The sequence below is a fragment of the Ambystoma mexicanum genome, chromosome 1p, assembly GCF_040938575.1.
Source record: "Ambystoma mexicanum isolate Mex_15411 chromosome 1p, UKY_AmexF1_1, whole genome shotgun sequence".
Lineage (NCBI taxonomy): Eukaryota > Metazoa > Chordata > Amphibia > Caudata > Ambystomatidae > Ambystoma > Ambystoma mexicanum.
In genome coordinates, this window is record NC_090921.1 from 150,257,529 (window position 1) to 151,410,961 (window position 1,153,433).

Here is a 1,153,433-nt window from a genome sequence, read left to right on the forward strand (position 1 = left end):
GTGGTGGGAGACATGGGTGGGAGCCTGGTGGAGGGTGCCCAACACTGCTGGGGGGTGGGGGTGGTGGGAGACATGAGTGGGGGCCTGGTGGAGGCTGCCCCTGCACTGCTGGGAGGTGGGGTGGTGGGAGACATGGTTGGGGGCCTGGTGGAGGCAGCCCCTGCACCGCTGGGGGGTGGGGGTGGTGGGAGACATGAGTGGTGGCCTGGTGGAGGCTGCCCCTGGTGGCTGGGGGGTGGGGGTGCAGGGGGACATGAGTGGGGGCCTGGTGGAGGGTGCCCCTGGATGCTGGGGGGTGGGGGTGGTGGGAGACATAGGTGGGAGCCCGGTGGAGGGTGCCCCACACTGCTGGGGGGGTGGGGGTGGTGGGAGACATGAGTGGGGGCCTGGTGGAGGGTGCCCCTGGATGCTGGGGGGTGGGGGAGGTGGGAGACATGGGTGGGAGCCTGGTGGAGGCTGCCCCTGCACTGCTGGGGGGTGGGGGGATGGGAGACATGAGTGGGGGCCTGGTGGAGGCTGCCCCTGGTGGCTGGGGGGTGGGGGTGGTGGGAGACATGAGTGGGGGCCTGGTGGAGGCTGCCCCTGCACTGCTGGGGGTGGGGGTGGTGGGAGACATGAGTGGGGGCCTGGTGGAGGCTGCCCCTGCACTGCTGGGGGGTGGGGGTGGTGGGAGACATGAGTGTGGGCCTGGTGGAGGCTGCCCCTGGTGGCTGGGGGGTGCGGGTGGTGGGAGACATGGGTGGGAGCCTGGTGGAGGCTGCCCCTGCGCTGCTGGGGGGGTGGGGGTGGTGGGAGACATGAGTGGGGGCCTGGTGGAGGCTGCCCCTGGTGGCTGGGGGTTGGGGTGGTGGGAGACATGGGTGGGAGCCTGGTGGAGGCTGCCCCTGCACTGCTGGGGGGTGGGGGTGCAAGGGGACATGAGTGGGGGCCTGGTGGAGGCTGCCCCTGCACTGCTGGGGGGTGGGGGTGATAGGGGACATGAGTGGTAGCCTGGTGGAGGGTGCCCCTGCAATGCTGGGGGGTGGGGGCGCAGGGGGACATGAGTGGGGGCCTGGTGGAGGGTGCCCCTGGATGCTGGGGGGTGGGGGTGGTGGGAGACATGAGTGGGGGCCTGGTGGAGGCTGCCCCTGGTGGCTGGGGGGTGGTGGGAGACATGAGTGGGGGCCTGGTGGAGGCTGCCCCTGCACTGCTGGGGGGTGGGGGTGGTGGGAGACATGAGTGGGGGCCTGGTGGAGGCTGCCCCTGCACTGCTGGGGGGTGGGGGTGCAGGGGGACATGAGTGGGGGCCTGGTGGAGGGTGCCCCTGGATGCTGGGGGGTGGGGGTGGTGGGAGACATGGGTGGGAGCCTGGTGGAGGGTGCCCCACACTGCTGGGGGGGTGGGGGTGGTGGGAGACATGAGTGGGGGCCTGGTGGAGGGTGCCCCTGGATGCTGGGGGGTGGGGGTGGTGGGAGACATGAGTGGGGGCCTGGTGGAGGCTGCCCCTGCACTGCTGGGGGGTTGGGGTGGTGGGAGACATGAGTGGGGGCCTGGTGGAGGCTGCCCCTGGACTGCTGGGGGGTGGGGGTGGTGGGAGACATGAGTGTGGGCCTGGTGGAGGCTGCCCCTGGTGGCTGGGGGGTGGGGGTGATGGGAGACATGAGTGGGGGCCTGGTGGAGGCTGCCCCTGCACTGCTGGGGGGTGGGGGTGGTGGGAGACATGGGTGGGAGCCTGGTGGAGGGTGCCCCTGCACTACTGGGGTGTGGGGGTACAGGGGGACATGAGTGGGGGCCTAGTGGAGGGTGCCCCTGGATGCTGGGGGGTGGGGGCGGTGGGAGACATGAGTGGGGGCCTGGTGGGGGCTGCCCATGGTGGCTGGGGGGTGGGGGTGCTGGGTGACATGAGCAGGTGTGCAGGGTAGTCCCCTGTGGTGTCGGCTGCCTGCAGGGGCCGTGGAGGGTGTACAGGGAATACCTGGGAGCACACAGCCAAATCGCGTGTAGAATTTCCCGCGTACCCCTGTCATACACGTACCCAGCCAAATCGTGTGTGGAAATTCCAGCGCACGTACCCGGCCAAATCGCGTGTGGAACTTCCCGCGCACCACTGAAATCCATGTACCCTGCCAAATAGCGTGTGAGACTTCCCGCGCACCCCTGAGATCCACGTACCCAGCCAAATCGCGTGTGGAAATTCCCGCGCACGTACCCGGCCAAATCGTGTGTGGAACTTCCCGCGCACCTCTGAAATCCACGTACCCTGCCAAATTGTGTGTGAGACTTCCCGCGCACCCCTGAGATCCACGTACCCAGACAAATCGCATGTGGAAATTCCCACGCAGGTACCCTGCCAAATCGCGTGTGGAACTTCCCGCGCACCCCTGAAATCCACATACCCTGCCAAATCGCGTGTGAGACTTCCCGCGCACCCCTGAGATCCACGTACCAAGCCAAATCGCGTGTGGAAATTCCCGCGCACGTACCCGGCCAAATCGCGTGTGGAACTTCCCGCGCACCCCTGAAATCCACGTACCCTGCCAAATCGCCTGTGAGACTTCCCGCGCACCCCTGAGATCCACGTACCCAGACAAATCGCGTGTGGAAATTCCCGCGCAGGTACCCGGCCAAATTGCGTGTGGAACTTCCCGCGCACCCCTGAAATCCACGTACCCTGCCAAATCGCGTGTGAAACTTCCCGCGCACCCCTGAGATCCACGTACCCAGACAAATCGCGTGTGGAAATTCCCGCGCACGTACCCGGCCAAATCGCGTGTGGAACTTCCCGCGCACCCCTGAAATCCACGTACCCTGCAAAACCGCGTGTGTGACTTCCCGCGCACCCCTGAGATCCAGGTACCCAGACAAATCGCGTGTGGAAATTCCCACGCACGTACCCGGCCAAATCGCGTGTGGAACTTCCCGCGCACCCCTGAAATCCACGTACCCTGCCAAATCGCGTGTGAGACTTCCCGCGCACCCCGGAATACACGCACACGTTATTTTTCAGTCAGCGGGTGTCCGTGTTTGTGGGTACCCCTTTGCACGTCATTTGTCCTGGACGGCCACAGTATAGGACATTCATCATGGCTGTATATAGGTGCTATTTGTTGGTGCACCTTTTGGCGCACATTTATTACAGGCACAGAGACGCTACCGCCTGCTTTCTTGTGGAGGTCGTGTTTGTGCCTGTGCGCTGATTTGACCGTGCGCTTTTTTGCCCTATTCGATTCCATGAATACGAGTTGTAGGCGAGCGTGTGGGCGTTCCGTGCACTTGCACCCTGTACTTCCCCCGTGACGCCAACATTTTGGCAAGTTGTTCCCCATTCCGAGTGTTACGCCCCGTGTTCCGCCTACTTTTGTTGTGTGCGCCGCGCTATGTGCGATTTTCGCTGTGGCCTGTGCGATTTTCGCTGTGACCTGGCGCACGCCGTTAGATGGCCTGTGCGCCAACGTGCGCCGTGCACTTTTTTAGCACACATCCGATGGTTTTCTCGCGCACGGCCTTCCATGAATCGATGTGCGCTGCTTTTCGTGCGATTTTCGCACTTGCACTGCGATTTTCGCTATTCCTCTGCGAATCGCAGGTTTTTGGCCACTTGCGCCGCGCTAATTATTCCATGAATCGGCCTGTGAGTCTATCCCATGAGACTACAGAAGACTTGTAGTGCCTCTGGCGAGCAGATACCAGTTCCTGCAGTTAGACCATGAGATTCCTTTGGCTGGTCACTTGAGTTTCAAGAAGACTAAGGAAAGGCTTTCTCTGTATTTCTGCTGCCCTAAATTGGGGTCTGATGTAGACAAATTCTTTAGGAGCTGTCACACTTGTCAGACATCTGGCAAGAGTGGAGCCAATAATATGGCACCTTTGGTACCCCTCCCACTGGTAGGAATACCTTTTGAGAGGGTAGGATTCGACATTGTTGTTCCCTTAGACCCTCCAACCTCTTCAGGCAACAGGTTTATCCTGGTTGTAGTAGACCATGCTACTAGGTATCCTGAAGCAATACCTATGAGGACTGTTACAGCTCAGGCTGTTGCTAAGGCCCTACTTGGTATTTTTACCAGGGTAGGTTTTACTAAGGAAGTCATCTCTGATAGGGGATCCAATTTTATGTCCCACTACATGCAGGCCATGTGGAAGAACTGTGGAGTGACTTACAAGTTCTCAACTGCCTACCATCCACAAACGAATGGATTGGTAGAGAGGTTTAACCATACAATGAAGAGCATGATAGGTGCTTTAGAAGAAACCCTTAGAAGAAAGTGGGACCTTCTACTGCCATACCTTCTATTCGCTTATAGAGAGTCCCTCAGGAGGGAGTTGGATTTAGTCCCTTGAGCTTCTCAATGGCCATCCAGTTAGAGGCCCCTTGGCCCTAATTAAGGAGGGGTTGGAGAGTGCTCCTTCCCCCAAGCCAGTGAGAGTCACTGACTATGTGATAGGTCTTCCGAGAAGAATGTCATTCATGATGGCAGAAGCATCAGATAACTTAAAAGCAGGTCAGGCTCTGGTGAAGCATTGGCATGACCAGAATGCCAGCATGGTTGAGTTTACTCAAGACCAGCAAGTTTTAGTTATGGTACCTACAAGGTAGAGGGCCTTACAGGACACATTGATAGGACCCTTCAAGGTTGTGGGAAAACTTGAAGAGGTCAACTATCTGGTGGACTTAGGCAATCCTAAGGAGGCTGCCAGAGTCTTTCACACCAATCATCTAAAAGCTTATGTCTCAAGACCAGAAGTAGGAGCTTTGCTTCTATCTTCAGCTCAAGAGCAAGAGGAGGAGAGTGAACCTCTACCTGACCTACTCAGAGGACAGCGTTTAGATGAGAAGATAGAAGGAGTCCATCTCTCTTCTAATCTGACACTGGAACAACAGGAGGAGTGCAGGTTTCTGTTAAATCAGTTTGCCTCCCTGTTTTCACTATCACCAGGCTTGATCCCTTGTGGCCTGCATGATATTCTCACTGGTGACTGTTTACCTGTTAAAAGCAGAGGTTACAGGATGTCAGATCATGTAAGAACCCACATAAAGGAGGAGGTCAACAAGATGCTTGATCTCGGGGTAATAGAGCCATCTGCCAGTCCATGGTCTCGTCCAGTGGTACTAGTTCCAAAGGCAGGATCCAAAGAATTGAGATTCTGCATGGACTATAGAGCTCTTAATACAGTCACAAAGACTGATGCCCATCCTTTACCCAGGACAGATGAAATTTTGGACAAACTTGGTTCAGCCAAGTACCTCAGTACATTTGATCTCACGTTAGGCTATTGGCAAATAGCCCAGACAGACCATGTCAAGTAGAAGACTGCATTTTCAACCCCAGCAGGCCTCTACCAGTTTAAGGTAATGCCTTTTGGACTAAAGAATGCACCTGCAACATTTCAAAGGATGGTTAATCAAGTTCTGAATGGGATGGAGTTCTTCTGCATGGCATACTTTGATGACATTGCAGTGTTCAGCCCTACTTGGAAAGAACATGTTGATCACTTAGGATATGTTTTGCAGGCTCTTGAGCAGGCCCATCTGACCATAAAGGCAAGTAAGTGTCAAATTGGTCAGAGTAAAGTGGTCTACCTTGGACATGAGGTGGGAGGAGGTGAAATAAGGCCATTGCCTAGCAAGGAACAAGCTGTACAAAACTGGGCCACACCTACCACTCAAACTCAAGTGAGAGCCTTCCTAGGCCTCACTGGTTACTATAGGAACTTCATAGAGAACTACGGGACCATAGCTTCTCCCTTGAATGTGATCTCCTCACCCAAATTTCCCAAAAAGGTCAGGTGGAATGAGGAGTGCACTCAAGCATTTGAAGCACTTAAGAAAGCCCTTTGTCAAGCTCCAGTCTTAAGAGCTCCTGACTACACCCAAACCTTCATTGTGCAAACAGATGCTTCCAATACAGGTATGTTTGCTTATTATTTATAATGCGCTTCAGACCCAGAGGTATCAGAGCGCAGCATTTACAAGAATATGCGTAGCTTAGTTACAAGAGCATAGTATAGAAACAGTTACTTACATACAATATTTACAGAAATGCTATATTTCTCCTCCACAGATATTGCTCTCTGCTGTCTGCCTACTGGATCATCGCTGCTGGTTGTAATACCAGCCTCTACACACCAGACCTCGCGCTCGCTTCCTGGAGGAGGCGGAGCGCCCTTGTGCTCACGTGACTGGTCACGTGTCTCTTCTGCCGGCTCAAAGAGGAGCATAACCCACCCTTGCGGCGTTAAGCCCGACGGGGTAAAGGGCGTCGGCTGTTGTGCGGCTGTTTGGCGCTGTGGGGCCCGCAGAAACACTGCTAACTTGCTTTACACCAATCAGGAAATGACTGCTCAATCAAGTCATGGTGGACCCGTCCTAAGGCGTAAGATCATTCAGCAGCACCGGATGGAAAATCCTTGGACTGCCCTCAAGCCTGACGGCTCGCCCTCTACACTCAAGAAAACAAAGGTAAGCGAACCAAGTTGCTTGCTTTCACCTACTGCCTTTAACGATCCGCAAGTAGCCCCACTAGCTGCTATGAACAATCTTGCACCGCTCCACACTCCTGAAGTTACAATCTCTGGCACCGAGTTATCCCACTATCCCCAACTGTACGCGAGCAAATAGCCGTGACGACGGCCATGTCCGGATTGGCGGACATGAATCTTTCGCTGCTTTGCACACAAGTTATTCCATCTGACATTCCCGCTGAGTTACCTGTAATGTCAGGAGAAATACTAGACGCTGTTACGACATCTACAATAGACAATGACCTGATTGGCCATCAAGAAGAGCCAGCGGAAGTCTCTAAACTTTCAGTCCACTTAGAAGTCACTCACAGCACAAAATTCCAACCTCAAAAGCGTTTACTTTCTTTAAAATACTTACCTCTGATTTCCCGCTTACCATCGACTGTATCTCCTCCTCTGACAAAAACACTTACAGAGCAGTCGTCACTAACCGCCGAGGCTGTTGATGAATTTTTTTCTCCATTTGACTTCACTGACGCCGAATTAATGGAAGCTTCCCAATGTGACGAGGTCACTGAGCCACAAAACAATTCTTCGAATATCGGAGTTGAAACTGAAAAAGAATTGGATGCTATTGTTGATAAGAGGCAGGTGTGTATACCCACTCCCACTCCGACGTATACAGATCCAAACGCTACCCAGCCTCCAAAAAATTACGAGAAAAGAAGTACTTTGCACCACCCAATTGCAAATGTTCACCGGTCACAGAGCATATCAACCTGTCACCTAGAGCCATCAGCCTCGTTGCAACCACTTAAAAAAACAGCAGAATATCATAAATAAAAATGACATGCAACGAAACATGATGCAACTAGATGACACCCTCTCCATTTTGTCAATAAACAGACCAAACTCGCGCTCAACGCTCTACGTTGAAAGAACAGGGTGCGACCTTACAGTATCAACGCTGCATACACCGAGTTCGAAGCCATACGTATCTCATACCGGAAAGAAACAAGCCAGCACACCAAAAGCCCCACCGGCTCGCACGAACCCAGTACCTTTATCAAACGAGAACATCTGTGCTGCACCAGAAAACTCATCTTCAAGTAGCGACTTGCAATCAGAGACATTAAATAACACACGCTCTTCCGTTGAAGAAAATTCAAAAGTCAAATCTAAACCTAGTCTCTCCTCTGCCGCTGCCATGCAGATTTACAACAATGTTTTAGCAGCTTCCTCAACAGCCCTTCTTCCCTTTTTAAAAATGTTCGAATCCCTTCACGAGTCCTTTAAAGATCAGACTGAGCTCATTATAAATATAAAAACCAAGATGGATAAATTTGAAGCAGTCAACGAAGCCCTACAGACGCAACTGACTCACGAGGCCGAACAAACGTTAAGATGGCAAGAGCGGCTGAGTGATCTCGCCGCACGTCACCATTGTCAAAATGACTCTTTAATGGACGGGCTACTGGACGCAGTAAAATGGATGAGGCACACATCAGACAATGGTAAAGTTGCACACTCTGGTGCCCCATGGTGCTGTCCTGGGCCTCACTTGGCAACTACCAGCGTGTCACCAGAGGTCGCCACCTTGAACAAGGATTCGTTATTGCACCCTACGGATTTGAATAACTTAAAGAACATAAAATCGCATTCGTCAACCAAGCTTCCAGTAGTGGCCGACATTTCAGTAGTGGTGTCATCACAATCCACAAAAGAAGTTATTGAACCATCACCCTCGAACGGAAAGATCACCGATAACCTTCTAAAACCAATTGCTGATCAGGCGGATAATCCAACACCTCTAAGACCTCAAACTGCAAAAGGAGCAGTTGCAATTCAAAATGTCTCGTTTGGAATCTTCTCTGGTCCTGCCAAATCAATACAAGTCAAGGAAGCAAAGAACTCTACTCAAAAAGGAACACAAAACGTTAGCAAAAAGACGAATATTATCACAAATAAACCTCTCCTGAAAAGGTCACGTTCTAACGGCGCAAAGAAATTTATAAGAAATCTGACAACCCCTCCAGGCCCGGTTGCTTCCAAAACAAGTGCCCTGAAATCCATATTGGATAAACCGCAAGATAAGTGTATCTCCACCAATGATTTAGATCGCTTACCAATTCCATCCGTTAAGCGTAGACGTGAAGAGTCTATCCTCTCTGAGGAATTGTTTTCGAACACTTCAATCGATCTATGCGACCTTTCTACTTATTCAATTGACGACGAAGATTGTTCAGCAACTGTCGTCAGCTCGGCTGACGAATGTCCGCGGCCACTGCGCGATTTTTATGGCATCCAAGCGGCGCGGAATTTATCTAAACAGTCGTTCAAACCTCAGGAATCCACAAATCCTAAGGATAAACAAAAAGAAAGACCGTCGTCATCGTCTAAGATGGCCCAGCACCTGAAATCTTCATTAAAATCAACATCAAAAGCAGTTGAGTCCCCTGCTTCAAAGCTTAATCCGAAGCAAACTGCAGCTCACTGGACGAAAATCGGTCAACCCGAGACCAACTCAAATAATCGAGTAACTGGACAATCTAATTCACAATGGTGGAAATTGGAACTAGAAAACATCCTTGAAGAAAAAAACGATGTAAACCTGAATCGTGCCAATATAATGAAGCTGCTGCACTGTATCCCAGCTCTACGTATTATATCATCTGACGACATAGCGATCGTAGAATACAAATCAGAACGTAGAACTGACTGGGTCATTCTTCACATGAAATCCAGACACGTAGCAAAACCACTGCTCGATGCCAAAGATGACCTACTATCTTACGGATTCGATCTAACGATATGTAATGAGCAGCCTTCATCCAACACTGTCAACTCAAATTCTTCCAAATCCACCGGCCACAACAGGTCAAAAAGAGACGATCTGTGGAAACAGCTCAGAGAACAACCTTCGCTCTCATCCAATACATACAACCGGAACAAGCGCGACTAGGATAACGTCGGGTCAAATTGTATGACCCCATTGTTAACCTCGTGGAATACAAGAGGATTCACACATTTGTTTCAACCCGGACCAGCGGCAGATTTAAGAAGCCCAATAATTTGCCTGCCAGAAACTTGGCTCCGTGATTCGCCTGTCTGTGATGGATATTCCGTGGCCCTAAATGCTGCGGGGAAAAATCAATTTGGCAGACCATTTTCAGGGCTACTCACGTTATTAAAAAACACATTTGAGTGGGCTGTGATCAACAGTTCAAACCCAAACTTGTTCGTGCAAGCCATAACACTAGAATCAACATGTGAAGCCCACTTTATAAAGAAAAAACATCTTCTGATAATAAACACTTACTGGAACCCCGCAATGATATCAGAACTTGAGTACTTATCATTAATCATGGCGCAAATTGATGCCAGTTTTGTGCAGTTCGACGACCCTTTCGTCCTGATCTGCGGAGACCTTAACTATTCTTGGTTCAACCAAGACAAAACACACATCTCTCGGAATCAGTCCAAGAATCTTTCTGACCCTGCCGATCGCGGTCTAAATGGGAACATGAATTAAGTTTGCGACATTGCACAATGCTGAACGGCTGTACCACAGGCGATATTCCAGCAGCCGCCACCTGGCATAGGGGTCAACTAAGAAAAACCTTAGATTACATCTGGGTGTCTGATAGTCTACACCAACATATTTCCATGCTGACCATAATAAAATCGGACAAGAGCGATCATGATGTCTTGAGGGTATTTTGGGAGCTGAAAAACAAAACTACCCAGCCAAGATACAAAACATCCGTAACTACAAATACTGCGCAAAACCGACTAAAGATAAACAGCCGTCAGATTGACATCCTGACCGCTGACTTTTGTCACGATAATAAGCAGTGCAACGCGAATAACTACGTGCCGTTGCTGTTGCAATTTTCTTCATGTTCAAATAGGCACAACATCAAAGTGACAAAAAATAAACATTCTTTCAGCGAAGAACTATCTGAAGCCAAGAAGTCGCTAAAAAAGGACATTCGGCGGTTGAAGAAACTAGCAGATGGAAATGCACAAGAACAAATTGCGAAGAGACGATCACGTTATCGAAACTGGCTAAAATCATTTAACTGCATTCGTGACCAAGACCAAGCAGAACAAATGCTGCGTGTAATAACACAAAAAGATAGCAAAAATATATGGGAACTAATTAACAACGGCCATTTAAGACAGACGTTTGCATTATCCAATGGTGTGTCTGCATCCTGTTGGGTAAAACACTACACGTCTGTATTTACATCTTTGGACGCTGTGGAAATTGGAACATTGCTGTCGGAAAGCCGCATTTGGCAAACAACTGAATCTGAAGAAGATATCGAAATCGCTATTAGAAAGCTCAAGAATTCAAGGGCGGCGGGCCCAGACGGCATATCAAACCTAATGCTAAAAGCTAATAGCAAACAATGGGCAACTTTCATTAAAACACTATTCGATCGAATAGCAGCAACACAAACTCTTCCGGCCTCATGGACTTCAGCAGTAATTGTCCCAGTGTTCAAAAAAGGTAACCGCGAAGATCCAGCAAACTACCGTCCTATCGCGTTGCTTGACACTATGGGCAAAATATTTGCCACATTTTTACAAAAAAAACTCGCTAGATGGGCTGACGAAGCAAATCTGATCGATGAAAGGCAAACTGGCTTCACAAAAGGAGTGGGAGTGGAATTAAACCTACTGCTTCTCAATCTGGTCAAGTTGGACGCCCTGAACTGCAAGAAAAGGTTGTTTCTTGCATTTGTTGACCTCAAACAGGCCTTCGACACCATTAATCGACAACTGTTATGGTCAAAACTCAAGGCCTGGGGCTGCCCACCACAACTACTGTCGCCCTTATTGGCACTTCATTCGAACACTACCATCCGTGTGCGCACAAATGCAGAGGGAGACTTAACGGACGAAATTGTAGCAACAAATGGTGTGAAACAGGGCTGCCCGTTAGCCGCATAACTATTCAAATTGTTCATCTCAGATCTTCCAGCAGCTTTGTCCGAAACAAGGTTGTTTCCACCGAAGGCGAATGGCAAACAGCTTAGCTGGTTATTCTATGCCGACGACATAGTCTTACTTGATTCCACCGAAATTGGCCTACAAAGACTTTTGACATCCTTACAAGTCTATGTAAATCAAAATCATCTGGCAATAAATGTTATGAAATCAAAAATTATTGTCGTCGGCCAAAATATGCAGGCCAAGAAGCGAGTCTTCACCTGGAAAGTTAATAATGAAGCGCTAGAAAAAACCGCTGCAATTCGTTACCTTGGAGTGCTGTTCAACACCTCTATCAGTGAACAGAGTTGGACCCTTGATGTTCTATCCCGAATTAAGATTCTCGCTCAACAAGGATCAAAACTGCATGCTAAGTATGGAAAATTTACTCTGCATCCATTAATAATCTTCTACATGCAAAAGGTATCTCCGGCAGTAACATTTGGAAGCGTGGCAGGATGGAACATAAAAGCGGAATTTTGGACTCAAATCGAGGGGTTCTTTTGGCGAAAAGTGTTGAAATTACCCCGATGTCTCTCAATGGTTGCAATCAGATATGAATTGGGCCTCGATTCGCTATATAATTCAGTGGTCTGGAAGTCGCTCTCAGCACTGCGGAAAATGCATCTATCAGCACCAGAAAAAGCATATGAGATCCTATCTGAACAGTCAAACGATCCATCAGCAGCCCTACTTAACAAATGGGAAGCAAAACTGAAGTCAATCCTACTGGACGCTAACATCAACATAGAATTGTTGTTGTCGACTCTGCAGATAGCGAAAAAAAAATGTCATCAATGGAATTGGATAACAAATATGAATAAACGAAATGCTCTTACTTCATCACTAGATCTGGGAGTCTCATCAAAGAAGCTCGGAGATCTGCCAAGATATCTTGAGAAATTCCCCTCCAGATACCATAGAAATCAATTTCTAAGATTACGTTTAAATCTCTATAAAACTCGTGAGGTGCTGATGCAAAGGAAAGATCCGTCTACACCGAGTAATATCTGCCGGTTTTGTATGAAAGATGTGGAAACGAGCATACATTTGATAACGGGGTGCCCAGCAATCGCTGTTCAATGCTCCTTGCATTTGGATCGTTTTGCACCAAAAAACGGAAATATGCAGGATTGGTGGAGTTATTTAATTTCAGGGACAAACACCCAACTAACCTGTGCCACCATCAACTTTATGGATTCAATCATTCCTAACCTTGACGTGTTATAAGCCATTAAGGGCTAAAATCAGTATTTTCTCGTGTGTCTGTCTGCTTACACCCCTCCGCTCGTTCCTATCATCTTACTTTGAACCTTCATCTTACTTTGAATCTGTCACTTCATTTATAAGGATTACATTATGTAAACATTGGAAAGTATGACAAAAAAGTTTTTTTTTTTTTACAAAACTAATGTCAATAAAAAAATAAAAAAATATACTGGTATTTGCAGGTAGTACAGGATATACATGGATAATTACATAGATACATATATAATTACAAATATTACAAGTAGTGTCTAGAAAGTTTAAGGTTACCATCTTGGGGGTAGCCGGTAGTGAGTCGCAAAGATAGAGGCATTTCAAGGCAGGCTGTGTCGTTATATAACGTTAGCAGAGAGTCATTAGTAGTTAGGCTGCAATATTCTGTGTCATGAAATTTAGAGGTTATTAGATTTCAGCCACATAATAATGTTGGTTCTAAAGTTTTGGTAAGATTGGTCTAGTCTCAGTGTAGGAGGTAAGGAATTCCATAATTTGGCCGCTTTCACAGGGCAGCTGTTACCACCAATCGTAGAGAGTTTGAATCTGGGGATGGAGAGGCAATCCTTATTTGCTGATCTGGATGGTCTTAGGGAGGTCTGTTTGTGGAATCTCTCAGACAGGTAGTTGGGGGCAGCTTTGTTCAGGGATTTATGGGTGAGTGGCAAGGTTTTAAGGAGGATTTTGTCATTGGTTCGGAGCCAGTTGTTCTGACGACTGCTCTCGGAAATGTGGTCTCTTCTGCAGATGCCTAGTGCCGCTCTATGGACGGTGTTTTGTAAGGTTTGGATTCTTTTAACGGTTGCTTTGGTAGGTAAAGGGCATTGCAGTAGTCCAGGCGGGACAGGATGAGGGCTCTGGCCAGGATAGTGCAGTTACTGTTGGAGAGAAAAAGCTTACCGGTTCTAATGAGTTTACACGTATAGGCCGTAGTGGAGGCAAGTGAGTTAACCTGTTTGGCAAAGGAGAGGGTAGAGGCAAGATAAAAACCTAGTGTTTTTACCTCCTGTGCTACTTTAATGCAGTTGCTGTCAATTATGAATGAGGAGTAGTCTGATCCTAGTTTTTTTTAAGTTAGTAGGGGTGCCCAGGATGAGGAGTTCTGTTTTGTAATCATTCAGGCATAGACCATGCATGGCCATCCATGCCTGGATGATGATGTACATTCTGTTTACCTAGGCCAGATCCTTGTCATAATCCCCTGAAAGTGGGAGGAGGATCTGGGTGTCATCTGCATAGTTAGTATAGGTGACACCGAGATGGTCCAGATCATCGAAAAGGGGCTTGGTAAAAATGTTGTACAATGTGGGCGAGACACAGGACCCCTGTGGCACACCGCAGGTGATGGGGGTGGGGTCTGCTACTGCTAAGGGCGAAAAGATCCTCATTGTTCTGCCACTTAGGAAGGATCTGATCCAGGTTATGGCATCCTTGGAGAACTGTGCTGCGGTGTCGAGATGGTTGCATAGAATTGTATGATCAACCAAGTCGAACGCAGCTGACAGGTCTAGAAGGAGGAGTAGGGCTGATTTGCCATTGTCCCTAAGCTCGTCGACTTGGGTTTTAAGATCGATGAGGGCTGTCTCTGTTTCATTTTGTGGACGGAAGCCTGATTGTCTGGCTCCTAGTAGGTGGTGTAGTTCCAGATACTTTTGTATTTGCATATATGCCACCTTGTCCACAATTTTTAATAGAAAGGGCACTGTTGTGATTGGCCTATAGTTAGTAGGTGTGGATGGATCTAGGGTCGGTTTTTTTAGGAGTGGGAGTACCCATGATTGTTTGAGGTTGGTGGGGATGGTGCCGGTTGCAAAAGATGCATTGAAAAGCTTAGTTATAAATGGTGATAGATCACGAGCCGCATCCTTGATTAACTGTGCTGGACAAAGATCACCCTGACAATTGGATAGTTTAAAAGTCAGGATGGTCCTTTCCACCTCTAGAATAGATACTTTGGCGAAATTGAATCGGGTAGGTTGGACTTTGTTGGTATTCCCAATTAATTGAGGTGAGGATGAATCCTTTAGAGAAGCTTTTTTATTAGATATTTTATTTTGTAAGGTGGATATGTTATTAGCTAGCGCATGTTGGATGTCTGTGCACCATTTTATATCCTTAGTGCAGTTGTTTGGTATTGCTATAGGTGTCTCTATTTCTTTGAGAATGGTAAATAGTTCCTTCATATTGGATTTTGCTTGTGATATGCGAGTGTCGTAGGATATTCGTTTAGCAAGGCATATTTCATTTTGTGTAGAGGGATGACAGTTTGGTGAGCTTGAGTTTGTTGGTTTCTGAAGGTAGTGTTTTCCATGCAGCCTCGCAGTTTCTTTTTTGTTGCCTTAGGTTTTTTAGAAATGGTGTAAACCATTTGTTCAGATGGAATTTGCAGTTTACTTGGTCTACGTTTGATGGGGCGATCAGGTCTAGGGAGGAGGACATAATTTTATTGTACTCCTTGACCAGACTCTCTTGGTCAGTGCTGTCGGGCAATGAATTAAGGGTAGGGAGTAAGGCAGGGATAAGTCTATCCACTGTAATACTCTTTTTATTTCTAGTTAGTGTGGGTGGAGCCCTGGGGGCAGGTATAGACGGGGGTCTGTTGGTAGAGAGCATGAATGAGAGTAGGTAGCGGTCAGTCCAGGCTAGCAGTGAGATAGAGAGGATATTGGCATGGCAGTTGTAGTCTGCCACCCAATATAGTATTCTACCTTTGTTGTGGGTAGATGTTTTACTTCTCTGAGTAAAGCCCCGTTCTGATAAAATATTTGCCGTTGCTGAGGCAGGCTGGTCTGAGGGGTCATTGAAGCCCTAATTGAAGTATCCAAGTAGAAGTACTTGTGTTGAGCTTTTAAGGTTGCTGGATAGAATGGTGTTGATGTCCTCCTCAAATGTCCTCATTGGACCTGGGGCCGATATATCAGATGGTTATTGAGGGTTTGGGCATTAGTCAAAGTAACTTTGACTGAGGATGCTTCACAAGATTGAGTGTCGATTGGGGTGGCTAATCTCATAGAGAGGCTGCATTTGCAAATTATAGCAATACCTCCACCTCTAGAACCTTGTCTGTCTTGTCTCAGGATGGTGTAGCCATCAGGGACTGCTAGCATAAGCGTAGGGCCTGCTGCAATGTGTAACCAGGTCTCAGTGATGGCGAGGAAGTCTAGGTCGTCGCTCAAGATCAGGTCGGCAATTTCTGTGGTGTGTGCTACTAGCGATCTAGAGTTTATTAGATGGCTGTTATCGTGGTCGGGAGGGGAACTGGGTGGATTTTAGGTTTGTGGTTCTGGGCTATGCACTTTTCTATCCTTGGAGGGCTGTTGTGCGCTATAGTAGTGCTAGTAGGCATTGTGTTAGGCAGAGTTTTAGGTGTCCTTTTTCCTATAGTGGACGGAAGTGAGCTGATAGGCGGCTCAAATATTTTGGCTAACTTAGCTCTGAAACGAGTATTCCTAGCCTTGGTAGTACAGGGATTGCTCAGTATAGCTGGGTATTTAAAGTCATTCATGACTGAGAGTTGTTTGGTAGTGGTGTTGCTGGGCAGGTAGGTGGGTGCCATTGTGGATAGACTCTCAAGGGTCGTATATGTTATGTGAAGTCTCATAAGGTACAATATAAGGCTCTGTATGAGACATACGATGCCAGTAGTCTGGCTGGTGGCTGTAATGAGCATGCTAATAATTAGTGAGTATGTCACTTTCAAGGGAGCTGGTACCTAGGGCCAATGGTGATCTAATAAAGGAGGTATTAGTACCAGCGTGAGGCAGCTCTTAGGAGTGGCAGCAGCGCTTAGGCCTAAACAGCATTTGAGGTATTGGCATCAGTATAGTAGGCATTTGATGTATGGCAGCACTACAATACAGCATTAGGATAGAGTCATGTGGCAGCATTCAATATAGGACCAAATAGTGCAGTGCAGCAAATCAGGATAGGGCAGTGGTACAGTGCGGTAAATCAAAATGGGACTACAATATAATGCATCAACTAATGAGAGAAGGGCAGTGATACAATGCGGAATTAGGATAAGGTCATAGAGTGGCATTCAATATGAGTGGTGGTATAGTGCTGCAAATCAGTGTATGGTGGTAGTACAGTGCATCAGATCAGCGTAAGGCAGGAGCACCGTGCAACAGCTGTTCAAAGTGGGGCAGCAATACAATGCAGAGATAAAGATAAAAGGTCATGGGGTAGCATTCAGTACAGTGCAGCAAATTATAATGAGGCAGCAGCAAATGGACCAACTTAAAAGAATGGGACACAACAAGATGTAACATTCAAGATACGTTCGTGGTGTCGCGTTCAGAATAGGTAGTACAGAGCAGCAGATCAAAATGAGGCAGCAGCAAATGCAACAACTTGAAAGAGTAGGGCACAGCAAAAATGCGGCATTCGAGATAAGGTCATGGGTAACGTTAGTCTAGAATTCAACAGTGAGGGACACAATAACAAAACAATATGTTACAAAGCCTGTATATCTGAACAGGGTTTGTCTGTTTCCGCTTATGCAGTAATAGCACTATACAGATTTGGAGCAAACTTTACATGCAGCACATTGATATACGTTATTTCTACAAATTGCAATTTACGGTATGCAGTTTCATTTTGCTAATTCCAAGCAAGTGTACGTAATCGAGCAAGTATGAATAAATGAGAGTTTGTGTTAGTCCAAGTCCAGTGGGACAACTGCAAGGTTAATAACAAGAGTATTGTGTAGGTCAATATGAAGCACAGTAGGCGTAGCAAAGATAGCGACCAGAGAGCAGTGCTAGGGAAAAGTGTTCCAAGGTATGGGCGACCGGCTCTAGTGTGAACCACAGAAATACTTTGCTAAGCAGATGGGCATCGGCTTACCCGGAAGATAGTTGTAGGTGTAGGGCTTGCGACTGATGGGCAGGGTTTCTGGCCCTGGCCTCTGACGCCTCCGGACAGGCTTGGGACAGGCAACTAGCCTTAATAGACGGCCTTCGTAGAACGGCTGGCTCGCGCCATCCGGTGTCGCAGCTGCAGTGATGAGCAAGTTGCTGCCCAATCGAAGCGGGAGCTCACGAACACTGTTGCTAGGCAAAAGTAAACATCATATGGTGGCGGCCATTTTGTGGCCTCCTCGTGGCGGAGAAAAACAGCTGATGGTATAGGTGCAGTTCTGAGTCAGCTGGATGAGAAAGGTAGGGAGCACCCCATTTGCTTCATCAGCTGGAAGCTGAAGGAACCTGAAACAAGGTGGGCAACCATTGAAAGAGAATGCTTTGCTATTGTGTGGTCACTGAAGAAGTTTAGATCATACTTGTATGGATCTGCTTTTGTGATTCAGACTGACCACCAACCCTTGAGATGGTTGATGCAAGTGAAAGAGGAAAATCACAAACTATTGAGATGGTCAATCAGCCTGCAAGGGTTTGATTTCACCATTGAACACAGGTCATGGTGTCACCACCAAAATGCTGATGGTCTCTCCAGGATGTTTGACCGACTGGAGTAAGGAGATTCATCTAGGAGTGAATTAAATCCTCCTGTACCTTAGTCTGGGGGGATGAGTGTTAGGGAGAATTCTCATAAATGTGCTACTTTCCCTTACCTTTTGAGACCCCCAGCAACTTTGCTGGATTTCTAGGACTTTCATTTTTACCTGGAAATAGTGTGAGCCTTTTTTTCCCACTCTTTCATATATTTTGATGTGTGTTTTACTTTTGTGTTCTTTGGATATGGAGTTTTAGACAACCCCATAGGCATCATCTTTTTCTTGTGTTTCACACAGCACCCTCAGTGCCGTGGCACAGGGATGTCTTTTCGACTTCACAAGGTTTAAATACCTTCTCTGGGACTGACTACTGTCTCCCAGTGAATGGAAAGTTAAATTGACTTTGCTAGTCTTTTTAAATTGCTCGACCCAGCACACACTGCCTTACAGCAGAGTGCTGGAGGGAATACCTAGTGTTCCCTATGCCTAGAAAACACATGTAGTCCTCAAAAGCTACCCTTTCCTCTCAGGATGGCTGGTGGCAGTGGTATTACCATTATTTCCCCGACCGCGACCCGTTTTAACAGTCAGGTAGCTGAAATCCACCGGAGCCATGTTTTTCAAAATGGCGTCTGAGCCCCGTCTGTAAAAACAGGCTCCGATCGACTTTTCTTTTTTAAAAGGTCCTTCTAGCGTTTGTCTCTGCGTGCCAAACTAGGTTTGGTCCCTTTGTTCGTTTGGCTTTGGCAGGCTTCTGTATTGAAGCCCCCCCCCGGCGCCTCAGTGTCTGGGGTGGACAGGACGTGAGAGAAGTGCCCGTAACTCCATGTGCTTAGTCTCCTAGGAGACCTGAATGCACTCTGGTGTGATTGGTTGGGTGACTGTCCGGGAAGGACAACCACCCTGCTGAGTGAGTGACAGGTAGGCTAGAATGAATGGGAGAAAACTGTTTAAAAGCAGGTCTCTGGGACTTGGTAGGCAGAGTCGACCACTGGAACGAAAGAACCGAAGACGAGTTGAAGGAAGACAACTGCTGCAACTCCTGGGCCGTTGGTTTGCCCGGTGAAGCCCTGCTGCAGGTCCGAATTGCCTAAAACTCCCTCGACAGAGTAGCCTTCAAGGACGCCTTCTTCCCTTGAGCTGGTGGGAACAACCAACTCGCAAACCACCTGGAAACCATCTCCATACTGGTCGAATTTTCTTCAGAGTGCTGTTGAAAACCAGATAGCCAGTGAGAAGGATACCAGATTGTGGACTTTAAGGCACTCACACCTTAAACTGACGTTTTGCCAAGCTTGTGGCTCCGTCCCCGTGCAGTGATGGAGCCTCCCAACGTCCTCCCTCTTGTCCCCACGACTGAGGAGGCCCAGGAACAGCGAGATCTACTGGAACTGCCAGGAACAACTGCCTCAGCTACAGATTTTCTTCATTCAAAAGCACTGTGCAAACACGGTGGAGAAATCCTCTTTGCCCCAGTGAAAGTTTGTGAAACTTTCCCAACTTTCCTAAATCAACATATATCCCTCTTTTGTGAAAAGTACTTCTAAGAACATTGGCAAAGACTTAACCGTTTACTACCAGAACTGTTCTATCCTATCCAAGACACTGATCCATTGACTTTGGCCCACGCCTATTGAATTGAACTGCCTCTTGTAGTGAACTGAAACCCTTTGCCCTGCCTATGAAAGTAATTGTGTTTGATTCTTATAACCTTTGCCTTTCTACCTCTTTTGAAAGTTACTGAAGTGCCATTTTGCTCCCACTTCAGGGGAGCCTCACTTGTTCAGAAACGTATTGCTTGGGTACTGAAGTGTATTATAGTGTGATATTGAGCTGCTTATTACAAGTGGAATGTTTTCTAACTAACTGTGTAAATAAATGTATATTGTTTTTCCAAGAAACCTTGAGTAAGTGTTTGTTTGAACTACTGTGATTGCAAGTCCTTTTTGTAACACCTTGTACAACTCACATCCCTCTTGAGATAAGCCTGGCTGCTCAGCCCTGCTACCACAAAACTGTGTAGTACAGACTTATACCAAGGGTTAGAGTGTGCTTACACCTGTAGTCTTAATTGTGTGTAGTGTTCCAAACGGTACTGCATGTAATTCTGCCTAACACCACCCACTTTCTCTACCCCACCCACCCTAGCTCACCCCCTCTACCATAACTCCACTCTATCTACAACCCGATCACCCACCCTACCCTCTCTCTACCCACACCACCCTTCCCCCACTCTATACCCCTACCCACCCTATCCCCACTGGCTCTAACTCCACTCCCACACCCTACCCACACTCTCTCTACACCCACCCAGGGTCAGACTGGGGCATAAAATTGTCTCGGACACCAACGAAAAAGTGGCCCACAGTTGCAAATGGCAATTCATTCCTTATGTGACTCTGTTTGAATAGTACCCAAGGGGGAGGTTTTTGGTAAAATGTGATGCAAATTGTACATTTTAAAGAATATTTATTCAGCAACACTGGTCACAACTATTAGCTGCATAGTGAAGTAACTCATCAAATTGTCCCTCATTGGCCATAAAAGTGCCCCACTTTGACCCAAAAAACTGGCCCACATAAGCTTTTTGTGTTTTTTTCGTTTGCCCATGGGCATATTGCCCTATAGGCCAGTCAGAGACTGCCCCCTCAACCTCCTGCGCTCTCTAACCCCACCCAAACCTAATCTCTCTATCCCCACCCACCTTCTTCTCTCTACGCCTACCCACCCTGCTTTCTCTACAATACACCCTCCATCCCCTCATCCTTCCTCCCAGACTCTCACTTCATTTCTTACCCTCTCGCTCTCAACCTTTCTCGCTCATATTTCCTCTTGCACATCATTGATGGCACCCTCTGTCAATCGTTTCCTCCCTTGCTCGATTCTGGTTCCTCCTCATTCTCTTGCACACTCACGCCCCTTATCTCATCCTCCTCTGACACTTTGCACTCTTCTCCTTGCACCCTTGCGCATGTGTGTTTTATATTTGTGTCTGCCCAAGCCCAGTAATAAAAGATAAAACATCAAAGAAACAGACTCGGGGACTGGCTTGGGGGGGCCAATGAGGCTCTGCTGTGACGTCACCATACCATGATGTTAAAGCGCTTGTTAAGTGTCAGTCTGCCCCCAAACAAATAACCGTTTCATTAGGAATTCAAAGAGCCAGACCTCGCGATTTACACTTCAAGACAGCACTATCTTTTCCATGTTTACATGGACGAACTTGCGCACCACAGGATGTTCTTAAGTGCCATCACAAGGCTGGAACCATTAAGATGGGGCGCACCACAGGATGTTCTTAAGTGCCATCACAAGGCTGGATCCGTTAAGATGGGCGCACCACAGGGTGTTCTTAAGTGCCATCACAAGGCTGGAACCATTAAGATGGGGCGCACCACAGCCACAGGATGTTCTGGATCCGTTAAAATGGGCGCACCACAGGATGTTCTTAAGTGCCATCACAGGGCTGGAACCGTTAAGATGGGCGCACCACAGGATGTTCTTAAGTGCCATCACAGGGCTGGAACCGTTAAAATGGGCGGACCACAGTATGTTCTTAAGTGCCATCACAGGGCTGGAACCGTTAAGATGGGCGCACCACAGGATGTTCTTAAGTGCCATCACAGGGCTGGAACCGTTAAGATGGGCGCACCACAGGATGTTCTTAAATGCCATCAAAAGGCTGGAACCGTTAAGATGGGCGCACCACAGCATGTTCTTAAGTGCCATCACAGGGCTGGAACCGTTAAAATGGGCGGACGACAGGATGTTCTTAAGTGCCATCACAGGGCTGGAACCGTTAAAATGGGCGGACCACAGGATGTTCTTAAGTGCCATCACAGGGCTGGAACCGTTAAGATGTGCGCACCACAGGTTGTTCTTAAGTGCCATCACAGGGCTGGAACCGTTAAGATGGGCGGACCACAGTATGTTCTTAAGTGCCATCACAGGGCTGGAACCGTTAAGATGGGACACTTACCTGCAACTGCAAGAACATGGTAAGTTCCCACACTCCTAGGTATGACGCAGGAATTTGCTTTCACGGTAAGAAACGTAGGCTGTATTTGGCAGGACAATCTTGGCAGAGTGTGACCGGTAGGAGCAAAGGTTCAGGCAGTCTTTTTTCACTGCGTTTATTACAGCAGGGGGCTGCCGTTTTTTTTAAACTTCTTTTTATTAACATTTTAGAATTCGACCGGCACCACGTGCCAAAAATTCCCCTCTCATTCACCCCATACCCCCCCCCACATCCTCTCTTTGCAGAATACACCATGTACAGTGTGCCTTGGATCACATAGCGAGCTGTAAATCAAGCGTTTTTGCCTACTTGAGCAGTAGGTATTGGCAGGGATGTCATTTCACCAAAACTCCTGGGGTAGCGGAAGTGACATCACATGACCTTTGACCTCTGTCGATATCACAGGAAGTGATGTCATTTGACTCCCCACCTCAAAGTGACATCACAGGAAGCGATGGAACCCAACCTTTCACCCCTTGACAAAACAGGAAGGGGTAGCAAGGGAGATCACAGGGGAAGCAACTGCGACCCCTGGTGACTCCCAAATGACGTCCCTGGGTATTGGCTGTGGCAGTTATCTTATCGTGTATGCAGTTTCTACACATCTTGTCCTCTCTTTCCTTTCAAGGTTCGATGTCAGGTTCAGTCGGGTTCTCCCCCACAGTATCAGATTGTCTAATCAAGAATTGTGTGTATGCGTCCCACATCCGCTTTTCATTGCACCAGTTTTGAGTTAGTGACCCCTACCCACTTTCCATGTCATTGCAATGTAGGCTATCCGCCCTCCACTGTGAGATTGTAGGACTCCATTTCCCACCCCACAGCATTGCCACTTGTCTCTTAGCTAGTATGAGGAGTAGTCAGACAAGTTTCTTGGTGTGTTTGGGTACCGTCTTGGTGTAGCCCAACAGGCCCATCAGCGGGTCCGAAGTTACCGTCTGGCCTGTAATACCAACACCTGTTCCCAGAATCGTTGTATGACTGGGCATCCCTAGGCCACATCAAGAAAGTCTGCCTGTGCCGTATTGCATCTGCTGTATCTCCCCAAGGTATCTGGGAAGTATTCTCTCAGCTTGGCTGGTGTGTAGTAGAACTGATGTAGATATTTAAAATGAATTAGTTTAAACCGTGTACTGATGGCCCCCTTTCTGGTCCCCATGCAGCAATATGTCCACGTTTCTTCAGAGATTTCCCGCCCAGAGTTCTCTCCCACTTCTCCTGTGGCGAGGTTCCACCCCGCCGCCCCCTTGGAGTGCTTGTTCATAGAGTATAATCCTGATGTGACCCTGTGGCCCACAGTTCCATGGAGCAGTTTATCCATCATGTGGGAGATCTGTGGCTGCTCAGGAGAAGTGGTGAACACCTGGCGTAGGCTCCCCCTTAATCTATAATATAGAAATATATCCAGCGCTGAGAGTTCCCCCCCTCTCCTTTAACCCTCAGGAAAAAGATCACTAAATGTGTCACTCCCAAACGTTTCATCATAGTTACAAACCCTTTCTCGCCTGTAATGGGAATTCCCGGTATGTACAGTACAGGGAGTCTGGGGGAATTAAGGACTTCCCCCACAGTTTTGCGCTCTATGCGAGACCAGGCCGTACAGGTCACCTCTACCATGTTTCGAGCTTGTTGTGTTCTGTCCGGTGCGGTGAGGATAACCGATCTCAGCAGGTCTGGCGCTGCTATTGCTCTCTCCACCTCCACGTGTCTTCTATCTCCCTACGTGTCATACCAATACTGGAGAATCCCGCTTGTGCCACGTTATAGTAGGTCTCAAATTTGGGCAGTGCCAGTCCCCCCTCGTGCATAGGTGCCACTATTTCGTCCCAGGATACCCTAGCTCGTTTACCCGCCCACAGAAACTGTGAGATCACCGATTTCAAACTGCAGAAGTAGTCCCCCGGGACCGCTATTGGGCCGTTCAAAAAGATCTAGAGGAACCGGGGGAGCAATGTCATTTTAATGACAGATATCTGACCATATAGGTTAAGGGGGAGATTTTTCCATCTGGACACGGCTTCCTGTGCTTGTTCCAAAGATATCAGGTCGTGATATACCACGTTTCTATATCTTGCCACATTGATTCCCAGATAGCGTGTTTGAACCATGTGCCATTGGAATCCCCACCCATTTTGGTATAGTTCGACCCCCTCCGTCAGTGGGAAGAGCACTGATTTAAAGGCATTTACCTTTAATCCAGAAAGTTCCCCAAAGTGCTGCATGTCTCTCATAATGGGATCTAGATTAACTCTAGGGTTCTTAATAAATAACACCATATCATCTGCGTATAGTGATATCACTACGCTGTGGGTGTGCAACTGAACCTCGCGGTGCAAGTGTATTTCCCTTATTCTTTCCGCCAATGGCTCTATTGCCAAGGCAAACAGCAGTGGCGAGAGGGGACACCCCTGTCGTGTTCCCCGTTCCAATGTAAGCCTCAGTGTTAGCTGGCCATTCACCCTCATCCTGGCCACCGGCTGTGTGTATAGTAGGTTGACAATGGCTATATAGTGCTCTCCCATCCCCATTCGCCACAATACGGCAAACAGAAATGGCCATTCGACCGAATCAAGCACTTTAGTAGCGTCTAGCAATGCTGCCACTATGAAGTCCTCCGGCTGCACCACCCCAATCAGCCCAAACATTCTCCGGAGTCCGTACGATGCCGATCGTCCCAGTATAAAGCCTGCCTGGTCCGCCCTCACCATAGTTTGCGTTATGGGCAAGTCGAGATGCAAGGATTTTTGCTAAAAGTTTGTTGTCTATATTGATCAATGAGATTGGGCGGTATGAAGAGCACTCATTACTGGGCTTATCAGGTTTTAATAACACCACCACCATTGCTTCCCGCAATGTTTCAGGGAGATGTGCCGTTTCTAGGCTGTGTTGGAACATTTCAGCAGGTCGGGCCCCAGCCTGTCAGCGTAATGTTTATAGAATTCTGTCGTGAACCCGTCAGGTCCCAGCGACTTCCCGTTCGGCAAGGATTTTATGGCATTGAGTTGTTCCCTCTGGTCATCTGTGCACCAGTGTAGAGCCACCCGATCTAAATACTTTTTGATGTCCACCTGAGAGACTTGGATTTGGGAGGAGTATAAGTGATTATAAAACTTAAAGAATTGCTGTATCATCTCTGTATCTTCAAACCGGCCCCTCCCTTGCTCATCTGCTATACCTGTATCCTGCCTTTAAGATTATCCATTTTGGTTACCCTTGCAAGTGATCAACCCAGTGTTTGCCCTTCCCCGTACTGACGAATAGCACTATGGCCCCCAATATATTTAACAATCCCTGGGGGGCCAGCACCTGGAACTCCTTCAGTTGCTGCAAAATCTCTGCTTGTTCTTGATTTGTCAGAGTGGGGGTAGCCGCCTGCAGCCATTGTATAATACTCTCTTTGGATGCCAATTCTCTCCTAATCTGTCTGAGAATTCCCACTTCCCTTGATATGCATTCCCCTCTTATTACACATTTAAAGCTTTCCCACAGTATCCCTGCGGACTTCACGGACCACACGTTAGTTTCAAAAAAGTTATCTGCGGCAGCTGTTAGGTTTCCCTGAAAAACTGTGTCTGTGAGGCCTTCGCTTTTGAATCGCCACGGGAGCCTCTTTTGTCCCCTGCCCGACAGTCCTACGACCATCTGCACAGGGGCATGATCTGACAGAGTTCGGGTGAGAAGCTCTACATCCTTCACTTGCTCTAGCAGTGAGAGCGACACCAGAAAAAAGTTTATCCGTGATGCTGAATTATGGGTTGTTGAATGGCACATATATTGTCGTGCTGTCTGGTTTCTGACCCTCCACACATCTGTAACCTCCCATGAAAGGTCGAGTTTGGGTTGCATAACTGCATTGAAGTCACCGGCCCATATTATCTCCCCCAGTGGCATCCCCCCTAACCCCTAACTGCCGGTCTATCCATTCCAATGTATCTACCTTGACCTGATTCGGACCGGAATAGTTAATTTGCGTGTACTGTCTCCCTTGGATAGTGCCCTGAGCTACCAAAGCTCTGCCTTCCCCATCCTTAACCACCTTGGTTTGGTGAAATCCAACTGCGCTATGTATTATGGTGCCCACCCCTCTTGCGTATGAGGAAAAGACGATCGCTGTGGCATCCCCAGGACTTCCCAAATTTGGACTCCGATTCAGGTGTTAAGTGGGTCTCCTGTAGGAATGCAATCCCAACCTGTTGTCACTGCATATACAGCAAGACTTTCCAACACTTTGTGGGGCAATGCAGTCCCCTGATATTCCGGGTACAGAAATTAATCGTTGCCATTTCCCTCTTTTAAGACATTGACATCTCTGTATATCCGTCCTCCCCAGTTGAGTGCTCTCACCACCATTCCCTCCACGGACGCCTCACACAGTGCGTATGTGATAAGGTTCTGGACCAGCGACTGTTGGCCTGGGCTGTCCAGGCATCTTGTAGCTCAAAAGTGTAGGAGCGTTTGTACCATTACCCCCCACAACCCCAATTCGTCAGTGATTTGCAAAGCCTCCCCCTTTAGCCCCCCCTTATAACTCCCCACCCTCCACTGACCCCCCAACTTGTCAGTCTTATCCCCCCCATAACTACACACTAAGTCAAGCTTTCGCTTGAGGGTCTGCTAGGAGTCCCGCCTTCCACACACCATTGTACAGACTAAGTGCCCCCCGACCCAACTGCGCCTGGGTAATGTTCAATGTGTATTGTCATATTGCATCAAAGGATATACATCGCCGGGTTTGTCATCACCTGTTGTTCCTCCATTGCTTGGGGTTCCACGGCTACAGTTCCAAGAAAGCGGTGGCTTCTTCTGTTGTCTGAAAAAAGATTGTTCGGCCCTCGTGCTCAATGCGTAGTGTAGCAGAGAACAGCATGGCGTACCTAATACCTCTGTCGCAAAATTGTTTCTTAACTTGGGTATATGTTCTTCTAGAAGCCTGCACTTCATCCAAAAAGTCTGGAAAGAGTCTGATCATGTGTCCCTTGTAGGTTAGCGTCCCTTTCTCCAGAGCCTTGCGGAGAGCAGTGTCTCTGTCCCAGTAATTTAACATGCGGGCTATGATTGGGGGGGGGGGTGGCGCTCCAGGGATCGGTCTCCTCCTGCTGGGTATTTGGTGCGCTCTCTCCACAATGTACTTTGGCAAGAAGTCCTTTGGACCCAGCGTGTCTCGCAGCATCTCCTCCACAAGGGGTTGCATGTTTCTCTGCTCCACTGACTCTGGAACCCGATGAGTCTAAGATTGTTCCTTCGTGACCTAGATTCTAAGTCATCTTGCTTATTGGTGAGTTCCTTTAATGTGCGTTGCACCACTGCCATGTCCCTGGACAATGACCTTGTCCTGTCCTCCATTCCTGACACCCTCTCCTCTACTTCGTCCAGTCGCTCTCCCTGCTTGTGTACACAGACCTGCACATGGCCATCCTTGCAGCTGATTAAACATCACCTGTCATGATGCCTACCTCCAAGGAGCCAGGTCCGACCCAGCAACCCCAGAGACAGGCATCATTTCCCCCAGGGGAGTGCCAGCGGGCCCAAGCTGGGGCCCTTTGGACGCAGTCCTAGCGCCTTAGGCTCCAGGCTCATGTTGGACCCCTGTCCTGGCGCCTTAGGCGCCAGGCTCATAAAGCTAGACATGTGTTCAAGTGTTTTAATGTGCACTTACCTGATGCAGACCATGCTGCTACATCCAGGCCCTCTTGAGGCCTGAATGGAACTACTTTACCTGTGGGACTACTTTTCACCCGGGTGTGGTCGGGGAAGGATACATACCTGATCGGTGGAAGGATACACACTTGGAACTTCTTCCAAAGCTATTTAAACCACACCCGATCAGCAACTCACGCTTCGCGTTGTTCTGCTCCTCGCAGCTGGACGCTCACCGTGTCAGCTCCTGCATCTGGACCTCAGCCACGCCTGTCAGTATCCTGGGTCACCTGCAAAGGGAGACAAAAGACCTTACCTGCTAAATCAGCACCACGGAGACATCACACCGACGATCCTGAAAAGGAAGACATCATTTTTAAAAGCATTTCGCTACGATCGCTGCAGCGCTGCATTTCACTCACCTATCCTGGACGCCTCCATCTTCAGCAGCGATCATCCGGATCCACAGCCACTTCCCAGAGCCTAGAGAGAAAAAGACAAGAACAAGGTGAGAGAAGGAAAGGAATAGGAAAAGCTCAGTTCCCTTCTAAGACTTACCTGTTGGGTCATTCCCATTTCATTTCGGGTCTTGCCGCTTCCAGGCATTTTCCGGACCCCGGCCCCTATGGGGAAAAAAGACAAAGACATTGAATGAGCGAATGCAAAGACATTACCCGAGCGCTCATCCAGAACTTACCTGTCATTTACTGGAACTGCACGTTTCACTTCGGGTCGGCGCCATTTCTCCGGCATTCCGAACCCCGGCCCCTAAGGGGAAAAAGACATAAGCATTAGCGCTTGCTGCAACAAGACAATGAACATTATTATTAAGCTTGGACTTTTGAACTTGCAGCAGAACTTTTACAGCGCCTTACCTGAATAGCCAAGCTTACCTGAACTCCCATCAATCCTCAATCCAGTGAAGTAACTGGGTTTCAACGCGCCCCTGCATCAGAAGCAGGATGGAGAGCTCATCCTTCCTGACCCTAAGGTGAGACTTCACAGGGAACTGTGGAAGGGTATCGTGGAGGGTTGGAAGAGAGTGGGAGGCTTGAGCATAACTCAGTCAGTAGGTAATACTCCCTTTTCACGCACAGGGGAATATTCCTGCGAGCCAGAGAAGCCAGAGTAGAGGGACCCTTCCTGTCCATCTTCAGTGTCCTGCGCTTCACCATTGAAGAAGCACCAGCACTCGAAGCCAGACCTGCGCCTCCGTGGGAATCAGGTGAGCGTTACAGAACGCGAAGCCTACCAACAATCTCCCACCCAGGCGCTATGGAGACTTCCGAGACTGACCAGCTGGCCCAGTTTTTGGGGGAATTGCGGGCAGAGGTGCACTCAGCCCGCCAGGAGACTAACGCTCTCAAATGAGAACTGATCCTATCCAAGGAAAGAACAGATGACCTAGCCAAAAGGTTATTACAGGCCCAGGCAGGGCACGCTCCTTTACCTAATTCCGGAGACATTTCCACATCAATGGGTTTGAATAACCCGGTACAAATCAATCTACCTGGACACATGCCTTTGGCCCCGCCAGAACGTTTTACAGGGGATCCCAAGAAATATGCCGTCTTTATGAACCAATGTCGTTTACACTTTCTATGCAGACCCGGAGCCTTCCCTAACGACCAGACCAAGGTAGCCTTTATACTATCTTACCTCAGTGGCAATGCTGCCGATTGGTCTATTCCATTGGTGAATCAGGATGATCCCATTCTCCAGAATTTTCAGGGCTTCCAGGCCAGCATGGAAAGATTGTTCGCTCGACACTCTCAAGGACATGCCCTTGATAAGGAACTGCTATCCTTACGACAAGGTAATCAGGATCTTCTGCCCTACATTGCCACCTTTAACAGACTGGTTGTGGAAACAGGATGGCCAGAAAACAAAAAGATCACATTGTTTCATCGAGGCCTGCGCGGAGAGCTTAAGGATGTTCTAGCTCAGATAGTAAATCCACCCCAGGTCTGTGGAGACTACATAGACTTGGTGGTTCAACTTGATCACAGACTTCAAAACAGAAAAGCAGATCGGTTCAAGTATGAAACACGAATACCGATCAAAACCCACGCTAACTCCAAGAGTACCGACGTATCCGAACCTATGCAAATCGGTGGTGTTAAAGGACCATTAACGCAGAAAGAACGAGAGAGAAGGCGGCAAATGAAACTTTGTCTGTATTGCGGGACTTCCGGCCACTTTCTTCGAAATTGTCCAGTTAAACCACCTAAGAAGGTGGTTGGAGCTACTGATAACGAATTATTGACACCTGATTCGGGAAACGACCTAGCCCGACAAGCGTAGGGGTCCGCTTGCCGAGCTTGAAAACTAACTCTTTGACCTCGCATTTTGTCATGCCAGTGGTGCTCGTGGATCCAAAACAGCCTCAGCAGTTGCATGCTATAAAAGCATACATCGACAGTGGAGCTATTGGAAATTACATAGACCGTGAATTGGCTTCCAGGATTAAACTTTCTCTCCGCCCGAAAGTAACCCAAGATGTCATTACTACAGTAGATGGAACCGAAATAGCCTCAGGGCCTGTAACGCATTCCACTGTTGAAGTGACACTGGTGGGTCAGGACGGACATCGGGAAGCAATCGTGTTTGATGTGATCAAGGCCCCACAATTTCAAGTAATTCTTGGAATTCCTTGGTTAGAAACACATAATCCCAGAATTGACTGGCGAGCAAAGAAGATAAGTTTTCCTGATTGTGAACCAACTTGTTATCCAAGAAATCCAGCTATGGGTCTAGCCTCAGCAACTTCCACCCCTGTACAGTTACCGTCAGAATACCAAGAATTCCAAGACGTTTTTCAGAAAGAACAGGCTAACACGTTACCTCCCCATCGGTCTTATGATTGCCAAATCGATCTGGTACCCAATGCTCAACTACCTTGTAGTAGGATTTATGCTCTTACGGAACCTGAGAACCTACATTTGCGTCAGTATTTAGATCAGTACCTAGCCAATGGTTTTATTCGCCCGTCCAAGTCTCCTGTCTCTTCAGCTCTGTTCTTCGTGCCGAAAAAAGAGGGCGACCTTAGAACGTGTATAGACTATCGCGCCCTAAATCAAATAACGATTAAGAATCGTTATCCTCTGCCCTTGATCCCTGAGCTTATCGACCAGGTGAAAGACGCTTGTGTGTACACCAAGTTAGATCTCTGAGGAGCTTATCACCTGGTGCGTATAAAAGAAGGCGACGAATGGAAGACTGCATTCCGCACCAAGTTTGGGCTCTTCGAATATCAGGTGATGCCCTTCGGTTTGTGCAATGCACCTGCCGCCTTTCAGTACTTTATGAATGATGTTCTTCAGGAACTTATCGATGTCTGTGTCATTGTTTACATTGACGACATCCTGGTGTACTCTTCTTCAGAATCTGATCACAGAAAACATGTTAGGGCAGTTCTTGAGAAATTGCGCCAGCACAGACTATTTGCAAAACTCGAAAAATGCGTTTTTCATACCACAGAAGTTGAGTTTCTCGGATTCATCCTGACACCTCCAGGAGTCCGAATGGACTTGCGAAAGGTGGACGCCATCCTCAAATGGCCATCTCCTAGCTCGGTGAAGGGAGTTCAGAGCATGCTCGGCTTTGCCAATTTCTATCGAAGATTCATCCCGGAATTTTTCCGAACAGTCCAACCCATCACAGCTCTCCTAAAGAAAAACAAACGCGTCGAATGGACTCTTGAGGCCCAACAAGCCTTTCAGGACCTGAAAACCAAATTCACCTCTGCACCTGTATTGAAGCACCCGCACCCAGATCTCCCGTACATTGTGGAAACTGACGCATCCAGTTCGGCCATGGGAGCTGTTCTGTCGCAAAGAGACCCAAAAACTAACCAACTACACCCAGTGGCCTTTTGGTCCAGAAAATGTTCTCCTCCTGAAATCAACTACGCAATTACCGATAAAGAGTTACTGGCCATCAAATCTGCTTTCAAGGCTTGGCGTCACTACCTTCTCGGGGCAAGACACACCATCACCGTAATTACGGACCACAGAAACTTACAGTATTTAAAGACGGCCAAAGCTCAATCTTCACGACAACTCCGATGGGCTCTATTCTTTGCGGAATTTGATTTTGTAATTACCTATCGCCCTGGCTGCAAGAATGGAAAAGCGGACGCCTTATCCCGGATTGGCATGGAAGAACCTAATTCGAGCTTAGAACCTGTGCCCATCATACTTGAGCAAAGAATCTTAGGCTTAACTTCATTGCAAACTATTGAGGACATCCAAACGCAAGTAAAACAACTTCTAGACTCTTCAACCTTACTGGAATGGAGTCAAAAGGGTCCTCATTACACCGTTAAGGATGACTTACCCTACTTCCAGGAGCGGTTGTTTCTGCCAAGTAAAGAATTGCAAGAACTTGTTATTGCCCATCATCATGAATCTTTAATGGAAGGACACCCTGGTATTGCTAAAACGGAGGAAAAAATCAAACGCCACTTCTGGTGGCCTTCTTGGAGAAAAGACATAAAGTCTTTTGTTCTGTCTTGCGGAATTTGTGCCCAAAACAAAGCTCAAAAGAAAATGCCAGCCAGCCTACTTCAACCCTTGGATATTCCACCGGCACCATGGCACACCCTGTCAATGGACTTTATAACCGACCTGCCTCCTTGTGCTGGTTACAACACAATCCTTGTAATTGTGGACCTCTTCTTCAAGATGGCCCACTTTATCCCTTTAAAAGGTTTGCCTTCAGATTCCACCTTGGCCAAGGAATTCCTGGAGAATATAGTTCGCATACATGGTTTCCCTTCCGTATTAGTCTCGGATTGTGGAAGTCAATTTATCTCCCATTTTTGGAAGAAGTGTTGCCGATTAGCACAAATAGATGTGCGGTTATCCACCAGCCACCACCCCCAGACCGACGGACAAACCGAGAGAACCAATCAGACTCTCGAGCAATATCTTCGGTGCATGTTACACCAATCTGAGTTGAATTGGAACGACATTCTTTGGATCACAGAATATGCATACAACAACTCAGTGCATTCTGGAACCGGACAAACCCCTTTTTATACTTTGTATGGTCACCATCCTCGGACCTCTGACCTAGATCCACCTCTGACCCTGGAAATCATCTGCATTCCACAATAACCCGAGCCTTCAAAGAAGCTGCAAGTCATTTACAGCAAGCCAAGAAAAAGTATAAAGAAAACGCTGATTTGCAACGAAGTAAAACTCCTCCTTACCAAGTAGGAGACCAGGTATGGCTAGCAACTAAACATTTACCCCTCAAGGGCCCGCGAACCTTCAATCCCAGATTCATAGGACCTTACCCCATCAAGGCTATAATCAACCCAGTGGCCTTTAAACTGGAACTACCGTCCAACATGCGTATTCATCCAGTTTTTCATGCATCACTTTTGAAGCCAGTACAACCAGGAACCCGATTGTCCAAGCCTCCAGATCCAGTTCAAATTGAAGGGGAATTAGAATTCGAAGTTAAAGACATTTTAGACTCCAAGGTGGTAAAGTCGAAACTCTTCTATCTTGTTGACTGGAAGGGATATGGACCTCAGGAGAGATCGTGGGAGCCTAGTAACCATGTCCACGCACCTCGATTAGTACAAAGGTTTCACCGGAGATTTCCGAACAAGCAAAAACCCCCGGAGGAAAGAACCTTGGGAGGGGCCTTGAGGGGGGGTACTGTCATGATGCCTACCTCCAAGGAGCCAGGTCCCACCCAGCAACCCCAGAGGCAGGCATCATTTCCCCCAGGGGAGTGCCAGCGGGCCCAAGCTGGGGCCCTTTGGACGCAGTCCTGGCGCCTTATTCGCCAGGCTCATGTTGGACCCCTGTCCTGGCTCCTTGGGCGCCAGGCTCATAAAGCTAGACATGTGTTCAAGTGTTTTAATGTGCACTTACCTGATGCAGACCATGCTGCTACATCCAGGCCCTCTTGAGGCCTGAATGGAACTACTTTACCTGTGGGACTACTTTTCACCCGGGTGTGGTCGGGGAAGGATACATACCTGATCGGTGGAAGGATACACACTTGGAACTTCTTCCAAAGCTATTTAAACCACACCCGATCAGCAACTCACGCTTCGCGTTGTTCTGCTCCTCGCAGCTGGACGCTCACCGTGTCAGCTCCTGCATCTGGACCTCAGCCACGCCTGTCAGTATCCTGGGTCACCTGCAAAGGGAGACAAAAGACCTTACCTGCTAAATCAGCACCACGGAGACATCACACCGACGATCCTGTAAAGGAAGACATCATTTTTAAAAGCATTTCGCTACGATCGCTGCAGCGCTGCATTTCACTCACCTATCCTGGACGCCTCCATCTTCAGCAGCGATCATCCGGATCCACAGCCACTTCCCAGAGCCTAGAGAGAAAAAGACAAGAACAAGGTGAGAGAAGGAAAGGAATAGGAAAAGCTCAGTTCCCTTCTAAGACTTACCTGTTGGGTCATTCCCATTTCATTTCGGGTCTTGCCGCTTCCAGGCATTTTCCGGACCCCGGCCCCTATGGGGAAAAAAGACAAAGACATTGAATGAGCGAATGCAAAGACATTACCCGAGCGCTCATCCAGAACTTACCTGTCATTTACTGGAACTGCACGTTTCACTTCGGGTCGGCGCCATTTCTCCGGCATTCCGAACCCCGGCCCCTAAGGGGAAAAAGACATAAGCATTAGCGCTTGCTGCAACAAGACAATGAACATTATTATTAAGCTTGGACTTTTGAACTTGCAGCAGAACTTTTACAGCGCCTTACCTGAATAGCCAAGCTTACCTGAACTCCCATCAATCCTCAATCCAGTGAAGTAACTGGGTTTCAACGCGCCCCTGCATCAGAAGCAGGATGGAGAGCTCATCCTTCCTGACCCTAAGGTGAGACTTCACGGGGAATCGTGGAAGGGTATCGTGGAGGGTTGGAAGAGAGTGGGAGGCTTGAGCATAACTCAGTCAGTAGGTAATACTCCCTTCTCACGTACAGGGGAATATTCCTGCGAGCCAGAGAAGCCAGAGTAGAGGGGCCCTTCCTGTCCATCTTCAGTGTCCTGCGCTTCACCATTGAAGAAGCACCAGCACTCGAAGCCAGACCTGCGCCTCCGTGGGAATCAGGTGAGCGTTACATCACCTTAATATCCTGAAATGCCCCCGGCCGGATCTTGAACTTCTGTCTGTGGTCTTGGTACTGAGGATTCCTCCATCTGTTTGTTGGTTTTTCTCTGCAATGATGTATCAAACTGCAGTTTAGATTGCTGCTTGTTGTCTTTGCCAGATTTGGACATCTCCCACATTCTGGTGCCTGCAGGAGTGTGTAGAGGCGTTGCTTGTGTTTAATCTTAAACTTTAGGATGATCCTCATGCTGCGCTCTCGATAACTCTCTTTCAACAGTACCTCTGCCACTGTCAACCAAATGCTATTGTGTATTATCCACAGGTGTTATGACAGTGAGGATACCTTGTTACTATCACTTCTCATTCTTGACGTGGGATCTCTATGGGCACTGCTTTACACCTGCAGTGGGGCTCTGTAACCCCCCCCCCCACAGACTTGACCAGGACTCGTGGTTCAAAATATATGGTGTAGGGGTCGTTTCCTGTGATTTAGGACTCTGTGATCCGAGCCGGCATTGTGATCCCTGCGACCATAAGTCTGATATTCTCTTCCGGAGCAACGTTCTCAGTGTGAACCTCTTCTCTTGGTCACTATGGGTCTATTCACAACTCGGACACGTGCGTCAGTTTACTACGCCTCACTCCGGGCAATATAGATTGTCTAGTCGGAAGCGCTCTTGAAGTAGCTTGAAGTAGCTTAGAGACATCGTCCCCTGCCTCTACAGACTATGGACACTCGTGCAGAGAAGCGTAAGCCAGGGTTTTTATGTGCGCTACGGGCTTCTTATCTCCAAGTTGTCGGCTTATCACCTGCAACACCCCGGCCGGTTGCCTGTAGCATTCCGGCCACACTCTCGGGATCATTATGTAGACCTACTTTGGTATTCACTACACCAGTGAGGTTCGACTGGTGTCTGCCGCCAACAGAGCTCCCTTTTACAGACCAGTGTCGCCCTTACTGTTTATGGGTATTGCCGGGTGCAGCACATTATTTCCTTCCCCTGCAACTACCAGCACGTCTCCCCTCGGGTTGTACCTGCAGTTGCGACATCAGATCCTGTCTGTATGATTGCCCTTGCTTCCCGAGGCACCGTACCACAGTCCTCTTAAGCAGGAAGGAGTTGCCTAGTGCCAACCAGAGTAGCTGAATGCACCATCTCCTGGGTCAATCAGCTTGCATCTGATTCTTCCATGTCCAGTCCACACAGTGCCTCCGCCGCCACTGTTACTCTGCTTCTTGAGTGGTTGAATGTTGCTGTCACCATGTGTCCTTTGCAGTACGCCGCCACTGCCGTGTCCTCTTGGACCTCCACGCTTCAAGACCAGTCAATGCCCTGCAGGATTGGCAGCTGGGCCCACCAAATCACTGTGTAAGTCTTCTGGTCTGCCGGTGGGATGGCGTGTAATCCCTTTAACGGTGGAGGTCCACTGCGGCGTCCTTCCCAGCTGGCCCAGCTGGGCTTCTCATCCGTGATTGCACAGGGCGCTGTGGTTGTCTAAGATGTATACGGGCCTGCCCGCTCCATGCACATTTGCAGTCCAAGCTTCTCTGCACCTCGGGTTGGAGCAGAGCACAGTTCTCCCATTTGACTCCCCTGCTCCCCTTAGCGCTGTCTAGTGCTGCTCTGGCAGCATCCCTACGGTGAGGCCATGATGTTGCTCGTCCCGCCTCAACTGGAGGGGTGGTTCGCCAGCCACAGCTCCATTCCGGCCGCCACCCCAGGTTCTATGGAGGAAGGCACCCGCTTCTCTCCTCCTTGCACCTCCGATGATGTCCACTGTGGCGTCCTTCCCAGCTGGCCCAGCTGGGCTTCGTATCCGTCCTTGCAGGCTTTCTGGTGCACTCGGTGTGGGTTATATCCAAAATGGAGTGCAACTGCCGGTTGCTCAGCGCCGATCCCAGCCCCGTCTGAATAATTCTCCCTTCCTCAATCATAGGCGGGCACATCCGCAGGAGCACTTGGTCGCTCCGATCTCGTCAGGCCACCGCAGCTCCTCCCTGCGCTTCTCCACTCAGCGGGTGTAGCGAGGTCGGGTCACCCTCACGTCCAGCAGATCCACACCTGACTCGTGGGTCCCTTCTCCACCGCTGCCGGATAGCCCGCCATTCAATCCACCTGCTCTGCACACACTAGCAGGTGGTCCCGCTAATACCCCCGAGTGTGATTGGCCTCCGTGCTGCTGCAGTGATGTGCCCTGCAAATGCTTGGGTGCCCCGGGTGTTCGTGCTCAACAGCAGCTCCTCCCCCTACACCTCCCACCTCCCAAGAACCAACCCACAGCACACTGATAGTTTATGCTTTCAAGGGGTGGGGTAAACTCCAGGGGCCAGCAAAAGACAAAATGACGGCCCCCGAATTTAGAAAAATTAAAAACAATAATGTTAAACCCTGGTGAAATATGTTCAAACATATATGAGGCTAAACTATTTCAGGGCAGCCTTTGTGCTGGCCCACTTTGGACCCCTCAAGGTCAGCAAATGAATAGCCTCTAATACAAGAGCCAGTGATGGTTTAGCCATGTTAGATGCGCACATGGGGCGGTGTAAAGACTGGAGGGGGGTGTCTGTACTTCTGCTCTCTATATGGCAGAGGAGAGGCACAGAGGACCCCAGCCAAGATTCTCTATAGGGGAGCGCTGGTCGAGCAATCAAGGCGTAGCTTCTCAGGAGGTGATGCAGGCTGGTTCATAAGTACAGTGTAGTCCCCAAGCCCCCACAAAGGAATGTCCACACTGTATTAGTTAAAACACAGTCTTTATATAAGTAAGTTCAAGGTTATGTACACAATCACAATAACTCACTTTGTGCTCAGAAAATCTACAATGGCAAATATATACAGTTCTAAGTGGTATCACAATTATTATCAGATCTCATTAAAGTGCATCAACTATACTCTGGTCAAATGTACAACATGATCATTAATAAAGGCAACCAACAATAGACATAGGAGGAAAGCAGTTGGTTAGAACAATTGGCAGAATACTGGCCCCTACCAACTAGACAAAGTTCTGTGTGGAGATCCCCCCACCTGGGCAACCTGTAAAGCAAAGGTGTATCACAAGCCCAGTCCATATATTGTTCTATAAGTCTTATTTCCTTCTATAATGTTTCTACCACCCCAATGTACCTGGAATAGCAGAGTTCGACGTTGGGTCGTCGACGTATCCTTCTTGAGTGGCTCCCTTTAAAGCAGGAGCCATGGATCGTCGAGATCCCACGAAGAAAGTGAACTCGGCATCGAGGTGGCAGCTTCGGTCTGAGTGGTGCTCGTCATCGACGAAGCGAAGGCGTCCTGCAAGGAAGAGGTGTGCGGGGCACCCCGATGATGATAGTTCAGGACCGCAAAGAGTTTATGAAGAACTGTGGCCCAGCAAAGGTGTTGAGTCATCCGGCGTCTCTACGGTCGTTGGGTGGCGGGAAACCCACCGGCGGATGCTCCTCGGCGCGTCGACGGCCTGGCCTTCTCCGGCGGGATAAGGCGGGCGGCGGTGCGGACGAGCGCGTCCATGAATCAAGTCTTAGGCAAAGGAGTGTGCGCTCCGGTCGTCGGCGGCTCGCCGTCAAGCAGTGCCCTCTTCTGGGCAACACGGCATCGACGGGCCTCCAGCGGTTACAGCAAACTTGCGAACCCTGGTCGACGGCGGTGGACGGAATGTCCGGTGCTGATCTTCGTTCTCCTCAGCGGTCCCAGTCTCCGGTTGGCAGCCTTTCGAGGGTCTGACTTCCAGGGCGCTTCGGCGAAGGTTAGCGGTGCTCGATGGTCCCTCGGAGCACGGGAAGAGGGCGCCTAACAAGGTCCTCTCTTGGATCGGTCTCGAAGGCTTTTGGATTTCGGCAAAGGGAGACAACAGTCCACCTTCTTCTTCAGGCTCGGCTCCGAGGTTAAGCATCAGTTTCAACTTCAGCTTCTGAACAATTTCCAGTGGTGAGAGGTCCCCAGATATACTATTCTGTCTCTGATTCACAGTGCTGGGTCACACTCAGCAGCCAATCATACAGAAGGGCATTCATGCAGTGAGTCAACCAATCAGGCATACAGTGCATTCAGGCCATACTCCTCCCTCTCAGACACTCACAACAAGGAATGTGTATTGGGACAAGTACCCAGCCATTCAACACTACACACTGCATTCACACCAGTTTCAGGCAGGGCTGTCTCAGTCATTGTGTCAGAAACCAGACATCCACAACAAGAAGTGCATATTGGTCACACACTTCATTCACCCAGGTCCCACCCATAGGGTGTACCCACAACATACAGTCACTGGGAAAGCATACAATAGGGGCACAGGGTTGTACCCCAGCCCATGGGTGCCATAGGGGTATCCCATGTGTCTGTACACCAAACCAGAAACAGGAAGAGCTGCACTGCCAGTAGTCCCACATGGACCCCTGGGCAGACAATAATACAGAACACAAATGAAAAAGGACTACAGGACAAGGACAGGGAGGCCCTGTCCCTCCAATGCATTTCCAGCATCACAGGCGGGACTATAGGACAATAGAGATAAGAAAGAGAAAAACAGGAAAAGGTAGACTGATCAACCTGTACTGCATTGATGATAGGGATAACTGCCCAATATGCACCACAAATGTTTTCCTTGCCACTACCTCGGGGGCCAGTTCTTAATTCACAGGGATGGCAAGGCCTTCAGCTGGTTTCACTTCCATCCTAGAAAAAGCTATTGCTAAGGCTGGCTGGGACAGTGCAGAATATGGAACCCACTCCTTCAGAATAGATGCAGCAACCTCTGCATGGAGTGGGGGCATAGGGCCACAAGGGGTCAACAAAATTGGGGGCTGTTTCAGAAGATACATAAGGCCAGAGCTAATTTAACAAATATCTCTCAAACAATGAAGCAGCCCCCTACAAATCGGCCTGGATCTTGGGGCACTCCTTTATGGCTAGGACAGAAAGGTGGACCGAGGAAACCAGAGACAAATTACCCTTTAGAAACACCATCACCTCCCAGTGGAGCGCCCGGGGCATGAAATGGGATGATGTACATAAGAGACTAGCAGACCTGGTGGGTTTCTCTGAGACCCCCCAGAATACCCATAAATAAATCTGGGGGAGGGGCAACGATGTGGTCGAAATAGGAGGAAAATAGCTAACACAGGACATCTGTGCATCCAAAACAGGGATAGCAAGAAGTGGGAAAGAAACTGAGATATTTATGTCAAAAATATTGCCCAGAAAAATATGGAATGGTGCCTCTTCCAACAGAGCTATAGACATTTCTAGGAACAAGCTGAACAAAAGCGTAGAAACATTTTTCACAAGCAGGGGTCTGAATTTTATCAGGCACATTGACACCCTGCCTCCTGCTCTGGCTGACATCTGCAACCACTCCGCCTCTGGAGTCTTCCCTTCCCCCCTGAAGCACTCCCTTGTGCACCCTCTTCTTAAGAAACCCTCCACTGACCCTTCCTGCCCGGCTAACTATCGGCCAATCTCCATCACTCCTGGAAAAGCTGGCCATCTTGGTTGTCTCCATGACCATCAGTCTGGCTTCAGAGTTGCTTGAAGACCTGCTCTCCAACCTTGACTCCAACACACCCTGTGTCCTCATCTTACTTGATCCCTCTTCTGCCTTTGACACGGTCAACCATGCCATCCTGCTCAACCGTCTCTATGATAACCTGGGTATCACCGATCAGGCCCTGGCTTGGTTGACTTATTTCCTCTTCGATCGATCCTCCCAGGTCCAACTTGGGTCCTTCCTCTCCTCTATCTCTATCTCTACCTGTGGTGTTCTCCAGGGATCTAACCTCTCTCCCTGGCTTTTCAATCAATACCTGGCACATCTTGCACACCGCATTGCCACTCTCTGCCCCAACTTTCAGTGCTATACGGATGACACTCAACTCATTTTCAGGCTCCCTTCCGCCACCTCTTCTCCTTCTCTCATCTCTGACTGTCTGTCTGCCATCCAGGAGTGGTGTGCCGGCAAAGATCTCTGCCCTAATGCCAGTAAAACCGTGATTCTCCTCATCGGCACACCTGCTCCCTCCCTTCCTGTCACTCTCTGGCCGGCATCCCTTGGCCCTCTTCCTGCTTCCACCTGTGAGGCTAGAAATCTTGGGGTCATCTTCGACTCCACACTCTCCTTCTCTCCTCACATCTCTGATGTCTCTAAGATGTTTCTAAGAAGTCACACTACCAGCTGCCCCTCCTCAAAGGTATTCTTCCTCTCCTCTCCTTCCCACAGATGCTCACTGTCTCCAGAGCTCTGGTACTCTCTAGGCTGGTGTGACATTCTGATGTACGTTTTATAGAAACTCATACCGAGTAGTGAAGATATTGAGAACCAGGAAGTCCCTACTGTATGGCCTTTCCTCTAATGCCTGCACATTTTCTTGTTGGTCGCTTAGGAGACGAGAGCGCGTGAGGAAGAGAGCGAGACGGACGGTTTATCTTGGGCGTACTGAAGGGCGAGGAGAAAAACATGAACAGCTGAGTGGGAAGCGGGCCTGTGTGTGGGTGAAAACGCCCAGGAGTGTGAAGCTGGTCGAAGCGAGATATCACCGTTTGATTCTGGAGCGCTACTCCCCGACAACTAAAGCCGTATGATTACGAGGAAAGGGAAACTGACAAGGTGAACATCTCGCCGAACCCGATGCGAAGTCAGTTTCAGCCGTCAGCTGTTGCAACCAAGTCTGTCTGATATCACGCAGTCGGAGGTGAGTGAGCGACTGAGAGAGAGAGAGAGAGGAAAACTCTACCGCTTTACTCGTATGCAGATTGAGTACAGAATAGGCGACCGTTGTCGCTCGATAGACTGTAATGAAGTTGGCGCCGTTGCGCTTTTGCTAGAGACATTAGTACGGTCAACCAAGTTGAAAGGTTTATAGAAGTTAAATACGCGCCGTTGTGCAATCAACTGTTAGGGAAAGGAAAAAAAGGAAGCTGAATATCACTACTGTCAAAGGCGGCCTCAGTACTCTTTAACAGGAAACCAGGTATCCAAACAAAAGAGCTGAGCAAGAGAGAGAAAAGGAAAGATAAAGAGTTAGAAACCAAGACAAAGAAAGGAAAAAAGAACTACACAAAGGAGGAGATAATAGAAAAGAAATATATATTACATTTTCCCGAATGGAGATCATAAAGACAAAATAAAGAGAAATAAGAAAAGGGAAACGTTGAGAAGGAGAATTATATGTTTTCAGCTGAAGTTTGAAACTATATAAAGAAGAAAACTATAAACTCTTACCTGATCTGTTGACAAAACCTCCATCTACCTGAAGCTTGAAGTCCTCAAAATAAATTGTATCCTTTTCAGTACATAGAGAGAAAGAGAAAGAAAGTACATGTTAAGATAATAAAAGAATTGGATTCTTGTTGTAATCCAAACAACCTACGTATTGGCTCTGAGTATCATGCATGTCTTGAAGGCCATTCTCACAATTGGTGTCAGAAGTGGGATAGGAGAACGCTATGGAGGACCTTATTAAAACCCCAAGTGAGGGACAACAATTATTACAACAGGCCTTGCAATTACAGACTCAGCAGGCCCAAGCAGACAGAGTAGCATTTCAACAAGCCTTACAAATGCAGCAAGCACAACTACTTGAGGTTACCAATACCAGGAACAATACTCCAGTGCCTACCTCTGTGTTACAAAAATATTCAACAGGAGAAGACCCTGCACATTTTTTTGTGAATTTTGAAAGAGTTGCTCGAAATGCACAGTGGCCAGCCGAGAGATGGTGCCATTACATCGCACCATTGATGACCGGGGAAATGCAGTCAGCTTATCAAACCGCCAACCCAACAGGAGACACCACGTATGGAGATATGAAGAAAGTAGTGTTAGAGAGGATGGGGCACGATGAAGAAACGTATCGCATCAAATTCAGAGACATCAAGTTGGGTGGAGAGGAAACTCCTAGACAGTTGTACTACCGAGTTAAAGAACTGGCAGAGAAATGGTTACAGCCCACTGTGTCCTCTCCAAATGAAATAACGGAGAAAGTGATATTAGAACAATTTATTGAGGCTCTTCCCGGACCTGTTCAGAGATGGGTTAAACAACACCATAGACTATCTTTAAGGGAAGCAGTAGATGTGGCTTCAGCCTATCAAAAAGCTGGACAGGGTCGGATAATGACATATCCGACAGCTAACAAGTTACATCACCCTGTGACCAAAGCTATGCCTCAATCGAGATGGCCAAATTCTATGTTGAAGAAACCTGAAGGAGAAGTTTTACGGTCTCGACCAAACAGTGAGGGCCCTAGCAATTGTCGTCCTTTTACATCCACAGTTCGAGGCCCTCAATGTTTTGATTGCGGTGAATGGGGTTCATCTTGCTAGGTTCTGTCCAAAGAAAGCAAAAACGGAACCAATGGATGTGGGGGCCTTCGACTCCTTGAAAGAAAGTGAATATTTGGAACATCTACCTGGAAAGCAACCTCAGTACCTGTATACTTGTGATGCGGAAGTGGATGGAAAGCCGACAACTGCATTGATCGACTCCGGGAGTCTACAGACCGCTATAACACAAGAGTTGGTAGGTGAAGCTTATCGTTCTCCTGGGGAAATTCCAATACGATGTGTACATGGGGATGTAAAATCTTACCCGTCAAAGAATATCCAGATTAAGCTAGGCGGGGAGACCATGGGGGTGAAAGCAGCAATTCTCCCCAATCTACCAAAGCCATTATTAGTTGGGTCCGATATACCTGAGTTACCTAAATTAATACATAAAATTGAGAAGAGCTGGTGGGAAAGTGCCCCTTTCTTTGAAGAAGAAATCGACCCACCAACCAATAAAGCATTTAAGAGTAAAAAGTTAAAGAAACTTCAGAAAGAAGAATGGAAGAGTAAGAATGTACTTCCCGTAGCAGTGGACTGGAAGATAGAGGAAGATGGTGATAGTTTCAGGACTGCTCAAGATCTAGACCCCTTACTTCAGTATGCCAGGGAACGAGCTTTGGAAGATCCCAAGGGTCAAGGTCCACATTTCATCAAAGAGAAAGGGTTGTTATACAGAGTGAGTAAATCCCGGACTGGGGATGAGTTGAAGCAACTTGTAGTTCCTCAGAAATATTATCCAACAGTACCAGAAGTCGCTCATGTACAAGTTGGGGAGGGACACCTCGGAACAGAGAAAACTACTAAGAAAATTTTGGACAGATTTTACTGGCCAGGGTTTTTCAACAAGTATTTAGATTTTGTCAAGCCTGTGAGGACTGTCAGAAGAAGAATAGGGCCAACGTAAAGAAAGCTCCACTACAACCAATGCCCCTGGTACAAGAACCATTCAGCAGAATTGGTATCGATATTGTCGGACCTATTGATCCTACGAGAAGAGGTCATAAATACATCCTTGTTGTGGTAGACTATGCCACTCGCTACCCAGAAGCTTTCCCCTTAAAGGCCACTAATATACAACAGATATGTGACGTATTAATCCCTTTTATAGGTCGAGTAGGGATTCCACGAGAAATTGTTACAGACCGAGGAACAAACTTTATGTCCAGTGTGATGAAACAAGTCTGCAATTCATTAAAGATAGAACATCTGAAGACAGCAGTATACCATCCACAAACGGATGGGTTAGTAGAACGCTATAACCAGACTATCAAGCAGATGATTCGGAAAACAACCTCACCAGAAGACAAAGACTGGGACCGAGTATTACCATGGATACTAATGACCCTCAGAAATACTCCACAATCTTCCACAGGCTTCTCACCCTTCGAATTATTGTTTGGAAGACCCGTGAGGAGTTTGTTAGACGTGTTGAAAGAAAATTGGGAGGAACAACCAGAACAGGAGTTGTCCCTAACTGAATATGCCTCACAGCTGTAGGAACGAATAGAAAAACTACGGGTTGTAGCAAGAGACAATCTTCTCTAAGCTCAGTTGAACCAAGAGAAGTATTACAACCAGAAAGCCCAACTTCGTACCTTTAAGAAAGGAGATCAGGTTCTAATCTTAATGCCCACATCAGATAACAAGATGTTAGCCAGTTGGAAGGGGCCTTTCGAGATCCAAGAAGTTCTGGGACCCTTAACATATAAAGTGAAGCAACCCGGTAGTAGACTCCTGTGTCAGACGTATCATGTGAATTTGCTTAAGAAGTGGATTCCACCAATACGGAACGTTGCTATGATCACTAACGATGTACCGTTAGAAGGAAACTTTCCCCAGATAAAAGAGAAAATAGGTGTCGAAGGGTTAAATATCAACATGGAGTTAACGGTACTACAGAAATCTGAGCTGTCTCATCTTTTACAAGATTTTGATGACATATTCTCTTCCCTTCCAGGAAGAACTAGTCTAACCTACCATCGTATAGAAACTAAACCAGGGTCTGTAGTAAGACTCAGACCTTATCGGATACCTGAGTCAAAAGTAAAAGCCATCAACCAGGAAGTTCAAGAAATGCTAGATTTAGGAATCATCGAACCATCATTTAGCGACTGGAGTTCCCCAGTAGTCCTGGTCCCGAAGCCAGATGGTAGTGTAAGATTCTGCATGGACTTTCGGAAATTGAATGAAATTTCTAAATTTGACGCTTATCCGATGCCACGCATCGATGATCTCTTGAATAATCTAGGGAAGGCCAAGTTCCTGACTACCATCGATCTGACCAAGGGCTATTGGCAGGTACCATTATCAGCAGCCGACAAAGAGAAAACAGCCTTCGCTACACCGACCGGACTCTACCAGTTTACGGTATTACCCTTTGGCCTACATGGCGCACCAGCAACCTTTCAAAGGTTGATGAATCATTTGATAAAAGGACATGAAGGATATGTTGGTGCATATCTGGACGACATCATTATATATAGTAACACCTGGCAAGAACATATGATTCATCTAAGAAAGCTGCTCGTAACACTAAAAGGTGCTGGTTTACATGTAAACCCTAAGAAAACCCATATAGCTGAGTTCCATACGAAGTATTTAGGGTATTATGTTGGACAAGGGATAATTAAACCCCAAGAGGAGAAAGTAAAGGCCATCAAAGAGTTGAAGTTCCCGGAAAATCCAAAACAAATACGGGCCTTCCTTGGTTTTGTGGGGTATTACAGAAGATTTATTCCACACTTTTCTACTTTGGCTACTCCACTAACAAATCTGTTGAGGAAACCCTCCTTACCAAAGAAGGAGTGGCAGAATACTGAAGCTATGGAAGCCTTTAATGCTTTAAAAGAAGCTCTCACCAGTAAGGCAATGTTACAATGGCCTGATTTTGAATCCCCATTTGTTCTTCAGACGGATGCTTCAGGAACGGGACTTGGGGCAGTCCTTCTCCAGAATCAAGGGAACGGCGAAAGACCTGTGCTGTTCATCAGTCGTAAGTTATTACCTCACGAACTCAACTATCCAACAATAGAAAAGGAATGTTTAGCTGTTAAGTGGGCCATTGATGCTCTTAGATACTATCTGCTGGGACGTGAATTTACTCTAATAACGGATCATGCACCGTTGGTATGGTTAGCACGTAACAAGGACTCAAATCAAAGAGTACTAAGGTGGTTCCTTTCCCTCCAGCCCTTCTCTTTCAAAACTGTTCACAATCCTGGGAAGTTGCTGTCACAAGCCGATTATTTATCCAGGGCCCAAACCCTTCCCGAACGTAAGGGTTTAGTAGAGGGGGTGTGACGTTCTGATGTACGTTTTATAGAAACTCATACCGAGTAGTGAAGATATTGAGAACCAGGAAGTCCCTACTGTATGGCCTTTCCTCTAATGCCTGCACATTTTCTTGTTGGTCGCTTAGGAGACGAGAGCGCGTGAGGAAGAGAGCGAGACGGACGGTTTATCTTGGGCGTACTGAAGGGCGAGGAGAAAAACATGAACAGCTGAGTGGGAAGCGGGCCTGTGTGTGGGTGAAAACGCCCAGGAGTGTGAAGCTGGTCGAAGCGAGATATCACCGTTTGATTCTGGAGCGCTACTCCCCGACAACCAAAGCCGTATGATTACGAGGAAAGGGAAACTGACAAGGTGAACATCTCGCAGAACCCGATGCGAAGTCAGTTTCAGCCGTCAGCTGTTGCAACCAAGTCTGTCTGATATCACGCAGTCGGAGGTGAGTGAGCGACTGAGAGAGAGAGGAAAACTCTACCGCTTTACTCGTATGCAGATTGAGTACAGAATAGGCGACCGTTGTCGCTCGATAGACTGTAATGAAGTTGGCGCCGTTGCGCTTTTGCTAGAGACATTAGTACGGTCAACCAAGTTGAAAGGTTTATAGAAGTTAAATACGCGCCGTTGCGCAATCAACTGTTAGGGAAAGGAAAAAAAGGAAGCTGAATATCACTACTGTCAAAGGCGGCCTCAGTACTCTTTAACAGGAAGCCAGGTATCCAAACAAAAGAGCTGAGCAAGAGAGAGAAAAGGAAAGATAAAGAGTTAGAAACCAAGACAAAGAAAGGAAAAAAGAACAACACAAAGGAGGAGATAATAGAAAAGAAATATATATTATATTTTCCCGAATGGAGATCATAAAGACAAAATAAAGAGAAATAAGAAAAGGGAAACGTTGAGAAGGAGAATTATATGTTTTCAGCTGAAGTTTGAAACTATATAAAGAAGAAAACTATAAACTCTTACCTGATCTGTTGACAAAACCTCCATCTACCTGAAGCTTGAAGTCCTCAAAAGAAATTGTATCCTTTTCAGTACATAGAGAGAAAGAGAAAGAAAGTACATGTTAAGATAATAAAAGAATTGGATTCTTGTTGTAATCCAAACAACCTACGTATTGGCTCTGAGTATCATTCATGTCTTAAAGGCCGTTCTCACAGCTGGACAACGGCAACACCCCCTTTCTTAATCTTCCTGCCTCTACTCTCTGCCCTCTGCAACTCAACCCCACGGATCGTATCTCTCCAGGACTGAAATCTCTGCACTGGCTCCCAGTGGCGGTGAGAATTAAGTTCAAAACCCTCTGCATTGTCCACAAGGCCTTCTGGGGCATGGGGCCTCAATACCTTCAACTCTCTGCCTGAATATATTCCTTCACGAGCTCTTCGCTCATCCGTCACCAACTCCCTCAGGGTCAGTCGCTTCTCCAAGCAACGAGTTGGTGGTAGATCTCTTTCTTCTGCTGGGGCTTCCCTCTGGAACAGCCTCCCTGCCTCTCTGAAACTTGAGGAGAACCATCTCCGGTTCCGGAAGCACCTCAAGACCTTCCTCTTTGCTTCTGCTTTCTCTCTTCCTCTCCCCTGCTGATCTCCTGGCTGAAACTGACACTGCACTGGTTACCTGGCTACCCTCTGTTCTCGGGCCCAGGACCCCTCCCCTCCAGTTGCACACCTGCACTGCCCCCCTGGCAACCCTTGCACTCAGAGACTGTTTCTGTATCCCTACAGCCTCCTACCAGCACTTGACACCTGATGTCTCACTTACCCTTGCACTTGCCACCAGCTGGCTGTACTTTCTATTTATTGTCTTTATTATTTTACTGTTTATCCTATGCACTGCACTGCCCTCTCTCCCCTCCCCCAGCACTCCTCCCCTTCCCCCCGCCCCTACACTTGCACGAGCTCAATGTCACCTGGCCTAGTAAGATCGTTGTCTCTGTCTTCTCTCTGTTCCCCCTCCCTTGCCTCGTTGCGTCTTGAAACACTTGTGTATAGGTGCGTTATGAATGCCATATCATATCATATATCATGTCATATCATATCACAGGGAGTAGAGTGTTTTTCTGACCGGGACCTATTTCGCAGAGATGGAAACCACCTGCCAGTGAAAGGGATAGAGCTATTCCACACAGGGATCCTGAACGCCTTAGCGACAAGGGGGTGTAAGTAGAGCAAGGGTCGTTTGAGGGAACCTGAGTGGCCGTGCACCACCTCAGGTTTTTTGGCATGGGCCTGGAAGGAAACTGTTATCAGGCACAGGAGTGCTGCACCAGCCAATTTACAGGTTCCAAACACACAGACCTGAGAACTCATGTCGGGGGCTCCCTGTCAGCAAAGAAGGGCACCTTCCAGTTCCTGGCCCAAGTGCCCAAAACTAAGAAGACACTGCATACTTGTTTGTGTGGGAATATCCATAATACTCAGTTATGTTTATTGATATTATGTGTCATAAAAAGCATGGCCTTTTTATTGCTAACACAAAACAAGTTTCAAAGGGATTGTGTCCTCCGACGTATTCCTTATCTATGATACTTGTATCTCCAGCTTGCTGGCCTCGGAAAAAAAAAAATTCCCAGTAGAGGGCGCTGTGCGTCGACGTCCGTCGAGTAGGTGTTCCTCGACAGCCACCGTATCGACGCCGACGTCATCATGCCTATAAATGGCCACGCGCAGCATCCGTTGCTCAGTTCCGTTTTTCCGCGCTTCGTGTGCCTCGGAATATCGTTGCTCAGTTCTTCAGTCGAAATATACTTCATTATTCCTCGAGAATACCGACTCGTACTCGATGGCTTCCTCCTCCGACCCGACGACTCCTCGGTCCGGCTTTAAAAAATGTCGAGACTGTGGGAAGAAAATGTCGTTGACGGATCCTCACAGGATCTGTTTGTGGTGTCTGGGAGTCGAGCACCAGTGTTCGGAGTGTGAGGAATGCTTGTCCATGACGGCGAAAGCCTTGAAGGAGCGTAAGGGGAAGCTCGAGAGAGGTAGGTCAGTTAAAACTTCCTCGAAAGTTTCCGAGGTAGAGTCGAGACATTCGTCTCCTCACCGTCGAAAACTCTCTCGTTCTAGGTCTCAAAGTGGCTCCCACCACTCGTCGACATCTAGACACTCGAAAAAGAGACGTAGAAGATCCCCTTCATCATCTTCTTCTAATTCCCCTGAAAAAGTACCTTGCCCCACAAAACACAGTTATCAGGCTGAGTGGGAGGAATTCAGAAAAAATATGCTAAGCGTCTTCGAGAAAGCGGTCTCGACCCCCTCGAAGACAGCTGAGGGTGATACCCGAGGTGAAAAGCCCAAAAAATCTAAACGCCGTGAGTCGAAGCACCCGGCGAAAGAGTCTAACCGAAAGCGCCACGGGTCATCGGGAAACAAAGCATCTTCGACGCCATCGTCGAAAGTCCCCTCGAAGCATAGATCGGCGCCATCGACGCCGTTATCGAGGGGTTCTTCGACGCATCCGTCGATCGAGTCGACGCCGGCGTCGACGCCGACATCGACCCCGATAAAAGAAAAACCCACGGCTACTCCACAGCCAACAGTTACATCGAGAGCCTCCGACACGACGTCGAGAACGTCGTCGACATCCTCGAGCAGGATTCCGACCCTCTCGAGTTCTTCGAGGCCATTCCCAGTTTTCTCGACGCCTTTGTCGGCACCTTCGAGGATTTTTACATCGGCGTCAACGACATCGACCTTTTCAAGGCCACTGATGATGGCTCCCTCTGCTTTAGAGATTGGTTTTATACCATTTCACAGGCCGGAGCATCCCCCCTTAACTTCAATTTATGAAGAAAGGGAAGATTCTGATCAAGAAAGGCCTTTTGGGCGGCAGAGGACCACATCACCTGAACCAGAGACTTTTGACTCTGAGGAAAGAAGGTTGAAAGACCTTCAGGATGTATTAAAGGACGCAAGTGGTTTAGACACTTCCCCTGAAGTGGAATTTGTCAAATTAGACCCAGGGCAACATACTGAAACCCCTTACAGAACCCTAATGTCAAGAATCGTAGAATTCATGGGTTGGTCTGCACCTTCGCCTGTTTTTCAGCAGGATGACCTCACTGACATTTTGGATAAAGGTCCACAGGAGGATCCTGCGGTTCCATTTCACTCTGCCTTACAGAGAAAGATTTTAACTAATTGGGAAACTCCTGAAGTTATCCCTGGAGTTAAAAAGAAGTTGTCAGCGAAATATAGGGTATCTGCTTCTGACCCTGAATACCTATCTAAACACCCTACTCCAGAGAGTCTGTTGGTCCAGGCTGCAACTTCATCAGGCAGTACATCTGCATACCCCACTGCTCCACAGGATAGGAATGATAAAAAATATGATGCCATGGCTAAGAAAGTATTCTCGGCCTGTAGCATGGCTTTAAAATCTATTAATGCAACTTGTACGCTCTCTAGGTTCAGCCACACTCTTTGGGAGTGTGCTTCATCAGCGGCTGACTGCCTCCAGGAAGGAGAAGAAAGGGACGCATTTTTAAATATTATCAGAGATGGTAAAGATGCAATGTGTGAGTCCCTTCAAACTGGCATTGATTCTGCTGACAGTATCAGCAGGGCCATGGCGGCAAGTACCACAATCCACAGGCATGCGTGGTTGAGAAAGTCCGGCTTTGCTTCTGACGTACAGGCCAGACTTTTAAATATGCCCTTTGACAGCTCTTCCCTGTTTGGTAAAAAGGCGGATGACAGTTTGGAAAAACTGCAAACATCTAAAGCAGCAGCCAAGTCACTAGGAGCTGCAATCCGCCAAAATAATTTTCGTCCCTCAGGATCCTCTTGGAGAGGAAGGTCCTTTCGCTATTATTCCTCATATGGAAGAGGCAGAGGACGGCCGGCTCAAAGAGGCCAAGGAAAGTTTACCCGTGGTGGACGGGGTAGAGGAAAGAAAGCCGCATCAGCAGGAGCCGCTTTACATTCGGCAACTGCATGAGCCGCTCCCAAACCACTCTGAGGTCTCCCATCACAAGACACCTGTAGGGGGCAGGTTAACTCGCCATCTGACGGCATGGCAGGCTATTACGTCAGATTCTTGGGCATTGGAGACAGATGCCCAAGGTTACTGCCTGCCTTTTCTACGCATCCCTCAGAGCCATCCACCGGGGAACAGCTCTCTGAAAGTGCCGGATCCGCTCCTCTTGCAGGAAATTGTAGACCTGCTAGAGAAAGGTGCCATAGAACCGGTACCTGTAGTGGACAGGAACAAGGGCTGGTACTCCCCATACTTTCTCATACCAAAGAAAGACGGAGGACTGAGACCCATCCTGGACTTACAAGAATTGAACAAGTTCCTCAGGAAGGACAAGTTCAAGATGGTAACTCTCTCTCAGATCCTTCAGGCCCTCCAGCTTCAGGACTGGTTGGTATCTCTGGACCTTCAGGATGCTTATTTCCATGTGCCAATCCATCCCAAGCACAGGAAGTACCTGAGGTTCGCAATTGGCAACTCTCATTATCAATTTCGAGTTCTGCCATTTGGGCTGACCTCCGCCCGAGGGTCTTCACCAAGCTAATGTCGGTTGTGGCTGCAAGTCTAAGGAGGGAAGGGATTCACGTCTACCCCTACCTGGACGATTGGTTGATCAGAGCAGTTTCTTCGGAACAAGCTCGGATCCAACTAGATTATGTCTGCCACTTCCTTCACAAGCTGGGCTTCTCCCTCAATTTAAAGAAGTCACAGATGATACCATCACAGAGACTCCAGTTCATTGGGGCAGTCCTGGACACGTCCCCGGGAAAAGCCTCGCCACCAGAGGTGAGGGCTCAAGATATTCTGCAGATGGTCACCAGGTTTCAAAATGCCCAACGTCTCCCAGCCTACGACTTTTTGAGGTTGCTAGGCCTCATGGCATCCTGCATATCCCTTGTGCCAGAGGCTCGCCTGAGAATGAGGTCCCTTCAATGGGCACTGAGGACTCAGTGGTCACAATTCTCAGGGAGAATGACAGATCTCCTTCAGATTCCGGTCAGACTGGCTCGAGACCTTCAGTGGTGGGCCTGTCTGGAGAACATTCTGAAAGGAGAACTGTTTTGGCAACCATGGCCAGAGATAACAGTAGTCACGGATGCCTCACTCACGGGGTGGGGAGCCCATACCAACGACTTGACCATCAGCGGTCGTTGGTCTCCATCGGAGTCCAGACTACATATCAACCTGTTGGAGCTGAGAGCCATCAGACTGGCACTGAAGGCTTTTCTGCCGTCTGTACGGGGGAGAAACGTCCTGATAATGACGGACAATACAGTGGCCATGCACTACCTCAACAAAAGAGGAGGCGTAGGGTCACTGCCACTGTGCAGAGAGGCGATGCAGCTCTGGTTTTGGCCAATTCAGGAAGGAATCTCTCTATCGGCAATTCACCTAGCCGGAGAGAAGAACTTGACAGCGGACGCTCTGAGCAGGCAGAAAACAGTCTCCCACGAGTGGGAGATAGCTTAGGAAGTCCTTCAAGAGATCTTCGCCCTTTGGGGAACCCCTCAAGTGGATCTGTTCGCCACCAGTATCAACAGGAAGTGCGACAGATTTTGCTCAAGGGAATTTCCCCCGAGAGGAGCTCTAGGAGACGCGTTCGTAGTGGACTGGGAGTTCCCACTTCTGCAGGCGTTTCCTCCGGTCCCTGTCATTCCTCAAATGATCAGGAGGTTGAGAAGGTTTCGGAAGACCATGATCCTAATTGCCCCAGATTGGGCCAGGAGAACGTGGTACCCGGACCTTCTGGACATGTCCATCCACCCTCCAATTCGTCTACCGTACAGAGAGGATCTTCTCTCGCAGAAGGGAGGTCAGGTTCTCCATCCAGCCATCAAGACCCTCAACCTTCACGCTTGGTATCTGAAAGGTTGAGGTACAAGGATTGGGGGCCTTCCAGATGACATCATACAGGTGTTGCTTTCGGCCAGAAGGCCAGCAACTAAAACTCTATACCGCTGCCGTTGGAATAAATTTTACAGCTGGTGCAGAGAAAAGAATATCGAACCCTTTTCATGTGGTACACCTGCGGTGTTATCCTTCTTACTTTATTTGGCAAATTCAGGCCTTCAAGTTGGCACTATTAAGGGCTATCTCGCAGCGCTATCGATCTTTAAGCGCACTGCAGAGGAGCCTTCATATTTCAAAATTCCATTTGTAATACAATACCTGAAAGGTCTAACTAATGTTTACCCTCCAAGACCATTCCAAGTTCCCTTATGGGACTTAAATCTAGTTTTAAACTTCCTAAAGGGTGCTCCATTTGAACCACTCCACTCTTGTTCATTGAAGTTTCTCACCCTCAAAACTGTTTTATTGGTAGCATTAACATCTGCTAGAAGGGTTAGCGAGATACAAGCCCTATCTTGTAAACCTCCTCATACAATTTTTCACAAGGACAAAGTTGTTCTACAGGTGAAGCCTAACTTCCTCCCAAAGGTAGTTCCTGAATTTCACATTACTCAGAAGATTACTTTACCTTCATTCTATCCTCCTCCCCATCCAGGAAAAGAGGAAGAGAGACTACACAGGCTGGACCCTAAACGAGCCTTGAGTTTTTATATCAGTAGACTTGCTAAAATTAGACAAGCAGACCAACTCTTTGTAGGTTACGCAGGACATAAGTTGGGATTACCAATAACCAAACAAACCATCTCCAGATGGATTATTTTAGCCATTCTGGAATGCTACAAACTGGCAGGGAAAGAGCGCCCTCAAAATCTAAGGGCTCATTCGACCAGGGGTATCGCAGCCTCCTCAGCTCTTCAAAGAGGGGTATCAATTCGAGACATATGTGTGGCTGCCACATGGTCGTCCGCACATACCTTTACCAAATTTTATAGCCTGGATTCCTCCTCTAGTCAAGAGACTAGATTTGGCAAAGCTGTGTTACACTCTGTTCATTCTTAAAGAGTAATATGGCATCTCTTACTCCTGCCTCCAATCACATACCACTGCTATGGGAGTCTATCATAGATAAGGAATACGTCGGAGGACACAATCCCTTCGAAGAACAAGTTACTCCTTACCTGGTAACGTTCTTTCGATGGGATGTTCCTCCGACGTATTCCTTATCGCCCCTCCCATCCATTCCCGCAGTAACTTTTCCCTTGTGGTTGCAGGTTACGCACCTTCAAGGGTAGTAACCATTCATGCAATAACTTCCTTACTCTACAAAACGGAACTGAGCAACGGACGCTGCGCGTGGCCATTTATAGGCATGATGACATCGGCGTCGATACGGTGGCTGTCGAGGAACACCTACTCGACGGACGTCGACGCACAGCACCCTCTACTGGGAAAAAATGTTTTCCGAGGCCAGCAAGCTGGAGATACAAATATCATAGATAAGGAATACGTCGGAGGAACATCCCATCGAAAGAACGTTACCAGGTAAGGAGTAACTTGTTCTTCTGAGTGATATTTTATGTATTTACTGTTATAGCATAAGTAAAAACAGATGCTAAATCCCATAGGGCTAGCGGTTCTTCAGTTTATGCACAGCAGGCAAACACAGATGGAGTGGGTGTGTGTTTAGCGGCAGACGACACTAGACAGCTGACAGGAGGAGTGTTGGCTTAAGCAATGGACTATCCCATCTAGCTTTGTTTCATTATGTTTATGGAGCAGTAAAAGATAAGTGCTCTAGGTACACTATCCTCCATACAGTGCGCCCCACATACTGTCCCTCTTGTGCCTGGTTGGATGCAGTCCAGTTGCAACAATGTTGCAGGCTGCAGCTGCAAGCCTCAGGCACCTCAAAGCTTAGTAGGAATTTGCAAACTCCAATGCAGACATAATGAACACGATCACTGTGTGCTTGCAGTGGGATTTGCACAATGTGGTATGTGTGATGTCAGTACACAGCCCGAGAAGGATGCTTTAGCAATACTGTGGGGATGCCGCCATTTTTTGGCCTACTGGTGAAGGTGTTCACAGATCATAAACCCCTGGTACCAATCTTCAAAGGTTCTGCTCCACATCCCCCTGCACGCTTAGAGAAGTGAATTCTGCAGCTGCAGCTATTCAACATCGAAGTGCTGTACCGAGATGATGCAGACAACCCTGCAGACTACTTATCCCACCACCATCGACCGGCCACCATCCAAGAGAGAGAACCTGCCATTGAAACAGAGGAGCATGTATGCCATGTGGTAGCGTACGCCCGACCGAAGGGGATGACCCTACAAGAAATAGCTCAAGAATCTGAGACAGATGCCTGCCTGCAACGCACAAAACACAACATTCAGTCAGGAGACTGAAATCAATGTCCTATCAGCAGTAGCACATCGCACTGCAGCGGCACAGGAAAAATTACAAGCCCTGTTTGGAATCAGACATGAGCTCACGGTATCCGAAGAAGGAGTCATACTAAAAGGACACTGAATTGTTCTGCCAGAGGCGCTAGAGGAGAGGGCCTATGTCGGGCACATGAAGTAGACCAAGGCATCATAAAAACCCAGGCGTATCTGAAGTCCAGAGTGTGGACGGTGAAGATACAGAGCCGGGTAACAGAATTGGTGGAGAGCTGCTCTGCGTGTCAGTACTCAAGGAGACAAGTAGCGCCCGAACCCATCACAAGTGCACCAAAAAGCAGCACGAGATGGGAATCAGTCAGTGTAGACTTCTGCACCATTGCCCGAGAAGGGTACCTGTTCGTCCTGATTGATGAGTTCAGCAGACACCCAGAAGTCGAGCACGTCAAGTCTACTGATGTGCCATCAATTATACCAACCTTAGACAAAGCATTCGCCGTACATGATATACCACGGAAGATAAAGAGCGACAATGGGCCACCGTTTACCAGCCATGAACTAGAACAGTTCCTGACCAACCTCAACATCAAGCACGAAAGATCACCCCATGCTCGCCACGTGCGAACGGGGACCCTGAAAGATTCATGGGGTCCCTTAACAAAATGATAAGGATTGCGAAGGACCAACAACAACCTTGGTTACCTGCCGTTTACCGCTTTCTCCGGTCACACAAGCAAACCCCACACACCTCCACAAGAGTAAGCTCAGCTGCATTGATGTTTGGGGTGCCTATCCAGGCTAAAGTGCCGCTACACCCGAACTGGATAGCCCCGGAACCCGGCACACTGCTCATGGTGGAGAAGAGAGAGAAACAGAACGACAAAGAGAGCCAGGCCCATCAAGCACAGCACAGAGAACTACAAGCTGGAGACACAGTGCCATTGAAAATCAGAACACCCCCAAAGAGGGTGACACTGTCCTATGAATCCTGCCCTGGGACATTGCTTAATTCCAACCACAGCATGGTGACCGCCTCCAGACGGGAATGATGTGGTAACGCGGAACATATCCCATTTTCACAAAGTACCCTCAATGCTCTGGAAAGAACAGCCTGCACTTGAGGCAAAAGGAACCAACTCCACTATCCCCCCAGCAGATCTCCAGGGCTTTAGATAGTCCCAGGATAGGCTGAAATATTTGTGCATTGGTATTATGCGTCAACACCACACCCTTCTGCTTGAAAACCATAGTAAATATTTGCACACACTTACAGACAAACTGAATCTATGGGTCAGACTCCCAGTCTCTCTATATGGCAGACTATCTCTCATAAAGATGATTATTGTCCCTAAATTATTGTATTACTTTGTCAACATCCCGGTCTGGCCAGGACGCATGTTCTTCAACAAGCGCCGATCACTTGCAATTAGTTTCGTATGGGACGCAGACACTACACGAATGAAATGGGAGGCCATGACCAAACCATATGACCAAGGGGGACTCCAAACTTCCGATTTTGAGCTTTATTATGAGGTAGCCTGTGCATACTTTGCTAGCCACTGATATACCCCACAAGCTCGACCACTACACACTGACCTTGAAAGATACAGCGCCTCCCCGTCCAACCTGCGCTCGATCGTACTTGCTAATTGCCACCCTGACACCTGTACGTTTGACCCGGTCCGCACGACTGCCAACGCATGGTCCAGACTCTTTAAGAGGATACAGGTTGCTGAGCCATACGCAGGCTCTATCCGGCTTTGGTGCTGCCGAGGGCTCCCCCCAACATATGATAATGCCATCCGGGAGGGGTGTGACCAACCTGGCGAACTGACGCTACGCAATCTCTTTCCTGAGGGCACTTTTGTTACCCTCCCAGTCTTTTCATAAAAATTGGGTGCTGGCCCGACCAAGACATTACAGTGCTACAGAATGAGAGTGGCCATCAGGGCCAAGTGGTCGTCGTTCCCTAAGGAACCTGACGAGTGTGAAACCTCTCGAGCTGGTCATGACAGGCCTGCATACTAACTTATATAAGAATTGCAGGATTCCCATTCTCCACCAAGTAAAGCCAGGTCGTAGTGGGAAGAAAACTTGGGCAATGAGCTCGATGACATGCGATGGTCCTGCTGGTGCCGTCTTACTAAGGAGGTTTCCATGAACGCTAGACACAGGCTTATTCAATTTAAAGTACTTAATAGACTGCACTACACCCAAGCAAAGATCGCCAAATGTGCCCCTTCTGTGAATGCTGGTTGTAACAAGTGTAGTGCTACTGTTGCTGATGCACTCCACATGTATAGGGCCTGCCCTCAGATCACCCAGTTCTGGTCAGAAATGGCCGATGCACTGAATGAATGCACAGATGTCCCCCCGGTCTTATGAATCCCTAAATACTTATTGGGCGATATAGGTAAGGTCTCGATCTTGAAGAGGCGGCTGTTCAATATTGGTTGTTGCACAAACAGAACGATTGTATTGATAGTGCTCACTGCACGACTCTGTTTTGAGTGCTGTAGTTCCCTGCTGCCAATGTTCGCGAATACCTTTGACACGCACTGTCGCATGATTATGATCTGATTGCACACTGTATATTCTGGATGGATGTCTTCCACTGTCTTCAACATAAAGGTTTTAAGAAAAAATAAAAAAAAGAAGGAACTGACTCGCCAGACTCACCGGGAGGACACCCTAGAACACGCCACACAGCCCCCCCCCCCGGCGCGAGGAGACGCCAATGCCACCAACCCCCAGCGACAACCACAGTAAAAGCCAGAACGATGCAGACCCTTAGCGGAGAGCAAACCCCAGATATAGACTCTGGGAAAAGCCTCAAACATCGACCCGGCTATGAGGGTACATTCTCCACAGGATATATCACCGAAGTACACGAGGACCTGAGAGCCCGTATGGCGTGTGAAGAACATACAGTGACGCCCGTGAGAGAAAATACATGTGTGTTCAAAAAGATCGAAGTTTGGGAGGAATATGATGTCAGTACACAGCCCGAGTCACGTGAGCGAGCAGGAGCCCACCTCACGTGACAAGGGACAGAATGAAGGAAATAAGGCAGGGAATGCCTGGAAGGGGATTACCCAGCACCACTGACTCCCGGCACGAGAGTGAGAGGGTGAGAGAACCAGGGCATTGCAATGGGTGCATGTAGTCTCTAAGCAACTATGCACAGTGGATGTTTTCGCAGGATGACCACTGCCAGGAGACATCGGTTGTATCGAATGCAGAGCGCATCTAGAAGTCTTTAAAGTAGTAGGAGAGTTTTTAATGATCCTAGGTTGTCCCCCGTCAGGTGTACGTTGATCAGCTAGTCCTGGCTTTTAATCTCGCATCCCTTTACATTCTGGTTTCAGGACTCGCAGAACATCACTTGTGGGTTCCGCATAATTATGAAAGAATAAGTATACATGATCAAGGGGTGCCATTAGGTAAGAAAAGTGGGCAGTAGTTTCTTAACATTACTAGTAACATTACTGCTAATGTTGCTACAGATTGCCCATGGCCATCACAACATCCGCAGCGGAGTCGGGCCGTGTCGATTTACAGAGGTGTACACGCCACCAGCACGTGTTGGTCCTTGGACGGGCTGGTCTGCTTTCCTCATGCTCACTGGCGCAACTTTCTGAATCCTAGTCCTCCCTTGGACACCTGCCTGCAAATCCATCCTCTAAGTAGAAATGTGCTCCGGTGCCTTATAATGGCCCCTTAAGTTACACGACACAGGCCACCAAATGCACGGTTCCAGGCCACAACGAATACACCATTGGCAATTCTTTTGGATAATGGGGCCTTCTAGCCCTGGGGATAAGGCTATAACAGGTGATATCAGCCCGCACCAAAATTATGGGCCTGAGGTGAAGCCAGGGGTGCATAATGAGTGTAAGGGGCTATAGTGTATGGGATCTGTTACATCCTACTCCCCCATGGATAGCATGCCATTTTAATATGGTAAAATCACAAACAGTGTTGAAACACAAGTTGGAAAAAAAGAAGGTGGCAAAAAGGTGCTCAGAATCTCACAGTAGGGATTGTCCTGGTGGAATGTTGGCTAAGGGTCGCCCTGAGCCTTGAGGCAGAATGCTAGGCGGGAAACAGCAAGCTTTGAAACAGTGGTTTTGGACCTCTGCTGACCCATTGTTCACATGGGCCAGACAACATTCCATTATTATAATATGGCAATAGGAACGCATTCGGGGGGCTTCACCGGGTTATTATGGCCCGGTCATAGGCCAGAGCGAAGCGAGCCAACAGCAATACATTTGTATGAATCAATGGGTCAGGGCAAGGAGCCCCTCTTCCATTTCCATGGCGGCCATCAGTGGAGTTGGATGAGGTCCGCAGTGCCACAGCCCTGCTACAGGTTGGGGGGGGGGAATGGAGACGGGGAGAGTGGGGCGGGGGACAGTGAGGAGGGGGAAGGAAGTTGGCCGTCAGGTGCTTCAACTGCTCGAATTGCTTAGAACCCGGGCTTGGATCGTAAGATTCAGCCTGGGTTTTGAGCAACCTGATTGGTTGACGCACCCACCGAGGGTGCTTATAGAAACTGGTACATAGATTGCTTGTCACAGTCTCAGAGCATACGCCATACTGTGCAATACAACCAACGGCACCTTCAACTCATGATCATACAACCAGCGGTACTGTGACGCTTCATGGCCTTGCATGGATGCCAGCACTGATCATTCAACCATTCTCAATGCAGTGAAACGCAATGAGGAAATATTGGGGATTCCCAAAGGGTTTCTTGTAATCAGTGAACCTCTATTTGTTCCTCTGATGATGCTTGGAACACTGTCTGGCGCTGAACCTCTAAGGGACATGAGTGAGGTAAGGCATCCACAATGGTTTACCACCCAAGGCTTTTAAATGTGTGACTATTTGCTAGCTGAAAAACCTGCATATAAGGGGACAATTCTGTGAAGCCCTCCGTGGAAGGCAGATTCCACCATCTGCACACACATGAGCAATTTAAGAGGTCACTCCCAGGCAATCTAAAGTTGGGGCTTGATCATACGCTCTTGTGCTGTGGACATGCAGATGCCTTCCACATCTGGGACAAAGGATTTGGGTTGTTTTACCGAAGTAGAAAAGAATCGCAGCGGAATTGACCGTAGTCGATTTCGCCGCAATTCTATTTCGGTAAAACAAACCAAAACTGGTTAAACATCTAAAATGTAACCCCCCTAACTTACCTTTTTGCTGGCCGTGCTTCTCCTATACCCCTGCGGCCAGTGGTCAAGTCCTAATAATGAAAGTGGGGGACTCATCAACAGACGCAATGGGACGTGATGTCACCATAAATTAGCATATCAAGGTGAAATATGCACATTTCATAAAATTGGCTTTGCATAACCACCCAAATTGAACAGGACGAATGGCATTTGCCTTTCATAAAATCAACACGCACGCAAAACCAAGACAGGATAATTTCTTCTAATAGTGTTTTTGAAAACGTTAAAACGTGTGCATGTTTTAAACTGCAAGAACCAATGCAAATGTTTTCCCTGGAACATACAGTACTGAATTGGGATATTTCACCTTTAGTTGTTTGTTATTTGTCATCAGGTTATATAGTGCAGTGGTGAAGTGTCCGTCCTACAAACCTGATGTCTGCGGTTTGCTCGCTGAGGTCGGTTTTAATTCAAAAATTCAAAGAGGACATCCAATGTTTCTCTTTTAGCTGGGGGGACTGAGTCCACGCTCTGAATAAAGTGGGTGAACTCTTTCCCCATGTGTACCCTTGACTTGAGCCCTACCTGCGGCACCAATTCCATCCCTTTGCCGCTGCAGGGTCCCTTTGTCTTTTTCGTGGGTCCCTGTGAGAAACCAGAAGGTGTCTCACTGACTAGTCCCAGAGGATCTGGTGGCCAGGACACAGCCATCGCTTTTGGATCCAGTTCCTGGGGGTGGACCAGTGTGGGGGGATCACCTGGTTGAGGGGTCTTCGGGGAGTGGGACACCTGATGGCGAGATGTGGTATCACGCGTCCTATAACACCTTTACTCCACCCTTTCAGGTAGGATAACTGGAAACTGTAACCTCCCACCCCTTCATACACAAACACTTTCACACGGACAGGCCGCTATGGGAGAAAACAGACTCAAACCCGAGCATTGTACCTGACATGTTCTTCTACTATGGTCAGGCATAGTCAGGCAATTACAGTTAACAACGCACACCTGACTTCCATTAAGCTTCCCCGCACGGATAAAAGGCGGTGCATGAGAGCACACTCTGAGCGAGGCAAAGCACACAAAAGAACAGTGTTTTCCACACAGCAGCTGAATGAGGGGAGAAAGACAGCAAACCGAGAAGGGAAAGCAAGGAGTGAGATACCCTTGACCTCTATAATGAGAAACAGTTACTTTCCAGAAACCTTCAGATATGAAAGCCTAAGGCCGGAAAACGAGACTGAATAGTCCTGCATTGTGTGTCAGAGATACTCAGGGCCCTCCTACATGACTGGTCGAGTCGGGGAGGAGCTGCAGCCGCTGTGGGACCATCCTTGGCTCTGGGATCAAAGCAGCGCCAGAGTAATCAACATAGCCAATCGATGCAAGACCTGTCTGTGTTGAAGTCAAGATTGAAAGTGGAAACATTGTATGAAGAGCGCAAGAAGGAAGAATATTAACGCGTGTGATGAAAGACGCGAGTATTGAACTTTGACATGACACAGAGAGGGTACGAAACAAAGTAATAGAGTGGTACGGCACAGAGAGTGTGCTCAATCGAAAGTCTCATGGGATTTTTTGGACTTCGCTTTAATGGTACTGGCCGAATTCGGCCAAATGTACCATACATGCATTTTTTAGGTCAATTTGGGAAACCCTGGGACAAACACTGGCCCAACTGAGCCAATCCGTTAAGAGTTTTGGCCCGGTGCTTCTCTATAGACATTTATTTAGATATACTGCGTTGAATTTGTACATTATGCAGCAAAATGTTCAGAAAAATTGGGTAACAATGTACAACATGCATTCTGTTCTGCAGGGTAACACTTGAAACACTTGGTAGAGTCTCTCCCAGGGGTTATTCACCCAAGAACAGGTCATTGGGCTGTGTTCGTGCTGGTAAAGAGATTCCAAGACCCCCCCCTTTGTTTTTCATAAATTAACTTTGGGTTTCACCCTGCGTAACCAGGGCGATCCATACGTGGACCCCTTGCTCACTGTTCTTAGATAGGCAAAGCTTCACCTTACCTATGATGCCCAACAAGGCTGAAACACGTGTATGGGGTTGCTTTTGGTACTCTTGTTCAAAGGAGAATTGCCTAGCATTTCGGTGCTGGACTGCCCCTGGGCAGGACAAAGACTGATATGCAGGGACATTTCTTCTCTGTGAAAGGGACAGTGAGCTAAAGACTTGGGGTTATTCACCCAAGAACAGGTCATTGGTCTGTGTTCGTGCTGGTAGAGAGATTCCCAGACCCCCCTTTGTTTTGCATAACACTTGAAACAAGCCAATAGATGCAAGGTTACCAACAATAAACTGAAGCGTTTTGCAACACGTTGTGATGCTGGCTGTCCCCCAGAGGAAACCCATCAGGCCTGTCTCAACAATATATGCCAGTATTGCTCTGTTTTGAAGCAGGTCCATCACAAATCCGATCATGAGGCAAATCCCCCTTTAATGCTGGCTGTGTCCGATAAAAGTAATGAGCCTGACCTCGCATTACCACTGTAAAACACAACATGTGGCTTGCCTCAGAACATGCCTGCGCTGCACACCTTTCAAGCTGCCAGTTCACAAGTCAAATCCAGATGTCTCAGTATATGCCTGCACTGCCCAGCTTTCAAGCTGCTAGTACACACATCAAATCCTGATGTCTCAGTATATTCCTGAGTCACTGTTGGTCACTGTTCTGCATCATGTCGTAATCAGTGCCCACACACTGTGGGCCCGATTCATAGAATTATTTGCGTGGAAAATAGGGTACATGCATGCCAAACTGCACGCAAATCCGCATTTGTCAATTTATGGAATCGAATGTGCCGTACTTTTCCTGGACTTGGGTGGAGTTCGCACAGGAGTGCACATACGCAGTGTAGCAGGGTGCAGGAACGGTTTACGGGGGTTTGCATGACGATTTTTGGAGATTTCAATCGAGTTGCAATTTTTCATCATACGCATGTTGTTGGGGTGCCCGGTAAAGTTACGGGGGACCATGCGCAGGGTTCCGGAGATGCAGGCCTGCTTGTGGGGGACCTCACGCACTTTTTGAAGGGTATGTATATTTGTGCACGGGGAGCATGCAAAGGTAGCTGTCCTGGCTGTTTTTTTGCTTTTGGTGGGGGCATGTCGGGTGTTTTCCAAGCACGACTTGCAGATACGGTCACTTTGCGCAGTAAATTTCATGAATACGCAGGGCGCGTATTTTTTTATCTGCGCGCAGGCTCGCCCAGTGTCGTCTTCGGCACGCGCCCCCTGCGGGATTTCTGCGCACATTTCCATGAATCGGGCCCACAGTCTTTAACGCAGACACCAACACACACACAAACACTCATGCAAACAAAAAACCTTTTTCGAAATGTATCTTTTGGACTAGAAATGGATCGCACATGGTATCCAGTCCCTTGTTCGGCTACTCCAGTGTCGTCAGGTCCGGTGGAAGGGTGTCTCTTTTAATTCAGCTCCTTATTTAGTCTTTCACTACCAGTCCTGCCTCTGCTGGCAACCTCAAGAGTGACACACACTACTTTTCACTCCAGAGCACAATTCAGCTAAGTATGCACATTCATTCTAGTTCTGTGTTTTAAAATTATAGCAAATTATGTACTAGAAGAAAACTATCCATTCTGCTTTTAGGTATTTACAACGCCTCACGTTTAAGGTAGTGGTATGAACACAGTCGACCGCTGTTTGTTATTAACGCATAATTTGATGAACGTCTCCGTAAAATATAACATGTGCCTTGATTGCCCTCTAGTGGTCACTGCCGTGATCCAACGACCGGTGAATGGTAATACATTTCTTATTAAAATATGTGTTGAGTAATGTGAGGAGTTAGTATTCAGGGTCGACTTATGGGTGTAGTGGGTGGAGCAGTAATGGGGCACAATGGGTACTCCGCTCCCCTTATTGCTTCACTTCTTCATCTTGGCTGAGAGATTTTTTTTTAATACTAGTGCCCAGATTTTCTGACTGAGTTTTTAGTGAAGCTAGTTATAAGTATATGGGCTCGAGATGTAGGTGACTTTTAGGATAGGTGTTCAGGAATCAAAAATTCTTTAAAAAATACCACTACCGCAGATCTAGCTACTTAGTTCAACTACTCGATCCAAAACAAATGTACGCACCTCAGCGTAAGGTAACAATCCCCAAAATGTAAAAAAAAAAAACATTGTTTGCTTTAAATTTGATGCCCAGTAAAACATGCCATTCCAGAGTCAGACAACGTAACCAGTTTGGCTGCAGCAACGTAGGCCAGTCTAGCCATGTAACAACACGTATCCTGTTTGCGCCAACTGGTTGCTTGATACCCTTTGGGTCTCACTGGTTACCGGGCTCCTCCATGATCAGTCTCCCCTGCACTGCCTCCGGGCCTACCGCACACTTAGGGGCTGTAACTGTTACCTCTACAGTCCCTTGCCTCCTTGCACTTACCCAGAGCCGTGCTGCCCTGGCTGCACTTACTCAGAGCAATCCTGCCCTGATTACACTACCGCCTCCCTCTCCCTGGCACTTTCCCCTCTCCTTACGCCTGCACTTGCACAATCTGAATGACACAAGGCCTAGTAAGATCGCTTGGCTTGTCCTCTCTCTCTGTTTTCCCTCCCTTGTCTTGTCGCGCCTAGAAACACTTGTGTGCAGGCGCGTTATAAATGACGTATCATATCAAGTCTTGTTAGGCTCTATGTGGTTTCTTAAATGTATTTTTATCGAAATAAAAATCATCCATATTATTTTTTACTGGAAGATTTTGCCGCAAATATGTGCGGGGGGAGACCGCCGCAACCCAGCCCCCTTAACCCTCCTGCATTAATTATTCACCTAAACCCACCCCCATATGTATTTGCGGCAAAATCCGTTGTAAAACGTGATGATTTCTACCTCCTTGAATTCTACTGCAGTAAAAACCGCCTAGTCTGTTATGTTACATGGCTAGCCTGGCCTGCATTGCTGCAGTCAGTTTATTATGCTATATGCCTCTGGCATACATTTTGTAAATAAACTTTAAAAGGGAGCTTTATTGTGCTAATCAGTTAAATCGTCTTTGCGGCATACACAGATTTGGTAGGGCATGGGAGCTGTGTGGGTCTTTCAGTCGGAATTGTCCCATCACTGTTCTAACTGTCCAAACATTCAAACATAAGAAAGGCGCTACTGTTAACAACAGCCTCACATTTTCTTATTCGGATGCTAGGACGCTGTGCATTTTGTTCTGCTCATGAAAGCTCTGAAGGTGAGCCGACCTCTTCAGCAACGTTTCAGATCTTGCGGGGGGAGGGTTGCAGGCTGTGTCGGCTGGACCTATCAATCAAACTTCTTCTCATTAGCAGGCCATTGCTGGAAACAAAGACTAGTAAGAAGGATTTGCTGTCCTGGAAACCTGCAAGGTAAACGACCAGGAGACTTTCTACCCACCACGTGGCTCTCCTGATGGCTATCACAGAGGCAGCAGCTGGGTAAAAGGCCTGACTGCTTCACAATGTCCTCTTTCTCTCAACTGTGGAGCCTGCGTGGGGGCAAGATGTCCCGTCATCACATTGTCTCTGTAAACTACTTATGCTCCAGAATTGATGTTTCTCTAGTTAGGTCACTACTGGAGCTGGAAGTCATAAATAACAAGGCAGCAAATCATCAGTGCCCGGTCGCATCGGCCCAGGATCACACAGTTTGTTCAAGCGGTCATGGCTAGTAAATGAATGATTTATTTATTTATATTGTGAAGGCATCATGAAGTAAGACACAGACAACAGATTCAAAGTTCAGTTGCTTTATTAACTCAAATGTCAGGATGGATGAAGGCCTAACTTGCCCTATGCTAAGGTGGGATTTCCCTACCTGAATGAAATTAAGGAAAGTCTGAGTCAGAAAGCTCAACTTAAAAGTCTGTCTGTGTCCAAAACTTATCCTTGCTCTCGCAACTAAAGCTAAACAATGTGTAGGGATGTCAACAATAAAAGAAATGGTGATCGAAACAAAGTTCAGAGCTTCTTCCAGCTCCTAGCGCACTTTTCCACTCCCCTTGTCCAAGTTCAAGAAATATCCACAAAAGTATCTGGCTTACCTTTCCTAAGTTCAAAACAGTTCCACAAATCCTTGGGGTTCCCTTCCCCAAGTTCAAGACAGTTCCACAAACCCTTGGAGTTCCCTTCCCCAAGTTCAAGGCAGTTCCACAAATCCTCGGGGTTCTCTTCCCTTGGCCTTATGTGAAGGTTTCATACTCACATGGCTTCTCCTTGTCAGCCTCTTGGCTTTATGTGAAGGTTTCGCACTGACATGGCTTCTTCTTGTCACCCTCTTGGATAATGTTCATACTCACTTGGCTTCTCCTTGTCAGCCTCTTGGCTTTATGTGAAGGTTTCACCCTCACTTGGCTTCTTCTTGTCAGCCTCCTGGCTTTATGTGAGAGTTTCACACTCACTTGGCTTCTTCTTGTCACCCTCTTGGCTAATGTTCATACTCACTTGGCCTCTCCTTGTCAGCCTCTTGGCTAATGTTCATACTCACTTGGCTTCTCCTTGTCAGCCTCTTGGCTTTATGTGAAGGTTTCACCCTCACTTGGCTTCTTCTTGTAAGCCTCTTGGCCAATGTTCATACTCACTTGGCTTCTTCTTGTCAGCCTCTTGGCCCCAGCCAAAATTCTCTATTATTGGTACGTGGTCGAGCAATCAAGGCCTAGCTTCTCAGGAGGTGATGCAGGCTGGTTCTTAAGTACAGTGTAGTCGCCAAGCACCCACAAAGGAATGTCCACACACTGTATTAGTTAAAACACAGTCTTTATATAATTAATATTCAAGGTTATGTACAATATCACGATAATTCACTTTGTACTCGGTTATCTATAATGGCAAATATACATTTCTACGTGGTACCACTATTACCATTAGATCTCTTTAAAGTGCATCAACTGTACGGTCAAATGGCACACAAATCAGTTCATAAAGGAAACCAACAATAGATATAAGAGGAAAGCAGTTGGTTAGAACAATTGGCAGAATACTAGCTCCGATACCTAGACACAGTTCTGTGTGGAGATCCCCCCACCTGGGCAACCTGTACAATAAAGATATACCACAAGCCCAGTCCATATATTGTTCACAAGAGACTTTCCAATAGTTCTGCAACCCCAAAGTACCTGGCATTGTAGCGCTCCTCGTCGGGCAATCGACGGCCCTTCTTGAGTGCCCTCCCTTTAAGGCAGGAGTCACGGGTCGTCGAACGTCCGACGGAGAACAGGGTGAGCTACGATGGTGAAGTGGAAGCTTCCTTCCTAGCGGTGTTCGTTGACGGGGAAGCGTAAACGTCCTGCAAGGAAGAGGCGTGCGGGGCACCTCGATGTCGATAGTTCTGGACCGCAAAGAGTTTGAAAAACTGTGGCCCAGCAAGGGCCTCGAGTCGTCGGCGTCTCTGTGGTCTTTGGGTGGTGGGAAGCCCACCGGCAGATGCTCCTCGGCGCGTCGACAGCCTGGGCTTCTCCAGCGGGATCAGACGGGCGATGATGCAGACGAGAGTGTCCTTGGATCAAGAGTTCTTAGGCAACGGGAGCACGGCGGCTCTGGTCGGTGACGGCGGTCGTCGAAACTGGCGGACAACAGTCCGGGCGCTTCTCTTTGGGATTCTGCGGCAGTCCCCGTCTCCGGTCGGCAGCCTGTCGTAGGTCTGTCTACCAAGGAGCGTCGGCAAAGATCAGCTGGTGCACGATGGTCCCTCGTAGCTCAGGAAGAGGGCGCCTTACAAGGTCCCCTCTGGTTCAGTCCTTGGAGACACAGCAGCTTTCAGATTGATGAAGGAGAGCAACAGCAATTCTTCTCTTCCAGCAGGGCTTCAAGGTCAAGCGTCAGTTTCACTCCAGTTACTCTTCGTAGTTTGGACTTCAGCTCTGAACACTTCTGAACACGATTCCTAGCAGTGAGAGGTCCCCAGATATACTGTTGATCTCCCATTCATTCCGCTGGGTCACACTCGAGCATCCAATCACTACGAAGGGCATTCAGCAGTCTGTCAGCCAATCAGGCGCACAGTGCATTTAGGCCATTCTTCTCCATCCAGACACTCACAACATGCCATTCAACACTACACACTGCATTTAGGCCATTCTTCTCCATCCAGACACTCACAACATGCCATTCAACACTACACACTGCATTTAGGCCATTCTTCTCCATCCAGACACTCACAACATGCCATTCAACACTACACACTGCATTCATACCAGTTCCGGGCAGGGCTGTTTTAGTCATTGTGTCAAACACCAGAAACTAGACATCCACAACAAGAAGTGCATATTCGTCACACACTCCATTCACCCAGGTCCCACCCATAGGTGTACACACAACATACGGCCATTGGGGAGGCTCCAGCCAGTCTGGTCGGCACTTCCCCACACTACCATATATGGAACTTCCACCCTACAGCCAGTTAGGGGGAAGGGACAGAGTCAGGGCTTCCTGGGACTTTGGGAAGATCAAAGTAACAGGCGATAGAAGGCAGGAGGCCATGGAGGCCATCTTGTTTCCATCAGGAATCTACCCATTCCAATGACAAAATGGAGGATACTCAGGGCACCAGTCAATTCAGCACAGAGCTGCCACCAGCCCATACCCTGCTCTGTGGGCCACACACAGGTACCCAAAAACATACACTAGAGGCACAGGGTTGTACCCCCATCCATGGGTGCCATAAGGGTATCCCATGGGTCCGTTCACCAAAACCAAAAGAGAGCTGCATCGCCAGGAGTCCGACATGAACTCCTGTGCGGAAAACATGACAGAACACACAATAAAAAGCAGTAAAGCACAAGGATACGGAGGCCCTGTCCCTCCGATGCATTTACAGTATCACAATGTTCTTACTCACTTGGCTTCACCTTGTCAGCCTCTTGGCTTTATGTGAAGGTTTCACCCTCACTTGGCTTCTCCTTGTCAGCCTCTTGGCTTTATGTGAAGGGTTCACAATTACTTGGCTTCTTGTTGTCAGCCTCTTGGCTAATGTACATACTCACTTGGCTTCTCCTTGGCAGTCTCTTGGCTTTATGTGAAGGTTTCACACTCACTTGGATTTTTCTTTTCAGCCTCTTGGCTAATGGTCACACTCACTTGGCTTCTCCTTGTCAGCCTCTTGGCTTTATGTGAATGTTTCACCCTCATTTGGCTTTTTCTTGTCAGCCTCTTGGCTAATGGTCATATTCACTTGGCTTCTCCTTGTCAGCCTCTTGGCTTTATGTGAAGGTTTCACCCTCACTTGGCTTCTCCTTGTCAGCCTCTTGGCTAATGTTCATACTCACTTGGCTTCTCCTTGTCAGCCTCTTGGCTTTATGTGAAGGTTTCACCCTCACTTGGCTTCTCCTTGTCAGCCTCCTGGCTTTATGTGAAGGTTTCACACTCACTTGGCTTCTTCTTGTCAGCCTCTTGGCTAATTTACATATTCACTTGGCTTCTCCTTGTCAGCCTCTTGGCTTTATGTGAAGCTTTCACCCTCACTTGGCTTCTCCTCGTCAGCCTCTTGGCTTTATGTGAGGGTTTCACACTCACTTGTCTTCTTCTTGTCAGCATCTTGGCTAATGTTCATACTCACTTGGCTTCTCCTTGGCAGTCTCTTGGCTTTTTGGGACGGTTTCACCCTCACTTGGCTTTTTCTTCTCAGCCTCTTGGCTAATGGTCAACCTCACTTGGCTTCTCCTTGTCAACCTCTTGGCTTTATGTGAAGGTTTCACCCTCACTTGGCCTCTCCTTGTCAGCCTCTTGGCTAATGTTCATACTCACTCGGCTTCTCCTTATCAGCCTCTTGGCTTTATGTGAAGGTTTCACCCTCACTTGGCTTCTCCTTGTCAGCCTCTTGGCTAATGTTCATACGCACTCGCCTTCTCCTTATCAGCCACTTGCCTTTATGTGAAGGTTTCACCCTCACTTGGCCTCTCCTTGTCAGCCTCTTGGCTAATGTTCATACTCACTCGGCTTCTCCTTATCAGCCTCTCGGCTTTATGTGAAGGTTTCACCCTTACTTGGCTTCTCCTTGTCAGCCTCTTGGCTAATGTTCATACTCACTCAGCTTCTCCTTGTCAGCCTCTTGGCTAATGTTCATACTCACCCGGCTTCCCCTTGTCAGCCTCTTGGCTTTATGTGAAGGTTTTACACTCATTTGGCTTCTCCTTGTCAGCCTCATGGCTAATGATCATACTCACTTGGCTTCTCTGTGTCAGCCTCTTGGGTTTGGTACAATGCATCAAATATCCTTTGACAGTCTTTGGCCTTTCCACACTGTATTCATGCATAAAGATCTATTTACTTTGCCACTTCACTTTCTCCCAACCCGGGGCTTTGGGTTTGTTTCATTGTCGGCATGCTGTTTTATTCACTCAGCATTAGTTTAGTTTCCCCACAGCCCCCAGGAGTGACTTTGCCTTTTCACTCACCGGTCCCAGGCATTGAAATAGAGGCACTTTAGAGGCAAGGGAACATTTTTAGCTGGCAGGCACATAAGAGGTAGGTTAAGAGGCTAATGAAATTTGGGCTCAGAAGAATCGTTGCAGGTTTACTGCATACAGATGACATCCTGTGCCAAATAGAAACAAAGACACATGTGTACAGTACCTAAAGTGTCTTCGAGCTACCAGACTCTCTGCAGCACTCTTTGTAAATAAGAAATGTCAAAAGCATGGTTTGTTAACACAGCCGTGGAATGCGGAGTGCTTGACATTAGGTTTATTCTTTACCAGTAATTCTCTGTCAAGACAGGAGGCTTCATATTATGCATATCTATCTTTACTTCTGACACCACAGCAGCAAAGAAAATGTTTTAAAACAAACACGTTTCAACAAATTAAACCAAAAGAACAGTATCTCAGTGATAACAAAGGGAGGAATCCCCAATCCAAGATGAGGGCCAAGTGTTGCCAGGTAACCCTTGTGCGACAGCCATGGAGTAAAAGAGAGACTTGACATTTGATGAGGCGGAAGATCGAGAACAGTGCCTCTCCGTCAGTTAAAGGAGATCATGGTGGCATAGCTACATTGAAGACAAGCTTTGGAAAATAATACTCATTTTTGGAGCCTGACTATAATAAGATCAAGAATACTCACCTAAAAGGATTGGAGTTGGATGATGTTAACTAGTACCTGAATAGATGATGTACTATACTATTGATGGAAATAGTGCAGAAAATTCATTGGGGAACGAAGAATCCTTTTCGACTAACTAAGGATACGTCCAAATGATCTGAAGGCGACATCAAAAACGCTGTGATATACGTTTTTGAGTGGTGAACTCACCCTACGTTATTAAATGGGAATTACTGAATTCCCCATAGTGGTTCTGATAAAGGTTGCTTTACCAAGTGGATGAATGTGTTGAAGTCCAAACAGACAACCGAAACACGTGTAGACACCTATATCTGTGTAATTGATTACATACAGATAGAATCATCTGAGAGTCAGATGGAGGGCATTTCACAGTGATTAACAGAGGTGTGGCTGGGGCAGGGAGGTTTAAGGGGCTACAGCCCCGGGTCTTTTGGTTGTAGCCCCGGATAGAATCTCAGGGGCTACAACCAAAAGGATACCTAGCCCTGAATCACAAAAGTCCCGACATTAGCATAGCCCCAGATCTTTTCCAGACCTAGCAACACCCCTGGTGAAAAATATATATTGTTGACCAAGTGGTCAGAGATATAGGTGTGATATGTATGTTTTTTAAGAGAGTGATATTGAATGAATCGTAGGATTGAATGTATGTGTCAGGGAAAATTCTATTTTCCCTTACCTTTTGAGACCCCCACCAACTGGATTTCTAGGATTTGATTTTTCTACCTGGGGAGAGTGAGAGCCTTTTTTCCCACTCTTCCATGTATTTTGATGTGTGTTTTATTTTTTTTTCTTTGGTTATGGAGTTTTAAAACAACTCCATTGGCATCATCTTTTTTTGTGTCACACAGCACCTTCAGTGCAGTGGCACAGGGATGTCTTTCAGACTTCTCAAGGTTTAAATACCTTCTCTGGGACTCACTACTGTCTCCCAGAGCATGTAAAGTTAAATTGACTTTACTAGTCTCTTTAAATGTACTGACCCAGCACACACTATCTTTCTATATAGTGCTGGAGGGGTTCCCTAGCTTCCCCTGAGTCAAAACACTCATGTAACAGTCAAATGTTACCCTTTCCTACTTTAAATTGCTGGTGGCAGTGGTTTAGATAAAACTACCATGATTTTTCCCAACCGCTAACAACGGTAGCTAAGAATCGGATCAGCCATGTTTTTCAAAATGGTGGCCAAGATTGATCTGTAAAAACAGACTCCGGTCGACTTTTTTCACCATTTCTTTTAGGAAATGTCCTTCTTGTGTTTGTCTCTGCGCGCCAAACCAGGTTTGGTCCCTTTGTTCGTTGGCCTTTGGCGGGCTTCAGTGCTGAAGCCCTCCTCTGGCGCCAGGGTGTCTGGGGTGGACAGGATGTGAGGGAGGTTCCCGAAACATCCTGTGCTTAGTCTCATAGGAGACCTGAATACACTCTGGCGTGATTGGCCGGCTGGCTGTCCGGCAAGGACAGCCATCCTGCTTTGTGAGTGGCAGCCAGGTTGGAATGAATGGGGGAAAACTGTTTAAAAGCAGCTCTCTGCTACTTGGAAAGCAGAGTCGACCACTGGAGCGAAAGAACCGAAGATGAGCTGAAGGAAGAGGACTGCTGCAACTCCTGGAAGCCCGGTGAAGCCCTGCTGCAGGTCCGAATTGCCTGAAATTCCATCGACAGAGAAGTCCTTCAAGGTTAACTTCTTCCCTTGAGTTTGGTGGGAACACCAAATCGCAAGCCACCTGGACACTGTCCCCATCTGGTTGAATTTTCATCAGAGTGCTGTTGAAAACCGGATACCAAGAGGGAAGGAAACCAGCTTGTGGACATTAAGGTACTCACACCTTAAACCGATGTCTTGCTTAAGCTTTTGGCCTCATCTCTGGGCAGTAAGGGAACCTCCCGACGCCCTCCTTCTTGTCCCCACCACTGAAGCTCAGGAACAGCGAGATCTGCTCGAATTGCCAGGAACAACTGCCTCAGCTACAGCTCTTCTTCATTAACAAGGTACTGTGCAAATGTGGTCTGGAAATCTTTACGGCCACCGAGAAAGTGCGTGAAACTTTCCTCAACTACGAAGGCTTGTCCTTCCCTTAACATTTGTCAAACTTTTCGCCTAGCCAAATTCTTCTAATCTCTGTGACAAAGACTTTACTGTGATCTACCAGAACTGTGCTATCCTATACAAAAGACTCTGAACCACTGACTTTGGCCCAGGCCTATTGAGAAGAATTGCTGGTTGTATTTAACTGAAACCCTTTGACCTGCCTATGAATGTATTTGGGCTGTCTGTTCTTATAACCTTGTCTTTTTACCCCTGTATTACGTAGCTGAAGTGCCATTTTGCTCCCACTTCAGGGGAGCTAACCTTGTTCATTTACTTACTGGTTGTGTATTTTTGGTTTATTAGTATGTGATATTAAACTGCTTATGCTAGTGTAATGTTTTCTAACTGACTGAGTAAATAAATGTATATTATTGTACCAAGAAACCTTGTGTAAGTGTATATTTGAATAACTGTATTTGTTGGTCGTTCGTGTAGCTTGTTCTACTGCTCACTTAAACTCTTTAGATAAGTCTGGCTGCTCAGTCATCGCCAACACTTTACTGTGTAGTACAGGCTTGTACCAAAGGTCAAATTGTGCTTAGACCTGTTGTCCTAATTACATGTAGTGTTCCCAAAGGGTACTGCAGGTGATTCTGCCTAACAGTATGTCAGTTGAATTTTGAATACATTGTTTTGATATCAGTTTTATGAATTTATACTATATATTTGTGTATGACAATAAAATTAATTTGAATTGAAAGTGTGACATTTATTGATATATTTAAAAAGATAACTGTGTAAGAAGTGCCATTCCCTATCCTATGGGTCCACTATTGTTTGTTATCAAGTGATGCCATACCAGCAATCAATAGACAGAGACCCACCCCATATAAGTCCTTTCCTCTAGTAACAACTCCCTCTTTCTTTGCTGCTGACGCCACAAGCAAAGTACATTTGTGTTCACGCTTGTACTTTGTTGCTAGTTGGTGTCTCTGAAGGATAGAAACGATCGCTTCATTTATTAATAACTTTGTTGCTGTTGGGTTTGCACATGATATTTTACGGCTGCAGGACGGTTTGTCCCTCAATTTCCGTCAGGGTTTACCCTGTCTATGTAGTGCGTAGTGACCGCTGAGTTAACTTATTCACCCTTCAGCGGTCGCATGCACTTGAACACTGACCCAAGCGTTCTATTTACTGAAGGCCAGAGCATTCGCTTTTTACTCAGGGCCTTCAGAGTTACACGCTCACCTGTTCGGCAAGCGTTTGGATTGGAGAGGCAACTCCGCCTCTATACGTTCTGTTCAGTTCCGCGTTGGGTTAATTTATTTACCCGTCGCACTTACAGTGGGAGAGGCAGCCCCACCTCCTCTCATTTACAGATGTGCATCGTCTGACAGTGGCCTGCTCGGCGTCCAGATCCTGCCTGGTGGATATTAATATATAAATGCGTAGTCTTGCCTACTTGGCTTCCAGGCTTCACCTGGCTCTTTTGTTGTTACATAAAAACACCATGCAAGCAAATTTCCTGCCTTGTGCATCCAGCATTCTGCTGCTATTTGTTCCTTGGCCTGCTCGGCTTCCAGGCTTTGCCTGACCTTTTCTGTGCTCAAAGCACTCTGTGCACACACATTTCCTTACCACGATTTTTCACAGCTGTGGTGCTGTGCAAAGGGGCAGTTTCTCCCTCATTACCTTTATGTTCTGCTTTTTTGTTTTTCATATTTAGTGGCCTTATTCACTCCTATTTAATTATGGTTTAAACCAAGGGTTTAGAGGGACTTCCTTCTGCCAGTACACAGGTTAGGCCTTTGAAGAAAAGTGAAAGGTCTGGGGAGGACTATGGGGTTAAGGGTTCAGGGGAGGGCTCCCTTTCTGCCCCCCCTTCAGTAGCTAGGGCAATTAAAGATTCTATGGACTCTGCCCTTCTTAACATCAACTGTACCCTGGCCTCAGCAATCGATAGGTTAATTAATAAAATGTCTGGTTTTCAACCTCTTTCTGATCCAGGTCCTTCACTAGCGGTGCATATCCCTAAAAAATGTTCGGCTAAATCTAAACATTTGGAAGGATAGCTAAAACCTGTGTCCAGTTCCCCAGGTCAAGAACACTCCCCCAAGAGGGCCTTGAAGCGTACATTGGGGGCAGGGGGCCAAGCCCGATACCTCAGGTTAATGCCCCTTCAACTCCCATGTCCACACAGGATAGGTCTGAGGATTCCGAATCCCTGCCCAAGAGGCGTAAAAAGAAGGGGACCCCTGTGGATTTATGCCAAGGTGCTGTGAGTCCTTTGGTAGATGACAATGGGGTGCCATTTTTTGATCCCTCCCTCATCCTACAGCCAAGGTCCGCGGAGTCTCTACTTTTTTACATCATTGAGTCAGAAGGCCTTTGCCTAAGGAAGACAGGAACAAGCTGTGTTCTGAGTGCCCTAGACTGGTTATTCCAGATGAGGTGGCCCTTACCCCTGATATTGATCAGTCTATGGTGTCTTTCTTCTCCCAGAAAGGAAAGGACCCCAAGAAGGGGGTTGAGAAAGCCCTGCGCAGTTGCCAGGACAAGTTGCTAGGTATTTTGCGTCCCTTGACACAAATTTTCGAATTAGCTAAAGGGGCTGGGCTAATACCCCAGTTGATGTCCAAGCTCTTCGAGGCTGGGTACAAAGGGCGGTATGCCTGCTCGGCAATACCAACGCCGCCATTTCCAAGGAGGGGCGCAAATCCCTTCGTATGGGCATCGACTCCTACAGGATATAGCAGAAGGGGAAGAAGGCCCTAAAGCCCAAGGCAACATGTTTGGTGGCAGGTTTATTAACAACCTATGTACATACCTTCACTGCCCTAGATAAGGCCTAATCCAACATTAGGAAGGTTTTCGCCCATAAGGTTTTTGACAAGGCTGGACGAGGTAGAGCCCACTCTTCTTCCCTTTTCCCATCTCTACCATCCCCCAACAGTATGCTTCCAGAGGTGCACATCATTCCTCCTCTGCATGAGGGACCTAGGCTGCTTTCTACCCCCAGAGGGGATTTCAATGGAGAGGACGTGCGTGCAGAAGTGCGGGTAGAGCGAGAACAGCTCCAGGTATTACCACCTATTTTAAATGTTTCTTCCCACAATCGTTTGGGGGGCAGGTTGGCAAGGTTCATTCAGCAGTGGGAGTAACTCACTTCAGATCCATAAGTATTGCAAACAGCACGGATGTTTCAAATAGAGCTTAACTCCCCTCCCTGTCAGCTCAATCCTCCCATTCCCCTCTTGTTCGACAAGGCCAAACAGATGTTAGTGGATGCACAGGTTCGGGAGCTCATCTTCAAGGGTGCAGTAGCCCCGGCCACTTTCAGAGCCTCCCAGTTCTCAGCACGATTTACCTAGTCCCAAAGCCCAAGGAGGGGTTTCACCCTGTCATAAATCTATGAGCCCTCAACTCATTTGTAGTTTACCAATATTTCAAGATGGAGGGCATTCACCTGCAGTAACGACACCCTCCTTACTGCAGATTGGATGGCCAAAATAGACCTCGTGGATGCGTACCTGGTAGTCTGGTTTCTCCCCTTCAACAGGAGTTTCTCCAATTCCAATGGGGGGTTGCCTTTGGCAGTTTGCCTCTCTCCCGTTTGGCATCTATTTAGCCCTGTGGTGCTTCACCAAGCTAATAAAGCCGGTGATGGCTTTCCTCAGGGCGAAGGGGATTTGAATACTCATTTATCTGGACGACATTCTCCTTTTGGCAAAGAATTTCCAGGTTCTCCAAGATCACCTGCATTTGACGATCTCCCTGTTGCAAGCTTTGTCATAAATGTAAAGAAGTCCATCTTCCAGCCTACAAAATGCATCCAGTTTCTAGGCTTCAATATAGATTCCAAGCAATGCATCCATCTGCTGCCAGACAGCAGGCTCTCAAAGATTCGGAAGGAAGTTTGCCTCCTCCAAAAGAAGGGGATGGTCTCTCTCAGACAGTTAGCCAGGGTGGTAGGGGTGGTATCCGCCTCCATTCAGGCCATCTTCCTGACCCCCTTACATTACAGGGTGTTGCAGTGCCTCAAGGGCAGACATCTTTGCAAGAATCTATCCTATTCACAGATGGTGCTATTGTCTCCCAACACCAGGTTGGAGCTGCTCTGGTGGCTCATTCATGTGACCGCCTGGAATGGCAAGGTGATCTTTGGTCCATCTCCAGACGTTGTGCTAGAATCCGATGCCAGCAGGGCGGGTTGGGGGGTCAGGATAGGGCAGGTTACCACTGATGGGAAATGGTCAGCTCAAGAGACATCTCTACGTATAAACTGTCTAGAAATACTGGCAGGCTCCTTTTCAGTCAAGAGCCTCGTCAAGGATCAGGGGGATTGCTGTGTACTTCTTTGGATGGACAACATATTGGCAGCACGTTACATAAACCACCTGGGTGGGACCCGCTCAAAGGCCTTGCCGGATCTAGTGAGGGAGTTCTGGCACTTTTGCCTAGACAGGGTCATTCTCTTAAAAGCAGAGTATCTCCGGATGTCCAGCAATACTGTGGCAGACTGGAATCCCAGACATCTTCAGGACAGGAGCGATTGGATGCTGGACAAGACCCTCTTTGCCAGGATCCTATCTCTCTGGGGTCAGATTCAAGTAGACCTCTTTGCCTCAAGACTCAACTGTCAGGTGCCTCTCTTTTTAGTTGGAGGCCTGACCCCTTGGCTTTAGCGACCAATGCCTTTCTCTAAGATTGGTCGGGTACCCTGTCTTTTGCCTTTCCCCCTTTCACCATGATCGTCAGAGTCCTGGTGCAAGTGCGCAAACAGTATGCGACTTTGGTAATAGTAACTCCCTTTTGGCCCTCTGAGGCGTGGTTTCTAGCCCTCGTAGAGCTGGTAGTGGATATTCCTCATCTTCTCCCTCTCCACCCTCAGCTCCTAACAGACTCGCCGGGTCTCCCTCACGAGCGGGTCCTTCAGTGGCATCTCTCCCTTATGGCTTGGAAGATTTCAGTTCTTTATGGTGCTTCCAGGGACTTTTGCAGGGCTCTATCTGTGTCATCAAGGATTCCAGGGCAGCTTCCCCTAAGTCAGGCTACTCCTCAGCTTGGAGCCGCTGCATGGGCTGGTGTGTGGCTCAGTCCCTCAATCCCGTTTCTGCACCCGCCTGTTGAGGTGGTGAATTTTGTGGTTGAGTTGAGTTGTTCAAAGAGGGAAAGGTTTATAGGACTTACAGCACGTTTGTCGATGTTGTGGGGGTCTATAGCCACAGCATGCCATTCTTGTGGCAGGCTGTTGTAGCCACCCTTCTCCACCCCCACCAAATCATTACTAAACCCATTTGTAGGAGCGGGCTGAACGGGCAGCTTCCAAGAGCACATGGGGTAGAGTGGGCAGAGGGGCAGAACAGGGGCACATGTGTATCTACCCCACTGTATCCAGCGGTGCGGAAGCTAAGGAGCGCACCATAAACACGAGTGCCTTGTTGTGCAGAGTCTTGCAGTAAGTGTAGCCGGGGGGAATGGGCGGGTTTTTGAGTGGGTCTGTAAACAAAGAACACGAGCGCCGTGAGCTCATGTGACGAGAACACGTTAGTTGCACTGTGACCCTAATCAGCAACTCGTGATCTGGTACTCTTTCTCTCCCATGCTCCGTGTTCAAGACCGGACGAAGGCTTCCTAAGTTCTTGCTATAACGTGCACAAGTTTATTTATTAATGCGCTGACAAAAGCCGTTAATTTTAGCAGGATCTGTGCTCACAGCCTTTTTAATTCGTTCAAAAACGAGGACCAAAATATACGTACGTACATCTTTGAAAATGATTCTGAAATGCCTGTGTGAGCGGCAATTATATGGTAAAGAGCTCTGCTCTTTTCGTGTAACCAATGTACCTGGCTGTCTGTCAATATTTGTATTGTAACAGAGTGACTGTTCAATTTGCTTGTGAACCTGGCGGAGAGAAGATGTCACAACCGTGTCTCTTGCCAAACTACAAAATAATGAAACCAGGCAACGATCCATGACATTTGGAGTTTATTTGCCTCTTGTTTTTTTAGAATATAGTATTACCAGCACAATAATCTTGAAATCACTTTAACCAATATTTAGCTGGTCACATAGTGGACCGAATGAAGACTTTACTTCTGTTACCTGTGTCCCTCGTGCTGCTCACCATTACGCTGGGTAACAGTAATACCTGTAGGTAGAAACTTCACAAACCATGCTATAAATGAAACAAAGCTTTTTTATTTTATTATCTATAACCACCAATAATCACATATTTAATTCACTTTTCTATAAAGCTCTTTATTTATTTATTTTTATTTATTTTATTTATTCATTTGTTATACACCCAGACCATGGGGTATCACGCCATGGTTACAGACATCTTGAAAAATATTGGTATATAGAGGCATTGGTTAATATAGGATAGAAAAACATTGGTATTTACATGGTCATTGAACAATACAATTGTCATGGTTTAGTTTGGTGCTGTGCTAGAATAGGTTGAACATCCATGTTTTCAATTGTTTTTTGAACATGGGAAAAGAGGTCTCTTTTTTGATGTAGATAGGTAGGGAGTTCCAGTGTTTGGGAGCTAGAACATAGAAATTGCTACCCCCTGCTTTGTTGTTGTTGTACCGAGGTGTCACTAAGTTTTGTCTGTCATTGGATCTTAAGGATCTGACGTTTTATTTTTTTGTAGGACATTGTTCAGGTAAAGTGGTTCTTTGTTGGTGATGCATTTGTGCGTGATGCATAATGTTTTGAAGATTATTCTTGCTTTGATGGGCAGCCAGTGGGTGTCCTTCCTAGCATTGGATATATGGTCATAGTTTTTATCCCTAGTGCTGCTCTTAAAGCTTTATTTTGCAAAAGCTGTAGTTTATTAAGCTTGGTGGTGGAAATCCCTGCAAGAAGTACATTACAGTAGTCCAATCTGGACAAAACCAGAGCTCTGGCCAGGGTGAGGCAATTGGTGGGGGTCAGGAATTGTCGACTTAATGCTATGAGTTTTGATGTGTATGCTGTGGATGATGCAAGCATAGTGATGTGTTTGTTCATTGTAAGGTTGGTGTCTATGTATACTCCAAGTGTTTTCACCTGTTTGAGGACCGGGATCATCGTGCCGTCAATATTGATGGAGGAGTAGTCTGACTGGAGGGTTGCTATTTTGTTTGGGGTTCCAACGATGAGGACTTCTGTCTTTTCATCGTTGAGACAAAGGCTGTTGAGCGCCATCCAGTTTTATATGATAGAGTAAATTTTGTTGATGGTCAGGGAGTCTTGGTTGTAGTCTCCTGTGATGGGAATGAGGATCTGGGTGTCATCTGCAAAGTTGGTGTAGATGACACCCATATCAACCAAGGCCGAGAAGAGGAGTTTAGTGTAGGCGTTGTAAAGTGTGGGAGAAAGGCATGATCCTTGGGGGACTCCTATGGGAACTGGTATAGGGTCAGCAGCTTCCTTGCCTATAGCCACTCTAGAGGTCCGTTCAGCAAGCAAAGATTTATCCCACTTGGTGGCATCATTTGAGAAATTGAAATCGTTAGATAGGGAGGTACGTAGTTTATCATGATCTACAAGGTCGAATGCTGCGGAGAGATCTAACAGCAGTAGAATGCAGAGTTTCCCTGAATCTCTAATGGTGTCCATGTGGTTTTTCAAATCTAGAAGGGCTGTTTCAGTGCTATGGTTAGTCCTGAAACCTGATTGTCTAGTTCCCAGGAGTTTATTCTGTCCGAGATGGGATTGAATTTGCGTATAGGCTATTTTGTCTATGAGTTTCAGGAGGAAGGTGGCTGTTGTTATTGGGCGATAGTTTTTTTTTTTTTAAATATATTATTATTTTTATATAAACCAAACAACAATACAACAGAACATAAATAAACACATTTAACAACCAAAGCACTGCAATCCCCATCCCTCCCCCCTATGAGCCTGTGTGGTGTCCGCCATCGGTATCCGCTGCGAGAAGAGGGGCGTCATCACTCTCAGATTCAATTAGAGCCGACCCTGTTCCAAACAGCTCAGCTATCATCAATTTCCATGCCGTGAGGGAGCCCATTTCCTCCTCCTCCCCTGCAATACTGGCATCCTGCCACACCGCCGTCTCGGCCTCCGCCCATTTTTGTAGATCCCTCCACCAGACCTCCACTCGTGGCTTATGACACTCCTTCCACCCCATGGCAATCCTCCGTTTAGCAAGTACATAATCCAAATCCTTCAATTTATCAACATGTCTGAGTTTACGCGCTCTGGGATATCCCCCCAGTAAGCAGGCCCAGGCTGAATCCACTTTGAGCGCAATACCCCTTCCCGCCAGTTTCTGCGCCACTTCACCCCAGTAGCCTGCAATTACTGGGCACGCCCAGAACATGTGTATCATGTCTGCATTCTCCTCATCACACTTAGGGCACGCCTGGCGTGCAGTGTCCCGAAATTTGGATATTCTCAAGGGGGTCATGTATGCCCTGTGCGTTATATAAAGCTGTATTTGCTTAAACCTGGCATTCCTCGACACTTTTTTATGATACCCCAAGGCACGCTCCCACAACCCATCTGCCATCGGGACCCCCATCTCTGTTTCCCATTCTAGTCTCAAGTGCACTAAATCACTCCCAACCTTTGTCATCAACATCTTGTACAACCTAGAGACCTCATGCCCGCCCTCCGATGTGTCGTATAGTATCTCTACCGTAGCGTCCGGTTCATCGGCCAAGGTAGTTTCAGGCCACCTACTTCGGATCTCCTGCACTATCCTGTGATATGTTACATATTGACCCCTATGCAATCCCGACACCGCCTCTAGTTCTTCAAGCTCCATGATGGTCCCGTCCTGCCAAATGTCTCCCATGGTGACCAACCCCACTGACTCCCAATATGTCCGGATGATTGCCCTGAGCTGCCCGTCTCCAGTGGTAGCTGCGGCACACACGGCAAAGGGTTACCCATCATCTGGCAGGCCCGTCGCCACATGTTCCGTCCCAAGGCTAGCATTCTAGGACGTTCCCTCATGCATGCATTAGTCACCCAGATCACCTCCCGCAGATAAAAAGGGGAACAGTCCCTCCCAAACAGCCTGTGTTCAGGGGTCTCGTCGTCAGAGAGCCACCTGGACACATATTGCAGTTGCGCTGCCACATAATAGGCCTCAAAGTTCGGCAGTTTAACTCTGCCTTTCTCGTAGAAGTTTTGCAGCTTCCACAGTGCGACTCTGTTACGCGTGCCGTGCCACAGGAATTCCCTGCAAACACTATGTAGCCTCACAAAAAACTTCTTAGGAATCATATAAGGGATGTTGTTAAAGTAATGCAAAAGCCTGGGCAGTACCACCATTTTAAGCACAGCTCCCCGGCCCATCATCGCTAATGGCAATCTTTCCCAGAACCTCATGCATTTCTCGATCTTCCCCACGGCAAGTTCAGTGTTGTGCTTATGTTCTTCCTCTGTCGTGTGATACACGTCTATTCCCAGGTATCGGAAAGAGCTCGTCGCCCACGGGATCTGCAACACTGGCAACCTCTCCACCGGAGTCCCCACATAGCCACATAGCGGAAATAGAGTGGATTTCTGGGGGTTTACTGCTATACCAGACAACCAGGCATACCTCCCCATCACCTCTAAGACATACTGCAAATTTTCTTCTGGATATCTCAGATATAGCAGCATATCATCTGCATACAGGGATATAAGGTGACACTCTCCTCCTACATCGATGCCTACCGGGTCATATTGCTGCCGAAGGTAAATTGCAAGGGTTCAAGGGCCAGGATGTACAACATTGGGGACCAGGGACACCCCTGCCTAGTGCCTCTGCCCAACTGCCATCTCTCTGACACCACTGCACCCGTGCGGACCCTGGCCAGTGGTGCACTGTATAGCATCTCGGCCCACCTAATGTAGCCCGGTCCCATTCCATACCATCCCAGAGCCGCCAGCAGCCACGGCCACCGAACACTTTAACCGCATCCAATGCCGCTATCGCCATTTCGCCTTCGTCACTACATCCCCATTCGACCACCCTGTGGAGGCGTCTGTGATTGTGAGTAATGTTCCTGTTCGGGACATAGCCCGTCTGGTCAGGGTGGATCAACTTGCCGATCACTCTCCGCATTCTAGCAACCAGGACAGCTGTCAGGATCTTGCTGTCCTGGTTCAGCATCGACAAGGGCCTGTAGGAGCCACAACCATGTCCCGGTTTATTTGGCTTGGGGAGCGGTATTATAATCGCCTCCCTGAGTGACTCCGGCAGCCGTCCCTCCTTGTACGCTTCGTTGAGCATTTCCAGCATGGGCGGGAGCACCTCCTCTGCATATACTTTGTAAAATTCACTGGGGAACCCATCCGCCCCTGGGGCCTTGCTGGTGGGTAACTGCCTCACAATCTCCTGCAACTCTTCCAGGGTGATCGGAGCATCCAGCTCTTCTCGCTCCTCGTCGCTGACCCTGGGCAGGCCTACATCTTCCAGCACTTCATCTATCTCCTCCTGGCTGCCCCCCTTGCAATCTTCGTATAAGACCTTATAGTATTCCACGAATGCCCTGTTTACGCCTTCTTGGGTGTCCACCTCCTCACCCTTTTCATCGATTACCAATCTAATCGGGGATCGTGGGGTCTCGCTCTTGTATAGCCAAGCTAGAAGTCGGCCCGTTTTGTCTCCCCCCGCATGCAGTCTCTCAATATACTTTCTATAGTTTAGATTACAGAGCCTGTCCCAATGTTCCGCGCACTTCTGTTGCAATTTGGAGACCGCCTCCGTGTCTATCCCACCACCTTCCAGCTCCTCTTCCAGCTCAGTCTCAGCTCTATGCAGATCCGCTAGGACTCCCCCCATCAATCCCTTGGACTTCGCTATGGCGATCCCCCGCATTACGACCTTAAAGGCCTCCCATAAGGTACCAGCCGACTTAACGCTACCTGTATTCACCTCAAAATAAGCAGTTATCTCCTCCCTCATATCCTCTCTGAAGATTGGGTCCTTGAGTGCCTCCGCCCTGAGGTGCCATGTTGGTATACGCGCTCGCGTGGGATAAAGCTGCCATCGCATGACCAGGGGCGAGTGGTCTGAGAGGACTCTCGCCCTGTAGTCTATATGGTCGCACTCCGCGACTATGTCCGGCGTGGCGAAGAAGTAATCAAGCCTCGTGTGCAGTTTGTGCGGGGCCGAATAATGCGAGTATTGCCTCCCGCCCGGGTGTCTCGCTCTCCACACATCTACCAGGCCAAAATCCGCCAGCAGCGTCTGCAATACTTTGGCCGCCGGGCTGGGCTTAGCCATCTTGTCATCCGACCTATCCTCCCTGGGATTTAATACACAGTTGAAATCGCCACCCCAAATCACCGTACCCCCCATCCCGACACTGAGCTTGGTGCACAGCGTCCTAAAGTATGTCGCCGTGTCCTGGTTAGGAGCATATGTGTTTACAATGCACACTACTTTGTTCTCTACCAGCCCCCTTACCATAAGCAACCTCCCATCCGCCTCCACAACCTCCTCAATTAGCTTAAATGGGACATGTGGCACCACCCACACCAGCACTCCTCTGGCATAGGCGGAATACGTTGATCCCACCACTGTCCCCTTCCACTTCCTCCCTACCAGCTCCAGTTTCTCTCGCTTTAGATGCGTCTCCTGTAACAAGGCTACGTCTATCTTTTGCCTCTTCAGATACAACATGACTTTATTTCGCTTCAGATAACTGTTAAGCCCTCTAACGTTCCACGTTAATATCCTAAGGTCCCCCATGGTCTATCAGTAGTTTTCTCCCCCCATCCGAGGCAACCCCTCCCCACCACGCAGACACCCAATCCCGATTTCACTCCCAGGCTCATACAAAAACTAAAACACCCCAAACAACTGCCCAGCTCCATCCCTGGATCTCAGGCATCCCTGTGTTCGGTTCTCTCCGGGCAACCCAAGTAGAGAACCCGACAGGGTGTCACCCCACTAACAGTGACTAAACTAAACACAAAAAGGGGTATAAAGAGCGGGCTCTGGAGGCTCCTCTCCCTCGCAGCCATGTCCGTCCTCACGAACCACGTTTCATAACCACTGACGCGCACATGTTCTCCAGCGAGTTCAATGACTATATTCATGTCCCAATGTTCGTAACCCGACCGGGCCCACAGCGTTACTTATCTCGTCTTTTTTCGCCAGCCGTCTGAACATCTGGCTCCTGAGGGCAGTTTTGCGCACCCAGCCACTCCATGGCATCCCCTGGAGTGTCAAAGAACAGCAGCTTGCTCTTAAAGAAAACCTTCAATTTGGCCGGATAGAGCAACATGTATTTATACCCCGCTTCCCGCAATCTCCTCTTTACCGATCCAAAGTTCATGCGACTGCGCTGTACCTGCAGGGTATAATCAGGATAGGCAGTTATGTTCGCCGCTCCTCGTTGTATTGTGCCTCCCTTGCGGAAGTGTTCAAAGATCCTTTCCCGGTCCCGGTAATTGAGGATCTTGGCGATCACCGGCCTGGGCGGGTTTCCCGGCGGTGGCTTCCTAGTTAAGGCCCTGTGCGCTCTCTCCACCGCAAAACTCTGCGACAGGGTGCCTCCTGTGATCTCCTGTAGCAGCATGCTTTCAATAAACTCCGTGGGATTATGGCCCTCAGCTCCCTCCGGCAGGCCCACGATACGGATGTTGTTCCTCCGGGCGCGTCCTTCCGTCTCCTCCGCCCTACTCTCTAAGTTGCCCACACGTTGCACCAGGGCATGGAGTTCACGCTTATGCACGGCGCAGTCCGCCGCGGTAGGGCCCATTTCTTTTTCCAAAGTCTCCGTGCGCTCTGCCAGAGCACGCACGTCCTGCCTTAGGAGGTTCACGTCCTCCTGCACCGCTCCAACCTGGAGTTCCATTGAGGAATTCAGTTCAGCCACAGGGAGCTGGAGCTTAGTCTCCCAGGTCACTTTCAGGTCCGCGATCGCAGCGAGGACCTCCTGGTTTGCTCCCCCGGCGGCCATTTCCTTAGCCTAAGTTTTATCTTTGCTTCTGGCTCCGTCTGCGCCGGGCGGCGTCTTAGCGTATTCGTCAAGCGTGGGCTGTTTGTTCTTCGCTCTCAGGAGCTTATTAGACATGTCTCCCGTCCTTCTGTCCCCACTCGGGTCTGGGCAGGGTGTCACAGTGCACTCTTCAGGTGTCCCCTCGCTATCGCCACATCTCCGACACGACGTTCCTATTGTCCTCCGGCTCCCCCGGCCATCTTGTCCTCTGCCTCTGTCTTTCGCTGCCCCAAGATAGGCCAGGTCGCGCCTCACCCTTTAAAGCGCACTTTAGGCCACGAAGAGTCGGGGGCACAGTTTCATGTCACACCGAACACTCCCCTGTTATCTGCACGTCCAGTTACCTTTGGCCAGGCCCTGCTCCCTTTCCAGGTCCGCGCCGTCGACCTCGCGGGCCAGGGTGTCCTTAATGACCACGATGCACCCGAGCCATGCTCCTTCACTACCAGTGCGATCCTCAGGCGCCCAGATCAGCCGCTCCTTTGTACCTTCGTTAGGCGGCGGCGGCCATTTTCTCGTTCATCGCGCTCTTGCCTCCAAGTCTTCTCTTAGCTTCTAGTTACGCTTTCACGGTGCGGGCCCGTGTCAAAATGTGTCCACACGTGCACCTGAGCTTCATGTACGCAGCCATCTCAGTCTCAGCCAAATTACATCGGTCCTTGCACGGTTTTCAGTCGGATAATGTACGGATCTGCGGGAGCCCCCGTACAGACACGTCCTTTCACATGGCTTCCTAGCCACGCCCCCGTTATTGGGCGATAGTGGGAACTGTGGCTTCGAGTGAAGGCTTTTTTAAGAGTGGGGTGACCCAGGGTTCTTTTATACTTGCTGGAATTATGGTAGTATTGAAAGAGGAGTTCACAAAGTTGGTGATGGTGGGAACTAGATAGGGAGCACAATCTTTCACTAGTTGAGCTGGGACACTGTCTCCTTTGCAGTTTGAGGTTTTCAATTTAGATAGAGTGATGAGCATAATTTCTTGGGTGACTGGAGCAAAATGGAATGGGGTATTAGGTTTTTCCGAGGAGGTGATGAGTGGAGGTATGGGTGTATTTTTTTCTGCTAGCGATTGTCTTTTAATGGAGATTTTGTTTTGTAGCATCGTGATTTTGGCTGAGAGTGCGTCTTGGATGGTGGTACACCATTCTTTGCTGACGTTAGTTGGCATTGTGGTGGGTATGGGATTTTTGAATTCCCCAAGTATGGGAAATAGCTCTTTAGAGTCTGAGGCAGCATTGCTAATGCGTGTGTTATAGGCATTGGCTTTGTGTGCGATGATGGTTGATGTATACATTTTGTTGGCATTTTTAAAGGCTATAGCGGAGTCCGGGGTAGGGTGTTTGATGTGAGCGTGTTCAAGGGTATGTTTGGTTCTTCTTAGTGAAATTAGTTCTTCGTCAAACCAGAATTGGTTCTTTTTGTCTGTGATGCATGTTTTAGATGAGATGGGTGCTACTTCATCGGTGGAGAGTGTGAGGCATTTGTGATAGTAGTCGGTAATGATAATAGGGTCATTGGTATTGGTTGGTATAGTTTCAATGTGTTTATTGAGGGTTGGTGCAAATTTCTCTACTGTGAGCTTACATGAGTTTCTGGATTCGATGATGTCAGTTATTTTAATTTTAAGAGAAGTAGGTTCATCACTAGTGAGAGTGAAGTGGATGCGATGATGGTCTGTCCAACTGAGAGGGTGGATTCGGTCTATGCTAATATTGGTATTATGATAGAGCCTTCACGTTTGTAAGTGCTGCAAAATATTTTCTTTAAATCAGTTTTTATATTTCCCTTCATGAGAGAGCTTTCAAATTTGTAAGCATGGCAAAATGGGTACTATTAGCCAATTTAATGGTATTCGATAATGGCTCTGGGGTTATAAGACTTAGATACACTAACTAATACCCATTTTGACCCACCGCTAACTACTTGAATCATTTCCTGTGGTGGGGGCTGTCAGACCTTAAGGAATGGCATACACCTAAGGTTTTATTTGAGAAGGTCCTGGCAATTGTACCATAAAATACACCATTTGGGCCTATTTTTTACAAAATGTTCTTTGGGGAAGCCCCACTCTCATGCAGGTAGAATTGTTCATTGGGGTATCCTCCGCCACACCAAACATTAGCATCTCTTTGTAGGCCCGCAACTTTGATAGGGCCCTGTTGGCTTTGGACAGATGTCCATGGAAGAGCTTGGCAGGGATCAAGGATGGGACTGTGGTGGGTGGCAGGGGGGTTAAAAAGCCTAACCGGAGCAGGCAGACGATTAAGGGAAAGGCAGAATAAGAAGATTTGGCGGGTGGGAGTAGGAGAGGTTGGGGGACAGAAGTGGGTTAGTGCCAGAAAGTAAGAAAGAATTAAAGGTTGTGGTTATTGACAGGAGAAGGAAAGGCAAAGAACATCAAAAGAGGAAAGAACGTTGTAAAAGGTGAAAACATAAAATGGGCAAGCATATGAGAATGAAAGAAAAGAAAGCAGAGAGGGAAGAAAGAGAAATGAGATGAAAATGTCAATGAACGAGAGAGAGAGCGTGAGGCAAGTGTCACATACGAATGAAAGGAGGGGCTGGGAACGAGCAAAGGAAAGGAGGAGACTAAAGGAAAAACAAAAGGAGGAAGAGTGGGATAAAGAAAAGGAAATGAGCGAAAGTGAGAGAATATGCAGGCAGGAATAAGAAAGCGCAATGGAAGGGGATCAGGAAAGTGCAAGCAGTAGACGCAGAAAGACGCAATTCCGAAGCAGGCTGTTCAAATAACACAGACAAAACATTGCCTGCAGCCGGTTTTCAAACCGCAAGTCGGGAAACCAAAATACAAAGATGCCCTTTGCTGCCATCCAGGAACAGTGCTCAGTGTTACTTAAAGTAAGGGAACAAAGGCGGATTTCCCAGAAAAGTAGAGGAACGTCGTACCCATTAGTTTCCGTCCACTTCGACCTCTGGTTGTCAGGCAAAAAGCATTGACATAGAGCAGTAAATAAAAGTGGCGCCTTCAGTGTGTGCCTACTACTTTCGTTTGACTGCAGAATATGTTCTGTAGAAAGCAGTCCTTCTGACACGGAACAGCATTTGTATGGTGCTCAGAATCGTACCCCAGATGCATTGTTTGGGGAGAAATGAGGCAGCCTTCTTGCAGTGTTTTTGTTAATGTTTTTTTAAACAGTTTGTATTGATTTTTCAACAAGTTTGACTCAATGCATGTTAATTACACAGTACTGGTCAGTGGCATATCAATGCAAAAAATATGAAACAATTACGAGAATAATGCCCACAAGTTGCCGTATTGAACCCTCCCCTGCCCCTCCCCAGTTCCAATCTCTTCAAGACGTTACATAGAAGTCGAAAAAGAGCGTACGAATCTCAACACTACAACAAGTGTTATACATTGCATTAGTGACTACACAAGACTCACATAAGGGAATCAAGGCCAGCTAGTGACTCGGGGCTCTCTTAAAAGCCTTGCTTTTGTTATCAGGAATGGATCTGAACCTTCAGTCCTATAGAATCCCAATATGCTGTGTAGTATTCCAAGAAAGGCAACCACATCATGTCTATATTCTTGCGAGATTCAAGAACTGCAGCTGTGAGGCTTTCCATTTCATAAATGGCATGTGCTTTAGTCAGCCATTCAGCATAGGGGAGATCTCGACACCCTGCAGTACTTTCTTTAGGTCTTCCAAAGAAATAAATACACCCTTTTTCCACATCTGTCCTGCTCTAACAAGGCCCACCTCATACCAGGACTGAAAACAATGAACATCACTTATCAGGCCTTGAATAGGGGGAGACCAAACACAATTGAAGGGAGAAGGCCAGGCCGTGACTCCCCGCATGGCTCGAGTTGGTCGCCAAAGGGTCCACAAAACTTTCAGAAATAGCTGACAAAGGGATCCATAACCATTCCCCCAGAGTGACCGGTGTGAAGATATCCTTTTCTATGGTTACCCATTGTTTTTCAGGATTTTCCCACAGGTGGTCGGAAAGAACTCTGAGCTGGGAGGCTCTGTAATACTCTTCTAGGTCTGGGTACCCCATGCCCCCCCGATTCTTTCGGTTGAATGAGTGTGGAGTACGGAATCCTTGGTTTCTTAGCGGCCAATAGATAACTTAATAATATCCGTTTTACTTTTGCCAAAAAGGATTCGGGGATGGCTATTGTTCGAGACTGGAACAAGAACAAAAACCTTGGTAGGACATTCATTTTTATGGAGGTGAGCCGTGCCGCCTAGGATAGTGCTAATCTAGACCACTGTGATGCTGGAAATGCATCGGAGGGACAGGGCCTCCGTATCCTTGTCCTTTACTGCTTTTTATCGTGTGTTCTGTTGTGCTTTCCGCGCAGGAATTCATGTGGGACTGCTGGCAGTGCAGCTCTCTCTTTTGGTTTTGGTGAACAGACCCATGGGTTAACCTTGTGGCACCCATGAGTAGGGGTGAAACCCTGTGCCCCTAGTGTATGTTTATGAGCACCTGTGGGTGGCCCACAGATCAGGGTACGGACTGGTGGCAGCTCTGTGCTGAATTGATGAGTGCCCTGAGCGTCCTCCATTTTGGGATGCCCAGGCCATGTTATTGGAATCGGTAGATTCCTGATGGAGATAAAATGGCCCCCGTGGCCTCTTGCCTTCCATCACCTGTTACCTTGATCTTCCGAAGTCCCGGGAAGCCCTGACTCTGTCCCTTCGCCCTGACTGGCTGTTGGGTGGAAGTTCCATATATGGTAGTGTGGGGAATTGCTGACCAGACTGGCTGGAGCCTTCCCAACGACCGTATGTTGTGGGTACGCCTGTGGGTGGGACCTGGGTGAATGGAGTGTGTGACCAATACGCATTCTGTGTTGTGGGTGTCTAGTATCTGGTGTTTGACACAATGACTGAGACAGCTCTGCCCGAAACCGGTATGAATGCAGTGTGGAGTGTTGAATGGCTGGGTACTTGTCCCAATACACATAACTTGTTGTGAGTGTCTGGAGACTGGGGACAAGTGAATGGCCTGAATGCACTGTGTGCCTGATTTGCTGCCTGCCTGCATGAATGCCCTTTGCCGTGATTGGATGCTTGAGTATGACCCAGGGGAATGATTGGGAGATCAACAGTATATCTGGGAACCTCTCACTGCTAGGAATCGTGTTCAGAAGCTGAAGTCCACTACGACGAGTAAGTGGAGTAACTGAAGCCCTGCTGGACGAGAAAAATTGCTGTTGCTCTCCTTCAGAATCTGAAAGCTGCTGCGTCTCCAAGGACTGACCCAGAGAGGACCTGGTAAAGCTCCCTCTTCCCGAGCTACGAGGGACCATCGTGCACCAGCTGATCTTTGCCAAAGCTCCAAAGCTCTCTGGTAGACAGACCCTCGACAGGCTGCCGACCCGAGACGGGGACTGCTGCGGAATCCCAAGGAGAAGCACCCGGACTGTTGTTCGCCACTGTCAATGACCGCCGTCGCCGGAGCCGCTGTGCTCCCGTTTGCCTAAGAACATTCGAATCCAAGGACGCTCTTGTCCGCATCGTTGCTGCTGTATCCTGCTGGAGAAGGCTGGACCGTCGACGCGCTGAGGAGCATCCGCCAGTGAGTTTCCTGCCACTCAAAGACCACAGAGACGCCGATGACTCGACCCCCTTGCTGGGCCACAGTTCTTCAAACTCTTTGCGGTCCAGAACTACCGACACCGAGGTGCCCCGCACACCTCTTCCTTGCAGGACGTTTACTCTTCCTCGTCAACGAGCACTGCTAGGAACAAAGCCGCCACTTCACCGTCGTAGCTCACCCTATTCTCCGTCGGACTTTCGACGACCCGTGACTCCTGCCTTAAAGGGAGGCACTCAAGAAGGGCCGTTGATTCCCCGACGAGGAACGCTACAACGCCAGGTACTTTGGGGTTGCAGAACTATTGGGAAGTCTCTTGTGAACAATATATGGACTGGGCTTGTATCTTTATTCTACAGGTTGCCCAAGTGTGGGGGATCTCCACACAGAGCTGTGTTTAACGATAGAGACCAGTATTTCTGCCAATTGTTCTTATCAACTGCTTTCCTCTTTTCTCTATTGTTGGTTTCCTTTACGACTTGATTTGTGTGCCATTGAACCGTACAGTTGATGCACTTTAAAGAGATCTAATAGTAATTGTGGTACCACATAGAATTGTATATATTTGCCATTATAGATAGCCGAGTTCAAAGTGCGTTATCGTGATATTGTATATATCCTTGAATATGAATTATATAAAGACTGTGTTTTAACCGATACAGTGTGCGGACATTCCTTTGTGGGTGCTTGGGAACTACACTGTACTTAAGAACCAGCCCGCATCACCTTCCTGAGAAGCTAGGCCTTGATTGCATGACCATAGGTACCAAACAGAGAATCTTGGTTGGGGTCCTCTGTGCCTCTCCTCTACCATATAGAGAGAAGAAGTACAGACACCCCTCTCCAGTCTTTACAACCACCTATTCACATCATCGCAGATGGCCCTCCAAAGGTGATTATAATTCGCCTCAAAGAGATCCGGGAGCGAGACCGTAATGTTCACCCCCAAGTATCTGACAGAGTGGGATTGTAGTTTGAAGCCCCAATTCACCTTCAGTTACTCTGGTAATTCATCCTTGGCTTTCAAGGGGACAGCTATGGTCTTTTGGAGGTTTGATGATCGGAAACCTGATAAGGCACCGTATTGCAATAGTTTTGCGAAAGAAGGCGGGGACAGATTCTAGTGGCTGAATAAGGTAGAGCAAAATATCATCTGCTAACATGGCCAATTTGTACCCCTTACCTCCCCGGGGGATGCCGTGTATCGAGGGATTAGTTTGGGTGACCTGGGCAAAGGGCTCAATGACTAGGGCATAAATTAAGGGAGTGACCTTGGCTTGGGCCGTGTGATACAGTGCCCTTGCACCCTGGGTCCAAACTCCTCCGAGATCTATCCATTTCAGCACCGCTCGTAAAAATGGCCACTCTACGCAGTCAAACGCCTTTTCGGCATCCACGGATAACAGGAGAGGGTCGTCACCAGTGCCTCAGAGAATGGCCATGAGGTCCAAGGTTTTCCTAATGTTGTCCGCTCCCTGCCTACCTCTGACATACCCTACCTGGTTGGAGTGGACCTGTTGGGGGAGAACAACTGCTAACCGGGCCGCCAGGATGCTAGAATACATTTTTGCATCGACATTGATGAGGGAAATCGGGTAATATGATGCACATTCCAGGGGATCTTTGCCCTCCTTAGGGATGACAATAATTATGGATTCGGTAAATGATTTAGGGGCTTGCCCCGTTACTAGAATAGAGTTAAAGAGCTTAATTAGGAAAGGGGGGAGGGTGCCACAGTTTGATTTGTAGAAAGCCGATGTGTAACCATCTTGCCCCGGCGCTGACTCCGCTTTTAATTTGGAAATGGCTCCCTGAACCTCCAGCGTGGTAACCGGGGCGTTTAACATGTCAAGGTGTTCCCTAGTTATTGGTGGACGGGAGAGAGTAGCTAGGTATTCTTCAATTGCTGAAGGGGAGCTTACCCCGTCTGCTGTGTACAACGTCGAGTAGAATCTTGAGAATCGACTAACGATCTCCCGGGAATCTGTAAGAGGGGCACCGGACTCATCATTGACTCTGTACACAGCCCTGTCTTCCTCAGCTGATTGGTGAGCATTGTATGGGCTTTATCCCCTTTTTCAAAATATTTCTTTTTGAGATATCTTAGTTGTGTTAGCGCCTTACCATTCCATATGTCCTTTAGTTCCCCTCTTAGCCCCTTTATGTGACTCATCATGTCCTCGCTATGGGCCTGAGTGTCCCGGAGATCACGTTCCAGGCGAGTGATTTCAGCTCTTAACTCCCTTTCTCTACGTTGCCTGAGCCTTTTTTTAGCTGCTGCCTCAGCCATCAAAATCCCCCTTATTGTGGCCTTTCCTGCCTCCCACACTGTCTTCAGATACATCCCATTAACATCATTTGTTTCAAAGTAACTCGTGATGGCGACAGAGAGAGTCTCCCTGAACACTAGGTCCCTGCACAAAAAATCATTACAGACCCATCTACGGTCCAGCTTTGGCTGGAGGCCCAAGTCAAGGACTAGCGTACATAAGTCGTGGTCCGTCCAAGCCACTACTTCTATGGATGAGCTTAGGATTTCACTCTCACTCTCCGCCCACAATAAGAGATAGTCTATCCTTGAGAAAGTTTGGTGTGGGGAAGAAAAGAAGGTGAAGGCTCTACCTTCCGGGTGGGTTGTGCACCATGTGTCAATCAAATGGTGTTCCTTAAAGTAACTTAGGAATCTATTTCCTTGAAGGCTATTTGTTGGAAAGGTGTTTTGCCTTACCGGGTGCCAATCTCGCTCACGCTCCTCTACTACCTTAAAGTTCCCCCCGCAGACCAGTGTGCCTTCCCTCCAACCCACCAAGAAATCAAAGAGGGGATCAAAGAAGTCTGACTGATTATGGTTGGGAGCGTATGCTGAGCAAAGTGTAACAGCGTGTGCTTTTAACCTCCCTTTAATGGCCACATATCTTCCTTGAGCATCTTTGTGTATGTGATCTATTTGGAACCCTAGAGGTTTCTTGTAAAGAATTCCTACTCCGACCTTCGTCCGGGGACCAGAGGCCCACACTGTGTCTCCAATCGCTCTCCCCACAATTCTTCTCTCCTGCCTCTGGGCATACTTTGTCTCTTGCACGAACAGAACATCCAGTTTGGATTGGTTGAACTGACGTGCCAACATAGACCTTTTTTGTGGCGAGTTTATGCCTTTCACATTTAGGGATCCAAAGACTAAGCTATCAGACTCTGCCATGTCGGCAGGTAGAAATTGAATTTAAGGCCCCATCACATCAAGGGTTACCTCGTCCTTTTGCTCTATAGTGAAATACTGACTGCTTGAGTGCGGCGTGCATATGTGAGTCTGTATCGTGTATTGGACCTGCCTTTTTAATTAGTCGAGTGTTTCTCCGCCCACATCCCCCATGAGGTGCTGCTGAATGTATTCTCATCTGAGAGAAGAGAGACGCCCTAAATTAAGAAGGGCCACTCCGTAGAGGCCCCTCTCCAGGCAAAAAAAGTGAGAATTTGAACACATGAATACAAGTAGAACAGCATGCTTAGGAAACAGAGTGCAGAGACAACAGTAAAATCTAACTTCTTCCCAATTTCTCTAGCATCCATCCATCGGAGCAGTGCCCTGGAATCCGAACCGGAAGCCAGAAAAACTTTGTAGGGTGTGCTGGAATTCAAGAATACAACCCATTCATCAGGGAGTGTTTAGACGCTTATATTTCCATTTGAACTGTGCCCGGCCTCGTCTAGGAGGCTTGAGCGCTGGGTCTTGTTGTGGTCCTGCGGGCCTTCTTCGAGCGTTGGGAACTGAGCCCACTGCGGGGCCCTGTAGGTGCCGGAGGGCGCCCTCCGCCTCCTCCCTCGTCGTTATTCTGAATTCTTCGCCGCCGAACTCAAAAGACAACGAGAAGGGATGGCCCCAGCGATACCGCACTCCCTTCTCTTGCAGCCAGACCGTGAGGGGACGGCATTCTCTTCTCTTCGCTAGGGTCATTGCGGAAAGGTCCTGGTACAGTTTTACGTGTGAGCTCCTGAATTCCATCGCACACTTCTCTCTTGCTTTCTGCAAGATGTCCCTTTGTTGCGCATAGTAGTGGCATTTAATGAAAACTGATTGATGTCCCCCTTGCGGGCCGCCATCCCTGTGCACCCTGTCAAACTCAAGCTTAGGGGGAGTGACATCTTCATACAGAGACAAGATAAGGGCCTTGACCTTGCTCTCCAGGCCTGCCGGGGTCTCCCCCTGCTCTTCCGCCAGGCCTTGGATTTGAATATTGGATCTTCGCTCCCGATTTTCCAGGTTGTCGATTTTTGTTTCGATGTCCCGTTCCTTTTGTTCCAAGTCTAGGAGCCGAGCTTCATACTGCATTGTAGCGATGTCGCCTGAGTGCTGGTTACTCTCGACGGCATCCAGTCGTTTTTTGTTTGCAGATCGGAGACGGTTTCTGTGAGACTGGATTTGATCTATCTAATTTCGCCCAGGAGGAGTCGTATATCTGATTTGGTGGCACTATCTAGATCGTTCCCTGGAATCTCTGAGGAGCTTTGGACTTCGTTTGACACCATGACCGTGCTGACTCAGCAGAATGTCAGCAATATCTTTCGGGTGCGCGGATCCAGTCTCTTCGTGTGGTGGGTAAATCCGAGTCGCCCCGAGGGGGGGGGAATTGCACTGTCCACAGTTCTCAGTGTAGGAGGGAATCCCCTCTCGGCACTTTAATGTCGCTACTTTTCCTTCGCCACTTCCCAGTGGAGGTGGCAGAGGGTGTTATCTCGACCTCTCCCCCTGCGGGCTCAGCTCCAGGCCCCACTCCTGACTCCCCTCCTCCCCAGAGCACCCCCCCCTGGGCTAGGTACCGCAGCTCAGATCTGTTCTCTATGTCAGCGTTTGGGCTGCCTCATGCCCCTTGGAGTAACTGCCGCCTGACAGTAGCGCAGAGAGTGCTGGTGAGTGCAGACTCACCTTGTAGTAGTCTTAGATGTAGCTGTGTCAAGCGGACTGGACTGATAGACAGAGATGAGGAGCAGGCAGGGGTGCCCCAGGGTGCTCCTGTGTAGCACTTGCACCCTTACTCCTATATTCAGCTATGCTCCTTACGCTGGTATTTGGGGTAGGCTGAGCATGACTCCAGGGAAAAGCTGTGGGGTCACGGTGTAGCTGGCTGGAGGTGGAGCGGCCTGGTTTTACTGATGATGCTGGCGCCTAAGTAGACTGGCTGTTCACCAAAGCGACCCAATTTATGTTACGTGATGTGCAAGCATGTGTGAAATGTAGATGGCCAGGGGTTCCCCTGGCCGCTCCACGAGGCTCTGGCGGGCGAACGCGCCAGCGAAGGTGGCATGGCGGGCGCCGCCCCTTAGTGGGGGTTGCCCAGCCGACCTCCCCCCACTCCTCATACGGGTCAAGGGGGCAAGGATGGGGAAGGAATACGAGAACCCGCCCCCGGAAGCGGACGAGAGCCCGCGAAACGTGGGGGGCGGGGCAGGAAGCCAAGGGAGGGACCGGCCCCATAAAGGGACAGGTTACAAGTACCAGCACATTCTCCCTCGGTTTCCTGCCTCGCCTGTTCGTGGATTTCGGATTTCGGCATCCAGCCCTCAGCAGAAGGACACCCGCCGCATCAGGAAGGATTTTCGTTTTCTGCTTATCGTTCGTGTTACGGGATGCTGTTTGAGTTTCCAGTCAGGAAGAAGAAGGGTTCCGATCGCGGGCCAGAGAAGGAGGCGATTTCGTTGCAGCTACGAGGGTGCGTCGGGTAAGGGCTCCGGAGTGGGGGTGCGCCGGGCACAAGGTAGTGGCGTATACTCGGGTTAAACTATTGCGATGGGGGCTGTGGTGAGAAACACGTTTCAAAGGGGGTTTAGGGCGATTAATGCCCGCTTTTGTCACAGTACAAGCAGCGCGATAGTCGCAGCAAGGAGACGGGTATACAGCAATCAGGGGCGTCGGGTAAGGATCCTGCTAGTTATGGAAAGGCAAGTGGGGCTCGGCACGGGCCCCATCCCGTGAAACAAATGCAGCAAGGATATGGCGGCAAATCCGGGCACTGAATTGGAGGATGCGCCGGGAGCAAGACAGTAGCATTTACCATGATTATAACTAGTCCATGGCAAGGTGGGATGTGTCGCGAAACAGGTTTTAATGGGGTTTTATCGCATTTGATGGCCGCTTTGGTCATAGTGCCAACAGTGGGATGGTGCAGGACTGTCGTTTGGGCTTATCGAGAGGTCTGCTTAAAGAATAGCCTGGCAGGCGGGTGCAACGTGGAGTTAAACTTTGGCGCATTTTGTGAGGGTGAGGGGGCCGCGGGACACTTGGATTCCGTGGTCAATTCTACTGTTGGAGATTTAGCGCGTTAGCCGGGTTGTTGTAAAGCCACGCACGGATTACAGGAGGTACATCACGCGATGGAACAGCTTCTGACTACAATGCATGAGGTGGGGAGTTCTTGGGAGCAGTCTGGAATTTGTTGCAGGGGCGGTGCGAATTGCCTGGATAGTGGGTTTGGCACATTTAAAAGTTGAGGGGGTTTGCCTTGGCCTCCCTGCCGCAGGCGTAAGTAGTAGCGGGAGGCTGCGATTTGAAAGCAGTCGTATGTACTACAGTGAATTACATTTGTTGTTGGGCATGGCCTCCGCGCCGCGCATTGTATTTGTTTATCGTATGTGAATTGGATGGCTGGTTGCTTGTTCATGGCCTCGGCGAGGAACGGCCATCCAGTTTTGCAGTAATGTTTTATAACGAGTGCACACAGGGGTTAGGGCCGCAGTTAGGTATCTGGGCAAGCAGCTGTGGCAGTTACACACAGCTGCGCAATTTATCCTTGCAGCAGCTGCGAGGGTGTAATTCAGTTGGTCCTTTTAGTTTGAGAATATACGTCAGCTCGAGTAAAGGCATATGGGAAAAGGGCGCAATGAAAGTTTCTCGAAGTCGAGATGCCGGCATAGGGATTGTAAGTACAAAACACTGGAGCGAGCGGCCACCAATCTTAAGTTGTGTTGTTTCAGTAAGGCGGCGTGGTGCTTGCTCCCATTAGCATATTGGAAAGTTAAGGACAAAAAGGCGACATTCATGGTTGATTGCTTGATATGTCCGAAACACAGGCATAGGGCATGATTTGCACAGGGGTTTGTAAGAGGAAGCTCACATTCAGAATGCACTAGTAAAAACTGTTATTTTGGGACGCACGTTTCGAATTTTGTCGTATTTACGAACCATAAGTTGAGGGCAGTGATGGGCTGTCTGGCAGCGGAAGGCATAGTGCATCAAAACCGTGCACCGTACGGCATAAGGGTAATAACGGGACAAAATCTCAGCATAGAGGCCAATCGTTGAATGGGCGGCCGTGCTCCACACGCAGCAGACAGACACACAGGATTGCAATATTGGGGGTCGATGGCAGTGCAGGGCATGAGGGAAGCACATTGCATGGGACACGTGCCATGTTCGGTGGGGACGTGAGCTTTATCGCGGGTGTTCCAGTGTTTGAGGAAGGCCGTCAAGCTGGATGGCTGCAGGGGCAACGTGCTCACATTGGAAGCAAGGCGTTACGGAATAACACAGGTCCGATCCCCGGGTCCGCACTTAGAAACCTCTGGGTATTAAGCGGGTTATAAATATTATATCAGAACTACTGAAAATGACTTTGAAACAAGGCTTAGGTGCCCTTGTTCTGCTCAATCAGGGGAGACGCCAGCTGCGGGGCCGGAGCAGCCGAGTCCACCTTCAATAATGTACGCAGGATTTCCTTTGGCTAACTAGAATGACATTAATGCGACCATTCCCAGTAGGGTAAAAGCTGACACTTGTGTTACATTCGTCTACCTGCCATAGAACCTTTGGGAGATGATATAAATAGCTGACACTCTTCATAATGGCATGGTCAATAAAAGATGCGAATTAACTCAAGTATGGTCATTCTGCATCGGTATGGGGTATTTGCAGGTTCCAGACCTGGCATGCATTAACTGGCACCAAGATGGATAGACATGCACATGATCTGCTCACTGCCCGCTTGGACCCGACTTTTACACCGCCCATCCGTTCCTCACACTGCCCATCAGTGCACACTTCTCACACTGTATACCTAGCTGTGTGAGCGCCTTGCCATGGCAATCAGTGCAAGCTTCTCACACTATAATGTTAAGGGGTATTTTCATGGACTGTTTGACCTGGTGGCTGTCTCGGGCGCCAAATACCTTGGCAGCCACATACCACTGCGAGCTCCTGAAACTAGGCCTTACTCGCAGCTCATCGTATAACCCTTCCTGGTCAGCTCCTCCAACTAACAACGGGGAGGAGCTTCTCATACTGCTCTGCTCTCACCAGGGTGAACTTATCTTATCGCTCACATAGGCAAGCTGTTCACACTGGCCAAAGTGCCCATGAGTGTACTGTCCGCCAGGGCTAGCCCCTCGTGCTCCTGCCGCGAAGGCAGGCGCTCCCTGCACCGCTCGCCTGTGTGCTTCAAATTTCTACGAGTCGGCAAAAGAAGAGTTCCGACTCCAGGCCTTCTCTCTGCAGCTGCACACTGAGTCCTTTTGTTTTGTAGATTTTGGACAGATTTCGACCCCCGGGTCCGCACTTAAAAACATCTGGGTATTAAGCGCATTATAAATAACTGTCTCAAGCCCCCTGACCCCAAGCAGAGAGTGCTGGTTAGTGGGGTGCTCGGTCTGCTGCAGCGGGGGGGGAAGTGAGGTATAATATTAAAGGGTACAGAACTGGGTACCACAAATTGGGGTTGCAAGGGTCAGAGCACAGATAAGGTGTGTCCGTATGGCACGCGCAGTTCGAATACACCAACAAATTAATTACTTATCACAAAGCAACGCAACCGTACGTGGAAGTGCGGACTAATAGCTAATAAAACAACAAGTTAAGTATCATAAGGTACTGCTACTGCAGGCACAAAGTGCTGATCCAGGAAAGATGGCACGATGCCAGCTAAAGTCACCAGGGTATGGGTCGGGGGTCACTCCTTCGTGGTCAGGGCAGCTGCCAGAGCACGGACGGCGTTTTGGTACAGTAACTTGGGCCCCCGGAATACACAGATCAGTTGGATCACCAAGGGAGGTTTTTGGCAGGCTGGAGCAAAACGAATACTAAGAGTGGAGTGCCCTGTGCAGGCTGGGGGGAACTCTCTGCCGCCGGGAGCCAGCAGAGAGTCTTGGAGGTGTCACAGGTCAATCCCTTTAGCGAAGCACTGGCAGACCCATAGGGGAATGATCAGCCAACAAGATTAGATTTACGGCGCCCCAGAAGTACTAGGCTCGGGGGAGGCCCTGGGAAAAAGGGGAGGGATGCAGGGGACTTGGGAGCCAATTCCAAGCCCAAAATTACGGGGGGGTGGGGTAAACGAATAACAAACTCACAAACCAAAACCATCAAGGGAAGTCGGTCGGGGGGGAGCAAGAGGAGAATACGGGGGGCTCAGGTAACAGTGACAAAATAACAGCAAGGGGAAGTCTTCACGGAAGGAGGGGGGCATGAGGGGAGGGAGGTGGGGGATCCAAGATAGGGCGGCAAGGGAATAGAGGGAACAGGGGGGAGGAAGCCAGCCCCAAGGAATAAGGGGGGGGCAAGGACCAAAAGCTGGGGGACAGGAGACGGGGTATGGAAGAATAGGGCTGGGAAGTCTGCCCCTGGGGGCAAATGGAGCTAGGATAGGGAGGGGCAGAAACGGCAGGGAGGGGGGAGGTCTGGCAGGACCCGGAAAACGGGGGACCTGGTGAGTGGAGGAGCAAGCGAGGGAAGGAAGGAAGGAGAAGGGAGAGGGTACACGCTGGCAGGGGGGCACCGGGCCAGACTCCACAGGGAGGCCTGGGGGGGAGAGGGAACTGGGAGGATTTAGGGGCTCGGCAAGACGGAAGGGAGACCTGGGGGGCGGCATAGATAGGATAGGGCTTCCGGTACAAGCGGCACTTGGGGGGCGGAGGGGGGGACAGAGTAGAGTAGAAAGGACTCAAACTAGACGGGCATCGCAAAGCGATGACCATATAGGCAGGCAGAAAGTTGTGGGCCAGCACCGGAGGGCGGTGTCGGCCTTAAATGTACGGATGTGGGATGTGTAGCGTTGGGGCACTTGTGGTGGTGCCGGTATAGGAACCTGAACACTAGCGAGGCACCGCGTGGCTGCCGGTTTTACCTAGACCCAAAACCAGGACACGGTGCAAGTGTCAGGGGAGGGGGGGGGGGCAGGGGATTCCCAACAAAGACCTACAGCAAAAGGGGGGGGCCTGGGGCAAAAAATGTCGGTCATGGGAAATCTACAAACGGCCAGGGGTAGAGAGGGGTGAATAGCAAGGGCCGGGCTCAACCTGAGGCGTCCACCGGACGAGGACGGTAAGGGAGAGGGGGGGGAGGACAAGGGATACCTAGGTAGCCGCACACAGAGTAGAATACCTGTGGTGGTGAATTACGGATCGTCTGTAAGATAACTCCAAGACTTTATGCAAAATAAAGCTGCTGTGGCATTTTACTCTTCCAACTTTACAAGGTGTCTGTGTTGTTTCTTTTTCATCATGTAATGTATGACATATGCCGGTTTGCGTGGGGGTGGGGGGGAGAGGGGCCATGGGCCAGGTCATGGAGGAGGGGGGAGGACGAGGCACTGGGGTGCCCACGCTATGGTGCTCCCACTACCCAGGTGCTGCGCTGTGAGAAGGGCGATGGAGGAGCGGGCACCAGCACCCAGGCCGCGGGATGTTCGCGAGGGCGAAGGTCCGTGCAAGACCGGAGCGAGGGGGGTCCCTCCTCCGCTGGCTCGTGGAGGGCGGCGAGTCTCCGCAACGTGTCTGCTACTTGCGGGCCGCTCCAAAGGGGAATGAGGGGAACCGCTCCACTTCCCCGTGCCCTCTTACCTTTAGGACACGGGGCCCGCCCGGCGGCCGATCCAGAGTCCCACAGGCATCAACGCTGTCTGATGGGGGAGGGGTGGCGGGCAGCACCCAGCCCCGCGATCAAACTGCTCCCGCCGAATGTCTCCCAGTGACACCGTGCTGTGCCATGCGCCCTCCACCACCAGCTCCGTGGCCCCTCTACTGTGCGCACGGGCACAGCTGGAACAGAGCTCGCCCGCTGATCTCCGCATTGGGCCTCAGAGTGCGGCTGCCATTTTTTGATGCAACTGCTGGGATGGGAGGCAGGGCTCGCCTTTGAGTTTTCGTCTTCTCGGCTACCACGGGTCTTAGCGAAACTTTCCCTGCAGCTTCCAAACTGGTTCCCAGTGTTGTGCGATAATTTATTCGGGCATTTCTGTGTCTTCTTCTGCTAGAATTCCGGCATTTTTCCTGCCTCGAGAGGGAGACAGTGGATTAGGCGTCCATCTCGTCTGCGCCCCCTGGTGGTCTGCTTCTTGCAGTGTTTTAAAAAAACGGGTTTGCTGTGCACTCCCTTCAAAGTACTTCATACTGGCCAGCAGATGTTAGTCGTGCCCTAAAAGAAAATAATATGGCACTGAATCGCGGAGCAGGACGTATTGGCACGGCCAGTTCGGCACAGGCCGCTTCGCCGCCACCACTTTGGCGCAGCAAACATTTTGGCGCGCCCATTTTGACGCGCCTGGTTCGGCGTTGGAACGTTTAGCCGCCGGGATCTTTTTTTGGCAAAAGGGATGCATAAAATCAATTGATGGGATTTTCCATTTCGGAAGCCGGCTGGAATGTTGTGTGATTCCCTCACAGCCGTGGGAAGGCGGGAGACTCCGAGCTGCAGGGATGTTCTCCGAACTCCGAGGGCTTTGCTTTTTATGGGTGATTCCATCACAGCTGTGTGAGGGTGGGAGTCTCTGCACCCTGAACGCTGCGCTCAGCCATTAGCTCAGGGTGCTGCTGTGACTGACGGACCTGCCTTTGATGTCAGCGCTCCTAGAGGTGGTCTCAGGTACCAGCTCTCTCCCAGAGAGAAGCTGATGCTGGCAGTTCTCAGACCTCAGGGGTGCTGTCCTCGGAGGTCACAGTGCTGCCCTCAGAGAGCTCAGGGGAGTGTGTGTGTGGGGAAGTGGGTGGGTTGGTGCGGGGGATTCTGCCAGAGGTCACTGTTGCTGTCCTCTGAGGTCATGGTGCTGCTCTCAGAGAACTCAGGGGAGTGTGTGTGTGTGGGGGGGGGTTTGTGCGGGGGGATTCTGCCAGAGTTCAGGGTGGCTATCCTCTGAGGTCATGGTGCAGACCTCCGGCCTCTATGAGTGCTACTGTAAAGACTGGAGGGGGGTGTCTGTACTTCTGCTCTCTATATGGTAGGGGAGAGGCACAGAGGACCTCAGCCAAGATTCTCTATTATTGGTACGTGGTCGAGCAATCAAGGCCTAGCTTCTCAGGAGGTGATGCAGGCTGATTCTTAAGTACAGTGTAGTGCCCAAGCCCCCACAAAGGAATGTCCACACACTGTATTACTGAAGACACAGTCTTTATATAATTAATATTCAAAGGTATGTACACTATCACAATAACGCACTTTGTACTCGGAAATCAACAATGGTAAATATATACAATTCTAAAGTGGTACCACCAATATTATCAGATCTCATTAAAGTGCATCAACTATACTGTTAGAATGTCACACAGATCAATAACGAGGAAACCAGCAATAGAGAGAGGAGGGAAAGCAAGATGGTTGAAACAAAAGGCAAAATACTGGCTCCTACCCCTGGACACAGTTCTGTGTGGAGATCTCCCCACCTGGGCAACCTGTAAAATAAAGATATAGCACAAGCCCAGTCCATATATTGATCAATAGTCTTATTCTCTGCTATAATGTTTTTACCCCCCCAATGTACCTAGTGGAGTACAGTTCTTCGAAGAAGCGTTGACGGATCCTTCTTGAGTGACTCCCTTTAAAGCAGGAGCCAGGGATCGTCGAAAGGCGTCGAAGAAGGTGAACTTGGCATTGACGACGTCGATGAGAAGTTCGAGGGTGCCGAGACCACAATGTCGATCTGGGCGGTGCTCGTCAGCGACGTCCTGCGAGGATGAGGGGTGCGGGGCACCTCGGCGATTGGTTGTTCAGGACCGCAAAGAGTTTCTGAAGAACTGTGGCCCAGCAAGGGCGGCGAGTCGTCGAAGTCTTTGTGGCCTTCAGGTGGCGGGAAACCCACTGGCGGATTCTCCTCTGGGCGTCAGCGGCCTTGACTTTCTCCGGCAGGACAAAGCGGTCGACGTGGCGGACAAGGGAGTTCTTCAATTCAAATGTTCTTAGGCAAAGGAGCGGGCAGCTCCAGTCGTTGGCGGCACGGCGTCAAGTGGTCCCCGCGTCTGGGCTATACAACTTCGACGGGCCTCCAGCGGTTACACAAACCTGCGAACCCTGGTCGACGGCAGTAGACTTCGACAGCGGCGAATTCCTTGTGCTTCACTTCGTTCTCCTCAGCGGTCCCTGTCTCCGGTCGTCAGCCTTTCAGGGGTTTGACTTACAGGGAGCTTCGGCGAAGGTTAGCGGTGCTCGATGGTCCCTCAGAGCACGGGAAGAGTGCGCCTTACCAGGTCCTCTTTCGGATCAGTCTTCGACGATCAGTCTTCGACGAGTTCGGCAGCTTTCAGATCGGGTCGAAGCAAATGCAACAGCAAGTCTTCTTCTTCCAGCTGGGCGTCAAGGATCAGCAGTTCCAGTTACTCTTCAAGTGTAGACACAGCTTCTGAACAATTTCCAGTGGTGAGAGGTCCCCAGATATACTATCCTGTCTCTCATCCACACTGCGAGGTCACACTCAGCAGCCAATCATACAGAAGGGCATTCATACAGTCAGTCAGCCAATCAGGCACACAGTGCATTCAGGCCATCCTCCTCCCTCTCAGACACTCACAACAAGGAATGTGGATTGGGACAAGTATCCAGCCATTCAACACTACATACTGCATTCAGGCCAGTTTCGGGCAGGGCTGTCTCAGTCTCTCATACCAAAAACTAGACAGCCACAACAAGAAGTGCATATTGGTCACACAATCCATTCACACAGGTCCCACCCACAGGGTGTACCCACAACATACAGTCACTGGGAAGGCTCCAGCCAGTCTGGACTGGACTTCACAACAACACCATATATGGAACTTCCACCCAACAGCCAGTCAGGGGGAAGGGACAGAGTCAGAGCTTCCCAGGACTTTGGGAAAACAAGGTAACAGGCAATAGAAAGCAAGAGGCCACAGGGACCATCTTGTTTTCCATCAGGAATCAACTGAATTCCAATGGCAGGGCCTGGATATCCCAAAATGGAGGATACTCAGAGCACCTGTCAAATTCGGCAAATTCATTCGAGTGCAATGACTGTGGTAACACAGCAATGGAGCACGAACCTTGTGTGCACTGACTGACGTAACACAGTGATGGGCACTAACCTTGCGTGCACTGACTGTAGTAACACAGCCATGGAGCACTAAACCAACCCACACGCACAATTCTTTTCAAATCCAGCACGTTGATAGGTACTGCACCTGTCAACATGCTGAATTTGAATAGAATTAAGCTTTTGAATTTGGCGTGAGGGAGTTTAGATGTAGCTGCAATACCAGCCACGTCCAAACGTCCCTCACGCCAAATCGCTCGCGCCAGAAAGGCACCTGCGCCGAAATGGGCGCACCAAACCAGCCGCTGCGTCCAATTGGCCGCACCCAAACGGCCTGTGTCGAAACTGCAGCGCCAAACGAGGGTGTACCTCCAGCATCGTCCACATCGTTACTGCAATTGCTGCTGTTAAGAAGAGGTCAAAAGCCAAAAAGCCCTCCAACTGGCATTTGTCAAAAAAGAGACAACGCAGAGTGTGGTATGTTAAATGCTAGGTAACCCAGTTTATTGTAATAGACGGGGAAAAATCAAGATAAAAGCCAAGCTCTGACTCCAGAATTCTCCAAAGTTTTCAACAATCAACAGGAGTTTATATAACATGAATTAGTCATTGGGATGTCACAGTTATGGAAACTTATTGCTCCTGCTCATTGGCTCCCTCTACTAAGCTACAGATGGAACCTATATGTGTGCACCCAGGGATTGGACAATCGTTATCTAAAACCCCACCCACAGACCTACCCCTAAGAAAGTGCTACCTCATCATATCTGGAAATTAATTGGTAGGCCCTAAATTACTTCTGCTGTGAAAAAAGATATGTGCTAATGGGGTACAATGTGGTCACACTATCCATGAACTGGCTGTATGATGATACATTTGTATAGGTGAGAGAGCTGAGAGACAAGCATATCGCTTTATTTTAATTAAATCAAGTAGCCCATGTTTTACCTCTCATGCCATGAGTGCTAAGGCCTTGTTCGCCATCCATAATCGCCATCCTACTCTTAACATATTTGTGAGTGATTAATTACTGTTAAGTTTTCATCGCAGTATTTTAGTTGTTTTTTCTTAAGCCGTTTCTTGGTCTTCTTTTCACGCCTGGCTGTGCAGAATGCATAAATCTGTCACCACCTTTGGATTTCCTGGGATGCTATAAACTTGAAGTGGTTTGCAGTATCTTTGCAACTTGATTTATCTGACAGCTTGACCGAACACAATAATATCTTATTCCGCCATGTATGTTTCCTGCATGGCTCGGCCTTGACATTCCTTTTGGCTCATTCACCGTCAAGCCAGCTTCAGCATTTTTCCTGATTTGTTGAAGCGTGTTCAACTGGGCCTTCCTTAAAGTTGCAGGGTTGAATTCTCTGCTGGTGCACTTTTTAAAATGGCATTTTGTCACTTTTATATTTTTTCCGCAACACACATTAGCTCTGCATGTATTAGCTGTCTACCTGCCTGGTGCATGACTGGCACATCTCAGTTCTCCATATGGGTACGCTGCAACATAACCCTACCTGTTATAGCCATGCTGCCCCTACATGTATAGTGAGACCCTCTCTTGGCATGCACTTTCCTACCACCTAGTCTATTCTATTTAAAAGGACACACTAATTGTGCCAGCTAATGCCTCTTCTGTCCCTACTTGTGTAGCGAACCTAACTATTCCTAGTGCCAGCTGCATTTCCAGGAGGATTTAAAAGTGCAGTTTCAAATGTGTTCTTTCTGATTTTATAATTCTGTGTTTTCTGGGGAAGGCAGGGGGGCACCTGCTTTCTAGCCAACAATTGCCCCACTAAACTACAATCAGAGAACAAAACTGTTTACAAACAGAAACTGCTGGACTACGAACCTGTAGCATGCAAGCACAGCACATGCCACAGAGAGGCAGGTGAAACGCTAAAGGTTTAGGGCATCAGGGTGTGGAACCAGCATATTTCTTTAGTAAGGTGCTACATTTTTTGTTTTGTGGCATGAGCCACAAATATGCCAAAACATTGCTACTGTAAAGAAAGGAGAAAGGGGAGTTTGGACTGTGTATGGTGTTGTCATGGCAACGGGATGCTCAGCGATGAAATGGCCAAAGCACCAGCTGGGCCTTCACCCTCTTGCTGATATCTGCCGGCCTTCTGCTGTTGTGTGGCGCTTCGAAGTACGAGCAAAATAAATGCACAAAACTACATGAGCATTATATTTTGCTTTGTATGTACCAGAGTTAGGGAGATTAATAACTTTTATGCTTCATCTCCTCTCCTAGTGAGACCCCCGTCACCTTTTGCTGGACTTCTGGGCCTTTTTCTTTCAATCCTGAATGAGTGGAGCCTTTTCGAAGGGATTGGTTCCTCCGACGTATTCCACATTTATGACAGGTAATCACCACAGCTGTGCTGCTTCGGAACATTTTTGGCGTCTGCGTCCTGCGTCGATGACGTCGATACGCTGTTCTCGAGGGCCTCCATCGAGCCGACGTCACCGGATGTTATAAGTAGGACGCACGACGCCCGTAGCCTCAGTTCCGTTTTTTCCACTAACGTGTTTGCTTCGGAGATCTCGGCGCGACCTGGTTCTTCTGTTACTTCTATTGGTTCTTCGAACTTGGTGTTTGTGAAGATATCATGTCTTCGTCTTCTTCTACCCCGCGGTCGGGATTCAAGAAGTGTCGGGACTGCGGTTCCAAGATGTCACTTACGGACCCGCACAACGTCTGCCTCTGGTGCCTCGGCGAGGACCACGCCACCAATGAGTGAGACGATTGCCAGTCGTTAACGCCGAAGGCCTTGCAGGAGCGGAAGAAGAAGCTTACTGTAGGTAGGGTTTCCAAACCCCGGAAGACGAAATCCACTGGGCTTTCGACCGACGATTCGGATGACGTCTCTCCTTGTCGTCGGCGTAAGTGCAGGGGATCTTGGTCCCGCAGTGGTTCCCGCCATTCCTCTGCCTCCTCGAGGCACTCGCGGAAGTGCCGTCACAGGTCACCTTCCCCGTCCTCGTCCGAGGACTCCGCCAGACGGCGGGTTGCTTGTCCCAACAAGCATTCCTCTCCTGCGGAATGGGATGCATTTCGTACGGAGATGATGGCGATTTTCCTATCGCAGGGCTCCGTTCCGTCTGCACCTTCGAAAGAAGCCGGCAGGGAACGTGTTAGGGCCACTGCTCGCACGCCTTCGGGCTCGGGCAGTCGACGCGATCATCGGGAGCCTTCGAGGTCCGGATTCGACAAGGTGGATCGCTCTAGCCATTCCCGCTCCAGGTCCCGGTCCTCGACGCCCTCGAGACCGGCGGAATCTGTGAGGTCTTCTAAGAAGACGTCGACGCCATCGTTGCCATGTCCGTCGAGGGACTCTCTCGAGGATCCGCCTCCGAGGAAGTCGTCGATGCAATCGGCGCCAAGGCCGTTGAAGGACACGCTTGGGGCACCGCCCTAGAGGCCTGTGTCGAAGCCATCGGCGCCACGCACAACGTTGACGCTGATTCCGTCGAAGCCCTCAACGCCTTTTGTGGAGGCTTTACCTGAGGTACCCCGTGCATCGGTGGAAACCCAGAGGAAGGCCTTGAAGAAGTCAGTGAGGCCTGTATTTGAACCTTTTTCTGTGCCTTCATCCAGGGATTTATTCCAGCCTCTGGATTACATCTCTGAGGTGGATGAAGGGTCTGATGAAGGTTTGGTTCCTGATGAGGTTCCTGACGAACTCTTGTCTGGTCATAGCCAGTTGGAAGACCTGCGTCAGTCTTTGCACGATGCCAGTGGTCCTGATACCTCCCCGGAGGTCGAGTTTGGCAGTCCTGAGCCTGGTACGCATGCTGAATCTTTGTACAGGCGCCTCATGTCGAGGGTGAAAGAGTACTTGGGGTGGTCTGCGCCACCAGTGGATTTTCTGCAAGATGACCTGATAGATATCCTTGACCAAGTTCCACCCACTGACCCGGTGCTGCCATTTCATATGGCTTTACAGAGAAGGGTGGCGGCGGCTTGGACTGCTCCGGAGAGTCTCCTGGCAGTGAGCCAGTCATTGCTGAAAAATACCATCCAGCCAGTAGCGGCCCCTGCTACCTGACGACGCACCCCACTCCGGAGAGTTTGGCGGTGCAGGCGGCTACGGCCCCGGCAAAGAAGGCGTCGTACCCTACCATCCCTCCTGATAGGGACGACAAATGTTTTGATGGCTGGGCGAAGAAAGTGTTTTCTTCAGGGGGTATGGCTTTACAGGCAGCCAACTCTGTGTGTGCGTTAGCACGTTTCATTCACTCTGTGGAATTGTGTGTCTTTGGCGGCTGAACATATTCCCGAAGGGGAGGAACAGGATGGTTTTCTTGCCCTCGTTCAGGATGGCAAGGATGCCATGTGTGAATCCGTTCAGTCGGGTCTGGACATGGCAGACTGTGTCAGCCAGTCCATGGCGGCGAGCACCGTGATGCACAGATTTGCGTGGTTGCAGAAGTCGGGGTTTGCTCCTGACGTACAAGCCCGGCTTCTCAACATGCCCTTTGATGGTGTACATCTTTTTGGCAGCAAGGCTGACAATAGCCTTCAGAGGTTGCAGACCTCCAAAGCTGCAGCAAAGTCGTTGGGCCCTGTAGTCCGCCAACCTCCGCCTTTTCATTCTAGGGGACAGCAATGGAGGGGAGGTTCCTTTCGATAATACTCGTCTTTTGGTAGATCGAGGAGAGCGGCCAGTCAAAGGGGCCAACGTAAGAGTACCAGAGGTGGAAAACAGGGTACTCGAGGTGCCAAGGCCACTCGAGCAGTTGCCTCTTTGCCCTCAGGCACTGCCAAGGCCGCTTCAGCTCAGTCATGAGGCCATGTCCCATGGTTCGCCGGTTGGGGGAAGGCTGGCGCAGCATCTTGTAGAATGGTGTGCCATTACTTCAGATGTGTGGGTTCTGGAGATCATAGCCCACGACTACTGTCTTCCTTTCCGGCAGAGGCCTCACGACAATCCACCAGGGAATCTCTCTTTGAAGAGTCCGGATCCGCTCCTTGCGAAGGAAATCAAATCCCTGCTGGAGAACGGAGCCATAGAACTGGTGCCTGTAGCGGAGAGGAACAAGGGATGGTATTCCCCATATTTTTTGATCCCGAAAAAAGATGGGGGATTGAGACCCATCATGGACTTGCGTGGTTTGAACAAGCTCCTCAGGAAGGACAAGTTCAAGATGGTTACTCTCTCTCAAGTCCCCCAGGCCCTTCAACTTCAGGACTGGTTGGTGTCTCTCGACCTCAAGGATGCTTACTTTCATGTGCCGATTCATCCCAAGCAAAAGGAGTACCTGAGGTTCGCGGTTGGCGACTCGCACTTTCAGTTTCGGGTCCTGCTGTTCGGATTGACCTCCGCCCGAGGGTCTTCACCAAGCTCATGGTAGTGGTGGCAGCGTATCTCAGGAAAGGGGGGATTCACGTCTACCCCTACCTGGACGATTGGTTGATCAGGGTGTGCTCTCCCGAGCAAGTCCTGGATCATCTGTCAGTCACCTGCCACTCCCTTCACAGGCTGGGCTTCTCCCTCAACTTAAACAAGTCCCACTTGACACCTACCCAGTGGCTCCAGTACATCGGAGCAGTGCTCGACACATCCCTGGGGCTGTGTTTTCCTCCCCAGGTGAGGGCTCATCACATTCTGCAGATGGTGAACAAGTTTCAACATGCCCAGAGTCTCCCGGCGTTCGAGTTCTTGAGGTTGCTCGGCCTCATGGCATCCTGCATCCTCCTGGTGCCAGAGGCGAGGCTGCGGATGAGATCTCTACAGTGGGCTCTCAAGATGCAGTGGTAACAGTCCTCCGGCAGGATGTCTGATCCCGTTCAGGTGCCGCCCTACATCACCCAGGATCTTCTGTGGTGGGCCGTCAAAGGCAAATCCGTTGGAGTCCAGACTCCATATCAATCTGTTGGATCTGAGGGCTGTCAGGCTTGCCCTGAAGGCTTTTCTGCCATCTGTGTGGGGGAGGAATGTCCTGATTCTGACGGACAATACAGTGGCCATGCACTACCTCAACAAAAAGGAGGGGGCAGGTTCTCTACCTCTGTACAGAGTGGCGATGCAGCTCTGGTTCTGGGCCATCCAGCAGGAAATTTTGATCTCTGCAGTTCATCTGGCCGGAGATGAAAACGTGGCAGCGGATGCTCTGAGTAGGCATAGCGCGGTCTCTCATGAGTGGGAGCTGGCTCAGGAGATTCTCCTGGAGATCTTCGCCCTTTGGGGGACAGACCCCACAGATGGATCTCTTTGCCACCAGTGTCAACCAGAAGTGCAAAAGATTCTGCTCGCAGGAATTTCCTCCAACAGGAGGCTTAGGGGACGCGTTCGTAGTGGAGTCGTCCTTCCCACTGCTGTACGCATTTCCTCCAGTCCCCGTCATTCCGCAAGTGCTGCGGACGTTACAGAGGTTATGGTTCCCGAATGATCCTCATTGCTCCGGCATGGGCCAGGAGAACGTGGTACCCGGACCTTCTCGACATGCCCATCTGTCCTCCACGCTGTCTTCCCTACCAAGACGATCTGCTCTCACGGGAGGGGGGTCAGGTTCTCCATCCAGAGGTCAAGTCCCTCAACCTTCATGCTTGGCTTCTGAAAGGTTGAGGTATAGGGATTGGGACCTCCCTGAAGACGTGATGGGGGTGTTGCTTTCGGCCAGAGGCCTGCAACGAAGTCCGTGTACCGTTGCCGTTGGAGAAAGTTCTGCGACTGGTGCAGGGTTAAGAATGTGGATCCTTTTTCATGTGCCATTCCTGTGGTTCTGTCTTTTTTGCTTTCATTAGCCCACTAGGGCCTGCAAGTGCTTACCATTAAAGGTTACCTGGTGGCGCTGTCCATATTTAAGCGCTGGTCTGAGGAGTGTTCTTATTTTAAAATTCCTTTGATTTCTCAGTTTCTGAAAGGGCTCACTATTCTGTTCCTACCATCCCCTTTCCAGGTGCCCGGTTGGGATTTGCACCTGGTTCTAAAATTCCTAATGGGAGCTCCGGTTGAACCTTTACATTATTGTCCTATGAGACTGTTGACCTTGAAAACTGTATTTTTGGTTGCGGTCACTTCCGCTCGCAGAGTGAGTGAGTTGCAGGCACTTTCCATTAAGCCACCCTTCACAGTGTTCCATGAGGACAGGGTTGTCCTTAGGGTTCGTCCTTCTTTTCTTCCAAAAGTTGTGTCAGACTTTCATTTAAGCCAGAAGGTCATTCTTCCGGCATTCAATCCTCCTCCGCATCCTGGTAAGGAAGAGGAGAGGCTTCATAGGTTGGATCCTAGGAGAGCTTTAAGTTTCTACATCTCACGCATGTCCCGGGTCAGAGTGGACGATCAGCTCTTTGTAGTATACGCTGGAAGGCGTTTGGGACAAGCTATTACTAAACAGACTTTGTCTAGATGGATTGTCTTGACAATTTCTGAATGTTACCGCTTGGCGGATAAGGACCCTCCGGTAGGCTTACGGGCCCATTCTATTAGGGGTGTGGCTGCCTCTACTGTTCCCATTCGTAACATTTGTGAAGCAGCCACATGGGCCTCTGTCCATACTTTTGTAAAACACTACTCCCTGGATTCTATCCATGGGCAAGATTTGGCCTTTGGCAAGGCGGTCCTCTATTCCGCAATTTAATTGGGCATTCTAAAATTATTTTTCCACCTCCTAACGTTGGTACTGCTTTGGGAGTCTGTCATAGATGTGGAATAAGTCGGAGCAACCAATCCCTTCGAAGAACAAGTTACTTTTTTACCTGGTAACGTTTTTTGATGGGATGTTCCGACGACGTATTTCACATCGTACCCTCCCAGCCTGCCCCTCTACAGAATTTCTTATGCGATTGCTGCTTCCGTTTCCGCAAGGCTTTCTGTAGTCCTACTGGCAAAAGATTGGTGCCACACGTTCTGGGAAAAAACTACAACTGAGGCTACGGGCGTCGTGCGCCCTACTTATAACATCTGGTGACGTCGGATCGACGGAGGATGCAGACGGTGAACATTTTCCAAAGCAGCACAGCTGTGGTGATTACCTGTCATAGATGTGGAATACGTCGTCGGAACGTCCCATTGAAAGAACGTTACCAGGTAAGAAAGTAACTTGTTCTTCCCACTCATTCATTCTTGTGGGCTCTGTCTTTTGGAACTGTATCCTAGTCTGTCTTTAAGACTATTTTTCTATATCCACAGTTCTTAAGGATACTTACTATCTCTCCCAAAGCTCTATTGTCTGAGCGATTGCCACACACCACCTTCAGTGGAGTGCCAAAGGGATACCTAGTATCCCCCTTCTCTCTGCTCCCGTGACTTTTTAGTCACATAGACAATCAGCTAGTTAGGGCTGCTGGCAGTGGACATGTTCTACCAACTATTGTGTATTTTTTGTACCGGGTGCTATGTCCATAGCCTCGGTATTGTCCTATAGGACTCCATGGGGATGGGAACCATGGAAACACTGGTTCCGTCTATGACAGAGCCGGTGTTTCCATGGCCGCCGGCAGGCAGGTGGTGTCAATCCCGCCAGGTCAGACCTGGCGGGAGTGACACCTCCCGCCTGCAGGACTCTGAATCAGCCGGTCTGGAAACAGCGGTGGCAGCGGTTTTACCGCCACCGTTGTTTCCGGACCGGCAGGGTCGTAATGAGGCCTATGGTCGCCATTAGTCTGTACATTGGAATATACAAAAAAATTGAATGTGAAGCAGCATAAACTTGTTAATATCGGTCTTGTATTAGCTAAAAGAGCCATCCTCATGTGAGGGACATGGAAAGAGGGACCTTTATTAAAAGATTGGATGCAAGATATGACATGGGCCAATGATATGGAGGAAATCTATGTAAATCTGCAAGTACCCACGAGCTGCCCTGAAGACATTTGGGCTGACTTTCGTTTGTATCTTACACGTCTGTCTGAGTACAGGTGACAACAGCATATGATTATCATAAGTTTTGTCTGTTGATATGAGATTCCTAACCATGTAAATAAATGTGTGTACTCAATGCTATTAAAATGCACTGTTACCATGTGCAATAAATAAATTAAAAATTAAAAAAAGAATCTGCATAGACATGTGCCTCCCCAACGCAGCCATTATCTGGGAGAGTCAATCACTCTAACACTCAACGAGATAATCGCGGACCTCAGAGGGTCCGAAATGTTCTCCAAAATAGACCTGAAGGCAGGCTATCACCAGTTCAAATTACACAAAGACTCGCGGTATATAACCACATCCTCGACGCACCAGAGGCTGAGGAGGTACAAGTGGTTACATTTGGGGATATCGTCTGCAGCAGTGGTTTTCCAGCAAATGATACACACCATCCTGAAAGTCCTCCCCAGAGTCTTCAATGTCAGCGATGACATCCTAGTACACTCCAAGGACAAAGAAGAGCACATGGTTACGTTGGCAGCGGTTCTCGACAGACTGGAGAAAGCTGGCCTGACCATAAACAGAGAACAATGTGTGTTCCTTAAGGAGCAACTTACAATTTTGTGATATATATTCAACAGCAAGGGCGTGTCAGCAGACCCACTGAAAGTGGCTGCCATCAAGGATGCAGCACCACCCAAAACACCTTCTGAAGTCTGCAGTTTCTTGAGGATGGCCACCTACTGCGGGAGGTTCACCAACAACCTGACCACGCTATCAGAACTGCTGAGGACCCTGACCATATCACGCACAGAATGGCAATGGGACACATGGTGCCAAGAAGTATTCAACAATATCCAAGAAGCACTATCGCCCAGCACCACAATGGCCTACTAGGACACCCATCTGCAAACAGAACTACATGTAGACGCCACATCCAGTAGGCCTAGGGGCAGTGTTGGTGAAAACCACCCCAGCGGCTGACACACAGCCCGTGGCATATGCCTCCAGAGCCCTTACCACCACAGAACAACAATATTAACACTTCTAAAAAGAATCCATTACCATCATGTGGGGTTGTAGGCATTGTCATCTATGCCTGTATGGGCAGCTGTTCGCAAAGTTTACAGACCACAAACCATTCATCCATATCTTCATAGGCTCAGTGCCACACCCCCCAGTACGAGTAGGAAAATGACTACTTCAACTGCAGCCATACGAGTTTGACCTCGTATACAAGCCGGGCATAGACAACCCAGCAGACTTTCTATCCAGGCATCCACGAGCTGCCACAATCTCAAAATCAGCAGAAACCTAGGAACACGTGCTTGGTCGTGGAAGTGGCAAAACCAAAGTCGGTGAACATACCCAAACTGATCAAAGCCACGAACAATGACCCATGTTACACCCTGACAAAAACTACGATTTTGGAAGGAGCCTGGAACTCATTCCTTAAGAACAACCATAACCGTACCATGGAGAATTCGTATCAGGTATTTTCACTGTTCGCCATGAACTGTTGATCACGGATGGCGGCCTCATCTTAGGGGGTTCGCCTCCTGATACAACCCAAGCTATAAGGAAGAATATTAGCAATGGCACACAAAGGCCACCAAGGCATGGTACCCACCAAACCAAGGATTAGGGACCGAGTATGGTGCCCCCAAATTACCACCAAAGTCAAAGAAGTCGTCACAGCATGCCTCCCGTGTCATTCCACGGGAGCCCACTGTGACCCGAGCCTATATAAAACGCCCAGAGAAGCATATCACGGTGGGAATCATTGAGTGTTGACTTCTACACGGTATAAGAGGAGACCTACCTCCTAGATGCAATTGACAAACACTTCCACTACCCTGAAGTCGAAATAGTGCACTCAATAGCGTCAGAGGTCATAATATCGGCCCTGGAGAAGATGTTTGTGGCACACGGTTTGCCCAAGCAGTTGAAAAGTGACAACGGACCACCATTTCAAGGAGCTGATTACGCAAGATACATGGACGACTTCAAGATTGCACACCATGTCATCATGCCATGATGGCCCCAAGTGAATGGTGACCCAGAACGTTTCATGAGAACGATAAATAAGGTCCTCAGGATTGTAAAGGTCCAATCAGCCCCATGGGAATTTGAGCTATTTCGATTCCTAAGCAAATACTGACTGACACCTCACGCCTCGACAAATACACCCCCAGCTGACATCATGTTCCGGACCATACTACAGTCCTCCCTACCTCACCTCTGCTACAACAAAGCAAAATCCATAGACACACAGGTGACACACAACAATAGAGTAAGGGTGAATGAGCACATGAGCAGCAAACGACAAGCCAGGAGGTCACACACCAAAGTAGGGGATCAAGTGCTAGTCCTCCGGAACCCATCAAGGACCAAGCTGGCGAATGTTTTTGAGGCCGAGCCTTGGATAGTGACAGAACAGACAGGGAAAATCATCACTGCAAGCTGAAATGGAAAACTAATTAGCAGAACCGCATCATGGTTCAAGAAAGTTCCCAGGACATTGTGGAGAGAAGGGAGAGACCCAATGGATGACAGAGAGACAACAGAGGGAGAGGCGACAGCGATGGACCAGGGCCAGGAATGAGACTGGCACCAGGCCGATAGCCAACCGACATGAGATACCTAGAACAGGAAGAAGGGGGTGCCAAACCATGGTGGCAGCCCAGACCAACTACAAGCAGAGCCACAGCCGGTCAGCCCTCATCCGGGTCCAGCAGGCTGGCAGCATAGGCAATACCACTTGAGAGCAGCTCTGAAGCCACCAGACAAGCTAAGTGACTATGTGCTCTAACAAGGACTTGAATGATGGACTGTATAATGTATGTATGTTTTGTTTGATTAAGGGGAAAGAAGAGGAATGTTGGGTAGACATCACCACGCTCACGTGGTGACGTGCAAATAAACGCTGGGATGCCCTCCGACAACGGAGAAGGCAGTCAGGGATATCTGAAACCGGAGTGGATGTGTCTCATTGCGCTGCGCAAAGGTGCGCGTAACGCCCCAGCCCCGAGCCCTCACTATTATGGGCTGGAGTGCTGGCACAGTTAGAACAGGCATGTGCAAGTGTGACCTTAATACGATAGTTGGGCATGTATACTAGAAAAAGTGGCAAATCAAGCAGATATTATCTCTGAGGCATATTGACATGGCCACGGATCTCAGAAACACACTCATGGGTCCCCTGCTGTTACAGCCAGAAAGAGGCGGCACCGCTGCTGTATATACAGTAACTAGCTCTGAGTGGCATCCACATACCCCACTCCTCACGTGGGGGCATGATCCACTCACGATGTGCACATTAACTGACAGGAACAGAATTCTGTTGGGGCATTGCAGGGGTAGAGAAGCTGGAGTGGGGATGGTGCTCACCACAGCACATGGACTCCAATTCCATGTCAGACCCTGACTTGGCCTAAAAAACAGGTGTATAAAAAAAGAACGCCCACATCTTACGTTTCTTTTTTCAACGGGGTGGGTGAGTGCTTTGTTCTCTGCAGGAGCACGGAGGCCGAAATGAAAGAGACTCGGCTCCATGGATGCAGTCAGAGAAGGCTACCTTCGAGTGGATTGTGTCCCCCAACGTATTCCTCATCTTAGATGTATTCCATCCAGCTTTGCTGCTCTTCAGAAATGTTTTCGGCAGTGGGCGCCATGCGTCGATGTCGTCGAGTCGATGGTCCCTCGAAGGCCTCCGTCGAGGATGACATCATCGGGTATATAAGTAGCACGCGCGGCGTCCGTTGGCCTCAGTTCCGTTTTCAGTATACTTTGCTTCAGAGATTTGGCGCGCCTCGAGTTCTGTGAAGAATAATAAATAATACAAACAAAATATGTCCTCGTCATCGACGCTGACCACGACCCCGAGATCGGGATTCAAAAAGTGCATGTTGTGTGGCTCAAAAATATCGATCACGGACCCGCACCGAGAATGTTTGTGGTGCCTCGGAGAAGGCCACGACATGGAGGCCTGTACGAAGTGTCAGGTGATGACGGGGAAGGCCTTGCGAAAAAGGAGAGGAAAGCTACAGGTAGGTCGCAAAACCGAACGTAAAGCCTCTAGCGTCTAGTCGAGATCCCGTGAGGAGAAATCTCCTCGACGCGAAAGGCATCGATCCAGGTCCCGAAGCGATTCCCATCGCTCTTCGTCTTCTTCAAAAAAATCAAAGAAACAACGCCACAGGTCTCCCTCCACCTCGTCGTCAGACGAGTCTCCGAAAAGGATGAAATGCCCCATGAAACATTTGTCTCCCGAAGAGTGGAAAGCATTCAGGGTCAAAATGATGGAGGTGTTTGAGAAAGCGAAGCCTCAGTCCACGCCTTCTTTGGAAGCCGGCCGGGAGCGTCATCGCTTCGACACTTGCGTGCCCTCGAGCCCAGGTGATCGAAAAAGGAAGGATAGGGAACCTTCCAGGACGCCGAGCAAAAAACGCTCGAGTCGAGTCGACCGTTCGAGGTCACCGACACTGTCTGAGATCCATCACACCTCGAAGGGAAAATCTTCGAAGACCGCCTCAATGCCCTCGAAGCAGATCCTGTGAATGATCACTATGTCGTCGACGCCGTCGACGCCCTTATCGACGTCGACGCCGAAGCCCTCGGCGCCAAAGGCTCCAGCCAAGCCAGGAAAGCCAGAAAAAGAGAAGGATAAGGTTACAAAACCTGTAATATCATCAGAGCCCTGTAATACACCTCTTCCTCCTCCTCTCCCAGAGAAGGTTTTCAAGCCTCTCCCAGAGAAGGAGTTTTTCAAGTCCCTGACCTCAATTTTTGAGGAACAGGAGAGATCCGATGAGGAAAATGTACCTTTTGGGCTAGAATATGGCACCCCAAATATCCCAGAATGCTTGATCTCAGAAGAAAGCAGAATGAGGGATTTGGTGGAATCTTTACACAATGCAAGTGGCATTGACACATCTCCTGAGAATTACTTTGGCAGACCAGAACCAGGAGAGCATGCCAGCCCATCATACCGTCAATTAATGACGAAGGTAGTAGATTACTTAGGATGGGCTAGACCACCAGCCCATTTCATCCAGGATGATTTAACAGATATATTGGACCATGGTCCCACCGAAGACCCAGTACTACCCTTTCATGTAGCCTTGCAAAATAGGGTGGCCAAGAATTGGGAAACTCCGGATTCTATTCCTCCGGTAAATAAATCCCTCACCTCAAAATACCGCCCGGCCAGTAGCGACCCCGGCTATCTGTCAAACATCCAACTCCTGAGAGTCTGGTCATACAGGCAGCCACAGCTTCTAACAAACTTGTGTACCCTTCTATCCCTCCAGACAGGGACGATAAGCGTGTGGATGGCTGGGCACGGAAGGTATTTTTAGCTGGGAGTATGGCTTTAAAATCTGCCAACTCCACATGTGCCTTGGCAAAATTTTCGTACACTCTGTGGGAGTGCATCGCAATGGTGGGGAGCACATACCAGAAGGGGAAGAAAGGGAAGGGTTCCTAGCCATCGTTAGAGATGGAAAGGAATACATGCAGGAATCCCTTCAATCTGGATTGGACACTGCGGATAGTGTAAGCAGGTCCATGCGCACTAGCACGGTAATGCGCAGATTTGCGTGGTTACGGAAGTCGGGTTTTGCACCGGACGTACAGAACCGCCTTCTGAACATGCCTTTTGACGGGTCTCACCTTTTTGGCAACAAGGCTGACGAGAGCCTTGAGAGGTTGCAGACCTCAAAAGCAGCTGCCAAATCTTTAGGAGCTGCTATTAGGCAACCTCAGCCTTTTCGTGCGCAAGGACAATTGTGGAGGGGGCGATCCTATCGTTACTACTCCTCATATGGAAAGGCGAGAGGAATGGCCAGTCAAAGGGGCCAGAAAAAGGACACTTGCGGTGGACGAGGAAAAAGTGCAAAGCCAGCTCCAGCTGCAGCCTCTCTGCCATCAGCGGCTGCAACAACCGCCACAAAACCACTTTGAGGACTTGCATCACAAAACACCCGTAGGAGGCAGGCTGTCACAGCCTGCCTCCTACGGGTGCCATTACTTCAGATGTTTGGGCTCTAGAAATAATAGCCCAAGGCTACTACCTTCCTTTTCTAACGCAACCTCAAAGCAATCCACTAGGGAGACACCCGTTGAAGTCTTCGAACCCACTCCTACAGCAGGAAGTTCTAACCCTACTGAAGAAAGGTGCTATAGAACCAGTACCTGCAGCGGAGAAGAACAAGGGATGGTACTCCCCGTATTTTTTGATCCCCAAAAAGGACAGAGGACTGAGACCCATCTTGGACTTAAGAAACTTGAACAAGTTCCTCAGGAAGGACAAGTTCAAGATGGTTACCCTTTCTCAGATCCTTCAGGCCCTTCAACTTCAGGACTGGTTGGTGTCATTGGACCTCCAGGATGCTTATTTTCATGTGCCGATTCATCTCAAGCACAGAAAATACCTGAGGTTCGTAGTTGGCGACTCACACTATCAGTTTCGAGTCCTGTCATTCGGATTGACCTCCGCCCCGAGGGTCTTCACCAAGTTAATGGTAGTGGTGGCAGCGCACCTCAGGAGAGGGGGGATTCATGTCTACCCCTACCTGGACGATAGGTTGATCAGAGCGCGTTCTGCCGAGCAAGCACTGCATCATCTGAAAGTCACCTGCCACTTCCTCCACAGACTGGGCTTCTCCCTCAATTTCAAGAAGTCGCAAATTACACCTTCCCAACAGCTTCAGTACATAGGAGCTGTATTAGACACATCCTTGGGAAAGAGCTCGCCTCCCAAGTCGAGGGCTCAAGACATTCTTCAGATGATTTCCAAATTCCAAAATGCCAAAAGTCTCCAGGCTTACGACTTTTTAAGGTTGCTCGGCCTCATGGCATCCTGCATCTTCCGGGTGCCAGAGGCACGCTTGAGGATGAGATCCCTTAAATGGGCTCTAAAGACTCAGTGGTCCCAGTTCTCGGGTCAAATGACGGATCTTCTTCAGATTCCGAACAAGGTCCGACAAGATCTTCTATGGTGGATCTGTACAGAGAACATCCTAAAAGGAGAACCTTTTTGGCAACCATGGCTGGAGATCACAGTAGTGACGGACGCCTCACTCATATGGTGGGGAGCTCATGCCAACGATTTGACAATCAACGGTCGTTGGTCTCCATCGGAGTCCAAACTACACATCAACCTTTTAGAGCTGAGGACAATCAGACTAGCGCTGAAGGCCTTCCTGCCATCTGTCAGGGGAAAGAATGTCCTGATAATGACAGACAACACAGTGGCCATGCATTACCTAAACAAAAGAGGAGGTGTGGGGTCACTACCTCTGTTCAGAGAGGCAATGCAGCTCTGGTATTGGGCAATTCACGAGGGAATCTCTTTAACGGCAATTCATCTAGCCGGGGAAGAGAATATGACGGCAGATGCTCTGAACAGGCAGAGCACGGTGTTCCACGAATGGGAACTGGCTCAGGAAGTCATTCAAGAGATCTTCTCCCTTTGGGGAACCCCTCAAGCAGACCTATTTGCAACTGGTATCAACCGAAAATGCGAAAGGTATTGCTCAAGGGAATTTCCCCCGAGAGGAGTCTGGGGGACACGTTCGTGGTGGAGTGGAATTTCCCACTATTGTATGCGCTCCCTCCGATTCCCGTAATTTCTCAGGTCATCAGGAGGCTGAGGCGCTTCAGGAGCCGCATGATCCTAATTGCCCCGGATTGAGCCAGGAGAACGTGGTACCCGGTCCATCTAGACATTGCCATCTGTCCTCCAGTACGTCTTCCTCAGAGAGATAACCTTCTCTCTCAAATGGAGGGTCAGGTTCTCCATCCAGAGGTCAAAACGCTCAACCTTCATGCTTGGTATCTGAAAGGCTGAGATACAGGGATCGGAACCTTCCAGATGATGTTATGGAGGTGTTGCTTTCGGCAAGAAGGCCAGCAACAAAGTCTCTATACCGTTGCCGTTGGAAAATGTTTTGCAACTGGTGCAGAGAAAAGAATGTCGATCCTTTTCTATGTTCTATTCCGGAAGTTCTATCTTTCCTTCTGACCCTAGCACATAGAGGTCTGAATATTGGAACAATAAAAGGTTACCTTGCGGCGCTTTCCATTTTCAAGCGCTCGTCGGAAGAATGCTCCTACTTCAAAATTCCTTTGCTAATACAATTCTTAAAAGGACTCACTAATGTGTTTCCTCCTCACCCATTTCAAGTACCGATTTGGGATCTCAATTTAGTCCTAAAATTCTTAATGTGTGCTCCTTTTGAGCCTATGCACACGTGTCCATTAAGATTATTAACATGGAAAACTGCTTTCTTAGTTGCTTTAACATCTGCAAGAAGAGTGAGCGAATTGCAGGCACTGTCTTCTGGGCCACCCTATACTGTGTTCCATAAGGACAGAGTTGTGTTGAGGGTTAAACCATCATTTTTAACCAAAGTAATATCTGATTTTCATTTAAGTCAGAAAATTGTTTTACCCGCATTCTATCCTCCACCCCATCCTACTAAGGAGGAGGAAAGATTGCACAGGTTGGATCCAAAAAGAGCTTTAAGCTTTTACATCTCTAGACTTTCCAGACTTAGAGTGGACAACCAGCTGTTTATAGGTTACACAAGAAGGAAACTGGGTCAATCGGTGACAAAACAGACAATTTCACGCTGGATTGTGATTTGCATTTCAGAATGCTACAGACTAGCACAAAAAGACCCACCAGAAGGGTTAAGGGCTCATTCCACCAGAGGCATCGCCTCTTCGACAGCCTTTCAAAGAGGTGTTCCAATAAGGTCTATTTGTGAAGCAGCAACTTGGACTTCACTACACACCTTTTCAAGATTCTATAGCCTGGATGCTTCCCAGTCTAAGGAACTGACTTTTGGAAAAGCAGTGCTTTATTCCGCCATCTAAGGGCATTGAAAAATCTAACCCCCTCCTCCAGAGAAATTATACATACTGCTTTGGGAGTCTCTCTAAGATGAGGAATATGTTGGAGGACACAATCCACTCGAAGAACAATTTACTTACCAACTGGTAACGTTCTTTCGATTGGATGTTCCTCCAACGCATTCCTCATCGCCCTCCCAGCCTACCCCTCTGTAGATTTTTCCGGGTTATTGCCAACTCAAATCTCGCAAGGCTGATACCTGTCTGCCGGCGCATTCTCCACAGTACAAGATCAAAGATAAAAGGGGGAAAAACAGAACTGAGGCCAACGGGCGCCGCACATGCTACTTATATACCCGATAATGTCACCCTCAACGGAGGCCTTCGAGGGACCATCGACTCGACAACATCGACGCACAGCTCCCTCTGCCGAAATTCTTTTCCGAAGAGCAGCAAAGCTGAATGGAATACATCTAAGATGAGGAATATGTTGGAGGAACATCCAATCGAAAGAACGTTACCAGTTGGTAAGTAACTTGTTCTTCTCACTAGTAAGTGTGTGTCTGTGTTTTTGATCTGCACTGCAGGCTATGGTAAGCACTCCTCGCATTGAGCACGCAACAGGAGGCTGTTTGCTGCTGCTTCACCGTTGTGTGCCGAATGTGAAACCCTGTGCCGTGAGATCACGTGATATCACGCACTGTCAAATCACATGACAGGCAGCGTCATGCACTTGATTGGAGAAGTGCTTTTAAACAGCACAACGGCAAAAAAAGTGCATTAAAGAAACATGTTTTACAAACATGTAATACATATAAAGATGTAACGCCCCACTGAATTCACATTAAAATATGCCACCCTTTTGCAATCTGGCGTTGTATGCCTGAGCGTAGTCGGTCTTATTGTAAATACGTCCCTGGCTGGGAGGCTGTCCTGCTCGAGAGAGGTGATACCAGGCCTCACAAAGGATCAAATGAGGGGCACAGTCATTCAGTTATCAGCCCTGCAGGCTGGCAGGGCCACCTGACTGACCAGAGTACAGAAAATCCTTCCACAGCTGACCTGTGCTCACAGTGTGGATGCGTGTATATCAATCTAATGCGGCTTTCTTATAGTTATCTGAATTGCTATCCACCATGCACTAAACTTAGACATGGCTCTATGTTTAAAGATTAAATTTCCACCAGAACAGCAATTCCTCATGACTTTGTGGTTTTGGAGCAGAGAGGCAGCCTCTGCGCTGAAGTGACTTGGCTGTCACAGCAGCTGTCAAAAGGGCACCTGGGCCCTCTGAACCGGCTCTGTGCCACATGGGAGCAGGCGCTACAGATCAGGAGACTGATGCAGCAGGGCACATGTCACTAAGCCTTTGGCATGGAGCTTATGAAAGGGGGTCTGGTTAGCAGATCCCCCTCTCTGAGGCTGAATTACCCGCATCATTGCATTATTCAATTAAAGGGAAAAAGCCATGGCTTCTATGCCCTTGCCAGATGGCAATTCCTCACAGGTCACCTTCCCTGAAGTTGGGAAATCCTGCCTGTGCATGTTAAGAACAGAAATGCACTGATCCAATGTAGTTAAACGTTTCAAATGAAAAAAGGCAGTGGAAAAATGGCAACGTTGGAGGCACACTATGCCATGAACTGGTAACAAGGATTTGCAACTACTACAGTTGTGATTTGGCATAGTAACAATCAGTCGCAGATGGTGCACCATAGGGCAGATCGTATCGTTTGGAATCTCTGGAGCACATATGTGATCACACAATCAATATATCATAAGGAATTCAGAGCAGCATAGTTTGGGGGAGGCTTCTGTGTGGTGCATCGATTATAATTAGGGCTCTCGGTTTTATGGTATATATTTTTCTGTAACTTCCATCTGTATTTATGCATATTTTTTTGCCCATTTTTTCTGTGTGTATCCACATTTATTCTTTTTGATACAAAAAAGATAATTTGCAACCAGTAAGGAAAAAATACATTTATTACAACACAGAGAGATATGGAACTGAGTATGTGATTTTATCGAATCCAAATAACTCCCATTACAACTTATACCATAAAACGAATTCCAAAATAACAAATTCCTTTTTTTGTACTTTTTGGGGGGGTTCACCCACCCAAAGCCACCTTTTTTTGGTTCCTCGTCCTTTTCCTCCACCCCAAAAACCACTATTCCCACTCCCAACCCCTTTTTTAGGTTTTTTTTTTCCAAATCGTTATTTTGGAATTTGTTATTTTCGATTCGTTACAATTGGATTAGTTATTCTGTGATTCGTTATAATCACTGCATAACGAGTTTTTACACATCGATGTCAGCTCCAGTGTTACCATAACAACAAATGTGATTGCCGCTGATCAAAGCTATCTGTTGCCAGAAACTTTCATACAGTCAATACAGCCTCAGTCTTCCATACAATTGCATGTAATTGTAATATGCATTATTGCCGGCATTGTGAACCAAGCAGAAAGACATCTTTTCTGTTTTTTCCATTTCTATGAATAAACACAGACGGATAGCAGATTTATTTCTGTCTGTATTTATGTGTGAATATAAGGAGGCTTAATTATAATGGAGCGTGTTTATAGTAATGCAAATGGCAAAGGGCGATTTCCCTGGTTTTATAATTGAGGTTGCATAACCTGAGCCCCACCTTGAAATTCATTCGTCTGAAAGTTGATTTGCTGCCTGCACAATAGTGCTGAGAACAGGGATAAACATGTCAGTGATATTGGCGCTCTTTTCAGAGGTGCCAGACAATACACATTTAAATTGACACAGCCTTTGGTTTGTGAGGACTAAAGCTCGCCCAGGCAATATGCGCATGCCAAAGCATCAATTTATCGCTTCATTATGTGGCACAATCATACGGAGGGAGGGAGTGGCTGCGTAATGCAGATTATCAAGGGAGAGGGTAATTGGGCTCTGAACGGCAGAACTAAGAAAGACAATGTTCACTAAAGAAAAGCTATCAAGATTTAATTTTCAGTGTCGGGTTGAATGGCGGACCCATTTCAACTGAAAAAGATGAAAGGCCCTAGCACAGGTAATAATGTTACTGCTCACGACCAGGCCATGATAAAATGAAAGTCAAGCCATGTCAATATTAACAGCCGCCTGAATTCATTGACATAGCTGAGGTTCTGCCATGGAGCTCCCAGAGGCCACACCTTTCAAAGTAGTGCAAGGCGTAAGGGCGAGCTCCTCTGTCTAAGGACATACCCAAGGGATGTTTAAAGCATATTAGATTACATATGATATGATATGATATGGCATTCATAAGGTGCCTGTTCACAAGTGTTTCTTGTGCAAAAAGTGTGTTTGCATCTCACGCGCTATGCACTAGCACCTGGTTCTCCAGACATAGGCCAGGCATACCCAGGAGCTGGTTTCTGCTCTTGGTCAACAAATCCTAATGTTAACACCTGTACTAATCATGTATAATCAGTTCAATAAAATGCTTTGGTCTGGAGGAACATTTTCAACTAAATAGTGTATGCATGTTTTGAGTTTTATGTAGCCCACAGCTAGCAATGGTGCACATTAGAATAAAGGTATACAGAAATAGGAAGGGGCCATGTGGATAGAGTTAGGAGGTTAGACTACTGAGGAGGCAGCTGGTAGGGCCTGGAGAGAGGGATACAGAGGGGTTCAGGCAGGAGATACAGGTTGGGCAGAGAAAGATGCATCAGGTCTAGGATAGGGAGTTTTTGAAGATCATTGGTTCATGAGATGTTTAATGATGCGATGCTTCTTCAGCTTTTTTTCTGAATCTCAGGAGAGGGGGCACCAGTCAGAGGCCAGGTGCATTGTTATTCGGGGCCTGGTTCATGGAAGTGTTTCATAATGGTGCAATCCCATAGGAAAACGTTCCATGAACCAGGCCCTCTATGTTCTTAGCGTTGTTGCTGGCTGAGAGTTTTCTTGTTGCAGTTCTTGGTTTGCAATCTGGTGGCCTCCAGGGTTCTGCTGTTATATTGGGCCGCGTGTAAAATGGCAGGACCATCTCAATTTATTTATTTATTGTTCACTTGTTTGACTCCTATACAGCAAGTGAATACTGTTCCAAAGCGCCCAGGGGGCAAAGGGAGGGAACATGGTGTGGAACATATTAATAAACACTAAACATTTATAAACAGTAGGGGGGATAAAGGGGGAAAAGGGGGAAAACGACAAACCTACTATGCCTTGTGAGTATTCAGAATGTGCAAGTGCAGCAAGGAAGAGGGAAGGGGGAAGTGCTAAAGTGTTCGTGCTCCGTGGGTGAGCCACAGATAAGTGCATGGTAGAAGTGCATGGTGAGGAGAGTGCTACAAGGCCTTGGGCCGTGATAGGTAAGTGCGAGCCTCCAAGGTGGAGGGAGTGCAAGAGCAAGTGCTCAGGGTAGATAGGAGCTGGGACGATTGAGTGTCGGAGGTCAGGGGCCCCGAGGACGCATGAGGGACCAGGAAACCAATCACAGCAGCAGTTCAAATTACCAGAGGAGAGATGAAGGGAAGGAGGAGGTAAAGAGGAAAGTCTTGAGGAGCTTCCTGAATATAAGGAAGTCCTGCTCAAGGCGCAGAGAGAGGGGGAGGCTGCTCCATAGGAGGGAGCAAGCGGAGGACAGTGATCGACCACCTATACTCTGTTTAGCGAAACGCTTTACACACAGAGAGTTTGTACCAGAGGAACGTAAAGATCTAGAAGGAGAGTATTTAGTGAGATAAAGTTGAAGATAGTGTGGTCCCCGGGCCCAGGCACCCATGTGGATGATACAGAGGGATTTGAATTTAATCTGTGCAGCAACCGGGAGCCAGTGGACCTTGACTTTCATTTGGAGAGGGGCCACTGATCGACCCCATTCTACCCTATCAATTACTTAAACTATTGGGGGTTACACCACCCAAATGCAAATATTTATTCACATTATTTACAGCACTCACAACTCCTGCACTGCCTGCTCTGCGCAGGACAAGACCCATGTAGAAGCAACTAGACGCTATCCTTGCCATACCCTGTACAGGCGTAATTGTAAACCAAGCATTTATATTCCTATTAATGGAAAATAGGTTTTTAAGAATAATTCAAGTTCCCAGTGCCAGACATGTCAATGGTCCAATTTAGATCATCAAAAAGAGCTCTGCATTGTAGATCATAGGGTTTCGATTTTTTTCGAGTTGTGTAAATGAGCAATATCAGTAGTAATAATGCATTGAATCATGCTCTCTGGGTGACATAAGGATTTCAAAACAGAGAGACCACGTTGCTGTAACACAGTACTCTTTAAAGAGGTCAGACCCAATTCTGTTCCAATATACTGAATTGGGCAAGTTCAAGGAAGGCGTAAAACAGTATTCCAGAAATAACCTTCTCTCTGGTTCAGCCATTCAAGATGTTTGATCGTCAGTCCCTCAAGGCCATACGCTACCATGGGAATTAACCACTGAGAGTATAGCATTAATATACCACGCAAGGAGTACCCGGCATAGCTCAAAACAAAACTATGAATTAACATAGTAATTTGTTTTGCCTGTCGAATCTTCTTAGTAGTTAAACTGACATAGGCCAACTTAACAAGGGCATAACGCTGTAGAGAGTTAGAGAGAGTGGGGTAGAGAGATAGGGGGTACAGAGGGGGTAGTGAGAGGGGTAGATAGAGAGAGCTAGAGAGAGCTAGAGAGAGAGGTAGAGAGAGAGGGGTAGAGAGAGAGAGGTAGAGAGATACAGGTAGAGAGAGAGGTAGAGAGAGGTAGAGAGAGGGGTAGAGAGAGAGAGGGGTAGAAAGTGGTAGATAGATCGAGAAGGAGAGGTAGTGAGAGAGAGGTAGAGAGAGAGTGGGAGAGAGGGGTAGAGAAAGAGAGGTAGAGAGAGAGGTAGAGAGAGAGTGGGAGAGAGAGAGGTAGAGAGTGAGTGGGAGAGAGAGAGGGGCAGACGGAGGTAGAGGGAAAGAGGTAGAGAGAGGGGTAGAGAGAGGTAGAGAGAGAGGTAGAGAGTGGGGTGGAGAGAGAGAGGGGTAGAAAGGGGGTAGAGAGAGGTAGAGAGAGGTAGATAGAGGTAGAGAGAGGGGTAGGGAGAGGGGTAGAGAGAGAGAGATAGAGAGAGAGAGGGGTAGAACGTGGTAGAGAGAGCGAGAAGGAGAGGTAGTGAGAGAGAGGTAGAGAGAGAGGTAGAGAGAGGTAGATAGAGCTAGAGAGAGAGGTGGAGAGTGGGGTGGAGAGGGAGGGTTGAAAGGGGGTAGAGAGAGGTAGAGAGAGGTAGGTAGAGGGAGGGGTAGAGAGAGGGGTAGAGAGAGAGAGGTACAGAGAGAGGGGTAGAAAGTGGTAGAGAGAGAGAGGTAGAGAGAGAGGTAGAGAGAGGGAGAGAGAGAGGTAGAGAGAGAGTGGGAGAGAGAGAGGTAGAGAGAGAGTGGGAGAGAGAGAGGGGCAGACAGGTGGAGGGAAATAGGTAGAGGGAGGTTAATAGAGATATAGAGAGAGAGGCGGAGAGCGAGAGAGAGGGGCAGACAGAGGGAGAGGGGTAGAGAGAAAGGTAGAGAGAGGTAGAGAGAGAGTGAGAGGTAGAAAGAGAGAGGTAGAGAGGTAGGGGAACGAGGTAGAGAGAGAGGTAGAGAGAGAGGTAGAGTGGGATAGAGGTTGAGAGAGAGTGGGAGAGGTAGAGAGAGGTAGAGAGGTAGATAGTGATAGAGAGAGGAAGAGAGAGAGAGGTAGAGAGAGAGGTAGAGAGGGGGGTAGAGAGAGGGATAGAGAGAGGTAGAGAGAGAGAGGGGTAGAAAGTGGTAGATAGATCGAGAAGGAGAGGTAGTGAGAGAGAGGTAGAGAGAGAGAGTGGGAGAGAGGGGTAGAGAAAGAGAGGTAGAGAGAGGTAGAGAGAGAGTGGGAGAGAGAGAGGTAGAGATAGTGGGAGAGAGAGAGGGGGGCAAACGGAGGTAGAGGGAAAGAGGTAGAGAGAGGGGTAGAGAGAGGTAGATAGAGGTAGAGAGAGAGAGGTAGAGAGTGGGGTGGAGAGAGAGGGGTAGAAAGGGGGTAGAGAGAGGTAGATAGGGAGAGGTAGAGAGAGGGGTAGAGAGAGAGGTAGAGAGAGAGAGGTAGAGAGAGAGGGGTAGAACGTGGTAGAGAGAGCGAGGAGAGGTAGTGAGAGAGAGGTAGAGAGTGGGGTGGAGAGAGAGAGGTAGAAAGGGGGTAGAGAGAGGTAGAGAGAGGTAGGTAGAGAGAGGGGTAGAGAGAGAGAGGTAGAGAGAGAGGGGTAGAAAGTGGTAGAGAGAGCGAGAATGAGAGGTAGTGAGAGAGAGAGGTAGAGAGAGAGTGGGAGAGAGAGTGGGAGAGAGGGGTAGAGAAAGAGAGGTAGAGAGAGAGGTAGAGAGAGAGTGGGCGAGAGAGAGGTAGAGAGAGAGTGGGAGAGAGAGAGAGAGGGGCAGATAGAGGTGGAGGGAAAGAGGTAGAGGTTAATAGAGAGGTAGAGAGAGAGGCGGTGAGCGAGAGATGGGGCAGACAGAGGGAGAGGGAGAGGGGTAGAGAGAAAGGTAGAGAGAGGTAGAGAGTGTGAGAGGTAGAAAGAGAGAGGTAGGGGGAGAGAAGTAGAGAGAGGTAGAGTGGGATAGAGGTTGAGAGAGAGTGGGAGAGGTAGAGAGAGGTAGAGAGGTAGATAGTGATAGAGAGAGGTAGAGAGAGGTAGAGAGAGGGAGAGAGAGATGAAGAGAGAGGGATAGAGTGAGAGGTAGAGGGAGAGGTAGAGAGAGTGGGAGAGAGAGAGGTAGAGAGAGAGTGGGAGAGAGAGGGGAAGACAAAGGTAGAGGGAAAGAGGTAGAGAGAGGGGTAGAGAGAGGTAGATAGAGCTAGAGAGTGAGGTAGAGAGAGAGGTAGAGAGTGAGGTGGAGAGAGAGGGGTAGAAAGGGGGTAGAGAGAGGTAGAGAGAGGTAGATAGAGAGGTAGAGAGAAGGGTAGAGAAAGGTAGATAGAGAGGGGTAGAAAGTGGTAGATAGAGCGAGAAGGAAAGGTAGTGAGAGAGAGAGAGGGGTAGAGAGAGGTAGATAGAGCTAGAGTGAGGTAGAGAGAGAGGTAGAGAGTGGGGTGGAGCGAGAGGGGTAGAAAGGGGGGTAGAGAGAGGTAGAGAGAGGTAGATAGAGAGAGAGGTAGAGAGAGGGGTAGAGAGGGGTAGAGAGAGAGGTAGATGGGTAGAAAGTGGTAGATAGAGCGAGAATGAGAGGTAGTGAGAGAGAGAGGTAGAGAGGTAGAGAGAGAGTGGGAGAAAGGGGTAGAGAAAGGGAGGAAGAGAGAGGTAGAGAGAGAGGTAGAGAGAAAGTGGGAGAGAGAGGGGGGCAGACAGAGGTAGAGGGAAAGAGGTAGAGAGAGGTTAATAGAGAGGTAGAGAGAGAGGCGGAGAGCGAGAGAGAGGGGCAGAGAGAGGGAGAGGGAGAGGGGTAGAGAGAAAGGTAGAGAGAGGTAGAAAGAGAGGTAGAGAGAGAGGTAGGGGGAGCGAGGTAGAGAGAGAGGTAGAGTGGGAGAGAGGTTGGGAGAGAGTGGGAGAGGTAGAGAGAGGTAGAGAGGTAGAGATAGAGGTAGGTAGAGAGAGAGGGCGAGAGATGAAGAGAGGGATAGAGTGAGAGGTAGAGAGAGAGAGAGAGAGGTAGAAAGAGAGGTAGAGAGAGAGGTAGAGAGAGAGAGCGAGAAAGGAAGAGAGAGGGGGTAGATTGAGAGAGGTAGAGAGAGAGGTAGAGAGAGATGGAGAGAGAGGTAGAGAGTGGGAGATAGAGGGAGAGGGAGATAGGGAGTGGGAGAGGTAGAGAGAGAGAAAGAGAGAGAGAGAGAGAGAGAGAGAGAGCGAGTGGGGGAGACAGAGAGAGTGAGAAAGGTAGAGAGAGCAGGGGAGGGCGAGAGAGTGAGGCAGGTTTATTTGCCCAGGCTAGCAGAGACTATTGCAGAGTCGCAGAATCTATTGGCTGTGTTGTGAGGACAGTGCGCGCCTGCTTGGAGCTCGCGGGTTAGCATGGGTGCAGTGCGATGGTCCAAGTTCCACGCAGGCGACATAGACTCCCAGATTCCGAAGTCCCGGCCGCTCCTGTGGACCGTGTTCAGTGACGGCATCGTGGCATCCAGTGTGTAGCGGGAGGGGTGAATAGAGAGGCGTGCGGGGTCTGAGCAATGTGGGCGGGGCTGCTTAGTAGGACAACGAGCAGCTTGCGACAAGTCAGGGCTTTTACTCGGAGCAAGGGCCTGGGTGGAGAGCCCAGGTCAATAGTCCGGGGTGCGACGAATGTGCTCTGTGGGACTTAGAAAAGCTGAGCTCTGCGGGCCTAATGTTAGACGGCATTTATAATGCACCAAACCACCACCCTAGTGGGACAGAGCACCCAGGCTACTACTACTCAAATGAATGTTGCATTAGTTCATCATTTTCCTATTTCTTAAGCACATGCTTTCAGGGCCGCCTCAGGCCAGAAGCACGCTTGCCTGCCCCCCTGAGGCTTAGACAGACACTGCATGTGTCATTCAAGCCAGCACGATGTATGCCGCCACCAGAGGCAGCCGTTCACAGGTCTGACGCCCCTCCCCGCGCCTTCTTGTGCTTTTCATTATTCATTGTATGCCCCCCCACCCCTCGAGTTCCTGAAAGAGGGTGATAGGGAAAGGGTTCCTTGATCTGAGAGTGTACCTGTATTTTGAAGTTGTTCTCCAGTTGGTTTACCTCAGGGGCTCGGTGGAAAAGCAACACATGCCACGCACCAGGAGCACACTGAAGTTAATTCATAGAATGATGTTTGCATGTTATGTTATGTTAGCGGTACTTGTATAGCGCACCGTCACCAACGCAATTGGTCCCCAGGCGCTCTGGCGGATCTGTAAACAGAAAGGGTGGGGTAGGGTTAGTCGGGAGGAGGGGAGAAGAAGAGTGGGAGAAGTGGTGTGCTGTTGGCAGCTTCAGCTCAGTGTACACAGAGTGCTGTGCTTTGGTGCTAGTATCAGATCGGGTGAAGGCCTCAAGTGCTGTGGGTGAAGCTTTATTTGTTGGTGCGGTGTGGTAAAGTGTGTGCGGATTGCTGGGAGAGAGATGGTTGTGTGGTTTTGCATGGGTTTAAGTATGCAGAAGATTGAGGGTTGGGTTAGTGGGGTCTGTATCCTGGTTCAGGTACTTATGTTTCCATTAGAGTTGTATACCTGTGGATTCGGATGTTGTTGGTTCGTCGTAGGCCGTCTCGATTTGGTGGTGTTGCGCTGATCCAACTGTATTTTATTGAGTATAGTTTGGATTGGTGGGTGCGTCTGAACCTAATCTTCAGGTGTGGGACTGGGTGGGTGATATCTATTCTCAGGTGATCTAGTGTGACCCTGGTCGGTTAAGGCTTTGGGTGGTTCACGGTCGGGGTCGTGTTGAAGTGTTGTCCTAGTGGATCCGTCTTGGTGAGCGTGTATATTCAGACGTTCGTATCCTTCTCTCCCGAATGGTTATTTAATTTCCGTGTGGTGAACATCCTTGGGACTGTTGTTTAGTTGTAGTTTTGTGTGGTGGGGCATTGTGCTTCCTGCTTTGTATTGGTGGACCGTGTGTAGTGATGAAACATTCTGTTTCTCACCCATTGCATTGGCCCGTGGTGCAGTGATTTCTTGTCCTCTCTATGTTTTGTTCTAAGGGCTATTGGGGAAGGTCATAGTTAGGTCCTGGTCCCCTTGATGATTCGTTCTAGTCTTTCTGTCTTAGTTTGCTATGTTTACTGTCTTTGGTCGTATTGCGACTGTCTCCCGTTAGGTCCTTTAGTATGCCGTGGGATATTTAACTCAGCTTTTCCCATTGATTGATCGGTGCGTATCGCGGTCGCTCTACGTTCATTGATGTTTTTAGTTATGTCGGTGCCCCTGTGGCCAGTCTTTCTAGTTATGACGTGAAGAGCCAGGTTTTGAGTAGTTTCCTGAATAATAGGTGGTTTCATGTGCAATAATAAAGTCACGATAGTCAATACCCCACATAGGGGGTGAGAAACTCATTCGGGCAATGGGGGTTGCATTCATATGGACCCGCAGTTGGTGAAGGTTCCCCAAGAGAATAGTATTTTTACAAAATAGGTTGAAATACTGCATTTTGGATAATAAGCCATTGGATTCACAAGTATGTCTGCAGTGGATAACCTTACACTGTACTACTTCCGATGTCAGATCACTCACATACTCAGGAGCAGTCACTTCACTGCAGCATGTGATGCATGTGCTCATCAGGAGATCCTGTGCCCCATAGGGCCATACGCCGCACCCACCTTGTAAGGTACTAATATAGATGTCTGCCACACCATCCCTTCAGCAGGACCTGACACCACACTAGGGCAATTCCAATTGCGTATTATGATACGATAGGTTATTTATAACGCGCTTAATACCCAGAGGTTTCTAAGCGCGGACTCGGGGATCGAACTTGTGGTGCTTCGTGTCGCCTTGCTTCCAAGGCGAGCACACTGCTGCTGAGCTATCCTGTATACTTGCTATGCCAGGATAAATGACACCCACCGAAAACATCAGAGGATGTAGCAGGGCACTTCAGGCTGCAGCTATGATTCAAGTCTGAGGCCTACAGGCATGCAGCCACTTATAAGAAATGAAATAAATAAATAAAAGTGTGTGGTGCAAATTAACGATTTGAGTTTTCATGCAAGGTAACTTTCTTAAACATGTTTTGTTGAAGCAGAGGTACACACTTACATTGCGCAGTGAAGTTGTGTAAGACTCTTGAAGTAACATGAGCTGGTCATTTAAATTATACAATTCTAGATTCAACTTTGCTTCACATAATGAAGCAGTTTTCAGCCTTGTTTCCTGAGAATAGTATGCTTCAGACACCAGTCATATTTTATAGGATATTTTTAGTTTAATATTTTAGGGACAAGAGTACAGCTAGGGAGGAGTTGCCATGGGAGGAGGGACACACAGCTTGTGGGTGATAGGCCCGGCTTCAGGAATTTGTATCTGGATGGGCCAGGTTTGTAAGCAGGGGGGGCGCAACTTCCGTACGAGTACCCTAAAAAAGTTCTTCTTTGAAGCCAGATTTCTCCGATCCATGACACAGCAACAAAAAGTCTTCCTGGATCTGGAAAAATCCATTTGCACCCTCACATTGGTTTAGTCTGTTCGACTGCTTTATGAGGTGCAAAAGCCTGGATTCAAACTCAGGTTGTTAGGACCAGGGTTGACAGATTTGCCCGCAAGACTACAGTCTTGAGAGGAAAGCTCAGGGACAATGAGCTCGTCTTGAAAGCAAGACGATGCAGAGCAACACAGGTCTGATCCCTGGTTCTGCGCTTAGAAACCTCTGGGTATTAAATGTGTTATAAAATAACCTATCATGTCATATCACTTGAATGTCTGGTCAAGATGCTTGTTAAAATTGCACTGCGTGGCAGATTTAAGGCAAAGAGATTCTTGGGCAAGCCTGACATATGGCCCGGGTAGGTGGGTGATGGGTGTGCCACTTAGGACGAGAGCAGTTAATGGCTGTCACAAATGCAACTAATGTTACATGTGCTTAAGTTGTCTTTGTCTACTATTGGAGCTGTATGTTTAGGGGTATGACTCTGGCTGGAAGCAGCCTGTTCACCCCACCAGGGTTTGCTGACATGAGGTGATTTGCCCAGGTTCACTCAATTTGTTCAACTGCTCTCGCCTTCCACTGGCACATCCCTTGCAGAATCACAGGCTCTGCAATACCCCTTCCAAAGTTTTCTGCCCTCTTCCTCCATTTGCTCCTTTATTTCCTTCCATAAACTCCATCACTACTTTCACCTTCCATTCGCTACTCACTTCCTCTTCCATACGCTCCCACATCTCCATACGGAAATCGATTGCCAAAGCATGAAAAAGTAAAGCTGTACACTGCAGAACCCTTAACAAGAGTCTGAGAGATGAATCCCAATGAATCATGACCTAAGGCAAATGTTTTGTACCTTTTTTCAACATAATGCTATAACTGAGCTATAACAAAACAGTACAGAGCAAAGGTTAAGCAGAAACAATGGTGTGGCAATATCAATCTACCTATCTTCCCTTCCAATCTGCTCTCCCCTTCCTACCCACTCCTCCTTCACCTTTCACCCCCCCTATCACCTTCCATGAGCTCCCCCCGACCACCATTCCTATTTACAACCGCTCACATCTATCCCACCATACCCCCTTCTTGGGCTGGCTGGGAAGAATTCTGCAGGGGCTGAGCAATGAGGCACCCAGTCCTTATTCAATCTAAGATGGTGTGTGCTCAACAATACCTCCCTGAATACTGTGGCTACTCCCGGGAGGCCACAGAGGAGTAGCTTGTGGTCTAGCCATCTTGTTGTGAAAGACAGCCCCCTCCTCCTCGATAAATATTGAAGCAAGGAATAGGAACATTAGTTTCTTAGAAAATGACATTTTGAAGCACAACATTTTATTTCCTGTTGCAATTTCAGAGCACATTTTGAGGGTGTGTGGGAGTACTAGCATGCAGGAGAGAGTGGGATCAGGACATAGACAGTGCATGTTGAGGGGTTTCCAGCCTCCTGTTATCGCTCATGGTTGTATGTGGAAGGGAGGAGGGGCCACCGCTCCCTTGCCACCTCCTATACATCATTGTCTGGTATATACTGTTTATAATATGCAAATATCCATGATGACTTCTTGCTTGACAAGTTTACTTTTCTTTGCTGTTGAATGTCACAACTTCGATCAATAAATGTGGCCCTATATTTTCCCAAAAAAGATGTGTGCGCGTCTCCTTTGCAGGACCTGACCCCCGCGCTGCCCATCTGTTAAACCATGAGTGCAGCTTTTTTTGAATAGCTCATACTGCAAACTTAATCACTTCAAGGCGCACCTAAGTTTGGCAGGAAACAGACTGTGAGATGAAATGATTTGCCCAGGATTACATACACCCTTCGGTTAAGTGGTAAAGATACAATTTAAGCCTAGCCTGAACTATAGGTACTTGACCACACATCTTCCCAACTCAAGTTGGTACAAATAGGTATATAAGTTTGTTTTTTAAATACCTAAAATAATACAATCATGAGTCTTTGCACACAAGTCACTTTTTGTACAGAATTTTAAATGGTCCTTATACCCTGCTTACCATAGCTGCTACTTCTGTATATAAAATAACTTAAACTGATAAGGATGATTTCTAGGGGAAAAAGAAATGTTATTGTTATGAATTGTATACCTTTAAACCAATGATTGTAAGACATGAACATTGAATGTTTGGGACACCTGCACCCTGTTATAGGGACACCTACGCCCTGTTTCCCTTCTGCTCTCTGGTCACCCTACTTGGGCCCTCTACCCTCACCAACTAGTGAGTCAAAAAACCTTGGAATCATCTTCGACTCCTCTCTCTCTCCTTCATCCAGAAGCTCAATATCTCCAAAGGTCTGGTCCTCTCTAGGCTGAACTACTGCAACATCCTCGTCCTCAATCTGCCCCTTTCCTCCCTTTGCCCCCTTCAACTAATCCAGAATAGGGGTGCAAGACTTATAATTGGCCTCAAGTCCAGGGTCCGTAACACCCCAGCCCTAAAATCACTCCATTGGCTCCTGGTGGCTGCAAGGATCAAATTCAAGACCCTCTGCATTATCCACAAGGCGTTCTGGGGCCTGGCACCCCACTATCTCCAACATTCTCTCCCTAAATACCTCCCTGCTAGATCCCTCTTCTCTTCTAGCTCCGACTCTCTGCTGATCAAACGCTTCTCCAAGCAAAGAGTGGGGAGTAGGTCTCTATCTTCGGCTGGTTACACCGTTTGGAACAGCCTCCCTGCCCCTCTGACTTGAGACAGACCTCCTTTCCGGTAAACTTCTCATAACTCTCCTTTTCCCTACCTCTTTGCCTTCCTCCCTTGCTAATTTCCCAACTGCCGCTGAGACTAGTGGCCTGGTCCTTCATGAGTCTAAAGTACTACCAGGCCTTCCGCCCAGTCAACACCAGCACCCACCACCCTCAGGACTAGTGTCGGGGAGGATTGGTCCAAAGACCCCCCTTGCCTACATCCCCTCCCCAGGTGAGGGCCATGGCTCATCGGGCGTCCCCTCCTTACCACCAGGGCCCAGGTGGTGGATGGCTCACCTGCTGAAGACATTGCCCAAACGTATTGAATTTAGCTAGGCCCAGAAACCATTTTGTCTAATAAAGATGGTGTGAGCTCGGCGCACTGTAGCGCGGCCCCCACCTTTGGAGAGTTTCAATTATCCCTGTGGCCGCAGCTCCCTGGCAGATCCGCTGTGAGCCCGTTCCCACGAACGAGACGGACATGAGCTAGTGTAAGATACCAACACTGTAACATTTCACCTTCCGCAGTGTATCGCTGCTCCCAGCATGACCCGGCCAGCAGAGCCTGGGTGGAAAGAGAACTGAAAAATGGTCCTTTAATAAAAGCAAAAGTTCCCAAATACTAATGCCAAAACTACCTGCAATACGTGCATTTTCTCCACAAACCCCTTTGATTAGAAAATTTGTAAAACGTACAGATATGGCAGAATACATGTCCACATGGCATAAGCAATGAGGCACCCCCACCACTGCAGTTGTGTGCAAATAATAAAAGCGTCCCGGGGGTTATTTGTTAAGTGCATCATTGAAAAGCTTACACCCCACGGTCCCGCGCCACAACCGAACTAATGCTGCTAGAGTGCAAAGAAAGACAAATGCAACCATACTGAGGGCTCATGTGAAGAACACGCGAGAATGCACCCTCCATGTGTGTAAATCCAAGCCCCTTATGTGCCACTACCGTCATGTACGGTGGCAAGTCATTTCCTATGTGCTCCACCAACCTCACTACTACCTCACTAACTGCAAATGTATATGCATATAACACAATGTTGTAGTTGTTAAAACATAGTGTACAAATAATGTGCTCGGACTGGCTAAATTCGAGAGGCATTAGCAATGTAAAGTTGTGAGCTTTGAAATGACTCAATTAGTATTGTATGTTATTTGAATGTTTATGATGTTTTCACCGCAAATCGGCAACACACGAGGAAGATGCCTTTGTGAGTTTATGCAAGGCCATTCCCCCTCCCACCCAGTGGAGCCTGCCAGACGAGAGGGCAGATGCCCGCGCCGAGCTGCTCCACCTCCCCCAACTAGGCTGGAGCCGCTTCAAAGATTTGTAGTCCCCTCTGCAGCACCCAAGGCCACGGCCCGCCACCTGCATTATTTACAGCCCAGTAGTAAACCTCCGCCTGAATGCACAAATCCAAAGGCGCCCTCTCTTAAACCCCACAACCCACCGGATCACCTTAGGCTTATGGCCCCTGTAAAATTAGGACACCCAATACTATGGCAACAAACAGCAGCACATTCATAACGACTTCTAACAAGACAAAAAGACATGTACCGCCTGTCCCATGCCCTGAGACCTAGCCCCGCGACCTATGGTACCCGGTCAACAGGACACTGGTAACCATGTACTGATGAATCGCCATCAAACCCCTCTCAAGGTGCATTCCTCCTGTGTTGCATTAACCTGTAGAATAACCTATTGAAAGATTTACTAAAGAAGATAATATTGCAATAACTGAATGACTGCGGTGTGCATGGCCTAGGGCAAATAAGTCAGGAAAAGACATTCATCTCTGACACTGGCCACAGTGGCACAACGACACCGCCCGGATGAACCCAGCAGACCTGCGAGGCCCAGCCCAACCCACGAGGCTGACCAGTGACGTCCTCCAGCCAAGGCCAACCACATCGCAGCAGCACCTATAGCTAGTCGTCGCCACCCAATCCCATTGAACTTGTGCCCCCTATAGAATGTAGGTTCTGATGACGTTTTTTGTAAATATATACGCCCGTCTTTGCTATTGTCAGACAGAGCGCTCTCGGAGTTTGCAGAGTTCTTTGCATGCCCTGTTCTGATTGATAAACTCCCATTTACGCTCACCCGCACTTTGTCTTGGCCTTATTCCCATCCTGGGAGAGTCCTTCATTGTCTCTCATTGCAGGGAGGATCGTGCTGGTTGGGGACGCTTGCCTTCAGTGGTGACCCCGAAAGCGTGATTATTATTTTTCTCCCAACATATCCCTACCGTCCCCTTTGGCACGAAAATCTCTGGTCGAAAAGGGATACGCACGGTGCGCCGGCTCCGGGAGGCTACCCGCCAACGGCGACCAGTACGCTCAGAAGTGCGCACTCAACAGAGAGAGGGTACGGGATCCCAGTTGAAAAATCCCCTTTGAGTACCGCTCGCCGGAGCCGGGGCTGACTGTTGAGCATACGGCAGCACTGCCTGGACGGACCCAGTTTCGGAGAATCTCGGTTCAAGACGGGCACGTGAGTATTGAGTGCGAGCGATCATAAAGGGAGTAGAGGGGGAAATTTAGGACAGGGAACGAGGCGGGGTAAAAAGGGGCACGTGGGTCTACTAAGGACCATCTTAAACTTTCTTTGCTTTTTCTTTGCATATGGCAATTAGGATTAAGAGGTGAATAAGAGATAAGAGTGACGGGAACCTAGCTCCGAGAGGGGCTGGAAGGCGGCGCTGCATAGTGCTATCTTGACTAGTACTGGGAATATATGAAGAAGTGGAAAATGAGATAAAAGTGTCTGGCAAAGGGAGACACGGAGAATATATTAGTGACTGCTATTCTTTCTATTCTTTTCTTTAGGGTTAGGGGAAAAATAAAAGTGGGTTAGTACAAAACCAAAGAGATAAAAGTAAGAGACAGAGAGTTTTACTGTAAAATTGAAGATCAAACCCATATACATATATACATATATCTGAATAAGACGGACAGGGACATCCGGCCAGGGAGGAAAGGGAGGGCAAATTGAGCTGTGAACAGAGTGTTACAGAGGGGTGTGCGCACATCGTATGTGTCAGGAGATAATTTGGTGTGATGGGTGTGTAGAAATGGTCATAAATGTATAGCCTTGAGTGGTCATGGTAAGTGTGGCCAGACAAAACATTATAAAGACAAGAGTAATAAGGTGAAGTGAGTGTGTACCTTTCTGATTTCTGGGTTAACATTGTTGAGATTACAATTTGGTTTGCTCTTGTACGTGCCCCCCACCCCAAAAGAGAATAGAATAGAGGCTGTGTGCAGCCATTCTTATGGTGTGCAGGCGGGGGGGAGAAACACGAAAGCCCCCACGATTCAGTAAGACATAAAATACGAGGACTCACATGGTGATAGATTGAGATATCGAGATACATAGAGACACACAAGTACTAGGAGGGCACAAAGTATGGGGGCAGAAACACCCTTATCACATATTTGCAAGAACCTACTTGGGTACGCGGAGCGGATTAAGAAATATCATGACCAATGGATCACAGAGTTGAAGGGACAGGGGTTGCCCCAAATATGGCCCGAAGGGGGATCATTTCACAAGAGTGTCCTAGATATGGTAGCCACATGTATTTGTTTGAAATATAAGGGGAAGCAGTTGCATAATAGGAGAGAAATATTAGATCTCTGGAGGCTGTTTGAAGAGATACCGCCACCTAAGGCAAGAGAATTAAATCCTGATCTACCATCTACCACTGACAATCCTCTAATGATACACAAAGATGATAAAGCATTGCCAGACGAAGAGCCACCAATAGAGGTAATACGTTTGTACCCAATACTAAATAAGCCAGTGCCCGCAGAGGGGTACAGTGACCCCACTTATGTGCCTCCCCCGGCAACTACTACAACCCAAAGACCAACGGCACCCCCGCCATACGAGAGTACTAGGGAACGAGCACAGGTGAGCACACCAAGGGTGGACATAGAAAAACTAACAGACGATCTAGAATCAAGGCTCTCTATAGCCAAAGATGAGCTCTCGAGGATAAAAAGCATATGTGAGCGGACCACACTTAATGCGGCCGGTTCAGAGCGTGCGTCTAGAGCACAAAGCGGGAGTAGAACTTTTGAAGAAGGGTGCAAAAAAGGTGAGATACTGTTCAGAATACAGGAAGAACCCACTCAAATAATTGAACTAGAGGAAAGAGAGGGATGTACTGACAATGAAGAGAGGCCTATAGGGGACAGGGAGGAGCTACTATGTGATATAAGGGATGATTTGGAAGAAAGCGAAAGGTTAAGTATGGCAATGGGAGGGGGAAGTGAAGGATTGGATGGTGCATGCTCAATGAGAACACTGGATGAGGAGTGGACAGGGCGATTAAGGAACCGAGTGGGGAAAATGGCATCACTAGGAAAATCGGGAACGAAGGGGAGTACAGATACGACGACAAAGGGCATGTTGCAGCTCCCACTGATACATAGGGGAGGAGGGAGGCCGAATTACATACCCTGGGCTCAGAGGATAAGGCTAACTTACTAAAGTTATTGCCCCCGTTGTCAGGAGGGGCGAGCAAGGGGATATATGCCTTTGAGAAACACACAGCCGGGGTACCTCTAGCAATAGGGCACGTGAAGAGCTTGCTAGTATCAGCAGTAGGGGATCAGGCTGACAGAGTATGGGTCAAAGCTGGTTTCCCGGGAGTAACGCTAGACTGCGATCGCCATGATGGTGCCTCCTTTAACACGGTGCGTGCAAGGGTGTGGGATGCTTTGAGGGAAACGTTTCCAGATACACCAGACTTACAGTCAGTCATGCAGTGTACAATGAATGACGGGGAAGATGCTATGGATTACATTTTTCGGGTCCAAGAGATGTGGAGAGCAGAAACGGGCACGCCCTGGTACCAATCGACTTCGTTATTTTACTTCATTATAAAGAGGGGGCTCCCAAAAGAGGTGCAAAAGGCGCTCGACAAGATAGCAGGTATTGAAGCAAATGGATGGCATGAAATTCAGAGCATAATAGTTCACCACTGTAAGAGAATAAAAGAAAGAGAAAAGGAGGTGGCGCAGAAAAGATTGGCAGATGAAGCGAAACTAGTGCAGACCAAGTTGGTGAAGGTCGCAGCAGCAGTAGCAGCGCTCCCACACAGCAGGGAGGGAGATGAGGAAGAGGAGGGGCTAGTAGTAATACATGGAAGGATGGCAACTAATTGGGCAGGAGCAGGACAGCGGCAGTGGAACGAGCAGGAGCAGGGCGGAGGTCCGCAGTGGCAAGAGTGGGCCCCTCGAGGGGGACGAGGTGGGTACAGGGGCCGAAGAGGAGGTGGACCAGGGTACGGGGGAATGGGAGGAAATGGATGGCAGGGTCCCAGAGGTGCGCAAGGGAGTTGTTGGAACTGCAGGAGGTGGGGACGTTACTCTAGGGAGTGAAGAAGTAGACCAAGCAACGGATTTCCAGAGGCAGAACATTATGGTCATCCCCATCCGGGGAGCCCATATGGTCTCCCAATGGGACAACCACAAAGAAACGCTGGCCAGGGGTACAATGAGCAACAACAGGGACACCAATACAGAACACAGAATCACCCACAAAACAATGACAATATGCACTACACGCCAGGCAACCCTTTCGCAACAACATCAAATGGAGCACCAGCCCCCTATAGCAGCGTGTCAGTGGTTTCAGGGAGTGTGTTCAACCAAGGGGGGGGCAATGAGACACCCCGCATAGGACAGCCCACAGAGAACACTTGCCTGTCCAGTTCTATCTACCACCTACAATGCAGCAGAGGAACCATTGGTAGGGGTGCAGATAGGAGACAAGCAGTTCATATTCATGGTGGATTCGGGAGCGGAGAAATCATGTATTAGAGAGGGCCGGTTCCCGTTATCTAACCGGAAGTTAGAGACGCAGGGGTTCTCTGGGGCTGTAATTGAAGTTCCTTACACAGAAGCAGTAGACGTGACGGTGGGGGGTAAAACTGTAAAAACACCCTTACTGTATTATGAACATGCGCCAATAAATTTACTAGGGAGGGATCTTCTTAGCAAACTCAACATGACAATATCATTTACTGAAAGAGGTATAGTGTGTTCAACACCAGGAATATGCCCATTACGTGTAATGCTGGTAGTACAGGCTCACACAACCACACCAGAAATACGTGGCTTGCCAGTGGACGAGGAAATGTTTATTGAAGGACTAAAGACACTGGCCCTCATAATTCCTGAGTTAAGAAGAATGTATTGGAGGATTCCAGCGGAGTTCCTCTTCCGCCCAATAGTGTATCCTGACACAGCACCAGGATCAGTGGTATCATTAGACTTGCACGCTGTACAGGTATCTGCGAAAAGGATCTCTGTGATTGGAATAGATATAGAAGGATGTGAGTGGCGTACAGTACTGTGTACCAATGCCAATATTGCCCTAAGAGACTTGACTGATGAGGATCTCTTCTCAGATTCGGAAGGGGATGGTGAAATAGTAATGGAAATAGCAATGCCCTGTGACATCTTTATTCAAGCTAGGGAAATCCACCGTCATTCTTCGATGATGACATGAGGCTCGTACCAAATAATTTGTGGACAACAGGCCCCCATGACGTAGGGTTGTTGCATGGAGTACAGCCAGTGATAATAAAGCTCAAACAAGGAGCAATTCTACCCCGAGTAAAGCAATATCCATTGTCCTGTGACGCTGAAGAAGGGATAAAAGAGACAATAAATGCGCTACTGGCACAAGGGATAATAGTGCCTTCAAACTCCCCATGTAACACATGCATTTACCCAATTAAAAAAGAAAAAGGAGGGTCTTGGAGGATGATCCAGGATTTACGCCCCCTAAATGATGTAATACAGAAAGAGTTCCCTTTGGTCCCGAACCCTGCATCAATATTATGCAGCGTCCCAAAAACGGCATCACATTTCACGGTGGTGGATTTGAAAAATGCATTTTTCTCCATCCCCCTGGCTGAAGAGAGCAGATACCTGACAGCATTTACCCTAGGGGGGAAGAGATATGAACATTGTAGATTACCACAGGGATACTGTGAGGGCCCAAGTATATTCAACCGCATACTACATGAAGACTTAGGAAACTTATCAGTTGAGAGCACAATTATTCAGTACGTAGACGATTTACTCGTCTGTGCACAGGATGAAGAAGCATGCCGAAAAGAGTCAATAACACTGCTGACCCTGTTGGCCAATAAGGGGTACAAAGTAGACAAAGAAAAGCTACAATATTGTCTGACAGAAGTTCTATACTTGGGACAGCTTATATCCAAAGATGGAAAAAGAATAATCCCCGACAGGGTAGAAGCAATAAGATCAGTAGGAGAACCCACAACAGTGAAGGAAATGCAGAAATTCCTGGGAATGTAAAACTATTGCCGAGCATGGATATTAGATTATGCAGCATACACCAAACCCTTACTGCAAGCACTCAAGGAGGCCCAACAGGAGAACAAGAAAATAGAATGGTCAGAAGAAATGAGCGCCTCCTTCAAATCATTAAAAGAGTTGATTTCAAGCGCTCCAGTGCTCGCAAATCCTGATTATGGGCGCGAGTTTTACCTGTTCTCACACTGCAAGGGGACACTCATGACATCTGTACTGACACAGAAGACGTCACTAGGACACAAAACATTGGCTTAATATAGTGGTACTTTGGATGCTGTCATGCAAGGACACTTCGCGTGCGAGCAATCGCTCGCAGCGGCCGCGTTCGCAATTGAGAAAAGTGCCACAATAGTAATGGGATGCCCTGTGATGTTGTTTGTGGAGCATTCATTATTTGCAATACTGGAAAGGTCAAAAAGCACACTGACAACACAGCGGGCAACCGCCTATGAAATAATATTGTCCAGCGCCAACATCCATGTGGTGCGATGCAGGACAGTGAATCCAGCAACATTCATTACGGAAGCGTGCACATTAGAGGACATGCAGCAACACGATTGTGCAACATACACAGGAGAAAGAGGGGAGGACACAGTAGTATGCGAGAATGCTCTGAGCGAGGGGAAGTGTACTTTGTTGACGGGTCAGCATCAATTGACGTGGACACGGGAGAGAAACATGTGGGTATGGCAGTGGTGAGATTAGAAGACGGTGAGTATGAGACACTAGTGCAGTACCGCCTAGCATCACATTACTCAGCACAAGCAGCAGAACCGATTGCCCTAATAGAAGCACTACATGCAGCTAAAGGGTGCGCAGTGACAATTTACACAGATTCAGCTTATATGACGACAACAGTACATGGAGGTCTGGCCAGATGGGGGCGGAGGGGGTTTCGACGAGCAGATGGGACTCCCGTGCAACATACAGACTTACTGAAAGAGTTAATTGAAGCCCTACGAGACCCCACAGTGGTAGCAATAGTGAAATGTCAAGCCCATACGTCAAACACAGACGTTGTGTCTTTAGGAAACGCGGCAGCGGACGCGGCGGCCAAAGAAGCCTCTTACTTTCAAAAATATGAAGCAGGTGAGTACATGCTACAGCACAAGACAAACGAGGAGCTTCCAGAAGGGTACAATGCAATGCCGATATCACAAATACTAGAGTTACAGGAAGGAGCAAGTGCAGATGAAAAGGTGATGTGGGTGAAACGAGGGTGCAGCCAATCAGCAACAGACTTACTGTGGCGACAAAATAACTCCGGAAAAGTGGTAATGCCAGTAAAGTTATTGGAAATAGCGTTCCAACAACGTAAAGTTATTGGAAATAGCGTTCCAACAACTACACTTCCCAGCACACAACACGAAACAGCACATTGCAGCAGAGATACAGGAGGAGTGGTTTGTGCCCTGTCTTCAGGAGCACTTATCTCGATTGACACTGGAATGCACAACATGTCGGATATACAATTCAGGAATGACATTACGTACACTCAGGGGAACAATTCCAAAACTGATTGGGCAATTCAGAGAGTTACATTTCGATTACGCGGACATGGGATAAAGGTGTAATGGGGCACGTTACATGATTGTGGTTGTATGCCCATTTTCAAGGTGGGTAGAAGCAGGCCCATGTGCACGACCTGATGCTAAAAGCGCTGCAAAGTTCCTAGTGAGGGAAGTCTTTCCGCGCTGGGGAATTTGCGACGTGATTCGCTCAGACAACGGCACTCACTTTGTAAATGAGCGCTTCAAGGAAGTAACAACACTGTTGGGAATAAAGCATAAATTGTGCTCGATTTATCATCCTCAAAGTAATGGCGTAGTGGAGAAGATTAACGGCCTGTTAAAAGGAAGGTTATCGAAACTATGCTTTTCATTAAAAAAGAACTGGATTTACTGTTTACCCCTTGCGCTGTTTGAGCTAAGAAATCAGCCAAGCAAGGACCACCATTTGTCCCCGCACGAAATAGTGACTGGGAGACGAATGCACACAGCACACTCGCCACTGCGCGAACACTCAGATGCACACAGAAGCGCTGCGATATTGGGAGACGAGTTCACAGACTATTTGAAAAAATTAACAAGGGCAGCGCGCGCAATATCAAAGCATCTCTCCCCACCTTTCACGAGAGAGGAGGGAAACACAACAGGGTCTATTACGGAGCCTGAAACACAGCTACAGCTGATGCCGGGTGAATTCATTTATGTCAGGAGTTTTGTGCGCCAGTGGAACCCACCACGGTTTCATGGCCCATACGAAGTAGTGTTTTCTACGCCCACAGCTGTAAAAGTGAAGGGCCTGAAGTATTGGATACATTTGACAGATGTACGAAAGGCATATAATAATGTGCAGGAAGAGGTGGATGAGTAGGCACAGACAACAGCAAACAATACAAATGAGGAGAATGTCTGATTATGAATTTGTGTGTGTGGCAGAAATGCACCTGAATGAGAAAGTGGCTGACAGGTATACTTGCATTTCAAGGGTATTACAAAAAAAAAAAAACATTTTTCTTTTGTGTACTTATATGTGATTAATGATGAGATAAAATTATGCAGTGCCTACTCCTTGTCTGTGTATCCCCACCCCTACAACCCTACCCGTTTCCATTCCCTTTCAATATATAATGGTACTGGTAGTGCCAACAAAATGTTTACATTCATGCACTTAATGCACTTTTATATCTCAAACAGGAGCTACCATGGCATCTAACGGGCAGCCTGCAACGGATAGATTTATTAGATATAGAGAGTTGTTAACTGAGAGATGCAGATATTCGTATGAGTGTGGATTATCTGTGTGCATTTCATTGTTTTTTACAATCATGTTTGGCCTGGTTACATATTGGTTCATAGCGTTCATCTCTATCGAGATGAACGAGGGGGGAGGGATTAACAGCACTAATGTGACCAATGCAACAGCAAGTGCAAATACTAAAGAAGGTGATTTATTGGTATGGGACGGAACTAAACTTGTATGGGGATATTATACCACACCATCCAATGCTGTCATCTCAAAAAATGAAGGGCTACAGGGTGAAATGCGAAATAACACAGTGTCTCCGCCGAAAATATCTAATTACAATGCCCGCAGTTTAAATGACCGAAACCCCTCCACCATATCCTGGTTGTATAACACCCCCACCAGCCAGCCTGCCCCCGTAGCCAAGAACACATTGCCAGATAACAGAAAGGAAGAAAATGAAAGAATGACAGCAACACATGAAATATTATATGATGATTGGGTAAAGGGGGGCGGGAAGGAGAAAGGGGGGCCCACTTTGTCCATCGCTCATGAAGCTGGAAAGTACATAAGGAACAAAAATAACAGATTAAAAAGGGAAGCGGGGAGGAGGAAGTATGATGAGTACTATGGGTTAGGACTAGATAAAATGGAAGACCCACGACACCCCCACCAGACAAATAAATGGTATGCAGACATGAGTGCAACAGCTAAACGAACAACAAATGAAAGCTGTTATGTCTGCTCCCTCATCCCCCATGCTTCAGGCACGCCCAAAGTATTGTTACCCAAAGAGTTGCCTATTGTAGATGCCCAATGTCTCCTTCATCTCACGTTGTGCAGGATTAAGAACACCTTCCAGGCACATGAAGTTACTTTTAGAATGCTGCAGAACGAGAAAACTTGTTACCCAAAGACGGTAGGAGTGGTATGTCTGGAAGAACCATTTTTTGTGATACAAGGGACACTTTTTTCAGACAATAAGTGGAAGGACGAAGAAGTAATGTGTAAAGCTGAAGCGCTGAGGGGTGTGGCACCAGAGAAATTGCAGTGGATAGAAGAAACGTGCACACCAATATGGAAGGAACACATTTCAAAACTAACTTGGGTAACAGCCATTGAAAAACCCTTCAAACTGCAGAAGGAAATAGACTATCAGCTGTGTTTTAAAGGAGAGGGGAAAGCCTCCATGGGGACAAACAAGAACTGTAACAAGACCCTCACCATCCCAGATTTAAGAAAAGGGACAGCGGCCCTGATGGACACGTATTGGGCATGTGGCAACCAGGCATACCTGCACCTTCCACAATCATGGAGTGGCAGCTGCTCAATGGCCACTCTACACTCAGCACTAATGGTAATACCAGAGAGCCACATTGATGGGAGCAAAAAGATGCGAGAAAACACCCAACAGAGCGCAGCCCAGCCCACTGCAGAGTCACAAATCTATGTCCTGTCTTCCGAGAACAAGGAAGAGGTGCTGTCCCGAAACAGACGAGCATCAAACTACATATCAAAAGCATCATCAGAGTTGCTGGCACAGATCCCAGACAGATACAGATTATTCAGCTTGGCAGAAACATTCTTTGCCTCACTGATCCCAAGTATCCAGGCAAGAGCAAACGCAAAATGGCTCCAGATAACACGTTGGGAGCTGATCCAGCTGGCAAATGACACTGAAGAAGGGTTCAACGTAATAAAAGTGAAACTAAGAGCATTACGGCTGATGACCATGCAAAACAGGTATGTCTTGGACCTGTTGACAGCGATGGATGGAGGTGTTTGCCGAAAAATTGGAAGTGCCTGCTGCACTTTCGTACCTTCCGAAGATGCAGATAACGGTTCCCTGTCCCATGTGATCGAAGCAGTACACAACCTAGGAGAAAGAATGAAAATGGAAGGTGGAGCAGAAGAAAGCACGTGGTTCGACAATATCTTCTCCTGGGTTCCATCATGGCTGGGAATGACTGTGAAATTTTTGATGCCGGCTGTGGTGTTCCTCCTCTTTATTTTTTTGCCTGTGCCAAGTGGGTCTTCGATGTTGTGCTAACGCAGTACCGAATGGTGCAATGATGATGGTGACAATGGGCAACACCCGTGGTACAATACAAACTATGCAGGAAGTGCAGGTACAAACAGGAACAGATGAAAAACCAAGATATCAGCTAGTGCCTAGGTATCACGACAAGGATATAGTGGACAACTTGTGGCATACTACCATTAGAGAGCCTTGTATACTAGAATGGTACGAGGAGGTATGGGTAGATTTGGAAGGAGAGGGCGGATGTATATACCTGACCTGTACCCCAGATGAGTATGCTAGGAGAGGTGAGAGCTTAAGGGGGGTGTGCAGAGCGTGGATGCCCATAAAAGGCACACCTGCATGGGATGATGCAATAATTGACGAAGAGGAGTGCAGGAGATTGGAAGATTTAAAGAATTTGTTACTTAAGTAACGAAAGGGGGGAAATGTAGGGGAGGATTGGTCCAAAAGACCCCACCTTGCCTACATCCCCTCCCCAGGTGAGGGCCATGGCTCATCGGGCGTCCCCTCCTTACCACCAGGGCCCAGGTGGTGGATGGCTCACCTGCTGAAGACATTGCCCAAACGTATTGAATTTAGCTAGGCCCAGAAACCATTTTGTCTAATAAAGATGGTGTGAGCTCGGCGCACTGTAGCGCGGCCCCCACCTTTGGAGAGTTTCAATTATCCCTGTGGCCGCAGCTCCCTGGCAGATCCGCTGTGAGCCCGTTCCCACGAACGAGACGGACATGAGCTAGTGTAAGATACCAACACTGTAACATTTCACCTTCCGCAGTGTATCGCTGCTCCCAGCATGACACCATGACCCGGCCAGCAGAGCCTGGGTGGAAAGAGAACTGAAAAATGGTCCTTTAATAAAAGCAAAAGTTCCCAAATACTAATGCCAAAACTACCTGCAATACGTGCATTTTCTCCACAAACCCCTTTGATTAGAACATTTGTAAAACGAACAGATATGGCAGAATGCATGTCCACATGGCATAAGCAATGAGGCACCCCCACCACTGCAGTTGTGTGCAAATAATAAAAGAGTCCTGGGGGTATTTTGTTAAGTGCATCATTGAAAAGCTTACACCCCACGGTCCCGCGCCACAACCGAACTAATGCTGCTAGAGTGCAAAGAAAGACAAATGCAACCATACTGAGGGCTCATGTGAAGGACACGCGAGAATGCACCCTCCATGTGTGTAAGTCCAAGCCCCTTATGTGCCACTACCGTCATGTACGGTGGCAAGTCATTTCCTATGTGCTCCACCAACCTCACTACTACCTCACTAACTGCAAATGTATATGCATATAACACAATGTTGTAGTTATTAAAACATAGTGAACAAATAATGTGCTCGGACTGGCTAAATTCGAGAGGCATTAGCAATGTAAACATGTGAGCTTTCAAATGACTCAATTAGTATTGTATGTTATTTGAATGTTTATGATGTTTTCACCGCAAATCGGCAACACACGAGGAAGATGCCTTTGTGAGTTTATGCAAGGCCATTCCCCCTCCCACCCAGTGGAGCCTGCCAGACGAGAGGGCAGAGGCCCGCGCCGCGCTGCTCCACCTCCCCCAACTAGGCTGGAGCCGCTTCAAAGATTTGTAGTCCCCTCTGCAGCACCCAAGGCCATGGCCCGCCACCTGCATTATTTACAGCCCAGTAGTAAACCTCCGCCTGAATACACAAATCCAAAGGCGCCCTCTCTTAAACCCCACAACCCACCGGATCACCTTAGGTTTATGGCCCCTGTAAAATTAGGACACCCAATACTATGGCAACATACAGCAGCACATTCATAACGACTTCTAACAAGACAAAAAGACATGTACCGCCTGTCCCATGCCCTGAGACCTAGCCCCACGACCTATGGTACCCGGTCAACAGGATACTGGTAACCATGTACTGATGAATCGCCATCAAACCCCTCTCAAGGTGCATTCCTCCTGTGTTGCATTAACCTGTAGAATAACCTATTGAAAGATGTACTAAAGAAGATAATATTGCAATAACTGAATGACTGCGGTGTGCATGGCCTATGGCAAATAAGTCAGGAAAAGACATTCATCTCTGACACTGGCCACAGTGGCACAACGACACCGCCCGGATGAACCCAGCAGACCTGCCAGGCCCAGCCCAACCCACGAGGCTGACCAGTGACGTCCTCCAGCCAAGGCCAACCACATTGCAGCAGCACCTATAGCTAGTCGTCGCCACCCACTCCCATTGAACTTGTGCCCCCTATAGAATGTAGGTTCTGATGACGTTTTTTGTAAATATATACGCCTGTCTTTGCTATTGTCAGACAGAGCGCTCTCGGAGTTTGCAGAGTTCTTTGCATGCCCTATTCTGATTGATAAACTCCCATTTACGCTCACCCGCACTTTGTCTTGGCCTTATTCCTATCCTGGGAGAGTCCTTCATTGTCTCTCATTGCGGGGAGGATCGTGCTGGTTGGGGACGATTGCCTTCACTAGCCTCTGGGCTCCCATCCGAATGTCTGTGCATTCCCCGCCCTTGGGACACCTCCGCCCTACCACCTAGCCAGTGGCCTCCTCCATTTGCATCCCCTGTCAATTCCCCTCCTGGGCTCCCATTAGCACTTGCCCATACCTGGTTTACTCCTCCCGCCACCCTTCCCTCTCTCCTGCACTTCCACGTCACTGCATATGCACGTCCGAATGTCACAAGGCCTAGCAGGACTGTGATTGTTTATTTAATGTTTTTGCTACTGCTTATGTACTCCCCTTGGTCCCTCCCCACGTTTGCCTTGTGGTGCCCGGAAACGCCATTTTGTTGTATAGACACCTTACAAATACTTAATAAATAAAATAAACACAAATAAATGTTGATTATTATTGTAAGTTTCAGTATTCAATGTTTCTTTTTACTTTTCTTTTTCCATTTTTTTCTGTTTCTTACTTTGCTAACTTCTTTCGTAAATGTTGTAATAAACCATAAACAATTTTTAAAAATAGTCAATTTTATACAGACGAAAAAGAATAGTGGGGTCATTTTTTTTATCCTACATTGCATTGAGGGGACCAAGTATTAGACAAGTAAATAATAAAAACATAGGCAAAATTGCCTTTTATCTTCACTTTTATACTACATGTCTGGAAAAGTGTAATGTCCATGTGGGACTCCTGGTAGTGCAGCTCTTCCTCTTTTTGGTTTGGTGAACAGACCCTTGGAATACCCTTATGGCACCCAAGGGTGGGGGTACAACCCTGTACCCCTAGTATGTTTATGGGAACCTGTGTGTGGCCCACAGAGCAGGATATGGGATGGTGGCAGCTCCAAGCTGAATTTGAAAGGTGCTCTCAGTATCCTCCATTTTGGGATACCCAGGCCCTGCCATTAGAATCAGTTGATTTCTGATAGGAGATAAGATGGTCCCTGTGGCCTCTTGCTTTCCATTACCTCTTACCTTGTTTTCCCAAAGAACTGGGAAGCCCTGACTCTGTCCTTTCCCCTGACTAGCTGTTGGGTGGAAGTTCCATATATGGTATTGTGGGGAAGTCCAGGCCAGACTGGCTGGAGCCTTCCCAGCGACTGTATGTTGTCGGTACACCCTTGGGGTGGGACCTGGGTGAATGGAGTGTTTGACCAATATACATTTCATGTTATTCGTGTCTGGCTTCTGGTGTGTGACACAATGACTGAAACTGGTATGAATGCAGTGTGGTGTGCTGAATGGCTGGGTGCTTACCCCAATCCACATTCCTTGTTGTGAGTGTCTGGATGGCCTGAATGCACTGTGAGCCTGATTGGCTGCCTGCCTTCTGAATGCCCTTCTGAATGATTGGCTGCCTGAGCCTGGCTCAGCAGTGTGAATGAGAGAGAGAACAGTATATCCTGGGACCTCTCACTGACAAGCATCGTTCATAAGCTAAAGTCGAAACTTGATGCTTCATCTTGAAGCCCAGCTGAAAGAAGAAGGACTTGCTGCTGCTGGCCCTTCGACGCTATCCGAAAGCTGTCGTGTCTCCCAGAACTGATCCAAGAGAGGACCTGGCTAGGAGACCTCTTCCCGAGCTAGGAGGGACCATCATGCACCAGCTAACCTTCACCAAGGCTCCCTGGAAGTCAGCCTTCGAACGACTGTCAACTGGGGGCGGGGACTGCCAAGGAATATAAAGTGAAGCGCCCGGACATTGAAGTCCATCGTCGTCAACCAGGGTTCGGAGGCCCACCGTAACCGCTGGAAGGCCGTTGAAGCCATGTTGCCCTGAAGCAGGGACAGATTGATGCCGTGCTGCTGATGACTGGAGCTGCAACGCTCCACCTTTGCCTAAGACACTTTGAATCAAGTACTCCCTTGCTCATCACCATCGACTGCTTTGTCCCGCCTGAGAAAGTCAAGGTCGTAGACGAACAGATGAGAATCCGCGGGTGGGTTTCCTGCCACCTGAAGTCCTCACAGACACTGACGAAGATCCGAAAGCCAGCCGTGGGCGAGTCCTGATCATCGATGACACCACCGATACTTGACGCCCTCTGCCAGGCCTACATTCTTCAGCAGGTACTAATTTGCAGCAAATAACTATCGTTGTCGAGGTACACCGCACACCTCATCATTGCAGGACGTCCACGACCGATGGTCGACGGGCCCCATCAGGACCGAATCTGCTGCCTCGATACCATTGTTCACCCTTTTCTTCAAAGAATCTCAACAATCCGTGGCTCCTGCCTTAAAGGGAGTTCACTCAAGAAGGACCCGTCGTCGACCTCTGCTAAACCAGGTATATTGGGGTAGTAGAACATTTGTAGAAGGAAATAAGACTGTGCTAAATGATATATGGAGTGGGCTTGTTAAATATCTTATTTACAGGTTGCCCAGGTGGGGGGATCCTCACACACAACTGTCTATTGGTAGGGACCAAGTATTCTGCCAATTGTTTAACCACTTGTTTTCCTCCCATGTCTATTGTTGATACCTTTTGCTATTGATTCGTATGCAATTTGAAACTGCCAGCAAGTACTGGTCAAATTAAATTGCGGTACCACATAGAGATTGTACATTTATCATTATAGTATTGCCTGAGCAAAGCAAAGTGTGTTATTTTGTATGTATATGACTTGAATCATATTTATATAAAGAACTGTGTTATCACTAACATAGTGTGTGGACATTCCTTTGTGGGGGCTTGGGGACTACACTGTACTTAAGAACCAGCCCGCAATACCTCCTGAGAGCTTAAGCCTTGATTGCTAATCCATTGCTACCGCTTAGCGAATCTTGGCTGAGTGCTGTTAGATGCTACTCTGTCATATAGAGGGCCGGAGTATAGATAACCCCCTCCCAGTGCGATCCTTTACAGCTTGTATTTAACCAATAAAGCTACAATCATTGGTGGTAATTTTCCAAGTCCTGCAGAGTAGAAAAAGTGGCAGTAAAATGATTTGATTGTGGCTTTATTTTCCCATCCTGAATTGAAGCCTACATGCTCCAGAATGCAAATGAATGAGAACTCACAAAAATCTCAAACACACACTGTGAAATTTAATGCCTAAATCATTGTTTCACACAGCTTGTTCTGTACCCCCGTAATTTCTAATCACACTTAAATAGCGTATTAAAAGCTTATATAACTTTTAGAAAAAAAGTGCCAGTTACCTTTTACCATCACTAATCACTTCCTGTTTTAAATAATCTGCTGCCAAGACATGTTAAAAAGATAAGGCCTTACTGGGAGGGCCTGTGCAGCCCTGGCTGACTGAGAGGAGAAAGGCAGAGCAAAGGTGCCGCATGGGCATTTGTCACTTGTCCGACTGATGAGCCCACCTCTGATTACACTCTGCAGGAAATATTCCAGTACCCCTGGTTTAACAGATCTGCACCATTTATACTTTGCTAGTAACATAATAGGAAATGCTTTTGTGTTGTGCCATTTTCAAGCTTTCATGGTCCATCTTCTGAGTGGCAAATGTTTATTGGGAAGGAGGGGTTGGGACCAAACCTACAGTCCCGCTCCCCCCACCACCTCTGTAACTGGAGGGACCCCACAGTAAATAGCTTCTATTTCTGGAACTGAAACCCCAAGCAGTTATATCATACTGTTTAAACAAGACCACAATACATATGATGTATTCTGTTTGCATACAAACACTGTTAATGGTTATCAAGTCAGTACTGATCTGTTCATTTCACTAAAAGTTCTGTCCGGTTGGCTATGCTTCCACACAGAGAAAGATTCATACTATTTATGTCAGTACCCCACTGGTAATTATGCATGAGAAGAAGATCTGAAGCTGGTCCATACTTGCCGTCCTAGTCTTGATATATTCATGTCGGTTCTTGTTGGACCAGCTCAGTGAGGTACAGTTTGATTCCCTAGGAATATCAAACAAGGCACCCACATCTGGGCATATATACTTTCACTTTGGGGGACAAACTGAAACCAATACGCATTGGCAAAACCAACACGTTCGGCTTTTCAGTACACATGGGATAGGCATTTGCCAGGCACTGCTATAAGGGTACCGCTGGTACTGCCCGACAATAAGGAGGAAACATCTAGAAAATGGTGCCAGTACCTAGGCATATGATGCCCTTGGCTGGCAAATGCCTGTGTAATACACTTACACAAGTTAAAATGATTGGCTTTGCAAGTGCTTGTTTTAGGTTTCCAGTGCAAGGAACAGATGTGAGGACACCAATATTGCTTTTAAATCTACTGGCTGAAAACACACATTGTTAAAATATGTTTTATTACAACAGGAGCACATTTACAGAGGCAATTAAGTCATTAAACACTGAAAGGCTAGACAGACAACAAACTGGCCCAATGTCTGATGTTACTTTGTGACAGAGGAGTACCTAAGAGGGTGTGTTTCAGCAGGGAGGGGGCAGGTAGTTGGTGGGAATTGTAAGGAACTCATGGTGACAACAGTAAAGACAGACACAAGTGATCACAGTTCACAGTGTTTATTAAACTGTAAATGCAGGGCGGAAAAACTATACTAAAAATACCTATTGGCAATTCCTTACAACTAATTGCAGAAAGAGTGTGGGGTAGGGGGTTCAAATAAAGAAAAAGTGTTCACAAATAATAAGTCAGGATGTGATTGTCTTGAGGTCTCCCTTCCCCACGTCTTTAGCACGGGACAAGGTGGGACTTTGGAGCACAGCACAGGCTCGAGGCTTCCCAGCACGAGCTGGCAGTTCCGTAGCAGCTATCAGGTTCTTCGTTCGTAAAGTCTCTTTTCAATAAAAGTATCTTGCCTCTGAGGCCTTATGCTGTCAACAAACAAACACAACGTTCTTGTTCTATAACCAGATTGGGTGATGGCTTCACCCCTGGGCCCCCCTCTTCTGGGCGCAAACCCCTCACAAGTCGTATTCAACAACCTAACAAAACAGTTCCTTTCTCAGTGAACTTTGGGTGATGACTTTCCACCCCTGGAAATCCCTCGGCCGGGCTCGGACCCAAATGACGAGGGGTACACTACGCTTCCCCTTGTCTTGCAATACGTCTTGCTTTCAGAAATCTCAATGTCTTTTTAAACAGTTTTTTAGGCTTTGCCCCTGGTTGTCGGCTTCCCTCTACCAGGCTCACTCGTGCCAACCTTTACAGATAGTTCACTGTGCACACCCATTGGTCGGGTTCACTTCATTCCACACACTATTCCTGTTGTCGACTTCCCTCTGCCGTGTTCACTCTCGACAACTTTTACCAACAGTTCATTATGGGACTCTAGACTTCGCCGCTTCTCGTTAGCATCCCTCCGCCGGGTTCACTCTTGCCAACCTTTATGAAACACAGTTCAAGCCCTCACTTTCAGCAAGAGGGATTTGTTTCCTTTTTGGTCCAGAATCATATCTCGGTCAAAGACTTTCGACAGTACAGAGGATTTTGCAAGACTCCTGTATGACCACTTTGACCTTTCTTCACCTCTTCTCAAGGCCTTCTGGTTACGGTAGTCTTTACTGCTGGGTAACCAACCACAATTTCTTGAGTGAGCACCCATGTGGTGCTGGACTCCTCTACTGCTGGCTTTCCCTCTTCCAAACATTTAACAGTTCTTTATTTGTTCAAAGTTCACATAGCCACTTGTTACTTTTCGATCAACACAGTTCTGTTTCTTATCGGTTGTCCCCTTGACTCACCGGCTGTGATGAACCGCTTGGCTTTCTTTCTCCTTGGAGTCAAGGTTACTACCACTGAGACAAGCGTCTGCGGAGGCTTCACAGGCCTTGGTCAGAAAGGGCCAGGTCGACTCTCTCCTTGTTACCCTCTCGGTCTGCACCGTCTTCCTCCTCCTCTTGAACTGCTGTGCTGAGTTAGCTCTTATGTCATGCGGTTTGCCTTACTCGGACTGTGCTGTCGTGCTACACCTTTTATCCCTGTGGGGAAGGGAAAGGGCCATCAGCTGTGTGTGAGGCTGGTCAATTGCCCGACTTAACCTGACCCTTGTATTGGGAGGGTGCCCTATTTTCACACATATTAGTCGTGCTCCAGCCAAGGGTGGCTTTTTCTTGAAGTCAGTGCTTTCAGAGCCAGCAGTTGGTCATTAGATGGGAGATGTGACATCCACACTGGGAGTGGGAGTTTTCCATGTGACGTTTTGCCCACAGTCAGCAAAAGGGTCTGCGTTGGGCTGACATTTTTTTTCTAAGACAAAATGGCTCTTCAAATGTCACTGGAGTTTTGTATGTGAAACATAATATACATTGCTTTTGGCCAACCCGCACATCATGTTTTGTTTTCCTGACATTTTGTCTGTGAGCAGTGATTTAATTTTCACTTTTACTTTTTAAAACCATTTTTATTTGCACACACATGTGCAGGCTGTTTTTGTTTTCAATGTTTAAAAATCCATGCGACAGGGATCTTTGATTCCTCCTTCTTTTCTACATTAAATGCTTCTTAGCCATTGGTAATGACATGTAGGCCCCTTTCTACATGGCTCTTTCATTTGACTCGAAAAACAACAACAACGTCCTGGACATTTATGTTTCAGAGTTTAAAATGCCTGCCATTCATGTGAAAGGGACTTATGTTTGGGGTCTTTAAATGCACCCCACATGTCCCCCCATGTTCTTCCATGACTATTTGTTGGGGAAGAGCAGGGTAGAATGGTGTTTCATTAGGCGTAATTTCCTTCATCAGGGAGTGGGCACACCCATCTCTCCTTCCATCTCTGGGTTGGTGGTATGGCATGGCACCCCCTTTCTTCCTTCCTTTCCAGTTACGTGGGGATCTCACCGGACTACACTGTCACCTACATGCTGGAAGTTAAGGAGGTTCGTTTGCTAATAAAAGATAGAAAAAGAGTTTCTGTACATTTTACACACATTTTTTCCCGGGGAGATTAACATAGAATTTACAACAACAACACACAGCTAGAACATGACATTTCCATTTCACAAAACCCATTTTATTTAATTTCTTCATTTGTACAATAACGCCAAGTGAATTACTCCATGTTTTATATATATATTTCCATCCAATTTTTCATCCTCCCTTTTAATTCTTCACATGGTATCTCTGCTCAACTTTCATTTGACTCATCAAGCAGTCGTAAAGCATGTCTTGGATGAACGCTTTTCAATTGATTGATGTGGACCCATTTTACTTCTGTCAGTTCTCCTTTTGGGATCGGATCTTGTAAGCAACAGGTGATATTTTATCTACAATTTCAAAGGCACCACGCCAAGATGGGGGGAATTACCGCTCCTTGGCCTGATTCCTCTGGAAATTGTACAGGTAAACCTTGTCACCTATTTCATACTCTCTCTTGGTGGTCTTTAGATCATAGCAGGTCTTCATTCCTTCAGCCAACTTTTCTAAATTGCGCTGAGGATAAACAAATGCATGCTGGAGATGCTTCCTTAAATTTACAATGTACTCATGTGTAGTGGACGCATTTATCAGTGTCTGCTCCTAATTCTTATAGAGCAGATGCTTTGGTAACACCATTTTTTGTCTGGTCATGAGCTCAAATGGAGACATCTTTGTTGCAGAAGATGGTGTAGACCTAATAGCCATCAGGACAAGCGGCAATCTGATGTCCCAACTCGTTCCAGAGCCTGCCACAAACGTCTTTAAGATACTCACAATTGTTTTGTTGCATCTCCCTACCCCCCCACTTGAGGCCAGGCGGTAGGCAATGTGGGTCGGTAGGCAATATGGAGTTTTCTTTTTATCCCTAGAATCTCCCACATCTTCGCCATCAACTAACTGGTAAAATGGCTTCCTCGGTCTGACTCAATCCTTTCCGGGAGGTGAAACGAGAGACGATGTGGTTGATCATTAATGCAGCAGCTGTCTCTGCCTTACAATTCGGGACTGGAAGACATTCTTCCCACTTTTTGAATAAGTATGTCACATTCAACATGTACTTGTTTCCTCTAGAGGACCGAATCACTGGCCCGATGAAATCGGCTTACAAATATGACCAAGGCAGTGTCATTCCCCTTTTCTGTGGGGGAGCTCTGTGTGTGAGTGAACTGGGTTGGAATTGAGCACACACAAGACACCCGTTTAGGTAAGTGTCGAGGTCCTGTCGAGGTCCTGGCTCATGTGTGGCCAGTAGGCAACCTCACACAAGATTTCCAATGTCGTATTCACAACCAGATAGGGCTCTCCTTACCAACAAACCATCTTGGATCCGGAACATCTTGGCAATTTCATCAACACCCCGGAGATCCTCTTTACCGGCGTAATCTGACTCTGTTAGAGGAATGCTTACAGGGTCTTCAATGTGTCGATAACATTTCCCAATGATCGGGTCCTCTTTCTGTGCAGTGATCGAATCTGCATCTGGGGTATCTTTACTCCACTGGGCTGTTGAGAGTTCGCTGTTAGCCAGAGATTGTGACCTGGTGATAGCTGCCATTTGGATTTCACCAAGCAGGGATTCCGTTTCTATGAAATCCCCCTGCAGAGCTCTGGTTTTAGCCTGCTGGTCAGCCAGGTCATTCCCTGTATTATCTGGCCCCTCTATCTTGGAATTATCTCTTATCTTCTTCCAATAGAGGGTCATCGCATTAGAGGTCACCACATTGTCGATTGACTAGATCAGTTTGGCATGCTTTAGTGGTTTGTTGTTGGCACAAAGCATGCCTCGATTCTTTCAATCATTCAGGTGCTCCACAAACCCATTCCTGACATAATCGGAGTCAGTAATTATGACCAGTTCATTGAGTTGGTGGTGCACTTCATTGAGGATGGCTTGATAAATAGCCACCAACTCTGCAACCTGACTCCTTTGGGGTCCCTATTTTATAACCAGCAGAGGGTTCCCAGGTATCATTCACCCAGGCATTCCCAATGCCAGCAAGCAGTTCTTTTTCCCTGTTGCTATCAACATGGTAGGTGCACCCACCCGCATAAACTGTGGGTATCCCCTGACACGTGTCTTCTTCATAGACCTTGTGTGAAGAAGTTAAGTACGCCTCCATGTTGTTGTTGATCATTAGACTTTTGTACTTGAGCACACTCCTGCAAATCCATCAACCCTTGTGCTAGGGGAATCTTGTTGTTTGGGCAACAGGAAAGCCTTGCATGGACAGAATCCACAAAGTAATTCTGGAATTACTGATGTTCCCCGCCCGGATTACGTCACTTTGTAGATACTGCAAGGGTTGGTGAGGAGTCTCGACAATGATGTGCTCCCCCTGTATGAATGGGGATGTTTCAGCGCCCAAACCATTGCCAGGAGTGCCTTCTCGCAATCATTGAATTCTTGCTCGCGTATGAGATGACTGTTGACCTTGTCATGCTTTTGGTACAATACCGCTGTTAGGCAAATACCTGAGAACCCCGTCTCCAAGAAGATCTCCTTGTTCTTTATGGGGTAAGCCAAACAAGGAGCCTGGGAAAGGCTTCTTTCAGTTGTTTAACTGCCTCTGATTGTTCTGGACCCCACTCCCACTTGACACCAGCCTTTAATAAATGGACCAAGGGTTTGAATGACCTCTGTGTAGTCTTCAATTAACTTATTAATCTACTATAATTAGCAAGTCCAAGAAGGCTTCTTAATATTCGCAGAGTGATAGGGTCTTTTAATTTTAATAAGGCTTCCAGCTTCTATGCCTGGGGATTAAGACCCTCAGGTGTGATCTCGTGCCCTAAGAAGTTCACTCAGGTCTTACACAACTGTGCCTTCTGAAAGGACAGTTTTGCTCTGGCTTTCTGCAACTGGGTAAGAACATAGCGGTTTTCTGCTATATGTTCCTCCACCGTTGAGCTCTTGATCAAAACATCATCCACATAGGCCAGGTTTCCCCTTTCCCGCAAATCGGGCATGGCCTTATGTAGGAAGATGTTGAACTCATTGCCGGAGTTTATGTATCCAAAGAGGGTTCAAGTCCACGTGTACTGCTGCCCCTCAAAGCTAAAGGCAAGCTTGTACTGGTCTTCCCTACTCACGGGTACTATCCAGTAACCGTTGGTCAGGTCAATGGCGGTGTACACCTTTGACCCTTGAATCTGGGTCAGTCCCTGATCAATGTAGGGAATGAGCCATCTTAACATGTGGACCAGTTTTTTCAACTCCCTCAGGTCTGCACATAGTCTCCATTGGCCGTTTGGTTTGAGGATCCCCAGTACCGGAACTAAATTCTTAATGATCTCCATGAGTGTCTCCATGATGCGAGAGGTAACTGGTATTGTTTCACAAATACTGGAGCCATCTCAGGGTCTGTGGGAATGGTGGTTGAATGTGGAAATGCGTCCACAGTCATATGAGTCCACTATAAAGATATTTTGGAATTCCAGGAAGACCTGTTTTAGCTTTTGTCTTTGCTCCTCAGTCTCACAGGCATCAGCCACATTGATCCTTTCCTCGACCATCTGCTTGAAACCTGGAAAGATCTCATGCTTGACAATTTCAGCGGTATCCTCCAGTTGGGTGGAGAGATCTTTTTTGATGGTGTTGACCTGGACAGGGCATTCAAGGTAGTGGTCCTTGACTCTGAACACTACCTCCTCCCTCCTAATGTCACAGGTCACCCCTTCCACACCTTAGGGGCAGGAAGAGTACACTAGGGAATTCCCCCATGCCTAGAAAGAATCTTTTCTGGAGGAATACCATTGCTGATATCAAAACAGCCGTTTGGGATTGGTCCCATGTTTTCATTATCTAAATTGATAGAATAGTGTTGGGCATCAACCGCCATTCCAAAAAGGTGTCTGCGCCCAAAGTATACTTCGAGGGTTGCTGTTATCTGCCAATATTCAAATGGCATTGTGTTCTAGGTCTACTAGAGGTGTCAGATTTAAATATAAACCTTGTTGTTGGAGGAGGGGGCGCTGGAGAGCCCAGAAAAGATGGCTGCAAGCCTGTGAGCTCCTGACCACCTTGCAAGATCCGGCCAATAACCGTAGGTATACCGACTGCGCTACAGTCCCAAAAATGGTACAGAGGGGTAGGATCCCATTGTGACGAAACTAGAGGCCTGGCAGTGCATGGAATCCAGAGAAGGAGTGCTCCACTGCTGAGGCTTGGTGCCAGGCGGGAGGAGCCGGTCCTGAGCTGGAGAGCGGGAAGAGCCAGGGTTGCCCTGAACAGGCAGTCATGAGAGAAGGCTTATCTGACTGCAGCTCAACTGCAGAAAAGACCCTTGCCCGATCCGTAATGGCCCTGCACCGAACAGGTGACCAGAGGCCTGTGGACACAGGGGCGCAGCTTGCTTCTGAGTCTTGGCACCCGTAATCGCATATGAAAGGTGGCTGCCATACGGTCTGGCTGGACCCCAACCACCTATGGGGCGACATCCACAACATTAAACAAGCAATCGGAGCAGCAGGACGTGGTCCGACCTGGGAGAGAGCTTTTGTGGTGTCTCAAGGAATACAGGTCATCAGACACGAAGGCTGATCTGCCCCAGGTACAGAGTGGTGAAGAGCAATCATAGGGGCAGTAAATAAGGCGGGTCACAGGGTGTCCAGAGTGGAGGCAAACAGCGATCTCCGGCCAGGGCCACCTGGGGCGCGTTCTGGTTGGGACCGTAGGCGCCTCCCCCTCTTGGGTGGCGGAACAAAACTGAGGGTCCAAAGCATGATTTTACAGCAGTGACCACAACCTGCGAGAAACTGATTATCAGCACCGTGCAGCTGAGAATGCACCAACACCACACACAGACCACAAGCATAAGACGCAGTCAATAAGCCCCGTGTTGCACAGAGATTGCCCTCAACTGCAATGTCCAAGTCAGGCAAACGAAGCAAACAACAGAGCAAACTACATTTCGAAAGTTCTTCCCAGGCAAAAAACGACAGACAGATGGAGGGATCTCTGGAGAGTCGACCCCAGCCAAATCAACTAAATCCCAATGGGGCGTTTTAAGACATCAAAGAAATGTTCAATCAACTGCAGACAAGCATACAGTCCCTACATGGGAAAAGGGGCACCCTTACCTGGAAAGTTGGCCACATGCAGGTCTGTCTCAACAAGCACGGGGAGAGGCTAGATGATGTGGAGGGGACAGTGCCTATGGTGGAGGACGAGTCTGCATCGGTGGCCAGAGACATGACAGCCGTGAAGCGCGCACTGATGGCACTGGTCGACAAACAGCACGACTTGGAATCCAGGTCTAGAAGAAACAACCTGAGAATAATCGGGGTCCCAGAAATGGTGGAACAAAGGAACATGGAACCCCTGGTGGAAGAGATGCTGCAAGTGTCATTGGGGTTGGAGGAATTCTCGGCGGTGTGTATTGTGGAAAAGACGCACCAGGTACTGAGTTGGAAACGTCCGGTCCCGGGGGCCCCACCGCGGCCTATCATAGCCTGTATGTTAAACTACCAGGGCAGAGACACCGCCCTCTATAAAGCCAGGGAAAAATGAACGGTTACCTATAAAGGGGACACAATCAGACCGTTCCCAGACTTTTCAGATAAAGAACAGGCTTCCAGAAGAACATACAGGGAAGTCAAGAAAAAACAAAGGGAGAAGGGCATACGCTATGCTCTGTTGTTCCTGGTCAAGCTGCAGAGGGGAGGGCAATTTTCTTTCATAGGAAGCCAACGCCTTTTTGGAATTAGAACCTTGGAACCCCTGGCAGCGAGGGAACAATGGGTGACTTCAGATCTGGAATAATATATCCTTTGATGATGCAGGGTATCTGAAGAAAGTAGGAGTAAGACCAGTGCAGTTGGGTTGTGACCGCAGGATAACAGAGTTGTGAGGGATGGCTGGATTTCAAGCTACCCCCCACCCCACATGGAAGCTCAAGTTGTATAAAGGTTTGTTATGGCTGAGGAGTTGGGGTGATCAGCTGGAGGGAGGGAGGAGGTGCTGGGAGTGTTCAGGGCAAGGGGGAGGGCACCTGGATTACTGACAGATTGTGGTTGTCGGTGGGGCTGGGAGGTGGCAGGGACAGAGGAGGAAAAGTAGCTACAAATCGGGAAATTAAAGACCAGGAAAATGAGGTTGTTCGTGGGGAATCAGAGGGGGGAGGTCCACAGAAACTGACTAATTGGGGTTGTCGTGGAGGGGGGATGAGGAGAGGATTGGTAGGAGTACTACATCACACACAGAGTGCACGGAACTCACGCATTATAACCGAGTGGGCACTGAAAGGACAAGCCACCTGAAAGCTCAGTCCCCTGGAGATACACATGCTTTAACAATGCTCAATGGCACCACTTAGTATTATCACCTGGAATGTCAGGGGGCTAAATTGCCCGTGAAATTGTCGGACGGTCCTGCTGTATATGCAGTGCCATCAGGTGGGATTGCCTTTTTACAGGAGACCCATTTAACACCGGATGTGGAGTCCAAATTCGGGAGGAGCTGGGGCTGTCATAGATACTTCTCATTGTACTCCTCGTATGTAAGGGGAGCGAGCACCCTTATACACAACTCCACTGGGTTTCGCCAGACCAATGTTGTTAAAGATCGGGAGGGAAGGGCTCTTGTAGTGCAGGACGTTGTGCACGGCAAACACTACACCTTAATGAATTACTACGGCCCAAACCAAGATACGGTAGACATGCTGGATTGGATAGAACAGCAGCTGGGGAAGCTACCACCGGGGGAGGTAATTTGGGATGGTGACTTCAACGCAGTTATGAACCCTGCATATGACCGAACAGGGGATGACCATCACCCAGGGAGCAGGGGGACAAGTAAACTACAGGGCAGGGGCCTCACATGGGAGATTGAAGATGTGTGGAGGGTATGAAGCCAGAGCATGCAGCAATACACACACCACTTCGCACCCTATAAATCAGCATCAAGGTTAGACTTTTTTCTGACATCACAATCACTGCTGGAACAGGTCAAAGAGGTAGTAATCCTTGCCAGCACACTGTCAGACCATGCCCCTGCGCTGCTAACTGTTGAACTATCAGGCCGTGAGAGGGAGAAGCTCCCCTGGAGATTTAAAAGCGATGGTCTCACAGACACAGTGTTTCAGGAGGGTTTAACGGTGGCTATAGACACCTTTTTTAAATTAATGAGGGCTCAGTGAGGTCCGCTGGAACATTGTTGGAATGTTTCAACTGTGTGATCAGAGGGAGTGCATATCCAGGGAATCAGGGATTCTAAAGCAAATTAGAAGGGAGTTGGCTGCTAAGGAAAGTAATATACATGCAATTCAAATAGCCATGCCCACCCCATCATACCAGAAACAAGCGGATATTCTGCAACAACTGCATGATTTCCAGGAGTTAGCACAAAGGGAAGCCAAATACATATGGGGGAGGATAGCAATAGGTCAATATGGGGAGGGGCTGGCCCCCAGCAGGACTTTGGCAAAGGCAACCAAAATGGATAACCTTAGGGCCATAATCCCAGCGATAGTGGATGAACAAGGGGTTGATTGATTTGAGGACAAGGGGATAGTTCAGCAATTTCTGGGGTTCTGTGACCAATTACACTATTCCCAAATACGGCTTCCCAATCAGAGATAGATACATATCTGGATCAGGTTGCCCTACATTGGTGAACGGATGAACAAACGGAGTGGCTGGGCCGTCAACTGACATTGGCGGTGGTGCTAAGTGCTATTAAATCCCTACCAACCGGGAAATCTCTGAGGGACGTGGAGCTGCTCGGAAATGCGTTTCACCGCCAGGCCCTAATTCAAGCAAATTCAAAGCCTGGCCCGGGTCCTGCATGAAGGGGTTCCTCCATGCGCATAATCCACACACCTGCTTCCTCCGGCCCGTGCCTGCCACACCAACAATCACCAACAGGCAGCACGGCCCAAGGAAGCTCTTAAATAGCAGTTGGATGCACTTGCCTCATTCCTAACCAACTGCCACCCCAAAGGATCAGGGGGATGGTAGTTTTCGACCCATTTTGGCACAAAACACACTTTTAACATGACCTGTCAAGGCCAACAGTCCCTTTTCCTTACAGTTCCTTCCCTCCTCACTCAAGCGGTGACACAACAAACTGTTTAACCGATTATTTTGTTAGCCCTATCTCAGACACATCATGCCCCTTGGATCCCTCTCGCCTGAGCTAACAATGAGCAAGAACCAGGCCGGTGTACAGGAACTATATTGGTATTTATTTAAATTAAAAGTAATAGAAATGAGCATGAACATGTCAAAACACCACTTTATCCGTGGCACAACACCATTAACTTCTCTCAGCATAAATAAATCACAAAAGTGAGTTAAAAAGAACACAATCACAATTCTTACTTTCTGCAAATTTCACTTCACAAAATAATTACACTGATCAATAACAAAGGCACTTATGTAATGTTGTGCAATTTCTATTTTCCTGCAGGTTTAAAAGGGCAGTTGTAGGGTTTCAAGATTGGTAAATATGATTTTGCCCACACCTTTGGTTTAAAATAAACACAGAGTGATTTCTCGGTTTGATTTTCACCCCCTTAGCTTTGGTCTGTGTTGGGAAGTCAGACAGAAAAATTGGAATGCTATGGGGAATTTTGGATTTCAGACCCCCCTTACTGAAAGGCCTGTGTTGGGGTCAGCTGGACAACAAGGATTACTCAATTAATGTATAGGCTATAGTTTTCAGCACACATTTGGAAGTGAGCTTTGTTAATTTCAAATTCTAACAAAATTCACCCCATAGTGTTCTGACAAATGTGGAATTAATTACATTGATATTTTTGGTTACATAGGATAAGGATATACACAGTTTTGCCCCCCCCCCACTATAAAAGGAAAGGATTCAAGGCAAGCAGACTCCCCCACCTTTTGTTTTCCCAGGTCTCAGTTCTACTTACATAGCAAGCCTCTGATTAAGGTTCTGGAAAGCAAGCTGCATCTCAGGACACTCTGGAAAGATAGGGCAGGGGTCTGGGAACTCCACTCTCAAAGATGGCCTCCCGAACTCCACCATAGGACCCAGTCAGCTTTGAGGCCTTCCTAGAGATAGACAGCTCCACCCAGATGCACTCTCAGGAATCTCCACTGGTGTCTCCTTACAGCTGTCAGATGGTAAGTTTCAGAAGCTTTCCTGATGGTCTATCGCTTGTCTCTGCCCTCTCCTTTTTCTCTGTTTGTCCCCTGTCCTAGTGCAGTCCCCCTTATATAGCAGCAATGACACAACCCATTTTACAATCTAGAGGAAACACCCTGCAATAATCCCTTCCACTAGGATTGGACATTTATCCTTCTCTCCCTCTCCCAAACCCAGCCTCCAAGTCAGGATTGGTTTGGGTATGGTGCAACATATGGCAATTCTCATTTGTAATCGCCCCTTCGTTCTCCTTTCACCTTTTTTGAAAAAATAGTTAAGTATCACAAAAAAAACAAAAAGAAATGTATCACAACTTCATAATTCTACTAGCAACTGACATACTAAGCGTATGTTCTGTTTCATCTAATCATGTGGAATTAGATAAGCCGACCACCAAATCCGTATCATGTAGCACGGCCATGTGGCACTTTTCTGTCGTTTCCATAAAAAGCACAATAGCTGTGAATATGTAAACATAAGCATACCCCTAATTTCATTTTCCACCCGCTCACCAACTCTCACATTTGAAACATGTTCAGATCAGCCAGAAACCCTAGTTTAACTGGCCATTACAGTTCCCTGAGTCACAGGAAGATGAATTTTATATCCCCAAAATCGCCTGGGAATTACATTAAAAATGGTACATAGATGAGAAAAGGCCTAAATGATAAAATACCGTTTAAATTAATTGTGCATCTTCATGTGTGACAAATGGCCCTGACTCCTGCCTTCCGGCCATTTGTTTTCACTGGGTCAGCCTGTGCCCACAGTTTTATTTTTATCAATCTCCTTTGTGTTGGAAGCTTGCTCTTTGAAGTGGGTGCCCCCATTTTCACACATATTAGTCGTGCTCCAGCCAAGGGTGGATTTTTCTTGAAGTCAGTGCTTTCAGAGCCAGCAGGGCTGGAGAACACTGAATTTCAACACCTTTAGCAGGACATTTTTGTTGCAGTTGGTCTTTAGATGGGAGATGTGACATCAAGACTGGGAGTGGGAGATTCCTTGTGACTTTTTGCGCACATCCAGCAAAAGTGTCTGCATGTCGGCTGACATTTCTTTTTTTAAGACAAAATTACTCTTCAAATGTCACTGGAGTTTTGTAGGTGAAATATAATATACATTGCGTTTGTTCAACCCGCACATCATGTTTTGTTTTCCTGACATTTTTCTGTGAGCAGTGATATTTTTTTCACTTTTACTTTTTTAAACCGTTTTTATTTGCACACACATGTGCAGGCCGTTTTTGTTTTCAATGTTTAAAAATGCTGTTTTCCATGTGACAGGGATCTTTGATTCCTCCTTCTTTTGTAAATTAAAATGCTGCTTATCCATTGATAATGGCAGGTAGGCCCCATTCCACCTGGCTCTTTAATTTTACTTGAAAAACAACAGCAAAGTCCTGGCCGTTTCTGTTTCAGTGTTTAAAATGGCTGCCATCCATGTGAAAGGGACTTCTATTTGGGGCCTTTAAATGCACCCCACAGAGGTCATTAGTTACACTGAGAGTGCTTGACCGGTTTCTTGGTTTCACAACAGATTCTGAAAGAGGCTACTTATATCCTCCTTCATGCTTAAAATGCCCCTCACCAACAATCTGAGGGGCCAGCGCTGGGAACTGACTCAGATTGTTTGGGTAGGGTGTGCAGTCATAAAATCGAGAAAAAAAATGTCGAAAGTCAAAAAAATCGATAACATAATGTCGAAAAAAAAAAGTCAAATGATTTATTTTTTTATTTATATTTATTTTTTGGCTCTCGCATGTAAAAAAAAAAGGTAAATACAAAACAAAAAAATCAGGGGTTGGGGGGGAACCCCCCCATTTCGAATAAAAAACGTAATAAAAAAGAAATTCGACTTTTTTTTTTCGACATTTTTTTTTCGATTTTTTGACTTTCGACTTTTTTGTTTTCGATGTTATGACTATAAACCTTTGGGTAGATGTACTCAAACAGCAGAAGCACCAAATCGGCCTGGGTCTATTCTTAAAACATCTCCCAATAAGGTTTTTGAAGCTTTCACACAGATATTGAAATGTAACAGTGGCCCTGTGACTACGAACTTTGAGGAAAATAATTCTGTATGTAAGGGTTAATTCAACGTCATTTTAAAGACATCAAAACACGTTCTCATTCTGCCATTAAAAGAAGCAAACCTAGATCCCAGCAATTTGAAAGATAAGATCTGAAAGCCAGAGGGTTGTAGTATCCAGCGAACGCAAACTTACAGGCCGGAATTAGCGGGACTTCCATCTTGCTGCACAGAGCAAAGACTATAGGCAGTTATGGAATACAGTCTGAGGGATTTCTGGCCTATATGATATGGCATTTATAACGCGCCTTACACAAGTATTTCAAGGCGCGACGAGGCAAGGGAGGGGAAATAGAGGGAAGACAGACAACGATCCTACTAGGCCAGGTGACATTGAGATTGTGCAAGTGCATGGGAGGGGGGAAGGGGAAAAGTGCAAGGGGAAAAGGCAGGGGGCAGTGCAGTACATAGGATAACCGTAGAATAAATAAAGACAATAAAAATAAGTGCGGCCACCTGGTGGCAAGTGCAAGGGTAAGTGCAGACATCAGGTATCAGTGCTAGTGCTATAGGAAAACTTACTCTGACAGTCACCCTGAATAATGCATTGACCATTTTATCACTCTTTAGAACTCTCCAGGGTGTGGTGTTCAGGTCCTCAACTAAGTGCTAATGAGGACCCACTGCAGTGCACAACATGCCATCTTGTGAAAGGCCCGATAGCTAAACATACATGCAACTGGTCGTTTATTAAGCCTTTTATCCACCAAGAAGTCTAATTAGCTCCGTACTCACAGGCCATCGACAACAAGCCTCTCCCAGATGGCACACCCTTTGATTACTTTATTCACAGTGATGCATTCAGGGTCCCAGTTATCACCAAGCGTTTTATTATAATGTTAAAAGATGCCACCTTCCCACAAAATTTGCAATAGGGCAGTTATGGTACCCATAGTAAAAAAAGGGGATAAGAGAGAACCTGCCTATTACACTAGTTCTTTACTGACGTCTACCACTATAAACCCTTTAGATGATTGTTGTAGACTGGGCAGTAAGGTTGGGCTGATATTCAAAATCTCACATGTCATTTGCAATATTGTTTCAGGGCCGGCCTTTCTACTGAGAAATGCACGCATTTGGATCTTATTTGTTCTGGCCATGTAAACTTTGTTACTATGCATTTAGCATTCCTATACCTAAAAGCAGTTCTTAATGGAGTAGAGTCTATTTAAAATGGGCATGAAACCATCTTGCTAATGGATTGGGGTTGTTTGTTCACATGAGCGCCGTGAGGCCTGCCGGCGATTTAGCGTTTTATTAAGAATTAAAATAAATAAAAATAAATAAATAAATGATAATTAGTCGCGGCGTACTGACCGCAATAAACGTGCTTGCATTAACAATCTTGCGAGAAATGCCTGTACACAAAATTTAAAACATTTACAATACCTTTTAATAATAAATATGAACCTATAATGAGCTTGCCCTCATCCGCCTCCCCTATTTATCTGCTTGCTTGCCTCTACTTCCCCTGCACCCCTGCAGCGTCAGATCCGTCCCTCTTTTGGATCCGACCCTGCAGGGACCCTTTTTCTTTTTTTGGTCCCCTGCCTCCCATGTTGATGAAGCGGGGGACACCCCTGCAAACCCCCAAAGCCCAAAATACTGAACATGAAGAGCGGGGACCACCCACGCAACTCCCGCTCCATATGTTCGGTATGTATTAGAATTGATCAAATGGTATTGGCACAATTCAGTCAAATGTACCATTCAATCGATTATAAACAAACAACTGGGCTAATATCCTTGCTAACAGCTGTCCAAATGTTTTATTAATCAATAACAGTGGAGGTGGAAGCTAGGTGTCAATATAGAAGTCTACAGACGCATGTTTTTGATGTCATGCTGAGATTGAACAGTTGTGTGTTAAACGCACCCCCTTTTTAATTTTACATCAATAGCTTGCATAGGCTTTGGAAGAGCAATTTATGAAGTGGAGTGACCACCTCTCTGCCCATTTATATACCGGCAATGGGGTTATAGCATCACGCAACCAGTGTGGTCTTCAAGCCCTCATGGAAAGTTGTACAAATGTGTTACACAAACCAGCCATTGACCAGCCTCTTCTTTGGCTGTGAGCCAGTGTTTTGCATTCCTACCTGCTGCACCTGCGAGTACCCCTAGATTGATAATTACTGTGCTGTCTCTCCACTCTGTGGTATTCCTGCTGCTCTTCCTACTCACCTCTCCCTACACTTTCTCCAATCATGCTACAAGTTACACCCTTCCTATCCCTATCATAAAAATCACATCTCGAAATTCACACTAGTCCATCTTTCTTGCACCTTCTACTTCCAACTAACAAAGCCAACAAGCTAATGTTACCCTCCCCTAACACCTATCCACCTCGCCTCTCTTACCCTGAGGCTCAACCTTTCTACTCTTCCTCACCACATTAACTGAAATTTGCTCTCTGCAATGCTCAGTCTGTATACAACAAAACTTCCTTTATCACAGACTACTTTCACACCAGGTCTCATCCTCTCGACCTCCTTGCTATCACTGGAGCCTGGGTTTCTCCACCTGACACTGACACCCTGGCAGCCCTACACAACTCCAAACTATCCTTCATTCACTCGCCTAACTTGACTGGCAGAGGTGGAGGCGTTGGCACCTACTCTCTTCCTGCCTCAACGGTTCACAAATATGCAATGCCAGGTCCTCGCCTACCTCTTTTGAATTTCTCACCCTCTCCAACATATTCTGCAGCTAGGTGATGTGCATGAACCAGCAAATGTATGCAATGCCTTAAACAACCATGACGTTCGGGGTGGAGAACATGGCAAGCAACAGGAAGACATTGGCCCTCATCACAGGTCCGGCGGTAACCATGCTGGTAAAACCGGCATGTAGCCACCAGACCTGTAATGTTTTACCGCCACCTGACTTGCCAGAAACACCGGGGCATTACAGCACGGTAAGTCAGGTGGCGGTTTTTGTAAATCCCCATTTCCATTTGAGTCCCATAGGACTCAATGGGAATGGGGACCACAGAAGCACCGGCACCGTTGATAACGGTGCCGGTGCTTCTTTGATAGCCTGCGGACGAGTGCTGTTCTGCCCGCCAGTGCAGACCTGGACGGCGGTACGGCACTCGCACGCAGACTTGTACTTTGCCAGTCCAGAAACAACGGTGCCGGTAAGCTTACCGGCACTGTTGTTTACGGACCGGCAAAGTTATAATGAGGGCCATTGAGTCATCAGGAAGGCTTCAAGACATGTTGCTCAACAGTAGATGCGCTCATGCCCAAGTGCTGATTGGGCTAGAACTAAAGCGAGATGCAAATACAACCTACGTGGAAACTGTGGCTGTGCATAAACTATCAGGGGCCAGCGAACAGTTCCAGCTTTCTAATGTTTGGTATTGATTTGCTCCCTTTTTTTATTTTTTACCAATTGGATTAAGATTATTTCTAATACTAGCACATTCTTAGGCATTCATAATCTGAGCTCTGTAAAAAGTTAATTGAGAACACGTAAAAAAACCAATTCCGATCATATTCTAAACCCAGATATTATCCTTATAACGACAAGTTTGGTTTTAGAAGATCATTTCATTAGAACTCAGACTTCAGTACCAATAGTCGGGTAACCTTGCTATGCATTCTTAAATGCTTTCCTATTAACGCATGGTCTGCCTTTTTCTCATACTGTAGATGTTAAGAAGTTAATATGGACATGAAGTTAACTGAAACCTGGTTCATACATGGGTTCTGCCGAAGCAGGTTGTCTCTTACCCATCCAGGCTATTCAATTATTCTTGTGAACATATTAACGAAAGAAGTTGGAGGCCAGGCTATTATTTTTAACGACTCACTTAATTTGCAATTAATTCACCACACCAGCACTCCTCTGAAATACTTTCTGCTCAGCTTCTTTTCTACAATAACTTAACCTTTCCTTTGTCGTGTTGTATCTCGCCCTCCGATCAGCAAAAATAATATCTTTGTTGATGAGGTTAATTACCTCTTGCTGTCCCTGGTCACGTCTACAAAACAATGCCAACCACTTGGGAATTTTAATACCTGGACAGAAAATCTCATAAACCCAGCCCTCCAGATAAGGTCTTTTTACGGACACAAATCTTGCCAATACGATGCTTTTACGTCTTCATTGTGTAACACTTACTCAGCTATTTATGACAGCACCTCCATAAAACATATTATCTTGATAGAATTATTAAGAGAAGAGTGTTGAAAAAATAAAAACAGGCCTCATCCCAGTTGCTTCATTGAAGGAACTGTGTAGATTGCTAAAAGGTGGATCTCAAGCTGCTGCTGGCAAGGCTGTCACCGGTGAACTCTATGTTTTACAGTATGGCATCCCACAGGCATCAGCTGTGTCTCCACTACTGTTCTTTACTGAACTGTTACATAATCTACTGTTTTACATCAGAGTGGGATTTCCACTTCTATGCTGACGATACTCAAAGGTTTCTGAAACATTACCAATACTTAGTTTATGATAACTAACCCCTCAGTAACATCTTTTCTGCTATCAAGGATTGGATATTTGAATAGTTAATAGACTGATCTACCTCTTCTTGACCTGCATAGTAGACTAAGGAATACCTGCATTCTTCCTCTGCCTTTTTTTCATAGGACTCTCAGGGGTTTACCAATCCTATCCACATGTGAAAAACTGTGGCGTAATTTTCGACTCCCATTTGGAAATGTGATCTCATATTAACTCACTTGTGAGGAGCTCCTGCTGTACAATTCTGCCATTTCTTAGTGACCCTCACCTGAGCATCATTGTTAGGGCTATAGTTGGTGCTAAAATCAATTATTGCAATGCCCAACATAATGGAGTAATTACTTCAGAGGCTCTGGGTAATTCAAAATAATAATAATTTGCATTTATAGAGGCATCTGAGCGCTGCTTATTATTACCCACAGTGTGTGGTGCTCATTTATCAACCTCGGAAGGATGATAGGCTGAGTTTGGCGTTGCCGGGATTGGAACCTGTGTCTGCAGGCTCTACACGGATGTCAAAGCGAGCGCTATACTCACTGTGCTATCTGACCGGCTAATGTTTCCAGTATCATCACGTATTCACCCTGTATGCCTCATGCTACTTCAATCTTACGCCATCTTCATTGACTTTTTATCAAAATCCAGAATTACAGTAAATTACTTTTTTAAAAGAAAGATATCCGGGTCGGCCCCGAAAGATTCAGGGAGACTGTTATGAATCATCACTCTCTGTGCCAGAACAACGTTTACAGCCACACAAGGATCACCTTGTCTGACGGTCACTTTAGGGGAACAAGGTGACTGTTATGTACGCCTCACGTCCCGCAGGTGCAGTGACGTGTGGCACATAAAGAATAAAGGGCCTGCCCTGCCGGAAGACAGGCAGTTCCGGGCACGAGCCAGAGAGAGCGTGTCATGTATTTATTTCGCTCCTCGGCCTGGCCCACTTGCAAGCCCTGATCCTCTCTCCCACCGCAGGCTGCAGCGGCAGGGAGGGAGCTAACACTGGCGACAAGGAATGGATTACACATACAGCAGCTTCCCAAGCCACAACTCGCCCCATAAGCCCACGGAAAGGGCGAATATTTGGAGACATAGTGGGGTACCATCCCCCACCCAAAAAAAACAATAATAATAATTATATATATATATATATATATTTTCTCCTAAAACGATCTGCCATCCACAGAGCATACACAGAGACAGTTGATGTCGCTGGAGAATTTTTTTCCCTCTCCTGCTCCTTGAATCTCACGCCAGGCGGCACAGGAAGCACCAGTGCGCCACCTGTAAGGACAAGGAGAAGCTGGCGAGATCATCAGTGGCGCACCAACTGGGAAGGAATCAGAGGTGAGGAGAAGTCCATCGCTGCCCACACACAGGCTGTGGTAACTCCAGCACTGGGACATCATGGCTACTGGCCTTTCCCCAACTAGGCCCGGCACACCATCAAGAATTGCTGCATCGCTGATGTCCCCTGCGCCGTCCCCTCGACCTCATGGTGGGACCACAGCTGCATTGGGCCCTGCGTTGGGCCCTTTCGACCCCTACACCGATCCATCATCATTGGGACCCCGCTGGAAGCGGTGGATCCAGAAGTTCAAGATGATGATGGACTGTAAGAACATCACAATGCCCAGGAAGATGAGGTCACCTCCTACGCATTTTCAACACACTGGTCATCGGCGATGGTGCGGACATCTACCAACTGGCCAAAGACGCCCTCACAGCACATTTTATGCCACAGTTGAACCCGGACTATGAAACTTTCAACTTCTGTACCACAGTACAAATGGAGGATGAAACACTGGACGCCTACCACACAAGACTCAGGAAACGTGCACTCTCGTGTGAATTCGACAACGTTGAGAAGGAGATAAGGCGCCAGATCATCAACGGTATGTACTCCGAAAAACTGTGCAGAATGGTGCTGGGCGAAAAGGGCATTCCCCTAGCCAGAATCATCGAATATGGGCACCAAAGAGAGCTGTCGCACGCGAGGGCAGCACCCATGTGCACCACACTACAGAAGCTCCAACTGGTGCCAACAACAGCAGTAATAGCACAGATCGCCAACCGCCAAGCACCAAGGGAGGAATACAATGAGACAAACAGTTCACCACGGTGGCAACCGATGATCCCTGGGCCCACCGAATGTGGATGGTGCTGAGGTGCACATCATGGAAGAAGAAACTGTGCAGCGCAAGGAACCACATTCGGAGCATGTGGCTGGAAGGACCACTACTACACGTGGCTGCAGATCATCAGGGCAGCTTCAACGCCCACAACCCCAACTGTAACAAGCTAAAGCCGTCCCCAAGAAGAAGAAGCAATCGGACACGCGTCTCGTGGAGACTGCTAACTAGTCGACAGACAAATCCGGAGATGACGATGGCGACCCAGCGACGGAGGCGGGAACTGGATGAACGAGAAGAAGGAAAGTCTATTTGATCTCAGCACTTGAGCACAGAAGCACGGAGCCGATGAAGAGATAGGGAAAATGCAAATGCCTTGTGTCCATACAGGGCCAGGAGACACAAATGACGATAGACACTGGAGCATCAGTAAATGTAATGCTGTCAACAATGTTCCGGACACTGCATCCCCGACCTGGCCTCAGGCCACCCAACACACTTCTGTTTGCCTACGGATGCAATACCCCACTACCAGTGGAAGGAAGTTTCAGAACGACACCAAGCAGGGGTGACAGAGTCCTCCAGTCAAAGATATACGTTGTCAATGCAGGAATTGAATGCCTACTTAGTGGGAATGCAGCGGAAGACCTAGGACTAATCCTGGGGAAGTAACCGGGCATCCTCAACGGCATCAGATGTTTAAAAAGAAAACTCATAAAGCTTCACATCGACCAGACGGTACAACCCCGGGTGGTACGCCACAGAAGGATCCCCTTTCATATGAGAGACCTGGTCAAAAAGGAACTACGAGAACTCGAAAGGGCTGGCATCACTGAGCAGGTCACCGGACCAACGCCCTGGGTCTCACCTATGGTGGTAACGAAGAAGCCGAAGCAACCGGGGAAAGTAAGGATTTGCATTGACATCGCCTACCAAATGCAGCAATCAGAGAGGCATATCACCCCCACGCTAGATGAGATCATTACGGACCTCACAGGGTTGAAAGTTGTTCTCGAAAATTGACCTGAACGCAGGGTACCACCAGTTAAAACTACACCGCGACTCGTCCAGATCTTCATGGGGTCATCACCACACCCCCCGGCCAGAATTGGGAAGTGGCTGCTCCACCCGCAGCAATATGAGTTTGAGTTGGCCTACCAGGCGAGCACGGACAATCTGGCAGACTTCCTATCCAGGCACCCAGGGGCTGCCACCCTAGGAGAAGTAAGTGAAGCAGAGGAGACAGAAGAGCACATATGCCAGATCACTCACACCATGAAGCCCAAGGCAGTCAGCATCGAGGACATTGTGGAAGCCACTCACACTGACCCCTTTTGCGACTTGATCAAGAACACCATCATATCGGGCGAGTGGAAATCTTTCCTCTGCCATGTACACAACCGCACACAGGCAGCCAGAGACTTCCTCACTGGCATGTTCCCAGTATGACAGGATTTGTCGGTCACCAGCGAAGGGTTGATCCTGAGGGGACCCGCATTGTGATCTCCAGCAGAATCATGGTGCTGGCACACGAAGGCCACCAAGGAATGGTCAGGACAAAAGCCAGTATTCGACAATGGGTGTGGTTCCCTCACATCGATACCAAGGTTGAGCAAATCATCGCATCTGGCCTCCCTTGCCAAATCACAGGAGCACTGCCAAACCCTGAACCTATACAGTCAGCGGAGCGTGGGTCATCAAGATGGGACGCAATCAGCGTTGATTTTTGCACAGTCCAGGAAGGGACCTATTGGTGGCCATCGACAACCACTCAAGATACCCAGAAGTGAAAATGGTATCCTCGACAGCAGCGTAAACTGTGATACCTGCACTCGAGAAGATGTTCACTACACATAGCCTGCCAAGACGCATCAAGAGTGACAACGGACCGCCATTCCAGGGGACGGAGCTCAAGAAATACCTGGACGACTTGCATATCAGACATCACCACATCACGCCCAGGTGGCCACAGGCGAACGGCGATGTGGAGAGGTTCATGCGGACCATCAACAAGGTGCTACGAATATCCTGGGCCCAAACCAGCCCCTGGAGAGTAGATCTATACAGATTTCTACGGAACTATTGAGTGACGCCCCACAGCTCCATGGGTCTACCCAGGTACGGGACACTGGTAAACTCGTCCATACCACATCACCCAAGTAGGGGAGTAGACACCTACGACAGCGATCATACTCAACGAAGGAGAGTGGCAGCAAACGAACACATGAGTGTCAGGAGGCACGCAAGAAGGTCGGGACACCAGGACGGAGACCATGTCTTGGTGTTGCGAGACCCACAACGACCAAGTTTGAAACTCGGTATGACAGTGTACCCTGGACAGTGACCCGAATGGAAGGAACGATGGTGACAGCGGCACGAGGGCACCAGTCGATCACCAGGAATGCTTTGTGGTTCAAGAGGGTGTTCAGACAAATGTGGACTGATGGAGATAGGCAGTCCCAGGCGGAGGCAGAGCTGCCACCAGACATTTCGAGCCTCTGAGGGAGAGGTGACCCCGAGTCGAGAGCCCGAGGAACAACCTGAAGGATCTGACGAGGCGTCTCCAGAAGATGAAGGTGAGCCAGAAGGGGGAACTGGCCTGGGGACAGCTCCTCAGCCAAGGCCTGTCCGGTATGACCTAAGAGCATCCCCGAAGGCTCCGGAGAGGCTAAGAGACTATGGGCCTCATTACGAGTCTGGCGGTAACCGAGGCGGTAAAACCGCCTGGATACCGCCGGACTTGTATTACCATTCCGCCTCCGTGACTCCCGGAAATACCAGGGCATTACAACCTTGGTGTCCCAGGAATTCCGGAGGCGGAATTCGGTAAATCCCCATTCCCATTGAGTCCCCTAGGACTCAATGGGAATGGGGAAGTGGAAACACCGGCACCATCTCGTGATGGTGCTGTTGTTTCCACGTCCGCCTGCAGGCGGGCTGTGTTAAACCCGCCAGGTCAGACCTGGCGGGACCATCACCTCCCGCCTGCAGGAGTCGGGATCAGGCGGTCCGGAAACAACGGTGGCGGCGGGTTTATGATTGGTAAAGTGACAAAGTGGAGAGTGCGATACTGTGCTGGACTAGATTGCACAGCAAAGTTAGTCTGTTTGTTTGACGTAGTTATGTGTTTGCAGTTTGTTGTTTTTGGTTGGAAAAAAGGAGGAATGTTACGTACGCCTCACGTCCTGCAGGCGAAGTGATGTGAGGCACATAAAGTATAAAGGGCACGCCCTGCCGGAAGGCAGGCAGTTCCGGGCACGAGCCAGAGAGAGCGTGTCATTTGTTTATTTCGCTCCTCAGCCCGGCCCGCTTGCAGGCCCTGATCCTCTCTCCCTCTGCAGGCTGCACCGGCAGGGAGGGAGCTAACAGTGACATAGCAGTTTATGGCCTAAACCTAGTAGCAAGATGACTTGGTGATGTCTTATAGACACTTTTGTGCACCAATGTCATAACCGTATATGTAATTTTACACTGGTTTCTTTTAGTTTGAAGTTGTATCCGATTGCTCAGTATTTATTCGGCACCTTTTTTTATTAAGCCCTGCTATGTCTTGGGTTGTATATATAGCACAGTATACATAACCCTTAACGTAACACTCCTCAAGCCCTGTGTTCTTTCGTGTGTCCCTCTAATGGTGCCAGTCCCGTACGAATAATGTCGAGAAGAGAGCCACGTTTCTGATATCTGCAGTGCAGGAAGCGACGCCAGCCCAGCAAACACGGCCAAACACCCAGGTCTGTTTGCTGAAACTTCACACGGTTGCCCAATTAGAGACCTGTAATCCTGTAAATGTGCAGAGAAAAGAATAGTTCCATCAACTAGAAGCCATCCCATGTTGAAAAATACCACAGTGAGACAGTTTGAATTTGGTTGCGCAAACCAACTGCTCTGAAACACTGGAATATGCAATCGTCACTGAACGAGTAGCATTGTGCGAGTTGGGCCGGAAGCGTAATGTAACAACATCTTCTCAGCTTTCAAATCTGGGTACATCAAAGGCCACGCCCAGCTGCCGAACACTGCACATCAGTGATCAGCTGTTCCCAGGTCAATAGACATCACCTCTACGCCCACTCTTTCTTGTCCCAGTACTTACCTCAGGACCTTCTTTCATTTCTTTTATCCCCTATAACTCCTCCCCTCAAACCACGTCACCCAGTTACATTTTTCCTGCCTTCAGCAGGTTGGACTATTCCCGGTGCGGGGCGCCAGGGAATAACGATTGCTGGCCCCCTGGTGGGGCTGTGTGGCGTGGCCTTCGGCTCCTTCAGGTGCAGCCTTGCTCCTGGGCCCCCTATGGGCTTGGGGTCCCGGTTGAGCGGGAATGCCTCGCCTGGTTTTTGGGTCCTGCAGTGCCTGGGGTGCGACAAGGAGTTGGGGTTTTCATGTGTCTGCAAATGCCTTTGTTTCGCCTGTCGGTGGGGCCGAGCGTTTCTTCGCGGCTATCGGCTCCATTTGAAGTATTCTCCCGATGTGGCTTTCCGGAGGCGGGTGGGCTCTATGGAGGAACGGTCCATTCCCAAGCAGATTGGTTGTTTGGTCTTCCCCCTTGGTCAGGGGTTTTCGGGTCCTGTGGTAGACTCTATCATGAATGCTCGTAGACCCTCTACTCTGACGGCATATGGAGGGCATTGGGGCCATTTCCCGGACTGGTGTGGGCGATCTGGGATCCCTCCCTTAAGTTCTGGTCTGCCCACTATTCTCCAATTCCTCCAAGAGGGTCCGCAAACGGCAGAGGAGGTGGCTTTGTATGCTATTGATGTGCGACGTGCGGTGTTGCAGTATTTGGCTAGGGCTGCCCCTTTCCGACAATCTGATAGTCTGCTGATTACTATTGGCCCTTCTGGTGCTGGTCGCAAGGCGTCAGTGGTTTCTGTTAGCTGGTGGATCCGTGTTGCAGTCTCCATGGCCTATGTGGCTTCTGGCCTGCCTGTACCTGCGCAAATTCAGGGCCGCTGCACCAGGGGTTTGGCGGCTTCCTGGGACGGTGCAAGGGGGGTTTCTCTACAGAAGATTTGTAGGGCTGCCACTTGGGCTGATCAAAGCACTTTCATCAACCACTATCAGTTGAATGTCTCCCGCTTGGGGGTTAGTTCCTTCGGGGTTGGGGCTTTGTTAGCAGGGATGTGAATTTAGAGTTATTAAAGGTGTGTGTTTTTGGCTCTGTGTCTCATTGGGACCTTTTTCCCCATTGCTGCTATGGTATACTTCATGAGGTAAGTACTGGGACGAGGAAGAGTGGACGTGGAGATAATGCTCTGATTACTTACTGGTAATCTTCATTACTCCTAGTCCTACTCTTTCTCGTCACTGTACTGACGACCCTCCTCTCCCTCCCTGCGGGGAAGGTCCCATGCTCTAGCTTCGTTATGTAAACTGGGTGATGTGGTTTGAGGGGAGGAGTTATAGGGGATAAAAGAAATAAAAGAAGGGCCTGTGTCAGCAGCAGGGGCCTCATGAGGTAAGTATTGTGACGAGGAAGAGTAGGACTAATGAAGATTACCAGTAAGTAATGAGAGCATTCCGAGCTCAGAAGAGATCTGTTGTGGCTTTCCTTTTTTGTTTTGTGCATTTAAGCACATTAAAGTAATGAAACTCAGATGGTTCAGGAGACGACTCGGAGCTGATAATTTCGAAGTGAATGGTGGGTGATTATGAATGGGGTGTATAAAGCTACATGCTGTGCGACATTGTGTTTCTGTCCAGCAGAGGTTGCTTTGTGCTGTCATTACTTTGCTTGTTTTTCTTAGGTGGATTCCATCTAGAATGGGGAAAATACGAGTCAGAATCATGTTTGTGTTGCTCAGTTAAATTACCAGGTCAAGCGATCTCTCTAAAATGATTATTTTATTCCTACGTTTTTAGCACTTTTTACAAGCCTTTCAGTTACCTGCTATGACTCCACTCCTGCCCCCCACAACCAATGATCGCCAATCTCCCCACCTCCGCCCAAGTTGGAAGACCAGAGTAATTGTATTTCAATTTCCAGCTCTGGAGAGGATGGGGCATCCGACGGGTTCTACGTCACATTGTTGGGCACATAAACTCTCCTCAGCTGCACTTCTGCTGAGTCTCAAGACCGGTTTGAAAGGATGGAGTGCTTCTTTTTTAAGATATCCTGGTGTACATCAATACAAATGTCAATCAGGGCAAGAGGTAAACAATAGTGAGAAGATCACAATTCCCCTCTAGCACTTGCCAAATTGTAATTGGCATGCACTTTAAGTGGACTTGGGCAAAAAATTGCTCAATCCCGGCAGGGTCTAATAATTGCACTCTAACATTGGTTGTATTCCTCATCCTGTTGTCCCTCTGCTAAAAGTCAATGTAAATTTGAAAAGTGGTACTACTGCTCTTTCCCAGTAGGTGTCACTACCTCCCTATGTCAGTACCCCTGTTAGAATTACAATTACAGTTTGAGACATTTGGGGATAGGTTATTTATTTTGTAATACTGTGGAGAGAAACCATAATAAAGAATACACATTGTTTGATTTTTGCACATTTAAGTTGTTTTATTAGAAGGATTTAAAACACATTAATCAATTTATAAGAATCAAGGATTTCCCTCAAAACAACTGAGTGATTAGAGCCATTGTTGACCTACTTTGATTTGATTTCTTTTTTTATATTTCAATACTTTTAGTTGGCATTTTGACTGCTGATTATTTATATTATATTTAACAGTTATAAATAGATGTTACTCCCTTTCTTGCCAGGTACACAACCTCAACCATACCTGATAGGCTACTCTTTTAGTTGAACAGGCCTCACATCTTTTAAAAGGTTCCTTAACATCTTCTGATTCATAGGCCATACCAGACACTTCTTAGGCCTAGCCTACAAATATTGTTTCATAGCCCATTAGGGTCTCCCCTTGATTTATTCCACTTAAAGCACTGGTCTTGCAGAAAAAGCCAGAACATATGCGTGTGTGTTTTGTGAAGAGCCAGGAATGAGACCGGACTTGGTTTTGGTTATAAACATTTATTGAATAAAAAGGGGTTGGCAAAATGCCTCACTTTCCCTAATCTATGAGGTTTTTCCCTACCTCAACCACAAACTAGGGGGTCTGTCCTTTGTCAGAATGTCCAAGCAAAATTATATCCTTTGTCCGAAATCCTATTCTGGCCCTCAAACTCTAAAACTAACTCTAAGGTGCAAAGGGTATTGTCTCTGATTATCAAAAGTGCACAAATGTTCAAATCCAACACAAAGGTATACAACCAACCAAAAGGTTCCAAATGGACAATGTTCACAATTCCAGAGAATGGTTCCCATCCCCAGATTCATTTTACTAATATGAAAAGTTCAAACAAAGAATAGTAAAGTTCCTTATAACCCAAGAGGATCAATCCCTCATCCTGGCACATTCACAGTTCTCAGGGAAATAGCTTCATCCCCCAGTTATCTCTCCACCTTCAATATGATTCAAAATCCTCAGGGTATATATCTTCCTAGGGAATTTCCTGCATGACAACTTGGATGCAGGTCCTTTACTCGCAGGCTCTTCTTGCATATTTACAATAGTTCATAATTTCAAGGGCATTGAGCTTATTTGAGATTCTCCTTCTATTATAACTTGTACACACACTTTAGTTTGCCTTGTGTAATCACCTGCCAGGACTTTCATGAAATCTTTCAACCACTTCTCTTCACCTGGTATACTCTCCTGCTGGGACTTTACTTTACATTTTATCCATCAAGTGAGATTAGCCCATTGTTGACTTATCAACCTTTGTTTCATTGAGTTTGTTTCAATATTTTGTTCCAATTTTACCAAAGGGTTCTTTGCCCCTTGTCCAAGAGCATTCACCTTCACTTTGTTTTTTTCCTTGAGATATGGGTTCAACAACCCGTATGTGGTATGCGCCACAAATATGTTAACTTCTTCATTGGCTTCGCGTCTCTTATTGCTTAATTCTTATGGAGCTGTACACACTTTCAGGCAACCTGGTAACCAATCTGTTTTCCTGAGCTTACCGGTTGCTCCTTGCGTCACTTTGCTTTGGTTCTCTTCACTTGGCGTTTCTCACTTTATTTTTATGGAGCTACACACGCGTTCAGGCAACCTGGTAACTCATCTGTTTCCCCTTGGTTTACCGGTTACTTCTTGCGCTCCTTTGCTTCGGGTCCCTTCAACTTAATGGCTCGCCGTGCATCCCATTAGCCGCTGCACCTTCGCCGTCCCCTTTTCTGCAGTGCGTGGTTCCCGCTGCCCGCTGCCTGCTGTGTTCTCGGGCAGCAAACCATCTGCACTCGGGTTTCTTTCTCCACTGTACGGACTTAGCTCCACACCAGCGTGGTGCGCGACGTGGGACAAGTCACGGTGCTGCCCAGCTTCTGCAGATCTCGCTTCCTCTGCCTGTCAGCTGTAGCAATTTTAAACTTTGTGGCATGATTAGTTTCCAAAGACTAGACCATTGCATTGGTTTACCGGTCTTAGTCATCTTCACTGCTCAGTTGCTCTTTCTCATCTAAGTTGTTACCAGTTTGTTCCTTGTATGATGTTGAGGAAGCTGATATTGGACCTTATTGAGAGTGATCATTACTGCTCCTTACCTCTTTCTCGTCCCAGTTGTTAATATCATGTTCTTTGTGGGGTGTTAAGGAATACTTAAAGTAGATCTAGTAACAGGTTGGGGGAGAGTGTTACAATATGCCATCAGGGCATGAGGAATGGAGGAACCATCGCTAAAAGGGAATGGAGAGCATGTGACTTTCCATAATGATCTCATGTCATCCCCCTGAGGATCACCTCCCCCCAGGTGGTCCTCCCTAATATAGCCACCCTCAGGTTCAGGATCAGGTGGCGTCTGCTGTCCCCTGGTCACATGTGGAGAGTTTCTCCCAGGGAAAGAGCTGTTGCTCTCATCAGATTCATCACTGTTTGCACACGGAAACACAGGACTGTTTCTCATTGGCTACATGGCACTGCCATTCATGAGGTGCAGTGGCCATTTTAAGCTGGTGATCCACGCAATGCCACCTAAAGTCAGCCATGATGCACTCTAATGCTACAAACGTAGTCAATTTCCCACTAAAAGTCTTACTTTCTGTTTTCCATGTAATGGACTTCCAAAGAAGCAGTAACATAGACTTTGAGAAATCTCAGAAGAGACATAGGTTTTCCAATTTTACAGCACTGCCCCCTTTTCTGTGCAGGGCTGGAAGTCTTCACAATAATACATGCTGAGCTCAAGTCCGTATGATGTCCTGAAGAGTAAAGTCGATTTGGAAAGCAAAGGTTCGCTTCAATTGAGTGTTGTGGAAACCCTGAGGCTGCTACAATCGGCACTGCGAGCCGTTGCTCTTGCCGACACCCTCCCTTCATCTCCGCTTCCTGGAGGAGGCGGATCTGCGTGGGTCACGTGACGGCACACGTGACTAGTTTCTGCAATTAAAGCAGCTTCGAGCCGCCCGAGCGGCGCATCGATTTGGAAAGCGAAGGTTCGCTTCAATTGAGTGTTGTGGAAACCCTGAGGCTGCTACAATCGGCACTGCGAGCCGTTGCTCTTGCCGACACCCTCCCTTCATCTCCGCCTCCTGGAGGAGGCGGATCTGCGTGGGTCACGTGACGGCACACGTGACTAGATTCTGCAATTAAAGCAGCTTCGAGCCGCCCGAGCGGCGCATCGATTTGGAAAGCGAAGGTTCGCTTCAATTGAGTGTTGTGGAAACCCTGAGGCTGCTACAATCGGCACTGCGAGCCGTTGCTCTTGCCGACACCCTCCCTTCATCTCCGCTTCCTGGAGGAGGCGGATCTGCGTGGGTCACGTGACGGCACACGTGACTAGATTCTGCAATTAAAGCAGCTTCGAGCCACCCTTGCGGCGATAAACCCTGTGGCGTCAAGTCCATCGGCTGTTCTGCGGCTGTTTGGCGGATGGTCATAAGAGTGAATTGCCCACCTAAGGTACTGTTCACAACCAACGTTATCATTCATTTCATATTTCAGAGCCAAAAACTGTGATGAACTCAGGAATCTTTTAGATATCAAAGCTATTAACATCTTAGGTTGTCATTTTATAGTTTTAAAGTCTACATAGTGTTTTATTCAAGAAAGAAAGTGTATTTTTCACTTTATGTTCACCCTAAGAACAGGCATGCCATCAGAGATAACTAGAGACTCAATGATTACTACATCATCTATCATGCCTAATATACTGGATTCAGCGTTGCTCCCTCAAACCCCCATTAACCAAAACCCTCCGACTTCACAGGAAAAGATCAAAAGTCGAATTTGCACATCAAAAAAAAACATCACTTTAACCCCAATCAATAAAAACTCAAATGACATACGCAATTTTTATGTAAAAAAACCACAGGTTTTAATGATTTCTAATTTGACTGAGCCTACTTCCTCTGTACCGATCAGTGCAGATCCTGTACTATCTAATGGTGATGTAAATGATTTGATTCTTATACAAATTCCCAATCCAAATAATGAGGCATCTGCTCTTCCTTTGAGCTCTTCCGTATCAGATCAAACTCTACTAACTGTACCCCATTCGCCGATTAAAATTATTAAACCTATGCAAATTTTCACTACTGTTTTAGAAGAGTCATCTCTAGACTCTGATGTGATGACAAATGAATGTCAAATTTCACTATTGGAGAATGTTACATTAGCTTCAGTCATTATTGAAGACGTGGGACATGCCTCTAATAATAAGTCTCTTTCAGCTCCCTCACAAAGTCCTCCTGAATGTAGAGACCTTGAAAGCTCAAGAGTTTCGATCATGACTGATTATGTGCAGGCTTGTTCCATGGATTCAACAAGACAAGATGAGGAGATCTCTTTTTTGCAACCTACCCCTCGTCGCTGTCAAACTTCTAATAAGAAACGACAACCAACTGTACCTTTACCGAATCCTGTCTTATTAGAAGTTACTTTGGGGGCTATTAATACTACTATGGCTACTCTATTTAAGCTTTTTAATTCCTTGGATCAGAAGCTAGCTATCCAAACCGACAAGTTAAATCATATAAGTGATTGGATGAAAGACACCTCACTTAAATGTTCTAAAGAGCTTTCTTTAGTAAAGCTGGAGCAAAGAATTGTACAGCTTGAATCCAACTGGTCATCTAATCAAGGTTCAAATGTACACTCAGGACCATCTATTTTTCAGCGTATATCACACTTAGAGAGTATGATTCAAGATCCTCTAATAATTACGCCGGCCTTACCAATGTTTACTAAAATAATTCGGCCTATTGAATGTGTTGACGAAGAAGACACAGCAAAACCTAACGAATCTTTGATTAGTATTGATTCCCCTGTGAGAACTGAGGGTCAATCTATACCAAGTCAATCACGTGGAGACACCATCCAAAATGCACAAAAGGTGGGAGGATCTTTGTTAAATAATAGAAAAATAAAATTGTTGTCATCTAAAATTACACAAAGAAATAAAAAAGCTCTACCAGAGTTAAAAAAAATACCGCAGACAACTCTTTTGTCAGATGCCACCACATCTCTTACTCATAGAACTGTTGCCTTGCCAGTTATAGGCAATGAGATAACTAATAACGACTTTGTCGATATAACCAGCAATACGCGTGTAGATGAAGCTTTGCAAGACATCCCTCCTCCCTCTCATGTTGTTCCCCTCCACAGGATCCCATCAGAAGTTCCCAAGCCATCCCCCAATTATGATCCATTGAATGAGCTGGTCCTTCTTTTAACATCTAAACATGATAACATACAGACAAAAGAATCTTGTCCGATTGCACAAACAACACTAGCGGTCCAAAATGATGTCGTTTCGACAGGTGCGGCTAAGGTATCCTTTCCTCTCGCTCCGATAGCGAAAGTAGAAGATCGTTTAACTGCTTTAAGAACTGCAGTGGATTCCTACTTACTTAATAGAATATCTGAAGTGCTACCTGAAGCTCCACATACCTTTGAACATCTCCCTCATACACATAATGTTAATAAAAACCCGCAAAATGAGGCTCGAGTTTTTAAACACAGATCTGATAATTGTATGAAAATCATGCCTCTTTCTTCTAACATGCAGCACCTTCGAGATCAATCTAAAGATAGAAACAGGTGTAACGTGAATATACGCAGTAATAAACGCTACATAAATGACAATAGTGCAGCATTATCAAAGAAACTTAACCAGTATCATACTCTGATCCTGAAATGTCGTGATGGGTCCTTCCCAAAATATGATTTATGTCGTGCCAGTGTCTTTAACATATTTGGAGATATAGAGGGACTGGAAGCCATTTCCTCATCAGATGTGGACCAAGTTGAGTTTCTTTGTGACAAGAACCTTTCCATCGTTAGGCTTTGGATAAAATCTGGTATTGTTCGTAATATACTATGGAATGCCAGAATGGAATTGTTTAATCTGGGTTTCTTGTTAGCCCAAGACCCAGCACGCCAGCAATCTGAGGAGACCGATGGAAATAAGTCTATTGGTGGCACAAATTCCGAACCCTCATGTGTCTGCAATTATTGCATCAATCATTCGTCATCAGATCCCAATGCAGGACCCAATATCTGTTTGTAACCACGAGCAACCATCTCCACCAATATTCTTTCACTTGCTAGTTGGAATACCAGAGGTTACTCTCATTTGCAGTGGAATTTAGATAATGGTTTGAATAGTTATGATATTGTGGCCCTACAAGAAACATGGTTATTAAACCTTCCTATATGGGCCGATCATGAGATTAGTTTACTGCCAGCAGCGCATGGTGGTAAAGGTAGACCCACAGCCGGGTTGTTCGTAGCAGTGAAAGTGAGCAGGGGATTGAAAATCTTCCCCTGGCAAACACCAGATAAATTCATCCAATTGGTTAAAATTCTCTTTAACTCACAGACATATGCACTTATTAATCTTTATAGAAACCCGGTAGGCATCACTGATGATAGCTTTTATGATGCCCTTTCCTATATTTTTGAATTTATCTCAAATCAAATTAATATTGCTGGAATATTGTTAATGGGTGATTTGAACTTTTCCTGTTTCTATTCTAATAAGAGGAATTGGATTCGAGAAGGGGCAAGATGGAATTCCTTTATGGAAGATCATGGATTAAGGTTGATAAATGGTGCAATCACAGGTGATATTCCACCTATGAATACTTGGGAAAGAGGCTCCTCTAAATCTACCATCGATTACATCTTTGTATCGAACTCCATATTTACGAACACTAGCAAATTTGAGATAATCAAACAAACATCCAGTGATCACCACCTCTTATCCTTACATTGGGCGGTAGAAAGTGGTGATCACACGAAAATTGCAGTGTACTATAAATATACTCTATCTGTTAATAATGGCAGAAATCGATTTAAATGGTCTGCCAACAAACTACTAGCCTTGAATGATGCAATTTTAAAAAATCAAAGTGCCCCAAAGCCTAGTTCTTATATAGAAATTTTAAGCACCTTCGCAAATCTTTTTCCTGCTCGTAGTAAACCAGTTAAAAGACATGCTCATGGCTTTGATCTAGCGCTGTGTGAACGAAAGAAAGCCTACAGAAGAGAGATCAGAATTTATCAGAAATTACCATTAATTGATCGAATTAAGGCAGTTAAAATTGCTTCTTCGAGATATCGAAACTGGGTTCGAGCAAGGAGAGCTACTTTGTATCAAATAGATAGTGAATGTTTTCTATCAGCTTGCCGTGGTAAAAATTCAGCCCTAATCTGGGAGCTCCTGAATAAATGTAACATCTCATTCCAACCCCATGTGCAGCTTAACGGCGTATCTGAATCGATGTGGGTTACACATTTTTCATCCTTGTATAATGATCCTATGATGAACCATTATACCCACAATAGTAACGTTGTAAACAGTTGGTCTTTACATTGTACAAAAATGATTATTCAAACCTTCATCAAAGCCACTTCATCATCTAGAGTGGCAGGCTTAGATGGGCTGACCAATGTAATGCTCAAACAAAATATAACAGAGTGGTCATTAATCTTCAACAATACGTTTCATCATATATTACAAACTAAAAATATTCTGCAATCATGGCGCTCTTCTGTAATCATTCCAGTCTATAAAAAAGGTGATCGAACAAACCCGAAAAATTATCGTCCAATAACGTTATTGGACGTGCTGGGAAAATTTTTTTGTAGACTGGTGCTAAGAGATTTTAATGCTTGGACAAATAAAGTAAATCAACGTGACCCAGCACAGACTGGATTCGTGGCAGGGCTGGGCACGGGCATTAATTTAATTACTTTAAATGCTATAAAACAACAAGCAATTTATAAGAAGCAAGCCAGATATTTTGCGTTTGTAGATCTTCATTCCGCATTTGATTCGGTCTCAAGACCAAAACTTATAGATAAGTTAGTCAAAGCGGACTGCCCATCTACTCTTATTGACATTATTTTTGCCCTCCACTCACAAACCAAGGTTTATGTAAGGCTAAACTCTGAGGGGCTTCTATCAACCCCAATTCCAACGTTTAGAGGGCTGAAACAGGGGTGTATCTTAGCGGCTGCCTTATTCAATTTTTTCATTAACGATGTACGGGACATTTTTCACAGAGTAATCGCTGATGCTCCTAAATTGAACAATGTAAAAATCTGTGCATTGTGGTATGCAGACGATCTTGTGTTGGTATCAAAAACCTCAAGTGGTTTACACAATCTCCTGCTAGCCCTATGCTCTTACTTCAAAGAAAATGAACTAGTAGTAAACACGAGTAAAACACAAATCGTTGCATATGTTCCTAAAGGCTCACGCAAACAATTAATGAACTGGCAGATTGCGGGGATACCCTTAAAGACGGTACCAAATTATGTTTATTTGGGCCTGATCTTTGAGGGCACCCCAATGTTAGATTCACATCTAAATAAAATTAAGCAGAAGCTAACCACAGCAATTTGTCAGACACGAGTAATCACTTCTAAATATGGTAAATTTTCCATCAAAGCAGCCATTACTTATTGGGACCAGAATGTTGTAGCAACCGTCCTTTATGGTCTGGAAACACTAATCGTCCCCTTAGGGTTTCGGAATTTATTAGAAGCCAAGTTTTGGCGTGCAATTTTAAATCTACCTCAATGTATTCCAGGAGTGTTAATAAGATATGAATTGGGGTTAATTTCTCTAAGTGCATTATATAACTGGCGCTTATGTTCCTTATTTCGCAAATGTTTATTATCTACACATGGTAACTCTACATTATCCACCATTTCAAATTACCTGCTCAATTCTACAGAAATGTTTCCGAAATACTGGACTACAAAAATTCTAACAATCATGGTACATGCCGACATTTCACTTAAACTTCTTATTGCTCACCCAGAGCTTGCGAAGAAGAAGGCGTATATGATGGACTGGATTGACACCAGAACTCAGTGTCTAACTTATAAAGACTTCGATCCTACAATCTTTGGTCCAAAACGTTTTAAAAACATTGCGTCCTACTTATGTTTAGCACCATCTGCTGCTTTAAGATCTGCCATTCTTCGGTTAAGGTTTAACATCTGGCCCACCCGCGAGGTCAAAACAAGAAGGAAACAAATCTCCTCTGACCTTAACTGGTGTCGGTTCTGTAAAAATGTTATGATTGTTGAATCTCTACAACACTTAATATTAGAATGTCCTGCACTTAGTACCCTAAGAAAATTGCACTTTGTTAACCATTTTGCATACTTTGCACAACTTGATCCAAAAAATAGATGGGTCGCCTTGGCGGCCACTGAATGTATGAGTATAAGAATTGCAACGATTAATTTTTTACAGGCCTTTAACCTAGAATGATGATGATTGTACAGTATGAATTTATATAGTTTTTTTTTATCTAGATTTTATGCTTATGAATTTTTCTAATCTGTATAAATTGAAAAAGTTGATGTAATTTCAACTATATTCAATTAAAAAAAGAGTAAAGTCTTAAGTCTTTTATGATAGTGATGGTGGTTCTCCACTTTTCTGATGGCAACCAGTAACTGTTCCACAGGCAAGATCCTGCTGTGCCTACTCTTCTAACCCCAGGCGTATTTTAAAAAGAAATCAAAACTGCACCTACACTTTGAATGTTTGTGGCTTGCAAGGGGGTATTTATTTTAACTTTACGCTCTAGATACTAATGACCTTTGTACTAGAAAGCTCTATGAATAAGGCTTTTGTAGTCCATGAAGGCTGACAGAGAGCCAGCACAGGAAAGAAGAGCAGGTCTGATGTAGACCCTGGTTTCTAGGCCTAGGATAAGTCTTGCTGCTAGGAATGTTGGTATTTATTTTGGGCTCTCTGCACCCCGGCTTTTGTAGTGTAGCTGAACAGAGCCCATTGTAATGGTGCAACTACGGCGAATAGAGAGGTTCTCAGCAATAGTGAAATCCATTTAGGGAGGATTCTTCAATCTGTGAGACAATGCTGGTTCAGAACACAAGCGAAACCTAGCCAGACAAATGCCAATGTAAACCTATTCATGAATACAGTAGGGGAATGTGTTTTAAATATTGACTAAGATGGCTCGTTTTTTTTATAAACAGGCAGCTGTGCTTATTCCGAAATTCGGACTATATAACTTTTATATCCTGGGGGAGTGAGGCGGCACTTACCTTCTTTGTAGAAAGTAGTAACCTAGGCTACGCCCAATCTGCCTTTCCGCTCAAACTGGGTGTTTCCATTGTCTAAAGTTTGTTTCAGGGAACAATCTGTTTTGTGAGGAAAGTCACCTTCCATAGAGGTGACCCCCTGGAGTTATTTCTACGAAATTGAGTCCTGAGGTCGTGACAGTGTTGCCCTTTCATGGGAAGTGCCCCCTCACATTGGACTGGAAAGAGCAAAGTCTTTTTTTTTTTAAATTCACTACTAAGCTTATTTTCCCCTCCCCCACTCTTTCACACCAGACCGACTGCTTCATGGTTACTTTGCACTGCATTGCAGCCCAAGCATTATTGCAATTACTTCCCTGGGGTGTATGATTTGACCCCCTCAAGATGGCCACGCCTCCCAAAGTTTGACAGCACTACAGATGGGAAACACTATATAATAGCCATGATGGAACTCCTCCTGACATGTCAATTGACTTGTGTAGCACTTGAAAGTGATGCAGATATGCAAAGTGCAATACAAATTAACAGATCACCTGGGAATCTGCTTAGGCCAAGATCTTATTTGGGTATGTTGCAGGATGTAACCACAATGGAACACCATGCCCTGTGTTAAGTGAATATATATCACACTAAAGAATACTCGGAATAGCGTATTTCACACTAACCCAGAATCAATATTGTAAAGTGAGTTTGTACTCTTGCAGTAGCAATGCAATTGCTCAACACAACATATTGTCCCATATTAATCCCACAAAACATGCCACGCCCAGACCGGTTTCATGTCTCAGCACTTCAGAGCAAAAGGCTATTGGAAATTCCTTTATTGTGCAGTATATGCATACATAAAATTAAAAAAAACTTAATTTCATTCATGTATTCTTTATTTCGGCACAATTTCGCCATAAGAGAAACACCTTATGCAATGCAAAATTAGTACAGTCTGAAAACAGAACATTGACAATGTCAAACTATATCATCAACAGCAAAATGCTGAATCCACGCCCCCCCCAAGGCATAGAATAAACAAAACCTCCCAAAATGTAATTTAGAAGAAACCTTCTCCTAAAAGCAGCATTAAAAAAAGGCTACAAGCGCTGTTCTATCTGCAGGGGTGGAACAACATTTCACAGATTCAAGAGCAATGCGGGAGGATCAGACTATTAGCAGTAATCATATTGGCTTTTACCAATGCGATCTCTCCCTTGCCGAAGGAGGGCAAAAACCAAAAAACAGCCTTTCATCTTCAATCATAGCAAGCCAACACAGGCACAAAGATAATTGACTCTCACCCCAATTACCGGTATAATAAGCGATTGACAAGATGGCTAGGCGGATCTTGGCATAAATACTCTTCACATGTGGGCGTTTATGATAATCCAAAAACTGCTCCAGGCCCCACATCTTCTTAACAAGCAGATACGTGGCTGCCAACTCTTTCTTACAGCAAGAATCTATTATCATACCCCACACCCAATTCTTAGAATTCCGAGGTTGGAGGGAAGGGTGCCGATGCCAGTAATCCCTTACCTCCGTATTCCGAGGTCCCTTTGCGGGTCTTTCCTTACCTCCTGCTTTTAGCAGGAGGAAAGTACGGGACCCGCAAAGGTACTTCGGAGGTAATTACGGTACCGTAATTTACGGTGCCGTAATTACCTCCTTCCCCATTCCCATTGAGCCCTATGGGGCAGAAATGGGTAATGGGGAAGGGCAAAAGGTGAAGGGGGAATTACCTGTCCCTCCAATCCTGGAATGGACCGGTAATTACTCCATTCACCATGCCGGATTTGGGACGGTGTCGGAGGTAACCATGGAGCTAATTACTCCATGGTTAGCTCCAAACCCGGAATGAGGCCCATAGTCTTAACATGACTTTTATAACCAGAACCACGTTTCGTAGGGTTTGCCCATAGTTCTTCGAGCCCAATATTGACAAGCATCCTTTTCACATGCTTGCCTCCTCCCATAGATAAAACCTCCTCCAGCCCTTCCCGATATAATACAAGCGCCTCAAAATTCCAGATCCTCAACCGGTTGAAGCATAATAGTGTATTTTATCTCAATGAATCCACTTTCATATGCCATTGGAGCAGAGGGCACACTTACCGGCAAATCAAGGAGATGCCTAAAAAAATCCATTTGCTGCAACTTGGATTGAAGCCGAGTCAGACATAATTCTGCACCATATGTGACTGCCGGCACAACCTGGGCCATATAGATATTAAGGGGCACTGATACTGTCTCACACTCTAAACGAGATGCCGAACTTGAGATACGACTGCATTGCCGCATGCCCATTTCAGCTTATCGGATAAGGTCACTCCCAAATAGTTAAAAGAGTCGACCTTCTCCAGTAAATGGCCATTCAAGTAAAATGTAGCCACTGATGGAGCGTGGCACACACGCGGGGTACACATCACTGTTTTCGTTTTTGGCAAATTAATACGGAGGCCTTTAGCAGAGCATAATTTGCCAAATGTCTCAAGCTGGTCTTGGAGCCCTGCCGGAGTTTTAGCTAGCAGGATGGCATCATCAGCAAAGAGACGTAAACTCCACTTATGGCTGCCCATGCCAGGAGCATCCTTTGCTACGGCGTGCAGCGCAGAGGCTAGATCATTTTTATTATAACAAGAATAGCACAGGAGCTAAAACACATCCTTCCCTGACTCCAATGTTTCACCATTGGCCCCACATCCCACACAGGCACTATTACTAGTGTGCAGACAGATACTTAATTGCACAGTCTAGACTCAGGGGGATGGGTTGGAGGGATGCGCAGCTCCTTCAGGGTCGCCCATTAAAGGTCTCTGGGAACAATGTCAAAGGCCTTTTCAGATCCACAAATGCCAGATACAAAGGTTGGGAATTCAAGCGCACATATTTGTGAAGCAGCCCCACTGCTTGGTCTAGCATAGAGACCCCAGGGTGAAAACCCGCCTGAGCATATGTAAAGATACCCAAGTCATCTACCCACCCATTCGTACAATCGATGTAAGATAACCCTTGAATAGATTTTAGCCCAGGAGTCAGTCAAAGAAAACGGCCTAAAATGTGATGGTACGTCTTTGTCAACGTTCTTGTGGATATGGAGAATAGCTGCCTCTTTCCAACTATGTGGTGGGATGTTCGTGGAAAAAACGCCATTGAAAGGAAGGGGTTCCAGGTAGTGGGTTCACTCTTGAACAAATCATATGGGAGAAAGTCCGGGCCTGGAGCTCTACCACCTTGTTGCTCAAACCTTAAATGAATCCAACATTTCAATTTGTCTCCCATTCTACTTCCTAATTTCCTTTCTATGAACCACTTCTGCGGTTTGTATTCATATACCCTTCACTGTATTGTTGATTTTAATACAGTCTGTACTTTCAAAGGATGCTTTTGCATGTATCTGTCTGCATGTAGGGTGGGAAGAAACCATATGTCCGCATGTTGGTCAGTGTGAGATAAGGGCCACCCTTACTGCCAGGTCAGGTGTGACCATAGTGAGTGGCAGGATTATAGTGTTAAAGGTGGACAAGGACCCTTCCCAACCTATGGTTGATGGCCTACCAGGGCAACGTCAGAGCCCGGCCTACACAAGAGATGTTGTGGGGGAGGTGAGGATGATGTGTTTCCTGGGTTCTTAGCCATGTCTGTATTATTGGCCCACAATGCACCTGTGCAAGGACAAGACCCTACCTCGAAAAGGAGCAGCAGACTCGTTACCCACATGTGAATGGACTATACTTCCCCTTTCAGGAGTCGAATGGAAGACAAACCACATACCCCACAAACCCCAAAAGAGCTACACGGGAGAAGTGGGAGAGCGGAAATGGAGCTGGCAAGGGACTGCCTAGGAATAGTGGAGACCCAGGAACACCCCCAAATGCCTCTCACTACCAACTGATTCAGCTGACCTTTCATAGCCTTCCCGTTCTTGTTGAACAGACAATTGTTCATTGATATTATAAGTGAGTCACAGGCAAGACAGTATATGGTGGTCTGTCTGAGACAAACACTTTCACCTCTTAACAAGCAACTCTGGGGGGAAAACCAGAAGTGTAGAAGAGCATATGTCCTTCCCAGTAGGTCACAGTGTGCTCTGCTATAGCTATGCCTCTGCTGGCCTCACTCGCACAGCCTTTGATTGGCAAAGGAGAACCAATCTGGACCTCCAACTCAGCACTTGTGAGAGGAAGTGTTACACCTTACCAGCGATGGTCATGGTGGCAAAACCGGAGATTAGGAAGAATGGTACAGAATATCGTACTGCAGGCTCCCATCGCGACGGAACGTTGTAAGGATGACCGCGGTCTAGTTGATTCACGCACTTCTGACGTTTATGCGTCTGTTCACATGACTCCTGATAAGGAAGGAAGTCCAACCAATGTTCGCGTCGCTACTGTCTTTACCGACGCTCCACTCACTCTTAGACCGTCTCCCATCTCTTCCGTCACTTTCGAGACAGAAGTTCCACCTTTGTTATTCCACAGATCTAGGTCAGGTACCCTCCTCAGTCTTCCGGATGTACCCGTGAACCTCTTCACCCCGTAGTGAATCAGATTTTGATAAACACGTACGTGTCTCCTCTTATCCGTGCCTTCCTTTTTTCTCTACCCTTCTTACCTGGCACTTACCTGTTTATTCTTGTGTTCCCGGAAAGGAATCCAATCCTTGTCCTACTACAGCTCGACTAGAGGGGACCGCCCAGGCTGCTGCCTTCCGATCAGAAGAACCACAGTGACTCAGGGTTTTATTTCCCAGGAGGGCTTTCCTGGGGGTCCTGCCTCCCTCCTCGCTGTTTTCCAATTAGGGGAGAGAGGGAGAGCAGGACGTCCACGGGGGATTCCCCAATCTCTGCCAAGTTGCCTCCGTTTCGGACCACGGTCTGTCCAGGTTAGTGATATCAAACTTTAAAACAGCTGACAGATAACTGCAGCATCTTTTTTAGAATTGGCCTTGTATTTTTCTTCAACAATGTGATAGAACACTACATCATTACACATAAACAGACAACCAATAGACTATGATATTAAAATGGTCCACTTATGTTTTATTTTAGTTCTAAAAGGGCAGCTCCAAGGCTGATGTTCATTGTGCATTGCGGATGGTTTAATTATCAGAAGCCGACTGCATTATATGTGACACACTTCTAGTAAGTCGTGCAGCGTCTCTGTTCCCATTGCAGTGTGGTTAGGGTGCTCTTATGAAATGGGGGAAGTTAAGCTCATATACATTGTCTGCTGATACTTTGGTCACTTGAAAGGTGTTTACTTTTTTTAAAATGGCGGATTTCTTTCTGCCGGGACTGAAAACATTTTAATAGGCCCTGACTAAGGCATCATGGCTTGATGGATGTACTTAACAAGGAGCTATAGCCCATCTTTCTACCCAATTTAGAGGGGCTCATTCTGAAAGAATCGTTGAAGCATCATCTGGTCCAGCAGGGTGGATCTCAGGCGCTTTTTGTTAACCTCTCATTTGTTTACTATTGTACCGTTTCATATTGTTGCTATGTTAAGCGCTTTGGATTAAGGTGCTATATAAGTCCCAAATAAATAAATAAATAAATAAATAAATAAATAAATGCATGCCTTCAGTTCACTGGACATTGCAACTCGCGAGCTACTGCTCCAACTGTGTCTACCTGCTCCCCCACTTTGCCTGCGATCTCTGAACGCAATATCCAAGAGATGCATAAACGCATCACCAGGGAGAAGAACGCCAAACTCCAGGACCTTAAAGAAATCCAGCCGTGGCTAGTCGCGCTAGATATTGACCTCACGCCATCTGACATGTATTACAGCAGCAGTGGGAAAGCGCACTCACGGCAGAGATTCGCTAAGCATCAAGATGATTAAGTGTTTTATAGTTTGATTGTGCTACAATGATAGGTCAAAGTGTAATATAATGGAAGCGTGCCGTGCATTGCATTGCGTCTGAATAGAAGAACCATTGGCCATTGGCTAATGTATGCTCTGTGCTTGAAAGTACAGTGTAGATGTGTGTGCAAATATTTGCCAATACAGTGCACACAATAGATCCAAAATGCCTGCAAAAGGCCCATACACACAACCCCTGGGTGCCAGTAAATTAACCTTGAAGGCAGTGCAAAGTGTGCTACTTCTCCAATAGCTGTAATATTATTTAGGTGGAGGAGTTTTTAATTACTCTTTTGAGAAACCCTAGCCAGGAGGGAATCAAATCTGTGATTGTTAGGCTTCTGTGACAATTTTATGTCATGTACATACTGTACAGTACAGGTCAAAGAAGTACTGACAACTCTAGAATATATACATGGCTAACATAAGATTCCCTTTTTCTATCCTTCACTTTAGGCATTTGTGCCCAATCATAGACAAGTTACTGCAACAGGATGATGAGAAGAGTGTTTAAAGGTGAGTCATCCGGTTGCGTGATCATGCCATTGATGTGAACATCGGTGCCATCTGCAATGCTCATCGGCCTCTGGGGTGAAAGTGGATGACTGCAAAGTCAGTTACTGTACCACTCACTCACCTACTCTTCCTCTCCCCTCTTATCCACTCTACCTCATTCACTCTTTTTTGCTCCACGTGTACTCTACCTAACCCCACTTGTAATTTGCCTCACCCCACCCACCCTTCCTCACCCCAATCGCCCACTTTATCTCACCTGCACTTCCTCACCCCTTTCCCCATTCTTCCCAAGCTCACCCCACTCTGTCTTACCCCAGTTGCCCACACTTCCTTATCCTGTCTTCTACCCCACCGGACTCACCCACTCTATTCTGCTCTAGCACTGAAGCGTCTCTTGTGCTAGATTGAATTACAAATAAAGATTTCAAACCAAATAACGGGACAGACTCAAGGAACGTGGCAAAGCACTACTTTATTCTCATTTAATAAAGCACGGAGAACTGCACACTCACACACAACCTTGTTTATTCAGGGGTTTTATACCCCAATATATGCCATCTGTGACGTTATCCTACGTGGTAAATAATATGTTTTGGTTAACGGAACATATCTACATATAGAACATATCAAGATTAATAAATCATTGGAAACCCTTGCAGCGGCCACCCACAACCTCGAACTGCTGGCCGAGGACCTGGCAAACAGATCCAGGAGGTCCAATATACGTGTCAAATACCAGAGGAGACACAGGAATCAGGACCTACCCCGGGTACTCAAGAGCATATTCGCGACCTGCTCGATGCCGACGCAGGCACGGATATCCAATTCAACAGGGTCCACAGGGTGGACCTGCGCCGACAGGAACCGGGGGCACGACCGAGAGACGTCCTGGCAGCATTACATAGATACGAGGTCAAAGAACAAATTCTAGCCAAAGCCAGAAAAGCAAAGCAGATCCCCTACAACAGCGCTGAAATATTCTTGTATCAGGATCTAGCACAAGTAACCTTTGTCAAAAGGAGGTGAATGAGCCCAGTCCTAGCATTTCTAAGAGCCAGAGAAATCCAATACAGATGGACTCACCCATTCGGACTGATTTTCGGCTGGCAGGGGAAGCAGCAAAAGGTCAAGACTTGCAAACAAGGAACAACCCTACTGGGAATTGAAGGCGAAGCGCTACCAAGGCCCCCCTCGCCTACCTACCAACCTAATGCCCGTAGGCCATGGGAATGGTCTACGGTGAAGCCCAAAAGGACAAAGAAGGGGAAAACCAACACGCCCACAGGAATCCATCGATCAGGAAGGAGACGGACACGACGGAAAAAACTGCTGGGGGCACAAAATGAAATCATAAGTCGAAGAAGCGATACCAATGAGATTGCACACCTGGGGAGGGCATATGCTATGCTAAGCTAAGTGCCTGTGCTTTAATGTTAAATAATTGTAGTGAATATTGACCTCACAGGGAGGGGACGGGGGGTTGGAATGGGATTGGGAGATCCTGCATGAGGCAAATCTGGGGGTTCCTTAAGGTTCAACTCTCGAGACCACAATTCGAAAGGGGACAAGAGCCAGTTGAACCTACCTAGGTGGAGGATGGGGGGAAGGGGCAGGGAGGAGGAAGGGAGGGGAGGGTCTGGGGTAACAGACACCAGAGGGTAAAGGTCACAGCAGGAAGTGAAGTAGAGTGGGACCAAATGGGCAACTTCAAAACCACAAGGGGCACCACACAATAAGCACAAATCCGAGGGATTAAGAATGGCTAACACTGAAAAACAAAAGGTCATATCACTAAACGTCAATGACCTAAATTCACCAATCAAAAGGAAAAAGGTGGCGAGATACATGAGAAGGGAAGAACCGCATATAGTTACACTGCAAGAAACCCACATCCAAATCCGGGATATATTTAGGATGAAAATCTGGGGATGCACGATAATACTTCAGGCCACGCAACCCAATAAAAAAGGGGGCGTACTGCTGGCACTGAAGGTTGGGCTGGGGCACTGAAGGATGGGCTGGACCTGACCATAAAGGGGAAGGAAACTCATGACCAGGGGAGATATTTAGCAGTTGCTCTGGAAGGGAGGGGAGAGGCATACACAGTGGCAACACTATATGTGTCATGCACAACAAATCAGTAACACAACCACGCACCATATTGCCTGACGACCCGGGTCACAGTCTGCCTCCCAAGTCAACCTATGGTGCGAGGGAGTCGACATCACCGGCGGATTCGGGCCGTGCGCAGAGGCCGGCCCAGTTTGTTGCCTCGTTTTCATTGGCAACTCCCGTGGAGACTGCGTTCGGGCTTGAGCACCCGATCACGGTTATTTCCTGGTTTCGCGACGGTTTCCCGATCACGTGTTCAAGTTTCCGTTCACGTGACTGGGAGCCGACACACGTAAAAGCCGGGAAGTTCGAGTTGCTCACCGCTTCACAGCTGTTTCACAACTCTGTTTGGCGCTTTCAGGATTTACGTTGTTTGCTTCATCGGATTTTGGACTCGGAACTCTGTACGGATTTTGGTACTCTGGACACTTTTGCTACGCTCAACGGATTGCTTTTGAATTTTCCCCTTCTGGCTTTTGATCTTCCGACCATAGACCTCGTGATCAGTTTCAAGTTCCCTTCGGCTACGGAAGGACTACAGGCATCAGCCGGTACCTACCATCTGGGACATGGCTGTCCAGATCTTTGACGCTCCCTCGCATCTGACCCTAGGCACCCTAGCTCCATCCCGCTAGATTTAGGTAAGAAAGTTTTGCACACTCTTTCATATCAAAGTACTGTGTTTGCCTGTGCTAACCCTAACTTCCTTTTAACAGCCTCTGGGATCCTCGGCGTCATCAGATCCAGTGAATCATCAAACCACCTGTGGCCTCAAAGCTCGCACAGGGAGTTCCTTTACTCTCTCCCTGTGGGTGATTTGTGGACAGAGGCCCCTTTACTCTTCACTAAGCGGCAAGTCACGACAATATGCACCCAACACGGGCCAAGGCACATTCATTCAAAAAGCCCTAACCCATCTAGAGAAGTTTGCGAAATCTCACATCATACTAACGGGACCTTAACATGGCCTGGGACCCTGCTAAAGACAGAAGTAAGATCCCCCAAGGCCCACTGGGGCGACCCTCCAGGGACCTCAAGCGGAAAATCCAAGATCTGGTGTGAATTGATACATGGAGGGAACTAGAGAGGGACAGGGAAGTCTATACCTTCAATTCGCACGCACACCGGTCTCACTCAAGGATCGATTACACATGGCTTTTCAGAGCTCTGCTCGGGAAAACAATTGACATTACACTGGGTGCAATCACGCTTTCAAACCACACCCAAATAACCCTAACCCTAAAAAGAATCCGAGGCCCACCGGGTCTGTGGGGGTGGCTTTACACGGCCCACTCTTCAAAGATGTAATACTAGCCCAGGAAGTAGCTGAAGAGGCGGGGGACTTTGCCGAGAATAATAAAGTCGAGGATACCGTGCTGGAGACATGGTGGGATGCCTTCAAGGCAAAAGCAAGAACGGATAGGGAACTGAGGCTGGAAGAAGCCCAAGTAGAGGATAAACTGAAGGATATAATGGGTAGGATGGGCTCGGCACAGACTCCAGCCATAAAAAGGGAGTACAGGTCGATACAAGGACAGTTAAACCTTACATAAACAAGGGCAGCTGAACGCAATTTACTGCGCCTTAGGCAAAAATATTATTCAAAGCTAACAAATCAGACCGTCTCCTTGCCAGAATGTTGAGGAGGGAAGAAAAGGACAAAACAATTCTAAAAATTAAAGTCAATGGAGGGAGGACTAGTATCAACAATAAAGACATCGAGAGGGAGTTGTTCAGTTCTATACTTAATTATACAGCTCAAACAACCCATCACTGACTCACCAGAAAACCTATTTAAACAAAATCTAGTTGCAACAAATATGAGAGGTGGAGAGGGAAGCCCTAGAACAGGAGATCACAAGAGAAGAGGTCAGGGCCGCAATAAACTCCTTACCCATCAACAAAAGCCCTGGGGCAAGACAGCTTTGTCGTAGAATTTATAAAACCCACAAAGAAACCCTAATACCCCATCTCACAAACGTATTTACCCACATCAGAGTGAACAATGCCTTACCCAAATCAATGGAAGAGGCAAAGGTGATCCTAAAATCCAAAAAGAGCAAGGACCCCACAGAGTGTGGGTCCTATCGCCCCATCACCTTAATTAACGTCGACGTGAAAATTCACACGAAAATCCTAGCATCAAGGCTCAAACAGATTCTCCCCAAAATAGTTCAAGCCGACCAGTCCGGCTTCATTAGAGGCAGACAGACAGGAGACGTCAGGAGAATAGCACATCTAATCGAGAAGACCCAGAAGAGAGGAGTCCCTGCTCTCCATCTGCAAGTGGACACCAAAAAGGCCTTTGATCGGGTGCAGTTGGGATTCCTTTTTGCAACCATGAACAGGATGGGTTTCGTGTCCAAATTTCTGGGCCGAGTCAGGGCCAACTATCAACACCTGCTTCTCGGGCTCACCATCAATGGGCAAATCTCTGAATCAGTAGGGGTCAGGATAGGTACGAAGCAGGGATGCCCTTTGTCCCCCATACTATACGCATTACACCTAGAACCCTTTCTAGCAGCTATAAGAGCCAACAAGCACATAGCAGGAATTCCCTTTGGGGGGCACCCACAAAATCGCTGCCTTCACGGACGACATGCCTCTGACAGTGGTCCAACCAGATATCTCCCTGAGGGCAGTAGACACGGAACTCATCCAGTTTAGGGCGGATGCCGGCTTAAAAGTGAACACAAGCAAATCCGAAATCCTCAACCTCACCCTCATGTCTAATACAGAGCAATATCTCATAAAGACCTTCCAGTATAGATGGGTAGATCACACTATAACGTATCTAGCGGTAAAACTGGCCAAATCGGTGGGAGGATTATACAACGCAAATTACCCACCCCTCTTGGACAAGCTTAAAACCAAAATGATTGACTGGGGCCCTCTAACATTAACATGGATGGGGCGCATGAACGTTCTAAAAATGGTAGTACTGCCACAACTACTCTATTTCACGGCCCTCCAGATCAATATCCCGCTGGCCTTTTTCAGATCCCTCCACAAAATCACAAACCAATTTGTTTGGAATAAAAAAACTGAGAGTGGCCGCTAAGCTAATGAGAACGCCAACTTCATGGGGGGAATTGGAGAACCAGACTCCAGGGCTTACTACACGGCCGCCCAAACCAGGGTCATTAGAGACTGGCAAAAAGGAGAGCCCTGGACAGGGCGGTTGAGGGGGTGGGGGGGGGGGGACCTGGAGGTAATCCTGTGGAAACCCAGGGCAGACGGACTGGTGCAAATGTATAGTAGCTCAATCCTACCAGCAGTGGGAGACGCTTGGCACTATGCAGTAAAAAGGGCACACATTACCACCTACCCTTCTCCATATACACCCCTGTTTGACAACCCGCAATTCGCTCCAGGAGACAAAACACGCACATTTGAGGCCTGGCAACAATGGGGGTGCCGGAGAGTTAGAGACATGTTCAACAGAGATCAGGTTAAAAATGTAGATCAATGCAAGTCTGACTTCGGCTTGGGGGAAAAGGAAAGGTACAGCTGTGCTCAACTGAGGCACTGGTTACTACATCCCACCATGAAAGAAGCGGGGAGCCGGCAACTAACCCCATTTGAGAAGTACCTAAACACAGACCCAGGGGACAGAAGAGTGGTAACAGCTATATACAAACACATAAAAGAAGGAGAGGACCCTCAGTCCAGAGCATATATGAAAAAATGGGAAGACGCCACAGGGTGCATAATAGAGGGAACAGAGTGGTCAAAACTATGGGCGCACATGCCTAAATTATCGAGATTCCTCCAAGTCAGAGAGATATGGCTGGAACTAATACTCCAGTGGCACTTAACACTGGTCAGGCTACATAGAATTTACCCAGGGACCTCACAAGTTTGCTGGAGGGAATGTGGAGGCGAGGGAACTTGGAGCCACATATGGTAGGAATGCCAAAAAATAGACCTCTATTGGAGGGGTATACAGGAAGCAATTGAGCAGCTCCTAGGGGTCAAGAGTGGAGAGAACAGGGGGCTAGCAATGGTAGGACTCAACAGGGTCCTAGAGGACATCACTTTCAAGTCAAGCCGCAAACTCTACGTTATCATGATGATGGCAGCAGCTTTGGTTCTGGCGCGTAAGTGGAAGGCAAGAGACCCCCGCAGGACTGCGAATGGGTAGCAAAAATCTGGCACTTTGTCACCATGGAATGGCTCACTTACTCGAAACAAGGGGAGCTCAATAGATTCAGCAACGACTGGTCAAGCCTACTGAGATACCTAAGGGATGGTGCACCCCGAACACAGTGCCCTAGGTCTCTGGGTCTCTTAGGATTAACAGACCCCCGGTTTAGGAAAAACTTATATCGCTGGACCAACACGAAGAGAGAACCAAATATGACAATCAATACCAAAGCAGGGCCACTCTGAGGAACTGTGCCAGGGCAAGGATGTTACCCGGATCAAGGGAGGGAAGGTGGGTGGAGGGGTTGGGAGGGGGCGGAACCTTCAAGTTGAGAAATGTTGTTGTTTGAAAATGTAAATAAAAACTTATTGGAAAAAAGAAAAGAAAGAAGTGTTCACAAATAATGTCTCTATGCGGTCGCTTGGTTCTCACTTCCACACGTTTTGAGCATGCAGTAAAGTGGGATCTTGGACCACACGCTCAAGCTTCCCCAGCACGAGTCGACGGTTCTGTTCCAGTTTGTCAGGAGCCTCGATGGCCAAGTCTTGTTTCTCTTGAAAGTCTCTGGCCTTCGAGGGCCTGACGTATTCAAACAACAAAAACAAAAGTTTCTTCAACAAATTAAAGTTCTTTTCCTGCTTTCACTGAGGGTGAGGATTCTTCACACCTGCGTGCCCCTCTTCCGGGCGCTGACCCCTCTTTACTCTCAGCTTCCCTCTACCGGGTTCACTGTGGCTTTTCCTTCCTTCATAAATCTTCATGTCTTTTTAGACATTTCCAGCGGACATCCCTCGGCCGGGTTCAACTTTGTCAAAACACTGTTTCTTGGAACTTTAGACTTTCTCCCTTTTCGTCAGCATCTATCTTCCGGGTTCACTCTTGCCAACTTCACATTCACAAATGTTTGCGGGATTCACTTCCCTTGCTTTCTCACAGTTCTTAGGTCAAAGGCTTTCAAACTTATGGGCAGGGATACTAAAAAATAAATTCGCCAATATCTTTGCCACCAAACAGATCCCAAGTTCTTGGTGTTCTGCAATTATTGTTCCTATTTATAAAAAAAGGCAGCATTAACGATCTTTCTAACTTCAGACCCATTGCTTTAACTGATGCTTCTTATAAGGTCTTTTCCCAATTAATCCTAAAAGAATTACAGGTATTTCTGTATAACGAAAACATCTTGCCTAAATTTCAAATAGGGTTCCGAAAATCAATGGGCTGTCCACTGAATGCCACTATTGTCTCCTACCTACAGTGTCAAACAAAACAGATGGGAGGGTCAGTATACTTGGCGGCACTCGACTTGAGTGCAGCATTTGACACTGTAATAAGAGAACTTTTGTGGAATAAAATGATCCAATGTTGAATCCCGGTGCATTTAGTGGCATTAATTGCACTCTTGAACTCAAGGACCACTTATATGGTCTGTCTGAATAAACAAGGTACATTAACAGAACCCATTCAAACTGAGGTTGGGCTAAAACAAGGCTGCTCTTTAGCTGCTATATTATTCAACCTCTATCTCTTAGATCTTGAGTGGAATTGGAGGGATTTTACAACTTATCCCGCGTGTTTAGCCCATTTTAGATTAAATTGTTTCAGTTTTGCGGATGATTTATTATTATTGGACAGAACTCCATTTGGATTGCAGCACAAATTGAATAATTTTTATGAATTTGATGAATCTCTAAACCTGAAGGTAAATCAGGCAAAATCACAGATTATCATTTTCTCTGATGGAAAGAAAAAAATACTAATATTTCATTGGTCAATTGGTATGATGGATCTTCAAGTTGTCAAGGAAATAAGGTACTTGGGATACACCTTAACCGACAAGAATTCAAAGAAATGGTGGAATGAGTTATGTGAAAAACTTAAGGGTTTGACTGCCTAAATGTGTATACTCTATCGCAAATACTGTACCTTTTCCATATTCCCAATTATTCAATTTTATTTGCTAAAAATCAAACCATGTATTTTGTATATCTTCGATATTTGTACTGCAGAGATTGATGACTTGTTAGACATTGCTCATGGAAAATTATGGAAAAAGGTGTTAGGGCTTGCAAACTCAATCCCTAATGATATAATTTGCCATGAACTAGGTCTGCTACTGCTTTCAGCCAAACGAAATTGGAGGTTGTTGAACAATTACAGCAAAATGCTATCTCCACCGAAATATTCGCTCTACGAGGACTTGAATATCATGATTGTTTCAGGGTCGCTACCCTCTTTATCCAAATTCGTAAGAAAAATTGACGAAATCCTATAATTAATTGCGGTATCTAAAGAAGATCTTATAGCTTGCTTACCTTCCAACAAGTGAACATTCCAATTGCTCAGCTGGTGTCTCCAGTCAGATCGAATCAGTAATTATAAAGCTTATAAAGAATTTGCACATTTCAGAAGGAAATTGGGTGATCTACCCACATACATTCTTCAATTTCCTTGTTTGGCTGCAAGGGGTTTATGTTTGCGCTTCAGATTAAATCAATTTAGCACCTATGATCGGGTACAAAATTGGGTAGCATATAAGGAAAGATTTGGAATGCGAAGTAGTGAATGTCGGTTCTTTGGTGTCCCTAAAACAGCTGAGACCTTGAAACATCTGGTGATATTCTGCATAAATTTTGAGTTACTAACAATAAAGGAATTTGGGAGTTACTGGTACTCAGGATCAGATATAGCTAGGAGCGTATTATGGAATAAATGTATGTGGGGAAACAGTATCAATTTAGTTATCAGACTAATGAAAATCCTGGAAGTGATAAAAGAGCAGTTATTGCTTATTAGTGTATAAATTAAGAAAAGTTTTCTTATCCAATGTCGCAAAATAATTGAGTGAAAATCTAGTTATCAAAAAATAAGATCTTTTGTCTTGATTGATATTTTAACCGATTTCTGTGCAATCTGAATAGTAGCGGTTTCCATTTTTGTTAAAAAAAACTTGTTTTAAGAAAAAAATTGATATGCAAAACTTGTTATCAATCAAAATATCATTGCAAATGTGAATGAAATTCTCTTTATTTTTTATATTCTATCTGTGTTTGAAAATTGTAAAGGTTATTTGATGAACTAAACACAATAAAAAAATTTAAAAAAGGCTTTTGACTGTACAGGGATTTTCCTTGACCTCCTGTATGACCACTTTGACCTACCTTGTCGGCTCTCCTATGGCCTTCTGGTATTTGTAGTTTCACTCAAACGGGGATCGATCAGAGTCTCTCGAGTTAGTACCCACGTGGTGCTGGTTCCCTCTATAGCTGGTCTTTCCTCAACACTTTTTACAGTTCTTAGTACTTGGTTCAACCTGCCACTTTGCGTCTTTCATTCATCACAGCCCGGCTCTTATCGACTCTCTCCTCGACTCAGTGGCTGTGATGTACCGCTTGGCTTTCTTCGTAACTGGAGTCAAGGCCGGTACCACGGTAGCAGGAGTTTCCCACGCTCCCGCTTATCAGCGTCGAAACGCTCTGTGTACCGTTGAAATCTGTTGCAGCACACTTGGGCTATTGTCCTCGGTCTTACGATTCCCTCTGCAGAGGTTTCACGGGTGTGCATCGGAAAAGAGCAAAATCGTATATCTCCTTGTCAGCCTCTCGATATTCTGCGCCTTTCTCCTCCTCTTGAACTGTCGGACCTGGATAGCTGTCTCGTCATGTGGTCTGCCTTGATGGTACTGTGCTCTCTTGCTCCACCTTTCATCCGTCTGCGGAAGGGAAAGGGCCGTCAGGTGTGTGCGATTCTGATCAATTGCCTGACCCTTGTACTGAGACATGTCAGGTAAACGGCGCTGGTGTTAGTTCATTCTCTGGTGTGTTGTGTGAAAGTGTTCATGTTGGAAAAGGGCGAGGCAGTGGTTTAGAATGTCGAATGTGGTAGGATGGCAAAAGATGTTGAAGAAAGGGGGCTACTTCGTCTCCCCCGTCAGTGTCCCACTCCCACTACCTGAGGACCCCCCATCCAGGTGATCCTCCCTCACTTGTCCACCCCCAGGAACTGGATTCAATAGAAAGGTGCGTGTCATAACCACCTGGATGACAGTTCCAGGGGCAAAAGCTAGGGAGACACCTTCAGGTTTCTCACATGCCCTTCCTCCATGCGATGTAGCCGCATTTGCTTCAAAGGGGAACCGGGAAAGAAAATCCACGTTTCCCTTATCTTTTCCCTTCCGGTGTTCCACTGTGAAACAATAACCATTGCACGAGCCGAGGGTTGGACTCTTTAAGTTGGCTAATCCAAACTGAGGGTGAGTGGTCGGTAACCAGTTTAAACCTTTGTCTCAAAAGGTAATATCTAAGATGGATAATGGCCCACTTGATGGCTAGGGCTTCTAGTTCTATCACCGAGTAGTTTTTTTCACGTGGGAATAACTTGCGACTGGTGTATAGTATGGGGTGTTCTAGTCTGTTGTAAATTTGGGACAGGGCGGCTCCTAACACTCTAAGAAAGGCGTCCGTCTGAAGCACAAACTCATTCAAGAAGTCGACTACCTTTAAGATTGGGTTTTTGATGTCTGCTTTAAGATGTTATAACATATCTCATCATCATCTTTTGAATGGAGTCTATGGGGTTCGGCATTTTTAAGTTTATCTGTTAGCTGGGCTGTTTTATCCGAATAGTTACGGATAAACCTAAGGTAATATCCTATTAGACCAAGGAAAGCACTAAGATCTCTTTTGGTCTTGTGAGGTGGAGCGTCCAAGACAGTCTTTACCTTTTCATGTTGGGGTTGTAAATTCCCATTCCCTATGAAAAAGGCAAGGTATTTCATGGCTGATTGGGCCAATTTTCATTTAGCTGGATTAGCAGTTAGGCCAGCATTCTTGAGGACTTTCATGATGGTATAAAGATGGAAGAGATGGTCCTCTCAGGTTTTACTATAAATGACAATATTGTCTATGTAAGCTCCACGGATATCAGAATAGGGTTGTAGAATGTTATCCATAAGGCGTTGGAATGTAGCTGGTGCACCGTGTAGGCCAAAAGGGAGGACTTTAAACTGGAATAATCCCAGGAGCGTTGAAAACATAGTTTGTTCCTTGGCTGGCCATATACATATTAGAGAGGCACAGCTCCACCTCACTGATGAAGCCCAACTAGTCCGACACACGTGTCTGGGGTTGCTTTTAGTACTTTTGTTCAGAGGTGAATTGCCTAGCATTTCGGTGCTGGACTGCCCCTGGGCAGGACAAAGATTGATATGCAAGGATATTTCTCCTCTGTGAAAGGGACAGTGAGCTAAAGTCTTGGTGAGACTCTCCCGGGGACCATCCAACCAAGAACACGTCAATAGTCTGTGTTTGTGCTGGTAGAGGGACTCCCAGAACCCCCCCTTGTTTTGCTTATTAAATAACTTTGGGTTCAACCTGTGGATCCCTTTGGGTTCAACCTGTGGATCCCTTGCTCACTGTTCTTAGAGATGCACAGCTCCACCTCACTGATGAGGCCCGACTAGGCTGAAACACGTGTCTGGGGTTGCTGTTGGTATTCTTGCTCAGAGGAGCATTGCCTAGCATTTCGGTGCTCGACTGCCCCAGGGCAGTACAGGGGTATTTCTCCTCTGTGAAAGGGACAGTGAGCTAAAGACTTGGTGAGACTCTCCTGGAGGCCATCCACCCAAGAACAGGTCAATGGGCCATGTTTGTGCCGGTAGACAGACTCCCAGAACCCCCCTTGTTTCCCATATACGGGGACTTGCTAACCCCTTGTTAAAACAAGGGTGGATAGAAAGGTGGCTATTCCGAGTGTATCGATTAGATCATCGATGCGTGGCATGGGATAGGCATCGAAGTCTGATTTGGCATTCACTTGATAGAAGTCTATGCAGAATCTCCAGGAACGGCCAGGTTTAGTGACCAACACGATAGGAGAAGGCCATGGACTTGAGGAGGGCTCAATGATATTAGCCTTCAACATCTTGTTTACTTCCTCGATCACAATCTGTTTCCGTGCTCGGGTAGACGATAGGGTTTTAAATGGACTACTTTGCCTTAAGGGGTTCGGATATAATGGTATGTATCTTTTACTCTTCCTGGTTTTTCTGAGACTACACCAGAGAACGAGACCACTACAACTTTTAGGTCTGCTCATTGTTGGATAGATAATTCAGAAGGAATTCAATTAAAATTATATATATCTTCGGGAACTGGGCAGGATATTATTTTAGCATGGGTGGGTGACGGGTTCGCCTTCCACTCTTTGAAGAGGTTGATGTGATATAAGTGGACTTTCCGTTTTGGGTCTGGTTGGGCTATTTTATACATGCACGTTCCCGTTCGTTCTATTACCTTGTAAGGTCTGTGCCACCTGGGAACAAGTTTGTTTTCTGAGGTGGGTAAAAGGACTAGTACTTTATGTCCAATAGAAAAAGATCTTACTTTTTTATCATAGTTGGCCTTTTGTTGGCACTGCGCCTTTCCCATGAGTACAAACGAAGTCCCGAACTAACTTTTTGTGTTCTCGCATGCTATTGGCAGTTTGTGATATTGGAATGGGAGCCTTCTCTCGTTCTTGCCAGGTTTCCTGGAGCATGTCCATGACATCGCTCGGTTCTCTTCCATAGACTAGCTTAAAGGGAGAGAAACCTATGGAAGCTTAGGGGGTTTTCCTCACTGCAAATAGTGCCCATGGGATCATTCGATCACAGTCTTTCCCATACTTGGCTACCATTTTCCGTAGAATTAGTTTCAAGTTCTTATTGAATCTTTCTACTGGTCCATCGGTTTGAGGATGGTACACAGAAGTTAGTAAGGTGGCAATATGGAGAAGCTCTTTAACTTCGGCCACAAGCTTACTCATAAAATTCGAAGCTTGGTCAGTTCGTATAAAACCGAAAGACACAAATAGATGGCTTCTGGGAGCCGGTCTGCTGCCCCGCGTTCCGTCAAACAAAGACAAGTTGGGTAAGTACTCGAGCCTAGCATGTTGCGAGCACTCTAGCATGCCCGAAGTAGAACAGAGAAGTGGGTTATCGTAAGAACGAAACAGTTATTAAACTTCATAGAAGAGGCACTTTTATGGTGCGGCTACAAAAGAGTTACCATGGCAACACCCACGCTTAATAGCATGGAAGGGAGGAGTAGAAGCTAGAGGGGAAGACGGTCTGACATATTAATGCGGTACAAGGAGAGCTACATGGTGGCGATGCCGATAAAAGCCAACCAGAATGACAGGGTATGTGTTCTTTGTCCTTTACAGGATGCGAGAACGTGCAGTTGCATATTACAACAGAGAAAGGCAATCAACCCACAAAGTCGGACAAACCGGCAAATGAATGAGCAGGGTAAGTGGGTATGACTGCTTAGGTCTATACAGAATAGGATCATGAAATATGGTATTAGAGCACCCGGTAACAGAATGCATTTTATTACAGGTTAGAACTTGTTTTTGAATTTGATGAGGGGTCAGTTTGATGTTATTTACTATTGAATCATATAAGTATGTTGGCCTTGATAGACCATGAAATAAGAGTATTTTACTTATTGTAGGCCACAGAAGAATACACAAGATTAACACACAACAACAAAAGTATAGTTTATAGGCCTGAAGATGGATAGCATGAAATATCTGAAACGAGTTGGCATTTGAATTTGGAATCTGATTGTTTCATTTCATAATCTACACTCTCACAAAATAAGCTTTACTGTTTGTTAAAGTCCTTATAGATTTATACATCAGCCTTGGAACTCAAAAGATTGTATATCTTATAGAATATATGAACCCGAGTGTTGGTAATTCAAGTATAACAATCTCTATGCTATGTGAATTTTGTTTTATGAAATTTTGATAAACTCTTTAAATTGTTAGTAATACGATTTAGTGAAGTGTTCTTAGAAGGACTATGGTCCAATAGTAGTGCATGTGGGTTAACCCGTCGGGAACAACAGGCTTTTTTTAATGTATATTCCATTGTGGTACTATAGCCTGGTGTGTCTACACCTGCTGAAGTTGTACCTGCTGTGTTTGCATGGGTGCTTCCTGTGGTTGCCCTTGTGGCGATTGCATTTGCAATGGCGCTTGCTGCATTTGTTGGGGTTGCGGCGCATATGTCTGAGCCTGCCTGTGGTCTTGGGCACAATATTCATGTAGTTTTATATTGTATTGTGGAGCATGACCCATCCCCCCTCTTGGAGGTTGCCATATCTGTTGCATGCCTATCTGCTTCTGCATGTTCGGGCTATGTGTCCTATTTTTCTGCAATTCCAACATTCTCATGGCTGTCAGCTATCAAATCCTCTTCTTCCTTGATGGTTCTGAAATCCTGGCTCGGGCAGCCCTTGACACAAAATGTGTTAAAATAATGCCACCGTTTTATCCCACAGTTTACACATCTCAAGATGCCATTTGTCTTGAATAAAATGACATGGTCTTCATCCTCCCCCATTTTGCTAGTCGCACCCATGTCTGATGTTATGGGATATTGTACTCTGAGCACCCGCCATAAATCTGCTCTGCATTTACTAAATGGTGCTCCATCATGTGTTGTGTTTTGTGTGGTCACATCTGCAAATCCTGCTTGCTTACAAATGTCGTCAGCTCTCTCCCCTATGATGGCTGCTAGCAAACCTTTTGTCACCTATAGCTAACATCATCCCTGATGTCATTATTTCTAACTCATAAATCAATTTTCCTGCACCGGATGTCAAACGCAGCAATTTACATCTCAAATTATCTTTGTCCATTTGTGGCCGCGGTATATATTGTGGTCGTCCTAACTTCTTCTCCAATAATGGGAATTGTAAAAATCCCAGTCAGCACTCATACTTGCCTACACTCCTCATCTTCCAGGCGGTGCTAGTATTGCCCGGTTGTCTCCTTCCTGGTAGTGCCCTTTATCTGCTTACATAAGGCAGGGGTACATCCCCTGCACTGCGTGATCGCTTGTGGTCGCTCAGTGTATTGTCAGGTCTGGTGTTTTTTTTATGGTCCTCTAGTTCTGACCATTTTACCCCACTTAGTACACTTGATTATTTTGAAAACCTGCATGCGCCAGCTCGTTCTCCTCCCTTTCTTCGCCTGACATCACCATGGCCCCGCTTGTAGGGCTATTGTCCTTCTCTGCATTGTCAAGATCTAATCTGTTAAAAGACAGCTTTCTGTGCTTGCCTGTTATGATGTCATCTGACCTACCATCAGTTCCCCTTGATAGTGATCCTTCTTTGCTCTCTTGGGTTCTATACCTATCTGTATCCCTTATTTGCCTATATGAATTTCCAAGTCTTCGCACTATATCTTCTGTATCCTGCTCATCAGCCCATGCTGATCTCGGTGTGCACCTCTCTCTTCCTCAAATCATTTTTGTGCATAATTCGGCACTATGCTCCTATGACATATTCTATCTCCTCTCGATTCTTCTCTTCTAATCTCTCCTTCTCTTTCCTTGCCTCGCATCTTTTGTTCTTCCCTTCACTTGTATTCTTTATCCCTCTCTTCTTTGTATGCTCTTACCTCCTCCTCTTTTCCGCTCTTCTCTTTCCTCTTTCTCAAACCCCATCACTGCCCTTAGCAACTAGTTTAAGCAAGATTTGTCCTCCCATCCATTTGTTCTGTTGTTATTCCCTTAGTTTTGTCCTTTATTTCTTTCTGCTTCTTTGCTTCTTCCTCTGTCTCCGTCTGTCTATCCTTTCCCTCATCACACTGTTCACTTTCATTGCGTGTCGATGTATATTTGCGTTTTCTACTTTTTCTCTCTGCTACATTATCCTCGCTGCTGAGAGCGGGGGGTGCATATGTTGGATTAACATGCCCAACACTACTTTTAATTCCTTTAAAAGATAAAATCCCTTCTCCTCTGTATCTACGGCCTTATCTTCAGGAGGGGAAAGGAGAGCCAAAGGTGTTTTATCCTCCCCTTTATGCTGATTAAGCACCCACTCCCTCGCGACTGGATCGTCTTTCTCACTCTGATACATCTTCCATAGTTCTAAGGGGCCAGCCTTTTCTGTAACTTTTTTCCCTTCCTATGTTGCATGCAAATAGGTTGTCATATGCCTCAATATGGTTTTTGAGTGTGAACCCTCATGAGGCCACGGCATGAGTGTTTTATTAGTCGTGCCTCAGAACCCATTCCGAATGATATTTGCTTATCTTCGCTGTGTATCTCGGCAATGTCCTGCACAGATGTAAGAGAGAAGTGTTCCCCATGATGCCAAGTCAGTTTCGACTGTCAAAACGTACCCGTTCTTTTATTCGATTCTTTATTTCATCAACTACACCACACCGATCAATTGGAGCAGGCACCATCAATCGCTGCTTATAATCCAAAAAATACTTTAACCCCTTTTTCTTTTGGAAATCTATACAACAATGCTCTGTTTGTTCCTTCATTTACACTTTCTATCAATTTTTGTTATCTCGTTCTTCAATTATTGATATTTTAAGAGTCTCTTCTTTATTTATATATTCATTTCCTTTGATTTTTACCCTCCTGATTGATGTAAATCTCTTGGTATAAATGTTCACCAATCTCATACTTCTTTTTACTATTGTTTTATATTTATTAATCTAGACACAACAAAAGCATTATATTGACATATTTATAACCCTATACCAATTTTTTTTTTTAATTTGTTTATAGTTCAAAGAACCTTTACAAAATAGCACATTAATACAAACAAGGAAAAAAAAAAGAAAATACAGAGAACGGGGGTATTTGAAGAGCAGCAACCCTATACATGTGCATGTTTCCAACTTTACTGCATACGCCTTCCTTTACTATCTTCAGTAAATGTATCTCTTCTCGACTTTACTCCATTTTGGAGTTTGATACGCACTCGTCTGCGGGCTTCGCCTCAGGAATCCTTAACACCCCTATTTTGAGTCTTTATTCTAGTGCGTACCCTTCTGCCCCACCCCTGGAACCAGGATTCGTGGTATCTACTTCTTCTCTTTAAAATCTCCCAAAAATTCTGGTTACTTTTGTACATATTATTTAGAACACAATCCCTCTCCCTATTTTTGCCACCTTTGTTGCTCTACTTACATCCGTGACTGAGCTCCAGTCCTTCGGCATCGATTCTCCCTCAACCGACCAGTTTGTCTTTTTCCACGGGGTACCTGCGGGGACTGGACAGGAATTTCGTCAAAAGGGGACCTGACAACCGTATCTTCTTGCACAGGAAGCTCTGCGGTCTTCTGGCTAATGGCGGGAGCAGCCAAGTGTCTGGGGGTCTGGATCTGGGCCTAGGTCAATTAGACCGCAGCCATCCGCACTGCTACCAAAATGTGCTCTAGCACCTTCAAGCGTCAATTGTGCTACATGGAATTACAAATAAAGATCTCGGACCAAATAACCGGACAGACTCAAGTAATATGGCAAAGTACTACTTTATTCTCATTTAATAAAGCAGGGAGAACTGACAGGCATCGGACTGATGCATGCACACTCATATACAACCTTGTTTATTCAGGGGTTTTATACCGCGATGTACACCATCTATGACATCATCCTATGGGGCAAATAATAAAACCTATTGAAGAAAGGGATTGTTAAGGGAACATATCTACATATAGAACATATCAAGATGAATACATCATTGACTGACCCTTATCTGTAGGGCACAACTTGAACTACCGCTAAATACGTATAGTACTGATTACAGCAGACAAAATAGCAGCGGATTGGTCAATGCAACATTATATAGCAGGTTGCCCCTTAGACCCACTGATTGGTTGGCATACTATCCTTTCGGCTCTTTAGCAGCACATATGTGAAACAAAACCTAGGTGCTTTGAATCACGTAAGATTACTCCCCGTTCATCCCTCATCGGTCGGCCTTAAGCCAAAGTTTTCCGTCTATAGTTGACCTTGTAGCCTGCTCATTGTCCTGGAACATTTGAGGGAGTGTGAGCACACCATTATCTTGGTCTGAAGCTCTAATGTATAGCCGTTGTCTTCGACTTCTGGATCACTTGTGAAGAGACCACAAATGTATCCATTTCAACCTTCTATTTACTACCATTTAATTCAATTAGAATGGGTGCTGTTGCTCCTCTTGGCCTCTAGAGACATGCTCACTCTATCTTGTATAGACTTTATACTTTTTTAATTGCCAATACTTTGGCTGCTGCAGATGTTTTCTTCTTCCCTAATCTAAGAGGGGTGTCTCACAGTCAGGGCTTATCCATGTAACTCCCGTTGTGACTTGCAAATTCCTTAAAATAGTATGCTTGATCGTAGGCCAACCTCAACTCGTTGTTTTGCACACACGCTGCATTTCCTGTGTCTCCTGATTCTGCAGCCTTGGTCTGTCTCTGAGGTAGTGTGGTTGAATTCAACATAAGCTAGTGTCCATTTTCCTATACTGACTGTCCTTCCCACGTTATAGATTCCCCCAAAGGAAGCTTCTATATGCCTCATCTATCTTGTGTTGCTGCATATTTACAGTTATTCACCAGTAAATTACTTCATCTTTCTTTATATCCATGTTTAATTTAGCTTTACGTACATATTTATCTTGGTGCTTCAGTTACCTTCTCACTCTTTATTTCCATATTGTTTCAGCATAGGTTCATATATCCTCTTCATGACAACACTCTGCCCTCATCAGATTTCACTTAGCACTACATGGTGTTCATAGGTACATGTCATAGCCCTTCGTCTGCTGTTGCAATGTGGTGGTGAGGGGGCGGGAACTAGTGAGAAAGCATTCACCTGCTCCTTTACACTTTCTCACCCCACTAATCCATTCTTCCATACCACGCTAACCCTACATTTCCTCACTCGCCTACTCATCCTCCCCCACCTATCCTAACATCTCCACTCACCCTAATCCACTCTACCCACCCCACTCGACTCTTTTTCACCTCCTGCTCCTCACCCTTTTCTGACCCCACACTTATTCACACCTACACTACTAACCTCCCCATCAAAACCATTATTTTCTTTTATTATAATCCTGCCCTCCTCAATATACAAAGGCCTGGCCCTATGATCTCCAACGTCAATAAGGTAGAGCAAGTGACCCTCATTAAGTTCTGGATTGAGGTGAAGACTTCAAGAATGACCCTGTTTATAGACGAGACCACAGTTGCTCTGGAAAGATTCAACAGGGTGGTAATCCAGAGGAAATTACAATTTCCAAGCATTCCCAACCTGAAGCGTCTGATCAAAATACATGTGTATGGCAGTACAGCCCCTCCAAGAAGGGACAAGAACCGCTGATTTAATTTTAGGGCTTAACGGACAAAGGCTTTTTTACATCAAGCGACAGGTGTATTGGCTTCTGCTAAACAAGAGCAGGGAAAAGCAGCCGAGACCCTAAATGACCACTTAAGATATCAGGCTTTTTTTCTTCTTTTTTTTACATTAATCCCTCCACTACACACGGCATGGTGGCCCATTTCAACTGAAAAGGCTGAACGGCAATGGTACTGACCCTGCCTTCTGCTGAACATGGCAAATCCTCCAAATCCCCCCTCCCTTGCACAGAACAATCCTACCCACCAGGGAAAAGGCCCAAATCTGCCACATTGCAAATGACAAATCTCCCCCTCAATTGCACACGATACATGCCCAAGCCAAAATACCTATCCTTATTCTACACAGGGAAAATCACAACTCTATACAGGACAAGTATTCTGAATCTACTGCTCTGAACAAGAGAACAAACGCTGCGTTGAAAAAACATTTATTCTGCAAGCGTTTTTGTGCCCAAAAATGCGTTGCTTTCCCTGTGCATTATATTAATAAACACAGCTAAGTACCCCTATCTTTACAGGACTACCAAGTCCCCTCACTTATCTACTGAGGACAAATTACCAAAACATTCCACTCGAGTTGCAAATTTCCCGTGCTGCTCTTCAAATACCCCCGTTCTGCACATGAGTCGCTCCTCTGCATGCACCCTTGCATGTAACCCGCCCTCTTCCTCAGGACCACAACACAGGCAAAAGCACCATTCTCACACACACTCGAATCACGCCCCGCCACCCCATTTGGGGCCAATGAAAACAGCCCCAAAGAGTCTGTTATGCGCAGGTAAACCGCCCCTCTACACAGAACACACGGTTTACCGCAAATACTACGGGAACAATTATTTGCCACTGCTGTTGCTCACAATCTTTTACAAATGCCCCAGCCTGACTTGCCACCCCGCGTGTGTAATGACCGTGTGGTGCTGAAGGACGCAGACTCTGGGCTTGACGTATGACGTACATTGCTCAGACGTAACGTCCTACTAAAGTGATGAGGGACGGAGGGAGGCGGGGCGTTGCTAGGGTCCGTTTCTCAGATGTGCACCAGTCGGGAACTAGACACTAGTTATCAATGAAATTGTATCTACAAGACACATTTGTTTGCACTGCATTTACTGTGTATGCAAGTGCCAATTTATAAAGAAGCAGGTGCTACTGCGGAGCCTGGACTCCGCCGTTGCCTGACCATGTGATTTAAAAAAACAATGAATAATGAGGCATGCATGGAACCTTTTACTGAGCGGTTGTTTGCATCACGCCACGATCGATGGCACCGGGGAAATAGCGACCCGCTATTACGCGGTATGTTTTTGGTGAGTACCTTCTGGGGTGTGTCTATGTATTCCTTCGTCTTGTTACCGAGGTGGGAATATACTTTTATATGTAAAACATTTAATCTGGTTTTGGTCATTGTGACCACTTGTTTTACTATCATCTGGATTATTCGTACGAAAAGATCGATGGCCTCAGTCCATAAGAAAAACAAGCATTGGCAATGGCAATAGTTTGGGCTTTTGTGTAGGCATGGCAAAGGCATTTACCAGGCACTGCCATTGTGGAATTAACTGCCCATTGATAGCAGTAGGTGCAAGTACGAGTAATAACGAGACCTCCACAGGTAAGTTATTAAGTCTTTAATTCTCAAACCCGAACACCGTACATCATCTCTTCCCTGCTCCTTTCTCTCTCCCTCCACCAACCGTCATCCCCCGAACATTAACACCTCATTAACACCTCAACATTCTATTGTAGAACCTTAGATAAGAGCTCGCGGAAGCACGAGCAACTACTACACATCTCCCCCTGTAAATCTCCATAATGAACATTAATTAATTATGAACATAGGTAAGGCAAGGTTGGACAGGAAGAATCCTTAATATGCAATAAGAGGCATATTTATCTATATGGAACATTGATAATTGATTACAGTCCAAGCATTAATCATCTGCAAATTCTAAAACAAAATCCTTGTATTTGGCTGGAATATTCTTTATACGGTTTGGGCGATTATTCACTTGGTTGGAGGATTCCGCAAGGGCAGAGTTTTCACACTGTCCCCTTCCGTGTGGAACTATGCTTGCATTATCTGATGCAAGCACTGACAACTCCTCTGCAACCCTTGCATCCACACCAGTCAAACCAAAAGCACCTTTATCAGAATCACACTCAGAATGTACATCCATCCCTTTAGCACAATGAGCTCCTTCTAATGGCACAACATCATCACTTTCCGAGGCAGACGCCTGCCTCCTTCCATGCCCCACCCGAGCATCCTCCCCAACCCGTACAGCCATATCCTTATCCCTCTCTAGGGGAACCACATCCTCAGAGGCATAATCTGGATCAACTCCTATTGTATCACCACCACCCTCACAACACAGTTCCTTAGTACCCGCCAGCTTTCCCTTAACAAGGACCACCCTCCTCAAACTCCATCTGGTACCATCTTGCAATTTAACGTATCCATGACCTACTTTGGTCACAATTTTTGGTTCCATAAATTTGGACAAACCCTTTGCTACAAATCTTGGATTTTTCACCACTACAAGATCACCAATTTGTACACGCAGGGGTTTCTTTTTTTTAAGCTGAGATTCCCAAAAACTGGATTGTTTAACACGCACCTTGTCAAGAACCTCCTGCATGTTGATGCGACTTTGTACACCACCCCCAAGAGCGGCCACCCTTAGTTTAGATCCTGGTTTTCTCCCTCTCATTAACTCAAAAGGAGACACTCCAGTAAAGGAAGAAGGGGTAACCCTATAGGCTTTTAGAGCTTCAGTCACCACACTGCACCACGGCAAACCATTTGCGATGGCCAACTGAACTGCCCCCTTCACAAACCTGTTCATCCGTTCAACTAATCCATTGGCCTCTGGATTGTACAAAGCCACTTTATGGTGACGAATTCCTAGTTTGGAGAAGAACTCTTGCATGGTGACTGATACAAATTGGGGACCATTATCTGAGACTATTCCAGCCGGAACCCCTTCCCTGTCAAACACTGCTGACAAGAAGTCAATCACCTTCTCAGTGGTGACCGAGGACAATGCCGTGGCCTCCACCCACCTAGAGGTATAGTCCACTAACACCACAAAATATCTGAAACCTCCACCCAAGGTGTCCATGGGACCCATAATATCTACTGCCACTTTTGACCACACCTCTTGCGGCACTTCCACAGGCTGTACGGGTTGGGGCGACGTTGTCTTACTTTTATCACTGACTGAACAAGCCATACAATCCTTAACTACCTTCTCAACCTCCTCATCCATCTTGGGCCACCAATACCCTTCTCTCAGCCTTCTTTTCGTCATAGATCTCCCGAGATGCCCTTCATGAGCCAACTCCACCAACTTGGCCTTAAGAGATTCAGGTGGTATTAACCTGGTACCCCTGGCAATGCCCCACGGACCTTCAGACAACTCTGTCCATACTTGTCCGAACGACTTGTCCAATTCATCCTTGCCTGCACCTGTAGTAAGAGCAGTCTTGATTTTGTTCAACACAGGGTCCATCGCACATTCTCTACCCCATTCCTGCTCATTTACTGCCGGAAACACCTTGGCCACCAACACATATTCATCACTCATCACAGCCTGTTTTGAGTTTTCCGCACTTACATCATGCCGGGGAAAACGAGATAGACCATCTGCAACCATATTTTTACTGCCAGGTAAGTACTCCACCTTAAAATTATACTCACTCATGTCTGCCATCCAGCGCATCACTCTAGACGATGCCTGGAACAAACCCTTAGATGTCAAAACATGCACTAGGGGTTTATGATCGGTGCGTAATGTGTATTCTACTCCCCACAAGAATGTTCTAAAATGTTTGGATGCCCAGACAGCTGCCAAGGCCTCCCTCTCTATGACAGCATATCTACGTTCTGCTTCACTAAGAACCCTAGATGCAAAAGCAATGGGGCGATACGATCCATCAAAACACTGTTCAAGAACTGCCCCTACACCATACTCACTAGCATCCACTGTCAAAACCGTCTTCCTAGATGGAGAAAAGGAAGCTAACGATGGAGCCTGGTCCACTTGAGCCTTCAAGCCTTCAAATTCTAGCTGGCATGCCCCTGACCACTCAAAACGTACGCCCTTTTTGAGCAACGCTCTCATGGCCACAGTTTTGTCGGAGTACGTGGGAATAAACCTACTATAATATTCGGCCAATCCCAAAAACGACCGTAATTGGTCCTTACTGGTGGGTGGAGATACTTCACATAACGCCTTCACCAACTCAGCCTTGGGATGTATCCTCTTGGCATCCAGCGTGTGTCCTAAATAAGTCACACTCTCCACCCCTATCTTACACTTACTTAATTTGACCGTCAAACCACTCTTCTCCAAAATGCCCAAAACTCGTAGAATCCTTTCATTGTGTTCCTCACGTGACCTGCCCCACACCAAGATATCGTCCTGGAAATATTCCACACCATCCACCCCGCAAAACAACTTTTGCATCACCCGCTGGAAAACAGCGGAGGCGGATGCCAAACCAAATGGCATACGCCGGAAACGGAAAGCTCCAAATGGCGTAATGAACGATGTAAGAGGTCGTGATTCAATGTGCAAATCCACCTGGTGATAGGCAGATGACAAATCTAAGGTGGAGAAACAAGATGCCCCTCCCACAAGTGAAAGCATTTCCTGTATATTCGGTAAGGGATGCCTGTCTATCCAGATACTTGAATTCAAATCTCTTAGGTCAACACACATCCTCATACCACCATCGGATTTACGTGCCAATACAACCGGGGCTAACCACTCTGATGACTCTACCTCCTCTATTACACCAGCTTCCATCAGCTTTTTAAGTTCTGTCTGAAGACTTTCACGTGCCATGATTGGTACACGCCTAACTCTGTGCACAACGGGAACAGCATTCCTCTTGAGCACGATCTTGTGTGAGAAACCCCGCAACTTGCCCAGGACGGAGGAGAAAACTGATGGAAATTTCTTTTGGAGATTATCGGCTGACAACACACCTCCTTCACGCAAACTACCTTCTCTTTCCTTGCTTACGCACAAAACCGGGACAGCTTTGCCAGGTCGAATCTCCATCTCTAGAGCAGCCTGCTCCTCCCACCCAATAACCGGATCGCCCTTACAAGCTACATACAGTTTTCCTCTGGCTTTTCTGCCATGAAATTCAATTTCAACCCACTCATATCCCAATACTTTAATTGGAACACGGCCATACGCACAAGGATTAATATCGGACGGGTTAAGACTAGACACCTCCTTATGGAACTTAGATTTATACATCTCAGGAGATATCATAGTGTATGGAGAACCCGTGTCAACCAACACACTGAGTGGAACTCCATTCACATTAAGAGTAGCCCACGCACTTTTTCCCGACGGTCCCACACTCAACAGCGCACCTTCTTGTGGAAGCACATCCGCCCTAACAGAAGGACTAACATATCCTACAACAGTTACATTATTATCATCTTCTTCGGGGTCCACCATCCGCACCACTTCCTTCTGTGGTATAGCCTTACACATGCGGGCAAAATGTCCTCTTCCCTTGCACTTTCTGCACACAACGGCAGAAGCAGGACATTCCCTAGCACCCGCAACATGACCCCTCCAACCACATTTCTTGCAGAATTCTCTGCTATTCAGCGTGACTCTTTGATCCTTGTCCCTGGCTCGACTTTCTTCATTCTTGCGTGGCTGAACCATGTGTACAATGTCCGCCTTTTCCGTCACTTCTTTGACACTCTTCCTTGACTCCTCCAGGGCACGGGCTATTTCAATTACTTTCTCCAACGGAGGATCCTTCTCTGTCCACAACCTCTCCCTAACCTTCGAGTCACTAGTTCTCATCATGATCTGGTCACGAATGTATTCTTCTGCCATGCCCGTGAACTTACAAGTAGAAATGAGGGTGCGCAGTGCCGTCACATACGAATCAATGTTCTCGCCAGAACCTTGTGCCCTTGAAAAGAAATGATACCTCTCAAGCACAATGTTTGCTCTTTTGCCAAAACGTGTCTCAAGTTTTTTTAGAGCAGTCTCAAATGCCAAAATCACTGCCTGCCCCCCTTCACCATCTCCTTCTCCTGAAGACAAAGCCAAAACATCCTGGCCCGGAAGGTGTCTGAACACCCTTAAACCCTCCGTACCAAGGCAATTGAGTAGGGTCGCTTCCTTGTCATCATCAGACATTCTGGAACCACCTGACGCTCTCAGATATACTTTGAAAGTGTCCACCCAAAGCTCCCATGCAATGGGGGGCTCCCCCGGATTGGGGAGGAAGGCCGGAGGAGGACGTGCATTGCTGTGCTGCATAGTCACTGGATCCGACATAGCCACTGACTGAGGTCTATGCTATGAAACACCTGAATCTCTGCGCTCTTCCGTGAATAACAATGTTTAAGTACCTTGTTCAACACGGCAGACTAGCAAGATGAATATTCCACCTTCACATATGCACAATACTGTTAAAGGCAGGCTCCAGTCACTTCCCTCCTCTATATTTTGTAGAAAATAGAAAGCGCAGTACCTCTAATGTCAGCACACAAGTAGTTAACTTTCCTCTCCTTGCAGTTCAAGTAATGTAGACACACCCACCCTAGAACAGGAAGCCTTCCGTTAACTTCCTATGTGGTGGGCGGAGCCGAACAACAGGGCATCCGTGTATAGTTTGCGTCTTCACAGCTACGAAGAACGCCGGACTGTGCCCCCTCCCAGGGTCCTCCTCTCACCTGTGCCGCTCCCCAGTATTTTTGTGCACCGCCCGGCACCGTCGCACCCTGCCGCAAGCCGCACTCGACCTCTTCCGGGAGCGCGGCTCGGCAGGATTTATGCTTGAGGCAGCGGCCGCTCAGCCGTGAACACGGCTGCACTCCTTGCCGTGTGCCGCGCTCGACCTCCTCCGGGAGCGCGGCTCGGCAGGATCCTCTGCTTGTGGCAGCGGCCGCTCAGCCGTAGCACGGCTGCACTCCTTGCCGTGTGCCGCGCTCGACCTCCTCCGGGAGCGCGGCTCGGCCGGCCGCTGACGGCAAGTAGCGCTGGCCCAGCTGACACTTTACACGCCGGGAGCCGCGCTCGACCACGTCCGGGAGCGCAGCCCAGAAATCAGCTGAGGTACCAGAGGATGTGTACGGCTGGCAAGGCGCGTGGGTCGGGTTTGAAGATCCTCGTCGCCAGTGTAATAACGAGACCTCCACAGGTAAGTTATTAAGTCTTTAATTCTCAAACCCGAACACCGTACATCATCTCTTCCCTGCTCCTTTCTCTCTCCCTCCACCAACCGTCATCCCCCGAACATTAACACCTCAACATTCTATTGTAGAACCTTAGATAAGAGCTCGCGGAAGCACGAGCAACTACTACACACTGCCATTGTGGAATTAACTGCCCATTGATAGCAGTAGGTGCAAGTACGAGGGAATCTAATAGCCGCAGTGCTGGTCATTGGGCCGGCTCTCGGCGGATCCGAGATCCGGCACCAGATGTGTAGCCGGATCTCGGGATCCGGCCAGAGTCAGCGCCCAAGCCCCTGAAGCGCGCTGGAAAAAAGAAAAAGAAAAAAAAAAAGCGTCCGCGACGGCAGCATTTGCCGTTTACCGCAGCTCTGGCACTGATGTGTAATGCACAATGTTCCCTACATGTGCAACTGAAAGGAATCAGTTGTACATGTAGCGAGCATTGTGCTTTACACGCCAGTGCCAGAGCCGCGTAAAAGTCAATGCTGCCCTCGCGGGCGTTTTTTTTTTCTTTTTCTTTTTTTCGCACAACAAAATGAGCCAGGGCTCATCAAGGGGGTCTGGCCTAACTGCAGGGGTCCGGCGGGTCCGTTAGGCCACGCCCCCCTGACGAGCCCCGGCTCAATGGGCTACTGGCATCCCTGCCAGGCAATCTTTTGTAGTGATACAACACCCTCTCCCCAGGTGGGAGAGGGTGTTGATCTCTGCATTTATATTCTATAGGCTTGCCTGGCAGGGGACAGGGCCTCGCCTATTCAGCCTTAATGGTGGCGCTGCCCCTTGCCAGCGACGTGGGGGCAGGCTCACCATTAAGGCTGAAGGGGTGAGGCCTCTGGAAGCTGAGGCCGTTTTCCTGAAGACTGAAACTCCACGAGTTTCAGCGAGCGAGCGAGAGCTTCAGGCTTCAGAAAAAAATCCTTTTTGTGTAGTGGCCGGGGCTGGCAGGGGAGATTAGTGGGCCCCACAGGGCCCCGCCTCAAAGGAAATTTCGGAGCCTGACGGGGCTGAGCCCCGGCAGGCCCCGTCCCATTTAAAGCCATGGCCGGCGGTAAAAGGCAATGTTACTGTTGTGGGCACTTATTTTTCTTTCTTTTTTTTAAAGTATTTATTTGATTGGATGGCCACTACCAACCCTGCCCCCTCTAGACCACGCCCCCTGTGCCCCCCAACTCCTCCCCCACCCCGGCACTTGTGGGATCCCCCACCACATTTTTTCCATTTCCACCACTGAATAGCCGTGCATGGCAAATGCCAAATACATGGACGTTATGTGTGTCCCTCCCAAGTGTATTGCCCCTTTAAGGTGGGCTATAGCCCGACCTAATAAAAGGAGCCCCTGCATGCACGTGCCTCAGAAATGGCTGCAGATGCCAACAATGGAAGTTCTGTTTTCGTCTCATTTCAGGCCTGCTGGCCCACACCTTGTGACCACGGTGCTGCAGCCCTGGCCTGAAGGCCCACACCGTGTGGTCACGGTCCTGCAGGTCGCTGCTGGTCTGGGCCCCCCAGATCCGCCAGGTGCCAGGGTCCACCCCTGGAATCCTCCATCTCAGATGTTCCCGGCATCCATGGGCCCCCTGGGTCCAGGCTGTATCCCTATGGCCTATCAGGGTCTCGCCCTGCAACCACAGTAAGTCTGGGTGATCCTGGCAAACCCACTAATGTACTTGCACCCCCAGCACCTGTGAGGCCAGCCTTGTGCCCACAGCTGGCCCCACAATAATGGCCCCACTATGCGCCCCGTCCCATGCTCTCCCACAAGTTTCAACAAAAAAGAAGAAAGAAAAGGAGAGTTGAGGCACAGCCGCAGCTGCAGTGTTAATTGAGGAGGAAGCGGTATCCACTGCCTCAAGAAGATGAGAGTAGATGCCCAGCACCCCGCCAGTAGACCCCTGACCCCCTGGCCGCGGCCCTCTGCGAAGAGGGTGCTCGTGCGGCTGGGGTGAGAGGCAGCCCGCAGCCCTACAGCATCGCCAATCAAGTGGTTTGCTTGCTCCCGCCACCGGAAGAAAGTGTCTAGCTCTGTGACCGGAGTTCCTTGTTAGGGAGAATTCTCAAGAATGTGCTAATTTCCTTTACCTTTTGAGACCCCCAGCAAGTTTGCTGGATTTCTAGGATTAGATTTTTTTTTACCTGCGAAGAGTGTGAGCCTTTTTTCCCCACTCTTCCATGTATTTTGATGTGTGTATTACTTTTATGTTCTTTGGTTATGGAGTTTTGAAACAACTCAATGGGCATCATCCTTTTCTTTGCGTCACGCAGCACCTTCAGTGCAGTGACACAGGGATGCCTTTCAGACTTCCCAAGGTTTTAATACCTTTTCTGGGACTGACTACTGTCTCCCAGAGCATGTAAAGTTAAATTACTTATTGGTCTCTTGAAATGTACAGACCCAGCACACACTATCTTCCTATAGAGGGCTGGAGGGGTTGACTAGCTTCCCCTGAGTCAAAACACTCATGTAACAGTCAAATGTTACCCTTTCCTACTTTAAATGGCTGGTGGCAGTGGTTTAGATCCAACTACCATGATTTTTCCCGACCGCGAACAGCGGTAGCTAAAAATCGGGTCAGCCATGTTTTGAAATATGGCACCCGGACCTACAGACTCCGGTCAACCTTTTTCGCCATTTCTTTTAGGAACGGTCCTTCTTGTGTTTGTCTCTGCGCACCAAACCAGGTTTGGTCCCTTTGTTCGTTGGTCTTTGGCGGGCTTCAGTGCTGAAGCCCTCCTCTGGCGCCAGGGTGTCTGGGGTGGACAGGTTGTGAGGGAGGTGCCTGAAACTCCCTGTGCAAAGTCCCCTAGGAGACCTGAATCCACTCTGGCGTGATTGGCCGGCTGGCTGTCTGGCAAGGACAGCCACCCTGCTGTGTGAGTGACAGCCAGGCTGGAATGAATGGCGGAAAACTGTTTGAAAGCAGGTCTCTGGGACTTGGAAAGCGGAGTTGACCACTGGAACGAAAGAACCGAAGATGAGCTGTAGGAAGACGACTGCTGCAACTCCTGGACGACCGGTGAAGCCCTGCTGCAGGTCCGAATTGTCTGAAACTCCATCGACAGAGAAGCCCTTCAAGGTTAACTTCTTCCCTTGAGTTTGGTGGGAACAACCAACTCGTAAGCCGCCTGTTCACCGTCCCCTCCTGGTCAAATTTTCTGCAGAGTGCTGTGGAAAACCGGATAGCCAGTGGGAAGGATACCAGTTTGTGGTCTTTAAGGTACTCACACCTTAAACCGACATTTTGCTAAGTTTGTGGCTTCATCCCTGGGCAGTGCAGGAACCTCCCGACATCCTCCTTCTTGTCCCCACGACAGGAACAGCGAGATCTGCCCGAACTGCCAGGAACAACTGCCTGAGCTACAGCTCTTCTTCACTTTCAAGGTACTGAGCAAACGCCGTCCGGAAATCTTTTCGGCTACTGAGAAAGTTTATGAAACTTCCCAACTTCGAAAGCCTTGTCCTTCCCTAAACATTTGTCTAACTTTTCACCTAGCCAAATTCTTCTAAACTCTGTGGCAAAGACTTAACCGTTTACTACCAGAACTGTGCTATCGTATACAAAGACTCTGAACCGTTGACTTTGGCCCAGGCCTATGAACTGAATTGCTGGTTGTAGTTTACTGAAACCCTTTGTCCTGCCTATGAAAGTATGTGTGCTGTTGATTCTTATAACCTTGTCTTTTTACCCCTTTTGAAAGTATCTGAAGTGCCATTTTGCTCCCACTTCTGGGGAGCTGAACTTGTTCAGTAACTTATTGGTTGTGTATTTGTAGTATATTAGTGTGTGATATTGAGCTGCTCTTGCTAGTGTCATGTTTTCAAACTGACTGTGTAAATAAATGTATATTCTTTTACTAAGACACCTTGAGTAAGTGTATATTTGAATCACTGTATTTGTTGGTTCTTTGTGTAACTTTTTCTACTGCTCACTCAACTCCTGAGATAAGTCTGGCTGCTCAGCCACTGCTACCACATAACTGTATAGTACAGGCTTGTACCAGGTGAAATTGTACCGACACTTGTAGTCTTAAATGCATGTAGTGTTCCCAAAGGGTACTGCATGTGATTCTGCCTAACATTCCTCCAATTACAAAGGAGAAGGGGGTGTTTGCTCAGGGGTCGAGGTCCCCAAGAGAAAAAAGTACTGCTTCTGCAGTCTCCCCCACTCTGCTTTGCAGAGTCCTGCTGTGCGGGAGACTCTGCTTGCTGCTGGAGGGTTGCAATGCCTTTCAGTTACACATCGTTGGAGGTGAGTACCCTGCCCGCCCTGCAGGTGCCAGCACAGGTCATGTAGGTGGCCGCCCACCGAAGCCCTCACCAACATCCCGGGCCTCCGGCGGTGAGAATGTGAGTTCTCAGGTGTCAGAGCTGTGCTGATAAACCCCCCCAGTATTATCACGGGCCATGAGGCGGTAAACACCAGGACACGCCACATGCCAGCGCAATAGGAAGGTCAGATGTGCTTCGGTGCCAGAGATTGTGAAGAAAAGAAGCACCAGAACAATACCTGGCCATGTCGGAGCAAAAATTTAAAGAACCCGGCGAGATTGGAAGAAGAGACCCTGCACAGTCTCAATGTAATCCCAGGCCACCCAGGGGTGATAGCATATGCTGTTCCATGTCAGAGCAAGTTGAAGTAAAATGCTCTCCAGTGTCGTAGCCTTGCAAAGAAGAGCGCCGGCACAGATGAGAACCCGGGCCTGATAGGCGGTGAACCATGCCAGAATATGAGTGTTCTGGGGTCGAAGCTATGAATACAAAAGCCCCAGTAATATCTCGGGCCAGCAGGCAGTGAATAATAAAGTGCTCAACTTTGGAGCATGCACAACAATAGGCATATGGCCCTCTACAGATCCCGGACCCATCGGCATGTGGCATGTTTCAATCAGAACAACCAAGTAAGCCCTATACTGGCACATGTGGCTATCAGAACAACTAAGTAAACCCTCTACTGCCAAGGAGGAAAGGAGCAGAACAGAGAAGGTAAATAACTAGCACCCGATCCTCCTAGACCCTGCATTTTCTGTATGCATGCGATTCCTCCATGTTTTGCCGTTAAGAAGAGCATACAATCGGGTTAAAGTGGTGCCTGCCATCCTGCCTCCCCAATTATGTACATTACTCAGTCCCTGTAAACCAAGCAGCCTCTGTTCGCTGTCAACCGACAACTGCATACGGTTTGACAACATGCCGTGCCATTAAACAGATCTTTGGTGCTGAAGTAAAGGAGCCCTGCTGTATGAGGACTGGAAAGGAAGGTGGCAATACTACACTGACACAGGCCTGCCAAGAAGAATTCACCTGGCACGTGGGGTTTGCAGCTCTGTATCAGTGCTTGTGCGCCCTCCTGTGCCACTACAGTAAAGTGACACCACAGTCAACATCACGAGGCATTCCCACCTAGGGGAGCCTGAATGTGGCACAGCCTAGACCCCTTGTGTCTCGCTGCCTGCCCCAACATCAAGGGACTAAGCTGATGTGGACCCTGGCGCTTCCAGGTGCGGCTTTGCCGGCCTTTCAACTGAGCCATCAATGGACCTTTACCTGTGGAAGTGACTATCCTGAACGGACACTGATGCAAAGTGAACTGGTCTCCTGCAGTCTTACAAGTGCTCGAAGAGGACCCAGTAAACATGTGTTCAGATGCTGTGAGTCCGCATGAAAAATATTTGCTTAATGTGGTCTCAGGTAAATTGATGGAAAGCTGTGCTCCCATAGTTTGTAGGCATGCTCTAAATGGTGCCAGTAACTAACAATGGCATCATTCAGTGGTTGAAGTTCCACTTACCCCAGGTTTATAAGGGGTCTTGTTAAATTTGGTGGAACTGCAAACATACCACCAGCAGCTTGCCAACCCCAACTGTCACTGGCTGAATTTGTTTAGAGTGTCCAATATGTGTTATATAGCTGCATCTACCGGAGTCCCTATGTGTATATCATTGTTCCCTAGATGGACAAGAGATTGCTCTAAATGGTTTAAATGTGATAAGCAATCTGTTGGGTATAATACAGAAAAATAATAGTAACTGGAAAGTGGCAACAAAAGGTGGGGATAATACATAATAACGTTTTTGATAGCCAGATTAATAGTCAGAAAAAGGATTTGAGGGATAAGATAAGAAAAATTAAATAAATAGAGAACATGGAGGAAAGATGGAAGAAAAAGGAAATATCATCACTTAAGACCAAATATAAGAACTGGTTAAGAGCGTATAAACAGAACATCAATAATGCGAATTGACGTATTATATTTGTACTCTGTAGGACTCGTGATTAAAAAAAATTTGGTATTTGTGTCGACAATACATTTTAGATGAAAGAGGTACTGATATAAATGGGGTTGGCCAAGAAATGTGGATAGAATATATCTCCCGACTCTTCTTTACAAAAAATAGTAGTCAAATCACTGAAGATCAGGATTGGAAGAGAGATGCGCCCACCTTTCCATTTAACCATCAAGCTACAGGTAATAAAGAAAATGAAATCCTTCCGAGCACCCAGCCAGGATAGGGTGGCAAATATAGTTTTCAAATGAAACCCTGATAAATGGACCTGGTTACTGTTCCACCTATTTTCGTCTATTTGGGAAAGTGGAAAAAATTCCGGAGAGCTAGCAAAAAAACATTTTTGTCCCGATACATAAAAAAAGGGACAGAATGTGCCCAGACAACTATCATATTTTGGCTATGGCAGACAGTAGCTGTAAAATATTCTGCACACTGCTATTGAGAAATATCATTAGGTGGAGCAAGGAGAATCAACTACTGTCTATGCAACAAACCGGTTTTAGACAAGATAATAGTACCCTAGATAATCTGGTTACATTAAATTACATTATGTTGGATACATTGGGCAAGAAAGGAACCAACCTACAGGTGTGTTTTATAGATTACACTAAAGCTTTTGACAGTGTTATCTATTAGATAGAACCGTCAATACTCGCATGTCCACACTTAGATAGAATTGTGAACACTAGCCTGCGTCGCATCTAGATGGAATTGTGAATGTTAGCATGTCATTGGCAGATGCACTGGCCACTAGAGTCTAAATGGAGGATAAGGGGAGCTATCAGAGAGCATGTTAGAGGCGGGGACTAGGGGAGTATGGAACCTGTATGCCAGTCAGACCCAGATCAGGACAGAGCCGCAACAGGGGAGACTATGCTTCAATTCAGGATAGAGACGCAAACTAACCAACCCTACTAACAATTTCCCTTTCTGCATACACCTCTCAAACTCCAAACCAAACGCAACCAAAACCTACAGCACAGCAAACCGCACAAGCTTCACTACATTGCAACAACAAAACAAAAACACACATAGCCTTGCACAACAGTACACGATGACTACCGGCCGCAAACACCCCAGGCCCAGCCAACGGACCCACCGGGCTGAGGCCGCCAACAGCACATCACTGCTCTCTTGCACTTTTCCTGCTTCCTCCCACTAACTCAACCTCCCCTCCTCTTTCAGAACCGCCAGAGCGCCAAGGGACCACTACGGTGGTGATAGTGCGCGGTACAAATGTCCTTTAACATTAACAGTGTAGATAGGAAAAAACTGTGGGATAAATTGGCCAAATGGCAAATATGTCTGGTTATATTGCATTTCTTAAAAGAAATATATAGGGAAACTACAGCAGTAATATGCCTGGACAAAGGATCTAAATACTCCCCACCCATTAGAATTAATATGGGATTAAAATAAGGCTGTGTCACCTCCCCAGTGCTCTACAATCACTATGTCACAGATATATGGGAAAGATTTATGAATTTAAATAACTTCCCCCCAAAAAATAGGAAAAATGTTTATTAGCTGGATAATGTATGCGGATGACACCGTTTTATTAGATAAAACACCGGTGGGCCTGCAACGAATGCTAAATGCGATTCAACAGTATTCAAAAGAAAATAACCTAAGCATTAATGTAGGAAAAACTAAAATTATGGTGCTTGGGGGGAAGAAAAGTAGGCTGTCTAAAACCCCTTATGTATGGAAAATACATTCCAAAAAAATTGAGGTGGTTAAAACTATCCATATTTAGGAATGCCTATCGTAAATAAGCCCCCTCATAAATTTCATTTCGATATGGTACAGCTGAAAATAACCAAAAAATGATGCCTGTATCAAAGCAATATGAATAAGAAAGGGGGCTATTCTGTGGAAGGTCTTTTGGAAATCTATAAAACCTGCATAATACAAGGGCCCCTATATGCTTTGGAAACCGCGGGGGAAAAAAGTATAGGGAATCTTGGAAAGATAGAAGGGAAAATGTGGAAAACAGCATTATGTTTACCTAGATCAACGCCAATTGAAGCAATCAGATGTGAATTGGGCATCACCTCACTGAAACACTAAGGAAAGTAAATTGTTGTAAGCTATATGTTAAAATGGTGGTCCAGAATAACAAAGAGGTAACTCTGATGAGCTTAATAGGAGAAGACATGAGCAAGAAAAAAAAGGGAAATACATTTATCCAAGGTCTAAAATCCACAAGCCCTAGATTCCTTAGTACTGTTAATGTGAAATTACCCACAATGACCAATTATATCTGGCCAATGTTTAAAGAACTTAAAAAGAAAGCCTATATTTGGGATGCTAGTGATAATCTAACTAATTTGAGTAAAAAAGCAAAGGTATAAAATGTACTCAACACAACGGCTAAAACCCTCTGCTCCTCACAATTATTTAATAAAGGTCAGAAACGGAGAGTTTGTGAGATTTATAACAATGCTTTGATTTTAATATATTACCCTGCCATGAAAATATTGATGCATGGACAGATAAACCAAAAGAGAAAAGATTGTGTAGGTATGGTTGTAGATGGATAGAAACTTTGAGCCATCTGTTAACAGAATGCCAAGAGCTCCAAGAGTATTATGAGAAAGGTTATAAAGATCTGACATGCAACATGAATATGATTGTAACGGACCAATCATGGTCTCATATATATATGGCAGACCCGTTGATGTATATAGGGGCAGCATTTTATATCTGGAAAAGAGTTGTGGTCAAAATACCCAACGCAATGTAAGGATTGTAATTGGAATGGATGATGACGATGAATTTATGATTTTATATTTGAAATTTTAATAAGAAAGGATTTCGGGGAATGTCATTTGATAATAAATGTATAATTGTAACTGATGAATTATTGTAATTGCTGTTTCTCTTAGAATTTTCATTTAGTGTATAAGGTTTTAATTAACCAATTTGCACTTTAAATAAATAAAAAAAATATATATATCATTAGTTTACCCTACGATTCATCTACCCTACAATTCCCAAGAGGTGTATTGTCGTTCTGTAATGGGGGGGGGTCATCTATGTTTCAATAACATTTGTCTTTGTTTGCTATGAAAAAGGAGAAGTGTTATGTGTGACCCTCCCAAGTGTGTTGCCCTTTTAAGATGGTGTGTCCATTCCAAGTGTATTGCCTTTTTATGCTGGGCCATGACTGTGTCTTTGCCCGGCCTAATGAAAGGAGCCCCTGCATGCACATGCCTCAGAACAGCTGCAGACTCCTGCAGACTCCAACAATGGAAGTCCTGTGTCCATCTCTCATTTCAGGCCTGAAGGCCCACACTGTGTGACTACGGTCCTGCAGCCCTGAACCCCCCCCCCCCCAGGAACCCTCCATCTCTGATGCTCGGGGTCACCCTGCAAAGACTAAGTCCGGGTGACCCCGGCAACTCAACAAGATGCTGGGCCTCCGCGCACCTGTAAGGCCGGTCGTGTGCCTACTGCTGTCCCCACAACAATGTACACAAACCAAAACTGTTAGCTTTGCCAATTCTCTCTTTTTAATTTCTTTTTTGAAAACATTTTCTTTTACATGCTTTATTTATACAAAAAACTTTTTTGATGTATACCAAGGAAATCAAGTGAATGCAAAGGTAAGATAACCTATCAGACCTATGTCTATCATATATCACAGGGTACTATGAAATCTGGGGTATGTGGAACAATATTTACATGGGAGAAATCCGGCAGGCCACTCTTGGCCATAGTCTTGTTGGTCCCATATTGCCTTCGCTGTTAGTATGTTTTCTTAGGATTATAAGTCGACCATCTTTAAGAACTTGTGAAGTCCTTAACATGGAACTCAGTTTTGCCAATTCTCTTTTTAATCGGACTTCAGTGAAGGATACTCCTAGTGCTTATAAATTGAGTGGCTAAAAGCAGACCTGATTAAGACATTTTTATTACACAAGTAGTGCGTTTATAGCTCCAATTAAGTCTCAAAAGACAGCCTTGAAAAAAATACTGGTAGGCACTTAGAGTGCAAAGTTAGAGGGCCATAGCGATTAGCATGGGTAGTCAAGGGATGGGCAAATTACCAAACACATACGAGCTCCTCATATATCATTTCTCCCTATCTGTAATCTAGTACTACAAGTTTTGGCTTGTAGGTGGCACTATCCTAATAGCCTAAACTAAAATGTGAGACACAATTGCAAATGGCAATTTGTTACTGTTCATGATCAACTGTTTGAGTACTAACTAAGGGGGTGTTTTTGATCAAACGTGTTGCAAATATTGCCTTTTATTTTTAACACATTTGGTCAGTAACATTAGTCAAATCTATAAGGTGCCATGTACATAGTAACACCATCTGTCTCATATATCTAGCCCACATTGACATGTTGAGTAAGGTATCACTCAGAGCATGCAACATTTAGCTCTCCAAATGTTTTGTACTACACCTCCCTTCAACCTTCGCCGATAGTCATTATGAGGCATCACGCAAGTTGTCTAAAATAGCTGTCAAGTTGCGATCCCTGCTCTAAAGTCCTGTCCAAGCATGATGGTAAGAAGTAGCAAAAGAGCATCATGCATGCAACGTGTACAGACAATCACATATAGAATGTGTGCATAAACATCTACCTGCAGGATGTGGCCCAAGACAAAACACAGAGCATGCCTGTAGACTCTCATTCGCACCCAAGACATGCACAACTTCATAACTGGTTTTGAAAATACCGTGTGCCTCAGGAAAAACCAAGTAGACAGGCCTTGTTAGGTCCTTTAGACTCAATGGTTGGATGCTCAATGCACGTTTGCAGTTCGTGCAGCACAGGTGCATCTTCTTATGAATCAACAGGAGGCCAAGTTGTTAATAAGCTTCCTGAGAGAGGGGCCATGTGCCCCCCTACAACTGCACGATCACATTAGGTTTGGGGAAGGATTAAAACTAATACAAGCAGGTGAAATAGACATATTTTATGACTCTGTCCTGACTGGAGAAAAGTTTGCAGCTGTGTTAAAACAACCATTCCCGACCAGACTCCAAGCTAACACCTTTGCTCTATCTGCAGACACAGTGTACTGAGAGCTCATCTTCTGCAGAAGCAGAAACAAAGACACCTTTAGAATTCCTATTTCACATAACCGGATAAAGGACCAAAGAGAATGTAACCCTGGCGTGTGGAATGGGCCAGTGGAAGAGTCAAGTAGGCCAGAATATCCTAAATGCAAATACTTCTCCTGGGAAGGGGATACAACTCTACAAGATCACAGACTGGATCCTTGTACTGTGCCCATATGAGCTCCATGTCTTGGAACCCTTCTCTCTGTCCGCCTCCACAAATACCTGTCGGTCCAGATCTCCAACGGGGTAGAATATGACATCCTTGAACATGTCATCGAGGACCTTCAGCTCCTTCATATCCGTTGGTCGCTGTTGTACCCACCCCCCCAAACCAGATCCGCTGTTGCCTCTTATCGTGTAGCTAAGCCAGGCATGCTCTTTCTGCACCACAGACTGAAGCTCCCTGCCACCTAGAGATGCTTAACCATCAGAGCCAGTGTTCACCTTGGCGTATACTGTTTTCCCCAATTGAGGGGTGGAGGTGAAGAAACAACTGGAAACTCAAGAAAGTATGGATCAAGAATATCCTCTTCTAAACCCTCCATCATAACACACAGATAAGTGTTACTCGTACAATTTGGCTGTTGATTCATCTATAGTTTTGATAGGAGTGGACAAAGATGGTGGAACTGTAGTCGATGGTTACAATAAATATGATCTTGAAGTACTTCGGCTATTCAGGGACATTATTTGAAGATCAATTCCAATCTATCACAGGAGATTGGTGACAAAATTCTGAATCTCAGTGAGAAAGGCCTAGTCGAGGGCTTTTTGTCAAAAAAGGAACATGAGTTTATTAATACACAGAAGGGAGGATTCCACTTTCCTATATCCTCCTGAAGATTCATGAAGATGCTTCTAACCCCTCTGAGTGCCCTATAGTCTCTGGCCGTGGTTCCACTTTGCAACCACTAGCCAAATACATTGATTTCTTCAGTAAACTCTTGGCATAGCCACTCCCACATTGATTACATCTCTAGTGTCCAAAATAAATCTAGTGGAGCGTATGCCATTCAATTCTTTAGAACAACTTTTGGTAACGATGGACAGAGAGGCACTATGTACTGTAAGGAAGGCATGGTTATCAGAAGTACGACAGACACAGGCGGTACAATCCAGTGGTGTTTTTTGAACAGTATATCTAAACCTAAATCTAGGATGGGAGCAAGCTACGACCATCAAAGTAAAGAAAACGTCCTAGTGGTGTCAAGTTAACGCAAAATATCCTATATTAAAAACCTATTGCTAAATCCTTAAACTATATAACAAAAGGGTGTGGGACAATGATATGTATAACAAAAGAGTGTAGCTCAAACTGAAATGTCTAAAAGGGTTTCGGTAGTTCAGGACTGCTGAACTAATGCACTCCCTTTCCCATGTTACATCACGGGACAAGGCGGAACAGTGGCATGACTGTGAGCACCCCTTGAGTCCATAGGCATCAGGAAGCAGTTTGTTCATAAAAGGCAGAATCCCTCGAATACATTTCTTTTGCTTGGCATCACAAGATTTTTCCCAAGCTCTCACCATGCGGGTTTCCTCAGCTTTCTCCTGATACCCCTTTGCTGGGTTCACCTTTGTGTTTACACCGCTGTTCAGTCACTTTATCAAAATGCAGGATTTACTTTTCCTTGCTTTCACTTGGCATCCCTCTGTCGGGTTTACTGTCACCTTCAAATCACAGTTCAGTTAACTTTACCAGTTCTCCTAGCTTATAACATTCAGGAACTATTAATGTCTTTTTAAAAAATATTTTGTTCACTTTCACTGATTCACTCAGGTCCCCCTCCGCCGGGCTCACACCTTCCTCTGTAGGCAGTTTTGGCTACCCTCGATTGGGCGTGAGCCTTCGAACCGCTAGCATCACACGTGTTACTTTGCAATCTTTCACGCATCACTTCAAAGTATTTACCAGTTCGATACAGAGACTTCCAATTGGGGATCACGTCTCGCCGGGTCATTCTGTTATATTGTAGTGCGTATGTTTACTTTCAAAAATCGGGCTTCTCTTTCTCACGGCTGACGTCCGACGCACAATCCACAATACTGGATACAGTTCAAAGGTTTATACCGGCTTGCTCTCCCGAGGCTTTTTGGCATCTGCAGTTTTCAGTTAGCATCACAGGGCTAATAATTTCTTAGGTTCGCTTTATACTTTGTTTCACTTTTTGACAAAGACTTTCAACTCTGAGGGGTGCTTGTACCCTTGAAAATAGCCTATATACAGCTGGAGAAATTTGTCGAAAATAATAACATTCTTGCCAGGGAACAGTCCGGTTTTAGAGCCAACCATGGAACGGAGACGGCGCTATTAGACCTTAAAGCCAATATAACAGAAATACTTGAGGAGGGCAATTCTGCTTTATTGCTTCTGCTGGATCTCTCCTCTGCGTTCGACTTGGTCGACCATGAATTACTAGCTGAAAGACTCCAAAAAACCGGCCTATGCTCTCTTGAAGCAGTACGCTGGCTAAAATCTTTTCTGGGTCCTAGGAATGCATGTGTCGCGAAGGGATCTTTTAAATCCCTAATAATTCCTGTGACATGTGGTGTCCCTCAGGGATCCTGCTTATCTCCATTACTTTTTAATATCTACATCAAATGCCTATGTGATCTGCTGAAATCAATGGGCATACAATTTGCTAATTACGCCGACTACACACAGATAGTGATTAAACTATCTGGGGTCTACAAGGATGATTTGGCTATTCTAAATGAAATTTATGATACCATTCAAAAATGGATGGCTCTTAACTCTCTTGCACTTAATGATAAAAAAAACAGAGCTGCTGGTCATCAGTACACCATTTAGGCATAAAAACATGGACCCAGATTACACAGCTTTCGTAATTGGCGGCAACAACATTCATGTATCAGATTCTGTAAAAACACTGGGAGTATACTTCGATACCTATCTTACATTTCAGAAGCACGTATCTTACCTCAAGTCATCTTGCAGCTTCTTTACACATCTCTTATGGCAAGTAAGACCATACCTATCTGAAGCCAATAGAGCATCCATTGCAGCAGCCATAGTTAATACCAAGCTGGACTACTGCAACAGCCTCCCGATAGGCACCTCTAAAAGAAACATTAGGAGTTTCCAAACTATACAGAACGGAGCTGTTCGAGCTGTATGTGGCCTAAGTCACCAAAGTCACATCACAGAGCATCGGAAAAAGTTACACTGGCTCTCCATTGAGCAATGGCTTAAATTCAAAGGACTAGTAATAGTTTTTAAATGTCTCTCAGGCAAAGCCCCGGATTATCTAAAAGCTAGGCTACAGACAGTGATTCCTAAGCGTACGTTACGCTCAAACAGTCTTCTGCTATTGGCACAGCCACGTACCCTTCTGAAGAAAGTGGGTGAAGCAAGTTTTGGGGCCTGGGGCCCTAAGAACTGGAACACAATCCCTCTTCATCTGAAACAGTCCACCACACTGCACCAATTCAGAAAACGTCTTAAGACCTTTCTTTTTGTCTAATCTCCATTTGATGCCTTAAGATCATTGGCCACCCCTCAGGACGTGCCAGTCACCATGGCGGCTACTTTCTTCCCTTCTTCTAGTTTATGTTATATGTCTGTATATGTTCATATAAGCGCCCTGAGACCTTCGGGTGAGTGATTGCGCTATATAAGAAACTCCTTAGTTAGTTAGTTGACTTTACACTCCTATGAACACTTTTTTTATTCACATCCTTTCTCAGCTATTTTCTTTCACAGCTTCTCTCACACGCACAATCTCAGCATTATTCACTTTTGCTACAATGTGCTTTCACTCGCGGTTTCTCGACAATCCAACTGCCACACCCTAGAGTATCTCACAACTCCATCCTGACCACAGAAGCCAAATGTAGTTGACCTCTCCCACCTTGTTTGGCGCAGGCTCCTGATTCTAGTTAACATGTTACCTCGATGCAGCCAATGGGGCGGAAGATGGTTGCGGAGAAGTTGTGGCTAGGGAAGGGGGGTGTTTAGGGTAACCAAATTTAGGATAAGTTCTTGGGTAAATGGATAGGTAGTGGGGAAGTATGGAAAGGAACATACAACATTTATCATGAGAATACAAGTAGCCTCCTAATTCCCTGGCCACCCTGCTCCTAGATATGCACTCCTACTTAACTGAGCATATTCCTTCCTGATTAGGAATATGCTATAATGATCAGAAAACATTTAGTAAGTCATAGCATAGCTGGAAAGCAACTAACAAAAGCACGTAGTACCATGAATACCTGGACAAGCAATAACATGGACACAGGTACAAGACACAAGAGCATAACCTTTTAGCACGTGGGTGCTTGCTGAACACATGACACAGTAATGACGCTAGGCAGAGAAGTATTCCAATGTTTGATTCCCCTCTGATGCTTCAGTCTCTTGCCTGCCTGTGAATCCAAATGTGTGTCTTAGCAAGCTGCAACGTGCAAACACATATTGCGTGCCTCCTGACCCATGTGCACAAACATACTTCACCAAGAGCATTCATATACCTTCACTGGGTAGCAAGAGGAACGTTTCGTATGCCAGGAGAAACGTTCCTTGACAGCAGCGTTGTCTGCCCAGAAGCAATGGAGCACTTAACTGAGGCCTGGGGTGCCGACCGCCTCCTTCCCAGGCTCTGTAGAACATGTTGTGAGTGGGAAGAACCCGCGGTCTGCACGGCGCTTACTCTCCCACGTGAGAGAGTTTACCGGTGCCGCCTCCTCCTGTTGCTCATTCAGTGCTGCCAATCCACCTCCGACTGTCACCAAGATCCTCCGGCATGTGCCTGCAGAACGCCAAAATCAACAACAAGCAGCACGGGCCAGAGATGGGCTTTATAGCGAGTCTCCTGTACGCACACCAATCCCTGTGAGACTCATGGGAAATGTAGTCTCCTGGTCCTAGAAGACCAACAATGGAGCCTCCATACTCTAGCAGCAACGCCGCCAGCCCCTGCTTCTTTTCCTCACACCAACAAGCTCTTCAAAGGTTAAAATCCTTTTCATTTATCAACACAGGCCGTAGTACCATGAATACCTGGACAAGAAATAACATGGACACAGGTACAAGACACAAGAGCATAACCTTTTAGCACGTGGGTGCTTGCTGAACACATGACACAGTAATGACGCTAGGCAGAGAAGTATTCCAATGTTTGATTCCCCTCTGATGCTTCAGTCTCTTGCCTGCCTGTGAATCCAAATGTGTGTCTTAGCAAGCTGAAACGTGCAAACACATATTGCGTGCCTCCTGACCAATGTGCACAAACATACTTCACCAAGAGCATTCATATGCCTTCACTGGGTAGCAAGAGGAACGTTTCGTATGCCAGGAGAAACGTTCCTTGACAGCAGCGTTGTCTGCCCAGAAGCAATGGAGCACTTAACTGAGGCCTGGGGGGCCGACCGCCTCCTTCCCAGGCTCTGTAGAACATGTTGTGAGTGGGAAGAACCCGCGGTCTGCACGGCGCTTACTCTCCCACGTGAGAGAGTTTACCGGTGCCGCCTCCTCCTGTTCCTCATGCTCTTGTGTCTCCCGTTTCACTCACCGGCAGCGGCCTATACAGTTTATCAAGACCTTCCGTCAAGGCTTTCGTCCCAGCGCAGCTAGCCTCCTTTCAAGTCCTCAAACCGCACATGAAGGAGGTACCGCAGTGACCTTCTGCAGTAGCAGGGAGTGGCCCCTTTGGGATTCTGCAGGAACATTCACCCCGCAGCGGTAGGACCACAGCCTTTAGTTCGCCTCCTGGGCCTGTCTGTTCTGCTTCCATGGTCGTGTCGCCTTCCCGGGATTTCCTGCCCTTCTGTTCTGCTGGTCTTGCTCGCATCTGTTGCCCTTCTCACCTCGCTCTACGGGTGCTCTTATGCTCCACCTTTTATCCCAGTGGGGAAAGGTAACAGAATTCAGGTGAGTCATTAAGGTTAAGTGGCTGACTCTGCCTGACCCTGTTTGTGGCAAATGTCAAATGGACTGGTTGTGTGCGAGTCTGTCTTTCCCTGAAGCGCTTTGTCCTTGTAGCAGAGTGTGCTTAGGAAAGGAGGGGTAAAGTTGCTAGATAGTACATGGAATAAGGGTGTTTTACAGGTAAATGGGAACAGAGATACTGCGACTCTCCTCCGGGTGCCCCATTCCGACTCCCCAGGGACCTCTCATCCAAGCGATCCTCCAAGAACTGGATCCAAAGGCGATGGACGTGTTCTGGCCACTTGGATGACAGTTCCCAGGGGACTGAGCAGTGAGACACCCTTTGGTTTCTCACAATACTAATATTTCCCAGGAGAAAGCCATTCAGTGTTTAGAGACCATCTAGAATAGACAATTGGCACCTCACGATGTACCCACAGAACTTCTTGTTGCCTGTGCTGCTTTGGTCTTGAAAAAACAGTTGCTTTATGTTTAAGAATGAATACCTTCTACAGTGTAAAGGCACGGCCCTGGGCTGTACGTTTGGACCAAATTTGGCCATTCCTTTTATGGCATTCATTGAAGAAAAATTAATTTTAAATAGCCTTAACCCATTTTTTCAGTCTATCCATCTGTATCTTTTCTACATTGACGATCTTCTAATAATTTGAAATGGTAAAAGTGGTGACATTAAGACTACTTGTTGAATGGATGAATGGACTGGAAGATGAGTTACTCTTTACTTGCGAATCATTTTATGATATATTCTTTCTTGACCTTTCAATGTTATCTAACGAAGGCCACCTTGAGACTGAATTGTTCAGAAAAATAACTGAACGTAATACCTTACATTTTACCAGACAGCATCCAAAAAGTCTGGTAGAAAATCTTGCACACGCCATGCTCGTACGATTACACTGTAATTGTACTGCTGCATCTTAATTCAACAAACATGCTGATATTTTGCAGAGCAGACTTGCTGAATGAGGTTGCATAAAAAAAACTAGGTAGTCACTGTCGAAAACAAACTAGGGTTGCTGATCCGGAAAAAATGCTTATTTTTCTCAAGAATAAAAGAAATTGGACCGTTTAGAATGTTCAACCAGCGTTTGCCGATATACCACTGCCATTCAAGCAGTGATCTTAATAGATTGGAAGTTATAAAATACTGAGTTCAATGTGAGAAACTCTTGTTTGCTTTTAGAAAAACCAGGAGCCTTCAGCAGAAATGGGTGAAGGCCAAGTCTGCCCAATTATTTTTGACGTCTATAACCTACAAGTAGGCAGTCACTACCTTTGCACTTTATGTGCAGGATGGAAACTTTCTAAGAAAATGCAGTCCTTCAGCTATGAAGGCAGAATTTGGCAACTGAGATCTTTTACTACTTGTAAAACCAAGAATGTAATTTATGCCATTATATGTCCTTGCCAAAAAATGTATATATTGGTAAAACCTCAAGCGAACTTTGCTTAAGGATAAGTGAGCATCGCTCTAAGATCAGATGCCGGACACTGAGGACCCCTTTGGTCACATGTTTTGTGGAAATGGGACACAAAGTGGAAGATTTCAGTTGGTTCTGTGTGGACAGAATCCAGAACAATACTCTTGAAAACTCAGCCAGAAAATGTACTCATATGCAGCAACTATGGATTTTTAATTTGAACACACTGCAACGAGGCTTAAAATCTATGGAGGAATGGGATTTTGTTATGTAATCTTCATGACCGTAAACCTGTGTTATGTAATTCGGTTCTGTCAAAGTAACAATCTGTTTTGAAATAGAAATAGTACTGTAGTTTGTTTTATTTGTCTGAGCCACAAATACTTTATTTATTTGTATTTTTTTATTTATTTATATATAGCGCACAAACAGCCCTGGGGCATCATGGCGCTGTTAGAGTTAAGCGGCCCCTTAATTACAGAGGTACACAACAAGCATAGAGATATAACAATGGTAGGTGAAATGGTTACAGTGGTACAGGACATAACATGTGAAGTGTAAACAGTTCATTTGGCTACAAGAGTGTGCAAGTGTAAGGAACAAAGCGGGGGTGCAGGGGTTAGTTAAACAGCCAGGTTTTGAGTGCTTTGTTGAATGCAGGGTGGGCTAGTTTGTTTCTGAGGGTGAGTGGAATTTCATTGTCTGGCAGCAATGAAAGGGAACCTAGCACCAGATGCGTTGGCACGTTTGACTCTGGGGATTATGAGTCGGTGGGAGTATGGTGTTCTAATGGGTCTAGAAGAGCCCATTCTCACTACTTTTGAGGAAAGGTAGTGGGGGCTGTGTGAACGATGCACTTGTGAGTGATGGCGAGAGTTTTAAATAGGATGCGTTCTTTGATGGGGAGCCAGTGGGCCTCACATCTGGCAGCAGAGATGTGTTCTCTTTTGGGAATGTTGAGAGCAGCTCAGAGCGTGTTCTGGATTATCTGGAGTTTCATTAAGTTTTTTGAAGTAGTGCCAGCAAAGAGGACATTGCAGTAATCCAGTCTTGAACCTATTATAGCTCTGGCGATGGAGAGGCAATTCCCTGGATAAAAATGGTTTGGCTGCGTTAATAAGTTTGGTGTGGTAGGACGCGGAGGAGGCGATAGCACTGACGAGACATGGATAGTGTAGCATGGTGGTAGACGCCTAAGATTTTGACCGAGGAGGAGACGGGGATCTGTATGTTGTCAATGGTGAAAGTGGTGTATTGACTAGTGAGTTAATTTAGGGTTTCCTGGGAACCTACTTGGAGGATTGCAGTCTTATCGCTGTTGAGGCAGAGACGGTTGGCTGTCATCCATGTCTGTATAGTGGAGTAGGCTGTGCTGAGGGCCTTAGCATCAGTTTTGTAGTTACCAGAGAGTGGGAGAAGGACTTCGGTGCCATCAGCCTAGTTGGTGCAAGCTATGCCAATGAATTCTAATATGTCAAATAGAGGCTTAGTGGAAATGTTGTAGAGCGTGTCAGAGATACAAGATCCATGAGGGAATCCACAGTGGAAGGTGGCGTGGGATGCACGGGCCTGATCTGAGAACACTTTCATGATATGATATGATATGATAGTTTATTTATATAGCGCCTATACACAATGGGCCTCATTACAACCCTGCTGTAACAACGGTGCCAGTAGGCTTACTGGCACCGTTGTTACCGGACCCGCAGAGTATACGTTTGCAGGCCCTGTGCCCTCCTGCCTGCCAGGTCTGACCTGTCAGGAGGAACGGCACCCGCTCTCAGACTTTGATGGTTGCACCGGCACCATTATGAATGGCGCTGGTGCTACCATCCTCCCCATTCCCATTGAGTCCTATGAGATTCAATGGGAATGGGGAGTAACTTTTTCCGACGCCTGGCTTCAGGTACCGCCAGGGCTGTAATGCCCCGGTGATTCCCCATTGCAAGGCGCTGGAAAAAAACACAACTCCGGCGGCAGCCTGCCGTTTTAACCGGCACGGCTACCGCAGGAGTTATAATGAGGACCAATGTGTTTCAAAGCGCTTCAAGGCAAGGGAGGGAACAATGGAAAATACATTGACATTTTTACATGCCATGAACTATAAGGATGTGAAATTAGCTAATGTACTCGGCCTGACGACATTTCAGATAGTGCCAGAGCTAAGACATAGATAAGGAAGGGAGGGGGAGAGTGGGAAGGAAATGGAAACAGACAGGCGACTACTGCATCAGGTTTGACGACATTTCTGGTAGAGCCGGAGAAAAACAAAAGGTGAGGGAGAGGGGTGCAGAAAGGGAGGGGAGGAACAAAACAAGCGACTATCGTACTAGGCCTGACGACGTTTCAGCTAGTAAGGGAAGGGGGGGAGACAGACGAGGTTGCTATCATACTAGGTCCAGGGACAATTCTGTTAGAGTAAGTGCATAGAAGAAAGTAAGGGGAGAAGGTGCAGGAGATAGGAAAAGGGAGAAAGGCAGAGGAGGAGAGTACAGAGAGTAAGCAGTCAAAAAGAGTGGAGATGCAATTGGGGAGAGCGAATACAATTGCAGAAGTCAGTAGTAACACATAATAAGGCAATCCAGGATACAAGATGAAGATCGGAACAGCATGATTCAGGGCCACCATGAGTGCAAACGAAGACCAGTATGAGAGTTGAGAAAGGGTGACGCACTGTGAATCATTGAAAGCCATAAAAGTCAAATCCAGCATTGGCCACAAGACGGTGATGGTGAAACCAGAATGTATCAGGACAGACTTGCAGGAGTAGGCTGGATGGGGGGGGGGCAGAGGGGAGAGGGAGCAGGGTAGAACAACCGAGCAAAACAGTCAAAACCTGTGTGCGAGAAGGGTGGGGGGCACAAGAGAACATCAAGGGGACCAGAGAGGGTGGGGCTGGCCTGTGGGTACAGATGGCTCATCCTTCCAGAAATGAGGTAATCCACGCTGTGGCATTGGGTGAGAAGTGGGCTGAGGAGATGAGGTGATGGCACAGAATGTAGTGGTCCACGAGGAGGAGTAAGGCAGGCTTGCCTGCATCCTTTATCTCGTCAAGTTGTTTTTTTAGGTCAAGCAGAGCAGATTATTTTCTGTGACCAGGGCGAAAGCCAAATTGACGTAAGCCCAGGATGTAGTTGGTTTCAAGGAAGTGTTGGACCTGAGTGTATGCTGCTTTGTTGAGGATTTCTAGAAGGAAGGGGACTGTAGTTATGGGCCTGTAGTTGTTGGGGGAGGCGGGTCAAGTGAAGGCATTTTTAGAAGTGGTCGTACCCATGCTTCCTTAAGGCTAGGTGGGGCCCGTCCTGAGGCAAAGGAGGCGTTGATAAATGATGAGAGAAATGGGGACAGTGTGATTGTCATGATGCCTACCCTCGGAGCACCAGGCCAGGCCCAGCACCCCCGGGAGCAGGCATCATGCCCCCGGGTAAAAGCCCAGCGGCACCTTATAGGGGCTCTTTGGACTCTGTCCTGGCGCCGTTGGCGCCAGCCTCATGTTGGACATCAGTCCTGGCGCCATAGGCGCCAGGCTCATAAAGGAAGGTGTTTTGTGCACTTACCTGATGCAGACCGGCCTCCTTATTTAAAGATCATATTCATACCCTTGCCCCATGGGTTACTACCTTTGTTAACAGATCCTTCAGCGAATCATATGTCCCCGAAAGCATAAAAGAAGCATGGGTCACTCCTTTGCTTAAGAAGGAAAATCTGGATCCTGCAGAGGCAGGAAACTATCGCCCAATCACTAATGTTCCCTTTTTGCTGAAAATCATAGATAAAATCGCTTACTGTCAATACCAAACTTTTGTCGAGGAACATGATGTTCTAGCCTCTCAACAATCTGGGTTTCGCCCCAATCATGGGACCGAGACTGCACTGCTAGATTTAAAATCCTACATTGCTGGCCTTATTGACAAAGGGCATACCGCCCTGTTACTATTATTAGACCTATCCGCTGCGTTCGATTTAGTCGATCATCAACTACTGGCGGATAGACTAATCACAATTGGCAAATGTTCCCCTGAAGCCTCTGCCTGGTTCAAATCTTTTTTGGGACCACGGAACATGAGAGTTACTAAGGATAATGCTCACTCCATGGCATCCCTACTATTATGTGGTGTTCCACAGGGCTCATGTCTTTCGCCTCTTCTCTTTAACATCTACTCTCGTCTTCTCTGCGCTCTTCTGTCAGCCCTAGGCATTTATTTTGCCAATTATGCTGACGACACGCAGGTTGTTATTAAACTCACTGGTGAGTATCAAAAAGATGTTGAGCATATCAACTCCATCTTCACTGAAATCCAGAAGTGGATGGCATTAAACTCACTGGCCCTCAACAATGCAAAAACAGAGCTGTTGATTCTAGGTACCCAGAAAAATCTGAAGAAACTTGACACAAAATATGACAACTTTCTGATTGGCCAACATACAATCCCTGTATCTCAGTCCGTAAAGACCTTAGGAGTTTACTTTGACCCGCAGCTATCCTTCACCCGTCAGGCCAATTACCTCAAATCCTCGTGTCATTATTATATTCAACTTTTATGGCAGATCCGTCCTTATCTGTCTATAGAGAACCTTTCTGTGATTGCAGCCGCCATTGTAAACTGCAAGCTCGACTATTGTAACAGTCTAATGATCGGTACCTCCCAGGCCAACATCAAAACCTTGCAGATCATACAAAACAACGCAGCACGCGCAGTAATGGGCCTTAAGCGCAATATGCACGTCTCTGACGCCAGGCGTAGCCTTCATTGGCTCCCTGTGAAACAGCGCTTACACCACAAAGGCCTTACTACTGTGTTTAAATGCCTTCATGGCCAAGCTCCATCCTATCTCGCTACCAGGATCAAAAAGAAACCTGTCACCCGTTTCTTGCGCTCAAGTAGCAACACCGTCTTGGTTCAGCCCCCATCTATCTTGAAAAGATTTGGGGATATTAGCTTTGACTCTTGGGCTCCAGCTCTCTGGAATGCTCTCCCTAAATACCTCTCTAATAGTGAGTCTCTGCCTATCTTCAAAAAGAATTTGAAGACCTTCCTGTTTGATAAAGGATAGGTCCATTTCTGTCTTCTTAGCGTAGCTCTCTCGGTACTTGAAATCATTTCTCCGTTATCTTCTTCCTCACTCTGCCGGTCTTTATGAGGTTTAGATTTCACCAGTTTTCATGTCTTTTCGTTCTCCTTGTCTGATATTGTTTTCTGTTGTTTTTGTCCCTTTCCTCCTCTTGTGAGCGCCCTGAGGCCTATGGGTTGGTGGCGCAATACAAAAATATAGATAGATAGATAGATAGATAGATAGAAGATTCAGGCCTCCCTGAGACCTGAAAGGGACTATTTTTTCATTGGGACTATTTTGCCACTCGGGCGTGGCCAGGGAAGGATACTTACCTGGAACTACTTTGGGGGCTATTTAAGCCACGCCCGGACAGTAGCTCACGCTTCGCGTTGTTCTGCATCCAAGCAGCTGAACGCTCACCGTGTCTGCTCCTGCATCTGGTCTCCAGCCTCGCCCGCCTCGATCCTGGAACACCTGTAAGGAAAGAAGAGAAGAGAAAGGTGAAAACCAAGAATTTTATCAAACTTCTTACCTGCATCCGGAACCTACACGCCAGCATTCCTGTTCCTGAGAAAAGACTTTCATTTAAAAGCACTGCATTGCTCGCTGCAGCGCCGCGCTTCACTCACCTGTCCTCGGGAGTTCTTCTGGCTCCACCGCGACAGTCTGCACCGGTCGCCACATCTCTGCGCCTAGGGGAGAGAAGAAGAGACAAAAGGTGAGCAGAAGGAACATATGAGGAAAGCCTAATTTTCCGCCATAACACTTACCGGTCTTCTGTTGGTGGACCATTCCTCATTTCGGGTCGGCGCCGCTTCGTTGGCAGGTACCGCACCCCGGCCCCTATGGGGAAAGGACAAAAGACATTACTGGAGGAATATAAAGACATTAAGAGGGATCGCCTCCATCGCTAACTCACCTGAGTTTACCATCGGCAATTCAATCCCTCAACGCATCGCCTTCATTCTGCACCGGAAATAAAGGACAGATCACAGGTTAGGAAGGCAACAGAAAAGGAGGCTCAACACTTGAACTTTTGTAATCTTCATACTTACAGCCTAAGCGGTTGCATGCAATAAAGGCATACAGCGATAGTGGGGCTATAGGAAATTATGTGGATCGTGAATTGGTCTCTAGGATTAACCTCCCTCTGCGTCCTAAAACCAGCAAAGATGTCATCACCACAGTCGATGGAACCGAAATTGCCTCTGGACCGGTAACACATTCCACTGCTGAGGTGACACTTATAGGTCCGGACGGCCATCGGGAGGCAGTTGTGTTTGATGTAATCAAGGCTCCACCGTTTCAGGTTATTCTCGGAATCCCTTGGTTAGAGACACATAATCCTCGAATTGATTGGCGAGCGAAGAGAATAACCTTCCCGGATTGTGCACAAACCTGCTACCCAGAAAATCTGAAGATTAGTCTAGCGTCTGTAACCTCTGTCTCCATGCAACTACCTCCGGAATACCAAGACTTTCAGGACGTCTTCCAAAAGGAACAGGCCAACACGTTACCTCCCCACAGATCGTACGATTGCCAAATCGATCTGGTGCCCGGTGCACAACCCCCTTAAGAGCAGGATTTATGCCCTTACTGAACCTGAGAATCTGCATTTGAGACAATATTTAGATCAATACCTAGCCAATGGTTTCATTCGCCCGTCAAAGTCTCCGGCATCCTCGGCTTTGTTCTTCGTGCCCAAAAAAGAAGGCGACCTTAGAACTTGTATCGACTACCGCGCATTGAACCAGATAACTGTTAAAAACCGTTACCCTCTGCCTCTGATCCCTGAACTCCTTGACCAGGTGAAGGACGCTTGAGTATACACCAAGTTAGATCTCCGGGGGGCTTATCATCTGGTGCGAGTGAAAGAAGGCGACGAATGGAAAACGGGCTTCCGTACAAAATATGGATTATTCGAATACCAGGTGATGCCTTTCGGGTTGTGCAACGCGCCTGCTGCCTTCCAATTCTTCATGAACGATATCCTTCGGGAACTCATCGATGTTTGTGTTGTCGTATATATCGATGACATTCTTGTGTACTCCTCTTCGGACTCTGATCACAGAAGGCATGTCAGGGCCGTCCTTGAGAAATTGCGCCAGCACAAACTGTTTGCAAAGCTGGAAAAGTGCGTTTTCCATACCACCGAGGTTGAGTTTCTTGGATTCATCCTGACACCTAAAGGGGTCCGCATGGACTCACGAAAAGTGGATGCCATCCTCAAATGGCCATCACCCAGTTCGGTGAAAGGTGTCCAAAGCATGCTTGGTTTTGCTAATTTTTATCGCAGATTTATCCCGGAATTTTCACTTGTGGTACAACCCATCACTGCACTCTTGCGAAAAAATAAACGCTTCGAATGGACCGAGGAAGCCGAACAGGCCTTTCAGGAATTGAAAGCTAAATTCACGTCCGCACCTATTTTGAAGCACCCGCGTCCCGATCTCCCATATATAGTCGAAAACCGACGCGTCCAGCTTAGCCATGGGAGCTGTCCTGTCTCAGAGAGACCCTGAAACCAACCAACTGCACCCCGTAGCATTTTGGTCCAGAAAGTTCTCGCCGCCTGAGGTAAATTATGCAATCACTGGCAAGGAATTATTAGCCATTAAGTCCGCCTTTAAGGCTTGGCGGAATTATCTTTTTGGTGCCAGGCACACCATCACCGTGATCACTGATCACCGAAACTTACAATATTTAAAAACTGCCAAGGCTCAATCGTCACGTCAGCTCCGATGGGCTTTGTTCTTTGCTGAGTTCGATTTTGTAATCACTTACCGCCCCGGCTGTAAGAATGGCAAAGCGGACGCGCTATCTCGAATAGGAATGGGAGAAATAGACACAAACTCAGAACCTGTGCCGATAATTCCCGAACAAAGAATTTTGGGGATAACCTCTTTACAAACCCTTGAAGACATTCAAGCACGGGTAAAACAACTCCTGGATTCTACAGTCTTGCAGGATTGGATCCAAAGGGGGTCTTACTTTTCGGTCAACGATGGCCTACCTTACTTCCAAGGACGCTTATTTCTGCCAGAAAAGGAGTTGCAAGAACTGGTTATTTCCCGTCATCATGATACCCTGATGGAAGGACCTCCTGGCGTTGCCAAAACTGCGGAAAAAATTAAACGACAATTCTGGTGGCCTTCTTTCGTGATGTCCTGTGGAGTTTGCGTCAAAACAAAGGCCAAATGACAAAACCTACCAGTCTTCTTCAGCCTTTAGACATTCCACCAGCACCTTGGCACACATTGTCACTAGATTTTATCACGGACCTGCCCCCTTGTAATGGATACAATACTATTCTGGTTGTGGTGGATTTATTTTCCAAGATGGCCCTTTTTATTCCGTTGAAAGGATTACCTTCAGCTTCTGTCCTAGCCAAGGAATTCCTCGAAAATATCATCCGTTTGCATGGATTCCCGTCCATACTAGTCTCCGACCGGGGAAGCCAGTTTATTTCTCATTTTTGGAGAAAGTGTTGTCAACTGTAACACATCGACGTAAGACTCTCAACCAGCCACCACCCACAGACCGATGGTCAGACGGAGAGAACGAACCAGACCCTTGAACAATACCTACGATGTATGTTGCACCAATCGGAGGGTAATTGGAAGGATATTTTATGGGTGGCCGAATATGCATACAATAACTCGGTACACTCTGGAACTGGACAAAGCCCCTTTTATACACTATATGGACATCACCCTCGTACTTCAGACCTGGACTCACCTCTGAACCTTGAAATGCCCGCAGTGGACCATTTGCATTCCACGATAAGTCAAGCCTTCAAGGATGCAACTGCACATTTGCAACAAGCGAAAGGGAAATACAAAAAGAATGCAGATCTGCATCGGAGTGAGGCGCCTCCATACCAAATAGGGGATCAAGTATGGTTGGCTACCAAACACTTATTGCTCAAGGGACCACAAACTTTTAATCCAAGGTATTTGGGCCCTTACCCGATCAAAGCTATAATTAACCCAGTGGCAGTCAAGCTCGATCTACCAGCTAACATGCGGATTCACCCCGTTTTTCATGTGTCACTTTTGAAACCAGTGCAACCAGGAACCAGATTAATAAAGCCACCAGAACCAATCCAGATAGATGGGGAGCCTGAATTCGAGGTGAAGAACATTTTGGATTCTAAGATCTCAAAATCAAAACTTTTCTATCTAATTGATTGGAAAGGGTACGGGCCTCAGGAAAGGTCTTGGGAACCCAGCGACCACGTACATGCACCTCGGCTGGTAAAGAGGTTCCATCGGAATTTCCCAAACAAACCGAAACCTCCAGAGGGAACGACCTTGGGAGGGGCCTTGGGGGGGGAGTGCTGTCATGATGCCTACCCTCGGAGCACCAGGCCAGGCTCAGCATCATGCCCCCGGGTAAAAGCCCAGCGGCCCATTATAGGGGCTCTTTGGACTCTGTCCTGGCGCCGTTGGAGCCAGGCTCATGTTGGACATCAGTCCTGGCGCCATAGGCGCCAGGCTCATAAAGGAAGGTGTTTTGTGCACTTACCTGATGCAGACCATGCTGCAAGATTCAGGCCTCCCTGAGACCTGAAAGGGACTATTTTTTCATTGGGACTATTTTGCCACTCGGGCGTGGCCAGGGAAGGATACTTACCTGGAACTACTTTGGGGGCTATTTAAGCCACGCCCAGACAGTAGCTCACGCTTCGCTTTGTTCTGCATCCAAGAAGCTGAACGCTCACCGTGTCTGCTCCTGCATCTGGTCTCCAGCCACGCCCGCCTCGATCCTGGAACACCTGTAAGGAAAGAAGAGAAGAGAAAGGTGAAAACCAAGAATTTTATCAAACTTCTTACCTGCATCCGGAACCTACACGCCAGCGTTCCTGTTCCTGAGAAAAGACTTTCATTTAAAAGCACCGCGTTGCTCGCTGCAGCGCCGCGCTTCACTCACCTGTCCTCGGGAGTTCTTCTGGCTCCACCACGACAGTCTGCACCGGTCGCCACATCTCTGCGCCTAGGGGAGAGAAGAAGAGACAAAAGGTGAGCAGAAGGAACATATGAGGAAAGCCTAATTTTCCGCCATAACACTTACCGGTCTTCTGTTGGTGGACCATTCCTCATTTCGGGTCGGCGCCGCTTCGTTGGCAGGTACCGCACCCCGGCCCCTATGGGGAAAGGACAAAAGACATTACTGGAGGAATATAAAGACATTAAGAGGGATCGCCTCCATCGCTAACTCACCTGAGTTTACCATCGGCAATTCAATCCCTCAACGCATCGCCTTCATTCTGCACCTGAAATAAAGGACAGATCACAGGTTAGGAAGGCAACAGAAAAGGAGGCTCAACACTTGAACTTTTGTAATCTTCATACTTATGGCGTTCCGCTCGGAAAAGTCAAGTGGATTTTGCCAGCGCCATTCTGAAAACCAGTGAAGTAACTGGAGTAACACGCGCCCCTGCACCAGAAGCAGGATGGAGAGTTCATCCTTTCAAACCATAAGGTGAGCTTCAACCGGGGATTTCGGAGGAAGTTAGAGAAGAACGAAGGGGCGAAGGGGGGAGCAAGCACACTATTCTGCAGACTGTTAATCCCCTTTCTCATCTGCAGAAGGATATTCCTACGGGCCAGACAAGCAAGATTTGAGGGTCCTGTTCAGTCGGTGTTCCGAGTTCTGCGCATCACGCTCGAAGAGGCCACAGCAACCCAGACTAGATCAGCGCCTCCGTGGGAGTCAGGTGAGCGTTACAGTGATAGCACAGTCTTTGATGATCATGGCTGGGCAATCATCATATCATCATCTTTGCAATTCGATGGTTTGAGGTGTTTCAGGAGGGTGACGACTTAGTGTTCGGTGACATTTTTGAAGGAGAAAAGGGGCATCCTGGGAGGAAGGGTTAGTGATGGGTGTAGCTGAGGGTGAGGACCGTGCATTCTGGTTGGTTGGGATTCGACTCTGCAGTAGGTCAAGTTTGTTGAGTATGGCGGTGATGGGGACCCTCGCATATGGAAACAAGGCACAATCACCACACACGAATTGATACGCCAGACACGAGGTTCAATTCCCAAAATCTAGGGTTTATTGCAAAGCAAATAGACTCAGTCGGCCGACTGGTTCTCACGTCCCGCAACGTGTTTCTCCAGACCCTGTGGGACGCAAGAGAGCGAGCATTCTACAACAGGTACATATATACAAAATGATCATCTTATTATCAGTAGTGACATATTCAATACCGTCCATAATGGATTTCCTTTGAAATGGTTTCGATGATTGATGAATATGACGAGTATGACACCCTCAGACATTTATTCAGCAACAGTTTGCAATTTGCGAAGGTTACAGACACGATTGTTTGTTTTAGGGAACATAATGCTCTTGTTCTTACAAGCAAGCTGCGTGCAGGGGAGGGACACATTCCAGGCCTCACTATCTTCTAGTTTCTATTTGTGTGCGTGAGGTCAACTCGATCTACAGGGGCTCAGTGAAAGGGCGCCCCAAAAGAGAGCATAATTCAAGCCATTTAATGTTCCTTCTTACCGTTTCTGCCGCACCAGCGAGACTAGCTGGCACCTGCGTAGTGATTAAATACCTTGTTGCTTACTTCCAAGGACTTGTGAGGGAGGAGACCGGGCATTGCTGTCTAGGTTGCCTGAGCTGCATTTCAACTTGTAACTTGTGGCCTTGCTCTATGCATGAGCAATAACAAGATAGAATTCACTTACAGCAAAGCAGATTGAACAGAAACAAAAAGCAAAAATTAATCAAAATGGCGAATTCTATTCCTACAAAATGGACGCTCTCTGGTCATGGTTATGAATCTGTACTAACAATGCTGAACACATGATGTGGTTGGTTTTCGGCAAACAAAATGATATCGCCTATGTTATGGAAGGGTAATTTCTCGACTCACAAACCCTCCTCTTGGCCGTAAGCCAAGCATGTCATCCGAACATTACATCTTCCTCCGACCAGGTATCTGATTCCGAACTTTGCATACTACTATAGTCGTCATCATTGTTATCGATATTAATTGACATAAATTCTTTTACTGTTTCCATTTCATGATTCACTTTAGTATCCAACTTGGGAGCTTTCTTTTGGGTTACTATGTGTAGGCACTCTTCACTTACTTCAGTGCAAATTATTGGTAAACAGTGTATACAACAACAACATGTCATAAATATCCCGAGCACTGCTACTAGAATTGCAACTAATTTCCATCTCCATGAGCGTAGTACTTCCCAGAACCATGAGCTTATATTTAATTCCCAACTTCCTTCTGGGGGATGGAGGTCAGAGCTCAAAACGTGCAACTTTTTTATCACTTCAAAAATCGTCGGGGAAGAGTCACTAACATACGCAACACGATGATCCCATGATTTTGCAAACTCCCCCACGATCAGCCAAAACTATGTCAAGAGCCATCCTATTTTGGAGTGTCATTTATCTAATCCCTTCTTCTTCCAACATCATGTTGTATAATATATCTGTTGTTTCATTTATCGTTTTCTCTAATATTCTGGACAGTTGTCTTATGTTATAGGAGTTTATTGCTTGGCCCCAAAATGGTATAAATGATTTTGCTATGTCTTCCGCAATTAATCCTCCTTCCTCATCTTGTCGTGGTCTTGATCTAGATAGTTTAGCTATATCTGCTGATTTTGAAAGAAACACCCCCGGAAACAGAATCCCCAAGTAACAAGTACCTCCCCGATTTCTAGGCAACCAGGGATAAGCTTTTTCTCCACATATGAAATAGACAGGATCACCTATATCTACTGGTTCTTCCTCTCTCTCGAGGAATGCTATGTTCATACATCTGGTGAATGTCCCTACCAAATAGGAGCCTTTTTTACTTAAGCAAAATGGAACAGAGCGAGGACTGTAGTGTATTGTATAGGAGGGGGGCACTGTATCTTTATTCCCTTCTAGGTTTATGTGAAACGTGATTACAGATGATTTATATGGCACATATAATCTATCTTGTGGCATTACTGCTGGTCTTATTAGTCTTGCTTTGCCAAATATTGAGCAACCTACAGGTTTCATTATTACCTCCTCGAATTCATCCATGTTCGTTTTATCTAATTAACCCGTTTCACTCTTGTTCCATTTCCCATAATAAAATGCACTGAAGGGCACGTAACATGCAGAACTTAATGCCAATGGCTGCACATACCAACCTATTCCCTTTCCACCATGTTGTGGTAAATGGGTATACACCCAACAATTGTTTTTTTCTCAGAATTGAGTGTGCCATGTTCATTATCAGATGTAATGTGTTATTTCCATATCCTTCCCTGTGTCTCTCTTCCATCGGGGACAATGTAAATGAAATTACATGGACTGGGCTTTCAGTGGCGGAAATATTTCTAATAGGCAAGAATACTTCCAATGGATGTATTTCTTCTAAATACCATAATATCAGTACCATCATTATCGGTGCTAGTATACTCATAACACACATGATTATTGTTAAAATCAGCATACAATTCTTGCGGCACTGTTTTTTCAGCAATCTTACAGTCTCTATATCTAACACATTATCAGCATTGGTGCAGGAGGGGGCAGAAGCTGGTGCAGGCATTTTTCTTTATTCTTCTTCTCCAACAATGTTTGTCGTGAATACCTCTTACCGTTGCACTCGTTCGAATATTAGTAAGTTCAGAAGTGTCAACAAAGTGTTTTGTCAGTTCTCAGCAGCCTGGATTGCTATACGTTGGGCAAGATTATCGTGCTTCTGCACATTGCTCAAAGAACTCCAGAGCAGTTATCAATTGCCTTTGTACCATAGGAGCCCCTCTTGTCCATGAGGGGTGATTTACACATGGATTTTTCAAAGATAGCACCGGGGAGCCGCGTTCCTGAGCTGTCGGATTTGCACAACTCCCACGCCTCTCTCCCCTAGGCCTCCGGTTCCCACTTCATCTGTGATGGAAAACAGAGGCAACAAAGAAAAATAGAACGAAGATCTGATCGCCTCTTGTCTCGAGGCCGTAGATTATATCGCATTGCTCCAGGTACTGTGTGATCGATGAATAGTGCGGGTGTACTTCCGGAAAGGTGGTGGGCGCCAAAGTGATGAGACAGGCTTCGTAGCAGCCAGCAGCGATGCAGATCCTGCTGGGCAACGTTGGGGCACTCTTGGCCCTTTCTCCTTTATAGCAATCTTTCCAGGTTTTATTTCGGGTCAGACAGATTTTGTGGCAGAGAACTGGCGACAATTTCCTTCGTTACATAGGCAGCCGTCTGTTTCTTGTCGTCTGGATCAGGCAGTTCTTTCAATAGCGATGGAACTTTCTGCGTATGCGTGACATGTATCCATGCCTTCCTACTGTCCACACAAACTGCTGTCTGTGTTGCCAAAAGTACTTGTTAGGGCCCACACCATCTGGGTGCAAGCGATGGCTTCCCCTCGAAATTCTTCACCAGAATCCAGTCGCCTGGTTGCAGAGAATGCCCCGGACCAGTGTATCTGATGGGAAGAGCCTTCTGCACCTGCCGATGAATCAAACGCAATTTCTGTATTAACAGATTACAATATGTACTAAGCACAGGGTATTCTACCTCATTCAACCGCCTCGGCTGCGGTGCACACCACACATTAGCAGGCCTCCCATAACAATCTCATACAGGGAGAGCCCAGTCCTTGCTTGCACAGATGTGTGCATGCACAACAAATCTAGGGGCAATGCATCCGTCCAGCATAACTTGTTTCCTGCACAAATGTTACTAATCTTGGCTTTCAATATGCCGTTCTGGCGCTCAATAAGCCCGGCACTCATCGGATTTCTGGCGCAATGGAATCGTTTATCAATCTGAAGACCTGCTCATATCTGTATTATTACTGTGCCAACAAAGTGCGGGCCATTGTCTGACCATATGACTCGGGGCAAGCCAAACCGTGAAAAGTACTCTTTTAACATCACTTTAGCAGTGCTCATGGCGGTACAATCCTTCAGTGGATATGCTTCCACCCATTTACTGAACGCACACACAACCACCAGTACATATTTTAAGTTCTGACACCTTTCTATCTCTATAAAATCAAAATGGATCACCTCAAATGGCATAGAGGGGGGCCAAAGCTACCTGTTGGAGTAGCTGTTCCTTTTCCAACATTGTGTTGCAAACACGTTATGCAATTCTGTACCAGCCTTTCTGCATTCATTTTTATGTGTGTGTTCTGCCATACTGTAGCTAAATGCTGAATTATTTTCTTTGCACAAATGTGCGTGGGACTGTGGGCCATTGTAACCATTGCAGTTACATAGGAGTTGGGCAGCATCCAATTTCTACTCTTCTTGTCTACCCAGCAACCTTCTAGATCCAATCCTGCAGAGTCCTCAGCCCATTCTTTTATTTCATCAGCAGTTGCTTCTGCCTGCATCTCTTTGACGGTAGCAATCCTATCCTCTATCATACATGGCACTTCCTCCGACTATACTGTTAACATTTTGGTACTCAAATCAGTAGCAGTTTGTTTCTCAATCCTGTCTGCAAATGCGTTTCCCTCTCCTACTTTACATGTTACCTTTTTATGTGCCTGGCATTTCACTATAGCTAGGCGCTTCGGACACGTAAGTGCAGACAGCAATCGTACAATCAAAGGGCCATGTTGAATCATGGTTCCATGTGATGTCAAGAAACCCCTCTCAGCCCAGAGTCGGCCAAAGTTATGTACCACCCCAAAGGCATACTGGCTGTCAGTATATATGTTTACACTCAAACTTTCAGAAATTTCACATGCTCTGGTTCATGCTATTATCTCCGCAGCTTGTGGGGAATTCTTTTGCTTTCTACAATATATTCTTTGTGTCGTAATAGCATAGGCAGCAGTTGATGTGCCATCAGGTCATTTGAAACAGAATCCATCACAAAACAGTTCTCCATCTGGCTCTTTCTGTGGGGTGTCTGTTAAATCAGCTCTCCTTTCGTTTCTTCCTCAGTAACCATTAAACAATCGTGGGGCGGTGCTTCATTCTCCCCTATTTCTCCACTGGGCAGTGGCATTCATTCTGCAGGATTCAAAGCGCTATACCTCATAATTTTAATGTGTGGTGCAAATAGGACAATTTCATACTAGTCAATCTAGCGGACGTGAGGTGTTGCGTCTGTGTTCTATTTAATAGAATGTCTATGGCTTGTGGCACCATTAAAATTAAGGTGTGCCCCAGCACCATTCCTTCAGTTTGTTTCACTGACGCAGCCGCTGCAACAGCTCGCAAACTACGTGGTAACGCGCATGCTACTGGGTCCAGCGCGGAAGAAAAATAGCCGCATGGTCCATTCCTTCCACCTTGTTCTAGTGTTAAAACAGCCAACGCGCAGCCTTCATTCTCATGCACAAATAATCTGAAAATGTTCTCATATTTTGCTGTGCCCAAAACTGGGGCGGAGCACAATGCAATTTTGAGCAGATCAAATGCTCTCTAGCACTCTTCATTCCATTGCAAAGGCATCACAGCATTCTTTTTTGTCAATTCCACCATTGGTTTCACAATCATTGCGAAATTTGCTATCCACTGTCGGCAATAGGTAGCCATGCCTATTATGGCTCTGACTCCTTTCTGTGTTTTTGGAATAGGCATACCAGAGATACTTGCTATCCTTTCTGGTGTCAGTCTTCTCCCCTCTTTCGAAAGTAGGTAGCCCAGATAAGCTAGCTCCTTTCGACAATATTGGAATTTTTTCAAACTCGCTTTATGACCATGTGCTGCTAAGTGTGATAACAAAACTGTACTCTTTTTACAAATCTCCTCTGTATCAGCAGCAATCAACAAATCATTTATATATTGTAACAATATACAACCTGCCGGTAATTCCAACATATCCAACTGCTCTTTCAATGCCCTGCTGTAAATACTCGGACTCTCTGTATAGCCTTGTGGAATGCGCGTGAATGTAAATGACCGTCCTCCTAACATGAAAGCAAATAAATATCTGATATCCTGGGGTACTGGAATGCTGAAAAATGCATTCTTAAGGTCTACCACGCTAAAATATGCTGCTGAGGCAGGTATCATTGTCAAGATTTTGGTGACGTCTGGAACCAAGGGGAATTGGGGATCGAGCACTTTGTTCAATGCGCGTTGATCAATTATGAAACAATACGGTATCTCATTCCCTCCTTTCTTATACACTGGGAGAATGGGGCTGTTACATGTGCTATCTGTAATCTCCTCAACTACTTTCAATTTTTCCAAATCTGAAACAATATTTTTCAATGCTTTCTCGCCTTCTATCGAAATCTTGTACTGAGGAATACGTGGCAATGTTACTCCTTCTTTCAAAACAATTTTTACTGGTTCAATTTTCAAGCTCCCACATCGTTATCATTCGTTGCCCACACACAAGCTGGTACTTCACCTAACTCCCCTGGCAGAGGTTTGGACAGAAATTCGGACACTGGTCCATTCTGTGGTGATATTGTCAAGAACACTCCATCAGGAGTGCAATGGATAACTGCACTCAGCTTTTTCAATAAGTTTAAGCCTAATAGATTTTCCCCACAGTCAAGAGAAATGGACAATATTCGGTGACTGGTCCTAATGTTACTGGTACTGATTGGGACACGGGATTGATTACTGGCATTCCTGCAAAACCTACTGAAAAATTCTTTTGCCCTGACAGCGGTATCTCCGGAACCAAGTGGTGGTCTATTGAGCACTTTTGTACACCCGTGCCTACGAGAAAGCTGTGCTCTCTATTCCTGACTTTAATTTCTACCTGGGGTCCTCTTTGATTCACGGGAATAGACACTTGTTCCGGCCCCTGTCTTGGGCTGTCCTATTGAGGAAACAATAGATCGTCCGATGTGTAGTCACCACAATAATACGTATTGGGTTGTGTGTCAAAAATGTTTCCGCTCTTGCTTCTACTTCGCTCACTTTGATTCTGGTTGTAAGAAGTCTGACTCTGATCCTGGTTCCAAAGATGGTCCTGGTTCTGCTTCCGATTACCAGTTGATTGATTCCGATTTTCATTTCCTTGACTAGTCTGATTTTGCTGCATATTATTGTTTCTATTCTGTCCATTTGTTCCCAGGTGTCCCCTGTGCTGTCTTCTCTGACCATACCCATTTCTATTTTGCAAGTGTGGACATTGCGCTCGCCAATGACCCTCTTCCCTACAATATGCACACTGATTTAATCCCAGAGGCCCTACATGCATGTTGGAGTTACTCCTCCTTTCCTCTTCCTCTATTCTGACCCGCTACCTGCTGGAGTAACACCCTAGTTTTCAAATTTACCTTATCCTTCGCCTCTTTCTCTTTCTCTGTATTCACTCTATTCTCATAATACTGGGCCATAAGCAGATGTCATTACAGGTTTTGAATTGGAGGATTAATCCCCTCACATATTTATCAACAAATAGTCTTTTCCCTGCCTCAGTGCTTACATCCTGCCCACTGAAATCTGTAAATACTTCCTCAAATCTATTGAAATAATCTGTTGCTAACTCATCTTTGCCTTGGGCACATGCAGTTAGTTTGTCCCATACAATTCTTTTTTCTGGAACTATCTCCTTCAATTTTTGTATTATTCGTCCTGGTAATGCTGCCATATTTGGCGGTGCTTTCTCGCCTGCTTTTCTGTTTGCATCTTCTTCTGCTAACTTCTCCCATGTGTCACCAAAACTTTCCTGATCATTTACTTTTCTTATTTGCTTCCATATATCTGCTGGCAAAATTACTGGGAACATTAGGTCAATATCATTGGACGATCTCAAATTGGACTCTTATTTCGTTATAGAATCCCGCTGGATTTTTCCTCAAATCAGGGATTGTTTGTTTTATATTATTCACCTCTTGTCTGGTGAAAGGGACATAAATGTATTGTGCTGTATAATGCACTTCGGGGACCTGTGCTGGTTGATTACCTGATGCAGGAATTTCTACTTTCGGCACAAAAGTAGGTGGAACTTCCCTCATGGGAAATACCACACTTACTTTTCCTCCTCCCTCCCTCATATGCAATACTATTGCTAAGTCAAGCGATAAGGCTGTTTCTCCAGTTCCGCGTTCAATAGCTCTCTTATATATTGCCATTAATTCGGCAGGGCTAGCTTGTTTATTTTCTATATCTCTATCCAGCAAATATTCAACCATTACCTGCAGTGTTTTTCTCATCATTGGCAATGTATATTGATCGAATATTTTGTGCACTTCCATCGTGGGAACACTAGGATCTGTAATCCATCTTAGCGCCTCCCGTGTACATATTTTCATTTTCTCACTAGCCTGTCTTGACGGCTGAAGAAATCGCTGCTATACATATGGTACCACCTCTTTCCTTTCCCTTCTTATGTCTTTGTTCCTATACCCTGGCATGGAAAACATTTCAGCATATGCCTCATCAAGTTCAATTTTAAATTCAAAAAGCCTGTCCACATGTTCCTTTTATTTCTGCATCTCTTTCACTCAACCATGCAAAAGCATTCAAATCCCGCAACTTCTGCGGCGGTACCATTCCAAACAGCTGCTTCCATCTCTCCATTAAATATTCTCCCATGCATTCCAACAATACCTGTTTTTCGCTTGTTTTCCTAAAATCATACATCGAATCCAGCGTCAGTGTATCATCATTTCCATCTATATACATCTCTGCCTGTTCTTTCAACTCCTTTCTTCTCTCCTTGCTAGTACACTCACTTTGTCCCGTCCCCTCTCTTTCCGTACTGTCTTCTCTTGTTACGGTGAATTCAAGTTCAATAGGCGGAGGGGGAATGGGCGTGTTTTGGAGGGAAGGGGAGGGGCCGGTGCAGATGGGACAACTGGAAGGGGGAGTGGTTGCTGTGGCTGTATGATCTGTAAATTAACAAGGGGGGTCCTGGGAGTCCCTCTGCCAGACATTAGTCCTGGTTGCGAGAGACTTACCCAGAGTCTTTAGCTCACTATCTTTCACAGAGAAGAAATATCCTAAACACATCAGTCTTTGTCCTGCCCTGGGGCAGTCCAGCACCGAAATGCTAGGCAATTCTCCTCTGAACAAGAGTACCAACAGCATCCCCAGACACGTGTTTCGGTCTGGTTGGACCTCATCAGTAGGGAGGAGCTGTGCCTCTCAAAGAATAGTGAGCAAGGGGTCCACGTCTGGATTCCCCTAGTAACTTAGGGTGAGACCCAAAGTTACTTGCATATGCAAATTAACAAGGGGGGTCCTGGGAGTCCCTCTGCCAGACATTAGTCCTGGTTGCGAGAGACTTACCCAGAGTCTTTAGCTCACTATCTTTCACAGAGAAGAAATATCCTAAACACATCAGTCTTTGTCCTGCCCTGGGGCAGTCCAGCACCGAAATGCTAGGCAATTCTCCTCTGAACAAGAGTACCAACAGCATCCCCAGACACGTGTTTCGGTCTGGTTGGACCTCATCAGTAGGGAGGAGCTGTGCCTCTCTAAGAATAGTGAGCAAGGGGTCCACGTCTGGATTCCCCTAGTAACTTAGGGTGAGACCCAAAGTTACTTGCATATGCAAATTAACAAGGGGGGTCCTGGGAGTCCCTCTGCCAGACATTAGTCCTGGTTGCGAGAGACTTACCCAGAGTCTTTAGCTCACTATCTTTCACAGAGAAGAAATATCCTAAACACATCAGTCTTTGTCCTGCCCTGGGGCAGTCCAGCACCGAAATGCTAGGCAATTCTCCTCTGAACAAGAGTACCAACAGCATCCCCAGACACGTGTTTCGGTCTGGTTGGACCTCATCAGTAGGGAGGAGCTGTGCCTCTCTAAGAATAGTGAGCAAGGGGTCCACGTCTGGATTCCCCTAGTAACTTAGGGTGAGACCCAAAGTTACTTGCATATGCAAATTAACAAGGGGGGTCCTGGGAGTCCCTCTGCCAGACATTAGTCCTGGTTGCGAGAGACTTACCCAGAGTCTTTAGCTCACTATCTTTCACAGAGAAGAAATATCCTAAACACATCAGTCTTTGTCCTGCCCTGGGGCAGTCCAGCACCGAAATGCTAGGCAATTCTCCTCTGAACAAGAGTACCAACAGCATCCCCAGACACGTGTTTCGGTCTGGTTGGACCTCATCAGTAGGGAGGAGCTGTGCCTCTCTAAGAATAGTGAGCAAGGGGTCCACGTCTGGATTCCCCTAGTAACTTAGGGTGAGGCCCAAAGTTACTTGCATATGCAAATTAACAAGGGGGGTCCTGGGAGTCCCTCTGCCAGACATTAGTCCTGGTTGCGAGAGACTTACCCAGAGTCTTTAGCTCACTATCTTTCACAGAGAAGAAATATCCTAAACACATCAGTCTTTGTCCTGCCCTGGGGCAGTCCAGCACCGAAATGCGAGGCAATTCTCCTCTGAACAAGAGTACCAACAGCATCCCCAGACACGTGTTTCGGTCTGGTTGGACCTCATCAGTAGGGAGGAGCTGTGCCTCTCTAAGAATAGTGAGCAAGGGGTCCACGTCTGGATTCCCCTAGTAACTTAGGGTGAGGCCCAAAGTTACTTGCATATGCAAATTAACAAGGGGGGTCCTGGGAGTCCCTCTGCCAGACATTAGTCCTGGTTGCGAGAGGCTTACCCAGAGTCTTTAGCTCACTATCTTTCACAGAGAAGAAATATCCTAAACACATCAGTCTTTGTCCTGCCCTGGGGCAGTCCAGCACCGAAATGCGAGGCAATTCTCCTCTGAACAAGAGCACCAACAGCATCCCCAGACACGTGTTTCGGTCTGGTTGGACCTCATCAGTAGGGAGGAGCTGTGCCTCTCTAAGAATAGTGAGCAAGGGGTCCACGTCTGGATTCCCCTAGTAACTTAGGGTGAGACCCAAAGTTACTTGCATATGCAAATTAACAAGGGGGGTCCTGGGAGTCCCTCTGCCAGACATTAGTCCTGGTTGCGAGAGACTTACCCAGAGTCTTTAGCTCACTATCTTTCACAGAGAAGAAATATCCTAAACACATCAGTCTTTGTCCTGCCCTGGGGCAGTCCAGCACCGAAATGCTAGGCAATTCTCCTCTGAACAAGAGTACCAACAGCATCCCCAGACACGTGTTTCGGTCTGGTTGGACCTCATCAGTAGGGAGGAGCTGTGCCTCTCTAAGAATAGTGAGCAAGGGGTCCACGTCTGGATTCCCCTAGTAACTTAGGGTGAGACCCAAAGTTACTTGCATATGCAAATTAACAAGGGGGGTCCTGGGAGTCCCTCTGCCAGACATTAGTCCTGGTTGCGAGAGACTTACCCAGAGTCTTTAGCTCACTATCTTTCACAGAGAAGAAATATCCTAAACACATCAGTCTTTGTCCTGCCCTGGGGCAGTCCAGCACCGAAATGCTAGGCAATTCTCCTCTGAACAAGAGTACCAACAGCATCCCCAGACACGTGTTTCGGTCTGGTTGGACCTCATCAGTAGGGAGGAGCTGTGCCTCTCTAAGAATAGTGAGCAAGGGGTCCACGTCTGGATTCCCCTAGTAACTTAGGGTGAGACCCAAAGTTACTTGCATATGCAAATTAACAAGGGGGGTCCTGGGAGTCCCTCTGCCAGACATTAGTCCTGGTTGCGAGAGACTTACCCAGAGTCTTTAGCTCACTATCTTTCACAGAGAAGAAATATCCTAAACACATCAGTCTTTGTCCTGCCCTGGGGCAGTCCAGCACCGAAATGCTAGGCAATTCTCCTCTGAACAAGAGTACCAACAGCATCCCCAGACACGTGTTTCGGTCTGGTTGGACCTCATCAGTAGGGAGGAGCTGTGCCTCTCTAAGAATAGTGAGCAAGGGGTCCACGTCTGGATTCCCCTAGTAACTTAGGGTGAGAGGCACAGCTCCTCCCTACTGATGAGGTCCAACCAGACCGAAACACGTGTCTGGGGATGCTGTTGGTACTCTTGTTCAGAGGAGAATTGCCTAGCATTTCGGTGCTGGACTGCCCCAGGGCAGGACAAAGACTGATATGTTTAGGATATTTCTTCTCTGTGAAAGATAGTGAGCTAAAGACTCTGGGTAAGTCTCTCGCAACCAGGACTAATGTCTGGCAGAGGGACTCCCAGGACCCCCCTTATTAATTTGCTGTATGATCTGTGACAGTAATGGGGACTGGGCAGCAGGGAGGGGCTGAGCAATGGGCACTGATGAAGTTCTATCAGCCTCCTCTTTTGGGTGCCTTTGTCTTTTCTCAGTTAATATTTCATTAATTAGTTCTAGTTGAGGTTATATTTTGTCTACTCTCATCTGAGCACATCTGTCTGTCTTTCTTAAATTATCATCCCACTCCTTTTCATCCTGCTCTTGTTCTCTTTCTGCTCTTGACTTGTGCCTGTGCGCATTCTTCTCTCTGCTTTTCCAGCGAAGCATAGCTTCCTGCCTCCAATCTCTAATGACGTCAAATGTCGCAGGACGCGCCTTCTTTTCTAACAGTATCGATTCCAAATAATCTATGTGCGCAATCTCATAACTCCCATGTTTTGGCCATTGTAGATCTTCTTTGTGTCTGGTTTGCCTTTGCCAAATTTCACAAAACATTATCGCCCCTATCCCATAATTTACGTACATCTCATATCCCGGCGACCCTACAGGTGGCGCAGCCTGGCCAGATTCCAAAGATTTTCTACCGCAGTGGAAAAATCCCACTAGGCAGGAAGACAATACCCCAGGCATGTTTTAACCATACCCTGGGCGTTTGATCTTGCAAGAGCAACTCTCAACCAATATCAGGGTTATTTAGAATCGGGGCACGACTCACCTGATCAACCAAGTCATCTGTCAAGACGCAATTCGTCCGTATACTGACGCAACCAAGAATCATCATGTCTGCGTATCTTGGCTCACTCTGCCTCGTTTCGGGACCCTCGCCTCCTTGTTCTCTGGCCGGACGCGTCGATCAGGGATCAGTTGTGTACAGATCTGCAAAGGAGTCTCTCATCACTTTCACAGGGGCGCCCCGAACACCTCTTGATCCTGGCTCGACTGTCTTGTCCTCGCTTCGTTTTCTCCTCTCGCCTTCTTATATTACAACGTATACGATGGAACAAGTGGGGGAGGGTCCCTATTCGAGCGCCATTTTGATGGGGCCCCTACGGGACCCTCGCATATGGAAACAAGGCACAATCACCACACACAAATTGATACGCCAGACACGAGGTTCAATTCCCAAAATCTAGGGTTTATTGCAAAGCAAATAGTCTCAGTGGGCCGACTGGGTCTCACGTCCCGCAACATGTGTCTCCAGACCCCGTGGGACGCAAGAGAGCGAGCATTCTACAACAGATACATACATACAAAACTTATCATCTAATTATCAGTAGTGACATTTTCAATACCGCCCATAATGGATTTCTTTGAAATGGTTTCGATGATTGACTAATATGATGAGTATGACACCCTCAGACATTTATTCAGCAACAGTTTGCAATTTGCAAAGGTTACAGACACAATTCTTTGTTTTAGGGAACATAATGCTCTTGTTCTTACAAGCAAGCTGCATGCAGGGGAGAGACACATTCCAGTCCTCACTATCTTCTAGTTTCTATTCGTGTGCGTGAGGTCAACTCGATCTACAGGGGTTCAGTGAAGGGGCGCTGCGAAAGAGACCATAATTCAAGCCATTTAATGTTCCTTCCTACCGTGATTAAATGCCTTGTTTCTTACTTAAAAGGACATGTGAGGGAGGAGACCGGGCATTGCTGTCTGGGTTGCCTGAGCTGCGTTTCAACTTGTAACTTGTGGCCTTGCTCTATGCATGTACAATAACAAGATAGAATTCACTTACAGCAAAGCAGTTTGAACAGAAAGCAAAAAGCAAAAATGTATCAAAATGGCAAATTCTATTCCTCCAAAATGGACACTCTCTGGTCATGGTTATGAATCTGTACTAACAATGCTGAACACATGATGTAGTTGGTTTTCGGCCAACAAAATTATATCGCCTATGTTATGGAAGGGTACTTTCTAGACTCACAGCGGTTTGGATGTTAGAGAACCACGATTCATCTTTAGAGATGACCTGTGTGGTAGGATCTGGTGATTCTAGTTCCCTGAAGATGGTGAAGCTCTCCTTCCAGATGTTTTGTTGGCAATCCTAGTGTTGAATGAGGCAGATTTGGCTTCAATGATTGCCTTTTTGTATTGGGTGGCTATCTTGTTGAATCGTAGTTAGCGGATTAAAGTGGGTTAGTTTGCCAAGTGGAGAGGGCGATGCGTTTCATGGAGCGGATTTCCAGTAGCTCTGGGGTGAACCAGGCGTTGCATGTCTGGCAATTTTGGCTTTCCTGGCTGACAGTGGGGCTATGGCATTGACTGCATTTTTTAATGCAGAGTTGTATAGATCAGCTAGAAATGTGGGGTCCTTGGAGAAGGGAGGTCTGAAAGTAGGAGTTTCTAGGAAGGGCAGTAGTCTTTCTTTGGTTAGTTTCTGTGAGCTCTGAGCTAGAGCGGGTGGAATGGAAGTGGTGAGGAGTTTTTGTTTCGTAGGGATGGGGTTGGAAAAGTGGATGACATGGTGGTCTGTCCAGGGGCGGGGGGTGTTGGAGCTGGTGTATGGGGAACAGTTGTGGTTGTCTATCCAGTCCAGGATGCAGTCTTTAGAGTGGATGGTGTTTGTGATCGATTGTGTACACCCCAGGGTTTGGCATGTGAAATGTTCAGGTCATTGAATCCTAGGTTCAGGTCCCCTAGTAGAATGGACTTCGAAGAGATTTTTAGGTTGTCAGATAGGAGATGCAGGAGGTTCTCGTGGAAGTCAGCCATAAGGCCGTGGGGGCGGTATACGATGTGTATTGTGAGGGTGCAGTTAGGAGAGGTGGTAAGTTTGAGGGACAAAATGTCACTATTACCTTTGAAGGAGTTGGTGACCTGTTTTAGAGGAAGGGATTCCTTGGTTATGAGGGCCACTCTGCCGCCTTTGGTGTGTAGGCGGGCGGGCCTGACGGTAGATGTTGTAGCCAAGGGGTAGGGCTAAGGATATGGCGGGGCCAGAGGCTTCATGTAGCCAAGTTTCAGAGATGGCTAAAAGGTTCAGATTGTGTGCATTGAGCAGGTCACAGTTTTCCAGGGCGTGTGCTGGGAGGGACTGAGCATTAACAAGGGCACATTGGAATGATGCACAAGGTTTGGTGGGATGTTTGGGGAGGCTGCTATTTGCATCAAGGGTGGTAGTGATAAGGGGACTCGCTGTGAGAGCTTAACTTGACTTGGGTCCAGAGTGGGGTGGTGTTTTGATGCTAGGGTAGTGCCTAACAGGTGATGGGTTAGTGTCAGCCTTAGAGTGCATAGGATAGACGGGAGTAACCCTCAGGCGAGAAGGAGCAGTTGGATTCACCAGGTAAGAGGTTGGGTCAAAGGCAGTGAGCTTTGAGGTCAGCAGAGTACGGGGAGGGTATATCGGATATGGAGTGTAATTGTGTGTACTTAATTTGGGTATGGGTTCATTGTACAAAATCTTCATGATTGCAAACCTCTGTGTTGTTTATTTCATTGCTGCCAAAAATAACAATGTGCTTTGAACTAGACATAGTACTGTAGTTAGGTTATTTTGTCAAATTAAACCATTGTATCTTGCAAAATGCCACCCCTGCGGGATTCTGCAGGGAGGAAGCACCATTTGGTTATTGGTTCCACTGTTATTTCATATTGAATCCATATGCCAAGATGGTGGCCGCAATTGATGTGCAATTGAAGATTTTATAGCCGTCTTTTATGTTGGTAGCAAATTGCTGACAAACCATTTGATGCAAAATAGTGTTGTGCAAACTCGTCTGTTTTCCGATGCTGTTGGTGGATATGCGGAACATCAGCTGGCGTGTTATTTTTGAACACTCGATTGCCCCGCTGAAGTCCAGCTTGACTGTATTTGAAGGGGCTAGTCTATCAGATGAGTGATTGTACTACCAATACCATTAGGTTTAGTTTGGTTCCACTCTTTGGGACCTTGAAAATAAAAAGGTTGATTCTAATTTTCAATTCTTTTTTTTAGAAAACGCCATTACTAGGGATTGCAAATTCCAGTATTACTGAATGCTGTCCACATGAATACAGTCTTAAAATGGTGAGTGCTATGGTCAGCACACTTTAGGAGTAATAAACATGCCCACCCTCAATTCATACAGTGTTTTTTCATTTTGTCTTTTGTGTTCCTTTTTCATTTAAGATTGGTTTTAGCCTGAATGTTCAGGTCTACCCATCTTGCTGTAGGTTTCTCCTCATGTCAAGGCTGCAGGTAATTGATTCTCCATAGTTTTAACATCTGGTGGTCAAGTCTGCCATCTGTCTTTTGCCTGGAGTGACACTTTGGGTGGTGTTCCGTAACTTGTTGTTTGACAGATAATAAACAATGTTTTGTGTAAGCACCTTTGAGGGAATGGGCCACTTCAGTGACCTTGTTGCATGTGATCATTCTGGTTTTATTTTTGGTGTTCACATGGTGATAAGACACTAAAATTATTTTAAAATAGTGTTGTGTATATAATTAGTTCATATTAATACATTTTGGGTTGGATAAATGATGTCATTTTATTATTGTATAATTTTAGGTCTATTATATATCCCGGATGAAGACGTGATAAATTATATGTTATACGTTGAAACCGGTCGGTCCATGATCATTATAGCTTGACGATGGAAATATGAAATTTACAAGCCATTTCTTGTTCAGCTATATTGAAAAAAGCTTTTCAAATGTGTTATATATATTGTCATCAATTGTTGGATGGTTTATGGTTGCGATTGAGTAATTGTATGTATGGGTGATAATATTGTTTTGTGGTCATGTGATTTTTGCATCATTGTCCTCCTGTAATGAATTTAATGTTTCTTTTGAAAGATAATTATGATTAAATCAGTTCATTAACTAAATAATTCATATGGTTTCAAATAAAATCTCGGGACTTTTCCTATCTATACTCGTAGAATTCAGTCATGATGTTTCGTCTCTTTAGTGGGTATACATGTTCTTTCATTGAACTCCTGTTGGTACCGTCCAATGGTCTTGACTGGCTGAGGTGCTGCACAAACAGTGAACTTCCAGGCAGCCTGTGCCTTGTGTCAGCAACTATCAACGATTCGAAAGGCTTGATTAAAGTGAGCTCTCGAGCTCAGAGTTCCCATGGGGAGGAGTTTTGGGCAGGAAGAGTCAGGAATGGGTGGGAATGGCCATAGGGATTAGCATGACTGTGGCAGACAATGGGTGGCCTCATAACCAAACAACACCTATACACTCTGTCCCTCTTCAAAAGTCATTCCTCTGTGTCACTCGTCCTATGCCATTCATCCCTATCTGTATTTGAATCTGTACTCAAATGCAATAGTTTGGCCTTTATAGGTGTTGCAAGTGACACCTAAAAGCCCAAACTAACTAACACTTGCTGACACCGACAATAGCTGTTCACAGAAACTACCTGAAATGCAAAGAAAATCTCTTCAATACATACCGTTATATTCATTATTTCTATTCCTTTTCTTCCCTCATCACAGTACTTGCTTTTGGAATGCTCCAGTTAATCTCTTATCACATCATGGCCCTTTTGAGTGAAGGAGATGTGGGTCGTAAACACTGTGACAAGGAAGAATAGTATTAGGAGCAATTCAAGTACAAAAAAGTATTCAAGTTATTACCTCTGTTCTTCTTTGTCCCAGTAATTACTCCTGGGACAGAGATGAATGGGCCTATGACAAATGAACATGGATCAACAAGTGTACTGCTTACACACTGTCACTACTTTATTTCCAGAATCAAATGAGTTCAACCATCCTTGTGAATGCTGGAGCTCAATAGCCGACTCATAGGGCCAGGCAATGGCCTGTCCTAGTGATCCATCTATTGATAGTGGAAACCAAAGCCTTTTCCCCCTGTCCTGTTCCCCCAAAATGTCACAAACTGTTTGATGCATGTGGGTGAGGTAGGATTTGGCCGAAATGCCAGAAGAACAATATCTAAGTCTGGTGAACCTAGGAAACTAATGTTGTCAAGAAGATGCGATCAGACACAAGAACCAACGCATAAACTTGAAACTGGAGAAAGGGCCCTTTAACAAAATAATGGCCCAATTTGCCCAAGCCTTCCAGCCAATGTGATAGCAACCACAAATAATACTTTTGTCAGGTGTTTTATATCAGCTGATTCTGAAGGACAGATAGGGCAGAACTGCAGGGCCCTTAGCACCAAGGGAAGATCTTGCAGAGGCACATGTGTATAGACAATGTGTTTTTAGATGGACACTCCTGAGTAATGTAGCAATCAATCCATCATCATGCAACCTCTACGATCCTTGATTTCTAACTGCTGAAATAGCTACCTGCTGGGCTCTCAGAGTGGATACTGCCAGTATCGTGCCAAACATCTCCTTATGGAACTGCATGATAATGGGGATATGGCCCTGCAGAGCATGAACAGAATTCTTTAAAAAAAACTAAAATTCATTCCACACCAATGTGAAATATTTCACCAGTGCCTATCCTAATCCTTTAGAGGTACTGGTCTTCTTCAGTTTTGGATTAGTAAAACCAGTCGATGGGTTCATCCCCTTCTTTGAAGGCCCTACCTCTCATCTTCCATGCCCCTACTGTGGAATGCTCAATCGCTGGTTCTCAGGACATTTCTTGAATGGAACTACTGCTAATTCCACTAGCAGAGGGAACCGCAACCTTAGCTGTACTGGAGCTGGAAGGATGACTTCTAAAGCGTAATCCCTGATTTCCACAATCACCCTGGGAAACGTGGGCAGGGGTGTAAAATCATATAGAAGCCCCTTTGGCCATTGTAGCTTTTTCGTACCCAACCCCCTTGAACTGGGGATTTTGGAATTCTGTGGAATGGCAAATCGGTCTATTAATAACGTTACGAAAGGGCTGTGTTCTCGCCCCTTCCTTTTCAACATGTTTATAGCTGATGTTGGAGAATATGTGGGGCGGGCACTAAAATAGGGAACACCCTAATTAGTTGGTTGGCATATGTCAATGACCTGGTGTTACTGGACCTGACGCCTATTCGGTCTTAAGCGTCAATTGGTAACTTTAGATACTTTTGCTAAGGCCAACAGTCTAATCAAAACAAAGATATTTGTTTTTAGCCTTAGGCGTAGTGCCAAGTATAACAGGCCGATTCATGGAATAATTAGCGCGGCGCAAGTGGGCAAAAACGTGCGAATCGCAGTGGAATAGCGAAAATCGCAGTGCAAGTGCGAAAATCGCACGAAAGGCAGTGCACGTCGATTCATGGAAGGCCGTGCGCGAGAAAACCAGCGGATGTGCGATAAAAAAGTGCGCGGCGCACGTTGGCGCACAGGTCATCTAACAGCATGCGCCAGGTCACAGCGAAAATCGCACAGGCCACAGCGAAATTCACACATAGCGCGGCGCACGCAACAAAAGTAGGCGGAACACGGGCGTAACACTCGGAATGGGGAACAACTTGCCAAAACGTGGGCGTCACGGGGGAAGTACAGGGCACAAGTGCGCGGAACGCCCACACGCTCGCCTACAACACGTATTCATGGAATAGAATAGGGGAAAAAAGCGCACGCTCAAACCAGCGCACAGGCACAAACACGACCGCCACAAGAAACCAGGCGGTAGCGTCTCTGCGGCTGTAAGAAATGTGCGCCAAAAGGTGCGCCAACTCCAGGAAAAATGACGTGCAAAGGGGTACCCACAAACACGGACACCCGCTGACAAAAAATACGTGTGCGTGTATACCGGGGTGCGCGGGAAGTCTCACACGCGATTTTAGCAGGGTACGTGCATCACAGGGGTTCGCGTGAAGTCATTCACGCGATCGGGCCTGGGGGAGCGGGCTACGTGTATTTCAGGGGTTCGCGTGAAGTTTCACACGCGATCGGGCCTGGGGGAGCGGGCTACGTGTATTACAGGGGTTCGCGTGAAGTTCCTCACGCGATCGGGCCTGGGGGAGCGGGCTACGTGTTTTCCAGGGGTGCGTGAGAAGTTCCACACGCGAAAAGCCTGGGCGCGTGTATTTCAGGGGTGCGCGGGAAGTTCCACACACGAATAGCCTGGGCGCCTGTATTTCAGGGGTGCGCGGGAAGTTCCACACGCAAATAGCCTGGGCGCGTGTATTTCAGGGGTGCGCAGGAAGTTCCACACGCGAATAGCCTGGGCGCCTGTATTTGAGGGGTGCGCGGGAACTTCCACACGCAAATAGCCTGGGCACGTGTATTTGAGGGGTGCGCGTGAAGTTCCACACGCGAATAGCCTGGGCGCGTGTATTTCAGGGGTGCGCGTGAAGTCATTCACGCGATCGGGCCTGGGGGAGCGGGCTACGTGTATTTCAGGGGTTCGCGTGAAGTTTCTCACGCGATCGGGCCTGGGGGAGCGGGCTACGTGTATTTCAGGGGTTCGCGTGAAGTTTCACACGCGATCGGGCCTGGGGGAGCGGGCTACGTGTATTTCAGGGGTTCGCGTGAAGTTTCTCACGCGATCGGGCCTGGGGGAGCGTGCTACGTGTATTTCAGGGGTTCGCGTGAAGTTTCACACGCGATCGGGCCTGGGGGAGCGGGCTACGTGTATTTCAGGGGTTTGCGTGAAGTTTCTCACGCGATCGGGCCTGGGGGAGCGTGCTACGTGTATTTCAGGGGTTCGCGTGAAGTTTCACACGCGATCGGGCCTGGGGGAGCGGGCTACGTGTATTACAGGGGTTCGCGTGAAGTTCCTCACGCGATCGGGCCTGGGGGAGCGGGCTACGTGTATACCAGGGGTGCGTGAGAAGTTCCACACGCGAATAGCCTGGGCGCGTGTATTTCAGGGGTGCGCGGGAAGTTCCACACGCGAATAGCCTGGGCGCGTGTATTTCAGGGGTGCGCGGGAAGTTTTACATGCGAATAGCCTGGGCGCGTGTATTTCAGGGGTGCGCGGGAAGTTCCACACGCGAATAGCCTGGGCGCGCGTATTTAAGGGGTGCGCGGGAAGTTCCACACGCGAATAGCCTGTGCGCGTGTATTTCAGGGGTGCGCGGGAAGTTTTACACGCGAATAGCCTGGGCGCGTGTATTTCAGGGGTGCGCGGGAAGTTCCACACGCGAATAGCCTGTGCGCGTGTATTTCAGGGGTGCGCGGGAAGTTTTACACGCGATTTCTGCACGGTACGTGTATTTCAGGGGTGCCGGGGAGTCCCACATGTGATTTGACAGTGTGGGTCCTCCCAGGTGTACCCTGTACACCCTCCACGGCCCCTGCAGGCAGCCCACACCACAGGGGACTACCCTGCATCCCTGGTCATGACCCGCAGGCAGCCCACCCAACATGGGCATGCCCCCCAGCAAAGGCACATGACTCCTTGAACTAATGAACACCAACTCATGTCCCCTTGCACCCCCACCCCCCAGCACTGTGGGGCACCTGCCAGCAGGCCCCCACCCATGTCCAACTCATGTCCCCCACCACCCCCACCCCCCAGCACTGTGGGGCACCTGCCAGCAGGCCCCCACCCATGTCCAACTCATGTCTCCCACCACCCCGACCCCCCAGCCACCAGGGTCACCCTCAACCAGGCCCCCACCCATGTCTCCCACCACCCCACCCCCCAGCCACCAGGGTCACCCTCCACCAGGCCCCCACTCATGTCACCCACCACCCCCACCCCCCAGCCACCAGGGTCACCCTCCACCAGGCCCCCACTCATGTCTCCCACCACCCCCACACCCCAGCAGTGCAGGGGCACCCTCCACCAGGCCCCCACTCATGTCTCCCACCACCCCCACACCCCAGCAGTGCAGGGGCAGCCTCCACCAGGCCCCCACTCATGTCACCCACCACCCCCACCCCCCAGCCACCAGGGTCACCCTCCACCAGGCCCCCACTCATGTCACCCACCACCCCCAACCCCCAGCCACCAGGGTCACCCTCCACCAGGCCCCCACTCATGTCACCCACCACCCCCACCCCCCAGCCACCAGGGTCACCCTCCACCAGGCCCCCACCCATGTCTCCCACCACCCCCACCCCCCAGCCACCAGGGTCACCCTCCACCAGGCCCCCACTCATGTCACCCACCACCCCCCAGCCACCAGGGTCACCCTCCACCAGGCCCCCACTCATGTCTCCCACCACCCCCACACCCCAGCAGTGCAGGGGCACCCTCCACCAGGCCCCCACTCATGTCTCCCACCACCCCCACACCCCAGCAGTGCAGGGGCAGCCTCCACCAGGCCTCCACTCATGTCACCCACCACCCCCACCCCCCAGCCACCAGGGTCACCCTCCACCAGGCCCCCACTCATGTCACCCACCACCCCCACCCCCCAGCCACCAGGGTCACCCTCCACCAGGCCCCCACTCATGTCTCCCACCACCCCCACACCCCAGGAGTGCAGGGGCACCCTCCACCAGGCCCCCACTCATGTCTCCCACCACCCCCACACCCCAGCAGTGCAGGGGCAGCCTCCACCAGGCCCCCACTCATGTCATCCACCACCCCCACCCCCCAGCCACCAGGGTCACCCTCCACCAGGCCCCCACGCATGTCACCCACCACCCCCACCCCCCAGCCACCAGGGTCACCCTCCACCAGGCCCCCACTCATGTCTCCCACCACCCCCACACCCCAGCAGTGCAGGGGCACCCTCCACCAGGCCCCCACTCATGTCTCCCACCACCCCCCACACCCCAGCAGTGCAGGGGCACCCTCCACCAGGCCCCCACTCATGTCACCCACCACCCCCACCCTCCAGCAGTGCAGGGGCATCCTCCACCAGGCACCCACACATGTCCCCCTGCCCGCAGGTCCTGACGATACTCAATCATGGCAGTAATGGCCAGCATACCCAGCACAAACACCCAGGCAAGGATTGCATCCACCCACATAGTGAATGCAATTACATGATACAACCCCAATGGCAAGTCTGTAAATGAACACATGTCCGTCGCACACACATACACAATGGGTGCAAGTGAGTGTCAAAACCCATATCATGACATGTATGAAACCAATGAGAAAATACCACAAGTGAAAGTTAAAAAAAACATGTATTAAAGATGAAAAATAATTAAAAAATTCAAACATACAACAATGGGGATAACAAAATAAATGGTCCATGTCCGAGAACAAATGTAAAAATAAAAAACACAAAGTAATCCAAAAACAAATGTTGTCCAAAGCAAAATCATGTGGAAGTAAAATAATTAAAAACCATTTCCTCATGGTGAACACAATAATTAATAAAAAAAATGTTTCTTCAAAAAGCAAACTATATACACGAAAATTCCAGGGTCCATGAGCCCAACACCATAAATGAAACCTACTACTACCTAATGAAAATAATATATACAAAAAAGTGGCCATTGTCCGAGCGGTCCAAAAATACAAAAATCAATAAAGGAAACCTAACACTAACTAACTAAATAACTATATACAAAGGCAGCGGGCAAGTCCTGCGGCTCACTCGGTGATGTTGCTGGCCAGGGCATCATCGAACTCCATGTCGATGTCCTGGAGGCGGGACTCTGTCCTGGCCCCGAGGTCTCGCAGGGATAACCCCATGTCCAGCTCAAACTCCCTGCGAGCTTCCTCGAGGCACTCAGCCCGCCTCAACGCCCGACGCATGGAGAACTCCGCCCTGACCATGGTGAGCCGCTCCTCTTCCGCCCGCTGCCGCTCCGCAGCTATCCGCTGGACCAACTGCTCCCACACGGAAGACACCACCATCCCAGGGTTGCCCTGCCCTCCGGCCGATGCCTGCCCCTCTGATCTTGAAGGCCCCGAGCCATGATGCCTCCCACGTCGAGCCTGCTGCTGCCTCCGACGCCACTGCCTCTGCCAGCACGACGGCATCCAGGCTGATGGAAACCACCGACGCCGTCGTGCACGTGCCCTGCCCGATGATTTATTTATTTATTTTTATTTATTTGCATTTATAAAGCGCACAAAACTGCCCTGGGGCATCGTGGCGCTGTTACAGCAGACTTAGTCTTGAACACAAACATAGGAATATGTTTACAGATGTAAACCGAGTTACAGAGTACGTTTCACATTGGTAATAAACATTGAGGGTTAGGGGTTATGCTATGCTGTGGTTACAATGCAAGCATGAATGTGCATGTGGAGGACTTTTAGCGGAATAGGAGGGTTTTGAGGTTTTTACGGAAGGTGTGGTATGATTTTTCGTTCCTTAGTGAGGTAGGTAAGGAGTTCCAGTTTTTAGGTGCGAGGTGTTGGAAGCTGGTTCCTCCCGCCCTGGATCTTTGAAACGTGGGGACATCAATCATGTTGGTGCGGTGAGCTCTGGTGGGTCTGATGGAGGCTTTCGGTGTGATTCTTTCTGCGAGATAGGGTGGGGCATCCAGGGAGAGGCATCTATGTGTGATGGTCATGGCTTTGAAAAGTATGCGTTCCTTCACGGGTAGCCAGTGAGCATCTTTCCTTGCTTGCGAGATGTGTTCTCTTTTTGGAATGGACAGCGCTGCCCGGAGCGCGTTGTTTTGCGTGATTTGGAGTTTCTTTAGGTTGTGGGCGGAGGTGCCTAGGAACAGGGCATTACAGTAGTCTATTTTTGTACCTATAGTGGCTCTGGCGATGGACAGGCAGTTTTTAGTGGAGAGAAAAGGCTTGACAGCATTTATCACCTTGGTGGTGAGTGCTGAGGAAGAGGCTATGGCGTTGACCTGGCGAGACATAGATAGTGAGGCATCTAGGTGAACACCTAAGGTTTTAACAGTCTTGGAGACTGTGATGGTGGAGTTGTCGATGTTGAAGGATTTGTATTGGGGGGGGAGTTTGTTGAGAATTTCATTGGTCCCTACTATGAGGATTTCGGTTTTGTCCCCGTTTAAGCAGAGGCCGTTGGCCGCCATCCAAGTTTGGATGGCTGTGTAGATTTTGGTTAATGCTGTCGCATCTTCTTCGTAGGTCCCAGTTAGCGGGAGTAGTACCTGTGTATCGTCTGCGTAGTTGGTGTACGCTATGTTACGACAGTCGAGGTCATTGAAGAGAGGAAGGGTGAATATATTGTAGAGAGTGGGGGCGGTGCAGGAGCCTTGGGGGACGCCGCAGTGGATGGTAGTAGGGGTTGCCGAGGCAGTGTCTGAGAAGACTTTCATGAGTCTGCCATTTAGGAATGAGGCCACCCATGCAATGGCTTCCGGGGAGAAGTGTGCTTCATTTTTTAGGTGCATGCCTAGGATATCGTGGTTGACAAGGTCAAAGGCGGCAGATAGATCCAGTAGGAGAAGGAGTGCCGGTTTGCCTTTATCCATAGTGTCTGCAAGTTGTATTTTCAGATCAAGTAGGGCTGACTCTGTTCCGTGACCTGGTCGGAAGCCTGACTGTCTTTTGCCTAGGATATGGTTGGTTTCGAGATAATCCTGGATTTGTGTGTAGGCAATTTTATCAAGAATCTTGAGCAGGAAAGGCACAGTGGTGATGGGCCTATAGTTGGTAGCTACTTCTGGGTCGAGGGTGGTTTTTTTTAGAAGCGGGCGCACCCAGGCTTCTTTTAGACTGTCAGGGACAGTATTGGTATTGAAAGAGGCATTAATGAATGATTTAAGGAAGGGGGCGAGTGTTTCAGTGCAGTCTTTGATCAGACTGGCGGGGCAGGGATCTCCTTTACAATTGGAAGGTTTGATCTTGTTCATTACCTCAATAACTTCGTGTTCTGTGACTTCCCTGAATTTGAACGGGGTGGTGGGGGCTTTGGTGGATGGGGTCCCCGAGCTGGGGGTGGGCATGTGGCTCGTGGTGGTGGGAGATTTGAGGTGCAGTGATAGGTTTTTGTGGTGCTCCTTAATTTTTGTTTGTAGGAGTTCAATTTTATTTAACAGGGCAGATTGTATGGAGTTGCACCAGATTTGGTCTTTAACAATGTCTTGTGATTTGGTGGCCGGTGTGGTGAGTTCGTTGAAAATGGCGAAGAGTTCTTTAGATTCGGAGCTTGCATTAGCAATTCTTTCGTTATAGGAGACTGATTTAGCTGTGATTATGGCTTTTTTGTATTGGGCAGTGATTTTTTTGTAGGAGGATAGGGTGGCTGGGGAAGGCGATTTCTGCCAGGAGTTTAGTGCTTTTCTTTTCTGTGAGCGGAGTTCTTTGAGTTCAGTGGAGAACCAGGTATTTGAGTGTTTGATAGTTTTGGCTTTTTTGGTCTGCAGGGGGGCAATGGCGTCAATGGCGGTGCTTATGGTGCTCTTGTAGATATCTGCGAATTCTGATGGATCAGATAACTTGAGGTCTGTGGAGAGGATGTGAAGGTGGGGTGTAATTTTATCTTTAGTGAGATTTTTTACACATCTTGCCAGTGCTGGGGGGATGGGGTTAGGTTTGTTTGTGTTAGATACGGCGGGAATGAAAAAGTGAATGAGGTGGTGATCTGACCAAGGAGTCGGGGTGATGGAGCTAATGTCGATGTGACAGTTGTGGTCGGCTATCCAGTCCAGGATACGGCCTTTGTTGTGTGTGGGTGAGGTTATTTTTTGGTCGAAGCCTAGTTCTTTTAAGGCTAGTGCAAGAGATTTAGCTGGCTTGTCCTTTTTGTCGTTATACCCCAGGTTAAGGTCACCTAGAAGGATGCTTTTGGAGGTGAGTTTTAGGTTTTCTGTTAGGCGGTGTACAAGGTTCTCATGGAACTCTATTAGTGGGCCAGGCGGGTGGTAGACTAGGTTGAAGGTGATGGTGGAGTTAGGGGAGAGGGCAATTTTTATAGCTAGAGAGTCTATGGTGTCACCTAGATTGGAGGTGATTTGTCTGGCCTCGAGGTGATCTTTCAGGATGAATGCTACCCCACCACCTACTGAGGAGAGGCGGTCTTGCCGGATAATGGCGTACCCCTGTGGGATAGTAAGGTTGAGGGCTGGCCCTGCAGCGCTGTGCAGCCATGTCTCGGTGATGGCTAGGATGTCGAGGTCCAAGTTAATTAGGAGTTCGTGAATTTCAGTGGCATGGGCAGGGATGGATCTAGCATTAATGAGGGCACACTGTAGGTTGTGTGTGTGTTGGGCTGAGGTAGGGGTGGTGTTGAGTGGAGCAGCCGGGATGGGGAGCGGCATAGCGGGTTTAGGTAGGGGTGTTTTGACTGTAAGGGCTGGCGTATTTGGTGTGTTAAGAGTGATGGGAGGTGCTTGGTGGGTGAGTCTAGGGTGTCCAGAACGGAGACCTAGGAGTTGGTTCCTGATGTGGATGGGTCTAGTGTAGGAGGTCATGCTGGGTGGAGGATGACGTGTTGTGGGGATGCTTTCAGTGAAGAAAGATGGTAGGAAGTAAGTAGGAGGAATGTTGGAGAGGAATGCCAGTGGGGCCGCTGGTGAGCTGGTGGATTGGGGATGAGGCATGGCGAGGGTATCGTTAAACATGGCACAAATAGAATCAGAGTGCAGTGTGGGCAACAAAATCACGGCACAATGGAATCATAAATACAGATGGGGCAAGATCTGAGGCACAACTAGAATCAGAATGCAGTGTGGGCAACAAAATCACGGCACAATGGAATCATAAATACAGATGGGGCAAGATCTGAGGCACAACTAGAATCAGAATGCAGTGTGGGCAACAAAATCACGGCACAATGGAATCATAAATACAGATGGGGCAAGATCTGAGGCACAGCTAGGAATGGGACCATAGGCATAACACAATAGTAAATAGTGGGTAGATTCGAATTTTGCAAGGGGTGGCTGAAACACAGTATGCACGTTTAGAATTAGTGTTATGAGGAGATTTGCAGGTCGGGCTGGATGGAGGTCGACATAGTAGGGGAGTCAGGAAACAGTTTGTACAGTACCTTCGGTGGAGTGGCGCCTTTCTAGACGCCGTTCCGTGTGTGACCTGAAAGAGCAAGAGTGCGAGAACAACTGGGGATGAAAGTACTGCGGAACGGTGACCACCACCGTGGCGGGCCGGTGTCAAATCTGGGGGATCACCATATAGCGCTCCCTCACGCTCCACGGCGCAAACAGGGAGCAAACAGGGGCCTTAGTATGGGCCTTCGTGTGGCCGCCGGCGCTTCCGCCTGCCGGCGGATGTAGGTGGAAGAAAAAGGCTGCTAGTCGCTTAGCAGCGAGGCATCAGCCTCGGTTTCATGCCGCGCTGCGCCCGGCATTAGAAGGTCAGGCAGGGTAGGTCAGGGAGAGCGTGCTCGATGCTCGATGGCATCTAGATAGGGATTAGTAGTGCCGATCGTAGTGCGGGCAGGTGTGTCTGCTCCTTACCGCAAGGATGGCTCTGGGTGGGCTTTCGGTGTGTCTGGGCTCCGAGGACGGCGGTGCCCACGGCACGTGGAATGCTCCTGCTGCTGCTGGATGGTGGCTGCTGCAGGGGAGGAGGGGCTCCTGCCCTCTCCTCAAGGGGGCTGCTGGCGATGGAGAATGGGGCTCCAGGGAGCAAACAGGGGCCTTAGTATGGGCCTTCGTGTGGCCGCCGGCGCTTCCGCCTGCCGGCGGATGTAGGTGGAAGAAAAAGGCTGCTAGTCGCTTAGCAGCGAGGCATCAGCCTCGGTTTCATGCCGCGCTGCGCCCGGCATTAGAAGGTCAGGCAGGGTAGGTCAGGCAGAGCGTGCTCGATGCTCGATGGCATCTAGATAGGGATTAGTAGTGCCGATCGTAGTGCGGGCAGGTGTGTCTGCTCCTTACCGAAAGGATGGCTCTGGGTGGGCTTTCGGTGTGTCTGGGCTCCGAGGACGGCGGTGCCCACGGCACGTGGAATGCTCCTGCTGCTGCTGGATGGTGGCTGCTGCAGGGGAGGAGGGGCTCCTGCCCTCTCCTCAAGGGGGCTGCTGGCGATGGAGAATGGGGCTCCAGGGAGCAAACAGGGGCCTTAGTATGGGCCTTCGTGTGGCCGCCGGCGCTTCCGCCTGCCGGCGGATGTAGGTGGAAGAAAAAGGCTGCTAGTCGCTTAGCAGCGAGGCATCAGCCTCGGTTTCATGCCGCGCTGCGCCCGGCATTAGAAGGTCAGGCAGGGTAGGTCAGGCAGAGCGTGCTCGATGCTCGATGGCATCTAGATAGGGATTAGTAGTGCCGATCGTAGTGCGGGCAGGTGTGTCTGCTCCTTACCGCAAGGATGGCTCTGGGTGGGCTTTCGGTGTGTCTGGGCTCCGAGGACGGCGGTGCCCACGGCACGTGGAATGCTCCTGCTGCTGCTGGATGGTGGCTGCTGCTGGATGATGCCTACCTGCCTACATTTTCAAATGTAGGCAGGTAGGGTCCAAGGACTATTCTTTGTCGGCTGCACTATTGCTGAAAAGCAGTGAAATGTCTCATTTTCTGTGCAGTCTCAGTGCGGCCCTCAGTATAGCACTTGAAATTCGTATCTCCTTGATACACAGCCTCAGTACAGTGCTTGGAATTAGTATCTCCTGTTGTACGCATTAAAGCAGCAGGGGTCCCTCCGGACTGCATCAACAAGTAGCGAATGATTTCTGTGCATGTGTGTGCAGCGCTCGTAATTGTGAGTTTCTGTTCTGATGATGCTGTCACATCTTCCATCTGCTGGGGTCCAGTTGCTGTGTTGTCCACCCCTGCTGGACCTCCGACTCCCAACTGTGGCAGGGATGGGATCCCCACCGAGCTGGCTGCATTGGTCGGGGCAGGTCCACAGGGGGCCCTGGTGGCATCTGGGCCGGAAGACGGCAAGGAGAACGACTGGTGTATAGCCTGCACAGAGGAGGAGAGGGCCGCCAGATTGGACAACACATGCAGGAAACCCCCGAACATGGCCGATCCCAATTGGGCCACGTCGGCACGGTGCACTTCGTGATGACGTGCGTCCTCCTCCCGGGAAGCACGCACGGCATCATGAATCACAGCCGTGCGCATCGCGACCCCAATCAGGACCTTCTCCACACGGCCAGGGGTTCCCACGTCCGCAGGTGGAGGGGAGTCAGGTGACATGGACATCCCCTCTACCTGCGGACGGGCCTGGGACGGGGCATCCCTGCTGGTGCATGGTGGTGCACTCACAGGGTCAGGGACAGCGACATGCACAGGCCCCTCCACGGTGACCTGTGCTGCCTCCTGCCCCTGGCCCTGGACTGCACCACTTGCACCAGCAGGGATGCCCCCACCAGGCCCCATGTGTGCCCCAGTGGCGGCCTCCTCCTCCTCTGTGCAAACCACCAACCTGGATGGCTCCTCACCGTCTCCCACCGTAGCAGGCCCCTGTGGGGGCTCACCCACCCCTTCCGCTGCAGCCGTGGGGGCATCCCCGCCGCCTTGCTCCACAGCGCCGTCTCCGCCCTCTTCTTCACTAGCCGCTGCGTAGAGGGAGACAAAGAACACAAGCATCAGGGCACTGTACAATGGTCCCCTAGACAGGAAGCAATAGCAGATGAGCACCACTGTCAAAGTACACTTCCATCATGACCCTCCACAACACATGGGTCAGTCCAGGCAAAACACACACAGTAACAGGCATGGTGCATGCCATGGACATTTCCATGCATGTCCAATGGACTCTTGAAACATTCAATGATATGTAACTCACATGCATCATGGCTCATGCCTATCACATGCACACACTTCACCTCAGTCACATCCATCTGGCCCCAAACACACCAAACACAGCGGATACAAGGGTAATTTGGCTGCTTCACTGAATCTGTGCATTGTCACACACATGTGTCATGCATCCATGGCATGCACAAGTCACAGACACGCAGGTCAGGCACACAGACATGGCTACCATATATGTACCTGGCATCAGCACCCATCCCACACCCCCACCCATGTCCAGGTACAGAGACTGGCATGCTCTCATGTTCAAAATCTGCATAGGGCTCCCCATGCGGCATTTGAACACATGCAACAACCATGTGGGTCACACATCACTGGTCGCACATGCATTACCATGATGTCCCTGCACACATACATGCATACATGGCCTATGGCACACATGCAGGCAAGTATAATAGAACCAGCACACCGCAACATGCCCTGTCTCACACAGTAATGCTTGGACACTTACCGCTCAACTCCAGACGGGCCTCCCTCTCAAGGATCTGGGCGTGGAGCGCTGGGCGTACGCGTTCCAGGGCCCTCATCTGGATGGAACTCATGCGGCCCCGGCCCCACTCCACGAGGCGCCGGGCCTTCACAAGGGTCCTGGACCTCAAGTCCTCCCAGCGCTTCTTGATCTTCAGGACGTTGCGGGTTGCCACCCCCTCCGCGTTGATGGCAACCACACAGTCGGCCCAGATCCTCTCCCGTCCTTCCTTGCTGGCGCGGGACGATCCAAAGAGGGCATCATACTGCCCCAGGACATGCTCCACCAGGACACCAACTTCGTTGTCAGTGAAGCTGGTGCCACTCTGCCCCTCTGGCCTGGGGCTGCCACTGGTGCCAGATGTGGAAGTGCCCGACATGGCAACCCCAGAGGCAGGTGTTGGTGGGCAACTGGGTCCTGGGGCTGGGCTGTGGAGCGATGTAATCCCAGTCGGGAGTCTTCAGTTCCAGCAGGGGTGGACACAGCAACTGGACCCCTGCAGATGGCTGATGTGCAGGCACCAAATGGCAGGGCACGGTGGCAGCAGGCAGGCAGGCAGGCAGGCAGCAGCAGATGGCACGTGGGAGGCTGCTCGGGGCACTGGGGGGCAGTAACTCGGCCTTCTGGGCAGGAGCGTGGTCTTCCGTGTGTTTTCGTGTGGCCAGCTTGATACGGAGTGATTTGGCACGTGAAAATCCTGCACGTCAGCGTGAAATCCGAGGAAAGGCCCTTAGCGCGTAAGCGCGTCAGCACGCATACGCGATTCTATTGGACCAGAGTCCCTCAGCGCGTAAGCGCGTCTGTGACGTGACCCGCACGGGTGTTCCCCACTCAGCACGTGATGACGGAGCACACGTGGAAATACTGCACGTCAGAGTGTCATCGCGTGTAATTGGACAAAAGTGCGCGTACACGCGATTGGCCTATGTACGTGTATTTCATGGGTGCGCGGGCACTTACACACGCAAGTACGTCAGCGAACCTGTATCCCGTGGTGCGTGTGAATTTCCACACGCTATTGGACTGGGAACTGGATTCCAGGGGTGCGCGGGTCACACGCTCGCCTAGAACACGCGCAAAGCATAAATTTGCGCACTTTAACAATAACAAGCTCAGACGCCAGGATGAACATGCCGTTCCTAGCAGCAGTGGCAGTGGGCTACCAAAGGAGGAGGAGGAGGATAGTCAGGGCCAGAATATTCACACCCAGAACCAGCCTTTTCGGGATGCCTGATGACCAGGTGTATGGGAGGTACAGGTTTCCACCACACATTATACTGGACCTGGTGAGTGCGTGGGAGGATGACCTCACATCACCCACCCTGTGCTCCCAAGCACTCAGCCCCCTGGAGAAGGTCCTCAATGTACTGCACTTCTTAGCCACTGGATCATTTCAGCGGACAAGTGCCATAGTGGGTGGGGTGTCACAGGCCACCCAGTCACGCTGCCTACACCAGGTCTTGAACATCATCACTGCACGCCCATCAGTCCGCAGGCACATATACCTGCCCAGAACACCTGCAGAAAGGCATGCTGCCGCCCTGGATTTTTACGCTGTGGCACGATTCCCCAAAGTGCTAGGTGCCATCGACTGCACCCATGTGGCTCTACGTCCCCCCAGGGCATCTGAGCACATCTATAGGAACCGCAAGCACTGGCATTCCATCAACGTGCAGGTAGCATGTAATGCCAAGGGAATCATCACCTCAGTATATGCCAACTATCCCGGCTCCACCCACGACAGCTTCATTTACCGAATGTCCACCCTAAGCCGGGACCTAGAAGCTGGGCGGCATGGCCATACATGGCTGCTTGGTGAGTATGTATGCCACTGCACATGCATGCATGTTGGATACTGAGCAAGGTCACAACCCCACCAATGATACCAATCACCACCTCCACAGGGGACAGTGCCTACCCTCTCAGCCCCCACATGATGACGCCAATTCGGAACCCCACCACGCCACCCGAGGTAAGATATAACACAGCCCACATTACAACCAGGGGCATAGTGGAGCGCACATTCGGAGTGCTAAAGTCACGCTTTCGCTCCCTTGACCGTTCTGGCGGGCAGCTGTTATACGCTCCCCCAGTAGTGTGCAGGATCATAGTGGCAGCATGTGTCCTGCACAACGTTGCAACACGCCGGGGCCTGGCCGTGAACATGGTGGTGGCCCCACATCCCCAACCACATGCACAGCCGCTGCGCATGGGAGGGGAAAGGGCACGGGGGGAGGCAGCCCGTACACAGCTAGTGGCTAATTACTTCACATAGAATCACACCCCTGTGGAGTGCACACTGCCCTGGCACATTCCATCTGACAATCAATGATGACTCAACCTGACACTGATCCTGAATGTCTGGAGAATGAACCGTGAATACCATATCAGCCTGAGATTGTTCACCTGGAAGTGTCACAATGTGTGCATCCCTACCCACACAGACACCACCAATGCAGTTTTGTGAAGTTACAAATTGAAGCAGCTAAAATGAATACCCACTTGCAAAATGCAACAAGAGGACAGTGCCATGTCAGCCAACCCAACCCCAGCACCACCACACGACACACCGTGCCATGTCATGCTAATTGCAGGTAAACAAAGTAATCCCCACAACATGACACTAGTCTCACTATGTACAGCGTCCCTATTAGAAACCTGCAACACCTGAAATGCTCACAGCAATGCCGGACCAACAACATACTTGAGCACGTACTACCATTAACATGACATCACAAATGTTACATATTAGTAGTCTCACCACCTGGAAATGCCTGCACTCCCACCACTATCAACTGTGCAGTGTTGGCGCCATGTAGAGTTGTAGGTGCACTGCTGCCAACATGGACCCCATCTCCAGACTAGAGGTCCTTGTGTAGACATGAGGAAGGGACCTGGAAATTGGGAGGTAGACACAGAAGAAGAGTTACACATCAATGCAACATGCAGTGTACAACACAACAGCAATATGCACTAGGAATGTATACACAGTATTGACTACAGACTGCCCACACAGCTCATGGGAGTCCAACGTCACTGTGTAATTCACTGTCACTTGGGCACACCCTTTGCAAGCCCATGGAAACGGGAAGCAGGAGGGGTGTGTGTGACTCAAACCCAAGCATCTGAACCAAATACATTACAAGCCTGCATGTGCCCAGCCACAATGCAGCGTATGCCCACAGGAACCACGGAAGCCAACAAATCGTCCCAAAAAAATTGGGAATAAAAGAAATAAAAATAAGAAACAATCAAAAATGGCCATTGATGGGCCCGGGGGGGGTTGGGGAGGCCACCCAGGAGGTCCGAGGACAGGATGCACACCAGAACCCACCTGCGTGGATCCTGGGAAGATAAAACACCTCCATGGGCTCATGGCCCACACGGCTACCCTATTGTGGGAGTATCACTGCTGTCGCTATTATCACCCTGTGCAGCTGCATCCGGAGGTGGTTGCACTATGGGAGGCAGCCCACGCAAGGCCCTAGTCTGCTCCTCCATGGCTGTAAGCATGCGGGTGTGGTAGGTCTGGTTCTGGAGGATGAGTGTGCGGAGGTCCCCATGCAACAACTCACGGGATGCCCGGACCTCCGCCCTCGTTGCCTGCATCTCAGCTGAGAGCGTACGGGTGAGACGCTCCAGCTGCTGTTCTGTCCTTTGGTGTGTTGAAGCCTCAAGCTCAACAAGAGTCGTCCTGAGGTGAAGGAGCTCCTGCCTCAGGGCTTCCCTGTGGCCCTGGGACTCAATGGAGATGGCCTCCTGCAGAGTCGCCAGTGCCGCCCGCCTGTCCCTGTTGGACCCCAACATGTCCTCCCTGTGTGACTGGCAGATGGAGTCGGTTGCCTGCTCTAGTCGCTCCATCAGCCTTTCTGGGGGGACAATGGAAGTGGCCACCCTATCCATGGCCTGAGCCATCATCTCGGATGATGCAGCCTGTTGGGTTGCCATACCGTAAATGGATTGCTCCCATGCGGTATTGCCGGGTGGCGTACGGCCACCACGTCGGCGGGCACCACACCTGTCTGGGGCAAGGCGAACTGCGCCTTGCTGTGCCGGCACTGCCTGAGGCTGCAGGACTGCATTCCCCCTCTGATCTGCTGGCCCAGGAACAGGATCAGATGTCGCGGAGTGCGACCCTGCATCCGTAACCACCGAAGGCGTAGCTGCCAACACTGACATCCCCATGGAGGGTTCTGACCCTGGTGCAGGTGGGTGAGACAGAACAGAATCCCTCCCTGGAACACTCACCTGCGACGGCACGTAGGTCTCATCCGAATCAACACCTGAGTACAGCTCGGGGGAGGTGCAGCCAGAGACACCCCTTGAGAGCACGACCTACAGCACTTGTGGGTTCTCCCCCACCACCACACCACGTCCCTCACTGGTGGTTGGTCGGCCCTCGGACCCCTCCTGGGTCTGCACCATCTCCACAACCCCAGCAGTATCAGGTGCGTCTTCCCCTGCAAAGACATGAAAACAAAGAAATGGAAATAGGCATTAGCACCATGGCACACAATGAGGGCTGAGAAGCAAGAGAACCAGTACTTGATTGACACATGTCCCACATGACTAAAACCCTCCCATGCATGCACCCTCACTGCGTATGAAGTGCAGGCAAATGGCACACACTGATGACACCAAGATGGAAGATGAACACATTTTCTGCATGCTGCCTGGCAGTGGCATCACACATTGGCCTGTGATTGCCAGGTGAAACACACATGCCATCACACAGATGGCATGTACCATTGCTATTGAGTGAAGATGGAGAGTAGGGCAGCACCTATTCATTCAGTCCAGTTCCCGCATGTAATCGCTTTTCTAATTCTAACAGGTCAGATTTTTCACCTGGAGCTGCCAGTCTGAAATGGTCCAATTGCACAGGGACATGTGTGTACAAATGATATCCAGGTAACAAAGTCACTCCACTTTACCATAGCCATGTCAGACATGTGACTAGTGGACAGCGACATGCCTAGTGAAAGTGGTGGAATGCAAACAAACTGACTGAATGAACAGTGAAAAATAAGCAACTATGTTGTGGCAAGGTGACACTTCAAGGGCAACTGGCGTGCAGTTGGGCTAGATGTCTACTGTTGGCAGAAGGGATACTGCTATGGCCAAATGCAGCTGCGCAGGAAGTATTGCATGAAGCACATGGCTGACCCATACGACTCAGGCGGACACACTCTCACCTGGCACACAAACAGAAGCCCTCACACACACACCATGCACATGGATGACACACACATGCATGTGCACTCACTGGACAATGCCTCGTAATCAGCCAGATCTCCCACGCCTTGGATCTGTTCCTCCGTGACGTAGGTCCCAGCGACTGACTCATGTGGAGTGAGTTCCATGTCTACTACTGGAGACCCACCTCCAGTCACTAGAGTTGCGGCATGACTTGAGGCCAGCTTACTCTTTGCCCTACGCTTTAGGTCATTCCAGCGCTTATAGCAATCATTGGCTGTGCGCCTCACGATTCCAAGGGCACTTACGATGTCCGCAACGGTCTGCCAGTGTGCCTGGCGTTGTGCAGGTGTGGTCTTGGATCCTGCAACAATGACCATCTCGTTGTCATGTCCGGACACATACTCGACAAGTGCATTCAGTTCGTCATCCGTGAAGCTGGGCTTCCTGGATGGGCCGGACTGTGTAGCCGTGTCTGGGGCATCAGCCAGTGCCGGACGAGCACTCTTCCTCTTCCGCTTGGAAGGTGGTGGTGATCCTGAGTGTCCTGCGCCGCTCTGGACACTAGGGGCAGGAGCCCTGGTGGACTCTGTATCAGGAGTGTGGGATTGCACACTCAACATGGGAGTTGGTGCAGGCATTGGCTCTAGTGTGATGGTGTCAGGGGGAATGTCAGCAGCATGGACTAGGACCGACACTGTTCTGGCTGGGTGTGTGAGGGCTGGGGTGGATGGAGCCGCAGCTGCCCCTGCAGCCTCTCCACCCTGCCTCCTTGGTGCAGCAGATGACCTTGCTGGCCCAGATGCACGTGGCATGGTGACATCAACGTGCACCAGCGCACGTGTCATAGGCCTGCTGACCTGGAAGTCAGCCATGGAGTCAGCCAGATCTGGTGCCACAATGGGCTGGTCCAACAAGGGCTGAGCATGGATGGTGTCAGCCACATCAGCCTCAACGGGAGGGGGGGGGATTATGGGTGCCCTTGACTGGTCCTCCACACATGGGGGGACAGGCTCACCCTGCAAGTAACGACCACGTCCCCTACCGGATCCACCACGGCCACCACTTGTGGCTCTTCCACCTTTGCCACCCTTACGGAATCCTCGCCTCCCAGCCATGGCACTGATGTAAATGTGCGTATGGGAGTGGCTGGAAACTATTGTCCTGGGCAATAGGGGGTCAAAGGGGTTGGGTACCAGATGGTAATTGTACCCTAGTGCTCTTGCAAGGCTGATTGTAACCCCTGGGGAAAGATGACGGGTCACGCTACGCACAGGAGCCCCAAAAAAGGGAGATGACGTGCACGCAACCCCTCCTAGACCACGTGTGCAGAAGAAAAACCTGCACTATGCTGTGGCACCCAGTAACACAAGAATGAACGTATGCGTGTCACACGCAGCCTAGAATGACCTCTGAAGGGGTAGGCTACACACGGGGCAAGCACAGATGTTAGATACGTGCGTGACTCACCGTCTGCCTGGTAAACGAGCGTGTAAAAGGAGCACGTTTGGTTGGCAACACCCCCGCCAAAAGAAGATTTGTACGCTGTCTGAGGAGACAGGACAACAGTAGAAGGGAACACTGTTTGAGGGAACAGGCCCAGGTAAACCAGTAAAAGCGAAAAAAGAGAAAAAGCTGTCAGAGGTAACAGGGAATACGAACTTGAAACGCTGTGAAGTAAATCGCGTGTGAAACGACAAGAAGTACAGAATTCACCCACTCGCTCTCCACGAAAAGCACGTACAAGGAAAACGTGTTCTACACATACCTTTTATACAGGGCCACACGTCCAGCGTCACTTACGCGGCGTGTACGCGCTAGGGCCATTTCCACCAATTACACGCTTTGTCACTTCTGCCTGTAGGGACATTTCCACCAATTACACGCTTTGTCACTTCTGCGTGTAGGGCCATTTCCACCAATTACACGCTTTGTCACTTCTGCGTGTAGGGCCATTTCCACCAATCACACGCGATGAGACTCTGACGTGCAGTCTTTCCACGTGTGCTCTGTCATCACGTGCTGTGTGGGAAACACCCGTGCGGGTCACGTCACAGACGCGCTTATGCGCTGAGGGCCTTTGGTCCAATAGAATCGCGTATGCGTGCTGACGCGCTTACGCGCTAAGGGCCTTTCCTCGATTTTCACGCTGACGTGCAGGATTTTCACGTGCCAAATCACTCCGTACCAAGCTGGCCACGCGTAAGCACACGGAAGACCACGCTCCTGCCCAGAAGGCCGAACTACTGCCCCCCAGAGCCCAGAGCACGCTCCCACCTACCATCTGCTGCTGCCTGACTGCCTGCTGCCCACGTGCCCTGCCATTTGCTGCCTGCACATCAGCCAGGGGTGCTGTTGCTGTGACCACCCCTGCTGGAACCGAAGACTCCCGACTTGAATTCCATCGCTCCACAGCCCAGCCCCAGGACCCAGTTGCCCACCCACTCCTGCCTCTGGGGTTGTCATGTCGGGGCAAACACCATCTGTGACCACTGACAACCCCCGGCCAGAGAGGCAGAGGGGCACCAGCTTCAGTGCCACCGAAGTTGGTGTCCTGGTGGAGCAAGTCCTGGGGCAGTATGATGCCCTCTTCGGAAGTTCCCGCACCAACAAGGAAGGACGGACTCGGATCTGGACTGACATCGTGACTGCCATCAACGCGGAGGGGGTGGCAGTCCGGGACTTACAACATGTCAGGAAGCGCTGGGAGGACTTCAGGTCCAGGACCCTGAACAAGGCCCGGCGCCTCTTGAAGGCAGCGGATGCCAAGGGGCGCCGGGGCCACTTGTCGGAAGAACAGATGGGGGTCCTGGAACGCATATCCCCAGCGCTCCACGTCCAGGTCCTGGAGAAGCAGACCCGTCTGGAGTCGAGCGGTGAGTGTACATGCATCCTGATTGTGAGCAGTGCGTGTGGTGATTATTCGGTATTGTGCAGGTTGCACATCTGTTTGTATGGGGTCGAGTATGGGTGGGGGTGTACATGGCCGTGGGGCTGACACATGCGAGGGCTGTAATGTGTGAGACATGGATGGTGCTTGTGTGTGTAGGCTTGCATGGCAAATGCAGTTGTGCGTGCACACATGTTTGTATGTATGTGTATGTAAGTAGACATGTCCGTGATGTCAGGCATGTATGTTGTTTTGGGCTGCATGTATGAGCACTGTGTACATGTGCATGTGTGTGTATTTGACAAGGGTGCAACAGTGATGCAACATGGATGCATGTGACTGCGGTATGTGTAAGCCTGATTGGCAGATGTGACATGGATGCCCGTCTGAACAGTGCGACACTTGGCAGAGGTGTACACATGCATGCAAGTGTGGTGGTGTGTGTACATGTGTGGTGCACTTCCTGTGTTGCATGTGATGTCTGGGTCACCTTTGGCTGCTCATGCTGTTGTATGTGTATGGATGGTGGTGGCAGTTGCGATATGGCTGTGGTATGGCTCATGTGTGCGAGTTGCAATGACATGTGTGTTGGGGATTGTGATGACATGTCTGAGGTTTGCCAATGCCACTCATGTGCAACTGTCATGTGTGTATGTGTCCATTGTACAGTGCCCTGATGCCTGTGTTTTGTTTCTCCCTGTCTGCAGCGTCAACTGGTGAAGAGGGCGGAGAAGGTGCTGTGGAGCACAGCGGCGGGGATCCGACCGCCAGCCGGAGACGCAAGGCCCGGCTCCCCTCCCGTGTTGTCATCTCGTCAGGGAGTGAGGAGTCCGGTGCTGCGTCCCAGGCCGCAGCTGCCGGGGGGAGGTCCAAGAGGCGGAGGTTGGAGTTGGACTCCTCGGCAGCAGAAGGGGCAGCTGGGACCCCACAGGGCCCAACAGGGGAAGATGGCACGGAGTCATCCAGGTTGGTGGGGGGTCTGGTGGAGGAGGAGGCCGTGCAAGCACCAGAGACGGGGTCTGGAGGTGGGGATCCCACTGGTGCTAGTGGTGCAGTCCAGGACCAGGGACAGGAGGCAGCACAGGCCGCCGCGGAGGTGCCTGTGTGCAATCCTGTCCCCGATCCTGTCCCTGCATCATCTTGCACCAGCAGGGATGCCTACGTCCAGACCCGTTTCCAGGCAGGGGATGAGCTGACGTCAACTGGCCTTCCTCTGCCTGCGGACGTGGCTATCCAGGTCCAGATTGAGCCTGTCCTGGCTGGTGTGGCGTTGCGTCAACGGGCCATGCGAGGTGACCTGCAGTCTTTTCATGGAGAGACTGCACGTCATCTCTAATGGCTCGTTGACCACGTCAGCCTGCTGGGACAGGTCACCCAGACCGGATTCCTCCGTCTGATGGGGCTTGTTCCGACCCCCTCCTCAACTGGACCCCCTACTCGCCAGTCGTCCTCTGTGCCATCTTCCCACCCATCAGTCACCTGGGTGCCCTGTGGAGCTGCCTCTGACAGTGCGGCCAGGCTGGTGGAGGAGGCATCCCTGCCACAGTCGGGAGTCGGACGTCCAGCAGGGGTGGCCACATCAACAACTGCACCCCAGCCGGCGGAGGATGTGCAGGCAGCAGGAGGCAGTGCACGGGCAGAGGCAGAGCAGCAGCAGCAACATGGTGGCAGCCATGAAGGCTCGGGGCCATCGACATCGGAGGGGCAGGCATCGGCCGGAGGGCAGGAGGACCCAGGACAGAGAGTGTCTTCCGTGTGGCAGCGGTTGGGCCACGCCATAGGTGCGGAGCGGCGGCGGGCGGAAGAGGCGCGGCTCACAATGGTCAGGGCGGAGAACTCCATGCGGAGGGCCCTGAGGCGGGCCGAGTGCCTCGAGGCAATCCGAAGGGGGTTGGAGGAGGACACGGCATCGTCCCTGCGGACCCTCGGGGCCATGGAACTGGACCGCCTCCGGGACATCGAACAGGAGTTCGATGATGCCCTGGCCCGGAACACCACGGAGTGAGCCGCTGGACTTGCCCGCCGCCTTTGTATATAGTTCTTTAGTTTTAGGTTTCCTTTGTTTTTTCTAATGATTTGGAGTCGACGGACACTGCTCCACTTTTTGTATATAGTTGATATTTAGGTAGGTTTTTTAGGAGGTTTCCTTAGTTCAGTAGTGATGATGGACCCTTGTTATTTTTGTACATAGTTCTTTGTTGCATGGAGAGTTTTTACATTTCACTTTGGACAAAATTTTTTGGATTTGATTTTCTACTTTTGTGTTTTTATGCGGACATGCAGCTTATTTTTTCACATTTACATTGTAGTTTGTTTTCTTTCTTTAGCATTCGTATTTTTTTCCAATACATTTTTTTTTCCATTGTTCACTGTGTGGTTTCATCTCATTGGTTTCATGCATGTCATGTTGTGTGTTTTCCCATTCAATTGGAAAATATGTGTGTGACGGACATGGGTTCATTTGCTTCATGAACATTGGGGGTGTAACATGTGATTTCCATTTCCATGTGGGTGAATGGGTTACTTGGTAGGGCTTTTTGGCTGTGGAGGCGGACCATTACGCACATGATTGGGGATTGTGAGGACCTGGTGGGGGCTGCACATGGTGGCAGGGGGGTGCGGGTGGTGGGAGACATGAGTGGGGGCCTGGTGGAGGGTGACCCTGGTGGCTGGGCGGTGGGGGTGATAGGGGACATGGGTGGGGGCCTGGTGGAGGTTGACCCTGCACTGCTGGGGGGTGGGGGTGGTGGGAGACATGAGTGGGGGCCTGGTGGGGGCTGCCCATGGTTGCAGGGGGGTGGGGGTGGTGGGAGACAAGAGTGGGGGCCTGGTGGAGGCTGCCCCTGCACTGCCGGGGGGTGGGGGTACAGGGGGACATGAGTGGGGGCCTGGTGGAGGTTGACCCTGCACTGCTGGGGGGTGGGGGTGGTGGGAGACATGAGTGGGGGCCTGGTGGGGGCTGCCCATGGTGGCAGGGGGGTGGGGGTGGTGGGAGACATGAGTGGGGGCCTGGTGGAGGCTGCCCCTGCACTGCTGGGGGTTAGGGGTGGTGGGAGACATGGGTGGGGGCCTGGTGGAGGCTGCCCCTGCACTGCTGGGGGGTGGGGGTGGTGGGAGACATGAGTGGGGGCCTGGTGGGGGATGCCCATGGTGGCAGGGGGGTGGGGGTGGTGGGAGACATGAGTGGGGGCCTGGTGGAGGCTGCCCCTGCACTGCCGGGGGGTGGGGGTGCAGGGGGACATGAGTGGGGGCCTGGTGGAGGTTGACCCTGCACTGCTGGGGGGTGGGGGTGGTGGGAGACATGAGTGGGGGCCTGGTGGGGGCTGCCCATGGTGGCAGGGGGGTGGGGGTGGTGGGAGACATGAGTGGGGGCCTGGTGGAGGCTGCCCCTGCACTGCTGGGGGTTGGGGTGGTGGGAGACATGGGTGGGTGCCTGGTGGAGGGTGCCCCTGCACTGCTGGGGGGTGGGGGTGGTGGGAGACATGAGTGGGGGCCTGGTGGGGGATGCCCATGGTGGCAGGGGGGTGGGGGTGGTGGGAGACATGAGTGGGGGCCTGGTGGAGGCTGCCCCTGCACTGCCGGGGGGTGGGGGTGCAGGGGGACATGAGTGGGGGCCTGGTGGAGGTTGACCCTGCACTGCTGGGGGGTGGGGGTGGTGGGAGACATGAGTGGGGGCCTGGTGGGGGCTGCCCATGGTGGCAGGGGGGTGGGGTTGGTGGGAGACATGAGTGGGGGCCTGGTGGAGGCTGCCCCTGCACTGCTGGGGGTTGGGGGTGGTGGGAGACATGGGTGGGGGCCTGGTGGAGGCTGCCCCTGCACTGCTGGGGGGTGGGGTGGTGGGAGACATGGGTGGGTGCCTGGTGGAGGGTGCCCCTGCACTGCTGGGGGGTGGGGGTGGTGGGAGACATGAGTGGGGGCCTGGTGGGGGATGCCCATGGTGGCAGGGGGGTGGGGGTGGTGGGAGACATGAGTGGGGGCCTGGTGGAGGCTGCCCCTGCACTGCTGGGGGTTGGGGGTGGTGGGAGACATGGGTGGGGGCCTGGTGGAGGAGGCCCCTGCACTGCTGGGGGTTGGGGGTGGTGGGAGACATGGGTGGGGGCCTGGTGGAGGGTGCCCCTGCACTGCTGGGGGGTGGGGGTGGTGGGAGACATGGGTGGGTGCCTGGTGGAGGGTGCCCCTGCACTGCTGGGGGGTGGGGGTGGTGGGAGACATGGGTGGGTGCCTGGTGGAGGGGGCCCCTGCACTGCTGGGGGGTGGGGGTGTTGGGAGACAGGAGTGGGGGCCTGGTAGGGGATGCCCATGGTGGCAGGGGGGTGGGGGTGGTGGGAGACATGAGTGGGGGCCTGGTGGAGGCTGCCCCTGCACTGCTGGGGGTTGGGGGTGGTGGGAGACATGGGTGGGGGCCTGGTGGAGGGTGCCCCTGCACTGCTGGGGGGTGGGGGTGGTGGGAGACATGGGTGGGTGCCTGGTGGAGGGTACCCCTGCACTGCTGGGGGGTGGGGGTGGTGGGAGACATGGATGGGGGCCTGGTGGAGGGTGCCCCTGGTGGCTGGGGGGTGGGGGTGATAGGGGACATGGGTGGGGGCCTGGTGGAGGTTGACCCTGCACTGCTGGGGGGTGGGGGTGGTGGGAGACATGAGTGGGGGCCTGGTGGGGGCTGCCCATGGTGGCAGGGGGGTGGGGGTGGTGGGAGACATGAGTGGGGGCCTGGTGGGGGCTGCCCCTGCACTGCCGGGGGGTGGGGGTGGTGGGAGACATGAGTGGGGCCTGGTGGAGGGTGACCCTGGATGCTGGGGTGTGGGGGTGCAGGGGGACATGAGTGGGGGCCTGGTGGAGGTTGACCCTGCACTGCTGGGGGGTGGGGGTGGTGGGAGACATGAGTGGGGGCCTGGTGGGGGCTGCCCATGGTGGCAGGGGGGTGGGGGTGGTGGGAGACATGAGTGGGGGCCTGGTGGAGGCTGCCCCTGCACTGCCGGGGGGTGGGGGTGCAGGGGGACATGAGTGGGGGCCTGGTGGAGGTTGACCCTGCACTGCTGGGGGGTGGGGGTGGTGGGAGACATGAGTGGGGGCCTGGTGGGGGCTGCCCATGGTGGCAGGGGGGTGGGGGTGGTGGGAGACATGAGTGGGGGCCTGGTGGAGGCTGCCCCTGCACTGCCGGGGGGTGGGGGTGCAGGGGGACATGAGTGGGGGCCTGGTGGAGGTTGACCCTGCACTGCTGGGGGGTGGGGGTGGTGGTAGACATGAGTGGGGGCCTGGTGGGGGCTGCCCATGGTGGCAGGGGGGTGGGGGTGGTGGGAGACATGAGTGGGGGCCTGGTGGAGGGTGCCCCTGGGGGGTGGGGGTGGTGGGAGACATGAGTGGGGGCCTGGTGGAGGGTGCCCCTGGTGGCGGGGGGGTGGGGGTGATAGGGGACATGAGTGGGGGCTTGGTGGAGGCTGCCCCTGCACTGCTGGGGGGTGGGGGTGGTGGGAGACATGGATGGGGGCCTGGTGGAGGGTGCCCCTGGTGGCGGGGGGGTGGGGGTGATAGGGGACATGAGTGGGGGCCTGGTGGAGGGTGCCCCTGCACTGCTGGGGGGTGGGGGTGGTGGGAGACATGGGTGGGGGCCTGGTGGAGGCTGCCCCTGCACTGCTGGGGGGTGGGGGTGCAGGGGGACATGAGCAGGTGTGCAGGGTAGTCCCCTGTTTTGTGGGCTGCCTGCAGGGGCCGTGGAGGGTGTACAGGGAACACCTGTGAGGACCCACCCAGCCTAATTGCGTGTGATAATTCCCGCGCACCCCTGGAATACACGTACCCAGCCAAATCGCGTGTGATAATTCCCGCACACCCCTGTAATACACGTACCCAGCCGAATCGCGTGTAGAACTTCCCGTGTACCCCTGTAATACACGTACCCAGCCAAATCGCGTGTGATAATTCCCACGTACCCCTGTAATACACGTACCCTGGCCAATCGCGTGTAGAACTTCCCACGCACCCCTGTAATACACGTACCCAGCCAAATCGCGTCTGATAATTCCCACGTACCCCTGTAATACACGTACCCTGGCCAATCGCGTGTAGAACTTCCCACGCACCCCTGTAATACACGTACCAAGCCAAATCGCGTCTGATAATTCCCGCGCACCCCTGTAATACACGTACCTGGCCAAATCGCATGTGAGAATTCCCGCGCACCCCTGTAATACACGTACCCAGCCGAATCGCGTGTAGAACTTCCCGTGTACCCCTGTAATACACCTACCCAGCCAAATCGCGTGTGATAATTCCCGCGCACCCCTGGAATACACGTACCCAGCCAAATCGCGTGTGATAATTCCCGCGCACCCCTGTAATACACGTACCCAGCCGAATCGCGTGTAGAACTTCCCGTGTACCCCTGTAATACACGTACCCTGGCTAATCGCGTGTATAACTTCACGCGTACCCCTGATATGCACGTTGCCCGCTTTGCGTTCCTTGTTTGGCAGCCCTGTGGACTGGTCCAGGGTTAGCGCTGCCCTTTGCGATGATTTAGCGATTTTGATGGCTTTTCCTTGCGCGAGGGCGTTCTTGGGGGCGTTACTGGCGCTGCTGCAGGGTCGCTGCGATACTCTGCGCCACGGCTGGTTTGGGAGCTAAAATCCATGAATACGCTGTGCGCGGAAATCGGTTTTAGCGCACGTGCCTGGCGCAGACAATCGCACGCGGACACTCTGCGCCAGCCGCTTGCGACACTTTTCTGCGAAATTCTATGAATTACCCTGTTAGTGTTTTAACAGGATACTCAGTGACACGCTGATTGAAGTCACTACATCATTTATTTTCTTGGGATTTGCATTTTATGCAAGGAACGGTAATGCAGCCTTTTATGCTGATCGCAGCGAGAAATGCATTGCCCTCGCAAGCCAAGCTAGATGAATCTATAAGAAGTTTGGCCGTTTTCTTTAATTCCAGCTATATACATTTTTAATGCTAATACGGTGCCTATTAATATGTATGGTGCAGAAATATTGAGCACTTAGGATGAGACCATTTGGGACAAACTTTAAGGCCTCTTTTGGAGGGGTGTTTTGAATTTGCCAAATTCTGTCCCCATATTTGTTTTAAGAAATGAGCTGGGTCTAACCTTTATTAGTGAAATGGAAATATTTAAGTTAATATAGGAATGTTCTGGTTCCTGCTGAAGGCTCCTTATTTAGTACATTGAACATGGCAATTGAACATGGCAATTGCTGAGGGAACTAACATTGAACTAACCCGTTGGGAGGCCTTCAATGGTGGTCAGTCAAAAGACCGAAAAAAAAATCTCGAATTACAATAATCTCGAAAAAAAAATATCGAAAAAAAAGTTGAATTTTTTATTTATTTAATTATATGCTTTTTTGGGGTCAGGTAAGTAAAAAAAAGGGGTAAAATAAAAAAAAATGAAAAAAGGAGGGTTGGGGGGGGAACCCCCCCATTTCGAACAAAAAACTTCATAAAAAAAAATTCGACTTTTTTTTTTTCGACTTTTTCATTTCGAGATTTTTTTTTTCGGGATTTGTTTTTTCGGTTTTATGACCATAAACCGCCTTCAATAGGGGTCTACTTAGCGGGTTGGGGATGTCGGTCGCAGACTTACTTGACTTGCCTTTCGTTAGGAAAAAATCAGAACAATAGAATGGATTTTAAAGAGAGAAAAATTGGAAATTATACTCCTTATGTGCACATTGTATCCTGGTACATGAGATTTAGGTTAAATATCTTACCAACTAACGAAATCCTGGGAGCGCGAAACAATATAATCGGAGATTAGAGGCTTTGTCGATTCCTTTCATAGGCTGTCCCATGCTCGTTTATCATCAGCCCCTATTGCAATGAAAAGTGCCCGCTCCCGTGCTGGTGCAACCAGCACAAGTGCGAGTGCATTTCTTTTCAAAAGGGCTCTTTCACCCACCACCCCAGTACAGGGGAGCCCTTGAAAGACTCCTCCCGCTGTCGTGGCAGGGAGCTAATACAGCAACCCATGCAACAGCCCAGGACCCCCGGGCGTAAAGCTGGCCCTTCTAAGAGGATAAGGTTGTAGCCACACACCCGAGGGCCCACTGAAGGTAGTAGTAACATTTCTAATTGAAGGATTTTGAGACACTGGGGGTGTTCTACTATATGTAGAAAGGGGCTGCACACAGAAAAGTGAAAAGAAAAAAAGAAATTCTTATAGAGGTTGGTATCTCAGAAGTAGGTTCTGGAACATGCAGGTAATATTGGTGTAAACCCCAAAGCAAGAAAGGCTGCCAGCCTGAAAAAAACCTTTGGCTGTCTAAAGTTGCACAGTACTGTCTAACAAGCATTCTCGTATTAGTAGTGCAAATACATCTTGAATGACTTATAATACATAAAAGGAAAAAGTTACTCTAAAGTCACTTTTATTTAACTATTAACATTAAAACAATAATTGACTTTGATGTAACTCAAAACAATTCATGAAGCGAATTCAAAATACATACAGTAAATAGGATATTTCTTACATTCAACAATTCCTTGAGACAAATTCGGAACCTGTACAGAAAATACAGTATATGTTTGTTTATTAATTTGTAGGGCGCACCAAACCCTTAGGTAACTGGGCGCAACAGAATACAAAGATACTTATAGCTTAATTACATAATAAAAGACAGGTAAGGTAGGGTACATACATACATAGTGAAATCAGGTGGTACATACATACATTGTGAAATCAGGTAGTCAAGTGAGGTTCATATATACATAATCACAGAGTCAGAATATAATACAAAGAGGAGCTAGGTATAGCGGTACCAGCGGATGGAAATTCTGAGGCTGGTGCAAATAGGTTAGTCATAATGGTCGTTGGATCGTAACCAGTTAAGGGTGCTGCGTCTGAAGCTGTAGTAGGACTGATCTGTTCTAAGATCAAGTGGGCGTGCATTCCAATGCTTGGCAGCTTTAACCGGAAACTGTTACCACCTGTATTTTTTAACCTGAATCTAGGTATTTGTAAGCAATGGGAGTTAGCCGCTCTGGAGGGGAGTTCTTCTGACTATTCTTTCCATGAGATAGGGTGGGGCTGCGTTGTTCAGACATTTGAAAGTTAATGAGACTGTTTTGGAGGGGGCGTGGCTTAGCAGCCATGGTGTAGGTAGCTCTTTCCGTGAGCTCCTAAACATCTGACGGAGATCCTGATGCACAAGACTAGAAAAAGAACCCGGAATCACCCGAAAAAGAGGCAAGCAGCTGTCGGAATATAAGGTCCGTTGAATAAGCGTGCAACAGACTGAATAGGACAAACGAGTCCTTGGATAGGGCCTCCGAAGTGCAGAGATGCGACCTGATGCGGCCGATGACAAGATGGCGGAGGCAGAAGAACAAAGGGAACCTCCGATGCACCCGAGGGTCAAAATGCAGCGCAATGCGTAGCACAAGGGATTTGTACCAAGCTGGCGAGCAGAAGGAACAAAGAGGGTGCGCGTGGCCTGTCATCACCATTGTAACATCTTGGAATACCGGAGCAAGTTTGTTGCCTTAATCTGACATTGCGGATCGCTGACGGCGGCGGAGGCTGGCAACAGTAGCGGGAGAGGAGAAGCCCGGGGACGCCTTCGCCAGCGGAGGCAGTGAAGTTGGCCCCGCGCATGAATACTAAGGCACTGGGCAGGCCTCTGGTGTTGGAAACTGGAGCTGCCGTGTGCAGGCGATATAACGTGGACAGTCTGGCGGACCTGATGCGCACGTCGGGAGGGGGGGGCCGGACCAAGTGTGCGCTCTCTGGGTCGCATACACATATAAATGCAGAGCTTTCAACGGTGTACACCCAGATAAATGCAGAAGCAATGGGGCCTGTGTGTGGGGAGCACTGAGGAAGAGCTGATTACGGGCAGGATAGACAGCAGCAGACAAACGAACAAGATCTCTGCTGCCTAACCCAGGCACAGTGGTGGAATTTGCAGGCATTAACATTGTAGCACGAGCCACCCACGCAGGGGTAGTGCCCACCCGACCCCCTGTGGTAAAGAGGTGACACAGTGCAATGGCAAAGTCTGGGAAGTGGCTTGCAGGACGGTGGCAATAGTATTGGGACCCCAGGAGAAGTGGCACCGTTCCAGGTGCACAGTGGCATGAAGCTACCCATGTAAATGATAGCGCTTGGCACAGGCAGACAAGCACCAGGCATGGTGAGGAGGTGACCCCCACAGAGAAGGAGGGCCACACTGCGGAGGAAGACACGCCCACGGCGCCTGAGGCGAAACATAGAGGGATATCCCTCATAGCTAACAGACAACGCTGAGGCCACAGTTGGGGCGAAAGGAAGAGAGGAAATTCCTCGACAGGAGGCAGGGAGGCGCCACAGTGCTCCCGGCCCAGAGCACTTAGCACCCAGTTTATGAGCCAGCAAAACAGAGAACCAGCCTTGAGTCGGGGTGCGAACTTGACGACAGGAAGAATAAGGGCGCCGCCTGGATAAAGAAGGCGCGCCGGGAGCATTTGCCATGCGCACACTGAGACAACATTGAAATCGCGACGGGCCATATTATACGAAACCCTCAGCCACGTGAAGGACCGCAGAGGAGCATAGACCTGATCACTGCTGGTGCAATAGACCTGAGAGTAAATAACGAGACGGAAATGTCTGTGAGGGGAGGCAAGGCCAAGGGTAAGCAGCCCACAATGGACATTTTTGCTAAACCGCAGCAGTCCCCCACCATTCCAGCGCAAAGTGTGGCTACTTGTCAGAATTCTTCCTCTTGGACTTGGCCCTGTAGTGTAGAAGAAGAATTCTTCCTGCTAATATATCACTTTGAATGCACAAATAAACATACAAAGCAATCCATTGACTGGAAGATTGGATTCCCATCGAGACCTCGTGGCTGTAGAAAATAAACAAGAATGATGTGATTAGAACAGGGTACAGAAATTAATTACTCTAGAGTTACTCCAAACTAACCTGACTAATGTTTAGAGACTTCACAACGGATAAAAGGAAACCCAATAGATGTTCTGAAAGAAGGAAAAAACACTGTGAGTCTATAACCCTGGGATCAAATGAAGAGTGACAATAAGCAACCAGAACAAAATCTTGCTTACCCAGACCTTTCTCTGTAAGGCAAAAACGATGGTACGTCCTCATAACAATGGAGAAAGTTTACCAGGTGAGACCTTCTTCCTAGGCACAGCGGTACTGCAGCGGCTCTCCCACGGTGCAGCGGAGGCTGTCCCTCGGTGCAGCGGAGGCTGTCCCACGGTGCAGCGGAGGCTGTCCCACGGTGCAGCGGCGGCTGTCCCACGGTGTCCAACGGTTAGGTTAGTCTCTAAAACGCAGAGGTGAGATAATGTCTTTACCGAGTGCAAACAACAGGAGGAAAACCAGAGAGTTGCCAAGTACAAACCGGGTCGTAAATCCAAGCGGGCAAGAACAGGAACGGGAGGAAAAAGGCCAGACGTAATCGAGGGACAAAAGCAAGAGTTTGTTACCAAGAAGACAAAAGTTTTCAAAGCAGGCAAGGATGATCCAAAAGAGTAGTCGAGTCCAAAGCCGGGTCAAGAACGTGTAATTAATCAGAACAAGAAAAAGGCCAAAAACCGAACGCCAAAGAATGCTCGATCAGAAGCACTGAACAAACGTGGAGGCGTGGTTTAAATAGTCCAGGTCACCTGTTCAATGCCGTGATCCCAAACGAACGTTGCGCTTCCTTAGCAACGTATCACGTAGTTTCCATGGCAACCTCCATTCACTGTGGCCAGTAGCGCTCCGATTCGAATGTTTTCTTACTGCATTTGCTGGACTAAAAATGCGTGAACCAACGTGCAGTGGTCTATGCATGACAGTACCCTTCCCTAATGAATGACCCCGTTTCCTTGAGGCCCAAAAATCGGAGATCAAACGGGGAGCATGAATGTTCTGGACAGGCTCCCAGGTCCTCTCTTCCGGACCATAACCCTCCCAATCCACATAATACATCCTGACCCCTTTGGAAACCTTGGTGTCCAAAACCCTACGAACCTCGTACTCCTCTTCCCCTTGCACCATGATTGGAGGAGGACGAGAAGGAAGGGCAGTATCCGGTAAAAAAGGTTTGACAAGGGAAACATGAAACACTGGATGCACTTTCCACTTTGCAGGTAAAGATAAACGCACTACCACAGGATTAATCACCGCCGTAACAACATATGGTCCTACAAAACGTGGAAGAAATTTCCTCCCTCCAGGTATCCGCAGATTCTTGGTGGACAACCAGACCTTATCGCCTACTAAGTAAGCGGGAGCCGGAGAACGATGGGCATCTGCGAACCTCTTAGTGTTAATCTGCGCCGTCTCCAAACGTTCTTTCACCCGTCGATGCACTAAACACATGTGTTGAATGCAGGACGATGCCGCCGGATGGCGTGCAGGCAGGACAGGAGAAGCAGGCAACGATCTAGGGTGTCTGCCGAACATAGCAAAAAATGGGGAGGAATGCGTCGATGTATGCAAAGAGTTGTTATAGGCGAATTCCGCCATAGGGAGTAATGACAACCAGTTGTCTTGATACTGGTGCGTAAGGCAACGGAGATATTGTTCCATGGTGGAGTTGAGACGTTCCGTCTGTCTGTCTGTTTGAGGATGGTAAGCAGTGGAATATCTATCATTGATGCCAAAAGAGGCAGTGAGCGACTTCCAGAAATGAGAAGTGAATTGGGATCCTCTATCCGTGATGATAACAGACGGTAGCCCAAAACGACAAAAGACTTTCCTGAGAAACAGATCTGCCAACTGTGGGGCAGAAGGAACACCTCGACAAGGTACAAAAAGAGCCATCTTGGTGAAATAGTCGATGACCACCCATATGGTGTCATAACCACAGACCGGAGGCAATTCTACCACAAAATCCATTGAAATCATGTACCAAGGATAATCTGGAATTGGCATGGTCTGTAGAAGTCCAACAGGTTTGGAATTTGAGGTCTTGCACTGGGCGCATACATAGCAATGAGCAATATGAATGGCCACATCCTTTAACATAGAGGGCCACCAGCACCAACGTTGTAGAAGATCAACGGTCTTCTTGTTACCCGGGTGAGCAGCCAACTTGGCATCATGACACCATTGGATAGCTTTCTTCCTGCTACCCTCATCCGGAAGGAACAATAAACCGTTGATATGGGGTAAACCCTCTACTATGTTGAGGTTAAGTTCCGTAATGTCTGTGGGGTGGGTCTTTACCCATTCACGTAACTCATTACAGAGAGAAGACTAGAGAGTACACCCACAAATCACCTGATGTGATAAGCGAAGCGGACCGTCTGATCTAGGGGGAGATGAATCCCCATGTATACGTGAGAGTGCATCCGCTTTAGTGTGCAAGGAACCGGGTCGATATGTAATGGTGAAATCAAACATGGAAAAGAATTCATGCCACCTAGCATGTCGGGCCGTGGAGCACTTTACGGATTGTAAGGCTACCAGATTTTTATGATCAGTGAATACCTGAATTGGAAAGGCTGACCCCAGTAAATGATGTTGCCAAGTCAAAAACGAGTCACGTACTGCTAGCAACTCCCTTTCTGTGATAGTGTAATTCCTTTCATAAGGGGTACGTTTTCTTGAATGGAAGGCCACTGGATGCAATCCTCCAGTTTCCGGACATACTTGAGACAGAATGGCACCAAGAGCGATGTTAGATGCATCAGCTTCTACCACAAATGGTAATTTAGGATTTGGGTGTTGTAGTACCGGTGCGCTGGTAAACGCCGATTTAAGACTTTGAAAAGCTTGATCACAAACTTTATCCCAAAGGAATGCTACTTTGCTGCTAGTCAACGTGGTCAGCGGAGCAACCAAGGATGAGAAATCTTTGATGAATCTCCTGTAAAAATTAGCAAAGGCTAAAAATGACTGTAATGCCTTCAACGTCGTGGATACTGTCATGATCACTGCTTCCAAGGAGCCAGGATCAGCCCAACGTCCTTGGAAGCAGGCCCCTAACCCTGATCCTAGGCACCAGCCGGTCCCCACAGGGACCTTTTGGACCTTGTCCTGGCGCCGGTGGCACCAGGCTCATCAGAAGCCCTGGTCCCGGCACTGGAAGCGCCGGGCTCATCATAGGTGTGAAGATGCTTGGGTGGACTTACCTGCGGCAGACCATGCTGCTGACTTACCAGACTCTTAAAAGTCCTCGGTGAACCGGGACTACTTTTCTTACCTGGGTGGGGCAGCTCCACTCCACTGGAACTCTTCTGGAAGCAGGAACTCTTTTTTTACCTAGGCGGGGCCGTGGAAGGAGACGCCTCATCGACGCCTCATCACTCCAAGGCTATTTAAACCACACCCGATTGATGAAACGTGCTTCGCGTTATTCTGCATCTGCAGCAGAACGCTCACCGAGTCTGCTCCAGCTTTTCTTCTTTAGATCCTGAACCTGCAAGAATTATACTCACCATTCCGGTACCCGAGCAACATCAGCACCTGCAAAAGATCAGAAACAACAGGTTAGCAGAACGAACTTTCACAAGCAGGGTTTGCTTACCTGATCCATCGGCAGCGGCCGTGTCTCACGCTGCCCCTTCGCCTGCAAAGGCAAACAGCATTATTTTACTTACCGGCACGCCCTGCATTCCGGATTCTACACGCTGCATCTGCACAAAGATAAACAGCATTATTCTACTTACTGGCACGCTGTGCATTTCGGATTCTTCACGCTGCATCTTCACCTGCATAAACAACAGCAGTGTTACACTCACCGGCACGTGACGATTTCCGGATTTCTTCTTTCTGCATCGTCGCCTGCAAAGACAAAGAAAGAGACAGTAAGAACGCTTGCCATACTTACAGACTAAAGGTGTCCAGAAACTTACCGGTCGTGCAGACAATGACGGTTCTAATCCTCTGAAGTCAAGAGGCTAACGTTTCACCAGTGAAGGAACTGGCAACGGCACCCTGCACTAGACGCAGATGGAGAGCCCAGCATTCACCTATCTAAGGTGAGCAAGTTGACCTGGGAGGGGGGTTCAACAGACAAGCTGGGAGGAGAGAGATAGGGACGTTCCACAACCCAGACCTTTAATCCCCATATTATTTCACCTGCAGAAACCTCACCCTTCGAGTTCGACACACAGTGCGGAGAGGTTCGACCCCAGAAGCCAACCGAATCCTGCACATCACGTTTCGTGTTACGTCACCTTCCGGCCAAGACCCGCGCCTCCGTGGGAATCAGGTGAGCGTTACAGAACGCGAATCCCACCACTAAACTCCTACCCAGGCGCAATGGAAACTTCAGATACCGATCAACTAGCCCAGTTGCTTGGGGAATTAAGAGCAGAAGTACATGCAGCTCGCCAGGAAACGAGCTCTCTAAGAAGAGAACTGATCATTTCTAAGGAGCGAACAGAGGACCTTGCTAGGCAGTTGTTACAAACTCAGGCAGGACAGACACCTTTGCCCCTTCCAGGAGGGAGTTATCCTTCTGCATCAGCTTCAAATCCAGTGCAAATCAATCTGCCCGGTAATGTGCCCTTGGCTCCGCCCGAACGCTTTGCTGGTGATCCAAAGAAATTCGCAGTGTTCATCAACCAGTGCCGCCTGCATTTCTTATGTCGACCAGCTGCATTCCCAACGGACCAGGCTAAGGTAGCTTTCGTGCTTTCTTATCTCAGTGGCAGTGCTGCAGATTGGTCGATCCCTCTAGTCACCCAGGATGATCCCGTTTTACACGATTTTCAAGCCTTCCAGTCCAGCATGGAGAAACTGTTCGCAAGACATGCACAAGGGCAGGCCTTGGACAATGAACTTCTCTCATTACGACAGGGTAACCAAGACCTCTTGGCTTATATAGCCTCTTTCAATAGACTCATAATGGATACACAATGGCCCGAGGACAAGAGAATAACGCTTTTCTACAGAGGCCTGCGTGGAGAGCTCAAGGATGTGCTAGCGCAGGTTGTGAATCCTCCACAAGAATGTTCAGACTATATTGACTTGGTTGTCCAACTAGACCATAGACTACAGAACCGGAAGGCAGATCGTTCCAGATTTGATACCCGAGTACCCGAGTGTTTTCCAAACCACAGACCTCGAATAAGGGAGCTGACACTGTGGAACCCATGCAAATAGGGGGCATGAGAGGACCTTTAACCCAGAAAGAGCGGGAAAGAAGAAGGCAGCTGCAATTATGCCTCTATTGCGGTAATTCAGGACATTTTCTTCGGGACTGTCCCGTGAAACCAGCTAAGAAGACTGTAGAAGCCGCTGATACCTGTACCACAAGTTCTGAGCAGGGAAACGACCTCGCCCGACAAGAGTAGAGGTCCTCTTGCCGAGCGTTAAGATCTGTCCCGTGACCTCGCATTTCGTGATACCCATGGTCCTCATTAGTCCTGAACGTCCGGATCGTTTGCATGCAATTGAAGCTTACATTGACAGCGGAGCAATCGGTAACTATGTGGACCGTGAAATGGTATCAAGGATGAATCTACCCCTTGTCCCTAAGGCAGTAAAAGACGTCATCACTACTTTGGATGGCACGGAGATAGCCTCCGGACCAGTAACGCATGCCACCCAAGAAGTGACGCTGTTGAGTCATAATGGACACCGGGAGAGAATAGTGTTCGATGTAATCAAGGCCCCTCAGTTCCAGATCATTCTGGGAATCCCTTGGTTAGAGAAGCACAACCCTCAGATTGATTGGCGAGCAAAGACGGTTCAGTTTCCAGAGTGTTCTACTACTTGTTATCCTCGACCTGATGTTTCACTGGCGACGATCTCTTCTGAGGAGATTCTCAAATTGCCTCCCGAATACCAGAAGTTCCAAGACGTCTTCCAGAAGGATCAAGCTAACACCCTACCTCCTCATAGGTCTTACGACTGTCAAATAGATCTGATACCTGGAACAACCCCTCCTTGCAGCAGGATCTATGCCCTTACCGAGCCAGAAAATATACACCTCAGACAGTACCTGGACCAATACCTAGCTAACAGGTTTATCCGTCCTTCAAAATCTCCAGCTTCATCGGCTTTGTTCTTCGTTCCGAAAAAGGAAGGAGACCTTAGGACTTGCATAGATTACCGCACCCTGAATCAGATCACTGTTAAAAACAGATACCCGTTACCTTTGATCCCTGAACTCCTGGACCAAGTCAAAGATGCCTGTATATACACAAAGCTGGATCTCAGAGGAGCCTACCACTTGGTACGGATCAAAGAGGGCGATGAATGGAAAACGGCCTTCCGCACCAAGTACGGGCTATTCGAATATCAAGTGATGCCCTTTGGACTGTGTAATGCTCCTGCTGCTTTCCAATATTTTATGAACGATGTCCTCAGAGAACTCATTGACGTATGTGTAGTTGTCTACATTGACGACATCCTCGTCTATTCATCATCTGAAGAAGAACATCAGAGAGATGTTAAAGAGGTTCTCGAGAGATTGCGTCAACATAGTCTTTTTGCTAAGCTTGAGAAATGCGTCTTCAACGCAACGGAAGTCGAGTTCCTGGGATTCATACTGTCACCTAACGGAGTCCATATGGATTCAAAGAAAGTTGATGCAATTATCAAGTGGCCATCACCAACCTCTGTAAAAGGAGTTCAAAGCATGTTAGGATTCGCTAACTTTTACCGCAGATTCATTCCTGAATTTTCCCGGATAGTCCAGCCCATCACCGCCCTGTTGAAAAAGAACAAAGTTTTGAGTGGTCTTCTGAAGCGGAACAAGCTTTCCAAGACTTAAAAGCTAAATTCATTTCTGCACCTGTTTTAAAACACCCTCGCCCAGAACTACCTTACATCATGGAAACAGATGCTTCCAGTCTTGCTATGGGTGCAGTGTTATCACAAAGAGATTCGGTCACAAACCAACTACATCCGGTTGCCTTTTGGTCCCGCAAGTTTTCGCCTCCTGAGATCAACTATTCAATTACAGACAAGGAACTTTTGGCCATCAGATCGGCCTTTAAAGCCTGGCGGCATTATCTTCTAGGAGCCAGACACACAGTCACCGTAATGACTGACCACCACAATTTACAATACCTAAAGACAGCCAAAGCTCAGTCTTCCAGACAACTTCGTTGGGCTCTGTTTCTAGCAGAATTTGACTTTATAATTACTTATCGACCAGGCAGTAAGAACGGAAAAGCGGATGCCCTCTCCCGGATGGGAGTAGATGAACATTTGATCAATCCAGATCCAATACCCATAATCCCAGAACAAAGGATTTTGGGTTTGGTCAGCACTCAATCTTTTGAAGACATCAAGACCACGGTGAAATCGCTCCTAACTCCGACCGATTTGCAGGACTGGCAATTAAAGGAAAAAGATTTCTCAGTAGATCAAGACCTACCATATTTCCGAGGACGATTGCACTTGCCCTGTGAGAAACTACAAAAACAAGTAATCTCCGGTTATCATGATTCTCTAATGGAGGGGCACCCTGGCATTACCAAAACCATGGAAAAGATTAAAAGACATTTCTGGTGGCCATCGTGGAAAAAGGATATTAGAGACTTTGTAATCTCCTGCGGTGTGTGTGCCCAGAATAAAAGTCAAAAGCAAAGACCAGCCGGCCTATTACAGCCACTTGACATTCCTCCCTGTCCATGGCATACCCTGTCCATGGATTTTATCACGGACTTACCTCCATGCTTGGGATATACTACCATCTTAGTAGTCGTGGATCTATTCTCGAAAATGGCTCACTTCATACCCTTGAAGGGTCTACCTTCAGCCTCAGTATTGGCCCGGGAATTCTTGGCAAACATCGTTCGCTTACACGGTTTTCCTTCGGTTTTAGTCTCCGATAGGGGAAGTCAATTCATCTCCCACTTCTGGCGCAGTTGCTGTCATCTAGCCCAAGTTGATGTAAGACTTTCGACCAGTCACCATCCCCAAACTGACGGACAAACCGAAAGGACAAACCAGACACTAGAACAATATCTACGCTGCATGCTCCAACAAACAGAAAACCCCTGGAAGGACATTCTTTGGATCGCTGAATACGCGTACAACAATTCGACTCATTCTGGAACCGGGAAGACTCCTTTTTTCTTGTTATATGGACACCATCCTAGAACCTCCAACCTGGATCCTCCCCAAGAAATTGAAGCACCTGCTGTGGATCACTTACATTCGGAGATCACCTGTGCTTTTAAGGAAGCCACTGCCCATCTGCAAAGAGCTAAAGCTCAATTCAAAAGGGCAGCCGATCGGCACCGTAAAGAGGCCCCTCACTACGCTGTAGGAGATCAAGTCTGGTTATCCACTAAGCACCTGCCTTTAAAAGGACCCCGCACGTTCATCCCGAGATACCTTGGGCCTTACCTCATATCTGCCATAATTAATCCGGTGGCTGCCAAATTGGAATTACCTACGCATATGAAAATACATCCAGTATTCCATGTCTCCTTATTAAAACCAGTACAACCAGAAACCCGATTGACCGAACTCCCGGAACCCGTTTTGGTAGACGGAGAACTAGAATTTGAAGTGAAGAACATCTTAGACTCCAAAATTTCCAGGTCTAAATTATACTATCTGGTTGATAGGAAAGGATACGGTCCTCAGGAAAGGTCTTGGGAACCCTCAGAACACGTCCACGCACCTCGTCTGGTCAAGAGATTCCATCTGAATCACCCCGACAAGCCAAAGCCCCCGGAGAAGACACACTTAGGAGGGGCCTTGAGGGGGGATACTGTCATGATCACTGCTTCCAAGGAGCCAGGATCAGCCCAACGTCCTTGGAAGCAGGCCCCTAACCCTGATCCTAGGCACCAGCCGGTCCCCACAGGGACCTTTTGGACCTTGTCCTGGCGCCGGGGGCACCAGGCTCATCAGAAGCCCTGGTCCCGGCACTGGAAGCGCCGGGCTCATCATAGGTGTGAAGATGCTTGGGTGGACTTACCTGCGGCAGACCATGCTGCTGACTTACCAGACTCTTAAAAGTCCTCGGTGAACCGGGACTACTTTTCTTACCTGGGTGGGGCAGCTCCACTCCACTGGAACTCTTCTGGAAGCAGGAACTCTTTTTTTACCTAGGCGGGGCCGTGGAAGGAGACGCCTCATCGACGCCTCATCACTCCAAGGCTATTTAAACCACACCCGATTGATGAAACGTGCTTCGCGTTATTCTGAATCTGCAGCAGAACGCTCACCGAGTCTGCTCCAGCTTTTCTTCTTTAGATCCTGAACCTGCAAGAATTATACTCACCATTCCGGTACCCGAGCAACATCAGCACCTGCAAAAGATCAGAAACAACAGGTTAGCAGAACAAACTTTCACAAGCAGGGTTTGCTTACCTGATCCATCGGCAGCGGCCGTGTCTCACGCTGCCCCTTCGCCTGCAAAGGCAAACAGCATTATTTTACTTACCGGCACGCCCTGCATTCCGGATTCTACACGCTGCATCTGCACAAAGATAAACAGCATTATTCTACTTACCGGCACGCTGTGCATTTCGGATTCTTCACGCTGCATCTTCACCTGCATAAACAACAGCAGTGTTACACTCACCGGCACGTGACGATTTCCGGATTTCTTCTTTCTGCATCGTCGCCTGCAAAGACAAAGAAAGAGACAGTAAGAACGCTTGCCATACTTACAGACTAAAGGTGTCCAGAAACTTACCGGTCGTGCAGACAACGACGGTTCTAATCCTCTGAAGTCAAGAGGCTAACGTTTCACCAGTGAAGGAACTGGCAACGGCACCCTGCACTAGACGCAGATGGAGAGCCCAGCATTCACCTATCTAAGGTGAGCAAGTTGACCTGGGAGGGGGGTTCAACAGACAAGCTGGGAGGAGAGAGATAGGGACGTTCCACAACCCAGACCTTTAATCCCCATATTATTTCACCTGCAGAAACCTCACCCTTCGAGTTCGACACACAGTGCGGAGAGGTTCGACCCCAGAAGCCAACCGAATCCTGCACATCACGTTTCGTGTTACGGACACCTTCCGGCCAAAACCCGCGCCTCCGTGGGAATCAGGTGAGCGTTACAGGTACTGGCCAGTCCAAAACTACCTTGACCTTAGAGGTACTCATTTGTACACCTCTACCGGATATCTCATACCCCAAGAACTCGACTTCTGTAGCATGAAAGATACATTTCTCTAATTTCGCATACAAACAGTTATCACGTAGCCTCTGAAGGACACGAGTAACATGAACCACGTGGAGATCATAGGATGCAGAATAGATTAAGATATCATCCAGGTAAACCACTACAAATTGGTCCATCATGTCATGGAAGACATCGTTAATGAAGTATTGAAAAGTAGCGGGTGCATTAGAGAGCCCAAATGGCATGACTCTATATTCGAATAAGCCGTACTTGGTTTTGAAGGCTGTTTTCCATTCGTCTCCGCTACGGATTCTTACTAAATTGTAAGCCCCACGGAGATCCAATTTTGTAAAGATTACGGATGATCCCAACTGATCCAAGAGTACAGAAATAAGTGGTATGGGATACTGATTGCGCACCGTGATGGCGTTAATGGCCCTATAGTCTATACATGGGCGGAGGTCTCCCTCCTTCTTGGGTACAAAAAATAATGGGGAGGCTGCAGGTGAACGTGAAGGACAAATGAAACCTGATTTAAGAGCCTGATCAATATATTCTTTAAGAATGACATCTTCCTTGTGGGTTAGGGAGTCGATCCTTCCTGATGGGATCTTAGCCCCAGGAACCAAATCAATGGGGCAATCATATGGTCTGTGAGGGGGTAAAACAGTACCACGCCCTTCATCGAACACATCCTAAGAGCCGGAATATTCCATGGGTAATTCCCCTGATACTACAGCTCCAATAGTAGTGGCTGTATCCATCAATGGAAGGCAAGGATTATTTATAAGAGTCTTCCTATCATGACACTTGGTCTCACAGTATTCTGACAAGAACTCAATAGTGCCTGCGTGCCAGTCAATGGATGGATTATGCAGTCGAAGCCATGGTATTCCCACAATAAGCCTGAACTGCGGAGCAGTGATTAGATCAAAATATATGTTTTCGGAATGTCTGTGAATAGTTTCCATTATCAGATCTTCGGTTTGCTGAACCACCATACCCGATATCAAGGTAGAACCATCAACAGCATTGACCATTACAGGGTTCTCTTTCTTAAGAACGGATAACCCCAAGCTTTCCGCATAAGAGGTATCGATATAGTTTCCGGTAGCACCAGAATCCAGAATGGCGGTGGCATGAACGATCTGCCCTTGAGGCAACCGGAACATCACCGGAGCGGCTACTGGTTGATTGATTGTAGAGTCCTTAGAAACATGAATGCTCGGCAATCGGACTCCTCTCATTGCCGAGCTCTCAAGTTTCCCTGTTTCTTGGTAGGTTTCTTGGTACATGCTTTTAGTAGGTGTTCTGAAGACCCACAATAAAAACACAAGTTGTTTTTCTTTCTATGTTCTCTCTCTTCTTGAGTAAGAGGACCTCGTGTAGCTGCTCCTATTTGCATTGGTTCAGGCGCAGTCGGAACTGGGGTAGGAACAGGTTGAAGATCAGAAGCAATACCCCTCTTCTCCCCTTTTCTAGCAGCTTTACGAGCATCAATCTGCAGAACTAGCTCAAGTAGTTCCGGAAAGGTTACTGGAACCACTGGTACCATAGCCAGTATGTCTTTCAAAGAATCGGATAATCCCTTGTAGAAGAGTGATGCCTTTTTATCATCAGGCCATCCCGTCTCAGCAGCCAATTGATTAAATGTGGCTAAATAGGCCAGAAGCGTCAAATCACCTTGTTGTAGATTCAACAATTCTAGTTCCACAACTTGAGTTTTGTATCGGGTGTCGAACACCTTACCTGTGGCCTCCATCAATGCATCGCAATCAAACAATAAAGGACTGCCTGCCTCCAAAAGAGGATTAGCCCACGCTGCGGCAGTACCACCAAGGTGTGACAACAAAAACGCAGCTTTAGTGGCAGAATGAGGAAATGAACCGGGTCGACATAAATAATGGAGGCGACACTGATTCAAGAAGGTCCTAAATTGTCTTGGATCTCCATGAAATCTTTCTGGCGGGGCCAGAGGGAACTGGGATGTAATATACACCGGGCAGGCTTCCGCCTGTGCAGGTTCAATGGCTGGAGCATTAGGCATCACTGGTGCTACTTGGGGTACAGGTTGTATGGCGGTTTGTAGTTCTAAGATCTGTTGTTGAGTGGTGGCATGCGCATTAGCCATGTCAGTTCTGAGATCTGCCACTAATTGAAGAAGATTAGCCAGGGTCTCGTTGGGATCCATTTAAGGCTTCTGATTATGTAAGAATTCTTCCTCTTGGACTTGGCCCTGTAGTGTAGAAGAATAATTCTTCCTGCTAATATATCACTTTGAATGCACAAATAAACATACAAAGCAATCGATTGACTGGAAGATTGGATTCCCATGGAGACCTCGTGGCTGTAGAAAATAAACAAGAATGATGTGATTAGAACAACTGACAATGGGTACAGAAATTAATTACTCTAGAGTTACTCCAAACTAACCTGACTAATGTTTAGAGACTTCACAACGGATAAAAGGAAACCCAATAGATGTTCTGAAAGAAGGAAAAAACACTGTGAGCCTATAACCCTGGGATCAAATGAAGAGTGACAATAAGCAACCAGAACAAAATCTTGCTTACCCAGACCTTTCTCTGTAAGGCAAAAACGAAGGTACGTCCTTATAACAATGGAGAAAGTTTACCAGGTGAGACCTTCTTCCTAGGCACAGCGGTACTGCAGCGGCTCTCCCACGGTGCAGCGGAGGCTGTCCCTCGGTGCAGCGGAGGCTGTCCCACGGTGCAGCGGAGGCTGTCCCACGGTGCAGCGGCAGCTGTCCCACGGTGTCCAACGGTTAGGTTAGTCTCTAAAACGCGGAGGTGAGATAATGTCTTTACCGAGTGCAAACAACAGGAGGAAAACCAGAGAGTTGCCAAGTACAAACCGGGTCGTAAATCCAAGCGGGCAAGAACAGAAACAGGAGGAAAAAGGAAAGACGTAATCGAGGGACAAAAGCAAGAGTCCGTTACCAAGAAGACAAAAGTTTTCAAAGCAGGCAAGGATGATCCAAAAGAGTAGTCGAGTCCAAAGCCGGGTCAAGAACGTGTAATTAATCAGAACAAGAAAAAGGCCAAAAACCGAACGCCAAAGAATGCTCGATCAGAAGCACTGAACAAACGTGGAGGCGTGGTTTAAATAGTCCAGGTCACCTGTTCAATGCCGTGATCCCAAACGAACGTTGCGCTTCCTTAGCAACGTATCACGTAGTTTCCATGGCAACCTCCATTCACTGTGGCGAGTAGCGCTCCGATTCGAATGTTTTCTTACTGCATTTGCTGGACTAAAAATGCGTGAACCAACGCGCAGTGGTCTATGCATGACACTACTGCACCCGCAGTGGCGGCATCGCCAAGTGAAAACCATATGATCTTAACAGCTATAACGGAATTGAAAACCTCCTGGGGGACAGCGATGGCAGAGTTGAGGACTGCACTAGAAACGAAGATAGATGCGGTTGTAATAGAGGTCAACCTGTTCAGTCAAGATGTGAGAGCACTGGCGGAGAGGACCAGTGGCCTGGAGAGTGAGGTGAAAATCAATACAGATACAGCACGAACAACGCCAGGGAAGTCCACATATTGAAGCAGCAGGTAGCCAACCTGGAGAACCGAACAGAGGAGGCCGAAGGAAGAGCGAGACGCAACAACATACGCGTGGTTGGTCTGCCGGAGGGGGAAGAAGGCCAAGACCCCACAAATTATGTAGAAAACATGATCATACAAGATAGCGGTTGAACGTGCGCACAGGGCCTTGAGGAGGAAACCGCAACCTGATGCCCCTCCGAGAGCAATTATAGCAAAGATCCTAAACTACAGGGACAGGGAAAAGATCTTGGAGTTCTTTAGGAAAGGAGGGACGATAAAAAGAGCGTCTGCGACCATCACTGCATACCCTGATTACACTATACGAGTTCAGAGACAGCGTTATAGCTATAAAAAAAAGGAGTAACGGGATGGAGACAACCTACCCCCGGGAGTTAGAATAGCAGGACCGCCACTAGGGTGACATCTACCTGCTGAGCCGCAAGTAAGGCAACTGCCGGAAAAGGGCTAGATGCGGGGGTGCCTGAGATCCAGGGATGGAGCTGGGCAACAGTTGGGGAGGCGGGGTAAGATGGGGTGAGGAAGGGAGGGGGGGGAGTTGGGGAAGAGTTGGGGAGTGTAATGGGGTTGGGAAGGGAGGAGGTTGGGAGAGAGTGGGGTGAAGGGGAAGAGTTAATAGTTAGGGGAAGTTTGTATTGGGGAACGAGCCTACATGAAAGGAGGGAAGAACTGAGGCTTGGCCTGTACTTGCGGAGGGAGGAGTGGGACCCGGATATGTTATGGGAGAACTTAAAGTAGTTACCTGGAATGTTAGAGGTTTCAATAGCTATTTAAAAATAAATAAGGTTATGATGTATTTGCGCAGGCAGAAAATAGACATAGCCTTGCTGCAAGAGACTCACCTAACGCAAGAAAAACTGGAGGTGGTCCGGAAGAAGTGGAGAGGGACTGTTGTGTGCGCAGCACATTCAGCTTATGCTAGAGGGGTGATTACCTGGGTCGCACCGCATGTACCGTTTCAGTTACTGCACTCCACGGTCGAGCCAGATGTGAGGATGGTAATAATAAAGGGGTTGGTGAAAAACAAGGAAATATGTATTATAAATACATACGCCCTGAATCAGGATACAGTGGCATACTTCAGAACCCTATATAGCAAACCTAGCGTGAGCCTGGGGGGGGCAGTGATCTGGGGAGGAGACTTTAATTGTGTACTAAACCCGAAAATAGATAGATCGGACACCAAAATAGACAGACCAACCCCAGCTGCCAGGACATTGCAGTCTCTGTTAGCGGATTTCGGGTTAGAGGATGCATGGAGGTCACACCATCTACAAGATAGACAATACTCGCATTATTCAGCCCCCCAGAATCTACACACCAGACTGGATTATGTGTTTGTCACGCATGAACTGATGACAGAAATAGCGCAGACAAAATATAAAGCGAGGGACCTTTCAGACCATTTGCCGCTGATATTAGTATGGCAATACCGACCCCTGAGAGCGAAGATACCGACATGGCGCCTCCGAGCAAAGGCGTTGAAGGATAACATTTTTAGGGAGGACATGAGAGAGGAAGAAATTAGCTATTTTGAGACAAATACTGGCAACGTGGAGTCAGTGGGTGTGCTCTGGGAAGTCTTTAGGGTAGTAGTGAGAGGGATAGCTATAGCCAAATCCAAGAGGCTACAAGGTGGGATCTTGGCGGAACTACAAGGGGTGGAAACAGAGCTAGAAATGGCATTGAAAAGGGGAGGTAACACTAAAGAAGATAATTAAGCAATACTTAGGCGGCAGCAGAAATGCGCGGGATATTGGGGAAGGCTGTGCAACCTCAACTACAAAAAATAGAGAGGCAGCATGCAGGGGGGGACAAACCAGGGAGAGTTCTGGCATGGCTATACAAAAGCGAGACTCCCAGACCAACAATCAGGATGATAGCGAAAGAGGATGGAAGTATAGTAGACACTCAGGAGGGAGTTAATCAAGAATTTGCAGATTATTACTGTATCCTGTATGGAGATGCAGAGGAAAGTGACAGCAAGGAAATAAGTGAAACACTGGAGGATATTGGATTGCCGCAGATTAGCGCTGAGGAGCGAGAGGAGCTAGACGCACCGATCACTCTAGAGGAATTGGAAGAAGTGGTGAGGCAGCTACCCACTAGTAAGACCCCGGGGTCTGATGGACTTCCCAGCCATTTGTATAAGATGTACAAAAATGAGGTACCCCCCCCGCTCTTAGAGATGCTCAATGAGGCATATGAAGTCGGAAGACCCTAAGAGGGGCGATCATCATACCGCTCCCCAAACCTAACAAGCCTGGCTGTGAGTGCGGCTCTTACAGACCCCTGTCGATGTTGAACCAGGATAGTAAAATATTGACGGAGGTCCTGGCAAATAGATTGAGGAGAGTCATTAATAAATTAATACACCCCGACCAAACTGGTTATGTCCCCAACAGGAACATATTCAACAATCTCAGGCGACTCCACCGAGTCATTGAACATGCCAACGGGGAGACTGGTGAGATGGCAATAGTTTCACTGGACGCAATAAAGGCCTTCGACTCGGTCAAATGGCCATGGCTGATTGCAACTCTGACAAATTATGGAATAGGACCGGGGTATCTCAAATGGGCCAAATTACTATATAGTGCACCGCTGGCCAGGGTGAAGACAGGGGCAGTTATATCGGAGAGGTGGCAACTTAGTAGAGGCACTAGACAGGGATGCCCGTGGTCCCCCATGCTGTACATTTTGGCCTTAGAGCCTCTGGCAATATACCTAAGGTAGCAGTAAATAGGGAACCGCACTAATTTCCTTGTACGCAGATGTTATGCTGTTGTATCTACGCTACCCGCACGAAAACCTACAGTATGTCCTGGAAGTGATGGAGCGATTTGCAATGCGTTAAGGCATAGCTGTGAACCCCAAAAAGTCTTGTGTATTTCCACTGGGTAGGTATGAAGGGATCCCGCTAGAGCAATTACCGATCCTCCAGATACCATGGGAGGTCAGCACGTTTTGATATCTTGGGATAGATATATATCATACGGTGGAAGCAGAGCATCAATACAACACTGAGAAAGCTATCCGAAATATTGAAAATAGTATGAGGTTCTGGGTGAAGCTTCCCTTGGCGATGATGGGACGAGGGGCAATGTTTAAAATGGTGGTCCTGCCAAGACTGTTGCACTATTTTGGGAACATCCCATACTTGATACCTAGGCGATCTTTGCTAGGATGAGCAGCATATGCAGGGAATTCCTCTGGCAGGGGACAAGGAACAAAGTGGCCCTTTGGAAGCTGCAAAACCCACACGAGAAAGGGGGTATAGAATTACCAAACTATGAATTTTTTTACATAGCAAGTCAACTTCAATATGTAGCTAAATGGCTTTCTGAGGAGCCGGCCTCTGAATCCAGGCTGTTCCAACTGGTCTGCGCCCCATTCTTCCTGAAAGAAATGATGTGGTTGCCTAGATCGGATATGGAAGGGCACCAAAGAATGATGGCACTTGGGTGGGAGATATGGCGGAGAGCTAGTCAGATAATGGATAGCCCGTCCCCGTGTTTCCCACAGGTTCCATTGGTCGCTCTGTCAGGAAAAGAAAAGCAACTAAGATTAATGATTAGGAAGCACTGGGAGCCTGTGGGGATAGCGACGATAGGCGATATATGGAAAGAGGGGAGTATAAGGGATTTTGAGGGGCTGGTGGAGGAAACGGGCTTACATACGGGGCAGTATATCACATATCATAGGATGGTGCAGTGAATTAAAGAGACAGGGCCTGAAGTAATACTAGCAAATGAACTGGATGTCGCCATAGACACAATATATGACATGGTGTAAGGCGCTGTAAGGGGAGCATGAAATATCAAGAATATGAGCGGATGATGACCAAAGTGGAGAAGGAAGTGGTACGACTTAGGCAAGACTGGGAAGAGGAAGTGGGTGCCCCAGTGAGTGATGGGATGTGGGAGCGTTGCCCAGGGATATCGCAAAAAAGTGTCAAGAAATGCTAGATTACAACAGATACAATTTTATATATCACTCAAAGGGCGTATATGACGCCCCAAAGGATAGCCAAATTTAAAAATGCAGGACGACAATCATGCCCCAAATGTGACGAAGAAAATGCCGGAATGGTACACATGTTTTGGTCATGCCCAATAATAGAGAGATTTCTGGGAGAAAAGCACATAGGATGGAAGACAAAGGGATTAAAATAGAGGTAGATACAGTGTGGGCTTGTCATGATTCCTGCCCCTCATGTCCCCAGCCCTCCAAGATGTCAGGCTGGAGCCATGCCACGATCACCTACATGGCCCTCAAGGGCCTCTCCATCCCTCCAAAGACCCACTTGGAGTCAGACTTGGCGCTTGTGGCACCAGGCTCACTCACTCCCATAGGATAACAATGGGGATTGGACTTGTAGTGCATTGATGGGGACAAGATGGATGCCCCCACATATTTCGGTTCCCAGAACTGCATGTGCAGTCTAGTCTTTTGGGTGTGGTTCAACCCAGAGACACCTGGGATACCCAGAGACTATTTAAGCCACGCCCAGGCTGAGAAACATGCTTTGTGTTTTCTGCACCTGCAGCGTGACACTCGCCGTGTTCGGATCGGTCTCCAGTAGGCCTGTATCTTTCTTCTGCGCTCAGGTCCTGCAAGAACAAGAACACTGTTAGGAACAGCCTTACCTTGCGGCGCTTCTGCCCATCATTCATCGCTCCTTCTGTTCTGCGGGCATCTTCGGCAGTGTCATTTCCATCCCGGCACGCCACTGAACAAGGTATATCTTATCATCCAGGCCTGGATGGCCACCCATGGCCTCTGTCTGAACGATGATAAGACAGAGTTGATTATCCTGGGCACTCAAACTAATATTAAAAAATTAGGTCAGGAATTCTCCTCATTTAACATAGATGGGAATATCATCCAAGTGTCCAAGGACGTAAAAACCCTGGGATTCTATCTTGACTCCACCCTATCTCTCGACAAACAGCTAAAATCCCTTGCCTCCTCCACGGCTTACACGTGCAAACTAATAAGAGCCGGTAAACCGTTCCTATCCAACAAGAGCTGCCTAATCCTGGCTAGAGCTTTAATACTATCCAGGATTGACTACTGCAACGCTCTCTACGCCGGAGCAAATAAAACTATAACGCAAAGACTACAAATATTACAAAACAATGCCCTGAGAGCAGCACTAGGCATAAACAAAAGATCCCACATCTCTGCCGCCAGACGCCGTCACAACTGGCTGACCATTGAGAACAAAATAACACTTAAAATGCTATCCCTGACCCATAAAGCCCTCAATAACTCCGCCCCCAAATACCTGATTGACAAATTCCATAGGAGAACATCCTCCAGACCGACCAGAGCTGTCAACTCCAACTGCCTGACCATACCTAACTTTAGACTACAGACGATAGGTGGTAATAGCTTTCAGGTAAAGGCGGCAAAGAGTTGGAACTCACTACCTCAAGACCTGAGAGCAGACGTACCCTACCTCCGCTTTAGAAAAAATGTCATCCATAAAATGTCATCCAACTCCTCACCTGACTAACCTCAGCTGATCTCACTCGACCGTGTCCCCTTCTACTACCCTACTGCCCGCTCTCAAACCTGTGTATATTTTGTATCACCTGTTTCCCATTTATACTTGTAATTACATGTGCCCCATGACCACACAGTCTTCTCTCTACTGCACATCTGCCTGGTTGCAACCTGTAATTGGATTAACCTTCGCAAACTTGTATACTTTGTCAATTTCAACTGTATTTATACTGTACGTTATGCTTTGATGTAACCTGTAAGCTTTGCATTTTCTTGCCACTGCGCCCTGCTACCCCTGGGTCTGGCGCGCATAAAAAGTGAATAAAACAAACAAACAAACAAACTTCCTAGGGAAAAGAACAGAAAAAAGGCATTAGTAAGCATTCAGCTAATCTTCGCTTATTTTTAAAGACTGTACGAGCTTCAAACGCTTACCTGAATCCCAGCCGCTCTGGGGGAATTCTGTCTCCGGAACTTCTCATCCATCTGCAAGAGGGAAAAGACACTCCTGGTTATTGTGGAAACATCTAGAGGGGCCGCATAGCGCGCTTACTCACCGCATTTCTTCTTCATAACCGGCATCCACGCTGAAAACGTTGCGGCACCTAAAAGACACAGAAAAAGAACTCAGTTCAATACAAATACGAAGGGTCGCATCGCGCATCGTGCTCTCACTCACCTTCAGCGCTACTCATCTCAGCAGCACGTCGCCATCCCCGGATGCCGGCCATCATCTAAGGAAGGAAAGGAACGAAGTTAGAGAACTGTTCAAAAGACTCCTTATACTTACCTGTCGGATTCTTGCCAGTGAAGTAACTAGGCAGCAATGAGCCCGCATCAATCAACGCGCCCCTCCGCTGAAAGCAGGACGGAGGGCACACTTTCCAAGAAAACAAGGTGAGCTGTGGATCAAAGGGAAGGGTTGGACCCCGGGGAAGAAGGGGTTCAAGTACACAGAGACAATAGGGAGTTAAACTCTACCAATCCTGTTTTTCAGGCCCAGTCTCCAGTCGAGTAGACTCCAGGGAAGGGTTCGAGGTCGTAAGAGGTCAGAACAGGCTGAGTGACGTCCCCGTGGATACCAGGTGAGCGTTATAGGCTTGCCTGATAGGAGGGATTAGTAGACCACGTAAACTCAAGCACGTGAGTAAATTGAAAGACCTGGCGTATGAACTAGCAAAGAGGAGAATTGCAATGGGGTGGAAAGCATGTCATATACCAAGAATAGAAGTATGGTGGAAGGATCTACAGAAATGGGCAGAGGCGGAAACTGTAGTATGCCAAGAAGCAAGTAATGTTGGGGGGGAGGAGGAGGCTGGAACCTTGATAGCTTGGAAACAACTAATAGCTGAATTATTTGGGCCCATGCATGACGGGTCAAGTGACCGGGATCCAACAGAAACCATAGATAAGGAATCCCTACTGCAAGACGAAGAAACCGAACGTGAAGGAGAGTAGGCTCGGAAGGGTGGGTGGGAAGGGGTGAGAAACACAATATTACATGCACTGTAAGTTTGGTTTGTGTTGGTTGTTGAAATAAAATCAATAAAAAAATTAAAAAAGAGTGACTGTTTTGAGGAGGATCTTATCGCTAATTTTAAGCCAGCGATGGTCTCTTCTTGTATTGGATATATGTTCTCTGGTCGGTAAATTCAAGTCCGTTGTAAGGGCATTATTTTGCAGTGTCTGGATATTGTTCATGATGTATTTATTGGCTCCTAGATATAGGGCGTTGCAATTGTCAAGTTTAGATAATATTAGGGCATTAACTAAGATGATACAACTAGCTTGTGTTAGGAATGGCCTACATGATCTAATACGTTTACAGGTATAGGCGGTGGATGAAGCCAGGGAGTTTACCTGTTTTCTCAATGTTAAGGTACAGTCAACGTAGAAGCCTAGCGTCTTCACTTCTTTGGCTACTGTGATTATGTTGCCATCGATGTTGAAGGCAGCGTAATTAGTGTGAAGTTTTTTTAGATTGGTGGCAGAGCCAAGATTTAGGATCTCTGTTTTATCACCATTCAGGCAGAGGCCATGAGTTGCCATCCATGCCTGAATGAGGATGTATATTTCATTTATCAAGGCCTTATCGGTGACGAAATTGCCCGAAAGGGGAATGAGGATCTGCGTGTCATGTGCGTAGTTCGTGTAGGTGACACCCAGTCAGTCCAATTTGTCAAATAGGGGCTTGGTAAATATATTATACATAGTTGGCGAGACACAAGAGCCTTGTGGGACGCAACATGTTGTCTGGATTGGGTCTGCTGATGCCGAAGTAGAGAAGACTTGCATAGTTCTGTTGTCTAAGAATGATTGTACACAGGCTATGGCTTCACTCAAAAAGTGGGCAGCCGATGCTAAGTATTTGCATAAGACTGACTGCATAGTCTATCAAGTCAAAGGCTGCCGACAGGTCAAGGAGTTGCAGCATGGCAATGTTTCCTTTGTCGTTGAGCTCGTCAATTTGTACCTTATGGTCAATTAAGGCCATCTCCGTACCATGTTGTGGTCTGAATCCGGATTGGCGGGAGCCCAAGAGCTGGTTAGCCTCAAGATAATTCTGAATTTGAAGGTAGGCTACTCTATTATCTTGAGGAGGAAGGGGACCGTGGTAATAAGCATATAGTTAGTAGGGATGGAAGGGTCTAGCGTTTGTTTCTTGAGAAGAGATAAAACCCAGGACTCTTTTAGGTTGTTTGGGACACTGTTAGATGAGAAGGAGGGATTAATTAGTTTAGAGATGAAGGGGGCTAAATCTCTTGCAGCATCCTTGATTATTTGGGAGGGGCAGTTGTCACCTTTACAGTTAGAAGGCTTCAGGGATGCGATAATTTTTTCAGTTTCCTGAATGGATACTTTGGAAATTTTAAACAGTGCTGTGTCTTTAGTAGGGCTGGTAGTTGGCGTCTCAGTAGAGGGCAAGGGTTTCATTTTTGCCAATTTTAATTTGAAGTGTTGTAATTTTGTTGGCTAAGGCGTTTTGGATGCTGGTGCACCATTGTTTGTCTTTAGGTATGTTGTCCAGTGGAGGTATGGGTGGTTCTAATTCTCGAAGGATCACAAACAATTCCTTAGTATTGGAACTGGCATTTGAGATTCTTTAGTTGAAGAGATCTTTTTTCATGCGGATAATTTCTTTTTTGCAGTTCAGGGTGGCACCCAGTCTAGAGTCCTACCTTTGTCATGAGTTGGAGAGAGGGCATTTTGGGTTAGGCCATGTTCAGTGAGCATTGTTGCTATTGCTAGGGCTTGTTCGTCCTCTGGATCATTGAATCCTAGGTTAAAGTCGCCCAGAATAAGTAATTGAGAGGAGTCTTTGGTATTATTTGCTAGGAGGCTAGATAGGTCCTCTTCAAATGTGCCGATGGTTCCTGGTGGCCTATAAATTAGGTAGATAGTTAAGGTACGGCAATGGGATATGGGGAATTTGGTGGCGAGTAGTTCACATGACTTTAGTTGGGGTAGGGTGGAGAATCTTTGGGCGAGGTTAGCTTAGGCTATAATAGCTAAGCCACCTCCTCTGGCATTGTCTGTCCATTCTAATTAATTGATAATCATCAGGTATAGCTAATGAGAGGGCTGGGCCCGCTGCCTCATGCAGCCAGGATTCCGTAACCGCTAGGAAGTCTAGGTCGTCAGAAGTTAGGATGTCAGCTATTTTTGTGGCATGAGCCACTACACACCTTGCATTTATCAGCACTCCAGATACTCTGGTTATATTAGGTAGTTTCTGTGGTTCCGTAGGAATTAGTGTATATTGTTTAGGTTTGGCACATGGTGTCTTTAGTGTAGGGGCTTGCTCCTGACACATCTCATTTAATCAATTACAATCATCCATAAAATGTACATGATTACAATCAAACACTACCTAAAACCGACGGCCATGAACGTGCTCGATCATCAATGAATATTCTAACCAAGACAACTAAATCACTAAAACCCTGCATGGACTGCAAATCCATCTGAGTATTCACCATTTAGATGGTCATCTTTCCCATCTAAGTAATCACCCAACATATACATATGTCTATCCTTCCTCGGTTGTGAATGCATAGACGTTCATCAGGGGTTGTTTACTCTAAAGACTGACAAAAAATACATTGCGATTGTTCCTTTTACTTCAAATCAAAAATTCTTCATTACATTGTAGCAGGGTGCAAAATGTGCACTCCACACTAGCCACTGGCCAAGGATACTTGACTCTATGCACTGTTTACAGCCCTACAGATTATCCAACACTTTTACTTCATAAAAATAGGCTAAAACTGCCAAAAAATAATAAATAGGCAGAACAAATACTCCCTACAAAAATGGGAAACTGGGCCATCAGAGCATGTCCCCCTACTTTCATCCTCACAGCTCCATGGATTTGTTTGGACCAGTAGTAAACACAGTGCCATACGAAAAGGCTGCACTATTACTGCCTAATCTGAACAGCAAAAAATATACCTTTTTTAATGTGCATGAATAACTTGATGCAGGGAAATATTTCTTTCAAAACATTTCTATTTTGCAGGTAAAACATATTTGTACTCACTTATTAAATACTCCAACTGGGAATGGGACTTACTAGTTTTACTCCCTAAAAAATCACCTCACTCCCAAATTTAAAAAGTAGGGACCAAACTACTCCCACTTTAAAATCTTATCTGGAGCTCTAACTGTGTTTGTTGAGTGAATTGAGGTAGCAAGTGACTGTTATTGCTGGCTTTTAACTTGCAACTTGAATGTGGGCCCTTGGTAAATCCTTGATGCAAGAACATCAGAGGCAGTCCAATTTAGGATCCCATTTAATTTTTTTTTATCATAGTTTACAAATCAGATGACCAAAACATGTCTTTCATTTTATGAATTGACTAATTTCAATACAATTAACTTCCAGATATCCAAGGTTCTAACACATTCAATGCGTCAGTAACACATTCATTTAGGATTTTAAAAGGAATCAAGCTTGCGTACAATTCACAAAAGACAATTGATACTCTTTTAAAATGAATGTCTATAAAACACATGAAAACAATACTTAAATGATTACAATGGATTCCAGAAGCGTAAATGTGTCATAAATGCAACACTTATAAAAGATGAGATACAAGGCCTAACTGAATGCTGTGTCTAGGTCAGGCAGTGCAAACATAATTTACTAACCACATGACTGTGGTCAAAAAGATGCTTTATGGACTGGGTACATACATTGAATGAATTACTTATGCATTATTTAAATGTTTATTAAAGATACTGCACTGACTTTGCACTTTGTATAACAAAAACGTTGTAACAAGTTGACCACTCACTGTTTGTTGAATTGTATTGTGCAGCACTGCACAATGTGCTTTTGTAGACGGTGCCTAGTTTAGTGGATTAGCTTCATAGGTTTGTGGGACACGGATGAATGATAACTACTTTATATATGTGATACTTGTCTTGCAACTGCATGTTAATTAGGTTGTGCCATTGATGTACACATTCTAATACATTGTTTCGATTATTTTATAGGGCAAAAGCATTTTTGGGGTATAAGTACAAATAGAAAAGTCCTACCTTGTTTAAAATTTCTCAACATAAGTAAGAACATAAGTAAGGGAACAGTATATTTACTTCTCATTTTTTCAAATAGGAGGTGGGCAAAATCAATGCAAGCTGAAACCCAGTCTCTAGGTCTTTGAAGGAAAAAGGACCGTTCATCAACTATTGACTACTAGTATCGTTTGGATCCCCAAACCCAATAAGCAGGAAATGGTAACAACTAAATGCTTCTGAACAACTTAAACCTTGACATTCAAAGGACATTGGGCATACTGTGCCCCAAAATAAGGTATACATTTCTTTATTCAGCGTGAGCCATTGAAAACACCTTTTCATCACAGTACTTACATAAAAACAAAATACGACATTTAATGCACAATAAACATCCTGCATAGAAACATAAGACAAAAGAATGAGATCCCTGAGGACATTAATCTGTAAACTACATCTAAAGCGTCCTTAATAAAAATAGGCAGATTCTACTAAAAACCTCTAGTCAACACTAGTCATAAAAAAGCCCATAGCATCCTCTCGAGTCCTAACTTGATTCTTAATAAGATGGGGACTTAGCCACTGTTTTTTCAATTTGACAAATAATGTGCAATCCATTAAACCATGCATAAAATCCCCTCTAAGCCCTAGGCCGCATGGGCACACCTTGTCCAAACCTAACCACGGCGCCATTGTCCTAAGCAGGAACATTGAACCTCGACATTAAAATATATCTGCGGCTGCTAGCCACCTTGAGCTTAGGTAAAATAGGAAAAACCCTCCCTAAAAATAAAGAAATCCAAAAAACACATACAATATTTTAACATATAATTATAACTAATATTCTAATATATATATTGAATGGCACACAGATAAGAGAGGCAGAAAACTAGAACGCAGAGTGCAACATTTGTACTTGCCATTAGCTAGTGATAATGGACTCCTGGCAAGCAAGAAATGGTGTACTGTCTGTATGTATATAATTTAGGTGGTGAGTGGCTTTTATAGCTCTAGTAGCTTGCAATTTGAACTGATGCAACTCAATCCTTGTATATCTCATATTACATTCACAAGGATGCAAGGGTGAAAGAATGCTGTGTTAAGTTGTGTTAAGAGACTTGGCTGTAACTGCAGCTGTCAGATGGGGACCTGTGACCTCAACCTGCTCTGTGCCATTAGAGATCAGGTGCTGCTGATCAGGCTACTGATACAGCAGACAGGGGTACAGGTGTACACTATTATTTTTAACCTGCATCCCGCCCAAAGGTCTTAGTGCGCAAACAAAACAAAATGGCTACAATTCATTAGGGGAGCAGGAATCAGAACCAGAAAAGATCAGAACAGAGGTGTATATATTAGTCATTCAAATTTTAAAAGTTAGTTTTTATAGCCTTCTTAAAATGTGAAAAACAAGAGATTCTCATATAGCAGGAGGTAAATCATTCCAGAGACTGGGAGCACACACATTGAAGCTTGCTCCTTCAAATGCTTTCAGTTTAAAATGAAGGGTGGAGTTGGTTATTCCCATTATATCGTAGGGACCTAACGGCAGGGGAGTCATGTAGTCGCCCCGACAAGTAAGCAGGAGCTTTACCTGCACAACTTTTATGTGTAAGGCAGATAATTTTACATAAGATTCTGTGTTGGACAGGCAGCCAATGGAGTGATCTTCTGGCCTCAGTGATACGATCCATCCTGCCCAAACCACACTTTGCTCTCACAGCACTATTTTGAGTAACCTGCAAGGATTTAAGATTGGCTTTTGTGGTGCCAGCAGCCACGGCCGACAGATTGGTAACAGACCGGGCCTAATTTGCCTAAGCAATTTGGTGACACAGGCACAGGAAGATCTCATATGCGCTACATGTTTGTTCATGGTTGGGTTTGAGTCCAAAGGGACTCCCAACGTCTTAACAGATGAAGCAACCGGAATATGTCACTCTGCGATTGTAAACTGTCCGTATTTCTCATCCAGGTTTCCTAGACTTTGGGCTGATCGCACAATTAACAACTCAGTTATCCCATCATTGAGTGTCAGAAAGTTCATAGCCAACTAAGTTTGAATCAGCACATATAGTATGAATCTCTTACTAAAACAATCCAGATATTCACAATATTTCCAGTACATCAACCTTTAATGGTTCAATTTGGTTGTCATTAAATCGAAAGCAATAATGTCGAAAGTCAAAATATAGAAAAAATAATGTCGAAAGAAAAGGTCGAATTTCTTTTTTATTACCTTTTTTTTTTTCAAAATGGGGGGGTTCCCCCAAACCCCCTTTTTTGTATTTATTTTTATTTTTACCCCTTTTTTTACTTACCAAACCCAAAAAATACATATAAATAAAAAAATAAAACATTCGACTTTTTTTTCGACATTTTGACTGCACACCTTCAATTTTGTATTATAACATTCAATTTAAACAGTGTTAATTTGAGAGTGCCGTCCAATGCAAAATTAAACCATTAAAGGTTGATTTATTGGAAAATTTGTGAATATCTGGATTTTTTTAGTAAGAGTATCACACCTGCGGACAAAATAGTCTCCTCGCACAGCAGGTATTCTGCTGTTTCTCATAGAATTTATTGATTAATCCTTGACCGGGATAAACAATTGAGACTGTCACTTTTCTACAAAACAAGTGCTTATGACACAATTAAGTCAAATTCCTAAATGCCCCAATGGCTACCATAAAGATACATGGGCCTAAAGAACTAAAGGGGAGGTGAGCAAAAAAAAAATCTAGGGGTCCCATAAAATCGCACAGTAGAACGCCCAACAATGGACTTTTGCCAAATCACTCTTGTTTTAAGCAGATGTTTTGTTTTTCCATACAATCCTGAATGATGGCTGTACTCTGGGATATGGCCTCTACCATCCTTTTTGTGTCAAGGTAGACAAAACACTTTTGTCAGCGTGCAGGTTACTCTAGGTTCCAATGTCTACCAGTGGTTGAAAATAGTACTTAAATAGCCATAGTGGCAGTGGGGCATTCCACATGCAAAGAATTTGGGATTATACTGGAAGTCTACCTCAAGTCTGTGCTAATAAAAGAGTTGAAGGCATTTAGTAATAATACATAAAAGATGAGAATGGATTGTAGTGAATGGCATATCTCGGTGGACATAGTGCCATATAAACCTTTTCATTTACTAAACGTTTTTGGAGATTGAATAGCAACTTGTATTACAAAGAGTTTCTACAGGTAAAGATGATCGCAATTCACCATTGCAAGATGGTGGAAGAGAACAACATAAGCTGCAAGGCATAAGGAGTCCTCTTTCCCTTTCTTAATCACCCACATATAAGACGTCCAGAATGGCGCCCAACCACATGAACATGCTGAAGCCTGGGGGAACACGCCATGCTCTAAAATTGTTGAAATCGGGTACATTAGGAATTAGGAGAAATAATGAAATATGTTTTGCAAGATAGAAAACTGAACAAAATGTGATCAAAGGAACATATCTTAAGTAATTACTGTTGCTTATTAACAGGTGCTGAAAAAGATTAAGAGAAGAAATACATTCAACTACAAAGAAGCGCAAGCTCTGACATACTTGAAGAGGTACTATATTATTAATATTGATTTTGTTGATGAATATTGAATGACAAATTATCATTTTGCAAATTGATTGAAATATATTAATTGGCACTTTATAGGAGTGAAATGTGCATCCTATCAAAAGGCAAATGAACACAATTATGCTTGTAGAAACATTTGAGGAGACTCCATAGAAAATAGGAAATCTCCCAGCAGGTTTTTCAGAGTTATTAATTAAGCGTATTAACCAGAATTGAACTGATTAAATGGAGAGATATTTGGAAACTTTGGAAAATAATTATTGGATATTCTTCACTAGTGTGCATTTGAAATACATACACAAAATAAGAAGAAGAATTGAAATAACTAAAAATCAGTTTTTCTTTTTTGGATTCCTATAAATATTATTTTACCCTGTATTGTCACATATGAATGTAAATATGTAGGAGTTATAGAATGTTGGCAATACACACCGCTAGCCCTGAGGAAGCTCACTATTATGCCTATGATAATGAATGAGGATCTATGAGTGAAACACATGTTGGCACAAATGGGCCATTCTTGTAGTTAATTCATCTGACTGTGTTCACTCTATGAGGAAGATGGTATGCAACCAAGACTTGGTCCATTTAAACATATTGTATTTGTATGCTTTTTAATTTACTAGTCTGTGATCTACGGTATCGTACGATGAGAGATGGAAGTATGATGACTAAAGATCGTGGAGGAGGAGTAGGATTTGACCTGTTTAGATACAGCATTTTCCACACTTACTTTTAAACAGTATGTTATAGATAGGGTGACTGCAGGACCGTAATTATCTGCCTGTGTTCCATTAAGAAGGGAGGTGATAGTCAACCTCATTAGCTGCATGGGTACTTTCCCTCTGCTCTGGTAGGTATTGCATCACCCTGCAATGGTGTCCATCAGGGAATGCGTTTTATTTATTGATTGAGGCTGGACAAGGTGAAAGGTCTCTCTCGACGCCTTCATCATCTTGGCTATCACGATCACGTCATCCCTTGTGATCTGGGTGAAAGAGGACTGACTACTTCTGAGGTGATAATCTGTTTTTGTTTGGAGTTTATTTTATGGTGCAGGTGGTTGTTGTTTTTTCCTTCCTTTTTTTAAATCTTGTGCATCTATTGAGATTTTACCAAGAAAAAAATACAACAAAAACACCCCCTTTATGGATATCACTTACAAATACATCCAATATTGCTGTTAATGAATAGAAGAACAATCCTAAACTAACATCCCTCACGTATCGCCCTCTTCCCCACCACTGTGTATGACTGTGCAATGTAATGAGTATTGTTTCATTGTAGATATGTCTGAACACATTTAGTATCTGTCCATCTGATAGGTTCTATATTAGATCTTGGCATCCACTCGTCTTAGTGTATTCCAGTCTGGGCTTCTAGACGCTGTCCAAAAGCCTCAGTGCTCAGGCTGTTGGGGTATAAAAAGTCTAAGTTGGTGCCCCTAACATAATTGAGAGTGCAGTTCCATAGGTTTTTTTATTTCATTTTTTTATTTATAGCGTGCCGAAAGAAAGGTATACAGATCGTTTTGTTGCGTTCTCTAACATGAGTGTAATAGTTTGAAATATTAGGAAATTCCACATTTTTCTCCACAGTCGGTATATTTGGTTAATTTAATTGGGATGCTAATGTAATTATACCCATTGGCAGCATTTGTTGGACAGTTTGTTTTCTCGTAAAACCGTTTTTCCCCTCAATCATGCCAATCGGTCATACCTCTAGATTTCATGCGACTTTACACTGGCATCTCACTTATTACTCCCAATATTTGTTCTGTTTCGGGCAGTTCCACCAGACATGCCGATACGTTCCTGCCTTCCCACAACCATTCCACATATCCCTGTCTTTTTTTTATTCATGTATTTCTTTTTTTCCAGTGTAAGATAGCAGCTTGCTAAAAGAAATTGTATACAAGCTCTTAGTGTTGGTCACTAATTGCAGTTGTTTTCACCACCTAACAGATCTTCTCCCATTGTTCTTCAAAAGTCTAAACTATTCCCCTCATAGTTCTTTTCCCCCCCACGAGGTTCTACATACGCTGGTTATCCTGCATCACTTGAGTATTTATACATTTTAAATATTAGGCCTCTTTACAATCCGGGATTGAATAGAATTTTTTTTCAGGTTAGTTAGGGGTCTTATACTTGCTTTTTTTCTTTGTTAAGTTCCTTTGTTGCCAGTATCTAATAGGGACTTTGGAAGTTACTTTGCTGTCTTCGAATGATCTAATGTGGCCTCATATAAGCAGTTGGCCTAAGAAGTCTGTCTTCTGTTTTCCACTTCTGAAACACTCCTTTATAGGCAGGAGTAAACTCTGGGTTGTACATTATAATGATTGGGGTATGAGCATTGTCTGGCCCTGGGAATGTGAATGCATTTTTAGTACAAACCCACTCCACATTTTCAAAATAGTTTTTATGTCGGTAATTCATACATAGCTATGGTTCTATTCCTTTCCGGGAGCCATATCATGCATCTCAAAGGTTTCCTCATTATGTCTTTATCAAGACTTTTCCAACTCTTTGTACTAGATGCATTCACCCTTTCTCTGAAGGTGTTCAGCTGGGCGCTTGGTAGAATTTTTGCAATATTCGGGTCTCCCAACCCTCAAATTTCCCTAGAGTGATTTTGCTGATATTCTGTAGGACTACTGTGGATAAATCGTTAATACTTGAAAATAATAGAGACGTTGGGGAAGTATAGTGGGAGGTATGTGGTGAAGCCAAAGAGAGTATAATGTCATCTGTGAACAGTGTGATCTTGTGGAAAGTCCCTGCATAGACGATGCCTTTTAATCTCTGGCTCCACATTGATCACCGCTCGCCAGTGGCTCTAAGGCTAGGGCAAACAGAGTAGAGAGCAGGCACATGTCTTGTGCCCCTTGTGATAGCAAACTTCTTGGATAAGGAGCCGTCAACCATTCTCTTTCCTATGGGGTTTAAATACAGTGCACAAAAACCCTTTAATAAATTAATCGTCAAGTCTGAATCTACACTTAAAAGTACCTAGAGCCATTCAAAGGATTCAAATGCTTTTGTAGCATCTAGATCTAGTAAAACCGCATGCCGTGTCTTTCCATCAGTGATGTCAACCAAGCTTATACCCCTCCTAGCATTACCTGATACTTGTCTTTTGGCTGTAAAGTATAATTGCTCGATCCCTGTGATATCTGGTAGTACGTTTTCCAATCTTGCAGTCAAACGTTTAGCATACATTTTTGGGTCAATATTTAAGACTACAATAGGGGGGGTATTCTGGATTGTGCCCCGCTTGATGTATTACTGTCATTTTAGCTTCACCCATCGTACCCCCACCCTCTCAGCCCCAACACATGAATTTAAGACTTCTAGCATTGGTTTTAGGAGCATTTTTGGGAAGCCATCTAATCTCTTCATGAGCTTTCCCCTTCATGACTGAATGGCCTTCAGTGCTTCTTCGCCTGCAAGCTTTCTGTTAATGTTCTCCCTCTGTACATAATTTACGTTAGGAATTATGAGTGGAAGAAGGCTTCTATGACCCCTTGTTATGGCCTGTCTGATGTGTATCAATCTTTTATAGAACCACCTAAATTCTATTTCTCTGTATCACATTCCAATAGGAATGTTTCTAATTCCTCCTGTTCAACTAGCCATAGTCCTCGCTTTTAGGTTGTATGCTTGTAACCTACACGGTGTTTCCCCCATTTGTAACATTTTTGTTTGGTTCTATTCTGCTCTGTTGCTGTTTGGGATATTTAGTTGTATATTTGCTTTTCGTAACTCCCTAAATGTTTTTTGAGACCCCACTTCCCTGTATCTGTTTTCACGTTTTGTTAATTTCTCTGTAAGTAATATAATTTCCTGTTGTCTGGTTTAGTTGAGTTTTTTAATTTCTCTATGAAAATGCCTCTCATGTAATCCTTCAGCACATGTAATCGAATATCTAGACTAATCTGGTATTTTTGGTTATTGTAATAAAACAGGCATTTGGTTATCAAGCTTGCTGCATATTACTGGGTCTGCAAATATAGCTTTATTTAGGTTCCGGAGCCCCAACTTCCGTTCTTGTTACAATGAGGTTATTACTAAAGGGATGGGTATATGATCAGAAAGTCCAATAACACCAATAACTGCTTCTATTGTCTCTTGTATAATACTTTGTCCCATAAATATACAGTCGATTCTGGAGTAAATGCTGTGAGTGCGTGAGTAAAAAGTACAATCTTTACCTTTGGGATGGGCATGTCTCCAGGCATCCACTTGGACCCCGACTCTCCAATGCTTTCAAAGTATCTTTGGTTGGGTGGTTAACCACCCGATAGAATCCTGTTTGCACATCCCAATTTGTACCCATTGCTAAATGTATATCTCGAGCCAACATAAGGTGGCCTAGTGAGGTGGTGGCCAGGTCAAGGAGGACATCCTCCAGGAATCTATGCTGATTCTCATTTAGGCAGTATGTGGTAGCTATCCTAATTGCCACTCCATTTAGATCTCCGGTTATAAATACATATATACCCTCCTTGTCCTTTTTAGTCTTTGATTTGAGAATTGGCACTCACAAGAATGTGACTCTGTTTCTTTACTCTTGCTGAGGCAAATGCATGAGTGGGGACAATCTTTGTTTTCAGTCTGATGGTGTCTTCGCATAGTAAGTGTGTTTCCTGGAGACATACCCCATCCAATGGCATTCTCCATAAGAGACTGCATAAGGTGAATCTGTTTATTTAGGGAGTTTAGAGTTTTTACATTACAGAATGCTACCTTGCACCATTGTATTACTAAAATGACACACATTTACACTCCCTAGAGAAACATGCAAATCATTTTATTTTTGTCATGCAAAAAACCCATAGAAAAAGCTAGAACTACTTCTCCAGCATGGGGTCTGGCATGGATTCACATGCTCATGAATATTCCCCGTCGTCAGGCTGGGAATCCTCGGTAAAGAAAAAACCAGTATCAGTTTCGTTTCTGATCTGTCTTTCGTAGTAATAACCAATCACTGGTCTCTGCGTCATACTGACCACAGCCAATGACTGCCCTCTACCTAAGCACCGCCTCTGGCAGCCATCTTCAGATTTTTACCGCACGTTCATGTGTTGGGATCCTCGTGCTATTGCTCTCGAGCGTTAGTGCTATTTTTCGCGCTTTTTTCACAAAACTTCGATATTTTCGGTCAAAAGAGCCTCAAGCTCCACCGATCCTACATCCGATCAACGGGGACCCGTGTCGGATTCGTCTGCGCCCCTCAAGGGTGAAGATTTCGTCGAGCTACGCTTCGGAGGACTCCAGAAGCTTCTCAGGCCCGGTCTCGGAGATGGCCCAGGAGAAGGGAAGCTCGACGCCCGGAAAGCTGTTCAGGGTCTGCCCTGGATGCCAGCTGCAGAACGTCTTTAAGGAGGACGAACACTCTTTCTGCCTTTACTGCCTTCATGAGGACAAAACGCACGTGGAGAAGGACTGCGCGTTTTGCGGCAACATGTCGGAACGGACCATGAAGGACCGTCATCAACGTCTCGCCAACTGGCTGGAGGGTAAGGGCCCGTCTGGCGAGAAGAAAAAGAAATCCGAGCGGTCTTCTAAGACCTTTGAGGGCGCCCCGGCGACGGGGGCCCAACATAAGGCCAAGCACCGCGAGTCCGCTGGCACCGGGAGCGCCGAACGGTCGGGCTCTACGGGCGTCAGGCAGGGCGCACCCTCCCCGGCACCATCAACCACGAGCCAACGCTCTGGGTCGGGTAAGAGGAAGGCCGAGCACCCGGCGAAGCTCCTGGAGAGGCCCCGGTCGAGCTCTAAGGCAGAGGAGGAGCGTGGCAGTGCCCCCTCCCTCAAGGATAAGGCGGTGAGCGCACCTAAGGTGGTGAAGGCCTTGATCCATCCGACCAAGCCCTCTATCGAAACGGTCGCGGCGGCCCTGGCTCAGCCTGTGGAGGCTACACCAGTGGTGGCGACCTCAGGGCCCAGAATCTCCCTGCCTCCTCGGAGGGAGTCTTCTTTTGTGCCCATCGAGAGGACCCCCGTAAAACCCCCCGTGGGGAAGAAGAAGGGGGGGCAGGGCGTCGTCGCAGATTCGGCCTCAACCTCAGAAGAGGAGCTTATCGAGGTCTTAAGCCACGGCCTAGGCGTGGAAGAAAGCCAGCCCGTCGGAATGGACCCCGACGCAGGTGGCGACGACGACATCGTCGAGGATACCGACGGGGCCCCTGCTCGCCCGTCGGATTCCCCTCCGCCAGCGCCGCAAGACAACTCGGCGGCCATTTTGTTGGCCATTCAGTCCTTATGCACCGAGATAAGGACGAGGCTACCGTTACCGACGGAGGAACCTCTCCCGTCGGGGGATCCAGAACCGGGGCCTTCTGGTGTTCCCCCTACCAAGAAAAGAAGGATCCATCCACCACCTCCTTTTCAACCGTCGCGCCCCGTGCAGCCCTCCTCCCCGTCCACCCGAGGGGATGATACGGGGACTGACACGGCAGCGACGGGTACGGACGACGAGGCATACGACGAGGATTTTCCGTCGTCGCCTCCCACCAGGGCTTCTCCGCCCGACGAGATCGGATCTTTCCACTCCATGATCTCCAGGGCTTCCGAGCTTTTCCAACTCTGCCCTGAGGAGAAGAAAAAGGAAGGCTTCCTTTATCAGCGGCGCGAGGCCAAGAGGAAGACGGTCCTCGCGGTGCCTCTTCTGGACAACATTTGGGATGAGGGCCTTTCCCTCCTCAAGAACCCTTCCACGACGCCAGCTAGAAGAGACCGGTACGAGAAAAAGTACCGGGTCCCGGACACGGCCCCCCTGTGCCTCCGGGCGCAGCCTACCCCGGATTCCGTCGTCTCCGCGGCGGCCAGGAAGAAAGCGGGGGGGGGTGCGGCCTCCACATCGACTTCCCCGCCGGACGGCGAGGGAAAGAAACTAGATGCGATGGGACGTAGAGTCATCTCGTCGGCAGCGACGACGATTAAAGCGGCCAACGCCTTGGCTATCGTGGCTCGCTACGACAGGGAGCTCTGGTACAAGATAGCTCCCCTGCTGGATTTTCTGCCGGACGACAAGAGGGCGGAGGCCCTGGAGATCCTGCAGGAAGGTGAGGTGGCCTCCGACCACGCTATCACCGTGGCGACGGACATCGCCGACACTGGGTTCCGCCAGTTGGGCAACGGCGTTTGCCTTAGACGTCGTGGATGGCTCAAAGCTACGGATTTCCGGCAGGACGTCCAGACCAGAGTCCTGGACATGCCCTTCGACGGGAACAACCTGTTTGGGAAGACTGTGGACGATTCCCTGCAGGCCATCAAGGCGGATACTGAGACGGCCCGGGCCCTTGGGGTTCTGCAGCAACGACGGACGCCCTTTCGGAGCAGCGGAGGCAAGGGTGCCTCCAAAGGTTCCGGCGGCGGTTTCGCTTCCTACCGTCAAGCGGCCCGCTCGTCGTCGCAAGAGGCCTACAGAGGACGAGGCAAGTCTAGCGGACCCCGCCGTCGTCGCCAAGGAGGTCAGGGCGGCAAGGCCACTTCCAAGCAGGATTGAACCGGCCGTGGGGTCGGGCCCCCACCGAAGCACCCCGGTGGGAGGCCGGCTGGCGAGCTTCGTCAGCGTGTGGGAGTCCATCTCCACCGACCGTTGGGTGCTGGACGCCCTGGCCCGGGGCCACGCGCTCGAGTTTCAGAGAAGGTGCCCGCGCGTCCCCCCCGTGGCCAGGAAAGAACTTCACGTCCCTCAACTTCTTCTGGAGGTAAAAGCAATGCTCAGGAAGGGCGCCATCGAACTCGTCCCAAAGAGGCTTCGGGGCTCCGGAGTCTACTCGAGATACTTCCTCGTGAAGAAGAAGACGGGAGGATGGCGCCCCATCCTAGACCTGCGGCGTCTGAACAAGTTCATCAAGGCGCAGAAGTTCCGGATGGTCACCCTCCAGCACGTCCTGGGTCAGCTGGAGGAAGGGGACTTCCTATCGTCGTTGGATTTGGAGGATGCCTACTTCCACATTCCCATCCTAAAGGGGCACCGGAAATTCCTCAGGTTCGTGGTCCAAGGGCGTCATTACCAGTTCAAAGCCCTCCCCTTCGGACTGCGGTCGGCACCCAGGGTATTCACCAAGTGCCTCGCACCGGTGGCGGCGCAGCTGCGCCGCGAGGGGATCCACGTCTACCCCTACCTGGACGACTGGCTCATCCGCGCCAAGACGAGGGAGCTCGCCGTGGTCCACACGGCAAGGACCGTCCAACTCCTCACGGACCTGGGATTCTCCGTGAACTACACCAAATCCCACCTGGTGCCCGCGCAAGACGCACTGTTTCTGGGGGCGAGGCTCGACACAGTGTCCCTTCTGGCCTCCCCGTCGGAGGAGAGGACCAGGACCATCTTGGGCAAGGTGCAACGGATGTTGGTGGCCGACGCGGCCAAAGTGAGGTCCATCAAGTCCCTCCTCGGGATGATGTCTTCCTGCATCTACCTCATTCCCATGTGCAGGCTCCGGATGCGCCCGTTGCAAGAATTCCTGGATGCGCGCTGGATCCAGACGACGGGCAACTTCGAGGAAAGGATCAAGCTCGACGAGACCTTCCGACGAGCGATACGGTGGTGGGGCACCCGCGCGCATCTGACAGCGGGCATGGACTTCCAGACCCCAGCCCACCAAGAGACTGTGACCACGGATGCCTCCCTGGAAGGGTGGGGAGCGCACACCGAAAATCTGCACGCAAGGGGACTCTGGCTCCCGACGGAGAAGTCCCTGCATATCAACGTCCTGGAGCTCCGTGCAGTGTTTTGGGCCCTCAGGTCCTTCCTTCCGTCCCTCAAGGGCAAGGTGGTGAGGATCTTCACCGACAACACCACCACCATGTTTTACATCAGGAAACAAGGCGGAACCAGGTCCCCAGCGCTGTCCAAGGAGGCGCAGGATCTGTGGCATTGGGCCGTCGCCCAAGGGATTTTTCTGGTGCCGTTTCATCTGGCAGGGATAAAAAACACCATCGCCGACTCACTCAGCAGGGAGCTGCGCTCGTGCCACGAGTGGGAACTACGGCAGGATCTGGTGGATCGCCTCTTCCGGCAGTGGGGCACACCCCAGATCGACCTGTTCGCGACGGCGACGAACACCAAGTGCCGGAGGTTCGCCAGCAGGTTTCCCCAGACGAGGAGCATGGGCGATGCTTTCTCGTTCCCCTGGGAGGGCCTGTTCCTCTACGCGTTCCCTCCCTTGCCTCTGCTAATCCGGCTCGTCAACCAGCTCAAGAGGTCACGGTGCAGGATGATCCTCGTCGCACCTGCGTGGCCGAGGCAGATATGGTTCCCGGACCTTCTGGACTTGTCAGCGTCCCCGCCGATCAAGCTGCCGGCGGACGCGGATCTACTCTCCAGGGAAGGAGGCGCCATCCTCCACCACGACCCGAAGTCGCTGAACTTGCAGGCATGGCTCCTGCAGCGCTAGAGTTTGGAGGATACGACATACCGGCCGACTGCAGAGAGGTTCTTGCAAAGGCCAGGGCATCCTCGACTCTTAAATGCTACGGACACAAATGGAAGAGGTTCTCTGTCTGGTGCCACGCACAGAAGATTAACCCTCTACGGATTACGGCCCCCCAAGTACTGCCGTACCTGCTGACGCTGGCCAAAGCTGGGCTGGCACACGCGTCCATCAAGATTCATCTTGCTGCGATCTCCCGATACACCAGAACCACGGGGCGGACGTCCTTGTGGTCTCATCGTCTGGTGAAAGAGTTCATGAAGGGACTGTTCAGATCGTTCCCGCCGGTGAAGGCTCCGGCCCCGGCGTGGGAGCTCAACGTGGTGCTGACCAAGCTCATGGGACCTCCGTTCGAGCCTCTGCACTCGGCCCCGTTGAAGTTTCTATCGTGGAAAACAGCTTTTCTTGTGGCCATCACCTCCGCACGACGAGTGGGAGAGATCCAGGCCCTTTCCTGCAAGGCCCCGTACTTGACTTTCCACGACACGAGGGTGGTGCTCAGGACGCACCCCTCCTTCATGCCCAAGGTATCGTCGGACTTCCATCTCAACGAACCCTTGGTGTTACCTGTGTTCTTCCCGTCGCCTTCGTCGCCGGCTGAGAGGACTTTGCACTCGCTGGATGTAGCTAGAGCGCTGAAGTTCTACGTGGACCGCACGAAGGGTTTTCGGAAGACGTCACAACTCTTTGTGAACTTTGGACCTGTCAATCAGGGGAAGGCTCTCTCGAAGGCTTCCATCTCCAGATGGCTCTCCGGCTGTATCATGTACTGTCACCGGTTGGCAAACCGACCGCTGCCTGGCCGTCCGAGAGCCCATTCCACCAGAGCGATCGCAGCTACCACGGCGTTCCTATCTGGTGTGCCCCTGCTGGACATATGCAGGGCTGCTACGTGGAGGTCGACGCACACCTTCACGAAATTCTACTGCGTCGACCGGGATTCCAGGGAGGAGTCCAGGGTCGGCCAAGCAGTGCTGCGCAACCTGTTCGCCTGAGGTGAGCCTGGTGTGGAGGTAAGATGCTAATGTTAAGTTTGATGTGATGCTTAATGTTGAGCCTTTGCCACCTCCCGTGGTTGTGCATGTGTGTACTGCTATGTATTCTTTATTCATGAGCATGTGAATCCATGCCAGACCCCATGCTGGAGAAGGAACAAGTTACTTACCTGTAACTGTTGTTCTCCAGCATGGGTCTGGCATGGATTCACATGCGAACCCTCCCGCCTACCCCTCTGCGGCTCTTCACTTGGTCATACTGCCACTTCACGTGCTTCCAAATCTGAAGATGGCTGCCAGAGGCGGTGCTTAGGTAGAGGGCAGTCATTGGCTGTGGTCAGTATGACGCAGAGACCAGTGATTGGTTATTACTACGAAAGACAGATCAGAAACGAAACTGATACTGGTTTTTTCTTTACCGAGGATTCCCAGCCTGACGACGGGGAATATTCATGAGCATGTGAATCCATGCCAGACCCATGCTGGAGAACAACAGTTACAGGTAAGTAACTTGTTCCTTTTCCGACATACTTGTGTCAGTTTGGCGATTAACAGACCGGACTAGCTCTTTCCTATTATTATGAGCACCTTTACTAATCATTGTGCCTCTAGTCAAACTTTAGAGGCCACCAAAGAATCGGCAAAGGAATTAAATTTTGTTGAAAACATTACAACTCTGTGTCTGCCTCTCATTTCTGACCCCTCGCACTAGCCATGGTTTGCTGTCTCTGCTGAGGCTACTAACAATATTGACTGCGCCCTTGCACTCAAGTGCACCAAACACAAGCAATCTTTTAAAAATGTAAAAAACGCCTTTTTATATGAATGCATCAAAAACTACGAGCTGTTAAAGGTATCGCCCCATAATCCCGCTGCCCAAAATACCGAATCTGAAAATGCTACCGTTTATACTGTGCATTTCACCACAATTGTATGTGGGGGGAGGTTTTAGGGTGATACATTATTTGAGGTGAGAATGGGGGGTGGAGGGATTATGCAGGAGGTCTCCCCCCACTTATATTTGTGTTTTTAAATTTACAGAGAAAAAATATTTGACTTTTTCGGATTCAGCATTTCTTTTACGCACTGATCACATGGATCCCTATTAAATACCTAATGGGCTTCTGAAACAAACCGAAAACACAGAATGTGAAGTTCATTTGCAAATTGTTCTTTACAGTTTTTTGAAAGTTTTGTAATCTTATGGATTTATTTGCAACAGAGTACATCAAGGAGTGCCCTTTCACGCTGCCTGTGTACGACTGGGTTGACCATTTGATGGGGGTTGCCTTCGATCTTTCTTGGCACACCCAGTACTTCTGTACCTATCTGCTATTTCTTGTACTGGCAAAGTTTCTTCTCATATTGAGGGGTTCCGATTCTTGCGGCATGATTTTGATAACTCACCGATGGCTGAACAGGCATTGGCTCACCGGCCTCTTCCTGGTGGCAGTAAGATCAGTTATGGTCCCTCTGATTCCAGTTCTTTTGTAATTGCAGGGTTGGGCACTGATCCCTTTCTTAATTTCACTATTTTAGCATGGCTTCTAATGACTTTACCTACAGCCATCTAGGCGTCTCTATTAAAAACTTGAAAATTATCTAATCAGTAAGAAAAGACTTGTGTACAGTAGAGAAGCAGATGGACGTGCCTTTGTTATTTGGCGTTGAACAAGAATATGGATCAGTTGTATTGTCACTTGGATGATGCTCTATCCTATATGTCCATGTTACCAAATTTGGTTTTACAAGTGAGTTGTGCAATACCAATTTGTTGTTCATTGGATAATGACTACATTCAGATTGGAGTTAGTTTTCCCTTGCAGAATCTGGTGATGAAGTCCATTCTGATGGTTTAAGTCATCTCTACCCACCAGTGGAACCTGCCCCCAAACTGTCTGGGACATGCATGTTGTTTTGGCAACTTACTTAGGAACAGTTTTAAATTGGAAGCTACCAGCAAGGCATAATGAATCACTCAGCCCTTAACATCAACGCACGGTCACAACATGCCATTTTTTACTTGCAAAGATTCAATTATCTCTCACCAGTGACTAGTGTCAGGGGCTGTTAACTTGACCTGTGGTTTGCTTCTTTTTTATATCTTCATAATTCATTTCCAAAAGAACAATATAAGATCAATATTTCATTACAATTCTAAATTCCAATCCTGTGGTTTGCTTCATGAACACCCACTTTTCAATTTGTATTTTAGTGTCAAGCTTTCTGTTCAGAATAACCCTTTATAGTACTTCATAAAGATAAGGTGGTTCTTAGGACCCATCCTTCCTTCTTTCCAGAGGTAGTTATTTCATTTCAGACTCGTTTTCTGTCGTTATTCTGTTGCTGTTGAAAAGTAGGACCTCTGCCGTTTACATGCTAGGAGAGTGCTAAAGTAAAAGGAGCAGCTCCTCAAACATTCTGCAACTGGTTAGTTTTGAAGAATCTCCTTGGTTGAACTGTCATCTTTTACCGCCTCCAGCCAATGTCTGTAATGCTTTAAAGTCTCCCAAATGTACAGTATGTGACGGATCTGAACTATTCGTCCCTTCTCCCCAGAGGGTAACCACCCCCTTCGAGGCTTGGGAGGTAATCGCTCCAAGTAAGATCCTCTCTAGGGATCTGGGACAGTGGGACCTCACTGGGACAGACTCCCCTTTTGGGCACATGGACTCCCATTCCTGTATGGAACTCCCTGTCCAGAGTACATTGTTTGCCTATATGTGAAAAGGAAACACTGTTTTGGACTCTCCCAATAGTGAAATTTCTTCATTCTCTTTGGCTTCAGGTAATGTTGGATCTTGCCTGAACTCCACAGCCAGAGGAGCGACACAGTCCTTTTCTTTGTGATGACATACATAAAACGAGGAACTTGGAAAGGAGGAGAGAAAATCCTACGCAAAGGTGAGCCTCTGACTGGAGAACGTCCTGGAGTGGCCTAGCTCTGTAAGACAGAGGAGCTGGTGGCAGCATGTTAAGTTAGCTGATTTCTAGCAAGATCCCAGCAGGCTGGTGTCCTGGATGGCAACGAAGCCGAAATCAAGAGAGAGACAGAGGCGGTGAAGGGGCAGTCTCACCTGGTGGCACAACCACATGGAAGCCATGGTGGATCTGGGGTCCTTAACAGACACCAAGACCGCAGAGGAGAGATCGGATCCTCGATCTCCACCTTAGAGGTGCATCAACTGCAGGGCAGAGAAAGGGAAGCAGACTCTTCTGGAGAGGGAACGTTGGTGAGAGGGGCGAACAGCTGTATCTAGGGCTGGGAGAGCCTGTAAGGTTACGGGAGCCAGGAAAACCTGAACGGGTAGACACCAAAGCAAGGTCTTGCTAAAGTAAGCTGACCAGAGGGCCAAAGGATTTAGGGAAGCCCTGAAAATATAAAGCATATTAAGCAGGACTAGGAACAGGGAGGACCAGGGGGGTTCACGTGCCAAAAATAAAGAAAGCAACACTTTCCAACATCAAGCCCGAAATGATGGCATTTCATTACAATTACCTCCAACCCAACCCCCAGACAAAGAGGCGATGGTATTGGATAAAGTATAAAGTATACTGTATAAAGATTTAAGACTGGCCGTTCAAAGCCTGCAGGGAGGCTGGAAGACCGCATTGTGAAATCCATCTCTTTGTCAGAGATCCCAGTAGTTGGGCCGAGAAAAACCCAAGGATAGAGGCTATTGCTCCAGTCCATACTTTTATGTTTTTCCAAGTGGTAGGGCCAGATTGTACAAAGGGTCTGGACTATTTCTTTTTGATATTTGACAAGCACCATTAGCTTAAGTTTGTTAAGCAGGGAACTTCCCTCATAGTGGTAGTGCTAGAAATGCGTTAAAAAAAATTTAAATAAACGCCCTTGAACATGTCGCATTTTAGTGCCACTCCTTCTTCACCACCAGAGGAATACTGACAAGATGTAGGAAGGAGGAGTACACATTACTCAGTGTATTAACTGCTGAATTCATGGTCCATAGTTCCCTTTCCTCGATATTTGCGCCCACCCTATTGTGAGACAGCCATGGTATCAAGAGAGACACAGACTCAAAAGGGTTTGTTTGAAAACCTTTATTTGCTAAGGTTCCTGGGCTGGTGTAATGCCTAACTGGTCCTAACTCTGAAGGGGTAATTCGCTTCACTGATGTTTCTAATAGCCGTCGCTGTATAATAGTCGAGAATAAGTCTGTCTGTGTCTAAACCTATGCTTGCCCTCACTCTATACAGAAATGTGATAGGAGGTCTTTTTAAAATAAGAAACATAGTGGTTCAACAAAAAGTGGAAACCATAGTTGGTCTCTGGTGGTCTTCTCACCAGGTGCTGCTTGGTTAATGTTACACAAATGAGTGCACTCAACAGTGCTGTTCGCAAGACCTTCTCCACAGTCCCCTTCCAGTTATTCTAACTACCTTCAGTGTCTTTGAGCTCCTTGGGGTTCCCTTCCCCGAGTTTCAGCTTAATCAAGTTTCAAAACACCATGGGAAATTGTAACATAGTTCCTTTTGTAAGCTTCTCGGGGTTCCCTTCCCCACGCTTCAATCCTTTCAACAATACAACAAAACAAACAACTCTCAAACTTGGCTGGGCCTCTTGGGATTCCCTACCCCAATCTCGGGCACCTTTCAACCACTGTTATCAGGATGTTTTCTTTGATGGGCCTCTCATGGTTAATTTTCCCCTAGCTGTAGACCTCTTCCAGCTTTCAAACACAAAACATACTTTAGCACAATTCTTTCTTGAGTTCCTCGGGTGCTCTTCCCCAGGTTTAGGCCCCTTTAATTTACAACAGAAATTATGCTTGTCAGGGTGTTTCTCAGGGTTGCCTTCCCCGAGCTTAGACCCCTTTTAGCACTGAGTCAGTTTTTATTTGAATACTCTTTGTTCTCTTTGACATCCTTGGTTGGGACCTTTAAGGGTTCTCTCCCCCAAGCTCAGGCCTCTCATATGGTCAGGATGTACCCTTTTCTTGATTAACAATCCTTTTCACATACCATCCTTTCATAGGGTAGAATCCGAGGCTTTCGAAAAAAAACACCAGCCTCTTTTTCCTAGATGCGACCACTCTGTCCCTTTTGCCCCTCTCATGGTTTTCTTGCTCTCACTTTTCCCGATACCTTTGTTTCCCTTCAGATGCTTCCTGCACCACTTTTCTTCTTCTTTCCTTTCTGTGCACACTTGCACTGTTTACATTTGCTCTTCTTATCATGCGTCTGGCACTTGTCCTTTGTTCTTTACGTGATACCTTGCACCCTCTTTTCTGCTTTCCTCTTTAGCATGCCCCTGCACCCCTTTCTTTGCCTTTTCTCATGCCCCTCTCTCATTACGGGCCACTCGCACCCTTGTGCTTCTTTCCACTTTCTCTCACTTCCTGCTCTGATCAGTCTTTTGCTTGTTTCCTCTCTGATCAGTTTTTCTTACTTTCTGCTTTACTTGCGCTTCAGCTATGCTTTAAGCCTTTGCGCTTTCTGCTTCGCCCTTGCTTTCAGCTGCACTTTCAGCCTTTTCGCTTTCTGCTTTGCTCTTACTTTCAACTTTTACACTTTCCTTTGCATTTCCGTGCCACTTTTCTTGTCCATGCCTTTCTTCCGCTCCGCTCTCATGCAAATACACTCTCCAGAGTTTCTCTCACATTCTCTACAAAGCAGCGTCGCGTTGCAAGGCGGTCCCTCCAGGAAATGCAGGGTTGAGGTCAGGGTCTCACCACCTGCCCCTCAGGCAACCTTGGGGTCGGCACAGGCCCCAAAGGAACACGCACTCTCCTGGACCTGACCGGCAGAATGCAGGCTGGGCTTGTCTAGCTTCCTGGAGGCACGGCTCCCTCGCCATGCTGCAGCCCCGATCCCACACCGACCCAGCGTCTCTCCATGCCACCTTCCTCCTGCCTGTAGCTCCTGCTTCTCTCTGCTCCTGGCCCCTACTATTCCGGACTGTACCCCCAGCTCGCTCATTTCTGTGTGCATGACCACACCTTATGACCACACCTTTTATAGTGAACAACCCTGTCAAGTGGAGTCAGGTGTGAGTAGTTCCTATTGAGTCCCTGAATCTGTTAGTGGCACAATCTATTGTAGGTCTTCCTTACTTCTACATGCTATTCCTATGGGTAATCTTTACTGATCTTAGGAGCCTCCTCCTCGTCTCAGTATTTGTCGGAAATGGGGAGGGGGAGATGAGGTGAGATTGTAAACATCCCCTTGAGCTTAATCGAAAAGTTTTAAGTGGGTAACCAGGTTCAGGTAGAGTTCTGATCATCTTATCGAGGTATTGACAGGGAGAATAAGACAATCTCCTGATTTGCTTTTCCCCACAGGAGGAAGTTGTCCCCTTCTTTATGTCTACTGATGGCTTATATGTATAGGGTTCTAAGTGGTTTTCCCTATGATTTGGAGAGCATGAATTGTTCTTGCTCTCAGTGCTCTGATCCTGTATTACATGTGCCTTCCTCCCTCTCCCTCTTGGGTAATCAGCTCCTTCTGACGGATAGAATGAAATCTAAGGATCTTGTCACCTAGATTTGGGTTATTGGAATCAAGATATCCCAGGAAGGCATCTGGGACTTCCTCCCCCACCACTGTCCGGTTACCATACCGGATCTCTCCTAGGGTATTCTCCTGAGGGCAAACCCGGCCTCCCCATCTCAGGTGATCCTCCCTCACTTGTCAATCCCCAGGTTTGGGATCCAAATGATGGCCTTCCCCTGGCCACCTGAATAGAGGATTCTCGGGTCTACATGGGAGAATACCCCAAGGTTTCTCACACTATCCACTACTGAAAGAGAAGAGAATGGGCACTGAGGGGGTGGGGGAGTACAAATGGTGAGGAGAGACGGAAATTGCTAGGTAGCCTTGCTGTTGTGTTGATGCGTGCAGATCAGAAGTACCCTGTGCTCTGCGTGCAGGTCTGTTCCTACATGTCATGTGATGAGGGCATAAATGCATTTGTGTCCAGAGAGGAGCCTTGCCCACATGGTGCTAGGAATGGGATATGAAAGTTGATTGTAGAGGTGCATCATTCTGTTGTCTATCTGAGCTTCACAGGTGGAACACATATTATTTGGTTGCCATGTATGAGTGGCTTAGTTGATATGTGTATAATCTGAGTGTAGAGGTAGGGAATGCTAGTGCAGGGAGGTTAATGGAACATCCATTGGGGAGAAAGGATAGCTCAGCAGCAACGCATTTGTCTTGAAAGCAAGACAACGCAGCGCAACGTTCGAATCCCGATCCTGCGCTTAGAAACCACTCGCTGGTATTAAGCGCGTTATAAAAGAACAATTATAATAATCCATCCAGTGTGGCCATGGCTATAACGCGGAAGGGGTGCACCTTAGGCGATGTCTCAGTTATTGTACCATGCATGTAAGGTCCTTGATAGGATTTGTCCTGAGGTACACTTGAGGAATGGTATCTCTGGCAGTGGAAAGTGGGCCGCGGCTGGTCCTGGATCAGTGGGGGAACACTGGAAGGAGTGGAAGATAAAGGGTGCATAAAGAACTCGGTACTAAGTAGAGAGTGTGTGAACATTGTTTGCCTGGGAATTTCAGAGTAGGCAGTCCAGAAAAGGAAGAGACACAGTAGAGTCTGTAGGAACAGCTAAGCATGCTGAGAGATCTAGGTGTGGTATCTAGGCACCAGTCATGCAAATTAGACTGGGCATCAGATAGCAAAAAACTATTCAGGGCACTAATTGCATTGGGATCCAGGGGGCCAAATCACAGTGGGCCTGGTCCCACCCCCTTTCTAGGGGTGTCATATTCTTAGATAAATGGCAATATGGACTAGGAGTATAGTACTAGCTACTGTGAGTATTGTGCACTTACAATGTTGGACTAGTCAGATTAAGAAAATACTGGCATTGTGCAAATTACTAATGTCAAACTGAGAATACACCGGGTTGTTGAAAACTGGGAATGTATTATGATTTTGCCACCTTGTAGTATACTGGGATTATAAAACTCAGAACTGATATGTACTGCACACTTTGGGAGTATGCTTGTGTTGTTAAACTACTTGAAGCATCCTGGATTATCATTAGGAATATACTTTGTTTGTGCTGATTGCTAGTATATTGTGATATTTATACTGGAGTATGGGTTGTAAAATGGGTGTAGATTTGAGGGTTTACAACTGGTATTGTGCTGTAACTGAGCACACTGGCAATGTATACTAAGATGGTCAAGCTAGGGACTGGACCTCAACTGGGAATGCCAAAAGGCTACTATACATGATTTTACACACTGGGAGTGTTCTGATATTTTCAAACTGGTATTCCAAGGGATTCTGCAGACCAGGAATATACTTGGAATTTCCGAACTGGGAGTTGATGTAAATATCTAAATTTACACTGCTAGTATTATGGAATTGTGGGGTTTATGATGTGGGATTAACAGAGCACACCCGTCAGCAGTTTATTGTTCAACAATTTGTCAGGATGGGTGGGTTACACACTTATTGGTCTAGGTTTTTTTCCAACTAAAACACAATAAGATCATTGGAAACGGTGCAAGGACTTACCTAAGCACCAAGCATTGTGCAGCAGTAAATTGCGATTATGCTGGAATTGGGCAAAGCATTTATCGTGCATTTTGAGATCATACCGTAATTGCTTTTACTTGTATACTTTGTACAATAGGAAAGTAAGGGGATTGCAAACTGGTAGTATTCTGTGGCTGTGCATACTACAAAAATATCATAATTGAAAAGCTAGGAGTGTACTGGAAATATACTGGTTCTAAGGGCCCAGTGGCCACTTTACCTACAAAGTGGGCAGGGTCATTGTCCATGGTACCATGGCCAAAGACAACACTGCCGGTGAGGTTCTACTTGCTTCGACCCCTAGGGATGTTGTTGCAGAGTGGTCTAACCTCCTTAGCCCCAAGCCTCACTTTGGGGAGAAGGAATGCATTTCCTTGATTCGTCACAATGGCTGTGATGGACAAGAGGCTAGACTCTGGCTTTTCTCCCCAGCAGTTTGCTAGTTGCTCTAGCAACCATGTTGTCTGTTCTTGTGTTAAGTGTGCTAATTCAATGCCAGATAGGGGGACGTGCCTACCAACTACGGGAGCACAGAAGATGCACGGTGGGGGTGGCTACATGGGAAATAACACAGATACTCTGAGCCACAGACACACTGTATAAAAGGTCTTTACCGGAAATGGTAGGGGGTAACAATTAATTAGATGTAAACTTGATGCACACATTGTTCTATGATTAGCTAAAGGAGGGGAGGGACAAAATTAGCACAATCACAAATACACATTGTGGGAAATCCTTCGGAGCGGGCTGGATCTGGCAACGTTTCAATTTAGAACATGTGACCACACTGACAGGAATGAGCAAAGGGGGAGGCTCAATTTACTCGTAAGGGAATTAAGCCAACCGGAACTGGGTGATGTAACTGCAGGGCGGTCAGCCAAACAAGCCGCCCTGCACGGTAGCAGGGAGGGTGACTCTGTAGCAATGTGCCGGTCACATGACCACCAATGCCCATCAGCAGGCAGCAGTGGGAAGGGAACACTGGACGGAGGGACGTTAATGGGAGGACCAATCGGACGGTACGTTCCTAAGCTCTGACGAGATGGTCAGCCCTCAAAGTATCTACTACAGAGGGGAGTCTGTGAAGGTCGTTATCTAACAGGTATATTGTGAATGTCCCCTTTCCCACCAGCTGCAGGGTGTCTTGTGTCCTGTTCTCAATGGGACTGACCAATGGCAGTGTATTAAAGTTCCGGCAGTCAGCACAAATCTTGCTTCATTAATAACAAGATGTTCCGGGATGGGTTGTGAGTAAAGTGTGCTACCACATGGGGAGGTGAGGTGATAGAAGACTATTGAACTGTTTGCTCTAATGACGCTTTCACTGATTAATGTAACTAGCGAGGAGGTGGAGGATATTATATGATATGAAATGGCATTTGTAACGCACCTATATGTTTCAAGGCGCGACAAGGCAGGCGGGGGAACAAGGGGAGACAGACAACGATCCTACTAGGCCAGGTGTCGTTCAGATCGCGCAAGTGCAAAGGGTAGAGGGAAAGGGAAAAGTGCAAGGGGGAAAGGGAGAGGGGAAAGTGCAGTACAGGGTTAAAAGCATACAGCAAACAGGATAAATAACAAGGGCCAGCTGGTGGCAAGTGCAAAGTAAGTGCAGACAAGTGCTGGGAAGGGGGGCTGTAGGGATACAGACACAGTCCCGTAGTGCAGGGGTTGCCTTGGAGACAGTGCAGGGGAGAGTGGCTGGGTCAAGGACCGAGAACGGTGAGTGGCCCAGTTGCTGATTCAGTGCAGTTTCAGTAGTATTAGCAGGGGAGAGAAAGCGGAGGCAAAGAGGAAGGTTTTGAGGTGCTTCCGGAACCGGAGATGGTTCTCCTCAAGTTTCAGGGAGGCAGGAAGGCTGTTCCAGAGGGAGGCCCCTGCAGCGGAGAGAGATCTGCCCCCAACTCGTTGTTTGGAGAAGCGGCTGACCCTGAGGGAATTGGAGGCGGATGAGTAAAGAGCTCGAGAAGGAAGATATTTAGGAAGAGAGAGTTGAAGGTATTTTGGCCCAAGGCCCCAGACGGCCTTGTGGACAATGCAGAGGGTTTTGAACTTGATCCTCGCAGTCACTGGGAGCCAGTGCAGTGATTTCAGTCCTGGAGAGATACGGTCCCTGGGCTTGAGGCCAAGGACAAGTCTTGCAGTCCTGTTCTGGATGAGTTGCAAAGGGCGGAGAGTATAGGCGGGCAGATTTAGATAGAGGCTGTTACAGTAATCCAGCTTCGAGAGAACCAGGGCTCTAGAGACAGTGAGCTTCTGGGGGAAGGAGAGGAAGGGAAGGATACCTCTGAGGAGGTGTAGCTGGTAGTGTGACTTCTTAGAGACGTCGGATATGTGAGGAGAGAAGGAGAGTGTGGAGTCGAAGATGACCCCAAGGTTTTTTGCCTTGCAGGTAGGAGCAGGAAGAGGGCCAAGAGAGGCCGGCCAGAGAGCTGCAGGGAAGGAGGGAGTGGGTGTGCCGATGAGTAGAATCTCAGTCTTACTGGCATTAAGGCAGAGGTCGTTGGCGGCACACCATTCCTGGATAGCAGAAAGACAGTCAGAGATGAGGGAAGGAGAAGAGGAGGTCGAGGGTAGCCTGAAAATGAGCTGGGTATCATCCGCATAGCACTGAAAGTTGGGGCAGAGAGCAGCAATGCGGTGGGCGAGAAGTGCCAGATACTGGTTGAACAGCCAGCGAGAGAGGTTAGATCCCTGGGGGACACCACAGGTAGAGAAAAAGATGTCAGAGAGGAAAGACCCCAGTTGGACCTGGGAGGGTCGATTGGAGAGGAAAGAGGTCAGCCACGCCAGAGCCTGACCAGTGATACCCAGGTTATCACAGAGACGGTTGAGCAGGATGGTATGGTTGACAGTATCAAAGGCAGAAGAGAGATCAAGCAAAATGAGAACACATGGAATGTTAGAGTCAAGGTTCGAGAGCAGGTCCTCACGGATGTTCAGGAGAGCAGTTTCCGTGCTTCTGGCAGCTCTGAAGCCAGACTGATGGTCATGAAGACTACCAACAGATTCAGCATGGAGATTGAGCTGGGAGATGGCCAGTTTCTCCAGGAGCTTGCCCAGGAAGGGGGCGATAGAGATTGGGCGATAGTTAGCTGGGCAGGAAGGGTCGGAAGAGGGTTTCTTAAGAAGGGGGTGCACAAGGGAGTGCTTGAGAGGGGATGGGAAGACTCCAGAGGCAAAGGAGTGATTGCAGAAGTCAGCAAGGGCAGGAGCCAGGGAGTCTATGTGGTCCTTGATAGTCTTGGAGAAACAGGGGTGGATCTGTTTTGACGAGACTTTCACAGATCTGACTTGTCTTGAAACCTTGTCAGCAGAAAAAAGGGGAAAGGCAGAGAAGGAGAGAGGAGGGGTGGCTGCAGAAGGGCCAGAGGAGGGGGGGAGGTGATAGGAGGAGAGTGAGGACAGTATGTCCTGAGTTTTTGAAATGAAGTGAGAGGCCAGTGCCGTGCAGAGGGCCTGGGAGGGTACAGGAGAGGTAGAGACTGCAGCAGGGTTGGCCAGCTCCTTGCAGATTTTAAAGAGTTCGGCCGAATTGTTAGATGAGGCAGAGATGCGGGCTTGGATAAGGGCTCTCTTCTTGGTGAGAACGGAGAGTCGGTATTGCCTTTGGAGCAGGGGACAGGCCAGTTTGTCAGGGGTGAGACAGAGTACGTCAAGGTCAAGTTCCTCAAGAAGGCGGCACATATCAGAGGAATGTTTGACGGCAGAGCGAGAGTTAAGAGTGGCAATGTGGAGAAGGTTGCCATCTTTGAAGGACTTTTTCCGGGGAGGGGTACAGATCAGAGGTACGCCCTGCTGAAGTGATGAACGAGCAAGAGAGGCGGTTGAGGGGAGGGTAGAGGCAAGGTAGTCGAGGACAGAGGAAGGGGCATAGCAGGAGAGGAAAGGAAGTTGATGAGGCACGGGAAGCATCTATCGAAGAGGTGAAGGTTGGCCTGAGGGCCTTGGACCAATACGGTCCCATTAGCGTAGACATTAATGATGGCCTTAGAGGAGTGGAAGGAGGCCAAGAGGACATCCCAACGGGTGCCACCATTAATGGGAGAAGAGGAGAAAGGAGAGAGCACAGAGACCATATGAAGGGTCCATGGGTCAGGTGAAGGCACGAAAAAGAGGATGTCAGTGAGAGTTTCCTTGGAGGAGGAACTAGTGTAGGTGTCAGCGATAGGGAGGCCTGGGTTGGAGACCAGGATGTCCTTTTTAAACTTGTTCCTACCAGATTTAGTGAGGAGAGCATGATAGTCAATGGAGAAGCAGTTAGAAAAGATCGGTGAGATAGAGAGCACCATGGAATAGGAGGGAGTGGGGGGGAGACAGGACAAGTGCAAGCGGACAGGAAGAGAGCAGCAGCCCTAGTTTACCACAAAATCAGAACACAGTAATGCGTATCAGGTACACAGTGGAGAGGCCACCTAAGTTTGAAAATCCTGCGGGGGGAGAAAAACCCTAGTTTACCACAAAATCAGAACACAGTAGTGTAGACACCCTGCGAGGAAGTGAACAGGTAAGGGTTGGTTGGGCCGGGGGAGCAGGTGGATTTCACAGATGGAGCGGCGGATTGGTGCCTGGCCCCTGCGGACACCTGCAGACACACAGGGTGCCGCACAGGAGGGAGCCGCCCTTTGCCTAAGGGGCCCTTAGCCGAGGGGCTGCCGGGCAGGGGGCTGCCCAAAGGGGTCAGATTAAAACCAGAAGGCACCCAATAGGAGGGGGAGCAGGGTGGGTGTGGGCAGGCAGGTAGGCGGGAGGGAGAGAGGGAGGACTAGGAAGTGGCTGCAGGGGGAGGGGGGGAGGAGGGAGAACAGCGCTTGGAGCGCGGGCCCGTTAATAAAATTAAGCACCCAGAAAAACACTCACTGGAGGCCCACAAGGGCCAGGCAGGGATTAAACCTGCAGACTGGTCACGGCTGACGGCGGCTGCTCACACCCGCTCTGCTCGTGGAAAGAGAGGTTGCAAACCAATCAAATCCCTGGGAAGTACAGAAAAAACGAATCCTCCAGCTTGCAGCTGTTTCTCCTGACTTCCGACTATTGTTTTTCTTGTTATAAAACTACTGTTCATAGTCCATTAAGATGTCAGCCTTTGGATCAGAGCTAATCCACTTTCTGTTTGATTGGATTTGTGCTCACCCAGCTGCAATAAACAGCGTTGCTTCTTGCCCGGTATGTGCTCCATTTTTTAGTACATGGTTTTAATTATGCACTAATTAGCGTACCCCTGACAAAAGTATCGCCACACTTCATTCTTAAATCATTGGTGCAAAGACTTGCAGCACTCTGAGGGCTGCCACTAGTTCCCACAAGTTGGAAGACTGTGTTGTCTCCTGCTTCTCACATTACTCTGGATGCTCCTCCACTGTAGCCCTCCTCCCCATCTACAACACTGCTGGTGTCTGTGGTAATCATGATCGGCAAGGGTGGCCTCAGTGAAAACCCTTTCAATAAATTGATCGTGTATCCAAATCATTGTTATTTGTGTCCATTCCTGTGGGGCCTGCAAGCTCTCAGAGTCTTGGTATACTTTTTACCAGAGCCTGTAGAAGTGGGATAATAAAGGCCTCAGGACGAGTCTTGCCCATGGCACTAGGATTCACATAATGCCATGTGTATGTTGCTTGCTCTGTACCCAAGAGAGCTGACCGAGATGACTTGTAGCCTGAGGTCCAGAAGCATGCCCCCATGAATTGAGATCTTGTAACGGTGTCAATTGAGATTTCACCTTGTTCAGAATGGTGTTAACACTTTGTAGTTATAACCGCCTAAGTAGGGGAATGTTTGCTCCTCTTCTTGTGTAAAAAGGCTATAGCTGGTCACAGCATCTTCCTAAACACAAGTGGCGCTGTCTTTATCCTGAAGGGCAGGGCTCTGAATTAGAAGTGCTGTCGCTCACTGCAAACCCTAAGTACTTCCCGGTGTTCTTGCTGAGTCGGTATGTGGAAGGAAGCATTCTTCGTGTCCTATGAAGCCAGGAAGTCCTTCTCCCTATTCAGTGGGATTATTTTTTGCAGGCTTTCCATTTCGTAGTGATGTGTAATTACAGGCTGATTCTGGGGTTTCAGATCTTACACCAGCTGGAGCTTCTCTGACGGTTTGGCAACCAGTAATGATTAAGAAAAGCTCCCTTAGGCTCTGTCCATGTCATCTGGGTACTCTTTTGATTGTCTCCATGGTTTGCAGTTCCTTAATGTTCTGGACCATCTCCTTCCTTTTGGCTCTACCCGTGTGGGACGTGTATTACTTGATCTTAAGGGCAGAGGAGAGGTAGCGCCTTACTGCCGCCCAGGCATGGAGCATCTCTCAGCTATGGGCTAGTAGCTGCCAACTCTACAACTACTCCGGATTCCACAGGCCCGTGCTGAGTCCTTTGTCCTCATAACGAAGCTAGCTGCATCTTTCTGGATCTATCAACTGGGACTCCTAGCCCAGCCGGGTGGTCCTAGGAGGCACACCCTCCCTAATGTATGCCCTAGGCCCAGCAGAACATGTATCTTAAGGGAGACATGAACGTGAGGCCCCTCGAGGGGCAGCAGCGAGAGGCTTTTGTGGCTGCGGCCAGCTGGGCTAGCTACCTACCAGAGTCCCTACCCAATGAGTCATGAAAAAATGTGTAACCCATGCATGCGGGAATTCGGGTTGTAATGTACTCATGGGAGTAGGGTGGGGCGTGTGCGAATAAATAAATAAATGGGTGCCTATCATGCAGGGTGATTCCTCATAGGTACTGGGATCAAGAAAAGGGATGTGGCATTAATGTGCCATACATATTGGTAAGCTGAGGGGTGGGGGGGTGAGGAGTTATTTGATGGTTAATAGGTGCATTCCTGAAGCGTCCCACAGAGGTGAATTATCCCCCGCCCCAAAATATCACTCAAGCTTTCTGTGCTAAATAACACATTTACCAAAAGCAAAAATCTTACATTTGCAAAACCTACCATTAGTTCAAGGTTTGAATTTGGCAACTTATGATTCATCATGGCGAGTGCACAAAAGAAAGAAACCCATTGTGTGGACTATGAAAGCATAAGTCTTTTACTGGTTGGAAGCTTGACTGGAGCACCTGCTGTGCATGGTGTTAGCAACTCAGGAACATACCACCAAGCCTACAGTCCGGTTACTTGGACGGACTTAGAACAACTGGACTCCTAACCTTTTCTTTGTACTGCATGGCACTGCTGTTTTTTGCCCATTAACATGCTGTAAATACCGGGTGTTGCCATTGCTCAATTTATCACACTGAGAAGGATGAAAGGTTCAGTGTAGTGGTATTGCAACACACCCATGCAAATACGATGCCTGGGATTGCTTACACGATAAACCCTGCTTCATGTGCATGTTCTTGTTTTTCTTTCTGCACCTACTGCCAAGGTCCACTCCCTAGTGGATGTGCTCTCTCACCTGGATCCCACGAGACTCTGGCAATGATCCAGTCCGTCACTTTCATGGAAACAGGAGCATCTCAGTTCATGCGGGGGCTTTTCCTTGCACTCTGTGGTCTGATGATTCCACTGCTCGTGGGAGTTTCCCTGGTCATGCTCTGTCTCTTTCTATCCTCCATGAGACATGCTTTAATCCAGGCGCCTCAAGGACCAGTACGGTTTTCATTTGCTCATGCACATTGGAAGTCATGATTCTACTGCCGGCTCTTCCATAGTTAGAGTATAGAGATCAGGCGACAGGCCATCCATCTCAGCAGCTTCGTTGACCAGACTAGGTGGCCTGCTTGAGGCAGAAAGAGATGGGATATGGCTGGATGCAGAAAAACATAAGATCGGGGATGCCAGGTTGCGAGTCCAGGACTTCCTGGAATCAGGGATGCCCATTGAGAACTTGGGCCCAGAGACTGGCAGGATCAAGACAGTTAGTGAAAGAGAAGGAAAAGGCAGTCGGAGTGCCAAATCCCTAAAGGAGGTTCAGCAAGTTGGGGTGCTTTATAACTAGGACCAAAACCAAAATTTAGATTAAACAGAGGAGGTTAGGAGCTCAGAACTGGATGGCAGCCCCTGCCCAATCCCGGTACACTTGCATTAAGGTTGTAGTGAATCGTGCCTAGGGGGAATACCTATTGGCATTACTCAGAGGGGCAACAACTCAGAGGGTCCTAGAGCTGTGGTATTCAAACATTTTTATACTGAGCCACCCTGCCCCCACCCCCTGAGTAAAAATATGTTTTTTTCTAGGCCCACCCACAAGCTATAATTGCTTATGTTTTCTATTAAAAGAAGTCACTGTAAAATGTTTTTAAAGAGTCTTGCACTCCCTACCGACATCCTTTGGGCCCCCCTAGGTGGCGAACCCCACAGTTGGAAATCCACTGCCCTAGAGTCAGAGGGTGAACTATTAATCTTTCCTAAACGGAGAGACCAGAAGAACCGTGAAGATGATTGGGGTACGACCACTGCTTAAGACCATCTCGCTGTCCTGGAGACACACTAAGCCAACGACAGAGAGACCCAGACCACAACTAAGGATCAAGAAGTGTGTAGGGGCACTCTACTCTCCCTCAGTCTGTGAGTGACTGGGTGGAAACACTCACGAGTGTTGAACTGTATACTAGGCATTGGACCTTGTGACTCAAGACAGTAGGCTGTTCCTAAGTAAATTCACTAAATTGATGTTAACCCCATCTCAATGCATTGTGTTCGATACCATCCCCAATGTTGTTGTCTAGAAAAACTGCCGGCTCCTGTAAGGCCTCTGTCGGGCAATACAACACCCATGACACTCAAACTCACAGATGGCTAAGAATACTTTCTATGAATTGAGTCATTGTTGCAAATGAATACATGTATTTGTATCTTAATAGTATATTTAGCTCGTCTGTTGCATGGCATTCAGAGGCCTCTGATATGCACACATTAATGGAGCAGTGCAAGGTGCATCAAGGGGTTAACACCTGAATACGGTTACTACCTATTTTATTTTCTTGGGAATATAAGCCTAATATCAGAGAGTAAAATATACAGTTATGGCACTTATTTGAAACCCTGGGCTACAAATACAATTAATGCCTGCCCAGCACCATAAAATGTGAAATTGTGCACCCTGTCATAAGTGGAAAAAGAGAAACCAAGACCTCCGTACGTCAAGGGTCATTTGCTCTCCAGGTGTATTGGACTTCAATTACCATCACCCCCTAACCAGCATAGTCCACGGTGAGGGATCATGGGAGTTCAAGTACTAAACATCTGCAGAGTCACATGTTGCAGACCCTGCCCTAGAGGCTAAGACATGATCTGGTATACCTATGAGCACGCGTTTGGGACGTGCCGCGGATGGCTGTAGTTTCGGACAGAGAACCAAGTCTGGCCATGTCTAGAGGGATAGTAATTATCCAGTGAGTGAAGGGAGTCAGTATAGGGCATAGAGTGGGTGATGAGGCACTGAAATTGCGAGGGGCACAACCTGAGTAGAGGCAGATTGGATGAGGTTGGCCATAATGGATGATGGCATGCAGACTGGCTGAGGGGCACAGACTCAATAAGAAGGATCAAAGTGATCAAATCTTGCCAGGCCAATGTGCTTTAGTGAGCACGCTCTTCCACCTACAACCCACTGCTGGAGAACCAGGAGAATGCATGGCCCGCAGCCAAAGAAAACCCTACATATATCAATGGTTGAAGATGTGAAAATCTCCAACTGAGGTATGCGGGTCTGCGAGCCTTTGAAGGGAACAAGGAAATGAAAACGAGTGTGAGGAGGAGCGAAGGTGACGAACAAGAAAACAAGGATGCTTTGACAAGCAAAATGGTCTGCGCAGACCAATAATATGTTGATTTTAATTCAGAGACCCAATCCACATGCCTAGCTTGATGGACTACACAGCAGAGTGCAGTTCAGTGCTTGCATGCTCCGTTGACGGGCCCGCACAGGTACAAAAGTGGTGCCACAGTGGAAGATGATGTTCATGGCTGTAAAGCAGTGGTGATTTGGAGTGTCAAGGAGGGAAAACCTGAGAGCAAGATGTGGGATGTTTTTACCCATGCATCCGAGCCCTACCACAAAAACTGTGCAGTACTGGCATTGAAAACATCATGATGGCCAGAGCTTCCCAGAAAATACCCAGGGAAATGCATGAAGAATAGGCTGCCACCCATTTTCGCCGATGTTATGGGCACAGAAGGGCACTGCCTAAAACCACCATTGGACTACCCACACAGTAGCCTGAAACCATTGGGAATAGCAATGCTGATTGCCAAAAGCAACCTAGAATTGTGGGGAATTCATTTTCTTAAATCCCAAAAATGGTTGCATTACCAGAACTCACCACTATCAGAAAGCCGGCATTTTAAAACAACACCAGACATTTGTGTAAAACTGAATATATGGACCCAAAGCAGGCCAAAGAAAGACTTACTGAGAGGTGGATACAATGTAAAGTTATATTCTGAAGTCACTTGAATGTTCATAACAAGACTGGCTGAGCTCTGCAGGTCTGCAGCAGCCTAACTGAAACTGGATTTAAAACTACCAAAAATCGAAAATGTTTAAAAGAAATGAGTGACCTACTTTTGAGTGTCACATAGGTTGCAATTGTTTAAATGTCATAGTTTTAAACTTAGAATCAGCATTCTAGCTGCATGCGTAAAAGTTGGAAGTTTGATTTGGACAGGAAAACTGGCAGCCAAAGAGACATTTAGCTGAGGCCTGGCGTAAAAAGAGAGGGAATTTTGTCCACCAGCTACCCCCGACAGGAGTTGAGACTTGCACAACAGCTGTGTTCCCAGGCCTAGCTGCCTTTTGCTGTTCCCACCAAAAGGGATATGACACTTCTCTGATTGAATTACCTCGGCTCTGCAGGAAATTGAACAAAGCCCTGTCCTGACTCAGGCAAATGTTTTATTGGTGGGAGTCGTAAATGTGGCTTTCTCCTGGAAGGAAAGGGGAGGAGCACTGCCTGTGAGAGCAAGCTGGCTTGGCAGAACTGGAAAAACCAGAAATTCAACCTTGTGCTGGGGGGAAACCACACCCCTTTGGGGCCAGAACATAAATCTAAAAAGATGGATCATTCATAGAGCGGACTTGTGAAAATTGTATAAGTGGTATCATTATTCTTGTGATTTTTCTGTGCACATTTGAAGACGTGTTAGCACCCGGTGGTATGTTCAGGGGGATTTTTAGCGGAAAAGAGGATATTACTCTAAATGTATGTATGTTAAAAATCTGACACTCCACCACCTAATGCCCACATGCTTTGCGAACATTTGTGTAAATGCGGGGACAAATCCAATATTGGTAACCCGACCAAAAAGTGAAATATGTTGCCATTTTTGAATGCAAGCCCCCAGGAAGAGCAGAGTTTGAACAGGGGATACCTCATGTGATATGTGATGGGTGCATGTAATTTTAAACAAATGTGTACCTGTGCAAATATGCATTTGGGTCAAATATAGATTGTGTGTAATTTGACAGGGGAGTGTCCTCTCTGCAAGCCATTAAATGACATCGCTCTGACACTCCACTTCTTTTCCCCAATCAAGAGAGAAAGGAAAGCTTGGCCAATGACAAGTGGAGAGGGGTAGGGCCTAGAAAGCTAGCCTCTCCACCCACTTTCAAAACACATAAAATCAGACAGTCAGGACAGATAGGGACCTTCAATTCCATTTGCTGCGGGACGCTCTGCCGGGAAAATCCATACTTTACCTCCATCAACCTCCAGAGAGCCAACATAGAGACTTCAATCTATCCACCTTCAGAGACCAAGACTTTACTTCAGAATTTGTAGCAGAGAGGTCAACTACAAGCTAAATCCCTCTTTAGCAGGCCTCAAATCATTGCCACTATTCACAGCCAGGCAAGCTGTTTGAATTCTTTGCAAGAACTCTTGCCATTTGCCAGAGAGCAGTGTTGTATCCAGAGAGAGACCAGCTGAACCGGAGACCGCTGTATCTGGACCCACAGACCTGATCAGAACCCGAGACCCAGACCAGACCAGCAGAGTAGAGCTGACCCAGACCGCTGTGCGCAGAGACCATCCGTGGCGAGTGAAGAAAACCTGACCAGATCCGTGGCGAGGCCTATTTCTAAATATATTGTGAGTACCTAGCAGAACTGTGCAGAACCAATCTCTTAGTTAAAATAATATAATTCAATCTATTTTAATCTAACCAGAACTGCCTCTTAACTGTCACCTGTCATTTGCAAAGCCGTCACTTGTCATTTTCTAGCTGCAAGCTGTAACCTGTCGCTTTGAACTTTTAAAATTTCAAATCCGAAAAACAACCTTCACAAAATCGTTCATAACTCTGGAACCGTTTGTGCTAGGAACTTGGTTCAACTTTCCTCTGAAAGCTTAGAATCTTACCTTTCCAACAAGCCTAGAACCAACTTCCTTCCTTATACTTTCTCTGTAATCACGATTCACGCACCCGCGAATTTTGCCGCGATTTGGCCCGATTTCTTTACTTGTAAAAAGATAGCTGTTTTGCCTGAACTGCTAAATTTCGTTTGCCTCTTAAGAACCATCCCTGAATCATTGCTAGAGTGAGCCTGGACTAATATTAACTAGATACCACTCACCCTGAACCTCCTGAAGGGAATTAAAAGCATTTTCAGCATATTTCTCACTGCATTGCCAGCACATATCAAAGCATTTTTGCCTGTGTTTCAAACTTCTGTAGTCTAAGCTTGCTGGGGTGAACTGAATTACATTTGATTGCATTTCTGAGAACTGTGTGCTTTCCTTCCATTTCCTTGCATTGCATAAAGGGGGGGAGTGGATTGCCAGAGAAAAGTGATTACATTGTTTTGTTGAAATCATATTGAGTATTTTCTGTATTGCATTTTCATTCAACATTGCATCCATCTGAACTTATATAAAGCATTCTCTACCACCTTATTCTTCTGTTCCTATTCACAAGTGTGCTAGTGCCAGACTATCCATTATTGATTACTGCTCAGATTAAGTGTGATATCCAATTATTAATTTATCATAAAGTGTGATATATATATATATATCTATTGTTTAAATTATCAAATAAACCTTTTAAACTTGCAAAACAGAACTACTTCTTGGCTCAGTGGGGTCAGGGGGATTCCAAGAGAGGGGTGTTATATAGGGGTAGTCATCCAGAACGCATGAACTGGACATAAAGATATATCAATAAGGGTTTTCCTTCAGTATTCTAGACTAGGCGTTGACTTAGCTGTAGTGTTGAATTGAATATCTCTTACAAATTGGGGGCTCGTCCGGGATATTCTGGGTTAGATTTACCATTTGTGCAGATTAATAAAGCGTGCCAGCTGACCAGATACACATATCCGGTCGGATCACCACGCTGTGTTACGCTGTAAAGCACTCCTCAAAGGAACGCTCTAAGGAAAAGGTCTGTTTTGCAAAAACAAAATACAAACTTCTGTAAGTCAGGAAGGAACTCAAATCTCTAGAATGACGACCTTGGTAGATATGAAAATAGCCAGAGAACACTTCTTACATAAGCTATTTGTGAGAGGCGAGTGGACTCATCAGGACCAAATGGTCTGGTTGCAGGCAATCGCGCAACAGGTCACTGAAACAGGGTCAGATAATGGGGAGATCAGGGTCCCCTACATGTGGCCCTGAGTGAACTATACATGGCCCCGAAGGCCAAGGATGAGCACCACAAGATTGCCAGGGTAGCGGCATATTTATATTTACATATGGGAGCCATGCAGGACAAATGTGCTGAAGGCCAAGATCTGGCGAGTAGGCAACTGCTGGCATTACAGAAGGCCCAATCTGATCTGGACTCTTCTGAGCAGAGGCTGCTCAGGAGCCAGGAGTCAGAAAATGACAGCAGACGGTACATCACTAAAATAAAGGAGGATATGGATGTGCTGCAACAGGAAAAGGCGGACCAGGATACCAGATTTCTGGCCTTGCAGAAGGAGTACCAAGAAGGGTTGGACTCCCTACTGCAGAGCCAGAAAAAGCTGGAGCAACAATTAGACTTCAATAGGGCATGTGCTGAGCAGGTAGTCACCCTGCAAAGCCACCTAGATAGGGAGAAGGCAGAGAGCAATAAACTGATTTTGAAAGACCTGGATACCCAGGCAGAGTTTGACCAGGAGCGCCAGAAAGCTGGTGCCTTCCAAAGGCAAAGGGACGACCTGGCGGCACAAATGCAGGCTCTTAGTCTGGAAAGGGATACCTTAGGCCAGGAAGTCTGCCAATTAAAAAGGAAAATGGAAGAAAATCACCTGGCCCTCCAGGGACTGGGGGACCTCCAAAAAGAACACCAGAACTTGTTAGAGCACACCAGGAGGGTGGAGGATGCTCTAGCAAGAAAGGAGCAGGCCAATAGGGACACAGCTCAGGAGGTAACCCTCCTGCAGCAGAGACTGGCCCAGTACTCCAGGACCAATCAGGAGGCACAGAGAGAAAACGAGGCTCTCTGTCAGCACAATGATAGGCTCTAACAACAGGTAGCGATGCAGGAGAGACTGATAGAGTCTAGTAAGGCCTTAACTGAGGAACTGAAGGCGCAGGCTCTTGCATTGCAACAGGGAGCAGGGGCGGATAGAGACCAGGTTCGCTGGGAAAGGGAAACTCCTGAGCATAACCTCAGGAGCCCTAGTACCAGAGGCCTTTATCTCTCTCAGTCCCTGGACTCTGCCACCCCCATGTCCCCTGGCGCACATGAGCACCGGGCCACAGGGATGGCAGAGTACTATCCAGCCAGAAGCATGGGGCTCATAGGCCAGTACCTCCCAGGAATGGATGGGCGGGCATCCGGGTATGGGCACCCAAGCACAGTGCAATTTAGTGGGGAACCCCAGGAGAGTAGGCCCATTAAGGGCATCCTGAAAACCTCTGCCCAGTTAGGTCAGTGGGGGGGTACCCATCAAATCCTGGCAGCAAAGAGGAATCTGAAGACTCCTCTGAACGGTACAGGACACAGGAGACCAGGTCCCCACATTCTGCCAGCCATTCCCAGGCCCGCAGAATCCGGGAAAACCTGGAAGATCAGATATGAACCTCTGGGAGCAGTGCCTCTGAGTCAGAGGACGAATGGACAAGGGTTACCCGAACCAAAAAGGCCAATAAGGCAAAAAGGGCCTTGCTTAAGGACCCATTGAAACAGATTAAGGCAATAAGGAGTGTCATCACGCCTTATCACAAGAACGCCAAGTATTCTGTTTGGGAACACTTGGAGCTCTATGAGCAAATGATGGAGACTTTTCATTTGAAGGACAGCCAAAGCTGTATTCAATATGTAAAGTGGACCTTCTCACCAGAATACTCCAGTTTCTTTGCGGGGCTGGAGGACCAAAATCATTTAAGGTGGTCCACATACAGGGCGGCCATCTTGAAACATTTTTCTGTGCACCGAAATCCTCAAGAGGCTCGCAAGGCGGCCTACAATTTGCAATGTGGGGAGGATCAGGCCCCACAAGAGTTTGTGCAAGAATTAAAGCGTGCTTTTGCGCAGACCACCAGAAGGGTGTGCACGGACAGCAGAGAATTTGTTAATACTTTTTTCCATGCCTTGCCCAAATACATAATGACCCAGCTCGTGAGAGATTTTCATGAGAAAAGATCTTTAGAATGGGTCATTGAACAAGCCACCCGCATCTACGAGGTGCAGAAACCGGTGGAAAACAAAAACCAGCCCAAAAGCCCCAAAACCAACAGCACCCCTGCTGCTGCCAAGGTGGCGGAGGTAAAGGTTGCCCCTGTTTTGGATTTGGAGATGGGGGGGGGGCCTAAAAACCTACCTGCACCTAGTAATGATAGGCCCAGAAGGTCCTCGGGCCAGTCACAGACAGGGAGCCAAGGAGGCAGCCCCACAAATGGGGTCCCTCGCTCTCCTGATTATGTAAGTGCCCGTTACAAGGAAAATTGACCCATCCTGGGTTATGTGTGGACTCCTCCAGCCCAAGGGGGGGGATCCAGCCAAGCACCTAACCCAGGGAACTTCCCTCCTAACTTCCCACCGGAGGGCAGAAATTCTCCAAATCCTGGGCAGAACTTTTTCCCCAGGTATCCACCCAATTTCCAGCCCCAAAATCCTCCACCCTTCTTTCCCCAATTCCCTGAGCCCAGACAACCTAATCCGGGAGAGGGGAGGCCAAGGGTGGAGGGGTACCAAAATCTTCCCAACCAGGGGTACTACCAGAGAAGGGATAGCTACCCGTCCCGGGATCAGCCCAGGGGAGAAAATAGAGCCCCGTATCAGCCTGAGCGGGTTTCCCAGTTAGAGCGCCAGGTCCAAAATATGGCACAGGATCTGGGTCACATACTGAGGGCTCAACAGAACCCTCAGATGAGCGTGCCACCGCAGAACGCCCCAAACTCTGGACCTGGTGCTCTAGAACAATGACGGGGACAGCACCCCGATAACACACCGGTTCCCAGGGAGGAGGCACAAGGGGAAGGGGGGTGTAAAGCCTTGGAGGAAGCTTCCTTCCCAACTTGTAAACAGCCCCTGGAAAACCAGGAACCGGAAACAAAATCTCCTGCCCCTGAAAGCCTGCCTCCCAAGGAGCAGAGGGGGGGTAGGAGAAACAAAGGACCCAAACAGACCCATTTTGTGGAAGAAATACAGATCTTCCAATTTGAGGGAGAGGGATCCTCAGAAGATCCTGGGAAAAGGATCTTCTCCTTCAGAGATGGGGGAACTCCTCCCAAAGAAAAATGGGTCCCAAGGGATGTCAATTCGGACTGGGGAGATATGGAGACTGAGCTACCGCCGCCCATCATCTCATCCCAGAACCAACAATGCCAAAATCCCCTGGTTCCAACCCATCCTGGTGGCTGCCTCCAAAAAGGGGGGGGCGGCCCGGAACCGGAACCCGGGGAACCCACAATGGCTCTGATCTCCAGTTGCCAACTTTTTCTTTCAGATTCCCAAGGCTCTCCACAGAAGTCTGCCCAAATTTCTTCTCTTGCAATGTCCAAAACCAGAAAATTAGCCCACCAGTTGTCCAAAAATGTGCATTATCTGTGCCCCCTTGAGGAGAAGGAGGGAAGATTCTATGCCCCGGTACAAGTACAGGGGCAGGGTACAATTTCGGCGCTGGTGGACACGGGATCTCAAGCTACCCTTCTGTCCAGAAGGGCCTTTGATGAACTGAATGCAGGAAGGGGAGGGAATTACCAAATACAACTCCAGAACTTTGACGGGAAGGAAATTCCCGTCGAGGGGACGGCAGATTTGGACATTAAAATTGGACGACACAAGTTGAAACACCCAGTCATAGTAGTGACTCCAGAGGGCACCCCGTGTTTACTAGGGAATGACCTCCTGAGAAGGTTGTCACCCCTAATAGATTGTGTAAACAAGGTCCTCTGGACCCAGACTAGCCGACCAATAAAATTAAAACAGAGTGTCAACCATGTTAGTTTAAACGGCACCTGCCACATGGTTGAACAAAAATCTGACCAAGTAGAATTTCACTTCCAGAACAACCAAATTCCAGACGTGACAGTAATAGCAGTAGGACAACAGACTGGTGATGGGGGGTCCTCTCTATTTCTGAAAATCAACCTTCGTTCCAGTCCAAAGTGGTATTCCACGCTGGAAGGAAACACTCTGAAATTCTATACTAATCCACAATCAGAAACTCCCACTCCTATAGTCCAGAAAGATGTGAAATGAGCTCAGCGCCTGGCTGATATTCAGCAAATTGGAGAGCAGTTGTTCATCCCTGTCCAATTAAATGATGGGAAGGACTCTGTTCTCGCTCGAGTGTGTGTGAACAACGGTAAGAGCTTCATCAGCGAAGCCATGTTCCGCCAACTCCCAAAAGATCCAGCCATTCCCACATTCAAACTGATAGACAAATGGGAAATGGACCTGGAAGCGCCTAATTACAAACATCTCCTACCAAGCAGGTGTATGCTCAAAATCTCCATTGGCAACAAGAGCATAGTCCATAATTGTTGGGTCGTGCGAGACGTCACTGCCGCCTTTTACTTAGGCAGTGACATTCTCAATCGCTTTGCCATTAGTTTGGACCTAATAAACTTCAAAGCTTGGTCCCGATTAGCGGATAATCCCATGGGCTTTGATGATCCAGAAAAAGCATTTAGGTCAGCTCAATTGCTACCTTATGCAGTTGAAATTCAGATCAAAGAGGAAGTCACCATCCCAGAAAGGACCCGACAATTCTCCCTGGAAGTGAAAGTTAAAAGAGGACAACATTTGAAAAACCCTGATGCTTATATACATCTAAATGCTTCTCTCCAACAGCAAGGGTTGGGGGTAAACCCAACTCCATTAGTCAACATAGAGCATGACACCATTCCAATAGAGGTGGATAACAGCGACTTAAAGAGTATTACTCTAGCCGCAGGCACCATTATTGGAATGGCGGTTGATGACCGACATTTTTCCATCGATTTAGGAAATGAACTGTTAGGACCAATCCCCAAGGACTGTTTTGACAGTGACAGTGAGGACAATACAACACCAGACAGGATTTTTACCCGCCATGGGGGGAACTTCCTGGTGTACACTTCTTGCCCTTATGGTAAGGAAGATGTGACTTGTGACTTCAGGAGGGATGAGGTGATTTTCCAGGTCCATGAGGGGTGCCTTTCCCACCTGAAGCCTCCAGTCCAAATCAGCACTCTGACCAGGGACTTCTCCACCCAGCTGGAGCAGGCCGCTGAGATAGCCAAACCAGAAGTCTTTCCAGGCTTCAGGCAGATGGTGGAAGAGAGAGTCAACCTAGCTGATGCCTGTGTGACTCTGGAACAGAAGCAAAAGTTGAAACAAGTTTTCTTGGATTTCCATTATCTCTTTGCGGTAGACTCATATAACTGTGGTCGCACTGACATCCACACAACAACAATCCCCATGGACCCTGGCATGACTCCAGTGTTTGTGAAGCAATATCGCTTGCCTCTCGCATCAATGGAGTCCCTTACTGAAATAATTAAGAACCTTGAGTCCCGGGGAATAATCCGTCCAGTCCACAGCACCTTCAATAATCCGGTGCTGGGAATATTGAAGCCAAACGGCCAGTGGAGACTCTGCGCCGACCTCGGGGAGCTCAACAAACGGGTCCATACTTCCCGATGGCCTCTGCCCTACATTGACCAAGGGCTGGCCCAGATCCAGGGGTCACAGGTATTCACTACAATAGACCTGACCAATGGATACTGGACTGTGCCTGTCAGTAGGGAGGACCAATACAAACTGGCTTTTACCTTTGGGGGCCAGCAGTACACATGGACCCGGACTCCCTTCGGAAACCTCAACTCCGGAAATGAGTTCAATATTTTCCTACATAAGGCCATGCCCGACCTGGGTGAGAGGGGTAACCTGGCTTATGTAGATGATGTCCTCATTAAAAGCTCAACTGTTGAGGAACACATAGCGGAGATCCGTTATGTTCTGACACAGTTGAGGGCCGCCGGAGCAAAACTTTCCTTTCAAAAAGCACAGTGGTGCAGAACCCGTGTTAATTTCTTGGGGCATGAGATTACTCCTCAGGGTCTCTGTCCCCAGTAAAAGAAAGTGGAAGCACTCCAAAAACTGAAAGACCCCACAACTCTGCGGGAACTAAGGAGCCTCCTTGGACTGACTAATTACAGCAGAAAGTTCATTGAGGGCTACGCAGAGATCACCAGACCCCTGATTCATCTCCTGAAGGGGGGGGTCAAGTGGGAATGGGGTCCAGAACAAGCCGAGGCGGTAAAACAACTCAAGAGAAGCCTCTCACAAGCGCCTTGCCTAGCTTACCCTGTCAGAAACAAGGAGTTCTTCCTGGAGACGGGGTTCTCTAATACGTGCTTGACGGCAGTATTATACCAAAAGCATGACAAGGTCAATAAAGTAATCTCCTATGCGAGCAAAACTTTATCCTCTGTGGAGGAAAAATTCAACGATTGTGAGAAGGCACTCCTGGCAACGGTGTGGGCATTGAAGAATTACCGCCCGTTCATCCAGGGGGAACACATCATAGTGGAGACTCCACACCAGCCTCTGCAATATCTTCAAAGTGACAGAATCCGGGCCGGAAATGTGAGTAATTCCCGAATTACTTCCTGGATTCTGTCAATGCAAGACTTTCCTGTGGAGGTCAGATATAGCCAAAACAAGAAGAGTCCCCTCGCGCAAGGTCTGGCTGACTTGCATGATTGTGCCAGAGAAAACTGTCTCGAGGACGAAAGTCTAAAAATCAAGGACAACACGGAGGCATACCTTAATTCCCCACACAAAGTCTTTGAAGAGGACACGTGTGAGGGAATGCCCACTGTCTATGTGGATGGATGCTCTTACCATGTTGACAACAACGGGGAGAAAGAACTGGTGGCCGGCGTAGGGAATGCATGGGTGAATGAGTCCCCAGAACCCTCCGCTGGATACAAAATTGGTCCCCGAAGTAGTCAGGTGGCAGAATTGATGGCTGTGCATCAGGCCATCCTCACTGCTGTCCAGCATCAACTCCACGAACTGGTCATAATCACAGATTCGGATTATGTACGGAACGGGTTCGTGGAGCACCTGGTTAATTGGAAAACCAGAGGCATGTTATGTGCTAACAACAAACCCTTGAAACATGGGAAGTTGATCCAAAACATTGATGATCTGGTCACCTCGAAGGGAATGACCATCTATTGGAAGAAGATCAAGGGTCATTCCAAAGTAGAGGGACCAGACAAAACTGGAAATGACTTAGCTGATCAGCTGGCCAAAACCGGGGCCATCCAAGGGGATCTAATTGAGATTGAGTCCCTGTTGGGGGAAATCCAGGTCACTGCTATCACTAGGTCCCAGACAAATGCTCACAATGACCTTTCAATTGCACAATGGAGTAAGGAGACTCCTGATGCTGATTTGATTACCGCTCAGAAGGGGGATCCAATAATTGGCAAGTTTTACCAGCACATTGAGGACCCTGAGAACTTTCCCCTGACGGATAACGATTACATTGGGAAAGAGGACCTAGGAGTGCTGATGAAATGTCCAAAAATGTTCCGAATCCAAGACGGTTTGTTGGTAAGGAAATCGAAAGCTGGCCACGATCAGTGGGTGGTTCCTACCTCATTCCGAAGCCTGATGTTAAGTCACGCCCATGATGCGGCCACCGCCGGTCATAGGGGGTTTCACACAACACTGGAAATCTTAAGAGAGGTTGCATACTGGCCACACATGGGGCAGGACCTTGACCAATACTTGAAGGGGTGTCTTGTGTGTGCACAATTTCAGCCATCATCCCTCACGCACCGTGCACCCCTCCAAAAGAGGGGGATGACACTGCCATGGTCAGATTTACAAATCGACTTTGTAGGCCCCGTGATTCGCTCTGCTAGGGGGAATAAGTACATGTTGACTGTGACATGCTTGTTTACCAAGTGGGTGGAATGTCTCCCAGCCCCAAATTGCAAGGCAGAAACTGCAGCTGCCCTGATGATTAACCACATCTTTTCCCGTTTCGGTCTACCTCAAAGGATTGAGTCAGACAGGGGTAGCCACTTCACCAGTGAAGTAATGACAAAGATGTGGGAGATACTGGGGGCCAAAAAGAAGTTGCATATTGCTTACCGGCCAGCTTCTTCTGGGGCAGTAGAGAGATATAACCGAACCATTGTGAGCATATTAAAGAAGTTTGTGGCAGATTCTGGGCCAAGTTGGGATATCCGATTACCTCTGGTCCTAATGGCCATCAGATCTACCCCTTCATATGCAACCAAAATGTCACCATTCGAGTTGATGACTGGACGCAAGATGGTGCTTCCGCAGCATTTGCTCTACAGGACCCAAGAGCAGACACTGATAAATGCCTCCACAACTCATGAGTATGTGGAGAATTTAAGGAAACACCTTCAACATGCTTTTGCTTATGCTCAGCGGAATCTAGAAAAATCAGCTGATAGCATGGAGACCCACTATGACCTGAAAACTTCCAGGAAGGAATATCAGGTGGGGGACCGGGTCTATCTATACAATTTCCAAAGGAACCAGGCCAAACAGCGAAAATTTTTGCCTACATGGAAGGGACCCTTTGAGATTATAGACAAGATCTCCCCGGTGGCCTACAAGATCCGCATCCCCAAAGGCGGTTTGGCAGAGGAGGAAGACAAGTGGGTCCACATTAACCAGTTGAAGTGTTGCCATCCCAGGCACACACTGAAACAACTGGAGGAATCCTCTGGAATCCTTGAGGGTACTGTCTCAGATTAATTCAGTTCTAACTTAAAATATCCTACATATCGCCTATCAAATTCTGAGTTTCTCAATGTGGGTGTTTTCGTTTCTGAATGCAAAAAGAAATGTGCATGTTCATATGTTTTGACTATAAATTTATATGCCACCCCACTATATCAATGGTGGGGGAAAAATGTCTATGAATAGGTATTGCCGCTCTTCCTTTGTCGTCCTAGGAGAAAGAAAACCTTGAGACTGGCCAGGGAGGATGATCCGGAGACCGGGAGCAGAGACGCAAGGGGCCCAGGGTACCGCCCAATATTTCCATCAGGACCGGCGAGGAGAACCGATCGATCAGTACCGGATGGAGGAAAAGATGCTGAACTGTGCCATCTATTGGAAGAAGATGAGGAAACATCCCAGGTCTTGCGAGTTCCATCAGTGAAACAGAATGGCCATCACAAGAGGGGGGCTTGTGGGATGTTTTTACCCATGCATCCGAGCCCTACCACAAAAACTGTGCAGTACTGGCATTGAAAACATCATGATGGCCAGAGCTTCCCAGAAAATGCCCAGGGAAATGCATGAAGAATAGGCTGCCACCCATTTTAGCCGATATTATGGGCACAGAAGGGCACTGCCTAAAACCACCATTGGACTACCCACACAGTAGCCGGAAACCATTGGGAATGGCAATGCTGATTGCCAAAAGCAACCTAGAATTGTGGGGAATTCATTTTCTTAAATCCCAAAAATGGTTGCATTACCAGTACTCACCACTATCAGAAAGCCGGCGTTTTAAAACAACACCAGACATTTGTGTAAAACTGAATATATGGACCCAAAGCAGGCCAAAGAAAGACTTACTGAGAGGTGGATACAATGTCAAGTTATATTCTGAAGTCACTTGAATGTTCATAACAAGACTGGCTGAGCTCTGCAGGTCTGCAGCAGCCTAACTGAAACTGGATTTAAAACTACCAAAAATCGAAAATGTTTAAAAGAAATGAGTGACCTACTTTTGAGTGCCACATAGGTTGCAATTGTTTAAATGTCATAGTTTTAAACTTAGAATCAGCATTCTAGCTGCATGCGTAAAAGTTGAAAGTTTGATTTGGACAGGAAAACTGGCAGCCAAAGAGACATTTAGCTGAGGCCTGGTGTAAAAAGAGAGGGAATTTTGCCCACCAGCTACCCCCGACAGGAGTTGAGACTTGCACAACAGCTGTGTTCCCAGGCCTAGCTGCCTTTTGCTGTTCCCACCAAAAGGGATATGACACTTCTCTGATTGAATTACCTGGGCTCTGCAGGAAATTGAACAAAGCCCTGTCCTGACTCAGGCAAATGTTTTATTGGTGGGAGTCGTAAATGTGGCTTTCTCCTGGAAGGAAAGGGGAGGAGCACTGCCTGTGAGAGCAAGCTGGCTTGGCAGAACTGGAAAAACCAGAAATTCAACCTTGTGCTGGGGGGAAACCACACCCCTTTGGGGCCAGAACATAAATCTAAAAAGATGGATCATTCATAGAGCGGACTTGTGAAAATTGTATAAGTGGTATCATTATTCTTGTGATTTTTCTGTGCACATTTGAAGACGTGTTAGGACCCGGTGGTATGTTCCGGGGGGTTTTTAGCGGAAAAGAGGATACTACTCTAAATGTATGTATGTTAAAAATCTGACACTCCACCACCTAATGCCCACATGCTTTGCGAACATTTGTGTAAATGCGGGGACAAATCCAATATTGGTAACCCGACCAAAAAGTGAAATATGTTGCCATTTTTGAATGCAAGCCCCGAGGAAGAGTTTGAACAGGGGATACCTCATGTGATTTGTGATGGGTGCATGTAATTTTAAACACATGTATACCTGTGCAAATATGCATTTGGGTCAAATATAGATTGTGTGTAATTTGACAGGGGAGTGTCCTCTCTGCAAGCCATTAAATGACATCGCTCTGACACTCCACTTCTTTTCCCCAATCAAGAGAGAAAGGAAAGCTTGGCCAATGACAAGTGGAGAGGGGTAGGGCCTAGAAAGCTAGCCTCTCCACCCACTTTCAAAACACATAAAAGCAGACAGTCAGGACAGATAGGGACCTTCAATTCCATTTGCTGTGGGACGCTCTGCCGGGAAAATCCATACTTTACCTCCATCAACCTCCAGAGAGCCAACATAGAGACTTCAATCTATCCACCTTCAGAGACCAAGACTTTACTTCAGAATTTGTAGCAGAGAGGTCAACTACAAGCTAAATCCCTCTTTAGCAGGCCTCAAATCATTGCCACTATTCATAGCCAGGCGAGCTGTTTGAATTCTTTGCAAGAACTCTTGCCATTTGCCAGAGAGCAGTGTTGTATCCAGAGAGAGATCAGCTGAACCGGAGACAGCTGTATCCGGACCCACAGACCTGATCAGAACCCGAGACCCAGACCAGCAGAGTAGAGCTGACCCAGACCGATGTGCGCAGAGACCGTCCGTGGCGAGTGAAGAAAACCTGACCAGATCCGTGGCGAGGCCTATTTCTAAATATATTGTGAGTACCTAGCAGAACTGTGCAGAACCAATCTCTTAGTTAAAATCATTTAATTCAATCTATTTTAATCTAACCAGAACTGCCTCTTAACTGTCACCTGTCATTTGCAAAGCCGTCACTTGTCATTGTCTAGCTGCAAGCTGTAACCTGTCGCTTTGAACTTTTAAGATTTCAAATCCGAAAAACAACCTTCACAAAATCGTTCATAACTCTGGAACTTGGTTCAACTTTCCTCTGAAAGCTTAGAATCTTACCTTTCCAACAAGCTTAGAACTGACTTCCTACTCCTTATACTTTCTCTGTAATCACGATTCTCGCACCTGCGAATTTTGCCGCGATTTGCGATTTGGCCCGGTTTCTTTACTTGTAAAAAGATAGCTGTTTTGCCTGAACTGCTAAATTTCGTTTGCCTCTTAAGAACCATCCCTGAATCATTGCTAGAGTGAGCCTGGACTAATATTAACTAGATACCACTCACCCTGAACCTCCTGAAGGGAATTAAAAGCATTTTCAGCATATTTCTCACTGCATTGCCAGCCCATATCAAAGCACTTTTGCCTGTGTTTCAAACTTCTGTAGTCTAAGCTTCCTGGGGTGAACTGAATTACATTTGATTGCATTTCTGAGAACTGTGTGCTTTCCTTCCATTTCCTTGCATTGCATAAAGGGGGGGGAGTGGATTGCCAGAGAAAAGTGATTACATTGTTTTGTTGAAATCATATTGAGTATTTTCTGTATTGCATTTTCATTCAACATTGCATCCATCTGAACTTATATAAAGCATTCTCTACCACCTTATTCTTCTGTTCCTATTCACAAGTGTGCTAGTGCCAGACTATCCATTATTGATTACTGCTCAGATTAAGTGTGATATCCAATTATTAATTTATCATAAAGTGTGATATATATATATATATATATCGTTTAAATTATCAAATAAACCTTTTAAACTTGCAAAACAGAACTACTTCTTGGCTCAGTGGGGCGAGGGGGATTCCAAGAGAGGGGTGTTTTATAGGGGTAGTCATCCAGAACGCATGAACTGGACATAAAGATATATCAATAAGGGTTTTCATTCAGTATTCTATACTAGGCGTTGACTTAGCTGTAGTGTTGAATTGAATATCTCTTACAAAGAAGAGTAGGCAAGGCACAGAACCGGAGAAAAAGGGAGTGCAGAACGTACGAGGAAGAGCAAGGGAGAAAATGGGAGGATGAGCTACCCAGAGAAAACCAAACATACAGGAGAAGAGGCAAATGCACCCTTAAATGTAAGGCTGGATGTGGAGCAGAGAGACAGATGGTAAGTAAAAGGAGTAGGAGGAAGAGAAGTGCTGAAGCAGGTGGAGGGTGAAAGGGTAGTTGGGAGCGTAAAAGGGTGAGCAGGAAGCATCTTATAAAGAGGAGTTTGGGAGAAAGGAGTGAAGTAGAGGGATGTTAGGAAGCAAGAAGAGACCGAAGGAAGATGAGATCCTCTCAACATCAGGCGACAAGGAAGTTGGGAGAGCAGTGTGAGAGCAAAAGGAGAAGAGATGGCCCTTTGCTAGCATACACTTAGTGTAGGAACAACAGGAGAGAAGGAAAGAGGCAGATTGAGAGAAAGTGGAAAAAAGAGCATTAGAAGGCTGGAAGCCAAGATGGCATTTCATAGGGCCCAACCATTGCAGGGCATCCAGAAGGTACAAGGAGAGGGACTACTAGCGGAGTAGATGGGACAGAGGCAGGGAGGCCAGGAAACAGAGGAGGGGTCCAGGCTAAGAAGCATCTGCCTGATGAGGCGCATATCAGTCCAGTGCTTTTGGAAATTTGGACAGAGTCTGCCAAAGCTACGGTTATACCTGTGCCCCACATTCCCAGGCCTAGGGAGGATTGGTGCAGCTTCAATCATATCTTGGGGGCCCAAATAATGAGCCCAGGGTGCCTTGATCCCTTATGGGTGTAATTACCCACCTGGAAGACCAACATTCGGGCTGGACAAGGACAGAGAAACCACTCAGCCAAGAAAAGTACGAGGTGCAAAGAACACTTGAACCCTAGACTTTGTGCGATATTTATTTGACTGCCTGGAGGTGAAGCCCATGGTAAAAGGGGAATGGACTGAGGGACTATGTTCCTTATTAAAGCTGGAATTGCTCTCCTTTGATGTCTGTGGGTATTTCCTGCTTTCTAATCCACTGGGATACTTTTGTTGTAAAATTACCACCTTTGAACTAAACTATCCGAGTCTCTGTTGTCTGTTGATCCCCGGGCATCACACCCCATTGACCAATTTTATGCTGCCTTCACCTGTATGTACATCCCGCACCCACTGTGTTCTACCTTCACCTACTTCATGCCCATCTCTATGCCATCCCCCTTTGCTTCATGACCAGTCTCTGTTTCTAAGCTCTCCAAAAAATATAACCGACTGCTTGCTATGCCCCTTCTAGCCCATATACGTGGTGGCAGAGGCTGGTTTTGTTGCCTTTGGGGATGAAGGTCCCTTATGGGGCACTAGTGAAAACCATTTAAATACTTGGCAGGCAGAAGCAGGGTGTAATAGGATCTGAAAGGGGTACTATTAAGGGTGTAATCACACCTAGCCCCTCTCCTGTCTATACTATTCCAGAGAACTCCAAAAATGGTCAAACTCGAATGAGTCAAGGGTGGCGGTAGCTGGCAATGCTGAAGCCCTTTTAGCCTTATGGCTGTTGCCCCTATGACACCACATATGTCATGGTTTATCTTTGTGAGAAACTTTGGAAGAGGGCAGCAAATCTGGACACCAATTGAGGCCAACTCGGGTTGGAGCCAGCAGACATCTTAACCATATAGTGATTGGCTATGTTGATGCCACTGAATCAAACCTTTGCAAACTTTTAAGTATCTGTAAAGAAGCAGGCGTGTCTGGGTAATGCTCGCACTGCTGGGGGGTTTAACACTAGTACCTGAAAATGGAGGCACAAGTTGTCTTGGTCTTGGGCATCCAACCGAGCGAGACACAAAATGAAAGGTTGCAGTGGCCATTATGCAGTCTGGTAGAAGGCTGCCTGTTTTTATCTCTGCCCTTATGAATTGGGGAACCTGAATGAATGAACACGTCAATGGAGAACTGCTGATCACACGGTAAGCCAAATGCAGACCTCATACCTGCCAAGTGAGATAAGAACAGTCTGCTGGCCCAAACCTGTCCAGGCGGGCTGATAACGGCTTTAACGACTCTTATCTTCCTGTAGCGGGGGACTGAGTAATCGTTTTTATTATCGCTTATTACTCTCCACACAGATCATTCTCTTCTGACCCAGACATGATGCTGAGTGGGCCTGCATGGTAAAGAGTCTAGAAATAACTGCAACACACACTGATGAGCTGTGTAAATATCATGCTTTGTAGCCAGCACTTTTAGTAAGTGGGCTTAGTGTACTTATGAAGTCACATGTGAGGGTGTGTTATATCACAGCAGCCCTCTCCAAATTATGTAACATTAACATGTGAACCATTTACTTTCATGCATTTGAATACGTACTGTGAATGCTTTTCAATCATACAGAAAATATTTCAGCAGTCTCTTTGGGGCTCTTCTCCCAATTCTGTGAAGGTCTACTTTCAGTCATCTTTGGGTTTGCTTCTTCTTGGAGCCTTGTATTTTTATAGTATCTTGTGAAAGTTTCTTCTCGGCCCCATCGTGTTTTCCTCCTGTCCCTGACCTTTGTCATGGTCCGTGCCCGCCTGCGCATTTGTCGCTTTTGTCTTCATATTCATGTCCGGTCAGAAATCACAGTAACTTTCTGGAACTAGCTTTAATTTCTTGTAAGACATTGGGTGCCTTGGCTTGCCACGGCCATGGAGCCCTTTCTTTGCAGTCGGGTGTCAGGGAGTTGGCTTGAATGGTAAACTCAATTTTTGTGTTGATTGTTCGATGTCAACTAAATCAGTATCTCCTATCTTTATGTCCACTCGCTGCCTATTGTTGCGCCTGTTTCCCTGATTGACTAGTAGTTTACACCATCTCTCTTCCTAACTCATCATAATCGGAACATCTTGTGATTGGTCATCAAGGATCCAGATTCCACATTTTGTTCCCAGAAATGCTTCAGCCAGAGACACTCCAATACATGAGTGTGAATTGTTTGGTAGGCTGTTAGGGACTAACACAGAGCAGGCCGTAAATACAAAAACAATCCGGAATACTTTGTTGGTTCACATAAGGCGCTTAACATCTCTGATGGTCCCTAGGACAGCAGGGACAATGTATTTTTCTTTATTTTAATTTTTTATTGTGAATTAGGTTATTACAAGCTTTTAACACATTTCCACATAATTCATTGTTCTTTGACATCTCAAAAGAAATCAATCCTCGTTAAAATAGAAAAACAGAACACCTTAGATTTGCATGTTCCATAAAATCCATAAGAGCAACCTATTAAGCTACTTGTTGGTAGGTTGCTCATTATTTTATCTAAAAAGTTAATTCCTGCGCATACTAATGCCTGTTTCCCGCCACCAAGAAATAAATTCCACCAGTCGTTTACTGATAAGGAAATAGATCCCTCAGCATATTTGAAAAGGAACAATGGTATTTCCTCAGTCACTGCAGGACACACCGTCATCATATGCTTCACTGTCTCCATGTTCTCATGGATGTTGCAGGAGCCACATACACAGTTGTTGATCCCTTGTTGCCCCTTCCTGTGTAAATATTCATTTGTGGGATAGATGTTTAATTTTATGCGCAGGAACTGATCACAATGATATCTACTCAGAGATTTCTGCAGATAAGATGGAATTGTGTTTAGAGCTCAATGTTCCTGGGCCAAATTCTGAAGAGATTTGTATTTTGCTTTTAATTCAAGTGTTTGAATCCAACCTGCTCTTTGCAGTTTCTTTTTTACTTCACATGGATTAGAAATGAGAGCTTCCAGAGATGACTCTAAATATTCAAGATGGTTCACAGATTTTTCTTTCCATACATTTAAGAGATCTGAACCCTTTGCTGAACATTTTGGTTTTCGAAGACTACAGGGAATGGCTGGTTTGTCCATTGATATTTTCCTTAACAGCCCTATGGATTTCCCTAAAAGTTTCAAGATTGTTTTCCAGAATTTGCCTTCCAAAATATTCAAAGTTTGTGATGGCAAAGAATAGGGACACATTTTTGAAGGTGGAAAATGCGCAGGTGTATCAGCGAGAGTTTGCCATATCTTGCATGCAATATAGCTACCTGTGAAGACAACATTTTGGCCTTCTGTTGTAATTCAATTTTCCAGCTCTTCTCTGCAATCGATGTATTACGCTTAATGTCAAGGTATCGTGTTTCTTCGCCGACATGTACTTGTTCTTGGGAAATTCTCCACTTAAACCTCTTACCTTTTTTTCCAAGTTTACGGCCAAATGAAATTATTTTTGATTTGTCGATGTTAATGACTAGGTCATTGGCTAGCATGTATTTCTGTAGTTGGTCGAGTGAATGTTGCAGTCCAATCTGTGTTTAGCCCAATAGGACTAAGGCGTCTGCGTAGGTCACCACTGATATCACTTGGTTATTTATCATAGGAGGAAAGTGTGACGTTCGTTTAAGTGCCCAAGTGCCTAAGTCTGCCAGATATAGTTTGTTTGAACAGAGTAGCAGCCAACAGACAGCCTTGTTTAACTCCTTGTTTGGTATCAATTTGTGCTGACAGATCACCTTCATCGTTCAAGCGAACATGCATGGTCGTGTTATTAGCCTTACACTAGTCAGAAATGACTGGAATAGTGTTGCTGTGCACCTTGCCCAAGCCTCTGGAGCAGTTTTAAGCATAGAGTTGGTAAGACCGTCTGGCCCGGCTACACATGAGTTCTTTAATTTCCTTATTGCCACTTCGATGACGATCTCTGAAATGTCCAGATTCCAAGTCGTCAGTGGTATCCTGTTTATAGTTGTAACTTTTCACAAGGAGGCCAGAAAAACGTTAGAGTAATGTTGTACCCACCGGTCTTCCGATACACCATAACTCAGTCGACTTTGTTGATTTAGGGTGATATAATTAATGATTGACCAAGTATCTCTAGATGATGACTTGCATATTGCTTTCAACATTAATTCGTCTTGCTCTTGGTCCCTTTGTTTTTTAAAACTGATCAGGCAGTTTTTATAATGTTGTTTCCTTTGTTTCCTGGTCAGTTCTAGGGTGGTAGGAGAAAGCATTATAGTATTTCTTTTGATCTTTGTTAGGTCACGTCGTAGAATCTTCCGCTGTTCGACAACTGCGACAATAGACAACTCTATAAAGATGTCTGGATTTTAGTAGAGGTTGTCTTAGTCCTGTTTTCACCACTTTATTAGTGGCAAGGAGCGGTGCATACGAATTGTTCACCATACCATATTCCACCCGTTCAAGGTATTTGTTCGTTATCGACTCAATATCTTTCTTTGTCATTTTTAATCAGTTTCCACCTTGGTTTATTGCAATTGACTGGAGCTTATGCACTTGTCCTTGGCTGTTTCCTGTTTTCTACATCTTCAACAATTTGTGATCACTACTTTCCTGGCTAATGACATCTAGATCATTATTTGGTGCAAGTAATTTCTTGATGTCCAAATATAGTCGATTGTTGACGACTGTGTTCTGTTTCTTCAGGTCTTTTTTCCTGGCATATCTCCTGCGATTTGTCCATTTAACATGTATACATTTCGAGATCTCATCAAATGCATCCATTTGTAGATGTTTGTCTGCACCAAGACTAGATCACCACATGGGTCTCCAAGAAGATTACTGTGTTAGCCCAGGCACTTGATATTTAAATCCCCACAAATAAGAATATGTGGTCTGCGTAGATCTCTATACGCTTAATCAATAGTGGTGGCCACAGCTCGTAGAAAGATATCAGTTCATATTTTCACTGGATTCCAATATAAGTTCAACACAATGGTATGTGTAGGATCATGATCTTTGCATTGAACATGCTGTAATATTGTCCACTGGACATATTGGTTTGGATTACCTGTGTTTACCACCTTTAAATGGATATTATGCTTAGTGTTAAAAGCCCTGCGTGTGGTTTGCCACAGATTTCTTTTTCGGCCAGATCTGTTAGTATTTTATATCCTTCACAGGCTGGAATACTGCGCATCCATGTTTCTTGTAAACAGATAATCTGTCCTCCTTCAATTTGCAGGCTGGGCTGATTGAACAAATGTTTAAAATCATCGTGTAGTCCATGACAAAAAAGTGCTTCTTGCAATTTCTGTAATAGTATCTTGCTATTCGGGAATTCATTTTGTTAAAGCATGTGCTATCCAAGGCCAGTCTTCACCATCTTTTGGTTTGTCTACTTGATTAACAGAGAATGTTCCTACAGTCAGCACCTTGGGGTTGGCAAATGTTATTTTCAAATGAACTGTCTGGTCTTCCTAGACGTTTTTTGGGGACAATCTGTTGCTGAGTAAACCGGTCGCGCCATCCTGACTCGACGGGACCTTTTGCTGATGTTCGTCATTGGATCGCTTAACCATCCCATGCTGCTGCAGTTCAAAACCAAATGGCCGAATCACTTGACTTGCCTCCAATAATATTTTCTTTATTGTTTTAGATTTTATATGGAGGATCACCCAGTCTGCTCTTGCCTCATCTACGTATTCTACTATTGCAATGTCGTCTGAGGTGATGATTCGTAGAGAGGGAAAAGTAGTAGGTGCATCACATTTGTTCCATTTAATTTACCTCATTTCTGTCAGACAGTAAGTTTTCCAACTCAATCTTCTCCATTCTCACATGCCACCGATGTGCCCATATTCATGAAGTGCAATGTTGAATGTGGTTGGGCACGGGGTTCCTTTGGGTTCAACTCACCTGACTGGCCACATTCAATATACTAGATTCCAGGGGCCTTGGAGTCTTGTTAAGTTTTACATGTCTTCATTTATGTGAGCATGTTAAGAAAAATGGTGCCTCCGCTATTGTGGGGTAATTTCTTTCTTACTCACGTTTCAATGGTGTGGTAGGAGCACTTTGCTCAACTGGTTTTTCACACTTTTTGTACTAATTGGTAATCATATGTAAGAGCTGGAACAGCTTTATTCTCTTGAATATAAAACATAATTGTGTCTATTAGGTCAGGCTTGTCAAGGTTTGACTCCTCAATTTCTGTGTTACTAGAGTAGCTTCATTTTTTCATGCTGTTTCATAATATTTCCTCTCTAGGGAAGCCCCGATATCTTGCCAATTTGAGGCAATGGTTTGGTTTGTCTCTCGTTCCGCACAGACTTGCAGTATTTTCTGTTGGTCGGTGTGGTGGCGTGGTCAGATTCCTTAAAAAGGCACGTGATCCATTTGTTTTATGGTTTGCTCCATTTTGGTTATTTTTCGTTTTCTTTCCAAAATGCTCTTCTTCTCGTTATTTTCTCTGCTCTGCATTGTGTTTCGGTTCCTGTCTCTTGCCCTCTACCATGAGTTGGGTATTTGTCTTGAAGATTGGAAATAGGCTGCCTGTTCCTACAGTCTATCTCTGTAGCCTGGCCTTGCCCCCTGACCATTGGCTAATCTTTCATTGATTCCCCCCAATTGGTTGGGCCGGTGAGGCGGGAGCCGGCCCTTTATTCAAAGGCCCATTTCTAAGGCCCCTGTCTGCTACCAGGACGCTACATGAATCCACTACCGCAACCTGACCCTCCCTGGCACTGCCAGCACACTCAGATTTTAATCTGGACTACCAAGACTCGTACTTCCCTCCCCATGGATTTCCCTCCTTCTGTTTACCCTCTTTTCCCCTCATGGACCTTCACTCTCCTCTCTGCCTGTTTCCAACTGTTATGTCCCTGTTATGCTCTCTAATTGCTCTTGTTGCAGCACTCACTTCTAAATCATTTCTTTTACCCATGCTGACTTAGAATTTTGCCTTTGAAGGTCAAATTTGGGTGTGTTTCTGTAAAGTCCAATTTGGGTCTGTTTTTCTTTTTACTTTGGCCCTCAATTGTAACCTCCCAGCCCAGTGACTGTTCCACTGTACCTACCCATGGCGTTATCTGTTTCTCCTATCTACTCAAACTGCTTCTCTATCAACTATCCTTCCCTTCTCACTATGTCTGGTAAGAAGACATATAAAAAGGATATCTTGGCCTCCAACCCAGATCTCACCATCGCTGATACCTATTCCAGTGCCTCTGTCAGACAAACCCTCACTACATCCTCTTTGTCATTTCTTCGCCAGATCTATGGACCCCTCATATGATCTCTGTGCTCTGTCCTGTCTCCTCCTCCCCCATTAATGGTGGCACCCGCTGGGAGGTCCTCATGGATTCCTTTGACGACTCCAGAGTCATCATTAATATATGTCTAAATGGCACTATCATGGTGCAAGGCCCTCAGGCCAATCTCCTCTTCTTTGATAGGCGGTTCCCTCGCCTCATCAACTTCCTCTCATCTCTAACTGTCCCCCTACTCTCCTCCTTTGGCTTCCTTGCCCTCTTTTTCTTCCTCTTATGCCCCATCTCAAGCTCCCCCCACACCTCTGCAGGGCGTACCTCTGATTTGTACCCCTCCCCCCGAAGGTCTTTAAGGCTGCCAACCTTCTTCATCTTGCCACTCTCAACTCTCGCTCTGCTGTCAAACACTCCTAACATCTGCCACCTCCCAGAAGAACTTGATCTTGATGTCCTCGGTCTTACCGAGACATGGTTCATGGCCAGCTCTGTCACAAGCTTTGACACTCTCCTCCCTGACGGCTACAAGATCCTCTATGCCCCCAGATGCACCAGGCCTGGAGGGGGTGTAGCCCTGATCTTCCCTGAGTGGATTCCTACCTCCATCATCCCCACTCAGACTTACTCCCCTTTCGAATGCCTTGTCTGCAGACTCTCTCTCTCCTAGCCACTCTCTTACTGTTGCTACTCTCTACTGGCTCCCTGATCAAATCACCTCTTATCTCTCCGAGTGGGCAGACCTCTCCTCCACCTCCATCCTGGCCTCAACCACTCAACTCCTCCTCCTTGGTGACTTCAACATCCATCTTGATTCTCCCTGTTCCTCATCTGCGCTCGTTCGCGACCTCTGAGATTCACTCTCCCTCTATCCTCCCCGACTCACTCTGCTGGTCACACACTTGATGTCTTGATCTCCTCTGGCCGCCCCCTCTACTCCCCTCACCACTCCTCTCTCTTGGAGTGATCACTGCCTCCTCTCCTCTCTTCTTTCTGTCTCCTCCCCTCAAGCCAAGCTTACCCCATGATTGCCACCCACCTTCTCGGACATCCGGCCCATGAAGCATGGTTCAGTCGAGGCTTTCGCTGCCACCTTCTCCCCCTCCACCTTTTGCTGACTCTCACTGTGACACAGCCCTGTCCCTGCTCTACTCTTCTATTTCTGCTACTCTCAGTGCCCTTGCCCCTGTCATGAGGATCTGTTTAAAGTCCAAAGCCAAGTGCAATTCTTGGTATGACTCTGACCTAGTTACACTTAAACGTAAGTGTAGGGTGGCTGAGAGGAAATGAAAGGTGTCTTGCTCATCCTCTGACAAACTGGCCTGCCGTCTGCTCCAAAGGCAATACCGACTCCTTGTCCGTACCAGGAAGAGAGTCAATATACAAACCTGCGTCTCTGCGGCATCTAACAACTCAGCAGAACTATTTAAAATCTGTAAGGAGCTGGCCAACCCTGCTGCAGTCTCCACCCCTCCCCTCGCCTCCCAGGCTCTTTGCAATGCCCTTGCCTCGCACTTCATCTCTAAAACACAGGACATCTTCCACCCTCTCTTCCACCGCCCCTCCTCACCCCTCTCCCTCTCTGCTTGCTGATCCTCCCTCAGCTACCCCCTTTCCTCTTTCTCCCCCTTTCCTCCCCTGATGAGGTCGCTAGACAGGTCTGATCTATGAAGGCCTCATCAAAACAGGTCCCTCCCTGTTCCTCCAAAACCATCAAGGACCCCATCAATACCTTGCTCCGGCCCTTGACAATTTCTGCAACCTCTCCTTTGCCTCTGGCTCGTCCCCTCCCCTCTGAAGCACTCCCCTGTGCATCCTATCCTCAAGAAACCCACACCTGTTCCTTCTTGTCCGGCTAACTATCGCCCAATTGCCATTACTCCCTTTTTTGGGTAAACTCCTGGAAAAGCTGGCCATCTCTCAGCTAAACCTTCATTCCGATTCTGTTGGCTCTCTCCATGACCGCCAACCTGGCTTTAGAGCTGCCAGAAGCACAGAAACTGCTCTCTTGAACATCCGTGAAGACCTGCTCTCCAACCTTGACTCTAACATTCTCTCTGTCCTCGTACTACTTGATCTCACCTCTGCTTTCGACACGGTCAACCACACCGTCCTGCTCAACCGACTCCGTGACAACCTGGGTATCACTGATCAGGCTCTGGCCTGGCTGAACTCTTTCCACTCTGATCGAACCTCCCAGGTACAACTTGGGTCCTTCCTATCTTCTATCTCCCTCTCTACCTGTTGTGTTCCCTGGGGGTCTAACCTCTCGCCCTGGCTTTTCAACCAATATCTGGCAACCCTTGCCTACTGCATTTCCATTTTCTGCTCACATTTCCAGTGCTATGCTGATGATACCCAACTCATGTTCAAGCTTCCTTCAGCCACCTCCTCTCCTTCCCTCATTTCCGATTGCCTAAATGCAATTAAAAATTGGTGTGCCGCAAACGATCTCTGTCTAAATGCCAACAAGACTGAGATCCTCCTCATTGGTACACATTCACCATCCTTTCCCTTCACTCGCTGGCCGGCCTTGCTTGGCCCTCCTCCTACCTTCGAGGCTAAGAACCTCAGGGTCATCTTTGACTCCTCGCTTTCCTTGTCCGCACACATATATGAGGTCTCTAAAAAGTCAAACTTCTTACTGAACCTCCTTAGAGGTACTTTGCCTTTCCTCTCCTCCCTCAGAAGCTCACTGTCTCCCAAGCTCTGGTTCTCTCTAGGTTGGACTACTGTAACAGCCTCTTTCTAAATCTACCTGCCTCCACTCTCCGCCCTTTACAACTAATCCAGAACAGGACTGCGAGACTTGTCCTTGGCCTCAAGCCCTGGGATCGTATCTCTTCAGCTCTGAAATTCCTTCATTGGCTCCCAGTGGATGCAAGGATTAAATTTAAAACCCTCTGCATTGTCCACAAGGCTTTCTGGGGTCTGGGTCCAAAATACCTTCAACTATCCCTCAGTAAATACCCCCCTCCCTCGAGCACTTCGCTCCTCTACTCCTAACTCCCTCAGGGTCAGTCGTTTTTCAAAGAAACAACCTGGGGGCAGATCTATGTCTTCGGCTCGGGCCTCCCTTTGGAACAGCCTCCCTGAAACTTGAGGAGAACCATCTCCGGCTCCGGAAGCATCTCAAGACCTTCCTCTTCGCTTCTTCCTTTGTCTCTCTTCTCCCCTGCGGATATGTTTCTCTCTAGGCATTGTGCACCTGGCCTCCCTCTGTCCTTCGGGCCCAGGTACCTGCTCACCCTGCCAGCCTCCTGCACTGCCTCCGGGCCACCCCTTGCACTGGGGTCTGTATCTGTACTCATACAGCCCCCCACACACTTTTCTTCTGCACTTATCAGATACACCCTATCTGACCAACCTGGCACTTGCCACTTGCTGGCTGCACTACCACTTTCTGTCGCCTATATTTATTTATTTTACATATTATTTATTCTGCTCCCTCCTCTGTTCCGCACTTTCCACTTCTCCCCCCTTCCATGCACTTTTACCCGTTTTCCATGCACTTGTGCATTCTCAATGTCACTGGGCCTAGTAAGATCGTTGTTTTTGTTTCTACCCTGTTCCCCTCCCTTTGCCTGGTCGCGCTCTGACACACTTGTGTATGAGGTCTTCCTTCTGTGGGGCATTTCCTTGTCCTTCATCTAGTATAAAGGTTGTGTTGCCGTTCAATATTTTTTGTCTTGTTTGCTTAGTAACCACTCGTCTTGTTTGTCTTCGAACTATCAGTAGGATTTATATGGGGAATTTGCCCCGCCAGACTGCGAGAGCAAAAGTTTCCGATTTTCCATTGGTACTCTAATCTGTGATGATTCTTGGTTCTTCTGGATAGGGGTTGAGGATTTTATTTTTAATTGTTGGAGATCTTTGTTCAGCATCTCGCATCGATGACAATTCTGATTGATGTCAGGTCGATCTGGCTGCATGCTCACCTGGGCCATTATTTTTCCTCAACTTGTCAGGTATTACTTCTCTTTCTCAATTGCGGAGTTTCTCGTCCACTGTATTGATTCTGGAAATGCAGACATCACTGTTGATATTTCCACTTGGTCTCCGCTGGGCAGGTTGCATAGGCGCCTTTGCCATGCTGCAGAACATTCGGCCTTGTGGACTAATCGTTCCTGCACGTTTGTTGTAAAAGCTTCCAAGTAAAGTAGTTTCGAATGCATCCTGGCCAAAAGTGTGGCATTATCTTTGATATTGTTGTTCATGGCCTCGTAAAGCTTAGTTAAAGATGCCGCTGATATCGTGAGTGCCGCCATAACATTGTTGTGTGTCTGGATTCCTGCCGCTATTGATAAGTGACTTTTAACAATGTGATGATCCAATTTCTCGTGTCTTCTGTATTGTCCTGACGAGCACGAAGAGTCACTCGTGTTGTTCGAGTCAATCGAGTGAGTCGGACTACCTCAGGGACTTTTTTGACCTAGGTCCACAGCCTGCGCAATGAGTCCAATAGGACTGGAGTCCGATGTATGAATTGCTGGGTTTGCACAGGTTTCGTTAAGCAACAACACGTTTCTTTCCAGGATAGCGTGTTTTGCCGGATCATTATCCTCATTGTTGCATTTCCTTCATTCACATTCGTTTTCACGACTTTCTTCATTTTGCGTTCTCTAACTTTGTTTTGCAGTGTTGCCAGGTAGTATGTGTGGGTGTCTCTTGCGTTGCCGTCCATCATTGATCTCCCTCCCACATTAGTATTCTTTGTGGGTTTGTTGTGGGCTTCATACTCTTTGTACTCATCCGCCAACGACAATTCGTTGGGACTATCTGACAATCTCTTTTTGTTAAATCTCATGAGTTTTGTTGTGAACATTTGTCTTGGCGTTACAATCGAAAAAAGCATTGCTTGCCATTGGAATCCCCTGGTCTGTGTAGTGGTCCGTACCGCATGGCTTTGATGCTGGCACCTCGCATGTGTGTTTGGTATTTAAATGCAGTTTAAAGTAGGGTTCGTTGTTGTCAATGACTTGTCGACCCTGTATTCGTTTTGCAGCATTGCGTACACCTCTGCCCGAGTGCTGCTTTGTTCGGCACACTCTATGTTCCGCTGCTTTGTTTCTTTTGGTACTGAAGTCAATTCGTTCATGCCATAATATTCCTGCGAGGCAGCCACAACTGGCGTTCTTGTTGGAACTAGGTCAACACTGCTATTGTTATATAAGCAGTTTGTGAGCGGAGTGTTCTCAGCACAGTTGTCAGTAAGCTCTATGAATTAGGACTCAGATGCTTTCTTTCCGTAATCAGGAGCCACTAAAGGCAGCTCTGCTTCGAGCATCTGTTACATCCAAATGTATGTTGTATGTAACCAGTCGTGACAGAGTTGTACATATTGTATTGAGATTATTCATTTTGTTTGGTATCACAATGACATCGCTTAGCTCACTCGTCATGGTGGACTAACCGCTGAGTTTGTCATTAGCTGTAGTTCCAAGTACAGCGAGCAACCGCTGTTTTCGTCGTATCTTAGGGCTGGCATACACACAATTCGGTGAGGAAGCAAGGGTAGCCATCTCCACACACGTTACTACCATCTTCCGTATAACATCGTATTCCACCCCGAAATATGTACCATAACTGTTTCATAGCGCTACGCCGGACAGATCGTTTGCCCGTAATATGCTAAGAAGCCTCATAGCACGATTGCTCAGTTTGTTGCCTGCATGTGCTAATGCAACCGATTGTTGATAACTATTTTTTTCCACTATGCGCCCTATGCCTATTGTTAATTACTATCCTGCCTACTGCGTTATGCAACTTCATATCTCCATTTTTTAACACTCTGCCTACACATGTTAGCATGTGTTCAAAAGGAGGTGTTGTCCTGGCTGTAACAGTCTAAGCTAATTGCAACTTATTCAAATGCAAATAAAATCTTATTGTGTGTTAACTACCTATTTGTGGCACTATTTATGCGTATCCATAGGTAGGTGTACATAAATGACAATACTAATACACATGTGCTTGCCTTTACCTCTTCTTGAGGCGAGGTACAGCTTTTATTAAGTTGCTGCCCTCATTTATTAAAGCATTTGTTTTATGCAAATACAATATAGAAGGGTGCAGTCCTTCAACACATTTAGCAATCATAAATGAATAGGAACTAAATGACAAACATTGCATAGAATCAAACATAATGACTACTCTGGAGAGAGACATGTATACAAACTGTTTCTAATGCCTTCTTTTCTCCATTACTTTGGTCACCCTTTAGCCTGGCTATGTTAGACCTATCTAAGGTTATCTTTTTAGAGGAATAACAAAGTTATGTCAACTCTAATTTGGGTTAGGAAAACGTGTTTAATCTTGACTTTCATGTTGTTTAATGAGGAGAAAAGAAGGCATTAGAAACAGTTTGTATACATGTCTCTCTCTAGAGTAGTGATTATGCAACATACTCTTGTATTTGATTGTTTGATTCTATGCAATGTTTGTCATTTAGTTCCTATTCATTTATGATTGCTAAATGTGGAAGGACTGCACCCTTCTATATTGTATTTGCATAAAACAAATGCTTTAATAAATGAGGGCAGCAACTTAATAAAAGCTGTACCTTGCCTCAAGAAGAGGTAAATGCAAGCGCATGTGTATTAGTATTGTCTTTTATGTACACCTACCTATGGATACGCATAAATAGTGCCACAAATAGGTAGTTAACACACAATAAGATTTTATTTGCATTTGAATAAGTTGCAATTAGCTTAGACTGTTACAGCCAGGACAACACCTCCTTTTGTACACATTTATGTATAGCCCTTAGTCCTGGTTTTGTATTGGGCACTCCCTCCCGTGAAAATTACACGTTAGCAGCCACCTGGGCCCATTACCCTAGCCATCTTTGTTGCACATTATTGCCTATTGCTGGCTGTCACCTTGCCTAGTATGCTTTATATTGTTGTCCATAGTATGACTGCTGATCACCATATTGCCTGCTAACCACTGCATGGAATCATAGCTTGTAGCTAATCATGCCCACCGTGTTAAAGGTCCCTTCGCCAGTCGCTACACCGCACACTGTACAATAAGTCCTTAGGTACATTTACGGTTCGTTATATCATCTACAATACGGTAACAGCCATCTGGCGTCATTGTCTATAGCTAGTTCTGCCTACTGTTTGTTATTACCCATTTTTTCCCGCCATCCTTGCCTATCATCTGCCAAATGCCTACGTTTCAAGTACTTTGTACATTCCTGCCCACTGCATGTTAATGGCTGCCTGGTACAATTACTAGCAATTTCAGTGTTTATCCCGTCTCGCCGACCCCCCCACTCCTGCGAACTATTGCATCATCACAATATTGTGCCCAGTCAACCTTTGACCTGCCAACCCATGCTATGTTCAGCCTGTACTTTTCAGACCACTAGGCGTGTCCTTTCACTCACTATGCCCCTTTGATGTTATCAGATGTTTTAAATGCTTAAGATAGGTGTTGATACTACTGCCCTATGCCTCTCTACACAACTCTATGCTATTTGATATGTTAAATGTTCAGACCCGACTCTGCTGCTGTAACAAGTATTACTGTAGCTGTTTTTATATGCAATCGTTTTATTTGCAACTGTTTTATTTACACTAGCGAATCTGACGGCCTTTGTATCGCATAGTTCCACTGCTATCATACCTTGCGCTTAATGACCCATACTACGCATCTTCCTTAACCTGCCCTGGTAATACCAATGATGACCCATCACAATTTCAACTAACGGCACAGCCCCTCACCTTGCATCAAGACTACTGTCTGATTAGTGTTCTACCTGATCCCAAGATAGCTAACTGTGCTGTACCTGCGATAGTACATAATATAGCATGTTTGCTACTAAGCCCTACATTGCTAGTCACTGGCTTCTTTTAACATCAAGCCTCCTCTATGCCATAGTGATCGACTATCCTCAGCTAGAGTTGATGCACTCTATTCAAATCATGAATCCATCCTTGTCTGCGGAGATTAAACCAACTAAATTTCTTCCGCCTTTTGAAACATAGTTCACATGAGTCATATGTTAAACAAACCCTATTCCTCCCAAACTTAAAACCAAGCTCTAGCAGCTACTACATTAACCAAACCAGGCCAACTAACGCAACAGACATCCCCACCCCTAGCCAATGGATTAAGTTATTTGCAACTAAACCAACAGCTAATCAACCTTGCTGCGGTGATCTTAGAAATAGGTGACTAGGCTCCAGATTTGCCAGACATTCATTGTCAGCGGACCTACATCAAGAGAAACCTTGTATACCACCCCGCCCTAACAAATCCACTTTAAACTCTACACCTTCTCTGAGACTTCCTCGCCCTACATCTAATATACCACAGCTTAAAAAATCTAAATTGAACTTAAAGAAGGACCTTACAACCCCACCCCAGGCTACAAACCCCCACATCAAAGGCACCTTAATAAACGCTAGATCCATTATTGCGCAACAGATAATCAATAAAGGAGAACTAGACTTCCTAGCTATCTCTGAGACCTGGCTCCATACTGCTGCAGGACCATCCCTCCTTCTGGCCATTCCTGACTCCTACACTATTGTAAGAGCTGTTAGAGAAACGACAAAAGGTGGTGGGGTTGCCTTCATCGCTAAGGCTAGCCTAGCGCTTAGAATAACCACCGCCCCTATGGTCAAGTCTTGTGAACTCACAGTTAATTTAGCAACGTCCAAAGCTAGTACCTTAACCATCCACCTAATATACAGACCTCCTGGCCCCATTGGGTTCTTCGAGGAGGACATTGGGCCTCATTACGACCCTGGCGGAAATCGAAAAACGATGGCGGAAATGCAATACCGCCATCGAATAGCGCTCGGTGCGATTATGACCCGTCACCGTAAAGTACGATGCCATTAGCGACACCGTAGTGAACGCCAACGCTAACTGCACCAAGTACGCGCGCGCGCGCCATGCCAAACCGTAATTAGCACCATGGTGCAAGGGTACGCGAATTCCGACCCTAGCGGACATGTACTTAACGCCATCAAGCACGGCGGAAAGTACCATTCCGCCATGGTGAGAAGTACGGCATCGCGAATCAACCGTAAACGGCCCCACTGAGTGCCTGTACACCGCTCCCTGGCCACATAGTACAACTCCCCGTAGGTGCAACGAAGTCACAATGCAACCAGTGAAATGTACAAGTCACCCTTGCATGCCAACGAACAAAAGAATCACAAGAGGGGCCAATGGGAGCTGCAGGGCACAGATGGCACGAATACAGAAGCCATACCAGTGGACATGACCTCAGTCTCCCACCAAGAAACGCACGCAAACACAGGCACCTGTGACCAGCAATATTCCGATAATCACATCATTCCACCAATCCACCTGGCTGACCGGCATCTGTTACACAAAACCTAATCCCCCGCCCCTGAGCATGACATCATTCAAACAGTCATATTGGCAGCCCTCACCCCTGACCTCACTGGGCTTCGTAGGCAAACGCGCCCAGCACAGTACCACGCAACTATACTCCGAAGCTGGAACCCAATGCAGATCTCCTCACAATACATCGCCCCCCAAATAGGAATATGCCACATCACTTGCAAAGAAGAACGCTACACGGCCCATATCAGAATAGAAATTTAATGCACAACAAATTCACCAAGCCCATACAGCCATTAGGCCATGAACTCCAAAACACATTTCACCATTGTGGGCTGCATCCGCAATAAATGACCAGCTACTTCTTGTGTGACGCCCTGTTCCTTCATGGTACACAGGGGCTACATTCCCGTACGAAAAGGCAACATGGAAGCGCCTAGAACCGCAGGGCCGTCGCAATAGGGAGGCACTAGTCCAGCTGAAAGGCCGAAATGTTGCTCCGAGCCACTAGTACTGCGTAAGGGCATGTGGCCCATTGGCGATCGTCCCATAAGACCGTAATGCTGCTCCACTGATTAACACGAAGCAGCAGGTGTCGGGAGTAAAACCCATCTGCAGGAGTGGCATACAGATGGCAGTGGCAAAAGGGGAGGTGATACCTGTCAACCAAAAGAAAAGAAAAAGAATAGAATGGCCATCAGAACTACATTCGAACAACTCACTTCAATGATCACACTAAATCCACAGCCATATGCATGCTAGCCCACTCCAAAGGATCATCACCACCCCAAAACCACTTGCGACTCATAACTATCCATATCGAGGTGAAAACACCATCACAAACGAGTGTACCTGTGCATGCGTCTGTGAAAACAGAATCCATCAGATGGGATTGGTAACGTGCATGGACACAAGTGTCTGAAGGCGCGTCGAGACAGGGAGGACTCAACAAGGCCAGATAGACGATGGTCCCACTATGGCAGCCCTGCATCACATAGCGCAGGGGAGGCGGACAGATTCCAAGAAGCCCTGTACATGGCAAACACCGTAACAAATCATCTGTCCATGCATCCATTCATCATACCCTCATCCCGTAATGATAACGCCTGTTTCCATACTCACATAACCTGTGAGAATTCCATTGAGTCTGTGCGTTATGCAGCCTGCAAAATCCACTGTGCCCCAGCCCGTAATTCCAGTGTTGTGAAGTAACATGTATTTGGGAACGTCCGGCCTCATCATCCACTTCGCTATTGCGCATCCCAAACTATTCATATCAATCATTGCATCCTCGCCATGGCCCCTGTCCCAAGGACACTGAACAATAGAACGTTATATTTGCAGTCAGACCTGTGGGCATCTCCTCGCCGCTAGCTGAAGACCGAAAGCGCCGCCCTTCGAATTCCTCATTTGCAACATCACGTCGAAAAGGCATCTGTGGCCGCTTGAAATCACCAATTAATCCATCTAGTGCGGCTGTGTGTGAAAATGGCAACTGCCTTCACTCACAAATGGCACGCCCCGCCCGTCGGTGAACCTCGGTACAGTGATGCATGAGGGTCCACCGTTACTCGAGTACTACGTTCCACTGACCCTTCACAAGTCTGTTCGCGACTGCAAAGAATGCATGTGAAACAATGGGACCATAGCCGAATGAACATATCAACCAATGTTACACTGCCATCGGGTACAAATACATGATTGTAATAGCAAGATGCCATTCCTCGAATTGCAGCGTTGTGTGCGGGACGTGCTCGCCCAAAGGGGAGAGCAGCTTGCACAGGTGGAATGAATCACCACAGGTGGAGGCCATACAGCCTGGAAACACATAAATTGCACACCCAGTCTCCTCCCACAACCACACCCACTCCGAAATGCTACCGGCAGGACTCGCGATGTTGGCCCTGGGGGACCTGATAGCACTGCAAGTACTCCAACTCCAAGAAGAAGACGAACACCAACTACAACCGGCCGCACGGAGGAGACGCAGGAGGAGGAGGAGGGCAAGGCAGGGCCAGCAAGGGCTGCCAGCACAGCCACTACCACCACGCAGGCAGCCCGCAATCCCACGCCTCCGAGCACATCCGTTCAACCTCACTGATGAGCAGATCCACACCCTCTACCGTTTGGACCGGGACAGCATAGCCGCCATTGTGGACATGACACAGGCTGACCTTGTCAGCATGATAGATAGCCCAACCGCCATCCCACCCCTACTGAAGGTGGTGTCTGTACTACACTTCCTGGCCACAGGCACCTACCAGCACACAGTCGGACAGTTGCATGGCATTTCTCAGCCACTGTTCTCACGGACACTATTGCAAGTGCTCGATGCCCTCCTGCAGCACGCAGACGACTACATCTCTCTACCACGCTCGGAGCAGGAAATTACCAACACAAAAGTGGGATTCCATGCACTTGGCGGCATACCGGGTTGCATTGGTGCCATCGACTGCACCCATGTGGAATTGGTCGTCCCACATGCCATGGAGGCCCAGTACTGCAACCGAAAACAATTTCATTCTCTGAATGTACAAATGGTGTGTGACTCCAACAGGATCATTACACATTGTTGTGCCCGATTCCCTGGATCAACCCATGATTCTATGGTCTTGAGGAACTCAACAATACCACGCTACATGGAGCGACACGCAGGGAACAGATCCTGGCTACTCGGTGAGTCTCATTTCATGCATGATGATGTGGGGTATGTGATGCGGCAATGACCTGGCAGGAAGGGGGGGGGTGCGTACGTAGCAATGGCATTCCACATTATTCGTTTATCGTCCACATACAGGTGATGCCGGATATCCACTGAAGAGATGGCTCCTCACACCAGTCCGGAACCCACGGGACCAGCATGAGGAGGACTACAACCATGCCCACTCACGTACCCGTGTAGTCATTGAACAGGCATTCGGCCTACTGAAGACACGTTTCCGGTGCCTCAGCAGGTCTGGCGGGGCACTCCTGTACCGCCATGAGAAGGTTGCAAAGATGGTGATGGCATGTGTCATGCTACACAACATGTGCGTACGTAGAAATGTGCCCATGCCCCCTGACGCAGAACTGCAAGCACCTGAAGAGGGTCATGATGAGGGTGGGGATGTGGCAGCACCTCAAGGAGTCTGCGAGGCACAGGAGGGCCGTGAAATTCGTCAGCATCTCATAGATGCATGCTTCTAGCACTCACGCCTGGTGGCTGATACATGGACACGGGACTCGTGGCACTGTGTGTGTCTGGTACATGCACAATATGGACTGTACGCCTATGATGGCCTAGTACACAAAGATCATTGTCCACACATCTCATTGGTTGATCGTGCATTGTTTTTGGCATATGTGATATCATGTTGAACACCCTATCGACCCGCCACCCAAGTGAGCCCAACACACCCCCTCCACCCTCCTACCTCCCCCCCGAACACCAGTGTCCAAAGATGCTCATTGTCAGTGGGCAGTCGCTATTGCAAGCCCCCTCTGCGGGTATCAGGGGCACCCCTGCCTGTGGAGCGCAGGTTCCTCCCAGATCTACGTTGGGGGCTGCCCTGGACGGAACTTGCAACGGATGATTTCTCTGCCTGCTCACGTCCATGCATGTCCCTAAGGGTTTGTGAGAGCTCAGTGAGCACACGGCGCACTGCGGCAAGTTCGGCACATACGTCTTTGGACGTCGCATGCAGTTCCCCCCTCAGGCTCTCGGTGCTTCTCTCCATTTGGACTCTCAGGCTCTCGGTGCTACTCTCCATTTGGACTCTCAGGCTCTTGGTGCTACTCTCCATTTGGACTCTCAGGCTCTCGGTGCTACTCTCCATTTGTGCCCTAAGTGTCTCAGTTGATGTTTCTATGTCTGCCTTAGTGCCCCCACATCCATCGGCATGGTCCTTGAGGAGCGTGGCCAGTTGCTGCTGTTGCACGATTAACTGGTCGAGGGACTGTTGCCTGTGCTGTGCCATGGCCATTTGCGGTGGTGTCACAGAGGGGCTGTTCGCCTCATGTTGCCCTGCCACAGGGCTTGTGGGGGATGGCCAGTCGTCGTCTTGTGGGTGCCCCTGCGTGGTATCCTCATGGTGTACGGGATGGAACAGACAGGGGGATTGGGACAGGTCATGGATGGATCTGACTTCGACATCCCCGTCTTCTGTGTCGGAGCATGCTGCCATTAATGGGGTGTCACCTATGGTGCTGCTGCCACCAGAGGCAGTACCTTCTGTGGCATCCATTGGTGGGACCTGTGGTGGTGCTGTTGTGGGCATGCTGGCTGCTGGGGTGCCTGTTGATGTTCCCTCCTGTGTGCTGCCACTTGATATGTGCTGCTGCCGTGTCTTGATGCGTGCAGCTGAGGTGGAGGGTCTTTGGCCGTCGGTCTTGGCCCTCTTTGCAGGTGTGCTGGTAGGGGTGTCCTGGAGCTCGTCGTTTGGATCGGACCCTGTGAGGGAGTAAAGGAGGGCGAGCGTTATTAATGGGTCTGTGGGAATTGGAATGGCAATGTATCACATGCATTGGGGTGGTACCTGTGGGTGATTTGGGTCGGGGCCTTGGAGGTGCTTTCATTTGTGTGTGGAGTGAGGGTGCAGTTGTTTGGCAGCCTGCAGTTAGGGTGTGCCTGCTGCACGTGTAGTGGGTGTTTTTGGGGTTTTTACTTATTTATGTATTTATTGTGGTTTTAAAGTGCGCTATCAGGCCAATGTGTGTGGACGTTCTCCTGGCCATGTGTTGCTGTTGCGCTATGTGGACACATGTGGATCACATGATTGGACATTGTGGATTTGGCATGGTTTTCTTTGGGCCACCTACCTGATTCTCCGGATGTCTGCACTCCTTTCTCCATCCCTCCGACTCCCTCTATGCTCTCCATTCCAATGGTGGAGGCACAGATTTCTTCCCAGGGGGTCAACTTGATGGGTGATTCCGATCCTCCACCGGTGGCTGTGGCAATGCTGCGGTTGGCAGAAAGTATGCTACGGACGCGTATCTGCAGGTCGTCCCACCGCTTCCTGCATTGCTGTGGGTTGCGGGGTGCGGTCCCCACCGCACTTACCCGCTGTGCCACCAGGGTCCATATGGCCTTCTTGTTCGCAAGTGCCGTCCTGGTCATTTGCGTGGAGAAGACGGCGGCGGCATTCTCCTGGAGGGTCTCTGTTAGCACGGTGAGTTCCTCACGGGAGAAGTGGACCTGCCGCTTGCGGTCGCACGCTTTCTTCGCTACTTTTCCCATTTTTCTTGGTTTCACTAGGGTGGATGACGGGTTGGGATGTGTCTCAGGGTGGTGTTTTTAGTGGTTGTGTGTATTTTGTGGTTTTATAGGTGTACGGCGTGTTGTTTCCCGTTCCGGGCCCATGTTTTTACTTCCGTTTCCGTATATTTACGGTCACCGTACTTTCCGGTTGGCGCTCACTGCGGTGTCCGCTATGATGGGTGGCGGTATTGCACCTAGGGCGCTGTACGGCGGCGGTGTGGGCCGTTTTGGGGTCATTTCCGCCATCGCGGACTTTGCACTTCCGCCATGCCGTGGTGCTCGTGCCCGATGGGTCGGAATGGGCCGCACTTTGCTCCATCGTGCAATGGCGGAAACGCTATTTACGCTGTGGCGGTCCGGTCAGTCACTTTCCGCAAGGGTCGTAATGAGGGCCATTATCACTGTATTTTCAGACAATACTAAACCCATCTCACAATATCATTGTTAGGTGATTTTAATTTAGGATTCCTAGACCCTAATGACCATTCAGCTAAAATACTTGCTTACTCACTAACAGAATTAGACTTCACGCAAAGAATAACCCAACCCACCCATGAGAAAGGAAGAACACTAGATTGGGTGGCTGATAACAACTGTAAAACCTCCATCACAGCCAACAAACTCCAGACATGGACTGACCACTTTCTAATATCCTTTACCAAACGCGCCAGTTGGCCAGCCATTAAATCTAAAACAATTGCACTTCCTTACCAGAAACAAACAAAATATCACTACTGACAAGCTGATGCCCATCCTGATCCCCACTTTAAATTCATCTAAATTGCATGACCAAGCAGAACTTGTCGACTTATTTTTTTATTATTTGATTTAATTGCACAAGACAATTTTTACAAAAGAGCAATCCAGCATCCCTGAAAGGGAATATAAGAGAAATATCCAAATCCCAAGCTGGTCTTTTAGAATGAAAATAAAGTTCATTCGAGAAGGCTCAATTAATTACTGGTGTGTTCTCATCCCGACCCGCCTCCTTTTTCACTAGCGAGACCAGGGTCATGCTGTTTGAGTCTATTATCCTGATTGTTGATTAATCACATCATCACTGGACTAGGAGAGGATCTTTTCAGTTGCGCCATCCAATCCTATTTGCCTGAAAAAAAACCACTACAGCAATTGTCCATTGGGTATTTTCACCACTAATTAGGCGGGTCCACCATTCGTGCTCACAAAAGGATTGAAGGTCCTTGAAGAGAGGGCTTAGCCAGGTCTTCCTCGCTTCAGTAACTCCTGAGCAGTATAGGAGGAGATGCTTTATCGTTTCTGCCTGATTTGTATTTTCACAAAGACGACAGCTCTTTGAAGATGCTAGGCCTCTTTTGGCTCGGATTTCATTGGAATGAAGGATGTTTAGTCGGATCCTTAAAAAGCTGTTCCGAAATCCCTGATTAGGGATTTGACTAGGTAAGAAGGAAGTTTTTCAGTTTATTGTGTCTCGGTGGGAGGTCTTTAGTGAGCACGTACGTGGTGGCTTCCTCTTGTGTTTTGATCCAATCAAAGATAAGTAGCTTTTTGTTAACTTTTAAGGGGTTTTGTAACAGTTCTTCCTCGGAACTTCCTATTTTGTCCAGGATTTGCCTATTTTTGTCCCTCCAGTTGGTTAACGTTGCGTTATGATCACCCTCCATTTCGTCTCTAATAATTTGAAGGAGAGCCTTTGGCGAAGGTGAGATGATTTTTCTATAGAGCATTAGCCCGTTACGCTCCACTATGGCTTTAAGGGACGTCGTGCAGAGTTCTCCTCGGATTAGGGCCATCGGAGTTAACTGTGGAAGAGTCAAGACTCTCCTCCAAAATCGACCTTCCAATTTTTTCCACACCGTTGTTGGTAGTGCTGGAAAGGCCTCGGCCCCATCAGTGAGAGTAGGAATGACTTTAGCTCTGAAAAAGTTCAGTATTGATTGTAGGGAGAAACGGCCAAACTTTCTATTGATTGCCTTTGTTTGAGCTAACAAGGATACCATCTTGTCGTCGAGAAAGTCTTGCCTCTGAATCTCAGTTTTGATATTGTTCAAGACTATTCCAAGGTATTTAAAACCTTTAACCCTCTCAAGCGGGTTCCCGTCCGCGAAAAACTTTGTAGGTTTCTTCTCGGCTCCACTTTCGGCGAAAGACATAACTTTGATTTTGTTTTCGTTTAGCTGTAGGTTGTTTTCATTCAAGTAAGCGATTAAATTCTACAGCTGTCTCTGAAGACCCACCGGCGCCTGATCAATTAGGATTATGTCATCCGCATAGAGTAGGCTTGGAATTTTTGTGTTTCCTAGCGTTGGCGGAAAGGCTTGGACATTTTCCAGCGAGTCCATAAAGTCAGCTATATATGCATTATATAGCACCAGAGCCAAAGGGCAACCCTGCTTAACTCCACGCGCCGTAGAGATTTCCTTGGATAAGAGGCCTGCCCTATTGAGTCTAACTCTCATAGATGTATATGAATACAGGGCCTTTTTGGGAGCAAGAATGGAGTCCGGGCAGTTGTGCAGGGCTAATTTCTTCCATAATAGTTCCCGGTTGACCCGGTCAAAGGCTTGGACCAGGTCCACGAAGACCAAATAAACCAGAGGATTCCCCTCCAGTATCTTGTTCTTCAAGGAGTTGAGCAGTAGAATATTCGCTGTGGTACCCAAGCCTTTGACGAATCCCGCTTGAAGGGGATCTTGATAACCAGTGTTAAGTGTCCATTGCTGCAATTTGTCCAAAACAAAGGACCCAAAGAGTTTGCCGATGGAGTCTAAAAGGGCAATAGGCCGTTAATTGCAGGGATTGTCTTTGGCCCCTTTTTTAAAAATAGGGACAACGTGGGCTTGCTTCCAAGATGGCGGGATCTCTCTGGTTTTAATACAATTTCGAAGGATTGTGCTCATGAACGTTGACCAAGGTTTTGGGTGTTTTTTCAGCTCGTAGTTGGTAATCCCAGCTGGCCCGGCTGCTATAGAGTTGTTTAGTTTCTTTATCTTTGTCGGTACTTGCGCTGTCTTCGTGGGAATATCCCAATCTGTTTCATGAGAAGGCTTGGTCGGGGATTGTTCATTGACTGGTAGCTTGTATAGTTCAGTGAAGTGAGCTACCCAGGTGTGTTCAGCGACATTATTTTGCAGAGCAGTATTGGTTTAATCAAAGTCCAAAAGTCCCTGGACCTCTTCCCGCACAAGGTTCTTAACATCGCTTCTGAGTCAAATTTGTAAAGTTCATAACGCCGGTGTCGCAACCATGATTTCTACATTTTTTCCAAAGCTTTGGCGACCAGTGATGGGTTGCGTGATTGTTTGACGATCTACCATGCTTGTCTCACCAACCGTCTCTTGTCAACCAGGATTTTATCATAGGTGTGAAGGTTGGATTTTGTCGAGTTAGGGTGCAGAAACTTCCTTTTCTTGCACACTACAAGTAGGGGATTATAGCCAATTTTGGCCCAGTTGTCTCTATTTACCTGATTTGTGGCCAACTTGTAGGTCTCTGAGAGATCTTGGATAGCTTTTGCCGTAATTCTAAGGCGTCCGTTACCTTCACAAATTTCAACCTCTGCCATCATAAATGAAGGTGTTACGCCAAATGATTTCCAAACTGTTGTCAAGATATTATGGTCACTGTTCTTGGTTCTAGTCACTTTGAAAGAATCGATTAAGGCCAGAAAGTCACATGATACAAAGGTGTGGTCCAATGTCAGACCTGTGCCATTGCGCACCAATGTGGGACCCATGGGCCTACACAGTCTTTGAATTAGTGTAGATTATGGAGATCCTTAGCGGACATCAATAAGTTCCATATTTTATACCCCTTCTTTGTTCAAATTATTTAACAACACCATGACCCAAGCTTTAGACTCCATTGCTACACTTAAACTTCGAAACAGTGAACCAAAACCACACCTCAACACCTGGTTCACCCCTCAGTTGAAAGCCCTAAGGCTAGAAAAAAGGAAAATGAAAGCCAAATGGAAAAACCTACCCTCAAAAGAAAACAAATACAAAGTGAATGGAATATCATTTAACTATAAAGCTGAGATTATCAGGACCAAACAAGAAACCTATAATGAAAGGATTCAGAATGCCAGCTCTAGCACAAAGAAACTATTTGTAATCCTGAAGGAACTAGAATCACCTATAGAACCTGATGACTCATGTCCAAAAAACAAAGAATGGGGTACGGACGTCCAACATGCTCTCTCCGACAAAATTGTCCCCATCCAAAGCAAAATAGCAGCCAAAAGGCTTAACCTCTCTAATTCAGAGATTGCCCACAGACCCCTAAAAAACCCTGCCCTCAATAAGCTCCAAGAATTCAAATTTGCCCGAGTTACTACCTTAGAGGTCGAAAAGATAATTGCTTCCCTGAAACCATTGAGATGCCAAGGTGACTTATGCCCAGCCCAAATAATTAAAGAAGCAGCTAGAGACCTTGCCCCATTTATCACCAAATTAATAAACGTTTGTTTTACTTGCCAGGCACCTACAAACCTCAAGGACCCCTACTTAAGAAAGCTACACTTGACCCAACCAGCCCGACTAATTATAGGCCCATAACGACTGTCCCCTTCTTACTTAAAGTAATTGATAAAGCGGCATACTTCCAAATCCAGCAATACCTAGAGGCTAATAATCTCCTAGGGCTTAGACAATCGGGTTTTAGGCCTCTCCACGGAACTGAAACTGCTTTCATCGATCTGAAAATGCAAATAGATCAACCGAAAGATAATAGACAATGTGCACTACTTCTCCTGTTAGACCTCTCAGCTGCTTTTGATTTGGTCGACCATATTATACTTTGCGAACACCTCTCATCAGCGGCAAACTTCTCACAAGAACAGACTGGATTAATTCCTTTCTAAGTAACAGATCAATGAGTCTTCTCTCCTGCTGCTGCGGACCCAGCCCAGTTACATGCAGATTGCTGCAAGGCTCCCACGTCTCCCCAACTATGTATAATGTATTTACTAAGCCACTATTTGACAAATTGGATCATTTGGGTGTCATCTACACAATGTATGTAGATGACACCCAGATACTCATACCTCTCTTGAGGAACTATGACATGGACCTTGCCTTACTAAACAAAATCTAACTCATCATCCAGGCATGGATGGCAGCTCATAGCCTCTGCCTGAATGATGAGAAGACTGACATTTTGATCCTAGGTGCCCATACAAATCTTAACAAACTTCATGCCCAGTACTCTTCATTTAACATAGATAGCAATATCATTAAAACTGCTAAGGAAACTAAAACTCTTGGTTTTTATCTAGACTCCACTCTGAACATTTGCAAACAAGTTAATGTGATGGCATTGGCCACTGCTTACACATGTAAAGTTATGCATGCTGGCAAACCATACCTCTTGACAAATAGCTGCATTATACGAGCGAGAGCTTTAATCTTGTCTAAACTTGATTACTGCAACACACGTCATGCATGAGCAAACAAACAAATCCTACACAAACTCCAAATACTACAAAATAATGCTCTCAGAACTATCTTCATTGGCTCTGCAGAGATTATTGAGCCTTGAAATACACAGCCAGAGAACTGGTTGAGACTGTATGAACGCATATAACCTCTCATAGTCTGTGTAAGCATGAGGCATTGGTAAGGACATGATCGCTGTTTGTAAGACACCAGGCAGTCCAGCTAGCACTCCCCTTATCATTTGTTGGAACACCTCTACCACTGAGGACGGTCAAAAACTTCGAGCCATTTATATCGATAAAGCCCAACATAGAATGGGGATGCTGTGATCGATCATAAGTCACCAGATAGTGGCACTTGGTGATGAGCACCATCCAGACGCAATAGTTACACCACTGTGCCTCCCTGCAGCTCTGCTATGATGTTTAAAGTGAGCATTTGCTGTGTCTTTTAATTGCCCTCTTCAGCTTCCACGCATTCTCATAATGTCTTGCTGTTGCGTTTGGCAGACACCCCTATCTGCGAACCTCAAGATTTGGGGCTTGTGACTTTTTCAATGATTCCTTCCTCTTCAAGGTTGGAAAGCGTGCTTCTTGATTTCGGAAACGCATGGGAGTGCGCTGTGGCACTCGCCGCTGACTGGCCTTTCTGGTTTGGGTGTAACCTTACTTGCCGGTTTCTGAGACATCCAGTCCCTTGGAAGTGCTAGCTGCGCTCGCAAAGAAGTGTCTCAATGTCCTATTTGTACACTCCAAACACGAAGTGCACCAAACCCCAAGCCTGTAAGGGAAGATGTTCACATTGGCATCGTAGGCTCGAGGCTAGAGCAGAGCGTCTCAGGTTTCTGTGAAGCCATCACATTGACTGATACTCCAGTGTCAATAAAAAGTGGCACAACTGTGCTTCAGTCGGTACTTTGTACCTGTGTCGATGACTTTTTCATGTTCTTGTCCTGCAGGTGGGTATTAAAAAGAAAGGGCATCTTCATCTTCCTCTTCATCACTTAGTAAACTGTACATCGCCCCACTAGCTACTTCAATAGTAGCCACAGTTGAGGCTGTGGCTTTGTTGTGGTGGTAGCAGCTTTGTACACTTTTGCAAAGTGGTTTTGTGTCATTCAATGTCTGCATGTGTCCTCAGTCACAAACAATTTGCGCATGGATTTGCAATCCCCTACAAATTTGCAAAGATTATTTTTGGGGGCGGGGGGCTGATTTTTGTGTGATTTCTTTTCCCGCCTGGATCACTTATGCCACCTTTAATTGCGGGCCCGTCACACATAGCCTGAACCCATTCAGTGTTGCCTTCCAGCTGCGAGCCTTACCTCGCCCGCTTATGGAATCCACCCTTTTCTAAAATTGTCAAGAAGGCATTGCGTGCCGTGACACGATTAGAATTTTCTGGCAAAGTATTGCAGAGAAGCGCACCTTTTCAGGAGCACCCTCATCTCATCTTCATCATCAAACTTGCATTGAATAGTTATCAGAAGTACAAATGATGTTTCTTATAGCAGTGTTTTGTTGTGTTTTAGGGATACGTTTCTGTTCCTTTAGTTTAAGGCAAACCTGGAACAGAGGCGAGACGGATCACGTGGCCGGAAAGGAAGGGCGTGGAAGGGCAGTATTGCAAGGGAGCAAGAAGGAGAGAAAATAAAATAAATGTTAATGCTTTTATTTGTCCTTGTTATTCTTCAAATAATGTTTGTTTGTTTATTTATAGGGCGCCCGAAAACCCTTGGGTAGCTGGGCGCACAGAATAACAAGAATGCTTAGAACTTGGTTACAGGTTGCATATTACAGGTTTTTGGTAACATAAATTGTATACAGTAATTACATTATGTACATTCTTTACATGTAAGGGTGGAAAGGTAACAAATTATATACAGTAAATACATTATGTACATTTTACATGTAAGAGTGGAGGGGTATGTATGTCATCAGGTCACAATGCTCAGGGTCACCGGTTTCAGAGGTCATTGCGTCGAAGCCAGGTGCGGGTATGGTGCCTGAAGCTGTTGTAGGGCTGGTCCCTTCTTAGTTCAACTGGTAGGGCGTTCCAGTACTGGGCTGCTTGCACAGGGAAGCTATTACCTCCTGTTTTTTTTAGTCGGAATCTAGGGGTTTGGAGGCAGAAAGAGTTGGCTGTTCTTCTTATTATTCTATCCCTAAGGTATGGGGGGGCAGCATTGTTCAGACATTTGAATGTTAGTGTGACAATTTTGAAGGTGATCTTATCGCTAATTTTTAGCCAGTTGTATTTTCTCCGCACATTTGAGATGTGCTCTCTAGCTGGGAGGTTCAGGGCCGTTCTGAGCGCGTTGTTTTGTAGGGTTTGAAGTTTATTGATGATGTATTTATTTGTGCCTGCATAAAGTGCATTGCAGTAATCCAGTTTTGAGAGGATTAGTGCATTGGCTAGGATAATGCAGCTAGCTGGTGAGAGGAAGGGTCTGCATGCTTTAATAAGTTTACCGGTATAGGCTGTGGATGAGGCCAGGGAGTTCACTTGTTTCCTTAGGAACAAAGTGGAGTCCAAATAGAAACCGAGGGTTTTCACCTCTTTGGCGACGGGGATTATATTGCCATCGATATTGAAGGAGCTGTAGTTGGAATCAAGTTTTTTTAGGTTGTTGGGTGAGCCTAGAATGAGGATCTCTGTTTTTTCATCATTCAGGCAGAGGCCATGGTTTGCCATCCATGCCTGAATGAGGGTGTACATTTTGTTTACTAAAGCTGTATCCGTAGTGAAATTGCCCGAAAGGGGGATGAGGATCTGGGTGTCATCTGCATAATTTGTGTAGGTGACACCCAGTCTGTCCAATTTGTCGAATGGAGGTTTAGTAAAGATATTATACATCGTTGGCGAGACACAAGAGCCCTGTGGGACTCCACATGTTGTCTGGATAGGGTTTGCAGAGTCTAAGGTGGAGAAGACTTGCATGCTTCTGTTGTCGAGAAAGGATTAGATAATAGAATATAACAACTGGCGACGAGCAAACATGGACCCGAGTGCTGCGCTACTTACCTGGCCATGTTTGCTGAGCTAGAAGCTCATCCATTCGGCCCTCCTGCCAGACACACTGATTCTGCTTCCTGCACCGGGCAGGCTCCTCCACTGGCCGTCCGAAAATAATGTGACATGTCTTGACATATTGTGGCATGATATACAAAACCTAATGACATGATTTATCATGAAATTACATCTACCTTGAAGTGGTATCCCTACAAAATATCCCCACCAAACCTTTTTTTAAATAATGCAGGGGTTGCGGCGGTGTCCCCCACAGGGTGCATGGGTCAATATCACCGCAAAAATATGGCGATTATTTTTGTATTGCGATATTTTTGCGGGGATATTAACCCATGGAACCCTTGAAGTGCCATGTTTAATGCCCTACCGGGACGGGACATAGCATGCTATACACCCACTCCGGACGTGACGTAGACAAAGATCAGCCCCCTTTGCTATTTTGCCCAAACTGCCAGTTCATTAAAGTGAGTACGCCACAGAGCGAAGCTGATGACTGAAGGGTGTGGTGTCTCTGCGTCACTGCGTGCATGCGCGTGGCTCCAGTCCAGTAAAAGGTCACGCTCCAATTACACGCGCCTGCGCAACGTCCCTCGTAGCTCATAGTCCTTTCAGGCCACACAGGCGCGACGCAGTGTCAGGGCCTTCTATTCTGCTCGGCCTCTTTTGCAATGTGCACTTGGCAAGGCACCAGTGTCGCCGCAGGCAAGGGCAGAGGGCGCCTGTTCAGCATGGGTAGATGTAAACGTTGGTTTTTCTTTTGTTCACATGTACTCGGGTGGTCGAAGTGAGCAGAACAGTACCCGAGGTTCACTACTTTTTTTTTTTCCTGTCGATATTTGCTAGACTTTTAACAACCATTTTAACATCTCTGTAACTGTGCTGTTGGTCCTTTCGATCTTTTACTTGAACTCTAATTAGGGATCCTGCTAAGCTGTAGAAAAATGTGTGTTAGGAAAACGCTCTTATCAGAAGACCCAACAACCGTGGACGAACCTTTTCTTTTGCTCACTCACGCTCGGCTCGCGTGCGGCGCGCCTTCGAACCATTAACACGTGTGGTGTTCCGTGGTAGCACCCTAGCCCAAGGTCACAGTTCCACTACTTTGTTACGCTTTTACCTCTTCGCACGATAGTCAAGTGTAATAAAACGTGAAAGCCGAGATACAGAGCAGCCATGAGTCAGCAGGCCTGTCGCCTAGCAACCATCCAGCCTGTAGGGGCCTAAATGTATCGGGTGGCCATGGGCCCACAGCATGTGCCATTAGTTCAGTTCCAGTCCTGCACACTTTGCAAGAACTCTTGCTTGCACTGCTAGCTGGGAAATGCAGCCAGTGCAGTCTCTCAGTTGTTTCTGCCACGAAGGGGTGGAGAGTGTGAACGCTGAGCTCTCTCGAATAGCCTTCCCTCTAGTGCCCTTCCAGATACTAATAGTAAGTAATGCGGCTGCGCTACGTGCAGGTTTGCCGAGTGGGACTAGAGATTGGTGACCAGAGCTAAGCAACGGATCGTCCGTGCAAGGTGCCATGTCTGAAGTGTGTGCCTGGAAATGCTAATATGGTACCCCCTATTATTCATTACAGCTTGGAGGCCTGGTATTGTGTCCCAGGTGGGTGTGTGGAGCTACTGACCCTGTTGCCTCCTCACCTTTTATTTGTTGATTATTTGTAAAGGCCTGACATCCTGTTAAGCAATGTGATGAATCCAAGGAATTTGTCACCTCTTCCCAAGCGGGAGTCATCTAGAAAGCTTCAAACACTGTAGGAGAAAGGGCAAGCGGGATCCCACTAGAGTGACCCCCCACCCCTTGTATAACTGGCTATCTTTGACCAGGAATATCCTCCTGTGTCCCAAGAAGCTAATGTACATTAAACAGCTATAGGAATGTTCACAAACAGTTAACTGGTATAGTTTCTGTCGCTTTTTGCTTGTCCACCGCAGTGGCAGCGCAAAGGACGATCCAGATGTGCAGTCACGCAGGGGCGCTGCAAGGCTAAAGGGCGCAGCCAGCTCACACAATGTAAAGTATCATCATGACGCTTTACAGTGTGTGAACCGGTGGCGCCTTTTACATGACCCTCTCACTCACTAATAGAAAGTCACTTAACATGATGTAAAGTGTCAGCCAATGACTTTCTGTTAGTGAGGGACAGAGGCGCAGCACCTATTCAACAATTGAAGCTGTGTACGCGAACACCATGCCCTGTGCGAAAAAATCCCACACAGGGCACTGGTAGACCAGGGGCCGGCACTGGGCCACTGTGTATGAACAGAACAAATCTTGCACAGGGCACTGGTAGACCTGGGGCCGGGGCCGGCACTGGCCCACGTGTATGAACTTTGCACCAATGGACATCCCTGGGAGGAACAAAAAGGGAGTGTGAGATCAAACCAAGAGGGAGAGAGCTGGAAGAAGGCCGGCAAGCCTGCAGAGCTTGAGACGCAGACAAGGCTTTCAAGCAGAGTCAGGACGCAGACAGTGGAGGAGCGAGAAAACCCATGGAACGCTGTTCCCTGGAGCCAGGGAGGCTCGGCACCACTGCAATGATAAGTGATGCGACCTCAGGAAACTGGGTCAACCAGCACAGGCTGGAGCCAATGCAGGGGTCCCCTGACAAATGAATGTGAAACACCGAAACCTGTGCATCAATGTGGAAGCTAGAAGTATAGACACGCCGCCGCCTTTCCTGAGGAAAGCCACTGTAGCAACACCGGTACATGGTGCGTTCAAGGAACCAGTACGTGGGCTGGCAGTTCCACAGATGCCCAAAGCTGGGGTGAGAAGATGAAAAAGCACAAGATGGGGCTGAAGTAGAAAATTGCTGAACCGGAGCGAGAATCCGTATACCCCAAACTGTGGTGAGAATGCCAATAGCCCAAGAGGGGCTGAGACCGCAGACTGCCCGAGCAGGGACAAGAAACCAGATACCCCCAGCCGATGTGAGAGGATGAATTGCCTAAGAGGGGCTGAGGCAGAAAACTGCCCCACCAGCGACGAGAATCAAGAAATACGAAGCTGGAGTGAGAGAGTGAATAACTGGGTTAAGAGACAAAACGACCCGAGACAGACTGAGAGACACAACAGCACAAGCGACGCTAAGAAAGTGGATTACCCATGAGAGGGTGCGAATCTCAACACCGCAGGGTGGGGAGAGAATCCATTGTGCCCACAGTGGGCTGACACCCAATGAAGCCCAAGAGGGGCTGTGCAATCCGAGACCTGTGGCAGGGGTAGAAGACAGAGGGGCTCCGTAGCAGGCCGGATGTGGTGTGACTCTTTAAGGACATTCAAAAGAACTTTTGTGTTGGTCATTATTGGAAGTGAATAACAGGCTAGCATGCTTAGATATATTCCCTTACCTACCGGACGAGAAGCCTCAGGAGGTGTGTTGAACTGAAGTGGAACTTGAGAGGGCGAAAGACCCAGAAACATTGACCTGAATCGTGCTTAGTGCAAGAAGCCCTAGTCTAACTCCACGATGATATAGGGCGAGTCAAAAACCTGCCAGGAATATACCATTTCGTAAAGGCACTTTAGTGATTTTTTGCACGAGAAATAAAAGTTGAAACCACAATATGTTCTCTATCTTTTGAGCCTGACTTACCACAGCAGTCTCCTATCATAATCATCAAACTGGGAGCCACGAATACATGAAATGAAATGACTAAGGCCAACAGCAATGCGCTGTCAAAGAAGTTTGGAGCAAGGTCAGACTCTGGCATAAAATAGGAACGGGCAGAAGGAAAAGTGAGCCACAGACACAAATGGTAATTAATTACATTCCTGGTAGACTGTTTGAGTACTGCCCAAGGGCTCGTTTTTTGGTAAAATATCTTGCAAAAAATACATTTTAAGCCATGTTTGAGGTAACAGCATGCCGGCATTACATTTGCGGGACCAGTAGGTTCAGAGAATGCAAGATTTTGCACTGTGAGAGAAGTGAGGAAAGTGCAGAGATGACAATTGGCAGAGGCCTATTTAACGACTCACAAGCAAAGGTATTAGGATTGAGATAATGATAACATCTGCTCCCAAGAGTTCAGTGTCAACATTTGCCTCCATGTGTAATAAATAATAAAGTAATCTTGATACATCTTCATGGTGCAGTTTCTTATTGCTCACTCACTTCACAACATAATTGGCAATGAGTACAGGATTGATCCTACGGCACCAGAGCAAATTCACACAACAAGATGCAAGGAGCAACGCTACCCGCAACATTTTTGCAGGTGCCAGGTAGACCGTGATTCCATGGCCCCAGTTTGTCACGTATATGATGGATGCCTTGGGAGGAGCAGAATGCACCCCAGGAAGCCATGTTACTGAATGCCTTGGGAGTGGAAAGACAAAGGATATTTGTCAAATTAAAGGCCAGCCAGCATATGATGAGGATGATGATGTGTATTAGAAAGGTATCGGGAAGATAGTGAAGAGATTCTCCAACAAGGAATCGGGAAAATACAGGGCCTGTGGATGATTACATCACCCAGTTATGAGAGATATGCCCGCTGTATGACTTTGGGAACCATACAACAATGTAGGTGACATGCTTACAGTACACACCAAAACATTCACCATTCAAGATAAGTACATACTGGAAAAATTAGTGATGCTGGATAAAGCAATCCAGATCGCCAGAGGACACTATGCTTCCACGCAAAGAAATGGTGGGAAGTACACAAAGTACTGAGGTGCACGCTCTTCAATATCATAGGGGCAGAGAGAATAATATGTCATTGAATGAAGTCAAGGAATCTCGAGCTAGGCAAGAGGAGCCTTTTTAGATACTACAGGTGTGCCAGCATGCAACACCTTGCAAACGATCAGTTATGTCCAGCTGGAGTAAAGGAGTGTATGAACTACAAGAAAGTGGATCATTTTGCAACTGCCTGCCGATGGAGGCGTATGAAGGTAGTAACAGTGGTTTTAAAAGAAGAAACTGGGAAGAACAATCACCGGAAGCCATAGTCCTGATGGTGAATTAGCAGGGAGAAAAGCATTTCATCATTAAAGTAGATGGCAGATTCTAGGTTAAATCTAACAATACTGACCATACGCTCACACACAGACATTATAAGGACCAAGTAACAACCTAAAGTATTCATAGGTGCCACTGTATGCCCATTGGGGTACATACAAGGGTGTGTAGAATTCAAGGGTCAGAAGATTGTTACAAGAGTGTTCTTCTGAGACGAGGGACCAGCAGTGCAGGGTTGCGATGACCAAGTGAAGTTGAATATCAAATTGGTTCCCAGCACATCAGATCAGCATCTGTCATTAAGAACTAGAGGAACATGGCTTTCCAGAGAGAAATTCCCAAAATTGCTCTCAAAATGACTAGTAAGAATTACAAAACATATGTTCACAAGATATGCCTGAGGCAAGGCGCTATACTCGACAAACATATAGAGTCTGACCGTGCCAGTAATGGCGATAGCTGCACTTCAAGAACAATTGGTGTAGATGGTAAGAGAAGGCACTATAGAAACAGTGGTGTTGCCAAAATGGCTGAGCCCACTGGTACTCAATAAAAAAAAAACAATTGAAGGACCTGAAGATCTGCATAGACCTTTGCAGCCTAAACGAGGAGATGGTCACTGAGAGCTACCCATTACCAAGCATAAATGAACTGCTTCAAATGTTGAAGGAAGCTAGGTACTTTTCGAAATTAGACCTGCCTAATTTGTACTGAAAGATCCGCTTAGACAGAGAGTCAAAGACGCTCACGGTATTCCTAACACCATTTGGGACCTATCAATTTACCAGAATGCAATTTGGGTTGTCCTCCGCGACACTCATGTTTCAAAGGATGATGGACTCATTGCTGCGCACTGTGGAAACATGTCGTACTTCCAGGAGTGCATCCTCTTTTATGCACAAGACAAAGAAACAGCAAGCTGCAACATGCAATGTAGATACTCGAGGTGCATAATCGAACCAAAAAATGTGGAGCACTTGGGTAATAAGCTATCGCAGGAAGGCATCAGCTGCAAAAAGAACTCCTACAAGCCTTTATAAATGTAGCCACACCAAGCAACAAAGATACATTAAGTTGGTTTTTAGGCCTTGCAGAATACTATGCTAAATTTGTGACACATTTCCTAGAACTGACAGCACCAATGAAAGAGTTACTGACAAAAAATGGGCTGAATACTCCTGGTCAACAGCACAAAAGGTGGTGTTTGATGAAGTAAGACAATGATTGGGGAAGCCATATATCTGTCCTTTCAACCCACCTTGAAAAAGATACATCACCATGGATGCTAAGGCTAATGGCCTGGGGCAGCCCTAACACAGAAAAGAGGCAATATGGAGCATGTAGTAGCTTTGCCTTGAAGGCGTTGTCCAAAAAGGAAAACATGTATTCCAGGTTTCAGGATCTGTGTATGAGGAACCAAGTTCCATCTGTTGACAGACCACAAACAGTTGTGCACATGTTGTGCCCGGAGGAGGGTGGTGGGGAGGAATGGGGGGTTGCACAATGACTTCTACTCCCTGACTGGCACGCATCGCACAAAATTGCAAGAGTATCCAAATGAGGTACTGCACATTCTGGGATGGAAGAACTCCCAAGCCAAATGCATGTCCAGATTGCTAGATTCAAATAGACTAGAAGCAAGCTCACATTCTTACATGATAAATGTGTTGTGGCATCAGTGGGAGACATGCGAGTATCTAGAAATGAGTGAGCAACACTGGTTGTCGGAATCAGCCAAGGATGAATCTATTTCCAAAATAACAAGATGGACAAGCAGCGACTGGCCAGACGAAAGTGCAGTTCTGGAAAGCCTGCAACCATATTGGAAAGTAGCAGATGAAATATATGGTGTGCAGTTAAAATGTCGAATCAATAATTTCAAATGCATTCATTTTCGGAAAAAAAGAATGTAAAAAAATAAAATGTTGAATATTAATTTTTTTATTTTATGTTTTTTTGGGGGTTTGGCTAGTAATAAAAGGGTCATTTAAAAAAAACAGGAGTTTGGGGGGGGGGATCCACCCCCAATAACCCCCCCAATAAAAAATAAAAATAAAAAAAAATAAATTCAAATTTTTTTTCTCAACATTATTGATTCGAAATTAATGCATTCAAAATGATTGAATTCGAAAATATCACTATAAACCGAAATATATTATGGGAAAGGCTTGTTGTTCAGGAATGACAAATGATAAATGATACCTCCCATGACACTAAGAAGCATGATACTGGACAGGTCCACTTAGGACATCTAGGAAGCATGGACCATGAAATAAGAAATATGTTGGAGAGGTTGCACACGTGCCTAAAGAGTGACAAGCATCTGCAGGTGAGAAAAGCACCTCTCTCTCATGCCCACAGAGATACCTCAATGTTTGTTCATGGGATTACCATAGAAACAGTGATAGATCTACTCAAATAGTTGTTGAGGGTTGCCAAAGCAGACAGTTGTGTCCAATTGACGTCCGGAGAGAAGATCGAATTTCTGAAGACAAATAGCATAAAACAAATCAAGGCGGCTTTGTATCATCCAGATATCATCCAAATGGCAGTGGCCTACTTTAAGGGACGAATCTGTTCATCAAGGGAGCCATCCAACTTGCCTGGTATCAGCCAAGGATCCCCATGCCACAGTTATGCAGACCATAGCTGCCCACAGATGAACACGTTATGCCACCACAGGTGTATTTCCCTTTCATAAACTGTGAGGTACAAAAGCAGCTTCCATGTTACCACCGCCATGGCTCTCCAGTGTGAGAGTGGGTGAAGCCATAAATATGGAAGAAGTGGCATGGAGGATCAGGAAAAGCAAGGATCAAATGAAGAGGTTGTCTGACAGCTGCACCGCTATCCAAAGAAAAGAGTTTGAAGGAGATACAGTGGAAAAGGGATTATCTCACAAGGACCGGATAACATGGTCTCGATAGTCACCCACTCAAGGTGGTGAAGAAAGGCACCACTCATGAGGGCAAAACATTGAATTTATTGAGAGCAGCTGTGTTTGTGAAGGGTGCCCTAAAAAGGAGTGGAAAATCCTCTCAGTTTCAAGAAAACAGAGAAGAAGAAATGTTTGGTTAAGGACTGGTTGGCGACAAAATGGATATTGTACAAGAATCGAGCATCCTTCTGAGCGTCCTAGGAGCAAGACAACTGATGGAAGCTGAGATCAGGGGCGGGGATTGTGAGGAGCTGGGGAATACAGCAGAGAATTCTGGTGGACATCCTCATTGAATGAAGAGGACACCAGCAAAGAATAGTGATCTTGCAATGAATTGACAAACAACAATGATCACAAGAAAAGGAGATATATGGTGCACTAACTAGTCATGCAGGATCGGCAAGTGCTGAGATCTCGCTGAAGCTTCATACTGCATGAGTGTGAGAAGTCGAGATGGCGCAGTGCTAGTAGGAGAACGGTTGCATATTACGCAGCGCTCCTACTTTCCTTGGCAGAAACATATAGAACTCGCAAGCAAAGCTGTAAGGATTGTGATAGTGATAACATCTGCTCCCAAGAGTTCCCTTGCAGTTCTTATCTTCATGTGTAATCAATAATGAAATAATCTTCACGGTGCAGCTCCTTATTGGTCATTTATGCCACAGCACACCACTCAAAACTATCAGTATCTCATAACTGTCACACTTTAACGTACTAGAAAACTGGCCCACATTAACATCTAGTGCACTTTGGAGCAGGCTTTTACTTGAGTGGTTTCCTTTCACTTTCAAATGTAGTAATTCGGGCCACTCTATTCCAATCTGGAAGTAGATATTGTTTCATCAAGTTTGTCAACTTGTCAAACTCACAGTGCGTTTCCTTCTTGTCATTGGATAGTACACTGGGTAGAATAAAACAAATCATTTTTTAATGTTCAAACCACTTATTGCTGATGTCTTTTTTCGAGATATGCATTCTCACTTGTGCTCATTTCCCCTCTAAAAGTGAACCATGCTTGTTTTGCCTGTTCCGTTTCTATGACAACTTATTGTACTGTAGGTAAGCCACGGTTGTTGCAAGAAAAACAGTCAAACAAGTGATAGGCTGCATCATTTGGTGGTCAGAGAGATTCCCTGGGAGATGGTAACCAAACAAGATAGAAATAGATGACGTGGGTTGCTTTCCACGGGTTTCACAATCAAAGTTATGCTAATCACTTATAGCAAATGCAACATAGATATTTAGGGGGACTTGGTACATTTGCTGGATATGACAATTACCTTTTTGCTTTGCCATTTATGTTTGTGTCAAATAGTTGTATGTGGAGGTGCACAATTATAAACCTGGAGGCCTGGATTCCATACAATACCACAGTTGTATGAGGTTAAGCATACAATCACCTCTCTCTGTGACTCGGTCCGTGCAAGTGTCACCATTGGGAATGCATAAAACAGCCACCCCCATAAGAAGTGCTACATGAAAACTCAAAAGCATTCAAAAGCCAATCGTTTTTTTGTGTTGGTGTGGGCATTGCAAATCTGATCTATGAGGCGTAAGGGAACGAGGGAAAGATGGGGCAATGGGAAAGGAATGTACTGGAAAGGGGGACAGAGGATGGTGATACACGAGGGTAAGAGTGAAGCTTGCACGCCTCTGTCTACAGATAGACAAGCAAGGAGAGGTAGAGTTTTGTAGTGCTTTAGGGATGGACAAAAATCACCACCAGACCTTTCTTCGTAGTAGTTCAGTAGATGTACACAAAAACTCATATGCCAGCTACTGGATCCAGTACAAACCATTTGGAAATAGTTAAGGGCAATCCACCAAGAGACCCGACCTTCAAGTAGAAATCCTGAGAGAGCAAAGGATGGTTCTGGCAAACATAGCATTTCCCACCCATCCAATTCTCTAGTCAGCTATCTCAGTAGGTTAAGCTCTTGCTGCTGAGATCTGTTTGTGATCTCTAGGTCACAGGTTCATATCTTGACAAGGCCAACTCATACTTTCGTCCTTCAAAGGTTGATAAAAAATGGGTACCATTTTTGATTGGGTACTAACAATTATAAATAAAACGGTTGTACGTAAAGTGCTGCGCTTAAAAGTGCTCTGTTAATGTTATCACCCCAAATTATATGTCAGCTGTGATTTAGTTCTTGCTAGTGAAGCTTCCGGTTGACATCTAAGACCTAGTTCCTATTGGAGTTGTGCACAACATGGGTTTTAATAATGGAATTCACCTGTTAAAGTAAAATCACCTCTAGACTTTTCATAGAATCGTGCATCTCTGAGCAACTTGATCTAATAGAAACCATTTGGAAAAGTTAACTGGAAATTCTACCACAGCACCTTACCTTCAGGCTCAGTGCATGAGACTGCGAAATTACAGCAAATGTGGGATATCTCAGTTCTCTTTTACTTGCTCTTGTTGCTCACATATACTTTATTTCACAAGCGGGTAACCTATATAAATGTCAGAAAATATATAGGCACCATTTTTATGTACTGTCACAAAAGGATTTTGTGCAATTTGTAACATTCATAATTTGCTATATATATATAATCAGCAGGCTCTGCACGGATGTCAAAGCGAGCGCTCTATCGGACCAGCTAGCATATATCATATATATAATGTGTGTGTGTGTGTGTATATATATATATATATATATATATATATATATATTGCAAAAAAGGGGAAAAACGATGAATCCTTCTTTTCCCCAAGGGGGATGGCACTCCGAACAGTAAGATACTCGCCAGAGTAAAACTTCGTCCTTGATTAACGTAAAAGACAATGATTTTCTCTTTCAAAATCCAGTTTTATTGCGGCATCAGCCAAAATAGAAAAAAAGACACGGTACAACGCGTTTCACAGCCTGCTTGCTGCTTGTTCACGTACAAGTGAGTGCTCAAAGACATTGTGCATATATACCCACTAATTCCCAACTCTATGGTTCAACAAACTGTGGTGGTCCCTTTTCAGTTTTTGTTACTGCCCGTACTTAGTACCTTGCGGTTGGTAAACGTGGTTGCCATTTTGTAACGGCTATTGCCAATGCTTTTTTATATACTGAACTGCTAATATACCTTTGCCAGGACACATGAAAACATGATGTAACTCCTAAATGCCTCTGCTAAAATAGCAGTAGTTTTATTGCAATCAAGTGGCATATCGTCCTTAATGGACAAAACAATTATCTAAACTTATTGCAATAAAGTGCATAGTGCTGATAGATTGTAAAAGGGTCACAGAGTGCATAAGGTTTATAGCAAGTCGATCAGTGCATAGTGCTTTGTTACGCATGGCCATTTTAAAGAGCAGTTTTTTATATATAAAGAAATCTAGCTCAGAATAGATTCGTAAAGTGCTTAGTGCAAATGTAATCTATCCAATAATAGATCAGTAAAGTGCATAGTGCAGGTATTATCTATAATTAAAAATAACATCTGTATAAACATGAATCAGAGCTAAACTTTAAATATCAGAATAAAGGTAGTAAAATTAGCTCCTGCTTAAAACCATTCTTATAAACTTTGTATTGGGACCACCACGGAATCAAATTTTTTAATAAATAAAACCACATATGTATAAAAACACCATTAATAGAACATTCAATATAACCACAGACAGGCACTTTTCAGAAAATGTTAAAAATCTATTATAAGATATAAAAGATGAAATAAAATAAAACCCTCATACCAGCAAACTTAATTCTCAGCAGTGCTTATAGATATGCAGACTGTCAGATACAATTTTACTGAAGTCCATGCATATTAATGACCCAAATTATTTACACAGGACAATGGGTATGATGCAAAAGACAGTAATTCTAAATAGGCCCGTTTCTCAGGTTCCTAGGTATGTGTACAATTCTTCGTCAAGATTATGACCTTTAGGTTGTTTAGATTCAATGTCTAAGATGAATCTAGTCTCCATTTGCCGTAGTGCTAGTTCTCTGTTTCCCCCACGGGGATTTGCTCGGACATGATGCAAGCCAAAAAATCTTAAAAATATATATATGTCGGCTGTGGGGAGGGGCTGCAATCATGGGTGCATGGCCATGTATATATATATATATGTATATTACACGGCCTTCCATAGGAAGAGCACTTTTTGGGCGGCTTATAACTTTGCTCCCCCTGGACGAATCCTCACCAAACTTTGCAAAATAAGTATATGGGCCACTCTGAATATGTTTTGCAAAGTTTGGAGATGTTTGGTCCAGGGGGGCAAAGGTCATAGGGGGGGTCCCAAAACTGCGTCTTTTCCTATAGACTCAATGGGGGAAAAACTTTGCGCACGGCTACAGTTCAAACCGCTGGATGGATTTTCACGAAATCTGCGGCAGGTACAGGGGCTTGGTCCAGAAAGCATGCTTTTGTAAATTTGGTGACCTTCCGTGCAGTACTTTTCTTCAAAATTATCAAAAAGTAGGTCTGAAAAAATGAGTGATATCTATGTCTGCTTCGCGGTCACACTTCCCTGTTCGGTCCACAGACAAGATACCGATTGGCTAAGGGGCTGGCGTTATGACCGCTGACACGCGACGTCTCTGCCCATTGGCTGCTGCGACACGTGTTCTGCTTCAGATTGTTTGGATGCGCCCGACATCTTGGATCCGCCGAAAGTGGAGCAACAACCAGAGTACATATGCTCTATTTATAAAACTCTTTTGCTGTGTCACAGACCGCTGGGAAAGGTTCAGACAGTAAGGCATGGGTGATCAATGCATTTGTTCTGGGGGTCGGTCTTCATGATGTACTTTCCATGGAAAGCTTGTACGCACAGAAAATGAGGGGTGTAATAACGATAGCACTTCAGTCCACGCAGTGGACAGGAAACTTCTAACTGTTGAAAGTACACCCGTAGTGGTAGCCAACATTGAAATTGACAACGTGCCGTGATTGCATTACTTTTCCAGATGGCTATTATTATATTCATTACTACGCCGCCATGGGTGTCGCATGCTACAGTGGTTGTGGCCAGGGCCTAGAGTCTTGGATGCATGGCTGTCGGCCGAAGGCCTTACTTCCAAGACTGTAGGACCTGGCCACAACCACCGCAGCATGTCACACCCATGGATACACCCGTAATGTTGCGTTTCGATTGGCAAGTTGTGGGGAGTGCGTGCAGTCTTGGGTGTCTAGCCATAAGTACTAGACGTGGAAGCCACTGCACACCCATCCCATGTAAAATCTATGGACATACACCTAGAAGTGAAGCCTCTGGCCAGAAGCACTGAAGGATACCACACCTATAGAAAAACCCCCACTACTACACATCACTGAGGTGGTTGTGGGGAGACTCTGAAGTCTTGGGTGCATGGCCAAAGGCCATGCGCCCAATAACACACTTATACCTTCTTCATGATGTATTTTCTATGGCCTCCTTGTACGCACAGAAAATGAGGGGTCCAATAAGGGCAGTATTTCAGTCCGTGCAGTGCACAGGGAACTTGTAACAGCTGTAAGGACACGTGGGGTGTTAGGGAACATTGAAATTGACACCATGCCGTAATTGCAATACTTTTCCTATGGTTATTGTATTCATCAGTACGCCGCCATGGGTGGCACATGCTACGGTGGTTGTGGCCAGGGCCTAGAGTCTTGGATGCATGGCCGTCGGCCGAAGGCTGAAAGCCTTTCTTCCAAAACTCTAGGCCATGGCCACCAACACTTCAGAATGTCACACCCATGGATACCCCCTTACTAATGCGTATCGATTGCCTGGTTGTGGGGAGTGTGTGTACTCTTGGGCGCAAGGCTGAAGGCCATGCCCCCAACAACAAAGCTATAACCTCTTCACTTACAAGCCCACATGGGTTTCATGTAGTGCGGTGGTTGTGGACAAGATGTATACTTTTGGGTGCATGGTTGCAGGCTGTATGCCATACACCCAAGCATGCACCCAACAGGAAACTTGTAAGCACTGGAATTATAAGACACTTCACAACCATATATTGAAATGTATGGCCATGCAGCTAACATTTTAGGCCCTGTGCACAAACAGTGCAGCATTTCAGAGCTACAGAGACACCCCTAGTATTGAACATCAGTCAGGTGGCTGTGGGGAGAGACTGCAGTCCTGAATGCATGGCCACAGGCCATGCACCCAACAGCACAGTTATATGTAGTGTACTTACAAGGCACAATGGGTACGATATGGTGTGGTAGTGCATCACTCTGGCGGCTGGGGGGAGGGGCTGCAATCATGGGTGCATGGCCGAAGGCCATGCCCCCAAAAGTACATTTGTTCGTAGTGTACTTATATGCCACAATGGATGTCATATGGTGTGGTAGTAGTGGCCAGGATGCAGAGTATTTGAACAAAGTAATAAGCACTGCAGTTGTAAGTAACTATGCATTTTAAATACTGTATACCCATACATTCATAATGCTATGGCCTCAAACTCACCTCTGTAGCCTGTGGCTACAAACTACTGCACCATATCACAGCTATTGGTACACTTTGTACTATGCAACATCATTAAGATGGCTGTGAGGAGGGCGTAGAGTTTTGGGAGCATGGCCAAAGGCCATGCTCCCAAAACCAAGTTTGTACATAGTAGAATGACAAGGCACAATGGTTCCGATATGCTGTGGTGGTTCTGGCCAGGACCCAGACTCTTGACTGTATGCCCAAAGGCCATGCACCCAAGACTGAAGTCATAAGCAGTGGAGTTACAAGTGAATATGGGTGTGGTGTAATGTGTGGGCGCCCTAGTGTCTTGCCTGCATGGCTGCAGACGATGGTCCAAAAAGTAAATTTATAAGTAGCTAATTTACAAGGACCATGGTTTTGATATGCAGCGATGGTTGTGGCTAGGACCTATACCCCTTGTACCTTGGTCGTAAGGCGTATATGGTAGGTTACACACCAAAGATGCAAGGGCCAGGCTACAGGCACTGAAGCATATTAGTACCATAGATTAGACGTGTAGATTCGCATTTGTAGAAAATGACTGCCAATATACGTACTTCTTACTTTGTTCAGAATCCACATACAATTTGTAAATGGTTATCGTACTTGGTGGAAGTATCCCTTTTTCCATTTCTGTGATAAAAGAAACAGGTATGTTAGTCTTTGCATTTTTTGAAAATGTACTACATTGCTTAATAGACAGTTTACCTTTTTTCTTACCGTCATATTTAGTTTACAAACCAGTGTACTGTGCATTGCGCTCAGTTTCTGTGTTTGCTTTTCTAATCCTTGGGTCTGGGGAAAAAAATCCTTGTCGGATAAAAAAAAACCTTCATTTACTATGGTACTTCCTTGTTTCCTTTGAGTGTTTCCTTCATTCTTTCTGATTAATGTTATGTTTGTTGCCTTTCTGACGATTTTTGCCAACAGTTAGATACCTGTAGGCATATTCTAACTGTGCATTTGTTCCTACAGCTTTGTGATATTCATTCATTTGTGTCGTCGTTATATCCGGTTTCCTTCATCTTTCCCATTAATGTTATGTTTGTTGCCTTCCTGCCAATTTTCAATAACAGTTAGATACCTGTAGGCGTATTCTACCTGTGCATTTGTTCCCAAAGATCTGTGATATTCATTTATTTGTGTCATTCTTACATCCTCTTGGGTAGTTAGATACCTGTTGGCGTATTCTAACTGTTTATAGTCTTTCACATAATTCTGTTTAAAAATCTTGAAGTACAAATTATTTTGTAAACTTTGGCTTTAAGAACATTAAATACACATTTGTAAGATTAGCTGGCAATCTCTGCTTTAGAGTAATGGTGCTATCATTACATTCAAACCATCCACAATTCTTTTTAATGTATGCAGTGTAGTGACCTGCATTGGTTGTAGCTCCTGCATGGTAGATTATACCTACTGTTGTAAAGGTTATCTTTCCAAGTGACACTTGACTGTGTGTGAATCCAGTCAGTTTGCATTTGTTTTTGGTGCCATCTGCATTATAATGACAGTAAGAGTCAGAGGGTTTCCGCTCGATTCCATCCGAGGACAGGATCTGTCTTTTGGCAAGGCGGTCCTTTGCTCTGCTATTTGATTGGCAATTCTAAATTTTGATTCTAAATTCTTTCCCTCCTCCTTGCTCTGATACTGCTTTGGGAGTCTGTCATAGATATGGAATACGTCAGAGGACCCAATCCCCTCGAAGAACAAATTACTTTCTTACCTGGTAACGTTCTTTCGATTGGATGGTCCGACGACGTATTCCATATCGCTCCCTCCCTGCCTTCCCCGCTGCAGAATTTCTTTTGCGATTGCAGCTTATGTTCCGCAAGGCTTTGTGTCTGACTGGTAGTTGACTAATGTCACACGTTCTGGGGGAAAAAACTACAACTGAGGCTACGGGCGTCGTGCGTCCTACTTATCACATCGGATGACGTCGGAGGAGGTCCTCGACGACGGCGTATCAACATCATCGACGCAGGACGCAGACGCCGAAAAAAGTTTCCGAAGCAGCACAGCTGTGGTGATTACATGTCATAGATATGGAATACGTCATCGGACCATCCCATCAAAAGAACGTTACCAGGTAAGAAAGTAACTTGTTCTTTGCAGCACTTTCATTTTACTTTTGTCTTTACCTTTTACATATTGATTGAAGAACTGACGTAAAGATTTGAACGCTTTGTTTGGAATGGTACAAATTGATGTGCACGGCCATTTGTATACTGTACGGTGTGGTTCTGCTGAATCGAGAGGTAATTCTGAGTTTTCAGGGAATACATTTGTAAGCAGTGTTTCTTGTTCCATGATGGTAGTATTGATTTTCTCATACCCTCGTCCACTGCTACGGATGGCAATTGTGTTTGATTTTTGTTTGTATGCTTCTTCATTAAAATATGGTTCTGTGGTTGTTGTGTGACTCCATTCACCACCACAAACATGTAAGAAATTATTTTTGTTCACATTCCGTTTATTGCTGAGTTTCTTTTGTAGTTTAGTACTTAGTTTGTTAGTGCTTTCATCCTATTTAACACTAATATAAACAACTTCCTTTTCAGAAGGATTGCACTGTCCACGTGAGGTTGTATGATTAACTTTCTACGGTAGGTTTTAAGGGTTGAGGATGATTTCGGTCCTCTTCTTAGTAGATTCTGAAGGACTCTGTGACAAAACATTTTTGATAAAATACTTTTTTTTACTATGCGTTCTTGTTACACGATCAGGATTATTAGGAACATTGTTAGCTGTACTGGTAGTTGTTTTTTTGACAACATTTTTGTGTTTTGTGAAACATTTTGATGGAGGAGGTAAAGTTTCGGTAGTTGAGACTTCCTTTGTTTTGCTAACCAACTGCATTAGCTGGTTTTTTCCAACATTCTCTACAAACTCTACAACAGGTGGATGCTAACATTGGGCACTTTTATTTTTATTTGCTCTACTTTTGCGTACCTTTCTACAGAGTTGCTTTTTGGTAGGCATTCTTTGGTGTCTGTTGAAAAAAAGGTATACTTTGGTCTGTTGTCCAATGTCTGTGTGCATGAGTCTGATGGGGAAGCTCTTTGTCATGGTGTGTCGATGTGCATTGGATTCTTGCAATGATTTGGTAAGGCTACTTTATTGTTTGTATACTACTACAATGTGCTTCAGATGAGAGTACAAAGTGGGCTACTTGTGACGAGAACCATTATTAATAAACGAAATGCCATAAACTTGCAACAGCAACTTCTTTTATAAATCTAACCTTCTAGGGATTACGTATGTTATTTGAGTTCCAAATACACAGGGATTTGTGAGCCATTCTGCCTGTTATTCTTTGTTCAATAAATGGATATTTGTAGGTAGAATGGTTTAGAAATCAATGTTTGCTTTGGCGCCCAAAGTAAACAAATAACCCACACAGCCTCTTTGAGGAGTAGTTACAATATAAAGGTAGTACAGTACTTACTTTTTTTTGCAAAATAACCAGGTTTCTGCGGATATGTCGTCTGCAGTGTAGATGCTGTTGATTCTCAGGAGAGTAGTCTTCACTGTGGTGCAAAAAAACAAAAATCAATTACTTTGTGTGTTTACAGCAGTGATGATACTGCACACATTAATTGGGCTTCTTTCGTCACAGCATTCTACTTTCATATTTCAACCCAGTGCATGTGTGCATTTCACTTCACTCTGTGCAGTCTTTGCATGGTATTTGCAATATGGTACTTGAAAGTCCTTCAAAATTGCTAACAATTTAAAGTTTATGGAAATGCCTTGTTTTTTACACGGTGTACTATGTATAGGAGAGAGGTTTGTAAGCGATAGGGCACAGTAGTAAATGGGGGGAAAAAATGTCTACTTGCAAATTAAAAGCACGATGCCGAGAAATCGGGAGACCCTCAGAGGGAGATGTCACCACAGCAATCGGGAGCGCTTACTTTTCTCATACGATTACATTGCAAGTAGCATTACTGTAGCCCGTACACAGTACACAACTCTGACATTTTCACATACAAAATTGAGTTCTGCCCTAAATAGGCATGCTTGCAATGTATGTATAGGTGATAGGGAAGACAGTAAGCAGTCGTGCGGTTTGTCAATGACAAATCAGACATCTTGCAATTAAAAGGCGGAGCGTTGGTATGTATTGCCTATGCACAATTAGCGGCATTAATTTGTCTAAATTAAATCATAAGGGTTGCACATGTTCTCTGATTACAATATACATACCTGTATTCTGTACTCATGCATATACTCATGCATGGAGCTGTACGTAGAAATTCGCAATACTTGCACAGTAGCTTGTGAAGTAGGTGCTTTGCAATGATATGCAACTTCCATTCAGAATCATTGACAGTAATTTTGAAGTGCGCATTGTTGATGACGGAGTTAGAATTAGCGATGTTCAATGTGATTGGTTGATGGTTGTGTGGCTGCTTAGTTGTGTCCAATGAGGGACTCGACTTGCTACCGCTGTGGAAAGGGTGGAAGGACTGGGTAAGAGTTACGTGCCGCACTTAGGAAACGCTTGTCTGCAATTAGGGCGTGTCACATACGGGTTTCTACAGCAAATCCTGCATGGAAAGGGGACTGTAGGCATCAGCCAATCAGATGTTCATATTACTCTTTTGTGTCGAAAGACGGTGCGTACACTGAAGATGGCAGAGGTGGAGAGGGTCAGGGTTTTGTTGCTTGGAGACATTTCTGTGCATGGCTTACAACACTATGCAGAGAGGCATGTGGCACACAATTTCGATGTGAGAGGAGTGGAGGTGGTGTGGAGCGCTGACACTGATGCCAATGCTGCAGCAATTCTGCAAGTCTGCAGAGACATGTGTACAATGACCACTCCTCATGTGGTCATTTTGCACTATGGTGCTTCTCATTTGGGATACGTGAGTTCACGTACTTTGTTGGCAGATTTGGCACAGTTGGTTGAAGCACTCATGACCATCTTCCCAACAACAATTTTTTCTGCTTTACTCCCTAGAGTAAAATGGGACAACAATTCTGTTTTCTGTCCAGATCAAAGTATTGGGAGGTTTTATCATCAATCGCGGCATTCGTGCATTCATGTTACGAGCTGGTATGTTTTTCTGCAGCCACAATAACATTGCTTCAAGCAATGCGTATTATTTTGAAGCAGATGGTGTTGCGCTATCTTCTTTGGGAAATGCAATGTTCTTTTGGAACGTAAGGCTTGCTTTAGAGAAGGTTCTGTAATGGTTGTAGGAGTAAAGCAAGGACAAAAATACAAAAAAATAAATAAAATAATAGATGTCTGTATGGTATCTGGCCAAAAATGAAAATAAATGGCTCTTTTCAGAGCCCACCTTAAAGGGGAAAAAGGGGAATAACACTTTAATATACCGTCGTCACGCTCTGATCCTATACATGTCCGCAAACATGGCAGTACTTTGCAGCCAGCGCATATCACCAACGGGGATTCAGGGGTGGAGACACATGCAAATGAGAATGAGCGGAGCTAGGGATTGGGCCATAAAGTTCAGTAAGTGTGTTCTGAACGGCGCACTTTAGTACGACCGTCTTCTCCCTGACAGGAGATCGCACAGCCATGGCTTTCCATGCTCGAAAACAGATTATCTGGATTTTGGGAGACTCATGGATACATTGGTTGAAAGTGCGTGCAGAAAGCTGCAGTTTATCTGCAGATCTCGGATTTCCTTATGTGGAAGTGCACTGGTATGGCGTGCGTGGCATGAGATGGCTGGACTTGGTACCTCTCTGTGTTACTTTACTGACAGAGCGTCCTCCAGATATACTTATCATTCATTGCGGAGGAAACCGGTTAGGCCATGTCTCTGGAATTTCTTTGCAATTTGCTATGAAGGAAGGACTTGCAAAGCTCATGGACATGTTTCCGAATTGACAAATACTTTTTTCCCGTATTGCACAAAGACAAATATGGCTGCGTTCTTATGCTTTTGATCCACCAATGGAGAAAGCGAGGCGCAATGTGAATAAGGCTGTGTGTGCCTTTTTAAGAGATGTTGGCATGTCCTCCTTCCACAATGAAAACATTTTGTTTCGCAGCTCTTTCATTTTCCGCAGAGATGGAGTCCACCTCACATATGCTGGCAATCAGATTTTTCTTCACAATGTACAAAATGCATTTCGACCTCTTTTGAATTCACACTAACCTATCTGACAATCCGTTTTCTCCAATCCACAGTTTTTGACCCATGCAACACACCACCGAAAGGCTCTTTTCAGAGCCACCACTTACTCCCAGCGTACACTTCATTGTGTTTGCTCCTCTTGCACCCTTCCGCTACGACTGTCAAACTTTTCCACCTCTCCGCGTGGGGTCTACGACTGTCACTTCATAGTTCTATCTTTAAACTGAGAAAGGCGGCTCTGAAAAGAGCCTTTTCTGTAATTTTTGTTGTTTTCACGTGTATTGCTTCACAGCACACGACACACTAGAAGAGGCTAAAGGAGGGTAAGGAAGGGACACCAGCCACTGGGATAAGAAAGGGCAAGTGAACAGAGAAAGATATAGGGTGAGCTTTATTTAGGTAAGGAGCAGATCTTCTGGTGCTCTGTGACCATAGCTTCAAAAGCACTTTGAAAACTCTCCCCCCTGCAGAGTACTGCGTCACAATACTTACACACTATTGCCTTTGAAAGGTAAGGGTGAACAGCATTGCGAATGGCTTGTGAGGCAGCTGGAGGGAGGCGCTTCCCCACAGGAGTGCCTCTTATGGTGGGAGGATCGGACATGGAGGATGCTGTGGAGGAACTCAATCGACTGCGCTCTGCAGTGTGGAACGAAGTGAGGTGTCGCTTCATGGTTGTCGTACCAAAGCTGTACGAACCAAGTCTGCCTCGACTCGACTCAGCACCACCTTGCACTGGTTACACTTCACCAGGTTTGCATGTGCTTTTGGTATGTTCCCATAAATGGAAAACAACCGCCACACCCACGACTCCCGGCGAGTGCTCCTAGTGCCGAGTTCCTCCACTTCATTCTCTTCTTCCTCTTCTTCCTCGCTCTCTACATCCTCGCCCATATATCTCTCTGCAGGCCCTTGGGGAGGTGGTGGCGGTGGCAGGTTTGGGGGTGGTGCAGAGGCTAATGAACCAACAGCCGCCATGGAAGCCATACTGATTAGTTTCCTTTTGGACACTGCAGCAGTAAAGGCAGTACACCTCAATCTGCTATAGCTAGAAGGACAATGAAGATGCGCTCGGGGGTGTGGCCATTTGTAGGGGTGGAGGGGTGTGGCTCGTGACCGTCTTCATTACTGCAAAGCGGTACAAATATTTTACACACCAAGTCCTCAAGTCAGCTATTGTCTGGGATATGTGAAATGATATTTTTACACTCTACAATACTTTGCCTTGTGTCTACAAGTTCTTTTGGACTGTTGCTGAAGCAGACAAACTGCGCAAATGAGTCCACACGCTCAGCGTGGGTGCGGTCACATGATGACGTCCTGAACACATCCGTGCCAGAAATGGGAGTCCGCTGGACAGCAAATGCAGAGTACCAAACGTGCGCATGCGCGCAAGTGTCCTACGGACAGTGTTCGGGTTCTCAAACTAATTCAAAGTGAGACGGACAGTTAGGGACAGGCACGATGTTCGCTATACTTACGGTTGTACTGCGCATGTGCATACATGATATGTTACTGTACGGGCAGTTTCAGTGTCCTTAGGACAACTCCATTTTGTTTGCCTACGAACTTGGCGGCCACCGCGCCTGTTCTACAGACGGCACCATTTTGGCTGTGCCCGATACGGACAGGTATGCTGTCCTTCACACACTCCCATTTTGCTCATTTACAGCCATCCCGGACATCTGGTGTGTTCTGCTAACATGTTTCATCTCGTTTACAAGCGGTACGGCGAGGTATAATGTCCTTAGGACGCCCCTTTCTGTTTATGTACGCAACTTCAACAGATGGTGCGGTCAAACATCGATTCCTTACGGATAGGTCGAACAGGCATGCTGTTCGGGAACATTTTACGTCTTTTTAATAAAAAAAAATATTTTACTCGCACTCTTTCACTACAACTACTGTACAAAAACATTCCAAATACACACACACACACACTTCGATCCAAAGAAATAGCGGGGGAAGCGGACACTGACACAAATATGGGGGAATTAGGATTCAACACGGGCTGGTTATGAGGAGAAGATTTGTGAGGAGAAGAAGGGATGGTTATTTCGTCAAAACATCTATTTTCCTCTTCAAGGTTTGGGGAAGGTTCACTACGGAATGGAGAAGCGGGGCAGGTAAAGGTGGGGCAATGGTAACAAACTTTTCCTCTCACACAGTCCTCCACAAACTCCCGTAAACTTTTAGAAATTCTCGTTCAACATGTCCATTCTCAGCTCAATCCTTTTTATCCTATCTTCTTCTGTCTCGTTTGTTGCCCTTTCTTCTTTTCTTTCCTGGTCTGTTAAAAAAAATATTATTATTATATTATTTTGCATATGCAGAGCAATGTGTACCATTATTGTCACTGTCTTCAGACATTTCCCCATGCGGAATATACTCCTCCAGCCACTCCAAAGTACCAGCCATTTCTGAGTTAAAACAGAAAAATTATTATTTCTGCACCACATACAAAAAAAAACACATATACAAAAAAATGACCTCCACTCAATCTTTTGATGTAATCTCCCTTCTTCCTTCTGCATCCGTTCACTGTCGTTCCAGGCTGCCGAGTTTCTGTGAACTGATTACGATGGAGGCATCCTTTTTTTTTTAATTTTTTTTTTATGGTTCCATCCATTTCATTAATTCATTCATACAGTCCCCAGTGCAAGGGGTGGCCAGGAGGCAGTGCAGGAAGGCGGCAGGATGAGCAGGTACCTGGGCCCAGGGGACAGAGGGTGGCCAGGTGCACAGTGCCAAGAGAGAAAAGATCGGCAGGGGAGAAGGGGAGCGAAGGCAGAAGCAAAGAGGAAGGTTTTGAGGTGCTTCCGGAACCGGAGATGGTCCTCCAGTTTTAGAGTGGCCGGGAGGCTATTCCAGAGGAAGGCCCCAGCCGAAGATAGAGATCTACCCCCAGCTTGTTTCTTTGAAAAAACAATTGACCCGGTGGGGGTTAGAGGTAGAGGAGCGAAGAGCTCAAGAGGGGAGGTATTTGCAGAGGGATAGCTGAAGGTATTTTGGCCCCAGGCCCCAGAAAGCCTTGTGGACAATGCAGAGGGTTTTGAAGTTCATCCTTGCATCCACTGGGAGCCAATGGAGAGATTTCGGAGCTGGAGAGATACGATCCCAGGGCTTGAGGCAAAGGACAAGTCTTGCAGTCCTGTTCTGGATAAGTTGTAGAGGGCGGAGAGTACAGGCAGGGAGATTTAGAAAGAGGCTGTTACAATAGTCCAACCTAGAGTGAACCAGAGCTTGGGAAGACAGTGAGCTGCTGGGGGAAGGAGAGGAAAGGAAGAATACCTCTGAGGAGGTGCAGTAGGAAGTTTGACTTTTTAGAGACCTCAGAGATATGGGCCGAGAAAGAAAGTGTGGAGTCAAAGATCACCCCAAGGTTCTTAGCCTCGCAGGTAGGGGTAGGAGGAGGGCCAACAAGGGAGGCAGGCAAGAGAGTGAGGGAAAAGGATGGAGATGGTGTGCCGATGAGGAGGATCTCCGTCTTTCTGGCATTCAGACATAGATCATTGGCGGCACACCAATCTTGAATGGCAGTTAGGCAGTCAGAGAGGGAGAGGAGGTGGCCGAGGGCAGCCGGAAAATGAGTTGAGTGTCATCAGCGTAGCACTGGAAATTTGAGCAGAAAATGGCAATGCAGTGAGCAAGAGTTGCCAGGTATTGGTTGAAAAGCCAGGGTGAGAGGTTAGACCCCTGGGGAACCCCACAGGTGGAAAGGAAGATAGATGATAGGAAAGACCCAAGTTGGACATGGGAGGGTCGATCAGAGAGGAAAGAGGTCAGCCAGAGCCTGATCAGTGATACCCAGGTTATCACGGAGAAGGTTGAGCAGGATGGTGTGGTTGACCGTGACGAAGGCAGAAGAGAGATCAAGAAGGATGAGGACAGAGGGAATGTTAGAATCAAGGTTGGAAAGCAGAGCTTCACGGATATTTAGAACAGTTTCCGTGCTTCTGGCCGCTCTGAAGCCAGGCTGGTGGTCATGGAGACAACCAACAGAATGTGAATGAAGGTTAAGCTGAGAGATGGCCAGCTTTTCCGGGAGTTTGCCCAGAAAGGGGGTAATGGAAATTGGGCGATAGTTAGCCGGACAGGAAGGATCGGCTGTGGGTTTCTTGAGAAGAGTATGCACAAGGGAGTGCTTCAGAGGGGGGAGGGGAAGGATCCTGAGGCAAACGAGTGGTTGCAAAAATGAGGGTGAGGGTGTCAATGTGGTCCTTGATGATTTTGGAGGAACAGGGATAAACCTGTTTTGACGAGGCTTTCATAGATCGGACTTGTCTAGCAACCTCATCAGGGGAGAAAATAGGAAAGGAAGAGAAGGACGGTGGGGGGGTTCTAAAAGGGGGGTCTGCAAGCACAAACTGAGAGGGAATAGGAGGGGTAGGGGAGACAAGGGTGGACAGCATGTCCTGGGTTTTAGAGATAAAATGCGAGGCAAGGGCATTGCAGAGAGCCTGGGAGGGAAGAGGAGGGGAGGAGATTGCTGCAGGGTTGGCAAGCTCCTTGCAGATTTTAAAGAGTTCGTCCGAGTTGTTGGATGCCGCAGAGACACGGGCTTGAATGTGAGCTCTCTTCTTAGTGCGGACAGAGAGTCAGTATTGCCTTTGGAGCAGCCAACAGGCCAGTTTGTCAGAGGATGAGCAAGAAGACCTCCATTTCCTCTCAGCCGCCCTACATTACGTTTAAGTGTAGATAGGCCAGAGTCATACCAGGAATTGCACTTGGCTTTGGACTTCAAGCGGATCCTCATGACAGGGGCAAGAGCATCAAGAGTATCAGAGATAGAAGAGTAGAGAAGGGACAGTGTTTTGTAGGGGTGTGAGTCAGCCAGAGGGAGAGAGAAGGTGGCAGCGAATGTCTCAGCTGACACAAGCTTCATAGGTCGGATGTCCGAGAAAGTAAGTGGCAGTGTTGGGGTGTGGTTGGCTTGGGGGGAAGAGAGTGTGAGATGGGAGGAGAGGAGGTAGTGGTCACTCCAGGAGAGAGGAGTGGTCAGAGGAATAGAGAGGGGGAGGCCAAGGGAGATCAAGACATCAAGTGTGTGTCCTGCAGAGTGCGTCGGGCCAGAGGGGAGGATAGAGAGGGAATCGCAGAGGTTGCGAAAGAGCAGCGATGAGGGACAGCGAGAATCGAGGTGAATGTTGAGGTCTCCAAGGAGGAGGAGTTGAGTGGTTGAGGCCAGGAGGGAGGAGGAGAGGTCGGCCCACTCAGAGAGAAAAGAGGTGATTGGCCCGGGGGCCGGTAGAGAGTAGCAACCGTAAGAGAGTAGATAGGAGAGATTGAGAGCATTCAGAAGAGGAGTAAATCTGAATGGGAATGATAGTGGCAGGAATCCACTCAGGAAAGATCAGGGCTACACATCCTCCAGGTTGAGTGGATCTGGGTGCGGAGAGGATCTTGTAGCCCTCAGGGAGTAGAGTGCCAAAGCTTGTGACAGAGCTAGCCGTGAACCATGTCTCCGTAAGACCGAGGACATCAAGGACCAGTTCTTCCAGGGGGTGGCAGATGTCAGAGGAGTGTTTGACAGCAGAGCGAGAGTTGAGAGTGGCAAGATGAAGAAGGTTGCCGGCCTTAAAGACCTTCCGGGGAGGGGTACAAATCAGAGGTACGCGCTCTGATATGATATGATACATAGACATATAGCGGAAGAGGAAAGCGTAAAACACAGCACTGCTTGCTGTGCGTGCAGATAATCAGTTATGTTATGAACAGTTTCTGGTAATACTGTCCCTTTTTAGCTTCTTTTAATTCCCTTGCATATCGTCATGTTTGTATGCTTTGTGGTGTCTTTATGGTTTCTGTGCAGTAGTGCAATTATGCAGTTATAAACGCAATGGTAGCTACTTCTTACATGTTTCACAGTACCCGACACTCTAAAACAAATGTATTCATGATGTCCCTATGTTACATGGACATATTTTGAAGGTTACACTTCCATGAGGCATGGTGCAGATAATGGCTACGTTTGCACACAAGTTCCTTCATGTACAGTGAAGAAGTGTGTAATGCAACGGTGTGTATAGCACTGCATTCCTCCATACCCTACTTCTCTCATGATAGTTATTCCAATAATCTTTGATAGTTTTCTGCCACCATTACAATAACAATCACTTGTGGAGGCTTCCTATTAGAACTACATGCACATGTGATGTCATCAATGATGTCATGAATGTGATTTGTGATGGCATCTTTGATGTGATGGGTGTTAGTCCTCGCAGTGCACACTGGTGGCACGAGTTATGGTTTGCTTAGCTTACCGTAACTGTCGAATTTCGGGGGGTTTTCGGTTTTACCTGTAACCATAACGTCCCTGTAACGTTTTTCCATTGAATTTTATAGGTTTTTGCTAGTGCAACTTAACCATAACGTCCCTTTAACAATGTTTTTGTTAGTGATATTATATATATGACAAAAAAAGCGGAGAGGGGCCGCTCCAGTTCCCTGCACTGGTGTTCTCCTCCTATCGGTTTCTGTGCTCTTCACATCATCAGGGAGGCAGTCTTAACTTGCAGCTCATAGCAAGTGCAGGTGTTGATGTCATGACCACTGCTTCCAAGGAGCCAGGACCAGCCCAACGTCCTTGGAAGCAGGCCCCTAACCCTAATCCTAGGCACCAGCCGGTCCCCACTGGGACCTTTTGGACCTTGTCCTGGCGCCGGTGGCACCAGGCTCATCAAAACCATTGGTCCCGGCACTGGAAGCGCCGGGCTCATTATAGGTGTAAGGATGCTTGGGTGGACTTACCTGCAGCAGACCATGCTGCTTACTTACCAGTCAATTAGAAGCTATCTAAGAACAGGGACTACTTTCTTACCTGGGTGGGGCAGCTCCACTCCCTGGATACAGCACTGGAACTCTTCTGGAAACTGGAACTCTTTTCTTACCTAAGCGGGGCCGTGGAAGAAGACGCCTCATCACCCCAAGGCTATTTAAACCACACCCGATAGATGAAGCGTGCTTCGCGTTATTCTCCATCTGCAGCAGAACGCTCACCGAGTCTGCTCCGGCTTTTCTTCTTCTGATCTTGGACCTGCAAGAATCTACTTACCATTTCAGTATCCAGACATCATCAGCACCTGCAAAGAACAGAAACAACAGGTTAGCAAGGCGAACTTTACACGCAGCACTTACTCACCTGATCCATCGGCTGCGGCCGCTTCGTCACGCTGCTTCTCCACCTGCAAAGGCAAAAGTATTGCCATACTTACCGGCACGCTGTGGATTTCGGATTTCTTCGTTCTGCATCGCCGCCTGTAAAGACAAAGCATCGTTAACAACTTACTGGCATTCCGCGGACTCCGGCGCTGCAAACCAACATCTGAAAGGGAAAAGAAAAGACATTAAGCAGGTATTTACTTACGTCCATCCCGCTCGTCGCAATAAAACGCCTGCAAATACTCCGGCGTCTCTTTAACACGAACTAAGCTGCAAGGAAAGAGACAATTCGAGCGCTTGCCATACTTACAAACTTCCAGGCGCTTTACTTCATCTTCCATCTCAAGAGCCCTGCAATACATAAGGGAAAAGCATTATATAGAGTCTGCATATAAACGTGCCACGCATTTAAGACTATACAGACAAAAGGTGTCCAGAAACTCACCGCTCGTGCAGACAACGACGGTAACCATCCTCTGAATTCAAGAGGCCTATGTTTCACCAGTGAAGGAACTGGCAACGGCACCCTGCACCAGACGCAGATGGAGAGCCCAGCATTCACCTATATAAGGTGAGCACGTTGACCTGGGGGCTCTACGAAAAAGCTGGGAAGAGCGAGGGAGAGAGGGACATTCAACTACCCAGACCATTAACCCCCATATTCTTTCACCTGCAGAAACCTCACTCTTCGAGTCCGACACACAGTGCAAAGAGGTTCGACCCCAGAAGCCAATCGAGTCCTGCACATCACTTTTCGAGTCACAGACAGCTTCCTGCCAAGACCCGCGCCTCCGTGGGAATCAGGTGAGCGTTACAGAACGCGAAGCCCACCACAAAACTCCTACCCAGGCGCAATGGAAACCTCAGACACTGATCGACTAGCCCAGTTGCTCGGGGAATTAAGAGCAGAAGTACATGCGGCTCGTCAGGAAACAAACTCTCTAAGAAGAGAACTGATAATTTCCAAGGAGCGAACAGAGGACCTTGCTAGGCAGTTGTTACAAACGCAGGCAGGACAGACACCTTTGCCCGTTCCAGGAGGGAGTTATCCTTCTGCATCAGCTTCAAATCCAGTGCAAATCAATCTGCCCGGTAATGTGCCCCTGGCTCCGCCCGAACGCTTTTCTGGTGATCCAAAGAAATTTGCAGTGTTCATCAACCAGTGCCGCCTACACTTCTTATGTCGACCAGCTGCATTCCCAACAGACCAGACCAAGGTGGCTTTCGTGCTTTCTTATCTCAGTGGCAGCGCTGCAGATTGGTCGATCCCGTTAGTCACCCAGGATGATCCGGTTTTATATGATTTTCAGGCCTTCCAGTCCAGCATGGAGAAACTGTTCGCAAGACATGCACAAGGGCAGGCCTTGGACAATGAACTTCTCTCATTACGACAGGGTAATCAAGACCTCTTGACTTATATAGCCTCCTTCAATAGACTCATAGTGGAAACACAATAGCCCGAGGACACGAGAATAACGCTTTTCTACAGAGGCCTGCGTGGAGAGCTCAAGGATGTGTTAGCGCAAGTTGTGAATCCTCCACAAGAATGTTCTGATTATATTGACTTAGTTGTCCAATTAGACCATAGACTACAGAACAGGAAGGCAGATCGTTCCAGATTTGATACCCGAGTGTTCTCTAAACCACAGACCTCGAATAAGGGAGCTGACACTGTGGAGCCCATGCAAATAGGGTGCATGAAAGGACCTTTAACCCAGAAAGAGCGGGAAAGAAGAAGGCAGCTGCAATTATACCTCTATTGCGGAAACTCAGGACACTTTCTTCGGGACTGTCCAGTGAAACCAGCTAAGAAGACTGTAGGAGCCGCGGATACCTGTACCACAAAGTCAGAGCAGGGAAACGACCTCGCCCGACAAGAATAGAGGTCCTCTTGCCGAGCGTTAAGATCTGTCCCGTGACCTCGCATTTCGTGATACCCATGGTCCTCATTAGTCCTGAATGTCCGGATCGTTTGCATGCAATTGAAGCTTACATTGACAGCGGAGCAATCGGTAACTATGTGGACCGTGAAATGGTATCAAGGATGAATCTACCCCTTGTCCCTAAGGCAGTAAAAGACGTCATCACTACTGTGGATGGCACAGAGATAGCCTCCGGACCAGTAACGCATGCCACCCAAGAAGTGACGCTAGTGAGTCAAGATGGACACCGGGAGAGAATCGTGTTCGATGTAATCAAGGCCCCTCAGTTCCAGATCATTCTGGGAATCCCTTGGTTAGAGAAGCACAATCCTCAGATCGATTGGCGAGCAAAGACGGTTCAGTTTCCAGAGTGTTTTACCACTTGTTATCCTCGGTCTGATGTTTCACTGGCGGCAATCTCTTCTGAGGAGGTTCCCAAATTACCTCCCGAATACCAGGAATTCCACGACGTCTTCCGGAAGGATCAAGCTAACACCCTGCCTCCTCATAGGTCTTACGACTGTCAAATAGATCTGATACCTGGAACAACTCCTCCTTGCAGCAGGATTTATGCCCTCACCGAGCCAGAGAACCTTCACCTCAGACAGTACCTGGACCAATACCTAGCTAACGGGTTTATCCGTCCTTCAAAATCTCCAGCTTCATCGGCTTTGTTCTTCGTTCCGAAAAAGGAAGGAGACCTTAGGACTTGCATAGATTACCGCGCCCTGAATCAGATCACCGTTAAAAACAGATACCCGTTACCTTTGATCCCTGAACTCCTGGACCAAGTCAAAGATGCATGTATATACACAAAGCTGGATCTCAGAGGAGCCTACCACTTGGTACGGATAAAAGAGGGCGATGAATGGAAAACGGCCTTCCGCTCCAAGTACGGGCTATTCGAATATCAAGTGATGCCTTTTGGACTGTGTAATGCTCCTGCTGCTTTCCAATATTTTATGAACGATGTCCTTAGAGAACTCATAGACGTGTGTGTTGTTGTCTACATTGACGACATCTTCGTCTATTCATCATCTGAAGAAGAACATCAAAGACACGTTAAAAAGGTTCTTGAGAGATTGCGTCAACATAATCTTTTTGCTAAGCTTGAGAAATGCGTTTTCAACGTAACGGAAGTCGAGTTCCTGGGATTCATATTGTCGCCTAACGGAGTCCATATGGATTCAAAGAAAGTTGATGCAATTATCAAGTGGCCATCACCAACCTCTGTAAAAGGAGTTCAAAGCATGTTAGGATTCGCTAACTTTTACCGCAGATTCATTCCTGAATTTTCTCTGATAGTCCAGCCCATCACCGCTCTGTTGAAAAAGAACAAACGTTTTGAGTGGTCTTCTGAAGCAGAACAAGCTTTTCAAGACTTAAAAGCTAAATTCATTTCTGCACCTGTTTTAAAACATCCTCGCCCAGAACTTCCTTACATCGTGGAAACAGATGCTTCTAGTCTTGCTATGGGGGCAGTGTTATCACAAAGAGATCCGGTCACACACCAACTACATCCTGTTGCCTTTTGGTCCCGCAAGTTTTCGCCTCCCGAGATCAACTATTCAATTACAGACAAGGAACTTTTGGCCATCAGATCGGCCTTTAAAGCCTGGCGGCATTATCTTCTAGGAGCCAGACACACAGTCACCGTAATGACTGACCACCGCAATTTACAATATCTAAAGACAGCCAAAGCTCAATCTTCCAGACAGCTTCGCTGGGCTCTGTTTCTAGCCGAATTTGACTTTATAATTACTTATCGACCAGGCAGTAAGAACGGAAAAGCAGATGCCCTCTCCCGGATGGGGGTAGATGAACATTTGACCAATCCAGAACCAATACCCATAATTCCAGAACAAAGAATTTTGGGTTTGGTCAGCGCTCAATCTTTTGAAGACATCAAGACCATGGTTAAATCACTCCTAACTCCGGGCGATTTACAAGATTGGCAATTAAAGGGGAAAGAATTTTCAGTGGATCAAGACCTACCATATTTCCGAGGACGATTGCATTTACCCTGTGAGAAAATACAAAAACAAGTAATCTCCTGTTATCACGACTCTCTAATGGAGGGTCACCCTGGCATTACCAAAACCATGGAAAAGATTAAAAGACATTTCTGGAGGCCGTCATGGAAAAAGGATATTAGAGACTTTGTAATCTCCTGCGGTGTGTGTGCCCAGAATAAAAGTCAGAAGGAAAAACCAGCCGGCCTACTACAGCCACTAGACATCCCTCCCTGTCCATGTCATACCCTGTCCATGGATTTCATCACGGACTTACCTCCATGTTCGGGGTATACTACCATTTTAGTAGTCGTGGATCTATTCTCCAAGATGGCTCACTTCATTCCCCTAAAGGGTCTACCATCAGCCTCAGTATTGGCCCGAGAATTCTTAGAAAACATCGTGCGGCTACACGGTTTTCCCTCGGTTTTAGTCTCCTATAGGGGAAGTCAATTCATCTCTCACTTCTGACGCAGTTGCTGTCGTCTAGCCCAAATTGATGTAAGACTTTCAACTAGTCACCATCCCCAAACTGACGGACAAACCGAAAGGACAAATCAAACTCTAGAGCAATATCTACGTTGCATGCTCCAACAAACTGAAAACCCCTGGAAGGATATTCTTTGGATTGCTGAATACGCTTACAATAATTCGATTCATTCTGGAACAGGGAAGACTCCTTTCTTCTTACTATACGGACACCATCCTAGAACCTCTAACCTGGATCCTCCCCAAGAATTCGAAGCACCTGCTGTGGATCACTTGCACTCGGAGATCACCCGGGCTTTTAAGGAAGCCTCGGCCCATCTGCAAAGAGCTAAAGCTCAATTCAAAAGAGGAGCAGATCGACACCGTAAAGAGGCTCCTCATTACGCTGTAGGAGATCAAGTCTGGCTATCCACTAAGCACCTGCCTCTAAAGGGACCCCGCACTTTCATCCCGAGATACCTTGGACCCTATCTCATATCTGCCATAATTAATCCGGTGGCTGTCAAATTGGAGTTACCTACGCATATGAAAATACACCCAGTATTCCATGTTTCCTTATTAAAACCTGTGCAACCAGAAACCCGATTGACTAAACTCCCAGAACCAGTTTTAGTAGATGGAGAACTTGAATTCGAAGTAAAGAACATCCTAGACTCCAAAATCTCCAAATCTAAGTTATATTATCTGGTTGATTGGAAAGGTTACGGCCCCCAGGAAAGGTCTTGGGAACCTTCAGAATACGTCCACGCACCTCGTCTGGTCAAAAAATTCCATCTGAATCACCCCGACAAGCCGAAACCCCCGGAGAAGACACGCTTAGGAGGGGCCTTGAGGGGGGGTACTGTCATGACCACTGCTTCCAAGGAGCCAGGACCAGCCCAACGTCCTTGGAAGCAGGCCCCTAACCCTAATCCTAATCAAAACCATTGGTCCCGGCACTGGAAGCGCCGGGCTCATAATAGGTGTAAGGATGCTTGGGTGGACTTACCTGCAGCAGACCATGCTGCTTACTTACCAGTCACTTAGAAGCTATCTAAGAACAGGGACTACTTTCTTACCTGGGTGGGGCAGCTCCACTCCCTGGATACAGCACTGGAACTCTTCTGGAAACTGGAACTCTTTTCTTACCTAGGCGGGGCCGTGGAAGAAGACGCCTCATCACCCCAAGGCTATTTAAACCACACCCGATAGATGAAGCGTGCTTCGCGTTATTCTGCATCTGCAGCAGAACGCTCACCGAGTCTGCTCCGGCTTTTCTTCTTCTGATCCTGGACCTGCAAGAATCTACTTACCATTTCAGTATCCAGACATCATCAGCACCTGCAAAGAACAGAAACAACAGGTTAGCAAGGCGAACTTTACACGCAGCACTTACTCACCTGATCCATCGGCTGCGGCCGCTTCGTCACGCCGCATCTCCACCTGCAAAGGCAAAAGTATTGCCATACTTACCGGCACGCTGTGGATTTCGGATTTCTTCGTTCTGCATCGCCGCCTGTAAAGACAAAGCATCTTAACAACTTACTGGCATTCCGCGGACTCCGGCGCTGCAAACCAACATCTGAAAGGCAAAAGAAAAGACATTAAGCAGGTATTTACTTACGTCCATCCCGCTCGTCGCAATAAAACGCCTGCAAATACTCCGGCGTCTCTTTAACACGAACTAAGCTGCAAGGAAAGAGACAATTAGAGCGCTTGCCATACTTACAAACTTCCAGGCGCTTTACTTCATCTTCCATCTCAAGAGCCCTGCAATACATAAGGGAAAAGCATTATATAGAGTCTGCATATAAACGAGCTACGCATTTAAGACTATACAGACAAAAGGTGTCCAGAAACTCACCGCTCGTGCAGACAACGACGGTAACCATCCTCTGAATTCAAGAGGCCTATGTTTCACCAGTGAAGGAACTGGCAACGGCACCCTGCACCAGACGCAGATGGAGAGCCCAGCATTCACCTATATAAGGTAAGCACGTTGACCTGGGGGCTCTACGAAAAAGCTGGGAAGAGCGAGGGAGAGAGGGACATTCAACTACCCAGACCATTAACCCCCATATTCTTTCACCTGCAGAAACCTCACTCTTCGAGTCCGACAGACAGTGCGAAGAGGTTCGACCCCAGAAGCCAATCGAGTCCTGCACATCACTTTTCGAGTCACAGACAGCTTCCTGCCAAGACCCGCGCCTCCGTGGGAATCAGGTGAGCGTTACAGTTGACAATCAATGATGATTCTGCTGCAAGGACTTCTGGTAGCTGTAGTCATCAGGTTTGCAAGGAACAAGCACACACCCAATCCCACAGTGCCTCCCTGACGATGTGAAGAGCACAGAAACCGGTAGGAGGAGAACACCAGTGGCTGAGGAGGTTAACTGTGCATGGAACTGGAGTGCGCCCCTCTCCTCTATTATTTATTTTATATATATATATATATATATATATATATATATATATATATAAATAAGTGTGTGGTTGGCCATAATAAGTGCTCTTTCCAAGTACCTTCACCATCTTTGCAGCAGTTTTGTAACTTCTTTTTATTGGTTTTTCAAAAAAGAAATACATTTCCCAACTCCCACAACTACCCACCCCTCTGAAAGCAGCTGCGCATGTCCTTGGTCCATTACTTCCATGAATCGCTTGCCAGTACATATAAAACAACTACACTTCCCAACTTCCCCTCCCCCCTCCCAACCCTTCCCTGGGAGCAGTCTGACGTAATCCCTGGTCCATTGCCTCCATGGACCAGTCGCCAATGTTCATTGCAGGTCCAATAAACGCAAACGCTGCGGGTGCCACCCAATTCGGAAATCGTCCCTAAGGAAGGTCAGGTTCTCCTGCCAGTCCCTTGCGAAAAATTGGATATTGTTGTTCATAGCATATGTTGCCCACTCAAGTGCCACAATTTCCCAAAGTTTCCACAGCAGGTCCTGCAACAAGGGAACCTCCTTACTCTTCCATCTCTGTGCTATAACAGTCATAGCCGCAATTATGAAAATCGCTCTTGCCTTTTCCCGACACCTAGGTTGCCCTACCAAGGTGCCCCGTCTAATTCCCAGAATAACCTCCTCAGGGGATCTGCTGTTTCCCATTCCATATACCTGTTCCTGTGCCTTATCAACTTCCTGCCAGAAGAGTCTGACTTTTGGACATGTCCACCAGATGTGCTGCGCCGTACCCTCCATCCCACATTCCCGCCAACAACTACCAGAGGTGGTAGGATATATCTCCCAAAGGCGGATAGGTGTATAATGCCACCTGAACAAGATCTTATACCACATTTCCTGTAGTGAAGGTGCTTTGACCAGTCTAGGGATTCTCCTCCACAACCTCTCCCACTCTTCCCGCTCAATTGCCCTTCCCAGGACCTGCTCCCACCTCCGCATATACGGCCAATGTCCTCTGGTACATGCCTCATCCAAGATTATATATAGGTTAGATATTAGACCCTTAGATCTGTCCTTAGTTGACAGGAATCTCTCAAACCGTGTAATTTCCCTTCTTGCTGCCTCCTTATTTACAGGGCTCAGGACCCAATAGCGGAGTTGCGCATATCGGAGCCTTTCCTACTCTATTATCCCGTACTTCCTCTTACACTTCTCAAATGGGAGAATTCTCCCCCCTAAACATGTCGCCCAAGCGTTTACAGCCCCCCTAGATATCTGATTCCCCCCGGGCTCCACACACTGTTTGAATGCCTCCAACCCAGGGGTAAAGTCTCCATTGCGAAACAGGGGTGTAAAGGGGGAGGGGAAAGTCGTGATTCCCTTTGTTCTCGCCAACCTATCACAATTCTCCGCCATCAATTTTGTAATAGTGCTCTCGTACACATGTTTAGGCCTAAGTTGTCTTGGAAGCCACATAACCTCCGCTAGACTGCGATGCAATACAGCCCTATCCACTGCTACCCATCTTTTGTCTTGTGTAGCCTCCCCCTCCCGGAGCCATTCCCTGATTACTCGTAACTGCGTGGCCTCATAGTACTGTTGGAAATTCGGCAATGCTAGTCCCCCTTCCCTCTGGGAGCCATCAACAGCTGGCTACTGACACACGCTTTTTTCCCTTCCCACAGAAATTCTCTGGTTAAAGATCCAAGTTCCTTGAAAAAACCTGCAGGGACCGCCTGAGGTATTGCCTGGAAGAAATCCAACAAGCGCGGGAGCGTTACCATTTTGATCGTGGCCATCCTACCCAGCCACGAAATCCGAAGGCCCCTCCATCTACGGTAGTCCCGTTTAATGTCCTTTAACAACGGTTGATAATTAGCTTGATACCACCCTGCGAGGGTTGGAATAATTTTTGCCCCTAGATATCTGATTCCACCCGGGCTCCGCATAAATGGAGTAGCCGCCCTCACTGACTCTCGGCCCCCTGCCCTTAGGGTCAGATTCAGGAGTTCCGATTTGCCAATATTGATCTTGAGGCCAGAGGCTTTCCCAAATTCCTCCAGGATGTTTCGGCTTGCCAGGATGGACTCCATCTGTGCCGTCAATCTCAGTAACACGTCATCCGAAAATGCCGCTAATTTATGTTCTGTCCCTCCAAATGGTATGCCCTTTATCTCCTCCATCTCCCTAATAGCCTGCAGAAGAGGCTCCAAATGATTGAATAAAGCATAGTTGACAGGGGACAACCCTGCTTAGTGCCCCTACTCAGTCTAAAGGATCTGGACATAACCCCATTTACTGCTATCCTCCTGGTAGGCGTCTGGTAGTTGGCCTGAACCAGACGCAGAAACCCCCCGTCTAATCCCATCTTCTGCATAACCTTAAACAGAAAGGACCACTCCACGCGGTCAAACGTCTTTTCTGCATCTAGAGATAGGAGGATCGCGGGAGTGTCCGTTCTATGGGCCTTTTCCACCAAGTGGGCCACTCTCCTGATGTTATCTGCCGTCTGTCGGCCTCTTATAAAACCCGCCTGGTCCGGGTCGATCAGGTCCGGAAGGTAACCCTCTAGTCTGTTCGCCAAACCTTTTGTGAAAATCTTGGCGTCGATGTTAATTAACGCTATGGGCCTAGAAGACGTTTTCTCTTCAGGGTCCTTGTTTGGTTTCAGAATAAGGGTTAGCCTGGCCTCCTCCATAGATGGAGTTATTTTCCCTGTTGACCTAAAGGTGTTGAAGAGGTAAATCAGGTGTGGGATTAATTGGGATGCAAAGGTTTTGTAAAAAGCTGCGGTATACCCATCCGGGTCCGGATCCGGGGCCTTATTCAGGGGTAAGCCTCTTACCACCCTCCTCACCTCCTCCTCTGTAATCTCCCTGTTGAGCAATTCCGATGCCTCCTTCCCAATTTTCCACAACTCCACCCTATCTAAAAACTCTACTTGCAACCATTCCTGGGGGTGCTGTGAAGCATAGAGCGACTCATGGAATTCAACTAGCGCCTCCCGTATCTCCCCTGCTCTTGTCACCCGTTCTCCCGTTCTCCTGATCTTGATCCCGTTCCTAGCTGTCACTCCCCTTAGCAGGCATGCGAGGAGAGAATCTACTTTATTCGCTTTAGCATAAAACCTTTGGCGAACGCTAAGCAGAGCCCCTTCAGCTCTTTTGGGTCGGAGGACCTCCAATTGACCTAGTGCCCTACGATACTCCCTTATGGAAGCCCTAGTCGGGGTCGCCTCGCTGTCTCAACCTCCTCTTCCAACTGCTTCTCCAGTGCCCTCAGTTGCTTCTCCCTGTAGTTCGCTGCCGCTATTAGTTCCCCCCTCAATGTAGCCTTAAAAGCGTCCCACCTTGTCTCCTCCCTCGTATCCCCCCTTTTGTTGAGCTCAAAGAAATTCCTAATCTTTTCTTCCGTCTCTTGCCTAATTAACGGGTCTCTGAGAAGATATCCCAGATACTTCCACGTCCACACCCCTCTTTCACGATGCCCCAGGTCCATCTTCATGGAGACCACTTTGTGGTCAGCTATACCAATGGGGCCCGTCGCTACCTCTCGGATCCGACCCACCAAACTCGACGTTACCCAAATATAGTCGATTCTAGATTTGGAACCGTGGAACCCAGGTAGAAAAGTATAATCTTCTTCACCCCCTTTCAATTCCCGCCACACACATCTCAGCCCCGCGCCGCATACTTTTTCTTTGAGGTCTGCCGACATCACCACTCCACCTCCTCCCACAGGGTGCCCTGACCTATCCCGTTCCCTCTCCCAGGCTATATTGAGGTCCCCCAGCAAGACTATCGGCCCCCAGGCCTTGTCTTCCAACCTTCCCAGGACCCACTTCAAAAACTGCTCCTGGCCTGAGTTTGGGGCGTACACTACCGCCAAGGTATATGGGCTGTCATGGTACCTCCCTTTGACTATGATAAACCTACCCTCCTTATCCCATATAGTTTCCATGACCCTGAAGTCCACTGAGTTTTTAATAGCCAGGGCCATTCCCCCCGACCTACCTCCCCCCGACACATGCAGGATCTGGTCAAACCCCCGCATCTTCAGACGCCCCTGGTCTTTTTGTCTAAGGTGCGTTTCCTTCAGTCCCAGGATGTCCGGGTTCTTTCCTGGTGAATTGCTCCAATTTCTTTCTCTTAAGTGGGGTATTAAGTCCCCTCACATTATGTGTTAGCCACTTGAAAGTGGGTTGATCCGTCCATGCCCCCGTGATGCCTAGATCTCCCCCATTCCTCCTCCTGAGGGGGCATCCAAATGGCGGAGCTCCTTGGACCCTCCTCCTGCTCCCTTATGTATTTCCTATCGTTAAGGAGGCCCTCTAGCTCCCTTGTCCTGGCCCTCGTATGACGCCTCTGCTGCCCTCCCTCTTCCCTAACCTCTTTCCCCTGACCCCCCTCCCCCTTCCCCCCCTTCCCGAAGGGCTTGCCATTCCCACTCCCCTCTCTCCCCTCACTACGGGTATACCCACCCTTTCTGATTCGCAGATGGGTGCCCCCCCCCCTGCCAGATACTTCCTATAGTGGCCCACCACCCTTATAGAACGTTGTGATTTAAATCTCCTCCTGTGCATCCCTCCCCTCCCCCCGGGGCTTGTCTTATTCCTTTCCTTGGATGACATGCCGCTCAGCTTCGCTCCCCTTCTCTTTTCCCCCACAGTTGTCCAAGACCATGGCTTTGGCTCTAACCTTGTCATCGAGGTTTGTTTTCCAGAACCACTGGGAACGTCGTCCAAGTCCAGTTGCAGAATACTCTCCCCTTCCTGCAGTGTGGTCACCCGTCTCGATTGCTCCCTCCCACTCAAACAAAAACCAAATGGGAAGGTCCACCTATATTTAATCCCCCTGTCATTGAGTGCTTTGAGCACCTGTCCCATTTGACGCCTCTTTGTCAGAGTGCTGCTTGCCAAGTCCTGAAATAATGCGATGCGATGATCATTGAACATTATTGGTTCTTGCTTTCTTGCTTCCCGGAGGACCGCCTCCTTTTGAGCATACCTGGTCAACGCTGCCAGGACATCTCTAGGTCTCGACCCCGACCCCTTGCCTCCTCTGCCCACTCTATGAATGCGTTCGAGCTCTATCTTGTCAGGAGGCGAGATCCCCAAAATCTCGGCGAAGATAGTTTGAGCCACTCCTTTTAAGTCTTTATCTTGGACGGTTTCCGGCAGCATTTTAACCCTTATATTAATCGACCTGTTCTCCATGTCCTCCATTTGGATCTCCAAGTTTTGCATGGTTGTATCTAGCCGATCAATCGCTTCACTATTGGCTGTCACTTCTTTATCCAAGTCCTGCATGCCCCTTTCCAAGAGGTCTGTCCGCTCACCCTGCTGTCGCAACTCCTGCTTTATTTCCCCCAGGGCCGAGTTGAGGCCTGTCCGTAGTAGTTGAAATTGTTCCTGGAACGTCTTAGTTAAGCTAGTTTGCAGGGTGAGCATCTCCCCCCTGAAGTCTTGCCTTAACATCATGATCGGGCTCTCCCCTTCGAGTGATGATTCTCCTCCTTCTGAGCCCTCCTTCGTAGTTTTAGCCAACTCCCTCATCTCCTGTATCGGCTAGATAGTGGGAAGGGTGCCCGGGCCGTCCCCCGAGGTCTGCGGTGCTCTACCGTCCTTCCCCTTATTTTTGAATGACATATCAGCGCGACTATTGTCCGTGCGGTCCACCCACTCCGTCGTTGGCGATTCACTGCCCAACCGGGCACACTCCTACCCAAGGGTCTTTCAGGAGTCCTCCCCCTGCCGTGACCTTTCCAGTGTCCTCTCCAGCGGTTCGATACTTCCCTCGCCGCCCGTTCCGCCATGCACTCCCTTGGATATTCTCGCCAGTGGGAGGATATGCTCTTCCCCCACACCTTTTTTGACAGGGACTCCCCTATGGGAAACAAGGCCCCCCCACATGCTATACTTTGCCTCCTTGTGTATGCCCTAGGCACTGAGAGGTGCTGGGAGCCACCAATTATAAATTCTGTATTAGTGCGGCTTGAGCAACTCCCTCCCCTGGTTCTCCCGGTCTCCTCCTATCACCTGCCAACCAGGTCTCTCTCCAGCTGCCCGGTCCGGTGCTCGGTCCGTCTCCATGCTGCTTCCACTGCCTGCTCAATTCTATCAGGCAGTAGTGAACATCCCCCACTAGGGACTTGATTCGGCCAATGTCACTATCAATGTCACTGAAAGCCCAGTGGTGCTCAGCTTCACTGTCTGGCGCCTCTCTTCAAACGGCAGCGGCCCTAATACGGGGCCTCCCCAATCACTGGAGCAACCTCTGGCCATCCGCCCCCTCCTCCTCTAGGATCGGGTCTCTTCAATACCAGCCCCGTCAGTACCCGCTCTTCGACCGCCGTTGCGGCCACTCACCCCTCCTCCTCTGTGGTGGCTCCCTCTGGCACTCGCTCCCGTGGATGCCTGCCGCGGCTTCACTCCACCTTGTTTCTGGAGAGGTGGTCCTCCCTCCTCGTATGGAGACGGGCTTGACACCACCCGCCTGCTCCTCTTCGCGGGTTGGGCCTCTGCAACAATGGCTCCACGGCACCATGAGCGGTTGCTGCCTGTACCGTTCCTTGCCCGCCAGGAGGGCCCGCAGCCCGCGAGCTACCACCGCTCGCTTTTTGCCTGTCCCACCGGGAGCCTCAATACCGCTCCTCCTCCTCAGCGGGTCCTGCAGCACCGCAGGCGACTGCCCGGCCGCCGCCCTCCTCTTCTCCGAACCCTTCTCCTTCAGTCCAGGAGGGGCACGGGTCACAGCTTGCAAGGGTCGCAATGGCCCTCCTCGCCCTCGGCCACCAGCGCCGTACCTCCGTCACCATAGCCGCATGGAAGGAAGTCCGCCAAGCCACCTCTTGTGTGCTTCAGGGTGTCGGATGCACAACTACTTCCTCAAAGTGCCTGCCTCCCCAAATTTCTTCCCAATTGCCGGGTGGTGGGCCTTTCCCAGCCTCAGGATACAGGAGAGCTCCGCCGACACGTCTACCCCCTGCAGGCAGCCACCTTGGAATTCCCTGTTTTATTAAATGTTTCTTGCTTGTCGTCTTCAAATTAAGTTCAGTCTTACAGGCCTTTTGCTATGAAATACAGCACGGGAGGCAAAGTGTAGACAATCCATGGTTTGTCATGTTCATAGGTGTTGAGATTTTTTATACTTCATTTCCTTCAGGGGGTGGCAAATATTTTTTTGCCTGGGGCGCTGTCGGGGCAAAGGCCAGCCCTGATGGTTGTCCTTGCCTTCACCCCTCATCTGACCGCAGCACACCAGGCTGGACACTTGTGGACAAGTTAGACAGTGGACTCACGGTGACGGTGCCCCGGTGGCGGTGGTGCCCAGAGCTATTGTCAATTTGCACCACCTCACCTGACAAAAGGATACATGCCATAACAGAAGCATCAGGGCCTCTGCCTCGTCAGCTTGCACATTACACTGGTCCTAATGCCCTCAGACCTCGGGCAGCAGAGATAGCGAGGTGGTGGAGGTGGTTTAGGGCATGTGTCTGCTCACTATGGTCATATCATAGATAAGAACATGTATTTAGCTTTAGCCTTTTAAAATGCGATTGTACTTTTTATGCTGTCGTCTTTTAGAGGCTAAATGAATATTTATTTCAACCTAGGAGAAAGAAATCCGAGGTGTCTCTCTAGGAAATCCTTCAGGGCAGGCAGTTCAGGCACAACAAGCGATGGACAGCATCAGGTCCACCCGTGAAAAAATGGGACGACTGAAAATAGTTTGACTGAATATTTGTAATTGAGTGGTGAAAGCAAGAAGCCCCCAACAGTTCAACTAATAAATAGGGTGGAACGTCGGGTTCAGTGAATGGCCTCTCTCAAAATGAAGGTCAAACAGCGCATAAACGATCCAAGTTTAGATGGTTCTACCATTTCACATCCAGGCCAATTTGGCAGCAGAACTCTGGAGACCATCAGATTGCAAACCAAGAACTACAAACAGGAAATGCTCAGGAAGCAGCAAGCAACAAAGTTAAGAACATAGAATAACAATGCGCTCTCTCCTGAAATTATGAAAAAATAAGCATCTGTTCATTAAACATCTCATGGGCCAATGATCTGCAAAAACTCCCTATCCCAGACTTGGTCCACCTTTTCTCTGACTAACCTGTATCTCCTGCCTGATGAAACCCTCTGATCCCCATCTCTTCAGGTCCTACTATCTGCACCCATAGTATTCTAACCTCCTAGCTCTATCCATATACATGCATCCAATAACTGTATCGCCTTGCTTTAATGTGTTCACTTGCTAACCATCTAGGTTTGTACTATATGAAACGCAACACATGCACAGATTATTATTATTATTATTATTTTTTAAATCCGGTTGTGACCCTCTCAAATATTCCTGAAGACCAATGTACTTTATTGAAAAGCTGCATTTCAGTCACATTCAACAGGTCCCTCATTACAGTTATGGAAAATCAATAGATATGCAGATAAATTGACAATCTGTATTGGTCTCCTGGTAACCGGTAGCGGTTACACTACCAGCGACCGGCAGCCACTGAAATGCATTGGAGTGAATACTTAGCTGGTGTCCCTTCTGATGAGTGACAAAGCTGATAGTCTTGAAGTAACCGTTTCTGCTGCCATGCGACCTTCTGCAATAGCGCCACAGTCCTATACACTTGAATAGAAAGTTTGTATTGGACCAGAGAAAGCAAGTGGCTATAGGTTAGTGAGCTGGCAGACTCTTGGCAGGAGTCACATAGCTTAAAGTTTACATGCTACTAATGCGTTTGACGGAAGAAGCAACCACTGTTTGGCTCAGTTGGATGGTGGACCAGACCTGCCTAGTCTCTGAGTCTCCAGGGAAGAGCTTGGAATTCTGGGTTTTCAGGAGTGCCAGAAACCACTCCCACACCTTCATGTGATTGGTTACAAACATACTGTTGTGGTTTTAGGGCGGGGCATCCGGTGACGTGGATCTCTCGGTTTTTCTTTTTTTAAATGTAGGCAGGTCTGCGATGGACCTTCTAAATGCAGGCCACATGGCTCCGAATTATAAAGTTTAACCACCATTTCCCACTCACTAAATAAAAAAGGTATTTTGTACTGATTTGGCGTTCTAAAATATTTCTCTGGTACTTTGAGTACAAACTGCCCTTCTCTTTTCACGTTGGTCTGAAAAGGACCTTCTGCAACTTAAAAAAGCTGACCGCTATGGGTCTCTCATGGGAAGTGTGCAAATACATACAAACCCAAACTTGTGGAGGGGCGCCGACTGCCAGCACCAGACGGTTTCAACTTGCCACCAATTACAGGCAGAAGCTACTGAACAGCATATTTAAATGTGAATGCACATAGCATGAAATAAAATGCCAACAAATGAGGGTCCAACTGTAGGTCTCCAAATAAAGGCCATGTAGGCAGCCCCTAAGTGACCCTCGCGTGGACGCTCGGAGCAGACTTTTGCACTATTTTTGGTTTAAAAAAAGAGAGCTTTCCTGCGGGCTCCTGCCACTAAGTGCATTTTAATGGAACGTTCATGCCGAACCAACCGTGTGTCGAAATGGATGCCCCCTCCCTCATACTGCCTTGACAGGTCAGGAGTCTGGGAGCACTGGGGCTTAACATTAACTATATAAATGAACTCTGGCACCAATCAGCCTTTGTTTTTTTAAATGTATTTATTGGATATTTGTTTGGGGTGACTGTCATCGGTCCATGGTCTGCCCCTACTGCTAACTTGCTTTCCAGATTTGCAAGTCGAGAGAAGAGGTCATGGGCTGCCCTTTGTGCTTACTGCACAAAAATACCCAGACTCGCTATTAAGTAGAAAAGATCACTTTAATGTGACAGGCCACAGCTCACAAAAAACGCTAACCTGGCTCCCTGGCCTTACAGACTAACATATACATTTAACAAATTGCCAAACAATTAAATAAATAAAAAATTTCAATTCCCCCACAGTTAAATAAATAAACCATTTAAAACTCTTCCCTACCTACGCCTATCTCCCATCCCCTTAAATTCCTCTCAACCTTCATTCTCGCTTTCTCCCATCATCTCCCCGAGGCCACACCCCTCCTTCTTCAATACCTCTTCCCACTCTTTGTGCCCCTGGGGTAGCCTGTTCATGCAACCATCACCACACCCCTCCTTTTCCGCGCTAGTACCCCATTGTGCTTCCTCCACCCCTCCTCCAAAGGGCCATGTACCCGGCAGAAGAGAAACCCTCCCCTAAGGTGTTCTTTCTGCCCCCACCCGCTCCTACCTTAGGATCTCCCCTACTTCCAAATTCCAAATCTTTACGATGTCCTCAACCGCCAACCTAATGTCCCCCAGGTAGTGCATGTTCCCAAGCAACGAGAGATGCACTCCATCGCCCGAAAAACTGAAAAATCCATGTAGGTTATTTCTCGGTGCTCCAGCACTTGCACCCCCAAAGATCCACAAAACTTTGCGATCTCCCTGTTAATTTTCTTTCTTGTTCTTTCCACTGCCCCTTCGTTCACTGCACCACTCCTTACTCTCCTTGGCAGTAACTTAGTCCACACTAGCCCTACCTTGGGCCATATCTCTTTTAACCAGCTCAGGTCCCTTTTCATCTTCCTTAACAATGATACCCCTGGATCTCTAACCAGGTCGTTCTCCCCCATATGCAGAATTATTGCCGCCGTAAACCCATGGCGCTCCCTCAAACCCGCTAACATGGGCAGCAACTGCTCCCACCTAAGCCCTCTACCCCCGACCACCTCAGCAAGGCAATGCTATAGCTGCACCCCAATTGTGTCCAGAAAATCCTTTTTGCTGCATCTTTCCCTGCCCATTTTACAATTGAATGTCCACAAATCCATATCTGCGGCAACTCGCCACTCCTCCATGCCGCATCTGCAAAAGAAAACATTTTGTGAGTCTCTCTCTGCCGCCGCTAACCCGCCTGAGCCCCCTGCTCTTGTTCCTGTCCTAATCAGCCCCTTTCTCAAACTCTCTGATGTACCCCTTGTAATTTCCTGATTTCTAGCGCCTCAAACTCTTGAACCCCTCCTCTGATAGACTCCCTCTGCTACCTTCCAATGCCGCCCCCATCCTGAAAGAGTGAGTTCCACAATCCTCTGCTCTCTCCCCCAAGGCCAAGAAAGCTCTTCTTAAGACCCCCAGAACTTGAGCTGCCGTTACTGCCGACCCATCCTCGTGCTGACAAACCAACCCCTCTCTTTCTTTACATGTCTCCCGCCAAGGTAATCCCATCCTTATTGGACCCAACTCTTTTCCACCCCTATCCAAAAGCCCCCAAAAGCCCTTTCCTTGCTGATCCTTCTTTGATCTGCTGATCCTTATATCCACACTTGCTTCTGATAACTGAACATCTCCCCACTGTAGACCTCCATCCCATTTTCTCCCCCCCCCACCAGCTCTACCACCCTAAATGCCCCAAAGAACAACCAAGTGAAACAGGTTGAAAATATGTCCTTCTCCCATGCTGACCAACACACCCCCCTCAAAGCCTTGCACAACTTCACCAACAGGGCCACTGAAACCGGTCTCCTGCTCTCCTTGCCCCTACTGTTCTCCCTTGCTCACCCCTCCAACATTATACGTGCCATCTCCCCGTCACTTTTCAACAGGTGGTACATAATATTTTGGTTGTCATTTAGGTATTGAGTTACTTTGAGACTCTTCAGTGAATTTTTGTACGTCTGCAAAATTCTGGATTTTGAGACCCAATATGAGTCCCTGTCAGTAACCGTTTTTGCAAGGTGTCTAAGGTTTGCATTTTTTACTTTCTTTAGATTGAATATCTCAGTGTTAAATCTATGCTTATGTATTTTATCGGTACTGACAGGAACCGTCTTCTTAACCAAGGCCATTAAATGGAAGTTAGTTCGCTTGGTTAGAAGTGCATCCATATAGGCTGCATCCATGTTTTCACGGGACAGTTTATCCATGATTATAGGATAATTTCACATGGGTTTTCCCTCGTACCGGGTGTCGCTTATTGCCCTTCTGCATACCTCGACTTACTATAAGATCAGACTTAATCGAGCAGGCGCTACTACCGATGCTATACCAACTAACATCGGCCTTAAACAAGGCTGCACTCTTGCAGCGGTACTATTCAATTTATATATCTGCGATATCGAGGATTGTTGGACTGATGTCATCAATTACCCGGTGAATCTGGGGGTGCTTAAGCTCAATTATATAGGCTTTGCTGATGATTTATTACTATTTGACAAAACACCTTTTGCTCTCCAAAACAAGTTGAATTCCTTTTCCTTATATGCATCAGAGAATAACTTAAAAGTGAATCAGTCTAAATCTGACATACTTGTTTTTACAGATGGGGAAAAAAGGCATACCGATTTAATTGGTCTATTGATTGCACTCCTATTGAGACAGTAAAATCAGTCAAATATCTTGGTTATACTCTGTCCGATATGTACTCATTGCAGTGGTGGAAAAAAAAACTGTATGAAAAAGCTAGGCCCCTAATCTCTCGGATGAAAATTATCATGAGAAAATATTGTTGCTTTTCCATATTACCTGTTCTACAATTTTATTTACTTAAAGTGGAACCGTGCATATTATATTTTCTTGATATATGCGTTATGAAATTGAAGATGCTCTTGATTCATTACAAGGTGGTACATGGAAACAAGTATTGGGTTTGGCCACCTCAATTCCAAATGATATCATAAGACATGAAATAGGACTCCTTCCTCTATCTGTAAAATGGCATTGGCGGATGCTTAATAATTATGTTAAGTTCCTAGAACCACCTGCTAATAGTCTCTATGAAGACCTAAACAATCAGGTGCTGCTTAAACACTCACCTTCCATATTAGCATTTGTGGAAAAAATGAAGGATATTATGTCCTCTACGCTTATCCCAGAAGAACATCTAATTTTGGGTTTACCTAGTTGCAAAAGGAAAATGCAGCTATATTATTGGTGCTGTCAATCAGACAGAATAGGCTAGTATTTCACGTATCAGGAATATGCTCAGATTAGAAGGAAATGGGTACTTGTCCGAGCTACCTTATACAATTTCCATCAGCTTCTGGTCGAAATCTATACCTTTGCTTCAGACTAAACCAATTTCATACGAATTAAAGATTAGCCCAATGGGGAAGATGCAATGAATTAATAAAACCAGGTACTTGTAGATTCTGTCGGAAGGTTACTATGGTTGAATCTTTACAACATCTGGTTGTTTTCTGTGATTATTTTGAGATCTTGAGACTTAGTACTCTGTATCCTACTTTGATCCCTCTTCACTGCTGGCGAGAATGACCCTCTGGTCTAGGTGTATGATAGGCAATAGTACCAAAATGACTATGAAATTGACTATGCTACTGTGTGAAATTGACAAGAAACTGAAAGAGATTAATCTTTTATGTACATAGATTAAAATCACCAACAATTAAGGTTAAAAATGGATATTATGATTTGGCTAAGTGCATTTCAGTTTTGTCATGTCTATGACTAATGTATTTTAAAAAAAAAGGAAATGTGCCTCATTACTTATGAATTGTAGCAAAAGAATTGTGCTAATTCGCAAGGAAAAAATGAGAAATATGTTTTTAACACTGTTGTAAATATGTGTATTATAATCTTGTATTTTTTTGTTTGTTTTTGTAAATTGTAAAGGTTTGTAATCTTATCAAATACAATAAAAAAATGAAAACCCTCTAACTTTACCCACTCCTTGACAATCCTACCTCCAACTGCCGCCCACAAACAAGGCCCAACGCAGGGAAGGCTCGGGAGCAGCAACCCGGACAAACGCCACGTCCTAACGGTCGCCCGCTCCTGAACCTTCTCTAACCCCTTAAATACCTCTTACCCGGCGCTCTTTGCGCAGGCCAGCACCCAAAATCACCCCGGGGGGGAAACACTTGCTTGTTCCTCCCAGTGCCCCCCCTTTGGCAAAGGTGGGTAAAATGTTGCTTTCTGCGTGCGGGCTGTGTGGTAGAGGAGTGGAAGGGACCCAGGCGAGACAAGTAAGGGACGAGGGAGAGTAGAATATTGCAAGTGTAGCAATGTGTGCCAACTTTGCACCCACTTCTGCATGAAGTAAACATTTTTTAGTGAAATGCGCACCAACACATACTTTAGGCCGCAGCACCAGCACCACCCAGGTCTGTGTGCCGCCCCAGGAACGTACGTCCCTACCTTCCTGCACATTATGTGATCTGGCACTTCCTAGGACATTATGGGCGCACTCACCCCCAGTCTTTGGAGTGAACATGAACAGTCAATGGTAGGGTCTTAAAAACAGAGGGGCGCGGCATGGTTTTTATAATTCGGTATTTTGTGGAACCTCTCGATGATAGCAGCTAGCCCTGCCTAGCTTAACCTGTTCATAGTTTGCCAACCATGACCCTGCACCTACATTTTCCTCATTCTAAATCTAACTCTCTAAGTGCGCCTCTACGGAAAGGGACGTGCACATATTTCAATACCTCAGGATGTACCACCCCTAGGCAGAACAGAATGCCCATTTAGCAGTCTTTAAAATATTTATCAGTAAGTGGATTGAGACACAGAGAGAACATCTTTTGCATAGGATCACAGCGTTTTTTGTAACATGTGGAAGTCAGGAATGGTGCCCAAGTTTTGGTTTCATATTTCAAGTCTACTCCCAAACAGTTCTAGATTCACATTTTTAAAGATTCGAGTGGCTAGCAAGGGGACCCAACATGGATCCCCAACCCATCAGTTCATCTGAAAAATAAGCTAAAATGAAACTACTGACTAATTTGGGCCCGGAGAATAGCAAGACCATGCCGAGTAGTATGGGAAACTCGATCCCGCACTTAGAGATCCGAAAACTACATTTTTATTTTAAAAAAAGTGTTTTCCGTTTACATTTTAACTTTTACACTTAGAATTTTATAGATCTCAATTCAATCACAAAACAGAACACACAAGGAAAAGCCAACCCAATCCAACATAAACAAGAATCCATCATTTCTCAACTATTTTGATTGCAGCACACAAAAAACAGTTAATCCCAAAAGGCCTTCCAATCATTTTCCCCCTGTTGTACAATCAATTTCAATAAAACTTTTTCCAAAGGTTTACCCAGAGCTAATATCAAGGCCTGGCAGGAGGTAGTCATAAGCCTATTCCATAACAGAAGAGTGACCACTTGACCACTGGAGTGTACATAGGGGCCCAGTAAAGAGATCCTCTTTTCCCTGAAAGAAGTGCATCTTAATACAAGATGAACCAATGATTCTATTTCCGGGTCACCACAGGCCCAGCAACCAAGCAGAGTTCTGGCCAGTTTTTGGCCAATAACTTGCATTGTTGGTAAAATGTTCAACTGAAATTTGAAATACCAGTCCCTGAACCTCTAAGATGGAAATGTAGTACGTACGGTCAAGGAGTTGACCTGGCAATATAGTATACATCTTTTCCCCTGTATAGCTTTTATCTGTCCAGGTCTGTCACATCTGAAATCTTATCCCATTGCCAAATCTTATTTTTCTTTACATGGACGGAATCAGTTGCTATAATCAGTGTTCACTCCTCAAATACCATACACTGTTCCTTAAAATTTCTCAAAAAAGGGACAGATTTCATCCTATCAGTTAAGCATTCATACAGAGGGACCCCAAACTAGCCCACTCCGCCATTGTTAATTTTTAGAAGCGTGTGAGGCTCTGCTTCATATACTGGGCCCACCACAATATTATCCCCAGCTCGAGACGAATTACACTGATGGGAGTAGACTTCAGAAGGCCCAAGACTGCCCTCCAGATTTTACCCTCGAGGGAGTCGAGGAACTTCCGATTTTGGAATGAGATCAATTCACAGCCATATAGTAACATTGCTGTTATTTTTAGCTTATACAGCTCAATTAGGGGGGCCAAGGAGAACATGCAGAGCTTTCTCTTCACCACTTTCATCATAGAAATACATGGCATTAACTTCTCCCGCATTTTCTTTTTGTTGATTTAGAATAAAACAAGTAGTTGAGATTGAAAAACCTAGGTAAGTTATAGTGTTTACCCTGATAACCGTTCGGTAAGTCATTCAGTCTCCGGGTATAGGATTTTAAATTTCATTTCGAGGGGATTGGGTCCTCCGACGTATTCCATATCTATGACATGTAATCACCACAGCTGTGCTGCTTCGGAAACTTTTTTCGGCGTCTGCGTCCTGCGTCGATGACGTCGATGCGCCGTCGTCGAGGACCTCCTCCGACATCATCCGATGTGATAAGTAGGACGCACGACGCCCATAGCCTCAGTTCCGTTTTTTCCGCGAATGTGTTGCTTCGTGAATCTCGGTTAACCCCTCGACTCTTTGGAGTTCTGTTCTTCTCAGTTCTTCGAACCTGTTCGTTTTGTGAAAATCCTTCGTGTGAAGATGTCTTCTACTTCGTCTTCGACCCCGCGTCCGGGTTTCAAGAAGTGCGGGGAGTGTGGGTCCAAGATGTCGGTGACGGACTCGCACGACGCCTGCCTCTGGTGCCTCGGGGAGGCCCACGACACGGATGACTGTATCGACTGCCAGTCGCTCACGTCCAAAGCCTTACGCGAACGTAAGAAGAAGTTGTCGGTAGGTCGGGTGTCCAAGTCCCGGAAGTCGAAGTCTGCGGGGCTTTCGACGGATGATTCGAGGGGTGACTCTCCGCGTCATCGTCGGAAGTCTCATGGGTCTCCTTCTAGGAGTCGGTCTCGCCACTCCTCAGCCTCTTCGAGGCATTCTCGGAAGCGCCGACACCGGTCGTCTTCCAGGTCCTCTTCGGAGGACTCTGCCCGGCACGTCGCTTACCCCACCAGCCGTGCGACGCCGGAGGAATGGGCTTACTTCGGGAAGAAAATGCTGGCGATTCTTGAGTCGCAGGGTACTAAGCCGTCCGCGCCCCCGAGTGGGGTCGGTCGTGAGAGGTCGAGAGACACCGCTCGCAAGAGTGGTCGGCACGAGTCACGGGAGAGGTCCCGTTCGGACAAGGAGACTCGTTCTCGATGTACCCGTTCCAGGTCCCGGTCCTCGACGCGTTCGAGACCGTGTGCACCTGTGAGGTCTTCGAGGAAGACATCGACGTCTGAGGCGTCGAGGGCGTCGACAGGCTTTCTCGGGGTTCCGGCTCCGAGGAAGTCGTCGAAGCCGTCGACGCTCAGGTCGTCGAGGGACACGCTCGGGGCTCCGGCTTCGAGGGCTGTGGCGACGCCGCCGATGCAGGCGGCGCTGCATCTGACGTCGACGCCGATTTGCTCGGCGCCGATGCCGGTTCTCTCGACGTCGGCGCCGATTCGCTCGACGCCATCGACACCTTTCGTGTCGGAGGTACCCCGTGGCACGGGGGAACCCCCTAGGTAGGAAGGCTCTGGTTAAGAGCAAGCACTCTCGGGTGCCTTCTTTTCGCCACCTGGAATATATTTCAGAGGCGGATGAGGATTCTGATGGCCTGGTTCCTAGTCAGGTTCCAGATAAAATTGTCTCGGGCCATAGTCAGTTTGACGATTTGAGGCAGTCACTGCATGATGCCAGTGGACTGGACACCTCTCCGGAGGTGGAGTTTTGTAGGCCTGAGCCTGGCTCTCATGCCGATTCCTCGTACCGGCGCCTTATGGCTAGGGTTTCTGAGTACTTGGGATGGTCTGCTCCCCCAGGGGAGTTTGTGCAGGATGATCTGACGGATATCCTTGATGTTGGTCCCCCAACTGACCCGGTACTGCCGTTCCATATGGCTTTACAGAGAAGGGTGGCGGCGGCTTGGACTGCTCCGCAGAGTCTCCCGGCGGTGGGCAGATCCTTGTCGCGAAAATACCGTCCAGCCAGTAGCGACCCCTGCTACTTGACCAGGCACCCCACTCCGGAGAGTTTGGTGGTGCAGGCGGCCACGGCCCCAGCAAAGCAGGCATCGTACCCTACCATCCCTCCTGATAGGGACGACAAACGGTTTGATGGCTGGGCGAAGAAAGTGTTTTCTTCTGGTGGTATGGCGCTTCAGGCGGCCAACTCCATTTGTGCCTTGTCTCGTTTCACACACACTCTGTGGAACTGTGTTGCGTTAGCGGCTGAACATATTCCCGAAGGGGACGAACGGGATGGTTTCCTTGCTATGGTCCAGGATGGTAAGGATGCCATGTGTGAGTCCGTTCAGTCGGGTTTGGACTTAGCTGAATGCGTCAGTAGGTCCATGGCGGCGAGCACCGTGATGCGCAGGTTTGCGTGGTTGCGGAAGTCGGGGTTTGCTCCTGATGTGCAGTCCCGGCTCCTCAACATGCCCTTTGACGGTGAACACCTTTTTGGCAGCAAGGCTGACGAGAGCCTTGAGAGGTTGCAGACCTCAAAAGCTGCAGCGAAGTCGTTGGGCGCTGCAGTTCGCCACCCTCCGCCTTTTCGTCCTAGGGGACAGCAGTGGAGGGGTGGTTCCTTTCGCTATTACTCGTCCTTCAGTAAAGCGAGAGGAGCTGGCAGTCAAAGAGGCCAACGCAGGGGTACCAGAGGTGGACGACAGGGTTCCTGTGGTGCCAAGGCCGCTCGGGCAGTTGCCTCTTTGCCCTCAGGTAACGCCGCAGCCGCTCCCACTCAGTCATGAGGCCATGTCCCATGGTTCGCCGGTTGGGGGAAGGCTGGCGCAGCATCTTGTAGAGTGGCAAGCCATTACTTCAGATGTGTGGGTTCTGGAGATCATAACCCACGGCTACTGTCTTCCCTTTCGGCACAGGCATCGCGACAATTCACCGGGGAACCTCTCTTTGCAGAGTCCGGATCCGCTCCTTGCGCAGGAAATTCAAGCCCTGCTGGAGAAAGGCGCCATAGAACTGGTGCCTGTAGCGGAGAGGAACAAGGGATGGTATTCCCCTTATTTTTTGATTTCGAAGAAAGACGGGGGATTGAGACCCATCATGGACTTGCACGGTTTGAACAAACTCCTCAGGAAGGACAAGTTCAAGATGGTTACTCTCTCTCAAGTCCTCCAGGCCCTCAGCTTCAGGACTGGTTGGTGTCACTCGACCTCAAGGATGCTTACTTCCATGTGTCGATCCATCCCAAGCACAAGAAGTACCTGAGGTTCGCGGTTGGCGACTCGCACTTTCAGTTTCGGGTCCTGCCGTTCGGATTGACCTCGCCCCGAGGGTTTTCACCAAGCTCATGGTGGTGGTGGCAGCGCATCTCAGGCAAGGGGGGATTCACGTCTACCCCTACCTGGACGATTGGTTGATCAGGGGGAGCTCTCCCGAGCAAGTCCTGGATCATCTGTCCGTCACCTGCCACTCCCTTCACAGGCTGGGCTTCTCCCTCAATTTAAAGAAGTCCCATTTGACGCCAACACAGCGGCTCCAGTACATCGGAGCAGTGCTCGACACTTCCCTGGGGCAGTGTTTTCCTCCCCAGGTGAGGGCTCTTCACATTCAGCAGATGGTGCACAAGTTTCAGCATGCCCAGACGCTCCCAGCGTTCGAGTTCTTGAGGTTGCTCGGCCTCATGGCATCCTGCATTCTTCTGGTGCCAGAGGCTCGCCTGCGGATGAGATCTTTGCAGTGGGCACTCAAGACGCAATGGTCGCAGTCCTCCGGCAGGATGTCGGACCCGGTTCAGGTGCCGCCCTCGGTCGCCCGGGACCCTCTGTGGTGGGCCGTCGAAGGCAACTTGATGAAGGGGGCTCCATTTTGGCTTCCCTGGCCGGAGGTGACGATCGTGACGGATGCATCCCTCACGGGATGGGGAGCTCATGCCAACGGGCTGACAGTCAGCGGTCGTTGGTCTCCGTCGGAGTCCAGACTCCATATCAATCTGTTGGAGCTGAGGGCCGTCAGGCTAGCCCTGAAGGCTATTCTGCCGACTGTGCGAGGAAAGAGTGTCCTGATCCTGACGGACAACACAGTGGCCATGCACTACCTCAACAAAAAGGGGGGGGCAGGGTCACTTCCTCTGTGCAGGGAGGCGATGCAGCTCGAGTTCTGGGCCATCCAGCAGGAAGTTTCGATCTCGGCAGTTCATCTGGCCGGGGACGAAAACGTGACGGCGGACACTCTGAGCAGGCAGAGCGCGATCTCTCACGAGTGGGAGTTGGCTCAGGAGATTCTCCTGGAGATCTTCGCCCTTTGGGGGACCCCTCAAGTGGATCTCTTCGCCTCCAGTGTCAACCGGAAGTGCGAAAGGTTTTGCTCGCGGGAATTTCCTCCAAAAGGAGCCTTAGGAGACGCGTTTGTGGTGGAGTGGTCATTCCCGCTGCTGTACGCGTTTCCTCCAGTCCCCGTCATCCCGCAAGTGCTGCGGAGGTTACGGAAGTTCGGTTCCCGGATGATCCTCATTGCTCCGGCGTGGGCTCGGAGGACGTGGTACCCGGACCTTCTCGACTTGTCCATCTGCCCTCCACGTCGTCTTCCCTACCGAGACGATCTGCTCTCACGGGAGGGGGGTCAGGTTCTCCATCCAGAGGTCAGATCCCTCAACCTGCACGTTTGGCTCTTGAAAGGTTGAGGTATAAGGATTGGGACCTCCCTGAAGACGTGATGGAGGTGTTGCTTTCGGCCCGAAGGCCAGCAACAAAGTCTCTGTACCGTTGCCGTTGGCGTAAGTTCTGCGACTGGTGCAGAGTTCAGAATGTGGATCCTTTTGCATGTGACATCCCCATGGTTCTGTCCTTTTTACTCTCTTTGGCCTACAGGGGCTTGCAAGTGGGTACCATTAAAGGTTACCTGGCGGCGCTGTCCATCTTTAAGCGCTCGTCTGAAGAGTGTTCTTACTTTAAAATCCCTTTAATTTCACAGTTTCTGAAAGGGCTCACTAATGTTTTCCCTCCGTCACCTTTCCTGGTGCCCGGTTGGGATTTAAACCTTGTTCTTAAGTTTCTTATGGGTGCTCCGTTTGAGCCTTTACATTCTTGCCCTTTGAGGCTGTTAACTCTGAAAACTGTGTTTTTAGTTGCCGTTACTTCCGCTCGCAGAGTGAGTGAGTTACAGGCACTTTCAGTTAAGCCACCCTTCAATGTATTTCACAAGGACAGGGTTGTCCTTAGAGTTCGTCCTTCTTTTCTTCCGAAGGTAGTGACGGAATTTCATTTGGCCCAGAAGGTTGTTCTTCCGGCATTCTATCCTCCTCTGCATCCTGGTAAGGAAGAGGAGAGGCTCCATAGGCTTGATCCTAGCAGAGCTTTAAGCTTTTATGTTTCACGCATGTCCCGGGTCAGAGTGGACGATCAACTCTTTATTGGTTACGCTGGAAAGCGTTTGGGGCAAGCTGTGACGAAACAGACTTTGTCTCGCTGGATTATTTTAGCCATCTCGGAGTGTTACCGCTTGGCGGGCAAGGACCCACCGGCTGGCCTGCGGGCCCATTCTACCAGGGGTGTGGCTGCATCTACTGCCCTGCAGAGGGGTGTTCCTATACGCAACATCTGTGATGCAGCCACCTGGGCTTCAGGACATACATTTGTACGTCACTATTCCCTCGATTCCATCCGAGGACAGGATCTGGCTTTTGGCAAGGCGGTCCTTTGCTCTGCTATTTGATTGGCTATTCTAAATTTTGATTCTAAATTCTTTCCCTCCTCCTTGCTCTGGTACTGCTTTGGGAGTCTGTCATAGATATGGAATACGTCGGAGGACCCAATCCCCTCGAAGAACAAGTTACTTTCTTACCTGGTAACGATCTTTCGATGGGATGGTCCGACGACGTATTCCATATCGCTCCCGCCCTGCCTTCCCCGCTGCAGAATTTCTTTTGCGATTACAGCTTACTTTCCGCAAGGCTTTGTGTCTGACTGGCAGTTGACTAATGTCACACGTTCTGGGGGAAAAAACTACAACTGAGGCTACGGGCGTCGTGCTTCCTACTGATCACATCGGATGACGTCGGAGGAGGTCCTCGACGACGGCGCATCGACATCATCGACGCAGGGCGCAGACGCCGAAAAAAGTTTCCGAAGCAGCACAGCTGTGGTGATTACATGTCATAGATATGGAATACGTCGTCGGACCATCCCATCGAAAGAACGTTACCAGGTAAGAAAGTAACTTGTTCTTCTTGGTAAATGTCACAACAAAGGATTTCGAAGTGTTGATTGACAGCTTGTTTTTACACAAGTATCAACCCCCTCCAGGGCTGTCTGTAGGCCTCCGTGGGTGTAGTCCAACAAAACGAGATCGGCATATGCCAGGATATTTACCCTCATATCTTTCCATTTAGGTTAATATATTTTCTGCTCCTGACTCTCTACATATAAATCAGCAAGGTAGAGATTAAAAAGCATGGGGGCCAATGCACACCCCTGACGCACACCTTTGGCAACAGGGATGTCCCTGGACTGATGTATATGCCTATGCAATCTCACCCTGATTGTGTAATTGGAGTACAACTGAATAATTCTTTAGAGGCCCTTATCAATTGTCTACCTTGATAGTTTATCCCACAAGTTAATATCAAATTTCCCTCCTATATCGGAGGCACAGGCACACAAAGTTAGCACACTCATGGTTGTTCCAACCCCTTTACAAAAACCTGTTTGCAACGGTCTGAGTATCTTATTTGATTCCGCCCAACTAGTCAGATCCCTCAGTATTAATTTTGCCAAACTTTTTGCAGAGGAATCAGTTAGAGCGGTGGGGCAGTAATTCACTGCCATAGCTCTATCACCTCTCTTATAAGCAGGAACAATAACAGCCTTCTGCCAAGAACTCAGACGAGTAGTACCTTCAACAATTTGAGCGAACAGCCTAAATGGGATATCAGATCACAGAACATGATCTTCCTTATATATACAATTAAAAAACCCATCAGGGCCGCTGGCTTGTGAGTTGTTTAGGTCCCCTATGATCATCTCTTTATCAGTACTATCTTATTGAAACTTCCACCCAGTGCCATTCAGATAATTCTCATTGCTAGGTATCATGCATCCCGGATCCATCTTAAATTTTAAAGTCAAATACTCCACCCATCCATTCTCTGACACACAGAATTGACTGCTGGTCGTTGATACCATTTAGAATTCTCCAGATTGAACGCGTGTCTTTTCTAAGGACATTCTTAAAAAGTGCTTGACTTTTCTCAGAGTGATTCTATTTTATGAAACCTAATCCATCTACCATATGCCAATGTGGCCAGCTTTGTTTTATTTTTTATTTCAGCCCTTGACAGTGTTGGGTAACAGCGGCTAGTTCCTTAATACACTGCCGCAAAGATTTCTTTCTCTTATTTATTTGATTGTCAAACACATTGCGATGGCCCGAGATGATAGCCCCCAACAGTTTTTCTTGTTAAGTCTTTTCAAAACCAGTTGGAACTCATTAGGATGAGTATAGGCATTTCCATTTGCATCCGAGAGCACCCACCACATGCTCAACCTGTTGTTTGCTCTATTGTTGTTCCTAATTTGCCCAACCCTGTTATTATTACCCACTATCTATAGCTGTATCTTTGGCACCCCCCCCCCCCCCCGAATCCAGGGTCTTTAATATGCCCAGATTTAGAGACAAAAGGAGCATCACTCCATTTAGTACAGATTATTTCGAAGCTACACACATTTGAGAGGTCTAAATTACCCACAGTCAATCGTAGACTTCCCTTCATCCCTTTATTTATTTAATTTCAGTGTGACTTGGCACCATATCTGCCTAACCTCTGGGTTTTCACGCTGTTCTCCGGGTTTCTGGGGAAGAGCGTGGAGTCTCCGGGTTTTCACCACAGGGCTGGAGCAGTGAACCTTGAAGCACCTATGGGCGCTTGTAAATTGTAAATCATGTCGGTTTACGTGATTTTATAATTAAGGGTTACTTTCATTTGTTCCAGTAAAGCGATGTCTCAGCAGGACTTAAAAGTCTGCAGGTATTTTCCCCTCATTCTCTTTGTTGCTTTTAAGTAACCCATCTGGCACGTTTTATTGAAGGCATTAGTGGGAATGGCCCATTTCTCTATCAAACCACAGCTCACTGGGATGGGTTGTTTAGCATTTAAAAGCCCCATAATCTGCATCTACTCTGAAGTAAATACCTCACTAACAATGCATGCTAGCCTGTGCCTTGCCTGCTTGACATGACGCAGAAAGGAAACCTGTTTGCCTTTTCCCGAAACCAGACCTTTCATAAGAAAGAAGGCGTAATCTTGGAGACTTTAGTGTAGACAATCTGCGTTTTCAAGCATGTAGTGGTGTAATCGATCTCAGAAACACTGCAGAGGGATACTTTACAAAAATTAGGACTAACATGGATGTTTTCGTCTGAGAGTGCCACCACTGGCATGAAACCAGAAAAGCCACCTATCCTATGCTGGAATCGCAGTGCTCCAGGTAGTTTTCACGGGCACTTTTTTCATTTTCAGTGCTGTAGTTTTCCCTTCCCTGTTATGGTCTTGCGCGCATGCCAACCATTCGGGGTGAAGACAATCCAGGCCTTTTTTAACTTTGCCTTCTGGGCCTTGTAGTCTTGTAGTTATAATGGTGAAAACCGGGGGTATATTCCCAGAATCAACTTAAAAGGGCTAGAAGACCGTCTCTGAATGGAATGGTGTGTAGGTGCTCATTTCAAAATTGTTTGGAGGCCTCCTTGCCTGCAGTTGAGAAGACCTGCCGGCACTTGTTAGCAAAAACGCCGTTATCTTCGGTAGTGTAAGTTTTCCCTCCGGTCGTGTTTAGGTTTCCCTCTGTCTTTTCCTGTACGTGAAAGGTTTCCTGTGGTCTCCCTGTCCTTTTTTGTTTCCATGAGCAAAAACAAAGAGGTGATGGCTGGAAGTTTTAGAATGAATCCTAAACCTCTGGCAATTGCTCTGGATAGGCCTCCAGACCATCATTCTTCGCCTGCCAAGACATTACGAAAAGGAGAACGCATGTTTGGGGATGCTTGTAGTCTCGTGCAGAAGGGATGTGACATAGCAGTTCTGGCTGGACTACCCCTTTTGGAGATGGGACCAAGCTTGATTTACATATGGTCTTTCCCCTTTTGTAATGGCTTGGCAGGCGAAGAACGATGGTCTGGAGGGTTAAGAGCAACGACAGAGGTTAAGATTAATTCAAAACCTTCCAACCATTACCTATTTATATCCATTCTGGGTTTTCCAGTTAGTAGAGAAGGGCATTGTGGAAGATGTAGTTCCTCTGAGGGTAGTGTGCCCATACACGTTAGTGATTGGACCCTGAAACAGGTTTGCAATGACTTCTCTGGTTTAAGTGACCCGACTGGCTATTTTGCCAGGCTCACTCTATCCCCAGCTCCTGATTCCGTTCCAGGCAGGGAACATTGTCATAATGCACGGCGCCTCTGTTTTACCTGCTACTGCTGCTGTTTGGCTGTGCTCAATGATGTGCTGCTCGGGAGTGCTACGTGATGAGTCTGTGAGACACAGTTGCTGTTTGCCATTTGGAATTCTGAAGCCAGCATGTGGGGGCTTCAAGAGATTCATTAGTGGTGGGCCAGCCCCTATAGAGCTTTATAATACATCAGGCAGATGATAAATATGCCCATATTTAGAAACCTCTGTATTGGGTTTGACAATTTGGTAAGACAACATAATTACATAGTAACACAACCCTCTATGAGCCGGGCCATCTTAAAGAATTTGGGGTCCAGAGCATACACATTTACCCAAGACAGTGAAGAAGACCTGGCGGCCTCAAGTACCAAAATATCACACGGCTCGCCTCTCCCAGTGGAGGCTGGTGTCTCCCTGCCCCTTCCTGCAGAGCCGGCCCCGTTGGTGTTGGTCCTGGTGTGCGTCCCTGGTCTCCATCATGAATCCTTGGAGTCCACAGCGGCATTGACTAGCAAAGCCACACAACTCTGGCTAAATATGAAGTGTATGGGTGGAGGGTTGAACCCTGCAGCGATGTGGATGGCACCCAGGGGGCCCTAGATGGGACCTACATTGAAACATCACAAAGGGAATTGTGTGGTGAAAACCTTTAGTACTTGCTGCTGGGCTAACACGGTCATCCGGTCTAAGAGGGATAGTGGGTATAGAACTAGGGCAAGGGTTCCAATATTCCTACTCTCCTCCTGGGCTACATCTACCCACCAGCATGCCCAACTTGCCTGCCTTGGACCTCTTAGGGTCTGTAGAATGCACAAAACCATGTGTGGTCTCCTAGCAACACCCAACTGCTCTGGCGGCCGCCGACTGAGAAGAGGCTGTTGCGATGACAGATGGATTTTGATGGTATATTGGAGGAGAGGGAGCACCTGCTTTTTCCATTCTCTCTCGTTTTGTTTGGTCGGCAGGGTGGGGGGGAGTAATTGACATGCTTGGGAGGCTGGATTTGAGGTAGCGGATTAAAAGCAAGTTCATTTGGAGCCTCAAAAGGAAGTTAGGCCTAGTACTGAGGTTTTACATAATGAGGGAGTAAGCATGGAGAAGCACCCCGAGTTACAGGCCTATCTGCGTACTTCAGCCAAATAGTGAGGCCTAAGCTAATAGGCTGATTGCACAGTTGATTTGTCCTTCCATTTTAAGCCCCCAAAAAGCACCTTTGAGGACACCTGATCTCTGGGATTGGAAGATCCAACAAGTAGCTTTGTCCTGCACATCCTGGAATATTTTAAGGTATGCAGATGCTCAGAGGATTCAGACTGGAGGGAATGGATTGACCAAACACAGATTGTAGCTCGGGAGGATAGCTTAGAGGCAACATGCTAGCCTTGGAAGCAAGACAACACGGAGCAACACGATCCCCGGGTCCGCACTTAGAAAACTCTGGGTATTAAGCGTGTTATAAATAACCTATCATATAACCAGGAAAGGTGGATATTTCTGCTTTCAAACTAGAGGATTGGGTGGTCTAGACTAAATGTGCTGTGAAAGTCCTTAGGGGCATGTGCCTCGAGCAGGCTTGGTTAAGTTTCTCTACCATGTTTGCTTGGCAATTGGAGGAGATGCATGTCAATTCAGGTAATATCCTCTTTGTGCAGCAGGCAGAAAGTCGACTTTGTGTGATCTAGTCCTCATACATTTTAATAACCCACAGGGTAAAACAGTTGGCAGCACCATCAGGACCCATGGAAGGACTTGGAGCATGTATTGGAAAACATGGATGCGATTTTTAGCTAGCCTCTGGGAGGCCCGGGATGCCTCCCTATGGACCCCCCAAATGTCCTTTTGTTGGTGGTTTTTACTTCCAAGCTAGAGGAACCTGAGCAATGTGTAATATAGGCGGCCTCTTGGGGTATTCCCAATCGAGTGGGGAATTGATAAACAATATTACCGCCTAAAAGACATCCTTTGTACCCATCGCCTCCATACAGTGAACTGATGTGGATACTCCGGAGAGTGCCATGTCTGTCACAATAGTGGGGCTCTCCTTGATTGACTTGTATAATTAATGTGGAGAAATGGGAAAGGGTGGTGAATCTTCAGATGGTGCACAGAGTAGAAAGCGACCACAACACAGTTGTCGCCATCATTGATTTTTCAAATTTAATGATGGAAGTCCTGGGGGTATGTTATGAGGCTGGGGTTGTCCTTATGGTGGTAATGCCTAATAAATCGAAGACTAAGGTGGTCCCGTGGAGCGTATCCTAAATGTGCTGCAGGCATCATTGGGTTGGCCTACCTTGTAATGAGCACATACTGAAAAAGGTCTGGAATTGTAATTACTCAAAATGTGAAAACATTGACCAAAATTCATTGGGCCTCATAAGTTTGACGGTCTGGGAACTACGGTACCGGTAAGCTTGCCGGTACCGTAGTTCCCGTACTGGCAAACTACGAGTTGTATTCGCATGTGCCTTTCTGCCCACCAGGTCTGACCTGGCGGGCCGAGCGGCACCCGCGAGCCCAGCATGTCGGATGCACAGGGCGCCATTCTGAATGGTGCCGGAGCATCCGACCGCCCCATTCCCATTGAGCCCTATAAGGCTCAATGGGAATGGGGAGCATTCCATTCCGGCACCCGCGAATGGGCAATTACCGTGTCTGGCAGGGCCGTAATGACCCGGTAATTGCCCATTCGCGGGTGGCGGAATTTTTCTGAAGTTTGGCAGCAGCCTGCCGGTTTTACTGGCAAGGTTACAGCCAACTGCCCATTGTATCCTATTTTACAAACTACTCAATAGAAAAACAAATTAAAACAAAAATTGCTTACAATACAGATGAACAACCACACTCAACAGAACATAAAAAATAAAATGATGAGTTACAAATAAGCAGTACCAAGGTTTGAGTGTCATCAGCATATGAGAAACACCGAAACCCAAAAGAGTGAATCAACTTAACAAGAGGCAAGATATTAAGATTGAAGAGAAGAGCAGAGAGAGCTGAGCCTTGGGAAACACCACAAGTGAGGGGCCTAGGAGGTGAGATGAACGAAGGAAGAGAAAGAGACTTGAGAGCGGTCGGAAAGGAAAGACCCAAACTAGTCCAGGTCCGGGCCAGAGACACCTGCTAATCACAGCCTCTTCATGAGGATGCCACAGTCCACGTTGTCAAATGCGGCGGAAAGGTCCAGCAGGATCAGGGCTACAATACCACCCTGATCCACAATCTGGGCCAAATCATCCACTGCCGACACCGGGACCAATTCCGTACCCAGCCAGGCTGAAAACCGGACTGGAAGCCAGAATCTTCCAGAAAGAAGCATAGAAGTGGAGTGACCAAAACCCCCTAAAGTTTCATAGGGTAAGAAAGAAGTGAAATAGGACGAAAGTTAGAAGGTACATCAGGAAACTCACTCACCGGTTTGGTAGCTTGTTGTATGTGCTGAGCCATGAGAGCTTGCTCAACAACTCAGGAATCCCAGAATAGTTCAAAAGGACTAAACTCAATACGGTTATTGCCATCAGCCTTAATTAGAAGCCGTGCTGTGCCAGCCCATCAATACTCTGGCGAGGAGTCTCCAAAAGCAAACACACAGCAGTGCTGGAGCATCAAAGCTTGCCAAACTGAACCAACGTTACTCTCACAGTGCCAAACATCTTGTAATGAGATCATGTCGGCCCCAAATACAGAAGCAGGAGCATTAATAAAAGCATATGAGGCAGTCCTGGCGATTTTAGGCAAATATTTCTGACAATTGGTTGGCCTCCATAGGCAGGCCTACCTCCACCGTCTAAGTGCATAGATTAAAGTTGAATAAATGCACAGTAGGTTTTGGAGAAATGCAAAAATAAGTGCAGGGATTGGGACTGCATTAGGGCTATGAGGAAATCCTACATAGACTAACGATAAAGGAAGAAGCAGTCTGCTACTAGGCACAGTGGAATGCACTGCATGAAGCTGCTCTTCATTGTGAACAAAGGCCATGTCCTTTGTTGCTTGAGGCTTATCTGCACCTGCACAGGTGTGCTGCAGGATGGTTTTGGCCATTTCACTGTGCTGTACTCTGCGCAGTCCCATCGTTGGTAGTCTGGCTGATCCTCTAGGTAATGCCAGCAGGGATTAGAAACTGCATTCCCTTAATGAGGGCCATCTACCGCAGTGAAGTTGTGGAAGCTGTAAATGTGCAGAAACTAGTGAAAGCCCCAGGCAAAGATTTTCCCCTTGGTCAGGTGGCAAGCAATTTGGATTTTCCTGTTGTGTGTGTTCATTAACTGTGTACTAACATCTAGCAATGACCAGGCTTCATAGACAACAGGTGAGGGAGTTCTGATTTTAAAGAAGGCTATACAAATCTGGTCCTGTTAGGCTCTTGAACTCCCATTTCAAGTTCTATGGGACAATTATGCATACGTTTTGCTGGAATAGCTTGATAAGCATAATATCTTGTCCCCATGTGAGTTAGGTTTTCATAGGAACCAAGGAACAGTTGACCCATTTCTGACACATCTGATCATGGTAAAAGGCAAAGTGATCAGAGAACAAATCTGTCTAGCCTTTACAGGCCTGCATATTGCCTTTGACCTGGTAAATCAGGCCACATTATTGGATAATTTGGCTGTAATGGGTATCCCTGTTGGGCTCCTCAAATGCATAATGGCACTATACCGAGACAACCAGGGCTGAGTGAGATTCGGATCAAAAGGGCATGCACCTCTTATTTTCTTTTCTTCCCAGTTTTATGTGGTTTGAGGCGAGGGTCCATGGTTGCCCCTCTAATGTGTTTTCTATATTGATGGTCGTAACAAAGTGGCAACTGAGCTACCAACAATCAATGCTAGAACAATCCTGCTCCTGTTATTTGCAGATGATGTGGTTCCCGTGGCCGAGAAGGGGAAGAGCTCTTGCATTTCTATTGTATGCTTGCAAGGTGAGCCCTGCTGGACATTACTGGGAAGAGCTCTTGCATTTCTATTGCAGGCTTGCAAGGTGAGCCCTTCTGGACATTACTGGGAAGAGCGCTTGCATTTCTATTGCAGGATTGCAAGGTGAGCCCTGCTGGACATTACTGGGAAGAGCTCTTGCATTTCTAGTGCAGGCTTGCAAGGTGAGCCCTGCTGGACATTACTGGGAAGAGCTCTTGCATTTCTATTGCAGGCTTGCAAGGTGAGCCCTGCTGAACATTACTGGGAAGAGCTCTTGCATTTCTATTGCAGGCTTGCAAGGTGAGCCCTGCTGGACATTACTGGGAAGAGCTCTTGCATTTCTATTGCAGGCTTGCAAGGTGAGCCCTGCTGAACATTACTGGGAAGAGCGCTTGCATTTCTATTGCAGGCTTGCAAGGTGAGCCCTGCTGAACATTACTGGGAAGAGCTCTTGCATTTCTATTGCAGGCTTGCAAGGTGAGCCCTGCTGGACATTACTGGGAAGAGCTCTTGCATTTCTATTGCAGGCTTGCAAGGTGAGCCCTGCTGAACATTACTGGGAAGAGCTCTTGCATTTCTATTGCAGGCTTGCAAGGTGAGCCCTGCTGAACATTACTGGGAAGAGCTCTTGCATTTCTATTTCAGGCTTGCAAGGTGAGCCCTGCTGAACATTACTGGGAAGAGCGCTTGCATTTCTATTGCAGGCTTGCAAGGTGAGCCCTGCTGACATTCCTTGATGATACATTCTGACAAATTCCAAAATATTAATATTAGGATGTCTTAAGCGCCTGAATCTAAAATACATAGTGAATAAGGATGAACTTGAAGTTGTGAAATGTTTTGATTATTCAGGTGTAAGGTTTGCAGCAATGGACAAATGGGGGAGCATATTAGGAAGACTGCCAGGAAGGCATGGTATCAACAGTGAAGAAAGACACAAGTGATCACAGTCCAACAGTGTTTATTGAACTTCAAATGGATTGCCTGAACGCCTATCTAATCATTAATCTAAAGATGGGAGCAAGCTACGACCATCAAAAAATAACGCAATCCTAGTGGAGTCTGTCAAAATAAAAAGGCCTATACTAATAAACCTATTGCCAATCCTTACTTCTAAATGAAAATGGTGTGGGACAACAATGTAAGCAAAAAGTAAAGTGTTCAGGAAATGATATGTCAGGATAGTTGAGCAGTTGGCCTCCCTTCCCCACGTTTTCAGCATGGGACAAGGCGGCATGCTTGAGTTTCACACACACTGGCTTCTTGGCCACGAGAAAACAGTTCAAAGCATAGGCGTCGAGGCCTTCTGCCAAAGTGTCTCTCCCAATGACAGTCTCTTTTTGCAGAGGGCCTGACGTAACAAACAAACACACACCAAAGTTCCTTTCTTTCCAGGATTTTCACATTCACAGGTTCGCAATTGGTCTTCCTCATTCAGGCTTGCATCACAGATCCCCCTCGTTTGGGCTCAAACCCCTTTAGCACAATGTGAAAAAAGAGGAAGACGGGGCGCGCACTCCAGCTCCCAGTCAAGTATTAACAGGGTTGAATCCCTTCTGCTGCAGTTCAGTTGCTCTGTTCTTCTCCTCCTAGCGCTTTCTTGTTACAATCATCATTTTTTAATTTTAATTTTAAATTTATAGAGTGCAGTACAGCCCTCGGGCATCGAGGCGCTGTGAAAGGACATGAATGAAGGCTTGATTCAGGGTTACAAGAATGCGTCCCACAAAAGTACTTAATGCATAGTGATCAGTTACATAGTGATCAGTTACAGTTAAAATTACAAGGAAACAGCCAGTGTGTGCAGCAGTTTACGACTATGGAAGGGAAAAACATGTCATACAAAGAGCCTAGTTTTGATAGCTTTTCTGAAGGCTGTGGGAGAGAGTTCCAGAAGGTAGCAGCCATGTTTGGGAAGCTCGTGCCACCCGCCCGCACTCTGTGTGTGATGGGCGCCGTTATTCTGTTGGCGTAGGCCGCTCTCGACGGTCTGGAGGTGGCGTGGGGGACAATTCTATGGGCTAGGTAAGGTGGGGCCAAACCCGTAAAGGCATTTGTGCGTCAAGGCGAGTGTTTTGAAAACAATCCTTTCCTTGATGGGAAGCCAATGGACCTTCCTTCTGACTTCTGAAATGTGGTCTTTTCTTGATATGTCCGTAGCGGCTCTCAGGGCGTTATTTTGAGCAAGTTGGAGTTTGGCCAGGTTCTTGCGAGAGGTCCCTACAAAGAGCGCATTGCAATAGTCAATCCTAGAGCCAATTATCGCCCATGCAATGGTGAGGCAGTTCTCTTGGGTGAGGAAGGGTCTGACTGCATTAAGAAGTTTGGAATGGTACGCTGAGGCAGACGCAACAGCATTGACCTGTCTATTCATGGTTAGGTCAGGTTCGATGTACACACCCAGAGTCTTGATTACTTGGGAGATAGCAATAGGGATGTTGTCAACAGTAAAGGAAGAGTATTGCTTGCCTAGTTTACCCAAGGTACATGAGGATCCAATTAACAGAAGTTCGGTCTTCTCAATATTGAGACACAACCAGTTCTCTTCCATCCAGGATTGGATTGTAGAGTAGATGGAATTGAGGGTGTTGAGGTCGGCCAGATAGTCACCCAAGAGGGGGATCAGCCCTTGGGTATCATCCGCATAGTTAGTATATGAGATGCCCAGTGAGTCCAAGATTTTGAATAGCAGCGTTTTAAAAAGGTTGTATAGTGTGGGAGCAATGCAAGAGCACTGCGGGACTCCGCGTTTGATGAGACTCGGGTTGGCACAAGAGGATTCAGAGAAAACCAGGGAGGCTGTATTTCTTTACAGGTGTTACTAATTAGTTGCTCTTTCAGTCTCAAAGGATTCTGGTAGCTGTAGTGATCACATTTTTCCAATTCAGGTGACCAGGAACCAACACCCCTTAAAGAGCACAAATCTTTCCCAAAATTGGGGGAGGGGAGAAAACCATCAACATGGCTCTCTAAAGTGGGGCACAGTAGTCACGGTGCTGCTGCCTCTGGAGCCCGGGACTCCCATAACATTATGTGAAAAAAGAGGAAGGCGAGGCGCGCACTCCAGTTGCCAGTCAAATATATCAAATGCAAGTAGTAACAGGGTTAAATCCCAAAATTCAACTAGTATTAACAGGGTTGAATCCCTTCTGCTGCAGTTCAGTTGTTCTGTTTTCTTCTCCTCCTAGCGCTTTCTTGTCACAAACAATCTCAAGGAGGATGTATTTCTTTACAGGTGTTACTTGTTCAATTTTTGGGATTCAACCCTGTTAATACTTGTTAATTTGTTTTTGGGATCTAACCCAGTTACTTTTTGCATCAGGTACATTTTGACTGGGAACCAGAGTGTGCGCCTCGCCATCCCCCTTTTTTTCTTACAATGTTATGGGAGTCCCGGGCTCCAGAGGCGGCAGTACCGGGGTTACTCTTTCCCACCTAGAGAGCTATATTGATGGTGTTCTCCCCTCCCCAAATTTGGGAAAGACTTGTGCATTAGGAGGGGTGTTGGTTCCTGGTCACCTGATTTGGTAACATGTTAACACTACAGCTACCAGAATCCCTAGAGACTTAAAGAGCAACTAATTGGTAACACCTGAATACAAGCACATCCTCCCTGACGATTGTTTGTGACAAGAAAGTGCTAGGAGGACAAGAACAACAGAGCAACTGAACAGCAGATGGGATCCAACCCCGTTAATACTTGTTCAATTTTTGGGATTCAACCCTGTTAATACTTGTTAATTTGTTTTTGGGATCTAACCCAGTTACTTTTTGCATCAGGTACATTTTCACTGGGAACCAGAGTGCGCGCCTCGCCATCACCATTTTTTTCCCTTTAGCACAGTGTTCACAATTGGTCCCCCTCGTTGGGGCTCGGACACAGTCTCCCTCAGTCAGACTTGGGCCTAAACGCAGTGCACAGAGTCTTCCGAATGGGCGTACTTTCGTTTTCCGCCGGACCACTATGTCTGCTACTTTATTTTGCGGTTACTTTCACTTCACAGCAATTGGTCGCCTTTGGTCGGGCTCGGACCACTTTAATCTTGCTTTCTTTTTGGTATCAAAATTCGAAGACGTTCGACTGTGCAATGGGTTTTCCTTGAACCATCACAGAACCACGTTGATTCACTTCATTAAAAAAAAAAGAACTTTAAGTCCCATAATGCTTTTCATGGGCCTTTCATTTTCTGATTTCCTTCTCAAATTCAGTGTGCAGGTTCCCGCTCCAGCGAACAATCAGGCTCATCGGGATTTCCTCTCTCTTGCTATGAGACTCACCTGGTTAGTGCATTGCTGGCGAGCAACTTCTATGGAGCTTTCTGGGTCGAGGTCAGGGTCTTCCTACCTGCCCCTCAGGCTCCTGGGCTTCCCTTCACATGCCCGGGGGAAACGAGTACTCCTGTAGACAGTCAGCAGGATATGATCTGCCCTCTCTGGCTCTTGGAAGTGTAAGGAAGGCATGGTATCAAAGTAAGGCAGACACAAGTGATCACAGTTCAAGGGTGTTTATTAAACTGTAAGATGGGTGAGATAAACACCTAATCTAAACCTAATTCCGAGATAGGAGCAAGCTACGAGCATCAAAGAATAATAATAATACACTCCTAGTAGAGTCTAGTCAAATAAAAGGGGCCTATACTAAAACATGTCAATCCTTACGGCTATGCTACAAAAGAATGTGGGATAATGTTCACAAAAAAAGAAATAAGCGTTCACAAAATAAGTCAGGATGTTATGGCTGGGGTCTCCCTTCCCCACGTTTTCAGCATGGGACAAGGCGGGACTCTCGAGCACTGCACGCTCCTGGGCCTCTCCAGGACAAGCTCACTGTTCTTTTTCTCTATATCAGGGCCGTCTGTGCCCAAGTCTCTTTAGTGCAAAGTCTCTTGCTTCAGAGGGCCTGATAAGCCAAAACAACAAAACAAACAGTTCCTTCTGGTAATTTTCATGTCGGGTGATTACTCTTCACCCTTGAATCCCCCTCAGCCGGGCTCCGATCCTCTTCTTAGCAGTTAGCCTCCCTCAATCAGTCTCAGACCAACCATTCACTGTGGACATCCCTCAGTTGGGTTCCTACTTGTCTTCACAATGTTGTTCACTTAGCTTCTTCACACTTTTCTCTCGACGTCCCTCAGTCGGGTTCACTATCGTCTTTCAATCAAGTTGCTGATTTGTCATATTCAAAAGTCTCAATGTCTATTTTAACAACCACCTTTTTGTTAGGTCCCCCACATCCGAGCTCAAACCTTCCACAGCACTTGCCAAACATAACCAAAGACTACTGAAGGGCGATCACGCCTTGCTCAGTCACTTAGTTAGCCTATGGCATGGGCGTGTTTATTCACAATCATTAGTTTGCACGGTGTTCCCCTTCGCAGGGCACAAACGTCTGTCTCACAATTCTATAATCGTAAAAACCTCTGCAACATGTCAAGGACTTTCGATTGTACAAGGGGTTTTGCTTGACCCGTGTATGACCACCTTGACACCTCACGTTGGCCTTCCCTATGTATGGCCTCTTGGTACTGGTATTTTGGTTACCCTTTCTGTTCAATACAGTCTTTGTTCAGGAGAGGGGTACCAGTCCTAGACCCCCGAACAAGCACCCGCATGGCGCCCTGGTATTTTCTTTACACACATAGGACCTCTGTCTCTTAATGTTGCTACTGCACCCTTGAGACTAACGCAGTCTGGCCCACTATCAGGTTATTCCGACTTACCGGCTGTGCTGAACTCGTTGGCGTTTCTTTTGCTGCTGGAGTCATGGACAGTACCACGATGGCAACCCCACCTCTCCGCCCTGGCAATCAGTGCGGGAGAGTTCCATGTACTGCTGACCTCCATCACACCATTCGCCAGCTGCGATTCCTGGTCTTATGTTTCTTTTGTCTGAGGCTTCTGGGGTCTGTGTTGGCAAGGGCAACTCCCTCCTTGACGTCCTTTCAGGTCTCGCTGCGTTTCTCCTCCGTTTAAACTGCTGTCCTGGATTAGCTGCTGCCTCGCGCATTCGGCCTTGCTCGGAATGTGCTCTTGTGCTCCGCCTCTTATCCCAATGTGGAAGGGAAAGGGTAGTCAGGTGTGTGTAGTTGTCGGCAATTGCCTGACTCTGCCCGACCCTTGTGTTGGGACATGTCAGGTAAACGGCTCTGGTATTAGTCTGTTGACGGGTATTGTGTAAGAAAGTGTTCGTGTGGGGTATAGGGGGGGATAGAGCTTCTAAATAACCTACAGGCTAGGATGAGGGAAAAGGTGTTACAGGGAAGGGGATACCGCGTCTCAACCCTCGGTGTCCCACTTCCTCTCCCCGAAGCCCCCTCCCCCAGGTGATCTTCCCCCATAGATCCAACCCCAGGAACTGGATCCAATAGCGATCGCCTTGTCCTGGCCACCCGGACGACAGATCCCTGGTGGCCAGCGGGTGAGACCCTTCCGGTTTCACACAGGATGATGCCATTGAAATGGGGACTTCCCTATGTATGGCCTCTTGGTTTTTGGCAGTGTCACTACTAGCCAGACATAGGGAGGGAAAAGTCAAGAGAAGCACACGATTGAGTCTTCTCCTCTGACCACCAGTGTATGTTACACCCGCTCTGGAGAATGGAGAGAAGACCTAAGACATTGTTCTTTTTCGTTTTTGAGTGAACACATGTTGGTAATGTGCCACAACCGCAGCTCTGTTGAACAAGTCTGGTTCTGTCACACAATATAGCAGCCCTCCTGAGAACTGTGGGTATGATGCGACATACTATGCATTAGCCCTGCTGTGAATGCTTGACGTTGCCCATCAAAAGGGTACAGCAGCTTAGCTCAGAAATTGGCATACTGTGCCTTAATATATAGCAGAACTGTTGAGAAGTAATGGTATGATCATTCCCACTAAAATTATAAGCGGCACTGATGAGAAGTATTCCTCCTGTCCATGTAAAATATGCATTTATTTATTTTATTTGTTTATTTGTATTGCGCCGCCTGCTCGCAAGCATCGGGGTGCATACATGAAGACAAGGACACATAATGAGAAGACAAGACGATAGACGCGACAGGTCAGCACATAGAGAGATTAAGCCAGCAGAGGACGAGGAATCTCATCTGGGATTATTTAAAGAGCATGGTTTTTTGCGGAAAAGAGTAAAGGTTTGTTTCCAGTCTGAGACACGGGTGGGGAAGGCTCTTCCTAGACCTAGTTCTTTTTTAAATTTTAAGGTTGCTATCAAGCCCTTGGCTTCAGATCTTAATGTTCTGGTCGGATTGTAGGGTGTGTGTTTGGTCTTTAGGTAGGCGGGAGCTTTTCCATAAAGACATTTATGGGTTAGACACAGGGACTTGAATTGTACACGGTCTTCCATTTTTAACCAATGTAGGTCGCGTCTGGCTTCGCTAATGTGATCTTTCCTTGATTTTTGTTTGATAACTCTTATCGCCTGATTTTGAATCAGTTGGTACTTGTGTAAGCTTTGCTTGCTGGCACCAGCAAGGAGTGCGTTACCATAGTCCAAACGCAATAAAATGGTGGCTCTGGCAATAGTGGTGCAATTCTTTTCATTAAGAAGAGGTCTAATTGCTTTGAGGAGTCTAATGTACTAGTTGCAATTCTTGGTGACATACATAGCTTGAGCATCTGCGTTGAGTGAAGCTTCAAGAGTCATGCCAAGTGTTTTAACCTTACCAGCTACTTCAGTGCAGGATTCCTTGATGTGAAATGCCTTGTAGTCGGATGTCAATTTGGCACGCGCCTGGGTGGATCCAAATACCATTAACTCGGTCTTATTGCTGATAAGGCACATCTAGTTATTGATCATCCACTTGTCAATATTCTTGTAGAGGGTGTTCAGTGTAATACTGTCCTTAACATAATCACTGCTCAATTCCATGACTAGCTGGGTGTCGTCAGCATAGTTAGTGAAAAACACTTGGAGTTGTTCTAGTAATTCACACAGGAGGCGTATGTAGATTTTAAAGAGCAATGGTGACAGGCTAGCTCCTTGAGGAACTCCACACGAGATGTTATGTTCGGTTGAAAATTTGTCTCTCCAATGGACACGTGATATTCTATTCTCAAGGAAGGAGGTGAGCCAGCTTATTGCTTCATTGGAGCAATTTGCAGTTTTGGCTAGTGCTTGTTGTAATAGATGGTGGTCTAGCAGGTCGAACGCGGCACTTAGGTCTAAAAGCACTAGTAAGCCGGTTTTGCCCTTGTCCATGATTTCTAGCATTTTCGTTTGTAAATCTAGCATTGCTGTCTCGGTGCTATGTACGGCTCTAAAACCAGATTGTTGTGAATGAAGTAACTCGTTTTTATCTACATATTCCTGTAGTTGAGCTGTAGCGATTTTGTCCATGATTTTAAGGGTGAAGTTGCAATTCGTAATAGGCCTCAGGTTATTAGGGTCGTGTTGGTCTAAGTTGTTTTCTTTTACAAGTGGGGTAATGGTGACTTTTTAAATATTTTCCGCCACTGTTTTGTCTCGGAAAGATGAGTTTACAATTTTAGTAAATAAAGGAGCGAATATGTCAGGATGTTCAAATATTATTTTAGGGGGAAGCTTGTTTTCCACACACGACGATGGTTTCATGGATGCCAGTGTTTTCTTCATGGTGTCGATAGATATTTGTTGAAATTGGAATTTCACTTTCCCCTTGTCAGTCGTCAGTTCGACTGAGGGGTTAGGTTGGGACTTGGTCTCAAGAGCAGATGCAATTCGTTCTCTAGCTTTGGTGATTTTATTAACGAAAGCTATCTGAGTGTTTTCACATTCTAGTTGTGAAGGATTGAAATTGGGAACCAGAGCCTGAGGTTTGTCAATAGATTTTAATATGTCAAAGAGTTTGCTGGTAGAACTCGAAGATGCTTCAATTTGACTATTGAAGTAGTTCCTTTTGGCTTGGTTAATGCTGTTCTTATATAATTTTTCTAGTGATTTCCAACTGATCTTATTGTCGGCTGTTGGATTTTTTTGCCATTGTGCTTCTCTAAGTTTTTTTTCCTTTTTTTAGATTAATCAATTCTGGTGTGTACCATTTTTGATGGTTGGAGTAGGCCTGACTGTTTTTTCACGATTAGGTGCTTTTAGGTTTATCAAATTTAGCATCTGATGGTCATATTTGCTTATGATGGTGTCACAGGAGTCCGTTTCCTTAATGTCAGCCAGAATACTGTTGACGCAGGATTGTAGATCTGTACTTTCGATATTTTTAAAATTTCTTGAGTGCACTTTCTTAGCATCGTTAGCAGGTTTTTTTGCTAACTGAGGGATCCGTAGATTGAAAACTACTTTGTAATGGTCAGTCCATATACATGGGGTAGTAGTAACATTATTTGATTCGATGTTATTAGAGATAACCCAGTCCAATTGGTGACCATTTGCCATGGTAGGGTTGTGGTTCAGTACGTTAAACTGGATTTTTTTGAAGATTTTTTTCAAGATGTATTGCTTCTTTGTTTTTTGAATCACCGCGCCATTGATTCAAATCTCCAAGGATAATTGTGGATTTGTTCTATCCTATTAGTGAGTTGACGTGGTGTATGAGTTCATCATTGAACTCAGTCAAGTGAGGGAGGTCTGTAGATAAGTAGAAAGTTAATACAATTATTGTCAGTAGGACAATATTTAAGGTGTAAGGTTTCACAGCATAGACATATTGAAGTCGTGGGGAACACAGATATCGAGTCTCGTGATATTATGGCTACCTAGCCCCCTTTCCCACTATCTCTGTTGGTATAATGGATTTTATAACCTGTGGGGACTGCTATGGAACATGTAGGACCTATGGGGTCCTGTAGCCATGTCTCAGTATGCACATGATGTCTATGTTGTCTGATAGTATCAGATCATGGACACATTGAGCATGGTTGTTGAGAGAACGTGTATTGAGTAGACATACTTTTAGTTCATTCAAATTAGGGAAAGTCAAAGTTTTCTCATTTAGTTTGTGTATGTTTTGCACCTTGATTTTTTTATTGTTGGTATGTTTAGTATGTGCTTTGACACTAGGGGTCCGGGTGCTAGGTGGAGTCGGACTGGTGTCATTGGTGGGGTCCTGATCAGTGCGTGTCAATTTGCTATCAGGTTTGTCGAGGATCTCTAGCATGCGTGCATGTATGGCTTCTGATTTTTGCAGCTCTTGTAGCTTAGAAAGGAGTGCGTTCACTTTAGCAAAGCCCATTCTTACCGAGGTTTAGGGCTTGGTGTCGAGGAACCTGGTAGATGCAGAGTTTCTGGCCGAGGGCAACGGGCTCGGCGAGTACCGGCGCAGACCGGCTTGCCCTAGAAGCGCCTGACGTTACTGGAAATAGGCAGTAAGTGCTTCTGGGAACTGTAGTTCCCATTAGATAACTTGCACACAGCTCGCACACAGCAATCTATTATTCTGCTGGGAGGGTTAAGTATAAAGTTTGATCAAAGAAGTGCTGGCAGGGTGTCACACTTCCCAACTGTGTGCATTATACCTTGACTGATAGGCTGGGGGGAGATGTAAAATACATTTCTGACCCCATGCCTAGTCTGATGAATCGCAGCCTTTCTCCTCCGTTTGAACTGCCGTCCTGGATTAGTAGCTTTCTCTTGCTTTCGGCCTTGCTCGGAGTGTGCTCTTGTGCTCTGCCTTTTATCCCACTGGGGAAGGGAAAGGGCATTCAGGTGTGTCGGGTTGTCAGCCTGACACTTGTGTTGGGACGCCAGTACACACTAAAAGATATCCGGATATTTCGATCTAATCTGTGATAGTACATCACATTCCATCAGAATATGTCGCAGTGATTCCTTTTGCTCAATATTTAGACAGAATCTGCAGGTATCTGGTTTCCGGTTTAATTGTTTCCTCTGTGCTAACACTTCTCTTGTTGGAAGCAGATTCAGTCTTACTCGCATAAAAAGGTCTCTGATCTTTGGATATGGGAATCTGTATAAGTAGGATGGTAGTTGGTGTAGAGCTCGCGAATCAGCAAAACAGTTAATAGATAGATTGTATTTAGCTTTGTTCTTTTGGGTCTCTATCCAGTCATTCCACTGGATTTATTTTTTGACTAGTGCGGGATTCGCTAGTAGCGTTTCTTCCGTTGAGTCCAACTCTTCTAGCCATGTTGAGCATCTGTTTTTCCACTTATTCAGAATTTCATTTTGTTGGTTAGTACCCGTTGTTTTCAGGATGTCCAGTGGGAGGACAACTTCTTCCATAAGTTTTTCAGCCTGACCCTTGTGTTGGGACGCTTCAGGTAAATGGCTATGTTATTAGTCCGTTGTCGCTCGCAGGGTGAGAAAGTGTTTGTGTCAGAAATGGGGGAGGGGGTTTCTAAGTATCGTACTGAACAGGATGGGGAAAAGGTGTCATTAAGGAAGGGGATACTGCGTCTCACTCTTCGGTGTCCCACTTCCACTCCCCGAAGACCCCTCATCCAGGTGATCCTCCTGCACTGGTCCACCCCCAGGAACTGGATCCAATAGCGATGGCTGTGTCCTGGCCTCCTGGATGACAGATCCCCGGGGACTAGTAAGTGATACACCTTCAGGTTTCTCACAGAAGGCACAGCTCCTCAGCCCTGCTGCAGCCCTTCAAGGACACAGCATCAGCGACTTGGCCCTCAGCTCCCTACCAGACACTCCAGGGTTCTTTAAACACTCTCACTGCTCTTCAGCTCCTCTTGTCCACACTGCATCCCCATCTTGCTCAATGTGTGACTCAGTGTTCCACCTTTTATACTGACAGGGGAGTGTTAATTGGAGTCAGGTGTGGGTGGTTGAAAATAGAGACCTGACTCTGCCTGTCCTCGTTAATGGACCTTTATGGAGACTGCCCATAGGAATCCATGGTACATTGGTTCTTATGGGCAATCTCATAGCTCTGTGCCTCTTCGTCTTCGTCCCAGTAGTTTTGAAAGCAGGCAATGGCAAGGAACTATGGGAGTTGTAGTTTTCTCTAATGATGGAGGGAAACATTTGTAAGTGTTTGTCAGGGTGAAGAGGCAGATGTGTGGTTGTAGGTGAATAGGTTTTAGATGATAATGTCCCAATGCATTTGTTGTGGAGACGCGTAGCTGCTAGCTTCGGATACTCTGGTAGGAAGAGCTTTCCCTTTAACTCTACTCCACCCCCTGCAAGAATAAACTCGCCCCCAAGGCGAGAAGCGCCAGCGTGAGAGTTGGAGCAGAGTTAACTGGCGTTAACTTGGAGGGACAAGGGGGATGCGAGGCTCCACTGCTGATGACTGGCCCGCGGACAAGAAAACAGATGGAAAAGATTGCGGTGCCGCCGATCGCCTTGGAAACCCCATCTGAGATGACTTCGAAATTTAATGAACTGCACAGGGCGGACATAAATCCGAGAAAGCGAGACCGTTTTAATGCAAACCCCCGGTAAACAGACATGAGAGGGGAGAAGCTTACTCTCTCACCTACACTCGTCTTAAATCGATCCATCATAATTAACTCCTGGGGCTCGAGCCTAAATTTCCCCCTTGAAGATGGCTCGTTTTAAGAGATTATATCGCGTGACTTGCCTGTTACTATGAACTCCCCCCTGCGTCAGAGCTTTGACATATAATACCGAGACAGCAATCAGACTGATAATCAGACGGACAATGCATTCCCTGCTGCAGTAATTGTTTCGGAGAATACACCACCGACCGACACATTGAAGCCGTGGAACATTGTAATTGACAAAACTGCAAACTAACAACGGCTGAAGGCTTTGTTCAGGTGTATCAAGACAACAGCCACTCCCATTCCTGTAGAGTGTGAATCGCTGAAATCCAAGGAAATCCGTGCTTCTACATTATACATCAACGAACACGTGATGCCTACTGAAAATCTGCATGATTATATAGTGACTACGACATGTTTTACTCCGATCAGGAACATACCCGCGGCGTCGGGCGCACTGTGCAGGCAAGGAATAGGGTCTGAAAATGTACTGCTGCTGACAGCACCAAGGGCTCTGCCTATAAAGTTGACTGGAAGAGCAGTCCCTCAATATTGACGAATTGAGGCACTTATACAAAATCAACAAAAAAGAAATGCTGTGTTTGGCCCCTTCAAACACAAAGATCTCCCTTTGGACAATACCTATACATCTGCTAATAAGACACGTGCCACTTCAAAACCAAATGAGGCGGTCTTAATAATAGAGGAAAATCTTACAAAACTGATCAATCAACCAGTGGGAGACCCTCCATATTTGACTCTGCATAAGGCACAAAGAACGATACCCAGCTCACATGAATTGGAAGAAATGATCACCAGTTTAATACTGACGGATATGCCACCATTACAACGAATCAGCCCGGCGAGCTCGTTAAAAGCTCCAGTGAGCGAAACTAGAACCTTGTCGAAAAAATTCATCAGTACATCAAGGCGAAAAAGAAGATGCATTACCAATTACGGAATCAACCATGCTGAATGTACAGAACATGGTAATGAGTGCTCTGACTATCTCTGTAGCACCCTTTCTAAAGCTATATGAGAGCATTAATGATGCCCTGAAAGACCAGGTGACCCTTTTAGCCATGGTACATTCTAAACAAATATACTTAGAAACGTTTGATAGAGAATCAGAATTGACTGCACAGTGGCAAGCCAGGCTTTATGACCTGGCGCGAGGAGAGCTTTCCCAAAAAAACCACGATGATGAATTCCATATTAGATCTCATGAATGTGTTGCGTCTCGAGAAACGGAATACCCGACTCTGAATCAATCATCGATGGTCTATATAGAAGACAATCTTGTTTCTCGTGCTTATGCATCAACTTTATCCTCTTGAGAGCCTTCTAGAACACACCACAGTATTGATAGCCTGGGAAATATTCCTGTAAAGATTTCTGGGCCTATAATTTCAGACTTTGAAACGGTAGCTCCCTTAGATGTCAGGCAAGGAGAACTCCGTGCCGTGGTGAGCCCGCGGTTGACATTGACTCCCGAGCGACATTAAGAGGCGAACCCCAGAGGGGCAACTGATAAACAACACTACATGATATTTGAGAAACCTATCTCAAATATCATAAAATCGAAGCCAAGAATGAAGAAGCCAAAAAATCAGTCCTGCGATTCTAAACTGGAAACAAACGGATCAAGAGCATTTTTGCGCAACTTAAGGATTCTGAGAGAAAACCGAGAAATCCTGTTCAAATCCATAGAGAAGAGCAAAGAAATGAAATAAACTATTCAAATAACAGAAAAAAGAGCAGATGAAAATTTAAATAAAGATGAACAGCAAGAAATCCTCATGGATCGATCAACTTATTCATCAGAAGAAGGATTGGAGGATGAAGTTATCGCCCCTCAAAACCTGCCGATTTCGGTAGATGAAATTTCGCTGGAAGAATCATATCAATCTAACCACATGATCCCCCAAGAGATCATAGATGTGGACTTATTAGTGGCTTCCAGAGAAAAAACCTTCTTGACCCTAGATGAAAAGCGACTGAAAATACTTGACAAAGAAAAGCTGGGGCAGAAAGCAAGCTATGCACAGGTGTTAAAAGATCGAAACTCCAGCATTACCAAATGCTGTCTTCCAGCGAGCTGCACGAGAACCATGTACAGTAGAAATGGAACGTATCTCAAGATCAACTGATGGGCTCATATTAAATCACACAAATGTGATCAAACTCCTACAAGTCAAATCCAAATTAAAATTCTAAAGTTTGTCGAAGAAAACAGAAATGTTTGGGTCATTGTCCATCTATTCTCAAGTGCAGTTCAAACAGCAACACTCAACCCGAGTGAAGCCTTTCTACCACTAGGGTTTGATGTGACTCTGACGTTACCTTATAAAAAAAACTGCAAATTTGCTAACTAACAGGAAAGACGCAATGAGAAAAGAGAAGGTCTCGTCCCTCAGACGAAATGCGATTATACAATTGCCTAACGAACACTCTGGGAAAAATTTAATTGAGAATGAACTAATACCTACATTCCTAGTGAACTTCGACCCGAGAGAGCATAAGAGCTCTAGATCAGTCAAGCTGTTCGAAAGAAATATACCAACAAGAGATATGAACATATCTACTGCTCAAGTGGATAAAAGAAAAATGACGACCCATGATAATTAGCAACTGGGAAATGTGGTTATGCTTCCACTAAAGCTCTGTAGTTGGAACACCCTTGGCTCGTCCAGTCTGTTCAAGCAGGGCAACAGCATGTTACAGATGTATGAAATTGTCCTGTCTCCAGGGAACCTGGCTGTTGGCTTTGCCAGCATGCGATGGGTATATCCCCTACCTTAATCCAGCTCTTAAAGGAAAACGTGCCCGCCCATCAGCAGGTCTACTTACTTTAGTAAAAGCTGCCAGAAATCTTGAAGTCTGTGAGGAGATAACCCCTAACCCGTTCACCCAAATTGTGATGATTTTGAATGCTCAGCGAAACAAGACAGGTAGCAACATTTGAGCTATCTATAACCTATACTGGAATTCAGCTGCAATAAATGATATCATTTATTGAAACGATCTTGCTGTCCATAGATGAACTGCAATTACGCTATAAACGGATCTCTTTTATTGTAAGTGGGGATCTGAATATTCATCTGTTTGATAAATCTGGAGCCCTAATAACAAACAAAAAACTCCCGAAGAAAGCTAGTGTATGGGGTAGTGAGCTCCAAGTGCCATCAATTTTCCTCCTGAATGGACAACTACCTGAAGATAAGCCGCCTATTCCGACCTGGCAAGTGGGATCTTATATTGCATATCTAGACTACATCTTTGCTTCGATTAAATTAAACTCTGAATTTAACACCCTAAAGGTTGTCGTAACTTTGAAAAGTGACCACCATTTATTAGCATTGAATTGAAGCACACTCCAAGTGGCTTAAATTTAACTAATTTCCCAGAACTTCAATTGAACAATGGCCAAAACAGGCTTCGAATTTCTGCAACGGCTATACCATCATGACGACAAAATATTTAAGCACTTCTAATAAGGACATGGAGGCACTCGAATATGAGTGGATCCTGTTACCCTACAAATCTACGGATCAATCAAAATCCCCAAATCTACACACTGGACCCCATATGTATAATGAAGAACTTGGTGGATCATAGAAGAAAATACTGAGCAGAAATAAAAACAACTCAAATCAAGCTCTTTAAAAGATCGATTTATTCTCATAAAAAAAGAAAGCAGAGATATAAAAACTGCCTGCTTATGTTTAAAGAACGCCAATTACAAATGGATGCAGAGAAGATGCTCAATCTGCTAGGTAACCAGAACACCTGTGAACTATGGGTCTTAATGAATAATAACCAAAGAATTTTGTCATCCTTGATAGCTGCAGTTCCAGAAGCGGAATGGGTCTCTCATTTTACTGCGTTATATGTAAAGACCTCCAATGAATTAGACCTCCAGGAACCCAATACCTACAACAAATGTACCATCAGTTGGCAGAGAGATGACATTTCATCAATAATAAAGCATCTTAATACGTCACGGGCACCTGGACCTGATGGCCTTTCCAATAGTGTATTGAAATTACATCCGGAGGGTTGAGCTGACTTCTGTGTAGCGCTCTTTGAGGGAATAAAGGAAACAACGAAAATCTCATGTTCATGGAAAAATGCTGTGCTAATACCAATCTTTAAGCAAGGAGACAGATCTCTGCCCATTAACTACTGTCCGATCACACTATTAGATCCATTGGGAAAAATCTTTGCTTCTTTATTGCTGCGACAACTAGTCCTATGGTCAAAAGTTAATGGTAGAACAGACCCCCGGCAGACAGGATTTGTCAAAGGTTCAGGGAGAAACATCAACTTATTTATTTATGCTGTATTTATAGACCTCAAACAAGCCTTTGATAAGGTTGATCGGCAGAGGTTATGGCTCATGTTACGGACATGGAATTGCCCCCCAGATCTATTAGAAGCTATACAAGCGCTATATTCAACAACTTTGAGTCAAGACCATCTTTCAAGTCACGGTGCACTTTAAAAAGAAAAATAGAAACCTGGAATGGCCTAAAGCAGGGGTGTCCCCTAGCAGCAATACTTTTCAAACTTTAAATCTCATACTTGAATACTGCATATGCAGCTGTACGAACCCATCCTCCAATCCTAAATGGCAAAGCAATACCCTGGATGGTCTACGCAGATGACCTTGTCCTGTTGGACAAAACACCAATTGGTCTACAGTGGAGCTTAAATGGCGTTCTCGCATATTTCAAAGAAAACGGCCTATCTGTAAACTCTATCAAAACACAAACTTTGTCTTTCTGCAATCTCTGAAATCAGAAAGAAAGGAAGCTTTTCACTATTCCTAGGACATACAAAGTTGGCCCAAGTTAAAATCATAAAATATTTAGGAGTATGGATCAACTTGTCCTTGGATCAACATAAATGGGAAGAGGCACTCTCCGTAAAGGCCACGTCATTAGCGTGCCAGGCATTAAGCTTACATAGAAAATTTGGGAAATGTTCCGTACGACTGGTACTATTATTTTATCGGCAGAAAGTAATCCCGATATTGTACACAGACAGTTCTCAGTCTCGCTGTGCTGAACAGTGCAATAGTGACAGGTGTTCCAAGTAATTCAAAGAAGGGGGTGTTTTTCATAACTCCAATGAATTTAATGTCGAAATAGCCTGACACATGTTTCGAGTCATCACCGACTCTTCATCTGAGGCTGAAGGTTTCAAGAACTAGCCTAACCATTAAATATACCGTGGCCAGTGCCAGATGCACTCTCTCACAGCTTCGCGATTGCGGAACTCCGTACTATGCTGATGAACTGAATGGAATGAATGGAATGAACTGAATGGAATGAAAATCGGCCGATAATACGGAGTTCCGCAATCGCGAAGCTGTGAGAGAGTGCATCTGGCACTGGCCACTGTATATTTAATGGTTAGGCTAGTTCTTGAAACCTTCAGCCTCAGATGAAGAGTCGGTGATGACTCGAAAAACGTGTCAGGCTAATTCATTGGATTTATGAAAAACACCCCCTTCTTTGAATTACTTGGAACACCTGTCACTATTACACTGTTCAGCGCAGTGAGACTGAGAACTGTCTGTGTACATTTAGTCCCTTAACTGTGGGTGGCAACTGGCAGTGCTCCCACACCTCTCAGTCACCTGCAGCTCTAGTGCTTCCCTAATTTCTTCAGTTTACAAGCGCTGTGGACTTTGACTTGTTCTGCCAAACCTGTGTTTTCTAATCCCGATATTGGCATATGGAGCTGAAGCGGCATCGAATGTATCCTGAAAGCAATGGGATCTCCTAGAAGGGGTATTTTGGAGAAAAGTCCTCTCTCTACCAAAGAACTTCCCAATTCCGAGGATAAGATTTGAACTGGCAATCCAGTCAATCCATTCAATCGTTGTCTGGAAATCTATTGATCTCTATCAGAAAACTTTTATGGAAGAAGTTGTCCTCCCACTGGACATCCTGAAACCAACGGGTACTAACCAACAAAATGAAATTCTGAATAAGTGGAAAAACAGATGCTCAACATGGCTAGAAGAGTTGGACTCAACGGAAGAAGCGCTACTAATATATTTCTTCTCCTACGCCTCCTTTTAATGTTAGTACCTGGTGAAATTGGGGAGCGGGCAACATGACAGGATTCCTAACAACCTATAAGGGAGGAGGAAGTTTTGGGTAGGGGTTTGTCAGAAAGGGGAGAATACTGCGTCTCTCCCTAGGGCATTCCTCCAACTATCCCCAAGGACCCCCTGCTCAGGTGATCCTCCCGGACTGGTCCACCAACAAGTCTGATTCCAAAGGTGATGACCGTGCCCTGGCCACCTGAACAATGAATCCCTGGGGTCTATAAGTGAGAAAGCCCTCGGGTTTCTCACATGACCCACCGGAGAAGGAAATCGTCCATTGCTGCTAATCTAGTTTTCTATAGCCGACATGCATCTACATTTGTCAGGTCCACGGTAAGGGTGTATTAGGCCAAAGTTGAACTACAAGTGACCTATGATTGTGAGATTTAAAAAGAAAAAAAAAGAAATAAAGGGTTGTCTCCTTTGTGGCTAATGTGATAGTTGTCACAGATGGCATGAATAACACAGCAACACCCAGAGATGGTTCAAGGGTTTTCATTTTCAATCCAGCAAGGTTGTTAATTGCCGTCCCTTTCACTCTAATGTAGGAAGGGACAGTCCCGCTCTAACTCGTGCATCCCTTAATCCAGAACTGGTACTAGAGATTGGTAATCCCTACCATCTAAGAACTACCTGTCTTCTAGTGATGGCCTAAAAAGGATAACACCTTCTACACCTAAACCTCCTCTGGGAACAAATTAGGGGTTCCTAGCCAATGATTTCCTCACAGTAATGACATATAGTTGTGCCTTTCAGACAATTGGATATTCATCCTCTCTGCCCCTTCTGCACCTTGGTATTTCTCTCCCTAGGTCGCTTTACAACTCTTCTATTGTCCTCCCTCGTTCTCCATCCACCATCTCCTCCCTCCTACTCCATCCACCATCTCTTCTGTCTCTCCCTCAAGCTCTCTACGGCCCTTCTGATGGTCCTGTCAGTCCTTACTGCGTACCTCCACCCTTCGATATTACTTACTACCACTACTCTTCCCAACTCTACACTACTCTCCCCCACAACTCCTCTCTCCTTACCACTACTATACTCTCCTCTTTGCAATACTATTACTCTCCCACTACTGCTAATCTCCCCTCTCCACACTGCGATTGCTCTCCCCTCTCCACACTACTAATATTACTGACCCCTCTCCACACTACGACTAATCCCACACATTTCTTAAATTGACTTTGCTCTCATTTCCTTAATCACCTTCTCATTCACCCCATACCCTCTCCTACAACTTCATGCAAACACACGCTCATTCACTTCCAGAACCACTTCCTCTCACTAACCAATACTTCACCTTGCACACTGCGTGTATAATCCTCCTCTGCGCTCCTCTGCACCCTCCTTCTGCCTCGTCCCTTGGTCCACCTCTGATTCCTCCTCTGACTTCACCCAAACAACCCACAACTTCCTCCCTCTCAGATCTTCCTTGATCCTTTCCTTCTCTTTCCCATTAGATATCCCTCCCCACTAGTTCCCCGGGCCAATTTCTCCCTATTCTCTCCTCCTGGGAGGTGGGTCACACACCAAAAGCCATAGAAGGGGCTCTAATGTGAGGGTCTGCCATGGTATTTTAATGGCAGCCTGCGGTTCTTAAATCCCAGTTCATGTGAGGCCTCGGCCTGTCAATTTGCTCGTTTGACTGGGGAGCTGTTCCCCAGTCAAACAAGCCTATGTAAGCCTAATATCTTCAGAGCGTTCGGTGTAGGTGCATTCCTCCATTGTTGACCCCCGTAGCGGCTTCTGTTCAATACATTTCTGGTTGAGGTTCACAGGTTCCCAGCCATTGTGTGTAGTTTAGGTTCGGCAAGTGGTTATCCTTTCACTCTCGCAGGGGACGCTGGGATACGTAGTGTTCTAGAACACATCGAGAAAGACTGTCCAGCATCAGCCAGATAAGTATTGAGTGATTGACGGTGGTACTGTATGCAAGCAAACTGGCACTAAAAGAAGGGACATGGATTGGGGCCTTCCCAGCTGCCACCTTCCCGCTCCTGTGTAGGACTGGCTCTGGCTCCCACCCTGGTAGGCCTCTCACCCCGGGCTGAGAGCGATTCCCTTCCCTTCTTCTCACAGTGTACAAATAGCAGAATACACCCTTTCTTAAAAATAGGCTAGCTTATAGGTTGGAAGCGTGGAGGGTTAAGGTGTAGCAAAAAGAGGAGAAATTGTTGTGTAAAGATCCCATTGCTGAACTTTTACTACACCCCCTTAGAAAGAAAATGACCTGGCCCAGAGGAGTAGAAATGCCATTTGCAAGACTGGGTAACTTGGACTAGTGTGTGCACCCTGAAGAGATTCCTATCGATGAAAAAGCATGCCGTGAAGCTAAAATGGTAGCGCATATGAATGCAGTGAAAGTAGGACGATGCTAGCCAGTTATGACGATCTGATTATAACTTACCAATCAACGTACTTGAATGTAAACCCTCGGGTGGACCATAGGAACCTGATGATACACTTGCCTCGCTTTCCCTTGAGGCTTGCCCATAAGATGGCAAAGTGGGAAAGGAGTACAGCAAGGCTTGGGAGCAGGATTCATCTTATTATCAAGGGCTGAGAAGGGCCTGGCGGCCTCCAGTTTTGCGAGGGAGCAACTGTGGTCTAAAAAGGAATCACTACGGACATCATTGAATCTTGAGTCTGAGAGTGAGAGAACTCGGCCTTAAAGATTGGGAAAGCAAACATGGACTAATTTAACATCTTGCTTGAGGACTCAGAACTGGGCACGACCTCTATTTCCTTTAATTCAATGTTTTTAATGTTTGTTTTTTATTTGTATCGACTTTATTGTGATGCAAGAAAGGGATGGTATTTGATGCACTTTGACATGTATTTGTATGGTTTTGTGTTTCATGATGATGTTTTATGTCTGTTAGTACCTGAAACAAACATTGAAAACCAACAATATTTTTGTTGAAACCTTTGCAGAAATATATTATGGAAAAGGAGAATGGTGGTAGCTTTATTTTCTCCACCGTGTAGTACAAAAGTACCTGAATACTTAATTGACATGAGCCTAAATATCTCATCTGGGATTTTCTATTGTATTTTAAAGCTTTCAAGACACCAAGCCTATTTTAAGTTATTGTACCAAATAACAAACTGTTTTTTATATCCAATAAGCAGACCTGAAAAAAGCTGTCGAGAGGCCTGTGACATTTGGCCTGCTAGCTTCTTTCTAGAAATCTTTCCACTCGAAAGACCTACACGAGCAGGACATTGGCTAAACAACGGCACTAGAATGGGATAAGGCAAACCTTTCAATAGAAGACAGCACAGTACCTAGATAGTAAAATAAGAAAATGTGTCCCGGATCAAAGTATCGTCCGTTCACTAAAGCTGGAATATGAGCATCAACAATGTGGTTCCCCGGTCTCGTATTTGGCTACCTGATCACTTCCGACTGCTAACACTTTATGCTCTGCCTTGGGGTGTCTGCCAGGATTTACAACTATTGTCTGAAGAGATCAAGCTAACGACTAGCACCGAACTGATTCTGTGTTGGTTTTTATAGCTAGCTCTATCTGGTGCAGGTCCATTCCGGTGGAGCACAGTAGGTATCAACATAAGGGAGAAGGAAGACCGAGTCTGCTTAGCGGGAATTTGGTACTGTGATCGTGTATATGAACATGGGTCTCAGCAACGGGTGCTTAACACACTGAGCTATCTTCTGGAATACAGTGGAACTCAAATGTATTTATATGCATTTAAAATGTGTAGTTGATTAATCTACTTACCACCGAAAGGGGGAAAACATTGTACGACGCGCTATAGTGAAGGCACAACTGTATGTACCCCAGTGAACACAGAAAGCATTGCGGGATGAATTGATTCGATCAGAATTTACTTGTCAATAACAGCCAGCGAGAAGGCCCAGAACTGAGAGCCTCAGCAGGCCACCGTATATACAATATCATATGTGATATTTAAGTTTTGGAAATAATGGGCACCATTTGAAATAGCCATCCACGTGGAGGCCCCTTTTTACGTGAGGGCCCGGGGCACATTTCCCTTTTGACCTCCCAGACGTTTCGGACTGTGAGTGACTTTCTCTCGTGAATCATATACAGCAGCACTACTGAAGCAAATAGTTCTCACTATTGTAAGAGGGGCAGGCGGCCTCTGCCCCGGGGTCCCATAACGTTTAAGTTAATAAATGACATGTCCTGGCTGGTTTTGAAAGAGATGGTCTGTGACAAAATGTTGTACATGTGCACCCTTTCACTGGCCCCTCTTTGACTCTAATCAGTGAGTGATTGCCAGGCAAGATCTATTTCTGAAAATGTACTAGGGCCAATGTTACAGGCAGCATTTCCTATCCTAGTGGGCATGCATGCTATACATGCAGGCCCAGGGCTCGCTAGGATATATATTTATTTAATTCGGGTGCTTTCTTTCTCAATGTGTTGTTTTAGAAGATTAAATTGATGATCGGATGTGTGGGGTACTTTGAGACCAGATTTATTTGTTTTATGTATGCATTCATAGCATCTAGGCACTAGATAGCTACCACCTTTTGCAGTGTGACTCTCTCAAACATTCACACTTCCTAGAAAGACTTGCATCAAAGGAGTACAATTCACTGCACCCCAGTGGCGACCCGTAGCACGACATTTTAAATAATACATGTTAATATTAGCTAACTAAATGCTATGTTGTGTCATCTTAGTAAAGATAAAATAATTCGATGTGCGAGTAAAATATATGCGTTTTTCCGCCTAAAACTAAATAATTCAAATAACTGCTGACTATGAAAATTCATAAGCCTGCTCAAAGTGGAAATGCAGAAAAAATGTGCCCCACTTTTCTCACCTAGCAGCACTCCCTCATGAGATCATGTTTCTTAATAATATGGCAAACTATAGCTCTCAAATCATGTTCTACAAGTCTTGGCATTCGTATTAGATGCCACTTTGCATTCCTGTACCTATTATAAATGCAGACCTCCATCTACCAGAATGCAATCTGAAATGAACGTAAAAGCCATTTCCCACGCGCGTGGTACCACTTGGAGCTCTGCAAACTACGTAGGCACAATGCGGAAGAGTCTGTGAGATAGCCGCCTGCTTGCAGTCATTGTATACCACAGCCACCTTTCTTGGTACTGTGCATAACATTTGTAAATCCACAATTCCTAACAAGTCAAAGCCTCTGGTCTGGACCCAAGCGGGGAACATCTCATCTATTGTACTGGGCTTTATTCGTGTTTGCTCTTTCAACAGTGTATCGGCAGACCTTCCCGGTGCCTGCCTTTGTAGTAGATGACTCTATATGGGAAAGAGCGATTCCTATGGGCGGGCCACTTCTACCTTGTAGCAAGAACCTCCAACATCATGCAGCCAGAGAAGGGAAATACTTCACAACAGGATGCGTTTGTACTCTTGTGCCCAGGCTCCATTTGCTTCCCCACAAGGCATACAAACTGGTGAAATGATTTCATTTTATCTAATGGAGTAAACCCAACTGCAGACGGAGCCCTGCTGCTGATGGGGCTCTGGTGGTATATTTTTCTCCTGTAATGTATTTTGTTGCCTGTAAGAGTTTGTCGGATCCTTTTAAGTGAGAGCCATCTTAACATACTTTAAGGAACTGGAGCACAGATGTCTTTGGAACATCTGATCACAAAAAATAAGCATGGAATCTCCCTCTAGGTCCCCTGGGAGTACTTCTGTTCTGTAGACACATTTCATCAATAGCAGCCAGAAGGAAAGTATACAGGGTGTAGTATAAATGCAAGGCACAGATCCGTAGTTGTGACAAATGTTCATTTACCCCAGCATAGGTACAGAACAAGGATTGGCAGCTTCACAGAATGTCTAATTTCTGAATCATGGAGGAAGGAGACTGATTGAAAGCAATAAGTAACGTAGACCTACTACACCATAGATGGAAAGAAGACACACATTAGAACTTACTAGGAAGGTGCATTGCACCCGAACGTAGACTGAGATTTGAAAAGGCAATGCTGTTTTATTTTGTAAATGTACTCACTTGGCTGTACATAGGTACACATGTTTGCCATTGTAATTTGTAACATAGACCATATATAGCAAGGGTGGTACATTATTGAAGACACAAACATTTGTATGATATAAATGCAGCTCAAAGCATATGATCAAGACTTGTGCATGAAGTCATCGAAAGAGATCACAGGAAGTACAAAAGGCATAACTAGTGCCACTGCTTCGCACGTAAGGCAGACAGTATTGAGTAGGCTGCTGGTCACGTGACCAGGCCCTGCCACTCAGTTGCTCCGCCCACCACCTGTTTAATCAGTCCTCCTTAGGCGTCCTCAGCAAAGGACGTGCAAAGACATGGACCTCGCCTGTTTTTGCCTCATAGGGCCAAGGGCCTGACCCGCTATCCTGCATTTCACCTACAAACTAATTGCTACTACTGCTACTCACCAAAAGACATCACCCTGTGTCCCCTCCCTCCACAGCCCATCCCTACTCTCACCAGGGTTTGAATGGCCAAGCGCCCGGGGCAGCCCCAGCAAGCTATCCTAGTGAACCTCTTCAATATTGCCCTTGCCCCCTTCCAACACCCACAGACCACATGCACACGCCCTCTCATGTTGATCAATGCTCGCTCAGCAGTCGCTCTCGTACAACAACCTTGATGCCCTGTTCATCACTGAAACACGGTTTACCCCATCCTCCGGTGATGGTGCAAATAGAGCAAACATCACGTCAGGCACCACCCCCCACAATCCTAAAATATAAGATAAAGGAGCCCATTTAAACTGATGGTTTTTTAGGCCTTGTATGCGCCCAGACTGTTTTCACCACACCTGAATACAAGGAACACACTAACACAAGTAGAATAGGGGCAAGGGTTTTTATTAAGTTTATGTTAAAATATAAACACAAGTAGAATAGAATTTGTTTGCAACACTGTAGGTAATTGTACCACATTGAGGGAGTTAGGTTGCAGCATACACTTAGATCACTGAGAAATATAGGTTGCTGAATACACTGAGAAGATTACTAAGAGGTACATATACAAATATACAGTATTTTTGATGAAAATTGAGCAGAGGTGCTGCCGTTTTGCAGCAAAGGCCACATTAGAATCTGCACATCTCGTTATTTTAGAGCTGCCGCTCCTCAGTGCTTAGATTTGTTTACCTTTATGAAAAGCCTATTCTTGCCTGATAGTATGAGACAGCCATGGTTACAGTGGAAGGGAGTACAAGATTGTGCTCGGTGGAGCAGTGAAGAGGTGCTGTTCACATGACACAAGAGTAGATATGCAGCAATTATAGTTGCTCCAAACGATAATTGAATAAACATGCAGTGCCAGGTATATGGTGCCCCAAGAGGATATTGCCAAAGGTATTAAACCGAGCTGTGTACACAGTGCTTTCTATGACTAATTTGTGCCCCTACACTCTACAGTGAAATAGAAGAAATCATCCCGGCAGACACAGCCTTATAATGACTGCTATTCATCCCATGGCCCAATTAAAAGATTATGCACCTGCGTCGGCAGCGAGTGTCGAGACAACTGTTGCTAACTACAATATTCAAGATTGAGGCAGCTGTCTGGAACAAATGGGGCCCTGGCATTGGAGATGAGATGGGAGTATTGTTTTTGTTCGTCGAAGCGGTGGTTTGATCTCCCTATTCACAGCCACAGTAAATTAAATAATTGGACTGTCTAGGATGGTTGCAAAATCCAAGGCCACTTTAAGAGGTACCATCCAATGGCAGGAAAGTATTCTTATCACTGTTAATATGAAGAGTGCGAATCAACAAGATTGTGTGGTAGTGATGTTATTGTAATGATGACCATGTTGAGGGTTTGAAATTTGATGGGGTTATAGATGGTGGAGTAGCCAATGGTAGACTCCAATGTATAGGGATCTATAGGGGTTTTGATTAATGTAGCCAATTATTATGTTTGAAAATGTCACGTGTATTATTTTTTGTAAACTGCACATCTTGTGGTTGTGCACTTTATAATCCTTAGCCCAATGTTGGCTTGTTGAGTTTTTTGTATTTTTGTTTGACTCCCGGCCGACACTTTACCTTTAATAAAGTGAATAAAGTTGTTTTTTATTAAACTTGGCGCTCTCAGTTCTTTCTTGTTATTGAGATGGTATTTGGAGCATTAATACATTTGGGGACCACAAAGGGACTCCAGTGTCCTCGGAATGCTGAGGGCTCCTTGCCGCACACCCGGGCCAGTGGCGTTGCCCTGTGGAGGGGGAGGTGAGCGGTTGCCGAGTTCGGCAAAGGCCTGCGTAATACGGCTGGTGGCCCACTGAGTATGGTGAGGCTTGCAGTTGCGAGAGGAGGCTCAGCATCGTGGACCTCAGCGAAACATAGAACGTGAGTGTGCTTGGGGATGAAAAACGCAGCAGCACAGAAAATTGTGTTTTTATTTTTGTGGGGAGGTAGGGTTGGAGTTGAAAAGAATAGTCCCAGTATATGGGGAAGGCCACGTGGTATATTAAATGAATGCTCCTCTATGATAGCAAAGGCAGCGCTGTGTAGATTATAGGGTGTATTGTCAAGGAAGTATGGGTTTCCCTCCATCCTGAGTAAGGGGGACGACAGGAGGAGTGGATAACCTCACATTATCTAAACTGCAGAAGTGTGGATACCCTCGTGTTGTAGAGCAGAGTAGGTGTGTTTTCCCTCTTCCCAGGTATAGCCTCGCGTTACAGAAGCGGAGGAAGTGATACCATTGAACGTTATTATTGATAAATGTGTGTTGTATAACGTGTTTTTGTGAAAGTATATTGTAGGTTGTGGTTTATCATTAGGTTTGAAAGTGTTTGGAATGAAAGATTTTGGTGTGGTGTGTACCAGCGCTGTTGTAGTAAGTATCAAAAATTGTTATATAAGCATTGACTCCCCATTGGAGCACATGTGTAAATAATTTCCTCTGTATAGGGAGGAAATAATTAAATATCATAAGGAATGGCACACATAATAATGTTACAAAATATATATGCGCATTTAACAGCTAAATATAAATGGAATAAACTAAGAAGTCGGTTATGTAATACTTAAAAAATATTTGTGGAGGAGGGCCATAAAAATGGAAATGAAAAGAAGATACAAATAGACGTATGCACACAGCCCACTGCCCATTGTCTGTATGAGTTCATGCACCCACAGACTGTATGTGAACACTATCCCTTGTAGCCTGCTGCAGGCTATATAAATCCCAAACTTGTACCCCCAGGAGAGGAGAATAGAAATGAGCAAGACTCGCCTAAAGATGCACCAATAAACTCACTTGTTTTGTAGGTAGAACATGATGCGCAGTGAGATCTAGAAGCACAATTAAAGAAAACGCAGGCACATTTGGCAAGAGCAAGACAGGGGCAAGGAGATGGAAACGGGACACCAGTAACTACAGACAATTGCAAAGTAGGCCAGATTTTGGTTTAAAATAGAAAATTCAGAAACCTTGTATAAATACAGATGTTAGAGGGACGGGGCAAGTGGTCAATCGAACAACTGCGCAGTGACACCTGTGAAGGCATCATGAAGTACGGCACAGACAACAGACTTAAAATTCAAACAAAAGATTCTGAGTCAAAGAGTTCAACTTAAAGTCTGCCCGTGTCCAAAACCTCTCCTTGCTCTCACAACTACAATTAACCAATGTGTAGGAATGTCACAGTCAAAGGAAATAGTGTTCAACCTAAAGTTCCGAGCTTATTCCAGCTCCCAGCTTACTTTCAGCTCCCCTGCCCCAAGTACAAGAAAGTTCAGTGAAAAAGTCGCAAATTGTACCTTCTTCCAGTTCAGAGCGGCATAGTTCCGAAGCAATCCTTGGGGTTCCCTTCCCCAAGGTTTCAAGTAACACAATCCAAAAGAAAAAGGGATCTTGAAACTCCGATCTCAAGACAACAAAGGTGGTTCTTATAAGCCTCAGGGTTCCTTGCCCCAAGACATCAATTCTGCCGCCTATACTTGTTATAGTCTTTACAAAGGAAAACGTTTTAACTAAGAACATCAGGTCAACCTGACCTTCTTTCTTGCCTCCTTTGCCAGCTCAGATGCAGTGGTATCCTTATTCTGTGGTTCAGAGTTGTTATGGCTTACCATGCAGGGCTCTCTGGTCTAGGCGCAGTTGTTAGACCACATGGTCCACCCATTATAGGTCACTCAACCAAGGGCCCAGGACTCCTTGGAGAACACACAGAGGTTTACTTGGCACTGGCTCCTGTGCACCAAGTCCCCTTCACTTGGCTCCTTTTGTTGGTCTCTTTGTGGTTATTCTTGTACTTCCTTGGCTTCTCCTCATGGCCCTGGCACCATTTGTTCCCTCACCTCCTACCAAGCTGTGTCCTTGCTCCTTTTGTTGGTCTCCTGGCTTTGGGGGTAATCTGCCACTACCTTGGCTTCTCCTTTTTAGCCTTGTGGCCCTGCCACCAAGTGTTCCTCACCCCCTTGTCAAGCTGTGGCCTTGCCACACTGCATTCACTCACAAAAGGTTCACTGTTTTCAAATGTACAGTTTTATTGTTCACATTTGTAAGTTCTATTCAGTTCAGGATTCAATGTGCACTTTTTTATTTGAATATTGAAGTGTTCCTTTTAGCCGGTAATCAATGATCCTTTAGTTGTTCAAAGTAAAGTTTTTCTTGAGCTCGGTATTCAATGAGCATTTAATGGTTCAAACGAAAGATTTTATTGACTTCTGTATTCAATGAGCATTTGATGGTTCAAAGAAAAGTTTTTCTTTAGCTCGGTATTCAATGAGCATTTCATTGTTGAAAGTAATATTTCTCATTAGCTCGGTTTTCAAAAACCACATAGTTTCTATACTGTAGACCGGAGTTCCTTTGCGGTCGTGTTGGACCGCCCAGAGCTTCTCTGCCCTCCCGACACTCACAAGCCTTCTGTACTTTACCGGCGTGAGCCCTGGTCGCCGGCCTTGCGCTTCTCTCTGCACGCCGGCAGCTCCAGTGCCTCAGTCGGCATACCGGCAGCGTCCTCTTGGCTTCAGCTTCATGGCAGTTCCTTCTGCGCTCTCTGAGGTATGGAAGTTCCCAGGCTTGGAGAAGTCACACAGCCCACTTGCTTCGGGTCCCCCAAGTCTGCTGGGTGTCTGGTCGGCGTCCTGGATTGTGCTGCTCCAGTTCCACCACTGCTGCTTCTTCAAAAGTTCCTCCCTGTCTCATGCTCATTCTCTCTTCCTCTGGCCGCTTGATTTCCATTTATACACCTGTAGCCCCTTCACAGGTTGCAGGTGTGGCTGACTCATTAGTCCGGCCTGACCATAGTCAGAGGGACATGCCTGACCCTCACAACTCTTAGTAGGCATCTTCACTGCTCTTGATGGTCTCTTCTTCGTCCCAGTACTGTCAAGTGTTATATGTGGAAGATTAAGGGGAATTGGCTTATAATAGCCCATAAAGGTTGGAGAAGGGTTATGTTAGTTGTCATTAGGAAATTACCATGTCTCGCCCAAGAGCACCCCACTCCCAATCCCCAAAGACCCTCCACCCAGGTGATCTTCCCTTGTTTCTCAACCCCCAGGATCAGTATCCACAACCGATGGCTTTTTCCTGGCCAACTGTGTAGAGGATACAACTCCATCCACAGCTGCCCCACCCCAGGCTCTTCGGTCTGCTCCAATTCCATCCCAAGCAGCTCCAACCCAGGTTCTTCTATGTGTGCCAACCCTATCCCCAGCAGACCCACCCCAGGCTCTTCTATCTGTGCCAATTCCATCCCAAGCAGCTCCTCCTCAGGCGCTTCTACCTGTGCCATCTCCATCCCCAGCAGCCCCACCTCAGGCTCTCTGTCTACACTAGCTCCATCCCCAGCAGCCCACCTCAGGCTCTTCTGTCTCCCACCTCAGGCTCTTCTGTCTGCTCCAACTGCATCCCCAGCAGGTGCACCCCAGGCGTGCATCAGCACAAGATTATTACCTCTAACCATTTAACATCATACAGACTAGTCCTAGAGGATGTCCTTATACAGAATGGTGCCAACAATCTCCCCTGGGTACGCCATATTCAGGATTGCGGCATGAAACTCAATTTGAGTTTAGTTGATCTCACCCTAAATGTCCCAGATCTAATATCTAAATTCCAAATTATCCCAGAAGTAAAAGGACGGGTATCATGCAGCACTGTATCCTAAAGTCATGATTACAAGATACTAAGTGCTCAAAAACTGTACTATGTTTTGAAGTCTATTGTAAGCCCAAACTTTGGGCCTCATTAGAAGTTTTGCGGTGCAGTAAAAAAGTGGTGGTAAATCCGTTACCAACGCTTTTTTGGTGGTAACAGAATTACTACAATTGTTACTGCACTGCTGAATTTGGAGTGTGCCTTTTGAAGTGCAGGATTTACCTCCAGCATAATCCTGGAATTACTGCCAAACTCAGAATGAGGCCCTTTGAACCTGAAAGTCAGTTTGGGTAAATTACCCTTGACAATCTTAACTTAGAAATAGAACACATGTAATTCAGACAAATGTAAAAGATGCCAAATAGAGAGCCTGGTCTTATTACACTTATTAATATTCTGCCCTTTATACATAAGGCAGAGGAGAAAATGGCTATTTCCTATATGAATACAACCTGTCGGGTGATTTACTGCTTTGTGTACCCAAAACGACTCCGTGATGGGGCTCATTCGGAGTCGGTCGGGGAAAAAAGTGCTGTTATCCAAGGAAACCGGTCACTTTACCGAACCGCCTGACTACAGGTGTGCCGGTGGGGCACCTGGGTCACCTCCATCTAAATGCTGGAGGTAAGCCAGGTGCCCTACCGGCCCAAAAAGCCCTCGTTACTGCAACCGGCATCGCCATTGGCAGTAATGACGGCAACTCCCCTCATGGAGTACTGGGGTTTAAACCACTCCGCCGGCACCCATAATCCCGAACCGGGTGCCAGAAACAGTAACATCCTTTGACGGTATCCTGGCGGCTCTACCGGCAAGGTCGTAATGTGGCCCATGGGCGCAAAGCCAATATCTAAAAAAGCGGGGTGGAAACGAAGAACATTTTTAGGGCTCTAGTTTTGAATCACAGCATTGCGTGAATTTTATTGATTATTCATTTATTGTTCCATGTTAATTGCATTACTGCATTTTATCATTTGTGGTGATTTTATTGGCCAGATTATGATATATATTTGTCTATTAAATCAACTTCTGACCGACCGAGTAGGAAATGAATGGAAACCGCGAGGGAAGCATATACGATAATGAATCAATTTTTATGCCAGCACTACTACCTTAGCTAAGAGAAAAAAGATTATAATGGCAATTTTGAAATAAAGTTGTATGTGTGTGTATATTATTCCCAAAGACAAATCATGTGACAAAGGTTAAAACTTCTAAAGGAAATACATCTGCTTCCACAACCACATGCAGCCCTGCCAATGTAAAAAAAAAAAAAAAAACGTTGAACCGTGGTACCCGTACTCTTTCTGCACTTGCAGCCACGCACAGCTGGCCTGGCCCCCCTGCTCGCTGGTACCGGGCCTTTCAAGGCTCCTCACTCATCCGTGTCTTGCAGGAACCTCTGGTCCTCCAGTAATGGGCCCTTTCCCAGCTGTGTGAATGCCCCTCTGTCCGAGTTCTGACCTGCCACACACTCTGCTATACCCAGCATTGCAACTGCACAACCGTCCTGACCTGCAGCTCTACTGCTATTCCAGTACTGGGACTGCACACCACACTACCAGGGCCCTACGCTATTCCAGTACTGAATCCATACTCTGCTGATGTGCCCAATGTCTATACAAGAGCACACTGGAATGTTTTGTGTATGTCGCTCTGACGAGCATGCCATACTGTGGCCAGACTTAAACACATAAAGCAATCAAAGACGTTGCCTCAAATTGTAAATCCACTAGGCCAAACACCCTTTCTACACTGCCACACCATGATTTTCACTAGCTGCAGGCCAGCACTAATAAGAGATGCTAATGCCATCTCTGTTAGATAAAGCATGCGCCTGCTCGTTTTGCCGAAATAACCCCTGAGGTCTGCGTAATGGTGAGGAGGTAGTGGCTGAGGAACTGTGGTCTCTCTACCGTGCATTAGAAGCTGGTTTTGTTTAAAACTCTTTGTCCGCTTATTACTGGTCAGGCTAAAGTTTGAAAGAGGTACAATCCTTTCTGTGTATTGTATATTGGGTCTCTCTTCTCTCTTGTGCGGTATCCTGCCCTGTCTGTAGATATCATTCACTAAAGTTGTTTCTGTCTGTATTGGGTTTGAGCATGCTCACACTGAGACCCAGCATTTCCTCTAAAATTCTTCAGAAACGAGAAGGAAAAAAGCTCTTGCACCAGAGTTCAGTGGCTGATGTTGCAGCCATTTTATATTTGCATCCAAAAACGTAAGCTGTCCAGATGAGCATGTATGGTTTATGGTTACAAACATTCTAATGTTGGGGTGAGTATTGTGAATCGTGATGTAAGCACCAAGTCATGCATCAGTTATCAATTTAGAGATTCACTCATACAATCCTTTTCTCACAGACTTGTTTATCAAATATAGAGATCTCTGATCACTGTTCTAGCGCTGAAATGCTCTGTGATTTAATGCAAAGCATACAGGAATCATCATTGATGCTATTTGTTCCCTTTCCTTCTCTGGAAATGTATTTTGAAAGAGTGTAATAAGAGTGTACCAGACTGGCCATCTTGGAATGATAATCTTCTATCAGAAAATAATTCATATGGTTAGTCTAGTATTGCCCATTGCGAAATACAAGTGAGGTGGTATGAACAGAACACCTTCAAGACAGGGCCAGGTCAGTGGGCCCTCAGACCCTGATAGGCTGTTTACACCACAGTGTGCCAGTGCAGACAGTTTGAGACTGCATTCAGGCAAGGTGTTCCCTAAGAGCTGGTGACCGAAAAACCTTTTACTTGGGCAGCAACAGCTGTGTTTTCACATTCGACTTCTGTAATGAAACCAGCTTCATCCATATAGCAATTATTTATTCCTATTGAGTATGGGGTTTGTCGCACGACGGAGGTGTACTTTGGGAGTGACGAGAGCCAGTGTGGGGCACACTGTGCAGCAATTTGGCTAGAAATTGCCCTGCTCTGATCTTGGCAGTTAGATCAATCTTGAACTGCAGCACTGCATCAGGGTTAGATGAACGGTCTGCTCTGCCAGTTCATCTCGATCCGGACCTGCGTCACCCCCTGCTGTTCCATTATTGAGACCGAGTCTCCCCACACCCCCCAACTGTGTGTTATTCCACAAATCTAACACGCACAGCTCTGGCAGAGCTCTGCAGTCCGACCAGCAGCGCCGCTCAGCCAGGGCATCCTGGCCTGCACCTGCTGTAGCGCCCTCCATTCCAGGAACCCGCGCACAGCCTCCACAGCGCGGGGCAGGCGGCGCCTAGCAGCGCGGGGCCCGGGGTGGTGTGCGCATCCGGGAAACGCCACACGCATCGGCGAGGCACGCGACTCCCGTGTGGAGGACCCGCGAAGGGCCGGCCCACGGCCTCGCCGTGTCTCCTCATGTGGGCGGGGAGAGGGCAGGCGGGCCGGGACACGCGCGCCTGGCTTGTCATTTGGCGCCGGAGCCGTCGGTGGAGGACGGGGCTGAGAGGCGCCAGAGCGCAGGGAGGCGGCAGAGAACAGGTGGACCCACGGCAAGACCCTCTGCACCCAGGCCTTTCCCCTGTTGGTGTTTACCGCGCCATTTTATTCTCCGGCACTTTTCGTCCTGTCATGTATAACGCGCCGTGTGCCGCTTCCGGGCCGCTTGACCTGGGCTGTTTTTCTCTTTACTGCCCTTTGTACTAGTATATTTTCTTTCTGCCCTCTATTTGTTGTATCGCGTGTCGCTTCCTGTTCTCCTCTTCACCTGGTCATGGTCTTCTTGTCCTCTGTGCCATAGTCTCCCCCTCACCCCACCCCCGCCCCCACAGCGCCGCCCTCTCTCCCATTTATACGAGGACCCATGACTATACCCAGACTTCCTGTCCCTTACTCCAGTGTTCTCCCCCACTTCCTTTTTATTTACTATCTCTGCCTGCATGTTCTTCTCGCCCTATTCCAATGTCACGGTCTATGTAATAAAGATATCTGGTTGTATATAGCGCGTTCTGCCCCGCTACTTAGCGCTATAATAGTATGAGTTAATATTACGCAATGGAATGGCACTGTATTGTCCTCAGTTGTATGCAGGGTTGAACCGGCACTTATTTATTTATTTACTTGTGGAATTGCAACCTGAACTTGACAAAGCTATGTGAGATAATTTCCTCTACCGCCATAAGCCCTCCATTTATCCGTGCCTAGTTACTTTCTTTGACTGTAGCCCACTCTTCATGTGCCCTCTCTCTCGCGCTCCTCACTCCACAGGAGCTACTTATGAGCATTACTCCATATGGCCCTTTGTCCATACCAGTCACCCTATTGCCCTTACTGGATACCCTCACCTATATGCATGCCCCTTTCTCTTACCTCATCAAAATCTTGTGTGATTTAATCTTATGGCTGTGCCCCTGACAGTAGCGTCCATGAACCTAACTAGGTTCTAGCTCCCTATGCCCTTTCCTCTCACGCCCACCACCCTATCCATGCCTCCCTATACCCCGTCACTTTATCACTGTCATTCTATACACCCCCCTCTAGCTCAGCGCCCATCACTCTACCCATATACCGATTTAGGCATTATTCTGTCTCTGTACCCCTCACTCTAGTCTTGACCCTCTGTATACCCCTCACTCTGTCTCATTGCCCACCACTCTAGTCCTGGTTCCGTATACCACTTTCTCTGTCTATTGCCCATCACTCGAGTCCTGGTTCCTTGCACCCCTTACTGTGGCTCAGTGCCCATCACTCTATTCCTGGTTCTTATACCCCTTACTGTGGCTCATTGCCCATCACTCTAGTCCTGGTTACTTATACCCCTTACTGTGGGTTAATGCCCATCACTCTATTCCTGACTCTCTATATCCTGCACATTGTGTCAGTGCCATGACTCTAATCCTGGCCCTTTATACCGCTTCACTCATCCTCATCGCCCATCACTCTAATCCTGGCTCCTTACACTCCTTACTAGATCTTAATGCCCATCACTCTTTTCCTGACCCCTTACACAACCTCGCTAGATCTTATTGCCCATCTGTCTATTCCTGACTCTCTATACCCTGCACACTGTCTCAGTGCCATTACTCCATTCCTGCCGCTTTATACCCCGTCGCTCTGCCTCATTGCCCATCACTCTATTCCTCGCTCACTATACCCCTTCGTTCTGCCTCATTGCCCATCACTCTATTCCTTGCTCACTATACCCCTTCGCTCTGCCTCATTGCCCATCACTCTATTCCATGCTCACAATACCCCCTCGCTCTGCCTCAGTGCCCATCACTCTATTCCACGCTGATTATACCCCTTCGCTCTGCCTCATTGCCCATCACTCTATTCCACGCTCACTATACCCCTTCGCTCTGCCTCATTGCCCATCACTCTATTCCACGCTCACTGTACCCCTTCGCTCTGCCTCATGGCCCATCACTCTATTCCTCGCTCACTATACCCCTTCGCTCTGCCTCATGGCCCATCACTCTATTCCATGCTCACTATACTCCCTCGCTCTGCCTCAGTGCCCATCACTCTATTCCACGCTGATTATACCCCTTCGCTCTGCCTCATTGCCCATCACTCTATTCCACACTCACTATACCCCTTCGCTCTGCCTCATTGCCCATCACTCTATTCCACGCTCACTGTACCCCTTCGCTCTGCCTCATTGCCCATCACTCTATTCCACGCTGACTATACCCCTTCGCTCTGCCTCATTGCCCACCACTCTATTCCTCGCTCACTATACCCCTTCGCTCTGCCTCATTGCCCATCACTCTATTCCACGCTCACTGTACCCCTTTGCTCTGCCTCATTGCCCATCACTCTATTCCACGCTGACTATACCCCTTCGCTCTGCCTCATTGCCCATCACTCTATTCCACGCTGACTATACCCCTTCGCTCTGCCTCATTGCCCATCACTCTATTCCACGCTGACTATACCCCTTCGCTCTGCCTCATTGCCCATCACTCTATTCCTCGCTCACTATACCCCTCGCTATTCGTCATTGCCCATCACTAGTCCTCACTCTCTGTAACCCCCTCACTATGTCTCAGTCTCCAGCATTCTATACCTTGCTCCCTCTACCCGTCACAGTGTCTCATTGCCTATTACCCTATTGTCTATAGCAACTCTCACCCAGACACTCCCCCACTCGCCAGTTTGTGGATTGCCCTGGACTATGCTCGGCCAAGTTGCCAGAGGCAAGGTCCAAGGCAAGCAATCATGTGTCAACAGCGAGTGATGATATCGCTAGTTTGAAGCGTGCGATACTTTTGCCAGCCACTGTTTAGCTAAATGGGTACACTGTGTTCCTATATCGTGCCCATGTTAGGGCGGGCACTTTTTGTGTTAAACTCGAGTCACGGCACAACTCTAAGTTCAGCAAGTGTGTCGCGGACTGTGGACAGCTCCTTTCCCCATGCTCTCCACACAGACAGCGTCTAGGCCACCTTCTGTGAACGTGGAACCCCATCCAACCCCGCCGCCTCCTCTGTCGGCGCCAACTCCACCCAGTGCTTTAATTGGAAAGGAAATCGAGGCGGGTTCTCTACTGCCCCGTGATCAAAAATTTGGGTGCAGAGCCTAAAAGGGTCTTGCGCCACATCAAATCCCAAACAGCTTATAAAGCTTTAAAAGAGGAGTTGCCTGTGTAATTAAAGGAGTGGCCTAATAGAGCCAATCGAGTTTACATATATGCTATGAAAGTGAACACATTCTAGTTTAAAAGATGTATTTAAATACAGTTCATCCTAATCCGCTTGCATGAAGATGCCACCATACAGGTGCGTTTGCACAGGCAGCGGAATCTAACCAAATCATTGTATTACTTTAGAGGGTTTATGCAGGGTTGTGCCCTGGCCCCCTTCCTGTTCAATCTTTACTTGTAAAACCTGACCAACTATTTATTGCCCTTTGCATTCGGTCCTCCTAAAATTGGTACTATAAAGATCTACTGGCTTGCCAATGCCATTGATGCCATGGTAGTAGATCATCCTCAATGAGGGCTGCAACAGCTGTTCACGGAAATTAGTAAATATGCAGAGGAAAATGAACTAGTATTCACTGTAGGAAAGATGAATATTTGTTTTACTAAAAACCCTAATAAGGACCATAACCATACCTGAACTTGCACGGATCAGCGGTGGTACCAGCAACGATCTTGGGTGTGACGTTGTGGCCTCTCCTACTGTGGAGCAAGTGGTAACTAGATTGAAACCCAAAGAAACTGAAGCGCAATAGAAGCAGATATTGTAGGTTCTCCATTATTCCTTTGCTAGAGTGCTATCGGCTCAAAGTTGTTCTGGCACTTTTATATGCCATTGAAATTAGCCACCTATTAAGACAGGTGAACTGGGAAAAGTTGGTGTCGGGGGGAAATTCTCCCGGGGCCGGCTGGGCCGTCCGCGGACCTCCGGGCAGGGAGGCCCCAACTCCTCCCGCGTATCCCAAAAATGAGTATGAGGCACACGCAAGAAGCAAGGTGATTCTGCTGTTTATTAAACAAAACGGCAGGGATGGGTCAAGGATCGTACGCGTCCGTCCTGACACTCTCTCTCCAATCGTGGGGCTCGCAGGCCCTTTTTACCTTAGTATGACGCGCTACTTGCGTCACCTGGGAAAGTTAGCAAAAAACCTATCGCCACTCTGGATTGGTTCCTCGAGTGGTAGGGTTAGTATAGCATACGTATAGAGAGCGCTGTTAGTGGTTGAGGGTCAGTCAGGTGGTATACTTGGGTTGTCCCTTCAATTAGATACATGAAAATTGTTACATGAAGACCCCTGAGGATTGGCTAATGTTAATGGCGTCAGTGATAAGAGCCCTATGTTCTGATTGGTCCACTCGTGAGCCCCCCAGTCTGGGACCATCGCTGTTCCCAGCTTGCGGTGCACCTGTCATTTGCAACAATGTATCACTATGGGTATGTGCAGACAATGCGAGGATTTATTCATATGCTGGAGGGCAGACTACTCCCACCGCCGCAGATGTCCATTGAGTCGCTTAATTGTATCTGCCTGTGTCTTAAAACATGGCATCCAGGCGCCTCCCTCCTCCTGGGCCTGGCACCCTGTCAGGTTCGGCTTGGTCACGTGAGGAGAGACCGTGGTTGAGGCAGAATTCTGCACATTTAATATTGCATTTTCCACTGTGTGCCTGGCTTAGTTTGCAGGTGTGACCTTGGCATCGGCTTGTGGAATGCGAGTTTGCAACATTGTGCCCTTGACTGTCTGCTCTCGCCAGGCTCATTCTGCAGGGTCAGCAATTGTACTCTTGCTCGTTCAATGTTCATGGAGGCTCTTGCTTGCGGCCTACTTGGGCCTGGTGCATAGGTGGGGATGTTTGATACACGGCGCTTTAGGTTATGGTATCATATTGCTTTATCCCCAGTATCATGTCTTCGTTATATTTCTCATTGCAATGCATGGGGTAGGAGAAGCGTCAGCAAGCATTTTAGATGAGTTCATTGTGCGTCTTGCGTTTCTGCATTTTGAAAAACCTATGTGAAAAATAATAAAGATGCGCGTCAGTGGGTGTGTCCATCACCTACGTCATAGCACTGAATATGTTCTTCGTGTGGATTGGTGTGGGAGTGTCCAGTGTGCATGTTTGCACGGGTGTGCTGACCGTTGGCTAGGTCGTCATGGCATCTCTAACGATGTGTTCATTTACTGTTGAATGGTTCAGTCGAGTTCATCCATGCCGCAGGTGTAGGCATGGGCAGGGCAGGCTGGTGGGCAGGCTGGTGGGCACATCCGTATGCTCCTGTACCAGGGTATTTGGTCGTCTGGTAGATGGGCAAACTCCTCTCGTGGCGGGTGTCTGGGCCGCGATCCTCTAGGCCAGGGGTGTGAGGGGATTGGTGGGAGCCTTTTGTTCCATTCTCCCACTTCAGTCCCCCCTCTGGTCGACTTGTCGACCACAAACATATCTTTTTCCTTATCTCCTCTTACTCTCCATATTTTAGTTACTCCTCACAAATGTCCATAGTGGTTGACATGGTCTTCAAATGACCAATACATATATACACAGGTTCCTCCAGGTGTGCAGTATACCCATTTCCCTATGTAGCTCCTTGGGTTTCTTGGGTTTTCGAGCTTCACAGATGGTGGGTCCAGGTGGTTGGTGATGATCTGTTTACGCAGTTTTTCTCTCTCTTTTATTATTGTGCCTGTGTGCTGGCCATCATCTGCCGGCATCAAGGGGTGCATACCAACCATTTCGATCATTTCGTCTGTGGTGCGTGCCTTCCGGGCCTTCCAAAATCTTATTATGATCAGTGCAGCTCCAGCCAGTATTATGCATCCAACTATAATCTTCAGTCCGTCCGACAGCCAAGATGGCATCCATGACCATAACAGTGAAAACCAGCTGTCATCCTTCTTCACTCCTTTACTTTCTTCCATCATTTTGGAGTGCATCTGGGCCAGTTGTGATACTGCTTGTCAGTGTACCATTGTCGGCATCGTTAGCAGGAATGAATGTGCAGCATGATTGTCCTATCTTTGCGCAAACTCCTCCTTCCATTGCTGTAAGGAGATCCAGTACATATCTGTTCTGTAGTGCTACCATCCTCACTGCTCGCAGTTCCTCTTTTATTGCGTTGAATCCATTTACTGTAGAATTAATTGTCATCATTAGCTCCCATCGAGTTATCTGGAGCCATTTTGCGTTTGCGTAAGCTTGTAGTCCCGGATGTATTATTGACGAGAAGAACATTGCTGCTCTGCTGAATAGTCTGTGTTCTGGTGGGATTGAAGTGAGTGCTGTTTCCGACCTTCCCCATAGGTAATTTCCTGTCAGAGGTTCCCCTTGTCTTTTCTTTCTACTCGGGACATTGTTGTTGTTGTTGTCTTCGTTCTCTGGCCCCTTCTGAGGTTTTACAGATCTCTTCTTCCTCTTCTTTCCTTCATCCATTTTAGGGAAGTTCGCCACGTTCACATGTTTCTGGGGCACCACTAGTGATGGTACATTAACGTGTACCATTGTACATACACCATTCCATAGAGGGGGCAGTGTGTGGTATGCCTTGTCTCCGCAGGCCCAGTAATGGTCCATTAATACTTCTGTTCCTGCTCCCCCCTCAGGTAACTCCATCACGCTTGCACAGTTGGTGTTGTATCCCACGTCCACTTCTCCTCTATGTTGGTAGCATACCTTAGGTGCAGACAGCGGCAGTATGGTTATTGGGTCTTCATCTTTCTCTATCCACGTTAGCATGGGTACGTACTTGATCCAAATCGTCCAACATCTGTCATTGTGTTCATTAATAGTTGTAATATTTTCTCTTGTTACCATGTTGCTGCCAACCACTCCTATGTCCCATTTGTTGTCCATGTACACCTTCCCTGTTATTGTTACCAGTGGTCTTTCCCAACATCCTTGTTTACCAGGAACTTCAGTGGCGTACCAGTCACATGGTAGGTATTGTAGTGTTACTTTCTTTGTTTCTCCCTTTTCAGGGTCACTTGTCATGTATCTGAATGCTTCAGCATGCAAACTGGTCTTGTGGTAACTCAAATAAGTCTTGAGGAAGTTGTTTTCGTATGGATATGTGTCTCGCGTTTTCCATACCAAGTTCACCACCGTCTCCCTTTCGTTTGGAACAGCGCCAAGTATACTATACATCGTACTGTCTTTTCATCTATTTCCGTGGCAACGAATGTTCGAGAAGCGCTCATAGCGTATGGGATCAATGAGCAAACGTAGCAGCTGTCTTCTGTTGTCTGCTTACCTATTTGGGTCATGTGTTGGTACCACATGTTGTTCGAGACGTGTGCTGAATCTGTTATGTAGTTGTCAATACCTTTATTATCTGAGTATGTGCTGCGTCTAACTCTATTTCCCTTATGTGCAATCTTGCTAGTACCACCTGACGTAACACCTGTTGCAGCCGTGGGTGGGGGTATATTAAGTTTGGGTACAGCCAAAATATTGATAGCATAACTTTTCTGCAATACAGAGGCAGCCAAAAACCCGGTGATCATCAAAATCCCTATCATCTTTATTACAGAGGCTAGTCTCACCGGCATTTTGCTCTTACCTTGCTGCAGTCCGGCAGCTTATTCTTGCGACGTTAAAGTTGCCCGCCTGAAAATTCTCAATATGCTTGTTATTAGTGTTAGTTGTTGTTTTCAAGCTCTCCCTATCAAGTAGTCGTTCAGTGCCCAGGCGAAGAGCTGTTCCCACGCCAATCTAAGCGATCTATCTCTTAGGGCAGGCAAGTATTGGTGAAGATGGGGCATTGATTGTTCTATGGCCAAGATAAATGCTGTGTAGTAGACACGTACCCTCCTTCTTTTCAGGTACTCTGGCCTTTTTATGTGATAGACAAATTGGTGTGATAGCTCTTCAGGGTAGTTATCGTCTGAGGGTAGCATCTACTCCTGGGCAATGAACTTTGTTAGTTATCTGTTTTCTTAGCAATACAATAATACGCGGTACCTGCATGTGCGAGAAAGAAAAAAAGAGAACATTCAAGTGTTTACATGTGTATATGTGCAAGACAATGTCCTTCAATTGGGTGGTTACTGTAGTGGGTAGGGGGTCGATGGGCAGAGGGTTTGGGGCTCAACTGGCGGAAGTCTCTTTACTCTTTGATCGTGTGACCATGGGGTGGGCGGTATGGCAATTACCAGTTTCTATTTCAGTAGTTGTCTCTGGGGAATCTGGGGGGTGGCGGGGTATGGAGACACTTAGGTCGTCAGCTGTGGTAGAAGTCTCTTCCTCCGTGGGTGACGCTGTTGCTGTTCTTCCAATGGCCCTGTCGGTGACGCTAGGGCAGGTCTGGAGTTTGCAGATCTTTACGTCGTGTAGGTGATTCCAAGCACGTTTGTCCTCCAACTTTACTGCTCTCGTAGATACCTCCTCTACCAGGTGGGGGCCAGTGAAGCGTGGGCTGTTCCACTTTCTATTGAAATTGCGGAGTAGCACGTGGTCACCTTTAGCAATTTTGCACAGTTTTTCCTTTTCCAATTCTTTATCCGCGTCTTCTTGTTGATCACTCTTAGACGCGCCCCGCGTGCGCTCGAGCTGTTGAGACACAAACACTACACTAGTAATCAAAGAAGACACATATTGGTACATTTCATCACCAAGTTGCAGTGTTTTCATAGTCTGTCAATGCCCTTGATGTTGGCGTTAGAGGAAGGCGCATTTGTCGTCCGGTCACCACCTCATGAGGAGTGAGGTGGTGGTCGGAGCCTGGTCTATTCCTCAGCTCAAATAGAGCTAGTGGAAGGCAATACAACCAACTCTTCTTTGTTGTTTGCTGTATCTTTGCAATTGCCTCCTTCAGTAGGCCATTCAGGCGTTCGCATATACCGTTGGCCTGTGGGTGATATGCACATGCAAATCTATGCTTGATGTTCAGTAAGGATGTGATGTGCTGGAACATTTCATTAGCGAAATGCGGGCCATTATCCGACCGCAGACCTCGCACACTCCCCACCTGGGGAAAACCTCCCTCACAAGAAATTTAGCTGCTCTAAATGCATCTGGATGTGAGCAGGGTCCTGCCTCAATCCACCTGGAGAATGGGCATACCACTACAATCATATACCTATTTCCTTGACATATGTTGATCATATCAACGTAGTCAATATGGATGTGCAGGAAGGGTCCCTCTGGCCGGGGTATAGTACCTTTTATCACTTTCAGTGTGTAACCGGCCGTAAACTGTTGACATGTGAGACAATTGCTGATAAAATTTGTCACATGGGAATTTAACTCGGGACAGAACCAATCTTCCCTAATTCGTGCTGCAATAACTTCCTTGCCTGTGTGGGCTGGGTGGTGGAGTTGGCTCAGGGCGGTGTTCAATAGTGCCAATGGCATTACCATCTTTCCAGTGTTACCCTGGCGCCATAGTGCGTCAGTTGGTGACATTGTACATCCTCTTTTTACCCATATTTCTTTTTCTGCCATTGGTGCAGCCGCTTGTAACTCCATTATCTGTGTGTCTGGGAGATGGGTGTACCCTTCTCTTATCAACATCTCTCTAGCTATCCCCCTCCCTCTCTCTGACTCTGGGGGGTTCCATATCTCACCAAAATATGCAGCATATTTCGCATGTGCGTCTGCAGCTGCATTTCCTTTTGAGATATGATCTTCTCCATTAGTGTGTGCGGTACATTTGACCAAAGCTAATTCTTGGGGGTCATTTACTACTTCAATTAGTTCAGCCAATAAGAGAGCATGTTGCACTGGGGTGCCGTCAGCTCTCCTAAACCCTCTTCTCCTCCATTTGGACAATCCTGAGTGGACAGTAGACGTGACATATGCGCTGTCTGAATATATAGTCACTCTTTTGTCAAAGCTTTCCTTCAACGCCAAGATCAGTGCAACCAATTCTGCTGCTTGAGCAGAGTAATGTTGTGGTAATTGTACGCATTTCACCGCCACACACACCAGTTCCTCTGTCATTTTTACCACTGCTGCCCCAGTTCTTCTTATCCCATCACTTTGGTCTATTGTTGATGACCCATCAATGAACAAGAGCTCTCCTCCATCTAGTGCGTTCTCTTCAACTTTTCTAGTACATGAGTACATTTCGGTAGTCTGTGTACAATCATGTGCATAGTCTCCTTCCTCAATTACTTCCACTATAAACCTTGCAGGATTAACTGTGCTGCATCTAACAATTGATAATTCTGGTCTAGATAAGATGATCTCATAACCTGACGCCCTCTGCGTGGTTAGTGTGGACTTAGGCTTGTTCAATATTGCAAATAGTGCATGTTCCACAAATAGTGTGGTTGGGCACCCCATTGTGATTGATGATGCTTTCTCTACCGCAAAGGCAGCTGCGGCGAGACCTTGTTCGCAAGGGAAATGTCCTAACATCACAGGATCCAAGTGACCACTGTAAAACGCTACTGGTTTGTAACCCATGCTTGTTTTTTGAGCCAACACTGCTTTCATTACTGCTGAGTCGCAATGTGAAAATATAAAGAATTGTTGTTCATAATCTGGGGTGGCCAGTACCGGAGCAGTTGATATTGCATCTTTCAGTTCATCAAAGGCCTCTTTCATTTCCATTGTCCACCCCAATTTTTTCTCCCCTTTGTTAGCTTCTTTTAATGCCTCAAGTAGGGGTCCTATGTATGAGCTGTAATCAAATACCCATGCTCTACAGTAGTTGCACAGTCCCAGGAACTGCTGCAGTTCCCTCACTGTTTGGGACAACGGCGTTTTTGAAATGGCCTGTGCTCTTTGTGGTGCAATCTTTCTTCCGTATTGGGATATGAGCTGACCAATGTATAGTACCTGTTCCTGACAGTACTGTAACTTTTCTTTGTCTACCTTGTAACCCTTTTCAGCCAATATTGTCAGCATCTTCAATGAGTCCTCTCTGCATCTTTTTTCGCTTGTGCTGCAAATTATTATGTCATCAACATACTGCAACACTGTGCTTTCCACTTCAATGTTACCCAAGTCCATGTGTATTACTCTGTTGAAAATTGAGGGTGACTCGCAGTACCCTTGTGGCAATCTGGTGTGTTTCCATTTTGTGTTTCTGTACGTGAAGCTTGTTAGATCTTGTGAGTCTGGGTGCAGGGGTATTGAGAAAAAGGCATTTTTGAGGTCTATCACTGTAAATCGTGATGCCTCTGCTGGAATGCCACACAATATTGTGGCCGGGTTTGCTGCTATGGGGTATTCTGCTTCCACTATGTTGTTCAAGGGCCTGAGGTCCTGGATGAAGCGCCAAGACCCTCCTTTAGCTTTGCGCACTGGGTATACAGCTGTGTTACATGGTGATTCTGATGGTACCAATATGCCATTATTTATAAGGGCTGTTATTGTTTCATATATGCCCTCATCTGCCTCTTTTGATAGTGGGTATTGCTTCACTCTGGGGAGTATTGCACCTTTTTTCAATTTTATTCTTACTCCCCCTATGCTTTTTATGCACCCCACGTCATAGGGACTAGTAGTCCATAATGATGTTGGTACTTTTGCCATATCCTCCTCAAAGAAGGGAACTGGGGTGGATGTGGGGGCTTCAAGTGCCATTGCAATTTTCTGTGCCACTTGTTTGTATGTCACTCTTAGCCATATTTCTACACTCATCATAAATACCATTTCACCTTCTTCCTTTTCTTCTGAGAAGAGCTCCTCGTCTGACACCTGGGTGAGCCTGCATCCCTCTGCTAGGGCTATCACTGCCCTCCATGCTCTTCCTTCTCTGTCTTGGGCATGTACTGCGATATAATCAGCAGTTGCTACAATGCTCTCTATGCTCACTGAAATCACCTTTCCTTCTGGTTCATTGGCTGGTGTTTCTGGTCTAAACAAATAGGCTGCTGGCCTCCTCCAGATCTTTCCTTCTATTCCTGGCATACATGCAAATGCCATGTCTGTTCCGTACTGGAACAGTTCACCATCTACTGGCTCAGCCCTAATCACTGTCTGTCCACAGTATGCTTGCATAATTTGTCGTGCAGTGAGCATGTTTATTCCTGGAGTGGAACAAATTATGCCGTCCTCCGTAAAGGAGATCGTCATATTCAACCTGCTCATTATGTCTCTCCCCAGTATGTTTACTGGTGAGGCCCTAGAATATAAAAGCGGGACGGACATGACATAATCCCCTATTGGTAAGGGAATGTTATCAGTAAAAGGAACCAACCCCCTAGCCCCAGAGAATCCTTGGGTGTTCATGGCTTCACCTGACATCTTAAATTTACCTTCCCTTATGCAAGACCGGGTCGCCCCGGTGTCAACAAGGAATGATAATTTTTTGTCACCTATCGTTACCTCTATGCGTGGTTCCTCCGCACTATCAGGTGTTACCGACAGGATGGGACACACCAAGGCCGTCTGTGGGCTGTCCTATTGTGGGTATAATGATTGACCACTTCCTGTGTAAGGGTCGTGTCCCAGGACCGTCACCCTTCCCAGTTGTGTTTGCTGTAGTTGTGTATTGGTAGAGTTTATGTTATGGTCTTGAATTTGGGCAGGTTGCTGTACTTGCTGCACTTGGGGTTGTTGTGTTATCGCTACCTGTTGTTGTGGCAGTGAATATGCCTGTGGCTGTTGTTGTGTTACTAGTTGTTGCTGCACATTTCCCGGTTGCAGTGCCTGCTGTTGTTGGATGTCCTGTTGTTCCCTTGTAGGCCCTTGTTGTCCCTGTTCTTCCCATGATGGTGTGCCTGGTCTCACTCTACATGTGCGTGACATGTGCCCTACTAATCCACAAATCCAACATACCGGTGGTTCCCTGTTCTGCCATGGAAAGCTTCCTGAATTGTCCTGGTATACTTGTTGCCCGGTGGGGTAGAAATTTCTAAATCCTCCCCCTTGCTGTTGTGTGTTATAGCCGTATCCCCTCCCCCTCATCATTCCTCCCCTTCCCCTGTTGTAATTATAATATCCAGCTCCTGGCGTTGAGTATCCTCCTCCCATGTTAGTCATGTATGGTTGGGGTGGTGGCAGCTGTTGTGTTACAATCTGTGATGATTGTATTTGGGAGGGATCTTGTGCAGCCACTACTTGTGTGGGGTTTTGAGTCATTGTTGCAGGTGTAGTTATTAGTGCACCTTCCATCGTGTATTTAGTAAGTTTCTTTCTGTACCAATTTAGCCTCTTCCGTTTTTCTATCCTCTTCCTTTTGTTTCATCTTTTCTTGCCATGTCCTACAATGATGTACTATCGTCAGTTGTATTTCTGGCCATGCTTTTGCTTCCATCCCCACTACCTTCTTCAGTTGTTTCTGAACTGCTTCTGGGAGCCCTTGTATTAGTATATGATAGAATATTGCTGGTGTTTTGTCCCATTGTTCTCTAGTTTCCATACGCCACTTGTCTTGAATTTCCTGGATATAATCAACAGGATTTTCGTTCTCACGCATCTTGCGTGAGGTAATTGCTCCTATGTCTGATGTGTCTGGGTACTGTACCCTCAGCGCTTGCCATGATGCATGTCTGCAGTTTGAGAATGGTGCCCCATCGTGTGATGTGTTTGTTATTGTGACCCCGGGGAAGCCTGCTCTCTTCCAGATGTCATCTGCTGCATCCCCCAATATTGATATTAGAAGGCCCTTTACATCCCCCACTGCCAGTTTCTGTCCTGCGGTGTGTTTTTCCATTTCATATATCCATTTTAATGATGGGAGCCTGCACTTTATATTTTCCTTGTCTGCATGCTTCCAAGGGACGTATTGTGGTCTAACCCCTCCCCTCTCCAGAAGTGGCATTAAGTTGTGTCCTGTTTGGCCCCCTGGGTTCCACAAAATCGAAATCGTGCACCCCTCCTCTTCTTCCCTGTCTTCTACATCGTCAATGTGGTCCATATTTCCCCTGCTCGTAACTGTTTCTCCTCCCTCTCTTCCCCTTCTTTTATCATTTCCTTTATTTAATGTGGGCGTGTGTATTCGTTCTCCCTGCCTGCGTCCAGGGAGGTCTCTAAGCCTGCCTGCATAGGGTGTCAGTTCGTGGGGGAAGGGTGCAAGTTTAGGTGGGCATGTTGCACGTAATGAGCGTGAGGTAGTGGAGCATGTTGGACGGGATGGTGAGGGTGTAGCTGCACGTGTCTGCCTTTCCGCCATTCCTTGCTCTTCCTCCTCACTTCCATCCAGTTCTTCCTTTCTCCTGCAGATCCATGATGATTCTCTATTTGTCCGGGTGATGTATAATTTATCTAAGCTTTCCCTTTCACTGTTTCTTCCTTCCTTCTCCATTCCTTCTCCTTCCTCACTGCAAAAGTCATCCATAAATGGCAACCCCCAATCTGTCTTTTTCCCCCTAATCGTTACTGTTTTTAAATCTATTGGATCCGTTCCTCCCTTTTCTTCTTTACCAATTGCTCCCCTTTGTGCTGATGTTGTTGCTACTTCTGTGTCTCTGTATACATACCTCCTTACTTCACTCTCCGCTCTCTTATCTTCTCTTTCCCCTTCATTTTTCTCCGCTATTTCTCTACCAATTTCCTCTTTTCTTTTTCAATTCCTCCATTACTTCACTACTCATCTTTTCCATTATCCTTTCTTCTTCTTTCTTCCTTTCCCATCTCGCTCTTTCCCACTCTAATATACCCTCTATCATCCTCCCTTCTTCGTATTTCCTGGTCGTTTCTGACAGTAATCTCCTCTTCCATATTTCCATTTCTTTTTTGTTGTCCGTCCCCTGTGTCCATTGTATGCTATATTTGATCAGTTTCTCCCTATGGGGTGACAGTGTTTTACATATATGCTGTAGCGGGGTAGTGAGGGTGTTCCCCCACCCTCCCGATCCTGTCCCGTATGACATGGTAGCACTTTGCTTGTTATCCTACCCCTATTTGGTAGCGGTTATCTTGCTAACAGTGTACGCTATACAATCTTAGATCTTTACCTGGCCCCGTAATTTTGGGGACTTGCGATTGTCCGCTAAGGAAAAATCGTAAAATATAGCATTTGCATTTGTATATTCTTTTCTTTCTTTTCTTCCTTTACCGAACACCTTTACGGCCCCCCGCGGCCGAGGCGCACGTAGCCCCCTGCGGCTGTGTGCCCCGTGTAACGTCCTTATACAGCCGTCCTACTTTCTTTTACCCCTCCTCCTCTTTCTTCACTTGTCGTGGCCGGCGTTCTCCGTGCGCAGCCACGTCCCCCTTTTCACCTTTCCCCGATCTACTCGTTACCGTTTACCTCCGTCTCCACTCCCTTACCATTATTCTCTTCCCCACCACTCTCCGAAAAAATGCCTTGTGTTCGAGATATCCTATGAAAGCCCTACTGGTGACGTCACCAATCTCTTCAAAAACTACTGGTAAGTTCTTTACACGTTCTTAAAAGTACGAAATACGCTTGCAACCTCCCCCTGTTAACCCCACAGCTGTCTTCCTGTCACGCCTGGAACAAGGTAATCAACAATATAATCGGACTGGGCACGCTGCGTTGCCTCGCGTGTGATACGCCCCTCGACAGGAGGGCTTAACCAGCCAATTATCTTCCGTATTAGGCAACCAGCTAGCTACCGCCTACAGGGAAACGTCATCTATCTATCGAGTTTCCTTCTCGATCAATAGGGATCCTCATCTACTCATTGATCAATAATCACCAAATCGTAGGAAACCACACACACACACCCTTACACGTGGTCGCGACCTAGGCCAATCAGTGTCTACGAGCGGCCGCACGTGATGTTTTCGTGCTCCGCCCCCTCCTCTCCCGTAACGTAGCGGACTGCTCTTGCACTTGTCCAGCTACCATTCACTTCACCGTCAACACTAATTTATCAAACCTTCGCCGTGCACCTGTGTAACACCTCCCGCCTCCCGTATGCTATTCCTCCCCCCTCCCTCACAATTTCACATTGCTTGTTGGGCGTGGCATACTCACCAAGTTCTCTTGATGCGGGGCCGCTCGACTGCGTGCACCCCTTCAAGCGGCTCGCCACCTCCCCTGGTCTGGACCATGTCTGGACACTCGCCAACCGCGGGCGGGATACTTCTCAACCGGCTGCCGAAGGCCAATATCCGGATTGCGCTGTCCGGTCTTCTCGCAGTTCCGCGATGGTCCTGTAGTCCTCAAAAGGGGGCAGCGGCAGAGGGGGCCGTGCCACCGGGCCTCCTCGCAACGGGAGCACTCGGAAAAATAAAATACAAGCAGATCTCAAACAGATCTCAGCAGTGCCTCCAACTTGTCGGGGGGAAATTGTCCGTGGACCTCCGGGCAGGGAGGCCCCAACTCCTCCCGCGTATCCCAAAAATGAGTATGAGGCACACGCAAGAAGCAAGGTGATTCTGCTGTTTATTAAACAAAACGGCAGGGATGGGTCAAGGATCGTACGCGTCCGTCCTGACACTCTCTCTCCAATCGTGGGGCTCGCAGGCCCTTTTTACCTTAGTATGATGCGCTACTTGCGTCACCTGGGAAAGTTAGCAAAAAACCTATCGCCACTCTGGATTGGTTCCTCGAGTGGTAGGGTTAGTATAGCATACGTATAGAGAGCGCTGTTAGTGGTTGAGAGTCAGTCAGGTGGTATACTTGGGTTGTCCCTTCAATTAGATACATGAAAACTGTTACATGAAGACCCCTGAGGATTGGCTAATGTTAATGGCGTCAGTGATAAGAGCCCTATGTTCTGATTGGTCCACTCGCGAGCCCCCCAGTCTGGGACCATCGCTGTTCCCAGCTCGCGGTGCACCTGTCATTTGCAACAATGTATCACTATGGGTATGTGCAGACAATGCGAGGATTTATTTATATGCTGGAGGGCAGACTACTCCCACCGCCGCAGATGTCCATTGAGTCGCTTAATTGTATCTGCCTGTGTCTTAAAACGTGGGATCCAGGCGCCTCCCTCCTCCTGGGCCTGGCACCCTGTCAGGTTCGGCTTGGTCACGTGAGGAGAGACCGTGGTTGAGGCAGAATTCTGCACATTTAATATTGCATTTTCCACTGTGTGCCTGGCTTAGTTTGCAGGTGTGACCTTGGCATCGGCTTGTGATATGCGAGTTTGCAACATTGTGCCCTTGACTGTCTGCTCTCGCCGGGCTCATTCTGCAGGGTCAGCAATTGTACTCTTGCTCGTTCAATGTTCATGGAGGCTCTTGCTTGCGGCCTACTTGGGCCTGGTGCATAGGTGGGGATGTTTGATGCACGGCGCTTTAGGTTATGGTATCATATTGCTTTATCCCCAGTATCATGTCTTCGTTATATTTCTCATTGCAATGCATGGGGTAGGAGAAGCGTCAGCAAGCATTTTAGATGAGTTCATTGTGCGTCTTGCGTTTCTGCATTTTGAAAAACCTATGTGAAAAATAATAAAGATGCGCGTCAGTGGGTGTGTCCGTCACCTACGTCATAGCACTGAATATGTTCTTCGTGTGGATTGGTGTGGGAGTGTCCAGTGTGCATGTTTGCACGGGTGTGCTGACCGTTGGCTAGGTCGTCATGGCATCTCTAACGATGTGTTCATTTACTGTTGAATGGTTCAGTCGAGTTCATCAATGCCGCAGGTGTCGGCATGGGCAGGGCAGGCTGGTGGGCAGGCTGGTGGGCACATCCGTATGTTCCTGTACCAGGGTATTTGGTCGTCTGGTAGATGGGCAAACTCCTCTTGTGGCGGGTGTCTGGGCCGCGATCCTCTAGGCCATGGGTCTGAGGGGATTGGTGGGAGCCTTTTGTTCCATTCTCCCACTTCAGTGGAGAACATCGTCTGGAAACAAGGGCTTTGAGCTTGCCGATTGTCTTTCTATCGCAGCACTAAGTTACGAATTAGGTCTCTCATCAATGTGTGTATGGTACAAATGGAAAATATCCTTTTTCAGAAATATTTTGGTACCCCCCCATCAATTCAATATCGAAAGACTTGAATTCACTGCTGCTAACCAATGCTCCAGGTCCTGTTCTTGATCGGCAAATCTTTGCCAAACCTGCCTTGGACAGTGTGCATGTGACTGAAGAGTTGTTAAGAGAGAATCCGCTCTTGGTTAACACGATTTTATTTAGAGAGGACTGGATTGATACAATCCGCAAAGTCAGCAGTTCAAGGCTTTAAAATAGCCTTTTGGGAATGCGATAAACCCTTGGGTGTGGGCCCACTATACCTGCAGAAATTCGAAACTCTTTTTGGAGGGACCCGTTTTTGCGTCTTAGGTTAAATCTGTTGAAAACAGGCTTTGCGGTATTTGTTCATAGCGACCGGTCACTGCTTGATGAGAATTTTTGGGAAAGAGTTTTGAGTGGGCATGCGAACCCACTAACTAGTGATGCACTGCAATTCATGAGCCTGATGGATTTAATCTCTTTAAGGTGGTGGTAGTAAATGTCACTGTTTCGCTAGTGTGAGAAGTCTGATATTTGTGATCCGCAGTTCACATTTTGCATTTCTTCTGATGATGGACATATGCCTACTCTTTATTTTTTATTTCTTATTGAATTGAACTGAATTACACTGATTAGCATGCCCTTATAGGCATACCTTTTAGAATTATACTGATACTCTTTTTAAGTTTAGTGATGTTTTTCTTTTTCTCTGTTTTAGATTTTAAAATGTAATAACTTGTAAATAGTACCTACTCTTTGTTTCTTTGTGTATTGTCTTTTGTGTAAGGTTGATTAAATTAACCAATTCACAATAAAACAACAAAGATTATTAATGTGTGTATAAATTTGGACCAAAATAAATATATTCAAATATAAAACAGAACATCAACTCAAAAGAGGTCAATACAGACCGCCGATGAGTGGTAGCAGTGCACGGTATAAATCAACATAACATAACAGAATATAACACCAGTTCTTCTGAAAGAAATCAATTATTTGTACATCTTAATTAAAGACATTCTAATGATCATACTTTAATACAATGTGTGGCAAAAATCAAACAAATATATTCTCTTACAGTTTACCTAATTTCAAATTTCTTTAACTGATGTTATAATTCTAAATATTACTGAAGGGGACATCTACTGGCAAAGAGCAGTATAGCCACTCTTATATTTAAAGACATTTGGTAAGTGAAGTCAAAGAATATTTGGTGGCTGCCAGGGCTGAGCCCTGGCTAGCCATGGCCCACATAAAGCCCTGAATCCATCTCCAGGAGCGCACCACAAGCTCTTCTATGTGCGCCAACTCCATCCCTGCAGCCACACCCCAGGCTCTTCTATCTACGCAACTCCACCCTGTGCAGCTCCACCCCTGCCTCTTCTATCTTTGCCAAGTCCATCCCCACTAGCCCTAACCCAGGCTCTATTGTCAGCACCATTCAGAGCAGGGCAACTCCTTCCCCAGCAACTTCGACCCATGCTCTTCTATCTGTACCAACTCCATAAACTGCAGCTCCACCGCACGCTCTTCTGTAAGTCCCAACTCCATCCCAACAGCCCCACCCAGGCTCTTCTGCCAGCACCAACTCCATCCTGAGCAGCTCCACCCCAGGTACTTTTCTCTTTGCCAACTCCATCCCCATCGGCCCTAACCCAGGCTCTTCTGTCAGTGCCAACTCCATCCCCAGCAGCTCTACCTTAGGCTCTTCTTTCAGTGCCAACTCCAACCCCAGCAGCTCCACCTTAGGCTCTTCTTTCAGTGCCAACTCCATCCCCAGCAGCCCCACCCATGCTGTTCTGTCAGTGCCAACTCCATCCCTAGCAGCCCCACACAGGCTCTTCTGTCAGTACTAAGTCCATCACCAGAAGCGTCCTTCATGTACAGCTCAATCACTGACCACTCCATCACAGGAAGTTTTAGTCCCATTAGTTCCAGCTATGTCATACATGCTATGTCGTCCAGCTATGTCATACATGCCAACATAACCCATTCCATTGGGAGATGGTTGTCCACTTCTGTTTTTTACTTTACCTTCTGAGACTTTTAGTCCTGAAGTTCCCATTATAGATCAACGACTAAAAGTCCCACAACGGAAAGAAAAGCCAAGATTGCAATACCATCTCCTGAATGGAATGGGGCATGTTGGCATGCACAGTGTCGACCATCCCAACACTGCTCTATTCCCCCAACTGCACAATTACACTCATCCCATCACCATCCTCTCCATTCCAGGAAGCTTCATCTAGGACACCTCCATTACGGACTGTACTTTACTTCCCCTGAGACTGTAGTTAACTCTCCCTTCTCCCTCTTCCATCTAGGTTTCAAGGCAATGGCCCCCCAGGTGTACCCTGAGCCCCCAGATGGCGGCTGGGGGTGGATGATCGTACTCGCGGCCTTCATGCAGACTTCGCTGGTTTATGGGGTGATCCGCTCCTTCGGTGTGTTCTTCGTGGAGTTTGTGCAGCACTTCGAGGAGCTGTCTGGCCGTGTCTCCTGGATCACGTCCATTGGCATCGCCGTGCAACAGTTTGCAAGTGAGTCCTGATGAAGGGCGGAAGGAGTGGTGCAAAATGCAATGTGCCCTGGGGTGTAGGAAGACGTACCCACTACGTCAATGAGGATTCCATGTCATTTTATCGTGGGATGTTTTTTCGCTGTTTTTTTACTGCAGATTTCTTTACAAAAAAACTAATAGAATTTTTATTTTTATTTTATTTTTTAGGGGGTTTACCCCAAACCGCCATCCCCTTTAATTTTTTATATATTTTCGAACACCCACACCCAATCAATATATTTTCCAACCCCTCAACCCCCCGAAAATGTGATGAGTTTATTTTTCAGCAAAGAATTCACCGTAAAAACCCAGAGAAAAAACATCCCGCGATGAAAGGACGTCGTACCATCAGTGAGAGGAACCCAGTCCAGAAAGGCTAGACTTTGGTATAAAATGTTGATCTTTCTCAGAGATTGAGAGGCACAAACTGTCCTCCACAGTACCCAGAAGGTATCTGGCATATGTCGACTTATAAACAGCAGGTTACTTCCAGATATAAATATGGGAGAGGGCGTCTTCCAGGCCTGGAGACTCTGCACAGACCTTAGGTACACAAATGCTCATTGCAGAATTGTGCGTTGTGCAGTTCCTGTGTGTTCTATGTGCAAATGTTGTGTACATTATCCATAACCATAAGTTCATGTCCATGCCACTGGACGCCAGTTTTCACATTTAATTTGACTCCCGTTCATTTTTTTTCCATACATTTATTTTAGTTAGGTTTATTGTGTTTCTTTATTGTTCTTTTACTTTAATCTGAGTTGCTTGTAGCCGGTTTACTCTGGCTGGAGGGTGCCTGGCCTGCCACAAAGCACTGAGGTCTCGTGCCCGGCTGCTATCTGTTTATTTTTCTTTCAGACTCCCCTTCATCACACAGATTATTTTCTTGCTGCCTACTTGGCACTAGCCTCCTGATGGGCTTAGGGCAATCTGTGGCATTACACAAAATGTGGGGGCCCCTACAAGCCCTGCTGAGCCCCCCCACCCACTGCCAAGTTTTTCACATCAGCAACAGGCGTGCCGCAGATTCCAGGGGCTGGCCTCGGCCGGCAGGCATGGCAAAGCACAGATGACTGTGCTGCTGATGGGATGCACTGCACTTGATGAAAGATGTACATTTTTAAAAATCAAACCCTACATCATGCACCTAGTTTAAGAAGAAGGGAGTGGCGTGGCGTCTGTCCCCTGGTATCCAAAAGTGCCAGCCACCACTCTGCGTAACCAGAAAAATTATTATGCATATGCTAATAGTCTGTTTTTTGGTGCTGGTAGGATGGGTGGTCCCAGGGGGCGGGTGTGTCGCACTGGCATTGTAAACAATTCGAGGTCGGTGGAGGCAGGTGAATATTTTTAGTGGAGGGCCATTAACATCGCCTATGAATTGGTGTGAGCCACCAAGCGTAGGGAGGGAGCCCTAGTAATGTAGGGTGTGTTTAAGGCACACTTCTTGAGAAAAATGGGGTAAAAAGCCATGCAATTTACTATTCTCTAGGACAATATATGAAAAACAATTGAGTTGATGCTATTTTATCAGCAGTACATGAAGTCATATTTATGAAGCTGAGGCCACAATCTATCTATGCCAGTATCTGTCACTATAAATACATTTCAGAAAGTTGAAGGCACAATCTACGCCGGTAAAGTGACTGCATATCACCAAACAAGCAGTCACAAATGATGCCAGCATATGGACTGCCAAATCAATTTTCCATGAACATGTGGGCACAATAAATGCTAGTATAATGACTGTAAATGTCTCCTAAAGCTGCATGGACAATCTACTTCAGAACCAGTCGATATAAATCACTTCTCTTTTCACCCGCCTCATTAAAAACGTGCATTTATCTCTCCTGCACGTATTGATAGCATCAGTCGAAATGGGCTCACAGTAGCTGCCCATGTTGGCAGCCCTAAAACACTGCAGCATGCTACTTTAATTCAGGACATTAAATGTGTGATTTGCAGTGTGCACGTTTCAGACTACCTTTGCTGGTACCCTAAGGCCATCCCTTCTCTCAGGCATCTTAAAATATCCAGCAATGTTTTTATCACCTGGTTGCCTTTTTACTCTGGCATCCTCTACATTAGTGCCCTGCTATCAAAAAGTGATTAATACCTTTTCAGTGAACATTTAGTATTTCAGCTCCCCGCTGGCTGGCTGTTCCTTTATGATCTGCATCAATTAACCACCTTGCTGCATCCTTTTTATCCCATTATAATAAGCACCTCATGGGTGCATTGGATTGTTCTTTCCAGCTGCAGGGACGGCCCACCGCCCCAAAGCTATGATGCGGCGTACACACAGGCCACTTCAATTTAAACCATGACAAAATGATGAACAGGGGCAAGCAGACGTTTCCTGATTTGTGGACCTGATGAGGGAGACGATGCAGTCCACACCCGAGGCCATCAATACATACCGCATAGAGACAGCCTCACTCTAGTATGCAGAGTGATTTAACAATAGAACACGTTCTTATATATAAAGAAAAACAAAGAAAGCCCACTGTGTATGCGGAGGCACTTGCACGCACACACTCATATTAGTATGTATTCACACATATAGCTTTCTAGTTCCAGAAACATTTTGTTTTGCTGATTTTAATTTAGCTGCTAATTGATTACAGAAATTATGAAACAGGTGACGGGTACAACAGACTGCGAGAGGTTTCACCCAGGAAAGTGAAGATGAAGTGTAGCGTTAAGAACAAATGCTAAAGCTCCTCCTTATATTTATTACACACATTAAAACGCTACAAAAATGAACCGAATAAAGGAGTGGTACAGGTATTACAGGTTTACTTTCTTTTTTTTTTCTATTTTAAAGCATGCATTAGCTGCTGGACTTGCCTGCACGCAGGAAAGGCACCCAGGCCTTTCTACCCTTCCAGTTGAAATTGGCTCAATACTTAGGGTGAATCCCTGCAGCTGCCCACACGTTGGTAGTCAGCAGTCCTATGAGACTACAAGATACTCCATTCATTCAGGACTTTAAATGTTCGCTTTGCATTGCTCATGCTACAGGCTGCATTTTCTGGGGTCATCACTTCGCAGCAACGCTCTTATCATCTAGTTGCCTCTTTGCTCCACTTTCGTTTGCATTAGCCCCTTGATGACAAGGATTAAATGCGTTTCAGTGGACATTTGGACATTTGGACATTTCAGCTCTCTGCTGCCTGCCCATCGCATGATAATCTGCAGCTTTCAAACCTTGGGCGGGGGAATTATGTCAGACGTGCTCTTCACCTGTCAGCCGGCACATGGGTTGGCTCTATTTTGCACAGCAACCAACAAAGCGAGTTTCCCGAAAGGCACGAGCTCTGTGCTGAAAGAAAAAAAATGAAAGGGTGCCCTTTTCATAAAGCCTGGAGCTTGCTTTTAGGGTTTTCTTGCAGGGCGGTCTCCTCTAGTCACCCGCTGGGCATGGGCAGCATGGGGCCCACTTAAGCCAGTGAGGGCAATGCAATGTGTGTATCTGGCTTGTGCCCAGGCTGCAAGCACAGCTGACGCCTTGTGCGCCGATGTCTCGCCTAGGTCAAGCCCGTCAGTGCCGTGACTCGGGCAGGCCGTGGGCAGGGAGCCCCACTGCTGTGTTGGATGGCATTTCATGGATGTCTCCTTCGCGGAGTTCCCTATTTCATTTTCAGCTTGTTCCTGCAACCATGGGTTTTCCCACAGATTTTAATGTTCTTTCTAATGCAAAGGTTCGTTTCGTTTTGTGGATTATTTTAAATGCTTTTTGTTCAATGCACGTTCATTAGTATCGCATGCTGCTGCTTGTTATGACCTTCTGGCTGATTATTCACCTGACTTGGCCTGTGTCACTGAAACTTGGCGGCCCTTCTGTGGTGCAGGCCTTGCCAGCTCATTATACGATGTGTTTGTTGCCTTGATATAATTTTGGCTCACCCAGGTGTTGGGTTGGCCTTCATTTTTAAATCTAGTTGGGCTTGGACAGCTGTCTCGCCTCCTCATCATGTTAAAATGGAACCATTATTGGTTCGGGTATCTGTTACAGCACCTCTAACTCTTCACATTTTAATTGTGTATTGCCACCCCTCCCCCTGCTGATTCTGATTTTGATGCTGCTTTTTTGGAATTCGCAGCCGATTTACAGAATCCCTATGACAATTTTTTGAGTGTTGAACATTTTATTTATTGGTTATTTATAACAAGTGTTTCGAGGCGCAACAAGAGGGTGGGGGAACAGGGATGACAAACAGTAACAATCCTACTAGGCCTTGTGACATTCGGATCATGCAAGTGCAGTAAGGAGAAAGGCAGGGAAGAGGGGAGCGTTAGAAGTGCCGGTCAGGGTTAGAAGAGCCTGTGAGAAGGTGAGTTCCAGGGGATACCAGGTGGACAAAGACAGGGGAAAGCAGAGTGCAGGGGAAGGAAGGTCCACAAACTAAGTGCGGGGTAAGGGGCTGGAAGGGCTACAAGGGTACAGGCCATGGCCAGGCTAGTACGGGGTGAGGGGCCCGGAAGGGCGGGGCAGGATGAGAGTGGGGGGGCAGGGGAGACCAAGTGCTGGGGTAGACTGGACTAGGGGGGCCTGGTGCGCTGTAAGACTGAAGGAACCAGGCAGCCAGTCAAGGGCAGAGAGGGACAATAGCAGAGGAGGGGAAGAGGGATGGAAGAAAATAAAAGGAAGGTTTTGAGAAGCTCAAACTTACGGAGATCCGGTTCAAGTCTGAGAGAGATGGGGAGGCCATTCCAGAGGGAGGCTCCTGCGGAGGAGAGAGATCTATGACCCCACTCTCTGCTTGTAAAAACGTCTGATCTGCAGAGAGTTAGAGCTAGACGACCAAGTGCCCTAGCATGGATGTATTTAGGGAGAGGGAGTTGGATATAGCGGTGTCCCAGGCCCCAGAACGCCTTGCGGATGATGCAGAGGGTCTTGAACTTGATCCTCGCAGCAACCAGGAGCCAGTGAGATATTTTAGGGCTGGAGAGATGCGGTCCCTGGGCTTGAGGCCAAGGATAAGTCTTGGATTCTGGATTAGTTGAAGGGGGCGAAGGGAGGAGTTAGGCCGATTGAGGAAGAGGCTGTTGCAGTAGTCCAGCCTGGAGCGGACCAGAGCTTTGGAGACATTGAGTTTCTGGGGGAAGGTGAAGAAAGGGAGAATGCATTTCAGGAGTTGCAGCTGAAATGTGGCCGCCTTGGCAAGGTCCGTGATTTGAGGAGAGAACGAGAGAGCAGTGTCGAAGATGACACCAAGGTTTATTGCCTCACAGGAGGGTGAGGGGGTCTATGGAGGGCGGCCAGCGTGTGGGAGGGAAAGAGGGAGCAGGGGTCCCAATGAGAAGGATCTCTGTTTTACTGGCATAAAGGCAGAGATCGTTAGCAGTGCACCATGCCTGGATAGCAGACAAGCAGTCAAGAACGAGATGGGAAGAGGTGGGAAGCTTGAAGGAGAGCTGCATGTCATCCGCATAATAATGGGAGTGTCATGATGCATACCTCCAGACTTCAGGATCAGACCAGCCATCCCCAGTTGCAGGCTCCCATGGAGTCCATTAAGGCCCCAAAACGTTTTCAGAAGCCTTCCTGGAGCCAGGCTCATATTATTTAATCATGTGAACAAGGATACAGTGAACATGGAGGCACACATAGCCCAGTCTGGAGGAACTGATCCATGCAGTCTAGTTTCCAGGGTGTGGCTGTGCTTTGGTCTACTTTACCCCAAGGCTATATAAACTACACCCAAAGGACAAGAAAACGCTTCGCGTTATTCTGCACTCTGCAGCGTAACGCTCACCGTGTCTGCTCAGCTCCTTCCTGCTCAGTTTACTTCAGCCACGCATCAGGAACCACCGATCATCAGCACCTGTTGGAGAAAAGGAAAGAGAGAACAAGCAGAAGAACAGCAGTTGTGTCCTTACCTAAGAGAAGCAGTCCTCCAACTCCATCCGAACGGCCTTCTCTTCTGCCGTTCCTGGGAACCACAGCACCTGCAGAAAAAGACACAAGAAGGGAGAGCGAATACTCACCCGGAGGCGACAGTCTTCCAGCATTCCATCAAAGCGGTTCATGCGATCGCTGCTCCGGAGTCACACCGCACCTGCAGAGAAAGAGAAAACGAAACATCAGGTTAGTCGCGCAAAGGAAAAACCCATTTTAAATACATCTCGACGCTGCGCTCTCGCGATAACACTCACCTGCAGAAATACTGCGCAGCGTCGCAGTTAGGAGCCTAATTCTTCATCTGGCACCTCCAAAACCACACCTGCAAAGGAATAAGCACAATAGTGAAAACTTTGGCAACAAAAGATCACTTAAGCAAAACTGTTACCAAGAACCGATTGGTACAAAGACTTGCCTACGGAGTCGCAGCTGGTCTGGATTCCTCTACAGGCCGCAGGAACAGTGACGCAACTAGATCCAGTGAAAACGCCTATGAACATTAAAGCGCCCCTGCCTTCAGACGCAGGATGGAAAGTCCACCATTAAAACACCTAAGATGAGACATAAGCACAGAGGGAAGCGCTAGGAGGTTAAGGGAGGTGGGAGTCTTGTCTATCCAACGCAGATGGTTAACATCTCCGTTCAACATTCTAGGCAAACGTCCACTCGTGAGAGAAGTAGTGAGACAGAGACAAACACATGCAGACGTTCATCGCTCAGCTTCGTGCAACGCCCCCGTGGCGACCAGGTGAGTGTAACAGGAAGTTAGGAGAGGAGGTGGAAGATCAAATGGGCTAGACGGGCCAGGTAGCTATTGAAAAGACAGGGCGAGTGGATAGGCCCAGTTGAACCTGCGATGTCCAGAGCCAGGTCCGGGATACCAAGGGTATCACAGAGCCGATTTATCAGGGTGGCATGATTGACCATATCAAAGGCAGAGGAATGGTCAGGAAGGATGAGAACGGAAGGAGAGCTGGAATCGAGATTATAGAGCAAGTCTTCACAGGTGTTCAGGAGAGCAGTTTCTGTGCCTCTGGCAGCTCTGAAACCAGACTGGTGGTTGTGGAGGGAACCAACAGATCCAGTGTGGTGCAGCTGGGAGATGGCCAGATTCTCCAAAGGTTTGCCCAGAAAGCGGATAATGGAGATAGGGCGGTAGTTTGCCAGACAGGAATTGTCGGCAGAAACCTTTTGAGCAGAGGGTGCACAAGGGAGTGCTTGAGGAGTGAGAGGAAGGATCCAGTGGCAAAAGAGTGATTGCAGAGTCAGTCAAGGCTGGAGCAAGGGAGACAATGTTGTCCTTGATAGTTCTGGAGGAGCAGGAGAGCACCTGTTTGGATGACACTTTCATACAGCAGACTTGTCTAGAAACCTCATCAGGTGTTGTGGGAGAAGAGAAGAGAAGAGTAGCAGGGGAGGGGGCCAAGGGACACCTGAGAGCTGGTGAGGGAGAAGAGTGTGGAATAGAGGAGAGTGAGGACAGGATGTCCTGAGTTTTAGAAATGAAGTGAGAGACCAGAGAAGTGCAGAAGGCCAGGTAAGGCAGAGGAGAAGTGGAGACTGCAGTAGGGTTAGTGAGTTCCTTGCAGAATTTGAAAAGTTCAGCCATGTTGTTAGTGGCTGCAGAGTTGCAGGCTTGGATATAGGCCCTCTTCTTCGAGCAGATGGAGAGTCTGTATTGCCTTTGGAGCAGACTGCAGGTCAGTTTGTCAGAGGATGTGTTCAAAGCCTGCCACTTCTGCTCAGCTGCTCTACACTCGCGTTTCAGAGCGGCCAGGTAGGAGTCATACCAGGAGTTGCACTTGGAGGCAGGCAGGCCTCCAGATAAAGGTCTTACCAGGCCTGTGTACACATGAAAAAAGTATGACAGCTTTATTATATTCCAGCGTACATTTACGTACAAGTTTAAAGCAGAGGGCAGTGCAAAGGTCAGGTTACATGACAGAAACCAGAAGGCTTCTTTTTATTTTTATCTACATAGATGTAATTGCAAGCCATGGAGAAAATCCTCTGAAAAGAATGTATTTCGAATGGATTGTGTCCTCCCAGGTATTCCTCATCTTAGATATTCGATATCCAGCTTGAGCTGTTTCTGAATTTCATTTTCGGTAGAGGGCGCAGTGCGCCGATGTAGTCAACTCGATATCCCACAAGGGCCTCCTTCGGATTGGATTGTGTCCTCCCACGTAGTCCTCATTTTGTGATATTAGATCTCGCCTCGAGGGCCTCAGTCGAGCGTCAACATCCTCGTCAGTACAAATAGCGCATGCAGTTCCCGTTGGATTCAGTTTGTTTTTACGAAAGCTCTCTCTTCGAGTTATTATCGGCGCGCTTCCGTTTTCCCAAGAAAATGTCTTCGACTCCTTCGCCACCAAACCCAAACATCTACTATGAAGATTTGCGTGGTTGAAAAAAGTCGGGGTTTGCGCCAGACGTGCAGGCTTAGGCTCCTCAACATGCCCTTCGATGGCTCGAGGTTGTTCGGCAGCAAGGCAGATGAAAGTTTGGAGGAGTTGCACACCTCCAAGGCGGCGGTTAAATCTCTTTAGTGCCTCTATTCGACAACCTCAACAACCCTATTCAAGCTCCTCTTCCTGGAGCGGTGGCTCTTTTCGTTTCTGTTCCTCAATTGGTAGAGGAAGACGACAGGCCGGACAAAGGGGACAAAGAAGATTCCCTCGTGGTGGACGAGGAAGCAGTGCTAAATCAGCCCCAGCAGCAGTAACTTTACCTTCAGCCGCTGCTGCAGCTGCCTCTAAGCCACTCTGAGGCCTTGACCCACTGTCGGAGGAGAATATCTCAGCATCTGCACGAATGGCAGGGTATTACTTCAGATGCGTGGGCACTGGAAATGGTAGCACATGGTTGCTGCCTTCCCTTTCAAAAAAAGGCCTCAGTGCCATCCACCGGGATACAACTCTGTCAAAATTCTGGATCCGCCCCTTGTGCAGGAAATCTTCACCCTGCTACGGAAAGGTGCAATAGAACATGTACCTGTAGGGGAGAGGAACAGGTTTGGTATTCCCCCTACTTTCTGATTCCCAAAAAGGACGGAGCATTGAGACCCACCTTGGACTTAAGAAACTTGAACAAGTTCCTCAGGCTCTCCAACACCAAGACTGGTTGGTATCATTGGACCTTCAGGATGCTTACTTTCATGTGCCAATCCATTTCAAGCACAGAAAGTACCTGAGGTTCGCGATTGGCAATTCTTATTTTCAATTTTGAGTTTCGCCATTCGGGCCGACCTCCGCCCCAAGGGTTTTCACCAAGTTGATGGCGGTGGTGGCAGCAAGTTTCAGGAAAAGCAGTTTCTCTGCATTTCGCCAACACACCTTTCCTCCTTTCTCTTGCCCTCAGTCATGTCTTATTCTTTGTGCCTCTTCTTCTTTGTGCCTTTTCTTTCTTTCTCATCCTCTACCAAAATCCAAACTTCTGCCACTCTCTAGGGCTCTCTGATGCATGTGCACACACACACGTGACCCACCCTTACTTCTTTGTCTTCTTATTTGCCTGTCTCCCAGTGTTTCTATGCCCATCTATGTCTCTTTCTGGCTCTCCATCTTCTGATTCCCTGTCCTCACTACCTTTCTCTCCCTTTCTCTTTCCCCTCTTGTGGCCCCAGTCCCTTCTACCTCGCCGTTCCCCCTCTTTCCTTCTCTGTCTCCCTCTCACCCAGACTGTCCTTGGTTTCTTTCTCGCCATCTCTCCCTATTTCTCCCCCTACCCACCCTCTTCTCTACCAAGGCATACCCAGAGGGTGTTTATATGCACAAGCTCATTTGGCAATGTCTTAACTTTGCCTTGATGATGACTGAAACACCAGCATTATGTAATCTGAGAGCACCATCACTTTAAAAGTGAATTTTCCAAGCGCCACACAGCACTAAAAAACTGCTCAACAATCACAGGCCTGATTCGACCTCTTTGAGGTCATTGGTGTCATGTAACTGAAAGGAAGCCCTGTAAACAGTGTGCCATACAGTCCTAAATGTATAGGGTTGGTTGCATTACTGCCTGTAGTTCTCAGGTTTCAAGCATCCCTCTGAACCAAAGGTTATTGCCTCTCACAAACCTTAACGTGCAGCTTGTGCTAATGTGAGGATTTTCCAGACTACCCCTTTACCCCATCTCCCAATTCAGAGCCTTGTTTTGTTGTACTTGGGTTACTGGATTGGGTTGAGAGAGGGATTGACACTTGCAATGTGAGATGGTGAAATGGGACCTGTTAGCCAGTTGTAGGACTGTAGAGGTGCAGGTTGTTTTTCCTTGTGAATCCTGCTCACCTTTTTCCAGACTAACGATTTCCGCTGCAAGAGCTTCTACCTCCTTACACTTCATTCATGTAAACATTTCAGGTTATGTTGGACTTGATGCTGGGTTCATCTAAATTATAGGCTTGCTTAACAGAAACAGATTCCCAGTACCTTTCTTACTTGGAATTCTTGACCGAATAGCTTACTCCCAAGTCCAAACCTATCTAGAAGACCATCACCTGCTAGGTACCAGACAATCTGGCTTTAGACCAAAACGTAGTACTGAAACAGTACTACTTGACCTAAAGATCCATATAGATCACATCCATGATTCAGGGAACCTAGCTATTCTCCTCCTCTTAGCCCTATCCGCTGCATTTGACCTTGTGGATCATGACACCCTATGCCAGCACCTTAGCACTCACTTCTAATTTTCGGCCGAGGCCACAACCTGGACCAAATCCTTCCTCAGTAACCGCACCTCAAGGGTCTTCATCGGTGAGGCGGCAGCTCATTCCATCACAGTAACCTTGGGCGTCCCCCAAGGCTCATGCCTTTTCCCCACCCTCTACAACACCTATACTAGGCCGCTCCTCGATCTGCTTGACTCCCTTGGAATCACCTACACTAACTTTGCAGATGAGACACAAATCCTCATTCTGATCTCCGGCAACCCCACCTGTGATTCAGCAACTATCAACAGAATATATAACATTATACAAAACTGGTTGTCCTCCCACAACCTTTGTCTCAACAATGAAAAAACGGAGCTGCTCATCGTGGGCTCACCTTACCAGCTAAAAACCATTGCGAATACCTTCTCCACTTTCTGCATCGATGGCTCTGTCATTTCAGTCCTAAAAATGTTAAAACCCTGGGCGTGCACCTGGATGCTGAGAGATCCATGACCAGACACATCAATGCCCTTGCATCAGCCACAGCCCCCACCTCCAAACTAATTTCTTTAAGCAGACAATTTCTCTCCCGCACCAATTGCCTTATACTCGCCAGAGCTCTCATCTTGAGCAAACCTGACTATTGCAATGTTCTCCTCATTAGCACCACTGCAGCTAATCTGGCCAAACTTCAATTACTCCAGAATAAAGCCATACGTGCAGCCCTGGGCAAAAGTCTTATCTGACCACATCTCTATAACCAGACAAGAAGTTAATTGGCTACCCATTAAAGCCTGATTTGACTTTGAAACCTTGACTATTGCACACCGCTGCATATACAAATATGCCCCTGAATACCTCAACAACAACATCCCAACAAAAACCCATGTCCGCTTGCTACAATCAGCTTCCAGCACCACTCTATGCATTCCTCGATACAGCAAGAAGAGCGCAGGCGGCGTCAGCTTCTGTGTTACAGCGCCCACCCTCTGAAACTCTCTTCCACTGTAACGCTCACCTGGTTCCCACGGAGGCGCGGCGTCGAAGGCGCAGAACTCTGAAGATGGACAGGAAGGGCCCCTCTATTCTGGCTTCCCTGGCTCGTTGGATACCCTCCTGTGCGTGAAAAGGGAGTATTACCAACTGTGGAACAATGCTCAAGCCTCCCACTCCCTTCCAACCCTCCACGATACCTCCTCCACGATTCCCTGTGAAGCCTCACCTTAGGGTTTGGAAGGATGAGCTCTCCATCCTGCTTCTGATGCAGGGGCGCGTTGAAACCCAGTTACTTCACTGGATTGAGGATTGATGGGAGTTCAGGTAAGCTTGACTGTTCAGGTAAGGCGCTGTAAAAGTTCTGTTCAAAAGTTCAAGCTTAATAATAATGTTCGTTGTCTAATTGCAGCAAGCGCTAATGCTTATGTCTTTTTCCCCTTAGGGGCCGGGGTTTGGAGTGCCGGAGATATGGCGCCGACCCGAAGTGAAACAGTTCTGGATGAGCCCTCAGGTAATGTCTTTGCCTTCGCTCATTCAATGTCTTTGTCTTTTTTCCCCATAGGGGCCGGGGTCCGGAGATGCCAAGAAGCGGCAGGACCCGAAATGCAGTGGGAATAATCCAACAGGTAAGACTTAAAAGGAAACTGAGCTTTCCTTATTCCTTTTCTCCCTCTCACCTTTGTTCTTGTCTTTTTTCCTCTAGGCGCCGGGGCGTAGCTGAATCCGGAAGATCGCTGCTGAAGATGGAAGCGCCTTGCCAAGGTGAGTAAAATGCAGCGCTGCAGCGATCGAAACGAAATGCCTTTAAAATGATGTCTTCCTTTTCAGGGCCGTTGGAGAAATGACTCCGGGATGCAGATTTAGCAGGTAAGGGCTTTTCTTCTCCTATTCTCTTCCTTTCTCCCCTTGCAGGTGTCCCAGGGTGCTGGCAGGCGTGGCTGAAGTCAGGATGCAGGAGCTGACACGGTGAGCTTCCAGCTGCTAGGTGCAGAACAACGCGAAGCACTTGTGGCTGTTCCGGTGGGGTTTAAATAGCCTTGGAAGAAGTTCCTGGTATGTATCCTTCCACCAATCAGGTATGTATCCTTCCCCGACCACACCCGGGTGGTGAAGTAGTCCTACAGGTAAAGTAGTCCCATTCAGGCCTCAAGAGGGCCTGGATGAAGCAGCAAGGTCTGCATCAGGTAAGTGAGCACCCAAGCACTTAAACACATATCCTCTTCTATGAGCCTGGCGCCTAAGGCGCCAGGACTGGGGTCCGCTATGAGCCTGGCGCCTAAGGCGCCAGGACTGAGTCCAAAGGGCCCCGACTTGGGCCCGCTGAGACTTCCCTGTGGAAAATGATGTCTGCCTCTGGGGTTGCTGGGCCCGGCCTGGCTCCTTAGAGGTAGGCATCATGACATCCACCAGCTTTAAGAAATGAACAATCAACATAACCTTAAAAAAACAGTTAAAAACCTGGTTGTTGCAAATATGCATAAAGCTTTGTCTACCTATTGTCAGTAAAAACGCTGTGATACCACCGGGTCTTGAGCAATACAAACATTTTATAAATACATTAATTAATCTGACGAGGTTGAGAGAAATTAGCTTACATCATATTTGTCTCAATGCTAGAAACTGTTTTGTGTTCAAATAGGTATGTCAATGAGATGGCCCCTCCAAATTTGGCCCACTTTCAACTCAGCACCTTTAGAGTAGAGGCTCCTTACCGCTACTTTGCTTGGCAGTCAATGCATCATTTAAACTGAGAACGTTTTTGGGGAGTTTGGATTATTCCTAGCAAGAATATTGCAACATGTTTTAATTGGGCCATACTTTCTGGCTATGTCTTTTACGCCAGGCATTTTAAAGTACTGGCAATGTCGAAACCAATAAGACCTTCACGAGCACAGAAATGGCAAAGAAAAATCAAGTGGCGCAAGATAAAGTAATGCCTTCATTTCTCAGGAGGGAAGAGAAGACTTCAAAATAAGTAGATGAGCTCCCTTCACAAGGCCAGGCAACAGGCATTACTGAGGAAACATCTCACCCGCCTCAGCGACGTTAACTTGGGAAACTTCATCTCTTTCCCACGTTGGGATCTGTGGCTCGGAGTCTTGTATCGTTGCTACGTTATAGAGTTTTCTTGATTTAATTAATTTTGACCACGCCGAACCTCTTTCATCTGTCAGAGGGCGGGTCAGTAGTGCTCTTTCCAATGTTACGTATGTATTGCACTTGGCGTTTAGGTCTCCACAGATTATGATATTGTCAATATCAAGGTCCACGTTAATGGTATCAATGACCTCAGCGACGGATTTGCAGAATTCTTTTGTTGATGTTCTCTCAGGGTTCCAGTACAGATTTATTATCGCCAGGTCTGAGGTGAGCCATGTGTCAAGAACTGGGTAGCGGCGCTGCCATGAGGTTAGGGAACCAAGCATGCCATAGGCTTCGATGATTTTGGTTTTAGGTGTAATCCCTGCGCCTATACGAGTAGCTGTTAGAAGGCCCAAGGATGGTCTTCCCATTAGGGACCTGGAAGCTGGGGAAAGTTTGATTGCAAATCCGTCTATTGTAGGTTGGTCTGTTAGCCACGTTTCTTGTAAACACAGGATATCGAAGTTTCCCAAGTTAACGTCGCTGAAGCGGGTGAGATGTTTGTAGCCTCTTGTGTTTCATGATGCCATTACCAGCTCTTTTTTGGCATACTTTGGAGCAAGTTCCTCTCTCGACGTAAGTGGCTCTTTGGGGCTTCTTGTTAGCTGCTATTCCTTTTGGCTTTGTCCAAACGTGTCTGCCAGCTACTTCCATGGTCCCTCTGAAACTTTCACCTTCTTCTCAGACTTTTGGTTCAGACTGTTTTTCTTCCATTTGTGAGTGCCAGAGTTTCTTTCCGCTGGACTCTGCGTAGTTTTGTGTTGATTGTACAGTCGGGCGCTCTGGCCAGAGCTTTCAGAATTTGATGAAGACTCATGGTTTGCGCCTTCTTTTCTCCTGTGTGTCTCTACCTGTCCATTCTTCGTGGTCTGATGCCAGGCAATTCTTCGCCTCGGGGTATCTTGCCCTCGGTTTTGATTGTAGAAGACTTCAGTTCTTGAGATATAATGGGTCCTGGTCGGGGAACCCCCTCCTCCCAATTTCTTGATCTGGTTGTTTAGGTTTGGGTTTTGGTAGTGCGAACAAGTTGAATCCTAATTGGTATAGGTCTTTTGTCACTTCTATAGGGATTTCTACTAGAGCTTTATTTCTTATATGAATATAAGCTTTTGCTCTGTGGTCCCGGTGGTATGGTTCCACCTACTCGAAGTCGTTGGTCGTCAGGTGTTGAAGCTTGCTGATTTTTGCCAGGGTTTTCAGAACCGTTTTTCTATTCAGTACCATATATCCTCCTTTAGATGAGATTTGCTCAAGTTTGAAGATTGTGGTTCCTGATCATTTTTCTTCAGATTCCTCAGGCCCTTTAGGCGTCCGCGGTTCGTCTGCGTGCCTAGTTGGCCTCTGGACATCTGTGCGGTAATCTCTTTTGTTTCCTGTGGTATTCGTCCGACTATATCTTTGCGAATGGGGGCTCACTTGGTAATTTCTTCGCACGTCCGTAGGAACCCCAACAACCTCGCCTCGCCCAGTCCTCGGTTTAGAAGTCTCATCATCACCTTCAGCTTCATCGATGCAGAGATCGGTGATGAGCTTATAGTTGAGGCTGCTGGAGGGAGTTTGTTAACTGACTGGGGCAATTTTGTTGTGGGTGAAGATTCTTCAGAATTGTCATGGTGCTGAGACAGATTCATTAGATCACTGTTTTCCTGAAATTCCTCGATTGTTTTTGGAGACTGGGCCATGTTCTGATGATCTGTTTTGGTGAATAGAGCGGGTCGTGTCCGTTCGGTAGCCCTCGTTTTTTCCTCTCCTTTTTTTCCCTTTGTTCCGTTACCTGGGACCAACAATACTTGGGGCGACTTTTCCCTTATTTGGTTTGATGGAGTAGTCGGGACTGGTTTTTTTTGTTGATTGGGTTTTTTTGTTGGTTTGATCTGAAGCGAATCCTGCTCTGTTCGCTCTTTTGAAGGCCTAGATTCTGATGTAATGTTCAATTGACGTGATGTTATTTTTGCGAAGATAGGGGCCAAGTCCTTCTGTGGTGGTCCTTCACTAGTTTGAGTCGCTCTAGAGAATAGTGGAGTGAGGGCTTGGCCGACGTTGCGCCTTTCCTTAAGCTGGTCTTCAAGTTTGGCGATTTTTGTCTCCAGGGACGCCTGTGTTTTGCTGGTTTTTGAATCGAGGGCTGTTATAAAGCCTTCAATGAAGGTCAATTTTGTCAACATTGTGGCTTGCATAGTAGTGTTGTCTTTAAGGGTTTCATTGATGGACTCGTAGAGTTTTGCAAAAGGATTTAACGCTATTGTGATTGTTGACATTATGGACAGCAAGTCTACTTTTTTACTGGGAGAGTCCTTCTGGGCAGAAGCTGATATTTCTGACAGATGATTTTGGACTGGTGTTTTGAAAATTACTTGAGTGTTCATTACATTTTGCACTGGAGATTTAGGCTTTGGGTCCAACCCAGGATTAGTTAAATCAGTTTTAGGCGATTTGTTTACCGGAAGGTGGTCTTGAACAGCCTCCAAAATCTCTGCGTCGGAGAGCTCGGAGTCTTGGTCCAATTTCCTTTTATGTTGTTTTAGGAAATATTCCTTCAGGGAGGACGATATCAGGGGGGTTGGAAAGCACTTGGCGCCCCCTTGAATTTTAGGTCCGACTTTTCTTAGTTTTTTTGTAAGTATTTTGTTTGGTGCAGGTTTTGCTTTCGCCGTTCCTTTTGGATTTGATTCCTTTGGAATTAAGGTCAGAGGTCTCATCAGTTAGATGGGGGTCATTTTGGATCTTTGTTGAATCGGCCCCTAGTTTAGGATTACGGTCTAAAGAAGGGTCGTTTGAAGTTTTGGTTTTCCGATCCTGATTGACTTTCTCTACTGACGTTAATGTTAGGTCTAAAAGTTTGGATTTGTCGGTGAAGCTTTTTTCCAAAGCTTCCTCGTCTGAACTCTGCGGTTCAAAAGTTATGGACCGATCCTCTTAGTCGGATGTCAGAGTCACTTGAGCCAATTCTTATGGCTCGCTCTGTTGTGATGTTTGAGGCCTGGTTTCCTATAGATGGATTTATGCTTCTGTGAATCAAGGCTGTGGTTGAGACCCTTAGCCGAGGGAAAGCCTGAGCCTGCACGTCCTCGGCTCCTTTCGCCTCCTCGTTACCAACAGTAGGGAGGTTTTTTGACAATTTTTGGTGAAACAAGCCTTCTGTCACGAGGAGCCAGTTTCCTCCCCCCATCCGTTCAGGTCCCCGCCGAAGCCATCCTCCGACAGCCTCAGGCGAGGTGCCACTCGTCGATATGGTAGAACAGATGGGGGTTGGGAATTTTATTTGCGGGCTCCCATGCGACACAGACTTGTTGGACGATTGTTTTGATTCTTCGCCAGTGGGGACTGTGATCTCAGTGTGGTCCGACAGTTGCCCCAGAACCGGCTGGTCCTCACCTCCTACTGGCCCTTGGTCTCGTTCCAGACCTTCTCCTGATTTGAAACGAGGGGGAAGCGGAGGAGGCAGGCACTCTGCTGATGGTTGATGGTTCAGTGACGCTGTTGCCACGAATTTAGTCGGTGCCTTGCTCTTTGGAGGGTCCAATACTATCAGTGTGAGTTCCTTTTGAAGAGCTGGCCGAATCGGGGACGGGAAAGGCAGGGATCCATCTCCTCCAGCTTCATTTAACAGTGTGTTGCTTCGCAGGCAACGTTTCTCATGGGTGACCTCGGACGGAGTGGGCGGAGCCATGTTGGTAAAGGTCGATCCGGTAAGTCGGGGGTGCGAGGGTACAGGGGTCTGTGAGACACTGAGTCGGGGTGAGAAGGGTGGAGGGTTGGAGATACTTGATTGGATACTTGATTGGGCACACGAAGGAAAATCGCAACAATCCACAATCGGGTTGTATGTTGGAAGCACAAAGTGCACTGTTCAGTTTATTTTTGTTGATGTGAATGTTTCCACAATACTGTTTCGTTCTGTGGAAGGCGGAGAAGGGGAGTGGAAGGAGAGCGGAAAGGAGAAAGCAAAAGGGGGAGCAGCCCGCTTACCGCTCCTCCCGACTCTGGACACCAGACACACTGCTTGCACACCGCGCAGTGCTCCGCGCATGCACGGTAAATATGTAGAACGTTTTGGAAGTTTTCTGATGCAGTAGAAAGTGGACTGTAGAAGCGGACTCAGGAAGCAGTCTCGGAGCAGCAAATAAGCAGCGGTCTGTCCTCACGTCCTCACCAGACACACTGCTCGCACACCGTGCATGCGCGGTGAATATGTAGAAAGTTTTGGAAGTTTTCTGATGCAGTAGAAAGCGGACTCAGGAAGCAGTCTCGGAGCAGCAAATAAGCAGCGGTCTGCCCTCACGTCCTCACCAGACACACTGCTCGCACATGCCCCTATATGAGAACTGTGAGAAAACATTATCAAGATCGCTAGAAAAAATCTAGGGGAAGGAAAGCCCCTTTCCTGGTGAAACCTTCTGTTTGTGCACCTTCGAACTTTGTTTGGAACTTGTAGAATGAGCTGTAAGTTTATAGCTCAAAGAAATTCCCATTTTCAATTGTATTTAGTTTAGACCGTAACGGTCAGTTTAGGGCTTTGGCATTGTCTGCCAATGGGTAGCGAGGCTGAACGGGGGTGGTAAGGCACCGTCGGTCAAGTGATCAACGGACAAATTGAAGCCAAGGTTTTGATTCAACTACATAGTTACAACAGAAAAGTCAGGGAATTGAGCAAGGTGGGGTTTTATATACGGTTTTATATATGGGGTATCAGGAGTATTATCCAAATGGAGTAGCGTATCTTAAGCATAATATCCCTCTAACTGTTCCTCGTCTCCTCTGAATAAGTCTGCCTGCCTGGTGGTAAACAGTTGTACAGTTTTTGGAGTGTTGAGTGCACCGCACTTCTTTCACGGCACCTTATTGTTGAGGGTTCAGTGTGTTTCGATGAACAGTAGACTGGTCAAACCTCGATCAGGTTCTGTACAGAAGGAATGTCAAGGCTTTGGAACTCCCTGCCACTGGCGCTCAGACTAGAAGAAAACACAAGGGTGTTCTGAAAAATGTTAAAAACCACCCTGTTTCAGTAATTAGTAAACAGAGTTCTTTCAGTAGTTTCCTTTAGAATGTTATGTCTCGTTTCCCATCGGCTTATTTTGATTGTGTAAATGTAGTCCTGTATTATTTGTTTGTCGGAGTTTGTTTTTGTTGTGCCTTGATGCCTCTGGGTTTTTGCTGCATTATAAACAAATAACTAAATGGTAGCGGCAAACAGACCAGTGAATGTTGGGGAGTTAGTGGCAAAGAGACTTTGGACAAGACAGACAAGAGGTGATGACCATATACAGGAACAAATATACAATGGCGTTAGTAGTAGGGCGGTCGGGAGGTTATGGGGAAGTAGATTTAGGAGGCGAGGCTTTAGACGATATGAAGGAGTGGATGGTTTAGGCATTTTTTACATGGGGATGACAGGTGTTCTGATGGTGCATTGCAAGAAAGGAGAAGCGAAAACATGAGGAAGCACATGGCAGTTTGGGAATAGAGAGAATAAGGAGTGGACAAGAGCAGAGGACGCAGAGAAGAGAGTAACGGGAGATACATGTTAGCTAGGTTGGGGGAAATTAGGGGAACTTAAGCCTCTCAAGGGTTGCAAACTAACAGAAATTGAATCGAAAGAAAACCAGCATGAGGCAATATTTCTGAGGCGGGAGCAGAGTGGAGAAGTTCGTGGAGGGTGCAAATTGAGAATTTGAGTACATTTTTACAGTGGGATCCAAGGAGTAAAGGAGTGGCCAAGGAGGGGGCTGCCAGGGTAGTCAAGGCAATTGAGTACCAGAGTCAGTAGGAGGGTTTTAGTGCACCTTTAGGTCAGAAGGGACCATATTTGTCTGATATTAAGCAGGTTAATCCGGGCTGCACTCAAAAATAGAGGTAATGATGCAGTGAACGTTGAGATTGCTCTATTAAATTATGTAGGCATAGAGTAGGTCAGGTGAAAACAAGATGGCTTAAGGAAGAAGAGGAGCCATTGGAGACAAGAAGGTAGATTATTTCAGTCTTGCAGGAGTTGATCATACAATACTGAAATGTCTTCATTGGCAGATTGCAGAGAGACGATCAAATATGTGGATAGGAAAGATGTGCATCTAGTCTTTAAATAGGGGGTAGGAGGGAGACTGCTAGGGGGAGCAGAAGGCAATGATTGCCTGAAGTTCAGCTCCTTCCGTAGCGGGGACAAAAGAGATGAAAAAGAGAGAATCCTGATGACACTTTGATGAGGCGAACGGTGGATTTATAGAGCGAGGCATGAGGGAAACTACTGGAGTCCCCAAATTGGTGGCTAAGCCGTGGAGAAACCAAAAAGTAAGTCAGGCTCCCCTCCCCCCACATGGCGCAGAGCATGGCAGCCCACGGATGAAAGGCGCCAGACGAGCGAGTTGGAGGGGGCTCAGGAGAATCTCCCAACGGGCGCACAGACAGTCTGAAGTGGAAATTGTGCAGACGTAGAGATCGCGTGATAAGGACCGTGTTACTGGAGGCGCGTGAGTAAATGGAAAGAGCCCCCTGCATCGCACCAGCCTTCACCACCCGGCTCGGTGCTGCCACAACGCAGGTACGCAAGATCCCCCCGGCATAAAACACGCCTTAACATCAATTTGGAACAAGGAGTCAGCCCAGCGCGGGACCGCAGCATCTCTGCCCGGGGCCCCCAGATGAAGGGCGGGTAACTGGCGCGAAACATTAGAAGCGTCTTGCAACAGGGATACCAGGTGGCTGCGCTGAGAAAGGCAGCACCCGCCGCCCGTTGGACCCCTGAGGAAGCGTAGTATCATGGATGCCGGCAGAAAAGCATAAACCGTTGCTTCCACTGCACTGATGCAGCTGCCTGGCACGGCACCCGAAATAAGCACCCCGGAGTGGGCAACGCATCAAAAGAGAAGGCGAGGTGCGGAGAGGCCGCCCGCACTCAACACCTCTACTGGAGACACCTGACCCGAGTCAGAGGTGAGGAGGAGGTCTGGAAAATCGCGGCGGAAAAAAGAAAAGAAACAAGAGGTTAGAGGGGCCTCGGCTACTCCCCCAGGGAGAGGGTGAGGCGAGGGCACTGGTCAAGAGGGAGGGAGTACTCGCCAGCAACCAACGCGAACGACTCCCAGGTTCCACTACACCCAGGAAGTGCTAACGGGTTTAGCAAAGGAGGCACAGGGGCTGACAAAACACCAGCCAGCCCCGTGGAGAGAATAGAGACTTCCTCCAGGAGGAATAAAGCGAGCAAGGTGTAGGGATTAAAAGACCCCCCTCAGAACTGGCAAGAAACTAGCCCCGCCGGCAACCCCTTGCATGATCCAGGGAGTGGACTTTCCAGACCACCAGGTCTGACCTTAAGGGAGGCTTAAGAAGAAACGGTGTGCTTCTGGGCCCAGCAGCATAATTGGCATCCATAACAGGATTAAAATGTAGTCCATGAGAAAGCCGCCCCATGGACAAGCTGCAACATGGTGGAGAGACCCCCCCTCCTGCCAGCAGGAGAAGAGGCACGCCTCAGCAGCAGAAACAGCGGGCATAAGGGTCCCCCTCCGAAGAGTTAGCCCTTGGTGTCCCAGCACCTTTAGATCTATCCTGCCACAGCCGCATGAAACCCTAATAAGTGACAACCCTGGCAAATGAGCGGAAAACACAAGGAGCAGATCCCAGCACCACTGAGGCGACACAACTGGAGGGGCTAGAGACAGCACGGAGCCCCCCCTGAGAAGCAGCCTAGAACAGTATCAAAGAAGGGGAACCCAAGAGCTGGTGCCTCTAGGCACAGGCACCCTCATAATGAGCAACGCGGCTAAGAAAGAGGACATTGCAGGAATCATGGCAGAGATCAGAGCGCTACGGTCGGACATTCAAATGTCCATTTCGGAAATTAGAGGAAAAGTAGAAAGTATTGAAGGGAAATTAGAAAATCTGGAGCACAACCAGATCTATATGGACTTTGTAGAAATTAAGTTAAACGCAAGAATGACGGACATTGAACTAAGAGAAGAAGAACTTTCCCTCAAGATGGATGATATGGCAAACAGAGAAACAAGATCAAACCTATGTATACTAGGATTGGAAGAGAAAGAAGGAGAGACCCCACTCCAGGTTGAGAAAAATGTCCAAGACATCATAAACCATCTCTTTGAGGCGGAAGGAGGGAAGAAGGTGCAAATTAAGAGAGCTCATAGGGCAGGAAGAGCGTATGGGGTGGACCACGCTCAATAGTTGTAAAATTCCTCAGCTACAAGGAGAAGTCAGAAATCCTCATCAAGTCAAAGCAGTTGCAGGATCTGGAATACCAGGGCTCTAGGATAAAGATATTTCAGGACTTGTCAAGCTTCACCTTGGGATGACGAAGGGCATGCAGGCCCCTCACCCAGTGGCTCACTGAACATTCCATCCGGTATAGCTGGGGATACCCCTTTGACCTGACTTTCGAATGTAAAGGTGAAGACTACAGAGTGGTCACCCCCGAGGAGGCGAAACAGGTCCTGAAACATTTAACAGATCAAAACGAAGCAAGAGGCCCCACGGGCCCTCATGAGGCCCACACCCTTCTGGCCGCAAGCAGTAGAAGGATTGCCACACAGGCGAAAAAGAAGCAAAGTGGGGAGAAAATATGCCAAGGTAAGTCTGACATCGCCAACCAAGCCGCCATGAAAAGGTACACATGAGGTTGATACCACGGACACAGAACACACGCACTATCGAACGTCATGAATAAATGAATACGAGAGGCACAGTGAGTACTAATCATAATTCATGGGATTAACAAAGGGATTAACAAAGGGAGTTCCTAACGGGGATGAGTATACACCTTAGTGGCCTTTAGTTCAAAGAGGGCATCTCGATCCAAAGGACCTAGGACGCTGCCAGCGCCCACGCTTCAGTTAAAGAGTTTAGTTATGTCTATAGTTAACAAGGGGGAGGAAGGGGGACACAAACAAAAGGGTCACATTACCGGGGCATTACGCCGAATGAAGGTTCACCCAAGGTGAAGGGGCAAACGGAGAAGAAACAAGTGAAACATATGGGACCCGGCTTAGAGAGGGAGATGCTGCCCAGAGAATGATCAGAACAAGCAACGCTAAGAGTAGGCACTCTTAATGTGAAGGGGCTTAATTCCCCCACAAAGAGATCGCTGGTGGCAAGGGAATTTGAGAAGGCCGCCCTGGACGTCCTCTTTATCCAAGAGACTAGACTTAAAGCGGGGGAGGAGAAACCACTGAAGGGGAGAGGCATGGGGCAAACGTTAAGGGCATCCACAGAACAAAAGAAAGGGGGAGTGGGCTTAATACGAAATAAACGCCTAAGACTAAAAGAATCCAATAGTGAAGGCTCTAATGGAGGGTAGACTTCTGGTGGTTAAAGGGGAATGGGAAGCCCAACTAATTACCTTTGCAGGAGTATACACCAAGGTCAAGGGGCGTTTAACAAGAAAGCCCTATCACTTATAGAGGAGAACAGCGGAGGCCCTGTGGTGATAGGGGGAGATTTTACATGTGCTGACCCACGAATAGATAGGCAGGTAACACGGGCAATAACTAAAGACCTCCCCAAAGAAGAGAGTAGTAGATTCCGCACTAGCCTCAATGAAAAGGGCCTGGTAGACGTCTGGAAAGCAATTAATCCAGACAAAAAGGGGTACGCGTTCAGATCAGGAGTTCACAGCACATTCACCAGAATTGATTACTTGTAGGTCAATAAAGAGATTAAATCTAGAATCAGGGACAGTGTGATTCGCCCCATAGGATGGTCGGACCATGATATGGTCATAGCAACGCTGGAAATGGAAGGGCTTAACCATCGGGACTCCAAATGGCGCTGTAATGACTTCTTGTGTAGGGATAAACTCTATTCACAGGAATTGAAGGCTGTGATAGATGAATACTTTCAAATAAATGATAATGGTGAGGTAGACATTACAGCAGTATGGGATGTAGGCAAAGCAGTGTGGAGGGGTCACTTAATGAGGGAAGGGGCCAAGTGTAAGAGAAAAAGCAGATTGCATGACGAGAACCTAAGGAGAGAAATCTCGAACTTGGAGGGAAGAATGCACCGCCAGGGGTCATATAGAGCAGACCATCTAGAAAAACTTAAATCATTGGGGAAGGGCACATAATGAGAAAGCTCAAACTATTAAAGCAGAAATTCTATGAAAAGGGGGATAAAGCGGACAAGATGTTGGCCACTGGATTAAGAGCCCAAAGAGTAGAGAGATGGGTGGTGGTAATAAAAACAGACGAGGGAGGTCAGGTACAGTCTCCGGAGGACATAGCAGTCAGTTCGCCAAGCACTACGAGTGCCTGTATACCTCAGAAGGCAATCGAGATGAGAAGGAGATGAAGGAATACATTGAGAGGGCGGGACTAACCCACTTAAAGGGTTCAGAACAAACTCTCTTGGAGTCGGTCATAACTCCTGAGGAAGTGGAGGCAGCAATTAAGAGACTTCCCCCTGGTGGGGCCCCTGGTGGAAGACGGCTACCGAATGGGCTTTTGTAAACAATTTGTTGGAACTCTCACCCCACGTATGGCAGGACTATTCAATCACATTAAAGAAACTGGCATAGCGCCCCCCTCATTCTCATCGTCACACACAGTGGTGATACCCAAGGCAGGAAAAGAACCCACGCAATGCAAATCCTATAGGCCGATTTTGCTGTTAAATACTGATGCTAAGATATATGCATGAGTCCTAGCCACATGATTGGAAGGAATAATGCCCCTCCTGGTCCACCCATATCAGGTGGGCTTCATTAAAGGGAGACAAGGGGAAGCCGCTATGCGAAAGACTCTAGACATAATGCAGCACTCCAGGGGACTAGACGGGGAGGCTGTGCTTCTTAGGGTTGACTCGGAGAAGGCATTCGACAGGGTCGAGTGGGTCTTTCTCTGGGCCACGCTTAGGAACATGGGATTCAGAGACCGTTTCACGGGGGGGTTTAAGACACTATAGAGCCCCAAAGGGGAAAGTGGCAGTTAACGATAATATCTCAAAATAATTTATCCTGACCAGAGGGACCAGACAAAGGTGCCCCCTGTCACTGCTCCTCTATGCTTTATCTATTGAACCCCTGGCCAATGTAATCAGGAAAGAGGATGCCAGATGTGTAATTGGTGACACAGAATACAAGCTAGCTACGTTTGCTGATGACCTACTCCTCTACCTAGCAGATCCCCAAACTGCCATACCAAAAGTGCTGCAGACCTTTCAGGAATTTGGGAAATGGGCCGGTCTAAAAGTTAATGCAGAAAAATCTATACTTTTCCAATATTGGCACCTAGCACCAAGGCGCAAGAAGCACAACTACAAAGGGAATCCCGACCACACATCAAAGCCTAAGATACCTGGGAATCAATGTGGCAAAATCACCAAAAGAACTGTATGACGCAAACTTCCCACCACTAATTTTATAGATAGCAAAAGATTTGGAGAGATGGGCCAAGTTAACAATATCCTGGCTGGGCCGTCTGAAAAATGGTAATACTCCCCAAACTCATTTATCAGTATCAAAAGCTCCCCATTGCCATCCCGAGATCCCACTTTACAGATATGAAAATTATGCTCCTTAAATTTATTTGGCAAGGGAAAAAACAACAAATAGCATACAAGACCCTAATCCAATCGGAGGAGGAAGGTGGAACAGTTCTCCCTGACCTATACACATACTACTGAGCATCGCAGCTCAAAGCCCTGGTTCCACATCTGAGAGTAGACAAGCAAAAACAGTGGGGAGCCATTGAAAACCATCTAATGCGCCCGGTCACTCTGGGAGAATGGCTCTGGGCACCAAAGAAAGCCTTCCCGACCAGTGCAATAATCATTTTGGATGGGATCTCTCATACAGCTGTGGTGGAACAAAGGGGAAATGAGGGGATACACGACATGGCCATCTCCCCATAGCCACATGTGGGCTCCCCCCATAAGAGTTGGAATTCAGGATCTTTAGCGCTACCAGAGATGGTATGAAGCGGGTCTAGAAAGAGTGGGACAATTGATCAAGGCCAATGGATATTTATCCATTCAAGACCTGAAAGTCAGACTTCAAATCGGACTTCTGGTGGTGTTCAGGTACCTGCAACTAAAAGGAGCGTTATCAGCTCCAAAATGGAAGAATAAAATCCAAAGGGACCTCACCCCAATGGAAAGAATCTTAAGTGAATCCCTCACAACTAAGGGCCTGTTCACACAGCTATATAAATCCCTACTGAGCCTAAAAGGAAACAATCTTGTCGCCCTGAGAAGCAGATGGGAGAATGACTTGGGAACAATGATGACTGATCGCTTGTGGTCTCAAATGTGCAAACCCGCATACAAAACTTCCATCCCGCCCCAATATAAACTCCATGGAATAAAATTGCTGCACAGATGGCAGTATGATCCCAATAGACTATCCAAGATGTCGAACAAGCAAGTTGGAGAGGATGCGGTGCCCAGGCGGACTACTGGCATATGTGGTGGTCCTGCCCGAAAACCCAGGCATACTGGAAGGAGGTGTTGACCTGGATTCATAAAGTGGAAGGGGTCACCCGAGAATGTGACCCCAGGCTGGTGCTATTCGGCTTGAAGGAACAGGACAATCGGTGGAAGCGTGCCCCCCATATGACACACTTTCTGCTCCTGGGAGCGAGGGTCTGCATCACCATCAGCTGGAAGTCACAAACTCTTCCCATCAGAATCGACCTTGGCCAGGAAAGCTTGAGAGCTATACGAGATGGAGAGCATCACCGTGGCCCTTAACTAAATGACCCCAAGCAGAGAAATGGAGTAGCCGTCCTTCCTCGAGGCCTACAAGTGAAATGAAAGGACGCTGGGGAAATTATACCCCAAAGGAACACACATAATTGCCAATGTGAACCAGGCTAAAGACTCGTTTTGTCCCTGGGGTGAGGACCCACGTGGAGGGGGGGTGGGAGGTTAACTAAATTGTTTATGGAAAACTGTTTTCTTTACAATGCTTGAGCAAACACGTATATGTGCACGGTATATGCAAACAGGTGACATAACAAAATGCTTAGTTAAAGAAATTTAAGAAGAGGGGATAGGAGAACCCAGAGGAGATGAGTCGACTAAAGGAAGAGCTGAATAGTGTTAATAGTAAAGGCCAAGGATGGAGATCTGAGGCACACCAGTAGGGAGGAAGGTTGGAACAGATCTGTCCATGTTCCACAAGACTGAGAATGGCTGATGTAAGAGGCATCTAACTATAGAATGGTTCTGTGGGACCTAAGGGCGGCAACGGTCAGCACAAGAGAGGAGTGGGCCGTTGATATCCAAGGCAGCCGACGGGTGTAGTAGGATAAATATGGAGGATAGTGTAAAGTGTTGAGCAAAGGTAAGGACGCTTGAGGCATTGCAATTCCATAGAGTGACAGCTGCAAAATCCATATTGAAGTGAGTGCCTGAAGTCGTTGAAGTACAGTTAGATGGAGATCTGATTGAAGACCAGTCGTTCAAGGATTTTAGAATAGACGGAAATTACAGATACTGGCGGAGTGGCTGCAGAGTGTTTGCAGTCTGCTGGAGGTGCTGTGTGGAGCTACTGCTGGTCTGCCTTCACTTGCTGTTCTTTCTGGAGGCGGTCCTTATCCTTAAATTTGAGTCTGCGGAGTGGCTGCCGTCTGCGCGTGGGGAGCATCGACGAGCACAGTTGGTACACAATTGGGGTGCGGAAAACTACACGGCTACGATTGGCTACCGTGTGTACTCCTGTCTGAACGGACTCCTTTACTTGGGAGACTGTGGGGCTTTTGCCCTTTGATCCTGTACAGGTGAAAAATTTGGAAAGAAAATGTCAGGTAAAAATAAGATACCAGATGCGAAACTTAAATGCTGTGCAGGTGGTCTGTCCTCCTGAGTCTGCAGAATTACCCCGGTTAGCAATGCTGATTGCCGGGAAGGGGAACATTCTAGCGTTTTTTCCAGCGAAGCCACGCCCAGCTTATGCTCCGGTGTCTCAAGCAAATGGTCCGGGGCCGGGTCTGATGAATACTTCAGAAACGATAAATAACTGTATAAGTACGGACTGTGATATGTCCGGCTCGGTTATAACATGAGTGGAGCAGGAGGCAAATATTTCTATTTTTGAAGTATGTGCGAGCTTGGAGAGCGAAATCCAGGCAATTAAAGCCATAAGGGACCAACTGAGTGTCTCCCTGGCTCTTTTCAGAACCCAATAGAGATCATTGGAAAGTAATGATATTTCGGACCTGGATACTCTGTCTTCAAAGAACAATCGGAGCCAGACGGCTGCTCTCCCAAATTCACCCCTGAGAAATGACATCCTGGAATTGGGTGAGAGCTTGCTGGTAGCCCTAAATTTGGTTCTCCAGTCCTTTATTAGACTCTACGACACTGTGGCATTGAAGTCAGAATGAACACCGGTGCACTAGTGATCATTTGTAAACTCCTTCAAGGTATGAAGGAGAATCTGCGAGTAAACTTGACAGCGTCAAATGTTGCTGCAGTGAACAGAACCTTGTCAAGTAATCCCTTAAAGCCACAGCCTCGAACAAATTTGACAAACGAACACGAAGGGGTACAGTCGGTCTCAGTGGTGCTGGCTGAGCAACCAGTAACTACTGATGCTAACTCCTCTTCTTTAGCGAAAAAGAAATCCAAGAATATGAAGATTGATCAGAAATCAAGGAGGAAAGGGGGGCGCTGTTGAGCAGCCAAGCAAGATGGCCGCTTAGCGTCGGAGCTCCGTCATCGCACACCTAATCCTCGCCATATCAGCACGAATCCGGTCCGCCTGCTGCAGCCACGACAACGATTCGTCTAGCGGCGTTGTCCGCTACATTCTCCCGCAATCTCGAGCCGAAACGGCGCCCGGGACCCGTACTTGCGCCGTCCGAGGCCTCCCGGATCCACTGCGACCCAGCCGCCGCCGGAGGGGACAGCGGCTCCGTGGGCCTCCCGCGCCGCTGACCGCGGATTCAGCACCCCGGGGGCTTCCCTGCATCTACACTGTCGGGAGGAGCTGTGGTTCCCGCTCCTCCCGCGCTACAGCCCGCCACCGCCAGCGACGCTTCCTCGCGGGGGTGACTGGCCTTGCTACGACCTCGTGGGTTTCCCGACTGCCGTGGGCTTGCGTCGCCTGGCGGGCCCCTGCGCCAGACTGAACGGCGACCCGCTACCTCCGTGGGAGGAGGACGGCCGCTCCCCCGCTCTCGCTGGTTGGGGGGCCGGGTGCCGGCCCCCGTGAGAGCTACACGACACAACCCGAGGACGCCGCTGCTGGGACCCCCCACCTCTCCAGCCTGCCACGAAGATCGCCCTGACGCGCTGCTACCGCTGTGGGCCTACGTCGAGCATAGCATTCCCGGAGGCCTCAAGGTGGGTGCTTGGGCGCTGTGCGCGTCCTCCTCGATGCCTCCGGGGTGGGCCCGGTCCCTTCTGGCCATAGCTAACCCTGCTTGGGTGTCTCTCTCGCCTGCTGCTGGGCTCGGCCCCCACCTGCCTTCTCCACTTTGCGCTCTGGGTCCGGCCTGCCATGTGGCACCCGGTGCCCGCATAGGATACGCGGGGCCCTTGGGCTCCCTGGACGGTCGGGGCCTCTGCCCCCCCGTGAAAACCACACCGCCCGGGACCACGCATGCCCCCTGCCACCCTACACCACCTCGGGGGCCGCACTGTCGCCCGCCTCCCCATCCTATGGGCGCACGGTTGGCTCCCCTGTGCCTACAATACTAGGGATTAGCGGCTGCAGTCCTGCCTTCGCCTCATCCGCCGACTCCACGGCCGCTGCCTGTCTCTGACTCTGCCGGAGTCGCTGGGAACCCTCCACCACAACAATGTCCAACAGGGAGCGGGGCGCCAACAAAGCGGGCGCTATGGACAAATTTACCAAGCCAGCCCATCGGGCGGACACAGCGTCCTCCCCGGCGACACAGGAGGATGGCGGGACACTGCCGGACCCCCCGCAACCAGACCTCACTACCATGATGGAGTCAATGGCCAAAAACTTTGCATCCTTTCATGAAAAGCTGGATGATATCAATGCTAATGTCGCCTCTCTACGCGCCCAAATTGACCAGCATGGGTCCAGGCTCACGGAAACGGAGCAGCGGATAGGGACCAGCGAAGATCACATTCACACCCTCCAGACCACGGTCTCAGAGCTCGTCCGCGACATGAAACAGGTCAAGGCCAAGAACAATGACCTTGAATCGAGATCACGGCGGAATAACATCCGAATAGTGGGGGTTCCCGAATCCGCACTCAAGGGCCGCATGGAGACCGCTGTTGAGCAGCTCATCAAGGACCTCCTGGGCAACCCTGAGCTCTCCCCGTTCTTCACTGTTGAAAGAGCGCACCGCTCCCTGGCACCCCGCCCTAAGCCCAGAGACTTCCCCAGGCCTATCATCGCAAAACTACTTAGCTACAAAGATAGGGATAACATTCTCCGCCTGGCCAGGGAGAGGGGTGAACTAAGGCTGGAATCCCAAGTCATCAGAATCTTCCCTGACTTTTCGGTGGGGGTCCAGATGGAGCGACGCCGGTTTAGTGGGGTCAAGAAGATGCTGAGAGATAGGAAAATTGAGTACTCTATGCTCTTCCCTGCCCGCCTGAAATTTATCCACCGCAACAAAAGCTATTTCTTCACGGTCCCGGATGAGGTCGTCAAGTTCATCGAAGCACAGGTCCCCCTGGTGAATCCGCCTGAGGAACGGATTGACGAAGACTGACGCCGTGACTTCTAGGCTCCTCCGCTGACCTTTGGTGGACGATGAAACCATGTCGCTGCACTCCTGGTGCGGGGCGGCCCCCCCCCCCTTGGTCATCCCACCAGCCGGCCGCTTAAGGGCCCTGTCAATTTTGCAAGTATTTCCCACCCTGGGGGGGCCACCTCCCTGGGCTTCACGATGCCCTGGCCAAACCCAGGTCACTACCCCAGGGACAGGGCCGCACCGCTGTCCACCCACGGATCTGCGGTAGACTCAACTTCGTCCTTGCTATATTGAAAACTGCGGTTATCCGTTACCTGTAACCTCCACTTAAATAGTCTAACAATGCTGGTAAAAATGTGTATGTTGACATTCACTCAAAGTTCTATTATTGGTGTGCTAGACGGCAGAAGCAGCCCCCACTGCCGAGTTGGGGATGGCACGCAGTTTCGCTTCAGGGTGGTTGCCTATACACTGCTTGGTATCACTGGGCAGTGAGGGTGGGGGGTGGGAAAGTTGGGGTTTGTTGTTCGTAAAAATGCAGGTTGGTCGGGACCGGTGCGACAGGGCGGCAGGCCTGCTGCATCACAGTGCTCCATTTTAAGCTCAAAGTGAGAATCCACGCCTGGGATGTCCCTTAACTCATTATTATGGCTATTAGGATATTGACGTGGAATGTACGGGGGCTGACCAACTTCACCAAATCTCGCAGAATTACGGCTTATGCACAAAGGCATGGGGTCAAGGTTCTCCTGCTGCAGGAGACTCATGCTAAGAAACTCCTGGCCTCAAACCTCGCACAGTCCTGGGGCCCCAACAGGTACTATACTCAGTACTCCACTCAGGCCAGGGGTGTCCTCACTCTCATCCATAAATCAGATTCACACTTCACACATCCCACATTGATCCCGAGGGCAGATTTGTGATCCTACACTGCACAGTAGCCGGCGAAGAATGCCTGCTTGTGAACTCGTACGCTCCCAACATTGATTCTCCCGACTTCATGGACATGGTGTACGGCATTCTCATGCAATATGTTGACGTCCCCATTGTGTGGGGGGCGACATGAATCTCATTCTCGACACAGCCCTAGACAGGACAACTACGGCCAAGAGACCTGTAGCCCGAGCGGCCAAGCGGCTGCTAACCCACATGAGCTCCTTGAAACTACACGATGTTTGGAGAACACTCCACCCCCAGGAGAGGGACTACACCTTTTACTCCACGGTACATGACAGATCCTCAAGAATGGACCTATTCCTCCTGTCGGGTAGTCGGATGGGCAGGGTGTCCGAAGTCAAGATTCTAGCGCGCACACTCTCCGATCACTCCCCCGTGCTACTCCAGATCCAGCTGGGTTTCATCGCAGGGACTCGCCCCGCTTGGCGTTTTAAATCCGACGCCCTATCAGACATCGTTTTTAGGGCGGAGATACTGGCTGACATAAACCTGTTCTTCGAAACCAACAAGGTCTCCGACACGTCCGTTGGGACCCGATGGGAGGCTTTTAAAGTCTACATCAGAGGAATGTGCATTGCCAGAGAAGCGGGGGTCCTCAAGTCCATAAGACAGGCCTTAAGCCGCTCCGAATCTAAACTCAAAACTTTGGAGCAGGAGTATGCCTCCAGGCCAGTACCTGCCACCCTAGCGAAAATTACGACGGAACTGGAACTATTTGAGGAGCATGCCCTTAGCGAAGTGAAATACCATACCCGCCCTGCAGCCGCCCGTAGATATGGCGAGGGGGACAGGCCAGGCAGAACCCTGGCTAGGCTGGTCCGGGCCGAGGGAGGCGGGATTCGTATAGATAGCCTTATCGATAATAATGGGTCCAGACAATGGGCAGACCATGCTATTCTTGACACTTTTGCCAACTTTTATGCCACCCTGTACGGCCCCCAGCCAGAGCACACGACCCGCGACCTTGACGACCTGTTGGAATCCATCCCTATGACCCTGATCTCCCAGGACACCAGGGAACTTCAAGACGCCCCGTTCTCACTAGAAGAGATAGTCCGGGTGATCTCAGATCTCCCTAAAGGCAAAGCCCCTGGCCCCGACGGACTCACATCTGAGTTTTACCAGGAGCATGTGGCCATACTAGCGCCGTCACTACATGAGGTCTGGACCGAATCACTCCGCTTACACTCCCTCCTCCCCTCCCTAAGAGAAGCATTAATCACTGTCCTCCCCAAACCAGGGAAGCCTCCAGACCAATGCGGCTCCTACAGACCCCTATCCCTCATCAACACTGATATGAAGATCTTTGCCAAAGTAATTGCCAACAGATTCCTCCCACTAATGCCCCACTTAGTCCACGCCGACCAGAGTGGATTTGTCCCTGGCCGCTCTACGGCACTTAACATCCGGCGCCTATTCAACGTACTGTCGAGAATTGACCCAAGCACGGATGCAGTGGCAGTCACACTGGACGCCCAAAAGGCGTTCGACATGGTCTCATGGCAATACTTATGGGCCGTCTTGGAGAAAATGGGAATCGGGCCGAACATGATCGCCTACATACAGCTGTTGTACACGGGACCGTCGGCAAGGGTGCTAGTTAACTCCGTCCCCTCTCCCCCCTTCGAGTTGCATAGAGGTACCCGACAAGGCTGCCCATTCTCCCCCATCCTCTTTGCACTTGCCATTGAACCCATGGCCGACCATGTCAGAAATCGTCATACTCATAAGGGCGTCCGCTTGCAGGGCACACCGGAAATCATCTCGCTGTACGCGGATGATGTCCTCCTCTACGTCAGACAACCCTCCACACACTTGGACCCTATCATTCGAGACATAACAAAAATAGGAACCTATTCGGGCTTCACTATAAACTACTCAAAATCCGAAATCTTCCCCCTTACTAAAACAACTCAGCAACCGTCCTGCGAGTTCCCCCTGCGCTGGTCCCCGGCTGGGATTAAGTATCTCGGGGTTCAGGTGTCAAGGGCTAGAGTCTCCCTGCTGGCAGATAATTACGAAGCAACAGCGCTGCTCATTGAAACCAAGATGCTCAGGTGGCGCAATCTCCCTCTATCCCTCGCTGGTAGACTCTCCCTAATAAAGATGATCGCGGTACCCAAGCTACTCTATATATTTGTAAATGTGCCAGTTTGGCCAGGCAAGCAGTATTTCAAGAGGCTCCACGCGTCGTTCGCCCAATTCCTCTGGCACTCGGGAGCGGTCCGTAAGAAGTGGCAACATATGACCCTCCCGTATGAGAAGGGAGGCTTTACTGCCCCCGATTTAACTCTCTACTGGAACGCTGCGCAGGCCCAGCATGCTACCCATTGGTACACACACCCCGATCCGCCCCCACATGTTAAATTGGAAAAAATGGCGGGTGACGGTACCCACATCATGACCCTGCTATTGCACCATGGTTACCACGCGGATGTCCCATGGGACCCGGTAGCATCCACGATCAGGGCATGGAACAATATCCTCTCCCCCAGCCCAGCACAGCGCCCATACTATAAGTGGCGTCCCTTATGGCAATTTCCTGGCCTAACCCCCACACATGACCAACACCGAGCCCTGGCTGACCTGTACCCTGAAGGCTCATTCATTACCCCTCTAACACTACGCCCCGGGCACTCCGGCTCCGCACTCGACCTGTTACAGTACTACAGACTGAGAGCAGCGGTGCGGACAATGTGGCCCTCCTTCCCAGAGGAGCCTCCTGACTCACCTGAACTCCTGTACATAGCGAACTCCACAGGCTGTAGGGGCATAATATCCTCCCTGTATAAAATGCAGATGGGAAAAATAGAGAATACCTCCCCGGCACCACGGGAGACATGGGCCAGAGAACTCGGAACAGAGATCACTAATGAAATGTGGGGTAAGATGTGTGCACACACGCGAAAGGTATCACTCAGTGCCAGGTTCCGCTGCATCCAATACAAGTTACTCAATAGACTCTACTACACTCCGTACAGAGTGGCAAAATTTACGCTTAGTTCGTCACATAAATGCCCGAAATGCGAATCAAACGAAGCAGACCATGCCCATATGTTTTGGTCCTGTGAGGCGCTGCGCGGGTTCTGGGGGGAGGTGACACAGGCGCTCACCGAGATAATAGACGCCCCGGTAGAGATGGACCCATTGGCCTTGCTATTTGGCATTTGGACGGGAGAAGATGTGAGGAAATTGTCTAGGTTCTTGAATGTCAGTGTTATGGTTGCCAAAAGATGCATATTACAATGCTGGAAGCGCCGCACTCCCCCCACCCGCAACATGTGGCTGAAGGCCCTTACATGGGTACAAACATGCGAGGAGGAGTACATCGGCACCGTGCCCGCTCCATCCCGCCCTGCAAATGTATGGACTGAATTCCGTAGTTACCTAAACAGCAAGGATGGCGCCGAACGGACATCAGCCCCTTCCCCGGCACCACTAGACTCCTCCTGACACACGCCGCATGAGTACGAATCTGCTTTTCCACTATGTGTTTTCCCCTCTACAATGTGAATCTGACGTTATTGGTGAAGCAATGTATATCGATGCTGTAATAATGTTTTCCTTTTGTTCTCACTTACATGATAAATGGGCTGTACCTGTCTTGACCACCTGCCAATAAACAGAAGTTTAAAAAAAAAAAAAGAAATCAAGGAGGAAAGGCTTGCGAAAGTTCTTGCAAATAATTTTGGCGGCAGCCAGTAAGTCGACTATCAGCAAGGGTCCCGCAAACTCTAATTGCATACAGCCAGAAGTGGCTGCCACTTCTTCCATAAATGATCAGCAATCTGAGGGGGACCTCGAAGTAATCAATCTCGGACCTCCTGTTTGCCCCCCAAGTCGTGTTCAGCGACATGTACTCAACATCATGCAAAGAAGAGATTGGTGCCTAAGGGTGGCAAAGGCTCAAATCCTAGATCGAGTGGGCATGAGGAGGCGAGTGCCCCAATAAGGAACCATTGGACTGTTGCGGGTGGCAGTTTTAGAGCCCCCACTCAACTCAGAATATCCCAAGGATGGGGAAGAAAGAGGAAAGTGCTCAATCTTTTCAGCAAGTGCCCTTAAGGAATTCTAACAGGGTGGGGTGGGACCTGTTGAGATCCACACGGGAGGACCCTACTGACATCTACTTACCCTTAGCTCAGAACGGTGCAGGGACAACGAGCGAGGGTCTGATTTTCATATTTGAATCTGTCTTCTATGAGGAAAGGATGATTCCTTTTAAATCGACTGCGAGTACTGGCTATTTTATCATCCTTCCCCGACCTCAGTCCGATATCCTCGGCAGACCTAAATTTTGTTCACCTGTTCGATAGAGATTTCTTGGGCAAGTGTGCACTTCCACTCACAAATGATCGAGCGGTTGGTTCTCAGACATCAGTAGGAACTCCTTCTATCAGGGTTTGAGTATTATCAAGCAGTCTGAAGTGCCGCCAGCCACAAAGCACATGAACTGCCGAAAATCACCATCAGATGCTATTTTGACCAAAAGCTTGAATCATCTGAGCCTCACGAATTCGAACACCCGAGTTGGGGCTGGTTGGCAGCTACCCTCCTCACCTCAAACGGCAGATGCCCTGGTTTCTAGGGATAGTCTTCAATTAGTAAGTTGTAACTGTAGGGGATATAACTATTTAATGTCAAACATTAAGAAGAACTTCCTGGATAGCCATGATATGATCTGATATACAGTGGGTGGATTCCCTCTTTTTTGTTACTGTGGGCCTGTCTCTTGAGGGGGCAAAAGTTATAACACAAAAGAGAAAAAGGAGCCCAGGCTACCCTGGCATTACAAACGTGGGTGGGTGAAACAAAACTTTGGTCAATCGTGTCAGGGCGGGGGGCTCCTTTTTCTCTTTTGTGTTAGAGGCAATTATGACGGCCGTACAAATTAAAAGGTTCTGCCAGATAAAGCTAATCCCCGTGAAATCTGAGGCCACACTAGTGACAATTATTTGTGAGAAAGTAAATGACATGTATAAACAAGTAGTTACTTTGGCGATGAATGTGTATTTTAACCCCACAAGTTTGGCTGCAGACACTGTGGTATTTGATATGGACAGAATTTTGATTGCCTGGTTAGCAGAATACCCGACTGGTGTAGTGATTGTAGCGGGGGATTTTAATTGCAATCTTTTGATCACTGAGGGAGGTTGGGAGGCTTCAGATGAGGTGGATGGGGTCATTCCTTCTGTCTGTTCGTCAATCAAATTCAGCCATGGGAGAATGTGGTCAAATTTTCTATCGAGATGGAACTTTGTCCAATCAATTCAACTTTTGGGGATGAGGGGGCTCAGGCAGAGACGTACCCAAATGCATCCGCGAGTTCTATTATTGATAACATCTGTTTAAAGAATCTAGTGGTAAAGGAAGTGGTAGATGTTTCGATCACGGAGACTAAATTAAGTGATCACACCATGTTGCATTTGGTTGTGAATTGTTCACACTATTGTGAGCCCGCTAAGCTATTTAAGGTTGGGCCTTTAATAGTGTTGGATAAAGCAAACAGGGTAGCACACTATAGCTCTAACCTAGGCTCAGTGAATTTAGATCTGGCAGCTTGGTGGGAGAATCTTTCCGCACAAGAGAAGCATTTTGTCTGACCCCAGTACATTTTTGGAAATCTTCTGGAAACTGAGGCAGCCAAGGCAGGTCAGTTTTCCTCCTCAAGTTAAGATAGCTATCACAGGGGGTAGGCAGAATTATGATAGCGAAATCTAACGGCGTGAATGCCTAATGCGAAGGGGAATTAGGCAACTGCTGAGATGTCCAGTAAAAGGGTGGGAGGCCAAAGTGAGGGGGGAGAAAAGGCTGCAGGAAAGCAGTTTAGATCATGGTGTCGAGTCCACCGCTGGGAGAAATATATCGCAAAACATTAAGACTTATTGGGGAAAATTGTGATGCATGACATTTTATTCCAATAAATAAGAGGTAAAGGGCGGGGACGAACAGCATCTAATGAGGGAAAGTGGTCCAGTGAGTTTTCCTGTAAACCTTTCTTTGACCGGTCAGATATAGAGGCTATTATCAATAAACTAAATGACTCTCGAGCATCGGGTCCAGATGGTATGTTTAATAGGATTATCAATAGCAATTCTGCATTGTGGGCCGATACCTTGTACAATTTATTCTCTCACATTATTGAAGATGGCATCTGTCCTGTGTCTTGGTCATCTTCAATGCTTATTCCCATTTTTAAAGGGGGGACGGCATGTGAACCCGGTGGTAAATAGACCTATCTCTCTGATCTTTTTGCGATTCCACTCCTGGGGAAATTGACCCAGTGGGCTGAAGGGGCCAATATTCTTAGCCCTCTGCAAACAGGGTTCAGAAGGGAATGTCACTGTGATTAGCGGGATGACTTTAACAGCGTGTTTATCTGATATCGGCATGCCTACAGGTCGTTCGTTGTTTGTTGCACAATAGATTTGTCGACCGCTTTTGACAACATCAATATCTCGAGACCCTGGCAAAAGCTAGCTGAGTTGGGCATAGATCCAGGCCTTTTGTCACTGATTCAACTTCTTTACTCTGATAACTCGACCAAGGGAAGGCTGAATATGTTGGGGGACCTATCCCGGAAGACCTTTTTAAGGAAAGGAGTACGCCAAGGGTGCGTGCTCGCCCACACATTATTCAACCTGTATCTGGTGGATTTGTGAGCTAAGAGTGTAAAATTGTGGGGTGTTCCTCCCCATCTGGCCAAATCTGAAATTAAGATGTATGGTGTACGCTAATGATCTAATTCTTTTGGGCTATACCGACTATGGATTACAGCGGCAACTGGATGGGCTAGAAAAGTATTTAACTATTAATAACTTACAGATACATTTGAGTAAGTCTTATGTTATGGTTGCCCCCACTCGGAGGAAGATCAGGAATTTTACTTGGACACTGAACACTACTCCGATCCAGAAAGTAACTTCAATCTACTATTTGGGTTTCACAATTTCAGTGTCCAAGCATCACGATCAGTTGATTAATGTGACTAGATGAAAAAATGTGCTTGTGCACCTCTCTCTTATAGGTTATAAAAATGTACTATGTGCTTTCTCGTTAGTTCCATTTATTGAATTTTACAAATTGAAAGTTACACCAATTGTTCTCTATGGGTGTGAACTATTAAACATCAGGGATAGGATTTTTATTTAATGGCTGAGTATCCAGAATACTCAAACAAGCACTTGTCCTCCCAGTGTCAGTTCCAGTCAGTGCCATCCGACTGGAACTTGGCTTGATCTCCTGGTGGGTTCAATATACCAGGTGGTCTCTATCCTTAATGGGTAGTCCTAAACATACAGTGAACTCTTCTCTTAGGTACTATGTCATGTCTCGCTTGACAAAGGATTCCAATCCCGATCTAAAGAAATATAAAAGACGAGTTGATAGGATGAGGGAGAAATTGGATCTGTCTGGGTTAGAGTCTGAATTACTACTGAAGAGGAAAATCATCAATTAGGATGGAATAATGGACTCTTATGATTTAAATAGATTAAGGTTATACGTGGGTAAGGAGTCATTCGTTTTGACCAGTAAAGACCCCTAGGAGATACTTGGTGATATTTCCTTCTGCAAAGCTCCGGGACTGGTACCTGGGCCCGAAGCTTGGAATACCAAAGGCTTTGAGAATTTGCAGAATGTGTGACACACGGGCAGCTGAAACTACCTTCCATCTGGTGATGTGTTGTCAATATTTTTTGCCTCTGAGAAACAGAAGTTTTAGCGGTTTTGTACATTCTACATCGCAGGTCTTAAGTCAAGCTCTGTGGTCTAGATTGATGACTAATCCACAGATTTCTGTCATCATTGCTTTGGTCAGAATGCTTATTACTATTTTTACGCAGTTGGCAGAGGTTTCAGACCAAGGTATTAGGCATCTTGCATTAGTTGATGAGATTTAGTTGGGATTTGGGTCTTGTTGACTTTTGTTGATGGGGGGGGGTAAACCCACTAATAATGATAGTAATAATGATGTTAGCATTATAAAAGTAATTATGACGGCTTTGTGATTTGGGATTGCAGGGGTATGTTCTGATTCTATGTAGTCTGTAGATTGCTTTCTTGTACATGTGAACATAGATTTTTTTTTCTTGTTTAGTATGGGTTGTGCAACTGTTGTTCTTTACCTCTTCTCATATTTGTATCTATTTATGAGCGGTGTAAAAATACTTTTGTATTGAAAAACAATTATAATAAAATCAAAAATTATGCTGGCTGATAGTTGGCAGGACTTATGGGGGTCAGACATACTTATTTAGAATGGGTAAGACAGTTGCTACCTTGAAAGATCCAAAGGGAAGGAGATACGTTTAAGAAGGAGGAGGTGAAGGGTGTAATCTCCTTTAATATCTGAGAAGTAATCTGGTTAACCAGGGTGCAGGAGGAGTTCAGAGATCCAAGTATGTGTTCCAATTCTTAATAGGAGGTAAAGGCTGGGGTGGAGCAGCATAACACAGAGAATGCAGAACTAGGTGGTGTGGGAAAAAGTCAGGGAGAAAGGATAGGAGAGTGTCAGAAATGTTAATATTAGATGAGAAGTAGTGGGCACAGTCATTCATTGATAGGGAACACAGTATGTTAAGGGGAACAGCATGATTTGTTGTGTGGGATAGTTTGCTGGGTTGTGATTGGAGAGTAGTAATTAGATTGGTAAAGTAGATTCATTTGGCAGAGTCAAGGGCTGTAGTGAATCAAAGATAGGCATTCCTATAGGCAAGGAAAGCAGGGGCTCTGATCTTTGTGCCATTTGTGGAGGTGTTGGAGGAGGTGGATCTCAGGTGTGATCTAGTATTGTAAGTGAGAGGTGGATGTGATGATGGTGTGAGAGGGATACTGGTGGTCAAGGGCAGAGTAGAGGGTGTGACATAGTCCCCTGGCTGGTTCTACTGACCTTTGGGAAGTGTAGGGTGCAGACGTAAGACTCTGACACTTCTGCCAGGCCCTGTGATGAAGAAGAGCAGTTTGGATGCTTCTCCAAACTAGTGGTGGTTATCCGATCCTTGTTGGCAAACCTCGTTCAGTTCTTCCAGGCATTACGATGAAGAAGAGCAGCTTGGATGCTTCTCCAAACTGGTGGTGGGTCCCTGACCCTGGTTGGTAGACCCGGTTCCCTCTCTACCAAGTACTTAATCTCAAACATAGATTTAGTTTACCCTCCTGCCAAGTTCTGTTGTTATATGTATTGCTTTCGCAGTTCTTTTCACAGTCTCTTATTTTCATAGACAGACTTGATTCACTCTCCTGCCAAGTACTGTATTCCCAGGAATCACTCTCACAACTTTCTTCACACCCTCCTCTGATAGTTGACAGCCCGGAGACGCCGTATCTCAAAGTACTGTCACGAAGAAGATTAGTTGTTATGTGGTATGCTCTTCTCTTATAAGGGTCCCAAACCCTATTCTCTTTATAGTATCTTAATGATATTCTTGTTAATATCCCGTAGGTGTTATCCTCTTTCCCCCAGTTTTCATGCACTGGTGTCTTTAGGACTTCTTGCACCCTCTGGGGACCCCCAACCATATGCTCAGCTACCCAAATACATTTAGGGTCTTGGCTGCAGCCCTCCAGTTGGTTGCTGGCTTCCCTGTGTGTCTCTCCTGCTTGCAGGCGCTCTGAGGCTCTTTTCGGCATGCTGCAGCGGCTCCGTGGCTTCGGACCCTATTCGGCGTCTCTCTTTCTGCCAAACCGCATGTTACCACAGTGTTGCACTGCTGGTGTTCTCCCAAGCCAGTCTCTCAGTTCTCTGTCTCTTCCAATGTCCCCTGAACATCTTGCTTCTTGCCTTCTTGTTTCTCCCTTCGGGTCTCTGTGGCAAGCGTCTGCCACGCTCTCGATTCCTCCAGGGAGGACCTGCCTCCCGGGTAAGTCTGTTGTTAGTTTTTATGTTGGTTCCCACTATGGTCTGTAATTGAAGACTAGACCGTTCATTCAAGTTCTTTTGATTGATCCCTGCAGATCCCCACCTCTTCCTCGTCACAGTTTCTTGGCTTGAATCTTCATGATAACTACCCCTATTCTTCCCTGTCTCAGTCCTTTCTACTTCCTGTAGGTTATAGAAGTGCATGGCATTGGAGGGTAGGTTTGGAGAGAGTGAGGGTGTAGGTGTTGGGTGGATACCGCGTTCTCCTACCATAGTTGTCACTGGTCCCATAGGGGGCTATCCCTCCCCTAAGATCCACCCGCTGAATACCACCCCCAGGGGGATTATTGGTTAGCAGCCTCACCTCCCTGGCGTCATGGGAAGGGACTCCCCCCTATGGAAGCAGTGCTGATACCTTGTGATTCATCACAGAAGATTGTTTTTGGGGTCCAGGGGCCAGGTGCCAGCCCAGGATAGTGGATGTTGGCCCTGGTGGCGGAATGGCTGGATCCCCAAACCTTTTTCCAGGGTCTGCCTCACTTGGCAGTGGGTCAGTCACTCAGGTGGTGCTAACCCCCTCCCCCAAGACAAAACCAATCTCTCCAACATGGGGACTCCAAGACCATCTGCAGTGGCCCTAAATACCCCAGACTTGATCAGGCCCCCATTACACCAGAGTGCTGCGAGCGCAGTTATTGTGAATTACCTTGCAATCCACAGACCCATCCATGGGATTTTGTGGAACTAACTGGAATGAGCCAACTCAAGAATACTTCCCTTTTGTGAGAAACCGGACGGTGTTCTCCCACCTACGCCCCTGGGATCCTCTGGTTAGGTGGCTAGGGAAGGGCTGTCGCTTTTGGATCCCGACCCTGGGTGTGGGCAAGCGAGGGAGGATCACCTGAGTGGAGGATCACGGGGGATTGGGAGGGGAACATCCAAGGGCGAGACATGGTATTCCCCCTTTTCCCATTCCACCTCAAAACCCTTTCACTCAGCTTTCATGGGGTATTTCCAAACCCATACCATCACCCCCGCCCCATACCATCACCCCCATCCCATTTTCAACAAATACTGGGACAAGGAAGAGGCAACCGGGAGTAGTCAAGATTTCCCAAAAGACTAACATAGGGAATATAAGGGAAACTGGCGATAGAAATGACTTAAGCTGTCCCATTGAGAGTCAGGCATTTACCAATTATCACTCACACTTGACTCCACTTGACTGCTTTTCCAACTATAAAAGGTGTGGTTTTACACAGGGTTTTGAGCGAGCTGGGATGCTGTTTGGACCAGTGAAGCCACGGAGCAGAAAGCATCAGGATCTATGGCCAAGAGGAGAATTGTGTGCAGAGACGCTGGCCCATGTTTCTTAGGGGCTGCAGCGTGGCTAGGGAGACGTGTCTCCAAGAGCTGGAGCAAAGTATCCTGCCGCCTGCTACTGGCGACTAGAACATTGCTCGTTCCCTTGGGACCTGTGCTGGCCCCAAGGGTGTCTGAGAGGCAGGTGGTGAGACCCTGACCTCAGGCCCGCATAACCCGAAGGGACCGCTCGTCACTGCGCTGCTGCCCGGTTGAGTCTCGTGAAAGTAAGGGAGAGAGACTTGGGAGCATGCGGCTGATTGAAACAGAGCAGGTGAAAGAAAATGCATAAAACGGCACAGAGCGGAAAGGGTAAAGAAAGGTAAAAAAACCTATGAAGCTATATAGACTGAAAGAGAAATGAAGAGATAAAGAGAAAGTGAAGGAAAGCCTGCAAAAACAGAGCACGCAAGAAGCACAAAGTGAAATAACTTTACAAATAGGGGTGCCAGCGACCCGAAGTGACAGAAGGGTGCAAGTGACCAGAGTGCAAGTGTGCATGGGAAAACTGGAAAAGGTGGCAGTAGGCACGGGAAAAGGCAAAGAAGAAAAAGTGCCAGTGGGCATGAGAAAGAAGTCAAGAAAACAGAGAGATGTTAAAGTAACTAGGCATTTTCGAAAGTCTATGATGTTGACCCTTTTAAAGAACTGAATTGCATATGAAAGAAAGGTACATCCTGGCATATTGAACTGGTATTTGAAACTGGGAAGATGGGCCTAAGCTTCGGGAAGGTAACCCTGAGAGACCTAACAGCTGGCCTTGTATCTGAATTTGGAAGAGGCCTAGGCTTGAGGACGGGAACCCTAAGAGGCCTGTAAAAATTGAATCTTGATTATTTGGTGCTACTGAAAGACCTTAAGAACATTGACATTTGAACTGTGAAGGGCCTATGAACAGTCCTTTTTGAGTACGCTCGATCTGACCAACCCTGGTTTCCTATTTTAATTGAACCGCTACGTCTTACTTTTATAAGACTTCCTAACACGTTTTTGTTAAAGAGTGAGGGCAAGCATGGATTTAGACAGACAGATTTTATTTTGAACTTCAAGACTTTGATGGCCCTTAGAAACATCAGTTAAGGGAACCATCCCTTTAGTGTTAGTGCCAGTTAGGCATTACACCAAACCAAGAACTTTAGTAAAATAAAGGTTTTGAAACTATTATCTTTGAGTCTGTGTCTCTCTTGATACCATGCCTGTCTCTCACTGTCCAGAACGCCAACTCAGGCATGTCCCACACACAGAATTTCAAAATGGCCACCAGGGTTCTCATAGATTTAGGCTAGCCAGTTCAGCCTCAGTCTTACCCACAGGCAGCAATAAGCCACAATCAATCACAGGCCCATCCTGACCCAAGGGCATCGAGGAAAATCCTTAAAAGAAATCCCATCTGGTGAGGGGCCCTTCCTATAAAAGGCAAGAAGCCAGTCTGGCTATGTTGGATGCAGTAGCTAGAGGCTCGAGTTTGGTGAAGGCTAGAGACTGATAAGGAGAGATGGTGTTGGCTGGAGAGACCTAGGAAAAGACAGGAGATTTGAGAGCTGTGGAGAAGGTGGTGACTGGAGACCGGTAGAGGCAGTTTTATAGGTGACATCAGGAGAGAGGAGAGGAGAGGTGGCATCTGTAGGCGAGAACGAGTGGATGAGTGTTGAAGGGGTGAGAAAGAAGGTAGTAATAGGAGCAAACAGGAGGTTTGAAGTAGTGGTAGTATCAATATTGGCAGATGTGATCAGAGATAAGTAAAGGCTGCTTGAGGAGGTGAGTCCTAAGTGGAAAGCAGAGTGAGACATACAGAGGTGTTTAAGGAGGTGGTGAGATCAGAGCAGAAGACGGTTGTAAGATCAGAACAGGCAGGGAGAGAAGGCAATGGTAGTAACAGGAGTGGCAGAAGGGGTATGAGATCAGAGGAAGGTGGTTGAGGTATGAACAGTTGTGTGAAGGAGGTGGTGAGATCAAGAAAGTAGATAGGGTTGAGAGGTGCTAGTCAACCAGGTGAGCACAGTGATCTAGAGACGGTAGTAGCAAAAAGCCAGGTGGTGGCAGCAAAGTGGTGGTGGTGAGAAAGACATTGGCAAGGGCAAGAGAGGGGACCGTAGAGGAAAGAGCCAGCCAGTGTGATAATGAAGAGCCAGTAAAAGAAAAGTGTTTGCATACTCCAAGGAGGAATGGACTTTTGAAACACAGAATCTGGAGTATAGAGAGGAGATTGAGGACTACCCTCTTCCGACGAGAAAGAGGAGACGTAAGTTCATGGACGGTCTCTGGACTGTCGGTTGAGGCACACTCGAGCTGCTGCTTTTGAATAAATTGGGCATCTCTCCACAGACGCCTGCTGGCAGATCCACAAAACTGCATTGCTTGTTATTCTGTCATGTTAACGTATTGCAGTCTATCTGTCTGACCTCTGTCCACCTTACACTCTTGTTACAGTGCCAAGGTGACTGGGGCTAGTAAGGTGTGGACCACACTTGATGAGGGCCTGATCACGAGTTGGGCGGTAGCCCTTAAATGCGGCGCATTTAAGGGTCCCCCCAATCTCGAGTCTGGTGTGTTTGCCCCAAGCTTATAGCTAGCATGTTTACCCCCAAACCTATAGCTGGGGGTTAACATGCTAGAAAAAGGGCAGTTTTCGTGGAAGGTGACAGTCCGAAAGGGAAGCTGAGACCCATGAATGGCAGGGCCTGATGCGAAGCGTGTTCACGCCGCAAGGGCACTGCGAGAGGATCCAGCTCCCTGCACGCAGCAAGACACAGCAGCAAGGCACGGAGCATAGGCCCCTCAGCGAGTCCGCTGCTGATAACCTGCGGTGGCCCAAAGAAGGAGAGTTACAGAGGAATGCAGGCCTCCTCCATGTGAGCACTCTCATGTGCAGCATAACGGAGCCTGCATGAGAGCAGGCCGCCAACAGAAGGCCACTGACACTGTGGCTGCCACGTTGAAGAAGAGGTCGGTAAGTCCACTGGTGCCCTGCTGAGTGAAGGAGTGAGGGGGGGTTCAGTTGGCAGGGGACCCATGTGCAAACACGGCCCTGCTGCCTTGGTGCATGAGACACAGCAGGGGGACTGAGGCGACATTTCAAATATGCTATCTTGAGCCCCTGGGCCCCAGAGATGAGAAGGTGATTGTAGGAGCCCAAGTCCTGGGATCCGTGAGTGGGTACTGTAAGGAACATATGGTGGCAACAGTAAAGCCAGACACAAGTGATCACAGTTCAAGGGGGTTTATTGAAATTTATAATGGGTGAGATAAATACCTAATCGAAATAGAAGACGGGAGCAAGCTACGACCATCAAATAATAAGGCAGTCCTATTTTGTCAAATGAAAAGGGCCTATACTAAAAAAACTATTGCCAATTCCTCACTGCTAAATTACCAAAACGAGTGTGGGATAATGTTCACCAGAAAAGAAAGAAGTGTTCATAAAATGAAAAGTCAGGGTGGTATGGCTGGGCCTCCCTTCCCCACGTTGAAGCCCGGGACAAGGTGGGACTCTCAAGCATAGCACACTCATTGCCCTTGTCAGCACGAGGTTCACAGTTCAATTTAACTATTTCAAAAACCTTCAGAGGCTAAGTCTCCTTGCAAAAGTCTCTTGCCTTAGAAGGTTGGCTGATTCAAAGAAACAAACGGATAAACAAAAGGTTACTTCGGTACTCTCGTACTTTGGCCGATTGCTCTGTGCCCCTTGGAACTTCCTCCGCCGGGCTCGGATGCTTCTTGCAACTTGGGCCTCCCTCCGTCGGGTTTACTACAGCCTTTTAAATATTGCTTGCATGAGTCAAATGACCTTTTAAACAATTCCCCACTGCGGATAACCCTCAACCGGGTTTACTCTTTTCGACACAATGTTCACGGGTGTATTACCCTTGATGGAAAATAATCAAATAAAGGTTCTCTTGGTGACTTTGCACCTTGGGCGAGTACCTTTCTCCAGCATGGGGTCTGGCATGGATTCACATGCTCATGAATATTCCCCGTCGTCAGGCTGGGAATCCTCGGTAAAGAAAAAACCAGTATCAGTTTCGTTTCTGATCTGTCTTTCGTAGTAGTAACCTATCACTGATCTCTGCATCATACTGACCACAGCCAATGACTGCCCTCTACCTAAGCCCCGCCTCTGGCAGCCATCTTCAGATTTTTACTGCACGTTCAAGTGTTGGGATCCTCGTGCTATTGCTCTCGAGCGTTAGTGCTATTTTTCACGTTTTTTTCTCAAAAACTTCATTTTTTCGGTCAAAAAGAGCCTCAAGCTCCACCGACTCTTCATCCGATCAACGGGGACCCGTGTCGGATTCGTCTACGCCCCTCAAGGGTGAAGATTTCGTCGAGCTACGCTTTTGGAGGACTCCAGAAGTTTCTCAGGCCCATCTCGGACATGGCCCAGGAGAAGGGAAGCTCGACACCCGGAAAGCTGTTCAGGGTCTGCCCTGGATGCCAGCTGCAGAATGTCTTTAAGGAGGACGAACACTCCTTTTGTCTTTACTGCCTACATGAGGACAAGACGCACGTGGAGAAGGACTTTGCGTTTTGCGGCAACATGTCGGAGCAGACCATGAAGGACCGCCATCAACGTCTCGCCAACTGGCTGGAAGGGAAGAGCCCGTCAGGCGAGAAGAAGAGGAAGAAATCCGAGCGGTCTTCTAAGACCTTTGAGGACGCCCCGGCGAGGGGGGTCCAACACAAGGCCAAGCACCGCGAGTCCGCTGGCACCGGGAGCGCCTAACGGTCGGGCTCTGCGGGCGCGAGGCAGGGCGCATCCTCCCCGGCACCATCAACCACGAGCCAACGCTCTGGTTCGGGTAAGAGGAAGGCAGAGCACCCGGCGAAGCTCCTGGAGAGGCCCCGGTCGAGCTCGAAGGCCCCATCGGAGGGGGGGCGAGGCAGTGCCCCCCCCTCAAGGAGAAGGCGGTGAGCGCACCTAGGGTGGTGAAAGCCTTAATCCATCCGGCCAAGGCCTCTATCGAGACAGTCGCGGCGGCCCTGGCTCAGCCTGTGGAGGCTACACCAGTGGTGGCGACCTCGGGGCTCAGAGTATTCCTGCCACCGCGGAGGGAGTCCTCTTTTATGCCCATCGACAGGACCCCCGTGAAACCTCCGGCAGAGAAGAAAAAGGGGGGGCAGGAGGTCGTTGTGGATTCGGCCTCAACCTCTGAGGAAGAGCTGATCGAGGTCTTAAGCCACGGCGTTGGCGTGGAAGAAGACCAGCCCGTCGGGAGGGATCCCGACGCAGGAGACGATGATATCGTCGAGGGTGCCGACGGGGCCCCTGACCGCCCGTCGGACTCCCCTCAACCAGCGCCGCAAGACAACTCGGCGGCCATTTTGTTGGCTATACAGTCCTTATGCTCGGAGATGAGGACGAGACTGCCTTTACCACCAACGGAGGAACCGCTCCCGACGGGGGACCCGGAGCCAGGCCCTTCTGGGAGCCCTCCCCCTAAGAGAAGAAGGATTCACCCTCCACCTCCTTTTCAGCCATCGCGCCCTTTTCAGCCCTCCTCTCCGTCCACAACTCGTGGGGATGATACGGGGACTGACACGGCCGCGACGGGTACGGACGACGAGGTTTACGGCGAGGATCTGCCGTCGTCACCTCCCACCCGGGCTTCCCCGCCCGATGAGATTGGATCGTTTCACTCCATGATCGCCAGGGCATCCGAGCTCTTCCAGCTCTGCCCGGAGGAGAAGAAGGAAGGTTTCCTTTATCAACGGCGCGAGGCCAAGAGGAAGACGGTCCTCTCCGTGCCTCTACTGGACGATATTTGGGATGAGGGCCTCGCCCTCCTCAAGAACCCATCCACGACGCCAGCTAGAAGGGATCGGTATGAGAAGAAGTACCGGGTCCCAGACGCGGCCCCCTTGTGCCTCCGGGCACAGCCGACCCCGGACTCCGTCATCTCCGTGGCGGCCAGGAAGAAAGTGGGGGGGGGGGGTGCGGCCTCCACGCCGACTTCCCTGCCAGACGGCAAGGGAAAGAAATTGGATACGATGGGGCGCAGGGTCATCTCGTCTGCAGCGACGACGATTAAGGCGGCCAACGCCTTGGCTATCGTAGCCCGCTACGATAGGGAGCTGTGGTACAAACTGGCCCCCCTGCTGGACTTCCTACCGGACGACAAGAGGGCGGATGCCCTAGAGATCTTGCAGGAAGGTGAGGTGGCTTCGGACCACGCCATTACGATTGCGACGGACATCACCGACACTGGATTTCGCCAGTTGGGCAACAGCGTGTGCCTTAGGCGGCGTGGATGGCTCAAGGATACGGACTTCCGTCAAGACGTGCAGACCAGAGTCTTGGACATGCCGTTCGATGGAAACAACCTGTTTGGGAAAACAGTGGACGATTCCCTTCAAGCCATCAAAGCAGACACGGAGACGGTCCGAGCTCTCGGGGTTCTCCTGCAACGGTGGCCGCCCTTTCGGAGCGGCGGAGGCAAGGGCGCCTCCAAAGGTTCCGGCGGCGGATTTTCCACCTACCGTCAAGCGGCCCGTTCGTCGTCGCAGGAAGCTTACAGCGGTCGAGGCAAGTCAGGCGGACCCCGCCGTCGTCGCCAAGGAGGTCAAGGCGGCAAAGCCTCGTCGAAGAAGGACTGAACTGGCCGTGGGGTCGGGCCCCACCGAAGCACCCCAGTTGGAGGCCGGCTGACGAGCTTCGTCAGCGTGTGGGAGTCCATCTCCACCGACCGTTGGGTGCTGGACGCCCTAGCCCAGGGCCACGCGCTCGAGTTTCAAAGAAGGTGCCCGCGCGTCCCCCCTGTGGCCAGGAAAGAACTTCACGTCCCTCAACTTCTCTTAGAGGTAAAGGCGATGCTCAGGAAGGGCGCCATCGAACTCGTCCCAAAGAGGCTTCGGGGCTCCGGAGTTTACTCAAGATACTTCCTCGTGAAGAAGAAGACGGGAGGATGGCGTCCCATCCTGGACCTACGACGACTGAACAAATTCATCAAGGCACAGAAGTTCCGGATGGTCACCCTCCAACACGTCCTGGGTCAGCTGGAGGAGGGCGATTTCCTGTCGTCGTTGGATTTGGAGGATGCCTACTTCCATATTCCCATCCTAAAGGGACACCGAAAGTTTCTCAGGTTCGTGGTCCAAGGGCGTCACTATCAGTTCAGAGCCCTTCCCTTCGGACTAAGGTCGGCACCCAGGGTGTTCACCAAGTGCCTCGCACCGGTGGCGGCGCAGCTGCGCCGAGAGGGGCTCCACGTCTACCCCTACCTGGACGACTGGCTCATCCGAGCCAAGACGAGGGAGCTCGCCGTGGAGCACACGGCAAGGACCGTCCAACTTCTCACGGACCTGGGATTCTCCGTAAACTACGCCAAGTCCCACCTGGTGCCCGCGCAAGACGCACTGTTTCTGGGAGAGAAGCTCGACACAGTGTCGCTTCTGGCCTCCCCGTCGGAGGAAAGGACGAGGGCCATTCTGGGCAAGGTGCAGCGGATGCTGGTTGCGGACGCGGCCAAAGTGAGGTCCATCAAGTCCCTCCTCGGAATGATGTCTTCTTGCATTTACCTCATCCCCCTGTGCAGGCTCCGGATGCGCCCGTTGCAGGAGTTCCTGGACGCGCGCTGGATCCAGACCACGGGCAGCTTCGAGGAGAGGATCACACTTGACGAGAGTTTCCGACGAGCGATCCGGTGGTGGGGCACCCGCGCGCATCTGACGGCGGGCATGGACTTCCAGACCCCCGGCCACCAGGAGACAGTGACCACGGATGCCTCCCTGGAAGGGTGGGGAGCGCACACCGAAAATCTGCACGCGAGAGGCCTTTGGCTCCCGACGGAGAAGTCCCTCCATATCAACGTCCTGGAGCTCCGTGCAGTGTTTTGGGCTCTCAGGTCCTTCCTTCCGTCACTCAAGGGCAAGGTGGTGAGGATCTTCACCGACAACACCACCACCATGTTCTACATCAGGAAACAGGGCGGAACCAGGTCCCCAGCCCTGTCCAGGGAGGCCCTGGACCTGTGGCATTGGGCCGTCGCCCAAGGAATGTTTCTGGTGCCGTTTCATCTGGCAGGGATAAAAAACACCATCGCCGACTCACTCAGCAGGGAGCTGCGCTCGTGCCACGAGTGGGAACTACGACAGGATCTAGTGGACAGCCTCTTCCGACGGTGGGGCACACCCCAGATCGATCTGTTCGCGACGGCGACCAACTCCAAGTGCCGGAGGTTCGCCAGCAGGTTTCCCCAGCCGAGGAGCATGGGCAATGCTTTCTCGTTCCCTTGGGAGGGCCTGTTCCTATACGCGTTCCCTCCATTGCCATTGCTCATCCGGCTCATCAACCAGCTCAAGAGGTTCCGGTGCAGGATGATCCTCGTCGCACCTGCGTGGCCGAGGCAGATATGGTTCCCGGACCTTCTGGATTTGTCAGCATCCCCGTCTATCAAGCTGCCAGTGGACGCGGATCTGCTCTCCAGGGAAGGAGGCGCCATCCTCCATCACGACCCGAAGTCGCTGAACTTGCAGGCCTGGCTCCTGCAGCGTTAGAGTTTGGAGGATACGACATACCGGCCGACTGCAGAGAGGTTCTTGCAAAGGCCAGGGCGTCCTCAACTCTTAAATGCTACGGACACAAATGGAAGAGGTTCTCTGCCTGGTGCCACGCACAGAAGATTAACCCTCTGCGGATTACGGCTCCCCAAGTACTGCCGTACCTACTGACGCTGGCCAAAGCTGGACTGGCGCACGCGTCCATCAAGATTCATCTTGCTGCGATCTCCCGATACACCAGAACTACGGGGCGGACGTCCTTGTGGTCTCATCGTCTGGTGAAAGAGTTCATGAAGGGACTGTTCAGATCGTTCCCGCCGGTGAAGGCTCCGGCCCCGGCGTGGGAGCTTAACGTGGTGCTGACCAAGCTCATGGGACCTCCGTTCGAGCCTCTGCACTCGGCCCCGTTGAAGTTCTTGTCGTGGAAAACAGCGTTTCTTGTGGCCATCACCTCCGCACGACGGGTGGGAGAGATCCAGGCCCTTTCCTGCAAGGCCCCGTACTTGACTTTTCACGACACGAGGGTAGTGCTCAGGACGCACCCCTCCTTCATGCCCAAGGTGCCGTCGGACTTCCACCTCAACGAACCCTTGGTGTTGCCTGTTTTCTTCCCGTCGCCTTTGTCGCCGGCTGAGAGGACTCTGCACTTGCTGGATGTGGCTAGAGCGCTGTAGTTCTACGTGGACCGCACAAAGGGTTTTCGGAAGACGTCACAACTCTTTGTGAACTTTGGACCTGTCAATCAGGGGAAGGCTCTCTTGAAGGCTTCCATTTCCAGATGGCTCTCCGGCTGTATCATGTACTGTCATCGGTTGGCAAACCGACCCCTGCCTGGCTGTCCGAGAGCCCATTCCACCAGAGCGATCGCAGCTACCACGCCGTTCCTATCTGGTGTGTCCTTGCTGGACATCTGCAGGGCTGCTACGTGGAGGTCGACGCACACCTTCACGAAATTCTACTGCGTCGATCGGGATTCCAGGGGGGAGTCCAGGGTCGGCCAAGCAGTGCTGCGCAACCTGTTCGCCTAAGGTGAGCCTGGTGAGGAGGTAAGATTTGCTTAATGTTGAGTTTGATGTAATGCTTAATGTTGAGCCTTTGCCACCTCCCGTGGTTGTGCATGTGTGTACTGCTATGTATTCTTTATTCATGAGCATGTGAATCCATGCCAGACCCCATGCTGGAGAAGGAACAAGTTACTTACCTGTAACTATTGTTCTCCAGCATGGGTCTGGCATGGATTCACATGCGAACCCTCCCGCCTACCCCTCTGCGGCTCTTCACTTGGTCATACTGCCACTTCACGTGCTACCAAATCTGAAGATGGCTGCCAGAGGCGGGGCTTAGGTAGAGGGCAGTCATTGGCTGTGGTCCGTATGACGCAGAGATCAGTGATTGGTTACTACTACGAAAGACAGATCAGAAACGAAACTGATACTGGTTTTTTCTTTACCGAGGATTCCCAGCCTGACGACGGGGAATATTCATGAGCATGTGAATCCATGCCAGACCCATGCTGGAGAACAACAGTTACAGGTAAGTAACTTGTTCCTTCGCCCCTAGGATCTCCCTCTGTCGGGCTCAGATCTTTCTTGCCTTTTCCCTTAGGCTCTCCCTGTATCGGGCTCGGATCTTCCTTGCAGTTTGGGCCTCCCTCCGTCGGGTTCACTACAGCCGTTCTTTAACACAGTTTATGTATTTCTAACACAGTTTATGTACTGCTCATTTCCATCAGAAAAGAGGGTTTTCATTCTCCTAGCTTTTTTTACTGCATCCCTCGGGTTCACACTTGCCTTAATTCTACAGTTCATAATCTTATCAGTAAGCAGGATTCTGTTCCCCTACCCTTCTTCTCGCCACAGGTCAGAGACTTTAGATTGTATAAGGGATTTGACCTAACCCTTATAGGACCACTCTGACACCTCACGCCACCCCTGACTAGGGCTTCTGGTTCTAGTAGTTTCAAAGAATAGGTCCCGGTCAGAGCCTTTCGAATGAGCGCCCGCGTAGCACCAGACCTCAACTGGATTTTCTCTAAAGTTCAAATATAAATACAAGTTCTTTTTCTTTCGGATTCCTTGCGTTAACATTTTTTGCCACTTGCAAGCTTGCGCTCAACACAGTTCGGTTTACTTTCAGCTTCCTCAGACTCACCGGCTGTGCTGAACCCATTGGCTTCTTTGTTCTCTGGAGTCGAGGATAGTACCACGGTAGCCAGATTGTCTCTCCGCCTGCGCTATCAAAGCGGGAGGCCCCTGTGTACCATTGATGTCTTCTGCTTCACCCTGTCTTATGATTTCCTTTTCGGAGGCTTCGCGGGTCTGAGTTGAAAAGGGCAGGGGCGATTCCCCCTTCATCGTACTTCCAGGTCTCACCGCCTTTCTTCTCCATTTGAATTGCTGGCTTGGTGTAGCTGTCTCCCTGTGCGTTCGGCCTTGCTCGAAGTGTGTCATCAAGCTCTGCCTTTTGTCCATGTGGGGAAGGTAAAGGGCAGTCAGGTGTGTGTGATTGTCAATTGCCTGACTCGTGTGTTTGAACATGTTAGGCAAACGGCTCTGGTGTTAGTCTGCAGTCTGTTATCGTGTAAGAACGTATTTGTGTTGGAAAAGGGGAGGGGTCGAGCTTCTTAAATCCTACAGGGTAGGATGGGGAAAAGGTGTTACATGAAAGGGGATACCATGTCTCAACCCTCAGTGTCCCACTTCACTCCCCAAAGACCCCTTGCCGAGGTGATCCTCCCTCAGTGGTCCAACCCCAGGAACTGGATACAATAGCGATGGCTGTGACCTGGGCGACAGATCCCTGGGGACTAGTAAGTGAGACACCCTCGTGTTTCTCACAGTACTCACTTCCTGTACAGGGCGAGGCGTGCCCTGCCATCTGACCAGTGCCTGTGGCTGGACAGCAGAGAGGTGAGGGACAGGTAGAAACCCAAGGAAGGACCCCTGGCTATTGGAGCAGGCCCATCAGACTGAGGTAGAGATCACCCACTGTGGACACAGGTGACAGAGGCAGAAACAGCTGGAAGAGGAGCAGTCTTGGTGTGGGCCAAGCCCAGGCGGGAGAGGGCAGGGGTGGGGAGGAACAGCCCCCCCTTACAAATCACTGTTGCACCTTGGGCAAAGCAGAAGATCAGTGGACGGGAACCCCCTGGCACAAAGCCCCAGGAGGTGCCGGTTATGGGGACGGCCTCAGTGACGGCCCCCAGTGCAAGGGCCTAGAAGCATGCAGGCGGAATGGCACAGCAGGGTGCAGGGGTCAGAGCCCGAGGGGAAGGCTCCAAGGGCATCAGACAACATTTTTTTCAAGGGAGGGCCAAAGGAGGGCAGAACCGACAACAAGGCCCCCCACGGATACAAACACGAAACTAGCAAGGCCCGCCTCAAAATTGGTAGCACCAATTTCCAATTTAACGAGTTACATCCTTTCAGATTCAGAAAAAAGTGTATTGAGTAAAGGACTGAGTTTTGTTCCAACATTAAAAGCAGATAATTTCCAAACAGCTGTAGAACTTCAAAAGTTCTTTAAACTAGTCCGGCTCAAATATTTCTTCTGAAATTCTACTACAGAGACTCAGAAAAATAACATCACTGGTCTGAAACCACCATCAAACTTTACCCCATTAAACACTATGGTAAGCCCGGCCATTGTGGTCTTTGAGAACAAAATCACTCATGAAGTTGACTCATTGTTTAAACATAAAAACCATCACACAGACAATCTATCTCCCAATGAGAGACGAGCTTTAATTAAGCTACAAAACAATGATACCTTTGTGATCAAATCGGCTGACAAAGGTGGTGGCACTGTGTTATGGAATAGAATCGTCTATGACATTGACGTTCAAAAACAACTTGGCAACACAACTTTCTGCCAAATTGTAGATCAAGATCCAACTAAAAGACTTCGGGAAGAAATACGAGTCTCATGCACCACGCTAATTTAAAAGGCTGGATTGATGAAGATGAACAGCGCTTCTTTGTGCCTAGGAACCCCATCATTGCCGCCTTCTATATACTCCCTAAAGTACAAAAACATCCCACTTCTACACCAGGGAAGCCCATAGTATCGGCTATTAATTCAATTCCTGAGCCACTCCCATTTATGTAGATTGGTTCCTGCGTCCTTTTGTCAGAGAAATGAGATCCTTTGTCAAAGATACTACTAGCATGATCCACATTCTCTCTAACCTGCATATTGAAGTAGATGATATCTTGGTCACCTTAGATGTGACATCATTGTATACAAGTATACCTCAATTAGATTGCATTCGCGTCATTGTGCAATACCTGAATAGACAAACTACAACTTTACATAAAGTACCAACTGCATTCATTTTAGAATGTACAAGAATCGCTTTGATGGAGAAAAAAAATCCTTTAAGAGGGTACAGTCTTCAGTCAAAAGCATGGTACCAGTATGGATGCCACTTTCACCCCAGACATGGCGAACCTATTTATGGACAATCTAGAAACACAATCGATCTATGATCCAGCATGCCCGTTTTTTGCTAACAACGCAAGCTGGCATTGTTACATACACAATATTTTCATGACTTGGAAAAGTTCTAAAATAGACCTTGCCCTTTTCATTATATGGCTCAATAACCAAAATAAACCTATACAATTTACAAGCAGCCACGATTTGTCCAAAATGTCCTTTTTAGAAGAAAAACACCTGAGGGTACCCTTGAGATGATGTTAATTTGAAAGGAGACAGACAAGAATATGTTACTTCAATACCGGTGCTTTCATCCTTCAAGCTTGAAGGAGAACCTTCCAGTAGGTCAATTTCTAAGAATCAGACGAAACTGCACTCAACTAAGAGTATGAACAGCATGGGAAAGACTTGAAAGACCGCCTTAAAGACCGAGGCTACCCAAAAAAGACAGTTCAAAGAGCATACAAGAGGGCGAAACACACCAACCGACACATGTCTCAATCCGCCAAAAAAGATGGAGGTAAATAAAATAACCTGCGTCAAAGCCTTTACTCCAATAAGCAATAATCTGAGGAAAACTATACTGAAAAATTGGCATATTTTTCAAACTCCTGATTTTCAACCTTTACCACCAATATTTGCTTATAAGAGACAAGCTAATCTAAAAGTCAATCTGGTACATACATACTCTTTGAGGGTCGACAACAATAACAAACAATGTACCTTATGGAACCTTCCGCCTGTAGAAGGACATTTTAAATACGGACACTGCTCAGTATATCCTATGACAAAAAATATGAAAACAGTCAACTTAGAAGGTTGAGAATGGAAACTAAAATGTTTCACTAATTGCTACTCCCAGTGGGTTATGTATGGCATAAAATGTCCGTGTAACCTCCTATACACAGGAAAGAGAAAATGACAGATTAAACAACTAATCTGTGAGCACAGGTCCTGCATTAAAAACAAAGTGGAGAACAAACCCATGGTAGCACACTACATCAAAAAACATCTGTTGACAGATATGTTCTGGTTTCTCATCCAAACTGTACAACAGCCACCACGAGGAGGCAACAGAGATTTTGCTCTGAAATGGATTTTTTATTTAAACACAGTTAAGAATTGATTAATCTCTTTGGATGAATGGGGACTGTTTTTATAAAGGACCATCTTTTATAAAGGACCATCTTCATAATTGGAGTGACAAAAAATGGCATGTTATAACACCTATATATTTCCCTCACTTAAATCGTGAAGGCCACTCAAATTTGTGCATCCCAACAAAAATAGAAAACTGTTAAAACCACCCTACACTCACCATGCCTCTGTTAAAATCACATCTAGAAATATGTCCACTCCAACTAGAGGCTATTCATATTTGACCAATAACATTTCTATATCACTGATGTGTTTAACTGTACTGGGTAGCGTTAAAAACGGCACGCTCCTTCCAAAACATATTCCAAAAAATATTCTTTAATTCAGATGAATAAAGAAGGCACGCTCTGGATCATAGATGAAAGCATCTTTTGATTTCACAACAGGTAGGTCTTCTGCTAAAAATATCGCTTTCAAACTGCAATAATAAAATCCTTTTTTTGCCTGACCGAAGATGGTGGCCAGTAGAACACCACAACACTCACGTTAATGTCCTGGCACATTCCATGATCATGTGTTCACCTATAAAAGCAGGTGACATGCTCTGAATGAAACAAAAAAAACACTGAAGGCGAGAAACTCTATGCAGTCATAAAGACCGTCGGAATAAGCCAGGAAGTCCACCCTGTGTAGTGGTGAGTGTTTGGACACTTTTCCTATACGATCATAAGAACCGCAATGTAAATGCGGACATAATAATAAAAAATTAAATAACTTTTCCAACACCTCCATGTAATTTCAGGAGTCAGCACGCTGCGTGATGTCTCAAATATAAAAACAAAAAACGCGCTGCGAAAAGAGGTATTCATACCATTTGACAACGCCAAGAAACAACCTAAAGATAAAGCACGGCTGTTATTTAAAGATTGACACCGGTAAAAACTCTTGAAGAAATGTATGCAGAATTAGCTGCATGATATCATAGTTATAAATAGAAGAATAACGCTGCCTCTGGCGCTTTTGTATTCGTTACCTACAGAATCATGCTTCATTAAGATGTGTTAGAAAGTTCCAACATCCACATCATTCTAAAGGCCGTAAAGAAGAGAAAAAATAAACAAGGATAAAAAGATTCACATCCTTCTCAGACGACACAGAGGTTAGTGTCCCTGATAACTGGATTAGTATTTTTCTGTATCGCACGTAGTTCCGTTGAAACTGATCGGCTCAAACTGATTTGATATTACAGGTAACTTTGGACGACCCAATTCGATACCCCAAGAAATGGAAACATCCTTAAGTGTATAAGGATCCCTTCTGTTCTGACTCGACCTGTTTTTTTAAAACAAAAAGGTTAGTGCCCCAGTTTCATTGCGTTCCAATGGCTGTTCATCTATTAAAGACTCAAAATAGAAAATGGGAATTAAAAATAAAACCCATGTTTTTCTCTTTTTCTCTCCATAGTGGATTTTAAACAACTGTTATCCACCTAAGAAAGGTTATTGTTATTCGACACAACATTATATTCCATCATCACTGTCCTAAAGACGGCTATACCAGCACAGAAAGATACAAGAGATAGTATCTTATCAGAAGCATCATGCGGAAACATATGTCGACTATCTAAGGGACTATCAAATCTCAAACCTTTGCCTCTACCCTTATCATGATGAAGCATTATTAAAATGTTTGCTTCCAAGTACAGAAAACAAACAGAAATAGATTGCTTTGCTAAATTCAGTTGTTTGTTTTTGGAGTTTCTCTCCATTCACGTACTACTTCATTGATGTGTAGATTTAGGTTTTAATTATTTTGCCACGTCTGTGCAACCGCCTCTGGTTTCAAAATGTTTTTTAAGAATTTGTGTGAGAATAACCTTGTAACACATTTTTTTGTATTTTTTCATAGTTTTATGGTTTGGCACAGGCATTTTGAATCACTAATTGGGATTCAATGTATTGCAAGCTCATGGTGGTGCACTAGCCTTGATACAGTTGTTTCCGAGAAAGGGGTAACAGTCTTTTTTGTTATTTATTTTTCCTAACGGAGGTGGACATGTCGCATTCTGTTGCAAAGGATGACATTTGGAGTATCCTGGCTGAGATTAAGGCACTTAGAGAAGACCTACAGGCATCTCTGGCGGACCTCATTGGGAGGGTCGGAACAGTGGAAACAGTGGAAAGTAAGGAGTAAGGTGGAGAGCCTGAAGAACAATCAGCTAAATGCTGACCTGGTCGAAATGCGACTTGATGGACGATCTGGAGGACAGGGAGAGGAGGAATAACATCTGCATGCTGGGTCTGAAGGAGGCGACAGGAGAAACTCCACTGCAAGTAGAATGCAAGGTGCAGATCATTGATGACGACCCAGAATACCAACAGAAATCCGCTAGCTGAGGTTCGGCCTACGTGACCTGAACTGGTTGCCAAGGGATACGAGCACTTACATCGAAAACACAGACACGCGGCCGTTTGTCAATACGCGAGATGAAGAGCAGAATCCGTATCGAGCAGAATTCATGATACAGCTACTCTGAGAGTTGGTAAGAAAATAAATCGCATATAAAAGATGCAAGTAATTACTGTGGTACACAGAAGCAAGCCTTTTAATTATAATAGAGTGGCAGCTAACTCATGTTATACATGTTTTGTCTACAGAAAGTCACAAGCTGTGATAAGCAAGGAGCTGGATGCCACACCATTTTTCAAGGCCTACCGAGAGGGCCTTCCAATTCATTAATCAAACTAAATTAATGTGACTTGGTAGTTGTTACAAAAATGCAACGTTAATAAATACCTTTAGTGTATATAGAGAAAAGAGTATAAACCGCCCTAAGGGGGTGCTAGATTGTACGGCTCCTAGTAGCACAGAGATAAGTTGCCACAGGAGTGAGGCAAGCCATGTGTTTTTACTCACCCAAGTACAGAACAAACTACAGAAGTGTTTAGGAAGGTTAAGAGCCCTTGAAGAAGTTCTAGAGATTAATTGAACTTACTATACAACGAAACATGTTGGGCACAAGATGGTTATATAGATCTGTAATAGGATCTAGTCATTAATTGCAATTTTGCACAGTTGGTAATTGTGGTTCACATTTGTTATTACTCAATACGGTCTCACTTTAGCACATTGCACTTTACATTGGATTTAGGATATGTGTTTTAGCATAACGAACATATATAAAGTTGTCATGTTTTTATGTAACTAAATCTTCAAGCTAAACCGAAGGGGGATTGTATAAATGGTTTTAGCAATTGATTATGAATTTTTCGATTAAAACAGAATTTGAACACTACTGTATTTAGGTTACTCTTTCTATCCTAATAGTCCAGGCAGTTTCCAGGGTGAGTTGCAGGCCATTGTCAACCTATTTGCAGCAGAGGGTGGAAAGGGATGTTCAACTGGAGAGGGTGCACAAGGCTGGCAAGCCATACGGTAGTGGCCCACGCCCTGTTGTAGCTTGGTTCTCGAGATATAAGGACAAAGCGGAGGTGCGAGCAAGAACGCGACTGCAGCAAGATCTGGAATACAGGGGCTCCCGCATAACGATCTACCAGGACCTCTCCAACCTGATGTTGTCCCTGAAGAGAGATTGACGGCCGCTCACAAAAATGACTGACTGGAAAAGGAATTCGGTACTGATGGGCATACCCATTCACCTTGCAGTTCAAAGTGGAAGAAGTAGAATATCGGATTACTTCAGCATAGGAAGCCAAGCAGGCACTGTGTCATTTTACTTCAGACACTGAGGGGGTGCACGACAGACAGGCGAGCACAGCCAAGGAGAGGGGGCAGCAGGCACCACTACCAGGTCTCCCTAGAGGACAGACTAGGGGCAAATATATGCATCTAAATGGACCGTCGCCACACAAAGACCTACAAGCACCCCCACAGGGAAGAGGAGGGTGCAAGTGCATGCCTCCTTGTGAATGGAGTTATGTAAATGAGGGGGCAGTGTGATAGTCGCGTGAATGCTGAAAAGGGGGCATCATGCTCTTGCCTCCCGGCAGGAAGGAGGACGTCTCAACAACATTTGATGCAAGTTGCAGGTTATAGTTAATACAGTTGATGTTTAGTTTACATAGGTTTTTTTTTCTTTTTCGGGTGGCTCGTGACAATTCTGGAGTTATAAATTGGCGACGCTGTGGACTGCTGGGAGCGAGGCATTGGGGGCTTGCACGTAGAGAGTATGTGATGAGGGTTCATGCCGAGATATATGACAATGCACACTAAGGAGGGGGGCAGGAGTGTGGCCATGCGAGCACTAAATATAAAAGGGATGGACTCGCCCACAAATAGGTCCCTGGTTGCGCAAGAGTTCTGCAGCGCGGGAGTTCCGCAACGCAGCCCTGGATGTGCTGTTTCTGCAGGAAACTAGATTGGTGGATGGGGAGGAAAGGCAGTTGCGAGGTGCAGGAATTAGGCAGGTCCACAGGGCACCGGGACCGCGAAGCGGGATGGAGTAGGAATAATATTGCATTAATAATTCCGGCTGCAGGAGGGTGTGGTTACGAAACTGTTTGGTGGTGATTGCTCACACTACAAGGCTATTTGGATGGGTCGAGGATAGTTTTGACAGCGTTCTATGCCGCAAACCATGGTCGGGTTGAATTCATTATTGGTGGGAATTTTAACTCTTGGCCCGACTAAATGCTTGATAGGAAGTCATTGAGGGGCCCAATAGCCCATGAGGGAGAGCAGAGGGAGGGGCACTTAGGCTGTGCCATCGTTGCACAGAGGTTGATAGATGTATCAAGATGGATGCACCCGGGACAGAGGGGATATACTTTTTTTTCGCGCTCCCCATACTACCTAAACAAGAATTCACTACCTGCTCTTGAACAGGGACCCGGGGGGAGGATTGTCAGTTGCACCGTCCGACCGGTGGGATGGTCCAAGCACGATATAGTTGTGATGGGCTTAGACATAGAGGGGATTAACATGGTGGATAGCAGGTGGCGATGTAATGACTCCCTATAGGGGCGACCCGCTCTTTGCCACACATCTGTCGGAAGACATTGCTGAATATTTTGAGATAAACAACACAGGGGTGATGGACATTAATGTGGTCTGGGATACGGGAAAGGCAACTTGAAGGGGGCTTCTCATGAAGAAAAGGGCGAGGAAAAGGAGAGAACGGGGCTGTTAGAAGATGCGCTCAAGAAGGAAATTGCTGATAGTGAACTATGGATGCATGCCCGGGTTGGGTATAAGGAGCGAGTATTGGACACTGTGCAGAAAAAGAGGGCAGAATTGAAGGCCTTAAGACTGGGGGACACCCTATGTAAATGGAAGTATCTCAAACAAACCTATGAAAAGGGGGACAAGGCCGACACGCTGTTATCAGGGAGACTTACATCACCGAGGGCTGACTGATGGGTTGTGCAGCTGTGCGGTAAGTGGGGCACGTTCAGGGATACACAGAGATGGCGGACAGATTAGTGCAGAATTACGAAGTTCTATAAGACAGAGTTCTTGCATTTAGAGAGCAGGCCTGAGGAATTTCTCACAGGGGTGGACATGGGTTGCCTTCCTGAGCCAGATATCCTGCTTTTAGGGAGCCCGACAACACAGGTGGAAGTAAAGGCTACAATCCAACAGCTCCCCAATGGAAAGGCCCCAGGTGAGGACGGGTATATGGCAGGTTTTTATAAGAAATGTTCGGGTGTCCTTTTGAATCATATGTCCAAGGTATTCAATAACATACTCGAGACAGGGACCACCCGTCCTCTTTTAGTAATGCCATGATAACCGTAATACCCAAGGAGGGGAAGAGACCTGACGAGTAGCTCCTGATACCACCTTATATCATTACTGAACGTGGATGAAAAGATATTGGCAACACGCTTGGAAGGAATGATGCCTCAACTGATCCACCCAGATCAGGTGGATTTTATCGCTGGACGGCAGGGTACGCTGCTGTATGCAAGACTCTGGACCTTATGGAGCATGTTTCAGCCAAACCGGGAGATTATGCATTGCTTAGTCTTGACATCAAAAAGGCATTCAATCGATTGGAATGGAGGTTCCTGTTCGCAGTGCTCCGTAAGGTGGGCCTAGGGAAAAGAATGCAGTGCACTATTGGCGCGATCTATGCCGACCCTTGTGCGCGTGTGGTGGTAAATGGGAAGACGTCTTGGGTAATTCATCTTAGAAGAGGCACAAGGCAAGTCTTCCCACTGTCTCCCCTGCTTTTCGCGCTGTCAATAGAACCATTAATTATGAAAATAATGCAAGAGGAGCAGGTGGCGGGCATAACGGGGGGGGGAACACGGAATATAAGCTCAGCTTGTATGTAGATAAAATTCTCCTTCATGTCTCTAATGTAGTTGGTTCAGTCCGGAGCGCCCTCCAAATACTGGCTGATTATGTAAAAGTGTCTGGTTTTTGGGTCAATATGGACAAATCGGCTCTATTCCCCATTAGCCGAGATGCACAGGCACATGGAGATGAAATGGGTGATCTTGGGATCCCAATAGAAATGAATAGCATTAGATGCTTGGTGGTGTGAATACCTAAGAATCTGGATGACCTGTATGTGGTAAACTACCCTTTGCTGTTGCATAGACTCTTTGGGGAACTAGAGGCATGGTCGAGGCTCACCATGTTATGGCTTGGTAGGTTAAAAGCGGTCAGAATTACTTTGCTCCCCAAGGTATTCTACTTCTATCAAGCAATGCCTATTGCAATCCCAGATGCGCATTTTACAGAGCTGCAGCAACGGAGAAACAGATTTATATGGCAGGGACAAAAAGAGAGGGTACCCTACAGGGTACTGATACAACCGAAGGAGCGGGGTGGGGTGAAGTTGCCAGATATGCGCACATATTACAGGGTAGCACAGTTCATGGCGCTGGTTCCCCACCTGAGAGCAAATGCACAGAAGCAATTGGTGCGAATAGAGAACCACCTGTGGAGGTTGCTTACACCAGGGGAATGGCTATGGGATCCACCAAAGGCTATACCCTGAAGAGTTCATGAGCATCGCATCGTCGACCCGCTGTGGGTGCAGTGGAGAGTCAAAGGGGAAATGGCTGGTGTGAAAACATGACAGTCCCCCCCCCCAATAGCTATATTTAGGCACCCTGATACGGGACCACATTCCGGGCCATTCCAGATTTCAGGATTGGTTTGAGGCAGGGTTGGAGAGAGTGGGGCAGGTGTTGAAGGGAGATGTACTGTAAGAAAGTTTGGGCATAGGGGTGATATCAGTGTTTAAAAGGGGTATTGATATCAGTGAGATGGAAGGAAGTCCTGCAGAGGGAATTGGCAGCCAATGAAGTGGTGCTGAGCACCAGCACATCCATGAGGGTCTTGATCTCACAATTGTATCCATCCCTGCTTGCCGTAAGGGGAAGGGAAGTAGAGATGCACAAGAGGAGATGGGAGAGAGATATGGGAGTAGACCTGGATCAGGAACAATGGAGAATGGTGTGTAGGAATGACCACAGAGCGTCAATAGCATGCCAGTCGAAACTGCATGGCATTAAACTACTGTATAGATGGCAGTGGGACGCGGTAAAGTTATTAAAGATGTTCCCAGGGATAAACAGCAGATGTTGGAGAGGTTGTGGACAGCAAACAGATTACTGGCATATGTAGTGGGGGTGCAAGGAGGTCCAGGGCTTCTGGAAGAAGGTCCTTGGATGAAAAAAAAAGCCTTGGGAAGGATAGAGAGGCACCTGGATCCCCTGCTGTGATGTTTGGAATGGAGGTGCTAGAAGGGGAGTATAGAGGTTGCCACATATGGCCCCTTTCATGCTGTTAGCCGTGCCTGCCTGGCAGGTGGATCGAAGCGGGCACTGCTCCCCACTGAGCGACAATGGGCCCTGAAAACCATATATATATATAAGATGGAACAGTTCAAAGGGCTGCTACACGTTCGGAGACCAACAAGAGAGATGGAGTGGTCCGCCTTCCTTGATGAATATGGCCCGGAGAAGGATCGGCCCAGGAATGAGGAGTGGGAGAAAGGTGTGTGAAGGTTTAGCCCAATGCAAGTCGGGGGGTAGTTTTACTGATGAATGAGATTTGCGGTCTGGACTCCTGACCTGACAGGAGAAAGTGAGCGCCCACTGCGCAGGAATGGACATGTACTCTGGACTTTTCCACCTTGTCACTTTGCCACCCGGGGTGGGTGGGAGGGGAGGGAGGTGAGTTGGGGAGGGGGAAGCGGGGAGAGGTATTTTTGGTGAGTGGGGTGGTGGATGGGTTTTGGTGGTTGGGTAAGGAAACGTTAAAATTAGCAGTGTATGTATGGTTCTGTTATGCGTGTTTCTGCTGTGCTGCAACTGCCAATAAAAATATATTTTAAAAAACTGTGGGTTTAGGACACTAACGGATTAGATTAAAATCTGACCAACATATTACTTGGCAAATCTGGATTTCAGACATACAACCCCTCCCAAATGATGTTTGGGAGGCCGAAGGTAAGCAGGAGAAGGGCTTTGCTGTCTGTGTTTTGTTCGACATGGCTTCGACATGACCAGGCTCACCATGCAGTGAGTATCCAGATGTACTCCGTGGCACAGCAACCACTTCTTCAGCTATTTCTCCTTTTGGCGCTGCGCCCATAGAATGCAGTTGAGTCCCACGATAAATTCCCCCACCTTTTACCTTCTCATGCCTTCCTGAGCATCTTATCTATACCTCGCTCCTCATCCAATGATCTCCTCGACTTTGCTCCTCCCTACTACTACTGAATGGTCTATCATACTCCCCCAAAAGGAATTTTGGCATATAAAAAAATAGTATTTTCAGACAGATCATTGAGACAAGCAGCAAAATAGGTAGAACATTGAACCAATCAATTCTGTTTCCTTATCTCGCCTCCTAATCTACCGCAAACTGTCTCAAACTGAACACGTGAAGAATACTGTAACACCCACCTAAAGCTAGCAGATCTATCTACATTTATAGAAATATAATCAAAACACTCTAAAGCCCTACATCTTCTTCAAAAACACTCCTCTTTGAGGCCTTCCCAGTTCCAAAAAGGACAGCTGTCTTTACCGCCTTCACCACTCATCTCACTGAGGCTCCACTGATCAAGGACTTAAAGTGATTAATAGAATACGCCACCCAACAAGATCTTCCTCTGCTTGCCTTGTGAAAGAGGAACATGCTGCACGCACCCACAATGACCTGGATCTTCAACTCATAACACATTCCTTAAAACCACTACATGGATAGAAGTGGTATAGCCAATTTACACACAATCTCAAATCTCCATTTTAGTTAAAAAAAATCCTTGGCAAGGTAGTCACCTGCCAACTACAAGTAGACCGCATGAACGGCCCCCTGCTGTAGAACAACCTGTGAAACTGCAGACCCACCACAGGGGAGAGCACCTGACATTCCAAGACATCAGGAACAGTCAACTCCATCCTCCTTGACCATTGTCGCTTGCAACAATGTCAACCACAATATTCTTCTTTGCCACCACCAGCAAACATTGGCTGCATGGGAGGAGATAGATGGGGAACATGAATAAATAACTTGAAATAGCGATCTCTACAAACCTGGATAAATGATTTATTTTCAAACTGCACTATTAAGGCAGACCCAGGACTGAATGTTGGATAACAGCCTCTGCCTCAGCTGGAACAAGACAGCAATGTGTCTGTCTAGGATGCCTATCTCCGACACCACACGATTCCCCGATTCCATCAAGTCGATGCTGTGTCTAGATCTGCTCACCCCCAATTCCTCATACTCTGGAAAATGTCATTCCTTCTGGGGTAGACACACGTTTGAGGTGGTCAGAGCCTTGATACAGTCTCACCTCGATTACTACAGCAGTCTGAGAGGTTTTGCCATAAAAAAACATGCCAAGCATGCAACTCCAAAACCTGGCATCAATGCCTGAGAAAACACAATCTCGTCTCACTCGCTCCAATAACACTGCAGGGATTCTCGATCGGGCACAGAATAGACGAAAAAAATAATTGCACTGTGTACTGAACCCATATTGGTCCTTAATACCTATCAGACTTAGACCAGCTTTACACCCCCACTGGGAAACCTCAGGTCCGCCACAGCAGGTCTACTCCACATCGCAAAACAAAGGAAATTCTTCTGCGGAGAAAGACATATCGCACCAAACATGTTTCCCTCTGTCTTAAGAAGAACTCCTCAACAATTCAACAGGTCCTGCTCCTGAGCCACATCATGGACATAGCCGCCCACTTCGGCCCTGCCCTCCGGCCTCAGGCCTGACCAGTATATTAGAATGAATCCGTTTTTTTCAAGTGTCATATCTTTAGATTCAACTTTGTCTTTACGAGTTTATGCTAGATCATTTTTTGTTGTGTTGTGCTATTTAGTGTCACTTCAGCGCCACTTGTAAGCCAAAACTATTGCATTGGAGTGCAGTTAGGAGGCAGATGGCATGTGAAGAGGGAAACACAGCTTGTAGGTTTAGTTTGGTATTTACCCACCCATTCCCTGCCCATGGCCATATTAATTCTTATGGCCATTACTGTCCAGTACTTGCCCCCGCCCCCCAAATACATCCTCCTGGGATCTCTTTGAGCTATCTTTATCGAGCAATAACAAACTTTGGCCTGCCAGTATTATTTCGAATCTGCTGATGTTAATGGCTTAATTGCAGCTGTGAAATTTGCTACTGGTGTAGTAAAATCGTCTTAACCAAATGTGTCTTCAGCCCCTTGATCTAGATTGGTTTCTTGCACTGAAGTAATGTTAAAAACAAGCATTGATAAAGCCGACAATTTATCTGACTTTCGCAGACTAGTAACTCCTGACATGGGGGCAGTACAGAGCTGTAGTGTGATTTCATCAAGAGTCCTCCTCTTAAAAGTGAAGATCCAGACATGTTTTCTGGGTACACGAACATGTTCCGATCTGTGATTGCTCATGTGCAGCCTCAAATCAGTGGTGCCCATTGCACAACATCTTTACATCTTATTGAGGGAATGTATTCTTTAAATCTTACCATTTATTAAGCAGCCCTCCCTTTGTTTCAGAATAAATAAGATATATCCAATAATATTTCAACATTTCCTATTCCTGCATGACCTTTATTACATAAAAAATCGTTGGTAATTATTGGTCCCAATTTTTTGTGGACGATGGGGAAGGAAACCCACAGTATTGATTTTGGAAAGAAACCTAATCTTTTATAACTAGGGTTATTGCTAACCGGGACATTTGCACAGTGGCAGCTTTTAAAAGCTAAATACTTCCATGTCCTTGATTATTTCATAGTTTAATGAAAATGTATTTTGCGGGCTCTCTTCCTAGTTTTCCTAAGCATACGTGCCACTATATCCTTACATTTCCCATGACATTTCCTAAAATATTTACAGCAACTCCTTTTATTTTCAGTTTACCCTCTGTTCGAGACTGGAGTGGCTAGAGGCAAATCACAAGATATCACCCTTACCATTGCTTTGTAGACAGAGGCAAATCAAAATGCTTTCTAGAATTACGTTTGAGTGCACTGATAACATCGGAGTCAAAAACGTTTCTCTCTTGATGTGGCAGGGAGCAGGAATCATAGAGCTCTCATGATTCCCGTGGTCATGCGTGAGACGACCTCTAGTCCTGTTTTGCCTTGAATTCTGGGTCTTGTCGTTTTCTTAAATTTCAAATGGCAAAGAAAAACTGAAAGTCCCAGTATCCAAAGGGGAGAAACCGGATTGGATGGCCTTCTTACTCATAGCCACTTTAAACTTGAGAGCTCTGGGCTAACATGAATATAAAGTAGCACCATAATGCGATAAATAACTTGAGTATGATTCTCCAAACATTAGTACGTTTTGGCAATTAGGTGGCGATTTAGGGGCTGCCCATAAGCTGCACCTACTTGCATGGGGTGAAGCTAGGGGTGAAATCTGTGCGGGGGATGCACATCCTGTGGGTATTATTTGGATTGTATCCACCCATTGACCACCCATGGCCATGCTAGTCCCTGTGACCATTCTTAACCACTACCCTCCCTATCTAAAACACCCTTGCCCCAGAATCTCTTTCAAGAAACTGTGTGCTTTTAAGGGGGAGCCTTTGATAACCAGTCTTTTTAGGTTAATGGCATTTTTGCAAATACAAACCCGCTCCTGCTGTAATGTCTAAATCAGGTACACCTGTAGGCACTTGATTTATAATCAATTTGTGTGTCCTTGTATCTGTTTCTTGCAAGGAAGGCCTGTTCATTACAAGCATTGGCAAAGCCCATAGTTTTGGCACTTTTATAGCCGTTAAATGGGCATTTGCCAGGCACTGTCATACAGAGGTGCTAGCACTATTTGCCAGCTCTTGCCATTTTATGGCCGGAGAGTACCATTATGGCAGTAACTGGAAAATGCCTTTCCCATGCCTACATACAAGCCAAAGCGGTTTGCTTTTCCAGTGCTAGTTATGCATTTGGGGTGGCTCTAAGAAACAGTTGCAAAGGTCTGATTTGGTTATTCTATTTTAAATTTGGAATAGTCTAGCCTATTTGCTTGGATATTCATTCCTTCTGTTTAAGTTAATTGCTTTGTGGCAACCACTGGCATGGATTCTACTGTTACGTTTGACTCTAGCAGATTGTGATTCGAGCCATAGCCATTCCTGGTTTCTAACCATTTTTTCAGCTTCGCCCAGTTTTTATCGAACCTTTTTGATTTTGACCTTGCTGATTGATTTGACCTTTCTCCAGCATTGGATCTTTCATGGATTCACATGCTTTGAATATTCCCCGTCGTCAGGCTGGGAATCCCCGGTACATTATATAGACCCTTTCCCGTAGGAAAACTTTTTCGACGCTTATGCGTCCTATCCACCTCGTTTTGTATCATGCGTGCCCGTACCGTCAGGACGTCATGATATAAATACAGGCCCCGCCCCCGCGCTCCCTCAGATTTCAACCGTCTTTCAAAGTAGTGGGATCCTCGTGTTTACTACTAGTGAAAACTAGGTTGTTTTGTCTGTTTCGCTTCGGCGAAGTTCAAATTCTGGAGAATTATGTCTGGTAAGGCGTTATTTCGCCCGTGTGCAACCTGTGGCCACAAAAAGGTTTATGAAGGAGACGGCCACATGGACTGTATCTACTGTCTCCACCCGCACCACACGGCGGATACATGTGAGATATGTAAGGGTTTCTCCCAAAAAACCCTTAAGGACCGTAAAAGAAGGCTGGTCGACTGGCTTAATGACGGAGCGGGTGCCTACCCGGCTTCGGAAGTTGGCTCCACGGCCTCCAGGAGCAAGTCGGAGCCTCCATCGAAGAAGGTACGGCCAGCAGAAATTCGAGCTGAGGATAAGCATAAGGGGAAACATGCTGGATCCTCCTCATCACATAAAAAGCCCTCCTCCTCCTCATCATCTAAGACGGAGAGGCTAGCACTGTCAAAATCCTCCTCAGGGGACCGTCCCAGGTCTTCCATGAGTCGAGAAGCTTCAGCCGGGAAGTCGGCATCGAAATCGACGACAAAGTCTAAGGGCTCGACGACGACGACTGGCTCGTCGACCTCGGTGTCATTGACGATGCCTATTACCGTTCAAGCAGCGTCGGTTGGGATTCCTTCGTCGACGGAGACTCAGTCTATGGCTTGGCTTCCTGAGGTCTATGACCCGATCCCCCCTGAGGTCTTACTGCAGCCAGACACGGCCTGCTCGGCGGAAGGGGAAGGTGACATGGTTCTGCAGCCATCGGATTTAGTCTTACGGCCTTCCACGTCGACGACGACGGCGACGAGTGCGAGCGGGCCTATATCATCCACGTTACTGACCCCCCAGACGGTTTTGTCTCTGGATGTGCTTAATACTCTTCAGAAGCTCCTACAGCGGCTGGATACGCAGTTCCCTCAACCTGGGACGTCATCGTCACTTTTGTCTGTACCTTCCGTCGACGAGCAAACGTGTACGGCTCGCTCGACGACGAAACACCCATCGGCTCCCCAGGCGGTGAAAGATCGTCCTCGAGCTCAGGAGGAGGGTGAGTTGTCGGAGTACGACTCTATACTGGATGACTCGGGGTCAGACATCTCCCTGTCACCGTCGAGGGACCCAACATGGAATTCGGATGTAGAGTTGGAGTCTACGAGGAGCCAGACACAGCCATCTCCCCCTGATGATGTGGGAGCCTTCCATGCAATGATGGGAAAAGCTTGTTCCGAATTCGGCTTGATTCCTGAGGAGCAGAAGAAATATGGGTCAAAGGAGAAAATCGGTATTTGCCATCCCAATCCTTGACCACGTGTGGCAAGAAGGTCTCAAGACGATGCGCCATCCGTTCTCGGAGCCAGCCATAAAGGGACGGATCGAGAAAAAGTTTAAAGCTCCGGAGTCCACTCCAAAATGTCTAACATCACAGCCTCTGTCTGACTCGGTGGTGTCGGCGGCAGCGGCTAGGAAGGCCAGGGTCCAGCAAAAATGTTCAACGCCGCCGGAAAGTGAGGCTAGGAGGCAGGACGCCTTTGGAAAGAAGGTGCTCTCGGTCGGAGCGACGAGTAAGAGCAGCCAATTCCTTAGCGATCGTGTCACGATATGATAGGGAAATGTGGCACAAACTAGCCCCTATCCTAGAACACCTGCCAGACGAACACCGGAAAGCAGCTATGTTACTGGTGCGGGATGGCGAAGAGGCCTCGAACCACGCTATTAATATCGCAGTTGACCTAGCAGAGTCTGGTTTCAAACAAATCAACCATGGAGTAGTGCTTCGTCGACAAGCGTGGCTCAAATGTACTACTTTCCGTCCTGAAGTACAGTACAAAGTCCTGGACATGCCATGCGAAGGGGAACACCTGTTTGGCGAAAAGGTTGATGAAGCGCTGAAAGGGATGAAAGAAGACACGGATACTGCTAGGTCCCTCGGGGCCCTTCAAACGGGTAGAAATTTTCGCTCTTTTCGCCCCTTCAGGGGTGCTTCTGGAAACTCCCGCTTTGGAGCCTCGAGGGACCGTGGATTTAACAGGCCCTCGTACTGTTCACAAGGGTTTAGACGAGCGTCCCAGTCGGCACGTAGAAGCAGGGACTATCAAGCCTCCAGGCGGCGAGGCTCAGGTCCGTCGTCAACGAAGAACAAGCAAACCAGCAACCAATGACGGCCTTCGGAACGTCCTGGGGGGTCGAGTCTCTCATCACTTCGACCGATGGAAATGCATCACCACAGATCGATGGGTCCTAGACACGATTTGCATGGGTCATGCGCTGCAATTCAAAGACAAGCCTCCGCGTCTTCCTCCTTTATTCTCGACACAGCCCCACCTCCGAATCCTACGACAAGAGGCGGCGCTTATGTTGCGAAAAGGGGCGGTAGAGAGAGTTCCTGTGGCACAGGAAGGACAAGGAGTTTATTCCAGGTTCTTTGTTGTCAAAAAGCCAAACGGCAAATGGAGGCCCATTCTCGACCTGAGGGTACTCAACAAGTGGCTAAAGAGCCAAAAATTCAAAATGCTAAAGCTCCAAGAGGTTATCAGGTCGGTGCAACCCATGGATTATCTATCATCACTAGACCTTCAAGATGCTTATTTTCACATCCCAATACGCCCACGACACAGGAGATACTTAAGATTCGTCGTCGGGAGAAAGCATTTTCAGTTCAAGGTCCTCCCGTTCGGGCTCAAGTCCTCCCCCAGGACGTTCACCAAGTGCTTGGCCCCTATAGCGGCCCATTTAAGGAAGGATGGTCATCATGTCTATCCATATCTAGACGACTGGCTGGTCAGAGGTTCATCCAAGGAACAAACACGAGACAGTCTACGAGCCACAATGTCCATCTTACAGGAACTGGGCTTCGCAATAAACTTCAACAAGTCCTCCGTAGAGCCTTCGAGGACCTTGGTCTTTCTAGGAGCGGAGTTTCATACACACACAAGCCTGGTGAAACCATCCAGCGAAAGAATTCAGAAACTTCAAAACAAGGTGTCGGAATGGAGAGGCGGTACCAAGGTCTCCGTGCGCAAGTACATGTCCCTGCTAGGGACCATGTCGTCCTGCATTCCGTTGATAAACAACTGCCGTCTGTTTATGAGGCCTTGCCAGGAATTTCTAGCGGACCGTTGGGCGCAGAGCAGAGGTCGCTGGTCCGACAGACTGGTCGTCGACGAACAACTAGTTCAAGCACTCGGCTGGTGGAGAGTGTCTACTCATCTAACGAAAGGGATGCCTCTACTGGAACCAGAGTTCCAAAAGACGGTGGTGACGGATGCATCGCTGAGCGGATGGGGAGCTCATCTGGATACGTTACAAGTACAAGGACAGTGGTCTTTGCAGGAGTCCTCCCTGCATATCAACCTGCTAGAACTGAGAGCAGTGCGATGGGCTCTGAAGTCTTTTCTTCCTCAACTGAGGGACTCGGTGGTGCGTGTCATGACGGACAACACCACTACGATGTTCTACTTGAGGAAACAAGGAGGGACACGTTCCAGGTCCCTATCGACGGAGGCACAGAAAATCTGGCATTGGGCCCTGCAACACAACATTCAAATCTTAGCGTTCCACCTACCAGGAGTGAGAAACGTGGAAGCCGATGCCCTCAGCAGAGAAATGAACGAAGTTCACGAATGGGTGCTGAACGACCAACAACTTCAACAAGTATTCAAGGAATGGGGACACCCTTCCATAGACCTGTTAGCAACAAAGAACAACAAAAAATGCCATCAGTACGCAAGCAGATGGCCTCAGCAGGGCTCACTGGGGGATGCGTTCTCATTCCCATGGACGAACAAATTCCTGTACGCATTCCCTCCATTTCCCCTTGTCCGGAGGACGTTGCAATGGATCCTCAGGTACCCATGTCGGGTAATTCTGGTAGCCCCATACTGGGCCATACAGGTGTGGTTTTCAGACCTACTACACTTAGCGGCGGCGGAACCGATGAGATTCCAGAAGACCCCCGACCTTCTGTCTCGACAGGAGGGTGTCGTTTGGCATCACGACCCGGACAGCCTCAAGTTGACGGCCTGGCTCCTGACTTCGCCGAATTTGGTCGGCTAACGATTCCGGAGGACTGTCGGCGTATCCTGCAAGCGGCAAGAGCACCTTCCACAAACGCCTCATACGCGTATAAATGGAAAAGTTTCTGTCAATGGTGTGAGGATCAACCAGGTTTGGCCCCGCAATCGATTAAGCCGGAACAGCTCCTTCCATACTTGCTGTTCTTAGCTCAAAAGGGCCTGTCAGTGTCGTCAATAAAAGTACACCTAGCAGCCATTTCCAGGTTTACTCGTCCTCGGCACCATTGTTCAGCGACCGCCTGATTAAGCACTTCCTTAAAGGCCTCTTTCGGAGTTTCCCTCCAGAGAATAAATTTCCGCCGGAGTGGAGCCTCAATCTGGTCTTAACGTCTCTTATGAAGCCTCCTTTTGAGCCAATGTCATCATCGTCTCTAAAGTTTCTGTCGTGGAAAGTGGCCTTCCTGGTGGCCATCACTTCAGCCCGACGTATTTCAGAAGTTCAGGCTCTAATGGTAGACCCACCATACTTACGATTTTTCAAGACCAAAGTAGTCCTAGCCACTAACCCACAGTTCATACCAAAAGATCCTTCTGTGTTCCATAAACACTCCTCTATTGTGTTGCCTACGTTTTTTCCGGAGCCATGCTCGGGAGCGGAGCGCATGCTACACACATTGGATGTAAAAAGGGCTCTCAAGTTTTATCTTCATCGTACGCAACCGTTCAGAGAAACGAGACAGCTGTTCGTGGCCTATGGTTTGGGGGCTAGAGGAAATGCCATTTCAAAGCAAGGACTATCAAGATGGGTGTCATCTACCATTTCGTACTGCCATTCCAGGGCAGGGAAGCCTCTTCTACGACGGCCAAGAGCTCATTCAACTAGAGCAGCGGCATCGTCGACGGCACTGTGGGCCGGAGTCCCTCTAGGGGACATCTGCTTGGCGGCTACCTGGGCGGCTACACACACCTTTACCCGCCATTACTGCCTGTCGCAGCAACATGCCGAAGACACCCGGATGGGACAGGCGGTACTTCGACACCTATTCCAATAAGGTAAGCCCCGGCTACGGGGTTGCATCCTGTGGAATTTGACTGTATGTGGTTCGTTTTTTCCTATGTTAACTATTACTGATGTACACATGATCATAGGGAACGGCCTTTGCGAAGAAAGTATATGGGTTTGCATGCACGCCTCCTCTTGGGGGTGGTACTGCTATGTAATCTATTCAAAGCATGTGAATCCATGAAAGATCCAATGCTGGAGAAGGGAATAGTTTCTTACCTGTAACTCCATTTCTCCAGCATTGGTATCTTTCATGGATTCACATGCGCCCACCTGCCTCCCCTGAACATGCAAACCGGTTCCCCCACTACTTTGGGGGCCGAAATCTGAGGGAGCGCGGGGGCGGGGCCTGTATTTATATCATGACGTCCTGACGGTACGGGCACACATGATACAAAACGAGGTGGATAGGACGCATAAGCGTCGAAAAAGTTTTCCTACGGGAAAGGGTCTATATAATGTACCGGGGATTCCCAGCCTGACGACGGGGAATATTCAAAGCATGTGAATCCATGAAAGATACCAATGCTGGAGAAATGGAGTTACAGGTAAGAAACTATTCCCTTCTCTGCCATAATGGGGCCAACAGATCCAAGGTGTTTTTGATGGCAGCATGAAGTAGCTCAAGAGCAGCTTCGGGGTTAAGGAAGTTGTTTTGGAAAAGGGGGAAAAAACCTTCTGTGGAGTCTACTTTCCAGGGTTGCATCCAGGTGGCTTGTGGGTGGGTACGATGGAGCAAAGTTGTTTAAAGATTTGGACTTCAGTGATCGAATACATCAGAGGCAGTGTATTACTTAACTGGCTATTACAGAAGAAGAGCAACTCTGCGGTGCGATCATGAATGAGTCGGAAGTGTTGTCGTGAATTGATATCTCCACCCCCGGCCAGGTAAAAACTGTGCCCCTTGCTATTTGTTGCTCTGACAGACAGGCTTCCATTGTTTCTGTTGCAAACAGGAGCAGCATCAGTTACTGGGCCAGCAGAAAGTGGAACGTCTTTTTCTATGACTACTGTGACGACTTGGCGAACAAAACGGTGTCTGACTTTGGGTCTTCTTGGAAAATACCTTATTAAGCAGGTTCAACCAAAACAGGGTTTAACGAATGAAGCAAAATGTTCAAACGTAAGTGACTTCAAAGTCCATCCTTGTGTTAATAATGCAATCTGAAGGTATAAGTAAAAATGTTCCGCACGTACGCCCCTAAAGTGCACTCACCTGTCACAATTAATCCTTAAAACAGGTTTTCTGAAACAAAAGTTCCTTTAAAGTGAGTTGTCAGAATAGCTAAATCAAATGGTGCAATGAAGAATATAAGCTTAAAGTCCTTCCCTCGGGTGAAAAGTATTGAGGGTAGAATTCCTAAATGGCAAAAGTCCAACAATTCAAAAGATGATTTCTCTTCCGGTTTCCTCAGATAGCCCAACAGGGCTACTTACGCAAAGCATTCCAACTGGGACCTGTAGTTGCCTTCTAGGTGCCGGGCCTTTTAGGCTAGAGATCTTCTTTATCTTCCTTCTCTCTTGCTTCTTTTGTCCTTCACGTCCTCAGGGGACCTGGATTGTTGCCCGTCTCCTCTTCAGGGGATCTTTGCTTTAGCCCCTTTTCTCCTCAGTAGTCCTGCTTCTGCCTTGGTCTCTCTCTACCAGGATTTTAGCAAGGTTTTGCCATAGCACCTTCCCAGGCGGGTCACTTCTTTCACCTTTCTGGCTGTAGAGCTACTCTGCTTCTTCCCGCTTGGTAAGTCAGTTTCCCCAGCCTCTTCTCAGACTACTTAAGCAGTTCAGCTCATCTACCCTTTTGGCTTAGTTGGGCTGCAGGGGTACTCTCCTTCCCCCTGGGTCAATTAGCTTTCTCAGCCCCTTCTTAGGCTCCTTGGGCAGTTCAGCTCTTCCACCTTTTTGACTTTGGTGGCCTGCAGAGGTACACTCCTTTTCTGCCCTGGGTCAGTTTCCTCCAGGCTCGTCCGGCAGCTTCCAGGCAGGCAGTGCTCCAGGGTAGTCAAGGCTCCTTGGCCGAGGCAGCATCTCCTTATTCAGGATACAGCTCTTCATCTCTTTACTAGCGTCTGGAGAGAAATATAGGGAACACATCCCTGTTTGAGACATGTTTAGAATGAGCTGGCTCTGCTTTTATAGCCAGACTCCTCCTCATCCTGTTGGCTGCTGATTGGTGGAAAGCCCTGCTTACAGGATTGGCTGGCCAGTGTTTCCACTCTGGTCCTCCTGTGTTCAGGCTCTCATTCTGTTGGCAAGTTGGACTTCAATTTTAGATTAGCTTTATTTGCTTTTTGGATTCTTGTTTTTCCTGGGCTCCTTTTAAACATTATTTGTCCGATCCTTGTGGCTCAGGTTTTTATTTTCTTAATTTAAATACCTCTTATGCTTCCCCCATGTAGATTTGAACCAGGGTCCTCCCATAGGCACTACAAAGTTCCAAACATCCGGGACATTTGCTGGCGCCATTGAAGGAAAAGGCTTGCCTCTGAGGTCGTGCAGTGTGTCGCCACCATCTTCTCTCATTGACTTCCATCCCTCCGTGCGAAGCATGCTGCCATCCTGGCTCCTGGTGTTCAATCACTGGCAAGCCTAGGGAAGAATGCCCATCTGTTCCTCCACGTGTCGTGAGCTGCCCTACTGCTGCTGGCCATCCCGCTCCAACAGTTAGTGTCACTCCCACTACCAGGCAGTCCTGGGTAAGGCGCTTCTGTGGATCGCGGCACCGTGATACACCACACTATCCAGCGCCGATTTGGGCTCTCACTAGAATTTTAGATGTGTGGGCAACAAGTATGTTTCCCTCCCCTCTATCATAGCATTTATACCACCCTAATCCTAGCACCTGACATTATACTCACGGGTAAAGCAATGTTTTTGTCAATTCTTTGACATTTCCTAACGCACAGAGAGAATGGAGAGAGACAAAAGAACAATCAATGCAATGCTTCTGATAAGCTCTTTCAACAATATAACACTCAATGTCCAAGTAAAGTACCAGAGACAAGAACTACCAGTGTCAACGTATAAAAATACACATTTTATTTACATAAATCATCACAAAGGTCTTCTTTACGATATTGCTAATCAGCATGAGTACCATGAGACTCCTCAAAAAACATTACAGTAATCACTGCCCAAATATCTACATAAGATGGCACTCAGATTACTTCTTTTTAGCAAAACCCTTGGTATCATCAATTCATCTTTTGAATACTAAAGCCCTCTTTCCAACTGCTCTATAAGGAAACGTGTAACACGTCTAAAGGTTCTCAAACTATTTCTGTCTCTTCTAAACTAAACCAAGATGGATAATTCAGTGAATCACCTTGAGCATCTAAGATATAAAGCAAAGTATAATGCACCAGGAGCGGAAATGCACACAGTTCAGTCAGGCAAATTCAACATCAGAAATGCAAAGAATAAAAGTTTTCCCTGACATATAGATGATCACGCCCCCCCTCCTCCCTCACTCCTCCCATCCGTGCGTGGCATCAGCAGACTAGCTTTGTGGGCTACCAGAATATTGATATGTTATTCACACTTGGAAATTCCCTTACCGAAAGTCATCCACTGTCAGCAGAATCCCCTGAGCGTCTGGCTTCAGGATTCAAAGTACCTCCCATATTCCTTGGGATTATGGTAAACAATAATGGTTGGTACCGCACATGTACCCTCGGCTCATTCATCTGTAGAAACCCATGGTGAAATTATCAGCAAAAACCTAGGGCACAATAATCAGGGAATGTATCTCTCTAACAAGTCCCAAGTCTCCCTGTCCAAGACCTCAGTGTCACAAGGTTTGCTCTTGGCTCCCTTCCCCAAGTTCAGTACAGTTCCAACAAAAGGGTCTTTATAGTTCCAACATAAGGGTCACAGGGTTCCCTTCCTCAAGTTCAACACAGTTCTTTAGGCTTCAAATTTGCAATCTCATCAACTTCTTCAGTTTGCCTTTTCTTTCCAGCCAGTGAACCACTTTAGGCCAACCAGTCTCAGCCTCTTGACTTCTCTTGATTTATTCCCAGGAAAGGTTCCTCAGTCTAGGCGCAGTTGTCAAACAACACGGTCCACCCATCACAGGTCACGCAATTGATAACCCTTGCCACTTTACAACAGTTAATTCTTTCTCTTAGGACTTCCTTGACAACACAGGTTTCCTTTCTGCCTCTGTGTTTATAAGTTCACTTATACTTCTGGTTCACTTTTCTGGCTTCTTGCCTGTCATGTTACTTTCATACACTTTCTTGGTGGTATTCTCCTACTTACCACCTACCTTTCACTGTCCAATAGTGTTTTACTTTCTGCTCTTTTCACTTTGTTTGCAAATGCAGTTTCTTTAAAATAATCTCTTTAGCAAATGCACCTTGCTTTCAAATTTCATTTGTGCAATATTCTCATATCCTTTTCTTTAATTCAGCATTCAAAACTTATTCAGTGCTTGCCAACTTGTTCGGTATTAATTAGTTTGTATTTGGTCATCCGACCCATTTATCAGCATTCAAAACTCATTACTTGTTTATCAATTCATTCACTATTCAATAGTCCACTTTTTGGTCTCCAGCCCCCTTCATTGTGTATTCTTACATGTTTGGCATTTGCCGCAACTCATACCATGCCCCTGGTGCGGCACGGCCTCAGTGAACCCTCCCTGCTCCTCATCAGGGTGTGCAGCTCCTCTTGGTGCTCTGGTCTCGCATTCTGGGTTCTCGCTCGCTTATCTCTCACTCTAAAGAAGCTCTGGTGAGCAGCGCTCGCTCTTTCCAGTTTTTCCTGCAGTAGTCAGCAGCATCTCAGTGTGTTTTCCCCACTCCCAACAAGGAACACGAAGCAACAGGCTCTGCACAGCTCCAGACTCTCTCACAGCCCGCAATGGCCTATGTCTCTTCCTGGCTTCTTTGCTGTCTGCATCATTTTCTCTGGTCTGTACTCTGCTTGCTCGACCTCAGATGGCTGTGCTCTCCGGCCCAAATGGCTCTCCTTTCTGCTGCTTCTAACTATTTCTATACACCTGCAACTTAGTTTCCCTTGCCAGACCCTAGTTATTGGGACATGCCTGACCCTTTCAACACTCCACAGGCCTTTTCCTCGTCTCAGGATCAGAGTGGTGAAATGACACGTTAATGTTCACTACTCTTCGTCGCCTCTTCCTCAATCCTGTGCTATAATGGTTTAAATGAGGAAAAATGAGGGGAGATGGTTTACAACAGCCTACAAAGGCAGGGGGAGAGTAAGGTTGCTCTCATCGGAAAAGGGGGATACCATGTCTTGTCTGCTGATACTCTCTAACCAAGGACCCTCCACTCGGGTGATCCAACCTCACATATCCACCCCCAGGGTCAGGATCTAAGAGAGCCTTTCCCTGGCCACCTGAGAAGAGGATCCAAGGGTGTGAGGATACTCTCAGGATTCTCACAGTATGGTATGGTATGGTGAAGCTGCTTCGCGCCTTGCTCTGCTATATGGTCAAACAAATGAATGAATTAATGCTAAAGCACACTTTTAATGTATGAGACATTACTTCTAAGGCTCGATTACTATATAGATCTGCTTTCTGCTTCAAAGCTAATATGGACCAATAGGAGCCCTTTTGAGGCGCTTCAAGTACACTGTCGCAGTGTTAAGCACTACAGTTGCAGGTTGAAATAGTTCAGGCTACACTGACTTTAAGGATGTATCACACTATTACCTTTGCTACCCATACTTAAACATAATAAAATATGTCCTGAAAGGATATATAATATAGGAAACAACCATTCAGTAGCCCATTTAGTACTACTCCTGCTGGCCTGTATGCCACCAGAGTGGGAGTTGTATAGGTTTTTCATGTGCAAAGAGTTAATAGGTGTTCAAAAGATAGGTATTTGACGCTGATCTGGCATTACCGACTGTAATGCGCTTTCCTCCTGCCTTGTCCGCTTTGCATGAATTGTGATATCCTGAGAGTTCTGAGAGGTGCTGAATGTTCTATGTGTGACAGTTGGAGACAGCCCGAGTCTTGTGTGCTGAAAGCTTTCGGGCGGATCTGTCCAGAAATGGAACAATAAATAAGCTTTCCATTTGTACCTGCGGCTCCTGGTCATCACTGTAAAAATCTCTTCACAACAGCATGCTTTTCTGTAAAGGTGGTCAAACCTTTTTGAGTGCCCCCCAACTCCGCTACGTCTCACTTGCCTTAAAACCTCAGCTCTTCCTGGTGTGCTTCTAAGTTAGGGGATCAGGTGGTCTTGTGCATTGGTCAGAGAGAGGGATCTTCTAGGTGGCATCAGAGATGGTGTGGGTGGGGGGAGGGACTTTTTTCTGAATGGGGAGTCTAAGACAAGTAAAGACATTAAATTATTTATGAATGCAGTTTTCAGAAAGCTTAAGTGGTTTCATTTTTGATAAGCAAGCAGTGGCAATGAAGCTATCTAATGGGGATATTTTAGTTTTTGCAAACCACTTTGGAAAGCAGCTATTCGACCTTACGTTGTGTGTTCATAAGGCCATGTTTAAAAGGATAGATCTATATGGCTTTGAAATATGGGGGTATGAAGATGCTAAATGTATTCCCAAGACTTTTAGGATTACTAAATTCAGCACCGACATTGGCTTTCAATGATGAATTAGGACAGGGATATATATAAATCAAACATAGACAAATAAAATAAGAGGTGATGGCTGGTAGGTTTAGAATTAATCTTAAACCTCTGGCAGTTGCTCTAGGCAATCCTCCAGACTACCGTTCTTCAGCTTGCCAAGCCATTACAGAAAGGGGAAATACCAGTAGAACCAAGCCAATACTGCTATGAACGTCAATTCGGTATAAGGAAGGAAAATGCAGCACTCATCCGCGCCTACTGTGTGATAACCTCTTTGGATAACTTATGTTAAAAGAGAATTGCAATGTCTTAACTTTGTCAAATGTTTTTAAGACCCATGTACATTACAAGCTATGTTATCTGGCACTCCATTGACCAGACCTGTGTCTTAATTGGCACCTGTCATTGCTGGTAATTGTACCGCTCTGGTTAAGAAAATGACCGATAATATTTGAAGTGCGGATACCAAGATTCCAGAGTAGAAGGACAGTTATCGGGATTTTTTGCACAGTTAGCTGGAAAACCAGTCCATGTGTTTTTTTGACTTGGAGAAAGACTCCCTGAAAATGTGCCCAATGTACGCTTTTATTTTTCGTCTCACTGTCCTTTGACTTGCATCCCTCCCCTTTTTTCTTTGTCTGAAATGTTTTCTTAGCTTTACTTACTGGCCATATATATAAATATATATGTATGTTTGCTATGGAATTTTGTAAATCTGGGATCAGCAAATTCTGAATTAACAAAAATGTTTTGTTTTTCTGAGTGAACCCCGAAACCAAGCAGCCCATAACCCGCATATTTGGTTCTCCAGCTCAGTGGAGTCTTCCATTGGTGATGGATAACAACGCTTTTTCTGTATTTCCACACACAGAACCAGAGTTTAGCTGAACTTCTGGGTGATAGGTATTTAAGACTAATTAAATACCAGTTAATAACATCAAAAATAGGGCTCGCGGCGCGTAGGATCTCCGTATACGATCGAGTATTTGTTTTGGATGACAGAGCCGCTTCAGAGAGGTTTGGAAATGCATTTTAGGTTTCATTTACTGCCAATACGTATAGCATGTGGCCAGATTGGGTGATACACCATGTGACTATTACTGCCCTGTTTGCCCCAAAGGAAGCCAGTTAGCAATTTTATGCTTTTATTAGGAAGAAAAATTAAATATTAAAATTACGGGGTTGACACAATGCACCTGCCTTTTTAATGTTAATCTCTGAAGTGCAACTTCTTGGGTTCTTTTAAATTCTTAGACCAGCTTTGTAAATCGCTCTGTTGCTTCTCGAAGCTAGGCCAGCGTGCAGTAAATACCATAATAAGTAATTATGCTGGGATGGGTGCAGCGATCCTGATAGAATTTATTTTATGTTTTATTTATTTATTGCATTTGATTATGCGCCCAAACCCCGGGGTGTCACGGCGTAGGTTACAAGATTACAGTAAAAGCTTTCTGGTTGCATGGGAGAAGTCAGGTGAACACAGGAAATTTGACCTCATAGACATAATACAGATATAGATTGACAGCAGTGTGAGTTTTGCACAGGACGTGGTTCAGAACGACATGTGCTTGTAGGAACAGGCAAGTTAGTATTGGTTGAATAGCCAGGTTTTTAGTAGTTTCTTAAAGTGAGTATGGGAGAGTATGAGAAGAATACAATTTTGAGAAAAAAAAATGTGCTTTCATGCTTAACCATCTCCAGTTTGCAATGCTCTATTAATTACGTGCATGTTCCTGCTGTCAGTGGTGCTGCCCCTTTAAGGGTTCAGCATGCGGCAGAGTGACGTTGCACTCCACTGCGTGTGTATAAATAAACAGGCGTTCCTGGCCGCATTAGAGCGACCGGGGAGCCCGAACTGCAAAGACCGTGTTATGAGTGGATCTGCAGCGGAAGGGGGCTCACGACAGCATGCGGGATCGCAGATAAACCCACAACGGTGTTCACGAAGGTGAGAACCACACCCGGGCACAGCGGTGAAAAAAGAAATCAATTTTATTCTCGAACGAGGTGACTTTCGACTCGTTCCATGCCGCACAAAGGGAGAGGAACACGCAGCTTGGGGGCCATTTTGTCTATGAGGCCTACAATGGTCGCAGCCCTCTAAAAGGGTGCCTGTGCGCCATCCAGGCCTAATCTTTGGAGAATCTAGCAGCGGGTAGCTGTTTATAGTTACATTTTCGAATTTGGAGTGCAGAAATTCATCGAGTTGAGGTAAGACTATGGGGGAAGCCTGCTGTTTTTTGTTGGTCCCCTAGGCCTGCCCAGCTTAATTTGTGGCACCACTGGGACAGTTGAATCATCTACTGTGACATCCTACTACTACCTGGTTCTGTGTTCTGGACTGATCTGCTGCATGTGCCCCAAGGGCTCAGTGTTCTACTGGTGGTGGGTGTGAAGATTGAGGTGGCCTGCTACTACGCTTGTTTCACCGGGTGGGCGGCCTGTGCGCTTACACCCATGAATGACCAGGCTGACCAGCAAGCTCCTCCTGTGAATCTACCTGTGGCTCAGGCCCCTGTACCTCAAGCGATGGCCCAGATGAGACCACCATTGGCGCTGCAACCAATCCCTGAATTTGACATCTCAGGGGCCCCGTCTAGCTTGGAGCCCCGATGGAAAAGGTGGATAGATCATTTGGACATGTATTTCCGGCCCACCATGGAAACGAATGAGGACAGTAAACTGGCGACCCTTCTGTACTCTGCGGGGCAGGCGGTACACAAAATCTTTGAGTCCATTCAACCTGCGGATACCTAGTATGGCGCGGCAAAGTCTGCTCTTCACGATTACTTCCTGCCTCTCACAAACGTGGATTATGAGCGCTTTGTAATGACTTCTTCCCAGCAGAAGGACAATGAGAATCTGGACACCTTCTATGGCTGTTTGTGACGGCTGTCTGTGGCATGTGCCTGGGACAATCCAGATACGATGGTAAGGAATCAGCTAATTCGGGGTTGCACATTGGGAAAGCTACGCAGGCAGGTGCTGCGAGAGCCGGGCATCACCCTACCTCGCATCCTTGAATTGGGTCGGTGCCAGGTTTGTCTGAGGTGCGGGCATCCAAGATGGAGGCTGGTGTGCGCCCGGGCAAAGTGGAGGAGGTGTGTGCTGTAGGCCGTGGCGCATGTGGCAGGGGTGCCAGGAGGCCATCAGGCAACTTCCGTGACAGGGGCGGAAGACCAGGGTAGGCATGCCTGAATTGTGGGTATGATCTGCCCCACCCTGCGGAGTGCCCGGCTGCGGGAAAAGCATGTGGCCGGTGTGGTCTGGCCGATCACTATGCCCGTATGTGTCGAGCTGCCCTACCTGTGGTGGTGCTGAGAGGTCCAGTCCGGTTTGGCTATTTTCGCCAATCACGCCCAGCCAACCTTGCCCAAGTGGACCCAGGGGGAAGAGAGTGCCTGACCCGAAGAGGAGGAAGAGGAGAACATCTTCTTTGTGTCCAGTGTCGGGGGCCCTGCGATCAAAGAACAGGCGACAACCGCGATGGCTGGTCACCGTCAATGAATCATCCGTCCCAGTGCTGGTGGAAACTGGGGCCTCCATCATTGTCATGGCCAGAGAACATTACGATGCCATGGAGTGTCCCCTACAACTGGCTGCTCCTAAGGCAAGTATATTCATATTCGGGGGGTCACAACCAATTCCCCTTGATGGTGCCTTTGTGGCTGACTTGGGACATGGGGGTTCTCGGATAAGGGCTTGCTTCTATGTGACACCTGTGAGCAGCAACACTTTGTTGAGCTGTGCAGTGGTAGAAGCCCTAGGACTGCATACTCAGTGTATGTTGAGGACATACATATGCTATTCGACAAGTATTCCAGACTGTTTGAGGGCATTGGGCGAATGGCAGGAGACCCGGTGAGACTGCACATTGACGAGTCGGTGCAACGCATCGCTCTCAAACATCGACGGGTGCCTTTCCATTTGCGGGAGTTGGTGGATCGAGAACTGGACAATCTGGTTACCCTTGATATCATCGAAAAGGTTGAAGGCCCGAACCTGTCCTCCATCGTCGTTGCGAGAAAGCTGAAGCAGCCGGACTCAGTGAGGATTTGTTTCGCCATGCAGCTCCCCAATAAGGCCATCAAGAGGGAGCAGCATTTGACACCCACCATTGATGACATCATCATGAGCCCGGTCCTTTTCTAAACTAGACCTCAGAGCTGGATACCACCAGGTGGTGCTGCACCCTGAATCACGGTATATCAGGACATTTACCATGCATAGGGGATTATACCGTTATAAAAGACTGCACTTTGGAGTGCCTTCTGCAGCAGAGGTTTTTCAAAACATCATACGAGGTGCCCTGGCAGACCTGGATAGATAAGTGATATCTCAATATAAGTGATGATATCCTGGTCTTTTCCAAGTCAGAAACAGAAAACTTACACCGGCTGGCCAAGACGTTTGACCGGCTCCAGTCCCTTGGCCTAACGTTGCACCGTGACAAGTGTGAATTCCTCAATTCAACGATCAAATTCTTTGTGTTCGTGTTCAAAGAGGGGGGAGTGTCACCAGACCCCGCAAGGTCAAAGACATTATGGAGGCACGACCACCAGAGAATGTGTCTGAGGTACGGAGCTTCTTGGGCATGGTGACGTACTGTGGTCGCTTCAGTAAGAACTTGGCCTCTCGGTCGGAGCCTCTGCATGCCCTTACGAAGAAGGTAACGTGGCAGTGAGGGCTGCTGGAACAGGCGGCGTTCGAGGACATCAAGGGCGCCCTCACAGCTGAAGACACCATGGCGTTCTTCAATCCAGCCCTACAGTCGGAGATTGTGGTGGACACCAGTCCGTTTGGCCTGGGGGCGGTTCTGACACAGGTTGACGCCAACTCGGGCGTCCGGCCTGTGGCATACGCCAGCAAGGCTCTAACAGAGACGGAACAACGGTACTCCCAGATCGAGCGGGAGGCCCTGGCAGTCCTGTGGGGGAGCAGGCATTTCAGGCTATGTGTCCTGGGATGGCAGGTGACAGTGGTGACGGACCACAAACCCCTGCTGCCCATCCTAGCAGGCTCTTCCTCCAAACCACCTGCAAGGAATGAGCGGTGGATTTTGGCACTGCTCGAATATGGGGTCCCGCTGGTCTATCGGCCTGGGAGTAACAATGCAGCTGACTATTTATCTTGCCACCCCAGAGGCAGCCCGGAAAGCCGGGCTGATGACTGAGCGGAGGAGGCGGATGCACAAGTTCGCTTGGTGTTGGAGGTCGCAACTCCTAACTCTGTACAGATGGAAGACCTGGAGATGGCGGCAGCTCAGGATGAATGTTTTCTCATGCTGAAATCAGCGATGCAACAGGGTTCCTGAAAATCAGTGCTGGACAATCTGGCGCAGCGGACGCAGGAGACGAAAGTTACTCTGGAACAGCTATGGAAAGTAAGGGACGAACTGTCGTTCTCCGGAGCGGGCCTCCTGCTCAGGGGTGACCAGATCGTAGTCCCACAGGCAAAGATTCGATAAGTCATCAAGCTGGCTCACCAGGGGCATCAGGGAGATGCCAAAAAAAAAGTGCGACTGCCTCTGAAAGTTTGGTTTCCCGAGCTGGAGAGTTTGTGGTGTCTTGCGTGTGGTGTTAGGCGGCGTCTCCAGCCCAGAGGGAGCCTACCATTGAACACTTCCTGGTGATGGTGGACAAATGGTCCAGGTACCCAGAGGTTGAGTTCATTGAGTCTGTCGCCTTTGAGAACGTGGTGGTGGCGATGGAGAAAATCTTTGCCGCTCATAGACTCCCCAAGGTGCTATGCTCGGACAATGGCACGCCATTTTAAGGTGAGAGCTTTGCCGCACTGATGGAGAGCTATGGGGTCCATCACAGCAGGATCACCCCACTGTGGCCCAGGGCAAATGGGGAGGCAGAGAGAATGATGAGGACTCTGTATAAGTGTTCCGCATCGCACAGGGACAAGGCCAGTGCCTACAGAGGGCGCTATACCAGTTTCTGTGTATATACCGGACCACCAGGCGCACATCTACCGGGGTGGCGCCTGCGGAAGCTCGCTTCAGACGGTGCCCGAGAGGGCTGATACCTGAGGTCGGAGAAAAGGAGCCGGCTGTTATTGATGATCAACAGGTGGAACATGACCGGAGGCTCAGGACTGAACAGAACCACCAGAGGAGAGGCCTCAGATCTCAGCAGCTTGTTTCCGGGGATGAGGTGCTTATCAAGAACAGGCATCCACACGGGAAAATGTCATTGACTTACGAGCCAGAGCCGTTGGATGTGGTGGCTGTCAAGGGGTCCATGGTGACCGCATCTGACGGCAAGTCGTCGGTGACCTGAAACGTGAGTTTCTTTGAAAGACTGGGGGATCCCCTGGCGGAGGTATCCCTGGACAGAGACATGATGGAAGTTCCCAATGAGGGCGAAGGTACGGCCACTTCTCCCTGCTCTCCAGTGAGCGAGATAGCTGCCGATGGATCCCCTATCCGGGAGGCGGGCAGGAGGTACCCCCTGAGGACAGGGCGAAGGAAACCTGTCCGCCTCAGTGACTATGTGCTGGAGTCATGAGGTTGTGTGAACCAGCTGGGATGCGGATGTGTAATGGGGTTCTGGGTGGCTGTGATTAAAGGGGTCTATTGTGGGTTTGTTTGCTGTGAATATTGGGGGTTAGTAAAGGTGTTATTTTGTTTATTGTTGTCCTCATGAAAAAGGAGGAGTGTGGTGTTGCCCCTTTAAGGGTTCAGCACGCGCTGGAGTGCCGTGTGTGTATAAATTAACGGGGCGTTCCTGGCTGCGTTACAGCAACTGGGGAACCCGAGCTGCAAAGACTGTGTCCTGAGTGGCTCTGTAGGGGGCGGGTGCTCACGGCAGCATTCGGGGTCGCAGATAAACCCACAACACTGTCTACTTCTGAAACATGAACATTGTAATGTACCCGAGTTTCATAGTGAGAGCTATTACCTTTCTTTTTCAGCATTATTTGTAAACTGAGCGCTTTTGAGCAGACATGAATTACTAGAGCTCCTCAAATGTAAAAAAAAAGTTCTAGTAGATGGAAACTTCAAAAACACCTAAGGACTAATCCCAGAAGACGCACATACTGCAACTCACAGCCCACACGTCGGCTGCTCACACCGTGTACAACCTTGCACTGCTTTCGAGCTAGGCCCTCACTTATAAATGTAAATGAACTGTCGCACGTTAGTTGGGATTATAGCGAATTATGTTGTCATCTCTACGCTTTAAAGTGTTGCGTTAGACCAGAAAACAGTCAGCCAGGCTGACATTAGGGTAGCTTCTGTCCCATCAATCTACTGAATTCAGCAGTACTTTCCAGGCTCTCAGCGGGCCAGGCAGAGGGTCTGTGGGCAAAAAGCAATGGCGCCTGCATGATCCCATTCCCACGGGGCTTGGAAACAAGTGTGAATGGTGAAGGGAGCGTGCTGCGGGTGAATGGAAGCCTGCACAACTGTAAACGTCCCTCCCCCCTGCCATCGTCCGTCCTGTTCCCCTGGCACTATGGTCTGTGGGACGGATGGCTCCACCTGGTCTGAACCCGCCTGGGCTCAGGCTGCTCCAATTGCATCCCTCCCTCTTCACAAGCCTGCCACGTCCAAACATATACACATTTCATTGGCTGTCACATTGCCAATCAGCTATGATGACTGACTGACAGTTGGAGAAAAGAAGTAGTAACGTGCTATCATCACCCAATGCAATGCTGTTTATGAGTGAGATCATAGTGATCACGGACGGGAGGATAGCTCTGTGCAAAACGCGTTTGTGACTACGCAGAGCAGCAGAGGGTTGAATCCTGGTGTCATGGTTAGGGACTTGTCCCTGGTATTAAGCGCGTTACGAAAGATGAATTCATTAATTGTTGTGGCCCACATCCCTGCGCTAGCCTGCCATGCCACCTCACCATAGCCAGGCCCATTAATTATTAGCTTGTGCTGAGCCTTTGTGCCTGCCCTTCAACCTGCCTCAGGCTGTCAACACTGCGCACATGGCACTGCCTGGCAGTCTAATCTGCGCTGAAAGTGGAGTGGGGCCCCCCTGCCCAAAACAAGAAGCTGCCACTGGTTTCAGCTGAGATGGAGTGGTCACAGGATTACCATGGCCATGGACAACAATGCATGGGTAATAAGACATAAACACCACAGGCTGTGTGCCCCTCCTCACATCCCATCTGCGGCCCATCTCTACTGCTTTGCCAGTAATGCTGATAGGTGACACTCCATGCCACCTAATACCCAAACATCATTCATCATTGCCATCAAGCAATCGACAGTATTAAATGGAACACATTCAATCTATTTAAAATACTAGTAGAAGTCACATAATTTGCAATGCAAACCATCAAAAACTGTCAAAAGTAAAAACAAAAGATATCAGTGCTAAATTTCATAAAGTGACAAGGAGCTTTATAGTACAAATCAGTGTGTAAGTGCATTGCTACAACACTGGTCAGTGTTCCCTTTTAATTGATCATATCACCTTTCTAGGCATCTGGCTTCATGCTTAATAGAGAGTAGCGGACTGTTGAAGCATGCTTTGTGGGGTTTTTGTAATTTGGGGGTGACATTTTGTTAAGTGTCTTTGATATGATAGTGTTGTATTGGTTGAGTGATATGGAGGGATGTGTGTTTGGGGAGAAGTGGAGTGGTATGAATTGTTATGAATTGTGCAAAGCCTATGAGGGAGGGGGATGAGTGGCAGGTGAGGGGATCTTGTGTGGTAAAGTGAGTGTCAAGGGGATAGCAAAGTGGTCAGATCACGATACCCAGATGAGATTTTCCACAGAGACATGATTTTTGCTTGAGATCAAAAGGCCCAGGGTTTTGCCAGCAATGTGTGTCTGATAGGTGATGACAGTGGTCGAAGTGTACGAAAAGAAGTAGTGGAACTATGTTCCCTGCTGGCCTTTACCCACTCCCACACACCCCATCACTACGCCCCCCCACACACAATACACCCCCCCCCCCCAAACACTTGCACCTGCTGTTTAAGGGAAAGTTCAGTGCAGTGCACTGAAAGTGCAAGTTTCAACTTCTTCCTACACTTTTATTTTAAAACGAAAGCATTCTGGAACAGTTTCTTTTTTAAATTAAAGTATAGGAGATGTAAAAGGTAATTTAAAAAGAGGAGCACTGCTCCCGGCCGCTCCCGCTCACTTCGACCACTGGGTGATGAGTTGTGTGAGGTCGTAAGGGGTGAGTTAAGCGAGAATAGTGTTTAGTATTAGTATAGGATTGGTGTCGGGAAGGGAAGTATCGGAGTTCAAATCACCAAGGTAGATGATGTTGCAGGGGGGAGGTTTTGTCGTTAGTTGTGAAGTCAGTCCAGTCAATGTGGAAGAGATTGTGTGTTGGGGGCTGTAATTAGGAAGTCATGGGGTTAAAATCTAGCCATACCTGTGAATGGAAGAAAGAAATTGTGGCTTTAGCACCCTGTTCCAAGGGGTGGGCTTCGCTCTGACCGTTAACTCAGGCTGCCAGGCCCTTACCCTGTTCCAGACCGCGGAACAGGGTGCTAACACCATTAGCACACCGAGTTACCAAAGCGTCAACTGCGGGTGCTAAAAAATGAAGTATTTTCATTCATTGAACAGGCCAACGCGTGTGTCCCGTTTAATGAATGAACATTTTTTTTTTTTTGTGTTTAACAAAATGTATTGTTTTTACAAAGGCGGCTATTTTCTTTGTTGTTTACTTTGTTGTATTGGATTAGACTTTTCATCTCGAAAATAATAATTCAAAATAGCCCCATGGTTGTAAGATGGTGCTCCGTACCAAGCCTCTCTTCTATTACCATGCTGGCCGGAAAAGCGAGAAGGGAAGCGCTGCAATAATAAGGTAAGTGGGACTGGGGAGTGGGATTGGGAAAAGTAAAACAAAACAATTTTGAACAGGAAGGTGGGGGAAGATGGCATCTGTGGTGGGAGAGGCAGCCTGTGGGTTCCAAGGAACCTGTGCTGAGATTAACGGTTTTAGCCCGCGTTTCATGCAACCTGATTGACTGTTTCCCCCGCCCCGGGTACTAATACCTGTTATTTATATGAATGTTCGAATTTATGACTATCTGAGCTAAGGAAGTAATGCTATTTGTGTAAATGCCTAAATAACACATTTTCCTGATATCAGGCAGCTTGACAAATAGCATGTATGTTCTTCCATGTGCCAGAATGTTAATACTAAGTTACTGTACCCCACGGTCTGGTTTTATTCAACGCTACTGAATTACTGTAGGTCACTGTCTGTTCTTTGTACTGCTTCGTAACAAATACACATGGATTCGGATATTTGGATTATTCAATTTTCAAATGCTTCCATAAATGCTTCACACCTCGGTGCTGCGAGTGAATTAAAGAATTAAAAGTTAACATTGATTTGACTCTGTGAGTCCGGGTTTGTTGTTCACCTGCAAAAGACACGGGCAGGTGTCTGGGTCAGGGTTACACCTTTCCAGACAGGCATCCACTGTCTCCTCCCTCTTTACTCTTGATGTGGTGTGCGCCGGGAACTGGGATGCGGGACAGGAGAAATCAAGTCTGCTCAGTGCGCCGCTCATCTGGGGACTCGGAAACCCCCAGCTGATGATCAGTTTTCTGAAACCGCCGGGGCTGCACCCTAGCTAGCTCTGTCACACTTAGAGCCCAGCTCTGATGGCAATGCGCAGTCAACACTTATGAAAAGGTGGCTCCAAGCACAGGAAGCAAAAGGGTCAAACATTTCACCATTCGCATTGTTCTCATCTGTTCACTCTATGAAACACACTGTATAAAGTTTGCATTATTTTAATGAAAGTGGTTGCAATGAATTGAAAAATATGCTAAAAATTATTTTAATTCCCTATAGGAGATTCAGGGTAGGTGACAGCTACTTTGAATTAGTTCAGGTCAACACTAGCAATGATTACATGAGGGATTATCAGGTTGAAACGAAATTCAGCAGTTGTAAGCAAGAATCAGCTATTTTTCTGCAAGTGGTGAAATTGAGCTAGTTTGCAATTCCCAGCACTTTTTCCGAGTACGTCGATCGTGATTACAGAAAAACTATAAGGAGTTGGAATGCTGTTCTGGGTTTGTTGGAAAGCTTAGATTCCTAGCTTTAAGATGACCGAAACTTCGCTTCTAGGACTTGCGGTTCGAAAGATACAGACATTTTTGTGGAGGTAGATTTTGTGAAATAATGTCAAGTTTTCAGAATGACATGTGGCATTTTTACAGGTTTGAAATCACAGGATGGGCACAACAATTCTAAATGCAGTTCTAGACTGGTTGAATGGATGGGATAAGATTACTTTAAACTAAGAGATTGGTTCTGTACAGTTCATCTTTTTGGGTTAGGCCCCTGCTTTAGGTTCTAGAGCTGGATTCTAGAGTCTGGTCTCTGGAATCTGGAGTCTAAGATCTGGAGCCTGTTGTCATGAACCCTCTCGGTTGGCGATGGATGCCGTTGTTACGGCTTTGCCGCCATTAATACTGCCACCACGTTGTTCACGTTTCTCTGTTTACGGTCTAGTGTTTTCCTCTGTTCTTTCCTCTCGCCTATTTACTTCCTGCTACCCATGGTTCCTTGCGTTGCAACCGTCTCCTTTCGTTTGCACGATGAGACGCTTCCAGTGCTTTTCTCTTGCTCGCTCTTCTTCCCCCCTTTCGGGGTCCTTCTCCTCTTTTCCTCCTTCCTCTCCGTCTCCCTGGCGGCCCCCCTCTTCCGCCGGTATCTCTCTGCTTTTGCGTCTCTGCGCTTACCTGCTTTCTGCCAGTGTTCTTCCCCTCCTTGTCACTTTTTCTCCGGATGAATCTTCGCTTTGTTTACCTCAAGGATTCCCGATGCAATTGAATTCTACTATTACTACGGCTACATATCTCATCGCAAGCCACGGCCAGCAGTTGTACCGCGATCCAGGGGTTTTTTCCGCCTTCAGGCTTTTTCCCCTTACCCGCCTGCATACGGGACCGGAGCCAAGGTGGTAACCAATTCAGAGTTCCACCACGGCTTTGTTCCGTGTCAGAGCTCTTACAACGAAGAGTAAAAAGGATTACCTTCCCCACCGACACGGCGTCAGAGCGTCAGACCCTGAAGACTCAGGTGAGGAGAGTGGTGCATCGGGTGGGAAAGCGGAGCATTCGGACAATAGCCCTACGGTAACTTTAAGTCCTACACAAGGTTGTGACAGTTTGCAACGCCCAAAGATACCAATGGCTACTCCAGAACAGCTGCAGGATCAGATACAAGAACTATGGAAAGCTGTGCAGTCCCTTTTTTCAAGAGCTTCAGACTGTTAAGGCAGAAAATGTTGTATTAAAACAATTGGTTTCAGGTAGAGAACCTCCCCCAGAATTGCCACCTGTGGCCCTACCTTCGGGGAAGTTCGACGGTTCTCCCAAAAAGTTTAAAGAGTTTTTGGAAGCTGCCACTATTTACTTCACTTTCCGCCCTCGCATGTTTTCTTCTGATCAGGCTAAGGTTGGCTTCCTCATTTTGAATATGGTGGGCAATGCCCTTGCGTGGGCTACTCCTCTTGTGACAGGAGAGGATCCCGTTCTACAGAATTACGGGAATTTTAAGGCTCTTCTCAGAGAATCCTTTGAAAGACATGAGCTCACCTACACTGCTTGTGAGGATCTCCTGGATGTAAAACAGGGATCATCAGACCTCCTCACTTACATCACTAGGTTTAGAACCCTGGCTGCAGGGGCTGGCTGGCCTGAACAGGCACAATTTGCCATTTTTCGTAGAGGTCTTAAAGAAGAGATAAAGGACGAATTAGCCCGGTCTCCCCGACCTGCCTCTTTTTCGGATCTTTTATCCTCGGTCCTACAGATTGAACATCGACTCCAGGAGAGACGTAATGAAAAAAGACGTTACAGAGAAAATCCCTCTACCATCGGTACATCATCCAACACTCTTCCTCCATTTTCTAAACAGAGTGAAGAACCTATGCAGATCGGAACCACCCGATCACCACTCACCGCGGAAGAAAGAAGAAGACGGAGAGAAAGAGGTCTTTGTGCCTACTGTCGGTCTGACAAACATCTGCTCAAAGACTGTTCCGAACGACCTCAACGGAGCTCGGGAAATAAAACACCCAGGTTTTAAAAGGGACAGAAAAACGGTGGTTATGTAAATCTTCCAGTCCCTACGTTTCATTGGCAGTATCCACAAAGAAGACACCAGAGGATTCCAGACTCATGGTTATCCATATCAGCGTGATGATCCAAGACCAGCTCGTAGAGACTTTGGCACTCTTAGACTGTAGAGCAGCCGGTAACTTTGTTGATACCTTATGGGTTGACAAGGTGGGCCTCAAAAGGCTAGCAAGACTCGAAGACAGAAGGTGGAGGGTGTAGATGGTACTCCCTTGTCTTCAGGACCTATAACGCAGACTCTAGAGGAGCTAGAAGTCCGATTTCCCAGCATGTGGAGAGTCTAAAATTCGACATCATTAGAGCTGCCCATTTTCCTGTTATTTTGGGGATCACTTGGCTCAGGAGACATAACCCACAAATAGATTGGGTATCTAATTTGCTACGTTTCGAGTCTGAGTTTTGCAAGAAGCATTGTATTCCTCAACAATCTTATTTACAACTACAGGTCACCCCAGCTTCTTGTCAAGAATCCTCAACTGTCCATAATATGGCACATCTTGGTGAGACTTTCAGAGAGGTTTTCACAGAAGTCAAGCCAGCACCTTTACCACCCCATCGTCCTGAGGACTGTTCTATCGATCTTGAGCCCTAACGCCTTGGTTCCGTTCGGTCGTATGTTTTCCTTGTCGAGATCCGAGAAGGAGGTTTTACGAACTTACCTGGACGTGAATCTTCACAATGGCCTCATCCAACCGTCAAAATCTCCTGCCGGGGCTCCCTTATTCTTTATCTCCAAGAGGGATTCCAAAGAATTACGACCTTGCATAGATTATAGAGGTCTCAACAAGGTCACAGTCAGAGACCGCTATCCCATGCCACTCATCACAGACATTCTTGAGGCGGTTCAAGGTGCTCACATTTTCACTAAGTTGGATCTTCGCAATGCATACCGTCTATTGCGCATTGCTAAGGGTGATGAATGGAAGACTGCTTTTCGAACACCCTTCGGATTGTTCGAATATAGAGTCATGCCCTTTGGGCTAGTTAACGCTCCCGCAGTTTTCCAAAGATTTATGGACCGCATGTTTTCGGATCTCTTATTTGTTTCATTGATCATCTATCTAGATGTTATTCTTGTATTTTCCATCAACAAGGAAGAACACGAACAGCATGTACGGACAGTACTTACTCGACTTAAGGAGAACAGTTTACTGGCCAAGCCTGAGAAATGCCAATTCGGGGTCTCGAGCATTCCCTATTTGGGGTTTATTTTGTCTGACCGGGGCATCTCCATGGATCCTCGCAAGGTGTCTGCCATTTTGGAGTGGTCTTCTCCCACCTCTGTCAAGGAGGTTCATAGATTTTTGGGTTTAACAAACTTTTACAGAAGATTTATACCCCGGTTCTCCGAGATGGTGTTACCCATAACAACACTTCTCAAGAAATCTTCTGGAACCTTTGTGTGGTCCTCGGCGGCAGAATCTAGCTTCAGACATCTCAAGACTTTGTTTTGCTCAGCGCCCATATTGCTCCAGGCCGATCAAACTAAACAGTTTATCGTGGAAACTGATGCCTCTTCCGCCGCCATTGGTGCTGCCTTGCTCCAGGAGTTCGAAGGTATAGAACACCCAGTGGCCTACCTCTCTCGCACTCTGACCATCAGTCAACTTCACTATACCGTCCTTGAAAAGGAGTTACTAGCTATGAAATTGGCCTGTGAGGAATGGCGACATCTGCTATTGGGTGCCAGTATTCCCTTCGTCATACGCACGGACCATAAGTATCTAAAGGTCCTGCAGTCCCTCGAATGTGCCAACTCTCGCAAAGCGCGATGGGCTTACTTTTTTTCCCAATACGATTTCACCATTACCTATTTACCAGGCTCTCAGAATGTCCTAGCCGACGCCTTGTCTCGCAAGGAGTTGGTTACTGACTCGGGTCGCCTCTCAACCGAACTTATGTTTCCATCTACTCGCATAGTGGCACCTCTACATACTTTCCTACAGGAGGTCAAAGAGGCTTCGGACTCTGAACCCTACATTAGAGATAAACGCTTGGCGTCTCAGTTTCGCACCAAAGATGGTCTCTGGTTCTACAAGAACCGACTTTACATACCTTCAGGACATCTCCGCAAGAGGATTCTCTACTGGTGCCACGACAGCCGAGTTGCAGGACATCGAGGCCAGGCAAACACCATTGAACTCATTAAACGCTCGTTTTACTGACCCAACCTTCAACAAGAAGTCCAGTCCTACAGAAAGGCATGCCCGGTTTGCGCTATGGCTAAGAATCCAACAGGCAAACCGGTGGGTCTCCTTACTCAGCCCGACTTACCACAAAGGCCATGGGGGAACTTGTCTAGCGACTTAATTGTGGATTTACCCTTATCCGAGTCCTGTTCTTACATTATGGTAACAGTAGATTCATTTACCAAGATGGCCCATTTCTCTCCACTGGAGGGCTTACCTACGGCTAATCGCATGGCCGAAGTTTTTGCCAGAGATATAATTCGTCTTCATGGCTTGCCCGATAAGATTACTTCGGACCGTGGTAGCCAATATATTTCTAAGTTCTGGAAGGCTTTGTGTTCTCATTTAGGTATTGACCGTGCTCTTTCCTCTGGGTACCATCCCCAGACTAATGGTCAGACGGGAAGACTCAATTCCACTCTGGAACAATATCTCAGGTGCTACATTAATAGACTCCAGGATAATTGGGTACAACTCCTCCCCACGGCAGAATTCACTTACAACAACTCTAAACACTCCGCCACGGGTATCTCTCCTTTTTACTGCAACTACGGACTTCATCCCAAGTCCATTTGGCCCATTGCTTCCCATACCAGTAACTCTCCTGCTGCTGAAGCCGCTTTATCGGAAATTTCTGAGGCTCACCGGACAGCCAGAGACAGTCTAGCGAGGAGCCTTAGAACTTACAAGACTCTTGCTGATCGACATTGCCAAACTGCCCCCACTTGGACTAAAGGGACGAAGGTATGGCTTTCGACCAAATGCCTACCAAGGTAGATCCGTTCCCCCAAGTTGTCTCCTCGATTCCTGGGCCCGTTTTCCATCCTAGAAAGAATCAACCCTGTAGCCTACAAGATTCAACTACCCTCCTACCTTCGTCAGGTGCACCCGGTATTTCATACCTCTCTTCTCAAGGAATCACGAACTGAACCACACTTTAGGTCAAGACCCTTGCAGGACATTTCACCCAGAGACTCCCAGGAGGTTTATGAAGTTTCTAAAATCCGAGACTCCCGCTACTACCGGGGACGTTTACAATATCTTTTTTCCTGGAAGGGGTATCCCAGGTCTGAAGATTCCTGGGAACCTGTGCATTTTGTCAAGGCGCCCCGTCTAGTAGCTAAATTTCATCGGATGCATCCTGGTAAGCCGGGCGGGGTCGGCAATAAGAGGGGGCATACTGTCATGAATCCTCTCGGTTGGCGATGGATGCCGTTGTTACGGCTTCGCCTCCATTAATACTGCCACCACGTTGTTCACGTTTCTCTGTTTACGGTCTAGTGTTTTCCTCTGTTCTTTCCTCTCGCCTATTTACTTCCTGCTGCCCATGGTTCCTTGCGTTGCAACCGTCTCCTTTCGTTTTCACAGTGAGACGCTTCCAGTGCTTTTCTCTCGCTTGCTCTTCTTCCCCCCTTTCGGGGTCCTTCTCCTCTTTTCCTCCTTCCTCTCCGTCTCCCTGGCGGCCCCCCTCTTCCGCCGGTTTCTCTCTGCTTTTGCGTCTCAGTGCTTACCTGCTTTCTGCCAGTGTTCTTCCCCTCCTTGTCACTTTTTCTCCGGATGAATCTTCGCTTTGTTTACCTCAAGGATTCCCGATGCAATTGAATTCTACTATTACTACGGCTACATATCTCATCACAAGCCACGGCCAGCAGTTCTACCGCGATCCAGGGGTTTTTTCCGCCTTCAGGCTTTTTCCCTTTACCCGCCTGCATACGGGACCGGAGCCAAGGTGGTAACCAATTCAGAGTTCCACCACGGCTTCGTTCCGTGTCAGAGCTCTTACAATGAAGAGTAAAAAGGATTACCTTGCCCACCGACACGGCGTCGGAGCGTCAGACCCTGAAGACTCAGGTGAGGAGAGTGGTGCATCGGGTGGGAAAGCGGAGCATTCGGACAATACCCCTACGGTAACTTTAAGTCCTACACAAGATTGTGACACCTGTGGTCCTTCTGGATATTGTCTGGTCCGGCAAAGTGCTGCACAAGAAAGTGGAAAGAGCCGTCCCTATCTGGGTTTCAGTGGTTCTTTTTATGTCTTTTGAAAGTGGGTGGGAAGGCTGACCTTCTATGCCCAACCCACTAAGGATTTGATAGGTTAAATGGATTTTCTGTGCCCTGACTGGAGAAAGGGTAGTGAGTCAGAGTGATGCTACTATTTTACAATTTAATGAAGAAATGCCCCTTTGCTTTTACTTAGAACCCGATTCTTCATAACCAAACATGTTTTCAAGGTACACAAGTTGTTGAGAATACATGTACACATCCCAGATTAATTTAAGACAGTTCTCTGTTCAACCCTGATCTTTCTAAGAGCTAGGGTTCAGAAATGACAACATTTTGCGCTTTTAGTGTCTTTCGCCATATTGGTTTTTCATCAAATCTTCCACGGAGGTACACCCCCTCTCTGCGCATATTACAGTAAGTTTTCTTTTTTCTGATATAACCATAGTGTCTGCAATATTAATAAATCGTGGGGTTCGGTATCAGAACATCACACAACGTCCAGCTTAGTCTCAAATTGTGAGTGAAATTGTCATTTTAAGAATCTCCAAATTGTACATTTTTGTCCGCTTGGTATAGTTAGTTATCAGTATTCTCACAAAACATATATTTGCTGGACTCTCTGAATCCACAGTCGTTTGTCTCCGCCCCTAGAAACTTGGCTTGACTCAGAGATCAGATGTCTTGCTTTCCCCCAGAGCAGTGTTGACAGTTCACACCCAAAATCAGCATACCCTATTCAGCTGAAGGCATCCTTTGTCTGGTTTTTCCTGCTAGCAGGGCATCAGTCCAGGGTGCCACTCTCCATTTGATTAACAGAAACTTGTGATTTCCTGCCTTCTTGTGTGGAGTTCTGTGGTGTGAAGGCTTCCCATGGACCGCAAACCTTTAGAAGTCTGAGCTGCATCAGGATACTGTTGTCATGCCTGCTGGACATATCTCTGGACCGGGAACAACCTCTCCATACAAAATGAGTTACGCCCATAGAACCGCTAGACCGTTCTATTCGAAATGGAGGTTGTTCGATGCATTGCCAGGAAAATGACGTCTGCATTTTTCATGTCGTTAAATTCATGTGACTTAGTTCCGTCACGTGTGTCACGGCAGTACGTACATAAGCAGCGTGGAAATGTCGATCGCTGCTTCTGATTAATTCATTTTTTGGCGTTTTGTAGCCGAACTCTGGACCTGCGTCCTCGCATTCCCTTCAGCAACTTCTTTGGCCTTTTGTAGCGTGTTTTCCTCCACACGCTAATTCCTGGAGCCGTGTATCCTGTTCTCGTGCCAAATCTCCACGTGGACGCTGTCTCCAAGCGCGGCTGTCCTGAGCTGCGTGTATCCTGTTCGCGTGCCAAATCTCCACGCGGACGCTGTCTTCAAGCGCGGCTGTCCTGGGCTGCGTGTATCCTGTTTGCATGCCAAATCTCCACGCGGACGCTGTCTTCAAGCAAGGCTGTCCTGGGCTGCGTGTATCCTGTTCGCGTGCCAAATCTCCACACGCGGACGCTGTCTTCAAGCTCGGCTTTTCCTGGGCTGCGTGTATCCTGTTCGCGTGCCAAATCTCCACACGCGGACGCTGTCTTCAAGCTCGGCTTTTCCTGGGCTGCGTGTATCCTGTTCGCGTGCCAAATCTCCACACGCGGACGCTGTCTTCAAGCACGGCTGTCCTGGGCTGCTTGTATCCTGTTTGCATGCCAAATCTCCATGCGGAAACACTGTCTCCAAGCGCGGCTGTCCTGGCTGCGTGTACACTGTCGCGTGCAATCCTGCACGTGGTTTTCTGAACTACTTTGAACCTTTGGTACCTGTGATAGTTAACAGGTGAACTTCTATTTTTTGTTCTTCGTGGGAAAGGAAGTATTTCATGAACTATTGGAAGGTGATTGTGCACAGTACTTTGGACACTATCCTGTGGTGCGCCAACCCGGTATCTAGAGTGAGCCTCGTGCCATTCGGGATAAGTCTCCCTTACTAATCTTCCCCTCCTTTGTCGTTGGTTCAACTCCGGGTTTTCTTCAAGAGACTTTCGTTGAATACTTCAGTTTTTGCCATAAGGTCAGTGTTTTGAATTAATGATTATACTGTGCTATCATAGTGAGTTGAGTTTGGGACAGTCTCTTATGATACTTTATCTATCCTAGGCTGACTTCCGATTTAATACCCACGCCCTTTCCAGTGATCCATCTCTCTGCCTGTTTCATCAGTCAGAGAGTTGTATCATTTGGAAGGTCTAATTTGACTTAGCTACAATCAAGTTGTGCGAAAAAGGATCCGGAAGAGCCCTACCAATTGTATCCTTTTTTGGTTACCGTATCCTTTTCAATTGATACATTGGTGATTTATGACAGAATCAGAAGCCATGGAGGGTACGGATCCTTTAACTGTTTTGACTCAGTTAATCACTTAATTGGGAAATGAAATGATTACGGCACAGGACATGCTACGGCATCGAATGGATGTTATGCAAGATGCCATGCATGCCACTCCTCAGGGAGCACAGGTTCCAGTAGCCATTGCATCGGGATCTGGGACTACGACACATCAGTATCACATGAAACTCTTAAAGTGGTTATGCCAACACAGTTTCCCTTGGCTCCCCCGGAAAGGTTCACAGGTGATCCTAAACCCTATAGAACTTTTGTTAATCAGTGCCGACTCCATTTTCGTTGCCGGCCTAATTCGTTTCCCGACCTAACTACTAAAGCAGCATTCGTGCTTTCCCATTTTGGGGGTACAGCTGCTGCTTGGGCTAATCCTTTATTGTAATCAAATAGCCCCTTGTTGTACGATTGCAATGATCTTCTGGCTGCTATGAGTAAAGTCTTTGATGTGCGCTACGCTACTCAAGCCACAGATCTGGAGTTGCTGAATCTACAACAAGGTAGTCAACCTCTGTTGGCTTACATCGCCCGATTCAACCAATTAATAGCCGAAACCCAATGGCCTGAAGACAAGAAGACGACTGTTTTCTACAAGGGTCTTTCAGAAGAACTCAAAGATGCCTTGTCCACAGTCCCAGTAGTTCCTACAGGTTTCTCCGAATTTCTTGATTTGATTCTACAAATTGATGCCCGAAGAAATGCTCGCAAAGGAGAGAGAAAACCTTTCCTGCATGCACCAGTTCGTTCTGAGATACCGGCAGCTTCTTCGAATGATCCTGAACCAATGCAAATTGGTGCGTTGAGAGGCCGGTTGTCTAGAGCAGAAAGAGAGAACTGAAGAAAAAACAATTTATGTATGTATTGCGGTTCATCTGAGCATTTACTGGCGGCATGTCCTAAAAAACCAGTTAAGCCTTTGGGAAAGGCCAAAACTCGACAGTAGCAGGAGTCCCTGTGTCGAGTGTTACATCGGACTCCATTACATTTCCAGCGCACGCACCTATAGCTGTTGAGATGACTTTACGTTTTGATGATCAAGAATTGGTTTCCAAGGCTATGGTTGATTCTGGAGCCACTAATAATTACATCGATATCACATATGCCAAGAAATGTTCTATACCCCTTGTAGACAAGAACAAACCTGAATCTGTTAATACTGTGGATGGATCGGTCTTGATTTCCGGTATGGTAACTCAGGAGACTGTTCCTATTCAGATGACTTTATTAAATGGTCATTCGGAGGAAATAGTCTTCGATGTCATTGCGGCTCCTTAGTACAAAATATTACTTGGACTTGCTTGGTTGACTCTTCATAATACCGCCATTGACTGGGTTACGGGATTGATCCAATATCTTTCCGTTTTTTGCATTGAACATTGCTTTACCAGTTAGGAGGTGTCAAATAAATCACATATTTTGGCCTCTATGGAGGGAATTTCCACTATTAGTGTGGTACATCAGAGTGGTACACATATACCAAGTGAATATACAGATTTTGCTGATGTGTTTGACAAAGGCCAGGCAGAACAGCTGCCTCCACATAGGCAGTATGATTGTCCAATTGAACTAATTCCTGGAGCTAAAATCCCTACTGGTCGAGTCTATTCTTTAACTCCCAAAGAAGATGTTGTCTTGAAAGAATACATCGATAAAGCTCTTGATATGGGATTTATATGGCCATCTCAATCGCCTGCTGCCTCTCCTTTATTCTTTGTTCCGAAGAAAGAAGGAGATCTAAGGCCTTGCATTGATTACAGGGCTCTTAACGACATCACCATAAAGAATCAGTATCCTTTACCACTGATAAATGTTCTGTTAGATCAATTAGGAACTTCCAAGTACTTCCCTAAATTGGACTTGCGCAGTGCTTACAATCTGGTTCGCATTCGTGAAGGAGATGAATGGAAGACCGCTTTTAAGATGCGGTACGGCCTTTATGAATATTTAGTGATGCCCTTTGGTCTTTGTAATGCTCGCGCCACATTTCAGTTCTTCATGAACGATATCTTCAGAGATATGATGGACCAATTCGTGGTGATTTACTTGGGTGACATTTTGATATATTCATCTTCTTTTCCAGAACATGTTAAACACGTGTTAGCTGTTTTACAAAGACTGAGAGAGAACAAGCTTTTTGTTAAAGCCAAGAAATGTGTCTTTCATACACAAGAAGTGGAATTTCTTGGTTACGACATTACCAATCAAGGTGTTAGAATGAGTCGTTCCAAAGTGAAGGCCATATTGAATTGGCCCGTTCCACACAATGTCAAGTCATTACAGTCATTCCTAGGTTTTGCGAATTTTTATCACAGATTTATTCGTTCTTTCTCCAAAACAGTGGCCCCATTGACAGCTTTAACTAGTTCCAAAGTTCCATTCTGTTGGAACCAGAATGCCCAAGCATCTTTTGAGATGTTAAAGGAAGCATTTACCACTGCACCTGTACTTCAACATCCTGATCCGGATTGTCAGTTTATCGTTGAAGCAGATGGCTTCCAGTGTCGCTACAGGAGCTGTACTTTCGCAAGTTTGTGCAGAAACCAAGGAGGAGCATCCAGTTGCTTTCATCTCACGTAAGCTTACCTCATACGAACAGAACTATACTGTCACTGAGCGGGAATTACTTGCAATCAAGGATTATTTCCGAGAATGGCGACATCATCTTCTTGGGGCCAAACATCAGGTGCTGGTGTACTCGGATCATAGAAATCTTCAGGCATTCAAAACTATGAAATGTCTTACAGCTAGACAGGGCAGATGGCATGTCTTTTTTGCTCAATACAATTTCCAGATTACTTATCGCCCTGCCAGACAACATGCCAAGTCGGATGCTTTGTCTCGCATCGGTGAAGAGGTGAAGGAAGAACCATCGGTGCAAAATAAGTTGTTGGCAGATCACGTGATATGTAGTTCTGCACAACCTTCCCTAAAAAACGAGTTACATGAGTAGGTGAAACTAAATCCACAATTGATTTATATACAATGGTTTGCCTTTCAAACAAGGAGTACTCTACCAACTGGTACCACTCGGAACAAGGCCGTCAGTTGGGGTCATGATTCCTTGATTGCAGCCCATCCTGGACAGAAGAAGACCCTAGAGTTGCTTAAAAGATGGTGTTGGTGGCCGTCCATAACACAAGATATTATAAATTATGTTTCAACATGTTCTGTATGCATTCAATGCAAGAACACTCCTGGCAAACCAGTGGGTTTACTCCAGTCCCTACCTGTTCCTCAAAAACCATGGGACATGATATCAATGGATTTTGTGGTAGAACTTCCAAGAAATAATGGCTACGATACCATATGGGTTGTGGTGGACTATTTTACAAAATTGGTGCTTTTTTTCCCCTGTATTGGTTTACCAACAGCTGCTGGTCTGGCTGATTTATTCATCCGGCATATATTCCGTTTTTTTGGCCTACCTTCAGTGATAATCACTGACAGGGGCTCACAATTTGTGTCATGTTTTTGGAGAGCACTAAATTCGGCATTACTAATTGATGACAGGTTGTCTAGTGCTTATCACCCTGAAACGGATGGACATACTAAGAGAGTCAATAGCACCATGGAACAATATCTGCAATGTTTGTGCCTGCAGTTTCAGTCAGATTGTCTCAATGTCCTGCCGGCAGCAGAGTTTGCCTATAATAATTCCTACCATAGTGCCATAGGTACTTCGCCTTTCTATGCTCTGTATGGGAAACACCCCCGATCCATTCCTTTGGATTCCAGTTTGTCTTTGGATACTCCTGCAGCAGGATGTAATATTAGAGATCTAAAGAGTGTACAGACGAAAGTTAAGCAGCAATTGGAGCAAGCTAAAAAACGAGATAAGACCTATGCGGATGCTCATAGAATCCCTGCACCTGTCTACAAAGCAGGTATGAAGGTATGGCTGTCCACTAAAAACTTGAGGATACCCGGTAAAAAGAAATTGTTGCCTAAATACATCGGGCCATATGAAGTGCTCCACGTTATAAATCCGGCTGCTGTCCATCTGGCATTGCCACAATGGTGGCGAGTGCATCCTGTATTCCACGTGTCACTCATCAAACCGTGCTCTGATGCTACTAGATTGCCCATATGGCCTGTTGCTATTTCTGTGAAAGGTTCAGACGAATATGAGGTACAGGACATACTGGACATGAGGCTACGGTCTGGGAAGCCGTATTTTCTGGTGGATTGGAAAGGCTATGGTCCCGAGGATAGATCCTGGGAACCTCTGTCTAACATTCATGCTCCTGCTTTATTAAGGCGATTCCACTCGAAAAGGGGAGAGGTTGCTCCTTTGGGGGGTGGCACTGTCATGCCTGCTGGACATATCTCTGGACCGGGAACAACCTCTCCATACAAAATGAGTTACGCCCATAGAACTGCTAGACCGTTCTATTCGAAAAGGAAGTTGTTCAATGCATTGCCAGGAAAACGACGTCTGTATTTTGCACATTGTTAAATTCACGTGACTTAGTTCCGTCACGTGTGTCACGGCAGTACGTACATAAGCAGCGTGGAAACATCGATCGCTGCTTCTGATTAATTCATTTTTTGGCGTTTTGTAGCTGAACTCTGGACCTGCGTCCTAGCATTCCCTTCAGCAACTTCTTTGGCCTTTTGTAGCGTGTTTTCCTCCACACGCTAATTCCTGGAGCCGTGTATCCGATTCGCGTGCCAAATCTCCACGCGGACGCTGTCTCCAAGCGTGGCTGTCCTGAGCTGCGTGTATCCTGTTCGCGTGCCAAATCTCCACGCAGACGCTGTCTCCAAGCGCGGCTGTCCTGAGCTGCGTGTATCCTGTTCGCGTGCCAAATCTCCACGCGGAAGCTGTCTTCAAGCGCGGCTGTCCTGGGCTGCGTGTATCCTGTTTGCGTGCCAAATCTCCACGCGAACGCTGTCTTCAAGCGCGGCTGTCCTGGGCTGCGTGTATCCTGTTCGCATGCCAAATCTCCACGCAGACCGCTGTCTCCAAGCACGGCTGTCCTGAGCTGCGTGTACACTGTCGCATGCAATCCTGCACGTGGTTTTCTGAACTACTTTGAACCTTTGGTACCTGTGATAGTTAACAGGTGAACTTGTATTTTTTGTTCTTCGTGGGAAAGGAAGTATTTCATGAACTATTGGAAGGTGATTGTGCACAGTACTTTGGACACTATCCTGTGGTGCACCAACCCGGTATCTAGCGTGAGCCTCATGCCGTTCGGGATAGGTCTCCCTTACTAATCTTCCCCTCCTTTGTCGTTGGTTCAACTCCTGGTTTTCTTCAAGAGACTTTCGTTGAATACTTCAGTTTTTGCCATAAGGTCAGTGTTTTGAATTAATGCTAATACTGTGCTATCATAGTGAGTTGAGTTTAGGACAGTCTCTTATGATACTTTATCCTAGGCTGACTTCCGATTTAATACCCACGGCCTTTCCAGTGATCCATCTCTCTGCCTGTTTCATCAGTCAGAGAGTTGCATCATTTGGAAGGTCTAATTTGACTTATCTACTATGAAGTCGTGTGAAAAAGGATCCGGAAGAGCCCTACCAATTGTATCCTTTTTTGGTTACTGTATCCTTTTCAATTGATACATTGGTGATTTATGACAACTGTTTAGCTTCTGAAATCCATGTCTCCTGTCAGAGTTTAGATCACCAGCGCCGGTCAGTGGCGGGCTCCGGTACTGCACCCATTTTTGGCAACTGTCTTGAATTAATACATTTCAAAAAGGGGATTTTACTTGATAGCATATGATCCTTGCTAACATTGTATTGATGTGGATTTTGCAGTAGAGTAATGTAGAACACCCAACCAGAAGTTGGATCTTTTGTTTGGTGGTTTCGTGCCCATGATTTTAGCAATTTTTGACATCAATTAAAAACGGATTTTGAACAGCACCATATTCCTTTGCACTGGTTTTGCTCTGTGTGCAGCCAAAGGATAGGTTCTGGCAATGGTCTCCTGTATTAACACTGACAGAGGCAAAAGAAGATGGTGGCCTATCTGTCAGGTTTTCACTGTGCATTTCTGGATGATTTCTGGCAAGCAGCATGCTTTCCGTCAGCCATTATAATGTTTCCGCTGCCAGTAATGCACAATGATGTTGTAGGGCTTGGATGCGTGGGTTGACACATCCCACAAGCCCCCCTCTTGTGATCGCCATTCTGATCTTTCAGCGATGGAACTCGCAAGGCTGGGATGTTCGCCTCATCTTCTTCTGATTCCGCAAATGGCAAAGTTCAGTATCTTCTCCTCCATCAGGGGTTGATCGATCGGTTCTCCTCGCCGGTCCTGATGGGAGTATTGGACGGTACTCCGGGCCCCTCGGATCTTTGCTCCCGGTCCCCAGGTTGTCCTCCTTGGGCAGTCTCCATGGTTTATCTCTCCTAGGATGACAAAGCAAAAGCGGCAGAAACTTGTTCGTAGACATTTCCCCACCACTATTAATGTAGTGGGGTGAACATATACACTTTTTTAATCAAGAGACATTTGCATTCTTATCATTGTATTTTAGAGACTATATGTGGAATATTTTAGGGTTGGAAATGTATTACTCTGGAGCGGCCCCCCTCTGGGATTGCAGAGGACTCCTCCATTTGCTGCAGAGTGTGCCTGGGATGGCAACACTTTAGCTGATTGATATGGACCCACTTGTCTTCCCCTTCCGCCAAATTGCCTTTGGGGATGCAGATCTTGTAGGCGACTGGTGAGATCTTGTCTACAATTTCAAAAGGTCCCTTCCATGTAGGCAGACATTTCCGCTGTTTGGCCTGGTTCCTTTGGAAATTGTATAGATAAACCCGGTCTCCTACATTGTACTCTTTCCTAGAAGTCTTCAAGTCATAGTGGGTCTTCATGCTGTCGGCTGATCTTTCTAGATTTCGCTGAGCATAGGCAAAAGCATGTTGAAGGTGTTTCCTTAAATTCGCAACATACTCATGAGTTGTGGAGGCAACATTGATTGATCAATGTCTGCTCTTGGGTCCTGTATAGCAAATGCTGGGGAAGCACCATCCTGCGTCCAGTCATCAGCTCAAACGGTGACATTTTAGTTGCAGATGAAGGGGTAGATCTGATGGCCATTAGGATATCCCAACTTGGCCCAGAATCTGCCACAAACTTTTTCAAGATGCTCACACTGGTTTTGTTGTAACGTTCTACTGCACCGGAAGAGGCTGGCCGGTAAGCAATGTGTAGCTTCCTTTTAACCCCCAGTATCTCCCACATCTTTGTCATTACTTTGCTGGTGAAATGGCTACCTCTGTCTGACTCAATCCTTTGGGGTAGTCCAAAACGCGAAAAGATGTGATTGATCATCAGGGTAGCTGCTGTTTCTGCCTTGCAGTTTGGGGCCGGGAGACATTGCACCCATTTGGTAAATAAGCATGTCAACATGTACTATTTCCCCTAGAGGAGCGAATAACGGGGCCTATGAAGTCGACTTGCAAATCTGACCATGGCAGGGTCATCACTCTCTTTTGGAGAGGTGCACGGTGTGTGAGGGATGTTGGCTGAAATGATGCACACACGAGACACCCCTTCAAGTATTGGTCGAGGTCCTGCCCCATGTGTGGCCAGTATGCAACCTCTCTTAAGATCTCAAGTGTTGTCTGAAACCCCCTATGACCAGCGGTGGCTGCATCATGGCCGTGACTTTTAAGGCTTCGGAATGAGGTAGGAACTACCCACTGATCATGGCCAGCTTGGGATTTCCTTACCAACAAACCGTCTTGGATTCGGAACATTTTTGGACATTTCATCAACACTCTAAGGTCCACTTTCCCAATGTAATCGGTATCTGTCAGGGGAAAGTTCTCAGGGTTCTCAATGTGTTGGTAAAACTTACCAATTATTGGATCCCCTTCTGAGCCGTAATCAAATCAGCATCTGGGGTCTCCTTACTCCATTGTGCAGTTGAAAGATCATTGAGCATTTGTCTGGGACCTAGTGATCGCAGTGACCTGGATTTCCCCCAACAGGGACTCAATCTCTATTAGATTCCCTTGGATGGCCCCGGTTTCGGCCATCTGATCAGCTAAGTCATTTCCAGTTTTGTCTGGTCCCTCTACTTTGGAATGACCCTTGATCTTTTTCCAGTAGATGGTCATCCCATTCGAGGTGACCAGATCAGCAATATTTTGGATTAACTTCCCATGTTTCAAGGGTTTGTTATTAGCACATAACATGCCTCTAGTTTTCCAATTAAGCAGGTGCTCCACGAACCCGTTCCGTACATAATCCGAATCTGTGATTATGACCAGTTTGTGGAGTTGATGTTGGACAGCATTGAGGATGGCTTGGTGCACAGCCATCAACTCTGCCACCTGACTACTTCGGGGACCAGTCTTGTACCCAGCGGAGGGTTCTGGGGACTCATTCACCCATGCATTCCCTACTCCGGCCACAAGTTATTTTTCCCCGTTGTTGTCAGCATGGTAAGAGCATCCATCCACATAGACAGTGGGCATTCCCTCACACTTGTCTTCTTCAAAGACTTGGTGTGGGGAATAGAGGTATGCCTCCATGTTGTCCTTGATTTTTAGACTTTCGTCCTCGAGACAGTTTTCTCTGGCACAATCGTGCAAGTCAGCCAGACCTTGCGCGAGGGGACTCTTCTTGTTTTGGCCATATCTGACCTCCACAGGAAAGCCTTGCATTGACAGAATCCAGGAAGTAATTCGAGAATTACTCACATTTCCGGCCCGGATTCTGTCACTTTGGAGATATTGCAGAGGTGATGTGGAGTCTCCACTATGATGTGTTCTCCCTGGATAAACGGGCAGTAATTCTTCAATGCCAACACCGTTGTCAGGAGTGCCTTCTCAAAATCGTTGAATTTTTCCTCCACAGAGGATAAAATTTTACTCGCATAGGAGATTACTTTATTGACCTTGTCATGCTTTTGATATAATACTGCAGTCAAGCATGTATTAGAGAACCCTTTTGAGGTGATTGGGTCCTCCGACGTATTCCATATCTATGACAGGTAATGTCCACAGCTGTGCTGCTTCGGAAATATTTTTGGCGTCTGCGTCGATGACGTCGATGCGCTGTCCCTGAGGACCACCTCCAACAGCCGACGTCACCCGATGTGATAAGTAGGACGCACGACGCCCGTAGCCTCAGTTCCGTTTTTTCTGTGAACGTGTTCGCTTTTTGAATCTCGGTACGCCTCGACTCTTTGGAGTTTGGAGTTTGCTGTGTTTGTCTCGGTTCGTTGAACCTGTTAGGTTTTTGTGAAAACCTGTTTGTGACATCAGCTGCAGCGCCGCCAGCATCGACGGCGTCGACACAGGCCTCAAAGCCGGAGCTCCGAGCGTGTCTCTCGACACAGCGTCGGTGACCCCCTCGGAGGCGGAGCCTCGAGAGAAATCGTCGACGACCTCAAGGACGTTTACTTCCATGTGCCGATCCATCCCAAGCACAAGAAGTACCTGAGGTTCGCGGTTGGCGACTAGCACTTTCAGTTTCGGGTCCTGCCGTTCGGATTGACCTCTGCCCCAAGGGTTTTCACCAAGCTCATGGTGGTGGTGGCAGCGCATCTCAGGAAAGGGGGGATTCATGTCTAGCCCTACCAGGACGATTAGTTGATCAGCGGGAAGTTCTCCCGAGCAAGTCCTGGATCATCTGTCCGTCACCTGCCACTCCCTTCACAAGCTGGGCTTCTCCCTCAATTTAAAGAAGTCCCATTTGACACCAACGCAGCGGCTCTTGTACATCGGAGCAGTGCTCGACACATCCCTGGAGCAGTGTTTTCCTCCCCAGGTGAGGGCTCTTCACATTCAGCAGATGGTGCACAAGTTTCAACTTGCCCAGAATCTCCCAGCGTCCGAGTTCTTGAGACTGCTCGGCCTCATGGCATCCTGCATTCTTCTGGTGCCAGAGGCTCGTCTGCAGATGAGATCTTTGCAGTGGGCACTGAAGCTCCAGTGGTCTCAGTCCTCCGGCAGGCTGTCGGACCCTGTTCAGGTGCCGCCCTCGGTCGCCCAGGTATAAAACACAAACAAGGAGAGGTGTCCTGTCTATGGGAGTCAAAGCTTTTTGCAATATGTTTAAATGCAAATTTAATCTGTGGTGTGTCTAATCCCCTACTGTAACTTTATGTGTGCATATCAAAAGGGTAGGCGTACGTACAAACAAGTAATAATACACGTGTGCTAGCTTAAGGGAGACTGGGAGTAGTTTTTATTTACTAACTCAGTCACTTTATCACTTTTTTTTAGGAAAATCAGGAATTGCATTATATAATAATTCAATTGTTCCGCACATTCAGAAAACCGTGATGCATGAGGAATTTAGTGGAGGGCATAAAAGAGAACCGAAATAAATTCATACATGGATATGCCGTGTGATGACACTCTTTGAGAAAGCCACATATACAAACAGATTTCTTCTCGTATTTAGTACATTTTGTTCTTCTCATAATTCACCGTATATAAACATCAGGTAAGGAACACATTTACCTCACTAAAATAGAACAAACATAACCTGTTGTTGCTCTAAACACACGACCTTGGATAGGTCTGACAAAAGCCAGGCTAAAGGGTGACCAAAATGGATCGACGTCACTGACATAAATCAAAACAAAGATTTTAGAAAGGGATCTAACAACCCCGGAAGGTGAAAGAGTCCCAGGACGTTTCGGCTTTATAGTGGGTCACAGCCTTCTTCATGGAACCAAGGTACGGTATCCCCTGTGAAAGATGGAGGGGAACTATGGTTACAACACTATATGCAATGTCAGGGCACAGTGTATAAAAGCCATAGATTGAACTTTTAAGATACTGAAGACAAAAGGACAAACAAATTAAAACTCTGGTTCACTCTTATTGTTGGTCAAGTACTGACCTTACACAGGACTGGGTCCTGAGTGGTAGCCAGGCGGCTAACTATGTTAGAGTTCTGATGGACTTCTCAAGTGGAAAAATGGTGGTTGCTTCTCACAGCCCTGAAGGCTTTTCTGCCGACTGTGCGAGGAAAGAGTGTCCTGATTCTAACGGACAACCCGGTGGCCATGCACTACCTCAACAAAAAGGGGGGGGCAGGGTCACTTCCTCTGTGCAGGGAGGTGATGCAGCTCGAGTTCTGGGCCATCCAGCAGGAAGTTTCGATCTCGGCTGTTCATCTGGCCGGAGACAACAACGAGACGGCGGACGCTCTGAGCAGGCAGAGCACGATCTCTCACGAGTGGGAGCTGGCTCAGGAGATTCTCATGGAGATCTTCACCCTTTGGGGGACCCCTCAAGTGGATCTCTTCGCCTCCAGTGTCAACCGGAAGTGCGAGAGGTTCTGCTCGCAGGAATTTCCTCCAAAAGGTGCCTTAGGAGACGCATTCGTGGTGGAGTGGTCATTCCCACTGCTGTATGTGTTTCCTCCAGTCCCCGTCATCCCGCAAGTACTGCGGAGGTTACGGAGGTTCGGTTCCCGGATGATCCTCATTGCTCCAGCGTGGGCCCGGAGGACATCGTACCCGGACCTTCTCGACTTGTCCATCTGCCCTCCACTTCGTCTTCCCTACCGAGACGATCTGCTCTCCGGGAGGGGGGTCAGGTTCTCCATCCAGAGGTCAGATCCCTCAACCTTCACGCTTGGCTTCTGAAAGATTGAGGTATAAGGATTAGGACCTCTCTGAAGACGTGATGGAGGTGTTGCTCTCGGCCAGGCGGCCGGCAACAAAGTCTCTGTACCGTTTCCATTGGAGAAAGTTCTGCGACTGGTGCAGAGTTAAGAATGTGGATCCTTTTGAGTGTGACATTCCCATGGTTCTGTCTTTTTTGCTTTCCTTGGCCCACAGGGGCTTGCAAGTGGGGACCATTAAAGGTTACCTGGCGGCGCTGTCCATATTTAAGCGCTCGTCTGAAGAATGTTCCTATTTTAAGATTCCTTTAATTTCTCAGTTTTTGAAAGGGCTCACTAATGTGTTCCCTCCGTCACCTTTTCTGGTGCCCGGTTGGGATTTGAACCTTGTTCTTAAGTTTCTTATGGGTGCTCCGTTTGAGCCTTTGCATTCTTGCCCTTTGAGACTGTTAACTCTGAAAACTGTGTTTTTCGTTGCGGTTACTTCTGGCCGCAGAGTGAGTTACAGGCAGTTTCAGTTAAGCCACCCTTCACTGTGTTTCATAAGGACAGGGTTGTCCTTAGAGTTCATCCTTCCTTTCTTCCGAAGGTGGTTTCGGAATTTCATTTGAGCCAGAAGGTTGTTCTTCCGGCGTTCTATCCTCCTCCACACCCTTGTAAGGAAGAGGAGAGGCTCCATGGGCTTGATCCTAGGAGAGCGTTGAGCTTTTATATTTCGCGCATGTCCCGGGTCAGAGTGGACAATCAACTTTTCATTGGTTACGCTGGAAAGCGTTTGGGACAAGCTGTGACGAAACAGACTTTGTCTCGTTGGATTATTTTAGCTATCTCCGAGTGTTACCGCTTGACTTGTAAGGACCTTCCAGCTGGCTTGCGGGCCCATTCTACCAGGGGAGTGGCTGTGTCTACTGCCCTGCAGAGGGGTGTTCCTATTCGTCACATCTGTGATGCAGCCACTTGGGCTTCAGTACATACTTTTGTACGTCACTACTCCCTCGATTCCATCCGAGGGCAGGATCTGGCCTTTGGCAAGGCAGTCCTGTATTCCGCAATTTGATTGGGCATGCTAAATTTGTGTTCTAAATTATTTTCCCACCTCCTTGCTTGGTACTGCTTTGGGAGTCTGTCATAGATATGGAATACGTCGGAGGACCCAATCCCCTCAAAGAACAAGTTACTTTCTTACCTGGTAACGTACTGTCGATGGGATGGTCCGACGATGTATTCCATATTGCTCCCTCCCTACCTTCCCCGCTGCAGAATTTCTTTTGCGATTGCAGCTTCCGTTCCGCAAGGCCTTGTGTGTCTGACTGGCAGAAAATTGGTGTCACACGTTCTGGGGGAAAAAACTACAACTGAGGCTATGGGCGTTGTGCGTCCTACTTATCACATCGGGTGACTTCGGCAGTCAGAGGAGGTCCTCGGGGACGGCGCATCAACGTCATCGATGCAGGACGCAGACGCCGAAAAATTTTCCGAAGCAGCACAGCTGTGGACATTACCTGTCATAGATATGGAATACGTCGTCGGACCATCCCATCGAAAGAACATTACCAGGTAAGAAAGTAACTTGTTCGTCTCCAAGAAAAACTCCTTGTTTCTGACAGAGTAAGCTAGGCAAGGCGCTTGTGAGAGGCTTCTTTTGAGCTGTCTTACTGCCTTGGATTGTTCTTGACCCCATTCCCACTTGACACCCCCTTCAAGAGATGAATCAGGGGTCTGGTGATCTCTGCGTAGCCCTCAATGAACTTTCTGCTGTAATTAGTCAGTCCAAGGAGGCTCCTTAGTTCCCGCAGAGTTGTGGGGTCTTTCAGTTTCTGAAGTGCTTCCACTTTCTTTTCCTGGGGACAGAGACCCTGAGGAGTAATCTCATGCCCCAAGAAATTAACACGGGTTCTACACCACTGTGCTTTCTGAAAGGAATGTTTTGCTCCGGCGTCCCTCAACTGTGTCAGAACATAACAGATCTCTGCTATGTGTTCCTCCACAGATGAACTTTTGATGAGGACATCATCTACATAAGCCAGGTTACCCCTCGCACCTAGGTCAGGCATGGCCTTGTGTAGGAAAATGTTGAATTCATTGCCGGAGTTGAGATATCCGAAGGGAGTCCGGGTCCATGTGTACTGCTGGCCCCCAAAGGTAAAAGCCAGCTTGAATTGGTCCTCCCTACTGACAGGCACAGTCCAGTATCCATTGGTCAGGTCTATTACAGTGAATACCTGTGACCCCTAGATCTGGGCCAGCCCTTGGTCAATGTAGGGAAGAGGCCATCGGAAAGTATGGACCCGTTTGTTGAGCTCCCTAAGGTCCGCGCATTGTCTCCACTAGCCGTTTGGCTTCAATATTCCAAGCACCGGATTATTGAAGGTGCTGTGTACTGGACGGATTATCCCCTGGGACTCAAGGTTCTTAATTATTTCAGTAAAGGACTCCATGGATGCGAGAGGTAAGCGATTTTGCTTCACAAACACTGGAGTCATGCCAGGGTCCATGGGAATTGTTGTTGTGTGGATGTCGGTGCGACCACAGTCATATGAGTCCACCGCAAAGAGATCTTGGAAATCCAAGAAATCTTGTTTCAACTTTTGCTTCTGCTCCAGAGTCATACAGGCATCAGCTAGGTTGACTCTCTCTTCCACCATCTGCCTGAAGCCTGGAAAGACTTCTGCTTTTGCTTTCCAAGCAGCCTCCTCCAGCTGGGTGGATAAGTCCCTGGTCAGGGTGCTGATTTGGTCTGGAGGCTTCAGGTGGGAAAGGCAGCCCTCATGGACCTGGAAAATCACCTCATCCCTCCTGAAGTCACAAGTCACATCTTCCTTACCAAAAGGGCAGGAAGTGTACACCAGGAAGTTCCCCCAATGCCGGGTAAAGATCCTGTCTGGTGTTGTATTGTCATCACTATCACTGTCACAAAAGTCCTTGGGGATTGGTCCTAACAGTTAATTTCCTAAATCAATGGAGAAATGTCAGTCATCAACCGCCATTCCAATAATGGTGCCTGTGGCTAGAGTAACACTCTTTAAGTCACTGATATCCACCTCTATTGGAATGGTGTCATGTTCTATGTTGACTAATGGTCTTGGGTTTACCCCCAACCCTTGCTGTTGGAGAGAAGCATTTAGAGGAATATAAGCATCAGGGTTTTTCCATTTTTGTCCTCTTTTAATTTTCACTTCCATGGAGAATTGTCGGGTCCTTTCTGGGATGGTGACTTCCTCTTTAATCTGAATTTCAACTGCATAAAGTAGCAATTGAGCTGACCGAAATGCTTTTTCTGGATCATCAAAGCCCATGGGATTATCCGCTAATCGGGACCAAGCTTTGAAGTTTATTAGGTCCAAACTAATGGCAAAGCGATTGAGAATGTCACTGCCTAAATAAAAGGCGGCAGTGACGTCTCGCACGACCCAACAATTATGGACTATGCTCTTGTTGCCAATGGAGATTTTGAGCATACACCTGCTTGGCAGGAGATGTTCGGAATTGGGTGTTTCCAGATCCATTTCCCATTTGTCTATCAGTTTGAATGTGGGAATGGCTGGATCTTTTGGGAGTTCGCGGAACATGGCTTCGCTGACGAAGCTCTTACCGTTGTTCACACACACTCGGGCGAGAACAGAGTCCTTCCCATCATTTAACTGAACAGGGATGAACAACTGCTCTCCAATTTGCTGAATATCAGCCAGGCTCTGAGCTGATTTCACATATTTCTGGACTATTGGAGTGGGAATGTCTGATTGTGGATTGGTAAAGAATTTCAGAGGGTTTCCTTCTAGTGTGGAATACCACCTTAAACTGGAAGGAAGGTTGATTTTTAGAAATAGAGAGGACCCCCCATCACCAGTCTGTTGTCCTACTGCTATTACTGTCACGTCTGGAATTTGGTTGTTTTGGAAGTGAAATTCTACTTGGTCAGATTTTTGTTCAACCATGTGACATGTGCCGTTTAAACTAACATGGTTGACACTCTGTTGTTTTAATTTTATTGGTCGGCTAGTCTGGGTCCATAGGACCTTGTTTACGCAATATATTAGGGGTGACAACCTTGTCAGAAGGTCATTCCCTAGTAAACAAGGGCTGCCCTCTGGAGTCGGTACTAAGACCGGGTGTTTCACCTTGTTCGCCCAATTTTAATGTCCAGATCTGCCGTCCCCTCGACTGGAATTTCCTTCCCGTCAAAGTTCTGAAGTTGTCCAGGAAGGTAGGTGAGAGGAATTTGGTAATTCTTCCCCCTCCCTGAATTCAGTTCATCAAAGGCCTTTCTGGACAGAAGGGTAGCTTGGGATCCAGTGTCCACCAGTGCCAAAATTGTCCCCTGCCCCTGTACTTGTACCGGGGCATAGTATCATCCCTCCTTCTCCTCGAGGGGGCACAGATAATGCACATTTTTGGACAACTGGGGACCGGTGGGTTATCGGGGTGCTGCCCCCGTCATTGTTCTGGAGCACCAGGCCGCGAGTTTGGGACATTCTGCGCCGGCATGCTCATCTGGGGGTTCTGCTGAGCCCTCAGCATGCGACCCAGATCCTGTGCCATATTTTGGACATGGCGCTTGTTATATATAGTCTTGTACTTTGTCACTGGCCTGGAGTGATTGCCAATAGAATGTGATGTATGATGCAGCCAGGAGAATGTTGAGTGCATCAGTGTATGAATGTTCTGAGTGAGTCAGTTGGGGGCCTGAGCTGGAGTGAGTGGATGGCCGGTGGGTCTTCTCTTTCATGTGTACTGTACTACCTATCCCTGTCCTTGTCCTGTCATCCAGACTACTGTAAATACCTGAGAGTAACTGGAACTGTACATATTGTACTAATAAAGCATACCTGGAACAACATCAGTCTCCACAGCTGGTATGTGTGTCCCTTGTGACTAATAAGAGACTTTATTACATTGGCGACGGGAGTTAAAGAACCCAAGAATATGGACAAATACAACTTAAAAGGACAGAGTGCAACTGAGGAGCTGCAGCTACAAAAATGTACAGTAAGGAGAGCTGTGGGGGGGAAGCAGCCTAAAAGTGACCCACCGTTCCCCCAAAGACTCAAAAATAAACATCCTGCCAGCTCCAGGGTTGAAAATGTATATGTGCCACTGGACTCTGGGAGGGAGGTCCCCAGCAACCAATAATTTCCCCAGAGTTCCCTCATATAAATGTGCACCAAAAGGAAGAATATGCCCCAGAGATCTTAGTGGGGACAAAAGGGCCCTGCTAGCTGAGGATTGGCCTCCATGCACTCAGAATATTAACTGTGAAAATGAATACATAAGGTCAGAGGAGGGGGGAGGACGAAGTGAAACTTACACTTTCCTTTCATTTGGCATTTTATGTGTAAAACGGACAAAATGAAACGTACGCTTTCCTTTTATTGGCATTTTTTTTGTGTAAAACCCTCACTGCTGCCCTGAGCAGAACCCTGCATCATTTTCAAAAGCTGCTAGCTGTTGCCCAGCAACTCACACACAGCATTAGCAGTCTTCATTCTCTCAATGGCTACTCTGACTTTCCGGGACTAATCACTCACTATCTTGGTCCATTGTGACATCACAACTGAACATTCCATCAGGTCTTCCCTGAACCAGCCAACCTGTGCTCCCAGCCCATTGTGAGGTCACTATCTGTACTAAGGACCATCCATACACTGAAGCCTAAAGACGCTGCAGTACAGATACACCTGGGCATTCTCTGAATCTCTGATTTTATCCAAGATCCTGCCTGTATTTCAAAAAATGCTCCGTGAAAGGACGGTTGACAGCACAGGCCCAGTGAGGTCTGTCCTCCTCCAGCCCTTCTAATGAATGATGACGTGCGTTAACATTCAGTGGGTGATGGTGATCCATGGAATGCGGAGCAGACAATGGAAGCCTGTGATGAGTGGCAATTTTGTTCCTTCAACTTTACATGGGTTAATGGAGAAAAAAGATGCTGTGTTCGCCATCGTGACGTGCAAACATGTCCGGGAAATGAATAATTTCAATGATTGCCTTAAACAAACTGGAGGTATTGGGTGCAGGAAGGAACACTTGCAAGACAAAATGTTATTTTATCAACAGAACTGAAATTACAACGTGGGGGAGATAAGTAAAAGAAGGTTCAAGAAAATATATTTTCTGTTGGCTCCAAAATAATGGATTTAATGGTTTTTGGCAAATATGCAAACACTTGCTGCCGTGTGCGTACCTTAATAAAGATTCAGTTTGGGGCGCTGAAAGGAACATTTTGCACGACATTTTCTTTATCATTATATACATCAATTGGGGAGCTGAAAGGAACATTTTGCAAGACATTTTCTTTATTATTATATACATCAACGGAACTAAAGGCACAATGTGAGCAAGGAGCATGTTTGTGAAATAAGCTACGGGATACCCCTTCCCTTGGCATCATTATTTTGGATTGAATTATGTTTGGCAATAATGCAAACGTGACAATTTACATTTTTTCTTTATTTTAATTTTTTTTTTCTTAATGAATCTGGAAAAGCCACCATGGACTTATGCAACACTTATCAATATAAATGGAAAAACGAATTTAAATTTTTTTTTTAAGCACAAAGTAATAATATTTTTTTTATTTTCTCAAATTTCCACCATCACCAAGAAATGTTTATATACTGAATAATGTATGTTATGGTTATGGTGTTAAGGGTCTGATTTACCCTTTGGAGAGTTGTTCAACAAAACATTAGTTACATTGGATACCCTGCAATTGACTTTGGGCCATTGTCTTGCTCAGTTTGTGTGATGTTGTGGCCCACTGTTATGTGTTCCATCCTGGCCATGACACACGTGTTGTAGTTCATGGTGGCGGTGCAGGGTATTCCTGTTAATGTGTACTAATCAAATAGTCTTGGAGATATTTGAAGCCAGGTGAGAATTTTAAAATTCCACCAGAGCCACAAAGAAAAATGTGGCGGTATGTATACTCTTTTGTGAGGTATATGTTATATGCGTACGCTCTAATGTGAGATGCTTAAGTGGCCAACCGACTGCATAGGGTTGCGCCATGAAAGAGTTGGGCAGCTGACTGAATAAGGGTTGCACCATAAAGAGTTTGGCCAACTGACTGAACAAGGGTTGTGCCTAAAAAAAAAAAAAAAAAGAAAAATCTTCTTTTATTGCCGGCAAATGTACATTCTGTATATATATAGTGCGCACTTTTGCATTAGTTACTGTTAAGCATTCACCATTGTTCCTTTAGTAATAGTTTTAAGCTTAAGACCTCCGGTGCTGCCAGGAGCACCTCATCTGTTACATGTAGTTCATCTGTGTGAGATTCTGGTTGTGTTTAGATTCATGAGTGGGCGAGTGATGTGCATAGTGATGTGTATTTGGCTGACCTTCCTCCACCCGAATGAAAGGATGATGTTTGTGTGTATGAACCTGATATGAAAGGGAGATGTCACGCGTGGGTACTTCCGGTATGAAAGGGAGATGTTATGTTGTGGTTGAATCTGCTAAGAAAGGGAGATGTTATATATAGTCTTGTACTTTGTCACTGGCCTGGAGTGATTGCCAATAGAATGTGATGTATGATGCAGCCAGGAGAATGTTGAGTGCATCAGTGTATGAATGTTCTGAGTGAGTCAGTTGGGGGCCTGAGCTGGAGTGAGTGGATGGCCGGTGGGTCTTCTCTTTCATGTGTACTGTACTACCTATCCCTGTCCTTGTCCTGTCATCCAGACTACTGTAAATACCTGATAGTAACTGGAACTGTACATATTGTACTAATAAAGCATACCTGGAACAACATCAGTCTCCACAGCTGGTCTGTGTGTCCCTTGTGACTAATAAGAGACTTTATTACAGCGCTCTAACTGTGAAACCCGCTCAGGCTGATACAGGGTTCTGTTTTCTACCCTGGGCTGATGCCGGGAAGGGTAGCTATCCCTTCTCTGGTAGTACCCCGGGTTGGGAAGATTTGAGTACCCCTCCACCCTTGGCCTCCCCTCTCCCGGATTAGGTTGTCTGGGCTCAGGGAATTGGGGAAAGAAGGATGGATGATTTTGGGGCTGGAAGTTGGGTGGATACCTGGGGAAAAAGTTCTGCCCAGGATTTGGGGAATTTCTGCCCTCCTGTGGGAAGTTAGGAGGGAAGTTCCCTGGGTTAGGTGCTTGGCTGGATCCCCCCCTTGGGCTGGAGGAGTCCACACATAACCCAGGATGGGTCGGTTTCCCTTGTAGCGGGGACTTACATAGTCAGGGGAGTGAGGGACCTCATTTGTGGGACTACCTCCTTGACTCCCTGTTTGTGATTGGCCCGAGGGCCTTCTGGGCTTGGCATTATTCGGTGCAGGCAGGTTTTTAGGCCCCCCATCTCCAAATCTAAAATGGGGGCAACCTTTACCTCTGCCACCTTAGCAACAGCAGGGGTGCTGGTTGGTTTGGGGCTCTTCTGAGCATTATTTTTATTTTCTATGGGCGTATGCACCTCATAGATTCGGGTGGCCTGCTCAATGACCCAGTCTAGTGACCTTTTCTCATGAAAATCTCTCACTAGCTGGGTCATGATGTATTTGGGCAAGGCATGGAAAAAAGTGTTAAGGAATTCTTTGCTATCTGTGCGCACCCTTTTGGTAGTCTGCGCAAAGGCACGCTTCAGTTCCTGCACAAATTCTTGTGGGGCCTGATCCTCCTCATTTTGCAAATTGTAGGCTGCCTTGCGAGCCTCTTGGGGATTTCTGTGAACAGAAAAGTGCTTTAAGATGGCCGCCCTGTAGGTGGACCATCTTGCATGATTTTGGTCCTCCAGCCCCGCAAAGAAACTGGAGTGTTCCGGGGAGAATGACCATTTGACGTACTGCATGCAGCTACTGCTGTCTTTCAAATGGAAAGTCTCCATCATTGCTCAAAAGAGCTCCTAGTGTTCCTACACAGAATACTTGGCGTTCTTGTGATAAGGCGTGATGATACTCCCGATTGCCTTAATCTGTTTTAAGGGGTCCTTAAGCAAGGCCCTTTTTGCCTTATTGGTCTTCTTGGTTCGGGTAACCCTGGTCCATTCATCCTCTGACTCAGAAGCACTGCTCCCAGAGGTGCCCATATGATCTTCCAGGTTTTCCCGGATTCTGGGAGCCTGGGAATGGCTGGCAGAATGTGGGGACCTGGTCTCCTGTGTCCTGTGATGTTCAGAGGGGTCTTCAGATTCCTCCTTGCTGCCAGGATTTGATGAGTACCCCTCCTCCCCACTGACCTAACTGTAACGCTCACCTGGCTCCCACGGAGGCGCGGGTCTGGTCTGGAATGCTGCGACCCCTTCGAACGTGATGCGCAGGACTCAGAACACCAACTGTACTCGACCCCCCAACTCTTGCTTGTCTGGCCCGTAGGAAGATCCTTCTGCAGATGGAGAAAGGGGATTAACTCTCTGCAGAGTAGTGTGCTTACTCCCACCTCCCCCTTCGCTCTTCTCTGACCACCTCCGAAGTTCCCTGCTAAGGCTCACCTTATGGTTTTAAAGGATGAACTCTCCATCCTGCTTCTGATGCAGGGGCGCGTTGTAATCCAGTTACTTCACTGGATCATGGATTGTCGAGCTTCAGGTGAGTTGTTTGATGAGAGGTTCCTTTAGTGTCCTTGCATTAATGCACTAATGCTTGTGTCTTTCTTTTCCCCATAGGGGCCGGGGTTCGGAAATGCCGGAGATATGGCACCGACCCGAAGTGAAAGGTGCAGTTCCAGTAGATATCAGGTAAGTCTTTGATGAGCGTTCAGGTAATGTCTTAGCATTCGCTCACTAAAGCTGATGTCTCTTTTTCCCCTTAGGGGCCGGGGTCCGGAAATGCCAGGAGGCGGCACTGACCCGAAATGAAGTGGGAATGACCCAACAGGTAAGTCTTATGATGGCTAATTACGGTTTTCTTAATCTCTTCCCTAGTTCACCTTTGTTCTTGTCTTTTTCTCCCTAGGCGCTGAAATGTGGTTGCGGATCCAGATGGTCGCTGATGAACATGGAGGCGCCTAGTAAAGGTGAGTGGAATGCGGCGCTGCAGCGATCGATGCGATGTGCTTTTAAAATGAATGTCTTCCAGGATCGTCGGCGAAATGTCTCCGGAATGCGGATTTTGCAGGTAAGGACTCTTCTTTCTCCTATTCTCTTCTCTTCTCCCTTTGCAGGTGTTCCAGGATGCTGGCGGGCATGGCAGAAGTCAGGATGTAGGAGCAGACACGGTGAGCGTCCAGCTGCTAGATGCAGAACAACGCGAAGCGTGAGCTGCTGCTTGGGCGTGGCTTAAATAGCCCCTCCAAGTAGTTCCAGGTAAGTATCCTTCCCCGGCCAGGCCCGAGTGGCAAAATAGTCCCATAGAAGAAATAGTCCCTTTCAGGCCTCAGGGAGGCCTGAATCTTGCAGCATGGTCTGCTTCAGGTAAGTGCACCAAACACCTTCCAATATGAGCCTGGCGCCTATGACGCCTGGACTGATGTCCAATATGAGCCTGGCGCCAACGGCGCCAGGACAATGTCCAAAGAGCCCCTATAAGGGGCTGCTGGGTTTTTACCCGGGGGCATGAGGCCTGCTCCCGGGGGTGCTGGGCCTGGCCTGGTGCTCAGGGGGTAGGCATCATGACACTAACTGGGCAGAGGTTTTTAGGATGCCCTTAGTGGGCCTACTATCCTGGGGTTCCCCACTAAATTGCACTGTACTTGGGTGCCCATACCCGGATGCCCGCCCATCCATTCCTGGGAGGTACTGGCCTATGAGCCCCATACTTTTGGCTGGATAGTAATCTGCCATCCCCGTGGCCCTGGGCTCATGTGCGCCATGGGACATGGGGGTGGCAGAGTCCAAGGACTGGGAGAGATGGAGGCCTCTGATACTAGGGCTCCTGAGGTTATGCTCAGCTAGCTGTCTTGAATTAATACATTTCAAAAAGGGGATTTTACTTGATAGCATATGATCCTTGGTAACATTGTATTGATGTGGATTCTGCAGTAGAGTAATGTAGAACACCCAACCAGAAGTTGGATTGTTTGTTTGGTGGTTTCGTGCCCATGATTTTAGCAAATTTTTTTAAAACGGATTTTGAACAGTATCATATTCCTTTGCACTGGTTTTGCCCTGTGTGCAGCCAAAGGATAGAGTCTGGCAATGGTCTCCTTTATTAACACTGACAGAGGCAAAAGAAGATGGTGGCCTATCTGTCAGGTTTTCACTGTGCATTTTTGGATGATTTCTGGCAAGCAGCATGCTTTCCGACGGCCATTATGATGTTTCCGCTGCCAGTAATGCACAACGTTGTTGTAGGGCTTGGATGCGCGGGTTGAAACATCCCACACTTTTATGAGAGGAAATATTAATTTGATATATTTTATCGTATTATTTCATTTTAAGATTGTGGATATTTTAAGATGCATCCAATAGTTATTAGATGTAACGTTGTTTTTATCTTTTATGTGATGAATATGATGTTATTCTTTTTAATGTGTATTTTAATGTTGTACGTTTTTTTATGTTATACAAAGCCCATGTTGGCTGAATGTATACTAATAAAAATCTGAATTATACAGCACACTTTCAAAGAAAAAGTGCCTAAAAAAGCCAGAGTGTTTGTAGGGTAACACCAATCCAAAAATCCAATACATGCAAGTCACCAACAGTGCACAGGAACGTCAATGCTTTCATTAATGTAATGTTTTGCTAGTAAAAATTCCATACCACAATGGAAACATGTCCAACTGGCTGCAAAATGTACACCAGTCACTTAATAACATTACAGTAAAGCATGCCAGGCCAGATTTAGGCATACCTAGACTGGTTGCAACAAAATGCTAGTCGAAGCAATAACACTTATCATGGTTGTATTATCACAGATGCCCCGGAAAATATACAATGCCACAGTAAGAAACGGCTAGACCGGCAGCACCCAAATGCCAATCTAGCCAGGTCATTACACTTAGCAGGACTGCTTTAAAAGAGATGCCCAGTTAAAAAAAAAAAGTCGAGCCAAACTACGAAATGACTAGACTGACTGCACCAAAATGCCTCTTTCGCCATTAATACCACATATCATGCCTGCTTAGCCTGGATGTGCATGACCATTACAATTGATTACACAACCCCCGCTCCACACCATCCTCCCTGCCCCCACACATCCCCTCTCCCTCCCAAACCCTAAAATAAGCTCCTTGGCCTAGAATTACCTCCACTTCCTTCTTCCTTGTGCCAGTACTTACGTTTGAGGCACCTTGCCTCATAGGTAATTACTGGACGAGGAAGAGTGGGATTTAGGAGTAATAAAGATTACGTGTAACTAAGCCAGGCATTACCTCCATGTCCCGCTACCTCATCCCAGTACTTTTGTATGAGGCAAAGAGCTTCATACAAAAGTACTGGGATGAGGAAGAATAGGGCTAGGAGTAATGAAGAATGTCAATAAGTAAACACAAGCAGTAGTGCAACACAATTAAGCCGACAGCGCTTCAGCCCCCCACAATCCAAAAAAATGGTGGGCTATGTTGACTCAACCTTGCTGACTTACAGAGACCTTGACGGACAGAACAGGACACAAATGTTAAAAGGTGCCTGGGTTTCACTGTTAACAAAGGGCGGGAAATTACTAACCTAAAGTATTTCACTGTTAGTACCTGCATTTAAACCCATAATTTTTTAGGCAATTAAAATCGTGATGTGGGTTTAGTACTTGCATGCCAGGGGAGTGATTGGAAGGGTAGCTAGGGAACAGGAGACTGTTCATTCTCACAGCAGTCCATAAGTGGTGGCTTTCAGACTTGAAGGTGAGTTATCTGCTTGTAACATTGAAGCTGCACTAGAATAGTCTCATTAGAATGCATAAAGAATTTTGATGCCCCCACACAATATGCTTGCCACTCACCCACCAACCGTTTAGTTAGTGCTTCTTCCATTATTTTTAGGGTCTGCCCTCCACCTGTAATTTAGGTTGGATTGCACCCATGAACACAAGCACACACACCAGTCACCATACACGCACACCCAGCCACCCATTCATTTAAGTGTGTACTCTTTCACCATATAGGCACACCCAGGCCTCCAACTATACATTTAAGTGTGCACCCTTTCACCGTACAGGCACACCCCGGCAGCCACCCACACATTTAAGTGTCCACACTTTATCCCTACAGGCACACCCAGGCAGCCACCCATACATTTAGGTGTGCACCCTTTCACCATACAGGCACACGCAGGCCGCCAGTGCCAGCCCCAGGTCTGCCAGCACCCTATGTGAGATGTGTGCGCTCTCCACCCGCCCACCACAAATGCAGCACATCAGTGGGCTCAGTTCTGTTGTTCGCTGATACTAGAACAAGTATCAGCCAAACAATAGAACTGAGCCCCCTGCTCTTCTTGTAAAGTATTTTTAAGGGCGCCTTGCCGGCAGCTCTGTGACATTTAATTAGCATCTATTATAGATAATAGGCGCTGTTTACATGATATTGAGCTGGTGGCAAGGCGCCCTGTGCTGTGGGTTGCGCCCTTGTGCGTTTGCACCCTTTGAACGCACCTTGAGCCGGTGCAGGCAGCCACCCATACATCACCCATTCACTCATTCATGCACATTACATTATATACATATATATATGCACACCCTCTTACATTTTCTTACCTTTAATCCGTTGGTCCAGGGAAATAGGTCTTTGGCTCACTGCAGCAGCCAGGAACTCTTGTACCCGTCATCTGCAAAGGATCTGGAGGCCTCAATGTCATGGGGTGGAGGAGAGCCCTATTACTTAAAAAAAATAAATGGTATCTATTTTAAGTCACTCTGACTTCATAAAGCAATTATTTACGTTAAAAGGACAAAACCGTTACAGAAATCATTTCTTTATGAAGGCAGTGACTTCAAAAAATAAGCACGTCTTTAGCCTTCTCCAGAAAGTTTGGGGATTCTTCTCTAAGCGCATTTCTACTGGGAGGCCGTTCCAGGCTAGAGAAGCCAGAACCGGGAAAGCGCAACCTCTACCCCGGCTTCCTTTGATCCTTGGGCAGATGAGGTGAAGGGTGTTGTTGGATCTAGTTCATCTCCCTAAGTCTTGGGGGGTAAACGTTTTTCAGGTAACTAGGAGCATGCCCATATAAACATTTGTGTGCCAGGGTCAGGATCTTAAGAGTTCCTGGGATTAACTGGTAGCTAATGAAACTTCATTCGCTACCAGTTAATCGCAGGAACTCTCCTATCGTTATTTATTTGTTCTCGTCTTTGATGATGCGTAATGCATAAATCTGAAAAACGTGGAGTTTTTGTATGCAATTTTTACTTGGTCTCCTAGCAAGGCGCTACAGTAGTCAATTCCAGGCATAACTATGCCTCTGAGCAGTTCTTATTGGTAACATATGGCTTGACCAATCTGGGGAGTTTAAGATGGTATTGGATTTTTTTGATGAAATTGGCTACGTGTGTATCAGCACTCAAGGATTTATCCATTATCACCTCAAGGGTTTTAACCTGGTCTAAAATATTTATGAGATGACCATCAATTGTAAAGTCTGTGTATGCCGGCCCCAGTTTCATCCTTGCTTGTGGGGATCTGAAAATCAACATTTCCATTTTTCCACTATGAAGACAGAGACAGTGTTGGGTCATCAATCTTTTATGATCAGGTAGGTGTTCTGTACTGTTTTTGAATCCTCAGTGTGATCAACACTCAGCTCCACCAATAGCTGAGTATCGTCAGCATAATTAGTGAACTTGACTCCTGCTTTATCAAGAATGTCACAAAAGGGCGTAGATAAATGTTGAAAAGTGTAGGGGACAGGCAAGCTCCGTGTGGCACTCCACAGGTGGACAATATAGACCCTGAGGATGCTTGGCCTCAGCAAACTCTAGACATTCTGCCTGACAGAAAATACGCCAGCCGTTTCACTGTTAATGGGGAGCAGTGGCCTGTCATAGACAATGTGGCAAAGAGGTTTGCATGGTCTAGGAGATCAAAGGCCACCAATAAGCCAAGAAGTATCAATAGGCGAACCTTGCTCCTATCCATGTAGCATCTAACTCTGAAGATCTGAGAGAGCACTTTCAGTGCCGTGATGCTCTGAAAAACCAGATTGGCAAGGATGTCAAATGTTGGTTTGTTCCAAGTGTTTTTGTAACTGTATTGTGGCTACACGATCCACGAACATTAGTAATGGGTCTGTAGTTGGCAAAGTTTTTTGGATCCAGACCAGCCTTTTTCAACAAGGGGGAGACTACAACCCTTTTGGCCTCTTTCGGGGGTTGGTACCATAGCTGAAGGTGGCATTAGTGAAACGGGTCAAGAAAGGTGCAAAAATATAAGCATTACTGAGAATGATTATACCTGTCAGGAGATCCCCACTACAGGAAGTGGGACGCATCTTTTTTAGGACTTCCTCCAGTGTCTGAACAGAAATAGTGGAGAACTCAAAGAGTATGGCTTCACACAGGGAAAGTTTAGTTATGTTCAGTTCAAAGGCTGAAGCTGGATCATCCATCATTTTCTTGTGTGCATTCGTAATTTTATCATAAAAGACTTGTTGGACTTTGAGACAGTCTTCAAGGGTGGGGAAAGACAAGTCTGATTTAAGATGAGATTTTTCCATAGCTTTCAGGATCTCAAAAAGTTTCCTTGTGTTATTCGAGACTCCTCAATTTCGACATTGTAGAAGTTTTTTTTTTAGAAATGGTAATTTTTTCCCTGTATTCTTTTTCAATGTTTTTCTAAATTAGTTTATTTTCATCTGTAGTGATTTTGTTCCATTTACGTTCGGCAAATCTTTTTTCTTGTTTCAACTGTGTGAGTTGCAGGGAGAACCAGCTATGACGATTTAATCTGTCCCTAACGGTTCTAGTCTTAACAGGAGCTATACTGTTAAGCATATCCATCATAGCGGAGTCATAATTGGAGAGCAGAATGTCTGGTGGATCAAGGTCAGATGTATTTGCCAAAATATTAACTAAACATTTATGAAGATCCACCAATCTAATTTTATTGGTATTCCTGCAAGTAACCTTTTTAAATGGTTTCCTCTTCAAAATAGATTTTCCAGGGAGAATTGTTTGAAAGATCATAGAAAAGTGGTCGGACCAGACGCAAGGAGTGGTACTGATAGGAACAATTTGTATATTATTTGCCACAACCCAGTCAAGGATATTACCCTTGACATGTATTACTTCGTTGTTATGAACTAAAAGGTCAATGTTTTTTAAGCTCAGTCGAGAGAAATTTCCTCTTTATCAGAGTGGTTTCCCTTCTGCATATTAAAATCTCCTATAAGAAGGATAGAAGTATTCACAGTATTAAAACTCATTAAAATAGCCAAAAGGTCCTCATTCAAATTGTGCATCTCATGGGGGGGGGCGATAAAGCAAAAAAAGATGTGTACAGTGAATAGGAGAGGAGTTGATTTTCAAATGCAACAGCTTGCAGCTGTCTGCCTGTTTGTTTATTAGCCCCTCCACTTTGCTTTTTACCCTTGCTTTCCCTCTTTTTGTCCAAATCTCTTTCCCTGTTCATATTTCCCTTTCTCGCGAAGGTTAGATTAAAATGCTATTTCTCAGAGACTCCAATTGTGAAGGAATCCTCTATTGTCAAAAGATTTAAAAAAAAATATATATTTTAGTCAAGGGCTCCCCTCTCAGCACATGTGGTGGGGCCCTCGCGCTGCAGGGGCCCCTGTTACGCCAGTGGTCACGACTGGAACACAACGGGTACTTTTCTGCACAGGAATTTCTGTTTCATTATCTGCAGATTGTTATACACTGATTTGCTTTAAATGTGCAAATAAGTATTTAAACAGTTGGGCTCTGTTCATGATTTTTCCAAAAAATAAAGGCTGCAGTCTTAAGTAAGACCTCTTTATATCAAGTGGCACCCGTTAGTCGGTTGGGGAGGTGAACGGAGAAGACCTTACAAGGCAGGACCTCCATGCACCCTTAACACTAGCCTCTTGCAGACTGCTCCCATTTCACTGTCATGTTGTCGTCAATTTTTTCACTCTCTCTCATAGATACAGTGTATCCCATGTGCCACCAGGATCTGTGAATTGGGAGATGGGGTAAAGGGAATGTCCCAATGCTCATTACTAAACGCTACATGCTAGGGATATGAGAGGCAAGAACGGTTGGTGCAGGGAAAAGTGTTTTTTGAAATACGAGGACCCGAGTCAACCAGCTCATCGTTTTTTGTTTGTTGGTGGGCAGTTTAAAAGCGGCTCAATTATCAGACTTGCTCATGTGCTCTGCTCAGTAGCCAACTAGGACTAATGCCTGTACGTTTTCAAATTGGCATAAGGGGGGCAGAGGCGTAGACAGGGTAGGGCCTGAGCGGGCAAGGCTCACCCAAAATTTGGAAATTCCCACCAATCAGTACTGAGTGAGCATTTACAGATGTTAATGTCACTGCGATGGGCCAACTGCATTATCTTCACGCCCCACTTGTTAGACAATCCTGGCTATGCCTGTGAAGGGGGTCCCATCTGGTTTGAGGATCTGAAATGCTGATTGTATCGTATGGCATTATATTATATGAGGCTTAGCTACTTCTCCCCCTCCCCAACTCCCCTGCTCCCATCATTCAGGCTCTGCTATAAGGTCAGAATTAGTGAAGAAGTCTCCTATATCTTCTCTGCCTTGCTATTACACCTTTTTGTAGATATTTTCATCATATATGCCAGCCGGACCCAGATCAGGACAGAGGCGCGCATCAATGAAGACTACACAAGCCGAGCACCTCAATTCAGGACAGAGATGCAAACTAACCAACCCCACCAACAATTTCCCTTTCTGCATACACCTCTCAAACTCCAAACCAAAACCTACAGCACAACAAACTGCACTACATTGCAACAACAAAACAAAAACACACATAGACTCGCACAACAAACACGATGACTACCGCCCGCAAACACCCCAAGCCCAGCCAACGGACCCACCGGGCTGAGGCCGCCAACAGCACATCACTGCTCTCTTGCACTTTTCCTGCTTCGACCCACTAACTCAACCCCCCCCCCCTCCTCTTTCAGAGCCGCCAGAGCGCCAGGGGACCACTCCGGTGGTGATAGTGTGCAGTACAAATGTCCTTTAACATTAACATTAACATATATCCAAGTACTGGCGCATTGAAGGGCGCTACTAGAAAATTATTTTATAGTGCCTATACAAAAGCCGAAACTATTCAAGTGAAATATCTTTATTCAGATTTCTCCATTAAATCAAACAGTGAATACACAATACAATTCATAAAATAAATCAATTCTCCCAACATCCCAATTGCCCCATCATAATATAATTAAAAAATCCTTAAAACTGTCACTTCCTTAAAAAATTCAAACCAAATAAAATGAATAAATGCAGTTTTTCATTCGAACATCCCTGATACGGAAGGCTTCTCGTACATATTCAGAGATTAAAAATGAAATCATCTCTATTGCAGTTCATTATAAAATGTAGAGCCTCCTGGTAGGTTTAAATTGTTTCCTTTCGGAAAAGAAGCCTAAGCCACTTTTTCCGTTGTGTTGGGTAATTCCCACAAACTAGTAGCAAATGCCCCAAGTCTTCCTCAGCTGCCATAACACAGTTACGTGTCGTAGACCCCGATCCCCTTTCCCAGGTATTACAAGCTTTCAAAGGGGAGAACATGAAGTCTAATCATTACGATACATCTCCTATATTAATGCGAGTTGGTACAGTCGGGTGGCCTTGTACGGTGCAAGGGAAGATAACGTGCACTCCTGAGCCCTGTTGTTATCTTTATCGAGAGAGGTTGACTTCCTCGTCTATTTGCTTTTATTTTAAAAAATCCCTGTGCAGTCAGTTATTTCACTCCTTCTTGGTCCACTTGTTTAGGAGGGCACAACCCTGGTTATACCATATATATTTACTTCTAGAATTGTAACAGACCATCTCTCCCAGTGCATTCTGAAGATTGGAGTTCCTGCGGCCCAACACATGCGTCTTTAATAGAAAAGCTACTATTTTAAGTGGCTATGGTTGGAACCCCTAACTACAAACGAATTGCCCTACTGGATGCTCCCGGGGGAAGACACGTTAGTTTCTTGAGCTGTTTATTCTGGGCTGCCTCCAACTGCTCATACCTGTAAAGCCACAAATATCACTCCCTTAAAGGAGCATTGTCCCTATTTTAGCCTGGTATACTTCAAGTAATTTATTTAAACAGCGGGCCCCATATTTATAATAGAACCTAATCAGGCTTGCCATCCTCGGTTTCAGTGTTGCAGCGACTACTGTACTATGTGAGACCCAATTTCCAGACTTGTCGTAGGTGAGCCCCAAGTAGCAATAGGACCTCACCTCTTAAATTGTTTCGCCATTTAGCCTACAGCGATAGTTGTTTTTGCTTTTCCCGAATACCATCCTTTTCGTTTTTCCCCATGTTAAGGTTTAATCCATGAATATGAAAATACTTTTAAAAAAAACAATTTCTTTATTTTACCCACAATAAACCTACAATCTTCCAAACATCATTGCATACACATATATTGTAAACATATTTCTGTGTGCCCCCTTAATATCCCCCACCCCAACCTAATTCGCCCACTTTTCCTTGCATTGCATCAACTGCATCCCGTATATAATATCTCCCACTTTCCATTATGCCAGAGCTTCCTTTTCCCTTTGCGCCTCCGCGTACCTAGAGGCCATCAGTTCCTGCACTATCTGCTTCCATGAACTGAAGTCTACGTTCTGCTGACCATGGCCCTTAGGAATTGCCTCTTGCCACACTATTTTCCATTTCTAGATATCGTTCCACCACCGGTTTATGTGTGGTCCTTTGGCTATTTTCCAGCCCATTGATATCCGGTGTTTTGCTAGGATGTATACTAGGTCCTTCAACTTATTCAAGTGTCTGGCCCGCTTTGGGCATGTAAAGATGCCAAGCATGCAGGCGTTGGGGGACTCTATGTCCAATGTTATGCCCACCTTGGCTAATGCTTGTGCTATATCGTCCCAGTAATGGCTGATAATCTTGCATGCCCAGAACATGTGTATCAAATCGGCATTAATGAATCCACATTTTGGGCAAGACTGCTCCGTGGCCCTGTTAAACTTGGCGTTTCCCCCTGGGGTTAATTATGCCCTGTGGGTTATATAATTGTATTAGCTGTAATCTCACATTTCTGGACACCTTTTTATGATAAGCCAGTATTCTGCTCCATACTGAATCAGTCAATGACTCTTGCAGGTCTGCCTCCCAACTGAGTCGTGGTTGTCCCCACCCTCGGCCATTAGTAGTTCATATATTCTAGACACTGCGTGTCCCTCTTCCGAACTATCATATAATGTTTCATCCCTTCATCTGCTTGTAATGTCCGGTCTGTTCCCAGCCATTTTCGCTTCAGTACAGTAATGAGCGAGGCAGATTTCACATGGTGTCCCTTATGGATACCTGTCTCGGACGTGAGCGTTCCGAAGTCTACCGGTTTGCCTTCTCATAATAAGTCTCCCACGTTACCACCTCCATGGGCTCCCAGTACTTTCTCACATTTAATCTAAGATGTGATGCCTCCTCCTCTAGTGCCACCATTGGAATCTGGGGTGAGTAGGGTGTATCCTTCTTTAAAAACCGCATGGTTCTGAACCACATCGTCTTCCTCAGTCTCAACAACAGCTGGGTTTTTGTGGCATGCTGTGTCGCCGTTCATATCATCTCCCTCAGGTAAAATGGGGTAAATGCCAGCTGCAGCAGCTGCACTTCTTGGGTCTGTTCGTCCGACAGCCAGTTCATGACATACTGCATCTGGCACACAAGAAAATATGGCTCATAATTAGTTACCTTTATTCCTCCCTGCTCGTACGGTCTTTGTAATTTCGACTGTGCTATCCTACATCTGGAATTATACCATAAAAACCGTCTGCTTATTGTGTCAGTTTTCCTGAAAAAACCCTCAGGTATATTTTATGGGATGTTAGTAAAGAAGTGTAACAACCTTGGGAGCACCACCTTTCTTCAGTAGTGCAGCTCTCCCCCATCATAGAAAGTGGCAACTGTTAGGGAGAATTCTCTCTTTAGGATGAATTTCCTAACCTAGTGAGTCCCCCAGCAGCTTTGCTGGATTTCTGGAGTTTGTTTTTTTCCTCCTGCCAAGAGTGAGACTCTTTTTCTCCCACTCTTGGACATGATTTATGGTGTTCCTTTGACTGCTTATGTGTTTTATGGCTATGGGGTCCTTTACTCCACAGGGTCTCATGTGTTTTTACTATGTGTGTTACACAGCACCCTCCGTGCAGTAACACAGGGGTGTCATAGTGACCCCCCCACCATAGACTCCATACCCTGGGACTAACTACTGTCTCCCAGGGCATGTAAAGTCACCATTGGCTTTACTAGTCCCAAATTATTAACAGAAACCGGTACAAACCATCATATTGTGGACGTACTGGTCGGGGCAATTCGATTGCCCCGGGGTCTTTTAGTCGAAGGGGCACGTCTCCGTCCCCCCTGATCGAATTTTGGCTGGTGGCAGTGGAAAATACTTGTTATATTCAACCGCGAATATTTTCCTATGGGATTTTCCCATTGTTCGAGACTACCAACTTTAATTATTGAATTCTCATCGCCTTGAACATACCGCCGGTTTATTTAATTAATATTGGTTGGTATTTTTTGCCAAGACTCGATTCTAAAATGGCGTTTGTGTTCTCTTCTGTGACTCCAACCCAAGTCGAGCCCTTTGTTCCACTTTTTGGCGGGCTTCTCCACAGAAGCCTCCAAAAGTGGTGCCACTCTGTCTGGGTACCACAGGGGGTATGGGAGGGGGTTTAGGCACCCTGGACTGAGTTACCTTGGTAACTCAAGTCGCACTCTTGTGTGATTGGCCCAAGTGGTGAGCCGGCCGGCTCACCACTTAGCATGTTTGATTGACAGCTAGGCTGAGTGAATGGGGGTATGCTGCATAAAAGCAGGGCTTTGGGGACTGGAACTTCAGAGGTCGCCACAGGACCTGAGAATCCGACGAGGGAGAAGCTGAACCGACCTACCGAGACGACACCACCGGTGGAGCCCTGCGGAACCGACTCACCACTTCCCGACGACAGAGAATATCTCCCGGCTGGAGAGGCTTCTTCCCCTGACTGGTGGGCACAACCAGTTTACCTTCTTTTCTTCGCACCCCAGACCGGTTTGTGGTCGAACTGCCCATGCCAAGCACCCCGGCGGCCGGATAGCCACTCACCACTGAACCGCGAATCAACGGACCGCTCCTTGTACCTGAGAAACTCCGCGGCTGGTTTCTTCCCTGGCAGTGCAACGGACTCCTGTCTTCCTCCATGACGAGATCCTCTCTTCCCCCGGACGAAGCACCGACTTGCATCCGCTGCCAGGAACAACTGTCCCTGATGGGGTGTTGTCACCACTTTAAGGTACCGTGTCCGCCAGGCCTCCCTTTCTAAAGATTGCTACAAGGTAATAATAACTCCTTAACCTTCTGGACTGGGCTGGCCGCCTTGACCCTCTAACTGGTCCCTTTCTTTGGTCCAACTCCTTTTTGAACCCGTACAAGACTTTTGTGCACTGCAACCATGTGACCTTGGACACATTTCATTTCGATCCTCTTAAAGCGGATCCGACCTACTGACTCTGAATTCACGGTTTTACTTTGCCTTCCTCTCTTGTTATGTTCTTGTAAAAGTGTTGGGATCTGTTCAATTTGTTCTCTGCTTTTCTCTCCCTTTTTAAAACGAACTATTAGAGTGCCATCTACATTAAGCGCTCACTGCTGTCTGAAAATAAGTGGGGCTTTACCTAAGACTTGTCTAATATTCTTTTAAGGGAGTGTATACCTTTTAGTGACCGTGTTTTTGAATTGCTTACTATTAGTGCCTGGGTGTTTTTCTAGATGTGGTTTTAAATAAATATTTATATCTCTTTTACACCAAGCCCTGGTCAGCGTTTACTTGTTCTATTGTGTGCTCTTGACCTATTGTGAATAGTCTATATACTGTCTAACTCGTCTTGAGGGAAGTCTGACTGCTCAGCCACAGCTACCAAGTGAATCTGTGTGGTACAGACTGCTACCAAGTGGGTTTACTGCCAAACACCTGCAGTCTTAAATCTTTTGCAGTGGTCCCAGCGGGAACTGCACAGGTTTCTGCCTAACAGCAACCTTGTCCAAAAAGTCATAGATTTCTCGATCTTACCTATTGCTGCCATCGTGCTCTGCGTGTATTCCTCCTTGGGGTCATGGAAAATATCCACTCCTATGTAGCTGAAGTAGTTTACTGCCCACTGGATCAGCAACACTGGTAGCGTCTGTAGGGGTTTCCCTGCATACCCAGCCAAAGGGATTTCTGTGCATTTATCGTGATGCCTAATAGTTCTGCATATCCCTTGAGCACATCCAGAATATACTGCAAATTGGTTTCAAATATAGTAACATATCATCAGCATATAGGGAAATCAAGTTGACTGTGCCCATTATTGTTATGACCGCCTCTTCATATTCTTTCCTAAGATATGCTGCCAGCAGTTCTAGTGCCAGGATAAACAATATCGGTGACCATGGGCAACCCTGCCTTGTACCTTTCACAAGCTGCCATTGTTCTGAGATCAGTGCTCCCCTCGCTATTGGGCTGCTATACAGCAATCGCACCCCTTTTGTATATACAGGTCCCATGCCAAACGTATGCAGGACCGCTAACAGCCATGGCCATCTGACCGAGTCAAATGCCTTGACCGCGTCCAGCGAGGCCACTGCATAAAGGCTTAAACTATTTTGAGTTTGGTCAATAACATGATGGAGCCTCCTTAGGTTGCATGTCATATTTCTGTCTGGGACATATCCTGACTGGTCCATGTGTATTAGCTTAGATATTGCCGGCTTAAGCCTGTTGGCCAATAGGACCGTTAATATTTTCCCATCCTGGTTCAACAACGACAGGTGTCTATATGATCCACAGTATGTGGCCGGTTTGTTAGCTTTCAATAATGGGACTATGGCTGACTCTCGCAACGACATTGGTAACGTACCGGAGTCCAGTGCCTCATTCAGCATTGCTAGCAGCGGGTGCACTACCTCTGCTAGGTATTCTTTATAAAATTAACTGGGTAGTCCATCTGTCCCTGGGGGTCTTGCCAGTCGGCAACCCTATGATTGTAAATTCTAGTTCCTCTTTGGTTATAGGTGCGTCTAGCTGTTCCGCTGTCTCTGCGTTTAGCCTCGGGAGCTCTATCTGTTCCAGGGCCTCCTCTATATCTGAGTTTTGTGTTGCTGACGACTCAGTATATAACTCCTGGTAATACTCCTGGAAGCGTTCGTTTAAACTATCTTGCGTCCTACAGGCCTCTCTGTTTCTACCTGTAATCTTGCTTATTGCTTCCCGTTTATGTTCGGCTTGTCCCCTTCTGCATGTTGCCTTTCCACAGATTTCCTATAATTCAACATGCCCAATCTATCCCAATGCTCCAGACATTCCTGCTGCAGGTGGGTGACCTCTCCTGCCCGGTCTTCCGTCCTATCTCCTGACTTCTCGAATTCTTCCAGTTTTGTTTCAGCTTTATGTAATTCCTTTTCATTTCCAGCTTGCAGTCCCTTCGCCTCTGCCAGCGCTGCCCCCCTGATGAGTACTTTAAAAGTGTCCGACATCACACCCGCCGATGCAACACTCCCGTTTTATGTTTAAAATACTGTTTCACTCCCTCTCTTAAGTGTTCCCTGAACGTTGGATCCTGTAGGGATTCGCACCTCAACCTCCAAGTCGGTATGCACGCTCTGGGAGGAGAGCATTGCCATGAAACCACCAGGATGGCATGGTCTGATAATACCTGTGCCTTGTACTCAGCTGGCTTAAATTCCCCCGGAGTTTCTTTCCCGTAAAAACATAGTCCAATCTGGTTTATACATTTTTGGGGACAGTAAAATGATAGTAACCTCGAGTTTGTGGATGTAAGGTCCTCCATATCTCAGCAAGATTAAATGCACGTAACAAAGTGGTAAGGGCCTTGGTCGCCTGGTTTGGATGTGGCAGCTTATTATCGGTTCTGTCAATTTCTGCACGTAATGTACAGTTAAAATCCCCACCCCATATCTCTGTATCATCTCTGTATGAGCCAATATGGGGGTATAACTGGCGAAAGTAAACTGCTGTGTCATTATTTGGTGCATAGGTGTCAATCATGCTTATACCTTTCCCTTCCATTAGCCCTTGAACAATAATACCCCTGCACCCTCATCCGCAAAGGTTCTGAGTACTTTAAATGGTACCAGTGGTGCTATCCATATTAGGACCCCTCTAGCTTATCTCGAGTATGACGAGCCTAGCGTTATCCCCCTCCGCTTCCGGCATAGGACAGTCAGTCTGTCCGCTGTGAGATGCGTCTCTTGCAAAAACACCACATCTTTGCCGCCATAAATAAGTCATTACTCTGTCATTTCATATAGCTATTTAGTCCCCAGACATACCAATAGACAGTTCCCCCTCCATTAGTTGACTTCTGCGCTCTTCTCATCAGTTCAGTGTCTTGGTCAAACCTTTCTGGTGTGCGTCTATAGGCTAACTACCCCAACTCCCCCCAATCCCCCCAATAATTTCCCAGCTGAATGTTTTGTGCTCAGGCACCCTGCTTCTCAATCCTCCCCCAGGTGCATCCTAGTGCCTGGGGTGCAGCAGGTGGATACTCCAACCTTGGTATCCATGAACAGTTCCACTACTGGGTGAAGAACACATCCCTCTTAAGGCGCCCCATGGTGGGGACTCCTCACTTGATCCTTCACCTGTCAAATCTGTTGCATGAGTGTTGCCATTAAAGTTGCATCCTGCATCCCGTTTGTTGGTTCCGCTCATGATCTTGCCACGCTTGTGTTTTGTCAACTCATGTCCTCGGTTCCTGTCATCTGGCTGTACTCTCCTGCTGGTACATCCGTAACCATCCATTTATGGGCCTCTTCTGGAGTGTTGAAGAAGACTGTCTTCCCCTTGCTTATTACTTTTAGTCTGGCGGGATACAGCAGCATGTATCTGAGGTCCGATGCACGCAGCCTCCTATTAACCGAAATGAAGTTCATTCTCTGTTTCTGCACCTGCATGGTATAGTCAGGATATGCGTTAATGTCAGTGGATGCCGATGTATTGTGCCCCCTTTACGTAAATGTTGCAAGATCTTCTCTCTGTCTTTATAGTACAAGATCCGTGCTATGAGGGGCCGGTGAGCGCCTGATGTGCTCTCTCCACTGTAAAGCCTTGGGTGAGGTTACTTGGACCAATTTCTTGTAATGGCATAGACTCAATGTAGTTAGTGGGATTTGTCCCTTCTTCCCCCTCCGGCAGTCCAATTATCCTGACATTGTTACGTCTAGCCCTTCCTTCCGCATCCTACACTCTGCCCTCCAGGTTCCTCACCTGCTGCTGTAATATCGACACATCTCTTGAAGTCTCTTTTAGGCTGCTAGTGTTGACCGCTACTTCCTTCTCCAGCTCCCCGGTGCACTCTGCTGGTGATCAAACATCTTGTCTCAGCAGGTTCACATTGATGCTGATTGCATCCATTTTGGATTCTAGCACTAGTTTCAGGGCCACTATGGCCTCCAGTACTTGCTGGTCACTTTTCATGTGGGTCTGCTCCCTTGGTGCAGCTGGGCTTGTTGATGAGGCCGGATCTGCCACAGGTGCAGTTTTAGCAAAATTGTCCAAGGTAGGTTGTTCCGCCTTATTCTTCTGGGTCTTCGACGCCATGGCTAAACTGTTTATGTTGGTTCCTGCATGCCTGCTGTGCTGGCTTTATCCGTCCGTAGTGGTTGGGCTGGAAGTGCTTGTGTTGTGGTGCTTCTCAGTTGCCCCTGCGGTACTCTGATTTCTGTGTCTCTCGGGTTTTATTGACTCAGGACCGTCACTCCAATGGCACATCGAGTAGAGGGGTGGATAGTTACCACGTGCCGTGTCGGTTGAAAGGACTTGTAGCTTGACCGTAAGGGGTCCTCCTCCTATTGCACCCCTCTCCCTTATTCCAGTTTGAAGGTGCTGTGATTTTACAATCGGCCACCCAGAATCGTAGACGCCCACTGCAGGCCTCCTTCTTTGCTCTTACCCCAATGTTGTTGCCACTGCCTGGGCCATCCATGCCTTCTGGGTGATACTGTTCTATGGGCCTCTTAGGCAACTTCCTGCCTTCCATCCCGCCTCTTGCCGTTCCCTGTCAGATAATGTCTCTTTCCTCCCGTCCCAGAGGTGTTTCAAAACGTCTCATGTCTTATCTCGATCACTCAACCCTCCCAGCAGCTATTATCCCCAAGCCTTGCTCACTCAGAGTTACTTTGGCACCTTATCTGTGCATTATCATTTCCTGATTACAGTAAGTGGTCTGTCTGTGTCCAAGTCTGTAGGGTCATTCAACATCTCTTTCACACTTACTCACTTGGTTTGATCAGCTGCCTTAACTCTGCCTTATATTGGACCTCTCACTCTTTGTGCCTGCAACGATGTGGATTGCCAGGGGGAGCTGCACGCTTGTATCGTCCTCCCTGTTGTCCCACTTCAATCCGACATGTCGGTGCAGACCTTGCAGTGAAGTCTCAGCTGCTCCTGCTCTCGGTGCATGTCAGTGAGCCGTTCCTCTCCTTAGCATGCCTCTGGTTTCGAGTCTGCTCGTCATACGCTCCCACTTGACTGCAACACTTATTGGGCAACTGCCGAGTCCAGCCTTCGCTTGTCTTTCTACAACTGCGCCTCATTGTCTCAGTCAGCACCGCTCCTCTCCTCTCCCTTTGATGCCAGAGCCACCACCACCCAAATTCAGCGCCCGCCTCCGGCGTGCAGCTGCCTCATGCCAGGGGGATCAATGGAAGCCACGGACCCCGGCCACCGCGCCTCCCGGGCTGCAATGACCTTATCGCTATGACAGACCACTTCCTTTCTGAGCTTCACAGTCCCACTCCTTCGGAACTCCATCTCTCTTGATCCTCGCCACATACCGCGGCCATGTTAGCAACTCTCGGTTAGCCCGACCCAGGCACTGGTCTTTCTCCTGTGGTCATGTGCTTCGTGCCGACCGGCGTGGGGAACTGCAGCGCTTGCTCCTCTTCCTCCACCCGCTCTTCCTTGACTCCCGCCGAGCCCCAGCAGTACGGTGAGCCGGGGGACAGTCCAGTGGCTTAGCGCTCCGCTTGCAAGTTGGATCCTGCCTTCTGTTCAAAACGTGATCCTTATCTGGAGTCCGTCATTTTCTCTCACCACAGCCCGGTCCTCTGTGTCGTGTGCGCTGTGGTCCGCAGTCTCCACGACACTGCCACTGTGCCTTCCGCCAGGCATTCCCCTGCCGTTCTTACAGCCTTCTGCTAATTTGTGTGGGATTTGGTTTTCTTATTCTTACAAAACAGGCATATTCGTGTCGGATCATCGGGAGCGACAGAAAAGCGTGTCCTTACGGCATGGCTGCTGGCCACATCCCTTTTAATATGAAAATACTTACCAGCATATTCCAAACTTCTCAGGCTTCTCCCCAAACCCCCTAACCCCGAGGTAAGGTCTAATCGTGCAGTATCATCTGCAACTAGGAGGGACCACAAGACAGTTTCTGAAGTACAGGAGGGTCAGCTCTCGACCCGCTTTGCTCGGCTAAAATCAGAATGGAAAAGGATGATTGAAAGTCGGGAGAGCGGTCCTTGTTTAACCCCCTTATTAGTTATAAAATTCTGTGAAATCTTCCCTTAGCAGAGGAATAAACAGCCCAGCTGCATAAGTATCAGAATAACGGGCACAGATGAGGTTCAAAAGGCCACCAGGTACATTGAGTGGTTCCAGCTTCCTACATAGGATGTTCCTGTCTATGGAATCGAAAGCTTTTTCCAGGTCCAAGAAGGGCACATACAGCTTACCCCCTCTAACCTTGCTCTATTACTCAATGAAAACATTCAAAATAAAACATTGATCTAGGGGGGGAAATCCTTTTCTAATTCCTGCTTGTGTGGCACTTAATCTATGGAAACTATTGACTTCAACAATGCATGCTCTTGGAGCGCTATTTGTCATCCAGTATCCAAGCCTATCTCCAAGTAGAGAATTCACAAGGTGTTATGTGCTTTGCTAGGCTCATTTGTTTTTCATTTTCAATTATGGCAACCGCATGCCCAAGAAAATCGAAGTAAAAAAGAATTACAATTCTTGTGTCTCTCGAGTCCATTCTCGTACTGCATGTATCTCTAAAATCCAAAAGGCATATAACTGAAACAAGATCAACATGTTTGTCGGAAGGGGCTGCCCAGGCTACCCAGTTCAAATCTCCAACCCAGATCAGAACAGAAGCTCATCCTGGAATCCAAACCAAAAAGTACAAAGAAAGCATCTCACTAGCTCAGTGAGAAAAGCCTGTGGAATTCCTCTTCTTTATATCTTGCATATTCCAGTATGGGACCAAGTTTTGAGATCTTATGGTTGAGAAGGGTGGAAACATTTTCCATGGCCAGAACTTCCCATACCGTAACACCAACAAACCGCTCTATGGCCTGTTTCCCACTTCCAAAATAGTGCAAGTGTGAGAGGTTCTGTATTAAACAATTGTGCCCCGAAGGTCCAGACATAAGGTATAGCGAATTCTCATTTCTGTGCCCTCAGAACTACCACCAAGGGGTTCATCAGAATCTGAATGCCCAGGGTGCTCTTTATATATGCCACTACTTCCTTGCAGAAAGTTTGTGCTACTGAACATTTCCACCACACGTCTCACGTCGCCCTCCTTGCCTCGCTTTCTCCAACATGTCAGCGATGGGTCAGAATGAAAATTATTGAGACCATTGGTTGGCGGTGGGATTGAAGACGTAAGCGGTATCCAGTTAAATTTTCGAAAACACATTTTCGAAATGCCATTTTTTCAACAAAAATGCTGAAAAAAAATTGATATATTTTTTTTAAATTTATGTTTTATTTTTGTTTCGTTAGTAAAAAAAAAAGTGTCTATAAAAAACACAGGGGGTTGGGGGGGAACCACCCCCTTTAAAAAATAAAATACCAAAAAAAAATTCCAATTTTTTTTTCAGCATTTTGGTGTCGAAAAAATGGCATTTCGAAAATGTGACGTTCGAAAATGTCACTAGAAACCGACGTAAGCAACTTGTAGCAGATCATATAGATACATTATTTTGTTGTGGTGCACTTAGAGCCACCTATATGTTCTGTGAATGGGTTCCTTGAATAGCTTGGACTCTTAACTTCTATTTGTTTCCCAATAAAGCAAAGATTCCATTTATTGCAGACACTATAAGGGACATGTCTCCATTTATTGAGGTTCGTGGTAATTCTTTTTAACTCTTATGGTATTCCATTTGATTTTATTTGAATGTTAGATATACCTTCCTCCCCAATTTGTATATTTTGATCTTGTCGAATGAATGTATTTTATATGTATTTTGTAAAGTTTTATGAATTGTTTTTTCTAAATAAAATGGACTGACGAAATTCACTCATCATGAACCTATGTAAGTTGGAGGTACTCTGGGAAATCATGTTGCCCATCACTTCATGAAGTGAACCTTGGCGGGTGGTAGGAACTCATTTCCCTCAGTCCATTTCCATTCCCTGCTGGTCCTGAGTTATCAGTCTCGTTCATTTTCAGTCTGTGCAACATTCTCACAATTCGAAAACCAGTGCTGGTATCCCCAGAGGTTGCAGTTTTCCCTAGAAAACCTAGATGCAGCCCCAACTCACTACCAAACCTGTGGTCACTCACTACCAAAGTGCATCATTTTACAGAAAACAAAGTTCAGACTGGATTTCTGTAACTGTATTGGAAAAAAGGAGCAGGGCAGAGAAAATCAACAAGTACCATGGGAATCAGTAAGAACCTTTACCAGCACCTTCCTAGTGTTCCCTTGCATACTTTAGATGCCAAATAGTAGAGGGCAGACTGCTAGCTGTTGGTACAGGGACATTCAGAGCTTCTCTTCAGCCAACGACATAACTCTTAGCAAACAACACACTGTGTAAGTCTCCAGATTCCTTCACCTCACGTAGTGTGGCTTGAGAAGAGACTCCTCTATATTCCTTTGCGTGAAAACCAATTATTTCACCAACCCACAGTAAAAACCCATAGAAACATAATTGAAACCCCATAGCTTAACAGAAAAGATTTAAGAAAGTTGAGAGGGAATCAAGCAGCCTGTCTGAAGGCATCCATCCCAAGCACTAAATGGGAATCTTCCATTGCCACGCCATGTCTTGAAACCTCCAGTCCTCCTTCCCTGCCTGTACAACTAACCAGTCAAGGTACAGACCCATCTCATTTCTCCCATTGGGTGACAGCTAGCCTGAACCCATCCATAAAGAGAGAACAGAATCTCCCAGTGTTTGTCACACACCCAGAGGACGCAGACTTGCTTTTCATTGCTCCCTTTATTCAAGGGGAGCATAATACCTTGATGAAGGTAGCCTTTCATCTGCCTGTTATACAGTAAACCTTGTCTAATAGAGGCTGGAGTCCATGGCACCAAGAAGAGACTGAGGAAAAGAACCCCTAGCAGGAGGGTGACAATATTGGCTCCCTTAGAAGGACTCTGAATGAGGGGGGAGAAATACTTGTTTGCATTGAAGAAGAAACCTTACACACCCAACAACATGGTGAGACTACAGAAGGGCAGTCCTGGGAAGAAAAGGTCATGGTAAGACCTCAGTAAAAAGAATGTTGAGAAACAGAAGGTCTGGGATAGAGCTGAACAAGTGATTTCTGAGAAACCCATGGTCTGGGAGGGACCCAAACGAGTGAGTGTTAACACACTAATTGTTTAGGAGAGACCTAACCAGTGAATGCTAAGAAACCAAAAATCGAGGAGAGACCTGAATGAGTGCTGAAAACCAGAACTTTTGGTCTGAGAGAGAGGTTTCATAAATGTGAAGGTCTAGAACAGACCAAAACATATGGATGCTTGAACTTAACCTATACATGCCGCGAGGATCGCTGAAGGAACCGCAGTATAAGCTGGACGACAGAGTTTGAGGTGAAGCCTAAAAAAAAAACTGAGAATCCATAGACCTGGGAGAGCTGTAGAGTTGTGTTGGGACAAAAGGAAGACCAAAGACGGATCCAGTCTGAGTAACCGTGGAAAAACCTTCCAAGGGGAGATTATTTTCATTTGTTATAGGGTAGGGCTGGACATTGCAGAATAGGTTTTGTGAACTCTTCTGTTGGCCAACAAAAATGTGAATATTTGTCTTTTAGCTTGGATGTAACCAGGAGGCTAAGAACTTGAAATTAGGTTATGAATCATTTTATTGTCCATTCCTTACGGACATTGTTTTGTGAATGGACAAGGACTCCTATGATTACAATTAATAACTTTGATTTGTGGAACCGTCTATGCGGGTGTTGAACACCCGAGAAATATCCCACTTTGTTGTTCAATTCATGACACTATTTTCATTTGGAACGTCTTCATTATTTGTAGAGCATATCCCGGTGTCTTATCTATTTATGGTCTAAACTCTTTCCTGACTTAACGCCGAATAAACCCACTTCTTTAAAACATACATATTGTATCACATGTATCACTGTTGAATCTTTCTACAGCTCTCTCCCAAATGTGAGCTTGTGTTTCCTCTGAAATCTGATTCACCAGGTCTTGCTCTTACGTGTCCATGTGTGATGGGATCTGGCCCTTTTCCTCACAGCAGCCGTTTCACCACAATTCTGGCAGAATGTTTTTTTAAAGGGGGTTAAGGACCTCCCCGTACCCCCACGCTACCCACTCCCACTACCCATATAATCAGTTTGTTATTACTCCTGAACCCGCCCCTACCCTAAACATGACGCAAAAATCACAGTGAAACTGCCTTTTCACCAAATGCTATGAAACGGCCTCAACAAAATGGGCAGGTTTGGTATGATAATGAGCATGACAAGTCATCGAAGAGCATATATACCCTAACCTTGCCAATTCCCTGTGCTAGTGTTAATACCACTTCCATAGGTCTTTAGACCCCACATCTCTACTCTCTGGTGTATCTCATCCAGGTGAAATATCGCGTTGCATTCTACAATAGTCATTGGATTTCAATTGACGGAAAAGTTACCCGAGTTTTTTACTCCTGATTTTCCAATGCCGGCCAACTTCTTTTGGACATCCTTGGGTAAAGTCCTGGTTACACAATGTCGAAGAGAGCAGACCCAAACCCCAAAGTTGCTGGTGGAAGTCAAACCTCTATTCTAATAATATAAAGCACAGGTAGCCACAGATAACACAGGGCCTTCCTCCACTCCTGCCTTATTGTTTAGGCAGCACAACTAAGTGGCATTTTGCTCAACACTTTTCCAGTTTTTAAGCCCACTATTGAGGGGCTAACCAAAAATAGGAGGTATCTGAGCACCTGTCATGTATCTTTGCAGAGAGGGAATCCCCAGCCCTCACAAGAGTGTTCTACAAGAAAAGAAGGACCTCTTCTTGCTACCAAATAATGAAAGGGTTTTCCCCTGAAGATGATTGAGCACAGCTATTGGGATATAGGGATGGGTAAAGTACCGGAAATGTGAGAGAAGTCATTTTAACAGCAGCAACTCGTCCCAACAAAGAGATTTCCTGGGTTCACCATTGTTAAAGGCCTACTTCACGAGCTTTCCATAGCAATGGAATGTTGGCTTTATACAAGGTGTCATATGACGCGGTCAATGCATTACCCAAATATTCAAATTTTTGTTATTCTGTAGGAAAAGGAGAACCCCTTCTGCAATTCCTCGATCATTTCTGAAGGTTCTAAAATATTTAACCTTATGATTTGGAATAATAAATGATGAATCCTGAAATCTTGTGGAACTTGCTGAATTCATCAATTGCAACAGTACAGATTTCCAGGTTCTCAGAAACAGAAGACAAACAACTGTATATAAAGGGGCTTTGTGTGATGAATTTTAGTAATGGATTTCTTGTATAGGTAGATTATTTCAGAGAAGCTAGGCAAGAGGCTCATGGTCAAAGAAAAACAAGTGGGGATTAAGAGGCAACTATGGTGTATCCTTCTAGAGCTCTTTATCGATTTCTTAAAAGAATCATTAACACAAACCTTTTTCTGTAGGGTTTAAAAGCTAAGATTCATTTTGGGAAATTGGGGCCCTATGACAACTTTTCCCAGGACCCTCTTAATATTGTACCAAACTATGCCTTATGTGTGCCAAGTGCTAACAGAGCAAACATATGCCCAGTGCACTTCCCATATGATTGGCTATAAAACTAGTTTGATTGGGTCCCAAGAAATAGGTTGTACCTGCAACAAACATATTGCCAATACGTTAGAATATATTTTAGCAGGCCTCAAAATTTGCAAGAGCCACCCCCTAGTGATAATTGACTCCTGGCGAGTAAGAAATAGCGCCCCTTTGTGCATGGTGGAATTGAGGTGGCACGTTACTCTTTATGCTTGGCTAGTTGCTTGCAACTTGACATTTGTACCTCTAATTTTAATGGGCCCGTGTCCCATCGCATAGGAGGGTGCAGGCAGCTGTTTCCAGCTGCACAACCACTTGGTTGCTGCTTCCTGCACACAGTGAGTGAGACCTCTGATGCCCCAGCTAATTCGGCCATTTTGTTTAATTTTGTTAAATTTCGTGCTCCTCGGGACACAGTTAATCCTCCCCTGCTGCAGTGCTTCCTGGTGCTCCATCCCACCTGCCACAACACCCGCCCTCCACCGCTGTGATTGGGCTTGTGTCCCATCGCAGGCCTTAGGAGGGTGTAGGCAGCTGTATTCAGCTGTGCAACCACTTGGTTGCTACTTCATGTACACAGTGAGTGAGACCTCTGCTGCCCCAGCTAGTTGGGCCAAATTCCGTACTCCGGCCCACACTTAATCCTCCCCAGACCTCTGCTGCAGTGCTTCCTTGTGCTCCACACTGCTCGCCTACCACCCTTCTGATTGGGCCTCAAGAACCCTATTAAGTCCTCGAATCAGTGCAGCCCCATCAGCTAAGGGCCCCAAGGCAAAGGGCAGCCCCTGAAAACGCATCTCCAATCCGTGTTTTCCCATGTTCACCTGAGAAGCCTGCAGCCATCAACAAGCAGCAACTGATCAGGTAAGCGTGCTCTGGGTTTGGAGGACAGCAATTACTGTACTCCATTACTGCAATCATCACTGTAAAATGTAGCCGTTTTTTCTCCCAATTGTCAGGTATCCCAAATTTGACTGTTTTCTAATCAATGGTTCATCTCAAATGTAGGTGTTTCTCCTCCAAATTTTCCAGGTGCCCCAAATATGACTTTTTTATGATACTGGTGTATCTCAAATGTAGGCATTTTCTCCCAATTGCCAGGTATTCCAAATCTGACTGTTTTAGAATTATTGGTGTATCGCAAATTTAGGCGTTTTTCCCACTTGCCAGGTATCACAAGTCTGACTATTTTTACTTGCTCCAAGCCAAAGTGCATCAGAACTAGATTTCACACTAGCACGGGGTCCTAACTTAGTTGGCCCACCATCACTACTGTGCTTCAAATCTAGCGGTTTCTGGGGGAATCCCGCAGAGAGATAGAAAGGTATCCGAAAAGTGCCAACAAACCTATATTCCAAGGAGGACAGACTCTGCTGACAGCTAAAGGGTAAGGCCACCAAAAGCACACATTCAGGAGCCACCAACTAGACCTGCCACATCTAGACCGTTCTCTCCCCCCACATGCACGATTATCATCCAGAGCGCCTACTAGAACCTGAGAGCCCACTCTGCAAGCCAACACCCCCCGAGTGAGTCACACTCACCCCCTCACCCGAAAATAGCTACAGACAACAGAAGCCACCAAGAAAACCTCTACTATTAGCGTTACCGCTACTTGGTCCGGCACAATTTGCGCCGGTTCTAGAGTAGTGGTACGGCTGTAAATCCCCATTCCCCATTGGGTCCGTTAGACCCAATGGGGTTGGGGTGGCACAATTAGCGGTCACGCAATAACGCCGAAAACTGGCGGTTAGTGGCGATTTTTACCTCCAGCAAAAAACTAGAGCTAAAACAGACACTTGTCGGCCAACTCGAGATTTGGCCAACCCTTAAATGCGGCATTAATGGGTTTAATGCCACATTTAAGGGCTGAGTCCAAACTCATGATGAGGCCCTAAAACTAAACAAACAAAAATTACAACAACTAGCCCATCAAAAACTTGGAAAAAGTGTCAGACGTGGGCTACAGCCCCTGCAATCCAAACAAACAACACACCAAAAAAAAATCGGAAAATTATTGAAGCCTTAAGAGAACAGACTATCCCATGTGAGAGAGCAGGATGACATGAGAAAAAACAGAGAAAGGATAAACGAAATGGTACCACTCGCTGCCACCACACCAACACAGCAACAGAGCACACACCCATTCGCGCAACAGAACAATAACAAACTCTAAAACTAGACAAAAAAACATCATACCTAGCACCATACCTGGCTACAGTCCACTCGCCAGAGCAGCATACAACCACCAGAAATGTTGGACACTGGCAGGATATTGGCATCCCTCAAGAAAAGGGCAGAAACCTGCGGAAGGAGACGGAGAGGAAACAACACCTCCACTCCATACATCACAAAAGTCCAAGCGGGACAGCATCTAGATACAGAAGAGGACACAGAAGAAGTCCTGGACCAAACAAGAAACATGGCTGACCTACTCAATGAGGAAACAGACCTTACAGAACACAACCTACGTCCTGAGGATAATGATAAAAATCACCAACAAGACCACACAAGGACGAAAGCAAAACAAACTGTTCACTATAAAGAAAAAGATATGCTGCAATCGAATCAACGCAGGATCAATGTCCAATCATGCAACAGAAATCTACAACCTCCTCAGCGACGGTGGAATTGACATCTTATTTTTCACAGAAACCTGGCTTAATGACAACTACAAAGTCACACTACACAGCTGTCTACCTGACAACTTCAAATGCATACAGGCAAATAGAAAAAGAGGCGGAGAGTTTTAGTATGTCACAAAGAACACCTACAAATAAAAACAGGTGTCCCACTGAACATCCCTAACTGTGAATCCCTCATCCTTCACCTGACATCGGACCCACAAACAAACCTCTCATTCATACTCATCTATAGACCACCGACCTACGACGCAACCTTCATAGACACTTTCATAGAAGCCATTAGACCATTAGAAACCTGACCATCAAACAAGATCACATGATCATCCTCGGGGACTTCAACTCGCAGAAATCACTAACTAAGGAGCTTGAGACAATGAGACTATGGAAGATGGTGAAAGGAGCAAAACACACTGCATGACACGTTCTTGACGCAATCTTTGTCAATGAAAATCTAATCTTAACAGCTCCACCAATACAAATACTATGGAGCAACCACCTCATTATACCGTTCGTGATCCTACCAGCAAAAACACAAAAACCGCCCCAAAGGTACCACCCGATCTGGACAAGTCATTGGAATACCATCAAAACCAGTGACTTAGAAGAACAACTATAATCATCAAAACCACTGATGGCAACCTTGGACACAACATACCTCGACGGAAAGGCGGACATAATCCAGAAATAGATTGCCAAAAAAATTGAAAGCATCTCCCCAGAAAAGCCCCTCATCCCATCAAGAAAGAAGGCTGTGGCTACATGTTTCACCTCGAGAACATAAAGAAAAAAAAACGGAAACTGCAATAAAAATGGAAGAAAAATTACGACTAAGCATAAAGAATAATTTTTCGTAAACAAATCCAAGCATACAAAAAGGAATCTCGAAAAGCCAAAAAGAAATACGACGACCGGATCACAAAAACCACCAACACTCAAAAAGAACTATTCATCATGCTAAACGATATGAGAAATCCGCCTGGCTGCAATAACACACTGGTGCCTTCACAAAAAATATGCAATGATCTTGCAGATTATTTTAAGAATACAACTACCAAATACACTAGTCAATTCTAGGTAGACCATTCAATCAGCCCGTGAATCCCCCATTACACATTGCGAGAACACAGAACAAGCTGCTTCACCCAAATGTCAAGAGAAAAAATCCTCAGCCTGGTGAAAAAAAGCAACAAGGCAGGCTCGCCAATGGACACCTGTCCACCAGACATCTATAAAGCAATCCTTACACAGGGCACACCATCGGAATTCTACCTTAACCTCTTCATCCTGTAACTCTCAACAGGGAAAGTACTGCAAGCATTTTAATCTATGTGCATCAAACCTCTCCTCAAGGACACAACTGGCGACATGGAAGATCTCTCAGACTACAGGCCAATCTCAAACATTCCCTACCCAGCAATACTATTAGAGCCCTATGTATATGAACGAACACTGGAACACATAGAAAAACACCAACTATTGGATCAGGCACACGTTTGCTTCAGACCCATGAGAGGGACGGAGACAGTACTTTTATCTTTGGGGACGACCTAAAAACCAAGGCAGACACTAGCACAAACTCAGCACTGATACTCCTTGACCTCTCCGCAGCATTCGACACAGTCAGCCATAATATCTTCATCAGTAGACTGGAGAAAATGGGGATCACCGACACAGCGCTGCTCTGGATCAAATCTTTCCTGTCTGAAAGAACAGAAACACTATGGATAAAACCTTTCAATTCCACACTGCAAGACACCACCTGCGGAGTACCACAAGTATCAACCCGGACAAGACGGAAATAATGATTACATCCAGCATCCAAGGAAGCATCCAGTACATCCCTTGGCCCACAAAACTGGGAAAAGCAGCCACGCCATCGAAATTAGTCAAAAATCTGGGAATCCTAATGGGCAAACAGCTAACCCTGGAACTGCAAGTAAACGCAATAATTAAGAAATGCTTCTTTCTTCTACACACGATCAAAAAGATTCTACCCTTCCTCTCCTTCACACAAAAAACACTGGCCGTCGTCTCCCTCATCATGTCCAGGATGGACTACGCCAACAGCTTATACCTCAGAATGCTGAACTTTTTACTGACAAAACTGCAGCATTTACAGAACACAGCTGCCAGACTGCTCCTCAAACTCTCACAAAAGGACCACATCACCCCAGCACTAAGGATGCTACATTGGCTCCAGTAAAAAAACAAATCGCCTTCAAAACAATGTGCATAACACACAGAGCAATCCATGGTCTATGAGCTGCATACAAAAGAAAATCCCTATCTACCAGCCGACTAGAACACTCAGATCCAGCAACGACATCCGCCTTGAGCCGAAACCATAAACGAGAAAAAAACTTGGCGGATCAGTATTATCTTGTTTAGCCCTAAAACTTTGGAACTCCCTCGCGAGAGAAATCCGAACTATGAAAAATGTAGAAAACTTCTAAAAACCTGGCTCCGAACGGGATGAAAATGAATGAACAACAGACCAGCACCGTGAAAAGGAGCACAAACTGAGAAGGACTGGGTACTAGGCCAGAGAGGAGTGGAATACAGAGAAAGATAGGTGTCTGAATTGGGAGGAAGAACTAGACGTACCTTTGCCTATAGAGGGTCAAACCGGAAACAGATGAGAGAGAGGGGTCTGACTTAATTAGTCCTCTGGTACAGGGCATTAGAGGAAAAAGGGGAGAGAGAGATGCCCCGAACTCAGAATGACGGACCACAGGGAACACATCCCCCCTGGGGGAACCCATGAGTGGGTTTAAATGCTACACACCATACTATACGGCGGGGAATGGATATGGGAAGCACGTAGTCTTAACACTGCGGGACGAAAAGGTACTAGCACTGAACAGCCCTATGGAGGACCCACACCTCCACACACAACATAGGAGAGGTACTTGTAACACACATGAATGTGCAATGGGGAGGGCTATGGGCCTGAGTCAATGAAAAAGAGGGGGCGGGACCTTACTAAAAACTCATCTTTCAGCTTGCACCTCTCAAATAATGAAATGAACACAACCAGACCTCTACAGCACAACAGACCACACACACTTCACTACACCACAACAATGAAACAAACCACACATAGCCTTGCCCAACAGCACATGACGGCTACCAACCAAAAAACACACCTATGCTCGAACTGAAGTTGCCAACAGCACATCACAGCTCTCTTGCTCTTTGCTCCTACTCATTCCTACTAACTAACCCGCCGCCTCTACTTTGCTTTGCAGATCCGCTGAAGCGCCAAGAAACCGCACTGGTGGCTACATTGTGTGCTATAAGAACCTTTAACATAATATCTCCATTGAGAAGTGATATAGGATGGCACAAAGTGCAATTAGTAGGTTGCTTTTCTGGTTTAAGCATGAGGGACTTGGTTGTGCTGTTATGGCGAAACAACACCAGAAGGAAGGACTAGGTTAAATAATGTGGTTGGAGAAGGGCGTTAGGGTAGTGAAAAATGTTTTATAATAAAGGTTGTAGGAGCTGTATGGCCCTGGGGCCTTGTTACCTAGGAGGAAGTGCATAGATTGTTGCATCTCTTCATCCAATTTTTCAGCTCGAGCTATTCGGGGAGGGAGAGGGATAAGAAGTTTGTGTGGTGTGATCTGATTACTGTGTCATTAGGGTGCTATAGTGTGATTCAAATGTACTGTCTTTGTCGTAGTGGATGTTTCCATCTGACCGGAATCATTTTAAAATAGATTTCAGTTTATGCAGTACGGCTGCCAAGAAGAGATTTGCTTTATTTCCCTTCAGGTAATACGATTTTGTAGCCTGAGCTGCGCCATATGATCTGCCACGTTTGCTCCCAATTAAGATCCAGCTTTCTTCAGAGTCATTATCTCACATTCCTTAACTGCATCCTTCAAGCCTGTCTGTATGGGCTCCCTTGCTCTTAGCAAATTGGCTGTCTTACTTATAATTACCCCTGTTGATTGGCTTGCATGCATCCCAGATTGTGCTGAAATCCTGGTCCGGCACATCATTCTCATGAACATACAGGGACAATGAATCAGAGATCTGAGAGTTGTGAAGGCATCATGAAGCAAGAAAGACAACAGATTCAATGTTCAACCAAATACCTTTATTAACTTAAATGTCAGGATGGTGTATGGCCTAACTTGCCCTATGCTAAGGTGGGATTTTCCTACCTAAAGAAGCTAAGGATAGTCTGAGTCAGTAAGTTCAAGAAAAGTCTGTCTGTGATTCCAAGATGGCCGCCAGCACTGAGTAGACGTGCTGATGGCGCTCTCCAGACCCGATTAGTGCGCAATGTCCACCACCCCACTAGCGGACCCCCGAAAAAGCTGGAAGGACCCCCGCATGTTGGAGGAGGGGTGTGGAGTATGGCAGTGCCGCTCAGCGAGGCAGGGCAGTCAGTGGCGGCCCGTGAGGGCCCTCGGCGGCAGAGCCGCCTGCCAAGGAGACGTGAGCTGGTGAGCGGGCGGCGGGAGAGCATACGGACCTACGCCACATCGACAGACCCCGGGGGTCCCAAGGAGGAGACGTAGCCCCATGTAAGGGCATGGTGCGGTCAGCCGCAAGGCGTGGCAGATCAGCAATGAGGTGTTAGTAGAAGTCGCTCTGGGGGCTTTCCCGCCGAAGCACCGTGCGCCTGGGAGCCCCGAAGCGCCGGGATGTCCCCGGCGGGAGGCGAGAATCGCCTGAGAGGGAGCCGGGGAAACCACGCTACTGCGGATGCCCGCATGACAGTGGAACCCGTGAACAATGGCGGCTCCCACACGGAGGAGACCTGCGGCATCGGGACCAGTAGGTCCGGGACAGTGAAAGGAGGCCCCGGGATCACCGAGAACAGAGAGTCTAGGCGTGAGCCCGGTGAGTGCACGAAGAGGCGGGGGGCCCCATTCGCCGAGCGGCACAGGGCTGGAGCTACTGCAGCTGCAGGGGCCTAGGTGAGCAGTAATCTACCCGCCAACCCCCCAGAGTGGGAGAAGGAGTTGAGTCTCGCCTCACCGGCGGACAAGGCAGAAACTCCCTGGAGGCAGAAGGGAATCTGGGATATACCTGCCATAGGACGGGAGGACCCCCCCAGCTGCCCGTGGGGGGAGGGTGGTGAATCTCCCGAGCAGGCATAAACGGTGGAGAGGCACAAGGGCGAACAGTCCTGAGCGGGTGGGACCCTGCGGGTGAATCGTAAGGGGCAGTATCTGACAGGGCGAGCCCACCCCGCATACTTCAGACGGCTAGCCATACACCCACACCATTTGGCCACTGAGGCCCAGTTTGCGGCGCACTTCACGGGTACCCGCTAAATCCAGCGGGGAGGTACAGGAGGGCCAGGCTGAGCGGATACTCAGGTGAACAGATCTTACAAGAGGACAAAGCACCAAGTGAAAGAGAATCACTGCGAGAAGCTTGAAATAGGGGACAATTGCATCGATAAAGCCCCGAACTTTGAGGCACAAAGGATGACTAGCGGGACGTGGTTAGCCCACGGGAACTTCCAGTGGAGTACAGTAGTGGGAAAGTGGAAGGGGGAGGAGAGGACTATGACCACGAAGTCCAAAGGAAAAGGAGGGAAGGCGGCCCTGTCCCCAGGAGATACCCCGGGCACCCTGCATGCAATGTGGCCCATGCATAACGCGAAGGATGGGGCAGTGAATACTCGAGATAAGACCGGGGAAGACAACGCCCAGGGGAGTGTGGAGGACCCGGCTTTAATGTCTAGACAGGAATTCCTGGGGGAGCCGCACGCTCTACAGACCAACCTGGCAAAGACTTTCCAGGAACAATTCCAACTTACGCGAGCTGCCCTAAATGAAGCCCTAGGAGAGATCAGACAAGAGATGCGGCAACTGGGGGAGAGGACAGACACCCTGGAAAAAGGCCTCCAAGAAGTAGACAAAGACACCACGGCTAACAGCGAAGCTGTAGAGAGGCTGGACATTGCAACACGGAACCTCGAGATTCAGATGGAGGACCTCGAGAATAGATCCCGAAGGATCCATATAAGGGTGAAAATGTTGCCAGAATCGGTACTGGATAAAGACTTGAAAGTGGTAACCCAAGGAATTTTTGCCGATATTTTGGACAAAGGGAGGCCTGAGATTATTGAACTAGATCGGGTGCATACAACAGGGTGGATGGCTAAATGACAGACAGCACGGCCTAGAGATGTTCTGGCTGCTTTTACCAGATACGCCCAGAAGGAAGCTGTCCTCCGAGCTGCAAGGCAACGGGAACCCATTATGTTTAAAGGTCAGCAGATTGCGTTATTCCAAGACTTGGCGAGCAGCACGCTCATGAAAAGGTGACAAATGAGCCAGTACTAAAGGTATTAAATGAGAAAGCCATACGATACAAATGGACCTTTCTGTTTGGCCTCCTCTTTGAGTGGGAGGGGAGCCGGAAGCGAATCACCACTGTACAGGAAGGGGCAGCCCTGCTTCAAATGGATCTGGAGGAGGTTCCCGTGGGCTCGGGCACACAGGACATGAGCAGTCGACCTAGGCTGAGACCATGGGAATGGATGACATTTGGGGTGAAAAGAAGAAGAGGATTAAAAGAAGGAGGTCCGCAGCGAAAAGAGAAATCCAGAGAGGAGATGAACGAGAGACTATCAGACCCCTGATGCGTAACAGTGGTAAAAGGGGTGGTGGGCCTCTGAATGGAGGATAGAGGCTTTGGGGTTGTAGGTGGAGCAACCATTTTGGGAACGGAAAGGGCGGAAATGCCCGAGTTAGGAGCGGAGAGTAAGCAGGAAGGTACTGTCCTTCCAGGGGAGGAAGGGGAGGGAGAGGGCAATGGGAGGGGGGGTAACAAGACATTTGTTAGAGGGAAGAGTGGAAGGGTAGTAGCACATCACTGGGAACAATGTTTACAGGGTGACTTTTCAAGTGGCTAACACATAATGTTAGAGGGTTGAATACCCCTCTAAAGAGGAAAAAGTTGGAGCACTTCACGAGGAAAGAAGGGCCATATATTATGGGGCTTCAGGAAATGCATCTGGTGCACAGGGACATGGGGAGATTGAAGTTGCGTGGGTTCGACCAGATTCTTCATGCGTCAGGCCAAAGTAAATCAAGGCGAGTGGCCCTGGCTATCAAGAACACGGTCGATTTCAGAGTTAGCGATGTAACAAGAGACAAATAGGGGAGATATATTGTGGTCAGGGGGAAGTACCAGGATGTCCCTTATACAATTGCGGTTGTGTACGCCCCTAACTCTGGTCAGGAGCAATTCTTGCAGCAGTTTCTGAGGGTGTTGGAAGAGCAGGCCTGGGGGCAGATTGTCCTGATGGGACACCTTAACATAGCTTGGGATAGAGAGCGGGACAGGGTCAGCGGACGAGTGAGTGGGGGGGGCCGTAATGTCAGCAGAGCTGAAGGATAAGATCGGTAGGATGGGGTTGAGAGATGTGTGGAGGGAATTGAAAGGAGAGGAGGAAGGCTACACCTTTTTTATCAGGAGTTCATGGCTCACAATCCAGAATTGATTATATCTGGGTCTCAGTGGGATTAGTGGGCGGTATTTGTGAGGTGAACACGGGACCGATAGGGATAGCGGATCATAGAACGATGTCGGTTATTCTAGAATTGGGTTGAAGGGTGAGGGGGGTGTGGGGATGGAAATTCCCCAGGTCCATTTTAAGAGACCCAGAGGTTCGGGGGGAATTGAAGAGAAGATCAAGGTCTTTTTCGCCATCAGTAGGAAGGAGGACACAAGAGAGGATGTAAGGTGGGACGCATTCAAGGCTACTCTCAGGGGGGAACTGATAGCGGCAGCCGCTCATCGCGCGAAACAATTGAAGGCACTGGAAGCACAATTAGAGGCCGAAGTAGAAGCGGCTAGACAGAAGATGGGTAGGACTCCATCCCGGTTAGCCATGAGGGAATATAGGAATGCGGTGGGGCAGTTGAAACTTCTGCGTACTAAAAAGGCAGAGGGGGCACTACTTGCAGTCAGGCAGAAATATTACGCCAAGGCAAATAAGGCGGATGCGCTGCTAGCGTGATTACTTGGGGGTATGAGAGCGCGGAATGTGATTACAGCACTGAAATTGGGCTCAGGGGAAAGGGTCACATGGCAGGAAGAGCTACAGGAAGCACTGGAGGGGTATTTTGACTCCCTCTATACCTCTCAGAATTCTCAAAGCGACTTGCAGGACAAATTCCTAGGAAAAGTCCAGCTGCGGGAAATAGGAAGGGAAACACGGGAGGCCCTTAATCAAGAAATAACAGAGGAGGAAGTACGAAGGGTGATCAGGGAACTTCCAGTAAATAAGGCCCCTGGCCCGGACGGCTATACTGCTGCTTTTTACAAATTATTTATCACGCAATTGGCCCTGCAACTGACCTCGTTATTTAATACATTTCGGCAGACAGGTAAAATTGCCCCATGGAGGAATTGAAGGTAACCCTCATCCTCAAACCTCATAAACACCCAGAGGAAAGAACATCCTATCGACCTATCTCTTTAATTAATATTGATGCCAAGATATATACAAAGATCCTGGCAAACAGGCTTGACACCCATGTATGAACTTGATACACCCCGATCAGGCGGGTTTCGTCAGAGTCAGGCAAACTGCGGATAATATCAGGCGGGTGGCCCACTTAGTCGAAAAGGTGCAGAAGACAAACACTCCCGCGGTCCTGGTGGCACTAAATGCGGAAAAAGCATTTGACCGATGGTGTGGCCTTTTCTGTTCCGGGTAATGGAAAAGATGGGTTTTGCAGGGGAATTTATGACGACGGTCCAAGTTAATTATCAAGCCCCTTCCATTAGAATAATGGTGAATGGGACAGCGTCAAGGTTAGTAAGATTACAGAGGGGAACAAAGCAAGGCTGCCCGTTATCCCCAATACTTTACGCGATCTACCTGGAGCCCCTTTTGCAGGCAATAAGGGAGGCGGGGGAGATAAGGGGCATTCCCTTTGGGGGAGAGCAGCAGAAGGTTGCAGCCTTTGCGGATGACATGTTGCTCATCCTAACTGAACCAATCAAATAAATCCAGGCAAGCACAACCTTGTTGGCGGAGTTTGGGGAGGTCTCAGGGTTGAAGATGGAACGCTAACAAGTCCAAGGTTATGAACCTAACACTAAAAGCAGGGGAACGAGACAGGCTGAGGGTGAGTACCCCCTTCTTATGGAGACCGGGAGGGGTCAGATACTTGGAGGTTCGGATCACTCCTACTTTAACAGGATGGTACTCGGCAAACTACCCCCGCTGTTAAAAGCAATCCAGAGGGACTTTCAAAGGTTGAGAGGCTTCAGGATATCATGGTTGGGGTGTATTGCCGCAGTTAAGATGGTTACACTCCTTCGACTGTTGTATTTATTTCAAGCTATACCGCAGCCGATACCTTCGAGCTTCTTTAAGGAATTGGGACTGCTGACTAATGGATTCTTATGGGAAGGGAAAAGAACTACGGTGGCAGCTTAATGATGGCATCCAAGGGGGAGGGAGGCCTAGCCTTACCGAATTATAGGCGGTACTATGAAGCAGCGCAGCTCAGAATCATCAGGGAATGGTTGAAGGGAGAAGAAGGTATGCACGACAGGTTATGGGTGAGGATGGATCGGGCGGTGGTGCATCGCGACCTGGCGGAAACTTTGACTGCCTAAATCGCACAGGCCCCGGCTTCTATATGAGAGCTCTATTACTAAGCTCATGGCAGACACCTGGGAGAAACTATCGGGACCCAAGGGGATAACCACGTTCCCGTCGCCCTTCACTCCTATCTTTGACAATGGGGACTTCACACCGGGTTTGGAGAAAGGGGCATTTACGAAATGGCAGGAGGGAGGCTGCAGGAAGCTTTGTGATATGTTTCGGGGAGGGGAATTGTCATTTGAAGAGTGCAAGCGGGAATTTGCAATACAAGAGGGGGAAAGATTAAGGTACGCACAGATACAACATACGGGTTAGAATGGCAGTTACTAGAGAGCCAACGAGATTCGAAAGCTTCCTACTGTCCAATGATGGAACGAAGGGCCTCATTTCCAATATTTACAAGATTCTGGATAGCACAAATATAGGCTCCCAATGGGCATATATGCAGAACTGGGAGCGAGTCCTAGGGAGGGAAATCAGTAGGGCTGAATAGGAGAGGCTGTGGAGGAAAATACCTAAACTGGCCAAAGCTTCACAATTACACGAGGCGTGGTATAAGATATTGTTATGGTGGCATTATACCCCAGCCCGACTCCATAGGATGTTCCCAACAACAACAGGGAAGTGCTGGAGGAGCTGTGGCTTGGTAGGAACAGCGGAGCATATCTGGTGGAAATGTCCAAAGATTGAATCTTTCTGGGGAGAGGTACAGAGGGCGCAGGAACAGGCCTTTGGCCTGGGGGACGATAGAACGCCGGCACAGATCCTCCTAGGCATCCAGGGAACCACAGAGGTGGGGGAACCCAGAGGGAGAGAGAAAGCAGAACTGATACTAACATTGGCGGCTATGATGTTAATAGCCCCAAGATGGAAGAGCCCGGAGATCCCCATGAGTCAGGACTGGCTACGAAAGATTTGGGAAATAGTAGCTTTGGAATGGGCAACGTATGCCATGGACAATAAGGTGCAGAACTTTGCAGCGGATTGGGGGGAAACTATGGCTTTTCTGAAAGATAACTTTAGGGTGATGTAGTGCCCGCAACACCTGAGACTACTAGTCCTACAATAAAAGTGGAGTTCCTACCTGGAAGAAAGGCAATCTAGGAATCGATTGCTCGTTCCCTTGCAGGGAGGGGGAAGGGGGAGAGGGGATTGGGGGGAATGTTTTTTTTTTTACATGTTGTAAAATTCAATAAAAAGAGTTTAAAAAAAAAAGTCTGCCTGTGTCCAAAACCTATGCTTGCCCTGACAACTAAAGCTAAACAATGTGTAGGGATGTCAGCACCAAAAGAAATAGTGTTCCAATATAATAAAGTTCTGAGCTTCTTCCATCACTTGGCTTGCGTTTCAAAGTTAAAAACAGTTCCAATAGGGCTTGGGGTGCCCTTCCCCAAGTTCAACACAGTTCCAATATGCCTCAGGATTTCCTTCCCCAATTCAACACAGATGGCCAGTTCTAACAAAAGAAAAGGATCTCAGGGTTCCCTTCCCCAAGTTGAACACAGTTCCACACAATGGTCTCTGGGTTTCCTTCCCCAAGTACAACACATTTAGACAGTCCTACAAAAGGTTCTTGGGGTTCCCTTCCCCAGGTTCAACACAGTCCCACATAATGGTCTCAAAGTCATAGTTAAATCCACTTGTGTAATGTGCCTTTACTTTTCCTCACTTGAACAACTTTATTTATTTATTTTATTGTAAATCTACAGTTCAAAAATAACTCAAAACTTTTGTTACAACATCCAAGTCATATTGCCTCTGCTTCATTACGATTGTTGCTTCATTATTTGACAGAAGCACTCAAATGTTTCGTTCCAATAAGCTATTGAGACCTCAACAGCGTGTCCATATAGTCCACTGCGGCACAGGCTAGTTTCACATTATTGCCCGTTAAAAGGTGCTCCCACCACTCTTCCATATCATTGTTCAATGGGGCAAACTTCTCGAGGTGAATTTTACATTGGATAATAGTTTCTGTACACCCAATTATTAGGTGTTTGGAGGTTTCTGTCTCCAATTTGCAGAATCGATATTTGCTGTCTGCAGTTGTTTTGTCGTTTCTTAGCCACAGCATTTCTTTTGTGTTGAGCGCATTTAATTTCAGTCTCTGAAATTGAACAACTTTTAGGCCGATCAGCCTCTTGACTCTTCTTGGGTTACTCCAGTCTGGGCGCAGTTGTCAGACCAAATGGTCCACCCATTACCAATCATGCAACCGATAACCCTTAGTGCTTTACCATAGTTCATACTTACTCATAGACTTCCTTGACAACACAGACTTCCTTTGCATCTGTGTTATAAGTCCACTTATTCATCTGATGCACTTTAATGACCTTTTTCCTGTCCACGTGTGACTTTCACACACTCTTCTTCGTGGCACTTCTTGCTTACCACCTTGCTTTCACACTATCCAATAGTGTTTTGCTTTCCGCACTTTTCACTTTGTTTGCCGTTGCTGTTTCTTTAATTTAATCTTGTTCACAAAAGAATGTCACACTCTCTTCGATTCATTCGGTATTCTCTTTTCTTCAATTCAGCATTCAGACTTTGTACATGCTTGTCAACTCGTTCAGTATTCAGTATTTCATCTTTGGTCTTCCGACCCATTCATTATTATTCAAAATTGTTTGGTATTCAATAGTTTACAGTTTCGGTCTCCAGACCCCTTTTCCTTGTATTCTTTCTTGTTCGGCATTTGCCGTTACCCACACCATGCCCTTGGAGCAGCTGGCCTGAGTGAACCCCCCTGTCACTCACCGGTGTGCGACCGCTCCTCCGGGTACACTGGTCTCCTTTGTCTCTCTTCGCTCCTCTCGCACTCCCGAGGAGCTCCAGTAAGCAGCGCTCGCTCTCTCTCTTGTCTCTGCTGCAGCGGTCCGTGGCTTCTATGTGGAACATACGGGGAACACACGGCAACGGGCTTCGCCCAGACCCTCTCGCGCCCCGCAATGACCCCAGCGTCTTCCTGGCTTCCTTTCTTTTTTTTTTTAAACTTGTTTATTTTAGTTAGCACACAGGAAAACAAAGTATCATCACAGTTCAGCTTTTTTTAAAAAAGTTTTTAGATCATTAACTCATAATTGTACATCCCCAGGTATCCGCCCCCATACTTTACTTCTGGCAGTCTCCTGAGGCCTGCTTCTTCGCCAGTTGAGTCCGATCCCCGCTTCATCTCCCCTTAGAATAACATACTCCAATAGGTCCTCTTCCTCTATTCCCGAACTTCCGTCCCCATATCTTAAGCCTGGCTATCTTCCGAGGCCTGCTCCTCCACCGATTGGGTCCGGTCCTCGTCTGCAGCCCGCTGGGCATTCATCAGCAGGCGTGGTTTATATGTCAGTGCTGGGAAGCGCTGGTCATAGTCTATTATAGGAGCCCAAATGTTCGTGAAACGGTGGAGGCGGCCTCTATTTGCCGCCATGATTTTCTCGGCAATGAACATGTCCCAGATTTTCAACCACCGCAGCACCGTTAGGGGGCCCTCTAGGGACTTCCACGTCCGGGCTATAGTGATTTTCGCGGCCAGAAGCAATTGAGTGATGAGGGCCGTGAGCGGGCCCGATCTTGGGTAGATGCCTGGAATCGGGTACCCAGCAGGAGTGGTTCCGGCTCCAGTGGCAGAGTGACCTGGGTAATATCTGCAATGGCGGCGATACACTGGGCCCAAAAGTCTGCCACCATCGGGCAAGTCCACCACATGTGTAGATAAGAGCGCGGCGAGCCTCAGCGGCGCCAGCACTGCGGGTCCAGCGACTGATTGAAGTGGTGTAGTCGAAGCGGTGGGTAATACCATCTCAAGAGAAGTTTATGCGCACATTCTCGATTGGTGATACAGAAGGAGGATGAATGCGTGCGAGACCAAATGTCGGTCCAGGCTTGATCCTGGATCGGATGTCCTAGGTCTCTTTCCCACTGCGACATATATGTTGCTCGCGTTGACAATAGGTTCACCTGGAACAGTCGGTGCAGCGTTGAGATACGCCCTCGGGCTGGAGGGTCTGCCGTAGTTAGTTCCAGGGCATCTAGATCCCGAGTGGCTGCCAAACGGGTCTGGGGATGTGAGCACCAGTGTCTGATTTGGCAATACGAGAACCTGTCAGACTCCGAAAGATTAAAGACTCTTTTGCATTGGGCGAACGTCAGTGGCTGAGTTCCTTCAAATAGTTGACTCAGGGAGCTAAGGCCTCCGGCGATCCAGTTTCTGAAGTTCGAGGGAGAAGTCCCGGGTGAAAAGGCCGGGTTGTGGAATACTGGAGCTGACGGGCCTAGGGCCCTCGGGATGCCTCTGGATTTGCGTGCCCAGTCCCATGCCTTTTAACGTCTGCTTGGTCGATAAGATGGATGGCCACGTCCGCCGCAGTGAAGCCGGGAGGTGCAAGAGAAAGCGAGGGGGAGAGGTAATCGGGATTGTTCTATGTCCGTCCATTTGGGGCGCCCCGATGCCATGGTCTAGGCCCGGGTATGAGCTATCTGCGCTGCCATCTGATATCTTTGGAGGTCAGGGACCCCAAGACCTCACTGGTTCAACCCACACAGCATGGTTTTCCCACGGAATGCAGGCTTTTTTCCCCTTCCATATGAAACTGAATATCTTCCTCTGAAGTCGCTGCAGCAGGGCGCGAGGGACTATGATGGGAAGGGCTGAGCAGGCGTACAGAAATCATGGCAATAAGTTCATCTTGCAGGCCGTAATGCGACCTATTAGCAATATTTCCTGCGTGAGCCAGGAGTCCAGGTCTTTTTCTAGGATTTTAATCAAAGGCTGAAAGTTTATCCGGTAGGTGTCCTCAGGACAAGCGGGGATCCGAACCCCGAGGTAAGGGATGGACGTGTCACTTAGTGGGATCGCGCACTGGGAACTGAAGGATTCCTTATCTCTCTGGTCTAAGCCTATCCCCAATGCTGTAGATTTCACGAAATTGATGGCAAATCCTGAGACCTTTCCGAATCTATGGATTTCCGCTAGGGTGGCTCTCAAGGACTGGGAAGTGTCTGTAATGGTCAGCATCACGTCATCAGCGTAGAGCGCAATCTTGTGTTGGGTCGGGCCTACTTGAAGGCCTTTGATTCTGGTGCTGAGGCGAATCCATTGGGCCAGAGGTCCCATAACCATGGCAAAGAGGAGGGGAGAGAGGGGACACCCCTGTCTGGTGCCGCATGGTAGGGAGATCGGGCTGGTCAGTAGGCCGTTCACTCGGAGGAGAGTAGTCGGAGTTTGATAATTCGCTAAGACTCGCTTCAAGAAGGAGGACCCAAAGCGGAAAGATTCCAGGGACAGACGGAGGAACGACCAATCCACTTTGTCGAAGGCCTTGGTCGCATCCAAGGCCAGTAGGGCAAGTTTCCGTGAGTCTTGCCTAGCTATCTCGACCAGGTTGAGGACCCTACGAGTGTTGTCCGTGGTGGCTCTGTTTAGGATAAATCCTGTCTGGTCTGGATCTATAATGTCCGGGAGAATCTTCGCTAAGCGGTTTGCCAAGACCTTTGAATAAATGTTTGCGTCTAGGTTTAATAAGGAAATGGGTCGATATGCCGCAATATCTCTGGGGTCTTTTCCTGGTTTCAGCGCTAGTACTGTGATCGACTCTTTCATTGACGGGGTTATCGATCCTGAGGTGGCGAAGGAGTTGAAGAGAGTCGTCATTGGCGCCAACAGCTGGGGTCGAAAGAGTTTGAAGAATCGTGGCGAGAATCCATCTGGTCCCGGGGCTCTTGATTTTAAGCTTTTAACTGCCTCGTCAATCTCTTCGCTGGTAATCGGGGCCTCCAGCTCTTCTCTTCTTGGGGTTGAAAGCTTGGGTAAGGCGGCCTCTTGCAGGTAGGACAGCTTTTCACCGCTGGATCTCGGGGTCGCCGTCATTATCTCGGTCAAGTGGGCCTCTGCGATTCTTAATTTATTTCGATCCGCAAACTGGACAGCGCCCTGGGGGTCCCGGAGGCCTATAATGGTATTCCTCCTCTTGAATCTTGCCAATGTTTCCACTAGAAATTTATTCGCCTTGTTACCTCTGGCATAGTAACTTTGTTTTGTTTTGGCTAGGAGCTCGGCTGTGTCCTCCGCGTAATGGGCCTCCAATTTCTTTCGAGCCGTCTGCAGGGCTCGGTAGGTTCTCGGGGACCAGTTTCTGGCCTTACAAGCAGTCTCCGCCTCCAGCACTTTGTCCTCTAGAATGCGGGGGGACCATTGTTTTTGTTTGTGGTAGGCCGCTCCTCGGGAGATTAGCACCCCTCTCACCACGGCATTCATTGCGTCCCATGTATTCGCTGGGGAGGTATCTTCATTTTTATTTTCTTCGAAGAACTGCTTTATTGCTCTAGCCGGGTCAGGATTATGAGCTCTAAGCGTTAACGTTATGGGCGCGTGGTCTGAGAGGATTCTAGGTCCTATGAGGACCTCATCTGTGTATGCCGGGATCTGCGGGGATGCCAACAGGAGGTCAATGCGAGAGTATGTCCTATGAACATAAGAATAGCACGAGTAGTCTCGCTCCACCGGATGGAGGACTCTCCAGGTATCTACCACGTCTAAGGTTCGGAATAGTTTAAGTTATGCCGTCGCCAAGCCAAAGTCTCTGCGGGCTGGAGGATGTGATCTATCTGCCAACGGATCAGGGACTCCATTAAAATCTCCCCCGATGATGGTTTGGCCCTCAGCAAACGGTAGGAGAGCTATTTCTAGGGCTGAGTAGAATGCCTCCTGCTCTTCATTCGGGGCATATATCATTCGGGGCATATACTGAGATCAATGTGTAGAGTTGGCCGAGCATCCGGCATTTCACCGCCACAAAGCGGCCCTCTGGGCCTAGCATAGAGTCCAGGATTTGTGGCTTAAGACCTTTGGCGATCAAGATTGCTGTGCCTCCCCTCTTCGTACCGCTCGATGCCAGGAACTGCAGTGGGAATTGCCGATCTCAGAGCCTCGTGAAGTCAGCTGGGAGCAGGTGTGTCTCCTGGAGGAAGACAATGGAAGCTTTATCATTCTGGATGCGTCTCAGGATCACTTTCCGCTTCTGTGGGGCGTTGAGGCCCCTGACATTCAGAGTCAGGAACTTCAGTTTCTGGTGTGGAGGGGGGATCCCTGGGCGTCCTCAGGGATGGGACTCTGCTCCTCGTGGGGGACTTGGGGGTACTCAGTCTTCATTTCGTGACTCAGGTTCAGCGTGGCTTTCCTGCGGCTGGGATTTCTGTATCCTCCAACGGGAGGGTAAACTTTTACCTGAGTCGGCCAACTGGGCCATAACTGTGCTCCCAGCCAACGGGGCTGGGGTCCAACCACCACGTAGGGTGGGTCTCCGAGGGTGAGTTGGAGAGATACTCCTTGGAGTGGGGTATGGGCCACTCGAAACCCGCAGCGTTATTGGTTCCTATTTTCTTCTTAGGATCGGTCAGGGAATGATCCCCGATCCGGGCTGTGTCATTTTATCTTTTGGCGTCTGTGACTTTGACCACGGTTGCTGCTGCTGTCTCTGGGGTAGCTGCTCCGCCCCCTCTGGCAAGTGCTGCGGGGTCTGGGCGGTCGAGTCCTCCGGCGAGCTTGGGTGTAGGATGGATTCTGCGTCCTCTAGGTGGCTGATTCTGCGCTGGATTCCCTGAAATGAGAACTGGAGAGCGGAGGGGAATAGCCATCTGTAGCGAATCTGCTGGCTCTCTAGGAATAGCGTTAGGGGTCTGAGGGTTCTTCTTTTCTGTAGAGTCGTTAAAGAGAGGTCCTGGAAGATCTGCAGCGGGGAGCTCATGAACGAAAGTTCATCTTTGGTGCGGCTAATGGCCGAAATGGCCTCTTTAGTAGCGTAGAAATGGACCCTGGTAATTACGTCTGGGGGGCCGTCTGAATCCACCCCCAGTCTTGGGCGTAGCCTGTGAGTACGGTCCAGTAAGTTGGGTTTTATCCATGTTTGGGAGAAGTGCTTGGAAGAAATTGCCAATGTATTCTGGCAACTCTTTGTCTGGGATGGTCGACGGGACCCCTCGGATGCGCAAGTTCTTTCGTCGTGCCCTGTTTTCCAGGTCTTCTTGCTTGGACTCCAGCACTTCATTCTTCTTCTGCAGCGCCAGGATCTCACGTTTCATGTCTAGGATCGTGGCGTCGTGACTCTGGGTCAGGTCCTCCACCTCGCCTAGCCTTTGTTCCGCTTCGATCAGTCTTTGATCGGTCTGGTCCATCCGCGTGGTAAGCTCTGACATACATGATCGGAACTCCGCCTTGATGTCCTGCATAAAGGCCTGGATGTCTTCCTTTGTGGCTAATTTTCCTTGCTCCTCGGGGGTTTTTTGTGGGGTTACTTTAGGGGGAGGGACCGGCTTCTTCGTTCTGTCCGCCGCCATCAGCATAGTGGAGATGTCCGAAGATTTGGCCGATTTCGTTGGCTTCGACATTGTGCCGAAACGAGGGGCTCCGGGCTGGTGTGACTGCAATGCTTAGGGATAGCAAGATGGAACTCTCTGGTCCGAGGAGGCAAGAGGCCGAGATCCCAGGGGGGATAGATGCGACTTGTGGGGAGGGAGATACTCAGGAGAACAGGCAGTCCGCCAAAAGCATCAAGGATCCCAGGGCCGGGTCTCCGTGGCGTTAGAAAGGGGCCGCAGTAGAGATGCCTCCCACGTGAGATACTGAAGGGAGGTGGGTGGGACGTATCAGGCCGGGGGGGGACCCCCGGAGCCGAGACTCAGGACTGAATGTGGGTAGCAGGGGTGGGCTGGGGCGCCCCAGGAAGTCCAAGAGATGGGAGGGGGGCTCAAGAGGGGCACCAGGGGACCACTGCACGGGCGGGGGACACCGCCCGGTCTTCTGGGCAGCAGCAGCCAGCCGGCACTTAATCAGGCCCTAAACACTCTCCTACCTCATCAGGGGGGATCCCGGGCCTCGCCGCTGGTGCTGGTGAGGAGCCGACAGTCAGCCGTTCCCACATGGGGACTCCAGGGATGGCAATGAGTGCGGCCGGCAGAATGAGAGTGGGCCGGGGCGCCCCAGGAAGGAGGAGCCGGACCGCCTGATGTAGGGGCCGGCGAGGGGGATTCCTGCTCACGGCGGTATCCGCGCCGGGACTCCGGCGTGGGGTGGCGGGGCAGAGCGGGGCAGGCAGCAGTCCCTGTGAAACCCCAGAGGAGGCTAGACTGGAGGCCTCAACCACGCCGCCTCAGCGCGGCGGTCGGGTCATCCGTCGCTGTAGGGGGGCGTCTGTCTCACCACAGCAACATCGGGGGCCCCGCTGTGCTTCCAAGCTCCAGGCCTTCAGGCAGGGTGGTGTAGGGGGTCGCGTGACCACCGCACTTCGGCGGCCTCGCTCCCGCTGTCAGCCTGGGTGGGCGTCTGCTCGATCCCCGTTGTGGGGGTCGAGATCGCTGGTTCCTCCGCGGGGCTGTCTCCCATGTCGCGGGCTTACCCTCGACTCCCCGGCAGGGAGCCACTGCGGCCTCGAGGAGCTGTGTGGCAGCCACCCCGCTCCGGTGCCTCCAAATTACTCGGCACAGGGAAGAGGGATGAGGGAGGAGGGGGGCCACCCAGCCCCCGCAATGCGGGGGCTGTCAGCCCGTGTCGGATCAATCCAGCCTCCAGGAATCCGATCCAAGGCTCAACACGTCCCGCCTCGGGAACGGCGGGGAGATCTCTCCATGTCCGCCATCTTGGCAGCCCCGTCAGGAGGTGGGGGGTGCCGGGGAGAAGGGCCGAATCCAAGCTTCTGGGGTGATAATGTCGCCTCCCCAGGCAGCAGTCGACGCCTCAGAGGTTCGCCTCACTCATGGACCGAGGGTCGCCGCAGACCGATCCTTTAGGGTTCAGAATTACTTCATTGCAGCGGGTCTCTTACGGAGGCCATCACAGGAGCGCTGCATCGTTCGCGCTCCAGGCCACGCCCCTCCTGGCTTCCTTTCTACAGGCGTTCTTTTCACCTGCCCATGTGTTGCCTGCTCCACCACTGATGGCTGTGCTCTTTGTCCCAGCTGCTTCCCTGATCTGCTGCTTCTCCCCCTTTGTAAGCACTCAGTTTTACTTGCCTGACCATAGTTATTGGGACATGCCTGTCCCTCACAGTACCTCTTACTTGTCCCAGTACCAGAGTGGTGAAATGAGCTGTTAGTGTTCACTACTCTTAGTCACCTCTTCCTCGTCCCAGTACTATCATGATTTAAATGAGGGGAAATGAGAAAAGATGGTTTGCAATAGCCTATAAAGGTAGGGCGAGGGGGAGGTTGACTCTCATCAGAAAAGGGGGATACCATGTCTCGCCTGCTGATATCTTCTCCCCACTCCCCAAGGACCCTCCACCCAGGTGAACCATCCTTGCATCTCTTCCCCCATGGTCAGGATCCATCAGCAATGGCCTTTCCCTGGCCACCTGAGCAGATGATCCAAAGGGAGTAGGTGTGAGTATACCATTGGGTTTCTCACACAACCCTCTTTTGAGTTTTCATCTGATCGGCATCTCTTTTTGCCCAAGCACAGCTCTTGGAGTGTCCCGGTGTGACTATTCCCTTTCTGTCACTCATCGGTCTTCGGCAGCTCCTATGGGTGCTTTCGACTTTCTCTGCCGTGTCTCGCTCCTTGTTCACTCGCCGGGAGCAGCACTCGTCACTTCCGAACCTTCCCTCTGCTTTTGGCGGGGACCTGGAGTCCTTAGTGACACCCAGCTCCAGTGGGGGACACACAGCACTGGATTCTGCAGGGCTCCCAACCTTCTTATAGCGCGCTCGGGTTGTGGTGTCCTTGTTCCCCTTCAGCACTCAGCGACCTCACCCCCGGCGCCTCTCCAGCCTTCTCCGTATTGGGTTGCCACAACCTTTTCCCCAGGGTCTCTCCCCCCAGGCAGGTCTGGTTTCTCTTTAAATACATCTCCATTGCAGCCTTTTTCAACCGCCTGACCCCAATTAGTGGGACATACCTGACCATGGTAGTAGTGTTTTGCAGTCCTCTTCTTCGTCTCAGTACCAGAGTGGTGCGCACCAATAGAAGTGTGCATTACTCCTTGTTGCCTCTTCGTCCCAGCCCCAAAGGCATATAATTATAATTGTTTTTTTATAACGCGCTTAATACCAAAGAGGTTTCGAAGCATGGACCCGGGTTTCGAACCTGTGATGCTCTGCGTTGTCTCGCCTCTGAAAATAACCTACAAGGGACGGTAGAGGGCAAGGTGCGCTCTGCCATTTTCCTGTATTAACAAAGAGAAGGTGGATGTAGGTCTAACCTGCTCACATGAGGGGGTGTCCTCCTAACTGATCTTTTTTGTACCTTTATCTTGATGACATATCCGAAGGTTATTTTTAATGGAAGAAAAAGATGGGATTTGACAGAATCCTAGAAAGATTTCTCGGATGGAAAGTTCATCGGAAAAAGTCAATGGGAAATACTGTGTCTCGTCTGAAGACATCCTCTCCCCACTCCACAAGGACCCTCCACCCAGGTGATCCTCCCTCGAATCACCACCCCCATGGTCAGAATACAAAAGCAATGGCCTTTCCCTTGGCCACCTCAGAGGAAAACCCAAGGGGGGGTAGATGGAAGGATGCCGCCATTATCCGATCCTTCAGCCTCCAAGGGTATCTACAAATGATTAGTGGCGTAAAACCCTGAAACCAAAGGGAGACTAGGACTTTGTGAGGAGGATCAAAGTCAAATGAAGACTGCCTAAATTCAAAGTGGGAGATGCTAGAATAGTGCTTTGTCCAGCTTCACATATCTTTCTTCCATTGCTACAAATCGGGTGCACCTGTGGGCTGTAGATATTCACCTGCACACCTGAGACACAGCACTCTGCCCATGCTGCGGATTGAGTTAAACAATGCCAGGAACAATATGGGGCATAAGTACATTTTGCCCCAAAGCGTGCATTTGAATAATTTTAAAATTAACAGCAGAAAATGCTGAAAAAACTCTAAAGTTAAAAACAGCATCTGTATTCATGAAGAAATGTCCCTGCCACACTGAATCTATACATCAAAAAATACTAAGGTCCCAAATGAGTCGAAACTATAATTTTGCTAACCGGAGAACATGGCTTATGTTACAGAAATCTTAATTTTAAAGTGAAGTTTCCCTACTGTTACTGTTCCTGAAAAATGAAGACAAAACGAATCATCACTGTATTACTTTTTTTCTAATGTAACAGTGGATTAATTTCTCCCCTAACTGTCAGATTATTGTACAATGCTAATAATAATATTGTTGACTGTAAACATTATCTTACAATGTAAATGAATGGACAATCAGTTGGTTGGTATTGGTTTGAATAACATTAGTATTCATTTGAGCATTCTATATTGTGCTGACTTCAAGTTGAACGGGCCTTCAACCGGGAGCAACCAAGCCCCTACCTTTGCGAGACATTTAAAAAGTAAATCCTTGAAAAACAAGGAATACATGTATCAAAATTGGAGATTTGCAGTGTGATTGGAGGTTGCACCTTTTGCACTCTGCATAGATGGTTGGCCTATTGCAGTGGCCAGTTAGATAAGCAAGGAACTCATGGTGGCAACAGTAAAGACCGACACAAGTGATCACAGTTCAAGGGCGTTTATTAAACTGTATAATGGGTGAGAAAAACGCATAATCTAAACCTAAATCGAAGATGGGAGCATGCTACCACCATCAAATAATAATAATGCAGTCCTAGTGGTGTCTTGTGAAATAAAAAGGGCCAATACTATTGCCAATCCTTACAACTAAATTACTAAGTAGTTTGGGAAAATGTTCACAAGAAAAGAAAGAGGTGTTCACCAAATGATAAGTCAGGATGGTAGGGCTGGGGTCTCCCGTCCCAACGTTTTTAGCACTGGACAAGACAGGACCTTTGAGCACAGCACACTCCTGGACCTTGCCAGCACAAGGTTACAGTTCCTTTCAACAATGCCAGGACCTTCTGGGGCCAAGTCTCTTTCCTGCAAAATCTGTTGCCTTGGAAGGCCTGCTGTACAATAAACAAACAAAAGTTCCTTGGATAATTTTTCACCATAAACAATAAACACATGTTCCTTGGATACTTTTTCACGTTGGACAATCGTTCTTTGCCCCTTTGGATCGCCCTCAGCCAGGCTCTGATCCTTCTTGCAATGTTAGCCTCCCTCAATTGGGTTCACTATGGCCTTTCCCTCAAAACGCATCATTAAACAAGTCTCAATGTCCTTTTTAACAACTATCCATTGTGGACATCCTTCAGACAGGTTCCCACTTGTCGTCAAAATGTTCATGGGTAAATCCCGGTTTACCCTCAATTTGCAGGCATCCCTCTGTCAAGTTCGCGTTTGCCCGGTTCAACTATTCATTGTGGGCATCCCTCAGCCGGGTTAACACTTGTCGCCACAATGTTCATAGGTGTGTTAACAATATGCATAAATCACTTCCCTTAGTTTTCCAGCCCCCAGTCAGACTTTCTCTTAGCCCCCAGTCAGGCTTCACACATTCACAGTTCAATCGGTGTTCTCCAATGTGTCAAACACGTACAAGTGTACGAGAGGTTTTGCTCGACCCGCATCGGACCACTTTGACACTTCACACTGGCCTCTCGGTTCTCGTAAGTTTCAACAAACAACATAACTCACAAAGGCTTCAGTCAGAGTCCTTCAAATGAGCGTCCCGTGACCCCTGACCACTCTGCTTCTGAACATTCTACTAGGGTTTCTTTAAAGTTCAATTACACAAGTTCTTTGTTCAACAAGGTTGCCACCTGCAACCTTGGGCCCAGCACAGTTCGGTTTTACTATCTTTCTTCTCTTACTCACAGGCTGTGCTGAACTGTTGGAGTCTCGGGAGTCAAGGATGGCACCACGGCGGCAAGTGCTTAATCCCGCTTTTGCTATCAGTGCAAGAGAGCCCCGTTTGCCGTTGACACCTGTCACACCACACGCCAGCTGGACTTCCCAGTCTTATGATTTTCCTTTTGGAGGCTTTGCGGGTCTGAGTTTACCCCTTCATCGTCCTTCCAGGTCTCGCCGCCATTCTTCTCCGTTAGAACGGCTATTCCGGTGCAGCTATTTCCTCGTGGGTTCAGCCTTGCTCAAAGTGTGCTCTTGTGTTCTGCCTTTTATCCCTGTGGGGAAGGGAAAGGGCTGTCAGGTGTGCATAGTTATGTTCAATTGCCTGACTCTGTCTGACCCTTGTGTTGGGGCATGTCAGGTAAATGGCTCTGGTGTTAGCCCTTTGTCTTTCACGGTGTAGGAAAGTGTTTGTGTCAGAAAATGGGGGGGTTCAGCCTCTAAGTATCCTACGGTAGTTGGGGAAAAGGGGTTTCAAGGAAGGGGGTGCCGTGTCTCGCCCATCAGTGTCCCACTTCTGCTTCCCGAGGACCCCCATCTAGGTGATCCTTCCGCACTGGTCCACCCCCAGGAACTGGATCCAATAGCGATGGCCGTGTCCTGTCCACCTGGATGACAGATGCCCGTGGACTAGCCGGTGAGACACCTTCAGGTTGCTCACATATAGCACAGTGAGCTAAGTGCTCACCCCTGATATCTGGGCGCAGCCTGCTGTGGCAGATTCGAATCCCAGCAGGGTCCACTCAGCCTTTTATTCTTCCAAGGTCGATACATTGAGTTCCACTCTGTGGGATGATAAAGTTTTCTGTTATTTCAGCTCTCTGAGGCCTATCGGTGTGTAGTGCTATATAAGAAATACATTATTAATATTATTAATGAGAACAAAAGAGACCTGTCCTCTCATTTTGAATCATTCACTCACTCAACCCATTCTATAGATGTGTTTACCATTAGCCTGTGTGATGAAGCACAAGGCTCCACGTTGAAATACAGGGCATGGCCAATCGTTGGCACACGTTTTTTTTTTTTTTACCATGGACCATATATGCAAGTATTACTTCTAATTCTGGAACTATAAAATGTAGACGCCTCTGTGCATATTTCTCATGGAATTGTCCTCTATTTAATCAATGTAAATTATCTATGAGTTGTAATAATTAGGAAAATTACTAATATTAATAACTTTGTGAGGGATAGTTGGAGAACTTAATTCAGGTATCCTGACATACATGACGTGGCAAATGTAGTAATCCATATTATATTGGTGTCAGGTTGCTCTTTATTTATAAGCAAAAATGTATGTTACATTCTGCAGTATGAGTGAGATTAGCCCTCACTTTATTATATTGTCACATGCCTAGAAGTATGAATATCCAATGGAGATTAAGGAGAGTAGTCTCTGGGAGCGTCTAATATTAAACAAGGCAATGGAAATACTTGTCCAAGCAGAACAACGTGAAAACGCTGGAGTAGAGGACACGCCCTCTGACTGCCAGTCAGATTGGATTATGATTAACAAGCTCCCTGCCCATCTGGAGGGGTGCTGAGCTAGAAATGGAGATGAGGAGCCTTGTCCAGGAGGGAAATTGAAGCAGGTAGTGGCAGATTTGAACTGTGATTAGAGGGACTAGAGACCACGGAGGACCGGGGACCAAACTGATGCTTGTTCCATAAACTAAAATAATTATCCCTAAGTGAGCAAAAAATCTCCTCAATTAGATTATATTTGCCTTTCAGCCTTTTTTATTCTAAGCCCTAGGAGTGGGTGTTTTGGAAGGGCTAGTGGAAGTGGTTCCCTATTGAATACAGGAGCATTGTCATGTGAAATTCATGTGAAATTAATTTTGCTTCTCACTATGTTTAAGTGTGAAGTGGCATTTCCCTTAGAGAAAACCGATTGCATTATTGTGCTGTGTGTGCAGTATCAACTTGATATCAAGTTCAATCAAATTGAATGCCACGTGTTTTCACTGGTATGGTTGGCAGTTTAACTGTAAAACAAGGGCCTGCACTTCATAACTTGACAGCGTATTTATAAATAACTTGCAACCTGTGGATGCCATAGATATTTGAAGATATTTAGGGGGTAAGAGGAGTCATTTCTATTTCTACTGTCTATAAAAACAGTGTGAATTTAAACCCCATGCAATCCCACAATCTGAAATTGCACAGTGAAATCTATATGTGAAGTGAAAGAGTGGGCGTACTTGTATCTGATCAATAGAACCATCTTGGGAACTATCCCCCAATCTTCCTGCTGGACTCAGTGGGCAAGATTTTCAGCAGCGTGGTATTGGAGCATCTGCAAAAATGGGTGGACCACTTTGGAATTATTAACCATCTGCAGTCTGGGTTCCAGCGTGGAATCGGCACCAACGATCAGAGCTTCAGGCTGAATCTAATATTGAATAAGTACACTATCATTCTTCTATCTCTTCTCTATATATATTAAACGGAACTGTGTGTGGGTGTCTGTTCAAAATGTTCAGCATACTTCCCAACTTGCTACAAACCTGAAATTTTACGTGGGTAGGTTCCATGGTGTAGACAATGTAAACAGTATAAAATATACATTGTCCTTATTTTCAAATTTGTAGGTGTATTTTTTTTTTTTTAACCAGTCTGCAATGCTTGGATATATGTGCCTGTCCGTTCGAAATGTTCAGCATCCTTCCCAACTTGCTACAATCCTCAAATTCGGCATGTGGATAGGTTCCCTGGTGTAGACAATGTAAAAAGTATATACATTTTTTCTAATTTAACCTTTTTTTTAAGTGTAAGCTGAGTGGATGTGTAGTACTACTGTGCTGAGGACACCAAGTTCCAATTGTCAAGTCTCAGTATTATTGAGTATTCAAAGAAGTAGCCATCCAGATTCGTAAATGAAGACCTTTAATTGTATGTTCAGCCGACACATGTTTTGACCCAAAGGGTCGTCCTCAAGGCTGTCACATTAGTGTATAAAGAAGGGATACATTACAATAATTAGAAAGAAAAGACAAGTAAAATGCAAAATAAAAGTGAAACCTATAACAAATCATAAATGTGTAACATGAGAAGCAATCATAAGTTATATATGTTTGTTCAGATATGCATACATATATCATTAATTGAGCAATGCGGGTGTACATACCCAAATCCAAGTTCATAGTCCAATAGTCAAATGGATACAGCGAGCCGTTGGGGGGGAAAAGACGACGGGAGGCAAATTTTAGGATGGGATAAGTGCCACCATTTGCTAGTTATTGAGGTTCCGATTTTGGTGGAAATAGATTCAGCAATTAGTCTGTGTAGATTACTACCAGATACCATTTTTGAGGTGACTCCTCCACAAAAAAAGAGAGATCATGCCGCAGTGATTCCCCAAAAAATCTCTGAGAGAGTGACACTCCAAAGTGAGAAACTGTGTCTAGAATGGGAGCAAAGAATGTGGAAATGTGGCTAAGGAAAGCCCGTGAAAAATTACCAGAGAAGTAAAGTGCAAATGTAAAAGTTGGTTGCACTCACCAAGTTATATAGGGGATGAATCCCTCTAAAGATATAGGTGTAGCAAGGATCCAGGAATACAACTGTGTGTCTCCTGGACTGTTGCCTGGAAGGTAGAAAATGCTAGTTTCAGAACGCATATTAACATCAGCAACCGGTTGGTGGTCTGATGTTGGGTAATGTCAATAAAAGTGAGTCTCACTGGCTAAGTGTATTATGTTTACCATTGTGATATGCTTGGATGCGCTCAAGAATTCGATGAGATGGGTGTTTCAAAGTAGTTCAGTGGATAAATCCATTTCAGACTCAATAAATGGTGTCAATACCTGGAAAATAATAAAGTAAAGCTGTTCTAAATCCAGATGAACTGGTATACTAAGGTAGAGGGTCGTGATGGAGTAAAAGTGAATTGTAGCAACTATTATTTATGGGAGAAGTAAAAAGTCCATAATGGATATGCTAAAGTTGGTAAATGCAGAGTGAATGCATCATGCATAACCATAAAGGCGATGTAGTCAATGTATTAATATATTAGAACTAGTAGAAAACTGATTTATGCCATCCATTGACCAGAGAGAGCCATCCACAAATAAGGGGATGCTTGTGTGGCTATGTAAATACTTAAATACTTAAGTTGTAGCTGATTAGGAATGAGGTGAAAGTTGATAATTTGATCACTTTCCCCTTGCACAGTTCTCTAGACTTTTTTTTTTAAGTGGTCTACAATGCTTGGGTATATGTGTGTGTCTGTTCGAAATGTTCAGCATACTTCCCAATATGCTACACACCTGCATTTTGGCATTTGGGTAGGTACCATGGTGTAGACAATGTATACATTTTCTAATTATTGCAGTCTGCAAAGCTTGGATATCTGTGTGTGTCTGTTTGAAATGTTCAGCATACTTCCAAACATGCGAGAAACCTGAAATTTGGCATGTGGGTAGGTTCCATGGTGTAGACAATGCAACAAGTATAATATGTACATTTTACACTTTCCATACGATCAGCATTCTAGCTGACATTAGCAGAACTCACTTTCGACGTCATGTGGGTGACACAAAACAGTGCTTTTGTAGCGATGTGGGTGACAGGAAACGATGCATGTCTCTTCCATAGTGTCCCCAATGACATTGTTCATCACATCGTGGCAAATCTCTCATGATAGTTACAGGAACTTTATTTCCCACGGAAGTTGATGAATGCAGGCCACCTCAACAGTACGAATCTTACATGCTTCAGCCATACACGTACGGCACTTCAAGATTGCATTCTTCAACCCTAGGAATTACTGTGGGAAGCGCGGGTACACTGTTTAGTTCTAAATAAAGCTACAGTGTCTTTATTGATCTTAGGACTGCCTTTGACTGAATACCCAGGCGGCAACTTTGGCAAGCGTTGGCCAATAAAAACATCCCAGGCAATCTATTAACAGCCATCAAGCTTATATACACGGGTAGCAAGATGTCAGTTCGTTGGGGCCTTGGAGAAGTGACAGACCATATAGAGGTCTTGAGGGGAGTTTTCCAGGGATGCGCACTGGCTCTTCTCCTCTTTTATGTCTAAATAAACTAATTAATTGATGAGCTGTTTGCATGCTGCCTCATCCATACCCACCAAGGATGGGTATGGATTAGGACGCAGCGTTGTTCTTAGCCGACAACGCCATCCTACTAGCAACATCCCCAGTGGGACTCAAGCATACTCTAATCGTCTATTCGAAAAAGTGCAATGAGTTATGCCTGGAGATCAATAAAGGAAAAACTAAGACCATTGTGTTCAGGTATCGGCTTGCTATCAAATTAATCTAGAAGTTGATGACACCAAAATAGAAGAAAAATCCAAATATGACTATTTGGGCATCAAGTTTGCCGAAATAATTGCCTATGGTCACACCAAGTTACGAGAGCCACTGTGACATTGGACAAATACAGTGGTTGACTAAGGAAATTCTTTTTAGGCCATGATGGAGGTCCCGTCACACCAGCACTTCACATCTACAGGTTGCAAGCCTTTCCATCAGTCATGTATCACAGAAATCTGGGGCCATACAAGAGCCCATACACTAAGCACTTTAGAAAACAGGTTTGTTAAACTGATACTCATGCAATTGCCAGAAGCTCCAAGTGCCAGCCTACAAATGGAATGTGATCTGCACCCCATCGAGGACCTTATTGGCCGTAAATCGCTACAATACTAGGTGAGAATTTCCGCCCCGAATGTATTAACGTACAAAGAGGCTCTAGCACATGCATTGTTCCTGGAGGGGTCCAAAATGCTACCATGGTTTAAGCATGGGCAGAGAGGGCTAACAAGACTGAATTTGTGTCATCAATGGGAGTCATCGCTTGAAATGTGCAGGGGTGCTAAAGAGGCAGTGAACAGTGCCAGATTCGAGGCATCTAGACACCTCATGGAAGAAGCATACCAAAAGCTACATACAGATCGCCCCTAATTAAGGAACAAAAATGCTTAAGGGTATTAAACCTATTTGGACACTATCATACCCCGCTTTGTCCGTGGACTTTTTATAGAATTTCGAACCAACTTTTTCCATGTGGCCATTTTTACGAAAACTTGATATGCAGCTAATGCTGCAACGTGTAGGGCCTGTGGAGCCTCGGAAGAGACCCTTACTCACTTTGTTGTTTTGTGTAAGATATAAGAATCTACGATCCTGCTACCTATTTTTATTACTAAGGCTGACAAACATACAGCAGGTTGACATGGCACTTATTGTAAAAACACTGATGACCTATGCATAGCGCACTTTGTACATTTTTGTATCAGGCCTGGCTGTTTGCGATCCAAGAACTAATGAACATTGACAATTAACTTTTTTGTCAAACCATGTGTTTGTGCTGAAGGACTGTGCTCTGATGATAGATATGGATCATTTTAAAGTTGCTGTTTTACAATGAACCTGGAACCTTTTACCAATGAACCTGAAACCTTTTCTGGAACCTTTTAATGTCTTGATCTGCATAATTGTAAGCTTTACATATCAATATGTATACCTTTATTTTTATATTTTGTAAGGGTGCAGAAGGAAGGCTCTGACACAGAGGTGCCATGATTGTTGACACAAACTTTTATTAAAATAATATGAGGGTTGGAAAAATTCCCCCTGTCCCTAAATGCTAAGAGGGCTTTCCCTGCCTCAAGCAAAACTAGTGAAACTGTCAGGATGTCTAAATAAAGCACTCGTGACAGTCGTGTCCAAAAATCCTAATTCCGACCCTAGCACTAATAACATAAATCTAAAGTGCAAGGACGTTCTCTTCTGAAAAAGTGGTGATGAAAGGTCTCCATCAAAGGAAAGTTCTAAATGTCATTGGTTGCATTGATAAAAAGAAATGTTCGCTTTCTAAAAACACACTATTCTAATATCCAGTGAATTACTCCTGTCCCCTGGATACTTGCTTGTTCCACTTCTCAAGCTAAGAAGTTGGCTCTTGAGAAACAATACTTATTCCGCCTGGGAACTTGTCTGCCATTTCCCTGCCTTTTCTACTCTTTCATGAATAGTTGGCCTCCTTTTGAAACCTGTTTTTTTGTTCCTTCCCTAGGTAGATCAGTTACACTCTCCTGCCAAATACTATCCAGGGGAATATGACAGTTGAGTTCCTGCTGGTCCCAGACTATGTAGTAGTCCTTTGATTCTAATATGGGTGCAGGTCCCAAACCGTTTGTAACCAGCTATGTTTACTCTCTTGCCAAGCATGGATTTCTTCAGTATTTTCTTCTCTTTCTCTTATCCCCGGTTTCAAATTTGGGTGCTATCAGTTCCTTGATAGCTTGGTTCACTCTTCTGCCAAGTCTGTATTACTAGTATATCTCTTTCTCTCCCTTTTCAGGGACCCAGACCCTCTTATTCTCTATTTCAAATGTGGGTGTGGGTCCCCGACTCACAGTATAGTTCCTTGATAGCTTGGTTCAGTCTTGTGCCAAGTCCGTATTTTCTCTTTCACAGGTTCTCTCGTGGGCTAGAGTCCCAGACTCTCATATTATCTTCCTTCCTCTCAGGGTGTCAGCCCGTCTTATTCTCTAGTTTTCAAGCTTCCCGTTCAGATATGGGTGCGGGTCCTCGACTTGCTATGTTGTTCTCGGGTAGCTTGGTTTATTCTCCTGCCAAGCTAGACTTTCTCCCTTCATGGAATCTCTTATTAGGGTCCCAGTCCCTTGTATTATCCGTCTCTTACTCAGGGTGCCTGTCTGTTTTATTCAGGTTCCCCTGGCCTCTCAGTCAGTTCTCTCTCAGCTTCTCCCAGCTTCCCTGGACCTCCTGCCCCTTCCAATCTGCCTGTCTAGCTTTGCGTTCGGTTCGCGTCTTCCGGGTAGCAGGACTTCCTTGCTAGGCTCTGGTAGTGTACGCGGTTCTGCGGACCTCTGTGTCTCTCTGAGTTTCCTTTCGGCTTGCTGTTGTTTCAGGGATCGTGGGACGCCCAATGGGCTGTTTGGGGAGTGAGACTCGTAGTTCCCATGCCCTGGGCTATGGCTGGTCTCTCTTCCCTCTCTGTGCACAGCGTCTTCCCTTTCTGGCTTCACAGTAGCCAGCATGGCTTCTCCAACAGCACTTCTCCAGAGGATAGTTTTCCTCTACCTGGTTTCCCTTGTTCCAATGAGATACAGCAGAAGACTAGACCGCTCACCATAGTTCATTGGAGTAATCTTCCTACTTCTAGTCATCTTCTTCTTCCCAATACCGATGTTCATGGTGTGTGTAAGGCAAATTTGATTTTCCTGAACCTTACTCAAGTCTATTGTGTTAGTTGGCCTGACTCTACAATAAAACATGCAGGTACTGTGTAAGAAGGATCTGGCTTTAGTAGATATGGAGAGGGTGACCCACAGCAGTATACCGCGTTCTCTGAGGATAGTCATCCCTAATCCCCCAAGGGGCTACCTCTCCCATGTGATCCACCCCTGGTTACCACTCCCAGTGGGATAATTGTACTGTGGATGCACCGCCCTGCTCCCATGTGAAAGATCTCCCATTAGGGTAGAAGGGACGATATCTGAAGATTTGTCACAATTTGTACTTTGATGGTTCTATAGCTGATATAGTTTTAATAAAAATGAATGAATTAATGAATCCCATTGTTGGTCGACTTCTTAGAATGGTCATCAGCTGAATCAGGTTTGTCTCTTGAGTTAATGATTCCTTTTCCTTTTTGATGGCATATTGATGGGATTGAAAGTGAAGAGTAGCTTGAAGGCAAACCCCCATCAGTATATCAATCCTGTGCCATGAAGCCAAGATATCACAATCTCAGGCTTTTCCTTTTGTTTTGCAAGGCATAAAATAAGCAGTGTCGTATAGCATTTTGCTGTGCAATTCTGTTGGTTTGCTAATGTGAGAAACCTGAAGGTGTCTCACCTGCTGGTCCCCGGAGATCTGTCATCAAGGTGGCCAGGACACGGCCATTGCTATTGGATCCAGTTCCTGGAGGTGGACCAGTGGGGGATTATCGCCTGGATGAGGGGTCTTCAGGTTGTGGAGGTGGGACACCAACAGTTGAGACGCGGTACCCCCTTCCTTGTAACACTTTTTCCCCATCCTACCCTGTAGAATACTTAGAAGCTCTAACCCCCCCTTTTCCAACACGAACACCTTCTCACACCGTAACAGACAACGGACTGACACCCTAGAGCTGTTTACCTGACATGTCCCAATACATAGGCAGGCAGAGTCAAGCAATTGACAATAACCATGCACAACTGGCGACCCTTTACCTTCCCCACAGGGATAAAAGGCAGAGTACGAGATCACACTACGAACAAGGACAACCGCACGAGGAAGCAGCTATTCCAGGATGACAGTTTGAAACAGAGATGAAAGGCGGCGAGACCTGAAAGGACGGCAAGGAGGGAAATGCCCTTGCCCTTTTCAACCTAGACCTGCGAAGTCTCTGAAAGAGGTAATCTAAGACCAGGATTGACAGCTGATGTGTGGGGCAGCAGATGTCAACGGTGCATGGAGGCCTCCCGCATTGATAAACCAGGCAGGGAGGCGTGCTGGCTATCGGGATACCGTCCTTGACTCGAGACAAGCCAACGGGTTCTGCACAGCCGGTGAGTCAGAAAAAGCTGATAGCGGACTGAACTGTGTTGAGCGCAAGGTTGCAATCGGCAACATAGTATGAACGCAGGGAAGTGAGGGACAACAAACTTGTATGTTTATGAACTTTAAAGAAAGGCTAGTTAAGGTCCAGGTGCAAAGGGGTCCGGCGACACGTGGGCGCTCATTCGAAAGACTCTTTTGCGACCTGTTTTGAAACTAAAAGTACCAGCAGGCCCTAGGAGAGGGTGGTGTGAGGTGTCAGAGTGGTCCTACAAGGGTCACGTGAAATCCCTTGTACAATCGAAAGTCGCTGACCCGTGGTCGAAATAAAGCTAGGGGAAGGGAACCCCTGCTTTTTTGATAAGAGTGCGAGTAAAAGCATGAACTATGTTAAAGATGGCTCTGTGAACCTGACGGAGGGATGCCAAGGGGAAAGCTAAGGAGAGTGAATCCCGCATTGTGTTAAACATAAAGTGAACTGTGAAATTTGCAAAAGTGTACCTGAAGTTGCAAGAAGGATCTGAGCCCACCCGAGGGAGATCCAAGGGGCGAAGAGCAATCGCCCAAGGTGCAAGATTACCTAAAGCACATCTGTCTGTCTGTTGTTTTGTTGCAGCAGGCCTTCTAAGGCAAGAGACTTTGTAGAAAAGAGACTTGGCCTCTGAAGGTCCTGGTATCGTTGAATGGAACTGTAGCCTCGTGCCAAGGAGTGTGCTGTGCTCAGACGCCCCACCTTGTCCTGTACTAAAAACGGGAAGGGAGACCCAGCCATACCATGCTGACTTATCTTTTTGTGAACACTTCCTTCTTTTCTGGTGAACATTATCCCACACTCTTTTTGTAACTTAGTGGTAAGAATTGGCAATAGTTTTTTTTTAGTATAGGACCTTTTTATTTTGCAAAAAAGCCACTAGGACTGATGGTCGTAGCTTGCTCCCATCTTAGATTTAGGTTTAGATTAGGCGTTTATCTTACTCATTATAAAATTCAATTAACACCCTTGAACTTTGATCTCTTGTCTCTGTCTTTACTGTTGCCACCATGAGTTCCTTACAATAATAATTGCAAACCAGAAGTAATCGGGATGATACTTTTATTATGCCAACTATGTCCTGGAAGGCAAATACAAGAATGTGTTAACTTTTATTTTTCTTAAACTGGTCCCGAAATTCCCTTCCTAAAAAAATGTAAGTTGTTACGTAATGCATAATTACAGTCTTGCTAGTGTAAAATACTGCATGGTTTCTGTGTTTTTCAGTAAAGTTTAAGTTGGTGTATCTCAATCTCATAGTATAAACTATATTTTTAATTTTGTTGGGAAAAGTACATTATAGTGATGAGTTAACACTTTTGAAAATGTACATGATCACACAGTGTTGTAGGTCAGAGGAGGAGGAAGACTATAAGGTGTCATGTTCAACTTAACTTACTTTTATGTACATAATAGAAAAAATGTCTCATTAACTCTGGCCTATGGGATGCTCTACCTAACAAAACTAAACTAGGGTGCTCATTTTCAGATGTGAAGCGCCAATTTAATAGTCCATCCTCTCTCAAAACTAGCCTAAGCTGACACTTCCGCTATTAATACTTACCAAAGGTTCAGCGGAATGACTTCCTTTTCCTGGGGGATGCTTCTAGGCACAAGTCTCTTCACTAGGATATCTTCAAATAGTCTCTTGCTATTCCTTGTAATAGCTCTTTCACTTCTTTCAATGGGTCTTTACAGGACCCGATGTATTTGTTCCCCCTGTTTCTCTAAACCATTTTCTTCTTCTAGGGATGTGTAGACAAAGTCCCTGTCTTACTTTTCTTCCTCTCCCATTCTTGCAACTCACAGGAGCATGTATCCTGTACTCTTAAATACTTGGTATAATTTTTGCCAATCACTGGGATGAGTAGGTTGGTACCCTGGGTTATCTTCACTCTTCTCATACTTTTGCTAATCACTGGGATGAGGATGCAGGGTCCCTGAGTGATCTTCACTCTTTATATACTTTTGCCAATCACTGGAAAGAGGATGCAGGGTCCATGAGTGATCTTCACTCTTTCCGCCTTGCTCCCCGGGTCTTCTCCACTCCCCTATACCTTTATTGAAGAGGTTCTGTGTCTTTCTGTGCGTTCTTTCTCTCCTCTATGATTCTCTGGTTCCTCCCGTGTCGCTCTTCTGACATGCTTTGTTTTTTTGGGGGGTTTCAGCGATGAAAGGTTTTCCTTCGGTTCCGTGCCACGCCACCACCTTCTTCCTTTGGTTTGTTTGTTGGGTTCTACCCCCCTGAATAGACCTTTTCGGGTCTGTTTTTAGTGTATCACCTTCTTAGCACGCCATGATGAGGCTCTCCATTGGCATTTCTCGAGCGTCCCTCTTGGGAATAGTATGGATTGCCTCCGCTTTGCTAGTCTGGCAGCATGCTGCTGTCCCTTCTTCTCCATAGCTGCTTTTGGACAGGCAAAGCAGCATCTTCCCTTGGTTTCCCAGCCTCCTCAATCTAGCCGGCTAGAAACTCCCGGGTCTCCCTTCCTTGTTCTCTTGATCCTCCTCTTTTTATAATGCGCTGCTGGGGTTTCCCCAGCTTCCAAAGAAAGTCCTTCCTTTGTGTTGGATTCATATTCACTATGCCTCCTGGCTTCTTTGTGTCAGTATTTGACAGACAATTACTCTTCATTACTCTCATGTTTTTAATCTTCACAGTATCAGGTTGACATTGGTCTTCTGGTATTATATTACGATAATACATGTAAGAGGAGTTTTTTTGTCTGGCAGTTAATGACGTTGTACTAGGTTTTAGGGGATATTGAGAAGGGAGCTCCTTATGGGAAAGGGAGTCCTTATCCCCAAGAGGATAGTCTCTCCCTGTGAGGTTCCGCTTACCACCACCGTTAGGGGGAATGGTCTGCAGCACACACACCTCCCTAGCCTCACAGGAAGGGGCTCCTCCCTTGGGGGAAGTGACTGAATCACTTAATTCGTCACAACGCTAAATGCTTTTGATGAAGTCTAGTTCTGTGACATGCTGGTTGCATACATCTGTACAACTGGTTCTCAACTAATGAGATGATCCCAAACTCCTTGACATTCTATCGCATCACCTGGTTGCTTTATACCTGCTCCCCTGAAAGTGAGATGGCTACAAAACTACTATATTCCACCAAGTTTGCCAATTTCTCTGCCTGCTACACCATACACTCTGCTCATGACTTTCTTTCCTCTTACTTAATGAATAGACAAAAGCGAAATAGAAGCTTATGCAAAGAGGTGATCAATAGTTCCACACAGTGTGTACATCTCAAGATCTACTGCAATACCATACACTGTCGTTAATCTCCAGAGCTTGCTTTTCTCTATGATTATGATTGCATAATTTGCACCTGTGGGGAGTGTTGGCCAATGTGGATGATGGGAACACATGCAGATTCTGCAAGAAGCTGAACACATTTCATGCTGTGGCGCTTAGCCTGTGCTCAGCCTTCATCCTGTCCTTGGAGACGGTGCCGCAGGCCAAGTCTCCACTGGAGTGTCACACCTTGACCCCTGATCACTTACTTGCACACCTCCTTGCTCACATTCAAGTCCTGGGAATACCTATTTCCAATAACGGACATGTGGATAATTTATTTTTAAGGGAAACATGAATTGTTCAAAACCTGCTTCTCCTTATAAACAAGCAAAACATGATCGGAACCTTCAAATGGCAGCTCTAAGTGCTAATATTGATCAATATTGATTTCATAGATGCACTTGTGCTTACCGGACTCAGGCTTGAGCACCGTTAGTGACCCTTACCCCGAAAGTGGTAATTAACGATATATTGTAAACAGTTGATATCAATGACAGGCAAAGGCCATTTTGTCCACATGAAGTTAACTACCCTGCCTGCTGCAAAACTATACTACATACTGTGGTGGGTCAGAAAAAGGAGGCAGACACTTCAAGGACATTATGAATTTGGTGTATTCAAATAATATTAATAAAGCCTAACTTTCCATATTGCTTGAAAGATTTCCTAGACTATATAAATAATTAAAGGTGCTCGTCAGTCATCAGGAAGTCCGAACTGAAAAGTGTCCTCTGTCCAAAACTACTCCTACCTGACCCTATCACTATATAAACAAACTTAATTTATCTTGGGAGAATCTCTCCCCAGTTGTGATATCCTAATATGTCAATATCCTGATTCCCTCACTAGTTCTCTTCTTCAACATATCTTCAAATTGTCTCTTTCCATCCTTTTGATCAGATCTTGTAGCTCCTTTACAATGTATTTAAGCTTGGTCTCCCATCTTGGTGGTAAGCATTCCACAGGATTTTTGCCACTCCTTCTTTGATTCTGGTATAGTATAAATGTCCTTTTAACTCTAGTGACTCTTCACTCCTCCTTAATGTCTTGGCCTCTCCCCTTCCCTGGGGTTGTATCTCGTCCTGAACATTTGCATTCTGAGGCTTATTCTTTCTTGGAAACACTCTGTCCCTCCCCTTTCTATTTTAAGGTTTCTATCTTTAATGTCTCATGTATTTCACTGGGCCGAGTTTCTCTTTGTGCCCACTCCTCAATAACTTCTCTTTGAGGCTAACTTGTTATCTTCCTGATCACATCAATACAGTTCAACTTTAATGGACAGTTTGGTACTTTGTCAATTTCACTGGGGCAAGTTTCTCTTGTTCCATAATGATGCTCCAGCGGCCCCCCGGTATTTCCTTTCTCCCCGTTACCTCTGTGTTCGGAGAGGGATGCTTTTGGGCTTATCTTTCGCTCGTGTTCTCTTCTTGGTCTCAAATCTCACATGCTTCACCTCCTTGTCTGTATCTGCTTTCTCGTGGTGACCAATAAATGACTGCGGGTCGCAGGACGCTTCTCAAACTCTGGTCTGGAGGTATTCAGCGTTGTTAGATGGGCGGCCTGCCCGCCATGTATTTGTCGTGGTCACGCCACCACCGGTCTACTGTTTTGCTTCTCCTCCTGTTTCCACTTCTTGTGAACATCAAGCATTTTGGCAGTACTCTACAGTGAAGGAAATGTTGTGTTTGCTAAAGGATAGAAAACTCCAGTAACAGGAAACTGCCCCTACTATTGCTTTCCTTGCTCAGCTGCTGAGGGCTTTTCAATATGTGTTCGAATTTTATAGCCTCTGCCAACCCTGTATATCTTGTTTAACTGATAACAGCGAATTGCAGAAGCGAGGTCCTGTATACCTCTGAGCATTACTGCTACTAATTTGAAAAGCAAGTAAATGTGATTTTCTTCAACGGGTCTCCATAAGCAACGTCAGTAAGGCTCTTGTTGAATTGTTTCTATGCTGTGCTGAGGAAGGGTGGGCAAAACTATAGGCTGTATTATCTGCCCTGTCATTTCACTTCCTACATCGGGGTTACATCAGGGCACTGTTAAGATTTTACTCCCTATGATTGTTCAGGGAGTAAACAAATAATTAGCTTTGCCAATATGGATACTTTATGCTTATTCAAATATGTTCTTTTCCCTTACAATTCCTCTTGAGTGTGGGCAGTCATATTATTAGAGATCTTTCCTATCCCACTGCTCTGTTGGTCATTGATTCCAAAATTCAGTGGACCTTTTTTGTGGGTAGGAGCAGGGAGTATGCTCCTATATGCTCATTGTTTCCCAGCTATACAGCTAATTTTGAGTAAGTGTTGTCAAAGCTCTGTGCACATGACAATGTAATGTGGGTAGTAAACAGAGGCCCAAGAACGTTGATCATCCTATTCTGTGGTGCAGTAACTGATGCAATTATCACCCTTACATTATTTGTTTCATAATTAAGAGAGACATGGTCTACTGGCCCTTGCGTTACTTCATGAAAGTGGCACCAGAATTCTTATTGGCATGTTATCTGCTGCATTCCTTTTAGTTGCCATTCTTCCCTCTGCAAATATTGTATCCTGTCTGAATTTGTTGCCAACCGCATCAGTAATGATAAGAAATATTTGATTTTAGTAATAAACTTTAGGGTTTTTGCGAGTGGCATCAAACACTTTCTTCATTGTCTCTGAGCATTGTTGACAAATGAATAGCTGCAGCTAAACCTGTTTTAACTGAGCATACAATACTTTTTGTGCATATACATAATGTTATTCTCTGCACAGGAGTACTTTTACTAGGTACTGTGGCACGTCTTGAACCACGTATACAATATATATTTTTTTTAAATCCTATATCTTTGGAAAAGGTGCTGTGAGATGCACCTTTTACACTCATTTGCAAAGAATTGCAGTGGTTTGGTAAGGAAAATTCCCCTCCAAACTCACTTCAGAGATGATAGTTCACTAAATACTCATGCTCACAAAGTGGCTTAGCTCAGTCGGTTGCGCACATGGAAAATAATGTGCGCGCGAAAGCCAAACATTTCGCACTTGGAGAAAAATGATTAGAGGGAACATTGCTCTTTACCTAGCCTACTAGTCTCCATTATTTGTGTGTCTCCTAAAGAGACAGAGCCTTCTTCTCATGCATAATGGGTTATTTTAGTTTTACCTTCAGCTCTGATAGTTCCATATATGTAACAATGGTGGATGAATGATTTAAGGAATTCCTTACAGGAGCAGGAGTCCTTAGCCCCTAAGGGGGGAGTCTTTCCCAGTGAGGTCCCACTTGCCCAAACCCCGAGGGAGGGCCGATTGCCTGCGATTGACCACCGTACTTATTCTCAAGCTATGACGTTCCATTAAAGTTGTGAACTTTGTGAATATTTCAAAAAAGGTGGCAGGCGCTCCTCTCCAGAAAGAACATGGCATGATAACCTGTTCTGAGATGAGAGTTTGCAGCACACCATTTTTGCTCACTGTACCTTTCACAGATGGGAAATATCCATTTACATATCAGTCTTTGTCCCGCCCACATGGGCAGTTCAGCACCAAAATGCTATGGCAATTTCTCTCTGAACAAGAGTACCAACAGCAACCCCATACACGTGTTTCAGCCTTGTTGAGCCTCATCAGTCAGGTGAAGCTGTGGCTCTCTGAGCACAGTGAGCAGGGAGTTCACGTCTGGTTGCCCCCAGGTAACTCGGGGTGCCATCCACCCAAGAACAAGTCAATGGGCTGTGTTCGTGCTGGTAGAGAGTTTCCCAGCCCCCCCCCCACACCCTCTGTTTTGCATACCAAGTAACTTTGGGTCTCATCCTTAATTACCAGGCAACTCCAGACATGGACCCCTTCCTCACTGCTTTTAGAGACACAGATTCCCCTCACTGATAATGCCCAACTAGGCTGAAACACGTGTATGGGGTTGCTGTGGTACTCTTGTTCAGAGGAGAATTGCCTAGCATTTTGGTGCTGGACTGCCCCTGGGCAGGACAAAGACTGATATGTGGGGATATTTCTTCTCTGTGCAAAGAACAGTGAGCTAGACTTGGTTGAGACTCTCCCAGGGGCCATCCACCCAAGAACAAGTCAATGGGCTGTGTTCGTGCTGGTAGAGAGTTTCCCAGACCCCCCCCACCCCCAGTTGTGAACGTTGTGGTTTTATGAAACTTCTGAACTGCTCCTTACACAGCAAATGATGGGTCAAGCATACAAGATAAAGGACACTGGGCCTCATTTACAGTCTGCCGGTCCGGAAACAACAGTTCTGACTTAGCGGGAGTAACGCCACCTGCCTGCAGGCGGAATTGGAAACACCTGCTCCGTCATAGACAGAACCATTGTTTCCATTGTCCCCATCCCCATGGAGTCCTATGGGACACCATGGGAATGTGGATTTACGGAATTCCGCCTGCGGAATTACCGGGTCACCAGGGTTGTAATGCCCTGGTGATTCCAGCAATCACGGAGGTGGAATGGTATTTCGGGTCCGCCGGCAGCCTGCCGGTTTTCCCGGCATGCTACCGCCAGACTCATAAAGAGGCCCACTGCCCTACGCAGCACTGACTGCATCCAGCTGCACATAGCCTTAGAAATGTTTTCAGAGCCATTTTTTATCAATTTTATTTATTTTTGTCCATTCCTCTTTGCTCCTAAACCTATTACATTTTACAGGCAATCACTGATGTCTTACTTAAACGGCACGCAAAAATGCTGATTTTATGTCTTGGTACAAATAACATTTGGTGACATTTAAAATATTAGTACAACATTGCTAATCAAATAAGTTTGTTTGCTAATCTAAAAAAAACTTGAATTAGCACATTCTGGTAATCATTTTTTGAAAACTATTGTAATTAGAGTGGTTTGGGATAAGTACTAGAACAGCTGAGTTTTCACATGCCTGAACTGTATATTCTCAGAGAAAAATATGATGCCATAACCATCTCCTTCACATGAGAGAAATGCACTTGGGATAGAACATCAGGGAGGCGATTCCTATACTGCTGAAGTGAAGAAGACAATCTGTGTCTGTGATCAAGCAACACTTTAGCATCATCCGTTAGTTACAGGATGTTTCTAAAAAGTCCACTTACAAATTCCTCCACCTGCTGGTCCTGAACCTGTTTAGGGATGTCTCCAATTCGTTTATTATTGCGGCACAACCTGTTTTCCCCATCTTCCTGTCTCCAGGAGGTTCACCTATAAGCCTGGTCACACAGGGTGATCTTGACCTCATCCAATCTCTTCTCTGCTACAAGAACATAGCTATACAAATCTATAGAAACTCTTTCGTAGGTTGTAGCAAGACCTTGAGATCATTCCTAGTTTAGTAGCTAATGCCTTGTGCATTTCAGCATTCTCTGTAGACAACTGATTCTGGACGCAATTTCTAGGCTATGTTTTCTGGCATGGTACTGTGCCAACATCATTTCTTCCATGTCTGCTGTTTTCACTGCTTTCAGCTTGTTCGAGGTCTTAGCCATCTAGTCAATGCTTTTATCTATTTAACTGTATGATCACAAGCAACAGAAAGGTGTGAATCTGTTTCCCAGTTGCTGTAAATGTACTTCTGACTAGACAAGCAGACAAATGGTGCCAATCGCCAAAGATGGGACATAGAAGCTCAAGGAGCCTCAGAAATGTATGTTGAGTTGAAAATCACCCTACCTCCCATCCTTAAGAGTACTTCCAGTACAAAACCTTGTTAGCCAGCTAAGCCTGTTCTTGGCAACTAATACCACCCGAAGACCGGGGACAGTGGGAGGCAAAGCATGGATGGAACAGTGCTGTCTGACACAGGCCACGCAGCACAAAGTTCTCTCTACTTCGAGCCCTTGTTTCAGTGACAGAGCACAAATGCTTGGTATTGTGGATAAATCATCTTTGCTCTCCCTGCACAGAGGTCCATCAAGCACCCACCCAAACCCCAACCCGTGCTGAGCAGATGTAGACCACCCAAATGGTGGTTTGTGGAAGCGAGGTCTCAGCCGCCACCGGGAAGCCATCTCTCTGGTATGCCATTGCCCCCAGGGCCTCAAAGGCATTCACAGGATTTAGGGACTTGCAGTGGGATGGGAGGCTCCCTTCTTATGACTGCCTCAGGAGTCAAGTGTCAAGTCTTCCACCCAATGGCCACCCGGCTCCTGCATCTTCCTCACTGATGTAGCATGATGCACTCAGTCGAGAGAGGGGTGGGGGGGCAAAGGCCTAGACAGCTATGAAGGATCTCTCACCTCGAACAGACCAACCCCAATCAGAGGGGGAAGCCCTGCAGGCCTTCGCTAGAGCCAGTCCAGTCTGAGCAAGCACGTCATGTACCATTTTGATGGCGAGTAGCAGGCTCCAGGAGTTTGGGCACTCCCCAGCACCAGTGGTGCAGATTTAAAGAACGTCTGCCTTCAGGAGGTAGCTAAAACACTTAAAGGCATGGTCTAGTAAAAAATGTTATTGTCCCAACGGGTCGGCCATGTTTTTTTAAGCCTTAGTGGCTCGATTTTAGAAAACTTTCCTATGGACCTTACCCGAGTTTTTGTCCATTAAACGCACGCGAAAACAAGCACCAGGGAGCCGCCATTTTCTGATAATCCTATCTTTTCCCCGATCGCCCTGGCGGACCTGCTTTTGCGGCACTAAATCAATTCCCCCGCCCCTGAGCCTGACATTATCAAAACATTCATATTCCCCGCCTCTCCCCGTGACGTTACTGTGCTGCGTAGGCAAACGCGCCCAGTCGTCTTCTGCGCAACTCCACACAGAACCCGGAAACCAACACAGATCAACTCACAACACAGCGCGCCACAATTCGGAATATGAAACTGTACTTTACAATGAAACAGCAACACGGTACATTTGGTTAAGTACATTTATTTGACATTAAATGTTTAGAGAATATTCAGCAATTGCCATATGAACTCCGGAAGCCATTTATTTTCTTTTATCTGTATCCGCAATAACTGTTCCATTTCATCTTGAGTCACGCGGTGTTCCTTTATGGTACACAGGGTGTTCATTTTCGTAAAAAGAATCACTTTGGAAGCGCGGTGAACCGCAAGGCTGTTCAATCAACTAGGCACTAGTCCAGCCTAAAGGTTGTTATGTTGCTTCTAGCCACTAGTACAGCGTAAGGGCATGTGGGCCCTTGGCGATCGTCCCATAATATGGTGATCGTGCTCCAGTTGTTGACACGAAGCTGCAGGTGTCTGCTGAAGAATCCATCCGCCGGTGTCTCAAACAGATGGCAGTGGCAGTAAGGGATGAAATACCTGTTATGAAAACAAAAAAATGATAATTAGTCTCGCTAGCCGAACTTCATTAATATTACTCATTTTATTTATTACGGCCGATCAGAAACTATTTGCTTGCAAGGGTAGTTCAATGGAGTATGTTCGTCTCTAAAATCAATGCGAAAAGTAACGAGATAAATCGAGGCCAACACACAATGATAAACGACAGTCTACATGCGTGAGGAATGATATGATATATGATATGGCATTTGTAACGCGCCTATACTCAAGTGTTACTAGGCGTGACGAGGCAGGTGGGGAACAAGGGCAGACAGACAACGATCCTACTAGGCCAGGTGTCTTTCTGGTTGCGCATGGGGATGGGCTGTACAAGGTTAGTTGAATACAAATTAAATAATAGGGCCAGCTGGTGGCAAGTGCAAGGTAAATGCCGGGAGAAGGGGCTGAAGGATACAGAGACAGTCCCGTAGTGCAGGGAAAAGTGGCTGGGCCATGGAGCGAGATCGGTGAGACCAGTGGACCTGCATGCCCATGTGCCCACTACGAACAGTTTTAATTGCTTTTCCTAGCTCTTCATTCATTCATTTATTCATGCATCCATTCATTAAATCTTCATTCCGGTATAAAAGCGTGTAAAGATTTACTTACATTATATTTGAAATTTCCATTGTGTCTCTTCGTAATGCAGTCTGTAAAACAGACCGTGCTCTTAACAATGATTTTTCGTATACTGACCTAAAACTGAAACTCGGTCTAGTTTCTGAATTTTCTGCCTTATCGTCTCTTACGTTATTGCGCACTCCCTTCAAATGTAGTTCTTTCGGCATGGTCCCTGTCTCAAGGTCAAAAAACAATAGACCCTTATACTTCCAGTGCGACTTGTGGGCCTCATCTGGGCGCTGTCCTTCGCATTCTTTATTTGCAACATCACGTAGTATAGGCATCTATGAGAACTTGAAGTTTAGAATCCGTCTATGTAGTGCGCCTCAATGTGCAAATGGGAAGTGGCTTCTCTCCCAAATGCCACGGCCCGCTTGGCTGGCGCGTTCTGAGTGCCCCAATTTTGTCACCGTTGTCTGCGAGCTTTGCAGCCCAAATTGAGACATTTAATTTTTGGCGGAAGGTCAGGGAAAGTATAAAGTACCACAGGAGTTGAGTTAAAAGTGAGATTTATTGTTTGTTTGTTTGTTTTATTATTTGCAATACGCAAGCCTCCCCTCCGTTAACAGTGCGCAGCATTTACATTTACATGAGATGAGACATGAGAAAAATATATACATACACATATTTGAGGTGAATAGAGAGAATTCAAAGATGACACCCAGCTTGTTCGCCACCCATGATGGTGAAGTTAGGGGTTAGGTTTACAGGTACACTGTACAATAACATTTATTTACAAAAAGACAATCGTATTGCAATTATTTAAACCGGGATTTGTACTTCACAATCAGCTGTGCATCGGGTGGGCATGGCACAGTCGCAATGTTCGGTGGCAATGGATCACTGCTCTGTACAGAAACGTCCAAAATTCCATATCTGTGCTTCTCTAACACAGCAACAATAAGGCCTTTCACAAAGTCGAACTGCATTTCATCATAGACTGGTTTGATCACCCATTGCTTACTTCGTTTTGAAAACACCTTAGTGTAGCGAGGCATCCTTACTTTACCCCTAGTCCTAGATTGTTCACGTCCGACATTGCTGTTATGGGCCAAGACCGCTAGTAGAGTGCGATGTTTCATGCCCCGAAAGCTAAAATGCAAGCGCTTTGGCCTGTACTTTAGGCACATATTGTGGAACACCTCCAAATCTCCTGTGTGACAGAATTCTGTCAGTCCTCTCAAATCTCTTGATAGAGTTTTGTCGAAAACAATCTTCTCCATGGCTTTGTGTGTCGGTGAAGATGGAATCAACCACTTCTTCTTCCGTGCCTCCTCTGGGGACAAAGGGCCATGTTCACATTGGTGGAAATGTTCATTTGCTGTCCAGCGGTGAACGTTGGTACAGTGGTGCATCAGTGACCGCCATTTTTCAAGTAGTATTTCCACTGACCCCTCACAAGTTTTTGAGCTCCACCAAAGATGGTTGGTGATAGAATGTGACCACTGCAAAATACTTTCAAAACCTTTTTTTTTCCTGCAGCCGAGATTTTCTTATTGATTGATTTACCAAGATGCCATATGACAAATTGATGTTTAATATGTGGGAACTGCTCTCTCATTGTCTTGGCAATTGAAACGTGTCTATCCGTGGCTATGAGGTCGATGTGCATCCCCCTCGATTGTAGATGTTCCACTGATTTTATAAATCCTAGTTTCTCCATGGCCACTGACGATGTACATTGTGTTACCTGCATGACCACCGAACTCACAATTTTCTTACTATCCATGTCCTGAAAGTGGTAGGTGCAGTACTTGGCAGAAAATCCAGGGCTATCGCACTGTCCATCGCCGGCTAGCCTGAATCGTTTGACTTCGAATGTACTTGCTAGAGACAATTGTTCAATTTTCCAAGCATCACTAATGGCCGGAAACAGATAATCACGTTGGTATGTGTAGTACAGCGCTTTAGAAATGAAATGGAGTCCCACAAACTGAAAGAAAGCCTCTAACTTTCTAAAACTGGAGCCACTAAAAAGCGATGCAGCTGCACACAGTAGATTGCCTGCTGGCATTTTCCCCAGCATTGGTTGTGCAGACCATGAGAACCTATGATTTAATCTACAGGCGGCATCTATTTTGACGTTACTGCCTTTTATTTGACGAGTCACATTAATCAATGGCTTCCCACATACATTCCCTCTAATGGAACGCACACATTTCAGCATACTTATAATTTCCATCAAACAACTGTCGAATACAATGTATTTGCTCTCTTTCATTAGACTGTCATCCTGCGTCAACGTTGTTTCGGCCTTTGACGTTGTGGAGATTTCAACACATTGGAAAGTAATATCGCTGATATCAAGTTCTGATGCGTCTATGGATGCTGCGGCTGGTTCATTCACTGTCATTTCAACATCTATTACTTCAACATTGATGGGAGAACACAACAATGTCGACAGGTTTTTTGGTGGCAAATTTTTGGCGGGTGTAGATTGTGTAAATTGATCTGCAACTACTTCAGAGCTATCTTCAATACATTCAATAACATCTTCTTGTGGTGGTCCGGTCGCACTGTAGCTATGGTCCAACTTTGCTGTAGTCTCCAAACACAGTTAATTCATGTTCTGGCAATTGGACATGAGCATCTCGAGCCTGAACACGCCTCGCCTCAATTAATAGTTCCTCCATAGTGTACACGGTCTGGCAAGCCACATCTCTCATTCGCTTCACTGTCTGTGTGTGTATAGTTCTGACACCCACGGGTAACTGGAGGAGATATTGGAAAAGGGATGTTCAGTTTAAACACAAGATGGAGTGTAGTAGAATTGACTGGAAAAAAACATAAAATAGTCCCCACCACAATTTTTTTTTTAAAGTTATGAACTGTTTGTAACTAACCTTTTTTTGTTTTTTTTTTCTTTGCAACTTTTTTGTCTCGACCTTCAACATCTGCACGCTGTAGCTCCGATTCGTTTCCGCATGTCCTCCCTTCCTCTTGCGCTGCAAGGACTATATTTTCTGTATCCGCATAGACAGCACGGAATGAGGCTCCATCGTCTCCCTGAAACATAGTACTTTCATTACTATGTATCAAAATATTGTTAGCATAAAACACACGTGAGGACGAACACACAGGTACATCTCAATAGCCAAATACGATTTAAACATTGTGTGCAACAATCAAAGGACAAGTATTCGACCAGTGATGATCTATTTCGATGGAACTGTCAGTATCCATACCTCTGGCTCTGCATGGACTGCCATGAATGGTTGTATTGGAGAGGAGGCATCCGCATCTCCCTGAAACACAGTACTTGCATTAGTATGCTTTTCAATATTGGAAACACAACACACACTTGGGGTCGACGGCACAGGTACATATAAAGAGATAACCGCAAATGATGCATTGTCCAAAAGAATCAAGGAAAATCCAAATATGATCACATTTCATCGACTTATTTCAACGATTCCTTTACATCTGCATCATCTAAATGAGATGTTGTGATTGTGGTGGAAGCTCCGTCGTCTCCCTGAAACACAGCACTTGGATTAGTATGGTTTTCAATATTGGAAACATAACACACACTTGGGGTCGAACGCACAGGTACATATAAAGAGATAACCGCGAAAGATGCATTGTCCAAAAGAATCAAGGAAAATCCAAATATGATCACATTTCATCGACTTATTTCAACGATTCCTTTACATCTGCATCATCTAAATGAGATGTTGTGATTGTGGTGGAAGCTCCGTCGTCTCCCTGAAACACAGCACTTGCGTTAATAGGGAAGAAAGTATAGCAAATGGAATCACGTTATATGATCACGCATGATGGAGCTGTCATTATCCATACCTCGTGCTGCTGAAGAATATCTATGGATGTTGCAAATGTAGTGCGCACTTCCGAAAGCTGTTGCGCCGATTCGTATACTTGAATGTCAGGCTCTGCATCAAGTGCAGGGGTTGACGCTCCATCAACTGCCTGAAACATAGTACTTGCATTAGTGAGGATTACAATTGTGAAAACATAAAATACACCTGGGGTCGACAGCACAGGTACATATCAACGGCTAACCACGAATGAAACATTGTGTAGAACAATCAAACGACAAGAATTCCAGCTCTGATGATGACGTTTGATGGAGCTGTCAGTATCCATACCTCCTGCTGGTGAGGAACATCTAGAAACGTTGTAGATGTGGCGGACGCTTCAGCATCTCCCTGAAAGACAGTAGTTGCATTAGTATGGATAACACTAATTATAAATGAAAACAAACACCAGTGGACGATAACTAAGGTGTATATTAATTGGAAAGCAGTAACCAAACATTCTGTAAAATAATTACACGATAGAATAAAACTATTACTTGACATGCATAAAACAAGTCTGTAGCGGATTAGCCTAGTAAGATTACCTGATACGCGCTAGAAGTGGTTGATAACTGCGACCACGTCAAGGATGTAGAATGTTCTTGCTTCAGATTCAAGGGATAGTCAAGAAGTTGTAAAGGTCAATTAATGATTGATAATGAAATGCCAATATTAAAAATAGCCATGTAAGCCGACAGAATACTTGAAAAATGCTCAATACAGCACAGTTCCCTGTCCCCATATATATATACATTGTGTTTGTGGGTTATGAAATGGAAAAAGAATATATTGATAAATGTCATTATTCAAAAAAGTATACACTCATATCAATATCGAAATTATTACAAGGGATAGAACACCTACAATATCTATTAATCCATTCGGCTACACACTACCGCAAGGCCTAAAGCTAAATCCGGACACTTGACTCACCGGTGGCGGAATGTGAAAGAATAGAGTGGGAATAGCGTTTTCGCGCAATTTCCGTGTCGTTCGCCGTCAATTCTTCTTTGTTACCCAAGAAGTTGTGTACATGTCCAAGGAAAAGTGCCGGCTGCAGATGCGGTATCGATCACCCCTCTTGTCCTCTAAGACTTGTTGGACTCTACTTTCCAGCTCATACAGTGGATATCCGCAATGTCTGACCCATTCTCTTATTCGATCAACAGTTTTCGGGAATACATGCATTGTAGTTCCTTCAGATTTCGCATGGGTCTTCGAAGGGCAACCGCTAATCGAACAGGCAGGCATTGTTGATGAATCTGAAAAGTAAATATCGACATTATTATACAATCTTCAAGAGTAAAGATTTGATACAAAAGTAAATGAATCATACAATGATCAATGCAAGGTTTGTTTTGGTCGCAGGAACTATACTAGTTCATTATGTGCTGCTTAGTATTTGCATAAGTTGCAGAAATGTATAATTGATGTGACTGAAATCTGAACATGTGACTCGTCCCTTGGATGTTCTGTCTTGCACGAGAAGGAAACATGCTAACATTATTGACTGGACCCCCGAAGGATGCAATTCAATCACAATAGTCACAAATGAAAATAAATAGATCTATTGATAGCATAGCAATGGAAACTCAAGTCAATACCAATGAGACCAATGAACATAGCACTATTTTGTACTCTACTGGAAAATAGATAGAAATTTAAAAATCTGCGAAATATAACCAGGATACATGGCCTTACCTTGTCCAACAAACAGTTGGGTTCAGCAAGCAGAGCAGTATGTTGCGGGAGAATAGGTGGATGGCCACAGGTAGCGCACTGATGGGTATGCTCGAAGCGGTCGGTCACAGAGTTCACGGATAGCACGACGACAAGCAGATTAGCATAGATCTCAGTGGTTCCCAGGTAGCACGTTCAAGAGTTGACTTGCAAAGCACAAAGATGTTCTCATGAGACATATCGAGTGGTTTTTAAAGTATTAGAAACTGGGGTGTGTTTGTGAATGAATGACGTATGTATGTCGTGGTATTAGGGGGGCGGCCTGCCTCAGGGGAGGCCTGCCTGGAGACACGGGGTCTGAGGAGGCCATGTGACCGATGGCCCCTTGGCGTGGGACACCTTTTGAAGTGTACATGTAGTTTGGCACCTTGGCCTTTCGCGCCCCGGACAGCCCCCCATGCCAGCACTCATCCCCGGGTGTGAACCGCCTTTGATAGAGGGGGGTGGGATGGATGGCCCTGGGGCGTGCAGATAAGGCACAGGAAGACTGCTGAATGGAGACACACTTTTGTGGATTGCAGGTGGGCGGCCTGCCTCAGGGGAGGCCTGCCTGGAGACACGGGGTCTGTCGAGGCCATGTGACCGATGGCCCCTTGGCGTGGGACACCTTTTGAAGTGAACATGTAGTTTGGCACCTTGGCCGTTTGCGCCCGTCACAGCCCCCCATGCCAGCGCGCATCCACCGGCGCGAACCGCCTTTATATCAATATACAGTGTATCGCCTTTATATCAATGATAGTATATCGTTGCTTATCAATAATAAATGCCACATACCGGAGATTCTTGTGAGCACAGACCCACACTTCAACCGGTGTATTATAGTGGCCAAGACCCTAGGGCCTGTGTAATCCAATGGTAATTGTTAGTATAGATATATGTGTGACTTTTATAGAGACATAACCTACTGAAAGACTTTGAACAAGTGTTATTTAGTGCATGCATTATCGAGAATATGTTATGTTAGCTTAGATAGTGACCACCCTGCTTCACAGCAACCAGACCTTCACCCATTCGGAGCACAGATGTCTGACATCCATCCTTGAATGGAGACACACTTGATTCATTTAAAAAATCGAGACAAACGTTGTTAAAATATATGTGGTGTTTTATTTTGTATCTTATTTTCATGACACAAAAATACAAGACTTTAAAGATTATACAGGTCAGGGTGCAGCATAGCGAGAGAAAATCCCCTGTACTGACCGCTGTCACTCGGGAACGTTTCTCTAATGGCATGAACGGCACAGGCGGGTATCACTCTTCGAACGCGGTGTCCAAGCCTCCCGTGAAGCCACCATGTAAAGGAACGATAGGCCACCAGCCTGTACCACCTGTGAAAAGGAATGAAACAAACTGTTTTTAAATGACCCAGATAAGTTTAATAAACGTTTGTTGTCAATGACAATTCTTGTAACTAATGGCATTTTACACGGACAAATGTTATCTAGACAATGCACACTATTGAATGACTTACATGCGTTACAATGATATGTAGATGTCATTTTGGATATAGTAGAAGAACATGAAATAGGAGTGGCATGACAAGCAGAGTATACTTACTCGTTACTCGGATTACGAGGACGAACAGATGCTCGAAATTTGTGCATAAGCACCATCATTATTCTCAACACGGCCCGTGTGAGGCAGGCTGCCCTGAAGTCTGGCAGCTCGGTGATGCATTGCGGTCGTGGCTCGCCTTCCGAAATGTAGGCCAGGCATCCCGAGTTTTCTCGGCAGCAGCAGTTCTCGTCCTCAGTTGGCATTAGCTCGCACCGGTTGCATGTGCACCAGGTGGAGACGCCGTCCATTCGACTAGGCCCAGGCTCTTCATCTGTTGATTCGTCCTGCCAACTGCCGTCCGAATCCCCATCGTTTTCGCGTGCTTCCCTTTCCAGTAGTTCCTCCTCGGTATACTCGGGCTCGTACATGTAGGGAATTATTGTAGCCATTGTGTGTTAAACAAACTAAAATACTGTATAGCGGTGGTACTGATATCTGTTCACACGGGCTACAAGCGGCGAAGGTACCTGACCTGAGCACTGAAACGAGTCACAGAATACTCAAAGTAACACAGAGAGAGGAATGGAATCGAAAATCTGCTGCTGTGTGTTGTGAAACGGTCTGTTTATACTTAATGAGGAGAGAGGCGTCCTGCCATTTCCATGGCGACACGTCATTAGCTGAAGCGCAGCGAATGTTGACACAAGATGTGCTTTGGCGTTGGGAAATGGGCGCTACGAGTCTGCTGATGACAGGCTCAGTGGCGGGGGAATTGATTTAGTGCCGCAAAAGCAGGTCCGCCAGGGCGATCAGGGAAAAGATAGGATTATCAGAAAATGGCTGCTCCCTGGTGCTTGTTTTCGCGTGCGTTTATTGGACGAAAACTCGGGTAAGGTCCATAGGAAAGTTTTCTAAAATCGAGCCACTTAGGCTTAAAAAAACATGGCCGACCCGTTGGGACAATAAACATTTTTACTAGACCATGCCTTTAAATGTTGGAGACCCTTAAGCCTACTATTGATTCTCTGTCCCCTTTTCCTGCATATGCAGAAAAGCGTTTTTGCTCAGGAGTCGACTCCTTTTGTTACCAAATTTGTAAACAAATCACTGACAAATGGGATGGTACCTGACAGCTTAAAACACTCTATGGTCACCCCTCTGCTAAAAAAGCCAACGCTTGACTCTGAGTCACAACAGAATTCTCGCCCTATAGCAGGGCTTCCCTGGCCAGCCAAAATACTTGAAAAGGTAGTTACAGGTCAACTGCAGAAATTTGTGGAAGACTAACAGGTTTCAGACCAGGTTTTGGAACGAAACTGCCCTTCTATCTGTGCAGGATGATTTTAAAAGGCTGCAGACGAAGCAGAACTTTCCCTCTTGGTAATGTTGGACCTGTCCGCAGCCTTTGACACGCCGAACCACCACATCCTCATTGCGCGATTGCAAGAGGTAGGATCAGTATCTGATCATGCCATAGGCTGGTTTAGGTCATTTTTGACACACCGACAACAACAGGTGGAATTAGGTGAGTTTATTTCATATCTGATCAGGTTGAATTGTGGGATCCCGCAGGGATCATCCCTTTCACTGTTGTTGTTTAACCTGTACATTCACCCTCTTTTGGAGATCTTTAGACATTATAGGCTAAACTTTAATTCCTATGCAGATGACACCCAGGTTGTTATCAGGGTGATCAACTTTGTAGAGGCATTTAGTAGATTAGAACAGTCTCTGGAAGAAGTTAGCAGATGGATGTCTAAAAATCAACTACAGCTCAATGCAGCTAAAACCAAACTTATTTTGTTCGATTCAAGACAACCGTTGACCGCAGCCAAGAAATTGCCTATCCCAACTCTTTTGGGAAAGACCTTAAAATTTGTATCTAGGGTAAAGAATCTTGGCTGTACTTGGCAAAAGGATCTTAGTAGTGAAGGTCAAGTAGGAGCCAAGGTCAGGCAGTGCATTTTGCTCTGAGACTCCTACGCCAAGCTCCTCCATATATCCCCACAGAAGATCATGTGACCGTGGACGGTGCTTTGACTAGAGCGCATTTGGACTACGGTAATAGTCAGCTGTTGGGAATTCCGGGCTAATCAAATTTACAGACTACAAAAAGCACAAAACGCAGCGGTTAGGATGATCTATAAATTGGGCAGAACTGCCCATGTGTCATCCTTCCATCATGAGCTGCACTGGTTTCTGATCGAGGATCGCCTCAGATTTAAGGCTGCCTGCCTTATCTTTAAATGTGTTAATGGTATTGCCCCTCAATATTTGAGGGATCCGATTAATTCATATCAGCCTTTTAGACAGTTGTGTTCGAGTGATGCTCTTCTTCTATCTATACCCAATTCAGTGTACAAATCCCGGGGAGATAGAAGATTCTTGGTATTTGGTCCAAAATTGTGGAACTCCCTACCATTGGAGCTGAGTACCATTAGCTCACTATACCAATTCCACAGAGCATTAAAAACTTTCTTGTTTATATAGGGTTTTTCTTATATCCTGGCGATTCTACACTTGGGTCTAACTACGTTTTGTTTGAATAATGTTTTCACCTGCACCATTATACGGTTTGGTCCATTCTGTGCGCAATACAAATTCCAAAAATACAATAGGGATCCTGCACCAAATAGTATTAAGTTGCATTCTGAGAAGGGGAAAGGACCCTGAATCAGAGAGCTAGCGAGGAGGGTTTTTGCATATCCTTCTGCTTGGCCACTCCCTCCAGTCTCATCTCTTTGGGGGTCTGTGTCTGCCGGTTCATAACCCATTACAATTTCTCACTTTCATTGCTACCATAAGATATAGCCCACGTTGGAACGGCTGACCTGGCAATGATTTATATGTTTAAATTAGCAGTGACTGGTGTTCAATGCATCCACTGCTCGTTTACAAATAGGCACATTGTCACAGAAGACTGGTGCTTTTCAGACATGAGTGATACGATTGTAGAACTGTGTGTCAAAGTTTAGACAGCTCACAGAATAAAAAAGGTTTGCAAAACCTAAGTGTGATGTCTTGAATCACCATAACCTGTTTGCTACCTGTACGGGGAGGAGGAGCCACCATGCCCTGCTTCCTGCACAGGTCTCAGGGGATGATACTGGTTAACTTCACAGATTGTATTTGGTCTAGTTGTTGGCTCTTCTGGATTGATTTGTGACCACTGTGGTGTTTAAGGTGAATCCCATTCCATATAAAAGCAATGGCATGTGTCTTTCTTGCTACAGGTCCAGTTGCGAGCGCCCTCAGCAGTCGATATGGAGCCCGCCCTGTGGTTATGTTGGGTGCCTTCCTGTCCAGCCTTGGCATGTTCCTTGCTGCCTTTGCCACCAGGCTGATGCACCTCTATCTGTCTATAGGACTTCTTTCAGGTGAGGCCAGTTCCAGTGGCAATGATGTGGAAGCTGGGGAAGGAGAGGAGTGTAACGTTGCAGATGCTTACATGTCCCCATCACTATTCTAATGCACATTCATTGTATCTTAATGCATATGGCATGCACCACACTGCATATTCACAGCTTCACATTACACACAGACTGCATGTTATTTGCGTAAACAAACCTGTACACTTAGAAGGCAGGAGAAGGGGAATGCCTGTATGGACTATGCACTTCATTGAACTTTCAGACCGAAACCATGACATCCCTTCCAATTTTCAGGTCATCAGCGATCACTCGTTATCAGTCATGAGGGCATGTAAATAGCAGAGGCTCATTTAACATAAACCCTCACTGCAGATCACCTTGATCTCATTGCATGTCATCGTCATCTCAATCTCACTGTGTATCTCCTTAATCTCACTTGCCATCTACTGCATTTCAATCCACATGATATACAATGTGATATTTTATTTATATTGCGCTCATACACAGGTGTTTCAGAGCGCGACAAGGCAAGGGAGGGGAACAGGGGAGAACAAAACCGATGATCTTACTTGGCCCAGTGGCATTGAGAATGTGCAAGTGCATTGGAGAGGGAGAGGGCAAAAGTGCATGGAAGGGGGGGGGGGGAGTGTAAAGTGCAGAGCAAAGGAGAAACAGGAAAAATAATAAAATAAATAAGTAATAAAATCAGCAAAAGTGGTAGTGCAGCCAAGTGGCAAGTGCTGGGTTTAAGGCAGTAGACAGGGTGGGTCTGATAAGTGCAGGTGGGGGAAAAAGGGGGAGGATTTATGGGTACAGATACAGACCCCAGTGCAAGGGGTGGCTCGGGGGCAATGCGGTAGGGTGGCAGGGTGAGCAGGAACCTGGGACCAGAGGACAGGGGTGTCCAGATGCAGGGAGCCAAGAGAGAACAGATCAGCAGGGGAGAGGAGGGGCGAAGGCAGAAGCAAAGGGGAAGGTCTTGAGGTGCTCCCGGAACCTGAGATGGTTTTCCTCAAGTTTTAGAGTGGCAGGGAGGCTGTTCCACAGGAAGGCCCCAGCTAAAGACTGAGATCTACCCCCAGCTCGTTACTTAGAAAAATGACTGACCCTGAGGGAGTTGGAGGAAGAGGAGCAAAGAACTTGAGAGGGGACATATTTACGGAGGGATAGCTGAAGGTATTTTGGACTCAGGCCCCAGAAAGCCTTGTGGACAATGCAGAGGGTTTTAAATTTAATCCTTGCATCCACTGGGAGCCAATGGAGAGATTTCAGAGCTGGAGAGATACAATCCCAGGGCTTGAGGCCAAGGACAAGTCTTGCAGTCCTGTTCTGGATTAGTTGCAGAGGGCGGAGAGAAGAGGCAGGTAGATTTAGAAAGAGTCTGTTAACAATAGTCCAACCTAGAGAGAACCAGAGCTTGGGAGACTGAGCTTCTGGGGGAAGGAGAGGAAAGGTAGAGTGCCTCTGAGGAGGTGCAGTAGGAAGTTTGACTTTTTAGAGACCTCAGAGATGTGGGCAGAGAAGGAAAGTGTAGAATCAGAGATGACCCCGAGGTTTTTCACCTCGCAGGTGGGGGTAGGAGGAGGGCCAAGGGAGGCCGGCCAGAGAGTGAGGGGAAAAGATGGAGAAGGTGTCCCGATGAGGAGAATTTCAGTCTTACTGGCGTTCAGACAGAGATCGTTAGCGGAACACCAATCTTGAATGGCAGTAAGGCAATCAGAGATGAGAGAAGGAGAGGAGGTGGCCGAGGGCAGCCTGAAGATGAGTTGAGTATTGTCAACGTAGCACTGGAAATTTGAGCAGAAAATGGCAATGCAGTGGGCGAGAGTTGCCAAGTATAGGTTGAAAAGCCAGGGCGAGAGGTTAGATTCCCGGGGAACACCACACGTAGAGAGGGAGATAGATGATAGGAAGGACCCAAGTTTGAGCTGGGAGGGTTAATCAGAGAGGAAAGAGGTCAGCCATGCCAGAGCCTGATCAGTGATACCTAGGTTATCACGGAGACTGTTGAGCAGGATGGTATGGTTGACCGTGTCAAAGGCAGATGAGAGATCGAGTAGGATGAGGACAGAGGGAATGTTAGCATCAAGGTTGGAGTGCAGATCCTCACGGATGTTCAGGAGAGCAGTTTCCGTGCTTCTGGCAGCTCTGAAGCCAGATTGGTGGTCATGGAGACAGCCAAAAGAGTCGGAATGAAGGTTAAGCTGAGAGATGGCCAGCTTTTCCAGGAGTTTACCCAGAAGGGGAGTAATGGAAATTGGGCGATAGTTAGCCGGACAGGTAGGATCAGCTGTGGGTTTCTTGAGAAGAGGATGCACAAGGGAGTGCTTCAGAGCAGAGGGGAAGGATCCAGAGGCAAAAGAGTGGTTGCAAAAGTCAGCAAGGGCTGGAGCAAGGGTGTAAATGTGGTCCTTGGTGGTGTTAGAGGAGCAGGGATGAACCTTTGACAAGGTTTTCATAGATCAGACTTGTCTAGCAACCTCATCTGGGGGAAAATGAGGAACGGACGAGAGAGGGTTCGGGGTGTGGCTGAAGGAGGATCAGCAGGCAGAGACAGAGAGGGGTGGAGAAGGGAAGGCGAAGTGCGGGTGGACAGGATGTCCTGAGGTTTTGAGATAAAGTGAGAGGAAAGGGCATTGCAGAGAGCCTGGGAGGCAACAGGAGGGGTGGAGACTGCAGTAGGGTTGGCCAGCTCCTTGCAGATTTTAAAGAGTTCGGCCGAGTTGTTAGATGCCGCCGAGACATAGGCTTGAATGTGGACTCTCTTCTTGGTGAGGACAGAGCGTCGGTATTGCCTTTGGAGCAGGCGATGGGCCAATTTGTCAGAGGATGAACAAGATGCCCTCCATTTCCTCTCAGCCGACCTACACTTACGTTTAAGTTTGGCTAGGTCGGAGTCAAACCAGGAATTGTACTTGGTTTTGGACTTCAAGCGGATCCTCATGACAGGGGCAAGAGCATCAAGAGTATCAGAAATAGAACAGTAGAGAAGGGATAGGGCTGTGTCAGGGTGTGAGTCAGCCAGAGGAGGAGAAGGGGGAAAGAAGGTGGCAGCGAAAGCCTCAACTGACACACGCTTCATAGGTCGGATGTCCGAGAAGGTCGGTGGCAGTGTTGTGGTGGGCTTGGCTTGGGGGGAAGAGAGTGAGAGATGAGAGGAGAGGAGGCAGTGGTCACTCCAGGGGAGAGGAGTAGTCAGAGGGATAGAGAGGGGGAGGCCAGTAGAGATCAAGACATCAAGTGTGTGACCTGCAGAGGGCGTCGGGCCAGGGGGGAGGATAGAGAGAGTGAGGGAATCGCAGAGTGTTAGGGAGAATTCTCTGTTTAGGCTGAATTTCCTAACCTAGTGAGTCCCCCAGCAGCTTTGATGGATTTTTGGGGTTTATTTTTTTCTCCTGCCAAGACTGAGACTCTTTTACCCTCACTCTTGGGCATGATTTGATTGTGGTTCTTTGACTCTAGATGTGTTTAATGGGCTATGGGGTCTTTTACTCCATAGGGCTTCATGTGTTTTTGTGATGTGTGTTACACAGCACCCTCAGTGCAGTAATACAGGGGTGTCATAGTGACCCCCCAGTATAGACTCCATACCCTGGGACTGACTACTGTCTCCCAGGGCATGTAAAGTCACCATTGACTTCACTAGTCTCAAATTCTGAACAGAACCAGTACAAACCATCATACTGTGGACGTACTGGCCGGGGCAATTCGATTGCCCCGGTGTCTGTTAGTCGAGGGGGCACGTCTCCGTCCCCCCTGATCGAGTTTTGGCTGGTGGCAGTGGATACTACTTTTTATATTCGACCGCAAATATTTTCCTATGGGATTTTCCCATTGTTCGAGGCTACCAACATTAATTATTTAATTCCTATAGCCTCGAACATACCGCTGGTTTATTTATTTAATATTAATTCTCCGGTTGGTATTTTTTGCCAGAACTCGGTTCTAAAATGGCGTTTGTGTTCGCTTCTGTGACTCCAACCCAAGTTGAGCCCTTTGTTCCACTTTTTGGCGGGCTTCTCCACAGAAGCCTCCAAAAGTGGTGCCACTCTGTCTGGGTACCACAGGGGGTGTGGGAGGGGGTTTAGGCACCCTGGACTGAGTTACCTTGGTAACTCAAGTCGCACTCTTGTGTGATTGGCCCAAGTGGTGAGCCGGCCGGCTCACCACTTAGCATGTTTGATTGACAGCTAGGCTGAGTGAATGGGGGTATGCTGCATAAAAGCAGGGCTTTGGGGACTGGAACTTTAGAAGTCGCCACAGGACCTAAGAATCCAACGAGGGAGAAGCTGAGCCGGCCTGCTACGACAACACCACCGGTGGAGCCCTGCTGAACCGTCTCACCACTTTTCCCAACGACAGAGGAGATCTCCAGCCCGGAGAGTCTTCTTCCTTCGGCTGGTGGGGATAACCAGTCTGCTTCCTTTTTTCGCTTCCTGGAACATCTCGTGGCCGCCTTGCCTGTGCCAACCACCCCGGCAACCGGGATACCACGTTTTATCACTACCGCGAATCGAAGGGTAGTACCTTTAACCGGAAAACTCTGCGGCTGGTTTCTTCCTTGGCAGTGCAACGACCTTCACCTGCCTTCCACGTCGAGATCTTCTCTTCCTCTGGACGACGCCGGGACTTGCACCCGCTGCCAGGAACAACTGCCCCCGCTGGAGGATCCTTTCCACATAAGGTACCGTGTTCCGCCTGGCTTCCCTTGCAACCGACTGTACGGGGTAGATTTAGCCCCCGGCTTTCGAACCTGGGTTAGCCTGGGACACCCTGGCTAAACTTTTCTGAGCCTAACTAAAACCTTTCTGAACTCCCTGCAAGACTTTTTAAGCCTGTTGTCATTGTGTGATCTTGGGTGCATATGTGCTCTGCTCTCTCCAAGAGTGGGCCCGGCCTATGGACTTCGGCTCACAAGTAACTTTTGACTTTCCTGCCTTGCTTAAGAGTTCCTAAGTATTAGTGTGGTGTATTTTCCTACATTCTGCCTTTTTCCCTTCCTTTTTCGTTAACTTATTGGCGTGCCATCTATAGTTAGGCGCTCGCCTCTGTCTGGAAATAAGTGGTGTTAACTAAGACTTGTCTGATAAGGAATAAGGGATTGTATATATAATAATAGTAACTGTGTTGAGAGTGATTTACAATAATAGTGCTGGAGTGTTTCAATCAGTGTGTTTTTAAATAAATAATTATATACCTTGATACCAAAGCTCTGGTCAGTGTTTGCTTGTGCTATTGTGTCTGAGTGCCTATTGTGTATACTTTGCATACTGCCTAACTCTTCTTGAGGGAAGTCTGACTGCTCAGCCACAGCTACCAGGTAAATCTGGGTGGTACAGACTGCTACCAAGTGGGTTTACTGCTAACACCTGTAGTCCTAAATCTTTTGCAGTGTTCCCAAAGGGAACTGCACAGGTTTCTGCCTAACACAGAGTTCGCGAAAAAGCAATGATGAGGGACAGGGAGAATTGAGGTGGATGTTTAGGTCACCAAGGAAGAGGAGTTGAGTTTTAGAGGCCTGGAGGGAGGAGGAGAGGTCAGCCCACTCGGAGAGAAAAGAGGTGATTTGACCAGGTGGGTCGGTATATAGTAGCAACAGTAAGAGAGTGGCTAGGCGAGAGTGAGAGCCTAGGCATTCGAAAGAGGAGTAGGTCTTTGTGGGAATGACAGTGGCAGGAATTCACTCTGGAAAGATAAGTGCTACAACCCCTACGGGCCGGGTGGATCTGGGTGCGGACAGGGAGGAGGGAGGAGAGTGTCAAAGCTTGTGACAGAGCTGGCCGTGAAGCATCTCTCAGTAAGACCGAGGACATCAAGGTCAAGTTCTTCCAAGAGGTGGCAGATGTCAGAGGAATGTTTGACAGGAGAGCGGGAGTTGAGAGTGACAAGATGAAGAAGGTTGCCTGCCTTAAAGACCTTCCGTAGAGGGGTACAAATCAGAGGTACGCCCTGCGGAGGGGTGGAGGTAGCCTGAAGTGGGGCAGAGGAGGGAGTAGTGGGCAAGGTAGCCGAGGAATGAGAGGAGGGGACAGCCGGAGATGAAAGGAAGTTGATGAGGCGAGGGAACCTCCTATCGAAGAGGAGGAGATTGGCCTGAGGACCTTGGACCATGACAGTGCCATTTAGGTCGACATTGAGGATGACTCTGGAGGAGTCAAAGGAAGCCATGAGGACATCCCAGTGAGTGCCACCATTAATGGGAAAGGAGGAGACAGGACAGAGCACAGATATCATATGTGGGGTCCATAGATCCAGCGAAGGAACATCAAAGAGGATGTCGGTGAGGGTCTGTCTGGAAGAGGCGCTGGAATAGGTGTCAGCGATAGGGAGACCTGGGTTGGTGGCCAGGATATCCTTTTTAAACTTCTTTTTTCCAGACTTAGTGAGAAGGGAAGGATAGTTGATGGAGAAGCAATTGGAATAGATGGGAGAAACAGAAAGTGCCATGAGTGGGAAGAGATAAGAGGCAGAGGGAGGAGTATGCAAGTACAGCGGTATGGAACAGTCACTGGGCTAGTGGATTACAATCAATGGGAAAAGTTATATGCAGAATACACCCAAGTTTGATTTTCAATTCAAATGCAAGGCACTGCCCTAGAGGAAACGAAAGTGGGGGTTCGATGGTAAGAGAGAGTACAGAAAAGACTTCAATTAGTACATAACTGCCAGAGAAGGGAGTACAAGGGCAGTCAGGAGGAAGTAACTAACCCATGTTGAGTGAGGTAGGAGAGCCATAGTAGTCCAGTAGTCCTGGGGTTGCAACATCAGGAAGGGTTTGGGCTGTGGTAGAAGTCTCATATGGCGGCCTGTCAGCGGACAGGGAAGCTGACAGGGGCCTTAGAAGTGGGCCTTGGAGGCGGTGGGCCGGCTGAAGCCTGCCGGTCTGTCATTGGTCCTCAAGGCAAACCCCCCAACCAATCACTGCCCTGGATGCAGGCAGATGCCTCAGACAGCACTCCCATACCAGAAGCAAAGGCATGGGCGTGTTGCACATTGCCTGGATATTGCTGGAAATAATCTCAATTATGCTGCACATCTGCTGCATCTCACTGCACATCACTTGCCTTTCAATGCATGGCTCCCACACCACAAAATACCTTCATGTCAGTGCACCTCATTTGGTTTAGGATCTTCTTTACCTGCCTCTCACTGCACATCATCTAAATGATGCTAATTTTACCCCATCTGACTTCAGCCCATACTACACCAAACACGTTTATTGCACTGCATGTTGGATGTGCTACACTTCCAATGTGTGATGTGCAAGCTGTCAAAAGGGTCTTGAGTAAAATCTATTTTTGGCCCCAATAGTACTCCTATCTTCTTTCTCCTTACTTCTCACTACTGAATACACTCAAACCGATCCAGAGGTCACTTAGTGGGCTGTGTACCTGCAGCTGAAATCTGTGGAAACCTGCAGATCATGTGGTTGTTCCTGGCCATGGTAAAGCGTTACAGTTTGTTCCTTACCTTTTCATTTCTGAGATATGTAGTGAGGTAGACAGTCTCTGGTGGTGCTCTGCTAATCGTTCTCTGGTCTTCTCTCTTTTTAGGTATGGGTTGGGCCCTGGTTTTCACACCTTGCATCGGCTCTGTGGGGCGATATTTCAAGAAGAAGCGGACCATGGCCACTGGCCTGGCCTTTACTGGTGTGGGCATCTCCTCCTTTGCTTTTTCCCCTCTTTTCCAGTACCTTGTGGATGCCTATGCCTGGCGTGGCGCCCTCATCATTGTCTCTGGCATTACCTTAAACCTGGTAGTGTGTGGCGCCCTACTCAGACCACTGACCCTGAAAGAAGACCTGGGGCAGCCAGGGGAAGAAAATGATGGGTGCAGGCAGTGCTCAACCCTGTTTGGGCTTCCCCTTCTCTCGCATTGGCCCTTCATGAGATATGTCACAGCCATCACGCTCATTAATACTGGGTACTTCATCCCTTATGTGCACTTGGTAGCACATGCCCGTGTGCAGGGCTTCAATGAGTACGAGGCTGCCTTCCTCATGTCTGCGGCTGCCATAATCGATATCTGTGGACGCCTCATCTCCGGGTGGCTGGCAGACAGGGGGACATTCCAGCTTCAGCACCTACTGACGTTCTGGACAGCTCTTACTGGCTTCAGTCTGATTGTGATCCCATTGGGCCAAAACTACTACACCTTGATGGCCATCAGCTTGATATATGGATTGGGGGCTGGGGCAATGACACCTGTCGTGTTCTCGCTGGTGCCGCAGATTGTGGGTATCAGACAACTGCTGGGAGGCCTTGGACTCCTGCAGATGATTGAGAGCATTGGCGGTCTCCTGGGAGCACCTTTGTCTGGTAAATTCTGCTTTCGTTTTTCAGGATCTTTGTATATTTTGGCTGATTTCCCAGGATCTGCACACCACTTTCAATATCTGCATGCTTTGGTGTGATGTTTGGCTGTTTTTCTGTTACATGTTTGAAAATCAGTCTCTGTAAGTGTGTATTCTTCATCTGAAAATTGGTGTACCATGTCCCCCTACAATTCCATACCTCCGTTCCTCTATCTTTCATGACCCTGAGCAGTATATGCTCTGTACATCATTGTGGGCAGTGTAAACATCTTGGTGGAAGATATCTCCTGCCCCTACACACTAGGGGGTGGTCATAGATATGGACACTCCGGGAGTCACCACAAAAGTCAATGGTATCAGGTAATATTATCCCCACAAAAATATTGCCGTATATATGGTAATCGGGGACAGCCATAGGCAGTATTTTATGTGGGGATAATATTGGGGTTTTTTGGTAGCGGGAGGTGCAGAGGTGTCCCGCGCTCCTTTTAAAATAATACAGGGGTTGCAGGGGTATCCCCCGTGGGTTCCATGCCTTAATATCGCTGCAGAAATATGGCAATATTTTTGCGGGGCTATTAACACATGGAACCAAGTCAATCAACATTCAGAGCAAGTTGACCAGTCCCAAACTCATTCTTCCTAACCCCTGATTTTTGTTAATGTATTTTAACTACCAAAGTCTCTTGAAGGAAAGCTGCAATCTCTTTAACTTCCCACATTGAGATATCTACCCCAAACTGACCACTGTAAGATAGGCAACTATCCCAGTCCATCTGGAAACTTAACAAAATAGAATTGGGCCATTTTACCCAATGTCACAGATGACTTCAATAATCTCCTGACTCCAAAAGGTAGTTAAAGGTTTTTTTTAATAACAATATGCCAAAACAATGCTTTCCCCTTCTTGTTATGGTTGTCTGATGGTGCAATCTTATAGGGATCATTAACTGGTCCCTTGACCTTCTGCAGGCACCCTTCACCATAGCCCAGGCTTCCCGAAATCCCCAAAGTGGTAGCCAAGACTAGATATTTGAGAACCCCTTACTCTTGGGGGTTTCATTTGGGTTTAAGGCTTGGAAGGCCTGTTGAGACTCTGCAGTGTGCTAAGTACCAGGCAAATGATCGCAACGCCATTGAGCAGTTTCAGCTACCCTCTCGAAGTTAACAAAGAATGCGTGCTTTTGCATGATGGCCATTGGTACTCCAAGTTGCCCTTGCCTTTCGAGCTGCCCTTGCCTTTCGGATAATGCGCCAGGTAGTGCTGTCAGAGCCTCCTGGTGCTGTTGGCTTATCATCAGATGGCCTTTAACCATAATCCTCAATAGATCTATCATTGTGGTGGGTTCAGATGGTGAGTTGCTGGGGTCGAGTTATTCTTTAATTCAGACAGGGTTCCAGCATCATCATTGTCTTCTTTGTTCTTTGAACTGGCATTTAGTTATCAGGCCAATGCTACTGACCACTGCTCGTCTTAACTGTCTTGATTTCTCCCACGCCTCCCGAATCTGCTCTTCTCTACCCCAAATTGCTCTTGGATTCTCATTCCAGAATTTCATTTCTCTTTCAGTCCCGTTTGCCAATCGAGATGTCATGCGAGTCCCCAGACTTCCTTGGGTCGTCTGATCCTTTGTGCAGGTGTATCTAGGGATAGTCATAATTCCACTCCCTGCTTCTAAATTTCTTTATCAGTGGCTGCAGTTAGCCAAGAATCTCCTGCCTATGATTTATTGTCTTTTTTTTCTTGGTTGTGGGCCTTTGTGTCGGAGCCTGACCAATCCCACTACTGACTTCAAAGGATGGTTCAAGGATTTGTATGACCAATATGCCAAAACAGTGCTTCCCCTTCTTGTGATGATTATCTTATGGACCAGTCTAATGGGGATCCCAAACTGGTCTCTCGCCCTCTGATGGGTTCCTTGCACCCTAGTCTGGGCTTTCATGAAAGCCCAGGGTGGTAACCAAGACTAGATTAGTAACCCCCTACTGATTTTTCTAAGCTTCTGATCATGGCCAAGGCCAAGGCCCTTTCTGTCTGTCTCCCTCAGGGACTTATTAGGGGTATCCTATCCTTTCACAGGATTGAGTCTGTGTGGTTCAAGACTGGATTTGTGCCTCTACAGACCCTCTTTCACAATCTCATTTTAATACCTCTCTCTCATCTCCCTGATCATATCCCTCCTAGCTCTCTCCTGTATTCTACTCCCTCCTTCTCTCTTTAGCTCCTTTTGGCCTTTGTAGGTCTCCCATATCTCTTCTTACTCCTACCTTTCTTTTTCTTTATCTCTCCTTTTCTATCTCACTCCTGTTTCCTACACTCTTCTCCTACTACTCCTACTCCCGCATACACGTTCAAATCACAGCATCACTCTTTCTACTTGTTACCACACTCTCTTAAAAGTCAACACCTTACCTGCACTTGTATCCACCACTATTGACTTTTCAGAACTCTGCTCTTCCTTCTGCCCTCTACCTAGTCTCTCAATCCACCTCAGTACCTCAACTACTGTGGGTCTTTTATACCCAGGTCTTCACTACATTGGCTTCATGTCCCACATGAGGGTCCAATCTCCTTCTGTTCTTTCCCCTAGAGTTGGGTCATTGCTCTGCACAGTTTGAAAAACTCCTGTTCGCCCCACCCAACTTTCTGTCTGTGGCATTTTGGACAGTCTCTGCACTTAGGTGCGTATAGTGGCGTTATAAATGCCATATCATATCATAGGTGAGTGTGGTGTATGTTTGGTGGTGATGCGCTTTGGTGAGTCGCATATTTTTTTCTCAAGCTGTTATAGGTGCCGGAGTCTCTGCTGCTGCATCGTGTGCGGTAACTTCTACCCATAGTTTGTTGGGGTTCTCTGCTACCGCCTGGCCTTCTGGATCTTGTAGTTCTTAAACAAAACACAGAGGACTATGGCCAAAAACTATACAGCAAGTCTTTGGGTGATCGACAATGGCACCAAGGTCAGCATACAAAGCACACTTAGGAAGTACGGGGACTGGGGCCCTCCCAACACCCTCACTCCACCTCTGGGGTAGATATATGATATGATATGGCATTTGTAACGCGCCTATACACAAGTGTTTCAAGGCGCGAGTAGGATTGGCTCTGGCAAATACGCCCTTGTAGGCTGTCTACACCAGGTTGGGAGGAGTTCCTGTCTCACTGTGACAGGGCCATGGCCCTAGCACTGTCACACTAATAATTCCAACAAACAGTTACACTCACCCACAGTTTAAATCCCGAAACACATTCAAGAGAGTCTTCCTCACACTTGACAGCATGGCCTCCCACTGCCTTCAAACGCTTATTATCAGCAAACAAACCTCTATCCCAACTAAAACTCGGCAGCAGACGATGGAAAAAATCGCATCTTCCTTCGCACCTCAGTGAGTGCCATATTCGCTGTTGTGGATACATACAAGAGTAGATCAGCTCTAATAGGGCAGGGTTGTAGGTCTTCGCCACTCAATTCAATAGCTCCTTGAAAGAACTCCTCGAGATCTCGGAGTGCTGGTAGACACACTGCAGGGATGGTCTGCGGACTCTCGAGTGGGTATCTTCCCAAAGAACTGGTCAATAGCCATGTTCGTTCTCTCAGAGGGGTGCCTATCGACTATTTTTTGATTGTTTAAGGGGCTTAGGTTTAGTCAACCTAAGTTTCCGAGGGTCATCCAAACCTGGACCCTTTGCTCACTGTGCTCGAAGAGGCACAGCTCCACCTCACTGATGAGGCCCAACAAGGCTGAAACACATGTATGGGGTTGCTGTTGGCACTCTTGTTTAGAAGGGAATTGCCATAGTATTTCAGTGCTGGAATGCCCATGTGGGCAGGACAAAGACTGATATGTAAATGGATATTTCCGATCTGTGAATGGTACAGTGAGCTAAAGTGTGGCTGCGGACTCGGGAGTGGGTACCTTCCCAAAGAACTGGTCAATGGGCCATGTTCATTCTCGCAGAGGGGCGCCTATGGCCTTTTTTTTGATGGTCTGCACCAGGCCACTCACAAAAGTGCTGACACCCCAATGGCCTTCATCAGAAACAATAATATGACCCATTTGTGCTAGCATGGGGGCTTCGAGACAAGCCCAATGTAAATACATGTTCCCAGAGTCTGTGCAACCGTAACCTTTCTGCAAGTTCACTCCTGTTTGTGTATTGAAGTCAAAAAGATTGTCATTCTACAAGAAATCATCCCCTTCAATAGTCATTTACAATGCAAAGGCCATTGACTTGGTCTTTACTGTCCTGGCTTCTTATCACCCATCTCATCCATGCCTCGTTATCAAATGGTGGTGTCCCATGCATGGCCCAGGTATGCAATCATCGCCCCATTTTTAAAAACTGTTGCAGGCCCATAGATATCTACCAACGAAAGGTGTGAAATAGGCTGTCGCTGCATAACAGAAGCAGTTGATAGAATAGTTGCTGCACATCTCTCCCCCATACAGTTTCACATTAATTCCTATTCTCCCTCAATTCAGACTTCTGATGTGACAGACACCTGAACACTAACTTACTAGACATCATAGAAGAGTTGCAAATCCCTCTGTGCCTGGCATGTACACTGAACATGCTCCACCTCTCTGCATCCTTTGTACAATCTGCATCACTTGCTGCACTGCAGCAGACTGTGTGCATGTCTGTGTGCCTGTGTTCAAATGGGTCACTGCATATTGTAACAACACTCACCAAGTGAATTGTGATCCTTTTATTTTCCAAGCTAGTATCCTGTGGAAATAAAAAAGGATTGGTTGTCCCCATATCTTCTTCAGAGCATAGGTGACCCCTTTGCACAGTATTCTTAAAGCCCATAAGGTTATTTACTGCATATGCATTGATGAGACCCATACGCACCTCAAGATAGAGAAAGATACTGTGGATCAGCAACACATGAAGAACGAACAACCAACTCTGCTTAATGAGATGAAAGACAGATGCAACTCATAGGCTTGCAGAACCCAAAGTCACTGCTATTCGGGTGACTGGAAACAGTAGGCCCTCACCATGCAGAAAAAGAAAGAGCTAACCGGTGTGTGATGTTTATTGATGATCTTCCACTCATTCCCTGAGTTTCATGCAGCCACCAAAATGTTTTCTATCATTTTTGCATATCAGTCCATCTACTGCTCCTTGGGATTGAATACCTTAGTTCTTGCAGTTATGTTTTTTGCAGTCATAATCTTTCTCCTGGATTTATGAGGGTTCCAAAAACAACACAGCCTGTTCCCCTAATGTTTCTACCCATCTATCCTTCTAATTGTGAAGACACACTTTAGCATATGAAAAACTGCATTTATCGCTTTACAAAACATTAAGATTAAATACCTCCTCCAGAGTAATTACTACAACAGGGTGCAGACTCAGACATGGAATTGGATGTACACAAGGTTGAACCCTCTGAAGACCATAGAGAGGAGACTTTGCCTCCTATGGTAAACATGCCGCCAACCCCACCAACACAAGGCCTTTCCATACAAAGAGGCCCTCCAGGGACCCCTGCTCCAAAGGACATCCCCACATTTTCTACCCAGGTTCCTCCACTGTCTGGCTACAGGGATGTGCCAATGGACAAACTCTCCACACTGCAGATATTTGTTTCTGAACTCCAGCAACAACTTCCTACAACACTGTTTTCTTCTCCAGTGCAACCTGGCAATGCCACCAACTTCCAGACCTTCTGCGCCAGTATTGCAGTTACCACCTGTAACTCTTACGGATACGGACTCAGACACTGACATCTACCCGTCCAATGGCTCTCCAGGCATGCACTCTACATATGAGTTTGAAGATCTAGTGCCAGGTGATAGTGAGCCAGCTGACCTACCACCAAGAGATTCGCCCCAGATGAAATTGGCTCCTTTCATGCCCTCGTGTCATGAGCGCCAAAGCCTTTTGACCTTCTGTCCGAAGATCAGAAAAAGGAGGGATTTCTATACCAATGACGGGGGTCTTCCAGAAAATCAGTGGTGGCGTTTCTGGTATCAAAGGATATTTGGGAAGACGGGCTTCTAGTAATGAAAACACCTATTCTCAGCACCTCCCAAAAAGGAATCACTTCGATAAGAAATATAAAGTTCCAGAGTCAGCACATAAATGCCTATGCACGCAACATTGTCCTGATGCAGTTGTCTCTCCAGTTGCCTGCAAGCGTTCTGACAATCATCCCTTTTCGAATGGATTGTGTCCTCCCATGTATTCTTCATCTTAGACATTCGTATCATCAGCTTTGCTGCTTTGGAAAAAAAAATCCACACCAGAGGGCGCTGTGCTCAATGTCGTGGCGTCGATGTCCCTCGAGGGCTGCCGTAGAGTGTCAACGTCATCCGTAGTATAAATGGCTTGAGTCGCGCCCATTGGCTTCAGTTAAATTTTCTGAAAGCTTTTGCTTCGTGTGTATGAAAACGGCGCTTCAGTCTTTCAAGATGTCTACCTCATCTAATCCTTCTACCCCTAAAACTGGCTTCAAAAAGTGCCAGAATTGCTGGAAGAAAATGTCTATAACTGACCCACTTCGAGTTTGCCTCTGGTGCCTGGGTGCTGACCATCGTGTTGATGTTACTCACCACTCCGTGGTAGGTCAGTGACGTGGATGACTGCCCTTGGAGATGATGGGAGTACAGGAATCGATATTCAGCCTTCCATCCCAGCTCCCCTGAGTAAAAACTCAGGCTTCCTCAAGGAGGGGCTCTTTTTTACAATGTACCTCTCTGCTATTTCGATTGGTACAGACAGAGGTGTCAATTGAATAAAAGAGCGGGGAGAACACGCACCGCCGATACCAATGCTGTAAAGAAATACAAGAGATGTTATAAGATGCAGAGAAAGCAACCAACCAATCAATACAACAGTATTATACAGTGTATACCTAAGTAAGTATTGGAGTAGAACTTCCCCGGGATGATCTGACTGTGGGTAAATTCTGGGATTGATATGGTCCAGGAAGTGGAAACAACAACAGGTGAAAACAACAAACAGGAAGGTTAGTATAGGGAAGTAAACCCGGGCGGCACGAGGGTTGCACTATGGCCGGGTTGGTGCAGCGTCAGCAAAGCGTTCATATGCACTGGATGAAGAGTCACCAATTATGGATTTGTAATCAGAGTCCCAAAGTTCAGCCAAGGAAATACCCAATCTGTTTAGACAAGAGAGAGATTGACAAGGGAGCATTGGCAGGGCTCACCCTAATTAGAACGACTACAAAGTGTTACCTGAGAACACCAAATGTAGCGCGGAGCAGCTGAGGAGCCCGGATGGGGAGTTGCGGGGTTCGAAGTGGAGCACAGAGCAGCTGAGGAGTCCTGGGTCAGCTTTCAGAAAGCCGTTGAGGGGCCGCAAGGACAGTAGGAAGCACGGGAAACCATTCCAGAAAGAAAACCGAAGCAGTCAGAGCCGTTACGAGCAATGGAAGTGCCAGAAAGGGAGGAGACAAAGCAATCCGGAAGCCAGGCGAAGTTCAGAACCAGGAAGTCAGATCAGAGGATTGTGAGGGATTCTCACGAAGGGAAAAAGGATGGACGTAACCACAGTATTTAGCAACGCTAATTAGCAGCGGCGAACCTCTTGAAAGACGGTGCATTTAAAGCCGTTGCGGGGGCGTGTCTTGCCATACGTCTCCCACGTACAGAACGTGTCAGCTGACACGAATTCCGCTGTAGTTTGTACAGGCAACCTGTATCTGCTCCACAATGGAGCTTGCAGACGCGCGCCGTACTAAGCCGGGAAGCCCGAAGTGTAACAGTTGACGACTGCAGTTTCTGTCAAACTTTGACGGGTAAAGCTCTCAAGGAACGACAAGGTCAATTGGCGATGGGGGAGGAATTTTCGAAGGCCTCTTCGAAGAAAAATAAAGGCTCTTTGGAGTCTAGGGAAGAGTCCAACGTAAGTCGAAGAAATCTAGGTCGAGGAGTCGGTCAAGAAAATCTTCGTCTTCGAAGAAGATGAAGAAGAGGCGTCACTGATCTCCCTCTTCTTCTTCGTCTTCTGATACAGTGGTTATACCTTGTCGATCAAAGCAGGATTCCCCTAGAAAATTGGAGGCTTTTAGAGCCTCAATGATGCAAATCTTCTAGAATGCGGCCCGACGCCCTCGAAGAAACCGCGCAAAGGCCATGCCCCACCTCATTCTAAGGATGACAAAGGAAGGTCCGATTAGACGCTCTAAATCCGGCGAGAAATAATCAAGGGTGTCATCGAGAGAAACCTCTCAGATACCTCATAAAAAGAGCAAGACAGGCCTATCGGTGCATAAACCGAAGACAACACCAGACTAAATGGCGTCAGGTTCCAAACCGTCATCAAAACCTGTGTCGAAGGTTTCCTCGACACCTCTGTCGAAAACGTACTCGACACGGGTATCGAAGGCTCCGTCAACACCTTCCTCGACGGTGCTTCTATCTAAAGCTTCTTAGATCTTATCGAAGCCAGTGTCGACAACATTGACGCCTTTGTCGAGGGCAACATTGATTACGGTGCCAATATCGATGCCTTTGGCAAAACCAAGGTCGATGCCCTCACAGACCACGGGTAAAATGTTCCACCCTGTCCCAAGAAAATACTTTTTCAAGTCTATGGCCTCTATTTATGAGGAGGATCAATGCTTGGAGGAAGAGACTTCCCCTTTTAGGGTAAGATATGGTAGAAAGAATGTTCCTGAGGAGCTAATTGACCCTCAGTCCAAAATGTCTCACCTCTATGACGGTCTCCAAACAGCTAGTGGTATTGACACGCCACTTGAATTGGAATTCGACAAACCTGGCCCAGCTGATCATGCAGACTCAGCATATAGAAATGATATGAATAGGGTAGTGGAGTTCATGGGGTGGAACAGAAATTCCCCCACCTATGAACAAGATGACATGATGGACATTCTCAGTCAATGTCCTCAAAAGGATCCCATTCTTCCTTTTCACACAGCACTCCAGAGGAAGGTTATGGCCGCATGGGAAACCCCAGAATCTGGACAAGCGGTAAACAAACATTTTGCTAGGAAATATACACCTTCATCCTATGACCCTGACTACTTCATCCTCTAATCCTGACTATTTAACTAAGCATCCTACACCTGAAAGCGTAGTAGTCCAGGTAGCTACATCCACTAGACAATCTCCATACCCCTCTGTTCCCCCGGATGAGGACGATAAGAGAATTGATGCCTGGTCTTGCAAGATTTTTTCTTAGAGCAGTATGGCTTTAAAGTCAACAAATGTGACTTGCACCCTTGCAAGATTCACATACACCCTGTGGGATTGTATTAGTGCGACGGCTGAACACATTCCTGAGGGCGAGGAATGAGATGGCTTCCTTGCGATTGTAAAAGATGGAAAGGAACCTATGGGGGGATGCCTCCAATCAGCACTGGACACTCCTGACGGCATCAGCAGGTCCATGGCGTCTAGCACAGTGCTACGCAGGTTTGCGTGGCTGATAAAGTCGGGCTTTGCACCGGATGTGCAGGCTAAACTTCTCAATATGCCATTTGACGGCTTGAGGTTGTTCGGCAGCAAGGCGGATGAAAGTTTGGAAAAGCTGCAGACCTCTAAGGTGGCGGATAAGTCACTTAGCATCTCCTTACGTCAACCTCAGCAACACTCCTACTCAGGCTCATCTTCCTGGAGGGGTCGTCCTTTTCATTTTTATTCCTCATTTGGAAGAGGAAGAGGACAGGTTAGTCAAAGAGGATAAAGAAAATGTCTTTGGGGGGGGATGAGGAAAATGTGATAGATCAGCCCCAGCAGCGTCATCTGTCCCCTCAGCCACTGCTGCAGCTGCCGCAAAGCCACTCTGAGGCCTTGAACCACAAGACCCTGGTGGGAGGCAGGATCTCTCAGCATTTGAACAAATGGCAGGGTATTACTTCAGATGCTTGGGCACTGGAAACATTAGCTCAAGGTTACTGCCTTCCTTTTCAGAAAAGGCATCAGGACCATCCACCGGGATACAACTCTGTACAAAATTCCAGATCTGCTCCTGTTGCAGGAAATGTTAACCCTGCTAGAGAAAAGTGCAATAGAACATCTACCTGTAGTGGAGAGGAACAAGGGTTGGTATTCCCCATACTTTCTCATCCCAAAGAAGGACGGAGGATTGAGACCCATCTTGGACTTTATAAACTTGAACAAGTTCCTCAGGAAGGACAAGTTCAAGATGGTAGCCCTTTCTCAGATCCTTCAGGCTCTCCAACTCCAAGACTGGTTGGTATCATTGGACCTTCAGGATGTTTAATTTCATGTGCCAATCCATCTGAAGCACAGGAAGTACCTGATGTTCGCGATTGGCAGTTCTCACTATCAGTTTCGAGTTCTGCCATTCAGACTGACCTCCATCCTGGGGGTTTTCACCAAGCTGATGACGGTAGTGGCTGCAAGTCTAAGTAAAGAGGGGATTCACGTCTACCCTTACCTGAACGATTGGTTAATCAGGGCACATTCACCCGAACAGGCCCAGGAACATCTGAGCATGACCTGCCACTTCTTACACAGACTTGACTTCTCCCTCAATTAAAAGAAGTCAAATATGATACCATTCCAAAGACTCCAATTCATCGGAGCAGTCCGTGATACTTCCTCGGGGAAAGCCTCACCTCCTGAGGTGAGATCTCATCACATTTTGCAGATGGTAACAAAGTTCCAGAGTGCCCAGCATCTGCCGCCTTTCGATTTTCTGAGGTTGCTGAGCCTCATGGCATCCTACATTTTTCTGGTGCCAGAGGCCAGATTGAGAATGAGATCCCTTCAATAGGTCCTCAGACCTCAATGGTGCCAATTTTTGGGGAATATGTCAGATCTTTTGCAAGTTCCGGCTAAGGTGGCTCAAGATCTTCTATGGTGGGCTTGCAAGGACAATATTCTCAAAGGAGAATATTTTTGTCAACCATGGCCGGAGATAACAGTAGTGACGGACACCTCACTCACTGGGTGGGGAGCACACACCAACGATCTGACAATCAGCAGTCGTTGGTCTTCATCGGAGTCCAAACTACACATCAATCTTTTGGAGCTGACGGCAATCAGACTAGCGCTGAAGGCCTTTTTGCCCTCTGTATGGGGAAAGAATGTCCTGATAATGATGGACAACACAGTGGCCATGTACTATCTAAAAAAGGGAGGAGGCGTAGGGTCACTACCACTTTGCAGAGAGGCAATGCAGTTCTGGTTCTTGCAATACAAGAAGGAATTTCTCTGTCAGCAGTTCACTTAGCCGGAGAGCAGAACATTGCAGCGGATGCTCTGAGCAGGCAGAGCACAGTGTCCCATGAGTGGGAGCTAGCTCAGGAAGTCCTTCAAGAGATCTTCACCCTTTGGGGAACCCAAAACCCAAGTGGATCTGTTTGCGGCCAGTGTCAACCGGAAGTGCTAACTGTACTGCTCAAGGGAATTTCCTCCAAGAAGAGCTCTAGGGGACGCGTTCGTAATGGACTGGGAATTTCCACTCCTATACGGGTTTCCTCCTGTCTTTGTGATTCCTCAGGTAATCAGGAGGTTGAGAAAGTTCAGGAAAACCATGATCCTAATTGCCCCGGATTGGGCCAGTAGGACGTGGTACCCCGACCTTCTGGATATGTCCATCTGCCCTCCAATACGTCTTCCACTAAGAGGTGATCTTCTCTCGCAAGAGGAAGGTTGGGTTCTCTAGCCAGCGGTCAAGACACTCAGCTTTCAGGCATGGTTTCTGAGAGGCTGAGATATAAGGATTGGGACCACCCGGCGGCCAGAAGGCCAGCAACAAAATCCTTTTACCGGTGTCATTGGAACATGTTCAGTTACTGGTGCAAAGATAAGAATGTGGCTCCATTACTATGTGGTACACCTATGGTTCTTTCTTTTCTATTATATTTGTCTAATCGGGGCCTTCAGATTGGTACAATAAAAGGATACTTAGCTGCGCCTTCTATTTTTAAGCGCTCCTCCGAAGAGGCATCTTACTTCAAAATTCCATTGATTGTACAATTTTTAAAGGATCTCACTAACGTGTACCTTCCAGTCCCATTTCAAGTCCCTGTTTGTGATCTAAATTTAGTATTAAAATTCCTTACATGCATTCCTTTCAAGCCTTTGCATTCTTGTCCGTTAAGGCTTCTCACTTTTAAGACAATCCTACTACATCAGCCCGCTCTCTTGTAAGCCTCCTCACACCATCTTCCATAAAGACAAAGTTATACTTAAAGTAAACCTTCATTTCTACCATTTTCTACCAAAAATAGTCTCTGACTTTCACTTGTCTCAAAATATCGCATTGCCATCTTTCTATTCTCCCCGTCATGCAAGTAAGGAGGAAAAAAGGCTCCACAGGCTGGACCCAAAAAGGGCTCTCAGCTTTTATATTTCTAGACTGGCAACATTTCAGCAAAGTGACCAACTTTTCATTGGATACACCGGCCACAAATTGGGCCTGGCAGTAACAAAACGGACCTTATCCAGATGGATAATTCTAGCAATTGGAGAGTGTTACAAGCTGGCAGGTAAAGAACCCCCAGATCAGCTAAAGGCTCTTTCTACTAGGAGCATGGCAACTTCAACGGTTCTTCAGAGGGGTATTCCGGTGCAGGATATTTGTGCAGCAGCCACATGGTCGTCATGCACACTTTTGTGAAACGCTATTGTTTAGATTCCACCTCATCCTAAAGAGGTCTTTTTTCTAAGGCCGTTCTACATACGGTCCATGAGTAGAATTAATTAGTATGCCCTCCTCCAATTTTTCACTGCTTTGGGAGTCTAAGATGAGGAATATGTGGGAGGACACAATCCATCCAAGAAACAAGTTACTTACCAACTGTAACGTTCTTTCGATTTGATGTTCCTCCCACGTATTCCACATCGACCCTCCCAATTTACCCCGCCGTACAGTTTACGTATTCTACACTCAATGTTCTGTGGTTCCGTGAGAGCTTACGGTCTATGGGTAAGGTACGCCTTACCAACTCATCAGTTGAGAATATAGAAAAAACAGAACTGAAGCCAACGGGCGCGGCTCGAGCCATTTATATTACGGATGACGTTGACACACTATGGCAGCCCTCGAGGGACATCGACGCCACAACATTGAGCACAGCGCCCTCTGGTGTGTACATTTTTATTCCGAAGCAGCAAAGCTGATGATACAATATCTAAGATGAGGAATACGTGGGAGGAACATCCAATCGAAAGAACGTTAGAGTTGGTAAGTAACTTGTTCTTCACCCTGCATGGTGCCTCCAGATGAAGAGGGCAAGCAGCTGGACGCCTTTGGTAAGAGGGTCATTTCTACAGCCACGACGACCATCAAGGCGGCAAATTTGCTTGCGATTTTCTCCCACTATGTTCGTGAGCTATGATTCAAGCTCGGACCAATACTAGACTTCATGAGGTACTTATGCTATTACATGAAGGTGGCATCAGACCATGGCATTTCTATCGCTGTGGATATAGTGGATACTGCGTTCTGCCAAATGGGTACTGGAGCAGTGCTGCTATGCCAACACTGGTTAAAAGCCACCAATTTCATACCGGAAATCCAATTTAAGGTGTTTGACATGCCCTTTGGTGGCACCAACCTCTTTGGAAAGAAGTTTGATGAAAACCTACAGGTCATCAAGGCTGACACAAAGACAGCACGTTCTCTGGGCAATCTACAACAGCGTCGCCAGTCCTTTCCTTCAGTTCAAATGAGATTCTCAAGTACTTTGAGAGACTACAGATTCTCCTACTTGCCACAAACATCCCAGACCTGGTGCTGCCCAAGTAGGGGTTTAAGAGTAGATCTCAGCCCTACAGACAAAACCAGCAATGATGCAGAGCCACATCCAGGAGGCAGGTACGAAAGCAACCCTGGCCAGGCCACGGTCCCAGCCCCCCACTTCTGCACCCCTCTGTGGGGGAGGCTAGCTGACTTCCTTGAATAGTGGAAGAGTATCACCACCGACAAATGGGTGCTATCCATAATTAAACTGGGCCATACCTTAGAGTTCATTGAGAAACACCCCTCCATATGTCCCGCCCCTAAAGAAGTTCAGTACCGCTTAGAAAACAGGTTGATTGAACCTGTGCCACTACGACTCCTAGACACCAGAGTATACTCCAGATACTTTTTGGTAAGGAAAAGGTCAGGGCGATGGAGGCCAATACTAGACCTCAGGAAACTCAACAAGTTTCTCAAATCTGTTTAAATGTTTAAAGGTACACAGCTTTAATGTTAATGAGGATTCCCAGCCTGAGGACGGAATGTTCAAGAGCATGTGAATTCATGAAAGATACCAATGCTGGAGAACAGGAGTTACAGGTAAGGAACTTATTCTTTATTAATACATCTGCCTTTTATCGTGGAGAACATTGTCTGGATGTTATTTTTATTAGAGAATTGGTTATTTCTTGTATTACAACTACACCAGTTTTCTGGAGTGACCATTTTCTCCATAGATGTGTCCTTAGCATTACTAAATCAACTGTTTGTCCTGGCTTATCAATTCACCAGGAATTGCAGTCTGAAAGATCTTTTCTTAGTATCGCTTTGCAGGAACCTCTTTCCTCTATGCCACCTGTAAACCAGATATGCTCTGTTAGTGGCTTTTTGGTCAGTGGCAATCAGATTTTACGAAAGTGGTCAAATGGCACAGAAAGCAATCATCGAATGATTAGCATTCTAAAGATCTAACACGTCTTAGGCCAAAGCCACATCTTGTTGCGATAAGAGTTGATTAAGCTATTAATAAACCCCACAAACTCTTTTGGATCACTAATATATTTGCAAATGTCATATGAATCATACAGAATCCTAACTTTCTCCTGAACAGGCAATTAATTTAATTATATCTTTACATCCAAGATGAAAGCCATTCAAAAAAATATACAGAATGATATTCTTTCTGAATCCCTCTCAGATGTATTTGAGCCTTGTCTGTCTAGGCCTACATTTGTTTTTCTGAAAGTAGCAGATTATCTATTTCTCCCACTGTTAAAGGGGTTGAACCCGATTCAACTTAAATGAGATGTTTTATCTGTGATAATTGATTGCCACACCTTGTAACATTGTTGGTTACTCAATTACTGATTTTCTTAATCTTTCCATTGAGCAGGAAGGGGCTTCCGCCACCCTAAACACTGCTTTACTCATTCCTCTTTTAATGGAAATGTCATTAGACCTCAGCGTGCTTAGTAACTATCCTCCTGTTGCATGCTTAACGTGGAAAGCTAAGATCTTAGAAAAACTGCTTACAACACAATTACGTTTTGTCTAAGATGACTAGATCCATTGAAGTCAAGGTTTTGCTCAAGCGTGGGACCAAAACAGTCTTAGTTTACATATGGAACGACATTTTAGCCAATTCTGATAATGGACACCTGTCCTTGTTGTTGGTGCTGGATTTATCAGCATCTTTTGATACACTACACCATCATATTATTCTCTCTCGACTAAAAAAGGTTTTTGGGACCTCTGAACAGGCACTCAACTGGTTTTGTAGTTTCCTCCGTGGTAAATGTCAAGCAGGGAAGGTAGGCCTGTTAATCTCCAAACCCATCCCCGTGACTTGTGGTGTACCTCAGGGCTCTTCATTACCACATATTTTCTTTTGCATCGATTTGTAGCCCTTGATGATGATTCTCCAGAAATTCAGCTGGCAGTCCCATTTTTAGGCAAACGACATCCGGTTCCTCTGAGGATTGTTCTTAAACTTTTCCATGGGGAAGTTAGACAATGGATGTTGTGCAACCAACTAAATACTTCAAAGATTAAGTAAATGCTGTTGGAGGGTGTAACAATTGTTGAAAGACTGGTGTCTTTCTCCTTCCTCTGCTCTGCTTTTTGACCTACCTCCAAACTTCTCCAACAAGATACAGAGTGTAGGTGGTGTTTGGGAATTGGATCTGCGTTTAGTGAATCAAGTTAATAAAGTAGGGAAGTCCTTGTTTTCCTGTCTCGACTTACTTGAACTTATGCTTCCTTAAGCATTAAGCTTAAGGAAGATCATGCAAGAGTGGTCGGTATATTGGTAAATTCCTTTGATCATGCCAACGCTTTGTACAAAGTTATTTCTGAAAATAATTTTTTTAGCCAACTTCAAACTGCACTAAAATGCAGCGTTTTGATTTTTATTTAAACTAGCCATGTCTTCCTCAGTCTTCTCTTTTTGACATTCTTTACAAATTCTTTACACTCTACCCAGCCATCAAGGTATCATATTCAAGATACTTCGTTTTACCTTCTAGTATGTTCACGGTTTGGCCCCTCAGCATCTCACATCTAAGATTCAAGCTTACCAACCAGCTAGATCTTTGCGGTCAATGCTTCAACATCTCCTCTTCATCTCCTGTACCACTGCAAAACCTCAGGCGACAGATGATTCATATTGGGTCCTTGTGTAGGGGACTGTATCCCCTTAGAACGTAGGATGGCTGATTTATTTCTTGCCTTTGGTAAAAGCTTAAACACATATCTTTACCAATAACATACATTTCCCTTCACAGATTGATGCCCTTTTATTTCATATGCACCCAAATGGAGAATAATCTGCCTTGTTTTTTATGCATGTTTATACACACTTCAATCAAATTAAATATTTTCAGGTAATTTCCTAGGGTTGAATACTTTTCTTGGCCTCATTCTAATTTGTGTGGTGAATGCTGTTACTCCTCATCATCTATTACTGGGGTTTCCTGAGGTTTGATTCTTTCAATGATCTTTACCTTTTGTTTTTTGCAAAATTTGGCTCCCAGGGTTGCAATATGTCTTTTGGTCTGTGTTTATTTTGTAGTGATTTCACAGGGTTCGAATACTTCTCTAAATATTCTGCATATACTTTTTAATTTTTGGGGTGCTATCCTCCAATGAGGGATGCTATTCTTAGTCTATGTATGCCCTTTTGCTTGAATGTTTCTTTTGGTTTGTTCTATGTTCTGACTCTTTCTCTATTTCTGTTTGGTACTAGGTTGGCTCCGGGACCTGACTGGGAACTACTACTCTTCCTTCGGTACAGCTGGTGGGTTTCTCCTCGCCGGTTGCCTCGTTTTGATGACTCTACCCAACTTCTTCTCATGCCTTAGGAAAGCATCCACCAAACAGTTAGAAGCATCAATGGGGATGAAGCCAGAAGGTGACGCTGAAGAAACCCTCTCCATGCAGAATGGACATGTGCATGCCATTTGTTCAGATAAGAGGCCTGCGGAAGGTCCAGTCTGAACGGATATATGCCGTAACATCTGATGATGCTTAGAATGGTAATTCGACTCCCATCTTGCAGTGTGAGATTGAGGATGTCCCCCACCTAACATAAGGGCTTTTACAACTTCTCCTTACTGAAGGTACTTAAAACCATGTTTGCACTTCAGTATAGTCTGTTCCTATAGAGCTTTCACTAGGAATATTATCTCATGGGCCTACTCAAGTCTTATACACCATGCAATAAAGCAGCAGCTCTTCGTTGGCCAAGATTCTCATGGAATGGAGGTGCCGGACAGAAGCCCTTAGAAGGACAGGAGACTGCACCCTGGAGGAGGACCTTAATTGATGACATTGTTATTCCTAAAATGAGAATACCACTAGGGAAGATCTCGTATGCATCTCGCTGACCAAAGGGGTATCACCCGAGACTGCCATATTTATTCATATAATTATTTATTGTTGTTTTGTAAAGTGCGAACGCAGTTGCTGTGTAGTACTGAAAAGCAGATATTGACCCAACAAGATGGATCATGGCGCACTCAGGATTCACCTCCCCTACCCTGAGTTTTCACCAGAAAAGTCAAAGCAAAAACACTTTTGGATGGAGGTCTGTGTACCTCGCTGACTAGCGAGGGGCTAACAGAGAAAAGGTAACGCAGGAAAGATAGGAACATGTGGAAGGAACATACCTGATTGATGAACTAGGTACAAGCAGAGATAGGAATAGGCATAAGAACCCACTTCGGAGGTTCATCTCACTGACAAAACAGCGTGTGAGTGGAGCAAGACAAAGCACAAGGAATGCACCTCTCTGGCCATTAAGCTGCCAACGGAGACAAGATGATGTATAAGGAATATACTTCACTGACCAATAGTTCGTCTTCCGAGCTAAGACACTGCGTAAGGGATACCCTTCACAGACCAGACTGCATGTCAGCAGAGCCAAGGGAACACAGAAGGAATACCCTTCATTTACCATATGTGGTGAGCAGTGCCAAACCAATCAATAAAAAACACCCGACCACAAAACGTTACAATAGACAAGACCATGCATAATGAGGTATACACCGGATATTCGCCTTAATGACCAGTAAGCGATTACTAGAGACAAAACAATGTAAAATAAATACACCTCTGAGATGCACCACACTAACTAACGAGTTGTTAGTATGAACAAGAGAAGCCAGAAGAATACATTTTTGGGATTCACTTTTATGACAAACCAATACATCAATGGGATTCGTTTTTCAAAAGTCTAGACCCTCAACAAGTAATTATTACAGACATGCTTTAGGATGCCTGCGTGTTAGTTAACTCACCAGGAAGAAGGGGCTGCAGAATATCACCTGAAGAAGCAGCGCCTGTCAGATATACTGGCCCGAGGGTCTCAGAAAGGACCGCAGGGTTTGGATAAAACTGTCCATGACAAAAGACCACTTTCTTTATTTCTTTATGGACTGTTGGCGATCAGAGGTTGTTGCCTGTTCAAGTTTGGGGAAAATTGGCACTTAGCTGAAAACATTGAATGTCTAAGCACTGATAAATGAACACTAATGAACGTTTGTCTCATCATCTAACAAACATCTGTCTCTGTAGTTGGTGCTATAGTCAGACTACACTTTCAAGCAGAAAATGCTGCCAAAGCACTTTTTTGATGTGCAAAATATGTATGTTGAACTTGACACACTGTTTTTGTACATTGTAGTTCAAAGAAGCGTAAATGCCTTCTGCAATGTAGGCTCGCGGGAGGCATTTACAATAGATTTCATATGGCAGCTGTATGCTTTTAGCAGGTGCTAAAAACAGACTGATTCCACAGGAAGCCTGTGCATTAACGCCATCATGAAAATGTGATGCTGGCGTTACTGCATGCTTTTGGCCGTAGGAGCTTACGTGGGCAGGCAGAAGAAGTAATTTCATTCCATGCCCCTGCTCTGCCTGCCAAAAAAAGTGTTCAAATTGGTACAACACCTAGCGCACACATTTTGCCTTTTTGCACCTGTTTTAACACCCATGGACTTTGAAATGAGCCCGCAGTGTTCTTTTTCTCTCGTTTGCCAGCCATAAGACATATCACCCACAAACATGTATTGTGTCCATACACTACAAAGCGCTCAGTTCCTAGAATGCTTTAAATATTGTGCCAAGGCCTGTGTGCCACCGCCATACCTGAATCCTGCACTGATAACTCAAGTGGGGATTAGGATAAGAACATGCCAAATAAACCATACTCAGCACTTGGAAGCAGGCTTGGATTGGGACATCATCGAGTCGGCCCTTTCCCAAGGGCCTGATAGATTTATTATCAATGTGATATTAGACTTCAGCCGAGGGGTAGCTAATTTATTTCTATATAAAAATGTCACCAATAGGCAATCATTTTAAGAGGCATGCCTCTACAAAGCACTGTAAGTACCAGATGCTAATAGTGGCCAGTCAGCCGTTCTCATTCTGTTGACCTCTGAAGGAGTGAGTGTCCTGGTGCTGGACTTGGAGCTGCCTTGCAGGTTGTCTTCAGCAGGCACCTACATCTACAGACGCAACTCGCCAATTTCGCGTCTGGGGTATCTGTAGCATGGTTGATGAGGCAGGCAGACAGTTTAAGGCCTATTGCACTATTCTTTGCTCATTCAGCTGCCCTTTGGGGCTGTAGGTTCATGAAAGGGAGGCTTTTATAAAGCTAGAATTCATTGCTAAGACCGCTGTGTAACATTATTCCCTGAGTCAAGGTGAGATAATTTAGCAGGTATTTATTAGACCGGGTTTCTCTGACCTACACTCCAGATACCCAGAATATAGGGCTGAATTGCCTTCAAAGTGGATTAAGGTGAAGGCAGGCAGTGCAGGAAGATGGCAGGATTTCCCAGGATAGAAATGAAGTGCCCACCGCCGTTCCGACCCTGAGAGGCATATAGCATTCCATCTCCACTGAATAGATATGAGCCATGCGTCATTGGTAGGCATCTTACTATCGGGTAGTGGAGGGACCCAGTGGCAGTCAGAGCTGGGGCTGGCATAAGGGACATTGACGAATGTGGTCATGCCTCCGGCTATTGTGGGGCTGACCGGCAGTGCCCAAACCAGTGGCACAGTGCACCCACCAAAATCTGCCTTTCTGTTCACCCTTTCGGCAACAAAAAAAAGGCAAGTAGGCCATACAGGCTTCTCCAAGGATTAGCCAGCATCATCCTGTCTCAAAAGCTGATGCAAGTTTGGATAACAGACTGGGGGGCTAACAGAGAAGGTAGGCACTTGCCACATCAAAAAAGTCAAAAGGATAGACACAGGTAGGAGGAGGCTGGCAAACAACAGCTTCTCGTGTTGCCATGAGTCTACAAGCAGTACCCTAGACGATGCCTGATACCGATTCCCAAACTGCACGTGATGAGCATCATTGTAAGGAACTCACTGCAGAGTGAGGATATTATTTGCTGTATCAATGAGTTATGACACCATGCAACTAGGATGTCGGATGTGGGCAATGCAGTTTCCCCAGGTAGTTCTACTACCTTCTCAAACAACTTGGTGCCCGAAACTGAATCACCGCTTTGATTAACCAAAGAGCAAGCAGCATTTTTCTAATGCAATCTTTTCTCCCGTGGATTCCTCTTCTGTGATATCCCTTTCCCGTCGCAGCTGTTCTCTGGAAAATGTTCTGCCACCAGGGGGCGAGCACAGTTTGCGCCAGCTGCGTCCAATGGCTCTATGCACCCTGCACAGTATATGTAGCGGCGCTGTGACCTCAGTTCCTTTTTTCCATGCACTCTGTTCGCTGATAGGAACACTCGTCAAGCTACTTATGTTTTTCAAAATATGCCATGCCTACTCTGTCCAAGGCCTCCGGCTTCAAGCCATGTGCGGACTGCAGCGGGGAGATGTCTGTCTGGGGTCCGCACCGGATTTGTATATATATTTCTTGGGCGAGGAGCATGATACCCAGGGTATGGGTCATGCCAGTCCATACACCCGTAGGCCCTGCAGGAAAGCGCAATGAAAATCTTCACTTTCGTCCACAAGGTGAAGGCTGAAGGTACGCGGTCGAGGTTGCATGGTGCGGAACAATGCTACATGTTGCAAACTGCTCTGCTCTGCCCAAGGAAAAGGACAAGAAGAAGCATCGGAAGACGTCCTGCTACCCATGTGAGTCCTCACACCAACATTATTCTTCTTTGAAGAAGACAAGCCACTGCTCCAGGGAATCACCTGAGCATCCAGCGCAGGTACCTTTTCCCACCCAGTGCTCCGTGCTGGAGGAATGGGAGATTTTCCGCCTGAAGATGTTGGACACTTTCACCAAGGCACTGACTGCTCAGGTCTCGGCACCTGTGGCTCACACCGCGGCGCCATCGGCTTCGACTACAGCGCCGCAGGGTTCCACTGCATCTGCTGAGACTAGCAGGGTACCCTTCAGGGACCATTCCTGCACGCCTAGGAGCTTAGTCCTGGACCAGACGGGGATCGTGGTCTCTCAGCGCCGACAGCCCCCACCTGGGGCAGTGGTCTCAGCACCATTGTCATTGTTGGCACCATGGACACTGTGGGAATACTTCCCACTCCCTAGGGATGCCTTAATGTCTTAGGAGGAGGGTGATCAGGTCCCATTTGGGCTGGAACCTATGGGTTCTAGGGAGATGGTGAGGACGTGCTGAGCCTGGCAGAGAAACTGCAGGGGGCCAGTAGCTCGACACCTCTCTGGAGATGTAATTTTTTTCCATCTCCCATTCCAGGCAAGCCACCTGCCGCCTTCCAGCGCTTGAATCTGTTCTGTCCAGGTCCACTGTTCAGTACAAACTTTATTACATTCTGGATGATGCCCCCAAAAAGGTGACGCTCGCCTTATCTTCACTGTGGCAGGGAAGGCTTCCATGTTGGAGGTGTGGAAGAAACCGTCCTCTGTTCCGGCAGTGGACAGGGATCTGGCGAGGATACACAATCCCGCCACATCGGATCCAACCTTTCTTTCCTCCCATGCTTCGCCTGAGGGCTTCTGGTTTCAGGCCATCAATGCAAGCTGTGAAGGCATCACAAAGTAAGACACAGACAGCAGACTTAAAGTTCAATCAAAAGATGTTCATTAACTTAAATGGCACGATGGTTGAAGGCCTAACTTGCCCTATGCTAAGGTGGGATACCTGAACAAAACTAAGGAAAATCCGAGTCAAAGAGTAAAACTTGAAAAGTCTGCCTGTGTCTAAATCCTATCCTTGCCCTCACAACTTCAGCTAAACAATGTGTAGGGATATCATAGTCAAAAGAAATTGTGTTCAACTCAAAGTTCTGGGCTCCGTCCAGCTAATAACTTTCTTTCAGCTCCCCCTTCCCCAAGCAAAAGAAAGTTCCATGAAAAAGTCTCACAATTACCTTTTTCCAGTTCAAGATCTCACTGTTCAGAATACCTCCTTGGCGTTCCCAGCTTCAAGGCAGGAAGTAAAACGAGGGAATACAATGATCATTCTTAGGCCTTGAAGATTCTGAATGATATAAACAGAGAAACTAGCATACTAGGCCTGACGACATTTCTCCTAGTTCAAGTGCATGAAGAAGAGCAGTTGGGGCATAGCTCAGGAGGGGGAGACGGTGGGGGTTAGTGAAGGGGACAGACTAACTAACTGGTCCTAGTACATTTAGGTAATGCATACATACAGACAGAGGTGTAGAGACGGGGGAATTGTGGGGGGAACAAAGTCAGACCAGCAAGGCCCTGGGTTAAGTGCAGAGAGGTTGCCCCCCTCATGGAGCATAAGCTGAAAGTGCAGTAATGTTGAACAAATTGTAGCGGCCCGGAGGCAAGTGCAAAGACTGGCAGGGGAGCCTGGGACCTGCAGGCTCTGGAGGTGAACCAGGCAACCAGTCAGCAAAACTGAAGAGTTAGGGAGGAGAAGGAGGGTGGAGAGAAAAGAAAGGAGGTTAGCAGGGGAGAGGGAGAGAGAAGGAGGAAGAGAAAAGGAGGGTCTTGAGAAGTTTTCGAAATTTAAGATGCTCCGAAGAGATGCAGGGAGGCTGTTCCAGGGGGAGGCACCTGCAGAGGATAAAGATCTACCCCCAAATCTGTTTGTGAAAGTAGCTCACCTGCAGAGAGTTGGAGGAAGACGAGTGGAGGGCTCTAGAGGGAGAGTATTTAGGAAGACAGCATTGTAGATAGTGCGGGCCTGGCCCCAGAAAGCCTTGTGGATTATGCAGAGGGTCTTGAACTTGATCCTTGTAGCCATGGGAAGCCAGTGAAGGGATTCCAACGCCGGAGAGATGCAGTCCCAGGGCTTGGGCCAAGGACAAGTCTTATGATTCTGTTCTGGATGAGTTGTAGAGCGCGGAGAGTAGAAGTAGGAAGATTGAGAAAGAGGCTGTTGCAATAGTCCAATCTAGAGAGAACCAGGCCTCTCGAGGTGATGAGCCTCTGGGGGAAAGTGAGAAAAGTTAGAATACCTCTGAGGAGGTGCAGATGGTAGTTGGACTTTTTGGAGATGTCTGAGATGTGAGAAGAGAAGGCGAGAGCGGAGTCAAAGATGACCCCAAGAATATTTTTATTTTAATTAAAATGTATTTAACTTGCTTCAAATTACTACAGGGAGTAGGGAGCATTGTATGAACAATAAACATCTGACTTTGAGAGTATAGGATCGGGCAGTGCAACCACACAGGGTCTAAACAGCGGAACTTGTAAGCTTTACATCATGAAGGTGGGTACCAAAGCATTCATCTAGACATATTAACAGGGACAATGATCAGGGGACAGTGGATTTGCACTGTTACCCCCATCCTTGGCAGTCAGGGAGTATAGATAGGATCGAAAGGGGGCCCAGATGTTCCTGGGCCTACTCGTTGCCGGCTGCATGGCGGACCAGCGCTCTTCCACATCAGAGGCCCAAGTGACACCCTGAAGCCATTGGTCGAAGGTGGGGGCTCCAGGGCGTAACCAGAGCAACAATATACAGCAAGTTGCCAGCAACAGGCAGAGACCGGCCAGCCTCCTGAGGTCACGGCCGGTGCAGGGGGAACTCGTGAAATGAACAGTTTAATGGGGTCGGTGTAATAGTACAGTCTAGTATTAAAGATACCGCCTCACATACCTTCTCCCAGAATTAAGTGATTTTTTGACAGGACCAGAGCATGTGTATATAATCAGCGTTGTCTGTCTGCATCTCAGGCACTCAGAAGGCCGATCTCTTGCCATGCGATGCAACCTAGCCGGGGTAATGTGGTATCTGTGGAGTATTTTTAACTGGATCAGTTTGAACCTAGAATTAAAAGAGACTTCTGGGGTAGAGGCGCACATGGATTGCCATATCTGGTCGGTTATATCTATACCCAAGCCCCTACTCCAAGCACCCCGCAGCCTAACCAATGGGTGGCCTTCCCTGAAGCAGACCATATAGCCTGGCAACCCTCCCCCTCATTGATGTGCCGATCATAATCTCGGATTATAGGGAATCAAGGGGAATTTGTGCCACCTGCTCTTGAGTGCCCGGCGCAGGCTGGCTTATTGTAGCCATCAGGAGGAGCTCTCTCTCAGGGACTCGGGCAGGTCCTGCCATTTCATGAAGGATCTCATAGTAAAAACATCCCGTATACTGTCAAAGCCTGCCCCTGACCAGTGGCAAACTGTTGCGCCATCTACAGGGGGAGTCCCTGGGAAGCAGTTCCACAGAGTGAAATCACTGTGAAATGGATGAAGGGTGCCTACCTGTTTCCAAAGCCTAAACCATGTCGTCATTGTGACTCCGGTGGGATTGGTGGGCTCTACTTTTAAAGAGGGGAGAACCAGAAAACGAACGTCCAGATTTCCGGCTGCAAGGCCCTCAAGTTTGACGTGAGGAGGGGATCCGCTAGACTCAAACCAAAACGCAGCGAAGTGGGCCTGGGCAGCAATCCAGTATTGCTCAAAATTAGGGCAGCAAAAACTCCTTGCGCAAAAGGGGTAGCCAACGTGTCCAACTTCAGGCGGACAGCACCTGAGTGCCACAAGAATGCACTGACCGTCCGGGTTAGTGATTTGAAGAATTCACCTACAGACCAAAGTGGGATGTTCAGAAATCTGTATAGAAGTTGTGGGTGAATCACAATTTTGAGAACTGCCACCCTCCCGGCTAGTGTGATAAGCAATTTAGCCCAGCCTTCAGTCTTTCGGGTAAAGAAGGTGAGGTTGTTTTCATAGTTGTGGTCGTATAATGAGGTCCAGTTATGCGTGACTACTACCCCAAGGTATTTCATTTCCGATTGAGACCAGGTAAACCCACGAAGGTGCTGGGGGGCCCTAGTGGCGTCAGTCAACTGGAACAGCATGGCTTAAGCGCAGTTAACCTTCAACCCGGATAACTCACCAAAGTAGAGTACGTCTTCTATTATTGGTGCCAGGCTCTCCTCAGGTGAGCAGATGTAAAGTAATGCGTCATCTGCATAGAGTGAGATGATCTCTGGGTCCTCGGAGAGTCTTAAACCCCTATGGGCATGTCGCTGACAAACCCTGTCTGCCAAAGGCTCAATGGCTAATGCAAATATAAAAGCCGAGAAGGGGCAGCCCTGTCTGGTGCCCCGGGCTATCTCAAATTGGGTGGAGCACCAATCTTCAGTGCAGACCCTGGCGACAGGGAACGCATATAGTAATTTCACCCAGGACAGGAAGCGGGGACCAAAGTTACTGTTCTCTAGCACCAACCACAGAAACCTCCAGGAGACTGAGTCAAACGCCTTTTGCATGTCTAATGTGGCTGATACGGCCTGTGCCTCTGGGTCAATTTGGGCCAGGATGCCAAATAAGCGATTCAGGTTAAGAGCGGTGGAGCGCCCTGGGATGAATCCCGACTGGTCGGGGTGAACGATAAATGACATATATGGTGCTAACCGGAGGGCGAACACCGTGGCAAATATTTTGACATTGAAATGAATGAGGGAAAGAGCCGCACTGTGTGGCGGGCTTGTCAGGTTTCAGTAATACTGAAAAAACCGCCTCACGGAGCGATGCAGGGAGTTTACCGACCACGCACGCCTCCTCCCATACAGCCGCTAGCCGGGACATCAGACGACCCTTGTAACATTTATAGAATTTGGTAGTAAGCACATCAGCCCCAAGAGCCCTCCCAGTAGATAGTGAGTCTATTTCCTCAGATATTTCCTCAGTTCTTATTGGGCGGTCAAGTGCCTCCCTGGTCTGTGCCGATAGCACCGAGAGCGGAAGACTGTCGAGAAAGGATTCGATATCTGCCGAAGGGGAGGTGTCGACATTAGTAAAGAGCGAAACTCGTCGTTAATTTCTTGAGCTGAGAGGGCAAGAGTACCGTCCGCTCTCACAATTGCTGGTATATTGGGCACTCCCCCTCCTGCCAGATCAATCTAGCTAATAGCCAGCCGGGACGTTCCCCCTCGCCGTATTTCCTGGCGGTCTGAAGATCGTCCAAGAACTTGCGTTTCTGGTCCGCCTGGGCTCGGAAGGGATCTAGTGCTGCCCCTATCTCACTGAGTGTAGCAGCGGTTGGAGACAAGGCATATTGAGTTTCCAGCCCAGCAAGTAAGAGCTTGCTCTCCTCGATGGCTTTACAAATCACTCTAAGGATCCCTGCTTCTTTGGCCAAGGCAACTCCACGAATGGAGACTTTAAAAGTCTCCCAGAGAGTGACCTGCGTCTCTACCGACCCACTGTTGAACGCAAAATAGTCGTTGATATATTTTACCCCAGTATCAGTCTCCATCCATCAACCACCCTCAGCAAGGCCTGTACTTCTATATTGGTCTTAGCAGCCCTGGAAAGCTGGCAAGGGTTCGTACCATACCCATCTAAATCAGTGTCTACGATGGTGTTGAAATCACCGCCCCACAGTATAGGAATCAGGGGAAACCCAAACAACAGGGAAGAGAGATGGGAGTAAAAATCGGGATCGTCGATATTAGGACCATATACATTGAGTAGAACCACCTCCCGTCCAAGAAGCGGGCCAAGCAGTAAGACATAGCGTCCCAGGGGGTAAATATGTGTATCCTTGTGGGTGAACTTGAGGGATTTATGGATTAGGACCATAACTCCATGGCTTTGGATTGAGTAGGTGGTATAGTAGCGCTGGGGGCCCCATGACCTGGCAAACCCATCACACCCGCTAGCTAATGCATGAGTTTCCTGTAAGAAGAGCACCCTGACCTTATGTCGTTCACCATACAGTTGCAGTTTATGCATTTTAACAGGGTTACCCAGTCCTCTAATATTCCAGTTCATACATACTATACCTTCATCCGCCATCTAGACGGTAGACTAGTATCAATGGAAACATGACCCGATATCCATATGTCCAGCAAAATCCTGACCAGGCCGGAACGGTTTAAATCATGGTGTACTCAACATGAAGGTAAGTTTCAACTTGTCTCCACAATCGCAAGTCAAGCAATTTTTCAAACATTTGTACCACCTCCCGCCCACGCCCCCTCAAAATTAGAGGAGTGAAACCCCAATAGAACATCAGACCAAACAGCAACAATCGCAGCACTGCATGGGTGCTGTGCGCTGGCCAAGAACGGCGTCCACACTGACCTAGGGCATAAGGAAGCATTATGTGTGCACAACTCAGAGATTGACAAAGAAGCATTGTAGGGGATTTAAACAAAGCCGGGGCGGACTTCTAACTATTTTAAGAGCACAGATACATATCAAGTAAAGATAGGAGGAGATTGCACAGGCCGACCTAGCACTGTTCTCCCGGGGTTGAATGGGAGGACCATATTTCGAAAAGGAATCAAAAGGGTCTGCAAGGGTGATGAGAGGAAAATGTTCATCAATGAACTTGGAGGCATCCTCCAGCATAGTGTAAAAAAGAAGACCCTGTCCGCATGTTCGATCCTCAATTTTGCTGGGAGTATTTGATATGATAGGTTATTTATAACATGCTTAATACCCAGAGGTTTCTAAGCGCTGACCTGGGGATCAAACCGGTGTTGCTCTGTGTCGTCTTGCTTCCAAGGCAAGCACGTTGCACCTGAGCTATCCTCCCGAGACACCTAGCTTTAACACTTAGCTCTTGAAGAGGTTTCTTGGCAGCTAGGAAGGTTTTGCGCTACTGTTGAATAGCCACGAAGAAGTCTGCATACAAATGGATCATGGCGGAGGCAAGTAGTAGTTTGCCTTTAGCTCTGGCCGCGTGTAACAGCGCATCCCTCTCGCAATAGTTTAGTACTCTGGCTATGATAGGACTGGGGTGGAGCACCAGGCTTGGGTTTCGCGGCCAGGGATCGGTGCGCTCATTACATCGCAAATTGTGGTGAGAGCTTAGAGGCATCCAGCAAAGAGAGAAGGATGCGTTCCACATAATCCTCCGTGGAGCCATCAATTTTATCTTCAAGAACGGCAATAATGCACAGGTTATTGCGCCTGGACTCCAGGTCCTCATTCTTTTTACTAACGGCCTGTACTTGTATGGACAGCGAGGCCACCTCAGATCTAAGTGTCATGATATCATCTTCTGTCAGGCCGACTCTAGACTCCACCTCCGTCACCCGGGTATCAGTCATCTCCATCCGGGCTTTGATAGAGCTGATTGTCCCGCTCATATCGTCAAGCTTTGTGTGAAGTGTAGTAAAGCCCCCTACCCCCCACATGTACTCCCAACATCTTTTGGAGTTCTGTATGTTCAGTAGACACTGCAGGGGGGGCTTTGGCTTCCGGCTGGGCCTCACTCTGCTTTGGTGTTGACTTAGTGAACATATTAATAGAGCTTTGTTTCCTGATGCCCCCCTTAGTCATGACCGCACCGACACGGATATATATGAGACTGCGGTAGGGCACTGTGATGGGGGGGCATAGCTGGTAAGGTGAAATCCTGAGGTGATGAGACCTCCATATTCAAAGTGAGATCTCTAGCCAGTAGGACAAAGCAGTTTGATGGACCAGGGATTCAAGCACACCAGGAGAGCTGCAGGGGAATCAAGTAAGGTATGGCAGTGTAAAGCTCACCCGGTGGTGAGGGCCCACAGAGTAACCGATCCAGGGGCCCAGAGAAGTAAGAGGAAGGGCTGTCGCTTTGTTTACAAATCTTGTGGTTGGGGCAGAATCCAGTCGTTCCACCACACTTAATGGACACCAACCCGCCAACCGCCGAGCAATGCAGATGAATGTCATCTTTATGTTGGCAACCTGCACTCTGCGTCCTATGAACTCTGCTCGTGTCTGATATTGGAACGATTGCAGTCAGGGCTAGAGCTAATTGTTTCGAGGGGATTGGGTCCTCCGATGTATTCCATATCTATGACAGGTAATGTCTGCAGCTGTGCTGCTTCGGAAAATCTTCGGTGTCAGTGTCCTGCGTCGATGCACCGTCCCCGAGGACCTCCTCCGACGGCCGACGTCACCCGATGTGATAAATAGGACGCACGACGCCCATAGCATCAGTTCCGTTTTTTCCGCGAACGTGTTCGCTTCGTGAATCTCGGTACGCCTCGACTCTTTGGAGTTTGCTGTTTTCTTCTCGGTTCGTTGAACCTGTTCGGTTTTTTGTGAAGACCTGTTTGTGGCGATGTCTACTTCGTCTTCAACCCCGCCTCCGGGCTTCAAGAAATGCGGGGACTGTGGGTCCAAGATATCGGTCACGGACTCGCACAACACCTGCCTCTGGTGCCTCGGGGAGGCCCACGATACGGACGACTGTGTCAACTGCCAGTCGCTCACGGCCAAGGCCTTGCGGGAACGCAAGAAGAAGCTGTCGGTAGGTCGGGTGTCTAAGCCCCGGAAGTCCAGTGGGTCTTCTTCCAGGAGTCGGTCTCGCCACTCCTCCGCCTCTTCGAGGCATTCCCGGAACCGCCGGCATCGGTCGCCTTCCCCGTCCTCTTCTGAGGACTCGCCCATCGGCGGGTCGCTTATCCCACCATGCAAGCGACACCAGAGGAATGGGCTTCCTTCGGGAAGCAGATGCTAGCGATTCTTGAATCGCAGGGCACCGGTCCACCCGTGCCTCTGAGTGGGGTCGGTCGGCACCGGTCGAGAGACGCCGCTCGTACGCCTTCGGGCTTGGGTGGTCGGCTCGGACAAGGGTAGCCGTTCTCGCCATGCCCGTTCCAGGTCCCGGTCCTCGACGCGCTCGAGACCGTGTGATCCTGTGCCGTCTTCAAAGAAGACGTCGACGCCTGTGGCGCCGAGGTCGTCGAGAGACACGCTCGGAGCTCCGGCTTCGAGGCCTGTGTCGACGTCATTGATGCTGGCGGCGCTGCAGCTGACGTCAACGACGATTCGCTCGACGCTGATTCTCTCGATGCTGGCGCCGACTCGTTCGGCGCCCTCAACGCCTTTTGAGGCGGTGGTGTCGGAGGGTCCCCGTGGCACAGGGTTAGCCCCTAGAAAGGCTCTGGCTAAGGTCAGGCACAGCTTTGGTCCACAGATGTCTTCCTCTCACCGCCTGGAGTACATTTCAGAGGGTGATGAAGGCTTGGTTTGGTAGCCAGTTTGATGACCTGAGGCAGTCATGCATGATGCCAGTGGACTGGACACCTCTCCGGAGGTGGAGTTTTGTAGGCCGGAGCCTGGCACTCATGCCGATTCTTCATATCGGCGCCTTATGTCTCGGGTCACCGAGTACTTGGGTTGGTCGGCTCCCCCAGGGGAGTTCGTTCAGGATGATCTCACGGACATCCTTGATCTTGGTCCCCCCACTGACCTGGTATTGCCGTTTCATATGGCTCTGCAGAGAAGGGTAGCAGCGGCTTGGACTGCTCAGGAGAGTCTCCCGGCAGTGGGCAAGTCTTTGTCGTGAAAATACCGTCCAGCCAGTAGCGACCCCTGCTACTTGTCTAGGCACCCCACCCCGGAGAGTTTGGTGGTCCAGGCGGCTACGGCCCCGACAAAGCAGGCGTCGTATCCTACCATTCCTCCGGATAGGGACGACAAACGTTTTGACGGCTGGGCGAAGAAAGTGTTTTTTCAGGAGGTATGGCGCTTCAGGCGGCCAACTCCATATGTGCCTTGTCTCGTTTCACACACACTCTGTGGAACTGTGTTGCATTAGCGGCTGAACATATTCCCGAAGGGGCGAACGGGATGGTTTCCTTGCTATGGTTCAGGATGGCAAGGATGCCATGTGTGAGGCTGTTCAGTCGGGTTTGGACATTGCAGATTGTGTCAGCTGGTCCATGGCGGCGAGCACCGTAATACGCAGGTTTGCGTGGTTGCGGAAGTCTGGGTTTCGCTCCTGATGTGCAGTCCTGGCTCCTCAACATGCCCTTTGACGGTGAACATCTTTTTGGCAGCAAGGCTGACGAGAGCCTTGAGAGGTTGCAGACCTCCAAAGCTGCAGCGAAGTCGTACGCTGCAGTTCGACAACCTCTGCCTTTTCGTCCTAGGGTACAGCAATGGAGGGGAGGTTCCTTTCGCTATTACTCGTCCTTCAGTAAAGCGAGAGGAGCTCGCAGTCAGAGGCCACCGTAAGAGTTCCAGAGGTGGAAACAAGGGCACTCGAGGTGCCAAGACCGCACGGGCAGTTGCCTCTTTGCCGTCAGGCAACGCTGCAGCCGCTACCACTCAGTCATGAGGCCAGGTCCCATGGTTCGCCGGTTGGGGGAAGGCTGGCGCAGCATCTTGTAGAGTGGCGAGCCATTACTTCAGATGTGTGGGTTCTGGAGATCATAAACCACGGCTACTGTCTTCCCTTTCGGCAGAGGCCTCACGACAATCCACCTGGCAACCTCTCTTTGAAGAGACTGGATCCGCTCCTTGCGCAGGAAATTCAAGCCCTGCTGGAGAAAGGCGCCATAGAACTGGTGCCTGTAGTGGAAAGGAACAAGGGATGGTATTCCCCTTATTTTTTGATTTCGAAGAAAGACAGGGGATTGAGACCCATCATGGACTGGCGCGGTTTGAACAAACTCCTCAGGAAGGACAAGTTCAAGATGGTTACTCTCTCTCAAGTCCTCCAGGCTCTTTAACTTCAGGACTGGTTGGTGTCTCTCGACCTCAAGGACGCTTACGTCCATGTGCCGATCCATCCCAAGCACAAGAAGTACCTGAGGTTCGCGGTTGGCGACTCGCACTTTCAGTTTCGGGTCCGCCGTTCGCATCTCAGGAAAGGGGGATTCACGTCTACCCCCTACCTGGATGATTGGTTGATCAGGAGGAGCTCTCCCGAGCAAGTCCTGGATCATCTGTCCGTCACCTGCCACTCCCTTCACAAGCTGGGCTTCTCCCTCAATTTAAAGAAGTCCCATTTGACACCAACGCAGCGGCTCTTGTACATCGGAGCAGTGCTCGACACATCCCTGGAGCAGTGTTTTCCTCCCCAGGTGAGGGCTCTTCACATTCAGCAGATGGTGCACAAGTTTCAACTTGCCCAGAATCTCCCAGCGTCTGAGTTCTTGAGACTGCTTGGCCTCATGGCATCCTGCATTCTTCTGGTGCCAGAGGCTCGTCTGCGGATGAGATCTTTGCAGTGGGCACTGAAGCTCCAGTGGTCTCAGTCCTCCGGCAGGCTGTCGGACCCTGTACAGGTGCCGCCCTCGGTCGCCCAGGACCTTCTGTGGTGGGCCGTCGAAGGCAATCTGATGAAGGGGGCCCCATTTTGGCTGCCCTAGCCGGAGGTGACGATCGTGACGGACGCATCCCTCACGGGATGGGGAGCTCATGCCAACAAGTTGACAGTCAGCGGTCGTTGGTCTCCGTCGGAGTCCAGACTCCAAATCAATCTGTTGGAGCTGAGGGCCGTCAGGCTTGCCCTGAAGGCTTTTATGCCGACTGTGTGAGGAAAGAGTGTCCTGATTCTAACGGACAACACGGTGGCCATGCACTACCTCAACAAAAAGGGGGGGCAGGGTCACTTCCTCTGTGCAGGGAGGCAATGCAGCTCGAGTTCTGGGCCATCCAGCAGGAAGTTTCGATCTCAGCTGTTCATCTGGCCGGAGACGACAACGAGACGGCGAACGCTCTGAGCAGGCAGAGCACGATCTCTCACGAGTGGGAGCTGGCTCAGGAGATTCTCCTGGAGATCTTTGCCCTTTGGGGGACCCCTCAAGTGGATCTCTTCGCCTCCAGTGTCAACCGGAAGTGCGAAAGGTTCTGCTCGCGGGAATTTCCTCCAAAAGGAGCCTTAGGAGACACGTTCATGGTGGAGTGGTCATTCCCACTGCTGTACGCGTTTCCTCCAGTCCCCGTCATCCCGCAAGTACTGCGGAGGTTACGGAGGTTCGGTTCCCGGATGATCCTCATTGCTCCGGCGTGGGCCCGGAGGACGTGGTACCCGGACCTTCTTGACTTGTCCATCTGCCCTCCACGTCGTCTTCGCTACCGAGACGATCTGCTCTCACGGGGGTGGGGGGTCAGGTTCACCATCCAAAGGTCAGATCCCTCAACCTTCACGCTTGGCTTCTGAAAGGTTGAGGTATAAGGATTGGGACCTCCCTGAAGATGTGATGGAGGTGTTGCTCTCGGCCAGGCGGCCGGCAACACAGTCTCTGTACCGTTGCCGTTGGAGAAAGTCTGCGACTGGTGCAGAGTTAAGAATGTGGATCCTTTGGAATGTGACATTCCCATGGTTCTGTTTTTTTTGCTTTCCTTGGCCCACAGGGGCTTGCAAGTGGGGACCATTAAAGGTTACCTGGCGGCGCTGTCCATATTTAAGCGCTCGTCTGAAGAATGTTCCTATTTTAAGATTCCTTTTATTTCTCAGTTTTTGAACGGGCTCACTAATGTGTTCCCTCCACCACCATTTCTGGTGCCCGGTTGGGATTTGAACATTGTTCTTAAGTTTATTATGGGTGTTCCGTTTGAGCCTTTGCATTCTTGCCCTTTGAGACTGTTAACTCTGAAAACTGTGTTTTTGGTTGCGGTTACTTCCGCTCGCAGAGTGAGTGAGTTACAGGCACTTTCAGTTAAGCCACCCTTCATTGTGTTTCATAAGGACAGGGTTGTCCTTAGAGTTCGTCCTTCTTTTCTTCCGAAGGTGGTTTCGGAATTTCATTTGAGCCAGAAGGTTGTTCTTCCAGCATTCTATACTCCTCCACCTTCTGGTAAGGAAGAGGAGAGGCTCCATAGGCTTGATCCTAGGAGAGCGTTGAGCTTTTATATTTTGCGCATGTCACGGGTCAGAGTGGACGATCAACTTTTCATTGGTTACGCTGGAAAGCGTTTGGGACAAGCTGTGACGAACAGACTTTGTCTCGTTGGATTATTTTAGCTATCTCCGAGTGTTACCGCTTGGCGGGTAAGGACCCTTTGGCTGGCTTGCGGGTCCATTCTACCAGGGGAGTGGCTGCGTCTACTGCCCTGCAGAGGGGTGTTCCTATTCGTCACATCTGTGATGCAGCCACCTGGGCTTCAGTACATACTTTTGTACGGCACTACTCGCTTGATTCCATCCGAGGGCAGGATCTGGCCTTTGGCAAGGCAGTCCTTTATTCCGCAATTTGATTGGGCATGCTAAATTTGTGTTCTAAATTCTTTTCCCACCTCCTTGCTTGGTACTGCCTTGGGAGTCTGTCATAGATATGGAATACGTCGGAGGACCCAATCGAAGAACAAGTTACTTTCTTACCTGTTAACGTTCTTTCGATGGGATGGTCCGACGACGTATTACATATCGCTCCCTCCCTTCCCCGCTGCAGAATTTCTTTTGCGATTGCAGCTTGCGTTCCGCAAGGCCTTGTGTGTCTGACTGGCAGAAAACTGGTGGCACAAGTTCTGGGGGAAAAAACTACAACTGAGGCTATGGGCGTCGTGCGTCCTACTTATCACATGCGGTGACGTCGGCCGTCAGAGGAGGTCCTCGGGGACGGCACATCGACATCATCGACGCAGGACGCAGACGCCGAAGATTTTCCGAAGCAGCACAGCTGTGGACATTACCTGTCATAGATATGGAATACGTCGTCGGACCATCCCATCGAAAGAACGTTACCAGGTAAGAAAATAACTTGTTCTTCTTCTTGCAGAGTAACACCCTTCACCATCAGACCGGATTATGTCATACGGGTGTGATCCAGTGGAGTCTGCCACTATATCAGCGTTTTAGGGGCCCAGTGGCCGTCAATCCGTGGAGCACAGTAGGCATACAGGTCAGGTGGTCTAGCTGGCTGTTTTTATGAAGAGAGGAGTTGCTAGCCAGTTGCATATGTGTACGATAGATGTGGCGTTGTTGCCCCCACGGCCCACGCCAAGTAGTCTCACCACATTCCCACAGCGGTGTCTTGATTGCCTTACCCTGTATGGGACAGGATGGATTGTACTCTCCTGTGTAGTCGGGACAATTCTCTGTATTTTCAGACACTAATACACATTTCTCTACCTCTCTGTCCGGGTAAACTATAAATGGCAGCGTCTCCCAAACTGCAGGCTAAGGGTGCGTTCCAGGTAGGCCGGGTGGTAATTAGCCCAGTGAGTAATAGTGTATGGAGGATCCTGCAGGGGAAATGTCTCCCACGTTGAGGAGAGCGATATGGCCAGTAGAGTCCAGGTACCATTCACGCACCACTTCTACCTGCAGCGTCTCTCCTGCCTCACTTCGTGGGGGCAGGGTAGGCTGCAGCTATCTGTGGACAGAAGTCTTCACTCTGCGTACTCGGTGGAACCCACAAGTTCACTCACTTCCCTCATCCCGGTCTGCATATATTTTAACAGTCTGCACAGCATATGCAGGATAGAACCCACGTGGGACTGTTGTTTATCTGCTCAGCTTACACTGGTATGCGACCGGGCTGCTTCAATGCCCTTCTGGGATCAGGAAAGTCCCCACTTCTTGCGGGTCAGGTGTAAAATTGTAGTAGTGAGGAGTGCCCAGCCCAGGGTGTGAAATCTCTGTTATCCCCACGAGGGCTGTAGGGTTGAAAGCAGACCCCCTATGGCAGCAGCCGCTTTTGGCTATGGCCGCACCACGCCAGGAGTAAGGACGTGTGGGACTGGATACCTGCTGCCAGGATCGGGTGGAAGCCTTCAGCTCACAGCGGCTGTCGTCCGTTGCTGAAGTACTGCAGCAAGCCGCCCGCCTGTCTTTCACAGCAGGGCGACCATGGCTGTATCGATATGCGCCTTCTATGCTGTCCATGATCTCACCCTTGTTGTCAGTAGGGTCCGCCACGTCAGTCATGCAGCTAGGTCAGGCTAGCCCGTCCCAAACACTGCAGTCCTCCATCCATGCGCTGAAGGTCTTACGTTTGTGAGCGACATGGGCTGCCTCGCAGATGGTAACGGTGCTCAAGTCACTGAAGGACGGGGGACTGCTCACTGCACAGAGCTCCCCAGTCTCACTGGTGCCGGCTCTGCAAAAAAAGGGGATATCAAAAGAGGGTATATCCCACTTCATCGCAGTAGTTCGTTGGTAGCTCCTCCCCCACCGCGGCCTCAGGAGCCTCGCTCTCTCTCCCGTAGGGATGCTGCACTGCTCGGATGCTGGAGGTGGATCACGCTCCAAGTCTCAGCCAGTGTGCTCAAAGTGTAGATTTCTCAGCCTTTATGCAACAAGAGTGTTCGGGAATGAGACAGCCTCTGCTACAAGCCTTTAGACGACAATATTTCTTCTTTTCGAGTTGTAAAGTGGCACCGATGAAGATTTTTAATTAATTAGGATATAGCCCAGGGCGGAGCTTCGCAGTCAGGCAGCCATTTCTTAGCTGCGCAACAGCACCCCCTGACCCCAAGAATGTTTGTCTCATTGGTAGGTGAGGGCGCAGGGCCAAGGGAGGCAGGCCAGTCAGAAGTGGGAAAGCGATCTCTGCCTTACTAACATTCAGGCATATATCGTTGGCAGCACACCAAGCCTGTATTGCGGATAGAGATTCAGGAATGAGCGAAGAGGAGGAAGAGGCCCGAGGGTAGCCTGAAAGAGAGCTGCGTGTCATCGGCATAACACTGAAAGTTAGAGGTAAAGGTAGAGATCCTGTGGACCAAAGGGGCCATGTAGGTATTGAAGATCCAGGGGGAAAGGTTAGGACCCTGGTGGACACCAAAAGTGGCGAGAGTGGTAGAGGAGAGGAAGGGCCCGAGTTCCACCTGGGAGGACCGATCAGAGAGAAAGGAGGCGAGCCACGGCAGTGCCTGATCTGTGATTGTCAGGGTATCACAGAGACGGGTGATCAGAATGTTGTGGTTTACCGCATCGAAAGCAGAAGAGAGGTCGAGAAGAATGAGGACAGAGGGAGAGTTGGAGTCAAGATTTGAGAACAGGTCTTCACAGGCGTTCAGAAGAGCAGCTTCAGTGCCTCTGTATGCTCTAAAGCCAGACTGATGGTCATGGAGACAACCAACAGTTTCAGTATGGCGGGTAAGTTGAGTGATAGCCAGCTTCTCCAGGAATTTTCCCAGGAAAGGGGAAACGGAGATCGGGCGATAGTTTGCCAGAATGGATGGGTCTGCAGAGGGTTTTATGAGCCGAGGGTACACAAGAGAGTGCTTGAGAGGAGAGGGGAAAACTCCAGTGGCGAAAGAGAGGTTGCGGAGGTCGGCCAAGGCTGGTGTGAGAGTGTCAATATTGTCCATGATGGTTTTGGAGGGGCAGGGGTCCACCTGTTTGGAGGAGGCTTTCATAGACCGGACTTGTCTGGAGACCTCATCAGGTGTGACAGGGGAGAGGGAGGAGAGAAGAGCGGGTGGGGTGGGGCGGCTGAAGGGGGCCCAAGAGATGTTGGTGCAGGGGGGAGCAGAAGAGAGGGCCTGGGTAGGTGTAGTAGACGATGCGACTGCCAGTTCCTTGCAGAATTTGAAGAGATGGCCATGTTATTAGATTCCGCAGAGATGTGGGGTTGAATGTAGATACTTTTCTTGGAGAAGATGCAGAGTCTATATTGCCTTTGAAGAAGGTGGCAGGCCAGTTTGTCAGAGGGTGCATCTGAAGATCCCCATTTCCGTTCCACTGCTCTGTACTTGCGTTTAAGGGCAGACAGATCGGAGTTGTACCAAGAGTTGCACTTTTTGGCAGGCTTCAGTCGGACCCTCATGACAGGGGCAAGAATGACAAGAGTGTTGGAGATTGGAGATGGAACGATAAAAGTTTGAGAGGGCTGTATCAGGGAGGGAGTCGGCCGCAGGAGTATGCAGCCTTGTTTAAGGCCTCTGAATATGGGAATGGGGGCCGAATGTTTACCATCTAGTGTCAAACATATTTGCATCGTTGTCAGTATGCAGTTGTAAAATCAGCGCTTGAATATTGGTAGGGCATGCAGTGATGGTTAACTTGGTTCTTAGCAAGTCTCTGGAGACAGAGTTGAAAGCGGGCTTCAAATCAATGAAGGCCATATAGACAGGTTGTTTTTGTCTGTTGTTCATGCATTTTTATTGCATTGATGGTTTGCAAATAGATCGCTGTGCCCAATCCTGGGACAAAACCCGTTTGAAATGGATCATGTCGATTTTGAGTAGACATCCAACAATTGAAGTCTCTTAGGATTAAACGGGCAAACTATTTGCCTGGAGCATCAAGTAAAGCGATGGGATGATAGTTCTCAGGCGTTTGGCGATCAACTTTTTAAAAAATGTTTCCAATGATTGACTTTCGCCATAAAGGTGGAATCCGTTGGCGCTTTACAACATGGGGAAAAATGGTGTGGAGAACTGTGGTCCAACCTTCAGGATGCAATTTAAGCATGGCGTTACTAAGCCCGTCAGGCCCTAGTGCTCTAGAAGAACTTAACTTTGAGATGTAAAAAATGATGTCTTCTAGAATAAATGCAAGGGTGATATCACTGGAAGGTGTTTGCACTAAGTGTTGGCCGCGTTAATTTGCATAGGAGTTTGAGTGATGTGATTAGCCCGATTAAGTAGCCAGATTAAGGCTGAATTTTTGGGGGCTAAGGCCTGCAGCATCTGTTGGGAATCTTTCTGCATAACTAAAGCTTTGCGTGACCTGATCCAGTGTTTATACTGAGTGTTGAGTTGCCTCAATCTTAAGGATCTAGTCGCTGGTGGCAAGTTTGAAAGCTTTCCTTTTGTGTAGCTCGAGATCATATGCATGTTTGTGTTTATGAATGCACTTAGAGGCAGAATATGGTTATAGTTTGATCATTTGCAAGATCGCATTGTAAAGGCCATCAGAATATATGAGCTCCGGATGTAATATGTCTTCTGCATTCTCAATTTGCGCATTTAAATCTCTTAGTGAATTTGAAGTCTATCTAAATCGATTTCTGCCACCAGACACAGCAGGTACAGGGCTATAAAATTGCAGCTGGGGTAGAGCAGAGGGAAGCGACCAGGTCCTGGTTAGGGATAGGAGCTCTTGATTGCTATATTTCTGGGGCTTCACTTGAAAGTCTTTAATGACTGCAAATAAGTCAGTCTGTGTAGATCTAATCAATGGTTGCTTTTTGATTGTCTTTTTTCCAAGTGTTTTGAGATGGGAGGTCAACAGAAATTGCACCATTGAGCATGATTAGTTATGTATCATCCATCAATGAGGACCAGCGATGTACAAGGGCTGCATCTTGAGGAGAGCCTTTGGACTGAATGTATGTTAATGTTGCCAGCTAGAATTGTATGATCTACTGAGCAATCATTGAACATCAGATCCAATACATGTTCTAGAACTTGCAAGAATGCATCTGCCCTTATACTGACATGATTCCAGTATATATTGATTAAGGCTAAAACTTTGGAATGAATCTTGATACCTACTAATTGGGTGAACATGTTTGGAAAAGCCCACGGTTCAAGTTGAAGACCTGAGGCAGTTTTCACTGCTACAAGACCAGCCAAAGGCCTTGCCTCTGGATGAAGCTTTGGCTGAAAGTAATGCAAGGCTATAATTATCCTAAATGGATGATTCAGTTAGCCAAATTTCTTGTAGGGTAATGATGTCATAGTGGTTAGCTGTTTGAGGCGGTAGTCAAGTGATGCTTAAAGCCCCTGGTATACCAGCTGGCAAAGTTGTAGGCATAGAGATTGTCAGCCTTGGGTTGTTAATTCAGGTTTGCATAACGCAGGTGTGAAGAGTAGTTTGAGGTGGATTCTACCTGGCGGAAAGTCTCAAAGGCTCCTTGAGTACAAGTTATTTTTAAAGGTAGAGGAAGTGAGTTTTTATTTGTCAGCCTGGCACTCTTCGGAAGGTTCAGATGCTAAAGATTTATTTAATGAGGGTTGTTGAGTAAGAAGAATGCCCAGTCGGGACAGTGAAGCTCTAACTTGCCATATGGTATTAAGTACTATGCTCGACTGTATCCAAAGTCTTGCAGTCGACAGATCATTTGCATGCAGGAACTCTACCTGCGCTATGTCAGAGGAGCAAAGATCTTCCAAAAGTGGAATATCACTGAAGATGTTTAGGATACTGGTAGGGAAAGAGTCCCCTCTGCATTGAAGAATTAAATGATAACCGACGAGATATGTATGGTGTCCTTATGCTTGAGCACAGGTTTGTGCAGGAATCTCTGCGTTTGGACAGGGGTGCAGGGGCATTGTTGCTTGTTGGTAAGGCTTGGGGCCACATCACAGATTCAACTGGAGATAACAAGGCTTGTGAGTTATTTGCTACAGTATACTTCTGCATTGTTTTTTTGGAGTTCCATGTATATGCAGTTATTATTTTGTCTGGTCTGTGGCAAAGTGCTGAATAAGGCAATTGTCTTGGCAATTTCAGAGCGCCTTTGTTCTAGAGTTAAGAAATCGTTATTGCAAAGAGGCGGCGGCTCATGAGCAGGTTCAATGGAAACAAAAGAAAGAGCTTGTGAGTGGACGAGATAGAATTTTAGATTTGTTTGTCGTGAAGTTCTACTTCTTGTAGGAGATCATCACGTAGTTTATATTGTAAATTATCAACAGTAGTCGGAAGAGATGTATGATTAGCTAACTTCTTCCATGTAACTCTCTTTGACCGAGCTAGAGTTGCATATTTTTTAGTGATAGCGGACTTGGCTATCTGAATTTGTTTGCTCAGCAGTATTAAAGAGTGGATAAAGTGCCTTGAGCCTGATCGATTTGCAGCCGTGGATGATTTATTTTTTAGGTCTCTTGAGGTTTACTGAGTTTTTCAGTTTTGGCAAAGATGGTAAATGCTGTTTTAATTAAAGGCTGCTGTAGCAAAGGCTCTTCATGAGATTGAGTATCAGCGACTATGATGACCGAGTCAGTTAAAGTTGATACTGCGGCAGAAGTCCTCTTGGAGGCTAAGGTCTCACCCTCTAGAGAGAGCCTGCTGCGGTTATTATCAGAGTCGGGGCCTATTGATCTGCTTCCGATGGGGAGTGTTTATGAGAGCATGTGGGTCACGTTGCAATAATTGCATTATCAGAGAGGTCTGCACATTTATTTTGGTATATACATTTTCAAAGAGTTTGGTTAGAGATAGGAGAGCTGTGTTCATGGCTGAGAGTGAGCTCAACAAGAGGAGCTGTAGAGACTCGGGGAGAAATGGATTGTATGGCCCACGAGAAGACAGGTCTTCCAAGAGTGGGATTTGCAAAAGAGAGTGAAAGGACAGATGAATTGTGCGTGGGGTTTGTGAACATGACTGGGGATTGGAATAGATTGGTCGGACAAGGGTTGGGCAGTGAAGCAAAGGATGATTGAGAGGGGGCACCTGTGTGTGGGGGCGAAGGGGCTAGTGAGGCATCATCAGTTAGATCAATGGCATCATGACAAGAGATGGATTCAGCTACTAAGTTCTGAACAGCTCTTGCTTGGTTATTTACAGCAATTCCTCGACTTATGGCAATGGAAGCTTGTGAGGGACAATTATGCACTGGAGCTGTAGGTACGGTTTCACATCCGAAATCGAAGCTCATGAAACTGGAGTCAATTGAGACCTGGGGGGGGAATGATTGATGAGCACAAGGATGTAGGAGGCTGAGAAAAGCCAGCTGCCAATAAAGAGTCTGTTGGTGTGTACAAGTCAACTGGAGGCATGTTGATGCCAGTGTGTTCAACCGGGGGCTGGGTGGTTGTCTTAAGAGTAGAGTCATTATTCAGGGATTTTGAAGTTGTCTTGGCATATGACTCGGATGTACAAAACCCTTGGATGTCTGCAGTTAAAGACTGTGTGCAGAGTCGCGTAGCAGGATTACAATTTCAGGTGATATGATCTGGCATTTATAACACGACTATACACAACTTTTTTTCAAGGTGTGACGAGGCAATGGGGGGTATCAGGGAAGACAGAGACAACGATCTTACATTGCCAGTTGACATTGAGATCGTGCAAGTGCAGGAGGAGGGGGAAAGGGCAAGTGTGGAGGGGCAGTGCAGTACATAGAATCAACAGTAATAAATAAATAAAAATAAGAAAAGGTAAAAAGTGCGGCCAGCTAGTGGCAAGTGCAGGGGTAAGTGCTGACATCAAGTCAAGAGCTGATGGGGACTGTATGGATGCAAAAACACCCCCCAAGTTCAGGGGATGCCCGGGAGGCAGTGCAGGTGTGCAGCTGGGTGGGGGAGGGGACCTTGAGGCTAGCCAGGTGACCAGTGCAGTTTCAGTCAGGAGTTCAGCAGGGGAGAGGAGGAGAGAAAGCAGAAGCAAAGAGGAAGGTCTTAAGGTGCTTCCGGAACCAGAGATGGTTCTCCTTAAGTTTCAGGGAGGCTGTTCCAGAGGGAGACCCCAGCCGAAGAAAGAGATCTACCACCAACTCATTGCTTGGAGAAGTCACTGACCCTGAGGGAGTTGGAGACGGATGAGCGAAGAGCTTGAGTAGGAAGATATTTAGGAAGAGAGAGTTAAAGGTATTGAGGCCCCAGAAGGCCTTGCCGACAATGCAGAGAGGGTTTTGAACTTAATCCTTGCAGCCACTGGGAGCCAGTGCAGAGATTTCAGTCCTGGAGAGATGCAATCCCTGGGCTTAAGGCCAAGGACAATTCTCGCAGTCCTGTTCTGGATGAGTTGGAGAGGGTGGAGAGTAGAAGCAGGCAGATTTAGAAAGAGGCTGTTGCAGTAGTCCAGCCTAGAGAGAACAAGAGCTCTGGAGATAGTGAGCTTCTGGGCGAAGGAGAGGAAAGGAAGAATACCTCTGAGGAGGTGCAGCTGGTAGTGTGACTTCTTAGAGACGTCCGAGATGTGAGGGGAGGAGGAGAGTGTGGAGTCGAAGATGACCCCGATGTTTGTAGCCTCATAGGTGGGAGACGGCCCAGAGAGGCCGGCCAGAGAGAGATAGGAAAGGAAGGAGCAGGTGTGCCGATGAGGAGCATCTCAGTCTTACTGGCATTAAGACAGAGATCACTGGTGGCACACCACTACTGGATAGCGGAAAGATAGATGAGAGAAGGAGAAGTGGCGGAAGGGAGCCTGAAAATGAGCTGAGTGTCATCTGCATAGCACTGAACATTGGGGCAGAGAGCTGCAAGGGATGTGTCACTCGCATTGGTGTGCGTTTAGATTGATTAAGTGGTTTGCTGATTTCCTTTGCAGGAGGCATAGCCGTTTTTAGCGAATAGGTGCCAGACATAAAAATATGCCTTGCAAATTAGTGGGACTACAGTGCAGCAATGAATTGTTGGACTCTTAAAAAATAAAATGAGAATGAAATGAGAGTGATACACTCACAAGCAACCAGCAAAACAGCACTTGACACAAGCGCTTCCCGCAAATACGCTAGCGCAAATGCGCGCATCCTCTGTTAATATAGGACTTCCGTAACAAGTGGGCAGGGCCACAATTCATTTTGAATGAATGCTTTATAAAAGCAGTATAATACCAGATTCGTTTCTGTGAAGAGCACTGGAGCAAGGACAGCAAAACAGCACTTGACACAAGCACTTCACGTAAATGCGCGCAACGTCTGTTGATATAGGGCTTCCGGGGCAAGTAGGAGGGCCAAATTTCGTTTTTGAATGAAATGCTTTAAAAAAGCAGTATAATGCCTAAAATATAAGCAGAAACAATATCCAATTAGAGTATTGTAAACAGTTCTTAGTGCATAAAGTCCACAATATTCAGAGAGACGAAATGTTCACAATGTCATTGTGGTACCAGATCAGTTTCTGTGAAGAGCACTGGAGCAAGGACAGCAAAACAGCACTTGACACAAGCACTTCGCACGAATGCGCGCAACCTCTGTTAATATAGGGCTTCTGGAGCAAGTGGGCAGGACCAAATTTAGTTTTTTTTTTAATGAAATGCTTTAAAAAAGCAATATAATACCAGATCCGTTTCTGTGAAGCGCATTGGAGTAAGGACAGCAAAACAGCACTTGACACAAGCACTTCCCACAAATGCCTGCTCTGCAGAACAGTGTCTCTATATTGTGTCTCTATAGCTAATTGTGCCGCTATATTTACTGGCCCCGACTTCGAAGGAGCGTAGAGGCATTGAACGGAGCCGTGCCGCACCCCATTGTGGCAGAAATGTTTCAGAAGAACAGCTGCGCTGGGATAGCTTTATCATAGATGAAGAATCCGTGGGAGGAACATCCATCAGAAAGAAAATTTCCAAGAAGTACGTAATTTGTTCTTATAATCCCCAAATGTCTAGCTCCATAAAAAGGACAACTAAGATGTAATGTGAGCGCAAAATTGGTACCTCAAAATGTGCAGACATTAATTGCTGCCGACACAAAACAGGGCAACCAACTCCTGCCTGAAGAAAAAAATATGTGGACGCACAAAATGAGCCACGGTCACCAGCAGGCAGATGGGACTCTTCTTCAGTCCAAAGAAGGCGATAATGGAATAATAGACGAGGAAATGAACAGTCACATTTTCCACACAGCCTATATGCGCGCAAGACTGCCCGTTTTCAGACACGGCTGTTGTGGATTTGCAAGTAAAAAATTATCTTAAAATGGGGGAACACTTCTGCAGATTAGGAAGAGCTGTGTTGGCATTTGTGACTTCATTGACAATGAAGTGCGGAAGAAGATTGCCATCCATATGGTTGAATTTGCCTTTGATGTAGTATTTTCACAACTTTAAGACTCCTCTGTGTTCTCAGTGTGCATCAGAGGCGCATTTGGTGGGGACTAGAGTGACTCAATCATTTTCGTAGATTTGCTTCAATTGGGGCAAACAGTGGAAGCAACACTGGTGGAACTGCAATCATACATTCTTAAATGTTTCCCACAAGCCTTTTATTAGGCAGAACCTAGACAGAACATCGACAATGATGGGGCAGATGCCAGGAATTGCAGCACAACTAAAAGAATATACTTGTTTGGCACTGTTGCAACCATAGACTTGCCCTCGTTGTGAGGATGATTTGAAGAATGTGTCTGGATTAAACACAACTTGAAGGCATTTGTGTATGCTTTGTATTTCCTATGGGCTTAGAGCGATAGGCCAGTTTCTAGGGGTTGTATGAAGTAGCTGCACTGCGACAATGGCTTTGAGGCTCCTATCAAGCCCTACCATTTCCTTTTCAATATTTATCCCCAAAAAATGGCTGTCTAGAAAGGCTGATCGTTGTTAAATGTATTAGAACTTCCTAAAAATGCAAGCAAACGGCCACTCTCCCGGATGCAGGCAAATGTATGTTTTTGAGGTTTTGGCAGAGGACAATAGCTAGCCTAATGTGCAAACACATGCTACAGACTACCAACGAAATGGATTTGCAAGGTGTGGAATTGCATGCAAGACAGAACGTTAATGTAGAACTCTAAAAAAGAGATTTTTTGTAAAGAGTTCTAAATGCCATACAGCATAGACACTTTTAACTGAAACTTCTTCCCATGTGCAAGGACGCCACAGACTGATTAGTCTCTGAATTCAAAGATTTGACATCCGTGTGTAGGTTGTGCAAAGTTTTGACACCAAATATTGCCCAGATTACTCACCTTCTGCTGTAGTGGGTTTTGGGAATACATGGACAATGGTGGCAAAAGCGAGTCGCAGGAAATGCTTCCTCTCGTTGCAACACTTTCACTGCAGATTGTGAGCGTGTGTTCAGCCAGGTGACCGACGAGAAACCCTCTTCTCATCAGCAGAGTAAGTGTTCTGTTGTTTTTGCACCACAATGGCTCCCACTTAGAAGACTTTCACCAGCAGAAGTATGTAACAATGTGGTTACTTCAGTGGCAAGGGAGTGGCACTCCTGCAGCAAGCGGAGCACTGGAACATATAGGCACTCATTTTACAAAAAGGTTCGATCACATTAATGGTACTTCTACATTTTCACTTTTGTGCAAAACTGTCCTCTCCGTGCAATTTTCGTTATTTACACTAAGAGGTGCAAAAAGTGGTAAAATATGAAATTACTTTAATACATTATTTTTACACCTCGTAATGCAAATAGTGTAAATGCTGCCTGTCATTTACGCATGGCAGACAGCATTTACAATGGATAATTATGGAACCACCTGTTTCTAACAGATGCTAAAGCAGGCAGATATGTTTGTAATCCATTTTACGCCAGCATGAAAATATTATTCTTCCAAAAAAACCATGTGGTTTTCGCAGGTGGAGAGTCAAAGGTCGGCGAAACACTCTACTTCCTTTCCACACCCCCCTCAGTCTGCCTGCAAAAACGTTTAAAAGTCCAGCAGAGTGCAACACGTGCAAAATCTTGCGTGAACCTTTTATGCCAGGGCTTTACACCTGTTTTGCACTACACTGATTTGTCAAATGAACCCCTAAGAGGCAGCGATTGACCAGAAAAAGATATGGTCCATTCTGTAAAATGACACTTCTACGTGAAAAATACTGCACACGTACTTCTTTTTCTGTTTCTTTTACACTTCTGGAAATGTAAAAGAGTGTCTAATGACCAGTAAAATGAGCCACACCACCTTTAGTAGCCTGTGCTTTTTGTCAGTATCTATGGGGGGGGGAGTTAAAGATAGGTAAATACACTTGGTTCAACCTTTCTCTTGGCTGCGTTTTCTCCATTCCTTTGCATATTCCACTTGCACATCCGCTTCGGAGTTCAGCTTCCAGAGTGAATTCTGTCCATTTCCAGCACTGGAACACTGGAAGCAAGGGATTCTATAATAATCTAAATTGAAGACAAAAGCGTGCAGCAAAAGTGTAAGTAAGGCGCTGGTGAAGCGTGTGTCTCAGAGCTGACTCAAACTTCCAGTTTCTAAGTTGATATAATGGGAACCATGGAGTAGGGTAATTGTAACATTCGTTTTTTGAGTAGTTATCGGGAACAGCATTGCCTGTTCATGAATGATTTGTGTTGCTTTTGTAATTAAACATTGCTTGTGGAAACTACATACTTGTCAAAACATGTTTCGAGCGAACACCCTTGTTGTGGAAAGATTTGCTTCAATGTAACCACAGTTTGCATCTCATATCTAATCCTAGACAATGTTGTTTGTAACTGAATACTTTGTGTATAGGATTAGGCCTAATAAAATGCAAACTGTGATTACATTGATGCAAATCCTGCCCTTTTAAGAGTGTAAGATTAATATACTTGGCACATTGACATGTTAAAATAGCGATCATTTATGATAAAAGCAATACAAATCATTTATGATGTGACAGTATTTATCTGGGTGTATATATGACAGTTATTTGAACTGAACATGTTTCCGGTACCGCAATCCTGTTCAAAATGCATACCTACTCTTAAAAACTTCATTGTAAATGGGCTCCTCTGGTTTTAGGGTCTTATCTGGTTAACGGGTGCAGTAAAGCGGAAGCGATCTTGGAAGCTTGGCACCTATGCTAATGATAGTAACATTTGGGTGGCAATTCAAAAACACATTTTAACGCAATGTGCATAATATACGCGCAGATAGTGTATTTTATACAAACGCAAATACCAAGTTTGTCTGCTAAAGTGGTCCTTTCAGAGTGTGTAGGGGGATGGCCAGAGTGCATAAATTGCAGATAAGATGAACACTCGGAGTCGTAACGTGAAAGGTATTTACCAATATTTCACAAGGCATTTTCTACACTATCTGTTCAACTAACTTGCACAAGGATAGTGTTGGCATAAGCAGTGACGATAGGGATGGAAAGGGCACCATAATATCAGAAGCATGTATGCTCAGGCCGGAAAGCCAGAAGCCATATACTGAAGTGCTTGCATTCAGGAATAAAAGGATTACAGTAACATGCGTATTTAAAATAATCTTTCGAAGGGATTGTGTCCTCCGACGTATTCCTTATCTTAGATATCTCTTTCCAGCTTTGCTGGCCTCGGAAACTTTTTCTCTAGAGGGCGCTGCGCATCGACGTCCGCCGAGTCAATGTCCCTCGACAGCCGCCGTATCGACGTCAACGTCATCCTGCCTATAAAGGCCGCGCGCAGCGTCCGTTGCTCAGTTCCGTTTTTCCGCGCTTACTCAGTGCCTCGGAATATCGTTGCTCAGTTTCGTAGATATATTATTCCATTTTCCTCGAGATATTCGATCCATACTTGATGGCTTCCTCGTCTGAACCGACGACCCCTCGGTCCGGCTTTGAAAAATGCAGAGACTGTGGAAAAAAGATGTCGATAACGGACCCTCACAGGGTCTGTCTGTGGTGTTTGGGAGCTGAACACCATTGTTCGGAGTGTGAGGACTGTATGTCCATGACAGCTAAAGCCCTGAAGGAGCGTAGGGGGAAGCTAGAAAAAGGTAAGACTTCTAAAGCTTCTTCTTCCTCGACGAAGTCGAGACATTCGTCTCCTCGTCACCATTCGCGCTCCAGGTCTCGAAGTGGGTCACATCGCTCTTCGAGATCGAAGCACTCGAAAAGGAGACGCAGAAGATCCCCTTCTTCGTCCTCCTCTTCCTCTGTTTCACCTAAGAGAATCACTTAGCCCACGAAGCATAGTTCCCGGGCTGAATAGTAGGAATTCCGAAAAAATATGATGAGCGTCTTCGAGAAAGCGGCCTCGACCCCCTCGTAGACTGCCGAGAGCGATGCTCTGGTCGAAAGACCCGAAGGTCCAAAACGCTGCGAGTCGCAGCACCCGGCGAAGGAAGCTTCTCGAGCACGTCACGAACCCTCGAGTAAAGCAAAGACCTCGAATCCTTCTTCGAAGGTTCCGTCGACGCCGTCGACGAAGGTTCCGTCGACGCCGAGGTCGGTGTCTTCGACGCCGTTGTCGAAGGGACCTTCGACACACGGGTCTGTCGACTCGAAGCCATCCTCGACACCGGCGTCGACGCCAAGGAAAGTCACGGTTGCGGCGCACCCAGTGGCTATTCCCAGGTCTTCGATGTTGATGTCGTCGAGATTGTCGATATCCTCGAGCAGAATTCCGATTCTATCGAAGACCTCAAGGCCTCCACCTTTGTTTTCAACGCCACTTTCGAAGCCTTCGACGTCGGCGTCGACGACATCGACGTGTTCGAGGCCGATTACGACAAGTTTGGCACCCTCTGCCTTGGAGATGGGTTTCACACCCTTTGTGAGCTCAGACCAATTGAGAACAATGTCTTCAATTATGGAAGAGGGAGAACTGTCTGATCAAGAAGAGCCATTTGAATTGCAGGGATCTGCAACCCCAGTTCAAGAGGAGTTATCCTCAGAGGAAGGCAGATTAAAGGAACTCCATGATTCCTTACATGAGGCAAGTGGTTTAGACACTTCCCCAGAGGTGGAGTTCGCTAGGCCAGACCCGGGGTAGCATGCTGAAACCCCTTATAGAGCCTTAATGGCCAGGATTACAGAATTTATGGGGTGGTCAACACCTTCACCGGCTTTCCAACAGGATGACCTCACGGATATTCTTGATAAAGGTCCACAGGAGGATCCTGTAGTACCTTTTCATAAAGCTCTTCAAAGAAAAATAATGACGAACTGGGAAACCCCAGATGTCATCCCGGCAGTAAATAAAAAACTGTCTGCTAAATACAGGGTATCTTCTGCAGACCCGGAGTTTTTGTCCAAACACCCATCCCCAGAAAGTCTGGTGGTACAGGCAGCATCTTCTACTGACATCAAGACTGCCTACCCTACCGTCCCACAGGACAGGGACGATAAGAAATACGATGCTATGGCTAAGAAAGTATTTTCGGCATGTAGCATGGCGTTAAAATCTATTAATGCTACTTGCACCCTTGCTAGATTTAGCCATACACTTTGGGAGTGTGCTTCTACAGCGGCTGACTGCATCCCGGAGGGAGAAGAAAGGGAGGCGTTCCTAAATATCATAAGGGACGGTAAAGACGCTATGTGCGAAGCCCTCCAGACGGGCATTGACTCGGCTGACAGTATCAGCAGAGCAATGGCGGCAAGTACAACAACCAGGAGATTTGCTTGGTTGAGAAAGTATGGTTTTGCCCCAGATGTGCAAGCCAGGCTCTTGAATATGCCATTTGATGGCTCTTCTTTGTTTGGGAAAAAGGCGGATGACAGTTTAGAAAAACTGCAAACATTAAAGGCAGCAGCAAAATCCCTAGGCGCTGCAATCCGTCAGACACCTTTTCGTCCCACAGGAACCTCTGCGAGAGGCAAGTCTTTTCGCTTCTACTCCGCATTCGGAAGAGGTAGAGGACGACCGGCTCAAAGGGGACAAAGAAGAACTACCCGAGGTGGACGGGGTAGATATTCAAAAGCCGCAGCAACAGCAGGTGCGTCTTTACCATCGGCATCTGCATCAGCCACCCCTAAACCACTCTGAGGACTTCCCTCACAAGACACCTGTAGGAGGCAGGTTAACTCAACATCTGGCGGAATGGCAGGCTATCACGTCAGATGCTTGGGCATTGGAGACAGTTGCACAAGGTTACTGCCTGCCTCTCCTACGCATACCTCAGAGTCATCCACCGGGGATCAGCTCCTCTTGCAGGAAATTTTAGACCTGCTAGAGAAAGGTGCCATAGAACCGGTACCTGTAGCGGAGAGGAACAAGGGCTGGTACTCCCCTTACTTTCTCATACCAAAGAAAGACGGAGGACTGAGACCCATCTTGGACTTGCGGGAATTGAACAAATTCCTCAGGAAAGACAAATTCAAGATGGTAACTCTCTCTCAGATCCTTCAGGCCCTTCAGTTCAAGGACTGGTTGGTATCTCTGGACCTTCAGGACGCTTATTTCCATGTGCCAATCCATCTCAAACACAGGAAATACCTGAGGTTTGCAATTGGCAACTCTCATTATCAATTTCGAGTTCTGCCATTTGGGCTGACCTCCGAACCCGAGGGTCTTCACCAAGTTAATGTCGGTAGTGGCTACAAGTCTAAGGAGGGAAGGGATTCACGTCTACCCCTACCTGGACGATTGGTTGATCAGAGCTGTATCTTCGGAACAAGCTCAGATCCAGCTAGATTATGTTTGCCACTCCCTTCACAGACTGGGCTTCTCCCTCAATTTAAAGAAGTCACAAATGATACCATCGCAGAGACTCCAGTTCATCGGAGCGATCCTGGACACTTCCCTGGGAAAAGCCTCGCCACCAGAGGTGAGGGCTCAAGATATTCTACAGATGGTCACCAAGTTTCAAAATGCCCAACGTCTCCCAGCCTTCGACTTTTTGAGGTTGCTAGGCCTCATGGCATCCTGCATTTTCCTTGTGCCAGAGGCTCGCCTGAGAATGAGATCTCTCCAGTGGGCACTGAGAACTCAGTGGTCACAATTCTCAGGGAGAATGACAGATCTTCTTCAGGTTCCCGACAGAGTGGCTCGAGAACTTCAGTGGTGGGCCTGTCAGGAGAACATTCTGAAAGGAGAGCAGTTTTGGCAACCTTGGCCGGAGATAACAGTAGTCACGGATGCCTCACTTACGGGGTGGGGAGCCCACGCCAACGACTTGACGATCAGCGGTCATTGGTCTCCATCGGAGTCCAGACTACATATCAACCTGTTAGAGCTGAGGGCCATCAGACTTGCGCTGAAGGCTTTTCTGCCATCTGTACAAGGAAAAAATGTCCTGATAATGACGGACAACACAGTGGCCATGCATTACCTCAACAAAAGAGGCGTAGGATCACTACCACTGTGCAGAGAGGCGATGCAGCTCTGGTTTTGGGCAATCCAAGAAGGAATCTCTCTATCGGCAGTTCACCTAGCCGGAGACAAGAACTTGACAGCGGACGCTCGGAGCAGGCAGAGCACAGTCTCCCGCGAGTGGGAACTAGCTCAGGAAGTCCTTCAAGAGATCTTCGCCCTTTTCGGGAACCCCTCTTGGATCTGTTCGACACCAGTGTCAACAGGAAGTGCGATCTGTTCTGTTCAAGGGAATTTTCCCCGAGAGGAGCTCTGGGAGATGCGTTCATAGTGGACTGGGAGTTTCCACTCCTGTACGCGTTTCCACCAGTCCCTGTCATTCCCCAAATGATCAGGAGGTTGAGAAGATTCCGGAAAACCATGATCCTAATTGCCCCGGATTGGGCCAGGAGAACGTGGTACCCGGACCTTCTAGACTTGTCCATCTGCCCTCCAATTCGACTTCCACTCAGAGAGAATCTGCTCTCACAGAAGGGAGGTCAGGTTCTCCATCCAGACATCAAAACCCTCAACCTTCACGCTTGGCTTCTGAAAGGCTGAGGTACAAGGATTGGGACCTCCCTGATGACGTTATGCCGGGCAAGAAGGCCAGCAACAAAATCTTTATACCGTTGCCGTTGGAACAGATTTTGCAGCTGGTGTAGAGAAGAGAATATCGACCCCTTTTCATGTGGTACACCAACAGTGTTATCCTTTCTACTCTACTTGGCAAATTCAGGCCTTCAAGTTGGCACTATCAAGGGCTATCTCGCAGCGCTGTCCATCTTTAAGCGCACTGCGGAAGAACCATCCTATTTCAAGTTACCCTTGGTAATACAGTTTCTAAAGGGGTTAACTAACGTTTATCCCCCAAGACCATTCCAGGTTCCCCTATGGGATTTAAATTTAGTCCTAACTTTCCTGATGGGCACACCTTTCGAACCACTCCACTCTTGTTCGTTAAGGTTTCTTACCCTTAAGACTGTTTTATTAGTAGCACTTACATCTGCTAGAAGGGTGAGCAAGTTACAAGCTCTTTCTTGTAAACCCCCTCATACAATCTTTCACAAAGACAAGTGAAGCCTAATTTCCTCCCAAAGGTGGTTTCTGAATTTCATATCACACAGAAGATTACCCTTCCATCTTTCTATCCTCCTCCCCATCCGTGGAAAGAGGAAGAGAGGTTACACAGGCTGGACCCAAGAAGGGCTTTAAGTTTTTACATTAGTAGACTGGCTAGGATAAGACAAGCAGACCAGCTGTTTGTAGGCTACGCAGGTCACAAGCTGGGGCTACCGATAACTAAGCAGACCATTTCCAGATGGATTATTTTAGCCATTTTGGAATGTTATAAACTGGCAGGAAAAGAGCCCCCTCAAAATCTTAGGGCTCATTCGACCAGAGGTATCGCAGCTTCATCGGCCCTCAAAAGAGGAGTGCCGGGTCAAAACATATGTGCGGCTGCCACATGGTCGTCCGTCCATACCTTTACACGGTTTTACAACTTGGATTCCTCCTCCAATCAGGAAACTAGGTTTGGAAGGGCAGTATTGCACACTATTCATCAATAAGAGGAAGCATGAAGTCAGTACTCCCACCTCCAATAACAGAATACCGCTATGGGAGCATATCTAAGATAAGGAATACGTCGGAGGACACAATCCCTTCGAAGAACAAGTTACTTCTTACCTTGTAACGTTCTTTCGATGGGATGTTCCTCCGACGTATTCCTTATCGACCCTCCCATCCATCCCCGCAGTACTACTTCCCTTGTTGTCGCAGCTTACGCTCCTTCAGGGTGATTATTTTAGTCCAGAAAGAATTATTGTGGGCTACAAAACGGAACTGAGCAATGGACGCTGCGCGCGGCCTTTATAGGCAGGATGACGTCGACGTCGATACGGCGGCTGTCGAGGGACATCGACTCAGCGTACGTCGACGCGAAGCGCCCTCTACAGAGAAAACATTTCCGAGGCCAGCAAAGCTGGAAAGAGATATCTAAGATAAGGAATACGTCGGAGGAACATCCCATCGAAAGAACGTTACAAGGTAAGAAGTAACTTGTTCTTTTGCTAGTAACATGAAATAAAAAACAACCATCCAGAGTGCAGTGGGGAAGCCAAGCCCTGCCAAACAGAAGAGCTTACAGGCTGAAGGTAGCACCTGTCCATGGGGCTCAGCTGCAGGGGGCCGATAGGAAAACAATTCTACAGCAAGACCATGTCAAAATTCTTACCTGGGAGAGATTTATTTTAATTTATAGAGAGCATTATAAAGCCCTCATGCATAATAGCTCTTACAACAAGACTAACAATAACACATAAAGTACATCAGAAGAGAAAGTACTGGAACAGAGACCCAAGAACATTTAAGATAACAGAACTGTTTTCATTGCACTCGAATGATAATCCTGCCAGTGACAGGAAGCCAATGTAAGACTTTCCTTGCTGCAGTCACATGATCTAACCTTCCTAACCCCTCACTGCACGGACTGCATTGTTTTGTATCACCTGAAAACGGGTGATGTCTGTTTTCGCAATACCTAGAAGGAGATTAGAACAATAATCCAATTTGGCCCCTACAATAGCACATTAACATTCAAGAAATGGCAGTGCTGGATCAGTAATTTAAGATGATAGGCTGTGCCTGAGACCAGACAGTTTACTTGGGCCTTCATGGTGAGATCTTTATCAAAATAGTCCCCCAGGGTCTTAACCTTGGACTGGGCAACAATAGCACAGCCCGCCACCTCAAAGGAGCTATATTCTGGGCTACGATTCTGCAGTTGTGCAGAGGTACTGAAAGTGCCCACTCCCCGACACAATATCCAAAAATCTGAATAATGAACACACCCCAGTAGGGAATGAGACCAGGAGATAGATTGCAAGTAGAACAAAGTTTATATGAGTTGAATTGTGCACGCAGAGGACTCTGCTGCCCGGAGAGCGCTCTGCCAACAGATAGATGGGCAGCACATTCAAAAGGCACCAAGCGTCATGAGTGACATCACATTACAAATGCACAATTCTGAAATGCAATTGGGTCGAGTCGTCGGTGCTGTATAGATCCATAAATCACGGCTGCATTGGATTGGTGGGTGCTTGGGCATCACTCCCACAGCACGTGGGTGAGCTGGGCTAATCTTTGCGAGGTGAATGTCTGGCCAGCAAAATGACACTTTCCCTGACTAACTAATTTTGCAATAACAGCATTTGAGAGCATGAGACAAATGACACTCATAAAGTCAGATAGGAATGTGGGTGCTTCCCAGCGTTCATAGTCAAGCTATAGGCAGGCATTGTACCCACTGCACCCCGGTACCCATAAACCTAGAATCCCCGACCCATGTGCCCACCTTGGAGGTTTTGATCTACCGAGTGTCTGGGGTCAGGATTCTCAGGGGCGGGGGGGTGTCTTTGTTTGGCCACTACAGGGGGTCAGATGTGTATCTCTATCAAAGAGCAGAGGGGCATGGGCCTGGTAGTTTAAAGCTTTGCAGGATGCGCTCTCAGGTGGGGGCCTGTTCTGGTCTCACACAGTGCAGTGAGCTCATCTGTTCTGGGACGGCACTAAAGGTTGCAACTATGAATAGCTGAACTTCTGTGAGAACAGGGTTTGTGCAAAGCTTGCAGGAGGCAGCGGGGTGGGGGCCTGGGCTGGTGGTGTGAAGTGCGGGGCAAAGGAAGAGACAGGTTTTTAGAGATCATTATCAGGCCTAGTAAAAGATGGCGTTTGGCAGATGACCTAAAATGGAGCCTTTGCACGTTAATAAGGTCTAGTTACATACTTTCCATGTTAGTAATTAGTAGGTGATTAACACAGATTGTAGTTGTGGGGAAGGGGGGACGTCTCCACCCTGCAACACAAGGGAGAACCGTGTTGCGGGACGGGTGAAAGAGGCGGGATAGACCACCTCTCTCCCAACCCTGCCCCCTTTCGTTACTCTTAAAGTAACAAATACCCTCCTCCAGAACATCTACATTCCTCTGCCCTTTTTACAGCTTCATCCCATGCTGGTGTACCCTTTATTGGCATCTATGCACGGCACAAACTTCTGAGTACACATCATCTATATGCACCCTCCATCCACACTTCCTTGTGGTTTTCTAAATCTTGGGGCTGTTTGATGGTTGTGTGCCATAGAGTATCTACTATATCCCCTGTATTGTAAATGGCCACCATGCAGTATTTGTGTTAATCACTTTCACCTGTCTTAACTTGGGCTTCCCTAGTATCGTGAGGCATTTTCCCATTTCTATTTGGATTTCCCAAAGTCACCATCATCATCGCACTATTAGGAATCGCCTCTGCACAGCGTTGTACTCCCAGTTGACACACACAGAAGATCAGCAGGAGGAAGACAATAACAGGGACCAGTAACTTCATTACACTCCCGAGCCATGATGGTACCCAGTCGAATACTGCACTAAACCAGTTACTAGCTTCAATGCCACCTTCTTCTTTCATCCACATTCCGAGTTCATGCACTGCTGATATTACATGCAAGAGTGTTCCATTTTCAGCATCTGAAGAAGGCACGAGCGTGCAACATGCACTCCCAATTTTTTGGCAAACACTGCCTTTCATTGCCATGAGCAGGTCGAGCACATAACGATTTTGCATTGTCATCAGTCTAAGTGCTCTTAATTCTACCTTTATTACATTGAATCCTTCTTCTGTGTCGTTGGCCACCTGGATCAGCTCCCAGCGCACAATTTGAAGCCAATTGGCTTTTGCTCGTGCCTGGATGCTGGGGATAAGTTATGCAAACAATGTCTCTGCCAAATTGAATAGTTTGTATTGATCAGGTATTTGTACCAAGAGGTTTGAAGAGTCTTTCGAGAGGAAATTGGATGTTCTCTTTCTGCGGGACACTTGGTCTTGTAGTTTGTCTTCCACATCAAAGATGGGGGGGTTCTTCACTTGCAGGTTTGGGTGCCAGTTGCCGTGGATTGGATACCCCCTGCCCCTTGATATGGTTTTCCGGAATCACCAGCAGTGCAGAGTGCAGCGTTGCCAGAGCACATTGGCTCCTCCATGATGATGGGAGGTGCAAGTATGCCTGTTTGCCACACACCCAGTTCACTGGCATAACAGGGGCCCCACTTTTTAAAAAAATGTTCTCAACAACAAAAAAAAGTTTCCTTTTGAATTCACTCTGTATTAATAAAGAAATTATTTCTTAAACAGAAATCATTTCTTTAGGATGGCAGAGTGACTACAAAAATAAACTTTCTTTTTGAAGTCTGTGGGCTCCCCCCAACCCATGACATGGAAGACCCTAGGCTGGAGGGCTCCATTTCATGGGGTGAGGGGGAGCCCTATGACTTCAAAAATAAACAGTTTATTTTTGAAGTTACTCTGCTTTCATAAAGAAATTATTTCCATTATGGTTCGGTCCTTAACTGAATAATTTCTTAATGAAGTTAGAGTGACTTCAAAAAGAAACAATGGGGCTCATTTTGACCATGCCGCCCCGGAAACAACGGTGCTAGTAATCTTACCGCCACCGTTGTTTCCGGACCGGCATATTTCAGGTCTACCTGCGGGGCCGCTGAGCCCGACAGGTCTGATCCTGCCGGGCACAGCGGCCACGACAAACTTATTTGTGAGGGGTCATCTAACTTCTTTACGCGTTTTAATGAGATATTCTAGTGCAGCTTCAATGTTACAAGCAGTTAACTCTCTCCTTTAAGTCTCATATTCCCTCTCTACCCTTCCAATCACTCCCTTGGCATGCAAGTACTAGACCCACATCGCAATTTCAATTGCCTAAAAAATGTGGCATTTGAATGCAGGTACTAACAGTGAAATGCTTTACATTGGTAATTACTTGGCCCTTATTAACAGCAAAACCCAGTTGACTTTAACATCTGTGTCCTGTTCTGTCCAGCAACTGCTCTAAAGGTCAGCCAGGTCGAGTGAACATAGCCCAAAATGTCAGGGGGGTGAATTTGCTGAAGCCCAGTTAACTCAATGGTGTTGCGCCACTACGTGTGTTTACAGCCTCGATTAATCCTAGCCCTATTCTTCCTCGTCCCAGTACTTATGTATGAGACAGTACTTGTGTACTCTGCCTCATACACAAGTACTGGGATGAGGTAGAGGTACATGGAGGTAATGCCTGATTTAGCTACCTGTAATCTTCATTACTTCTAGTCCCACTCTTCCTCATCCCAGTACTTACCTATGAGGCAAGGAGCCTCATACGTAAGCTCTAGGGCAAAGAAGAGGGGATGTGTGGGGGCGGGGGGTTTGAGTGTGCGATAAATCCTAATGGTTGTCCATGTCCAGGCTAAGTAGGCATGATATGTGGTATTGGTGGCTAGAAAGGCATTTTGGTGCAGCCAGTCTAGTCATTCCCCAGTTTGGTCTGACTTTCTATTAACTGGGAATTTCTGATAAAGCAGTCCTGCCAAGTGTAATTACCTGGCTGGATTGGCATTTGCGTGCTGCGAGTCTAGCCATTTCTTACTGCGGCATTGTATATTTTTCTGGGCATAAGTGATAAAATTATATGATAAAAGTCATTTATAACGCGCCTGTACACAAGTGTTTCTATGCGTGACAAGACAAGGAAGGGAAGATGACACAAACGATCTCACTAGGCCTTGTGTCATTGCGAGAACGAGAGGTGCAAGAGGAAAGGGAGGGGGGGAAGTGCAAGGGAGAGGGGAGGGGAAAACAGGGCTGCAATGCTCTGAGTAAGTGCAGCCAGGGCAGCGCGGCTATGGGTAGTGCAAGGCGAACAACAGACTGCAGTGTTACAGTTACAACCCCTAAGTGCATGGTAGGCACGGAGACAGTGCAAGGGTGACCGATCAAGAAACAGCCTGAACTCAGAGAGACTGAGGGTATCCAAGCAACCTGTCGGTACATCAGACAGGTAGGTCAGCAGGGGAGGGAGAAAGAGAAAGCAGAGGAGAAAAGGAAGGTTTTGCTGCTTCCGAAACTTCAGACGGTCCGGCTCAAGTTTGAAGGGGCAGGGAGACCATTCCAGTGATAGGCACCAGCAGAGGAGAGAGATCTACCCCGCCGCTCTCTGCCTGGAGAAGCGTCTAAACCATAGAGAGTTGGAGGTAGCTGAGCGAAGGGCTTGAGAAGGAAGGTATTTTGGAAGAGAGCCTTGGATGTAGTGTGGGCCCTGGCCCCAGAAAGCCTTGTGGACAATGTAAAGGGTCTTGAACTTGATCCTTGCAGCCACCGGGAGCCAGTGGAGGGATTTCAGGGCTGGAGAGATATGATCACTGGGCTTGAGTCCAAGGATAAGTCTTGCAGTCCTGCTCTGGATTCGTTGCAGATGACGGAGAGTAGAGGAAGGCAGAATGAGAAAGAGGCTGTTGCAGTAGTCCAGCCTAGAGAGAACCAGGGTTCTGGAGACAATGAGCTTCTGGTGGAAAGTGAGAAAGAGAAGAGTCCCTTTGAGGAGGAGCAGCTGGTAGTGGAACTTCTTGGTGACATCCGCGGAGAGAAAGAGAGAGTGGCAAAGAAGATGACACCAAGGTTTTTTGCCTCGCAGGAAGGTGAAGGAAGAGGGCCCAAGGCAGACGGCCAGAGTGAGAGAGGGAAAGCTGGTGCCAGGGTCCCAATGAGAAGGATCTCCGTCTTACTGGCCTTAAGGCAGAGATCGTTGGAGGCGCACCAATCCTGAATCGTGGATAGACAGTCAGGAATGAGCGACAGAGGAGAGGAGGCTGAGGGGAGTCTGAAGGAAAGCTGAGTCATCCGTATAACACTGAAAGTTAGAGGAGAAGGTAGAGATCAGGTGGGCCTAAGGGGCCAAGTAGAGGTTGAAAAACCAGGGTGAGATTATAGAGCCCTGGAGAACGCTACAGGTAGAGAGAGACATGGCAGAGAGATTGGGACCAGGTTGGACCTTGGGGGTGGGGCGGTCCAAGAGGAAGGAGGTCAGTCACTCCGGGGCCTGATCCGTGATGCCCAGGTTCTCACAGAGTCGATTGATCAGGGTGACGTTGTTGACCGTGTCAAAAGCAGAGGAAAGTAGGAAGGTGAGGACAGAAGGAATGCTGGAATCACGGTTGGAGAGCAGATCTTCACGGGTGTTCAGGAGAGCAGTTTCCATGCCTCTGGCAGCTCTGAAGCCAGACTGATGGTCATGGAGACAACCAGCAGATTCAGTCTGGCGAGTAAGCTGGGAGATGGCAAGCTTTTCCAAGAGTTTGCCCAAGAAAGGGGTGATGGAGATTGGGCAATAGTTTGCCAGGCAGGTAGGATCAGCTGATGGCTTCTTGAGGAATGGGTGCACAAGGAAGTGCTTAAGGGGAGAGGGGAACATTCCAGTGGCTAAAGAGTGATTGCAGAAATCGGCCAAGGCTGGAGCAAGGGTGTCAATATGGTCCTTGATGGTTCTGGAGGAGCAGGGGACCACCTGTTTGGACAACGCTTTGATAGATCGGATATGTCTAGAAACCTTGTCAGGTGTTGTCAGAGAGAAAGAGGAAAAATGAGGGGGAGAGGTAGAGATGGCCAAAGGGAGCCGAGAGAGGAAGAGGAAATAGAGGACAGGATGTCCTGAGATTTAGCTGAGGAGTGAGAGGCCAGGGCCGTACAGAGGGTCTTGGAGGGAACAGGAGAGGTAGAGACCGCAAAAGAATTGACCAGTTCCTTGCAGATTTTAGAGAGTTTGGCCGTGTTGGTAGAGGCCGTGGAGATGCAGGCTTTAAGGTGTGCTTTCTTCTTGTTGAGTGTTATTGCTTTGACTGGCATTTTGGTGCAACCAGTCTAGGTATGTCTAAATGTGGCTTGGCATGTTTTACTGTAATGTTATTACGTGTCTACACTGGTCTTCATTGTGCAGCCAGTTGGACATGTTTTCATTATGGCATGGCATTTTTAATAGCAAAGCATTAATGTTCCTGTGCACTGTTGGTGACTTGCATGTATTGGATTGGTGTTACCCTACAAAACAATTGCAAACACTCTGGCTTTATGGCCAATTTTTCACAGAAAGTGTGCTGTGTATTGCATTAAAATACATATTTATATCTTTCTCCTAGTGCAGTGTGCGGCATACCGCTTCAGCAGCACGTTTGTGTATATTGTGCAAGTGTGACAATCTAGGCTGGCCCACAGTGTGGCACAACCCGTTATTTGTTGGCGAGTTGAGGGGGGGGGCCCTCAGCATGGCTCGCAGGGGGGCCCCCACATTTTGTGTTACGCCACTGACCCAGTAGTGGTCCATCAATGCAGCTGTTCCTTTTCGCATGTCAGGTATTACGAGAGTTCTATTGCAGCATGTGTTGGAGCCCGTGGGTACTCTTCCCTCCCCCTGGAAACACAATTCAGATTTTTCATCATGCCGAATCTTGATTGTTTTTTCAAGAGCTGTGACCCATGTTAGTTTCGTGATTTGTTGAGACCACACGTGGGAGCTTGTGTCCTCCATCCATTTCAGTCGTTTGTCCGATCAGCCACCTAGCGCTTCTGCTTTGCACATCACTGTTGCATCTTGCCCTTTGTTTTCAGCGAACATTGTCCATTTCATTGCAAAGAATGGCTCTTTAAAGCATGTCGTACCTTGAGTACTCTTCATGCACAGTTTTTCATCAGGAGGAAGCAGTTGTAAGTTTACTGTGTGTGCTTGGAAGGTGCCCCTTATCCTACATAGTGCGAGGCTTGCATAGACACTGGGCTTGCACTAAGGGGTATTCATGTGGCACTAAAACCTTAGGGGTCCCTGACGCATGAGGTATCAGTGAACACTTATAGCAGCTACCGTTTGTGGCCGGTCTCCCTGTGGTGCTCATATCTGAATACCACTTGTTAGACTGGTCCGGATGACGAAGATCCTCCACCTCATCCAATCCCAACCCGTGGTAAGCATCTTATTTTAATTGCTTTGCTGCTTCTGCCTGTGTATTTGACACATTTTTACTATTAGTTAATGACCTTCTGTATCTTTTTCCATCACCACTGGGTGTTTCGTGTGCACTGAAAGTATATGAGCGATAAATGGGGAAGATACCCACATCAGATGTTACATTGGTACCATTATTAAGCTGCCAGGATTGAGTGTCCGAATGGATTGTGTCCTCCAACGTAGTCCACATCTTTGACATGTAATGTCCACAGCTGTGTACTTTGGTCATTTTTCGTCAGAGGGCGTCCTGCGTCAATGGCGTCGGTTTGCTGTCCCTTGAAGGCCTCCACCGAGGGCAACGTCACCGGATGTTATAAATAGGATGCACGGCGCCCGTAGCCTCAGTTATGTTTTTTATGCAAATGTTTGCTTCAGAGACTCTGCGCACCTTGTGTATTCCTCGTGAATGTCTTCTTCTCCAACCCCTCTGACTCCGCGGTCTAGCTTTAAGACTTGCCGGGACTGCAGTCTAAGATGTCGATTACGGACTTGCATCGCGTTTTTTCGTGGTGTCTGGGAGAGAGCCATGACACCGACGACTGTTCCAAATTCCAGTCGTTGAGTGCTAAGGCCTTGCAGGAGCGTAAGGGGAAGTTACAGGTAGGTAGGGGTTCTAAAACCAGTAAGTCCCATAAAGCTGCTAAGGTGATGTCCACCGACGATTCGAGGGGCGACTCTCGGAATTACTGCCACATTTCCGGCACCGCCATACTACGAGTTTGGAGCTGGAGTGGGTTATTTACCTCCTGCATCATGCTGGAGGTAAATCCTCCCCTTTTCTGCTGTAAAAATCAGCAAAATTAGCAGAATTACTGCACCAGTAATTCTGTTGAAATCCCCAGTGGAGACCTATGGACTCCAAATTAATGGGGACTCACAGCGCCACTACCACTTGCAATCCGGTGATAAATCGCCTGACCAAGTGGTGGTAACAGTCTGGTCCTCCGGAAGTTTTTGTTCAGGATGATTTAACTGATATTTTGGATCAAGGTCCATCCTCTGACCCAGTGTTACCTGTTCATTTGACAGTGCAGAAAAGGGTGGCGGCTGATTGGCAGACTCCGGAATCTCTTCCGCGGTTAACAAGTCGTTAACTAAAAAATACTGCCCTTCCAGTAGCGACCCCAGCTACCTTTCCTCTCACCCCACTCCCGAGAGTTTGGTGGTTCAGGCGGCTACGGCCACCTTGATGCAGGTGGCGTACCCTACCATCCCTCCTGATAGGGATGACAAACGCTTCCATGGTTGGGCAAGCAAGTTGTTTTCTGCAGGGAGTATGGCGCTGAAGTCGGCCAACTCCACTATGCCTTAGCAAGTTTGTCACACACTCTGTGGAATTATGTTTCTCTAGCGGCTGCGCATATTCCCGAAGGGGAAGAAAGGGATGGGTTACTTGCTCTCGTACAAGATGGCAAGGATGCCATGTGTGAATCCCTTCAGTTGGGATTGGACGCAGCTGAAAGTGTTAGCTGGTCCATGGCTGCAAGCACCATTATACGCAGATTTGCGTGGTTGCAGAAGTTGGGTTTTGCTCTGGATGTGCAAGCTTGTCTTTTGAATATGCCCTTTGATGAGCGCCCTCTTGTTTGGCAGCAAGGCTGACGAGCGGTTTCAGACCGCAAAAGCTGCGACTAAATCTTTGAGCGCAGCTGTGCGTCAACCCCTGCCTTTTCGTCCTAGGGGACAGCAGTGGAGGGGAGGTTCCTTTAGTTAATACTCCTCTTTTGGTAGGAAGAGAGGAGCCGCCAGTCAAAGGGGTCAACGTAAGGTACCTGTGGGGGTTGGTGAACTAAGGGTGCCAAAGCCGCTCAGGCAGCTGCCTCTCTGCCTTCAGGCGCTGCCGCAGCCGCTCCAAAACAACTATGAGGCCAGGTTCCGTTGTTCGCCGGTTGGGGGCAGACTGTCTCAGCATCTCGAAGAATGGCGAGCTATTACTCCGAATGCGTGGGTTCGGGACACAATAGCCCACGGCTACTGCCTTCCCTTCCTAAAGCAGCCTCACGACAATCCACCGGGGAATATCTCTTTGAAGCTTCCGTATCAGCTCCTTGTGCAGGAAATCTTGACCCTGCTGGAGAAAGGCGCTATATAACTGGTGCCCGTAGCGGAGAGAAACAAGGGCTGTTATGCCCCATATATTTTGATTCCAAAGAAACACGGGGGATTGACACCCATCTTGGACTTGCGTTGGTTGAACAAACTTCTCAGGAAGAACAAGTTCAAGGTGGTCACTCTTTCTCAGGTTCTCCAGGCCCTTCGACGTCAGGATTGGTTGGTGTCTCTGGACCTACAGAATACTTACTTTTATGTGCCGATTCATCCAAAGCACAGAGTACCTGTGGTTTGCGGCTGGCAGCTCGAACTTTCAGTTTCGGGTACTGCCATTCGGATTGACCTCTGCCCCGAGGGTCTTCACCAAGCTAATGGTGGTGGTGGATGAGTATCTCAGGCGAGGGGGGATTCACGTCTACCCCAATCTTGACGACTGACTGATCCGTGCGCGTTCTCCCGAGCAAGCAATGGATCATCTCCGTCTCACCTGCTGCTCCTTCCACAAGCTTGGCTTCTCCCTCAATTTCAAGAAGTCGCATCTGACACCTTCCCAACAGTTTCATTACATCGGGGTTGTGTTGGACACTTCCTTGGGGAAGTGCTCGCTCCCAGGGTGAGGGCTCATCACATTGTGCAGATGGTGGACACATTTCAACATGCCCAGTGTCTCCCGGCTTTCGAATTCTTAAGGTTACTCGGCCTCATGGCATCCTGCATTTTTCTGATGCCAGAGGCCAGGCTGAGGATAACATCCCTGCAATGGGTCCTCAAGATGCAGTGGTCACAATTCTCAGGCAAGATGTCAGATCCCATTTCAGTTTCCACTCTCAGGCGGTCATTCCGAGATTGGAGGCAGCCATGGTGCTACTAGCACCATGGCTGCCTCCAATACCGGGTCCGGTTCCGGTCTGGCTGAATGAGGATTTACCGGGTGATTCCGACCCTGGAGGACCCGGTAAGTCCCCATTCGGTAAACCATTCCCCATTCCCATTGAGCCCCTATAGGGCTCAATGGGAATGGGAAAGGCGCTAATAACGGTACCACAAATTGCAGTACCGTTATTAGTTCCAAGGTCTCTTAACGTTCCTGCTGGGACCTGCAAAGGGACCTCGGAATTGGACGGTAAGGGTTTACCGGCACCGGCATCTTTACCGGTGCCTGTTAACCCTTACCGCCCAACTCGGAATGTAGATACATTTCCTCAAAGCGCACACAGTAGACGACTAAATGCTTAGTGGATTCAATCTGCCTGCTATTATTACAAAATCTGCAGCCCTGTTCAATATCTGTGGAAACGTGTGCGCCAGCTCCCAATTCTTTCAAGGGTCAGCATTTGATTTAATTTAAATCGTAAATAAATATCTCTGGCTTTATTACAGGGAAATTAAATTAGGTAGAGTTGGTGCGGTAGTCTTGCAGTGCTAAACTTTGCAGCTTCTTTGTACAATTTGAATGCCTCTATTGCATTTAATGTAGTGCACCAATCATGATCAAATAGGCGAAGTTTGACATGCACCAATCGAAATTCCAAATCTGAGGGATTAAGAGCAATTTCAGCAAATAATAAAACCATTTGATCGTAATACTTTGCAATGGATGGCGGATTAGAAGCAGTCAGCATCTGACCTAAATCTTCATATAAACAATTAGTTGGAGGATATAGCATTTTGGCCATGTTTGACAATAACCGCCAGTTGTAACACGCAGACAAGGAGGTAAGACCCAGCTCCTGCCTCAGTACGGCATTGGGTAAGGACTTGGCTAGGTGCCAAGCCCCCTTCCATAAGCCTCCTTGGAGTTGGTCAAGGAATTTACCAATTTCTGCAAGGCACATATCTAAGGCATACAAAAGAACTGATTCCACTTTAAGAATTTAAAATTGAATTAGTGGGATTATTGAAAATGTACAATATTTCACATAGACCATGCGCATTTGAGTTGAAAGTGGTGCTACTTTTTTGTTCAGTGCCTCCTTCTACATTGCAAGAGAATTGGAATTGGAAATTGTATAACCAAGAGACTGAATCGTAGAAGCACTAGCAATTGGAAAATTCTCAATGGTCCATTTACACGAAGAAAACTTCCTCTTTAAATTCAAGGTAAGTTTCATTCCGTGCATCGTGGAATCAAGGCCACACATATAACTATCCGGAGGAACTTTTGGTGGCCTAAAATGTTCACTGACATACGTGCATATATAGAAGCTTGTGCAGTTTTCAACCAGAACAAAACTGATAACAGGAAACCAGTAGGGTTACTTCATCAACCTGACCTGCCATCTCGACCCTGGGAAATGATTACCACAGATTTTATGGTAGATCTTCCTCCTTCCAAAGGACATACCACCATAATGGTTACTATAGACCTGTTTTCTCACATGGCCCATTTTACTCCTCTGATCAAGATATCTTCGGCACAAGAAATGGCAGGGATTTTTGTTACACACTTCTTTCGATTACATGGTCTACCTACCAAGGTAATCTCAGATCGTGGACCCCAATACATCTCCAGGTTCTGGAAACACCTCTGTCAGCAGTTAGGTATTCAACGTGCCTTATCTTCGGGATATCATCCTCAGACAAATGGCATAACTGAGAGGGTAAATCAAACCCTTGAACAATATCTACGGTGCTTTGCTTCGAAATTCCAGGACGACTGGTTGTTACCAATTCCAGTAGCTGAATTTGCTTACAACATCTCTGATCACTCTAGAACCAAGACAAGTCCCTTCTTTTGCACTCAGGGGTTCTATCCATCCGTTTTACCCACGCTCTTGCCTCATACCACACTAACTCCATCGGTGGATTCTTGGATTGCCCAACTGGTCTCGGTACACAAAGATGTAAAGGAACACCTAGAAAAGGCCAGGATGGACATAAAGAAATTTGCTGATATCAAAAGGCGACCTGGTCTTTCCTATACTATTGGAGATAACGTCTGGCTTTCTTCTCAATATTTGTCCAGGCATCTGTTACCTAAAAAACTGGCACCATGTTTTTATGGACCATTCACTGTGACTGAAATCATCAACCCTGTGGCCTTCCGACTCTGATTACCGGAAACCTAGAAAATAATTCATCCTTTTTTCCATTCATCCTTATTGAAACTTTTTCACCAATCAACCAGGTCAGCTCCTCGGCCTCCCCCACTCATCAACAACCAAGTCGAATTTGAAGTTTCCAGGATCTGTGACTCCAGGTACGGAAGAGGTCGTCTCCAATATCTGGTGGAGTGGAAAGGCTATCTGCCTAGCGAACGGACTTGGGTGCCAGTCTTCAATATGAATGCTCTCTGCCTGGTACGGCGTTTCCATTGAACTCATCAAGGCAAGCCCAGAGGATTGGAGTTTAGAAGGGGGCATGCTGTCATGAATCAGCAATTCCGACCCTTCTGGACGGTCTGGTCCCTTAGACATTGACTATTGCAACTCGAACCCTCCTAACTGGGCCGACGCCGTGGAACTTTACGGTCTAGTCTTTCTGATCCTGTCTCATGCTTCCTTGAAAACAGACACACCCTTGCACCTCGGCACATCTCAACGCTACGCTTGTCTGTACAGCTCGTCCCGGCAAGTTGTGTATCTAACTTCCCTGGCCTCGTTTTTGCCTTCGTTCCAGTAAGGCACCATTTTCCTGCTCCCTTCCTGGCATCCCTTCCTGAGCGGCCCTGCTACCTCCACCTTAGCGGAGCTGTGCTAGCTGTTTTTCAGCCATTCCCAATTTTGTCTTCCCCTGTCCTAGTCCCTTCCCGGATCCTCCTTGGAACTTTAAACGCATCCCGACTCCACGGCTCCCCGACAGGCTGGAGCCTCGGACTTCAAAGCTCGCTATCTGCCTGCAGTCTGGCTTCAGCGGAAACACAACCGTACCTTTACAAAACCCACACCTCCAAGACAAAGAAGCCTGTAAACACCAGAAAAAAGACCAGAAACAAACAGGTGAGCCAAGAATCTGAGGACTCGGATTCTGACTCATGGTCTGGCCCGTGCAGATTTTGCTCGGTAATGTAAGTGAGTAATTTGGGTACTGCATACTGTAGAAAGTGTATAAAGTGGTGGTCTTGTGAAAAGACGAGTATTTATATTTACGTTGGGGTTTTCTTACACACAGATAGGCGTTTTGACAATCGCAGATTTTGGCAGTTGAGGTCAGATTTCCAGGCCTTCACTTCGAGAGACAGTTTTCTCAGATATTCGTGAATAATTATATTGTGTATGATGTTGACTGTCTGAGATATTTGTACCTTGTTTCATGGCAGATTCTGATGAGGAACGGGAAACCTGTTCAGCTTCTACTATTGAGCAGAGTTACAAAGTTGATGGTTGATAATAGATACAAGGTATTTTTATCATGCTATAGGCAACGCCAAAGCCATGAAACGTTATTGCCGTTTCCGAAGTTACACTAATTAAAACTTATGTTTTGATTTTTTGGTGTCTTTTAGATATTACATTTATGGGTGTATGCGGTATAATGCTTCCTGAGGAACGAAATCCTGTAAAATCTTAGAAGCGACTGGAAGCCGCTTTGAAAATAAGCATAACTTCTGCACTTCGCTTTGCACGACCTTGCTACTTGAAATGAGCATTTTATTTGTTCATCGTTGTGCTTATTTGTACGTGCCCACGCTGATTTAATTGCGAGAGTCCCTCTCAAAATGGCTGCTGCCCCTTCCAGCACTGGAGTGCCTACTCCACTTCCTTTGTGCAGCAGGCTGCTGCGCTGATTGGGTATCTGAGCACCAGAAGCTGCCCAATCGGAAGCCGGCAAGCGAACGCCGGCCCACATTCAGGCCCCACTCCAATCTGGCCTCATTTCTGCTCTTCCATCCTCCTGTGAAGCTGTTGGCTGCCTAACGCCATTAGAGTAGATGGACACAATCACCAATGATCTCCCACATCTCACATCACGAGGTAAGGCCACTGGGGCCAAATGCGGTATAAAGCTTCCTGAAGAATGAAATCCCAGAAAATCTTAGAAACTTCGAATATAAGCATAATAGCTGCACTTAGCTTTGCACAACCTCGCTCCTTGAAATGAGCATTTATTTGTTCATAGTTGTGCTTATTTGTTTGTGCCCATGCTGATTTAATTGAGAGAGTGCCACTCAAAATGGCTGCTGCACCTTCCAGCACTGGAGTGCCTTCTCTACTTCCTTTGTGCAGCAGTCTGCTGTGCTGATTGGGTATCAAGGCTCAAGGCCCCTGTCTGTGGCTGTCCGTGACGTGCGTTTTCATGACCCATCCGCAACTAAGGTACTCTCTGTGCAATTCCCATCCACTCTGTTCCTGCTATTCGCCTTGTTACGGTCCCTCTCATAACCCCTTGCGAAACCGCGCAAGTTAACTACCAAACTGTTCATACCGTGCTTTCTAACGTAGTTATCAGTCACCTGCTGTTCCCGCTGTTTGCCTCTCAAGCTCTGTGGTGACGCGGCGTACACTGAGTCTCCCTTTCCCAAATTAACCTGCCCGGAGGACAGTCCTGCATCTTCCACTCCTATGCCACCTGTGAACTTTAAAGACTTTAACCATTCCACATGTACTACACTGTTATACATGATTACCTTTGCCTGACGCCTGCATGAATCTGCCGCATTAGACAGGCACTGTCTCCCTAACGCCACCTGGATCCCTCTACTGCGAGTACTATGCTTCTGCTTTGTCCTAGTAACCAGGTATTATAACACTATCATAATGCCATTACTAAAGGAACCACTACTGCCTAGCATTGCACATTACGTCCTAGACAGTAGGGTGCCCCACTGCTCAGAATACGCATTGAATGCACCGTTTTGCAATCTATGCTTACTGTCAAAGCTCTGCATGTACACTCCTTATCTAAATACGATGCCCTTGCCCAATACAGCCGCTGAGATATTGTTCCCCTGCCTGTTTCTTGTTCCTAAATGTGCCACTGCTTGAGCTATGCACCTGATATTGTGCCACTGCCTTGATGTATGCACCTGATATTGTGCCACTGCTTTGATTTATGCACCTGATGTTGTGCCACTGCCTTGATTTACGCACCAGATATTGTGCCACTGCCTTCATTTACCTGATATTGTCTAATAACTTTACTACGACCACTATTACTGTTTTGACTGTTTCCAACTTGCAACCAAATGCAGGGCTTCCGAGCCAAGCAAATTCGCTCTATACCAATCTGTGTTTAGGATTCCCTACTTCATTGACTGCCAAATGCACACATACCTTTGCTTGTGCTCTATATACTGATGCTTAGGATTGCCATATGTACTCCTTACCTTTGCTTGCGCAATATAATAATCGTGCCACTACTGTACTAACTTGATTTAATATTGCTACAAGCTGAGCCAGCACAGACTTAGGCCACATGCGCCTCTTTAGTCTATAGCCTGCCACTCTAGTACCTCCAAGCTCCTCACCTCTAGAACATTGACTGGCCCACATCACGATGCTCATAATTTGGTTATACTACTTCATCGCTCTGCTTATCACAGCATTAGCTGTCAATATCTTCACTGTAAGATATTATACACTAGCCCCCCCCAACTATTGCCCAATCATGCCTAACAAACATGGCATAACCCTTACCATGTCCACATTGCTACTACCCTCTCACACCATAACGCCTACCAAATTCCTACCAGCTCTACAGTCTGGTACCACTATACCCAATTCTACTTTAGGGACGTCATTAAACAGTCTTTGCCCACTCACCCCCATCCAATGAATCCAGCTGTACACTGTGCACCCTACACCTAACCAACCTTGCCCCGTAAACTTCAGGAACACTAGACTAGGGTCTAGACTAAAGAATGCATAATCTCTACTAACTATCTACAGATGAAATTCCAGAACCAAGACCACATCTTCCAAGAGAAATAGGATCCAGCTATACACTGTACGCCCTACACCTAACCAACCTTGCCCCGTAAACCTCAGAAACACTAGACTAGGGTCTAGACTAAAGAATGTACAATCCCCACTAACCGTCTACCGAAAAAAATGCCAGACCCAATACCACATCCTCCAAGAGAAATAGAGATATGCAAAATAATAGCAATATTAATATTACCCCTACTTTACCTGTTGACCAGCCCCTACTCACAGCCAAGTCTGACGCCAACACCCAATAATCAAGTGCACACTTATAAACGCAAGATCGTTACTTGCACATGAGCTAGATATAGCAGACCTGATAGTAAGGAATGTTCGAGGGGATTGGGTAATCGGCAAAGCTGTGCTGCTTTGGAAAAACTTTCGCCCTCTGCGTCCTGCATCAATGACGTCGATACGCCGTCCTCGAGGGCCTCCGTCGAGCCGTCATCACCGGATGTTATAAGTAGGACGCATGACGCCCGTAGCCTCCGTAGCCTGAGTTCCGTTTTTTCTGCGAACGTGTTCGCTTTGGAGATCTCGGCGCGCCTCAATTCTACTGAATCCTGTTCTTTCGTTTCTTCGAACCTGTTTCTTCATTGCTATCGTATGATGTCTTTCGGCTTCTTTCACCCCGCGGTCCGGCTTTAAGAAGTGTCGGGTGTGCGGGTCCAAGACGTCGCTGACGGATACGCACAACGCTTGCCTCTGGTACCTCGGTGAGGATCATGATACGGGCGACTGTGTCGGCTGCCAATTGCTCACATCAAAGGTCTTGCGGGAGCGTAAGAAGAAGCTGTCGGTAAGTTGGCCAAGCCCCGGAAGTCGTGTTCCACTGGTCTTTCAACGGACGCTTCGAGGGGCGACTCGCTGCATCGTCGTCGTGAGTCCAGGGGTTCTCGGTCTGAGAGTCGGTCCCGCCATTCCTCTGTCCAAACAAGCATTCCACTCCTGAGGAATGGGATTCCTTCCAAAGAGATGTTGGGGCGATTTTTCAATCGCAGGGCTCTGGTCCATCTGCGCCGTCTGAGGACGCCGGTCATGGCCGTGCTAGAGACACCGCTCATCCGCCTTTGGGCTCCAGCAGTCGTCGGGACCACCGGGTGCCTTCGAGGTCCCAGTCGGACAAGAATGGTCGCTCTAGACATGCCAGTTCCAGGTCCCGGTCCTTGACGTCCTCGAGACCACGAGAATCGGTGAAGTCTTGGAGGAAGACATCGATGTCGGCAGCGCCAAGGTCGTCAACGGACTCTCTCGAGGCTCCACCTCCGAGGAAATCTTTGACGCCATCGGCGCCCACGCTGTCGATAGACACGCTCGGGGCTCCGCCCTCGAGGCCTGTGTCGATGCCATCAAAGCTGTCGGTGCAGCGCTCGACGTCGACGCCCTCAATGTCTTTCGTGGCGGCCTTGTCGGAGGTACCCCGTGGCTCGGTGGCACCCCCCAGAACGGCGATGGCCAAGGCTAAACATGTCTTTGTGCCTTTTTCTGTACCCTCCTTCCAGCCTATGGATTATATTTCGGAGGTGGATGAGGGGTCTGAGGAAGGTGAGGTTCCTGCAGAGGTCCCGGATGACATTGTTTCTGGTCATAGTCAACTTGAGGACCTGCGTCAGTCGCTGCACGACGCCATTGGTCTAGACACCTCTCAGGAGGTGGAGTTTGGTAGGCCAAAGCCTGGCACGCATGCCGAATCCTCATACCGGCGCCTCATGTCGAGGGTCACTGATTGCCTGGGGTGGTCTGCCCCCCCTGGGGATTCTCAGCAGGAGGACCTGACTGATATCCTGGACCAAGGTCCTCCAACTGACCCGGTGCTGCCATTCCATATGGCCTTGCAGAGAAGGGTGGCTGCGGCTTGGACTTCTCCGGAGAGTCTCCCAGCAGTGAGCAAGTCCTTGCCGAAGAAATATCGCCCAGCCAGTGGCGACCCCTGCTACTTGACCACGCACTACCATCCCTCCTGATAGGGAAGACAAACGTTTTGACGGCTGGGCGAAGAAGGTATTTTTTTCTGTGGGTATGGCGCTTCAGGCTGCCAACTCCGTTTGTGCCTTGTCTCGTTTCACGCCACTCTGTGGAACTGTATTTCCTTAGCGGCTGATCATATTCCCGAAGGGGAGTAACGGGATGGTTTGCTTGCTATTGTGCAGGATGGCAAGGATGCCATGTGTGAATCCGTTCAGTCGGGTTCGGACATGGCAGATTGTGTCAGCCGGTCCATGGCGGCGAGCACCGTAATGCGCAGATTTGCATGGTTGCGGAAGTCTGGGTTCACTCCTGATGTGCAGTCCCAGCTCCTCATCATGCCCTTTGATGGTGAACACCTTTTTGGCAGCAAGGCTGACGAGAGCCTTGAGAGGTTGCAGACCTCCAAAGCTGCAGCGAAGTCGTTGGGCGCTGCAGTTCGCCAACCTCTGCCTTTTCGTTCTAGGGGACAGCAATGGAGGGGAGGTTCCTTTCGCTATTACTCGTCCTTCAGTAAAGCGAGGGGAGCTAGCAGTCAAAGAGGCCATCATAAGAGTGCCAGGGGTGGAAACAAAGGTACTCGAGGTGCCATGGCCGCACGAGCAGTTGCCTCTTTGCCCTCAGGCACTTCCGCAGCCATTTCAGCTCAGTCATGAGGCCCATGCTTCTCCGGTTGGGGGAAGGCTGGTGCAGCATCTTGTAGAATGGCGTGCCATTACTTCAGATGTGTGGAATCTGGAGATCATAGCCCACGGCTACTGTCTTCCTTTCCGGCAGAGGCCTCACGACAATCCACCAGGGAATCTCTCTTTGAAGAGTCCGGATCCGCTCCTTACGCAGGAAATTCAATCCCTGCTGGAGAAAGGCGCCATAGAACTGGTGCCTGTAGCGGAGATGAACAAGGGATGGTATTCCCCTTATTTTTTTATTTCAAAGAAAGACTGGGGATTGAGACCCATCATGTACTTGCGCGGTTTGAACAAGCTCCTCAGGAAGAACAAGTTCAAGATGGTTACTTTTTTAATTTTTTTTATTGTGTATATAGTTTAATAAACAAACTTTAACACATTCTTAGATAGAAATACAACAAAAAAGAAGAAAATAATTTCTAAAAGTAGAAACATTATTTCCACATATTTAACCGATACCAAAATTATATAAAATTATATAAAAAAGGATATCGGGCTACAAAATAGAGCACATTTACATATCCTTAGTAAAAATATCAGTACATGACAATTCATCTAACACGATCCATTTGTAATGATAATTTAAAAAAAAAAAAAATGTCATTAGTTATCAATTTGATCCCAAGGAGCAATACAGACATAAATGGATCCTATGTTCATTGCACAGCATATGAGGTATACTCAGGGATTGGAACAAATGCTTTTACTCAATTCCTCCAATAATTTCACGTCTCTTTCAAATTTCCATAGTTGTGTTATAGTGATGATCCTACTTTGACTATATCCAGAGAAGCAAGTTAACCAGAAATATTCATGGGTTATGTCATCCAGATCTTTTACAAATTTAAGGTAGTATTGAGCATAGATGGATTTCATCATTGAACAGTGTGTAAGCACTTGTCTTGCCGTCTCTGTTTCTAGCTTATTACAGCACAGTCTGCAAGTTCTTTCCTGGGCTGGCATTCCAGTCCATGCCCCTTTAACTCCTAAGACATCAAGACGGTTTAAGCGGATGTTCATAAACAGCCTCTGCGTTATCAAGGATGGGAGGAGCATTAGATATTCTTGTGCTCCTTATAGTTAAAATACATCCTAGGAAAGTAGCTTAGAGATCTCATACTAGCAACATTTTCATGGCTGTTTACCCAGTCTTGCTTCTCAGCCAAATTTTTCAAGGATTTAAGCATTGCACCTTCGCCGTCTTGCCACCTCGGTGTCCAACATAGCTTCCTAAAGAAGTTCTCATTCATTGTTTTGAATTTAGTCATTACCACATTGGTGCTAGTCTCCAAGGGGAACGAAGGATCGTAAGGAAAGAGTCTGGCAAAGAAAACATAATCTTAATATAGAACTTTGCTCTATTCAGGTTAATCAGGGTAAAGAGGGAAGTAAGACCCATCTCTAGCCTAATTGCCTCAATAGGAGTGTAATTGCTTAGCCCCATAATTTTGCACCATATCAGCCCTTCAATTTTTTCTGCCCACTTAGACCAATCGCAGTATGAAGCCTCAAGACCATAGAGAAAGGCAGACCCCAATTTCTGTCTACAGATGGTACGGATTCCGCATAGGCTGTATCCCGCCATTTTTTTTGAGAATGCCAGTACTGCTCCTAGAGTAGAAAGAACCTTAGCCCTCTTGTTTTCCTGAACATTGTTATTCATCTCACTTTTTTTCAGACACTACCTCATAGCCCAGATATTTATAGGCATTAACTCTTTTAATGAGCCCGATATTACAAGAAATAGTTGTTCTATTACTTCGCCCAGTCCCAATGGCCATAAATTGGGTTTTGGTAATGTTAATTTTAAGACCCTTCTTATCCGCATAACAGCAGACAGCCCTAGCACTATTGCAGATCCCGACATAAGTGTTGTCAAAGATAACAACGTTGTCTGCATAGCAGATCCAGCCCAATTTGGTATTTCGAATCCTAGGGAAAGCATTCATTTTTTCCATGAATATCTTGAAGAAATCAGCCATGAATAGATTGAAGAATATCGGCACCAATGCACATCCTTGTTGAACACCCCGCTTAATAGAGATTAGTCAGACATTAGTCCCATATTGTTCAGTCTTACTCTGGTGGTATTATTTTCATACATCAGTTTGCATATGTATAATAGATGGGCCGGCATACACATCGCCTCTAGTTTCTCCCATAGCCGGCTTCTTATTACCATATCAAAGGCTGAGGAGAAATCAACATACAGAATATAAAGAGGTCATTCCGATTTAATATGAGCCTGCTCTACTAATGTATTTACCAGCAAAATATTATCAATCGTAAAATAGCCCTTACGGAACCCAGTTTGGGCCTTATCAAGGATGTTATTATTTGCTATCTCTAGATTTATTTCATGAAGAACTAATGTACAAAGTATTTTGCTGGGTACATCCGTAAGTGCAAGTAATCAGTAGTTTGCAGGCGCATTACGGTTTCCACTCTTAAAGATAGGAATTGTAATGGATGTGTTCTAGTATTTAGGTAGAACACCAGTATCAAGTATTTTACGAAAGATAATTAGCAAGGTATCAGCCCAGCTGTCAGGATTCTGCTTGATGATGATATTGCATAGACCATCCGGTCCAGGAGCTCGAGATGATTTTAATTTCTTAATTATGTCAATAACATCATCACGTTTCAGCAGAAGGTTTTTAATAGGTTTTTTTACCAACACGGAAAATTCACCCTTAAATTTCTCCTCAAGATCTTGAACCCAAGTTTTGCTGTCTATACAGCAGGCTAAGTCTTGATTATTTTTCCCAGACAGTGTTCTGAAGTTTGACCAGAGTTTTTTCGTATCACCTGTCAAGAGAGTTTTAACCATAGCTTGCCAGCAGATGTTATCAGTGGAGGCTCTATATCTGGATAGCCAGTTCCTATATTTGTTCCTTATTTTCCACCTTTCCAGGGTGTAGCAATCCAGCTGGGAATTGGTATATCCAATAGCTTTGATCGCTTTACGCATCTTTTTCTTTTCTGCATTAATTATCTTGTTGTAGGGGGCAACATGGGAAATTTTGCAAGGACGAGGGAGTTGTTTACATCCCATAGGCATCATAGCATGCATACAGATCGCAATCCAATCAAAGGCCTCATCTGCAGTCATCTTAGTCATATCTTTGAGCAACAGGCATTGGCACCAACTATTAGCTTTTTTAAGGTTACGGTCAGACCATCCCAATCTATTTCCATTGCCCAATACCTCAACTTCCCCAACCTTGTCTACAAGATTTATCCCCGAGGACTTTACCTTCAACATACAAGATAGTATAGCATGATCACTAAAAGAGGTCGATTGAACTATAAATTGTGACATATGTTCAAAAAGTGAGGCATTAAGAAGAATATAATCAATGGTAGAGTTTTGATGGCCATTAGACCATGTTGTTTCTAGTCCAAGCTTTCCTCTATTAGCACCATTTGCCATATACAAATCGACATCAGCAATAAAAGTCCTCCACCTATCAGATTTAAGATTACAGCATATTACAGCAATCATATACATTGTTGGCATTCAGGTCCCCACCTAATATAACATTATATGTATATCCAATGTATGACTATCCCCAGGGGGACCATATGTATTTATCAGGGTTATTTTTGACCCCCCCTCTATTTGAATCTCAACCATTAATGTATAGGGGCAGCTATCCCCATAGCTGAGTTCCAAGGAGGGTATACTTATATTGCACACCAATATTGCCAAACCGCCAAAAGGTCGGCCTGAAGAGCCTTCCTAAAATATGTGGTGTAACCATCAAAGACTAGTTGAAATAAAAGCCATGTCTCTTGTAGAAAAATTATTTCAGAGTCCCTCAATAGGTGGTAAGATCCATTGCTACTAAGAAGATGGCTATGACCACGAGTATTCCAAGAAGATATAGCTAATTTCGTTCATCCTTGGTTATTCATGGTTGGCAGGAAGGAGCACAGCCATTCCCAATGTGATTTAGTAACTGCATCCATATTAACATCTTTTTTCACCTTGGGGGCCTGCCCTGATTTCACATTATGAGGTTCTTGGAATTTAGTCTGCTTCTTAGAGGCAGGGGCAGCATCTATTTCATAGCCATATTTTTTCAGGTCAGATTTCGCAATCCTACTAAGGGAAACTACTGCCTCAGAGTAACACTGCACTTTAGTCAAGGTCAATGAAAGAGGCTCCATAAACTTGAAGTCACTACTTTTCACCAATCTCAGTGAAAGTTGGGAGTAAAGAATCTCAAGTAGTAGACTTCTGTTTATGGGCTCCTTTAATCTTTTCCATCCAGCAGAGATGGTAAACGATTTTTTGGGCAGTTGCACTTTTTTTCCATTGGATTTGTCTCCTCCTAACTTTTTAGTCATTAGAGGATGGACAGGAGGGCTGCTTCTAACATTAAAAAATTCGGGATTAGAAGCTTCAGAGGAGACTATGCTAATATCATTGGTGGAGTCCATCTCTTCGGATTCTAAATCGCTTGAGCTAGATTCCGAACTACCCTTCTCCGGTTTCTTATCATTAGGGTTTGTTGCTCCAACCAGCCAGGATGTGAGGTTCCCAGATTTAAGTGCCAGTTTTTTAGCTTTCCTGGCCAACCTCTTTTTCGCCCTTTTGGTCAGATTACACTTAAGGAGCTTTGCAATGGGGGGGGGGGAGCTTGCGTTACCTCAACCACCTCAGGTGCCAGAGATCTACTATTAAGAGCCATATACCCCTTTTTTTTCCTGCAAATTTCTCTTTTAGATAGTTGGCAGTTTTCATTTTCCTCGGACTCGTCACCCGCCAAAATCTCCACCAACGTTGATTCCAAATTAGCCATAGCTGAGATAGCAACACCTTGTATATCCGGCATCCTCGTGGCTGATGGGGATAGATGGTTGTCTAAACTGACAACGCCACCTTTACCCATCACCACACGGTTTAGGATATTTGTATTCTTTTCAGCTATACATAGTATATATGGCACAATTTCAGTAGTATTTTAAGCGCAAAGCTAGTGGCAATATTGTGAGCCTCAATATCCTTAACTTTTTGCTTAAAGCTACAGTTTGCCGAGGTTCCATCAACCGACAACACCGACTGTTCTGTAGTGCCAGTGCTGGACTCTATAGACCTGTCAGCCAGGCCACTTAATCGAGGGGTACAAGAGAGTCTGTCAGGATTGGAGGAAGGGGAGGGGGCGGAGGAGGAGGTAGAGATGGCGGAGGCAAGAAAATGGGAGGGGGAACATTTTCAACAATTGCATCCGGATCATCATTTCCCCCCCCAACCCAGCCTCTACATCCACCTGTGCATTGGTCATAGGTTTATTGCATTCCATATTTACAATCTGACCCTCAAGGCTGTAGCACAGGTTTAGCAGTGAATTATTATTGTCAAAATCGGCAGGTATTGAAACCGCTTCTGCCAACGCACCCACCACAGATAGAGGTTCCTCGTGAATGTCTGCCACTGTAGACTGACCTTGGAAAAAGTCAGTTATCTTATTTTCCTTCGGTACAACAGTCTGTGTGCTTACATCACCAGTATTTCTTAGAGCACCGTTTTTGCCATTTTTCTTCCTAGCTTTAAGTTTGCTGCGCAACTTCATGGTTATTGGCACAGTAAGATGCTGTTATAATAACAGAAGAATGTGTATGACAATAGTGGACCCCTCCTTTACTTAGACAGACTGTAGCTAAAGAGATGGCATATACACTTGTTGCAAAAGGTAAAGGATTAGCGTCCACGGCTCAAAGAGTAAAAACTCCACAGTCACCGCTCACAGACTCAAAGAGAGAAGACTGGCACAAATAGCAATTAGCAGTAAATCAGCATCAGTGTCTCAAAGAGCTAGGCTCTGCAGTTACCACTCATAGATGCGAAAAGAAAATAATATGGTCGGCATTAGCAAGAGCTAGGCTCCGCAGTTACCACTCATAGATGCGAAAAGAAAATAATATGGTCGGCATTAAATAATAAATCTGTTTCAGCGGCTCAAAGAGCAAAGCTCTGCAGTCACTGCAAAATAAACACTGCCAACAGACCACCTACAATTGAAAATGTACTTCAGCCATTACCAGTGAGTCAGATCCAAGGCTTTGATCACACAATCCGTTTCACACTTCAAAACAAATCCAGCACATTAACATGTGTGACCGCTGGTAGAGAACACCGTGGGACTTCAATCACAGAATAAAAGGTCCTCAGGGCTATAAATCCTTTTGTAATAGACACACTCCACGAGTCAGATAGTACTTCATTGCCCCTATGGCTGTTAGAAAATAAAGTTTTACCAGCCAGCAGCAGAGTGTAGTCTTCAGTTTCCCACTCACCAGGAGTACATGCAATCCTTATCTCTGCTGTGATGAGGGGGAAATGTCCATACTCCTGGAGGTAAATATGTCAGCTGGGAGTAGCTGGTAGTGGGCTGTATTCCAGCCTCCAGCCCAAACAGCAACAAACAGATGAATTACGACGCCCTTCACTCCTGCAGGGCAGGGCTTAACCTTTGCACGGAAAGAGCCACAGCGGTCACGGGCTTCTGCACCACCAGAATTTTCTTTCCAAAGCCTAAGACACTCGCTCTGTAGCTCCGTTCAGTCAGTCAGAACCTACAGCAAACGTTTCTCGCAAGATTTACGCCACTTCCGACTTCCAACAACAGTAACAAGATGGTTACTCTTTCTCAAGTCCTCCAGGCCCTTCAACTTCAGGACTGGTTGGTGTCTCTCGACCTCGAGGACGCTTATTTTCATATGCCGATCCATCCCAAGCACAAGAAGTACCCGAGGTTCGCGGTTGGCGACTCGCTCTTTCAGTTTCAGGTCCTGCCATTCGGAATTGACCTCTGCCCCAAGGGTTTTCACCAAGCTCATGGTGGTGGTGGCAGCATATCTCAGGAAAGGGGGATTCGCGTCTACCCCTACCTGGACGATTGGTTGATCAGGGTGCGCTCTCCCGAGCAAGTCCTGGAGGATCTGTCCGTCACCTGCCACTCCCTTCACAAGCTGGGCTTCTCCCTCAACTTAAAGAAGTCCCACTTGACGCCAACTCAGTGGCTCCAGTACATCGGAGCAGTGCTTGACACGCCCCTGGGCCAGTGTTTTCCTCCCTAGGTGAGGGCTCACCACATTCAACAGATGGTGCACAAGTTTTGACATGCCCAGAGTCTCCCAGCGTTCGAGTTCTTGAGGTGCTCGGCCTAATGGCATCCTGCATTCTTCTGGTGCCAGAGGCCAGATTGCGGATGAGATCTTTGCAATGGGCTCTCAAGCTCCAGTGGTCACAGTCCTCCGGCAGGATGTCGGACCCCGTTCAGGTGCCGCCCTCGGTCGCTCAGGACCTTCTGTGGTGGGCCGTCGAAGGCAATCTCATGAAGGGGGCTCCGCTTTGGCTACCCTGGCCGGAGGTGACGATCGTGATGGACGCGTCCCTCACGGGATGGGGAGCTCATGCCAACGAGCTGACAGTCAGCGGTCGTTGGTCTCCATATCAATCTGTTGGAGCTGAGGGCCGCCAGGCTTGCCCTGAAGGCTTTTCTGTTGTCTGTGCGAGGAAAGAATGTCCTGATTCTGACTGACAACACAGTGGCCAGGCACTACCTCAACAAAAAGTGGGGGGCAGGGTCACTTCCCCTATGCAGGGAGGTGATGCAGCTCTGGTTCTGGGCCATCCAGCAGGAAATTTCGATCTCGGCAGTTCATCTGGCCGGAGACGAAAACGAGACGGCGGACGCTCTGAGCAGGCAGAGCGCAATCTCTCACGAGTGGGAGTTGGCTCAGGAGATTCTCCTGGAGATCTTTGCCCTTTGGGGGACCGCTCAAGTGGATCTCTTTGCCTCCAGTGTCAACCGGAAGTGCGAAAGTTTTGCTCGCAGGAATTTCCTCCAAGAGGAGCCTTAGGGGACACGTTTGTAGTGGAGTGGTCCTTCCCACTGCTGTACGCGTTTCCTCCGTTCCCCGTCATCCCGCAAGTGTTGCAGAGGTTACGGAGGTTCTGTTCCCGGATGATCCTCATTGCTCCGGCATGGGCCCGGAGGACGTGGTACCCGGACCTTCTCGACTTGTCCATCTGCCTTCCACATCGTCTTCCCTACAGAGACGATCTGCTCTCACGGGAGGGGGGTCAGGTTCTCCATCCAGAGGCCAGATCCCTCAACCTTCACGCTTGGCTTCTGAAAGGTTGAGGTATAAGGATTGGGATCTCCCTGAAGACGTGATGGAGGTGTTGCTTTCGGCCAGACGGCCATCAACAATGTCCCTGTACCGTTGCCGTTGGAGAAAGTTCTGCGATTGGTGCAGGTTTCAGAATGTGGATCCTTTTTCATGTGACATTCCTGTGGTTCTGTCTTTTTTGCTTTCTTTAGCCCACAGGGGATTGCAAGTGGGTACCGTTAAAGGTTACCTGGCGGCACTGTCCATATTTAAGCGCTCGTCTGAGAAGTGTTCTTATTTTAAAATTCCTTTAATTTCTTAAAGGGCTGTGTTCCCTCCGTCACCTTGCCAGGTGCCCGGTTGGGATTTGAATCTTGTTCTCAAGTTTCTAATGGGTGCTCCATTTGAGCCCTTACATTCTTGTCCTTTGAGACTGTTAACCCTTAAAACTGTATTTTTAGTTGCGGTCACTTACGCTCGCAGAGTGAGTGTGTTAAGGCACTTTCAGTTAAGCCACCCTACAATGTGTTTCATAAGGACAGGGTTGTCCTTAGAGTTCGTCCTTCCTTTCTTCCGGAGGTGGTGTCAGAATTTCATTTAAGCCAGAAGGTTATTCTTCCGGCATTTTACCCTCCTCCACATCCTAGTAAGGAAGAGGAGAGGCTCCATAGGCTGGATCCTAGAAGAGCTTTAAGTTTCTACATTTCACGCATGTCACAGGTCAGAGTGGATGATCAGTTCTTTATTAGTTACGCTGGAAGGCGTTTGGGACAAGCTGTGACTAAGCAGACTTTGTCTAGATGGATTATCTTGGCAATTTCTGAATGTTACCGCTTGGCGGGTAAGGACCCTCCGGTAGGCTTACGGGCCCATTCTACTAGGGGTATGGCTGCCTCTACTGCCCTGCAGAGGGGTGTCCCTATTTGTAACATCTGTGATGCAGCCACTTGGGCTTCGGTCCACACTTTTGTACATCACTACTCCCTAGATTCTATCCATGGGCAGGATCTGGCCTTTGGAAAGGCGGTCCTTTACTCTGCAATTTGATTGGGCATTTGAAATTGGTATATTCTAAATTCTTTTCCCACCTCCTTACGTTGGTACTGCTTTGGGAGTTTGTCATAGATGGAGGACCCAATCCCCTCGAAGAACAAGTTACTCTCTTACCTGGTAACGTTCTTTCGATGGGATGGTCCGACGGCGTATTCCATATCGCTCCCTCCCTGCCTAACCCGCTACAGAATTTCTTGTCCGTTTTGCAGCTTACGTTTCCGCAAGGCTTTCTGTGGTTATAATGGCAGTTGATTGGTGCCACACGTTCTGGGGAAAAAACTACAACTGAGGCTATGGGCGTCGTGCGTCCTACTTATAACATCCGGTGACGTCGGCTCGACAGAGGCCCTCAAGGACGGCAGGACACAGACGCCGAAAGATTTTCCGAAGCAGCACCGCTGGGGTGATTACTGTCATAGATATGGAATACGTCGTCGGACCATCCCATTGAAAGAACGTTACCAGGTTAGAGAGTAACTTGTTCATCTTGACCTTCTAGCATCTGAAACGTGGCTCCACGCTGCGGCAGGACCTACACTGTCCTTAGCCATCCCAGAAAACTATTCCATCCTTAGACTAGACAGAGAAACTTCCAGAGGAGGCAGAGTAGCCTTCATTGCCAAAACTCAGCTTGGCTTAAGGGCTATCCCAAATCAACCATTCCCCTAGAGAAATCTTATCTGTTAAATTATCTCTTAAGGCCACTCACGCGGTAACGACACACCTTATGTACAGAACCCCAGGCCCATTATCCTCCTTCGAGGGGGACATCACCCAACTCCTCTCTGCTAACAGTAAACCTGGCTAGCAGATTATTGTACTAGGAGACCTTCATTTAGGCCTTATTGACCCCAATGACAATAATGCATTAGCCCTTCCAAACACACTCTCAGAATTAGACTTTTCACACTGCATCCTAAATCCAACACACATCAAAGGGCGAACTCTGGACTGGCTGGCCGATCTGAACAGTGACATCAAGATCACAGCCAACACACCTTGCATCTGGTCGGACAACAACATTATTTCCTTCACTATCCAGGACTGCCCTCGACCTAACTCCAGCAACTTACACGCTCTTCCTGCTCCCACTAGAAACAACCGTAACATCAGTGTAGAGAACATGCTACCTCTCCTAGAACCCATCACCAGGGATCCAATTTATAGGAGTATAGACCCATCAGCAGTAGTTGAGCTTTACAACCTTACTCTACGGCAAGCCATAGACAAAGTAGCACCATAAAAAATGCGTAAAGCCAAACCTCTTGCTAACCTCAACAAATGGTTTACTCCCAAACTTAAAAATGTGAGGAACGAAAAAAGAAACGCCGAGGCTAATTGGAAAAAGTTCCCTTCAGACCTGAATAAAGAAATATTCTCTAAAGTCTCCAAAAGTTACAAAACCGTTATTCACCGGACTAAAAAAGACACATTCAATGACAGAATTTCGAAAGCTAACTCTGGAACAAAATCATTATTTACCATACTCCGAGAATTAGAAACCTCCTCACTCCCACCAGAAACAAGCACTGAAGATGCGACCTGGTGTGCTAAGATGCAAAAATCACTACTCTGCAAAATCTCTCTATTACAAATGAAAATGGAAACAACAAGAAAGTAGCCTACCCACCGATACACAACTCTTAAAGCCACAGGACTCACCCTCTAACATGGGCAGCCTATTCGAGTTTACCCAGTCACCATTCGAGAAGTAGAAATAATCACAAGCCTCAAACCATTGTGATGCCAAGGGGACATCTGCCTGGCAACCATTATCAAAGAGGCTGTGAAAGATCTCGCCCCTTTCATCACTACACTAATCAATTCATCTTTCGAAACAAGTTTGGTTCCAACTAATCTGAAAGATGCCTGGGTCTTGCCGCGTTTGAAAATACCTAGCCTTGATCCTAACATACCAACGAATTACAGACCCATAACTACAGTGCCATTTCTCCGGAAAATCTTAGATAGGACCACTTACTTACAAATCCAGGAACACCTCGAATCTAACAATCTCCTCGGCCTGAGGCAATCAGGCTTTAGACCTGGTCATGGCTCCGAGTCAGCCTTGATAGATTTAAAAATGCAAATGGACGAACTGAAGGACATGGGTAACCTGGCCCTCCTTATGCTCCTGGACCTATCCGCTGATTTGATTTAGTCAATCACGTAGTCCTTCGTCGGCCCACTACTTTGCCAAAGTTACCTTCTGGATGCAATCTTTCTTAGACAACAGAACCATGAGGGTATTCGCACCGATTGCGATGGCCGAGCCGGCTCCTGTCACTTGCAGAGTACCTCAAGGTTCCTGCATCCCCCCACCTTATATAATATCTTTACCAAAACCCTTTTTGTCAATTTAGACAATTTGGGTGTCACCTACACTAACTATGCAGATGATACCCAAATTTTCATTCTAATCACAGACGACCACGACATTGATACAAAGCTGATTAATGAACTTTACCTAACGATTCAAGCCTGGATGGCCACTCATGGCCTATGTCTTAACGACGATAAGGCAGAGTTACTACTCATTGGATCTCAGACAAAACTGAATACATTGGATAACCAGTTTAAAGCACTCAACATTGATGGCATCAACATCAAAGTTTCAAGGGAAGTGAAGACACTAGGAATTTACTTAGACTCTTCACTCACCTTGACTAAACAAGTCAACGCCACAGCCTCTGCTACGGCGTACACATGTAAATTGATCAATGCTTGCAGACAATTTTTTTTTATCGGCGGAAAGTTGCACTACCTTAGCAAGAGCCCTCATACTATCTAAATTAGATTATTGTAATGCCCTCTACCTATGGGCTAACAAACGCAATACAAAAAACGTCAAATTTTACAAAATAATGCATTGAGGACTGCACTCAATATACCCAAATCCCACCATATCTCGACAGCTAGACGTAATGCCCCCTGGCTGCCACTTCAAGACAGAATTACGTTCAAAATCCTAGCTCTAACCCATACATGGCTCTCTAACTAAGCTCCTAAATACCTTGCATGCAAAAATCACCAAAAACCAATCCGACCGACCTACACAGTCTTCACTCACCCACTGCCTCAAAGTTCCTAAATTTAAGCTACAAAAAGCTGGAGGAAACAGTTTTCCTGTTTTAGCTGCTAAACTATGGCACTCCATGCCGCTAACTAGAAGGGTAGAACCCTTGTTCTGGAGCTTTAGAAAAAAAGTGAAAACTTGGTTATTCGCTCAAGAATGAGCTTAAGACACGTTGCAATACTTTGTATACTCTGTGATGCTTACTGGAATGTTTAATATCTATCATCATGCAACTGTGATGCTTACTGTAATATTGACTATCCTCATGTAACTGTTTCTCTTAAAAACTGCAATGTACTATCACATGTATGCGCCCAGATACCCCAGGGTCAGGAGCGCTTTACAAATGAATAAATAAATAAACAAACAAGAAGTGCAGGGGAGAGGGACAGGTCAGGGGGAAGGGAAGGGAAGGGGAGGGGTATGCAGGCGGAAGGGGCCCAAGGGACTGTGTAAGCGCTAGGGTGGACCAGACTCAGTAGTCTAGTCAGGTAACGGTGCCCAAAGGCAAGTGCTGGTAGGGGGCGGGGGGTGCTAAGGCAAACTGTTCGAGGGAGGGCTGTAGGACTCAGAAGGGACCAGGAAGCCAGTCGCAGTAGAAGGGGGAATTAGCAAGGAAGGTTGAGAGGGAAGGAGGAGGAGAAAAAGGTCTTGAGAAGCTTCTGGAACTTAAGAGGGAGGCTCCTGCCGAAGAAAGAGATCTACCCCCCACTCTCCGCTTGGAGAAACATCTGACCTGCAGGGAGTTAGAGCTAGAGGACCAAAGGACTCTAGCAGGGTGGTATTTAAGGAGAAAAAGTTGGATGTAGCTCAGTCCCAGGCCCAGAAAGCCAAGTGATGCAGAGGGTCTTGAATTTGATCCTTGCAGCCACTAGGAGCCAGTGGAGAGATTTCAGGGCTGGAGAGATGCCGTCACAGGGCTTGAGGCCAACAATAAGTCTTGCAGTACTATTCTAGAATAGTTCAAGAGGGTGGAGGGAGTAAAGAGGCAGATTGAGGAAGAGGCTGTTGCAGTAGTCCAGCCTGATGAGAACCAGAACTCTACAGACATTGGCCATCATTATAAGTCTGCTGGTCTGGAAATAAGGGTGCCGGTAGAAACGTACCGGCACCCTTTCTGCACCGGCAAGCTACAACTCTGCTTTCCTGGGCCTGCGCACCTGAGTCCCCATTCCTGCGGAGTCCTTGGACTCCACGGGAATAGGGACTAACATTTTCCACCGCCTGATATCCTGGGTGGCACCGGGATATCAGGCGGAGGAAACAGTGTTTCAGTCCGCCTGACTTATAATGTGGCCCATTGAGTTTCTAGGGGAAGGTGAGGAAAGGGAGAATGACTGAGGAGGTGAAGCTGAAAGTAAACCTTCTTGGCATGGTCAGTGATATGAGGTGAGAAGGAGAGAGAGGAGTTGAAGATGACACCCAGTTTTTTGCCTCACAAGAGCATGTGGGGGGCAAGGAGGGTGGCCAGGAGTAGGGGGGGTTGAAGGGGGGGTATTCCAATGAGAAGGATTTCAGTCTTACTGGCATTAAGACGGAGATCATTAGCAGCACACCATGTCTGAAAAGTAGTCAGACAATCGGGAATGAGAGAGGAGGTAGAGGAGGGAAGCTTAAAGGAGAGCTGAGTGTCACCCGCATAACACAAAGTGTGGAGAGAAGCTGGATATCAGGTGGCCAAGAGTGACAGGGTAAACATTAAAAAGCCACAGCGAGAAGATAGAGCCCTGAGGACGTTTCATGTAGAGAGTGAGGTAGAGGAGAGAAAAGAGCCCATTTGGATGTGGCAGGGCCGATTTGAAAGCAAAGAGGTCAGCCAAGCCAGGGTCCACAGATGGCTTTTTTTAGGCGGGGATGCACAAGGGACTGCTTTAGAGATTACCTCTAAAGCAATCCAGGAAGGAGCCAGTGACAAAAGAGTGATTGCCGAACTCAGCCAAAGAGGTAGTGAGGGCAGCAATATTGTCCTTGATAGTTCTAGAGGAGCAGGGAAGCACCTGTTTGGAGGAGACCTACATAGAGCAAACGGTCTTGGTGACCTCATCCGGTGCTATGGATGAGAAGGAGGAGAGTAGGATGGATTTGGAGAGAGAGGGGCCAAGGGAGGCCTAAGTGCAGGTGGAGGAGGGGAGTAGAGGAGAGTGAGGAAAGGATGTTCTGAGTTTTGTGTGTGAAGTGGGAGGCCAAAGCAGTGCAGAGGGCCTGTAAAGGAAGAGGAGAAGTAGAGACTTCAGTAGGTCTGGCAAGTTCCTTACAGATTTTGAAAAGTTCAGCCGTGTTGTTGGTGGCCCAAAGAGATGCCGGCTTCTTGGACCGGATGGAAAGTCTGTCATGCCTTTGCAGCAGGTGACAGACCAGTTTGTCAGAGAATGTGCGAGAAGAAACTCTGCACTTGCTTTTCAGCGAGGTTAAGTCGGAATCATACCAAGTGTTGCATTTAGAGGCAGGCTTCATTTGGCTCCTCATGGCAGGGGCAAGGGTGTTGGAAATTAAGAGGTAAAGGTTAGCAAGGACTGAGTCAGAGTGAGAGTCAAAACCGGGGTGGAGGGGGGAATTAAAGAAGCAACAAAGGTGGCTACTGACACTCACTTCATTAGTCGTATAACAGAGAAGGAGGCTGGCAGTACAGGCAGAGGCTTAGCGGGGAGCCCAGGAGCTCCAGATGAGAGGAGAGAATGATCAGACCAAGGGAGAGGTGTACTGAGAGGGTTAGAGAGAGAGGTCAGCTGAGATCAGTGCATCCAGAGTGAAGAATGGTGAGGGAGAAAGAGTCATAGAGGTTGCGGAAGGGTAAGGCTGCATCAGGAGAGTCAAGATGGATATTGAAGTCTCAGTGGAGGAGAAGATTAGAGGTAGAAGCTTGGAGAGAAGAGGTGAGGTCAGCTCACTCTGAAAGGAAGAGGGAGACTAGTGTAGAGGAGGTCCCAGATACGGCCTGCACTCCAGCCCCCATTTTGAGGTGCCAGGAACATACTCGCCAAGATATGTGGCGTATGAGGAACAAATAAACCAACAGAGAGCGGCACTAGGACTCTGCCCAGTGCTCATCAGAAGAGCAATACCTGTTGAAATGCCTATAACCAGAAAACCATGGGCAGCTAGGTACCCGCTGAGACAACCATACCAGCAGCTGACACGAAATGAAGACTACCTACAGACTGTCCCCAAAGAGACCCAAAGAGCCTTAATGGAAGGCGAATGGTGACGACATGAGGGCCCGGACAGACGTACAGATGAACATAAACGACAATCGAATGATGACACACAAGGACAAAATGTAAAGAATAATGATGTAATGGACTTGTAAGACGAAACAATGTTGATATATAAAGAAACGTAACCATGTAGTGAGATGAAATATGCAACTAACTAATGCCTGTAAATAGGCTTGGAACGCAAGAAGCTAAGGAAACAGTACTGCTTGCAATGCTTAGTAGAAGAATAGAGGGTCAAGCGTCAATTATATATCTACCTCAATGAAGCACATTATACAAGTGCGACTCCATTTTACAAAAGCAGAATTAAGCCCTGGCTGCAAGGGGCCAACCAGGCCGAGATTCATATTCCAGCTAAAGCCAGAAGGAAAGAGCGGAATTGAAACGTAGCACAAAGCAGCTCATGCCTGGGAATTCAAGGTCAACTCAAGGAAGGGAGGAGAGCGGCAACTCTGAAGAATCGAAACGTCAGAGCATTGCAGCCTGCCCCATGGAGGTCGAGATAAGGAGGCCCCAGGCAGGTGGCAAGGCTAAAGAAGAATCAAATACACGAAAAGGAGGAAAATGAAGCAGATTCACAGTGAACAGACACGTGACCAGCCAAGCGCGAAGAGGTACCAAAGTCTGATGTCACCCAGAACCCGAGGATGCCATAACCTTTCCTGATAAGAAGCTACAGGTTCGAGGCCATCCTCAGCCAACTAATTGACACATAGCCCTAAAGTACTGATTGATGGAAGGGAGGCAGGGTGAATCTTGGGGCACACCGCATCTGGGTGTCCATTCTGCATACTGCTAATTAAAGTGGAGATTTATGTCTAGGGGTGTAACCTACCCAATCATAATGGACCAAATAATCTAGGGTCCTATAGCTAGTAGAACCAATGAGACGTCTTACTTGTAGTGACGTCTATCACAAGTGATCTAGAGGGATGGGCGTAGACGCCCACCCGATGAGAGTTATCCAATCCTCACACTCTGTTACCATATACAGATATAGCACCTATACTTAAGTTACCTTTCCCAACCAATAGAATTGCATGACAATTTTGGAGTGTGACACGTCAGTGATGACGAGAATGTACTATAACTATTGCTGTCTGAATGAAGAATTTGTGAGTTGAAGCGAGACAGGCGATCGCATCACTGTTGATTTCCATTGGTTTCCCCGTTTTTTGTACTTGTCATTAAACGGACTTCCCTTTGCCAAACTACTGAGTTGTCCTTATTGATTTGTGTTGGTGTAAGAGAATCCTGCACCCCATCCTCCTCAAGGTGCAGCTATCTCGTCTTAAAGTACTTGAGTGTGAGCTCTGATCCCATGGGCCCGTCAGAGGTTGCTCCGCCCTCCTGTACACTTGGTAGCGGTGAGGATGGTTATGACCATCAACTATTGACTATCCGTTATTGATAAGACACCTATTGATCGTCGACACAAAGTAACTCTCTAGGTCTTGGGCAATATCACAAGTCCTTCGCCATTTTGGCTGAGTAGACTGTGAAGCTTCCCGTGGACAATGATAGTATAAACGTGTCCTAAAAAACTGCAGTGGGTTCGAAGGCACCCGTTTTAAAAACAGAAACCCTTCCATTCCTACGGGCAGTGAACAGACGAAAGGCCAAAAAAGGCGGTAACGAAGGCGGTGATCCCGAGGATCCAGAGAGGAACCATGCGGTCGATGAGTGAAACAAATAATTGCTTTGGCAAAAGTATTATAGGCATTAGAACAAGTAAGGGAAAAGGTAACGGAGGGAGGCGGAAAATGAAAAATAGTCAGAAGTAAAGAAGACGGTATATACATAAGGGGATAATGACTCAGGTATAATTGGGAAATCAGAGGTTACCGGGCTAGACACCCGAGAGAAAACAGAGGGTACCGGGATAGACACCCGAGAGAAAACAGGTTACCGGGATAGACACCCGTCAGTAGATAGAGGATACCAGGGAGGACTCCTGAGCTAAAAGTGAGAGGGTTTGCCTTGCTCCTGTGCTTTAATATAGCGGTCAGAAGAAACGTGAACTCATAGTCCCACATAATAGGGAAAACATAGGCTACTACGATGATTAAAGACGTTGTAAAAGGAGTTTGTTTAAACTCCATGTCGGGGTATTGATTAGAAGGCAGAGATATTTGTGTCCAGCTGGTGTCTATCTAGTCTGTCAAGTGTCTGTCGTACGTGTTCTGTTATATGTCACATTTAAAGAACTTTGTATCATTGATTGTTTGAAACAAAGTTTGGGTTTTTCTGTAGTTGAGAGGGAATCGCACATGGATTGATGTTCTTGAGTAAATTAATGCTATAAAATTTTGGCGGGAAAGATTGAATTGGAGCTTGCAGTATTTGGTCCTCGCTCATATTGTTGGGAGTGTTAAAACTGCATGAAAATATTGTTAGAAACAGAACTTAAGCATGGAAGATATTACTCCACTGGCTCACTTATGTAAGCAGTTGCCTAAACATGCACCAAAGCTTAAGAAGCATAGCACTGAGTGGGTTAAGGGTACTGCCCACAAGATGTTTATGCCGTGGCCGCAGAATGGGTCCTTATCCAAAGCCGTCTTACAACATATGACGACTTACTTGCATGCCACATATACAGGCAAGAAATTAGAAAAACGTCTTGCTGTTCTAGAACTTTGGAAGATGTTTGAACAGCCGAAGGAGGAAGAGCCACCTGCAGACTGGATATTAAACGTTTGCACGGAGGGGGGTGAGACGCCTACCCCACCACCAGCCCCGCATGAAATAGAAACCGAGGGAAGTCAGAGGGACTCAACCCACTAAGAGAGCTCAAGGCAGCCATGGGGTATAGCAACCCCGCATATGAGTCACCTACGTACAGTAGTGACGAAATTAAGGTGAAGGATCAGGATAAAAATCTTGCCTCCGCAATCCCAAGGGACAAGGAGAGACGCAATGATGAAAGGAAGGACCAGGCACAGATTAGTGCACTTATCGATAAAGAGAGAGAGGGGAATAAATAGAAAGGAAGTGAAGACAGAACTGATGAGATAGCATTCGCAAAAGAAGAATGGACAGGAGGACAGATATTGTTGAAACTCGATGGTAAAGGAAGTGATGATGTGAGACCGAGAGAGAAGTCTGATGAGACACAGAGAAGGGAGAAGGAGAAGGATAAAGAAATAAGGGATGAGAGAATAAAAAGGAAGGATAGGCTGAGGTGAGAACAGCGATATCGCGAAGAGCAAGGAAAGCTGCTCAGTCGCAGATAGCAGCCTATGACCAGTACAGACAGAACCTGCAAAGGTTGGAAGAAGAGCAAAGAGTATGTGAGAAAAGAGTAAAGAGACGAGAAGATGAGAAAGTTAGAAGGGCAAATGAATGTAGAAATGAAAGGAGAAGGGAAGAAGATAAGAATAGAGAAGAAGCAAGGAAGCCGATGATGGTATTGATCATAAGCGTAGACAGAGGGCACGGGATCGTGAATATTTGGAGCGGGAAGTTAAAAAACTAAATCCTGTTGTAGAATGGGAAGACACTGAAGAATTCTTTCTTGCGTACGACTCAGTACCAGGCACGAGTGGGACAAATGTTGAAGATGACTTCGACACCAGAAGCATCGGGGAAATGATCGATAAAATATACGATGAAATGGGGCTGGAACCGAATTACCAGGGGGGGAGGGAAGACGAGAGCTTGGAAAGCACTCAGCTATATGACACAGAGGATGTCACCCGAAGTAGTGGGATCAGGAGACTGTCCCTGGACAGGCTAGAAATTAGTAAGAACGACGAAGACACAAGGAGTTGCGTGAATTGGGAACAATCAGTGTCTGACTCCGGAGAGGAGACGGAGGACGAGACAAATGAAGAAGGAAGACGGCGCGAAAAGCGGCTCCCAAGGGACAAAGGGTTACGATGGTCAGACGCTAGCGAGTCCGCACCTAGGACATCAGAGTCTGCCATGCAGCCTGACCAGCATGGAGGAACACCCCACGGTCAGAGGGGGGTGTCAGCACCAATGTTCCCTCTAAGCTGTGCGCATGTGTGCTTGCCCAACTTCCTTCTAGGTGCCGCTCAGAAGAATTTCAGCAGTACACACAGACCATTCCCACCTATTCAAAAAGATTTAATAATGCACAAGGCACATATTTGCTTTCTCTCAAAATGAAGCTACATTTTATGAACTAGTATTGATATTCTGGTCTAGCCTATTTACATTGCCCTTCTATGCAAGCTTGACCTTAAAAAAACCCAAACCCTAAAAGCAGGATACATCCACAATAGGTTAAAAATGAATATGAACATGTTACTACATGAACAGAATGTATAATTAAGAGATGTATGCACAAATTAACCAAATTATCTCCCCTTCCTACCCATGACTCCAATACTTGACTATCACACTTCTACCTTATGATTCGAACTCCCCCGGCCCCCCCCCCCGACCTCATTCAGATATAATACCAAACAACATTGACTCTCCCTACCTTGGCTCTGCAAATGGTTACCAGACTTGTACTTACATCCACTTCTTTTAAGTTTCTAATATGAATGCCGTTTAAGCACAAGAATTTCTGTTACTCATGGCACTTAGAAAAAGCGTCACCCAAACTATGTAGACCAACTGTCGGCTCAAATATCAGATCCTCAGTGCAAGTAAGCAGGCTACTTGAATGTGTAACCTCATCCCATGATTCCTATTCTTTGTACATATGTCACACAAGCACTTTGAAGCAGCCCCCCTTGCAAATTAGTGCATTCTAGAACTCCAATATGAATTTGTCCTCTAAGGATTTTGAGTAGGCAAATGTCATGTCTACTTTATAAGTGGAGAGCTTTCAATATCATTTACCTGGCCTGCAAGGAATAATGGGCATGAACTATGCCTGCCATTATTCGTATGCAGTATTAGGGCAACAGATATTCAGATTACTAAAATGCTTTTCACACAATCTGCCACCTTTCCAAATTTTCAAAGTTCCATGGGGCATAGACTAGACAAATTATATGCTAACTCGCTGCTGTAAAAAAACAGTTTCACTGAACATTTTTATAATCCTACCCAACAATTTAAAAGTGAGGTATGTTGCAAACCATCTTGTATACACGTCCTAGTAATTGGGCACTCAGACTCATGGCATTTTCTTAAACTGCACATTTTACTGCTACAGTCCCTCACTTTTTACAGAGCCCTCTCAACTGGTATTGGAGGCAAGCACAGAAGCCAGGGTGGGGTACAGATGGAAGGGCACAGGAGAACACTCCTTTGGGGTGAAAAACAAATCAGAAACGTTTAAAAACCAAAGCAGATGTTTTGGCAGTCCAGTACAGTGAAGGAAATGTGTTTGTTTTCTGAGGGATAGGATACTCTAGGAACGGTCTAGGAAACTGCGCCTTCGGTTTCTTTCTTTGCTCACCTGCTGAGGGCTTTTCAATATGATAATGTGACTGCGTTTATTGCCTCTAGCATCCCCATGTATCTTGTCCAACTGATAACAGCGTATTTCATAAGAGGGGTCCATAGTTAAAGAAGAAAGCAGTCAATCTGTTGTACCTATGAACATTATTGCTATTGACTTAAAAGGCAAATATATGTGATTTTCGTCAATGGTGCTCCAGACGAAACCTCAGTTAGACTCCAGTGGACTTGTGAAAGGGTGGGCAAAACTGTAAGCTGTATTATGGATCCTGTCATATCACTTTGTGTGTCAGCGTTACAAGGAGGGCTCTGATATGATGTTACTCCCTACTCCGAATCAAATGATTTTTCAGTGAGTAAGAAAGTAATTAGCTTTGCCAGTAGGGATATTTCATGTTTATTAAAATATTCTTTCACCTTAAAATTCCTCTTGAGATTGAGCAGTAGTATTTGAGTTTCTACCAATGCCACTGCTCTGCAGGTCCCTGATTCAAAACAATATCAGTGGAACTTTGTGAGTAGAAGCAGAGGGGTAGGTTTCTATATGTTCATGGTTTCCTGTTTTTGTTGGGCTCATTTTCCTGTTTTTAGGGAGTAACAATGGATCGTGTATGTACCTCTTAGCTGGAAGGCTGGTTTTGAGCTAAAGTCACAACTCACAGGACCACGTAATGTGGATAACAAGCAGAGGCCCAAATTATCGTCCTTACACACCATTTTGAGGCATGTACTCCAGGCCCTTGAATTACTTCATTAAAGTGGCACATTAATTCCTTTTTGCATGTTTTCTGACACATTCCTTTTAGTTGCCATTATTTCATTTGCATAAATGTTATTGTGTCAGAATTTTTTGACAGCCACGTCAGTGATAAGTGATATTTGCTTTTTTGTAATAAACAGGAGTATTTTTTACAAATGGTTTTACACACTTTCTGCATTGTCTCTAAGCAGTGTCGATAAATGAATAGCCACAGCCACAACTACACCTATTGTTCATCCCGACCATACAAAGCTTTTTTGTGCATACACATTTGGCTTCTCTGCATATGAGTAATTTTGGTAAGGAACTATGGCATATCTTAAAGTTTCGAACTGGTTCATGAGCTCTCCTTATAACCACATAAAATATATATATATTTTTTAAGCCTATATGTTGGGGAAAAAGTGTTTCAAGATGCACCTTTTACATGGACTCGTAAAGAATTGCAGTGGTTGGGAAGGAGAAATTCTATTCCAACCTCTTTGGAGATGGTAGCTCACCAACTATGCATGCTCACAAAGTAGCTTACCTCGTAATTTAGTTGCGCACATGGAAAATAAGTTGCACACAAAAGCTAAGCATTTCTCCACTAAAGGAAAAATAATTAGAGGGAACATTGGTCAGCACCCGCCTATGTAGACAGATTAAAGACGTTGCCAGGTAGACAGCGATGCAGGAATGTTACGCCAGCGATAGACAGGAGAGCCACGGGGAAAGAGAAGGAAGACTGCGCATTCCAATTCACGCTGCTAGAAAAAGGGGGGAGTAAGACCACAATATATTCCATCGCCACACATGGATCGAGAGAACCTGAAAAACAAGCTTCCAATGCTGACAACGGGAGCTGGGAAGTGGATAAACGAGTTAGAATAAATGACAGTGGGTGTCACGTTAGCCATAGGGGACATTAAGGGCCTCCTAATCGCCATGCTTGGTGAGAGAGCAGAAGATGTGTGGAAACGGGCAGGGTACCCTGGTGTAACCATAATTAACACTACCCATGACGGAGCACCATTTAATAATTGTAGAGCAGCAGTGTGGAAAGTGCAACGAGTGCTTTACCCAGACACTTCCGATATGGGAGCTATAATGACTCAAAAAAGAAGGAGTCAGAAGATCCGTGAATTTATATCCAGAATTTCCAAGACGCGTGGGTGCTCGAAACGCATGAATCTTGGATGAAATCTATCTCTGTATACTACTATATATTGTGCCAAGGGTTGCCAGAACCGGTGCAGAAACAACTCAAGAAACTGGTAGGGGTAGAAGCTAAACCTTGGGCTGAAATACAGTTGACTATTGCACATTCCTGTAGATTGTTTTGCAGAAAAGAATTGAAAAAAGGAGGCAACTCGTAAGGGTAAGGAAGCAAAGCTGTTGCAAAAGAAACTATCAAAGTATGCTCTCGAAGGAGCCATGCTGACCAGCCCAGTGGAACAGAACGTGCAACGGGTGACTAACCCGCTGCAGAACGACCAGGGTAATGTGGGATTTTACCCTAGGGGAAGGGGATTTAGAGGAAGAGGATGGCAAAGTAATCAGGGAGGTTTCCAGAGTAATCAAGGAGGCTTTCAAAACGTGAAGATGGGCAGTCCAGATATGTCAAATGGACAAATAGCCCGACTACTGCCAGAATTTTGGCTGTGTGGTATGACAGGGCATATGGCGTGCTCGTGCAGAAGCCAAGGTGCATGGCAAAATGGCCAAGGAATGGGAGCAGGCACGGTGAATCCGCCTGCAATCTCCCAACAGGGCGGTGCACAGAATCACACAGTGCAGCAGCAAGCACGAGGCATGCATCAGGGTGCACAGCAGGGGGTTCAACCCCTGAACATAGGAAAGCTGCCACAAGGGCAATCCCAACAGGCACCACCGCAAATGTCTCAGGACACAAACTCCGGAAGGGGAGGCAACCCTGGGAATGGAGAAAATCCACAAGTATACAGTGGACCGAACTTATATATGAACTAGGACAGCTCACTGGGAACCCTGATGTGCTCTATCCTATCAGTGACACCAGACCCTAACAGGGAACCAAGGGTGAATGTCATCATAGGGGGTAAAGAATATTCCTTCCTAGTGGACACGGGTGCAACACGCTTGTGCATACAGGAGGGCAAGTTTTCCTTGTCCCGCGAGGCCATAGATACTCAGAGTTTTACAGGAGCTGACAGTCGAGTTCCCTGTACAGACGCACTCCCAGTCTCCGTAGAAGAGTGCAAAATGAATGTACCTTTATTGTATTCGTGTCAGACCCCAGCAAACATTTCGTTTCGAGACTTGATGACAAAATTGAACATGACAATCTCGTTCAAGGAGGAGGGTATAGTATGCGCCACTCCAGGAATGCATTATTCAGTGGTATGCAAAATGATCAGAGCATACTCAGGACGCATAGCCATGAGAGCTATACCATTAGAACCAGAAGTCTTCGCATATGGCATGCGTGTGCTCATGGCAGGATTGCCAGGCCTCGCAGATAAACCTATGAGAACCCCTGATGAGTTCCTATTCAGACCAAGAATACCTATGCATGAAGAAGAGGGACAAGTATTTCCCTTAACGATACTAACCTCAGCAGTGCGAGGGAAAGTAGCATTGGTCGAAGGATACGATGATGAAGGCAGACAATGGTGCGCGATCAACGCCATTGAAGAAGGGTATTGAGTGGCTGACATCACCGGTGACGATCTGTTCAAAGAATCCCCTGACTCAGAAGAGACGAGGGTGGAAGTAAGTCTCATATTTTGGGTAAAAATTATCAAGAGAGAAGTGCCTCAGTGAAGGATGTTGGCACTGATACGTTCAGAATACTTTGATGACGACATGGCCCAGGTGCCTGTCTCAGTATGTACCACAGGACCGTATGATGTAGGCCTCCTGAAGGGGGTGGGAGAAGTGAAAATTAAACTGAAACCATGAACAATTTTAAAAAGACCGCGACGATATCCCATGTCCAGAGAAGCGGATGAAGGGATTGCGAAGACAATTTCCACCATGATGGACCAGGGCATCCTAGTGACATCAGAATCACCCTGTAATACAGTGATTTACCCCATCAAGAAATCAAAAGGAGGGTCTTGGCATTTAATCCAAGATTTAAGAGTATTAAACGATATTGATGAAGCAGAGTTCCCTCTAGTCCCTAATCCATCTTTGATCCTGTGTAATATGCCTGTCGAGGCAAGATATTTCACTGTGATTGACTTGAAAAATGACTTTTTCTCAATCCCGTTGCATCGTTATTCACAAGATCTGACGTCCTTCACATTTAGACAAATGAGTCTGAAAAGCACGAGGTTGCCACAGGGGTACTGTGAGTCCCCGTCCACCTTTAATAGAGTCCTTCAGATGGACCTGAGCAATACTGCAGTAGAAAGTGTCGTCTTGCAGTATGTGGATGACATTCTGATCTGTAGCACCACAGAAGAGCAATGCAGGCGAGATTCTGTGCAGCTGCTGACTATACTGGCTGAGAAAGGCTAAAAGGTTGACAAGGAAAAACTGCAGTATTGTCAACAAGAGGTACTGTACATAGGCCAGTTCATTTCGCATGAGGGGAAAAAGGTAACCCCAGGGCTGAAGCTATTGTGAACACGGCAAAGCCACTCATGGTAAAGTAAATGCAGAGCTTTCTGGGCCTATGCAATTATGTTAGAGCATGGGTCTTCGATTACAGCTCCTATACCAAGCCCTTGCTCCAGGCCCTAAAGAAGGCCCAGGCAACAAAGGAAAAGATTGAATGGACTGAGACAATGGAAAAGGATTTACAGAACTCAACAGAGCGATTTGTATGGCCCCAGTTCTCGGGATTCCTAATTATGCAGAGGAATTCTACCTGTTCTCGCACAGGAATGGCAGTGTTATGACGGCAGTACTCACTCAGATAATCTCGTTGGGTACAAGCCCCTGGCTTATTACAGTGGGAATTTGGACCCAGCCATGAGAGGCCACTTCCCATGCGAACAGAGCTTAGCTGCCACAGCGTTCGCCATAGAGAAGGCGACAACCATTGTAATGGGATGCTCCATGACGTTATACGTTGAGCACGCATTATTTGCCATCTTAGAAAAACCAAAAGGCACATTGACATCTCAGAGAGCTTCTGCCTATGAAGTGATCATATCTAATCCATCGATCAAAATAGTTCGATGTAAAACAGTAAACCCAGCTATGTTCATAACTGAGCCAGTCACTGAAGGAGAGCTGATACATGACTGTGCTAACTACGAAGAATTCTATGATGAAATCCCCAGGGTAAAAGAAAATGCCCTGGTAGGTGGTGAGATCGTTTTTATTGACGGTTCTTCGAGAATCGACCAAGAAGACGGACAAAGATATACAGGCGTTGCCGCAATGGAACACATAGCAAATAGAGAATTTCAAGTACTCGTCAGTGCACAAATACCATCTCATTATTCAGCACAAGCTGCAGAACTACTGGCGTTGATACTCGCCATTGAGAATCATGCAGACCAGGAAGTAACGGTGTACAGTGACTCCGCCTATGTGATGTCTACAGTGCACGCAGGCCTAGCACGATGGAAAAGGAGGGGCTACCTCAGAACGGACGGCACGCCAGTGCAGCACGCAGCCTTATTGGACAGGCTGATTAAGGCACTACAGCTCCCAGTGGGCATAGCGGTCATGAAATGCACCGCCCACACCAAAGGGACAGCAGATTCCGTGTCACGTGGAAACCATGCAGCAGACACGGAAGCCAAGTGTATGGCATCCAAGAGTGAAACGATCATGGAAGTAAAAGTGGCGTGCACACATGAATGAATGATGATAGCACAAGTCACAGCAAAAACAAAGAGGTGATGGCTGGAAGGTTTAGAATTAATCTTAACCACTGGCAATGCTCTGGGCAACCCTCCAGACCACCGTTCTTCGCCTGCCAAGCCATTACAGAAGGGAAAGACCATATGCAAATCAGGCTTGGCCCCACCCCAAAAGGGGCAGTCCAGCCCGAACTGCTAGGCCACATCCCTTCTGCACGAGACCACAAGCATCCCCAAACATGTTTCGCCCTTGTTGAGGCTCATCAGTGAGGAGTAGCTTGGGTCTCTAGGCCCAGCAGGCACGGGACCCACGTCTGGGCATACCCGTCCCACTCGGGGTGACATAGCAAAAACAAAGAGGTGATGGCTGGAAGGTTTAGAATTAATCTTAACCACTGGCAATGCTCTGGGCAACCCTCCAGACCACCGTTCTTCGCCTGCCAAGCCATTACAGAAGGGAAAGACCATATGCAAATCAGGCTTGGCCCCACCCCAAAAGGGGCAGTCCAGCCCGAACTGCTAGGCCACATCCCTTCTGCACGAGACCACAAGCATCCCCAAACATGTTTCGCCCTTGTTGAGGCTCATCAGTGAGGAGTAGCTTGGGTCTCTAGGCCCAGCAGGCACGGGACCCACGTCTGGGCATACCCGTCCCACTCGGGGTGACATAGCAAAAACAAAGAGGTGATGGCTGGAAGGTTTAGAATTAATCTTAACCACTGGCAATGCTCTGGGCAACCCTCCAGACCACCATTCTTCGCCTGCCAAGCCATTACAGAAGGGAAAGACCATATGCAAATCAGGCTTGGCCCCACCCCAAAAGGGGCAGTCCAGCCCGAACTGCTAGGCCACATCCCTTCTGCACGAGACCACAAGCATCCCCAAACATGTTTCGCCCTTGTTGAGGCTCATCAGTGAGGAGTAGCTTGGGTCTCTAGGCCCAGCAGGCACGGGACCCACGTCTGGGCATACCCGTCCCACTCGGGGTGACATAGCAAAAACAAAGAGGTGATGGCTGGAAGGTTTAGAATTAATCTTAACCACTGGCAATGCTCTGGGCAACCCTCCAGACCACCGTTCTTCGCCTGCCAAGCCATTACAGAAGGGAAAGACCATATGCAAATCAGGCTTGGCCCCACCCCAAAAGGGGCAGTCCAGCCCGAACTGCTAGGCCACATCCCTTCTGCACGAGACCACAAGCATCCCCAAACATGTTTCGCCCTTGTTGAGGCTCATCAGTGAGGAGTAGCTTGGGTCTCTAGGCCCAGCAGGCACGGGACCCACGTCTGGGCATACCCGTCCCACTCGGGGTGACATAGCAAAAACAAAGAGGTGATGGCTGGAAGGTTTAGAATTAATCTTAACCACTGGCAATGCTCTGGGCAACCCTCCAGACCACCGTTCTTCGCCTGCCAAGCCATTACAGAAGGGAAAGACCATATGCAAATCAGGCTTGGCCCCACCCCAAAAGGGGCAGTCCAGCCCGAACTGCTAGGCCACATCCCTTCTGCACGAGACCACAAGCATCCCCAAACATGTTTCGCCCTTGTTGAGGCTCATCAGTGAGGAGTAGCTTGGGTCTCTAGGCCCAGCAGGCACGGGACCCACGTCTGGGCATACCCGTCCCACTCGGGGTGACATAGCAAAAACAAAGAGGTGATGGCTGGAAGGTTTAGAATTAATCTTAACCACTGGCAATGCTCTGGGCAACCCTCCAGACCACCGTTCTTCGCCTGCCAAGCCATTACAGAAGGGAAAGACCATATGCAAATCAGGCTTGGCCCCACCCCAAAAGGGGCAGTCCAGCCCGAACTGCTAGGCCACATCCCTTCTGCACGAGACCACAAGCATCCCCAAACATGTTTCGCCCTTGTTGAGGCTCATCAGTGAGGAGTAGCTTGGGTCTCTAGGCCCAGCAGGCACGGGACCCACGTCTGGGCATACCCGTCCCACTCGGGGTGACATAGCAAAAACAAAGAGGTGATGGCTGGAAGGTTTAGAATTAATCTTAACCACTGGCAATGCTCTGGGCAACCCTCCAGACCACCGTTCTTCGCCTGCCAAGCCATTACAGAAGGGAAAGACCATATGCAAATCAGGCTTGGCCCCACCCCAAAAGGGGCAGTCCAGCCCGAACTGCTAGGCCACATCCCTTCTGCACGAGACCACAAGCATCCCCAAACATGATTCGCCCTTGTTGAGGCTCATCAGTGAGGAGTAGCTTGGGTCTCTAGGCCCAGCAGGCACGGGACCCACGTCTGGGCATACCCGTCCCACTCGGGGTGACATAGCAAAAACAAAGAGGTGATGGCTGGAAGGTTTAGAATTAATCTTAACCACTGGCAATGCTCTGGGCAACCCTCCAGACCACCGTTCTTCGCCTGCCAAGCCATTACAGAAGGGAAAGACCATATGCAAATCAGGCTTGGCCCCACCCCAAAAGGGGCAGTCCAGCCCGAACTGCTAGGCCACATCCCTTCTGCACGAGACCACAAGCATCCCCAAACATGTTTCGCCCTTGTTGAGGCTCATCAGTGAGGAGTAGCTTGGGTCTCTAGGCCCAGCAGGCACGGGACCCACGTCTGGGCATACCCGTCCCACTCGGGGTGACATAGCAAAAACAAAGAGGTGATGGCTGGAAGGTTTAGAATTAATCTTAACCACTGGCAATGCTCTGGGCAACCCTCCAGACCACCGTTCTTCGCCTGCCAAGCCATTACAGAAGGGAAAGACCATATGCAAATCAGGCTTGGCCCCACCCCAAAAGGGGCAGTCCAGCCCGAACTGCTAGGCCACATCCCTTCTGCACGAGACCACAAGCATCCCCAAACATGTTTCGCCCTTGTTGAGGCTCATCAGTGAGGAGTAGCTTGGGTCTCTAGGCCCAGCAGGCACGGGACCCACGTCTGGGCATACCCGTCCCACTCGGGGTGACATAGCAAAAACAAAGAGGTGATGGCTGGAAGGTTTAGAATTAATCTTAACCACTGGCAATGCTCTGGGCAACCCTCCAGACCACCGTTCTTCGCCTGCCAAGCCATTACAGAAGGGAAAGACCATATGCAAATCAGGCTTGGCCCCACCCCAAAAGGGGCAGTCCAGCCCGAACTGCTAGGCCACATCCCTTCTGCACGAGACCACAAGCATCCCCAAACATGTTTCGCCCTTGTTGAGGCTCATCAGTGAGGAGTAGCTTGGGTCTCTAGGCCCAGCAGGCACGGGACCCACGTCTGGGCATACCCGTCCCACTCGGGGTGACATAGCAAAAACAAAGAGGTGATGGCTGGAAGGTTTAGAATTAATCTTAACCACTGGCAATGCTCTGGGCAACCCTCCAGACCACCGTTCTTCGCCTGCCAAGCCATTACAGAAGGGAAAGACCATATGCAAATCAGGCTTGGCCCCACCCCAAAAGGGGCAGTCCAGCCCGAACTGCTAGGCCACATCCCTTCTGCACGAGACCACAAGCATCCCCAAACATGTTTCGCCCTTGTTGAGGCTCATCAGTGAGGAGTAGCTTGGGTCTCTAGGCCCAGCAGGCACGGGACCCACGTCTGGGCATACCCGTCCCACTCGGGGTGACATAGCAAAAACAAAGAGGTGATGGCTGGAAGGTTTAGAATTAATCTTAACCACTGGCAATGCTCTGGGCAACCCTCCAGACCGCCGTTCTTCGCCTGCCAAGCCATTACAGAAGGGAAAGACCATATGCAAATCAGGCTTGGCCCCACCCCAAAAGGGGCAGTCCAGCCCGAACTGCTAGGCCACATCCCTTCTGCACGAGACCACAAGCATCCCCAAACATGTTTCGCCCTTGTTGAGGCTCATCAGTGAGGAGTAGCTTGGGTCTCTAGGCCCAGCAGGCACGGGACCCACGTCTGGGCATACCCGTCCCACTCGGGGTGACATAGCAAAAACAAAGAGGTGATGGCTGGAAGGTTTAGAATTAATCTTAACCACTGGCAATGCTCTGGGCAACCCTCCAGACCACCGTTCTTCGCCTGCCAAGCCATTACAGAAGGGAAAGACCATATGCAAATCAGGCTTGGCCCCACCCCAAAAGGGGCAGTCCAGCCCGAACTGCTAGGCCACATCCCTTCTGCACGAGACCACAAGCATCCCCAAACATGTTTCGCCCTTGTTGAGGCTCATCAGTGAGGAGTAGCTTGGGTCTCTAGGCCCAGCAGGCACGGGACCCACGTCTGGGCATACCCGTCCCACTCGGGGTGACATAGCACAAGTCACACCAGAAGCCTATAGTAATATGGGGCAGACACAACTGATGGAGATCCAAGGGGAGGCCCCTCAGGACCAAAAGAACCTATGGAGGTGTAGAGGGTGTTCTTTAAACCCCTCTGACGGGTTGTGGCAGCAAGACGGCACTGGTAAACCAGTAATGCCTGTAGCCTTACTAAAAATAGCATTGGAACAGATGCATTACCCATTTCACATGTCAAAAGAGAATCTAGCAGCAACGCACGCAGAAGACTGGTTCATACCGAATTTAGCTGAGCATGTTGCATTCTTTATGGTGAACTGCATAATCTGCCAGCAATTCACCGCTGGGGACACATTAAAAGTAGTGAGAGGAATCATCCCCCGGCCAAATGGGCCCTTTCAGCACTTACATATCGACTATGTCGACATGATTCAAGTGTGTAACGGGTACAGGTACTTAATTGTAGTGGTATGTCCATTCTCTAGATGGATAGAAGCAGGTCCCTGTACACACCCAGACTCAACCTGTGCTGCCAAATTCCTGGTGAGGGAAGTGTTCCCTAGATGGGGGGTGTGCGAGGTAATGAGATCAGACAACGGGGCTCATTTTGTTAACGCAGTCTTTGAGCAGATCAGCTTGCAGCTTGGTATAAAGCACAAGTTCTCGTCGGCGTATCATCCAGAAGGTAATGGTATTTCTGAGAGGCTCAACAGCTTGTTAAAGGAAAGGATAGCCAAGTTGAAGCTTACTCTAAAGAGGGGATGGCTGCACTGCCTTCCACTGGCATTGTGTGCTCTTCGGAACCAACCAGGCTTCAACCATCATCTTACGCCGCATGAGATAGTCACAGGAAGGAGAATGAATGCCCCTCTTACCCCCGAGACAGAGCTAGATGTGATGCCCAGTCAACCCGAGAGGTCTTGGGAACCGAACTGCAGGAATATCTGAACTGCATGACATCCAGCCTTACTGTCATTTCAGACCAACCACAGCGACAACGAAAAGGGTGCAGGAGGCACTAAGGCAGACGCAGCTCAAGGTCTACGTGTACCTCTCATCTTCCCTGGAGACGCCGTGTTGGTGAAAAACCACACGAGGAAAAGGTGGGATGAGCCAAGATTCAACAGCCCTTTCATCATAGAGGATTGCACTCCGTCAGCTGTCAAATTGCAGGGCAGGAGAGCATGGATTTTTCTAAATGACATTAAGCCCTATATCGGAGAAAGCCCTGAAGCTGCACCCCACCGCGAAGATATTACAGACAATGGGGAAGAACCTCAGCACATGCAGACAAAATCCATGATGAGGAAGAAGGACGCATGAGCAGCAAAGCCAAGACAAAAGAACTATTTTTGAAAGTTGCGGCTTAAACTGGACATTTCTGCCAAACAAAAGGGGAATAAGGACATAATACGGACACTCTGTGCATCATAGTTGCAGGGGGAAGAAGAAAATTGGCCATCTAATCCACACTACATTGATAATACGAACTTTTGAACCAAGCCACACTCAAGCATTGTTGGAAAACAAGATCCTGATAGACTGTGAGCAAGGTCTTTTCTTTTAAGAGCTTAACACAGTGTCCTGAAGCAACCAACACCAAGACTTTGTGTTGCAGAACTTATGGTATCCCCCAGCAGAAATATCATAAGGGATGTACTGTCCTGTTTCCAACTAGTACTAGAGACATATCCGTCACTTGTAGGGAGAGTCACCAGTGTCACAGACTTTATTCAAGATCCTGCCAACAAGAAAGTAATCTGGCAACTGCTTACTGTCATCGCGGAAGCCTTCGCTGTGTTACCCGCATACAGTGAAAAGGACACAAATGCTTCCACCACAGGCGATAGTAGATGAACTCACAAACACGCTTTTCTTTCGCATCATAGAGGAGTGCCCAGCAATCGGCGAGAGAACCAGCGACACGCTCACTTTCATTAGAGATCCAAGAAACACTGAACATTTGCACCAGCTGTGGGCGAAGCTCAGCTACCTGGTTGCAATCCACGCAGCAGGAAAGTGTAGAGACTGTTCATGTCAAAAGAAAGGCCTGTGATCCAGAACCCAGCAAAGCAGGACAAATGTCCCTGTCTCGCGAGGACAGCCGACTGGCGCACAACGTCCTGTTTCATCTAGTCACTGACTTTCCAGAAATGGTGGGGAGACCTGCCGAGGTTGACGTCATCACCTTCATCAGAGATCCAGCTAATGTCGCGCATATGGGAACGCTCCTACATGGCATTATGTTCCAAGTGGAACTGTCCAACTTCCAAAGAGAGTATTTGAGGAGATTCCAGTGAAACCTTCTGCCGAGGGACAGATCAAGGAAGCCAACACAGCACTTCATATTTCCGCCGAGGGACAGATCTAGAAGACAGAGATACAGCACTTCATCTTTCCGCCGAGGGACGGATTGAGAGAGCAGGGACGAGAACTTCACTGTCTTGTTTTTTTTTACTTTTATTTTTTTCTGGTTTGATTTTGATTGACTACCATTTTTCCACTTCTTCGCATTGAATAGTGTCCAGCATGTCCTCAGGACTGAAGCAGATTAGGGGGGTGGACTGGGAATTTACCTATTTTGAATATGCATAACGAATGTGGCTTACCAAAGGTGTTAGTCTAATCTTTCTCCATAGTCTTGCTAGGGAACTGTTTCACATAACCAGAGACAATCGCCACCCACAAGAGGGGGGACACTTGCGAAGCACCAGACACTTTATGACACCAAACTTTCTGAGAAACAATAACGGAGTAAGTGAAATAATTAAACACTGACAACTGATATGATTGAAATGGGGGCCCAAAACAGTAACCTGGTCCTCCCACAAACAGAGGGGCGCCCCCGCTTCCCTGGAAGGAAATGCTGCCAATTGTCATACTGCACGATTATGTGTATATGTATAGTGATTATCATTGTTTTTCTGTCATTAAAAATCAGAACTGCATTCTTTATTGGTGCATGAAGCGTTCCAATTTCAGTGCACCCACCAGATAATGCACGCATGAGTCCCACGAAAGCACCCAGACCCTATATAGTTATTCCAGTTCCGAGAAAATATGATGGTAAGGTAAACTAATTAAAATTGAATGTAATTAGTAGTGATGCATGCAGCAAACAGTGCCCAAAAACTTTGAAGAAAGCCATAGGGATGAAGATCATGATCGATGTCAAACCAGGATGGAAGCCCAGAGACCTGACTGATGAAGAAATAAGGGACTTTGTGAAGGCCAGCAAATTTGCGCCAGAAGGAACAAAGTTTGTGTATCCCAGAAAACGAAGAAAGTATGAAGGAAAATGGATCTATTGCAGTCCAAATGGACAATGCCAGCTCATGACCTGGAACATGGACGAACATGTAAAAACAGCAGGAAGTCTGAAAGGAGTGATAAAAATATGGACTCCAAGGAAACACACGTTCACACCATCATGTACAAACCCAGAAGACGATGAACACGATACTGAACAACCAGGTACGACGAATCCAAAGGAGGAAGCAGAAGTGGTCGATGAACCGACCAGAGAGGGGAGTGTAGAGGAGGTCCCAGATATGGCCTGCACCCAAGCCCGCCATTTTGAGGTGCCAGGAACATACTCGCCAAGATATGTGGCGTATGAGGAACAAATAAACCAACAGAGAGCGGCACTAGGACTCTGCCCAGTGCCCATCAGAAGAGCAATACCTGTTGAAGTGCCTATAACCAGACAACCATGGGCAGCTAGGTACCTGCTAAGATGACCGTACCAGCAGCTGACACGAAATGAAGACTACCTACAGACTGTCCCTGAAGAGACCCAAGGAGCCTTAATGGAAGGCGAATGGTGACGACATGAGGGCCTGGACAGACGTACAGATGAACATAAATAACAATCGAAAGATGACACACAAGGACGAAATGTACAGAATAATGATGCAATGGACTTGTAAAACGAAACGATGTTGATATATAAAGAAACGTAACCGTGAAGAGGGACCAAGGTCTGATGTCACCCAGAACCTGAGGATGCCATAACTTTTCCTGATAAGAAGCTACAGTTTCGAGGCCATCCTCAGCCAACTAATTGACACATAGCCCTAAAGTACTGATTGATGGAAGGGAGGCAGGGTGAATCTTGGGGCACACCGCATCTGGGTGTCCATTCTGCATGCTGCTAATTAAAGTGGAGATTTATGTCTAGGGGTGTAACCTACCCAATCATAATGGACCAAATAATCTAGGGTCCTATAGCTTGTAGAACCAATGAGACGTCGTACTTGTAGTGACGTCTATCACAAGTGATGTAGAGGGATGGGCGTAGACGCCCACCCGATAAGAGTTATCCAATCCTCACACTCTGTTACCATATACAGATATAGCACCTACACTTAAGTTACCTTTCCCAACCAATAGAATTGCATGACAATTTTGGAGTGTAACACGTCAGTGATGACGAGAATGTACTATAACTATTGCTGTCTGAATGAAGAATTTTGGAGTTGAAGCGAGACAGGCGATGGCATCACTGTTGATTTCCATTTGTTGCCCTGTTTTATGTACTTGCCATTAAACTGACTTCCTTTTGCCAAACTACTGAGTTGTCCTTATTGATTTGTGTTGGAGTAAGAGAATCCTGCACCCCATCCTCCTCAAGGTGCAGCTTACTCATCTTAAAGTACTTGAGTGTGAGCTCTGATCCCATGGGCCCATCAGAGGTCACTCCGCCCTTCTGTACACTAGCCCAGGGGAACTGTAGATAGTAGCGATGGTGATCAACAGGGTAGGAAAGATACAAAGCTTACAGACAAGACATTCAAAACGAGTCGGATTAGATGGGTCTGATAGAGGCATGGATCCATTCAGGGATGACAAGGGCCACTCCGCCTCCAGGCTAGTTAGGCCTGGACTGGGAGAGGAAATTGTAGCTCTCAGGAAGACGAGTGTCAAAAGCAGTGACACAGCTGGCATTGAACTGAAGTTTCATTTACTGGAAGTAGCATGCTGCTACAATTAATCTCCTGAGAGATGATACTACTTTATTATTGCTTCTCATCCAGCCTGCTGTGTTGAGCGAAACTGCGCCGCACTCTCAGCCTGAACACGTGTATGTACACCAAACTATTCCTGAAGAATTGTTCTAAAATGGCCACTGAGTGATTTCGGGCCTGTGATACACAAAGTTTCCTAGACGACCGTACCTCGCCTTCCATTGGCTGCCTGCACCACCATAAGCCAATCCTGACAACCGACAGGCGTCAGCCGGCTCCCACCAAAGGCCCACAGATAAGGCTTCTGTCCTGAGCCTGTCGGAGCCAGGAGGACCGTGCTGATCTTTGCTGTCCTCTATGCTTTAGAACGGATTTAGAAATTATTACTGGATAAGCACCCGCCTTATACTGCTTCCATGCCTATGTTACTAATACTTGTCATTTCCTAGTCGTCCCTCCTACTATCGTATCAATCACAGCTCATTAACCGCTAAATGATGCTGCTAGCTGTTCATTGTACACTCACTATGTAACTTACTCAGTACCACCTGGCCTCCTACACGCCTAGATGTGAACCTCACTACGGCCATCGCTAACGACTTGCCTATCGTATCCTATGGCACCACCCCATAATGCCTTACCTAAGTGCTAGCTGTGGCTATGACATCACTTAATTCCACATTATATATCATGTCACTGACTCGCTTTACACCTCTAATCCACCTGATTGTCAAACTGTTCTCATCGGGCGTCGCCATGCCTTCCTGAGACATGCACCGTAAGCTTCTCACCATTTGTTTGTAATGCTGCTTTTTTTCTATGTATGCTACATACCTCATATCATTGCATTACGCCTGCTTTAACATAGACGTCAGCATTTGGTAAATCACTATTTGACTTCTTTGCACTCCTACTGTATGCTATCTACAACAACAATGCCTAGATTGCTTTTTCCGCAATATCCTTAACCTGCTAGCACTGTACCTTTTACGTATGATACCCTGTGTAATGATGCATGTATGACTGCCAACGCAATTCCCCACCTAGAAAACTGTAGCCCAACTAATAGCCTATAGCTTGTCAGTTGCTTCTCAGCCTCCTACAGCTAAGTCTATCTGCCACACCTAGGCCTATTAGACCAGGTAGGCAACGAGACATCCGTAACATTGTATTCACATTAATTTGTATCCTGTGAGCACCTGCCGACTGAATACCTTAGACATACGTGAACAAGCCTCACCTTACCACGGACTACCTTACCTATCCTAGACCTCTCACAATCTACATACCTAAACCTGCTAGTCATGCCTATGTATAATGCTATTCCCTTACTCAACCATCTGACCCAAACTACTATGACAAGGGCCACCCTAACTACCATATTCCTACTTGCATCAGCCTTACTTATTACTATCATTACTGGATCCACCATCCAGCCATCCATCGACCCTATCATCAGTCTACATAGGAAGCCCAATATAACAATATCTATGTCCAACTCACTACCTCGCTACAACTCCATAGCATTGTCCTGCTTCCTACCTCCTTGCTTACCACAACCTACTACATCGTACTCTAGAACCTCGCCTCACCCCCCTCCAATGGATCTAGTGTTACGCCTCCAAACCGGTTCCTAATCTACCATGTCTTACAGCAATACGGAATCTCAGACTTGGTTCTAGATTTAGGTTGACCTTCTTGCCACTCTCGAATGTCAAAGCTCCACTCAAACTCAAACCTAAGCGTGCATCCACCACAGCCACTAACAAAAAGTCCTTGATCATCTCCCTTAACACAAGTAAATCTAACTCTTCTTGCTCATCCAACAATACAGTCCCATTCAATATACCTAATAACCATAACATTCCCCTCAAAGGAACATACATCAATGCCAGATCACTGATGGCACACGCCCTAGACATTGCGGACATGATCATCACCAATCAGCTTGACTTCCTGGCCATAACGGAGACCTGGCTACACTCTGCATCCGGACATACACTTACCTTAGTCATTCCAGACAACTAAACCATCACTAGACTCGACAGAGAAACCTCTAAAGGTGGTGGAGTTGCAATCATCTCCAAAAATCACGTCGGATTAAGAGCTTTGCCACACATCTCCTTCCCTTCAGCAGAATTAATATCCTTGAAGCTCCCACTCTGAGTCACAGGGCCTCATTACGAGGCAGACGGAATGGGTTTAACAGCGCTGGTGCCGTTAAACCCATTCCGCCATATTACGAGGTTCCCTTGCGGGACCCGCTGTGGGCGTCTGGTCAGACCAGACGTCCTTTGCGGGTCCCGCGTGGGGACCAGGGAGCTAACAACGGCCCCGTTATTAACCCATTGGGGGCTGAAATGGGAATGGGGATGTGTTCCCTGAATGGGGAAATACCGGGTCCTCCTAGGTTGGAATGGCCCGGTATTTCCCCATTCAGGGACCACGGACCCGGACCCGAGTTTGGAGGCAGCCAATAAGGGCATGGCTACGTCCAAACTCATAATGAGGCCCACAGACTGTAAAAATTCACCTCCTATACAGGCCTCCAGGCCCCATTCTGACCTTTGAGAAAGCTATCCTTCAACTCTCCAGGAATACCAAACCTAGCTAAATCTTACTCATTGGTGACTTCAATATAGGCTTCCTAGATGGCAATGACAACACTGCCACCACTATTGCCACATCCATATCAGAATTAGGCTTCTCTCACCGTATAGCTAAACCTACACATATTCAAGGTAGAATCCTAGATTGGATTGCCGACCTCAATTGCGAGACCAATATCCTCACCCATTCACCATGTGCTTGGACCGACCACCATTTAGTCTCATTCACTCTACAATTTAGTACTCATTTAAACCGATCTGCTGCCAAAGCGCCACAGGCACTAACAAGGAATAAAAAGAACATCACAACGGAGAGCCTACTCCCGCTCATACGACCGATCCTTAATTACCCAACTACAAACACTGACCCATCAGCATTTGTAGACCTTTACAATTCAACACTTACACAAGCTATTGACACCTTAGCTCCTTTGAAGATGCGTAAAGCCAAGCCTCAAGCACATCTTAATTCTTGGTTTACTCCAAGTCTTAAAACTCTCCGTAATAACAAAGGAAAAGCTGAAACAGTTTGGAAAAATGACCCTTCAGCTAATAACAAAAACCTATATGCTAAAACGGCCTGCTGCAACAAGTCGGCCATCACCCAAGCCAAAAGTGACACTTGCAACAACTGAATTATGAATTCCAAATCCAGCACCAGGGAACTGCTTGCTATCTTTAGAGAACTTGAGACACCAACACCCCCTCATGAATCCTGTTCTATGGTGTACCAAAATTCAAGCAGCACTACTAAATATAATATATCTATGCTACAATCCAAAATTGAAATGAAAAAATCTAGCATTGCCTCCGATCCTGACCATCCTAAGCCAGATCCTTCAACGACTAAACCTGGCTGCCTATTTAACTTCAACAGTTTATCTAATAAAGAGGTCAAAGAAATAATATCTAGCCTTAAACCGTCCCATTGTCAGGGCGACATTTGCCCAGCTAACATCATTAAAGATGCAGCTAAAGAACTTGCACTGCCTATCACCACCTTCATAAATGCCTCATTTGCAACGAGTATGGTCCCATCCAACCTAAACGATGCCTGGGTACTCCTGCTGCTAAAAAAAAACAGAACCTTGATCCTGACATCCCCACCAATTACAGACCCATCACTACTCTGCCATCTTTGCTGAAGATTCTAGATAGGGCTGCTTATTTACAAATACAAGCACATCTAGAAACCAAAAATCTTCTGGGCCTGTGACAATCTGGGTTCAGACCTAGACACGGTACTGAAACTACATTATTAGATTTACAAACCCAGTTAGAGGACCAAAAAGATAAAGGCAACATATCACTCCTCCTGCTGTTAGATTTATCAGCCGCTTTTGACCTTATCAGTTACGAAGTTCTCTGCAACCATAAATTCATAAATGTATGTCTAATGCAGCCCCGAAATACCTGGTAGATAGATTTACTAAAAGCCAATCAGACCGGCCCACTGAAGTGGCTCAACTACACTGCCTTAAGGTCCCGAGATTCAACTTACAAAAATCTGGGAAAAGCAGCTTCCCTGTCCTAGCTTCCAAACTTTGGAAATCATTACCCACTGCTTTAGGAGGACAACCTTTGTTCCCCCTATTTAGGACTCCGGTACAAAATTGGCTCACCTCTCAGGAGAATCAATAAACTCTGTATCCCCTTGGGTCCTATAGCTGATCCTGACTGCTCAGCACCTTATCTGTAAACTGAACTATGTATCTACACCACTGTACTGTAAACCTTCCTGTCTTCTTCCTCACTCGCTGTACTGCTATGTATATTACTGTTATGCCTTCTACCTACTAACATCTGTTTTTTTATTGTATTTTGTTAGCATGTCCACTGGTTGTAACCTTTGTATGCATCTAAAGTAATGCGCCCAGTTACCTGAGGGTTAGGTGCGCTATACAAATAAACAATTCAATTCAACTACGCCTCAGTGAGCGCGAGGTCATCAAGGTCAAATTCTTCAAGGAGGTGACAGATGTCAGAGGAGTGTATGACAGCAGAGCGAGAATTGGTAGCTAAGAGAAGCTGGTTGCCACCTTTAAAGGTTTTCCGAGGAGGGGTACAGGGACGAGGTACCACTGCAGACCAGGATACAGGGGGGCAGGAGAAGGGAGGAAGTTAATGAAAGACGGTAGACACCTGTCAAGAAGGAGGAGGTTGGGCTGAGGGCCCTCAGCCATGATAGTGCCATTCAAGTAGACATTGATGATGCGCCTGCATGATGGGAAGTGTGCCAAGAGCACTTCCCATCCATATGGGGAGTCCATAGGTCCGGAGAGGAAACACCAAAGAGAATGTCAGTAATAATCAGCTTGGAGAAAGCATTGACGTAGGTGTCGGCAATGGGCAGACCTGGGTTTGAAACCAGGAGACCCTTCTTAAACCTTTTCCTTCCAGGCTTCGAAAGAGAGGGAGGATAGGTAATAGAGTAGCCGTTAGAATAGATAGAAGAGATGGAGAGCACCATGGGGTGGGAGGCAGAAGGATGCCTAGGGTAGGGAGAAAGACAGAGAGCTGCACAGTGCATGAAGAACTCACCAGACCGACTAGCAGCAAGCAGGCACAAATGAAGCAGGTACTTTAGGCAAGATTCACAAAAGGGCAGCAGATTTTAAATACACAGATCTGAAGTTAAAGCATACATGAGAAATGCCAGCATTTACACAGGGCAACAGGTTTTAAATACACCCAGATTTGGCGTTCCAAAAAAATCAGGGAAAATGCAGCAATTCAGCACGGGCAACAGATAATTCAATTCACCCAGATTAGAAATTCACACATACATGAGAAATGCCAGCAGTTAAGCAGGGCAACAGGTTTGAAACCAGCTTAGCATTAGGCACAGCCAGAGGATTTTGAGAAGCAGGATTCGGTATTCAGGAATACAGACAACATACAACGTATAGGTAAAGCCTGCAGAATCAACATCTAGAGTCGAATTTCAAATATACAGCCACAAAAACATTGTTTAGGTAACAACCTACAGGTTTCAAAACATCAAAGTGAATAAAGTGAAAGAGCAAAGCATTTAGTGCAACCCACAGATATTTAGAGTAACATGATAATAAGGTCCAGTTTAAAAATGTCCATGTTAGAATGCAGCAAGCAGATATAGAAACATCCAGATTAGATTTTAAGAAATCCAGTTAAAAATGGCAACAGAATGCAACAAGCAGATTTTAGAACAATCCAGATTCGATTTTAAGAAATCCAGGTACAAATGGCAGCATTAGAGTGCAGCAATCAGACTTAGAACATGCAGAATCAATGTTACAACTCCAGATAAAAAATTAGGATTTGAATGCAGAAAGCGGATGCAGTGCAAGTTGGCTGAATAACTAGGAACAGAGGTGATGCTCGACGCAAGTAAAATGCAGCAAGCGGTTGGCAGTCACACAGTTAGGATAAGTTGGAAACAGTAGCAGAAACCAGACTTGAAGGAAAATGTCTGGCGGTGGAAGAGATATAGGAATTTTGTGATTTTATTCCAAGCGTGAACACAATGTGGAGGTTGCAGGTAGAGGTAGGAGAAGGCTACCAGTGTAATGAGGCTCAAAAAGTACAAACGAGGATCAGGCAGGGGAGGCGCTCAGGGAAGCGCTTACCATCAGGGTGGGCAGAATTCATCAGAGGCACTGTATGATAGAAAAGTCAGAAGATTCAGGGTAGCAGGGTGGCGCGGCCCTGCGGCCTCAGCCAGACCGGCCAGACAGGGGCCTTAATAGTGGGGCTTGGCAGGGGCCGGCGCAGCCTGCCGGCTCCCAGGATTGGCCGGAAGAAGTATGCTGTGGACAATCAGTGAGGCAGCAGGGTGGGCCTGCAGGGCACTCCATCGCCTGCAATGGCGGCGGCCATCTGTAAGCTGAAAAAGTCCCAACGAACAACTGAGACCATCTGGGCTCACGCCATAGAGTAGAGCGCTCTTTGCCTGATTCCCATCAAAAACAGCCCACATATAACACAACCCATCTGGGAAAATCAAAGTGCTGGTGAGCGCTCGAGCTGGAATTTAGATGTAAAAGCAGCCCACATGTAACACAGAGCTTAACTAGGAATGAGGGCAATCGCAGGTCTTACCGCCTCGAGCTCGGGAGATCATGATGAAGATGCTAAGAACCTCAGGGTCCTCTTCCACTCCACACTCTCCTTTTCTCCTCACATTTCTTACGTCTCTAAGAAGTCAAACTGCCAACTGCACATCCTCAGAGGTACTCTTCCTTTTCTCTCCGTCCCCCAGAAGGTCACTTTCTCTAGAGCTCTGGTTCTCTCTAGGCTGGACTACTGCAACAGCCTCTTTCTAAATCTGCCTGCTTCTACTCTCCGCCCTTTGCAACTCATCCAAAACAGGACTGCAAGACTTGTCCTTGGCCTCAACCCCAGGGATCGTATCTCTCCAGGACTGAAATCTCTGCACTGGCTCCCAGTTGCTGCGAGGATTAAGTTCAAGACCCTCTGCATTATCCACAAGGCCTTCTGGGGCCTGGGGCCTCAATACCTCCAACTCTCTCTTTGTAAATACCTTCCTACTCAAGCTCTTCGCTCAACCACCTCCAACTCCCTCAGGGTCAGTCGCTTCTCCAAGCAACAAGTTGGTGGTAGATCTCTATCTTTGGCCGGGGCCTCCCTCTGGAACAGCCTCCCTGCCTCACTGAGACTTGAGGAGAATCATCTCCGGTTCCGGAAGCACCTCAAAACCTTTCTCTTTGCTTCTGCTTTTTCTCCTCCTCTCCCGTGCTGAATTCCTGGATGACACTGCACTGGTTACCTGGCCACCCTCTGATCTCATGCCCAGGTCCCCTCCACCGCCAGTCACACACCTGCACTGCCTTCCTGGCAACCCCCGCACTTGGAGACTGTTTCTGTATCCCTAAGGTCCCACAACCAGCACTTGACACCGGATGTCTGTACTTACCCATGCACTTGCGCGATCTGAATGATACCTGGCCTAGTAGGATCGTTGTCTCTGTCTTCCCTCTGTTCCCCCTCCCTTTCCTCGTTGCACCTTGAAACACTTGTGTATAGGCGCGTTATAAATGCCAAATCAATATCATATCTTTGGTTCTGGAAGCACCTCAAGACCTTCCTCTTTGCTTCTGCCTTCTCTCTTCCATTCCCCTGCTGATTTCCTGTCCGATACTGCCCTGGTCACCTGGCTACCCTCTGATTTTGGGCCCAGGTCTGTGCACACCCGTACTGCCTCCCGGCAACCCTTGCACTTGGGTCTGTATCTGTAACCTTACAGTCCCCCTACCTGCACTTTTGGACACCTGCTCTCTGCACTTACCCTTCCACCTGCTGGCCGCACTTCTTGTTATTGTTTTTATCCCATGTACAGCACTGCCCCCCTCCCCTTTCCCCTGGCACCTTTCCCCTCCGCCTCCCCTGCACCTGCGTGATATCAATGTTGCTTGCCCTAGTAAGATCGTTGTCTTTGTCTTCCCTCTGTTCCCCCTCTCTTGCCTCGTTGTGCCTTGAAACACTTGTGTATATGTGCGCTATAAATGCCATATCATATCATGCCGCTAGTGTTCCGCAAGCAACTGCGAGACGCCATGGTGTGTCGCTATTGTATTTAATTTTTAAATGTGAGATTGCATCACAGCTGTTGATATGTAGACACAGAATAGGGGCAGGACAGGAAAATGAGGGTGTCACCGGTATTGAAATGTGTCCTTGTGTATGCCCTTTAGAGCATGTATGTATGTACCAGTGTACTCGTAGTAGCTAACTCATCACGGCCCTGTTGCCTCATTTTCTCGTGGCATTTGTAGGGAGTTTGCAGGGAAAAGGGTATTTTTCTTTTTTCATTTCTCAGGGTAGTTGGATGTTGGAGGAGTGTATAGAAAAGGAATATGGCGGCCTTGCCTACAGAAGAATTATCCAAAAAGTGTTGGGGAATGGTTGCGATGAATTGGCCCTGAACCAGTTGGACCAGATCCACGGTATGTGCATGGCACAGACACTATGCATGCATCATGATGCTCCCCTTCGGCATTATGGAACATCTGTATGTGCTTTAAGAGAGTCTACTATGTGCTTGTTGGAACCACTGCATATTATGGAGCCACTGTGTGTATGTGATAAAACTCATGTATATGCCTTATAGAGCCCCTGGATGTCCATTATCAAGGCCTTGTAACAGCACATATATATACATTAACAACCCCCTTTATTTGTTTTATGGAGTACCTATAAGTGAATTATGTAGCCCTGGTATGTGTTTAAAATACTCAATTTGTGTATTATTGTCAGAGGGGCTTGTGGGTAGAGACGTGCCTACAAAGACAAAGGGAGAAAAATACACAAGAAGCAGGAGTACAAGGATTCCTGCAGACAAGAAAGGATAGGCAACAGAGGCAGTGAACAGAAAGGGGCAGGGAGTACAAGTAAAATAAACATGTTAGGTTCCCTCTTGGGGTGTACGCAGAATGGGGAAGAGTTTCCCACAGAACCTGGGAAACTGCAACCTTCTGAGCTGGTTACTATTACAGGGCCCCACTCTGAATGCTCATGGAAAGGAGCAACAGCAGTGAGTGTCTGTGACTGGACCCTAAAGCAAGAACAAGGAAAACAGTACTCACAAGATGGAAGCCTGTACGGTTCCAGCAGGAACTGAATAATGACTGCCTCCTGAAACAGGAACCAGTACAGCATTTACATTTGCACAAGGTACAATACTGAAACGCGACAAAAGAAAGGGGGCAGAGATTGCCTGCTGGAAACCCAGCAGCCAAACTCTGAACAAAGAAAATACACAAGTGAAGACAAGAACTATAACAGAAATATCCCGGGTAAAGAGGAAGTCAAAGTGAGCAAGGTTCAGAACAGAGAACTGGAAGAGAAGCAAGGAAACTAGAATCTGAGTACAGGGGTAAGGAGACTGGAAACTGCAGACTTATAACAAGGAACAGTAACTCTGGAGTGGGATAACAACGTCAGGACTGAAGACATAAAACTGTAGCTCTGAAGTGGTATAACAAGGGCAGGACTGAAGAATGATAACAAGGAAACTGTAATTCTGAAGTGGGATAACAAGGACAGAACTGAAGACAGATAACAAGGAAACTGTAGCTCTGAAGTGGGATAACAAGGGCAGTACTGAAGACAGATGGCACATGCAATGGGCACAGAACAAGTAACTGCAGGTAGGGAACAAGATAATTAGTGTAATAGAGCAAGCGGTGTAGACCTGGGAAAATAGGACTGTAAACAGAGGAGCAGCGCTGCAGTATTTGTATTTGTATTTATTTCCATTTATATAGCACTTTAAGCCAAAGCGCTTTACATGAGGAACAAGCAATTACAACAAGCAATACATAACATTGAATCAAACCAGAAAACAGTACAAGGAACAATTTACATTATTGGTGAGGTTAAGTGCATATGGAGGGGGACTGAAGTGAGAGAGGAGGGTTAGAAGGTGAAGGAGAAGGAGAATTCAGTGGAGAGAGAGGAAGCTGAAAGATGTTAGGGGGTGAATGGAAGAGGTAGGATTTTAGAGAAGTGCAAAATGAGGGGTAGGAGGTAATAGAGCGGACTGGGAGGGGAAAGTGGTTCCGATGGAAAGGAGCAAGAAGTTGGAAGGAGCGGAAGCGGCACAGAGTGGAGGAGAAGTGCGGATAGATAGGGAGGGGCAAGACAATTGAGGGCTTTGAAAACTAGACAGAGGAAGTTAAATTTAAGCTGAGAGTGAAAAGGGAGCCATCCTAGTGAGTCAAGGGAAGAGGAGATGGAGTCGTGAGGTGAGAGAAGGCAGAGGGAGCGGATAGTAGATGGATTTGAGGGGCAAGAGGTGTGAGGAGGGGAGTCCAAAGAAGAGAGTGGAGCAGTAGAAGAGTCTGGAGAAGATGAGGGAGGAGATTAGGAGTGTGGAAGGTTAGGAGAGGACACATTTTACGGATGTTGTAGAGGTGGAAGCGGCAAGATCTAGCAGTGAGAGAAATGTGGTGAGAAAGAGAAAGGTGGGGGTCGATGTGGAGACCAAGGTTGCCGGCATGAGGAGAGAAGGGGAGTATAGGAAGCACAGGGGTGCAGGGCAAAAGGCAGGGGTGTGAAGGCAAATTAGCTGTGCTGCAAGGCAGGGAGCACAGGGCTCTGGAACAGGAGCGGGTTCTGGAAACAACAGGACAGCATAAATCCAAGGATCAAAGTAACAAAGGGCTGGAGGCGGCTCAATGCAAGAGACCTGTGCTCCAGCAGGCAGCTGCTTAAATACTGCCCTGCCCGGTGTTTAAACAGGCTAATTAGCATCACGTGGAGCAGCACACCTGAAGGTAATTGGCCTCCTCGCTCTCTGGTCCTGGGAAAGTGAAAGCCACACTGATCACTAAGGCTTCTGGGGATTGTAGTTTTAAGACTGCTGCATAGGAATAGCCAGGGAATGGGACAGCCACAATGTGCATTATTCGACATGTAGATTGTGAAATTAAATAAGGAAGTTCTAAAGTCTTGCAAACGGAAAGTAAAGACAACAATATGAATAGGTATTGTCCAGGGAGTATTATGGAGATTAATGAGTCCCAAATAGTCCACAATGGGTGCCATAAGGTACACCAGTTGCACAGTCGTGACAGTATGCCCCTCCCGAGGCCCCATGTAGATAGACCAAAAAGATAAAGTCCAAGGCCTGTCTCACTACAGAAGGGTCTTATACTGTAAGAGCACATCGTGACGATCCAAAATCTGTTTAAGTCTTCAAGGTGAGAGTTTTTAAGTAGGAAACTTTGACATCTTTTAGAACCTTGGTGTTTGAATCCAAGAAAGACATGGTTTCAGAGGCACAAAACACTGCAGTGCGTTCGTGGACTGAGGAACGTTGAAGCTCTGCTGCATGCTCCATGGTTTCCTTAGGGCTGGCAATGGTACAGTACTGAAAGGTGGAACCAAGGCTACAGCTGAATTGGTTGCTTTAGGGAGGTCTTCCAAATCTTTAAGATGTATTGATAGTCGGTGTGATTTTCTTATTGGAAGTCTAATCAGGCAAGACAAGATTTTCATTGCATGGTGTATACAGGGGTGCATCTTTGTTCACAAGTGAATATTCACTGACATTCAGATAGCAGGAAGGGTTCTTGAAAGGGGCAGTATCCCACGTAGTTTACTCAGTAGATACAAAAGAAACTGCCTCCACTACAGAGTCATTTGAGGGACGTAGCTCAGGATTCCCTTGAAGAATTTTACAATCTTTGCAAATGGGAGAAAAGGCTCCAAGAAGCATGACACCAATGACTGTGCTTAACAGTAGTTCTTGGACAACTTTTTTCAAATTCATGTCTTCCCTGTTGGTTAGGGTAGTATCAGAAAAGGGCAGGCTTTCAGGTGGCTGGCCTCTAAATCTTGTGTGCTCAGGTTGACTGATGGATCTCTGGTATTAACCAATGTCAAAACTGGACTCCATACAGGTACTGGGTTAAGTTCAGGATTGGTCTGAAAGTCTGACACATAGTCTGGTGCAGGAATATTCATAGAAGCAGAGTACATATCAGACTTGGTCACTTTAGTAGAGGCTGTAAGTGTGAGTAAAGGACCGACATCAAGGGCAGGATCTGGACAATTATTGACTCAGCAGGATCTTCACTCAGAAGATTACACTTAGTTTGTGATGTAATGAAGTAGACAAGGTCATCATAGATCTTCAGTTTGCCTTTTAAGACACAAGAGCTGTTTCTGTAACTGGTATGTTCCTTTAATGTGTTCCTGGTGTAGCAGAAGCGCAAGGTGTTGAAATGTGAAGACTGACTTTTGTGTTAGTAGTCCTTGGGGAAGCATTAAGAAATCCTATGGTCTGTATTAGTCTTTTGTAAAGAGGACCAGCTGCACTACCCTCTGAACACTGAATGTCTTGTCCTGTTAAATGAGAATTATTAGCAGTCTTTGGTGGATGTGTAGCTAGCCACGCTGATCTAGAGCAAATAACTTTGGCAACAGGGATCCTATTAATGTATTCCTGTGGCATGCCTTCTGAGGTATGCGAAATGTCTGGAAAAGGACCATCAAGTAGATGCAAATGGGGAGTAGTGTGCTCTGAGAAAGGCACAGTGGAATGCAGGCTCTGAGAGGTAAGTACATCATTGGCATGAGGGTCTGAATTGATGTGTGCATTGGAAGCACTAAAGATATTATGGGGATGATTTTTTATGGGCTGTACAGTAATATAAAAAGTGGTTCTCATGTTGCAGTTCCTCTGTAGATAGTAGCTCTGGGTCAAGGAGTTCAAGTAAAATAAACATGTTAAGTTCCCTCTTGGGGTGTACGCAGAATGGGGGAAGAGTTTCCCACAGAACCAGGGAAACTCCAACCTTCTGAGCTGGTTACTATAATAGGGCCCCACTCTGAATGCTCATGAAAAGGAGCAACAGCAGTGAGTGTCTGGACCCTAAAGCACGAACAAGGAAACAGTACTCACAAGACGGAAGCCTGTAAGGGTCCAGCAGGAACTGAACAATGACTGCCTCCTGAAACAGGAACCAGTACACCGTTTACAATGGCACAACATACAATTTTGAAAACGCGACAACAGACAACAGGCACGGACAGGACTGAAGACATAACAAGGAAACTGTAGCTCTAAAGTGGGATAACAAGGGTGTGACTGAAGACAGATAGCATTGGCAATGGGCACAGAACAAGTAACTGATGGTAGGGAACAAGATAATTAATGTTAGAGAGCAAGTGACTCTAGACAGGCAACATAGGACTGCAAGCAGGGGAGCAGGGCTACAGTATAGGAAACACAGGGGTGCAGGGCAAAAGGCAGGGGTGTGAAGGCAAAGTAGCAGGGCTGCAAGGCAGGGAGCACAGGGCTCTGGAACAGGAGCAGGTTCTGGAAAAGACAGGATGCAGCAGAAATCCAAGCAACAAAGGGCTGGAGGCGAGCTCAGTGCAAGAGACCTGTGCCCCTTCAGGCAGCTGCTTAAATACTGATCTGCCCTGTGCTGAAACAGGCTAATTTGCAGTACCTGGAGGAGCACACCTGAAGGTAATTGGCCTCCTCCCTCTCTGGTCCTGGGAAAGTGAGAGCCACACTGATCTCTAAGGCTTCTGGGGATTGTAGTTCTAAGACTGCTGTATAGGAATAGCCAGTGAATGGGAACTGCCACAGGGTGCATTATGGGACATGTAGTTTGTGAAATTAAATAAAAAGTTCCAAAGTCTTGCAAATGGAAAGTAAAGACAAACATATGAATATATATTGTCCAGGGGGGATAATAGAGATGGATGAGTCCCAAATAGTCCACAATGGATGCTAATTTGTGCACCAGCTGCACAGTCGTGCAGTCATGTCTCTCTCAGATTTTGACATCTCGTCAAAGTGTCCATGGTTGATGAGCAAATTGCCAACCAATACAAATTTCTAGTGTTACACTGCCTATAGTAAGCATGGCCAACCAATTAAGTATCAATGTGATGATGTCATTAGAAATATTATATGATGTAGGTGGGGCCTAGGATGAGTCATCAGATATGTCTAACCTAATCACAGAACTAACACCTATGCACTCTATATGTAGCTTACAATGTTGACCAATTAGGATGCAGTCCTAAGTTTGTAATAGATAATGTATTTTGACGACACAGATGATGTGTCTTTTGTTAAAAGAAACTCACATTCATTATAAAAGCTGAGAAATGATTGTATGCTATCCCAGATGGGATTTTATACTTTGAATAAAGCTGGAGTTGTTCCGTGGACTTTGAGTACTCCATTATTGAGTATTGTTTTTTATTAGTATGGCACACTGGGCCCTCATTTACAAAGGAAAAGAATGAAAAAGAGACTGAGCACATGGAGGGCGAGGGACAGATAATAGGAATTTATTTGAGAGTGTAGAGAGTAGAGAGCGCAAAGGAAAATAGGAAGATACAAGGGATTAAGATAGAAGGGAGCAAGACCATAAACATACAAAGAAAATTGAATTTGAGACAAGAGTGAAAGGACAGCCATCTAATTGAGGATAAAGACAAAGAAATAGAATCACGAGGCATGAGTACACATAACAAACAAACAGACGAACTGAAAACAGATTTAAGGAGAGCTAGACATGAAGCAGGAAGACCAAAAAGAGTAGAAGAGCAGTAAAATAGACGTGAGAAAATGAGAGTAGAGAGCAAGAGTTTAGTAGCTTCAAACTTAGGAAAGGGCCTTGCCTTGCGAATATTGAAGAGGTGAAAATAGCATGAGTGCGAGATTGAAGAAATTTAAGAGAATAATAAATCAGACTCAAAGTAAAGGCCAGGGTTGCGAGCAGCACCAGAAATAGGGAGTAGAGAGAGTGGGAAAGGAGAAAGAAGGAGAAGGAGGACGAATGGTATTAGCAGGAAAAAAGAGGACTCCTGTCTTAGCGGAATTCAATACCAAAAAATGGTCAAGCATCTAAGATTTAATAGCTAGAAGACAAGATTATTTTGAATAGAAGGCAGACAAGAAGAAAAGGACAGAAACATTTTGGTATCATCAGCATACATATGATGAGATATCACAAATGAAGAAATGATTGCAGCGAGAGGGGAGGTATAAAGATTAAAAAGAAAGGATACTAATACAGAACCTTTGGGAACACTGTGCAAAAGAGGTAAAGTAGCAGAAGAAGTCCCAACCCAATATACCGACTAGGTAACGTCAGATACGTAAGAACAGAACCAGGATAGGACAGAACCAGAGAAACCAAAAGAAGAAAGAGATGCCAAGATGATCCACTGTGTCGAAAGCTGCAGATAGATCCAATAAAACTAAAAGAGAGGGATGTTTAGAATAATGAGCTGATACCAATGAGTGGCAGAGTGAGAGAGGAGCGGTTTCGGTAGAATTAAAGGAAAGGGATCCAGATTGAAAGTGGTGAAGAATAGAGTTCACAGCAATGAAGGTAGAAACAAGAGAATAAACAAGGTGCTCAAGACAGATAAGGAAGGACAGAGATGGGTATGAAATTCAAGGGAAGAGCACAATCCAAAGAAGGTTTTTTTCAAAATCGGAGAGAGAAGTGAGGTATGACACCAGGGAATGGTAAACCTTGGGTGTAAGTGAGGAGGGACTAGGATCAGATGGAGAAGCTGCAGGATGTGTACGAGCTAACAGAGAAGAAGAGTCAGAAATAGAGATCATGTGCTCTGAATCGGTTAGTTCTGGTATCAGACTTTCCTAGAAAGAGCAGCGATTCTTGGAAGCGCCAGACTGGTGGGCGGTAACGCAAATACAGTTGGGCAGTATCCCAGCCGGCACATGTTGACATAGTCCCCTGAGACCATGCAACATGCAACTAACGGCCTCTAAACCTTCCTTCTGAGTGCTATCTCGAAGGTTTGTAGGCTGATAAGACTGAGCCACATTTGAGATTCATGGTTCCTTTAGAAGCCAGTGTGTCTACACCCAAAAAGTATTTGTCACTCGGCAGACCCAGTGGAGAGCCGGGTGGTTTGACAGATGTCCAAGGAGTGGTCAGTGGAGGACAGTGTGGCCAGAATGCTGGATGCTGGTGGTTCATCATTCTCCTTCTTCTGGCAGGTGTATGAGGCCCCGTTGAAGAATGAGGGGATGCACATCATAGCACAGCTTCCGACAAGGAAGAATGCCCCACTGATAAGAAATGACACCCGGTAGTCTCCCGTGTGGTCCCTGAGGAATCCTGGGGAGAAGAGAAGGGGAAACTGAGACAACAGTGGCATATGGAAGCACAGTGAAAACATACCCCAGTGAAATGCACCTTCTAAACCTACTCATCTCCTGATTAGTTCTAGCCAACAGCCTGCATCTGCTTCCCAGGCTCCCTAGATCTGTGTCTAGCCTCTCCTCTTTTCCCATGGCCACAAATCTCACTGCTAGGCCCTCACATCTCCTGTATCCTTCCCCCTACTTTGATTATGATTCTCATCTCCTTCACCATCCCTGTCCTCTTATGTAGCCCTTTATCTCTGTCCAGTCATCTCCTTTTCCCATTACCATGCCCTACATCTTCTTCCAATCTCTTTTCCAGCTTCTTACATGTTCTTTCATACTGGACTGTGCTCTTTGCCTTCCAAAGTCTTTCCACCTCTTTGCTGCATAGTGCTCCGTCCCTTCTTATAACTTCTTTTTACCACGCTAATACCTTCCAAGACCATTTTAACTTCCATCAATTGCCCTCTCTGTTTCCAGCACCCCTTTTTTCATTGAAGCCCCCCATATCCATATCAATACACCCCTAATCCTTCTGGACTGTGGCCATCACCCCTAACCAACTGCTTTCCAATTCATTTCCGCGCCCCTTGCCAGACTCATATTTCAATCCACATTCCAAAACCACTTCCATCATATTCCCAGCCCTTTCAAAACTCTTTCTCAGCCCTCCCCATTAACCTCTAGCGCTTTCACATCTACTTCAAGACACCTTTCAACTGTTTTCCCTTTCAAATTCCCCCCTCCCCCCACTTACCTACAAGCATGTGATTCCATGTCACCAGGACGCCATTTTTCCAGGCCTGGGCTTTGCTTTGACAAATCATTTGGTCGTGAATAACCAGGACTACCACCAATGTTAAATGAAAGCACAGGACTGGAAAAGCAGTGCCCCTGTGTTGTGACCTCATCTGATCCTCTTCACTGAATGATTCCAAAATGTTATAATCCTTTACCCAACCACACCCCAACACCGATTTATTTATGTATGCATATGCTGTCCTTTGCCATCAGCATCCCAGTCCTTACCAGTTCCTTGGTAGCCCATGTTTCTGTCTCTCCCATCAGCTAGCTATCTCCCTGTAAAAACTTTCCCTTCTGTTTTTGCTTTTTCCCAATCACTGTTACCTGAAAGAGGAGGGCCCAGCAGTGACCCGAAGCTCATGAACATAATAGAGAGTCCCATGGCACTGGTCACCCTCTCGATGGCCACCAAATCGGGCAGCACGCCAAAGATGAGGGTAGTGAATGCACCACTACTTAAGCCGTAGATGAAGCTCAGAACCATAATGGTGGGGAAGGTCTCACCCACTGGCAGGAGGAGCAGACTGAGCCCTGTTGTCGAGTTCCACAGCACCAGGAGGTGCAACGTCTTCAGCAACTTGAGGTCGGCAAAGCAGCCAGAGAGAAGGCGCGAAGCCGCATCTGTCAGGGCCGTCACTGACATGAGGAAGGCTGCTTGGTAATTAGTGAGGCCAAGGTCAATGCCATGCGGCACCAGGTGGACATAAGGCACAAAGTAGCCAAAACCGATGAGCAGTATGCCAGAAAACCACGATTCCTGAACAAACTTAGGTCCAACATGGAGGAAATGTCATGCATGAGCAATACACACTTGGATGACTGCTGCACCTCTTTGTGGTATCGAGCAGTGCCTTCCAGCGCAGGAATGGGTCTCAGCAGGGTGCCGCAGATACATAGGTTTAGCATGATTGCTGAGAGGATGAGGAGGGCTCCCCGCCAGCTGTAGGCATCGATGAGAGCCTGGAAGAATGGTGAGAAGATGAAGGAGGAGAGGCCGTTTCCCGTGAGTGCCAGGCCCAGTGCCAGGACACGGCGGCGGAGGAAGTAATTTGGGATGACAGCCATGGTCGGTGTTATGACCAGAGCCCAACCGAAGCCTGTGGTGGGGAGAGAGTAAACCCATTATCATCTGATGCAAACATGCAACAATTGCATCATTGGTGCCAGTTCATTGAAAGTTCTAGCCCCAATGAATTAGGTCCTGGATCAATACCTTGCCCACTCCTAAAGGCAGTGGGAAATTCATTCGACCTGTTCCCAGATTTTACGCATCCCTCAAGTACTCTGTCTCCCAATGGAGACCCAGTTACAGCTACTGTCAAACCAACATCAGTTGTGTAATGTATGTTTTTCATCCTGTATTCTTCTGCATCAGTTGTACCCCTTTCTCTAACTTTGCCTGTTCGAGATGGTTATATACAGTAGTTGTCATTGCCATTAAGCGTCTTGGCCAATATGATATGTTTTTCTCATATGATAGGCACTACAACTTAGAGAGACTGGAGGTACTTATTTACCGACCACTTATAAACAACCCTCCATTAGGCAATAGTTTGAACAAAAAACATTATGTTGAAAGGGTCAGTTGCTTCCCCACTATCCCGCCTTGGTTGTACCTCTTATATATGCTTTCTGATCATTATATTGTCATATATCACACTAGTTTGTATCAAAAATAGTCATTTATTATTCTTTCTTTGAACACATTATGTAAAAAACTCTTTTTAACAATTTTCTTTTTTCTTTTTATATGCAATTGTCAGATAGCTCTATACAATTCATTGACTAAACAAATATAGCGATGATTTTCAATTTCACTATGCGTATCAAATGATCTGTAGTAATACATTCTTTCACAATTTTCTTCAAGATAAACATTTCATCAAGATCTGTAGTTTGCTCTCCTCTCTCATAGAGAAGTACATCCCAGTCCATAAAATATTTCACTCTATGTTCATATCACCCATGCTTACTCTCATACTGCATTCAAACCATACCCGACATGTTTCATTCCTTACACACTTTCATACCACTAACAAGGAAATTCTTCAGGGGTAAAAACTTCATTATACCACAATTCAATAAGATGTGCAAATCTGTTTGTCTTCTTTTCATTCTAAGGATCCACTATTGATGAGGTTCCATTAGTATTTTACTGAGGTCCAATCTTCAAACGGATAACTTTGTTTGTTTTATTCTATTTCTATCTTCTAGGTTTATCGCTTATTGTCGATACATCTGGTAGTACTGCTGAACCTATCTTGATGGCTGACTGCCGGGTACCGTCTAGAGTGCATCTCTGTGCTCTTCCACCGTATTTGTTTACAATCTAGCCATCATTTACATTGATGATTCCCAGAACTCTCAATGCTGCCAAAATTACTCGGGGAATTCCGATCCATTCAGGGGCTCCAGAAAGAAAATCTCCTCTCATATGATAGGCCATATATTGGCAAAGGTGTCCATCTTGCATGTATTTATTTTTTCTTTTGGCAATACACCAGCATCCCATAGAAATATATAAACAAATGATCTAATAGCCGTGTTCCTTACTGCAGATGTCAACATGTGATATATTCTGAATAGAATCAAAGGATGGCGCATACAACGGTGACGATTGTGAAGGACCTTAACTTAATTCTTCTCGTTCCTGCCACCATAGGCTCAGTGCCATTTTTCTATGCCCCCTTTCTCCCCCCTTCCTCCCCATGTGATCTGTCCGATCTCCATTCTACTGCTTCTCTACTGCTTCTCGCCATATTTGGAAGTCTGAATTTCTGTTATGGATGATTGTTTTATGGTGCCTACTGTGATTAATCTGACGGAGTCATCACTAACTTCCTTGTTGTGACCTCCTCCCATGTGGCCAGGGGACGGCAGCCGCTAACTGATTCTGACCCTGGGGGTGGCTATATGATGGACAATCACAGGGGAGGAGACAACTACGGGGGGAGGTGGTTACTCGATTGGATGAGATGATGTATTCCCCTTTTTTCTTGGGGAAGACTCTATAATACCTAAGACCCTAAAGGCGTACTCTCACCTAACAGCTCCATCCTATAGTACAAGTCAGAAAACCTTTCCTCCAAATCACTCTAGTCAAAACCCCATTTATGACTTAAATACTGTAAGGGAGGCATGATATCACACGTATGATACTGACATTAGAGCTACAAGTTTCAGCACCTTTATTAAATTCTTGGGGTATGAAAACTCCTACTTTGCCCTATAGCTATGATGGGAGTAGGCTCTACCATATACTAATAAAGAAAATACAGTCCTAGTCAGTCTATGTCAAATCAAAATGGCCTATACTAAAAAAATAAAATAATGCCTCCCCTATCTTTTAAACAAAATTTGTGTAAAGTGGAATGTGTATGCAAAAGAAAGTCAGTGTTATAACATAAAGGATCAAGGTGGCTGAGTCAGCTCTCCTCCCCACCTTGGCTAGCACAGAGTAAGGCGGCCCCTGTAGACAGGATGACACACTCTGGATCAGGTTATCAAAAAAAAGGCAGTACTAAACATGGGTTGAGGCACACTTGGCCTTCCACGTTAAAGTCACTTGTTTTCAGTTCACAAAAAGTTCCTTCACAGTTCAACAAAGGTTCATGTAGGTCTCACTCTGTCCGGCTCGGACCTCTCAAGGTATCAACAGTTCACATAGGTCTCCTTCAGTCAGGCTTGGACCTCTCAACAAAAAGTACCTGATTCAAAGTAGATCTCCCTCAGCTGGGCTCGGACCTCACAATCACAGCGCTTGCAGGGGTTCCCTTCCCCAAGCGTCATTCACATACATTAGAGGTTCCCTTCCTCTAACTAATTTCATTTTTCAGGTCTCCCTCAGTCGTGCTCCGACATTTTGCTGATGTCAAAGACTTAGGAGTGTGTGAGGTTTTCTCATAGACCTCACAGGACCGCTTTGACTTTCACTTCAGCTCACTTTTATGTTATTTGCCCCCAGTGTCTCTTGGTCTTGGTAGTTCCACAACACAGTCAGAAAGATTCAAAGAAATCTTTCTCTTAAAGCATTCACTTTTTAACTTCCCCTTTCCTCGTGATTAATCTTGACCATCAAGCTTTTCAGAGTTCATTAACTGTGTTGCTTTATAACAACTTTCGAGTGGGCTATTTCCTTTCAACGGACCACTCCGCTACTCTGTATCACTGGCTTCACAGTTATCGGTAAGTTTTAAAATTCATTACTGGTTTGCTTTCTTTCACGTCTCATCAACACGCGTGCAACCTTCAATTATGAGATACACTGTTGCAGCTTCAATCTTTCCTTGACACATACCAGCCTTTCATGTCTTTGGCTAACTCTCTGGTTGTGTGCATTCCTTTCTTTTCTCTGCGGCTTTGATTCACGAGTCAAGGTTAATACCACAGGCTTGGCCTCGCCTCCCCAAGTCTGGCGTTCCCCTGGGAGGGTCGCTGCCGTCCTTTCAACACAATACAATTCTTCTTGGCTGGGATTTGGCTTTCTCTGCGTATTCTTCACGGTTTCCCGGAGGCAACAACCTCATGCAGGGATCTTTAGGGTTTCCCTACCCCTCGCTCTGGTCCCTCGATCGGGTATCAGATGTATGTAATTAAGGTCAAGTGCCTGACTTTTCCTGACCTTATTAACGGAACATGTCCACTGAGATATGCAAGTGTTAGCCTCTTTACTCTCAGTTCTCCTCTTCCTCTGCCCAGTGTTTGTGTAGAAGGGGGTGGGGGTTGGAATGCTGTAGAATCCTATAAAATAGAATGGGGTATGGGAACGGGAAAGGGGGGATACCGCGTCTCACCTTCAGTTGCCCCACCCCCACTCCCTGAATATCCATCACCCAGGTGATCCTCCCTCACTGGTCTACCTGCAGGGTCTGGATCCAAAGGCGATGGCTGTGTCCTGGCCACATGAGAGAAGTATACCAAGGATTCAACAGAAACACTTCAAAGCAGAAGTATTATAAAAAATAAAGGTTTATTATAAATACAAGTAGGCCAAATTAAGTCTTGGCATAAGTACTGGTCCTAGAGTCATAAACATATTTATAAAAACACAGCGAAAGGTAGCAGTCAGTGCAGTTACTCTGTTTTCTCTTTACTGGCTGTGGATTCTGTCATCCCTATCTATTGCTTGGAGGCGGACCTTTTGAGGACTGCTGCTTAAGAACTCAAGCTATCCATGTAGCGGCGCGGAGTAGCAAAAAGTAGCAGTCAGTGCAGTCTGTGCGGGCTGTCGAGGCTGTGCAGAGGCCCTCCTACTTTGTCCTACAGTGCCCACGCCTACAACGTATTGTTCCCGTTGCCAGATTACTATCGAGGCACTGCGTGGAGTCAGGGCCACCCAAAGAAGAAATGCAACAGTCTACTGACTGAGGACTAAAGGTGAGGAGGATAAACACGTGGGAGGGAACATTTTTGGGGTCCTAGTGCCCTGTCTATGTCGCCTAAGAACTTGTCAAGCCCCCCACACATCCTCGGGTGCACCGTGGGGGACTTTTCTTCAAAACTATTTTGAACGGGGGATGATACATGGCAGGGGAGTATACCAGGGGGTCTGAAAACCCCATAGAAGGATTATTGGCAGGAGAGTATGCAAGGCAATCCACAACAGTAACAATAAGAGCTAAAGAAAGACTATAATGGGATTTATTGTTTGAACAAGAATGTTGTGAATCCAGTACCAACGACACAGAGAAACGTTTTTTTGGTTTCTTTCTAGTGTGTTTCTATTGTGAAAGACAGCTTAGAATGTTTTGGACACAAGGACGACTTTTTAAGTTACTGACTACTTCACACAAACAGATACTGAGTTTTAGTTTTCAACATGCTCAGTGAATCTTTACATTGGTCCTCCTTGCTTTGGTGGCAGAGACACAGGGACTCATTCTAATTGAAATGGTATGTGTGTGAGAGGATGGTACCAGGTAACGCAGCCCTCGTCACCTGTCAATGTATATTTTTTACGACACTGCACATGTATGTACATCTCTCATTGGACCCCACTTCGTTCTCTATGCAGCCTTAGTTTCACTGCCTGCTACTTTTTACTTTTTTATTAATATGAATTGGTTGATCATGCAACCTTATACATAAAATCATACAAAAGATTGATACATTACAGTATACAAAGTAGAAACATACATATTAAAAGAGAAAGTTAAAAAGACCACTGATTTATCCTTTGGTAAATCCCCACATAGTTCTTCCTTTGTGCACTCATTAGACCTCAAAATATGATTAGCCCAATATAAAAAAAAACAATGATAGGACCAGAGCTCATCCTTCGAAGTTCAGTATTAATAGAAGAGTACAAGCTGTCACCATTTGCCATCAGTGTATTTTCATGAACCGTCAAGACTCTCCAATTTAGTCAACATTTCATAGATGTAACACCAATTCATACCTTAACGCTACAATGGGTAATGAGTTTGGTAAATTCAATGCTTTCTTCCAGAATATGGTTTTGGTGCCCACATGGTAGCGTCTTGGATGTTTACACACTCTTATAACATAACAACATGCTCAGTCAATGTTCTCAGTGGTCCTCTTTTCTTTGGTAGCACTGTACGGCCATCGGCAAGATGGTAGAAGGCTTTCATTGCCAACACAGGACCTCATTCTAACTGAAAAGGGTTGTGTGCAAGTGGGTGGGCCAGGCAACACAGCCCTTGTTGCCTGTCAATTTGTATCTTGTATGACACCGAACATGTATGTGCATCTCTCATTGGACCCAACTTCCTTCTCTATGCAGCCTTATTTGCACTGCCTGCTTCAATCTAGGCACAAAGGAGTGTCTTATTGAGAGTCATGTGGGCAAGCAGCTATAACCAATATGTAACCTTGAAGCTTTCCTTTACTAGTGGACCAGATATACACTTACCTTTCATTGTCACTGCATAGAGTAGAATTTGTAAAAGTAAGGACTTCAGCAAGATATCTCAGGGTAGTTGCACAATACATATATCTTTGCATTAACACAGAACCAGGTGCGGATTGCGTGAGTGATGAGGACTCACATCAGAGGAGGGGCTACAAGCCTATCTGCGTGGCCCTTATTTCACTTCAAGTGCCTATGGTGCACACTTGTCATTGTTCCACACTGCAAGCATACGCGAAGCATGTAATGCCCCCTGCCATTTGCAGATCCAGTTACACAGTGCTTCCCTTATCAATTGCACACCTTCGGCCAGTCCTGCTTTTATAGCAAGCATTTCCTTTGCATACTGGGATGGATGGTATCAGATTTCCCATTACTAGCAACGCCCAGAGTCTTTGAATATGCCATTTATGATCTAAGAATTTGTAGACGGGATTCACCTGCATCTCACACATTTCTAACTCTTGCGCCTCTTGATGCCATTGGCGTAGCAGGGGCCTCGCCATCCCAAGTCCTAGGGGGGATGGCCATCTGACTTTAATAAGAAAAAACTTCTTTTGAAGTCTCTCTGGCCTCTGAAAAAAATGAGTTCCTTTAAAGAAGTCTGAGGCCCCTCCCAGGACATGGACGAAGCCTCCGGCTCCTATACTCTTTGCATGAAATTGGGTGAATGGGTGCATGCCTAAATGAGTGAGGGAATGATATGTGTTTGCTGGGATGAGGAGCTCATTTTGGGGGTTTGGGGTGGGTGGTGTAAGGAAATCATGGTGGCAACAAGTAAGACAGGCACAAGTGATCACAGTTCAAAGGTGTTTATTGACCTATGAATTCTGTATGCAGGGTGGAAAAACGCCTAATCTAAACCTAAATCTAAGATAGGAACAAGCATCAACCATCAAATGAAAATAAGGCACACCAAGTGGCGTTGTGTCAAATAAAAAGGGCCTATACTAACAAACCTACTGCCAAACCTCACCACTAATACAAAAAGGGGGGTGGGATAGTTCTCAAGAAAAGAAAGAAGTGTTCTCAAATAATTTGTCAGGATGCAGTAGCTTGGGTCTCCCTTCCCCACGTTTTGAGCACAGGGTAAGGTGGGATCGTGGAGCACAGCACACTCTCCAGCTTTTCTAGCACGAGATGACAGTTCAGTTTTCAGGGCCGTGGATGGCCAAGTCTCATTTTACTGAGAGTCTCTTGCCTTCGAGGACCTGATGTCTTTAAAAATAATAAAACAAAAGGTTCCTTCAACACATGAAAGTTCTTTAGGGTAAAAATGGATCACCCCTGGGTCCACCTCTTCCCGGTGCTGAACCCTCACGTATTACATTCCACAAATGATATAACAGTTACTTTATCAATCAACTTTGGGTGAACCGTTGACATCTGCGGCAAGACACTTGTGCTATTGTTCACAGTCTTAGGCTCTCTTCCTTGAAGGTTCTGTGGGTCTGGGTCTAAAAGGGCAAGGTCAGTCCTCTCCTTGCCACCCTCTTGCTTTTTGCTGCCTTTCTCCTTCTCTTGAACTGCTGCACCTGATTAGCCATCTCATTGTGCTGTCTACCATGCTCACCTTGCTCGTACTGCGCTCTCTTGCTCCACCTTTTATCCCTGTGGGGAAAAGAAAGGGCCGTCAAGTGTGTGTGATTCAGGTTAACTGACCAACATTGCCTGACCCTGTTGGGACATGTCAGATAAACAGTATTGTTACAAGTCCGTTGTTTTCTACATCAGTGAAAAGTTTTGGTGTCGGAAAAGGGGAGCAGTTGAGTTTCTACATGTTCTGTGTGGTAAGATTCTGATATGGTGTTATCGGGAATTAAAGTCTTCGTATTGGAAAGGGAAGGGGTAGGAATGTCAGAGTATCCTACGGGACGGGATAGGGAAGGTTTGTGAAATGGACGAGAATGACTGGGATGGAAAACAGAACATAGGGGATTGTGGGAATAGTAGTGTTCTGCCCTAGTGAATTGGATGTTCGGGACAAAATAACTAGAAGAATGTGGAAAGGAATGCCTAGGGTTATTTGGATAAGATGCAAGCGGGTTAGAGATCTTACAGGATGGGTTTTGTACAGAGGGTTTATTGGATCTGGTTAGGAGAGATTTATTGGATCTGGGTAGGAGAGATTTAATGGGAGGGAGGAGGCAGATGTATTGTAACCTACAAAGGCCTCAGGGATCTCGTCCTCTTTTTCATCCTCGGTACAGTACCGTGCCCCACCTTGGATATCCTCCCAAAGCATAACCCTGGTCTCCCTCACCCAGGTGATCCTACCCCACTGGTCCACCTCCAGGAACTGGATCCAACAGCGATGGCCGTGCCCTGGAGACCTGCATAATGGATTCCTGTGCTCTACCTGGTTTCTCACCGTGGTGGGACAGGAGAGGGGACGTGTGGGCTGCCTATGTATATTATGCAATGTGTGTGAATGAGCGAGCGCATGATGTTTGGGTAGTTTGGTTCATGTGTGTGAGGAGCGTATGGTGAATGGGTGCATGCCTAAATGAGTTAGGGAATGGTGTGTGCTTGTGTTTAATGCTGGTACGGGGAGCTAATTTTGGGTGTTTGGGTGGGTGGTGGTTCCAGGCGAGGGGACCTTTGGGCTGCCTATGTATATTATGCAATGTGTGTGAATGAGTGAGCGTGTGATATTTGGGTGGCTTTGTTCATGTGTGTGGGCGTATGGAGAATGAGTGCACGCATAAATGAGTTAGGGAATGGTGTGTGAATGTGTGTTTGCTTGTGTTTAGTGCTGCGCTGAGGAGCACATTTTGGGGGATGCTGGAGGGGCAGGCAGGAAAGATGTGTGGGGACCCATGGGGTGCTAACATTTAATTGTATTGGGCATCCATGATAAAGCAGCCATGATATGTGTTATTAGGGGCTTTAATGGCATTTTGGTGCAGCCAATTATATGATATGATATGATAAACCATCAAATGAAAATAAGGCAGTCCAAGTGGCGTTGTGTCAAATAAAAAGGGCCTATACTAACAAACCTATTGCCAAACCTTACAACTAATACAAAAAGGGGGGTGGGATAGTTCTCAAGAAAAGAAAGAAGTGTTCTCAAATAATTTGTCAGGATGCAGTAGCTTGGGTCTCCCTTCCCCACGTTTTGAGCACAGGGTAAGGTGGGATCGTGGAGCACAGCACACTCTCCAGCTTTTCTAGCACGAGATGACAGTTCAGTTTTCAGGGCCGTCGATGGCCAAGTCTCGTTTTACTGAAAGTCTCTTGCCTTCGAGGACCTGATGTCTTTAAAAATAATAAAACAAAAGGTTCCTTCAACACATGAAAGTTCGTTAGGGTAAAAATGGATCACCCCTGGGTCCACCTCTTCCGGGTGCTGACCCCTCATGTATTACATTCCACAAATGATATAACAGTTACTTTATCAATCAACTTTGGTTGAAAGCTTCACCCCTGGACAGGGTCGGACTGGGACAAGAAATAGGCCCGGACACCAAAAAAAAGTGGCCCACCCCTCGCCTCAAAAAAGTGGCCCACACATCACCTCATAAAAATTGGCACTCAAACCATCATCCGTGAATCGCGTCAATTCACAAATTTACGGTCATGATGGGGGGACCCTGGTCTCGTGCTGTGTGCCATGCTTCTGCAGAGCTCCAGGTTGCATGTGGATAGTAGCCTGCATGTGATATGTGCTGGCGAGTGATATTTTGGGATAAAATGGTGGGTGATCGACTGCATGTATGAGTGGCTGGGGGGCTTGGTGGGGGCGGGTCCAGCGGGATTCGGAGTGCGGGCGAGTCCGATGGTGGCATTATGTCCTATAAGCACATTTTGAGTCATTTGGGCGGTGAATGGGGCCCTAGAAATGTAGATGATATTTGGGTATTTACTCAACCATTGATTGACTGACCATAGGCATGTTAATGCCTATGGCCATTACCACCCAGTTCCTGCCCCTCCCTACCCTAAACACTGCCTCATGGGAACTCTTTCAGCTTGCTTTAATCAAGTCATAACGTTAAACATTGCACTAAAAGGGCCTGCCAGTGTTTTTTCAAAGCAGTCTTCTGAGAGTTAATGACTTAATTGATTATATAAATGCGCTAATGATGTAACAAAAATGTCTTAACCAGTTCTGACTTCAGCTATTCGATTTATAAGCACTACCTACGTTCTTTAATCATGATAAAAACAATAATTGGCAAACCCAATGGTTTTTGCTTGTGTAAGTATTAGGCATCTGCCAGGCAATGCTATGATGTCCACATGCTCACACCATTTTTCTACTGCTTCCATCAATGGCCATTTAATACCACTACGGCAGTGCCTGGCAAGAGTCTTTCCCATGCTTACACATTATGGGTGACAGACGTATATATTTCGAGAACCCCAGCCAAGCCACAATGTTGTGTGGCTATCACAAAAGAGGACGTTTGCGTAAACATCTTGTTTGCTTTTGTATTCATAAGATAGTTGTGATTGTTGTAAAAAAACTTTTCGTGAGGCACTACCTGAGGTGGCTGGTGGGATCAGTACCTTTCAGTGGGTGCTCAGTTAGAACCAGACAGAAAGGTCCCAATGAACTAATGTTGCCCCTTGCACCCAGCAGCATAGAGATAACCGGATATGGAAACTGGGGTGCAGAGAGTCCTAAATTTGGGGGTTTCAACGGCATGTCACTGCAGAGTTTTGAGACCCTATAAAAGAACAAATTATATTGTCCTACAGTTTGCACAAAAGAGATGACCACAGCTATTCACGTTTCCTATTTGTCTTGTAATCTTTGCAAAACATGTACATTTGAGATTTTGAAAGCCTCACCCACCATGCTATTCACATTTCTACAACAAACATTTCACAATGTCAGTCTCGTGGTCTATGAAACATTTTGTAAGATGTCCTTTTTATTATGGAAAAACACATGTTTGGTCCAGATTTGTATTTTTGTAGGTTCCATCTATGCATTCAATATTGGAAATAAATTGTGTCATTCCTGATCTCTATAAAAACATATTTTTGAAAGAAACAAATATGTCACGAAATGACTTGTGCAAAGACCTGACTGGGCTCTATAAAGACCTTTTACCAATATAGTGCGTACTTTCAGGGCCTGGCACTTACCAAGTCTTCTTTCTAGTTCTCTTTTATCGCACAGCGAAACAGCAAAGAGGAAGTAGGGCAAGAAATGTTTAGAAGAAACAAAAACGCGAGCGCACGTGCCTTCTTCGGCCATTCCCCTCTTGGTGATATTAATATGATCTGTTTATTTCAGCACACTCCAGTGGGTTTTGTCGTTTCTCATATTGCCCAATTTTCTGTTTACCTCTTTTTGTTTAGTGTATTTGTGTGATGTCAACGAAAAACTGTGTGAAATTTCACCTCAGACATAGCTACTGCAGTACCTCTTGCGCAGCACTGTGCAGTGGTTTGCGAGCGCTTAAAACTGTGGAAGACCTTAAGCAGAGATTCCTGAATAAACAAGCATGCCAGACAAACTGGAACTGTAGAAAGCCAAGGGTGTACACACCCATGGATGGCAGTAAACAGTGAAGTCCGACGGGTTAGAGATGTTGAAACTCGATGCTGTACAACCAGGATGCCAAATACCCAGGTGGTCTAGCTATCCAGGGTTCGGTATCTCCAGGGACCCAATGAAACACTACACGGATGCCTGTGTGGGGACCCGGAGCCTTCCGCTGAATACTGTGAGCTAGCAGAAGGGAGTCAGCCGCTTCACAGGGTGCATCCATATTGTCCGCTGGAGATCACAGGAAGAGCAACTTGAAACGTGTGCTCTGCGCGTAGTTGCCTGAGAGATGCCTCTCAAGTCGTCATTTCCTAAACGTGTGCTTGGCCAGTGTGAACATGAGTTCACCAACTGGCTGGCGTGACAAGCAGTCTACAATCCAAGTTCCACTTTTCGGCAAAAGTGTTCTCTCGGTCGCCACAGCAGCCCACTGCCTTTCACTGCTGCCTGCCTTTGTACACTCTGGTGGCATGCGGCGCAGAGCAGCTTAGAGTGAGTCCGTAAATACAAATCAATGGGAGGGAACAGGCTGGGATGAGGCAGCCCCGGCCCGCCCAGCACTGCTGCTCCCTCCCAATGTTTTGTAACACTGACTGCTGCTGGCACCATGGTGTTGCAGGCCGCGGCAGTTGGCCTCCGGCACGCTGCATTCATCAAAGAGAGGTAACACTTCGGTCTTACCTTTCTCTGCATCTGCAGCAGGCCGGCGGAGCCGCAAAGGATCTGTAAGGTACATTATGCAACTCTTAATCTATTCTGCGCTCCTACAAAGAAAAATTGTTAATCAAAAAAAATGTGTTTGTGAAAAATACACATATGACTCTTGAGATCGACACTTTGTATGGTTTTTCTTAGCCTCAGTTTATTGGCTATGTTGCATGAAAGAAACATTTCTTGCCTTATTGGTTGAATTTGAATTATGTCATCATTCAAATTGTTTACCAAAGAAAGATTTTAAATACAAAAAAGAGAAAGAGCTTCTTGAGTAAAGTCTGTTATAAGCAAAGTATAATTGTGGTGTCCAGCATAAGTCCCGACACGTGTTTCCCCGCCTAGTTTATGGCGGTTCCTCAGGCGTACTTTCAAAAAATCAGATAATTCCATTCCTTGGTTAATTAATGATTCCACATTTTTACCTAATGTGACAGAGACAAATGGGCAATAGATAAGACACATTGGGCCTCATTACAACCTTGGTGCTAAGTGCACCAACTTTACCACCATGGTGTAAACTCCGTTTACACCATGGTGGATGGCGGATTTACCGCCCCATTCCAAGGTGAGTGGGGCGGTAAATCCCCATTTCCCATTTTCCCTTCCCCATTCCCATTTTTGCCCCATAGGGAATAATGGGAGTGGGGAAGGCGCTAATTACGCCGCTGTAAATTACGGCGGCGTAATTAGCACCATGGCAGGTTAGCGCCATGGATTTAAGTGACAATATTCAACAGTTTCACTCTACCATCCTCATTCCTCCACAAACACAACAAAATTATCCCGATCCAAAATGGCACCCAGCCACTCGCATACATGCTACGCGATCACATGACATTTACGCTCGAAACCAGCAGTTTTGAACACTAGCTCAAACAAGCCAATGCAGACTTTTTCCGTGCTCGGCAATCGAACCAGTAACAAGAACGCAAGTTTTACATACCACGACAAACCTCACAAGAACCAGAGGTAAGATATACTTCCAAGTAGTTTCCTTAAATTGCATCATGCTTATATCTTTTTAAAACACGAGTGCTTTCAATGGCGTCAACTTAAACATACGCCTGTGCTTTTCTCATCCAGTGCCACTACCGTTCCCTTTGAGGAGGCACCATTATACAGCACCAGTTGGGACATCAAATTTTTGAAACACCATTATCACGCACATGTAAGTTGCAACCCTTTTTTCAGTTATTCTCACCACAGCCTGACCAAATGCCCATTAACTAGTCTTGAAGATCTCTTCTCAGTTTGCCTTCAATATATAATGTGTCTTATCTATTGCCCATTTGTCTCTGTCACATTAGGTAAAAATGTGGAATCATTAATTAACCAAGGAATGGAATTATCTGGTTTTTTGAAAGTTACTAGCTATTAACCCCTGAGGAACCGCCATAAACTAGGCAGAGGAACACGTGTCGGGACTTATGCTGGACACCACAATTATACTTTGCTTATAACAGACTTTACTCAAGAAGGTCTTTCTCTTTTTTGTATTTAAAATCTTTCTTTGGTAAACAATTTGAATGATGACATAATTCAAATTCAACCAATAAGGCAAGAAATGTTTCTTTCATGCAACATAGCCAATAAACTGAGGCTAAGAAAAACCATACAAAGTGTCGATCTCAAGAGTCATATGTGTATTTTTCACAAACACATTTTTTTCGATTAACAATTTTTCTTTGTAGGAGCGCAGAATACGTTAAGGTCTAATATATATTTATAGCAGTTTGCTTCTCTCTACAGTCTGAGAGTTTTAGACCCTTTTTCTGCTGCTTCCACACTTTTAATGAGTCTATATGAGGAGCGCCAGAATCAGCTAAAGGCTGTGCAGTCCTTTGATTTCTTATGCTAAACAAAGCTGTACTGAGCTGCAAACTCAATTGAACCTTACCCATCCACCTTTTGTTCAAACACACCTTTATATAATCTATTAAAAGATGTTGAAATGCTTTTCTGAAAGAAACAAAGAGGCGGAATCACTATTTTCAAACTTAAAAACAACACCTACTAATGAACAAAAAACCAATTAAAAATCTCTCAAAATCCTTTTCGAATAACAAGAAAAACTTCTTAAATCCTAGTTATCAAAGTGGTGGGAAATAAGAACCTTGGAAAAATATCTTAAAGTAGGGCGCATACCAAGAGGCCTTAGAATATGCATCTTTCCACCAATTGATGACGATGATGTCTACAGTCTGCAAGATTAGGAAGAACTTCTCACAAATACCTCAAGACAGATGATCCAAAAACTGATTGCCAATGCTATAAAACACCATGACAAGACAATAAAAGACATAGATACAATTAAAGAAAATATCAAAACACTAAACCTTCCAGAGAACACTTTTAAAAAATACGAGCTGTTGGATGAGATCATTGAAAAATTCTCACAAGAAATTAAAATAAAAAAACAATGTCAATTGTTACGAGACGAACTAGATTACAAGTTCAAAAGGGTGTACACCTTCAACAAATCGACAGCCAGACAATCAAAACCACCAACCCCACAGAACTCTTCTAGTATCCCACCACCAACAACTAGATTATCCTCTGAATCCCCTAGTGAATCGGAACAAATCTCTTTAGAATGTATTCCAGAAGAAGAATTTGAAACAGAGAATCCTCAAAACCCAGCACCATCGTCTTCTTTTTTAGAAAAATACAGACATTTCAAGAAATTCCGCCCAAACTTAAAACAAAACCTAAAATGAGGCTTTACTACGACACTGAACACCTCAAAACAAAGAGGGAACACAGGGGCAAAGGCAACAAACAATGAAAACAGATTAGGCAAAAACAATGGCGTTCAAACAAGGTCAATGAACCAACCCAAGAGGATAACCTAGTAATCAATCTCACTAACCAACCACTTCCTAAAGAATTGATCTCAGCACTCAATAAAGGACTTACCTTCTGTCCTACCAACACCTACGACTACTTTGAAACTATTACAGATCTGTACCGTTTATGTAGAAAATTGGAGCTCAAAAATGTTTTCCTACATAACAGCATCAATCCAAGAACCATCAACATTTGTTCGGAACTTTCATTAGATCATGTGGAAAAAACCGTTGACCTATTAAATCTAGTAGAAGAAGAGGATATACACACAATTTATCCTTTGCACAAGAACAAGAAATCACATTAGGTCTTGCCGCTCACACCAAGCTTAAATCAAAATCTCAATTTACTCCAATCTTACCACCAGACAACGCAATAGACCTTTTTCAGAAAGCAGTACAATGAGATTTAAGAGAACTATTTTTGAGAAATCAAAAACCGAAAATTGACCATAACCTTAAACAAGATCAAATCACAGCTATCAAAAGATTGAAAGAGAATTATGACATCATAATCAGGACTGCAGATAAAGGGGGAAATATTGTGTTACTTAAAACTGAAGATTATATACAAATTGCCATGGATCACCTGAATGATACGGACTGCTATGAACCTCTTTTAACAAATCCTGTCAAAAAGCTAAATGCAGATTGGAAACTGAGGAGTTCACATTGGTACGAACTAGGCTTGATTTCAGATGATGAATACGAATACATGAACATCCCACATCCAATACTTTCAACGATTTATTTCATGCCTAAGATCCACAAACCATTTACCAACCTACCTCAATGTAGACCCATCATTAACAGTATTGGTTCATTTACGGAGAGAATTTCAGAATATATTGACCAACATCTCCAACCCCTTGCAGCTGGTTTGAGTTCTTTCATTAAAGACACCACTCATGCATTAAAACAGTTGGAAAACATCTTTTGGGAAGATAATTTTTGGTTTGTGACTTTTGATGTAACAGCTTTATATACCAGTATTATCCACACCAAAGGCATCTCAACAGTAAACTACTTTCTGAAAAGCAGATCGGTTTCTTTACATGATCAGAATTTAATGATTTCAGAAATGATTCACTTCACTTTGCCAAACAACATTTTTTGCTTCGGAGACAAAATTTACAGACAAGTCCAGGGGACGGCAATGGGAACCAAATACGCTCCTGCATATGCAAACCTCTATATGGGACATTTCGAGACCCAAGTCGCCTGGCAGCATCCAGACTTTACCACCAACAATAGAAATGCTTTCTGGGGAAGATACATCGACGATATTATTGTAATATGGAATGGCACAGAACAACAACTAAAAGAATATCACTCCTTTCTGAACAACAACGATTACAACTTGAAATTTACCATTTCTCATAGCCAGGAATCCATAAATGTTCTGGACCTCCATCTCTATATACAGGATCAAACAATCCACAGAACCTTACACACGAAAGAGACTGCTGTTAACAGTATTTTACACGCCACTAGCAATCATCCTCACCACATCATCCAGAACATACCGTTCGGTGAACTTTTATGGATCAAAAGAAATTGCACATCAACAGAGGAATTTACAAAACATCAAGATATGGCGATTAAGAAATTAAAAAGACGTGGATATAGCCCAAAACATCTCAAAACCACAGTAATCAAGAGTTTGGCGAGACCCAGATCTGATCTATTACAGGATAAACCAAGGAGAACGCAGAAATTAGACAAACCAAGATTCATCACAACCTTCAGCTCTAACAACTATTTCATCAAAAAAACTTTACAAAAAAATTGGAACATTTTAGGCACTGATCCAGAATTAAGTATCTTTTTGGATAAAATACCAAACATAGTTTTTCGCAACTGTATGAACCTAAAGGAAATGATCAGTCCATCCTATTTTGACAATAAAAAGTATGAACAACATCTATTCAACCAAACTAATACCGCAACCACCTGGTTAACTTCCTCTACGCATGGCAACTTCAAATGTAGCAAATGCCAGATCTGCCCGTTTATGTGCAATGGCAAGAAAGACTTTGTGCAACCAAATGGAAGAAAAATTACCATCAAACAGCTCATCAACTGTAACAGCCAATTTGTGACATATGCGATAATATGTCCATGTGACAAAATATACATTCGCAGCACAATCAGAAAATTAAAAATCAGAATGGGAGAACATCTACGGGCCATCAAAAACAAAGACTTAAAATCACCTTTAGCATTTCACTTTCAACAACATCACGTGGAGTCTGACATAGCCAAAATAAAATGTTACGGACTGGAAAAACTCTCCACACCAAAGAGAGGAGGCAATATGGAAAAACACCTTTGCAAAAGAGAAGCTTTTTGGATATGGTCCATGGACTCAATTTACACAGGTTTGAATGTGGATCAGGAACTACACCACTTCCTTTGACAAACGTAACATTTCAAGACATATGCATTGTTTTTCTGCTCTCCCATATCATTTCTTTTCTTTTATATGAATTAGGAGAATTGTCTAGGCACACCAGCATGGTTTTCTTTCTTTATTTTCCGCATGTACATACACATCTCTGGCAGATTTTGCAATCCACGTAATGTTTTTTTCTATGTCTTTCGTCAGTTCTCTGATAAATAAGACAACTAGACATTGTCCGCCTCTTTTCAGCCCTGTAACTGTACTTTGCCACATTAATACATTTCTTAGCCTGTATATATCACATAAATTATATTTCTGAGATGAGATCTTCAGGACGGTTTTTGTATCTATATTTCCCTCATAGAACCAGGGAGATCTCGCCCCATTACAGGTTCACCCTTATATATGAATGTCCGCGATAATAAGTGACAATATTCAACAGTTTCACTCTACCATCGTCATTCCTCCACAAACACAACAAAATTATCCCGATCCAACATGGCGCCCAGCCACTCGCATACACGCTACGCGATCACATGACATTTACGCTCGAAACCAGCAGTTTTGAACACTAGCTCAAACAAGCCAATGCAGACTTTTTCCGTGCTCGGCAATCGAACCAGTAACAAGAACGCAAGTTTTACATACCACGACAAACCTCACAAGAACCAGAGGTAAGATATACTTCCAAGTAGTTTCCTTAAATTGCATCATGCTTATATCTTTTTAAAACACGAGTGCTTTCAATGGCGTCAACTTAAACGTACGCCTGTGCTTTTTCTCATCCAGTGCCACTACCGTTCCCTTTGAGGAGGCACCATTATACAGCACCAGTTGGGACATCAAATTTTTGAAACACCATTATCACGCACATGTAAGTTGTGACCCTTTTTTCAGTTATTCTCACCACATCCTGACCAAATGCCCATTAACTAGTCTTGAAGATCTCTTCTCAGTTTGCCTTCAATATATAATGTGTCTTATCTATTGCCCATTTGTCTCTGTCACATTAGGTAAAAATGTGGAATCATTAATTAACCAAGGAATGGAATTATCTGGTTTTTTGAAAGTTACCAGCTATTAACCCCTGAGGAACCGCCATAAACTAGGCGGGGAAACACGTGTGGGGACTTATGCTGGACACCACAATTATACTTTGCTTATAACAGACTTTACTCAAGAAGCTCTTTCTCTTTTTTGTATTTAAAATCGTTCTTTGGTAAACAATTTGAATGATGACATAATTCAAATTCAACCAATAAGGCAAGAAATGTTTCTTTCATGCAACATAGCCAATAAACTGAGGCTAAGAAAAACCATACAAAGTGTCGATCTCAAGAGTCATATGTGTATTTTTCACAAACACATTTTTTTCGATTAACAATTTTTCTTTGTAGGAGAGCAGAATACATTAAGGTCTAATATATATTTATAGCAGTTTGCTTCTCTCTACAGTCTGAGAGTTTTAGACCCTTTTTCTGCTGCTTCCACACTTTTAATGAGTCTATATGAGGAGCGCCAGAATCAGCTAAAGACTGTGCAGTCCTTTAATTTCTTATGCTAAACAAAGCTGTACTGAGCTGCAAACTCAATTGAACCTTACCCATCCACCTTTTTTTCAAACACACCTTTATATAATCTATTAAAAGGTGTTGAAATGCTTTTCTGAAAGAAATAAAGGGGCGGAATCACTATTTTCAAACTTAAAAGCAACACCTACTAATGAACAAAAAAACCATTCGAAATCTCTCAAAATCCTTTTCGAACAACAAGAAAAACTTCTTAAATCCGAGTTATCAAAGTGGTGGGAAATAAGAACCTTGGAAAAATATCTTAAAGTAGGGTGCATACCAAGAGGCCTTAGAATATGCATCTTTCCACCATTTGATGACGATGATGTCTACAGTCTGCAAGATTAGGAAGAACTTCTCACAAATACCTCAAGACAGATGATCCAAAAACTGATTGCCAATGCTATAAAACAACATGACAAGACAATAAAAGACATAGATACAATTAAAGACAATATCAAAACACTAAACCTTCCAGAGAAAACTTTTAAAAAATACGAGCTATTGGATGAGATCATTGAAAAATTCTCACAAGAAATTAAAATAAAAAACAATGTCAATTGTTACGAGACGAACTAGATTACAAGTTCAAAAGGGTGTACACCTTCAACAAATCGACAGCCAGACAATCAAAACCACCAACCCCACAGAACTCTTCTAGTATCCCACCACCAACAACAACTAGATTATCCTCTGAATCTGAATCCCCTAGTGAATCGGAACAAATCTCTTTAGAATCTATTCCAGAAGAAGAATTTGAAACAGAGAATCCTCAAAACCCAGCACCATCGTCTTCTTTTTTAGATAAATACAGACATTTCAAGAAATCCCGCCCAAACTTAAAACAAAATCTAAAATGGGGCTTTACTACGACACTGAACACCTCAAAACAAAGAGGGGACACAGGGGCAAAGGCAACAAACAAAGGAAACAGATGTCATGATGCCTACCTCCAAGGAGCCAGGTCCGACCCAGCAACCCCAGAGGCAGGCATCATTTCCCCCAGGGGAGTGCCAGCGGGCCCAGGCTGGGGCCCTTTGGACGCAGTCCTGGCGCCTTAGGCGCCAGGCTCATGTTGGACCTCTGTCCTGGCGCCTTAGGCGCCAGGCTCATAAAGCTAGACATGTGTTCAAGTGTTTTAATGTGCACTTACCTGATGCAGACCATGCTGCCACATCCAGGCCCTCTTGAGGCCTGAATAGGAACTACTTTACCTGTGGGACTACTTCCCACCCGGGTGTGGTCGGGGAAGGATACATACCTGATCGGAGGAAGGATACACACTTGGAACTTCTTCCAAAGCTATTTAAACCACACCCGATCAGCAACTCACGCTTCGCGTTGTTCTGCTCCTCGCAGCTGGACGCTCACCGTGTCAGCTCCTGCATCTGGACTTCAGCCACGCCTGTCAGCATCCTGGGTCACCTGCAAAGGGAGACAAGAGACCTACCAGCTAATCTGCACCACGGAGACATCACCGACGATCCTGAAAGGGAAGACATCATTTTTAAAAGCATTTCGTTACGATCGCTGCAGCGCTGCATTTCACTCACCTTTCCTGGGTTCCTCCATCTTCAGCAGCGATCATTCGGATACACAGCCACTTCCCAGAGCCTAGAGAAAAAGACAAGAATAAGAGGTGAGAGAAGGAAGGGAATAGGAAAAGCTCAGTTTACTTCTAAGACTTACCTGTTGGGTCATTCCCATTTCATTTCGGGTCTTGCTGTTTCCAAGCAGGACCCCGGCCCCTATGGGGAAAAAAGACAAAGACATTAGATGAGCGAATGCAAAAACATTACCTGAGCGCTCATCGAGGATTTACCAGATCTTTACTGGAACTGCACGTTTCACTTCGGGTCGGCGCCATATCTCCGGTATTCCGAACCCCGGCCCCTATGGGGAAAAGACATCAACATCAGCGCTTTGTTGCAAGAAGTCTCCAAAGGAATCTTCATTCATCACCTGAAAAAAGACAATGAACATTATTATTTAAAGCTTGAACTTTTGAACGTGCAACAGAACTTTTACAGCGCCTTATCAGTATTATCAAGCTTACCTGAACTCCCATCCAACCTCAATCCAGTGAAGTAACTGGGTTCAACGCGCCCCTGCGTCAGAAGCAGGATGGAGAGCTCGTCCTTTCAGACCCTAAGGTGAGACTTCACGGGGAATCGTGGAAGGGTATCGTGGAGGGTTGGAAGAGAGTGGGAGGCTTGAGCATAACTCAGTCAGTAGGTAATACTCCCTTTTCACGCACAGGGGAATATTCCTGCGAGCCGGAGAAGCCAGAGTAGAGGGCCCTTCCTGTCCATCTTCAGAGTCCTGCGCTTCACCATTGAAGAAGCATCAGCACTCGAAGCCAGACCTGCGCCTCTGTGGGAATCAGGTGAGCATTACAGAATGCGAAGCCTACACACAATTTCCCACCCGGGCGCTATGGAGACTTCCGAGACTGACCAGCTGGCCCAGCTTTTAGGGGAATTACGGGCAGAGGAGCACTCAGCCCGCCAGGAGACTAACGCTCTCAAAAGAGAACTGATCTTATCTAAGGAAAGAACTGATGACCTAGCCAAAAGGTTATTGCAGGCCCAGGCAGGGCACACTCCTTTACCTAATTCCGGAGACATTTCCACATCAATGGGTTTGAGTAACCCGGTACAAATTAATCTACCTGGACACATGCCTTTGGCCCCGCCTGAACGTTTTGCGGGGGATCCCAAGAAATATGCCGTCTTTATGAACCAATGTCGTTTACACTTTCTATGCAGACCCGGAGCCTTCCCTAACGACCAGACCAAGGTAGCCTTTATACTATCTTACCTCAGTGGCAGTGCTGCCGATTGGTCTATTCCATTGGTAAATCAGGATGATCCCATTCTCCAGAATTTTCAGGGCTTCCAGGCCAGCATGGAAAGATTGTTCGCTCGACACTCTCAAGGACAGGCCCTTGATAACGAACTGCTATCCTTACGACAAGGTAATCAGGATCTTCTGTCCTACATAGCCACCTTTAACAGACTGGTTGTGGAAACTGGATGGCCAGAAAGCAAAAGGATCACATTGTTTCATCGAGGCCTGCGCGGAGAGCTTAAGGATGTTCTGGCTCAGATAGTAACCCACCCCAGGTCTGCGCAGACTACATTGACTTGGTGGTTCAACTTGATCACAGACTTCAAAATAGAAAAGCAGATAGGTTCAAGTATGAAAACCGTGCACCGATCAAAACCCACGCTACCTCCAAGAGTACGGACGTATCTGAACCTATGCAAATCGGTGGTGTTAAAGGACCATTAACACAGAAAGAACGAGAACGAGAGAATGCAACTTTGTCTGTATTGCGGGACTTCCGGTCACTTTCTTCGAAATTGTCCAGTTAAACCACTTAAGAAGGTGGTTGGAGATACTGATAACGAATTAGTGACACCTGATTCGGGAAACGACCTAGCCCGGCAAGCGTAGGGGTCCGCTTGCCGAGCTTGAAAACTAACTCTTTGACCTCGCATTTCGTCATGCCAATGGTGCTCGTGGACCCAAAACAGCCTCAGCAGTTGCATGCTATAAAAGCATACATCGACAGCGGAGCTATTGGAAATTACATAGACCATGAATTGGCTTCCAGGATTAAGCTTCCTCTCCGCCCGAAAGTAACCCAAGATGTCATTACTACAGTAGATGGAACCGAAATAGCCTCAGGGCCTGTAACGCATTCCACTGTTGAAGTGACAATGGTGGGTCAGGGTGGACATCGGGAAGCAATCGTGTTTGATGTGATCAAGGCCCCACAATTTCAAGTAATTCTTGGAATTCCTTGGTTAGAAACACATAATCCCAGAATTGACTGGCGAGCAAAGAAGATAAGTTTTCCTGATTGTGAACCAACTTGTTATCCAAGAAACCCAGCTATGGGTCTAGCCACAACAACTTCCACCCCTGTACAGCTACCGTCAGAATACCAAGAATTCCAAGACATTTTTCAGAAAGAACAGGCTAACACGTTACCTCCCCATTGGTCTTATGATTGCCAGATCGATCTGGTACCCAATGCTCAACTACCTTGTAGTAGGATTTATGCTCTTACGGAACCTGAGAACCTGCATTTGCGTCAGTATTTAGATCAGTACCTAGCCAATGGTTTTATTCGCCCGTCCAAGTCTCCTTTCTCTTCAGCTCTGTTCTTCGTGCCAAAAAAAGAAGGCGACCTTAGAACGTGTATAGACTATCGCGCCCTAAATCAAATACCGATTAAGAATCGTTCTCCTCTGCCCTTGATCCCTGAGCTTATCGACCAGGTGAAAGACGCTTGTGTGTACACCAAGTTAGATCTCCGAGGAGCTTATCACCTGGTGCGCATAAAAGAAGGCGACGAATGGAAGACTGCATTCCGCACCAAATTTGGGCTCTTCGAATATCAGGTGATGCCCTTCGGTTTGTGCAATGCACCTGCCGCCTTTCAGTACTTTATGAATGATGTTCTTCGGGAACTTATCAATGTCTGCGTCATTGTTTACATTGACGACATCCTGGTGTACTCTTCTTCAGAATCTGATCACAGAAAACATGTTAGGGCAGTTCTTGAGAAACTGTGCCAGCACAGACTATTTGCAAAACTCGAAAAATGCGTTTTTCATACCACAGAAGTTGAGTTTCTCGGATTCATCCTGACACCTCAAGGAGTCCGAATGGACTCGCGAAAGGTGGACGCCATCCTCAAATGGCCATCTCCAAGCTCGGTGAAGGGAGTTCAGAGCATGCTCGGCTTTGCCAATTTCTATCGAAGATTCATCCCGGAATTTTCCCGAACAGTCCAACCCATCACCGCTCTCCTAAAGAAAAACAAACGCTTCGAATGGACTCTTGAGGCCGAACAAGCCTTCCAGGACCTGAAAACCAAATTCACCTCTGCACCTGTATTGAAGCACCCGCACCCAGATCTCCTGTACATAGTGGAAACCGATGCTTCCAGTTCGGCCATGGGAGCTGTCCTGTCGCAAAGAGACCCAAAAACTAACCAACTACACCCAGTGGCCTTTTGGTCCAGAAAATTTTCTCCTCCTGAAAGCAACTAAGCAATTACCGATAAAGAGTTACTGGCCATCAAATCTGCTTTCAAGGCTTGGCGTCACTACCTTCTCGGGGCAAGACACACCATCACCGTAATTACGGACCACAGAAACTTACAGTATTTAAAGACGGCCAAAGCTCACTCTTCACGACAACTCCGATGGGCTCTATTCTTTGCGGAATTTGATTTTGTAATTACCTATCGCCCTGGCTGCAAGAATGGAAAAGCAGACGCCTTATCCCGGATTGGCATGGAAGAACCTAATTCGAGCTTAGAACCTGTGCCCATCATACCTGAGCAAAGAATCTTAGGCTTAACTTCATTGCAATCTATTGAGGATATCCAAACGCAAGTAAAACAACTTCTAGACTCTTCAACCTTACTGGAATGGAGTCAAAAGGGTCCTCATTACACCGTTAAGGATGACTTACCCTACTTCCAGGAGCGCTTGTTTCTGCCAAGTAAAGAATTGCAAGAACTTGTTATTGCCCATCATCATGAATCTTTAATGGAAGGACACCCTGGTATCGCTAAAACGGAGGAAAAAATCAAACGCCACTTCTGGTGGTCTTCTTGGAGAAAAGACATAAAGTCTTTTGTACTGTCTTGTGGAATTTGCGCCCAAAACACGGCTCAAAAGAAAAGGCCAGCCGGCCTACTTCAGCCCTTGGATATTCCACCGGGGCCATGGCACACCCTGTCAATGGACTTTATAACAGATCTGCCTCCTTGTGCGGGTTACAACACAATCCTTGTAATTGTGGACCTATTCTCCAAAATCAAAATGGCCCACTTTATCCCTTTAAAGGGATTGCCTTCAGCTTCCACCTTGGCCAAGGAATTCCTGGAGAATATAGTTCGCATACATGGTTTCCCTTCCATTTTAGTCTCGGATCGTGGAAGTCAATTTATCTCACATTTTTGGAAGAAGTGTTGCCAACTAGCACAAATTGATGTGCGGTTATCCACCAGCCACCACCCCCAGACCGACGGACAAACCGAGAGAACCAATCAGACTCTCGAGCAATATCTTCGGTGCATGTTACACCAATCCGAGTTAAATTGGAAAGACATCCTTTGGATCGCAGAATATGCATACAACAATTCAGTGCATTCTGGAACCGGACAAACCCCATTTTATACTTTGTATGGTCACCATCCTCGGACCTCTGATCTAGATCCACCTCTGACCCTGGAAATGCCCGCAGTAAATCATCTGCATTCCACAATAACCCGAGCCTTCAAAGAAGCTGCAACTCATTTACAGCAAGCCAAGAAAAAGTATAAAGAAAACGCTGATTTGCACCGAAGTAAAACTCCTCCTTACCAAGTAGGAGACCAGGTATGGCTAGCAACTAAACATTTACCCCTCAAGGGCCCGCGAACCTTCAATCCCAGATTCATAGGACCTTATCCCATCAAAGCTATAATCAACCCAGTGGCCTTTAAACTGGATCTACCGTCCAACATGCGTATTCATCCAGTTTTTTATGCATCATTTTTGAAGCCAGTACAACCAGGAACCCGATTGTCCAAGCCTCCAGATCCAGTTCAAATTGAAGGGGAATTAGAATTCGAAGTTAAAGACATTTTAGACTCCAAGGTGGTAAAGTCGAAACTCTTCTATCTTGTTGACTGGAAGGGATATGGACCTCAGGAGAGATCGTGGGAGCCTAGTAACCATGTCCATGCACCTCGATTAGTACAAAGGTTTCACCGGAGATTTCCGAACAAGCCCAAACCCCCGGAGGGAAGAACCTTGGGAGGGGCCTTGAAGGGGGGTACTGTCATGTTGCCTACCTCCAAGGAGCCAGGTCTGACCCAGCAACCCCAGAGGCAGGCATCATTTCCCCCAGGGGAGTGCCAGCGGGCCCAAGCTGGGGCCCTTTGGACGCAGTCCTGGCGCCTTAGGCGCCAGGCTCATGTTGGACCTCTGTCCTGGCGCCTTAGGCGCCAGGCTCATAAAGCTAGACATGTGTTCAAGTGTTTTAATGTGCACTTACCTGATGCAGACCATGCTGCCACATCCAGGCCCTCTTGAGGCCTGAATAGGAACTACTTTACCTGTGGGACTACTTTCAACCCGGGTGTGGTCGGGGAAGGATACATACCTGATCGGAGGAAGGATACACACTTGGAACTTCTTCCAAAGCTATTTAAACCACACCCGATCAGCAACTCACGCTTCGCGTTGTTCTGCTCCTCGCAGCTGGACGCTCACCGTGTCAGCTCCTGCATCTGGACTTCAGCCACGCCTGTCAGCATCGTGGGTCACCTGCAAAGGGAGACAAGAGACCTACCAGCTAATCTGCACCACGGAGACATCACCGACGATCCTGAAAGGGAAGACATCATTTTTAAAAGCATTTCGTTATGATCGCTGCAGCGCTGCATTTCACTCACATTTCCTGGGTTCCTCCATCTTCAGCAGCGATCATCCGGATACACAGCCACTTCCCAGAGCCTAGAGAAAAAGACAAGAATAAGAGGTGAGAGAAGGAAGGGAATAGGAAAAGCTCAGTTTACTTCTAAGACTTACCTGTTGGGTCATTCCCATTTCATTTCGGGTCTTGCTGTTTCCAAGCAGGACCCCGGCCCCTATGGGGAAAAAAGACAAAGACATTAGATGAGCGAATGCAAAAACATTACCTGAGCGCTCATCTAGGACTTACCAGATCTTTACTGGAACTGCCCGTTTCACTTCGGGTCGGCGCCATATCTCCGGTATTCCGAACCCCGGCCCCTATGGGGAAAAGACATCAACATCAGCGCTTTGTTGCAAGAAGTCTCCAAAGGAATCTTCATTCATCACCTGAAAAAAGACAATGAACATTATTATTTAAAGCTTGAACTTTTGAACGTGCAACCGAACCTTTACAGCGCCTTACCAGTATTATCAAGCTTACCTGAACTCCCATCCAACCTCAATCCAGTGAAGTAACTGGGTTCAACGCGCCCCTGCGTCAGAAGCAGGATGGAGAGCTCGTCCTTTCAGACCCTAAGGTGAGACTTCACGGGGAATCGTGGAAGGGTATCGTGGAGGGTTGGAAGAGAGTGGGAGGCTTGAGCATAACTCAGTCAGTAGGTAATACTCCCTTTTTTACGCACAGGGGAATATTCCTGCGAGCCGGAGAAGCCAGAGTAGAGGGCCCTTCCTGTCCATCTTCAGAGTCCTGCGCTTCACCATTGAAGAAGCATCAGCACTCGAAGCCAGACCTGCGCCTCCGTGGGAATCAGGTGAGCGTTACAACAGATTAGGCAAAAACAATGGCGTTCAAACAAGGTCAATGAACCAACCCAAGAGGATAACCTAGTAATCAATCTCACTAACCAACCACTTCCTAAAGAATTGATCTCAGCACTCAATAAAGGACTTACCTTCTGTCCTACCAACACCTACGACTACTTTGAAACTATTACAGATCTGTACCGTTTCTGTAGAAAATTGAAGCTCAAAAATGTTTTCCTACATAACAGCATCTATCCAAGAACCATCAACATTTGTTCGAAACTTTCATTAGATCATGTGGAAAAAACCGTTGACCTATTAAATCTAGTAGAAGAAGAGGATATACACACAATTTCATCCTTTGCACAAGAACAAGAAATCACATTAGGTCTTGCCGCTCACACCAAGCTTAAATCAAAATCTCAATGTACTCCAATCTTACCACCAGACAACGCAATAGACCTTTTTCAGAAAGCAGTACAATGAGATTTAAGAGAACTATTTTTGAGAAATCAAAAACCGAAAGTTGACCATAACCTTAAACAAGATCAAATCACAGCTATCAAAAGATTGAAAGAGAATTATGACATCATAATCAGGACTGCAGATAAAGGGGGAAATATTGTGTTACTTAAAACTGAAGATTACATACAAATTGCCATGGATCACATGAATGATACGGACTGCTATGAACCTCTTTTAACAAATCCTGTCAAAAAGCTAAATGCAGATTGGAAACTGAGGAGTTCACATTGGTACGAACTAGGCTTGATTTCAGATGATGAATACGAATACATGAACATCCCACATCCAATACTTTCAACGATTTATTTCATGCCTAAGATCCACAAACCATTTACCAACCTACCTCAATGTAGACCCATCATTAACAGTATTGGTTCATTTACGGAGAGAATTTCAGAATATATTGACCACCATCTCCAATCCCTTGCAGCTGGTTTGAGTTCTTTCATTAAAGACACCACTCATGCATTAAAACAGTTGGAAAACATCTTTTGGGAAGATAATTTTTGGTTTGTGACTTTTGATGTAACAGCTTTATATACCAGTATTATCCACACCAAAGGCATCTCAACAGTAAACTACTTTCTGAAAAGCAGATCGGTTTCTTTACATGATCAGAATTTAATGATTTCAGAAATGATTCACTTCACTTTGACAAACAACATTTTTTGCTTCGGAGACAAAATTTACAGACAAGTCCAGGGGACGGCAATGGGAACCAAATACGCTCCTGCATATGCAAACCTCTATATGGGACATTTCGAGACCCAAGTCGCCTGGCAGCATCCAGACTTTACCACCAACAATAGAATTGCTTTCTGGGGAAGCTACATTGACGATATCATTGTAATATGGAATGGCACAGAAAAAAACGAAAAGAATACCCCTCCTTTCTGAACAACAATGATTACAACTTGAAATTTATCATTTCTTATAGCCAGGAATCCATAAATGTTCTGGACCTCCATCTCTATATACAGGATCAAACAATCCACAGTACCTTTTACACACGAAAGAGACTGCTGTTAACAGTATCTTACACGCCACTAGCAATCATCCTCACCACATCATCCAGAACATACCGTTCAGTGAACTTTTATGGATCAAAAGAAATTGCACATCAACAGAGGAATTTACAAAACATCAAGATATGGCGATTAAGAAATTAAAAAAACGTGGATATAGCCCAAAACATCTCAAAACCACAGTAATCAAGAGTTGTAACGCTCACCTGATTCCCACAGAGGCACAGGTCTGGCTTCGAGTGCTGATGCTTCTTCAATGGTGAAGCGCAGGACTCTGAAGATGGACAGGAAGGGCCCTCTACTCTTGCTTCTCCGGCTCGCAGGAATATTCCCCTGTGCGTGAAAAGGGAGTATTACCTACTGACTGAGTTATGCTCAAGCCTCCCACTCTCTTCCAACCCTCCACGATACCCTTCCACGATTCCCCGTGAAGTCTCACCTTAGGGTCAGGAAGGATGAGCTCTCCATCCTGCTTCTGAGTCAGGGGCGCGTTGAAACCCAGTTGCTTCACTGGATTGAGGATTGATTGGAGTTCAGGTAAGCTTGACTATTCAGGTAAGGCTCTGTAAAAGTTCTGTTGCAAGTTCAAAAGTCCAAGCTTAATAATAATGTTCATTGTCTTTTTGCAGCAAGCACTAATGCTTATGTCTTTTTTCCCCTTAGGGGCCGGGGTTCGGAATGCCGGAGATATGGCACCGACCCGAGGTGAAACGTGCAGTTCCAGTTCCAGTAAATGGCAGGTTAGTTCTGGATGAGCGCTCGGGAACTGTCTTTGCATACGCTCAATCAATGTCTTTGTCTTTTTTCCCCATAGGGGCCGGGGTCCGGAAAATGCCTGGAAGCGGCAAGACCCGAAATGAAATGGGAATGACCCAACGGGTAAGTCTTATTCCCTTCCTTCTCTCACCTCTTATTCTTGTCTTTTTCTCTAGGCTCTGGGAAGTGGCTGTGTATCCGGATGATCGGCTGCTGAAGATGGAGGAACCCAGGAAAGGTGAGTGAAATGCAGCGCTACAGCGATCGTAACAAAATGCTTTTAAAAATAATGTCTTCCCTTTCAGGATCGTCAGTGATGTCTCCGTGGTGCAGATTTAGCTGATAAGGTCTCTTGTCTCCCTTTGCAGGTGACCCAGGATGCTGACAGGCGTGGCTGAAGTCCAGATGCAGGAGCTGACACGGTGAGCGTCCAGCTGCGAGGAGCAGAACAACGGGAAGCGTGAGTTGATGATCGGGTGTGGTTTAAATAGCTTTGGAAGAAGTCCCAAGTGTGTATCCTTCCTCCGATCAGGTATGTATCCTTCCCCGACCACACCCGGGTGGCAAGTAGTCCCACAGGTAAAGTAGTTCCATTCAGGCCTCAAGAGGGCCTGGATGTGGCAACATGGTCTGCATCAGGTAAGTGCACATTAAAACACTTGAACACATGTCTAGCTTTATGAGCCTGGCGCCTAAGGCGCCAGGACAGAGGTCCAACATGAGCCTGGCGCCTAAGGCACCAGGACTGCGTCCAAAGGGCCCCAGCTTGGGCCCACTGGCACTCGCTTGGGGGAAATGATGCCTGCCTCTGGGGTCGCTGGCTTCTTGGAGGTAGGCATCTGTCTTGATATGGGCCAAATCGTCCTCGGGACCAGCCCTCGGGAGCAATAATTACCCAATTCAGCCCAAAATACAGGTTCTATTGTGCTGAGCAGTGATCTCATGCTAGTGACAATGACACCTTCAATAGGTTTTAGTATTTATTCTAAACAGTTTATTTCATATACATTTGGTATTCAAGTTAGAGAAGATTACAAAGCACAAAACTTAGAGAAATGCAAAATATAGAGAAACATAGAACTTAGATAAACATAGAGAAACAAAGAGAAACATAGAGAAACATAGAGAAACACAGTCTTACGCCCCTTCAATCAGCACTGGGAGACCCTGGCCCTCATAAGCTAGCTGTAACAAGCCCCGCTCAGAGAACAGCGCTGTCGGGATGCCGTCAAGAGCTCCAATTCCGGGCACTTGATCTGGCTAGAACCAAGTCCACAGGACGATCTCCCCCCGAGTCATGTGAGCATGGATATTTTATAATCTCGTGCTGCCCGTCCATGACGCACAGTTCCAGAACTTTCCCTGTGCAAAATATAGGCTGGCTCATGGAAAAAACCCAACTCTGTTAATTTCCACTGCTCCTTCTTCTGAGCCCCTCCCTGGCACCCTGGAGCCCATCTGCCAAAGCTCAGGAATGTCTTATCAGTGCCTTCCCAGAGAAAAGGAGATTAGCTTGGGGCCACGCAGGGCTACCGTTAGTGAGGCAGAATATTCTAAGGGAAGCAGGGATGTATTAACCCCATCTGCAAGCTCTAAAAGGCATGCACTCATAGCTTAGTGTTTATAGCGCTTAAGACTGGCTATCTAAGCGCTATATAGGTGCCATAATGTTCCAAACACTCCTAAAATACCTATTAGCTACAGAGCTAGGGCCCTCTCCCTGCCTGTCTATTAACAATGCATAATGTGACCTATCACTCATACTTGGCCTGCATATTCCTTGTAGCTCACTACTGCATAATGGAAGTGCTACAACAGACTACTGTCAGCATTTTTAGTACATACTTTGAATACACTATTGGCTTTCAGCGGCTAATGCTGTCATCTAAAGCCCTGATTGGCAAGGTTGCACTTTTGTGTATCACTACATTCCACCCCTATTCAACGTGTGTGCGATAAATGCTGACTAATACACATCAATATAGTATTTAGTGCAGTGATAAAGACTTTGGGGCTTTGCAAGAGGTTTAAGCAAACTACCTTCTAGCGGTTAGTTAGCGTGGCATGCAAGGTTAGTAAAAAACACTACCTAAACAAAAATGTACACAAAGTGAACAGTGACATATACCCTTGCCAAAACCTGGCCTACACAAAAATATCTACACAAAGTGAACATGGACATTTACTCTAGCCAAAACCTGGCCTACACAAAAATACCTAAATAATTATTGTATAACTGATTGTCAGTTAAAAAGCAGCATGCAGTTAGAATGTCAAGGCAATCCGGTGTAGTCTAATCTACAATGCACTATTGCATTTATGTATGGTTACCAATTCTAAAACCTGGCATCCTTTCATTCTAAGGGCCTACCCTCCCCCCTGATCCCAGGGCATTCAAACGTGACTATGGGCTGTGTGATTAGACACTTCCCCCATGTATGTGGAACCCAACCAGAAACCATCTAATTTCGTGAACAAGGTGAACCCATGGGCACCAGGTTATCTAAATAAAAACAATTCTACTAATTTACATCAAGCATGGCATGTGTTATTCATGCAATCAAAAGCAAGCAATTTGATCCATATGTATGCTGGTAACTGTAGCTCTGCGTGCCAGTGTGTGGAGGATGGTCGCCCCCACCCAGTAAAAAGCCAACACCTGCTGATTTAACAATGTTTGCCATACAATGCATCTTGTGTATTTAGCAGTCTTGTTGATCTGCCCTATGGCAGAAAAAATGTCTTCATACCTAAAATTCTGCCATCTCCAGTGGTTGCCAATACTTGTAGCAGTGTTGGGCGCATCAATGGGCCCCACTAGGCCAGAAGTTCTATAGCAGAGCTGGCATCAGAACCCATAGTGGCTAGCTTATTGTGCACAGTTTCTATGTCACAAACATATAAAGCTCCTGCAATTAATGAATCTAGCTCCCTAGCTACGCGCACTCTAGTGATGGGCCATAGAAATGGACTCCATTTGTAGCAGCTTGATAGTACTAAGGAAACATTGCCTCATGATAAATCTATGTCTAAGTGTATCACTGTAATAATAGAGGTGTGCATTACCAGCCTACAATTTACATGTTGCCTTACTACTGGAAAATCTAACATGTTCACAGTGTCTACCTATTGTGACTTGGAGAATACCCTTCTTCAAGTGGGATATCTACCATATACAATATTAGTTTTAGCCACAAACACCATACTACCCTCCGGCAGTGGCTGTTTCATCACACCATTGTGTAAAATGCATTTAGTCAAGTTATAGTCCATAAAATCTTGGCGAGAACACTCGCTGCAGTTCTTGGTCAGAAAAACAACATTAAACAAATTAAACAAATCGTTGTATCCATTCACTGAAACATTTGGGCCTATGACTTCATAGACACCAGTCATATGAGTCAGTGACAAAAGATGTCTGACAATGTGCCAGGCCAGTACGCTAGCAATTCCATGTGGATACTCATTTGTAGCGCTTTTCCAAAGAATTATTCCAAATGTCTACAATCAAAAGGTGACTCTTTGCATTAGTGTGCTGGAGACAGCTGTCCCCACAAAAACATGAAACTGGTTGGTTTAACAAAAACCGTGTCACACTCTGTGTCATAAAATCAAATAACTAGTCAGTCATGGTTTCATTTACCTGCCTTAAAGCTGGCTGTAAAAGTATCCAGTGTTTCAAAGGTTACCATCTCAAATTAGAGCTCACACACTTGGTAGCATTACTTCAATTAAGGATCTTAACCTACGCACAGGTGACTTTGATGTGTGCACTCATTTTATCTCAAAATAAATTACGCTCCTGCTTGCATAATCCTGCTGCCCCAACAATTCATAAGTCATTTTCCTGCCTACGTGCAACGTAGAAGTTTTTTTTTTTTTCAAAAAGCAAAGCATCTCTGGTTAAAGCAATTCAGTTGGAAGAGCAAAACCATTTCGTTTTTTCAGATTCATCTCAAAAAGTGCATTTAAAAACCATTTTTCAATGTGTTAGCATTCAAGTGCTGTGTCACACAGCTGTTTGTGGTGCATGATCTTACAGTCCACAACTCATTGTCCATAGTCCTTTAACCCTTTAAGTGCCATGGGTATTTCTCCCCAGTGCCAGAGCCTTTTTTGGTGATTTTGGTATGTGGCCATTCAATGGCTTGTAACTTTTTTGTTACATGAGATATCTCGGCCAAATTTGGCTCCTTTTCTTCCCACATGTAGGCGGTCGTAACGCCACCCAGGAATCCCAGGTTGCTGTAGGGGGGTGAGAGAAAATAAGGAAAATGTGCGAAAATTTTGGGTTTTTTCAAAAAATGCCAATAAAATGATGCACAAAGAAGCCTGTGGTTTTTTCCTTGTAAGAGCTAGGAACAAATGGTTTGCTGTGCTGAGTTCCCCAATGTGTTGGCTTTCAGGAACAGGTTGAGTGGAAATGGAAAAAAATTATTTTGATGGGGATATCAACCGTTTTGTGAGAGGTAGGCGATTTTTGCCATTTTTGCCAATTGGACATGCATGGACGGAATGGAAGAAAAGGGCAGGAAAGCCAAATTGGAGGACAGAAAGGCATATATTTCTGAAAAGTAGACAAAATTCCAAGTTTAGGAAGGGGTGATTTGTATAGGTCAGGCAACAACTAGGTAGGGGAAACTGCCATCGAATGGGGGAAAAGCGGGAAAATGACTGAAAAAAAAGGTATGTGTTGGACATGGTTGGCTTGGTACGGCAATGGCTTCTATGAATTTTGAGAAAAGCAATGCTCTGCTACATTCCCCCGACTCTTGCAGTTAGGAGAGCATACCATTTTTGTAGTGTTTGTACAAAACAAGCAATACCACAAGCCAAACACTGAGCCATGGTACACAGGAGTTTTACGCTCACGGCCTGACCAGACGCACTTAGCATGTGTAAATTGGGAAAACCAATGTGGTGAGGAACGGCAGCCATACATTTTTTGAAAGAGCACAGGCAGACCTTTTCAAGGGTAGGTGACTTGTGCAGGTTACAAAAGTGTATGGTGGCTAAAGCAGCGACTAAATGTAGGTCACATTTGGGAAAAGAAAGGGTTGTGAGACAAAGGGCTCCAGCAAATGGGTCAAAACGTTATGAAAACCACACAAACACAACACATGGCCTACCGTCCCGCGTTCCCACAGGTGTCCCGATGAAAACGGTACCTCACATGTGTGGGTGCACCTACCTGGCCGCCAAGGGGAAAGCCCAAAACACAAGTAACCCCAAGTCTGTTTTCACACCGGAAATGTCACACTCTCCCATCATACAGATATGGGCCTCGGGTGTCCAAGCCACCGAGGAAAACAGGGAACCCCATGCATTTCCGAAAAGAGGACACCCGTGGGAATCCGCAGAGGTATGATATGCCCAAATTGCCCCAGAATTTATTACCCAGACACCCCTGCAAAGTCGGAAATGTGGGGAAAAAAATGCTTTTTCCGCACATTTCGCTCGACGCACCCATCGAAACACGCCCCCAACAACACATGGCCTACCGTCACGCGTTCCCACAGGTGTCCCGATGAAAACGGTACCTCACATGTGTGGGTGCACCTACCTGGCCGCCAAGGGGAAAGCCTAAAACACAAGTAACCCCAAGTCTGTTTTCACACCGGAAATGTCACACTCTCACATCATACAGATATGGGCCTCGGGTGTCCAAGCCACCAAGGAAAACAGGGAACCCCATGCATTTCCGGAAAGAGGACACCCGTGGGAATCCGCAGAGGTATGATATGCCCAAATCGCCCCAGAATTTATTACCCAGACACCCCCACAAAGTCCGAAATGTGGGAAAAAATACGCATTTTCCTCACATTTCGCTCGACTCACCCATCGAAACACGCCCCCAACAACACATGGCCTACCGTCCCGCGTTCCCACAGGTGTCCCGATGAAAACGGTACCTCACATGTGTGGGTGCACCTACCTGGCCGCCAAGGGGAAAGCCTAAAACACAAGTAACCCCAAGTCTGTTTTCAGAGGGAAAACTCAGTTATTCTGCCGACCGGCACAAGGTACAGATATGGGCCTCGGGTGTCCAAGCCACCGAGGAAAACAGGGAACCCCATGCATTTCCGAAAAGAGGACACCCGTGGGAATCCGCAGAGGTATGATATGCCCAAATTGCCCCAGAATTTATTACCCAGACACCCCTGCAAAGTCTGAAATGTGGGGAAAAAAACGCTTTTTCCGCACATTTCGCTCGACGCACCCATCGAAACACGCCCCCCACAACACATGGCCTACCGTCACGCGTTCCCACAGGTGTCCCGATGAAAACGGTACCTCACATGTGTGGGTGCACCTACCTGGCCGCCAAGGGGAAAGCCTAAAACACAAGTAACCCCAAGTCTGTTTTCACACCGGAAATGTCACACTCTCACATCATACAGATATGGGCCTCGGGTGTCCAAGCCACCAAGGAAAACAGGGAACCCCATGCATTTCCGGAAAGAGGACACCCGTGGGAATCCGCAGAGGTATGATATGCCCAAATCGCCCCAGAATTTATTACCCAGACACCCCCGCAAAGTCCGAAATGTGGGAAAAAATACGCATTTTCCTCACATTTCGCTCGACTCACCCATCGAAACACGCCCCCAACAACACATGGCCTACCGTCCCGCGTTCCCACAGGTGTCCCGATGAAAACGGTACCTCACATGTGTGGGTGCACCTACCTGGCCGCCAAGGGGAAAGCCTAAAACACAAGTAACCCCAAGTCTGTTTTCAGAGGGAAAACTCAGACATTCTGCCGACCGGCACAATGTACAGATATGGGCCTCGGGTGTCCAAGCCACCGAGGAAAACAGGGAACCCCATGCATTTCCGAAAAGAGGACACCCATGGGAATCCGCAGAGGTATGATATGCCCAAATTGCCCCAGAATTTATTACCCAGACACCCCTGCAAAGTCGGAAATGTGGGGAAAAAAACGCTTTTTCCGCACATTTCGCTCGACGCACCCATCGAAACACGCCCCCAACAACACATGGCCTACCGTCACGCGTTCCCACAGGTGTCCCGATGAAAACGGTACCTCACATGTGTGGGTGCACCTACCTGGCCGCCAAGGGGAAAGCCTAAAACACAAGTAACCCCAAGTCTGTTTTCACACCGGAAATGTCACACTCTCACATCATACAGATATGGGCCTCGGGTGTCCAAGCCACCAAGGAAAACAGGGAACCCCATGCATTTCCGGAAAGAGGACACCCGTGGGAATCCGCAGAGGTATGATATGCCCAAATCGCCCCAGAATTTATTACCCAGACACCCCCGCAAAGTCCGAAATGTGGGAAAAAATACGCATTTTCCTCACATTTCGCTCGACTCACCCATCGAAACACGCCCCCAACAACACATGGCCTACCGTCCCGCGTTCCCACAGGTGTCCCGATGAAAACGGTACCTCACATGTGTGGGTGCACCTACCTGGCCGCCAAGGGGAAAGCCTAAAACACAAGTAACCCCAAGTCTGTTTTCAGAGGGAAAACTCAGACATTCTGCCGACCGGCACAAGGTACAGATATGGGCCTCGGGTGTCCAAGCCACCGAGGAAAACAGGGAACCCCATGCATTTCCGAAAAGAGGACACCCGTGGGAATCCGCAGAGGTATGATATGCCCAAATTGCCCCAGAATTTATTACCCAGACACCCCTGCAAAGTCCGAAATGTGGGGAAATAAACGCTTTTTCCGCACATTTCGCTCGACGCACCCATCGAAACACGCCCCCCACAACACATGGCCTACCGTCACGCGTTCCCACAGGTGTCCCGATGAAAACGGTACCTCACATGTGTGGGTGCACCTACCTGGCCGCCAAGGGGAAAGCCTAAAACACAAGTAACCCCAAGTCTGTTTTCACACCGGAAATGTCACACTCTCACATCATACAGATATGGGCCTCGGGTGTCCAAGCCACCAAGGAAAACAGGGAACCCCATGCATTTCCGGAAAGAGGACACCCGTGGGAATCCGCAGAGGTATGATATGCCCAAATCGCCCCAGAATTTATTACCCAGACACCCCCGCAAAGTCCGAAATGTGGGAAAAAATACGCATTTTCCTCACATTTCGCTCGACTCACCCATCGAAACACGCCCCCAACAACACATGGCCTACCGTCCCGCGTTCCCACAGGTGTCCCGATGAAAACGGTACCTCACATGTGTGGGTGCACCTACCTGGCCGCCAAGGGGAAAGCCTAAAACACAAGTAACCCCAAGTCTGTTTTCAGAGGGAAAACTCAGACATTCTGCCGACCGGCACAATGTACAGATATGGGCCTCGGGTGTCCAAGCCACCGAGGAAAACAGGGAACCCCATGCATTTCCGAAAAGAGGACACCCGTGGGAATCCGCAGAGGTATGATATGCCCAAATTGCCCCAGAATTTATTACCCAGACACCCCTGCAAAGTCCGAAATGTGGGGAAAAAAACGCTTTTTCCGCACATTTCGCTCGACGCACCCATCGAAACACGCCCCCAACAACACATGGCCTACCGTCACGCGTTCCCACAGGTGTCCCGATGAAAACGGTACCTCACATGTGTGGGTGCACCTACCTGGCCGCCAAGGGGAAAGCCTAAAACACAAGTAACCCCAAGTCTGTTTTCACACCGGAAATGTCACACTCTCACATCATACAGATATGGGCCTCGGGTGTCCAAGCCACCAAGGAAAACAGGGAACCCCATGCATTTCCGGAAAGAGGACACCCGTGGGAATCCGCAGAGGTATGATATGCCCAAATCGCCCCAGAATTTATTACCCAGACACCCCCGCAAAGTCCGAAATGTGGGAAAAAATACGCATTTTCCTCACATTTCGCTCGACTCACCCATCGAAACACGCCCCCAACAACACATGGCCTACCGTCCCGCGTTCCCACAGGTGTCCCGATGAAAACGGTACCTCACATGTGTGGGTGCACCTACCTGGCCGCCAAGGGGAAAGCCTAAAACACAAGTAACCCCAAGTCTGTTTTCAGAGGGAAAACTCAGACATTCTGCCGACCGGCAAAATGTACAGATATGGGCCTCGGGTGTCCAAGCCACCGAGGAAAACAGGGAACCCCATGCATTTCCGAAAAGAGGACACCCGTGGGAATCCGCAGAGGTATGATATGCCCAAATTGCCCCAGAATTTATTACCCAGACACCCCTGCAAAGTCCGAAATGTGGGGAAAAAAACGCTTTTTCCGCACATTTCGCTCGACGCACCCATCGAAACACGCCCCCAACAACACATGGCCTACCGTCACGCGTTCCCACAGGTGTCCCGATGAAAACGGTACCTCACATGTGTGGGTGCACCTACCTGGCCGCCAAGGGGAAAGCCTAAAACACAAGTAACCCCAAGTCTGTTTTCACACCGGAAATGTCACGCTCTCACATCATACAGATATGGGCCTCGGGTGTCCAAGCCACCAAGGAAAACAGGGAACCCCATGCATTTCCGGAAAGAGGACACCCGTGGGAATCCGCAGAGGTATGATATGCCCAAATCGCCCCAGAATTTATTACCCAGACACCCCCGCAAAGTCCGAAATGTGGGAAAAAATACGCATTTTCCTCACATTTCGCTCGACTCACCCATCGAAACACGCCCCCAACAACACATGGCCTACCGTCCCGCGTTCCCACAGGTGTCCCGATGAAAACGGTACCTCACATGTGTGGGTGCACCTACCTGGCCGCCAAGGGGAAAGCCTAAAACACAAGTAACCCCAAGTCTGTTTTCAGAGGGAAAACTCAGACATTCTGCCGACCGGCACAATGTACAGATATGGGCCTCGGGTGTCCAAGCCACCGAGGAAAACAGGGAACCCCATGCATTTCCGAAAAGAGGACACCCGTGGGAATCCGCAGAGGTATGATATGCCCAAATTGCCCCAGAATTTATTACCCAGACACCCCTGCAAAGTCTGAAATGTGGGGAAAAAAACGCTTTTTCCGCACATTTCGCTCGACGCACCCATCGAAACACGCCCCCAACAACACATGGCCTACCGTCACGCGTTCCCACAGGTGTCCCGATGAAAACGGTACCTCACATGTGTGGGTGCATCTACCTGGCCGCCAAGGGGAAAGCCTAAAACACAAGTAATCCCAAGTCTGTTTTCACACCGGAAATGTCACACTCTCACATCATACAGATATGGGCCTCGGGTGTCCAAGCCACCAAGGAAAACAGGGAACCCCATGCATTTCCGGAAAGAGGACACCCGTGGGAATCCGCAGAGGTATGATATGCCCAAATCGCCCCAGAATTTATTACCCAGACACCCCCGCAAAGTCCGAAATGTGGGAAAAAATACGCATTTTCCTCACATTTCGCTCGACTCACCCATCAAAACACGCCCCCAACAACACATGGCCTACCGTCCCGCGTTCCCACAGGTGTCCCGATGAAAACGGTACCTCACATGTCTGGGTGCACCTACCTGGCCGCCAAGGGGAAAGCCTAAAACACAAGTAACCCCAAGTCTGTTTTCAGAGGGAAAACTCAGACATTCTGCCGACCGGCGCAACTTACAGATATGGGCCTCGGGTGTCCAAGCCACCGAGGAAAACAGGGAACCCCATGCATTTTCGAAAAGAGGACACCCGTGGGAATCCGCAGAGGTGTGATTTGCGCCCATCGCCCCAGATTTTTTTACCCAGACAGCCCTGCAAAGTCGGAAATGTGGGGAAAAAAACGCTTTTTCCGCACATTTCGCTCGCCGCACCCATCGAAACGCGCCCCCCACAACACATGGCCTACCGTCCCGCGTTCCCACAGGTGTCCCGATGAAAACGGTACCTCACATGTGTGGGTGCACCTACCTGGCCGCCAAGGGGAAAGCCTAAAACACAAGTAACCCCAAGTCTGTTGTCAGAGGGAAATCTCCGACATTCTGCCGACCGGCGCAACTTACAGATATGGGCCTCGGGTGTCCAAGCCACCGAGGAAAACAGGGAACCCCATGCATTTTCGAAAAGAGGACACCCGTGGGAATCCGCAGAGGTGTGATTTGCGCCCATCGCCCCAGATTTTTTTACCCAGACAGCCCTGCAAAGTCGGAAATGTGGGGAAAAAAACGCTTTTCCCGCACATTTCGCTCGCCGCACCCATCGAAACACGCCCCCCACAACACATGGCCTACCGTCCCGCGTTCCCACAGGTGTCCCGATGAAAACGGTACCTCACATGTGTGGGTGCACCTACCTGGCCGCCAAGGGGAAAGCCTAAAACACAAGTAACCCCAAGTCTGTTGTCCATTCTGCCGACCGGCGCAACTTACAGATATGGGCCTCGGGTGTCCAAGCCACCGAGGAAAACAGGGAACCCCATGCATTTTCGAAAAGAGGACACCCGTGGGAATCCGCAGAGGTGTGATTTGCGCCCATCGCCCCAGATTTTTTTACCCAGACAGCCCTGCAAAGTCGGAAATGTGGGGGAAAAAACGCTTTTTCCGCACATTTCGCTCGCCGCACCCATCGAAACGCGCCCCCCACAACACATGGCCTACCGTCCCGCGTTCCCACAGGTGTCCCGATGAAAACGGTACCTCACATGTGTGGGTGCACCTACCTGGCCGCCAAGGGGAAAGCCTAAAACACAAGTAACCCCAAGTCTGTTGTCAGAGGGAAATCTCCGACATTCTGCCGACCGGCGCAACTTACAGATATGGGCCTCGGGTGTCCAAGCCACCGAGGAAAACAGGGAACCCCATGCATTTTCGAAAAGAGGACACCCGTGGGAATCCGCAGAGGTGTGATTTGCGCCCATCGCCCCAGATTTTTTTACCCAGACAGCCCTGCAAAGTCGGAAATGTGGGGAAAAAAACGCTTTTTCCGCACATTTCGCTCGCCGCACCCATCGAAACACGCCCCCCACAACACATGGCCTACCGTCCCGCGTTCCCACAGGTGTCCCGATGAAAACGGTACCTCACATGTGTGGGTGCACCTACCTGGCCGCCAAGGGGAAAGCCTAAAACACAAGTAACCCCAAGTCTGTTGTCAGAGGGAAATCTCTGACATTCTGCCGACCGGCGCAACTTACAGATATGGGCCTCGGGTGTCCAAGCCACCGAGGAAAACAGGGAACCCCATGCATTTTCGAAAAGAGGACCCCCGTGGGAATCCGCAGAGGTGTGATTTGCACCCATCGCCCCAGATTTTTTTACCCAGACAGCCCTGCAAAGTCGGAAATGTGGGGAAAATAACGCTTTTTCCGCACATTTCGCTCGCCGCACCCATCGAAACACGCCCCCCACAACACATGGCCTACCGTCCCGCGTTCCCACAGGTGTCCCGATGAAAACGGTACCTCACATGTGTGGGTGCACCTACCTGGCCGCCAAGGGGAAAGCCTAAAACACAAGTAACCCCAAGTCTGTTGTCCATTCTGCCGACCGGCGCAACTTACAGATATGGGCCTCGGGTGTCCAAGCCACCGAGGAAAACAGGGAACCCCATGCATTTTCGAAAAGAGGACACCCGTGGGAATCCGCAGAGGTGTGATTTGCGCCCATCGCCCCAGATTTTTTTACCCAGACAGCCCTGCAAAGTCGGAAATGTGGGGAAAAAAACGCTTTTTCCGCACATTTCACTCGCCGCACCCATCGAAACGCGCCCCCCACAACACATGGCCTACCGTCCCGCGTTCCCACAGGTGTCCCGATGAAAACGGTACCTCACATGTGTGGGTGCACCTACCTGGCCGCCAAGGGGAAAGCCTAAAACACAAGTAACCCCAAGTCTGTTGTCAGAGGGAAATCTCCGACATTCTGCCGACCGGCGCAACTTACAGATATGGGCCTCGGGTGTCCAAGCCACCGAGGAAAACAGGGAACCCCATGCATTTTCGAAAAGAGGACACCCGTGGGAATCCGCAGAGGTGTGATTTGCGCCCATCGCCCCAGATTTTTTTACCCAGACAGCCCTGCAAAGTCGGAAATGTGGGGAAAAAAACGCTTTTTCCGCACATTTCGCTCGCCGCACCCATCGAAACACGCCCCCCACAACACATGGCCTACCGTCCCGAGTTCCCACAGGTGTCCCGATGAAAACAGTACCTCACATGTGTGGGTGCACCTACCTGGTCGCCAAGGGGAAAGCCTAAAACACAAGTAACCCCAAGTCTGTTGTCCATTCTGCCGACCGGCGCAACTTACAGATATGGGCCTCGGGTGTCCAAGCCAGCGAGGAAAACAGGGAACCCCATGCATTTTCGAAAAGAGGACACCCGTGGGAATCCGCAGAGGTGTGATTTGCGCCCATCGCCCCAGATTTTTTTACCCAGACAGCCCTGCAAAGTCGGAAATGTGGGGAAAAAAACGCTTTTTCCGCACATTTCGCTCACCGCACCCATCGAAACGCGCCCCCCACAACACATGGCCTACCGTCCCGCGTTCCCACAGGTGTCCCGATGAAAACGGTACCTCACATGTGTGGGTGCACCTACCTGGCCGCCAAGGGGAAAGCCTAAAACACAAGTAACCCCAAGTCTGTTGTCAGAGGGAAATCTCCGACATTCTGCCGACCGGCGCAACTTACAGATATGGGCCTCGGGTGTCCAAGCCACCGAGGAAAACAGGGAACCCCATGCATTTTCGAAAAGAGGACACCCGTGGGAATCCGCAGAGGTGTGATTTGCGCCCATCGCCCCAGATTTTTTTACCCAGACAGCCCTGCAAAGTCGGAAATGTGGGGGAAAAAACGCTTTTTCCGCACATTTCGCTCGCCGCACCCATCGAAACACGCCCCCCACAACACATGGCCTACCGTCCCGCGTTCCCAGAGGTGTCCCGATGAAAACGGTACCTCATATGTGTGGGTGCACCTACCTGGCCGCCAAGGGGAAAGCCTAAAACACAAGTAACCCCAAGTCTGTTGTCAGAGGGAAATCTCAGACATTCTGCCGACCGGCGCAACTTACAGATATGGGCCTCGGGTGTCCAAGCCACCGAGGAAAACAGGGAACCCCATGCATTTTCGAAAAGAGGACACCCGTGGGAATCCGCAGAGGTGTGATTTGCGCCCATCGCCCCAGATTTTTTTACCCAGACAGCCCTGCAAAGTCGGAAATGTGGGGAAAAAAACGCTTTTTCCGCACATTTCGCTCGCCGCACCCATCGAAGCACGCCCCCCACAACACATGGCCTACCGTCCCGCGTTCCCACAGGTGTCCCGATGAAAACGGTACCTCACATGTGTGGGTGCACCTACCTGGCCGCCAAGGGGAAAGCCTAAAACACAAGTAACCCCAAGTCTGTTGTCCATTCTGCCGACCGGCGCAACTTACAGATATGGGCCTCGGGTGTCCAAGCCACCGAGGAAAACAGGGAACCCCATGCATTTTCTAAAAGAGGACACCCGTGGGAATCCGCAGAGGTGTGATTTGCGCCCATCGCCCCAGATTTTTTTACCCAGACAGCCCTGCAAAGTCGGAAATGTGGGGAAAAAAACGCTTTTTCCGCACATTTCGCTCGCCGCACCCATCGAAACGCGCCCCCCACAACACATGGCCTACCGTCCCGCGTTCCCACAGGTGTCCCGATGAAAACGGTACCTCACATGTGTGGGTGCACCTACCTGGCCGCCAAGGGGAAAGCCTAAAACACAAGTAACCCCAAGTCTGTTGTCAGAGGGAAAACTCCGACATTCTGCCGACCGGCGCAACTTACAGATATGGGCCTCGGGTGTCCAAGCCACCGAGGAAAACAGGGAACCCCATGCATTTTCGAAAAGAGGACACCCGTGGGAATCCGCAGAGGTGTGATTTGCGCCCATCGCCCCAGATTTCTTTACCCAGACAGCCCTGCAAAGTCGGAAATGTGGGGAAAAAAACGCTTTTTCCGCACATTTCGCTCGCCGCACCCATCGAAACGCGCCCCCCACAACACATGGCCTACCGTCCCGCGTTCCCACAGGTGTCCCGATGAAAACGGTACCTCACATGTGTGGGTGCACCTACCTGGCCGCCAAGGGGAAAGCCTAAAACACAAGTAACCCCAAGTCTGTTGTCAGAGGGAAATCTCCGACATTCTGCCGACCGGCGCAAATTACAGATATGGGCCTCGGGTGTCCAAGCCACCGAGGAAAACAGGGAACCCCATGCATTTTCGAAAAGAGGACACCCGTGGGAATCCGCAGAGGTGTGATTTGCGCCCATCGCCCCAGATTTTTTTACCCAGACAGCCCTGCAAAGTCGGAAATGTGGGGAAAAAAACGCTTTTTCCGCACATTTCGCTCGCCGCACCCATCGAAACACGCCCCCCACAACACATGGCCTACCGTCCCGCGTTCCCACAGGTGTCCCGATGAAAACGGTACCTCACATGTGTGGGTGCACCTACCTGGCCGCCAAGGGGAAAGCCTAAAACACAAGTAACCCCAAGTCTGTTGTCCATTCTGCCGACCGGCGCAACTTACAGATATGGGCCTCGGGTGTCCAAGCCACCGAGGAAAACAGGGAACCCCATGCATTTTCGAAAAGAGGACACCCGTGGGAATCCGCAGAGGTGTGATTTGCGCCCATCGCCCCAGATTTTTTTACCCAGACAGCCCTGCAAAGTCGGAAATGTGGGGAAAAAAACGCTTTTTCCGCACATTTCGCTCGCCGCACCCATCGAAACGCGCCCCCCACAACACATGGCCTACCGTCCCGCGTTCCCACAGGTGTCCCGATGAAAACGGTACCTCACATGTGTGGGTGCACCTACCTGGCCGCCAAGGGGAAAGCCTAAAACACAAGTAACCCCAAGTCTGTTGTCCATTCTGCCGACCGGCGCAACTTACAGATATGGGCCTCGGGTGTCCAAGCCACCGAGGAAAACAGGGAACCCCATGCATTTTCGAAAAGAGGACACCCGTGGGAATCCGCAGAGGTGTGATTTGCGCCCATCGCCCCAGATTTTTTTACCCAGACAGCCCTGCAAAGTCAGAAATGTGGGGAAAAAAACGCTTTTTCCGCACATTTCGCTCGCCGCACCCATCGAAACGCGCCCCCCACAACACATGGCCTACCGTCCCGCGTTCCCACAGGTGTCCCGATGAAAACGGTACCTCACATGTGTGGGTGCACCTACCTGGCCGCCAAGGGGAAAGCCTAAAACACAAGTAACCCCAAGTCTGTTGTCAGAGGGAAATCTCCGACATTCTGCCGACCGGCGCAACTTACAGATATGGGCCTCGGGTGTCCAAGCCACCGAGGAAAACAGGGAACCCCATGCATTTTCGAAAAGAGGACACCCGTGGGAATCCGCAGAGGTGTGATTTGCGCCCATCGCCCCAGATTTTTTTACCCAGACAGCCCTGCAAAGTCGGAAATGTGGGGAAAAAAACGCTTTTTCCGCACATTTCGCTCGCCGCACCCATCGAAACGCGCCCCCCACAACACATGGCCTACCGTCCCGAGTTCCCACAGGTGTCCCGATGAAAACGGTACCTCACATGTGTGGGTGCACCTACCTGGCCGCCAAGGGGAAAGCCTAAAACACAAGTAACCCCAAGTCTGTTGTCCATTCTGCCGACCGGCGCAACTTACAGATATGGGCCTCGGGTGTCCAAGCCACCGAGGAAAACAGGGAACCCCATGCATTTTCGAAAAGAGGACACCCGTGGGAATCCGCAGAGGTGTGATTTGCGCCCATCGCCCCAGATTTTTTTACCCAGACAGCCCTGCAAAGTCGGAAATGTGGGGAAAAAAACGCTTTTTCCGCACATTTCGCTCGCCGCACCCATCGAAACGCGCCCCCCACAACACATGGCCTACCGTCCCGCGTTCCCACAGGTGTCCCGATGAAAACGGTACCTCACATGTGTGGGTGCACCTACCTGGCCGCCAAGGGGAAAGCCTAAAACACAAGTAACCCCAAGTCTGTTGTCAGAGGGAAATCTCCGACATTCTGCCGACCGGCGCAACTTACAGATATGGGCCTCGGGTGTCCAAGCCACCGAGGAAAACAGGGAACCCCATGCATTTTCGAAAAGAGGACACCCGTGGGAATCCGCAGAGGTGTGATTTGCGCCCATCGCCCCAGATTTTTTTACCCAGACAGCCCTGCAAAGTCGGAAATGTGGGGAAAAAAACGCTTTTTCCGCACATTTCGCTCGCCGCACCCATCGAAACACGCCCCCCACAACACATGGCCTACCGTCCCGCGTTCCCACAGGTGTCCCGATGAAAACGGTACCTCACATGTGTGGGTGCACCTACCTGGCCGCCAAGGGGAAAGCCTAAAACACAAGTAACCCCAAGTCTGTTGTCAGAGGGAAATCTCAGACATTCTGCCGACCGGCGCAACTTACAGATATGGGCCTCGGGTGTCCAAGCCAGCGAGGAAAACAGGGAACCCCATGCATTTTCGAAAAGAGGACACCCGTGGGAATCCGCAGAGGTGTGATTTGCGCCCATCGCCCCAGATTTTTTTACCCAGACAGCCCTGCAAAGTCGGAAATGTGGGGAAAAAAACGCTTTTTCCGCACATTTCGCTCGCCGCACCCATCGAAACGCGCCCCCCACAACACATGGCCTACCGTCCCGCGTTCCCACAGGTGTCCCGATGAAAACGGTACCTCACATGTGTGGGTGCACCTACCTGGCCGCCAAGGGGAAAGCCTAAAACACAAGTAACCCCAAGTCTGTTGTCAGAGGGAAATCTCCGACATTCTGCCGACCGGCGCAACTTACAGATATGGGCCTCGGGTGTCCAAGCCACCGAGGAAAACAGGGAACCCCATGCATTTTCGAAAAGAGGACACCCGTGGGAATCCGCAGAGGTGTGATTTGCGCCCATCGCCCCAGATTTTTTTACCCAGACAGCCCTGCAAAGTCGGAAATGTGGGGAAAAAAACGCTTTTTCCGCACATTTCGCTCGCCGCACCCATCGAAACACGCGCCCCACAACACATGGCCTACCGTCCCGCGTTCCCACAGGTGTCCCGATGAAAACGGTACCTCACATGTGTGGGTGCACCTACCTGGCCGCCAAGGGGAAAGCCTAAAACACAAGTAACCCCAAGTCTGTTGTCCATTCTGCCGACCGGCGCAACTTACAGATATGGGCCTCGGGTGTCCAAGCCACCGAGGAAAACAGGGAACCCCATGCATTTTCGAAAAGAGGACACCCGTGGGAATCCGCAGAGGTGTGATTTGCGCCCATCGCCCCAGATTTTTTTACCCAGACAGCCCTGCAAAGTCGGAAATGTGGGGAAAAAAACGCTTTTTCCGCACATTTCGCTCGCCGCACCCATCGAAACGCGCCCCCCACAACACATGGCCTACCGTCCCGCGTTCCCACAGGTGTCCCGATGAAAACGGTACCTCACATGTGTGGGTGCACCTACCTGGCCGCCAAGGGGAAAGCCTAAAACACAAGTAACCCCAAGTCTGTTGTCAGAGGGAAATCTCCGACATTCTGCCGACCGGCGCAACTTACAGATATGGGCCTCGGGTGTCCAAGCCACCGAGGGAAACAGGGAACCCCATGCATTTTCGAAAAGAGGACACCCGTGGGAATCCGCAGAGGTGTGATTTGCGCCCATCGCCCCAGATTTTTTTACCCAGACAGCCCTGCAAACTCGGAAATGTGGGGGAAAAAACGCTTTTCCCGCACATTTCGCTCGCCGCACCCATCGAAACGCGCCCCCCACAACACATGGCCTACCGTCCCGCGTTCCCACAGGTGTCCCGATGAAAACGGTACCTCACATGTGTGGGTGCACCTACCTGGCCGCCAAGGGGAAAGCCTAAAACACAAGTAACCCCAAGTCTGTTGTCAGAGGGAAATCTCCGACAATCTGCCGACCGGCGCAACTTACAGATATGGGCCTCGGGTGTCCAAGCCACCGAGGAAAACTGGGAACCCCATGCATTTTCGAAAAGAGGACACCCGTGGGAATCCGCAGAGGTGTGATTTGCGCCCATCGCCCCAGATTTTTTTACCCAGACAGCCCTGCAAAGTCGGAAATGTGGGGGAAAAAACGCTTTTTCCGCACATTTCACTCGCCGCACCCATCGAAACACGCCCCCCACAACACATGGCCTACCGTCCCGCGTTCCCACAGGTGTACCGATGAAAACGGTACCTCACATGTGTGGGTGCACCTACCTGGCCGCCAAGGGGAAAGCCTAAAACACAAGTAACCCCAAGTCTGTTGTCCATTCTGCCGACCGGCGCAACTTACAGATATGGGCCTCGGGTGTCCAAGCCACCGAGGAAAACAGGGAACCCCATGCATTTTCGAAAAGAGGACACCCGTGGGAATCCGCAGAGGTGTGATTTGCGCCCATCGCCCCAGATTTTTTTACCCAGACAGCCCTGCAAAGTCGGAAATGTGGGGAAAAAAACGCTTTTTCCGCACATTTCGCTCGCCGCACCCATCGAAACACGCCCCCCACAACACATGGCCTACCGTCCCGCGTTCCCACAGGTGTCCCGATGAAAACGGTACCTCACATGTGTGGGTGCACCTACCTGGCCGCCAAGGGGAAAGCCTAAAACACAAGTAACCCCAAGTCTGTTGTCAGAGGGAAATCTCCGACATTTTGCCGACCGGCGCAACTTACAGATATGGGCCTCGGGTGTCCAAGCCAGCGAGGAAAACAGGGAACCCCATGCATTTTCGAAAAGAGGACACCCGTGGGAATCCGCAGAGGTGTGATTTGCGCCCATCGCCCCAGATTTTTTTACCCAGACAGCCCTGCAAAGTCGGAAATGTGGGGAAAAAACCGCTTTTTCCGCACATTTCGCTCGCCGCACCCATCGAAACACGCCCCCCACAACACATGGCCTACCGTCCCGCGTTCCCACAGGTGTCCCGATGAAAACGGTACCTCACATGTGTGGGTGCACCTACCTGGCCGCCAAGGGGAAAGCCTAAAACACAAGTAACCCCAAGTCTGTTGTCAGAAGGAAATCTCCGACATTCTGCCGACCGGCGCAACTTACAGATATGGGCCTCGGGTGTCCAAGCCACCGAGGAAAACAGGGAACCCCATGCATTTTCGAAAAGAGGACACCCGTGGGAATCCGCAGAGGTGTGATTTGCGCCCATCGCCCCAGATTTTTTTACCCAGACAGCCCTGCAAAGTCGGAAATGTGGGGAAAAAAACGCTTTTTCCGCACATTTCGCTCGCCGCACCCATCGAAACGCGCCCCCCACAACACATGGCCTACCGTCCCGCGTTCCCACAGGTGTCCCGATGAAAACGGTACCTCACATGTGTGGGTGCACCTACCTGGCCGCCAAGGGGAAAGCCTAAAACACAAGTAACCCCAAGTCTGTTGTCAGAGGGAAATCTCCGACATTCTGCCGACCGGCGCAACTTACAGATATGGGCCTCGGGTGTCCAAGCCACCGAGGAAAACAGGGAACCCCATGCATTTTCGAAAAGAGGACACCCGTGGGAATCTGCAGAGGTGTGATTTGCGTCCATCGCCCCAGATTTTTTTACCCAGACAGCCCTGCAAAGTCGGAAATGTGGGGGAAAAAACGCTTTTTCCGCACATTTCACTCGCCGCACCCATCGAAACACGCCCCCCACAACACATGGCCTACCGTCCCGCGTTCCCACAGGTGTCCCGATGAAAATGGTACCTCACATGTGTGGGTGCACCTACCTGGCCGCCAAGGGGAAAGCCTAAAACACAAGTAACCCCAAGTCTGTTGTCCATTCTGCCGACCGGCGCAACTTACAGATATGGGCCTCGGGTGTCCAAGCCACCGAGGAAAACAGGGAACCCCATGCATTTTTGAAAAGAGGACACCCGTGGGAATCCGCAGAGGTGTGATTTGCGCCCATCGCCCCAGATTTTTTTACCCAGACAGCCCTGCAAAGTCAGAAATGTGGGGAAAAAGACGCTTTTTCCGCACATTTCGCTCGCCGCACCCATCGAAACACGCCCCCCACAACACATGGCCTACCGTCCCGCGTTCCCACAGGTGTCCCGATGAAAACGGTACCTCACATGTGTGGGTGCACCTACCTGGCCGCCAAGGGGAAAGCCTAAAACACAAGTAACCCCAAGTCTGTTGTCCATTCTGCCGACCGGCGCAACTTACAGATATGGGCCTCGGGTGTCCAAGCCACCGAGGAAAACAGGGAACCCCATGCATTTTCGAAAAGAGGACACCCGTGGGAATCCGCAGAGGTGTGATTTGCGCCCATCGCCCCAGATTTTTTTACCCAGACAGCCCTGCAAAGTCGGAAATGTGGGGAAAAAAACGCTTTTTCCGCACATTTCGCTCGCCGCACCCATCGAAACACGCCCCCCACAACACATGGCCTACCGTCCCGCGTTCCCACAGGTGTCCCGATGAAAACGGTACCTCACATGTGTGGGTGCACCTACCTGGCCGCCAAGGGGAAAGCCTAAAACACAAGTAACCCCAAGTCTGTTGTCAGAGGGAAATCTCCGACATTCTGCCGACCGGCGCAACTTACAGATATGGGCCTCGGGTGTCCAAGCCACCGAGGAAAACAGGGAACCCCATGCATTTTCGAAAAGAGGACACCCGTGGGAATCCGCAGAGGTGTGATTTGCGCCCATCGCCCCAGATTTTTTTACCCAGACAGCCCTGCAAAGTCGGAAATGTGGGGAAAAAAACGCTTTTTCCGCACATTTCGCTCGCCGCACCCATCGAAACGCACCCCCCACAACACATGGCCTACCGTCCCGCGTTCCCACAGGTGTCCCGATGAAAACGGTACCTCACATGTGTGGGTGCACCTACCTGGCCGCCAAGGGGAAAGCCTAAAACACAAGTAACCCCAAGTCTGTTGTCCATTCTGCCGACCGGCGCAACTTACAGATATGGGCCTCGGGTGTCCAAGCCACCGAGGAAAACAGGGAACCCCATGCATTTTCGAAAAGAGGACACCCGTGGGAATCCGCAGAGGTGTGATTTGCGCCCATCGCCCCAGATTTTTTTACCCAGACAGCCCTGCAAAGTCGGAAATGTGGGGAAAAAAACGCTTTTTCCGCACATTTCGCTCGCCGCACCCATCGAAACGCGCCCCCCACAACACATGGCCTACCGTCCCGTGTTCCCACAGGTGTCCCGATGAAAACGGTACCTCACATGTGTGGGTGCACCTACCTGGCCGCCAAGGGGAAAGCCTAAAACACAAGTAACCCCAAGTCTGTTGTCAGAGGGAACTCTCCGACATTCTGCCGACCGGCGCAACTTACAGATATGGGCCTCGGGTGTCCAAGCCACCGAGGAAAACAGGGAACCCCATGCATTTTCGAAAAGAGGACACGCGTGGGAATCCGCAGAGGTGTGATTTGCGCCCATCGCCCCAGATTTTTTTACCCAGACAGCCCTGCAAAGTCGGAAATGTGGGGAAAAAAACGCTTTTTCCGCACATTTCGCTCGCCGCACCCATCGAAACACGCCCCCCACAACACATGGCCTACCGTCCCGCGTTCCCACAGGTGTCCCGATGAAAACGGTACCTCATATGTGTGGGTGCACCTACCTGGCCGCCAAGGGGAAAGCCTAAAACACAAGTAACCCCAAGTCTGTTGTCAGAGGGAAATCTCAGACATTCTGCCGACCGGCGCAACTTACAGATATGGGCCTCGGGTGTCCAAGCCACCGAGGAAAACAGGGAACCCCATGCATTTTCGAAAAGAGGACACCCGTGGGAATCCGCAGAGGTGTGATTTGCGCCCATCGCCCCAGATTTTTTTACCCAGACAGCCCTGCAAAGTCGGAAATGTGGGGAAAAAAACGCTTTTTCCGCACATTTCGCTCGCCGCACCCATCGAAACACGCCCCCCACAACACATGGCCTACCGTCCCGCGTTCCCACAGGTGTCCCGATGAAAACGGTACCTCACATGTGTGGGTGCACCTACCTGGCCGCCAAGGGGAAAGCCTAAAACACAAGTAACCCCAAGTCTGTTGTCCATTCTGCCGACCGGCGCAACTTACAGATATGGGCCTCGGGTGTCCAAGCCACCGAGGAAAACAGGGAACCCCATGCATTTTCGAAAAGAGGACACCCGTGGGAATCCGCAGAGGTGTGATTTGCGCCCATCGCCCCAGATTTTTTTACCCAGACAGCCCTGCAAAGTCGGAAATGTGGGGAAAAAAACGCTTTTTCCGCACATTTCGCTCGCCGCACCCATCGAAACGCGCCCCCCACAACACATGGCCTACCGTCCCGCGTTCCCACAGGTGTCCCGATGAAAACGGTACCTCACATGTGTGGGTGCACCTACCTGGCCGCCAAGGGGAAAGCCTAAAACACAAGTAACCCCAAGTCTGTTGTCAGAGGGAAATCTCCGACATTCTGCCGACCGGCGCAACTTACAGATATGGGCCTCGGGTGTCCAAGCCACCGAGGAAAACAGGGAACCCCATGCATTTTCGAAAAGAGGACACCCGTGGGAATCCGCAGAGGTGTGATTTGCGCCCATCGCCCCAGATTTTTTTACCCAGACAGCCCTGCAAAGTCGGAAATGTGGGGAAAAAAACGCTTTTTCCGCACATTTCGCTCGCCGCACCCATCGAAACACGCCCCCCACAACACATGGCCTACTGTCCCGAGTTCCCACAGGTGTCCCGATGAAAACGGTACCTCACATGTGTGGGTGCACCTACCTGGCCGCCAAGGGGAAAGCCTAAAACACAAGTAACCTCAAGTCTGTTGTCCATTCTGCCGACCGGCGCAACTTACAGATATGGGCCTCGGGTGTCCAAGCCACCGAGGAAAACAGGGAACCCCATGCATTTTCGAAAAGAGGACACCCGTGGGAATCCGCAGAGGTGTGATTTGCGCCCATCGCCCCAGATTTTTTTACCCAGACAGCCCTGCAAAGTCGGAAATGTGGGGAAAAAAACGCTTTTTCCGCACATTTCGCTCGCCGCACCCATCGAAACGCGCCCCCCACAACACATGGCCTACCGTCCCGCGTTCCCACAGGTGTCCCGATGAAAACGGTACCTCACATGTGTGGGTGCACCTACCTGGCCGCCAAGGGGAAAGCCTAAAACACAAGTAACCCCAAGTCTGTTGTCAGAGGGAAATCTCCGACATTCTGCCGACCGGCGCAACTTACAGATATGGGCCTCGGGTGTCCAAGCCACCGAGGAAAACAGGGAACCCCATGCATTTTCGAAAAGAGGACACCCGTGGGAATCCGCAGAGGTGTGATTTGCGCCCATCGCCCCAGATTATTTTACCCAGACAGCCCTGCAAAGTCGGAAATGTGGGGAAAAAAACGCTTTTTCCGCACATTTCGCTCGCCGCACCCATCTAAACACGCCCCCCACAACACATGGCCCACCGTCCCGCGTTCCCACAGGTGTCCCGATGAAAACGGTACCTCACATGTGTGGGTGCACCTACCTGGCCGCCAAGGGGAAAGCCTAAAACACAAGTAACCCCAAGTCTGTTGTCAGAGGGAAATCTCAGACATTCTGCCGACCGGCGCAACTTACAGATATGGGCCTCGGGTGTCCAAGCCAGCGAGGAAAACAGGGAACCCCATGCATTTTCGAAAAGAGGACACCCGTGGGAATCCGCAGAGGTGTGATTTGCGCCCATCGCCCCAGATTTTTTTACCCAGACAGCCCTGCAAAGTCGGAAATGTGGGGAAAAAAATGCTTTTTCCGCACATTTCGCTCGCCGCACCCATCGAAACGCGCCCCCCACAACACATGGCCTACCGTCCCGCGTTCCCACAGGTGTCCCGATGAAAACGGTACCTCACATGTGTGGGTGCACCTACCTGGCCGCCAAGGGGAAAGCCTAAAACACAAGTAACCCCAAGTCTGTTGTCAGAGGGAAATCTCCGACATTCTGCCGACCGGCGCAACTTACAGATATGGGCCTCGGGTGTCCAAGCCACCGAGGAAAACAGGGAACCCCATGCATTTTCGAAAAGAGGACACCCGTGGGAATCCGCAGAGGTGTGATTTGCGCCCATCGCCCCAGATTTTTTTACCCAGACAGCCCTGCAAAGTCGGAAATGTGGGGAAAAAAACGCTTTTTCCGCACATTTCGCTCGCCGCACCCATCGAAACACGCCCCCCACAACACATGGCCTACCGTCCCGCGTTCCCACAGGTGTCCCGATGAAAACGGTACCTCACATGTGTGGGTGCACCTACCTGGCCGCCAAGGGGAAAGCCTAAAACACAAGTAACCCCAAGTCTGTTGTCCATTCTGCCGACCGGCGCAACTTACAGATATGGGCCTCGGGTGTCCAAGCCACCAAGGAAAACAGGGAACCCCATGCATTTTCGAAAAGAGGACACCCGTGGGAATCTGCAGAGGTGTGATTTGCGCCCATCGCCCCAGATTTTTTTACCCAGACAGCCCTGCAAAGTCGGAAATGTGGGGAAAAAAACGCTTTTTCCGCACATTTCGCTCGCCGCACCCATCGAAACGCGCCCCCCACAACACATGGCCTACCGTCCCGCGTTCCCACAGGTGTCCCGATGAAAACGGTACCTCACATGTGTGGGTGCACCTACCTGGCCGCCAAGGGGAAAGCCTAAAACACAAGTAACCCCAAGTCTGTTGTCAGAGGGAAATCTCCGACATTCTGCCGACCGGCGCAACTTACAGATATGGGCCTCGGGTGTCCAAGCCATCGAGGGAAACAGGGAACCCCATGCATTTTCGAAAAGAGGACACCCGTGGTAATCCGCAGATGTGTGATTTGCGCCCATCGCCCCAGATTTTTTTACCCAGACAGCCCTGCAAAGTCGGAAATGTGGGGGAAAAAACGCTTTTCCCGCACATTTCGCTCGCCGCACCCATCGAAACGCGCCCCCCACAACACATGGCCTACCGTCCCGCGTTCCCACAGGTGTCCCGATGAAAACGGTACCTCACATGTGTGGGTGCACCTACCTGGCCGCCAAGGGGAAAGCCTAAAACACAAGTAACCCCAAGTCTGTTGTCAGAGGGAAATCTCCGACAATCTGCCGACCGGCGCAACTTACAGATATGGGCCTCGGGTGTCCAAGCCACCGAGGAAAACAGGGAACCCCATGCATTTTCGAAAAGAGGACACCCGTGGGAATCCGCAGAGGTGTGATTTGCGCCCATCGCCCCAGATTTTTTTACCCAGACAGCCCTGCAAAGTCGGAAATGTGGGGGAAAAAACGCTTTTTCCGCACATTTCACTCGCCGCACCCATCGAAACACGCCCCCCACAACACATGGCCTACCGTCCCGCGTTCCCACAGGTGTACCGATGAAAACGGTACCTCACATGTATGGGTGCACCTACCTGGCCGCCAAGGGGAAAGCCTAAAACACAAGTAACCCCAAGTCTGTTGTCCATTCTGCCGACCGGCGCAACTTACAGATATGGGCCTCGGGTGTCCAAGCCACCGAGGAAAACAGGGAACCCCATGCATTTTCGAAAAGAGGACACCCGTGGGAATCCGCAGAGGTGTGATTTGCGCCCATCGCCCCAGATTTTTTTACCCAGACAGCCCTGCAAAGTCGGAAATGTGGGGAAAAAAACACTTTTTCCGCACATTTCGCTCGCCGCACCCATCGAAACAGGCCCCCCACAACACATGGCCCACCGTCCCGCGTTCCCACAGGTGTCCCGATGAAAACGGTACCTCACATGTGTGGGTGCACCTACCTGGCCGCCAAGGGGAAAGCCTAAAACACAAGTAACCCCAAGTCTGTTGTCAGAGGGAAATCTCCGACATTTTGCCGACCGGCGCAACTTACAGATATGGGCCTCGGGTGTCCAAGCCAGCGAGGAAAACAGGGAACCCCATGCATTTTCGAAAAGAGGACACCCGTGGGAATCCGCAGAGGTGTGATTTGCGCCCATCGCCCCAGATTTTTTTACCCAGACAGCCCTGCAAAGTCGGAAATGTGGGGAAAAAAACGCTTTTTCCGCACATTTCGCTCGCCGCACCCATCGAAACACGCCCCCCACAACACATGGCCTACCGTCCCGCGTTCCCACAGGTGTCCCGATGAAAACGGTACCTCACATGTGTGGGTGCACCTACCTGGCCGCCAAGGGGAAAGCCTAAAACACAAGTAACCCCAAGTCTGTTGTCAGAAGGAAATCTCCGACATTCTGCCGACCGCCGCAACTTACAGATATGGGCCTCGGGTGTCCAAGCCACCGAGGAAAACAGGGAACCCCATGCATTTTCGAAAAGAGGACACCCGTGGGAATCCGCAGAGGTGTGATTTGCGCCCATCGCCCCAGATTTTTTTACCCAGACAGCCCTGCAAAGTCGGAAATGTGGGGAAAAAAACGCTTTTTCCGCACATTTCGCTCGCCGCACCCATCGAAACACGCCCCCCACAACACATGGCCTACCGTCCCGCGTTCCCACAGGTGTCCCGATGAAAACGGTACCTCACATGTGTGGGTGCACCTACCTGGCCGCCAAGGGGAAAGCCTAAAACACAAGTAACCCCAAGTCTGTTGTCCATTCTGCCGACCGGCGCAACTTACAGATATGGGCCTCGGGTGTCCAAGCCACCGAGGAAAACAGGAACCCCATGCATTTTCGAAAAGAGGACACCCGTGGGAATCCGCAGAGGTGTGATTTGCGCCCATCGCCCCAGATTTTTTTACCCAGACAGCCCTGCAAAGTCGGAAATGTGGGGAAAAAAACGCTTTTTCCGCACATTTCGCTCGCCGCACCCATCGAAACGCGCCCCCCACAACACATGGCCTACCGTCCCGCGTTCCCACAGGTGTCCCGATGAAAACGGTACCTCACATGTGTGGGTGCACCTACCTGGCCGCCAAGGGGAAAGCCTAAAACACAAGTAACCCCAAGTCTGTTGTCAGAGGGAAATCTCCGACATTCTGCCGACCGGCGCAACTTACAGATATGGGCCTCGGGTGTCCAAGCCACCGAGGAAAACAGGGAACCCCATGCATTTTCGAAAAGAGGACACCCGTGGGAATCCGCAGAGGTGTGATTTGCGCCCATCGCCCCAGATTTTTTTACCCAGACAGCCCTGCAAAGTCGGAAATGTGGGGGAAAAAACGCTTTTTCCGCACATTTCACTCGCCGCACCCATCGAAACACGCCCCCCACAACACATGGCCTACCGTCCCGCGTTCCCACAGGTGTCCCGATGAAAATGGTACCTCACATGTGTGGGTGCACCTACCTGGCCGCCAAGGGGAAAGCCTAAAACACAAGTAACCCCAAGTCTGTTGTCCATTCTGCCGACCGGCAGAACTTACAGATATGGGCCTTGGGTGTCCAAGCCACCGAGGAAAACAGGGAACCCCATGCATTTTCGAAAAGAGGACACCCGTGGGAATCCGCAGAGGTGTGATTTGCGCCCATCGCCCCAGATTTTTTTACCCAGACAGCCCTGCAAAGTCGGAAATGTGGGGAAAAAGACGCTTTTTCCGCACATTTCGCTCGCCGCACCCATCGAAACACGCCCCCCACAACACATGGCCTACCGTCCCGCGTTCCCACAGGTGTCCCGATGAAAACGGTACCTCACATGTGTGGGTGCACCTACCTGGCCGCCAAGGGGAAAGCCTAAAACACAAGTAACCCCAAGTCTGTTGTCAGAGGGAAATCTCCGACATTCTGCCGACCGGCGCAACTTACAGATATGGGCCTCGGGTGTCCAAGCCACCGAGGAAAACAGGGAACCCCATGCATTTTCGAAAAGAGGACACCCGTGGGAATCCGCAGAGGTGTGATTTGCGCCCATCGCCCCAGATTTTTTTACCCAGACAGCCCTGCAAAGTCGGAAATGTGGGGAAAAAACCGCTTTTTCCGCACATTTCGCTCGCCGCACCCATCGAAACACGCCCCCCACAACACATGGCCTACCGTCCCGCGTTCCCACAGGTGTCGCGATGAAAACGGTACCTCACATGTGTGGGTGCACCTACCTGGCCGCCAAGGGGAAAGCCTAAAACACAAGTAACCCCAAGTCTGTTGTCCATTCTGCCGACCGGCGCAACTTACAGATATGGGCCTCGGGTGTCCAAGCCACCGAGGGAAACAGGGAACCCCATGCATTTTCGAAAAGAGGACACCCGTGGGAATCCGCAGAGGTGTGATTTGCGCCCATCGCCCCAGATTTTTTTACCCAGACAGCCCTGCAAAGTCGGAAATGTGGGGGAAAAAACGCTTTTCCCGCACATTTCGCTCGCCGCACCCATCGAAACGCGCCCCCCACAACACATGGCCTACCGTCCCGCGTTCCCACAGGTGTCCCGATGAAAACGGTACCTCACATGTGTGGGTGCACCTACCTGGCCGCCAAGGGGAAAGCCTAAAACACAAGTAACCCCAAGTCTGTTGTCAGAGGGAAATCTCCGACATTCTGCCGACCGGCGCAACTTACAGATATGGGCCTCGGGTGTCCAAGCCACCGAGGAAAACAGGGAACCCCATGCATTTTCGAAAAGAGGACACCCGTGGGAATCCGCAGAGGTGTGATTTGCGCCCATCGCCCCAGATTTTTTTACCCAGACAGCCCTGCAAAGTCGGAAATGTGGGGGAAAAAACGCTTTTTCCGCACATTTCACTCGCCGCACCCATCGAAACACGCCCCCCACAACACATGGCCTACCGTCCCGCGTTCCCACAGGTGTCCCGATGAAAACGGTACCTCACATGTGTGGGTGCACCTACCTGGCCGCCAAGGGGAAAGCCTAAAACACAAGTAACCCCAAGTCTGTTGTCAGAGGGAAATCTCCGACATTCTGGCGACCGGCGCAACTTACAGATATGGGCCTCGGGTGTCCAAGCCACCGAGGAAAACAGGGAACCCCATGCATTTTCGAAAAGTGGACACCCGCGGGAATCCGCAGAGGTGTGATTTGCGCCCATCGCCCCAGATTTTTTTACCCAGACAGCCCTGCAAAGTCGGAAATGTGGGGAAAAAAACGCTTTTTCCGCACATTTCGCTCGCCGCACCCATCGAAACACGCCCTCCACAACACATGGCCTACCGTCCCGCGTTCCCACAGGTGTCCCGATGAAAACGGTACCTCACATGTGTGGGTGCACCTACCTGGCCGCCAAGGGGAAAGCCTAAAACACAAGTAACCCCAAGTCTGTTGTCCATTCTGCCGACCGGCGCAACTTACAGATATGGGCCTCGGGTGTCCAAGCCACCGAGGAAAACAGGGAACCCCATGCATTTTCGAAAAGAGGACACCCGTGGGAATCCGCAGAGGTGTGATTTGCGCCCATCGGCCCAGATTTTTTCACCCAGACAGCCCTGCAAAGTCGGAAATGTGGGGAAAAAAACGCTTTTTCCGCACATTTCGCTCGCCGCACCCATCGAAACGCGCCCCCCACAACACATGGCCTACCGTCCCGCGTTCCCACAGGTGTCCCGATGAAAACGGTACCTCACATGTGTGGGTGCACCTACCTGGCCGCCAAGGGGAAAGCCTAAAACACAAGTAACCCCAAGTCTGTTGTCAGAGGGAAATCTCCGACATTCTGCCGACCGGCGCAACTTACAGATATGGGCCTCGGGTGTCCAAGCCACCGAGGGAAACAGGGAACCCCATGCATTTTCGAAAAGAGGACACCCGTGGGAATCCGCAGAGGTGTGATTTGCGCCCATCGCCCCAGATTTTTTTACCCAGACAGCCCTGCAAAGTCGGAAATGTGGGGGAAAAAACGCTTTTCCCGCACATTTCGCTCGCCGCACCCATCGAAACGCGCCCCCCACAACACATGGCCTACCGTCCCGCGTTCCCACAGGTGTCCCGATGAAAACGGTACCTCACATGTGTGGGTGCACCTACCTGGCCGCCAAGGGGAAAGCCTAAAACACAAGTAACCCCAAGTCTGTTGTCAGAGGGAAATCTCCGACATACTGCCGACCGGCGCAACTTACAGATATGGGCCTCGGGTGTCCAAGCCACCGAGGAAAACAGGGAACCCCATGCATTTTCGAAAAGAGGACACCCGTGGGAATCCGCAGAGGTGTGATTTGCGCCCATCGCCCCAGATTTTTTTACCCAGACAGCCCTGCAAAGTCGGAAATGTGGGGGAAAAAACGCTTTTTCCGCACATTTCACTCGCCGCACCCATCGAAACACGCCCCCCACAACACATGGCCTACCGTCCCGCGTTCCCACAGGTGTACCGATGAAAACGGTACCTCACATGTGTGGGTGCACCTACCTGGCCGCCAAGGGGAAAGCCTAAAACACAAGTAACCCCAAGTCTGTTGTCCATTCTGCCGACCGGCGCAACTTACAGATATGGGCCTCGGGTGTCCAAGCCAGCGAGGAAAACAGGGAACCCCATGCATTTTCGAAAAGAGGACACCCGTGGGAATCCGCAGAGGTGTGATTTGCGCCCATCGCCCCAGATTTTTTTACCCAGACAGCCCTGCAAAGTCGGAAATGTGGGGAAAAAACCGCTTTTTCCGCACATTTCGCTCGCCGCACCCATCGAAACACGCCCCCCACAACACATGGCCTACCGTCCCGCGTTCCCACAGGTGTCCCGATGAAAACGGTACCTCACATGTGTGGGTGCACCTACCTGGCCGCCAAGGGGAAAGCCTAAAACACAAGTAACCCCAAGTCTGTTGTCAGAAGGAAATCTCCGACATTCTGCCGACCGGCGCAACTTACAGATATGGGCCTCGGGTGTCCAAGCCACCGAGGAAAACAGGGAACCCCATGCATTTTCGAAAAGAGGACACCCGTGGGAATCCGCAGAGGTGTGATTTGCGCCCATCGCCCCAGATTTTTTTACCCAGACAGCCCTGCAAAGTCGGAAATGTGGGGAAAAAAACGCTTTTTCCGCACATTTCGCTCGCCGCACCCATCGAAACACGCCCCCCACAACACATGGCCTACTGTCCCGCGTTCCCACAGGTGTCCCGATGAAAACGGTACCTCACATGTGTGGGTGCACCTACCTGGCCGTCAAGGGGAAAGCCTAAAACACAAGTAACCCCAAGTCTGTTGTCCATTCTGCCGACCGGCGCAACTTACAGATATGGGCCTCGGGTGTCCAAGCCACCGAGGAAAACAGGGAACCCCATGCATTTTCGAAAAGAGGACACCCGTGGGAATCCGCAGAGGTGTGATTTGCGCCCATCGCCCCAGATTTTTTTACCCAGACAGCCCTGCAAAGTCGGAAATGTGGGGAAAAAAACGCTTTTTCCGCACATTTCGCTCGCCGCACCCATCTAAACGCGCCCCCCACAACACATGGCCTACCGTCCCGCGTTCCCACAGGTGTCCCGATGAAAACGGTACCTCACATGTGTGGGTGCACCTACCTGGCCGCCAAGGGGAAAGCCTAAAACACAAGTAACCCCAAGTCTGTTGTCAGAGGGAAATCTCCGACATTCTGCCGACCGGCGCAACTTACAGATATGGGCCTCGGGTGTCCAAGCCACCGAGGAAAACAGGGAACCCCATGCATTTTCGAAAAGAGGACACCCGTGGGAATCCGCAGAGGTGTGATTTGCGCCCATCGCCCCAGATTTTTTTACCCAGACAGCCCTGCAAAGTCGGAAATGTGGGGGAAAAAACGCTTTTTCCGCACATTTCACTCGCCGCACCCATCGAAACACGCCCCCCACAACACATGGCCTACCGTCCCGCGTTCCCACAGGTGTCCCGATGAAAACGGTACCTCACATGTGTGGGTGCACCTACCTAGCCGCCAAGGGGAAAGCCTAAAACACAAGTAACCCCAAGTCTGTTGTCCATTCTGCCGACCGGCGCAACTTACAGATATGGGCCTCGGGTGTCCAAGCCACCGAGGAAAACAGGGAACCCCATGCATTTTCGAAAAGAGGACACCCGTGGGAATCCGCAGAGGTGTGATTTGCGCCCATCGCCCCAGATTTTTTTACCCAGACAGCCCTGCAAAGTCGGAAATGTGGGGAAAAAGACGCTTTTTCCGCACATTTCGCTCGCCGCACCCATCGAAACACGCCCCCCACAACACATGGCCTACCGTCCCGCGTTCCCACAGGTGTCCCGATGAAAACGGTACCTCACATGTGTGGGTGCACCTACCTGGCCGCCAAGGGGAAAGCCTAAAACACAAGTAACCCCAAGTCTGTTGTCAGAGGGAAATCTCCGACATTCTGCCGACCGGCGCAACTTACAGATATGGGCCTCGGGTGTCCAAGCCAGCGAGGAAAACAGGGAACCCCATGCATTTTCGAAAAGAGGACACCCGTGGGAATCCGCAGAGGTGTGATTTGTGCCCATCGCCCCAGATTTTTTTACCCAGACATCCCTGCAAAGTCGGAAATGTGGGGAAAAAACCGCTTTTTCCGCACATTTCGCTCGCCGCACCCATCGAAAAACGCCCCCCACAACACATGGCCTACCGTCCCGCGTTCCCACAGGTGTCGCGATGAAAACGGTACCTCACATGTGTGGGTGCACCTACCTGGCCGCCAAGGGGAAAGCCTAAAACACAAGTAACCCCAAGTCTGTTGTCCATTCTGCCGACCGGCGCAACTTACAGATATGGGCCTCGGGTGTCCAAGCCACCGAGGAAAACAGGGAACCCCATGCATTTTCGAAAAGAGGACACCCGTGGGAATCCGCAGAGGTGTGATTTGCGCCCATCGCCCCAGATTTTTTTACCCAGACAGCCCTGCAAAGTCGGAAATGTGGGGAAAAAAACGCTTTTTCCGCACATTTCGCTCGCCGCACCCATCGAAACGCGCCCCCCACAACACATGGCCTACCGTCCCGCGTTCCCACAGGTGTCCCGATGAAAACGGTACCTCACATGTGTGGGTGCACCTACCTGGCCGCCAAGGGGAAAGCCTAAAACACAAGTAACCCCAAGTCTGTTGTCAGAGGGAAATCTCCGACATTCTGCCGACCGGCGCAACTTACAGATATGGGCCTCGGGTGTCCAAGCCACCGAGGAAAACAGGGAACCCCATGCATTTTCGAAAAGAGGACCCCCGTGGGAATCCGCAGAGGTGTGATTTGCGCCCATCGCCCCAGATTTTTTTACCCAGACAGCCCTGCAAAGTCGGAAATGTGGGGGAAAAAACGCTTTTTCCGCACATTTCACTCGCCGCACCCATCGAAACACGCCCCCCACAACACATGGCCTACCGTCCCGCGTTCCCACAGGTGTCCCGATGAAAACGGTACCTCACATGTGTGGGTGCACCTACCTGGCCGCCAAGGGGAAAGCCTAAAACACAAGTAACCCCAAGTCTGTTGTCCATTCTGCCGACCGGCGCAACTTACAGATATGGACCTCGGGTGTCCAAGCCACCGAGGAAAACAGGGAACCCCATGCATTTTCGAAAAGAGGACACCCGTGGGAATCCGCAGAGGTGTGATTTGCGCCCATCGCCCCAGATTTTTTTACCCAGACAGCCCTGCAAAGTCGGAAATGTGGGGAAAAAAACGCTTTTTCCGCACATTTCGCTCGCCGCACCCATCGAAACGCGCCCCCCACAACACATGGCCTACCGTCCCGCGTTCCCACAGGTGTCCCGATGAAAACGGTACCTCACATGTGTGGGTGCACCTACCTGGCCGCCAAGGGGAAAGCCTAAAACACAAGTAACCCCAAGTCTGTTGTCAGAGGGAAATCTCCGACATTCTGCCGACCGGCGCAACTTACAGATATGGGCCTCGGGTGTCCAAGCCACCGAGGAAAACAGGGAACCCCATGCATTTTCGAAAAGAGGACACCCGTGGGAATCCGCAGAGGTGTGATTTGCGCCCATCGCCCCAGATTATTTTACCCAGACAGCCCTGCAAAGTCGGAAATGTGGGGAAAAAAACGCTTTTTCCGCACATTTCGCTCGCCGCACCCATCTAAACACGCCCCCCACAACACATGGCCCACCGTCCCGCGTTCCCACAGGTGTCCCGATGAAAACGGTACCTCACATGTGTGGGTGCACCTACCTGGCCGCCAAGGGGAAAGCCTAAAACACAAGTAACCCCAAGTCTGTTGTCAGAGGGAAATCTCAGACATTCTGCCGACCGGCGCAACTTACAGATATGGGCCTCGGGTGTCCAAGCCAGCGAGGAAAACAGGGAACCCCATGCATTTTCGAAAAGAGGACACCCGTGGGAATCCGCAGAGGTGTGATTTGCGCCCATCGCCCCAGATTTTTTTACCCAGACAGCCCTGCAAAGTCGGAAATGTGGGGAAAAAAATGCTTTTTCCGCACATTTCGCTCGCCGCACCCATCGAAACGCGCCCCCCACAACACATGGCCTACCGTCCCGCGTTCCCACAGGTGTCCCGATGAAAACGGTACCTCACATGTGTGGGTGCACCTACCTGGCCGCCAAGGGGAAAGCCTAAAACACAAGTAACCCCAAGTCTGTTGTCAGAGGGAAATCTCCGACATTCTGCCGACCGGCGCAACTTACAGATATGGGCCTCGGGTGTCCAAGCCACCGAGGAAAACAGGGAACCCCATGCATTTTCGAAAAGAGGACACCCGTGGGAATCCGCAGAGGTGTGATTTGCGCCCATCGCCCCAGATTTTTTTACCCAGACAGCCCTGCAAAGTCGGAAATGTGGGGAAAAAAACGCTTTTTCCGCACATTTCGCTCGCCGCACCCATCGAAACACGCCCCCCACAACACATGGCCTACCGTCCCGCGTTCCCACAGGTGTCCCGATGAAAACGGTACCTCACATGTGTGGGTGCACCTACCTGGCCGCCAAGGGGAAAGCCTAAAACACAAGTAACCCCAAGTCTGTTGTCCATTCTGCCGACCGGCGCAACTTACAGATATGGGCCTCGGGTGTCCAAGCCACCAAGGAAAACAGGGAACCCCATGCATTTTCGAAAAGAGGACACCCGTGGGAATCTGCAGAGGTGTGATTTGCGCCCATCGCCCCAGATTTTTTTACCCAGACAGCCCTGCAAAGTCGGAAATGTGGGGAAAAAAACGCTTTTTCCGCACATTTCGCTCGCCGCACCCATCGAAACGCGCCCCCCACAACACATGGCCTACCGTCCCGCGTTCCCACAGGTGTCCCGATGAAAACGGTACCTCACATGTGTGGGTGCACCTACCTGGCCGCCAAGGGGAAAGCCTAAAACACAAGTAACCCCAAGTCTGTTGTCAGAGGGAAATCTCCGACATTCTGCCGACCGGCGCAACTTACAGATATGGGCCTCGGGTGTCCAAGCCATCGAGGGAAACAGGGAACCCCATGCATTTTCGAAAAGAGGACACCCGTGGTAATCCGCAGATGTGTGATTTGCGCCCATCGCCCCAGATTTTTTTACCCAGACAGCCCTGCAAAGTCGGAAATGTGGGGGAAAAAACGCTTTTCCCGCACATTTCGCTCGCCGCACCCATCGAAACGCGCCCCCCACAACACATGGCCTACCGTCCCGCGTTCCCACAGGTGTCCCGATGAAAACGGTACCTCACATGTGTGGGTGCACCTACCTGGCCGCCAAGGGGAAAGCCTAAAACACAAGTAACCCCAAGTCTGTTGTCAGAGGGAAATCTCCGACAATCTGCCGACCGGCGCAACTTACAGATATGGGCCTCGGGTGTCCAAGCCACCGAGGAAAACAGGGAACCCCATGCATTTTCGAAAAGAGGACACCCGTGGGAATCCGCAGAGGTGTGATTTGCGCCCATCGCCCCAGATTTTTTTACCCAGACAGCCCTGCAAAGTCGGAAATGTGGGGGAAAAAACGCTTTTTCCGCACATTTCACTCGCCGCACCCATCGAAACACGCCCCCCACAACACATGGCCTACCGTCCCGCGTTCCCACAGGTGTACCGATGAAAACGGTACCTCACATGTATGGGTGCACCTACCTGGCCGCCAAGGGGAAAGCCTAAAACACAAGTAACCCCAAGTCTGTTGTCCATTCTGCCGACCGGCGCAACTTACAGATATGGGCCTCGGGTGTCCAAGCCACCGAGGAAAACAGGGAACCCCATGCATTTTCGAAAAGAGGACACCCGTGGGAATCCGCAGAGGTGTGATTTGCGCCCATCGCCCCAGATTTTTTTACCCAGACAGCCCTGCAAAGTCGGAAATGTGGGGAAAAAAACACTTTTTCCGCACATTTCGCTCGCCGCACCCATCGAAACAGGCCCCCCACAACACATGGCCCACCGTCCCGCGTTCCCACAGGTGTCCCGATGAAAACGGTACCTCACATGTGTGGGTGCACCTACCTGGCCGCCAAGGGGAAAGCCTAAAACACAAGTAACCCCAAGTCTGTTGTCAGAGGGAAATCTCCGACATTTTGCCGACCGGCGCAACTTACAGATATGGGCCTCGGGTGTCCAAGCCAGCGAGGAAAACAGGGAACCCCATGCATTTTCGAAAAGAGGACACCCGTGGGAATCCGCAGAGGTGTGATTTGCGCCCATCGCCCCAGATTTTTTTACCCAGACAGCCCTGCAAAGTCGGAAATGTGGGGAAAAAAACGCTTTTTCCGCACATTTCGCTCGCCGCACCCATCGAAACACGCCCCCCACAACACATGGCCTACCGTCCCGCGTTCCCACAGGTGTCCCGATGAAAACGGTACCTCACATGTGTGGGTGCACCTACCTGGCCGCCAAGGGGAAAGCCTAAAACACAAGTAACCCCAAGTCTGTTGTCAGAAGGAAATCTCCGACATTCTGCCGACCGCCGCAACTTACAGATATGGGCCTCGGGTGTCCAAGCCACCGAGGAAAACAGGGAACCCCATGCATTTTCGAAAAGAGGACACCCGTGGGAATCCGCAGAGGTGTGATTTGCGCCCATCGCCCCAGATTTTTTTACCCAGACAGCCCTGCAAAGTCGGAAATGTGGGGAAAAAAACGCTTTTTCCGCACATTTCGCTCGCCGCACCCATCGAAACACGCCCCCCACAACACATGGCCTACCGTCCCGCGTTCCCACAGGTGTCCCGATGAAAACGGTACCTCACATGTGTGGGTGCACCTACCTGGCCGCCAAGGGGAAAGCCTAAAACACAAGTAACCCCAAGTCTGTTGTCCATTCTGCCGACCGGCGCAACTTACAGATATGGGCCTCGGGTGTCCAAGCCACCGAGGAAAACAGGAACCCCATGCATTTTCGAAAAGAGGACACCCGTGGGAATCCGCAGAGGTGTGATTTGCGCCCATCGCCCCAGATTTTTTTACCCAGACAGCCCTGCAAAGTCGGAAATGTGGGGAAAAAAACGCTTTTTCCGCACATTTCGCTCGCCGCACCCATCGAAACGCGCCCCCCACAACACATGGCCTACCGTCCCGCGTTCCCACAGGTGTCCCGATGAAAACGGTACCTCACATGTGTGGGTGCACCTACCTGGCCGCCAAGGGGAAAGCCTAAAACACAAGTAACCCCAAGTCTGTTGTCAGAGGGAAATCTCCGACATTCTGCCGACCGGCGCAACTTACAGATATGGGCCTCGGGTGTCCAAGCCACCGAGGAAAACAGGGAACCCCATGCATTTTCGAAAAGAGGACACCCGTGGGAATCCGCAGAGGTGTGATTTGCGCCCATCGCCCCAGATTTTTTTACCCAGACAGCCCTGCAAAGTCGGAAATGTGGGGGAAAAAACGCTTTTTCCGCACATTTCACTCGCCGCACCCATCGAAACACGCCCCCCACAACACATGGCCTACCGTCCCGCGTTCCCACAGGTGTCCCGATGAAAATGGTACCTCACATGTGTGGGTGCACCTACCTGGCCGCCAAGGGGAAAGCCTAAAACACAAGTAACCCCAAGTCTGTTGTCCATTCTGCCGACCGGCAGAACTTACAGATATGGGCCTTGGGTGTCCAAGCCACCGAGGAAAACAGGGAACCCCATGCATTTTCGAAAAGAGGACACCCGTGGGAATCCGCAGAGGTGTGATTTGCGCCCATCGCCCCAGATTTTTTTACCCAGACAGCCCTGCAAAGTCGGAAATGTGGGGAAAAAGACGCTTTTTCCGCACATTTCGCTCGCCGCACCCATCGAAACACGCCCCCCACAACACATGGCCTACCGTCCCGCGTTCCCACAGGTGTCCCGATGAAAACGGTACCTCACATGTGTGGGTGCACCTACCTGGCCGCCAAGGGGAAAGCCTAAAACACAAGTAACCCCAAGTCTGTTGTCAGAGGGAAATCTCCGACATTCTGCCGACCGGCGCAACTTACAGATATGGGCCTCGGGTGTCCAAGCCACCGAGGAAAACAGGGAACCCCATGCATTTTCGAAAAGAGGACACCCGTGGGAATCCGCAGAGGTGTGATTTGCGCCCATCGCCCCAGATTTTTTTACCCAGACAGCCCTGCAAAGTCGGAAATGTGGGGAAAAAACCGCTTTTTCCGCACATTTCGCTCGCCGCACCCATCGAAACACGCCCCCCACAACACATGGCCTACCGTCCCGCGTTCCCACAGGTGTCGCGATGAAAACGGTACCTCACATGTGTGGGTGCACCTACCTGGCCGCCAAGGGGAAAGCCTAAAACACAAGTAACCCCAAGTCTGTTGTCCATTCTGCCGACCGGCGCAACTTACAGATATGGGCCTCGGGTGTCCAAGCCACCGAGGGAAACAGGGAACCCCATGCATTTTCGAAAAGAGGACACCCGTGGGAATCCGCAGAGGTGTGATTTGCGCCCATCGCCCCAGATTTTTTTACCCAGACAGCCCTGCAAAGTCGGAAATGTGGGGGAAAAAACGCTTTTCCCGCACATTTCGCTCGCCGCACCCATCGAAACGCGCCCCCCACAACACATGGCCTACCGTCCCGCGTTCCCACAGGTGTCCCGATGAAAACGGTACCTCACATGTGTGGGTGCACCTACCTGGCCGCCAAGGGGAAAGCCTAAAACACAAGTAACCCCAAGTCTGTTGTCAGAGGGAAATCTCCGACATTCTGCCGACCGGCGCAACTTACAGATATGGGCCTCGGGTGTCCAAGCCACCGAGGAAAACAGGGAACCCCATGCATTTTCGAAAAGAGGACACCCGTGGGAATCCGCAGAGGTGTGATTTGCGCCCATCGCCCCAGATTTTTTTACCCAGACAGCCCTGCAAAGTCGGAAATGTGGGGGAAAAAACGCTTTTTCCGCACATTTCACTCGCCGCACCCATCGAAACACGCCCCCCACAACACATGGCCTACCGTCCCGCGTTCCCACAGGTGTCCCGATGAAAACGGTACCTCACATGTGTGGGTGCACCTACCTGGCCGCCAAGGGGAAAGCCTAAAACACAAGTAACCCCAAGTCTGTTGTCAGAGGGAAATCTCCGACATTCTGGCGACCGGCGCAACTTACAGATATGGGCCTCGGGTGTCCAAGCCACCGAGGAAAACAGGGAACCCCATGCATTTTCGAAAAGTGGACACCCGCGGGAATCCGCAGAGGTGTGATTTGCGCCCATCGCCCCAGATTTTTTTACCCAGACAGCCCTGCAAAGTCGGAAATGTGGGGAAAAAAACGCTTTTTCCGCACATTTCGCTCGCCGCACCCATCGAAACACGCCCTCCACAACACATGGCCTACCGTCCCGCGTTCCCACAGGTGTCCCGATGAAAACGGTACCTCACATGTGTGGGTGCACCTACCTGGCCGCCAAGGGGAAAGCCTAAAACACAAGTAACCCCAAGTCTGTTGTCCATTCTGCCGACCGGCGCAACTTACAGATATGGGCCTCGGGTGTCCAAGCCACCGAGGAAAACAGGGAACCCCATGCATTTTCGAAAAGAGGACACCCGTGGGAATCCGCAGAGGTGTGATTTGCGCCCATCGGCCCAGATTTTTTCACCCAGACAGCCCTGCAAAGTCGGAAATGTGGGGAAAAAAACGCTTTTTCCGCACATTTCGCTCGCCGCACCCATCGAAACGCGCCCCCCACAACACATGGCCTACCGTCCCGCGTTCCCACAGGTGTCCCGATGAAAACGGTACCTCACATGTGTGGGTGCACCTACCTGGCCGCCAAGGGGAAAGCCTAAAACACAAGTAACCCCAAGTCTGTTGTCAGAGGGAAATCTCCGACATTCTGCCGACCGGCGCAACTTACAGATATGGGCCTCGGGTGTCCAAGCCACCGAGGGAAACAGGGAACCCCATGCATTTTCGAAAAGAGGACACCCGTGGGAATCCGCAGAGGTGTGATTTGCGCCCATCGCCCCAGATTTTTTTACCCAGACAGCCCTGCAAAGTCGGAAATGTGGGGGAAAAAACGCTTTTCCCGCACATTTCGCTCGCCGCACCCATCGAAACGCGCCCCCCACAACACATGGCCTACCGTCCCGCGTTCCCACAGGTGTCCCGATGAAAACGGTACCTCACATGTGTGGGTGCACCTACCTGGCCGCCAAGGGGAAAGCCTAAAACACAAGTAACCCCAAGTCTGTTGTCAGAGGGAAATCTCCGACATACTGCCGACCGGCGCAACTTACAGATATGGGCCTCGGGTGTCCAAGCCACCGAGGAAAACAGGGAACCCCATGCATTTTCGAAAAGAGGACACCCGTGGGAATCCGCAGAGGTGTGATTTGCGCCCATCGCCCCAGATTTTTTTACCCAGACAGCCCTGCAAAGTCGGAAATGTGGGGGAAAAAACGCTTTTTCCGCACATTTCACTCGCCGCACCCATCGAAACACGCCCCCCACAACACATGGCCTACCGTCCCGCGTTCCCACAGGTGTACCGATGAAAACGGTACCTCACATGTGTGGGTGCACCTACCTGGCCGCCAAGGGGAAAGCCTAAAACACAAGTAACCCCAAGTCTGTTGTCCATTCTGCCGACCGGCGCAACTTACAGATATGGGCCTCGGGTGTCCAAGCCAGCGAGGAAAACAGGGAACCCCATGCATTTTCGAAAAGAGGACACCCGTGGGAATCCGCAGAGGTGTGATTTGCGCCCATCGCCCCAGATTTTTTTACCCAGACAGCCCTGCAAAGTCGGAAATGTGGGGAAAAAACCGCTTTTTCCGCACATTTCGCTCGCCGCACCCATCGAAACACGCCCCCCACAACACATGGCCTACCGTCCCGCGTTCCCACAGGTGTCCCGATGAAAACGGTACCTCACATGTGTGGGTGCACCTACCTGGCCGCCAAGGGGAAAGCCTAAAACACAAGTAACCCCAAGTCTGTTGTCAGAAGGAAATCTCCGACATTCTGCCGACCGGCGCAACTTACAGATATGGGCCTCGGGTGTCCAAGCCACCGAGGAAAACAGGGAACCCCATGCATTTTCGAAAAGAGGACACCCGTGGGAATCCGCAGAGGTGTGATTTGCGCCCATCGCCCCAGATTTTTTTACCCAGACAGCCCTGCAAAGTCGGAAATGTGGGGAAAAAAACGCTTTTTCCGCACATTTCGCTCGCCGCACCCATCGAAACACGCCCCCCACAACACATGGCCTACTGTCCCGCGTTCCCACAGGTGTCCCGATGAAAACGGTACCTCACATGTGTGGGTGCACCTACCTGGCCGTCAAGGGGAAAGCCTAAAACACAAGTAACCCCAAGTCTGTTGTCCATTCTGCCGACCGGCGCAACTTACAGATATGGGCCTCGGGTGTCCAAGCCACCGAGGAAAACAGGGAACCCCATGCATTTTCGAAAAGAGGACACCCGTGGGAATCCGCAGAGGTGTGATTTGCGCCCATCGCCCCAGATTTTTTTACCCAGACAGCCCTGCAAAGTCGGAAATGTGGGGAAAAAAACGCTTTTTCCGCACATTTCGCTCGCCGCACCCATCTAAACGCGCCCCCCACAACACATGGCCTACCGTCCCGCGTTCCCACAGGTGTCCCGATGAAAACGGTACCTCACATGTGTGGGTGCACCTACCTGGCCGCCAAGGGGAAAGCCTAAAACACAAGTAACCCCAAGTCTGTTGTCAGAGGGAAATCTCCGACATTCTGCCGACCGGCGCAACTTACAGATATGGGCCTCGGGTGTCCAAGCCACCGAGGAAAACAGGGAACCCCATGCATTTTCGAAAAGAGGACACCCGTGGGAATCCGCAGAGGTGTGATTTGCGCCCATCGCCCCAGATTTTTTTACCCAGACAGCCCTGCAAAGTCGGAAATGTGGGGGAAAAAACGCTTTTTCCGCACATTTCACTCGCCGCACCCATCGAAACACGCCCCCCACAACACATGGCCTACCGTCCCGCGTTCCCACAGGTGTCCCGATGAAAACGGTACCTCACATGTGTGGGTGCACCTACCTAGCCGCCAAGGGGAAAGCCTAAAACACAAGTAACCCCAAGTCTGTTGTCCATTCTGCCGACCGGCGCAACTTACAGATATGGGCCTCGGGTGTCCAAGCCACCGAGGAAAACAGGGAACCCCATGCATTTTCGAAAAGAGGACACCCGTGGGAATCCGCAGAGGTGTGATTTGCGCCCATCGCCCCAGATTTTTTTACCCAGACAGCCCTGCAAAGTCGGAAATGTGGGGAAAAAGACGCTTTTTCCGCACATTTCGCTCGCCGCACCCATCGAAACACGCCCCCCACAACACATGGCCTACCGTCCCGCGTTCCCACAGGTGTCCCGATGAAAACGGTACCTCACATGTGTGGGTGCACCTACCTGGCCGCCAAGGGGAAAGCCTAAAACACAAGTAACCCCAAGTCTGTTGTCAGAGGGAAATCTCCGACATTCTGCCGACCGGCGCAACTTACAGATATGGGCCTCGGGTGTCCAAGCCAGCGAGGAAAACAGGGAACCCCATGCATTTTCGAAAAGAGGACACCCGTGGGAATCCGCAGAGGTGTGATTTGTGCCCATCGCCCCAGATTTTTTTACCCAGACATCCCTGCAAAGTCGGAAATGTGGGGAAAAAACCGCTTTTTCCGCACATTTCGCTCGCCGCACCCATCGAAAAACGCCCCCCACAACACATGGCCTACCGTCCCGCGTTCCCACAGGTGTCGCGATGAAAACGGTACCTCACATGTGTGGGTGCACCTACCTGGCCGCCAAGGGGAAAGCCTAAAACACAAGTAACCCCAAGTCTGTTGTCCATTCTGCCGACCGGCGCAACTTACAGATATGGGCCTCGGGTGTCCAAGCCACCGAGGAAAACAGGGAACCCCATGCATTTTCGAAAAGAGGACACCCGTGGGAATCCGCAGAGGTGTGATTTGCGCCCATCGCCCCAGATTTTTTTACCCAGACAGCCCTGCAAAGTCGGAAATGTGGGGAAAAAAACGCTTTTTCCGCACATTTCGCTCGCCGCACCCATCGAAACGCGCCCCCCACAACACATGGCCTACCGTCCCGCGTTCCCACAGGTGTCCCGATGAAAACGGTACCTCACATGTGTGGGTGCACCTACCTGGCCGCCAAGGGGAAAGCCTAAAACACAAGTAACCCCAAGTCTGTTGTCAGAGGGAAATCTCCGACATTCTGCCGACCGGCGCAACTTACAGATATGGGCCTCGGGTGTCCAAGCCACCGAGGAAAACAGGGAACCCCATGCATTTTCGAAAAGAGGACCCCCGTGGGAATCCGCAGAGGTGTGATTTGCGCCCATCGCCCCAGATTTTTTTACCCAGACAGCCCTGCAAAGTCGGAAATGTGGGGGAAAAAACGCTTTTTCCGCACATTTCACTCGCCGCACCCATCGAAACACGCCCCCCACAACACATGGCCTACCGTCCCGCGTTCCCACAGGTGTCCCGATGAAAACGGTACCTCACATGTGTGGGTGCACCTACCTGGCCGCCAAGGGGAAAGCCTAAAACACAAGTAACCCCAAGTCTGTTGTCCATTCTGCCGACCGGCGCAACTTACAGATATGGACCTCGGGTGTCCAAGCCACCGAGGAAAACAGGGAACCCCATGCATTTTCGAAAAGAGGACACCCGTGGGAATCCGCAGAGGTGTGATTTGCGCCCATCGCCCCAGATTTTTTTACCCAGACAGCCGTGCAAAGTCGGAAATGTGGGGAAAAAAACGCTTTTTCCGCACATTTCGCTCGCCGCACCCATCGAAACACGCCCCCCACAACACATGGCCTACCGTCCCGCGTTCCCACAGGTGTCCCGATGAAAACGGTACCTCACATGTGTGGGTGCACCTACCTGGCCGCCAAGGGGAAAGCCTAAAACACAAGTAACCCCAAGTCTGTTGTCAGAGGGAAATCTCCGACATTCTGCCGACCGGCGCAACTTACAGATATGGGCCTCGGGTGTCCAAGCCACCGAGGAAAACAGGGAACCCCATGCATTTTCGAAAAGAGGACACCCGTGGGAATCCGCAGAGGTGTGATTTGCGCCCATCGCCCCAGATTTTTTTACCCAGACAGCCCTGCAAAGTCGGAAATGTGGGGAAAAAAACGCTTTTTCCGCACATTTCGCTCGCCGCACCCATCGAAACACGCCCCCCACAACACATGGCCTACCGTCCCGCGTTCCCACAGGTGTCCCGATGAAAACGGTACCTCACATGTGTGGGTGCACCTACCTGGCCGCCAAGGGGAAAGCCTAAAACACAAGTAACCCCAAGTCTGTTGTCCATTCTGCCGACCGGCGCAACTTACAGATATGGGCATCGGGTGTCCAAGCCACCGAGGAAAACAGGGAACCCCATGCATTTTCGAAAAGAGGACACCCGTGGGAATCCGCAGAGGTGTGATTTGCGCCCATCGCCCCAGATTTTTTTACCCAGACAGCCCTGCAAAGTCGGAAATGTGGGGAAAAAAACGCTTTTTCCGCACATTTCGCTCGCCGCACCCATCGAAACGTGCCCCCCACAACACATGGCCTACCGTCCCGCGTTCCCACAGGTGTCCCGATGAAAACGGTACCTCACATGTGTGGGTGCACCTACCTGGCCGCCAAGGGTAAAGCCTAAAACACAAGTAACCCCAAGTCTGTTGTCAGAGGGAAATCTCCGACATTCTGCCGACCGGCGCAACTTACAGATATGGGCCTCGGGTGTCCAAGCCACCGAGGAAAACAGGGAACCCCATGCATTTTCGAAAAGAGGACACCCGTGGGAATCCGCAGAGGTGTGATTTGCGCCCATCGCCCCAGATTTTTTTACCCAGACAGCCCTGCAAAGTCGGAAATGTGGGGGAAAAAACGCTTTTTCCGCACATTTCGCTCGCCGCACCCATCGAAACACGCCCCCCACAACACATGGCCTACCGTCCCGCGTTCCCACAGGTGTCCCGATGAAAACGGTACCTCACATGTGTGGGTGCACCTACCTGGCCGCCAAGGGGAAAGCCTAAAACACAAGTAACCCCAAGTCTGTTGTCCATTCTGCCGACCGGCGCAACTTACAGATATGGGCCTCGGGTGTCCAAGCCACCGAGGAAAACAGGGAACCCCATGCATTTTCGAAAAGAGGACACCCGTGGGAATCCGCAGAGGTGTGATTTGCGCCCATCGCCCCAGATTTTTTTACCCAGACAGCCCTGCAAAGTCGGAAATGTGGGGAAAAAGACGCTTTTTCCGCACATTTCGCTCGCCGCACCCATCGAAACACGCCCCCCACAACACATGGCCTACCGTCCCGCGTTCCCACAGGTGTCCCGATGAAAACGGTACCTCACATGTGTGGGTGCACCTACCTGGCCGCCAAGGGGAAAGCCTAAAACACAAGTAACCCCAAGTCTGTTGTCAGAGGGAAATCTCCGACATTCTGCCGACCGGCGCAACTTACAGATATGGGCCTCGGGTGTCCAAGCCAGCGAGGAAAACAGGGAACCCCATGCATTTTCGAAAAGAGGACACCCGTGGGAATCCGCAGAGGTGTGATTTGTGCCCATCGCCCCAGATTTTTTTACCCAGACATCCCTGCAAAGTCGGAAATGTGGGGAAAAAACCGCTTTTTCCGCACATTTCGCTCGCCGCACCCATCGAAACACGCCCCCCACAACACATGGCCTACCGTCCCGCGTTCCCACAGGTGTCGCGATGAAAACGGTACCTCACATGTGTGGGTGCACCTACCTGGCCGCCAAGGGGAAAGCCTAAAACACAAGTAACCCCAAGTCTGTTGTCCATTCTGCCGACCGGCGCAACTTACAGATATGGGCCTCGGGTGTCCAAGCCACCGAGGAAAACAGGGAACCCCATGCATTTTCGAAAAGAGGACACCCGTGGGAATCCGCAGAGGTGTGATTTGCGCCCATCGCCCCAGATTTTTTTACCCAGACAGCCCTGCAAAGTCGGAAATGTGGGGAAAAAAACGCTTTTTCCGCACATTTCGCTCGCCGCACCCATCGAAACGCGCCCCCCACAACACATGGCCTACCGTCCCGCGTTCCCACAGGTGTCCCGATGAAAACGGTACCTCACATGTGTGGGTGCACCTACCTGGCCGCCAAGGGGAAAGCCTAAAACACAAGTAACCCCAAGTCTGTTGTCAGAGGGAAATCTCCGACATTCTGCCGACCGGCGCAACTTACAGATATGGGCCTCGGGTGTCCAAGCCACCGAGGAAAACAGGGAACCCCATGCATTTTCGAAAAGAGGACACCCGTGGGAATCCGCAGAGGTGTGATTTGCGCCCATCGCCCCAGATTTTTTTACCCAGACAGCCCTGCAAAGTCGGAAATGTGGGGGAAAAAACGCTTTTTCCGCACATTTCACTCGCCGCACCCATCGAAACACGCCCCCCACAACACATGGCCTACCGTCCCGCGTTCCCACAGGTGTCCCGATGAAAATGGTACCTCACATGTGTGGGTGCACCTACCTGGCCGCCAAGGGGAAAGCCTAAAACACAAGTAACCCCAAGTCTGTTGTCCATTCTGCCGACCGGCGCAACTTACAGATATGGACCTCGGGTGTCCAAGCCACCGAGGAAAACAGGGAACCCCATGCATTTTCGAAAAGAGGACACCCGTGGGAATCCGCAGAGGTGTGATTTGCGCCCATCGCCCCAGATTTTTTTACCCAGACAGCCCTGCAAAGTCGGAAATGTGGGGGAAAAAACGCTTTTTCCGCACATTTCGCTCGCCGCACCCATCGAAACACGCCCCCCACAACACATGGCCTACCGTCCCGCGTTCCCACAGGTGTCCCGATGAAAACGGTACCTCACATGTGTGGGTGCACCTACCTGGCCGCCAAGGGGAAAGCCTAAAACACAAGTAACCCCAAGTCTGTTGTCAGAGGGAAATCTCCGACATTCTGCCGACCGGCGCAACTTACAGATATGGGCCTCGGGTGTCCAAGCCACCGAGGAAAACAGGGAACCCCATGCATTTTCGAAAAGAGGACACCCGTGGGAATCCGCAGAGGTGTGATTTGCGCCCATCGCCCCAGATTTTTTTACCCAGACAGCCCTGCAAAGTCGGAAATGTGGGGAAAAAAACGCTTTTTCCGCACATTTCGCTCGCCGCACCCATCGAAACACGCCCCCCACAACACATGGCCTACCGTCCCGCGTTCCCACAGGTGTCCCGATGAAAACGGTACCTCACATGTGTGGGTGCACCTACCTGGCCGCCAAGGGGAAAGCCTAAAACACAAGTAACCCCAAGTCTGTTGTCCATTCTGCCGACCGGCGCAACTTACAGATATGGGCATCGGGTGTCCAAGCCACCGAGGAAAACAGGGAACCCCATGCATTTTCGAAAAGAGGACACCCGTGGGAATCCGCAGAGGTGTGATTTGCGCCCATCGCCCCAGATTTTTTTACCCAGACAGCCCTGCAAAGTCTGAAATGTGGGGAAAAAAACGCTTTTTCCGCACATTTCGCTCGCCGCACCCATCGAAACGCGCCCCCCACAACACATGGCCTACCGTCCCGCGTTCCCACAGGTGTCCCGATGAAAACGGTACCTCACATGTGTGGGTGCACCTACCTGGCCGCCAAGGGTAAAGCCTAAAACACAAGTAACCCCAAGTCTGTTGTCAGAGGGAAATCTCCGACATTCTGCCGACCGGCGCAACTTACAGATATGGGCCTCGGGTGTCCAAGCCACCGAGGAAAACAGGGAACCCCATGCATTTTCGAAAAGAGGACACCCGTGGGAATCCGCAGAGGTGTGATTTGCGCCCATCGCCCCAGATTTTTTTACCCAGACAGCCCTGCAAAGTCGGAAATGTGGGGGAAAAAACGCTTTTTCCGCACATTTCGCTCGCCGCACCCATCGAAACACGCCCCCCACAACACATGGCCTACCGTCCCGCGTTCCCACAGGTGTCCCGATGAAAACGGTACCTCACATGTGTGGGTGCACCTACCTGGCCGCCAAGGGGAAAGCCTAAAACACAAGTAACCCCAAGTCTGTTGTCCATTCTGCCGACCGGCGCAACTTACAGATATGGGCCTCGGGTGTCCAAGCCACCGAGGAAAACAGGGAACCCCATGCATTTTCGAAAAGAGGACACCCGTGGGAATCCGCAGAGGTGTGATTTGCGCCCATCGCCCCAGATTTTTTTACCCAGACAGCCCTGCAAATTCGGAAATGTGGGGAAAAAAACGCTTTTTCCGCACATTTCGCTCGCCGCACCCATCGAAACGCGCCCCCCACAACACATGGCCTACCGTCCCGCGTTCCCACAGGTGTCCCGATGAAAACGGTACCTCACATGTGTGGGTGCACCTACCGGGGGCGCAAAAGGAAAAGGGTAACCAACTGGGAACCCCAAGCCATTCGCCACTGCCCATTTTGTTCATGTGGGCAACCTACAGATTTGGGCCTAGGGTGTCGCAGCCAGCAAGGGAAACAGGGAACCCCATGCATTTCCCAAAAGAGGACACCCGTGGGAATCCACAGAGGTCTGACTTACGCAAATCGGCCCAGAATGTAATACCCAGAACCACCAGCAAAGACCCACATGGGAGAAGGGTGCCCAAGGCCAGGGATATTACCGCCGACTTTGCTGGAGCCCTGGCTGCCCTGCGTTACAGCTTCTCCCCACCAAGGAGTCTCGGCAGTGTGCCAATACCTCCCCGAAGGGAAAAGCTGTAATGCAGCCAAGCCGCAACTCCAGGACAGTTGGAGGTGATCTGCCCAGACGGGCCATTCCCACCCACACCACCAACAATCCAGCCCCAGTCTCACCCACCCCACTGACAGTGGGCCCTAACCATAGAATAATAAAAAACAGTACTCACATAACGTTGCAGCTGCTCGGGTAGAAAAAGCTGTAAACAAAACAAAGAACATGTGTTACCTATGGTCACACCAGCAAAATGTAGCCCTCCCCGGGGGCAGATAGGGGGGGGGGGGTTGTCCTGCACTCCTCCCTGGGCTGAGGCGTCCGTTCCTAGGAGCAGATATCTGGTCCCAGGAAGGGCTGCATGACTTGGCACCCACTCCATTGCGGGTGGGGGGGGGGGTCAACGCCCCATCCCATTAGAAAATTCCCTGACCCATTGGGGTGCCCCACCGCCCCCCCTAAAAAGCGTACCACCATTTTCATTTTTTTCCTTTGGTAACCCAACTCCCCTTGGTGCAGAGGGTCACATTGGTGTGCCAATCTGGCGCCGGGGTGCCCAAACCTTACTGCCCCACCCACTGGGGGGGCCTGACCCACCATTTTTGGGGGCCCTCTCCCCCCTCACCCCAAATGGCTGGGGGACACACCTCATGCAGGCCTCCCTGGGCCTCCTCCAAACGGCTGCGTGAGGTACACCCCACCTCCATTTGGGGTGAGGGGGGAGAGGGCCACCCCAAAAGGTGGGGCAGGACCCCCAATAGATGGGGCAGTAGGGTTTGGGCACCCTGGGGGCAGATAGCCACACTAATGTGGCCATCTGCACCAAGCAAAGTTGGGTAAACAAAAACAAAATATACAAAACCACAGGCTGCTTTTTAGGGGGGGCTGAGGGCCACCCTAAATTGGCAGCGCATGATGTACCGCAACGGGGGGTGGCCCTCAACCCCCCCACCCCAAATGGAGGGCCCCACCTCATGCAACCCTCCCTGGGGGCAGATATCTGCTCCTAGGAAGGGGCATCTGACCCCAGGGAGGGATGCATGAGGTGAGGCCCCCCCTATCTGCGCCCAGGGAGGGTTGCATGAGGTGGGGCCCTCCATTTGGGGTGGGGGGGGTTGAGGGCCACCCCCCGTTGCGGTACATCATGCGCTGCCAATTCAGGGTGGCCCTCAGCCCCCCCTAAAAAGCAGCCTGTTATTTTGTATATTTTTTTTTGTTTACCCAACTTGGCTTGGTGCAGATGGGCCCATTAGTGTGGCTATCTGCCCCCAGGGTGCCCAAACCCTACTGCCCCATCTATTGGGGGTCCTGCCCCACCTTTTGGGGTGCCCCCCCCACCCCACCCCCAATGGCTGGGGGACACACCTCATGCAGGCCTCCCTGGGCCTCCTCCAAACGGCTGCGTGAGGTACACCCCACCTCCATTTGGGGTGAGGGGGGAGAGGGCCACCCCAAAAGGTGGGGCAGGACCCCCAATAGATGGGGCAGTAGGGTTTGGGCACCCTGGGGGCAGATAGCCACACTAATGTGGCCATCTGCACCAAGCAAAGTTGGGTAAACAAAAAAAAATATACAAAACCACAGGCTGCTTTTTAGGGGGGGCTGAGGGCCACCCTAAATTGGCAGCGCATGATGTACCGCAACGGGGGGTGGCCCTCAACCCCCCCCCCCACCCCAAATGGAGGGCCCCACCTCATGCAACCCTCCCTGGGGGCAGATATCTGCTCCTAGGAAGGGGCATCTGACCCCAGGGAGGGATGCATGAGGTGAGGCCCCCCTATCTGCGCCCAGGGAGGGTTGCATGAGGTGGGGCCCTCCATTTGGGGTGGGGGGGGTTGAGGGCCACCCCCCGTTGCGGTACATCATGCGCTGCCAATTCAGGGTGGCCCTCAGCCCCCCCTAAAAAGCAGCCTGTGATTTTGTATATTTTTTTTTGTTTACCCAACTTGGCTTGGTGCAGATGGGCCCATTAGTGTGGCTATCTGCCCCCAGGGTGCCCAAACCCTACTGTCCCATCTATTGGGGGTCCTGCCCCACCTTTTGGGGTGCCCCCCCCACCCCACCCCCAATGGCTGGGGGACACACCTCATGCAGGCCTCCCTGGGCCTCCTCCAAACGGCTGCGTGAGGTACACCCCACCTCCATTTGGGGTGAGGGGGGAGAGGGCCACCCCAAAAGGTGGGGCAGGACCCCCAATAGATGGGGCAGTAGGGTTTGGGCACCCTGGGGGCAGATAGCCACACTAATGTGGCCATCTGCACCAAGCAAAGTTGGGTAAACAAAAAAAAATATACAAAACCACAGGCTGCTTTTTAGGGGGGGCTGAGGGCCACCCTAAATTGGCAGCGCATGATGTACCGCAACGGGGGGTGGCCCTCAACCCCCCCCACCCCAAATGGAGGGCCCCACCTCATGCAACCCTCCCTGGGGGCAGATATCTGCTCCTAGGAAGGGGCATCTGACCCCAGGGAGGGATGCATGAGGTGAGGCCCCCCCTATCTGCGCCCAGGGAGGGTTGCATGAGGTGGGGCCCTCCATTTGGGGTGGGGGGGGTTGAGGGCCACCCCCCGTTGCGGTACATCATGCGCTGCCAATTCAGGGTGGCCCTCAGCCCCCCCTAAAAAGCAGCCTGTGATTTTGTATATTTTTTTTTGTTTACCCAACTTGGCTTGGTGCAGATGGGCCCATTAGTGTGGCTATCTGCCCCCAGGGTGCCCAAACCCTACTGCCCCATCTATTGGGGGTCCTGCCCCACCTTTTGGGGTGCCCCCCCCACCCCACCCCCAATGGCTGGGGGACACACCTCATGCAGGCCTCCCTGGGCCTCCTCCAAACGGCTGCGTGAGGTACACCCCACCTCCATTTGGAGTGAGGGGGGAGAGGGCCACCCCAAAAGGTGGGGCAGGACCCCCAATAGATGGGGCAGTAGGGGTTGGGCACCCTGGGGGCAGATAGCCACACTAATGTGGCCATCTGCACCAAGCAAAGTTGGGTAAACAAAAAAAAATATACAAAACCACAGGCTGCTTTTTAGGGGGGGCTGAGGGCCACCCTAAATTGGCAGCGCATGATGTACCGCAACGGGGGGTGGCCCTCAACCCCCCCCCACCCCAAATGGAGGGCCCCACCTCATGCAACCCTCCCTGGGGGCAGATATCTGCTCCTAGGAAGGGGCATCTGACCCCAGGGAGGGATGCATGAGGTGAGGCCCCCCCTATCTGCGCCCAGGGAGGGTTGCATGAGGTGGGGCCCTCCATTTGGGGTGGGGGGGGTTGAGGGCCACCCCCCGTTGCGGTACATCATGCGCTGCCAATTCAGGGTGGCCCTCAGCCCCCCCTAAAAAGCAGCCTGTGATTTTGTATATTTTTTTTTTGTTTACCCAACTTGGCTTGGTGCAGATGGGCCCATTAGTGTGGCTATCTGCCCCCAGGGTGCCCAAACCCTACTGCCCCATCTATTGGGGGTCCTGCCCCACCTTTTGGGGTGCCCCCCCCCACCCCACCCCCAATGGCTGGGGGACACACCTCATGCAGGCCTCCCTGGGCCTCCTCCAAACGGCTGCGTGAGGTACACCCCACCTCCATTTGGGGTGAGGGGGGAGAGGGCCACCCCAAAAGGTGGGGCAGGACCCCCAATAGATGGGGCAGTAGGGTTTGGGCACCCTGGGGGCAGATAGCCACACTAATGTGGCCATCTGCACCAAGCAAAGTTGGGTAAACAAAAAAAAATATACAAAACCACAGGCTGCTTTTTAGGGGGGGCTGAGGGCCACCCTAAATTGGCAGCGCATGATGTACCGCAACGGGGGGTGGCCCTCAACCCCCCCCACCCCAAATGGAGGGCCCCACCTCATGCAACCCTCCCTGGGGGCAGATATCTGCTCCTAGGAAGGGGCATCTGACCCCAGGGAGGGATGCATGAGGTGAGGCCCCCCCTATCTGCGCCCAGGGAGGGTTGCATGAGGTGGGGCCCTCCATTTGGGGTGGGGGGGGGTTGAGGGCCACCCCCCGTTGCGGTACATCATGCGCTGCCAATTCAGGGTGGCCCTCAGCCCCCCCTAAAAAGCAGCCTGTGATTTTGTATATTTTTTTTTGTTTACCCAACTTGGCTTGGTGCAGATGGGCCCATTAGTGTGGCTATCTGCCCCCAGGGTGCCCAAACCCTACTGCCCCATCTATTGGGGGTCCTGCCCCACCTTTTGGGGTGCCCCCCCACCCCACCCCCAATGGCTGGGGGACACACCTCATGCAGGCCTCCCTGGGCCTCCTCCAAACGGCTGCGTGAGGTACACCCCACCTCCATTTGGGGTGAGGGGGGAGAGGGCCACCCCAAAAGGTGGGGCAGGACCCCCAATAGATGGGGCAGTAGGGTTTGGGCACCCTGGGGGCAGATAGCCACACTAATGTGGCCATCTGCACCAAGCAAAGTTGGGTAAACAAAAAAAAATATACAAAACCACAGGCTGCTTTTTAGGGGGGGCTGAGGGCCACCCTAAATTGGCAGCGCATGATGTACCGCAACGGGGGGTGGCCCTCAACCCCCCCCCCCACCCCAAATGGAGGGCCCCACCTCATGCAACCCTCCCTGGGGGCAGATATCTGCTCCTAGGAAGGGGCATCTGACCCCAGGGAGGGATGCATGAGGTGAGGCCCCCCCTATCTGCGCCCAGGGAGGGTTGCATGAGGTGGGGCCCTCCATTTGGGGTGGGGGGGGGGTTGAGGGCCACCCCCCGTTGCGGTACATCATGCGCTGCCAATTCAGGGTGGCCCTCAGCCCCCCCTAAAAAGCAGCCTGTGATTTTGTATATTTTTTTTTGTTTACCCAACTTGGCTTGGTGCAGATGGGCCCATTAGTGTGGCTATCTGCCCCCAGGGTGCCCAAACCCTACTGCCCCATCTATTGGGGGTCCTGCCCCACCTTTTGGGGTGCCCCCCCCCACCCCACCCCCAATGGCTGGGGGACACACCTCATGCAGGCCTCCCTGGGCCTCCTCCAAACGGCTGCGTGAGGTACACCCCACCTCCATTTGGGGTGAGGGGGGAGAGGGCCACCCCAAAAGGTGGGGCTGGACCCCCAATAGATGGGGCAGTAGGGTTTGGGCACCCTGGGGGCAGATAGCCACACTAATGTGGCCATCTGCACCAAGCAAAGTTGGGTAAACAAAAAAAAAATTACAAAACCACAGGCTGCTTTTTAGGGGGGGCTGAGGGCCACCCTAAATTGGCAGCGCATGATGTACCGCAACGGGGGGTGGCCCTCAACCCCCCCCCCACCCCAAATGGAGGGCCCCACCTCATGCAACCCTCCCTGGGGGCAGATATCTGCTCCTAGGAAGGGGCATCTGACCCCAGGGAGGGATGCATGAGGTGAGGCCCCCCCTATCTGCGCCCAGGGAGGGTTGCATGAGGTGGGGCCCTCCATTTGGGGTGGGGGGGGGGTTGAGGGCCACCCCCCGTTGCGGTACATCATGCGCTGCCAATTTAGGGTGGCCCTCAGCCCCCCCTAAAAAGCAGCCTGTTTTTTTGTATATTTTTTTTTGTTTACCCAACTTGGCTTGGTGCAGATGGGCCCATTAGTGTGGCTATCTGCCCCCAGGGTGCCCAAACCTTACTGCCTCATCTATTGGGGGTCCTGCCCCAGCTTTTGGGGTGCCCCCCCCCACCCCACCCCCAATGGCTGGGGGACACACCTCATGCAGGCCTCCCTGGGCCTCCTCCAAACGGCTGCGTGAGGTACACCCCACCTCCATTTGGGGTGAGGGGGGAGAGGGCCACCCCAAAAGGTGGGGCTGGACCCCCAATAGATGGGGCAGTAGGGTTTGGGCACCCTGGGGGCAGATAGCCACACTAATGTGGCCATCTGCACCAAGCAAAGTTGGGTAAACAAAAAAAAAATTACAAAACCACAGGCTGCTTTTTAGGGGGGGCTGAGGGCCACCCTAAATTGGCAGCGCATGATGTACCGCAACGGGGGGTGGCCCTCAACCCCCCCCACCCCAAATGGAGGGCCCCACCTCATGCAACCCTACCTGGGGGCAGATAGGGGGGGCCCCACCTCATGCATCCCTCCCTGGGGTCAGATGGCCCTCCCTAGGAACAGATATCTGCCCCCAGGGAGGGTTACAAGGGGTGCCCCCTTTCTACTTTGGTTGGGGGGGCACCCGCCCCTATGGGGGGACACCCCCTCCCTTTCATTCAGTAAAAAATCCATGGTGGCTAGTGGCCCCCACCCCTTCCCCCAACCCTGTTTCCCATCATTTCATTTTTGTTTTTTATTTTACATTCCCTTGGGGCAGATGGTCAGCCATCTGCCCCAGGGTTCACATACACGTGCCCCCATGCTTTGGGGTCGGGAGGGGGGAGAGGGCTGCTTACTTGAAGCAGCCCCCTTCCCACCCCCCACCTCACAAAGAGATCCATGGTGGTCTAGTGGGTTGCTGGTCACGGATCGAGCGCTCTGCGCCGATCCGTGACCAGCAATGCCTCATATGTGGTGTCCTTGGAAAGGGGAGAAAGTCCCCTTTCCAGGGACACCACTTTCTGTTCAATCCCTGGTGGCCTAGTGGGCCCCAGGACCCCAAACCCCCTCCCACCTCCCCCCATCCCTCAGATTATTATTATTTTTTTTATATATATTTCCCTGGGGGCAGATGGCCAGCCATCTGCCCCCAGGGTACATTTTCATGTGTCCCCATGCTTTGGGGGCCGGGGGGGGGGGAGAGGGCTGCTTACCTGAAGCAGCCCCCCTCCCCCCCAACTCGCAAACAGATCCATGGTGGTTCAGTGGGTTGCTGGTCACGGATCAGCGCTCTGCGCTGATCCGTGACCAGCAATGCGGCATATGAGTGGTGTCCCTGGAAAGGGGAGAAAGTCCCCTTTCCAGGGACACCACTTTTAGGTCAATCGCTGGTGGCCCAGTGGGCCCCAGGGCCCAAAACCCCCTCCCACCTCCCTCCTTCCCTCGATTTTTTTTTTTTTTTTTTTTCCCCCCACCCCGGGGGCAGTGATCATCTGCCCCCAGGGGTCCCTGGCGCTGTGGCCCCATGCTTTGGGGCCACGGGGGAAGGGGGCCGCTTACCTAGTAAGCAACCCCCCCTCCCCCACGCGTCACAAAAGGATCTTCGTTTGATCCGTGACGTTGCTGCCCGCGGATCGAGGCGCCCTGCGCCCGATCCGCGGGCAGCAAAGTCACACAATGGGTACCGTTGGAAAGGGGAGAATCTCCCCTTTCCAACGATACCCGCCTCGATCTCCGGCTTGAAATACAGCCGGAGATCGAGGCGGAACAAGAAGGGCACTCACCTTCTCTCTCCAACGCAGCAGCCGAAAATGGCTGCTGCGGTGGAATTGCTTTCCGTTTCACGCCGACGTGCGTCACGCACGTCGGCGTGAAACTGAAGGAAATCCAACCCCCGGGCAGTGAGGGGGGACCTCCCCCTCACATAGCCCGGGGGTTGGATTACAGTTTTGAGCGATCCCTGCTTTGCAGGGATCGCTCAAAACAAGGTGCCGAAAAGGACGAGCTATCTCGTCCTTGGCACTGCGTGTGCACTTCCAAGGACGAGATACCTCGTCCTTGGCACTTAAAGGGTTAAACAAGAAAGGCAAGACATGTCAATTAAGTCCTTTCCAGCAACTGAATCATTTGAATGTGCAGCATCAAATATTTGATAACTAGCCAAGTCTGCACCATGCCAGTTCAGCAAAAGTTATTACTCTGTTGGACACCTTTCGCAAGTTGTAGAACAAATGTCCTCATACGTCATGCATGCTAGCAGCATTGAGTGCGGTGCAGGACACGTTTAAAGTTGACTCGCTTTCTCTGAGCACAGTTTGCTTGACTGATCAGTGTCACCCGCAAATTGAACACATCTACGCCAATAATGGCACGCTATTGTCTTGCTTTTTTGCCTAGGCAAAATACAGACAGAAATGTTAGGATTTCATCAAAAGTACAATGTCATTATTCATCAATATCAGCGTTATCCACCCCTTCCCTGAACACCACTCCCATCTTCAGAAGTCTCACCAGGTAACTACACACTTTGTCATTGCTACTGCAATTATTTATCACCCTTCTGCATGTTTCTGGGGGCTTATTTACACTCAACCATACGGGGTGTAACTGCCTAATCACAAACTCATTTGTGCAATGCGATCATAGTTGGTCAATGGTACCTCAGACTGATCTGTGCTTTTACAAAAGCTATATGATAAGTACCCAGGTCGCACAATGCTTTTCTTTTTCACCAAAGCGATCACGAATGCCAGGCGCCAACTTGCTTCCAGTGTCTCATGATCTTGATTTAGTTTGCCCTGCTGGCATCACTCCATTTTTCAAAGGTAAAGGCCTTCAGTCCAATACCGCCTGCAGTTGTACAAGCAGCTTTGTTTATTTTTCTCCATACAGCTAGTGTCTTTCAAGCCTCTGGTTTTTCACTTGTCATTTTTCTCAAAGGGTGTTTGCTGATTTCTTGGACCACCCCTTTGAGCGCGATAGTCTAAGTCAGTTTCTTTTGTTGCTTCAACAAATCATTCATTCTTGCACTAAGCCGTGAGGCTTCTGGATCATGGCTAATGTGCAGTGTTCATGTTGTACTCCAAAGCCCCGCTCTGCATGTTGTCTCTTGCAAAACGGCTAAGCGCTTTTTGTCAGTTTTGCTTCCATCTGGAATGCCATAATGTCTTTGTCAGTTACTCCAGCCCTGGCAATGTAGCTTGCATTTTGCCAGCTGTGTATTTTCTCTTCTCAAAGTGCATAGAGGTTTCTTCTCCAGTGCACAGCGCTTTACTTCAGTTCACATCACATGGAGCACTGGGATGCAGCTTGCACAGCAATAGCGTTTCACTTCACATCACATCACATGGTGCATGGGAATGCGGTTTGCATGGCAATGTCTGTTGGAAAGGGCAGCTGTCTTTTCTTAGCCCATTCACAGATGCACAAGTTCCCCAAATGTTCAGATGTGATGTGCCCGTCTGCCATCCTGCATGCAACCTTTGTTTTCCTTCCAGTGTTACTGGGCAAATTCTTTACTTCTGATCAGCTCTGTTATTGCACCCCGTTAGAAAGCATGCGTACATCAGCATTTCTGTCTTTGCACCCCCTCTCCTCAGTTTTTTGCCCACGCTGCGGTGTCTCTCACAGGGGATGGAATGCAGGAATGTCAATGTTTATCTTTCGCGCAGCAAGCTTATCTCTTCGCCTATAACTCTTACACTGTGGCGGCTTCAATGGAAGGCACTCGTTTCAGACAGTTCATCCAGATTAACTCTTTCTTGCACTGTTCCAGCAACTCAGAAAAGCTCCCATATCTGAAACACCATTTTATTAATCAGGAGTGCAGCATTCTGCTTTTGTTTGCCTTCCTGCACCTCGCCCAAGACAGCTTCAAGGCACAAGCTCTGCACACACAGCAAGACTCTTATTTTCAAATGAGGCACTTTTTCTTCTCATCAGATTCTACTCCATGTAATTTAGCAAAATGTCAATGCGTCTTTTAGCCTGTTTTGAACTGATTAATGTCCCATTTAAAAGCATACGTTTTTTTTTTTTTTTCTCTCCTTTTTCCTCGTAACCTTGTAGTTTGGCTTCACGAGCTCACTCCAATGCAATGTGCGATCTTTCAAAAGAACCCGCAACCCACTAAATCTTTGTGCTATCTTATCACACACAGATTTTTCATTCTGTTGTACCATTGCCAGAATATAACCACTTATTTCAGTGCATTTAAAAAATGCCATGTTTAGTGCAGCTCCCTGCACGGTTTTCCTGCAAGAGCAACCCACACTCTATATTGCTTGTGGGCTGTTATTGTGTCAACAACATTTTTCACCATGTATCACAGTCAACAGGTCACTATTTACAAAAACATACATCACTTATAAGGCAACAGTACAAATCCATGGCATAGCGTGGGAACAGTCAAAAATACTCCAGGGGCAATTTAGAGGCAAAATATAAAAATATAAATTGTTTTCCCCCCCCCAAACCATTGCACACTGATTCTGCAATTTCAAATCAATACACAAAAAATCGAAAATCTAAATAACATCACTCACTTTCTTTTTTAAGTGAGTCTCTCACCCATTATAAGCATGGCACAGCTTAAAATGCAATATAACCATTTTAGTGTGTTTCCTTTAAACAGAATTCACCACCAGCACATGGAATTTACAGTTGCCAAAAGAAAAAACAAACCCTTTAGGCTCTCAGCACAGATGTTACTCTTTCTCCTAAGCACGGCTCATTCCCCACGTTAATTTTCAGGAATGTCAACACTTCAAAAGCATACATTAAAAAGCGAACCTTCGCCTCCGAACATTACAGCCCCCCACTCGCTAGCACACTGGGGCTGAGTCAATGGTTAGATTACTGTTCACAATTTGCATGTCAAATCCTTGCAACTATTTTTCCCTGCCCTCATGACAGAATAGAGATGAGAACTCCGTCTCACTTTGCATTTCAAATTACAACTTTAAACTGGGGAAACCGCATGATAAAATTCTTTCCTAATTGAACATACATCTTTCTTGACCATTCATCAGAGCGCTTTAAACAAAGCCATTTCCCGCTTGTTTATCGCCTTGTACTCCCTGGCTCCATTCCCAAGCAATAAGTCAGTCACGACTGATTTACTGAAGGGAGTCTTAACCACACAAGCTATCGGCCACAGCAAGCCGACACAACGCTGCTGTCTTTTGAAGTCTCAGAGCTGCAGTGAGACCACCAAGGAAATGCGACAGCCTGCTCCTCACTCTATACTGTGTTCTCTCACACAATTTGTCATTTCACAGCAAGGCACTGCTCTGCACAAATCCCACAAAGCTGCCACCAAATGTCTTGATATGGGCCAAATCGTCCTCGGGACCAGCCCTCGGGAGCAATAATTACCCAATTCAGCCCAAAATACAGGTTCTATTGTGCTGAGCAGTGATCTCATGCTAGTGACAATGACACCTTCAATAAGTTTTAGTATTTATTCTAAACATTGAATTTCATATACATTTGGTATTCAAGTTAGAGAAGATTACAAAGCACAAAACTTAGAGAAATGCAAAATATAGAGAAACATAGAACTTAGATAAACATAGAGAAACATAGAGAAACATAGAGAAACACAGTTTTACGCCCCTTCAATCAGCACTGGGAGACCCTGGCCCTCATAAGCTAGCTGTAACAAGCTCCGCTCAGAGAACAGCGCTGTCGGGATGCCGTCAAGAGCTCCAATTCCGGGCACTTGATCTGGCTAGAACCAAGTCCACAGGACGATCTCCCCCCGAGTCATGTGAGCATGGATATTTTATAATCTCGTGCTGCCCGTCCATGACGCACAGTTCCAGAACTTTCCCTGTGCAAAATATAGGCTGGCTCATGGAAAAAACCCAACTCTGTTAATTTCCACTGCTCCTTCTTCTGAGCCCCTCCCTGGCACCCTGGAGCCCATCTGCCAAAGCTCAGGAATGTCTTATCAGTGCCTTCCCAGAGAAAAGGAGATTAGCTTGGGGCCATGCAGGGCTACCGTTAGTGAGGCAGAATATTCTAAGGGAAGCAGGGATGTATTAACCCCATCTGCAAGCTCTAAAAGGCATGCACTCATAGCTTAGTGTTTATAGCGCTTAAGACTGGCTATCTAAGCGCTATATAGGTGCCATAATATTCCAAACACTCCTAAAATACCTATTAGCTACAGAGCTAGGGCCCTCTCCCTGCCTGTCTATTAACAATGCATAATGTGACCTATCACTCATACTAGGCCTGCATATTCCTTGTAGCTCACTACTGCATAATGGAAGTGCTACAACAGACTACTGTCAGCATTTTTAGCACATACTTTGAATACACTATTGGCTTTCAGCGGCTAATGCTGTCATCTAAAGCCCTGATTGGCAAGGTTGCACTTTTGTGTATCACTACATTCCACCCCTATTCAACGTGTGTGCGATAAATGCTGACTAATACACATCAATATAGTATTTAGTGCAGTGATAAAGACTTTGGGGCTTTGCAAGAGGTTTAAGCAAACTACCTTCTAGCGGTTAGTTAGCGTGGCATGCAAGGTTAGTAAAAAACACTACCTAAACAAAAATGTACACAAAGTGAACAGTGACATATACCCTTGCCAAAACCTGGCCTACACAAAAATATCTACACAAAGTGAACATGGACATTTACTCTAGCCAAAACCTGGCCTACACAAAAATACCTAAATAATTATTGTATAACTGATTGTCAGTTAAAAAGCAGCATGCAGTTAGAATGTCAAGGCAATCCGGTGTAGTCTAATCTACAATGCACTATTGCATTTATGTATGGTTACCAATTCTAAAACCTGGCATCCTTTCATTCTAAGGGCCTACCCTCCCCCCTGATCCCAGGGCATTCAAACATGACTATGGGCTGTGTGATTAGACACTTCCCCCATGTATGTGGAACCCAACCAGAAACCATCTAATTTCGTGAACAAGGTGAACCCATGGGCACCAGGTTATCTAAATAAAAACAATTCTACTAATTTACATCAAGCATGGCATGTGTTATTCATGCAATCAAAAGCAAGCAATTTGATCCATATGTATGCTGGTAACTGTAGCTCTGCGTGCCAGTGTGTGGAGGATGGTCGCCCCCACCCAGTAAAAAGCCAACACCTGCTGATTTAACAATGTTTGCCATACAATGCATCTTGTGTATTTAGCAGTCTTGTTGATCTGCCCTATGGCAGAAAAAATGTCTTCATACCTAAAATTCTGCCATCTCCAGTGGTTGCCAATACTTGTAGCAGTGTTGGGCGCATCAATGGGCCCCACTAGGCCAGAAGTTCTATAGCAGAGCTGGCATCAGAACCCATAGTGGCTATCTTATTGTGCACAGTTTCTATGTCACAAACATATAAAGCTCCTGCAATTAATGAATCTAGCTCCCTAGCTACGCGCACTCTAGTGATGGGCCATAGAAATGGACTCCATTTGTAGCAGCTTGATAGTACTAAGGAAACATTGCCTCATGATAAATATATGTCTAAGTGTATCACTGTAATAATAGAGGTGTGCATTACCAGCCTACAATTTACATGTTGCCTTACTACTGGAAAATCTAACATGTTCACAGTGTCTACCTATTGTGACTTGGAGAATACCCTTCTTCAAGTGGGATATCTACCATATACAATATTAGTTTTAGCCACAAACACCATACTACCCTCCGGCAGTGGCTGTTTCATCACACCATTGTGTAAAATGCATTTAGTCAAGTTATAGTCCATAAAATCTTGGCGAGAACACTCGCTGCAGTTCTTGGTCAGAAAAACAACATTAAACAAATTAAACAAATCGTTGTATCCATTCACTGAAACATTTGGGCCTATGACTTCATAGACACCAGTCATATGAGTCAGTGACAAAAGATGTCTGACAATGTGCCAGGCCAGTACGCTAGCAATTCCATGTGGATACTCATTTGTAGCGCTTTTCCAAAGAATTATTCCAAATGTCTACAATCAAAAGGTGACTCTTTGCATTAGTGTGCTGGAGACAGCTGTCCCCACAAAAACATGAAACTGGTTGGTTTAACAAAAACCGTGTCACACTCTGTGTCATAAGATCAAATAACTAGTCAGTCATGGTTTCATTTACCTGCCTTAAGGCTGGCTGTAAAAGTATCCAGTGTTTCAAAGGTTACCATCTCAAATTAGAGCTCACACACTTGGTAGCATTACTTCAATTAAGGATCTTAACCTACGCACAGGTGACTTTGATGTGTGCACTCATTTTATCTCAAAATAAATTACGCTCCTGCTTGCATAATCCTGCTGCCCCAACAATTCATAAGTCATTTTCCTGCCTACGTGCAACGTAGAAGTTTTTTTTTTTTTCAAAAAGCAAAGCATCTCTGGTTAAAGCAATTCAGTTGGAAGAGCAAAACCATTTCGTTTTTTCAGATTCATCTCAAAAAGTGCATTTAAAAACCATTTTTCAATGTGTTAGCATTCAAGTGCTGTGTCACACAGCTGTTTGTGGTGCATGATCTTACAGTCCACAACTCATTGTCCATAGTCCTTTAAACAAGAAAGGCAAGACATGTCAATTAAGTCCTTTCCAGCAACTGAATCATTTGAATGTGCAGCATCAAATATTTGATAACTAGCCAAGTCTGCACCATGCCAGTTCAGCAAAAGTTATTACTCTGTTGGACACCTTTCGCAGGTTGCAGAACAAATGTCCTCATACGTCATGCATGCTAGCAGCATTGAGTGCGGTGGGGGACACGTTTAAAGTTGACTCGCTTTCTCTGAGCACAGTTTGCTTGACTGATCAGTGTCACCCGCAAATTGAACACATCTACGCCAATAATGGCACGCTATTGTCTTGCTTTTTTGCCTAGGCAAAATACAGACAGAAATGTTAGGATTTCATCAAAAGTACAATATCATTATTCATCAATATCAGCGTTATCCACCCCTTCCCTGAACACCACTCCCATCTTCAGAAGTCTCACCAGGTAACTACACACTTTGTCATTGCTACTGCAATTATTTATCACCCTTCTGCATGTTTCTGGGGGCTTATTTACACTCAACCATACGGGGTGTAACTGCCTAATCACAAACTCATTTGTGCAATGCGATCATAGTTGGTCAATGGTACCTCAGACTGATCTGTGCTTTTACAAAAGCTATATGATAAGTACCCAGGACGCACAATGCTTTTCTTTTTCACCAAAGCGATCACGAATGCCAGGCGCCAACTTGCTTCCAGTGTCTCATGATCTTGATTTAGTTTGCCCTGCTGGCATCACTCCATTTTTCAAAGGTAAAGGCCTTCAGTCCAATACCGCCTGCAGTTGTACAAGCAGCTTTGTTTATTTTTCTCCATACAGCTAGTGTCTTTCAAGCCTCTGGTTTTTCACTTGTCATTTTTCTCAAAGGGTGTTTGCTGATTTCTTGGACCACCCCTTTGAGCGCGATAGTCTAAGTCAGTTTCTTTTGTTGCTTCAACAAATCATTCATTCTTGCACTAAGCCGTGAGGCTTCTGGATCATGGCTAATGTGCAGTGTTCATGTTGTACTCCAAAGCCCCGCTCTGCATGTTGTCTCTTGCAAAACGGCTAAGCGCTTTTTGTCAGTTTTGCTTCCATCTGGAATGCCATAATGTCTTTGTCAGTTACTCCAGCCCTGGCAATGTAGCTTGCATTTTGCCAGCTGTGTATTTTCTCTTCTCAAAGCGCATAGAGGTTTCTTCTCCAGTGCACAGCGCTTTACTTCAGTTCACATCACATGGAGCACTGGGATGCAGCTTGCACAGCAATAGCGTTTCACTTCACATCACATCACATGGTGCATGGGAATGCGGTTTGCATGGCAATGTCGGTTGGAATGGGCAGCTGTCTTTTCTTAGCCCATTCACAGATGCACAAGTTCCCCAAATGTTCAGATGTGATGTGCCCGTCTGCCATCCTGCATGCAACCTTTGTTTTCCTTCCAGTGTTACTGGGCAAATTCTTTACTTCTGATCAGCTCTGTTATTGCACCCCGTTAGAAAGCATGCGTACATCAACATTTCTGTCTTTGCACCCCCTCTCCTCAGTTTTTTGCCCACGCTGCGGTGTCTCTCACAGGGGATGGAATGCAGGAATGTCAATGTTTATCTTTCGCGCAGAAAGCTTATCTCTTCGCCTATAACTCTTACACTGTGGCGGCTTCAATGGAAGGCACTCGTTTCAGACAGTTCATCCAGATTAACTCTTTCTTGCACTGTTCCAGCAACTCAGAAAAGCTCCCATATCTGAAACACCATTTTATTAATCAGGAGTGCAGCATTCTGCTTTTGTTTGCCTTCCTGCACCTCGCCCAAGACAGCTTCAAGGCACAAGCTCTGCACACACAGCAAGACTCTTATTTTCAAAAGAGGCACTTTTTCTTCTCATCAGATTCTACTCCATGTAATTTAGCAAAATGTCAATGCGTCTTTTAGCCTGTTTTGAACTGATTAATGTCCCATTTAAAAGCATACGTTTTTTTTTTTTTTCTCTCCTTTTCCTCGTAACCTTGTAGTTTGGCTTCACGAGCTCACTCCAATGCAATGTGCGATCTTTCAAAAGAACCCGCAACCCACTAAATCTTTGTGCTATCTTATCACACACAGATTTTTCATTCTGTTGTACCATTGCCAGAATATAACCACTTATTTCAGTGCATTTAAAAAATGCCATGTTTAGTGCAGCTCCCTGCACGATTTTCCTGCAAGAGCAACCCACACTCTATATTGCTTGTGGGCTGTTACTGTGTCAACAACATTTTTCACCATGTATCACAGTCAACAGGTCACTATTTACAAAAACATACATCACTTATAAGGCAACAGTACAAATCCATGGCATAGCGTGGGAACAGTCAAAAATACTCCAGGGGCAATTTAGAGGCAAAATATAAAAATATAACTTGTTTTCCCCCCCCCAAACCATTGCACACTGATTCTGCAATTTCAAATCAAGACACAAAAAATCGAAAATCTAAATAACATCACTCACTTTCTTTTTTAAGTGAGTCTCTCACCCATTATAAGCATGGCACAGCTTAAAATGCAATATAACCATTTTAGTGTGTTTCCTTTAAACAGAATTCACCACCAGCACATGGAATTTACAGTTGCCAAAAGAAAAAACAAACCCTTTAGGCTCTCAGCACAGATGTTACTCTTTCTCCTAAGCACGGCTCATTCCCCACGTTAATTTTCAGGAATGTCAACACTTCAAAAGCATACATTAAAAAGCGAACCTTCGCCTCCGAACATTACAGCCCCCCACTCGCTAGCACACTGGGGCTGAGTCAATGGTTAGATTACTGTTCACAATTTGCATGTCAAATCCTTGCAACTATTTTTCCCTGCCCTCATGACAGAATAGAGATGAGAACTCCGTCTCACTTTGCATTTCAAATTACAACTTTAAACTGGGGAAACCGCATGATAAAATTCTTTCCTAATTGAACATACATCTTTCTTGACCATTCATCAGAGCGCTTTAAACAAAGCCATTTCCCGCTTGTTTATCGCCTTGTACTCCCTGGCTCCATTCCCAAGCAATAAGTCAGTCACGACTGATTTACTGAAGGGAGTCTTAACCACACAAGCTATCGGCCACAGCAAGCCGACACAACGCTGCTGTCTTTTGAAGTCTCGGAGCTGCAGTGAGACCACCAAGGAAATGCGACAGCCTGCTCCTCACTCTATACTGTGTTCTCTCACACAATTTGTCATTTCACAGCAAGGCACTGCTCTGCACAAATCCCACAAAGCTGCCACCAAATGTCTTGATATGGGCCAAATCGTCCTCGGGACCAGCCCTCGGGAGCAATAATTACCCAATTCAGCCCAAAATACAGGTTCTATTGTGCTGAGCAGTGATCTCATGCTAGTGACAATGACACCTTCAATAAGTTTTAGTATTTATTCTAAACATTGAATTTCATATACATTTGGTATTCAAGTTAGAGAAGATTACAAAGCACAAAACTTAGAGAAATGCAAAATATAGAGAAACATAGAACTTAGATAAACATAGAGAAACATAGAGAAACATAGAGAAACACAGTCTTACGCCCCTTCAATCAGCACTGGGAGACCCTGGCCCTCATAAGATAGCTGTAACAGCCCCGCTCAGAGAACAGCGCTGTCGGGATGCCGTCAAGAGCTCCAATTCCGGGCACTTGATCTGGCTAGAACCAAGTCCACAGGACGATCTCCCCCCGAGTCATGTGAGCATGGATATTTTATAATCTCGTGCTGCCCGTCCATGACGCACAGTTCCAGAACTTTCCCTGTGCAAAATATAGGCTGGCTCATGGAAAAAACCCAACTCTGTTAATTTCCACTGCTCCTTCTTCTGAGCCCCTCCCTGGCTCCCTGGAGCCCATCTGCCAAAGCTCAGAATGTCTTATCAGTGCCTTCCCAGAGAAAAGGAGATTAGCTTGGGGCCATGCAGGGCTACCGTTAGTGAGGCAGAATATTCTAAGGGAAGCAGGGATGTATTAACCCCATCTGCAAGCTCTAAAAGGCATGCACTCATAGCTTAGTGTTTATAGCGCTTAAGACTGGCTATCTAAGCGCTATATAGGTGCCATAATGTTCCAAACACTCCTAAAATACCTATTAGCTACAGAGCTAGGGCCCTCTCCCTGCCTGTCTATTAACAATGCATAATGTGACCTATCACTCATACTAGGCCTGCATATTCCTTGTAGCTCACTACTGCATAATGGAAGTGCTACAACAGACTACTGTCAGCATTTTTAGCACATACTTTGGATACACTATTGGCTTTCAGCGGCTAATGCTGTCATCTAAAGCCCTGATTGGCAAGGTTGCAATTTTGTGTATCACTACAGCATCATGACAGTACCCCCCGTCAAGGCCCCTCCCAAGGTTCTTCCCTCTGGGGGTTTGGGCTTGTTCGAAAATCTCCGGTGAAACCTTTGTACTAATCGAGGTGCGTGGACATGGTTACTAGGCTCCCACGATCTCTCCTGAGGTCCATATCCCTTCCAGTCAACAAGATAGAAGAGTTTCGACTTTGCCACCTTGGAGTCTAAAATGTCTTTAACTTCGAATTCTAATTCCCCTTCAATATGAACTGGATCTGGAGGCTTGGACAATCGGGTTCCTGGTTGTACTGGCTTCAAAAGTGATGCATGAAAAACTGGATGAATACGCATGTTGGACGGTAGATCCAGTTTAAAGGCCACTGGGTTGATTATAGCTTTGATGGGATAAGGTCCTATGAATCTGGGATTGAAGGTTCGCAGGCCCTCGAGGGGTAAATGTTTAGTTGCTAGCCTTACCTGGTCTCCTACTTGGTAAGGAGGAGTTTTACTTCGGTGCAAATCAGCGTTTTCTTTATACTTTTTCTTGGCTTGATGTAAATGAGTTGCAGCTTCTTTGAAGGCTCGGGTTATTGTGGAATGCAGATGATTTACTGCGGGCATTTCCAGGGTCAGAGGTGGATCTAGGTCAGAGGTCCGAGGATGGTGACCATACAAAGTATAAAAGGGAGTTTGTCCGGTTCCAGAATGCACTGAATTGTTGTATGCATATTCTGCGATCCAAAGGATGTCTTTCCAATTTAACTTGGATTGGTGTAACATGCACCGAAGATATTGCTCGAGAGTCTGATTGGTTCTCTCGGTTTGTCCGTCGGTCTGGGGGTGGTGGCTGGTGTATAACCGCACATCTATTTGTGCTAGTTGGCAACACTTCTTCCAAAAATGTGAGATAAATTGACTTTCACGATCCGAGACTAATATGGAAGGGAAACCATGTATGCAAACTATATTCTCCAGGAATTCCTTGGCCAAGGTGGAGGCTGAGGGCAAACCCTTTAAAGGGATAAAGTGGGCCATTTTGGAGAATAGTTCCACAATTACAAGGATTGTGTTGTAACCAGCACAAGGAGGCAGATCTGTTATAAAGTCCATTGACAGGGTGTGCCATGGCGCCGGTGGAATATCCAAGGGTTGAAGTAGGCCGGCTGGCCTTTTCTTTTGAACCTTGTTTTGGGCACATATTCCACAAGACAGTACAAAAGACTTTATGCCTTTTCTCCAAGAAGGCCACCAGAAGTGGCGTTTGATTTTTTCCTCCGTTTTAGCGATACCATTAAAGATTCATGATGATGGGCAATAACAAGTTCTTGCAATTCTTTACTTGGCAGAAACAACCGCTCCTGGAAGTAGGGTAAGTCATCCTTAACGGTGTAATGAGGACCCTTTTGACTCCATTCCAGTAAGGTTGAAGAGTCTAGAAGTTGTTTTACTTGCGTTTGGATATCATCAATAGTTTGCAATGAAGTTAAGCCTAAGATTCTTTGCTCATGTATGATGGGCACAGGTTCTAAGCTCGAATTAGGTTCTTCCATGCCAATCCGGGATAAGGCGTCCACTTTTCCATTCTTGCAGCCAGGGCGATAGGTAATTACAAAATCAAATCCCGCAAAGAATAGAGCCCATCGGAGTTGTCGTGAAGATTGAGCTTTGGCCGTTTTTAAATATTGTAAGTTTCTGTGGTCCGTAATTACGGTGATGGTGTGTCTTGCCCCGAGAAGGTAGTGACGCCAAGCCTTGAAAGCAGATTTGATGGCCAGTTCCTCTTTATCGGTAATTGCGTAGTCGATTTCAGGAGGAGAACATTTTCTGGACCAAAAGGCCACTGGGTGTAGTTGGTTAGTTTTTGGGTCTCTTTGTGACAGGACAGCTCCCATGGCCGAACTGGATGCATCCGTTTGCACTATGTACGGGAGATCTGGGTGCGGGTGCTTCAATACAGGTGCAGAGGTGAATTTGGTTTTCAGGTCCTGGAAGGCTTGTTCGGCCTCAAGAGTCCATTCGAAGCGTTTGTTTTTCTTTAGGAGAGCGGTGATGGGTTGAACTGTTCGGGAAAATTCTGGGATGAATCTTCGATAGAAATTGGCAAAGCCGAGCATGCTCTGAACTCCCTTCACCGAGCTTGGAGATGGCCATTTGAGGATGGCGTCCACCTTTCGCGAGTCCATTCGGGCTCCTTGAGGTGTCAGGATGAATCCGAGAAACTCAACTTCTGTGGTATGAAAAATGCATTTTTCGAGTTTTGCAAATAATCTGTGCTGGCGCAGTTTCTTAAGAACTGCCCTAACATGTTTTCTGTGATCAGATTCTGAAGAAGAGTACACCAGTATGTTGTCAGTGTAAACAATGACACAGACATCGATAAGTTCCCGAAGAACATCATTCATAAAGTACTGAATAGCGGCAGGTGCATTGCACAAACCGAAGGGCATCACCTGATATTCGAAGAGCCCAAACTTGGTGCGGAATGCAGTCTTCCATTCGTCGCCTTCTTTTATGCGCACCAGGTGATAAGCTCCTCGGAGATCTAACTTGGTGTACACACAAGCGTCTTTCACCTGGTCGATAAGCTCAGGGATCAAGGGCAGAGGATAACAATTCTTAATCGTTATTTGATTTAGGGCGCGATAGTCTATACACGTTCTAAGGTCGCCTTCTTTTTTCGGCACGAAGAACAGAGCTGAAGAGACAGGAGACTTGGACGGGCGAATAAAACCATTGGCTAGGTACTGATCTAAATACTGACGCAAATGCAGGTTCTCAGGTTCCGTAAGAGCATAAATCCTACTACAAGGTAGTTGAGCATTGGGTACCAGATCGATTTGGCAATCATAAGACCGATGGGGAGGTAACGTGTTAGCCTGTTCTTTCTGAAAAACGTCTTGGAATTCTTGGTATTCTGACGGTAGCTGTACAGGGGTGGAAGTTGCTGAGGCTAGACCCATAGCTGGATTTCTTGGATAACAAGTTGGTTCACAATCAGGAAAACTTATCTTCTTTGCTCGCCAGTCAATTCTGGGATTATGCGTTTCTAACCAAGGAATTCCAAGAATTACTTGAAATTGTGAGGCCTTCATCACATCAAACACGATTGCTTCCCGATGTCCATCCTGACCCACCAGTGTCACTTCAACAGTGGAATGCGTTACAGGCCCTGAGGCTATTTTGGTTCCATTTACTGTAGTAATGACATCTTGGGTTACTTTCGGGCGGAGAGGAAGCTTAATCCTGGAAGCCAATTCACGGTCTATGTAATTTCCAATAGCTCCACTGTCGATGAATGCTTTTATAGCATGCAACTGCTGAGGCTGTTTTGGGTCCACGAGCACCATTGGCATGACAAAATGCGAGGTCAAAGAGTTAGTTTTCATGCTCGGCAAGCGGACCCCTACGCTTGCCGGGCTAGGTTGTTTCCCGAATCAGGTGTCACTAATTCGTTATCAGTAGCTCCAACCACCTTCTTAAGTGGTTTAACTGGCCAATTTCGAAGAAAGTGACCGGAAGTCCCGCAATACAGACAAAGTTGCATTTGCCGCCTTCTCTCTCGTTCTTTCTGCGTTAATGGTCCTTTAACACCACCGATTTGCATAAGTTCAGATACGTTGGTACTCTTGGAGTTAGCGTGGGTTTTGATCGGTGCTCGGTTTTCATACTTGAACCGATCTGCTTTTCTATTTTGAAGTCTGTGATCAAGTTGAACCACCAAGTCAATGTAGTCTGCGCAGACCTGGGGTGGGTTTACTATCTGAGCTAGGACATCCTTAAGCTCTCCGCGCAGGCCTCGATGAAACAATGTGATCATTTTGCTTTCTGGCCATCCAGTTTCCACAACCAGTCTGTTAAAGGTGGCTATGTAGGACAGAAGATCCTGATTACCTTGTTGTAAGGCTAGCAGTTCATTATCAAGGGCCTGTCCTTGAGAGTGTCGAGCGAACAATCTTTCCATGCTGGGCTGGAAGCCCTGAAAATTCTGGAGAATGGGATCATCCTGATTTACCAATGGTCGTTAGGGAAGGCTCCGGGTCTGCATAGAAAGTGTAAACGACATTGGTTCATAAAGACGGAAGAAATTTCTTGGGATCCCCCGCAAAACGTTCAGGCGGGGCCAAAGGCATGTGTCCAGGTAGATTAATTTGTACCGGGTTACTCAAACCCATTGATGTGGAAATGTCTCCGGAATTAGATAAAGGAGTGTGCCCTGCCTGGGCCTGTAATAACCTTTTGGCTAGGTCATCTGTTCTTTCCTTGGATAAGATCAGTTCTCTTTTGAGAGCGTTAGTCTCCTGGCGGGCTGAGTGCACCCCTGCCCGTAATTCCCCCAAAACCTGGGCCAGCTGGTCAGTCTCGGAAGTCTCCATAGCGCCCGGGTGGGAAATTGTGGGTAGGCTTCGCGTTCTGTAAAGCTCACCTGATTCCCACGGAGGCGCAGGTCTGGCTTCGAGTGCTGATGCTCCTTCAATGATGAAGCGCAGGACTCTGAAGATGGACAGGAAGGGCCCTCTACTCTGGCTTCCCCGGCTTGCAGGAATATTCCCCTGTGCGTGAAAAGGGAGTATTACCTACTGACTAAGTTATGCTCAAGCCTCCCACTCTCTTCCAACCCTCCACGATACCCTTCCACGATTCCCTGTGAAGTCTCACCTTAGGGTCAGGAAGGATGAGCTCTCCATCCTGCTTCTGATGCAGGGGCGCGTTTAAACCCAGTTACTTCACTGGATTGAGGATTGATGGGAGTTCAGGTAAGCTTGACTATTCAGGTAAGGCTCTGTAAAAGTTCTGTTGCAAGTTCAAAAGTCCAAGCTTAATAATAATGTTCATTGTCTTTTTGCAGCAAGCGCTAATGCTTATGTCTTTTTTCCCCCTAGGGGCCGGGGTTCGGAATGCCGGAAATATGGCACCGACCCGAAGTAAAACGTGCAGTTCCAGTTCCAGTAAATGGCAGGTTATTTCTGGATGAGCGCTCGGGAACTGTCTTTGCATACGCTCATTCAATATCTTTGTCTTTTTTCCCCATAGGGGCCGGGGTCCGGAAAATGCCTGGAAGCGGCAAGACCCGAAATGAAATGGGAATGACCCAACAGGTAAGTCTTATTCCCTTCCTTCTCTCACCTCTTATTCTTGTCTTTTTCTCTAGGCTCTGGGAAGTGTCTGTGTATCCGGATGATCGCTGCTGAAGATGGAGGAACCCAGGAAAGGTGAGTGAAATGCAGCGCTGCAGCGATCGTATCGAAATGCTTTTAAAAATAATGTCTTCCCTTTCAGGATCGTCGGTGATGTCTCCGTGGTGCAGATTTAGCTGGTAAGGTCTCTTGTCTCCCTTTGCAGGTGAACCAGGATGCTGACAGGCGTGGCTGAAGTCCAGATGCAGGAGCTGACACGGTGAGCGTCCAGCTGCGAGGAGCAGAACAACGCGAAGCGTGAGTTGCTGATCGGGTGTGGTTTAAATAGCTTTGGAGGAAGTCCCAAGTGTGTATCCTTCCTCCGATCAGGTATGTATCCTTCCCCGACCACACCCGGGTGGAAAGTAGTCCCACAGGTAAAGTAGTTCCATTCAGGCCTCAAGAGGGCCTGGATGTGGCAGCATGGTCTGCATCAGGTAAGTGCACATTAAAACACTTGAACACATGTCTAGCTTTATGAGCCTGGGCCTAAGGTGCCAGGAAAGAGGTCCAACATGAGCCTGGCGCCTAAGGCGCCAGGACTGCGTCCAAATGGCCCCAGCTTGGGCCCGCTGGCACTCCCCTGGGGAAATGATGCCTGCCTCTGGGGTCGCTGGGTCGGACCTGGCTCCTTGGAGGTAGGCATCATGACAGAGTTTGGCGAGACCCAGATCTGATCTATTACAGGATAAACCAAGGAGAACGCAGAAATTAGACAAACCAAGATTCATCACAACCTTCAGCTCTAACAACTATTTCATCAAAAAAACTTTACAAAAAAATTGGAAAATTTTAGGCACTGATCCAAAATTAAGTATCTTTTTGGATAAAAGACCAAACATGGTTTTTCGCAACTGTATGAACCTAAAGAAAATGATCGGTCCATCCTATTTTGACAATAAAAAGTATGAACAGCATCTATTCAACCAAACTAATACCGCAACCACCTGGTTAACTACCCCTACGCATGGCAACTTCAAATGTAGCAACTGCCAGATCTGCCCGTTTATGTGCAATGGCAAGAAAGACTTTGTGCAACCAAATGGAAGAAAAATTACCATCAAACAGCTCATCAACTGTAACAGCCAATTTGTGATATATGCGATAATATGTCCATGTGACAAAATATACATTGGCAGCACAATCAGAAAATTAAAAATCAGAATGGGAGAACATTTACGGGCCATCAAAAACAAAGACTTAAAATCACCTTTAGCATTTCACTTTCAACAACATCACGTGGAGTCTGACATAGCCAAAATAAAATGTTACGGACTAGAAAAACTCTCCACACCAAAGAGAGGAGGCAATATGGAAAAACGCCTTTGCAAAAGAGAAGCTTTTTGGATATGGTCCATGGACTCAATTTACACAGGTTTGAACGTGGATCAGGAACTACACCACTTCCTTTGACAAATGTAACATTTCAAGACATATGCATTGTTTTTCTGCTCTCCCATATCATTTCTTTTCTTTTATATTAATTAGGAGAATTGTCTATGCACACCAGCATGGTTTTCTTTCTTTATTTTCCGCATGTGCATACACATCTCTGGCAGATTTTGCAATCCACGTAATGTTTTTTTCTGTGTCTTTCGTCAGTTCTGTGATAAATAAGACAACTAGACATTGTCCGCCTCTTTTCAGCCCTGTAACTGCACTTTGCCACATTAATACGTTTCCTAGCCTGTATATTATCACATAAATTATATTTCTGAGATGAGATCTTCACGACGGTTTTTGTATCTATATTTCCCTCATAGAACCAGGGAGATCTCGCCCCATTACAGGTTCACCCTTATATATGAATGTCAGCGATAATAAGTGATAATATTCAACAGTTTCACTCTACCATCGTCATTCCTCCACAAACACAACAAAATTATCCCGATCCAACATGGCACCCAGCCACTCGCATACACGCTACGCGATCACATGACATTTACGCTCGAAACCAGCAGTTTTGAACACTAGCTCAAACAAGCCAACGCAGACTTTTTCCGTGCTCGGCAATCGAACCAGTAACAAGAACGCAAGTTTTACATACCACGACAAACCTTACAAGAACCAGAGGTAAGATATACTTCCAAGTAGTTTCCTTAAATTGCATCATGCTTATATCTTTTTAAAACACGAGTGCTTTCAATGGCGTCAACTTAAACGTACGCCTGTGCTTTTTCTCATCCAGTGCCACTACCGTTCAGTTTGGGGAGGCACCATTATACAGCACCAGTTGGGACATCAAATTTTTGAAACACCATTATCACGCACTTGTAAGTTGCAACCCTTTTTTCAGTTATTCTCACCACAGCCTGACCAAATGCCCATTAACTAGTCTTGAAGATCTCTTCTCAGTTTGCCTTCAATATAAAATGTGTCTTATCTATTGCCCATTTGTCTCTGTCACATTAGGTCAAAATGTGGAATCATTAATTAACCAAGGAATGGAATTATCTGGTTTTTTGAAAGTTACCAGCTATTAACCCCTGAGGAACCGCCATAAACTAGGCGGGGAAACACGTGTCGGGACTTATGCTGGACACCACAATTATACTTTGCTTATAACAGACTTTACTCAAGAAGCTCTTTCTCTTTTTTGTATTTAAAATCTTTCTTTGGTAAACAATTTGAATAATGACGTAATTCAAATTCAACCAATAAGGCAAGAAATGTTTCTTTCATGCAACATAGCCAATAAACTGAGGCTAAGAAAAACCATACAAAGTGTCGATCTCAAGAGTCATATGTGTATTTTTCACAAACACTTTTTTTTGGATTAACACATTTTCTTTGTAGGAGCCCAGAATACATTAAGGTCTAATATATATTTATAGCAGTTTGCTTCTCTCTACAGTCTGAGAGTTTTAGACCCTTTTTCTGCTGCTTCCACACTTTTAATGAGCCTATATGAGGAGCGCCAGAATCAGCTAAAGACTGTGCAGTCCTTTGATTTCTTATGCTAAAGAAAGCTGTACTGAGCTGCAAACTCAATTGAACCTTACTCCACCTTTCTTTCAAACACACCTTTATATAATCTATTAAAAGATGTTGAAATGCTTTTCTGAAAGAAACAAAGAGGCGGAATCACTATTTTCAAACTTAAAGACAACACCTACTAATGAACAAAAAAACAATTCGAAATCTCTCAAAATCCTTTTCGAACAACAAGAAAAACTTCTTAAATCCGAGTTATCAAAGTGGTGGGAAATAAGAACCTTGGAAAAATATCTTAAAGTAGGGCGCATACCAAGAGGCCTTAGAATATGCATCTTTCCACCATTTGATGACGATGATGTCTACAGTCTCCAAATTAGGAAGAACTTCTCACAAATACCTCAAGACAGATGATCCAAAAACTGATTGCCAATGCTATAAAACAATATGACAAGACAATACAAGACATAGATACAATTAAAGAAAATATCGAACCACTAAACCTTCCAGAGAAAACTTTTAAAAAATACGAGCTATTGGACGAGATCATTGAAAAATTCTCACAAGAAATTAAAATAAAAAAACAATGTCAATTGTTACGAGACGAAATAGATTACAAGTTCAAAAGGGTGTACACCTTCAACAAATCGACAGCCAGATAATCAAAACCACCAACCCCACAGAACTCTTCTAGTATCCCACCACCAACAACAACTAGATTATCCTCTGAATCTGAATCCCCTAGTGAATCGGAACTAATCTCTTTAGAATCTATTCCAGAAGAAGAATTTGAAACAGAGAATCCTCAAAACCCAGCACCATCGTCTTCTTTTTTAGAAGAATACAGACATTTCAAGAAATCCCGCCCAAACTTAAAACAAAATCTAAAATGGGGCTTTACTACGACACTGAACACCTCAAAACAAAGAGGGGACACAGGGGCAAAGGCAACAAACAAAGGAAACAGATTAGGCAAAAACAATGGCGTTCAAACAAGGTCAATGAACCAACCCAAGAGGATAACCTAGTAATCAATCTCACTAACCAACCACTTCCTAAAGAATTGATCTCAGCACTCAATAAAGGACTTACCTTCTGTCCTACCAACACCTACGACTACTTTGAAACTATTACAGATCTGTACCGTTTCTGTAGAAAATTGAAGCTCAAAAATGTTTTCCTACATAACAGCATCAATCCAAGAACCATCAACATTTGTTCGGAACTTTCTTTAGATCATGTGGAAAAAACCGTTGACCTATTAAATCTAGTAGAAGAAGCGGATATACACACAATTTCATCCTTTGCACAAGAACAAGAAATCACATTAGGTCTTGCCGCTCACACCAAGCTTAAATAAAAATCTCAATTTACTCCAATCTTACCACCAGACAACGCAATAGTCCTTTTTCAGAAAGCAGTACAAAGAGATTTAAGAGAACTATTTTTGAGAAATCAAAAACCGAAAGTTGACCATAACCTTAAACAAGATCAAATCACAGCTATCAAAAGATTGAAAGAGAATTATGACATCATAATCAGGACTGCAGATAAAGGGGGGAATATTGTGTTACTTAAAACCGAAGATTACATACAAATTGCCATGGATCACCTGAATGATACGGACTGCTATGAACCTCTTTTAACAAATCCTGTCAAAAAGCTAAATGCAGATTGGAAACTGAGGAGTTCACATTGGCACGAACTAGGCTTGATTTCAGATGATGAATACGAATACATGAACATCCCACATCCAATAATTTCAATGATTTATTTCATGCCTAAGATCCACAAACCATTTACCAACCTACCTCAATGTAGACCCATCATTAACAGTATTGGTTCATTTACGGAGAGAATTTCAGAATATATTGACCACCATCTCCAACCCCTTGCAGCTGGTTTGAGTTCTTTCATTAAAGACACCACTCATGCATTAAAACAGTTGGAAAACATCTTTTGGGAAGTTAATTTTTGGTTTGTGACTTTTGATGTAACAGCTTTATATACCAGTATTATCCACACCAAAGGCATCTCAACAGTAAACTACTTTCTGAAAAGCAGATCGGTTTCTTTACATGATCAGAATTTAATGATTTCAGAAACGATTCACTTCACTTTGACAAACAACATTTTTTGCATCGGAGACAAAATTTACAGACAAGTCCAGGGGACGGCAATGGGAACCAAATACGCTCCTGCATATGCAAACCTCTATATGGGACATTTCGAGACCCAAGTCGCCTGGCAGCATCCAGACTTTACCACCAACAATAGAATTGCTTTCTGGGGTAGATACATCGACGATATCATTGTAATATGGAATGGCACAGAACAACAACTAAAAGAATACCACTCCTTTCTGAACAACAGCGATTACAACTCGAAATGTACCATTTCTTATAGCCAGGAATCCATACATTTTCTGGACCTCCATCTCTATATACAGGATCAAACAATCCACAGTACCTTACACACAAAAGAGACTGCTGTTAACAGTATCTTACAGGCCACTAGCAATCATCCTCACCACATCATCCAGAACATACCGTTCGGTGAACTTTTACGGATCAAAAGAAATTGCACATCAACAGAGGAATTTACAAAACATCAAGATATGGCGATTAAGAAATTAAAAACACGTGGATATAGCCCAAAACATCTCAAAACCACAGTAATCAAGAGTTTGGCGAGACCCAGATCTGATCTATTACAGGATAAACCAAGGAGAACGCAGAAATTAGACAAACCAAGATTCATCACAACCTTCAGCTCTAACAACTATGTCATCAAAAAAACTTTACAAAAAAAATGGTACATTTTAGGCACTGATCCAGAATTAAGTATCTTTTTGGATAAAAGACCAAACATGGTTTTTCGCAACTGTATGAACCTAAAGAAAATGATCGGTCCATCCTATTTTGACAATAAAAAGTATGAACAACATATATTTAACCAAACTAATACCGCAACCACCTGGTTAACTTCCCCTACGCATGGCAACTTCAAATGTAGCAACTGCCAGATTTGCCCGTTTATATGCAATGGCAAGAAAGACTTTGTGCAACTAAATGGAAGAAAAATTACCATCAAACAGCTCATCAACTGTAACAGCCAATTTGTGACATATGCGATAATATGTCCATGTGACAAAATATACATTGGTAGCACAATCAGAAAATTAAAAATCAGAATGGGAGAACATCTACGGGCCATCAAAAAACAAAAACTTACAATCACCTTTAGCATTTCACTTTCAACAACATAACGTGGAGTCTGACATAGCCAAAATTAAATGTTACGGACTAGAAAAACTCTCCACACCAAAGAGAGGAGGCAATATGGAAAAACGCCTTTGCAAAAGAGAAGCTTTTTGGATATGGTCCATGGACTCAATTTACACAGGTTTGAACGTGGATCAGGAACTACACCACTTCCTTTGACAAACGTAACATTTCAAGACATTTGCATTGTTTTTCTGCTCCCCCATATCATTTCTTTTCTTTTATATGAATTAGGAGAATTGTCTATGCACACCAGCATGGTTTTCTTTCTTTATTTTCCGCATGTGCATACACATCTCTGGCAGATTTTGCAATCCACATAATGTTTTTTTCTGTGTCTTTCGTCAGTTCTGTGATAAATAAGACAACTAGACATTGTCCGCCTCTTTTCAGCCCTGTAACTGCACTTTGCCACATTAATACGTTTCTTAGCCTGTACATTATCACATAAATTATATTTCTGAGATGAGATCTTCACAACGGTTTTTGTATCTATATTTCCCTCATAGAACCAGGGAGATCTCGCCCCATTACAGGTTCACCATCGTCATTCCTCCACAAACACAACAAAATTATCCTGATCCAACATGGCGCCCAGCCACTCGCATACATGCTGTGCGATCACCTGACATTTACGCTTGAAACCAGCAGTTTTGAACACTAGCTCGAACAAGCCAATGCAGACTTTTTCCGTACTCTGCAATCGAACCGGTAACAAGAACGCGAGTTTTACATACCACGACAAACCTCACAAGAACCAGAGGTAAGATATACTTCCAAGTAGTTTCCTTAAATTGCATCATGCTTATATTTTTTTAAAACACGAGTGCTTTCAATGGCGTTAACTTAAACGTACGCCTGTGCTTTTTCTCATCCAGTGCCACTACCGTTCAGTTTGGGGAGGCACCATTATACAGCACCAGTTGGGACATCAAATTTTTGAAACACCATTATCACGCACATGTAAGTTGCGACCCTTTTTTCAGTTATTCTCACCACAGCCTGACCAAATGCCCATTACCTAGTCTTGAGGATCTCTTCTCAGTTTGCCTTCAATATATAATGTGTCTTATCTATTGCCCATTTGTCTCTGTCACATTAGGTAAAAATGTGGAATCATTAATTAACCAAGGAATGGAATTATCTGGTTTTTGAAAGTTACAAGCTATTAACCCCTGAGGAACCACCATAAACTAGGCGGGGAAACACGTGTCGGGACTTATGCTGGACACCACAATTATACTTTGCTTATAACAGACTTTACTCAAGAAGCTCTTTCTCTTTTTTGTATTTCAAATCTTTCTTTGGTAAACAATTTGAATGATGACATAATTCAAATTCAACCAATAAGACAAGAAATGTTTCTTTCATGCAACATATCCAATAAACTGAGGCTAAGAAAAACCATACAAAGTGTCGATCTCAAGAGTCATATGTGTATTTTTCACAAACACATTTTTTTCGATTAACAAATTTTCTTTGTAGGAGCGCAGAATACATTAAGGTCTAATATATATGTATAGCAGTTTGCTTCTCTCTAAAGTCTGAGAGTTTTAGACCCTTTTTCTGCTACTTCCACACTTTTAATGAGTCTATATGAGGAGCGCCAGAATCAGCTAAAGGCTGTGCAGTCCTTTGATTTCTTACATTATGTATCTCACAGATCCTTTTCAACTTATGCATCCGGCGAGGACCTGGGGGCCGGTTCCTGAAGCCCACACCTGGCCCGGAGTCCAGCCCAGGTGTGGGCTTCAGGAACCGGCACCCAGGGCCTCGTCATGATTTTGGCCCGGGCGTCGACCAGAGTCTCTCGAGTTAGCACCCACGTGGTGCTGATACCTTCTACAGCTGGTCTCCCCTCAATACTTTTCACAGTTCATTGAACAGTTCAAACTGGCCACTTTGCGATTCTCTTTTAACACAGCCCGGTTCTTATCGGTTCTCCCCTCGACTCACCGCTGTGATGAACCGTTTGGCTTCTCTCTTGTCTGGAGTCAAGGCTGGTACCATGGGCACAGGAGCTTCCCTCGCTCCTGCATATCAGCGTAGGTTTACCCGTGAACTGTTGACATCTGCCGCAAGACACTTGTGCTATTGTTCGCAGTCTTAGGCTCTCTTCCTTGAAGGTTCTGTGGGTCTGGGTCTAAAAGGGCGAGGTCATTTCTCTCCTTGCCACCCTCTTGATTCTTGCTGCCTTTCTCCTTCTCTTGAACTGCTGCACCTGATTAGCCATCTCATTGTGCTGTCTACCATGCTCACCTTGCTCGTACGGCGCTCTCTTGCTCCACCTTTTATCCCTGTGGGGAAAAGAAATGGCCGTCAAGTGTGTGTGATTCAGGTTAACTGACCAACTTTGCCTGACCCTGTTGGGACATGTCAGATAAACAGTATTGTTACAAGTCTGCTGTTTTCTACATCAGGGAAAAGTTTTGGTGTCGGAAAAGGGGAGCAGTTGAGTTTCTACATGTTCTGTGTGGTAAGATTCTGATATGGTGTTATCGGGAATTAAAGTCTTCGTATTGGAAAGGGAAGGGGTAGGAATGTCAGAGTATCCTACGGGACGGGATAGGGAAGGTTTGTGAAATGGACGAGAATGACGGGGATGGAAAACAGAACATAGGGGATTGTGGGAATAGTAGTGTTCTGTCCTAGTGGATTGGATGTTCGGGACAAAATAACTAGAATAATGTGGAAAGGAATGCCCAGGGTTATTTGGATAAGATGCAAGCGGGTTAGAGATCTTACAGGATGGGTTTTGTACAGAGGGTTTATTGGATCTGGGTAGGAGAGATTTAATGGGAGGGGGGAGGCAGATGTATTGTAACCTACGAAGGCCTCAGGGATCTCGTCCTCTTTTTCATCCTCGGTACAGTACCGTTCCCCACCTTGGATATCCTCCCAAAGCATAACCCTGGTCTCCCTCACCCAGGTGATCCTCCCCCATGGGTCTACCTCCAGGAACTGGATCCAACAGCGATGGCCGTGCCCTGGCGACCTGCATAATGGATTCCTGTGCTCTACCTGGTTTCTCACTGTGGTGGGACAGGAGAGGGGACGTGTGGCCTGCCTATGTATATTATGCAATGTGTGTGAATGAGCGAGCGCATGATGTTTGGGTAGTTTGGTTCATGTGTGTGAGGAGCGTATGATGAATGGGTGCATGCCTAAATGAGTTAGGGAATGGTGTGTGCTTGTGTTTAATGCTGGTACGGGGAGCTAATTTTGGGTGTTTGGGTGGGTGGTGGTTCCAGGCGAGGGAACCTTTGGGCTGCCTATGTATATTATGCAATGTGTGTGAATGAGTGAGCGTGTGATATTTGGGTGGCTTTGTTCATGTGTGTGAGCGTATGGAGAATGAGTGCACACATAAATGAGTTAGGGAATGGTGTGTGAATGTGTGTTTGCTTGTGTTTAGTGCTGCGCTGAGGAGCACATTTTGGGGGATGCTGGAGTGGCAGGCAGGAGAGATGTGTGGGGACCCATGGGGTGCTAACATTTAATTGTATTGGGCATCCATGATAAAGCAGCCATGATATGTGTTATTAGGGGCTTTAATGGCATTTTGGTGCAGCCAATTATATGATATGATATGATATTTTATTTAGATCACGCCCATACACACGTTTTTTAGAGCGTGACGAGGCAAGGGAGGGGAACTGTGGAGAACAAAAACGATGATCTTACTAGGCCCAGTGACATTGAGACCGCGCAAGTGCAGGGGAGAGGGGAGGGGGAGAGTGCAAGGGGCAAGGGAGTAATGGGAAGTGCTAATACAAGATCAAACAACAGGTAGTGCGGCCAGCAGGTGGTAATTGCAAGAATATGGAGCAGACAACAGGTGTCTAATACGTGCAGAAAGGGGACTGTGGGGTTTCAGATACAGACCCAAGTGCCAGGGATGCCTGAGGCAGTGCAGGTAAGTGGCTGTGCGGGCAGGGATCTGGGCCCAAAATCAGAGTGTAGCCCGGTGCCCAATGTCGAAGCAGACAGAGATCAGCAGGGGAGAGAAAGAGCGAAGGCAGAAGCAAAGAGGAAGGACTTGAGGTGCTTCCGGAACCAAAGATGGTTCTCCTCAAGTTTCAGAGAGGCAGGGAGGCTGTTCCAGAGGGAGGCCCCAGCTGAAGAAAGAGATCTACCCCCAACTTGGAGAAGTGACTGACTCTGAGGGAGTTGGATGTGGAGGAGCGAAGAGCTCGAGTAGGAAGGTATTTCCGAAGGGAGAGTTGAAGGTATTGCGGACCCAGGCCCCAGAAGGCCTTGTGGACAATGCAGAGGGTCTAAAATTTAATCCTTGCAACCACTGGGAGCCAATGTAGAGATTTCAGGGCTGGAGAGATACAATCCCTGGGCTTGAGGCCAAGGACAAGACTCACAGTCCTGTTCTGGATGAGCTGCAGATGGCGGAGAGTAGAGGCAGGCAGATTTAGAAAGAGGCTGTTGCAGTAGTCCAGCCTAGAGAGCACCAGAGCTCTAGTGACAGTGAGCTTCTGGGGAAGGAGAGGAAAGGAAGAATACCTCTGAGGAAGTGCAGTTAGTAGTTTGCTGTCTTAGAGATGACAGAGATGTGTGGAGAAAAGGAAAGCGTGGAGTCGAAGTTGACCCTGAGGTTCTTAGCCTCACATATGGGAACAGGAAGAGGGCCAGGGAAAGCCGGCCAGAGAGTGACAGGAAAGGAAGGTGCAGGTGAGCCAATAAGGAGGATCTCTGTTTTACTGGCATTAAGACAGAGGTCATTGGCGGCACACCACTCCTGGATTGCAGACACACAGTCAGAGATGAGAGAAGGAGAAGAGGTGACAGAGGGGAGCCTGAAAACGAGCTGTCTGTCATCCGCATACCACTGAAAATTGGAGCAGAGAGCAGCAATGCAGTGGGCGAGGGGTGCCCGGTATTATTTGAAAAGCTAGGGAGAGAGGTTAGACCCTTGGGGAACACCACATGTAGAGAGTGAGATAGAGGAAAGGAGAACCCAAGTTATTTTGGATTGACATTTTATTTTACTGGGCTTCTATAAAAAATCAAGCACAATAAGTGGTATTTCCAGGGTAGACTGGCATTTGCGTGCAACCAGTGTAGTCATGTCTTACTTTGGCATGACATTTATTTTACTGGGCTTCTATATTAAAGTAAGCATGAGTGGTATTACCTGGCTTGACTGACATTTAGGTGCAGCCAGTCTTGCTATTTTTTACTGTGGCTTGACATGTTTACTGGGAATCTCTGATAAAGCAAGCATGATAAGTGTTATTACCTAGCTAGTCTGGCATATGGGTACTGCCAGTCTAGCATATTGTTACTGTGATATTACAAATGTATATCGGCATCTATGATAAAGTAAGCATGATAAGTGTTAGTAAGTGGTTAGAATGGCATTTTTGTGCATGCAGTCTAGGAATGTCTTGCTATGGCATGAAATGTTTTACTAGGCATTATCAAGGATCAATCAAGAAGAAGAAATAAAAAAGTATTTTGGAGCGATACCCATAAAAGTACAAAAACAATCACAACCGCACAAACACAACGGAGCTCAATTCATTTGATACAGAATATATAATAGCAAAATAAAATAAAATGTTTACAATAAAACCATTCTGAGTTCCAGAGCTTGCTCGACATAGACTTTTAGTGCCCAGTTAAAATTTGTGGGCAATAAAAACATATTTAAGGCTGCACTTGCACTTCTTATCCCCCGATTCCTAAGCAATGGACAAAGATATGTGCGCTGCAACTTCACATATAAACGGCATATTAACAAGAAATACAACAGATCATCCACATCATGTTGATTGCAAGGATAACTATTCAACTACCCTCTTTCTCGGTTCATTGAACTACCCTCTTTCTCGATTCATTGAACTACCCTCTTTCTCGGTTCATTGAACCAGATCACATAATTTGGTAGGCCCAAAACTTCTTTCCTACAAAGATTACTCAAAATACTTTTTATGGGATTCAATAGCTTCTCTTTTAATATGTTTTAATAAAAAAAAGGCTTTGGTGGTCGTAATCTTCAGAGCCTGATCCCCACACCTGTTTTACAATAAAAATAATCCATCAGGCCAAGCTGACTGAAGCTTGCTCGTATATAGTTTGGCCATTCTAATTTGTGCACGACATCTAAGCCCAAGATATAATGGATTAGTGCGCTTGTCAGTGACAATGCTGGATTGGCCCAGAGACGTAGCCAATACAGCAATGGTTGAAGTTGGATACGGTCTGAAGCAAACATTGTGCTGCATTCCTAGTGGATTATATAACCACGAAAACCCTGATTTACCCCCATAGATCTACTGAGAAGTTGATTCTCTTTCCTTTGTACAGCTAAAGGGTACCTAATTCACCCAGACTGCTGCATCGTATGTGGCCACCGGCACAGGCTTTACTCTATAAATACGTAAAGCATGTTCAACTGGGAGCCCACCCATGCTGTGCCTGTATCCCAATATAGAGCCATTAATTTGGGCACATTTACCAGCCTGAGCTCCAATATGCAGCTGCCATTTCAAAACCTTTGAAAATGTGAAGCCTAAGTAAGTGAAAGTGCTCACTACTCATTGCAAAGCAAATCCTTCAGCCAGTATAATTTTTGGTTTAATTTTTTGTTGGGCCAATACACATTACTTTGCATTTTGCTGCATTCATTTTCAGGTCTCTAGAAGGCATATAATTACAGAAGCACTTCACCAATTGTTGAAGGGACCTTCCAGTTTTTGCAATAAGAACCACATCATTGGCATACATTGGCAGTGGAAAGCGCCTGCCTGCTAACCTTGGCAGACTGTTCCGGGTGGCAGATAATTAATTAATGTACAAATTAAAAAGCAATGGAGCCAGCTCACATACCTGTCTGACACCAGAGGTTCAATCGATAGTATCCTTTAGCTCCCCTGACATATTAACATGTACTCCTACAGACAGGTCTATGTGCATGGCTACCAACATGTCCAATAAAGGAGGCAGCATGGCAAAAGATTTCAGACATGTCCACAATTTCTCACGGTTTACACAGTCAAACGCTGTGCTTAAATCCATAAATGCTATATAAATAGGGACCCCATAACCATGGACATGCTTTTCCAAAATAAGGGACAAATTCAAAATCTGATTGGTCATCCTCAAGCCCTTACGGAAGCCATATTGCACATCTGACAAGATAGCATTCTCCTCTACCCAGCCCATGGGGTTCCCGTAGAAAGCCCGGCTGAACCACTTTGCTGTTGAATCGATTAAAGAGATAGTATGGTAATAGGTTGGGTCTGCTGTATTCCCTTTCTTACCAGTAATGTTACATACCCTCATGAATAATAGTAGCAAAATTCTATGGCAAGACAGGAGGCTCATATTATGCATTACAATCTTTACTCTGAAACCACAGCAGCAAAGAAAAAACGTTTACAAACAAAATAGTTTGAAACACAGAACTAAATAGAGTTCATGTCAATGTAAGGGGGAACTCCCCAATCCATCAGGGAGGACAGGTCATGCCCTGCAGGAGACCAATGGTCAGGGACCCTCCTCTATATAAAACCTTTACTCCAATCCCAACTCCTCTTTCTTTGCAGCTGACACCACAGCTAAGTCACTCCTTGTGTTGTGTCTTGCATGTTAGTCAGTAGTACTAGGCCTTATTAGTACATTAAGGCTGCAAATTGTGCAAATGTATATGTATTTAATATCCTTTGTTGAATAAGGGAAGTTGTTCTGCTTTAGCACTGTATCTGTAGGCCTTGCGCAGCTGTTGCTTTAATTAATGTGTTTGTGTTACAATAACACTTTAGTTTGTTTGCCTCTGGCTTTTAAGCGCGTTATATTAGCAAAGCTTCTAGTGAGCGTGTACTGTTTTCTTTAGAGGTCGCCTGTGAGGGCTGGCCTTCCCTCTGATGGATCCGCATTTCTCCCTTAAATTTCCTTCCTACCCATCCTCACGTTCCCTCTGGCCTAATAACTCTGTTTTCTGGCTCTAATGGCCTATGTAAACAGTTGTTTTGTTGACTACCAGCCTTCATCATTGTAATAAAAGGGTAAGCATTGCTTCTCTGTGATTTTTCTGCGCTCGACCTCAGCGTTTGTTTATTTTAAATGCCAGAGAGTTCCAGGTCCTGCAGAGGGCTTGCCTGCCCTGTGGTGCTACCACACATAAACCCATGTCTTTGTTTTATTTTTTAAATGCCTGGAAATCCCAGGTGCTGTAGTGGCCTAGCCTGCCCTTTATGATGCGCGCCCGTCTGAAAGAAGCTTCTGCTTCAGACCTGGCACACACGAGCCCTGTGTGTTTTTTCAAGCAAATAGTTTGTTATGTAGCAAAGCTTCTGCTTCACTGCAGAAGCAAGGTAGATCAATGATTGAGCGGCATGGTTACAAGGCAGGAAGACCTGGGTTTGTTTCCCCTCATATTTTGTACATATTTATTTATATATGTTTTAAAAGGAAAGTATATATTTTAATTTCATATTTTAATAAGAATTTTGTTAAATATGGTTTGGGGTTACTTGGCTGCAGTGGCTCATTGGCAATGCGCCTGTCTTTGAAGAAAGACCACGCAGAGGGACAGGGGTTTGAATACCGCTAAGAAATAAATTAAAATAACAGCCTACCCGCTCAGGAGCCTAATGCACTACCAGTCTGCAGCTTTGTTTGAGTGCTGCATATGCCGTTGGTGATTACCTTCACTGTAGGTGTGCCATAACCTGCTCGGTGGCAGGCTTTGCCTGTGTTCTACTGTGAAGTTGCCCCCTTGAGTACTGCTGGTTGCCACACCTTGCTAGGGTGAGCAGTTTGAGGTACACTTGCTCAGTGTATCCCTTGCTTAAAGTCGGCAACTTTGTTTGAGTATTGCGTGTGGCGTTGGTGATTACCTTCACTGTAGGTATAATATGATATGATGGGTTGTTTATGGCATGCTTAATGCCCAGAGGTTTCTGGCCGTGGACCAGGGGGTCGAGCCTGTGGTGCTCCATGTCGTATTGCTTCCAGGGCGAGCGCGTTGCCCCTGAGCTATCCTCCCGAGACTTGTGCCATAACCTGCTTGGTGGCAGGCTTTGCCTGTGTTCTACTACGAGGTTGCCCCTCGTGTACTGCTGGTTGCCACACCCTGCTAGGGTGAGCAGTTTGAGATACACTTGCTCAGTGTACTCCTTTGCTAAACAATATTTTAAGCTGTGCGTGAAGCACATTAACGTTCCTGTTGGCAGTAGCCTGAATGGCTCAGTAAGCATCAGCTTTTTATAAGGGGCCTGAGTTCAGACCCCTGTTGGGGCGTAACGCCACTTTCTAGGGGCATTAGTTTATATTTTATATTTATTTATTTATTTAGTACTTCAAAGAAAAGAGTTTTTGGAGGGTCGTTAAGAGACCTGTAGGGGGGCCTACCTTCCTCTCTAGCCATCACTCAAATGCTAACCTTAGTTTTTTTGTAAAATTCTGTCAGCCCATAATTTAGTTAGTATAGGACAACTCAGTCCTTTTTCCTTAGGCATTTCTTTCACAATAACAAAATTGCCAGCTCAGTCCCTATTTCCTTATACAAATAATTGGTGATCTCTGCTCTACTCGCCTTCATAAGGCGTTAAAATATTAGATGGTATCCTTCTTTGCCCAGAAAAGGTAAAAGACCCCCAAAAGGGGGATAGATGAATACTAGAAGGATTGTACTGTGTGTTGTTTTGGGTTACTGAGTTTTTCTCTTGACTAGCTGCAGAGAGAAATATCCACTAATGACGTGCACAAGCTGTGGGGCATGATGGGCGCATGGGGTTTGGATGCTCGGCAACACCATTTCCAGTCCTTAAGGGGTGACGTGTTTTCCCTTTCTATTTGTCCCAATATGTCATTAAACGGGCCAATATTAAAACATTTGGCAGGGACAAAATCAGCTCAAAGGCAACTGTTTAGTCTTGTAAGCAAGACAACGTTGAGCAACCCAGGGTCTCACACTGATGCAGTGTTTATGAAACACTGGCTGATGTCGGAGGTAAAGATGACCTAATAATAATAAAGTTATAGCACCGCCCCTGTAGCCTTTTTTCTCCCAAGCCTTTGCCTATCCCGCTAATTTGTCTAGCAGTGTATAGAGATCTCCTCTGCTCGAGGAGTACAAACACAGTTTTACCTCAAGGCTCGTTGCAGTTTATAGATGGCTGTTTATTTTCATTCTTTTCCCTTGACAGTTTTTTCTCCTTGATCCTTTCCCCTGATCTCTGGAGAAACTGGTCAGCGTTTCAGGGACGCGGAGGTCCAGACCTCTATTCCTTCTCAGCTTTTCCAATTACTGAGCACAAAATGTATCCCAAGCCCTGCCCTTCCCCTATCCCCCTTCCCCCACTGCCCATTTAGGGGGCGGGGGGGGGGGTGCCTACTAAAGTTACACCTCTGGGAGGATCTCCTGATGGTTTTCTGTTTTCTCTTTAGCGGAAGTTCTCGATCATGACCAGTGTGGAGCTCGCGCTGGACAATTTTCTTCCTGTCTGTTCCCTTTCCACTTCACCAGTTTCCTGGTATTTCACCAAGTTAGCGGAGCCGCTGCAGGCTCACCCCAGGTCCTAAGAGGTCAGGATGATGCTTATTTTTGTTTCTGGTCTCTTTGTTTTTCCATTGTCCAGTGGAGTTAACGGAGCCCCTCTCTTACAGTCATGGGGGTTGGTTTTATGTGCAAGAGTATATATTGAAGACAGGTAAGGTCTCTCTTCTGGTTTTTTTTTCTTAGATAAGTGGAGGAAGTTATCTTTTCCCTTGGAGGAAGTTTATCTTTTCCCTAGGAAGGGAGAATCTCCCTCAGCGGCATAGAGGGGTCTGGGAGGGGTGTTCTTTTCCATTCATGTTATTACGGCCTCCCTGTCACTGGGCATTTCAGCAACTCAGCATTAGCCATACCCGCAAGTGTCTGTCAGTGCGATTGCTCAAGGAGACACTTCATTAGTGACTGGGTTCACTTAGCCGTCTGCATGGCAGGTAGACCGTTTTGTTTCACTCTGGAGATAGTTGTGTAAAAAAGTGCATGCACAGTGCTGGGGGTGTCTAGATAGTACAGATTTACCAAGACAAAGGTTAGTCCTCCTCCGTAAAGCAGCTTCATATTAACTGTTTACTGATCAGTTTTTCTTTGCAGTCTAGAGTCTTTCTCAAGACTTGGTGTTTAGGTGTTTAGTGGGTCCTCCTTTGGTTGCTTTATGTTCCCCTAGGGGTTTTATCGACAATGGGGGAGGGGATGGGTCCAAGCACCGGGCGCTTCTAGCAGGCATCCCTATGATGGGAGCAATTAGATGTTAAGATACGTTTCTCTTTGCCAAATTTGTCTCTTCAGGGTCAGATTTATGTAAATATCTCCCTATGGTCATGGTAACAGAGATCCTTTTTTTAAGGAGGTTTGAGGGTCTCTGTCTTTACAGTTTGACAAATTTAGCTCTTCCTGGGGTTGGTTTTTTCAAGGATTTGGGGAATATCTCTGTCATCAGTGTCCCCTGGCTGGGCTCTTCTTACTAAGGATGTAATTTAACACCTACCTGCTGGGTTTCAGGTGTGGCCCCTCTCTTCCATCCCGCTTCTGCCTCCGGAAGACGTAATCCTTTTTCTTGGTTTAGAAAGGTTTACTGGTATAAAATGGTGTACTCAAGGACAGGACTTGGTGTACACTCTTCTGGGTGCACAAGGCCCTCAAGTCTTTTGCTTTTTAGCTCAACCTAAGCTAGTTTGTCCTATAACATGTTAATAAGGTGTCCCTTTGACTCCCGCTTGGGCCTTCTACCAAAGGTTTGCCGTTCCAATTCTTATCTCCAGGAGAATTAAATGTTTAACTTCTTCCGTTTACTGTCTAAGTACCATAAATTGGTATGACTTTTAGTGTTTTAAATGTTTGATGCTGAAGACAAAGGAGCTTATTATTCCTATGTTTTCTCCTGCCTATTACTATAGGAAGACTTTTGTCTGGTGTTCCCCCCTTCCCCTCTTTTTAACTAGTTGGTTTTGGTGGCCGATGAGTGCCGCATCTTCCTAGTTCTTTGCACTTAAGTCTGCTATGCCTTAGGACAGTTATAGGTGCAGCTTTGCCTGGGGGAATGCATTTGCAATCAGTTGATTGGTCAAAATGGAAACATTTCAAACACATCTTCTCCTATTATTATTATGATATTGTCACTATTGTATTGATCATGTTGTAATTAATATGATGCAAGGGCGTCAAACTTGCATAATATGAGCCTCCTGTCTTGCCATAGAATGACTAATCCACCTCACTAGCATGAGAAGGGGGTTTAGATTCTATTAAAGACAAGAAGGCGAGTATTATCTCACCCACTCACCCTTGATATGATATGATATGGCATTTTTAGTGGGCCTATACACAGGTGTTTCAAGAGAGAACATTCTTTGGCTTGTTGTTCTTCCCATCCACCCACCCTTCTTTGTTTGTTGTTCTTACAGCATCGGGCTGAGATGTTCTGTTGAGGAACGTTAGTAACAGTTACAAGATGTGGAGAGTGCGTGATCTGAGAGCTTTGCTGGATTGTGTTGCCATCTGGTCTGTGCAGTGGACGTCTGGTTCAAGACAGCTACAGAAAGAGGAGATGGGATTGGAGTAAAGGTCTTATATAGAGGAGGGTCCCTGCCCATTGGTCTCCTGCAGGGCATGACCAGTCCTCCATAATGGATTGGGTAGTTCCCCCTTACATTGGCATGAACTCTATTTAGTTCTATGTTTCAAACTTTTTTGTTTGTAAACGTTTTTTCTTTGCTGCTGTGGTTTCAGAGTAAAGATTGTAAAGCATAATACTCGCCTCCTTGTCTTTAATAGAATCTAAACCCCCTTCTCACGCTAGTGAGGGGGATTAGTCATTATGCATTCATGTTTAACAAATTCGAGAGGGACCATATCTGGGCCAGCAGATAAACCAAACTTAAGTATTATTACGTGTCTAGCCTGGCCTACATTGTGCAGCCAGTTTAGATGTGTTTTCTTATTGTGACATTCCACTTTTAATGTCCAAGCATTAATTTAATGAAAGCATTAATGCTCCTGTGCACTATTGGTGTCTTGCAGCTTTTCGATTTTTGGATTGAAGTTACCCCTCAAAACCAATTGCAAACGCTTTTGTTTTTTACCAAATTTTTCACAGAATGTGTATGGTACAATGCACCATTTTAACCCATTATTCAAACATTTATCTTGGGGGGAGGGACATACCCCAAATCTCCTTTGGGTGTTTTGGGATCCCTCAGTAGACTCAGTCACTTTGGCATGTTTGTGGGAAATGTTTATACCCCTTCAATTAAAATATTCACCATCCACCACTTTGTGAGAGACTGGTAGGTGAATTGCTACGAGTGTGTGTGTGCAAGGTTGGGGCGTAAGCAAGGGGCACTGGAACATGGACATTTTCTTACATGTTTTACTATCATTTGTATGACAAGTCAATTTGACTAATGTTATTAGATGGAGGGGCGTTTGGAGTAGGGGTGCATCGCGCATGGTGGAAGGCAAACTGGAAATGTGTAATGGTATTGTTACTCTCATAAGGGGCAAGACCACATTGATGTGTGTTCTTACATGGTGGGTGGAAGCATATTTGAAGCCAAAACAAAATGTTTCCTTACTGTAGCATTGCATATTTTACTCGCATTGAGTGCAAAGTCAACTTGAACTGTATTGTGAGGAGCCAGGAATGACACATGGACACAGAGAACTCATGATTGTGCTTACAAACTTTTATTCAAAATAACGAAGGGGTTGGAAAATGCCTCTCTGCTTGGGCTCTTTTGTCCAATCTAAAAAGAGCTATGTTTCTGAGAAAGGGGATTTTATTGGAATAGAACATGTTTTAACTGTTTTAACTGTCTTGAGAAACCTGATTTTAACATATCTGTGAAAGGTTTTGACAATGTTAAGGCTGTTATTTTTAAATCTGATGAAATGGCTATTGTTAACGCATTTTTTTTCTTTTTTAAGTGTATGTGATGTTTGTGTTTGATGGATGCTTAATCCGAATAAACTTTGAATGAATGAAATCCTCACTGTCCCTACTCTAAGAGGTATTTCCCTACCTCGACCAAAACGATGGGTCTGTCCTGTGCTTAGACGTCCAAAGCAAAATGTCCTGTGTGCGAAATCCTATTCTAGCCCTCACATTCTAAAAGTAACTCAAAGGTGCTGAGGGTAATATCTTTGGTTGAAAGTGCTCAAATGATCCAGTTCAACAGAAAGGTGTAACTCCAACACAAAGTTTCCCAATGGATAGTGTTCACAGTTCCGGGGAATTGCTCCCTTCCCCAGGTTTCTCTTCACTACTACAACAGATCAACAAGACAATCAAAGTTCTTTATAGCCCAAGAAGATACCTCCCTCCTCTTGGCGTTGCTCTCCACTCATAGGGAAATGTCTCCCTTGCCCAGGTCTGTTCAAATAATTCTAAATCCTCAGGGCATGAGTCTTCTTTGGGTTTCTTTGTTCAACAAAAAAACTCTGTTGCAAAACAATTTGGAAGTGGGTGTTAGCCTTGCAGGACTCCTAGTATACTCCCCTGCCAGGTTCTTCTCTACATTCAATGCAATTTGACTCACAGGCTTGTCTTCGCATGGTTAATTTTCCTGCCAGGCTTTTTCTCATGTGGTTCACTTTACACACTTGCAAGCTTGACTGGAGAGGGGCAACTGCTACCATTTATGAAAATGTTTTGCAAGGAACTTAGGGTTGGTCACCCTGAGTTACCTGGGGGAACCCAGACGTGGACTCCCTGCTCACTGTGCTCAGAGAGGCACAGTTCCACCTCACTGATGGGGCCCAACAAGGCTGAAACACCTTTATGGGGTTGCTGTTGGTACTCTTATTCAGAAAGGAACTGCCATAGAATTTCTTCGCTGGACAGCCCATGTGGGTGGGACAAAGACTGATATGCAAATGGGTATTTCCCATCTGTGAAAGGTACACTGAGCAAAAAGCAGATGGCTGCATACTCTCGTAGTGGGAAAAAAAACACTGAACAGGTTATCATGCCGTGTTCTTTCTGGAGAGGGGCGCTTGCTACCATTTATGAAAAATGTTTGCAAGGAACTTGGGGTTGCTCACCCTGAGTTACATGGGGGAACCCAGATGTGGACTCCCTGCTCAATGTGCTCGGAGAGGCACAGCTCCACCTCACTGATGAGGTCCAACAAGGCTGAAACACGTGTATGGCGTTGCTGTTGGTACTCTTGTTCAGAAAGTAATTGCCATAGACTTTGGACAAAGACTGATATGCAAATGGTTATTTTCCATCTGTGAAAGGTACAGTGAGCAAAAAGCAGATGGCTGCTAACTCTCGTAGTGGGAAAAAAACCACTGAACAGGTTATCATGGTGTGTTCTTTCTGGAGAGGGGCGCCTGCTACCATTTATGAAAAACTCTTTCTAAATCTGCCTGCCTCTACTCTCCACCCTCTGCAACTCATCCAAAACAGGACTGCAAAACTTGTCCTTGCCCTCAAGCCCAGGGATTGTATTGAATACCTTCAACTCTCTCTTTGTAAATATCTTCTTTCTCAAGCTCTTTGCTCACCTGCCTCCAACTCCCTCAGGGGCAGTCGCTTTTCCAAGTAACGAGTTGGTGGTGGATCTCTTTCTTCGGCTCGGGCCTCCCTCTGGAACAGCCTCTCTGCCTCTCTGAAACTTGAGAACCATCTCCGGTTCCCGAAGCACCTCAAGACCTTCCTCTTTGCTTCTGCTTTCTCTCTTCCTCTCCCCTGTAGCCCCTGGCTATAACTGAAACTATACTGGTCACCTGGCTACCCTCTGATCTCAGGACCAGGTCTCCTCCCCGCCAGTTGCACACCGGCAACTTCCCCCCTGGCAACCCTTGCACTCGGGGCTGTTTCTTTATCCCTACAGTCCCCAACCAGCACTTGACACTTGATGTCTGCCCTTAACCTTGCACTTTCCACCAGCTGTCCACACTTTTTATTTATTTGTTTTATTTATTTATTTAACTGTTGATCCCATGTACTGCACTGCCCCCTCCCCTTTTCCCCCTCGCACTTTTCCCCTCCCCTGCACTTGCGCAATCTCAATGTCACCATGCCTAGTAAGATCGTTGTCTATGTCTTCCCTCTGTTCCCCCTCCCTTTCCTCGTCGCACCTTGAAACACTTGTGTATAGCCACGTTATAAATGCCATATCATCTGATGACTTTTAACACCCTAAACCAACCAGCACGGGCGTAATCCTGAAATTTCTGCTTGCAGAAACCATGCAGTATTTCTCATTGTCCACAACCTGTGTAAGCTGTTCTCAGTGTCACTATCGTGTTGCCAGCTAAGAGAGCAATAGCCCACGGTAACAGCACTATTGCATTGATGCATCAAGTTAGATTTCATTCGAGTTATTCTTGTTCCACCCTACTGCCTGCAATCCACTCACTGGCAAAATCAATAACAGCCTTCTATTATCATACCTACCCTTTATGTTGACTTGTGGAAAGGCCCAACGCGTACACCTCACCCATTGTGCCATTTATGAACTAGCTTACTTCTTATACTGCTTATACACTGCTTAGCAGCCATTGATTGTTTTTACCACTGCCAGCCCATAGCGTCCATTGATTGTTTTTACCACTGCCAGCCCCTAGCGACCATTGATTGTTTTTACCACTGCCAACCCCTAGCGGCCAATGATTGTTTTTACCACTGCCAGCCCCCAGCGGCCATTGATTTTTCTTACCACTGCCAGCCCCTAGCGGCCATTGATTGTTTTTACCACTGCCAGCCCCTAGAGGCCAGTGATTGTTTTTTACCACTGCCAGCCCCTAGCGGCCATTGATTGTTTTTACCACTGCCAGCTTCACTAAATACTAGGCTATTGAACTTGCCCAACTAGTTCTGCACTTGCACTCTACAGTATCTGTTCCACAAATGCATTCCTCTGGTACCCACTCTACAGCGCCTACACCTCTCCCCTCCCCTTCCTCCATCTTCCTCATTACTCTCTCTCTCTGGGCCACCTGCAGCATGCTGCCTGCACACCTAGACCTCACACCACCACCAGACATCATGCATTCTGCATCATCCACAGCACTACAAACTACACTCAACCACTGCGCCACCGTCCCGCCTAGACACCACCTTAGGCTCTGTAGACTATGAACGCGCACTAAACCGTCCTCCTCTCACTGCAGCACTCCACCCTCCACTTACCGTAGGAACCACAGGCTTAGCTCTCGCACCCACACAACATTCTCACAAACACACCTCCCTGTCCATGCACACATCTTACATCACTCCGCTCCCATTACACTCCAACCTTCCCCACTCATACACACATCTACCACCTCTCTGACCCCCAACACCAGCACTCATGCTCCATCACCAGCCAACCTAGACTTAAAATGTGCACTCATTAATGCTCGCTCCATCCATGCCCATGCTATTGAGATTAATGACCTCATTACCACCCACAAATTAGACATACTAGCCATATCCGAAAACTGGCTTCATGAAGCATCCAGCATCCATCCATACACCTTGACCTCCCTCAAGATTACACCATCCTTGGACCGCAAAACCTCCAAGGGTGGTGGCGTCGCACTCATCTTTAAAAACACCCTTGCCATTAGATTGTGTAACCAACAGTGGGACAACAACGCTGATCTTCTCAGTGCCAAACTAGCTCTCTCCCCTAACTGCGCCATTAACATCATAATCACATACAGACCACCAGGCTCACCCCCAGACTACCAAAAGCAACCTCAAAAGCTCCACTAAAACCATCCTACTCGGTGACCTTAACCTTGGCTTAACTGACCCTAAGGATAAGGCTGGCTAGCTAAAGATCTCTCTCACATGGGGTTCGAACACAAAATCACTACACCAACTCATTGCAACGGTTAGATCATTGACTGGATCGCAGATCATAACTGCTCATCTGACACCACCTCCATCCCAGCCCTTCCATGGACGGATCACTATTAAATCCAAATCTCCATTCACACCCCACCTACCCGCAAAACCCTTACTCATGCCCCCCCCGCTAAAGTGAGAAGCTCCAAAAAACTCACTGCTACCAACCTCGTTCCTATTCTCAATATCCCTGAACTCAAACATTCATTTAACCAAGACCCCACCTCTCTCGCCAACATTTATACCAATGCTCTCACCCAAGCCATTGAGACAATTGCCCCTCTAGAAGTTAAAAAAGATCTATGCACTCCAACTCCTGGTTCACAGAAGAACTATCTGCCTTGCGCACCAAGAAATGAAAAGCCCTAGCCAGCTGGCAATTAGCACCCAACCAATCTTCTCTCAACGAATTCAAAGAAACCTCACAGACCTACAAAAATGCCATATTCCAAGCTAAATCTGAATCCTATAACCAGAGAATTACCAAAGCCAGCTCCAAATCAAGAGAAATATTCTCTATATTCAAAGAACTCACCACTCCCACTTCCAGTCCAGATGAAGTCATCAAGGATGAAGCATGGCGCACAGTCATCCAGACTGCCCTCCTTAACAAAGTTAAAACGCTCCAAGATAAAATAGCATCCCAACGTAAAGCCCTCAATACCCACGCCAGTCCTCCCACACCTCCCACTCACAATCCTCACCCGCAAATACCCCTCTTTGATTTTAGAGAAGTCACAGAGCTAGAAGTCTCTGACCTTCTCAAAAACATCAAACCATCTACTTGCAAAAGGGATATCTGCCCACCCACCATCATCAAAGAGTGCACAGAAGCACTCACCCCTATCATCACAGCATTCATCAATGCTTCATTCTCATCTGGAACCATACCACAATGCCTAAAAGAAGCCTGGGTTTGCCAACTCCTAAAAAAAACTCCCCGGGATCCCACCTCGCCCAATAACTATCGCCCTATCACCACCGTCCCCTTCCTCCTCAAAATCTTAGATAAAGCCTCCCATAACCAAATCTAACACTACCTGGAAACCTATGCCATTCTAGGCAGAAGACAATCGGGATTCCGCAAAGGTCATGGGACTGAAACTGCCCTCCTAGATTTAAAGAATCAAATCACCAAAATAGTGGACACAGGTAAACCTGCTCTCCTTCTACTGCTCGATCTCTCCGCAGCATTTGACCTAGTGGACCATGGCATCCTCACCTCTCACCTATTCAATGCAGCTCACTTATCTCACAAAGCAACCACATGGATCACATCATTTCCAGAAGGTAGGACCATGAAAGTGTACTCTGACCAGGCCAACGCTCCCCCCGCCAGCATCAGCTGTGGAGTCCCACAAGGGTCATGCACTGCACCGACCCTCAATAACCTCTTCACTAAACCCCTCTTTGACTTACTGGACACTCTCAGCATAGCTTACACAAACTATGCTGATGACAAACGAGTACTCCTCCCCCTCATCAGAGACTATGACCAAGACACAGAAGCTCTCCTCAACATTGACACCACTATCCAAACTTGGATGACTATTAATGGTCTTTGCCTAAACGGTGACAAAACCGAGATCATCATCCTGGCCCCTAGCGAAACTCTAACCAAGCTCAGCCAAGATTATTCACACATGACCATTGACAACATTAATATACCTGTCTCCACTGCCGTGAAGACCTTAGAAGTCTACCTAGATGCCACACACTCCATGACAAGACAAGTCTGCGCCATTTCCTCTGCATCCGCATTGACCACCAAACTCATCTATGCCATAAAACCCTACCTTACCGCACCCAACTGCCTCTCCATCGCCAGAGCCACCATAGGAGCCAGACTGGACTACTGCAACGCCCTTTTAGCGGGTACGTCAACCAAAAACCTAAACAGGCTCCAAATAGTGCAAAACAATGCGCTCCGCGCTGCTCTGCACATCCCCAAATTTGACCATGTATCACAGGCCTGAAGAAATGCACACTGGCTCCCAGTCAAGGAAAGAATCCATTTTAAAATACTCACCCTCACACACAAATGCATCAATCACACTGCACCTCCCTACTTATCAGAAACCATAACCAGGAATTCTTACCTCCGTCCTAAAAGAAGCCACCATGCTAACCAACTCCACGTTCCCACTATAAGAAGAGCCAAAGCTGGTGGCATTGGCTTCGCACACATAGCACCCAAGCTCTGGAACGCTCTCCCCAACTGTCTCAGAGCCGAACCCTCTCTGTAATCCCTTCGTAAATCCCTTAAAACCACGCTCTTCACATAACCTCTATCCTTTGCCCTCTCCTCCCCTGACAAATGTACCATAACGATCTATGTCTGTAATGCCAGCATATGTAACCAAATATGCTCCAGTAAAGCAAATTGCCTTGTAATCATTATTTGCCTTCCTTTGTAACCAGCTTAATGTCTCTTATGTAACAGCACCACGATGCCCACGGGGTGTTTTGTGCTTTAAAAATACAAATAAATAAATAAAAATAAATAATATCATATTATATACCATACCTGGGCAGTGAAAATGCCCTTCTTATCAGTCTACCCAGCGCCCCCCTCATACTCGGCATTAATGAAAAGCACCTTTCATACTGCAGACCTTCTCATCAAATGCCTCTATACATTTGACCACATTACGCAGACACTCTTTGAACTATATGTACTGGCCCCTTTTTCTCAAGAGTTTAGTCAAATATTTATCCAAAAATGATGGTGCAGTGTAGAAGGACCATAGAACAAATGATTCTATGGCACGACAAGGAGGCTCATATTATGCCAACAATCTTTACTACTGACATAAATAGCAGCAAGACATTTTTTTGTTTAAACAGTAACTTTTTCATTAATAAAAGAGAAAAACACAAAGTTCATAGGAGCACAGTGAAAGAACCCAGTCCAAGATGGGAGCTAGGAAGCAGCCCATCAGCCAATTAGGATGAACCCACACCCATAAATGTCCTTTACTCTAACTGCAACTCCTCTTTCTTTGCTGCTCCTTTTGTTGCACGCTCATCGTTTCTTCTCTGAAGGGGGTTTAGTGTTACATTGTTTCTTTCTTTCATTGTGTATTGTGAATAATTTAGCTTTAACGTTCGCTCGTTCGAACGTTGAATACTTTATTGCTTGTGCAGGCCGCTTGGCGTGAGGCGTTCTACTCCGCCTTAGTCACACCCTGTGTCGGCCCCTATCTGCAGCCTTTCCGCCTTCTGCCCCTCCTTCCCCGTCATTATTATATTAAGCTTCGCCTGCTCGGCGAAGTGTGTGCCACATTTGCGCTGCTCGCGCCTCCTTCCCAGCCTTTGTTGTTCACGCCTGCTCAGCGCGTGTATATTTAAATATATATACATTCCTTCAGCTCGCCTGTGGAGCATTCTGAAGGTGTGGCGCAGTCACGCCTCGTGTGAAGGAGGCTGTTCTATGCGCTCAGCGTTCGCCTGCTCGGCATAGCGTGGGAATATCTGCCTTAGGCAGTTATATATGTTACAGTTTCCGCGTTGCTCACGCAAAGTTGTGAGAATCTTTGTTTAGGGATAATTCCTCCCCTCTGTGTTGTGCCTGCTTGGCCTTGTTTTCACCTGCACCGTTGGTAATTTATATGTGTGTTATCACATATACTTACATTTCCACATAATTTAGGTCGAATTTTGTCAGGCCTGCTTGGCCCTTTCTGTTTGGTCAGTGTTCACTTGGGTGTGTGTGTTTTCCCTTTGCATTTCCTTTTTTCAATTGCTTGGTAATTCAGTCTAATAAAGGGATAGATGGGGCTCCCTCGATAGATGCCAGTACCCAGGTTAGGGTGGCTTCGAAGAAAACAGATAGGCCCAGTGAGGATTGTCTAATGAGGGGGTTTGGGGAGGCTTCCCTGGTTCCACTCCCTTCAGTCTCAAGGGCGATAAAGGATTCCATGAATTTCCATCCGGGTCCTGTTCAGGGACCTTCTACAGCCTCCAGGAAGTGCATGCCTAAAACTAAGCATTTACAAGGGCAACTAAGCCCAGTTTTGAGTTCTCCCTCTTCCCCGGACTCCCCGGTTAGAGCCTTAAAATGTAAGTTTGGTGAGGGCGTGACCCAGTTGTCAGCCCCTATTAGGGTGACCTCTACCCCTTTATCCTCCCCTGAGTCCTCGGAGGATTCAAATTCCCCGCCTAAGAGGCGAAAAAGGAAAGTATCTTCTGCGGGGAAGTCTCAATCTGTTGGAGAGCAACTGTTAGATGACAGTGGGGGCCCCTCTTCTGACCGGTCCCTCATTCAGCACCCTAGGGCAGCGGAATGGCGTCACTCTGAGGCAGTATCCTCTTTCCTTCCCCATTGGGTTAGGAGGGCTCTCCCCAATGAGGATAGGAGTAAGCTTCGTTCAGAATGCCCCCGTCCTGTTATCCCGGACAAGGTGGCTGTGTCTCCCATTATCGATCAGTCCATAGTGGCCTTTTTGTCCCAGAGGGGTAAAGATCCTAAGAAGGGTGTGGATGGAGCACTTAAGATTTGTCAGGACAAGCTTTGGACATGTTGGGGCCCTTGACCCAAATATTTGAATTGGCAGAGGAGGCGGATATGCATGAGTCGCAAATTGATGTTGAAGCACTCAGGGGCTGGGTGCAGCGCTCCATTTGCCTGCCCGGCAATGCTGACTCTAGTATTTCTAAGGAGAGGCGCAAGGCGCTCCTTAGGCACATTGACCCCAAACTACAGGATATGGCGGAGTTAGAGGCTGGTCCCAAAGCTCAAGGGAACCTTTTTGGAGATACATTTATAAAGGACCTTTCAGCTTATGCCCATACCTTCACAGCTTTAGACAAGGACCAGACGAATGTCAGGAAGGTTTTTGCACCCCAAATTTTTGGTAAGGCCGAACGAGGAAGAGCCTGCTCCTCTGGCCGTTCCTCTTTCAGGGGCTCTGCCAGACCTTAGCAATACGCCTCTAGAGGGGCCCATCATTCTTCCTCTGCTCGAAGAGCGCAGACGACCTTCTATCCCCAGAGAGGAAATCAGTGGAGAGGTCGGAGTGGCAGAGGTTCAAGTAGAGCGAGATCCGCTCCAGGTATTGTCTCGTCTCGTAAAGGTTTCTTCCCACAAAGGTTTGGGGGGCAGGTTGGTGCGATTTCTTCATCATTGGGAAAGTCTCACATCAGATCCTTGGGTGTTACAGATGGTTCGGGGATTTCAGATAGAGTTCTACTCCCCTCCATGTCAACTCTTTCCTCCTCCACCACTTGTGTTCAGTCAAGAGAAGCAGAAGCTGGTGGATGCAGAGATCCAAGAGCTTGTTTTCAAGGGTGCGGTAGTCCCGGCCACATTCAGGGCTTCTCAATTCCTCAGCACGATCTTTCTGGTCCCGAAGCCCGAGAAAGGGTTCCGCCCCGTGATAAATCTCAGAGCCCTCAACTCATTTGTGGTTTACCATCATTTTAAAATGGAGGGCATTCATCTTCTGAGTGATACACAGCTTCCCAGGGATTGGATGGTCAAATTAGATCTCAAAGATGCTTATCTGGTAGTCCCTGTGTTTCCCCCTCATCAGGAGTTCCTTCAGTTGCATTGGGGGGGGGTCGCCTTTGGCAGTTCGCCTCTCTCCCGTTCGGCCCGTCTTCAGCCCCGTGGTGTTTCACCAAGCTAATGAAATCAGTGATGGCTTTCCTCAGGTCAAAGGGGATCAGGAGTATAATTTATCTAGACGACATTCTTCTCATAGCCCAGGATCACTGGATTCTGCAAGGTCAATTGGATCTGATAATCTCCCTTTTGCAGGATCTAGGGTTTGTTCTAAATGCCAAAAAGTCAATTTTTTGTCCTAATCAATGTATCCAATTTCTGGGCTTCGATATCGATTCAAAACAATGCATCCTTCTTCTCCCAGACTCCAGACTCTTGCGGATTCGGAAAGAAATTCGCCTCATCCTCAGGTTGGGGGTAGTGTCCCTTCGACAGTTAGCAAGGGGAGTGGGGATGTTGTCCGCCTCCATTCAGGCTATTTTACCGGCACCTCTGCATTACATGGCTCTTCAACGTCTCAAGGGAAGACATCTGCGCAAGAGCCTGTCTCATGCTCAAAAAGTGAAGCTGGATCCGGAAGCCCGGTTGGAGCTAATTTGGTGGCTCAAACACATGAATGCTTGGAATGGCAGAGCGATTTTTGGGCCCTCTCCGGTTGTGGTTCTGGAGTCAGACGCCAGCAGAGCCGGTTGGGGGGCCATGATAGGTCAGATTTCCACTGGGGGGAAATGGTCGAAACAAGAGAGTCTGCTTCACATAAATTGCCTAGAATTGCTCGCAGGTTCCTTTGCGGTCAAGAGCCTTCTCAAGGATCAGGGGAATTGCTGCGTCCTCCTTCGGATGGACAATGTGTCAGCGGTTCGATACATCAACCACCTGGGGGGGACCTGCTCGAAGGCACTAGCGGACTTGGCAAGGGAGTTCTGGCAGAAACATTCTGCTTCAGGCAGAGTATCTTCCGGGGATAAACAATTCTGTGGCAGACTGGAATTCACGTTACATTCAGGACAGCAGCGACTGGATGCTGGACAGGAGTATATTGGCATTGTTTCAGTCTCTTTGGGGTCTCATTCACATGGACCTTTTTGCCTCCCGTCTAAGTTGTCAAGTTCCTCGGTTTTACAGTTGGAGACCGGACCCTCGGGCTCTGGCGGCAGATGCGTTCCTCCAAGACTGGTCAGGTCCTCATTCCTATGCTTTCCCTCCTTTTGCCATGATAGCCAGGGCTCTGGTACAGCTATGCAGGCAGCGTACTTCCTTGATAATAGTGACTCCATTCTGGCCTTCTCAGGTTTGGTTTCCCGCTCTCATAGAATTGGCGGTGGACTTTCCTCGCCTTTTGCCATCTCATCCCCAGCTCTTGACGGATCCGTCGGGTCGCCTTCACAGCCTGGTCCTTCAAGGACATCTTTCCCTTTTGGTTTGGAGGATTTCAGCACTTCCTGGTGCTTCAGAGGCCTTTCGCAGGACTCTATTAGTATCATCAAAGATTCCTGGGTAGCCTCCACCAAGACAGGGCATTCATCAGCATGGAACCGCTGGGTTAGCTGGTGTTTGGTTAGACACCTCAATCCCATTTTTGCTCTTCCAGTAGACATAGTAAACCTTTTGGTGGAATTGTTCAAGGAAGGTAAAGCCTATCGAACGATTAATGGGTTTAGGTCGGCGATATCGGCTGCCCACGTTCTGGCTAAAAGAGAACCAGTGGGTAAACATTTCCTGGTCAGGCAGGCTCTTAAATCAATTAGGGTTAAGGTTCCCCCTAAACCCAGGTATTCAGTTTTGTGGGATGTTAATAAGGTTCTAAATTTGTTTATAGAGTGGCCTCATAATCAAGAATGATCCCTTCAACAACTTTTTTCAAAGTTAACAATGCTCTTATGCCTTGTCTCCATTAAGAGAGTATCTGATATTAGAGCTCTTGATGTGAACAATAAGATCTTCTCACCACAGGGAGTAACCTTCTTTGTTACTAGGAGAACTAAATGTATGATTTCTTCTGTTTCGTATCCGGCATTTCCTGAAAATAATAAGTTATATGTGGTTCAGTGTTTGAAATGTTTTGAAGCTAGAACTGTGGATTTTCGTCCCCCAGGTACCTCTCAGCTGCTTATTTCATACCGTAGACCTTATAAGGCAGTGTCCTCAGCTACCCTGGCTAGGTGGGTTAGATGGGTGATGCAGGAGTCTGGTATTGACATCTCTTCCTTTGGAGCTCACTCAGTTAGGGGGGCCATGGCGTCTAAGGCCGCTCTCCTTGGGGGAGGGTTGGAGCAGATCCTTAAAGCAGCTGACTGGTCCAGGGAATCTACTCTTAAGACATTTTATCATAAACAGATTGATCATGTGGTTTTCAATGTGATGCAAGGGCTTTAAACTTGCATAATATGAGCCTCCTTGTCGTGCCATAGAATACCTAATCCCCCGCACTATCGTGAGTGGGGGTTTAGATTCTATTAAAGACAAGGAGGCGAGTATTATAACGCCCACCCACCCAGTGCTAACATCTGTCTCCATTTTTCAGCTTTGGGTTGATCACCTTGCGAGATTTCATCAGCGGAAGGTCTTTGGAGTTTACGCCTGGAGTTTGCGTGGATTGTCCTTTTGTTGGACTTGGACCTCTTATGTTTGCTGTTTAAGGCGTCATTGCAGCTTCAGAAGAGGAGTTGCTGTTAGAGTAAAGGACATGTGTGGGTGTGGGCTCCTCCTGATTGGTTGATGGGTTGCTTCCTAGCCCCCCTCTTGGACTGGGTTCTTTCACTGTGTTCCTATGAACTTTGTGTTTTTCTCTTTTATTAATGAAAAAGTTACTGTTTAAACAAGAAAATGTTCTTGCTGCTATTTATGTCCGTAGTAAAGATTGTTGGCATAATACTTGCCTCCTTGTCTTTAATAGAATCTAAACCCCCACTCACGATAGTGCGGGGGATTAGGTATTGTTAAAGGAATGGTTCGGTCAAAAAATGTTATTGTCCCTACGGGTCGTCCATGTGTTTTTAAGCCTAAGTTGCATGATTTTAGAAATATTTCCTATGGACCTTACCCGAGTTTTCGTCCATTAAACGCATGCGAAAACAGGCACCAGGGCGCTGCCATTTTGTGATAATCCTATCACTTGCCCCATCGCCCTGGCTGACCTGCTTTTGCGGCACTAAATCATATCCCCCGCCCCTGAGCCTGTCATCAGCAGACGCGTACCGCCCATTTCACAACGCCAAAGCACGTCTCGTGTCAACAATCGCTGCGCTTCAGCTAATGACGTGCCGCCATGGAAACGGCAGGAAGCCTCTTTACTCAATAAGTATAAACAGACCGTTTCACAACACACAGCAGCAGATTTTCGATTCCATTCCTCTCTCTGAGTTACTTTGAGTATTCTGTGACTCGTTTCTGTGCTTTGGTCAGCTACCTTCGTTGCTTGTAGCCCGTGTGAACAGATACCAGTACCACCGCTATAAATTATTTTTGTTGGTTTACTACACAATGGCTACAATAATGCCCTACATGTACGAGCCCGAGTATACCGATGAGGAACTACTGGAAAGGGAAACATGTGAAAACGATGGGGCTTCGGACGGCAGTTGGCAGGACGAGTCAACGGATGAAGACACTGGACCTAGTCGCATGGACGGTGTTTCCACCTGGTCCACATGCAATCGGTGCAAGCTTATGCCAACCGAGGATGAGAACTGGTGCTGCTGTGAAAACTCGGGATGCGTGGCCTACATTTCGGAAGTCGAGCCACGGCCGCAATGCATCACCGAGCTGCCAGACTTCAGTGCATCCTGCCTCACACGGTCCGTGTTGAGGATAATGATGGTGCTTATGCACGAACTTTGTGCAACTGTTCGTCCTCCTAATCCGAGTAACTAGTAAGTATACTCTGCTTGTGATGCCACTCCTATTTCATGGTATTCTGCTATATCCAAAATTACATATACAAATCATGATAACGCATGAAAGTCGTTCAATAGTGTGCAGTCTCTAGCAGAATGCCATTAGTTACAAGAATTCTCATTGACAACAAACGTTTAATAAACTTATCTTGTTCATTTAAAAACAGTTTGTATCATTCTTTTTCACAGGTGGTACCGGCTGGTGGCCTATCGTTCCTTTATATGGTGGCTTCACGGGAGGCTTGGACACCGCGTTCAAAGAGTAATACCCGCGTGTGCCGTTCGTGCCATAAGAGAAACTTTCCTGAGTGAAAGCGATCAGTACAGGGGATTTTCTCTCGCTGTGCTGCAACCTGACCTGTACAATGTGTAAAGTCTTGTATTTTCGTGCCATCAAAATAAGATACAAAATAAAACACCACATATATTTCAACAACAGTTCTTTCGATTTTTTAAATGAATGAAGTGTGTCTCCATTCAAGGATGGACGTCAGACATCTGTGCTCCGAATGGGTGAAGGTCAGGTCGCTGTGAAGCGGGGTGGTCACTATCTAAGCTAACATAATATATTGTCAATAATGCATGCACTAAATAACACTTGTTCAAAGTCTTTCAGTAGGTTATGTCTCTATAAAAGTCACACATATATCTGTACTATCAATTAACATTGGATTATACAGGCCTTAGGTTAAGGATCTTGACCACTATAATACACTGGTATTAGTGAAGTGTGGGTCTGTGCTCACAAGAATCTCCGGTATGTGTCATTTGTTATTGATAGGCAACGATATACTGTGGTAGGGGTCTAATGTTAGTTGGGGATCTGCTAGGTGGGCATCATGGCGTGGTCAGTGGTCTGGCACATGAAGAGAATACCTTGCAGGGACACAGGGTCAGAATGGCAGTAAGTTTCCACTGGCGAGGGTGCGTGGGCAAGGACACGTTTGTGGAGATGAACGAGCTATGTGCTTAGTTCAGGCTGGTTCACATGCAGGACAGTGATCTCGGAGGAAGAGTGATGTGTTACATTTATTAGCTGTTGTAAATACCTCCAGAGTTTTCCAGTCAGAGTGGGAACGAGGGTGGGGGCCATGTGCTATGAGCACTGTACTATCGCAGTGAGGCCTGGTCACCAAGATGGAGTCGAAAGGGGGTACAAAAATGGATGCCCTGTCCTGCTCAGTGGTCCCATCTACGCGAATGTCAACCAAAGTTAACATCACATAAGGGCAAGGGGCGAACCCACTACTGGAGGCACTTGGTCCGAGTTTCTACTGAGAAGCCCCTCGTTCCCACACACTTGCCTGCACGCCCACCGTCCCATCCATCCACCCCCTCTCCCCTATCAAAGGCATTTCGCACCCGTGGATGAGCGCTACCATGGTGTGCTGTCAGGGGCGATAACGGCCAAGGTGCCAAAGACCATGTACACTTCAAAAGGTATCCAACGCCAAAGGGGCAATCGCTCGCATGGCCTCCTCAGATCCCGTGTCTCCAGGCAGGCCTCCCCTGAGGCAGGCCGCCCCCCTGCAATCCACATAAGTGTGTCTCCATTCAGCAGTCTTCCTATGCCTTGTCTGCACGCCCACCGGCCCATCCATCTACCCCCCTCCCCTATCAAAAGCATTTCGCACCCGTGGATGAGCGCTGCCATGGTGTGCTGTCAGGGGCGATAACGGCCAAGGTGCCAAACACCATGTACACTTCAAAAGGTATCCCACGCCCAGGGGCAATTGCTCACATGGCCTCCTCAGACCCTGTGTCTCCAGGCAGGCCAAGCCTGACGCTGGCCGCCCCCCTGCAAACCACATAATACCACGACATACACACGTCAATGATTCACAAACACACCCCTGTTTCTAATACTTAATAAACCACTTGATATGTCTCATGAGAACATCTTTGTGCTTTGCAAGTCAACTCCTGAACGTTCTACCTGAGAAGCAGTGAGATCTATGCTCATCTGCTCGTCGTTGTGCCATCTGTGACCGCTTCGAGCAAACTCGTCAGTGTGCTACCTGTGGCCATCTACCTGTTCTCCTGCAACATACTGCTCGGCCTGCTGAATCCAACTGTTTGTTGGTCAAGGTAAGGCCATGTATCCTAGTCATATTTCGGTCATTTTTAAATTTCTATCTATTTGCGATTAGAGTACCCAATAGTGTTCATTTGGCTCATTGCTATTGACTTGAGTTTCAATTGTTATGCTATCGATAGATCTATTTATTTTCATCTGTGTCAATTGTCATCGAATTGCATCCTTCGTGGGTCCAGTCTATAATGTAAGCATGTTTCCTTCTTGTGCAAGACAGAACATCCAAGGGACGAGTCACATGTTCAGAGTTTAGTCACATCATTTACAAATTTCTGCAACTTATGCAAACACTAAACCGCACATGATGAACTGGTATAGTTCCGGCGAGTAAAACAAACTTTGCATTGAACATTGTATGGTTCATTTACTTTTGTATCACATTTTTATTTATCAAGATTGTTTAATAATGTCGATATTTACTTTTCATAATTTTCAACAATGCCTGCCTGTTCGATTAGCGGTTGCCCTTCGAAGACCCATGCTAAATCTGAAGGCACTACAATGCATGTATTCCCGAAAACTGTTGATCGAATAAGAGAATGGGTCAGATATTGCAGATATCCACTGAATGAGCTTGAAAGTAGAGTCCAACAAGTCTTACAGGACAAGAGGGGTGATCGATACCACATCTGCAGCCGGCACTTTTCCTCGAACATGTACGCCATATCTTGGGTAACAAAGAAGAATAAACGGCGAACGACACGAAAATTTCTTGCAAACGCTATTCCCACTATATTCGTCCACATTCCGCCACTGGTGAGTCAAGTGTCAGTTTTTAGCTTTAGGCCTTGCGGTAGTGTGTAGGTAGCCGAATTGATTAATTGATATTTTAGGTGTTGTTTCCAATTTGTAATACTTTCGACATTGATATGAGTGTATAGCTTTTTGAATAATGACATTTATCAATATATTATTTTTAGATTTCATAACCCATAAACGAAATCTATGTATGGGCACAGGGAACTGTGCTATATTGCGCATTTTCAATAGCATTACTCAAGTATTCTGTCTCCTTACATGGCAATTTTAAATATTGCCATTTCATTATCAAACAATAATTTACCTTTACAACTGCTTGACTATCCCTTGAATCTAAAGCAAGAACATTCTACTTCCGTGACGTGCTCGCAGTTATCAACCACTTCTAGCGCGTATCAGGTAATCTTACTTGGCTATTCCGCTACAGACTTGTTTTATGCATGTCAAGTAATAGTTTTTATGTATTGTGTGATTATTGTACCAATTTTTTGGTTAGTGCTTTCCAATTGATATACACCTTAGTTATCGTCCACTGGAGTTTGTTTTCAGTTATAATTAGTGTTATCCATACTAATGCAAGTACTGTCTTTCAGGGAGATGCTGAAGCGTCCACCACATTGACAACAGCCCTAGATGTTCTTCAGCAGCACGAGGTATGTATACTGACAGCTCCATCGACCGTGATCATCAGGACTGGAACACTTGTCGTTTGTTCTACACCATGTTTCATTTGTGGTTAGCCATTGATATGTACCTGTGCGGTCGACCCCAAGAGTGTGTTATGTTTTCAATATTGTAATCCTTACTAATGCAAATACTATGTTTCAGGCAGTTGTTGAAGCGTCAACCCCCGCACCTGATGCAGAGCCTGACATTCAAGTAATTCCAGGGGAAGTGGAAGCGGGACCATGCAGATCCGAATCGGCGCAACAGCTATCGGAAGTGTGCACTACATTTCCAACATCCCTAGATATTCTTCAGCAGCACGAGGTATGGATACTGACAGCTTCATCGAGCGTGATCATATAACGTGATTCCATTTGCTATACTTTCTTCCCTATTAACGCAAGTACTGTGTTTCAGGGAGACGATGGAGCTTCCACTACAATCACAACATCCTATTTAGATGATGCAGATGTAAAGAAATCGGAGAAATAAGTCGATTAAATCTGATCATATTTAAATATTCCTTGATTCTTTTAGACAAAGCATCATTTGTGGTTATCTCTTTATATGTACCTGTGCCGTCGACCCCAAGTGTGTGTATGTTTACAATATTGAAAACCATACTAACGCAAGTACTGTGTTTCAGGGAGTTGCTGATGCATCCTCTCTAATACAATCATTCATGGCAGTCCATGCAGAGCCAGAGGTATGGATACCGACAGTTCCATCGAACTAGGTCATCAGAGCTCGAATACTTGTCGTTTGATTGTTCTACACAATGTTTAAATCGTGTCTAGCTATTGAGATGTACCTGTCTGTTCGTCCTCACGTGTGTTTTATGCTAACAATATTGTGATACATAGTAATGAAAGTACTGTGTTTCAGGGAGTCGATAGAGCCTCATTCCGTGCTGTCTATGCGGATACAGAAAATATAGTCGTTGCAGCGCAACAGGAAGGGAAGAAATCCGGAAACGAATCAGAGCTACAGCGTGCAGATGTTGAAGGTCGAGTCAAAAAAGTTGCAAAGAAAAGAACCATAAATAAGGTTAGTTACAAACAGTTCATAACTTTAGAATTTTTTTTGTGCTGGGGACTATTTTATGTTTTTTTCCAGTCAATTGTACTATACTTTATCTTGTGTTTAAACTGAACATCCATTTTGCAATCTGTCCTCTAGTTACACGTGGGTGTACGAACTATACATACACAGACAGTGAAGCGAATGAGAAATGTTGCTTGCCAGACCATTTACACTATGGAGGAACTATTAATACAGACGCCGCGTGTTGAGACTAGAGATGCTCATGTCCAATGGCCAGAACATGAAATGAATGTGTCCGGAGAATCCAGTAAAGTTGTAATGGACCATTGCTACAGTGCGACTGCAAGACCACAAGAAGATGATACTGAATGTATTCAAGATAGCTCTGAAGTAGTTGCAGATCAATTCACACAATCTACACCCGCCAAAAAATTGCCAACAAAAAGCTGTCGACATCGTTGTGTTCTCCCAACAATGTTGAAATAACAGATGTTGAAATGACAGAGAATGAACCAGCAGCAGCATTCACCGACGCATCAGAACCTGATATCGGCGATATTTCTTTCAATTAAGCTGATATGTCCGCAACGATGCAGTCCGAAACAAGTGTGATGCCGATGACAGTCTAATGACAGAGGGCAAATACATAGTATTCGACAGTTGCGTTTGATGGATATTATAAGTATGCTGAAATGTGGGCATTCCGTCAGAGGGAAAGTATGTGGGAAGCCATTGATTCATGTGACTCGTCAAAAACAAGTCAGTAACGTCACAATACTTGCCGCCTGTAGATTAAATAATACGTTCTCATGGTCTGCATAACCGATGCTGGGGAAACTGCCAGCAGGCAATCTACTGTGTGCAGCTGCATCACTTTTTAGTGGCTCCAGTTTTAGAAAGTTATAGTCTTTCTTTCAGTTTGTGGGACTCCATTTCATTTCTTAAACGCAGTACTACAAATTCCAACATGATTATCTATTTCCGGCCATTAGTGATGCTTGGAAAATTGAACAATTGTCTCTAGCAAGTACATTGGAAGGTAAACGATTCAGGCTAGCCGGCGATGGACAGTGTGACAGCCCTGGATTTTCTGCCAAGTACTGCACCTACCACTTTCAGGACATGGATAGTAAGAAAATTTTGAGTTTGGTGGTCGTGCAGGTGTCCCAATGTAAATCCTCAGTGGCCATGGAGAAACTAGGATTTATAAAATCAGTGGACTATCTACAATCTAGGGGAATGCACATAGACCTCATAGCCACGGACAGACATGTTTCAATTGCCAAGACAATGGGAGAGCAGTTCCCACATATTAAACATCAATTTGATGTATCGCATCTTGCTAAATCAATCAATAAGAAAATCTCGGCTGCAGGGGAAAAAAAAGGTTTGGAAAGTATTTCACAGTGGTCCCAGTCTATCAGCAACCATCTTTGGTGGAGCTCCAAAACTTGTGAAGGGTCAGTGGAAATCCTACTTGAAAAATGGCGGTCACTGATGCACCACTGTACCAACGTTCACCGCTGGACAGAAAACCTACATTTCCACCAGTGTGAACATGGCCCTTTGTCCCCAGAGGAGGCACGGAAGAAAAAGTGGTTGGTTCCATCTTCACCCACACACAAAGCATTGAGAAGATTGTTTTCGATAAAACTCTATCAAGAGATTTGAGGGGGCTGACAGAATTCTGTCACACAGGAGGTTTGGAAGTGTTCCACAATATGTGCCTAAAGTACAGGCCAAAGCGCTTGCATTTCAGCATGCAGGGCATGAAACATAGGACTCTACTTGCGGTCTTGGCCCATAACGAGAATGTGTGCCGTGAACAATCTAGAACTACAGGTAATGTAGGGATGCTTCGCTACACTGCGGCCTTTGCAAAAAGAAGTAAGCAATGGGTGATCAAACCAGTCTATGAGGAAATGGAGTTCGACTTTGTTAAAGGCCTTATTGTTGCTGTACTCGAGAAGCACACATATGGAATTTTGAGCGTTTCTGTGCAGAGCACTGATGTATTGCCACCAAACATTGCCACTGTACCATGTCCACCCAAAGAAGAGCTCGTTGAGAAGTACAAATCCCGGTTTAAATCATTATAATCTGATTGTCTTTTTGTAAAAAATTTTTATTGTACAGTGTAGATACAAAGTATGCAAACCCTAACCCCTACCTTCACCATCCTGGGTGGCGAACAAGCTGTGTGTCATCTTTGACTTTTCTCTCTGTTCGCCTCATATCGCTGACCTTGTCAATATGTGATGTATATATTTTTGTTGATGTAACTAAGTTTTGCAATTTCATGTAAATACTGCGCACTGTTAACCAAGGGGAGGCTTGCGTATTGCAAATAATAAAACAAACAAACAATAAATCTCACTTTCAACTCAACTCATCGGGTACTTTATACTTTCCCTGACCTTCCCCCAAAAAGTCAATATCGCCATAGTTATGGTTCTCTAGGGCTGCAAAGCTCCCGGACAAAAAGGACAAAATTGGGGGCCTTAGAACGCGCCAAGCGAGCCGTTGCAGATGGGAGAGAAGCCAGTTCGCATTTGCACATTGAGGCCCAGTACATAGATGGATTTGAAATTCAAGTTCTCACAGATGGCTTTACTACGGGATGTTGCAAAGTAAGAATGTATGCTCATTTTGAGTGAAGGTCAACGGCTTTGATTTTCAGCTCGCGGCCTGAAGAGGCCCACAACTCGCACTGGCAGTATAAGGTTCTATTGTTTTTGACCTTGAGAGACAGGGACCATGCCGAAAGGACTTCATTTGAAGGAGGGGTGCAATAACGTAAGAGACGATAAGGCAGAAAATTCAGAAACTAGACCGAGTTTCATGTTAGTTCAGTATACGAAAAATCATTGTCACAAGCACAGTGGGATTTACGGACTGCATTATGCAGAGAAACAATGGAAATTGCAAATATAATGTAAGTAACTCTTTAGACGCTTTTATACCAGAATGAAGAATTAATGAATGGATGAATGAATGAATGAAGAGAAAGTAAAACGTTTGTGGGATCGTCTTTGTACCGGCACATGGGCATGCAGGTCCACATTCCACACGCATGTAGACAAACAGTTGTTTCTCATTGTGTGTTAACCTCGATTTATTTCGTTAGTTTTCGCATTGATTTTAGAGCCAAAAATACTCCATTGCACTATCCTTGCAAGCAAATAGTTTCTGATCGGCCGTAATAAATAAAAGGAATAATAGTAATAAAGATCGGCTGGCGAGACTATTTATAATTTTTATGTTTTCAAAACAGGCATATCCTACCCTACTGCTACTGCCACCAGTTTCAGACCCCGGCAGATGGTTTTTTCAACCGCCAGCTGCAGCTTCTTGTAAACAACTGCACCACTTTGACGATCTTATGGGACGATCGCCAAGGGCCCATATGCCCTTATGCGGTACTAGCAGCTAGAAGCAACATATCAACCTTTACGCTGGCCTAGTGCCTAGTTGATGGAACAGCCTTGCGGTTCACCGTGCGACCAAAGTGCTTCTTTTAACGAAAACCAACACCCTGTCTACCATAAAGGACCAGCGCGTGACTCACGATAAACTTTTCTGGATTTGCGGATCGAGAGAAAAGAAAAAAAATTCAATTCCGATTTAATATGCCAATTGCTGAATATTCTCTAAACATTTAATGTCAAATAAATGTACTTTACCAAATGTACCTTATTGCAGCGCCCTGGTCCCTGTTTTCGCGTGCGTTTAATGGAGGAAAACTCGGGTAAGGTCCATAGGAAATTTTTCTAAAATCAAGCGAATTAGGCTTAAAAACACATGGCCGACCCTTAGGGACAATAACATTTTTTAACCAAACCATTCCTTTAATACATAGGATGGCCTTTACAACAATCAATGTGGATCTGTATATACTCATGGGAAATGCAACCCCAAATCGCCATGTTTAACAAGGTGCAAATCGGTGTATTATATATCCTAATACAAGAAGTGATATAATTCAATATGGTCAATAAAATCGTGAAGTATGAGCTTCATGTTGTTCTAGCAATTTATCATAATCTTCTCCTCATTTTCTTTTAGACACTACTTCCAAAACACATGCTTGCAACTGTGATGCATTATGTTGATTTTCAATATAGTGGCTTTGAAGTACAATTTTTCAAATGAATAGATGAATGTTGTTCATTCCAATGAACTTTGACTTTCCGCTTGGTTTTACCAACATACAGTTTTCCACAGGCGCATCTAATCGCGTAGATTGCTCCCTGTGAGTCACACATATCAAAGTGTCGTAGTCGATTTTAGCACCCATAGATGGATGGTACATGTATTGGCCTTTTATAATTACAATTATCCCAATTCCAACAATTGAATACACCCTTCTTCTTAGAAGTCTGTGTATCCCTGGTTTTGCATTTTGCTACGACTAATAACTGCCATAAGTTGTTATTTCTTCTGTAAGAGAAAGTCAGAACACTTCCAAACAAAAGCTTAATGGTTTGATCTTGTGTAATGATATTCTAGTTTTTCAACACTGGTTTTTCAAAAAAGCATTCTGGTTAGAGTATGTTGTTACATATATTAGATCTGGACTTGATGTTTTTTGGACATGTGTAAGCAGGGAGGCGCTATCCGTAAGGGATACTTTTTTAATAGCTGTAGTTAATAGCGAGTTGTCATAGCCACTATCTACACATTTTGTAGAAATAATATTTGTCCAATTGTGCTGTCAAGTGCTTCCCAAGTGCTCTTTGCAGTTTGGCAGTGAACGCAGGCTGCAGAGAAGAAGGATTACCTGTTGTTCCTGACTGGGTGTTGACTGCCATTACGCCGATTACACCTGGGGGAGATTAAAAGCTTCAGACATCGTGCTCCTGCGCGCGTGTATGCAATTCTAATAAGTGCTTCTCAAGTGCTCTGTGCAGTTCGGCGATTAAGAAGCCAGGAGCTTCTGTTACTTTCTCAAGTAAGTGAGAACATCTACGGGACTGCACCTTTGGGCTGACTGTGTGTCACTGTGAAGGTGAATGCAATAGTTAACAATTGCATCCTCTGCTGGGTTCAACTAATAAGAAAACCTTAAAGTGCGCAAAAAGGCAACCATGAAGGAAGCTAATGTGGCACCTAATTCGACAGTTGCATTAGAGGCTATACCGATAAGGGAAGACAAGGTGCTCAAGACTATGATTACCAACTACTTTAAAACAGCTAAAGAAGGAATATGGGAAGAAAACATAGTGCCTAATCAAGTGGAGATTATCAGCGATAATGCAGGGTGTACATCTGTGGTAATTGACAATAACATTTCTTTATTGAACCTTTGTTATTGACTGCCAACGGATGTTCAGCAGTTGGCTGCACTTTGTGTGGATGCACAGGTTAGTTTGGTCGCTCACGATGAGCAAGCTGTATGTGAAGTAGGGCTGCCCACTCATCTTCCTGAGAGGGTGTCTTGATCTCCGAGATTGAAGGGCCTAATTCAAGAAGTGACACAGAGAACTAGTAGCGATTTGGCTGACTCAGAAGCACAAGTGGTTCAGCAGGAAATAGCGCAGATTGAAAGTAACCTTATGAGTGATCCCAAAAACAATTTGGTACATAATAAGGTAAATCATTTTGCCTTCCAAATGTTATCAAAATTGTGCAGTCGAATACATGGTGAAATACAGAAACATTCTTTGATACTGACTGCGACTGATAAAGTATTGACACTTAATCCTCTGTTAAATCTAGGAGTAAAAGTTGCAACATAAAACGGGCAGATTGCTACTACCGAAGAGAAGGAAATTGAGATGGAAGCAAATAAATATTCAGAAATTCAGAGTGTGGGGATGCTTGAACCCACATAATTTGATGTACCTCAGCCCATAGTGGAAAGTGGTGAGCAGAATGAACCTATATACATAACTCATTTAACAAAGAAAGAATGATAGACTAAAAAAAAGTGGGGAAGGCAGGGTGGAGCTGCCCAAATCTGTCCCATCAAAAACGGGTGCAACCGTTAACAACAATAGTCTGAGTAATAGTACAGAAATCGAGACTAAATCCAAGAAAGCACTGAAGAAAGATAGCCGTAGACTCATGAGAGCAAGTTGGAAACTTGACTAGTTGGCTTCTTTGAGCTGAAGAAAAGAACAAGAAAACCAACAATAAGGTGCTGGTTAAATCTGGGGCCTTATCAGTTGTTAACAAAAGGATGGAGCTGATTGAGGAAAATCAATCGATGGAGGAGCTGCTCACCAGTGATGACCAAGAGTAAGCCATCCTCGAGATCTCTGTGGGTAATAAGGAAATAATAGAATTTAGGGACCATCTAGCGCCTCAGGAGTCACTCACGTTAACATCATTTACAGTTTACAGATTATTTGAAAAAGAATAGTCGCCAGTCAATCACGGGTGTGTTTTCCAATTACTCCAATTATTTTGTCATCTACCAGCGCTAAGAGTTATTAAAAGCTCGTACTTTGATTATGTGGAACAGATTAAGGGGTCTGGTCCTCCACTGCCAGAGGTCCATTGTTATTCAACAGAAGTGGTGGCATTGATTAGATCTAATGTTGCTTCATTAGTGAAATAGGGATATGACTTTGATCAACCTGCCATAATATCTAATGATAATATCTAACGAGGCAAAAGGAATCATTGATAGGGACCATCAGCGATCTTTGAAGTCGCCACATGTGGGTGGTAAAATGAGTCCCAATGGTATGAGGAACTGTAGGATACCAGTGGACCTGGTTACTGTCATTCTTACCCCAGATGGCGAAGAACTCATTAACCATTAAATCATGGAATACACAGGGACATACTCATCTGTTCGCATCTGATGGTTCTGCTGATTTGTTGGGTTTGTCAGATTTAGTTTATTGCAAGAAACTTGAGAGATGGGAGAAGCGTATATTTTGAGGGTAATTTTGGTCGCACATTTGGTGTGCTGTTGGTGTTGTGTACCAATCAATGGAAATCCCTGGAAGTCCTGTTAGGGAAAGGGAATGGTAATGTGTTAGCAAGTGAACTCACTTTCTCTGAGAGTACACACATTCTAGTAATTAATGTGTATAATCCCACCATTGACGAGTTTACCGAAGCCGCAAAACTGAGTATATATGAGATATTAATCTGTAGATCGAATAAGCGGGTTGATGAATGGATATTGGTGGGTGATTTAAATGCAAGATGCACCAACTATGCAATCGCTAATGATAAAGTTATGTTGGTTCCTGATAAGCAGGTTAAGGGTGGCAAACCAACCAAATCTGCTCTTTCTTAGGTTGAATTTTTCAATGATATTGATTTATTAATGAACGGCGAGTAAAGGGAGATTTGCCATCCGATAATACTTGTAAAATTGGGACCATGGCCTCTACTATAGACTTTGTATACGGTTGTGATAGTATTGATGGAGTTATGAAAAGTATTAATTCGGGCTTCAATGATTCCAGTAACCATGCCATATTGATGATTATTTTAGAAATTGGGGCTAGTAGAGTGAGGCACTTGGAAAAGATGGGGCTAGTTAGGATTAATGAAGGTAAAAATAGACTGGGGTGCCCAGATCGTAACCATGCTGCTATTTATAACTATATTAGCCATATTAACAATGAATATAATTGGTTTGACACCCCAAATGGATTTCTTCTATCACATCGAGATTTTTATCAATGGGCTCTGGTACATTTCATAAACAGGGTGCTCAAACTGCTCGTGTATTTGATAAGATAATTAAAAATAAGAAAAGGCTTCTCCGACATAAATTGAGATGCATTAATGATGAGGTGCTTGAAGTATTTGTAAAATGGAAGTACTCCAAGATGGCAAGAAATAAATAACACAATTGGCTAAAGCGTTACAATGCCTCTTGTAATGATAGAACTCGTCAAGTTATGTATGATACACTTGATAAGGGTAACACCAGAGGGTTGTGGGTGCTGTTTAACAAAAGAAAACAGGAAAAGAAACATGTCCTGGTAGGAAACATCCATGAGGACACCTGATGTACATTTTTGAAGGACACATTTCATTCAGACCAACAGGGCGTGTTGCCTAAGGGAGGCTTTATGTTGAAGTTTGAGCAAGATATAATAATTTGTGGTCTCAAACAGTCTCGAGCCCCAGGTCCAGACAGTTTCTCCAATGCTATGATGAGAGCCAATCCTATTACATGGACAAAAATATTGAGTACCCTATTTGAAAAAGTGGTAAGAATAGGTGATATACCAGAGTCCTGGATGGAGGACCATCTTATTCCCATATTTAAAAAGGAGAGATTAGATGATGCCAGCAAGATTTGTTCAACAGTATCCTGTGGAAACAACAATCACTGGGTGGAGCAAAATAAGCTACTGAGTTATTCGCAGGATCACAGGATTCACTAAAGGATTGCGTACAGTATACAATGTTCTGATTGTTAACATCTTAATTTAACAGGCAAGAGCTAAAAGCCCCCACCTATGATATGCCCGAGTTATTGATTTATTTTTAGCGGCTTTTGATAAGGGTGAGAAAAATACTTTGTGGACTAAAATGGTGGCTATGGGGATTCCGAACTATCCTTGTCAAGTGTCATATACTGATAATGTAGCCAGAATAAGGCTTAATGGCCAGGGTGAGCTGGTAACTCCTATCCCTATTACATGGTGGGCCACAAGGATGTACTGGCTACCCTCATATTTAAATTGTTTGTCTCTGATCTTGGAGGTAGATTGGGGGGAATAAATTGGGTACCTCCCAAAATAGACCAATCGAAAATCGGATGGCTCACTTTTGCGGACGATGTAATTTTATTTGACAACACATATATGGGCATACGCAGGAAGGCACACCCAATTTTAGGCTATGGCCTGGTTGTCAATATGGCCAAGTCTACATTTATTAGATTTAATATGACAAAAAGGGATCGGAAATGTATACAAACTGGGCAAGGAAAGATCGATAACGTTGATAGCCATCCCTGCTTGGGTTATGATATAGGCATTCATAAGGGAGATAAGGAGTTATTGACAAGAGTAGTTTAAAGGCTCTTGAAAGTATGCTCTTGATTAAGCAGTTTTTCCAACTTACTGCAGGGTATAGCCTGATTGGTGTTATTATGATATATAGGCAGAAACTGGTGGCTAGCATAATTTATGCATTGGAGACTACCTTTATTAATGTTGATCCCTGGGCCAACAAACCTGAGGGTGCGATGTGGCAGAACATCTTGGGATTATCTACTTCCATCCCCATTGAAGCCATTACATTGGATTTGGGATTGACCTTGTTGGCTAGTTTAATGGAGATTAATCGTGGTATGTGCGCTGAAGTGAGTGCAGTGTTAAATTTGTGAAAAAAAGATCTTTGTGGCACCCCTAGCCTGGCGTTTTTCAGATTTAAAACTGAGGAAATTGCTTGGACCCCAGAATGGGATCATGGCGAGGGAATACTGCTTAAGACCTTCAAGAGATGTACTGAGAAATGGGATTTGGTGAGGAACCACAAGCACGTGGGCAGGTTGAGATTCTTCAGAAGGATCTTAATGTTGCTTAGTTTGAATAAACTTAATGGACGGGTATGCCACTAGACAAACGCACTTGTAGACTGTGTGGGGATTTCTCCCAAGTTGAAACAATTGGACATGTGATAACGTCTTGCCCTACATTCAGGCTCGGACTGGCCTGTAGGGTAATAGGGCAATGCCCAAACCATAAACAAAAAATGCAAGTGTGGGCCAGTTCTTTTGTTCAAAGTGGGCCAGTTTTCACTATGCGACTAATAGTTTTGACCATTGTTGCTGAATAAATATTCTTTAAAATTGCTCAATTTGCATTACATTTTATCAAAACACTCCCCCTCGGATACTATTCAAACAGTCTGTCACAAAAGGAATGATTTGTTATTTACAACTGTGGCGCACGAGACAATTTTATGCTTAAGTCCGACCCTGTCTACATTGTTTACCACTTATGTACTATATTACGAAAAACATGTAGATAATCTTTATACGCTCCTCTTTGATTAATTTCGTATGAGGTGTGTATCTTGGTATAGCACATCTCTGGTACACGTAGAAGAAACCTATTGAGCGGGTGCAAGCTGAGGCCCTCTGTCTCTGTGTGCATTTATCTTTAAGTTATATGACAAGCAAACACATGTTGTCCCCCACAAACCCAGAGCCGAACATAACACCTTAATGTGCGGCTTTGATACATGACTCTTCTTCAATCTTTTTCAATGGGTTGACGTGTGGGTGGGGGCGACTGCACTTCCCTCAAGAGTGGGTCTCAATGCATCTACGATTTTCAGAGCTCTATGTGTGAGGGGCGTTAGTCAATGACCCCCCACACCCCCAGATCGCCCGTGAATGAAGCTTCCACAAAGCCCTTTCGAAGACAGAGTTTGAGCGGGAAGGGGTGGGTCACTCCATGGCTCTCTCACTTCTGAGACTCTAGCCCTCATTACGAGCCCGGCAGTAGCCGTGCCGGTGAATCGGGCAGGCTTTCGCCTGACCTGTAAACAGTTACCGGTACCTAGCTTGTTGGTAACACCGGGGTATTACAACCCCGGCTGCCGGTAAGTCATGTGCCGGTAACTATGTTGTTCCCCATTCCCATAGAGTCCGATATGAAACACCGGCACCGTCATTGGCACCCGCCCCAGAACTTGTAGTTTGCCGGGCTGGAAACAACAGTGCCGGTTAGCTTACCAGGACCGTTGTTTCCAGACTGGCAAACCTGTAATGAGGGCCTCTGTGTCCAACACTTATTTTCTTAAACAGTGTTGCACCAGAGCAGGGTCCTTGTCAAGTTTGTGGCCCCTCTCAACCATCCACATCACACTTGAATGCGTTTAAGGTGAGCAGAGCCCAAGCAGTGGCATAGCACAAAATGTGGGGACCCCCTGCGAGCCATGCTGAAGGCCCCCCCCCCCATAGTCCTTAACAAAGCACAGGGCGCACCACATCATGTGCGCATTGTCCATTCTGAGTATGCTGCTGCAGGGGCATGCACTTCTCTAAGTGAAAGAAGTAAATATATTTTTTAATCAAAGCTTAAATGTTTCACCTAGCATAGAAAGAAGGGGGCGGTTCCTGGTCCCAAAATATACCAGCCAAAAATATGCGTTTGCGACCGAGCATTGCGAGGGGGCCCAAACGAACGAAAACAGGTTTGGCCGGGGTTCTGGGGGATTCTTCCCCCTCTCATGAGAATTTCTTTTGGATAATGGGTTAAAATGGTGCATTACACAGCCCACTTTCTGTGAAAATGTGGGTAGAAGTTCAGACAGTTTGCAATCAGTTTTGTAGGGTGTAGGGTAACTCATGAAAAAAGTATAGTAGATGCAAGTCACCAAAAGTGCACAAGCGCATTTCCCGATGCATTGTCATGCCGGTCCCTTCAAAATATGACAGCCAGGATAAAAAACATTTTATTGCTGGCTTCACCAACATATGCTAGTATTCCCATTTAAGAACATACTCATGTTCGCTTTTGAGATGTTTTCTATAGTATGATTACTGGCACTGGGCACAAAGCAAGCTCTGCCAATGTATGCCAGTACTCCTATGTAAGGCAATGCTCCTGTTGGTTTGGCCATTAAAAGGGATATGGCACAAAAGGAAAATGTGTCCAAACTGGTTCCAAGGTAAGCCATTCTAGACCCATAAGAACACTTATCATCCTTGCTTCATTATAGATGCTCAGTTAATAAAATGCCATGCTACAGTAAGAAATATATAGGGTGCAACACCAAAATGTCAGTCTAGCAAGGTAATACTACTTATCATGTTTCTTTATCAAAGTAATAAATGTCATGCCACAAATGGCTAGACTGGCACGCAAACACACACACACACACACACACACACACACACACACACACACACGCGCCCACAAAAACACATCCCCTTTCACCCACCCATACACCTCCTCTCACATTCATTCACACACACTGTATTCACCACACAGGTATGCACCCACCCACCCATAACATTCAAACACGCAAACGATCGCATTTCATCTCATTCAGCCGCCACTCACTGACCCATAGCGCATACATACATCCGACATACACATTACATTTCTTTTAAAAAGCCTTATTACCTGTTTTTTCCAGCTTCGGTCCATCACTCTAGGCCACCCTCGGCTCCTCCGTGCTGCTCACAAACAGGAACCAAGAAGCTGGGAGAGCTTCCTGGTTCCTGTATATGAGCAGCAAAGAAGCCAGAGAAGGGATTGGAGCTGAACGTAGCATGTGACAGGTGCCACATGTCACGGTCAGCTCCAATCCCTACTGGAGAAGTGGTTAGAGCTGAACGTGGCATGTATGTCACGGTCAGCTCAAACCCCTAATGAGTGCTTCCTTCTCGCACTGCAAGCCCTGGCCCAGCCTTCACCCTGATGGGTTAAGACTGCGCTGGGGCACCCCCAGACCTGGTGTGACATGGCCCGTGCACCGCATGTGCTGCAGAGAACCCGGCTGCTCCAGGAGCTTCAGTTTGAAGAAAAAAACATGTTTTTACAGGGGTGGCAAGGGAGATTGCAGGGGTAGCAATGGAGAACACATGGGTCGCGGCTGTGACCCCTTGTGACCCCCAAATGATGTCCCTGATTTGAGTTTGTTGCAAATTACATTTCAGTAAATGTCCTTACTTATTATACCAGTGTAATTGTTAAAACCCTGTCATCTTCAGATACTTTGCCCAGCTGACATTGTATTAATGAGCAAAATAATTAAACCATGTTCCCATGTTTGTGTTCTGGAGAAAACTGATATTCTGTTCCTTTGTACAGCTATCAGAAGCACAATAGACAAATAAGAAGCATGCATACCCAACTTTCCTTCATTAAATAATTTGCATGATCTGCTTTTACACGTGAGGTTTGTGCTTGATGCCACCATGCATTATATTTATCAGAAATATTACTTTTAGTGTAATCTATATGTGTTATTGCATATGAACATGCATATTGAAACACTTGTGTATAAGCGCGTTATAAATGCCTTATCATATCATAGGGCCTCATTAGAGGTTGGGCGGTATCCCGGTGCTAATTGTGCCGGGATACAGTCTAATGCTATTAGCGTTACCGCTACTCGGTCTGGCACTATTGGCACTGGATCCGGAGTAGCGGTACAGCAGTCAGTTCCCATTTCCCATTGGATCCATTTGAGCCAATGGGTGTTGGAGCGCTATTACTGCCGGCGGTAAATGCGCCAGCAGTAATAGCACTGAAAACGGATGGAAAGCAGCATTTTTACCTCCAGCAAAAAGGTGGAGGTAAAACTCCAAACTTTACGCCCAGCTCATAATAGGGCCAGCCCTTAAATGTGGCAGTATTAGCGTTACCGCCATATTTAAGGGCTACTGCCCAACTCGTGAGGAGGCCTATATTGTCCAAATGGACAAATTGTCCGTATTTGATACGCTAGCCATCTGGTACATGGATAATGGGCAGATAAGGCAAATACATGACACATTTCTTCGAATTTTTCCCTATATTCAAATCCGATGACATTACTGTTAATAAGTTTAAATTAAAAAGCCAATTAATCAATCCAAATACCTAGTTAAAACCACACATCCCTATAAAAAGTGGTTCTCAAGTGCTCAAGGTTTTAACCAATGTTTTCCACTATGTTTTGTCTAAAATCCATTTTGGGCAGAGAAAAGAGGCTCCAAATACTTCAGGAAAATATTAACTTTATTCCTAACCACATTTTCACCATTGTAACATGCCCCAGGTGTTTTAAAATGCCTATTTGCCATTAGCTCCCTGGAAGGGGGTGTGGGTCAATCAGGATGCTCGGAATGTGTGCTGGATTCTCCAGTATAAGCCAGCGTTCCAAGCAGCCTGAGTGCTGCTGGCCAGCGCTCGGTTCCCTTCCCCACGCCTTATTTCCTTCCCCATTCCCTCTCACCTCTTAGCACTCGTGTAGTTTACTACATGGGTGGTAAGAGTGTTAAATATTTTTTTTTTAAAGAAACGTTTCCTTGCGTATAGTCATGGTGCAGCACCATAAAATCTAAAATCTGTTTCTTTGTTGATTGTGTGACGGACATCAACTTGAAAACCGACTGGGAAACTACGTTGTGGCGCCGCATAGCAACGTGTAGGAAAGTACACGATTGCTAATGGCCATACCGATGGGGCACCCAGTCCGTTCTGTGGAAACACCCAGAATGGCCGAGTTCCTCGTCATTATGGCCATATTACATGCCAAAAGCCCAGTGAAGTGATCTGTAAGCCTAGCATGCAGTGACCAGTATTACTCAATCAATATTTATTTAATCATATTTCGCCATTACGTTATCAACATTTAAAGACCTGTATATTATTTCATAAAATTCATAAAGAACAAGCACAAAATAAAAACGCAGTTTTAACATATACAAACAAGCTCCATATACAAACCTAATCATTTCAATTAATTATGTAAAACATAGCTTCCATTCATGTCCATGCTTATGGAAAACAGAGACACATTGTCAAATTAACAGAAAATGAACCCAAATCTTCATGGACTCCCATTTTGCAGGCACACTTTGTGTTTCCTCCTTCACACCTTCTTCATTTATTGAGCGGGGTTACATTTAAATGTACTATTAGCATCAGCCTCCAGCATTCTGGGGATCTTATTTCACAGATTTCTTCTTCCTGTTTTATATGTGTACTTAAGTCTGCATATTAAGCTAAAAAGGGCAGGTTATGCATATTTTGGACATCTGCTTCTCTCTCACCTGAGAAGCTGTTGCTTTAAGAGCTATTTTGAATTGGCTTAATGTGCCAAAGGCACCCCCTATCCCAAAGGACAGTGTTTTAGAACCCCCCCATAACACAAGTATTTTCCTTTACCAGGGGACGCTGCCATCGCTCGTACACTGAAATTCACTTTATGATTAGCCGAAAATCCCAGATGTGCTTTTAAAATGTAAGTGAAACATCTAAACTGGGCCAACACCTTCAAATTGTACTCCCCCAATTCAGTTCATAAAGTTCCACCAGGTGTACCTGGATGGAGACCTGCTATTTGGAAAAGGAATGTATTTGGCAACCCCTCCAGGACATTACAGTTCGAACCACCCCAGATTTCACTGCCATAAAAAAACACTTAACAGACCTTTGCCTAATATACCTCCAGACACCTGTCCAATCGGAATGCCCCAGACTTGAGATAACATTTAAAAAATACCTTTAATCCTTAATCATGCCTTTTCGCTGTTTTCTTAAAATAATTGACCCAAGCACTGCGCTTTGAGAGTAGGCTAAAATGAAAATGAGACTACATCCTCATCCCTAAACACATTTAGAAACCAGCTACAAGGTTACAACCCTTTCCCGAACACATCATTTTTGCTTTAATATTTAATTTCAAACTATTTGTGTAACATTTGTGTATAGCAGGCCCTATTGGTGACCTGGTGGGATTAAGTCCAAAATAGCCATGTCATCGGCATAAAGATGCATGCTATAAAATGTACCCTTCGGAGAGAGTGGATTAACTTTTCTAAGAGAAGTACTAGAGTCAAAGTCTGAAAGGAATACATTGGGGCCAATTGACATCCCTGCTTTCACCTATATTTGTGGGGGAAAACAATGTATAATTCCCCCATCTTGTACATTGGACAGATACTGAGATGTCTGCGTATCACAGTTGCATAAGATTTAACTATCAAGGCTCCAGGAGTCCAGGCGCAGGAGTGGCACGAACCAACCACCCCCTCTAAGGTTTTGGCGCCTGCAAGCGAAGGCTTACGCAGACATCCGCAACCCCAGCGGGGAAAGAGGGTTAGGGAACGCTGGTTGGATGGGTACGGGGAAGTAGGAATACCGGATTGAGGTTGCAGGGTATAGTATTGGATAGGACACGGGAAACATAGGGAAAAAGTCATTCAAAACCAAGTTATGACATTACATACATCCATGCATTGCCACACCCATTTGGGGAGTGACTCCAAACAAACAAAACAATAGGGCACTTAGCTCAGGGTTTGAGTGCTGGCCACCTGCCTGCGCACTCCAGGTCCGGTCGGTATCAGAAGCGATCGATCGCTGTAAAAAGAGCAAGAATTAGGCAATGCTCCCTATAGCTCTGAATTACAGCGACACAGCACCATTTCACTCATGCATGCACGTTGTCCCATTCTTCAGAACACGAAGATTAGTGTGTAAGCCACGCGGGGCCCCTGCCGTGTCTTGGTTCCCCCCTGACTCTCACACCAGAATAGGGCTCATAAGGCTGAAGCGTCCTCACGCCTCAACTAGTACTGTTTTGAGCCGGCTGTGTTTCCTGGTCGTCAATCCGTGCGTTTAAAAAGAACCGCACATGGTTAAAGACGCTCCGGCATTGTTTTGGGGTCTGGGCGTGACATGCGGGAGCCGCACGTGGCCTACGATTAACCGCAAGCGCTGTTAGTTCACACTCGTATGGATTAATGTGAAACTCAAAAATAACGTTGCCTTCTGGATTAAATGTCATCCAGTGCAACTGTGCACAGAACTTAACTTAGCCGTGCGCAGGGGGGGCTTAAGAGTGTGGGCGTTAACCCCCTGCGCGTGATTCCCCATTAACTCTCTCTCCCACAGCTGAGCATGCATGCATCACTTATCTGAGAGCCTCGAGGGGCCGGGTTGAAAGGTCTGTGGGGCGTGGCCCCTCGCGTAGTCCCCTCAGGCTGGAGCTCCGGAAGATGCGACCGCTCACGATGCAGTTCTGAGCACAAGCCCGGTGCTCTGAGCTTCGCGCATGCGCGCCGGCTCGCCACACCCCGTGTGGCTTGAGAAGTGTAGTTCTTGCCGCCGAGTGTGCTGGGAAATGTGGTCCTGGAAGGCTTCTTCCTATGGAAAGGATGAAGAAGCCTTCTGTAGGGCAAAACTCTATTCCCTCGCACGCTGGGCAGTCTGTACTTCTGCCTGGCACTTCTGGTACCCTGACAGTACTCCCCCCCCTTCCGAAGGGTTCGAGTATTGGGTTTCCCGGGATAAGCAGCATGAAAGAGTTTTACAAGCTTCGGAGCATGAACATTACAAGCTGGTTCCCAGGAGCGGTCTTCAGGCCCATACCCAACCCATTCTACCAAATAGTACACCTGACCATCGCTTCGCAGTTGTGAGTTCAAGATAGCTTGCACCTCATATTCGGGGTGACCCTGCACCAACACGGGTGGTGGTTTCATAGTGCGAATAGTGGGTCTAGCTGGTTTGAGTAAAGACACATGAAACGTGGGATGGATTTTCATTTGAGTCGGCAATGCCAAACGAACAGCCACCGGATTTATTATCTCAGTGATCGTAAAAGGCCCAAGATACCGGCTGTAATTTACGAGGGCCCTGTAAACGTATATGCTGGGTGGACAACCATACCCGATCCCCCTGGTGGTAAACGGGACTAGGGCGCCTTTTCTTATCTGCATAAGATTTATAGGTTTCTTTGGCCAGTTGTAGGTTGTGCTGTATATCCCCCCATACTTGTTTTACGTGTGCATGCCGTCCTACAAGCGTGGGTAAATCTAATGAAGGGGCTATCGGCGACATGGGCATGGTCCGTGGATGATAACCGTACATGCTAAAAAACGGCGTATACTTTGTTGAGCTGTGCACAGAATTGTTGTAGGCAATCTCGGCCAACCAGACATATTGCACCCAGGAAGTTTCGGCAGTGCTGGCATAACAGCGCAGATATTGCTCTAGACCTTGGTTGACCTTTTCAGTCTGCCCATCGGTCTCAGGATGATACCCAGACGACAGGCCGACTTCCATATTGATCAGTTTGCAGAATGCCCGCCAGAATCGGGATGTAAACTGAGGTCCCCTATCCGTAATAACACGAGAGGGAAGACCATGTAGACGTACTACATTATTAAGGAATAACTCAGCTACCTCCCCTGCAGTGGGCACGCCCTTGCAAGGGACAAAGTGACCCATCTTAGTGAGGGAATCAACAATGACTAGGATCGAAGTGTGTTTATCCACTGGTGGTAAATCCACAATTAGGTCCATTGTTACGGTGTGCCACGGAGCTGATGGCGTGGGTAAGGGTTGCAGTAATCCTGCTGGTTTTTGATGGCCAGCCTTTTGTCGACTGCATGTGTCACAATCGGATACGTAAACTCGAGTATCTCGCAACATAGTGGGCCACCAAAAATGTCGCGCCACATTTATTTGGGTTTTTGCTATACCTGGATGTCCAGCTAGTGTGGAATCATGACACCACTGCATTACCTCAGTCCGCAACTCTGACGTGGGCAAATACAAAGCCTTTTCATAATAGGGAAGGCCATTCACAATAGTATGTTTGGACCCTCTAGTGCTCCATTCTTCTAACTCCGATGCTGACATATTTTCTAGCACATCCTCAAAGATGTTAGGTCTACCAACCACTCCTATAATCTGGTGTGGGGGTATTATTGGTCGGGTCTCACTCACTTGCTTCTCCTCAGGCTCGGGATACCGAGACAAGATATCAGCTTTACGATTGTCGGTCCCAGGCCGATACGTGATAAGAAAGTCGTAATCGGCAAAGAACAGAGCCCACCGGTAATGGCGGTGGCTGAGTTTCTTAGCGGTTTTTATAAACTGCAAATTGCGGTGGTCAGTCATGACGGTTATTTTCTGACGGGCCCCTAACAGATAATGCCTCCATTCTGCAAAGGCGGACTTCACTGCCAACAGTTCCCTGTCGGCTATGGTATAGTTTGCTTCTGCCGAGAGCAGCTTCCTAGAATGGTAGGCTACTGGGTGTAGAAAGCCAGTCTTAGGATCACGTTGGGAGAGGATTGCTCCCAGAGCATAACTAGACGCGTCTGTTTCTATCACGAATGGTATTGACAGATCTGGATGCCTTAACACTGGTGCAGACGTGAATGCCGACTTGAGTTGTTGAAAGCCACGCTCGGCAGATTCGTCCCAACGAAATGCTCGACCCTTCCGTAATAGCGTAGTTATTGGGGTTACCAGTTCTGAGAAATTTTTAATGAACCGCCGATAGAAATTAGCAAAGCCAAGGAAGGCCTGCACTTCCTTCACGGAAGTGGGTGCTGGCCAATCCAAGATTGCTTGGACCTTTCATTTGTCCATTTGTACTCCTGACGGGGTCAAAAAGTACCCAAGGAACTCAACCGTGGTGCAGAGAAATTCGCACTTCTCAAGCTTGGCGAACAAGTTGTACTCTCTAAGGCGTTGTAAAATTGCCTTCACATGCTGAACATGCTCCTGCATATTTTGTGAGTAAATTAAGATGTCGTCTATATACAAGACAGCGAATACATCAAGATACTCACGAAGTACTTCGTCAAGGAAGTGTTGGAAAGCTGCAGGGGCGTTACAGAGACCAAACGGCATCACTTGGTATTCATATAAACCAAATTTTGTTCGAAAAGCCATTTTCCACTCGTCCCCAGCTCTGACTCGCACCAAGTGGTAAGCCCCTCTTAGATCCAGTTTGGTGTAGACTGTGGCGTCTCGCACCTGATCTAATAGAACTGGTATTAGGGGTAATGGGTATCGATTTTTTATTGTGATGCTGTTAACCCCGCGATAGTCGATGCAAGTTCTTAATTCACCAGACTTTTTGGGGACGAAAAAGAGCGGTGACGAGACTGGCGAGTTGGAATGCCTAATAAACCCACTGCATAGGTTATCATCGATGTATTTTTTAAGGTGGGCCGTTTCCGCCTCGGTAAGGGCGTAGATACGGCTACACGGGAGTACTGCCCCGGGTTCCAGATCTATACGGCAATCGAAAGACCTATGTGGTGGTAATGTCTCAGCTGCTTGTTTGTCAAACACGTCCTTGAACCCATGGTATTCTGTGGGCAAACGCTGGAGGTCTTGCATCTCCGTCAGCATTATAATGGGCCGTAGAAGGGAATCATGATCGTTCCGAGGAACTATACAACCTTTTTGACAATAGTCTGATGAAAATGTAACTGTGCCTGTTGACCAGGACACCTGTGGGTCATGCTTCCTGAGCCAGGGAAGCCCCAAGATGAGGCGAAACTGTGGCGCAGCTATAAGGTCGAATTGCACCTTCTCGAGATGAGTTCCCGAGCAACGCAGTTCCAGAACTTGGGTTCTATGGGTTATGGGCCCGGAACTTAGGACTGTGCCATCCACTGCCCGTACTGCCTCTGGATTTTCCCTTCGGCATACCGGTATGTTTAATTTGGCAGCATAAGCTATGTCTATGAAATTACCAGTTGCTCCTGAGTCCAGAAACAGCGTAACCTGGGTTTCTTGGTCTAGAAAACTCAAGCACCCTTGCAGAGAAATATGTGGGGTGTTACTTGTACTGTTGTTCCTTGGGGCCATTAAAACATCCTGGCTCGACTGTATGACCCTTACTGTCGAGCTGACACGTTTCCCTGCACCCTGGGTTTCGAGGGACATTCTCGGACAAAATGTCCTGAGGTTCCGCAATACATGCAAAGACCCTCCTTTCGTCGGCGATCTCTTTCTTCCTTAACAAGGGGTCCCCGGGCAGCACCAATCTGCATGGGCTCTTCCCCACTCGCTTTCTCGGGTGTTCGAGCTGAGCGTGACTGATCTAGACGGGCGAACGGGTGTAAATCCCTGCGTCGCTTATCTCCCCGTCGCTCTGCCTGACGGTGATCCAACCGCAGAGCTAGATCAATCATAGCTGGGCAGCTAATGGGTTGTGGGTCCACCTGGGCGATTAAGTCCTTTAATTCATCCCGCAAATCCTGGTAAAAAAGGGACATCCTTTTTTCCCTAGGCCAATCAGCCTCAGCCACCAGACGATTGAACTGAGTCACGTACGTGATCAGCTCCCTGTTGCCTTGTCGTAAGGTTAATAGCTCTCGGTCCCTACACAATGCTGCAGCTCTTCGATCGAATATTTTTTCGAATTCAGCCAAAAACTCGTCCCAATCATATAGGACACCATCATCCCGTTGTATCAACGGATTTGCCCATGCCGCCGCATCACCACTAAGATAAGAAATCACGAAGGCTGTTCGTGCATGTACAGAGCGAAAGGCGGCAGGCTTAGTGAGGAAATGTAACCTACATTGAGTAATAAATGTCTGGAACTTATGGGGGTCTCCTGAATACCTCTCCGGAGGGGCCAAGGGAACCACAGATTCAGGAGTGACTTGAACCTGCACTGGGGTCGGGGCTGGTATTCCTCCACTGGGCAGGGGGGCCGCCTGAGCACTAAGGCTGCGCACCTGAGCAGCCAAGGTAGCTTAATCCTGTCTAGAGGCGGCTAACTCGGCCTGCAAGTCCTGTAACACTTTAGTAAGCTCTTCCATAGTGGGGATGGGTCGTACCACTCGGGCGCCTGTCACACGTGGGCTTGTGCTACTATCAAGGCTCCAGGAGTCCAGGCGCAGGAGTGGCACGAACCAACCACCCCCTCTAAGGTTTTGGTGCCTGCAAGCGAAGGCTTACGCAGACATCCGCAACCCCAGCGGGGAAAGAGGGTTAGGGAACGCTGGTTGGATGGGTACGGGGAAGTAGGAATACCGGATTGAGGTTGCAGGGTATAGTATTAGATAGGACACGGGAAACATAGGGAAAAAGTCATTCAAAACCAAGTTATGACATTACATACATCCATGCATTGCCACACCGATTTGGGGAGTGACTCCAAACAAACAAAACAATAGGGCACTTAGCTCAGGGTTTGAGTGCTGGCCACCTGCCTGCGCACTCCAGGTCCGGTCGGTATCAGAAGCGATCGATCGCTGTAAATGGAGCAAGAATTAGGCAATGCTCCCTATAGCTCTGAATTACAGCGACACAGCACCATTTCACTCATGCATGCACGTTGTCCCATTCTTCAGAACACGAAGATTAGTGTGTAAGCCACGCGGGGCCCCTGCCGTGTCTTGGTTCCCCCCTGACTCTCACACCAGAATAGGGCTCATAAGGCTGAAGCGTCCTCACGCCTCAACTAGTACTGTTTTGAGCCGGCTGTGTTTCCTGGTTGTCAATCCGTGCGTTTAAAAAGAACCGCACATGGTTAAAGACGCTCCGGCATTGTTTTGGGGTCTGGGCGTGACATGCGGGAGCCGCACGTGGCCTACGATTAACCGCAAGCGCTGTTAGTTCACACTCGTATGGATTAATGTGAAACTCAAAAATAACGTTGCCTTCTGGATTAAATGTCATCCAGTGCAACTGTGCACAGAACTTAACTTAGCCGTGCGCAGGGGGGCTTAAGAGTGTGGGCGTTAACCCCCTGCGCGTGATTCCCCATTAACTCTCTCTCCCACAGCTGAGCATGCATGCGTCACTTATCTGAGAGCCTCGAGGGGCCGGGTTGAAAGGTCCGTGGGGCGTGGCTCCTCGCGTAGTCCCCTCAGGCTGGAGCTCCGGAAGATGCGACCGCTCACGATGCAGTTCTGAGCACAAGCCCCGTGCTCTAAGCTTCGCGCATGCGCGCCGGCTCGCCACACCCTGTGTGGCTTGAGAAGTGTAGTTCTTGCCGCCGAGTGTGCTGGGAAATGTGGTCCTGGAAGGCTTCTTCCTATGGAAAGGATGAAGAAGCCTTCTGTAGGGCAAAACTCTATTCCCTCGCACGCTGGGCAGTCTGTACTTCTGCCTGGCACTTCTGGTACCCTGACATTAACAAACCATTAGGGACCCCAATACAATGTAAATACACCATGTTTCTAACAATCAAATCAAAGGCTTTCTCAAAATCTGACATGAACCACATATATTCTCCCTCCCTTAACCTTACCATATTGATCAAGGATGGTGCTAAGAGTGAAACAGTGGTGCACTGTACTAGGCACTCTCCTTAAACTTGCTTGTGAGGGCATCAAGGTAGTGTTACCTTGAGCCCACTCTTCCAGTTTGAGCAAGAAACCTTTGGAGAATATCTTACTGGCAATGTCCATTAAGGAAATTGGCCTATAACCATGGGGGGTTGGTAGTCCAATGACTACTTGTCCAAGGAGATGGCATAGTGACTGTCTCAATAATCGGATTAAACAATTTGGTGTCATCCAAAAAGAAAATCACATTGTTTCTAAATACATTCTTTTGCTTGTCTTTTAGCAATTATTTATATGCCCTTTTGAAACTATAAATATGGCCAGCCGTGTACACAACATTCATTAAATCATGTTTCAATTTTCTTGCTGAGATTCTACATTCTGCATCGAACCATTTGCAAATAGCTCTGTCCCTGATAGTTTCAACCAATGACTCAAACAAAATGACACTTTCCTTTGGGGCCTATGAAACTGTTTAACAGTTTTAAGAAAATATCTTAATTCCTTGTGAATTAGTCATTCTTTCCAATGCCTCCTTGTTGACTTTAGGCATCGCCAACATCCCCTCTGACTGTCGGACATCTTTGTGGTGCCTACCCCTGGCCATTGGAAAACAACACTGCGAAGCCCATTGCTGTTCGCTGGTTGGTACACCGAAGGCACTTAAAAAGCTACAGACCATTATTGTGGATTTGGCCCCACCCCACCCAGAATTTCTTAAATACAGCATGGCGCGCGCATCAGCCCACACGCGTTTTGTGAAGTCCATTGCAAAGTCTATTGCTGTTCGCTGTTCGTGTGCAGTGGGCAGTCAGTAGCGGCTGCATATGCAGCGCTCACTCCTTATACCTCTCCTGGTTGTGGTTGACTTTTCCTATAAACTTGGCGAGGTGAGTTGTGTGAATATTTGGGTGACTGTGGATTTAATGTTAGTACTGCCCTGTTCAAATTGGCCATGATACCTCTTTCGCTGCAACTCAGAGGTTGATCTGATTAACATCAGCAAGCTGATTACTCAAGTGTACTGAATACACCACATCCTTTAAACCCGGTGGTACGGTTGATGCGGTTGTGGTTGTGAAAGCATGTCAGTAATCACCCTGGCATGAGTTTGTGCGTATAGAGTGTAAAAAGAGATAAATTCAGTTATAACCCAGCACTTTGAGAGTTCTCCCCATATTGGGTGTGACCTGCTTGTTGCCTCCGGTTCTTGCTGCGACACCAGCAAATACGCACACCCAATCTTTGGCCAGTTTGTGGAGTGGGCACTAAGACTGCATTTAGTGCTATGTGGCTGTAAGCCACCAATATTGTTAAAACTGTAAGCAAGTAGCACAAAGTTACAAGAGGGTCTTCTATTGGATAAATATACTACATAGTTACCCCGAGCAGACCCGTTGGTGGTAGTGTAATAGCTGGACCAATTATGATATAAGCATTGTTGGCACTAAATTTAGCTGAAATTAACTACATAACTGATGAAGAAAAGGCAATACTGTTGAATACTCTCTGTTCTAATTTTATTTTACATTGACGAATGGCTGCAGCTCTTATATCGTTGTCAGCGTGTTTGGCCAGCGGATCTGCCTAGTGCACCCTGATTGTAATACAGTTTACAGTGGTAAGTTCAGTGCACTGTGAGTAAAAGTAAAGGCGTCAAAGTGTTTATCATAACTTGCTTGGATGGAGGTCTACTGTTAGTAGCGTCCAATTCATGGTAGTGTTTGAAGGGATGAGTAACCTCAAAAGCGTGGAAGATGTATCTCAAAGCATCCCATTGGCGGTCCGTTGCTGCTGCAGAATGTGTACCCCAAAGACCATTTCAACCAATGGCCTAACGGCTAAATCTGGAAGGTTGACCACCCTTTTTTGCCAAAATTCCAGCAATGGATTGTGTTGCTGAAGAAATAGCGGGCAAGGAGAATGTAGCATATCTTAGCAATTATTTTGCCTGCATAGGAACTAAATGACTAGATTCAGTGATTACTAGACCCTTGCCACAATTTCATCCCAGAAATATGTTAATAGTTGCACCTCCCTTTCATCTGAAGAAATAGCTGAGTTCAAACCAGATTTGTCACCTAAAGTAACCAAAATGGAAACAACTACTGACCCATTACACACTATTGTACTAGTACATAAAAACATACATACAATTGATGAGTTCGAACTTAACACATCTAAAGATTTAGTTATGGATGTTTCAGAGGCATTATATCTGGTAAATAATAAAGACATTTAATAAACCCCATATGTATTGGAGCTGGAACCTGAAAGTTTTTTTGAAAACCGAGAAATGCAAAATAATACCAATACATCACAGCTGGAAAATCAAATAAATGCAAGCGGGTATTCACATGTGCCCGATAATACTAGCATTAATCTAGCTGCCGACTCAGCCCAAAATAAGTCATCATCGAAGGTGTTAGATGGCAGCATCTGTAGCATGAATCCAACTATATGTTTTGGGCACTAGACAACCTGTTAACTATGTTAGTAGAAAAATGTGAAACTATGGAGAAATAAATAGATGTTCCGTCAGTGCTACTTCTTAAACGTATAAATCGTTAAGACCGAATTAAATCCCTTCCTACCAAAGTAGAGATAGTGCAGAAGCAAAGTAAAGGTAGCAAGGTGCGTCAAAAAGTGAAACCGAAAGTGGTATCACAAGCATTCCTGCATTCCAAGAGATTGAGTGCATGACAATCCACGGGGAGCAGGGGGGTTCGGTGTGTAACAAAACTAAATTGGTTATATGAGGAAGCTCTACCAGTAGTCAGCCCAGCACCAGCTATGGAAGTAGCTAATGCTACTGGCAATCAGGGTACTGACGGTTTGAGTGTCTCGGTCCTGGCATCCTCTAATGAACCACCTAAGAACAGTGCTACGTTAACTGAAGGGACTGGAATAACCAAAAAGCCTGTGACTGTGGGTGAGAGCAGCGCGGACATAGCGAGTTGTCCATCTTGTAAATGTAATTATAATACGGTTGCACGCCCTCATATCCAAACTAAACTTGACGACATGTGGGGATCTAATAGATCTAAATCTTCGGCTCCCATTTTGAACAACTTAGTCGCAAATTCGACCCCTACTGATTTACATAAGGCCTTGCAGTTGCAACCTGTATCATACTCTGTAAATCTACTCCCCCTAAACAGAACTGCAGTCCTGAATATATTTCACATGGTTGTCCCACTAAGAGGAGTGTCATCTGGAGACATTAGGGTTGTCGATCAGGTTGAGAATATAAAAGAAAACCTTACTAACATATGGGTCCAGAAAGAGATATGAGCACTAAGAACTAGTGGTTGCTGCGCCTTACTCGTTGTATTCTATCCGGTCTAGTTGCACTTGCAGCCGGTTGGTAGAAACCATAGGGCTGGCGCTCTAGGTGCCCAAAGTGTAGGTCTATGCAATTTGGTTGGTGTTTCTACTCGTATGGCACTGGTGCATTTGGTCATATGCATTTGCTTCATTCACTTTGGAGCGTAGTAGGTATAGTCCACATGTTTTTGCTTTGCATATCATTTGTGATTTATTGAAAATGTGTTGTTCACCAAAAAGTGGCGACACGAGTTTCGACCATTGATGGGTCTTTATCAAGGCTACAATTGTTGACAGGTTCATAGCGTATCATATGTTGAGCACGCACCATTGTTGTGACATGTGCAGTGTGATCAGTGATTCAGTGCATTACGTGAAAAGAAATACATAAATATTCATATTGTTAAATGATATGAGGGTAATAATAGATCCAAGCAGGGGGGTGGCCAGGTTTGCATACTAGGACATATATATCCACATGATGTAACAAAAACCAATGTCATTGAAAATATGGTAGGTTCGAAATATTAAACACATACATCAACGTTGTATAAATGACAAAGGAAATTTGATTCATACATTGACAATTATGCCCATGAAAGGAGAGAGTGAAACACAAGGGAAGGAAGAGGTAGAGGAGAGTAGGTTAGCTGGTTTATGAGCAACATGCTGTTGGTAAGTTGGCGTGCGGGGGTATGGTAAGGGTGGGCATGCTGGCCTAGGGTTGTGGTGTCTCAAGGGTAGAGACTTGGAAGGAGGCGTGTGGCCTTGAACTGTAGTTCACTTCCTTGTAGGAGATATAAAGAAGGTGTGTAGCCTCGGCCTCAAGTTATTCTTCCTGGTTAGGTGCATCTGTGAGGAAGAATGATTGATACAGGTTGGCAAGTTGTGGCGTATCAGTAATGCCTTGGGAATGGAGGTATACAGGTAGAATGGTTCAGCAACAAATCTGGCTGCCAGGGAGCCGTGTCATGGGCTATAAAATCTGCCAGGGCGGGCCACGTGGCCATGAAAGTATACATAGGTTTGTTGTAATCAGATTGCAGAGTGATGGGCCACTCGGAGGACGTTCTTAGTAGTAGGTCCAAGTGCCTAGTAACACTACATCGTCACGTGATAGGCCGGGTTTATGTGAACAAGCGAAATCATGCAAGTGTTTAAGAGAAAACGTCAAGGTCAGAGTATTGAAAGGGACACAAAATAACTGATGCTAATATTCAGAACAAATTGCAAAGGCTGGCGCCCACAAGAACGTCTACTGAGTCCCTTTGACAACCCGCTGGGATTGTGGTGCTGGGGGCTGTGAGTGGCATGGGTGCTCATGCAAAAGGGTTGTATGGAGATAGTTGAGCAAGATCTATGGTCCTGTGTTGGAGGCATGGGCGAGTGAGAGTGTCTCGTAAAATGGAAGGTGCGGACGCCCGGGGACCCCCCGCAAGTACTGCTGTGCCTACTGGTTGCAGAGGGGTCTATGGATATAGGGGGCCTAGTGTCTCCCATGGTCCCATGGTCAAGCGCGGGCCCTATGGTTTCTACCAACCGGCTGCAAGTGTAACTAGACCGGAGAGAACACAACGAGGAAGGTGCGGCAACCTATTTCCTAGTGCTCATATCTCTTTCTGGACCTATACTTAAGGAACGAGGGAGCTGCTGCCACCCCTCAGCACCACAGAACCTAGAATGGCGGACTACATCCTATCCAGGAATGAGGACATCAAGCCCCTATTTGCCCCAAGGGGATCAACAATGCATGCCTTCCCACCACAACCAAACCAACCGTAAACGTTACAGTACAAATTCATTAAACTGGAAAGATTATGAACAATATGATCAAGGGGAATATAGTCATAGTACGAAACTTGACCATCTATATACAACAATATGATGAATCAAATGTCATTATACAAGATATAAAAACGACTTGTGAATGCTCTAACATTCATATAAATAGGAAGCAACATGTTGATAAAAACATTGTAGAGGCAAACATTGTAGCACAGCGAGTAGAGCGCTCACTTTTACATCCATGCAGAGCCTGCAGAAGCAGGTTCGAATCCCGGCACGGCCAAATTCAGCCTTTCATCCTTCCGAGGTCGATAAATGAGCACCACACACCGTGGGTAATAATAAGCAGCGCTCAGATACCTGAGGGTTCGTAGCGCCATATAAATGCAAAATTATTATTATATGTGGAATATGATAGCATGGGTTTTGTATCCGGCAGTAGGCGTAACTGCGAGCCTTGAAACTGTTATCTGTGTAAAAAGCATAAAGAGATCCTACCAAAATTGGTTGAAGAATTACAAAAACAATTGTGAGTCTGAACCTTGGCATCTCTCTTAATTAAAATGATACTGAAATCTGGAGGGTAATACGAGCTACAGAAAAAGAGAGCTCCCGATTAATTGTGTAACTAAAACAGCATGGGAATTGCATATACATTCCACATTGCGAGTAACCTATCTGGATGAAGTTGCAGTAGATATACCCAATAGTTTCTGGACATGCTGTGCAACCAACATGGATATCCAAAAAATGACTGAACGCAGCTCGCGTGCGGTTGGACAAGACGGGGTATGTAACAACTTGATAAAACCCTCTCCTGCTAAGTGGGTCCATGCACTTTCCATTCTATTCCATGAAATTGGGTGTAGGGATGTGGTACCGGAAACCTGGCGGAAGTGCGAGATCCTAGCGGTATATAAGGAAGGTGCATTGAATAGCCCAATAAATTAAAGATTGCTTGCAATGCTCGATATACCTGGTAACATTTTTGCAAGCGTGGTACTGGTTTAACAATTGGATTTGTGAAAACAAGATCTTACTAGTTAACCAAACTGGTTTTAGAGCACAATCTAATATGGCTCATAATATCATTATTTTGACCACTGCTGTAGAATATGCTTGGAGAAGGGGTGAATCAAAAAGTGTTTTGCGCTTACATTGATTTTAGTTAAGCATTTGATTCAGTTAATAGGAAAAAATGATAGGCACAATTAGTTAAATGGAAGATGTCGATGGTCCTACTTAAAATGCTGATGCTATTATACACAGAGAACTCAATATGCATGCGCCTGGATGGAAAGGTAGACTCTCTAAATCCATACCTACCTTGCAAGGAGTCAAACAAGGGTGTATAGTGGTGGCAACGCTATTTAACCTTTATTAAACAATCATTTTGATGGTCTACTGAACTGTCCTGTAAAGGTAGGAGCACACTATCCATGAATTGGCTGGCATACGCCGATGATTTGGTAGTACTAGATCATGCCCCTCATGGTTTACATATCACTCTTAATGCCTTATGTTAATATGCTAAAAGGAATAATATTCAAGTCAATATAGGAAAAAGTTAAATTATGGTATTTAAACATAAATGCTGTGTTACTAAATAATATAGTTGGGCATATGAGGGTGTACCCTTATAACAAGTGGGGGCCTTGGCCTATATGTGGATGAAAATTTGAACTAGAAAACTCATTGGAGTGAAATAAAATGTCTAAAAACAACTCACACTATTAGCAAATTTATTGGACAAAATATGGGATTTTCTGCACATACTGTATTGCTACTGTACACAGCGAGAGTAAGACGAATGTTAATGTATGGCGTTGAAATATGGGGTCACAATCTCCTATGTGAACTGAAAAAATGTGAAGCACTCCTATAGCGAGAATTGTTTAGGCTACCACAGAATGTCTCAGTTGAATATCTTTTACTGGAATTTGATCTGAACAGTGTTGAGACAGACTTTTATTATAGAACAATAATGTGCTGTGATAGAATGTATAGATTGAACAATGAGACCATTGCTGACCACATCATGTCGAAATTTATTCATACAGACAATTGCTGCAAGGTGGGTATATTGGGGAAAATTGTGTCTTTGCACAAAAAATGGCGCATTTGCTTCGAAAATATTCAAGTACTTAGGACAGCACATGTGTTTAAATCTTGGCTGAAACATACGTGTAAGGAAATGAGTACAGAGAATAGTATTGTACAGCTAGCAACACTTAGTAATAGTGGTAGCTTCTTGATTTAAAGAATGGAACATACAACTACTCCAGCCTATATTAGAGCATATCCTTGTCCAAAACTATTTAGGCAGTATATTTTAATGAAATGTAACAATTGTGAGACTCTAGAAGTCAAAGGCGCAAAACGGGATAAGAAGAGCAGAAAGGTGGTGTCGTTTATGTGGGGATCAAGTTTCAGAACCACTCAAACACTTGATAGTTGATTGTGCAAGTCTATCCGTGATAAGAGAAACTTAAAATCGTACAATAATCATTTGAATTGCATGGATTTATCCATGGTTTGGAAAAATATTATGGAAGTAAATTATATGAATTTTATATTTTTCATTGTTAAGTTTTATAGGAAATGTATGGATATTTTAAATGAGTTATCAAACAGAGTTTTATTTTGAAATGTATCTAAGCTGGTAAACGGGCAGGTTGTATACCTGTACAGGTTTCCAATTTTTAACATGTGTAATGTTGTATATTTTTTATGTGTGACGTAATGTTTTAATGTATATACAAAACATTGTGGTTAATTGTATATTTAATCAAATAAATAAATAAAATTACTTTAAGGGGCTAGTGATCACTCTCTGTCAATCAGAAAGGCAAAATGTCATAACATTCTTGAAGAAAAAACTGTTCACAATACGGTAATCAGTAAATGAAGAACAGTATTACTAGTTTTATTTGCTTAGGAATGCAGCATTTGCCACTAAAGATCCTGGAAAATCTCTGGGCAGAATCCCAAAGTACACCTGAAAATCAGAGTGCCATTTGTGACCAGTTTTATTGTCCAAGCATTTGCACAAATTTAAAAAAAAATGTTTTGCTTGATAACCTGAAACCCCTGATGATGTTTATTTAGTCCGACTATATTTCTGAACAACCTGAATGGTCCTATCTGACTAAAAATATCCTACCGACCAATCAATTTCCTCAACATTTCCTGTAAACAACCACTTAATGTCAAATAAAGTTAAAGGCTTTGCACATTTCTTTTACTAGTATTGCACATTGTCTAGATAACTGTTAAGTACTTGAAATTCAAATGTTGTATTAGCAGTCTTAAAGTTTATTACATTTCTAATTTAAGTTGCAATAATTTTTCCGCCAACTGAGCCGACAATATGTTTCGCTGAAGAATGGGTGTTGCTCACCATTTCTTTTGATATGCACATTTTGCTCATTGTGAACAAAATGTTGGGGACCCCAGGCATAAGGCGAGTTAGTTGCAATCGTGAATGTTGGGTTTCTCATTGAGCATTTTCTCGCATCTAGAAGAGTATGGCTAGAAAACATTAGAAGAATGGACGTAGCTACGTTAAGGAGTGACATGCATACGAGTAAGCATCCTCCGTGAAAATGTAGATGAGGATAGCCGAGGCTACCATAACGCGTCTGTAGATTCTGTGCGAGGTGTGCCGGAGATGGTCCACTGTCGAGTCAGCGTGGATTGTAGCATGACATACCCCAGATATAGAGGCACTAGGAAGAAGTCTTCCCCAGTGTGTGACATGGTAAACTGTGAAAATAAGTGTTAGATGAGGCAGGGATAATGTGGAGTTTGTAACCGCTCCAGAGTTTATTTAAATGTATATGGAAGCAACATTGGCTGGTTAACAATATTGTGCTGCTGCACTTGGTCTGTATTAAGAGGGTAGTTGAATGTAGTAGGTCACAGAGTATTTTTGCTTAGTTTCAGTTGCCTGTTGATTGTGCTCTATTTGCAAGAACAAAACGGCAGTCAAGCCACGTGAGTGCACCGTCACTTAATATTGGTACAGTCCAAAATTGTTCTTCTGAAGAATTTGATGATCACAGTGGTGTATTGTCCATCACTCGGACGTGTGCCGCAGCGTGTGTGTACTCCACTGATTTCATTATGAGGACTCTTTTACAATTTAAGAAGGGGAGTACCAGTGTGTTAACAACCCTGATGCAGTTATTTTCTTCACAATTTTTTGATTTTGCTTTATAATTGGCTGAATAAAAAGCCTGCAATGTTATAAGCCACTGCGTGCCACATACATGTTGGCTTTGATGTTAGCAACACCAGTAAAATGGCACAAGGAGGCAGGAGCAGTGGTTTTCCACTGTCTTAAAGCAACCTTGTTTTTTTTATTTAACGTTGTGCTCCAACACTAGACGCTGAAAATGTTTCCCCATCACTGGTTACATACATGGGAAAGAAACGTGTTGGGTGGTTATGTATAGACTGATAGTGTTGATCAGAACCTCCTCAAAGGAGTTGACATTGGATTGAGTTAAGTATTAACTTGATGAACAGGTAGTAATTGCACAAAATTATATTTGTGTTAAGCACATGGGAACGTTTTACTGTGTTTGTTTCGTGTAATGTACTATTTTAGACTGATATGATGTTGCACGTAACGCTTTAGCAATTATAATTGTGGACTTTTTTAGTGTAGTCTGTGTAGGTTCTTTTTCAACATTCACAGTCCCAACTGATGATGGATCATTACTGCTGTCTGTACCTTTCGGAATCCCAGGTTTACTAGGGTAAATTTTGTCAACAAGCCTTCAATGCTTTGACTTCATTATTGAGCATAAGCCTGGGTTCCAGCATGACAATGCTTATTGCCTTCCCAGGACATATAATCGACTGGAACAGGAAATTTATCCAGTGGTGGATTAGATCCCCATGTCCCTAGTATTGGTGTAGGGTGGGTGACTGTTAGGGAATTTTTCTTTTTTCAACTTTCCCTCAATTGATTTCTACGAAACATTTAGCATATCTGTCATGGGTACTTTTCGTGTGTGTGAGGCCTTTTTTTCGCCTATTTTACTCACTTGTTTGGGGGCACTGCTGGCAGACAAGTGCAGGATAGGATTTTTCTCTCATTTGTATTTTCCTGTGTTTTCATTTTGTAACACACAACACAGTGGCCCTCATTACAAGTTTGGCGGCCGAAATCCGGTGTTACCGTGATGGCGGTGACACCGGTTCCATCACTGCATGGATGCAGAAACAAGTTTGAATTGCGGCTTGGCAGCTGCGCACCTCAGCAAACTGCGGAACTGGTGCCACAGCCAGTACGGTAACACTGACTGCGACAGATGCAGCGGCCCAAATGCCTGCGGTACATCTGTATCGTCCTTGAGCATGCTGGACATAACGGAGGCGGAAACACCTGTGCCAGAAATACTGTTTTTGCAAAAACTGGAAAGAGAGCGGCGGCCATTACATAAATCACAATCCACTGCAATCCTCTGGTACCACAAGGCCTACAGCTACTGTGAAAGCCTAAAAACGCAGGGGAAGATGACATCCAAGATCCCAGTCAGCTGGCAGCAGAAACTCTGCTTCAGTGAAGCAGAAATCACCCTGCTTGTCGAGCACATAGTCGACAATGCAGGGGAGTTGTTCAGCGCAGACCAGAGGCGCTCCACGCAGCAGAGACGAAAGGCCATATGGGCTGAAGCTGCCCAGGAGGTCTCAGCTGTTTGGGTGACCGCACATATGGTAAACGACTGCCACAAGAATTGAGATGACCTGCAACTGAGGGTGGGGACCATGCTTGCAGCCCACAGACAGCAATGCAGTGCCACAGGAGGTGGACCACATTCCCCACTGAAGCTGCTACCGTGGAAGGAGAGGTGTAGCAGCGTGCTGCACCTCGAAGGAATCGAGGGAGTTGGCAAGCCGAGGCCAGAGCAGTGACACCTGGCGAGGCCGGTAAGTACAGAAAGTGCAAAGACATGATTGCAAATCAAGGTATTCCTCCAAAGCAATGCACAGAGAGCACACCCAGTACCCCCATGGGACAACCCCCCCATTCCAGCAATGCACAGAGAGCCACAGACAGCCACATGTCAGAGTCCCCATCAACCCTAGCACACCCAGTACCCCCACATGCCCCTCCAGGCCAGCCAGATGGCGTGCGCCAAAGTGGAACACCTGACTCACACATATGACCGCAGCACACATCGATGCATGTAGCCGCATCTAGATGAAGCTTGAGGAGTGTCTTGCATGTGATTGTACCATTCACATCCTGTGACACCACTAACAGCATGCCTTACATTCCCCTGCAAGAACATCATCTGACACCGACGGGGGTCATCAGGTGACGTCAAGGGGGACCCGTGGTGTAACTACGGTCCAGGTGCACTGCGCTCAGGAGACAACCATCCCTGCAGCGTCAGCTAACCAGGAGGCACCGCCGGAAAACCCCCCTGCAGCGGCAGCTAATCAGGAGGCACGGCAGGAAAATCCCCCTGCTGCCACTCCAATTACACCTGTAAGTGCTTCACCTCCAGACCAGCCAAAGTCCGATGGCACAGAAATCACACCAGACAATCCTGCCAGTGAGGCACCAGGGTCAGGGAATGAGGGGTTCTCCTCCACGCCGGATCAACTGGGCACATTCAGCACAACGCGCCTCCACCGTCCAATGCACTCCCCTACACCATCGCTGCAGGAGTTGACCTCTCGCCTGAATCGCATTGAACAACGTCAGGACACTCTGTTCAGACTTGTGGAGCAATAGCTGGAGGAATCAAGGCTCCAACATGAGGAGTCGCGGTTGCAGCAGGAGAGCAAAAAAAAGTCAGTCCGCTATTTATCACGTGCAACTGGCCGTTGTGCAACATCAAACATGTTGATGTCCACAAGGGTACGAGAGGGCAACAGTGCGCAATCGAACATCGCAGAGACAATGTCCCTGGCCCTGCAGGACATTATGAGCCACCTGCCCCCACCGAACCCTGCTTTACCCTCCACCAGCACCATTCCTTCAAGTTCTCTGGCCGGCAGCCCCAGGAGGAGGTCTATGAGGATGTCTGAACCAACTCCAAGAGACATTCATGGGCCCAAGCATGGAAAAAAAATCGGGTGTACACTGACACACTAAAATTACACATGATAACATTGTGTTTTGTGCTTGGGCGGTGGGTGTTTATGTAGGGGAGGTGGGGATGGTCCATAGTGGGGATAGCTAGTTGGGGTCTGGGTGGGAGGTGGGTACGTTGGGGGATGGGGTGGTCCATAGTGGGGATAGCTAGTTGGCGGGTGGGCGGTGGGTGGGTATGTTGCGAAGGTGGTGGTGGTCCATAGTGGGGATAGCTAGTTGGGGCCTGGGCAGTGGGTGGGTATGTTGGGGAGGTGGGAGGTCACATGTGGGCATTATTTCTTATTGCACCTGTTCCATTTGTTCTTTTCTTAATACACTAGTTTGCAAATGTGAATTACGAGTGGACAATCTTCTTCCGTGTGTGCATGTAGTTCATCAATGGCTCCCCGGCCTGGTTGTACACCCATCCCATCATCATCATCATCATCCTCTTTATCCGCATCTGCTGGCTCCATGTGCGGGGTCAGTGGAATGTTCCTGCGTATGCACATATTGTGCAGCATGGCATATGCCAGCACAATTTTGCCTACCTTCACAGGGCTGTACTGCAATGCCCCGCCGGATCGGCTGAGGCAGCGGAACCTGGCCTTCAGCAGTCCAAAGGTCTGCGCTATCACGCCCCGTGTCCGTATGTGTGCCCGGTTGTAGGCCTCTTCATGCCTGTTCCGTGGATGTCGGATGGGTGTCATAAGCCATGGCGTGAGTGCATATTCGGCATCACCTGCATGGGAGTGACAGTAAGGAGACATGTTTGTGTTTGCGGTTTGTTTTTGCAAATAAAAGCATGTACACACTCTGTATAAGATCAGCATAGAACTACAACCCACAGTTGTGCCATCCGGTATGACTTTGAAGAACATTTCCATTCTGCATACTTGGGTCACACATTCCTACAGAGACTGTTTTGTCTGGTGTCTCCATTTGTGATGTGCTGCTAGGCAACTACATGTCTCATTCATTGCAATTTACACAATGATGTGTTCTGATGTAGAAGGTGCCTCATGTATTGTAAGGTGCTGGCAGGATCTGCAGGTAGACACAGCCCACACGATTGAAGTGACTACTGCGCACAGCACGATGTGTAGCCATCGTACACATGGCTGTAGCTACTATTTATTCACTGGTGGAGATACACGCACCCACATGTTGGCATTGCATGTTGTGCCACTCCATGGCTAGGGTATTTTTACAATTAGCCAGAGTATGCATTCCCGTGACATGGTCTATTGCCATTTGCCTGTTGCAGCGGTAAGCTGGGTGGACTCTAGTGGTTGTCTATTGCCCCCCAAACCCCAACTACACAGAGGTCATGCATTGGTAGTTCTACTCACCCAACAGCCAGGTCCTTTGACCTGCTTAACGTGCCATGTACCCTTGCAACGTGGAGTTCCGCAATACCATTGAATCGTGTGTGGACGCCGGGAATCGAGCACAGCAATGCGTGATGAGTTGTTATGCATTACAGACCATCTGCACAGTGAGTGAGTGAAATTGCTTCAGATTGAGATACAATGCCTCAATTGCATGTCTGACAGTCAACTCCACGTGCGTACAATCTAATGCGTCAATGCAATTGGGCATGCCGGCAAGGGCTTGGAAGGCCACATTGTTGGCATTGACCTGTGCAGGGGTACAGGGTAGGGCAATGTGGTCTGACACAAGGCGCAGCAGCGCATCCAGTACCTGTAAGAGTATCCTTGAAAAACAGGTGCAGCTCCCCAACAGTGTGCTTATAGGTTCCAGTGGCAAGAAAGTGCAGTACAGAGACTACCTTCAGCAGGGGTGGGATAGCAGTCCGGATGTTGATGATGCTGCTGATGTCTTCTTCGATGAGGGTGACAATTGATAATATTGTGGCCCTGTCAAGATGGTATAATGTGTGTATTTGACTTGGGGTCAGGTCCCAGGGTGAGGCCCTGATGCGGGGTATTGCTGGCTGCGTGTGGGGTGGTACCTGCCGTATATTGATGTTTGGGATGGCCACCGGGTTCCTCATTTGCCTCCTCCGCCTACGCCGTCTCCTCCTCTGTCTCAGTGCTGCTTCTAACTCCGCTGCTCCTTGCAGGTTCCCCATCCCAATTGCTGCAAGGACGACTGCCAGCATGGTTGTGTTGGAAGGGATGTTGGGTGTGGCCCTTTTGTAGTTTCCCAGTGGCCTAATTGTGCACAGCTGGGGCTTGTTGCAGCCCCCCCGGGCAATGTTTAACGCCTAGTTTGCGGTGCCGTTGTTACAAACGCGGTGTTCACGGTGGTGGTGTTTCTGTGTACGTGGTTCTCATAATGTACCCAGTATTACGCTGTGCCGGTAATTGAGGGAGCTCTGCTGAGCCATCCCACTGTTTGCGGACACGGTGCTACTGAGTACGGTAGCACTGTAGGGGTCACTTTGCAGGGATGGCATGTCCGCCATCGCGGGTCAGAATGTGCCGGTCTGGAAAACAGTGCTGGTACGGTTCTACTGGCACTGTTGATACCGGACCGACAAACTTGTAATGAGGGCCATTATCCTTTTTTCTTTTTGTCTGGGCACTTATTTTGTTTTTGCAGGGTTCTTGGGACAAACTGGTGGCAGGAGAATCATGTTTTATAACTGTTTCCAGTGCACCGCCATGGACAATCCTTTTTAAATGTTAAAGGTATTTGTACCGCGCATTGTCATCAATCGGAATTGGTCCCCAGGCGCTCTGGCCGATCTGCAAACAGGAAGGTGGGGTAGGTTAGTCAGGTGAAAAGGGCGTAGGAAAGTGAGAAAGTGGTGTGCTGTTGGCAGCTTCAATTCAGACCTTGTGTGCTGTTGGTGCGGTTTATGTGTTATTTGTTTGTTGCTGCAGTGTGGTGAAGTGCGCTGTGGTGAAGTGCGTGCGGTTTGCTGGGCGAGAAGATAGTTGTGTGGATTTTTGTGTGACTTAGGTATGCAGAGATTTGAGCATTGAATTACTCAATCCTATCTAGTTGTGGCAATGGCTAGTATTCACAGTTCTCTCTAAATATGACACTGGGTAACATTCACAATCCTGTCTTGGTGTAACACAAGTTAATATTCACAATCCTGTCTACATGTGGCGTAAGCTAATAATCGCAATCCTGTCTAGATGTGGCAATGGCTAATATTAACAGTTCTCTCTAAATGTGGCATTGGCTAATTCTCACAATCCTGTCTAGAGACGACGCAGGTAAAGATTTACAGTCCTGTCTAAATGTGACACGAGTCAATATTCACAATCCTGTCTAGATGCGATGCAAGCAAACATTCACAATCCTGTCTAGAGGTGATGCAAGCAAACATGCACAGTCCTGTCTAGAGGTGGCACAAACTAATATTCACAATTATGTCTAGATGTGGCAATGGCTAATTCTCACAGTTCCCTCTAAATGTGGCACTGGCTAACATTTACAGTCCTGTCAAGAAGCGACTCAGGCAAACATTTACAGTCCTGCCTATATGTGATGCAAGCTAATATTCACAACCCTGTCTAGAGGCGACGCAAGCAAACATTCACAGTCCTGTTTAGAGGCGATGAAATCAAACATTCACAATCCTGTCTAGAGACGACGCAAGCAAACATTCATGGTCTTGTCTAGATGTGTTGCAAGCTAATATTCACAATCCTGTCTAGAGGCGACGCAGGTAAAGATTTACAGTCCTGTCTAAATGTGACACGAGTCAATATTCACAATCCTGTCTAGATGCGATGCAAGCAAACATTCACAATCCTGTCTAGAGGTGATGCAAGCAAACATGTACAGTCCTGTCTAGAGGTGGCACAAACTAATATTCACAATTATGTCTAGATGTGGCAATGGCTAATTCTCACAGTTCCCTCTAAATGTGGCACTGGCTAACATTTACAGTCCTGTCAAGAAGCGACTCAGGCAAACATTTACAGTCCTGCCTATATGTGATGCAAGCTAATATTCACAACCCTGTCTAGAGGCGACGCAAGCAAACATTCACAGTCCTGTTTAGAGGCGATGAAATCAAACATTCACAATCCTGTCTAGAGGCGACGCAAGCAAACATTCACGGTCTTGTCTAGATGTGTTGCAAGCTAATATTCACAACCCTGTCTAGAGGCGACGCAAGCAAACATTCACAGTCCTGTTTAGAGGCGATGAAATCAAACATTCACAATCCTGTCTAGAGGCGACGCAAGCAAACATTCACGGTCTTGTCTAGATGTGTTGCAAGCTAATATTCACAATTCTGTCTAGAGGCGACTCAAGCAAACATTCACAGTCCTGTCTAGATGTGGCACAAGCTAATATTCACAATTCTGAGTAGATGTGGCAATGGCTAATTCTCACAGTTCTCTCTAAATGTGTCACTGGCTAACATTCACAGTCCTGTCAAGAAGCGGCTCAGGCAAACATGTACAGTCTTGCCTAGATCTGATGCGAGCCAATATTCACAATCCTATCCTGTCTCGATAAGGCAATGGCTAATATTCACAATTATGTGACGTTGTTAACTGGTTAGTATTAATATCCAAGTCTGCTATCTACTGAGGGTAGCTTGAGTGGCAGGGCTTCCGGAGTAGAGTGATTGCTCTACTCCCCGCCCAGGCCACACCTACCTTGATGGTTGCTGCTGGTGACAGCTGGCCACTTTGATAATGCCATTTTGGGTATCATGGAATGGCTGCCTCTTGTGTTTTAAGCCCTGTTATTTGCTGAGCTTGCTTTCTGGCTGTCTCCCTGCCTTCTCCAGCTGTAATCTCCAAAATAAGGGCACAAACTGTCAGGGATCCAGCCCTGGATTCACAATCGGTGCTATGTGTGACTGGAACTGAGTTTGGGATTGTCTGATCCCAATCCACATTTCACCCAGTGGAAGTCTGTGGCTTGGCAGATGTAAGATGTCCACGATTCGGTAACCACTAAAGCTAAAGACCATTCCTATTCGAATGATGTGGGAATGCACAGTCTCCATTTTGGAAAAGAGAAAAGGTCCTGGACTAGTTCTAGAAGTCGCCTACTGGAGCCATACATCTGAAGAGAGACGAAAGCACTGAGAAGACCTAGAGGACAGCAGCAGAAGCATTGGCATTGCCAAAGACAATCACTGGGGACCAGAGACCAGGGAAGAACGCTGTCCCTACATAGAAAGGCCTCCAACACATTCTGGGGGACAATCAATGGTGAACTCCAAAAAATAATAGATGTTAATGATCTAATAATGAAAACTGAGCTAACATTCTGTAATTAAAACAATAGATCCAAACAGTGAAATATAAGTTTCTATAGGTAATGAAATCAGAATGTTCATGATAATGCTCCAAATTCATAATGATGTTGTAGTCATAATTCAACGCAGCCACCTAAAGCCACCAATAAAGCAAATATTATACCTGCTTGATACGTTTCGGTCATCAGAGCATCTTGAGGAGCACATGAGGCTGAAGGTTAATGGTAAGGGACAATTTAGTACAATTTAGTAAGGGCCTTTCTATGTATTTTGATTAAACACTTTTCAGCCAGGTTGTATTTTATCAAGAGCCCCTTATTAATTATGTTGAAGTCTTTTGAACACCGGTACGCATAATCAGAATCTGTTTAGTGTGTGGTGTGCAGTTTTTCCTTAGTTTGTCAGTGCCTTTCTCCCCTAAGCTAGGGGGCCTGACTAGTCGTATGTCCTGCAACACTGTGCTACCTTCAGTGGACGTTTGAAGTGCCCTGGTTCCTCCAGGGGACTGGTCGCCCATTAAAGAGGAATCTCTACAGCTGTGGGCGCCATCTCTTGTCAGAACCTCAGCTTGGGCACCCGGAACCATGTTGCCTGCAGCAGTTGCTCCCTACCTTGAAGAGGAGCCTGACAGAACCAAATCTTCTACTGCTCTCTCGTAGGGATCCTCCTTCACTGTGGGAGAAGTAGTGGTACTCATCCAAGGTTCAGTGTCCTTTCTAGTAGGGAGTCTACTGAAACTACTACACCTGATTTGAGGATCAGATCCACCAACTTACTGGACCCAAACTCTGGACCTCCTGCAAGGGGACCACGGGCATGGGTGAGAAGCCATGTTGATTCTAGCGCCCCTGTGAATAGTTCTTTCCAGAATCTGGCTCTAGCGTGGATACCACTTGGTATCTGCCTGCATCGCCACATGCCCAGCAACATGTATAATAGTAAGTTATGGAATCAGCATGTTAAATAGGGAATCAGCGGGTGTTGTATGATGTGAGGAACATGAGTATGTCGGGTGGGCTACCTCAAAGTCACGGGAAAGAACAGGGCAGTGGGGTGCCCCCATTAAAAGCGAGAGGGGTATTAAGGGGAAACCACAGTGAGTGTTGAAGGCAAGCGTCCCCAAACAGCACGATCCTCCCCGCAATGAGAGACAATGAAGGACTCTCCCAAAATGGGAATAAGGCCAAGACAGAGTGCGGGTGAGCGTAAATGGGAGTTTATCAATCAGAATAGGGCATGCAAAGAACTCTGCAAACTCCGAGAGCGCTCTGTCTGACAATAGCAAAGACAGGCGTATATATTTACAAAAAACGTCATAAGAACCTACACACTATAGGGGGCACAAGTTCAATGGGATTGGGTGGCGACGACTAACTATAGGTGCTGCTGCGATGTGGTTGGCTTTGGCTGGAAGACGTCACTGGTCAGCCTCGTGGGTTGGGCTGGGCCTGGCAGGTCGGCTGAGTTCATCCGGACGGTGTTGTTGTGCCATTGTGGCCAGTGTCAGAGATGAATGTCTTTTCCTGACTTGGTTGCCCTATGCCATGCACACCGCAGTCATTCAGTCATTTCAATATTATTTTCTTTAGTAAATCTTCCAATAGGTTATACTACAGGTTAATGCAACACAGGAGGAATGTACTTTGTGAGGGGTCTGGAGGTAATACGTCAGGACATGGTTACCAGTGTCCTGTTGACCGGGGCCATAGGTCGAGGGGCTAAGCTTCAGGGCCTGGGACGGGTGGTACGGGTCTTTCTGCCTTGTTAGAAGTTGTTATGGATGTTCCGCTGTGTGTTGTCAAAGTGTTGGGTGTCCTGATTGCACAGGGCCATAAGTCTGAGATGGTCCGGTGGGTTGTGGGGTTTACGAGGGGGCGCGTGTGTTCAGGCAGAGGTTTACTGCTGTGCTGTAAATAATGCAGGTGGCGGGCCGCGGCCTTGGGTGCTACAGAGGGGATTACAAATCTTTGAAGCGGCTCCAGTCTGGTTGGGGGAGGTAAAGCAGTGCGGCGCGGCCTCTGCTCTCGTGCCTTGGCAGCCTTCGCAGGGTGGGAGGGGGAATGGCCTTGCACGTATTTCACAAAGGTATCTCCCTCGTGTGTTGCCAATTTTAGGTAAAGACATCAAACATTTGAACACTCTATAATACTTATTCAAATCAATCCAAAACATGCATTTAAACTTTGCTGGATGTGTCTCGATTATACCCAGTCTGAGCACCTTATTCATACATTATGTTTTAACAACTACAGTATTTAGTTATATGCATATATATTTGCAGTAAGTGAGGTAGAATTAGGATTGGTGGAGTACATAGAAAGTAACCCGCCACTGTTTGTGACGGTGGTGGCACATGTGGGGCCTAGACATGCACACATGACAAGCGCCTTCTCGTGCATCCTTCACATAAGCCCTCTGTATGGTTACATTCGTCTTCTCGTGTCCTCTAGCAGGATTAGTTCAGTTATGGCGCAAGCCCACAGAGTGTAAATTTCCCAGTGATACACGTAACAAATAGATCCCTGGTGCATTCCTTTATTATTAGCACCCAACTGCAATGGTGTGGGCTCGCCATCGCTTATATCATGGAAGCATGCTTTCTTATGTTTATACATTTTACAGGCTTTTGTAATATAAGGGATTTTGTGGAAGAAAGCATACTTTGTGAGTGGTCTTGACATTAATATATAAAGACTGGACTGTCTGCCATCTGATGATCATTTTACTGTTTACTGCCTGCTGGCCGGGTCATGCTGGGAGCGATGATACACTGCGGGAGGTGAACTGTTACAATGTTAGTGTATTACGCTAGCTCATGTCCGTCTTGTTCGTGGGAACGTGCTCACAGCGGATCTGCCAGGGTGCTGCGGCGACAGGGATGACTGAGAGAGACTCTCCAAGGGTGGGGGCCGCGCTACAGTGCGCTGAGCTCACACCATCTTTACCAGACAAAATGTTTTCTGGGCCTAGCTAAATTTTAATACATGTGGGCAATCAATACGTGTGGGCAATGTCTCCAGCGGGTGAACCCTCCATCACCTGGGCCCGGGTGGCATGAGGGGACGCCCAATGAGCCATAGCCCTCACCTGGGGAGAAAACGCAGGCGAGGGGGGTCTCCTGGACCAGTCCTCCCCTACATTTCCCCCCTTTCGTTACTTAAGTAACGAATTCTTTAAATCTTCTATCCTCCTACATTCTGCTTCGTCCATCACCGCCTCATCCCATGCAGGAGTTCCTTTGATGGGCATCCATGCTCTGCACACCCCCCTTAAGCTGTCACCTCTCCTGGCGTATTCATCTGGAGTACACGTTAGATATATACATCCACCATCTCCTTCCAAATCTACCCAAACTTCCCCGTACCATTCTAGTATACGGGGCTCTTTGATGGTGGTGTGCCACAGCTTATCTACAATATCCTTATCGTGGTACATAGGCACCAGTTGGTACCTGGGTGTGTTATCTATCCCTGTTTGTACTTGTGCTTCTTGCATCGTTTTTATTGTACCGTGTGAGTTGCCCATTGTCACCATCATCATTGCACCATTTGGTACTGCGTTAGCACAAACTCGAAGACCCACCTGGCACAGGCAAAAAATTAAAAGGAGGAACACCACAGCTGGCATCAAAAATTTCACAGTTGTTCCAAGCCATGAGGGGACCCAGGAGAAGATGTTATCGAACCATGTACTGTCTTCTGCTCCACCTTCCATTTTCATTTTTTCTCCTAGGTTGTGGACTGCTTCGATCACATGGGACAGGGAGCCGTTCTCTGCGTCTTCAGAAGGTACGAAAGTGCAGCAGGCACTTCCTATTTTTCGGCAAACACTGCCGTCCATCGCCGTCAACAGGTCCAGGACATACCTGTTTTGCATGGTCATCAGTCGTAAAGCTCTTAGTTCCACCTTTATTATGTTGAACCCTTCTTCAGTGTCGTTTGCCAGCTGAATCAATTCCCAGCGGGTTATCTGGAGCCATTTTGCGTTTGCCCTTGCTTGGACACTTGAGACGAGCGAGGCAAAAAATGTTTCTGCTGAGCTGAATAATCAATATTTGTCTGGGATCTGAGCCAATAGTTCTGATGATGCCTTTGATATGTAATTTGATGCTCGTCTGTTACGGGTCAGCACCTCTCCCTTGCTTCCGGAAGACAGGACATACATTTGTGACTCTGCAGTTGGTTGAGCCACACTCTGTTGCATGCGTTCCTGTGTCCTTTTGCTCCCATCGATGTGGCTTTCTGGTATCACCATTAGGGCTGAGTGCAGAGTGGCCATTGAGCAGCTGCCACTCCATGACGGGGGGAGGTGTAGGTATCCCTGGTTGCCGCATACCCAGTACGTGTCCATAAGGGCCGCAGTCCCTTTTCTTAGATCTGGGATGGTGAGGGTCTTGTTACAGCTCTTGTTTGTTCCCATGGAGGTCCTCCCTTCTCCTTTAAAACACAGTTCATAGTCCATTTCGCTCTGTTGTTTGAAAGGTTTTTCGATGGTGGTTACCCAAGTTAGTTTTGAAATGTGTTCTTTCCATACTGGTGTACATGTTTCTTCTATCCACTGCAATTTCTCCGGTGCCACACCTCTCAGTGCTTCCGCTTTGCACACTACTTCTTCATCCTTCCGCTTGTTATCAGAAAAAAGTGTCCCTTCAATTACAAAAAATGGTTCTTTCAGACATACCACCCCTGCCGTTTTTGGGTAGCACGTTTTCTCGTTCTGCAGCATTTGAAAAGTCACTTCATGTGCCTGGAAGGTGTTCTTAATCCTGCATAACGTGAGATGAAGGAGACATTGGGCATCTGTAATTGGCAACTCTTTGGGTAACAATACTTTGGGTGTACCTGATGCGTGAGGGATGAGGGAGCAGACATAACAGCTCTCGTTTGTTGTTTGTTTAGCTGTGGCACTCATATCTGCATACCACTTATTTGTTTGGTGGGGGTGTCGTGGGTCTTCCATCTTATCTAGACCTAGCCCATAGTACTCATCATACTTCCTCCTCCCTGCTTCCCTCTTCCGTCTGTTGTTCTTGTTCCTCATGTACTTCCCAACTCCCTGGGCAAGGGACAAACTAGACCCCCCTTTCTCATTCCCACCCCCCTTGGCCCATGCATCATATAATATTTTGTGTATTGCTAGTAGCTTTTCCTCTTCCTTCCTGACGTTATCTGGCAGGTTGTTTTTTAGTATGGGGGCAGGCTGGCTGGTGGGGGTGTTATACAACCATGATATGGCAGACGGGTTTTGGTCATTTAAACTGTGGGCATTGTAATTAGATACCCCTGGTGGAGACACTGTGTTGTTCTGCATTCCATTCCACCTTGTGGCTTTTTCTTTGTAAGATGACAGCACTGGATGGTGTGGTATGATACCCCCATACAAGTTTGGTTCCGTCCCATATCAAAAAATCACCTTCCCTAGTATTGACACTTGTAGTTGTATTGGGCCCAGTAGTGCTGTTAATCCCTCCCCCCTCGTTCATCTCGATAGAGATGAACGCTACAAACCAATATGTAACCAGGCCAAACATTATCATTAAAAACAATGCGATGCATACAGATAATCCACACTCATACGAATATCTGCATCTCTCATGTACTAATTCTCTCATTCTACTAATTCTATCCGTTGCAGGCTGCCCGTTAGATGCCATGGAAGCTCCTGTTTGAGATATAAAAGTGCATTAAGTGCATGCATGTAAACATTTTGTTAGCACCTTCAGTGCCAATATATATTTGACGGGGAATGGAAGCGGGTGGGGATGCGGGGAGGGGTATTCACAGACAAGGGTGTATACAGGCCATAATTTGATCATTCCATTAATTATATACAACTCAACAAGATAAAAGAGAAAACATTTTTTTTTTTTTTTGAGTATCCTTATCAGTTTTTCTCCCATTCAAGTCCAGTACCAACACACACACACAAGTTCGTTTTCAGACATTCTGCTCAGTTGCATCGTTTGCTGTTGTCTGTGCCTCCTCATCTACCTCTTCTCGTACATTGCTATATGCCTTCCGTACATCGGTCAAGTGCACTCAGTACCTCAAGCCCTTCACCTTCACTGCCGTGGGCGTGCAAAATATTACCTCGTATGGGCCATGGAATCGTGGTGCATTCCACCGACGCACAAAGCTTCTGACATAAATTGAGTCGCCTGGCATCAGCTGTAGCTGTTGCTCTGGCTCCGTGACAGATCCTGTTACGTTTCCCTCTTCTCTAGTGAAGGGTGGGGAGAGTTGCTTTGATATCGCGCGCGCTGCCCTTGTCAATTTCCTTAAATATTCTGTGAACTCATCTCCCAATATTGCAGCGCTTCTGTGAGCATCTGAGTGTTCGCGCAGTGGAGAGTGTGCTGTGTTCATTCGTCTCCCAGTCACGATCTCGTGCGGGGACAAATGGTGGTCTTTGCTTGGCTGATTTCTCAATTCAAATAGCGCAAGGGGTAGACAGTAAATCCAATTCTTCTTCAATGAAAAGCATAGTTTTGATAACCTGCCCTTTAACAGTCCGTTCATCTTTTCCACTACGCCATTACCTTGAGGATGATAAATTGAACACAATTTATGTTTTATTCCCAATAATGTAGTGACTTCCTTGAAAAGCTCATTCACAAAATGAGTGCCGTTGTCTGAGCGAATCACGTCACAAATTCCCCAGCACGGGAACACCTCCCTTACTAGGAACTTGGTGGCGCTTTTGGCATCCGGTCGCGCACAAGGTCCTGCTTCCACCCACCTTGAAAATGGGCACACAACCACGATCATGTACCGCGCGCCATTACACCTTTCCCCCATGTCTGCGTAATCTATATGCAGTTCTCTGAATGGGCCAATGGGTTTAGGAATTGTTCCCCGGAGAGTACGTAATGTCATTCCTGAATTGTATATTTGGCATGTTGTACATTCCATTGCCAATCGAGACACATGCTCCTGGAGACAGGGCACAAACCATTCTTCCTGTATTTCTGCTGCAATGTGCTGTTTGGTGTTATGTGCAGGGAAGTGTAGCTGTTGAAATGCAACTTCTAGTAACTGTATTGGCATTACCACTTTCCCTGAGTTATTTTGTCGCCACAGCAGGTCTGTTCCCGACTTGCTGCACCCCCGTTTTGTCCACATCAATTTTTCCTCTGCACTAGCTCCTTCCTGCAATTCTAGTATTTGTGATATGGGCATCATGTTGTATCCTTCTGGGGGCTCTTCGTTTCTCTTGTGCTTAAGCATGTACTCACCTGTGTCATATTTCTGAAAATAGGAAGCCTCCTTGGCGGCAGCGTCCGCTGCCGCGTTCCCCAAAGACACAACATCTGTGTTGGATGTATGTGCTTGGCACTTTACTATTGCTACTGCAGTAGGGTTTTGTAGGGCCTCAATTAACTCTTTCAACAATTCTGCATGCTGTACTGGTGTTCCGTCTGCCCGTCTAAATCCCCTACGCCCCCATCTTGCTAGACCTCCATGTACTGTCGTCGTCATGTAAGCTGAGTCTGTGTATATTGTCACTGCACAACCCTTTGCTGCATGTAGTGCTTCTATGAGCGCAATCAGTTCTGCTGCCTGTGCGGAGTAATGTGATGGGAGGCGGTATTGTACTAGTGTTTCATACTCACCGTCTTCTAACCTCACTACTGCCATGCCAACATGTTTTTCTCCCGTGTCCACGTCAATTGATGCAGACCTATCCACAAAGTACACTTCCCCCTCGCTTAGAGCGTTCTCACACACCACTGTGTCCTCCCCTCTTTCTCCTGTGTAGGTTGCGCAATCGTGGTTCTGCATATCCTCTAGTGTGCACGCTTCTGTAATGAATGTGGCGGGGTTCACTGTCTTGCATCTCACTATATGGATGTTGGCGCCGGACAATATAATCTCGTAGGCTGTCGCCCGCTGTGTGGTCAGTGTGCTTTTTGATCTCTCAAGTATTGCAAATAATGAATGTTCCACAAACAATGTCACAGGGCAACCCATTACTGTTGTGGCACTTTTCTCAATCGCGAACGCGGCTGCAGCGAGTGATTGCTCGCACGCGAAATGGCCCTGCATCACGGCATCTAAAGTACCACTATAGTAAGCCAATGGCTTGTGTCCTAAGGACGTTTTTTGTGTCAGTACTGCTGTCATGAGTGTTTCCTTGCAGTGTGAGTATAGGTAAAATTTGCGTCCATAATCGGGGTTTGCTAGTACTGGAGCGCTTGAAATTAGCTCTTTCAATGATTGAAATGATTCGCTCATTTCTTCAGACCATTGTATTTTTTCATTCTCCTGTTGTGCTTCCTTGAGTGCTTGTAGGAGGGGCCTTGTGTATGCTGCATAATCTAATATCCATGCTCGGCAATAGTTGCACATCCCCAAGAATTTCTGCATGTCTTTCACTGTTGTCGGTTCTCCTACTGATCTTATTGCTTCTACCCTGTCGGGAATTATTCTTTTTCCATCTTTTGATATGAGCTGTCCCAGGTATAAGACCTCAGTCAGGCAGTACTGTAGCTTCTCCTTGTCTACCTTGTATCCCTTGTTGGCCAGTAAAGTCAGGAGAGTTGTTGAATCTTTTCTACATGTTGCTTCGTCTTGTGCACACACTAAAAAATCGTCTACATACTGAATAATCGTACTCTCAACTAATAGGTTTCCCAAGTCTTCATGCAATATGCGGTTGAATATGCTCGGGCTCTCACAGTATCCCTGTGGTAGTCTGCAGTGTTCATATCTCTTACCCCCCAGTGTGAAGGCTCTAAGGTATCTACTCTCTTCAGCCAGGGGTATTGAGAAAAATGCGTTTTTCAAGTCTACTACTGTGAAATGTGATGCCACTTTCGGGATGCTGCATAGTATTGATGCAGGGTTCGGGACTAGAGGGAACTCCTTCTGAATTACATCATTGAGGGGGCGTAAGTCCTGTATCATCCTCCAGGACCCTCCTTTCGCTTTTTTGATTGGATAAATACATGTGTTACATGGGGAGTTTGAAGGCACTATTATCCCTTGTGCTAGTAGTGCATTTATTGTTTCTTTTATCCCTTCTTCAGCTTCACGGGACAATGGATACTGTTTAACTCGGGGTAAAATTGCTCCTTGCTTTAGTTTTATTACCACAGGTTGTACTCCGTGCAACAGCCCTACATCATGGGGGCCTGTTGTCCATAAATTGTTTGGTACGAGCCTCATGTCGTCATCAAAAAACGACGGTGGTGCTCCTACCACTGTCATCAATTGGACGGGGGTCTCCCTGGCTTGGATTAAAATGTCACAGGGCATCGCTATTTCCATTACTTTCTCACCATCCCCTTCTGTGTCTGAAAAGAGATCCTCATCTGTTACCTCTCGTAGGGCGATGTTAGCGTTTGTACACAGCACTGTGCGCCACTCACATCCTTCCCTATCCACTCCAATCACAGCGATCCTTTTCGCTGATACCTGTACAGCGTGCAAGTCCAACGATACCACTGATCCTGGTGCTGCGTTGGGACACACTATGGGGCGGAAGAGGAACTCTGCTGGAATCCTCCAGTCCATGCTTCTTAGCTCTGGAATTATGAGGGCCAAAGTCTTTAGCCCTTCAATAAACATTTCCTCATTTTGTGGCAGCCCTCGTATTTCCTGTGTGGTTGTGTAAGCTTGCACTACCAACATCGCACGCAAGGGGCATATCCCGGGTGTAGAACACACTATTCCTCTCTCGGTAAATGATATGGTCATGTTAAGTTTACGCAGAAGATCCCTCCCTAACAAATTTATTGGGGAATGTTCGTAATACAGTAAGGGTGCCTTCACAGTCTTACCCCCCACTGTTACATCCAAAGCTTCTGTGTAAGGAACTTCAATTACAGCCCCAGAGAACCCCTGCGTCTCTAACTTCCTCTCTGACACATGATTTCTCCGCTCCCGAATCAACCATGAATATGAACCGCTTGTCTCCTATCTGCGCCCCTACCAATGGTTCCTCTGCTGCATTGTAGGTGGTGGATAGAACTGGACACGCAAGTGTTCTCTGTGGGCTGTCCTATGCGGGGTGTCTCATCGCCCCCCCCTCATTAAAGACACTTCCTGAAACCACTGACATGCCGTTGTAAGGTGCTGGTGCGGGGGCCCCGTTTGCTGTTGTCACGAAAGGCGTGTATTGTATACTGTCATTGTTTTGTAGGTGGTTCTGTGTTCTGTACTGGGGTCCCTGTTGCTGGCCAGCATTACCCTCGCCTGGGTTTCTGAGTTGCTGTTGTCCCATTGGTAGACCATATGGGCTTCCCGGGTGGGGATGGCCATATTGTTCTACCTCTTGGAACCCGTTGTTGGGTCTGCTTCTGCACTCTCAAGAGTAATGCCCCCATCGCCCGCAGTTCCAGCAACTTCCTTGTGCACCTCTAGGACCCTGCCATCCATTTCCTCCCATTCCCCCGTACCCCGGCCCACCTCCTCTTCGGCCCCTGTACCCACCTCCTCTTCGGCCCCTGTACCCACCTCGTCCCCCTCGAGGGGTCCACTCTTGCCACTGCGGACCTCCGCCTTGCTCCTGCTCATTCCACTGCCGCTGTCCTGTTCCCGCCCAATTAGTTGCCACCCTTCCTTGTAGTGCTATCAGCCCCTCCTCCTCATCATCTCCCTCCCTGCTGTGTGGGAGCGCGGCTACTGCTGCTGCAACCTTCACCAACTTTGTCTGTACTAACTTCGCCTCGTCTGCCAATCTTTTCTGCGCCACCTCCTTCTCCCTCTCCTTGATTCGTTTACAATGGTGTACTATTATGCTCTGAATTTCTGGCCATCCCTTTGCTTCAATACCTGCTATCTTGTCGAGCGCCTTCTGCACTTCCTTTGGGAGCCCTCTTTTTATAATGAAGTAAAATAAGGATGTCGATTGATACCAGGGCGTGCCCGTTTCTGCTCTCCACATCTCTTGGACCCGAAAAATGTAATCCATAGCCTCCTCCCCGTCATTCATTGTACACTGCATCACTGACTGTAAGTCCGGTGTGTCTGGGAATGTTTCGCGTAAGGCATCCCACACCCTAGCACGCACTGTGTTAAAGGAGGCCCCATCATGGTGGTCACAGTCTAACGTTACTCCCGGGAAACCGGCTTTAACCCATACTCTTTCAGCCTGATCGCCCACTGCTGATACGAGCAGACTTTTCACATCTCCTATAGCTAGGGGTACCCCAGCAGTATGTTTCTCAAAGGCGTATATCCACTTACTTGCCCCTCCTGATAACGGGGGCAATAGCTTTAATAAATTGGCTTTATCCATCTGTGCCCATTGGATATAGTTAGGCCTACCTCCCCCCCTGTGTACCAACGGGAGCTGTAGCCTTCCTTTCGTCGTTGCATCCGGACCCGTTTTGGCTGCTGATGTTCCCAGTGATGCCATTTTCCCCACTCTGTTCCTTAGTCGTCCCGTCCACTCATCATCCAGGGTTCTCATTGAACATGTACCATCCCCCCCTTCGCTTCCCCCTCCCATTGCCATGCTCAACCTGTCACTTTCTTCTAACTCGTCCCTTATGTCACATAGTAATTCCTCTCTGTCCCCCATAGGCCTTTCATCATTGTCAGTATCTCCCTCGCGTGTCTCTATTTCAATTATTCGTGTCGGTTGTTCTTCAATTCTGAACAGTATCTCACCTTTCTTCCACCCCTCTTCGGGTTTTCTATTCTCACCTGGCGCTCTAGACGTGCGCCCTGACCTAGTCGCGGTAAGTGCTGTTTGTCCGCACATGTCTTTTATCCTCGAGAGCTCATCTTTTGCTATTGAGAGTCTTGACTGTAAATCATCTGTGAGTTTCTCTATGTCCACCCTTTGTGTACTCGCCTGGCCTCGTACTTTCATATGGTGGGGGTGCAGTGGGCCGGTGGGGTGTAGTAGTTGTCGGGGGAGGCACATACGTCGGGTCACTGTATCCTTCTGCGGGTACAGGCTTTTTTAATATCGGGTACAAACTTATTACCTCTACTGGTGGCGCTACACTTGACAATTCTTTGACATCTTTCTGTATCATTAGGGGATTGTCTGTGGTGGATGGGAGATCAGTATTTAATTCTGGTGTTTTAGGCGGTGGTATCTCCTCCAATAACCTCCAAAGATCTAATATTTCCCTCCTATTTTGCAACTGCTTTCCTTTGTACTTCAAATAAATGCATGTGGTCACCATATCCAGAACACTTTTATCAAATGACCCTCCCTCTGGCCATATCTGGGGTAACCCCTCTCCCTTCAGCTCAGTTATCCATTGGTCGTGATATTTCTTAATCCGTTCCGCGTACCCTGGGAGATTCTTACAAATATGTGATAAGGGTGTTTCAGCCCCCATCTCTGTGCCCTCCTAATGCTTGTGTGTCTCTGTGCGTCTGCAACTACAATGTAAATGTAGTATCAATATTATTTTTCGTATTCTACTTCACATTCAATGTTGGGCTCGTTTGGGCTCTCCCCCCCTTGACTGCACAATACAAAACTCACTGTACACAGTTTCTACTCTGTTCTCTTTGGGGGGCACATACAAGAGCAACCCATCATTTATTTTGACAATATCAACCCGGAAATCAAAAGGTACCCACTCACTTCACTGTATCAACGTTGTCTTCAAAAAAGTTTTATCCGGTCACACTTACCATGACCATTTAACTATTATACATTTATAGCCGTTTTACACATTCGCAAAATCAAATTGTCTTCTGACACATACAAGGTGCACACACCCCTTGGTACCACTCAATTCACCATTCAAGCTGCCCTCCCTTTCCTCCCTAGCCGGCTGTCCCTGTCCGTCTTATTTGAATATATGGATGCGCATATATATATATATATATGTTAGCCTGCTCTCCCCCCTTCTAGTAGGACTCTTTTTCTCTTACTTTTCCCCTAAGTTTGTGTTAATCTCACTTTTTATTCTCCCCCTGCCCCTAAAGAAAAGAAAAGACAGAAGTAATAGCGGTCATTAATATATTCTCAGTGCCCCCTTTTGCTGAACACTTTTATTTTATATTCCACTTCTTCATATATTCCCAGTACTAGTCAAGATAGCACTATGCGGCGCCGCCTTCCACACCCTTTCGGAGCTAGGTTCCCGTCACTTTTATCTCTTATTCACCTCTTAATCCTAATGGCCATATGCAAAGAAAAAGCAAGGAAAATTTAAGATGATCCTTAGTAGATCTGCGTACCCCCTCTTCGTTACCTGTCCTACACTTCTCTGCCCGTTCCCTTTACAATCGCTCGCACTCAGTACTCACGTGCCCGTCTTGAACCGATAGTTTCCGAAACTGGGTCGTCCAGGCAGTGTCGCCGTCAGCTCAACAGTCAGCCCCGGCTCCGGCGAGCGGTACTCAAAGGGGATTTTTCAACTGGGATCCCGTACCCTCTCTCTATTGAGTGCGCACTTCTTAGTGTACCGGTCGCCGTTGGCGGGCAGCCTCCCGGAGCCGGCTCACCGTGCGTATCCCTTTTCGACCGGAGATTCTCGTGCCAAAAGGGGACGGTTATAATGAGTTAGGAAGAAATAAAAATCACGCTATCGGGGTCACCACTGAAGGCAAGCGTCCCCAAACAGCACGATCCTCCCCGCAATGAGAGACAATGAAGGACTCTCCCAAAATGGGAATAAGGCCAAGACAGAGTGCGGGTGAGCGTAAATGGGAGTTAATCAATCAGAATAGGGCATGCAAAGAACTCTGCAAACTCCGAGAGCGCTCTGTCTGACAACAGCAAAGACAGGCGTATATATTTACAAAAAACGTCATAAGAACCTACACACTATAGGGGGCACAAGTTCAATGGGATTGGGTGGCGACGACTAACTATAGGTGCTGCTGCGATGTGGTTGGCTTTGGCTGGAAGACGTCACTGGTCAGCCTCGTGGGTTGGGCTGGGCCTGGCAGGTCGGCTGAGTTCATCCGGACGGTGTTGTTGTGCCATTGTGGCCAGTGTCAGAGATGAATGTCTTTTCCTGACTTGGTTGCCCTATGCCATGCACACCGCAGTCATTCAGTCATTTCAATATTATTTTCTTTAGTAAATCTTCCAATAGGTTATACTACAGGTTAATGCAACACAGGAGGAATGTACCTTGTGAGGGGTCTGGAGGTAATACGTCAGGACATGGTTACCAGTGTCCTGTTGACCGGGGCCATAGGTCGAGGGGCTAAGCTTCAGGGCCTGGGACAGGTGGTACGGGTCTTTCTGCCTTGTTAGAAGTTGTTATGGATGTTCCGCTGTGTGTTGTCAAAGTGTTGGGTGTCCTGATTGCACAGGGCCATAAGTCTGAGATGGTCCGGTGGGTTGTGGGGTTTACGAGGGGGCGCGTGTGTTCAGGCAGAGGTTTACTGCTGTGCTGTAAATAATGCAGGTGGCGGGCCGCGGCTTTGGGTGCTACAGAGGGGATTACAAATCTTTGAAGCGGCTCCAGTCTGGTTGGGGGAGGTAAAGCAGTGCGGCGCGGCCTCTGCTCTCATGCCTTGGCAGCCTTCGCAGGGTGGGAGGGGGAATGGCCTTGCACGTATTTCACAAAGGTATCTCCCTCGTGTGTTGCCGATTTTAGGTAAAGACATCAAACATTTGAACACTCTATAATACTTATTCAAATCGATCCAAAACATGCATTTAAACTTTGCTGGATGTGTCTCGATTATACCCAGTCTGAGCACCTTATTCATACATTATGTTTTAACAACTACAGTATTTAGTTATATGCATATATATTTGCAGTAAGTGAGGTAGAATTAGGATTGGTGGAGTACATAGAAAGTAACCCGCCACTGTTCGTGACGGTGGTGGCACATGTGGGGCCTAGACATGCACACATGACAAGCGCCTTCTCGTGCATCCTTCACATAAGCCCTCTGTATGGTTACATTCGTCTTCTCGTGTCCTCTAGCAGCATTAGTTCAGTTATGGCGCAAGCCCACAGAGTGTAAATTTCCCAGTGATACACGTAACAAATAGATCCCTGGTGCGTTCCTTTATTATTAGCACCCAACTGCAATGGTGTGGGCTCGCCATCGCTTATATCATGGAAGCATGCTTTCTTATGTTTATACATTTTACAGGCTTTTGTAATATAAGGGATTTTGTGGAAGAAAGCATACTTTGTGAGTGGTCTTGACATTAATATATAAAGACTGTCTGCCATCTGATGATCATTTTACTGTTCTTTTCATTGCCCAGGCCTGCTGGCCGGGTCATGCTGGGAGCGATGATACACTGCGGGAGGTGAACTGTTACAATGTTAGTGTATTACGCTAGCTCATGTCCGTCTTGTTCGTGGGAACGTGCTCGCAGCGGATCTGCCAGGGTGCTGCGGCGACAGGGATGACTGAGACTCTCCAAGGGTGGGGGCCGCGCTACAGTGCGCTGAGCTCACACCATCTTTACCAGACAAAATGGTTTCTTGGCCTAGCTAAATTTTAATACATGTGGGCAATCAATACGTGTGGGCAATGTCTCCAGCGGATGAACCCTCCATCACCAGGGCCCGGGTGGCATGAGGGGACGCCCAATGAGCCATAGCCCTCACCTGGGGAGAAAACGCAGGCGAGGGGGGTCTCCTGGACCAGTCCTCCCCTACAGTGTGCACAAACCTACTCGTACCAGATCCTCCCAGTCTTGTTGCCCCCCCATAACCCAGAAGGATTTAATTCATGCAATGGCAACTCCCTGAAGGCGACCCTTACATGTCCATGGGTGATGGAGTTCTCCAAGGTTAAACCCTAGAGTGTAGGAGTCGGGAATCTACCTCAATTTACTTACTAAACATATTTGTAACATTGGAAACTACTTACATATTGGCTGAAGCTAAGTCTTGTGCAGGATGATTTTTAAGACTTCCTTAACCCCCTTCCAGGTACTTGCTAAGTTAACTCATTCAAGAGCAATGGAACTTGTTTACCTGACTAGGGAAGGACTGCTTAAATTGAAGGTAACTGCCTTATACTTATAAGGCAGATTGTTTTATATTGTTTAACTGTGCTTTCTCCCCCACTTTACTTGTTACCATGTTTACTATTGCTCTGCTTAATTGGTTATAATTATTTATTAGTGTTGTGTTATCCTTTTTAGGGGTTACCTAATGTGTGTGTGTGTGTGTGTGTACATATAAATACATGTGTATTTGTGTGTATGTGTGTTTGCGTGTGCGCGCATGTGTAAGTGTATTATTGTGTAGTATAGTACTATATAGGGCCTCATTACAAGTTTGGTGGTGTGTGAAAAAAGTGGTTTTACTGCAGAATTAATACTTTTTCCTGCACTGCCACATGATGCATTTGGAGGAAACATGCAGGATTTACCGTTAGCAAAAAGCTGGAGGTGAATCCACCACTTTACGGCCAAAAATCCCCATGGAGTCCTATGGATTCTATAAATTGTGAATTACTACCACATGTAAACCTGTGGCAGCTCCACAGGGCCAAGTACTATTAACAGTAATTGATTATGGCAGTACTTCTGTGGATTTACAGGCAAATTATCTCCAACCTCATAATGAGGACCATAGTATTCTTAAGTGTTACCAACATTTGTTTTTGGTCAAATAAAATGAGTATTTTTACATATCTCTCTATCACTTTGCTATCTCTAAATGTTGTTAATTGCACCTACATATTGGGTATTATTCTAACATTGCCGGTATCCTGACGGTAGAACCGCCAGGATACCGGCAAATGTAGTTACCGTTTCCAGCACCCGGTCCGGCGGCATGCTGGAATACGGGTGCCGGAGTGACAGTGTAAATCTCCATTCATGGACTCCATAAGGGCATTTGCTGTCATTACTGGCACCGGCAAGTACTACTGCTTTTTTTGCCAGTAGGGCATCTGGCTTTCCTCCAGCTCTTAGCTGGATGTAACCCAGGTGCACCACCGGCCAACCCGTAGCCGGCCAGTCCAGTAAAGTGCTGGTAGCCATGAGCGCCAGCACTTTTTTACCAGACCGGTCGACTCAGAATTAGTATGCCTTACTGCTCAGCCTATTCCACCCAGAGAGAGTTTGTTGAGACTGAGTGTCAAAAGCCCTTGCTAATCTACTAAATTGGACTCAGAATCCCCACTCAGTAGTGTTCTGTAAATCCTCCCAAAAGCAGGTACAGACATGAAGCAGGAAGATACAAATGTATTTTTTAAACCTCGATTTATTATTTTACAGCCAATACATAAATGACAATTTTTTTCAGGCTGCATAATTAATGAGACACGGATATAAAATAAGTAATTCCTGTTATGTAAAAATATACATTTGATATCTTAAAAGGTACCACCTCCTAAAAGGTTCATCTTTTTTTATCTCGCAATGTGCCCATAAAATTTCTAACATCATTCAAATCTAAACTTTAATCATAAAGAAGAACACACAACGCACACAACAGATGAACTAACAAAAATGAAGCATATAGCATATATATGCAATCCGTCCATGTAGGAATTTCCTCCATAATTTTATGTGAACATCATCCATATAACTCATTGAATGATCCCAAAATATCCAAATAGTAATCTTCCTTGTCCATCCTCTTATACATCACTTGTTCAAATAATGGTAATGTTTGAAGATCCACAATCCAGTCTTCTACTTGTGATTTCTTTCTTGTTTTCCAAACTTTCAATATTTGTTTCATTGCTACAATCAAGGCCTTATTACCCAACTATTGTGAAGTTTACTCAGATCAGATCTGTTAATAGCTAGAAAAAGAAAAGTTTGAGTCACGTGTCTAATGCTGCATTCCCTTATTATATTATCCACCCATGTCCCCACAACCCCAGCAATTATCCTTCTCTAATTTGCATTTATCTGGTTTATCTTTCAGGGCTATACCTAATATTCCCAGCCTTTCTAACAATAATGTCTTAAAAGTATGATATCTCCTCAATGTATGTCTTGCCACAAGGAATGTATCCTTTAATTCATTAAAGAAAATAACTCTATTTCGGTCTTGTTTGTTTGTTTGTTTATTTATTTATTGTGCGCACCAGACCCTAGGGTAGCAGGGCGCAAGAGAACAAGGAGGTTTACAGCTTAGTTAACGTTTACAGGTTACAGATTAGTTAACGTTACAGGTTACAGGCATAGTGGACATTTCGAATCTGCAGGGTAGGGCAAGTGCAAATGCAGATAAGGCGTAGCTAAACAGTCAAATCTATGGCGATCAAACAGTAAAAGCAGGTTAGTACAAACATTATAAGAAGACGTTACGTATAAAGTGACATACGCTATGTCGCATTCTCAATAAGCCATTTTATGGTGTTCTTTCTGAAGTTATTGAAGGTTTGGTCAGATCTGAGTGCAAGGGGTAGGGAGTTCCATAACTGTGCTGCCTTAACTGGGAAACTGGAACCTCCAATGGTGGCTAGTTTGAATCTGGGCACTAGGAGGCAGTTGGGGCTGGCTGTCCTTGTGAGTCTCGTTGGATTTTTCCTGTTGAAGCGTTCTGAGAGGTATCGGGGAGCTTTGTTGTTTAGGCATTTGTGGATAAGGGACGCAGATTTAAGGTTGATTTTTTCTTGGGTGGAAAGCCATTTGTGTTTTCGTCTTATTTCTGAAATGTGTGCACTTCTGGGGATACTTAGGGCCGCTCTAAGTGCATTGTTTCTTCTATAACATCTGTTATTGTCATCACACCCTTTGTAATCCAGCCTGACCAATATGCAATTGTATTATTTACTAGCCATGCTGGATTGTGACATAAAGAAGCTTTACCCATGAAATGAATGCCGCTCTTGTAGCTGTAATTGTGGGACGACGGGCTATTGACTTATTCAAAATCATTGACCAAACTGCGTGAATGCCTATGTCCAGTCATGTTTCGGGATCCATCATTAAACTGTTGAGCCAAAAAGCCATTTAAAAAAAACAAAAGGAATCCCTTCTAGTATTTTTCAAGGTGTGGATACCCAAATCCACCTGTCTTAACACTGGGAACCAAAAATAACAAATCTTTTTTGCCGTCTTACCCTCATCCTGGAGGAAATCTTGAAAATAATTAAATGTTTAGCATAATGATTGAATGATATACAATACTTTAAACAGAAGCACACATTTTAATTATATTTATCTTTGCCCAAATTCCCAATTGAAGTCTATGACATTTCCCAATTTCCTTTTTCATATCCGCAATAAACTTAAGTACATTAGTTTCCACAATTTTCTTTATGTCTTGAACTATAGAAATACCAAGGTAGGTGGCCAGTCATAATTTCGAAAAAAAAATATCGACAGACAAAAATGTCGACAAAAAAATGTCGAAAAAAAAAATGTCGACTTTCGTTTTTTTTAATTATATATTTATTTTAGGGGTTCGGGAGTTAAAAAAAAGGGAACAATTAAAAAAAAAAATTAAAAAAAAAAAGTCAACATTTTTTTTTCACATTTTTTTTCGAAATTTTGACTTTCAACATTTTTGTTGTCGAAATTATCACTATAAACCACCAAGGTACTACACCATATTTTCAGACCACTTGTATTTCCATGAGTAAAAATCCTCCCTACAACATTCTAATGAAAGTGGTAGAATTTCAGATGTCAGTCATTTAATCGTGTGCCCTGACAACTCACCTACTTCCTGAACCATGTCTTTATGTCTATTATAGCATTCACCTGGTGTCAATAAAAGAATCCCCATGCCTTCTTCATATGACAATACTTTGAATGGCTGTGTACCAATATCTATTTCTTTAAATTGTGTCTCTTGTTGGATGTATACTGCTAATGGATCTAGATTAATATTAAATAAAAAAGGAGATGTGTGGCTTCCTTGCCTCGTGCCACGTTCCAGACGGAACATGTCTGACATCATTCCATTAACCCATATTCTTGGCATTGTCACATTTTGTAGACTTCCTACCATCCTATAATGAAACAGCGTCTAAATCCCATTCTATTCAATGCATACTCCCAAAACCTCCAATGAACACTATCAAACACTTTTTTTGCATCTGAAAAATAATCAACACTGCATCTCCTGCAATCCTAAAATATCAATAAGAGTTCTAATGTTATATTATCCATACCTCTACCTAATAAAGCCGGTCTGTGAGTTATTAATTATATCCCATATGCAACTGTCTAATCTGTTCACAAATATGTTTGCCAACATTTTAATGTCGGCATTAAGGAATGATATTTGTCTATAATTTTCACACCAATTATGATCTTTTCCTTGTTTAGAGATCAGTGCTGCTAATGCCTCCGTCATCGTAAGTCAAACTTTACCCTCATCCAAAATATGGTTTTACAGCTCACACAAAATGGGCACCAGTTGCGTAAAAAAACTCTACCGGTAAGCCATCGAGCCCTGTGGATTAACCAATATTCAAATATTGAATGGCTGTGATTATTTCTTCAATCAATATTCCCTCATCTATTAATTACAGTTTTTTATATGATTTCCCCCAAATAGGTCTACGTTAGATTCAATTTGCTGAATATTTTCAGAATATAACATTTTATAATATGCACTAAATTATGCACTTGAGTACCACTTGTGGTAATCAGTATACCATAATTATCCAATATACCTTTCAACTAGCATTTGTCAAAGTATTGCTTTTAATTTTTGAGCCAATAACTTGGCCCATTTGGCCCCATTTTCCCAAAAACTTTTTTGGTGTAAAATATACCTTTGTCTGCCATCAAATTCACTTTGTTTTCAAGAAGACCAGATATTCCTCCTGCCCCGTGTCTATTATCTCTTCCCAGAGACCGGTACATTTTCTGTGCCATTTCCAAATCTCGTTCTATTGCTGATATTTCAACCATTCCTATTTGTTGATATTATGTGTGTGACTAATTAGCTCGCCTCTTATTACTGCTTTAAAACTTTCCCACACCATATATATATATATATATATATATATATATATATATATATATATATATATATATATATATATATATATATATATATATATATATTTCGGAGGCTTGTGGAATCTGCTTAGATCACATGCTGTGCATAGGCCAACATTTAGTGGAAGCTGCAGAGTATTACAGTTATTGTTTTCGAAACTCGAAAAGGGATGTCGACAGGGTGTGCCAGTAATACTATCCCTAGTGTGACGTCCACTGTACCCATGATCCCTCACTCATGTAGGTCCTTCAGATTGTTTTTTTCCGGCATACTAGTCGGACACATGTGTGCGGAGTTCCTTTCGGCGTAAAGCCTTTATATAGTTCAATTACGTAAAATGTATTCCTATCCTTTTTCCACTACCGCAACGGACCCTTGACCTTGGAAAGCCACGCCGGGCCTTGGTCCAGTCAGTAGGGAGAGTGGGGGAGGTCACATATAGATTTATTCCCCCTTTTCCTACATATTATTCGCCCTGCTGCCATAATTTGACCATATGGAGAGTACTCCATTTAAATTCTGCCCCAAATGTAACAGAAAGTTCCCTTGGGTAGATAAGCATTTAACTTGCCATCTGTGTCTCCCACAAGACCATATCGAGGCATCTTGTAAGGCCTGTAGGCTCTTCAAGCTTAAAACCCTAAAGGGCAGCTCCACGAAGCTCTGGGCCCACTACGCCAGGCAGCTCGAAGCCATGGATGTAGAGGGCGTTTTCAGCGATGGCAGCAACACTGCCGAATCGGACGGCGAGGGCGACAGGGCAGCTTCCGCAACCCAGGCGCAGACCCCGTAGGACAGGCCGGCGGCCATGTCATGGGGACCACACCCAGCGGCAAAAGCGCAACACGTACACTCACCACCAAATACATAAGCCCCGGCCGAGACTCGACATGCGCGTTGAGTGATCAGCAATGGTGGACACCTAGGGAGCGGTCCACTGAATCCCTGTCCTCTGGGCGCTCCCGCTCGCGGTTGCCTCACAACAGGGCCCAGCCGTCCTCGGACGGGAAAGGTGTCGCCAATCAAATTACCATCGAGACTCAGTCATCTGACGACGACGCCGTGTCCCAACCTACTTCCAAGACTAGACGCCCTGCGTCTAATCCCACATCCGAAATTCGGTGCTCCGCCTCAGATCCCACCTCCGAAAGTCGATGCGATGTGTCAAACCAGGCAAAAGGCCCCAAAAAGTCTGTTAAGACCACTTCTGGCCATGGGGTAGGGGGTAAACACCATAAAACATCCTCTAAAGATCCCCACACTCCTAAAGAAAAGCATGGGGAAGACAAGGCTGCAATAAAATTGAAAGAACCTCAGCCTGGCCCTATAACTAAGGTTATACCTCCCACAGATGTGGCTATGGGCCTAACCCCTCAAACTGTTACCATACCAAGCTCCAAGGAGTGGAGCTCTGCAGACATGGACAAAGTAATGAAAAGGATTACCTTTATGGACAACTTTTATGAAAAGGATCCAACTTATTTTCAAAGTTAAATGAGCACTCCCCTAACCCCACACCTCAGCTCCATCTGGTTCCAGGGCCACTCCTGTGCCTTCTCAGCCCCCTCCTAAAAGGTCTCCCACTGAGACCCTCTTTCAGGACATATTCATAGACCCCTTTGTTGTGGAGCCTTATGACCCCGTTTCCTACCATGAGGACCCTGACCCTCAATTCAATGAGGACCAGGATGCAGTCCCTTATTACAGGGATGATGAGGAACAGGAAGCTGAATATGAGGCTGATGCTTACACCTTAGACTCCCCAATCCCTAAGGACCCTCCCGGTAATGATTCCCCAGTTGATAACCAACCCCTCCTTAACGAGGTGTTGGCCAAGGCGGCTGAACACTTCCAGATTGATACTCGGGAAATTCCGGAGGTTAAGGATTTCGCATAGCAAATCCTGGGGGACAAGAGGGCAGTAACTCAGTCCATCCCGCTACTAAAATCTATTCAGCTCAGCAGCTCAGGATTCAGCCATCTCTACAAACCCCTAACCTCACACGTGCAGCAAATCTGCGTGTCGAGAAGTTGTTTCGTGCCGCTCCCTCTGACCCTTTATATATTAGGGGACAACTAAAACCAGATTCTTTAGTTGTCACCACCCCAAGCAAAAGAGTGGGCACCCCACTTGCTTCCTCAGAGGGACCCCTGGATAAAGAAAGCAAGAGGATTTATGGCCTAGGTAGGAATGTCGCCTCCTCTGCGGCTTATCAGGCCAGGATAGCCAACAGCGCCACCCTCTTGGCGAGCTATAATTGCTACAAGTGGAAGGAGGTTTTTGCTTTACTCTTCTCTGCACCAGAACCATTAAAACCCCAGTTAGTGCAAGTGGCAGCCGAGTGGAGGGCAGTGTCTGGCTGCCTCCTTAAGACTAACTTCGACGCGGCTGATAATGTCGGTAGAATAAACGCTGAGGGTACGATCATTAAGAGGCATGCATGGCTGAGACAATCAGGGTTTAAGCCTGAGACTCAGGCAACTCTTATAGACATGTCGGTCGAACGTATTATTCGGGAAAGCTGTCAAAGATGCATTAAAAACGGCGAAGGATGAGCATGACACTTTGAAATCCCTTGGTCAACTCACTAATAAACCCTCCGGACAGAGGGGAAGCAGTAATTTTCGAAGCTTTCGGGGCCAAAATTCCCAAAGAAGTTCTAGCTATAGCCAGAATCAAAGCTCATCATGGGGAAACATCCAATCACAGTCTTCCCAGGGCTACCCAAGAGGGCAGCGCAAAGGTTGTGGGCTGGGAAGAGGCAGCCCCACTAGAGGTGGTATGCCACCTTCCAAGCCGTGACGTTGTGCTTCAGGTCCCCTCCCATGCTTCCCTAGTAGGGGGGGGCGCATTTCCAACTTCACCCACGCATGGGAGGGAATCACCTCGGACAAATGGGTGCTGTCCACAGTATCCGGAGGTTACACCATCGAATTACTCAAGCGCCCCCCACAACCACCCTCCACTGCAAAAAGTGCACTCTCATGAACACCAGCGGATCCTCCTCGAGGAGATTGCCACTCTGCTGTTAAAGAACGTCATAGAGGTGATCGTCCCGGCCAACCAGGTAAACAGGTATTTATTCAACCTACTTCTTTGTGCCAAAGAAAGATCTCACAATGCGCCCTGTATTAGATTTGCGCCCTGATAACAAGTATGCCAAGCCACAAAAATTCTGCATGACTACACTACAAGAGGTAATCCCCCTACTAAAAAGGGGGATTACATGGCAACACTGAATATGAAAGATGCCTATTTTCATATTTCAATGTTTCCAGCACACAGAAGATTCTTGCGTTTCAAGATAGCGAACCAGCACTACTAATTCAAGGTGCTGCCCTTTGGAATAGCCTCGGCTCCAAGGGTATTCACCAAGGTACTGGCGGTAGAGTTGCTTGCAGCTTTGCCCATCACAAGCCTCCCAGCTTGTGGCCCAACAGTGATCTCTTTTTCTACAAAACTCTCTATAACATTGTGCAAGACTTTTTTATTTACCTGCAAGAAGTGCCTCAGCTCTCCAAGACGTTGCTCAATTTTCATTGGCTGTCCTGGCTCCCTGAAGACTCTTCTAACCTCTGACTTTGTGTTTTGATCCATCCCTCGACAAGTCATACATTATTTACTTGTATAGCTGAAAAAGGGTTCATCTACATTGCATTGGGGGTTCAAAAGTGCTTACCTGTTTGAGAAACTTATTAACCATTGTTTCCTTCCCTGATCTTTTCCTTTTTGACACGGAACTCAGTATTGCTCTAAATGTACCAGTGATATATCAATGGCCACAGTGTCCTAGTTACTGAAGTCACCTCAGGGTATAGGAAGTGTCTGTGTGCCTTCCCAAAAGGGTATCTCCTGATTTATTGAAACTGAGAGTGTGACCTGGCAGGCGGAACGGCATCTGCTCGTAGACTTTGACGGTAGCACCAGCACTGTTGCACACGGTGCCGGTGCTTCCGTCCTCCCCATTCCCATTGAGTCCTATTGGAATCAATGGGAATGGGGAGTTACTTTTTAAGGCGCCTGGCGTCCGGGACCGCCGGAGCTGTAATGCCCCAGTAATTCCCCAAAGCCAGGCGCTGCAAAAAAACACAACTCCAGCGGCAGCTGTGCTGTGTTTACCAGCACAGTTACCGCCGGAGTTGTAATGAGGCCCAGTGTCTCCGAAGGGCTCTCTACCTATTTTCTACAGGAATATCGGGCAACCCCACATTGCTAGACTCGAGTGTGATTCATGATGCCCAATTGGAGGATGAGAGGAGGTTTAGGAACGAGGTCGAGAATATAAGACGGGGGCTCCAATAGCCCCCGTTAGCTCTGGGAGACGAGGTGATAGTAAGAAATCGGCATCCACAAGGGAAGCTGTTGTTGACATATGAACCAAGTCCACTGGATGTGATTGTAGTAAAAGGGTCCATGGTGACAGCCTCGGATGGAACAGCCACCATTAGCAGGAATGCCAGTTTTTTTAAAGAGGCTGGGAGAGGGCACCCGGCCTGGAACTGTGCAGAAGAACGGGATGAAAGTGGTGGGACTGATTGGTCTCAGGTTCCCCTGGACGAAGGGGATTGTAAGAAACCAGAGGGTGTTCTCCCCATTAGACCCCGAGAATCCCTTATTCAGGTGGCCAGGGAAGGGCTGGCGCTCTCAGATCCCAACCCTGGGGGTGGACGAGCGAGGGAGGATCACCTAGGTAGAGAAGCTTGGGGATATGCTTGGGGAATGCACCAGGTTAGATGGGGTATTACACCCGGGAAGAGGACAAGGAGGACGAAGTCCCTGAGGCTTTTATTGGCTGTTCCAAATCAACCTCCCTTCCACCCAATGAACCCCTCTGCATCTGGTGAACCTATTAGGACCCCAAACCCTGTAACAGTGGGAAACTACATCTCCCAGAATCCCTATTTTTCTGTTGCCTACCCGAGTACTCCCAGTCCATATTTCCCCATCCCTCTGATCATTATTTCCCGATATCAATACCCCTACCATTCTCACCCTTCCGAGTTTGGCGACCCCCCCCCCAGGACGAGGGTTGATGACCTAAGAGGTAGGGGCTATAATTCCCTATGAAAGCCCGCCAGGTGTCCCAGTTTTGAGGCGTAGGAAATTGCAGATAACCACACACACCTGACTGGCCCTTCCCTTCCCCTTAGGGATAAAAGACAGGTCACAAGAGCACACTCTGAGCAAGGCCAAATGCACGAGGAAGCAATTATTCCAGGACGGCAGTTCAAACAGAGGAGAAAGGTGGCGAGACCTGAAAGAACGTCAAGGAGGGATTTGCCCTTGTCCTTTTCAACCCAGACATGCGAAGCCCCTGACGAAGGAAACATAAGACCAGGAATCGCAGCTGGCGAATGGTGTGACGTATGTCAGCGGTATATGGAACCCTCTCGCACTGATAGAGAAGATTGTGATTGAAAGGCATTAGTGAACCTAACTGAGGAATGTCAACAGAAAAGCTAAGGGAAGAAAATCCCACATTGTGAAGAAGCCAAGTGAACTACCTTGTGACGACAAGTATGAACCTGACTGAGGGATGTCCACAGTGAGTGGTTGGTCTGAGCCCGACTGAGGGAGGCTGACGACTGGAGAAGGATCGGAGCCGTCTGAGGGGGATCCAAGGGTGAAGGGTAATCACCCGATGTAAAAATTAACAGCCTACCCAAGCTCTCACCCTCACAGGCCATCTGCTATCACTCCCACAGTCAACCCCTCCATCCATTCCACAGCCCTCCCACACCTTAGATCCCAGCACTTACCACTCACCTGTCATGGGCCCTAGAGTGAGATAGAGGTGCATCAAGGAGTTTCCAAATGAGGCCAGCAGAATTCCGAGGAAGGTGATGACCCCTCCAGCCATTACCACTGGTCGTGCCCCGAACTGCAAGGTAAGGACACTACCGACTGGGCCTGTGTTAACAATAAGAGACAATTGGGGGTCAGTATAAAATGATATATGAGAATGAAAGGGGGTGGTAGATAGACACCAATCATGTGTTGATCATTGACCCTCCAGCTCTAGTTACTGAATTACCAGGGTCCGTCATTTCATATTCAGCAATTTCCACTAATGACTAGAAAGCATGTGTGCCCTGTCTTCTGTGAGTCATCCATGATTGATGTTCTACCCTCCGAGCTCCATTCTCTTTGGTACGCTGCTGCTTTATCGTCAAATACAACTTCCATCTGAGAACTTCATTCTCTGGACCATTTACTCTCTGATTCCTCTACTCTCCGAGCCCTGTCTTGTCTCAGCCAAGACCTGCTCTGAGGGTACTGTCCTCTCCAAGCCCTGGCCTCTCTGGGTCCCTCTTATTGGCTACACACTATCAAAATTCTGGTCATGGTACTGCACTGGGTAATGTTTTCAGTAAGAAATAACTTGGCTACGATGCTGCCACTGCAGAAAGCTGATCACTCATTGGCCACAGTGATGCTCCAGCGATCACACACTCCCCCACTCCCTTAGATTGCACTTAGTGGCATTTTTCTGCTACTCACTTGCAAATTGTTGGATGCCAACTGCGATGGCTGAGATCCAGGACACTTCACTGGATGATCTTTGGTAAGTATGAGAGATAGCCCCCTGTGGGGTCCTTTGATGATAGACGTAGTTTGTCTTGTTTGATGACAGCTGGGTTCCAGGTGGGCCCTGGACGTTATCTTGAGTCTGGCGCTAGTACGTCCTGGCTAGTTTGCCCTCTAACTTGCCTTGATAAAGACCCACAGGTCTTTAAAATCGCGAGGTATCCAGGATATTCTGTGACCTTCCTAAATAGGTGCACTGCAACCCAAAATAGAAGCCCAGCACTCACAAATAAGTGTCATGCACCTCAATTTATTGACGATGCACGCTTTTATCCACCAGCAGAATTAGAAACACCTCACCTGGGAATGCAAGTGGGCCGGTGAAAGTGAGTGGGTGGTAAACCTTGGGAGGGAGGTGTTGCATCTTATGAAGGAGGGTAGGAGTGGTGCGCTTTTAAGTCTTATGGCCACATTCTGAGTTTGGCTGTAATTCGGTTGTAATTACTGGACAAACTCCACAAAGAAGACCCCCATGGAGCGGAGGACCCCATAGCAGAGTGCATTCATCATGGAGCCTGAAAGAACAATCATCCACCCCCAACCACCATCTGGGGGAATGTGTGGGCCTGGCATTGACCTTGGAGGGCCACCTGCATGAAGGAAAGACAAAAGGTGTCAGAAAACATGAATAGGCAGACTGCTCCCATACACTGAAATATGATCTTGCTGCCCCAAATAAGGATCTTGAAATCATACATAAGTGCCCTGCCTTCCTAAATAGGTGGATTTCTGAGATGGGGCCCTAGTCATGGAACCTTCCTTGCTGAGCTCTGTTGTTTGCAGTGGTCTGTTTTCTGATTAATGCAAGGTCACAGGGTAAATGTTTTGAGGCAAAGCCCACACCTCCTTTATTGTATTGTCACGGAATATCTTGAATACCTCGTGATTTTAATTGTTTTGCAAAAAATTGGATTTGCCACACTGTTTATTTGGTGAAAAAGTGAAAGTAAAATTCCTATTCTTTATTGATTAGCTATTTGTACATGGACTCATGGTCCCGTTATGGTCAGCCGGCACGCGTTTCGACCCGTGGGTCTTTATTAAGGCAAGTAAGTATGAGAGATAGCCCCTGTGGGGTCCTTTGATGATAGACGTAGTTTGTCTTGTTTGATGACAGCTGGGTTCCAGGTGGGCCCTGGACGTTATCTTGAGTCTGGCGCTAGTACGTCCTGGCTAGTTTGCCCTCTAACTTGCCTTGATAAAGACCCACAGGTCTTTAAAATCGCGAGGTATCCAGGATATTCTGTGACCTTCCTAAATAGGTGCACTGCAACCCAAAATAGAAGCCCAGCACTCACAAATAAGTGTCATGCACCTCAATTTATTGACGATGCACGCTTTTATCCACCAGCAGAATTAGAAACACCTCACCTGGGAATGCAAGTGGGCCGGTGAAAGTGAGTGGGTGGTAAACCTTGGGAGGGAGGTGTTGCATCTTCTGAAGGAGGGTAGGAGTGGTGCGCTTTTAAGTCTTATGGCCACATTCTGAGTTTGGCTGTAATTCGGTTGTAATTACTGCAAAAATCAGATACTGCTACCACCACTTGGTCCTGTGGGTTTACCACAGGACTACAAGTGGGGATAGGGCGGTGTTAGTGTTAGTGACTCCATTAGTGATTTCTGGTGGAATTACCACAGTTGTAAATTCTGAGTGGTTATTCTCCTGATTTGGGAAGGAAAAGTGGAGAAGTGTATGTTGAAGCAGGGGGCAGTAGCCGGTGTCTCGTGTTTTACCCCATATATTTTATGTTGGGAATGAGAAAAACCTAAGGGCTTTTCCCCCCTTACTCCCTGGGAATCTCCTAATAGCGACCCTGAGGGCGAACTAACAGGGGAGGACTACCTGGGTGGACGGTCCTCTGGGATTTGGGATGGAGTGCCTAAAGGTGAGAAATGGTATCCCCCCTTTCCTGACAGGAATCTACCCAACTGCCCTTCTCTTTTAGTGGGATACTACAATTCCATTAGCCCACTTAGCTGCCAAAATCTGGGACGAAGAGGAACACATTGAGAGTCATGAGGATTACCCATAGGGATCCATGCGCAATGGACTCCTATGGGCATTCTCCATTTTGTCCCTTTAATAAGGTCAGGCAGGGCTAGGTAACTACCCCATCTGACTCCAATTGACTTTCCAACCAAGTATAAAAGGTGGGGCACATAGGCACACTGGGAGTGAGCTGGAAGTACAGAGAGATCTTGGATAGACAAGAAGCAGGAGGGAGCAGATGCCTCTCCAGATGCCTGGAGAGTCCAGAGGAGAAAGGGTTGGCGAAGCGCTGGCCCAGTGTCTGGGAAGGGCTGCAGCGTGGTTGGGGAGCCGTGTCTCCAAAGAGCCGGAGAAGATAGACTGCAGCCTGCTGGCTGTGTCCACTGGAGTGCAAGTTTCCTCTGGGCGTGTGAATGGAAACCCCAGGTATCAGAGGGGCAGTGAGGAAGACCCTGTGTAGTATAAGGGTGCCTGAAGGAAGACAGGAGCCAGGCAGGTTTTTCACCAGGACTTTATTTCCATTAACTATGGATCAATGAGGCATGGAAAATGTCCAGGATTAACAGGGCCAAACGTGGCTAACAGGGGTTTGGGTGCCGTGGCTTTGATCCGCTGGAAAACTCATAAAACAACTCCCGTGCTCGGAGGAGCCGGGAAGACGCTGCTCTTCGCGTCCTCAGCTCGTCCCGTAATCGCGCGTAGCGCGCGGGGGCGGAGCTGGTCGCGCGAGCGAGATCTCGCGAGAGCCGGGCTCTCGCGATACCTCTACACACCTCCCTTTTCCCAAAAGCAGAGCGGGTTCACTGTACTACATAGTCATTGTATCTCACCGGTCTTCTGTGCTCCCTTCGGGGCCTCTCACTGATCACAGGGCATGGTCTCTGCTGCTCTGGTTCAGGACTTTCACATGGTTCTTCTCGATCCACTACGGTTGCGTCTCTTTCTCCTTCGCCTCCCTCTGCTTCTTGTTCCTCGTTTCTCCAATTATCTCTTTCGGTTTCTAAGTGGGGTGTCTCTTTGGTCTTCGCTTCTTCTTGCCTTTTCTGGTATAGTGCTACCCTTTCCAAGTTCCACGAGCGCCCGTCTTCCGTGCGGACGTGATTAGTCCCTTGGTGAGCTACTTTTATGGGCCTACTGTAACGGGATCCCGTGGCTTGGTCCTTTCTTGGCAGTTTGATTTTGACCCAGTCCCCTTCTCTTATGTTGGGCGCTTGCTTCGTCCTTCTTCTTTCATCACTCCACTCTTTCATGCGTTTCTTGTTTCTCTCCATGCGCCATACTACTTCAGTCATGTCAACTGCTTCATCTTCCCTTACTTTCGCCAGCCATGGAGGAATGAGGGTGGATGCCGCACTCCTCCCTCTCAACATTTTGAATGGGGATATTTGAGTAATTCCATTTGGCGTAAGCCTGTGAGCCGCTATGGCTTCTTTGACGGTTTTGAGGGGGTTCATTCCTGACGCTGTTGCCAGTTGGATGGCCCCTTTTATGAACCTGTTCGCCCTCTCCACCAGTCCATTTGCTTGGGGGTGATACAAGGCCGCTTTCTTTTGTTTGATGTGGTTCTTTCTCAAAAATGCTTCCATATCTTTGGATACTAGTTGCACTCCATTGTCTGTGACGACTTCTTTGGGGAGACCTTCCCTTTGGAATATTTCAGTGAGTACCTCTATGACCGTCTCTGTGGTTATGTTCGGGACAAACTCGGCTTCAACCCACTTGGATAAGTAGTCGACCAGCACTATGCCATATTTATGTTCCGTTTCCATCGCCTCCAGGGGCCCTATGAAGTCAATGCCCACTTTGGACCATACCGCTTCTGGTATCTCCGTGGGAATGAGAGGCGCTTGTCGGACCTTAAGTCTTTTGTCACTGTTTAGGCATTCATGGCAGCGCTCTATCATGGTGCGTATTTCCTGGTCCATGGACGGCCACCAGTAAGCTTCTCTCACCCTGCGGCGAGTCATCGTGTTCCCAAGGTGCCCCGCGTGGGCCCTGCAGAGTATGGTGCGCCTCATTCCTGTGGGGGGGATGATCTGATCCATTTTCATGATTATTCCCTCCGTTTCCGACAACTCATCTTGCACCTTCCAATATGCTCTCATGCCCTCCGGCAGCATTTTCTCATGGGGCCAGCCTTCTTTGATCCAATTGCGTATCTTGGCCATGATCGGGTCCTTCCCGTCTTCTTCTTCCCAGTGTCTTTCACTGAGTTCCAGGTAATCTGGGGCCCTTATGTCTGATATGGATGCGACTATGCATTCCCCCTGTAGGAATGTGGTAGCCCTTTCCTTGTTCTCTGGCAGTCTCGACATGCAGTCGGCTTGCGAGTTTTTCCATCCTGATATGTGATGGATTTCAAATGTGTATTCTTGTAGTTTTGCTGCAATGCGAGCTAGCCTAGGCGTGGATGTTTTGGTGCCTCCCGGGCTGAGCATGTGGATGAGCGGCTTGTGATCTGTCACCAGCTTGAACTTTGTGCCCCACACATATGTTCTAAAATGTTCGACTGCCCATGCGCATGCTAGCATTTCCTTTTCAATCGTTGAGTAATTCCGTTCCGCCTCTGATAGTGCCTTCGACGCGAAGGTCACCACATGTTCGGTGTCACCTCTCCTCTGCGTTAGCACTGCTCCTAATCCGTATGCGCTGGCGTCAGTGGTAATGACCGTATCCCACTCTGGGTTAAAGGGTTGCAGACATGGAGCTTTCATGATGTGTTGCTTTATGGTGTCCATCGCCCTCTTCTGAGGTTCCCTCCAAGAAAATTCTGTCCCCTTTTTGAGTAGATCGCGTAGGGGTGACGTGGTTTCTGAAAACTTTGGTATAAATTTCGCGTAATACTCAGCCAATCCCAGAAAAGACCTCACCTCTTCTTTGGTGGCTGGTTCAGGAGCTTTGGTGATGTCTTGCATCAGATTTTCTTTCGGGCTGATCCCCTTTTCCGAAATTCTGTACCCCAGATATTCCACTTCTTTTACTCCAAACGAGCATTTCTCGTGGCGTAAACGCACTCCTGCATCTTGTAGTTTGTTGAGAACCACTTTGAGGGTGGTATCATGCGTCTGCTTGTCCTTTGCATAAACCAATATGTCATCCTGAAAATATACTACATTTTCGACTTTCCTGAGTAGGACGTCCATCATGCGCTGAAAGGCCGACGCAGCCGACGACAACCCGAAAGGCATTTTAGTGAATTGAAACGTGCCAAAGGGCGTGATAAATGCAGTAAGTGGTTTCGACTCTTCATGGAGCTGTATCTGATGATATGCATTTCTCATGTCAAGCTTTGAGAATATTTCGGCCTCCTTCATTAATAATATGAGTTCGTTTATGCTTGGGAGCGGGTAGTTGTCCGTGATGACTTCTAAATTCAGGCTGCGCAGGTCTATGCACACCCTTAATTCCTGTGAGTGGGGTTTCTTTATCAGGACGACTGGGCTCAGCCATTCGGACGCTTCAATTTCTTCTATCACTCCTTCCCTCTTCATTTTGTCCAGCTGTTGCCTCAGGGTGTCCCTTGCTGTGGCCGGTACTGGTCTCACCCGGTGCTTGACAGGGACGGCATTTCTTTTGAGCACGATCTTGTGAATGAAACTTTTAATGTGCCCCGGCTCCTCCGAGAAAAGTGTGGGGTAATCGCTCTTGACAACGGATTCATTTCTCGTATGGACTGATAGGACTTGATCTTCTGTGCTGGGATCCAGTCTGATTTTTAACTTGTCTTGATCATCCCAGCCCAAAACTGCAGGCCCTTCATGGCTGAAGTAGACTCTGGTGACGGTTTCCCTTCCTTTGAATTCGACTTTTCCGTTGATATACCCTAAAAGTTCGACTGAGGCCCCGCCAAACACCGTGGGCTTGTGTCGTGTGGTGAGCACTTCCACTTTCTCTTTACCCACCATGTCTTTATATGTCTGAAGGGGTAGGATGGTGAGGTCCGACCCGGAATCTGCCATAACCCGAGTCTCTCTTCCATCGATTCTGATGACGCAGTGAGGCTTCTCTCTCCTGGCTCGGGTGCTGTTCACCATTATGACCGTGGGGCTCCCCTCCTCATCTGACGAGGATTCCCTTTCCTTTGTGTGGTCTGTGGTGAGGCTCGCGACCTTCTTGTTCCTCCATCGACACACTATCGAGAAGTGTCCTATGCGTTTGCAGATTGAACATTCCTTGTCTCTGGCTGGGCACTCTCTGTCATATGCCAGGTGTTTGGTGCTGGAGCACCTATGACACTTGAGGGGTTCCCTCTTGCTGTTTCTTGACTCTCTCGTGTCTGGTGCAGATTTTTCCTTTCTTGGACGGAATCCAACTGCTTGTATTTCAGTGGGGACTTGGGCCCCTGTGAACTCTTTCCTTCTCCCCGCGGTTTCCTCTACCGCTCTGGCAATTTCCACGGCTTTTTCTAACTGTAACTCTTTTTCGAGGATGAACTTATCCTGGACTTTGCGACTGTTGGTATGGACGATTAGCATGTCGCATATGCGGTTTTCCGCGTCGGTACCGAAGTTACACAGGGCTGCTAGTTCCCTTAATTTCGTGACGTAGTCATCGACGGGTTCGGACTGCTCCTGTTTCCGAGTGTAAAACCTTATTCTGTGGAGTACAGTGTTCTCTTTGCTGGCGAACCTCTTAATGATTCTTCTAACGGCCTCCATGAACACATCGTCATTGACGTCATCTACTGGTATCGGGGTAAGGCCCTCGAAAATTCTTTGCCCTTCCACCCCTAAGGCGTTAAGTAACATGGCCCTGCGTCTCACTGCTGAAAATCCCGATCCACCCATTGCCTCCACGTAGGTCGTGAACAGGGGTTGCCATTGTGGCCAAGGAATGGCAGGCCTACCTGGTGTCTGTAGAAAGGGTGGTGGCGGTGTGGCTCCCTGCATGTTTCTGCGCGGTGCTTGTGGTGATCCTCATCGCCAATTTATGTAGTATAAGGGTGCCTGAAGGAAGACAGGAGCCAGGCAGGTTTTTCACCAGGACTTTATTTCCATTAACTATGGATCAATGAGGCATGGAAAATGTCCAGGATTAACAGGGCCAAACGTGGCTAACAGGGGTTTGGGTGCCGTGGCTTTGATCCGCTGGAAAACTCATAAAACAACTCCCGTGCTCGGAGGAGCCGGGAAGACGCTGCTCTTCGCGTCCTCAGCTCGTCCCGTAATCGCGCGTAGCGCGCGGGGGCGGAGCTGGTCGCGCGAGCGAGATCTCGCGAGAGCCGGGCTCTCGCGATACCTCTACACACCTCCCTTTTCCCAAAAGCAGAGCGGGTTCACTGTACTACATAGTCATTGTATCTCACCGGTCTTCTGTGCTCCCTTCGGGGCCTCTCACTGATCACAGGGCATGGTCTCTGCTGCTCTGGTTCAGGACTTTCATATGGTTCTTCTCGATCCACTACGGTTGCGTCTCTTTCTCCTTCGCCTCCCTCTGCTTCTTGTTCCTCGTTTCTCCAATTATCTCTTTCGGTTTCTAAGTGGGGTGTCTCTTTGGTCTTCGCTTCTTCTTGCCTTTTCTGGTATAGTGCTACCCTTTCCAAGTTCCACGAGCGCCCGTCTTCCGTGCGGACGTGATTAGTCCCTTGGTGAGCTACTTTTATGGGCCTACTGTAACGGGATCCCGTGGCTTGGTCCTTTCTTGGCAGTTTGATTTTGACCCAGTCCCCTTCTCTTATGTTGGGCGCTTGCTTCGTCCTTCTTCTTTCATCACTCCACTCTTTCATGCGTTTCTTGTTTCTCTCCATGCGCCATACTACTTCAGTCATGTCAACTGCTTCATCTTCCCTTACTTTCGCCAGCCATGGAGGAATGAGGGTGGATGCCGCACTCCTCCCTCTCAACATTTTGAATGGGGATATTTGAGTAATTCCATTTGGCGTAAGCCTGTGAGCCGCTATGGCTTCTTTGACGGTTTTGAGGGGGTTCATTCCTGACGCTGTTGCCAGTTGGATGGCCCCTTTTATGAACCTGTTCGCCCTCTCCACCAGTCCATTTGCTTGGGGGTGATACAAGGCCGCTTTCTTTTGTTTGATGTGGTTCTTTCTCAAAAATGCTTCCATATCTTTGGATACTAGTTGCACTCCATTGTCTGTGACGACTTCTTTGGGGAGACCTTCCCTTTGGAATATTTCAGTGAGTACCTCTATGACCGTCTCTGTGGTTATGTTCGGGACAAACTCGGCTTCAACCCACTTGGATAAGTAGTCGACCAGCACTATGCCATATTTATGTTCCGTTTCCATCGCCTCCAGGGGCCCTATGAAGTCAATGCCCACTTTGGACCATACCGCTTCTGGTATCTCCGTGGGAATGAGAGGCGCTTGTCGGACCTTAAGTCTTTTGTCACTGTTTAGGCATTCATGGCAGCGCTCTATCATGGTGCGTATTTCCTGGTCCATGGACGGCCACCAGTAAGCTTCTCTCACCCTGCGGCGAGTCATCGTGTTCCCAAGGTGCCCCGCGTGGGCCCTGCAGAGTATGGTGCGCCTCATTCCTGTGGGGGGGATGATCTGATCCATTTTCATGATTATTCCCTCCGTTTCCGACAACTCATCTTGCACCTTCCAATATGCTCTCATGCCCTCCGGCAGCATTTTCTCATGGGGCCAGCCTTCTTTGATCCAATTGCGTATCTTGGCCATGATCGGGTCCTTCCCGTCTTCTTCTTCCCAGTGTCTTTCACTGAGTTCCAGGTAATCTGGGGCCCTTATGTCTGATATGGATGCGACTATGCATTCCCCCTGTAGGAATGTGGTAGCCCTTTCCTTGTTCTCTGGCAGTCTCGACATGCAGTCGGCTGCGAGTTTTTCCATCCTGATATGTGATGGATTTCAAATGTGTATTCTTGTAGTTTTGCTGCAATGCGAGCTAGCCTAGGCGTGGATGTTTTGGTGCCTCCCGGGCTGAGCATGTGGATGAGCGGCTTGTGATCTGTCACCAGCTTGAACTTTGTGCCCCACACATATGTTCTAAAATGTTCGACTGCCCATGCGCATGCTAGCATTTCCTTTTCAATCGTTGAGTAATTCCGTTCCGCCTCTGATAGTGCCTTCGACGCGAAGGTCACCACATGTTCGGTGTCACCTCTCCTCTGCGTTAGCACTGCTCCTAATCCGTATGCGCTGGCGTCAGTGGTAATGACCGTATCCCACTCTGGGTTAAAGGGTTGCAGACATGGAGCTTTCATGATGTGTTGCTTTATGGTGTCCATCGCCCTCTTCTGAGGTTCCCTCCAAGAAAATTCTGTCCCCTTTTTGAGTAGATCGCGTAGGGGTGACGTGGTTTCTGAAAACTTTGGTATAAATTTCGCGTAATACTCAGCCAATCCCAGAAAAGACCTCACCTCTTCTTTGGTGGCTGGTTCAGGAGCTTTGGTGATGTCTTGCATCAGATTTTCTTTCGGGCTGATCCCCTTTTCCGAAATTCTGTACCCCAGATATTCCACTTCTTTTACTCCAAACGAGCATTTCTCGTGGCGTAAACGCACTCCTGCATCTTGTAGTTTGTTGAGAACCACTTTGAGGGTGGTATCATGCGTCTGCTTGTCCTTTGCATAAACCAATATGTCATCCTGAAAATATACTACATTTTCGACTTTCCTGAGTAGGACGTCCATCATGCGCTGAAAGGCCGACGCAGCCGACGACAACCCGAAAGGCATTTTAGTGAATTGAAACGTGCCAAAGGGCGTGATAAATGCAGTAAGTGGTTTCGACTCTTCATGGAGCTGTATCTGATGATATGCATTTCTCATGTCAAGCTTTGAGAATATTTCGGCCTCCTTCATTAATAATATGAGTTCGTTTATGCTTGGGAGCGGGTAGTTGTCCGTGATGACTTCTAAATTCAGGCTGCGCAGGTCTATGCACACCCTTAATTCCTGTGAGTGGGGTTTCTTTATCAGGACGACTGGGCTCAGCCATTCGGACGCTTCAATTTCTTCTATCACTCCTTCCCTCTTCATTTTGTCCAGCTGTTGCCTCAGGGTGTCCCTTGCTGTGGCCGGTACTGGTCTCACCCGGTGCTTGACAGGGACGGCATTTCTTTTGAGCACGATCTTGTGAATGAAACTTTTAATGTGCCCCGGCTCCTCCGAGAAAAGTGTGGGGTAATCGCTCTTGACAACGGATTCATTTCTCGTATGGACTGATAGGACTTGATCTTCTGTGCTGGGATCCAGTCTGATTTTTAACTTGTCTTGATCATCCCAGCCCAAAACTGCAGGCCCTTCATGGCTGAAGTAGACTCTGGTGACGGTTTCCCTTCCTTTGAATTCGACTTTTCCGTTGATATACCCTAAAAGTTCGACTGAGGCCCCGCCAAACACCGTGGGCTTGTGTCGTGTGGTGAGCACTTCCACTTTCTCTTTACCCACCATGTCTTTATATGTCTGAAGGGGTAGGATGGTGAGGTCCGACCCGGAATCTGCCATAACCCGAGTCTCTCTTCCATCGATTCTGATGACGCAGTGAGGCTTCTCTCTCCTGGCTCGGGTGCTGTTCACCATTATGACCGTGGGGCTCCCCTCCTCATCTGACGAGGATTCCCTTTCCTTTGTGTGGTCTGTGGTGAGGCTCGCGACCTTCTTGTTCCTCCATCGACACACTATCGAGAAGTGTCCTATGCGTTTGCAGATTGAACATTCCTTGTCTCTGGCTGGGCACTCTCTGTCATATGCCAGGTGTTTGGTGCTGGAGCACCTATGACACTTGAGGGGTTCCCTCTTGCTGTTTCTTGACTCTCTCGTGTCTGGTGCAGATTTTTCCTTTCTTGGACGGAATCCAACTGCTTGTATTTCAGTGGGGACTTGGGCCCCTGTGAACTCTTTCCTTCTCCCCGCGGTTTCCTCTACCGCTCTGGCAATTTCCACGGCTTTTTCTAACTGTAACTCTTTTTCGAGGATGAACTTATCCTGGACTTTGCGACTGTTGGTATGGACGATTAGCATGTCGCATATGCGGTTTTCCGCGTCGGTACCGAAGTTACACAGGGCTGCTAGTTCCCTTAATTTCGTGACGTAGTCATCGACGGGTTCGGACTGCTCCTGTTTCCGAGTGTAAAACCTTATTCTGTGGAGTACAGTGTTCTCTTTGCTGGCGAACCTCTTAATGATTCTTCTAACGGCCTCCATGAACACATCGTCATTGACGTCATCTACTGGTATCGGGGTAAGGCCCTCGAAAATTCTTTGCCCTTCCACCCCTAAGGCGTTAAGTAACATGGCCCTGCGTCTCACTGCTGAAAATCCCGATCCACCCATTGCCTCCACGTAGGTCGTGAACAGGGGTTGCCATTGTGGCCAAGGAATGGCAGGCCTACCTGGTGTCTGTAGAAAGGGTGGTGGCGGTGTGGCTCCCTGCATGTTTCTGCGCGGTGCTTGTGGTGATCCTCATCGCCAATTTATGTAGTATAAGGGTGCCTGAAGGAAGACAGGAGCCAGGCAGGTTTTTCACCAGGACTTTATTTCCATTAACTATGGATCAATGAGGCATGGAAAATGTCCAGGATTAACAGGGCCAAACGTGGCTAACAGGGGTTTGGGTGCCGTGGCTTTGATCCGCTGGAAAACTCATAAAACAACTCCCGTGCTCGGAGGAGCCGGGAAGACGCTGCTCTTCGCGTCCTCAGCTCGTCCCGTAATCGCGCGTAGCGCACGGGGGCGGAGCTGGTCGCGCGAGCGAGATCTCGCGAGAGCCGGGCTCTCGCGATACCTCTACACCCTGACCAAACGGTGACGGCAGCGGGAACCAGGAGACGATAACGCGGCGACCGGTGAGTTTCGTGAAACCCAGTGCACGTGTGAAAGAAAGCTTTAGAGAAAGCCTTTAATCCCAAATGGAAGGAGCGGAGTGGGAGCAGCCCTATTGAAGTCAAGAAAGGAAAATATGCAAAAGCCTTGAATGTAAAGTTCCATAGTGTAAGGTAGAGAGGCATTATGGGAACTGTAGTTTAAAGAGGGTGCAAGCGGCCCCAGGAAAAGAAAAATACTTTGTAAAAATTGAAGGGGAGCTGTGGGAATTTCAAAATAGAAGTGAAAGAGAAAGCCTAAAAAGGAAAGCTGCGCAAGAAAGGCAAAGCGAGCTAAAAAGTGAGTCTATCTCTGGAAATGAACTGTGATTGATATTTGTGAAAGCTAAGAAAATGAACCTAAGGGTCAGGGACCCATATGAAAAGCACAAGAGGGATGGAGACCCACGTCTGGGCTCGACCCAGAGCACCAGGGACACGACTCAAATGAAATGTAAACCAGGTATCAGAGTGGTCCCGCACAGGGTTGAGGAATACTGTGTGTTTTTCAATAGTCTCTGATATGAAGATTTGTTCCAAGTGATTGAAAAGTTCTGGAAGGGCATCCCAGTGTTGAACAAGTGATAACCAAGTGAAAGGTACTGAAGAGTGTGAGCTTGAAAATTCCTGAAGAAAGGTTACAAGAAGGGCTACTGAGTCTGTGGAGAAAGAAAGCCTCTTCTTACCTAAAGGAACTTAAAGACTTCGATGAATAGTGACCTTTTTGAGAAACTTGAATACGAACTGTCCCAATACATGGAACTGTGATTGGCCCTAGTATCTGGAACTTAGAGAAGGGAGCTCAGGGATGGCTCCATTGTTTTTTCGACATCCTGTTGGTGAACTGTTTAAGTCGATGGAACATTGTGAAAGCCCGAGTAGCTCAAGCTTGGGAAAGGGTGACGTGGAACAGATCCAGTGCCATCCTGATATTATTTGACTTACACTTTTACTTTGATCCAATCCCATACACATTATTGTATTAGAGAAAGTGAGGGCAAGCATAGGATTGACACATACAACTTTATTATTTTGACTGACAGACTGTGGACTACCTTTGACTTTAGTTTGATGGTCGAGACTACTCCCATTGTAGAGATGGGGCAAGCTAGGCAGTGTCCAACCCCATTTCTATTCAATGAAGGTTTTGAAAACGTGTATCTCTTGTGTCTGTGCCTACTTGTGATACCATACTTTTCTCACAAGAATAGTTGCCTTTTTGAGTGGGTAAAATTGAATGGTATGCCGCTTATCTTTAGGGCTGAGTAGTCCCAGGAAACTTTGGTTGTATGTCATAATTCCAACTGTTGAAGGCTGCCCCGAAAAAAGGCAGATTTTTTCATGCCAATTTTGTGTGGCCTTTAACATCCCTGGGAGCAGCAATTTGTTTAATCAGGGCATTTCGATCCACAAGCCCCTCTTTGCTCCCCCCACCATTTCCCTGCAACAAACATTGCGCCCAATAACCCCTTGCTTCATCCCAACTCGAATCCCCAGAAACATAAACACGTGCACACAAACACACACACACATCAAAGACACACGTAAACACACTTAACTGGTCCGCCCACTCTTTCAGCCTGCCTGCGCCTGTCTGTCCCTGCACACATTCATGTGTGGGGAGGGGCATGGCCTGACAGGCCAACTTAAGGACAAGGGTATTGAGTCTTTTTTGCCCGCAAACAATAGATCAGAGACAAATGACCTAATACCGGGAAATTGTCACATATGTGTGTGAAGAGCTTTTTGGCATCACAAGCAACCAGCAGGTTAATGCTGTGGAAGTCTTTCCTTGTCTGGAATGTATGCTTCTGTGCTTTGGCATGGGGGAGAAGGCCACATGGGTTTCATATATCATACCTACAATGTTCAGGATGCCTTACAAGTTGCCTTTTATCCTGTTGGGGATATGGTCATCAGTGGGTAAGGTGATGTAACGCTCACCTGATTCCCACGGAGGCGCTGGTCTTGGCAGGGTGGTAACTGTATCTTGAAAAGTGAAGTGCAGGACTCGATTGGCTTCCGGGGCTGGGCCTCTTCGCAATGTGTGTCTAACTCGAAGAGTAAGATGTCTGCAGGTGAAAGAATATGGGGTTAATGACCTGGGATTGTCGGGTATCTCTCTCTCTCCCCCTCTCACTTTTCCGTGGAGCCCCAAGGTCAACGTGCTCACCTTAGATAGGTGAATGCTGGACTCTCCATCTGCGTCTGGTGCAGGGTGCCGTTACCAGTTCCTTCACTGGGTTGAAACGTAGGCCTCTTGACTTCAGAGGATTGCTAACCGTCGTTAACTGCACGAACGGTGAGTTTCCGGGCCCCTTTAATGTCCTTACAGTCTTTAGGTGCGTGGGCACGTTAGTATGGAATAGGGCTCTGTATAATGTTCTTTTCAAATGGTGCCTTTTGTCTTGCAGGGCTCTTGAGGCGGAAGATGGTGGCTTGAAGAGAGCCGGAGTTCGAGCCAGCGCATAGGAATGAAGCGCTTGGGAGTGCGTAAGTAAGTGCCTGTTGCCTGCTTTCGAAATGCACTCCTACTGTCTCTTTTCTTTTGCAGGTATGAGTTCGGATGCTGAAGAGACTCTGGAAAACGCCAGAGTATTTGCAGGCGCCTAATTGTGGAGGGCGCAATGGCGCGTGAGTAAATAGCCTGCCTAATGTCTCTCCTTTTCTCTTTCAGGTGCAGGAATGCAGCGTTGAAGAAAACCGGAATTCGAGGGGTGCCGGTAAGTAAATTCCCCACAGGAATAATTATGCTTTTGTCTTCACAGGCTTTTATAATGGCGGAGGAGCAGCGCGAAGAGTTGGTAACTGCCGATGGATCAGGTAAGGAAAGCGCTGCGAGTGAAGGTTGCTGTGCTAACCTGTTGTTTCTTTGTCTTTGCAGGTGCTTCTGAAGGCTGGATACAAGAAAGGTAAGCTTTTGTTCTCACAGGTTCAGGATCGGAAGAAAGAAGACTGGAACCGACACGGTGAGCGTTCTGCTGCAGATGCAGAATAACGCGAAGCACGTTGCATCAATCGGGTGTGGTTTAAATAGCCTTGGAGTGATGAGGCGTCTTCCTCCACTGCCTCGCCCAGGAAAGAAAAGAGTTCCTGTTCTAGAAGAGTTCCAGTGTTGTATCCAGGGAGTGGAGCCTGCCCCACCCAGGTAAGAAACTAGTCCCAGCTCGTAGAGGATTCCCATATGGCTGGTAAGTAAGCAGCATGGTCTGCTGCAGGTAAGTCCACCCAAGCATCTTTATACATGTTATGAGCCCGGCGCTTCCAGTGCCGGGACCAGTGATTTTGATGAGCCTGGTGCCACCGGCGCCAGGACAAGGTCCAAAAGGTCCCAATGGGGACCGGCTGGTGCCTAGGATGAAGGTTAGAGGCCTGCTTCCAAGGACGTTGGGCTGGTCCTAGCCCCTTGGAAGCAGTGATCATGACAGGTGATGTGTACCAGCGCATGGGAGATGAAGGAATCCTGCACCTGTTATAAGGAAACCACTAAACGTGTGATGGGCCATTCCTGCCACGCCACCCACTGTGGTCTGGAATGATCCGCTAGCACAAGAGTGTAGGATGCTCCACCATCAGGATTAGTAGTATAGAAGTGCCAATGATTATCTGTGGCTTTGGGTCCATGGCTAGGAGAGCTTTTATATTCGTGATTGTCTGTTGATTGAGATGTTGCAGGAGGAAGGCTTTCTCTGCAGTATTGGTCTGGAGGTATGACCTTGTATGACAGGTGTGTAACCTGTGGCAGCAGCTATGTGATTGCTTATGGGGGAAGAATGCATATGTCAGTGATGTGGCAAGGGTGTACATGTAGGTGCATTATTTCCTTACATGAAAGAGGGTTATTACAATGAATCCCTCATACAAGCCAGAGGTCCAAATAACAAAAGGTGTAGTGTACACTTTCGAGACACCTCATATAGCACAAGCAACAACAGTAGTGAAGTAGAAGAAGTAGGTGAGGGTTCATCAACCAGCAGACAATCTACCAATGCAGGAAGAGAAGGTGCAAGTAGACAAAGAGGACGAGGGTGAAGAAATAGAAACAACCAGAGAGAGACAAGGAGCATGTCTCACTCATCGTTAATATATCCAACTCTAAGCTCCCAGAGAAGGAAGAACAATTACTCAACACAGGTTTAGGATTCGTTTTAACAAAAGAAAATAATCCTTTTGAATTCTGAAAAGAATTTTAAAACTTCATGAGGAAAATACTTATACAAGAATACTTTGCTCACAGCGAAAGCCTGCCTTCCACTAATGCAATCGGACTAAGAAAACCATCAACGTTCATGCACTTTCCTCATACGCACTCCCCTGCATCACTTATTTTTGGGAAGAAGGTCTTAAAGGAAGTTAACTATTTTGAATCTAAAATTAATCATACTTTCTAAAATCCAAATAGAGAAGACAAATGGGCATTACAATCACTGGTAGATAACCAGGAGATTATAATAAAAAGAGCAGACAAAGGGAGCGGAATAGTCATTCTAAAAAGAAAGGATTATGTGGCAGAATGCCGGCACCAACTTAACGACCAGAGGAGTTATTAAATACTCACACAAGTTGCCACAGAGCAACTCAAAGGTATGATTGAGTCTAAAGCCACAAAGCAGCTGACCAAGGATGGATCAGTAAAGAAGAAGCTGGGTTTTTGAAAAATGAGGAACTTTGAGAAACCTGAGGGTATTCTCACTTCTATTCCCCATTGGTCCTCTGTGCAGGTGGCCAGGGAAAGGCCATCGTTCGTGGATCCTGACTCTGGGGGTGGTCAAGCGAGGGAGCATCACCTGGGTGCAGGACGTTTGGGGACTGGGAGTGAGACGCCTTTGGGAGGGACATGGTATCCCCCTTTTCTTACTGACAGCCAACCCAACCCTCCCCCCACCTTCATGTATTATGAGTGAACTCCCTTGACTTCCTCATATAGAACCACTAACAGAACTGGGACAAAGAAGAGGCAACCAGGAGTAATGAAGACTAGGTTCTTTTACCACCCTGGTACTGGGATTAGGAAGAGGACTGCTGAGAGTTGTAGAGGTCAGGCATGTCCCCTTAATGATGGTCAGGCAGGGCTAATTGCACACTCGCACCTGCAGCCTGTTAAAGGGCTGCTGGTGTATAAAAAGCCAAATCAAATGATGTCATAGAAAGGAGCAGTGGCGGCGATGGTGGAGTAGCAGAGAGGCCAAGAGAAGCAGTGAAAAGCTGTATGTGTGTAGCACGCCAATGGTTCAGAGGGGTGCAGCCCGGGAGCTGGGTCTCAGTGGAAGAGAACGAACGCTGAAAGGGGAGCCGTGCTGGGAGGCTGCCCCTTTTTCTGGTGTTCGCAGTGCTTGTTCTCCTGGGGTCTGAAACCAACCCAGGAGTGCCTGAGCGGCAGGAGGCAGAGCCCTGAGACGGAGACAGAAGGCCTAGAGATCTACGCTGCGGGAACTCTGAAAGAAGCAACAAGTGATTTTCTATGAGAGAGGAAACATGGTATGCAAGTGTTTGAATTTATGCAGAGGATTACATTGTATCAGAGTGGTTGTGTGCACGATAAATCACGTTTTCGAAGGTCTCCGATCTGAATTCTCATTAACTATTGATCAATGGAGAATACTTTGTAACGGAGTGGTCACGTGTACATGAAAGCACATTTTCGAAAGTCCCTGAGTGCTAGGCACGTTACAAAAGCAATCTCCAAAGAAACGAAATAAATGAACTGAATGAAACCTTTTACAATTATTGTGAAAGTCTCTGAGTGCTGGGCATGTTATTAAAGGCATTCTATAAAGATATATAACAACGAGGTGAATTGCATGAAGGCCTTTAACACTTACTGAATTCCAGACCGACTGAAAAGCTTACCAAACATATCTTCATTCTTAGTGAATACCGAACTGAAAGACAACTGTTACCTATGAAGATTATAAATTAATGGAGCTTTACAATTCAAATAAACCCATCATGTGCCAAGCCTAAAAGTTAATAGAACTTTCAATGCAAGCAAAAGTCATATATGTTGAATCTAATCCAATATATATTGCACTCCAACGTAATGGAACTTTGTAAATGAACTTTAACAAGTAAATGAACTGCAACTTTCAGTCCAGAGATTTTTATGCAAAGACCAACCATATACAGAAGGCGCAAGTGACTTGAGGACGGAGTCTCAAGATATTTTGTGTTTGCAACTGTGGTTTGAAACTTGGGGAAGGGAAACCTGAGTCTTGGTTAAATCTATATCATTCTGAATTGAAGGCAATCCTGAGACTTTTTGTTGGAACTGCTTTATACTTAGGGAAAGGCGAATGAAAGAAACTTTGTTTTGAACACTGTTTTGTTGGTTGCTGACATCCCTATACATTGTATAGATTAGTTATTAGGGAAAATATAGGTGTTGGACACAGACAGATTCCTAAGTTGAACTCTTCGACTTCCTCATCCTGTCAGGTATTAATTCTGTCCTGGTGCCCTTATCCAAATTTGCGGACCACTACCTACAGAGTATAAAGTGTAGGACAAAATTAGATGGTGTCCAATTGCGCTGGGGCTGGGGTTTGGGTTTGTGGTAAGCCCTAAACCATAAGAACAATACTAGCAACTATGTACCGTCAGCGCTTTGCGCTTTGCCTAAAAGATATTCATCAGTTTCAATTCTAATACAGGATTGATCTATTAGTGACATGATTCAAAAAAGGCTTTATCCATGAATTTATTCTCTGCTATTCACATATGAACATCCAACACATGTTTCGACAGTATCTGTTATGTGTCCGGGTTGTTTCAACAAGTATCAACAAATAATGACCCCACAGGGTGTAAAAAATACAGGTGATGTAGTATACCTATTACTAATACTCACCTCACTTTTTCTAACCTCAAAAAGCAAACAACTAGTGTACAACACTGTAGCATACAAGAAAAATGCCACAGACTAGTAAACAGGTCTAGCATAAGGTTCCCTTGCAGGATCACTCTCAATTGGGCATATTACTTTCTAGTTCCAAAGAGTGTCCTAATTGACTCTGGCTCTTTGTATTTTACCTCTGCTTAGCATGTGGTCATGTCATAGCTGTTTTCAGAGGGTCATTGCTAGAAATTTAACGTTTAAATATTGACCGAAGACTTGGCTATAATTCTCATTATTTTAATAGAAAACATAAAACAACTTTTGGTGCAAGAGCCTCAGTGACATTTTACACAAAAATATAATTTTTCCGTCAAAATGACAGCATTTGAAATAATCATGCACCATGGAGAACAATAAAAGTTAAGTGCAAGTGAAAAAAGAACATACAAACATTTTTTGCAAAAAAAACCAATAAAAAATATTTTCATTTGGACAAGAACTATAAATAACACAGAAAATAAATTCTATTCCTATGACAGAGGGATATTATAACATTACTTAGTTTGCACCCTATTTTGGTTTGACAATGCTTTGTTTTCACCCTATTTAGGTTCTGGAAATCCACATATATGTTTGCCAAGGAATCCCAGACAAAGGAAGACAGGAGCCAATTTTTGTTCCTTGTGGGGTTTTTTTTGGGAATAGATGACTGGTTTCAACTTGACTTGTGTATTCACATTGAACTACTATTTCTTACAGTACTGCTCAGGTCTACGTATATGCAAACTGGCATAGCTGATGTAAGTCCAGTGGTCAACTCAAACAGCCAAAGAAGGTCAGGCAGATGTAGTTGAAATACGTTTCGGCGTAATGATCTGGACAGAAAACGCCTTCCTCAGGACCAAAAGTCAGATGTGTAAGAATTATAGCCCCTATAAAAACAAGCAAAAACAGAAAGGGCAAGAAAGTGGAACAAAAAATAATGTTAAAGAGAGTTTTGGGAAGATTAAAAAGTCCAACCAAAAGCGACTGTTAAAGAACTAGAGGCGTGCCAATTTCTATTCAAATAATACATGTAAAGGGAAAAAGCCGAACATGAAAAGAAAAGGCAGGAGAAAAGACAGGAAAGAAGAGGGAAACACCCAAACCCATCACAGGGTGAAGAGCCAAATTATAAGGAATATTGTTCATAACAAGATACAATATGTGTGCATAGTCCAGCACCGTGAAGAAATATGACAATGTATGAATAATGAATCAAGCAAAAAACAATCGTGTGTCAGAGTAGGCCGAGATACTAAATAGATATGAATATTGAGGCCAAATGATCTAAGTAGAGTCAGATATGGGAACATTTTTGTAACACCCTCAAGTGAGAAATCACCCCTAAGTTGGAATCTTGTGTTCAATATCGAGGGGGTATCTTTACCTCAAATTGGGCGATCAAACAAAGGTCTGGAGCCACATGTAGTGTTACCGGATTGGGTAGTATCTGTATACTGGAAGGTATTGATGACCAGAGGACCCAGTTACGTGTGTACACACTTCACTTATCTAGAGGGAAACACAAATGTATACCACATAAAATAGGTGTCTCTCTAAAATCCGCATGCAGAATTCCAAATAGTGACAAATATACTTGGAATACATGACAGAAGTGAGAAAATAGAGGTCTGTACTTGAAATCATGGGCTTATCTGGGCACTAAAATCAGCACATGTCAAAGTCAGCGTGCCGCAGTTAGATTGCTGGTTGCTCGTCAGAGCTATGTGTCTCTGCATAAGGAGTAACACAAAGGCCAAAAGAGGCGTATTAAAACGCCATGCTCGCTGTGTGGGACCAGCGGTATTGATATCAAGCTAATCCAGCACTCAGCGATGGAAATAAAAGTAGACATGTACTCACCCGATGCCCTTGAGCAGGTAAGACGAGGGAACTCAGGTCTTCTCTGTAAGGCGGGCATACGGGTCAAATAGAAACAAGAAACGGCAAATGCCGTCTTCGTGGCCGCTAGCGGTCTGCTAGATTCATTTGTGACCGGCAAGTAACTCTCTCAGTAGTGTTCGTCATACATAAAGGGCGCAGCCTCTATAGGGCAGAATATATCCTAGTTGTAATCAAGTGGCTATGGAGCCAGCGAGTGTAAAGACGTACAGCTAGAGCGGCTGCTGTAATTACGTAACGTGGAACTTGGAATGCAGTCCGAGTTGCCGGAGGTGCGCCATTGTTATGATGGTGGCCAGAAAAGGGAATGACACTCAGCTTGATGCTGGTAGACAAAAGCTGCCCATAAGCGGCAAGTATAGTCTAATCTCATGCTGATAGTAACTCAGGGGAAAGGGAAAAAAAGAGAAAAAAACTATCGGATGTCTCAACAGAAAGATGGAAAGGGAATCAATGCCAATATTCAAATCCTATGGGTTAAAGCAAAAATTAGAGAGGACTGGGGTATATTTAAGCATGCAATACCTATGGGGCCAAATTGGCAGTGACTTGTCCAGTTTGTGCAGCTTAAAAAACTCCAGCTATTGATACATCTGAGTGCAGAAGGTGGGGAAGGGGAGGGGGGGGGAAAGGGGGGAGGGGGGAACGGGGGGGACTCCTGGGGCCACAGGAGGGTAAATGGAAAGCCGAAGTCTGTCTGAACAGCAGTGTCCCCAAATGGAGATGGCTAAAGACAAGAGAGAAGGAGAGAAAGTAAAGCTGTGCTCCAGAATGGTCTGCAGCAAAAACCATGTTTGGCTCTGAGGGATCCCAAGGTCAGTGTAGAAATTGACATTGCGGAGTTTCCTCATTTAGACCTCTCCGTTTATCCAAAGTTTGTAAACGATGGATCCATCTGGATTCCTTGTCATTCAATGCTCTCTTTGGATTGGAACTGTTTTTGACAGTGTCCAGAACCCACCAGTGTAAGTCCTCAGAGCTATGGGCAAAAGCCACATAGTGTGACACCATTGGTGCTTGATGATTCTTGCACTTAATCCTGGATCGATGTTCATTGATCCTTATGTGAACTGGTCTTGTGGTTTGGCCCACATATCTCAGTCCACATGGACATTGGATGCAATAAATTGCATTCGTAGTTTTGCAGTTAGACAAGAAACGTATGTCCCATACTCTCTCCTCAATTTTAAAGTTGGACATTTTCTTTGTGTATTTACATGCCCGGCAGTTTCCACACGGGAAGTGTCCCAACAGGGGTCTAAGAATTCTATGACTTATGTTGGGTTTGCCATGGCTAATAGAATGCACCAATCTATCTCTCAGGTTTCTCGATCTTTTAAATGCAAACAGAGGTTTGCCTTTGTCTTGAAGACAGTTTCTGACCATTGGCCAATACTTCAAAAGGGTTTTCTTAATGGCAAATGATTGTGTACTGTAGGTCGTAACGCATGTTATGCGATCCTGATTTTGTATTTTCGGGTTGCATTCCAATAGATTTTCACGGGGCGTAAATCTTGCTCTTTTTAATGCATGGGATACCAATTTCTTGGGGTATCCTCGTTCCTTTAGCTCACCGGCCAATTTATTGGCATGTATATAGTAATCAGCAACCTCAGTACAATTTCTTCGGAGTCTAAGGAATTGACTGAAGGGCAAATTCTCTTTGAGAGATCTGGGGTGGAAACTCTTAAAGTGTAGAAAAGTGTTTCTGTCTGTGGTCTTTTTATGTAAGTTACAGGCCAAATGTCCAACTTTCACATTAATGCATAGGGTCCCAGCGGCATTCATAGTCGAACTAATGACCATTGCGCCACAAAGAAACTTTTTTGTCTACTCAGGACAGTTCTATCTACAAAAACGAGGAACTGCCATGGGGCAGCTTTTGCCCCGAGCCTCGCGATTCTATTCATGGCTGCTTTTGAGATGAAACATGTTCATAGTCAATTTGGAATATTGCATCGTGAATTTGATAGTATCATGTTGGCAATTCAAGTAGGCAAAGAATTCCTGTAGGGACTCGATATTTCCTCTCCAGAGAAAAATAATGTCATCAATGTATCTGTACCACTTTCTGATATGTGGATTATAGATGTTATTTTCGGAGAGAACATGTTTCATCTCAAAAGCAGCCATGAATAGAATCGCGAGGCTCGGGGCAAAAGCTGCCCCCATGGCAGTTCCTCGTTTTTGTAGATAGAACTGTCCTGAGTAGACAAAAAAGTTTCTTTGTGGCGCAATGGTCATTAGTTCGACTATGAATGCCGCTGGGACCCTATGTTGGGTTGCCTGGTGGATAAGAAAGAGATGAACTATCTCTATTGCCTCCTCCTGTGGAATATTCGCATAGAGGGCAGTAATGTCCATCGTGACTAAAAAGTCCTGGTCTATATCAAATGGTTCTCCCTCAAAGATTTTTATAGTTGCTGTAGTATCTTTTAGATATGTGTCAGTTTGTTTACTGATTGGTTGCAAGAATAGGTCTATGAACTTGCACAAAGGTTCCAAAATGGAGCCACAGCCAGACACAATCGGCCTACCTGGTGGCTGAGTTTGATCTTTATGTATCTTAGGTAGACTGTAAAAGGAGGGAGTCCTTTTCTCTGAATGATTTAGATATTCGAATTCATCCTTAGTTATCCATGATCGATCTACTGCATATTGGGTGGCGTCCCTGATCTCTTTTTCGATGTCTAATGAGGGGTCCTTCCTCAACGGCCAATAGCTTTGGGTATCCTCCAAGAGGTCCAGCGTCATGCGATTGTAGCGAGCCCAAGAAAAAAGGACAATCCCTCCCCCCTTGTCTGCAGGTTTAATAATCAGATTGGGATTAGATGTTAATTGTTCCAGGGCTTTCTGCTCTTTATTAGAAAGGTTATTTCTAACCTGATGATTTGTGTTTTGAAGTCTTTTAAGGTCATTTAGGACACATTTCTCAAATAGGACAATTTCCTCAGCCACCTGATTGTCTGATGGAGTAAAGGTAGATGGCACCCTCAATCCTGTGTCTGTTGTAGTTTCACTCTCCCCCTGTTCGCAGAAAAAATTACTTAATCTAATTTTTCTGAAGAATTGTTTCATTTCAATTTCCGTGGAGTACCAATCCGTCCTGTGGGTGGGGACGAAAGAAAGACCTTTTGTAAGAAGCAAAAGTTGTTCGTCGGATAGTATTACATCTGATAAATTAAAAACTGGAATAGTTTGATCTTCCGAGATAGTGACCTGAGGAGTGACAAGGGCTACTGTTGGTTGTAGCCTCTCCTGCGTGATCGTTGCCATCTCCGACCTCCCCGTGTATCCCATGGTTGACTGTAGGGGTCCCCTTGGTAGCCTTGAAAGGGGCCTCTCCCTAAAAAAGGTCTTTGGCCCCTAGGTCTAAAATGTTGTTGGACTCCCGATTGATATTGGTCTTCCCCTGCAGAGTCCGGGTTGTTGGCATGATTGGTCGCTATGGAAATGTTGGCGTCACGTTGCCAGTATTCATACTTTCCTTCCCAAGATGGCGCCATGTGGGTTGTGCAGCGTTCTATGCACTCTGTCAAGGTCGGAGACGGTAGCTCCTCCCCTTCACAGGACGCAGTATTTCAGTTCCGGGATACATCACAACATCGCGTTGCTACTGCTATCAGAGGCTACGCTCCGTAAATTCGATACTTCTAAACTCTTAGGATTAAGTCAAGAGCTTCTCAGACTCTATTACGCTAATACTCTCGCCCCTTTCTTGTACGTTTAGTGCATGGACGTAATTTTAGGGGTGGACGGGGGTGTTTGTCCCCCCAAACTTTCATGGCACACTATTTTGTCCCCATTCATTTGAATGGGGCACCTTTTCTTCTGAGGTCATGTCCCCCCCAACATTTTCAGCAAAGTTTCTCCACTGCATTTAGGGTTTCTCTCTTTCCCAACGGGTTTTCACCAGTCACTCTCATACTCCAAAGCAGCCCGGCATTCCCGTGCAAAGAAGGTGTTTTAATCAGTCACTCTTCCTGCAGAGCCAATCCCTTTCCACAATAACATTACTTTGTCTTCCGCAGTCACACTGCTCTCTCAATTTAGACCGCTCGACATCTCCCTCTCAGCTCCAAGAATCTGCGGCACTGACGAATTATACTTGCTCCTCCCCAACCCGGTAGGTGGAATACTAGGGCTCTTACAGGACACGGGATTTTGTAGTAGTAAATCCTACTAACTCTGACCATTTCTACAAAGGCGAGTTCCTAGTCAGCCGCACAACCACAGCTCCACCTCCTTTCACTCCTACACGAGTTTCGGAAGTAACCTAATAGGTATACATCCTTCTAAAAGGGTGTAACATGTGCCACTTTCCCTTCTAATTGTTGTCTCCTTTCTGCTATCCATACCTTTGCTTAGACTTTACGAGCTCTGCCGCTACGATACCACATTCTCCAGTCGTTGAAGCCGTTCCCGGACACCTCGTCCTTTGCACCCCAGCCTCACAGGGTTTTCTCCCCCACAAGGGTTTCCCTGGGGCTTTCTCACAGTGCCAGTCTATCTAGGCATGTTGAGAGAGTACTAGGTGAGCTTTCCTATCTTCATATTCTACACAGGAGATCAGGTTGGTGGCTTTGCTTATTATTACATATAAATTGTTACTGTGAAGGTCTGTCATAATGTTTGAATAACCCATAGATTAAAGGAGTCAATCAGGTGGCATAAGTAACAGTATCGTTTTATTCAAGGCTGTTTACAGATAAATGAGTAAAACAATACATTTTATTCCCATACACGGGTACAGATAAAACCATATTGAATTGAGATTTATGGGTTTAATTATCATGCCAATACAATAGGAAACAAAAATACATACCATTGACGGGAGTTGGGGTGATGTGAAGGAAGCAAAGTAAATATATGCACAAATTAGTCACTTCTCTCATTATCATACATATTTGTAACAGGTGTTTGTCATTTAGTTTTTAACATTTAATGTTTAAATGTCATCTCTCATGCAGTAAGTATCCTATACATGAGCGTGTTTATATTCCTCCAGGTGCTCCGTTTTTGTTATGAATATTAGACATAAAGATTACTACTGAGTATAAGATTTCAATATCTCAAATATTCCCGACTGCTGTGGGCAGGTTGATTGTGCACACACATTTGTTCCTTTCTAATTACAGTGTTTCAATAGTTATCAAGCGCGAGTAGAGCATGCATTAGTTAGTGTCACCTTGTCCCTTTCCCCTGTGTAGATATGCTAGGATTAAATTACCTGGAGTGGTCCCTCACCTAAACTCTCTGTTCCTATGCCATCTGTAATAGTAAGATCATATGCTGTTAGTCTAGGACAAAGCAGAATAGAAGTCCTTAGCCCAGTCAATGCAGTGTCTAGGTAAAAATCATACTGTTTGTTCAGGGTTGATTAATTTCCTCCTGATGTGTTGGTGAGTCATCCCAAATTAACTGGTTTCCCAAATTAACCTGGTTTCTGGCTCCTCCGTGAATTAATACCCCTTATTAGATACAATTTATAATTAAAGACAATTTTGCCTTTGAAATCAGTTAGATAAACTGTGGTTCCCAATATATATATATGTACACTTTGTATTTGTATTTGTATTTTGTTTATTTGTAATGCGCACCTTGCCCTGAACCATCTGGGCGCATGATTTGAAGAGAGTGGTTACAAAAGGTTACAAGCATTCAAAAACAACTTTCCAAAGGAAAGAATACATCTTAACTATACAAAAAGCAGAATTTAAGAGAAAAAGACAGGATAAAATACAATAGCATGTAAAAAATAGTTACAGGAGAAATTCCTAGGAGTTTAGGTATACTACAGTGTATGCCCAACAATCAAAGTATCTGGGTACACTTTGGGAGGGCAGGATCAGGAGGTGCAAGTGCAAGTCACACCTTCCCATGGGAGGCCCACGTGGTTTGGGGCAATGAGGCCGAGGCATCAAGTTCATGGAGCCAAAGTTTTTTTTTGTTATTAAAGGAGTAGACAGAAGGCTCTGTTCTGAGAGTGTTGGGTAAGGTGTTCCAAAGTTTGGCTGCAAGGACTGGGAAACTCAATCCTCCAGCTGTCTGAAGCTTGTAGCTAGGAATAGTCAGTGTGTGTGCATGGGCCGAACTCAGAGGTCTGGTTGCGGTGTGTCGCATGTAGCGACTGGACAGGTAAGCAGGTGCTAGGTTATTCTGGGCTTTGTGTGTTAGAGCGAGGGCTTTGAGAGATATGCGAAGTGTAACAGGGAGCCATTGAAGATTGCGTCTTGTGTCAGATATGTGTGATTGCCTCGGGATGTTGAGTGCAGCCCTGATGGCATTGTTCTGAGTGACCTGTAACTTGTCCAAGTTTCCTTGGCTAGTCCCTAAGTAGAGGGCATTACAATAATCAATTTTGGACATGATGAGAGTTCTGGCGAGGATAATACAATTGTCGGTTGTCAGGAAGCATCTGCATGCAGTGATGAGTTTGCAGGTGTAGGACGAAGCCGAAACAACAGCATTGGTTTGTCTGTTGAGAGACAGTGTAGAGTCAAGTAGATGGCAAGTGTTTTTGTGACATTGGACACTTTGATAATGTTTGCGTCAATAGTAAAAGATCTGTATTCTCGTTCAAGTTTGGTGAGTTTGGTAGGGGAGCTTAGAATTAAGGCAAAGCACATGATGTGCCATCCAGGCCTTGATGACTGTGTAGACTGCATTGATTGCTTTAGAATTGATTACATAGTCGCCTGTGATAGGGATAAGTATCTGGGTGTCGTCCGCATAGTTGGTGTAAGAGACACCCAGATAGTCAAGTATATCAAAGAGCGGTTTAGTAAACACATTGTACAGTGTGGGAGATATGCAGGATCCTTGTGGGACTCCACACGGGACGTGTGCTGGTTTAGCTGCGGCAGAATGTGAAAAAACACTCATGGTTCTATTAGCCAGGAAGGAGCTAATCCAAGATGTGGCTGCATCTGAGAAGTGGGCAGCTATATTAAGGTGGTGGCATAGGATTTGATGATCGACCAAATCAAAAGCTGCTGAGAGATCAAGGAGAAGCAGCAGTGCCTGCTTGCCCTTGTCTTTCAGATCCTCAATTTGTGTTTTTAAGTCAATCAAGGCTGTCTCCATCCCATGTCTGGCTCGGCAGCCTGATTGTCTGAGACCTAATAGATTATTTGTTTCGAGGTATTCCTGGATTTGAAGATAAGCTGCCCGGTCCAGGATTTTAAGTAGGTAAGGCACTGTAGTGATGGGCCTGTAGTTGGATGAGTTACTCGGGTCAAGTGTAGGTTTTTTGATTAAAGGGATGACCCACGCATCCCTGAGGTTATCTGGTACAATACCTGATTTGAATGAGGCATTTATGAAGGTGGTGATGAAGGGCGCAAGATCATGCGTGGCCTCCTTTATGACGGGGGTGGGGCAGGAATCCCCTTGGCAATTAGATGGCTTGAGCTTCTTGATAATAATTTCAACTTCCTTAATAGAGAGAGGTGCAAAGCTAAATGGTTTGAATTAATGTTTAGGTGTGGGGAAGTTGTACGACGGGGGGTTGCCTGCCGAGTCAGAGAAGTGGCTTCTTTTGGCATTGATTTTGCCTTGAAGTGTGGCAATTTTGTCTAAAAGTGCCTTTTGCATGTTGGTACACCAGGCAGTGTCAGGGGTGCACGTATCCGGAGGGGCTACTGGAGACTCTAATTCCTTGAGTTCCTTTGTGTTTGATTGAGCTTGTAATATCCATTTGTTGTACACGTCTTTTTTAGCGGCTAGTATGGCTTCTTTGTAGGTAGAGGAGGCAATGGTTAGGTTGTTTTTATTAACTAGAGATGGTATGCTTTTCCAATGTGCCTCAGCTTTTCTTTTTTCTTCACGCAGGTCACGTAGATGTGGGGTGAACCAGGTATTAAGGTGGAGACAAGGTTTTTGTTTGCACAGCTTAAGTGGCGCAATGGTATTAAGGGCTTTTAACATGGCTTGATTATAGGTATCTACTAGGACTGTGGGGTCAAAGCAGGTAGTTGAAGCAGTGTTAAGCAGAGGGAGGATCAGTGGGAGAAGTTTCTCTACAGTGATGTCCTTCTTATTTCGAGTGTGGATAGGTGGGGTGAGGTTCAGTTTGGCTGTGAGTGGGTTAGAGTTAATAGAGAAAACTATTTTATGATGATCAGACCAGGAGCAGGGGGTCACAGGGATCATGTTAAGCGAGCAGTTCAGGTCAGAGACCCAGTCAAGAGTGCAACCCTTAATGTGGTTAGGCTCTTTGATGTGTTGGGTGAGGCCGAAGTCGGTTAGTGTGCTTGCTAAGTGAAGGGCTTTGGTATTGTTCACATCCTGGTATCCTAGATTGAAGTCGCCATGTAGTGGGATATGTGAGTTGGGCTTGGTACTAGTGGATAAGATAGATGAGATGTCCTCAGCGAACGAGACCTGGGGGCCTATTGATGAGATGCACTGTGGTAGTGTGATTAGGTGAAATAGGTAATGCAATAGAGAGTAGTTCAGCGGACGGGATCAGAGGGCTCGGGACAGTTCTGAGTTCGAGTGAGCTCTTGAAGATGAAGGCTAATCCTCCACCCTGGGTTTGATTGATATCCCTGTCACACCTGATAATAGAGTAGTTGTCTGGGATAGCCAAGGACAAAGCCGGGCCTGATGCCACATGCAGCCAAGTTTCTGTGATGGCTAGAAAGTCTACATTTTCAGTCACGATGAAGTCAGCAATATCTAACGCATGAGCGGGGAGGGAGCGAGTATTGATGAGCGCGCCTTTGATCTTGATGTCTTTGGCAATGCTCGGAGCCAGATGGGCTGATGCATTTTGTTAGGAGTTAAGGCCATGACTTTGTTGTTGTTAGGCGCTGGTGCTTTGTTATTGGAGGTGTGGTTCTGGCGATAGGACAAATGGTGACATCTAGAAGCTAATCTCTGGTTTCTGGCTTGGGTGGGACATGGTTGGCTGGTGTAGGTCGGTGTAGTCTGTTTGGCGGCAATTGGTGGAGAAGCGAGTTAAGGTGGTAGGGGACTGTTAGCGATGGTGCGTGCCTGAGAGAGGGTAAGGCGGGGTCTCGTGTCTAATCTCACATTGCTCATGTCCGACACGGTGTGGTGTCTGGATAGTGAAACTATACTGTTGAGCATCAGAGTCTGGTTGTGGGATACATGGCAAAGGCGAGAGCCTAGCCTACAGTTTCTACTGGGGGTAAAGCAAGGTTGATTGGGGGTGGGTTTGGTTGAAAAATGTTGTAACCAAAGGGCCGGTGCATTTAGGTATGGATTAGAGCTTGTCATAGGGACGTGAGGCATTAGGACGTGCAGAAATGTTATACAGGTAGTAGGTTAGAGTGAGTGGTGGTACTGAGATGTAATGGTGGTGGATGTGTGGGTGACGTGAGGTGACCAGATCAGGACCCAGAGGGTGAGCAGGAGTTACGATGTGAGATGTAGTGCGGGTAGGTGTGTGTGCTTCGGTAATGATCTGACAATGATGGGGATCAGGTGTGGGTGGATAACAGGGGTACAGTGCATTTTAAGAGCCTTGTCAAGTGCTAATTAGGTATATAGACAGTCAGAGTGCAGCCAGCCCTGCATAGGATTGGTAGAATTAACATGCAAGGTACCACGTTGAGCAGAGTAGGGTGTTAGCCACTGTGTATTCAATACATAGCTGGATAAGCATAACAGACTAAGCACACAATAGTAACAATTGAACCCTGGGAGCAAATGGTAACCAGATCAATAAATTCAAAAGCATACTGGGCTAGCTGGCATTGCAAGAGACATGTACAGGCAGCGAGCGGCATCAAAATATGTAAAGAGCGTGAAGTGGCCTCAACTATGAGACAATAGGAAGATACAGCGCCATAGGTTAACCATATATAACAGTGGTTCAAACAGTGGCGTCAGTGGTACACAATTTAGATTGACAAGGGAACATGAATAGACAGTACTGTACTGTTATCAACGGATCTCAGAGGCGGATACAGGCCATTGGGAAGCGTAACGCAAGTATGACAATTAACATGCAAATTATTAACGGGCTGACAGTCAGAGACACGCGGCTAGTTGTACACACCAGCTGCCGGTAACACGTGTCAGAGCGTACATTTAGGGTTGGTGCGTGCTACTTAGGCGCTATGGACAAGAGAGCACGCGACTGTCAACGTGTTAAAGTACCTTGTGCATGCCTCTAGGAGGGCGAGGGATGTCCCACAGTAGACAGGCAGGGTTCCTGGCTGACAGCTGGGAAGGCCTGGACAGGCTGGGGCAGAAGATTCGCCTTCATGCAGTCCTTAGTGCTGGAGGCCGGCTTACGCCTGCCGGTTGGTGATTGGCCCAAATCAATGTTCATGCAGCCAATGGTGAGGTTCCAGCAGCCTGGGTGGATCCAAGCAGGGGAGGCAGAGTGCCTACGAAAGTCGGGCGGCATTCTTAGAATGGCGGCCACGAGATCCACTAGTACACGATCACAATAAATAATTGTAAATAACGCTGTATAGCGTGTGGCAGATTCAGGCAAGGGTGAATCCTCAGCAAAGAGGAAACGGAGCGCATACGTCAGCGCTTTCATGGCGAAGAAAAGTGGTTTTCAAAATAAAGGTAGATAGAGCCCACGGGCCTACATCGGTGTAGGGGGAAGCTCCGGCTTCACTCCCAAGGCGGTGCACTGCTCCTGCAGTGTTGGAGGGGCTCCTGCTCCTCCAGAGCTGTGTAAGAGTGTCACTGCCTATGCAGGTGTCCCGTCTGGTATCACCTAAGCGGACTGCATGCTTTTGCATTGTGGCCGCCATTATTGTTGTCTTTTATTTCACTGGATGACGTTCACGTGAAACGTGATGACGTCACTCGTTCATGATACTAAGCGTGTTGGGATATGTAGTTTTACTGCGGTTCCTTGTAGGCCTGGAGGTGAGTGACATCTATATTATTGTAAAGTAGAATGGCGCATGTATATTGCGCAGTGTCTACACTCGCTAACCTAAGAATGAATGGAAAATATGTGAATTCCAGCATGCAGTTCACTGAGTTTTCCTGTGAGGCTAAAGGCAGGTGATGGCTCTGTTATTATTGGATGACGAGGCGTGCACATAATGCACATTGCCATGGTTCGCACACCTTCTATTTGTGAATTGTAAATGGATTGAAAGTGGGGTTGTCTCAGTCCCAGATAAACATTGTGGGTGCAATAAAGTCCATTGCACAGCAGATCTTTATATTATATTAGATATCTAGATCTATTGTTGAACGTGAACGCTAATGCATGTTAATGTAAATAACTGGCCATGCCATAAACCATTGCTTCCAGGCTATGAAGCCTTTTACATTTTTCAGTCCTCTTTGTTTCACATGTTTGCAAATTTTACGAGCATTCTATGTACATTGGTTTGGTAATTGATTCTTACACATTGGCTTGTAATTTTCAGAAGTTTTTCTGTGATTCATGTACAGAGAACAATATATTGGGCTTCATTACGGGTCTGGCGGTAACCGTGCCGGTGCTACCGGCGGGTTGCCCCCTGGACCCATAATAAATTACCGGCACCTGACTTCCCTGTGTCATCGGGCTATTCCAAATCCGGTGGCCAGGAAGTTAGGCGCCGTTAATTTCGTTAATCCCTACTCCCAAAGGCCCTATGGGAGTGGGGACACGGAAGGACCGGCACCGCTGTTAACAGTGCCGGTGCTTCCGTGACGGCTTTGCCTACCATGACCACTGTGCCTGGCAGGGTCAGACCTGTCGGGCACAGCAGCACCCGTAGTTTGCCGGCTCGGAAACAACAGTGCTGATAAGCTTACCGATCTCGTCTGTCTTCCTGGTGGTTCTGCATCCTCGTCTGAGCTTCCTTGTTCCTCCCTTTCTTCCCAAATCAAATCCAGGGTACAGCTAAGAGGAGTTTTTTAGATCAAATAAAATGGTCCAGGAGAGACACACAAAGGAACACAACAAAACAAGTAACATTCCAAACTCTGCTAGTATCAAGCATACTTACGCAGAAAAACCTGCAAGGGCAAGAAGGGGAGGAACAAGGAAGCTCCGACAAGGACGCAGACCCACCAGGAAGACAAATGAGATTGTGTGGGAAGAAACAGGTGGGGAAGTAACTAAAGACAATTTGGTTACCAACCTATTGGACCGTAAGATCACCAGTACAAAAATAGCTGTTATCAATAAGGGCCTATCATTTTCACCCACCATGACTACGAACTTTGTTCATTTTCAGATTGATGTTTTTAAATTCATCAGGAAATTAAAATTAAAAAAATGTTTTGCAGCACCAGCTAAATCTTACTCACAGAGAGAAGTATCAACACCAATCAGTGATTTAACTATTGCAGACATTGAACACCCATATCCCCCTTTCTCTTGAACAAGAAGCAAACACAGGATTAGATGCACTATGCAAGGAATCGGGCGTACAACCCAGTAATCTTAAGGTAAGTGAACTAAAAAAGAAATCCAAATTTACACCACAATTGGTATCAGAGAACTTCATTGATACTTTTCATAAGGCATTGACTAGAGACATCCATCGCCACCTAGACACAAGACCAACAAAGAACAGACACAAGTACAACAATTTAAGTCCCCAAGAATCAATGGCACTAATGTCCTTAACTAAGGATAAGAATATAGTTATTAAAGAAGCAGACAAGGGAGGGAATGTTGTCATCCTCAATACTATGGAGTATATCAAAATAGGGATTAAACATTTAGCTTCCCCAGGGTGCCTTTGGAAAATACTATCAGATCCTACAAGAACTCTATGGACTAATAGACAAGTGGCATAGATGTGGATGCTTATAGGATGATGAGTAATCATTTTTGAGTGTCAAAAATCCAACAATGCCAACGATATATTTCTCACCTAAAATCCATAAAAACTACAATTTTCTACCAGAGGTACGCCCCATTGTAAGTGGTATTGGGGGAGCTACTAGAAAGATTATCAGAATACATAGTTAATGAAATCAGGGAGCAAGTGTACCTCATACCAACTTATATTCGAGACACAACACATGTTTTATCAATGTTGAGAAATGTAAGATAGGAGACAGACTACTTGTTGGCCACCCTGGATGTATCTGCACTAAATCACAAAAACAAAGATTCAGATCGACTACACCTCTCTAGTGTCCCCAAGTGAGGGCCGGGCAGAAACACATGCGTCTACTTAATCATTCAGTGGATCAACCAACCCTTTTAAAAAAAACTCTTCTATATATCAGTTTATACAATTTTATTAAATCAATCTTGGTTTAAAAACACATAAAGACATGTGATCACTTGTATCATACACATAAACCATACAGCAAAACACATCTTATTGTACCATTATTATACAAAAGAGTAGGAAGCATAGTGAGGATAGGAAGGAGTATAAACCATCTTAATCCCTCTTACACTCATTTTACGAATGAGACAGTGTTATGCCAGTGGTATGCTTAAACTGTCACTTTATGTTCCCTTCAAAAGGTTGCTTTGATTTTCTCTATAAAGAAATTTCGAATTGGTTGAAAATTATTGTTGTACGTAATAACCCGCCTGTATGCATTACAGAATAAGATGTGTTTTGTTTTATGGTTTATGAGTATGATACAAGTGATCACATGTCTTTTTTATGTGTTTTTAAAACAAGATTGGTTGATTGGGGCCATCGCAGAAGGGCGTGGACAAGACCCGGAAGAGCCCCCACTCTTCCACCCCACCGGGTCACATGACAGGGGCCCAGACCAAGCCCCGTGAGGTAGTCGGTCCCTTCGATAAGCTGAAGGCAGCTTTTTTGGGAAGGGTGTTAGGCAGAATCCTGTGCAGTGCCCTTAGGGACCACTACACATAATTAAGACTACAGGTGGTAATAAAAGTTTTATCTTTGGTAGAAGCCTGTACTACTATGTTAAAGTGGTAGCAGTAGTGGAGCAGCCATGCTTATTTTAAGAGTATATGAGCAGTAGCAGAGATTACACAAAGGGACCACAATTACTGTGACTCAAGCAAACACTGACTCAAGGTTTCAGGTAAAAAATATAAGTACATTTATTTTTAAACCGTTTGTTATAAACACGACACTTCTATTAATTTGAAATCACACATGAAATACACTACAACCAACCAATTCACTGTGATACACTCTAACTCAAGGTAAGTACCTTATGTTTTAATGGACCGGTGTTATGAAACAAAAGACGTTACCATGAATACACTTGCGATCACTTTTTGACAGTAATGACAGTTCGGTCTTACTAAAGAAACGCGTATCTGCGGCAAGAAATGTTACCGGAGCAAAACACACTTAGCACCTGAGTTAACCAGAGAGAGTTGTGGGCAAAAATCATAGGAAATATTTTTGTCAAGGCAGACAGAATCAGAGAACACTCGTTGACAGAAATTCAAGAGTCAATAGGCCAGAGCCAGTGTCAAGTGGAACCGGGTTCCTGTTGTCGAGGATCACACAGTCAGACAGTTCACAATTCAACGTAGCCAGGAGTACTTAGTTATTGTCAACAGAGGAAGCAAAAGTTATAAGAAGGAGGGAAGACAAGGGCAAGCCTTGGAGATGAAGAAAAGGGGTTCACCCTAATTCCTCAAGCAGAACACAGTACCTTATTCAAAGAAGAGGCTGGTGCCACGGCAGTTGTTCCTGGTAGTTTCCTGCAGACCCACGGTTCCTGGAGCTTTGGGACGAAGGAGGACGTCTGCGGGGTCTGCACCACACAGGGATGAAGCCAGCAGCAGCGACAGTGAATAAAAGGTGCGGTCCTTAAAAACAGGAGAGGCTCTTCAGATGGCTATCCGGACCACTACAGCCGTGTGCAGCGATTTCAGCCAAGAAGGGGATCCTCTGGCTGTAGAAGGTGAGCTGGTTATCCCCACCAGGCTCAAGGGAAGAAGACTCCGGACTGGATCTTCTCTGGTCGTCGAAGGGTAGATAGCTCGGGACTGCAGCAGGGCTTCACCTGGATGGGGTAGTTGCAGCAGTCGACTTCTTTTCCGCTTCTCTTCGGTTCCTTGTAGTTCCAGTGGCGACTCTGACTTCTAGCCCAAGAGACCTGCCTTTTATACGAAAAGCCCCCATTCACACAGCCTGGCTGTCAATCACGCAGCAGGGGGGTTGTCCAGCCCAGACAACCACCTCAGCCAATCATGGGAAAGTGTGACTTGGGTTTCCTAGGATACCCTGTGCAGGGGGTGACTACACCCCTCCCTCACATTCAGCCCACCTAGACACACAGGCGCCTAGAGGACGGCTTCTTGGCCGGAGCCTGCCAAAAGACAGTGAACAAAAGAGGAAAACCTGGTTTGCCGCGCAAAGTAAAACACAAGAAGGACTTTAACAAAAAGAAATGGCGAATAAACCTGACCGGAGCCAAAAGAAAAAGTATTTGGTCAAGCGGGTTTAAGTTCGAGGTTAATATAATAACCTAAAACAATACCACCTTTTATATAGTATAATTGCGGTAGAAAAGTTAGGGTAGATACCACTGCCACCAGCCAAGTCTAAATGTTAAAAGAGCGAAACAATGCTCTAGGAGGTACAGATAAAAAAAGGCTACGGATTAACCCTTTCCAGTACACCATGTAAGATGGGGTACTGGATCTTTGGTAAAATGACTATGTAAAGTTAATGGTAACTTTACCCTTTTCTGGGGGACAGTAGTCAGCCTCAGAAATGGAGTCCGGGGGAAGTCTAAAAGACAACCCTGTGTTACTGCACTGAGGGTGCTCTGTAACACACAAAAGAAGGGGGCTACTGAAGTGGTGTACTCCAGAGTCCACAATCACAAAAACAGATGAAATACACATGACAAAACACAGGTAAGAGTGGGGGGGAAAAAGGGTACACTCTTAACAAGTGGAAAAACAAACTCCAGAAATCCAGCAAAGCTGCTGGGGAACTCACTAGGTAAGGGAAATTAGCCATAGAATGAGAATTCTCCCTAACAAAGGGGAACAGTGCTGAACCTCGGACTCCTAATCCAGTAGTGTTAAATACAGGAGACGCCGAATAAGGCGAAAAATCTTTGCAAGAAGAGGAAGACGAGGTCGAAGAGGGTCTTGCAGAGGAGGAAAAGTTGGACGACGAGGGCAAGGACCCAATGGATGTCTTGGAGGACATATTTGATCCAGATAGCATCAGGCACCCGAAGTCCTCAGAGTGGCTACCTTCCCCCAGGGTAGCTCATTACATGACTCAGAGAATTTGCAAGCCCCTGGAGAGGGAAGTGAGATTTAGGATGAGGGCAGAGTGTCCCAGACCGGATCTGCCGGGGAAGGTAATGGAGACCCCGGAGCTGGACACCAAGATGGTCACATTCGTGACCAAGGCCATGAAAGACATCAGGAGAGGTGTGGACAGCCTGTCAAGATAAGGTTTTGGATATGGCGGGTTGCATCGCAAAAATAATGGATTTAGCGGAAAGAGCCAGGGACACCGGGGAGCCGATGGATCCGCATACACTAGCCATCTGGGCGCAGAGGGTGGTCTGTTTCCTGGGGAATGCCAGCTGTGCCCTGTCAGCAGAAAGACGTCGCAGTTTACTGTTGAAAACTGACAGTACATTAGGGGACCTCGCCAGTTACGAAGCAGGAGAAGTGGCTAGAGGTATGTTGTTTGGTGAGGCATTCGCCAAAGAAATTTCCCATTTTGTGGGAACATATACATCGTTAGAGAAGGCGCAATCTTCCATTCGCAAGATATTCCCCGGACAGGTTTTTGCTGGGACCGGCCGCCAGAGAGGTCGGGCAGCCGGTCGCACCTTTGCAAGGCAGCCTCAGGGACCCAAGTAAATGTACTGGGAGACCCGACAGCAGGCCGGCCAGAAGGAGAGGATACCGTGGCAGAAGAGGCAGAGGGAATTTCCAGCAACACAACGCTTCTGCCGGTAAGTGCGCTGAGCGAGAGTTACCCCAGGGTAGGGGGCGGACAGCTTTGCATTTGAATGCGTGGCGTGCGATATCAGGCGATGCCTGGCTATTATAGGCAGTAGTGAGATGAAACGTAGATTTCGTGGCTGTCCCTCAACAGACTCAGGTCCCAGTAGGCATAAAGATGTCAAGAGAGGAGGATTTGCTCCTCGAGAGGGAGTTACTGGCTCTATTAGAGAAAGGGGCGATAGAGGGGTGTCCCCGAGGAGGTGCCGGGTTCTACAGCAATATGTTCCTGGTACACAGGAAAGGGAAGTCAAGGCCGGTTATCAATCTGAAAGAATTGAACGGGTGGCTGATTTACAGGCACTTCAAGATGGAGGGCATCCATCTTCTGAGAGATTTGCTGCGCAAGGGGGACTAGCTGGCGAGATTAGATTTGAAGGATGCCTACCTAACCATTCCGATAGCTCAGAAGTTCAGAGATTATCTCAGATTTTTTTGGAAGGGGCAAAACTGGCATTTTTCATGCATGCTCTTTGGACTAGCATCGGCCCTCTGGGCATTCACAAAAGTAATGAGACCTGTGGCGGTAGCTATCAGAAACAGAGGTGTAAGAATTATCATATATTTGGATGACATATTGATCCTAGCACAGAGCAAATCGGTCTTGCAAGATCAAGTGACCTGGGTAAGCGATCTGATTTCCACCCTCAGGTTTCTGATCAATCGGGAGAAGTCAGAAATGATTACGCAGCAACGGATGGAGTTCCTGTGGTTCATAGTGGACACCAGGAAGGCCACGCTAGAGCTGCCGCAGCAGAAGGTAAAGAGTGTAAAAAAGGAATTGAGAGTAGCGCTGGGGAAGTCTCAGATTTCATTTCGGAGCCTAGCGCGGATTGTAGGGCTGTTGGCAGCGTCAATTCAGGCCATCATCCCAGGGCCATTGCACTACAGAGCACTCCAGAGGTTGAAGATCAAACACCTGCATGGTGGGGTATCATGAGTTGATGCCGCAGGATGAGGAAGGGAGAGTAGAGCTACAGTGGTGGCTTCAGAAAATTGAAACCTGGACGGCAGGGCCCTTTTCGGTGATGTGCCGGAATTAGTGATAGAATCAGACGCCAGCAGATTCGGCTGGGGCGCCAGGTGTGGTCAACTTCAGACAGGAGGACAATGGTCGGAGGACGAGTTGAAAATTCATATAAATTTTCTGGATTTACTAGCAGGTTCATTTGCGGTTCAGGCTTTCACCAAGGGCCATGTGAATGGTTGTATTCTGCTGAGAATGGACAATATTTCAGCAGTACGTCATATGAACAAGTTAGGAGGAATGGGATTGAAGATGTTAGCAGAGATAGCGAAAGATTTCTGACATTATTGCCTGCAGAAAAAGCTAATGATAGTGGCAGAGTATCTCCCAGGGAAACATAACATGGTAGCGGGCTGGAATTCCAGGTATCTCACGGATTCCAGCGATTGGATGTTACGCAGGCGAGTTTTCGAACGGATGGAGTTCCTGAGGTACGTAGTGGACACCAGGAAGGCCACGCTAGAGCTGATGCAGCAGGAGGTAAAGAGTGTAAAAAAAGAATTGAGATTAGTGCTGGGGAAATCTCAGATTTCAATTCGGAGCCTAGCGGGGATTGTAGGGCTGTTGGCAGCGTCAATTCAGGCCAATCTTCCCAGGGCCATTGCACTACAGAGCACTCCAGAGGTTGAAGATGAAACACCTGCATGGTGGGGTATCATCAGTCGGTGCCGCAGGCAAGGGAAGGGAGAGTAGAGCTACACTGGTGGCTTCAGAACATTGAAACCTGGACGGCAGGGCCTTTTCGGGGATGTGCCGAAGTTAGTGATAGAATCAGACGCCAGCAGATTCGGCTGGGGCGCCAGGTGTGGTCAACTTCAGACAGGAGGGCAATGGTCGGAGGACGAGTTGAACATTCATATAAATTGTCTGGAGTTACTAGCAGGTTCCTTTGCGGTTCGGTCGTTCACCAAGGGCCATGTGAATTGTTGTATTCTGCTGAGAATGGACAATATTTCAGCAGTACGTTATATGAACAAGTTAGGAGGAACGAGATTGAAGATGTTAGCAGAAATAGCGAAAGATTTCTGGCATCATTGCCTGCAGAAAAAGCTAATGATAGTGGCAGAGTATCTCCCAGGGAAACAGAACGCAGTAGCGGACTGGACTTGCAGGTATCTGACGGAGTCCAGCGATTGGATGTTATGCAGGTGAGTTTTCAAATGATTGCAGGAGTTATGGGGCCAGGTAGAGCGAGATCTGTTCACCTTCAGATTGAACGCACAGGTTCCAAAGTATTACAGTTGGAGAATAGACACCAGGGCTTTCGTGACAGACGCATTTCTGCAAAGCTGGAGGGGTGCACTGCAGTACGCCTTACCCCCATTCATTATGTTGATGAGGATGCTGGCGAAGATACGTCGTGAGTGAGCGGAGGTGGGCATGGTAGCGCCGCTCGGGAAATGGCAAGCGTGGTTTCCAATTCTGATGGAACTTTCTTCTGATTTTTCAAGACTGATTCCATGGGAAGCAGACCTGCTGTGAGATACGAGGGGTCAACAACACCTTTTAGTTCAGTCGGGAGTCCTGCAGCTTTTGGCGTGCAGGATTTCAGGAGACAACGGGATTTGCCTGGCCTTTCGAGAGAAGCTGCTGATTGTATCAGAGTTTCATGGGCCCCCTCCACTATTAGGAGCTATGAAGCCGCTTGGGCAAAGTGGGTGGAATGATGTGTGCAGAAACGTGTTCATCCCGTTTCAGCAGCTGTAGTTCATGTGTTGAATTTCTTACCAGAGATGTCATCTGGAGGGAAAGCTTTTCGTATGCTGGGGGTGTATAGATTGGCCATCTCCACGGGGAATGAGCGGTATGAAGGTCGGCCTATCGGAGAGCACCTGGCAGTTGTTAGACTGTTGAAGAGTGTTAAGATGCGCAAACCACCGATCCCTTGGTATTCAGTGATGTGGGACATTGAAGCGGTTTTTTGATTATTCAAACAGTGGCCAGATAATGAGCTTCTGTCAAAGCAGCGTTTGTCGGGCTAGTTAGCGATGCTGTTATGTTTAGTATCTTGTAGGAGAGTGTCTGAAATGAAGGCGTTGGGGGTTAACAGGAAGGTGTATTATCCGGAGGGTATAGCTTTCCAGGTAGCTCAAAGAACTAAGAGCGTGTCTAAGGTCATTTCATACCCATATTTCCGAGGAGAGCCCAAGCTGTGTGTGGCGCGATGCATTAAAGAGTATGAGAGAGTGACGGAGAGTGTCAGACCTGCAGGGGTGCATCAGTTGTTGATTGCGCATAGGAAGCCTTTTCATGCTATAGCAACTGCCACCATAGCTAGGTGGGTTAGAGAGGTCATATGTTGGGCTGGAATAGACCTGAACCTCTGTGGGGTGCATTCAGTTAGAGGAGCGATGGCATCCAAAGCCTTTGCGGAAGGGGCTTCTTTGCAGGACATTCTGAAAGCTGCAGATTGGTCACCAGAGTCCACGTTTAAGACTTTCTATTTCAAGCCTGTTGCTTCTGTAGCTAATGTGGTGTTAGAAAGCTTTGAACAAGCATAATGCTTGCCTCCGGTCTTGACATAGAATAAAGATTACCCAGGCTAATTGCACTGGTAGTCTTGATTCTATTAAAAACACAAAGGCGAGCATTATCCTGCCATGGTATGCAGGGAGGGATTTGTATTCGGGATCTAATGCTACTGTGTATTGTGACATGTATATGACTATTATATCGTCTGCATACTCCCACCCTGATGATGTGTTATTGGTTTGGGTCTGAAGAAGCCGATGAGTTGGAGTCGGCTGAAAGTTTAATCGGGATTGGAGATAGTTTGCAGTTCAAGTTCCGAATGTTGGAAGAGGTTATTGGTTGTTTTTGTCTTCTTTGCATCAAAGAAAGAGGAAGAGGCGTAGGCAGGAAGTGAGGCATGGACAGTGCTGGCACAGGATTGGTGTTTAGGACTGAGTTCAAAACTACCAGAACACTGGGGACTTGTGGGAAGTTGTAGTCCCAGGTCAGAGTAGTTTTGTGGACTGTTCCTTGGTTTTTCCTATTTTATTGTTGAAGAAAAAAAAATGAACAGGTTGTTTTTTTGTGGAAACTAAGATGAAGGGCCTCATTACGACCCTAGCGCTTGATTACGAGGTCCCTTTGCGGGACCCGACCTTAACGGCTGATCTACACCAGCCGTTAAAGTAGGGACCCGCAAAGGGACCTTGGTGCTAAGTACGGTACTGCAATTTGCGGTACCGTACTTAGTGCCTTCGCCATTCCCATAGAGCCCTACGGGGCGAAAATGGGAATGGGGAAGGGCCATGGTTCAATGGGGAATTACCGCCCCGCCAACCTTGGAATGGGGTGGTAATTCCCCATTGAACCATGGCGGACCCGTTACAACACCGGCACCAACCATGGTGCTAATAGCGCCATGGTTTAGCGCCGGTGTTGTAATGAGGGCCGAAGTGTTTGAATAGTGGCTGCTATAATAAGTGGCAATAAAGAGTAAAACATAATGCTTGCCTCTGTGTCTTTAATAGAATCAAGACTACCAGTGCAATTAGCCTGGGTAATCTTCATTACGTGCTATTAATTAGCACAGGGCGTAAGCTCCATTGAAACAGACAGTTTATCGTGACTTTTTGCACTATCAAACTAAACACTCTTCCCTGTTGGCACACAAACCTTTCGATTGATTGTAGGCTCTACACCCCAGTCCCAGACAGAGTAGGGGTTTGCCCTTCAGTTTGTTGAGATGCACAATAGACAGGCTCAATAAGGACCATGTAATGTTTTTTTTTACGAATCTGACTGCATGTATTCTGACAAAATACATGTTAAGCACTAATTTTAGTCCGGCTGCACACAATCATTTCATCACATTTTGTTAATCAAAAACAATCTTACATCACAACTTCATGCTAGCACAACCACTAAAATAATGTACTAGAATGGTAAAAGGAACAAAGACAATATATTGTTCTCTGTACATGAATCACAGAAAAATATGAGAAAATTACAAGCAATGTTTAACAATCAATTACCAAACCAATGTACATAGAATGCTCGTAAAACTTGCAAACATGTGAGACAAAGAGGACTGAAAAATGTAAAAGGATTCATTGCTTGGAAGCAATGGTTTATGGCATGGCCAGTAATTTACATTAACGCGCATTAGGACTGTGCCCACAATGTTTATCCGCTACTGAGACAACCCCACTTTCACTACAATTCACAAATAGAAGGTTAGCTAACCATGGCAGTGTGCATTATGTGCACACCTCTACATCCAATAATAACAGAGCTTTCACCTGTCGTTAGGCTCACAGGAAAACTCAGTGCAATGCACATATTTTCGATTAATTCTTAGGTTAGCAAGTGTAGACTATGCGCAATGTACACGCACCATTCTACTTTACACTAATATAGATGTCACTCGCCTCCACGTTTACAAGGAACCTCAGTAAAACTACATATTCCAACACACTTAGAATCAGGAATGAGTGACGTCATCACATTTCACGTAAACGTCCTCCCGCGAAATAAAAGACAACAATGATGGCGGCTGCAATGGAAAGCATTTGGTCTGCTTAGGTGATACCAGAGAAGACACCTACACAGGCATTGATAAGTGTATATATATAAATATTGGGAACCACCGTTTATGTAACAGATTTGATGGCAAAATTGTCTTTAATCATAAATTGTATTTAATAAGGGGCATTAACTCACTCAGGAGCCAGAGAAAAGGTTAATTTGGGAAACCGGTTAATTTGGGACGACTCACCAACAGCTATACAAACACATCAGGAGGAATTGAATCAACCCTAAACAAATGGTATGGTTTTTACCTAGACACGGCATTGACTGTGCTAAGGACTTCTGTACTGCTTTGTCCCAGACTAAGAGAATATGATTTTCTACTACAGGTGGCATAGGACCGGAGAGCTTAGGTGAGGGACCACTCCGGGTCATTTAATCCTACCTTCTCTACACAGGGGAAAGGGAGGAGCTAACACTAACTAATGGATTCTCCCCTCGCACTTGATAACGGTGACTATTGAAATACTGTAATTAGAAAGGAACAATTGTGTATACACAATCACCCTGCCAACAGCAGTCGGGAATATTTGAGATGGTGAAATCTTATACACAGTCGTAATCTTTATGTCGAATATTTATGACAAAAACAGAGCACCTGGAGGAATATAAACACGCTCATGTATAGGATACTGCATGAGAGATGACATTTAAACATTGAATGTTAAAAAGTAAATAACAAACACCTGCTACAAATATGTATGATAATGAGAGAAGTGACTAACTTATGCATATATTTACTTTGCTTCCTTAACATCCCCCCCAACTCCTGTCAATTTCATGTATTTTTGTTTTCTATTGTATTGGCATGATAATTAATACCATACAATCTCAATTCCATATGGTTGTATCTGAACCCGTGTATGGGAATAACATGTATTGTTTTACTTAGTTAACTGTAAACAGCCTTAAAAAAATGACAATACTGTCGAAACACGTGTTGGCTGTTCATACGTGAATTGCAGAGAATACATTCAAGGATAAAGCCTTTTTCGAATCGTGTCACTACTAGATCAATCATGTATTATAATTGAAACTGATGTATTACTTTTAGGCAAAGCGTGAAGTGCTGGCGGTACATAGTCACTACCATCAGAGGTTTGTCACTAATATGAAGTCTTATGTGAAAGACACAACTGGGGCGATTAGAATCCTAGAAAACAAAGTCTTTGATCCTGAGAAAAATCTATTAATAGGATTGGATATGGTGTGTGGAACTAGCATTTACAAAAAAATACTTCCACTTCATGGGTAAACTTTGCAGCCAGATAGAAGGTACTGCTATGGGGGCGACTATGGCCTCTAGCTTAACCAACCTTTACATTAAACATTTTGAAAAAGTAAACATATACACAGACACAAGCCCTTTTAAGAATCAGATAAAGGAACAGATCGGCTATATAGACAACATCCTAGTGATATGGGAAGGTCAGGAAGAGATGGGTGTGGATGTTTTTGACTGACTTAACAATCTTAATTGTCACTTGAAGGTTACAATGACCAAAAGCCAAACCAAACCTGACTTTCTTGACATCACCCTATACCATGAAGAGGGTAGACGACTAGTGAAACCCTTTCATAAAACCACTGATAAGAGCTCACTTCTGGAATATACAAGTCACAATGTGAAGCACTTAAGAGACAGTTTACCGTTTGGCCAATTTCTGCACCTCAAAAGAAATAGCAGCACCAAAATCTCCTTTGAGGAAGAAGAAAACACTCTATCTACAAAACTAAGGACTAGGGGCTCCCCTAAACGACTGGTAAGGAGAGCTGCAAAATGATCCTATAACAAACATAGGGAGGCCCTTTTAGAAACCAACCCTAAAACCAGAGATGACAATGTTTGTCTACGTTTACCAATCTCAGTCTAAAAATTACAAAAAGAGCCAGTCAATTAGTAAAATAGTAAGCAAAAGCATGATAATAAAGGATACAAAAACACCCTCATTGTGTGAAACAGAGTACGAATCCCATTATGGGACAATAACCATGCAGAAAATGCGGCATCTGTAAATTGACAAAAGAGACCAAAGATATAGACATCGGATTGTCTCTAAACCATGGACACAACATACTGTCACCCCATTTAACTCAGAACATGCTGTGCACATGCATGTCTGCCGCTGCGGCCTGAGATACCTAGACAAGACAAATCATGAAATAAAAACAAGAATATTTGAACTTCATAATGAATATAGTGGAACAGGCCCCTATGGTCAAACATTTTATGGAAAAGAAACATGGCCGGGAAGAATTTACATGGACAATCATAAAACAAATTCATGGCACTAGCAAAAAAGAAAAAGATGAAAAACTCTTTAAAAGAGAACATTAACTCATTTTTCTGGAGTGGCTTATACTTAGAAAGAACTTCCCCTCACCCCCTTCAATAGCTCTCAACTCACGCTTATGGCGGGTGTCACCCGCTTTGTGAACAGCTGACTCACCCACCAAACCTCCTGCACACCCATTCGTTTCAATGGGCCTCTCACCCGCCAAAAATAAAATCGGGTGTTTTCACCCGCCTTTGCGAAACAAATGGTTGAGAGCTATGCCCTCCTGTGCAGGATATATATAATATAGATGTGTCGCTATGGCAAAGGTCTATAGAATATTTTATACAGACTTTGTCCATAACTTGGAATATGTTGGCAGTAACGAATTCTGGCACAGAGCCGTTAATGCAAAGGGAAATGGAATGAAATTATACATTGCTATGTATAATGTTTGGACGATTGCTGAGAAATCATTGGACATAAACATATAGCAAATGCCAACTCGGGGATGTCACTTGGGAACGTCACTCCTAGGAAAAAGGAAAAAACTAATATTCATTCATTGGTGGATTTATGGATCCTTTTCTGCTAATCTGTGCCTTTTATGTTATTATTTTCTCTATCCAATATGTTAGTATTTATTTTTAATGATTAATTGTTGTTCAAATGTAATTTCTTACGTCATGTGAAAAGCTTATAAGCTGTAACACATTAGTAATAAATTAAATTATATAATATACACTTAAGTGACTTTTTCCCTTACTTATAACAAGGAATCTAGGAGGAACCAAGAGATAATCATGCTCAAAACAGAACTCCAGGGTACATTTTTATCCTTATGCATACTTGGCAACTCTACCGATTTACTCTGAAGGACACCGCTTTTTAAGCAGTCCTACCGCCTACCGATTTAGTGGCAACAAATACCGATTTCTTTATTTTCTTGTATCTTTTTTTTCTTTATTTTTTTGGGCCTGGCTGCCTGGGGTCCTCCAGACTGGGGCATGGAATGTGTTCAGTTTAGCAAAGACAAGGTATCTCTAAGATGAAACCGTCAGTCTTGACAAAAGTGGTAACAGAGTTCCACTAATCCCATAAAATGAATCTACCAGTCTTCTTTCCGCGTCCTTACCCTTTGAGGCAGAAGATCCATGAGGGTGATCAAATTGTACCCATTGAGAATGAAGGATTTTTAGACTGGGAAATGCAGGAAATGCAGTTTCTTTGCCTTGTAGAGGAAAGACGGGAAACTGGGGAAAACAGCACAGACTGCTCCATACATAAACACTGGTGACATTGTCTTAGCTTGAGATGGAAAAGACAATATAAAAAGGTTGAGGACAGAGCTGCAAGGTGCCAATTAGTGGCAGTAAAAGGTTTCTAGGGCTGACTGCGTCAAATGGGATTCCAGAAAGAACATTACCGAAGATAAGTGTTTTGTTTTTCAAGGAGCATAAAGACATCACACACACCACAGTAATAAACAGGCAGGGTGTTGGCACCAATACGCAAATGCAATGCAAGATTTACCTCCGAGCATATAGATTCACAACATCCAATGGCAGAACCTACATACATCATTCCCACCATGCAGCCACAGGAGGGCAACAAAAGGAAGCATACAGCCACCCCAAACACTCTGTAACAAGTCAGAGCACACACAGAGAAAGCTGCACCTTCCTGGAATTCCCCTTCAATCACATACATGGGGCTAGGACCAAAATGTCACATTCTTGGATCTCATGTAATGGGACCCTACTCGCCATGGACTAAGGGGCCCAAGAACCCAAACATTCCAGCATGCACCGCCACCAATTCCACAGCCAGACACTTAAACTCTAGGCCTGCCACACGTGGGAACCATCTGACTGCTTTCCATCTGCTCTAGCCATTCCCACGGACCTTCACCATGCTTGCACCTGACAATGACACTTCCAGATAGGAAGGGAACCAAATGTCTTCCTGCCCCACTGGAAACCACGAGGATGCTTCTATTGCACATCTGATCACGAGCACACCCAAAGCCACCACCCAGACCATGAAATCCAACAATCACCAATATTTTCTTCCAGCAGCAGCAGAACGCCGAAACCTTAACAGCAGGGTCCATCGTGTCAAAGATGAAAGGAGGACAGGAAGCACAGAGGGAACCTGAGAAAAAACAGGGGATGAGAAAGATGAGAGGAAGGCAGGAGGCACTGAGGGGACTTGTGAAAAAACAGGCAGATGAATGAGAACGATGATAAGAGGGCAGGAGACACAGAGGGGACATGAGAACAACTGTTAAAAAGCCAAGCAGCGATTAAGGGAGCCCCTCCAGCAACTGCCCCATGTTGCAATTTAGCTGTCTCATAACCTGACAATGGCCCTCATTAGGACCCTGGCGCTAAGTGTTTAACAGCGCCGTAAAAGGCTGCGGCGCCATTAAACACTTAGCGCCTAATTACGAGGTCCCTTTGCGGGACCCGACCTTAACGGCTGGTCTACACCAGCCGTTAAAGTAGGGACCCGCAAAGGGACCTCGCAGGCAATTACGGTACCGCAATTTGCAGTACCGTAATTGCTGCCTTCCCCATTCCCATAGAGCCCTATGGGGCAAAAATGGGAATGGGGAAGGGCCATGGGGAAATGGGGAAATACCGCCCCGCCAACCTTGGAATGGGGCGGTATTTCCCCATTTCACCATGGCGGACTCGTTACAACACCGGCTTCAACCATGGTGCTAATAGCGCCATGGTTTAGCGCTGGTGTTGTAATGAGGGCCAATATATTTATCTCCATATTCATTTTGTTCAGATGGGGCTTGCCTTACAAGCTGTATTTGTGGGAGCCCTTGTGACTGTTACTTCCATTGGGGTGAGGCAGGTGTCATTAGTACATTTTTGAAATATTTGATGTGTCAAGGGCATGAAAGGAATCAGGGCCTTTCAACCTTTTAGTTGAAAGTGGCCATGCGCCTGAGGGAGGCCCCAGCAACTGCCGCACGTTTCCAGGCAGCAGTTGTATAACAAAGCAATATATTTTTCTCTATATTACTTTTGTTCTGGGGCTTGCCTTACAAGCTGCCTTTGCTGGAGTCCTTGCGGCCGTCACTTCCCTTTGGGTATATAGAAGTGTCATCACCTTGTTGTCTTTTCACACCGGATCCTCCACAGCAGGCACTGGTTCAGATAGAAGGATTTATAGCTTTTCAGTGGGTATTTTGTGTTTCAGCTCCCTGCTGGCTGGCCATCTCGTGATTATCAGCAGGTATGTTTGAAGAGGAAAATATGTGTTAATGAGGAAGAAGCTGGTCACACTGATCACTTATTTGGTACATTTCTTTCTAATGATGGGTCAGAGGATTTTTGGATAGGCCACACCAGGCAGTCTTTTCCTGTGATCTCTTCAAGGCCATATGTCACTTCAGGTCATTTTCTGTAATGCCTGAAGGCCAAAGGTCATGTGACATCATTTCATGGGATATCATCATTATGCTAGTTACTATTTTTGAAACTTTAAGATTCCTACAGATTTTTGGTCACATAATGTTGGCACGTATGCTTATGGGGTCTGTGAACCATACATGCCAAACCTCGCGATTAAATTACTTCTAGCCCCAATGAACCCTTATGGGAAAATGTGCGACTCCCGATTTCTCTGATGATATCTCCCGCCCAGGTGAGTCGGAATGTTGGCACAACTGGTGAACAGTGAACATGAACTATCAGAATACTAAAATAAATAACACTAATCTCCTCTAATTAGTGACTAAAACCACTTCCTGTAATTTAACGATTTAAAATCGGAATTTAAACACAGGTCAAATAAGTATCCCCTGTTCCACATATTTAGACTCTGCTCTCTAAAATGGCCACCGCGGCTAAACAGGCAGCCTCCTTAGAGAATTGACCAGGAAGTCAGGTGACACAAAGGAGAGTCACAAGACACCGGCAATAGATCACAAACACAGTGGCAAGACGCGTAATGTGTTCAAAGAGCCGGCGAAAGCACAACAGTGAATGCTTCAATGCGTGCAAGGCAGAGGAATTCATAACTACAGCCTCCAGATAAGCTCACGCTATTTCCGTGAGCAGATCCACCCAATGGAAATACTGCACGGTTTACTGATAAACAACCGGCAGTATAAACACCTTACTGAGGTTTTCTTCCGCTCTTTCTCTTTGCACAGACACGCGAGCAGGTGTTTACTCTCACCTCCTCTTCAAATAGATGAAAAAAACAATACGAATATTATGCATAGCTCTCAACCATTTGTGTCACAACGGCGGGTGTAATCACCCAATTTTTGTTTTTGGCGGGTGAGACACCCATTGGAATGAATGGGCTTGCAGGAGGCTTGGCGGGTGAGTCAGCCCTTCACAAGGCGGGTGACACCCGCCAAAAGCGTGTGAGTTGAGAGCTATGTATTATGGCACCCACGCCCTGCTAAAGCCATCTGAAACCTAGCCTTTAAAACGGATGGTTAGCCTATCTAGATAATCACAATCCCCAAGTAAATCTGGATCTTGCACAAACAGAGCACATAGTAACACACTGTGTCCACTGTTGTCTCACTGTAGGCATCCACGACTTTCCAACAAGACACGTCAACTCAGATCCACACATTGAGCACAGGAAATAGCATGTTCCTGTTGGAATACACAATGTGCACTCGCCTATGACGCCACACCAGGTGAGACTATAGCGTGCAAATAGACTCTATGCCACAGTTAATATATACAAATTGTACTTTGCGTCTCGCTAACGATCAAGGACTAAATGTAGATTTCAGGTTCTCAAAATACACTTACTTTTTTGGTGTATTTCTGTAGGAATGTGTTGTATAATAATGCACAGTAGACTGAAGGTTTGCTGATGACACTTCTTTATTCTGTACTTAACATCAGCTTCTTTCAGGCAACAATAACTCTGCAATGTAACTGGGGCAACAGGCCCCACAACTCTGCTTTCTGCCTCATAAATCTTTAGGCTTGAAAGGTAAATGGTGGTCAGTTCATAAGAGGGAGCACACAGGAGCTGATGTTGCTCTGTGCCCTCTGCTGCAGCTTCTGGCGCTCGCGCCAGGGCGCCGCTCTTCCGCCTCCATAGCGAGATCTCGCGAGACTCTGAAGTCTTGCGATATCTCTACACACCTCCCTTTGATAATGCAAAACAGGTTACTGCATTACATAGTCGTTGTATCTCACCGGTCTTGTGTGTTCCCTTCGCGGCCGGTTATCCCTCTTGCTGCTGCCGTCCTGCTTTTGATCGGATTCTTGAACGACCATGGGTGCATCTGCTTCAACTTCTTCCTCCTCGGCCTCTCTTCTGCCTGTCTCCGGCTCTTGTTCTCTCCCAGCCTCTCTGTCTGGTACTTCATCGGTTTGGGTCCTTCATGGGTCTTTTCTCTCTCTTGACTCTTTTCCAACATGGCTACTCTCTCAATGTTCCATGTGCGGCCGTCCTCGGTGCAGACGTGGTTGGTTCGTCTGTGAATCACTTTAATGGGTCTGCTGAACCTTGAACCAGTCATTTGGTCTTTGGTCGGTATACGTATTTTAATCCAATCTCCTTCTTTTACCTCCCAACCTTGTTTTGTCCTTCCTCTTCTGTCTCTCCACCTTTCATGCATGCTTTGCTGTTCTCTATTCTCCACACTATTTCCGACATGTCTACTTCTTCGTCTTCTCTTACTCTGGCCAACCATGTGGAGGCTGCTCTCCTCCCTCTCAACATGCGAAATGGGGAGATTTGGGTGATACCGTTGGGAGTCAGCCTGTGAGCTGCGATGCCCTCTTTGGTCGTCTTGAGTGTTTGTTTGTTTGTTTGTTTGTTTATTTATTTATAATGCACGCCAGACCCAGGGGTAACCGGGCGCAGTAGAAGGAATATGCAAAGCTTACAGTGTTACACGAATCTAGAATTTGCAATGTTACATAAATGTCCAGTTACATACTTACAGGTATATACAGATAGTTGTGGAAAAATAATATACAAGGTGTAATGGGTTTACAATCAACGTTAAAGTTATATACATTTGTTGATAGATTTCTAGTAAAACATATATACAGTTCAGTTAGGCTGAGAATACAGCGGTATCTAATGGGGGTGACTACACGTTGTTGGAATTGATGTGTTTGATGAAGTTCCTTCTGAAGTGTGAGAAGGGTTGGTCTGCTCTTAGGTTATGTGGCAAAGCATTCCACAGGTTGGCAGCTATCACGGGGAAGCTAATGCCTCCAATGTTGGCGAATTTAAATCTTGGTACTACCAGGCAGTTGGAGTTGGCAGTTCTTGTAGGTCTGCTAGAGATTTTTCTCTTTATTTTATCCGTCAAAGAGCTAGGAGCAGCATTGTTAAGAGCTTTATGGGTCATTGAGATAATTTTTAGATGGATTTTGTTGTCAGTGCAGAGCCATTTATGTTGACGTCTAATAGAGGAGATGTGTCCCCTTTTATTTATGCCAAGAGCAGCTCTGAGAGCATTATTTTGTAGAGTTTGTAGCCTTTGGGTGATGGCTTTGCTAGCACCGCTATAAATGACATTACAGTAGTCGAGTCGAGAAAGTATTAAGGCTCTCGCCAGGATCATACAGCTGTCGTTGGATAGGAAGGGCTTACTTGCTCTTATTATTAATTTATAGGTATAGGCTGTAGTAGAAGCTAAGGAGTTGACCTGTTTAGTGAATGACATGGTAGAATCAAATTAAAAACCAAGCGTTTTTACTTCCCTAGAGAACTTGATGACATTTCTGTCTATACTGAACGCAGAGTAGTCAGGGCCTAATTTGTTGATATTGGCTTGCGTGCCCAAAATGATCAACTCTGTATTATCATCATTCAGGCAAAGACCATGGGTTGCCATCCATGCCTGAATGATAAGATACATTCTGTTCACCAACTCCCTGTCCTAACTATGATCCCCAGAAAGCGGGAGGAGAATCTGTGTATCATCTGCATAGTTAGTGTAGGTGATACCTAGATGGTCCAGATCATCGAACAAAGGTTTGGTGAAGATGATGTATAATGTTGGGGAAACACAGGAGCCCTGGGGGACTCCACATGTGATGGGTGTAGGGTCTGCTGCTGCCGCCGAAGGGGAGAACGTTTTCATAGTTCTCTCACTCAGAAAGGATTCTATCCATCTGAGAGCCTGGGTGGAGAAGTGAGCAGCAGAGTCCAAATGTCTGCAGAGGACCTTGTGGTCCACAAGATCGAAAGCAGCTGAGAGATCTAGTAAGAGGAGGAGTGCTGTCTTTCCTTGATTTCTCAGTTCATCTATTTGGGTCTTTAAATCAATGAGGGCTGTTTCAGTTCCATGTAATGGACGGAAGCCAGATTGTCTAGCTCCTAGTAGCTTATGCAATTCAAGGTGTTTTTGAATCTGTGTATAGGCCACTTTGTCCAAAATCTTCTATAAAAATGGTACTGTGGTAATCGGGCGGTAATTAGTAGGGATGAGAGGGTCTAGTGTCTGCTTCTTGAGAAGCGGGAGCACCCAAGATTGTTTTAAGTTGGCAGAGAGAAAGAGGCATTAACCAGTTTGGAAATGAAAGGTGATAAATCTCTGGCAGCGGCTTTTATTAACTGTGCTGGGCAGATATCACTGTTACAATTAGAGGGTTTAAGGGAGAGGATAATTTTCTCTACCTCTAATGTAGTGGTTTTGGTAAAGGGGAATTTGCTAGTCTGGGTATTGAGGGTAGCATTAGGTGGTGGCTTAGGCTGATTAGGAAGGTTTAGCAAGTCTTTTTTTAGTTGGATTTTATTTTGGAGGGTGTTTATTTTGTTTGCTAATGCGTGTTGGATAGCTGCACACCATGTCTGATCCTTGGTGCAAGTGTCTGGTGTGGCAATAGGTGATTCAAGTTCTTTCAGTATGGAGAAAAGTTCCTTCATACTTGAATTAGAGTTGGCAATACGGTCATTAAATGAATTCCGCTTTGGCAGGCAGACTTGATTTTTGTAATGACGAGAGATAGATGTTAGATTGGCCTTATTCTAATCAGTTGGGCATAATTTCCTGGCAGATTCACATTTTCTCTTTGTAAGTGGGTGAGTGGATCCATTCCCGAGGCGGTTGCTAATTGGATGGCTCCGTTGATGGATCTGTTTGCTCTCTCCACAAGTCCATTTGCTTGTGGATGATATAACGCTGCTTTCTTCTGGTAAATGTTATGTTTCTTCAGGAACAACTACATGTCTCTAGAAATTAACTGTACCCCATTGTCTGTCACTAACTCGCTGGGGAGCCCTTCCCTCTGGAAGATGGCGGTGAGGACTTCTATCATGGTGGCAGTCGTGACTTTGGGGACAAACTCTGCCTCAACCCACTTCGATAGGTAATCCACTAACACTATGCCATATCGACGTTCGGGCGCCATCGCTTCCAGTGGTCCAATAAAGTCCAGACCTACTTTTGACCACACTGTTTCGGGGATTTCAGTGGGACTCATGGGAGCTTGTCTGATCTTCAAGTGTTTATCACTGTTGAAACACTCGTAGCATCTCTCGATCATTGTACGCATCTCCTGATCCATGGAGGGCCACCAGTATGCTTCCCTTACTCTTCGTCGTGTCATGGTGTTTCTTAGATGTCCTGCGTGGGCTCTGCACAAGATGGTTTTCCTCATTCCCGTGGGTGGAATTACTTGGTCGTTTTTCATGATTGCCAGTCTCTGAAATTTCATCTGCCACTTTCCAATATGGTCTCATTCCTTCTGGCATTGCCCTTTCATTTTGCCATTCATTCTTGATCCATTCCCTGATTCTCACCATGGTGGGGTCTTTCCCATTTTCTTCCATCCAATGTCTTTCGCTCAGCTCTAGGTAGTCTGGGGCCCTGAGGTCTGTGATGGATGCTACTATGCATTCTTCTTGCAAGAAGGTGGTGGCTTTGTCGCAGTCTGCCTGCGAAGTCTTCCACCAGAAATGTGTATTCTTGCAGCTTGGCTGCTATTGGTGCCAACCTGGATGTCGACACTTTGGTGCCCCTGGGCTGAGCATATGGATGAGGGGCTTGTGGTCGGTGACTAACTTGAACTTCGGACCCCATACGTACATCCTGAAGTGTTCCACAGCCCATGCACAAGCCAGCATCTCTTTCTCGACTGTGGAATAATTTTGTTCAGCTGGTGATAGGGCATTGGGGGCAAATGCCACTACATGTTTTGTGTCTCCTTTTTTCTGGGTGAGGACGGCTCCTAATCCATACGTGCTGGTATCCGTGGTAATGACTGTACACCAGTCTGGATTGAACGGTTGTAGGCACGCCGCTTCCACTATGTGTCGTTTGATGCTTTCCACCTCTTTTTTCTGAGCTTCTTGCCACGTGTATTCTGACCCTTTTTTGAGGAGCTCACGAAGTGGCGCTGAGGTTTCAGAGAATTTGGGGATGAATTTAGCATAGTATTCCGCCAGACCTAGGAATGACCTCACCTCGTCTTTGTTGGTAGGTTCGTGAGCTTTTATTATTTCTCGCAGCAGGTTTTGCTTTGGGCTTATGCCTTGCACTGATATCTTGTACCCCAAATATTCGACTTCTTGTGCCTTGAGTACACATTTCTCGTACCTTAGTTTCACTCCCGCTTCTTGGAGCTTGGTAAGGACCTTCTTCAACGTGGCATCATGTGTTTGTTCATCTGCAGCGTACACTAGGATGTTATCCTGGAAATAGGACACGTTCTTGACGTTTCACAGTAGTGCGTCCATCATGCGTTGAAACGCTGAGGCTGCGGATGATAGGCCAAACGGTATCTTGGTGAACTGATAGGTGTCAAACGGGGTGATGAATGCTGTCAGTAGCTTGGAGTCTTTGTATTTGATGGTACGCGTCCCTCATGTCTAACTTGGAGAACACTCTGGCTTCCTTCATCATGAGGATTAACTTGTTGATGCTTGGCAAGGGCTAGCTGTCCGCAATTACTTCCAGGTTTGGACTGCGGAGATCAATGCATACCCTTAACTCTTGTGAATTTTGTTTTTTATAAGCACGACCGGGCTCAGCCACTCTGATGCTTCGATTTCTTCGATGGTGCCTTCTTTCATAATTTCGTCCAGGTGGCTTCTGAGCGTGTCTCTGGCAGTCGCATGTACTGGCCTTACTCTGTGTTTGACGGGGACTGCGTTGGCTTTGAGTAGTATTTTGTGGTGGAAGCCTTTGATGTGTCCCGGCCCTTCCGAAAACATTTTGGATAATCTTCTCTGGCTTCCAGCGCTTCTCTAGAACTGACTGACAGTACCTGGTCCTCTGTGCTGTGGTCAATCTTGATTTGCAGTTTAGCCTGATCATCCCAACCTAACACTGCTGGGCCTTCTTGACTGAAGTATACTTTTGTGGTGGTCTCTCTCCCTTTGAACTCCACCTTTCCTTTGATATAGCCAAGTATGTCAAAAGATGCGCCTCCGAACACTGTGGGCTTATGCCGAGTGCTAAACACTTTGACTGTCTCTGTGCCCATCATCTCTTTGTATGTGCGCAGGGGTACTATAGTTAAGTCAGAGCCCGAGTCTGCCATGACTCTCGTTTCCAATCTGTTTATTTTAAAGGGATAGTCCAGTAAAAAAATGTATTTTAAAAATAGATAGGCAACATTAAAAAAATGATACTAGCACTTTTTAAAAAAAAACTTCCTATGTAAAAGTTTGAGCTATTCAAGCTCAAAATTCGCAAAAGCAAGCACATGGGCGCATCCATTTTGTGAAATGGATGCCCGCCTGTGCTGGCTTTTGCTTTTGCGGCACTAATGAAGGAAAAGCCAGCCAGCTGTAGTAAGGTGGCTTTTCCTTCATTGGTGCTGTACGCGGAGGACGGGGACCGGAGACCAGAGCAGGAAAGCTGCAGCTGAATCTCGGTAAGTGCTATTTATTTTTTAAAAAAATAAGCACTAGCTGCGTTTTCTGGAGGAGCCCGGAAAACTTAGAAATAAAACCGCAGCTTTAAAAACGTTGTATTTATGTTTGCGGTCGCTTTTGAAGCCACCGCAAACATAAATACAACATTGTGTTTGAAAACGCTGCGGTTTTTCTTTCCAAGTTTCTCAGGCTCCTCCGGCTCGGAGGAGCCTGAGAAACTTGGAAAGAAAAACTGCAGCGTTTTCAAACACAACCGTGTTGTGTTTCTGCCTGCTGTGGCTATCACTTTGGGTCTCCGGTGCTCCCCCATGGGAGCACCGGAGACCCAAAGTGAAAGCCAAGGCACTTGCCACTTGCAACCTTGGGCTCAACACAGTTCCGTGGCATCCAACAACTCGGCCAAACTCTTTAAAATAAAAGCAAGAGACTGGCCAATCCTGCTGCAGTCTCTACTTCTCCTGTCCCTTCCCAGGCCCTCTGTTCTGCCCTGGCTTCTTACTTCATCTCTAAAACCCAGGATATCCTTTCCACCCTCTCAGCTTCTCCTGTTTCTCCCTCCAAGCTCTCCTCGTCCTCTGCCCCCCCTGCGGCCACCCCTTCTCCCTTCTGTGCCTTCCCTCTCTTCTCCCCAGACGAGGTTTCTAGACAACTCCGATCTGTGAAAACCTCATCAAAACAGGTTCTTCCCTGTTCTTCTAAAACCATCAAGGACCACATTGACACCCTCGCTCCAGCCCTGGCTGACTTCTGCAACCACTCATTCGCCTCTGGAACCTTCCCCTCCCCCTGAAGCACTCTCTTGTGCACCATCTTCTCCACCATTAGCCGATCCCTCCCTTCCGGCTAGCTATCGCCCAATCTTTATCACGGCTTGCCTTGACAAACTCCTGGAAAAGCTGGTCATCTCCCAGCTTAATCATCACACTCAATCTGTTGGTTGTCTCCCTGACCATCATTCTGGCTTCAGAGCAGTCAGAAGCACGGAAACTGCTCTCCTGAACATCCATGAAGACCTGATCTCTTAACCTTGATTCTAATCTACCTTCTGTCCTCATCCGACTTGATCTCTCTTCTGCCTTTGACACAGTCAACCATGCCATCCTGCTCAACAAGCTCCGTAATAACCTGGGTATCACTGTTCAGGCTCTGGCCTGGATGACTTCTTTCCTCTCTGACCAACCCTCCCAGGTCCAATTTAGGTCCTTCCTCTATTCTAGCTCTCTCTCCACCGGCAGTGTTCCCCAGGAGTCTAACCTTTCTCCCTGGTTGTCCAACCAATACCCGACACCTCTCGCTGCTCTCTACTCCAACTTCCAGTGCTATGCGGATGACCCCCAACTATCTTTCAGACTTCCCTATGCTGCCTCTTCGCCTTCTCTTATCCCGGATTGTCTGTCTGCAATCCAGGATTGGTGCGCCACCAATGATCTCTGCCTGAATGCCAGCAAGCCAGAGATCCTCCTCATCGGCACACCTGCACCCTTCTTTCCCGCCACCCTCTGGCCGGCTTCCCTTGGCCCTCCTCCTGCTCCCACTTGCGAGGCTAAGAACCTCTGGGTTATCTTCGACTTTTCACTCTTCTTCTCCTCATATTTTGGACGTCTATAAGAAGTCAAACTACCAACTGCACCTCCTTAAAGGTATTCTTCCTTTCCTCTCCTTCCCCCAGAAGCTCATTGTATCTAGAGCTCTGGTTCTCTCTGGGCTTGACTATTGTAACAGCCTCTTTTTAAATCTGCCTGCCTCTACTCATCCAGAACAGGAATTTCGGTCTTGTCCTTGGCCTCAGGCTCGGGGATCGTATCTCTCCAGCACTGAATTCTCTCAAGTTCAAGACCCTTTGAATTGTCCACAAGGCCTTCTGGGGCATGGGTCCAAAATATCTCCCGCTTTCTCTTCGGAAGTATCTTCCTACTCGAGCTCTTCACTCCTCCACCTCCAACTCCTTGATGGTCAGTCACTTTTCCAAGCAACAAGTTGGGGCAGATCTTTGTCTTCAGCTGACGCCTCCCTCTGGAACAGCCTCCCTGCCTCTCTGAAACTTGAGCAGAACCATCTCCGGTTCCGGAAGCAGCTCAAGTCTCTCCTCTTTGCTTCTGCCTTCTCTCTTCCTCTACCTTGCTGATCTCCTGTTTGATACTGCACTGGTTACCTGGCTACCCTCTGAACTACAGGCCTAGGTCTCTGCCCTCCCAGTTGCACACCTGCACTGCCTCCTGGCAACCCTGCACTTGGCACTGTATCTGCAACCCGCCAGCCCCCTACCTGCACTTTTCTAACACATGCTGTCTGCACTTAACCCTGCATTGTCACCTGCTACCTGCACTTCTTATTTTCTATGTTTATCCTATGTCCTGCACTTGCTCCTCTTTCCTTTCCCCTAGCACTACTCCCCTTCCCTCTCCCTCTCCCTTGCACTTGCTCGATCTCAATGTCACTGAGCCTAGTAAGATCGTTGTCTTGTCCCCCCTGTTTCCCCTTGCCTGCCTTGTCGCGCCTTGAAGCACTTGTGTATAGGCGCGCTATAAATTAAATATCATATCCTATCAGCTTCCCCCGACTCACCGGCTTTTCTGAACCCGTTGGCTTCTTTGTTCTCTAGAATCAAGGATAATACCACGGTAGCCAGCTTGGCTCTCCGCCTGTGTTATCAAACGGGAGGTCCCTGTGTACCACTGACGTCTGTTGCTTCGCACTCCAGCTGTAGCTCCCAGTCTTATAATGTCCCTTTTGGGGGCTTTGTGGGTCTGCTGTGAAAAGGGCAAGGGCAACTCCCCCTTCGTCGTCCTTCCAGGTTTCACTGCTTTCTTTCTCCGTTTGAACTGCCGGTTTGGTGTAGCTGTCGCCTTGTGCGTTCGGCCTTACTCTAAGGGTGCTTATGTGCTCTGCCTTTTATGCCTGTGGGGAAGGTAAAGGGCCGCCAGGTGTGCATGTTTATTGTCAATTGCCTGACTCTACCTGACCCGTGTATTGCGACTTGTCAGGTTAACGGCTCTGGTGTTAGTCTGTTGTTTGCTAATGTGTAAGAAAGTGTTCATGTGGGAAAAGTGTGGCGGTAGAGCTTCTAAATATCCTACAGGGTAGGATTGGGAAAAGGTGTTACAGGAAAGGGGATATTGCGTCTCAACCCTCAGTGTCCCACTTCCTCTCCCGAAGACCCCTCACCCAGGTGATCCTCCCCACCGGTCCACCCCCAAAACTGGATCCAATAATGATGGCCGTGTCCTGGCCACCTGAACGACAGATCTCCGGGGACTAGCGGATGAGACACCTTCAGGTTTCTAACACAGCTTAACAAAAGGGTCATTCAGCAAATATCAGTTTACCATACATGAGGAACAATATGATGTACCCCATTTCCATGGACTCTTTCCCACCCACCCAACCCCCCTTGAAGTGTTCTTCCAGTGCGAGTAGTGCATATTGTCCTGTGCTCTTCGCATTGTCCAATCCTTGCGCCATGAGGTAACTGCGGCCGGCTCCCATGGCTTCCCTTCACCTGCGTCCCCTGTCTGGACCGTGCTGCCACCTAGTGCACTCTACAACGCTAGTGGATGTCTCTCCATTTCTGCTAAACCCCACCCAACTTTGCATGCTTCCTTCACACACACTCTGCCTCCGCCCCTCTGCCACCCCCATCCATATGCCCTCCCATCCAGCCCGCAAGCCATTCCCCCTCTTTATCCTAATGAGCAACAGGGGGTCCTAGGTCCTGTGTTGTGAGCATCTCCTGTACTAGCGTGTTCCATGCCATCATGTCATTACTGATCTCCCGTTGTCCCCTATACACCGCCCTGTCCACACTATTTTCTCGGCCTCCGCCCATTTCTTTAAATCGCCCCACCATGCCTCTATACAGGGACCCTCCAACGATTTCCACGCTAAGGCGATCCTTCATTTGGCCAAGACGCAGACAGATCTTTCATCTTTGTGAAAAGTGCCTCCCTGCGCCGCCATGGGTATAGTCCTAATAGCTACGCAACCGGCGGCCCCTGCTGCATTTCTTCCTGACACTGTGCGCTATGTTCTGCCAAAAAGCCCTAATCACTGGGCACGACCAAAACATGCATAGCATCCCTGCCGAGTCACCCGCACACCTGAGACATTTCTGCTCCTGTGCTCCCTGGAACTGTGAGATGACATGTGGGGTGATGTACTCCCTGTGGGTGACTTGGAGCTGTGTCTGCTTAAATCTAGTGTTCCTGGACACCTTTTTTGTGTATATCAGTACTCTAGTCCATTACCGTCCATGAGAGGGCGCCCCATATCTTCTTCCCACTTTGACTTCACCTTAAGTTCTGCCTTTCCAAGGTCCTCCAAGATCAGCTCATAGAGCCTTGAAATCCTATGCCCTCCTTCTGCCACATCATAGAAGGCTTCTAACATTGGATCCCCTTCCCCTCCCTTTCTCAGCCCCGGCCATCTGTCCTCTGCGGTCTTAATAGGACTGTGGTACAGCAAAAACTAGCCCCTGGGAATGCCGTATTAGTCTATCAGTTCCGAGAATTCCATCCACTCTCCCTACTTATCTAGGTCTCCCAGGGTGATTACCCTGTTCGGCTTCCAGTTTGATCGGTAGCTGCTAATCTCTCCTGGGCTCCTCCCACCTATTTCTGCACAATCTGCACCAGATTCTCCTTCCCAAGATCACCAATGCTGATGTCTCCTTCAGCTTGGCATCCCCCACCCAGAGTACCTCCCTCAGGTAGTACGGTCTTACCTCTCCCCACAACAGCTCCTTTGTCCAGCAAGCCCTCGTCTGCTAGCCAGGTTATGACAAACTCCATCCTTATAATCTCTACACAGTGTGCCCAGCGCTATCTTGCACCTTCCTCCTCCCCAGATGAATCCCCTAGCCATGAATTTAGTTTCTTAAAAAAGTGCCCTGGAATGTCATAGGATAGATTGACGAAGTGGTAGAGCATGCGCGGCAGCCCCACCATTTTCAGCACCGCTGTTCGGCCCATCATAGACAATGGTAACCTCCGCCAGAACTCAATGGAATGTTCTACACCTTGGAGTGACCACAGCATAATCATTTCGTATTCCCGCCTCGGGTCATGATAAATATCCACTCCCAGATTAGTATTTTCCACCCATCGCAACCCCAGATTCGGTAAGCGTGCTACGCCCAGCCCTGCCAGTCCCGCCAGCAGGAACAGCCTTGATTTCTCTTTGCTGATGGTAATGCCGGACAGCCCAGCAAACTCATCCAGGACCTCCAGCATGTACGGTAGGTTCACCACTGGATTCTGCACATACAAAAGTATGTCATCCGTGTACAGCAAGATTATGTGTGTTGCCCCCTACTGACCGATTCACTGTCAGAAATCCACAAAGTGCATCCAGGCACCTTACTAGCAAGATATACCAATTTTGGTGATCATTACTTACTCTGGGTCACCGGCCCCACCTGAATTACCACGCATCTGACATCTTAATCCATACCTTGATAAAGACCTTCTGTTGATCGAGACAAGTGTCGACACATATGGTGATCGAATCAATAATCAAAATAAAAAACCATGATGGTATCAAAAATAAGAGTATGAATTACTAACCGAATTATGTGGAACAACGAATTACAAAAACATGCAATAAAAACGTATAATCATGTTTGTAAGCGCCACTTAGGTAGGAACCCACCAAAACCTACCCAATACAGACTTGGGGCACTAGAGCATGTGCACTTTGGTTCCTACAAACTGGCTTCTCATTCAAACAAATCTGGTATCTCAATAATAAGTTAGGTGCAGTAACCAACAGTTCCAAGTGCTCTAACCACTCTCCTGAGCCCCCTACTGATACGCCTGCCACTTTGAAGTCTGCTCTGAGAAGAACCGCCACAGGTTCCACCAAAATGAATGAGATAGGGGACGGTGGGCACTCCTGCTGTTCCCTCTCCCCAGCTCCCACGCCATTGAGATATGCATTCCAGATTTCACCCCGGCCATCAGCCTCTTGTATAGCAACTGTACCCATCGCTGGAAAGCTGGGCGACTCAAACGCATTGCAAGACCGCGTGCAGCCACTCCCAGCTGGCTGAATCAAATGCTTTCATTGCATCCAGTGAGGCTACCACATACTCTCCCTCTGCCTCACTAGTCTTATCTATGATGAGTGCACCTGAGCTTGTGCCAGGCCGTGCTTCTCCATGGGACGTATCCCGTCTGATCCTCATGTACCAGCGTCCCTATCAGCCTGCAGAGTCGGTTTGCTAAGTGTTCCGCTAGTACTTTGCAGTCCTAGTTAAACATGTAGAGAGGTCTATAAGATTTGCAATCAAGCGGGGACCTACCTGGCTTGAGTATCGGTACAATGGTTGATTCTCGCAAGCACGCGGGTACTGACCCATCTCAAATGCCTCCTCCAGCATCTGTAGAATGTGCAGCGTCAGCTCCCCGGCATAGTCTTCGTAGAATTCAGACGGGAGGCCGTCGGATCCCCAGCGTTTTCCCTGTGAGTAGTGAGAGGATGGTTGCCTACAGCTCCTCCTCCGTCAGCGGTGCGTCTAGCATCTCCGCCTGTTGCTGCTCTATGCGTGGTAACCCTATGTCCTGCAGGGTCTCCTCTATTTTCGACGCAGTCCCCCCTCCGCTAGTGCTATACAATTCCCGATAGACTCTGCCAAAAGTCACGTTAATCTCACTCTGGGCCCGCCACTCCTCCCTGCACTTGTCCCTGATGCAGTTGATGGCTGCCCTCTTGTACTCCGCCCGACAGAGCCATGCCAAAGCCCTCCCAGGTGTGTCCCCGCTCTAGTGCAGCCTCTCCAGATATCTTGCATAGTCATGCTTGCCCATCCGCTCCCAGTGCACTATACTTGCCTGCCGGAGCTTGGTGATTTCTGTCCCGCACTTCCTGGGCGCTCCCCCCTTATCCCAGTGCTTCTATATGCTCATCCTCATCCGTGATGCTGCGCAGCAGCTCCTTCCTGATACCTCCCATTTTGCCAATTGCCTCCCCTCTCATCACCAACTTGCAAGTTTCCCACAAGGTCCCTGCACTGTCCACACTTCCCGCATTCTGGGCAAAGAATTCCTCTATTCTCTGGCTCATGTGGGCCCCGAATTGCTCATCTAATAGGGCCTCTTCTCTCAGCCTTCACGTTGGGATCGGGGGCTTGTTTACTAATGGAGCATGATCTGACAGGAACCCTTATTTTATGTTAGCATATAGTCTATGCGTGTGTGCACATTGTGCGGGCTTGAGTAATAGGAGTAGCCCCTGCTGTCCCTGTGCAATTCCCTCCATATGTCGCTCAGGCACAGTTCTGACATCACGTTGTTCAGCGCTTTTGCCAGTGGCTCTCTTTTCTTGTGACTATCGTCAGACCTCTCTAGGGTGGGGTCCAGGGTGCAGTTGAAGTCCCCCCATATCCACATGGAACCAGTGGACAGGGCCAGCCTACGGCGTAGTGCCTTCAAGAAATCGGTGGCATCGTGGTTCGGGGCATACGTGTTTATGATGTAGAGCTCCTGCTGCTCCAGGAACCCATGCAAGATCACCATACTGTCCTCATGGTCACATCTGCATTCTTTCAGCCTGAAGGATACTGTAGGGGACACCCATATAAGGACGCCCCTGGGGTATGCAGTGTATGTTGAGCCATACATCTGCCCCACCACTTTTTGCTGATCGTCGCTTGTCTTGCTGCAGTTATGTATGCCTCCCGCAAGAGGGCTATGTGCGCTCCCTTCCCCTTCAAATATGTGTGTACCCTGTTCCTCTTCACAAAGCTGTTCAGCCCCCTGGCATTGCAGTTAATGACTCTAATGGCACTCATTCCCGTCTACATCCCAACTTGATCCCCTGTGTCCCACTCGCCATACTTCTCTTGCACTTCCCTTTGCTCCCCGGCCCCAGTCTCAGCTGTGCCCCGGCTAGCATATATCTTTTTTGGTAGCGCGGCAGCGTGAGCCACGCGGCAGGTGTGCATGCATTGTATCCCCAGTGTAAACCAAACTACTAACTCCCTTCATCCCCCAACATACTAACAATAGCCCAACAGTACTTGCTCATTCATGCTTGCCCGCTTCTCTCACTCCATTGGTTGACTCTCTCATCCTCTGGTCTCATGTGCAGTGGCTGGGTGCCTTTAACTGGCACCCTAAAAGTACTCAAAGAAGTAAATTCACGAAAATGCTGTGATCGCCATCCATCACCGCCTCTGCCTTCCTTTTCTGCTTCTTCACCGCCTCTTCCGCCCTTTGCAAAACACTGCAGTCCCTGTTATGAGTTCTTTTCGTAGGCCAAATGCCTCTCCATCGATTCCCAAACCTAAAGAAGAAAGTGTCAAGGGGGGATTGAGATGTAATCTAGGTTTCAGAGAGGCAGATGAAGCCCTTAGAATCTCTTCAGCTTCAAAGATTCGGGAAGAGGAACCCAGCACCCTTCCCGACTTAGCCTTCTCTCAGAGGAACAACCGTTTGTTACCTGGAGCCTTTCTCCAGGTAGTACTGGAACCTGAGCACAGAGAAAAAGATGGACATTTCTTTTTTTGGAGGCATGACTGTTGTATATGGAGGATGTGACCGTAGACTGTGTGATAAGATCCCGGTTATTCCCAGGAGTCTCAAACAAGTGGTTCTTGAAATTGCCCATCCCCACTTAATAGGAGGGCATCTAGGACATGCAAAAACCCAAACGCACATCAGTATGAATTTTATTTGCCAGGAATTCATGCAGATATTAAGATTTTGTCCCAGCATGTGACTTCTGCCAAAAGACAAGTAATTATACACCACGACTGGCTCAATTGAATCCAATACCCATTATAGGGATCCCATTTTCAAGGATTGGGATGGATATTGTAGGCCCCCTTGCAGCTTCAAAGTTGGGTAACAAGTACATTTTAGTGATCCTAGACTATGGCACTCGGTATCCAGAGGCTTTCCCTCTTAGAACTAACATCACCCAACAAATATTAAAACATCTACTCCCCTTCTTTTCGTGAGTCGGTTTTCCTGAAGCGATGTTAACAGATCAGGGATCGAACATCATGAGTAAACCTAGGGGGATGTTGTTAGACATCACCACACGGCAAACATCCATCAATCATCCTCAGAGGGATGGTCTTGTAGAAAGGTTTAATTAAACTCTTAAACCATACTGCAAATGTCAGTGTATCAGGACGGATAAAACTGGGACCAAATGATTCCATGGGCATTATCCGCAATGCAGAAAACACCCCGGGTCTCTTCTGGGTTTTCCCCTTTTGAATTTCTTTATTAGAGGGTGCCCTGAGATATATTGGATATGCTCAGGTAAACCTGGGAAGAGAGAGGGGTGGGCTCTATACCATTTTCTCAAACTGCAGCCAGACTCAACACATGGCAACAGTCTGATTACTTGTACAATCCCATATGGTCAAAGCCCAAGAATAATAGAAGACTTCTTACAACCAGAAAGTCTCATTACAGTCCTTCTTCTGCATTAGACAGAAAGTACTAGTGTTGTTACCTACATCTGACAACAAACTACTCTCTAAATGGCATTGGGCCTCATTACGACCCAGGCGGTAAGGGGTTTACGGCAGCGTTAACAGCGCCGACCCTTACCGCCTGAGTACGAGGTCCCTTAGCGCCATGGCGCTTTTAACACCTGCTTTTAGCAGGTGTTAGAATCCATGGCGCTAAGGGACCATGGAGTTAATTACGCCACCGTAATTTACGGTGGCGTAATTAACGCCTTCCCCACTCCCATTATGCCCTATGGGGCAAAAATGGGAATGGGGAAGGGTAAATGGGGATTGGGGACTTACCGCCCCGCCAAGGTCGGAATGGGGCGGTAAGTCCGCCAACCACCATGGCGTAAACGTAGTTTACGCCATGGTGGTAAAGTCACGGCCCAGGCGGTAACTTACCGCCTGGGTCGTAATGAGGCCCATTGACTCTATGTTGTAGTTGAACAGGTGGGGCCCTGTAATTACAAGTTCTTACAACCAGATCTACGATAGAAGACACAGAATTATCATATAAATATTTTGAAAGAATGGAAAGAGAACTCTGCTTAGTCTAATGGCAACAGTCTGATTACTTGTACAATCCCAAATGGTCAAAGCCCAAGAACAACAGAAGACTTCTTACAATCAGAAAGTCTCATTACAGTCCTTCTGCTTTAGACAGAAAGTATGTAAGGACTTTCCAGGAATTCCACGGAGTAGTCCTTTAACAGACAGTTGAACTCATTGTGTAGCCGATGAGTTCTTTTTGCCAATGTACCCCTCAGGAGTACGTATGAACTGTCTGAGGAGTCTATTGGTCTAAAGATGGCTAACGCCTCAAGAACACCGCTGATCTTTAACAGAAGTAGATGAACACCATGGCAATAGGCAATGCAAGGCGTGGTGGATTGTAATCCTGCAAAGAAGGACCAAAAAGGTACAGATAAATGAACAGGAAGGACAACAATCAATGAGTAACAAAACTGACAAGCATAGAAAAAGGAAGTCTTACCAAGAGGGTAGGAACAGCATCAGTATAGAAGAAGTGTCACAGAAGTCAAGTGAGAGAACACAATCCAATAGTGCCTGACACCCGCCGGCACGCAGACGCCTAAAAAAGTCCCACAATGAAGTCTTAAGGTCCGAGTAATCCAAACCCTAAACCCGACGAAACGAGGACGCCTAAGAGCGTTCACAAGGCAGTCTCTAGTCCAGAACGCCAGAGAAGGTGGTAGCTGTTGTAGATCGACGGACAGTTGATAGGGAAAAGCAGGGATGAAAGGCGTTGTGTAGCTGTTACGCTCCGCTGAAGTTTCTGATCCAGATGAGTTCTATGCAGACTCGAAGCAGACCGAATGATGTGGACAAAGGACAAAACCAATTCACAAGAGAAAACAAGGTTTCAAGGCGTTCCGGGTTCCTGGCAATGTTTGAGCAAAAATATAAACAAATCCGAAGAGCGGGCAGAGAAAAGTTTGTGCCGAGGTCAAATAACCGAACAGTCCAAAAACAATGCAGACAAGGGCTTAGGCAAAACCAATCCGAATAACATAGCCAGAATCAAAGACGAGCAATCACAAAGTAACCTAGCTTGTAGAATACCAGATTCAGAAGCAGCAAGTAAGTTGTGGGAGGAGTCTATTAAGGTACACTGTTCTCACATGACCGTGAAGAAACGGCTGGCCGTGCCGAAACACATGACCTACGGAACGCGTAACGCCAGCGTTTTCATGGCAATCCCCAATGCTCCCTGAAAGAAGTACGGAGCAATGAGGTAGAACAAAGCGCCTTAATCCTATGTCGTTTGCAACGGGGTATGATGGGAGCCGCAGCACCAGAATACGACGACTTCTGGGGATGATGCAGAAGCCTAAGCCCCTTAGCCTGCCGTGGTTTCTTGACAAAGTACTAGTGTTGTCACCTATATCTGACAACAAACTAGTCTCTAAATGGCATTGACGCTATGTTGTAGTTGAACAGGTGGGGCCCTGTGATTACAAGTTCTTACAACCAGATCTGTGACAGAAGACACAGGATTATCATATAAATATTTTGAAAGAATGGAAAAAGAACCCAGCTTAGTCTAATGCCACTATATTATCCTGCTTAGTAGGTAGCGAAGTGGAAACCACCGCTCGTATTCCCCCTGATCACACAAATAATGAAAAACAAGATCTTTCAGATTTAATAGATCAATTTCCAGATGTGTTCTGAGAAGAGCCTGGAAGGGTGAAGGGCATATATCACCATATTCGCTCTCCAGCAGGCAAGGTGGTACATTTGAGACACTATCGTTTGCCAGAATCACGCAAAGAGATTATTATTAAAGAGGTAGAATAGATGGTGAAGGTCAATATCATTGAAACTTTGACTAACCCGTGGTCCTTTCCCATCGTGTTGGTGGCAAAGCCTGATGGTAGTTGGAGGTTCTGTAACGACTTTAGGAAAGTGGATACAAATTCTGCCTTTTATACCTATCCAATGCTATGCATCGATGATTTGATAGATAAACTAGGTAATGCTGTCTATATTCGTCAACTCTAGATCTTACCAAGGGCTATTGGCAGGTTCCACTGTTGGAACCTGACAAGGAAAAAACTCCTTTTGCCACTCCTATAGGACGGTTTCACTTTAAGGTCTTGCCATTTGGTCTCCATGGTGCTACAGCAACATTTCAGAGGCTAATGGATACGATTGTTCAACAGTATTCTAACTTTTGTGGGGCATATATCGATGATATTGTGATTCATAGCCAAACATGAGAGGACCATCTATTTCATCTGTACACCGTTATGAAAGCCTTAAGGGATGCTGGATTAACAGCCAACCCTGAGAAATGTAAGTTAGCTTAATCAGCTGTTAAATACATGGGGTTCTTTGTAGCTAATGGTAGTGTTCAGCCCCAACAGGAAAATGTCTGAGCAGTCCGTGAAACTCACATATAAAAGACCAAGAAAGATCTAAGATCCTTGTTATGGCTAATAGGCGGTTCACCACAAATGTCTCTAGTAAAACTGCCAAATTGAAAGATAGTCTGAAAATGCAGAGCCTCAGAAAATTAAATGAGATGCAGAAGATAACATTTGTTATAACACTCTGCAACAAGTCTTATGTCAAAGTCCCATCTTGAAGGTAGCAGACTTATCTAAAGAATTCATTCTTCAAACAGATGCCTCTCTGACAGGATTAGGTGCAGTTATATCTCAAGATCATGATGGACTGGAACATCCAATATTGTATATTAGTCAAAAATTGTTCTCTGAAGAGAGGAATTATGCAGTCATCTAATTGGAAGATCTATCTATAAAGTGGGCCATTCTCCATGTTAAATGTTATCTACTAGGTCGAACATTCAGGCTGATCACTGATCATTCTCCACTAGTCTGGCCAGAAAAAAGCATCCAACCCTAGAGTTATGCGATGGTTCCTGGACCTTCAATCATATTGCTTCTCAGTGGAACATCAGAGAGGTCAGGAACAAGATAATATTTACTAACTCGCAAAATTCTCCTGTGAAACCCCTAGGTCCATCACGCATTGGGGAAGGGTATATGAGAAACTCTTCTGTTCAGGTGGCCAGGGAAGGGCCTTCGCTTTTGGATCCCGACCCTGGCGATGGACAAGTGAGAGAGGATCACCTGAGTGGAGGGTCCTTGGGGCTTGGAGAGAGGGTACCCGAAGGTGACACATGGTATCCCCCTTTTCTGATACTGACATACCCTCCCCTCACTTAGCCTTTCTGGGCTATTGTCAATCTCATCCCATCCTCCCTATGTAGTTTTCCCTTAAGTACTGAGAAGAAAAAGAGGCAACTAGGAATAGTACAGATTTCCCATTACGAACAACACTCTGGTACTGGGACGAGGATGAGTGGTCTGGAGGCATGTAGCAATGAAGAGCAGGCATGTCACACTAATAGGCTCAAGCAGGGTCAGGCAATTGAGTACACCTTGGTCCACCTGCAGCCTGTCAGTAGTAGAAGAGAGTATAAAAGGTGGAATCCAGAAGCACATGAGGTGTGCAGTCGCAGAAGGAAAAGAGAGCAAAGGAATTAACATAATGAGGAGCGAAAAATGGAGATGCTGACATGCCGTCAAAGATCCCGACAGTCTTGCCGAGGTGACTATGCAGGACTGGGAGCCCTTGTGAGGGAAGGTGTACAGCAGAGGCCGATCCAAGCACAAAGGCCAGTGTGTGCTGAGCAGAGCATCCAGTAAACTAGGGGGATGTTTTTCCGGCTTGGGGAAAAGCCCCTATACAAAGATGCAGAGACTCAAGAAGAGTCAGGATGCACTAGGAGCGCCGGAGCACTCCAAGGGACTTTGGAAATCATAACGGTTTATGGAAGTAGTGAAATATTACACTTCTGAAAGCCGCACTGAATGAAAGGTGCTGTTTAAGCCTGCACAATTGAAAACTGCATTAACTGAATGCTGAACAGCACAAAAAGTGCCATTCATGCCTGCACAACTTAAAGTTACATTTACTGAAAACCAAACTGAATGAAAGGCATTATCCTGATAAATACCAGGCAACATTACTTTGACTGAATATTGAGTGGCAGGAAAGTCGTGGTTTAAGTGTAACCAAGTAAATATTGCATTTATGAAGAGTTGTCTTGAATATTACTGAAGGAAGGCTTTGGGGAAACTTAAGGTTGCGTGACCTGTGATGGGTGGACCGTGTGGTTTAACAACCGTGCCTAAACCAGGAAGTTTCCTAACACAGACATTGCCAACATCAAAAGTCAAATCACAAACAAGTTATGTGGTTGCGTGACTGGCAATGGGTAGGCCGTGGGGTCTGACAATTGTGCCTACACCAGAAACCTCCAAGTATTGGAAAAGCAGCAAAGAAGTGTGTGCCCTTGGTGAAGCTAACCAAAGGACAGGTCCAACAAACCCTGTATTCTCTTTTGAACTTGTGAACAGAGAAACAGGTCAACTACTCAGTGTACAGCTTGGAGAAGGGAACCCTGAGAACCAAAGAACTGGAGAGTAGTTATCTTGGGGACGGGAGTCCCAAGATCACAGTGTTGTATGAACTTGATTACATTTGCACTTGGGGAAGGGAAACCCAAGACCCTCTTTTGCTGCGAACTGTGATGCCTGTGAACCCACAGAAGGTAGCTTCAGTACTTGATCAAACCTCCTTGAAACAAAGTTACCTTGGAACTGTATTGAACTTGAGACATAGAACTCTCAATGAACTTAAATTGCCAGTAGCTGCACATTTACTTTTGAACACTTATATTTGGTTGAGAACATTTACCTAATAGATTCTGTTGTATTTGTGAGGAAAAGCATAGGTTTTAACACAGACAAACTTTTTGATTTTGACTTGTAGGCTCAGACTTTGCTTGGATCTCTTTAGGTAGGGAAAATCCCACCATAGGATAGGGTTAGTTAGGCGTTAGACCATCCTGATTATTAATAAAGCTTTGTTTAGAAATATATATATGTTGTCTGTGTCCTCTCTCTTGATACCATGCCTGTCTCACACAAACTGCTGTGGGTGTACTTACAGCTATGAATAACATGGTGTGTTTACATTCAGTCCAGATGGTTCAGCACACCCGTGCAGGGTTTGTGATGGGTTGTTTATCCTGTCTTTAGGGCAACCTGTTAAAATTCTACGTTCTGTGCTTTGCTTAAAATGGGCTCTGCTGCTCTGTGAGTGACTGTTAGTGGAGCAATTGGAGCATTCTATTTTATATGAAATACATACTTCAAAAACTCACCTTGTATCAGGTGTGGTTGAAGTCATAACAGAATTGGTGATGAGATGTATCCTTGGAGGCCAGCCTGCCTGTGTTATTTGGTGGTGGAACTGCTTTCTTTCATCAAGATTGTTTGCAGTCACTTTGTTCCCTTTGGATTGATGCAGAGACCCTAGGGCTTGTGTCGGGCCTGGCTTAATTGAACCTCGTCGCCGTCCTCGGTGCAGTGGCGGTTAGCCTCCTGGAGCGGAAGAAGGTTGTTCAGTCTTTCACTTAATTTTCAGGTGAAGGGTCTGTGGGCCCCTGCGACACATAAATGACTGATAGGTGCTAAGGAATTAATACTGATTATGATCAACGTTACGTGTTTCCTCTACTGAAGACTGTCAGTCGTGTGCCTCACTTAAGTGTGTACTGTGAGATACTTTGACCCCTCTATACAAAGAGGAAGGGTATAATGTAAGTAAACATGGCAAACCTCCCGGCGTAATTCCTTCCATACCCTGGTGAGTATGTAGTGCGCTGGGACACGTGGAAGTAAGAGTTCCAGGATTATGGCATGGCCATCCATGGGCCATCGTACAGAATAGAGTGCTGTAGGGCTCTCCTTATGCATTGTCTTGGCTTTGAAGGCAGGCACATTCTCAAAAGCCTCCCAGAGTTACGTGCATATACGCAAGGTGATGGGGAGGGTGAAGCTGCACCAATCCATGTGAAATCATCTTGAGGAAGACGAATAAGCACTTGGAGAAAAAAGTGAGCATTATTTTCATTATTTTGCAACGCTATCATTTGACCACCCGGGAACAAGAGAAAGAGGAATCTATTGAAACCGATGTCACTGCGCTTAGGGAGTTAGCAAATAGATGCAATTTTGGACAGTCATGTGACGAAAGGTTGAGAGACCGATTCATGTTAAAAGTAAGAGAAGAGATAAGGGTCAAGGGGGAACCCTAGTTTGGAGGAGGTCACATATTTTGCAAAGAGATTGGAACACATGTTAGCCTGTGTTAAAGAATTGGACAATAAGGATCACAAAGATTTATTGAAGGCAGTGAGCCTTCCAAAATTAAAGAAACCAACTGCAGTAAAAAAGAAAGGCTTCACCCCAGGAAAACCTCTTCTCAAGAAGGATGAACATGGGCAGAATTAGGATCGGAAGGGAGCACAGAACAGATATAATACAAGTGTGTCCGCTTGTGGCAAGTGTGGCAGGAGAGTACATTTCACCCAATATTGCCAACATTTCTTTCAGAGGAGCGTGAGAGAAATTACAGAAGCGTTTGAATATGACCATGTGGAAGATACTTGTACAGATGTGGAAGCATATGGTGTGAGCTGGGCTGTGAGTGAGTTTGGGCCAGCCAAGGGCTAGACAAGAAGCCACATGCTATGGTTCTGGTAAATGGTTTTGAGGTGAGCATGCTTATTGATTCCGGATCTGACTACACCATTATAAACAGAGAAACTTGGCAGCACAAGTTCGCAAGTACAAGTTTGCGTCTGCCTAATATCAACACAAGAGCTTATGGTGGTGTTCATATTGGTATGGTAGGTATGGTAGGGTGTTTTGTAGCCACTTTAGAATGTTGACCGAGACAAACAAAGGTGAAGGTTTATGTCTCAGAGAAAGGAGGTTGTTTGTTGGGTTGGTACCAGCAGATTTACATGAATATTGTGATTTATGCCACAGAGTGCTGCTGCTGTGGCAGGATCACCCTCTTCTCACCCAGCGGACTCATATGCTGATGTTTTGAGAGAAGGTTTAGGGTGTTTAAAGAGATATCATCACAAGATTAGACTCAAGAAAGATGTAATTCCGGTAGTGGGCAAACATAGGTGAGTTCTACTTGTCGTGCGTGAAAAAGTATCAAAAGAGATTAAGAGACTTCAGTCAGAATACGTAATAGATGCCGTAGAAGCATCTGAATGTTTGGAAGGCCAACGGCAGTGCTTGTTTGAGTGCTGACTTAAGAGCCCTTAATGGGAGTGTTGTTGTTTAATTGTGCTAGTAGTGCTAGAGTATTCACCACTTTGGACCTTGCCTCCGCTTACCACCACGTATTGTTGCATCCTGACTCAGGAGACCTCACAACATTTATTACTCACGCAGGGAAATATTGAATTAAAAGAGTGTCATTTCGCCTTATTTCTGCGGCAGCCTTCTTTCAACGTGTCATGAAAGCAATACTTGGTGGAGTAGACTGTGGCCCTCATTACGACCCTGGCGGAAAGCGACTGACCGGAGCGCCACAGCGTAAATAGCGTTTCCGCCATTGCACGAAGGAGCAAAGTGCGGCCCATTCCGACCCATCGGGCACGAGCACCACGGCATGGCGGAAGTGCAAAGTCCGCGATGGCGGAAATGACCCCAAAACGGCCCACACCGCCGCCGTACGGCGCCCTAGGTGCAATACCGCCACCCCTCTTAGCGGCCACCGCAGTGTGCGCCTACCGGAAAGTACGGTGGCCGGAAATATACGGAAACGGAAGTTAAAACATGGGCCCGGAACGGGAAACATCCCGGCGTACACCTATAAATACACTAAAACCACACAACCACTAAAATCACTACCCTGAAACACACCCCAACCCGTCAACCACCCTAGCGAAACCAAGAAAAATGGGAAAAGTAGCGAAGAAAGCGTGCGACCGCAAGCGGCAGGTCCACTTCTCCCGTGAGGAACTCACCGTGCTAACAGAGACCCTCCAGGAGAATGCTGCCGTCGTCTTCTCCACGCAAATGACCAGGACGGCACTTGCAAACAAGAAGGCCATATGGGCTCTGGTGGCACAGCGGGTAAGTGCGGTGGGGACCGCACCCCGCACCCCACAGCAATGCCGCAAGCGATGGGACGACCTGCGGATACGCGTCCGCAGCATACTCTCTGCCAACCGCAACATTGCCACAGCCACCGGGGGAGGTCCTGAATCACCCATCAAGTTGACCCCCTGGGAAGAAATCTGTGCCTCCACCATCGGAATGGAGAGCATAGAGGGAGTCGGAGGGATGGAGAAAGGAGTGCAGACATCCGAAGATTCAGGTAGGTGGGCCAGATAAAACAATGCCAAATCCACACATTCCATCCATGTGAAGTACCATGCGTCCACATAGTGCAACAGAAACACATGTCCAGGAGAACGGCCACACACATCGGCCTGCAAGCGCACGTTAAAACCCACAATAAATACATAAATAATTAAAAACCCCTAATACACGCACTACACGTGCAGCAGGCACACCCTAACTGCAGGCTGCCAGACAACTGCACCCTCACTCCACACACAAATCAAAGCACCTCCAAGGCCCCGACCCAAATCACCCTCAGGTACCACCCCAATGCATGTGATACAATGCCATTCCAATTCCCACAGACCCATCAATAACCCTCGCCCTCCTTTACTCCACCACAGGGTCCGATCCAAACGACGAGCTACAGGACACCCCTACCAGCACACCTGCAAAGAGGGCCAAGACCAACGGCCAGAGACCCTCCACCTCAGCTGCACGCATCAAGACACGGCAGCAGCACAAATCAGGTGGCAGCACACAGGAGGGAACATCAACAGGCACCCCAGCAGCCAGCATGCCCACAACACCACCACCACAGGTCCCCCCAATGGATGCCACAGAAGGCACTGCCTCTGGTGGCAGCAGCACCATAGGTGACACCCCATTGATGGCAGCATGCTCGGACACAGAAAACGGGGATGCCGAAGTCAGATCCATCCATGACCTGTCCCAATCCCCCTGTCTGTTCCATCCCGTACAACATGAGGATACCACGCAGGGGCACCCACCAGACGACGACTGCCCATCCCCCACAAGCCCTGTGGCAAGGCAACATGAGGACAACAGCCCCTCTGTGACACCCCCGCAAATGGCCATGGCCCAGCAGAGGCAACAGTCCCTCGACCAGTTGATCGAACAACAGCAGCAACTGGCCACACTCCTCAAGGACCATGCCGATGAATGTGGGGGCACTAAGGCAGACATAGAAACATCAACTGAGACACTTAGGGCAGAAATGGAGAGAGGTACAGAGACGCTAAGGGCACAAATTGAGAGAAGCACCGAGAGCCTGAGGGGGGAACTGCATGCGACGTCCAAAGACGTATGTGCCGAACTTGCCGCAGTGCGCCGTGTGCTCACTGAGCTCTCGCAAACCCTTAGGGACATGCATGGACGTGAGCAGGCAGACACATCATCCGTTGCAAGTTCCGTCCAGGGCAGCCCCCAACGTAGATCTGGAAGGAACCTGCGCTCC

The 1,153,433-nt window shown here is 47.2% G+C and overlaps 1 protein-coding gene and 1 pseudogene across 8 annotated transcripts; one reads left to right on the forward strand and one right to left on the reverse strand.

Annotated features, from left to right (window-relative positions):
• Positions 1-221,885: 221,885 nt before the first annotated feature.
• SLC16A13 (solute carrier family 16 member 13) lies at positions 221,886-761,221 on the forward strand. 8 transcript variants are annotated; one of them, XM_069645507.1, is made up of 9 exons: positions 221,886-222,186; positions 273,762-273,833; positions 273,936-274,004; positions 335,908-335,978; positions 349,224-349,339; positions 530,420-530,635; positions 734,078-734,221; positions 741,769-742,533; positions 759,431-761,221. In XM_069645507.1, the coding sequence occupies exons 5-9, from the start codon at positions 349,285-349,287 to the stop codon at positions 759,679-759,681; spliced, it is 1,431 nt and encodes a 476-aa protein (XP_069501608.1). In that variant the 5' UTR covers positions 221,886-222,186; positions 273,762-273,833; positions 273,936-274,004; positions 335,908-335,978; positions 349,224-349,284; the 3' UTR covers positions 759,682-761,221. The 8 variants fall into 8 exon arrangements, with proteins under 8 accessions (XP_069501608.1, XP_069501617.1, XP_069501623.1 ...); XM_069645516.1 differs by lacking the exon at positions 273,936-274,004; XM_069645532.1 differs by lacking the exon at positions 349,224-349,339 and having other exon boundaries at positions 221,887-222,186.
• Positions 761,222-867,348: 106,127 nt separating this feature from the next.
• On the reverse strand, positions 867,349-1,078,385 carry LOC138460455 (monocarboxylate transporter 13-like; annotated as a pseudogene).
• Between the last annotated feature and the right edge of the window lie 75,048 nt (positions 1,078,386-1,153,433).

Coding starts and splice junctions, on each gene's coding strand:
- SLC16A13 (XM_069645507.1), top strand. CDS start 349,285: ATGACATACATAAAACGAGGAACTTGGAAAGGAGGAGAGAAAATCCTA. Junction 734,222..741,768: donor GTCTATAGGACTTCTTTCAG/GTGAGGCCAGTT, acceptor CTCTCTTTTTAG/GTATGGGTTGGGCCCTGGTT. Junction 742,534..759,430: donor CCTGGGAGCACCTTTGTCTG/GTAAATTCTGCT, acceptor GTTTGGTACTAG/GTTGGCTCCGGGACCTGACT.